At 42.5% G+C, this 982,202-nt stretch overlaps 12 protein-coding genes across 27 annotated transcripts; 5 read left to right on the top strand and 7 right to left on the bottom strand.

Annotated features, from left to right (window-relative positions):
• Positions 1–705: 705 nt before the first annotated feature.
• LOC119653528 (tubulin-specific chaperone cofactor E-like protein) lies at positions 706–130,306 on the bottom strand. 4 transcript variants are annotated; one of them, XM_038058198.1, is made up of 8 exons: positions 72,521–72,829; positions 71,190–72,450; positions 15,316–15,460; positions 9,833–10,588; positions 9,671–9,766; positions 9,494–9,593; positions 9,089–9,405; positions 706–1,691 (listed from the first exon to the last, which is right to left on the bottom strand). In XM_038058198.1, the coding sequence occupies exons 3-8, from the start codon at positions 15,429–15,431 to the stop codon at positions 1,502–1,504; spliced, it is 1,575 nt and encodes a 524-aa protein (XP_037914126.1). In that variant the 5' UTR covers positions 15,432–15,460; positions 71,190–72,450; positions 72,521–72,829; the 3' UTR covers positions 706–1,501. The 4 variants fall into 4 exon arrangements, with proteins under 4 accessions (XP_037914126.1, XP_037914127.1, XP_037914125.1 ...); XM_038058199.1 differs by lacking the exons at positions 71,190–72,450; positions 72,521–72,829 and adding an exon at positions 130,104–130,306; XM_038058197.1 differs by having other exon boundaries at positions 71,190–72,829.
• A 15,390-nt stretch (positions 130,307–145,696) lies between these two features.
• LOC119653532 (eukaryotic translation initiation factor 4H) lies at positions 145,697–162,656 on the bottom strand. Of its 4 annotated transcripts, XM_038058208.1 has the most exons (6): positions 161,512–162,112; positions 160,736–160,934; positions 152,079–152,381; positions 147,139–147,314; positions 146,852–147,058; positions 145,697–146,761 (listed from the first exon to the last, which is right to left on the bottom strand). In XM_038058208.1, the coding sequence occupies exons 3-6, from the start codon at positions 152,348–152,350 to the stop codon at positions 146,613–146,615; spliced, it is 804 nt and encodes a 267-aa protein (XP_037914136.1). In that variant the 5' UTR covers positions 152,351–152,381; positions 160,736–160,934; positions 161,512–162,112; the 3' UTR covers positions 145,697–146,612. The 4 variants fall into 4 exon arrangements, with proteins under 4 accessions (XP_037914136.1, XP_037914137.1, XP_037914134.1 ...); XM_038058209.1 differs by lacking the exons at positions 160,736–160,934; positions 161,512–162,112 and adding an exon at positions 162,126–162,656; XM_038058206.1 differs by lacking the exon at positions 160,736–160,934 and having other exon boundaries at positions 161,512–162,111.
• A 12,055-nt stretch (positions 162,657–174,711) lies between these two features.
• LOC119653517 lies at positions 174,712–175,950 on the bottom strand. Its single transcript, XM_038058184.1, has 2 exons — positions 175,722–175,950; positions 174,712–175,203 (listed from the first exon to the last, which is right to left on the bottom strand). Exons 1-2 carry the CDS (start codon positions 175,770–175,772, stop codon positions 174,712–174,714), a joined length of 543 nt encoding a protein of 180 aa, XP_037914112.1. The 5' UTR covers positions 175,773–175,950.
• A 6,537-nt stretch (positions 175,951–182,487) lies between these two features.
• Positions 182,488–193,871, bottom strand: LOC119655115 (myb-binding protein 1A). Its single transcript, XM_038060837.1, has 4 exons — positions 193,646–193,871; positions 193,388–193,582; positions 185,772–185,954; positions 182,488–185,709 (listed from the first exon to the last, which is right to left on the bottom strand). Exons 1-4 carry the CDS (start codon positions 193,847–193,849, stop codon positions 182,596–182,598), a joined length of 3,696 nt encoding a protein of 1,231 aa, XP_037916765.1. The 5' UTR covers positions 193,850–193,871; the 3' UTR covers positions 182,488–182,595.
• A 135-nt stretch (positions 193,872–194,006) lies between these two features.
• Positions 194,007–204,664, top strand: LOC119655616 (serine/threonine-protein phosphatase Pgam5, mitochondrial). Of its 2 annotated transcripts, none has more exons than XM_038061585.1 (4): positions 194,007–194,215; positions 194,417–195,009; positions 195,083–195,213; positions 204,175–204,664. In XM_038061585.1, exons 2-4 carry the CDS (start codon positions 194,440–194,442, stop codon positions 204,323–204,325), a joined length of 852 nt encoding a protein of 283 aa, XP_037917513.1. In that variant the 5' UTR covers positions 194,007–194,215; positions 194,417–194,439; the 3' UTR covers positions 204,326–204,664. The 2 variants fall into 2 exon arrangements, with proteins under 2 accessions (XP_037917513.1, XP_037917512.1); XM_038061584.1 differs by having other exon boundaries at positions 194,008–194,214; positions 195,080–195,213.
• Positions 204,665–209,500: 4,836 nt separating this feature from the next.
• LOC119654283 (calmodulin-1) lies at positions 209,501–239,655 on the bottom strand. Of its 5 annotated transcripts, none has more exons than XM_038059566.1 (7): positions 239,454–239,655; positions 239,218–239,379; positions 216,397–216,609; positions 210,812–211,106; positions 210,556–210,699; positions 210,233–210,439; positions 209,501–210,174 (listed from the first exon to the last, which is right to left on the bottom strand). In XM_038059566.1, exons 3-7 carry the CDS (start codon positions 216,397–216,399, stop codon positions 209,990–209,992), a joined length of 834 nt encoding a protein of 277 aa, XP_037915494.1. In that variant the 5' UTR covers positions 216,400–216,609; positions 239,218–239,379; positions 239,454–239,655; the 3' UTR covers positions 209,501–209,989. The 5 variants fall into 5 exon arrangements, with proteins under 5 accessions (XP_037915494.1, XP_037915493.1, XP_037915498.1 ...); XM_038059565.1 differs by having other exon boundaries at positions 239,029–239,379; XM_038059570.1 differs by lacking the exons at positions 239,218–239,379; positions 239,454–239,655 and adding an exon at positions 227,922–228,089.
• Positions 228,225–229,715, top strand: LOC119654282. Its single transcript, XM_038059564.1, has 2 exons — positions 228,225–228,541; positions 228,600–229,715. Exons 1-2 carry the CDS (start codon positions 228,370–228,372, stop codon positions 229,280–229,282), a joined length of 855 nt encoding a protein of 284 aa, XP_037915492.1. The 5' UTR covers positions 228,225–228,369; the 3' UTR covers positions 229,283–229,715.
• A 1,039-nt stretch (positions 239,656–240,694) lies between the features above and the next one.
• On the bottom strand, positions 240,695–259,912 carry LOC119655751 (vacuolar protein sorting-associated protein 37A). The gene is made up of 5 exons (XM_038061804.1): positions 259,281–259,912; positions 258,962–259,151; positions 249,463–249,781; positions 249,241–249,392; positions 240,695–241,413 (listed from the first exon to the last, which is right to left on the bottom strand). Exons 1-5 carry the CDS (start codon positions 259,355–259,357, stop codon positions 241,219–241,221), a joined length of 933 nt encoding a protein of 310 aa, XP_037917732.1. The 5' UTR covers positions 259,358–259,912; the 3' UTR covers positions 240,695–241,218.
• Positions 259,913–267,270: 7,358 nt separating this feature from the next.
• Positions 267,271–280,638, top strand: LOC119655894. 4 transcript variants are annotated; one of them, XM_038062040.1, is made up of 5 exons: positions 267,271–267,808; positions 268,010–268,149; positions 268,215–268,316; positions 278,572–278,957; positions 279,074–280,638. In XM_038062040.1, the coding sequence occupies exons 2-5, from the start codon at positions 268,048–268,050 to the stop codon at positions 280,566–280,568; spliced, it is 2,085 nt and encodes a 694-aa protein (XP_037917968.1). In that variant the 5' UTR covers positions 267,271–267,808; positions 268,010–268,047; the 3' UTR covers positions 280,569–280,638. The 4 variants fall into 4 exon arrangements, with proteins under 4 accessions (XP_037917968.1, XP_037917971.1, XP_037917969.1 ...); XM_038062043.1 differs by lacking the exons at positions 267,271–267,808; positions 268,010–268,149; positions 268,215–268,316 and adding exons at positions 274,682–275,064; positions 275,120–275,843; XM_038062041.1 differs by lacking the exons at positions 267,271–267,808; positions 268,010–268,149; positions 268,215–268,316 and adding an exon at positions 274,682–275,064.
• Positions 280,639–391,979: 111,341 nt separating this feature from the next.
• LOC119653812 (high affinity cGMP-specific 3',5'-cyclic phosphodiesterase 9A-like) lies at positions 391,980–922,302 on the top strand. 2 transcript variants are annotated; one of them, XM_038058837.1, is made up of 11 exons: positions 391,980–393,352; positions 409,592–409,660; positions 590,540–591,742; positions 809,317–809,642; positions 833,529–833,680; positions 833,759–833,866; positions 883,455–883,581; positions 883,881–884,176; positions 884,283–884,535; positions 907,536–907,745; positions 907,806–922,302. In XM_038058837.1, the coding sequence occupies exons 3-11, from the start codon at positions 590,875–590,877 to the stop codon at positions 908,694–908,696; spliced, it is 3,231 nt and encodes a 1,076-aa protein (XP_037914765.1). In that variant the 5' UTR covers positions 391,980–393,352; positions 409,592–409,660; positions 590,540–590,874; the 3' UTR covers positions 908,697–922,302. The 2 variants fall into 2 exon arrangements, with proteins under 2 accessions (XP_037914765.1, XP_037914764.1); XM_038058836.1 differs by lacking the exons at positions 391,980–393,352; positions 409,592–409,660 and adding an exon at positions 448,436–448,988 and having other exon boundaries at positions 907,536–922,302.
• An 18,496-nt stretch (positions 922,303–940,798) lies between these two features.
• Positions 940,799–941,458, top strand: LOC119655060 (probable small nuclear ribonucleoprotein G). The gene is made up of 3 exons (XM_038060751.1): positions 940,799–940,995; positions 941,123–941,270; positions 941,338–941,458. The coding sequence occupies exons 1-3, from the start codon at positions 940,964–940,966 to the stop codon at positions 941,386–941,388; spliced, it is 231 nt and encodes a 76-aa protein (XP_037916679.1). The 5' UTR covers positions 940,799–940,963; the 3' UTR covers positions 941,389–941,458.
• A 7,376-nt stretch (positions 941,459–948,834) lies between these two features.
• Positions 948,835–962,236, bottom strand: LOC119655097 (solute carrier family 25 member 46). The gene is made up of 6 exons (XM_038060812.1): positions 961,961–962,236; positions 961,719–961,894; positions 961,536–961,659; positions 961,302–961,460; positions 949,875–950,147; positions 948,835–949,787 (listed from the first exon to the last, which is right to left on the bottom strand). Exons 1-6 carry the CDS (start codon positions 961,990–961,992, stop codon positions 949,232–949,234), a joined length of 1,320 nt encoding a protein of 439 aa, XP_037916740.1. The 5' UTR covers positions 961,993–962,236; the 3' UTR covers positions 948,835–949,231.
• Positions 962,237–982,202: the final 19,966 nt, after the last annotated feature.

The raw sequence follows: 982,202 nt of genomic DNA on the forward strand, positions 1-982,202 counted from the left end.
TAATTTCTCCTATCTAGGGTCGAAAATCACAACTGATAAGAGCTACGGCGATGAAATCCGCGCACGATTATTGGCTGCCAACAGAGCCTATTTCAGCTTACAAAAACTGATTCGCTCGAAACGTCCCACCATAGGGTCAAAGCTCTTACTGTACAAGACTCTGATCTTGCCAGTCCTTATGTATTCCTCGGAGACTTGGGTTGTTAGCAAAAAAACTGCGAACTCTTGGCCGCGTTCGAGAGAAGAAGCCTCCGAAGAATTTTTGACCCCCTACATGAGGATGGACAATTCCGTAGCCTACATAACGACGAAATCTATGAGCGATACCATGACCGTCTGGCTATGGATAAAATCCGGCTCAACAAGCTGCGGTGGGCGGGTCACTTAATCCGTATAGATGAGGAGCCCGAAAAGTCTATAAGGTCAATATCTAGTTCAGGGCGCCAGACAGCTTTTAGGGATATCGAATTGGTAGCCTAGACCGAATACCGGTTGTTATGCCGTTGATGATGAATTAGGTTCAACTGCAAGACGCCACTCATTGGAAATTTTGGAAACTCTTGAAATCTTGAAATCAAAAATGTACGAAAGTATTTCAAGTTATTTACTAACCTTATGGTAATAAGGTATGATTCTCGGAGATAGATTAGTTCCCAAATCCTTATCGTACTCATACAAAAACGAAAATAAGAAAAACGCCGTCTGTAAGATTCTTCTCATTTCTTTTTTTTATTTTCAATAGTAATTAATACAAAATATATTCATTAATTCCATAAGATAGCTGCGTGATATCAAGCCATCATCAATGCAATCTCAACAAGAAGTTCAACTTCCATTTCTACCGCAAAGTTTGATGGTGCCTTCGTTGTTAAGTTCTACATAATTCATCTTTAATTCTCATGCATATTTGCATTGCTAAAATTCCAATTGCAACTTTTTCATTATTCCCATTTCTCCGTTCTTGCTCTACTGGGAAGCGTTAAACCAAATAATACATTATTCATACATAATTAAATTAGTAAACACAGCATTGCAGTAATGATAATAATTAACGTTAGAGTATTAAAATATACACTTGATAAAATTTACAAGATATGGATTTGATTCTATTATTGTTGCTCCTGTTTTTACTCTAATTCGTCGGAATATCACACAATTTCAAATTGATCCATAACGAAAACGTGAAATAACACAAGGAAAACATAAAAGTTCACATTAAATAGTTTTATTGCTTCTCTAGATGTTGAAATTAAATTTCAATGGAAAAAATATTCTAACTTTCAGTTTCACACTAGATTTTCTGTCCTTCGGTCACAGATACAATCTCAATCTTTTTCTTAAAATTTCATTTCCGCTTTTCCGGCTCCTTAACTCGTTATATCACTCTTAAAGTACTTTCTATGTAGTTGCCCACTAGTGTTAAGTATAAAAATTTCAAAGTTGATACTTTTCCTCATTTCATCTTAGGATTTTAGTGTTAATTTTAAGGTTTTTCTGCTCCTCATTTTTTCTGATCAATGATGATTTCATCCCCGGATCGAATGTTGTAACTATACAATTGCTTGTGCGGATACTTCATTTCTTCGGGTCCTTGGAGATCGCGAAGCTCTTGATCAACGTAAAATAGACGCATTTTATTGACAGGTATTCCAGCTAATCGTTCAAGGCGGGATTTTAGATCGATAACGGTCCTGAAAAAGAGACGAAACATTAAATAACATCATGAGATGAGTCAAATAAACGTTTAGTAATCTGAATGAATAAAATGAATAGATTTTGTAATGTAACTGGAAAGAATCTTTTTATTTAGCTTAGTTAGAACTGCAAATAGTCAAAGCCCAGTTCCATACTCTGAGTTACATATATCAGAAGCCAAATAGAGGATGTATCTCCTAGTTATATAGCATTCATTTGAAAATAAATTCCCAGTTGCACAAAAACAAGGATCTTTGTTAGAATGAACAAAGCAATCAAAATAAACAAAACCATAGATTTTTTCACACCCTGCAGATCTCTCCTCCTCCGTATAAAAGCACTACTAACACTAAATTGTCAGATGAGAAAATCGGAACAATCGTTTCTTGTATGTTCAGCCAATTAGAAGGCAAAGAGGAGGCAGCCCTACATTTTACTAACCTCCTTAGATAGATGTCTTCACATATGTAGAACTTGCTAGTGACGCATTTGCGACAACCTTTAGGAACTGAAAGTTTCACTCATCCCTACTAGGGTTAGAAGCGTCATGTGTATGACAGGATTTCAAATTGGAAACAAAAACATAACGGCTTGATCGCACGCGGAATTAGAAGACCTAGCAGTGGACGAAAATGGAGAGACCATGACGAATCGCGACGAATAACGTTGAAGAGCAGCCGTCTTGTGAACCCCACCCGACCAAGGCACTTCAAGGTCTAAATCACACCGAAATTACCTCTTACTTCTTTCAAGCCCTCGTCCCTGTTGAGGCGGTCTTTTAGGAATACTTATGATCCGCATCTCAAAGGCGAATGGAACTCCTTACTCTCAATTAAAACCTCTCGTCCCGACAACGAATACCATTCAACTCCTTTTACAACTCACTGGCACTGTGATTTTCCTATTCGCCAGATACACACGCATCGCACAAACAATTATACTCATGGTTTCAACCTTGCACTGGAAAAAACCGAAGTAGTCATCCTGACTAAGAAGAGAATTCCGACCCTGCGTCCCATATCGTTCGGCGAGTCGACAATCGAGTCAAAATCAGCGGTAAAGTACCTCGGAGTCAACCTCTTGACTCAAAGATGAGCTTTTCTGAGCAAATCCAAGCAGCAGCGAACAAGGCTGCGGTTGGAGTTTCGGCGTTAAGTAGGCTAATGGCAAACATTGGTCCTACGTCTAGTAGGCGACGACTCCTGATGAGCTCAACGCAGTCTGCCCTGCTCTACGGCGCAGAGGTATGGGCTGGCGCTCTTAACAAGGGGGTATATCGTAGACGCCTCGCGCAAGTACAGAGACGGGGAGCTTTACGGGTGGCGTCTGCGTACCGCACAGTCTCTGAACCGGCCGTGATGGTGATCGCGGGAGTTATCCACGTTGCCCTTCTTGCTAGGGAGCGTCAGGCCATATACAAGCGCAAGGGAGATGAGCCAAGGGAGGTGGTTGCTCGCGAAGAACGGCAACACACTCTAGACGAGTGGCAGCTCTCTTGGCAAAATGAAACTAGAGGCAGATGGACTGCGCGGCTCATCGGCAACTTAGGTGCGTGGCTGAATCGGAAGCATGGTGAGACTGACTATTTCCTTACCCAATTTTTAAGTGGGCATGGAAGTTTTCAGTCTTACCTGCACAAGATTGGAAAGGTGCGTTCTCCGGATTGTGTGTTTTGCAATGGGGTTGTGGACGATGCCCACCACACTTTTTTTTCTTATGGAAGGTGGGATGGGGTTCGTCACCAGCTCTATTTAAACACAGGGGATCTCTCTCCAGACAACATTGTGGAAGACATGCTGAGGACTGCTGACAGCTGGAACCGTGTTGCCCATTACGTTCGGGCCCTTCTCGTTGCTAAGAAGATAGAACTCGACCGGTGGAGGAGCCGGATGACAGGGGGTTCCTTGAACTGAAAGTTCCCTTCCTCCTCTCCCCTCCCGTTGGTGAAAGGAATTCCCTAATTTGAAGGCTTCGCAAGGCGGGAGAGTTCGGGGGCTGGCCCGGAGTAATGTGACAAACGATTCCAGGCTAGCTCTCTGACGATGGGGAGGTGTTTAGTTGGTAGTCCGACGATGTACCGAATCGGGAGTCCAACACTGGGTGCGTAAATGCATTCACCTACCCTACCCCAAAAAAAAAAAAAAAAAGGTATGGAACAGCGAATCAATGCCTGACGATTGGCAATGAGGCATTATCTGTCTCATACATAAAAAGGGAGACATCACACAGTGCAGCAATTATAGAGGTATCACGTTGCCGAGTACCATCTATAAGATATTCTCCGCTATCTTGCTAGGGCGGATAGCCCCATACGCTCAGAACATCACTGGCCCATACCAAAGAGGCTTCACTCCAGGCAAATCAGCAACAGATCAGATTTTCTCTGTGCGGCAAGCGATGGAAAAACTGTTGGAATATGGCCACCAGTTGCACCATCTATTCATCGACTTTAAAGCCGCCTATGGTAGCAGGGTAAAACTGTACATGGCTATGAAAGAATTTAGTATCCCGACGAAATTGATAAGACTGGCTAGGCTGAGCCTGACCAATGTGCGAGGCCAGATAAAAGCAGCAGGATCACTCTCGAGGCCATCTGACACAACAACGATCTACGACAAAGGTATGCCCTATCATGCGTTCTCTTTAACTTGGCCCTCGAGAGAGTGCTCCGTGATGCTGAAGTAAGTCCAAGAGGTGTGTGTGTGTGTGTGTATGGTGGGGAGAAGCTACAGCTTCTGAGCACTCAGGCCGTGTTGGCCCATTGTACTCGCCTCCCCCGTCTAACGGAATATTCCGGATTCATTCACGTATCGCAGGATTTCCGTTAGTGGATGTGATGCTACCCGTCGCAATTGGAGAACATCGGCACCAAAGATCTGATGCCTGATGCGTCCATAGGGGGGCATTCACATAGGAAATGCTCCGTGGATTCCGCTTCCTCATTACAGGAGGGACACGTATCATCTTCAGTAATTCCTATTCTGAACATATGCCCAGCTAGTGAATTATGGCCTGTCAGAATGCCCACAATACACCTGCAAGTCCTCCTGCTTTTCGACAGGATAAACTTTGTGGTAAGTATGTTGGGTTCTGGCAGGAAAAGTTTGGTGTGTCGAGCAGCATTTAGGCTCTGCCACCTGTCATTATCGGAAACTTGCTCCCAGTTTTTGAAAACAGATTTAGCCAATGCCACTGAAATCCCAATTGCTGGCTCCGGTCCCGGCGTAGGGGAGATTGACCCCTCTTTCGCTAAAGCGTCCGAGATTTCATTTCTCTCTATGCCGCAGTGACCAGGTACCCAGAGTAGTTCCACCGTATTGAATCTAGACATAGAGTTCAAACGGTTTCTGCATTCCTGAACGATTCTCGAGGTGATCAAAGGACTGCTCAATGCTCTCAGTGCAGCTTGACTGTCACTGCAAATTGCGATGCGCCTGCCCTTCAACCGCTCGCCAATCACCCAGTTTGCCACCCTTAGGATCGCATAAACTTCGGCTTGAAAAACCGTTGCATATTGTCCCAAAGGAAAAGCCCACTTCTCGTTTTTATTCGAGAGGTAGACTCCGGCTCCAGAACCCTCTTCTGTTTTTGAGCCATCGGTGTAGAAGACTTCCGTATATCCCGCCACGCATTCCCAGTCCTCTCTACGCTTCAGGGTAACTACATATCTTCTACCAAACAGATGTATGGGGACACGAGAATCGGAAGGCATTGTAAGAACTGGATTCAGTCCTCCCAGTAACTCTTCCAATGCTCTGTGTCCCCCACATCCGTTGTTTTCCCATTGATCTAATCGAATTAGCCTATGAGCTGCTCTCATTGCAGTGCTTTGAATAAATATATCCAGTGGCTGCAAATTGAGTAGTGCATTCAGAGCTGCGCCGGATGTCGTGCTCATGGCACCAGTGATACCCAGACAAACAGTTCTTTCCAGTGCGGCTAGTTTACGGTGAAAACCTTTTTGTCTCACCTTAACCCACCACACTACGGATGCATATACGAACATCGGCCTAATGATGGCAACGTATATCCACATTACCACATGAGGCCTGAGTCCCCATGTCGAGGCAAAGGTCCGTCTGCACAGCCCATAAGCTGTGAGAGCTCGTTTCATCTTTACCTCTACATGTTTGTTCCTCCTCACCGTACAAGCGCAACAGTTTTTTCGAACGTTCGACTCCCAAGGCCTACACGCGAGAGAGTTCTCGAAGCGATATTAATGTCCTGCCCGCTTTGTGAAACCAACAATAATCACGCGCACATGATAATTACGCCACTCCATTGTAGGTACTATTCAATGTGACGACCGTTGCAATGTAGAGCTTCCTAGGATTGCCATTTTCGTAGTGTAACATTTCTTGAGTTCGGAAGTTACTGGTGAAACATATGACCAGACTAGGTATATACTATACATTGATCCTTTTAGGAAAAAATGGTTTCCCTTGAACGTAATGGTTCCAAGCATCAGACCAGATTGCAAAACTTCTTTTCGTCCTTGACTGTCTTAGTCAGAAGGATTGGAGATCTTTTGAAAAATAAAGTCACCAATTTGGCGGTAATCTAATTCTAGAGAATAAGTAAATAACGTTTTTGTGGAGATGCCTGACATTCTTCCTTTGTCCGGTTCAGAAACAGAGTCGGCTCATCTTAATCAGTTGCACCATTTTGCGCAGTCATACGCCATGTCTGGATGAGGTCGAGAAGCTATCAAATTACCATCTAGGTATCAAGTCATCTTTACAACAGCCGACTTCTTAGTCGTTCCACATCGTCTCGATGTTCATACCAATCTTGGCAAATGAGTTCTCATCAGCGACCATCAAAGACGTCTTTCTCACAATTTTCCATATCGATCGCGCTACTGGTCCAACGCACCATCTTCGTCACCACTATCGCGAGACTTCCTTCATTGTATTTTATAGTCGGCCAGCACGTAGAACCATAGAGGACAAACGACAATGCGATAAATTTTGGATTTGAAACGTTCATTGATGCGTCCATCACAAAGAACGCCAGCTGTGGAACGCCACTTCATCTAAGTTGCGCAGCTAGCACCATGTGCTCGTATTCTATGAATTTCTTGATGAATTTCTTGAACATTTAAAAATACCAAAATGAGGTGATGACTGCCCAACAGCGTGTAATGAATGTAAGTTCCTTCCCGGGCAGAGTTATTTCTCGTGTAGTCCACTAGTTAAATATGAAATACTTGTTTCGTAGACCATGTATTTGAAAAGGAAAACATTTCAGTTTTTTGCCTCGACAAACTAGCCAGAACTTCAATATTCCTTGTGATCCTGATTAACTGCTAGGTGAGTAGAGGTCTTCCTTAGTCTAGTAGATTACGTTACGTGGCGTAACCAGTAATGGAGTTGTCTCCATTTCTCAATGTATGAACTATCTACTACCACTTCCGCATCAACACATCCACGGGTATTTGGCCCTTACGCAGGTGAACTTCTTGTGTTACTATCTCAGGCCAGATACCCCAACGCCATGACGCAGACATGAATTGATGAAAGCTTGAAGTTTCCAAGTAGCACTGGGAGAACATAGGCGCGGAACAGCGAAAACAGGTTTAGTGCTACTTATGCGCCAAGTGACATCAAGTTTGGTACCGCCGCCATCAACGTAGTCGAGGTCTTGAAGGAATGATAATATGAACCCCTCCACTTCCTTCAGGCAAGGCATTGTGAAGAACGTAACCGATAACAAAATATCGATGAAAAATATTACTCTGGCAGACTCCAGATTCGTGTTAAGGGGGTCATCCCGTGTTTCGGATCCGGGGAATCGATTTTTTTTTTGGCATCAATTGTATCTATATATTGTGTAGAATATATGGGTAAAGTGATTTTTTGATATTCAGAGTCGTTCGGAAATTATAGTGTTAAACACATGATAAGTCATATGCCAGATTTATGTCGATCGCCGTAATAACGTTCGAATGACTTCGCTAAAAGGGCAAGGATTGAAGCAAAGGCTGTACATATGTTCCTTGAAGAAACCTAACGTTTATGGATAAGGTATAGCAGATTAACGGTCAGTTTAGGTTTTATGGCTCAAAATCGCATTCTACTTTTTAAATGCGTTTTTCTGGAAACTGCATGTTGAAAATCGGCTGCCACCATAGCCAAAAATCTACCCAACGAAATTCTTTGAAATTTTCACGACCTACTCAGAACATATTTCTACGGTCCGCAAACTAGGATAATTGCGATTCGTTCAGTAGTTTTTTTTATTCATTGAAGAAGCCGTGAAAAAACACCAAAATTCACAAAAAATAGTTTAACACGGCACCAAAAATTATGATTTTAATATTTTTTATTATAATAATCCTAGTTTGCGGACTGTAGTTAAGTCTGTACGGTAAAATGTCGTTTACTTTTTTCTTGAAGATGATCACAACGCCCTCTAGCGTGGCAGCAGAAAAACACCTTTTTTTGGAGATGGGTATATAAATTGCTCTGTATTTCAATAACGAACTATGCGATCGAGCTGGAAAAATACTATGCACGCTCAAGATTTTAATAAATCTATGGTGAATTATTTGTATCTTTATCCAGTCTCTTCACAAAAAATTTCTAAAAAAAAGCGAAAAAAAGGCCTTCACACGGGATGACCCCCTTAAGAGAATCTTCTAATAAATAACTATTAGCTTCTCCGAAATATCCATCCTCCGTCAAGCACTCCAGCTACATCCCTCCTTGACGGTGCTGAAAACTTCCCAAAATCCATTAAGAGCATGTGGAGCAGTGATTTAAACTTAAAGCGCTATTCCACAATCATCTGTTAATGGAGTCATTACAGGATTATTCAAACCAACCTGCTCTCTAGTACTCCTTTTGAGGACCGAAGTAAATCGGCCTGAAATGTCCCTGCGTCCTTACGTCCTCTTCCAAAAGCAAATTTTTACCAAGGAAAGGCACATTACATGCCTCATAAGATACTCATAACATAACATTACCAGAGCAATAGTTTGTGGAAATTATTAAAGTCTTCAAACGCTGGAACTATAATAGGCATTTCAAAGCTTCTTGTATTCTTTTCCTAATCTTAACAAGCACACCTGCCTATACTTATCGCAATCGAAAGAAATGGGAAATATTTCCCAATCGAATTCAATTTATTTCAAAAGATAATCAAAAACCTGAACAAAGTAAATGAAACAAGAAACTATCACGTATGGTTTCTTCATCAATGCAATCTCTTGCGCAAGCACATTCACTTCCAGATCGAAGTCTATTAAAATTCTTTTGAACATGCCACTCTCCGACTAAATCTTCTTCAAGCCCATCTTCATCCCTAGCAGAGATTAGGCCATTTAGCAAATGATTTCTTCCAATGATTCACCAATGCACCTGGTGCCTAACATAATACTCAAGATATTTACCTGTAAACATCGACGCTTCGGACCTCGCTCGTATCTCCATAAGTAAAAGTGACTTTAACTCGCTTCTCTGGTCGCAAATCGATATTGACTAATGGGTCCAATTTGCCGTGGATCGCAACCAGTTCATTATATCGTTCCGGACGATCACTCTCAGGCCTATCCATATAGTAGCGGATAAAGGCTCGCTCGGCATCTTCTCGCTCCTCAGCCGTGATAACGCCACCGCCATTCAATGTTTGGATGTATGGCAATCTGGCGATCAATAGCTGCCGCCTTTCGTGCTCCGTTGCATCACATTTCTCCCAAAGTGGCCAGTTCTGTAAAGAAAGATAATTGCAATTAGTATATATCAAAAGATTGTAGCTAACATCAGTTCCGATGCTTTGGAGAAAGTCCCCCACATACCTGAACGCGAAGATTTTTAAGGCTTGGGAATTTGGCTAAACGGTCAACGTCATCCCACGTATTGATGTTTGTGTTGCTCAGATTCAGGAAGGTCAAACTCCTAAAATCGAAAGCAACATTTATACCACAATTTCAGCAAACAAAAAAGGTTGGTTTCATTAAAACCGATTGACTCACTTGAAATATTCATGTGGCGGATCTACGTCCTCATCGTCAGTATTTCCTGATTTATCACTATTACAGGATGAAGGCCGTGGAACATATTCGACTGCCCTGGGAATTGTTGAGACGGCAGACGCAATTAATAAAAAATCTTTGCTAAGAAAGCCAGCAACTTACCTTAAAGGACACTGGGCCAGCACCAATGATTCTAAATTAGGGAAGACTCGTCCTAATCTACATATTTCCGCCCAATCCGTCACAGGATTCCCGGTGAAATGTAACCTTCTCACCCCGCCGTGTCCATTTGTTTTCTTATACATCGAACTCGTCGAGTCACTACGTCGATACGAGGTAGATGAGCAACTGTCCGCGAACTGATCCATGTCGTTATTATTACTAATACTGTTATTACTACTCGTTCCGCAGGTGCAGGATGAAGACGAACCTGACCCAGATCCCGATCCCTCACCTTCGCCCTCACCATCACCTTCGCCATCAGCTTTCTCGTCATCCTCATCTGTCGTTATTTGCAGGTCATCAAAGTCCGATGCAAGCATGTCCTCGTCAATTGTGTCGATCAGGACATTTCGGTAGTCGTTAAGGCTTAAATGCAATTCTTGTAGGGCGGGCAAGTAATTGAGCAAACTGTCCACACTCTCCCAATCCAATCGTGTATTGTTTAGAACTAGACTACGCAGTCGGGACATGCAAAGGGTTCTGGGTGGTGCAACAGGACCGTAAAGAAGATTTTTACTTAAATTTACAAATTCGACGCGTGGCATGTGTGAAAGGATTTGAAACACTTCACCCCAATCGGCCAATTTGTTTTGTGCCAAATCGAGTTCTTTGACTGTTCGACATTTCTTCTTCAAATCCTCGGCATCACCAGCACAATCGATATCACAGTCGTTTAGGACTAAGAGCTCAGGAACACTGAAAAGACAAGAAAGTTATGATTAGTGATGTTGTATTACTGTAAACCCCAGATCCTTGAACAATATTACATACACACATATGTAGAGGAATCAATTGAATCCAGGCTGTAGCAAGAGATCTTCTCTGCCGCTTCAAAATATATAAAACAAATATATATGGGAAAATTCTGTCATGAACAATTCTGACATTGGGTTTTGGACTGCAAAAACTCCAACAATCACGTCCCCCAATTAAGAAATCATAAAAGTAGTTTGCTATCTACACCAATGCAGCTCTTCGACCAGAAGATCTGGGCTTGATTGATGTCTTCCTTTTACTCTGTATATCCGAATATGGTTGGCCCTGCTCCTAATTTTTCCAGTCACATAGCTGTCCGATCATCACCAATTCTATGAAACCCTATGTGGATCAAAATCAAAAACGCAAATGAGGCTGTCCCCCAAGAAGACATGTCCCAACGGGGTGACATGCGAATCATCTATGGAAATAGTCCAGATTTTACCAACAAGCAAATAAGAAATAAGGAACCCCTACAAATAAAAAAAACGCGCTCTATTCGGATTAGTAACTAATAACTCCGAATGAACTCTTGAATAGAGATGGAAACTCACAAATTCACTGCGCAATCTTGGAAACTCGAATATCTATATCAACATCTACTGCTAGAGTTAAAGGCAACATTACAACGGGCTTTTAGTTTTTGGAATGCACGCGGCCTTCTTCAGACTACCAGAACGCTCGCTTTCTAAGGTTCCCAAACTACAACTGGGGGAAAGTGGCAATCTTTGTCCATTTAGTTAGAATTCGGGCACCCTTGTCATCATAATCAGTTCCGTTTTGGTTGAATTTATACCGAATCCGCATCTTCCAGCACAGACACACTTTTCCCAACGTGCCCTCCATGATTTCACTAATAACGGAAGAAAACATCCCTAACAACAATATTACTAAGTAGTCTATATACGACACCACCTTCACCCCACTCCTGTCCAGCATTCGTAGACTTTCATTCATCACTATCATCCAGAGTACCGGGCGCGGGTTGAGATTTGAAGATGGACGTCCTCTCCATGAAGGTCCTTAATGGGAAATCTACAACGCATTCTAGGGTATGCAACACAAAAAATGTGAAGCTGATTGGCCGAAAGTTCTCCGCGGACCCACTAATTGAATCAGTAATAGCAAAACACAGCCATTGTATCCATGAAGGTAAGGGTCGCATGTTTATACATTTCTACAAACTTCACTACGTTGAACTTATCATAAGGTCAGTTGGGTATCGATCGATCAGCAACATTAATCGAATCAGTTGAAATTCATTGCAACCAATAGTGAATTCAGAGGTAGCCTTTTACTCGTATCATCATATCATCGTCCGCGGATAACCAGCATAGAGAGAGGACAAAAAAGCCGCCATGAAAGATGTTAAGAACCCAGAGTTGGAAGCCAAACAAAAATAAATAAATTGAGTCAGAAAACATTATAAGTGAGAGCGGATGTAGTGTGCTGGAAGTCGTGACAGAAGGGACACTATCATCACGCTAGTCGCGGTAACAAAAGACCCCCAATAAACCCGTTTTACTGTCGCCCAGCCTATATCTACGCAGCTTTTTGTGAATATAAAAACGTCTTCCCTCAAGAAAACTCTACTGGGGTATCTAGTCTTCTGGCTCATATTAACTACAGATAGCCGTATACACCACTTCTGGAAGAGACGGTTTATCGACCAATCCACCAGTCCGTTAGCAAGGTCCCTATTTGCCTCCTGTTAGGGAACCTGCCGCTCTAGCGATCTAAATTTTCAACCGGGGCCAATAGTTCAAATTATGTAATTAAAACGAGCTCTCATTTCACTACTGTGGAGCTAGAACCTAGCCAAATCCATGCATTACCCTCTTTATTACCGATAACACTCGAGTGCCATAGTACCCATCCTTTAATCGGCCAAATTTAAGCAGCATATGGCAACGGTATAATCTAATGGAGTTGATAACATATACCGTTTTGGTTTAGTGCTGTTACCGCACGACTTTCGGAACAGAATTCTCGTCAGTTTTGGTGCAAGCATTCTATCCATGATAATAAAATAGCGAATATTTGCACTTGTAATATGGCCGCGGGGGTTAGGCAATTTTCAGTTTTCCCGAAAAGATCCTTGAGCTCGATTCCCCATCTCCCCAGATAGATTACGTTTTCTCGACGGTGGGCTGGTTTAGAGAGAGCGAGCGGGCTAGCCGTTCAATCTCGTTGCCCTGGATTCGATTCCTAATCATCATAGATCTTTGTGTTCATCTTGGACTTGTCTCGCTGCCAATTAGATGTTCACCAAGTAATCTCCAAATGGACTGACGAGCTTTAGGAATGATCAAACGGCAACAATGATACTCAGGACCGTAGAGAGAAAATGCGGATTTGGGATGAAAACTATACGGAAAACAGGGCCCTAGATGAAGATACGGGTCTAAGTCTAAAATTATGCGAACCACCCTATTATTCTTTTTTTCGTTGAAATGTCTATTCCTGGCCTCGCGAAAATTCCGAGCTTAGGTATTTATTTATTGTTTTTTGTTTTACCTAAGAAAACAGGATAACTACAAGCTGTTACCAAAATACCCCATTTTTAGAAACTACCGAGCCTGGTATCTAGGCCTCATAATACTCCCCCTTACGATACCTGCTTAAATAAAGTTAATAATAGTATATTATTATATTTTGAAAATATACTGCGAAAATTCCGTACAGTGAGACTTTAATAGGGTGCATTATACTGGAAAGTTTGGTGGGAATCCTTCTGTTATTAACAAGTTGTAGTAGGTGAAAATTGCCCCTTTCATGTCAAATTACTACTCCGCACGAGATAAAATGTCAGTACCACATCGAATTGAAAATCCGATATATTCAACGTACATACACCACGAGCTATACATAACTGAAATGATCGCGTACCCAAACATTCTTACACAAAATATTAACAAAACCTTTCATACCTGAAGCGCCGACCTTCCGGCTTCCGACTTTTTTTTTATTATGGTTCTATCAAAACAACCTAATCTGACATTGTTCCTGTTGGTAAATCAGAATCAGGATACTATCATAAATATTTGACTCTTTGGACGTGTAGTAACCCCACTTGAAATTGTTAGTGAAGCTAACTAGGCCAAAATTCTGATGATTAAAGCTGCCAAATTGTTCAAAAACGCTTGCGCGAAGATTCTCGCAACCTTCAAAATGCATCAGAAAATATCAATACCAAGGAATGTTACAAAGAGCAATAAAATTTACTTAATAGACTACCGGCCTACTAGGTATATTGCTCGCTTTAACTCAGCCTCTCTGCACAGACAGCCAATTCGTTTTTCGATGTCCTTCTCACTTTTCCAATTATCTAGATCGAGCAGGCGCGAGATCTTGAGATGCACATAAATGAAGTCAAGACGAGATATGTATATCCTGGTGACGTTAGCACCAAATACCAAGGAACCAACAGTATCATCAGGTGGCAGAGCCTAAATGCTGCTCGACACACCAAACTTTTCCTGCCAGAACCGAACATACGTACCGCAAAGTTTATCCTGTCGAAAAGCAGAAGGACTTGCAGGTATATTGTGGGCATTCTGACAGGCCATAATTCACTAGCTGGGCATATGTTCAGAATAGGAATTACCGAAGATGATACGTGTCCCTCCTGTAATGAGGAAGCGGAATCCACGGAGCATTTCCTATGTGAATGCCCCGCCTATGGACGCATCAGGCATCAGATCTTTGGTGCCGATATTCTCCAATTGCGACCGGTAGCATTACATCCACTAACGGAAATCCTGCGATACCTTAACGAATCCGGAATATTCCGTTAGACGGGGGTGGCGAGTACAATGGGCCAACACGGCCTGAGTGCTCAGAAGCTGTAGCTTCTCCCCCACCATACACACACACACACACACATCACATCAACTTTGGAACCTATTTCAGCTTACAAAACTGTTCTGTTTCAAACGTCTCATAATAGGATCAAAGCTTTTACTATACAATTGTCTTGCCAGTCCTCGTGTATTCCTCGGAGAATAGGGGGGTTTTCACCAAGGAACATTACGAAGTCTTAGCCTCGTTCGAGAAAAGTATCCTAATTTTCGACACCTTACAGGAAGATGGATGATTCCGTAGCCTATATAGCGATATAGACGATATTACCGATTGTTGTGAATAAAATCCGGCTCAAAAGGACATAAAAGGAGACGTTGCAAACTCTGCCTTAGATGAAGCAATGATGGAAACCAGAACGCCAGACAGCTGTTGGGGATTCGATTTGGTGGACCTCGTCGCCAAAGCGGAATGTCTAGAGTTCCTTACTAAGACAGAACGACATCGAATATCGCTTATTGCGCCGTTGATAATAATGATTCGTGTATATCCTAACCTCCGTATTATTGAGAGGAAATATTCCAGAGAAACTACCAGATATTTTTATAATGGCCATAATGTGCATAATGCAAATTATTGGCCAGACAGGAAAATTTGATGGTTGCCTACAGCATACAATGGAATCTACTACCCCGAAGTGGCCGATTATTGGCGCACTGTCGAGGAAGAATATAAACTTCTCGTGAAGTCCTTGAGGAAGCTAAAGCGTGTGACCAGAAAGTAATGGTGAAAGCACATAAACATGCAAGGCAACGTACGCCCCGCATAAAAGACCATGACAACCATACATTAGCGTATTAACTTACCTTACAAGTGGTGGCAGTTTCGGTACAAATATGGACACAAGTGACTCTTCCTGTTGCTCGACGATGTCATTACCCAAGCCATATTTCCCTTCGAGCGCTTCTAGTAGTGACGGCATGATGGTTTGAATTTAATTGTTAAAATTATCTGAAAAAAGTAAAAAAATGGAAATAAGTAAGCTTCGAGAGAGGGTTCCAAATAAAATAATAATTTAAGAGAGAATAGAGCTAAATTTAATATCCGTCGAAATATCTTCAACTCTTGAATGAAAGGGGTTTCTATAGTAGTAAAACCTTCTCCTTCTAATTCTAAAGCGTATGGTTCCAAATTCTATAGGACATGCAATGCAATCGGCAAATGATAAGCTTGATATGGTTGCCATTTACACCTTGGCTGGATACAGGGCGTCAGATCTATGCGCTATCGTTCGTGGTAACCTAAAATACGCGTCAGTTCCCTCTATGACTTCCTGAAACGCCTACCTCTGCTGCTCTGCACCTTGGGCTACTTTAGGAGAGTGACTTCCACATGGTGCAGCCAGCAATGCAATTTCCCCCCCTGCTTAATGTGTGACCTACCCACTGCCACTTCCGCCTTCCTTAATTTCATGTAGAAAGGAATTAACAGCATTGGCTACATATAACATGTCATGTTTAGGGTATTTGTTTTGAGCTGAGACGATTTTCCTGTATTTGTATCTGCGGATTTACAACAATGATAACATTCTTGTAGAATGAATTGTTCGGCATTATTTATAAAAACTTCAGCGCTTGAAATTGTTATCCCTGTGTGATACTGTTCACTCTCGACACTCGTCGGTCTTTGTTTAAAAAGAAAACGAGTTCAATAATACCTCGTAGAAAGCAATATAGTTGTCCCCTACACAAATCTTCTGTTGCCACATATGCCCCCTAATCAACCCGCGGGGCGATTCAGCGATTGTAAGTGTCCTAAAACATACAAGCCAACCCCCCCAACCCCCCGAAACCCGACTAGCTACAATGCTCTCGGAAATCTCTATTCACCAATATTTATTTCTGTTGATGAGTACGGGGGATCGAAATTGAATGAATTTTTGTACTACAATTCGCCATACTGGGTTGACAACGAGGCAGTGGACGAACTAGCCAAGAAGGGAACAGGGACGCCTTTACACGGGCCAGAACCCTTCTGTGGAATCAGGAAACGGTTTCATGGCTATGAATCTAAGAAATGAAGAGGAACGGTTGAGGGAACTATACTGAACGGGCCTACCAGGGATGGAGCAGTCCAGGGTGCTTATTGGGGGATACGAACCCATGCGCACAAAGGATTGCTTAAACCTCACCAAAAAGAACCTCCGAATCATAGTGGGAATTCTCACTGGTCATTGTCGGCTGAACTATCACCTAGGGAAGCTAGGGATATCTACGGACACTGCCTGCAGGTTTTGTGACGAGGAGGACGAAACCACTATACACGTCCTGGGACAGTGTCCGGCACTTGTGCAAAGCAGGTCGAGGTATCTGGGAGAACACTTAAAGCTGAAAGATCTGGAAGTAGGGAACATACTAAAGTTCCTAACGGTTATAGGCCTGAGATACTGTGATCAATAGGTACACTAAACCAGTAAAAGGGGCACAATAGTTCTTCAAGGACGCGATGCGACTTTCCCCTAACAGAATAATAATAATACTACAATTCGTAGATTGTTAATGTTCTCCCGACTATAACCTTTATACTCCGATTATTGCTATCGTGATATTAACAATCACCCCTTCTTCCATTTCCCGAAACTACTATGAATCTTAATGCACTCAACCAGATTTCAACCTGATTTACTGTCAAAAGTGAAACAAAAAGCAATTGACCTCATTTGCGTATCAAAACTTGGCAAATCAATGGCGGGGGAAGCGCTCAGCGAAACTTTTGACTTACTAAAAATGGCAGCCGCTCCAGGAAACAAAACTAACGCCAAAGCAGAGCAAGACAGTCCAGAAAACTATATCGTCTGAATTACGGCGGTGTGAACCCTACGCCCCTTAGTCCACAAACAACTACTTGCACAAAAAAGCCCTCGACAGGAGACTAAGAATTGGGTATCGACCATGATTTCACTTATTATACATGGGATGGAGCCGTACTGAGGGTTGATGAGGCTGCATTCCAAACCCGCTCATTTTAGATGCAGACGGTCCAGGAAAGCTACTGGCCAAACTGAAAAGCACGAATTATATTGAATAAACCCCATCCTAATAAGCCAAGTATTGAAAAGATTACATAGGTTTCCCCCAGCTAGCCTTCAGAAACGTAAATGAACGGCCAAGAAAGGTTCAACATAAACCTTCAACATTAACCGGCTCATCAGAGTCGAAAAATATAGTATTAATCCAAGGACTATGATTGGTAAACAGAGTGGTAACCGGACTTGTAAACACAGAAGGTAAATTAATATAACACATGCCCCCCAGCAAAACCAGAACAAATCGCACTAAATAACTTTATCTCCACAGACTTGACGTTAACAGTAAGGACGACGGATAAGAGTGGCATCTGCTTAGTTTTCGAATAACGTCAAGCTGCACCACCCATAACAAACATGGAAAGCCTAACAATTTACTGCGAGGAGAATGACCTCCATGGGCATCATAATACAAAAGCAAAAACAACAATAAAAGGGGTTGGTATCTTTAGAAATTTATTGTCAAACATAGTGCAGTGATACATGACAAGATTACTGAACCGAACTTTGCCACTAGGCAGCGAAGAGAGATAATCGATATTGCCTCCAAAGTGATACGATAGCGTGTCACAGATATATTTACATGGGAATCGGCGAAAGTGATAATCCAAAAAACTTATATCAAGGCTCACACAATGTAGACTGAGAATAATACTACTAAAATCTGACAAATGAAATAGGAAACATTAAAAAGGTCGTTGAAACCATACACACCATCGTGGTTGCTGTAAATAGAATTCATAAGGCAATTGTGGAACCAAAACTTTGCTAACCAGACGACACTGCTGATGCGCAGCAAATCATACACAACAATTTATTTCCAGGATCTGAAATGGAAACGAGTGGTGAAATCCTGTTGGCAAGGCAAACAAGGACGACCGGAAATCGAAGGATTCGGCCGTAACTTTGGGCACGGTAATATGCATGGCTAACTTATTTCTACCCTACAGATGAGCTGATCGGCTTATCAAATAGCAACTCTTAGTTCAGTGTCATTGTTGCATTGGGTCACATATCGACAGTATCAAAACAGGTTAGAGTGGTCTTATAGGTCGATCCTAGGCGAAGCGATTGTTCATAACGACCTCCTTCTTTGTCTAAACTTTAAAGAAGCTAAATGAGGAACACAAGAGGAGGAGGTTATTAACCTACCCTTTGCACCACAACTAGTACGCTTACCTCACATGATATACTGGACATATCAAGTCAACTAGTGTATGGATATTTAATATGATGGTCAAGAATAGAGCAAAGAAGAGATGAAAGATATCTTGCAACTCCAAGGATTTCTCTGGCTCAATATTATGGGTATCATGAATAGTAGACATACCCTTATCCTGAAGATGCGGGCGCAACTGATACCTTACATTTAAAAAAGAACTCAAAAAGGTACGCTAAACAAAGAGAATTCATAAGATGCGGGAAGAAGGCTAAAGCCATTTAGTAGAATATCATTGGTGCTGTGACGAAATATGTCAGCCATAAAAACCCCAGAGTACTGCAACTTCATAAATGGGGAGACAAGGCTTCCAGCATACGATTTCCAACTAAGTGACAGTTGCGCAGCGATGATACACGAACACAGAAAGTTTATCCACACAATAGCAAACACAGCTCTGGAAATAGGCGGTAATTTCACACTCTCCAGGGATCAAAGAAGAAACCACAATAATTAGATAGTATTAACAGGAAACAAGCAGCTAAGAAACTAACTACTACGCCACCCGGGCGGATTTAAAATAAAATATAAAAAAGGGGCAAAAATACCGTCGATTTAACTTCCTCCTTTTCACAATAAAAGAACTCGAAAAAGCAGTTCTCACCATAAAAAACAAGAAGATGCCAGGTCCTCATGGCATCCTGGCGAAAGTTTACAACCAGGTGTTCCGCCAACGGCTATTGTGGATTATTATGTATTATGGAGTACTGACGCTAGACCTTCCTACTGGTGTGGCCTCCATTGGTTTCGCGGACGATATTGGTGTGACGGTTGTTGCACGCCTACACGAAGAAGTCGAGCTTTATGCAAATGAAGCAGTCTATGAGATTAAATCCTGGTTAGAGGATGCTGGTCTACAGCTCGCAGAATGTAAGACGGAAGTAGTACTCATTACTAAGTGGTGAAAGTGCACTTCCATGAAGATCATAGTTGGAACGCAAACAATTCATTCCAAGCCTGCGCTTAAGTACTTAAGCGTAATGATTGACCAGACGTTAAACTTGAGATTGCATGTGGAGGGTTCAGCAACCAAGGCATATAAGATCGGAGCGCTGGTTGCTAGAATGCTGCCAAATATAGGTGGCCCAAGGCCGAACCGTCGACTGCTTATTTCGAAGGTGGTCAGTTCGATCCTACTATGCAGCCCCAGTATAGGCAGACGCACTGAAAAATACAGCAAATATGAAAAAGATTGGAGCTGTGTATCGCATAAGTGTACTCCGAACATGTTGCGCTTACAAAACAATATCCACTGAAGCAGCTTGCGTGGTAGCAGAAACGGTCCCGATTGAGATTCTGGCGAAAGAAAGACAACGACTTTACGATCGAGCGTATCTCACCGGAGAATCTCCTGCCCGTCCGCGACAGTTCGCACGAACTGAAACTGTCGCGGAATGACAGCCGAAGTGGGACGAATCGGAAAAAGGCCGCTGGACTCCCAAAATCATATGCGATATCCGGAAATGGATCGACCAGCACCACGGCGAAGTAGGTTTCGACCTAACTCAATTTTTGAGCGGACACGGAGCTATCGAGCATACCTGTATCGATTTGGGCGTGATGATTCGCCATATTGCCCAAATATTGCAGAGGACGCAGAATATGTTTTGTCCCATTGCCCGAGATTCGCCGCCCAAAGGGCTGCATTGGAAACTACAACCGGGGAGCACTTTACACCCGAAAATATAATGGAACATATGGTGAAAGCAAAGGGGATTTGGACCGAAGTCGAAAAGGTGATTGCAGCCATCGGTTTTGCAAACAAAACCTTAAAAACATAGTCCGTACAGTTGGGCGGATCAGTCTAGCCTCAATATTAATTGCTACCCTCTCACCTAAAAGGGAAATCTGTAATATAATACGAATGAAAATGTATATTGCTTTTTGCTTATCTACGTAGAAGCAGGTTAAAGGGTAATGAGCTCGGATAGATTTTCGAACCCTCAAAAAAATTGCAACTTTTAGATAAGCGCAAATGTTTTCACCTCATTTATTTAGGGTAAATAATCATGCCATGGTAACAAATTATTGTGTGGTTCGTTGACTCGATTACTATAAGCCAGCATGACACTTCATGGACATATTTACAAAAATGTAGGTCCCCATGAGTCCTTTGGGACCTATCCTTGCTAACCACACCAGACTGAGCAAACAATTTTCAAACTTAGTCTTATTGTTTCATTATTGTCCCTAAAGGCCTTGAAAATTTATTATTCATTTCGAAAAACCTGACATCTGGAAAACAACGTACATAATTCATTTGCCGCATAATCAAGTTCTCCCTAACCCTTTTTAATTCCACAGCAGAAGCTAATGTGTCTCGTTTATCCCCTGTTGCTCCCACTGGGTTATAGATATGTTCGCCTTGAAAAAGGATATCCAGCACTCAAGACTTCCTCCCGTCCTTGCAGTCCAATTGATTATAAATATTGGAACATGCAGAGCTATCACACTCAAACGCTCCAAGACGTAGAAATCCAGACGAGACAAAGAGCTGTCTGCGTACAAGCATCATCACAAGAATGAAAAATATCTGCAATAGTAGAAAATTGTCCATCGTTTGGGAATTGCTTGAAATTGAAGATTACAAGAAAGTGGATTACCCAGAAGTATAATAACAACGTGATATTGCATTGCAAGCATGAGTACTCCCACGTTGACCCTGACCAAGCAACAGACATCAGGGAGTCAGAGCGAGCAACAAAGGACCGTAACAACAAAGAAAGTTTTTAACGTTTTTAGTCTAATTCGTTTTACTGCAAGATATGCATAGAATTTCATTTCAGAGGTTTTCATTGTTCTAGTCGAGACACTGGCGATTTTCTTATTGTAAAATTGAGGGCTTGGCAGCCTCAGTGCTTGCTCCACGACCTCTTGGTATTGTAAGGCTTTTTCCACTCTTATGGTATATTTTATTGAACGTCGTGAGCGGAAAACTCCATTGAATGCAACCTCCAACATTAATTTATATTCGAATGGCCTAATTGGGTCGTGAATGCAATTTATGCATACATGAGGAGGGGCATGGTAGTTAACCCGTGCACAATGCCAGATACATTAAACGCAGCCTCAATGTGAATTTGTTCGAAAAGAAAATTAATAGTCTCTTAGCGCGTTTGATAATTTTTGAAGATATTGGAAAATAGGATTCAGAAAGGCAGAGAAACTAACCAACCCCTCTCCTAGCATCCCCAGATTCACTCGCATATAACACCCTTTCAAAGGGTTAACACATAATGTCCTCATCGAGAAAACACTAACCAAACATATACCACGAATGCATTCATATGAAACCGACCGGATATGTAATTTTCACAATGCACACGATTGATTCCATTGAGCCATGATGCACGCCAGGGAAACTATCGTAATTGACTTTATTCGATCAGGGCAGCCATCCGATTAATGCATATCAGATGGTACACACTCGGACAGCAGGCCTTGTTTTTCCGGACAATTTAGCGTGGGAGGAATTACACTCGAAGGGTAGAAGTGGTTCAAAGTCGAGCTAATGGGGGTAAGTACTTTTGTAGCCACAGGCATAATGCTGAATGCGCGATATAAAAACTGGAAAATAGAGAATTAAAAGAAAGTGAAAGGTGTTCGAAGCAAACGGGAGGGTTGCTGATAGACGTACGTAATATGTTAATGGGGATAGCTATCGCTGAAGCAAGACTGAACTTAGAAGGGTGGAATATGTGTAACTCAGAAAAGATATGTAAAGGGTTCTAAGTCTAGACTGACTGACTCCGTCATCAATCTTCAACGTTTAGTCACACTTCGGCCCCTTGTTAATATTTTCTACATATTGATCTGGTTTGCTTTTGAATAACCTAGATTTCGCAAGTAACCGTTTGAAAATTCATTGACACTTGGCAGGTGATTGGGAAATCAAACAACTCAGAAAAAATGGAATGAAACGGATGGCAGGCTGTTGGCTATATCGCCAGCGATGTCGATAAATCGCTTTTATAGGCCGTTCAGAAGGCCGTGTTCCCTATTTCCATGTGTTTTGTACCCACGTTAGATTCTCTCCTTCTTCCTTTAGCTGTTTGTGAGTAAAAAGAAAGTGGAAACAAGAAAAAGGTCCGGCACAGAGAAAAAACTAAAAAAGAAAAGCTAGAGTTCCATTTTACCTTCCAGTATGAACCTGGCCCATTCCTCATAGCGACCGATCTTCACCAAGTAAGATTTGAAATTGATTATTTTTGTTCACATCCTTCGAGTTTAATGTGACGACTTCGAATCGATCTGAAAGCCTCATTCCCTTTCTCATTGTAATAGTTACCACTGCGCCCAAGGCACCGTAGAGTGACCACGAGCTTCATGCTAACTTTTCATACCCAAGGGTGGCAACATAATTGGCCAGATCCTCACTCATGGCGGCATCAATAACTTGAAGAGGATCAGTGATGGTCACTATCTTGTCACTGTTTTTCCCTCGTCACTTTGACCGCCTGTCAAATGGCGAGAATTTCTGTTGATAGAAAGGAAATACATATTTGATGACTCAAGAAAGCCGCGCAGCCAGCAACCTCTCGATCCGCTGACGCATCCATAATGATAACAAAGCTATCCATTTCCAGCGTCTGAGTTTCCACGAATTTGAGCAAGATCGACCATGTTGTAGAAATCTACATCCTTGTCAGGGCCGAGAACTCTATGAAGACTTAAGAGACTTTATTTATTCCTATGCTATCTTTCTTGGTGACAGATCCCGCAACAGGCCGACCTAGAAAATGCATACAATATCGTTAGAAACAAGATGATCGGATCGAGAAACAAGCCTCGAAAAGATGATAGGGCATCCACCTCAGTCGACGCGGCAGAACAAGCCCCAGTTCTGTCGAGAAATGGGTAAGGGTTCTTGACGCATAAACGGCATTAGGAAGTAGGTAAGTTAGTCCGAACAAAACAAATACGTGTCTGCACGTTAAATGTTGGCACTCTAACTGATGCCATTGAAGAAGTCGAACGATTTGATGACCGGCTGATGAAGCTCATCATTATATCAGCTGATCGCACTATTCACTTCTTCACCGCGTACGCACCACAGACAGGTCGATCTGATGCCGAGAAAGGCAACTTCTCGATGAAAAGACTTGTCACGTGCCTACTGACGGCTATATCATCATTGCTGGCGACCTTAATGGTCACTGGGTGAAAAGGTAGACGGTAACAGGTGCCATGGGGGAGAGGGATTTAGAGCGCGCAATGAGGATGACGAGCGTATAATCGATTTTGCGAACACCCATGACCTTGTACTTATGAACACATGGTTCATCAAAAGATAGTCTCATCTTCCTACATTTTATAGTGGGAACCACTACTATAGGCAGTACCCACACTAAAATGACCCCACTTGCGAATGTGCTGAAGGAAGCTTATCTGTACACAACAGAGACGCTAAACAAGGAAAAGGCATAATCTTAGTCAAATCGAATTGGTAAGAGAGAGATCGGTGAGCTTTTGCTATTCTGGTACTACGGCGTGCTCACCCATCTAGCAAAAACTTGTTTCACGTATTCACTTATACATAAGCAAAAATTTGCCAATCTCACCAATACATTGGCAAGTCCGGGCGGAATGTCACACAGCTGATCGGATTTTCGTTACATCTCGCTCATGCTCAAGGAGAAAACAATTTGAAATCGTGCGTACTCGCACTGATTTCCCCCCTTAAGGGGCAAGGGGGAGTGTGGTAGCTGTCTAGTATCTAACTGTGGTGGGAACAAAGCAAGCAAATCGACTATATTCTCATAAGACGCAGACATTTTACCACCGTCACCGGCGTTCCCAATGAGACCATCACACCTCAACATCGGCCGTTGATTGTCGTCCAGCGAATTAAGCCACCGATAAAACGGCGTGAGGAACGCACACTTAGGCTATTGTTCATTAAAAAGTCACTTTTAAAAAAGGCGGAACGAAGGTTTATTTGATTTGCACTTATTATTTTGCAAACAAGAGGATTCTCATGGGCAATACAGGAACATCATGGGTCAGGGTCGACCTGGTAAGTATCAGGCACATTTTCAGTATAGCGGCCGTGAGAGACTCTACTTTTTTCTCAAGATACTTAGGACTTGCCATTGAATAATATGCGTAGTAGCTACTCTGCATAATTTAAGAGCTTCCCCTGAAGGCGCCAGTTTGGCCCAGTCACAAAACTTAAAATGAGCGCAGCCTTCTTGGCCTTGTTCTTACCAGATTCAAGGTGCTGATGTTATCTCCCTACCCAGCAAAGTGATAGATTCGATTTTTTATTTTTCCATGTTCAATGGCAACTTCAGTGTATCACATTCCCGTATGAACAAAGCACTCTACCCTTTCGTAGTCTAACCCAATGCTACTATGAGAAATTTTTCCACATATTGAAAGATTTACATTTTTTCTGAGATTTTGACATATAGGAACACTCTTTAATTAACAATTCTTTAATACACATCACCCTGATTTCAGATGGTATGTTCAAAACAGACTTGATACTTTCTACCAGGGGCAAATGTCAACTCTCATACGCTTTGATTATGTCTATAGATACCACGATAATGTGCTTTTTCGGCTTTCTCTAACGAAATGAGGTACTAGGTATTAAATACACAACAGTAGTTAAGGCCAACAAATAAATAAAATAAAATAATAAATTCCTTCGCTAGTGTGATACATATTTAGCAAAAATCGTTCCATTCCTCAAGAAGGTAACGTTCAAAACTTTCCATCGTGGCCATAATGTGAACACACAAAATATATCAGAGAAATCACAGACTTGCCACCGTACCGTCGAATAATACACTGCTTTTTACTATGTCTTCCCAGCATCTCATACCAAAGCTGGATTTTTTTGAGAAGCAGTAAAATATCTACAGGTAAATTCTAACATAGTTGCACCAAATTTGAGTGCAAACCCGATGACCATCTGCCGCGATCGAATTTGAGAGTCTTTGTGATGCTCCTGCCAGATAGTCTCGCAACGAAAGCGGAAACTCCCCACAGACTGTCACTTCACTGTCCCGCAAGATCCATTAAAAATTGGCGCTGCCTCGTCGGCCTTCTCTTTCCCTCTCTTGCTTCCTCGACATCACCCACCCCTTCCTCTTTCCCTTAGTAACAGCAGTAAGGCGAGGCATTTGGTCAATTATGAAAAGATAAGTATCAACAAAATGGAAGGCAAACATACAAACGTCGAGGATACGACAAACTGCTACAGCTCACTCTTCTGTAAAACAAAGCCCAAGCTATGGTTCTTAAAGGTTGAATCGACGTTCAGTAAACACCCCATTTGAAAGTAAGAACGACCTAGTCGTCACTCCTCTCGTCGCCGACATTTTCCACGAAATCTCACAGCTCCTCAAACAGGTTTTCGAAACGATTACGCTGTTACAACTGAAGCCACAGCAGACGTCGAGCTGTAGAGTTATGATTTATCAAAGTCCCGCTGGTCGCACTGACTAGGCAGTCGATCGGAAGCCAGGCCACTGCCGTGACAAGCACGAGAATATAAAGCGATCTGCGGTGAATCATGTCGTCAGTTTCAAAGGCTGCCAGTTCGACTTTCGTACTCCAGGCGCGATCCGGTTCCAAGAGTTTAAGGATGCCTGCTCTCTAATCGCCTCGCTACCAAATCTGCCAGGGCATCTCGGAGTTCTTCAAACCAATACTGTTGGCTTAGTATGGTATATAAACGCGTTGGCCCCCGCCTGGAGATCAAGGAGCAATTTTGAGGGGAATTTTTCCGAAGCACCTAACACCCACTGGGACTTCCGGAAAGCCTTCAGACAGCAACGGTTTCTGCGAACACATTTTTCCACAGTCTTTAAAGGCCATTGGCGGCCGATCTATACAGCACAGAAAATGATTGAACAATGGAATAAAGCGTTACAGACATTCATCTGCTCAAAAACTCCAAATTAGATTTTGTGGACCACTCTCTTTTGTTCTACGCTTCAATAGCAACTTACATGCCGACAATATTATGCAAAATAACTTTCGAGGCGTTTTGCAAACCCACGGTCAAAGCTTTGGTGTGCCTGGTTTTGCTGAAGATATATCGTACGTTGCATGATAAACACAGAAACGACAGTCTTGCCAAAGCCCCAAGATGCAGCCCCTCTTGACACTGACCTGCGGAACAGGGTGGCCAAAGGCGATTACTGATTTGGATGGCTCCAATTATAATATACACGAGTATGAATCACATCGGGAGACATATCCTAGAGCCAGGCTGTTTGTTTGAGAATTTTAGAGGTTCAGAGTTGACGATGAAGCACCCTAAGAAGAAATTGGCCTGACACGGCAAAACCGTCAAAAGTTTCAATTTTTAAAAAAAAGAGTGGTCCGTACACCAACTCGTGGAATTCATTTTCTCCTTGAAAATAGAGTGGTCCGCCATTAAGTAGATGAGGACTCAGAACCACTCAACTCCTAAAACAAAAAAAGGTTTTTGATCAGACGGCTACAGATCCAGAACAATACTACATTAAAATCATCCGGAAGATTTCCATCCCTCTGCCTAATTAACAAGCTTCAACTGTAGTTAAAACCCAATTCAGTGGATATGCCACCTTTACATCTATTAGGGTTGTGCAGTTGGAGTGAAACCACCGAACTGGCCTAGATCATTGGCGCTAATCGAATATTTCACTCTTTTATCCTCAGTCAAATACCATAATCAAGCGTTTCCAATGAATGCTCAAAGGCCGCGCTGATCTGCAACCATAACACCCTGGTTCGATCTGCTGCCAACAGCCTTTCTCCAACTCCGTATAATCTGCAAAGATCTCCAAGACTTTGCAACTAACATACTCTTCGTACGAGGCTTCGACTCCCAAGAGGGACGTCACAGAGTCCAGTCCTTTCTCATTTGTGGAAAGCCTAAGTTGCCTCGGTGAGGGTGTCAAGCTAGTCACGGCATAGACGTCTTTCATTTCCAAGGACCTGCGCAGATATATATACATCTAGCCCGAAAATTTCTAGGGCAGCACTACATCAATTTAAACTAGATTATTGGCCGCATTAATGACTGCGATTTCCTATCAAGTTGTATGATTTCCAACCAACCAATCGTGAATACAACTCCAGAGTTGCGGTTTCGCCGTTGGTGGACTCTCGTCCAAAAGAAAATGTGGTTGAAGGGAACTACAATAAACGATAAAAACACCGGTCATTATTTCGTTCGACCTGAATTGCATATACGGCGGGGAAAATACTACATAAAGGTTATTTACAACAGATTTTTCCGTAACATAAAAAATAAGGATGACGACAATTTTGTTGTAATGCAATGTCCATTCGATGAGAGAACTACAATTAGTGCGCTTTCCAGCCAGCCAGTAATTCCCACAACTCCAGACCTGCGGCCTCATAACTACTGAACTCTTAGCCACGGGGTTTCATGCTCAGCCCATCAAAACGAAAATAGGTAACTTTCTTCTACTGACGAGAACACTAGTAGACGGAGTGGATATATCGCCTACGCCACTCAAAGCAGCTTCGCTTGAATACAGCAACTCGATCCAAGCTGTCTCATTTTACCCTCAAAAACGCATTTTTACAACGCAAAAAACCTGACGTGCGACCAACAACGGAGACATATCTACCGCCTCACCATGATTGGATGGCACCCTTATTTCCTGATTCCTTGAACTCTCCCTGAACTAAAATATAACAATTATGTTAAGCATTCGCCACAAAATAAATTACAAGCAAAATTTATCATCGACCTACACAATAATCTGTAGGCTCTACATAACGTTTCCAACCTTGCTACCACGGTTGTCACCCTCTTGTTAATCTTTAGAAGTTAACCAGTTCAGCAGTGTAGTTATAGCTGTCTTGGCCTCCTGTGATAAATTTCACTGAAGGTCGTTTCCATTTGGGAAATATCACAGGAGAGGAGATCGGGTGTGCTACCTCTGAAATGTTTTTTTTTTCGATAAAAACTCCTGCTCAATAAAGATGAAATGCGCATTCAAATCGCTGCCCTTCTATAGATTTTGGTTTGGGGAGTACGGGATCCTAAGTCCGCATTCATTTTATATTCGATCGGACCAATTGAAGAGCAACTTGCTCCCACTTTTTTAGTCCACGGATAACTCTTTTGGGGCTTAACACCCAAATATTTATAAAAAAACGAAGATGACTTGCAGTTTCGCTCAAGGCAGAAGCAATACATCAGGCGCTGTCTAATTTTTTGCTCTAGGAGCAATGATACTGAAAGTGGTTACAGGTGGTAATCACTCCTTTATATGCAATCACAAACACCACAAGGATGGTAATTATATTGAGCGTAGAACTGCAATAATTCCCTATCCCTCAATCCCTAAACACAGAGGTGGTTATGGTAGCTATAGGAGAAAGCTACCATAACCAGCCCAAACAAAGGGGCTATCTCCCCTTTTTTCCTCCACCCCATACTGATCTTTCCAAAATAGGGAACGCACGTTTCCTCACAAGCGATTCAACTCAAAAATGCATCACCCTTTTCACTGACCCTAACTGGAAGCATCCGACAAATCTGCAAATATTACCATAGAACTTCTAATTTTCTGTGAAATGGAAGGGAACCACCTGGCACACCCTTTACGGAACTTCTGGTCATTTGCAGTGATCGCTCTGTAACTTTCGTATCTTAGTTATATAGGTTGTGGGGTCTAGGTGCCAGTAAAATTTCAGATTTTTCGAGGAATCTGGGGAAAAACTTTAAACGCTTATATCTCCGTTAATATTGAGAATTTCGCAAAAAGGAGCTTAATTTGTGATCACTACTATTGGTAGAGGGTCTGAGCTTCAAAATGGTATATAAGTTGTGGGGTCTAGGTGCCAGGAAAATTTCAGATTTTTCGAGGAACCTGGGGAAAAACTTTAAACGCTTATATCTCCGTTAATATTGAGAATTTCGCAAAAAGGAGCTTAATTTGTGATCACTACTATTAGTAGAGGGTCTGAGCTTCAAAATGGTACATAGGTTGTGGGGTCTAGGTGCCAGTAAAATTTCAGATTTTTCGAGGAATCTGGGGAAAAACTTTAAACGCTTATATCTCCGTTAATATTGAGAATTTCGCAAAAAGGAGCTTAATTTGTGATCACTACCATTGGTAGAGGGTCTGAACTTCAAAATGGTATATAGGTTGTGGGGTCTAGGTGCCAGGAAAATTTCAGATTTTTCGAGGAATCTGGGGAAAAACTTTAAACGCTTATATCTCCGTTAATATTGAGAATTTCGCAAAAAGGAGCTTAATTTGTGATCACTACTATTGGTAGAGGGTCTGAACTTCAAAATGGTATATAGATTGTGGGGTCTAGGTGCCAGGAAAATTTCAGATTTTTCGAGGAATCTGGGGAAAAACTTTAAACGCTTATATCTCCGTTAACACTGAGAATTTCGCAAAAAGGAGCTTAATTTGTGATCACTACTATTGGTAGAGGGTCTGAGCTTCAAAATGGCAAACTCAGATACGCCTCTTCTCTTAAATGATGTCTCCAATCGCTTGAATATTTTCGCTTAGGAGGATGGTGGACATGTTTCTAATTTCCCACTCGTGTCCGTCCTTCCTAGAATTCTTTATGAAAGGCAAACACGGCAAACATCACCAAACTATGCAGTCGGTCTACAAAAAATGTCTGTCGCGTTCAACCATTCATGAACAAGAAATTCTATGTTACATCACGCGCACCAGAAGAGTGTACCTGTTACTCCGCCACCGTGATCACTACGAACGAATTAACTGAAAGTATGAAACAGTTGATCTTCCTCATTGCTAATGACTCCACCTAACCTGACTAGGCGCCGGAATTCTGTATGACCAGCCTCAGGCACTCGTGAGCAGAAATCCCATTCATATTTGAACTGGCTCACCATCTTAGTTCACGAACGTCTAAAAATCTATAAGAGAAATACTGGCAACACCCCCAGTCATTAGCAACATGAAGAAGCCTATACGAAGAATCGCGGACTATAAAGTGACAAATGATATAGAAGCTTCAAGATCAAGATGATGATATATAGCTTTTTTCAAAGATGCCATCGAAAAACCAAAGCCTTCAATATCCCTGAACCTCCGGAAAAATTCAATCATAAAAATCTGGATAAACATAAGTAAGATGAGAATGAAGATAAAATAAGTAGACAGGAGGAGGAGGAGGAGGGCTCTGATTTCCACCAGGACGGTTAATTCACTCGTCCGTCGCGCTTTCCAGGCTCGATCCAGCTCAAGCAACATTTGTTGTATCGCAATTGTTGTTGTTGCGCTAACCACGTCCCAGTTTGCTTCCGACTTCAGCATCTCCTCCACGAGATTATGGGGTCCGATAACTATGTTGAAGGCATCGTCAAACCTACCTCTTCCAATTGAGAATCAAGGACAATGGAACGACATGCTCCGGATACTCAGGTGTAGTGTCGCATTCCTGACAGTTTGGGGAGTCGCCAAATCTGAAGCGATGCAAGCATTTCCTGTATCCACCATGTCCCGTGAGGAATTGTGTTACATAGTGATTCAATTCTCCATATTTTCACTCGAACCATGGGACCAACGTGTGGAACTAGCACCCCTTTTCGGAATTATCCCACCGTTGCTCCCATCTCCCGTACCACTTCTTCCTAACGGTCTTTTGGAAATCCACAATCACATCGGCCGAATTCTCCTTCTTCTCCGATAGAGACAATGTGCTTCTTTCGCTAGAAGATCTAAGTGAATAATTGACCAGTGCTCCCGCCCAGACAGGAGCCACGTATAATCGAATGACTACCCCTGCGATGGCATCATCCTTGCTAGAGATGAACTAACTTTTGCTTCCTTTTCGCGCGCATTGTCCAAGTGCCCCTTGAAGCTCAACTTGACATCGATTATTATCCTCAGGTAGCTAATGATCGATTTTGAAACGACGTCGCGATTACCAACTCAGATTTGGAGAGTATTATTTTTCGAGCGATTGGTAATAAGAACCGCCTCCGTCGGGTCCAATTTAACTATTTGTAACCATGCTATGATGGCATCAATGATTTCCATACAGTTTCACGCCTAGGAAGTGTCCCGCAAATACTACCACCGCCAAGTCGTCTGTGAAACCAATCAACGTTGCCTCCTTTGGCACACAAAGGGCAAGCAGGGACCGCAATATGGAGCTTTGGGGAACACCTGCTGACTCAACATATGCTTTCAGCCCATACTCAAGAAATATCTTCGCGAGGTAACTCTTGATTATCCGAGTTAAGTAACCAAGGACACACAGTTTAGCCAAGACGCTTTTAATCCAGTTCCAGTTGGCAGATTTATAAACTTTCCTAACATCCAATATTACCACTGCGCAGCACTTACATGCCGATGTCTCTAGAGCCAGATCCACACCTTTGATATTGCATCAAACTTAGAACGCGCTCTCCGAAAGGCCTACTTTGGCAGGCCTCTCGCAAGCTCGACGAAGGGAAGCAGCCTGTTGTATATCTCCCTCTCCAATATCTTTCTCATATTGTCTAAAAGACAGATAAGGTGATATGAAAAGGGTGTACCAGATGACCACGATAGTAGAACTCACCTCTGGCTGTTCCACTGGTTGGGAAACACTCCTTCAACAACACACAATACTAACCCCAGTACTTTGTGTTGTAATCCCGTCCAATCACTGAGCCTTATTATCCCCAATTCGTCTACAGATCTCTTGTACTTCCCCTTCGATCACCCCGGGGATCGAAAAGACGTCCCGTTTAACCGTTGGCTGAGGGCCACTTTCTCCCTGGTATCGGGAAAAAATTGCAATTATTTTGAATAAGAATTGCGGGCCCATCACTTGGGATGAATTTTGCCCACGAATTTTGTTCATTCATCATCATCAACGGCGCAACAACCGGTATCCGGTCTAGGCCTGCCTTAATAAGGAACTCCAGACATCCCGGTTTTGCGCCGAGGTCCACCAATTCGATATCCCTAAAAGCTGTCTGGCGTCCTGGCCTACGCCATCGCTCCATCTTAGGCAGGGTCTGCCTCGTCTTCTTTTCCTACCATAGATATTGCCCTTATAGACTTTCCGGGTGGGATCATCTTCATCCATACGGATTAAGTGACCCGCCCACCGTAACCTATTGAGCCGGATTTTATCCACAACTGGACGGTCATGGTATCGCTCATAGATTTCGTCATTGTGTAGGCTACGGAATCGTCCATCCTCATGTAGGGGGCCAAAAATTCTTCGGAGGATTCTTCTCTCGAACGCGGCCAAGAGTTCGCAATTTTTCTTGCTAAGAACCCAAGTTTCCGAGGAATACATGAGGACTGGCAAGATCATAGTCTTGTACAGTAAGAGCTTTGACCCTATGGTGAGACGTTTCGAGCGGAACAATCTTTGTAAGCTGAAATAGGCTCTGTTGGCTGACAACAACCGTGCGCGGATTTCATCATCGTAGTTGTTATCGGTTGTGATTTTCGACCCTAGATAGGAGAAATTTTGTTCATTACAACCTCGTAAGTAGTACCCTACGGGTTCCTTTTTGCCGGAAGGCATAGCTGCTTGTAGCCATTCCGTTTACTTTCTAGTGTGGCCTTCTTAAGGCTACCTCGAAGATCGTGGTATTCTTTCTCCGTTTGATGCGTATATGTGCCTGCCCATAAAATATCGGCCTGGCGTTCTCTTATCCGCACGAAAGGATACGTCTAATGATAGATTCGGCAACTCCGGGAGAGGATGGGCCCAATGCGAGTACGTGGGGTAGATACTCTTCTCTATCAGTAACATGCTACTATGTAGCAATAAATCTTCATGCCTTCGAAGAGCGAGCACGCAAGTCAAGCACCTTGTCTATGTTGAAAAGTTATGCTTGCATTTAATTAAAGAAATTGGACTTCTTCAATCTTCAATCAATTCAATCAACCTTACTCAAAATTATGCCACAGCGTAAATAGTGCTCCAAAATAATAGTGATAACACGCGCGTAAAATGCAGCATACAAATAGAAAAATTATTTAAATGATGACTACCTGAAAAGTGTACAAAATTTTCTCGCGATACGCATTATAAAATCCTTACATTCCAAAAATTAGAAAAAAATCTCTATAAATTACCGAAAAAAAGACACAAATGAAGTTAACGCATATGCAATCGTCAAGCTTCGTTAAATCAATTCATTCGACCTTCAAAATCTTACACAAGTTTCGTACCACGATCTCTGCAAATTATCCAACTCAACCTTCACCACCCATATTTTCGCCACTATTTAACCCACTAAATCAGTTAACAAACATAAATTTACAAATAACGCACGGAAAGTATGGAAATGTACAAAATATTTCCATTAACAAAACGAAACTATTTAGAGCCGAAGAAAGAAGTTACAAAAGTGCGCAGTCGGCGAATGGGTTTTCCTTCTGAGGAAGTCTAGCGGAGTATCCTTGACTTTAATTGAATTTGTACACTCGTGGCTTTCCATAGAAGGAATTTTTCCATAAGAATTTAATTTTTTTTGTGATTTTATTTACTATTGGGAGTGAAGTGCGTAGAAATTCCAAAAACCTTATGCGAACTTAAGATGAAGATGGAACTGGTATTTGTGATGCGTTATCAAAAAAGATACTCCAATGTTTTTCACGATTGAGTTTGTAAACAATCCACCTTCGCAATAATTTGAATAAAATGTAGGTGAGCCAGTAGTAATGGGAATTATCTAGTGAAGATATAAATAGATTCATCATAATTCACTAGTGGCGGATGGGAAATTTTGAATTATTGTAGATTGAGGAATGAAGAACAAGGACATTCAGCATGCCGTCACACACGGCACCTTCTTACAAATCTCTCATTTGTAACAATTAGAGCATTCATATTTTCTTTTGCATTTTAGCTATGTATCTATGAAAACACCACTAGCCTTGTACTGGTATCACTAGTTTTCTCGGCCACTATTTTTAGAGCATCTTTTTGCCTCTCCCAGTGATCCTCTTATCATTGATAATAGCTTCAAATATTCAAACTAATTTAATTTCAAGGAAGCAGTTGCCTACAAGTTTTTCAAAAGGCCCTTGTGATTCGACCCAATCCTCCTCTAAGAATAGAGTATTCTTCACATCAATTTACATATTATTCATGCATCACCCAAGACTAAAATTGAAAACATCTAAACTATCAACATAGTCAGAAATCTCCATTAAAAATACAAAACATATTCGTGGCATCCAAAAGTACTGAAGCTCCCGGAAATAAGCCATAGAAAAGTATCTAAAGTCCGCAGCGTGAATCCCATCTAAAAATTAACTTGATAATAACAAAATGGCTTCATTGTATGGACTTTAGCGAACCTTGAATTGCTGAACTTGTGATATTCCTCATAGTGATTGCTTATCTCGACAAATTTAGTGTTAGGGTTAATTAATCGCCAACTAAGCAGGTCAAGCGATAGCTATTCTCAATTTTACGCATTAGTTTACTCTGACGCATGCAGAGCCTTCTCAAGATTTCATATAGTTTTGGTACACATGCAGCTTCTTCTAAGTGCCTTCTCCCATTTCAGAATGGAGACATTCCCATAGAAAAGTTTTGTATGTTCGAAAACTTAAGTATCTATTGTTAATATGATTAAATCGTGAAATTTCCTTCATAGTTGAGTTTCAGAGCAGGTAACTTAACAAATGTATCTATTTGTGAAGAAAGCCTCAGTGAAGAGAAATTCCCTGAATTCCCACGCCGTATAAATCTTATCTTCGAGTTTATCTCAATGAAAACTGAGAAGTATTTTGCAATTTAGCTTCGAAATCATTGTCATCAAACTAATGACTCTCCAGCTAATTGGCGTTAAGTTAAAATGGTTGGGAACTGATCTACTGAATGAATCATACTATGCAGCTTTGGTAGATTCTTCCGATGTTGTAGTCAAGCAACTTTCTCAGAAATCGTCAAATACTCGTAGTTCGAAGATCTCTCAGCTCGGCGCTTCAGGTATGAAAGGTTTTGTCTATTTCCTACGTCAGAATATTTGAGTGTTCATTTGCCCCATTTACAGCTAGCTCGTAATACTTATGTGTTTAGTATCTCACTTTAGGGTGATACTGACATTCAGTCTTAGATTGCAGTAGTTGCACAAGTGGGTCAACTTTATACCTAAAACCTATATTAATAATAGCCGATCCCAAGCCCGGTTGTGAAAGAAAGAGGGATGGATAGCTTCAGTCTGAATGGCTGTACACCACCGCAGCGTCTCAGAGGGTAGGGGAGGAAAGTGCAGGAATTTTGAAGGCTTGCAGATAACTCACTGAGGAGGCTACACCACACCTGGCAGTTAGGTATAAAATGCAAATTCTTGTAATGAGAAGAAGGAGAAACTTGAGGTCCGGTACGGATAACCGACGGGAGTCGTCTGACTTGGTGATTGGGTTGGACTCCCGTAATGGACAGCCCGGCGTCGAAACCGCTAGCCGTGGGGCGATACAACGTCTAGGCGCCACGACGACCAGGAGCATTGCTCCGCCTGCTGAAGCAGTCGTCACAGATTGTGGCGCCGTGGGGCGATACAACATCTAGGCACCAAGACGACCAGGAGCATTGCTCCGCCTGCTGTAGCTGTTTCGCCACAATCTGTGGCGACTGCTTCAGCAGGTTCGCGTAGGCAGCGGATGAAGTGGACTGAGAAAATGAACCTCTTCATCAACCGCTCCTCCTACGAAATAACAGTGGGGGCGGGTACAACACCTTACCGTCCCTTGTTGCACCAGAGATTCGTCACGCGCTTCCCACAATTCGCGCACGTGATTGTGCAACGAGCCGCAGATCAGTACCGCTATAAAACTCGCAGCGACGCAATCCTAGCCATCATCAGGGAGCGTGTTCGACTTGAAGTCATCGCGGAGACTGGTGACCGAGAGTCGGTAGAGGCAGAGGCGGCGACATCAACAACACCACGCCGCACTGCAGGCAACAGTTTCAGTGCCCGCCGAAGCACTCTTCTCCACCATCCAGCTGAGGTTTCCGTTGAGGTTCGGGACGAATTCTCGGAAATGGATCCTTTGCAGTATTCCCAGGCTCTATGCATCTCCAGCAACTCCGGGAATTCTATCTCAAATCAATGATGAGATTGCATCTCGACTGTGTATTGTGGTGCAGTTACAGCTGTCAGATTGCGCGGTCAGAAGATTCGCTTTCGTAGTATTGGTTTGAGTGACCGAAGAGATCCACTATGGAAAATTTCTCTGAAATGTCGGCGGGACTCACTAAGGCAGGACATGGGTAGACCGATTCAGATTAGCATTGACAATGACAGTGGACGGGCGAGAAATAAAATGCAGAGGGAAACTATGCCATCCCCGTGAGACACCCGTAGTTGAAATTCTGGACACACTACACTGTCTGTCGTATGCAGTCGGTTACGACGGAAGTAGCTCCAGACGTGTCCAGAATGCAACATACGCCAGGAACCAGCGGAGCTTTTTCCGACCTCTCAACGAATCCCAAGAAGGCGTCCAGACAGTGCAGCTTCGGGAACGGAAGCGAAAGAATATTGGGGTGGGCCTTGCGGGTTAACCGCCCAGCAAGCTCAGCATGCTGAGTGAATCATCGCCGAAGGCACTCGCCATGCCACGTCAGGCATGAATTTTGCGGATGTTACCGAAGAGGTAGTTCAAGGAGCCATAAACAGCTCGAAGGACTGGAGATCATCGACGAAGACACTCGCCATGCCACAACGTCAGGCGTGAATTTTGCGGATGTTACCGAAGGGGAAGTTCAACGAGCCATAAACAGCTCGAAAAACTGGAGGGGATCAGATCTAGATCGGATGCAGAACTTCTGGTCCAAAAATTCACCAGGGTACATGGTCGGTCACTAGGCGGCCGGAGGAATTTCCACCCTTCCTGACTACCGGGATTACCTACCTTATCCCTAAGAAGGACACAGTGCAAGACGCCGCAGACACAAGACCGATTACTTGCTTACCAACCCTCTACAAATTCATAACGTCTATTATTAGTGGAAGGGTCAATGCGCACCTCGAAACCGAGTTGGGACAAGGGTTTGCAAAGAGCAACTCATTATCGGCTCGGTAGTTATAGAACAAGCAACTAGAGGCCAAAGAAACCTCTTTAGTTGCTATATCGAGTATGACAAGACTTTCGATAGCGTCCCGCATACCTGGCTAATCGATGTCCTACATCGGTATCACATTGATCCGAAACTAATAAAGTTTTTGGCGACAGTCATGGAAGGATAGCATACCACCTTATCAGTGCGTACATCTGAGGATGGTGGTGAAACAAGTCGCAAAACTGGTGAAGTATTGTAAGAAGAGGGCGTTACCACTTCTCATCGGCCGCGATGCCTACGCCCACCACGAAGTCTGGGGAAGTAGCGACACCAATCGAAGAGGTGAGTACCTTCTTGAATTTATTCTTAGCAATAAGTTAGAAATATATAACTTAGAAAACACTCCAACATTTGTGAGCAGCACTAGAGAGGAGGTACAAGACATAACTCTAGGAAATACTCTAATGAACGGGATGGTCAGGAATTGGAGAGTGTTGGTTGAAACCTCTATGTCTGATCACAGGATAATCAGATTCGACATTGAGGGTAACTCCGAAATAAAAAGAATAATGAGGACTCCCCGGAGAATAGATTGGGAATCCTATGCAACGTACTTGAGCGACAACATTGGCCACCATCAAGGTGACATCAGAAGTGAACTGGGACTGGAAACAGTGGTGCAAAACCTGAACACAGTCGCCATTGACGCTTATGAGGCTAGCTGTCCAGCTAAGACACGTAGTCATCAAGGAATATACCATGGTGGAACAGGAACCTGGCCAGAATGAGAACAGAGGCACGAAAACTCTTCAACCGGGCAAAACAAACCGGGGACTGGCAGAGGTACAAAAATGCACTGACTGCGTATAGCAACGCGATCAGGGAAGCAAAACAAGATAGCTTCAGGGAATTCTGTAAGGGGATCGAAGAGATCACAGAAGCAAGCAGGCATTACAAGGCTGCAGCCAAAGACAGGGGAATATCCTCTATCTGTTTGAAGAAGGAAGATGGGACATATACCGAGAATGAGGAGGACAGGGTACACCTACTTCTCCGAACTCATTTCCCGGGGTCCTATCCCACGGTGGCAGGCGACAACATGCTGCCTGACACCCCAACAACGAATAAAAGGAGAAGAAAAGAGAACTGGAAACTAGCAAAAGAGGTATGCTAGGCTAAGGTGGGCACCACTGAGATCACCCGGAGCAGGTGGCATTTTCCCAGCACTAATCCAGAGAGGCCTAGGAATCATCTTAAAGTCTCTTCTGAGAGTGCTAAGGAGGGATACATACCAAGAACATGGAGACGGGCATTCCGAAAGCGGATAAAAAGGATCCTTTCCATCCTAAATCTTTCAGACCTATTTGCTTAACATCGTTCGTACTGAAAACGTTGAAGAAGGTCATAGACAACTATATTAAAACTAACATTCTAAAGCGTAATCCCCACGTAATCAACACGCTTACCAGTCACGACGGTCAACTGAAACTACTCTGTATCAGCTGACAGATGTATTACGGGATGCCATAGAACAGCCTACATAACGACGAAATTTATGAGCGATACCATGACCGTCAGGTTGTGAATAAAATCCGGCTCAATAGGTTACGGTGGGCGGGTCACTTAATCCGTATGGATGAGGATGATCCAGCCCGGAAAGACTATAAGGGCAATATCTATGGTAGAAAAAGAAAACGAGGCAGACCTTGCTTGAGATGGTGCGATGGTGTGGGTCAGGACGCCAGATAGCTTTTTGGGATATCGAATTGGACCTCCGTGGAAAACCAGGATGGTTGGAGTTCCTTATTAAGGCAGGCCTAGACCGGATACCGGTTGCTGCGCCGTTGATGATGATGATAGAAACAAAAGAAATAGCATTGTATGCGTTTTTGGATATCGAAGAAGCATTCAACAACACATCGCACACAAAGATACAAGATGCCCTGAGCCGGAAGGGAGTGAGAAACACCCTGGCATTCTGGATGGGCAAAATGCTAGAAAGCAGGCAAATTAAAGTACCGACAGGTACAAATTCTATTGTCATGAACACTAATCAAGGTTGTCCACAGGGCAGGGTACTATCGCCGCTTATATGGAGTATGGTAGTGGACGAACTCCTGGACGTGCTAACAAATACTAGAAGTCCAGGGTTTCGCCGACAACATTATTTGAATCTGTAGGTGCAAATATGAAGATACCCTTTGTGATAGAATCCAAACTGGACTAAGGGTTACTAGTGCCTGGTGCAGGAAGGTGGGACTGCGGATCAATCCTGCCAAAACCATCATTGTACCAGCTTGATCATCTGAGAGCCATAAGATTACATGATATAGAGGTGAAACGAGAAACAGAGGTCAAATATTTGGAAATTACGTTTAACCAAAAATTACTCTGGAAAACACATGTTGAAAACACTTGTCGGAAAGCCACGAGGGCTCTGATGACTTGTAGGTCCATACCAGGAAAAAATAGGGTTGTAGCCCGAAGATACTACTTTGAGATATATTCTGTAATAGTAAGGCCAATGATTGCCTATGGAACAGTAATCTGAACAGAAAGAACCGAACTCAGCACACAAGCCATCCGTGTGGCAATGAGGACATGCCCAAAGGCATCCTTGGAGGTCCTTCTGGGATAAACCACTCTCCATCTGCACATACAGATGCAGGCAAGGAGGGCAATATTCAGGATGGCTGGGAGTATCAGTGAGGTGGGGAGCTGCCTAAACCGAAGGAAGATTAATATTCTTTTTAGGCGGTATCCCGTATTGCTGATACCAAGGGATAACATGACAACGAGGTTTCACTTCGATTCATTGGTCCAAGGAAAATGTACTCTGAGGCAATGGGCAGGTACACTAGCATATTCCAGGCGGAAATATACGCCATAGACAGATGTGTCTCCTTTAATCTCGATAGTCAAACATCGATCAAGGCACTTAGGTCCAACCAGGTGAACTCTAAATTGGTATGGGAATGCCTTGAGAGACTGAATACACTCGGCTCGTCTAACAAGGTCTAGATAATCTGGGTTCCAGGCCATGCTGGGTTGGGGGACAACGAGGCAGCGGACAAACTAGCCAAGAAGGGAGCAGGGACGCCTTTACACGGGCCAGAACCCTTCTGTGGAATTGGAAACGGTTTCATGGGTATGAAGAAAGAAAGCGTTAATGATAGTTCGTTTGGATGATGCAGATCCCAATAATTACCGGTTTTATTAACAAAACAGAAAACTTAATGCAATTTATATCCTCTCCATAATTTCTTAGAAAATACTTCGCAGATATTCGCAAGAAATGCTAGCAAACAGCACTTTCATTAAGAAATCTACTAATGAATAAAACTATCCGCAACCAAGAAACTTCCTCCATTTAACATCTATTTATTCGCATGCCACGTACTAACCTTGAACATTTATACTTGCCAATTACCTAATGACCAACGCAACACACTATCTAACCGACATGGTTCAATGGGTCCTTTGATTAGGTATCGCCAGCATCTACGTGCTCAGGTGATAGCAATAAAGTACATTCAGTCAACACTTGCATCATGCAATCTGGTGCCACGATTTACGCCACACCGCAATCACTCATTTGAAACCAATTTGAAAAGAAAGAAATAAAATAACAATTAGATGACTAAAAATGCATTCCCACCTCTCGCGTGGCATTGGCCTCGCATATGTGAGCGACTCATATTTCAACATTTATTCGTTGCCTTCATGTAATTAGAATATATTCGGAGAGCGATTCAGGCCACCATTACAGCGATACTTTGCGGGGCTTATTATGAAGCTTATGCATTGTAAGTTGTGTAACTGGTGCATTTCGTGTTGCTGGGGTAGATTCATTTGTCAATTGGGATGCCGACTGCGGAAAAGCTGCTAACGTTTAGGCAAAGATATATTGACTGAAACGTATGTCCAAAATAATTAATAGTGCCGATATGCAGACGACTTCTCAAAGATAAATTCTACCTAATGCGATCACAGTCCTAACTCTTCTGAATCCGTCTGCAAAACAGCTAAACCAGTTAAGCCATCATCATACCATCCAATCATCTGTAAGCGTCGAAATATTGAGAAAACACTGCCTCAGCTCTCATTTTTTAAAGAAACTTGCATGACAGGCTTACAACAAGACAAGATACAAATTGTATCTTGCGTATCTTTTCATCAAAACGAAAATCTGGCTCAAGTTCAAGGTAATCAGCCAAATTCGTGTACAAGAAGTGTGAGTACCCGTTTGCTACCGTTGGTATTTTTGAATAGAAACTGAAAGTGTGCCCCAAGCCCCAACGGGCAGATTTTCGATTGTGCGGGCCACGAGGTAACAAACTACAAACTCGGGGCAATGTGGCTCAATGTCAAGCCCATCACTATACAAGATACTAGATATAAGTCGGCAACAATAAATGAACATAATTTTTTGTGCAATCGAGCTTTGAAAATTATCGTTGCTCTTACATCATAATCAATGGAAAAATGTTTATTTGAATTGATGGTCAATTAAGAGTTTCACTAATGTACTGTGAATGCGTTTGGAAAGAGATACGATACAATGTGAGATACTGCTCGTGGTTTGATTGAAAAAAGTGCAATATCATTCTGGCGGCAAAGCACCTGAATGAATCAGACCTCAATCGTTTCAGGTTGGCTCGTATTTCCATTATGAGTCGGAGCTTAAAAACATTACTGATCAGAAGCTTCTTACATCATAAAGGTGCGTACTTTCTATAAAGGTGTGGGGTCAAAAGCCGCTTTCCTACAAGAGCAGAACTCAACTGAGAGCTAAAAAGTGGCCAAAAGGAACCACCAATTCCACAGAAATTTGGATTCCATTTTAGGAGCTATACAATCTAGAAAGGTAGACGTAGTTCTTATTCAGTCTGGGAATGCCGGATACATACAACAGGGTAAAAGGATGAAAACACTTCACAGGTAAAGAAGGTAAAAGGAAGGTAAAATTAAAACTTGATTTCATGTCGACAACAAGGCGAACAACTTTTCAATGGCTTAGTGGCTAGAGCGTTCAACTATTGCAACGGTAAGTCGGGGTTTGAATCTCTAGATGAGTCAGTTATGAATAAGTACCTGAGTAACAGTCCACCTTCAAGGCCTAGGTTTAAGTTAGTCTATTGTGTAGATAGTCTGAGCTACTACGTACACTATGGATAAACCACACACCCAAGATTCCCGTTTCAAACTCTAATTATATGTTTCTAAGGCCAAATCGTACTTTTAGGCTTGTAAACATAGGTCTCTTCATGAGCCCCGCGTTGGGCGCCGTTTGAACAAATACAAAGAAGCATAAGAATGATTTGATTACATAATATGGTATCATTCTTTTTCATTTCCTACAATCTCTTAGCCACTCTTCACGTTGAAAATCACAACCGCGATGGCGCGATCGTTTAGAAGGTAGGTTGTCAGCCTCTCAATCTCCCTGCTCTGAGTTCGAATCCCAGCCGCTGCTGTGAGCTTATCACTTGCACAGCGTTAAGTGACTAACTAATCAGTCGGGAAACCGGAAGCTAGACGCTTCAGGTATGAAAGGTTTTGTGTATTACTTTTATAAAGAGGTTTGAGTGTGCATTTGTCCCATTAGCATGTATCACGTAAAATATCCATATATTATGTGAAAAATTCCACTTTCAAGTGATATTGACATTCATAGTCTTGAATTTGCAGAGAAGCGACAGTTTTGACCTAGTATAACTTTGTTAGTAATGGTGTGATTTTCACCAAATTTGGCCGGACCATGCTCTATGCTGCAAAATTTTGTTATTCTAGGGTGAACTTAAGGGGGTTTCTCGTGTCAATTACTAAAAATTATAGTAATGTACTATTATTAACTTTATTTGAACAGGTATGAAGGGTATTTCGGAGCCTAGGCATCATATAGTATCAGCCCCCTGACCTTTTTCAGATTTTTTGGTTGGGTAGTTTCTGAGAATGGGTTCAATTTCAAGTCCCTGCACTCCCCATCTTTCAAACAAATGTCAAAACTAAGACCGGCTTCGAAAAGCACTAACCGAGACCTTTCATTTGATACCCCATATGACTATATTTGATGAAAAAAAAATTTACACCCCCTTTTTGCATGTATGGGGACTCCCCCTTAAATTCGACGTAAAAGGAGGTAACTCACTATATGTGTGAGCGTTCACAATTCCCACCTTTCTACCAAATTTGGTGCCAATCGCTACAACCATCTCCGAGAAAAATGCGTGTGGCGGACAGATAGTAAACCGATTTTAATAAGGTTTTGTGTTTACACAAACACAAAAACACAAAACCTTAAAAAGTGCTAATGAGTTGAAATGCCATCCTGTGAGCGTGTTATGCTGTCTGTATTCCAGGAAATGATGTAAACATAAAGGAACTTTCCGAAGGCTGCAATTGCTATTAGAGTTTATTGGAGGTAGGGTTCCAAATTCGCCAATGAATGAATGAATTTTACTAAAGATAGGAGCTACCAAAAATCATTGACTATTCTGAAATATAAGAGTTAATGCCTTCGCTTACACAATGTGTGTATGTCCAGGCATGTCTTATAAATTCATAACCCTCTTCCCCGTCCACTAGAAGGCACGGCTTAAGGGACTGCCATATTCGAAGAGTCATGATGAAAAAAAGTTTAGACTGTGAAAATAGATCAACTGACATAGACCAGAAAAGGTACCGGCAATTATTAAATGAATCAATCGAGCCTGCGAAAAGCGCTCAACCCTCAAAAAACTAAACAGACAAAAAGAACAGCAGAGGTTTCCATGAAATCCAAATTCGGCTAACTGCCGGAAACAGCCATCAAACTAAGAGTCCAAATAGACAGAGCAATGTGCTGACCTAGCGAACACGTAGCACTGAAGGGATGCTACAGATATAAATGCTAGCGATAGGCACTAGCTATATAGAAAATTCAAAGCTGATAGTCATACCACTCAGTGGAGCCAAATTGTAGGCTAAGCAAGGGAAAAGAGTGCTTCATACACTCTCCTAAGTTCCCAGAATAGTGCAAATCGAAGGTAACACGGATGCAGATCAATTTCAATTACAGCTAGAAAGCGTATTCTTCTTTTACTTTAGCCTTTGTCCCATTCAAAAAGCGGGGTCGGTTCGTATTCATCGGATACACGATTTTGTCCTATCGAAGGCCTAATCTAGATGCAGGTGCGAGGCTTTCAAATCACTATTCAGCATATCAAGCCACCTTCGATATTCAAACCAATTTTGGCAAGTAAATTTTCTTTAGCGCGAATTACAAGATCATACCATCGAAGACATCTTTCTCGCCATTTTTTCACGATCAATGCAGCCTCATATCGATTGCGGATATCCTCGTTTCAAATATAATCAAGGCGTGTTACGCCACTAGCCCAACGTAAAATCTTCGTCTCCATTACCGCGGGACGCCGTTGGTTGTCTTTTATAGTCGGCCAGCATTCAGAACCATAGAGAGCGACTGGGAGATTTGAGACTTTCGTTAATACATCGATAAAAAAAACACCAGCAATTTCATAATGCAGTTCTCCATTGGTTAATAGCATTGACTCGAGACATCACTCCATTCTGGGCAGATGTTCACCACCGACAGTGATAGTAGCTGTCCCATGGGGATCGGTCGACAAAAATTCCGTTTTATTCAGATTCAATCTGAGATCGCGTTGGATAAGGCGATCATGCATTTTTGGACAAGTTCCTCGAGATCATTTTTGCTATTAAACACTAGGAAAACATCATTTGCATAAAGCAGTGTATAGCTCGCTGGACGTTAGACGTCCCGTGCCACAGTGTCCATAACAAGAACGAAGAGGAATGGTGAGAGGGCGCTTCCTCGATGAATGCGGACAGACAAACTAGAAAGCGTATTGTTCGCGAGAAAAACATCTTATCTAGCCATAATTAGCGTCATGGAAATGCCACTCAGCAAAGTCACACTTTTGTATTTACGCGAGCTATTTCCCTCTGCCTCTGCAAATGCGCTTCGATCAAACTACCTTTTGGCAAATCATCATTCCAACAACAAACAAGGTTTCACTGACAACAGTTAAGATCTCATTTGCAGTCAAGTCTACGGAAATTGAATGGGCCTTGTATAATGACACCAATCCATCAGGCGTCGGTTGTAAGTGACGCTGGTGTGAGATAATTGCCACAATGCCTAATTGCCTGACATCAACCCCTGCTTCAATTCAATGGATTTATGCTGTGAAATGCTATGGCTGAACTTTGGCGACGAAAGAATGAACCAATGAAGAAAAGACAAGCGCCATCAATCAGTAGGTACTTCCTCTTGCCTTCAGTTCAAAAGCTCACTAACGTTGAAGTTCTGGGCAAATTGGTGTTAAATAATAGACCGGGAAAAGGGGTTGATAGACCGATAGTTTTCCTGGGTATATATGTTTCCAAAACTGATGTCAGGAAGCCATAGGATCAAATGAGCTACTAACTCTTTCACGAGCTCAGGACCGGTACATCACAAGCGTTGGCTCGGAAGGCCAATGGAGGGAGAGCGCAGTCTACGGCACATTCTCCTCAGATGTAGATGAGATATTATATCTCACAGCTGAAGTTATAATATTTTGAACTAGTCACTACGCTTATGAATCGTCAAAATAATTAAATGTTGAGGGGAAATTTTGGGACTGAAATTTCCGGCACGTTCATTTATTGTATGCCAACAAAAACGAGATCTTATATGGCGGTATCAAAAGTTATTCAAACTACCTTAATCAATGTTCTATGTAATGATGACACCACAGCGAATAAATTGATATCCAAAGGAGAAATAACGACTTTCTTTGGTGTTCTGTTCATTTCCCTATAACGAGGGCTATCCAATATGCCAAAAAAGGACATGGGCAGGGTACCAAAGATACCAACTGTGACTCGGACCAGTTCTTGTTTAGAGGGAAATACCACTTTCGAATAGCCAAAAACAGCCACAGGAGCTGGATGCCAAATTTGAATGTGAAATAGTTGAAAGGCGAGACCGCCAAAGTGGCTTACATGCCCACAATCGAAGCACATTTCGACGCACTACCTCATGCAGGTCCTGAGGAAAGTAGTGCCCACTCTTTGTACGAAAAAGTACAGACAGCTTTGTTTAAATTAAAATCACATCAAGCGCCTGGAATCGATGACATCCCAACCAAGCTCTTAAAAGAAGTGGGAACAGAGCTTACCAGTCGAATCTACAAACTTATCAGCAGAATCTAAGCAGCCGAACAAATACAACCAGAGAAAAAGTGTAATTTGTCCAGCGTACAAAAAGTGTGATCGTCTGCGTTGCGAAAATTACAGCGGAATCTCATTACTGTGCAGATGCTACAAGATGCTGACGAATATAATCGAACGACGACTAAGAGAGGATACACACATCATCGGGGAATACCAAGGTGGCTTCAGATCCGGACGATCGACAATAGATCAAATATTCGCATTTGAGTAAGGTGCTTGAAAAGTGAAAAATGCTGGAAATATGGCATCGATATGCATCAACTGTTCATTGACTTCATGCTCACGGTAGTGCCTGGCGAATCAGATACAATTATGAATTGTATGAATTATTTGGTGACCCACCAGCATCGACACTAGTCAAAATCCGGAAGTTGCAATGGGTTGGCCCCATCGAACAAATGCACGAGGGGAAGCATTCTGAAATGAGTGCTAAAAGGTATAGCCGATGGTAGTCGACCAAAAGGGAAGCCAAGGAAACGTTGGGAGGACTCATGTGGATGCAGATTGCAGATCAGTTTTAAAATTTTCTAACTGGAGGATGCGGTCTTTGGATCGAGATATGTGGAGGCGATGCATTTAAGAAGCGAGGACTTCATTCAGACTGTAGTACATAAGAAGAGGAATCAAGAACAAAGAATATATTTTGGAATGGATTGTTATTTCAGGTGAAACTTGAACTCATCATTATAAACCTGAGTCTAAACAAGATTCCATGCAACACACAGGTGTCCCGCTCCGCTGGAAAACTTATGACTGCAGCTTCATAGGATTATTATTGAACAATGATAAAAAAGGTGCCTCCATAGGCTACGCAACGATCAACCTAGATAGCGACGAAATCTATGAGCGATACCATGACCGGCAGGTTGTGAATAAAATGTGGCTCAATAGGTTACGGTGGACTATGGGATGGTGGGTCACTTAATCCGTATGGATGAAGATGATCCAGCCCGAAAAGTCTATAAGGGCAGTATCTATGGTAGTAAAGAAGACGAGGCAGACCCTGCCTGAGATGGAACGGTGGCGTAGGCGAAGACGCCAGACAGCTTTTAGGGATATCGAATTGGTAGACCTCGGCGCAAAACTGGAGTGTCTGGGATTACTTACTAAAACAGGCCTAGACCGGATACCGGTTATTGCGCCGATGATGATGATAGGCTACGCAAAAGTTAAAAGATGTCATGGAAGAAAAAAGGCGGAGAAAGTGGAGCAAAGGTTTGCTGCTGTTGTACGATAATGCGTCTGTGGACACTTCACGTATTATTGGCTGTCATTTATATTCTAGATTTAGCTCCAAGCGATTATTTTTTCTATCCGAAAAGGGAAAAGTAGTGAGAAGAAAAGGAATTTTCGAACGACGATGAAATGAAGGACGTGATGCCACAATGAGAAACTATTTTTTCCAAAGGGCGGGAAATTTTAGCGTCCAGGAAGAATACATTAAGAAGAAAAATTAATTGTTAATTTCATTCCACCTTCCTTAGTCCTCATTCCACGAAAATATTGACCCTCATCGTATGTAAGGCTCCGACGCTAGGATAATATCCAGGATGGGTTCCACGCCTCATGGTCTTCAGAAATCCGATCTACTCTGGCTGCCATATCTAATAGATATCTTGCATGCATTTCTTCAGTGCTATCACTGAGTGTGAGAGAGCAGCTCATTAGTTTTGATGTACACACAACCATTTTAAGCCTAGTGTATTGCGGAAGTATTTGAGACTAGCTTCATTGTTCTATCCACAAAACACCTATTTTCAGTAAACAAAAATTATGAACTTAATTCCGAGAAGAATGGGTTAAACTTTCGCAAAAAAAAAACGCAGAAAAGTCGATTATGAATATCCGGAACAGATTACAGAGTATTATCATAATAATAACCGCGGGTATCTAACCAAATCTTATTACGAAATACTTTTCATTATTTATGAATTTTTTGAATATCCAAATACTTGTTCGGTCATCTTTTTTGATACTTCTACAGCATGTTATGTTATTATGTCTCTTTCACATCAACAAAAGTGTTTTATTCCATGCAGTAACTGGTCAATGTTCCTAATTTCTCGCTATTGTTAATTTTGGCTTCTTTATTGCTAAGCAGATGATTTCGAGTTTCTTTTAATAAAAAAAAATCTTCGTTTTTCCTTATTAAAATCGGTTTACTGTCTGTCTGTCTGTCCGTCTGTCTGTCTTTTTTTTTTTTTTTTGTTGAGGAGGTGGAAATCTTCAAAAAGACACTGGTCTGGACACACCAGCGTGTGGGATTTTTACCCACTAAAACCACCCCCGACTCCCTCCCTGCCCCGCGGAACCACCATAAGGTATTACATCACGGGGCGGAGTCAGCTCACTCTAGCTTTGTCACCTTTCTTCTATACGCGGCGCACGTGACCGCGTTTTTCTCCTCTCCTCTGCTTTTCGCAGTTTATTTTGGATAGATGTGATCATGGAGTTTACCGCATCCCAATTCTCTTGATGTGCTAGCATTTTCGGCACCAGATTTTCTGGTACCAGCACCTCCCCTAGAGTCTCCTCTAGATTCCTCCTTTCTTCCACAAATCTCGGACAGTGGAAGAATACATGCTCTGGGTCCTCTGGGACTCCATTGCAATTTGGACAATCGGGTGAGGTCTCCAATTTAAACCTGTGAAGGTATTGGAGATATCCTCCGTGCCCCGTGAGAAACTGGGTGAGATTATAATTAATCTCACCGTGTCGTCTCTCCAACCACTCCTTGATGGCAGGAATGAGCCTGTGCGTCCACCGGCCCTTTCCCGAGCGTTCCCACCGCTCTTGCCATCTATTTATGGATCTCTCCCTTTCAGTCTTCCTCGTCCGCGATGAGGAAGAGGTTGGCTTTGCATTGTATCATATATGTTCGCCATCTCATCTGCCAAGATGTCAATCGGCATCATTCCAGAGATGACGAAAGCTGCATCATCTGAGACAGTCCTGAAGGCAGAGCATACCCTCAGGGCTGTCCTCCTGTAGACTGAACTCAGTTTGGTAGCGTTCCCTGACATCCACAACGCCTCCCTCCAAACTGGGGTTGCATAGAGCATGATCGAGGTCACCACCCTGGCTATAAGCAACCTAGAGGTATGCCGTGGCCCTCCAATGTTCGGCATCATCCTTGCCAGGGCCATACTTGCAGTGGATGATTTGTCGCAAACATACCGCACATGTTGCTTATAGCTAAGCTTCCTGTCTATCACCACCCCCAAGTATTTGATGGTCGGCTTGGAAGTGACGATATGATTCCCGATTCTAATACAGGCGTAATCTCTCTTCCGGCGCTTAGTGATGAGGACCGCTTCCGTTTTTTCCTCCGCAAGTGTCAGACCAGAGCTCTTTAGCCAACTTTTAACAGCACCGATTGCCTCACTTGAGTATAACTCAGCATCTTCAAGATGCTTTGCGACAACAACCAGCGCTATGTCGTCAGCGTAACCCACCACTGTGGCTTCCCCCGGAAGGGGAAGATTAAATACATCGTTGTACATGATGTTCCACAGTAGTGGGCCCAATACGGAGCCCTGCGGGACACCCGCGGAAACAACGTACTCCTGGGGTCCGTCATCGGTGTCATACCAGAGCCTCCTTTCAGTTAAATAACTATCGACGATAGCAGCGAGATAGGCGGGAATACCAACCTTCGCTAAAGATTTCCGTATTAGATTCCAATTGGCCGAATTGAATGCATTTTTCACATCCAGGGTTACTACCACGCAATATTTGCTGGTACTACCCTTTCCGTGAATTGCATCTTCGGCCAAGCCAGTAACCAATTTGATGGCATCAATGGTTGATCTGGCTTTACGGAACCCATACTGCCGATCCGAAAGGCCGCCTTGGCTCTCAACAACCGGGAGTAATCTATTGTAGATTACCCGCTCTAGCATTTTCCCCACCGTGTCCAGGAGACATATGGGTCGATATGACGACGGTTCACCTGGAGGTTTACCTGGTTTAGGCAGAAGTACCAACTTCTGCCGCTTCCATGCCATTGGAAATATCCCCTCGGACATGCACGCTTCGAACAACTCAGCGAACATGTCCGGTCTGGATTTCACGGCAAGCTTGAGGGCCTTATTCGGTACTCCGTCCAGGCCCGGCGCTTTGTTGTCTCCTATTCTACCGCAGATATCCAACAGCTCGTCTCTGGTGACTGGCGGAATTGCCGCCACATTCAAAGGTTGTTGGAATGTGTCGGTGCTCTCCTCTTGCTGGGGGAATAACCCCTGGATGATTTTTAGCAAGAGGGTGGGGCACGTGATCTGCGGAGATGAACGGCCTCTGAATCGTCCCATCACGATTCTGTAGGCATTCCCCCACGGGTTTATGTTCGCTTCTGAGCAGAGCTCCTTAAAGCACTCCCTCTTGCTTCGCTGGATGGCGAGCTTGAGGATTTTGCGGGCTGCCTTATAGGCGCGCTCCTTTTGTCCCTGTTCGACTCTACCTACCGCCCTCTGAGCCGCTCTTCTGGCTCGGTGGCAGGCTGATCGAAGGCCGGTCAGTTCATCATTCCACCAGTAGTTTGGTCTTCTACTGGGGAATGAACACCTTCTAGGCATGGACGCGTCACACGCTTTGGCAATGCATTGAGCCAGATGGACGGCTCTTTCCGTAGAGGTGCCTGCTTTATCAGGCTGATCTAACCACACCTCTATGAAGGTCTCCTCATCCAAAGATTTTGCGGACCAGCCTGAAATCTTTCTCGGTTTCGGGCATGATAGCTCTTTGGCCTGCGGCTCGACACATGTCTCAAAGAAGATTGCCTGGTGATCGCTGTGGGTATAGCGTTCACTGACGCACCAGGACATACCACGCGCCAGCGAAGGGCTGACAAAGGTCAGGTCTACAACCGAGCCTGAACCCCCTTTCTGGAAGGTGTTTACAGCACCTTCGTTGGCCAGAACTATGTCCATCTGCGCAAAAGCTTCTAATAAACTGCGCCCCCTAGCATTTGATTCCCTACTACCCCACTCTAGGGCCCAAGCATTGAAATCACCAGCAATCACCTTTGGACTACGTCCCCTCGCGTCGAGAACAAGATTATCAAGCATTTGCTCGAATTCAGACAGTGTCAAACTTGGCGGGGCGTAGCAGCTGTATACATATACACCACTTATTTTCGCCCACACGAAGCCACTGCCTGCTTGACTTGCAGTACATTGTATGGCCTGTCGACCGCAAGCCCATATCGCCGCTCCCCCAGTCGAATCTTTGACCCATATGCCACCGTGACGGTGTCTATACGGTTCGCTTATGATGGCGATTTCCATCTCAGATTCGAACGTGGCCTGCTCAAGTAAATCCTGAGCGACCCTGCAATGATTGAGGTTTATTTGAATAAACCTCATTTTCTCATTGCAGTGAGCGCCTTCCTAAATTCCGGACATTTACCACTTCCGGCAATATGCCGGTTATCTTGTCCCTCTTTTACCTCGCACAATAGGCATTTGGGGTCCCTATTGCACTCTCTGGCAATATGACCTTTCTCCCCACACCTTCTGCATCGATCGGATCGATCAATGCTGCTGGTGCATGCCTTCGCGAAGTGCCCAAACATAAGGCATTTAAAGCACCTCTTCAGTGAAATTTGTTCCCTTAAACGGCAAACAACCCATCCAATCCGAACCCTTCCGGCAGCCAACAACATCTGTGCCGCCTCCGCTGGTACTCGTATTGTGGCCGTTTGAGTACCACCATAGGCTTTTCGCAAGCCCACAACTGACTCCTCGGTGAGTTCTTTCAACTTGAATTGCTCCTTCAGAGCAGTACAAATTTCTTCTTTCGATGTTACCTCATCGAGATCCTTGCACTGAATATAGATCTCATGTTTTTGGGCACGCACTGCGGCATTCTCCCCAAGTGAGTTTTTCACTTGAGTGCGAAAGTCATCAGTTTTGCCCACGCTGGATCTTTTCAGCTCGAACATGAGATCTCCTTTCTGGGTTCTTCGGATTCGGTTTACATTTCCGCTCAGATCTTTCAGGTCGGGATCCGCTTTGACCTTTTTGAGTATCTCCGCGTAGGACAGATTGCCCTTACTGGAGATAACAATTACATCTGGACGAGTTCGCACTTTTGCTTTTCGTTCCGCTTTTTTGTTGGTAACTTTAGTCCATCCATCGTTTTCGCTGGTCTTGGGCTTCGCAACGCTGGTCGAGTTTCCTAGATTCGCTGTACGGTTTCCTCCTTCTGGCCTGTTGGTGTTGGTTTTCAGGATGTCCTGTCCTCCTTTTTTTCTCTTAGGCGCCTGCTGATTATTTACAGGATCCCCCTCTTTTTCACGTACTCGCTTATTTCGCTGGAATTGGATGGTAGTACGGTTAGGCGTCACTTGGGTCGCTTGTGATACTGTTGGCACAGCGGGGTTCGGCGTGTCCTTATTATTCTTCCGTCTGTCTGTCTGTCTGTCTGTCTGTCTGTCTGTCTGTCTGACTGTCTGTCCGTCACACGCATTTTTCTCGGAGACGGTTGTAGCGATTGGCACCAAATTTGGTAGGAAGGTGGGAACTGTGAACGCTCACGCATATAGTGAGTTACATCCTTTTACGTCGAATTTAAGGGGGAGGGGTCCCCATACATGCAAAGGGAGGGTGTACATTTTTTTTTCATCAAATATAATCATGTGGGGTATCAAATTAAAGGTCTCGATTAGTACTTTTCGAAGCCAGTCTTAGTTTTGACATTTGTTGAAAAGGTGGGGGGTGTGGGGGTTGAAAGTGATCATTTTTTTAACGAACCCATTCTCAGAAACTACCCAACCAAAAGATCTGAAAAAAATCAGGGGGCTGTCACTATATGGTGCCTAGGCTCCGAAATACCCTCCATACCGATACCTGTTCAAATAAAGTTAATAATAGTACATTACTATAATTTTTAGTAATTGACAGGAAAACCCCCCTTAAGTTCTTTCTAGAATCACAAAATTTTGCAACAATATAGGCTACAGCATAGAGCATGATCCTGCCAAATTTGGCGAAAACCGCACTATTACTTACAAAGTAATACTAAGTCAAAACTGTCGCTCCTCTGCAAATTCGAGACTATGAATGTCAATATCACTTGAAAGTGGCTATTTTCACATAATATATGCATATTTTACGTGCTACATACTAATGGGACAAATGCACACCCAAATCTCTTTATAAAAGAAATAAACAAAACCTTTCAACCCTGAAGCGTCTAGCTTCCGGTTTCCCGACTTGTTTTATTTTAGACTATTGTAGATAGGAAACAACGGGAATTAAAAGAAATCACTCTGCGTGTTCGTTACAAATGGCGCCCAATGTGGGCTGAGTGCCCAGAATTCAAACATGTGACTTTTATTTATGGTATAAAAATAACCCCGCACAGTAGGGCAAAATAAACGCAAATTGGAAAAAAAAACGATGAATCCTTAAAGATTTTCACGCTGAAACATAAAGTTCATATAAACTTAACTTTAAACTTAACCGTTTTTATGTTGTGAGGAAAAGTACTGAAGAAAAAAGTTAAAAATAAATTTGTTACACTTTTTCTGCATATCAAGTAAAAAAGATATTTTTGTTCAAAGATTGAGAGGTCCTAAGTCCGCATCCACTTGATATCGGACCAGGCCAAATGGGGAGCAAGCCCTAAACGAGGGGTCCGTGGACCAAAGAAGAAGGACTAAGTTGCTCCCCATTTGATCCGGTCCAACATCAAGTCGATGCGGCTTAGGACCCCTCAATCCTTAAATAAAAATATTTTCAGCTCTGGCCACGCTTTGGTCCAAAGTATAGACAAATTCACACTCAATATAATTCGCAGTGAGGTCGTGTTCTGCAAATAGTATAAAGGAGCATTTAACATCTGCGAGCCAGTTCGGTCACGCTGCTTCCAGGGCAAAGATGCGGCAGCGTCTGAACGTTTGCCTCTTCTCTGGTAAGAAACCGTAAAACCGTCTATGCCTAAGAAGTGGCGAAGAATTTTTACAAAAAAAAATGACAAAAAATTTACGTAGTATACAACTGTAATATGAGATATAAAAAAAAACCTGAGAAAATAAAGTACGTAATATTGAAATAAAAAAAAAAGACGTGCAAAGTTGAGAAAATTGAAAATAAATAAAAAATTAATTAACATCTTTTAACGAAAGTTTAGCCTCGCTAATCGTCAAGTTCTTTGAATCTGGTCCAGGGCGCAACTGTGAAATACGAGTATAAGGCTCTGAAGAAATCAAAATCACATGGAGCAGATCTTCATTAGTTACTACTCGGGATGATTTTCGGGCATTGTGAGATCTATAAAATCGATACTCTTTATAGTTGAAACAAGAATAGTTTTCAAAATAGCGTCTTAAAATGTTTGTGTTCCCTCTACCTTGTTTTACGACATCCACGAGTAAGACCATGAACTGATCCTGGATGCATGATTTAGTTTCTTTCTTGATGTCAGCCATCAAGTCGGACGTTCTCCTGCCATTGAAAGGTAGATTATATGCCAAGTGTAGTATGTGTTCCCTAAAGCGGATTCTAACATGCAAGGCTGACATTCCCAATTTGAACGACTTAGAATTTGATGTTTTGAGTGAGACTTTTGACAAATCATTCATCTCTGATGGGATGGGGAGCAACTTACATCCTCTCTTGTGGTCCATGGACCCCTCTTTTCTGGATTAAACACCCAAGGTTTCCGGTGCGTCATCAAGTGAGTACGGACTCAGGACTCCCAGCATACTCAACAAAAAAATTCACTTCGGCCTGGTTTCAATCTTAACTTATGACGGATTTCACTTCAATATATTTTGTACTCATTACGTGTTTGCGATTATATATAAATGGAGCGTCGTTACTTTCGGTTACGCTGCTCCCAGGGCAGAGGTGAGGCAGCGTCTGATGAGTTGCCTCCGCCCTGGACGAAACCATCAATCAATTTTTTTTCGTAATGGTATTTAGTAAGTTTGTACTACTAAACCCGCTAAAGCGCAGAATCAGCGTCACAGATTGATAAAGGCATTGACGATGTTGATGCAGCAGCACATATAAGATATTGGGAGACATTTTTCTGTAGTTTTTCTTACTACGATCGCAACATTCTTCATAATCCTTAACTGGTCTTCCACCTACTCTAGTAGACAGACTTCAGCTCTATTAGCATTGCTACGCGTCAGCTTCACTTGGAAATTATCTTCCAACCTACAACTGGAGTTCTTTTTCTTCAGCCTTTGTCCGGTTCACAAGCGGGGTCGGCTTGTCGTGATCGGTTTCGCCATTTGGGTCTATCGAATGTCTGATCTGGGTGCAATCTTGAGGCTTTTAAATCCCCATCCAGCGTATCAAATCACCGTTGTTTCGGCCTCCCTTTTGATCGTTTACCATCGACTTTGATGTTCAGACCAATCTTGGCAAGTGAATTCTCGTTAGCGCGAATTACGCGACCATAACATCGAAGACGCCTCTCTCGCAATTTTTCCACGATCGGTGCAACCCCATATCGATCACGGACATCCTCATTTCGGATGTGATCAAAACGTGTCACGCCACTAGTCCAACGCAACATTTTTATAGTTGGCCAATACTCAGAATCATAGAGAGCGACAGAACGGCCGACTTTGCAGTAAATTTTAGATTTGATACGTCGATCACAAAGAACACCAGGTCGCGTTAATGCGTCAAACAATTTCATAACGCAATTCTCCATTGGCTGATAGCGTTGACCCAAGCTATTTAAATCGCTCCGTTCTGGGTAGATCACTGCCGCTGACAGTGATTGTGCCTGTTTCATGGAGATCGGTCATCAAAAATTCAGTTTTATTAATGCATGAGGCGATCATTCCATTTTTGGACAAGTTACTCGAGATCATTTTTGCTATTAGATGCTAGGAAAACATCATCTGCATAAAACAGTGGCGCTGGACGTTGGATGTCCTGTGTGACGGTGTCCATAACAAGAACAAAGAGGAGTGGTGACAGGACGGTTCCTTGATGAACACCAACAGAGACACGAAGCGGTTTTGATACACCCGCCACATTTCGAACTTTACTTTTCGGGTCATGGTAGAGCAATTGAAACCAGCGCACGAGTTCTTCTGGCATCGTGTTATCGTGGAGCATACCAGATGAGTTCTTGTGGCACACGATCAAACGATTTCTCTAGATCCAGAAATGTAATGTAAGAGGGCGATGCTTCTCAAGGTGTTTCTCCATAAATAACCGCGCAGCGTATATTGCGTCAGTAGTTCCGCAGTTCTTGACAAATCCGGCTTGATTCACGGTTACTTCAACGATTTCGCGAATACGGTTGTCAAGAATGCGTCCGAAAATCTTCATGGTATGAGAAAGTAACCGGATCGGACGGTAATTTGAACATTCTGCTGAGCTGCCTTTCTTTTTCCATATTGGAACAGTGGTACTTTCTTGCCAGTCAGATGGTGTTCTTCCTTCCTGAATAACTCGGTTAAAGAATTCACTGAGCCACAGTGTTGGGTCTCAGCTCTTCGCCTTCCAGAACTCAGATGCGATGTCAGCAGGTTCTGCGGCTTTCCCCGATTTCATTCATTTTATTACTTCCCCAATTCAGTCGCGCCTGACTGGTGGAACTGCTCCAAATGTCGGCCATGATTGTGGAAGAGAAGGACGGGCAAATTCTTCAGTTGAAATCTGCTCGAAGTATTCTGGCTCGACTCCGCGATTGGTAAACAAAGTAACGTTCTTGTCATTAACGCAACGGAAGTATTCTAAATACTGTGTGCGTTCATCTCGGCTTTTGGCAAGTTGATACGGACTTCCCTCGCCACCCCGATTGTCCAGTTTATTGTAAAGATTTTTGTAATGGTCCGCTGGGGTGACAGCGACCGCTTTCTTTGCTTCCCGGTTGGCATTCTTATAAATTTGCCAATTGGCCAGCGTTTTATCATCGGGAAACTTGTGATAGAGGGTTCTTTTCACGGACTTTCATTTCAACATCGTCATTCCAAAGCCAAGTATCTCGGTTGATGTACCGCTTACCTGGCTTGGCGACCCCGAGGGTTGCAGAGGGCGCTTTGTAGACACGATCTACATTTCATTTGATTCCACGATTCTTCCATATTCGTAATGGTTGGTAATCGCGTAAGTGAGATCATTTCTTCTTTCTTCTCACCAAATCGCCACTATTTAATGCGCGGCGGGCCACGCTGTTTTATCAGTGGCTTAATTTGCAGGACGAATCAACGGCTGATGTTGAGGTGCTATGGTGTCATAGGGAACGGCTTCGCAATCAGCGACGGTGGTAAAATATCGGCGTCTTATGAGAATATAGTCGATTTGCGTTTTACTGTTTCCACTATAAAATGTTCCTACATTCATCCTTTGATTGACCATCTATTCATAAGTACAAGATCATGGAAGTCCGCAAAATCGATTATACAGTGGCCACTTTCATTGCGCACTCCCAACCCCTTTCCCCCATGGCACCTGTTACCGTCTGCCTTTTCACCCAGATGACTATTAAGGTCGCCGGCAATGATGATATACTCGTCAGCGGACACGTTACAGGTCTTTTCATCGAGAAGTGGCCAGAAGGTATCTTTCTCGGTATCAAGCCGACCTGTCTGTGGTGCGTACGCGGTGAAGTAGTGAAGAGAGTGACCAGCTGATATAATGGTGAGCTTCATCAGCCGTTCAAATCAAATCGTTCGACTTCTTTACTGGCATCATGGGAACCCTCTGAGATGGCAATACCAACACCGTATTGGGTGTGTGGGCTACCAAAATAGAGAAGTTTGTAGCCATTTTTACCGCGTTCCCATTCAATGTCGCAGCTTTTAGCAGCAGACCATCGGGTTTCTTGCAGAGCGCACCCATTGCTTGACAGGACCGGGGCTCTTTCTACCGCGTCGACTGAGGACGCCCTAGCATTTTTCCGATCATCTTTTTTCTAACGATATTGGATGCATTTTCTTGGTCGGCCTGTCGCTGCACCTGTCACCAAGAGCCAACCACTGGAGTTGTGTCGGAAAAAATTTCTCTTGCGGTGCACACGATGATACTTTCAATGAAATTGCAATAAAAATGTTTTTTATATTCTTTGACAATAATATCAATATCCTTGTCACAGAAATTTGGGCAATGTTCCACTAAAAAAAGCACTTGAAAGGGCTCATTGTGCTCTAAGATCAAATCACACAAAACCAAACGACGAATTGAAAAAATGTTCCCGGCCGCGGCACTGTTTGTTAAAGATCAAGAGACGGACCAAATTTGTACCTATAATTTAATTCTTTGGAAATATTATTGTCAAGGTATTAAGATATAAAGGTAAACATAGTTTACGAGCAGCAATGTGGACCTACACAGAGATAACAAAGATCTATTTCTCTGTAATTTGTATCATTGTCAGAACTGGAACTTTTGGGCCTCCCCTGGTAAGTTCGTGATTTCTTTCGCTTTCAAACTGCTACAAAAATCTCATCCGCAAAGTTCCGCACGCATTCTTTACAGGACATTTTTCCTTCCGCTATTTATAATATGATAAAATTGAGAGCTAAGCTTCGGCGACCTTCGTTAGTTATTGAATCTTGACGAATCTATACTCTCAATCCTTCTTTTCTCATCCGATCATGCCACTGATCGGGGTGTTCCTCTTCGGCATAGTATTAGGGTATAATGAGTAATGTGTAGAGTGTAATGATAATAATTTGGGATATGTTATCATCATATCACGAAATCGTTCGAATCATAATCAATAACGGATAACGGACCCTTTAAAAAAAGATCCATATGAAATGTTTTTACTAAATTTCAACTTTAGATGACCAACAGGAGGTTTATATTAATTTTAATCGATAACTGGTGAGCATATATGAATTCCAGAATTATTTGACAAAGGAGACGGACGTCCGAAAAATCATGTTTTTTCCCCGTTTGCCCCACTATGCCTCGCCCTCAAATTGGCTGCCAAAAAGGTATGAAAGGGCGTGTCGACAGTTGGTTTAGTTGAGCCATTCATTGATATACCTTTCAGGTGGATCCAAATTGAAGTACTTGAGATTCTCACATCATTTTGAAGCGCTTCTCCTTTAGATGCTCAGTCACCCTGACCCCCGACATTTTCCTAATTTTTGAGGGGGGAATGCTCACTCGTAGACTCTCATCCCTCTACAGTAACCTTGCGATGTTCAAATATGTACAATTTCATGCCTTTGAACCAATCGAAACTCGTATGACACAAAGGACCTTACTGGATTAATTTTTAAATCAAAAACTTTTGATAAGGATATCTTACAGGATAGCACCAATCTATAGGATTTTTGCCTTTCACACGTTTTATTCACTTGAACCGATAAGTCTGGCACAAAAGATTCAAAAACTACAAAGCAAATTACTGATTCTGAAAAAAAAACTTTCGTTTCAATCCAATATTTTATCTGGACGTTCCGCGACCTTGACGGCTAAGTGTACTTTCGAAACAAAGTAAACAAAGAAATTAGTCATTTAATTTTATTTCTACTGAGTATATATAAAAATTATCTGAAATATTGAGACTTCTAGATTCCAAATTTGTCATGTTTGTATTCAATTTCAATTTGTCAAGTTTTTCATCTGAGTCAAATGAAACGAAATAAATCTCCGAACGCACCGCCATTTGGTATTTACGCAAAAGCCAATTGCGCATTGAAAGAACTCGTATTTATTTTTCAAAATATTTCATCTATATTTGTAGCTCATGTTAATTCATTTTCATGTTTTTTAATTCGGATTTCTTGAATAAAATTTCACCCACTTGCTTGATGCAATGAATTCAGAGATCCGTTTCGTGTGTATTTGGCAACATGCCCAAAAACTATCTATCTTTCGGATGTAGAATAAAATGCGGTGGAACCAGCTATTCAGCAATTTGGCACACATCAACATGTTACATGCTAAACATTGAAAAACCACCCAAACGAATCCATTCGTTAATTTGTAATAGTACGAAAGTGTTATATCAAGTGCTACCCCAGCAATGTCGATGATTATAAAATCTGGGTCAGTCACTTACACTGAACAGCTGACTTAATGCGCTACAAAGTACGCAATTCGCAGAAGAGTAAGGTTCAAGCAAGCCCGAACGGACGGACGAACTGATAGTCCAGATTGGGTGAAATGTTGCAGGCATATGATTTGCGTCAATTGCTCGGACAACAAGTGCATTATGGTCAATGGAGGTGAAATGGTATCTCTTAAAAAGCTTTTTGGCTGAGCAATAAATACGCCAATTACTATTAAGAGGAGGTTATTGGAGGCTGTTGCCCCTATTCTGGAAAAGGTCATACCATCCTCCATTTTATGGGAATAATTCTGCTTGGAAAGTTCAATACGTAATAAACTTTTGGCAACCTTGAAGATGGTACTGATATGTTCGAACTTGGTCTGGCGTTATCAAAGTTTGATAAGCTCAACGACCCAGTATGCATCACCTACCACCACTTCCCCAACACGCTTGACTGAATAATACATTCTACGCACTTAAAGTGAATGAAACATCCAAGCTTACATCATTTTGGTTTTAAGGTGTTAATGCGTGCGTTTCAATTGGTATCTTGACGTTTCCAGTATCTTATCTTGACGAGCTAGTTTTCTTTGTTTTCCTGAACATGTGCGAACATGCGACATGACCACATGTAATATTACAGGAAAACCAAAGCAAATTTCAATTTACTGTAAATGAACCTCAATTACAATGGCCGCGTTGACTAAGTACACATAGCTAAATCCTACTGTGCTCCATTCAACGAATTTCAACAGCACAAAAGATACTGGAACACTATTGTACTGTGATTCACTCATCAGATAATGTCGCAGGCAAAACTAACAGCGCAATTAGATTTTGCGAAATATGAAGCAAATAAAAGTTGGAAAATACGGAATCAATTAGATACGTCATTTTCCGCACTTACACTTTGTTGGTAATTGCAATTGGTCATGCTTTTGTTAATGATATTTGTTGAGGTCTTCTGACCCGTTCATGATTGGATAACTACCATATTCAGCGTTTTTTTGGTCGTGCCACGAACAACCCACATCTGATTGTTGTCTAAACGCGAATGCGTGACCAATAAAAAATACTTCCTCTACTAAATTTTTATAACAAAATTTCATTGAAACTAAAGACTTCCAACAAAATGGATAATAACGGGAGACAGACAAGAACTGAATCTTTAATCCGCATTGAATTTATTTATGACCGTTTTGTAAGTAATATTATGAGTATCTATAACCATGTATCTTATACTATATTTACGGAGATTAGAGCAACAGGTAAGACAACAACTTTCACTTTTGTTTTTGTTCGTGGACTTAATGTTTTATATGAACGTGAGTACGTAGAAGAAAACTATAATCTAAGTGTGGGCTAAATGACTATAGGAGAAGGAAGAACAATCCCCGGTTTCCAGTTACAGAGTACCTTTGGAAGATATTCTCTTTTCGAAGTGATTAATATGATACGATACTCATAAATATGACAAGACAATCGCATATAAGTACAGTTAAGCCCTTGCGTGTTTAACGTAGGTACCTGTCGTGGAGACTTATTCCAACGGTCTTCTTAAGACACGGATTTATTTTGTGACCACAATCAGAGCCCCGCTGAGACAAGCAACAACGGTACCAGTTTATACCAAGTGCATGGCTTAGCATTCATACTGGTGGATGCAAGACATACCTGAATCTCTACCAAACTAAGGAGTACGGCACCCATGTTGAAACGCAACACCACGCCGAGGCCCGAAGGTCTCTTCTCACTTGAGCATAACCACAACCACCATGAAACTCCCACTAGAGGGACTACCCCAAATAACCGAGCTGTACTCACATACAACGGGAGTTCACCCGAAGTATGAGAGTCCAGGAGCTATCCCGGTTCCCATGGTACCAGTATACCCCTGGTAAGGTTTCGTGGCCAATTACCACTTCAGATGATTCGCCGTGCAGACTCGGGTCTGATCGCCTGATTAGGCCTTTGGAGCAGTCACCTACTGCATCACGGCCGGCAAACCAAATTGAGCCTCCCGGTGCCACCACTATGGAGGTTCTCCTCGGCCACTTGGTTTTGGTTTGGTTGACAGGGTTGCCGCCCCATCTTCCTCACCGCCACCTCTGAGCACCCGCATATAAGTACAAGCAATACTTAGGCAAACAAACTTAAAGACAACTGCAAAATATGCTGCTTACCACTATCATTTCTTGAGGGTTTACAAGCCTATGCACAAAATTTGTGAAGTTGACGACAAAGAGACCAAGTATAAAAGAAGCCGTATCAAAAGATGAGACCACCATATGAAGAAAACACTCTTAAAGGAGCCTACCATGACAGAATAGAAACCAGTGTTTTCATCAAAAACAGATCTCGATTTTTCAACTTCCTTATATGACTAAAACGCTTATTTAGAGTTAAAGGCATAGCCAAAACGTAACTAACGAGTAAGAAACACGAGACGCAAGCTAAGCATGATGCGAGAAGGGTTGAGTGAACCAATCGACAGTATCCCACGATAGTTTAACTCATATGACAGCAAATTGAATAAACGTTTTTCATGGAGAACCAGGCGAAGCCCTTCATCTCCCCACAAAAACAGTGTCATACATTATTTATAGCCATAACCACACTAACTCTGCGCAGGCAATCGCTGAAAAACTAAAAGACAAAAGCATCTCTCCAGAAAGGGTTACAGACGAAAAGTGGGACTAATCAGCTTCGACGACTCTTTCGAGAATAATTTTACATCCATTAGAGCAATAAACCGCTTGAACTAATAAATCCTATATTCCAAGAAGTGTCAACAGGTTGGTGGTGCAGAAACAAATTGCCACCTTCAATATCGCTGCGCCAGAAATGAAGACATGCACGAGCCCGTTGAGTACCAAAAGATACCATCAACAGCGAGACAGGTAACGCAAGTGCTATTGCTTCACTGAAATTGTGACGGCGAAGGACCCTTAAAAGCGACCAATACCACCAAACCGTCCTATGCAGCATTAGCCCAAATGCACTTTCCAACTTCTACAATTACTTTAATCCCATTATCCTGAATACAAAACTCTCAACTCTATCGAGTCATTCCCTTATTATCGCCAGCTAGCCCAAATTTCAGACAGCTCATAAACAAATCCTGTCCTGAAATGCAATCGCAACTTCGAGAGATGAGTTTCTACCGGAAAACACTTTGGACTACAAGAAAACCCTAAAAAACCTACCAACATCGAGCTTAACCCAAACGCAACCTAGACAAATATCCCCATGATTTGGCAAATCTATTAATCGAATTGACATCCTGCACTAAAATATTTTCCCACCTGAGAAGGCTAATATCCTTACCAACCATTTCAGAAAATAGTTTACTTTAGCCCACACAATCCGACTGTCTTGCTACATTGTACAGCTTTGCGACCACATGGCCACTGAACTCGTGAATCTGTGACCCATCCACCACCAACAGGACTTCTATAGGTTAATTCCGGGTGCTCTCGCTTCTGGCAATATGCCAGTTATCCCGCCCTATATAGGCATTTAGGATCCACATTGCATCGACCTAACCGATTCATGCCACTAGTCTTCAAATACAAGGTTTTTGAAGCACCTCAACAACAATTTCTGCGCTGACTCCGATGGTAGTCCCATTGTTGCCATTTGAATACTACCCTAGGCTTCTATCTTAAACTAATAAGCAAGTCTTCTTCCAGTTCCTCCAACCTAAAGTGTTATTTAAGGACACCGCAAATTTCTCATCGGGACGATATTTCGTCGAGATCTTCGCACTGTATATTGATCTCATGTTTCTGGACACGAATTGTGACATGACAAAACCATAAGTTTCGTTCAAGTTGGACCTTTTCAACTCGAACGTAAGATTGCCCTTCGGGGGGCGTTTGATCTTACTAACTTGCCCGCGAGTATTGTTTCAGTTCGTCATAGAGGACTCTCACCATGTTTCCATTCGCTTGGTGCAAAATGTGGCTATCCTCGAAAAACTTTGACAGTTCAAACATTTTCACTCCAAATTGCATGAAAGGTAGTTCCTTGGCATTAATGGATGATATTTTCTTTGATGGGTCAATTTTTGGTCCTGGAGTACATCCAATGATCGGCCTGGTTATTCTGAAAAGCCACCAGTACTGCGGCTCCGAGTTCCGGTCCCGCGAACTTTTTCCATTAAGGTTTTATGTTCTAGGAAGCCTTCCCACAGCCATACACCGGAGATAAGCAAACATGTGCCAGTGAACAATCTGTAAAGAAACTACATAACCGCATATTCATACATAATAGATATGCCCCTCCCCCCACCTCGGGTCGCTTCTGATGAAAGATCTTGCATCTCCTCACAGCTGCTCCGTCTGACCATTTAGCTTTCTGTCTGTCATACGCTTTCTTCAAAAACGGTAATCCCTACTGACAAGAAATTTTTCGGGAAAACAGGAATTGTGAATCCACACTCACATACGTTTTGGACGATAAGAATTGTGAACTCACACTCTCACACATTCAAGCCTTCGCGAGGGAGACCTCATATATGCAAACCTGGGACTTAGCATTTTTGCCCCAATATGGCGACACCACTCAACTCTCCCCATGTTTCACCAAAGCTTTAAAGCTCATCTTGAACAATGAACCGACACCCTGTCTTCTCAGACACAGTCGCTGCTTCAACCTAGTTTCGTAATTGATCGTAATGTACTTTAAACAGACCAGGTGCGAAAAATTGATCATCAGCCCCTCCCTGTCCATAATATTTAGCCTTTTGTTTGTTGAACACCAATTTACCATAAACTTGAAGTGAAATATGAAGTGCGGATCGCTATAGACTTCCAAGGATCCTTACTATTGATGAGCACTAGAATAAAAACAGCACTATCTCAGTTAGAAACCCGAGCAGATCACTTAGTTCTACTAGCCCCCCATCGCCCTACAAAAATTAACGCCCAACTTGTTTGAAACAGGAGAAGGGAAGAGCCACTATAATCGGAATGGATTTGTCACATCCAGGCGTCTCAGGAAGTAGGTGGGGATGCTGTTTTGTTAATAGTAGTCATTACTAACTTAATACATTTTAAAGCTTCTTAAGATAGTGCCTCCTTTTGAGTAGGGATGCAGAATCAACTTAAAGTATTCCTTGCTTGTTATGGAAGACTAGTAAAAAGGAAAGAAATATTTGGAATGGCAAGGTGAATATTCGTCTTCCCCTTGGACCTAGACTCTGGTGAGCACTCCTTCCCCACGTTTGGGACTGTGTTAGCGAGAATCCGGTGTCGAACTAATGCTTATAGAAACCGCAATGCTCAACCCCTACGACTTATGATTTAGATATCGATCCAGAGTGGGAAACGTCTAAACGCTCCAACAAAAGCTTCCAATACAAAGGAGGGAAGACTTTCTATGAGAAACTCAATCTATTCCAGAAGGAACAGAAGGGTGACATTGTAATCATATTGGATGAAGGGGAAGGGAGGAGGAGTAACGATAACAGTAAATGATTTGTCGATTTCCGCAGCACCTAACGCCATATTGTTCGAGTACGGAGCCTGCCACAAGGCCAGTCAAATTTTCTTTGTGATTATCTTCATATATCCTCTGCAGAAAAAGAAAGTAATACCGCTCTATTTATGGGCACCTGTAAGCATGAAGAAATACGTAAGGAACACCTTACTTGGCATAGAAATACTTCTTGTGATCAATCACTGCAGGAGGATCAGAAATGGAAAACGCGTGACGCAACGAAAAAGCTTCATAAGATCCGATAAACTGCGAAAACATGGAACCTACGCTCGAAAAAATAATGCCTAAAATAATGCTGAAATAAATAAAAAAAAACAGTTTAAAAGGCTAAACAACAGGCTGTTTTCCATTCCTAACCCTCCTACAGTGATTGATCACAAGAGGTTGATGCTGATTATGTCTTAGAACTATCATTAGTAGCGGGTGCTTGTTATGCTACTAAGATGAAGATACGTTCGCGGGACTTCTCTAATCCACAACCTCCGCATTATGACTGACGAAGTCTTCACAGTTCTTTCCAGGCTATTAAGTCCTTGGACTAATTTAGTTCCCCAGGACCAAGTCGCACGTTTGTCCCTGAAGCGGCCTGGTAAGGTGAACTTCAAGGAACTCCAGTCCAACTGACCAGTAATTATACCAGTACCAATCAGCAGCTTGAAAGCGAATTGAAGCGGCGAACTACTGATACACTTCGCTCAAACTCCAGTTGATTTTTCATGGTGTCAATATTTCCCCGTAACAACTCCCTCGGTATCAAAAACTTGGATTTTGTCGGCCAACCTAGTGCGAAGAAAATGGAACAAAGGCGCGAGGGTGCTGTCAGAGTAGGCAAGTGGCAAGTGGAGGTACCGTCCATTAACCGGTTTACTACCGCCTATGGTATGGTGAAAAAGTTTAATTTGGTCAATTTTTCTTAAAGGGGTTCAGAGAGAGCAATATATTCATACGAACTTCACTGGGTTCGGTCGATGTTAACACGCGTGGGCTTTGCACAGCAATAAAGAGTGCCATATTTCCGACTTCATGCCGAATAGAATCCTCCCAAAGTCTTTCGATCGAGAGATTTTCGACAACCCCTTATGCAGAACATGCCCACACAGAAGAAGGGTGCAGGGGTCTCCTTTGACTACCGCTTTCGATATACTAGGATAAATAGCCAATTTTTGTTTGGGGATTGTGGAGTCCTCTCTTTTCAGGCTCAGCACCCAAATATCAAAGGCGACGAAGTCGGCTTACGGTTTCGTAACAGTATATTAGCAAGTTGCTCTCCACTTAGTATGATTCGACATCAAGTAGATGTAAAATTAGGACCGGTCAATCCCTAAACAAAAGAAAGATTTGGGCCCGAAAGGAAAGCCGAATCACGCCTTCGAGCTCAGAGTAAAGATAAAGCCGGACACATTTGCCAAGTTCTACGGAACATACATTGCAGACGAGATCTTCCATGCATTATTGGAATGGTGGATACATTTGTTGGTACCTAAACCTGGTAAACCTTCAGGCGAGCCATCCCTTTATTGATCTATTCATGTTTGAAGTACTATGAGGAAAGCTGAAACGAATAATGACTGCTCTGAATAGCTTAGCAGTTTGATTTCCGTGAAGTCATCTGACTATTGAAACCATAAAATTAGACACCGGGTTAGCTGAAAACGTGAGAATGCATCAAATTTGAACAGCTAGAAAATTGGGTAGTCACTAACGACGACCGATAGACCCAAATGGGGGGACCGGGATTATGATAGTAATGATGGGCTCAGGGTCTACAATGCGCCCACTATGGTGCAACATCATATACCAAATATATCCAACCTTCAACAAGCACAGCATTGGCTATAGTTGCAAAGAATCTGTAGAATGCTAGACTGTACTCTTGAGAAAATAAATTTATGGAGTAGAAAACGAAAATAATACCTTTTATCAGAAAGTACTTGTTTATATTGGGAATCACATCATCCCCTTTTAAGATGGTCAATATGTACCTGTTAACTCCTGCAGTGTAATAATAATCCTTGATGCAACAACCCAAATGGATCAGGACTTTTATTGAAGACCATAACGGTACACTGTAGGAGCCAATGTGTTCGGCATTGCGCTCGCCTGTGGTTATTACCCTGATTTGACTCAGGTACTCATTCGCAGCTGGACTGGTATCCAGATTTTCTTTCTACGGACCTGTAGATACGACAAGGTAACTTGTCTAGCGAACTAGACCGGCTCGGGAATATGAGGGGTCCTTTGAGCGATTCGATTCCGTCATCCCGTCATCATACCAAAAATTCGCGTGTTCGTTAAGAAGCCTGAGTCCGCTCCGGATCCTGAAAAGTACCACAAACAAGGGGATTCGCGTGAATCTACCAAAATATCATCTCACGAGCTAAACCTGTAAATGAAGCGATATAAACGGTTCGACCACTGGCGTGGAGCTGTGAAACTCAGGACCCGAGTGTCACCATGGAAAGGGAGGATCCAGAGACAAATCACATCTTCGACCAATGTTCCTCCTGCCCCATATGTATGGGTGAGGCGTGGCCTTAGAGGTACCTACCCTGCCTTGGCATCCCCAGAACAAAATGTAATGATATAATAACAAAAAGAGAAATTAAAATGAAACTAAACAAAATAATCTGACTTTAGGTAATATTTCAGGGCAAGATTAACCGAAAAATCAACGCGATCTTCTTTTTCAGAACCAGAAACCGATCTCTCCGTGTTCAGCTGATCAGCTGCCCATCTAGTCAGCCAGTTTCGGTCCCTCTAGTTCCTGATTCTGTCGACTCCGGCCTTGAACCTTCAAATTCAACGGAGGCACAACAAAAACAAAACAACTAAAAAAACACTCAGTATTCCTCATCGAGAAACAAACGACGGCTCGGGCGAACACCCAATAAAACTATGATCCCTTCGCTATGTTGGAACATTGCGTTGCAAAAACAACAACAATGTTCAAAGATTAGGTACAAGGAAAGAAGGTGAACATAAATTTTTCCCATTCAATATTCGCTTGCACTATTTGGAGATTATTAATAAACGAGATTTGGAATTGTTGAAATGTAAATACATTAAGTTGAGTTCAATTGAGATTAGAGGAAAGCGACCAATTGTTAGGTTTTTTGTAAAATAAATAAAATTAATCATTTTAAGTGTTAATTATTGAAAGTAAATGAATGTAGGGATAGGAATTCGGAAATTGAAAGGAGCAAGTAAAATTGGAAATTGAAAGGAGTAAGTAAAAACGAAGGAATATTGGCATGCAATGCATTATCCCGCCAAATTGCCTGTAGACAAAGCAAGGAAAATGTTGCATACGTCGCAAAGCCGCAGACACTATACATTCCATTGAATTTCCAGAGATGTTACCATGAATCCCGAATTGCCTAGACTTAAGGGATGTTCTCTTCCAACGAAATGCCCAAGGTACCCGCAAACTTTTGGAAAGGTGATTCCATCTTACCCAAGAAGGTTTCAAAGGACGCTTGCCTAATTGTATTGTAAATATATATATGTAAATTAGCGAACTTTTTTTGGAAGGACAATTGAAAACTATTTTTTTGAGGATATGCTGCTTGAAAGAGACACCTACGGCATAGTTGATAGCAGTTGGTATCGTATCAAATTCCACGGCGGTCTTGTGTAATTTTCAGACCACGGTTAGGATTTTTTATAAAGTCATTACGTGAAGTGATGCTTTCCAATGTGGCAGTATCTCTTAACAGGGTGTGATAACCTACCTTAGCGGAGGGAAAACTGTAAGATAAATTGCGGACCTGCTCTTAAGATTTAGGGAATCAATTTTTCTGGAAGCAGCACGGTTCTTAAGTAGTCGCTTAAAGCTTCTAAGTCGTCAGGCATGTTTATTGTCAGCAAAAACCCGAAAATTGCGGTTCAAATTTCACTGGTGGCAGTGGAATTTGTATCGTAATTTGGCGTCGAATACCAGTCGATTCAGCTGTGAATGAGTACCTGAGTCGAATCAGGGTAATAATCTCGGGCGAGCGCAACGCTGACCACATTACCTTCTACTGTGTTACTGTAGTATATCGTTATGGTCTTGAATGAAGTGCTCTAACTTCAAGGCCCTGTTCTAATATGGATTGTTACGCCAACGATTATTATTATCATATAGTTCTCTCCATATTCTCCAAATAATCCCTAACATATTGTTACATATTTTGACCACAGAAGATTAAACACCGACGACCTATATAACTCCCAAATTCTTCGAGTCACCGTATATCTGGTTTACTGTCAACTTTTATGACCCTAACACTTTATAAGTAGCATTTATTTAATCTACTCAAACAAACATTCAAATTCGAGCATTTCTCCGTGCAATGCCCTATACAATGCAATACAGCAGCAGAAAGTGGGTGGGCCAAATAAACCAGCCACTATTAATCGAATTCAGCAAGCAATAAAAGCACAAAATCCACAAATAACCCGGAATTGTACAAAAAATTTGAAGTTCCATCTCATTAAACACAGGTAAAATGCGAATGTCCGTCATCAGACTTTGCCTGGTGGCTCATCAGCGAAATAATTACGAATTAAGCCAACAAATGCCACTCTGGAAGTGACTCTCAAAAATGTATTACCCATATTGACATTTTACTTTTTCTATATTTGTGAATAACCCAAATCAACAAAGTCCCCAAAAAGGTAGTAATAAAACTCAAATTGTCAAATAAAGAAGGGAAATATGCAATTACCTGGAAAAAAGTGGACAAAGTGAAATCCTCGCCAGGTTATACGAATCGTTGGAGCATAAATACAAAATCGCGCAATCTCTACAGTTTCGTCCAATTTCGCAATACTCTATCTGTTATGGTTTAAAAATGCGTAAGGCAAGTTTTGGATTTAGTTTTCCTTTCAAAAATTGGTGTAACCGTTCCTTAATTAAGTTTTGATTCGCTCTATCGATTATTCGCTGATCACAAATGTACTCAGTCTATATTTATTTCATATAAATATTTACACAATTATCATAAAATATTAGAAATAAATAAACACACGAAACTTCGTCGGAAATCACATAAACAATAATTAATATTGACTTTAATTTTCACTCAAAAATTCCACTCAAAGTGTGAGTGATTTTTCCTCTATTGTTGTCTAGTCACATTTAAACTTTGTTGCTGTGTAAGTTGCTAATGTTGATTATTTTTTTATCGTCGATATTGTTGCTTCGTCGAGCTTAGTGTTATTGCTGGTTGCATAATCGCACAAATGCACATTAGACCGCGACCGATGTGAGGCAGTCACATCCACGCAATATCGCTGCAATCACCAATATAACAATCGACAACTGTTCAATGGAAAAATTTTTCCACAAGCTCATCTGAAATATGGTCAATAAAGACTAACCAGTAGCACCCACACATGAAATAAGTGAATTATAGCGAACGAAGCGCAGCCACACAATTGCTGCGACTTTTCCGTTTTGCGCTAATTGGGTGAACTTGTTGCACTTTTCAAACGGCAGCCTGCCCTCAAATCAAGAAGGAAGCGACCAGTGCACACTACACGACACACTTGAGGCAATTGGCTCGAGGAATGTCCACTGAGTGCAGATGAATGCGCTAATTGTTGACCCACTGATCCACCACCTTGTCACTCGCTGCACTCACTCACTATGCACTATCCCTTGGGGAGGTGATGTATGCGTATCCAAGCTGTGACTGTCTCGGTTCGTGCTAATCCACTTCTTCTGCACTAGATTACATGCACTTACATCATTACATTGAGTCCGCTTCGGAAAAGTCTCCTTGGCGAAACGACTTTTTTCTTGACTTTCCTCTGCGCGCTTTTCCTTGTGTGAAGTGTTTTTCCGAATGGACAGAAAAAATCAATAAAACATGAGCTTTTACAATCGTGGGCACATAGTTCTCACGAAACGAATTCACTCCGAGTGTGGAATAAACAAAAACACGCAATAAACCACTTTTGAATTCCCGAAAAAAACTGGTTTATCTGCAAGATATCAAGGAGACAATGGGGTATGTGTTTACAGAACCAAACACTCACTATCTATTGCACTCACGTAGCATTGGATTCAGCTGTTAGATGCCGTGTCTAAATCCATTGGGAGTCTTGAATGGACTAAGCCAGATCGAATCGGGTCTAGCAGCCAAACACACACGTTCATAGTGCGAAAAAGTGCTCAAAACTCGAATCCAATATAGTGGGCAGACCAAGATATCAGCCACAAAACAAAGTTAACTGCGACTCACTCAGCCAATCTATCTTTCCTATAGTGAGCGCTCGTATATCGGATAGTGCCACTATTGCACTATGGAACTATTATGGCACAGCTCTTTGTAATGCTTCGTGTAAATGCCCCGCACACAAGTCACACATTCGGAGTGAACGAACACAGAGGGAACGTATCTCACTGGGGTAAACATAGTAGTTAGGGAGAACTCAGATACTATCCGTATCTCTTGCTATAAATTCAATAACAAGAAGGGGTTTTTGCACTGCCTTCGTAGACACAACGACCACTGAGCAAACTCCACGAAACAGGATACAATGGGACCATGGGACGAAGGTGCTCGCCTCGAAGAAGGAGTTGTCCTGAGGTGGTTGTCGTCTGCGTTCTCATCATGAGTGGTTACTTTTGGTTTAGTTCACTTCGCGGTTGAATGGTGCTGCTCAGGCTCTCTTTGATGGTACTTCACCTTTTTTTCTGATAGGGGAAACATGTGTTGGATTGTTGTTTCTTTGTTTGTAAATATACATTACATCGAGAAAACAAGGCCAAATTAGTAACATTGACTGAAGATAATCAGTTGATGTTTACTTTTCGTTATTAAAAATTAATTTGGGGTGTTAACCTCATTTAGTGCAGAGAAAACGTGAAATAAGGAAAAATTTACTATCTTTCGAATTTGGGAGCAATTACAAATTTGGTATTAGTTGAAACGATTAGAGAAATGGGAAATGGATGCCGGAATAACCGCAGTCAACAGAGGTCCTGGAGATGAAGCACCAACAAATGATCTGCACAATCACCTGAAGAACGTTATCATGGATGCGGCCACAAAGACACTTGGCCCTAGCCGCGAAAAAAAGTCGGAACCGCTGGTTTGACGAAGAATGTAAGCTAGCAATGGAACGGAAGAATGCTGCACACCGAATAATGCTGCGTTCTCAAGAACGCGGGCACGCGCGGAGACTTAACACGACTCTGGCGAGCGGAGAAGCGACTTCACAGACGGAAAAAGGAAGCTTGGGAGAACCAACAAGTCTGTGAATTCGAAAAGTTCAGGGAGCAACCGCACCAGGCGCGCAAGTTTTACCACAAGTCAGCAGGATAAAGCCTCATACGCCTCGATGCTCATCCTGCCGAGGCAAAGAGGCATTATCTGTCTCATATATAAAAAGGGAGATATCACACAGTGCAGCAATTATAGAGGTATCACGTTGCTGAGTACCATCCATAAGATATTCTTCGCTATTTTGCATGGCCGGATAGCCCCATACGCCCAGAACATCATTAGCCCATACCAAAAAGGCTTTACTCCAGGCAAATCAGCAACAGATCATATTTTCTCTCTGCGGCAAGCGATGGGAAAACTGTTGGAATATGCCCATCAGTTGCACCATCTTTTCATCCACTTTAAAGCCGCCTATGATAGCATAGCCAGGGTTAAACTGTACACGCCCATGAGAGAATTCGGTATCCCGACGAAATTGATAAGACTTAATCAGCTGACCCTGACCAATGTGCGAGGTCAGATAAAAGCAGCAGGATCACTCTCAACACCATTCGACATCAACAACAGTCTACGATAAGGGGATGCCCTATCATGCGTCCTCTTTAACCTGGCTCTCGAGAAAGTGATCCGCGATACTAAGGTAAATACAAGAGGTACGATTCTCTTTAAGTCCACCCAACTACTACTGGCCTACGCTGGCGATATCGACATCACGGGAAAAACGTCCCGAGACGTACAAACTGCCTTCATCCAGATCGAGCAGGCGGCATTTGGCGCGAGAACTTGGGCTGTACATCAATGGAGGCAAGACGGAGTATATAGTGGCAACGTCAGCACAAAAAACCAACAACATCAAACCGCACTAGTCAAAAGGCAAAAATAAAGATAGGAGACTACAATTTTGAGACCGTTGATAACTTCTCCTATCTAGGATCGAAAATCTCAACCGATAACAGCTACGATGATGAAATCCGCGCACAGTTGATGGCAACCTATTTCAGCTTACAAAACCTGTTCCGCTCGAAACGTCTCACCATAGGGTCAAAGCTCTAACTGCACAAGACAATGATCTTGCCAGTCCTCATGTATTCCTCGGAAACTTGGGTTCTTAGCAAGAAAAATTGCGAACTCTTGGCCGCGTTCGAGAGAATAATCCTCCGAAGATTTTTTGACCCCCTACATGAGGATGGACGATTACGTAGCCTACACAATGACGAAATCTATGAGCGATACCATGACCATCCGGTTGTGGATAAAATCCGGCTCAATAGGTTATGGTGGGCGGGTCACTTAATCCGTATGGATGAGGATGATCCCACCCGGAAAGTCTATAAGGGCAATATTTATGGTAGAAAAAGAAGACGAGGCAAACCCTGCCTAAGATGGAGTGATGACGTAGGTCAGAACCCGAGACAGCTTTTAGGGATATCGAATTGGTGGACCTCGACGCAAAACCAGGATGTCTGGAGTTCCTTACTAAGGCAGGCCTAGACCGGATACCGGTTATTGCGCCGTTGATGATGATGATTATATATTTTGTAGTTTGGAAAATTTGGCTCTATGGTCGGTGGATTGTACAAAATAAACCCCAGGCAAACATCCACTAACTACTTTCCTAAAAGTAATATCTGATGGATTTTCACGAAATTAGAAAAAGTTTTCTAGTTCTAAATCTGTGAGTATTAGATAATAATTGTAATTATCTTTTTCAACCTTCGAAAAGGCAAGGTTATGCGTTGTTACTGATAAAGTGAGATACTAATAACAAAATGGAACATTCGCCTCCACATTGAGCTCGTTGTCCTATTGTCCAGTAGTCTTAGCATAGTTCCTAGGGATTTACCTACCTTGCCGTTTAGTAGTATTGTAACACCCCAGTTAAGACGATCCTCTGGCGAACTGGAGGAGAAACTGGAAACTAAGCCGAGCACTAAATATAATCTGTGTTTTAGTGTTTGTTTTTCTTCAAATACATATTGATTTGCTTCCTTTAATTACCGAACAATTTCGGTCGAAGTGGGCAAAAGAACCTTCTCGCCAAAACAAGCCTAGATGAAAGTGGAAGTCGCCTGATACCAGAACAAACCAATTCCCTTCTGTCCGCACTCCTGAGACTGGGTGGGCTCCGGTCGCAACGACCTGCTGAAGGCAAAGTCACGAACGGCTGAAGAGGAAACCCCTCCCAGCTTTAAGGACTACAGCAGGTGTATACTGCAAAATTTTGCGGCTAAATTGTTCAGCCTCAAACAACACGACTCCTTCCTCAGCGATGTATGGGAAGGTGTGTGACTAACTTGCCCTACTGCGAAGATCGCAAACAATAAAGGTCCATACTCAAGAATCAGTTAGCCATCGAGAATATGCCTGAGGTCAGTATAATGGCGCAGGTGCTAACTGGTATCTGCGGTATCTGAAAGAACTCCTGAAGAACAAACCAAACCCTTCAGAGTCAAGAAAACGAGGAGAAGCAAAGATCAGCCCACGAAAAGTGACAACCTCCATGAAACCTAAACCCGAGCTTAAGAGGGGCGAATTCCGGGAATGTCGGCGGTGAAACAAAAAGCCAGGAGATGTAAAGAGCATTCCCTCATAGCAGAGGGAACAGGCGCCGGGGTCATTGGTCCAAGGAAAACGTACTTTAAACCGTGGGCCAAACACACAAACATATTCCAGGCAGAAATATACGCCATAAATAGATATGCCTTATTCAACCTCGAAAGGAAAGAAGGATAGGAGGTAGAACACTGCTATTCTAACTGGCAGCCAAGCGGCTGGTAAGACACTTAGGTCTTCAAGTGATTTCCAAACTGGTATAGGAATGCCTTAAAAATGATTCGCTCACACCATAACAGACACTGTGCATTGCAGGCTACGCTGGGCTGGAAGGTAATGAGGTGTCGGACTTGATAGCCGGGAAAGAATCAAGGACGCCTCTACGCGGAGCAGAACTCTTCTGTGGATTCGGAAATGAATTCATGGCTACATCATTGAAGAATGAGAAACGGCTAAGAAAACTATACTGCGCGATCCGACCGGGAATAAAGAAGTTCAGGGTGCTCAATGGGAGATACGAACTCAAGCGCTCAAACGGTAGTTTAAACCTCACCAGGAAGAGCCTTCAGATCATGGGAATACTCACTGGTGATTGGCATTTAAACTATCACTAAACTATCACGCTAATGTCTTCTATGAGGAGAGTGACGAAACCTCCATAGATCTGCTGAGATAGTGTACGTCATTTGTGGTTGAGGCACCTGGGAGATACTTAATACCAGATGTCAGGTTGAATAACTTTGAACTTGGGAACATAATAAAACGAAACAGCATATTATAGTCAATGGGTTTACCATAAACAGTAAAGGGGCACAATAGCTCTTTTAGTACCCAGAGCGACTTCCTTTGACAATATTATTATTACACTCTCTAACTAGACTGAAAATACTGAAACATCTGGAGAATCATAATCTGAATGGGATTAGATACTGGGGTTCTAGTAGGCCTCACCTTCTCTCTTTTCTTCTATTTCTCTTCTCTCTTTCTATGGAAGGCTCCGTTAACAACCAAGACTACTGAAGTGAGTGGATGGGTCTTGTATATCGACACCAATCCATGATTGATATGATAAGGGCTGGAGTTATCAGCTTAAGTGAAAACTACTTTTGACTGCCTTTTTTACCATCAGAGTTCGCTTCTAGGCGATAGGTATATACTCTAAAACGTGATAGCTACACTTTTTCGACGAAAACAGGATCGAGTAACTCAAACAGTAATACTGCTGTCTCCCCTCCTGCCTGAAAAATTGCGCAGTCATTGAGCCTCAATCGTTAAGAAGGCACTAGCTCTGCCTTCAGTGTTATGAATAGTATGGTATCATCGCCTGGAAATTGCTCGACGTCCTCCTCCTGAATGCCCTTTCACTTCTTCTTCTTTTTTCTCTTGTAAATAATGGTTTTCGGAATATTGGTATTTCCATAACGAATGCTTAGAAGGTAGGAAAACAAATGAGCTGCCAAAACTTTTGCGAACTTGCCACCGTCTTATTACATATGCCTGCTCTAAACACTAGCAGATTGAATAATTTGCAGCACCACAGTGTAAATAAAGTGTAACCTCTTGCAAATAACCACCACCGAATGAATTAGAAGAAGCCTCTGGGGGTGGTGTTCAGTAACCTTTTGTAGGTGTACCTGTGGTGCAGTTGTCAGAATGACAATTTATAAACCGACCATTAGTAGAGGTTGGAGCCCCTTCTGGTACGCTTTAAACATTCAAACATTATGTTGTTACTGACGAACTTAGACACAAAGGTTCGATCCATCTATTCAATTTCAACTAAAAAATTGGAACTAGAACGATCAAAGTAAACGTTCAGTCTTTAAAACGGTATAAGTAGAATTTGTGGCAAAGTTGATGACGATTAAGCAGAAACAACTTCGCATGGAGATTACACAGGACATACTGTATACGATGATTACTGATCCCCCCAATGAATACTGCGGATGAGTCTAATTTGTGATACGGCCCAGAAATCAAGTTTCAATTATCACAATATAAGCACAACATCCCCGAGTCCAAAAGGGCAAATTGGGTTAGCCCTGCTGTGATGTTACATTCTTGTCATGTGGAAGTCTTTTATTTGTTAGTTAGATATGACTTGAGAATTTTTTGGGCAGTCGTAGGTAGCTTTTCCTTGATTTTGTAGATGAGGCCTTCATGCCAGATCTTGTCAAGTGCTTATGTAACGTCAAGGAATACAACCTAGCAGAAGTTTCTATCATCCAAAGCACAGCTTATCTTCAAGGCTAGCCGATGAACTTGTTCAACAGTTCCATGTTTTCGTCTGGACCGAACTGATGAGAAGAAATAACTTTCTTTTCATCCAAGTCTTGTTCTTGCTTGGATAGTAGAAGTTTTTCGAATAGCTTTGATAATGAGGGAAGCAGAGTTTATCGATATATAGGACGTAACGAGCGTAAGATCTTTACCTTCCTTTGGGATCATCGTTATTTGCGACAATTTCCAACATTTCGGAAAGTAACTAAGACATCACTGAATATTTGTTTCAGTTGAATTGTTGCAAATCTTGGCAGTTATTGTATCATTTTTCTCGTAGTAAGTTCAAAACCACGAGCTTTTTTGGCATCAATGAAGTCTTGCTTCAGAAACTTGGAAACGAATTGGTTGGTGCGCATCTTTGGGAGTCGAAAAAGATAATTCTTCCATTCTACCCCCGTTCCTCCGTTTGGTTGAGAAACGCCTCTCAAGTGTTGAACTAAGATTGAACCTTTCTTGGCATCACTCCTCACCCAGCTGCCGTCCGACAATTGAATTGGTGATTCGCGCAGGATTGGTCTCTTCTATTCTTTACCGCTGTTCAAAGGGAATAATTCGTGGTCGGAAAATGTGTTAGAAGGAAGCACTTCAGATCTTTATGTTTCTCTTTTTCGATGTTTCTTGTAGCTCCTTTCCAGCCAGATCCTCTTTCTTCTTCTTTGATAAAAGGAAATTTAAATAAACAACACTTTTACGAAACATCATTTTTATTTAATAATTATAACTAACACGCTAACTATAACTAATTTGGAGGCAAAGTCGGAAAAAACCTCCACTCCTTGATATGCTGTGGGCAGGATTGATTGATTGAAATAAGGGATTGCTGCTAAAGATGGATAGAGTTTGAAAATTGGGACTGGGTGTAAATACCGGCGGGGAAGACTGTTCTACCTTGGCGATCGAAAAGGCGATTGTAGGGATAAGAGAAGCTAAGGCAACAGAAGCTGAAGAAGAACGTTCCCTTCAACATTCTCAATCTGCATGACCTGGGTGATAAGCGGGTTGGTGTGTGGTTAGTATTTGATTAGGAAGTTAACGGCATTAGGGGCAAGGACTCTGTCGATGCGGGAAGTTTGACAAGAATCGTATGGGATTTGGATCGAAAAGCATTTGGAATTGTCTTCCGTCTCGAAAATGAAACGAAGCGAATTAGTAGCTCTGATCAGGTGGTTGTAATAGAATTGCTTTATTTTCTGAAGTATCGGATCGCTGTAATGTAGATATTTGCAAGCACTGTTTGTGCGGTTCATTGCCTCGAAATATTGGTTACGTGAGAAAGACGGGAGTTAATTATCATCTCTGGGTAGGTGAATTCATTGACAGTGGGAATGAGCGTATGCGAATGGCGAATGGCAGTAGTCGGTGTTGTGCTAATATTGCCACGAGCACGTTTACTTCACATTGGGATTAAGGAATAATTTCCAGAGGCTGAAGTATCGGTAATGTTTGCTGTGTCAAATTGGCAGAAAATTCAGGTGGGGGGAGGATAGGTAAAGATTGTGGATTGAGTGTGATATAAGGATGGGATCAATTAATAATAATAATAATCGTTGGCGCGACAATCCAATTGTATCGGGGCCTCGAAGCATGAAGAACACTTCATTCAAGACCGTTGTGGCGCGGCAGGATTCGCATTTCCTTAAACGCTTTCGTTCCAATTAGTGGATTTTGATTTATAAATTTCTTTAAACTCTTTCGTTCTAAAAGTGATTTCCAAGTTGTTAAATATATACAAAAATATGAAATTACTGAGTTTGGTCTCAAGGGTGTAAAGAATCGTAAGAACTGTGAATTGCCAGACGATACTGAAATTTTCTTAAAGTTGTTGAAACGGAATTACACTCGGAAATCGTTAAGCAGACTAGTGCAATAGCACACCGTAATGGTACACTACAGGATTACGGTACCCTGTAGGAGGCAATGTAGTCAGCGCCTGAGATTATTACCCTGATTTGACTCAGATACTCATTTATAGCTGAGTTGATTGATATCCGCGCAGGTTAAGTAGCTATTGCATTGCAGCACTCGTTTGTTTCGTTCATGGAAGGTGGCGTCAAAAGTTACTAGCCAGAGATTCAACACGACATTCATGGTACTCGGCCAGGTTATGACGAAGGGCTTGACCATGATGACGCTAGCTGGTTGTTTTCTGGGAGGATAGGGTGAGATAGCCTACGCTCGTCTGAAGTAACGTGATGCCTGCTTTCAGTTCCTGAATTAACTCTTCCTGAGAACGGTTTATCATTACGAGTCCTCCGAGTTCCTCCGGTAGCGTAAGTTCGGTTTCTTCCTCAATCCTTTTTAATTTCACCGCCAGGTCTTTAAGACTTTCGTCGGAGGTGTTAGCCAATTTGGACTCATTGTACGTTGGCACATTAGCCTCTGGTATGGTCGCATCGCTTAACTCGAATTCGAGTTCTTCGGTTGCGGTACTCGCTTTCATCTTGAGACGTTTCCCTTTAACCACTTGGAAGTTGCCTTCAGTGGACCTGCTCATTTGGACATACAATGAACTGAGTTTTGCTTCTTGAGCCTAAGGGCTTTGATTTTTTTGCCCTCGATTTAGATCTGGTGAACCGCAACAATTTCACTCTATTCTTATTTATATTGTTAGGAAAATTCACTGCACTTGCAGAATTCCGCGAAGTGGTCACTTTTGAGTAGGTACTCATTACAATACATCACATCGCCAATATAACTCGACCTCATTTTGGGGTTATTTTTGGTTCATTTTTCTTCGTTAAAGGTTAAAATTTGTCTGTCGCTATCCCGTGCAACGATTTCTGTAGGCAGCTTTACTTCCAATTCACATATCAATTCTTTGAAAATGTACACATCGGTTGACTACATTTTCCGCGTCATCAATTGGAAGCCCAAAGCAGACTTAAGAAGATCGAGACGCTAACACCATATCCTCTTGAACAATAAATTATCATAGAACCATTGTTTTCTGGAAGACGGACTCTCCCTAATTGCATACAAAGAGATACATAATTCCGATTCTTTCAAACAATCATCAAACTTGTACTATTCTACAGTAAACCTAACTCAAGTCTCTGACCTTCTAACAACTTTGGAAAAATTTTAGGATAGCGCTTGAAGATGAAGGCAAAAAAATTGGGGGCGATGGAGAATCGTGTACAACAAGTGATTGTGAAGTGTATACGACGAAACCCGTGTCTCCACAAAGCTGCAAACGATCAGGTACAAATAATAATCCTGGAACTATTCCGCTTCGTGACTTCGAATCCCTTTCCTACTCGTTTAGATAGACTTCCATAGTCACTTTTATCCTCTTTAATTAAATCTTGTTCAAGCCAGGAACTCGAAATTCCTTCTGAAACGAAACATGAAAACACCAGGTGTACATAATATTTCCTAGCAAAAAACTCGCTACCAAGGTTGATAGCCTCTTTCTTTTGAGAACACCCTCTCTAAAGGAAAAACTTCCAACCACTTTCGGCACTTTCTCTCGGCAGATGCCGAATTTTATCTCATATTAGCACTAAGTGCCGAGCATTAAGACTCGGACGATCCTACCTACTTAAAAGATAAAGGGACGCTGTTGGGGGTGGCCGGTGGTAGGTTAATGGGAGGATCCGTCGAGAAATCCCCGCAACATCCAACATATATGCAGAATGGTAGATTCCTGCATGGTTTGAACCACACTGTATGAGAGTCCCAGCAACAGCAATATTATCAACAAACTGCTGAAGGCGAATCACCTCCACATCTATTCCTTTGTTTAACCCAATACACATCAACCTGATAGAACGTTGCCTCACCAGCTTTTGGTTTACCTTGTGCAAAAAACGACTCGTCTACCTACTTCTACCTATCAGAAAGTGTCTGTTCACTATGCTCTCCCGTCTTTACACATCGTGCCATTTCTGGGTAACCTAAGATATTATATAGCCTTTGCTTTGAATTTCCAACTAAACAGTGATAAATACTACTCCAGTCATGCTTACTGTCTGTAGTAATATTTCTCCCTTTGTATATCTTAGAGACAAGTTTGCGACAAGCTTTCCTCTGCTGTCCGCAACGATCCTTGTCCCTATTTGCTCCTGTTTCTCGAAAATTTAGTTAAATCCAATCAATTCATCCAGCTCTTCCTATCTCCTGCATACTATCTAACCCGTTTAAACAATTCCCACTTATATATTTTGATGTACGTATTTTCGGTGTCCGTAATAACACAAGCATTAAAATCGGAACCCATCTAGGTGGATTCAGCTAAACATTTTTATAATCTCCCCTACATGTTAGGGAATACAAATTTAGGATACTTGCTTTTTTGAAACCGTAATAAATTCTAAGAAATTAAGCGTCGTGTTGGTCTTAGCGAAGTGGAGCATGTTTATGTGCGAGGCAGATAATGCACCAAGAACAAATCCTCTCGAGTACATTAAGATACAAGCAGCATACCCCACAATGCCCATGATTTCTCCCCATTCCTCCGCTTCGCATTATTTATAGGATCAACCATTGCGCTAAACCTGAGTATAATCCTGCAAGATTGTGATCTTGTCCGGTGATGCACATGATGCATGCGCCTCTTTTTCTCAAGACGCTGTCATTCAAAGGCCACCGACTACATATACAAACAACCAATGCTTTCTTTCTTGGCAATGAGAATAACTTAATTGTTGGACCTTCAACCGAAAATGAGTTTGTTTGCTTATCTTACAAGTGTTTGCCTCATATATAGTTGGAAAAGACCTATACCACGGTGGTATGCATTATAATTAAGCCATCAGAAGACCCTAGCCAGGGTGGAGATCACCATGATTCCATTACCAACATTTTTAATCGCACAAGTACCATGATTTAGAAATATGCCATACTACGAAATATAGTCTTTCCCCAGCAGACATACGAGTAAGACATCGTCAGATGTAGCAATAACTACCAGTAACAAACTGGTACCTCAAAACGAAGATGATGATTATAGCAAATAATTCGCGAAAATTGCAGTCAAATTGTAATAACAGTAATGTTGTCTGTCGGTCTTCCTCATTACTGATGCAACCAGGTGAGTTGCTTTCTACCCACGTTTGCACATCAAATTTGAAACAGGTAGATCAATAACCCCCGAACTCCAACAAAAGGTTGGCTCCAACAATCCCAAAGGTGTAAAGAATTTACAAGAACATTCGGAAATTTTTTAGTCACTTTTACCCCCAACCACTCCTATCGTTGACTCCAACTGCCAACTTATAACCACAAACTCCCCCGCTTTTAACCACGCATACCACGAACCCTGAGAACTCTCAATCAGCTGACCGACATTCCTCTTCCACTTCGCATGTGTGCTATAAAAATTGGGTATGAATGCCAGAAAAAAAGCTCCAGCAAAGTTTACATGAGAACCACTCAATTCACGAGCACACGCTCCACTGTGCCCCCCCCCCCCCCCTTGTCCTCGACGAATATACGATTATTAACAATTTTTTGTTTTTTGTTTATAAACAGCTGACGAAAGCTACAACTGCGCAGTTGCTCCCCAAACTCCAGCACTTGACGAATTTTAAAGCTGGTCTGATATGAAAAACGTGTCGCGACTGAAGCACGTATTTTTGTTTTCCGCCCGTCTCTCTCCAACCTGAACTTTGGTATATTTTCCGCTCCTCATGGCTTGTTGCGCTACTTATAAGAAACATTAACAATTTCTTTGTTTGGAAGCAACTGGTCAGCTGACGTGAAGCTTGTTAAACCCACACTAGCCAGTCACTCTGTCCATATTGCATTGTTTTGTGTCATGCCGCGAATGCGGATCTTCAAATTGCTTCGCATGTTGCAGAAGATGCTGATCTCATCTCTCAGAAAAAGCACAAGTTTCTGGCTGGAGAACTGTACTATGATGCACTTCTAAGAAACCCCCCTGCCATTTTGCAAATCGAGGAAAGCAAACAATATTTACTGGCGAGACAGAGTTCATTCACTACAGCAAACAATGGAAATCCAATTTTCAAGTAGAATCCATGGAAGCTTGAAAAATACACATGTTTACGAAGTAACCTGTCCAATGTGCTAATTTGTCCTTTCCTGTCATTGATTCTCATCTGCAGATAATATCGAGAAGTTGAACAAACGGTGCATGTATACGAGAATTAATAAAAGTATAATAATACGTCGCATTGTCCACAAAAATGCAAAGAATATTCTCGTATAAATCTTATCTACCCCCATCCCTTACTAGCTACGTACACGAAAACCATACAGATAAGTCATGGTTTCTATGAGATTTGAGATGACAACCAGAAAAGGACCAAAGTGAGCACTACAAATGGTTGAAACAAATTCTTTTGAAGGAATACCATACACACCAACTTAATGGACACATTAGAGGCCTGTTCTCTTCCTTATACCACACTTGTGCTGCGGTACAAGCAATATAGTAGCATCTAAAGAATTATTTTTACCAACACTTTTACGTGAGAAAAGTCATCTACCCCCACATTGGATTCCAAGAATGGTTACCAATGGCCAAAAGTAAAAGCATTTTGATATTTCAAGGACAAATCTTCGAATGTTCCAGACCGACCAGGTCCGTTTTTTGTCTCGGTTCGTAACCATGAGTAAGACTGGTCTAGAGACCAAAAACAAATCGATGCTTGAGAAGCCAAAATCATCATCAGCACGGAGATTCAGGTTTCAAGCTCTCCAGGGAAGTTTACCATGATTGATTACCTAAAAAAAAGAGCCATTACAATTGGCCACTACCAAGAAAAGCAGTTAAAAGGGTTGCAAGAACCCTTAGGGCAAAAGGAGAGACAAATTGCAAGCTAAGGTCCTCTTTCATCAGAGCAAAATAAACTAGCAAAATTTACGGAAGCATTGACAGTCCTCTACAACTGGAAAGGAGAAAAAAGTTTGTGCCGAGAAGGTAACCCACTCAAGAAGAATACATCCCGAATTAATTACGATGGCCAAAAAAACATCTCGACCCATATAGACATTCACCAGCCAAACCCGAGGCCGAACCGAAACAGACTTCCCAAGTAGCGAAACCTCCTCTGCGAAGTGGAGAAATCCTTAAGGAGCAAAGGACAAAAACGTCATACAATGTGAGGAAACCAAATTGTGCCTTCATGAATGTCAGAACATATAGAGGGGCCAGTATAGACTAGATTTAATATGTTGTTTACCATCTAATGAAGTCCTTCGTAACATCCATAAGGGAAAAATGATATCATTGGCACGGTCACAAATGTATTTGACCCCAGTCACCAAAAAAGTCTGGACGACTGGTTGGCCGATTAATGTAACCTAGCAACGGAACAGAAAAATGATGCATACTAGGCAATGCAGCGATCTTAAAGAACTGAGCCACGTGCAGAAACTTATCACAAACGAGTGGAGAAGTATCTTCACAAAATTTTTTTCTGACCATATGGACATATTGCAGCAATGGGTTGATGAAGTGCTCAACAACCAAAATATGGGCTAGTTTAAGGTTCCGCCAACTGAAGACCACTACCAAGTACAAACAAGTCGGGAAACCGAAAGCTTGATGCTTCAGGTATAAAAGGTTTTGTGCTTCCCTATGTGAGGAGCATAACGTAGTTTTCCATTGGCTTATAGCATTGACCCGAGATATTGAAATCGCTCAGTTCTGGGCAGGTTACTGCCATTGCCAGAACAGAGCGATTTAAATATCTCGAAGGGCAGGTTACCGCCATTGCCAGAACTCAGCGATTTATTTATCTTGAGTCAATGCTATCTGCCAATGGAGAACTGCGTAATGAAATTGTTTCACGGATTAACGCAACTTGGATGAAGTGGCATTCCCCAACTGGGTTCTTTGTGATCGACGTATCAGCGCACGTCCCAAATCTAAAATTTACTGCAATGTCGTCCGTCTGCCGCTCTCTATAGTTCTGAGTGTTGGCCAACTATAAAGGACAATGAACGGCGTCTTGCGGTAATGGGGACGAAGATGTTGCATTGCACTGGTGGCGTGGGACGTTTTGATTACGTCAGAAATGAGAATACCCGCGATCGAGATGGGTTTGCATCGATCGTGGAAAAACTGCAAGAGAGGCGTTTTCGGTGGTGTGGTCACATAATTCAAGCTAACGAGAATTCAACAACCAGTATTGGTCAGAACATCGAAAGCAATGGTAAGCAACCAAAAAGCAAGCCAAAACAATGGTGACTTGATACGCTGGATGGGGATTTAAAGGTCTCGCGATTACATCCTGATGAAGCATTTGATAAAATAAAATGACGAAACCGATCACCACGAGCCGACCCCGCCTGTGAACTGAAGGCTGAAGGAAAAGAAAAGGATGTGAAGAACGACGAGTCCACGACAGCTCCGTGTAATATAGCTAAAAATTCCATTGCTCTCTATTTTCTAGAAAGCGATTTAAATAAATCATTTGATGGAAACCACTGTATTGATGCTAGTCAACCTCACACGCTTCACACTCTGAGTTTAATATTACTAGCAAGTTAACCAACATCAAATATAAACAAGTCGGGTAACCGGAAGCTAAACGCTTCAGGTATGAAAGGTTTTGTGTATTTCTTTTATAAAGAGATTTGGGTGTGCATTTGTCGCATTAGCATGTAGCACGTAAAATATGCATATATTATGTGAAAATAGCAACTTTCAAGTGATATTGGCTTCATAGTCTTGAATTTGCAGAGGAGTGACAGTTTCGACCTGGTATAACGTTGTTAGTTATAGTGCGATTTTCACCAAATTTTGCAGGATCATGGTCTGTACTGTAACCAACATTACCGCAAAATTTGGTGATTCTAGAGTGAACTTAAAGGGGGTTTTCCTGTCAATTTCTAAAAATTGTAGTAATGTACTATTATTAACTTTATTTGAAAAGGTATCGGTATGGAGGGTATTTCGGAGTCTAGGCACCATATAGCGGCGGCCCCCTGATTTTTTTTTCAGATTCTTCGGTTTGGTAGTTTCTGAGAACGGGTTCGTTAAAAAAATGATCACTTTCAACACCCCGCACTCCCCACCTTTTAAACAAATGTCAAAACTAAAACCGGCTTCGAAAAGTACTAACCGAGACCTTTAATTTGATAGCCCACATGACTATATTTGATGGAAAAAAAATTTACACCCCTCTTTCGCATGTATGGGGACCCCCCCTTAAATTCGACGTAAAAGAATGTAACTCACTATATGCGTATAGTTCCCATCTTTTTACCAAATTTTGTGTCAATTACTACAACCGTCTCCGAGAAAAATGCGTGTGACGGACAGACAGACAGACAGTGTGTTTACACAAAACCTTAAAAAGGGCTGCAGATAAATAGATTCTTCATAAATGCGACTTTAATATTCCACGCGAATGTCAATTATTCCGGGTAATTATGACGTCAGCATCTGATTTGATTGCCTTGGAAGCAGTAAATTCGCGCGAAATTGGTAAGTTTAAACTGCTATAACTTTGGCGTTAATTGCCAGATTTAAACGAAATTTAGCACGTATATACGAAATATTATCATCTATGCTGATACAAAATTTGGAAGTCCTAGGATGAACTTAAGGGGGGTTTTTCAGTAAATTTCTAAAAAGTAGTAATATACTATTAGTAAGTTTATTTGAGCAGATATCGGAATGGGACATATTTTGAGGCCTAGATTTCATCCAGGCGCACCACCCTGATTTTTTTCGGATTTTAAGGTTGGGCAGTTTCCGAAAATGAGTCCTGTCTCACTTCAAGTGCATACATTTTGACTCCTTACGCACGTACTTTGCAATTTATGCCAACACTAATGTCAGTTTCGGAAAGTACAAATCGAAACCTTTCATTTGATACCCTACACAACTATACCCGGTGAAAATAATTTTTGAATCCCCCCTTTGTATGTATCGGGAGCCCCCCTTTAGACTCCACCTAAATTTATGCCACTCGCTGTATGTGTGGGATTTCATAGCTCATATCTGTCCACCAAATTTCGTTCGGATCGGTTTAGCCGTTTTGGAGAAAAATGCGTGTGACAGACAGACAGACAGATCGATTTTAATAAGGTTTTATTTTACACAAAACCTTAAAAAACAGTCTATCGGGGCTCACCATTGGTTGTTGGGCCGATGATGATGATGAAGGCTTTGCCCATAATAATCAGATCGACTAGTAAGTTTGACTATTATCCGAATTAAGAGTGACACATGCGTTTAACGTCTTCCAATTTGCTTCCTGACTTTGAACTCGATGGAGTCACAGAAGTATCCTGAATATACTGAGGAAATCGGAAGCTTAAAGTAATATTTCAAACCGAATTTCATTAATAAATAGTAACCAAGATGCTGGAGTTGAGAGCAATATTTGAGCAAGTCAGAAGGCGGAAACATGGCGCTCTAAAGAAGTTGTTGTTGTATGAATTAAAAAAAAAAGTAAGAACAATATCCACCATCATCAAAAGAGGAAAGATTACACAGGTAATACGCTACCTCAAAATGTGGGCGAAAAAAAAACGAAAAATGGAAAAGAACCAAATGGGCGTCATAAAAATCGACCTCAGTACTGAGCCCATTTTTGCAAACCACCTGTAAGAAAAACTAACTCGAAATCTGCGAATCTTAGCAATAACAGCAATGGGTCCTACGCCAAAGGTACAACTGGTGCGTCAAAGATGGGGCTATGGAAATCAAGGCATCCAAAAAATGGTCATATTCCTAGAGGGCAAATTCATCAAGGCAAACAGTTCCTATACTCCCCCTCCCGCAGCAATGGTATATAACGCTTGAGCTGTAGAGTTGTACACGACAACGGGGATATGTCCTGATCAAGATTTTGACGTGAAACTAGATATGAAGCTTACAAGCACCGAAAATTCATCCATTTACCGAGGTAAAGGCTCGGACTCACTAGCTCATCTGACATATGTGAGTACCATATTAACGATGGGATGATCTGGAGATAATGGAATAGTGAGCGCCACACGTACAGGGACCATCATGGAATTTTCCTCTGGGGAGTGTTTTCACAGAGAAGGTGTTAGAATGCCGAATGGGTACGTAAAAACATTTGGGAGAGATGCGTTCACGGAGGTGCTGTTAGAAAGCATACACATTCGAGTAAAGAAGGCATGGGATGTTGCGATGCTGACACGCGAATACTTACAAATGTATGATCAAACGATAAAGAGTAGAAAAGAGTTACGAGCTGAATGCTTTCGAGCAAGAAGGCTTTTACGGCTAGCAAAAAGGAAACCGAGAAATATAAACCACACACTGTTTTTCAGAGTAGCCCCAGATTTAAACCCCTAAGAAATAGCGTAAAGGTAGGGCATTGGCGGGCACTGCAGTTGATCCGTGCGTCCGTTCCTCTCTTTATGGTGACGACTTTCCGCTATAGAAAAATATGAAACACGTCTATTCACCAAGAAGGAATTAGTGGAAATTTGCCTAAAAATCGAGGATGATAATAACTTGATAAAGCTTCCGATTCAGATAAGTCAACGCACCTAACCTCCAATATCGAGATCAGACCAGACTGTTTGAGGCATTCATAATAGAAAGAGTTTTCTCTAATCGGTAGAGGACGTAAAGACTGGTTTTGCTGCCGAAGGCCTAAAAGCTATTGGGAAGCTCACCAAAATACCACACGATTTACCTTATAGAGAAACTACTTAGAAGGTCATTGAGGACTTTTTCTTATAAAGTTGAGGTGCCATAGAAGAGCAGAAGGCGAAGGTAGTGTTGGTCACTAACCCGGGAAAAAGGAATATAGTAACTGTTCTGGTTGGAACTGTACCATTACCTCAAAGTTGGCCTTTAAATATTTAGAGAATTATGCCTGCGAGAGGGCCACGAATAACGTATCGCAGGTTGTCTGCAACATCATAGATTCATGATACAGCCTATATTGCTCGTGGTTGAAATAATTCACTCCATAATATTACAGGCAGTACCGGTCTGGGAAAGCGCTAGCGTGTGGACTCAATCAGAGGAAGTTGTCAAAAGGCCTGAATGTTTAGAACTGCGTATGAAATTCACAATATCCTAGAACATTGCCAATGTAAGGCCACAGGCGGGCGAACAGTGATTCTGACCACAATTTAGGATGAAGTTTGAATGTTGTGTTTATAAAAACTTACCAATTGAGGCAAAACAGGCCTGAAAAGCTCAATGTCAGTAATGACAGCATACGTTACAAATCCATTTTGTTGGATAGTATATCCTCGTCGAACTCACGAGAGAAAATATAAATAGAAAAGAAACAGACGATTTATGAAAAAAAACAAGAAATATATCGATCAACCACCGAGATGACAAGAAACTTATGATGAGCCTGCCTAGGCAAATAAAAGGATGTGCAGAAAAAAAGAGCGGGGACATAACCATTGCAAAATGGTTAAACTGCACGGCGATATAAGAATTAAGAAATAAAAACCCACGAGTCACATGCGCTCCAGTAAAAGATTTTGGACTAGGTCTCCATAAGCACGATCAAAGCAATATCCAAGATAGCCGGGTAGGATACGAAAAAAAGATGAAGGGAATGCTTTAAGGAGCTGCCCACATGGGCAGACACGCTTCCAACTTGATAAGACTAACTAGGCTGACCCTCACCAATGTACGAGGCCAAATAAAACAACGGTCTACGACAAGGGGATACCCTATCATGCGTCCTCTTTAACCTGGCCCTCGAGAAAGTTATCCGTGATGCTGAGGTAAATACGAGGGGTATGATCCTCTTTAAGTCCACCCAACTGGGAAGAACCACCCGAGATGTACAAACTTCCTTCATCCAGATCGAGCAGGCGGCAATTGGCGCGAGATCTTGGGCTGCACATCAATGAAGACAACACAAAATATATGGTGGCAACGTCAGCACCAAAAACCAACTAACAAGCAACATCAAACTGCACTGGTCAAACGGGAAGAATAAAGATAGGAGACTACAACTTTGAGACTGTTGATAATTTCTCCTATCTAGGGTCGAAAATCACAACCGATAACAGCTATGATGATGAAATCCGCGCATGGTTGTTGGCAGCCAATAGAGCCTATTTCAGCTATCAAAAACTGTTCCGCTCGGCACGTCTCACCATAGGGTCAAGGCTCTTACTGTACAAGACTATGATCTGCCCAGTCCTTATGTATTCCTCGGAGACTTCCGAAGAATTTTTGGCTCCCTACATGAGGATGGACGATTCCGTAGACTACATAACGACGAAATCTATGAGTGATACCATCATCGTCCGGTGTTGGATAAGGGCAATATCTATGGTAGAAAAAGAAGACGAGGCGGACCCGACCTGAGATGGAGCGATGGCGTAGGTCAGGACACCAGACAGCTTTTACTGATATCGATTTTATGGACATCGGCGCAAAACCAGGATGTCTGGACTTCCTCATTAAGGCAGGCCCAGACCGGATACCGGTTGTTGTGCCGTTTATGATGATGATAAAAATAATATCCACAGAAATCATTCCCAAACGTATCTTCATGAAAATTTAAAGGATAAATTCTTTTCGACCTTCGACAACCATTTCAGAAGTTCAGAACTGAAGCGCCCAGCAAGTATATTAGAAAAAGGTTTCAAGGAGAAGAAACACAGACTGATAATGAAGCTGGATAGTTTGCGGGTTGTCAAAATTGCAAAATTGCAGTTTCTTGATCATCTCCAAGTATTCCTAACTTTATCGTCTAATGGCGCCCAAAGTGGGGCACAAACACACGACCCCGAGATTAAAGTCTCTCGCATACTCTACCGAATGAGCCAAGCACCATTTGTACTGAAACATCCTTACACATCCTATCCTATCCCTACGCATCTAGGCCCGTTACAAAATTTATTAAAATTCAGAGGTGACAATAGATAAGTAACATATGAAGAAAAGGCAACAATTATGTATGTTGGTGAGTATACCATGCGGTAGAAATAGCACTGTGTGCATTTTTGGATATCGCAGCATATTGGAGCATTCGATAACAAATCCCACACAGAGATACAAGATGCCCTGAGCCGCAAGGGAGTGCCTTTCTGGATGGGCAAAATTCCAGTCAAATAGAAGTAGGTACAAATTCTATTGTCATAAATACTACTCAAGGTTGTCCACAGGGCGGGGTACTATCGCCGCTGATGTGAAGTATGGTAGTGGACGAACTCCTGGACGTGCTAACAAATACTGGAGTACAAGTCCAGTGTTACGAGGACGACCCTATGTGATAGAATCTAAACTGGACTAAGGGTTACTAGTGCCTGGTGCAGGAAGGTGGGACTGCGGATGACTCCAGCCAAATCCACCATAGTACCATTCATTAGGAAACGTAAGCGTAATAACCTGAGAGCCATAAGGTTACATGATATGAAGATGAAACGCTAGACCAAAAATTACTCTGGAAGACGCATGTCGGAAAGCCACGAGGGCTCTGATGATTTGTAGGTCCATAGCAGGAAAAAATGGGGTTGCAGCCCGAAGATACTATTGTGGATATACACTACAATAGTAAGGCCAATGATCACCTGTGGGGCAGGAATCTTGACAGAAAGAACCCAACTCAACACACAAGCCAGGGAATTACATAAATTCCAAAGACTGGCTTGCGTGTGTATCACTGGGGCAATGAAGACATGCCCAACGGCATCCCTGGAGGCCCTTCTGGGATTAACCCCTTTCCATCTGCACATACTGATGCAATCAAGGAGAGAAATATTCAGGATGGCCGGGCGTATCAGTGAGACGGGGAGCTAAACCGAAGGAAGATTGAAATTTTTTCTAGGCAGTATCCCGAATTATTGATACCAAGGGATAACATGATAACAAGGTTTTACTTTGGTAAGAAGTTTGAAACGCATTGGAGTAACAAGGCAAAATGGGAAAGCGCGGCTAGGATATACGGCTTAAACCAGCAACTGATTACTTGGGACACTGACGGATCCCTCACAGCAGAGGGACCGGGTGTCGGTGTCATTGGTCCAAGGAAAATGTACGTGAAGCCAATGGGTAGTTACACTAGCACATTCCAGACGGAAATATACGCGTTAGACGGATGTGCCACCTTTAGTCTCCAAAGGAGCTACAGGGGACCAAAAATTGACAGCCAAGCAGCGATCAAGGCACCTAGGTTCAACCAGGTGAACTCTAAACTAGTATGGGAATGCATTGAGAGACTGAATACACTCTGCTCGTACAACAAGGTCTGGATACTCTGGGTTCCAGGCTATGCTGGGTTGGAAGGCAATGAGGCAGCGGGCGAACTAGCCAAGAAGGGAGCAGGGATGCCTTTACACGGGCCAGAACCGTTCTGTGGAACCGGAAACGGTTTCATGGCTATGAATCTAAGAAATGAAGAGAAACGGTTGAGGGAACTATATTGGGCGGACCTGCCAGGAGCAATCCAGGGTGCTTATTAGGGGATACGAACCCATGCGCAAAAGGATTGCTTAAACCATACCAAAAAGAACCTCCGAATTATAGTGGGAATTCTCTCAGCTAGCGATATCTATGGACACTGCCTGCAGGTTTTGTGCAGAGTGAGATAAAACCTCTATACACGTCCTGGGACAGTGTCCGACACTTGCGCAAAGGAGGTCAAGGCATCTGGGAGAACACTTAATACCAGATGCAAAGTTGAAAGATCTGGAAGTAGGGAATATACTAAAGTTCCTGGCGGTTACTGGCTTTCTTGAGAAACAATGATTAATAGGTGCGCTATACTCACGAAAAGGGGCACAATAGTTTTTTAAGGACATGGCGAGACTTTCCCTTAACAGAATAATAATACCATGCGGTAGAGTTTACTATTCCAGAATGGTAAATGAGCGGAATTGCAAGATGCAGATCAGTAGAGAACAACAATAACAAATCATAGGAAGACCAGGTGTAAGCCAGTCATCTTGGTGATGGATCCTCCTAGGTGGAAACGTTACTCAATGAAATGACTCTCCTGGGTACGGTGTACCGATTAATTGCAGCAAGAGCAGTGAAATGCTTACGTCGTCGCAACAGTTACTCCCACTGATTTTCTAGTGAATAAGAAAGACTATCTTTACACAAGAAAAAGAATCATTGCTCACAATATGGATAAGCATTTCCAGAAATTGATCACAAAGAAGTTGAATAAGATTCGGCGAAAATTATATATCGAAGATGTTGATAAATAAGTGATCATCTGAAGCAATTCTCCAAAGATATTTGTATGGATTACGTTTAGATAGATTCCACTCCAATAAGTTCTCCCCCAAAGTCTCTTTCCGCGCAGTATTCCACTTTCGAAAACTTATAAGAGAAAGATAAAGATTGGAATTCATCCTGAAAGCAAACGTATAGTATATGTATAAAACCCTACCATTATAATTCAAAAGATGTTGAGATAAAAACAAACAGTTTGTTTGTTTGTTTGCAGGTATTTACCATATTACATATTTAGTAAGCGCAAAGGATAAAAAATACAAGAGATGATTAAAAGTACAAATGAAATCCAGTCAAAGACGGCAAGTATCAGGTACTCATCAACTAAGCTAGCAAAATCGGTAGATGAGCGCATCCGAATAATAGTACCGTAAAACAAATGAGGTAAAACTATAACCCCCCCCCCCCCCCCCCCCTGCAAGAAAAATCAAGAAATGGGCTCAGAGCTGAAGACGCTCCTACGAAGTATAGACAACCCATAGGCCTGACAAAAACAACGAAATAACTAAAGCTAAAAGGTTTGCATAATTTTCCGCGTGGACCCGGGCTTGCTCTCTACGGTCCTGACAACCCTACATTATTTAAAACGAAATAATACTCCCGAAATACCAGCCGAGCACCCTACTACTACAAGGTGATCAGATGATCAGATAGAGTTGGCCATTTGAATTTATAAACTCCTTGGATGAATATATGCAACCGAAAAATACAATCGATTCGCCGAAAAGTATTATTATACAAAATAGATAAAAATATTGACAAAAATGATCAAACGACGCCTGAAAGAATTTCATGACCACATCGTTGGGAAATATCAAAATGGCTTCAGATCCGGATAATAGATAATACCCCAAGTATCCTTGTTAAAACGAAGCAAGCGCTTTAAAAACGCTAAGACCACCATATTGATGTACGCCAATTGTTGATATCTGTCAAACTTTGAATAGCATAATAATCGAACTAGGAATCTTAGCAAAACTATTCCGGTTGGAAAATCCAGATGGAAAACAATGAGAGCCAAGTAAAAGTCTAAAACGAATTGAGTTTTCTCGATAAGCTTTTTGGACTGCACGTCATTAAAAACGAAAACTCTGTGAACGCTCAAGGTATGCTACTATCCAGATGACATGGATATAATGGGTTAGTCAATACTTCGCGCAAAGGGTGAATAAAAAGTGAAAAAGAAAGACACATCATCCAAACGTGAAAAGTACCCTCAATAGGATGAATATCACAATGGATGAATACAATATCGAACAAGTAGAGCTATTCGCCTACTTAAAGACCTTACTTACTAAAAGAAATCGCATCACGAAATTCAGCCGCAACTCCCTGCTACTCACTAGGCATTTTATTCGCGCCTCCTAATATCAAGTCAAGGAAGACCCACTGAGAAAAAACTAGAAATCTACAAGATTCTAATACATCTTTTATTATTGTATGTAGAGATAGTAAACGTAAACGTTAAGCAAATCGACGCGTATTGAAAAAGAACCCTCCAAAAAGTGTATGATAAAATGCGAATGCACTGGGATCAAACCTCAAGACGGGGGACTTTTAAAGGCAGAGCTTATGGAAATAAAAAACCAAGAAAATCATCAAAGAAGTGGGATTCTATTCTGACTGTAAAGGAACTTTTTGATCAACCCTCGTATGTCTGCGCTGAATTGAATTAGGGCTGAAAAGTACAACATCACAATAGTGAATTTTCCGGTTTAGTTTCTAAAGACAAATCGATCAAAGAGGATCAACTTGACTTGTGATCGCAGTTTATATTTATTTCAATTCCAACTCGAAATATGAAAGCCTTAATGTAGTGCTTAAAACAACCATGTTACCCACCCTCAGAATGCAACAGGGGCGCCATTTGCGGGTGTACTTCTAACCATTTCTGGGTTTTCATTTGATAGAACTAATTGGTGACTCACACGATACTGGGGGTATGTATAAGAACAAGGAACTCATACTTCTGTTGCTCCTCCCAAAAAAATCTAATTCCAAATTGTTAGTGAAAAGTCACAAAAAAAACCTTTTAATTTCCTATTTATAGTACTTCAAACGTTTTATGAGCCGCCACAATGAACAATTCATAAGTTTACTCTACTGAATTTAAAAGTCATTGCGGAATACGCGACTATTGAAGTCCAAAATGACCTTCCAGACTCACGGTTATATTGTATTGTACATAGTTTGATTACGGAGCTAGTAATAACCGTTTGGCATGTGAAATAGTCTGCACAGTTTCAGAAATGTTAGAAGTGCTAAAGTGCAAATATCAAGCCAACTACCGACAAGTTTAAGGGGGTGGTATTGTAAAAAGGCGACAGTTTTCATATATTTTTTCACGATTTTTGAGGTACTCCATTGCAATGATCCCCAGATGACGATTGTGTTAAAATCCAAGTATAGGAAACATAATAGAATTAATCAATAGTCTGGTCACAAACTTTAACTTAATTTATGATTATATTCCAATCTCTTTCCTCGCAATCCCCTTACATCTTTTCCTCTTCATTTGCAACTCGAGCTTTTGTTTGTAAATAAATCTTTTAAACAAAGTATGGCGTGCTTTAAGCACGTTCACTTTTCTGTATACATTCGTACAACAAAGCTAGAAACAGCGGAACAGGTTCAGATTTTTAGCGTAAGATAATCATAAATAAGATACATATGACGCCGCACAGTCCAATATTCATTCCAGTCTGTTTTCTGGACGTACAAACTCGTATCTGCGCCACACTTTGATATTTGTAATGTTTACAAAATCTGTTCTTCCATATGGTCACCATTAGAAGGCGTCTAAGCAGCTTAATAATCATATGCGAGGGATAGCATAGAAGCTTCTGAAACAAACAATTCCCGGCCTGGGAAAATTATAAAAATAAACGCTTAGAGCTAGCCCCAATTGGTACTGAAAACTGAAACCCAAAGTACTCTTGATTAACATGCGAAATTATTCTGAGGCATCAAAAAGTCTATGGTACTCTGAATAAATCGCAAATTTTAACTACTATTATAGAAGTTAATATTCGTAGAGTTTAGAATGGAGCGACGTTAATTTTACAATCGGCTCGTCCCTTATGGCATTCACCTTTTCGCAATTCTGTTTGAAATGTAACCAATGGTTCCATAGAAAAGGCAAAACCAGTGACCATAGAGTACAAAGTTCTAGCTCTAGAGGAAAGAGGAAGCTCGATCCATAATACGACAATGAAATCCATGCCCGAAGAAAGTCAAAATCTGGGAAAGAATAGGATGGGATTAGGGAGCGGTTGCAATAATAAGGGAGAGGCAAAAAGGCTACCGAGTCGGGTCAAGGTGCAAAGAGCAACACATTATCGACTCGGTAGTTGTAGGACAAGCAACAAGAGGCCAAAGAAATCTCTTTAGTTGCTATATCGACTATGCCAGGGCTTTCGACGGCGTACTGCATACCTGGATAATCGATGTCCTATATCTGTGTTGCATTGATCACAAACTAAGAAAGTTTTTGGCGACAGTCATGGAAGGGTGGCATACTAACTTATCAGTGCGCTCATCTGAGGGTGCCAATTACTCAGAGCCTATCCGTATAGGGGCGAGCATCTTCCAGGGGTATTCTTCGAGTCCCCTTTAATTTTGCATGGCATTGATCCTGAACATGGCTACTGAATGATGCTAGAGGGCATGGTTTTGCTAGCTGTTAAGGGCAAACTGACACACTTGATGTACTTAGATGACATCAAGCTGTGTACTGGTACTGATGACGACCTTGAAAGTACGTTTCGAATAGTAGACATGTTCAAGTGTCGACTCCCAGGCATCCGCAAGCGTCATCACGAGCCGTATGACGGACATACGATTGGTGACCTCCACATCCAAGCTTTGACCGAGACAGACTTCTACAAATACCTTGTCTTGAACGAAAACCGATCTGGAAAACGCCCCGCGGCGGATACGGACTGTTATGTCCAAATTCCGAATGCATCATCCAAACTCAGCGTGCCGCGAATGAACCTGCCTCGTGACATCAGAGGTAGGGGGATGGTTCACGTGGCGGCGCAATATCACACCAAGTTGACTCGCTACCCGCTTATTTTTACAGCAAGGAGAAGGCGAGTCGCTTCCATGCAGTTATTTGTAAGACAGATTGTGGACTGACTTCACTTCACTTGAAGGATTGATCTTTCAATCCTCTGAGTGGGGTGAAGTCGGACCAAGAGCGAATCGCTGAATGGAAGTCGAAGGCAATGTACGGTAAACACGTGAATTGTCTTTGGCAGCCATTTGTCGATTTGCATAGAATAGATGGTTGTGTGATGGGGAGTTCTTTGCTGAGGCGGAGGGATTTGTATGTGCCATTCAGGACCCGATCATAATAAAAGAGCGGGTGGAAAACGACCAATGCAAAATGTGCGTTTCGGCGTTAGAGACGTTGGACTATCTCATTCCTGGCTGCACTGTAAAGGCACTGGTGCAATACACAAACAGGCGCAATCCTGTATGTAAGGTGATTCACCAGAACCTTGCATACAAGCATGGGCTGATCATGGGAACATGTCCGGTTTACCGATATGAACCGCAGGCAGTACTAGATAGTTCTGCTTACAGCATGTGTTGGGACCGGCTAGTTCTAACTGATCGCGTACCACAGAACAAACCTGACGTGCTTTTAGTTGACTAGACGGATCGTTCGGCGTATATTATTTATGTTGCTATCCCCCCTAATAGCAACATTGAAAAGAAACAGGTGGAAAAGAAGGTGGACTATGAGCCAATGGTTCGGGAAATCAAAGAAATTTGGAGCCTAGAGAAACTGGTTATAGTTCCCATAATACAGTCAACGTCAGGCATTGTACCAAAATCCCTCACCGCTTCCCTTGATGCAGACATGTAGAAGTACAACATTCTGCATACGTGTTCGATGCTGCGGAGAGTTCTTGATGGATTCTCTCACTGACTTTCCACGGACCACCACCGCCAGCGCTCCTTAATCTTTTAAGTAGGTAGGATCATGCGAGCCTTAATGCTTGGCTTAGGACCAATATTAGGTGCAATCCGAGATCCGCCGAGATTGTGGTAACAGGGAGAGTGCCACCATTGCCCAGGAGAATACTTGAGGGAACTTAAGAAATCTATTTATGGATTAACACCCAAAGAAAATTCAATGAGGGAAACTAACTGGACTCTGCCAAAAAAAATACCAGAGATACTCACCTGGTAATGGCTGCAAACACTCCGTCATGGAAGTATAAACAGTGTGTATTGAACGGAATAGTGTCAATCCGCCCCACATTGGGCGCATTTGTAAACAATCAGATAATGTGGAAGTGCAACCGTCGCAACTAGCTTTTTAGCTGCCAAAAGGTAGTTGCGCTGGATGCTTGATTATTCCTACTGTACCTTATTCATTGCAAAACATCATTACAAACGGCAATATAAAAGAGGCGAATGGTGACTTCCAAATGGCGAGTTTGAATATAAAATTGTGAATGAAATAGAAGTAATCTCAAAACGCGTGGGCTCATAGAAAGACTACAAATTCTGACGAGCGGAGAAGCGACTTCATAGATGGAACAGGAAAGCCTGGGAGGATCAATACGTCTTTGCACTTGAGAACTACAGAAAACAATCGCACCAGGTGCGCATGTTTTACCAATAAGTTAGCAGAACGAAGTCATAGATTCCTTGATGTTCTTCTGATTGCCAACCATATGGGCATATTGGGGGATGGTCTGAGTATTTGGATGAACTACTCAACAACAACAATACCGGTGAGTTAGAGGTCCCGCCAAACTAAAGACGACAGACAAATGCTATCACCATCAAGCATGGCAAAAATGTTCTGAGCTACTAGCCATTCATCAACTTCTGTTCAAATTTTGGGAACCGGAATAAATGCCTGATGTCTGACAACGAAGCATTATCAGTCCCATTCTTAAAGAAGAAGATATCTAGCAGTGTATGTAACAATTATGAAGATGTGCCAGGCTAAATAAAAGCAACAGGGGCACTCTGTAAATATTTCACCATCGATAACGGTCTGAAATAAGGGAATGACTATCATGCATCCTTTTTAACCTAGCCCTGCAGAAACTGATCCGCGGTGCTCATGTCAAAGTCAAAGGCGCTATCCTCGATAATTCCACCCAACTACTGGCCTATGCTGACGCCATCGACACAATGGGAACGACCGAGATGCGCAGACTGCTACAGGCTCCACATTAATGAAAGCAAAACAAAATACTTATAAATACAACTTTGAGACCGTTGATATTTTCTCCTATCTATGAAATCAATGCCCGACTATTGGCAACCAACAGAGCCTATTTCAGTTTACAAAAGACTATCTTGCCAGTCCTCTTATATTTTTCGAAGACTTGCGTTCTTAGCAACGTTCAGCCCAGTTCAAGAAAAGAATCATCCGAAGAATGTTTGGCTCCCTAGAAGAGAGTGGACGATTCCTATATAACGACAAAATTTATGAGCAATTCCATGACTATCTGGTTTTGGTTAAAACCTGGTTCAATTCATTGCAGTGGGCGGTCACTTAATCCGTATGGGCGAGAATGATCCAGTCCGGAAGGTCTGTAACAGCAATCATCATCAACGGCGCAACAACCGGCATCCGGTCTAGGCCTGACTTAGTAAGAAACTAAAGACACCATGATTTTGCGTCGAGGTCCACCAATTCGACATCCCTAAAAACTGTCTGGCGGCCTAACCTACGCCATCGCTCCATCTCAGGCAGGGTCTGCCTCGTCTTCTTTTTCTACCCTAGATATTGCCCTTATAGGCTCATAGATTTCGTCGTTGTGTGGGCTATGGAAGGGCAATACCTATGATTAACAAAGGAGATGTCGCAGACCTTACCTCAGGGAGAGCGACGACGTGGGCCAGAAGGCCAGACAGCTTTTATGTTTATCTAATTAATGGACCTCCGCACAAAACCAAGATGTCTAGACTTCTTTGCTAGGGCACGCCTAGAGCGAATACGGATGATTCACTGTATCATTACCTCTATATTTTATCTACTCATGGTTACATGAAATAGGGGACGCACATAAAACCCACCATAGAGTTCGAAGCATCGCATAACGTTTAGGAGGTTAAAAAAGGTAATCCTTAGAATGGTAAAGCATAAACCTGCAAAGAACAAACTCTGCCCAGTAAAAGCATGCTGCTGGTGGTGGTGATATAACAAGAATCCAAGGTGACTAAGGCATGCTGCGCTGATCACATCAACATCCTCTGGATCATTTTAGAACAGCGCGCTGACTTCAGCTAATGGGATCGCAGTAAAGATGAAAATCATCAATCATCACACTATTTAAATTAATGGCAGGAGGTCGATCAATTTTTCTACCTTGACAACGTTGGCAGTGACACCGCCTTCACTATCTATGCTGGCTGATGGATAGGTCACCCTAGAAACACATGGCACAAATTAGTAGAGGAGGAATGTCGCCTTCTCGAAAAGCCTTAGAAAGAGGTGAAGCACATTCCGACGAACCGGCAACGATGACCTGCGGCTGTGATGGACGCATTTTATTCCCTTTAAGGAATAGTGGCAATCATATATAAGGTACAGCCATCCAGCAACTCAGTGTAAATTAATCAGTATTTTCCATGGATGCAAGGGAGAGATGAAAATTTTTGTTATGAACCTCAGGTTTCTAATCATCCTACAGCAACTGACTTCGCCAGAAAGTATTTGTCGGATGTTACATACAGCAGTTTCAACGCGTACAAAACGTGGTTATACCGCCACGTATATAGAATGCTGAAAGCAGGAGAAACGTTTTGTAAAGCTTACCAAACCGGAGGTAGCTAATTTCAGTCCCACAGGATTTGTTGATGAATCATTTCGACAACCAATGCACACTTAGCCCAATAAACTATTTAAAAAAACCATCAATGTCGACCGATAAAGTTCCTCTTTAACATTAAGGAGGTGTCATTGGCATGAAATCCTAAGACAAAATTTTTAACGTCTTTTAAATGTTACTTTTGAGATCATGGTTGAATCTTATTCTTAGTGAAATATTAATGCATTATGTTGCCCTCGAAGGCGAACTTATACGAGTAGGTTTGAAGCACCATAGACAAAGTTGCACCAGACCAGTAACCAACGTCAATTATCCTATTTCTAAATTAGGACCCTATTTTCGCTAAATTTTAAGGCCCTTTTTTCAATTGGTTATACAGTAGAATATCCATAATTGAGCTGGTCAAGGGGCTGATAATTTGGTACGAAATGCCGGGATTATCAATTATCAGGTACGCAAAATAAAGAAAATTAACTATGAGGACCGACAAATTCGTATGAATTAGTCAGAAGTACGAATAATCGGTGTACAAATAATCGGAATCCCACTGTATTAAATATAAATGTTTTAATTACAATATAGATTGGCATTGACAGTGGTGAAGCTAAAAGAAATGTGAATTGACCGTGGCAAAAATGTATTGTATATAAATGCACAAGCTTAAGGCATAGTCCTAAAAATTCCTGATCAAAGTAAGGTAAACAATTCTCTTTTTAACTCTCATTTTGAGTAAGAAATAGTTCTTAAAGAGGTAATACTGAATATCTTTTTATACGATGTTGCAAAGGAGAAACATTTGAGATCTCCTTAAATAATAATTTCATATAAACCAATGGTTCGAGCAACGGCATCATGCTGGGCAAAGGAGTTTTTTCTATAATTGGGGATATTACATTAGAAGGTGCATTGAATGGTGTAACATGCTACGAAGAGAGTATATCGTTAAGTTAAAAACTTTGGGAAGCATTGCCCAAGCAAACTAAATTTGTAATTCTTCCCCAGCAATGAATCTAACTTTTCATGAGAATTATAATATGAGGTGTTACGACTTACCGGGAAACCCCTCTGTTACCGATTGGGTTAGTCTATTGAAATTAGGCCTAATTTAACTTAAGAGACAACAATATTCTGTTGCGATTTTCAATAGTAGTACCACATACTAACAATCCAGGGCCGTAGAGAGAAAATCCGGGCCCGGGGTGAAAATTATACGGGGCTGAGATTAAAATTATGCAGGCCCTCATATTATCTCCTTTTCATTGAAATTTCTAAGTCGGGCTCCGACTGCTGCCAGGCCTTCAAAAAAACGGAAATGGAAAACAATACAGAAGAAAACCATATTCCAACAGTTTTTCCATCTCTTGCCGCACCGAGAAAATCTGATCTGCTGCTGATTTGCCTGGAGTGAAGCCTCTTTGGTATATATAACCTTCTACTCTACCTCTACCAAGTGAAGCTGAGGGAAAAGAAACTAATGAGACGCAACTAATCTCACACCGATATATGAGAGTGGATCAAGGCGGACCAGACACAGTGTACTTAGAAAGAGTCCAAGCTTTTTCAGTCGTGGACAAAAAAAAGGTGAAGGTTTCTGTACTAACCGGTGTAATAATATCCAGATACATTAAACACAAGAAAGCAACAAACAAGCTCATAACCCCTTAACCTTTGGTTAAAAAGCATAAAATCATATTTATATCAATTTGACTTTGTTCGAACTTTCATTTGAAGCGTTCTCAAGATGGGGTTCTTTCTGCACTCGACTCTACTAAAGAATTTGAATTTGACTTTTGACATATGATCAGCCGCCCTGCGTGATTGTTAACACCGATCAATCGAATACAGTCAAGCACTTTGACCAAACGCCAGTCAAAAGTACGTCACACCAACCTGCCACAAATACATACCTCGGGTTTGGAAAAAAGCTGATATTGCAATCGTAGCGGGTTATCAAGTGAGATTACTACTTGATAGTTTCTAATCCTCACGTAGTCCTCATTGGGTCCGAATCTATTTACAGGAGTAAAGAATCTCGATTCCCCAAGCTCAAAACAGTTCGCTTTCATAATCCGGCTGTCATTCGTAGTAAGAAAACTATCTTTCTGTTCACTTCTTTCTGTTTTACGGTGAACAGCTCGCCCAAGAATATTGATGAACGTTGAGCTGCCATCAAAAGTGCTCTTTTCTTCGAGGTAAGCCACGTCCCTGAGAAGCAAATCAACGAGCGCTAGAACTAAAGGCTCTTAATGCTGCTGCGAATACCATTTCTCCCCGAGAGGGCCACGCGCTGAAGTTACGGTACCGTGGTAAATCTCGGGAAGTGCCGAGAAATGTGTGGCGCGGCTTTTATTAATGTGCTGCTTCGAGAGGCGAAAGTTGAATACCATATGTCGCATCATATAAGAACTTGCATGTGGTCGTAAGTCCTTCGTTCGTCTGGCCAAAGATGACGGCCGACTCCTCTCTACGATAAGCAGCTTAAGAGATGGAAGGAGCATATCACCACAGTTCTCGATTGTATAACATCTGGTGAAGTTCCTCTCCTGAATAAAATGGCTAGTCAGATGATAGGAGAGCATTTCGGGCAAACCAATAGTAATTAGTGGTCAAAGGGTAGTATAAGTCCCAGGGCGAAACGTGGATTGGTACCCACGATGGAACATAAAACCTGGGAAATGCCTGCTGAACCAACACCAACAGCTCTACTACCAAATCCTATCTCCACCTCCACGTGGTGACCGCTGGGAGCTCTTTCTTAACGAAAAGCTGCAGACTGAGAAGGATGAAGGCGAGTCTCCGCGCCTAAAAACGGGAAAAATTGTACCAATTGGTCTTCCAGGTTGGGAGTTGGGTAGAGCTGACAACCCTACACCGAAAACAACTTGTTACGAAGCCACAACAGGAGCCTCGGACAGGACGGACTTTAAAACGACGGACCCGGCAACGACAACGGATCAACGATTTGCGCATTTTCTCATGGAACGTGCGCTCCCTGTACAAAGATGAAGCTGATGAGCAGCTAGCCGATACCTTGTCCCAATATAGGGCTGATATAACAGCGTTGCAAGAGATACGATGGACAGGGACCGGTTTCCTGGAGAAGAGCCACTACACCATATATTATAGCGGTCATCCAGTAAACCATGTGCTCGGAGTAGGTTACTTAGTCAGCCAAAAAATGAACCCTGCTGTTATCGGCTTTGAAAATATAAGCAAACGGCTATGCACTCTGCGGTTGCGAGGCAAGTTTAGAAATATAAGCCTCATAAACGTTCACGCCCCTACAGAGGAGACTGCAGAGTCGGAGAAGGATACCTTCTACGAGGCAGTAGAAAGAACCCTCGAAGCCTGTCCCAGATATGATATCAAAATCATACTTGGAGATTTCAACAGTCAAGTAGGAACAAAGCCCGTATTCAGGCGATACGTCGGTTCTCATAGCTTACATAAGGATACCAATGATAACGAACTGCGGATTATTCAGTTAGCCGTATCGCACTAAATGGTTGTTGGAAGTACCTGGTTTGCGCGGAAAGCGGTCCACAAACATACGTGGGCCTCTCCAGACGGGTCCACTTTCAACCAAATTGGCCACGTGTTGACCGAACGCCGCCACCTCTCAGCCTTGATGAATGTCAGAACATATAGGGGGGCCAATATAGACTCGGATCACTATCTCGTTGGCATGGTGCTCCGAGCTCGAATAACAACACCGCGCAAAATCCCCTCTGACAATCAGGTGGGAGTGAACACTGAAGCCATCCATAACACAACCCTCCGCGACACCTATAAGAGGGAAATGGATGCCGCAATAACCGCAGTCAACAGAGGACCTGGAGATGAAGCATCAACAAATGATCTTCACAATCACCTGGAGAACGTTATCATGGATATGGCCACAAACATACTTGGCCCCAGCCGCAAAAGGAGTCGGAACGGCTGGTTTGACGATGAATGTAAGTTAGCAACGGAACGGAAGAATGCCGCATACCGAGTAATGTTGCATTCTCAAAAAACGCGGGCACGCGCAGAGACTTATCACGAACTCCGTCGAGCGGAGAAGCGACTTCACAGACGGAAAAAGGAAGCCTGGGAGAACCAAAAAGTCTGTGAACTAGAAAAGTACAGGGAACAACCGCACCAGGCGCCGAAGTTTTACCAACAAGTCAGCAGGATGAAGCCTTATACACCTCGATGCTCATCCTGCCAAGACAAAGAGGGAAATGTGATTTCCGACAGAATGGGCATATTAGAGCGATGGGTTGAGTACTTTGATGAGCTACTGAACAACCAGAACATCGGCGAGTTGGAGAACCCGCCAACTGAAGACGACGGACATCGGACAATCCGTGCAATTCATCGGCTAACAAATCATAAGTCGCCAGGAGCCGATGGAATTACAGCCGAATTCGTTAAATATGGAGGCGACCAATTACACCAAGTGGTTCATCAACTTGTGCTCAAGGTATGCCTGACGATTGGCAACGAGGCATTATCTGTCTCATACATAAAAAGGGAGATATCACACAGTGCAGCAATTATAGAGGTATCACGTTGCTGAGTACCATCTAAAAGATATTCTCCACTATCTTGCTATGCCGGATAGCCCCATACGCTCAGAACATAATTGGCCCATACCAAAGAGGCTTCACTCCAGGCAAATCAGCAACAGTTCAGATTTTCTCTCTGCGGCAAGCGATGGAAAAACTGTTGGAATATGGACAACAGTTGCACCATCTGTTCATCGACTTTAAAGCGGCTTATGATAGCATAGCCAGGGTAAAACTGTACACAGCCATGAGAGAATTCGGTATCCCGACGAAATTAATAAGACTGACTAGGCTGACCCTGACCAATGTGCGAGGCCAGATAAAAGCAGCAGGATCACTCTCAAGACCATTCGACATCAACAACAGTCTACGCCCTATCATGCGTCCTCTTTAACCTGGCCCTCGAGAAAGTGATCCGTGATGCTGAGATAAATACAAGAGGTACGATCCTCTTGAAGTCCACCCAACTACAAGCCTATGCTGACGATATCGACATCATGGGAAGAACCACCCGAGACGTACAAACTGCCTTCTTCCAGATCGAGCAGGCGGCGTGTGATTTCGGGCTGCACATCAATGAAGGCAAGACAAAATATATGGTGGCAACGTTAGCACCGAAGACGAATAAACCAAGAACATCAAACCACACTGGTCAAACACGAAGAAAAATATGGATAGGGGAATACAACTTTGAGACCGTTAACAATTTCTCCTATCTAGGGTCGAAAATCACAACCGATAGCAGTTACGATGATGAAATCCGCGCACGGTTGTTGTCAACCAACAGAGCCTATTTCAGTTTCCAAAGACTGTTTCGCTCGAAACGTCTCACCATAGGGTCAAAGCTCTTACTGTAAAAGACTATCTTTGGACCGCTACATGAGGATGGACGATTCCGTAGCCTACATAACGACGAAATCTATGAGCGATACCACGACCGTCAGGTTGTGGATAAAGTTCGGCTCAATAGGTTACGGTGGGCGGGTCACTTAATCCGTATGAATGAGGATGATCCCACCCGGAAAGTCTATAAGGGCAATATCTAGGGTAGAAAAAGAAGACGAGGCAGATCCTGCTTAAGATGGAGCGATGGCGTAGATGAGGACGCCAGACAGCTTTTAGGGATATCGAATTGGTGGACCTCGGCGCAAAATCGGGATGTTTGGAGTTCCTTATTAAATCAGGGCTAGACCGGATACCGGTTGTTGGGCCGTTGATGATGATGATGAATAGTAATTATGACAGCGACTTATGAGAATATGTAGCCCGGTGAAATAAGTGACTAGTCCTTATACTTCACCTTATACTCCTTCAAAACTAATGGTGTAAACCACCATAAGACCGGTTTCAGAAAGCACTAATCGACACCTTTCAGTTGATACCCCACGTATCTATGGATATGTGGTGAAAACCTCCTCCTCCTACATCTCCTTTTTGCATTGTACAATATATAACCAATATTATCTGTTATTTATTTATTTATTTATTTATTTATTTAATGAGGACAATACACAGAAAGCAAATTTCTTATTACATATTGTCCTCAGAGGGAGGAGCAAGTAAATGACATATTTTGCGCTTAAAGCTAGAGAGGGACATAGAGTCAAATGAACCAAGCTGTAGGGCATTGTACGACCGGCAAAACCTCGGGATCGGAGAGTGAAAGTAAGTCTCGAGCTCGGCGAAGGGCACATCAAAAATGTCCGCATTACGTGTGTCATGGGACGAGGCGATACGGAGAGTAATATCCGAGTTGGCGGAGCAGTTCATCAGACCATTGCAGAGTTTGAAAAGAGTACACATATCAAGGAAAATACGGCGTTGCTATAGGGAGGGGAGATTGAGGGTGCGGAGTCGTGACGGATAATCAACTCGTGGAAGGTTCTTTTTGTAAAAGAGGGTCCGGGTGAATTTGCGTTGTACAGCTTCAAGAGCGCGGCCGTCACGAATGCGGTAGGGGGACCAGACTACAGAGCAGTATTCAAGGATGTTTTTGACAAGGGAATTGAAGAGTGTTAAGGAGGGCTGGATTGAGGTAAAGTCGGACGAGGAACGTAAGATAAAATCAGACATTTTGAAAGCTCTATTGATGATGTCAACGAAGTGGGAATTGAAACGAAGTTTATCGTCGAATATTACACCCAGGTCTTTGAAGGAGGTCAGTAGTGAAAGGGGTTGACCACTGAGAGAATAGGAAAAGGATGATGGGGAGGGTTTCAGGGAATAGCGCATCCAGTGGCATTTGTTGACATTCAGTGTTAGCTTGTTGACCGAACACCAACGGGCTAAATTATCAAGGTTGGATTGTAAGAGAGCACAGTCCAATGGAGAGGAAACAGAGGCAAACAATTTAAGGTCGTCTGCGTAAAGCAAATACGGACAGGTGAGGATGGAGGCGAGGTCATTGATAAAAAACAGGAAGAGTAGCGGGCCAAGTATAGAGCCTTGGGGAACACCAGAGAAAGGACAGAAAGAACGAGATGAGTGACCATGAAAGGAAACTTTGCAGGAACGGTATGAGAGATAGGAGGAAAGCCAGGAGATGACTGAAGGAGGGAACTCTAGCGAAGAAAGTTTAGAGAGGAGAATGTTATGGTCAACGGTGTCAAAGGCTTTGGAGAAATCAGTATAAACAGCATGTACCTCCTGTCGTGAATTCAAGCGTTTAGCAACAAAGTTGGTAAGGACCAGAAGATTTGAAGCCGTTGATCTATGTTTCACGAAACCATGCTGCTCTTTGACAATGAGGTGACCGAAGTGCGCGGTCAACCAGTCGTTGACGTATCTTTCTAGGATTTTGGAGCAAGAGGAAAGAAGGGAAATGGGGCGGTAGTTCACAGCAAGGGAAGGGTCTCCGCTCTTGAGGATAGGAATGATAAGGGCCTCTTTCCAGAGACGGGGAAAGTAGCATTCGTTTAGACTTTTGTTGTAGATTATACACAGGGGGAGGGAAATGTGTTTTCTACAGTTAAGGAGGAAGAGATTAGGAAGCCCATCGGGGCCAGGTCCGACATTGGGGTCAAGGTTACCAATGAGGAACTCAACCAAGGAAGGCGTAAGGAGAGGAATGGCTAGTGATTCGGAGGAGTCTGTGGTTATGAAAGGTGTAGAGGGTGAAGGGCTCGAGGGAGAAAACACTGAAGAGAAGTAGGTGCAGAGAAGGTCGCAGGATTGTTGTGGGGAGTTGGCAGTGGAGTCAGCGAACCTGATAGAAGAAGGGACAGAATGAGTTGGATTACGAGAGTTGCGAGCGTGAGACCAAAAGAGTTTTAAGTTAACGCGGGCAAGGGCGGCTTCGACGCTCAATAGGTACCTTTTACGCGCCTTTCTGACCATTGACTTCACAGTGGATCGTATAGCTTTAAAGTGAGCAAGGTCGGCGTCATTTTTAGAAGCCCGAAATTTCTTCCTCAGTGTATGTTTCAAGCGCATGTTAATATGAATTATCACTGTTATCTCCCGAAATATCGATGCAGGTAGAACCAACAACCTTTAGTTATAAAAAAAGTCGTGTATTTTTATTTTTTATTTTTTTTTAAAACCCAATTAATTTCAACAAATTGGATAAACATAATATGTATAACATACACATAATTTAAAAGATGCTACCATACTAAAAAAGGAGATATAAAGAATTCGCAGCCTCATATTGTCAACTCCAATTGGGATACCGTCTAGTAGAGAGCTACTTTTTTTTCCCTTTATATCTAATAGAAATCGAAATGATCAACCCCCTTATACACAACTTGGCTCAAACTACTAAGTGTATGTATCAAAAACTAGTGGGATGAGGTCATAACAAGTTCAATAGACCAGCCCTATTCCGACCAAAGAAAAGTCGTGTCTGAAAAATAAAGATGAAGTTGAGCTAAAGGTTAAACCAAGGAAATAGACATCGCTGACATAATCCAAAAAAATATTTTACCTTCTGAGATTGTGAAACTGCCACAAGTTAGCTATAGTATTAATATTAATATTTTTCCAGCCCCAAAAAGGCGCATAAAATATCTATGTATATGCAAAACACAGGCAAGGTAATCGCAAACTATTTACAATTCAGCATTTTAAAATCCGTTGAATACAAGGCGACATTTTTCGGGAACGTTATCATGCCTATAGAAAGCTATGTAATCCCTCGAAAATAGAATGGGCTCAAAAATGTCCTCTTTTAACAACACAAAAGTGGTCAACCAGCCCTTGGGTTCACCTACCTATAATGACTTCAGAAGATTCGTGGAACATGCTTGCAAATTGTCAATCCCAAGGAACAATATCTACAATATCTACTAAAAAGTACTTTAAAAGCACAAGGTCAATTACAGTTGGCTCCAAAAATCCTTTAATTCTGGAAGAAGTTAGAATACGATTAAAAAATCTAATAAATTGAATAGAAATACTTCTTCACTTATCACATCATAATATAGTATTCTTTATGTGGATCATTTCACGGAAATATGAATTTAAGTTCGTTTCCCTGTATTAACAGAAATCCACTAAACGCGCATGAAACCACCAAAACCACTCGAACGGAAATACTTTGTACATTTTCCCAAAATAATTTTCACTCATGGTGGAAAACTTCCCACCGACCTTCACGAAAACAGAAAAATTCAATACACAAGGTCGCAATCCCTTTAATTTTCCGTTGTGCGTTGTAACTATCATACACTGACTCATTTGGGTCAGCACCAGATTTTCATGAAAACTTGTACACCTTAAAATATCTTTGTATCTATTGGCACGTGTTCAAGTCAGAATTATGTGTGCGAGATTGAAATGGCTTCTACAATGCCAACAAATTAAAAACAGCTGCGTGTTGCTTGTAATTTTTAGGGGAATTAAATAATAGACATTAAATAAGAGGCAATAAATAGGAGACATTATGCAAAGTAGATGACAGTTTGTTTGGGATAAGTTCGTTCAGAATCCGTTGAAATAATGTGGGGCCTGAATTTTTGAGGATGCATCATGCAGTGTCCTAACGTAAGCAATGTTGAAATTTATGTCATGTATTGAGTCTTCCAATAAGTTGGATAAAGGCGTTATTAAGCATTGTGAAACAGCATAGACAATAGTCTAAGTAATCACAAAACGATGGACCTGTTAGTGAGTAGGTGGGTTCCAAATAGATGCCCCTTCAACGCATCTATATATCACCGGGGCACTTGGTTGTGGAGCAGAAGCCACTTCCCCAGTCTCTTGTTTCATACTGTTCTTTAATGAGACTGTACAAGTGACAGGCATTCACCAATGGTATAACCACATATGTATGTAAGGTCTTGGTGTCAGATTCTTGACTAGGTACTATCTTTTTTTTTTTGTGCTTACACGGAGGTGGAAAATCTTAGAAAGACACGTCCGCCGCAGCTCCACCGCCCGAACGGCGGAACTACAGCGGGCGTGTGTGGAATTCACACCCACTAAAAACCACCCCCGGTCTCTCAAGCCCCAGCCCCGCGGGACCACCATTGAGGTATTACTTCGCGGGGTAGGTTTGCACTTAGGCACTCATTCTTCTCCTATTTGCAACTTTCTTCCTTCTTTGTTCCTTCTGCAATTCCTCCTGCATTTGGATGATTGCGGAGCCAACCGTAAGCCATTTCTCCTCGGACTCCAGCATCTCAGTAACCAAGCTCTCCGGGGTCCCGCTCCTGCCCAGCACCTGGTGTAAGCTCTTTCTCTCCTTTGCTACTCGTGGGCAGTGAAACATCACATGCTCTGGATCCTCCGGTATGCCATCGCGTCTGGGACAGTTCGGAAAATCATCCAACCCAAAGCGGTGCAGATACTGCCTGTAGCAACCACCGTGTCCCGTGAAGAACTGGGTAATGTGATAATTGGTCTCCCCATGTTTTCGCTCCAGCCACACCCTAATGTTGGGAATGAGCCTGTGCGTCCACCGACCTTTCGTAGACTCGTCCCATCTGCGTTGCCAGAGATCAAGCGACTCTGACCTTGCCGCATTTCTACGCTGTGCATGCCCCTCCATATGTCTTGCATTGTACAGGACACTCATTTCTTTGGCCAGAATGTCAACCGCGATCATGCCTGCCACCACCAATACTGCTTTATCTGATGTGGTTCTAAAAGCAATGCAAACCCTCAAAGCCATCCGCCGGTAAACCGAGTTCATCTGCTTCCGTCTCTGAGAGTTTGCAAGCGCCTCTGCCCACACAGGCGACGAGTAGAGCAGCATGGAGCGCACCACTCCGGCTAGCACCAACCTTCGGCAATGTTTCGGTCCACCAATATTTGGCAACATTTTTGCAAGTGCCGTGGTGGCACTGGCTGCCTTTTGGCAAGCATACTCTAGGTGTTCCCTAAAACTCAATTTGGTGTCAATTATTATCCCCAGGTATTTGATAGCCGGCTTTGATACGACCGTATGTCCATCGACCTCCACTTTTACAGTGTTATTTTTCCAGCGTTTCGTTATTAAGACCGCTTCCGTTTTCGCGTCCGCCAAGGTCAGCCCGGCCTTTTCTAGCCAGGACTTTACCGCTCTCACTGTTTCTGTTGCGTAAACCTCCACATCTTCTGGGTGTTTTGCTGCAACAACCACAGCTAGGTCATCAGCAAAGCCGATAATCGTAGTCCCCTCTGGGACGGGAAGAGCAAGCACCCCATTATACCTGATATTCCACAACAGGGGACCAAGTACCGATCCCTGTGGTGCCCCGGCTGTAACAATGTACTCTTTGGGGTCCTCATCCGTCCCATACCAGAGAGTCCTCTCTGAGAGGTAGTTTTATACCAAATTCACTAAGTATCCGGGGACACCTATGTCAGCCAACGCCCGTTTAATTCTATTCCAGTTGGCCGAGTTGAATGCGTTTTCCACATCCAACGCCACCACGGCACAGCAGCCGCCAGAAATCAGTGCACCTTTTGCCAGGTTTACCACCATGCCAATTGCGTACACCGTAGAGTGGGCGCGTCGGAAACCAAACTGGCGTTCCGACAAACCATTGCTGGCTTCGACGATGGGCAGGAGTCTGTTGTAGATGACTCTCTGCATCCCCATTGTATCCAACAAGCAGATGGGACGATACGACGCTGGGTTTCCAGGTGGCTTGCCAGGCTTCGGAAGCAACACCAACTTTTGCTTTTTCCACTGGGTAGGGAATATTCCTTCTCTTAGGCACGCCTCGAAGGTGTTGGCGAAAAAGTCGGGCCTAGTCTTCACTGCCAGTTTCAAAGTTTGGTTGGGGATGCCAAGCAAACCTGGGGCCTTGTTGTCACCGAACCTACCACATATTTCCCTCAGCTCCTCCACAGTTACAGGCGGTATTATATCGTCATTTAGCTGGACAAAAATTTGCCTTCCCCTATTTTCGTGGTGAGGGAACAGAGTGGTAACAATCTGTTTCAGGAGGGCGCGGACAGGTCACCTGGGGTGATTTCCGCAGCCTTTTCATCACCACTCTGTAAGCCTCGCCCCAAGGGTTTATGTCGGCATGGTCGCACAACTGTTTGAAGCAGTTCTTTTCGCTCATCCGAATGGCTTTCTTTAGGCGGCCACGCAATTGCTTGTGTGCCTCCTCTCGACCGTCGCCACCGGGTTTTCCCCTGAGCCTCTGGCAAAGCCTCCTTGCCCGAAAACATGCGGCTCGCAAACTTGCGATTTCGTTGTTCCACCGTTGGGTTGCCTACTGAGGAGCAATCGCCTTCTGGGCATAGTAGCATCGCATGCTTCCGTCACCCATCGAGTGATCTGGGTGGCTTTCTCTCCAGCCGTACCATTCAGGGATATGTCGGATTTGAGCACCGCGGAAAACGTGTCCCCCTCGAAAGCTTTCACTGTCCAGCCCCGGCATTCTGCGAAAACTCTTTTTCGAGCTCGATCCGCCCTTGATCTCCATACAGATTGCCTGGTGGTGGTATGTCAGATCCACTATAGACCCTAGACCCCTTCCCCGGAAAGTGTACGAAGACCCAACATTCGCCAGTACCACTTTCAGCTCCGCGAATGCTTCGAGGAGAACACGTCCCCTGACATTAGTTATCCGGCTGCCCCATTCAAGAGCCCACGCATTGAAATCGCCACCTATTATTATCGGCCAACGTCCTCTTGCATCCAAAACAATGGCAGCAAGCATCCGCTCATACTCGACGAGTGTAACGCTGGGTGGAGCATAGCAGCTATATATGTGGATGCCCTTCACCTTCGCTCTGATGAAGCCCTCCTCCGGGTGCTCCATTATTTCCTGGAAGGCTTGTTCTCCACAAGTCCACAGCCCTGCTTGGCCCGTTTGGTCTTTGACCCAAACGCTACCACCGCGGTTTCGGTATGGTTCACTTAGTATGGCCACATCGATGTGGATGGTTGGATGTGGATGCGGATGGTTTGCGCGAGTAGATCCTGCGCCGCCTCGCAGTGGTTGAGGTTAATTTGTATCAACCTCATCTGCGATTTGTGCTAAGGGCTCTCCTGTATTCCGGGCACCTGCTGCTGCCCGCAATGTGCCGATGGTCCACACCCTGCTTTCCTTTGCACAGTAGACAATTTGGGTCAGCTCCGCAGTCCTTGCTGATATGGCCTTCCACTCCGCATCTCCTGCATTGCTTTGACCTGTCATTTGGGTTAGTGCATGCCTTCGCAATATGACCAAAGCAAGGCATCTAAAGCACCGTTTTAATGCCACCTGCTCCCTAAGGCGACACATAACCCAGCCTATTCTCACTCTCCCTGCTGCTAACAGTTTGAGTGCGTTCTCCACTGGTAGGCTGATGATGGCGGTTTGTGTTCCCCCATAGGCTTTCCTTAGCGTTTTCAGCGCTGACTCTTGTAATCCTGCAAGATCGAACTGTTTCTCCAACGCTTCGCGAACCTCCTCCTTCGTCGTGATTTCATCTATATCTTTGCAGATTATAGTGATCTCCGGCCTGCTAGCTCTTATGTCGGCTTCCTGCCTAAAGTCTTCCCGATTTGGCTTAAGAATTTGTCCGCGGTTACATCCTTGGATTTCTTAAGTTCCAACATAAGATCTCCCTTCTGGGACCGTCTAATGCGGCTGACATTGTCTCCCAAATTGGTGAGTTCAGGGTCTGCCTTCACTTTCCTGAGAATGTCGGCGTATGACCCTTCGCCCCGTTTGGAAATGATAATCCCCTCAGGTTAATCTTCCTCCGATAATTTCTTTTCCGCGGTTCTACCTTCCTCCAAGCTTCCGCATCCGCCTTTGAAGGTTCGATCCCTTTTCTCGAGGTAGCCACTGCAGTATTTTCACTGGCACCTTCAAACGTACTTTTCATGAACTCCGCCTTTTTGGGAGTTGAGTCCTTTTTTCTTTTCGGGGTTTGCTGGCCTGTTGAGTCATTCAGCTTATCGCGCAGCCTCTTCCCCGGTTTCTCCCCTTTTGTGTTTTGAACCGGCGTTATTTGAGTTGTCTGGTTCACTTTTCCAATCGGCGACTTCCCTACTCGTTCATCCTGGGCCTTGCCGTACGTCAAACGGATGCCTCTTATCATGGCCCTTATATTTTGGTGAATGTTCCTGCGCTCCTTTATAAACTCACACAGCTCCACGATCCTTTTACCGAGGGCAGTAAAGGCAGCTCCAGACTGATCATTGCCCAAAACATCGCTCGGGTGAATCGGTGTCAGTGATTCTTCCTCATCGGAGACTCCCGCTATACGCTTCCCACTGGGGGTAGCGATCGTGGGGGCTTGTGCCCGTGTGGGAGGGGATCTGCGAAAAATCGAACTCCTTCTGAAAGTGTCCATCATTGGAGCCAGTTCAAGTTCCTACCGTACGCTTGTAACATTAGATACTACAGTAGCCAAGGTTCCCACTACTGAGGCACTGCGGTCATTGGATATCGACGGCCGGGAGCCCGCTTGCTCATTCCCAAAAACCGCCGGTACTGGGTTTCCGAAGCCCTGCACCGTAACTTCATTCTTCTTCTGCTCCTCCATGTTTGGTTTTATTTCTGGGTATCCTTCCCATAGCCAATTTTTATCCACGGGTGGGCGTTTACTTCCCACCTACCCGGCCTGCGCATAAACATGCCCATACACGCACATCTCCGGATGCGTGCATGTGCATGGCCATGACACATCCGCCGAGCATTCCCTTATCCGCACGAAGGGACGCGCCTGATAGGAGATTTGGCAACTCCACACAGGACACACCACTAGGTACTATCTGAGAATGGGTGCTTGTAGTAAGTGACCCCTTTCTAACCTTTCCACTCACTCCTTTATCAAACATCAAAACTAACACCTGCTTCAAAAAGTACTAATCAACATCTTTTATTTGCGATTCCACCGACTATATTCGGTATAAAAAAGAATAACCCCTCTTTGTATATACCCCCCCCCCCCCTCCTTGAATTTAACGCGGTACGATGTCATTCAGTGTATGCATGGATGCATGGTGATGAAGATTCCTAGTTGCAATCTTTACATAAAATTTCGAGTCACTAGGTATAACCATTTCTACGCGCATCAGGCAGACACCTGTGTGAAATTGTCGTAGGTCCTTTCGTGCGGATAAGGGAACTATCGGAAGTTAAGAGGAAAAATCCGATCCGTAAGCAAAAAATGGCCGTGTCTATGCTGATATTTCCCGCGGGCTTCGGAATCCAACACGCACTTTACTGCAATCAACAGACAGATGAACCACGATTTAGTTGTACACACCTTGAACTAGACGAAACACATGGCTGACCTCAAGAGGTGTTCAGGGAAACTATCTCTGAAAACCTACTGAATTTCCAGCGGTTGTCTGCTGTTTGACAGATAGACAGTTCAAAGAACAGAAATGAACGACTGAGAGGAAAAGAACATATGGAGTAAAAGGAAGCAGGAATTTGGGACAAATACCCTGACAAAAATATGGTTGCAAAAAATAAATTACCATTACCATTGGGAAGGGAACGTTGATTACTTGCAGTACATAACTCCTTTGCTCCTTAAATAACGAGCCAGGGCCCTTCAGGCGAAGTGACAAAATACTACGTGCTCCTCCCAGGTCCGCGCAAACGGATGGAAGACCTGCTACTCATGGTAGCACTCCTGTACTGAACACAGCAGAGAATATTAATAGTACATATCGAAAGTGACAAAATTGTTGTGCATGCGAAGATACTTAAGGTTGAAAGCTGCCTGAAGAGCATGGGTAATACTTTTAGTACGGTCAGCAAGTTCGCCGGGCCGAAGCAAAACGTCCAATGCTACATCATTAAGCTGATGGTCCTAAACCTTAAGGACCCTTGGGAAAAGGCCATTAGTTAATTTGGTTCGACATCCCAATGTACAGGAAATACCGGGCTGTGGAGCTTTCGGTTATGATTAAAATCAAGAGCGAGGGTACGCTAGACATTCTAGGTTACAATTTCATAAGTATCAGGAAAATGCAGAATGGAGAACTTTTCCTGGAGCTCCCAGAAGGTGTCGGAAGTAAGGGCGTTCAACTTGCAGACCCTGGTGGATCGGTCCTTAGGAAAGAAAGTTTTGGTGAGTCAATTCGCCCTAGAAATGACGGCGGAATGCAGGGACCTCAAAAAGGTTATGATGGGGCAGAGCATGTGGAGGGAATTCGTGCAGCCGTTCCAAATTCCAGACCGGATTGGCTAAGCAATAAAGAATTTACAGAAGACATACATCAACACGCAAACTCAAACCTTCATCATGCTATTTCCTTTAAATATCTGGATTATGGCCACATAGCCAGATCTTACACGAGCAAGGACGTTCCATTCGACCGATGTAGACAGTGTAGCGAAAAAAATTCACCTGCCGAGGAATTGCGAAAAGGATACTGAACGAATTTTGTGCAAGGACGCATGATTTTATAACAAGAGCCACGAAGCAGGGAGCGCTGTGTAAGAAAGATCCTAAAAAAGAAGCAAAGGAGGTTTATTCAAATAAGGCTACACAAAATAGCCCGGGACAGACACTCCAAGGGCCTCTTGTGGAAGCCTCTTCGTTGCCGAACATAATGTTAGCTTATGAAATACCTATACCTTTCGCACAAGGAGGATAGGCTCAGAAGAAGACATTACTTTATCAATCAATGCGCTGATGAGGGACATGATCTAGCAAGCTAGTTAACACTACACATAAAATGACCATCCCGCTATACTATGTAGTGTAATGGAAAGTAAAAAAGTGGTGTATCCGAAGAGCATAAACTCGGGTCGAACGAACTGGGTAAGGAGAATTATTTTTGTTTGAGGATTAAGGGCGTCCTAAGTCCACATTCAGTTGGTGTTGGGCCGGGCCAATTAGGAAGAAGTTTTTTTCCACGATTGTGGTCAACGGCGTATTTCATTTATATATAATTCGCACTCATGTCATGTTTACGATTATACCTACTCGAAAAGGGGCGATTACCAAATGCAGTCACCTTCGCTAACGCTGCCCCCAGGGCAAAGGTGAGGCAGCGTCTGATGAGTTGCTGGAAATCTGGGCAAATTGTCGGCAAGGCATTTGCAGCTTGCAATGCCTCTATGCGAAGACTAACGGGTGAGCAAACTAAATGCACTTTGGAAACTGCACGAAGCGGCTGACATCAACTCGTGAAGAGGAGCCTATAAAGCACTAATGGTTAAGCTGAAAAGGCATAAGGCAAATCAAGTATCCAGGTTTGTTGCGCAAGATAGGTGTACGACAACTACAAATTTCCGTGATTCTAGGCTGAATTTCCGGGGGTTTTGCAGTCAATTATTAAAAATTATAGTAATATACTATTATTAACTTTATTTGAACAGATATCGGCATGGCGGGCATTTCGGAGCCTAGGCACCATATAGTGGCAGCCTCTTCACTTTTTTCAGATTTTTCGGTTGGGTAGTTTCTGAGAATGGGTCGGTAAAAGAATGAATCAATTTCAAAATCAAAACCCCTCACATTCCCCTCCTTTGCAACAAATCTCAAAACTAAGACCGGCTTCGGAAAGTACCTACCGAGACCATTCATTTGATACCCCACATGACTATATATGGTGACACCCTTTTGCATGTATGGGGACCCCGCCTTAAATTCGACGTAGAATCATGTAACTCACCGTATGCCTGAGCGTTCACAGTTCCCACCTTTCCACCATATTCGGTGTCAATCGCTATAACCGTTTCCAAGAAAAATACGTGTGGCAGACAGACAGACAGACGGACAGTAAACCGATAAGGTTCTGTTTTACACAACGATGTTAGATTACATTACTATTGTTTTTGATTACCTAATCAATTATAAACAAACAATTAAAAACACTAACTAGTTTGCAGCGATGGCACGTTCAAAATTAGGACATTTTCTTGAGAATAGAGCCCTTGAATTGGTGGAAATTGATTTATATGGTTTTCATTTACCCCTTGGTAGCATGTAACGTGTCAACCACGCGCCACTAAAAGGATGGAGGTCACTTTCCATGCACTATTCCCATATAGCAACAAAGAAAGAGCTTTAGCACCGAACAGTCTCAACTTGATCTTGGTGTTGAGATGGCTGCATTTCCAGATTTTGGACAAGACAGCGAAAGTGGAACTAGCGCTGTTAACACGTCGGGCAACATCCAGTTCGGTGCCACCGTCAGCAGAAAACACGTTTCCTAGATATACAAATAGATCAAAATCTTCAATGCCCTCCTCACTCTTTGATGCGTTCCAGGATTGTTTTAGTTATCATTCTTCGCTTTCACTTCTCCTTTTCCACTCTCCGGAAAAGGTTTCGGATACCCAAGATTTTCGTACTAATGGAAGTAACAGATTTGTAATAACTACAGCTGTAGCGATAAATAACTCAGCGGAGAGACCGTCAGACCCAGCGGCTTTACTTCGTTTGAGTGCATTGATGACCAAAATAATTGCTCTTTTGCTTGGAGGAACGTGTCCGACAATCTACGTAGCACCCGGAAAAAAGCATTTTTGATGGTGGCTCGATGCTCATTGACATTCCCAGGCCGCTTACCCAGTGCATCCGCCTTCTGATCAGCGAAATAGCTCTCCCACTGTCGAACAGTTGGATCAAAAAAGTGGTTGATCTTGAACTTGGGAGATCACAGCTTCCCAGCCCTTCGAGACTGATGCACGCGAACGTAAGAGGCCATCAGATGGCGATCTCTTTCGAGGCCGATATCAGCGCCTCCCTTGTTACCCACATCCAGGAGACAACTCCTAAATCTACTGCTGATCGCGAAGTGGCCGATTTGATTGCTCGTACGGCGTTCACAATTCACATATCTTCCACCATTTTCGTTACGACCACCAGGACCGTTGTTCCTCATCATACGTCCGTGTAAGCTGTTGTCGGATCCCACCTTGGCATTCAGATCACCCACCCACAGATCACCCGTTGGTGCATAGCAGTGTACAATCGTAATGCTCCTTTGTCTAGACCGGAATCTTGCAGTCAGAAGTCTATCATAAACCCGCTTCTAAATTAAGAGCGCGCTTTGCGGTAGCCGTCCGAAGTAAGCCGGCATCAGATTCGCATCTGCTACCACTCAGCTTTCCAGAGTACTAAGGCGCATTGCCGCAAAGGTAAGGGTAGTACTCTCCAGAGTCTTACCAGCATGGTTCGCTTAGATCCAGAATGTCCAGCTTATATTGCTCATAAAGCATTACAGACTGACCACTTATGGGACAGCAAGTGCTTCATTTGTAGCTGTTCAAACCCTACACAGATTGGCAAACGACGCAGGCTTCAACTATCCCAAACCCTTCGAAACGACAAAACAAGAGTTTTACTTTGATAAAGTATTTATAAGGGTAATAATCTCCAGGAAATCAAGCAACTGCAAGAAGAACTGATAGAAGTGTTATATAAAAGTGTATTTCATCTGAGGAAATGGACTGCAAACCACGAATCTGTACTAGAAATAATTTCTCCCGCTGACAGAGAAATGCAGCTACCATTAAACTGAACATTAACGGCCAACATTAAAACATTAGGAAGGAAAGAAGGTGTGCTTGAAACCTTGCAACTATTTGATCCATTCGGGATGCGTGATGATAGGGAAAGTTATCATGCAGCAATTATGATTAAAGAAAACCGGCTGGGCCGAACCCATTGAAAACGAATTGCAACCTAAATGGATGAAATCAACAACAACTTTCAATTCCACATCTTCGGGGAATTTATGTTCAACCTCACACTCCTGCATCAATTACTACTGACTCTCTGTTCCAGTTGAACCCTACTCTTTAGGGTGCCTCCGTACATATTTTCCCCTACAGATTAGTAATGTATCACCAACTTCTTACTGGACCCTTATTCCAGTGTTAGTTAACTTTTGAAAAAGCTCGTCTGCTAAAATTAGATAAATTGCCGCTGACAATTTCCCACTCTAAATATAACATTAGAATGTGTTCACGATTATGGAATTCGTACCTACTGGTGCATATACCAGTCTGTTTCCAAGGTTTGCTCCTATCTGGAAGGCCATGATATTCCTAACTCCTTTGTGAATAATTATGGTTCCCCCTGACTCCTATATAGTACCACGCTATCTGATGCAAATTAACTTCTGCATCAACATACGGCGACTTTAACGTTGATTCAACATGCAGTTTCGAAGTTATCACCAGCTTTCTCAAGCTGTTATTTCATAGGGCGCCAGCGTAACTACATGCAGACTGTCGTCGACTGCGGCTAGCAATACTGGCGTCATACCAAAGTCGCCAACTAATCCCCCCATTGTCTGCCAGGCACTATTCCCCACTTATGTGTCAAGCTGATAAAGGATAGCTCTCCAGACCAGATGGCTTCCTCCAAAGTAACATATCCCCATGACTTCGATTTTGCTTTTGGCCGTAAGGGCTCTTCATCAAGCCTTATCCGAGGACTAAACTTCGAGAAAATTTCCGGCCTGCCCGCCGAACTCGTCGAACTTGAATGAATTTCATAATTTAAGACTTTTTTATCAAAATGTTAGGGATTAAGGACCAAACTATCGGGGTTTCAAATTTTCGGCACTAGTAATTCAATATTACGTCGTCTGCATTACTGAATCCTGATTGGATGACAGGATTTCAAATTCCGAAGTCCTCGAAGGTTACTTTCGTTGTGACAGGGACTACGCTGCGCTTGGCAAGACAACAATGGCCAAAAAGCTACTAAGTCCCTCTTCAGTGTCGAAATCATCTTTTCCTCTTCCTCCTCCACCCGCGAGTCTTTGACCGTACGAGTCATTCCACCTAACGTATGCCTCTTTATCATATTCGGTGTTATTTTCCCTGCCCAGCCCCTCTTCTCTGTCCGAAGAGTTCTACACAGATTATTGGAAGTTATAACGATTAACGATTAACAACTACTGGCCTATCCTGACGATATCGACATCATGGGAAGAACGACCTGAGACGTACAAACTGCCTTCATCTAGATCGAGCAGGCGGCGCGAGATTTGGGCTGCACATCAATGAAGGCAAGACAAAATATATAGTGGCAACGTCAGCACCGAAAACCAACCAATCAACAACATCGAACCGCACTGGTCAAACGGGAAGAATAAAGATAGGATAATACAACTTTGAGACCGTGGATAATTTCTCTTATCTAGGGTCGAAAATCACAACCGATAACAGCTACAATGATGAAATCCGCACACGGTTGTTGTCAGCCAACAGAGCCTATTTCAGCTTACAAAAACTGTTCCGCTCGAAACGTCTCACCATAGGGTCAAAGCTCTTACTGTACAAGACAATGATCTTGCCATTCCTCATGTATTCCTCGGAGACTTGGGTTCTTAGCAAGAAGGATTGCGAACTCTTGGCCGCGTTCGAGAGAAGAATCCTCCGAAGCATTTTTGGCTCCCTACATGAGGATGGACGATTCCGTAGTCTACATAACGACGAAATCTATGAGGGATACCATGACCGTCAGGTTGTGGATAAAATCCGGCTCAATAGGTTACGGTGGGTGGGTCACTTAATCCGTATGGATGAGGATGATCCCACCCGGAAACTCTATAAGGGCAATATCTATGGTAGCAAAAGAAGGCGAGGCAGACCCTGCCTAAGATGAAGCGATGGCGTAGGTCAGGACGCCAGACAGCTTTTAGGGATATCGAATTGGTAGACCTCGGTGCAAAACCGGGATATCTGAAGTTGCTTATTAAGGCAGGCCTAGACCGGATACCGGTTGTTGCGCCGTTGTTGGTGATGATGATAACGATTTTGTTCGCTTTTCTTCCTTTCATCATCTGTGGGGGCTTTAACCTTCATATGCTCTCTTGGCCTACTACTTCCCGGCTCCCTTCCCGCCCCAATAGCTCCACCCGCCCTTCCCAACTTTGGTCCACTTTTATGAACACCTGTGCCACACTCCAATTTAACCCTCCCACTAATGATGGAAATCGCTTCCATGCTGCAACCTAACATAACTCTCAAAGACCGTTTTTGAAAAAAAAACTGAATGTTTGAAATTATCAACATTTTAAATTTCAACCAAATTCAAACAGACTAAAAAGCCCGCGCCATATTGAGTGACGCCACAACTCAAGCCAAGAAATTTCAGTAGTCCGGCAACTGAAGGTACTCATAAAAACATGAAATTGTCAAAATTAATTTCCTGCGTGAAATGCCAGGGATGGCGATGTCTTGCTGCACAAGTAACTCCACAAAAACCCCGCTGAAAGCTTTTTTGGCTGTTCCAAAAAGAGATTTCGAAAAAAGTGGATCGCCATCGTCCGACGGAACACAGTTTCTTTGGAGTCAGGTTTAAATTGTGAGGATCATTTCAATGTGAGCTAACATTTTTTACAATCTTAATTGATAATATGCGACTTGGTTAGAATTTTGTGTCACTATTATTCCAAATCAATTCATACAAGAAAGAAGAGACACCACATAGTGCAAATTCTTTATTTGCGACTTTTGAATCTTTCAGATGATTGATCTTCTCCTCTCTAACCTTCCTGTGCGTTGCCTTTCGCAGCCCCTTCATGCACCCCTCCTCCTGCCCTCCTAAGTCCCAGCGCTCGTACCCTATCTGGTTCACTAATGAAATCCACAAAAAACTTCGTCAAAAATATACTGCGAGGAAGAAGGTCCTGTCATCTGGAACCTATACTGACTTCGTTTTTTTTAAATTCTGCGTTCCTCGGCTGAATACTTAAGTCCAGAAAGGAATATCTGGTCGGTGTTGAAGACTCACTGCAGCGCGGAAACCACAAACATTTCTGGTCCCACATTCGCAACTCCTGCAGTCTTGTCCAGCTATCTCCTTCGTCCATTAAATTCTCTAGCTCCTCTGTTAACTCCCCCCAACTATCTTATGATTTAAACTGCCGCTACTTTTCCTCAGTCTATGTTCCCTCCCGCTAGTGGATATAGCTTGTCCCTACCATTCCCCTCCTTACCGCTCTCTTTGTCAAGTATATGATTGGCAAACTTGAAGCCAATGTCGTTGGTCTTCCAAACCTCTTTTTAATTAAAACTGGCCAGTCCATTTCCCTACCCCTCTCCATAATTTTCAGCAATACCATCGAAAAGAACCATTTTCTTGAGAACAAAGCGGTTTTGTTAAGCGTAGGTCCACTGCCTCCAACCAACCTAATTAACTTCACCAAATGCCTAAATTCACGGCAGGAAGTGCATACTATCTACACTGACTTTGCTAAAGTCTTTGAAACTCACAGCCTCCCCGTACCACTTGTTGCAAGGCTTTCCTCCTAATTCTCCAACCAACCCTCGCCCACCTCTTTTGATGGCTACACATCCCCTCTTCCCCCCCCCCCTCTGACGTCCACCACATTCTTTATCAACGACTTTCCAACTCCTTACTTATCTCTATTTGCTCTATCCCGACCACCTTGAGTTGTTTTCCGCTATATCGCCGGGTATGGACTATGTCTCCCTCCAATCAAACCTAGACGTTCTGGTTCACTGGTACTCTACTAACGATTTAGCGATAAACGTCAAAAAGTGTCACTCAATATTATTATTATTCTGTTAAGGGTCGCGTCCTTAAAGAACTATTGTGCCCCTTTTACTGGTTATAGTGTACCTCTTGATTACAGTATCACAAACAGGCCTATAACCGTCAGGAACTTTAGTATGTTCTCTACTTCCAGATCTTTCGGCTTTGCATCTGGTATTAAGTGTTCTCCCAGATGTATCGACCTACTTTGCACAAGTGCCGGACACTGTCCCAGGACGTGTATAGAGGTTTCGTCATACTCCTCACAAAACCTGCAGGCATTGTCCGTAGATATCACTAGCTTCCCTAGGTGACAGTTTAGCCGACAATGGCCAGTGAGAATTCCCACTATGATTCAGAGGTTCTTTTTGGTGAGGTTTAAGCAATCCTTTGTGCGTATGGGTTCGTATCCCCCAATAAGCACCCTAGACTGCTCCATCCCTGATAGGCCCAGTATAGTTCGCTCAACCGTTCCTCTTCATTTCTTAGATTCATAGCCATGAAACCGTTTCCGATTCCACAGAAGGGTCCTGGCCGGTGTAAAGGCGTCCATGCTCCCTTCTTGGCTAGTACGTCCGCTGCCTGGTTGCCTTCCAACCCAGCATGGCCTAGAACCCAAAGTATCCAGACCTTGTTGGACGAGCCGAGTGTATTCAGTCCCTCAAGGCATTCAAGGCACTAGTTTAGAGTTCACTTGGTTGGACCTAAGTGCCTTGACTGCTGTTTGGCTATCGGTGAGAATAGCTATGTTCTGCCCCCTGTAGTTCCTTTGCAGATTAAAGGAGGTACATTTGTCTATGGCGTATATTTCCGCCTGGAATATGCTAGTGTACCTGCCCATTGACTCAAAGTACATTTTCCTTGGACCAATGACACCGGCACCCGCTCCCTCTGCTGTGGGGGATCCGTCAGTGTACCAAGTAATCAATTGCTGGTTTAAGCCGTATGTCGCAGCCACGCTCTCCCAGTTTGCCTTGTTACTCCAACGTGTTTCAAACTTCTTATCGAAGCGAAACCTCGGTGTCATGTTGTCCCTCGGTATCAGTAATTCGGGATACCGCCTAGAAAGAATATCAATCTTCCTGCAGTTTAGGCAGCTCCCCGCCTCACCCATACTACCGCCCATCCTGAATATTGCCTTCCTTATCTGTATCTGTATGTGGAGATGGAGAGAGGTGAATCCCAGAAGGACCCCCAGGGATGCCGTTGGGCATGTCTTCATTGCCCCACTGATACACACGCAAGCCAACCTTTGGAGCCTATGTAATTCCCTGGCTTGTGTGCTGTGTTCGGTTCTTTCTGCCCAGATTACTGCTCCATAGGTAATCATTAGCCTTGCTATTGCAGTATATATCCAAAGTAGTATCTTCCCCTTGCCCCTACAGATCAAAACAATGTCGTCCGCGTAACCCTGGACTTGTATTCCAGTATTTGTTAACACGTCCAGGAGCTCATCAACTACCATACTCCACATCAGCGGCGAATTTGTACCTGTCGGTTCTTCTATTTCCCTACTTTCTAACATTTTGCCCATCCAGGGTGTTTCCCACTTCTTTGCGGCTCTGGACATCTTGTACCTTTGCGTGCGATGTGTTCTCGAATGCTCCTTCGATATCCAAAAATTCGCACAGTGCAATTTCTTTTGTTTCTATAGAATCCCGTAGTACCTCTGTCAGCTGATACAGAGCACTTTGAGTTGACTGTCCTGCCCGGTAAGCGTGTTGACAGTGATGTAGGGATTACGCTTTGGAACGTTAGTTCTAATATAGTTGTCTATGACCTTCTCCACCGTTTTGAGTACGAACGATGTTAAGCAAATTGGTCTGAAAGATTTAGAGTGAAAAGGATTCTTTTTACCCGATTTCAGAATAAAGACCACTTTTGCCCGTCTCCATGCCATTGGTATGTATCCCAGTGCTATGCTCGCCCTTACCACCCTCAGAAGAGACTCTAAGATAATTCTTAGGCCTCTCTGGATTAGTGCTGGGAAAATGCCATCTACTCCACTCAACATGTTACTCGCTTAAATCTTCACCCACTTCCTTTTTCCACTCTCTTAACGGACATTCCTTATCATATCAAAACTCCACTCGAGTCCTCCGAATCACTTTCAACAATAAGCTCCGCTTCAACACCCACTGCCTCGAAACCACCAATCAAGCAGCAAAGTTTTCGGGCTTTATGCTTCGCTCCTGCTCTAATTTTGACTCCATCGAATTCTTCTTTACTTTCTTCAACTCCCTCGTGCAAAGTATCCTTGAGTATGTGATCTGGTCACCCTTCCGTAACCCTGATTGTGTTACCCTGAAAAAGGTGCAACGTAAATTCGTCCGTGCCCTTCCCTTGAAGAAAAACTTTAGTCATGAGGACTACTCTTCCCGCCTCCGGTTTCTGAACCTCCCCTTCCTATAACAGGGTAGAATCTATCTGGATTTATGTATATTTTTTAAACTTTCCTTGGGTCTGATGGAGTACTCGTCCTCTAACGACACCACTGCAACCCGAAACGAGGGTAACCTGCATTATAAAGGAATACAATAGTAGTTCCAATTGTAAGACAGTGCACTCAGTTCCGCACTAGATAAAACGAACATATCCAGATTAGCTCCATGTACAAATATTCCACACAATGCACCAGACAATCTACTGCTACTGAAAACCCGTTACCCTTATAAGGACCCTCCTGACTTACAACACCAACAAAAGAATATTCCCAACCTGAATCACATGTCAGACGAGCAAATCGTGATGTCCATGTTAATTCCATCGTGTCCTAATTTGGAAAATTTAGACCGAGCCATCGTTTCGAGGCGATGCACTGCACAAGGAAGAATCTGAACCTCCGCCATATTCACATACGAGTAAGTAACGCACTCCGTCCTCTAAATGCATGCAACACAAAAGCAGTTGCTTCGTATAGTTTTAGTGCGAAACTATGATAAATGGACAATTTACGTTCGATTAATAAAAGTTCAAGATCTTGAAATGTCTGAGGGTCATGGAATCGTTGAGTGCTGTTGTCGCTTGTTGTTTCCAGTATTGAATGTATCTAAATTGTGCACAAAGATAATTCACTGAATTGGAAGTAAATGCTTTTTTCAGTGTGAATCATTTAGCATTGCGGCGTTGTTTGTATCTTTTGTGTTAGAGGTAATTAATCGAACGTTATTAGCCAAATGCAAAGGTTGCTAGTTGTAGCCAAGGCGAAAGAAGGAGGTGAAATACATATCTAAATGGGTTTGGCTCTAGAGCTGATTATTTTCGGCAAATTAGAAACGGTGCCTTTTTCAGAATAAAGTCCGACTTCCCGCAAGATACTGAAATTTCGAAAGTAAATGATCCTCAAATTGACAAACCCACCTATGTTGACTCCACAAAGCACCAATTAACATTATACTCATTCCTCCATAAATCATCTTTGATTGTTTACTCTACTTTCCTACACCTATGGAAGTACGCTTGTGTATCTTTTGAGGTTTGATGCTGAAGTAGAATTGCAACGCAGAAAAGTATAAAAAATTATAGGTCGAAAACTGTATTGAGGACAATAACAAAAGCAGCCATCGCGGATGCAAAAACAACAAGTCACAGTCTCCTTATTTGTAGGCCATTAGCCTACTCTGCTCTGGAAACCTGAAGCGATCTACATAGAACGACACAATTTGTTTACATCAGTGCCAAAGGCTTAACATTCGTCAGCGGCTCCTCCACATTCAAAACTGACTAACGATTTGCATAAAGGCAACTAAAAGTCACCCAAACCGAGCAGGCGAATATTTGTAAAAAAACACATTTCTGCAGAGCCGCCATTTAAGGAAACTTGCCTCCACTGCTCTAAGCTCCATCTTATTACGCCGCGACATCATTAATTCCGCGCAAATCTCTCAGCATCCATATCTTGGGCAAGAAGTTACGTACGAGTACTGGTATGTGCCCATATGATCTATCCATTCCCTGAAGAAGTTGATGGAAACTGTGGCATCTGGGCACCAACAAGTACCCGTTCCCAAAGATCATTAGACAGAAATTGCTGCAGCAATCTTCCGTGACAAATTTTTAAGGTCACACTAATTAAATGCGTTTTTTGTGGACGTCGGAAAATATGAGCCGCTTTTCAACTCTGAAATAGCCACGTCCATATTGGATGTTGGATGGCAATGGAAAACCAAAGCCACTCGTGGAGAATTTTCCGTAAAGCCCGCCTTGGGGATAACTAATCAACACTTACCTTATTTGGATACCTTCGTCGAAATTCTGGTACTTCCTGTTTGCTGTCTCTGATTTGCGGTGATTTCCGGAAGGTTGATTTGGATGGATTCAATTGGACCTAGCACTAACTGGAATATGCCAAATGATTTTGATTATGGAATTTCCCGACGGTTGAATATTATTGTCAAAATTATCAAATTTCAGTTGAGCTGTTAATTTATTAAACGTCATAATTTTGAATTTTCAATTAGGTTGTTTCGTTTAGGAGAAACGCCACATCTGAGTAGAAGAAACTTATCTACTTCTGATCAGCTGTAATTCCAAATTCCTGTTTGATTGGTTAAATTAATAACCGATGAACGCCTCTAGGTAACAAGCTCTGCAAGTCGGAAACCGCAAGTTGTGCGCTTTAGATTTAAAAAGGTTTAAGTTTTTTTGTTATGTAAGGAACAGTACGTAACAAATCAAATACCTTAAAAAGCTTTGAATTAAAAAAAAAAGAATTGAAAAAAAAAATAAATTATTCCCCTGCGGTACCCTATCAAAGTACTTACAACTCCCAGGAACGCTTAATCTTGATGATTGAACGAGAATCCTTTCAGGTAATTAGAGCTTCTCTAGTTGTTGTTAATGAAATATGATTCAATTTACAGCTCGACTTATCTATTTAGACGTAAGGACGAGAAAATAACTGTACTTCCAAATGCGAATCGGGCAGATCTTGGTCTAACGATCTAAGCGAGTGGTCGTGATGTAGCTCCGAAGGCTGAACTGGCGGGTGCCGATGAGACCATTGGCGGGGTTGGCTGCCGAACTGTTCTAAATACGCTGGCTTTAAATAATCTGTAGAAAGGGATTTAGCAACCCCGTTGACGTCTAAGACGAAGGTAGTCGACCACCGCACCTTTGTCATAGACGTCAACGGGGTCGCTAAACCCCCCCCCCCCTCTTTATGACACGGTGCGAACCAATTTACAGCTACTCCATAGGCTTTTCAATGGCATCGATGCGGCGGAGGACGTCTTTTTTTTATAGGGTAGGTGAATGCATTTACGGACACAGTGTTGGACTCCCGATTCGGTACATCGTCGGACTACCAACTAGACACCTCCCCATCGTCAGAGAGCTAGCCTGGAACCGTTTGTCACATTACTTCGGGCTAGTCCCCTAACTCTCCCGCTTTGCGGAGCCTTCAAATCAGGGAATTTGTTTCACCAACGGGAGAGGACAGGAGGAAGGGAACTGTAGGTTCAAGGAATCCCCTGCCATCCGGCTCCTCCACCGGTCGAGTTCTATCTTCTTAGTAACGAGAAGGGCCCGAAAGTAATGGCCAACACGGTTCCACCTATCAGCAGTCCTCAGCATCTCTTCCACAATGTTGTCTGGAGAGAGATCCCCTGTGTTTAAATAGAGCTGCTGACGAACCCCATCCCACCTTCCATAAGAAAAAAGTGTGGTGGGCGTCGTCCACAACTCCATTGCAAAACACACAATGCGGAGAACGCGCCTTTCCAATCTTGTGCAGGTAAGACTGAAAACCTCCATGCCCACTTAAAAATTGGGTAAGGAAATAGTCTCACCATGCTTCCGATTCAGCCACGCACCTAAGTTGCCGATGAGCCGCGCAGTCCATCTGCCTCTAGTTTCATTTTGCCAAAAGAGCTGCCACTCGTCTAGAGTGTGTTGCCGTTCTTCGCGAGCAACCACCTCCCTTGGCTCATCTCCCTTGCGCTTGTATATGGCTTGACGCTCCCTAGCAAGAAGGGCAACGGGGATAACTCCCGCGATCACCATCACGGCCGGTTCAGAGACTGTGCGGTACGCAGACGCCACCCGTAAAGCTCCCCGTTTCTGTACTTGCGCGAGGCGTTTACGATATACCTCCTTTTTAAGAGCGCCAGCCCATACCTCAGCGCCGTAGAGCAGGACAGACTGCGTTGAGTTCATCAGGAGACGTCGCCTACTAGACGTAGGACCCCCAATGTTTGCCATTAGTCTACTTAACGCCGAAACTCCAGCCGCAGCCTTGTTCGCTACTGCTTGGATTTGTTCAGAAAAGCTCATCTTTGAGTTAATAGTCAACCCGAGGTACTTTACCGCTGATTTTGACTCGATGATCGACTCGCCGAACGATATGGGACGCAGGGTCGGAATTCTCTTTTTAGTCAGGATGACTACTTCGGTTTTTTCCAGTGCAAGGTTGAAACCATCCATCCGCTTACCCGTCGCATCAATATGCCGAGTCTGCTTTGCGCCTGTTCGACAGTGCAGTTTAAGCAGACTGTCGTAGGTAGCGTTCCAGAGGTCCGGCCCTAGAATGGATCCCTGTGCTACCCCCGACGTGACCTTCATCCACCTTTGGCCCTCTAGTGTTTCATAGAGCAGGGAGCGGCTTCTCAGATAGTCCCTCAAAATCCGTAAGAGATAGCTCGGCACATTGAAGGTATTGTCTAGTGTGTCTTTCCATCTTACGGAATTGAAAGCGTTTCTGACGTCAAGCGTTACGAGGAGTACCACCCGTCGCGTTCGGCGGCTATGTGCCTCTGCTCGTCGAACGGCCTCCACGACTTGCATGACAACATCAATTGTCGATCTCCCTGCCCTAAAACCAAACTGCCGGGGAGATAAATCTCCAGCAGCGCGTATCGCTTCAGCGAATCTACTTCTGATGAGCTTTTCGAGCACTTTCCCAGCAGTGTCAAGCATACATAGTGGACGGTATGAAGACGGCAATTCGGGATCGCCTTTCCTTTTAGGGATCAGCGGAAGCCTCGCAACTTTTCAACGAGCAGGGAAAATGTTCTCTTTCCGGCAAGCATTGAATGCACCGAGCAGTAGGTCTGGCCGGTGCGGCGGAGGACGTAGTGGAAAGTGGCGAGGTCCTTAAAAACGAATGGATGGTACGTTATATGCCTGGCAGACGGCACTAGGCGAATCGCCTTGAAAAGTCGACATAAGTATCCTGTGGCACGAAGAATTCACTCGGGGTACGCAGCAATGTGCCGCATACCATCTGGGCGGGCGAAGCCTGCAGATCTTTCTTAAAGGTGGTATGCATGCTAAGCAGTGCTGCAGGGAGCCAAGGTCTTTTCAGATTGCACCTAAACGCGCCCTTAAGTATCCAATGCATGCGCTCAACCATATCATCTCCTTGAGGATAGTGCGGCATTCTGTGCGCATGGTGAGCTCCTATGAGTTGAACAAGTTCAGCGATGAGGCCCAACTCAAACTGTTTTCCTTGATCGGAGGTGACCTCGAGCGGAAGCCCGAAGATTGAAATCCAGTGGACGAAGAGAGCTCTGGCGTCGGTGGAGAATTTGGTGTACCGCAAGGGGAGGCCCGAAGATTGAAAACCAGTGATCGAAGAGAACCTAGCGACGGTGGAGGACTTGGTGCCCCGCAGTGGAACTGCTTGGGGTCAACGGGTGTAGCGATCGAATATGGTAAGACAGTTTCCGTATCCCTCGCACAGTGGCAGCTTAATCAAGTCGACGTGGATGCGGTCAATCTGGTGCTCTGAAATTCCCAAATTCAGCACGGTTATGACAGGGGTCCATTTAATACGGCTTTCTTCGAAGAACAGCCCGAGCTGGGGCTCGGCAGCGTGTGAAATACAGCGACGGAAGTAATTAAACATTCCAAGAAAGCGCTTGAGTTGTGAAGAGTTCACTGGCCTGGAGAACTCCGAAATGGCTTCTGTTTTTGGCGCTGGTGGCCGAAAACCTCTCTCACTGACAGTATGCAGGGCAAAGGTAGCATCTAGTAAGCCAACTTGGCATTTACTCCAGTTGGGCTGGCGCTTCGAAACATGTAGTACGTCGAGGAGCTGCTGGAGATATCTATGATGGTGCTCCTTATTATCCGAAAACACTAGAATGTCGTCTTGGTAGACACGGACGAACAGTAGATTCCTGAGTAGATACTTTAGTCCGAGCGGCATGCCCAAAAACTCAAACAGGCCGAAAGACGTGGTGACTGCAGTCTTGCATATGTCTTCCGGGGTAACGGATATTTGGTAAAATGCCCGCTGGAGGCCGATGAGGCCCGAGAATACTGAGCCTTTGGCATCCTGGAGTAAATTCTTGGTCGTCGTAGTCACGCCCAAGCACTATGCCCGCTTGACTGCTTCCTGTACCTCGGCGTTTTTTTTTTTTTTTTTTGAAAAAAAAACTGCCAATGCGTTCTGAGCTAGCTTCATTCTTTGAGACACTTGCAACGACTTCCTCAGCACCAACATCTTCCTCTTCGGAATCTTCGTTGTCGTGAGAATCCTGTGCAACAATTTCTTCATCTGTTTTGTCCCCAATTACTAAAATTTCACTGTCAACGTTGCCGAAATCTTCAAAAGTAGGAACTTAGTTAGGAACTTAGGTAGGTGGTAGATAGGTAAGCACTGTAGACCACGCTGTTTCCGACACTGTTTCCCCTGTAGGTTCGTTAGTCGAATCCTCAACCATAAACTGACCATGAATGTTGAAAAATCCGAACTTTTTGAAGCAGTTTGAAATTGTGGTGGCTGCCACGTCGTACCATGCTTTTCGTGCAAATCTCTTGGGTTTAAGGATGGACACTCCTGGTAGTTCCAATATTCCTTCCGGTTTCTTTAGGATGTGGTTTACTACCCCGTTCCTGTACAATATCTTGAAATTGTACATAATACCTTAGTCCAAAGGTTTTCAGGTTGCTGGTGACATTGGCGGGAAGAAACAGAATTTTTAACATAGGTACTGTAGGCCTGGAAAGTTGGTGTGCGCCGAGCAACCCAGCGCTTCTGGAGTCTCATTGATCGATTGAGACCATTTATCATCTTTATGCAAAGTTCCGTGTCATTCAAGCTTCTCTGATGTTTTTGTAATTAATGGGGAAGGTTGTTGTCCCCTTAAAACACCTTGGGGATTTCGACATGCCAATGAGGAACAGGGGAAGTTTTTCCGTGCCAGTCGCATTGTCACATAACAGTAAAGTAACACATTCTTTGCTGAGCTTACCCCCATGATTCTCCTCATTTTTCAAGGCGAAGGTAAAATTAGGGAGGCATTTGTAAAACAAAGCCGTTTCATCAGCATTATAAATATCATCATGGGAGAGATGGTAGGTCAGCAATCCATTTTTTACACACGTAGTCATCTACAGCTATGCTTTCCGCACAAATCTTTTGGAAGACCGAATTGCTCCTTTTCTTAAACTCCTCTAGCCAACCATTGCTACTAGAAAATGTTGTAATCTTTAGTTTTTCTGCAAACTGCCGACCTTTTGCTTTTATGAGAGCACCTCTTATTGGGGGACATTTCGCGATCTGCATTGCATAATTCACTCTACTAAGCACCTTTCCAGTCTTGAGGAATTTCAAAAAAGGAGAGAAAAATCTAGATAAGCAATCATTAAAAAAAACTCGAACTCATTAAAAAACCCTCTCCTTCACCCTTACGAGGAAGAGTGAAAGAAAGAGAAGCTGGTGACATAGACGCTACTGGTCTAATGGCGGCATGTGAAGCGAAGCGGACTGAACACCGTGAATCTAGGAAACCGTCCAGTCGATTTCAAAGGAAGGCACTGCGGAAGAAGGTGAAGCTCCTTAGGAATGAAAACACAGAATGTTTTCAATGAGTCTTTTTGACAGAGAAGGAAGAGTACGCAGGTCGCCCATATAATGCCTTATATGTCTTATCATTCAAGCAAACGAGCCCATGCAGTGCAATCGAAAAGTCACAACATGTACTTTTTTGCCCAAGGTGCCAAGGAGAAGGGAGAACTCTGTGTTATTCTGCGAAACTTAATTGGGAATATTCGTTAGAGACGGCTTGTTTGCATTGACCGTACTTACTCAATTATTTGTAAGTAAAAAATTTCCTTAAGGAGATTAAGTTTATTCGTCCAGATATGGTAGTTACATGCAACGTACATTGACTAAACAAAAAGGTTAGTTCAAACCCGGGTTGGGGAGCTTTTAAAGGAGGCAGAACTAGCCAAACGCCAGAACGGGAAACATATTAAAACATCCGTGGCGAGACATATTATAGAAGGACACACAATGGACAAGCTGGAAATATTAAAAGAGATTAAGCATGCAAATCTCGATACCTATGAAAGTTTTTTTAAAAGAGCAACTCGTTTGGGCATCGATTTAGGAAACGGCCATCCCCCGCTCTTCCAATTGACATAATTTTCAGGTAGACTTTAAAAAAAAGCAAATTTGGCTATTATACTCTGGCAAGCCGTGTGGCAGCAAGCGTGAACAGGCAAGGCATGCTGTTTTCACCTGGGAGCCGGTTTTTGACAGACTTCTGACTGCAAGCTTCCGTCATTCCGGAGAAACTAATAGCTATTATCAGAACGACATATGATGTCGCAAAAGGTCACGTGCTGCACCTAGATAAAATCTCAGTGAATTTTGAGACCAAAGTGGAGTTCGCTAGAATTGTATCTTGTTACCGATATTATTTCTGCTTGTTATCGGTGGCGCTGTTCATACTGACTTTTCCGGAGGGCATGGAAGAGTTTGATGGACTACGACATCTTTCCTCAAACACTTCGACCACGCTGATCGCATCGGCTGCTCTCCCACCATAACAGCTAACATAATTTTTGCCAACTTGCAGGTTTATAAGTTTAAAGTACCATTACAATATTGCATTTTCTAATTTAGATGAAAAATCAATTTAAAGTCTAAACAGCTATATCTTCGAAGTGATGGTTTAGAATAACGTTTATATTAACATAGAGGTTTTCTGATGGTTCTGCCGAATTTCCAAATGTACCCATTTTTGCATAGAAGACATGGGAACTTAGTATATTTCCATAGGTAATTTACATTTTTGGCTTCCCAAATAACGACCAATAGTGGTCCAATATCCAATCCCGCATTTTCCGAGGACCGTATTCATTGTATCTATAGTAACCGTCCTTACATTTTATTATAGAATAATGATCAGTCGATTTTTCAATAAGCTACAAAAGATAAATTTGGTAAGGTATGAATCATAATTTGTAGATGTCAATGTGCCAACGTCCCCAAACAAGACTTCCAAACATTTTGCAACTATTATAATAAATCAATTTTCATTTTTTGCTGACCGCAAAATCATTTTTCTGTTAGGAAAAAAATAAAATGCTGCTATCAGACTACCGACAATGGATTGAAATTTTTTGAGCGGAATCGTTAGCGAATGGAATCTAAGCATTTTGATTTATATCAAATAAGAATATTTTGTCAAACTTATCTTTAATAACGTATTGAAAAATATATTAATCATTCTTCTGAAAGGCTATAACCCGGATGTAAATACCGGTTCCTGTGATTCGACTTCCAGTATACGATAAAACAAAATATGGACGTTTGCCCTTGTCCTTGATTCCTGTGTTAAACTTCATAGAAGGCTCTCATTTCTCGTCTCGAACCTATGTGCTCTCTCCAGAAATCCCAGATCTAGACTGCTTCATAGAAAAGGTCGAAGTGGAGTAGGTCATAGAACGTGAATGTCCAGAGATAATCAATGCCGGGATAGGTATCACTGAATGAATGAATGCTCAAGGTCAAAAACCCACTGTGGTGGAAGTCCACGAACAATATGCTGGAAAACCCCTTAACAGCGAGAAAATCAAAATTGAATGGGTAGTATATAGGGTACGAGTGCGGATAATCCCCATCAAGTGCTGCAGGTGTCTGGACTATGGACACACGTCAGCAACTTGCAAGGGGCCCGACAAGAGGACAGCGGATTCGGAGCGATGTCCACTTAGAACTGGAAAGACCTAGAACGCGACTAGCATGATTTACATCCTACAAAGTAATATGCACCGGAGTTCAACCGCTCACCAGTTGCTAGCGCAGTTTGCTGGGGCGGTAAGAGCTGATCTAGTGCTCCTCAAGGAGCAATACCAGAACAGGAACCCCGTTTCATCGCATCTCAACTTATCGGGTACTGCTGCCATCTGGGTTTGGAACGGCGTTTGACTTGGTGTTCTTGCCCAAGGCCGAGGGAAAGGCTCTGTTTTGGTTCGTTGTTTAAAGACATCGTTTTTTAGCATTTACCTGACGCCAAATGAGACGATGCTGGACTTTCGGCATCGACTTGATGCTGTGAAGGCCGTTTCGAGCACGGAGGTGCGAACCCTGGTAAGCGGTGACTTTAATGCTAGGGTTCTTGAAGGGGAAGCGCTCCAGCGACGCTCCAGAGGGAACCGGATCCTGGACATAACTTTTGCGTAGGAATCTCTGGCACCGTCAGTGGACAGGTAGCTAGTCTAAGAAGACTTCTCGGCAAGTGATCATCAGTACATCGCGTCCGAAGTGGTTGACGCCACTTCCCGGCGTGGACCAACCCGACACTCTGTCTGCATATGTAACGTAGCAAAAGTGAACATCGAGAAAATCGTCGAACAAGCAGGCAGGGTGAAGCGACGAACCTGATAACGACAGCGTCTGAGGCTTCCATGGCCTGATGAGGCTCCAGCCGTGACAAGCCTTCTATGTACTGGTGGACGGCAGAAATCACCGACCTACGGAAGGAGTGTCATAAGCTCCGCCGTTTGGAACAACGCTTACACAACCGCGAGGAAGCATGCATCAGAACCTAGTCTCCAAACATCCCGTACGGGTTGATTTTAACAGACCCGGAAGGCGAAGAGGATTGTCCTCTTATCACAGTAAGAGAGCTCGAAGACGCAGTTCTCACCACGATATCCCTGATGTCCCGGCTGAAGTTTACAAACTGGTGTTCCACCAAACTTGTAGCGGAGTGATTTCGAGGGCATCGTAAGAGGACGCAACCTACCACGAGGCCGATTTGAAAGAGCCGGACTACTTCACACGGAGCGATCGTTGCCGTGTAAAGTAGGCCTTGCTCAATTCATTTTGAAACAAGTTTTAAAAAAATAATTAAAATAATAAAAATAATAGGATTCTTTAAATTGAGTTTTATAGTTGTTAAATAATTCAATAAAAACATGAAAATCAATTCAGCGCCGAGAAAGTGTTCGAAAGGCTCATCAAGAAGAGACTCGTTGAAGCGAACCGCGATGGGACTTATCCTCAAGGCAGTTTGGATTCAGCCGCCGATTTCGACAGAAAGTGCTCCGCATAACGCTTGATATCAGAAATGCTTTCAATTTCGTAGGATGGTCAGATTTGCTAGGAACATTAGAAAACCCATTCCATAGGCCAAACCATCTCTTGCCGAAATTCTGGGGCTATCTAAGAAACCGCTTCCTGCTCTATGAGACGCTAAAGACCCCAAGGAGGACGGACATCACATCAGGAGTAGCACAAGGATCTATCCTAGAGTCGGGACGTCTGCCTCTTACGATAATCTGCTAAGATTCGACATGCCAGAATAGTCGCACGTGGTCGGTTAAGCGTGTAATTACTGCGACGTGCGGAACTTATTGCCGAACAGGCGCAAAACAGACTTGACATATTGATGTGACGGGCAAGCGGATGGATGACTGCTCACGGTTTCAGCCTTGCAGTGCAAATCTGAAATAGTCACCTTTACTAGAAAGAGAACCCCGACCTTGCCTCTCACCGGCGAGTAAATTATAGAGTCAAAACTCGAATATGAGCTTCTTCGAGCAAATCAAAGCAGCAGCGGAGAAGGCTGCAGCTGGATTCCCAGCCTTGCGTCGGCTAATGGCGAATGTTGGGGGGCCTGAATCTACCAGGAGCCGTCTTCCTATGGAAGCAATGTAGTCCGTTTTGTTCTATGGCGCGGAGTTATAGGCTGATACCATTAACAAGGAGGTGCATCATAAGCGCAATGCTCAAGTGCATAGGCGGGGTACTTTGCGAGTGGTGTCTGTTTATCGCACTGTCTCAGAACCGGTCTTGATAGTGATCGCGGGAGTGATCCCCGTTGTCTTCCTTGCTAAGGAACGTAAAGGTGTCTGCAGCCGTAAGGGTGAAGATTTAAGAGATGGCCGATGGACTGCGCCACTATTGACAATTTAGATCCGTGGCTGAACCGAACGCATGGTGACATTGATTACATCCTTACCCAAGTTCTACGATCTCCTGATTGTGTGTTCTACATTGGAGTAGCGGACGACAACGAACACACCTTTTCCTCTTGTGAAAGGTGGGATGGCATTCGTCAGCAGCTTTATGCAAACCCAGGGGGGCTCTTTGCGGGGAACAATGTCAGAAAGATACTGAGGGGAGCTGCCAGATGAAGTCGTGTTGCGCATTATGTTCAGACTCTTTTTGTTGCAAAGAAGATTGAGCCCTGAAATAACAACTGTCTTCCCCCTTCCCCTTCTGTTGGTAAAAGGAATTCCCTGACTTATAGGTTTCCAAAGCCGTAAAAGCAGGAGGGCTGGCATAAAGTAATTTGTCAAATGGTTCCAAGCTAGTTCTCTGATAGCTGGCACAAAGTAATGTGTCAAACGATTCCAAGTTAGTTCTCTGATGACAGGGAGGTGTTTAGTTGGTAGTCTGTTGTACTGTTACAGGAGTCCAACAACGCATTCGCCCACCCTACTCCAAAAAAACTTAATATATTTGTGGCAATCCGCAAGAAAGTAGATATTAATAGTTCCAAAATGATAAACAGAAAAAAGTTTAGCCCATTACCCCACCGTCTATCCACTCTTAAAAATTCACAAAAGCTACAAAATTTCATCAACTTCCTTTCCTCCATGTAATCAGCAATTATATAATCCACATAGTTTCGTATATGAGGACTTTTATAAAGAGAATTTTTACGATTGGAAGATCCGTAGAAACTAAGCTATAAATTCCCACGATTCCGAATACTTTTAAAATAGCAAGTTGACTGCGCTGTAGACTAGAGAGTGGATTAAGTCTATTTTTAAGAAAAGCAGGTAGTTTATTTTTCTAGCCCTCCTCATGTAGGGATGCTATGTATGTCCTATAGCATCCCTATATTGCAATTGTCAGGCAATGTTAGCTTCTTACTTTAGACCCTTCAATATATTTTTTAGTGACATCAAATAAGACCAGGTGAGGGTGCTTTTCTATTATCTTGTGACGAGTTAGCCTTTTCACAGTATAGATAATTTCGATTAGTCTTTCAATATTCCTGTTCATACAATCTCCCCTCTACTTCACCATTTTTAGCCAGCTCCCTGACATAGATCCCATTTCATTATGCAGTGCTGCTGTTAATACCATCTTCCATGCTCTTCTCGATCCAACACCGGCACTTTGTCGTTTCAAAGTAAAGCCGTTAATTTCGGCAAAACTCTTCATTGTTTCCATTGCCTAGAGTTACTCTGACCAATGTTCGAGATCAGATAAAAACAGCAGGATCACTCTCGAGACTTTTTGCCATCAACAACGGCCTAAGACAAGCAGATTACTCTATCATGCCCCAATTTTAACATGCCCTTGGGAAAAGCGATCAGTAGATACGAGGCACTATCCTCTGTAAAACCACCCAACTACTGGTCTATGCTAAAGTTATTGACATTGTGGGAAGAACAACTGATTATCAGCATCAAAAACCAAAGAACAACAATCAGCCAGCTGAGATAAAAAAAGTAGGAGAAAACAACTTTGAAACCATTCATAATTTCTTGTGTCTAGGGAGGTATCCGATAGATGGGATACTGGCTATTGCGCAGTTGATTGTAATATCTCGGTCGCCATCCAAAATGCCTTTATCTAGGGCAAGGGTGAAGTTGCTGGCCACGTGACAAAGTACGACAAGTGCAGCATAATACAACTAACAAGACAAAACCGAGTTCAACAATTGCATTGGTTAGTAAAACGGCCGCCGAATATAGCAACGATATTCCTATTTGTATATCGCATCAATGGTGCTCTTAGATAGCGGCGAGGAAGACAGGACAGCAATACTCTAGTCCGGACGAAAACCAAGTGGCCGAGGAGAAACTCCACCTGGTGGCGCCAGGATACACTGTACTCACTATGGTTTGCTGGCTGTGATGCAGTAGGCGAATGCTGCAATGGCCTAATTAGGGCGATCAGACCCGAGTCTTCACGGGAACTCATCTGAAGTGGTATTAGTTCACGAAGCCTTAGCAGGGGTATACTGGTACCATGGGAACCGGGAGAGCCCCTACATTCACATGTCTCATGTCCGTCCAGCTCGGTTATAGCGATTGGCCCCTTGTGGGAGTTTCATAGGGGTTGTGGTTTCATTCAAGCGAACAGAGACCTTAGGGCCTAAACGTGGTGTTGCATTTTAGCACGGGTGCCGTACCCCTTAGTTGGGTAGAAATTTAGGTAGGTCTTGCATCCACCAGCCATGCACTCGGTATAGACTGGTGCCGTTATAGCTTGTCACAGGTACTCACGTTAAACCACCGAGACATAACTGCATATCGCTTCACGAAGAATCTTCCTAGTGGGCATAGACCTTTCATTGATAATGCGATGGACGTTAACGGCAGGCTTCCCATCGGCAATGGTGAGCAACTGAAGAGATGAAGGGAGCACCATGATTTTGAATCGTATAACGTCCAGTGAAATTCGTCTCATGTAGATGGTTCGGAAAGCCACTGGAACATACGGGTGCCCCCACAGGAAAGTGACATTATCTTTGCCATCAACACGCTTAAGCGGGGCTCCCTGCCTTGACAGTCTCCCCGCGAAACTGTTAAATGCACTCCCTGCACTTTGTTCCCTCCACTCATCTGGAAATCCAAGATATCTGAGATCATTCCCAACGAATGAGATTCATTAAGACTTCTAAGGACTTTTAGTGCGGCAATTAAGTACGAAATTTTTGCCTGCTCATTACTCGCATAAAAACAGTAAGTAAAATAATCTTGGGATGCAACAATGAACATGTCGACAACTTGGCCAGAGAGCAAGCTAGTTATTACTCTGGATCCTCCTGTACACACTTCAAAGCCCTGATCCAACATGGATTGTTGCGCCAACGATTATTATTATTATGATGATTTCGAGGAGGGTACCTGGAATATTCTGCGCAGGTGGGGCATTCTACAGGAACTAGTAACCATTAGAGGACATATGATTGCACAAAATGTCACGTGCCGAATGGAAGTAAAATCTTAGGGGAATTTAAAGACCAAAGTGGACTTCAGCAGAGTTGCACCTTCCCACCGACACTTTTTCTTCTCGTTATCGGGGACGTCTTTTATGTGGTGTTAGCAGAAAAAAACCATCTCGATTATGCTTCTTGTTATGCGGCGTACAAAGCGAATGCAGGCTGCTCGGAAAGTTTTTAGAAAGCTGAAGCTCACTCCCTGGAGCTTTGGTTCGTTTTCCAGAAATAGAAAAATATCAACAATGCAGCTTTCTCTTGACAATACCAACTCAGATATGGAAACCCACACAGCTTCATGTTTGAGTGGTCAAACGTTCAGATCACCAAGGATTAAGAGCTGGCAGATGAAGAACATGTTCGTAACGCCAGGAAAAGCATTAGCATAATGTGCCTAAGAAGTGTGTTTTCGTAGTTGCCCAATCACGATGACATCTCCGGCAATGAAAGAAAAGAATAGCCACTCCCACTGCTCAATATTGAAAGAACGCAGACCATTGTTTGATATTAGGTTGTTGCAAATGAAATGGCCGTTTTTGTACTAAAATTTTAAACAGTTGTAAAGCTTACAAAAATTTAATTATTTAATCAAAATAGGTGCCAGTCGATTCAAAACACTTCTCCCAGCGAGACTCAAAAACATTTATGCCAGTTTCGTAGAAGTCCAATTTTCGAGTGTTGATAAATTCGCCGAAGGCAATTTTGACAGCCTCTTCGTTCCTAAATTGTTTTTCCGCCAAAAAATTATCCAAATGCTTAAAAAAGTGGTGAAAGGTCCGGTGAATATGGTGGATGAGGTAGAGTCTCATACTGCAATTCGTTCAACTTTTGAACCGTTGTTCTTGAAACATGAGGTCGTGCATTGTCGTGAAGGATTATCACACCATCTCTGTTGACCAATCTCGGCCGTTGAATACTCAATTTTTGGTGCATTTCCTCAAGTTGGGCACAGTATTTCTGCATTTATTGTTTCTCCAGGTGCCAAAAAAGAATAGTGGATAACTCCAGCTGTAAACCACCAAACAGTCACCAATACCTTCTTCGGACGGGGGCTCGCTTTCAGCATATGCTTCGATGGCTCATCAGCATCTAGCCATTGCGCTGATCGGCGACGATTGTCGTATAATATCCACTTTTCATCACATGTCACTATTCTGTGCAAAAAGGGATCGGTTCTATTGCGGCTGAGTAGAGAACTCCAAATTTCCATTCGAAGCACCATGCTTTGCTCCGTAAGGGCATGCGGAACCCATTTGTCGAGCTTTTTCACCTTTCCAAGTTGTTGCAAGTGCCGGCAAACTGTCGAATAATGTACACCCAGTTTCTTTGCAATGGCTCACTTTGAAGGTTTACGTCGCTTGACCGGAATTTTTCGAACCACCGCCGTGTGGTTCGTTCAGTAACCGTATCAGCTCCAAATGCGCTGTTAATGTTCTTGGTCGCCTCCGCCGCTTTATGACCGAGCCCTTTTCCATCCTTTTTTTCCTTTCTATTCCGTTATCCCAACTATGGTCAAAACTGAAATGACTCCTTGATTGTATGTCTAGGGGCTTTCAATATCCCTAAGGAATGAATAATGTACGAAACATTCTAAGCGTAATTTCACGGTATTTCTAGCGAGTACATTATTTGAAATAATTAAGGCTTGTTTTTTCCTATCCGCTAGTGTTATTTATTGGTCTTGCAAATACCGGTATTTCGGAAACCACTTGTTCCCTTCATCAGTGCTACCAAGTCATGACTTTGATTCCTAACTTGATTCTTATTAAGGCATAACGTACCATCCCTTTGGCAACTCAATACCAGACTTTTATTGTATAAACTGCAAGAATCAGCATCACCTCTTAGAATTATGATCTGAAAACGATAACACTGTGCTGAAAACAGAAAAAGTCAGGAAACGTTTATCTCAACACCATGACTTGTCATCAAAAATTAAAACACTGAATAGTTCACTTTATAACTGAGAAACGTTGCGCCTAATGTTTCGCCACTTCCTTGTCCGCTCATTACTTCGTCGAGACCCACAACTTCGTTCAATTAATACTTTAGTATTAATTTTTAAATCAACTTGATCGCTTACAGCAAACAGATAGTGAAAAGTAGTACAGAATCCAATTGTCGAAGATGACTACGTCGTAAAGCGAAATAGCCATTCAAATAGCTCCAAACAAACCTGGCATTGTTGACATTTCAATAGAATTCTCAGCCAAGATAAAATCTAAGCGCTTTTCTTTTTCCTATTTTTCTTTTGTTGTAAAAACAAGCAAAATCCAAAAGTAGGAGGGTATAAGCAGTACCAATTCAAAGATGATTAGCTTGAAACTCCGCAAACGGCCAAAAATGACCAACGAACCACCTTAAACTCTTCCCAATGCAAACTACTTGTACAAGAAAAAGAGGCGAAAAACAAAATCCAGTTCTTAAAAAAGAATTTCATTCCTTGTTTTAGAAATTCACATTACATCACTACTTTTGTAATTATCTATTCGATTAATATTCATCATTCTCTTTTTTTTCATCTTAAATATTTTCTACAATTTATTGTTTGCGATTAACGTTAAATACCAAAAGAAAGCGATCGCTTTCAATCGAGTAAAAAAAATAAATAGACAATAAAAATCTTTCTAATTTTTTATAGATTTTCATTTTAATTCTTAATAATTAATTACTTTTACTTTATACAATATACAGACATACGCAGATATACCTGTAGTATTAATTTACTTGAAAGAGAGAACAAAACAATATATATTACTTTTCTCTTCTGCGGGAAACAAACGGAATCGATAAAAACAAGAAAACTAGAAACAAAACAAGTGAAATATCCTTTTATTCTCGCTCTCCTGTACATCGAGTGAAATTGGTGTAAAAATATTCAACACCCTTGCATTTCCTTTCAAGTTATATTTAAAAGCATTCATATCAATTTCTTTAACGGTTTGCCTATCAAAATGTGTGTAACGCTACAGATTTCATACAACTGTCGCAACAACGCAGAGAAGGCTGGCATTAATGTCACAAAATTTAAGTAAAAAAAACGACTGTCAACACTAAATAAAAGCCAGATAAGCATGAGCAAGTTGCTTTCCCTAATACACAAGAAGCCTTACAACAAACGCGGGTGAGAATGCGGTTGGGGTGTACGGTTGATGTGGCGGCGAAAATCCAACTGCTGCAAGCCCAAAAGTATATGTAAAACCCCAACATAACAAATAGTGTACGTTATATCCAAGTGTGTCGTTCCTTTTTATCCACTTTTCTACATAAAAAAGCTTCGAGTGTCACACGTCTAGTGTGACCACTTTTTTCGTCGTTCAATTAGCTAAGTTATCATAAGACTTCTTACATACCATTTCTCGTATAACCAGAGGGCCCTGTCTCGTTATCTTGTAATATATATGTATTTGTGTTCTCCATTTCTTGTTATTTGTATATATTATTATTTAAATACAGAAGGATTACTTTTTAAGGATTTTCTTAGTTTTCTCTTTTTTTGCTTTATTTTATGTTGCTTGCTCGTATCATCTGCATCCTTAAGATTGATCTTCTGCTTCTCCTTTCTTCTCCTCGCGTGGCTTAGCGCTTCCAAATATCAAAGCTGCTTGTTTTGTGTCTGCTAACGCATTTATCGGCTCTTTCACAGTGCGCGGTGCCAGTTTCAATCTAGGTCGATCATCGTCATCTAAGACAAACGGGATAGATTAGATAATGATATTGATGATGTGCTTGAAACCAAGCCTTGAAATTCAATGCGCACTTAACGCATACTCACTTAGTTGACCGCCACCCATTGGCGGATTTGGTGGTGCCTCGTTGCCCGAAAGAGGGCGATCTCGCTCCCCGCCACGTGATCGGCTGAAGTTACTGTATCTATCGCCACCATTCCGGCTACCGCTATAACTTCCTTCCCTTGTTCCACGGTCGAAATTTCGTTCTTCGTTATTAAAGTTCCCATAACGGCCCCGGTTTGGTCCGCGATCTAAGCAATATAAATAATATAGAAATATAATATTAGATTTCAATACAATCGGAACCGTTTCTGCAACGAAAACGGCTCACCGTTAAAACCTCTATTACCAGATCCACGATTTCTATCATGACCAAAATTGTCATTAAAACCTCGATCACGATCGCGGTCTCCACGGTCACCACCTTGACGACCGCCACCACCGCGTCCAAATTGCCCGCCTCCACCACCTTGACGTGGTGGTCCTCGTTTAGCAAAACCGCCGCCCCTATAAGAAAAATTATGTTTTATTCAATGTTACCAAGGAGAAGTGTATTCAACCGAAATCGACATTCACCCATCGCTTGAGAACCTTACAATACACACACATACGCACTTTTCGAGAAAAAAAACTCTTAGATGGCGACCGATGGACACATAATGCCGCGATAGTGGCGGACGATCGCTACAAACCCAAAGTAGCTAATTTCTTTGTACTGGAAGAACAGAGCTCTTATCGTTGCCTCCTTTGGCAAAAATATTTTTGAATTTAGATAACATATTTCAGGAACCACTTGTTCCCTTTTTCGCTGCGAGTTAAGTAAATAAAGAAATTATCCAGGAATATTAATCGATATTTATTTGCTTCCACCAAGCTTCCTATAGAAGAATTTTGAAGCATCATTCGCGCAGTAATTCCACTAAAATCCATTACCATTAATCCAAAATGAATCGTTAAAGGCCTGCCTTTGGTGCCCACTGGGATGTGGGAAACCATAAACAGCTACGCAATGTCTACTGTTATGACAAATACTGCCATGCGCTCGTAACCACATGGGGGTACGCTAATGCACTGCATCACATACACGACACTAACACCAGCCTTGATCCACGGAATTTTTGTCGCGCAACTCCCATCGCGGTCGAAGATGTGCGACGATTTTCCATCACCATAAAAATTAAAACATTGCGCTAGAAATTGAATCTCCTGTATAGTCTTCTTGCATTGATATTGAAATCTCTTCTTAACCAAACAACAAAATCTGCCCAAATCATCCAAAATCAAATCCATAAAAAAGCTTTCAGGAAAAGATCCAACATCGCCAATTATTTTACAACTAAATAAGAAGGAAACTATAGACAGTCATCTGGAATTCCTTATTGCAAGACTGTAGTGCCAAAGATGCCCTCTTCTTAGGATGGCACCAAGAATGGAGGTTGGGATAACCAAAACAACCAAAAGCTTCTTATCTAGTACTTAAAAGTCAGACAATTGAACAACACTGAAAATTTCTTCCAATTTCTTTGACATTTAATATTGTCCTACGAAAACGAAATTCTCAATCAACATTTGGCACGCGCAACATCAGCTAACAGGACATCCACTGGCTCAAGCCTCGGATGAAAGGAGCCCTTGCAGCATCCCTAAATCAGGTCTGGTTGCAGTTCAAGCCGCCAACGAATTGGTCGTTCTATCCGCGAAAAGGACAGTCATGAACGACATAAAGAACTTCCGATCAATAGCCCGCATCCACATATACAGGGTGCGTTCTAAAAATAATGCAATTTTTTTTTTGTCAGTAATTTATATATTTGCACGATCAATTAAAATTCTCCAAAGGGTTTCTGCACAGTTTCTCCAGCGACCATACCATGAGTGATACGCGTTGTGGCAAGGCGCGTTACCGTGATGAAGTTCGCAGGCTGCGGAAATGTCTTTTCTTGTCCTGATAACACTTTTCGGAATCTTTCCAGCACATCCACGTAGTAGGCAGCGTTAACTGTCTTTGAGGAACAAACTCCTTATGGACCACTCCTTTACCGTCGAAAAAGACAATGAGAATTATTTTCACTTTTGATCTGTCAATTCTTGCCTTTTCGGCTTGGGGGTCGATGTGCCACTCAAAGCTTTGTCGTTTCGTTTCTGGATCACATTGAAAATCCCAGGTTCCAACATCAATGATGACGTTGTCCAAAAAATCAGGTTTACTTGGTACACTTTCCTCATCGCAAAATCTTCAGTAGCAACGCGAAACATAACAGTAAACGACAAGTTCAATTCATTGGCAACCATCTTGATACTCAATCAATGGTCAGAATTCAACAATTGTCCAACACCAGCCACATTGTTTCCGACTTTGCCGCCCAAAGCGTTGCTCGTGAAGAAGCCTCCTCCCGACCCCTTTTAAAAGCGTTCAACTACGTTGAAACTCGTGAGCAGGACAGAGCAAATTCCCTATAAATCGCACAAATCATTGCGGCAGGGCTGGGTGTGCTGTGGTTTATGGTCAGGAAAACTGCCAAGTACAGGTAGCAAAACTGTCTCATCGCTGCGCGCAACCAATCAAAAAGGGCCAGTAGGAAAATATCAAAAAAGTGACCGTCATAAACACTTCGTATGCCTTTTTGAGGTGAAATTCCTCCAGCGCGTAAAAGCAATCTTCTAAGCGCATGCGTTCACAAAATAGCCCAGGCCGGTCCAACGGATGCCCGAAATATTATAAAGTGGATTACAAGGGAGTCGAACACAGAATATCAATATAACAGCGCAGCGCTAATGAAAATTATCTGCTAACAAATGATGTCTTAAGATGTCTTACGTAAACGATGTCCAAATTTTATGAATAATGTGCATGATGAAGAGGATCAAGCGGGCAAACTTACGTAGAGCGTTCTTCCAAGCTCACGAAGTTAATTAGAAGAGGAAAGAAACGTCCGAAAAGACTTTGTGGGCGCTGTGTCCCAAAGATATGTATTGATAGCCGCCTGCGGATGACCTCAGCTTTGGTGTTCCGTGGGTATTATATCGATGAATGAGGTTGTAACTACTCCTTTGAAGTCAAAAATATATATGTAGACCTAAGCGCACCATCCACATCGAGCCTAAGGACGAGCCAACTTGACAGAAACACAATGTTCTGAGTTTGGTGTGACCAGAAGAGCGTAGTCTATTATGACTTGTTAAAACTGGGCGTAACGGTTAATACTAGCCGCTAACAACAACTGAATACGACCAGAAGGCCCAGAGAGGCAACACAAGGTCATTTCCCTCATGACTATGCCGGTTCGTGGCACGTTGGAAGCATTCAACACTGACCAAACTTAGCACTTTCAAATTAATACTTGTTTTCATCGATTAACCTAGATACCATGTGCATAGACCTCCGTGATTTTTTCCAAGTTAATAGGTTGGGCAGTTGCTGAGAACGGGTCCTTGAAACAATTGATCCCTTTGGGACCCCCATACTCCTCCGCTTTGCAATCAATGTGAAAACCAATATCTACTTCGAAAAGTGCTATCCTTTCATTTGATGCCCTACCAACAATGTGGGAACTTTGAAGGCTTATGCATACAGTGAGTTACATGCTTTTACCTCAAATTAAAGGCGGTCCCCATACATGCAAAAGGGTAGAATTTTTTTCACCAAATGTAGTCATGTAGGGTATCAAACGATCATGGTCTCGATTAGTACTTTCCGAAGCCAGTCCTAGCTTTGACATTTCTTGGAAAGGTGGGGAATGCTGGGGGTCGAAAGTAATCATCAACCAAACGAAAAATCTGAAAAAAAAAATCAAGGGGCCGCCACTACACACTGCCTAGGCTCCGAAATATCCTCCATACCGATATCCCTTCAAATAAGGCTAATAATATTATATTACTGTAATTTTTAGTGATTGGCACCAACACCGCCCTTGTGTTCATCCTAGCATCCTCTTGCACTAATGTAGGCTATAACAAACCATGATCCTACCAAGTTTGGTGGAAGTTATAATAGATCAAAGTTGTCGCTTCTTTGCAAATTCAAGACTATGCTCTTGTCAATATCACCCGAAAGTGGATACTCTCACATAATATATGCATATATTACGTGCTACATACTAAGAAATACACAAAACCTTTCATAACTGAATCGTCCAGTTTCCGGTTCCCCGACTTGTTTAGTCTTACTACAAACTCATTATAAATTCAATTCTATTTTTAAGTTCTAGAAAACCGTATACATATATTCAAGAGCTGCACAACTGGTAAGCTATGATGCCGAAATTTGGAGGGTAGGTTGGACCTTAAAACGGAACAGTAGGAGCGCCACACAAATGATATACACGCAGCGAACCGTATTGACAGCCAAGCATTGAGATACAATTTTTTTTATGGACTCCACACACTTAGTGAAACCGTCGCAATAAAATCACTTCGATTATTTCAAGTAGGGAAGATATAAACTACGTAGGTAAAATGAATATGTAGAGCTTGTATTTAAGCTTACAGCGCAACTCATACCACAGAAGTTTTGCCAACTTTATAAGCCTCAATAATAAATCTTGATAATTTTACAAAAGTAGCTGAGTATATTCGTAGACGTTTGAACGCCTTCCTCCGCTAGCTTTTGGCCTTACGTTAAACCGTTGTTTCTCTCTGAAGAAACGAGAGTTTTCGAGCCAATATTGAAATGTCCTATCACGACTATGGGTGATTAAATCGAAGTGAGACGGAACGAATTATAATATGGGCTGAGTGCGGTGGTCGGGATTGTTGCGCGTGGGCGACTTGTTAACATCTCTCCTCAGCGAAATCCCAGTGCAGTGAGAAACAGCGCAAATACCTTATGGATCATAACCCCCCCCCCCCCCCCCACCAGGTTCCTTAATGAAGCGTACAGGACCCGTCTTCGCTAGAACAATGAAAAAAGCTTATTTTCTTAAAACCGATGATGAGTGACACTTTATTTTGAATAAAATTCAGTTTTTATAAAAATGTTTACCCCAAATACGCAATGGAATGGAAGATTCAGTGCAGGATCACGTTAAAAAGAACCCGGTAATTTTACATAAACATTTTTTTCTTAAATATTGCTTTGTTCTTCCAAATGGGCTTAAAAGGTGGTATTAATATCAATTATACGATTAAATATCATTTCAAAGTTCAAAATCTCTGCAAAATCACTAATCTAAGGAAAATATGCGAATATGGACCCAAAAACACACACAAGCAACAAACATTCTTCATCTGACCACTCTCCAAATCTGATTAAAATATGAAAAAATAACTTACCGATCATTCTTTCTTTGATCTGCTACGTCAATACGTAGCGGAACATCAGTATCGTCTAATTTTATTCGTCCATCCAACTCAATAGCCTTTTCCAGATCCTCTAGTGTATTGAATTCAACATAGCCAAAACCTTTAAATTGATCTGTATCTTTGTCTTTCACCAAACGAACATTTTTTATATCCAAATCCCGGAAAATTTTTCCAATGTCGCCTTGGACAAGACCTTGCGGCAGATTCCCAACATAAGCGGTATATGGTGGTTCTGTAGGCATCTGTTTTCGGGGGCGATCGCCACCAAAACCTCTGAAAATATTAAATAATTTTATGAGAAATTTAAATATTTGAAATAATATTGAACACAATATTAACAAATATATTTACTAAAACTACGCTCATTGCAATATGACAAACTTAACCAAAAAATACAATTTCGAGTTGTAGGAGGACAACATGATACGAATTTCGCTTTGCTTGACGAGGAAATCATTAAGACTTTTACACTCACTAGGTTTCTACTTATGAAAAAATACGAATTCAACGACAAGAACCACAGTGACAAACAAGACGACCGGAAACGAAAATGTCTGAGTGCGGTAAGAATTTCCGCACACGAACCATTGTCAAGCTACTTCCGACACGAAGGACAAAAGGGCATTTTAGAATCCGCTCCATAAAAACGTCGTTGTGACCACAACCCAAGTGTTAGCTGGTAAGATCAGTTCTGAGAGCACGTACAACATTTGCGAGAGGAAATTAATGTGCTCGAAAAGATTCACTATTTGATAACCAAAAAGGCTCGGAGATTCTCCCAACTGTTTAAGTTCAACACAAGAATAACCCCATCAGGAACAGCAGACCTGTCAATTACATCTGATCCACTCTACAGGCACACCTGCACAGTCCATAGTCCGGTAGGCCTGTCAGTTACAAATGATCTACTTTACAGACACACCTGCACAGTTCATAGTCCAGCCGGCCGCCTCTTGAATTGAAACCCCTGTACACGTATTGGGAAGGTGAACGGCAACCTCAATTCATTCCTGACGTTGGCCATGAAATTTAGATGGAGAATAGAGCAATCTCTACCTAGACAGCCTGTCCGTCGACCACCGGCCTGACACCTCACCCCATCCACGTATTGGCTTCACTAAACTTCCTTCAACGATGAAGGACCGCCCGAACAATCGGAACTTACATGCCGGCCGGACCCCACACACGTAGCGACTGTCTGTTGCCTATTCAGGCGTAATTGACAAGAACTTTGAGTGAGCTATGGATACTATACCACGGAAAGACATATGCTGAAGAGAATTCAAATTCGCAAAATCGCACGGTTAATTCGACCAAGAATTACCATCGACCACAGGAAGTGAAATATATAATTCAACAGCGATTATTGCTTTAAGGAGGTCCAGTGAAACAAAAAAAACTATTGCTGATGGCAGCCTTGAAAGGGAAACAGTTTGCGCACTGATTTCCTTACTCTCCGGAAATAACCCGAATAAAACACTAATAAATTACTTGCTTACTCTCTATAAACTCATAATGCCAGTTTTTAATGGAGGGGTAAACGACCACCTTGAGACCAACAACGTTACGTCCGAGGAAGAGAAGGATTGTAGATTTAGGTTGAGAGTCGCCACGCCCAGCTCAGAATCGATGCGGTAGTTGGACAGGCCTACGAAATAATTTTACCTGTTAAATAAATTCCGTCAAGGCTTTTGAAAGCACCCCGACTGCGACTAATCAATTTCCTACCGCATAGATCTGGTTTTACAAGGTCTGTTACAAATTAAACGAGACTTTTTCAAAAACCACAATTTTCTTTTTTGTTTTAAAAAATCTGCTTTTTATTCAAAATAGTCTCCTTGCGCATCGATACAACGTTTTGCATTATCAATGAACATGTCGAGCGAATTTTTGACGCGTTCTGTAGAGATGTCCTTCAGAATTTCGATCGACGCCTCTTATATAGTCTCAATATTAGCAAAGCGCTTTCCTGTCAGTGCTAAATGTACAGTGCCCGACAAAAAAGCCTTCGTAACTCAACGCTTTTATGATTAATAATATAAACGTTCGCGCAACAATCCAATTGGATCAGGGCGTTGAAATGTGTTAGAGCACTTCATTCAAGCCCGTTACGGTACACTGCAGTACACTATAGGAAGCAATGTGGTCAGCACTGCGCTCGCCCTAAACCTACCTTGGTTTGACTCAGGTACTGATTCACAGCTGAGTCGACAGGTATCCAGCGTCAGATCACGATACAAATCCCTCTGCCACCAATGAGATTTGAACCGCGTCTTTCCGTACGACAGCCCAGTGTTCTAACCACTCAGCTATCCGGACACACTTTTATGAATCTTCCTACTTGATTACGTCTAGACAAAATTTAGTCTCACCTAATGTTGTCTGTTTTGGAATTTGCAGTTAAATGTTGGTGTTATAAAAGGATTGTCATATTCAAATTTAGTTCATATTCACAGTTCAGTCGGGACAGCGGTCACGAACAGACGTGGCATTTCGAAGCTAACAAGAGAACAAGCATCGCCCGAATCTTTAGCTTTTGGAGCCGACTTCGGTCGGCAGTTAGCCGCAACGAATAAAAACCTTCATCGAGATTAATTTTACCGAGCGACGTTAGTCGGAGGTGGAACTCGGATCCCCAGAACAACAAATTGCAGGTAGAAGCAACAGAAATAGTGGAACCAGGAAGATATCCGCCAAGAGAGCAAAGACCGAGGGAACATGAGACAGACCCGAGCCACGACGACGAGCAGAACTGCTCGAAATCATCACAATGCTGAAGGAGGAGATTGCAGTACTGCGAGCAGAAAGAGAGGAGAAGCAGCAGAAAAGAGAAAAGCAACAGTAGCTACAACAGCAAACGAACACTCAAACGAAATGAACGACATCGTGGGATGTGCGTCTGCTTTCGCCGAGGCAGCGACAGTACTAGGCCATCGACAAAGAAGCGGCAACATGGGACAACGAGGACCATTATAACTTCGTGTCAAGACGAAAGCCTACGAGATTTAAGGTTAGTGTCAAAAGTGTGAAGATTTCTGTAAGCATTCCGCAGGTTAATCTCACCCCAAACCCCGCCCAAAAACCCAAAAAGCCCAAAATACCGTTAACCACCGACTACTCGCTAAACCCCCCCTAATTATTAAGATCCCCTAAATCACAAGGGATCAAAGCAATTTTTAAAAATACTAGGGCGGATAAGACCCTCATCTTCGCCGAATCTATCGAGGATCACGGCAAGATCTTCGCTCTTATCAAAAAGCAAGGCCTCAGCGCCACAACCAGCACCCCTCAATCCCTCATCATTCGAGGACTTCATCAAGAAACCGATGCTGCGAAAATTCTTACGGAGTTCAAAGCAGAGCATCCGGAATTGAAGATCAGGTCGGTGGCCAACTTCCTGACCAAACAAGATAACGCTCTCCATAAGGAGAATCCTACGCTCTCAATTAAATCTCAATCAGGACTATTCATCGTGACCTTCGAGCTCTCTCAAGAGCTCAACGATGAAGGTGAATTTACTTCACCAGGTTACAATCGAGAAGATCAGGCCGTTGGAACAAATACGATGTTTTAACTGCCAGAATTTTGGGCACGTAGCTCAAAATTGCACGATCATCCACCGGTGCGTCAAATGCACGAAGAAACACCCGCGTGGCAACAGTCCACGCCCCACAACGGAGGTGCCGCAATGCTGCAATTGCGGCAGAGTCGGATATCCCGCTAGCTACCGCGGTTGCCCGACATAAAAAGAAATGCTGGCCCGGAAAGAGACGGCCAAAGCCCGTAAAATTAACGAAGCACAGCAGACCAAACAGGGATAAATTCAAGGCTGAGTTAGGACCAAAACTCAACTTGCAAAGGCTCGCAACTAAGCGTATTGGTCGGACAAAGAAATCGACGAGGCTATTTGCTTGGCGCCAGATGCCATTGATACTGCTACACGCAGGAACTCTAAGCTAATAAAAGTCGATGAGTTTCAGTACAATTCTCTTACACATGAGATTTGCAGGTGCAATCTCAAGCGCAAATTCGAACATGAGAATAAAATCAATACAGAATATAAAGCATTGCTCTCCTCCTCCTGCTTACCTGTTCCAGTACGTTAATCCGTGATTCGGTGTCAACATTCTGTAGTAAGGAATTGACCCGCAAACTTGCAGGCATCAAGCCTAGCGCTGATATGTTACAACATATCAACAGGCTAACAGGGAAACACAACTCCCGCAACTTTGTTCTGACGCAGAACAAGGTGCGAATCTGTAATGATGAGAAAGCGAAAACACTTGCGGAATTCTTTAAGCGACAGCTCAATGCAGCACTTTCCAGAAACAGAACGGCTCTCACTTGGACTGTTGATTCAACAGTCAGAGAATTCACTTCCAGGAACAGCTACAAAATATTTTAGATTTAGCCCCCTCGGATTATTTTGTCCCTTAACTGCTCATTGGTCGAATATTTTCTAAAGATGATGAGGTGATGTCGGCAGTTAAGGACTATTCGAGGAACAAATCAGTTCTTATCATAAAAAGGGCATGGGACTTGATTAGACATCGCTGGGAAAAGTTTATAGAGCTGAAAGGCGATTAGGTTGAAAAATAAATACATTTTTTTTGTTTTCTTTGTTAGACTGGATACTTCTGGGACCAACCGCGTAGCCATCAGCTGCCCCATATTTTCATCGACTTCAAAGTCGTATGGGTTAAACTGTATACGGCCATGAGAGAATTCGGTATTCCGACCAAATTGAAATGACTGGTCAGGTTGGCCCTGACCAATGTTCGAAGCAAGGTAAAAGCAGAAGGTTCACTCTCGAGACCATTCAACATCAACAACGGTCTAAGACCAAGGGGTGTCCTTTTGGCCTTGGAAAAAATGATCCGTGATGCAGCTGTGGGAAGAGTACCATCCTCTTCAGGTCCACTCAACTACTATGCTGATGATATTGACATTATGAGAAGAACAACCCGAGATATACAGTCTGACTTGATGCAAGATGAAGTACATAGTGGCAACGTCAAAAGAGAACAATAAAGATACAACTTTGAAATCTCAGCTTATGTGTTCTTCGCAGACTTGGATTCTTAACCGCATCCGAGAGAATAATATGAGGAATTTTGGACGCCCTATATGAGGCTTGACGATTTCGTAGCCTCTACATCGCCGGACTTGATGAGCGAATGGTGATCGCCTTGTTGTGGATAACCGAAATGCAGCTCAATAGGTTGCAGTGGGCGGGACACTTAGTCCATATGAGTAAGGATGATCCAACCCGGAAATCATACGGACAATACCTATGGTAGATGGTCTCAGATGTAGCGGTAGTGTAAGCCAGAATACCAGACAGCTGCTACAGCCACAATATCAGACAGAAACTATACCAATGGAAAACAAGTCGGGATACCGGAAGCCGAGCGCTACGATTTTCCATTCGTCCATAGCTAAGAATACAAAATATTCCGTCATATTTTGTCAAACCCCAACATACACATACAGTTGCGAAAAAAATAGCAGTGTTGGCTTGATGTTAATTTTAATTGTAATATTTTTATTACTAAGCATTTATTTTTGATTCCAATTGTACGGAATGTATACTAAGTGTCTACTTTGTACCCAGCTGAAAAGTGTAAGCAATCAATCAAACGGTTTTTAGGAAACGATTTCCCGGGCGAAGAAAATAATGAAGTGTTAAGGGTTTTCTGCGGTTTAAATTTATATTTCGTCCACAATAGTGGGACATGGAAACCACTGCATCCCGGAGAAAAGGGAAATAATAAAAAACATTATTAAGTACCAGAAAATCCTGCGTCCTTTGCAGTGTTAAACGTAAATGATTGCAAATGCACTCAAATGCGAAAGTAAGCCTGGAACTCAAGGTAGAAAGCGAGAAATGCCCTATTTGTTAGTGAGGCGGTTAGCACGTTGCAGTAAGAGGAACCCTTTCATGACGACAACCCAGCTAAAAAACGAACATGATGTAACAGCTACGGTTCAAATTGTTCGACGGAAATTAAGAGAGAATAATTTGAAAACTCGAAGTCCGGGAAAAGTTCCTCTGCTCAGTAAAAGGCACGTTTACAGTTTGCCACCAACCATTAAGTTGAAAGACCAAGAAATGGAGAAACATTTTGTAGTCTGAAGATTGTTTTGTATGATAAAGGGTCCCGTAGCTACGTAAGATGCGCACCTCATTCCGTCTTTGACCCCAAATATACTGCAAAAACAGTTAAGCACGGCGGTTCAAGCATTATGGAGTGGGTTGGCTTTCCATTCTTTGGTGTAGATAAAATCTACAATTCGCCAAAATGTTTGTCTATATACTGTAAAAAATCATGTTGCCTTACGCGATTGACAAAATGCTGAAAAAATGAGTCTTTGAGGAAGACAACGACTTTGACAAACTCCACGAGCAAAAAAGCAGAGAAGTGGTTCCAGGACAAATAGGGTGGATGTGTTGAAGTGTCCAGCGCAATCACCAGATATCAACCCTATTGGTAATTTATGTGCTGATGTCAAAAATGCCGTTAGTATTGCAAACCCACACAACAACGCGCTTTTGCGTGCGGTACAAGAGTCGTAGTGAGTCATCCCCGTGGACCGTTTTCAACGACTTGTTCAAAGTGTTAAACATGATTTATGTTTTTTTACTTATGGCGATCATCACGCGTGTCGGATCTGCGGAAACGATTTTTTTTGGCATTAATTGTATCTAGATATAGTATAGAATATATGGGTGGTGATTTTTTGATATTTGGAGTCGTTCCGAAATTATAGTGTTAAACACGTGATAAGTCACATGCCAGATTTATGTCTATCGCCGTAATAGCCCATATTTATCGGTCCTTCGCTAAAAGGAAAAGAATTGAAGCCAAGGCTGTACATGTTTTTCTTCAAATAACCTAAGGTTTATGGATTAGGTATAGCAGATTAATGGTCAGTTAAGGTTTTATGGCTAAAAATTGCATTCTACTTTTTAAATGACTTTTTCTCGAAACTTCATGTTGAAAATCGGCAGCATAGCCCAAAATCTACCCAACTAAATTCTTTGAAATTTTCACGACTTACTCAGAACATATTTCTACGGTCCGCAAACTAGGATAATTGCAATTCATTCAGTAGTTTTTTTTTATTCATTGAAGAAGCCGTGAAAAAACACCAAGTCCCAAAAAATCTTTAATAAATAAATAAAATATTAATAAAAATAAATTAATATTTTTTAATAATCCTAGTTTGCGGACTGTAGTTAAATGTGCACGTTAAAATGCCGTTTACTTTTTTTCTTTAAGATGATCGCAGCACCCTCTAACGTGGCAGCAGAAAAACGCCGTAATGGGTGTATAAATTGCTCTGTATTTCAATAACGAACTATGCGATCAGGCTTACTATGAAATTTCTTAAAAAAGCCAAAAAGCAGCCTTCACACCTTAAATGTCCTATATTATCGTCTATGCGGACGTCAAATTTTGCACTCTTGAGATGAACTAAAGGAGGGCTTTCCGGTAAATTTCCAAAACATCGCAATATACTATTATTAAGTTTATTTGTGCAGATATGGAAATGGGATGTATTTGAAGCCTAGATTTCATATAGTTGCATCACTGTGATTTTTTCAGATTTTTCGATTGGGTAGGTTCTGAGAACGAGACCTGCTTCACTTTTTGAGGCACACATTTTGCGCGCTATATCTCCTATGATTCAGCCAATCTCAGAAAAAAGATCAGTTTCGAAAACTACTAATTGAGCCCTTTCATTTGATACCCCAAATGGCCATGTTATGTTATTTGCACCTTCTTTCGCATGTATGCCCCCCTTAAAATTCAACAAAAAATGGCACCATTCGCTGCATGTAAAAGGACACACAGACCACATTCCCACTAAATTTCGTAACAATCGATTCGTCCATTTCTAAATAAATCGGGTGTAGCAGACAGACAGACGTTAAACCAATTTTAATAAGGTTTCGTGTTTACTCAATACCTTAAAAAGGCTTTACCGAAATGATAGAGAACAAAAAACAATGCAATAAACCAGGAACATAAGTCAGGCTTGACCCTCAGAGTATTTTTCTGAGTAACTAGAGAATCAGCTCAAGAGCTGCAGCATTGACACACCATTTTGATTCAATGCAAACGCTGGAAGCTTGTAGCTCGAGAATTTGGGTGTGTTCGACACCAACCATACAGAGTTCACAAATAAAAAAATATTGCCGGAAGTGCAAAGAATTCAAACTTAATAGTGTTGACAATATAAGAAGTCTGAATTTCAGTCGAAAAGTAAACACGAACTAGTCCAAAATAAGGTTTTAACCAGCAAAATATATCAATGCGAAAAGTGCTCAATATCCTACAATTTTGCTGATTTCACAGATAACGGTGCATATTACAGCAATAACCTATTTTGTAGTTTTGACTGACGAAATGCAGAAACGAAGTCAATGTTCTGACATGTTCATTGTCAAGTGGAAATTATTCAGGAATATTTTTTATATTTTTGCACTCATCCCAGGAGATTTTTTGCATTTCAAAGTAGAATTCCCATTAACCACAGATAACAGCATTTACTGGCACAAACAGTACGAGGCTGACACCATATTGAAAAGAGCTTCCAAGCCACCAAAATAGATCACTTACCGGTTTATAAATATAAATAAAAAAGTACCAAATTCGGTGAAAGGATCGAAAAATTGTTAAGCTAGGCAGATAAGAGCGCTTAGATATAATCACAATTTCTGGGCCGCCAATTCTTTCAATTTAAAAATGAAAACGTGGACACTTCGCAGTGGAATAAATCTACTTGCTTCCGTTATAGATATCACGAACTGTTTCAAATCTAATTAACAAAGTGAATAAAATTTTCTTTAAAAAATAAAGCGAACGCAGATCGAATACTGTCACCGCGTGAATAACGGCCAAGAAATGGAACTGTTAGGGAATTCCCCGTACGGCGAATTAACATCCACACCGCAATCCAAAAATCCAACGTGACAAGTGTCATCGCTGACATCGTAAAATTTCACCATGACTTCGCCGTCGAGGTGAATGTGTCAAAATGTCACGGCGAGCGAAAATCGCGTACTCTCGGCGATTTTGCATCAGCTCAAATGACTATTTATGGAAATCTCCTCTCCATAGAATTTTATTGCAATTCATTCATTTTCATTAACTCGCAGCGCGTAAGCCAAATGATTCCCATGCGAATGCCGGGCCTGCGACGCATCAACCAGAGAGCACCACCGAAACTAGACACATTCACCCGAGGCAGATTTTCACGCGGCACAAACAGCCTGTAAAGCAGCTCCCCAGGAATTCACTTCACGTGATGACATCGATCCGCGTTCGTTGCACTACTTTATAACAATTCGAATGCTCTACGTGTTCCGATAAAACAACTGGGACGTAATATTTACCTAGCGTGATCAAAACCAGCTCTTCCGGCCATGTTTTATTTTCAAAATGGTCGAAAGTCTACGGCGAACCTTTTCGCACCACTAGGCTCACTCCGAACTCACCACACGACGGCGTTCTCCGTCTCGCAGCCGCTTAAACCGCGCGATGGAGCGAGATCGCGGTAATGTGCCTGACCGTGGCAAGCGCGTGGACAACGCGAAACCAGCCGACTGTCTACTCACCACACTTTTCCTGGACACTCACACATGCCAAACAATTTATCATGCGGCCACCAGCAGCAACCGGAGCTACTCCTTCCCCTTCGCCAACTTTAATTACTTTTCCCGCGGGAAATATCCACACAAAACATGCACAGGAAGCCCGCCACCGATTATCGACCACAAACCAGCAACAAGCACAGCTCGGCCGCAAGGGACAAACACTAAGTTCACACAAATTCCGCAAAGGCTCTAATTGTTTTCACCGCGAACGATGGACACCTTCCAGACTTGCGAAATCCGCGCAGAAAATCGCAAAAACATCACAACACCGACCGCGGGAGACGCAACTGAAAACACAGATCTACTGTCATTCACCGCGGTGCATGCACCAGAAAGCAAGATGGCCTACGTACCGCAGTGCTGTCCTTGTCTCGCTCGATGCAACTCACGTAGGGTTCGACTCGCGGTCTCGTCGCTGCGCTTACCTGCCGCCAAATGACTGCATGCACCTTTCCGTCAGTTGCTCGCACCGCGAAATGCCTGTGTCCCAACAACGCGCGCCGTGCTCTCTTGAAAGTGTTTCCACTGGTAATTTACTTTGTTCAGAGGCTACCTGTGTCACCGTCTGCTGGCCTCAATGCATTTTCAGCGAGAACCGGGAAAATCTATCCAATGATTAGCCCGTTCAAAGGGCTGCCCACGACTGGTATAAAAATTTTGCCGCGCATTTCGTCTCTTCCGCGTTATCCGAAATATAGCGACTTCGCCTCACTTGCAATTTAAAATTTAAAAAAAAATAGTAAAAAAGGCAAATGAATTAGTTTGCTATTTGCTCGCTCGCTGGTTGCTCGTTTTCCCGTTTTTATCAAGTCTTACTTAAAAAAGTTTTACCCAAAATTGGGTAAAAAGGTTTGTTGGACTTTATTATTGGAACTCACAGGATTTGACTTCTAAGGAATAGAAAAAAAATTTTCCACATTTAAAATTCATTTTGTTATTTTCCATGGCTCGCTTTGTTTGTTCACTTTGTGTAAATCGTTACCATTGGATGAAATTTATGTCCATGGAAAGGGTTGTATTTCAAAAATGATTGGAGTTCATCCTGGAATAAGTCGATTCTTCGAAAAACAATTAGGGGTAGGCTACATGGACACCTACTGCGGGAGAATATACAAATGGAGTGAGGACAATTTCGCAAGATATAATCCCGAATTCCAGAGAAAAAGTGGAAAAATAACTGTTTAAGATTTTCGTCTGATCCTTCCAATATTCCAATGTTTTCAATCGATCTCAGGCAATTGGTTTTCCTTCAATTATTTAATACCTGCATATGCGTGAGTCCTCCATATTTCTATCCGTGGCCTAACTATAAGATACTAATCCAAAGACGATCCAAGTTCCTCCGAAATGAAGGACGATAGTTACGGACAATCCAAACGGTGAACAAACTGGCAGGTTGAAAAATTTCAAACATTATTAAATAACGGCCCCCTTAACCATATGTTAGTTATCGTTGCTTCAATTTACCTTTCATCGTCGGGGCTCTACAGCCCATTGCGGACTTTGGCCTCCAAGATGTCATTCCTCCAACCATCTCAACCTATCGGTCGCGTCCTCCAATTTTGAAGTCCGAGCAACGATACGCTATCTTCGTCAGCAGAATTTGCCCAGCATCTCCGAGTTATTCCTACCGATCTTCGTCTTTCTGATCACCTTCGAATACTCTTTTAAGTATTTAAGTGTCGTTCGTACGTTAACCCCTAGTCAGCCCATTGCAACTTCCGAAATATTAATTTGGAAGCTTCAAGGTCGTCACATATTTGGTAAAATTCATCATTGCAGTAGCCTCCTTGGGTGTATCTGACTCGCTATTGGTCGCTCTCGCGTTTAGCTCATATTATTCTCTTCAGAACCCTCCTCTCGAAGGTGTTGACCAGTTTTTCGGAAATTTGTGTTAGGGTCCATGTTTCATATTCGAAGCATAGTATCCTCACGAAGGTTATAACCAATTATTCAGAAGTTTCGTTATCGTTTGCACTCCTATGGATACTGCTGACTTTTTGAATCGGCAGGACCGAGTAGAAGGCTCTGTTTGCGAGCTGCATTTGGCATTTTATTTCTTCAAGTTCATTCCTATTCTTCGTCAGTTGTATATATGTATACAAAATTATCTACATTTTCGAAGAAATCCTTGTCTGATCGCCCTGATTAGGCCTTTGGAGCATTCGCCTACTGCATCACGGCCGGCAAGCCAAAGTGAGTACAGCGTCTCCCGGTGCCACCACTATGGAGGTTCTCCTCTGCCACTTGGTTTTGGTTTGGCCGACAAGGTTGCCGCCCCGTCTTCCTCACCGCCACCTCTGAGCACCACCCTCCTTTAATAATAATCGTTGGCGCAACAATCCATGTTGGATCAGGGCCTTGAAGTGTGTTAGAGCACTTCATTCAAGACCGTAACGGTACACTAGGAGGCAATGTGGTCAGCGTTGCGCTCGCCTGAGATTATTACCCTGATTTGACTCAGGTACTCATTCACAGCTGAGTCGACTGGTATCCGACGTCAAATCACGATACAAATTCCACTGCCACCAGTGAGATTTGAACCGCGACCTTCCGTACAACAGCCTTGCGCTCTAACCACTCAGCTATCCGGACACACCCTCCTTTGCTGATTTGAAAGATCATCAACGGCGCAACAACCGGTATCCGATCTAGGCCTGCCTTAATAAGGAACTCCAAACATCCCGGTTTTGCGCCGAGGTCCACCAATTTGATATCCCTAAAAGCTATCTGACGTCCTGACCTACGCCATCGCTCCATCTTAGGCAGGGTCTGCCTCGTCTTCTTTTTCTACCATAGATATTGCCCTTATAGACTTTCCGGGCTGGATCGTCCTCATCCATACGGATTAAGTGACCCGCCCACCGTAACCTATTGAGCCGGATTTTATCCACAACCGCACGGTCATGGTATCGCTCATAGATTTCGTCGTTATATAGGCTATGGAATCGTACATCCTCATGTAGGGGCCAAAGATTCTTCGGAGACTTTTTCTCTCGAACGCGTTTCAAAGTTTCAAAGGAATACATGAGGACTGGCAAGATCACAGTCTTGTACAGTAAGAGCTTTGACCCTATGGTGAGAGGTTTCGAGCGGAACAGTCTTTGTAAGCTGAAATAGGCTTTGTTGGCTGACAACAACCATGCGTGGATTTCATCATCGTAGCTGTTATCGGTTGTGATTTTCGACCCTAGATAGGAGAAATTGTCAACGGTCTGAAAGTTGTATTCTCCTATCCTTATTCTTCTTCGTGTTTGACCAGTGCGGTTTGATGTTGTTGGTTGATTCATCTTCGGTGCTGACGTTGCCACCATATATTTTGTCTTGCCTTCAGTGATGTGTAGCCCAAGATCTCGCCTCAACGGCCGCCTGCTCGATCTGGATGAAGGCAGTTTGTACGTCTTAAAGAGGATCGTACCTTTTGCATTTACCTCAGCATCACGGATCACTTTCTCCAGAGCCAGGTTAAACAGGACGCATGATAGGGCCATCCCCTTGTCGTAGACCGTTGTTGACGTCGAATGGTCTTGAGAGTGATTCTGCTGCTTTTATCTGGCCTCGCACATTGGTCAGGGTCAGTCTAGTCAGTCTTATCAGTTTCGTCGGGATACCGAATTCTCTCATGGCCGTGTACAGTTTTACCCTAGCCATGCTATCATAGGCGGCTTTAAAGTCGATGAACAGATGGTGTAACTGTGGTCCATATTCCAACAGTTTTTCCATCGCTTGCCGCAGAGAGAAAATCTGATCTGTTGCTGATTTGCCTGGAGTGAAGCCTCTTTGGTATGGGCTAATGATGTTCTGGGCGTATGGGGCTATCCGGCCTAGCAAGATAGTGGAGAATATCTTATAGATGGTACTCAGCAACGTGATACCTCTATAATTGCTGCACTGTGTGATATCTCCCTTTTTATGTATGAGACAGATAATGCCTCGCTGCCAATCGTCAGGCATTTATTCGCTGTCCCATACCTTGAGCACAAGTTGATGAACCACTTGGTGTAACTGGTCGCCTGATTTTGTAGCCGATGAATTGCGCGGACTGTTTCTCTTAAACTTGGTGGTGGCAGTATTTGTCCGTCGTCTTCAGTTCGCGGGACCTTCAACTCGCCGATGTTCTGGTTGTTCAATAGTTCATCAAAGTACTCAACCGATCGCTCCAATATGCCCATTCTGTCGGAAATCAGATTTCTTTGTCTCGGCAGGATGAGCATCGAGGTATATAAGACTTCACCCTGCTGACTTGTTGGTAAAACTTCCGCGCCTTGTGCAATTGCTTCCTGTAATTTTCTAGTTCACATACTTGTTGGTTCTCCCAGACTTCCTTTTTCCGTCTGTGAAGTCGCTTCTCCGCTCGACGGAGTTCGTGATAAGTCTCTGAGCGTGCCCGCGTTCTTTGAGAATGCAACATCACTCGGTATGCGGCATTCTTCCGTTCCTTTGCTAGCTTACATTCATCGTCAAACCAGCCGTTCCGACTCCTTTTGCGGCTGGGGCCAAGTATGTTTGTGGCCGTATCCATGATAACGTTCTTCAGGTGATTGTGAAGATCATTTGTTGATGCTTCATCTCCAGGTCCTCTGTTGACTGCAGTTATTGCGGCATCCATTTCCCTCTTATAGGTGTCGCGAAGGGTTGTGTTGTGGATGGCTTCAGTGTTAACTCTCACCTGATTGTCAGAGGGAATTCTAGGCGGTATTGTTATTCGAGCTCGGAGCACCATGCCAACGAGATAGTGATCCGAGTCTATATTGCCCCCCCCTATATGTTCTGACATTCATCAAGGCTGAGAGGTGGCGGCGTTCGATCAACACATGGTCAATTTGGTTGAAAGTGGTCCCGTCTGGAGAGGCCCACGTATGTTTGTGGACCGCTTTCCGCGCAAACCAGATACTTCCAACAACCATTTCGTGTGACCCTGCTAATTGAATAGTCTCCTCTGTAGGGGCGTGAACGTTAATGAGGCTTATATTTCTAAACTTGCCTCGCTAGCGCAGAGTGCATAGTCGTTCGCTTATGTTTTCAAAGCCGATAACAGCAGGTTTCATTTTTTGGCTGACTAAGAAACCTACTCTGAGCACATGGTTTACTGGATGACCGCTATAATATATGGTGTAGTGGCTCTTCTCCAGGAAACCGGTCCCTGTCCATCGCATCTCTTGTAACGCTGTTATATCAACCCTATATTAGGACAGGGTATCGGCTAGCTGCTCATCAGCTTTATCTCTGTACAGGGAGCGCACGTTCCATGAGAAAATGCGCAAATCGTTAATCCGTTGTCGTTGCCGGGTTCGTCGTTGTAAAGTCCATCCTGTCCGAGGCTCCTTTCGTGGCTCCGTAACATCAGTTTTCCGTGTAGGGTTGTCAGCCCTACCCAACTCCCAACCTGGAGGACCAGTTGGTACAATTTGTCCCGTTTTTAGGCGCGGGAGACTCGCCTTCATCCTTCTACGTCTGCAGCTTTTCGTTAAGAAAGAACTCCCAGCGGTCACCACGTGGAGGTGGAGATAGGGTTTGGTAGTAGAGGTAGTAGGTGTTGGTTCAGCAGACATTTCCCAGGTTTTATGCTCCATTGTGGGTACCAATCCACGTTTCGCCCTGGGACCTATACTATCTTGAACATAACCTATTTACCCGGATTTTATCCACAACCTGATGGTCATGATATCGCTCATGGATTTCGTCGTTATGTAGGCTACGGAATCGTCCATCCTCATGTAGGGGGCCAAAAATTCTTCGGAGGATTCTTCTCACGAACGCAGCCAAGAGTTCGCAGTTTTTTTTTGCTAAGAACCCAAGTCTGCGATGAATACATAAGGACTGGCAAGATCATAGCCTTGTACAGTAAGAGCTTTGACCCTATGGTGTTTTTATAAGCTGAAATATGCTCTGTTAGCAACCAACAACCGTGCATGGATTTCATCGTCATAGCTGTTATCGGGTTGTGATTTTCGACCCTAGATAGGAGAAATTTTCAACGGTCTTAAAGTTTTAGTCTCCTTTCATCTTTTTTTTTCGTTTGACCAATGCGATTGGATGTTGTTCGTTCTTTTGGTTTTGGCGCTGACGTTGCCACCATTAATGTAAAGCCCAAGATTTCGCGACGCCTGCTCGATCTGGATGAAGGTAGACTGTACATCTCGTGTTGTTCTTCCCATGATGTCGATATCGTCAGCGTAGACCAGTAGTTCGGTGGACTTAAAGAGGATGGTGCCTCTCGCATTTACATCGGCATCGCGAATCACTTTCTCCAGGGCAAGGTTAAAGAGGACGCATGATAGGGCATCTCCTTGTCTTAGACCGTTGTTGATGTTGAATAGTCTCGAGAGTGATCTTGCTGCCTTTATCTGACCTCACACATTGGTCAGGGTCAGCCTAGTTAGTCTTATCAATTTCGTTGGGATACCGAATTCTCTCATAACCGTGTACAGTTTTACCCTGACTATACTGTCATAGGCGGCTTTAAAATCGATGAAAAGATGATGCAACTGATAGCCATATTCCAACAGTTTTCCATCGCTTGCCGCAGAGAAAAAATTTCCCCAATCACTGGTTCCTCTATCGTGTGCAGGAAATTATCTATCAAAGTTAATGTTATCTAGTTTTAAAATTTTAGCTGAATTGCAACTGAATAAAGAGCTACTACGTTGTAAGGAATCTTTCTCCTTTTTTCTCACGCGCGGGCCGATTCCATAAGTGGGGCCAAAACTAAAAAATAATAATTTATTATCGGCAAAAATAGTGATAATATGAAATCGCGGATATATATACGTATCTCATAAAAAAAAATTGCATCCGTGTCCCGAGCTAAAATTAAAAGCAGGTGAAATGTGAATTGTGTGTGATATTGAAGCCGTATCCCAGTAAACCTGAACCAACACAATCGGAATCAATCAACGCCTCAAGTTGGACCAGTCATACTTCTGGGAAATATTATCAATTTTCTGTAAGTCAATTCCATTAAACTTCATTAGTTTTAAGAAATGCTATTCCTATTTCCTGGAGGAAGTCCATATTGAACTTCCAAACCCAATCGAACTGGTATCGACAACGTAAATAATCCTAGAACCGAACATGATTGGATGCGACCAAACAGCTTCGACCTTCCGTTAGAAACCTGCAGCCCTTTGAGGCTAATCTAGTATATTATGTGTTTTGGATTCGAAATTTGGAAATAATAAAACTGGATTATCAAATAGTAGAACGCAAATCTATATTTAGGGCCATCCTAAGACATGTTTTCACCGTAAACTAGCCGCACTGCAAAGAACTGTTTGTCTGGGTATCACTGGTGCCATGAGCACGACATCCGGCGCAGCTCTGAATGCACTACTCAATTTGCAGCCCCTGGATATATTTATTCAAAGCACTGCAATGAGAGCAGCTCATAGGCTAATTCGATTAGATCTATGGGAAAACAACGGATGTGGGGGGCACAGAGCATTGGAAGAGTTATTGGGAGGACTAAATCCAATTCTTACAATGCCTTCCAATTCTCGTGTCCCCATACATCTGTTTGGTAGAAGATATGTAGTTACCGTGAAGAGGACTGGGAAGACCCAGAGGAATGCGTGGCGGGATATACGGAAGTCTTCTACACCGATAGCTCAAAAACAGAAGAGGGTTCTGGAGCCGGAGTCTACCTCTCGAATAAAAACGAAAAGTGGGCTTTTCCTTTGGGACAATATGCAACGGTTTTTCAAGCCGAAGTTTATGCGATCCTAAGGGTGGCAAACTGGGTGATTGACGAGCGGTTGAAGGGTCTGCAGTGACAGTCAAGCTGCACTGAAGGCATTGAGCAGTCCTTTGATCACCTCGAAAATCGTTCAGGAATGCAGAAACCGTTTGAACTCTATGTCTAGATTCAATACGGTGGAACTACTCTGGGTACCTGGTCACTGTGGCATAGAGGGAAATGAAATCTCTGACGCTTTAGCGAAAGAGGGGTCAATCTCCCCTATGCCGGGACCGGAGCCAGCAATTGGGGTATCAGTAGCATTGGCTAAATCTGTTTTCAAAAACTGGGAACAAGTTTCCCATAACGACAGGTGGCAGAGCTTAAATGCTGCTCGACACACCACATTTTTCCTGCCAGAACCCAACATACGTACCGCAAAGTTTATCCTGTCGAAAAGCAGGAGGACTTGCAGGTGTATTGTGGGCATTCTGACAGGACATAATTCACTAGCTGGGCATATGTTCAGAATAGGAATTACCGAAGATGATACGTGTCCCTCCTGTAATGAGGAAGCGGAATCCACGGAGCATTTCCTATGTGAATGCCCCGCCTATGGACGCATCAGGCATCAGATCTTTGGTGCCGATGTCCTCCAATTGCGACGGGTAGCATCACATCCACTAACGGAAATCCTGCGATACGTTAACGAATCCGGAATATTCCGTTAGACGGGGGAGGCGAGTACAATGGGCCAACACGGCCTGAGTGCTCAGAAGCTGTAGCTTCTCCCCCACCATACACACACACACACACACACACACACACAAGACATGTTAGGCAAAAGTTAAGCGCACTTACGGACACAATTTTTGTATCTTATAACATACGAAGACTGACCTAATAATAATATTACTGGCAGTAAGGGAGTTGCACTGTGTCCTAAAATAACTATTATGCTCTTTGGTTGGGTATAGTGTACCTATTTGCTGTAGTACATCGTTGTTTCCTCCTTCTAGCCTCTTGTATTAAGTATTCTCCCAGATACATTATTCTACTATCCCCCATATTGTCCCAGAATATGTATTTAGGTTTCATCACTCTCCTGCAGACAGTGTCCGCAGATATCGCTGGCTTCTCTAGATGGTAATTCAGGCCATAATCACCAATGATCTTAACGCTCTTCTTGGTGAAGTTTGAACTGAACACTTGGGCTCGCATCTCCCCATGAGCACCTTGGACTGTTCTATTCGTCCAGTGTAATTCCCTCAATCGTTTCTCTTCATTCCTTAGTGCCCTGCTCATAAATACCTTCCCGATTCTACAAAAGGGTTCTATCAATTCTCTACCTCATTGCCTTCTAAACCAATACGTCCTGGAACCCAGAGTATATAGACATTACTCTGCAAGTCAAGCATATTCAGTCTGTTATGGCTTTCCCATACAACTTTAGGGTGCACCTGTTTATCGGAATATTTTGCCTCCTATAGTTTCTTTGAAGGTCAAAATGGATGCGCTTATTTATGACGTACATTTCCACCTGAAATATACTGGTATGCTTACCCATTGATTTAAAGTAAAGTAATTTCCTTGCACCAATGACACCCACGCCCACTCCCTTTATTATGTGGGACTCATCATTGTACCAAGCGATCTGTTACTGATGCAATCCGCAGGTCACCGCCATACTCTCCCAGTTGCATTGTTGCTTCATTGTGCTCCAAATCTCTTAGCGAAATGAAACCTCATTATCATACTATCCTCTGGTATCAGTAATTTAAGATCCTGCCTAGAATGAATATCAATCTTTTTGCGATTTAGGTAGCTCCTATTCTCTTCGATATTCGTCTGCACTGTTTGTGAAGATGGAGAGGAGTCAATCCCAAATTGACCCCCTGGGATGCCATTTAGGATGTTCTCATTGCCCCACTGATACTAACGCACGCCAGTTTTTTTAAGTCTGTGTAACTCCCCGGCTGTCGTGCTGAGTTCAGTTCTATCTGCTCAGATGACCGTCCCATAGGTAATCATTGGCCTTGTTACTGCAGTGTATATCCAACATTGTATTTTCGGGGTGCATCGTCATTTGTTTCCTGCTATGGACCTGCATGTCGTTAAAGTACTTATACCTTTACATATATTTTCAACATGTGTCCTTCAGAGTAGTTTTGATCTAGTCTAATTCAAAAATATTTGACCTCTGTTTCTCTAACCTCCATACTACGTAATTTAACGGCGCTCAGGTGATGAATGGGACTATTGTGGTCTTGGCTGGATTGGTGCGCAGCCCCACTTTCCTGCACTAAGTGCTAGTAATTCTTAGAGCAGTTTGGATTCTATCACATAAAGCATCCTCATGTGATGTTGAATTAAAAGAACGCATTTGTAATAAAAATTGGTGCCCCCAAGCGCAAAGTGAAGTGTGTGAATGAAGCGGAGTCCCAAGCTCAGCGGAAAGATTGTTTGAATTAAGGTTCTGTATGCCACAGGTTGTTGTCGCCGTCGAGGTGGGTCTCGAAACGCTTCTGCCTCAGCCACTACATTCATTACATCCACAAGTATTTGGCCTCGTCCGAGAGGCTTCATGGATCCCGAATGAATCTTGTGCCTCGCATTGACTCGACTTAGGACTTTCTACGGAGCATTTTGAATTTTCGCTTGACTCTAACGCTTTTTCCAGCTGATGATATCCACAAGCGGCCGTAGAAGTAAAAGCAGAATTCAGTTTGAATAAAAATTACTCCAGTTTTGATTATAAAAACAGAAAGATGTCCGGTGAAGAGGATCTATAGCGAAACTGGTACTTCGATAACTCCGGGAGAAGTTTTTAATCAAACAAGTTATCGACACTAACTAGAGACGCGGTTCGTTCTGGCGTTCGTAACGATGGACACCGCTAAATTTAACCATACTTTGGTCGACCCGGACGAGTCAGTCGCCCTCGTCGCTGACGCGCTGAGCGAGTTCTCCTACGCCCAACTGAAGGAGCAGTTGATCAGGTGCCTGTCAGTAAGTGAGACAGCTAAATTGAATCACTTGTTGGCGGATCTGACGCTTGACAACCGCATTCCCAAACCCAAACCAACAGGGGACAAGGTTGGATCTGAGCTGCTGAAGTCCTTGTGGCTTCAGTGATTGCCAGAGGGCACGCAGGCCATACAAGTGTGTGCCGACGGCGGTTTCTTGAAGTTAGCCTAATTCTTTCTTAATGTTGAAAAGTGCAAGCAGCAAATGAAATTTCAACCCGACCCAGACAAGCTGTAAGGGATCGCGAACTTTCAGCTGCTAAAGACAGCCAAAGTCCTTAGAAGGTTCTTGAGTATGGTAAACTTCCGCTTGCGCTCACCACCAGGCGCTACTTAACGCCTTCCTGTCTGGTATTAATGGCAAAGATTCGCGGGAGGTTGTGTGGTCCCAAGAAACCCTAAACGTTTGAAATCACCAAGTAGCCGATAGATGCCCCACTTTTGGCATTCTTTTAACGGCCCTAACGGCGCTGCTCTTCACCAGAACGGGAATCAAAGCTGACAACCGCTGGGTTCCATTTCAAAACAGTTGAATCCCGCTCAACAGAATTACAATTACATGATCGTGAATTATTCGTGTACCTTAGCATCTAGTACTTATGTTTTTCCTTTGAAGGTAGGCGCTTCACCGTGTTCACGGACCAAAAGCCTTAAGCCAGAAGTCCGACAAAGCGTCTCTTCGCCAATTTCGGTACTTAGCCTACATCAGCCAATTTACATCGGACATTTAACAGTGTTATCTCGGAGCTCTGTGATTAACGTTCCAGCCGCAGCCAATTGTTTGGCAATCGCTATGGCCCAGAGGGGTGACGCAGTTCCTCAGGGCCTGCAGTCGGACTCCAAATATAAGTTCAAAGAGTTCACCATCTTCGGCTCATCTTTGTTCATCTACTGCAAGATCTCCGTAAGGAAGTGTTTCGTTCGATGCACGATCTTACGCACCCCGGCATTCAGATAATGAACCGGCCAGTCTCCAGCAAATACTTCTGGCCGTGCATGAACGAGGACGTGAACTCGTGGACCATAGAGTGCATCACCTGCCAAAAGTGAAAAGTCACTAGACATGCTAAAAAGGCTACAAGTATTGCCTCATCATTGATTGGTTTACGCGGTGGCCTGAGGCAATACCTCTGGAGGATATAACAGCACAGTCATGTGTTGTGTTCCTCTGTCGAGAGTGGATACCGTGTTTTGTTGTTCCCGCCGTCATCATTACAGACCAGGGAATGCAATTTGAATGTACTCTCTTCTCGGACCTAGGAAAAATCCAGGGATGTCAACGGACGACTGCATATCATTTGCAGTCCAACGGAATGCTAGAACTTCGGCTTCGGACGCTGAAAGCAGACATTATGGCGCGCAACGAGCCGTCCTGGTCGCAGGTTTTGGATTTCGTTCTGCTTGGGTTCCGTACAGCCGTCCAGGAAGAGTTTGCTGCCAGCCCTGCTGAACGACCTAGTCCTCGACAACAGAGATGTCCTTTAGGAGACCGGATTGTTGCGCCTACTGCGACAAGACATCCTCAAATTAAGGTCACTTCCGCCATCTCATCACACGCAGTCTGCGGTCCACACCCCTGGGAAACTTGAAGTTTGTACGCACGACTTGGTAAGGACTGATGCACTCCGGAAGCCACTGCATACAAGGGCTCCTATAAGGTCGTTTAGTCTGGACGTCTCTGATAAGCCCAAGCAGATCTCCTTGGACAGGCTGAAGCCCCTTCTTCCAGGAAGGAGACGACACTGGAAGAAAGCGAGTGCGCCACGTTCGCTTTGACGTTCCCCTATCGACCGCAGCCGAGTAGCCTCACCACAGTGAAGAGTGCGCATTCCTCAGTACTCACTCTTTCATCGACAGCATCAGTTCGGATGGGGTGGACAAGAAAAAGGGCTTGCACGACTTCTTCCATTTTCGCTGCTTCCATAAAACAAGGTGTCCGATGGGCACTGAGTTTTTTGGTAACAAGCTTATATCCAAGGCCCCATGGCTCTTTGTTTACGTCGTTGATTAGCTCCTGCCAGTATCGTGCCTTCTAGCTGTTGATTTCTGGGCGGAGTTCCTTTTTCCCACTTGGCCTCTTATATGCTGAGCAATCCGCCGAATCCTGCGGCAGCTCCTTCGTACGTTTGTAATTTCATGTCCATTGAGAATTAGGTGTCAATTTCATACCTAATTAACGTGGATTGTGCCTCGGGCCCTATTCAAACTGCAGAATGACTAATTACAATGCTTTTTATTTTAACAGTCAGAAGTTACTATGGAGTTGATTAAATAATCCGCTAGAAATGTCAAGTTTCCTTTCTGTACTTCGTTGAAAAGTGCAAGATGCACGGTTAAATAGGAGTCTGATTGATAAAGCAGTCGCAGTGGAAATATATTCCTCAACCCGCCCGTTCTGATCTTTACAAAATACATTCCAGCCTTTAAAGGACACGTTAGTGTTACATTCGACATTTTTTGAGCTACCGTTGTGAAAGCCTTTATGAATGGATTCCGTGATGAAAATCGTTCCATGTCACATACTCGAATTGAGGCGTTAAATAGTTGGAGCACTGGAGTTCTGATTGAGGTCCACCTTGTAACGTATATGCGGTAAATAGGATTAACGTATGTCTCAACAAAGTCAAAGTAGGCCATCAGGAAGGTCTCATTGGCATAAGTTGTATTCATGCGGATATATTGGCTTTGCTGGCCTCCACGGAAACTAGTGATCTCCACACGTAAACAACTCTGGTGGAAGGAATAAAAATTAATTAGAGAGGCAGTTACTTGAAGTATCTGGTTTAAATATTTAAAGCAGATTGTTCGAAATTACAGTACAAAGTACAAACACTTATTATTTTTTCGGAAGATGTACTTTTGGAGCTAGAAATACCGGCACCAAGCCTAGAAGAATTGCACAATACTTTGTCCACCTCTGCATACTGCCCGGAAAATAATGCAGAAATGAATTTGCAAATGAATCACATTCACCTCAATAATTTGGATATTTTATCTTTGCACTTGGCTACTTGCAATTAACTTTGTTAGAGTTGATTGCGCTAAAGTAAATTATTTTTAGAATAATGTTACATAATAGTGAAGAAAAAGGCAGATGATTACTATTTGATACCAACGGTTCTATGAAAATATCCAATTATTTAGCAATTAAATAACGAAGTATGGGAACGCCCTGCTAACCTTCCTCAAACAATGTTTAAATCCTAAAAGTACAACCAACTTACGGGGGATCGTTTCGAGGAACTCACCCTATGTAAATGGATGGCGGTGATGATTATGTAGCTGAAATGAATATCCATCCATACCACAGTGGTTTGACAGGATATCGATACCGGTTCACTCCTTGAACGAAAGCGAAGGAGATATCTTCGACCATCTTTAATTTTGTTATTAATAATAGGATCTTGACAGCACTTTTCTGGTCTATGGCTCAAATAACGATTCCAAACAAACTAACAGGATATTTCGGTGCAGACTTCGAATGCCAGCAAAGCAATGACAATCATGATATAAAGCAGAAAAAGGCAACTGTTTGACAAAACGCAACACTAAATGTTTACAACTTCGAATGGGTCGACAGTTTTATGTGCTTACGCAGGACACCAACCAAATAGTGCTCACCAGCAAAACATCTCGTACTACCAATTTAAAAAAAATAAAAATGTTCTGTCTGGTATTAAGGCAGCAGGGTGTGGAGAATGAAGCAATCTGGGGACCAAAAAATCATTGCTTTCAAATATCGTGTCCTTAAAAGAATCTGAGGCTCCCTGAGAGTGGAGGGCGAATGGCGAATAAAATACACAATTAAGTGGTGCAAGACACATGGGCCCCTCCAGACGAGACCACTTTCAACTAAATTGACCACATGTTAAATGCCACCTCCTCTCAGCCTTGATGAATATCCAATATAGATTCGAATCACTATCCTGTTGGCATAGTGCTCCGGGCTCGAATTCCAACACCGCTTAGAATCCTCTCTGATAATCAGGTGAGTGTGAATACTGAAGCCATCCACAACAAACTCCACCGAGTAGAGAAGCTACTTCACAGACAGAAAAAGGAAGCCTGGGAGAAACAACAGGCCTTTGAACTCCAAAAGTACAGGGACCAACTACACCAGGCGCGAAAGCCTTATATACCTCGATGCTCATCCTGCTAAGACAAAGAGGAAAATCTGATTTCCGACAGTATGGGCATATTGAAGCGATGGATTGAATACTTCGATGAAGTACTCAACCACAATATCGGCGAGTTGGGGGTCTCGCAACTGAAATCGACCGACAAATGCTGCCACCACTAAGCATGGAAGAAACAGTTCGTGTAATTCATTAGCTTAAAAACCATAAGTTACCAGGTGCCGATGGAATTACAACCGAATTAATTAAATATTGTGGCGTAACTACACCAAGCGGTTCAACAACTTACTCTGCTCAAGGTGTGGGACAGCGAATCAATGTCTGACGATTGACAACGAGGTATTATCTGTCCCATACATAAAAAGGGGATATCACGCAATGCAGCAATTATAGAGGAATCACGTTGCTGAGTACCATTTATAAGATAATCGTCGTTATCTTGCTACACCGCCGGATAATTCCATATGCCCAGGACATCATCGGCCTATACCAAAGAAGCCTCACTTTAGGTAAATCAGCAAAAGGTCAGATTTTCTCTCTGCAGCAAGCCATGGAAAAACGGGTGGAATATACTCATCAGTTGCACCAACTTTTCATCGACTTCAAGGCCGCCTATGATAGCATGGCATGGTAAAACTGTACACGGCCATGAGACAACAACGGCCTAAGATAAGGCGATGCCCTATCATGATCTTCTTCAACTTGGTCGCCCGCATCGCGCGTCACTTTCTCTTCCCGCGATGCTAATGTTATTGCGAGAGGCATCATCCTCTTCAAATTCACCCAAGTATTGATATTATAAAAGGATCAACTCGGGATGTACAATCTACCTTCATCCAGATCGAGCATGCGAGGCGATTGGCGCGAGATCTTGGGCTACACACTTCGCAAGACGAAGTATGTGGTGGCAACATCAGCACCAAAAATCAAAGAAGGAGTAGCATCAATAGGATTGGTCAAATGAGAAAAATAAGGATAGGAAACAGCTCTGAGACCGTTGAAAATTTCTCGTATATAGGGTCGAAAATCACAACCGATAACAGGGTGCAAATTTTTTTTCTCCAAATATAGTCATGTTGGGTATCAAATAAAAGGTCTCGGTTAATTATTTCTTAATCAGGTATTAGTTTTGAAGGGCAATATCTATGGTAGAATAATGAGAGCAACAGACCCTGTCTGGAGCGATCGTGTAGGCCAAGAAACCAGACAATTTTCAGCGATATCGAATTGCCTGGAGTTCCGTAGTAAGGCAAGAATAGACCAAACACCGGTTGTTGCTCCGTTGATGATGATGATTGAGTTGTACCTCAATCGGAGTACCGTCCCAACGTACTTGAGGAGGGCGATCAGATCAGAGTCTGCAAGGCACTCATCTGAAGGAAGAGGTTATCTTGTACCATAGGAGCAGGGATAGTACCCTGAGAGCATGTGCCTCAGAAGAATTCGTGTAGGATGTGTTCTTGACCCGGTTATTTGCCATTGGCACTCTTGTGGGAGTTTCATAGTAGTCGTGGGACGCCCATATCGCGACCAGAGCTCCTTGTGGACTCAAGCGAGGAGTTGTACTGTACAACTCGTGCTCCGTACCCCTTAGTTGCGGCAGACATATTAGATACGCCTCGAATACACTGATATGTTGAACCTGCACTTAGTATAATCAAGTGCCGCTATGCCAGTCATGACTGGGCTCTGATTGTAGTCAAAAAATAAATCCGTGTCCGAAAATGCGGTCCAGGGTGACAATTATGCCGACTCGCCCATAGTTCCTTTAATTAAATTGAGTCTCTATTTCAGGTTCCCGGGATATCCGGACCATGGACCTCTTTCCCCATCTTTCACGTTATCCGTGCTTCAGCAAAGAAACATTTTGAACGTGAAAATTTTGATATGAGATCTATAGTTCACTAGTATTTTTGGATTGCCTTCCGAACAAAAAACTGCAGCGGACGATAAAATAAGATCATAAAGACATGGTGAAAGTTGTGATAAGCACCATACATTTGATAACTTTAGGAAACATAAAACGGTGCTCAGCCGCATTTCAGGAAGAAAATCGAGCAATTCCTCGCAAAGTAAGAACTAGAAATATAAAAGATTTTTTGGCAGTAGACACATCGAGAAGGGGATTAACAAAAGGGTTTGATTGCCTCCAGGCTCGAGTTTCATCAAGAGCCGAAATAGCGAACTTCATCAGAATTAGATTGATTGTTTAATTTCTGAGGGAGCGGAAAACTTGTCTCGGGTCCGGATTTTCTCCCTATGATCTTGCCCGTAGCATACGAGTGCTTGGCGAAATGGCTTCATTTGCTGTGTCGGGTAGCATTGCAAGGAGGGAGTTCCGAAACGAGGCGTTTGTCAGCCCTACTGTCTTCTTCCCTGAATTTTTTATAAGAATTGTTAGTGGTAATCACATAGCACTGAAAATGCCTGGCAGAATAGCCAACGGCCGTCTGCTGTCGTCCGGGGAAAATAAAAACTATTCCGATCATTTTAACGGCCGTTGTGTATCTAAAATAGATCGAGATAGCCAAGTTTATCGAAGTTTTTCTTAAAATTTATATATCAAAGAGCTGCCGCTAAACGCGAAATGGCTTTCAAACACTTTCATTCAATGATGAACACCTAAAGTTACTGGCAATTCTGCCTTGAGAGAGGGAGGAAGGGGGCAATTCCCCCAGATCCGGAGCTTTTCAAGGGATTGATTGGAGGACGGCCCACGTAATTTTTACCACGTATTCGGAGGTCCTTTCTTTGAGCCTGGTTCCAGGTCGACGTGAGAATTGCCATCTATTCTGGCAAATCTCATCATACATAAAATGCCAAAACCCAATAAACCATTCAGTTAGTAAAACAAAAAGAATCCAAAGTGTGATCTTCAGCATGCAATAAATCAATACAAAGAACTCTTTTGGCCTTTTTATAATTGGGAGTAACACTAGAGATTGTGGCTCGCACATTCCTCCTTTCCAATCTCTACAAGCCAAGGTCATCGATGAAGAGTAACAAATAAGAAACTGTCCTTTAGTTGTCATAACCGAGGACGCTTATCTATTACACACAAGAAACCCCGACCCCATACTCCAACATGGATGTTACCCTCCGAATCTCTTGTTTATCATTATCATCAACGGCGGAACAACCGGTATCCGATCTAGGCCTAGCTTAATAAGGAACTCCAGACATCCCGGTTTTGTGCCGAGGTCCATCAATTCGATATCCCTAAAAAGCTGTCCTCCATCTCAGGTAGGGTCTGCCTCGTCTTCCTTTTCTACTATAGACATTGCCCTTATAGACTTGCCGGGCTGGATCATCCTCATCCATACGAATTAAGAGACCCGCCCACCGTAATCTATTGAGGCGGATTTTATTCACAACCTAACGGTCATGGTATCGCTCATAGATTTCGTCGTTATGTAGGTTACAGAATCGTCCATCCCCATCCTCCATCCTCATCCAAAAATTCTTCGGAGGATTCTTTTCTCGAACGCGGCCAAGAGTTCGCAATTTTTCTTGCTAAGAACCCAAGTTTTCGAGAAATACATAAGGACTGGCAAGATCATCTTGTCTTGAACAGTGAGAGCTTTGATCCTATGGTGAGACGTTTCGAGTGGAACAATTGTTGTAAGCTGAAATAGGCTCTATTAGCTGCCAACAACCGTGCGCGGATTTCATCGTCGTAACTGTTATCGGTTTTGATTTTCGACCCTAGATAGGAGAAATTATCAAGTGTCTCAAAGTTGTAGTCTCCTATGTTTATTCTTCCTGCTTGACCAGTGCGGTTTAAGGTTGTTGGTTGGTTGGTTTTTGATGCTGATGTTGCCACCATATACTCTGTCTTCCCTTCATTGATGTGCAGCCGAAGATCTCGTGCAGCCTGCTCGATCTGGATGAAGGTAGTTTGTACGTGTCGGGTCGTTCTTCCCATGATATCGATATCGTTAGCATAGGCCAGTAGTTGGGTGGATTTAAAGAGGATCGTACGTCTTGCATTTACCTCCGCATCATGGATCACTTTCTCGAGGGCCATTTTAAAGAGGATGCATGATAGGGCAGACCGTTGTTGATGTCGAATGGTCTTGAGAGTGATCCTGCTGCTTTTATCTCAGCTGCTTTAGGTCAGCCTAGTCAGTCTTATTAGTTTCGTCGGGATATCGAATTCTCTCATGGCCGTGTACAGTTTTACCCTAGCTATGCTATCAGAGGCGGCTTTAAAGTCGATGAAAAGATGGTGCAACTGATGTCCATATTCCAAAAGTTTTTCCATCGCTTGCCGCAGAGAGAAAATCTGATCTGTTGCTGATTTGCCTGGAGTGAAGCCTCTTTGGTATGGGCCAATGATATTCTGGGGATATGGGCCTATCCGACCTAGCAAGACAGCGGAGAATATCATATAGATGGTACTTAGCAACGTGATACTTCTATAACTGCTGCACTGTGTGATATCTTCCTTTTATGTATGAGACAGATAATGCTTCTTTGCCAGTCGTCAGGCACACCTTGAGCACAAATTGATGAACCACTTAGTGTAATTGGTCGCCTCCATATTTAACCAATTAAGTAATTCCATCGGCTCCTGGCAACTTATGATTTTTAAGCCGATGATTCGATGATTCTTTCACATTTGGTGGTGGCAGTTCGTCGTGAACCGACCCCGCTTGTGAACGGGACAAAGGCTGAAGAAAAAGAAGAAGTATTTGTCCGTCAGTAGTTCATCAAAGTACTCAACCGATCGCTCGAATATGCCAATTCTGTCGGAAATCAGATTTCCCTCTTTGTCTCGGCAGGATGAGCATCGAAGTGTGTAAGGCTTCATCCTGCGGACTTGTTGGTAAAACTTGCGCGGCTGGTGCGATTGCTCCCTGTACTTTTCTAGTTCACAGACTTGTTGGTTCTCCCAGACTTTCTTTTTCCGTCTGGGAAGTCGCTTCTCCGCTCGACGGAGTTTGGGATAAGTCTCCGCGCGTGCTTGCGTCTTTGAGAATGCAACATTACTCGGTAAGCAGCATTTTTCCGTTCATTCATTGTCAAACCAGCCGTTCCGACTCTTGTTTTGTTTAACATATTCAGCGTAATCATGACAATAGATATCTTTCTCTTTAGACGTGTCATTCAGGCAGTTGAAAATTACATAAACTTGTGACAACTCACAACCTAAAACCCAGTGTTTAGTGTACCCCACTAGTATTGGATAAATTTCCAGGTAGAAGAACGTCTCTCTATCGTCCGATATTTAGTTGAAATTTTGAACGGATTAATGTATGCAAATTGGTCGATACCTTTCTAATAATGATTAACAACTTGTTCCCAGTTGAAAAACGCCCTTCTCTGACGAATTTGCTGAACCTAGAACAAACTATAATATTTAAAAAATGTTACACCCTTTATAAATTCACTAAGTAATGTTCTGCGGTGATTTCAACAATGGTCACATGGCATTTGATAGATCACTCCTCGACGTTCCCTTTATTGAAACCTGAGACTGTGTGGATGCCATATACTCAACTCATAAAGAAGTGAACAGTAGTGCGAAACTCTACAGGCACAGGGCGAATCATTTCCTTTCCCCACGCATTCACCAGTTCTAATTGTGCCGACCGGAATAATGTGATAAGTTATCTGTACTCTGGAAGGAGTTGGCTGATTAACCTTCTTTATCGTTTCTTCCTTCTGAATATAGTTAGAACCATCTAGTAACTTTAGGACTCGAGGCTAATAAAGAGTTACCCACGTAAAAATACAAAGACGGTTGCAAAGTAATTTAGACCTTGCAGTCGATATTGAGAAATGATTCCAACGGTGGAGAAAACATGGCCTCGATGGCATTCCTAGAACATACTGACTTAAAGACTGAATGGAGAAAAATTCTAGCGAAAAACTATTCGTACAAATACATTTGTTATATTTATAAACATAAAGAAATATACTTTACAAAATATTGTAACATATATCGCCTTAAATTACTTCCTTAAAATAAACTCGTTTTTAACTATTCGTCGCTACTACTCGCATCTAGTCCTGTGGCTGCACTGTTATTAAAATCACCTAATCCCTTCGAAAGAGCCTTCATCCGTTCCTCCTTTCTCAGCCTTTTTTCTTTCCTTTTGTCTACAACAGCATTGGAAGGAGCTTTCCGCTTCTTACTTCCATTTGCTATAACTACGTTACCATTCTTCTCTGCATTTTTCTTCTTTTTCTTGGTGTGTTGTATATTTTCGTCAGAGCTTTCATCTTCCGCTGTTTCTTGATGATCTCCATTATGAAGCACACTTGCGTGTCCGTTCGTTAGCTTTGAATGATTCTTGAGATTTTGGTTAGAGACTTCATCGTTACGAATCATTTTTATATTATAAGCGCTGCAGAAACGGCCATAACTTTGTAAGTTTTCCAGTTTTATTTTCTTACGAATCGTTTGAATGTTTTCGCACAGGGTTGAGTTATCAAGGTGACTCGTAAGCCCGGTCTTCGTATGGCATCTGTGTGTTGAGGAAAGTGTATTGAGCAAAGTGTTGAACTCTTTAAGGGAGACATTCTCTACGTCGACCAGAGATTGAACGACGGCTTGAATTTGCTTTTCAATCAGTTTCAAAGGTTTCTTAGAGAGTTTTTGATCTTGCCGAATTAGCTCATGATTTTTGTACAATGTGTCAATAATTTCAATGACTTGAATCCTCCGATAAGTCCGTGTTGATTGTGATAAGCCATTCGTTGCTAGGTGACTCGCCAATTGCCAGATGCCAGTCCAGCGCATTTTAAAAACATCATTCAGGATAGTTGATGTGAGAGTGGGGTTACGGGATTTAATGAAATCGTCTAAATAATCTTCAAGTAGATTCACAACATCCGATGGCGCCTCAGAATCTCCAATTTCATCTCGTAAAACCTTTGTGCATGCAATTAGGAAGACGCAACACTTCGATTTCATTTTATTATGTACCTCGAAAATGGGGGCATTCACTTTCCTATCAATGACAATTCGTAAATAGTCGCTAATATTCTTCTCTGTAATGTCCTCAATCGTTACGAAATGGCGCAAAGCTGTTAACTTTCCTAAAACCTTTTCCACCTTATTTGCAAGTGGTTTCAATTCGGCATCGGCGCAGTGTTCAATCATATTATACAGCGTTATCATAATTTCAACCATGATGAGCAAGTTGGGTTTATGCTGGATGTAAATTTCAATTAAGTCAAGCACTCGAATTCGGAAATGCATTGTCGTCGTGGTCTCGACCCGGTACCCTTTCGTTTTTTTGTATTGTTTGGGTTTCATCATCGTTTTGAAAATATTAGATAATGCTTCGTCAAGCCGTTTGCCCTCTTCTTCGTCCATATCGTTCAAGTCGACAGAAACCTCGTCATCTGCCCGATCACCGATAAGGGCGTTGGACACAGCATTTCTCAACACATCGGTATATGTGCTTTCTTCTTCCTCTTCTTCTTCCAGCTCTTCATCTTCATCATCATCATCGTCGTCATTGTTTTCCATATCAACGTCACTTTCATCTTCATCGCTCTTGTCTGATTCCTTTTCGTCTTCATCTTCGTCATCCAAATTTTCATCTTCCTGATCAGCTGCATCACTCAAAGGATTTTTGCCATCCTGCATATCCAACACCGACAAAATTTGGTGCACGGCTGTAAGTGAGAGGCTGTCACACAGATGCGGGAACATTGCATTCACCACGTTTCTGAGTGAGCTGGTATTCTGAGAAAGTAAGTGAAGAAACAGATCGACAACGACCTCGATCCACTCTGGTTCTTCGTTACCATCTCCGCCAGAAGATTTTGACTTCCCTCCAGCCTTTTTCTTTCCCTGTTGGTTTGTCTTCGCCATACACTTCTCCAAATCCCAAATTGCATTCTCAGCCATTTCAGGTTCACGGAATAACTGCAAACCCATATGAAGTAAAAGAATATGAAAAACGAGCTTTAATTTGTTCTCAGCATTTTTATCTTTTAAAACTTCGGCATGCATTTCTTTCCAAGCTTTCAGAATCTTTTCTTCTACGGAATTTCTCAGAAACTTGTTGGGGTTCTTTTTTTGCAATACTTCATCACAACAATTCACAAGCGAGAACAATATATTTCTTTCGTCCTTCAATCGGGGCAGTTTGTGTTGTAGACTCGAATAGAATACGTTTTTCATTTGTGCGGCAAGATCCGCTGTAATCTTTTCGTTATCTTCTTTTTTACTGACAATCTTATCTCCGTCGTTAGTGTAGAAAAGAGCGCAAATCATGAAAAATTTCAGTTGTTCCTGTCGCCATTCCAAAGCGGCTTGAACATTCTTATGGCCCATTAAATGCTGCAACATGTACCCTGCACATTGTCGCTCCGCATTCGACCATTCGAAGTCAGAATTGGCTTGGCTTTTTTGAATATTCGCCAAAAATATTTTCTTGTAAACATCGAATGTTTGCTTGACACCATCTTCCCCTAGATTCGTGATTATCTGATGAATGACCCGTTGCGATGTGTATTTTTCCAAGTTGACGCTCCCCGGATGAAAGATCAATTTCTGGATGATTTCAACTTTCTCTTCATCATCTTTCACCTTCCCAGTCCATTTGAATAACGCTTCAAGGAACGCATCATAAAATGCCTTCAACGTGTCCTCTTTCTTAAATTTGACTTTCTTCAAAGACTCCACCATCATATTGACGAAATTCTTAGTAAGGAATTTCGATATTTTAAATTTTTCTGGATCAGCCGCTCCCAAAATGTCTGATAAGATTTTCAATGTGCCTATTTCACGCAACTTTGTCGGTGACTTGATTGACCCATCGACTTCAGTCAACCAAAATGTCTCCAGATACTTGCTACTGGCTATATAGTTCCCAAAAGACTCGAATGATGGATGTGCAATCGCCGAGGCCGAAGTGTTTTCCCAAAAAAGCTTGAATAGTTGATTGGCACTTCGAGCATTCAAGAGACTATTTCCGCCAAAGTTTGACTTCAGGAATTGTGGGGTGAAAGTGGTGGGGAATTTTTTCACCGCCGCAATGAGGCTGTGGAGAGTGTGAATCGTCTGTTTCTCCCACGACTGGCACAGCTCCGAAGATATTATTGGCCAGACGATTTCGGTGAATTGTGTTTCTGAAAGCTGAATGGTAAATTGAATATTAATGTCATGAAATTGGTAAAAACGCCTTCAAATGGACTTACGTTTTCGAAAACTTCTGCGAGGAACGTGTTTGCAAGTGCATGGTGATATGTTCGATGTTTGGACGCGGCAATTAAGGTCTGGCATAATCGTTCGAGCCCTTCTTGAGTATCGGCAAATATTTTTTTGGATCTGATAAGAGCTCCGCATGTTAGAATTTGCCCCACGATAGCATCGGCATCTTCCTGGAATTGGATTGATCCAAAGTTATTATTGAATATAGCCGAAAACTGAGAGTAGCTAAGTTTATGTAGGTTTTGGTACATTACGGGACCATCCATGAATCAAAAAATGCCATCTAGTACAGAATTATTAATAAGAGAGATCCGATACACAGGTAGATGTCACACCAGGTATCCGATTCCTTAATAAGGCGGTCGCAACAACAGCAGCTATTTAGGAGGAAGGCTGTTTCTATTGTCCTCCAATTTCAGAAAAAAAGCGTTCCCCATTTCGATATATTTTTTTTGCTAATAATGACTAGGCCCTCATACCGTCTTTCGAATCAAGCCACCGATAAAACAACGTGAGGAACGCACTGGCCCTCCGTATATTAAAATTTGACGATTTCGTGAGAAAACCGAAGAAATGATCTCACTTACGCGATTACCAACCATTGTGAATGAAAGAATCGTGGAACTTAGTTAAAATGGAAAAATGCAAATCCCCAGATCACTTAGGTAAGCGGTTCATCAACCGAAATACCTGGCCATGGAATAACGATTTTAAAATGAAGGACCGTAAAAAGAAACATCTCTACCACATGTTTCTCGAGGATAAAACGCTGGCCAATTGGCAAATCTCCAAGGATGTAAAACGAGAATAAAAAGAAAGCGATCGCTGCCACTCGAGCGGTCCATTACAAAGATCTTTACCATAAACTTGTATCGACTTGTCAAAAACCTACACGAACGCACGCAGGATATCGAACACTTCTGTTGCGTTATTGACAAGAACGGTACTTTGCTTACCGAACGCCCGTGACGGATAGATGACGAGGAGATTCCAACAGAGAATTTGTTCACCCTCCACGTCTGCAAGCATTGTCGACATTCGGAGCAATTCCACCTGTCAGCGCCTCCCACGTACTCGAGAAGGCCATTTAGACCCGAAACTGGGATCCACCTGAAGTGGCTCTTGCCACGAAGCCTCACCGGAGGTTATCTGGTACCATGGGAACCAGGATGGCCCTCTGAGAACATATGCTCCAGGAGAATTCATGGAGGATATGCTCGGCCCGGTTATATGCGGTTGACTCCCACCCTTCATGGTGGTTCTGGTTATGCCTACATCGCGAACAGAGCTCATTGGAGTTCAAGGGTGGAGTTGCACTGGACAACTCGAGTGCCGTACCCCTTAGTTCCGGCAGAGGTGTTAAATAGGCCTTGCATCCACTGATATGGATGCTGAGCCTGCACTCAGTATAAACCAGTACCGTTATGCCACTCATGGCGAGGCTCTGATAGTGTTCTCCAAATCAATCCGTGTCCGAAGAGGGGGATTATGCCTACACGACAGATACTCACATTAAACCCCCAGGACCTCCATGTCAGCGCCACTGAAGTCGAGGAAGTAATAAATAAAACGAATGAAATTGGGGAAAGCAACAGGACCTGACAACATCGCTTCTGAGTTCTGGAAGGCGAACAGCTGGGACCCAAGATTGTGGCTCAGTGACTGGCATCTGACTAGCAAGGAAGCACCAAAGTTCTAATATGGATAAAGAAAGGGAGTCTAGCAGAATGTTTAATTACCGTTCGATCCGCTTGCTGTCCCCTACCATGAAGATTTTTGAACGCGTTCTTGACAACGATATTCGTGAAATCGTTCAAATAATCCTTCGAAAGTCGAAGAAAAACACGCGAATTATTATGAACATTAACCAGTGAGATCGCATTTGAAGAATGTAAATGCAACTCTGCCGTGACTGCGCCGACCAGAGGTCTCATTTTGAATCAGTACGACTTGAAGACAACATGTTTACAATCCACATTTGAAAATAACTCGCATTCCTTGCTAGAGATCTGATAGACACACCGACCTTGCAACATACAGGACTTTATGACGTCTCTCACTTCAAGCGTAAAGCAAGAACTTCCTCAAATGTTCGGCACAAGTTCTTTGAGGTGGGGTGATTGCAGCAGCACTAACTCATCGTTGGTTTCTTCACTCAATCGCAGCGATGATATAGTGTCTGGGTTTCCACCAGCAAAATGAGCAAAAGGCAGAGTTTAGCTACAAGCACGTCAACTCTTTAAGTTTTGCCTGGTTCGTCAATATTGGGGCCCGCGACATGATCTTTCCCGTTGAAAATGCCTATACACAATCGTCTTTTTCCTCGCTTGTTTCATCCCAGACCCCTCACCCTGTGGTGTCAACTCAACCCTGGAGTGCATGATAGGCTTGGAGGAATACACGTTCGGTGGTACCATTTTCATCACCAAAATACCATTCGACGAATTAGTCGAGATTCAACGGGAGGTTGGCCCCAACGTACCAACTGCAAGGAGTTCACAGTATGAAACACGTTAGTCTTGTCGTGAAACGTTTAAATTTCGTGCAAAAGTTGCGTGACGATTTTGAGATGACCTAAAATACCAGCCACACAAAGTATGGAGGAAATACTGATCACCCATATTCCGTAATGGAATAACATCAAGAAAATCGGGTTGAATTGTAAGCCCAAATAGACACTTTGCAGTCCGCAGATACAGGGAGCCTCGGCATAGGGAGACTTAATTATCGAACGCAACCCGCCGTAACGTAGCGTATCCCATTGACAAATCAGCTCTCCATCGACAAACAGGATTTTAAAAGGCTTTTGGGGAGTACAGGTACAGCATCTCGCTCAGAGACATATCTACAATATCGAACTAATTATCGAACGCTTTTCGACACAGGTCAAACAACTACAGTACATCCTCTGATCAGAGAATGGTGCACTGCGCGTCTACGATGCCGAAAATTATTTTGTGATCCTAGGGCAAGACAAGACAAGATCATAACGCTCGCAGTATATCTAAGGAACGTTTGTGGCAAAAAGTCAACGAACAGCAACACTACCATGGATTATGCTGACGCTCAGCCGACAAGGCAAATTCAATAGTTTTGCTTGGTGTAAAATTGATAGACCAGTAGCTTACTCCAAACTGCAATTTTATTTTATTATGTATATATATTTCGGGAGCAACTTACTCCCTTCATCAGTACACAGTAGCTTTGTACTCTTCTCTTCTTACGCGAAGTGGTGGTAATTTCGTGATTTGGTCACCTAGTTGAGCCAAATATCACTGATTGCTACAAGTTAGAACCCCCGTACGTCCTTCACTTTGTATGACGCCAACTACGCAGCAGCTTGGAAAGTCATCAGTGAGCTTTATGAGAAAAAGCATTACGTTTCTTAGCAAACTCGCAACAAAACATCAATTAAAGTAAAAAACCACGGCTATGAGGTCACTTCACGAACGTGCAGGAATGCGTATTAGGACTCAAATCTCTAAGTAGCCGTGGACAACTAGAATCCAACTTTGCTTTTCCTGCCAAACCACCACGAACAAGCAGTAAAGAAATTATCGGTGGCACCTTCTTCATGCGCTGCATATCAAGAAATTCATCTAAATTTCCGCAGCTTTCTTCCCCCATTTTTCGAAGAGCGAAACTATATATAAATTGCCTGTGGCTCGAACACATATAGATTTGCAGGACAAAAAAAAATGTGACGCGAAACCCAACATCTTCCTCCAGTTGGAACAACACTCATCGGACAGAAAAGGGAATAAGGGAGCACAAGCCAAATCGTCACCCAATAATTTCAAACCCACGGATGATTTTGTTCCAACTACAGTGGCTAATACACCCTGCAACAGTGCTGAGTGTATTAGCCACGCTAGCTGTTCTTTTCGACCGCATTTCTCCCTGTCCAATCTTTGATTCAGATCTTCATTGAATTTTATCAGACGTAGCAAAACGTCTATAGCTCTTGACGATTCCCATAGATGGACAGATTCAAGGACTTCGGCAACAATCAATTGATAAATACATGGACCCATTGAAGCTCAGCAAATAGTAGCAGTCGTTATAGGTGTCTACCAAACATGCCTTGCAACCTCAGATTAGTCGACACAAATTTACGTCTACGTGGCGATATCGAGATATTAATTAGCACAGACATCTCTTATTCCGCTTTGGCAGTGGAGCAAATAAATTTACGACAATCACTTCACTTAGTTGGATCATAGCAGGCAGAATGACTTAGGCTATCGATAGCGAACCGTCCACCATAATTCAACATTCTCCGAAATAAATGTTGCAAGTTAAACCGAACGTCCCACCCAAAAGATTAAGCGTATCACAGTGCGTACGACCAAGTTTTTAGTTTGAGATAATATCCGATGATACGACGCAGACAGATATTGACGAAAGCGTGAAGTTTTTGAGTAACAGTGGAGTTCACTCCCATATAGCAACACAGAAAGGATACTAACACTGGTGTTGAGATAACTGAATTTCTCTTTCTAAATATACAAATTGATCATCGTCTTCGATGCTTTGCCCATTAATACAGATGGAGAGTGTGCGATGACCCGTCAGACATAGAACATTTGTTTTGTTGGTGTTTCAGTCTAACTCTATTTGCTTCTCTTTGCAAATCGAGAGCCATTTGGCCAATGTCCATGACCCGCTGAGAGAGCAAACAGATGTTATCAGCGTAGTCGAGGTGTTTGAGGAAAGATGTTATCGTCTATTCAATTCCACGTTCTCCGGACAAGGCAGCATGAAGAACGTCATCGATAACAGAAGAAATAATATCGGTGACAGGTTGAAACCCTGGTGGACTCCGCCTTGGACTACAAAATCCTTCGAGATCTTAGCTTGGGGCAGCAAGTGACATTTTGCGTCATCATATGTGCCTTTCCTGCGCAGAAGACCTCACTCCCTTTTCAAGCAATCGAAAGATGTCTCGAAATCGATGAAGAGCAGGTGCAGCGAAGATCTACACTTTGCGCACTGTTCCAAAATGATATGTAGGGTGTTGATGTGACCACTACCTTTACGACGGCAAGGGGTTCGGAGCGCGCAATGAGGATGGCGAGCGTATAATCGATTTTGCGGACACCCATGACCTTATACTTATGAATACATAGTTCATCAAACGATTGTCTCATCTTCCTACATTTTATAGTGACAGTAAAACGCAAATCGACTATATTCTCATAAGACGCCAACATTTTATCATCGTCACTGATTGCAAAGCCGTTCCCTATCAGACCATAGCATCTCAACATCGACCATTGATTGCCGTCCTGCGAATTAAGCCACCGATAAACAGCGTGAGGAACGCACTGGTGAGAAGAAAGAAGAAATAATCTCATTTACGCGATTACCAACTATTACAAATGTGGAAGAATCGTAGAAGCAAATTAAAGACACGATCCACAAAGCGACCTCTGCAACCCTCGGGGTCACCAAGCTAAGTAAGCGGTACATCAACCGAGATACTTGGCTTTGGGATGATGATGTTCAAATAAAGGTCCGTGAAAAGAAACGCCTCTACCATAAATTTCTTGACGATAAAACGCTTGCTAATTGGCAAATTTATAAGAATGCCAACCGGGAGGCAAAGAAAACAGTCGCTGTCACCCGAGCGAACCATTACAAAAATCTTTACGATAAACTGGACACTCGGGATGGCGAGAGAGATCTGTATTGACTTGTCAAAAGCCGACACAAACAGGATATCGAACAGTTCTGCTGCGTTAATGACAAGAACGTTACTTTGCTCACCAACCGTCGAGCCGCAACGGATAGATGGCGAGAATATTTCCAGCAGATTTCAACTGAAGAATTTACTCATCTTCCACTTCCACAATCATTGCCGACATTTGGACCACCTGTCAGCGCAACTGAAGTCGAGGAGGCAATAAAACGAATGAAATCGGGGAAAGCCACAGGACCTGACGACATCGCATCCGAGCTCTGGAAAGCGAAGAGCTGGGACCCAATACTGTGACTCAGTGAGTTCTTTAATCGGGTTATTCAGGAAGGAAGAACACCATCTGACTGGCAAGAAAGTACCACTGTTCCAATATGGAAAAAGAAAGGTAGTCCAGCAGAATGTTCAAATTACCGTCCGATTCGGTTACTTTCCCACACCATGAAGATTTTTGAATGCATTCTTGATAACCGTATTCGCGAAATCGTTGAAATAACCGTGAATCAAGGCAAATTTGTCAAAAACTGTGGAACTACTAACGCAATACACGCTGCGCGGATACTAATGAAGAAACACCGTGAGAAGCATCGCCCTCTTTACAATGCATTTCTGGATCTAGAGAAAGCGTTTGACCGTGTGCCACATGAACTCTTCTGGTACTTCTGGTAAAACTTAGCGCCAGAAGAACTTGTACGCTGGGTTCAATTGCTCTACCATGATCCGGAAAGTAAAGTTCGAAGTATGGCGAGTGTATCAAAACCGCTTCGTGTCTCTGTTGGTGTTCATCAAGGAAGCGCCCTCTCACCACTCCTCTTTGTTCTTATCATGGACACCGTAACACCATCCATCGCCCAGTCCATCCAGCTGATGTTCTGATAGCAAAAATGATCTCGAGCAACTTGTCTAAAAATGGAATGATCGCCTCATGCAACACGGTCTCAGATTGAATCTAAACAAAACTGAATTCTTGAGGACCGATCTCCATGAAACAGGCACACTGTCAGCGGCAGTGATCTGCCCAGAACTGAAAATACCTCGGGTCAACCCTATCTGCCAATGGAGAACTGCGTTATGAAATTGCTTCATGCATTAACGCAACCTGGATGAAGTGGCGTTCCACAACTGGTGTTCTTTGTGATCGATATATCAACGAACGTCCCAAATCTAGAATCTACCGCAATGTCGTCCGTCCTGTCGCTCTCTATGGTTCTGAGTGTTGGCCGACTATAAAAGACAATGAACGGCGTCTTGCGGTAATGGAGGCGAAGATGTTGCGTTGGACTAGTGGCGTGACACGTTTTGATCACATTCGAAATGAGGATATCCGCGATCGTTATGGGGCTGCATCGATCTTGGAAAAATTGCGAGAGAGGCGTCTTCGATGGTATGGTCATGCAAATCGTGCTAACGAGAATTCACTTGCCAAGATTGGTCTAAACAATGAAGTCGATGGTAAACGACCAAAAGGCAGGCCGAAACAACGGTGGCTTGATACGCTGGATGGGAATTTAAAAGCCTCAAGATTGCACCTATATCAGGCATTCGATAGAGCGAAATGGCGAAACCGATCAAGACGAGCCGACCCCGCTTGTGACGGGACAAAGGCTGAAGAAAAAGAGGAAGAGGGCGACCGTCGAGCCCAGTAGGGCATGTGTCTGTTTGGAGAAACAGTCATGTTACGGTGACGCAGGGGTTCCCGTAATCATGAGGTGGTTTCGTTTGGATAAATTAAATCCAAGATTTTTTCAAGCTACGCTTTTGTGGTTTCAAAGAGTGTACTTAAATTTATTTAAGGGAAAACGTCTGGAATAAGCCATCTTTCAACAGAAGCTTAGGCGATGTTCGGCACCTCTTACGTCCCAGCACTAAATTTAATCCTTGCTGCCCATTTCTTCGATTACTTACCTTATTATTCACGGATTTTCCCACGTGAAGTTGCTTTGCCGCAATATCTAGAACGGATTTCGCCTCCAATTCCTCGCTGTTTACGGTTTGAAGGAAGCCGACAAGGGTCGTGAAGAAACCGGCTCTTGACGTCGTAGTAGAAGCCCCGACGCCTCGCACCAGCCGCTTGATGACATATTTCACTTCCTTGTCTCTCTAAAACCCGATAAATTTTACATTTTAATCACGTTACAATACACTAAGCCAATCCTAGGTTACCTGGTCGTTATTTTGTGATCTGGCCAAATGTTGAATCAAACGCAATCCTGACTTCACCCGCTCTACTTCTTCTGCACTTGTAAGACCCTTGAAGGAATCGAATATTGTCGAATCTATGGATTTCACTGCCGACACACTATTTTGCGCGGGCTCGCTTTCCATTTTTACATTTTCCGAATCTTCGCTCAGCACGTGCGACTTCATCCTCAGCGCGATGTGACTTTTACGCCAGTTGTCAAACAGCAATTTGACATTCACGACAGTTCTGCATGTTTACACTAGGTTACGAAACTCACCTTCACCTTACGAATGATGTATGCATTGAACGTATTAAACCGGACGACAACAAGTTTCGACCAATCTATCAAATTTTGGCGAGACTTCTTTACGTTATTGACGTTGTGGGGTGGAATGAGGACATGCGGATTTTTTCCTTGATCATCTGTGGAATTATCAATTAGAGTTGTCGGTTAAGTTCCTAGTTTAGAAGAAGTATAGTGTTGGAATCAGAATTGTACATTCACGAACATAGTTCTGAATCCTCGTTTTATAAAAACTAAGATATTCAAAGTAAGAATTTCCTTACGCATTGGCCCACTTTCATAACAAAGTATAATGAACTTTTGTTATCCAGACCTGGTGTTTCCCGAATCCCCCGAAGAATCCTTGAAGTTCCCGATCAAGAAACTCCCATTCAAGACTATCCCCTAGACCCAGACCGAATGCTTAAAAATGTTTTTGATTCAAAATTTCACATTCTTTCCTCCCTAGCGTCTACTGCCACCTTCGGGAAAATGGGACCATGGATGCACTTACAGAAACTCTCGGCATTGGCAGTTGGATCTGCTGGTGGCGTTGTGCTCTACATGTACGCCACGCAAGACGAACGGAGAAGGTTCGTTGCGGCTTCGTGGACAACAAACTCGAAACCCAGTAAATGTGCCGTGTGGGACTATAACTGGGACAGGAGGGAGCCAACGTCACTAGTGGAGCCTCTGGGGCATCATCCAACTCCCGATGACGAGAACAAGTACAGAGCATCACTCGAGAAGACCAAATCGAAAGCCACACGCCATATAATTCTCGTTCGTCACGGCGAATATCTAGATAAGTGTCTTGTGGAAGCGGATAGAGTGCTCACTCCAGTCGGTCGTCAGCAAGCGAACTACACCGGCCAGCGCTTGGCGCAATTGAATATTAAATGGGATAAGATGGTCGTTTCGACGCAGGTACGAGCTCAGGAGACGGCTGAAATAATTGCGCAAAGCTTACGGAGTGTCCCGGTGGAACATTGCTCCTTGATTCGTGAAGGCGCCCCGATTCCTCCCGAACCGCCGGTGAACCACTGGAAGCCGGAGCCAGCTGTAAGTTGTCGCACCAAACACAGTAAGGAGTTTCGAAATCATAACGTGGTGACTTTTGATTGATTTGCAGCAGTTCTATCGTGATGGAGCCCGTATTGAGGCGGCTTTCCGAAAGTATTTCTATCGTGCGGAGGCGGACCAGAAAGAGCATAGTTACACTCTACTCGTTGGCCATGGCAATGTTATTCGGTACTTTACTTGCAGGTAAGGAAGTCAAAACCTAAATAGTTAAGAAGAGAAGGAATACTACCGGGTGCCAGGGTTTATTTTTGGCTTCTGTCTCAAATAACTCAGAAAATATGAGAGCTAGCTTAAAGCTGCTCTCCTCGTCCTAATGCACACAACCACATATAAATTTACATGTTTTTGGGGTAGTGCCGAGTTTTAAATAACTTTTTAGCTAAGGAATGTGACATAAGTTTCGTATTATTTTGCCCCAAATCAACATGAGCAATAACAGAAGCGATTCATCATCATCATCAACGGCGCAACAACCGGAATCCTGCCTTAATAAGGAACTCCAGATATCCCGGTTTTGCGCCGAGGTCCACCAGTTCGATATCTCTAAAAGCTGTCTAGCGTCCTGATCTGGTCTGGCCATCGCTCCATCTCAGGCAGGATCTGCCTTGTCTTCTTTTTCTACCATAGATATTGCCCTTATAGACTTTCCGGGCCGGATCATCCTTATCCATACAGATTAAGTGACCCGCCCACCGTAACCTATTGAGCCGGATTTTATCCACAACCTAACGGTCATGGTATCGCTCATAGATTTCGTCGTTATGTAGGCTACAGAATCGTCCATCCTCATGTAGGTGGCCAAAAATTCTTCGGAGGATTCTTGTCTCGAACACGGCGAGTTCGCAATTTTTCTTGCTAAGAACACAAGTCTCCGAGGAATACATGAGCACTGGCAAGATCATTGTCTTGTACAGTAAGAGCTATTACCTTATGGGGAGACGTTTCGAGCGGAACAGTGTTTGTAAGCTGAAATAGGCTCTGTTGGCTGACAATAACCGTGCGCGGATTTCATCGTCGTAGCTGTTATCGGTTGTGATTTTCGATCCCAGATAAGAGAAGTTATCAACGGTCGTAAAATTTTAGTCTCCTATCTTTATTCTTCGTTTTTGATGATGACTGGATAAAGGCCGTTTGTATGTCTCGGGTCGTTCTTCCCATGATATCGATATCGTCAGCGTAGGCCAGTAGTTGGGTGGACTTGAAGAGGATGGTAGCTCTCGCATTTACATCCTGCTGCTTTCATCTGGCTTCGCACATTGATCAGGGTCAGCCTAGTCCGTCTTATCAATTTCGTTGGGATACCGAATTCTCTCATAGTGTACAGTTTTACCCTGGCTATGCTATCATATGCGGCTTTAAAGTCTATGAAAAGATGGTGCAACTGGTGTCCATATTCCAACAGTTTTTCCATCGCTTGCGGCAGAGAGAAAATCTGATCTGTTGCTGATTTGCCTGGAGTGAAGGCTCTTTGGTATGAGCCAATGATGTTCTGAGCGTATGGGGCGTCATCCTGCTGATTTGTTGGTGAAACTTCCGCGCCTGGTGCGGTTGCTCCCTGTACTTTTCTAGTGCTAGATTTTTTGGTTCTCCCAGGCTTCCTTTTTCCGTCTGTGAAGTCGCTTCTCCGCTCGACGGAGTTCGTGATAAGTCTCTGCGCGTGCCCGCATTTTTTGAGAATGCAACATTACTCGGTATGCAACATTTTTCCGTTTCGTAGCTAGCTTACATTCATAGTCAAACCAACCATTCCGACTTTTCTTTCGGCTGGGGCTAAGTATCTTTGTGGCCGTATAAATGGTAACGTTCTTCAGGCCGTTGTGAAGATCATTTGTTGATGCTTCACCTCCAGGAACTCTGTTGATCCATTTCGCCCTTGTAGGTGTTTCGGAGGGTTGTGTTGTGAATGGCTTCAGTATTCACTCTCACTTGATTGTCAGAGGGGATTGTAGGTGGTGTCGTAATTGGAGCTCGGAGCACTATACCAACGAGATAGTGGTCCGAGTCTATATTGGCGATACTGCTAACTGAATAATCCGCAGTCCGTTATCGTTGGTATCCCTATGTAAGCTATGGGAGCCGACGTATCGCCTGAATACGGGCTCCGTCCCTACTTGACTGATTCTGATATCATACTTGGGACAGGCTTCGCTTCGAGGGTCCGCTCAACTGCCTTGTAGAAGGTATCCTTCTCCGACTCTGCAGTTTCCTTTGTAGGGGCGTGAACGTTTATGAGGCTTATATTTCTAAACTTGCCTCACAAGCGCAGAGTGCATAGCCGTTCGCTTATGTTTTCAAAGTCGATAACAGCAGGTTTAATTTTTTGGCTGACTAAGAAACCTACTCCGAGCACATGGTTTACTGGATAACCACTACAATATATGGTGTAGCGGCTTTTCTCCAGGAAACCGGTCCCTGTCCATCTCTTGCCATGCTGTTACATCAACCTTATATTGGGACAGGGTATCGGCTAGCTGATCAGCAGCAATCGGTCTGTACTGGGAGCGGACGTTCCGTGAGAAAATGCGCAAATCGTTAATTCGTTGTCGTTGCCGGGTACGTCGTTGTAAAATCCATGCTGTCCGAGGCTCCTTCCGTGGCTTCATAACATCGGTTTTCCGTGTAGGGTTGTCAGCCCTACCCAACCCCAAACCTGGAGCATCAGGTGGTACATTTTGTCCCGTTTTTAGGCGCGGGGGACTCACCTTCATCCTTCTCCGTCTGCAGTTTTTCATAAACAAAGAATTCCCAGCGTTCACCACGTGGAGGTGGAGATAGGGTATGGTAGTAGAGCTGTTAGTGTTGGTTCAGCAGGCGTTTCCCAGCTTTTATGTTCCATCGTGGGTACTAATTGTCCTGGGACCTATCCTACCCTTTGACCGCCAGCAGCGATTACAACAATTAATTTAACTATAGGGTCCAATGCAAGGGACGTGCTCTACCTTCATCAAGTAGTAACATCATTTGAGATTGATGTGGTCTTCTTCCAAGTTGTAGTCGATTTGATTGACCCACGCCGCCTGTCTGTTGAGGGTCAACTGAAATTACTCACCTATGTATGTCCCCAAAACCGAGTTTTCGCATTACGTAGACGTGCAAAGTGTTATCGAAGTCCATATTCACCTTTAGGAATCTCTGCACTAAGTATCTCTTATGGAAAACCTTCTCTTTGCGCCGATAGTCTCTGTTAGTGCTTAGAATTGTACTTTTGAGATACATAGACCGGAATCTCGCTAAGAACATCCTGTCTAAACTCAGTTCTAAGATTGCTTCCTTCCGATATGCTTTGCAGCTTAAGAAGAGCGTTCTCTAGCGTCCCATATTCAAACCTATCTGAATAGCTTAAGTTGAAAGCTCTTTAATCGATATCGCCCTCGAGGAACATACACGCTTTCTAAAAGTTAATTCTTGTGCTTGGTCGTAACCCGAGGCAATCGGAAATATCAGAGTTTGCGGTTTCTAGGGCAAAAATGGCGATACGCAAGAGGGACTACTACAGTGGCTCTGGCATCCTCTTTTTGCACGATTTTTGTCGGAATGAATAATAAGAAAGAGCGGCAACTCTTGTGCTTATTATGTCGTGCGTCCACTACCTCAGGATTGTCGACGATTAGGTTGTCCTAGAAACGTATTGTGCAAAATAGTAGAGGAAGGGTGTAAGCGCTTGCAAACCCTGGAAGGAGCTGAAAACCCACGTGTGGGGCAATCTAAACATACTTGGTGGGTATTTGAAAAGAACAATACCTTCATTTCAAATAAGCCAGAGCAAAATATAACTACAACCATTTTGTGTGAATTCTAGTTACTCGTGATACGGTTTTGTTTCAAGTTGGATTGATAAGCACTGGTTTCAATTTCAACATTGCCTCCTTTCATGGTTAGACGACTAACGTAACCTGTAAGCATACCGTTTATGATTCAAACTTTGTATCTACGATTGGGGCGTTACGTATTCTTTGTTCTAAGAAGTTGCAACAGCTGGTTCGGTTTTCACGAGCCGTACAATGTAATTTTTATTTCACAGTTCAGTTGGCATTTCTCCTACCACCCCTAAATGGCCGGGTAATATCCAGACATCCGATAAAGTAGGTGGAAAAATTCCATGCCTAGTAAAATTCCACCTCTCGTGAATGAACTAACTAATCACCGAACCATGCGGATACAAACTACTCCTTCAAATGGAATTGAAATCATCTCTGCCATCAATGTACCCACGCTTGGGGGCCTCCAGTTATCCGGAAATCTTTGGAATTACAGATTATTCTCGGAAAGTAGAGTGGGAGTGGAAGAGAATGATCGTTAAAATTCCGAAAAGAGAACCTCGTGAGTGCGATAATTGCAGGTGTATTTGCGTGCTTCCTCCCGTGGAAAAGATAATAGATAAAATAATCTTGGGACATATCAAAGTGCGCTTGGAAAGTTTGACCGACACAAAGCATTATGGTTTCCCTTCTGCATAGTTTTGCGCTGACCAAATTGATATGCTACGAATCATTTTGGAGGAGTGTGCGATGTCTAAATTTCCGCTTCACCTGCTCTTTATCGATTTCGAGAAAACTTCCTGCAGTGTACAGGAGGGGCATTTCGGAGAGACTAATAACTATTATCAGAGCGTCATATGACGGCGCAAAATAAGCAGAGTTCCCCAGAGTTGCATACTGTTCTGTCTTCTGATAATATTTCTTCTTGTCATCGTCCATCTTATTCAAGTATCTCGATTATGCTGGCGACATCGATTCACACAGAAGGATCGAAGCAAAGTCGAACTGAAGATAATTTCCTACAATATCCCCCAGTCTAGGGTATCATTGAATTAGTCCTATATGATTAATGGATCGAGCATTGGTAGCGGCCATCAGTTGTACATCTAGGAAGTATTGATTCTGATCATGTCAGTGCCGAACTGTTTTTCCAAAATCTGCAGATGCAGCTATCTCAAGACTAATATTAAGTTGGGGCTTTTCCTTGCTAATGTTCTTCCTGTGCTACAATATGGGAGCAGCACATTTAAAAAGGCGTCCACTCTTACTCAAAAGCGCAGAACAGAAGAGGAGGAGTGCAAGCTTCTCGGAAAGTTCTGGAAGCAGCTGAAACACATTTTCGTAAACCGTAAACGATGGCACATTGGCGTGGTTGACACGCTATGCCCCATTTAAGGGTCAATTGTTAATAATAGAAATATGTGGAATGGAGTTTGCAAGCAGCGTACAAAGAAGGCTTCGCCCAGTGATTTATTTATCAACTAGCCGAGGTGGCGAATTTCGTACTGCCTCAAAATCGATGGATATTTTGTTAACTTATTTTTAGAATTGAGTTCAGTTTTTTAGACCTTGTAGTCACCACTTGGCATGTGATTGAACGTAGTTTTGAACAATCGAACCAATGCATGGTGTTCACGAAATAATTGCTGCAGAATCCGGAGAATTGCTCTTTTCATCGCCCCTTCATATTGTCCATGAAATAAAGCGATTGCAATGAACCAATTTGATTGAATTTGGCGTTGGATCTGTAAAGTCGAAGCGAAGCTCGAATTACGACTTTATGATTAACAAATGAACCAAAAGAAAGAAGTGGAAAAAAATCATTGTAACTTTGAGTGTTCGATAGAAAATGTCGTGATTCTGATGTTTCGCCACGAAGCAACGGCTCAGATGGTAATGACAATAATGGCAACTTTATCTCGCCACTGAGACAGCGCGATCCAGATGTTTCCCCTGCGGACTTCAATGCACCGCACACCCATTGGGTCAACTTAAATAACGTTGCGAATTTTAGTCAATTGTGCAATCGTATTGAAGCACTGTTCGATTCAAGTCAATGCTGAAGCATTTTCTCTTGCGCGTCTTGCCTTGTTGATTGATTTGCTTGACGAGCTCTCATTGTCAACCGCGCCGGAACTTATTGCCTCTTTTTGTTCTTGTGTTTTGTGGGGTCCAATTGTGTTATGGCTTTGTTGTGAAAGATTAGATTTTTTGGCCCGCGGCATCTTATATATCACTGGGAGACTAATCACACACTTCAAAATCAAATTGTAAAGCAATTATCGATGCGCATACAATCATAAGATCACAAAGTGAAGGCCATTTGAAAATCACGATCGAAAATAGAATTCCATATCAGAATGGCTGACCGGAATGAAATAAGCAGCGAATTCAAATTGAATTACGAACGAATCTGACTAGAAAATCAAACACGTAGACCAAAGTCACCGATTGGATTGATTGTTGATGCGCGCACTTTGAGAAACGAAACCTTATTAAAATCGGTCCACTGTTTGAGTCTGAGTCAAATTAGAGTAATAATCTCGGGCGAGCGCAATGCTAACCACATTGCCTCTTACAGTATACTGTAGTGTACCGTTACGGTCTGGAATGAAGTGTTCTAACGCACTTCAAGGCCCTGATCCAATATGGATTGTTGGGTCAACGATTATGCATGCGGTGAATTACATTGCTGCACGTTGATCTTAAGGGGAGGCCCCATACGGGTGAAAATTTTTCTCTGAATATACCAATGTGGGGTATCAAATTTAGAGTCTCGATTAGTACTTTTCGAAACAGACAGTTTTTTCGTTGGTTGCAAAGGGGAGGAGCGTGGGGGTCCGAAAGAGGTCAATTACTTCATTACTTAAATGAAGTTAATAGTAAATTATATTTTGAAAATTTACTGCGAACCATTCTTAGTTCGTCCTAGACCCGTAAAATTTTGTAGTATAGTATATACAATAATGTAAGTTTTAATATAAAGCATGTTACTAAAAAGTTTGGTGGAAATCCTACCACTATTAACAAAGTTATAGTAGGCCAAAGTTGCTTCCCTCGCGTCAAGAGTATCACATCGAATTGAATAACAATCATGTTCTCAAATGTTCTCAAATATTCTTACACACTTCAAGCGCCAAGCTTCCGGTTTCCGACTTGTTTAGGATGAATGCAATACTATATATTGAGGATTAGCATCTGCATTGTTTTTGAACGGAATGGAAGTATTTTTGACAAGATAAGTTCAGTTAGCCGTTGATTCGGCCGATTCCAAATCGGCACTTTTCTTATTACAGATGTGTCAATCTTTACGAAATGGTTCTTTCATTGGACCGAAGAAGGAGAAGTCGATTGAGATTGCATTGCGGATTAATTTTCTTGATTTAATGGTTGACAGGGAATTAGAAGCCAGTTGTTCAAGGCGGTGACATTATATACTTCAAGATTTCCGGCAAATTGACGAGTGTGTTGAATCAGTCACGTAAACGTTCTTTTTGTCGGTCGGTTTGCAAGGTTGCCGATCGGTGTCTGATAGATTCTTTGTTGTGAATTTCATGACCCAAGTGTTTGGCTAAGAACATGTAGAATTCATATTAGTCGATTTACAAGCAGAAAGCTCATTTTTCGCTGGCGTATTGATGAGAATACCGTCTAAGTAGACGGTGATGGTGTTAATTTTAACGTCACAGATTTCTATTATAATAGACGATTTCCGTGCGAAGAAAGGGTAGTATTTGAAGAAGCCGTGGCGCATAATGATTATTGTTAATGGCTTGCTGTCTCCTCTCAACAAAAATAAGTAATACGGGTCCATTCTAGATGAAATACCTCGAGAAATCTGGGCATCCCCCACGGACTATGTCACACGCAAGCTGAACTTCACGAGAAACTTTGCTGTGGACCTTCCAACCAGGGCAAAGTGGAAGATCGGCGGCGTGTTGCAAGACTATGACACGGTATTCTTTACGGACGGATCAAAGATGGCCTATGGAGTCGGCGCGGGGGTTTTCTCGAATACACACGGTGTATCCAAGTCGTATGGTCTCCCAGGTTTCACCAGTGTATTCCAGGCGGAAGTACTGGCGATATTGGAAGTCTGTCGATGGCTGGAGCGTGATTCGAGTCCCAAGCGTAACATAGCCATTCTGACCGACAGCCAAGCGGCCATCAAGGCCTTGTACTCAACGACGACATCTTCCCGATTGGTGGGGCAGTGCAGAGACACGCTCAACCATCTGGGCGGCACGCTCAAGATCACTCTCCTCTGGGTTCCCGGGCATAGGAACATAGAAGGGAATGAGCGGGCTGACGGATTGGCCAGGCAAGGCTCTGCTCTTGGCAGTCCCTCGGGGAACACAGTCGGTGTTCCGCTGGCGGCTGTCGGGGGCCGAGTCTACTCGCACTACCTAGCAGCCGCGGGCCTGAGATGGCGAAGGCTTACAAGCTGTGCCAAATCAAGGAGAATTTGGCCCGCTTATAACATAGCCCGATCACGAGAGCTCCTGTGCCAGACGCGTGCAAATGCATTCAAGATTACGGCGGTCTGCACGGGGCACTGGCCCATAGGGGACCATGCCGCTAGGCTCGGCTTACCCTACAACTCGCATTGCCGAAGCTGCGGAGAAGGAAGGGAAACCCTCATGCACTTTCTCTGCGATTGCCCGGCTCTAGCTCGAGTCAGGCTGCGGACACTGGGTAAACCATTCTTTGGGGACCTCGGTGAGATTTCTAGTTACAGGGTCGGAGAGCTGCTTTCCTTCGTGAATGCTACGGGCTGGCTCTGAGGATCCGAGCCAGCTGGACTCCGCTTCCCTGTTCCTATAACAACAGTCACGGTCTTGGGAGTTTGTGGCATCAAAACGGCGCACCAAAGCGCTAATTGGGCTCCTCGGAGCGGCCACTGATACCTACCTACCTACGGGTCCGAAAAGTCGAGTTCATCGAATGTGGAATCAGATTAACGCATTGAGACCGACTGACAAGTCGACATATATTTTGCTATAGGTTCAATGTGGGAGTGGCACTTTCACTTCCAGTTTTAATTTCGACGGGTTCATACTTATTAAATTTCTTCATAGCAAGATTAACCGGATCCCAAATATTTGAGCCTCATCTCAATACTTTCGCCCACAATGCGCTGTACTAACAATTACAACAATTATTAACTTAACTAACATTTCATGATCAATCAATATATTTTCTCCGTTTTTTTGGTTGTGATCCCCACGAAGAACAAAACGACTTGTGGTTAACATTTTTAAGCTAGTTTTTATATTTATTATTCGTAAAAGAAGCTGAAAATAAACCCTGTTTTTTTGCTGGTTATTCTACCTGAAAAGTTACGATATGCGTAATATGTACTTATTATAATAATTCTATTCGACAGGGCCCTACAATTTCCACCGGAAGCATGGCTACGCATTAGTTTAAATCATGGGTCCATCACATGGATATCAATCTTGCCATCGGGACGTGTTACGTTGCGCACACTTGGCGACTCCGGACACATTCCGCCTGAGTTAATAACTCACAAATAATTTATTGTTTCTTTAACTCGTTCATTTGTTTTCTTTAATTTAACAATCTTCTATAAGCTTACAGCACAAATTAGTAACTTCTTCCATTTCATTTCCAGAATTGACAATAGCTAGAAACTTCCAATCAGCAAACTCATCCGGTCATGATCATTCCATCCATCCTTTCCCATGTCCCTCAAATCACAGTAAACCTTCTAAACATATTTTGGGTTTATTGCATTTTTAATGAATTTGTTAAGCAGGAAAATGTTTTTTTATAATGAAAATATTTCATATACATAGTTACTAATGAAGGAAGAACTTTTATAATGCTTGGTAATAAACTGTTTTTACTATTTATTCTTATCTTTTCAATTGTAGCATATTCGTAGTGCATATTATTATCCATATCGGGCGTTAGCTCATTGATCTTGGTCTTCGAATGACTCGCAGGCTTCTCTTGAAGCTCAGGATAGTACCTATCATATCTTTCTTGGTTGAATTAGATAAAATCAGTTAGAAATCCTTGTTTTAAAAGCATTTCTTGAGTGTACTATGCATTGCGTAAATTCCATTTTATTATGTCTGGAATTGGTGTCTCTCTGTTGCATTTTTTTAAGGTTCATTTATTCTTAAGCTGATTTCTTCATAATTTCCTGTAAGTTGAACTACGAACACCCTTTTCGCCAACAGAATCGATGTTCATAGTGGCGATTTTTTGAACTAAGATAAATACTCCAATAAAAAGAATAACTTCTAAATAGATGTAATATACGGTTCTATATCGTATACATCATATAAAGCTGGTCATTTTTAGGCCCATTATTATTCATGGTTATGTGAATGGAGCCGGCGGGTTCACGGTTTTCGCAAAAAAATGAAAGAAGTCCTGAATAGTTTCTATTCTTCTATAGTGTTAAATACCGATTTTGGCCCTACTATTGGACGATTTCAGGCCGCAGACTCTAATCTTGGTGGTCATGCTCTCCCAGTGGTTTTACGATTTGGTGATCATTAAATTATTTTTAAAGACACTATAACTGATCATCTGAGGTACGCGTCTTGGAGTATCTCTTCTGTTCTAGAGCATATGTATGTTCCCTGCTACCGGCAGCAGTGAAAACTAAAGCATTACTGAAGTTGGACTGATACGGGGCTAGACACGGTCTCCCACGTTTAATTGTCTTGACACCTTCATAAGTTTAGCGATGCGCTTCATTTTAGTTATTTGATAACGCAAACTGGATGGAATGAACATGGCATTTTATTACACCAATTTTCACAGTACAGCTGTTAAGATTAACGTTTTGGTGGGACGTTTGGAAGTTAACCAACATTCTTGGACCTCGAAATGTTGTTAATTAGCTTTTAGGAATCGATGCTGACTTTCTTAATCATTCCATTGGCTTTTAAAGCATCTAATTTTTATTAATTTGTTCGACGAGCGCAGATGGGACTTTTCTTTCGTGATGCTAAACTGGTTGAGTTTTTCCCATAGAGACAATGAAGCGGGGAATCCAGCTAATACATTTCAAATTTTCATGAATTTGAGAACATTCTCCAGAGACAACGAATACGCAATGTTGAAGAAAACCTTACCAAGGTATCCTCGTCTGAGGTCGGGCAGCTGCATACGGAGTGCAGGGCCGTTTCTACCTCCTCACATTGGCTGTGTATAGCGGAGACTATCACCACAATTTTTTTTATGTGGAAGTTCAGGAGCAGTGTCCCGTTTAAAGCCTTACTAAGGTTTTCATGTCCCACTTCTTAAGGGACAACAAAAATACCGCTCTAGCGCCCCAGTTTCCTTCACGAAGATTTTCACCTGCCGGCAGAAGTTCAAATTTCTTCACTTGGCTGGGTATATCCTTCTAATTTCTCTCTTCAGAGTGTAGTTGGCAAAAGCTGCTTCTGGCACTATCATTGTGGATCCAGAACCTTGGCGAGCCAGTCTTTCTCTTCCTCATTACGGGCGATGTTTTGGTGCCATCGCACCCACATCAAGAATGTTTCGTTCAGTCGGGCATGTTTCAGCAGCACCTGATGACAACCCCACACCAACTGGCTTGATATGTCGTTGCTGTTGAGTGGTGATAATGCTGCTCGACTGTCGGAACAACTTCAAATTATGCGGCCCCTCCATTTTTATCGGAAACATTCTTCTGCTGTCAATGAAATGCCATATATCTTCGCCTGGAATATGGTCGTTATTTTTCTGAGGTCAAGTCAGTTCCACAGTCTGATGTAATCCTAAAAAGCTTTTATCATTTATCGACCATTCTTCTCTTTTGGTGATTATGACGGAGTATGTCTTTTCAAAGACGAATCTGTAGACCATATAATCGGTGAGCATGAGAGCCACCTAATATTTGCTATGGAATTTCTAGAAGGACGCATGACCCTATGATTAGCCGCCTTTCCACTTTCTTCACGCCAATTCTGTTTCACACCCAAATGAATGGGGGTAGATTTAGCGTTGAGTGCCGCATACTACTCACTGCTCCAGTTATACTTAGGCAATCGAGCCTCTGAATCTGCGTCAGCAGTTCCTCGTCCTGTCTCGGCCACCAGTAGATGCATGCATACATCAAAATGGGTTTTATTATGGATGTATACATCCAATGAATCTGTTTCAGTGAAAGTCCTCAGGTCTTACCTATCGCAGTCCTGCAGCACCAGCGCAATCTGCAGGATTTCTGCTATTGTTCCTGGATATGATGCTTCCACGTTAACTTGCAGTCGAAATGTACTCCTAAATATTTCACTGTGAGTTCATCATGGAAGCACCAGCTGTAAATTGCAAGCAGTGTTACATTCAAGCGATCACATACTGTGCCTGCAAACTTACCAAGTATTATTACGGCTAGATCGTCCGTAATGTTTTTTCGAAGACCTTTGTGCCCTCCAGAAGCCATAGCAAGATGTCTATAACCAGAAGCCCATAACAGAGATCAGAAAATCCCTCCCTGTGGGCAACCTCTAAGACATCCTGCCTCAATTCTGTCTGCCCGACCAATATGCAGAGCTTTCTCCACTCTAGCATGTGAAGGATTCAACTGATTAATAGCAGGTCGATTCCATGCTGCCTTACCGCGATTGAGGCATAATTGAAGGATATTCATTGCATCATCCATCACTATGTTCATTTTTGCATTCGAGTCATTGTTGTAGACGCATCAGAGCGCAATATCGGGTGTGATGGTAATGAACATGAAATACAGCCTTACTGGCAAATGATATGGGGAAAAAATAATTGCAATTTTAACCACACTTGAAGAACTCTTTCAATATGTAACCGCCAAAGATTTATAGCAATTTCCGTCATTGGGTGGTTAACAATTACATCTCTTGAAATATTGAAATATGTTTAGTCTAGAGTATTTTTATGGACTGCAAAATTAATATTATACAAATATGCACATTGTTTTAGAAAACTTCTTTCGCATATGTTTACTATTTAAAAATTTGCACGTTGGCCTCTTTCCATTTCCTTTCTTCCTTGCTTCTGGAATCACAAAACCAGCCAACCACAATGGCCAGATGGAAGTTCGTGAAAAGAAACGCTTCTATTACACGTCCTCGACGATGAAACACTAATTAATTGGTTACAATTGTTAATTGGCAGATCTATAATAATGCCAAGCGTGAAACTAAAAAAAAACAACCACTCTGTGTAGTAGTAGTGACGGCCAGAGAGATCAGTATCGACTAGTCAAAAGCATCACCAAAGCAACCAGGACATGGAACACTTTTATTATAGTCAACGGCGAGCACCGAAGTGGACACGGTGCTCAGTAAAAAATATCTTCTTGTTACTCTTGTTCATTCTTGTCATAAACACTGCCACATGCTACATCTAAAGCACCCCATTCTAGGCAGGTGTTGTTTCCTTAGTGTCTCTTAATAAAGCTGACTCCGAGCAACTCGTCCAAACTTGGGATGATTTTTGCATCCAGTAGGGTCTGTAACTCTGAAGAAAACAGGGTTTCGGACGAACGAACCCATTGAGACCGACGCGATCAGTGACAATGACAGTGAGCTGTATTAAACAACGATTTAAGTACCTTGCGGCAAGTAGTCGCCAAAGGCAATGAATGTCACCTTGCTGTTATGAAGATGCTACAAGATATACATTATAGCTCCGCCATCACACCCATTGTCACAAAGTTGTGAGGGAAGTACCTTCGATAGTACGGTCAATTCATTCGCGATGACGATAACTCGCTAGCTAAGTTTGGCCTGAAGATACATCCAAAGATTACCCGGAACATGCATGATCCATCGGGGTCAAGTTTACCACCGATAAACGAAAATTCAAATGGCAAAGAAGTTAGAACAGTTAAAGTAGTATATAGATGTTTGAAATATTGTAGTGAACGAGGCTTTTGATTAGTTGACTGCTTGTAAGGTATACCTCACCTTCGAAAATAGAACTCAGCGGTATTAACCAATGTCTACTCTCAATCCAAGAATCAAAGTTGTAGCAACTACTGCTATTTGTAGGCAGAATTGTGGACTTCGGTCAACTTTGTACAAATTGAGTGCTGGGCACAATAATAGCTGAAATAGTGGTGGTCACTAATCCCATCAGGCGAACGTGACTTTCATAGATTGAACCTGCGAGGAAGACAGGGGTTATTTTAAAACTCCAACTCTTACTGAGGTGACGGCTATAGATTCCTTGATACTTGGAAACAGCTAATATGAAAGTAAGGGCTTCTTTTTCAATCTGATTATACTTCTACTCGTCAATGAAGCGATGAATAAGCAATTGATCGACGGCACGTAGATAGACATCAACAAGTTCAAAGGAGAATTCACATGATTCGAGGAAATTGACAGGACATTACAACTATGGAAAATTTAAAAATCAGTTTGAAATTGATTCATAATTTATTCTAACAATTTCCAAACACATTTAATTACATCCAATCGAAAAAATTCAGCGATATCCATGGTCACAAAAGGTTAAGAATTTTTCTATTACTTTGCCTACGAATTCATTTCGCCTGAAGGGAATTGACTAATTTATCTCGGAAAATGTTACATTTTAATAAATTCGAAATTTTGAAATGTTTCTGTTAGTTGATAGATTATGATAGATAGAATAGCAGAATTTTGGTACTTTGCATGGTCTGAAATAATTTCAGGTCATTCATTGATTGATTTTATCCTAGAAGAATTTTTATTTTTCGAAGCGAATATGTTTACGTAGCGAAGATATGTGTATGTAAAAGTTATTGAGTTTAGATAATAAGGAAAAAACCTAGCTGACTTTTGACTACTTTTGAAACACGAACCTCTTTCTTAGCACCTTTGGCATATGCTTTGGCAATATGGTCCACTCATTCGAATGAAATGAATCTTTTAGTTGAAGCAAATCGAAATATCGTATGTAAACAACGATTTAATACGTAAAAGCGTGTGCCAAGCTATGGAAAGAAGAGTGTGGTGAAACTTCAAAGATGCTTGTGCACAAACAATGAAATGTATTGTAGGAAGGACTCCTTTCGAATTCAAACCAAACGGGGGAGTGTATTTATAAAATAGCATGAGGGTAGTTTTTTAATAAATACATAATACTGATTACAGGTATCCACGAAAGCGCCGAAACTATATTACACGAAAACCATTCATTTCTTTACTTTGTTACTCCTTTCTACCAGAATACGTAAATAGCGTCATTTAATGTGTTGCCAATTGGTCAGTATAGGATGACAAAGTTGAACGTGGAGTTGGTAATGGTGAAGTTATTTCATCGTCATCATCATTCTCCTGTGAGTCCTCCGGCTCACCCAAAGCATGCACGAATTCATAGAAGTCAATTTTACCATCGCCATCAACATCAACCTCCTTTATCATATCTTCAACTGAAAGGAATATCAAATATTATTTCATTCCATCTTCCGATCTTCTTGCAAAATATACTTTCATCTTCGTCAAGGTCTTCCCCCAGACATTGTAAAACTGCTCGAAGATCTGATGCTGTTATGTAGCCACGATTATGTTTGTCGAAAACTCTAAAAGCATCTCGCAATTCACGCTCTTCTTGATCAGCTGGAGAGAGACCAGTTTGATCGGTGGTCATATTTGAAAGGATATCAACGAATTCTTCGAAACTGACATTTCCGTCCCCTAAGGAGCAAAGATAATGGTGGCATGTAATTTAGTTGATTCAAAATGTTACCAATTTAATTTAAATCGTATTTGTTTAGTTTTAAAAATTATTTTGATAACAAAATTGTTCTTACCATCAACGTCTATTTCCAGAAGCATTTCCTGTAACTCCTCTACTCGAGCAAATTGTCCCAGTGACCTCATCACTGTACCCAATTCCTCTTTGGTGATGCAACCATCACCATCCTTATCGAACAGCCGGAAAGCTTCCCGAAACTCTACAATAATTAAAAAAGTCCGGTCAATCCATTGTTTATAATAAAACTTAGAAACATATCGCTTCTAAATAAATGTTTATATTTTATCCACTTCAAAATTAACCCTACTCACCTTTCATTTGAGATTTCGAAATAAATCGTCGATTAGATTGTTCGACACTTCCACTTTTTGTGTACTGTCGTGAAGTGAAGAAAACTCCATCTGTACTAGACGCTGCACTTTTCGACTGACCTGGTGATTGCTGAGTATCAATGTCGTCATCAGCAAATTGGTCGTTATGATGGCTACTGCCGCCTTCCATGGTGTTTTGAATATTATCAAGTCTCTGGTTGTTTTGGAAAGATACACCTAGAGATTCGTCTATTTCTGTAGAATCCCGTTCGGGGGAATCCCCTGAATGTCGCGTCTGAATGCGTCATAAGAAAAAATGTAAGTTAATTCAAATATAATCAATTTAGGGAAAGTTTTTCATGGACAAGTTAGTTAAGGTTTGTTACGAGAAAATTCCCCTCTAAGCATTCTCAATCAATTTGATGTTATGAATTCGGGTAAGATCCCAAAAGTAATCGGGAATGGTATCATTTTTATGCTCATCCGATACTATTATTATCTCACGGGAAAGTTGTTGACTTGTTACTCATAATTATTGATCTAAACTCGTTTTGTGTTCAGATTCCTGATTTCATTCTCATAGAACTTCTGTGGCCTCGTTTTCAAGTACTTTTTAAAGCCACTTTTCTAATTCAATTTTTATCTTGTAGGCAAGTCCGGGCTGTACCGCAGATAGATCAAAACTCCCCAGCCAAGCTACAATCCCACCGAAATAGAGCATTACTTTCTTGTTCGGCGATCTCCGATTTTTGACCGCTTTTAGAGTTTCAGACCACTTCTACCATGACCGTTTCATAGGATATAACCTCAATGGTCGTCTAATGAAAGCCTGGCATAAGTCTGCAACTAAGCCCTCAAAATGAAAGGTTGCTTTGGAAGATATTTTTTCCGTTTAATTGAGTAAAAGTATCTAATTTAAAGAAATACGTATTTCAGAGGCCAACTGTCCCCTTCTTCAGTGTTTTATCTTTTGAAAAATGCTTCCCACTATTTGGGTTTTATAGCTGTTCTTGTGATTATAATATTTTAATTAGGTTCCTATTCTTCTATTAATCCTTCCTAAAAGTTCCACCAAAGTGGGAAAATTGTTGGCCATGTCCGTCCTTTTTCGGGGGAAATTTTCGAGATGTGGAGACGCTCCTAGGAATCTAGTCTCCTAACGTCGTCCATCTCCTTCAAGATATTGGCATTGTCCAACGACATATGCTCTATTATATGTCTGGTACCGCGGACCTTATATGTGGGTTATTCTTATTTTTAGCGGATTCTGCCTCCTTTAAGTGTTCTAACACCCTGGTGTGGACTAGCCGTTTTGTTTGCCCTACGTAAATCTTGTCGCAGTCTGGGCAGGAGATCTTATAAACGCCGCTTTTCTTCGTACACTCTTTTTTGTCCTTGACTGATTGTAGCCGGGTCCTAAGTAGGTATCGTCTGCTGGTCGAGGTGACTCGGAATCTACGTTTATGTAGCCGCATTTTGAAGTTCTGCGTCCGATCCGAGTAGGTTAGTGTTATCCACTGCCTAGTTTCTGTGTCCACCTCCTGGAAGAGTGTTGAAAGTTGCTGTCTTGAGGTCTGGCGTAGTTTCTTTTTGATCTGATTTTCGATGAGGTTTCTGTTGTATCCGTTTTTCTAGGCTGGTTCCAGGATATTTGGATGGATTCATTTCTTTATTTCTTCCCTCCATTGTGTCTGGGTCGGTTTGCTGTAGATGTCGAATTCAAAATCCCCTCTTTCCCGGATTATTTTTAAATCTAGGAACCGTATCTCCCCTTCCTTTCGATCTCCATGGTGAAATCGATGTTCCTGTGTGCCCGGTTGAGTTTCTTGAGGATTTTTCCTGCTTCTTCCCTTTTGATAATTGCTAATACATCATCCACGTATCTGATCCAGAATCTCGGGAGTGTTCTAAAGCTGTGTAAAGCTTTTTTTATCGGTACGCTTGGGAACAGCGCTTTTACGTCGAAGGATACTAATATTTCATCACTTTGTATCCCTACTGCTCGTTTCCTATTTTTAGGCCTAACGTTTTGACCTGGTTGCCTTCTTTATGTATTTTGGGAAGGCATTAGATTCTGGGCAGATCCTCCTTCAAGATATTGGCGTTGTTTAATGACATATGGTGTCGCTGTTCTATTATATGTCTGGCAACCGCGGACCTTATGTGTGGGTTATTCTTATTAATTAGCGGATTCGGCCTCCTTTAAGTGTTCTAACACCCTGGTGTGGACTAGCCATTTTGTTTGCCCTACGACAACGCCAATAAAAAAGAAGTGGTAATTCTGGTACTTCGAATTCTAGATCCAAAGTGGATTGTTGTTCCATTGATTGGTGTGTAATGGAGAGTTCGTTATCCCTATTTCAGAAGAAGGTACTGTTGTAAGCTTTGCGGGTAATTTCCAGATGATTGTTAAATATAGCAAAACATCCAGAGGATATGGAGATTTACGTGACCGAAAGAATGAGAGGGATGATTTGACCCTGGGTAATAATTGTGGATTATATGACGGAAGCAGCATTCCTTATCACGAACTGTAGAAAAAAATACCAACAAAGGCAGCTATATACTTGGAGGGTATGATTGACACGAAGGTAAACTTTACGAGGGCACACTTATTGTAGGGTAGCTGATCAGTGAACCCAAACACTGCCGGAAATTTCTAGTAGCTTGAGCAAGTAAAAGCAGGTGAGTGCGGTTTACGATCTGATACCTCAGAGTGATCAAGTTAGTGCTTTTAGAACTATATTAAAAAAGACAGTGCTGATGATGAAGGGCAGTTGTACTCACACCCACTTTAGCTTCTAATATTCACGCAGCTGAGCTTGAGTGGAGCTGTCTAACACTTTTACAACTCCGCGTAGGAACAAGAAAAGACAAAAAAGAATGTTCTAATTTAGCTGACTATTATGAAACGCCCCGTAAAGAACTGCAATATTCAGAATTAGATTGACTCAATTCTCTCATCAAAGTAGAGGACGATTTTACCGCCGATATCCAACAAAAAACAGCACTCCTTCAATGGGTAACAATATCTGCTTCGAAAAAATGCAGTTTTTGCACATTCACTTCACTTATAATAAAGCGATTGCATCCCGATGTTGCTTAATGGGCAGACTATCCCCTCCTCTTCTTCCTCTACCAATCCATAAGTTAAGCATAAATAGGAGAAGCATATTAAAAAGAAACTGAATATACGATGTAAATGACTCAATTAGCTTCTAAGAGTAAACTCTAGGTTATCAATATCAGAGCCATTCCTAGCCCGCCTACGAGGCAGTCGCATCTCAACATGAGCCATTGATTACTGTTATGTGAACTAACCTAACTATGCATCACATTAGCTCATTTCATGTATATTGCGACAATACCTAGGGCCAGAAGAGTTAAATTCCTCTATCGTGATCCCAAAAGTAAAGTTCGAAGCGTGGTAGGTACGTCAAAACCGCTCCGTGTCCCTGTTCATGAAGAAAGAACCCTCCTGCCATTCCTCTTTGTTCTTGCCTTGGAAACTGTTACGCAGGGCACCCAATGTTCAGTGCTGCTCTATACAGATGATGTTTTCCTGTCATTTAACAACAAAGCTGATCTGTCGCAACTAGTGAAAAGGTGAAATAATCGTGTCATGTAGCACGATTTCTGATTGAATCAGAATAATGAGTTTTTCTCGATCGACCTCAATAGCACAGGTACTTCAGCCTTTGTTCCGTTCACAAGCGGGGTCGGCTCGTCGTGATCGGGTTCGCCATTTGGTTGTATCGAATGCCTGATCTGGGTGCAATCTGAAAGCTTTTAAATCTCCATCAAGCGTATCAAGCCACCGTTGTTTCGGTCTGCCTTTTGGTCATTTACTATCGAGTTCGGTGTGCAGACCAATTTCGGCAAGTGAATTCTCGTTAGCACGAATTGCGTAACCATACCATCGAAGACACCTCTCTCGCAACTTTTCGACTATCGGTGCAACCCCATAACGATCGCGAATATCCTCATTTCGGATGTGATCAAAACGTGTGACGCCACTAGTCCAACGTAACATCTTCGTCTCCATTACCGCAAGACGTCGTTCATTGTCTTTTATAGTTGGCTAACACTCAGAACCATAGAGAGCGACAGGATGGAGGACATTGCGGTAAATTTTTGATTTGAGACGTTCATTGATACGTCGATCACAAAGAACACCAGTTGTGGAACGCCACTTCATCCAGGTTGGGTTAATGCGTGAAGCAATTTCATAATGCAGTTCTTCATTGGCTGATAGCGTTGACCCGAGGTATTTAAATCGCTCAGTTCTGGCCAGATCACTGCCCCTACCAAATGAGTTCATGTAGTACACGCTCAAACGCTTTCTCTAGATCCAGAAATGCAATATAAAGAGGGCGATGCTTCTCACGGTGTTTCTCCATGAGTAACCGCGCAGCGTGTATTGCATCAGTAGTTCCGCAGTTTTTGACAAATCCGGCTTGATTCACGGTTATTTCAACGATTTCGCGAATACGGTTGTCAAGAATGCGTTCAAAAATCTTCATGGTGTGGGAAAGTAACCGGATTCTACGTAGTATAGCATAAATTTGGTGCCTAAACCTTATGTGTCAGGATTTCATTTCTACTCTCCGTCTAATTACTATTTCTTGTCTGAAAGAATCCCTAAAGCCTCACTTGCCATTCAAATTAATGTTAGTCACGTCAATTCTTAAATTGAGTGGTAATATTAATTGGACCACTATATCCATGAATCTTTTTTGAACTCTCAAATCTATTAAAGTGTTAGCAAACCTCCGTATTTAGAAAAGCCTGTACCATTCTCGAATTTATTGTAAGTTAGATCGAACCACTGATTTGAGCATCCACACTCAAGATCCCAACTGCTATTGAGTTGATATCTTGGTAGCTTGGTTATAATTCGTCACTGTACCAAACTGAAGGGACCACCTCGATTTCTCACTTGAATCTAAATAGCATTACGTAGCGGCACCATACGATATGACATCAGCCCATTAAATATGGTTATCATTAACATTAATTACATGCACACGTTCACTGAGGTTTGAACATTTTCATAAACACAAATATTGTATCTAATTAAAGATCGGGAAACCTAATCGATACCAATTCACCACCATATAACCTTTGTAAATATATAATATCATTTCGTGAGTCCAATAAGTTTTAACATTAATAGGGATCACTTGAAAAGGATACGCGGCAAAGCTGGTTTCTGACTTTAAAATGTGAGTAGTAATGCACAAATAAAATCTTCAAACATGAAAACGTCGTTACTTTTGTAGAAATTTAAGTAATATTTAGGATAAACACTTAAAATATTTAGACTAATACACTCTAAAACAATCTGAACTTTTAATTTTCAGGGATGAAATAGCCAACCTAGCAATACTTTACCGCTCACCGCAAGTTGTTATTAAAGTCGATACGTTAGTGATACACGATAGCTATCAGAGCTCGAACTAAACCAGAAATCCTCTTCAAGGGTATAACTTGTAAGAACGCATTCATCAGAATCACCCAACTCATTAATTTTAATGGACACTCTTAAACCCAAAAGATACTAAATTATCCGTTTCACTACTCACCATTAACTGTCGAATTTCCCTGGCAATGGTTGAACCAGTGAAGAAATTATTCACTGCTGAAAATATTTTTCCTTCCAACTTGATGGTATTTTGGGATCCAAATGAACTCGTCGTTGTGCTTCAAATTGAGTTATGGCAAAGAATCTTTGCTTGGTCGTCCACTTCTTCCGGTTCTGTTTACTTGACTCAACTTTTCTTCTTCCAAGGGGAAATCTATAAAAAATAATAACAAAATGTACATCACAAACCGAATATGAGTAACACTTTTTAACAAACTGAGTGTTTATAATGAATACAATGACTAATAATGGTGGTTGATCGTGAAAGAGAAAATACCAAACCGGGAAAGTTCAAAGATATTCTAAAGAAGATTGATGTTGACTTACTGTAAGTGCACGTTTGTTGGAATTCACTTTTGAGATTATCAACACCCTTGATCTGATATGTCGAGGGAAGACAGCTGAACAAAATTGCACTTAACTATTGATTTTGTTCAAGAAGTTAAATAGAAATGTGTACTTTATAATAGGTGATGATAATAGTATATTAGATAGATTAGATAGCTCATCTATTTCACTGAAGACTTTCTTATTAGTGAGTAGAGGTGATGGTTAGGCAAAGTGGGGCAGCGTTCGAGACTTATTTTAAGATTTTAGATACCCTGCTAGGTGCAAGGGTGGATCAAATGTGAACAAGACTTTTTTTTTTGAGGTACAGTACTTTTTCAGGTTTTGTGTAAAACAAAACCTTATAAAAATCGGTTTACTGTCTGTATGTCCGCCTGTCTCTCCGTCACATGCATTTTTCTCGGAGACGGTTATAGCGATTGACACCAAATTCGGTAGAAAGATGGGAACTGTGAACGCTCACGTATACAGTGAGTTACATCCTTTTACGTCGTACATGCAAAGAGGAGGTATAATTTTTTTTTCATAAAATATAGTCATGTGGGGTATCAAATTAAAGGTCTCGGTTAGTACTTTCCGAAGTTGTGGCATTTGCTAGAAAGATGGGGAGTGCGGGGGGTTGAAAATGATAATTTCTTTAAGGGGGCCATTCTCAGAAACTACCCAACCGAAAAATCAGGAGTGTGCAACTATATGGTGCCTAGGCTCCGAAATACCTTCCATACCGATATCTGTTCAAATAAAGTTAATAATAGTATATTACCATAATTTATAGTAATTGGCTGCGAAACCCCGCTTAAGTTCATCCTAGCACCACGAAATTTATGATGCGATGTAGGCTATAATATGGAGCATGATCTTACCAAATTTGGTGGATATAGCACTATTGCTGACAAAGTTATAATACGGCAAAGTTGCTCCTCCTTTGAAAATTCAAGGCTATGAATGTCAATATTACCCAAAAGTGGATACTCTCACATAATATACACATATATAACGTGCTGCGTACTAAGAAATACACAATTCCTTTCGTACCTGAAACGTCCAGCTTCCAATTTCCCGACTTTTTTGTTTATGAAATTTAGAGTTAGATAAAGCGTATCTATCGTTGGGAAAGACATACGATTGAAGACAATCGCCTCCTGTAAGTCTATCGTGTTGAAAGGCTCCTATTCACTGGAATGCCCAACAAATGAGGCAATGCACTCTACAGATTGAAAGAAAATTAACGAGGACAATCCCAAATCAAATCCGTTTCTTCAAAATGAAAAACTGTGACAAGGTGCCTCAAACTATCTTGAAAATAGAGTTATAGTCAGAACCGAAAAATTCGAGTGTGGGCTTTATGTACAGTAATCTTCATCCTGTTTTTACCTCTCCGCTTAATATCTACTTTGGCGCAATCCAATATTCGAAACAAAGTGAGCTTGATAAAGATTTGTCACTGGAGTACAAACAATGTCAACCAGCACCCATTGGAAGTACAAAATTTCCAAAAAAGCGAAGTTAACGAGTCTTCTAGGATCGAAAATCATAATCGATAACAGCTACGACGATGAAATCCGCGCACGGTTGTTTATTGCCAACAGATCCTATTTCAGCTTACAAAAGCTGTTCTACTCGAAACTTCTCACCATTAGTTAGTTTAGTTTTGGGCGGAGCCGCAGCTCCGAGGACTCAGGCCATTGTTAGGCCCTTTATACTATTCCCGTAAATTGCATATTCAATGGCTTCCCGCTTACGGTGTTCGCAGGCTTTAGCGAATCTGAGAACATTCTCCAGAGGCATAGGGTGTGCAGATTCTTTATTGAAGAAAACCTTGCCAAGGTGTCTTCGTCTCAGATCTGAGGATGCCGGGCAGCTGCATAAAAAGTGTAGGGCCGTTTTCTCCTCCTCCTCACATTGGCTGCACATAGCCGAAACCACTACCCCATTTTTTTCCATATGGTAGTTTAAGGAGCAATGTTCCGCTAAAAGCCCAACTAGGGTTTTCATGTCCCACTTCTTAAGGGACAACAAAAATGCCGCTCTAATGGCCCTAGGCTCTTTCACAAAGATTTTCGCTTGCCGGCAAGAGTCTAAATTCCAAACTGGCTTGATATATCGTTGCCACTTAGTACTGATAATGCCGCGCAACTGTCAGAACAGATTCGAAAGGTGCAACCCCTCCATTTTTTGTCGCAGACATTCTTCTGCTGCCAATGAAATGGCATATATCTCTGCCTGGAATATGGTCGTCATTTTTCCGAGCGGTGGGACCAGTTTTATAATCGGATTCTCCGAGAACACCCTTGCGTCCGATCCATCCTCCATGACTGACCCGTCGGTGAAGATCATTAGGTCTGTAATCTGAAAAGACTCATGGCCACTTGTCGACCATTCTTCTCTTTCGGTGATTACGGCAGTGTATGTCTTTTCAAAGACGAATCTGGAAAGCATATGATCGGTCGGCATCAGGGCTACCGGATGTTTTTCAAGGAATTTCCAGATAGACGCATGACCGTTTGATTGGTTGCCTTTCCACGCCCCAATGGTATCGAGTCTATATGCGTCGTTGGCTGCTCTCCGTCTCACCTCCAAGTGAATGGGCGTAAATTTAGGATAGCTTCAAGTGCCGCAGTCGGCGTAGTACTCATTGCTACAGTAATACTTAGGCAACTAAGTCTCTGAATCCTTCCTGCTGTTAGCAAAGTTCAGTCTTGGCCACCAGACGATGCATACATACATCAAAATGGGTTTTATTATGGATGTATACATCCAGTATAACCGTTTGGGTGAAAGTCTCCAGGTCTTAAATATCGCATCCCTACAGCATCACAGCAATCTGCAGGATTTCTGATATTGTTCCTGGATATGATGCTTCCACGTTAACTTGGGGTCGAAATGTACTCCTAAGTACTTGACTGTTTGCACCACCTGACGTTCCTAGTGAACATAACTAGTCCAGTCTTCCTAGCATTTGCATTTCATGCAGAGTTGCATTCAAGCGGTCACATACTGTGTCCGCAAACTTGCCGGTAACGTCTCACCATAGGCTCAAAGCACTTACTGTACAAGACAATGATCTTGCCAGTCCTCATGTATTCCTCGGTGGGTTCTTAGCAAGAAAAATTGCGAACTCTTGGCCGCATTCGAGGGAAGAATCCTCCGAAGAATTTGTGACCCCCTACATAAGGATGGACGATTCCCTAGCCTACATAACGACGGAATCTATGAGCAATACAATGACGGGCAAGTTGTGGATAAAATGCGGCTCAATAGGTTACGGTGGGTTGGTGATTAAGTGTAATCCGAATGGATGAGGATGATCCAGCCCGAAAAGTCTATAAGGTAAAAAAAGAAGACGAGACAGACCCTGCCTGAGATAGGGCGATGGCGTAGGTCGGGACGCCAGACAGCTTTTAGGGATATCGAATTGGTCGACCTCGGCGCAAAACTGGGATGTCTGGAGTTCCCTATTAAGGCAGGCCTAGACTGAATACCGGTTGTTGCGCCGATGATGATGATGAAGGAGTCTTAAAAAATGCTTTTAATTTTAGTATTTTTTTTCACGATTAACTGCACCTGACCACAATCTCCCTCGTTAATTCACATGTGTGCAATTAAATAGTTCGTTCTTTAATAAAATAATAATTGTGTGTTTCCGGGAAATTTAATGTATGTTACTCAGTCGACGGGAATGATCGCTTGTTATATTCGCTTGGATTTGGTCTTTGGAGTATGGAATATTACTCTGGAAATTGGGGGAATACGTTTCTTGGTTTTGGGGAGGGACAAAAACCCCCGACCTGAAGTGAAAACCCTGTCTGACCGCGCCCCCCTCTCACGAATTGCCCTATTGGACTCTATTCCCTGACCCCCAAGAAAGCTCGGGGCCTGTAGGAAATCCTCCTGTTTCGCCCCTTTTTCTACAGCTCTGATCAGCAGGGTACAAATTCTATGAAACCAAGCATCCTGATGATCACGTCTATGAATATATTGCTATAAACCGCAAATGTATTTGCAATGTATTGCCCACCGATATTCATCATCAGTTTGAAGCAGTCAGATTGTTTTTCAAGACGCATGAAGACAGATCTTGTTTGCTTTGGAGTAATCAATAGCATACCAGGTAGTCGATTATCTAGATGGTCCTCCTTTCAGGATATGGAAATAACTTAAAAGTAATATAATAGTGTAATCAGGATTAGAATTAGAGTAGTATTATAGATTTTGAATAATATATAAGTTTAGAAAGAGCAATTATGAGCCACCGTGTAGCATTAAAGAAGTGGCTCGCGAAATATCGGTATATGCAAACTAAAATAAAATTAGTACTTAGAAAAAAGAAACAGAAAAGAAAAAACGGTATAATCAATTCAATTATTAGACTAGTTGGTCTTGTTTCGATATCAGCTCAGGTAATCCATCAGCAGTCATCCTTTCTGAAGAAAGCAGTGAAAAATACTGGAAAGGCGTGTAGTGAAAAAAGAAGAGTACTTGAAATATCCTCTTGAACATTTCGATCAGTCCCCACATATTCGAAGAGGGCGATCATACCAGAATCTTCAAGGGACTCATCTAAGGAGGCTCTTGCTACGAAGCTTTACCGAAGGTTTTCTGATACCATAGGAAAAGAGATGGCCCTCTGAGAGCATATGAGAATTTTTGTGCTTTCGACCCGGTGATTAGCGGCTGACCTCCTTGTGGGAGTTTCGTGGCGGTTGTGGTTATGTCCATATCGTGGAGCTCCTTTTGGGCTCAATGCGTAAAGTTGAGTTTTACAACTCGAGTTCTGTACCCACTAATTACGGTAGAGGCCTTGCATCCACTGGCTCCAATCTCAAATTGAGAAGAAAAACATCAATCTGATTATCAAACAGAAAATATGCCATGAGTGAGTAATACTTAGGAAACGTATTCCATCCTAGCGCTCAGGTGGTGGAACGTCAGTACCCTCAGCTACCCTTTAGAAATATCAAAACTACTTCGCTCTAATCCAGATGTGATATGACGATGTATTGTCCCTTAAAAGTCGGTCGACTCGCTTAATTTGTTGACACCTTCCTAATGGCACACTAAAATTTGAAACCCTCCACAAGTTAGAAATTGTCTCTGATAACGAGCTCGAAATAAGATGTAGATCTAATCATATGGCAATACTCGGAAACGGAAAAAAAATGGGTTTAGTTTTGTTGACTCCTAAGTCAAGGTATGTGATTAAATCTCTGTGTCCTATGTGAGAACCAAGAACTCCAGCTCACATCTCGCCGAACTGTTAGCATTCTCGACTGGCAAACCTGTTAGGGAAGTTTGGTTGGTTGACAGCTTTGGTGAACTACTAGGAAGGACCTACACAAAAGATAACAGCAACGGAAAGACGTCTGGACCCATACGGTGATCCCGTGTATTGAGAAATGTCTTGAGTGAAAACACAGAGAAATAAATTACCTGTCACCTGGTTATAGGAAGTATTTACATAGTTTCAGAATGGACGAGAAGACTGTTATGTTTTATTCTCAAATTTTCGTGAATGCAAATGAAGCCCTACCCAACGTCAAACTCCAAAGAAAGAAGATGGAAAGGATAGCCACAACACAAAGCATTAAGTCACTTTACACGAGGCTAGAACGTAATACACTCCATGCTTACTCAACACACTTAAAAATCAGCAGGAACATTCATGGAAGAAAGGGCGACATGACCGACTTATGGGAGCAAATCAATAGGGCTTACACTTGCGAAAAGGCCAGAAAGAAGAACATACTGGAAAAGAAATTAATGGCGCTCACCACAACACAAGCGGGCCAGGATGCAATAGGGAAACTGAAGGAACAATTCATACCCAACTATGTGATCAACAGATCCAATGAACATTTCTCCCAGGAACTGCTTTCACTTCTCAATAAAGGCTTGAACTTTGCCATAACGGACCCCACTTTCCCCAAAGAGGACATCGTAATTGACATCGAGGCAGGAATCAAATATGCATCACAAGAAGGAAAGGACGGCACCCTGGAAGAAATTAGGCGACTATTGACTCCCACCAAGGGAATGGCCACAAAGAAAAGAGCATCGTCCAACCATCACAGAACCATTAAAGAATTAAAAAAGGAATCCGTCTTCTACTTACCACCAGACAAAGGAAACGCTGTGGTCATCATGGACAAGGGAGCATATGACGACTTAGTACGCCAAAAATTAGATGAAGGTAAGTTTCACGCATCAGGACTGCCAGACTCCGCTAAAAGAGTGGAAAAGGCGCTGGCTGAATGCAAGCCCACCATTACGAAAGCTGCCGAATTGAGAATACCTAACCCATCTCTGCCCAGAATCAAATGCCTCCTCAAAATATATAAAGAAGGTAACGAGGTCAGAGAGATGATCGCAGCAACGGATCCACCGACCCAAAATATTGCGAAGAAGTCCAAAGGTAGGCCTAAAAATAGGAAAACTAGCAGTAGGAAACAGCAGAAAAGTCATTGCCAGACTCAACGAGGTCGGGGCCATATAAAATGATTTTTAGTATCTTTCGACGTAAAACCGCTGTTCCCAAGCGTACCGATGAACGAAAACTCATCCGAATGGAGGAAGAAGGCTAAATTCTATAAGAAACTGGCCTTCACGTTCATGAGTGAATCCTATTTCACATTCGGAAAGAAATTTTATAAAATGGGCAACCCCCTCTTATCACTGCTATGCGAGGTATTTATGGAGAACCTGGAGGATGAACTCGAGGAAGCTGAGACACTCCCGAGATTCTGGATCAGATACGTGGATGATGTGTTAGCAATTATCAAAAGGGAAGAGGCACGAACAATCCTCAAGAAACTCAACCGGGCACACAGGAACATCGATTTCACCATGGAGATCGAAAAGGAAGGGGAGATACGGTTCCTAGACTTAAAAATAATCCGAGAAAGGGGGGTTTTTGAATTCGACATCTACATGAAACTGACCCAGACACAACGAACCATCACATACACCTCAAACCACGATTTGCACCATAAGATGGCGGCATACAACTTTATGATTCACAGGATGATCACAACACCGCTCGAAGAAATGAAGAAAAGAATTACATCCTGGAAACAGCCAAGAAAAACGGATACAACAGGAACCTCATCGAAAATCGAATCAAGAAGAAACTCCGCCAGGCCTCAAGACAATAACTTTCAACACTCTTCCAGGAGGTGGACACAGAACCTAGGCAATGGATAACGCTAACCTACTCGGGTCGGACGCAGAACATCAAAAGGCGGCTACATAAACGTGGATTCCGGGTCACCTCGACCAGTAGACGATATCTAATTAGGACCCGGTTGCAATGAGTCAAGGACAAAAAAGGGTGTATGGAAAAAGACGGTATTTATAAGATCTCCTGCCCAGCCTGCGGCAAGATTTACGTAGGGCAAATAAAACGGCTAGTCCGCACGAGGGTGTTAAAACACTTAAAGGAGGCCGAATCCGCTAAAAATAAGAATAACCCACACATAAGGAACGGTTGCCAGACACATAATAGAGCAGGGACACCACATGTCATTGGACAACGCGAATATCTTGAAGGAACTGAACGACGCTAGGAGACTAGATTCCTACGAGAGTCTCCACATCTCGAAAACTCCCCTGAAAAAAGGTTAAACACATACATAAGCAACCATTTTTCCACCTTGGTGGAACTTTTAGGAGAAGAATAGAAGCCTAATTAGAATATGGATAGGATATCACAAGAAGAGGTATAAAAAGCCCCAAATGGGGGGGAATTTTTTCAGAAGATAAAAACACTGAAGAAGGGGACAGTTGGTCCCCGAAATACGTATTACTTTAAATTAGACACTTTTAGTCAATAAAACGGAAAAATATCTTCCAAGGCAATCTTTCATTTTAAGACTTCGACTAACAAACAACCTCCTAATTCAAAGCATGCAAGAGGGAGTTTGAATGACGCTCTCAGCGTAGTTATCGAACTAAGGGGTTCTCGTTGAGGAGATGTTGATTTCGGAAACAAATTGCATCGCAGCAAACACAGCAATAATCGGACCCGTGATTTAACCGTGATGGTATAGACCAAAGCTCTCCTCCTGAAGTAATACTTTTTCAATGGTAACCACCGCTCTCGCCAGCTTGAAATTTATCTTTGTCCTGCAGTTGCTATGTCCCCCTATTCAGAGTAGAAGTTCCTGAACTTACAGTACAGTTCCCTAGGCGACTAAGGACTCCGTTGGCGCTGGAAGATGAATTGAAAACTCTGAACTGCACACTTTTAGAGTGCTATGAAGAGGCTTGTCCTATTTCCCGATGCCAAAGCGGTAAAACGGTTCCTTGGTGGAACCGGGAACTGCAAAAACTCAGGAAATCAACCAAGCGACTTCTGAACGTGCAAAAGTAATAAGAACGAAGACTGGTTAAATTTCAGGAACTCACACCGTGAATACAAGAGGCTCATTAGGTGTTCGAAACGAGAGTCCTTTAGAGCGTACTGTGATAAACCGGATGGCGAAAGAGAGACTTCAAGGCTGTGCAGAGTCTTCAAAAGGGTTGAGTCGGCCAAGTTGGACTCTCTTACAAAACCCGACAGTACTTTCACGAGCTCCAGACTGGATTCAGTACAGGATCTCCTGAAAGTAATCCATCCGGGAGAAAAAGTGAGAAAAGTGGCAGGGGGAGAGTTGACGGTTTTTGCAAACCCTTCAACACGCAACTCCTACAAGGGGAACTGGAACACTGCGAAAGTGGCTGTTACCCATGAAAAGGCGAGAGCTACCATACTGTCCTTTGAATATTTCAAAGCACCTGGCATGGATGGCATCTATCCGGCAATGCTAAAGGAGGGTATGAAGCGCTTACAGCGACGTCTAAGAAATATATTTCGAGGATGTCTTGCTCTGGGCTACGTGCCTTTCTCTTGGCAGAAGGTTAAGGTAGTCTTCATACTGAAACCTGGGAAAGATGACTATTCTAATCCAAAGAACTTCAAACAGATCAGCTTGACTTCATTCTTGCTGAAAGGTTTGGAGAGACTGGTGGAGCGCCACATTCGTGGAAACGCACTTAGGACGCACCCACTTAATGAAAACCAACATGCTTACCAGCGTGGAAAGTCCTGTGAGTCTGCTCTTCATTCTTTCGTCACAAAGATAGAGGATGCAACTTTGAATGGTGAGTACGCGATGGGGATGTTCGTGGACATTGAAGGGGCTTTTGACTGTGCGCCTTTTCAAAAACTAAGTGATGCCGCCAGAGAGTATGGTGTTGATGATGTTTTAATTACCATGCTATGCTAACGCAGAGATTGCTGTGCGCTGAGGTGGGTGTCGATCGCTGTCTGGCTGCAGAAGCAACGAAGGGCTGCCCCCAAGGAGGTGTGCTTTCGCCACTTCTGTGGAGTATGCTGATCGACTCACTACTATGCGAACTGCAAAATTTGTCGTGCTTGCTGTTGATCGAGATCTTGGAACGGTGTGTAGGAATATACAACGTGCCGTTGATTTGATAGACAATTACTGCCTCAGAGATGGTCTTTCAGTTGATCCAAATAAAACCACAATGGTATTATTCACAGGAGAAAACTGGATGGACTTTGCCTCCCTGAGATGAAGGGTACTACCCTTCAACTCTCCGAAGAAGTGAAATATCTGGGAGTCACTTAAGATAAAAAACTTCTTTGGAACAAACATGTAGAGGTAAAGATGAAACTATCTCTCACAGCTTATGGGCTGTGCAGACGGATCTTTGCCTCGACATGGGGACTCAGGCCTCATGTGGTAATGTAGCCGATGCTCGTTAAGGTGAGAGAAAAAAGTTTTCGCTGTAAACTAGCCGCACTGCAAAGAACTGTGTGTCTCGGTATCACTGGGGCCATAAGCACGACATCAATTTGCAGCCCCTGGATATATTTATTCAAAGCACTGCAATGAGAGCAGCTCATAGACTAATTCGATTAGATCTATGGGGAGACAACGGATGTGGGGGGCACAGAGCATTGGAAGAGCTACTGGGAGAACTGAATCCAGTTCTTACAATGCTTTCCGATTCTCGTGTCCCCATACATCTGTTTGGCAGAAGATATGAAGTTACCCTGAAGCGTAGAGAAAACTGGGAAATCCCAGAGAAATGCGTGGCGGGATATACGGAAGTCTTCTACACCGATGGCTCAAAAATAGAAGAGGGTTCTGGAGCCGGAGTCTACGTCTCGAATAAAATCCAGAGGTGGGCTTTCCTTTGGGACAATATGCAATGGTTTTTTAAGCCGAAGTTTATGCGATCCTAAGGGCGGCAAACTGGGCGATTCACGAGCGGTTGAAGGGCAGGCGCATCGCAATCTGCAGTGATATCCAAGCTGCATTGAGGGCGTTGAGTAGTCCTTTGATCATTTTGATGTGATTTGATTTTCTAAAACTAGGAACAAGCTTCCCACAATGACAGGTGGCAGAGCCTAAATGCTGCTCGACATACAAAACTTTGCCTGCCAGAACCGAACGTGCGTACCGCAAAGTTTATCCTGTCGAAAAACAGGGGGACTTGCAGGTGTATTGTGGGCATTCTGACAGGCCATAATTCACTAGCTGGGCATATGTTCAGAATAGGAATTACTCAAGATGATTCGTGTCCCTCCTGTAATGAGGATGCGGAATCCACGGAGCATTTCCTATGTGAATGCCCCGCCTATGGACGCAATAGGCATCAGATCTTTGGTGCCGATGTTCCCCAGTTGCGACGGGTAGCAACACATCCACTAACGGAAATCCTGCGATTCGTTAACGAATCCGGGGGGATGGTGAGTACAATAGGCCAACACACACACACAAATAAACAAATTCCAAACACTGTCAAGTCATTATTCCCTTTTAATGTTTCCTGGTATTAAATTTCATTTTCGAAAGCAATGTTTAATGGCCTTTTTAAATATTCCAATGGTTGATCAAAAGCTTCCGAAATTGTTTAGGAATGTCTTGAATTTAGTTATAATAATGACGCATAGTGTCTTTTCCGGCCGAAGCAAAAAGCGAAGTTACCACTGAGCATCTAATACACTTTGATAAGGGTTTATCTGCGCAAAATTTTATAGAACAAGCAGCAAAAAATAAAAAATAAAACTCCAAAAAGTCACCTGGAGATGCGGGGCATCGATCCCCGTACCTCTCACATGCTAAGCGAGCGCTCTACCATCTGAGCTACATCCCCGACGGATATATCTTTTTTCTGAGCGTACCACGTCGCGCTCAACACTCCATTTTCAACCCTATTTATAAATAAACACTTTCCAAACAAACTATCGCCCAACCAATCACTTCTAATTTTGAAACCCTAATCCTGAAGATGCCCAATGCAAACATGGCCACCAACAATTTCTCTCACATCAACCTCAATCCATTCAACAGCTCGCCATGTTGAGTCGCGATTCCGTTCAACTTTACCGAACGCACCCACAAATTATTGACATTTCTCTCATATCTTTCGTAGGCATGTTGACATTTTAAGTGGAGTGCAATCGGGTCCGAAGAGTTGTTTCTTGTTTTCGCTGGTGTGCCTCCTCCAAAACATATTTTCCTCTAAAATTGTGCAAAACGCCGTCGAGAAAGCGCAAATGTCGTCGCCACGGAGTCGGTTGAGTTTACGCGACAAAGTCGAGATTATCACAATGTACGACAGCAACGGGTGTACGGAGCAAGATATTCGTCGCAAGTACCAAATTGACCGAGTGCACTTTTACAAGATAATCAGTCGAAAGGAAGAGTATCTGTCGCAATATGCAAAAGGTTCGTTCGCCAGAGACCTTGGTCGAGTTTTTTTCTGATTGGTCTGCAACTTTTTCAGCTCCCATTAAAAACTCGGTCAATGCGGAGGTAAACAACCGCGTCTGGGACTGGTACGTGGAGTCGAAGGCTAATAATATCGCCGTGAATGGTCCGCTCATACAGAATCAAGCCAGGCAGATCGCCAAGCAGCTTGGCTACGACGGCTTTCGCGCCTCGAACGGCTGGCTCCAGTGTTTCAAAATGCGTCACAATATCCGCTTCACGGGTCCGCCAGCGCACAAGAGGGATCCGCAGCCACATTTGCTTGCATCGTCCAAAGAAATGTCCGATCTCATGCAGACCCCCCACTGGCCGATAGCGGACTCTCATCAGCCTGAGACGCGCACCAATTCCAACTTACCAAATATAGGCGAATGTGAAACAATAGAAATCGTGGAAAGCGATGGCGAGGAGGGTTCGATGGAGGGCGGCGACGTGGACGAGGACGAAGGCAATGATATTCAGGACGAAATCAGCTTCGAGGACGAGGTGATTAGTGAAAAGAAGTACGATCCGCCTCTGCGGGAGGAGGTGAACAGCGCGCGCGACGATATCTGCCGCAACTACCAGGATGTGCTGGACTGCATCCACCGACTTCAGTGCTTTTCCGTGTCAACGGGCGACAATAAACTGCTCGAAATGAGCACTGAAATGCGGAACCACGTCGAGCGGACCATTTATGGCATAGGCAATTCACTTTGAGCAGGGGAACTCACGCAACTTTTAGAGAAATAACAAAGGCCTTTAGTATCAAAGCAGCGCCCGTTTGAGACAAAGTCAGGGTAGGCTAGCGACAGCCTACCGTAGTGCCTACACAACACAACTAGTGTTAATTCTATAGAAAGTTCCATTTTGTAAAAAGAACAACGGGTTGTACGTAGCGCACTCTGCGAACAAACTTGCAGGACGCGCCCGTTTTACTTGGGGAGCGGGCGATGCTTTGATACTAAACCGCCGACTTTCAGAGCAACAAATGGAAGTTGTCCGTGCGCGAACATACGACCCAAGAGACGACAATATTTCTCGTCTCCTTATTCATAACATATAAAGTACAAGTCTGATTTAAAAAGAGGAAAATACTAAAAAATGATGCCAACTAGTCGTAAAATAAATTTTTGTATATTATAATGCCATATTCCACCGTTTTCTTGAATGTGTTTGTTAATAACATTACCCTGTGTTTTTACTAGTTTTAGTTCATGGCGGCGCGGGGGCAGTGGCTTTCCCGCGGCCACCATGGTTTTGTGCGCAATACGAACTTAAAAGTTTATCCTAATTTCTAGTTTTTAAGAAATATGGTATAGCAAACCCGATACCAGTGCAATTTTTCTTGGAGTTTTCTTATTACGTAGGCAATTGTACACCCTAAATTAAATCTAACCTAGTTTGGATAAACTGAGACTAACGAAGAATTTATACGATAGGAACCTACTAAACATCGATGTGGAGGTAAAAATGTCCTTTGTGTTCTCGTTGACGATTTTTACACTATCCAAAGAGTTATTGTATGACAGATTATTTTATTTACTAAGCCTTTTATTATTTATTGGTTTTCTTCCAGATTTTTCGTCAATAAAGAAAGTGTAAAATAATATAAAAATTTTTTAATTTCCAATAAGAACGCTGTCTCATTGGAAAATTGGACGTGCACTCTCCAATCAGAAACAATAATTCTGCGAATGGAATATTTAGTGCAGTTACAACGGGTTCAAAATACAACATTTATTGCAATTCTTAAGTAAAACATCGAGTTCCAGATGCTTTCGATATTTGTGGATCACACATGTACTTGCTTTGTAGACATAATCGCACAACAATTTTCAGATACGAAGTTTTGCGACCACAATACCACTATGTCCCTTACGGCTGCAATAGACCGACAAATAAATAGAAACAAATCGGAAAACTACTAGCTTGGGTAATCCCAAAGGAAGTGCCTGGCCGTTCCTCTCTCCTTTCTGTTATTTCGGTAGTGGGAATCGTAGGATATGCCGAGTCTGGCGAAATAGAGAGACCATTGACAGTGCAAACTTCCGTAATCCTGTATTCATTTGCACACGTCTGCACCGAAAGACTTGGCATAGATGGTGAACATTCACTATATGGAATTAGCGGCAATGCACCTAGATTTCTCACTTTACAGCCGCAAGCGTCAAAAGACTGCCTGGTGCTCAGAGGTGGCGGCGAGGAAGATGGGGCGGCAACCCTATCGGCCAAACCAAAACCAAGTGGCGGAGGAGAACCTCCATAGTGGTGGCACCGGGAGACGCTGTAATCACTTTGGTTTGCCGGCCATGATGTAGTAGGCGAATGCTCCAAAGGCCAAAGGCGATCAGACCCAAGTCTGCACAGGGACTCATCTGAAGTGGCAAATTGGTTACGAAACCTTACCAGGGGTATACTGGTACCATGGGAACCGGGAAAGCCCCTGGACTCACATACTTCGGGTGAACTCCTGTTGTATGTGAGGACAGCTCGGTTATTTGCGGTTGGCCCCCCTAGTGGGAGTTTCATGGTGGTTGTGGTTATGCTTAAGCGAGAAGAGACCTTCGGGCCTCGACGTGGTGTTGCGTATCAACACGGGTGCCGTACCCCATAGTTCGGTAGAGATTTAGGTAACTCTTGCATCCACCAGTATGAATGCTAAACAATGCACCTGGTATAGACTGGTACCGTTGTTGCTTGTCTTAGCGTAGGGTTAAGTCTCACGGCAGGTACCTACGTAAAACACCATGGGCTTCACTGCCCGTACAGCCTTACCCGTTGGGGAGTTCCGTCCCCACGTACTCGAGGAGGGCGATCAGACCCGAGTCTGCAAGGGACTCATCTGAAGTGGCTCTGCCACGACCGGAGGTTATCTGGTACCATGGGAACCGGGATGGCCCTCTGAGAGTATATGCTCCAGGAGAATTCCTGGAGTATGTGTTCTCGGCCCGGTTATTTGCGGTTGGCCCCCTAGTGGGAGTTTCATGGTGATTGTGGTTATGCCTACATCGCGGGCAGAGCTCCTTGGAGCGCTGCACAACTCGGGTGCCGTACTCCTTAGTTGCGGCAGAGGTGTTAGATAGGCCTTGCATCCACTGGTATGAATGCTGAGCCTGGACTCAGTATAAACCAGGACCGCTGTGCTTCCATGGCGGGGCTCTGATTGTGGTCCCAAAATCAATCCGTGTCCGAAGAGGACCGTGGGATTATGCCTACACAGCAGGTACTCACGTTAAACCCCCCCCCCCCCCCCCCCCGCCCGGACGACGCTGAGTACACCTTTTTCTCTTGTAAAAGGTGAAACGGCTTTCGTCAGCAACTTTATGCAGACGCAGGGAGCTCTTTGCAGACAACATTGTCAGAAAAGATTGAGCTCAACCGGCCGAGGGATTCGACGGCAAAGAGTTCCCTGAACTAACAACTCTCTTCCTTCCAATCCCGTTGGTGAAAGGAATCCTCTAACATGAAGGCTCCCAAAGCCAAGAGAGCGGGAGGGTTAACCCGAAGCAATGTGTCAAATGGTTTCTGACTGCAACTGAAGGCAACTGAAGCTGATCAACCCATCGGGTTTTGTGTAAAACAAGACCTTATTAAAATCGATTTACTGTCTGTCTGTCTGTCCGTCACACGCATTTTTCTCGGAGACTGTAACAATGATGGACCCTAAATTTGGTGGAAAGGTGTGAACTGTGAACGCTCACGCGTATACAGTTACGTCGAATTTAAGGGGAGATTCCCATACATGCATGGGGTGTACATTTTTTTTTCACCAAATATAGTCATCTGTGTCCGAATAGCTGAGTGATTAGAGCACAAGGCTATCGTACGGAAGGTCGCGGTTCAAATCTCACTGGTGGCAGTGGAATTTGACGTCGGATACCAGTCCACTTAGCTGTGAATGAGTACCTGAGTCAAATCAGAGTAATAATCTCGAGCGAGCGCAATGCTGACCACATTGACTCCTACAGGGTATCGTAATCCTGTAGTGTACCGTTACGGTCTTGAATGAAGTGCTCTAACACACTTCAAGGCCCTGATCCAATATGGATTGTTGCGCCAACGATTATTATTATTATTATTATAATCATGTGGGTTATCAAATGAAAGGTCTCGACTAGTACTTTCCGAAGTTGATATTAGTTTTGACATTTGTTGGAAAGGCGAGGAGTTTGGGGGTCAAAAGTGATCATTTGTTTAACGGGGCCATTCTCAGAAACTGCCTAATCGCAAAATCTGAAAAAAATCAAGAGGATGCCACTATATGGTGGCTAGGCGCCGAAATACCTTCCATACGGGGTATCGGTATAATAAAATTGCAGACGATGTTGTATTGTTCTAAGTATTTCTGTTAAGTTGTGAGTTCATACGTTTATATAATCCCCAGACAATTTAAAAAACTACACCCAGTTAACAACTGCAACGTAGCTAGAATTGATCGTTGCCCTTAAACCAATATTTTCTACTGTTTCATATTTAGTTTTCGTTTGAAGCATTAATTATAATTTTATTTAGGTTTCTGTTTGTTTGAAAACGAGTATGCTTCTTTTGAATTCGTTTTAAGTCAGCATAACTTTTCTCCTTAGGCTTTATTGGCTGAATTCATATGAAGTTTAGCTCATAAATTTTGAACAGAATTAAACGAAGGAGTGTCGCGTTTGCTCCTTGCGCTTTGGTTAAATCTTACTGGTCGTTTTGTTCCACTACGGCGCTCTATTTTTGGTGTAAGTTATGTGGCATGAAAATCAGGAGATCGCAGGATCTTCTGCCGCCAGAATCGCCGTTTCAGTTGGATGGACGCCACTAAAGTGAATTATGATTTGGTCGGTCTGGCCGAGGAGTCAGTCGTACTCGCTATCGACGTGCTGAGCGAGTGCTCTTACGCCCTGCTGAGGGATCAGTTCATCAGCAGGCCTTCAGTAAGTGAGGCAGCCAAGCTGAAACATTTCCTGACGGATCTGACGATTGGTGACGGCATGCAGTTTCGGGAGGTAATGTTCGATGTGAGCGACTGTCGGAGGGCGCATAGGCCATAGTAGCATGTGCCGACGGGGGTTCTCTGGAGGTGTTGGCCGCGACTGCGGACAAAATCCACGAGAAGCACGTGCATCCCGTCGCGGAGATGTCTATCCGAAGCGCAGCAACACATCGCCTTAGTAAGCGCAATTATCTGATAGACACGAGCGCGGAAGTCTCATTGAAATGAGCGATAGCAAACTGCACGCCCAGTACAACTTACGGCTACATGCAAGTAGACATAGGTCTTAGCATGCATAGGACTTTTTCGTTACGCTTCATTTTAACAGACACCAGTGTCCTCATTTTAGGCGCAGGCTTCCTGTGTGACTATGTGTTACTCTTTCTATCATTTTTGAAGAAAATATCGCAACATTACTGCCGAATGTAGTATATCTCAGCTAGTTAAGCATGGTGTTCAGCACAACATCAACACTACTGGCTCCCCAATCTAACATTCCAGGAGCCCACTGTTGCGTGGAAAGAGTTTGAACGGCTACTTAAGCAAGGTATATGCAGGCCTTCTAACAGCAGTTGGTCATCTTCACTCGGTGACCTTGTTAAGATTATAGACGCCTGAACGCTCACACGCAGTCAGTTTTTCGGCAATCTTTGTGGCCCAGAAGGATGACACAGCTTTTTAGAGCCTGCAGTCGGACTCCAATTATAAATTTAAGCTATTCCTCGGTTCAATTTCCTCTATCTTCTGCAAGATCTCCCAAAAAAGGGATCCGGGTCATATATTCTGGCCGCTTCCTGTAAGCAAGTGTTTCGCTCGGTATACAATCTAGCTCGGACCGAAATTCAGACAAAGAATCGGTTGGTCTCCAACAAATATTTTTGGCCGATCATGAATAAGGACGTGAATTCTTAGACCAGAGAGTGCATTGAATGCCAAAAGTGTAAAGTCACTAGACATGCTAAGAAGGAATTAGGTGCGTTTCCACACCATACATTCCAATATTATAGGCTCTTGGCGAGACTCGCCGTCCTGGTAGCAGGTCCTGCTTGGCCTTCATACAATCGTCTTCGAAAAGTTTGCTGCCAACCCTGCTGATCGGGTGTACGGCGAAAGCCTCCGATTACACGGTAACCTGGCCCTTGGCAAGAGAGACCGCATTGCTGCGCCTGCTATGGGACGCTGTTCTCAAATTAAAGCCGCCTTCGCCATTTCGTCACGCGTAGTCAGCGCCCCGATCTGGTGAGGAGGTTCGGTGTCCGCCGCTACCGTCATACGAGGGTTTCCTTAGACAGGTTGAAACCTTTCTTCTAGGAGGCAGCAGGATTAACATCAGGCAATTGTGTGGGGCACTACAGTATGACGATGCCATTTTCCCCCTTGCGCTGTGTATAGCTCGCTACGATGTTTTGGGTCATTGTCGGCCTGCCAGATCAAGATCTCATTTTTTACATGAATTAACGTCTGGCGGTCGATAACAAGGCTTTTTTAAAATTTCAACCACCTTAGAAGCATTCAGATTGACGGCAGATATATGCAAGCGAACAAAATCCTTTAATAAGAAGTAGTTCTAAAGATGCACCTTGATCGTATGTTTAACAGCGGGCTAGATAAATTGGTTCGGCGAGAAACACAATCACAAAACCTCAAAAAGGAACGTCTTCGGAAAAAATACGATATTCCAGTCGCCATGAATGCTTTTCTCTGCCCAAACGAGTCTTCAAACACTTCGACTACGCTGATGACATCTGCCCGCTCTTTAACCGAGTCATGAACCTTGGCCAAATGGCTTTGCTATTTTGTCTAAAATCTGGAATTGTAGATAGTTCAATACCAACATCAAGTTAACTTTGTTACGCGTCAATGTCTTCTCTTTGCTGTTATATGGGACCAGCACAAGGAAAGTAACCATCACTATTACTCAAAAGCTCCAGGCTTTCGTTTCCTGTCTGTCATTGGTGTACATTGAATTTAGAAAATCTGGAGCAATGACCTTAGACTGCGTACGGTCCAGTTATCTTTAGATGTGTTGTTTAAAGTTAAGAAGTGGCAGTGGACAGATCATAATTTAAGGAGGGAAAATATGGAGGACGAATGCAATGCTGGGTATGTCATGCAATGCGTAAGCAAACATTATATTTGAAATTTAATATGACTAGAATTGTAGATTAAAAACATGTCCGAACTTATTTTATTCATTAAATATGTGTTGTTAGATGTTGTTCAAACTCAAAATTAATCATAATAGGTCTCACCGGTTACGTGTAAACTAAACTTGAAAGGCGAATTTCTACGACTGCAAAGGCTGGTTCGAAAGAATGAATGGAGGTGCAACAGCTCTGCATTTCAGAGTGTAGGTGGAGCAAACCTCATCCAGGAAGCCTATGCTCCGCTGAGGAAGTTGTTCCCCTGTGAATTGGGGATTTAAAATTCACTTAAAACTTGATGTAAAAGGTGGATAAGGCTGAAAACACAGTGGAACGACGAGCAAAGTATCCAAAACAAACAAATGACGACACATGGGATGGTCGATCTTCACTCTCCGCTCGACTACGTGCGGTCCCATATATCGTCCTTTGTTTTGTTTTCGATGCTTTGCTTGCAGTTCCTCTATAGTGATGCAGTGTTTCCTATCAGCGAAATTTACGATACAGAAGACAAATATGTTTAGTGTGAACAATTCGATGAGATCCAGAAGAGGCTTCCCAAAGGTGATTCTGCGATAATAGTTGGTAATCTGAATGCCAAGGTGGGCTCTGGTAATATCTTTTTCGGACATGTGATGGTGAAACATGGTCTTGGAAACTAATAAGGTGGGAAGTTTACGGCTTTCTGCAAACTTCCATCGCCTCGTCTTTTGCGGCATATTATTTGAGTACAATTTCCCATAAGGCCAGTTGAGTTTTGAATAATCGGCACCATACATCTAATTAGCAGCAGATATATGTGTTGTCGTCTGGATATGCGAAACAAGAAGGACGCTGAATTCAATTATAGTCACTAGCCTTCTTTTGTGTATTGCGTCCATATCTACTCACAAAGCTCAATACGGGGTAATCACCATCTGTGCAGAAGAGAGACATCTTCAACAGGACGCTGAAGAAGCTGACTGCGGGAACAGGAGAGCTGATCGAAAAGCATAACGAACTGGAGGATTTTATTGCTGCTAAGAGTGGAGATGGATGTGGTGCGTTTGAGCTCCAGCAATAAATTTTAGCAAATCCATAGCGTACTTAATGACAAAAGGGAATCTCTTATTGGATTGGGTAACGAGACAAAAGCTGTTTCAAATTATTTCAGTGCCATATAACGCAAGTTTTTCGTTGGTCCAGCCAATGAAGCTATCGGGGGACTTCTCATACACAATGTCGAACAGCTTAAGAGGTAGAAGGAGCACTTTACCGTAGTTCTCAATCATATAATATCTGATGAAGTTCTATCTCTTGTGGATGGAATTGAAAGTCACCGTAGTATGCGGATGCAATCGCAGAACTGTTCCTTGCAGTCCCCTAGAGCTTCTGTAGAGTTCTTATTTCCACATATCCCTTAATCCTGATAATCCGATATCTTTCTCAGGGTGCAGAAGAGTGAGATAATCGTTAAGATTCAGAAAAAAGGCACCCATCTTGAGTACGACAATTGCATGCTTCTTGTCGTCGCAAGGATAATAGCAAAAGTAATCCCGGTAAAAGTAAAAAAAACATCAAAAACTTGATCGACAAAGATAAAGTTGTTTTCTGCTCTGCATACCCCTGCGATGGACATTATCAGCACCGTAGGAATCATTGTGGAATAGTATGCGAGATTAAAATATTCGTTTCAAATGCTCTTCATCAGAGGCAGGCAGTGCCCACTCCTCCTGTTTGCGCTACTAGGCAAATCATTGAAGGCATCGAAAAGCTTGCGTTGTTTTTGCTAACATCGAAGTCGATTTTACCCGATCCATTAAAAGCTCTATATCCGCCTCCGCTGTCTTTTCTCTAATCTGGAAATTCAGATACGTTAACACAGACATCAATTTGTGATTTTCCCCCGTCATTATATTAGGGTATTCTGGTTCGAAACAATCTCTAATGAAGAAGATCACCGAGGTACGAATCAGATACAGGCGGACGTATTGATTGGAATATGCAAATGGCAGTGGATAGACCACAATTTAAAAAAAAAGCGACAACTCCATTCGGGACCATCTTTTGGAAAAGACTCTACTATCTCAAAGTGGGAAACGAGTGAATCGCCCAGAAACACCTGGTATAAAGGAGGAGTGTAGGCTTTTCATGAAAATCTGAAAGACATTTTGGCGAACCAGCAGCGAAAGCCTGCAGGAGTGGTTGTATCAAGGTAGAATCCCCATTCCCTGAAATCAATATACGACAGTGTCCAATGGAAAAATACCTTGAATACATAAATGTACAAATTTGTCTTTGTAAGTGGGAGGGAGATACCCGTTGACTTATAAGACTAATAATTACGTGTTCGCATCGCTGAATTTAACTTAAACTTCGTGTTTGAAATAATTAAGACTTGCTTTTTCATTTATTGGTCTTGGAAATACCGATATTTCGGAAACCAATTGTTCCCTTTATCAGTGCTGCCAAGTCAGACTTGTTAGGGAACAACTGGTTCCTGAAATATCTGAGTTGTTAGCACTGATGAAGGGAACAAGTGATTCCCGAAATATCGGCACTTGCAAGACCAATAAATAACACTAACGAATAGGGAAGAAAAGCAAGTCTTAATTATTTCAAATAATTTAATCGCTAGAAATGCCGCGAAATTACACTTAATTAAACTTCGTGGTTTTCGTGAAAAGAAAATAAAAGGATTATTCCAATCCGCTTTAAGTGCAACATCAGTAATTAGAGCAGGCATTCATAGTACTTTGCCGTTAAGAGCAAAAGTTATGATGCATATATTGTCTGTAGGTATTTAAATCGCAGCCTTGTACAAGTGGATCATTTTCTACAAAGAGTCATCAATTAACTGTCCAATTAGTGTCATGTGAATCTGTTTCAGTGCGACATACAGTTCCATTTAGTGCCCTACATTCGCAAATGCCTGCTTAGCTTTTTAGTATCCATGAGATATATATTGCAGTAGTATAGAGCACCTGATAGGAATTCTAAAGATTTCCCCCTAATTTAATACTAATTACAAATAATAGTATTTTAATACTCATATGCTCTTGATTGTTAAATTATATTGTGGAAATTGATGCGTGGTTCACTGTTCACGGATCACAAAACAATTATAGCAAAATATAACGTGAATGATACTGAATTCAGGATATGATGCAAATATGAGACGAACAAACGAAGATGATATTTAAATTCAACAAAACGCCCACATGTTATTCATACTCCTTTTAATTAAAAGGTACGAATACTTAATTTATACACGTTTTCAAGGAACAACAAAGGATATGATAATCTGGCACATGAAAACAACTCAAACTCTGATTTGAAGTTAGAATATTAGCATCTGTACCTACCAACACAATAGGTATGTGCTTGCTCCGCACAGTCACGTAGTATCCTTTTTTATTTAATACGTTCCACCCCACCTAGGTATCTTCCGTGTGTATATGATTTTATCTCTAACAGGAGTAAGGCATCACTTTCATTCATTCACTCTCATTTCTGGTCGACAACACAATAACACTCATTTAACTTTAAATTACTTTTCTCCAGATATAAATATAACTCCCACACTTTGTGAAGCAGCTTTGCTTTCTTTGGAGGGTGAGACAAATCCGTTATTTTTCAGTTTTATCCCAAAGTGCAGTGGCAAAGCTTGAAAGAAAATTTGATTTGCTGGAATCCTGTCGCTATAAGTAGTGGTACTAGAAATAAAAAAAACAATATATACAATATCCTTTTGAAGTTACATTAACTTTCTGGGATGGTAGATGCCTACCTGTTGACGTTTCCAACTACTTGTTTCCAACACACGTCTTAGGGTAGGTTTGTTTATTGAGAACAATTACTGAAAGTTATTCTCTTTTCAATTTGCTATATATGCTGATGGTTTTATTCGTTTACTGCTCCTTGACGTCTGAATGTCATGCGAGAGAATGATAATGTGCTGCTGAGGCGACAGTACACAGCAATCTATTCGGCTGTAAGATGTACGCAATGCATGAGAGCGTGCACATTACTTCACATCCCTCTGGGAATGGAGACTGCGCATTGTGAATGTGTACAAGTTGCAATCTGTGATACTCTATAGTCCGTTTTGCTTTCTTAGGAACTGAACATTTTCAAGCCAATTTCTGTTAAAAAGGTTAACTTAGTTCTTCCTGAAAGCACCATATAAAAATGAGTTATCATTTCAAACTACAAAGGCACGAAGGATCAGTCCATTTAAACAGCTAGCTAACTTCCATCATGATGAACATATTTATTATTTTGGCACAATACTATAGTCCTCTAGGGCGTATGACTGAGTGAAAGTAGATACAGAAGGATGTAAACAATTACCGTATAAAACAAGCGAAACAAAGCAAGATTTTTGTATTGCAATTCCAGACTACTGTGTCCAAACTTAGAAGCTTTACTCTGCATTATTACCTCAAATTAGCCTCACGTTGAGCAGCACAAGACATAATTTTAACGAAAGAAAAGAATGATATATCCAATGCTCTGAAATAATAAAAGACTTGTTGCTTCTTTTTCGTTGGTGTGGATATTTATTCTTGCAAAAACCGATATTTCGGGAACCACTTGTTCCCTTCATCAGTGCGTAAGCATAGAATAAATATCCACACCAACGAAAAAGAAACAACAAGTTTTTTATTATTTCAGATAATTAATCGTTCGAAACACCGCATAATTACACTCAGATATCCAATGCTGCCATCCGCCGAATCAGGTCAGAAAAGGTCTGAAAGCAATTAGTTATCTACGAAGAGGCCCCTGAAATTAGGAAGAGAAGTGTAATACTTATTTTCAACAAGCTCCTCCCTATAAGATCCGTCAAAAGGATTTTCAGCCTAAAGAAAGATGTCAAAAGTGAAAAGTATCCAAGTACTATCACTAAAAAGAATTTAAATTAAGAAGGATAAAAATTTAAATGAATTAACCGTGAGAAACCGTGACTGTATTAAAATTATAACAGCTACAAATGAACCCAATCAATGGAATGAAATTGAAATGTAGTCGTGTGTTAAATCAAAATATAATTAAGGAAAGAAAAACAATAAATACAGAACATCAATAGTAACTCTACAAGCAACAATAAATAATTTAAAACTACATATAAAATCCGAAACCATTATAACATGTTAAAATAAGTTAAGAAACTCGCCATGTTTATATATTACTAATTTTTGTTTTACTTTATTTTCTTATGAGCTTTTGCTGTCACTGTTCTGTTTCCTGTTCCTGTTTTTGTTCGATCTATCGCTATGCTTATCGCTTAATGAAATCAATCAATGATTTACCAACTTTAATTTATATTTCATTTCTATATTGCAACTGAGTTGAGGTACATCTTTATTTTTCCATTGTTTGGTGTTGTTGTTAGTAAATTTTTGGATATAGATTGTTTATATCGTTTCACTAATTTACTTTATTTTTGAAAGTAGGAGAGTGTAGTATGATATTGTGTCCTTATGTCTAATCTTTTATTCTATCTTCAGAAGATCATTCATTATTCCATTTCTCCTCTCCGTATTCTTTTACTATAGCGCTGCACGTTCCAGTGCGTTTAGTTGATGTGCTAATCTTTCCTCTTTTGCTTTGCGCATTGCACTGATTTTTTTCGACTCCGTGTATTGATTTAGGAATGTTTGGACGTCGATTTTGCCCGAGAGGAAACTTTCAACGTGCTTTTCACAATCTGAATCGGAGTTGGAAACAGCAATTTGCAGGAGCTCCTGTAAAATGTAAATTAAATTGATCAGTCAAGAAATTATTCTTTTATGAATGATTGTCTTGGGTAAAACAAATCGGTTTTCTTTTTTATTTCTTGATAGGTAATAGTCCTAGGAATTTGTATCGTGATTTGACGTCGGATACCAGTCGACTCAGCTGTGAATGAGTACCTGAGTCAAATCAGGGTAATAATCTCGGGCGAGCGTAATGCTGACCACATTGCCTCCTAGTGTACCGTTACGGTCTTGAATGAAGTGCTCTAACACACTTCAAGGCCCTGATCCAACATGGATTGTTGCGCCAACGATTATTATTATTAATAGTCCTAGGAAGCTCTTTTTCGAGATCTGTTGCGAAACTTAAGTTATAAGCTACTTTGCGACGCCTTTCGGATTTCCCATTTTACAGTAGTGTATGTGCGGACCAACGAAAATTCTTGCGCCCAGAATTTTGGGGGTAGGCCCAGACGATGTTAATTTATTTTGCGGCTTAATGGACATTGGGGGCACCTTAGCTATCAGTGTATATTATGCGTGCATTGAAAATGTGTACTTGGCGGCAAATACAGTTTTCGAGCAGATTCTTCATAAAGTTGTGGACAAAAAAAACAGTATATGGAAGAAGCTGGAGGTGACAGCAATCAGTCGGCGATATCGGGTAACAGAACCTGAAAAAAAAACAGGGATTTCTTCTATGTTTGGAGTTGCCTAGCTCATTGGAAAGTAGTCAAATACTCCAAAAAAGGATAATATAATTGTTAAATCGTCTTTCGGGCGATTATGCCAAAAATTTAAAGAAAGTGACGCGAAATTAATGCGTGAGTTAAAGGGCATAATTACAATACAAAGCACAAGGGCAGCTCTGGCAAAATTACAGGAAATGCAGTGTTAAAAATAGCGATAGCGAAATGTTTAAACCAATTCTAAAAGGCGTTACTTATAAAGAGAGACTGGCGGTGAAACAAATGAGTATATGGGTCATGTGGATAAACCTATGGAAGCGAGACAAAAGGCAAGACAAAGACGTTGGGAACCTTATAGAAACAGTAATCGCCGAACTCACGAAATTGTACGGATTAGCGATAAGAAGAAATGCGAACTCAATGATGTTTAACTTCTTAATGAAAGGCTGATCATCGATACTTAAAATAGTAAACATTATGGGAATCGAAGCTGACAAATTAGCAGATTCGTACGTATTCAGACATAAAAATATTAACATTTCCAACGGTTGTTTGAGAAAGCGAAATTAGTGATTGGTATCGCCTGGGGATATCGTAAGGCTCGCACAAAAACACTTCAATTGGGTTCGGTTCGTTTTCAGTACAGCTTCGGTTACTGCCGACAAGTGTGAAATGGTTTTTGGTTTCAATTCGGTGTCTATTCTAATTAAAACCGTATATCACCGAATACTCCCACGACACGAATAGGTTTTATCAGATTTCAATTCGGTTCGCGTTCGTGTGCAGGGAACAAAAAGCAATCGAGGCTTTCACACACGCACGGTTCAGTTACGGTTTTGCGCTCACAGCGAGCGGATTTTAAAGTTATCCGGTTTCACCGGATAAGAACTGTGTAGGTGTGAAAGGGTTTCATTCGGTTGCAACCAAACCGATCCGAATCGAATGGAGCCCCACCAATCATTTTACGAAGAACAAAAGGGTATTATCTAAGTATCAGGCACGACATATTGATATGAATCTGTAATTGAGCTTTTCTCGAAACCATGGCAGATCGAGTTAAAGAAATTTGAGAACACTTATAGCTGTACACGGAAACTCGAATACTTTCTTCGTTTTTTTTTTATTGAAATATTTATAGCCTCCGTCATTGAGGCTATATCGACAAGCCTGAAGTTCAAGAATTTCATTTTTTTTTCAGTTGCAGGGAATTGATGAGGCGATCCAACGTTCTCCGTGGAATAAGAAGTGTTTGTCGTGTGGTTGTGAACATATACATAAAGCAAGTAGCGCCATTTTCTGTTGAGTCTACGGAGGGGCTCCTCATACATGTGAAAGGGGAGTGGAACACTTTTTTTCACAGAATATAGTTATCTATATATATAGTTATTATGAAAGGATTCAATTAGTACTTTTGCGTGTGAGCTTAAAGTTTGTCCCCAAAAAGTAAAGTAGGTCTTGTGTTCAAAGCCTACCCAATTAAAAAATCTTGCGTGATGCACCTGCACAGACATCAAAACACTTGGTGATATCTGGTCAAACAAAGTTAATAATGGCATATTACTACATTTTTCAAAACCATTAAAAAAACCCTCGAATTCATTTTAGAAGTGCAAGTAGAAGACGTGAATATGAATGATAATATAGGGCATGATACTGGGAAGTTGAAAGAGATCCTAGTGATATATATGATAGAAAATTGATAAGCTGCTCGATTTATTTTTCAAAAAACCCGGGTTCCATCCTTATCCAGTGGTAAATAGTTGCTAGAAAACTTGATAGTAAAATATTGAAATAATTCTGAATTGAAAATGGAAATGTCTGCATTTAAAATGGGAAATTCTAAAATTGACTTGGAAAAGTCTGAAGTTATTCTGCAAAGTTCTGAAATTAGTTTGAAAAATTCTGAATCAATCAATCAATCATCATCAATCAAAACTTATATACCAGTATCGGTGAACCACCGGAGATATTGGAAGCCCATATATAAGGGGGTGGGGATGTTCGCATCTTATTTTAACTTTTTTAGTTACTTCTTTTTTAGTCACAACTACTCTAGAGATACATACATACAGTAGTGGTCAGAACTTTGGAAACTTCTCTGTAAAGAGAACCAAATGCTTGTGAAATTTTTATTTTTTGATGTATCTCAAAAAAATTTTTTTTTGTGTTGAAGCCTTCTATATTTTCTTTTGCATGGATGTTATTGCTGAGAATAAAAATTTTTAAAAAACAAAAAAAATCGACAGAAATCAATTAAAAAATACGTCGTACTAAAACACTTTCAAATGAGATAAAGGAATTAATGATAAGTGCAATCGAGAATGGTAATACTTTACGAGAAGTCGCAGTGCTTTTTGGTGTCACAAAATCTGCACTTTGGATAGTCCATAAAAGACGGAAGGAAAGGGGTAGGGTAGATCTTTCAAAAGAAGGTGGATGCCTAACTAAATTAACGAAATCAATGTGCAGATCCTTGGTTAACGCTGCGCGAGACAATCTGCACAAAAATAGTACACATGTTCGAAAGAAGCTGCTGAATTTTACAATGTTCAAATATCGACACCAGCTGCTCAGCGTCTTTTGCGATAGTGAAAAAATTGATTTTTACTAATATGGCCTAATTATAATAACTTTTAGTAAAAATGGACTAATGGGATGACGACCACCAAAAATCTTTGGATTTTGAAGAAAAATATGAAAGATAGATAAAAAATTTGCGGAAACTCATAAAGATTGATCAGTCACTGATTGGGGTCGAGTTTTGTGGACCAACAAAAGCAAACTTAATCTGTTTGGTACTGATGGAATTCGATATATTCGCCATCCAGGTGGAGTCTGCAATGATCCCAAGTACCAAGTACCAACAAAGAAGCATGGGAATGGAAGCGTAATGATCTGGGGCTGATATCACTTTTATGTGAAATTTTCGGCACTAACAACATCTATTATAGGGTGCTTTTCTCGTGGTGGTGTTGGTCCATTGATTCAAGTTGAAGGAGTTATGAAGTTGCCCATGTATTGTGACGTTTTGGGAAAGCACATATTATTACATGCTCATGACAAGATGGGAAAATATTGGGTAATCTCACAGAATAGTGGTCCTAAGCACACGTCCAAGTTTGTTCGGAATTGGCCAAATGACAACCAACTTGCAAAAATAGCCTGGTCTTTTCAAAGTCTTGACCTGAATCTTATTGAGCATCTTTGAGAAGAGTTAGGCTGGCGTATTGGAGATCAAAATTTGTCTAAAACAGCTGAACTAATGGCTGCTCTCCAACAAATAGTTTGCAACTCTAGCTGATGTATTAATGAACTTAGTTGAATCTATTTTGCGAAGATGTGAAGCAGTGGGGTTTGTATCGTGACTTGACGTCAGATAACAGTCGACTCTGCTGCAAATGAGTACCTGAGTCAAATCAGGGTAATAATCTCGGGCGAGCGCAATGCTAACCACATTGCCTTCTACAGTATACTGTAGTGTATCGTTACGGTCTTGAATGAAGTGCTCTAACACACTTCAGGGCCCTGATCCAATATGGATTGTTGCGCCAGATTATTATTAAGATTTCAAACTCTTGGCGGTGTAGATAGCTGCATTATTCTGTTGAAAACCCGGTGGAGTATACGCGATGGTCATTAACTCGTAAGGTTTTTGTTATTCCAATAGCTGTTTATACTTTTCAACTTTCATTTTCTTAGTGAGAAATGCCAATTCGGACTTACTTGTTAAACCCGTGTCATCACAGATCCTCCATTTTACTGCCATTTACTTAAAATTATCTTCTTCTTCCTTCGTGGAAATAATAGGTTAAGTCATCTTCATCATCTAAATTATTTTTTTCTTGCCCGAAAGTATTATACATCCTAGATCTCCAGAGCGCCTTAGGGATAGTTGAAAGCCGACAATAGAACCAAACTCGAATGTACATATTACCGAAAGGGTGGCAACAAAGTCAAATCTCTTTCGGGCTACTCGCTCAAATGAGGCGACTTTGGTTTTTACACTCCAAAAATTTCATAGAAATTTGTAATCCCTTAAATTTTATGAACGTAGATTCGAGCGTTACAGGCTCAGATTCTAGAACACAAGATATAGTCGCTTTATGTATAATACTTGTCGTAGTCTCCTACGAACGCATTTGTATTTGTTATAACCATATTTTGTTTGCAATTCAGAGTGAGAAATGTCTTGATATCAAATGCAACTTTCCAAAGGCGTTTTTTTCAAAATGACTTCTTTCACATCTGCTCAGAAAGCAATGAACCGATCATTATGAAATTTGGAAGTACGATTCTTTATAAAATTACGAAAAGCATGAATCTTTGGGACGATATCAAATTTTAAGCGTGTTTTTTTTTGCAAAACTATTGAAAAAAGGCGAAAATTAAAATATATTTTTCCAACAGTTGCAAAATTTTCAATTTTTATTATTTTCACCTGTATTGAGGTTCATATTCTTACAACACAAGTTGGTGATAAAAAAAATTAAAACCTTTTGGATTCGGATAAAAATTCGAAACTCTAGTTAGGACTTACATCGTAAATGACTCTCACCCGGTTTCCACCGTTAACACAAAATCTTTTGTATTTCTTAAAAATATAAAATACTGCTCTTGCAAAATCTTGTGAAATGTCGACTAGATTTTGTGTACAGCCATTGCATCTGTTACTATAAAAATATCTCTAACTATCCCCACTATCGTCTTTCCTCGGTTCCCGATAAACTGGTCAACTAATTGTTGGTTCTCTCTCCAGCCACAATAAGTTGCATTTCAAGTCCCAACCGTAACCTTTGAATTCGAGACAAATGGATGCTGATTTTCCCACATAGTGGTGAGAAATATGACTCTTTTCGGTGAGTCGGCTTATTACGACTCACTCACTTAGCTGAGTCGAGTCAAAAGAGTGCCTCAAAACAGTCAGCATTATTTTCACTTGACCTATAGCACTATGAGGGCATTTTCGTATCGAAATCTTACAAATCAGCTCAAAACAATGAAACGCATTTAAATTAATTTCAGAATAAATAGTTTGCATAATATATTGTGATTCCTGTTTCCTGGTATTTGACCTTCAGAAATAAAAAGGAAGGCTTGGAAAACAATAGATTCATTCTTTGAACAAATTTACAAAAGGCCGGGTGCTCCATCGTTGTATACAACACACACATTAACACATTCTTATCTCTGCTCCAATAAACACACTCCTTAAGTCAGCACTTTTTCGAATTCTACCCGCATCAATCATCCGATCCAATTCCGCCAATTGCCTAGAAATCTTTTCCGGCGGTTGTATAACGTCTAGGGCATCCAAATTTATTGCAGCATTTATTTGAGGAACGAACTATTTAAATGCACACCTATGCATTTCTGCTGCTAGGTAACATTTTAATTCATCATAATCATCATCAACGGCGCAACAACCGGTATCTGGTCTAGGCCTGCCTTAATAAGGAACTCCAGACGTCCCGGTTTTGCGCCGATGTCCACCAATTCGAGATCCCTAAAAGCTGTCTGACGTCCTGACCTACGCCATTGCTCCATCTCAGGCGAGTCTGCCTCGTCTACTTTTTCTACCATAGATATTGCCCTTATAGACTTTCCGGGCTGGATCATCCTCATCAATGCGGATTAAGTGACCCGCCCACCGGAACCTGTTGAGCCGGATTTTATCCACAACCAGACGGTCGTAGTATTGCTCATAGATTTCGTCGTTATGTAGGCTACGGAATCGTATATCTTCATCTAGGGGGGCAAAAATTCTTCGGAGGATTCTTCTCTCGAACGCACCCAAGAGTTCGCAGTTTTTCTTGCTAAGAACCTAAGACTCCGAGGAGGAGACTGGCAAAATCATAGTCTTGTACAGTAAGACCCTATGGTGAGATGTTTCGAGCGAAGCAGTTTTTGAAATAAGCTCTGTTGGCTGGGAACAACCGTGTGCGGATTGACAATTGCGATTCGATATTGTTCGTTCTTTTGGCTTTGGCGCTGACGTTGCCACGATGTACATCGTTTTGCCTGGATGAAGGTAGACTGTATATCTCGGGTTGTTCTTCTCATGATGTCGATATCGTCAGCGTAGGCCAGTAGTTGGGTGGACTTGAAGAGGATGGTGTCTGTCGAATTCACATCGGCATCGCGAATCACTTTCTCTAGGGCCAGGTTGAAGAGGACGCATGATAGCGCATCCCCTTGTCGTAGACCGTTGTTGATGTTGAATGGTCAGCCTAATCAGTCTTATCAATTTCGTCGGGATACCGAATTCTTTCATGGCTGTGTACAGTTTTACCCTGGCTATGCTGTCATATGATGCATTACGCAACATAAATAGAAATCTTTTGCCCACCCATTACCCCAGTATCGACTGAATAATGAAGATTAAAGTTGGCAGTGAATTTCACAGCGTGGCCAGACCCAGACGAAATGCTTGTATAGCCGGCCCTCCTGCTCTCTATATTTGATAACCGTCATATAAATTTAGCATCACTCTGTTCGAAGTTAATAACACATTTGAACATTTCACTTTTTAGTTTTATTCGTTACTTATCCTAATTTACTGTTTATTTTTCTTGCATCTTCTCTTGTGAGGTATCACTAAAGCATAGAAAAGTAATTTTAAGAACGCTGTCAGTTCAGTTCAGTATCTGGACCATCCAGATACAATTGTGCGTATACTGACTTTTCCGCCAATTTGTAAGTTTATTACTTTTCCTAACTTGCTTTCTATAAGAGCTCTTAGGGAGACGCTCATATGAGGCGTTTCATAACTATATGATCTCTTCTGGTGTGGTTGGTTCTCGGCTAAACATAAATCTAGCGGAAAACCGTTAGACAATCATTTTCCGCTCCAACATGTACCATAATGCAGTATTCGCAACGCGGATAGTTAATTGTGAGGGGCTGCTAATAAGCAACCCGCGATTAACCTTTCAATGAAAATTTTTTCTATGTATAAGGAAGAGAATCCTCTTCAATATAACAACAAAAAGGCAGAAGAGAGAACAATAAGAAATAGAGTTTTGTAGAACGAACGAAATTTAATTGCAGGTCCACTCTGTAGCCAATTTTGAGTTTTTCTCAGTTTCCTTCTAGTGAAGTTTTACGAAAATTTCGGATTTAATTGTAAGTTCACAGCAACCATACTTACCCTTATGTGTTGTGGAGCAAATTCTTGGGATTTTTTCATATATTGCGAATTAAGTTTTTCATATTTCTCTCCCAAACTCTTCAAAGTATGAAAATCGTTTTTCAGTTTCGTTTTCATATCACTCAAATGACATTCCTTCGATTCATTTTCCTCTGCAAATCAAAACGAAATATCATTTAAATTTTCGACCAAGATAGGATGCTATAGATATCAAAAACTTACTAGAGATTCTTTCAACCTCACTTATCATCGTGTCTAGTTCATTATTCAGAGTTTGCACGACTGACAATTCCTCGATGAAGTCATCAAAAAATTCCGGATCCGAATCCAATTTTTTCAATTCATCCAATGATAATTTTGATAGTTCAGGAATATTGCATTCACTTGCTGATGATATGGTTGGCGATTTTGTATTTTCTACATTAGAAGAATCGCGCTCTGGACTACTCTGAGGATTTTCGCTGATGAATGGTGGTGGGAATTTTTCAAACTCACGCGTAATAGCTTGTACAATGCGTCCCAGGTCCGAATGTGGGGTATACTGGAATGGAAGAAATATTGATTTTATGTATTAATGGGTAATGGAGGACGCTAAAGGTATGAAAGTCATGCACGAACTTCTTTGAGGAAATTTTAAAATGAACGAAATGTGGTGGCAAAGTAATACTACGGTAATGGTAGTGTGTAAATACATTCCATGATCCATTGGTTCACCAAAAGGCACATTTAAACCAAATTGAATTTTACAATACTCGAATGAAGTAAATTTTTATCAATTATGTACTTCTTTGAGAATGGAAACGCTATAAAGCCGAAAGCCAATGCCGCCAATTGATTCACTTTACCACCGTTTAAAAAGTGTTTTCTCTGGCTTCAGATGAGGAGCATAATGGTGCTGGAACCACTTGGGAGTCCAGAATAACCTCAACACCACCACCTGGATGCTGTTAGGCAGCAAAGCAGGAGGAAGAGCCGATATGCCGAGAGCTTTCCTCACTATCGGCGTTCCTCAACCGGATATCAAGAAGGTTCGGGAGCAAACGGGCTGCCGGCATTACTAATCGGAGATGAGGTGCCATATCTCTCAGATAAATTTGCAGCATTGTAAAGCGGCTACTGCACTTATCAATCGTCGGATCAACAGCTACAAGATATATTTATACCTCATACAATAACCATCGATTGTTTGGGGTGGATAGTAGGGGCATAAACTTCCTACATGCCAATGGAATGATAGACCCCGCTCCGGTTTCAACAGACCTCCAAGCTCTCTTTGATAACGACCTATGTAATAACGACACTACAACGAACAAACTGATCGTAAAAGATTAACAGAAACATGAGGAGATTCTATGGTGCCCTGCTTATTTCTCTTATGAGGTAAACGAAGTTCCAAGTAGAACATTCATCAGAGCTAACCAATTTGCCAAAAGTAAAGGCATGGGAATATAAGCAGGATGTGATGTTAACGCGCACCATATACATTGGGGAAGTTTCAACATCAACGCGAGAGGATTGAGACTACTGGAATATCTGGTAGGAACCAAAGCCCAGATCCTCAATTTGGGTAATGAACCCATTTTTTTCATAGTAGTTAGGTAAGAGGCCATCGACACCACGATGACATCACCTGATATTGCGGCTTTTGTCGGAGAGTGGAAAGTATCAAATAATATCTCACTCTCGGGTCACAGGTGCGTTGATTTTGTAATGGCGAAACAGAGGAGAACCACAAGGGTGCTCTCAACCGAGTCTGATTCACTGGAATCGGTACAAAGAGTCTCAAAAACTCCAAAAAAGAGCATAAATTCAGCCAAATGATCATCATGGAGACGGTTTTGCGAAGAGATCAACTCTCTTGAGGCAACCTCAAAGCTGAAGCAGATCCTTTTCAAAGAACTTAACCAGTAGTTGGGTTATTTACATTTACAGAAGGGGAGGTACACAGAAAGCGAAGAAGAAACGACAAACGATATGTTTGAAGTGCATTCCCAGGTAGCATCCAAAACCAGCCGGCAGGTGTATACAGCACTCAGCCGAAAGATTTTCTCTGGCGTGCAAAGTAGTATTACTGGAACGAATTAAATGGGTATTTAACTCGTTCCAAAGATACAAGTCTGCGGGTCCGGATGGCATTAATCCTGCTCTAGTAACAGTGGCAATGGATGCCTTTGGAATATATACCGTGCTTGCTAGTACATGCTTATATTCCAATTACCTGACGTGATGCGAAAGTAATATTTATCCCCAAACCAGGGAAGCCCACCTACATAGGCGCAAAATGCTTTCAACCGATGAGTTTAACTTCCTTTTTGCTAAAAGGACTGGAAAGGCTATTCGATCGGTTCATAAGAGATACATACATTTCTAAACGGCCACTTCACTATAGGCAATACGCCTACCAGAAAGGCAAATCCACGGAGAGAGCACTTCATGAGCTAACGGCAAAAATTGAGAAAGTAATGTCTGCCTTAGGCGCATGCATGGACATCGACAATTATTCCTCATTCGCGGCGATGTAACGCGACAAGACAACATGGATCGATCAACTGTTAATCAGTTGGATCCTTCATATGCTAGAGTAGAGAAAGATCCACATATTGGTCGGACAGAAATCTATTGAGGCAGGATATCTTGGGAGTCGCCCACAGGGAGGGGTTCTCTCCCCTCTCTTATGGCTCCTAGTTATGAACACCTTGCTATAGCTCCTGGGGGCCACAACAAGGTCTTCGCGCAAGCATTTGCGGAAGATTTTGCCGTAATAATTACCGGCAACGTTGCGGGCACAGTTTGTGACCGTTTGAATGCGCCACTGCATATAATGACATTTGGTGTCTCCGTAATGAACTCACAGCGAAAGTTAGGAAGACTGGACTAGTTATATTCACTATAAACGTCAGGTGGGGTAGCTACACGCTACCCATTTCAGCAGGGGCAGAATCCAGCTGGTACAAACAGTCAAATATTTAGGAGTACATTTCGATTTCAAGTTAACGTGGAAGCCCCATATCTAGGAACAATACCAAAAATCCTGCATATTGCTCTGGTACTGTAGAATTGCCGATTCATTGGATGTGTTCCTCCATAATAAAATCCATTTAATATATGCATGCATCGTCTGGTGGCCGCGATTAAACTTTGCTAAAACAAGAAGCAGACAGAGGCGCGGTTGCGTAAGTATTAATGCAGTTATGAGTAGTACGTCGATCGCAGTACTCGAAGCTATCCTAAATTTACCCCCATTCATTTGGAGGTGAAACAGAAAGCAACAGCTTGTTGTAATGTCCGCCGATCATATGGTCAAAACTACTTCATCGTAATTACCAAAAGAGAAGAATGGTTGAGTCTTTTGGAATTATAGACTTAATAATGTTCATCGACGGGTCATTCAAGACGGATCGAGCGCAAGGGTTTCTCGGGAAATCCGATTACGGAACTGGTTCGACCTCTCCTGAAAATGACGACCATATTCCAGGCGGAGATATATGCCTTTTCATTGGCAACCGAAGAAAATTTGCGATAAAACTATTCGAATCTGTTCCGACAGTCGGGCAGTATTATCAGCACGAAACAGCAACGACATGTCAAGTCTAGTTGGTCTAGAATTGTCACCAGGTGATGCAGAAACTTGGCCGACTGAACGAAACACTTCTGCACATTCTGTCTCTGTAGGGTGTTCTCAGATTCGCGAAAGCCTGCGAACACCGTAGGTGATTGGCCGTTGAATATGCTATCTCCGGGGCTACAATGTGCCTAACAAAGGTCCGGGTGCTTGGAGCTGCGCTCTTAATTGCTAAGCGATGTTTTAATTAAAGTGGAGAAGTTGTTCCCACAGTCCGTGTTCATTCGTTTTTCCGAAGGAATTTGTGCGATGTGATAAAGGTGAATTCAGGAACCCGTGTTTTTATGCTGTATCCAATATGTACCTTTCTTCCTTGTTCCCGTTACCCTTGCTCATGGGTATTGTGAGCGTCCTGTATCATGGCATTGTATGGATTGTGGCTCGAGTTAAAAGTAATGGTCCGATGTGTATTTGTTGGTTTTCTGTAGACGCCATATTTGAATTTCCCTTCTTTCAGGATGATCTTGAGGCCCAGGACAGGCAATTTCCCTTGTTGCTCGATTTTCATCGTCAATATTAATAATTTGGCGTACATTGTTTAATCATCATAACAGCAGCAAGCTCATATATTCAAAAGATTTCGTAGTAGCTCTTTAAAGAGATTAAAAGACACGTCGATTACGCCAATGCCCACCTGGTCACCGATATGTTTTAGTTTCTTTCAGAACTTGCTTACAATTGCACTATTCCTCCATTTTTTTGGGGTTGAAATTTCAGGTAAAGCAATCTCAAAATTGCAAATGGAACATTATCAATGAATTCATTAGTCAGATCGGTTATGATCTCCAATAAGCATAAAACATAGTTTCACAGCTTCCAGTTTCCAAAAAAAAATTGCTCTGGAAGACACATGTCGGAAAGCCACGAGGGCTCTGATGACTTGCAGATCCATAGCAGCAAAAAATGGGGTTGCAGCCCGAAGATACTACTTTGGATATATACTGCAATAGTAAGGCCAATGATTACCTATGGAGCGGTAATCTGGGCAGAAAGAACCCAACTCAGCACACAAGCCAGGGAATTACATAAGCTCCAAAGACTGGCTTGCGTGTGTATCAGTGGAGCAATGAGGACATTCCCAACGGCATCCCTGGAGGTCCTTCTGGGATTAACCCCTCTCCATCTGTACATACAGATGCAGGCAAGGAGGTCAATATTCAGGAGGCGGGGAGCTGCCTAAATCGAAGGAAGATTGATATCCTTTCTGGGCGGTATCCCGAATTACTGATACCGAGGGACAATATGACAACGAGGTTTCACTTCGATAAGAAGTTTGAAACATGTTGGAGTAACAAGGCAAACTGGGAGAACGTGGCTGCGACATACGGCTTAAACCAGCAACTGATTACTTGGTACACTGACGGATCCCTCACAGCAGAGGGAGCGGGTGCCGGTGTCATTGGTCCAAGGAAAATGTACTTCGAGCCAATGGGCAGGTACACTTGCATATTCCAGGGGGAAATATACGCCATAGACAAATGTGCCTCCTTTAATCTGCAAAGGAACTACAGGGGGCAGAACATAGCTATTCTCACCGATAGCCAAGCAGCGATCAAGGCACTTAGGTCCAACCAGGTGAACTCTAAACTGGTATGGAAATACCTTGAGAGACTGAATACACTCGGCTCGTCCAACAAGGTCTGGATACTTTGGGTTCCAGGCCATGTTGGGTTGGAAGGCAACGAGGCAGCGGATGAACTAGCCAAGAAGGGAGCAGGGACGCCTTTACACGGGCCAGAACCCTTCTGTGGAATCGGAAACGGTTTCATGGCTATGAATCTAAGAAATGAAGAGGAACGGTTGAGGGAACTATGTTGGGCGGGCCTACCAGGGTGGAGCAGTCCAGGGTGCTTATTGGGGGATACGAACCCATGTGCACAAAGGATTGCTTAAACCTCACCAAAAAGAACCTCCGAATCATAGTGGGAATTCTCACTGGTCATTGTCGGCTGAACTACCACCTAGGGAAGCTAGGGATATCTACGGACACTGCCTGCAGGTTTTGTGAGGAGGAGGACGAAACCTCTATACACATTCTGGGACAGTGTCCGGCACTTGTGCAAAGTAGGTCGAGACATCTGGGAGAACACTTAATACCAGATGCAAAGCTGAAACATCTGGAAGTGGGGAACATACTAAAGTTCCTAACGGATACAGGCCTGCTTGAGATACTATGATCAATAGGTACACTATAACCAGTAAAAGGGGCACAATAGTTCTTGAAGGACGCGGTGCGACTTTCCCTTAACAGAATAATAATAATAATTCACAGCTAAATCCTGTGCTGAATTGCAAGATTAACCTTTATGAATTAGGAATAGAGTTTGGAGTCCACAAGAACACCAAGATTGAAAAGCAATTCTACTAAACGCTAATATTTTCCATAAAGATTTTAATGAAATTCAAAAGTTCCTTAAAAGTGATGCTGAAAAGGAGACAGCTTCCAACATCGGAGAAAATTAATTAAAAGTGGCCGAAGGGTTAGCGCTGCGGTGCGACGTTGATTCCACAACTCCCAAGGTCGTTGTAATGGTAAGGGGTTAAATCTTGTGGCTTCTGAATTATAAAGCCAGTTCGTGGAGTTCACGAAAATTAAAAATCCCAACGGTTTACCCAAAGTCCTTTGCCTGGCAACCACAAAAGAAGTGCTTGACACTTCCCCGTAATTTCGGCAATGTGTATTGGTCAGCTTCCTGTAGATAGCCGTGATGTCTGGCTGATAAGCTCTTATGTCCAGGTTTTTGCCATTGAATGGTAGTCAAAAGTAGCTCGCCGGCCCGCTTTTCTTCTATATTTCTGGGCCTGGAACCCCGACTAGTCTTGACTCACTAACTCCGAAAACAATTATTATTCAACAGTCGTGTGTATCAGCAACATGTTACATTGGAGGACGTGATTAGCTATCGCGGTAGGTTTTCAGTTCACTTTGCTGAAGTTGGTATTATTAAATGGTTAAATATTTCGCATTTAAGATAATAGCGTGTTCTTATTTCTCACTTCGTGTTCGTGGACGCATTCAATCTTGTGTTATAATGGGGATCTGAGGTGCAGATCCCAAATGGGGACTATATCAAAAAGTTTCTACGATAAAGGTTTCTCCTCATACAAGTTTTCGGACAATAAAAAACAGTGATGGTTTTGCCCTCTACGGTTCTGAGAACTGACCGAAGAAGCGTTGGAATATCCGAAATGAGGACATTTGTGATCGATATGAGATCCCATCGTGTAAAATTCTGGCACTGGCACTTTGTGTCTGTATTCTGGAAAGTCAAGCGATAGCAGAGACGAATCCAGTGTTGGACGGCTGCTGTCGACTATTGTAAGAGGGCTGCTTTTCGACCTGGGAACCGCTTTCTGACAGGATCTTGACTACCGGATTCCAGTACAGGTTAAGGAGCACCACAATTGTGCAGTAGTACGTACCAACGGGGACTTCTGATCTAGTGGAGGGGGATGCTTTCCAGGGGAGGCTTCCTAAAGGTGACATTCTGATCGTGGTGGGTAACCTGAATGCTAAAGTGGGCTTTGATAACATCTTGCTGAAGTATGTGATGAGGAAGTATAGCCGTGGTGACTGTAAAAACAGTGGGGAAAGGATTGAAGACAGGACATGTCACAAAATTAGTTGGGTTTCTACTGACCGGCAACGAACATCTTATCACATCGATCATATTTAGGAACATTAGGTAAAATTCGTCTTCTTGTGAACGTTGTGGTAAGCCACTGTAACACGCGTATACAGACTTTTCGAATTCATTTGTGACCATTAAAGCGAATGCTTCACTCTGCCGATATATTGCGTCTGCGCTTGGAACGTGCTTTTTTAGGTTTGTTTTAGCTGATTTCACGGTAAACTAGCGGCACTCGGATATTTAGACCACGTGTTTTATCTGAAATCGGAACAGCATTTTCGCCGCGGGGTCAGCAAGCATCATTGTGCCAATGGACAGGACATACCCAATAAAATCGCTAACTACCCTCATGCGGTCATCACAACCGTAATTGTTAAAGGCATGACCACCGAAGGTTGTGTGGCGCGGCAGGATTCGCAGCATTCGAAATTTATTTCGAATGTTGCGAATGCGAACAAATAGATGGCGCGGAACTATCCACTTTGTAGAGCTCGCCACGGGAGTGGAGGACTAGCGAGGAAAGTGTGCCATGAGTTAGGGGCAGAAAGAAACACATGAAGCGAGATGATTCTCTTCTGCCTCTAACGTGTAAATAGTCGTTTGCTCTTACTGATTCATTAAAATTAATAAATTCTAATTATTTCATCTATCGAGTATTGATTGTAAAAACCTAGTCTATGTTCCGGTGTACCTAAAAATTGTGGTTTGCAAAGAAATGGACTATTTTAGTTAAAGTTGTCCACCTATCATGATTGAAGATGAACTGAGGTTCCCTGCAGGAAAGCTACAGGACATCTGGATATAGATAGTACGATCAAATTTATATACGGATTCCACGACGAATTTCGCACAGCCTTAGGTAAATCGTTTTATAAACGCAAACAAATGCCACTTATTCAGATCCATGGCGCCCGTGGAGGCCATCTGAGAGTCAGAAGTCGTCACTACTCTCAACGAAAAAAGGACTGGTATGGAAGGGTCTTTCCTATAAACTTTCTCCCAGCCGCCCGGCCGACATTGTCAGAATCGGTCCGTTCGTCCCCTTCTCTACCTACCAAGAAAAAGTTGAACTTGCAATCATCCGGTTTAGCAATAAAAAATCATCGGGTCCAGGCGATATCTCTTCTATTCTTCTTCCGTTTTGCCGTTCTCTTCAACAACCGCCTGAATAACGGAGACTTCTCTGTAATTACAAATCAGTTCTCCTGATACTTATTCCTAAGAAGGCTTGTTCTGCCAACCTCAAAGATATGAGGCTCATCTCTCTTTTATCCAGTTTTGGAAAAATCTCCCAACACATTTTACTAATCCACCACAACAGGCACTACGTCTCTCTCGTTCCACTGAGGCAATTCGGCTTCGAAAAAAGAATCTCTCTCAACAAAAAACTTAAATAAAACCTTCACGTCAGATTGTCTATAGCTAAAGTTTCTAAGACCTCAAATGCCTTAAAAATCCTCTTATACGAAACACTAATTCGACCAATTCTGACCATAGTTTCCCAGCATGGGCTACCATCCCGCAACTTAGCTGAAGCTTTCAAAGCTTCGAAAAGCCCATTCTCAGGAAGTGCACAGCCAGATACAATGTTTCGCGATGAGTAGACGAGGGGGTAATTGTACGATTCCGAAAAAAAACTCACCCGTCCTCCTGTGCAAAGATGTTAGCTAAAATCAAGGAATAACTCGTACTAAACCTTGATCGATAGGAAGAAGGCCCCTTGCAAATTCTTTTGCATTTTTGCTCCTCTAACAAGAATGATTAAATTGCTTTATCACCGCCCACACCACATTGTACAAATTTTTATTCTCGTTCGGATGTCTTGATTTTTTTTTGTAGCCTTCGCCACTTTTTTCAGTCTTAAGCTTAGACATCAACGAGGGCCATATGACTGTACCATCGAAGGCGCTTCCGCGGAAGTCTTCATTCCGCATTCCTAGCCTAGCACTCAGAGTGGTGATACATGATAGGGCGAACGACACTGCAATAGCTTCAGATAAAGATGGTCGTTAATGAGCGACGTTATTGGATAAAAGGAATTAACAGGGAAGATTCTAGGAAGGTTATTGAAAACTTGTGAATAAACCCTTCATTTTTACTTAAGACCTGGGAGCTAGGTCGGGTTTTGAAGTTCTCTCTGACAGACACGGAAGTCTGCATTTCTCGGAATAGACAATTAATTCTTCCTTGTAAACGCGCCATGGTTTGAATTTACCCAAAAGAAACTTGTAAATCAACACCCGCATCGAATGTACCTAATAGTCCTGAGGTCAGGAACAGTCTTCCGAATTCTACAGGGCGAAGTCAATTTTCCAATGATTCATTTAACTGACTCACGCGACCAGACAAGTTGCAATTTTGAATGCACGAATTTGTTTGAAATTGCCTCGTCATGGCTACAGATCCGATTAAAGATGCACCAAGGACGACAACTAACTAGAAAAGCCTGAACAAGCCAAGTACTTACATTCAACAATCCCGGCGCCTTGTCGATTTCTCCATTGGCATTGCACCAGTGATGCTGCACTGGCGGGGTCGCGACAATCCTCGGGCGCTCATTCGGGAAATTCGGTCCCAGCAAGACAGTTATGGAAATCTGCCGCCCTCCGGAAGTAAACGTTGTCGAGTACTCTTCATTCTCCTTTATGACTTGAACACTAAAACGGCAGAAAACGTCAATCAGCCCCAAATCCTTCTACGCAAAATTCCCAACACCATTAAAACAGGAAAGAAAAACAAATGGTGCCCAGACAGACAAGCGAACAGAACAGAAACGCAAAACTTACTTATCATTGAAAATTTTCAATGTGTCGATTTGTCGCTTCCTAAAATCCGGATCGTAATTAAATTGTCGCGGAATCATTTCATTTCATCGTTTTATCTTTACTCTCAGTGGTATTGAAATTTTGAGAAATTGTCAGATAATGCGATGGCGACGAAAAATAAAGGAAAATAAAGTTGTTGCCAAAACACAAATCAGGGGATGTTTGAAGATATGTAAACAAAAAAATTTCTCACGAAATTACAAGTGACAGAAGTTTGACGTTGGCGTAGTGTAGAGAAATTGCAGCAGGAGTTTGTCTGATGATAAATACCGGAACGAGTGAATGTGGACGGATGGAGTGGGAATGGAACAGGCAGTGAACGAGAGATGGATCCAGTGGGAGAACAGGGAGAACCTGAAACTGGATTCATTGCTTTCGTGAAGACCCATTTGTCGCACACACGAGTGAATATTGGAAAACTAACTTAAAGAAGATCTTATTCTGGAACGCCCGGGAGAATTGATGCAAACATGTTCAACGGAAAATGAATTAAAAGTGCAACGATTAGTAAGGCCAAGAGTGTCATCTATGGGTGGCTGCATCGGGTTTGAGGATAGAATAAGCTGTTTATGCAAAGGCGAACTAATATTGCATTAGGGTCGCGATTGATAAATAGATTGTTTCTTTTTAAAAAACCTCGGAATTATGATTAGTGCTCCACTTTATTAAATAGGGCAAATCGTTGGTTTGTATTTCTACCAAATTAAATACATTGAGAAAATTTGTTATTTTGGGATAAATGAGTTCATGGTTTCGATATCTATTTCTCAAAATTAAAATGTATTTATCTCAACAATTGTTTGTGGTTTGTACTTTGTACATTGTTTCCTTTTTCCAAATATTTTTAAATGTTTTTGCCATATTGTAATCGGTATATTTGCATTTATATTGATTATTCTTGGGAAAATGGGAAAATATCTTCAGGTAGAATACGTTTCTCGTCTTGTGAATAAGTTTTGTAGTTCGACTATGGAATAGTTATATAGGAATCTAATGATTTCTACGGGGAGAAAATCTCAGGGGATCTTACGATTTTAGCATTTATATGCTTGCACTGCTAAAAAATTGTACGCCACGACTGTATGTATATTTAATTTTGCGGCCCCTAGGATTTCTTTCACTGAAAGACGACTTAAGCTACTGGAGAGAGCTTTATTTTATTAGACACATAAACATGTTCTATTTCCTCCAGAGGAAGCCTCCTGGTCGGAATTTTCTAGTGAAATCTTTGAGCTGCGGTTCAAACGCACTTTCCCGCGCGGTCTTGAGTCCGCGAAGAACTTTCGACCAGTCAGCCTGACCTCTTTCGTGCTGAAGACTCTAGAGCGCGTCCTGAACACGATTATGGAGAGAACGCCTTTCTCTTAGTCCCAGTATGCCTACCTCAAAGGAAAATCCACAGAAATCGCTCTCCAAGAGGTAATTGGCACGGATCAGCGGTCCCTGCAGTACAAGCAGTATACCGTAGCTACCTTCTTGGATATAGAGGGAGCTTTTAACAACGTCAGTACCAATGCCATCAAAGAAGCCTTGACTGGTATTGGATTGGAGGGGTATCTCACGCATTGGATTATACCCATGCTGAGTACCGGGATAATCCAGTCCGGTCTGGGAGGCAACCACTTGACCAGAGCTGTGAACAGAGGCACGCCCCAGGGTGGTGCCATCTCACCGGTGCTCTGGTTAATAGTAATGGACAAAATTTTACGTACATTCGACATGGAAGGAGCGTTGCGAAAGGTGTGCCTGTGGGCCGCAAGATGCGGACTCAGCATAAACCCAACCAAAACGCAACTGATGCTATTCACCACCAAGACAAGGATACCTGAATTCCATCTACCACGGCTGAATGAACAAAGATTGGTTCTTTCCTCTAATGTAAAGTATTTGGGTGTAATCCTGGATCCTAAGCTAAATTGTAGATTGAACATAGAACTGAGAGTTAAGAATGCCTGGATAGCCTTCTATGCCTGCAAGAGAACCTTTGCAAAGAAATGGGGTCTCCGGCCGAGGATGGTTCTCTGGATGTACACCGCTGTAGTCCGTCCGATCCTAACGTACGGCTCTGTTGTATGGTGGCCGGCTTTGAGCAAAAAGTACAATAGAACGAAGCTTAATAGGATTCAAAGAACCACGTGTGCAGGTGCTACTGGGTCTCTGCAGTTCTGCCTGGCAGATGCTCTTAATGTACTCCTGCATCTCCTCCCCTAGACCTCCACATTAAATACGTTGCAGCGTGTAGTGCTATCAGATTACGTGAGTCCCGATGCTGGGTAGCAAAGTCTTACGGCCACAGCAACATCCTAGACGAAGTACCTAGGAAAATCTGGTCATTCTCCATAGACTATGCCACACGCAAGCTGAACTTTACGAGAAACTTTGCTGTGGACTTTCCAACCAGGGCTAAGTGGAAGACCAGCGGGTGTTGCAAGGTTATGACACAGTATTCTTTATCGACGGAACAAAGGTGGCCTGTGGAGGCGGCGCGGGGGTTTTCTCGAATACACACAGTGTATCCAAGTCGTATGGTCTCAAAGGTTTCGCCAGTGTATTCCAGGCGGAGGTACTGGCGATATTGGAGGTCTGTCGATGGCTGAAGCGAGATTCGAGCCCCAAGCGTAACATAGCCATTCTGACCAACAGCCAAGCGACTATCAAGGCCTTGTACTCAGCGACGACATTTTCCAGGCTAGTGGGGCAGTGTAGAGATGCGCTGAACTGTCTGGGCGGCACGCTCAAGGTCACCCTCCTCTGGGTTCCTAGGCATAGGAACATAGAGGGGAATGAGCGGGCTAACGGATTGGCCAGGCTCTGCCGTGATCTTGGCAGTTCCTCGGCGAATACAGTCGATGTTCCGCTGTCGGGGACCGATTCTACTCGCACTACCTAGCAGCTGCGGGCCTGAGATGGCGAAGGCTTACGAGCTGTGCCAAGTCAAAGAGAATTTGGCCCATTTATAACAGCCCGATCAAGAGAGCTTCTGTACCAGACGCGTGCAAATGCATTCAAGATAACGGCAGTCTGCACGGGGCACTAGCCCATAGGGGACCATGCCGCCAGGCCCGGAATACCCTACAATTCGCATTGCCGAAGCTGCAGAGAAGGAAAGGAAACCCTCATGCATTTGCTCTGCGATTGCCCAGCTCTAGCTAGAGTCAGGCTACGGACACTGGGTAAACCATTATTTGGGGAGAGATTTCTAGCTGCAGGGTGGAAGAGCTGCTTTCCTTCGTTCCGAGCCGACCAGACTCTACCTCCCTGCTCTCATAACAGCAGTCACGGTCTTAGGAGTTTATGACATCAAAACGGTGCACCACAGCGCTAATTGGGCTCCTCAGAGCGGCCACTGATACCTACCTACCTACCCTTCCTCCAGAAGGTACTTTACTAACCCTACAAAGGATCCTGTTATATACAGACTTTCAGATTTTCAACGTCTCCTTGAGGACCGTCTAGTACTCAGCGTTGGGCGTTGTCCACCTGATAACCGCTGAAGGCATCCAACCGGATCCAGTTAAAGTGTAAGCGATTTCAAATTACTCATTCCAAAAATGATTAAGGATTTGCGAAGGATCTTGGGCATATTAAATTTTTACTGTCGTCTCTTGTCCAAGGCCGTCTACCCTCAATTGATCCTTAACGCCTACTTGTATGGGCCGTAGATCAAAGACTCCTGTCTGATTGCGTGGTTTCCACCCAACCGGTGATGTAAGCTACGGGCATTCCTTCAGTAAGATACACTCCTGGCAATATTCATTGATGCCTCACACATTGGCGCGGGTGCTGCGCATCACTAAATGGTGAACCCAATCTGGCAGCCGTGAAGCTTCTTTTCCAAAAAAACTGAACCCCACTCAACCGAACCACATTCGTCGTATTGAAGATGTCCTTTCCCGGATTCGTATAAGCAGAAACAGGAACTGCAGGGTGAATGGCTCTGCGGAGGGATTCATCGGCTTTACTCCGTTTGAGGGCATTTGTCCTCTATTTGGAGAGTAAGGCCGTATCCGCATCTTATGGTGACTAACCAATTCCTCCAAGGGAAGTAGAACGTCACCGAATCGCCATTGAGAACTGTTGTGTAATATTCTTTTCACCTCTTTAACTGTTCATCATCGTGTATTAGGAGACGACCGTTAACGTCCCCCACAGGTCCATTGAAAGATTTACAACCACAGGCAAGTTCTTTCGTGATGCAAACCATATAGGTACTTTTAATGGCGGACTATTCTATTCTATTCTATCTGCCGTTCGATCAACACTGTTGAACGACAGCTGGATCATATAAGCGGTCGGTGTTGAACTGAACTGGCGGTCGAAGTGCACCAATCCTGCGAGAACCTGCAGATGCAACGCGCAAACGACCTTTAGATAACGATTTCTTTCGAGGTGGATGTCAGCGCCTTTCTTATTACGGACATCCAGACAATAACAACTCTAAATCTCCTAACCGCAAATTGGTCAATTTGATTGATTTACGTTGCCGGTCAATTGAAAACCTACTGACCTTATGAGCAGGCTCGTGCTCGAGTAATGTGCCACCAATGACGAGGCGGTGGAAGCTGTAGAAATCCACGAACCTCTCACCATTATTATCACAATTGCAAAGAGCGTGTTTCCCTCTTACGTTTTCGAACAAGGAGTTAACAGAGCTCATCTTGGCATTCAAATTTCCCATCACGATTACAATGTTACTTTTAGGAAGTCCCTCCTTGACTACATTAAATTGCTTATAGAAAGCCTTGTTCTCATCTGAATCATAAACCTTCGTTGCTCCGTAACACTGTAATGTTCCTCATTTTGGGTGGGATTTACGTTTCTTCCGTCAAGTTTTCCGGAGTACAATAGCACAGTGCAGCATGAGGGAGGAATGCTCCCCAGACGCCCATCATCTAAACGCTAAAATGTCCAGCTTATGACGCTGAAACTCTCTCTTAAACTAGAACAAAAATTTCGATCCCTTCTATGCCTCTCACCCTCTGAGCAACATTCATCATCTCTTTTTTTGACACTGTGCTATTGTACTCCGGCAAGCCTGGTGCAAATGAGTGCAAATCTATATGGTTTTCAATCCAATCCCTGGTGGTGTATAGTGCGTTAACCACACCTACACGCCATTGTTCGCGGTTATCTGAAATGCTCTTCAGCCCCCCACGACTTCCCGAGACGCTTGCACTCCTCCTCTATTGTCCTGCGCCAAGTTCCCGCGATCTATTCGTCGGCCACCTTGGTAGACTGGATTCTACCTCATGCTTGAAGCTTTTGCGTAACAGTGGATTTCACTTTCCATGTGCTACTTCCATATAGCAACAAAGAAAAAACCTTAGCTCGTAAGAGTCTCAACTTAATATTGGTATTGAGATAACTGTATTTTCAGATTTTAGACAAAGCCGCAAAGACGGACTAGCGATTTTACTTCGTCGTGCGACATGCCACCGTCGAAAGTGACCTCCTTGGTCAGCGCACAAGGCAGTCATCCGTGGACATGTTTATCAGAAGGCGGAAGTGGCAGTGGATAGGTGCCCCAGCAAGCAAAGGTAACAACTCTATTGTGACTATGCCATGCAGTGAAATCCACTATCCTAAGATGGTGGACGACAGGACCACCCCAAGAATACATAAAGTAGAACAGTAGAGGAGGCATGCAAGCGCCTCAGGATGTCCTGGGGAGAACCAAAGTGAGTCTAATTTTTGCAACTTGGGTGCTTGTCCAAGACTGCGGAGTCCGTGGATCACAACCCTGGAAGTAAGTGGGTGGTGTACTTAGGACTCCCTCATTTCCTAAACAATATTTAGAGCTCAAGTGTATTTCACCTTACCGTGAAACATATGCACTATTAAGGGGTGAATGGCAGCGATATATAAAGCGAAAAAGAAGCCAGAGTGCTGAAATCACAGAGAACTAGAATCATGCCAAGTCGTCTTCATAAAGCAATACCTTAATGGCGGTCCAAAGTATCAGAAAGTTCGCACGCTGACCCTGGACTTTTAGTAGGTATCCTATCTTTTCTTGGGAGTAAGGTGGGTGAATGAGTTTACGCACATAGTGTTGGACTCCCGTAACAGTATGCCGTCGGACTACCACATAACCACTAACCACATTACTTCGGGCTACTCCTCTTGCTCTTCCAGCTTTGGGAGCTTTCAAGTCATGGAATTCCTTACAGAGAGAAGAAGAAGAAAAGCCCGAACATAACTTGCAATACGACTCCATCTGCCAGCACTCAAAGGGCACCTCTCTGACAATGTTGTATGGAGGGAGCTCCCCTGTGTCTGCATAAGGCTGCTGACGAAAACCATCCCACCTTTCACAAGCGTGTGTGCAGCGTCGTCCGCCACTCCACTGCAGAACACACAACCAGGAGATTTCGTCTTCCCAATCTTGTGCAGGTAAGACCGAAAACTTCGATGCCCACTTAGAAGTTGGGTAAGGAAGTAATCAATCTTATCATGCATTCGGTTCAGCCACGGATCTGAATTATCGATGAGCCGGGCAGTCCATCAGCCTCTTGGCTCAGTTACCACTTGGTGGGTTGTAACCAAGTGGTTCTGACTCTATAGTCAACTCACTGATCGATATGGGATGCAGGGTCGGGATTCTCTTCCTCATCAAGATGACTACTTCGGTTTTTCCCAGCGCAAGACTGAAGCCATGAGCAGTCGTCCATCCGCTTATCCGTCGTACCAATATACCATTCTTTGCGCCTCTTCAACAGTGCGTCCGGCAACAAGTGCTGCAACGTCGTCTGCATAACCGACCAGGCGCGACTCTTCGGAAATATCAAGTCTCAACAGACTATCGTATGAATCGATGGATCTCTGTTCTCCTCCTATGCTCCGCGGCTCCTTTTCCCTTGCGCTGATCAGCGCGGGTCTCGCTACCTTCCAGCGACAAAGGAAAATTCCCCCCTTCAAGCAAGCATTGAACGCCCCGAGCAGCAGGCCATTGGCGGAACACCAGTTTGTAAACTTCCGCCGGGATGCCAACAGGACCTGGCGCCTTTTTATTTTTCATAGTGAGAACCGCGTCTTCGAGCTCTCTCATTGTTAAAAGGGGGCAGTCCTCGACGCTTTCCGCGCTATTGACGTCAACCCGCGCAGGATGTCCGGGGAATAATGCCCGCACAATGCGGTCCATCTGGTCGGTACATAGTATGCAGGGCTTTCGCAGAGCCCCGATTTTCCGGGTGATAAGCTTATAATCAAGTCCCCAGGAGTGCTTATTCAGCTCGTTAACTAGGTTCTGCCAGTCGCTTGTTTTGTTTACTGGGGAGTCTCCTTATTGCTGATCTATACTCTCGCTGGCGTGTAAACGTTGTGCCAAGCGGCGGAGCTTATGACATTCCCTTTCTAGGTCGGCAATTTCAGCCATTCACGAGTGCATGGAAGACTTATCACGCCACTAGTGATCGCTTGCCAAGAAGTCTTCCAGGACTCGCCACCCGTCCACTGATGGTACCAGTGATCAACTGTTTATCCTCAGTAGAAACCAGAGAAGAGAGAACTGGATATATAGATCCTAATAAACGGTTGAAATCTATAGTGGTGACTGGATATTATTCAGTCTCTATTCTCCGGTGCTCTTTTGTCCGAAACCTAGTAGCAATTGTAAAGGTTGCCAGAGCCTTTATATTACTTTGACTTCAACAGGATCACATTCAATTAGTGTATTGACTTAAATAAAGAAGAGATCAAGATTGATTACGTCCATGCTTGACCACAAGCCAGGGTTCAATGACTTAAATTTTGTAAAATATAATTGCAGATTTTCAAAGAAAATTGTAAAAAAAATGACCCTTAAAAACTAAGCTCAAATAACCAGAAATAGCAATAAAGTTGTAAGTCAATTTACTGTTTCACTTTGCTAGGTCAAGTTATATTTGCTAGTAAAAGTTATTTTTCAATTCCAGTCCACAATTGATCATATTTTAGTCTGCATTTATACTAGAAATCCCCACGAGTTGAATTTTGAGAATTTGGAAATGCAGATCCTCTTGGATATCCTAATATGAATGCGGTTTGTATGTGTTCTTACAAAACTGTGAAATTCACCACTTTATGTTCGTTCACAGCTGATATTAATTTTCCTTTTTCCACTTGAGATGCTTCAAGGGCCTTCTAATTTTTATACCAATTCATTTTGATAGTAAGTTTTAGTGTAGACAAGTTATATTCATATTCGCAATCCCTTTAATTGTTTACTTTTCTTTCGACCAAATTCAAATTCAAATCTCCACATCTTACACCTCCAACATTCCGAAACATCGAAAACCACCAACTTCCAATGGGGCAGCACCTGATTCCAACTTGAACCAGCTAGGAACACTCGGGAATGGAACCAAAGTTATCTCTTGTCACATTACGAGGCATCCTGGGAAACTGACAAAATATCTCCTTGTTTTGCTGATACCTCGATGAGCCTAACTGAAAATAATCGCCAGTTTGTCTCTTTGCAAAGTCTGAAAACCTCCACTGCTCACTGGTTCGAAGTAAGTAAACCACTTGTTGATATTGCCCGCCGCCGCTCAGCCTCAGCGATTTCAAAAAGTCATCGCATTTCACCCCCGTTAGCTGTCAGATTTTTTGCGGCAATGCTTTCCCGCCATAATTTGGTATTTCGTTGGCCTGCTTCGGTTTGAGCGGGTTTTGAATCTGTGCAGTGACTTCAGTGATTTTTGTTACAATTTTAGCCGATTTAATGTGTTGAGTGGTGGTGAGAGCCGGGAAAATGACGAAGAAATGCATTTTATGTAAAATGGAGCTGGACGATCCCGTGAAATTGGGAGAATTCAAGACTTACAAATCGATCTCGGCGCATTACTATTGTTTGGTGGGTATCTAACTGTGTTGGTCGTGGAGTTGTGGTTCTCAATGAGTTCTGTTTCTGTTGTTTAGCTGCTGACGACCCAGTTGCTGCAGAATGGCTCGGATAATGCTGGAATCTTGGGGTTCCTACCAGCAGATATAATGACCGAGGAGCGGCGCATACGGAATCAGGTAATCTTCCACCATCATTCCAAGGATTTTGGCGCGTTTTTCTCACCTTTGTCATCTTTTACATTTTATGCCTTACGATGTGGTCAGCTGCTTATATAAATCTTTGGTTTATTGTGTCGAAAACTCCCCTGAAATGATGTAAAGATAAAAGGAAAACAGACTTCAAGATCGCTCTAGACCATGACAACTTTGATCGTAAGTGGTTGATGTTGTTCCTTGATGTGCTGAGGTGGTTTCTTTCATTGAAGTCTCTTTAACTCGAATCAAATTACCAAAGGCTTGCATTCTCTTGTCTGCTCCTCTGTTAATCGAGGGATTTTCTTGTCTCTATACGACTCACTGTACATTGGCTTATAATCCACTTTTCAGCGGCGTATGTAGCATGAAAGTCCTTCAATTACATTTAAGGTGGAGCTTGGATGTTATCGAACGTGCGAAGTCGAACCTTGGTTCTCAGCAACGCACGTAGTCTCTCTGGAACTGTCTTACTGGAACTGTTCAGTCTATAATTCACCGTTGGGCCGTACCACCCAGTTCCTGTTTACTTTTGTGTCGTCTTCTTTTTCTACCATAGATATTGCCCTTATAGACTTTCCGGGCTGGATCATCCTCATTCATACGGATTAAGGGGCCCGCCCACCGCAACCTGTTGGGCCGAATTTTATTCACAACCGGACGATCATAGTATCGCTCATAGATTTCGTCGTTATGTAGGCTAGGGAATCGTCCATCCTCATGTAGGGGGCCAAAAATTCTTCGGGGGATTCTTCTCTCGAACGCGGCCAAGAGTTCGCAATTCCTCTTGCTAAGAATCCAAGTCTCAGAGAAATACATGAGGACTGGAAAGATCATAATTTTGTACAGTAAGAGCTTTGACCCTATTCTGAGACCCTTCGAGCGAAACAGTTTCTGTAAGCTGAAATAGGCTCTGCTGGCAGCCAACAACCATGCGCGGATTTAATCGTCGTACCTGTTATCGGTTGTGATTTTGGACCCTAGACAGGAGAAATTGTCAGCGGTCTCAAAGTTGTGGTCTCCTATCTTTATTCTTCCCGTTTGACCAGTGCGGTTTAATGTTGTTGGTTGGTTGGTTTATGGTGCTGACGTTGCCACCATATACTTTGTCTTGCCTTCATTGATGTGCAGCCTAAGATCTCGCGCCGCCTGCTCGATCTGGATGAAGGCAGTTTTTACGTCTCGGGTGGTTCTCCCCATGATGTCGATATCGTCAGCATAGGCCAGTGGTTGGGTGGACTTAAAGAGGAATGTGTGCATTTACCTCAGCATCACGGATCACTTTCTCGAGGGCCAAATTAAAGAGGACGCATGATAGGGTATCCCCTTGTAGACCGTTGTTGATGCCGAATGGTCTTGAGAGTGATCCTGCTGCTTTTATCTGGCCTCGCACATTGGTCAGAGTTAGCCTAGTCAGTCTTATCAATTTCGTCGGGATACCGAATTCTCTCATGGCTCTATAATTTCTGCACTGCCCCCCTTTTTATGAATGAGATAGAATGCCTGTCCTACACCGTGAGTATTAGTTGATTAACCGCTTGATATAGCTGTTCGCCTCCATATTTAATTAGTTCGGCTGCAATTCCATCGGCTCCTGGCGACTTACGATTTTTAAGCCTATAAATTGCGTGGACAGTTTCTTCTATGCTTGGTGGTGGTAATATTTGTCCGTCATTTTGAGTTGGCGGGACCTCCAACTCGCCGATATTCTGGTTGTTGCGCAGTTCATAAAAATAACCCATCGTTCCAATATGGTCATTTTGTCGGAAATTAGAATTCCCTTTTTCTCTCGCGCAAGATGAGCATCGAGGTGTATAAGCCTTCATCCTGCTGACTTGTTGGTAAAACTTGCGTGTCTGGTGCGATTGCTGCTTGTAGTTCTCGAATTCAAAAACTTGTTGGTTTTCCCAGGCTTCCTTTTTCTGTCTGTAAAGTCACTTCTGTCCTCAACAGAGTTCGTGATAGGCCTCAGCGCGTGCCCGCTTTCTTTGAGAGTGCAGCGTTGCCTGATATTCATCATTCGTCTGTTCCATTTTAGGTTACATTAATCGCCGAAACAGCTGTTCCGACTTTTCTTGCGGTTGGGGCCAAGTTTGTGCCCGCATCAATGATAATGCTCTTCAGGTGATTGCGAAGATCATTTGTAGACGCTTCAACTCCAGGACAATCGTTAGCTGTGGTTATTGGCATCCATTTCCCTCTTATAGGTGTTACGGAGGGCTGTGCTGTGGATGGCTTCAGTACTCGCTCTCACCCGATTGTCAGAACGGATTGTAGGCGGTTCCGTAACTCGAACCTGGAGCACTATGCCAACGACATAGTGGTTCTAGTCTATTTTCGGCCCTCGTATATGTTCTGACAATCATCAAGGCTCAGAGGTGGTGGCGTTAAATCAATACGTGACCAAATTGGGTGAAAATGGTCCCGTCTGGAGAGGCCCAAGTGTGTTTGTCGACTGCTTTCCGCGCAAACCAGGTACTTCCAACAACCATTTCGCGTGATCTACCAGCTGAATACTCCGCGCATAGGCATCCTTTTGTAAGGTATGGGAGCCGATGTATCACTTGAATACGGGCTCCGTCCTTACTGCTGTTAAAATCTCCAAGTATAATTTTGACATCATACTTGGGACAGGTTTCGAGGGTACGGTTAACTGCCTCGTAGAAGGTATCCTTCTCCGACTCTGCAGTCTTCTCAGTAGGGGCGTGAACCCTAATGAGGCTTATATTTCTAAATTTGCCTCGCAAACGCAGAGTGCACAGTCTTTCGCTTATGTCTTTAAAGCCGATAACCGCAGGTTTTATTTTTTTTGCTGACTAGGAAACCTACCTCCGAAGAATTTTTGGCCTCCTACATGAGGATGGACGATTCCGTAGCCTGCATAACGACGAAATCTATGAGCGATACTATGATCTTCAGGTTGTTGCTAAAATCCGGCTCAATAGGTTGCTGTGGGCGGATGATCCAGCTCGAAAATTCTATAAGGGTAATATCTATGGTAGAAAAAGAAGACAAAGCAGACCTTGTCTGAGATGGGACGATGGCGTAGGACAGGAAGTCAGACAGATTTTAGGGATATTGAATTGGTCGACCTCGGCGTAAAACCGGGATGTCTAGAGTTCCTAAACCAGATAATGGTTGTTGGACCATCATCAATGATGAAGAAACCAACTCTGAGCCCATGGTTTACTGTATGGTTGCTATAATGCTTGCTCTTTTCCAGGAAACCGGTTACATCAACTTTATATTGGGACAGGGCGGCTAGCAACATTCGGTCTGCACGAAGAGCGCACGTTCCATGAAAAAATGCGTTTTCGTTGCCGGATTCGTCGTTGTAAACTCCATCCTGTCCGAGGCTCCTTTTGTGACTTCGTAACAGGTTGTTTTCCGTGTAGAGTTGTCAGCCGTACCCAATCCCCAACCTGGAGGACCAGTTGGTACAATTTGTCCCGTTTTAGGAGCGAGAGATTCGCCTTCATTTTCCTCTGACTGCAGTTTTTCATTAAGAAAGAACTTCAGGCGATAACCACGTGGAGGTGGAGATAGGGTTTGGTAGAAGAGTTGTTGGTGTTGGTTTTGATTTTGCTGATTTTTTGATATTGCTCTGAAAATTTAAAGAAAAACAAGTAGGAAACCGGAAGCTCAGCACTTCAGTATAAAATATCGAGGAACGATGACTGCATAAAAGTTCCGTGTGTACATAGTGAAAAATAAGGTAGCTCTCTATTTGTTGAAAAGCTCTTTCCGCACATAATTTGATCTGAAAAGCACTGTATTGATAATAGTCAACCTCATACACTTCACACTAGGAATTCAATACTATTAACAAATGTGAAAAAGCGAACCTACAACTGATACAAAAAAGGGCTGGGGAGAAGTAGATTCTTCATGAATGGAATTTTAATATTTCACTCGAATGTCAATTATTTTCAATTAATTATGACGTTAGCATCTTATTTACATGGCTTAGGGTGCAGTAAATTTGCGCGAAATTGATAAGTTTGAACTGCTATAACTATAACAATAATAGCCAGATCTCCATGAAACTTGGCACACGTATGCGCGGTACTATCTGTGCTGGTGCAAAATTTAATACTCCTAGGACTTATGAGGGGTTTTTCAGTCAATTTCCAACAGTGGATAATATCCTATTAGAAAGTTTATTTGAGCAGATATGGGAATGGAACATATTTTGACGTCTAGATTTCATATAAGCAACTCACCGTGCTTTTTTTTGAAATTATTGGGTTGGGTAGTTTCCGAGAATGAGTTCTGTCTCACTTTAAGTGTCCACACTTCGGCTAGTTATTCGCGAATTTTTAAACTTACGTCAAAACTAATATAATTATCGTCATTTTTCTTGAAGACCTGGCAACGCCCAGGACCGGGAACGTGAGCCACATCTTCTTTTTGTAGACCTACCCCTTGCAAGTCCCTGCTATATATCCATATGCCCAGCACTTGAATCAGCGGGTTGGAATTGCCCGTCACCTTACTTTGCAAATGATCCACCCGATCTTTGTTTTCCCGCTATGGAGAAATTAGCTCGCTGTCTTCTTAGGGAACAGTGACAATTGCTAATTTTTGTCCTCTAGAGTTGACAGACGTAACTCCCATCTTAAGGTTGTCCACACCTGGGTAATCACTTTTTATCGCCTCCTCTACCTGTTCCGTATTAGTGAGTCAATCCAGATCCAGATTATTTAAGGGTGCACATGGGTTCTAGACTGGAAATCGCTGCTTTCGTGCCTAGAATGGTCGGGATTGTCTCGCATTACCATCTACCCCAGCGCCTTCTGATTTGGCGTTGTTGCGGACTTCTAGAAGGACTTCCGCGAAAGATCTCCCTTTATTCAGCTCAATGAGAATGGCCTCTGACCGTGGTTTGCCCCTTCTGTTTTTCTTCGACACTGATGTCGTAGTCAACTTCGACTTTGCTACAGTGGAGCCACTGCTGTCGCTAATCAACTTAGGTTATTGTTGCTGAATTTTCTCCTGTTTTTAACGCTACCTGGTCCGCTTGGTTGTCTGCTAGGTCCTCGCCTCCTTTTGTCGATTTTTGTTTCCCCTCTGGCGAGCTGAAGGCACTGCGTTTTGCGCAACTAGAGTCTTTTTTCCTCAGCTCCTTTTCGGCTGCCATCCAGGAGTTTCGCTGGGGTGCAATAAGGCCCAGCAGTTCTTCTATCTCCATTATGCCATTTTTGACATCCATGGAGATGTTTTGCTGGACGATGGTAATAGCCTTCATTTTCCGTAAGATCATCCCGCACTTCTTGAGTAGCATTTCCTCCTCTACTCTTGTCTTTCGGATGAGGTCCATCCTCTTTGGTGGGATGACTTGCATTTCCGTTTGTTTGAGGAGTTTGTTACCCTTTTTTCCCGACAAAGTGGTGTCACGCAGCTCGGAGGTTGCCATTTTTTCTCGTGGCTCGGATTCCATGACGTTTCTCTACCCTTTTCACTTCCAGTCGTCTTCACCGTTGGGACATTGGGCGTTTTTACTTTTTCAGTAGGTGGCCGTTGTAACTTGGGGCTTCTTGCAAAGGGATTTATAGTGGGATCTCTCATTTTAGCTGCCAGAAGTGGTGAGCATGGTGTATTGCTGCTCCTTCTAAAAAATAAGGCTATTGTCGGTTGTGTCGTCATGTTTGTTGTTGTTGTCGTCATTTTAATTTTGCAAGCCGCTATCTTCTCTAGAAAGTGCAGTCACCTTAAATGATCCCCGTGATTGTCTATGCGAGCAGGGAGGTCATGCGTGGGTTGACACAAATTCTAATGGGAGTTTGTGTTCAGAGCTGGGATCAGGCACTCGTTAAGAGCCTATATCAACTGAGCTTCCACTGCTAACTTAATGGTGAACGTACTTGCAGCCTTGCCAAGGTTATTATCGGGGCAGAGGCAGCTTGTAACATTAACCTGAAACTGTTTCCACGAGATATCACACTCGTGTACTAAGCTAACCGAATGCCACAGATGTTAGCTCATGCGAAACCTATTTTGAATCGTTTACCAAATCATAAGTCAATGCCATGCCAGGTCGTCATCGTTATCGCCGCTCACGTTAGTTCACCACCAGGTTGACTAGTGGTTATCCGGGCTCTCAAGTGAGAGGTGTGATTCGACTTGGTTCGGAAATAACAAGGATCTTTGCCCTGTCTGTCCTAACTTTAACCCCCACAGAAAACAAAAACTATCATCTACATTGTTTTCACTCTGGCGCAAGACAAATGGATAAGTGCAGGAGCCAAAAATAATAATAATAATTTTGCCGGTGATTGAATGCCAGGAAGTTACGACGGTTCAGCTGGCCGTGTCGTGACTCCATCTGTGAATCTGTGGTCTTGTTATCGTTAATTTATTGAAGGCCTGCCTGATAAGCATCAAGGGATCTAACCCGTCAGCAGATTTCGTTGAGTTTGCCACTTCAGGTTGTTGAACGGGAACTTGAACGATTTTTCGGATTTCAATTTCGATTTTACGGATGGTACTCTGTAGTTCTGATGTGGGTTGCACCGGTCAGGTTGTTGAGTTCTTAAAACAACTTCGATTTAAACTGAATGGTAACATGACGAGTCACTTTTGATCGCTGACAATTATTGTAGTGACGCGTCCAATTGCTGCAATCGGTTTTGACAGATTGGCAAACATGCTTCTGCGTTACCAGCTTAATGGTGGCATTTGTTCTTGCGTGGGATAAGTAGTGCAAGCTGCTGAAAACAGTTTTTCGGAATGGGTGAGTGATGTAAGGTCGGATGGTACTAGTGAATATATCATACCATAGTTTCCAGCTGACCCCCCAACCTGGAATTGCTGTAATCGAAACCCTGTCTTTCCTTGCACCATTTTGAGCCCTTCGTCCGCGGACAGAGACGCTGCAATCATTGCGTAATCGATAATTGATTGCAACTCCTCAATGCGGGATAATGCGTTGGCGACAAAGTTGCCGTAACCGGATACGTGTTGTATGTCGATGATAAACTGTCCAATACAATTTAGATGGCGAAATTGACGTGGTGAGCACTTTTTCCTTTTGTGGAAGGCGAAGGTTAGCGGGTTGTGATCCGTAAAGATGGGGAACTCCGTTGCTTCAACCATATGATGAAAATGTTGTATCGTTAGCTACATAGCCAGTAGTTCCTGGTCGGACGCTCCGTATTTACGTTCCGCTAGACCGAGCTTTCTTGAAAAGAAGGCTAATGGTTGCCAGCAACAATTAATCCGCTGTTGGAGGACTGCTCCAATCGCTCAAAGGTGGATCAGATTTTGGATGTGGAAGCAGCGTCGCCTGTTTCAGTGCGGTTTTGGAAGCTTGAAAAGCTGCGGTAGATTCGCTGGTCCAATTGATTGGTGAATTTCCTTTAATTTTGCCGTGAAGAGTCTCGCTGCGTGGTGCTTGTACTGCTGCTGCTCTGGGTATGAACCTTCTGTAAAAAGTCAACACACCCAAGGATGCTCTAAATTGCTTCACGCTGGTTGGTTCTGGGTATAATTGGATCGATTTGACTTTGATTGGTAAGGAACGTGTCCCATGAAACAATAAACCCTAAGAAACAGTGTTAACACCCTCATTAATGTTTTTGCTAAAATCTTAAACGGAATGGTACCAGATTGGCAGCATTTATGGAGAACTAAAATTCCTTATCGAAAACAACCATATGTATAGAAAATGACGCTCGTCCACCTCTTGCCTAAATGAAACATATCATCGATGTAGTTCATTCAATTTATGTGATCTTTGCTCTTGCAAATGAACAGCAAAAGATCTAACCAGGATCAAAGAACGAAACCCGGCTGTTGTTCAGGCTGTGCAAGGAAATTTGAATGCGAAAAGTGGACTGTCGAGGTCGTGGAAAATGTTTCAACTAATTTTTGACAACAAGGAAATGAATGATTGCCAAAAGCTTTTTCCGAGTTTCATTGTTGTAACCTCAGGAATTGCTTGTCGGAGACAAAGCCAAGGTTTTTGAGGATGAATCAAGAAGGCTTGTAGCGAAGGATCACTTTCTGGTAGCTGTGAATGCGACAGCAGTCGAGAACGAAGCTGGGTTCAGTTTTTTGTAGTCAAGAAAATTCCAATCTTCATTTTAGGGAAGAAAACATTTCAAAACTGTCAGAGAGAGAGGCTTAAAATAAAAAGGTATTTTGTTAAATACTCTGGATATCACATCCCATGGTAAACAAAAAGAAGGGGGTCCAAACAAGTCGGAATTTGACACCTATATTTAATTGTGTATGGTGACAATAATTCAATGATACGTAGGTATGATTTGACGAAAGTTTAGAACGTTTGGTTGACTCCATCAGCACTACTTGTCGTTTAGCGTTATTTAAATAGGATTCTCTGGAAGACAGCATCGTATGATTAATTACCTTGATCAGATGATCAGAACCTTGATTTTGTTGGTATTTATATAACTACGTCCAGAAACTTTTTAAAGTTGCAAAGGTCTCTATAGAAGACTAGTTAGTTGCTTGGATTTTTCGCTCTCCATGGGGAAAGGTTGAGAAAACACACAATGTAGCCCCAGCGCTAGGAATTGAACAAGTTTGTGTTCAGGTGATATTTCCCAAAGGTTGTAAATTTTAAAGGCTATTTTGTATATATTGATTTTTCTGAAGACGAGAAAAGAGTCTTTTAAGTGATATCTCATATGGAGCATATGTGATAGATCAAACCAGAGCACATCTTTACAAAATAAGAATCCAAGACCCGATAATATTTGAGAAATAAAGTATTTTCTCTAAAATATGCATTAACGTGAGATATTTAAATCGCTCAGTTCTGTCAGCGGCAATGACCTGTCCAGAACTTACCGATTTAAATGTCTCAGATCAATGCTATCAGCTAATGGAGAACTGCGTAATGAAATTGCTTCACGCATTAACGCAATCTGGATGAAGTGGCATTCCACAACTGGTGTTCTTTGTGATCGACGTATCAGCGAACGTTTCAAATCTAAAATTTACCGTAATGTCGTCCGTCCTGCTGCTCTCTATAGTTCTGTTGGACGACTATCAAAGACAATGAACGGCGTCTTGCGGTAATGTAGACGGAGATGGTGCGTTGGACTGGTGGTGTGACACGTTGTGATCACATCCGAAGCGGGGATATCCGCGATAGATATGGGGTTGCACTGATCGTGGAAAAAATGCGAGTGAGGCGTTTTCAATGGTATGGTCACAAACATCGAAGTCAGTGGTAAGCGACCAAAAGGCCGGCCGAAACCACGATGGCTTGATACGCTAGATGGGAATTTAAAAGCCTCGCAATTACATCCAGATCAGGTATTTGATAAAATAAAGTGGCGAAACCGATCACAACGAGTGGACCCCGCTGGTGAACGGAACAAAGGATGAAGAAAAAGAAGAAGATATGGGAACCAACGAGTGCATGACAGCTCCGTGTCACATACAACTTGGCATGTGTATGCATGAAATTGTCCGCTATGTCGGTGCATGTATTACTCCTAGGATGAACTTAAGGGGGGTTTTTCAGTCAATTTGTAACAGTAGGTAATATACTATTAGTAAGTTTATTTGAGCCGGTATCGGAATGGGACATTTTGAGGCGTAGATTTCATCTAAGTGTACTACCCTGATTTTTTCGGATTTTTAGGTTGGGTAGTTTCCGAAAATGAGTCCTGTCTCACTTTAAGTGCGTACATTTTGACTCCTTACTCGAGCACTTTGCAATACAGGCCAAAACTAATAACAATTGCGGATAATACTAAAGGAGGCCTTTCATTTGATATCCTACACGACTATATCCAGTTAAAAAAAATGTTAAATCCCTCCTTTGCATGTAGCGCTCCTTTAAATTCGTGGGATTTCTTCGTTTCCATCTGTCCACTAAATTTCGTTCAGATTAGTTTAGCCGTTTAGGAGAAAAGTGCGTGTGACAGACAGATAAACAGACAGTGAATCGATTTTCATAAGGTTTTCTTTAACACAAAACTTTAAAAAGCGACAAGAAGTTCTCAATGGTCATACCATAGGAATGAGGTGATTTTAAACAATAAAGATTCTCCCAAAGTTAAATCACTTATCTTATATTCTAAGCGATCATAAATTGGTCTAGATTTCTATACGTCGTCTTCATCGGTCCCTAAGATATTAACAAATATTTCTTCCTGCAAATATTCACTTCCTATCTTTTCTATTTGGACGGTAAAAAGTTCGTAGGCTAGATCTTTTCGAGAAGTAGTACAGAATGTATAGAGACAAACTCGTTATTTCACAGATATGTTGCTTCTGCAAAAAGCCCAGTGCCAATTTGGCATGCTGTGCTCCAAAATGCTCTCGTGTCTTTCATCTATACTGCGGCCTAGAGAATGATGCTATCTGCCACTTCAAGGATGATTACAGAACCATTTGCGGCAAACATCATCATCAGGAAAGGAAAAAGTGTACGAAAAACGACGAATGCGTCATTTGCTGCGAAAGTATGGGCGCATATCATCGGGTTCTTAGTATACTGGCGCCTTGCTGCCGATCGGGTTGGTTTCATAAGTGGTGTATCGCTAAGTTTGCACTAAATGCCGGATATTTTTTCAAATGCCCGCTTTGTAACAACCGAGACGTTTTTCGCGCACGTTTAGTTCACAAGGGGATCTTTGTTCCAGATCGGTAAGTGGATTTGCTTATTTAAGTGCAATTGGTATTGGCTTTCGCGGTAGCTGCATAGCTACAGTCAGTATTGTATTTTGAAGCTTTATTTACAAGTTCTATTACGATTTTTGCAGAGATGCTACTTGGGAACTGGAGCCTAATGCATTTTCTGAGCTCCTGGTTCGCCCGGATTCATGCTCGGCAGAAAATTGTAAGTGTCCCCGCGGTCGTTCTTATCGTTGCTATCCATACGTGCTTCTTACTTGCAATACCTGTGGGTCAAAGGCAGCCCACACGCTATGTATGCCTGAGGCTGTTGAAACTTATACTTGCGACGGGTGCTCCACGATTATATCCAATAACCAGCCGGAGTCTCAAAACCGTAGTATTGCTGACGTACCAAATATTGAAGACAATGATAATAACAACGAGGCCGAAAATGAAAACGTCGACGTAGAAAATCTTGATGAAGAAGATCAAGACGGGAATGAATCCGTTGATTCTTTATTGCTAGCATATGTGAGGCGAAAAGATGTGTCAAGTAATGGAGGAAGAGAGAGTGCAGGATCAACAGACGTATCCGGCGACTCAGTGCTGTTTGAGGAGAGCAAAGAAGAAAAGAAGAATTTCAAAGATGACATATCCGAAGAAGACATCAATTTAATATACAAATCCGTTCGAAAGCGTAAGACTAGCCTAATTGACAGCAGCTCTGGTGACTTAAGTTTCTTTTCAAAGCGAGCCAAAGGAAGCTCTGCTTCAATAGATTCCTTGTTTTTCGATGAAATAAACAGATCGTTTCATGACACCGATAATGGTTGTGCTAAAGCCAAATCAGATTCGCCAACCATTTGTTCGGACGAAGTGCTATTCAAATCAAAAGCACTACACCCTGTTACGCCAACGACTGAGCTATTAGCAGACTCGAAATGTATAGCATCGGCGAAAACATTAAGCTTAAAGAAAAAGAAGAGTGGAGGAGATTTGACATTAGAAGTATTCCAGACTTTCGGGAATGGACAGGCTCCTGTTGATTCCGAGGAAAAAGTATCGAGTTTTCAATGCGTGGACAGTGAAGCATCGCCAAATGAAAAGGAAGACAGCATTATTGTACTATCGGATTCGTCCTCAGATGTACCCGCGCAATCATCAGATTTATCATACTCGCCGTCGCCAGACACAGATCAATCGACGAGCACTCCGAGCTCTACTAGTACACAATCAGTTTCATCTGAGTCATTTTCAACTTATTCAAGTAATTCCCACCGCCATGTGTCTCGTATTGCTCCACTGAGTGGCTCATCTAATGCAAGAGTGACGCGATTACGAAATCGAGCCAAGTCAATGTATGCGGATTGTCCTGATAAAGGTGTTCAGGTTTACCGTCGAAGTACGCGTCTTAGATCGAAATCTAATTCAAATGTACGCAGAAGTCTTCGACTTCGCGCAAAGTCCACAGATAAAATTTACAAAGATGATTTGATATACATCACAGAGTTGGAAGATAATGAAATCAAAAGAAAGCCATTTTGTAGCGAGAAAGATATTTTACACCTTTTTGTTGAACGTGTTAATTGTGATAATAGCCTGGAACGGAGTAAATTTAATGGGGAGTTGATTTTTAACTGATTTTATACATTTTTATTGCAAATATTGAGAGATGAACGTTTTAAATATAGAAAGTATTAAGTATTATCGATTTTGTGCGTTTCAATTATATTTCTGGGATTGGTTTTTAATTCGGTTCTATCGACCCTCTCTTTTGGGGTCATACGGTATGTATATGCTATTTGTCCTTTGCAGGACTTCTTAACAACAGATATTCGCCAAGCACAGCCAGCTCGCGAATAATGCATTGGTTATTCGTCTCTTTTGTTGCTACTTCCGCTCGCCGACGCAGACAGAGATTTTTAATGCGAAGGAGCTCTAAGTTGATGTTTGCGCTAGGCTACTTGTACTGTCAACTTTTCGTTAACGATAAGGTAGGGTTCCTGATCCAGCAGTCAGGTTATGAATTGGTCACTTTGAATAGAAGATAATTTTCTAGTTCTCCTCGTTTGAAGATAAGTTTCCCTTAAAGTCGAATGTTCTTCCAATGGCTGCGTTAGTGCATCCTCGTGGTTCCTGCGATAGTGCATTCTCGTGACTCTGCAGTCAACTGTGGTTTGTATCATATAATTTGCACGACATGATTATGAACAGATGAATCAAAATCCCCCATTCCAAACTTTTTTTCATTAATTCATATTAGAAAAACAATTTCTAATAATTCTAATGGGCGGTGGTCGCAGCAAACTGTTCGGACGGACTAAAAGTGTGTAGGACGGGGGTGGGAGTAGGTTCATCCAACAAATGAGAATGGATTTGGTTGTTAGTCATATTTAAGGGGCAAATGAATCTGGCGGCGGATGAACTGCAGCTGACAGGATGCCAAGCCAAGGCTGAACAGCACACATCGAGGGCTTATGGTCGAGGGGATGTGTGGTTCCAGTATGCATCGGGCATCTTCATTTTGAATTAATACCCTTAATCTGTTGGCCGGGGTACCAAGAGTGGACATTTTTTCCGGATTACTCGTGGGACCAAGATATGAGCTAAAATTCTAAAAACGTGTTAACGGCAAGTGCATCATTGATGATGAGCTAAAATTCTAAAAACGTGTTAACGGCAAGTGCATCATTGCAGGACGAGTTGCTGACATCCAGCCAGGGGACTTTAGCTGTCGAAGGCAGTACAGTCGGGAACAGCTCTGCGAAACGCTTCAGTAATGTGGCCAGGAGGCATTTAACGGTGGAGAATGGTAACTCCGCTAATGGCAAACTGGGCCGCAAATATGAATTAGCGTCGAGGTCAGGCTATCGGAGTTGGTCATCAAACAGCTCCTTGGCGATAATGGGAAACATGGCGGGATCTACTCCTTGCTTTGATTCCTCCCAGGTGGGGAAGGGGACTACAGAGTACGTTTAGGAGTCAGAAAACAAAGGTCAGTTGACACCGCCATCGAGCTGTTTTAGGAAATGACGATCGACGACGTTTTTCGAAAGTGGACCATGCTAAGAGCAACACAGATAAATCTGCAGCATTAGGAACTTCGCGTCAGTTAACTTGCTGGTGTTCCTCTGGGAAGAAGACATTGAATTGATACAGGATCCTTGGATCGAAGGAAGCAGAACCATCCAAGATGCGGACTCGACACAACTCCAGCAGAAATGAGGATGACGTTTACCACGAAGGCAAGGGTACCTGAATTTTTCTCCAATATAAAGCATCTGGGTGTGACCTTGGATTTTAAGTTAAATCGGAGACCAAACATGAAATATAAGCGTTCAGAAGACCTCTACAGCATTCTACGCTTATAAGAAGTCCTTCGTAAGTAAATGGGGTCTTAATGGAATCCAGAGACCAGCATATTCAGGTGCTAACCTACAAAGGCTCTGCAGTTCTGGGGGATGCCTCAATGTATTCCTACACCCCTTCCCCCTGGATTTCAATCTTAAATGCGCTGTACCGTGTAGTTCTGCCAGGCTCTAGTAACACGCTTGCCGAATTACTTCGGGGAGTATTCCCAACCAATTACGCGACACTCAACCTGAGGTTTAAGAGGGCAAAGTGGAAGACTGGCGATGTATCGTGAGGTTATTACAGTATTCGTATTGGTCATCGACGACGGTATTCCCGGATACGGATAGTGTAACTCAGTCGTACGGTCTTCTTGGGTGTGCCAGTGTATTCCAATGAAGGCATTGGCGATACTGGAGGCCTGCTAATGGATGAAGCATAGTGCGAGCTCCAATCTAACGTATCTATTATTAGCCCAGCGCCCATTCAGGCTTTTTACTTAGTGGTGACATATCTCAGGCTGGTCCGGCAGTACAGGGACGCTTTGAGCATTCTGGGCGGCACGTTTAAAGTCGCCTTCTTCTAGGTTCGCGGTCATAGGATTGACCAGACACGGCTCCGTTCTTGGTAGTTTCCATATTCGCAGTCTGCGTATAGTTGGCGACTGTGAAGGGCGGGATCCACCTACACTACATGACAGCTGCTGATTTCAGTTGACGAAGGCTCATCACCTGCGCCAAGTTAAGGATTATTTCGTCCTACTTGGTTGCATTTTGGGCCAGACGCGCGCAAATCGGCACAGGATAACGGCGGTTTGGGCGGAATGGGAAACCATGTCACTAGACTCGGTGTACTCTATAATTCGCATTATCGAAGTTACGGAGAAGAGGGAAAACCCCTCTGGCACTTTCTTTACTATTGGCCAACTCTAGTTAGAGCCAGGTTGCTTGTTTTTCTTTCGGGATGGTTTTAGGAGTTTGTAGCACCAAAAAAAGGGCGCATCTCAACGCTAATTAGGTTCCTCCGAGTGGCCACTGACATCTAACTACCTACCCACCTTACCTTTCACCCTTCTCTGCAGCACACTACAATCGACACTATCATTTCCTGCTTTGAATTAGCTAAAATTCTTATCCAGGTCGTATGGTTCTCATCAACAACGATATTGAAATTATTCTTCTACTGCTGTGCGAAGTTTGAAGTTCACTGTTGGACAGAGTTTGAGTCTCAGTTGGCCTAGGCTTGTGCCTAAGGGGGTTTGGGGGTTTGGCCCTTCCCCGTCGGTGGTTCTCTTTATATGAAGGTTTCATTAAGTAATAAATTCAATTGAAATAATTCTTCGCGTATAAAGTACATAAGTTCAAATCCCTCCTTTGGTAGCTTCTTGTACACGGGGCTCGCAAGGTGAGTCAGAAGTTCAAAAGTTTGAGGAATCTGCGAACAGTTTACCGACGTTCACGATTGTCCGTAGCGCTGAACCATCGATTATAACTGTGAACTTCGAACCTAGCAAATATATTCAAAACTTTTCCGCAGGGCATATAAAAGATGAGTTTGTATCTACTAGATTCTTCTGATCGTGGAGTCGCCTTCTTGTTCAAATGTAGTATATGGGCCGCTATTTATTATTTTCTGGTAATTTTTGCAGAAGCACTGCATCCACGCATGCTGGCATCGGTGTTTAATTCTTATTCGAGAGGCGGATCGTGCAGACTCAGTATTGGCTTCTTCTTGAAAGTGGCCTACACAATTTTTCGCCTATGATCAAATCTAAATTCATGATTTTTGAACTTGGAATGAGCTTCCTGGAATACCCTTTGAAATATAAAACGCTTGAGAGGTGCTTAATTGACTTGGGATTCTGGGTAACACAGCCCTGACGCAGCTGGAAACAGATTTCCGCCTTCTACGACGTTGCAAAGGTATTCTACCCTGTTCTTCAGCAATTGACATTTGAATTGATCATCCAAGTCAGTCCCGAAATTATTATATAAATCTATTAGACATCGATCCCCGACAAACATTTTGTTAAATTGGCTGTAATCGACTCAAAATCCTGGCCAAGGGGTTAGGATATGAAGCTGACCTTCCTTCATACTTCGCCACTTGGAAAAAGATCTCTCTTATTCGCTATTTTCAGGTATCTGTGGATGTTTATATTTTCCACATATTAAGGTGCCCCGGAGGTTAATTTGTAGTATTTTGGGCTGGGCCCCTTTGTAGCAACGCGATATTAGGCGGTTAGTCAATTTGGTGGTTTCAGATTTAAGTTCTAACGTGAAAAACCAAGGCTCGGTTGGAATTCGTGAAAAGATGTTGACGAAGAAGTTTCCTTTTGTCATAGAGGTTTGAGTGTCAACCTCATTCCTGATTATTGACAATCCGCCGTGAAAGGACGGGAGGAGGTTTATGGGTTTGCCCACTAGAGCAACCCCGCTGTGCGCTTAAAATTAGCTGAACTTTCTCAAGGTGAGAATCCTCAACAAAGGCATGAATGCAGCTAAGTAAGGTGGTGGGGGTTCGAGATATCATGCATTTGCACGCTTCCAGACTGTCGGTTAAAATGACAATTTTTTGAAGATCTCGGCTTTACGCTGCACGAATTGCAAATTTGATGGCGGCTAACTCAGCACTGAGGATCGAAGCTTCATCGAGATTGAAAAGTAAACATTCCCTAGATATGGAAAGAACAATAGCGCTGCCTGTGGAATCCGCCAATTGTGCTGCATTAATTGCAAGCAAATGGAAGGTACGATTAGTGAGTTCATCTGCAAGTCGGCAGCATTGTAATGTAATTTGGGGCCCAGAAGGGTTAGTTGGAGTTCTGTGTTTCAATGAGGTTTGGATTTTGGTGGACCTGGTGGGTGTTCGATTGGATTTGATCTAATGAAAGATGTTTCCAAAGACTCTGAAGCAGTGCGTGTAATCACTATCAGCCGTTTGGATAGATATTTTCAGAAACTTTCCTGTTGAAGGTTTTTAATTTGATGATTTCTTTTGCATTGAGAATCATTCTACGATATTTAGGGGAGGTTTTTGTTAATGTAACTTGAGCTGTGACAGTGGACGCTGCAGTATATTCAAGCCTGGGTCTGATTAAGCTCCTATAGAGCATCAGTCTTTTGTTGGGGTGTAGTTCACTTTTAATATCGGAATAAGATGAAATGATGAGGAAGTCGTCAGGGAAGATGGCCGTTGAGGCGTCCGAAATAGTGTGTAGGTTAGAAGTACATACGCTGAATAAAACAGGACCAGGCCTTGTGGTAGGCCATTTTGAACGAGTGTATTGCAGAATCCACGACGAAATATCTGTAGGGACAGCATGCAGCAAGCAACATTTCAGATGGTTTAGCTCAACCTTTTTGTAGGCATTTCGGATGTCAAAAAAAATCGCAGATACATGCAATCTGTCCTGTTTTTCTGAAGTGATGTGTAACAGAAGTTTATTTAGACATATACTTGTCGATTTATGTTCCCTATAAGCATAGCATTCAAAATCTTCTAGGAAATTTTAAAGCCCGTGTTTAACCATTGCGTTAAGTGTTTTGGCACCTCAGACTTTCGGCAGAAGGTTATACTGTTTATTTCTGTGGGAAATGTTATGTTTACTAGATTGTTCTTAGTAAACTGCGTGCTATAAAGGATTCTGACCTAGAAGTGGATGATATTAGAATTGGGCTGTGGTGTTTGTTGCTGATATTGACCATCAACATATCCCACATCCACCCTAAGCTGGGGTTGCTGATTATTGTTAGGTCCGGGACCGGAAGATGAGTCCGTGTGTTGTTGATGAGATGGTGGTAGGTAGGTTTCCTATTGTTAATGATTTGAAACTTTGTTCCAGAGAGGAGTTTTGAAAGAACTCGGCCTTTGAAGTAGCCTGTTAATTTCTATGCAATTGGTCGACGGAGGAAGGTATACCGAAACAATTATGATATTAGGCTATGATGGTCATGTCATGGTCTTTTTGATATATGCCTCTTTGGATAGGAATGTTGTGTCTGAAGGCAACACTCCGAAACAGGTGTTAGGTTTAACAATAAACTTTTTCCATCGTAGTTGAAAATTTCTGTCAATATCACTATATCGGCGTTAAGATTGTTAGCATAATATTCAAGAGACACTTTATTTTTGCGTAGAATTTGTATATAATGTTGAAGGATCCGCACCATTTGTTGTCTTTACCATTTCCAAATCACTTGAATTGTTGATTTACGGTTTTGCAGAAAATATGCTAACTGGATTTGAGCTCTTCATCATTCAGTTTATTAGCAATTGTATTAAATGCTTTTAACATTTCGTTTAGTAGCTTTTGATAGTCAGAGATTATCTGATTGCTGGGATGATTATAGGCGTTTTGTTTGCAGGGTAGAATGGTGTTTCAGCACTGTGCTGAAGGAGTGTTTTCTTCTAATATTTGATGTATGTCCTCTTGTTGGTTTCTGATGGGTAAAATCCTTTTTTGGGTGAAAGACGGGAACATTTTTTCCGAACATGAACCAAGAACATCATAATAATTGGCACAATTCCTTTGGACTTCTCCAATTGTTACGTTTTGTATGGCAACTATTTGACTTTTTTGTAGGTAGTCTAACCATTTTGGACATTTTGTCCCGAACTTGGTGGTTAGGGCTGCCGCAAAGTAAGCGCTTCAGGCTTTCGCATGGATGGTTTTGCCGCATTTCAGACATCTTTCATGTAAAGCTTTGCAATAGCTAGTCTTCTATATTCACCATATTGTCGAGCTTTGGGAATGTATTACTTTACATTTAACCGCGTACCTCCAAAAACAATTTTTTCGGGAAGGTCAGACCTCTCGAAAGTACAGTAGTAGACTCCGGGGTTTTTCGGATTTCTGCTGTTCGGTCGTTGGACTTTGACAATTTTTATCGGGGATTTGGTTCCCTTAAGAATTTCCTCCTCCATGAAAGAAGTTGGTATCTTCTTTACAATTCCGAATAAAGGTTCTGAGGTCTTTCTCTTTCAACATTCCATTTTTGACGAAATCGTTCTCATTTTCAGCGGTGTCAAGGATGACACGAAAACGCGAGAAACCGATTTTCTTGGCGTCGGTGATACCATTTAGCTTGAGATCGCTTCGAAAAAGTGGAGACCATCTAGGCTTTTCCTGGTTTCGTCTGGGCGAAAAACTTTGTCAACCAACACTGGGAAGGACCTTGTATGTTTTCCCAGTATGTGGCTATTTGCACGTCCCTTTCATATTGGGGGACCCTTTCAACAAGGGATGGGGCAGTGGTCTCGATATGTTGGAGACACGCGAAAGAGGCCGGTCTCTTTGTGTTCGTTTCACCTTTTGGGGCATATTCAAGGCAGATTTTGCGGCGATGGTTGATGATCCAAAACAGCGGCTTCCACTGATTATTGGCACTTTGGGAACAGAAATGGTTGACTTATCTTTTTGTTTTTTTTGATAACAAAAACTACCCATGTAGGGCCAGCGGCGCTAACTGACAGAAATTAAGTAGCAACAAGACTAAAATTGTAAAATTGTGTAAAAATCACCTGTTGGCTGACGCTGTAAGATGTGGAACCACAAAGAAAGGAAATAAACACTGGAAACTATAAGCACTCCATTAAAAAATTGTCAAAACAAAGCGAAAGAAAAACACCACGATTCCTACGCAACGGCGGCTGGATGAAAAGTGGATACCAAACGAGGGTTACACCATTGATTGAGATCTTGTTGCAGTTTTGTCGCTTCGGGGTGAAAGTGACGTGACAACATTTGCTTTGGCTTACCCGAATTTTTCATTTTATAAGCAACTTTTCAATTTGTCTTAGGTGGATTTGTAGGTTTTTTTTGGACCTGTGAATCGGAGTATTTCAAATTGAAGTAACATCTGTAAACGTTGAGGCTATGAGGTTAGGGTCAGTTGGTAGATTTAAGGTATAGATAAAGTAGAGTGTCAGGTCAAGGACACTGCTTGGGGGAAATCCAGCTTGGCTGTTGTAATCACGTAACGCGAAGTTTTTGTATTGTACCCTGAACTGGCCCACCAAGAGAGAAGATTCCAAAGTTCCATGCAACTGTACTGGAGGCAGCTTCTTTATTTCAAAAATCAGGCTTTCGTGCTACTCTTTGGCCAGTACACTACTTGTCTTAGAGGCGAGCTTGTGAACTTGCTCGATTATACCATGCTTCTCTCGGAAGCCAAACTGGGGCTCAGGAATCACTTGATTTTCCGCTAGATGTGAAATTTTTAAACGTAGTAGCTGAATTTGTGAGGGTGGTTAGCAGACTTATGGGCCTATAGGATGCAACCTGAGCTTGGTCCTTCCTGGAGGTAGAATTGCGTTGAATAATTGGGTAACGCGCTTGATTGCGATCCCTGGAAGTTCCTTTAATATTTTTCCCGTGGTAACGCCATGCCGTGGATCTTTCTTTGGGTCGACTTGTTATTTAAAGATTCGAGCAACTTGTTTAGCTTGAAATGAGAAGTTTGGAAGTTTTAACTCCATCTGCGCTAAGTGCGGAGGAATACCTTTCCCAGATGTTTTGCAAATGCCTCCCTTTTTTCATCATCGCTTTTCATCCAGGTGCCGTCCGCTGTTCTTAGTGGCAATTCGTACTAATGTACTAAGCGATAAATCGCGTAAGTAGTTTTGTCATTCTTGTTCCTGTTTATCTTTGCAGGTCTAATGGAGCGATAAATTGCCTCTGGCTAATTGTTCTCTCTAGGTCGCTTATGTATTTTCGGAAATTCAATCAGTTCGTTGATTTGGTTGTAATTTCCTACTTTTATTTCTTGTTAGAGGCATGCTCGACAAGTTTCATAATGATGGGTGAGTGGTCTGAAAATAGCTCATAGTACGGCTTGCTCGGTAACAACTCTCCCCTCAGGTCTTTAGTAAAACTACTGTCAATCAGGTCCGGGACTTTTCCTCAATCTAATATCTAATAAGTGCCTGGACCGCCAATGAGTGTGGTTAACATTGAAGTCTCCAGCGACAAGAAATGTGTTGGAATATTTTTCGAATGTTTGGGAAGCCAGATGGTTATCTCGCTGGTCCACTGGCGTTATTTGCATTTCAGTGACATATTTTGAGCTTTTTCATTTTCTCCTAACAAGGACCTGTAAGATCTGTATTTGATTACGCAATATTTCTTGCATTATGTTTTGCATTAATACCATAAACTGGTTCATTGCATTAGTGTAAGTAGAAGCCCTTCCAGATTGTGGTTCTGAGGTGCGAATTTCAAAACGCTAGCACAACTCACGCTTTATTAAGCTATGTCTGTTGAGCCTTCAATCACAGATATGCTATTTGGAATGATATTTGTCGACATATTGAATTCCTTGTTTCGGGTGCGATTTTTGCCTAATTTCAGCATAGAGTTGGAAGCCTCTTTAGTTAGCCGTGTGTGGTCCACTGCAATTGCTACAGCTTTTAGGATTTTTTTTCTTACTTTTCTTACTATTATTTGTTGCGTGCAGACCCCACACACGGCACAAACAGTTGATAGATTATATTATAGTATAATATGTTTTTGTGTGGCCAAGCTTTCCTATGACGATTCTTCGGTGGAGTAGATACCGAAGGTAATATATTAGGTCCACCTTTATAAAATTTGATTCTATCAGGTTCGAGTTCCACTTGATAGAGCGACTGCGGAATTTTGTCGTGGTATTTAATATAACATATCGAATTCATCCGGAACTTTTTTAATTTCAAATAAATCCATCCCTGGTTTGAGCCCTCCTAGGACCATTGCAGCTTTTCAATGGCAATGAAATCGTTGCCTCTCTTTAATGTGTGATTTTTCTATTGCCACTTCCGCCTTCTGATCACATCGTCCACGGGTAACTGACAGATAATTGTTCACGAGGGCTTAGAACGTTTGTGCTGCCCTCTAGGTCACTTTCCATGAACTACTGTCAAATAGCAAGCATGTGACCAAAGTCCATGATTCCGTAAATAGATTTCATTAGCGTATTCGAGGTGTTTGAGGAAATATGTCAAGGACTATTGAAGCTCACCCCATATACACTCCCTGTTGAAACTGTCAAAAGCCTTATCGAAACCGATGTGGAGCAGGTAAAGGAGAGATGTGAACTATGGTCGCAGCAGGAGGATCCAGAGTGGACACCTGCCTGCTATCGATCGTTTCCAAGAGTTTTCTTGATGAATTCCAGGATTATTTTAACCATTTTCTTTGCAACCGCGTCTGTTTCTTCATGTTACGGCGGCTAGCCATTTCATCTACGAAAGGCGGAACTCCATCGGGTGTTATACGATTAAAAGCCGTAGTGAACTGGTATTCCACCACCAATCTTTCCAGTCAACGGTTAATATGCCTTATAGAATCATTTTGATTTACTATACGGATTTGAAATCGCTGCTGTATTCGGCAGTTTCTATTTCGTTTGATCACAAGGTCACCACCAAGTCTTCTCTGCACTGTATTCAATTTCTCATAAAAAGCTTCGTTCTCCTCTGAATCCGATTTTCCATTGATAGGTAACACTGGACCATTAAAAAGTTCCTCCTTCAACAAGTAATGCGGTTTCAACTTACTTAACCTCAGTATGAGCAGCCTGTAACTCTAGAACTATCGTTCAATCATGAAGAAAGCGAGCATTCGGGGGCCATCAAAATCTTAATTCTTATCTCGCATACAATAAATTAATGAAGAGTATTATTGAAGGCCTGTCTTCCTTTCTTCTCTTTATTCGTCTTTGGTGGGGTCTTAGATTTTTTTTTCCGGAATTTATATTATATTTTCGTTAGTCAGTGTCACCTATAATTACTTTGGGTTTTTGCCAATCATCAGCAATCCCTTGGACGTAAGAGGGAAGACTGGCAAACTGGGTTCTTGAACTCATCAAAGTAGAACTTGGAAGAACGTAGCATGATATACCCTATCTATTTGAGCTAACATAAAGCTGCCTCATCCAATCGTATGATGCCATTGGTCAGCATACAATATTATAAAGTTCGCCATAACGTTCACTTCGAAATTATGCAAATCCTCAAAAAATCTTTAAAAGTTCCAAGCAAATTACATCCGTTTTATCCCAATATCTTCTACATAGGGGGTCAATGAACACTCTTTTGGATACTTTCGCGAAGTACAGATCCTGGCCCAAGGTGAATACGGACCCCTCAATATTATCACAAAAAGGAAATTTTGTTGGAGCTTTATTCTGGAGCTGAGTGGTTTGAGCGCAAGGCTGTCGTACGGAAGGTCGCGGTTCAAATCTCACTGGTGGCAGTGGAATTTGTATCATGATTTGCCGTCGGATACCAGTCGACTCAGCTGTGAATGAGTACCTGAGTCAAATCAGGGTAATAATCTCGGGCGAGCGCAATGCTGACCACATTGCCTTCTAGTGTACCGTTACGGTCTTGAATGAAGTGCTCTGACACACTTCAAGGCCCTGATCCAACATGGATTGTTGCGCCAACGATTATTATTATTATTATTTATTCTGGACCCTCGAGGAAACTCCGTTCCCAGGGGAATCATTGGTTTCCTCCTTCCCTTTCGTCAGAGCTGCAGATACGTGCAGTTTTAGTATAGTGAGGTTGAGAAACAGAAGTGTTAGGTACCGCGCGTACGACTCAGTTAGAATAGCAGCTGCATTTCTGTGCAGCTGTCTTACATACTGGAAGGCTTACGCGATTACTATTTTCTTAACCTCACAGTGAAGTATAGCTTTGCTCTCGTGTTTGGAAAAAATCAACCTAGGATGACCATTGTTTTCTCCAAGTTATCACAATTCCGGCAGATAACTAATACTAGGATTGAGTGCTATGCTTTTTTGGCTCGGATGATCCTACCTACTTAAAATATATAGGGTTTTGGTGTTGATGGCCAGCGGTAGGTTAATGGGAGATTCCCCTAGAACTTCCCACAGAACCGAGCATGCTAGCAGAATGGTTTATTTCTGCATGGTTTGAACCAGACATAGTTCACCTCGTCTTCACGTATTCACCGTTCAATGTTGCCATTATGAGGGATAGCAATATCAATAATCTATACGGAGCGGCCCGTCTTGTCAACTAACTGCACGTCAGGCTTTTTGTGCGCAATATGGCGATCAGTTAGAACTTGCCGGTTTCAATGCATGCTGTGAGCAGTACTATTGAGTACTGCTTATGGCTCATACCGGTAAACTGACATTTTCCCCGGAGCAGCCCATGCTCGTATACATGGTTTGATGAATCATCTTACATACAGTGTTAAGCCTCCTCGTCTATCGCGCTAGCTCCATAACCGTGCAGCCAGAAATGAGATAGTCCAACGTCTGCACTGGTCATTTTCCAATTGCTCTTTCATTATAGATCGGGCGACGACCACGTCGTCCTGAATGGCACATATAAATCCCTTCATCTCAGCAAAGAGCTCAACAGCACACAACTATCTGTTCGGTAAATAGCTGCCAGATGCAATGCACGTTTTTACCGTTCATTTCCCTTGTCTTTCATTGATCGATCTACTCTTCATCTAACTTCACCCCACTTAGAAGACTGAAAGATCGATCTTTCAAGTTAAGCCTTACAAACAGCCGCATGCAAGGGACCCACCTACTCTTTACTGTAAAATAAGGGTGTAGCGAGTCGGCTTGGTGGTGATGTTGTGCGGCAACGTAAACCACACTCCGCGTCAGAATTTGGGTGATGCATTCGGAATTTGGTCATAGTAGCGCGTATCTGTCGCTAGACGTATTCCAAATCGGTCTTTGTCCACGGCACTATTCCGAATGCATATCCCAGTGAAGGGAAAGTCAATATATTCAGTACAGACAGAAGAGCATCCTTTAAATCACCAATTCAAGCATATGTTCCGGCCAGAATTCCTAGGTACTTGCAGAAGTCTATCGCAGCCTTAGTCTGGATGTGAAGGTCATCAATGTTATGTCCGACATGTGGCTCGCGATGGCCTCTGAGGATGGCTTGAATTCGACATTTGTCTAGATCAAATTTTATCCGAATACCACGGCTATACATATCTACTATTCCTACTGCCAGCATACAACTTTATATTATCTATATACATCAAGTGTCTCAGCCCGCACTTTGTACGTAGGCCATATTTGATATCAAAACTATGTCCTCTAGCATTATTCAGTAGCCATGGAAGGGTTCAGTATCCTAGAAAACCAAAATCAAACTAACCACCCAACCAAATTCAAAACTCTTGCCTTTCTGTATGCGGATGGACTCTGGGGTGTTGGTATCCTCAGATGAACGCACTGATAAGGTAATATACCACCCTTCCATGACAATCGCCAAAAATGAAATCAATGTGATACAGAATTAGTCAGGTGTGTGGGACGCTATCAGAAGTCTTGGTGTAGTCCATATAGCAACTAAAGATATTTCTTCGGCCCCTAGTTGCCTGTCCTATAACTACCCAGTCAAAAATGAATTGCTCTTTGCAACCTCTAGATCCAACTCCCATCTGCTCCTCGCAAAGAATGTTGTTCGTCTCGAGGTGCGCGTTGATTTTTCTACTAATAATGGATATTATTAATTTGTAGGGGGTTAATAAGCAAGTAATCGGTTTTGTATCTGCGGGGGTGTCCTCTTTAAGGATAAGGTAAGTAGAACCCGCAGTGAGGAAGGGTCCAAATTGCTCCGGCCGACTAATGGCCTGATGCTATGTGCCAAGCGACCATGTATTTATTGGTGAACTTTTTATATCAGAAATGCTGCACCCGATTCAGATCAGGCCCCCCTCAGTTTTTGGAGTTGTTTATAGCTTCTCAGTAAAATTCGCAAAATTTATCTCCGGCATAGTGGTTTTAGTGTGTCCAGGATTTCAACTACGGGTCTTTCATGGGGGATAGCATATGTTAGTTCTGGTAAACCCTCTGCACTTTGTTCTTCACTCGTCTGCCCGGTTTGTCAGTGCTGATTTGAATCAGCAGTTTTGCTTTAGTGAGTCGCGCCAACGTTCCAGACGAATTTTCTATAGATTCCTTCGGTCATTCAAAATAATAACGCAAAAAAGAACCTTCTGACCGTGCAATCTGACAGCCGCAACTGCACCCCAATATACAAGTGACTGTAGTTGCAGGAGCGGCATATCAAGGCACAGTCGAAGTGTACTCTTATCATTGATTTGAAAGAGAATTACATAGAGACTGGGAATATATGTTATAGTCTATGCAAAGAATCCATTTCCGAGAATATTATACACGCTCTTTGGAATTTGACCCGAACCTCAGCGGAGATTTCAGCCGGACGGTGGAAAACTGTGACGAACACCGAAGCTATTAGTCGCTGTGCGGCGTGGTTTTGTTGATCCCGCCGCTTCTGTCTCCATCGACTTTTGGTCACCAGCTTTCGCGATGATCTCAAGTCGGATACGCTCCCTGATTACGGAATTTTGCCGCGGTGAGTAATAAATCGGTCTTGGCCAGCAACGCGCATATTGAGAGAGACACACCCTCCAAACCTTTTTGCAACAAGTGGCGCTAAGATTTACCTGCCATCGCCGTTGTCAATCCACTTATTTCGCTGCCTACGAGAATCTGCTGAAGTGATTGCCATAGATTGTGGCGAAACAGTTGCAGCAGGTGGAGTCATGCTCCTGGTCATTGTAGCATCTAGACGTCGAACCGGGGACGGGACTCCGACCCAGTTACGAAATCAGAAGGCTCCCGGTGGCAATCCGTACTGGGCCTTAGGTTCCTCCTTAGTTTGTACCTAACTGTCAAGAGTGGTGATAGCTTCCTTAGTGAGTAATCTGAAAGACTCAGTTCCTATACTTTCTCCAACCACCCCATGAGAGGTGTTTGGACTGAAGCTATCCATCGATCCTCATTCCACAACCTCCTGACTTGAGCTATGGTTAAACATACCAAAATTTTTCTAAGCTGTCGAAGTATCTTCTGCCTTTTGTAAAAAGCAAAGACTCCTCATTGGATCCTTGCTTTTTATCCCTGCCTATTGCCAAAAGTTTTCCATTTTCTAGGAACAGTATACTTCACAAGTTTCAGTTCCTCAGCAGAAGCATAGCGTGGTTAATATTCCAACGCGACTTTCGATTTCTGCAAATTATTTAGACGAAGTACCTCAATGGATTCTATTCTTTTTGCAAATGAACATGACATTGATTGCATTTGCGAATATGGTTTCATGCGTGCCATAAACTGCGCTCATAAAACGTAATATCAACACCAATTTTGTCTTCTTTCCAATTAGGGTGAATATTACGGTGAAAAACGGCAACTGAAGAGTCCATTTTTCGTTTGGCCGTTCCAATCTCACTACCGGCCGAGCATTTAGATGGGTCGATTGGTCGGTTGAAGCCATCTGCGCTGGTAACCGTCAGGAATACTAATCACGAACAATTGAATTTGCACATTTAATAGTAAATTAAATCGTCATTTTTCGCTCAGCAAAGGAAGAGCACGCTGAACTTAGCCATGCAAAGCGAAAAAAGAATGCAGTGGCTCATGGAATTTGCATGCTAATGGGGCTGTATCCAGTCAGCTCATTCCCACCGGCATTCGTTAGATACTTCCGAAATTTTTGGAATTCCTTTGTAAGTACTCCATTTGAAATGTGGGCGCGTCTTGAACAAGACACTCTGGCCTGCACATTTCCGAGCAAATAATGCAAGCTGGGACCTAGAAGAGTGGCCACTTCCCTCACAGTTAGAGCCCAAGTATCTGTCATGTGTGCCTTCATCCCAGTGCACATCTACACATGTTCCTCTGCTTCTGGCTGGTACCCTTCTGGTCGGCCGCACTAGGGACCTGCTTACTGCACAATCTCAGTAGTTGCAAAAAAGCAATTGCTGCATCAACTTGTTGCAGTGTTTTCAAATCGGCCGGGAAAAGGTGTTTTCTGATATAGACTGCATGCGCGTATGTAGATGCGTGCGCTGGTCGTGCCAAGTTATCTCGCCGTGGGACTGCAAAATAACGTCGGCGACTTTATCTGGGTGAAGATCGGTCAATAGTGGCCGCGTCAATTGCCATAATGGGTTTAATTAGGTTTCTCCCCGCAGTTACAAGGCAGTTTAATTAAGCTATATTGGGACTGTCGTCGAGATTTAAGTCGTGCTCGGAGAATTAGGTATCGCGAATCACTGGCATTACCCAACGCTTTTTGAGATAATTGTAAGTGAAGGGTTGCGTGAAGATTAACTCCGGGTTTGCGCGTATTTTTCGCTATTGTTTGGTGTTGTGTTGATGATTTCAGTGATCGGGATTTGCATACCTTCAAGTTAGTGCATGTTCATAGGCATAAGTGGATTTTCGAATTTCAGGTTCATTAGTGCAAGTTTTATTTGGTTGCTGGTAATAGTTGTTGTCGCGCCTCACTGTCGCCATAGTTGTACAGTGACTCTCCAAAGATGGCTGCATAGAACGCAATCTCGGTAGGTTGAGAGATGTGAAAGTGGTCGTGTGATATCAGCTAGTGATCCCTGTGTTGGGCTATGCAGTATCGGTTGTTGAATATAATCCAGAGGCTTGCAAGCTAGATGTCTAGTATTCGGTTTCTGCTGTGCGCTGAGAACATCCTCTCATATGTGGATTACCTGCATGTCTCAAGTTCCTCAGACAATTGGTAAGATAACGTAATAATAACTTTGGGCTGCATGTTAGTGGGTGAACATATTAGGTAACGCCCTATGTCACTCATATTCCATAACATAGAGAGTATCAGATAGAGTCCTTTGCTTGTGACTTTGGAGGTTCTGAATTTAACATACGATTTAATCTCAAGCGTAATCTATAAGCGCGGAATATTAACTATTTTTCGATAGAATTTGTTACTGAACTTTGACTGAGTTTAACTGTTATTTAGATGTCTGGTTTAACGTCATCAACGGCGCAACAACCGGTATCCAGTCTAGGCCTGCCTTAATAAGGAACTCCAGACATCCCGGTTTTGCGCCGAGGTCCACCAATTCGATATTCCTATAACCTGTCTGGCGTCCTGACCTACGCCATCGCCATCTTCAGTTGGCGGGACCTCCAACTCGCCGATGTTCTGGTTGCTCAGTAGTTCATCAAAGTACTTAATCCATCGCCAATATGCCCATTCTATCGGAAATCAGATTTCTCTCTTTGACTCGGCAGGATGAACATCGAGGTGTGTAAGGCTTCATCCTGCTGACTTGTTGGTAAAACTACCGCGTCTGGCACGGTTGCTCCCTGTACTTTACGAGTTCACAGACTTGTTAGTTCTCCCAGGCTTCCTTTTTCCGTCCGCTCGCCGGAGTTCATGATAAGTCTCCGCGCGTGCCCGCGTTCTTTGAGAATGCAACTTTACTCGGTATGCAGCATTTTTCCGTTCCGTTGCTAGCTTACATTCATCGTCAAAGCAGCCGTTCCGATTCTTTTTGCGGCTAGGGCCAAGTGTGTTTGTGGCCGTATTTATGATAACGTTCTTCAGGTGGTTGTGACGATCATTTGTTGATGCTGCATCTCCAGGATTTCTGTTGACTGCGGTTATTGCGGCATCCATTTCCCTCTTATAGGTGTTGCGGAGGACTGTGTTGTGAATGGCTTCAGTGTTAACTCTCACCTGATTGTCAGAGGGGATTCTGGGTGGTGCTGTTATTCGAGCTCGGAGCACCATGCCAACGAGATAGTGATCCGAGTCTATATTGGCCCTCCTATATGTTCTGATATTCATCAAGGCTGAGAGGTGGCGGCGTTCAATCAACACGTGGTCAATTTGGTTGAAAGTGGCTCCGTCTGGAGAGGCCCACGTATGTTTGTGAACCGCTTTCCGCGCAAACCAGGTACTTCCAAAAACCATTTCGTGTGACACTGCTAATTGAATAATCCGCAGTCCGTTACCATTTGTATTTTGGTGTAAGCTGTGAGAGCCAACGTATCGCCTGAATACGGGCTCCTTCCCTATTTGGCTGTTAAAATCCCCAAGTATGATTTTAATATCATATCTGGGACAGGCTTCGAGGGTTCGTTGTACTACCTCGTAGAAGGTACCCTTCTCCGACTCTGCAGTCTCTTCTGTAGGGGCGTAAACGTTAATGAGACTTATATTTCTAAACTTGCCTCGCAAACGCAGAGTGCATAGCCGTTCGCTTATGTTTTCAAAGCCGAGGTTTTATTTTTTGGCTGACTATTAATTATTTTTCGATAGAATTCGTAGCTGAACTTTGACTGAGTTTAACTGTTATTTAGACGTCTGGTTTAACGTTGAGACGTTTTCTATAGGAAATGCATCAATGAACATAAATTATAATTATCATATTTGGTGGTGAGGGTGTTGATGGAAATGAAAGTGGAGATAAAATCAGGACGTTATCAACTGATAATGTTTCTTGTCTAATTATTGGGTTAACATTATGGTTATGTAAAATCGTAGCGATCAAAAGAAATTAACTTTTACACTGCTAGGATGGGTGGGCTTCATTTAGTAAATTCCGCAGGTATAAAGTTGTTGCCTCATCACTCGGTTGATGGTCTTCAAATTTAGAAATTGGAAGGAAAATTTAGACTTTACCACCCATATCAAGCCTTGCTTCCCCGGGATATATCTCAAGGTGCCCCGGTCTAACGACCTCGTTCTCCATTTCTCAAACTTAGAGGCGACCTGCTATTTGCATTGATGGAGTTCTGTCACCTATAGGGAGCGAGTGTATCGCCACGTGTACGTTTTTCTCTATAAAGGAAACATGAGGAGGTATTCCCAAATACAAACCGCTTTATTCCATTCGAGAATACTAAAGAGAGAAAACTAAATTAAAGGGTTACGCGTTGTTGCAGCTGACGTCTCGATACCTCTCTGTGCCAATGCTACTTCTCATGGCAAAGCTCGATGCCCACTGGGTTTGTTCAGTTGAGTTGCCACAGTACTCCCCCATGAGTGACGAAGTCTCTTTTACCCGCCTGTTTTGGAGGTGTATTGATTGGAGTCCTCTGAATTGGTGCGGTTTTCGACTTGCTTGCTGATGTCAATATGTTGTTTCCTTCGAATGCTGTAGCCCCCAAGGAATGCAGGCTTCAGGGGTTCCGTAAAAAACGTTGATTTCTTTTCCATTAAAGTTAATTTTATATATGACTTGGGATATTCTGCTCAGGATCTTATGAGTTCCGGAGTATGGTTGTACCAGCGATTTGCGGGTCGAGTTCGCTCGAAGAAAAACCTGAGTGCAGCGTTCCAACATTCCGTTCGCTCCGGGGTGTTAGGGGATTGTGCAGGTTTCTTTAACAACCCATTTGCTTTGCTAGTGCTTGGAAAAAGGTGGACTCAAATTGTGTCCCCTAATCCGTAGTCACTGTGCGTGGGACGCCGAACCGGGAAATTCAACTCGAATAAAAAACTGTTGTCACGGATGCGGCTATTTGATCCGGGAGTGGTACTGCTTTGAGCCATCTTGAGTACCGGTCCATCATAGTCAGCCAATACCTGAAACAATTAGATGATATCATCGGGCCGACAATGTCTAAGTGCACGCGCACAAATCTGCCGTATGGTATTGCGAACGCTTGGAGTGGGATAACTGTGTGTTTTCAGATTTTGGAGCGCTGGCAGGGTACGCAACAACGGGCCCAACTATGTATGCCCTTGCGCATTCAAACCTAAACGAATTTCTGTGCAATTGCTTTGCACGTTGCACGTCCGCTAGGATGTGATGGCTCGTGGGAATTATCGAAGATGCGCAAAGCTCCCGGAATAAAAGTTTGAGCTAGTCCTAGGGAAGTGTCGCGCATTATCTTCCTCCGATCCGTCCCCATGGAAGGCTTTCGAATTTCAGCGACGTTCTGTTTGATTCTAAGAGCACATGAATTTTAGGATTCTTTTGTTGTTCCTTGGTAAATTTCTCAGCATTGATTGCGGCAGACAAGCTGATTGTTTCTATCACTTTTATCATCCTGAATATGGTGAACTCCGAGATGAAGCTTAGTGCTGGGTTTGTCGCGGAGCTGCTTTTTCTGTTTTCTTCTGGAATGCGTACGTAAGGGGCTTGACTGGGAAACCTCTGTCCTCCAGGTAATGCCCGAAGTGTTTGATGCTGTCATGAGTGGCGAGGAGCTCAATATCATAAGCGCTGTAATGTTTTTTTGTACCATGAAACTTGCTTTGGAAGAACGTCAGTGGCAGTCAACGGTTGTCTTCTAGTTGTTGTAGGACTGAACCGATTGCGGTATCTGCTACTAACGAGAGAGGCTAATTAGGCTTGTAGTGGACGAAGTGAGTTGTTTTTGCCAGCGATTCTTTGCAGTCTAAGAAGGTTTTCTCTGACTCAGGCGTCCATTTTATTGGTATCTTATAACCTCTCTTCTCGTTAGCTACTTGTTCAACGATGCTTGAAGGTATGCGGTATTTTGCAAAAAAACGTCTGTGAAGCTCAGTGTTCCGAGAAATTTTCGAATTGCGTACCGCTTCGACACGGAACTCTGGAGGGATTATGCCGTATTGACTTATGGTGTGCCCCAGGTATTCTATTTTATCAACGCCAAACGCACACTTCGTTACATTTATAATGATTCCAAAATTGTTAAGCCGCTCTAGAACGACTCGTACGTGTTCCAGATGCTCTTCCCGATTGTTTGATGCTATTAAAATGTTGTCAATGTAACACCAACAGAAATCATGTCCTTTTAGTACCTCATCCCTGGAGCGTTGAAAGGACTGGGCGACGTTTCGGAGGGCAAGGGTCATTACCAGGAACTCTTAGAGCTCGAACAGCGTTGTTACTCCCATCTTTGGAATGTCCTGTTCTGCTATCAGGATGTGATGGAATGCGCATAGTAGATCTGATTTCGTAAAGATTTTCTTATCGGCGGGGCTGATGGGTAGCGATCCGGTTGGGTGACTATATTAAGGCGACCGAAATCGCCACATGGGCGCCAGCCTCATTTCTTTGGCACCAATTTTAAGGGGAATGCGCAAGGACTTGACGACGACTGGCAGAATCCTGTTGTGCGATTTTCAATTTGTCTGGCGCCAATCCGCGTGTTCATTCACATACGGGGGGCCTCTTGTGGTTATGTGATGCTGCAGTGTGGGGTTCTGCTTGATGTTGATTGCCGTTAGGTTTGTTAACGCTGGATATTTCCTTACTAGGTTGTGGAATTTGTTGGTTCCGCAGATTATCGATATCGCTGTTTCATTTGAAGGACAAACTTAGCCAGGTGCAGCCAGCAGGGTTACAGAGTCGACAAGTTTCTTATTTTCCAGATCAACTAATAAACAATAAAAAAATCTGCACCTTCATCTGCCACCCGGAATTTCCAGTTAAAAACACGTCGAAGTCCTAGGTTGACTGAAGCAGTTTTTCTCCATACGTCTTGATTTCTGAACCATTTGCGGCATAGAGCTTATAATTTGTTGGTATTGTCTTGCGGGGGAGTAGTGATAGTTCAGCACCCGTATCGATAAGAAAATGTAATTTTGTTTTACTAACATACATGTACATGCGATTGTTTGTGACGTTGCTTATTAGCGTCTGCTCCATTAGCGACTTTGTGCGTTTCTCGACTGTTGTTTGAACGACCATGGTTGTTGACAGTTCCTTGCTGCAGTTTCAAAGCGTGAGTGGAACCAACAAATTCTCTTTGTACTTTCATTGTTACCTGAATTACGTGGTTGGTTTCCTTGATCTCTGCTTTGAAAGCTGGTGTCGGGATCCGATTCTCATACATTCGCTTTAGGGGGTTTAGAAGCCTTAAACAATTGATAAAATTCATAGTTGTATCGAGCTAGTTGTATCGAGTTCATCATACCTTCTTTTCTTGTTCGCTCCTGGTTTTACCTCGAGGTTCACCAATTCGATATCAGTAATAAGTGTCTGACGTCCTGTTCTATGCCATCGTTCCATCTGAGGTAGGGGCTGCCACCATAGATACTGCTCTTATGCATTCCGAACTGGATCATCCTCACTTTTATGAATGAGGTCATCCGCCCACCGTTAACTATTGAACCGGATTTTATTTACAAATAAGCGGTTGCGATATTGCTCATCGTCGTCATTATATTCGCTAGGGAATCGTCTATCTTTCTGTACAGACCAAACATTCTTCGGAGGATTCTTCTCTCTAGTTGGTAATTTTTCTTGCTAAAAACCCAAGCCTCTGAAGAACAAATGAGACCTCGCAATATCATTGTCTTATCCAGTAAGGACTTTAACCCTATGGTGAGACGTTTCGAGCGGAACAGTTTTTGTAAGCTGAAATAGGCTCGGTTGGCTGTCAAAAACTGCGTGCGGATTTTATATTCGTAACTTAAAGCCGATAACAATAACAGGTTTCACTTTTTGGCTGACTGGAAAATGCAATCCTCATATATATTGTAGTGCTTCTTCTCTGGGCCATCTCTTTTTCGTTGCTGCGTCCATTGTCACAGTGAATCCAGTGCGATACCCCTTTTGTGACTTTATAAGAATCGTTTTCCATGTAAAGTTGTCTACCCTTTCCGAACCCTAATCTGGAAGACTAGTTGGTAAAATTTTATTTGGGTTTTGGAGCGGAAAACTCGGTTCTTCTCCCAGGTCTGTCGTTAAAAAAGAACCAATGATACATTAAAGACCACATTTTCCCATTTTTCGCCAAGCAGAGTGCATTGTCAATATGATCTGCCTGCTCCAAGACCATGACCGGGGGTGGTCAAAAGAAGTAATTAGAGGTTAGGTTTTAATTTTTAGATTCATTTCGTGGAGTTCGCAAAAGATAATTTAGAGTTTCATAAGAATAGTTTCCGATATTAGTTGCCTGGGCCTAGCCAGAGCTGGGCAATCGCAAAAGAAAAGGGCTCTGCTCTCCTCTCTGCAGCTTTGATAGTGGGTATTATAAGGTATATCTGACGGTATGATTCCATATTGATCAGAGTCCCGTGCAGGCCGCCTTGATTCTGTATCCATTGGTAAATGTTTGGTATGTAAACTCCAATGTCCCGGTTTCTAAAAAGAGGTCTCGATTTAGTACAGGTAGCAAGTTTGACTCAGGAGCACCATGCCAACGAGATAGTGATCCGAGTCTATATTGGCCTTCCCTATATGTTCTGACATTCATCAAGGTTTAGAGGCGGCGTTCAATCAACACGTGGTCAATTTGGTTGAAACTGGCTCCGTCTGGAGAGGCCCATGTATGCTTGTGGACCGCTTTCCGCGCAAACCAGCTACTTCCAGCAACCATTTCATGTGACACTGCTAATTGAATAATCCGCAGTCTGTTATCAGTTGCATTTTGGTGTAAGCAATGAGAGTCAATGTAACGCCTGAATAGGGGCTCCTTCCCTACTTGGCTGTTAAAATCCCCAAGTATGATTTTAATATCATATCTGGGACAGGCTTCGAGTGTTCGTTCTACTGCCTCGTAGAAGGTATCCTTCTCCGACTCTGCAGTCTCCTCTGTAGGGGCGTGAACGTTAATGAGGCTCCTCTAGTGGATAGGGTAGGTAGGTATCAGTGGCCGCTCCGAGGAGCCCAATTAGCGCTTTGGTGCGCCGTTTTGATGCCACAAACTCCTAAGACCGTGACTGTTGTTATAAGAACAGGGAAGCGGAGTTCAGCTGGCTCGGATCTTCAGAGCCACTGAACTCCCCCAAAGAGGTCCCCAAAGAATGGTTTACCCAGTGTCCGCAGCCTGACTCGAACCAGAGCCGGGCAATCGCAAAGAAAGTGCATGAGGGTTTCCCTTCCTTCTCCGCAGCTTCGGCAATGCGAGTTGTAGGGTAAGCCGAGCCTAGCGGCATGGTCCCCTATGGGCCAGTGCCCCGTGCAGACCGCCGTAATCTTGAAAGCATTTGCACGCGTCTGGCACAGGAGCTCTCGTGATCGGGCTATGTTATAAGCGGGCCAAATTTTCCTTGATTTGGCACAGTTTGTAGGCCTTCGCCATCTCAGGCCCGCGGCTGCTAGGTAGTGCGAGTAGACTCGGCCCCCGACAGCCGCCAGCGGAACACCGACTATGTTCCCCGAGGGACTGCCAAGAGCAGAGCCTTGCCTGGCCAATCCGTCAGCCCGCTCATTCCCTTCTATGTTCCTATGCCTGGGAACCCAGAGGAGAGTGATCTTGAGCGTGCCGCCCAGATGGTTGAGCGTGTCTCTGCACTGCCCCACCAACCGGGAAGATGTCGTCGTTGACTTGATGGCCGCTTGGCTGTCGGTCAGAATGGCTATGTTACGCTTGGGGCTCGAATCACGCTCCAGCCATCGACAGACTTCCAATATCGCCAGTACTTCCGCCTGGAATACACTGGTGAAACCTGGGAGACCATACGACTTGGATACACCGTGTGTATTCGAGAAAACCCCTGCGCCGACTCCATAGGCCATCTTTGATCCGTCCGTAAAGAATAGCGTGTCATAGTCTTGCAACACGCCGCCGGTCTTCCACTTTGCCCTGGTTGGAAGGTCCACAGCAAAGTTTCTCGTGAAGTTCAGCTTGCGTGTGACATAGTCCGTGGGGGATGCCCAGATTTCTCGAGGTATTTCATCTAGAATGTTGCTGTGGCTGTAGGACTTCGCTGCCCAGCACCCGGACTCACGTAGTCTGACGGCACTGCACGCTGCAACATATTTGATGTGGAGGTCAAGGGGGAGGAGATGCAGGAGTACATTGAGAGCATCTGCCGGGCAAGACTGCAGAGCCCCCGTAGCACCTGCACACGCGGTTCTTTGAATCCTATTAAGCTTCGTTCTATTGTATTTCTTCTTCAAAGCCTGCCACCATACAATAGATCCGTACGTCAGGATCGGACGCACTACAGCGGTGTACATCCAAAGAACCATCCTCGGCCGGAGACCCCATTTCTTGGCAAAGGTTCTCTTACAGGCATAGAAGGCTATACAGGCCTTCTTAACCCTCAGTTCTATGTTCAACCTCCAATTTAGCTTAGTATCCAGGATTACACCCAGATACTTCACATTAGAGGAAAGAACCAATCTTTGTTCATTCAGCTGTGGTAGATGGAATTCAGGTATCCTTGTCTTGGTGGTGAATAGCATCAGTTGCGTTTTGGTTGGGTTTATGCTGAGTCCGCATCTTGCGGCCCACACGCACACCTTTCGCAACGCTCCTTCCATGATGTCGCTCATAATGGACAGAAACATCCCAGATACTAGTATCACCAAGTCATCGGCATAAGCCACCACCTTCACCCCGCTGCTGTCTAATGTACGTAAAATTTTGTCCGTTACTATTAACCAGAGCACCGGTGAGATAGCACCACCCTGGGGCGTGTCTCTGTTCACAGCCCTGGTCAAGTGGTTGCCTCCCAGATCGGATTGGATTATCCTGGTACTCAGCATGGATATGATCCAATGCGTGAGATACCCCTCCAATCCAATACCGGTCAAGGCTTCCTTGATGGCGTTGGTACTGACGTTGTTGAAAGCTCCTTCTATATCCAAGAAGACAGCAAGGGTATACTGCTTGTACTGCAGCGACCGCTCAACCGTGCCAATTACCTCGTGGAGGGCGGTTTCTGTGGATTTTCCTTTGAGGTAGGCATGCTGGGACTTAGAGAAAGGCGTTCTCTCCATAATCGTCCTTAAGTGAATGTCCAGGACGCGTTCTAGGGTCTTCAGCACGAAAGAGGTCAGGCTGATTGGCCGAAAGTCCTTCGCGGACTCATGACCGCGCCTGCCCGCTTTCGGTATGAAAACCACCCGTGCGCGCCTCCAGGACTGCGGTACGTATCCTAAAGTGATGCAGCTCCGGTAAATTTCAACAAGCCAGGGCACAACCCTTTCCTTCTGCTTCTGTAGCATGACTGGCATTATGCCATCTGGGCCTGGAGATTTGTATGCGGAGAAGCTGTTTATAGCCCAGCCGATCCTATCCCCGGTAATTACCGATTTGATAGTCTCGCACAGCTCGGGTTGCCGCAAACCCTCCAAGCGAGGTTCTGACTCACAGTCCTCCTCGCTGGAGGGAAAGTGCGTTTGCACCAGCAGCTCCAAGGTTTCACTGGAAGATTCCGTCCAGGAGCCTTCCGACTCTTTAAGGAAGGATGGACTCTTATGTTCCTTGGACAGAATCTTATTGAGCCTCGCGGAGTCACTAGTGCTTTCAATGTTCTGACAATAGTCTAGCCAAGACCGCCTCTTGGCGGTCCTGATGGCCGACTTGTACTTCTTTAGGCAGTCCTTGTATGGCTGCCAGTATTTTTGCCTGTAGCAGATGTTGAAGATTTCTCTGGTCAGCTTCCTGAGACTAGAGAGATCTTCGTTCCACCACGGTGGCAGGGTCTTTTTGCTGTACTTAGCAGGGCACGAGACTTTGAAGGCGGTATCAAAAGCCTTCTCCAGAGCCCCGACCTTTGACTCCAGTTCGTCTGTCGTGCCAATCCTACCAATTTGCGCACCGGAGAGTTTGTTCTTAATTACCTGACCGAAATTTCTCCAGTCGATCCTCCTGGGGTCTCTAAAGGGCTTGGAGACCTCTGCGGCGAGATCTAGACTGAAGAGTATCCAACTGTGGTCAGAGAAGGATCTCTGGTCAGACACTCTCCAGTCCTCCACCCTAAGAATCCCGTTGTCGGTTATTAGGGTGATATCAACGACCTCTTCCCAACCGTCACAGTTCTCCGAGCAGGGGAAATTTAAGGTTGGTGTACTGCCCCTGTTACACACCGATAGATTTGAAGTAATAATAAAATCAAAGAATGACTCACCTCTTTCGTTGATTTCAGAGCTGCTCCAAAGCGTATGCCTTGCATTTGCGTCGCAGCCTATCAGCAGGTTGGCTTTCTTTGGTGTTATGGTGTTCGTCAGATATTGTAGTTCTTGTGGCGGAGCTGATCGGTCGTGAGCCATGTACGCCGAGGAAATATACACGTTCTCTGCCCCCACCTGCTCCAGCTTGACCACAACTAGGTCACTGGAACTCAGGTCCGGGCACAGGAAAGCGTGCAGACTCTTCCTCGCAAGAATACATGCTCTAGGTTTAGCCTGATCAGCGTCTCCTGTGCTGTGGAATAAATTAAAATATTTGCTTTGGAGCCCTTTGATGGTTCGGTCGCTTCCGACCCAGGGCTCCTGTATTAATGCAGATTAGCCGAGGCACACTTCGAGTGCTGCAGATTTATCTGCGTTACCCTCAGCATGATCTGCTTGCGTGGGGGGTTCGTCAGCCCCCGTCGGACCGTCGATCGTCATCTCCTCCAACAGCTCGTTGGCGGCGTCGATTGGGTCAAGGTCGTCGTCCGGTTTTGCAGAGCGGAACACTTTTACTTTGGCATTCCTGACTCCGAACCACACTTTGTAATCGGCCTTTTTCAGTGCCTCCAGGCACTCCTCGTTTATGCGGAGTAGTACGGGCTGGCTGTTTATCTGAGGTTCCTCCTCCTTTATAGCAACCCAGTCGTCCATGGGAATCCCGGGGTTGTGAAGGCGCAGGAAATGGACCTGCTTGTCCTTCTCCATGCGGATCTTCGGCAACCAAATGCGAGCGACCGGTCTCCTGGGAATCTCGTCGTAAGGGATAATCTTGAGCTTAACGCCCTCCCAAGCGTCGCTGATCTTAGCGACGCACGAGCCGAGAAAGTCCTTAGAGAACTGGTCCATGCAAGCTATTACGTGGAACCCACGGACCACCTGAGAAGAATCAAAGTGGGCAGTGAGTCCCGGGTGTTTGCCTCCGGTTTCCACGAGATGTTCATAGACCATACCCGACAGCCTAGCCTCAACACTGGTCCACACCTCCAGCGTTAGTTTGCCGCTAGCAGAATTGCCATCCGCCAGCGCCACCCATAAGTGACTCCTGGCCACATCGCTGAAGGTCTTCGCAGTACGTGGCCCGCCAGCTGACGGTTTCTGTACAATTTCCTTCGTATGTTGCTTGGCGTCTGCGCTCTTGCCCACTCTACTCCGCTTTTTATCTTGTTCGACCTCGTCTTGAGATCGATTGCGTTTTAGAGCGATGGGCTTCGCCTTCTGCTCGTCAGCCCGGCGTTTGCTGTTGTATTCATCAACAATCGCCTGGTATTTAGCGAGGTCTTTTTCATCCCGCTGGTCGACAGTACCGGCCTCCTTATTCTTGGCAATCTTGCCGAGAATATGCATGGCCTTCTGGTACTGACTCTTGAGCAGGACACCCGTGGACCTTCGCTTCTTAGCCGGTTTCCGGCGATTCTTGTCGGTTTTCGCTTTCGAGGGATCCCCCGACGCTGAGGGCTTTGGGTCAGGAGTACTATGTCTGGTACTCGCTACACCCAGCCTGACGGCAGTGGGTTCCAGGCTAGAAGCCACTAGTCCGTCTGACGTCTCGCTCCGGGAGGTCCCTGCGGTTGGTTTCAGCATAACGGTGCTACGGCTGGCACCGAGTGTACTGCTCTCGACGGCCACTGTCTCCTGGCTGGAGGCCAGCAGCTCGTCCTCCGATGATGCGCCTGGCATCATCGCCTCCTCTTCTATCGTCGTTTTGGTTTTTTTATTAAGTGAGTCCATGTCTTGGTCCCACGAGTAGTCCGGGAAGAATGTCCACCCTGGCTGGCCCGGCCACCAGGGTAAGGGTCTTATTTGAAACTGAAGGTGCCCAAGGTATTCAGAGTTCGCATACTAAAGACCAAGCTCCCCATTGGCCACGCAGCCCTCGGCGTATGCTGTTCCACCTTGGCTTGGGGTCCTATTAGCACCTTCTCCGGTGCAGGGAGGACGATCCCCGGGCTGTTGCTTCAGTCCATCCCCGCGCCAGATCTACTTGCCCCTAACACATGACCAGCAGACAAGCAGATCCTCGTCAGTTGGATGGGCCTACTCCCAGCCCGGCCCTACACACTCTTGGCCCGCCCGAAGACGGTTTCCAGCGGCCACCACGCGGAGGTCCTGTGAGGACTTGCCTAATTATGCAACTTTAACCTGAAGCATAATCAGACCAGGCCGCCTCTAGTGGATAAATAAATGGATGATACCAAATCAAAATCTACTTAAATCGATGGATGGATGAATGTAAAGCAGTGAGATCAGCTTTGCGCTCGGGCCTTAACTCAAAAACCCAAGTTGTAAGGACGCTAGAAGGATTGTGTGTAGATGAGATTATTTGCCGTCTTATGGAGAATGCCTTGTGAACTTTTTTTTATTAACTTGTCTATTAATTAGCATGTTTTCATTGAGCTCTTTGGTTTGGTGAAGTGACATTTGGAAAAAACATTTTTTTTTACCTATCTCTAGAGTCACTTGAATTACCACTGGAATGAAGACAATTTTTCATAAGATTATTGTAAATTAAAATGGGAAAGAACCAACCAATTTTTTTGATTTGAGACGTACATTCTCTCCACCTCCTCATAATCTCTTAAGCGCGCGGTACCATTCCCGCTCGTCGAATCTTTGTGTTTTCATTGTGTGATGATAATTAGACTGAAACAAAGTTTCATTGAAACCTGAAACTGTATGGATGCCTTATACAACAGAATGAACCGGAGAATAAAATCTCTGCAAAAAGGGCCTTTGGGGCGACCCATTGGCGTGTGCGATCAAGTTCTTTGTTTGGAATAGTGTCAGGCCAGCGTATTACGATGACACTTCGCAGACAATTATTCATGAAGGCTTTGACCTTCTGAGTAACAGTCGGGGTCATTACAGAACAACCTCAACTTGATCTTGGTGTTGAGATAACTGCTTTCGAATATTTTAAATAAGGCATCGAAAGCAGATCTGGTGCAAGCCACATCTTGTTCGGCGCCATTCAACCATTCTTACTAGATATACAAATTGATCGACGCCTTCGATGCTTCGTCCATTAATGCAGATAGGGAGACGTTGTTAACTCATCAGACTAAGAACTTTAATTTTGTTGGTGTTTATCTTCAGTCCCGCTCTACTTGACTCTTCTTTCAAATCCAGAGCAATGTCATCAGCATAATCGATTTGTGAAAGAAGTCATAGTGCTCTGGACAAGGCGCGCTAGAATGCTACCGGTAGTAAGAAGGAATAATATCGGTGATAAGATGCAACTCTTGCGGGCTCCGCTTTCGACCTCAAATTCCTTCGAGATTTTACTTCGATGTAGCATCTGACGCTTTGTCCCATCATATGCCGTTCTAATCTTTACTTCACCTGCTCTTTATGGATTTCAAGAACGTAGGAAGGGCATTCCGGAAAACTAATAGCTAATGTTTGGTTGAGAATGCAGGGAGTCCTGAGTTCTCATCCACTTGGTGGACGGACCAGACCACTTGGGAAGCAATTTACTTCTCTCTTGTGGTCCACGGATCTCTCGTTTTGAGTTAAACACCCAAGTTTTTTTTTAAAAAACAAAAGGTTGATGACGGTTTTGTCCAGAGCAGAGGCAACTCATCATACGCTCCCTTACCTCTGCTCCAGGACCAGCGTGACCAAAAGTGGCGACAGGTGGTAATCGCTCCGTTTGTATATCATTGTAAACACAACATGAATACGAATTATATTGAAGTGAAATCCGTCGTATGTTCAGACCTAAGCTAGGCCGAAGTGAATTTTTTTTTTGTTGAGAATGGGGATGGTCAAGCTTACTGCTCGCCCTATGTCGTCATTGAAATTCAACTGACCTTAGATAAGCTCTGTTCTCCAACAATGTATCATCAATGACAAGGCGGTGGGAGCTGCAGAAATGTACAAACCTTCCACCGTTATGGTTACAATTGTCATGATCGTGTTTCCCCATTGGATGTCTGAGCAAGGTGTTGTTAGAGTCTACTTTGGCATTGAGATCACCCATCGCGATCTTAATGTCCACTAACAGTCCGATACCGGAGGGAAGTACTCTGCAGAGTCTTACCATCTTACTTGGTCTAAGCCCAGAATGCCTAGTTTATATCGCTGGAGTGATACCGTTAACGAGAAGCGTGCGTACATTTCAGATACTAATCATAACCCGCTTTCGATAGCCAAAGTTCGGAGATGTAGCAGAGAAATTTTGAAATTTGCATGTTGCCAGCCCACAAATTTCTATGCCTTTCAGCCGCCTTTTTCGACAAGAAGTGAACATTTTCAGTGTATTCTTAAGCTCCAATTTATAGGGCTAAATGGAAATGTAAAATGACCCTTTAGATTTTTCGGGGACATACCTAGCACATCAATTAGGTAGGAAGGTAGAGCAACTAAACAGATTTTTTTGTGCCTCTACAACTAGCGAGCGATAATGACTTGTTGCTCTTTGAAACCTCTCCATCCAAGTCAGTAACCCTCCTGCTCCTCGGACAAAATGCCATTAGCCTTGAGGTACCGACTGATCAATGTACGTTATACATTTGTACGTACGTTATACATTTGGGGGGAGCGTGCCTTTTTTGTGGTGGTGGGTTCTCCGCATAGTGAGGAACAGTGGAAATTCCTGCGGCCGTCTATGACTTGATTTACATTATGTGTCAACTAACGGGTGCCGGAAATGCTTAAAAAGGTCCAGACCAGGGCTCATTCCGTTTGTGTCGCATTTAGGGTTTGTCAAACCTCTTCCTCCGCATTCGCAAAATTCATGCCTGGGATAGTGCTAGGCATGTAGTTCCTAAAGACCATCCCAATATTCTTTTGCTCCCGTCACCGAAAACGCCAATGTCTGAACACTGTGTAGGGATTCGTTGTGTGATCTAAAAAGGTTCCGCTGGTTTCTCGTGTACGTTGCATTCTCAACACGTCTGGACTGACTTTCGTTTTGTCGTCGCAACCGACTGCATACGATGAAAAGTTTATGTTTAAATGCGTGTCACTTAGCATGTTTTAGTAGTGATGCCATAGTTCCGGCAATCCAGATACTGCCACTTCTGGTTAGAATCAGCCGAGCAATGTCCTATCTCAATGAATCGCGTCGGTGTTCCAAACGAATCTTCTATGGTGGATCTCTTCGATCACGAAAGCGAATTTTTCGGTCGTGCAGCTAGAAGCTGCAGCTGTATCTTAATACACAAGTTGTAGGTTTCTCATACATACAGAAGAAGAATTTAAAGGTTTTTGCATCAAATATAGCCAAATGGGGTATCAAATGAAAGGCTTCGATTTGGACTTTCCCAAGCAAGTAAGATTTTGACATTAGTTGTGATGGAAGGAGCGAGTAAGGGGGCTGAAAAATGGTCAATGGTGTTTCAAGCACTGAGGAAGGTTATAGGAATATCCTAATAGATGAAATATGAATACATTGAACGAACTTCCGTTTTTCGACTTGTTCAAGTATGTTAATACTCCTCCAGCAACAATTCGTGAATAAATTTAAGTATTTAATCTCGGAATAAAAGAGTCCGCAAAACAAAAAGTTCGGCCAGTTCTGAAACTATTAGCATTGCGAAATATTAAATGAATAATTAATGAAACCAATACAAACAGCAGCGCATAGCTACTTTGCATAGTAAAGTTTTGGAGACAATGGAAAAATAATCTTAAATGATATATGGACAGTGGAATGATCCACGTGTGGCGACTCTTCATTTTTTCACGCCCCACACCATGCCCCTGCAAAGTGCGCTCACGGGCTCCACAGAGCTTATTTGTTGATAATGTTGATAATAAATAAACTTGCAGGAAGTGTGTGTGTCGTGTACGTAGGTTGCGGTATGGAATGCATCCAAGATTGCTTCATATGTGCTCGGACTGCATATGGTGACGTTGCTTTAGTTTGTTTCACCCCCATTGCATTTAATTTAATTTTTAAAACGAAAAGCGAAAAGTGGACAACTTGTATGTGTTAAAACTGAAATGTTTTTTTAGTTGATACAATGGAGCAGGGTAACGACTTAGTCATGACATGCTTCTAGCAAGAACATTATTGGATTTCATGTGCATGCATAAATATGTGTAGTACCCACATATGTATATAAGTTGTTTACTTTCGCTTCGGTTTTCCACTATCAGAATAGATTAGAAAATTTGTGTATGGAAAAAAGTAGATTCTTGATTTGAAAAACCAGACTGGAATTATACTGGACCCTGATAAGTTGTAAGACACTTTCCACAAAAATAATCGATAGTTGCAGTATGCGGGAAGCAACACTAAGATTGCTTGCTCCATGCAAGTTATTTTCGTGGCAAGCAAACTAAAGATATTTCTAGTTAATGGTGAAGATGTTAGAACTTTTCAATTACTTGTACTATGGCACCACTCTATGTCTCTTTTTGTAAGTCGAGGGAGTTTGGCCGAAGTAGAGCTTGTCAGTCTTGCTGGGAGCGGAAAAATTATGGTATTCAACAAATTTGAACTTCCAATTCAATTCGGATGTTAATTAGTTTAGTTTAGTGGGGGGAGCCACAGCTCGAAGTACTCAGGCCTTTGTTAGGCCCATTGTACTATCTCCGCTGATCGTCCATTCATTGGCCTCTCGTCGACGGCGTTCGCAGACTTTCGCGAATTTGGGAACATTCTCCAGAGACAGAGAATGCACAGACTCTTCGTTGAAGAAAACCTTACCAACATTTGAAATAATAAAAACCTTGTTGTTTCTTTTTCGTTGGTGAAAAAGACGTAACAAGTTTTTTATTATTTCAAATAATTAATCGTTGGAAACACCGCATACTAACACTCAGCTTACCAACATATCTTCGGCTGAGGTCTAAGGAGCCCGGGCAACTATGCAGGACCGTTTCTTCCTCCTCCTTACATTGGCTGCGTCTAGCCGAGACTATCACTCCAATTTCTTCCATGTGGTAGTTTTCATGTCCCACCGCTAAGGGCCAACAAAAATTCCGGCCAAGTTTTAGCAGCACCGGATGACAATTCCACACCAACTGTCGTTGGTATTTAGTGCTGATAATCCTCCCTGAATTTTGCATTAGGTTCCAATGGTGCGATTCCTCTGTTTGTGTTGCAAACAGTCTTCTGTTGCTAATGAAATGTGGAGATATATGCCCGCTTGGAATATGGTCGTTATTTTTCCGAGAGGTCGAATCAGTTCCATAGTCGGATTTCCCGAGAACACTCTTGCGCCCGATCAATCTGCAGGATTTCTGGTATTGTTCTTGGATACGGTGCTTTCAAGTTAACTTGGAGTCGAAATGTACTCCTAAATGTTTGATTGTTTTTAGCAGCTGGATTTCGAACCTTGATAACGTGGGTAGTGTGTAGCTGCCCATCTGACGTTTCTACTGAACATAACTAATCCAGTATTCCTAACGTTCACCGTGAGTTCACCAACTGTGGATTACTTGCAGTGTTGCGTTCAAGCGGTCACATATTGTTCTCGTCAACTTCAAATAATTATTAGGGCTAGATCGTTAACAAACGCTTCTGCCAAGACCTTTGTGTCCACCAGAAGCCATAGCAAGGTGTCCATAACCAAGAGCCATAACAGAACAAAGAGAACATCTCCTTGTGGGTAACCCTAAGACATCCTGTGTCAATAGACTTCGGTTTGGCCAATATGCGGAACTTTCCCCACTCTAGTATGTGAAGAATCCAACTAATTAACAGCGAATCGATTCCATACTGACTTGCCCCGTTATAAATTGCCGCGAATGGAGCATAATTGAAGGCGTCTTCGATGTCCATGAATGTGCCTAAGGCGTATTTTTTATTGGACATCGACTTCCTAATTTCCGCCTTCATATGGGAAATAAGCAGAGCCCAATATAATCTCCTTATCTGCCTGTTAATTTTTTATGGTCCGTTAGATCGTTGTGGTGTTGTTAAGATAGCTTGAAGGTCTTTTGAAACCACCATGCAGGCGCGAGGTCTAACGCTTCCATTGACATGCAACAAGTCAGCATATCGGAAATTTAACTTCCCCACCAATAACTCATGGTTCTTTTATGAGGTATATACAGTTATTGACCCGATGACTGATAAGTGCAGTCGCTGCTTTATAATGCTGCAAATTTATTTGAGAGACAGATTGATAGGCACCTCATATACGATTCAGATCAAGATGCCGTGGGTCCCTTCGATGGTTCTACGAGCCGACACTTGTAATTTGACAGGGCGTAGTAGAGCCGTCAGTCCGTTTGTCTCGAACCTTCTTAATATCAGGTTCACGAACGCCGATAGTGAGGAAAGTTTCCGCCATATCAGCTCTTTTTCTTGTTTTGCTGTCTAACAGCATCTGAGTTTAGGCGTTGAGGTTATTCTGGACATCCAGTTGTTTCAGGACCTCAGCACCATTACAGTAGTCTTCTGGAAAGCACATACATCACTTCTTTAGACGATGGCAACTCGGAAACCTCATTCAGAGTCAGTCGCGCACCCTCTGTTGAAGGAGGAGCAGTTCTGTCTGAGTCACTCGCTAATGCTTTCGTCGGCAAAGTTCATTCGTAACATTTTAAAGTATACATTGCCGACTCAAAGCGTAGTTTAATTGCAAGGATGCAGTCCTTACAGCTAGGAGCGTCATACAAGACGCATCCATTGACCTCGGTAGCCTTGGCTGCAAATGAAAGCTTGGTCGTTGCTGATTGAGCCCTCTTAGCAGCCATCTAAGCCGAAGAGTTGGGGTCATCAGAAAACCGCTGCTGCTTTGGTTCATCCTTAGCCGAAGATGCCCTAGTCTGGAAGATAAAAGATTGTTCTATGCCTAAGGTAGCGTTTTGTAAGAAACTAAAGCATGACACATTAAAATATATTCCTTTTTATATTTTAGCCGATTAATGTCACTGAAGAAGCCCCGACTGAACTGGTAACGCCACCATGCTTGTCGAATGCATGCATATCGCTAATTTTAGACTCCGTTTTGGCGTATTTATTCTTGCTAAACCACCGAACTGAATACCAAAAGTCTACGACTTTTATAGTACGCTCTTTTCACAAAGGAAGGCTCTTTTGCTAGTTATTTTCGGAGATGAACGATTTTCTTCTGGCCCGACGACAATGACACTTTCCTACCCACAATACTCTGCTCTAAAGTGTATCTGGCGCGAGATCTGCTTATAATGTCGTAGCGCTTTAAAGCGGGGTTTTTTGTGAATTGTGAATGACGTGGCGTTCTTTTCGAATTGTCAGCTTCCGCAGAGAGGCTAGTCCTCTTTTCTGCGATCGGCTAGAGTCTACTATAAATCACACGTTCGAATAGTTTGCTGGTGCAGACATATAAGCCTAGAGAACTAAGAATCGATCAAGGCCTTATTTGGCTTCTTCTGTGTGGAAAAATTCTCTTCTCTCAAACATGCCATAGATATTTGAATGGAACAGAGCTTTATGAGGGATATCATCCAAGCTCACAGTTTTATTTTCAGTAACTCTTTTCGCGACCTCAAGGATTTCTTTAGCAGTTGCGTTGGGAATTTCATTGGCAGGTCGGAACAGTGGGTCATTTTGTCTCACTTGGAATTGGTTTCGTTTCCTGGTTCGTTCATCTTATGGATTTAAGGAAGATTGGGTTTTCATGTGTTAGATACCATGCACCGTCGGAGCGTCATTTGCTCTCTGGATTTTTCCAACAATCTGTGGCAACTTTTCTTTAGAGTTTCCTGTCAACATTGTCTCCTGCAACAGCGTTTCCTCGAACATTTACTTATCGAATTTCCTGGATGCCAAGTACACTACGTGGCGTGTTTTGTTCTCATTTCACAATCATCTGAAAAATGATAACCTAATGATCATTCCGCATGTGTTCCTCGCTTACCTACCATTGGAAGTCCTTGCATAAGTGTAAGGCACCAATCCTATATTCCGTATCTGCAAAGTTTTAATCTTGCTGGGATTGGTCAGCACTTCAATTAGACGTGAAAATGCTTTGACTAGTATCCAGCCTCTCGCATTTAGTTAGTTTTGGGTTTGTCTCGCTACAGTAAGCTTATCACTTGTAAAGGGCTAAGTGTAATGATAGTGAAACTGAAGCACAATCTGACTGTGCGGATGCCCTTTACTCCAACAAGAAGTGAACAGGAAACACTAAAAAAAATATATCCCTAGGGCTTAGCTCCGTTTCCCTGTGGAGGTTTCTGATAAATTTGCTATTATCCTTAATGGACTCATAAAAAAGGAGACATATTTGCCTTTGTATTGTTCAATTAGTCTTCCAGACCCCTTTCTTGAACGTTCCTACAAATGATGGTATATTTTACATATTATATTGCACCCAACGATTGCCGGATATTTCACTTTTTCAGCAAATGGTTGGGTAGAATCAGAAGGTAATTTTTGTTTCCTGGAAGGTACTTACAATGTTGGTACTAACCTTTTTTTATTTTTTCTATTAAACGATAAAGTTAGCGCTTCTTTACCTGTTTCCTTCCTTCCTTGTTGACATTGTTCGGTTTGGTGCCTTTGGTTAGGATGTAGATTGTTGAGGTGTAGTTTCTGTGGAGCTTCATTTTGTGCATGGAGGTAAATGGCATGATCAACTTTTGCACCATGCCTTTCTTTGTAGTACTTCTCCTTCAGTGGTTAGAGCGCAAGGCTGTCGTAAGGAAGGTCGCGGTTCAAATTTCACTGGTGGCAGTGCAATTTGTATCGTAATTTGACGTCGGACACCAGTCGACTTACTGTGAATGAGTACCTGAGTCAAATCTGGGTAATAATCTCGGGCGAGCGCAATGTTGACCACATTGTCTCCTATAGGATACTGTTATCCTGTAGTGTACCATTACGGTCTTGAATGAAGTGCTCCGATACACTTCAAGGCCCTGATTCAATATGGATTGTTGCGCCAACGGTTATTATTATTATTATTCAGTTGGACTGATTTAACGTACATTCAAGCCGAGTTAGTTCAGGAAAATATGCCAGAATACTTTAGAATTCCATTCGAGGTTTGACGGGAATATTATTTATCCTATCCGATATAGGTTCCAATATGTTGGTGGCTTGTAAATGATATGGCTGGCCAGCGAACATTAGATGGTTTTATCTATATATATATTTGTTTTTAAGGTTTTGTTTGCAAAACAAAACCTTATTAAAATCGGTTCAATGTCTGTCTGTCTTTTTTTTTTATACGTTGGAAGGTGGAAAGGTTCAAAATCTACCGCTGGCTCCTGCCATACGGTTATGTGAGACTTTTACTCACTAAAACCACCTCCTTCTCCTTCGCTTACTCCGCGGGACTGCCATTTCGGTATTACGTCGCAGGGCAGGATCAGTTATTGACTGCGGCTTCTGTCGTTATTTGTCACTTTCCTCCGAAGCTCCTCCCTCCTCAGCAGATTGTGGATCGCCTTCATTAATTTTTCAACCGCCCTCCAAGATGTTTCAGAGGCTAGCATGTGGTCCACGATATTCTCGGGTGTCAACCGTGCCTCGGCGTTAATTTCCGCCTCCGCTCTGTGTGCAGCGAACCGCGGGCAGTTAAAAACAACATGCTCCGCATCTTCCGGAATCATCACGCATGTTGGGGAGTCGTCACGCCCGAAGCGATAAAGGTATGCACGGTACCCTCCGTGTCCGCTTAAGAATTGAGTTAGGTGGTAACTAACCTCACCGTGTCTTCGCTTGATCCATTTAGAGGCATCTGGAGTAATCCTGTGTGTCCAGCGTCCTTTAGGTGAATCATCCCACCTTTTCTGCCATTCCAAACGATTGGTATAAGACTCACCGACGATTGGTATAAGACTCACCGATTGCATATAATGGGTCATAGAGGCGTCGACCCTCATTCGCCAAGATGTCCATGGGGATCATGCCGGCTATCACACAAGCTGCTTCATCTGAAGTTGTACGGTAAGCGCATGACGTTCGCAATGCACTCAATCGGTATGGGGCTGCGATTTTTCTTCTGTTTGCTTGCCCAGCCCAGACTGGAGCCGCATAAAGCAAGATGGAGCTAACAACTCTCGAGATCAGGAGCCGACGGCTTTGCCTAGGACCACCTATATTTGGCGACATTCTTGCCAACAATGTAGCCACTTCGGAAGCCTTGGTTGCTAAATTTTCAAGATGAGACTTGAATTTTAATCTTTGGTCAACCATAACTCCTAGGTATTTAAGCGTTGGCTGCGACTGTATTATGTGTTCGCCAATCCTGACCTTTACCGACGTCTGCTTCCTTCGTTTTGTAATCAAAACTACCTCGGTTTTATGCTCCGCGAGTGTCAGACCAGCTTCCTCTAGCCAAGACCTGACTTCAAAAATCATCATCATCGAGAGTAACTACCGCGCAAGATTTATTGGCCTCCATTGCTTTTTCCGCAATTTCCGTCACCGTGCTGATGGCATTGACAGTAGATCTTGCCTTTCGGAATCTGAGAGACCACCCTCCCTTTCTATGATTGGTACAAGCCTATTGAAGATGACCCGTTCGAAAAGTTTACCGATGCCGTTTAGCAGGCATATAGGTCTATAAGACGAAGGATCACCCAAAGGTTTATTTGGCTTCGCGATTAGCACAAGCTTCTGTTTCCGCCACTCTTCCGGGAAAATCCCATCTTTGAGGCACGTGGTAAATGTTTCCGAGAATCACCTTGGAACTGTCTTGACGGCCACTGTCAGTGCTTTATTCGGAATGCCGTCTAAACCTGGGGCTTTATTTTCGGTAATCTTTTCCGCGGCTTCCAGGACTTCTTTCGTGGTTACTTCGGGAATTTCACCGAGATCTACCTGGACAGTGGGTAGGTTCGACTCACTTGAAACATATGGGAAGAGAGTGCTAATGATTTCCAGCAGCAAATCAGAGTTGGTGATCGGCGGTGATCGCTTTCCCTTGATTGTTGCCATAACTGCCTTGTATGCACCTCCCCATGGGTCGAAGTCCGCTTCCTTGCATAATCTCTTGAAGTGTTCAGTTTTACTTCTAGAGATGGCTGCTTGCAATGCTTTCCCCGCCTTCTTATATTGGTTGTGCAACTGTTCAGACTCAGACCGGTTTCTGCTACGTTGGCTGTGTCTTCTGGCTTCAAGGCAAACTTTACGAAGTTCTTCGATTTCGGCATTCCACCAGAAGTTGGACATTCGTTTTTTGAGAACCGTGCGGCGAGGCATGGAAGCGTCAGAAGCTTTTTGTAACTTTTCAAGGACCTGCGCCACTTTTTCTCGTGCATTTCCCACCGGCATCGCTTCCTGCAGAAGTATTTCCTCGAACATTTCTTCATCAAGTTTTTTGGAGGTCCAACCCGATATTGCAGTGTTCTTGATTCGCTTTGCTCCTGTCGTACGCTCCATCTGGAAGATGATAGCCTGATGGTAACTGTGCGTATATTCCTCGCTCACATGCGATTGGAGATCCTTATATAATGAATCGCTAACAAAGGTGAGGTCTATTACCGATCCCATATCCCGTCTCCGAAAAGTATTGACGCCGCCAGTATTTGCCAGAACAACGTTCAAACGTGAAAATACTTCGAGCAATATGCGGCCTCTAGCATTTGTTTCGCGACTTCCCCAATCTTCGGCCCAAGCGTTAAAATCGCCAGCTATTATTATTGGGTTGTAGCGGCTTGCTTCGGAAGCTAATTTTTCCAACATCAATGCGAATTCATCTAGCGTGAGGCTCGGCACAGCGTAGCAGCTGAATACGTGAATGCCGTCTACCTTAGCTCGTGTGAATCCGTCTTCTATCCTATTGCTCGTATTTTAGATCGCTCGGTTTCCGCAAGTCCAGATTGCCGCTTTGCCGCTTCTGTCTGATACAAAGACACCACTGTGGAAGTCTTTGTAATATTCGCATATAATGGCAACGTCAATTTCATGTTCTAGCACGCTTTGGGAAAGCAGGTCCTGAGCTGCTTGACAATGGTTTAAATTCAGTTGTAGGAATTTCATTTGCGAAAAGCTGAAATCGCCTTTTTAAACGCCGGACATCGGTAACTGCCTGTGACATGATCGACGTTACCCTCCTGTGTTTCTCTGTCTGTCTGTCTGTCTGTCTGTCACAGGCACTTTTCTCAGAAACGGCTATCCCGATTGTTACGAAATTTGGTGAGAATGTGGGACCTACGGACCTCCAGACATGCAGTGAGTGATATCCTTCTACGTTGAGATTTAGGGGAGGTCCTCATACATGTAAAAGGGGGGTGTACATTTTTTTTTCACCAAATATAGTCATGTGGGGTATCAAATGAAAGGTCTTAATTAGTACTTTTCGAAGCCGGTCCTAGTATTGAGATTTGTTAAAAAGGCGGGGAGTGGGAGGGGTGGAAAGTGATGATTTCTTTAACGGACCCATTCTCAGAAACTATCCAACCGAAAAATCTGAAAAAATCATTAAGCTGCCTCTATATGGTGGGCAGGCCTCAAAATACTCTTCATATCGATATCTGTTCAAATTGCATGCTGCATGTTGTAGTCAGACGGGAAGACAGAAGCTGGTAGTCTGTTCCACATTGGTATAGTTTGAGATAAGAAGGATTCGTGGTATTTCACGGTGCGGCTAGCACTGAGCCTTAGAATATGGGGATGTAAGTGGCTACTTAGGCGGGTGTTGCGTTTGGGAGAGGCTCTACAATGGATAAGATCTGATATTTCCTAGGAGCAGTGACCGTTATAATAACGATAGGGGAGAGAAGGACATCCAACATTTCGTTTGCGCTTAAGGGGCTCAATTTGTGATGCTCACATCCTCGATGAGTCTAGGTCTAACGTGAGTCTTGTAGATCTGCGCTAGGTCGATTGATGAAAAATATTTTTTGCAACGATTTAGAAACCCCAAACATTTCATCGTATTTTTCGCAATATCGAAGAGGTGGTCGGTCCAGCTGAGCTTACTAGAGATGTTAATACCCAGCATGTTAAGTAACGGTAAGTCGGCACATACTTTATTCGAAATGAGATAGTATTAGGTTTTAGAAATATTAAACTGAACATGATTTGCCTTGCCCCAAGCAATAATAGACGATATGTCCTCAATGGCTCAAATATGCGCTTCCGGTTGACATATAATGTACTACGACGAGAGTTAGTCAGCGAGTCAAACGAATCCGAAGTCAAGGGTGCTGTCATCAGCAAAGCTGTGTATTGTAAATGGAAAGATACTCTGAGTGTAAGACAAATGAAAAAGTTTAAGCCGAGGTCTAGTCCAAGAAGAGGCGCAGATTTTTAGGACTAAGAGCAAGATACCATCAGGACCGGCAGATTTGGACACATCGAGCTTGGTTCGTAATTTAAAAATTTAAAGATTTCCCTTGTGTGAAAGTGGAAAGGTCCCTGATGAGAATCGCAACTTTGTATGTTGGGACAGCTTTGCAAAGAAGGTGGAAGGTTAGAGTTCGCAAAAAAAAATTCGACGAATAAATTGGCCTTCTCCAGTGATCCATTGAAAATTTTATCTTTATATATGAGCTTGCGAATATATAGATATATAGATTTACCTCATTTCTTCCGATGGGCAGTTTTTATAAGCCCGGTATACCGCTTCTTTCTCATTAATAGCTATTTTGCAATCGCTTGTAAACCAAGCCGAGGTGGAAGATATCGGGTTTTTATAACTATGTGGGATGTCTGAACCCTTGCCATTTTGAATTATATTATTCATGCAGTCGCATAAAAAGTCCACATTCTTCACAGCGAACACCACAGACCAGTTCACCACTCTTATGTATTTATGATATTAAACGCAACCCAGTCGGCTCTGGCGTAATGCCGCACTAAGCGCTTGGTAGAATAGGGGCGCTTTTTGTGTAGAGATGCGGAAGTAAATTTTGTGGAAATAATACAGTGGTCCGAACTCCCTAAGGGTGCTGCTACGGAGACTGTGTACTTCTCAGGGTGGGACGACATGAAAAGATCCAGGAGATGGGCACTTTCACCTGGTTTATGGATTCCTGTTGGACAATTCACTAGTTGCCTTAAGCTATGAGACTCATGCTGAAACTCGACATATTTTCCTACCAGGTAGCTGAAAATCTGAGCCACTGCACATTATGCAAGTTGAAATCGCCCGCAATGACGACCTCAGACAAGGGGAATTGTTGGGTCAAATTATCAATGTGGGAAGAGAGTCGTCGTCAAAGAAACGTACAGCATCGACATCAGATGAATTAGGACTGCGATATAAGAAACAGAGGAATAAGGTGTGCTTCCAGGGATTAATTCTTATCCAGGCCTAGGTGAACTCCGGATTAGCGGAATTTAGATGAGGGACAATAGAGAAGGGCACATCATAATGAACATAAATAGCAATTTCTTTTTGGATAGAGAAAAGAGGCACTAAGTGGTAAGCAGGGACGTGGTACTGGTTAATGTCAGCATATGAGCTGACCTTAGTTTCACTTAATGCAAAAATAGCCGGTTTGCGGATAATCAATGAACATATACCGAGAAAAATTTACCACAGTAAATCGGCTAAACTCGCTAATTTATTGTCTTCGCGGTAATTCTTATTCAATAAGTTAATACGTTTATATGTATTTCGAGCTGCGTTGTATTTAGAGATCTTAACGACAGTGCATCCGGCTTATCGCAATTTGACAGAACCTTCCCGATTCAAGGTAGATTCAAATCTATCACTACAAACACAATTAACGTGTATTCGCAGGAACTTTATAGTGACCTAGTTTGTAGAGCTCGCTGCTTTTATAGGCAGCGTTTCTCTTGTATTCCTTTGCCCTCTCCTGCCTCAAAGCACTAGTTTCTCTACTCTTTGTATGGCTGCCAACAGCTTGATACTGGTACTGCAGCAGGGTTAATATAATACTTTGCAGAATCCAACTAAGAAATCACACTATATCTCAGCCACGGGATGTGAAGGGAAACTTGGAATTTATGAGTTGTATGTCGCCAACAGCGTTCCAGTTTAGTAGATAGCTCTACCGTTGTGGTTGACAATATTCCATGGAAGGTCATTTTGGACATCCTCGATTCAACCTGGTAACTCGAGGTACGCATTGATCCTTTCACTAACAATGGATGTTGTGAATTTGTAACTTACCTTGGCATATAAGTTACCGGTGATGTGTCTGTAGGTTTCTGGTCCGTGATTCTTTTTGGGAAAAGTCAAGTAACTTCCTTGTGGGGAGGGATAGGGATTCCTTCGGCCGAACGATGGCCGGATTTATATCATATGACAGGCGACTGATAATGGTTAAAAACGGAGAAGAACGACTGAGGGAATTTTACTGAGCGAACTTGCTAGGAATGGAACAGTCCAGGGTGCTTATGGGGGAGGCATGAACCTAAGCGTTCGAAAGATTGTTTAAACCTTTCCATAAACAGCCTTTGGATCATAGTGGTAATACTCCTGGTTACTGCCGGTTAAATTGTCACCTGGGGAAGCTAGGGATATCTACGTATTTCTAAACATGTTCTGCGACAGTATCCGGCACTTGTTCAAACTTTATACCAGATGCCTGGTTGAAATAATTGGAAGTAGAGAGCGTAATAAAGCTCCTATCGGCTATAGACTTAAACGGTATACTATAATCTATAGGTATACTATGCCCAGTAAAGGAGCACAATGGTTCTTTAGGACAATGTGCGACGTTCCTTGACAATATTATTTTTATATTTGGAGTAAATTATTCTAAAGTATCCATTCGCCTCATATTCGAGGCGATTCTGCTTCTGATACTATACCAGAAATTTTTCAGCCCATACAGTCCTGGACCCTCCATTTTCTCGAGTTTTATAAGGTTTGGAGTATGTATTTGTCGGCAATCAATTCACAATACTCAGCATGCTGACCTGCAACCTGCCATAGTCCATCAAATTATTTTTTTGCTTATGTTACTGAAAACTGCATTGCCCGGGGGATTCGTTGAGTGAAAAAGCTTTAGTGGAAATGCATAGTTTGGAAATGCTTGATCTATCCATTTTTGCTTTTTGAAATTCGTCTCGAATTTCAACAGAGCCTTCAACTTCAAAGTGATTCAATGAGTGCTGAGCCTGTTGTACATGCGGTCTGGTGTTGTTGATGTTACTGTTGATGAAAAGGACAACTGGTGCCCAGAATATCGACATTAAGGAACAAAAAATTATGTATGGCAATATCGAAAAAGTTAGCCTTTTTCTAAAGGATATTTTTTTACTCTTTTGTGTTTTGTTATTCCTCATTTCATGGGAATAGTTAAGGGTGGGATGGGCTTCGCTAGCAACTCGATGCACATACGAGGGGGCTTTCTCTGGACAGCAATGTCAGAGAAATGCTGAGGAGGGCCCTTGAGTGCAGTGGAACTAATCAATTCCAGTAATTGCCTGACTTTAAGGCTTTCTAAGGTGGGAGAGCCAGCCTAAAGCAATGTGTCAAAGGATTCCAAGCTAGGCTCCTAAGGGGGGAGGAAGTTGGTTAATGGTTTAGTTGGTAGCTGCTTTCTGGGACCTCAGTACCCCAGCGTAAACCTAGTTACCAAGCCTACCCCAAAAAAGGTGCGGAAAAGTATCAAATGAGGATACAATCCGTCGGGATCTTTTCTCATTCGATTGGGGAATATGGCTTAATGGGATTTTCGGCGCGGTGTAGTCATCTACGTATTGGTTTTGATTATATTATATTTTGGGCTATAAAGTCATCTCGGCGTAGATTCAGATCCGTTGGACTTAAGACATGATGTTTATTAGGTGACACGTGATGTTCGAAGTGCCAAGGACTTAACTTATAGTCTCAAACTGGTTAGTAAAGCAGAAAATAACTACACCCCAATGCTATCGTCAGAGAAGTTGTGTTTAGATATGTATGAACGGATGAATAGGATAAAATAATGCCGCTATGGAGTTGAAAGAGGATGGACCTGCGATCAGATAAAAATCATTTGTTGTTGCGGTCTAAATAAATATATTCATATTACTTCGATGCCTTTGGTTACGGCAAAATCTTCTATCGCGAGAATTTCGTATAAGCTAGTCAGGCAGGAGGCGGGTGTGTCCTCTGTGATAAGCTTTCTGTTATAGCTTTGCCGCGTGGGGAAGTAACACGTATTCTTCAATGAATTAATTTTGAATTATAATTGCCTCGAGTAATGAATCTGGCTCAGAGTGATTTGAAAAGATGTTTATTATGATGAACTGGTTCGAAGAATACGAGATGGCTGGAACGAAGATGTCCTTTCGGAGTATGGAGTAGCTGTTAGTTGCAAGTTGCTTCCTTGCTACATGGTGTTGTTTTTTTATTTGAAATTATCGTGTCGTCACAGGATTTGCCTTCTTGGTAGGCATTAAAATTTAGGTATTTACTACAGAGAACGGTTTTAGTTGGAAACAAAATCTGTTTTAATGAATTTGTGGGTAAATTGCGGCTCTTTGAAATTCCCAAATAAAAACTTCAAGGCATAATTAATCATTGACGATTCTGTCTGTATTGGATAAATTTATTAGGGTAAGTTTCATTAAATCAATACTGTTCGAATCATCTATCAAATGATGTAATCGACATAAAAAAATATATTACTCATTCCAAGGTGGAAGTAGAAAGACTATAAAATCATGCAGGGAGTAGCATCGTTTTACGTTCACTTTGAAAGGTCTCACACATGCACAAGGAAGATTTGAATCGCATTTAATTATGTGGGTTATCACAGCATCCGTCTCGACTATAACTTTCTAAAATTGTTCATGTTTTTGACATTAGTTGAGAAATGAGGGACCGATGTAGCCTTACGGCGTAGCAAGTCTTGTTCTAGGAAATTACCCAATTAAAAATTTGAAAAAAATCATTATAATCAAATGAGTAATCTGATATCTCGGAGCTAGTACGAATTATGTTTTTGGCTACGTGCATATCTAAACGTTTTGCGGATAAAGTTCTTTACACGAGGAAGCTATAAAAGTTCTTGGACCTGAAGCGCCCAGCTTCCAGTTTCTAACTTGCTCCACAATACACCCATAAAAAATGGGCCAGATTTGTTTTCGTATTCCATTAATGATATTTTTTTCAAACTTTATCCGAAAAATATGATATTCTGAACTTAGAGAAAACATCAACACATAAATCGTGTTTCTTATATTTAAGCTTCTTTACTATTCATAAGTTGATTGTTTATTATTCATAAATATACGCATAATGCTACTAAAGGGCGGTCACTTCGTTTCAAAAAAAAATAAGCTTTGTCTTAATCTTGAAAGGCTAAGCTGGTGATAGTTGGCATCTCAAGTGTTGATTCAATTATGTAAATAATTTTTTGCAGCAATAATTGTTCTTGATGGGCGAGTTAATAGCTCATAAGTCGTTCTTGTAATATAGCTTCCTAGGAACAAAACAAGCTTAAGGGAAGTATCACTTTGGGACCCACAAATTGTTTTTAAGATTTTTTTGTGAAGCAAAATTTTATCAAAATCAGTTTATTGGCTGTTTGTCTTGTTTTATATATGGGGGAAACTTTAGCCGTGGTCGGGAAATATGTATGTTGAACCGAAAGACTTTATAAGAAATAAAAGAAAATTTTGGATGAAAAGCTTATGCTTCTTGCAAAAAAAAAATGAACTGACTGTGCATTACGACTCTTAATTTATGATCTTTTATATTGTTGCAATAGCATTACACAGAATTTAATATTCTGTTTCTAGCCATTAGAACTCGCAATAATTAGAAAAACTTGGAAATTAGAAGATATAATTTATTTATATGTAGCACATGTTGCCGTTTTTCACGAGCAGCAACCTCTTGGCACTAGTAAATCATTTTACATTACTCGGCAAGGAGGGTAACGGCAATCACTCTCGCGATCACTACCATCATATCGTCCCTTCATGCTCGCAAGCCTACCAAGTTCAACTTTCGTAAGGCGAACTTCGAAGGTCTGAACTCAGCCCTGGCGTCAATCAACTGGATCCTCCTCCTCTCTCTATTTACGTGTAACCAAGCACTCAACACTTTCTATACCATTTTATCTGATCTTCTTCCTTGTTACGTTCCCTCCTCTCTTAAGTGCTTACGCTCTTACCCCGTCTGGTTCACCACTGACAGTCACAAAAAACTACGTCAAAAACAATCTGCGAGAAAGAAGTTCTTGTCTTCTAGAAACGTTGCTGGCTTAGTTTTCTTTCAAATTTCTTCGTTCCTCGGTCAAATCCTTAATACGTAAGTCCAGAAACGAATATTTGTCCAGCGTGGAAGACTCACTAAAGCGGGGAAACCTGAAATCTTTCTTGTTCCACATTGGCAACTCCCGCTGCCTTGCCCAGTTATCTCCTCCGTCCATTAAATTCTCTGGCTTCTCCTCCCAACTATTTTGTGATTTACTCTGCCGCTACTTTTCGTCAGTCTATGTTCCTCTCCTTCCTGCGAATCCCTCCCGATAGTGGATGTAACTTGCCCCGCATCGCCTACCATTCCCCTTCTTATCCCTATCCTTGTCGAATACCTCATTGGCAAACTTGACGCCAATGTCGGACCTGGCTACGATGGTCTTCCAAACCTCTTTTTGCTCTAAACTGGTAAGTCAATCTCCCTTCCCCTATCTCTTATTTTCAAGAAAAGCCTCGAAGAGAATCATTTTCCCGGTTTGTGGAAAAAGGTTCTAATCATCCCCATTCACAGAAGTGGCGATCGTTCGCTTGCCGACAATTACCGTCCCATTTCCCTCCTCTCCTGCTGTTCCAAAATCCTGGAAAAATATGTCAGCGACTGGTTGTCCGCCCATTTTGGCCAACACATAGTGAAAGAGCAACACGGTTTCGTTAAACGTAGGTCCACTCCTTCCAACCTGCTTGATTTTACCAACTTTGTCGCCAAATGTCTAAATTCACGGCAAGAAGTGCATACCATTTACACTGACTTCGTGAAAGCCTTCGACACTGTAAATCACAAGATACTTCTATACAAACTCTCGTCTCTAAACGTTCCCATACCACTTGTTCTATGGCTTGCCTCTTAACTTTCCAACCTATCCTGCCGCGTCTCTTTTGACGACTGTACTTCCTCCTCCTTCTCCCCCTCTTCTGGCGTCTCACAAGGATCTATTCTGGGTCTTTTGTTATTTTTATTTTTTATTAACGACCTGCCTCCCCTCCTTACTTGTCCCTGTTTGCTCTATGCAGACGACCTTAAGCTGTTTTCCGCTATATCGTCGTCTATGGACTCTGTTTCCCTTCAATCTAACCTGGAAACTCTGGTTCGTTGGGCTCGACTAATGGTTTAGCGCTAAACGTCAGAAAGTGTCACTCTATGTGCTACTCCCTAAAATCCTCACCCACTTCTTTCCCCTACTCTTAACGGCCATTCCTTATTCTGCTTAAATTCCACTCAAGACCTCGGAGTCACTTTCGACAATAAGCTCCGCTTTAACACCCATTGCCTCGATGTCATCAATCGAGCAGCCAAATTGTCAGGCTTTATACTTCGCTCCTCCTCTGATTTTGACTCCATCCACCCCTCCTTAGCTCTCTTCAATTCTCTCCTGAGGAATACCCTCGAGTATTGCTCCGTGATCTGGTCACCATTCCGTAACTGTGATTGTTTTGCCCTTGAAAATGTGCAACGTAAATTCACCTGTTCCCTCTTCTTTAAGAAAAGCTTCCCTCGTGTGGATTACCCTCCCCCCCCCCCCTCCGCTTTCTGAACCTTCCCATCCTACAACAGCGTAGATCCTATTTGGATCTATGCACATTCTTTAAACTTTCCTCGGGTCTGATGGACTGCTCCGCCACTGACGAGATCGCCTGTCGTCCTGTGTCTTATAACACACGTAGCAGAGCTCGAAGTCTACTTTCGTTCCCCGATTCCTAGGCTTTGCCGAAATTATAATGCAGAACAGCTTGGTCCTTTTAACTTCCCTACTTTAAGTAGTTTTAAACGTAGGATAAGTTTTTTGCTTTCTCCTCCTCCTGAGGACAAAAATTAATTGGAATTTACTCTGTTTGTTGTCCGTTAAATTAAATAAATCATCATCACTATCGATTCTGAGACCGACCTGTCTTTGTACTTGTACAAAGTAATTGCGATACATTCGTGAAAAGACTCTTGAAGTTTGTCATGGGCCGATTTAAGGTCGAATTTTCAGCTGTGGCTCTCACTCAAAAGCTCTCAAGCTACTTGAGTACTGTTTTGAATATTTCATAATCTCACCTCTCTACACAGGGCGCAAGGTTGAGATTTTCTTTTTCAATCAATATGCCAACTCTGTTTTGTGCTTATTCCATAATATGTCCGCTTTTTCGGGCTTGTCGACTCTTAGCAGATTATTTTAGACAGTGTTCGAGAGCTTGGGCCCTAGGATGGGTCTCTGTGCTACTTCGGACTTGATTTCTGTGGTCTCATACAGTAGAGAGCGGACTCGCAGATAGCCCCTAAATATGCGGAGTCGACGAATAGTATCCATAACCTCCGTGACAACATCCAGTGTCAGTTTTTCTGTTCTAAAACCGAACTGTCTTGGGTTCGGTTAGTCTACTCCTCATGAGCTTTACGAGCATTTTCTCGACTGCATCAAACATACAGAACGATCGGTATATGGATGGCATGCCAGGGTCTCCTTTATCTTAGCTGATCTGCGGCACTAGCTTCTGCACCTTTGCTGAGGTACCCTCGGGTTTTGGCGCCTTTCATGATGAAAAGTACGCTATCCTCGGCGCCTTCACAGTTACTCTCATCAATCGAAACGGGCTACAGAGCCTTCTTTCAGCTAATCCGCACCTTGTCATTGTGATGAGTACCACCGTGCGGTCATGTAAACATTATGCCAAACGGCGATACTAATGATATTCTTTCTGCATTTCGGTAGTATAAGGTGTCCTTGTGTGCACAGAAGCCCTGTAGTCTGTCGTTACCATAACAGAGTTTACGGCAGTGTCGGTTGTAGCGCTACCACCTCTCGATGTGACTTTAAGCCGGGCTTTGCCTTTTCTAAGGGCTTCGACGAATTTCTCGATGTTCACCTATGCGACATTCCGCGCACAGGGAAAATGCCGGGCTGGTCGAGAGATAGCATCAAGCACGTTGAAAGCGATATTGATGGCCGTTCAGCGGATCTTCGAGAACTTGCAACTCGTTCACTGGCGATGCCACTGATTCCAACGCGAAGGTCGGGAATGCTTTCTTTGCAGCCTGGGCATTGGAACGTTGGCGTGGATCCAGTGTTTAAAACTACGAGCCCCGTACTAGCATCTGTTTCCCTCTGGAGTCTGAATGAGCCATGCCTCATTTTATTCGTTATTACATAGTCACTGAAAAGTGTTATCGCTAAACAACAAAACCAGATAAAACCATCCCCTCTTTCTTGAGCCATCCTGAACACAACGGCAGCGGTTCGTAATAAGTCGGGTTACCATGTGGCTGGGTCGTTTTCGGTACTGTTCGATGATGAGCACTAGCTCCGCCTTGATCTCCGCAATGAGCTGTGCCAGCAGCGCTAGCCTTTGAAGAAAGTTACAATCCGCAAAGCTATTCTGTTTTGAAAGTTCGCTTGGGATTTTGTTTCCTAAGCTGTATCGCAATTGAGTTGGAAGATAGTATCGTCATGAGTATGGCCGAGAGAAGTTCCGATTTCCGAATCAAGTAGATCACCAGTTTTCGAATGGCACAATACACAACGTAAGGATTCCTGATTCTTGTAGGAAAGAACAGGAGTTCGCGTCGAAACATAGAATGATGATTTGATTTACCAAAACTCAAAGTCAATGAATTTGACTATGTGCGATTTTGAAACCTTTTTTTCTAATTTTTGAGCGGCTACTGTACAAGTTAAAACTTTAAATGATTGTAATGTTAAGTTCCAGGTATGTTTATTATCATAGATAGGCCCGTGTTTGATCCAGGTTCAGACTGTTCTTCCTGATGATGATTCCCAATTTTTAGAACTTCAAAGTCAAGTGAAAGTTTAAGGTATTCTCCGTTGTAATTTTTTGCTCACTTCCGACTTGCTTCAGTAGATGGTTTTACCGTTGTTATCACTAGCATCCACGTCGTTTCTGATCCGAACATAACATTTCGCTTCAATTTTTCCCCTTATGCCTGCAAATTTTATACAGATAAAGGAGACATGTTCCGCAGTCTTAGCAACACCTTCACAAACCACTATGCCCGCTCACGATTTGCGGTAGGTGTCCGTCGTGTCCTCATTTACTTATATTGGGGATAGGCGTCATCTGCAAATCTAAAGGTAACTATCTGATTGTTCTGCTTCATAGTATTGCAGCCCGTTTTGAGCCTTGGCTTCGCAAAAGCATTGTCTCCAGTCCTTCTGGTTCAGTAAGCACGTCCACAAGTTTCATTTTCTCGACTCCCTAACGGGTTCAAAGGCATTTTCCTTCAGAATACACTTTTGGATATTCTTGACTTGACCATTCGTTGAATCTGGGCACCATATTGTACCGTGCCGTACCTGACGTCCTCAGGTTCTCGACCTGCTCCAGGGATTTTTCTTAACATCTTCCTGTCAAACGTGTTTGACAATTTTTAAGGAACTTCAGTCAAAGTCTAAGTTTTCCATTCGTAACATAACATAGGCCGATAATTGTTTTATAGATATAGAGTTTTGTCTTCCAAACCTTCGCTCCTGTCGACATAAAACCGAAAAAAATGCCCAAAGTGCGATAGATTTAATAAAAAGGAAAGGAAAAGTCTATACAAAGCATAAAAAAACCTCAAGTTATTCGTCTAAAGACGTAAGACAGATTGTTGAGAGGACTTCGCTCAGAAAAGAACGTAGGTTTTTACCGTGTCTCTAGAGGGCTATACTGGGATCACTCCAAGGTCATATGACTGCGGATCACGTGCACTGATTTCATCATAACCTCCGGCTCGAATTTTCGCTCTGCGGCCCTGATTGTGGGGCATAATCCTCCCTTCATCGACGATCAAAGTTTTTTCTTTGGTACCTAGGAGGGAGCGCGATAAGATGTCGATACCATCGTTGTTACTACTTGTGTTAACTTAACAAACGCCACATCTTTGGGCGGGATTTTCAAAATGCGTGCTCAAGGGCTAAGTTGAAGAGCATTGGGGCCAGTTCGTCCCACTATTTTCCACATTAAAAGTAGATCAGTCAGACAGTTTCAATATCGTGCCTGCAAGTTTCGCTCGACATGGTTGCTTTTGTGAGCCAAACTAGTTTTGCTGGAATGTAAACTGTATCCAGGTTGGGCATATTTGTATTCGTATACGTTTGACATATTTGTATTCGAATACGAATAAATTTGTATGATGACTTTCTATGAATATGAATACAAATATATTCAGATTTGAAAAAGTGAATATTTTGGTATTCCATCAACGGCGCAACAACCGGTATCTGGTCTAGGCCTGCCTTAAAAAGAAACTCCAGAAACCCCGGTTTTGCGTCGAGGTCCACCAATTTGGCATCCCTAAAAGCTGTCTGGCGTCTTGCCATCGCTCCATTTCCATCCAGGCAGGGTCTACCTCGTCTTCTTTTTCTACCATGGATGTTGCCCTTATAGACTTTCCGGGCTGGATCATCCTCATCCATACGGATTAAGTGACCCGCCCACCGCAACTTGTTGACCCGAATTTTATCCACTACCAGGCGGTCGTGGTATCGCTCATAGGTTTCGTCATTGTGTAGGCTACGGAATCGTCCATCCTCATGTAGGGGGCCAAAAATTCTTCGGAGGATTCTTCTCTCGAACGCGGCCAAAAGTTCGCAGTTTTTTTTGTTAAGAACCGAAGTCTCCGAGGAATACAGAAGTACTGGGAAGATCATAATCTTCTACAGTAAGAGCTTTAACCCTATGGTGAGACGTTTCGAGCGAAACAGTTCTTGTAAGCTGGAATAGGTTCTGTTGGCTGACAACAACCGTGCGCGGATTTCATCGTCATAGCTGTGATCGGCTGTGATTTTCCCTATATAGGAGAAATTTTCAACGGTCTCAAAGTTGTAGTCTCCTATCTTCATTGTTTTCGTTTGACCAGTGCGATTCAATGCTGTTCGTTCTTTTGATTTTGGTGCTGACGTTGCCACCATACACTTCTGTCTTGCCTTCATTAATGTGCAGTCCAAGATCTCGCGCCGCCTGTTCGATCTGGATGAAAATAAACTGTACGGGTTCTTCCCATGATGTCGATATCGTGAGCATAGGCCAGTAGTTGAGTGAACTTGAAGAGGATGGTGCATCTCGCATTTACATCTGGATCGCGAATCACTCTCTCCAGCGCATGATAGGGCATCCCCTTGTTTCCCGTTGTTGATGTTGGATGATCTCGAGAGTGATCCTGTTGCTTTTATCTGGCCCCGCATATTGGTTAGGGTCAGTCTAGTCAATCTTATCAATTTCGTCGGCATACCGAATTCTCTCATGGCTGTGTACAGTTTTACCCTGGCTATGCTGTCATAGGCGGCTTTAAAGTCGATGAAAAGATGGTGCAGCTGATGTCCATATTCCAACAGTTTTTCCATCACTTGCCGCAGAGAGAAAATCTGATCTGTTACTGATTTGTCTGGAGTGAAGCCTCTTTGGTATGAGCCAATGATGTTCTGGGCGTATGGGGCTATCCGGCCTAGCAAGATAGCGGAGAATATCTTATAGATGGTACTCTGCAACGTGATACCTTTATAATTGCTGCACTGCGTGATATCTCCCTTTTTATGTATGAGACAGATAATGCCTCATTGCCAGTCGTCAGGCATTGATTCAGTGTCCCACACCTTGAGCATCAGTTGATGAACCACTTGGTGTAATTGGTCGCCTCCATATTTAACTAAGTCGGCTATAATTCCATCAGCAAATGGCGACTTATGGTTTTTAAGCCGATGAATTGCACGGAGTGTTTGTTCTATGCTTGGTGGTGGCAGCATTTGTCCGTCGTCTTCAGTTGGCGGGACCTCAAACTCGTCGATATTGTGGTTGTTGAGCAGTTCATCAAAATACTCCCCTTTCCCTCTTTGTCTCGGCGTGATGAGCATCGAGGTGTATAAGGTTTCATCCTGCTAACTTGTTGGTAAAACTTGCGCACCTGGTGCGGTTGCTCCCTGTAATTTTCTAGTTCACAGACTTGTTGGTTCTCCCAGGCTTCCTTTTTCCGTCTGTGAAGTCGCTTCTCCGTTCGCCGGAGTTCGTGATAAGTCTCTGCGCGGGTCCGCGTTCTTTGAGAATGCAACATTATTCGGTATGCAGCATTCTTCCGTTCAGTAGCTAGCTTACATTCATCGTCAAACCAACCGTTCCGACTTTTCTTGCGGCTGGAGTAAAGTATCTTTGTGGCCGTATCAATGATAACGTTCTTCAGGTGTTTCAGGATCTCTGTTGATTGCGGTTATTGCGGCATTCATTTTCCTCCAGTCCATCCAGCCTCCTCTGTAGGGGCATGAACATTTATGAGGCTTGTATTTCTAAACTTGCCCCGTAAGCGGAGAGTGCATAGCCGTTCGCTTATGTTTTCAAAGCCGATAACAGCAGGTTTCATTTTTTGGCTGACTATTAATTATTTTTCGATAGAATTCGCAGCTGAACTTTGACCGGGTTTAACTGTTATTTAGATGTCTGGTTGACTAAGAAACCTACTCCGAGCATATGTTTACTGGATCATCATCATCAAAGGTGCAACCAACGGTATACGGTCTAGGCCTGCCTTAATAAGGAAATCCAGACATCCCGGTTTTGCGCCGAGGTCCACCAATTCGGTATCCCTAAAAGCTGTCTGGCGTCCTGCCCTACGCCATCGCTCCATCTTAGGCAGGGTCTGCCTCGTCTTCTTTTTCTACCATGGATATTGCCCTTATAGACTTTCCGGGCTGGATCATCCTCATCCATACGGATTAAGTGACCCGCCCACCGTAACCTATTTAGCCGGATTTTATCCACAACTATGGTCATGGTATCGCTCATAGATTTCGTCGTTATGTAGACTACGGAATTGTCCATCCTCATGTAGGGGGCCAAAAATTCTTCGGAGGATTTTTCTCTCGAACGCGGCCAAGAGTTCGCAATTCTTCTTGCTAAGAACTCAAGTCTCCGAGGAATACGTGAGGACTGGCAAGATCATAGTCTTGTACAGTAAGAGCTTTGACCCTATAGTGAGGCGTTTCGAGCGGAACAGTTTTTGTACTGGATGTTCACTGGATGGCCACTATAATATATGGTGTAGCGGTAGTTTTCCAGGAAATCGGTCCTTGTCCATCGCATCTCTTGCGATGTTGTTACATCAGCCTTATATTAGGACAGGGCATAGGCTAGTTGCTCAGTAGCATTCGATCTGTATAGGGAGCGCACGTTCCACGAGACAATGCGCCATTCGTTAATCCGTTATCGTTGCCCAATTCGTCGTATTAATGTCCAACTTATGGACCATATTTTTCGGGCATTATTTCCCAGCATCCTGTACTGGTCTACGTGTAAAAGAAGAGGCAGTCCTCTTTATGAAAAACAAGAAAACGCCATGACCCAATGGTATCCCGGCAGAGGTATACAAATTGGTGTGCCACTATCTGGCATACCTACTGCTCGTTCGCAATCAATTCTTGCCTGAAAGCGGGCGTTTTTCTTTCTCATTGGAAGGTAGCGGGGTTTACGCTGATTAGCAAAAGGAAAGGAGACCCTGAGTTGTTGTCTGCATACCGACCATTCTGTATGCTTGATATGTCGGAAGGCTGCTCGAAAATCTCATTAGGAGTAGACTCGTTGAGGAGATACTTGCCGCTAGCGACTTGGAGGTAAGTTCGGTTTTAGAGTAGGAAAATCAATGCTAGATGCTATCATGCAACTCCTGGATGCCGTTCAGGAAGCTGAGTCCCACAGTCGTTGATTGCAATGGATGGTGCTCCTCGTAATGTTGAATATCAGAAATGCCTTAAATGGCGTAAGATTGAAAGATATTCTAGGCACTTTAGACAATTTACTTCACGTGACCCACTCCCTGCTCTATGAGAATTTCAACGGCCAGACGAAGGTAGCACAGGGAATCCGGAACGGTTCTTGCGATAGTCTGCTAAGATTTTACATGTCAGAAGAGTTGCGCTTGGTCGGCTATGTAGATGATGTTACCGCGCCTATTGCCGGTCGCACTGTTGAACATTCGCAAAGTGGTCTTACTCCCCCGTCCCATACCGATTGGCGAGTTGATAATCGAGCCAACACCAACAATTGAATATCTTGCTCCACAACTCAAAGACGATCTTTTTCGAGTAAATTAAGCAGCGGGTAAAACTGCAGCTAAAGTTTCGGTCTTATCATACCTTTTTTGTGGAAGGTGGAATGGGATTCGTTAGCAATTTCATTCAGACACAGGAATCTCTCTCCAGACAACATTGTTAGAGAGATGATGAGGAGTGCTGACGTCCGGGTTCTCTTTGTAGCAAAGAATGAGTTCAACTGGTGGAGGGGCCGGATGGAAGGGGATTCCTAGAATTAATAGTTCCCTTCCTCTTCTCTCCTCCCGTTGGTGAAAGGAATTCCTTGACTTGAAGGCTCGCTAAGGCTGGAGAGCGGGAGGAGTAGCCCGAAGTAATGTGACAAACGGGTCGAGGCTAGTTGCACTCTGTGCATAAACACATTCACCTAGCCAACCCTCAAAAAATAGAACCCAGTTCAAAGAGGTGTTGAGGGTGGTGACAATCACCAGTCATGTTTGACCAAAGTCAACTTGTAAGTTGTACTTTTGACCATCTTCAACACCCTTTGTTCATTACTAGTGATGAGACTTGACTGAAAATAGGCAGGACACAGTCACAGTAGTTTGTGCCTATAGCTCTTCTGGTTCATTTTGTCTGGGTGTTTGGACTTCTTGGGCATGGGAGTAGCATTTAGTGTAGAATACTCCTCATTTTTTTCAGTGAATTCAGCTTCCGTGCACTATTCAGTAAAGGAAGTGTGTGCCCTTCGGGAGGTGGTTTAGTAAATGATATTATTGGATACGTATTTTGGTTTTACTACCGATTTGGAATTGGTCCACAAACCCTAAATAAATGTTTGTGGTAGTCAGACCCGTGAAGGTTGAGGAGAAAGGGGGATTTCTGAAGGACTCCTATGAGTCAATCCGGGCACGTTTTTTGCCTGCGGGAGTAGTCAATTTTGGCCCTTTTGTGGGGTTGGATGGTTAGACTGCAGAATCGGATAAAGGTATTTGGAGGCGTTTCTTTGTAGTTTTCCACGCTCTGTTTATGTAGGGAATGTATATGTTGGAAGTAATGGTAGGAGCCACCAATTAGTTATGAAAGAGGATGCAGCTCTTTGGGATCTCAACTGGGATCAACTCTGAGGAGAATTGCTATTATTGAACTCTCATTGTTGATTGTCGTACATTTAGGAGGTTAGGGATGGACTGTGATATACATGCCCTCCAGTTTATTACGTTTCACTTAAAAAAAACTGTGTGCTTGCGGTATATCATTTTGTGTTAGCTATAATAATTTTTGAACACTTTAGTAAATAAGTTTTGAAAGAATTATTATCAATTCTAGAACATTCATGAATCGATCGAAGATAAGTTCGATATTTATGCCTCCAATTTTTCACATATTATAATAATTAAGACATTTACTGGAATTGTGTCTGACTCCCCAAGACTTTAAATTGCATTTTTACCTTGTCTCTGGTAAATTTCCTGTCTTATCGCGGATTAAACCTATACTAAATGACTGTTTCTCATTAATTGATGCAAATCCTAATATATATTATTACTATGATAAGCAATCGTCTTTAGTGGAAACAAATTACCCAAATTCTCTTTCTTTTTTGTTGTTTGATGACTTATTGTTGAATTTATTTATCTGGATGCTCTATCTCGTACCTTTTTTCATTCGCTGAATGGGGCTGCAGTTTATTATGTGCATAATTGATTGGTGTAAATGTACGTGGCGCGCAGATTCCAGACGTCACACTACCATTGCAGTCTGCAGAAGCCACACACAATAGCCTGTCTTGGGGTGAAATTTATAGACCACTTGTATCTACTCCTCCAAGAAGCTCTAGTGGTTATTGACTTCAGATTATTCTTGCAGCTTCTGATTTCTCATAATTGATTTTTTGGTAACTTCTGTTTATTGCTTCCATTTCTTCTTTTTTTGGCGAAACAACGTTATGGGGATTTGTTGCTAATTTTTATGAGTGAATTGAAAATGAAAGTGAATTGCTTGACGTCGGCTTTTGTGTGCATACACATGTTGCACAAATGGTTGTGGTTCAGTGGTGAATGAATTATGAGCTGAATGAATGGGTGATGCATCTTTTAGGAAATGTGGGACCGTGGTGGTTCCGGAGATGAGCAGACTGAAATGGCCACTTTTAGGTAGGTGAGTATTAGTTGTTTGGGGAAGTTGTTTCTGTTGGGAATTTGTGTCTAAATAGTTTTTTTTGATGGTTTGATATAGTAAGTTTTGAATTGCGCAAATTTCGGATATTGCGGTTGCACAAGATTCATTTGGTTTTACAGGGAACAAGGAGCGCACCTGTGTCTCGCGAATTAAGTGCTGATTATTTCACGAGAAAGGAAGCGAAACAAACTCACTCACGTGACTGTTGACTATCACGAGCGTTGAAAGCGTGTACATAAATATGTGTCACAATCCATTAAGCTGTCTTCGCAGCTCTCGGAGTCGCCAAGTCCAGTAAACAATTCGTCACCCATGGTACTTAGCTTTGGAGCTATTGTGTCCAAATGAAAGTATCTGTGAAGAAACGCGGACATGCATGACGATGATTTGTCAAAGGCAACATTATCATACCCAGCATATCGAACACTTCTGCTGCTTTGTGAATGGCAAGAATCAGCTGCCTTATTGCTTTCTAATTTAATATGGCCTGGAACTCAAAGTATCCAGATCTTATTTTGTGAGCCGATCATATTCTACTATATTAAGACATTCCCATGCCAATTTAGAGTTCACCTGGTTGGACCTAACAGCCACTTTTCTTTTTATAGATGGAGGTGGAAATCTTAGAAAGACGCTGCTGCGCCAGGTTGCAACAGTTTTGTTTGCACCACGGCTACTGCCACATTTACCGCCATCCAGCTTTCCTCCGACTTCAGCATCTTTTCCACCAGGATGGAGGGCTCGATGTCCGCCCCCAAGATGCTGTTCAACCTCCTTTTCTGCTGCAGAAATCTCGGACAATGGAACATAACGTGCTCTGCGTCCTCGGGTGTAGCACCGCATTCAGGACAGTTGGGAGACTCGTCCAACTCGAAGCGATACAAGTACTTCCTATAGTCACCGTGTCCCGTAAGGAAATCTGTCAGGTGGTAATTCAATTCTCCGTGCTTTCTGTCGACCCATTTCTTGATACACGGGTTCAATGTATGGGTCCACCGGCCCTTGTCGGAGTTATCCCACCGTTGTTGCCACTTGGCACACAATTCTCTCTTGATGGCTTTTCGGAAATCCGCATTCACCTCGGCTGGATTTGCCTTCCGTTTTTCGTAGAGCCAGTGTGCCTCGCTCGCTAGAAGATCTATAGGGATCATTCCCGCGATGACATACACTGCCTCCGTCGACGCCATCCTAATTGCGCTGCACACCCTCAGTGCAATTGACCAGTATGCCGAACTTATCTTCCTCCGGTTTACAGCGTGGTTCAACGCTCCCGCCCAGACAGGGGCCGCGTATAGCAGGATCGACTACGCCACTCCTGCGATGAACAGTCTGGGACTATACTTCGGCTCTCCCACGCTAGGCATCATCTTTGCAAGGGATGAGCTAGCGTTTGCTGCCTTCTCCCGCGCATAATCCAAGTGTCCCTTGAAACTCAACTTGGCATCGATCATCACCCCCAGGTATTTGACAATTGATTTTGAGACGATCTCACGATTACCAACCCGGATATTAACCGTGTTGTTGTTCTTGCGATTGGTAGTGAGGACCGCCTCCGTCTCTTTGTCCGCCAGGTCTAGCTAACCATGACTTGATAGTATGAATGGCTTCATTTGCATAAAGCTCCACATCCTCGGGATGCTTTGCAATTGCAACTACCGCCAGGTCGTCCGCAAAACCAATCAGCGTTGCCTCCTCCGGCACGCGTTAGCCAAGCACTCCGTCGTACATTATGTTCCACAGCAGTGGTCCCAATACATAACTTGGAGGCACACCTGCTGTCACAATGTACTTATTCGGCCCGTCGTCCGTCTCGTACCAGAGAAGTCTGTCTGGAAGGTAACTCTCGATTACCCGAGCCAAGCCACTAGGAACACCCAGTTTGGCCAAAGCGCCCTTAATCCAGCCCCAGTTGGCAGAGTAAAAAACATTTTTGACGTCCAGCGTCACCAGAGCTCAGCATTTGCCCATGGCTATTGCATTTCGAGCCAATTCCACGACCTTTGCTACTGCATCGACCTTAGAACGGGCTCACCGAAACCCATATTGCCGCTCTGAAAGACTACCCGCAAGCTCGATGAACGGGAGCAGCCTGTTGTATATCACCCTCTCCAACATTTTCCCCGTGGTGTCTAAGAGACAAATAGGGCGATATGAAGAGGGCACGCCGGGTGGTTTTTGGGGCTTCGGTAGCAACACCAGCTTCTGCCTCTTCCATTGGGCGAGAAATACTCCTTCCACCATGCACGATTTGAATGTGCTTGCGAATCACCTAGCCTTGACCGCCATCTTGAGAGCATTGTTCGGAATTCCGTCCAATCCCGGAGCCTTGCTATCCCCAGCACATCCGCGTACATCCGGTAACACCAGGGATCGAGAAGACGTCCTGCTGAGCTGCCAGTTGGGGTTCACTTTTCCTGCTCCTGCTGTGGGAAAAGAGTTGTAGTTATTTGCAACAACAGCCGTGAGCATGTCACTTGAGGTGATTTTTGGCCGCGGATCTCGTTTATTACAACTTGGTAGGCTGTACCCCACGGATTCGTATTGGCCTCCATGCAGAGCTTCTGGTAGCATTCCCGCTTGCTTCTCCGTATGGCCCTCTTAAGGTTGCTTCGGAGATCCCTGTATTCCTCCTCATGCTCCTGGTGCTCCGGCTTTCCCCTTGTCCTGTGACAAAGTCTCTTCGCTCGGAGACAAGAGGATCTCAAAGCACCGATCTCCTTGTTCCATCAGTAGTTTGGCCTCTTGCTGTGGTGCAAACGTCGTCGTGGCATCGTAGCGTCGCATGTTTCGCTTACACGATGAGACGACTTTGTAACCCTTACCACCGCTGTTCCATCCTAATCATGGGCTCCCTCCAATGCTGCCAGGAATGTCTCCTCCTCAAAAGCTTCGATAGACCAGCCAACCTTCATGAATGGACTGCCTTCCGCACGCCCAGATTGCGGCGGTGCTGGGCGCATCCACCGCCCAAGTCGCACTGCCGTAATTTCTGTACGGCTCGCAAATTACCGCGATATCCACATTCGACTCTCGAATGGTTTGCGAGAGTAGGTCCTGAGCTGATTGATTGAGATTGATTTGTATCAATCTCATTTGCCTGTGCGGTTCAGCTCCCTCCTATATACCGGACATCTGCTGCTTCCGCAACATGCCGGTCGTCCACGCCCTCTTTCCCACTACACAGCATACACCGTCGATCTCCGGTGCAATCTTTGATGAGGTGGCCCTCTTCCCCACACTTCCTGCAACTTCTCGATATTTCATGCTGGCTGGTGCATACCGCCGCAAAATGGCCGAAATCGAGGCATCTTAGGCATCTCTTTAGAGATATTTGCTCCCTGAGCCTTCACATGACCCAACCTATTCTTACTTTGCCCGCGGTAATCAACTTAATAGCTGATTCCGCCGGCAAATTAATAGTGGTCTGTGTGCCGCCATATGCCTTCTTCATCCTTTTTATGGCACTCTGGTCTATATCGCTAAGGTCGAACTCTTGGTTGAGCGCAGCACAGATGTCTTCCCACGTAGGTCTATGCATTCAACCACTATCTCGTGCTTCCGAGCTCTTACCTGAGCTTCCTCTCTTAATACCTTGCCGCGGAAGTTATCGGTCGACTTGTCGGATCTACTTAGTTCCAGCATCAGATCCCCTCTCTACGTTCGCCTGATACGGCTTACACTATCCCCCAAATCCATCAGTTAATAGTCACTTGACTATGGATCAATATCAATGTTCTGCCTATTTCAACCTCCAGACGAACTATTGGAGGATAAAGTAAGAACAATTGTCTATGGTGTATATATCCGCCTGAAATATCTAGTGCTTACTCATTGGTTCAAAGTACGTTTTCCGTGGATCAGTTACCCCTGCACTTGCTCCCTCTTCTGTAAGGAATCCGTCAGTATACCAGGTAATTAGGTAATTAGTTGCTGGTTTAAGCCATAAGTCACTATCACTCTCCGCCTCGCTGGTACTCCTTAACATTCAGAAGATCGCCTCATAGGTATTCATTGGCCCTACTATTGTAGTACATATCCAATCCATTTCTTTCCTGCAAATCATTAAAGCTTTCTGACAAAAGTTGTCAACATCAGTCTTCCAGAGTAGTTTTTGGTGTAGTGTAATTCTCAAAATTTGACTTTTATTTCTGTTTTCATCTCTATGTTAGATAGGTTAATGGCAATCAGTTGATCAAGTTTGTGTTTCCTTGCGAGTGGTACTATAGGGTCCTTGGTTTTATTAATGCCCAGCCCTGCCCTCCAGTACCAAATACTAGTAACTCTCAATCCAGTTGTTCCTTTACAGATAATGTCGTCAGTGTAATGCTGCCTCCGTCTTCCAGTATTTGTTTGCTCTTCTTAGAGTTCATCAGCTCTCACATTCCACATTAGTGATGATGGTACCCCAGGTTGTGGACAGCCTTAAATAGTACTTATGACAATAGAATTTGTACCTGTCTACTTGCCTGCTCTCTAACATCGCCCCCATCCCTTGCGGATTAAAGCACCTCGTACCAAAAACGTACGCATAGGTTTCCATAGCATCGGATAAAGGCCACTTTTGCCCGCCTCTATGGCATATATCTCACGGCTATCACCTTTAGCAGAGATTCTAAGATGATTTCTAACCCCCTTAATTGTTCAAAAGCTCCGAATCCCCATCTAACACTCGCTTTCGAGCATAGTACATCTTTTGTTAGTTTCCAATTTTCCTTATTCCTCCTTCTGTCTGTTATTGGGTCTTAGGCAGAATGTTGTTGTCATCCGCTATGGATAGGACTTTAGAAAATGAGTTCTGAGAAGCAGATGCACCCTCTTCTGCTTATTTCCGGTAAATGTTTCATCGTCCTTATTCAGACAGGCAGAGAATTTTTCCCTATCTTTGGCTAGGTATAACCTGGATGCTTCTGTGGTTTGTTCAATCCCTTTACAGAATTTTCTGAAGTTGTTTTGTTTTGCTTCCCGCGTTACTATACCTGGGCCAATTCCCGCTTTTTTTGCCCGGTTGAAGAGTTTTTGGACCTTTGTTCACATTCTGATTAGATTCCTAGGTTCATGTTCCACGAGGGTACGTCTTTTGATGACTTACCCGGATAGCTGGCCTCATATGCGTCAATAGCAATTCTGCAGAGGTGTTTCATTAGTCTTTCCAGCTTTATTTTGCTGTTCATATCACCGTCACCCGTAGATGGGCCAATTTGTCACTCAGGTGCCTTGTGCATGAGCCTTAGTCTGTTCTCCTGGAACTCGCATGATGGCCGTTACATCGCACCGGAGGAGAAGTGGTAGCACTTTCTTCTCGCAGAACATCACCAGTCTAAAGAGTTCCCACTGATTTCCAATGAAATTTGGACAGCCATAAAGTCGTCAGTCGGGAACTTTGAAAGAAATGTATTTTAAAGTGGTTTTAAAATGTTGCAAACTCTTCGTTTTTCGCAAGAGGAATTCTAAATTAACTGCACACTTCCTCTTTGCCAGTCACGAATTTGCCGCTGATACGATCAGGGATTTTGAACCAGCACTATTCCAAAGTTGTCCTTAGAAATTTCCCTTGCGATTGCTGTAGATTCAGCTTTTGCATGGTGGAGGTTTATCTGGGCTATGTAAGTACTGACTTCCTTGCAGCTCTCATCCAATGGTGGAGTATTGCACTCTTCTTCTGACATGGTACTTTACTGTGTCTCTCTGCCCATCTTAAGCCCTGGAAAATCTAGCTTTAGGCCATCTAGCTTCTCTTCTTTAATAGGCAGCAGGCTCACTTACCTGTTCGATTCTCTGGGATTCCTTCCAGGTTCTTGATAGGGTTTCCACTCGATATGCTTTCCGAAATGTCTTTTCTCAATTTTTGTCTTGTGCGCATGCAGCTGTTGCTTCTAAAGACTGTTCATAACCGCATGTAAGAAACTTTATTCTGAGCAGGTGACTGGGAGGGTATCCTCTGCCGCACCCCAACTCTTGGACATTTGCAAGACAAGCCCTTCGATCGTTTCCTGCTGCTTATGAGTTAGTATTGATGATAATGGTGCTATGGGTGATATGGGCAGTATAGTCTGCCGGACGCTTTTCACTGAACTAGCGTAGCTAATGGCGGGCCCCGTAGCTCCTATCGTTGCCTCTGGTTCTTCTTGAGATTTCCTCCGTTTTGGGTACAGGTTTGGGTTTTTTGGGACCATTCATGACCTTTTTCCAAAGAGAGCATATACCATTTAGCGCCTGCGTCATTGAGAACTGTATCTTTCCCGATGTTTGATATACTGACCTTAGATGTACCTTTGCTGGTGCTTTTGTACTAATAGTAGCGCCACCTCGTATAGGATGTGGCCATCACCACCCACAAACGGTCGATAGACGAAAAGCTTTGTTTTTGGAGAGCCACATGTTAACCCCAAAGAGAGATAGGTTGCTTCCCAGAGAGCTATATTCTGCACTAGTCTATCCTGTAGTCCACTGCGCTGATGCTACCATGGTGAAGCAGGGTTTGCTCTCTAGGAGCTAAGCAAGCTATTGGCGGTAGGCGATCATCTACCAACAAGATAACTGGAATTTTCAAATAAAAGGCAAATCATCATCAAAAATTAATGGGGTTTATAAATGTGGACGTAACATGACAATAGGTGTATCTTACAGAAAGACTGGATAGACTTCCGAACAGCGGGATGGACGGGTAACATAGACCGGCTTGGCTAGACGAGAACCCTTCCCCCGAAGAGATACATTACGTTGGTCCTGTAGGGATTTGAATAGAAACATCACATTACTACAACCTTCTTAATTGTTTCAAGATTTTCGAAACAGTGATTTTTGAGGAAGATACAGTAATCTTGATTTCTGATACTTCTAAAACCTTAGAGTTATCATTTAAACATATTTACGTCCTAATATTAAAGTATCGACTAGTTCATGTGGTGCGGCCCTTGGGGCTCTTACCTTGCTTTGGCATCCTCAGGCCATGATTGGGAGATGTCTTTGTTATTGTAAATATGAGAGGAGTTAGAAAGAGAGAGAGGAGGGGAAGAGGAAGTCCTCAAATCAAAGATTTAATTTCAATTGATTCCATTATAATTCTCAAAAAATTCAAGCAGGGGCTCAATCTAAAAATAGAGGAAACAAATTAAAAAATTAAGAAGGATAAAATATATAACCAATCGTGAAACAAAAAAAAGAAAAAGAAAATTAAAAAATGCAAATATAAAAAAAATAAAAGAGAGAAATAAAATACCAAAAATTAAATGCTCTCCCCGTTCAGAGCAGGATTTGTTTACAAGGATCTACCTTATATAAAATATTGAGGCTTTTGGCTACATATAAATTGTCCTATTTGCACATACGCATTTTGTGTGTACCTCGAACATGGTTAACTCGTTAATTGTTCTTTATAATAAGATTTAACGATCTCCCATTCGTCGTATTCAGAAAAAATGAAATTCCTCTTTAAATTTGAACAAATGATGAAGTTTCTGTTGACTACTACTGGAAGATTTCGATGTTCTACGACTCAAATGTTGCCTATGTGAATTCATACACGCTAGAACTAAATTATTCTTTTGAAGTGCAGGTGATTGAACCCTTCGGAGTACGTACATTCGAAAAAGATTCCGATGAGTAACTTATATTAGCGTACCCATCGTTAAACGGAGGGTCAGTTGGTGGAGATTTACACCCTTTAGTGCCATTTCATTTCCAGGATAATTTGAAAGTATCTTGAAAATTGATTACTAAACCTCCACTCATTACTGTCAAGAGAAGAATCCGAGCAGGCCATATGAGTTACTTGCACCGACTAATTACACCATTTAAACCCTTCACGAATATCTCCGATCCTGTTGATTAATGAGCAGAGCCGCAATTGTTCATTTGAAATTCCTTAACAATCCGGGTGAACGATTGACTTAAACTTCATCATCATGTGTTTCTGTCGATTCTGGCGGTGGTACAGTTTAAATTTTCCTTGTTACAAATTACACCAATCTTTTCTTAACTTTTAAATTCGAGTCTCTTCAGCTTCCTCGACTGCCCAACGACCCGCTATATTTTTGTTTTTATGTTCATTCAAAATTTCTTTTCAGCTGGGGTATTAACAAAAGCTACCTCGAATTGTTCTATAAATTGTATGCTTCAAACCGACCTGATAACACCAACAGAATTAATGTGAATTCGTGTGCATTTCGCTTTTGCCAGAAATAAGCATTAAGAATGCCTCTAAAAATATACAACATGAACAGATCTATTTCAGACCAATTACAAAAAGATTTATCATCGTGTGTATTGGAGAAGCTAAGGGGGTTAAGCATGGGATAACTGGTGTGTATTTGCAAATGCATTTTCTTGTTAGTTTTTCATCGGACAAAGCGAACGTAATGTTGCACATGCCGCGAAGCCGTGGACACTGCAAAGTATTTTCGCTTATGCTAAGTGGAACCTTCTCCGCTGTCATAATAAGGCTATTTTGTACCCAGAAAAGATTAGAATATCATGTCTCAGCGTGTGCTATTCGGGTTTAAATAGTAGCCTTCTTCTGGTGGTGATGCAGAGCTTGAAAACTGAAGGGCCATCGCCTTGTTTTAACTGTGAGTGACAAATGGCTCATTTAGCGTTTTGTGAATTCAAGATATCGTGCCCCTGATGATCATCATCACCGGCGCAAAAATTGGTATCCAGTCTAGGCCTGCTTAATAAGGAACTCCAGATATCTCGGTTTTGCGCCGAGGTTTCATTGACGTTTGTGATTTCTGACCCTAGATAGGAGAAATTATCAACGGGCTCTAAGTTGTAGTTCCTATCTTTATTGTTATTATTTGACCACTGTTATTTGATGTTGTGGTCCTTTCGTCTTGCCTTCATTGATGTGCAGCCCAAAATCTCGCGCCAAACGCCGCCTGCTCGATTTGGAAGATGGCAGTTTATTCATCTCGGGTTCTTCTTCCCATAATGTCGATGTTGTCAGCATAGACTTAAACAGGATGATACCTCTCGCATTCACTTCACCATCAGCACAAGCAAGCACAAGGAAGCACAATAGGGCATCCTGTTATCTTAGACTCAAGAGAGAGCCTGCTGCTTTTATATTATATTTATATATCATATCAATTTCAACGGGATACCGAGTTCTCTGTGTACAGTTTTACCCTGGTTATGTTATAATAGGCAGGATTGAAGTCGATCAAGAGATGGTTCAACTTATGGTCATATTCCAACAGTTTTGCTATTGCTTGTCGCAGAGAGAAAATCTGATTTGTTTCTGATTTACCTGAAATCTCTGTGGTATGAGCCACTGATGTTCCGGACGTATAGAGCTATCTGACCTAGCAAGATAGCGGAGAATATTTTATAGATGGTATTCAGTAATATTTTCCTTTTTATATAGGGTTGGGGAAAAAAATCAATAGATGGCGACACCTAAACATATCTTGTGTTGTACTTATCGCATCGGATCATATTATACGGCGATTTGAAGACGACAATCTATGCTACAAGTGCCTCTCTGACAGCGTTGTGATCGTACGTTTCAGTCACAAATTATAGCACGTCAAAGATGGAGTCCACCAAGCAAGAAATTCGTCATATTTTACGCTTTTACTACCTGAGAGGTAAAAATGCAACGAAAGCGACCGAAAAAATTTGTGAAGTATATGGGCCCGATACTGTAACGATTCGCACAACAGAGCGTTGTTTCGATCGATTTCGTTCTGGTGTAGTGGATGTCGAAGATACATTCCGTACTGGTAGGCTAATCGCCGTAGAAACCGATAAAATCGTCGAAATCATCCAAGTAGACCGGCATATGAGCATTCGCTCGATTGGCCAGGAACTGGGTAAGGACCGTAAAACCGTTTGGAATCATTTATAGGAGATTGGATTCCAAAAAAAGCTGGATGTTTGGGTGCCACACGAGTTGACGGGAAAAAATCTCTTGGACCGAATCAACGCCTCCGATGTACTGCTAAAATGGAAGGAATTCGACCCATTTTTGAAGCGGGTGGTGGCTGGTGATGAAAAGTGGATCACATACGATAATCTCAAGGGAAAAAGTTCGTGGTCAAAGCGCGGTGAGCCGGCCCAAACCTTCGCCAAGCCCGGACTGACAGCCAGGAAGGTTTTTCTGTGTTTTTGGTGGGATTAGAAGGAAATTATCCACTATGAGCTGCTCAACTATGGCCAGACCCTCAATTCGGTCCTGTACTGTGAGCAACTCGATCGTTTGAAGCAGGCGATTGACCAGAATTGGTTAATAGGAATGGTGTTGTGTTCCATCAGGACAACGCTCGGCCTCACACATTTTTGATGACCCGCCAGAAGCTACGGGAGCTCGGATGAGATGTCCTATCGCACCCACCGTATAGTCTGGACCTGGTGCCAAGTGATTACCATCTCTTCCGGTCCATACAAAACGCTCTTGGTGCTACTAAGTCGGCCTCAAAAAAGGCTTGCGACAACTGACTGTCTGAGTTTTTTGCAAATAAGGAGGGGGGGTTATAAAAGGGGGAGATAATGAAGTTGCCTTCTAAATGGCAACCAGTTTGCGAACGAAACGGCGCATATTTGACTTAAATTGGATAATTCTAAGTATGTTAAATAAAGTGTCAAATTTCGATCACAAATTCGACATTACTTTTTTGTCAATCGTCATGCATTGCTATCCCAGACCTTGAACATCACTTGATGAACCGCTTGGTATCGTTGGTCGCCTCCATATTTACCCAATTTGGCTGTAATTCCATCGGCTACTGGCGACTTCTGGTTTTTACGGGAATGAATTGTACGGACTGCTTCTTCCATGCTTGGTGGTGGCAGTATTTGTCCATCGTCGTCAGCTGGCGGGACCTCCATCTCGCTGATTTTGGTTATTGAGCAGTTCATCAAAATATTTAACCCATCGTTCCAATATGTTTTCTCTCTCTGAAATCACATTTCCCTCTTTGTCTTATCAGGGTGTGCATCGAGATATATAAGGCTTTATCCTGCTGAGTTGTTGGTAAGATTTACGCGCCTGGTGTGGTTGCTCTTGTACTTTTCGAGTTCAAAGGTCTGTTGATTCTCCCAAGCTTCCTTCTTCCGTCTGTGAAGTCGCTTCCCCTTTTCGACGAAATTCTTGATAAGTCTCTCCGCGTGTAATATTACTCGGTGTGCAGCATCCTTCCATTCCGTTGCTAGCTTACGTTCATCTTCGAAACAGCCCTTCCGACTTTTTTTGCGACTGGGGCAAAGTATAGTTGTGGTCGTATCAATGATAACGTTTTTCCGGTGATTGTGAAAATTATTTATTTATGCCTCATCTCCAAGACCTATGTAAGCTGCAGTTATTGCGGCATCCATTTCCCCTTTATAGGTATTACGGGGTGCTGTATTGCAGGCGACGTTCGATTAGCACGTGATCAATTTGTTTGAAAGTGGTCCATGTGGAGAGGTCCACGTTTGTTTGTGGACCGCTTTCCGCGCAAACCAAGTACTTCCAACAACCATTTCATGCGACATTGGGGTGGGAAACACGCCTTCATCCTTCTCCGTCTGCAGCTTTTCGTTAAGAAAGAACTCCCAGCGGTCACCACGTGGAGGTGGAGGTAAGGTTTGGCAGTAGAGCTGTTGGTGTTGATTTAGCAGGCGTTTCCCAGGTTTTGTGCTCCATCGTAGGTACCAATCCACGTTTCGCCCTGGAATCTATACTGCCCTTTAATTTTATAAGCCGGACTAGCTTCAATGTGCCAAATTGTAATAAAATTTTGTGTAGTGCCGTGCGATTAAAGCCGTCGTAAGTCTCCTTGAGAATTGAAAACAAAGATAATCCAAATACTTCTGCATTGATTTGGGTTAAGTTTCGATTTTGTCTGAAAGCTGAACTCTTTCGTTGACAAATGTCTAACCTCCCATCCTAGAGGCCTTTTTGGGACTTTATCTTCTCATTAGTATTCAATTATAGAAGTACAAGTAAACAAGTTCTGCCATAGGAGAAAGTCTTAAGAATACTTGAAGCGTATTCTATGTCGGTCGACCCTATTACTCGGAAATTCACCGAGAGTATTAAAATGGAATGTGCAACACAACATCGTGCACGTTTCCACATCCTTTTCTGGGGTTGGTTAAAGTCTTTTTTGAAAATCCGGATATTATACTTTTAAAGGAAATGCTCAAGTAGAAGTATAAACCCCTACTTTTCCGGAGTTAAGCTCGTCATTCCTGAGATAGTTGTTCATTCGGAAAATTTGAAGGTCAAGGCTTCAGGAAGATTATAGAATGCACAAGACACTACTTCGTTACTGTAATATTTTAGGTATGAATTAAGACTAATTTAAATCCTCCCCTCCTTTGTGGTATCTTAAAGCATATGATTATATGTAAGTATACATCTACGCCCCTCATTGTTTCCAAACACCCTATTGACGTTGTATTTTCTCATTTCTTTGAAGGAGAGGAAGCTTTGATCCTACCCCCACAAGCTTGAGTCTACGCTGCAAATTATTCATACGAAAGACTATTTATATTGCAAGCCGATTAATTTACGTAAATGTTCCATCATTAAAAGCTTGTACCGTAAATATTTTACGGTATGATGGGTAGCAACGAAAAACCACAAATACTTCTGATCCTCAATCGATAAGTACTCCTGACGGTTTGCAAAATAACTTCCAAGTCCTGGGGGATGATGGTGATGCCCAAGTTTATTTGTGATAACATAATCGCGTATGCGGCCCAGTTTGAATTGAGGTATGTGGGGAGTCGATAAATCGTGGTCGATAAGTCTCTGTTAGCCATTTATTATCCTGGGCTTATGGGATTAAAGGAAGAGAAGATATATTCAAGGCACAACTGTTGGCAGCCCCTGCTATAAATGAAATATCCTTGATATGCTTTAAAACTTCCGATTGTGTTGTCAGTTAAAATGAGTGGCGTTAGCTCCTTCTTCACTAATAAATGTTCCTTGCAGTAATCACTACCGCAACTTCCTGGAAATGTGAATAATATCAAAAATGATCCATCCATTTTGAATTACATTCTCTCAAAACGCCAGCAGGACTCCCGCTCATTTCCATTTTGTGCCGGGACACAAAGTTCACAATTCCAATTAGTCAGTTAGAAAACACAAAACAATCCTCAGCAATTTGTTAACGTTCTGCGAAATTGAACGGCAAAGGATACAGAAGGGACGCTGAAGAGCGGAGAGCATACATAGAACAAATAAGCTGGGGTGAGAGGAAGAAAAGGATCACGGTAACTCTGTGGGTCAAAGTGAAGTCTATCATCTCTGGAATGTGGCGAATTCTTCGGAGGACATACAAAAACATTTTCAAAGTTGTTAGTAAAGAAATGCAATTTCTACGGACCTGCCCGAAGAAGTCGGAAGCAGGATGAGTTTGGAGCGGAAAGGAGCAAGACGACTGAAAATTTTAGAAAGAAATAATGTTGGAGGGTACTCGAAAATGAAGTGAATGGAAAAATAATTATATTCATCTCGTACGATTTGGGGAGAATCATATTTCCTACTTTGTGAATGCTTCGGAGCATTAAGGAAAGGACGTGGGGCATACAAAATTGTTAAGAGGAGAAAGTTCGTGTTTGTTACTAATATACCTAAAGGGGGTGTTAGTCAGGTTGATAATGCTAAGGAGCTTGGAGGGAGTGGGTAAGGCAGTGAGCGGGAGAATGTATTATGTTTCACTCTTCTGTATGGTTAGTTCTAAAGTTTAATCAAGGTCTTGATGCCGGAAGTCTATGAGAATTGTTATTTTAGTAAATCTGTAGCAAAGCACTTTTATTTCTTTTTTATCAGTTGCGAGATATGTCTTCAAAAAAGGGTTACACTGAGAGGTTTACCAATTTGAATAGGACTGCAAAAGTGCGTTTCAGGAACGGAAAACTGATGTAGACGAATCCCACAATATTTTTCCAGGAAGTTGTCCTAGTGATGACACCATGGTTGAAGTGAATGATTTAGATCTTCAAATAGTCCCAAGTATAATTATGGTGAAGCACGTTGTGAAAGAGTTTAATATAAGAGATGGTGGTAATCCTGACCTGTTTGTTCAGTTCTAAAATTGTCTCGCCATTGAGCGGACCTTTGCCGGAATATCAGTTGAAGTTTTTCAAATAAAATTCATTATAAAGAGACGAAACGAGTTCAGTATGTTACTGCTGCCGAAATCTCCCTTAACGAGGAGAATGCTGCGCTCGATGCTTTAGATATTATATCATATATTATACGTGCTGAGGAGGTCGTTTAAGTGGTGTATAAACTTACTGAAACCACCTCCATTTAACAACCAGGATAGGATTGGAGGACTATCTTACGTATCGGACAGTATCCATGCTTAGAACTAGAATAATCCTGTCTAATCTGGGGTGATAGCTGTGAGCAGAGGTATGTCCAGGGTGGTGCCATTTCTTCGGTTCTCTTGTTGATAGTGAAGGACAAAATTCTACGTATATCGGACATTCGCTTCACCCCGCTGGTGACGTATGCCAACGACTTGGTGATATTGGTATTGCTTCGCTCCGTTATAAATGAAATCATGGAGGGCCCATTGGGAAATGTAGCGCATCTGAGTGTGATCCTGGAGCCTAAGTTAACGCTTGTTTTGTCTTCTGCGATTCTGTGAGGGGCTTTGTAAAGAAATGGTTTTTTTGGCCGAGGATGATACCCTGGATATACACAGCCATCCTAACGAATGGTTCTATTTATGTGATGGCAAGCGATGGGCAACAAGTACAATAGCACCAAGCTCAAGAACCGTGTGTGGACGTGAGATACTGAGGCTTCGCAGTCCTGCCCTCAATTCACTCCTACATTCTCTCCCTCTGGACCTACCGGTTCTTTCTTATATTCTTTTCTAGCCTACATAAATCTATTCTTTCTTAGCCTACATAACGACGAAATCTATGAGCGATACTGTTACCATCAAGTTGGCTCAACAGGTTACGGTGGGCGGGTCAGTCAATCCGTATGGATGAGGATGATCCAGCCCGGAAAGTCTATAAAAACAATATCTATGGTAGCAAAAGAAGAGACAGCTTTTAGGGATATCGAATTGAGGGACCTCGGCGCAAAACCGGGATGTCTGGAGTTCTTTAATAAGGCAAGCCTAGACTGGATACCGGTTGTTGCGCCGTTGATAATGATGATTTTTCTTTCTTCTATTTGAGCATTCTCCTACCACTACTATATTTTCGGATACCAATAGTTTTGATTTTCTTCAAGCCTGATCCTCGTCGGTATACGCCACTACCTTGTCCCGTGTGTACAATATGCGTAGAATTTCATCAATCACTATCTTTTTCCATTCCCCTGATCTGTGACTCGAGTTCCGTCCGTGAAGTCAATGTCACCGATTCGTGTACTGTAGCGTCCTAGGGTTTCTGGAAAGAGACCTCTACAGCGTGAAAGTATCTAGCCTCTTGCGGGCCGACGCGGAAAACTTTCACCTTTGCGTTGCTGATTCTGAACCGCATTTTATAGTCCGCCTTTTCCAGTGCCTTTACATAATCGCCATTTATTCAGAATAGAAAGGTTAGCTGGATACCTGGAGCTCCTCCTGCTTAATCTCGTTATTTAGGGAAGTGTTTTTCATTTCGCTCGTCGATAGTACCGGCCCTTTTATTCTGCTCAGAATATGTATGCCCTTCTGGTACTGGCTGTCCAGCGAACCTCTGCTTCTTCGCCGGTCTCGGGTGACCGGTATTCTTATCGTTCCTTGGGGGTCCCCCAACGCCGACGGTTTCGGGGTAGAAGCACTGTTGTCGGTACTCGGATACGTCCAGTTAGACGACAGTTGTTTTCCAAGCCATCCTCACTATATGCTGTTCCTCTTTGGCTGAGGATCCTATTAGTACCATTTCGAGCGCAGGGAGGACAGTCCCCGAGCCGTTGTTTCAGTTCATCCTCCCCCGCAAAATCGGCTTTCCTCCAAAACAAGAGCAGCAGCCAAACAGATCATCGGTGATCAATTTGACCATGCGTTCAGATCAGCTACTCCGATGGCAATGTTAATTTCAAGAAGTTTCTGGGCTGTTTTCAGTTTCTAATGGAAAGCCTCCTTTTCCTCTGTTTCGGAAATAGATGGTTTTTATATTGCAGAACTTGTTACTCAAGGTGGTGGTGGTAATTCGCTTTGGTTATGGCAAATAGTTTGACTGTAAGGACAATAGTGATCACTTGGATATTCAGCGGGTCTCACGATAACGATTAGAGAAATTTTTGGTAGTTATTATTTCGGTTGCATTTGTGAAGTGCGCGGGTGGGTTCTTGGTGCAGCGAACACCGAGCTTCATCTGAGCGCTGACGTGCGATGTGGTCTACATTTTTTTAGTCAATCGATTGCCCTGCTAACGTAGCGTCGGTCAATTGTTCAGGAGCTAAGTCTCCTCAAGACTGACATAATGGTGGTTTCAAATGAGCTCCCTCTAAGCCTTGGAGCATCTTTTGTTTTGCTTCTTCTTCTGCCCCTGCACTGTATTAGCATTCACTGGCGCTCAACCATGGATACGGTGTTCGCAGTTAGTGTCGTATCCATTGGTTTAGCGACATGTTTCAGTTGTTTTTCTATTAAGATTTTAGTGCCATTTTTTTCAGATTATTTTCAAATACATTAATTTTTTTGATGATTTACTCTGAATATCGCCATCTTCAGGCATTGCGTTCGCTGAAATTATTCAATCGATCACGATTACTTCGTCTGTGTTATTATGCTAGACATGTACTATGCTATTTAGTTTTAGAGCTAGACAGTTGACTGTAACTGTTGAGTACTTGAGTAGTACTATCCTTGATTTTTTTGCTGTAAAATTTCCTCGACATGGCACACATTTTAATCGGCACCTCCCCCAAGGCGCTCATAATATCAGGTACCAAGAATCCCCTTTCGTACGTGAGGACTTTTTGTTCCTTTTCTTGAAAACATCTAAATAGAGGATAGTGTTCTTGGTCTGCCAGGAAGATACGAACTACTTTTTATAATTTTTCCTGAGCCTGACATGGAGCTTAATGATTTCGACACGGTCTTAGGGATTAGTTTCCCGAAATACTGTTTTTCCTAAAGTTTTCTCACCACTCGTCCTGTCGCAGTCAATCACAAACTGAATTTTTTGAATGTTGATAAAATACTATTGAAATTTACTGTCGACATGACTTTTTGCTAAGCGAAATTCATGGCTTTGGGAAGTGTCATCGCTGATAGACGCATAAATTGACTTTTTTGGGACAGTCATACCAAAGTGCTTGTTAATTCCAGGTCGCAATTGTCTACACGCAAGCAAGGCAAATATTTCCTCCCGCAAGATGTGGTAGCACTGCTTTCGGCATCACATGTAAACATTTCTGTTTGTCGGTAAAAAGAAGTATCTTGGTGCTGGGCATCTTGTTGGGTAATTAGGATGCTTAGCTCAGTGTTGGACCTGGCCGTATCCAATGCTTCATCTCCAATCAATTGTAGATTTTAAAACAACGCCACCAAATATTAGACGCTACCTACGTTATTGCATGTATTGTTAAATGTTCAGATCGAAATCTGAATTGTGCATTCGACAATAATTCCTTTCTCTTGATATCTCCATTCAATACTAAAACCTGAAACGCCTTGCTGATAGACAGCAAACTGATTGGCCTGGAGCTTTTTGGAGTGGATGGAGGATGCAATAATTCGGAATGGTAATGTCCGCTAAATGCCTGGAAACTACCTTGGTAATGCTATCATACCCGGTGATCTCTTATTGTTTACCCGTCTAAATATGGAAGTTAATTCTCCGCATGAAACGAAAGTAATCAGGCGGATTATCACTTGGTATGAGATCAGCCTGCATCGCAGGATGAACTGGAGGAGTGTAGTGCCGTTCAGACTGTTTTTGAATTTATGGGCATTCCATGATTTCCGAAAGTTGCGTTGGTCCTAAGTCTGGACCGATGCATCGATTCAAAGTGCTCTCCTATAAGCTCGTGTTTCAGAGCATCATCCATCACGATGTAATTGCCTTGCCCATCAGCAGTTATATTATTAGTGTATATACATTAGTCAATAAAGTGTTGTATTTCGCTATTACCGATTCTCGGCACAGTTACTCATCACTTCTTCCGGAAGCACATATTTATCTTTGTAAACATGGTATCTGCACCGCTTGGTGAAATACCCTTTAACTTCTGCTGCCATTGGGAGTTCAATTCATTTATGTAATATTGGCGGGTAAGATTCCCCGCAATCTTAAGGAGTCATTTGAACTGGGGGGTGGGGGGATGATGGTAGTCCCCTTATCTCCGATCGATTTTGCTGACGCGAGTTCACAGAAGGCTGTTTCATATCCTTTCATATTATTGCGAGGCTTAATCTTAGGGACGACTTGTTCAATTGTGTCCAGTGTCAAGTTCTTCAGCTTGAGAAGATACTGAAGTACTTTCTCGTTGCTCAAGTTCCTGTCAGTTTGCGCAATTGAGCTATGGTTTTCTCTCAATATCCCTGAATAAACCTCTCTTGGAATTTCTTCCAATCTGTTTGTTTAAAGTTCAGCAGTCTGTGGACGCCGCTGACCATCGACAGAAGGAAAACTCTTCATCCATCAAACAGAACCTCTATAAGAATAGCATTATGGTCGCTATTGCAAGGAAGAGTCTGTAGTTTCCGTTGGGAATTCCTAAAATTAAAGTTCAGGTGCACGTCAGCAATGCACAAATCTAGATTGGAATGCCCGGGGCCAGGTTGAATTATCTGACGCGTATAATTCGCATTTATATAGAGCAATACCAGGCTCCATCTACGATTTGAGGAATACCCCTCTGGGATTATCTCTGGTGTTTAGCCCCGAATTATACCTAGCAATCAAATCGCCGGCTATAATATAATAATTATGTATTCTGTTCAGTTCGAGTATTGTAAATAGAGAATGGAATTCCTCTTTGACGTTGGCTCGATTGTTTCCCACTGCATAGACTGACAGAATGTATAAATTCCTTCCTGTAGGCAGTGAAAACAGAATACAAGAGACTTTCATTCAAAGGGTCTCAAATTCAGGCCTATTAATATGACTGAAGCGATATTGGCCACCTAAAAGTATTGAGGTACCACCCCTCATTACAAGTTCGTCTATCTTTCCTCACGAATTCGAAATCATTGGATGTGAGGTGGCTTTGAAATCAATAAGCTCTGCTTTTCGGTGGATTCCTACGATGGAATTCACATTTATCGTAATGAAGCGGCAGGCATGCTGTTTGTGTAACTAACCCGTTATACTGCCTATTTTTGTATTGTGTACGTGACCCGTATGCTGCATGCTTTTACACATGGTTAGTATTTTAGTGAGGATGATGTTCATGGCGCCAATTGTATCCTGTTAGGGTTTCTTAGCTCTCCTTTGTCGGACTACTTCTGCAAACCAGATCCCCGGAATAATTAGTGCCGAAGGGACGGTATTGTTCAACACCGCCGATGCTTTTGCCCTTTGGGCCCATCTCGGCGCCTGCTGCTTTGCGACCTTATCACTGCGGCGTGCACGACATCCACGGTACGAAGCCGGATGCCTTCTGCTTCCACAGTGGACACAGACGGTTTCTTTTTACCTTCTGCTTTAGTCAGCGGAGATTCAACTGCAGCATGGCCTTTCCCGCACTTTACACGAATTTCCTGGTAATTAAGCGACCTAATGCCAATCAGATCGCTACCCCAACTCTCTGCGCTTATCTGCACGAGGCATTGCAGAAGAATTCATTTTTCCAAAAACTATCTCCTCGTACTAAAGCGCGACAACGAGAGGAACTTGACCTCAGTCTCCGTCTCCCGGAGCGTTTGGAGCACCACATCGGGCTCCTCCTCTGCATCCAAACCTTTTAGAAGGAAGGTTTGCGCCTTCTCTTTGTTTGAGGTGTAGTTGAAGTCAGGAGCCTTCATTCGTTCGAGGACTTCCCTTGCTTTCTTGTAATCTGTTATTTGTTTACATATGATTTGGACTCTTTCAGCACCCGTCTTTTGGATAATAAAATTCGAGAGCTCCGCGCTCTCATTAAGTAGAGAGGCTAAATCTCTACCACCTAATTCATATACATTAGTGGGGGCACCTTTTCGCCCTTTTTATTTATTTCGGATGCCATTTGTGACTCCGGTCGGACTTTTCACTCCAACTTAAATTATTCTTTTCACCAGTTCTGATTCTCTCTTTATTTTTGTTTTGTTTTTTTTTTTGTTTTTTAGTTTTTTCGATACATAAAGCAAAACTCACTCACCTCCTGGTCATTATTGCAATCAACCTGTTTTTTTTGGGTAGGGTAGGTGAATGCATTTACGCAAAGGGGTTTGACCTCCGTAACGGTACGCCGTCGAACTACCAACTAAACACCTTTCCATTGTCAGAGAGCTTGCCTAGAACGGTTTGTCACATTACTTCGGGCTAGCCCCCGAGCTCTCCCGCCTCGCGGTACCTTCGAATTAGGGAATTTCACTAAACGGGATCGGGGAGGAGTAAGGAAACTTCCCGCCATTCGCCATTGCTTCACCGATCAAGCTTCATCTTATTTGCAGCGAGAAGAACCTGAACGTAATGCGCTCCTCAGACTCTCCTCGACAATATTATCTGCAGAGAGATACCCTGTGCTTAAATACAGCTGTCGACGAATTCCTTCCCACTTTCTACAAGAAAAAAGGTGTGATGGGCGTCGTCCATAATTCCACTGCAAAAGATATAATCAGGAGATCGTGCCTTTCCAATCTCCTCCATGCGCACTTAGGAACTGGGTAAGGAAATAGTCAGTTTTACCATGTTTCCTATTCAGCCACGCTAATGAGTCACGCAATCCATCTGCTTTAGCCTCATTTTGCCAACTGAGTTGCCACTCATTGTTCCTCGCGGAGCCACCACCCCACATTCACGTTTGTATATGGCTTTACGCTCACACAGTACAAGCTGCCCATCTCTGTACTTGTGCAAGACACTTACGATATACCATCTTGGCAAGAGCGTCAGCCCATACCTCTGCGTCATAGAGCAGAATATACTGCTAGATGTAGGACCCCCAGTGTTTGCCATTAGCCAACCTAAGGTCGAAATTCCAGCTGGAGCCTTGTCCGCTACTGCTTTGAGTTGCTCGAAAAAGCTCACAACAGTCACTCTAAGATACTTTGCCGTTGGTTTTGACTCGATTATCGACTCGCCGATCGATATGGGATGCATGGTCGGAATTCTCTTTTCAGTCAAGATGAATACTTCGGTTTTTTTCTCAACTGTTGTGCCTGTTCGATAGTGCGTCCGGCAACAAGCGCCACGACATCATCATCGAGCCCTAACAGACTATTATAGGAAGCGTTCCAGACGTCCGGGTCTAGGATGGATCCTAGATTTGTGTAAACACAAAACCTTATTAAAATCGGTTTACTGTCCGTCTGTCTGTCTGTCTGTCTGTCTGTCCGTCACATGCATTTTTCTCGGAGACGGTTATAGCGATTGACACCAAATTTGGTAGAAAGGTGGGAACTGTGAACGCTCACGCATGCAGTGAATTACATCCCTTTACGTCTAATTTAAGGGGGGGTCCCCATACATGCAAAAGAGGGGTGTAAAATTTTTTTTCATCAAATATAGTCATGTGGGGTATCAAATGAAAGGTCTCGATTAGTACTTTTCAAAGCCGATCTTAGTTTTGACATTCGTTGGAAGAGTGGGGAGCGCGGGGGGTTGAAAGTGATCACTTCTTTAAGGGGGCCATTCTCAGAAACTACCAAACCGAAAAATCTGAAAAGAATCAGGAGGCTGCCACTATATTGTACCTGGGCTCCGAAATACCTTCCATGCTGATATCTGTTTAAATAAAGTTAATAATAGTATATTACTATCATTTTCTGTAATTGGTTAGAAACCCCCCTTAAGTTTATCCTAGTACCATGAAATTTTGCAGTAATATAGGCTATAATATAGAGCATGATCTTACCAAGTTTGGTGGAAATCGCACTATTACTAACAAAGTTATAATACCTCAAATTTGTTGCTTCTTTGAAAATTGCAGACTATGAATGTCAATATCACCCGAAAGTGGATACTCTCACATAATATATGGATATATTACGTGTTACATACAAAGAACCTTTAACCTGGCCCTCGAGAAAGTGATCCGTGATGCTGAGGTGAATGCAAGAGGTACAATCCTCTTCAAGTCCACCCAACTACTGGCCTATGCTGACGATATCGACATCATGGGAAGAACCACCCGAGACGTGCAAACTGCCTTCATCCAGATCGAGCAGGCGGCGCGAGATCTTGGGCTGCACATCAATGAAGGCAAGACAAAATATATGGTGGCAACGTCATCACCGAAGACGAATCAACTAACAACATCAAACCGCATTGGTCAAACACAAACACGAACAAGAATAAGGATAGGGGAATACAACTTTGAGACTGTTGACAATTTCTCCTATCAAGGGTCGAAAATCACAACCGATAACAACTACGATGATGAAATCCGCGCACGGTTGTTGTCAGCCAACAGAGCCTATTTCAGCTTACAAAGACTATTCCGCTCGAAACGTCTCACCATAGGGTCAAAGCTCTTACTGTACAAGACTATGATGTATTCATGTATTCCTCTGAAACTTGGGTTCTTAGCAAGAAAAATTGCGAACTCTTGGCCGCGTTCGAGAGAAGAATCCTCCGAAGAATTTTTGGCCCCCTACATGAGGATGGACGATTCCGTAGCCTACACAATGACGAAATCTATGAGCGATACCATGACCGTCCGGTTGTGGATAAAATCCGGCTCAATAGGTTACGGTGGGCGGGTCACTTAATCCGTATGGATGAAGATGATCCCACCCGGAAAGTCTATAAGGGCAATATCTATGGTAGGAAAAGAAGACGAGGCAGACCCTGCCTAAGATGGAGCGATGGCGTGGGCCAGGACGCCAGACAGCTTTTAGGGATATCGAATTGGTGGACCTCGGCGCAAAACCGGGATGTCTGGAGTTCCTTATTAAGGCAGGCCTAGACCGGATACCGGTTGTTGCGCCGTTGATGATGATGATGACGTACAAAGAAATACACAAAACCTTTCGTACCTGAAGCGTTTAGCTTCCGGTTTCCCGACTTGTTTACTGGCTGTCTTTGGAGACGGTCGTCCTCCCGTGCCGTTAGTTGCTCCGTAAGTTTTCCGTTTTTCTCTATCAATATTGATATTTGATATTTATATTATTAAAATAAATTTGTGGAAACGTCCGTACTTTAGTCGGCTAAGTTAATCCTGATTAAATGAATCGTGATTTTATTCACACAAATATCAATTGATGCCAACGCTGCTGTTGATTCATTGATTGTCAAAAAGGAGGAGTTTTCCATCGGGGAACCAATATAAAGCTTACATGTCAAATTGCAAGGCTAGTTGCATTGTTTGCTGGATTGCATTTAGACCCACTTCCTTCCTGTACTGGTCACAGGACCATTTGTCTGAGTAATTTTTGGGTTGCCGCGAATTAGATTCCAGGTGAATGCACTTCAAGGACGTTCGTTGCCTACGCAGTTGCCACCCTCCTAAACACAAGGAAAATTCCTCCCAACGTTCTTCACTTTCCACTTCTGTCTTTCATTTCTACTTATTATGTCCGGAAAACAAAACGAACTGAAAATATAATACGCGTAAAATATTGTGTAAACTTCATTTTTTTTTGCCAGGACGAATTGAAATATTTCTCCTGGGAAAGCAAATTTTTTTTAATGGCACTCTATATTTCACACCACCTGGTTTGGACCGGGCAAAGATGAACGATGCCTAGTGGAGGGAATGGGAATTGATATTAAATGCGTCTTTCACCTGTCAGGGTGGATTCTCAATTCACCAAAAACAACCTTCAGACAGTGTCGGGCCTGAAGTAAGATAGTTGCTAGAGGTGGCACACAAAACAATAACAGCGTTCAAAGAATTATTATCTTCTGCGTTTCCACAATTCTTGCTCACTTTGGTGACTTTTTCATCCCCTCAGCCAACCTGCAGAGATGAAAATAACAGAACAGTTGGAAGATTTTCTATTAATGTCTTGCGAACTTTTTGCGTGAATTAATTTCCTCATTTTTTCCAGTGGTTTCTTCTCTCCTCAATTTTTTTTTGCAAAGTATAATACATTGCCTGCTTGAGGTATGAGAAAAAACAGGATAAAGTCGCACGGGATAAGGAGAGATGAGGCTGTAAGAAGCCATGCAAGAAATATATTTTTGTTTATCTGAAATCCTCCGCTTTGAAGTTGGGTTATCGGGAGAAAATATTCAGACGCGAGGCTTTGGGCAAATGAAATAAACTTGTTATGAAAGAGGATCAGAGGAAAATTCCGGGCAGGAATCGGGAGTTCGCTAGACTGTTAATACGCTGAAAATAAAGAAGAAAACAAATTTCTTTTTTATTTTCTTCATGCTTTAGGATAATGCTGAGAACTTGTTTTTAGCGAGGTTGAAACTCAGTGAACTTTATTTGAATGAGGTTTTTGTTGAGGTTTGAGCTTGGATTTGATTTGAAAGATATAAATTTCTACGTTAGGAAGGGTGTCATAAAATCTCATATGTAAACAGGTGAACGGATATCTTCTATGTCGTGATGTTGCCAGATTTTCGTTTTTTAGAAGATACACGTGAATGAAATACAAGCATAAAGAAGACGTAAACATGCATTTAGATCACATTGGGTTACTTTCTTAGAAATCGGCAGGATCCATTACGTCATTTATTGGAAACAAATTTGAAATATATGCATATGGAGGTACCTTCTGCTGCTTTCTTTATGGAGTAAATAGTATCCATGAACTACGGTTTGGTTATTCTCATTATTTGCAGGCTATGTGCCGGATTTATTATAAACTGTAAGACTTATGTTGCTGTGGTTACCGTTAGTTTAAAAAGACAGGACAAGGGTGTGCTTCATTTCCATGACCTTCAACTTTTGCTGGAACTAGGTCAGAATGATCAAACAATGACGTAATTTTTTGACACGGGGAAACTACTTAGGTGCCTTGAGTATATTTGATTGGTGACTACAATTAGGCAGTTTTAAAGGTGTTGCGTCGACACAATAAATGGACTGATTTTTTAAGGGAAATTATGGTTTTCATCTTATCTTTAAAGTTAAGCGTTGTTGGCCGTGATAGCACTTAGACGGGTGACCACTAGGCAACACCCAAAGAAACTTCCCTTTTTAATTTTTTGCAATTGCATTTCTACCGGTTTATTTTCGGCATTTGTTTTTATTGCGTATCTGCAATGTAGAACTTTTATCGTAAAGACGACATTGACACAAGTGCACTATTTAGATAGTTCTCAGTGTAGTATTTACCAGGACGAAACTTGTTGAATTCTCAGCACCGTGGGACAATTCTGTGCTCATACTTTTTTACTTGACAAAATCCGCTCAGATACAGAGGATATAAAATGCATTGCTCATGGTTTCCAGTAGAGGGGGCATTTTCTGCCAATGGTTCTCTGTGAAATTGGTGACATATTTTGCGATTTAGAGCTGTACCGTGATGGAATTGGAGTGCGTTAGTCTTGCTTACAAATTGATTGCAAGTTGCATATATATCACAAATATCGGTTGATTTCAGCGCAGCTCCCTCCACGGGTAAGATTGCTGGTAGCATCTATGCTTAAATGATTTATAGCTGAGGATAGAATTGAATGGCGGGAGGAGCTAGTTGTTCGAGTCTTTTCATTTGATCTTGTATAGTCAATTTGGTCATACAGTAGACCACTTTTATTTTTTTGCTTGATATTCCTTTTAAGTTATGAAGACTCTCTTTGGCTGTTTTTCAACGTGTGATGTGATCGCGCCCTGTGTACTCACATTGACATTTAAAATTTCTTTTGAGGCTCTGGTAAAGACCAATGAAACTATTTCTTTTGAGGCCGTGGTAAACACCGATGAAACTATGCCGAGATGCTAAAATCGCGACGATGGCCTTGAGAATTTCCTGTAGATGGAGTCGGAGCAGCATTCGCCTCATTCGCTTCGATGCCCTTACGTATTTCATTTTTCCATAGTTGAAATTAAATTAGATACTGACGTGATGTCGAAGCTGTGTTTATATCCCTTGAGTTCCCTTGCCCTTAATATTCCCTTGCCATTTAATATTCATCGGTTATCTATCAGTTAGTAACTTAATTTTGCCTTGATAGGGAGCACCACCTGATGGTTGCTTACTGTCACACGTTACATGTCTCTGCTAGTTTTGCTTGCAGGGGATTAAAGGGTCACCCCTCCATATTCAATACCAGGAGTTTCAGCCATTCGGCTGTTGTTTAGCAATAGGAAAATGGCCTTGCTATGCAAGGAACAAAGCAAACTACTGGTGATGGAAGCAGAAGCCGCCAGAAAAAGCAACGATTTGGTCACCGTATTCCGCATCATCGGAGAACTTGCAAATGGTAGATCGATATCGTTTGCATTCTCGCTCAACTTGGAGAAAGCAAGCATTCTGATCCGCCGCTAGAGATTAGAGGAGCATACGCACATTTCAGAAACCAATCATAGCCCGTTTTCGATAGCCAAAACTCGTATCGGTGAGGTCAGTTCCTATGCGAGGCATCGTTGACATTTGTATCTTTTTTAGTCGGCTCTTACGACAAGCAGGAAAGACTTTGAGACTTTGAGTGCACTCTTGAGCCCTAACTCACCGGGCTAGCGACTGATTTAAAAACTTAAATTGTCGATGAGAAAGATGGCAAATAGGAAATCCGGACTTCCGTATCGAGAAATATCCATGCCCTTTTGATCTATTAAAACCGGCTTTTCTCTGAAAAAAAAACCTCAAAAATAACCTTTTGGTCTTGAAAGATAAAAATGATGGAAGCGCTTAGATATATCTTTCAATCCAGCTCAACCTACACACTGATCACCACCAGTTAAACAACGTTGTACTAACCTCACTCCATCTCTCGGTAATCAACGATGAAACTGTTAACCGAAGTTATATATATATATATATATGATTGTCATAGTGCCCTCTGTAAGGCATATCGTGGCAACTACACCTACGCGTCATAGCTGTTACTTCCTGCACTTCTACTCCCTCCACGGTTTTCCGAGAAGCTTGCACTTCTTCTCCAGTGTTCTAAGCCGTGTGACCCTAGGGCGATTCACTCGTCGACCATCTTGGGAACGAGGCTTCCGTTGCATGGCATAGCCCGCAATGGAGTCTCGGCCCCCCTTAATCTCTAAGCTATCCATTGCCACTTTCGCTTCCTGATCAATACGTCCAAAGGTATCTGGCGTACCTAGACCAATTTCTTGATTAGTTGCTGTCTTAAGCCAGAATACCCCGATGTCAAGATGTAGACATGAATTGATGACAGTTTGTAGTTTTTGGGCAACAGTGGCGGTCACTTTCCATGTGCTACTCCAAGATAATAGTACAAAGAGAAGACTGGCGCAGAGCAACATCAACTTGATGTTAGTATTGAAATAGTTGAATTTCGAAATTTTGGACAAAACAGCGAAGGCAAATTTAACCCTGTTAATGCTTTAAGCGATATCTAGTTCGTCGCCGCCGTTCGCAAAAAAAACCCTTCCTAGGTACACAAATCGATCAACGGCTTCGATGTTCTACCCATTAAGAAGAGTGGAACAGCCAGACTGAGAGCAGCCTTGGCTTGGTTGGTATTTACTTCCAGCCCAACTCTGATCGCCTTCTTTTCCAAGTCTAAAGCCTTTATGTTAATCTTTGTGACTGAGAGAGCAAATAAAGTAGTATAGCTGTGCGGGTTCTGCGCCAAAGTCCCACTAAATCTTAAAATCTTACTAAACAAATGTCAATAACGTAGCCGAGTTTTTTCAAGGAAAGATGAAATAATTCATTGAATCTCTCCAAGTCTGCTAGCTAAGGCAGGATGAAAAGTATCATCAATAACAAAGATAGAAAGAGTATCGACGACAAAATCAGCCTTTTTGGATTTCAAATTCCCCTGAGATCTCGATGCATCATGTGATATTTGTCACCATCATATGTCACTTTAATATTGGCTATTAGTTTCAGCGTAATACCTCTCCCGCGTGTTCCTTCATGTGTTCCAGGATGATTTCAACTAACATCTTCGTGTAAAGCAACCTTCCAATTGTCGCACTTAAGACGGTTGCTGTTCTTCGGAATGTCAATGATCACCCCTTTCTTCAACTCAGAATCCTGGAACGCATCAAAGAACATATCGAAAGCTTGATTGACTGAGAGCAAGCTAGTTTCTGTTCGGGATCGTTCTGCATTGACCACATAAACACAACATTGAAATAAAATCACAGAGGATTTTGAGGGCCAAAGCGGAGTCTACCAGGTTGCATCCTGTCATCGATATCATGTCTTCTTGTTATCGGTGACGTTCTCCATGCTATCTTATCCAGAGGACGTGGAGGAATTCAATGGACTATAACATGTTTCCTCAAACACCTCGAATACGCTGATGACATCTATTTCCTTTCTCATCGGGTCATGAAGCTTGGCCAAATGTCCCTGGATTTGGAAAGAGAGACAGTTGGACTGAAGATCCGCTTTTGCTACCTTGTCTAAAATCTGGAAATGCAGATACTTCAACACCAGGAGCAAGGTGAGACTGTTCTGTGATAGTGTTTTTTCTGTGTTGCTATATGGAAGTAGCACCTGGAAAATGATCTCCACTGACATTCAAAAGCTCCAAGCCTTCGTCAACACCTGTTTGCTTTGTATCATCGCAGTACGCTGGTCTGACACTATCTCAAACGAAAAACTCAGTTAGCGCATAGGGCTGCCACTCATTCCCACCATGATTAGAAGTTGGAAGTGGCAGTGGATAGGTCACACATTACGGAGGGGCGGCAATTGCAGTGCAACTCCCAAGATGGCCGACGAGTGGGTCGCGCCAAGGATACTTGAGGCAGAACAGTAGAGGAGGAATGCCAGCGTCTCGGGAAGTCGTGGGGGAAGCTGAAGGGCATTTCAGGTAACAGCGAATGATGCGCATAAGTGTGGTTGACACGCTATATCCCACCAAGGGGTGAATACATAAATTTAACTTAAAGAGGATGAAATCTATGACCAAACTCTTTACCCGGATTAACAGTAATATGCATTCTGGATAATTTTTTGTTGACTATGGGCAACTATGACATTTAAGGAGCCAATTGATTACAATGGCATCTAGGGTTGTACACCATAATCCCCCATAAAGCCTCATAACTAGCGGAAACAAGGTAACAATCCATGAAATCATTAAACCGTATGGATTTGCATATTTAAATTCTTATTTACATAAGTACGTTCGCATATAGCCTCAGGCAGCCGCCAAGTTGTCTAATTTAATTTAATCTTGGTGTCACTGATCGCAGTTGTTCGATGAATCCGGTCCCTCCAGCCTCTAGAGAATTGTAAGTTATGGGCATTCACTTTCGTATTTTGCTTCAATTCTCACGTGGAAGAATAAATTTTATTGAATTATTGTCTTTCATCTGCTTTTTTATCAAACATTTTCCGCGGTAGATTGATTTATTTCGGTGCTAATGAGATGTTTTGCATACTGCGAAGTGAGAAGGAACATATAAAAAGGCTAACTCGTGGGGGAAAAACTACAAAACGAAATATATTATAAACAAACAAGGGGTATCGTGGGAATCTTCGGGATTCTGATGCTGGTTTAACGGAAATGGAGGTGTATTCATTCATAATAGTTTCTAGTCCACCTTAATTGCAAATAGCGATCAATATCTGAAATTGTTTCCAATCCATAATTTCTTATTTGAACAAGTTTTTTTCCCTCACCAAACATCCCACATTCCGAATGCTGGCGACATTGGGCAGAAGAGCAACCTGGTTGGATGCAACTGCAACTGGAATTCTGCCAACCTGCATGGACATCTTCCATGCCACAATTCGATTCCATAGATTCCAATAACAGGAAAAGTCAAAGAACTTGGTGCGGATGAGGTGTGTCTTTCCTTGAAATGCAAGTACGTCTCTGGTGGTAAGGTCGTCTGCTCAACGGGGCAACAATATGTATAGAATCAAGAAATCGTGTAAGAAGAAAAGCTACAACTGGAATAAGACATACGTGCGTATATGGAGGCATCGGATACAAAATACCGGTAAGAGAATAGAAGAACCTGTTTAATGATGGTTCACAAAGAGATGAGTATGCTGGTCGGAGAAGAAAGCAACGACATGCATCCGGCAAAGATTGCACTGGCTGCATGGTCATCATCATCAACATCGTCGTCCCCATCGTCAACATCATCGATCAGCTAGGCCGGACTGTAAAAGAATGCTGTTGGCCTCCGGATTTTTTCTTGGCAACTGGGTTTATTTGGAGTTTCCTGCGGTTAGATTCTATGATTCAATGCATGTTGTTAAATAATACTTGTTTTCATCCTGTGTACTTCAGTACATGATAAAAATAAGACTTCCCTTCTTGTTTCGTCGTTTCTTTGAAAACGTTTGATTCCCTAGGGATATAATATGCCTTAAGCAGGGACGAATATCGATCCTAGCCACGTATTAGAATTTCTCATTAACAAGATCATTCTGACGTTAAAATCTTGTCTGCATAGTGAAAAGAATCTTAGGTTCACATGAAATAAAAGATTGAGAAAATGTTTTTTGGTTAGTAATGATTGCCAATTACCCATAAATGGGGTGCAGTGCGTCAAGCAGACCTATATGCCATCGTTGACCGCTTGTTGAAATATGTTTCAGCTACCTGCAGCACGTCCCGAGAAGCTTGCACTCTTCCTCCACTGTTCTACCCCATGCGTCTCTGGGGTCATAGTTACTCGTCGCCGATCTTGGGATAGTATACGCTGTCATGCAATGGAGTTTTCGCTACGCCATGCAATGAGTTTAAAACAACTTGATATTGGTGGTATCCGGTCTATGCTTGCCTTAATAAGGAACTCCAAACATCCCGAGGTCCACCAATTCGATGTCCCTAAAAGCTGTCTGGCGTTCTGACCTACGCCCTCGCTCCATCTCAGGTAGGGTCTGCCTCGTCTTCTTTTTCTACCATAGATATTGCCCTGATAGACTTTCTGGGTGGGATCATTCTCATCCATACGGATTAAGTAACCCGCCCACTGTAACCTATTGAGCCGGATTTTATCCACAACTGGACGGTCATGGTATCGCTCATAGATTTCGTCATTGTGTAGGTTACGGAATCGTCCTTCCTCATGTAGGGGGCCAAAAATTCTTCGGAGGATTCTTCTCTCGAACGCGGCCAAGAGTTCGCAATTTTTCTTGCTAAGAACCCAAGTTTCCAAGGAATATATGAGAACTGGCAAGATCATTGTCTTGCACAGTAAGAGCTTTGACCCTATGGTGAGACGTTTTGAGCGAAACAGTTTTTGTAAGCTGAAATAGGCTCTGTTGGCTGCCAATAACTGTACGCGGATTTTATCATCATAGCTGTCCTCGGTTGTGATTTTCGACCCTAGATAGGAGAAATTATCAACGGTCTCAAAGTTGTATTCTCCTATCTTCTCCTATATTCTTCCCGTTTGACCAGTGCGGTTTGGATTGTTGGTCGGTTGGTTTTTGGTGCTGACGTTTCCACCATATATTTTGTCTTGCCTTCATTGATGTGCAGCCCAAGATCTCGCCTCAACGGCCACCTGCTCGATCTGGATGAAGGCAGTTTGTACGTCTCGGGTGGTTCTTCCCATGATGTCGATATCGTCAGCATAGGCTAATAGTTGGTTGGACTTAAAGAGGGTCGTACCTCTTGCATTTACCTCACCATCACGGATCACTTTCTCCAGGGCCAGGTTAAAGAGGACGGATGATAGGGCATCCCCTTGTCGTAGACTGTTGTTGATGCCGAATGGTCTTGCGGGTGATCCTGCTGCTATTATCTGGCCTCGCACATTAGTCAGGGTCAGCCAGTCTAACTAACAACTTTTGTTTTGTTGGTGCTTAACTTCAGTCTCACCCTGCTTGCCTCTCCTTTCAGAACCATTTGGTCAACATTCATGACTCGTTGAGAGAGCAAACAGATGTCAACAGCGTAGCCGAGGTGTTTGAGAAAAGATGTCATTGTCGACTCAAGCCGTTCACGCTTTCCGGATAAGGCAGTATGAATCGATGAGATTGATAACAAAAAGAAATAATATCGGTGATAGGAATGGACTCAGCTTTGAACCTCAGAGATTATAATTCGTTGCAGCACGTGACATTTAGTGCTATCATAGCTCGCTCTTATGATAGCTATTAATTTTACGTAAGGCACTTCAGATACAATCCCTGCTTACACTGTTGAAAGCCTTCTCGAAATCGATGAAGAGCAGTTTTTTTAACTATTTTATTTTATTAATGAACCTTTCATATGCGGAAAATGAAACTCACATTAAGTCAATCTTAAAACTCTTTCCAAAAATCTTAAAACTCTTTCTAGAGGTCTTAAATCCTTTTCCAAAGATCAAGGTGTTTATGATTGTTAGAAGCTAGTAGAACGTTATGTTTCCATCAAATATTACTATGATTGGATCTTTCTTTCAAAATTAGAAGCCTTTTCAGCCGTCGAGTTCTGAACTTTCGCAACAGATCCTTTGCCCGTTGGGATTAGTTGTCAGTTTGTACATATATTTCCTGGTATTGACTGTAATCCCGAAAATCTCTGTGAAGATGGTCATTTTTCCCTGTAATTTCCCTGTAATTGTACGCAGAATTCTGAATTGTACCCGTTGCAATAGCTCTATATTAGATATTCTCGCAGAACCCCATCACTGGATCTCAAATGTCTAGATAGGCTTTATGACTGCCTTGTAAAAATGGAGTTTGTGCTCCAATTTAAGCATAGAGCGCTTGTTTAAAATCCAGTCTAGACTCCTTGCTTTAATGGTGGTTTGTTCTTCTTGGCTTCAATATGCCTTTTCCACGTAAGCCGTCGGTCCAACTAAAATCCCATGTATTTGGCGTCACTAGGTTGAGGAACTTGGATCCATTTAAGTTGATTGGAGGTCAGCATTCCCGACGGAACGCGAATGTTATACGAGTGCATTTTGCCATCCCTCGATCCGATTTAAATGCCGTTGAAGGACGCAAGATGCAAATCGAGACTCGAAATGGTTGGCCAGCAACGAAGTATCATCCGCAAATGTAGATGTGCTTTTATTACTGCTAATTGGCAAGTCTGATGTGTAGATAAAGTGCAGCATCGGTCCTAGTACGCTTCCTTGCGGTACGCCAGCATTGATGTTGCTGGACGTCAAATCTGTTAAATTCAACTTCCGCAAAGCTAACCTTGACGGTCTAAATTCAGCCTTAGCGCCAATCGACTGGGATCATATATTATCAATCTCTATGTGTGATCAAGCTCTTGGCCCCTTTTATAATATCCTATATGATTTCCTATCCTATTATCTCCCTTCTTCTCCTACTTGTCTTCTTTCCTACCTAACTTGGTTCACCACAGAGATCCTTAATCACATCCTCCTGAATACTGCTTTGTAGAAGAAATTTTGGACTTTAAAGAATGACGCTGACCTTGCCCGTTTTAAAGATATGCACTCCATTGTGAAGTTGATGATTAAAATAGCGCATAAGACATACTTGTTGAGTGTTGAAGCCGCGCTTGCCCGTGAAATCGTTTTGGTCCCCGCCGTGCCTGTAACCTCACCCAATCTTTCCCTTCTACCATCAATTCTGTTGATTCCACTATCAACTCCCCACAACAATATGGCGACCTTCTTTGTTCTTGCTGCTCTGCCGTGTTTACTTCCTCATCCACTGCGGCTGTTCTTGATCCAGACTGCTCCTATTCTCTCGCCATTCCTGTCCACACACCTTCCTTAGTTGAGTAGCTCATTGGTAATCTTGACACCAATGTCGGACGTTCAGATAGGCTTCCTAATCACTTCCTTGTTAACTATAAACAAAACTGGACTGTGCTCTCTTGCAGTTCAACTTCGCCTCTTTGGTCCGTTGGTGATCGTTTAACAAGCTGACACTGACTGCCAGCAAATGCTACTGAATCTGCTATTCATTTAAACTCTCCCCAAAATCCTTTCCCTGCTTTCTTGGCGAAAACCCCCTTTCACTGCTGACATCCGTTCAAGACTCGGGTATAATCTTTGATGACAAACTTCGTCTCAGTTCCCAATTCATTGACATGATCAATGGAGCTTTCAAAATGTCTGGTTTTATCCTACGTTCCTCCTCCTTAATTCAGCCTGCCTTAAGATATTTCAACTTCTTTCTTGGAAAGGTCTTTGATATTGCTGTGTAGTTTGGTCCCCATTCCGTAACCGTGATTGTCTCTCTTGAAGCTGTACAACGTAAATTCACCCGGACTCTCTTTTCCAAAAAAAAAACCTTCCGTGGGTGGACTATCCGTCATGGCTCCGCAACCTCAATCTCTCTTCCCTGCACCAACGCCGCATTTTCCTTGATGTATGTACCTTTTTCAAACTCTGTAATTGCCTGATTGACTGGATCTCGGATCTCGGAATGTACCAAACATAGCGTTTTTGAAGTACTGTTCGCGAAGCTCGATAGCCTTGGGAATAATTGTACCCAGCGATGTTTTCCAGCTAACCGAGCTGAATAATCCTGTTGAATAATCGGGTGAGATACTTGAAAGCGATAGGTGCTAACTCTTTTACGTTTTTTGCCAGTAATGTTGTCAAGACCAGAAGCCTTTTTCGGATTGACTTTCAGAAGTACGCAACTGAGGAGGTCCTTCCTTCTTATAGCCTAGCGGGGATAATCTGGGCAAAAGTGGATCACTGCCCTGTTCCTTTATCGGCATCGTTCTTCGCCCAGTTTCCATTAGCAATCCTTAATGGTGGCTTAGTCTGTACCGGTTGCCGCAGCTTTTTGGTTGCCCTCTACAGACAATAGTCGCTGCTGTAATAAGGAATGAGACTTCTAATGAAGTTCCGAAGGCCACTTTCTGTTTCTGCTTTCAGAGCGTTTTTTAACTTCTTGGCGGCTTTTGCGAGCTCCTGCTTCAGTCTCGGGGATCGGTGTTCCTGCCATTCTCGCCTCAAATTTCGTTTATTCTCCAGCTATTGATTTTCTGTCGACGATATTTTCCTGAACCTACCACTACTGGTCAGCAGTGGAGCAGAGTGTCGAGCTGTTGCGACGGTACATTGTCGTGGCAAGTTTTCAGTGGAACTCTGACGTAGAGATGAGCGCCAATGTATTTCTTGTACTTCGACCAGTTTGGTCTCTTATTTGTTAGTTTGTTATTTGATTTTATTGTTTCGCTGGTGATAGTGATTATAACAACGAAGATAAGTCAAAGTTGGCTGTGGGGCCAATCTGTTCTCTATGGACATCAGTGATGCTATCTTTGCAACTAAAAGTAGTTTTCTCTTGAACTGTTCGTTTAACCCGCTATCATTACCTGATCGGTGATGTTTTCAAGAATACTTTTCTATAAGCCCCTGGTAGGGGTAAGTTTGTTTGACAATCTGCAGCCGGTTTTTCTTGGCTTTTTGTCATAATACGTAACCAGCACTTCTTATCATGGTGGAATTCGGTGCTCAACTCCGATACGATTTGTGGGCTCGTTCGCGATTCTGATCAGTGAGAACTTCACCTTGTATTTTGATTTTCTGTTGCTGAAGCTAAAGTTGCCTTTTTCTGACCCCATTATTCTCACTTTTATCTCTGCAGTATGATCTTCGGTCAAAGTCTAGACTAAGGTTTTTTTTATGTCTGCAAGGAATGTTCTAACTTTTACATTTCCCTTGCGTGTAAGCATACAGTTATTCCTCCCCGCCAATTTCTTTTTCTGGAGTTCATCTGTAAGAGTTATAAAAATTATTCCGGTAAGGGGGATCCGAGGCCTGCTAGGAGGGGAAAGCAACTATTACATCCTTTTTATTTGAAAATATCTAAAAGTCTCAGGAGTCAGATGGGAAAATCTAGCAATTAAGTAACGAAATAGTGAAATCGCAGGGAGGAAGGATTTAGGAATTCAGTTATAGCTATTCCTGCGTACCATGCCATGAAATATACCCCACCAAGGGGTGAATGGCAACCATATGAAATATATCCATTTACCCCCGCCTGCATTCCTCTTCTACTGTGTTCTTGAGGCAACTCACGGTCAGGAGAGTGGATTCCACTGCATGGAATAGCGCGCAATGCAATTGTCCTTAATTGTGACGTGTCCGCTGCCACTTCCGCCTTTCGATCACAGTCCGTACGAGTGCCAGACCTGTGAGTCGACCAAGTTCTTGGTTTGAGCGAGTGTCAGGCTAGCTTACTCCGATGGTACGACGCAGGCAGGTATTGACGAAAGCTTGGAGCTTTCGAGTAACAGTGACACTTCAGTAACAGTGATACCAACTTGATATTAGTGCTGAGATAACTCCATTCCCAGGTTAGCCCACCGTCGGCAGAAACCACATTTCCTAGATATACAAATTGATTGACGCCTTTGATGCTCTACCCATTTATGCAGATATGAAGAGTGCGATGACCCGTGGGACTGAGAACTTTCTGTTGGTGTTTATCTTTAGTTCAACTCTACTTAACTCTTTTTCCAAATCTGGCTAACCCTTGGACCTCAAAATCTTTCAAGATTTGACCTCGGTGCTGCACGTAACATTTTGCGCCATCATATGTCGCTCTGATAATAGATATTAGTTTCTCTAAAATGCCCATCCTGTGTAGTGCACTCCAGGTACACTTCCTGTTCACGTTATCGAAAGCTTGCTTGAAATCGATGAAGAGCGTGTGCAACGAAGATCTAAATTCCACGCACTGTTCCACAATGATCTGTATGGTGTTGATGTGGTCACTGCAGGGGTATCCGGAGGAGAAACATGCCTGCTCTCTGTCGAAGTTTTCGGGATGTTTTTGATGCTTTCCAGGATTATTTTAGCCACTATCTTTGCGTTCAGGGAGCACGCAGATACCCCTTTAATTGTCACGGTAAAAAGGGGTGCCCTGCTTTGGAATCTTAACGATCATCTCGCCTTCCACTCTCTGGGAAAGTTCTCGGAGTCCCAAGATTTTCATACGAGTAGAAGCAGCAGATCTGAAGTAACTGCAGGCGTGGTTTTACTCCGTTTCGATGCACCGACGGCCGAAATGATTTCTCTTCTGCTTGGAGGAACAATACGTATCCTCATGCTACGGTGACTAGTGGTTTCATGCACAAGAGGAGGAACCTCATCGCATGTGATACGGTTAAGAACCATGGTGAAGTGTTTTTTCCATCTCTTCAGTTGTTCATCATTGTGGATGAGAGGTCGACTGTTGATGTTTTTCACAGGAGCATCAAAAGATTCCTGATGCGGTATACAGTTCTGAAATTATTACGTTCTGCGGCATTTGCGGCTTTCTTGAGCAGTGCAAAAGCTAAAACTCCCTTGTCATAGCGAACAATACGTTGAACTTCTTGGGATTTCGCTCGCTATCGGAGTCCGAATGCGCCACGTCCACTATCATTCGCAGCGGTCAATAGGGCCTTCATCGATCCGTTTTCACGGTTCTGAAGTCAGCCAGAACTTATGCCTTCTTTCGAGACGTGTCTGACGGTCTGTGCAGCACCCGAGAGAAAAGCATTTTTGATGGCGGCCCAATGCTCATCGATGTAACCAGGCGGGTTACTCAGGGTATGCGCCGTCCAATCAGGAAGACTGTCGACCCACAGCTAAATCATACAAACGGCCAATGTTGAACTTAGGGGGTCACAGCTCCCCAACCTTGCGATAAGTGGCGGACGCAATACACAAACCAAAGGAAGCGACCATCATATGGTGATCCTTTTCCAGGCCGATGTCGGCGTCTCTTTTGATATACACATCCAGAAGGCAACTCCTAAATCTACTTCTGATCGCGAAGTGATCGATCTGATTACTTGTACAGTGTCAGTCAGTTGAAACTCAACTGACCTTAGGGCAGGCTCTGTGCTCAAACAATGTGCCACCAATGACGAGGCGGTGGAAGTTGCAGAAATCTTCGAACCTCCCATCATAACCATTACGGTCGCCAAGACTGTGTTTTCCCATTACATGTCCGAGTAATGTGTTGTCAGCTCCTACCCTTGGTATTCAGATCTCTCTCTTCATGATCACAATGGCTCCTGCCTCCCCTGAACCATATGTAGTTGCTCATAGAAAGCATCCTTCTCAACTATATCGGAAGTCGCCGCTAGGCCGGAATCTGTCGAAACCCGGCTCGCAGGTCAAGAGAGCGCGCCTTGTGAACACCGGACACTGGATTCTTGATACTTTCGAAATTCCATTGCCGAATAAAGACTGGCTCTTGGGAACTACCAGCACTACTCAATCATGGAATCTATGGCTTATGTGTTGATTTTCAATATTGATTAAAACAACACATAGCGCTGGCTGGACATTCTGGATTTAAGGGAGGTAGTTTGCCATATATTGGCAAATCCGGCAATACTCTGGTAAGGGCTTCTAAGATAACTACAAACATCTTTAAGACGTGCTTCATGATCTGGGAGTCTGTTTTAAACTGTATTCTCATACTTATATTAACGTAACGGTACACTATAGTACATTGTAAGCTATGGGTTCAGCATTGCGTTCGACTCAGGCACTCATTTACAGCTGAGTCGACTACTATCCGACATTCAGTCACAATACAAACTCAGCTGTCAGCAGTAAGATTCGAATGGCGGCTTTCAGTTGGAACATCCTAACACTCTAAGCAGCAGCCATCCAGATTTCATTCGAATAGGTAGTCCAAATGTCTCATATACCGACATTTTATGAAAGCATAAGCAAGTGGAATTGATCGGGTCAGTATGGAGACAATTGGCATATTGCCAAAGAATGCAGTAACGACTGATTCGATAACGGTATGGAGGCCTCTGCCCCAATTTGACAGAGATTTCAACGGTACAGACCGGATAATATGGGAGTATCGGTATAAGATCTTGATTGTCTGGGGAGGAATCTTCTGCTCCCTACGGCGTTGTATTATTATCCTTTAGAAAGCATGTCAGGAGCAAGTGTAAATCCGGTCTTGGATGGATGCTAGCTGCACTGCACTGGTGGCACATTGCTGTATATTGTATATAGCCTACCATAAAGCCAGTTGGGTTTCGACTGACTCGCAATGACAACCAAATAGATCAGTTCATCTAGATCAGCAGTATATTTACGGCTCGTTTTTTGAATCCACGCGACAGGAGAGGTGCTGACATCGTGCTTTGAAATATTGTATCTCAGTTTACTCTCAGGAACGTAGAGTCTTTAGCCCTCAAGTTCAACACAAGTTGTATTTATGATACAGCTGTCATTTGGTAGTAGGAGAACTATATCTCTTACCAGAGTGAAAACAGTTTACTCAAGAGATTATACAGGGTGCGGCAGCATAACTTCCTTTTTTCAAAACTCAATAAAAACTATTGTATGCATCGGAAAATATTTATTTATTTTTTATAATGTAGGTACATGTCTAAAGTTTTTATTTACATTGTTTTGAAGATCAAATCTGTTAGGTGACGTCCCCCATTCTCCATACATTGCGTAAACCGATTTCTGGCGTTTGTCATGACTCTTGTTAGCATAGCAGGTGTTATGTTGGCAATTTCTTCTTGGATGTTGGCCTTCAAATCTTGTAGGCTTCTTGGACGGTTCACATAAACACGGGATTTCAAAAAACCCCATAGAAAAAAATCACAAGGGGACAGATCGGGAGAGCGTGCCGGCCATTCCAAATCTCTAATTGAGATAAGGCGCTCTGGAAAGTGTTCCCTCAAAACAGCCATCGTCTTGTTGGAACCAAGTGTCCCCCAAATCCAAATTTTGTAGCCGTGGGAAAAAAAATTCTGTAGCATGTTTACATACCGGTCCGAATTCACTGTCACTGTAACCTCATTTTCCTCAAAAAACCAGGGACCAATAATTCCAGCTAAGGAAATTGCACACCACACTGTGACTTTGGGTGAATACAAAGGCTTTTGATGCAATTCTCGAGGGTTGGTGTCAGCCCAGTAGCGCATGTTTTGTTTGTTAACCGACCCACACAAATGAAAATGGGTTTCATCGCTAAAAAAACAATAGCACCCTCGGGAACGACATCAAGAAGAAGCTCACACGCGTTCATCCGAGAATTGAAGTCACGTTCTGAAAGTTCCTGCACTATCGCCATCTTATAGGGATGAAAATGAAGATCATCACGAAGAATTCTTCTCACAGAACGATCGGATAGTCCAAGGGCAGATGCGTGTTTTCGCGCAGAACGCCGAGGCGATCGCAACATTGACGCTCTCACTGCTTCAATGTTCTCAGGTGATCTAACGGGCCGAGGGACTCCAGTTCTTCCTTTTGTCGCACTTGCAGTTTGTCTGAATATAGTGACCCATGTAACAATTGATTTGCGGTCTGGAACGGAAGCCAACGGGGCTAAATTAAAACGATTCCGAAATGCACGCTGTGTTGCAATAACCGAACATCCGCTTGAAAAGTAAACCTCAACGGTAAAGGCACGCTCACTATTCCAACGCATGATGGCGACTGAACCGTGTCGGGACAAAACTTTACAGTATCCTCTCTTGAACGAGACCACTAGCGCTCCGCTATGACATCAACTAACTGAGTGGCGTAGACGATTACTAGTTCGTCATCAGAAATCCTAAATTTGGTATCAATCAAGATGCCGGCCGTTCCTTGAATAAACGCCATAAAACCTGGTTGATGGTAGAAACGGTTCGACGGACATAAGAACCGAAAGTTCTAATAGTTGCTGCTAGGTAAGCGAGCATGATACTCCTGAGATCTTGACGTAAAATAACATATGTAAAGTATTTTGGTAAAGAATTGAACTGTTTTGTTGGACTCTAGTAAGCGTTCTGAAAGTGAATTCGATTTGATGCTGATAATATCTACCAGGCAGGCCCTTATAATCCGGCAGCCAGAGTTTATTCTCTTTAATGACTGCCTCGCAGTTACCATGATTTCCAGAGCTGATTATTTTGAGAAGAAATGGTGTGCTAAAAGTGGCGTTAGGATTGTAATGGGTCATCTGGAAAGTCTAGATTGGATGGGTTGAGTGCCGGAAATAGACAGAACCGTCGAGCGGAAAAGAGACTTCACAGATGGAAAAAGGAAGTACATGGTGCAACCACACCAGGCGAGGAAGTTTTACTAACAAGTCAGCAGCAGCAGGTGAAGTCTCATACACCTCGATGCTCATCCTGCCGAGACAAAAAGGGAAATTTGATTTCCGACAGAATAGGCATATTGGAACGATGGGTTAAGTCATTTGACGAACTGTTCAACAGTCAGAATATCGGCGAGTTGAAGGACCCGCCAACTGAAGAGGATGGACAAATGCTGTCACCACCAGAAGAAACAATCCGTGCAATCCATCAGTTCAAGTCGCCAGGAGTCGATGAAACTACAGCCGAATTGGTTAAATATGGAGGTATGGGACAGAGAATCAATGCCTGACGACTGAGAACGAGGCATTATCTGTCTCATACATAAAAAGGGAAATATCACACAGTGCAGCAATTACAGAGGTATCATGTTACTGAGTACCATCTATAAGATATTCTCCACTATCTTGCTAGGTCGGATAACCCCATATGTCCAGAACAACATTAACTCATACCAAAGAGGGAGAGTCAGCAACAGATCAGATTTTCTCTCTGCGGCAAGTGATGGAAAAACTGTTGGAATATGGCTATCAGTTGTACCATCTTTTCATCGACTTTAAGATTGCCCATGCTAGCATAGCCATGGTAAAACTGTACACGGCCATGAGAGAATTCGCTATCCCAACGAAACTGAGGCTGGCCTTGACGAATGTGCGAGACCAGATAAAAGCAGCCGGATCACTCTCGAGACCATACGACATCAACAACGGTCTAAGTCAAGCCCTATCATGTGCCCTCTTTAACTTGTGAAAGTGGTTCGCGATGCAGATGCGAATGCGAGAGACGCCATCCTTTCCAAGCCCACTCAACTACTGGCCTACGCTGACGATATTGTCGTTATGAGGAGAACAACCCGAGATTTACAGTCTACCTTCATCCAGATCGAGAAGGCGGATATCGGCGCGGGATATCGCGCTGCACATTAATGAAGGCAAGATGAAGTACATGCTGGCAACGTCAGCACCAAAAAAACAAAGAACGAACAACATCGAATCGCACTGGCCAAACGAAAACAATAAAGATAGAAGACTGCAACTTTGAAACCGTTGAAAATTTCTCCTCACCACTCATAACAGCTACGGTGATGAAATCCGCACGGTTCTTGGCAAGCAACAGAGCATATTTCAGGTTACAAAAACTGCTTACCTCAAAAGTCTCATCATAGGGTCAAAGCTCTTACTGTACAAGACTATGTATGATCTTGCCAGTCCTTATGTATGGGTTATTAGCAAGAAAAATTGCGAACTCTTGGCACCCTACATGAAGACCGACGATTCCGTAGTCTACATATCGACGAAATCTATGAGCTATACCACGACTATCAAGTTGTCGAGAAAATCCGGCTCAACAGGTTGTGGTGGGCTGGTCACCTAATCCGTATGGATGAGGATAAACCTGCCCGAAAAGTCTATAGGGACAATATCTATGGTAGAAAAAGAAGACCAGACTCTGCCTGAGATGGATCGATGAGATATGTCAGGACGCCAGACAGTTTTGAAGTATATCAAATTGCGGGATATTGGCGCAGAACCGGGGGTGTCCTTAATAAGGCAGGCCTAGACCGGACATCGGTTTTTGGACTGTTGATGTTGATGGTTGAAAAGGGGCATCAAATGTTAAATGTAAGGGTACCCTGCGACGGATATCGGTCGCTCCGTGCAGAAGATGCGCGAACGAAGGGAAGATTGCCTAGAACATCGTCAGAAACCCCAAATGCATATTGTGGGAGGAAATTAATACATAGCTGAAAATTAGAAAAGTTCTAATTGCAATGAGAAAACGAAGTTAACAATGAATGTTAACCATTGTATGTTATGTTGACCAGACAGTCCCCAGGCGGCTTGCTTGGAACTATTGAGAGTACCACCAGGCAGGAGCTGTGGACGGCCAAAATCGAAAAAAAGCTAATTAATTCTGTAAATCGAATTTCACCCACAGGTCAACATGCACGGTTGTGAGAGATGACTTTAATCTCCGTAGATCACGTGCCGTAGTCTCATGAAAATTATACATCGACTATTTATTCAGCGTGGGAGAGGTCTCTGGATGCGATCGAAACTTGTAGTCCTTTAGTTTCCGGTGGGGACAAAAGTGGACATGACCAATATGGAAACTTTGGAAGCTAGCGTTGCTGGTTAAGGTTAATAGACCCCCGGGTGGGTTGTTTGTATCTCGTTCAGACACTATAGAGAAAATATTCAAATAAGGAAATTATAATATAATAAATCGTTTACCTTTGACGAGTTCCTAGGGGTCCTATCGTAACGATAATATTGTTTACGTAAAGCTAGATTAAATATTGACGCCACAACGACACGACACAAATTCGGTGTTGACTTAAATCCCAGAAAGAGTAGTATCAGCAAATATTATAGAGCATTTACCATAAATATAAGGAACACAATTGGCGAATAGGAAGGTAATATGGAGGTCCGTAGCAACAACTGTTATCCTTAGTCTTCACTGCTACTGTCAATAGCTATTTAAGAAAGAAGGCTCTGGTGCGACGCTGATAATGGACCTAAGCAATACATTCTCTCCACTAGTATGTCATGGGGGTTGACAATAGGGTCGCCATTAGTCAATATATGTAATTAGAAGGAACCGGCTTTAAGGGTTCCCTGTGGAACTATTTTCTGCACTCCCTGCAGTTTCCGCATAGTTATTATTTTCAATCATTTGTAAATCCTGGGTATTTGATATCCTGAAGATCATTAGCATTCTTGCTTTCAGTGCGACAACTGAAGTGATATTTTCGCGCTTTCTATTATCGCCAAGATACTAACTTAGATCGTGAATGCATGAAAAACCATCAAAAGCTTGGCTGATAGAGAGCAGATTGGTTTCCGCTCCGGATTTTCCTGTATTGATCACATTAACATCCTTGTGGAGCAATGCTTGGTGTCTAGAGCACTGCACCACCAACGCTCTTTATGGATTTCGTGAAGGCTTTCGGAAACTTGAATAGGGATAGTATCTGGAATGTTCTACACAGAAGGGGCATTCCAGACTGTTCCGAAATGTGGGATTAATATATGGAAAGTAACTACCACTGTTGCTCGGAAATTATAAGCTCAGGTCTGCATTGGCGTGCAATGACAAATGAAAAACTTCACCAGGGTACGAACCAGATACTCATAGACGTGTTGACGAGAAGGAGAAGTGGCAGTGTGTAGGTACATATTTAAAAAAGGCGCCAATTCCATTGTAGGTTATGTCTGGATAACCAGCGATCGGGTTGGAATGTCCAGGGTGATTTGAAGCACATTGTTAGGAGCCGACAGCGCGTCGGATAGATGTGGGGTTGGACCGACGTTTGGTCCTTGTACATCGAGGCGAAACAACATTTTTAAAGGTTTTTGTTTTGAGTTCTCGATTCTAGCAATGTGTGAAAAGAATGAAACTCACTTTGCTGCACTGGACATCCTCAATGATCCACTAAATACAACTTATCCCACTACTCGCGGCTCCTAAGCCAATCACATCATTCCACTATGTCGCCTCGATGGTAGTCACCTACATCGCGCTGATAAGCGTCGCTACAATATTTATGAGGTTCATTAGCCGCGCGCATCTTCCACTCAACGTCAATTAAGTGGTTGCCTTCTTTAATATTTAGTTGACTCGTTGATTCATTCAAATCTCAGTTCTGTGTAATCGGCTCTAATTTAATCGACCGACTGACTATGATTCTCATTCTGACTCGGCTGCGGCGAGTTCAAGAGGGAAGATGGTCCATTCATTGGTCCAGGGGAGGAGGTTGATTCCGGGTTGACTCAAGTAAATGTTAGTCTCTTCTATTTACAAATTGTTGAGTAAAAAAAAGAAGACACAACTTTTGAAATGTCCACGTCCGTTTGATGCTTGAGACGACTTGGTTGAATTGAATGTTTTCTGCTGGTAACTTGATGCTTAATTGAATGACTTCATATGAGCGGGAATCTTTCTTTGGTGATCTTTTGATATGAAGATTTGTTTTTTATCATAAAGAGGCCTATTATACCATGCATCTTTTATTCCAACGTTTGGACATGAATTATCGATTTTCACGCTCCCTATGTCTATTTGGAAGACAATGGAGTCTGCGTTTTGGAGGACACGGAAAAAATGATTAGTAGTAATGGTCCCTGTTGATTCTTATGTAAATGCAACTTGAGCGCACAACTTAATGTTAAATTAAATCATAGATTATTGGTTTTAGGCCTAGCAGGGAATGCAGGCATAGAAAGGTACGGTGGAAGGGCTAATTTCTCCGTGCATCTACTTTCTTTTAGGATGACAGTTTTCGGTTAACAGTAAAGCCGCTCTCTTCATTTCTGTGCTCTTTTTTGAAGTAGACTTTCATCTGAGGATGACGAAAGACTGTTTTGCTCAGCTGCCTTTCGCATAATGTATGCCTCAGCGATAAGCTATATAGTGAACTCTGATATATCGCTTCTGTGATTTTATTTTTCAGGATACAGTCTTTCCCACGTGTATGAGAAACTCTTCCTCAGCTTACGTAATGTTTGTTGTTTATCTGAGATGATACCAATGCCTTTTTATAGTCGGTAGGAGTCATTTCAATTGTACCTGGACTTTAACTTCAGTAACTTGCTTATTTGTGCGAGGTCAGATAAAAACAGCAGGATCACCCTCAAGACCATTCGACATCAACAACGGTCTACGACAAGGGGATCCCCTATAATGCGTCCTTTTTGACCTGGCCCTCGAGAAAGTGATCCGTGATGCTGAGGTAAATGCAAGAGGTACGATCCTCTTTAAGTCCACCCAACTACTGGCCTATGCTGACGATATCGACATCATGGGAAAAACCACCCGAGACGTACAAACTGCCTTCATCCAGATCGAGCAGACGGCGATTGGCGCGAGATCTTGGGCTGCACATCAATGAAGGCAAGACAAAGTATATGGTGGCAACGTTAGCACCGAAAATCAACCAACCAACAACATCAAACCGCACTGGTCAAACGAGAAGAATAAAAATAGGAGACTACAACTTTGAGACCGTTGATAATTTCTCCTATCTATCACATCATCATCTAAATCACAACCGATAACAGCTACGACGATGAAATCCGCTACTGTACAAGACTATGATCTTGCCAGCCCTTATGTATTCCTCGGAGACTTGGGTTCTTGGCAAGAAAAATTGCAAACTCTTGGCCACGTTCGAGAGAAGAATTCTCCGAAGAATGTTTGGCCCCCTACATGAGGATGGACGATTCCATAGCCTATATAACGACGAAATCTATGAGCGATACCATGACTGTCAAGTTGTGGATAAAATCCGGCTCAATAGGTTACGGTGGGCGAGTCACTTAATCTGTATGGATGAGGATGATCCAGCCCGGAAAGTCTATAAGGGCAATATCTATTGTAGAAAAAGAAGACGAGGCAGACCCTGCCTAAGGATGCAGCGATGGCGTAGGTCAAGACGCCAGACAACTTTTAGGAATATCGAATTGGTGGACCTTGGCGCAAAACCAGGATGTTAAGAGTTCCATATTAAGGCAGACCTAGACCGGATACCGGCTGTTGCTTCGTTGATGATGATGAACTTACTTATTTGCTTATGTACCTGGGTACATGAAAATTCAGAGGTGATCTACTTTCATAGGTGTCATTTTAAGTATTCAACTGATAATACGAATGGGGTAGGGCACCCCACTTATGAACGGAACAAAGGCTGAAGAAAGAGAAGAAGACGAATGGGATAGGGCAGCCATGTACTCTATAGATAGATCTGCTAGATGAGATGATTAATTTAGAAACCGGTATGTATCTGGGATATTTGATGATTTATTGGGGCAATGGGTGTATAAAGGGGGAGGCCGTTTTTAAGATCTTTGACCCCTTGAAAATGTATTGTTGGATGATCCAAAACATTTACCGCAGCAGCTGGTAGTAGACTTTGCTTTTTCCGTCTTTACAGCCTTGAGACTACTCCATAAAAATTGTTTTTTCTGGGTCTCCATAGAGAAAAGCTCTCTGTTTGCTGTCATGCTCAGCGATCATTCGTATCTTATCAGGGAGCTGAACTTTTACTGTAGTCAATACTGCGATTTACCTGATTAGGTATCTAGTGACAGATCTGTCGAAATTATGCCACATGCACCTAGATCCACTATCATTGCGTCTTCTAAGTGCTAAGCCGGTTGTGTGAAATTGCCAAATTTCCCATTACGTGCGCCAAAGGAGGGAAAAAACGCACACCTGTGGATATCAATTTGATATGGGAAAAATACTTAATACTTAAACAAGTAGGGAGGAGAAGAGAAGCGTTTTTTCTACAATGCAGCCTGTTGGAAATCCAGTAGCGGATTTTGTGAGTGATCCAGCGGTTTATCGGGCGTTGATATCAATCAACCACGGTATTTCAGTAGTGACATCTAATGCTACAAGAAATATTAAGAGAGCGGAAATAAGATCCATATTAGATCTTTTGAAGAAGAGTCCCCTGCTTGGGAAGTTACCACTCCGGAAAACGTATTACTTCGGCAGCCGAAACTCATCGCGGGACTTGCAAAGGAATACGAATATCCTTCGGGTTAATACTAACATTTTTCGTACAAAGCCCGGATGTCGAAGGGAAGGGAAAAACATTCTTTCGCGGATATGCGAAAACATCTAGGACCCTGCTAATGAGCGTTAAGTTGTTTTATATTCAGATATTGGAGAAGAAAATTGATGAAAGTCGAGTCACAGAGTCACGCCGGAAACATAGATGATATCTCCTCAAGCAAGGTAGGTGCGAAGCGAGGAAACGAAGTAGGGAAAGTATCAGTGAGTCCAAACCAACTATACAGGAAACAATTCCATTTCCAGAAGCTGGTTCTTTAAGGGTAAAAATCGGTGGCCTGAGGGCACATTCTGTTCCATTGTCTGAGGAACCTGAATCTCTGCGCGAACTTTCGAATGCAAATATAGACCTCATGGTGGTCTCACGGGTATATGAGCAGAAGAGCGGGGGTGATTTTAGCAAGTTAGCGTCAATTCTACCCACTAACGCAACCTGGCGAAACAAGAATTTTCTTTTAAATTTTCACCCTCCTCCTTAAAAAATGACACATTCTGTGTGACCGCTGTTTAATGCTTTTGCGAAAGTAATAAAAAACGGAAATAAATGTTGGTGTTTATGTGTTCAAAATTGTAAGAGCCTGCTGTTTTTAGTTGTTAGTCTTGCAAAGACATGGAAAGATCCCTTCTGTTTACTGTACTTAATACCTTTCTGTGTGATCTAGACTCTGCCCTCCAAAGACCATCTTTGATCTGTCGGAGAACAATACCATGTCATAACCTTGCAATACTTTGCCAGTATTCTCTTCTGCCTTGGTTGGAAAACCCGCAGCAAAATTCCTCTTGAAGCTCAACTTGCATGTGGCGTAATCTGTTGGGAATGTCTAGAATTCCCAAGGAATTTTGTCTACTATGGCTGTAGGACTTTGCTGTTGTTGTAAAATACCCGGACTCAGGACTGCACCCTACAGCATCCCAAGTGGGGTGCTCCATGGGAAGGAGGTGCAGGAGTACATTAAGGATACTTGCTGGGCTGGACTGCAGAGCTCCAGTAATGCTTGAATATGCGGTTCTTTGAACCAGCCTCGCCGAAACCCCAATTCCTCACAAAGGTAGGCGCTGAAGGCTATATAGGCCTCCTAACTCTCAGTTTATAGCGAATATAGTTCACTCTCCAATTTAACTTAGAATCCAGGATTACACCCAGATACTTTAAATTGGGAAGGGGAAAGTGTCAGTTTTTGTCTACTCAGCCGCGGGAGATGAAATTCGGTTACCCTTTCTTTGTGGTAAATAGCATTAGCTCGGCTTTGGTTTGATTTATATCGAGTTCATATCTTGTAGTCCACACGCCAAGTTTTCATAATTTCAGTCATAATCGAGGTAAACATCTCTGACTGTTAAATATCCGTAGAATTTCGTCGATAACAGTCCACCAGGGTACCTCGAAGGTTGCACAGTCCTGAGGCGTCCCTCTGTTCACAGTTGTGGTCCAATGGCTAGCTTTCAGATCAGATTGGATTATCCTGGTTTTTGGTATAGATACTATCCTATACTATAAATACTATCCAAGCCTATTCTAGTTGCAGCCTCCTTGACGGCTTTGGCACTAACGTGCATCAAAGAAGCTAAAGTGCATATATTCCTTGCAGTGCAGCGACCACTCAACCGTGTTAATTACCGCGTGGAGTGCGGTTTCTGTGGCTTTGATCTTGAGGTAGGCATGCTGACCATGCTTATGTGGATGTCTAAGATGCGCTCTAGAGTCTTTAAGAGTTGGGCCGAGAGTCCCTTGCGAACTCATGGCTGCGTCTGCCTTTCGGTAGCTTCTATATTCCTTGGCCAGAATGTTTCTGAGTTTCGTAGACTCACTGGTGCTTTCAATGTTTTGACAATAGTCCAGCCAGGGCAGTTTCTTCACAGTCTCATTGCATCTCTTCAGACAACCCTGTGGCTGCCAATATTTGTTCCTGTAACAGAGGCTGAAGACCTTTATGTCAACTTCCTAAGATTGAGCGGATATTCGGTCTACCACGGTGTAATGTATTTCGAAAATTTCGAATGCCTACTCCAGTCCCCTATCCTTTTGTCGTACAATGTTGCCATTGCGAGCACCAGAAAATTGCTCCAATCCAGTTTTGCCATCTGAAAGTCCCATTGTTGGTTAATAGGATGTTATCTAGGATTTCCTTCCAACCATCACAGTTTTCCGAGCTGGGTAAATTGAAGGTTGCTATACTACACCTCTTACTCACCGACATGTTCGTGTTAACAATAAAATCAAAGAGACGCTGATCTCTTGCGTTTTTTTACAAACTGCCCAAAATGTATGGCTTGCATTGACGGCGCAGCCTGCCAACAGGTTGGACTCCTTTTCTGCGATAATGAACGTGAAATGTTTTTGTTCTTCTGGTGGAGTTAATTGGCGGTGAGTCAAGTAAGCATACTCCGATCTATGGCTTCTGTATTTTGGTTATACTTCCTATTTCGTAACTAGTCCTAGCGGCCTGGCTCGTTAAGCTCGAACGTTGTTATGGAAAAGGAATAGCACCAATTAGAATTCGTTCGCTGGCCGTCCGGCAGCTCATACAAAAATAAAATTTCTAGATGTTTTGTGTCACCTCACTGTAATAATTCCACTTTCGCATCGAGCGCGGAATTCCCAAAACAATGAATAAAAAAAAACGACCGTAAATGCTTGATCAGAATGATTTATACATTTTATTTTATTTATCGAAATAAATTTCGAATGCCGCGAATCCTGCTGCGCCACAGTATCAAAGTGCCCTCGATGTCTTCCTCTCGAAGGAAGATCGACCGATTAGGTGAGGCGCATTTCGAGTGCAGATTTATCTGCCTTACCCTCAGGATGATTTGCTTTCATAGGAGCGATTGTCAAGAGAGTTCGTCTTCGTAGTCTGCCTTTTCCAGTGCCTCCTAGCACTCTCTATTTATGCAGAGGAACAAAGATTAGCTGTTCATCTCTTACTAGGATTGAAAAACCACAGAATTTGCTCGGAGAGGCCAAGTCTCAAAATGTGTTGTCACGCTGTTGCTGCTATGCAGTAGATAGACTTCTCCTGGGAGATCAACTAGTTCGTCCCTCCAAAGGCACATAGTACAGATATGCTGAAAGGGGGTGTAAAAGTGTAGATATCTCGGGATATCTAAATTTTGGGGAATGATGAGAAAGGGCATTAATTCAGAGCTGGTTTACTCTTGCTTTAGAAATAACCGAAGATAATTTCTTGACTTTTTTAGAGAAAGTGGAGTGTGCGGTAACTGCTTGTATCCTTTCCTTCTATAGACAAAGTGGGCCTTTATGGTTGTCGGTGCCATTGCTAAGACAAGTGTCTACACTGGAAGTGTACTTTTTGCAACAAGGTCTGGATACTCTAGGTTCCAGGCCATGCTGGGTTGGAAGGCAATGAGGCAGCGGACGAACTAGTCAAGAAGGGACCAGGGACGCCTTAGATGGGCCAAAACCCTTCTGCGGAATCGTTATAACACTAAGAAATGAAGAGGAACGGTTGAGGAAACTATACATGGCGGGTCTACCAGGGATGGAGTCGTGGGGGGTATTTATTGGGGGAGACGAACCCATGCGCACAAAGGATCGCTTAAACCTTCGAATCATGGTAGGAAATCTCACTGGTCACTGTCGGCTAAACTATCACCTAGGGAAGCCAGGGATATCTACGGACACTACCTGCAATTTTTGTGCGGAGTGTGATGAAATCTCTATACACGCCCTGGGACAGTGTCCGGGACTTGTGCAAAGTAGGTCGAGGCATCTGGCAGAACACTTAATACCAGATGTAAACTTGAAAGATCTAGAAGTAGGTAATATACTAAACTTCCTGACGGTTATAGGCTTGCTTGAGATACTATGATTAATAGGTTCAGTATAACCAGTAAAAGTGGCACAATAGTTCTTTAAGTACGAGGTGCGACTTATCAGAATTTTTTAGTGGATGTCAATGCGTAGTGCGGGATTAAAGGTATGAATGAGGAAATAGACTCCATGCACGCTAGTTAAACGACCACAAATTAAACGGCACCCATGTTATTCGTATTTACTTTTAGGGACTTTTGAATGCTTATTTACGTTGACTTCGTTGTTTAATGAATGGAGTTGAGATTTTCCTAACAATTGTAATTGACACTTGAGTAAGCTAATTTTGTCCTCAAAAAATGGAATCTTAAATTCAAGCCTCAACTATTTTCGCCCTCAGCTGCACCAAATTCATGCTTATGCATAGTCGACTTCTCTCGGGGTGATTACAATTGTTTTGGGGGAAGTAATTGAAACTAAAATTAATCTGACTGTATTCTCAACTCGCTATTTTTAAAGTACAAACTGCTCCGGAAATATCGTCACTCAGTAGATAATATGCGTAGCCGATATAGTCTTATCATCTGTTCTGACGCATTTCACCAATTTACTTAAATTCACCCACATGAAATTATAATTGTTATCGCATTTACGTTGCCTCCATCAAATACGAGATCAGCTGTTGCGGTACAGATTCGTGACCAGCGTCTAGACCGCTAGCGTCTTAACTAAATATGTATCCGCCCAGATTAAATTTATATGCGTCTTCCTTACCGTAGCCATAAAAATGTACTCCAAAGATGATAATGCCAGCTTCTCTGCGATAGGATTGTTTTAATGGTTCCAAAGGGAGTCCAGTTGGTAAGATTGGGGAAGTTTCGAAACAGCCGGGGAGTATCTTAGATCGGGTGTGGAAATTCATCAAACCTTTAATTTGATCCGCTTTAATCCTGTGCCTCCTTGTTACTTCGGTATAGGCTTAGAGGAATGAGCCCTGAGTTTCCACATGCTGGCCGAACCGGAGCTGAAAATTTAAGAACTCTTGTTTGTAAATCGAATTTGTTGTCATTAAGTGGGATTAGCTCGTATCTGACGGGGCCCGCAGCCGCATGCTAGATGCTTTCGAGTGTGCCTATCTGTTGGTATTCTTCTGACCAGATGACTGATTCTCTGTTCTAGAGTGTCTACACACGTTCTGTTATCATCTATCTGTTAGTAAATATAGCGACTAGTAAGAGAGAAGTCTGAGTTGAGAGTGGAGCCGAGGGTGTTGGTGTCCGCCTGAATCTCTAGTGAATGAACAATTTCGTATGTGTAGCGCATACTCGGCCTGTGTATAATTGTAGATATTCCTCTATAGCGGAGTGCCATGTCTCGCCAAGATTAAGAGTTTCGTTGTCGTTGCGATTTCTTATCTTTATCATAGTTAAAATACCAGACCGCGAATGTCTGACTTTAGATTTGCTTACTTGCTCGGCGTTTACTTAGCAAGTGGCTAAGTAGTATAGAACGATCTGTCGGCCGATCTGCGAGTGCTACAATCATTTCGAAACTTTCTACGGAGTGCATAGTATTGCCCCCCAATCGCGTTCACGCCACTCTTGAACCTATCGTGCAAGTTTACAGTGCGAACAGAGTCCGATGTAGATACTAGATAGTGATTCTTGCGTTGTTTATTGCACTATAACTATCCAATCCACCAGTCAGACCAGATTTTGAGTTTTCTTATATGATCAAGTTTTATAACGCCGAGAAAAAGAGAAAAGGGGAAAAGTGAGAAAATCCCAATAATCAAATTTAGTATCTGACTAGAGTGCGTAGCCGATAGTCCGGAATGTTCCCAGATTTCGAGATCACTTGACATCACTGCGCGATCGATTCTTATAAATTTTCAGATTCACTTGATCAAACGCTGGCGCCTCGCACGTAAAGTCCAAGTGGAATGTTTTGTGGATGTTTTGGGAAGAATTCTCGAATATCCTATCAGCTACCACGCATGTCAGGAGTTCAGTTTGATACGAGATTTGTTTGATGTTAGTGCGTCTGATCGTGGCTGTGTTGTGTCGGCCTCAGCTCCAAGGCAGTTTCCGTGGTTGCAACCAGCTTCGATAGTAGCATCTCGGTCGCTCAGAACCTGGACGTACGCTTAACATCGATTCGAATGACAAATTGAAAAATGTATCTGTTCCACTGACCAACATCAACACTGGAAGAACTGAGCTTTGAGTTCCAGAAGATAACAAATCTGATTGCGATCGGTCAAACTGAAAAATAAATCCAGAAACCTGAAAGTTATCGTATTGCGAGTATTCATTGCCGCTTTATCGCAATCAGTTGGGTAGCTTAGAATTCCTTGACCACCCCTGAACGAACCAATAAATCAACACCTTCAATATCCCATTCAATTGCTTGCTCCCAATCAGCCCAGTATCAACAAGTGATAGCAATTCAGCGATCTTATCTGCGCGAGTACATAAGAGCGAGGAAAAGATACTAGAATTTCTAGCATCGCCGGATCTCGGGCCGCGGCGGGGGCGATCTTGTTCGCGCGCATCTCATCTAAAGTTTGAAGTGTTTGAATCAAATTTCGTGTGTGCCCTGTACGTTGAGAAAGCGAATGTGCTCCAAGAGTTGAAATAAAAAAATTAGCAAAGTTTACATATGTTCAGCCCCAATTGGTGTCAGTGTATGCATGATACAATAATAAGCTGCAGTTATCTCCCATTTTTCACTTGGCCCAGGAAAGCGGTTCGCAGCGGCCACGCTCCGCGTATCTATGATAAGTTATGTATGTAGCAGTTACGTGTGAACTGTGAATTTAATATTTACCAATAAAATTTATCATTTTGAACCACCGCGTTGCCTCCCAATACAGCCCAGCAAAAAGTAAGTAAACCATTCAGTATCACGACGATCACTCCAATTTGATTAAATTATTAACTGCTTTAATGCCCGTTTTATTAGTTCGATATTTTGGTGTTTAGACACGGCCAGGCTAATGTATCTTATTTATTTTACGCTGATTAAGATTTATTGAGTGTCCCGATGTCGTCTAATTTTTGTTTTTATTGTTACTGACATGACGAGCGAGCTTCCAAGTTGGTTATTATTGAAGATTTGATAAGGTCCCTTCCATATCAAATTTCATTTAGTCAAGCGTCAGAATTATAATAAATTATGTGACGTTTTCCGAATGAGCTCTGGGAAATTTCGAATTGAATGGAATTTTACTGATGGCTACTGTTGGCTTTATGAATGATTTCTGGAATAATTACGACAGGTTAGTTATTAAATTATTGAATTTAATCGAATTGGATTGTTAGGTTTAGAGGAAAGTGCGTACGCCTATAAGTCTTTGGTGTTAGGTAAGCATGACGTTACCATACCAGCTAGCGTCAAACACGGTCAAAAGTCCATTAAGAAAGGCGCATTTAGGACTCTCTAGGTATTTGCGTAAAAGTGATGAGTGACGACTTTCTTCAAGGCAGAAGTAATCCATCAGAAGCTGATGCATCTTTGCCCTAGAGCAGCCTGAACAGATCATGGTGGGCCAAGGTTAAAAAAGTTATCAATTTCATCCAATATATGATCCTGCGAAATGGAAGCTAATTAATAATAACCAAGGGGATGTGTCGATCACAATTAAGGTTCTGGGAGTTCAACGGTTCCCTTCAGGCAGGAATTTAATTTTTGGACCGCAATTAGGTTTTATATTGGGTGATTGCCATAGTTAATGGATAAGGTTTTTGAGTTAAGTGCAACTGCGCGAGTTGAACTGACAGCGAACTCCTCCTATATAGCGTAGCCACAGTCACCACGAACCTTCCATAAAAGAGTCAACCTGAAATAATGGTCGAAATCACATTATCCATGGGGTTTATTTAAGAATAAATGCATGTTGTTTCGTAAAAAGCGACTAAAAGCTATAGAAATTTGTGGGGTACAAACCTTCGCTACCGAAACGCCTCGAATAGGGATTAACTTCATGGGTACGACCATTAGCAATCGAAAACCGACTATGATTGGTTTTTAGAATGTGTACGTGCTCCTCGACGACGGTATGGAGGGTCCCTAGAATGCTCGCTTGCTCCAACTCGTGTGATAATTCCAACGATGTAAGTTGTATATTCCGGAAATTAAAACTGAACCCTGTTTCCGACGCAAAAAGTAACATGTTATTCCCCATTTATCGATATTTCGGGAACAACTTGTTTTTGTTTTAATTTCTCAAAGCCTTTTGCTATAGAAATACCGCGAGCGAAATGAGATGGTACTCTGGACAGTACTCCTCTCCCTCTTTTGTATTCTGGAAAGCTAAGTGGTAGTAGTCACAAATTCGGTGTCGGATTGTTACTAACCGCTACCGCAGGGCGCGCTCTCTTGATCTGGGAGTCGGTTCCTGACAGGATTTCGATTGCAAGACTCCGTTGCTGGCTAAGGATTATTACAATTGTACAGTGCTATGTACTGACGGAAATTTCCGATATATTCTTTGTGCAGGCTTCTCAAAGCTAACATTGTGATTTTTGTGGGTGATCTGACTGCACCATGTGATGGGGAAACATGGTCTTTACGACCGTAACGGTAATGGTGGGAGTCTGGAGATTTTTATAAATTAAACCGCTTCGTCATTGGTGGTACATTGTTCGAGCACAAAGCTGTTGGGTGCCTCACAAAAGATTCATTAATATCAGCCTCGAAAGGGGCCACTTCTCGCAGGGTTGTGGGCGGTATATGAGCTTTCGTGATCGGGTTTTGTTATAAGCAGTCCAAATACTCCTTGGCTTGGTACAGACGGTGAGCCTTCGTCATCTGAAGTCCGCGACTGCTAAGTAGTGCGAGCAGTTTCGATCCTTGACAATTGCCAGCGAGATGCCGACTGTATCCGGCCAGGAGCAGAGCCCCGCCTGGTCAATCCGTCAGCTCGCTCATTCATCTCTGTGTTCCTATGACGGGGAATCCAGGGAGGCTGACCTTGAGCGTGCTGCCCAGACTGTTCAGCGTGTTTCTGCCCTGCCAATCAGGGCGATGTCATCACTGAGTCCAAGGCCTTGGTGGTCAGAATGGCTATGCTACGTTTGGGGATTGGATAATATCCGGGCCATCGGCAGTCAGTATCACCAGTACCTCCACTTGGAATACAGTGGCGAAACCTGGGAGACCGTACGACTCCGATACTCTGTGTGGGGAAACTCCAGCACCAGACCATCTTTTATCCATCGGTGAAGAAAACTGTGTTATAGTCTTGCAACAAAGTCCACAGCAAAGTTTTTCGTGAAGTTGAGCCTGCGTGTGGCATAGTCCGTGGGGAGATTTCTCAAGGTGCTTTGTCCAGGATGTTACTATAGCCATAGGGCTTCGTTGTCCAGCATCCGGGCTCACGTAGTCTGAAGATATTGCATGCTACAACGTATTTAATGTAAATGTCTAGAGGGAGCAGATGCAGGATTACATTGAGAGCATCTGTCGGACTGAACTGCAGAGCCCCGGTAGCACCTGCACACGCGGTTCTTTGAATCCTATTAAGCTTCGTATGGTGGCAGAGTTTGAGCAGACAGTACCATAGTCTGCTCAAACTCTGCCACCATACAATAGATTCGTACGATAGAATGGAACGCACCGCAGCTGTGCACATCTAGAGAACCATCTTCGGCCGGACTCGCTATTTCTTTGCAAAGGTTCTCTTGCAGGCATAGAATGTTATACAGGCCTTCATGTCATTCATATCAATGCAATCAAACTGGGCTTGATGATTGCTCCATTTTTTTTTTGGGAGTAGGATAGGTGAATGCGTTTACGCACAGAGTGGTGGACTCCCGCAACAGCACGCTGTCGGCCTACCAACTAAACACCTCCCTGTCATCAGAGAACTAGCCTGAAACCATTTGATACATTACTTCGGGCTAGCACTCACGTTCTCCCGGCTTTGGGAGCCTTCAAGTCAGGGAATTCCTTTCACCAACGGCAGGGGAGGAAGGGAGTTGTCAGTTCAATCTTCTTCGTAATAAGAAGAACCCGCACATAATGCGCAATACGATTCCAGCTACCAGCGCTCTCCAGTATCTCTCTGACAATGTTGTTTGGAGGGAGCCCCCCTGTGTCTGTATAAAGCTGCTGACGAAAGCCGTCCCACTTCACGCAAGAGAAAAAGGTGTGTTCAGCGTCGTCCGCCACTCCATTGAAGAACACACAATCGGGAGATCATCATCATCAACGGCGCAACAACCGGTATCCGGTCTAGGCCTGCCTTAATAAGGAACTCCAGACATCCCGGTTTTGCGCCGAGGTCCACCAATTCGATATCCCCAAAAGCTGTCTGGCGTCCTGGCCCACGCCATCGCTCCATCTTAGGCAGGGTCTGCCCCGTCTTCTTTTCCTACCATAGATATTGCCCTTATAGACTTTCCGGGTGGGATCATCTTCATCCATACGGATTAAGTGACCCGCCCACCGTAACCTATTGAGCCGGATTTTATCCACAACCGGACGGTCATGGTATCGCTCATAGATTTCGTCATTGTGTAGGCTACGGAATCGTCCATCCTCATGTAGGGGGCCAAAAATTCTTCGGAGGATTCTTCTCTCGAACGCGGCCAAGAGTTTGCAATTTTTCTTGCTAAGAACCCAAGTTTCCGAGGAATACATGAGGACTGGCAAGATCATAGTCTTGTACAGTAAGAGCTTTGACCCTATGGTGAGACGTTTCGAGCGGAACAGTCTTTGTAAGCTGAAGTAGGCTCTGTTGGCTGACAACAACCGTGCGCGGATTTCATCATCGTAGTTGTTATCGGTTGTGATTTTCGACCCTAGATAGGAGAAATTGTCAACGGTCTCAAAGTTGTATTCCCCTATCCTTATTCTTGTTCGTGTTTGTGTTTGACCAGTGCGGTTTGATGTTGTTGGTTGATTCGTCTTCGGTGCTGACGTTGCCACCATGTATTTTGTCTTGCCTTCATTGATGTGCAGCCCAAGATCTCGCGCCGCCTGCTCGATCTGGATGAAGGCAGTTTGAACGTCTCGGGTTGTTCTTCCCATGATGTCGATATCGTCAGCATAGGCCAGTAGTTGGGTGGACTTAAAGAGGATCGTACCTCTTGCATTCACCTCAGCATCACGGATCACCTTCTCGAGGGCCAGGTTAAAGAGGACGCATGATAGCGCATCCCCTTGTCGTAGACCGTTGTTGATGTCGAATGGTCTTGAGAGTGATCCTGCTGCTTTTATCTGGCCTCGCACATTGGCCAGGGTCAGCCTAGTCAGTCTTATTAATTTCGTCGGGATACCGAATTCCCCCATGGCCGTGTACAGTTTTACCCTGGCTATGCTATCATAGGCGGCTTTAAAGTCGATGAACAGATGGTGCAACTGTTGTCCATATTCCAACAGTTTTTCCATCGCCTGCCGCAGAGAGAAAATCTGATCTGTTGCTGATTTGCCTGGAGTGAAGCCTCTTTGGTATGGGCCAATGATGTTCTGGGCGTATGGGGCTATCCGGCCTAGCTAGATAGTGGAGAATATCTTATAGATGATACTCAGCAACGTGATACCTCTATAATTGCTGCACTGTGTGATATCTCCCTTTTTATGTATGAGACAGATTATGCCTCGCTGCCAATCGTCAGGCATTGATTCGCTGTCCCATACCTTGAGCACAAGTTGATGAACCACTTGGTGTAACTGGTCGCCTCCATATTTAACCAATTCGGCTGTAATTCCATCGGCTCCTGGCGACTTATGATTTTTTAGCCGATGAATTGCAGAGACTGTTTCTCCTAAACTTGGTGGTGGCAGTATTTGTCCGTCGTCTTCAGTTGGCGGGACCTCCAACTCGCCGATGTTCTGGTTGTTCAGTAGCTCATCAAAGTACTCAACCCATCGCTCTAATATGCCCATTCTGTCGGAAATCAGATTTCCCTCTTTGTCTCGGCAGGATGAGCATCGAGGTGTATAAGGCTTCATCCTGCTGACTTGTTGGTAAAACTTCCGCGCCTGGTGCGGTTGCTCCCTGTACTTTTCTAGTTTACAGACTTGTTGGTTCTCCCAGGCTTCCTTTTTCCGTCTATGAAGTCGCTTCTCCGCTCGTCGGAGTTCGTGATAAGTCTCTGCGCGTGCCCGCGTTCTTTGAGAATGCAACATTACTCGGTATGCGGCATTCTTCCGTTCCGTTGCTAGCTTACATTCATCGTCAAACCAGCCGTTCCGACTCCTTTTGCGGCTGGGGCCAAGTATATTTGTGGCCGTATCCATGATAACGTTCTTCAGGTGGTTGTGAAGATCATTTGTTGATGCTTCATCTTCAGGTCCTCTGTCGACTGCGGTTATTGTGGCATCCATTTCCCTCTTATAGGTGTCGCGGAGGGTTGTGTTGTGGATGGCTTCAGTGTTCACTCTCACCTGATTGTCAGAGGGGATTCTAGGTGGTATTGTTATTCGAGCTCGGAGCACCATGCCAACGAGATAGTGATCCGAGTCTATATTGGCCCCCCTATATGTTCTGACATTCATCAAGGCTGAGAGGTGGCGGCGTTCGATCAACACGTGGTCAATTTGGTTGAAAGTGGTCCCGTCTGGAGAGGCCCACGTATGTTTGTGGACCGCTTTCCGCGCAAACCAGGTACTTCCAACAACCATTTCGTGTGACCCTGCTAATTGAATAGTCCGCAGTCCGTTATCATTTGTTTGTTCGTGTAAGCTATGGGAGCCAACGTATCGCCTGAATACGGGCTCCTTCCCTACTTGGCTGTTAAAATCCCCAAGTATGATTTTGATATCATATCTGGGACAGGCTTCGAGGGTTCTTTCTACTGCCTCGTAGAAAGTATCCTTCTCCGACTCTGCAGTCTCCTCTGTAGGGGCGTGAACGTTTATGAGGCTTATATTTCTAAACTTGCCTCGCAAGCGCAGAGTTCATAGCCGTTCGCATATACTTTCAAAGCCGATAACAGCAGGTTTCATTTTTTGGCTGACTAAGAAACCTACTCCGAGCACATGGTTTACTGGATGGCCGCTATAATATATGGTGTAGTGGCTCTTCTCCAGGAAACCGGTCTCTGTCCATCGCATCTCTTGCAACGTAGTTACATCAGCCCTATATTGGGACAGGGTATCGGCTAGCTGCTTATCAGCTTCATCTCTGTACAGGGAGCGCACGTTCCATGAGAAAATGCGCAAATCGTTGTTCCTTTGTCGTTGCCGGGTCCGTCGTTTTAATATCCGTCCTATCCGAGGCTCCTGTTGTGGCTTCGTAACGGTTGTTTTCCGTGTAGGGTTGTCAGCCCTACCCAACCCCCAACCTGGAGGACCAGTTGGTACAATTTGTCCCGTTTTTAGGCGCGGGAGACTCGCCTTCATCCTTCTCCGTCTGCAGCTTTTCGTCAAGAAAGAGCTCCCAGCGGTCACCACGTGGAGGTGGAGATAGGGTTTGGTAGTAGAGCTGTTGGTGTTGGTTCAGTAGGCATTTCCCAGGTTTTATGCTCCATCGTGGGTACCAATCCACGTTTCGCCCCGGGACCTATACTACCCTTTGACCACCAATCGGGAGATCGCGCCTTCCCAATCCTGTGCAGGTAAGACTGAAGTAATCAATCTCACCGTGCTTTCGGTTCAACCACGGGTCTAACTTGCAGTCCATCTGCCCCTTGGCTCATTTTCCCAAGAAAGTTGCCACCGGGTAAGGGTGCGTTGACGTTCTTCCCGTTCTTAAGTTCTCGTCCTTCCGCCGCCCTTTTCTAGTATGCCTAGCATATCTGTCCATCTTACGGGATTGAAGGCATTTCTAACATCAAGCGTTATGAGGAGCACTACCCGTCGAGATCGGCGGCTATGTGCCTCGACTCGATGAACCGCATCTACGACCTCCATAACAGCATCCACTGTAGGTCTCCCTGTTCTGAACCCGAACTGCCTTGGGGATAAGTCTCCGGCAGCGCGGATCGCTTCAGCCAGTCTACTCCTGATGAGCTTCTCAAGCACTTTTCCGATCGTGTTAAGCATACACACCGGTCAGTATGCAGACGGGAACTCTGGGTTTCCTTTATCCTTATTGATCAACGCTAGTCTGGCCACTTTCCAGCGACAAGGAAAAATACCCTTCGGCGTTGAACACTTCAAGCAGCAATTCTGGGCGTCAGCGGAACACCAGTTTGTAAATTTCCGGCGAGATACCATCAAGGCCTGGCGGCATCTTGTTTTTCATAGTGAGAACCGTTTCTTCGAGCTCTCTCATTGTGAAAAGGGGGCAATCTTGGACGCTTTCCGCGCTATTTACATCAACCCGTACTGGGTGTCTGGGGAACAATCCCCGCACAATGTGGTCCATCTGGTCGGTACTTAATATGCAGAGCCTCCGCAGAGCCCTGATTTTCCGGGTGTCAAGCTTATAGCCAAATCCCCACGGGTCCTCATTCACCACGTTAACAAGGTTCTGCCAGCTGCGAGCTTTGCTTTTATTTATAGCGCTGCGGAGTCTCCTTTTTACTGATCTATACTGTGCCTTTATGGCACATGCCTCCTCGTTGGCGTGCAAACGTTGTGCCAAACGGCGGAGCTTATGACTCCTTCCGTTGGTCGGCAATTTCTGCCGTCCACCAGTACATAGAAAGCTTGCCGCGCCTGGCTTCCCTCCGGGGCATGGAAGCCTCACACGCCATTGTTAGCAGGCTAATCACTGAATTTATGACGGTGTCAACTGCGACATTACTACACCCGGAGCGCCCTCCAGCGCGTCCTTGCCTGCTCCAAAAGCTTAGACGAATTTCCCGATGTTCACTTTCGCGACATTCCACAGGTAGGGGGAGCGTCGCGTTGGTGCTCGCCGACAAGTAGCGTCAACCACTTTGAACGCGATGTGCTGGTGATCACTTGCCGAGAAGTCTAGGACTCGCTACCTGTCCACCGATGATGCCAGAGATTCCGACGCAAAAGTGATGTCAGGAATGCTTCCTTCATAGCCTGGGTGTCGAAAAGTTGGCGTGGTTCCGGTGTTTAAAACTACGAGCCCGGTTCTTGCCGCCATTTCCAGAATCTGTTTCCCTTTGGAATCTGCCTGAGGCATGCCCCATTCAAGAGCCCTCGAGTGAAAATCACCTCCTACTAGGATTCGTCCCTTCGTGCCCGAAACGGCGTCCTTCAAAGCATCAAGCCGGCGCCGAAGGTCCTGCATCGTCTCGTTCGGCGTCAGGTAAACACTAAAAAACGTTATCCCTAAACACCGGATCCAGACAAACCCGTTCCCCCGGGCTTCGGCAAGAACACGAAGTCGAACGCCGTCCCGAACCCAGATGGCAGCGGTGCTCGATAAGTCGAGATGCCATGACGGGGACGATTATTAATATTCCAAAGAAGGGTATCTGCCTCAACTCCTGGAGGGGCGTCTGCATGTCAAAGATAATAGTGGATATAATCCTAGAACGCATTAAGGAGCACCTCGAATACTTGGCCAGATCAGGCTGATTTCCGCTCGGATCCCCTGCATTGTCCACATGAACACCTTGGGGATTATTTTGGAATAGTACCCGGAGTTTAGATCTTAATTTTACCTGCTTTTCGTAGATTTCCTTCCTTTCCTTTTGACGTTGTGACCAGGAACTGCAGCTGAAGTGCCCTACGCAGGAGCGGCACTTCAAGGAAACTAATAGTTATTATAAGAGTGACATATGATAGGGTAAAATATCATGTGTTGCATCGAAGTAAAATCCAAGAGGAATTTAAGGTCCAAATCGGAGAGTGCGAGGGTTACATCTTGCCACCGATAATATTTCTTCCCGTTATCCGTCATGATCTTTATACTGCCTTGTCCGGAGGATATGCAGCACTTCAACGGATGATGATATCTTTTTTTGAACACCTCGAATGATAACATCTGTTTCCTCTCTATCCGATTCATGGACCTCGCCCAAATTTCGATTTGGAAGAAAAGCAACTAGGGTCGAACTGAAGGTTAATACCAATAAAACCAAGGCTCTCGGATTATCGCACCCTCCCTAATTACATTAACGGGTAGAGCATTAAAGACTTTAGTCAATTTGTATATTTAGCCCACCGTAGTTTTTGTGGACGGTGACAACGAATTGGATGTCGCTCGACGCATTTACAGTGCTAGTTCTACCTTCCACGTTTTATCTCAAATTTGGAAATGCAGTTATTTCCAGACCAAGATCAAGTTGAGACTTTTCTATGCTAATGTTCTTTCTGTGTTGTAATGGATACGTCCCACATTAAAGAGGGACGACATTTCATTACATGCCATTACATTGATGGCAACGCCATTTAGTGGAGTCCACTCTCCGAAGACGACCGACAAGTGGACCGCTCCAATAGCACTTGTTAGGAAGCACATTTCATTGGAGGCTGTACGATGGCCCATAGGCCAAGTTGACGTGTTTTATACCCTTAAGGAAAAATATATATGCTGATAGGACCATCCATCCCAGTTCCTATGGTACCAGATCAGCTTTGGTCAGGCTATGTACCGCAGCTATTTGAAATAAGTCCCTTACAAACTCGGGTTCGATTGTATTCCCCGAGTCGGTTTAAATGGAATCAGCTCGGTTATTTTCGTTCCATATAATCTGAAATTTTAATTTAGCACTCTCGTCCAACAATCTTTTGACGGCAAGCAATCTTAATCTCTCTACTTGGTTACTTTTGAAGATGTCATTTTATGGGAGAGTACGCCCTACTTAATGCTACAAGTTGCGTCATGCCGGACTAGCTCTAGATCAAAAGGGGAAACATCTAACAGTACAGAATCGGTAGAAACCGGATGACATGCAGAAAGTCCACCAGATTGATATAGCTGTGGCGACTTATATTTAGCACACTCAGTGAAGAGTTCCACACCGATGGATCCAGCAGCTCTCCTGCTCCTATTTCATTTACATCTCATCATGAGTCTCACCATGTAACGTGTCCTAATTACTTGCTTCCGCTATTTTAAATTAGGCCTTGAGCCACGGTTTAGGTTGATTTCCATCAGCATCGCGATATTTTTCTCAACTGAAATCGACTCTCTCTGATGCTGCATTAACTTTGCCCATGTTGTCTGTACCCTTGTGCGTTCTTCTGATCACTCAACATGTTATTGGTGAGTGTTGTCCCCATGTATTCGAGGAGGGCGATCAGACCCGAAATTGTAGGGAATCCATCTGAAGTGACTCTAGCTACGAAGCCTTTCTGAAGGTTGCCTGGTATCATACCAAGCAGGATTGTCATCTTGGAGTACACGTTCTAGGAGAATTGCTTTGAGATATGCTCTCGGCCCGGTCTTTTGCGGTTGGAGATCCTGTGGAAGTTTCATGGTGACCATATCTCTTTGTGGGCCCTCGCGCCCTTAATTGGTTGTTGGGGTGGATATTTCGGACCGTTATTAAGGATAAAGACATGGCTTGTTGTCGCAAGCTCCTTGAATATGAAAAGTCGTTTGATATTGTGTCAAATTTTAACGATCATCCCCTTCTGTCGCTCTTTTCCATAGTGGAAGAAGGGAGTATCCTTTTTCTAATGCTGCCTTGTCCGGAGGACCTGGAGGAGTTCAAGGGACTATGACATCTTTCCTCAAACACTTTGACTACGCTGATGACATCTGTTTGCTCCTTCACTGGCTCATTGATTTTAGTGAAATGGTTCGGGATTTGGAAAGAGAGCTGAAGCACATTTGGGATAACTGCGAATGATGGCGCGCAGATGTGGTTGACGTACTATACTCCACCAAGGGATAAATTTCAACGATGTTATGCGAATTCTTCGGCTTACAATCCTAAGCCGAGGTATTCGCCTGGGAAACGTCATGGCAGATCGCGCAACATTTCCGCAACGGTGGCGCTGGGCTGTGGAGTTGCCAAGCAGCACTGAAGGTAATGCTGCTTTGACATTGAAAACTGTCAATTAATTGCTATGGTTCTGATGTGGGTTGCGCTGGTGAGGTTACTGAGTTCTTAAAAACTTCGATTCAAATGGCCTTTTCTAATCTAGAATAATCGGAAGCTGAATGCCAAGTTTGTAGATGTTAACATCGATCGGGCAGCTGAGGTGGTCTGTGGAATGGATCTACTACCTCCGGCCAATGTGAAAAACAGTCTACCATTCTCAGGCAGTAGCGCTGTTCTTTGCAATAAGATGTAACAATAAAATATCGATGCACGTTGTTGAATCCGGATGATGCTGGCGCAAAGGTTCCGGCATATATATTTGACTAACTTTTGATTATTGATGTGTATAGTGCGCGATAATGCGTGCTCGAAAACGTCGAAACGGGTGAAAGACTGATACTTCGCAAAATATCGCCAAAGGTGCGCCAATGTTCAAATGCGCAAGCACCGCTGACAATGTTTTTTTGGAAACTACAGAGGTAGGTAAAGTTGATTCGTGAATTCATTTCAATTTTGCCCTGAAGAATCTCATTGAGTGATATCTGTCTTTCTGCTGCTCTGATCTCCTAATGCTTAACGTTGGTTCCTTCTTTTGACTTTGACTGCAAAGGGGAGTGTTCCTTCTTTTATCATCAAGGAAAGTGACCTGCTGCTGATTAAAAATCCGTTTGCTAGGATTCAACATCACTTCATATAGCTTCACTCTTAGGAAGCGAGTTTTCGAATGGTCTTCGTGCTCTTCAAGTGATAGTAAACCGTCGTAGTCGATGTAAAAGCCGAAGTCCAAACTTCTCAAAACTTGGACCATCAATTTTGAAATGTTTGGGTTGCTTTCTTGAGGTTGAATGTTATAAACCGGATGGTGAATGGTGTTATCATGATAGTTGCCGGTATTTTTTCTAGTTTTTAGTTCCTCTTAAATGCTCATCCAGAATCTATTGTCGGAAAAACATTTTTTTCGTGGAGCGAAATCTTACATGTTCCGGACTGGATGTGTGTTCGGTTGTTGAATGCGCGATAATCTTCTCACGGTATCTACTCGTTATTCTCTCTGAACACCATAGGAAAGGATGAAGCCCAAGGCTTGTTTGGTGAACGCGCTGCTGTTAATTGGTTTTTTTCTTGTTTTTCAGCCTTTGTTTCCTTTAGAAGTAGTGTTCGCTCGTCTTAATCGGTTGCGCCATTTTGCTCTGTCAAACGCTTGATCTGGATGCAGTGGCGAGATTTGCAAAACACTATCCAGTGCCACCGTTGTTTCGCCCGCTCTTCTGATTGTTTCACATCGATATCGATGTTCAGACCAATCTGTGACCATACCATCGAATACGCCTCTCTCGCAATTTTTCCACGACCGGTGCAACACCATATCGATCGCGGGTATCCTTATTTTAGATGTAATGATGGCACTGGCTCAACGCAACGTCTTCATCACCATTACCGCGGGTACCGTTAATTGTCTTTTATAGTCAGCTAACACTCAGTACCACAGGGGCACGATTTTGTGGAAAATTTTGCTTTTGAGACGTTCGTTGATACGTTGATTGCAAAGGACACCAATACTGGAATGTAATCTGCTATATTTAAACTGCCCAGCTAATGGTAGGTCACTGCCACTGACAGTGAAAGTGCCTGTTTCATCAGGATAGGTCGTCAAAAATTCTGGTTTATTCAGATTCTGAGACCGTGATGCATTAGGCCATCATGCCTTTTCGAACAGGTTGCTCGAGATCAGCTTTGCTATGAGACGCCAGGAAAACATCATTTGCTTGCAGTGTATTGGGCGCTGGACGTTGGACAAGGACAAAGAGGAGTGGTCAAAGGGCGCTTCCTTGGTTCATCACCCGTGGAGACACAAAGCGGTTTTGATATGCCCACGTAACGGTGTTCTACCTTCCTGAATAACTCGATTGAAGAACTGACTGAGCCACACTGTTGGGTCCCACCTTTTAGCTTTCCAGAGCTCAGATGCGATGTCGTCAAGTCGTGCTTCTTTCTCCAATTTCATTCGTTTTATTGCCTCCTCGACTTCAATCTCGCTGAGAGGTAGAATTGCTCCAAATGTCGACAGTACTTGTGGAAGTGGATCATAGTGCTGAATTTTGTCTTTTTGGTCTTTAGTTTGTCCGGAGCTAGTTGTCTGGGTTTTAAAGCAACTGGTAGTCCTTGCGTTGTAACTATATAATATTATATTTGGTTCAGTGACACACCGTAAGGCGGAAACTGCAGCAAGATGTCATTATGTGGAGTTTCTTCAGGTCGGCATTACACATTCTGTTACTTTTACTTGTAGCTAAGCTGAGCTGGAGGAGGGGTTCAGAAATCTCTTCAAAGGCCGAGGTGGTATATGATATTAGCGTGTGCCGTAATTGACGCTTCTCTATCTCCTGATGCCCTTTTTACAGAAGTCCATTTGAAGGGATTTGTAGATTCAGTGGCTTTGAAGTTAAATGTTGACTGACACCAACGACAAAGACTTTTGGACCGGGATTGTGATCCCGATTAGGACTCAGATTGCTGGCTTTCAAGTCCGAGTAAATTCACGGTGTGAGCATCGGGTGTGTCGGGTGGACAGTCGTTGAACTAGTTGCGTTCAACGTGTTTCTGCTACTGAAGGCGAGAATGTTGCTTCCGCGATTTTTGTCGTCGAAAGAAGTGCGGCGTAGACCTCATAACTAATTCGAATGCAGTTTGTAGTGTTTGTGGTCACCATATTCGTCTGGAGAGTGAAATGATAAGCATTTTACTCAAAGACTTAGCGGTTCTGGAGCTGCGATGTTGCCGAGACTCTGTAGATGGCGAAAAAACTGAGAGGGTTTCTGATGACCCATGAAAGTGCTTTTCATAAGTTGCATCGTCTTCTACTCTTGATTGGCGCACAACTGCCTTTTTAATTATTCGCGAAAGGGGTTGTATGTACTACCTGTCGCTGATTCTGTAATGATGTCAGGGACTGTGGTTATATTCTTTGGTGACACCACCGCGATTACTTTCGCATACTGTTGTTGTAGATCGTTTATGTTATGTACATTGCAAGTAGCTTGTCTGCATTATTTAAAACCGGATTTGGTGGGAGGAGGGGTGTTTTGATGTCTGGAAATCTCAATATGCAGTTCACCACGGTCACAGACGTACTTGTGTCTATTGGCGTCTTACAACTACTCCGCAGTTTTGTGTAAAACAAATCGGTTTACCGTCTGTCTATCTGCTGCTCACAGGTGGCGGTGAGGAAGACGGGGCAGGCAGCAACCATGTCGGGCAAACCAAAACCGTGTGGCCGATGAGAACCTCCATAGTGGTGGCTCCGGGAGACGTTGTATCACTTTGGTATGCTAGCCGTGATGCAGTAGGCGAATCCTCCAAAGGCGATCAATACGATCAGAACCGAGTCTGCACGGTAATCCATCTGAAGTGACAGTAGGTCACGAAACGTTACCAGGGGTATACTGGTACCTCTGAATTCACATGTTTGAGGAGAATTTCTGTTTCATATGGGTTTAGTTGTTGCGGTAGGCCTCTTAGTGCAAAGTTCATGGGAGTTGTGGTTACGTTTAAGCGACCAAAAACCTTTTGCTCTCAATGTGGTGTTTCAATACAAGTGTTGTACTCCATAGTGCGGTAGAGATTTAGGTAGGTTTGCATCTGTCAGTATGAGTGCTGAGCCATTTACTGAGTATAGACTAGTACCGTTGTGGTTGTCTCAACGGGGCTATGATTGAGTTACAAAGTCAATCCGTCTCTTAAAAAGGTCGTGGGATTAATTCCACGAGGCAGATACTCACGCAAATCTGTCTGTCTGTCACAAATTATATCTGTCGGATCTGCGAATCCCATTGCATGCACGGCACAGTAGCATAACTCCACATTGAGTTAAAGGGGGGGGAAGGGAAGAGGGTGCAAAAAGAGGGTGTAAAATGTTTCGAGTATAGTCGTGTGGGGTATCAAATGAAAGGTTTTGGTACTTAAAATACAGTTAGCTAATTCTACCACTTCTTCAGGTTATTCTTTGGCTATATGTATGAGTACTTAGATGAAACGCTTTAACTATCTATCTTCCTCGATGAGATGATGGTTGGTGTCTCAAAATTTACGCTACCAAAGATTTCTTTCGGGTGCAGTATTCAATTTTTGGGTTTTTAAGAAATTGATCTCGCAGAACTCTCTGTGTGGATTTCGAAATTGCTTTATGTTTCCCCAGATTCCATACCACATTTACGATATTCCACCATCCTTCCGGAGATTCCTTAGAAATAATCGTTTCACCTGCTTTATTTGTCCTCATTATCCTTCACTTGCAACTTTCTTGCAAACATTATATAATCTGCCACCCTCAGTTTAAAACCCACCCTCCCCATGCATACTACTCCCAGACATAAATGAAATATAAACAACGTACAGAAGGATCACATAAAATGACGAAATACACGAGATTAATGCAACAAACAACACCAAAAAACAGCAGAAGTTACACGGTATAAAGGTAGACATGGTCCTGGGAAGCCTACTAATCCTTTCTCCCATGAAAATGAAAATTTTACAACATCAAAACAGTAAAATTCACGTAAATCTGCTCCGCTTGTCCTGTTCTGAAAGACAGGGTAAACTTTTCATCCTGAATTGGTTGGGAGAGGGTTTGCGGGCTTAATGTGAGTTCAGGAGGGATAACCAACAGTTGGCATATTCTGTGCAATGAAATTAATTTTATCGCAACTTTTTGCGGGGTTGGGAATGTTTCCCAGTAATTGATGTACACATACAATATCTGGAAAGGGATGAGGTGGGGCAGCCAGTTTGGGAAAATGGACCTGGAATCGATATTGATTTGAAATGGGTAAAAAATAGGAATAGGTTACGCAGCTTCATTTGTTTGTTTTCTGTCGAAATAAAAGTTACCAAGAGAAGTTTTATGTGCACTCGTTTCAGCACTTTTAAACTTTTATTGCTGCTATGGAAAGGAACCTAGTAAAGGATGATATAGACTTCCAGTCAAAAAGCTCCGTATTGCACAGGTCGTTTGACTTCTGCTTTCTACTTCCAGAAGGCATTCACTTCTTTCCTTTCCATGTCACAAAATTTTTCTTAAAAGGATGCAGCCACTTGGCTCATTAACTTTTCCGCTCCACGCATTCGTAATCAAAAGCATATACCGACACAGCGAGGACGATAGTTCAAGGACGGTCCCGACTAAAAGATAAAATCGATCATGAATATCTCGTTTAGTGCGCCTTGATTTGAACCTTCTTTTTTTGTTGCATTTCAGGTATCATCTGTAAGTCTCCTGGCCCCTGGCAGAATATCTTCGCAACGTCCAATTGATAACTAGTCAAAGGTAGGTATAATGTCTAGTCATAGCCTGAATCCACGGAGAACTTTCGTTTGGATAGCTATAGTGAGTGGCACTTGAAAGTTCGCCTTTGTGTTTGTGTTGCAGACAGAGTAATTGAACAGTATTTTGCCATTTCACCTTCAATCCGTTGGCAGAAAGTTTCCAGTTACATGCATGCCCTGCTACCGTCAATTACTCCTTCCACCAGTTGGATCCAAGCCTCAATTGTTCGTTTTTGTCGCTTCAAGGGTTTCAGATGGGGGCAGCACGGTGACCTGTTGCTTTTAGTGTATGGGGGATATGCTATGCGCAAGGATAATCATGGATGCGGATGCGTCTACATTCCCGTTAGCAATGAGTGTTTGGAATATCTTTTAGATAAAATGCGAAAATCCATTCCTTTCAACTAAGGACACGTTCGACTTGGATGAAGTTTTCAAGAGCATTGCATCAGCTTTGGAATTGTCGGTACTTGGTGAAGGCAGCCGTCTCCTTTTTTGAAAGTTGTTCAAAGTAGTTTCACCAAAGTCGCTTTCATTTTCTCTCGGAATGTATTTCGAGGAAAATCCAGATAGTACCATTCCTAAGCTGTTGCCTGCAGGCTACACTGTGTTTGAGACTGGGATCGAGTTAGCTTTGAATCCCTGTAACTGCTTGCAGCTTGCGGATGTCCCCGGATATCCTTGACTTATAACGTGCTTCAGTTAATTTTTCACATTCCTCGGCTTTCCATGGACGAGCATACCAGGTGACAACAAAATCACTTTTACCGACTATTTTCCTTCCTTTCATTATAATGATTTTCATTCCGACCTTCGAAGCTATGGAAACAGACAATTCTTCGAGCAAAGTGAGCATATACGTTGGCGTCGAGTTGACCTAAATTGGAGCTAATATGGATGCTGAAGCTTTTTTCGTCGGCAGACCTAAAAATATCCTTGTGCCTACGAAAATATTGTTTGAAATCAAGTCATTTTTCATTGTATTCTAGTAAGCTGCAAACGACGAGCGATTTCTTCCCACACCATTCGACCAGAATAGCTCTGAGACGAGTGTAGGATTAAGATAATTTTTCATTGGAAGGCAGTTTCCACGAAAGATCAGTCATCCTTTTTGATACCGCTTCTCTAGTCAGTCTGTCAATCAGTCAAAACATGATAAATGGACTTTTTGATAGACTGCGTGTTTTTGGTAGTCAGTCTGGCAGCATATTGTCGCGGAGCTTGCTCTATGTCTGGTATGTGTTTGGGTGTTATGTTTATTTTATTGCAGATAAGATGATTGCCAGGAATGAATGCAAAGTCTGGACGGTTTTCGAGGAATCATTACTGAGGTTAAAGTCTCTGTTTGAATGGAAGAAGTTCTAGGAGTCAATATCTTTTGGATTGTATTTGCTTTTAAATTATTCGAACTGTTCGGTGAGGTGTCAGAGTCCTGAGTTGTTTTTCGAAAACATGTATGTATTTTTACTCCTGTTTTATCCTTGCTTTGGGAGATTTTGTTGCTACACCTTTTCGTTTTTTTTGCAATTCGTAGCTCTAAGATTGCCGACGAGCTACAAATGGTGAGACTATCCTCCCACTTACTAAAAGTATCCTCGCCCTCTCCAATACTGCTACTTGGGAAATGAGCCTGCCATCAGGAACTCATAGTTCATTTTTCAAAGTTTTTCTACTTTGTCAAATTTAACAGTTTGTCATAGCAGGTAATGTATTACTCAAAATCAATTTGGGTGGTAAACGCTTGGTTTCATTAGTAGCATACACTTTATGTAGCGACTCTAGAACTATTCGGGGAGTCATCCCCTTTATTCGAGTCCAAAGTGATATAAATGATCTTTTGCTTTACAGAACTATATAGGCCTCCGTGACCCTCAACAAAATCTTCTAGATTTCTCTTTCTAGCACATCGGTCTATAGGAGGATGGCTCGGCGGGAAATTTATTAGTAAAAATGAAACGGCGAAATAAAACGGATTATGTTTTCGTACCAGGCCAGAGGCAACTCATCACACGCTGTTTCACCTCTGGCCTGGTAGTAGCGTGTCCGAAGCGGTTCGCAGGTGATATACGCTCCTTTTTATAATTTGGTACTTGACACTTTGGTGTTAAGCCCGAAACTAGGAAACCGTGGACTAAAAAACCCTAAACCTTACACAGCAAAACCAACTTCCCCACTCTTCGAATAACTCAGTGAATATAATGGCTTTGTTCGGTATGGCGTTCAGGCCGAGAAGTTTGTTATCCCCTGCCCCAAATATTCAGCAGCTTGTCTCTGGCTACTGTAAGGATTACCGTCATATTTATAAGTTGTAAGTCATGTTATGATGGTACTATAGGCACTCCCCCCTCTGAGCAAAACTCCTTGAAGTATTAATGATTTTTCTAGAGAGTCAGCTGAGTTTTACGGTCTTCCTGTTAAGCATACTCTTATTAGACCCTACCTACCGTCCTCTGAGCTATTTGTCTGGTTCAGCTGCAAGCTGATCGAAGACTGGTTAGTTCACTATTCCGTCAGCAGTTGGGTCTTCCCCAAGCTGCATTTACTAAGCATGGACGCGCCCCTGCTTTTTTTCCATGAATTGCATCATATTGGTCTAGACACATCTCTCTAGTGGATTCCTCATCTAAGGCCACCTTGACGTTTTTTCGATTTCGGACATACTCGTTCTCTGCTCTGTTGCCCTCTCTTCAGGTTAAAAAATAATTGCATTATTATTGTTGTGGATGTAGCTGGCAAAGATCAAGCCTACTATTGAACTAGACCTCATTTTCTTCCAAAACTATGGAAAAATTTCTAAAAGATTGTGCTACTTAGCCCTTTTTTGCTCTCCGCTCAAAGGCCCTGCATGATCCCGCCAATGGTTGGCGAAGGTATTGCGGACGCTTTTTTGGAACGTCCCCCGGTTCGGCGAAAGGCTTCAGTCACATTTGGGCCCGCAATAAACGTCGAGCTTGTAAGAGTGCTCCCGTCACTCCAGGACTTTAACGGGTTGCCGTGAATTCCTCTCCGTGAGCTGTGCGAAGGCCGATAAGCGTCCGGTGCCAACGTTCCAGAATCCCATTGGACTGTGGGCGGTATGCAGTGGTCCTGTGGCTTTGGAAACTCAAGAGTTTATCGAGTTTTCCGAGAAAAGGGTAGACTCAAATTGATTTCCCTGTGTGTGATGATTACGGCTGGTACAATGAAGCCAGAGATCCATTCTCGACAGAGGGCCTCGGTAAATGATTTTGCCATAATGTCCGTCAGAGGTATTGTTTCATGTCACCTCGTGAACCTGGCGACGATTTTGGGGCAATACTTGGTGATGTCGACGTCGATGGTGTAGAAAAGCTTGGTCGACCAAGAGAATACGCCTACTTCCTTTCTTATGTGCTTGTTGATCGTACACTTCTGGCGCGCACAGTCGGGCACCAGAGTTTATGTCCTTGTTCATGGACGTTCACAAGTATTTTTCGGTGACTAGCTGGTTCATCGCCCTCCTACTTGGGTTCGCAAAATTGTGTACAGCGTCGAATACTTTCTTGCGAAAATCGGCCGGAATAAATGCTCTGGCTCCCCTGTCTGAGGTCTCTCAAAGTAGTCCTTGAACTTGTATTTGGCGTTTGTCCTCAGGCTCTGAAACTTTGCGTCGTCGGGCGTTCGCGGCGAGTAGCTCACGATCGTAGGTGTTGAGCTACGTTGTTTTAAAAAGAAGCTCAACGTTGCCAGGTTTGGTTCACCCATTGGTGAAGAGCGGCGTCCACCGCTGTATCTGAGGCATCGACGGACACGGCTTGGCGTGCATCTGACCGAAGAAATGCCTGAAGTGTAGCATAAGCCAGATGTTGTTTGATGGTTTCAAACGCCTGGGCACCCTGTGTAGACACGCAAACTCGCTTGGTGATGAACAGCTTTGGACAAGAATCGACGGTAGAAGCTTAATATGCCCAAGAACCTGCGCAGATGAAGGCACCATGATTGGCAGGGGAAAGCTTTTGATTGCTTCAATCTTATCTGGACCTGGTCGGCGCATCGGCGGAGGCATTTACACTGGTGGCGATGGATGGTTAACGTCTCCGCTGTGCCGCCACAGATCCATGCGTGCATCAAAATAAGTTCTATTATGGTATGTCTACATCCAAGCTTCAGGCCTTACATATAGCAGTCCTGTGGAACGAAAGAAATCTTGGCGTCAGGATGCATTTCTAATTACTTGAATGTTTATAAGATGTGAAATTTCATCCGTGATAAGGTAAGTAGCGCGTTACTGCCCTACTTAACGCTCCTAGCGAAAATAACTAGTGCAGTCTTCCCCGTATTCACCGGGAATCCGGAAGCACTAACGTCAATTACTTGCAGAGGAGAGAATTCCTGCAAACTTACTGATAATTTTACGGCTGCATCGTTCTCAAATAATCGCGCAAAAATCTTTGTTCAGGAGGCCATAATAAGGAGCCACAAGAAGGGAGAGAGAAACCCCCTTTGTGGGCAATTCCCGAGACGTTTTTTCGCAATAGATTTCCGATTGATCCCAATGTGGATCTTCCCTCACTTCAGAATGTGAACAACCCAACTGCGCCGTCACAAATCGCTGCGAAAAAGACATGTCTGAAGGGACCTTCGATATCCATGAATGCGCCCAAAAGTATAATCCTTCTTTGATATCAACTTCTATATTTTTGACGTAACCTCGTGGTGTGTTCTCTCCGTGGATTCGTCTTTCTGGTAGGCATGCTGACCGTAAAGAAACGGCTACCTGGGAACGTACATGTCCCTCATGAACCACTGTACTAGTGTTTCCAGTTCTTTTAGCAGAAAGGAAGCTAGCGTATCAGTTGGAAGTTTTTTACACTGTTGATGTTTTTCCTGACTTCGGGAATACATTGTATGTTAACATTCCGTTAGGTACTTAAAATGTGTGGTATACGTTCAAAATATGAAGACCAGAGCATCCACTTCTTTTACTACCAATGCAGAAATGATCTGATTTGGGCCTGCAGATTTGTAAATGGCTTTTAACCCATTTTACTCGCTAAAGTAATTTCAAGGTTTTATATGATTCTTGGGCTGAACTATGATCTATGATACAAGTGGTTTATGTGTGCTTCCCACTCTGTAAATGTAGGTTACCCAGCTTCAACTTCGAAGTCGACTTGGACAAGTTACTTTCTTTGCAAAAAGATATCCATGGTTATCATTTAGCCTACCTTATGCTCCTCTTCAAAGCTTTCTGAGCTTTTTTGTACCGATTCGAACTAGATTTTAGAGCCCGATTGATGAGTGTCCTTGTTGTCTTCCTCTCTGTTTGGACAAATTGGTCAATATGATCTTTTCTTTCGCGTACTAAAATGGGTAGCTCTTTTCGAAAGCTTCTATTATGTTACTTGCGACAGTTTCTAGTCTCCTATTGACCACAGTTCAGGTGCTTCGCATTTTCTGCATCACCTTTAAAAATCAATGGGCCAATTGGGCTGCCAGCGGAACGTCTGTGTTGTCTGTTTTGTCCATTACGAAATCGGTGCGCCTGTGGTCTGAAAGAATGATATATGTAGTTCAATACTTGCCACTATCTGACAAGAGCCACCATGATGTTCTCGCCTGACCGCATCTTAGAAAGTGACTTTATTACCCTAGAAAGAATCTGTAGTTCAGTTTCAACTAGATATTTCAATGGTTGGAATCCATTTCTATTGATGTTTCTTAACAAATCTGATTGGGGTTAACATCACGTCTTGCTATTATCCTCCTAAATGTTCTAATAGTAACGCCGTTCTCATCATAGGGGACATAAGCAGGACATTAACGATTTGTTTACTTTTTATGATTGAAAAGTCCGCCTGATGTCGCCAGCGCATAGGTCGGTAACCAAGATGGCCATTCGGACATACTAAAGACTAACATGCTGGAAGTTTAAACCTCTGATTTCCCCACCAACAACCTATAGTTCTTGCATTTCTTGCAGCAAATAATTTGACGACTGATTAGTGAGGTGGTCGGTTTGCAAAGCTGAAAATTTAATTTGAAAAGTATTGCACATTATCTGTGTTTTAGGACTCCTTGACTGGCCTGAGAAGCCGACATTTGTAGCAGGACTTCCCCAGGCCCAAAGTGAAACTGGCAGTCCGTTTGTTTATGAAGCTTTTAACGTTCGGTCCAGGGACGCCATTATTAAGGGGGTCATCCCGTGTGAAGGCCGTTTCTTTTGTCTTTTTTTAGAAAATTTTTGTGAAGAACTGGATAAAGATACAAATACGAATTTATCAACATAGATTTATTGGTGTCTTGGGCGTGCATAGTAATTTTTTCAACCTGATTGCGTAGTTCGTTATTGAAATATAGAGCAATGTATACACCTATCTCCAAAAAAGGTGTTTTTCTGCTGCCACGCTAGAGGACGCTGCGATCATCTTAACGAAAAAAGTAAACGGCATTTTAACGTACAGGCTTAACTACAGTGTTTTCTCGCGGCTTCTTTAATTAATAAAAAAAGAACTACTGAATGAATCGGAATTATCCTAGTTTGCGGACCGTAGAAATATGTTCTGAATAAGTCATAAAAATTTCAAAGAATTTCGTTGGATAGATTTTGGGCTATGGTGGCAGCCGATTTTCAATACGCAGTTTCGAGAAAAACGCATTTAAAAAGCAGAATGCGATTTTTAGTCATAAAACCTTACCTAATTAATACCATTAATCTGTTATACCTAATCCATAAACCTTAGGTTTCTTCAAGAAACACATGTATAGCCTTGGCTTCAATTCTTGTCCCTTTAGCGAAGTCATTCGAACGTCATTCGGACTGATAAAGGCGAGCTTTATTACGACGGTCGACATAAATCTGGCATGTGACTTACCACGTGTTTCACACTATAATTTCCGAACGACTCCGAATATCAAAAAATTACTTTGCCCATATATTCTACACTAAATCTAGATACAATTGATGCCAACAAAAATTGATTCCGTGGATCCGACACACGGGGTGACCCCCTTAAGGAAAGTTCCCTGACTATCAGTTCTTCTTCTTGCCCTGCTGCCTAGCAACCTCCGGGTTAAGTTGCTCTGGACACCACTTTTTTTGTTGCTCAGCCATTACCTTCCTGATCTGGAAGTCAGAGAAAGTACTTAGTAAATGGTGACAGTTCAGTGACGAGCATTAGTTGCACACCCTCCCAAAGATGGTTGAAGAAGGATCAGTACTGCCTAATTAAATCGTTCGTAAAGTGCATTTTACGGTAAACACCTTCAAATTCAACGTAAAGTTTAATACTTTACAATGATCCAGTCCTTAAAATTGGGACTAGTTTATTCTTGCCCTGATGTTTAGGTATCTTCATACACGATCCATCTTTCGGCTTCAAAAGTCTTGGTTGAAGCCAATGAAGAGTTATCCGTTGCTGGTAAAATTTTTTTTGTTGCTATTTCCGTAGACGAGTTGTGATCGTCAGAAGATTGTTGCTGTTTCGATTGAGCATTAGCCGCAGATGTCCTGGATGATCCTACTCCGGGATACTGGTGCAATTCGCGGTTTGTGGTTTATTTGGAGACGGTTGGCCCGAAGGCGGTTTGTCTATTGGAGCCTAGGGGTAGAAGCATTGACAGAAGTGGCTTGCTTCGACTTGTTCATTAAGGACAAGACCCAAATTGAGTAGATTCCCAATTGAATGCGGGGGTATCTTAATGTAGGCTAAGATTCTCCATCAATGAGATCAGGCTGGAAGTTTAGTTCTTGTTTCAAGTTCCGTTTTTTTTGAATACTTCGTGGTTCATTAGCATGGCCATTTTCTTTTCAGGGAAAGTAGGTAGATTTCGCTACAGTCCATTTTTGCCAGGAAAAACCTAATTGGATATAGAAGTCTATCTTTTTCGGAGTTTGATTACCGATATGCGCTGCCCAAGAAGAGTATTTACCATGTGGACCAAATTGAACTTTTTTGTAAACCCATAGAGAATGCGTGCGTTTGCCTGTAATGTTTGACTGCTCGACGGAGTTTATGCGGCGGAGTTTATCTTGCTACACCTGCTAGGTCGAGTAAGGTAGTCATGAAGTCATGGTGCAGTAGAAAACGAAATTCCGAAATCCACTACATATGATTGCTGATCAATAAACAGCCTTCACGTCACATGGATACTACAAGACCAATGGTATGAATTATTTGTATCAGTAGTAGCAATGCTCAAAAGGTTTTCAATCTGAGAATCGCAGAATTCATAGAAAACCGCTTAAATTGGTCACTGGCATCGAGATGAGGGAAGGGAAAAATTTACTTTTCACTGAATTAGTGCCCGTAAAGATTCACCAACAACGAGGAATATGATGAATGTAGAAACCATTCAGCACATAACAGTTGTTTGCCAGATGCTGAGAAGTACGACATGCAGAAGGATACACCAGCCATATCCAAAAATCCTCCTGCAGGATTTCCGTTAAAACCTCGCGATGAAATTGCACTTAGTGGGAAGATATTAACGTTATTGTAAGTATTCTCCGCAGGGAATCTTGGATAATGATTGTGTCAAATTACGTTAAGTTTAGTTAGTAGTTAGGGGGTTACACTCGGCTCGTCCAACAAGGTCTGGATACTTTGGGTTCCAGGCCATGCTGGGCTGGAAGGCAATGAGGCAGCGGATGAACTAGCCAAGAAGGGAGCGGGAATGCCTTTATACGGGCCAGAACCCTTCTGTGGAATCGGAAACGGTTTCATGGCTATGAATCTAAGAAACGAAGAGAAACAGTTGAGGGAACTATATTGGGCGGGCCTACCAGGGATGGAGCAGTCCAAGGTGCTTATTGGGGGATACGAATCCATGCGCACAAAGGATTGCTTAAACCTCACCAAAAAGAACCTCCGAATCATAGTGGGAATTCTCACTGGTCATTGTCGGCTGAACTACCACCTAGGGAAGCTAGGGATATCTACGGACACTGCCTGCAGGTTCTGTGAGGAGGAGGACGAAACCTCTATGCACGTCCTGGGACAGTGTCCGGCACTTGTGCAAAGTAGGTCGATACATCTGGGAGAACACTTAATACCAGATGCAAAGCTGAAACTTCTGGAAGTGGGGAACATACTAAAGTTCCTAACGGTTACTGGCCTCCTTGAGATACTATGATCAACAGGTACACTATAACCAGTAAAAGGGGCACAATAGTTCTTCAAGGACGCGGTGCGACTTTCTCTTAACAGAATAATAATAATAGGGGGTTCCAAAATCGAGTAGTAGATCCGTTGGATTAGTAGATTTTAGAAAAACAGCGTGAGATGATCTTTGGCTATGATCCTTTGGCAGGTGATATGAAAGATATATTTAGGATACAAAAGATCTACATAATCTCGCTAGACTTACTAAAATGGGGAAGACGCTCAATCAAAGGGTAGGACTATACGTTGAGATGTAAAAAGCCATTTTCGAGTTATATTGTCAGTCAGAAGAGGTCTACTCGGTCATAGTCTGGTTTCAACATCATCATAAACGGCGTAACAACCGGTATCCGGTCTAGGCCTGCCTTAATAAGGAACTCCAGACACCCCGGTTTTACGCCGAGTTCCGCCAATTTGATATCTCTAATAGCTGGTTGGCATCCCTACGCCATCGCTCCATCTCAGGCAGGGTCTGCCTCCCCTTCTTTTTCTACCATAAATATTGCCCTTATAGACTTTCTGGGCTGGATCATCCTCATCCATACGGATTAAGTGAGCCGCCCACCGACCCCTCTTGAGCTGGATTTTTTCCACAACCGTGGTATCGCTCATAGATTTCGTCGTTAAGTAGGCTACGGAATCGTCCATCTTCATGTAGGGCGCCAAAAATTCTTCGGAGGATTCTTTTCTCGAAGGCGGCCAAAGGTTCGCAGTTTTTTTGTTTTTTGCTAAGAACCCAAGTTTTCGAGGAATACATAAGGACTGGGAAGATCATGGTCTTGTACAGTAAGAACTTTGACCCTATGGTGAGACGTTTCGAGCGAAACAGTTTTTGTAAGCTGAAATAGGCTTTATTGGCTGACAACAACTGTTCGCGGATTTCATCGTCATAGCTGTTATCGGTTGTGATTTTCTACCCTAGATAGGAGAAATTTTCAATGGTCTCAAAGTTGTAGTGTTTTATCTTCATTGTTCTTTTGGTTTTGGCGCTGACGTTGTCACCATGTACTTCGTCTTGCCTTCATTAATGTGCAGCCCAAGATAGTCTAGTTTAGTAAGCTCCATTTCCATGTAGTAAGACAATGTCGTATAAACTAAGCATGCGTAAAAAATACACTTTTTTCTACAATACAACACCTGTTTGAACATCAATATTTTCTCTACGCTGTCGTGACATTCACTCCCTATTATATCGAGTAATCTCACTTTTCAACTCTACAGTTTTTCACTGAATAGCGATCGTATATGCGGCAGAATGCCGACCATATTTTTTTCATGAAAAGTTCGTTGGCTACAAACAAAACTTCTCAAATTTTGATAAAATATTTGCACAATTTTAAAACATTCAGGCAATATGACCTTGTTGATGATGACTTGAAAATCTTAATGATGACAACTGGCGGAAGATGTCATATTGCATTTTAAATATGGCCGCCATGAGCTGCGTGGTAATTTTTTGGAAGCAAAGAAATGGGGAAGTGTGAAAATCCTATTATAGGTACTTCTGTTTTGAATCCCTTCCTAATAGAGTTTTCCTCTATCGAATTGAACCGAATTGAAGTTGTCTTTTCCGTAAATGTGATCGGGTTAATCCCAATCAACTCATGCATCTTATTTGATGGTTTACTCGCTTTTATTACATTTTGTGACCATTCGCTTGGACAGAAAGATACACGGACAATGAATACATTCTAATAGGATTTCGTTCTCCATAAAATCCTCGAAATGCTTGAATAAATTTGTAATAAAGAAGGCAAACCGATTTGCTTGCAAATCCAGAAAAGAATTTCGAAAGAGAAATAACTCCGCGCTGCATAGGACTCCAATGACAGACGTCTGCCTAAATGTGATTTTTGTTCAATTAACATCTGCTTTGTCGTGATTTATTTTGCAGGTCTATAAACATTTAAGTTATTCAAACAAGTGGCAAAAAAACTCCGCCCGTGTGTTCATATTAAGGAAGATCTTCTGTGTCTTCCCCAACAACTTCATTCCGCTAAATGTCACATACTTATGGCAAATTCATTTGTATATATTCTCCTGATAAAAATAAATTTTAAATATTTAAACAAATATTTTCCTTGAGTCCATTCGACACTCTTTCGTGAGAGTAGAAGAGCGCGACCCACTCTTTATGCGATCTTTATCAATAAATAAGAAATATGTGATCATTAACACAGTTCTGTTCCGCTGTTGCAGCCAGTTTGACTAACCCAGTAAATATTTTGGTGGGCGGACAAAACCAAATAGTAATAAACTTGAATCTATATGACAATAAGTAAGATACGACAGCAACATTCTCGAGATATGTTGAAAGACTTCATGCTGTGGCTGTTCGGGAACGTTATCAGCTCGGCTCAGGGCCCGTAGGTTACAAGACTTTATCATCCCATCACTCTTGGCGTCTCTGGTTTGAGTCCCGTCAGAACACTCATCCACCAGATACTTGAGCCGAAGTGAACATAGATTGCAAGAGCGTACTACGAGATACGATAAAACTGTCAGAACTGGCTGAAGCGGGGCCATGTAGGCAACATACTTCCTGCTGGGCACCAAGCATGCTTCATTACTATTCAGAGCCAATTGCTTCAATTCATCTTCCCGAAATATTTGTCAAGTTTCAATGTTTTCTCTTTTCATTCTCACATTAACTTCATTAACGCTGTCCGTACCATTAAGATACACATGGCAGACGTTCTCGGCGAAAACTGACTCTCAGCCCCTAATATGCTTGGTAGTATCTTTATTATAAAAGTTTATGCAATGGCAGCTTTACAAACCATGTAAGCGTTCTATGATAGAATTAGCGAGCCTTATACTGCCATCCAAGTAATAATCAATAAATCCGCCAATAAACGACTTTACGATGAGCAGGAATTTTATAATTTACTCAATGGCTTGGATTATGTTTTGAATTTATTTATCTGCACTTAATATGGTTGCAAAATTATCTATTGTTCGCAAAATTATTGGAGTCAAAATAAACAGCCCGATTTAGTTTGGGTGGTCTGGTTTATTGAATAGTCTGATGTGTTGTAAATAAATACGAAAATGTATGTGCCACATGGACACTATGCAGATGCAGACGTTAGGAGCAATCTAAAATTGAAGATCGGACGTTTTGTTTCCTCTTAACTAGCAGTTCTCTGTGATTAGTGAAAACAGTGGTGATTGATGCAGAATGACTTGTGGAATTTCGAGTCGCTGAAAGCCACCCACTACGCATATAGATCACCTGGAAGAATCATCAAATCTAAAACGGTTCAAATACAGCCTAATATCCTTGCAAGTGTCACAGTGACATCTGTCACTTGTTGGTAGTCGTATTCTCCGTGTCTTATAAAATTCAGGCTAGTAGAGGTTATTCCTAGATATTTGATACCCAGCTGCGAAGTAAGCGTAGGTTTGCTAACCCTAAACACACTTATACTATACTTCTCTTGTCAAGGGTGAGTGGAGCGAGAGTGGTTTTTTCTCTCAAATCCTTTTCCCCCACTCTCTACTTTAACTATCTTGCTTTGATGTTCCGGCGAATTGATTCTTTACAAAACATTTAAAACTAAGTGCCTTCGCCAAACAAACTGCCAGCCATAGTACTCGACCCCCTCACTGAAACGAAAGTGGTTTCAACGGGGAATCGGCCAAAGGCTTTAGCCGGGCTAAGGGGACCCGCTTCTGCGTGCCTCAGACATCAAGGCTTGAATGGTCTGGGTCTTGCTTGAAGATCTCAAAGGGGCCACGAAAAGAGGCTGCAGTGGTCTCCGGGAGGCATCCGTCCTAATTAGGATATGCTTGCAAGAGTCGAGATTCCTAGGTATGCAGGCTGCGTTTTTCGCATGGTTGGTGGCTGGTGGTTGCTTCAGCTTCTGTGAGCAGACGCAACTGTCCGATAGTGTTAAGACACCACCTTATGTAAACGTGGTATGCCAGTTCCGTGGGACTTCCAGCAAAGCAAGGAAGTGATTATAATTGCTGGCATACCGAAGCGTTGATTCTTTCCTCTACAGAAAGTATCGACACAAGATTGTGCAAAAATGTAATTCAGAGGTATGCTTTAGGCCACCGCGGGTCGCGCAAAGGACCAATTAAGTCGAGATTTATTGCGTGGAAGTTTCACACATGCTTTGTACTTTTGCACTTCTAGCATGCGACGTTCTGCTTAGTTCAATAATTAATGCACTTATTCATGAATGTTGAGAAATGAGAGAAATTCGTGGTGACTAACCGGTTTATTGTCCGCATGCGCTACATCGTAAATGGCGTGAAATAATTCCTCACGGAAATGGGCCGGAATATATAGCCTTGGACCTTTCATTGCGGAATACATTGGACATTGAGCAGAAATAGGAAACTCTCTAAATGTACATTTGGAGCTGATCCTGTGGTTCTGAAGAACCGCGTCGTCCTTCTGCGCCTCTTAGATTGCTGGAAAATCGATGGTAGCGGGGATCTTGGTCTCTGACCGTGAGAAAGCATCGGCAAGTACCTAAGTTAACACTGTAAAAGACGTGTCTTCAAGGGAGTACTAGCAGTATTTCATTACGAGGTATGCGACTAATAACTCATGATCATTCGTGCTGCAATTCCGTTAAATGGGAGTCAGTTGCTTAGAAAAGAAGCTCAACGACTGCCAGATTTGGTTTATGGATGAAGGGAAGCCCCTATGGCAATGTCCAAAACATCGACGAATACGACTAGCGTTGCATTTTGCTGAGGGAATGCCAGAAGCGTAGCTTCACTAGCTGTTGTTTGGTGGTCTCAAGCGCCTGAACAACAAGATCGATTAAAGAGCCTTCTCAGATCCTTGACTGTTAACTGGGTCCGGTTGGATCTCTTCTAGGGTCATGACATCGCCGAGGATCTACGATTGCAGGAATTTGTATTTTTCAGCGTTGAGCACTAGCACTCAAGGAGACGTTAAAAAATACACCCGATGTGTTCTAAATGTTCGCACTCAGAGGAAGACGAGAACATCATCCAAAGAAACGAAAGCAATGTGGAGGTTTCGTAGTACTGAGTGGATCTCTGAAATGTTTGCGCCGCATTGGACAGTTCGAAAGTCATCCTAGTGAATTCGAAGAGTCCGAAAGGTGTGCATATTGCCGTTATCGGAATGTCTTCGGGAGCTACAGGACTTTGATGGTATGCCTTGAATAAGGTCGGTAAAATACGGCAGTTTGTGCGCAAAATCGTGGATTGCGGAATAGGAACCGTCTGAGCATTTAGACGTCCATAGTCGCTACAAGGCTTCCATTTTCCATTGGGTCTAGGAACTAGAAATCAATAACTGTCTGAAAGTCTGCAAGGGTATTTGCAGGCTTAAGAAGTCCTTCGAACTCTTTTCGCGCCTTTGCGGTGGTAATGGATACATCTTAGAAAAGATCGGGGAGCCAGTAGTATTGATGTGGTGCTGAACATTATGCTTAATAGAGACTACGTTCGGTAGTGATGGTATTTTTGAAGTGCTCGAATACGCGGGTCGGCAACGTCTTTAAAAACGATAAAAAGGGTGTTGAGTGAGCAGGTTGAGATTCTTCCTGATGATCTAAGGAAAGTTGCGGGGTCAATGAGGGACCTGTTATCTAGATCTACTAGCAACCCATAGTGGCACAAGATATCCATGCATAAGATGAGGATGCTGATGTCTGCGGTAATGAAACGCCAAGAAAACGCTTGTCGAAATCCTAGACCCAAGTGTACGTACTTGTAGCCATACGTGCTGACCGACAAAGAATTTGCTGCCGCGAGTTTCAAAGATTGTGGTATTAAATTATTATGCCGGGATATGCGAAGAACCGAGATTTCAGTGTCTGTATCGACCAGGTGGTTGTGCTGGCTCAAAGAGTCGTACATTTCGAGGCGACGTGGTACTGCATTTCATGTAGCAGTCGCCAGAACTCCTGGGAAGTTTAGTTTTTTGGGGAGAAATTGCAGGGGCCGGTCCTGAACGTCCTTCATTCACTCGCACCCTCATTCACTTTCACATTTTCATGTTGATGTTTTCGACAAACATCCCAAATATGTTGATAATATCTATAATAATTGCTCTCTTGCTGGCCATGTTCTGAATTCCAAAAAAGGGGCAAAGAAAATCGTATTGAACGTAACAAAACGAAGGCTTTCAGTCCCTCTATTACCACCTATATAGAACCGAACGCTGAGGTTGTCGAATATTTTTCATACCTTGGTAGGTTTATTTCCAACGAGGATGGTAGCGAAGGCGACATCATTTGGGCCATTAATATCATGAATTTAGCCTTTACTGTTCTATTCAAAATCTGAAAACCAGATGAATATCTGAACAACTGAAATGGCTCTGCGCCATGGCTCCTGGCCCTAAGTAAGTTTCCTTGTGTTGATTGGATCGCAGTTCTATAAGAATTTTCTTGCAGCCAGGCTATCTCTCTATGACTTCTCGAAAAAATCCTTTATGGCTTTCTAGTCATAAGCTGGGTAGATACCCGGTTTGGTTCACCGTAGAAATTCGTGGTGCTTTACTTGCGAAACACTGGTCTCGGTTAAAATTTTGTTGTACCGGAAGTGCAATTGATCTAGTCAATTTGAAATGCCTACATTCCTCCTCGCAAATCTGAATTAGGAACACTTATTCCGAATATCTATCTATTATTGAAGGTTCTCTTGAGTGAAACGGAATGTTCTGTTAAAAAATCTTGCTAACTCGCATGTTTTGAAGTTTCCGAATTGCCGACGTTGACTACATTTGGGCGTTTGATTTTTTTCAGCGACAAGTTGCCAACAGGTGATCAACATGAACGCTGCTAGATTTAAAGTCGGATCTTTTCAACTTAGCAATTTGGGTTTTTATGGTTTCTCTCATTTGGATGGAAGACAGAAAAGTCCAAAAAAGGCAAGACCGAGTGAATATCATGTCTTTTTTAGATAAATGACAGAGGATTGAGAACATGTTTTCCGTTTTGGCCTAGGTGTGTATTTCATTCGCCCCCTCTTTGAGTTCCTTATTTTGCGTGGTCAAATGTCACCATGGTATGTTTATCACTTCTTGCTACGAGCAGCAGCATCCGCTGCCACTAAGCAATTGCTAAAAGTGGAAATGAACCAATTTGGACCTGCTTCTATCATTGACTTCAGAGCCACATTTGGTACTCTGTCTAAGCTGGGTGATTTGTTGGCTCTTTCAGTTTGTGCAGAAAATTATAAGCTCGCCTTTTATCACAGCTAGGATGCTTTTTTACGATCCCCCCTTTGCTGTGTAAACAGCCGTTATTATCTTGCTTAACAGAAGGGACAACTGAGGGGTTTACACCACCATGATTAAGTCATGCGTCGCCTCAATCCAGTCTCTGCAACTTTTTTTGTATCGGAATTTTTTTTTGGGTTTGCCACTCCAATTTGCTTCTAATTTCCTCCACAATATTATGGGGTCTGATAATTACATTATATAAAAATCGTTGGCGCAAAAATTCAATATGATCAGGGGCTTGAAATGTGTTAGAGAACTTCATTCAAGACCGTAACGGTACACTACAGTACACTGTAGGAGGCAATATGGCCAGCATTGCGCTCGCCCGAGATTATTACCCTGATTTCACTCAGTTACTCATTCACAGCTGAGTCGACTGGTATCCGACGTCAAATCACGATACAAATCCCACTGTCACCAGTAACATTTGAACCGTGACCTTCCGCTATGACAGCAACTACTCACTCACTCACAGTGCGTCCCATTTTTTAGAGGATCCAAGGGGATCATTCCCGCGATAACAATCACTGGCTCACCTGACACTACCCTATGTGTACTGTACACTCTCTATGTTATTGGCCGGTTTGCGGAACTCACCCTTCTCCGGTTCACCGCGTTGTCCAGCGCTCCGGTTCACACAAACATCCATAGTGTTTAAAAGACAGATAGGGTGATATGAAGAGGGCAGCATAACCAATTTCTGTCTTTTCTACTGGGCGGGGATTCAAATGTCCTTATGAACCAGACGGGCCTGATTTTCACAACCAACTTCAGCTTTCTCACTCGTAGACATGACGATCTCAACAGCGAAATTTCCTGGTTCCGCCAGTAGTTTGACTTCCTGCTGTGGTCGTGGCATTGGAGAGTCGTATGCCTTAGTTATCCTCTATGTCAGCTATGTCACCTTTTCCTGTGCTGTTTTCTTCGAGCCGTGACCTCGTTCTTAAGCCGCCAGCAATTTTTTTCCTCTTTGAAAGGTCCAGTGGGTAAGCCAGCCATCCGGGTTTTTCCATTTCCGTCGCGTATTCGACTGTCGCCTCCTTCGTTTTTAATATTGAGAAAGGTGGTCTGATAGTCACTGGGGGTGTAGTATTCACTCACCACATCATCATCAATCATCCCTCTCGTCAACGAAATACTAAGGCTGGTCGGATCGACGATAGAGCCCAATTCTCTCTCCTTACTTCGTAAGGTGAGCACGTTTCTAGCGTTGGCTAGTCCAATGTCCTTTGGATCACTATCTAGACTATATACAACAGAGAAGTAAGTGTAAGTTCTTCATATTCTTTTTTTAAACAGGAACGAGAAGACGTCTATCGCTTTCACGGAGTTATTCCGCTTGCTGCCACTTCCACCTTCCAATTAAATCGCCATTGATAGTCGAAATGATTCCTCTTATGCTTGGAGGTACACTCCGTGTCCGCATGTTGCGGTGACTGGCAGACCATTTTTTCCAGAATAGGAGGAACTTCATCGGATGTGATACGGTTAAGAACTGCAGCAAAGCTTCCTTTCCGCTTCTTGAGCTGCTCGTCATCGTCAATGAGGTTGTTTACAGTATACACTTATTATTGTGTTCTGCGGAATCTTCTGTTTCCCCGACCAGCGGAATAGTAAATTATCTTTTGCCATGGCGGACATTACGCAAAACTTTTCGCTCAGTATTGGCATTCGCTTTACGATCGACGGGCACTATCGATGCGTTCTTTCATTAACTCAGGATGCTACTCCGCTGGTTGACGACTAGGAATCGTCGAATTAAGTCTTTGGTCGAATGCGACTTATCTGTGCGAAATCGTGCCTAATTTCCATCCACTAGACTAGACTTACTTGAAACGTTCAGTTGGGAAACCTGTCCCACAGCCCTGAAGAGAAAACTGGCCTTTATTCTCATAGAAGATTCAGACCGTTGACGCTCAGCGATTAATTGATCAAAAAATCGCATTCAATCGCAGCGATAATACCATTGTATGGTATTATTATTCTGTTAAGGGAAAGTTGCACTGCGTCCTTAAAGAACTATTGTGCTTCTTTTTCTGGTTATAGTGTACCTATTAATAATAATATCTCAACCAAGCCTATAACCGTCTGGAATTTTAGTCTATTCCCTATTTCCAGATCTTTCAATTTTGCATCTGTTATTAAGTACTCTCCCATATGCCTCGAACTACTTTGCTCAAGTGCTGGAGACTGTCCCAGGACGTGTATAAACGTTTCATCACACTCTACACAAAACCTCCAGGCAGTGCTCGTAGATATCCCTAGCTTCCCTATAGTGATAGTTTTGCCGATAGGGACCAGTGAGAATTCCCACTATCATTCGGAGATTCTTTTTGGTGAGGTTTAAGCAATCCTTTGTGCGCATGGGTTCTTATCCCCCAATAAGCACCCTGGACTGCTCCATCCCTGGTGGGCCCGCCAAGTATAGTTACCTGAACCGTTCCTCTTCATTTCTTAATGTCGTAACCATGAAACCATTTCCGATTTCACAGAAGTGTTCCGGCCCGTGTAAAGGTGTCCCTGCTCCCTTCTTGGCTAGTTCGTCCACTGCCTCATTGCCTTCCATACCAGCATAGCCTGGAACCTAGGATATCCAAACCTTGTTGGACGAGTCGAGCGTATTAAGTCTCTCAAGGCATTCCCACACCCCAGTTTAGAGTTCACCTGTTTGGACCTAAGTTCCTTAATCGCTGCTTAACTGTCGATGAGAATAGCAATGTTCCGCCCCCTGTAGTTCTTTTGGAGATTGAAGGAGGCACATCTGCCATACGCCATATTCGCCTGGAATACGCTCGTGTACATACCCATTGTCCACTACCATACTCCACATAAGTGGCGTACCCCGCCGTGTGGAGTGAGTAGTATTGTTGAGTAGTGTCCTTGAGAATAAAATTTGTACCTTTCGGTACTTCTATTTGCCTACTTTCTAGCATTTTGCCTATCCGATTTACCGAATCTGCCCCCAGTTCATTCAGGGGTCCTGAGCCAGCACTATTCCAAAGATCTCCTTGGAACTTGTCCTTACAATTACCGTAGATGCAGGCTTCGTGTGGTGGAGGTTTATATGGGTTATCTTAGTACTGGCCATTGGCTCCGTTATTGTTTGGAGCTTTTCTCCACTGTCGGAGTATCGCTCTCCTCCTCCGACATGGCGCTTTACTGCGCGTCGCTGTTCACCCTGAGTCCTAGCCTTAGATCTAGGTCGTCCACCTTCTGCTCTTCACTGCGCGGCAGGTCTACTTATCTGGTTGATCCAGCCCTTTCCGCCTCTATGGTTTTCGAGACTTCTTCGGGAACTTCGGTATGCTTTTCACCCGGTGTCTCCTCCAAGGTGTCTTTCCTCGGCTTTTCCTTGTGCACATGCATTGGTATGTTGCTAAATCGATAGTTGATATGGCAACTCCGAGTTTTGATTCCCTTCAGGGATCGGTCATCTACCGTGAGGAGTTTACCCTTTCTCTCCACATTGCTTCTCAAGACTCACCTTAACCGCGAATGGAGATCCTCATTTTGACCGACTAGGAGGCCCATGAGATCTTCCGTCGCTATTGTCGCGGCTTGTGGGAGAAAAACAATACATGTTGACAGTTCTGCCTCTTCCCAGCCTGGTAATCTAGGTACTATGGTCCTTATCTTCTCTCGCTGTCGTGCGTCGCGCAGTATTAGACCTGGTCGAAAGCGTATTCCGGTGAACACAAGTTTCGAAGTCCATTCCTTGCACATCTGTCTGATGACAAGGTCTTCGATTGTTTCCTGCTCCTCACGAGTGAGTATTTGCTCGGGAAACATTTTTGGCAGTATGACCAGTCGAATGCCCTTGATCGCATTAGCGTAGTTAATGGCGGGCTTCCTGAGTCCTGCCTTCACTCCTGACCTTCCCGGAATTTCTCGCCCCTTTGGGTTCAGGTTCGGATTTTTTTGGGACCATTCCCTCCTCCCCGCTTTCTTGGCTTCGGTAAAGATGGCTTAGGTCTATCTTGAGCCTTCTTAAGGGCCTCTTCTGGTTTCAGGCCTTCGTTCAGATAGCGCAGGTACCATTTAGCACCTGCGTCATTGAGACTTGTCTCCTTCTGACGTTTGATATATTTATCTCAGACGTACTTTTACTAATCCCTGCTTTTTGAGCAGTGGTGTTTGTTAGTTATTGTCCATGCAGTATACCAATGTTGACCTTGGATCCACTGGTTGACGTTCCAGCTTCTCCCTCCTTGGGTGTAATCACCTGGCTCTCAGCATTTCAGAGATGTGCCTCCACCTGATTAACCAGTTTATGTGCGGTACGAGGTCCCGCTTTGTTGGTTGTAGTTTTTTTATTGTTATTACTGGTACTCATTAAATTCCCACGAGTGTGGGGGTTAGGAGGTCTGCCGTGCCATAGCCCTCCGTAGCACGGTAAGGTCTAACTTACTCACTTAGGCGACCAGGTATCAGTGAGGCCCCGTTCGAATATAGTCAAACTATCCAATGGGCACGGTTTGCATGACACCCTGGATTGGGGGAGGTGCTTTTCGACTCCCCAGTCTAGATCCGCAGCATTTTGTTAATAGTAGGGTCACCTCGTACAGGGTGTGGCTATCACCATTCACTAACGGTCTTGGTAGACGAGAGACTTGGCCCCTGAAAAGCCACACATCGCCCTAGAGGAGACGCAGCTCATGCTCAGAGAGAGATAGGTTGGCCTCTGGGAGCTATATTCCGCGTCAGTCTATCATGCAGTGCACTGCTTGACCCCCTGTATGGTATATCGACGATGATTTTCATCGTCAGGTTAGGTATCTCAAGAGAAGTTGCAATCGGAGGATTACCCCTTCCTGATAATACTTACTGGAAAATTCGGTGACAAATTGAAAGATTGCAGATTGGTATAGAAAGGTTAACGCTTTTCGTGCGTCTTCACGGGTGATATAGAGAAGCTGGAACCTTACTTTACCTGTATTACCAGAGCTGAGGTTCCTAAGTCCTGGTCTATGTTCGTTAAAGGCAGTGGATGCTGTTTGAGGCGGATGGTTGATAGGAAAACTATGTGTAGGAAGGATCACGTAGTATCCATTTTGAACTGGTGCTTTTAGTATTCCAGAAGGAAGTGCCTCTCCTAAAAACGTGCTCTGGAAGTTGCTCTTCAACAAGGGGTGATGTGATGTATAAGCATCTTTCTTTCGACTATACACGAACCAGTTCATATTGCAAAGTGGTCTTAATTGTCCTCCACACTTTCTTCGCTGTAATCAGTTCATTTCAATGAATTTGTCTCCTTGAATTTTATATCATTTCACCAGGCTTTCAAATAATTTAGCTTCAACCTCTTCTTCATATCGAACATGGCCTAGCTGAAAGGAAAATAAAACAAAGCAATTACAGAATAAAGAGCGACATTAAATGAAATGGAGTGAAAATTAACTAATGCGTTTAATTCCTTTCTCTCTGGATCATCCTTGTCGTTAACTCACCAATTTCCTCCCAAGGCGGACAAGACAATCGAAAATGAGCAGAATTCGGGCCAGAGTGGAAGCAGAAAGCCCATCCGACAGGGTACTGACCAAAAAGTCCTTGAGAGGATAAAACAATCTGATGAAAATTCCTTCGAGCTGTTTAGTTACCCTATCGACCTTCCAATGGAAGTGTCTTAACTCGAACTCGCACGTCGTTCTGCATAAAGTTTCACAGCTTGTTGTTGTTTTCTTTTACTCTGTCTTAATCCTGATACCCTCTTTGAGAATTGGGAGGTTTTGTCCATGGGCGCTGAAGGATAGAAAGTGATGAAAACGCCGAAATTCTATTCGCTATTCAGCCCGGCTGGCAGTATCAGCTTGTTGGTTTCCTAGGGCGAGTTTTTTTTTACAGCCCTCGAAAGTGAGTCTACCCCAAACATTTTGAAACAATGGAAGTGAGCAGTAATCTATCCATGACGTATATATTAAGACTTATTGGGAGTTATTTCCATTGTCGTCTAGTTGATATCGATCAGCTTCCTCCTACGTGTAGGTGCAAAGTGTAGCGCGGTCATTTGGGTGAAAAGATTTCGTGGGAGTTGAAAACTGTAAGAGGAGGTGATGCAACAGCTTTCTTATTTTCCATTTTATTTTGCTTACTTTGGCTGCTTTGCGGTGTACTTATCAGAGGAGCGCAGGATACCTTCTACGCTTGAAAATAAAATCCTTGCTAAATGATTCCACCGACGGAAAATAATCTCAGTTGGACAAAGGTCAGGATTATTACCTCTGGAAATAGAATGCTATTTGTAGCGAGTACTGAATGATCCGAAGCTGAGAGGGTTCTGATAGAACGGAACAATGCAATAAGGAAATGAGAATACGAAGGAGCCTGGAGGGGTAGGGGATTAGCGTATTTACGGAATTCTTACAAAAATGAAAGTACTGAAGTAAGTCCATCATTATAATGGGAAATAGTTTCAATTTCATGTTTTCTGCATTTGAAGGGATTTGTAGAGTGCAGTGAGTAGCGTATAGTGGCATTTATGATACATTTATGTCTGATTTCTATTGGCTTTCATTACAAGCGTCTAACTATATCTACCAGGAAAAGAGACAAGTGCAACTTAGTCTCCTCCCTCTTTTTTCAGCACCTTTCATACTGTTTTCGCCTTGCGCGAATTTCTTTTGACATATGAAACCAATCTCAGTGACGCATTTCAATGCATATACAGCTTTCTGCAATTGAATGAACCCTTCCTTTAATTCGAACTCTTGCTTTGCGTAAATCTGGACATATTGGTTTGGTCAGAAAAATACCAGATAATGAACTATTTACACATTACTTACTTCTTCATTAGAAGGATCACTGCATGGCGGTGTTCCTACAACTGATATTGGTCTCTCCCGTTTTGAAAGCTGCATAGATCGCATGTATCGCTGAAATCTATGAACATCTACACATTAGATGCCCCAGTAATGACATCTACTTGTCGATGTTGTCAGTTTTCTGGTACGCCTGGGAATTTTCCATTGCTTTACCATTGGCCGATCCAGTACCAGGTCTGCCCAACATCATCAATCGCAACACCAAACGTTATGCTGTCTGGGCCTGCTGCAGTCGATAGTTCCAGATGCCCGGTCCTCGGGCTAAGTTCGTCCAGTTCGTAGCTTCCAACAATTTTTGATCGCTTGGCATATAGTTCTACCAAAAGTAGGACCTACTTCAACTTATTCCTGTCATAGATTTGTCCTTTGAAACTTCTTGTGTAGGGTGCTTTCATATTTTGGAGTGATTTGGTAGCGAGTATTTCAAGTAATGAAATTAAGGAAGGTTTTTTTTTTGTTTTTGAATATTTAATTGAATAATTCAACAACAATTTTATTTTGGGCGCTGCGGGACTGGATGCCCTGCGATGTTCAAGGGTAGAGGATAGAACCAGTAGATGGTTGTATGTCACTGAGTTCTGAAATACGGTATTCGTTTAACTAATCACTTTGCAGCCAAAAAATGAATGAACCTTCTTGAATTTCATCACCATAGGGTTATTTTCCGCCGCTTGGATCAGGGGACCCGTCCATCATAGCATGTTGTTGATTTTATCAATGGTTTATATAGTCTCGACATTGTTTATAGATTTTGTCCTTATACAGGCGTCAGAATCATCCACCCTTCGTCATCAACGGCACAACAACCGGTATCCAGTCTAGGCCTGCCTTAATAAGGACATCCCGATTTTGCGTCGAGGTCCACCAATTCGATATCCTTAAAAGCTGTCTGGCGTCCTGACTTACGCCATCGCTCCATCTCAGGCAGGGTCTGCCTCGTCTTCTTTTTTTACCATAGATATCGCCCTTATAGACTTTCCGGGCTGGATCATCCTCATCCATACGGATTAAGTGACCCGCCCACCGTAACTTATTGAGCCGGATTTCATCCACAACCTGACGGTCATGGTATCGCTCATAGATTTCGTCGTTATGTAGGCTACGCAATCGTCCATCCCCATACAGGGGGCCAAAAATTCTTCGGAGGATTCTTCTCTCGAACGCGGCCAAGAGTTCGCAATTCTTCTTGCTAAGAACCCAAATCTCCGAGGAATACATGAGGACTGGCAAGATCATTGTCTTGTACAGTAAGAGCTTTGACTCTATGGTGAGACGTTTCGAGCGGAACAGATTTTGTAAGCTGAAATAGGCTCTGTTGGCGCGGATTTCATCATCGTAGCTGTTATCAGTTGTGATTTTCGGCCCTAGATAGGAGAAATTATCAACGGTCTCAAAGTTGTATTCTCCTATCTTTATTCTCCCTTTTGACCAGTGCGGTTTGATGTTGTTGGTTGGTTGGTTTTCGACTCTGACGTTGCCACCATATATTTTGTCTTGCCTTTATTGATGTGCAGCCCAAGATTTCGCCCCAATCGTCGCCTGCTCGATCTGGATGAAGGCAGTTTGTACGTCTCGGGTGGTTCTTCCCATGATGTCGATATCGTCAACATAGGCCAGTAGTTGGGTGGACTTAAAGAGGATCGTACCTCTTGCATTTACCTCAGCATCACGGATCAATTTCGCGAGGGCCAGGTTAAAGAGGGCGTATGATAGGGCGTCCCCTTGTCGTAGACCGTTGTTGATGTCGAATGGTCTTGCGAGTGATCCTGCTGCTTTTATCTGGCCTCGCACATTGGTCAGGGTCAGCCTAATCAGTCTTATCAATTCATCGGGATACCAAATTCTCTCAAGGCCGTGTACAGTTTTACCCTGGCTATGCTATAATAATAATAATAATCGTTGGCGCAATCGATATTGGATCAGGGCCTTAAAGTGTGTTAGAGCACTTCATCCAAGACCGTAACGGTACACTACAGGATATCCTATAGGAGGCAATGTGGTCAGTATTGCGCTCGCCCGAGATTATTATCCTGGTTTGACTCAGGTACTCATTCATAGCTGAGTCGACTGGTATCCGACGTCAACTCACGATAGAAATTGCACTGTCACCAGTGAGATTTGAACTGGGACCTTCCATACGACAGCCTTGTGCTCTAACCACTCAGCTATCCGGGCATGCTATCATAGGCGGCTTTAAAGTCGATGGTGCAACTGTTGTCCATATTCCAATAGTTTTGCCATTGCTTGCCGCACGGAGAAAATTTAATCTGTTGTTGATTTCCCGGGAGTGAAGCCTCTTTGGTATGGGGCAGTGATATTCTGGGCATATGGGGCTATCCGACTTAGCAAGATAGCGGAGAATATCTTATAGATGGTACTCAGCAATGTGATTCTTCTATAATTGCTGCACTGTGTGATATCTCCCTTTTTATGTATGATACAGATAATGCCTCGTTGCCAGTCGTTAGGCATTGATTCGCTGTCCAATATCTTAAGCACAAGTTGATGAACAACTTGGTGGAACTGGTCGCCTCCATATTTAACCAATTCAACTGTGGTTCCATTGGCTCCTGGAGACATGATTTTTAAGCCGATGAATTGCACGGACTGTTTCTCCTAAATTTGGTGGTGGTAGCATTTGTCCGTCGTCATCAGTTGGCGGGACCTCCAGGTCACCGATGTTCTGGTTATTCAGTAGCTGATCAAAGTGCTCAACCCATCGCTCCAATATGCCCATTCTGTCGGAATTCAGATTTCTTTCTTTGTCTCGGCAGGATGAACATCGAGGTATGTAAGGCTTCATCCTATTGACTTGTTGGTGAAATTTGCGCGCCTAGTGCGGTTGTTCCGTCTCTGCGCGTGCCCGCGTCATTTGAGAATGCAACATTACTCGGTATGTGGCATTCTTCCGTTCCGTTGTTGGCTTAAATTCTTCGTGAAACCAGCCGTTCCGACTTTTTTTATGGCTGGGGCCAAGTATCTTTGTGGCCGTATCAATGATAACGTTCTTCAGGTGATTGTGAAGATCATTTGTTGATGCTTCATCTCCAGGACCTCTGTTGACTGCGGTTATTGCTGTATCCATTTCCCTATTATAGGTGTCGCGGAGGGTTGTGTTGTGGATGGCTTGAGTATTCACTCTCAGTTGATTGTCAGAGGGGATTGTAGGTGGTGTCGTAATTCGAGCTCGAAGCACCATGCCAACGAGATAGTGGTCCGAGTCTATATTGGCGCCGCTATATGTTCTGACATTCATCAAGGCTGAGAGGTGGCGGCGTTCAATCAACACGTGGTCAATTTGGTTGAAAGTGGTCCCGTCTGGAGAGGCCCATGTATATTTGTGAACCGCTTTCCGCACAAACCAGGTATTTCCAACAACCATTTCGATTCTGCTAACTGGATAATGCGCAATCCGGTATCATTGGTATCCCTATGTAAGCTATGGGAGCCGACGAATCGCCTGAATACGGGCCCCGTCCCTACTTGATTGCTGAAATCTCCAAATATGATTTTGATGTCTTACTTGGGACAGGCTTCGAGGGTCCGCTCAACTACCTCGTAGAAGGTTTCCTTCTCCGACTCTGCAGTCTCCTCTGTAGGGGCGTGAATGTTTATGAGACTTATATTTCTACACTTGCCTTGCAAAGGCAGAGTGCACAGCTTTTCGCTTATATTTTCAAAGCGGATAATAGCAGGTTTCATTTTTAGGTTGACTAAGAAACCTACTCCGAGTACATGGTTTACTGGACAGCCGCTATAATATATGGTGTAGTGGGTCTTCTCCAGAAAGCCGGTCCCTGTCAATCGCATCTCATGCAACGCTGTTACATCAGCCTTATATTAGGACAGGGTATCGGCTACCTGCTGAGCAGCATTCGGTTTGTACAAAGAGCGCACGTTCCATGAGAAAAGGCGCAAATTGTTAATCCATTTTCGTTACCGGGTTCGTCGTTGTAAAATCCATCCTGTTCGAGGCTCCTGTTGTGGCTTCGTAACAAGTTGTTTTCCATGTAGGGTTGTCAGCCCTACCCAACCGCCAACCTGGAGGAACAGTTGGTACATCGGTTGTCGGCATGATCAGTTAGCGTTATATCAACTCAATTGGTGTGGCATTGCCAACGGATGTTCCTTTGACTCGGTCGACTGGATGGAACTATCTTTTTGGTGTGGGTGGCTGATCATTCAAACATCGTTGGTAATTGAGAGGCTGACATATTCGTTCATTGGCGGTCTGGTTCCACCAGGGCAGGAATGAAGCCCTACTTGTGTATCAAGTCATCTACTGCCAACTATGTTTGAAAAATTCATTTAGCTGAGCGAGTAAATGTCGCTGAAAATTTCTGTGGAGTTGCTAGAGCGGCATTTTTATTGCCTCTTGAGAATGGTTATCTCCAATCAAAGTGAATTAGACGTATACCCTATTCTGTTTACTCTCTGCTTCTCTATTATACGCACGTTACTTGGAAATGGTTATTTCCGTTGACAAGCATCATTTGCATGTAGTGAAGGCACCACTCTATGTTGGATTTGAGGTAAATCACCACGCAGAAGAGTTCCAGAAACTTTTTCCTCCGAATACAGCATGTGTGTATCATGTGGAAGGTCTCGATTAGCACTTTCTGAAACAGACTTGAGCATTAATGTTGGTCGGAAAAAAAGGGGATTCGTGTCAGGACAAAATTGCACACCTAAATTAAGGATCTATTCTCAAAATTATGTATCTACCAAAAAATCTTTATAAAACACGAAATAGAAAAGTTTGGTAGAGATGCAACTATTATTATTGAGATGACGGTAGGTCAAGATTGTCCCTCCCGTATAAATTGATCGCACCCGAAGATATCATATGTAAAATCTCAGTATCATATTAAATTGTATGTATGTGTACGTATACTAGGGACAACCGTCGTCCGCGCATACATTGATACATAAAAAATACGCAAAATCTTTATACCTTGTTTAGACTTGGGACGAAATTAACTCGGTAGTTTACTGTATCCTGTAAAATCCTATCTTACAGACATTGTTCTCCGGTAAAAGCCATATAATGTTTACCTCCCAGAAGGTTTGATTGCAAGCTTGCGGGCCCTTTTTTGGAATAAATCACAAAAGCCTTATCGTCTTATCTTCACAAAGTAATTGCATTACATTATAAACATATTGACAGAAAATCTTTCTTCCCATGATATTATCAACGTGTGAACGGATTCTATAGTTTCACCCCTCGCTTTAAATGTGGTGCCTCCTGAATAATATCCACCGGGTCACTCAACGCTCCCTCCGCTTTTCATTCTTAACAAACTACTACAAAACTTAATTACCTCACACCCGAGGCGAACCCCAGAAAATCGTTGCTTTCGCGTAAAATACAAACAAGAAGCAGCCCCGACCTAAAGCCTACTTAGTGGCTTTAAGAAGGCGCAAAATTACCCACATTATTCAAAAAAATATCAGGGCCGATCGTCCTATTTAATTTTTATTGTTTCCAGCCGTCTAGTAGTCGTTTTATGCTATCAAGTCTCAAATTTTCTACAATACTTTAACATGGAAAACATGACTGTTGCTGACATATCTCTACCTTTCTCCCTGGACTGCTTTCACCGCACTTTTACTCTAAGCGTCACAGTGTTCCGCGTTTCACAATTTCGCCTCTATCTCCGGCTACAGATCGCGTGATTAAATAAGCCGTTGAAAGCAATGGTAGCGGTGGCAGGTACTTATTCACCTGTTTTCCACAAGTTCCTTTATGTATGTGGGGCCGAAATGAGCCCCCACCCCCGAACATGCAAAACTTAAGCGCCGGGGCGGGGGTAAGAAAAGTCCAAAGCCATGGCCTGGCTGAAAACACCTTTTTGTGACTTCCTGCCGGTAACCACTGGTTTTTGGGTCTTTTCAGATTTTTTCGCTTGTGGGTGAGTGGGTGATGAAGTGGTTCCCATCGGTATAATTGTAGACTATGGCCAGCAAAAGCTGGTGGACCCCTATACCATCCTGCCGACATGGACTAGTAGTAGTTAGGCAGCCAGGACAGACAGGGTAGACATTGTAGGCTTTGCTGCGTGACCTAGGAGCTTATGGGAGACTTGTTGCTATGTTTATTTGTTGTCTTTATTGTTAGTAACATAGTTGAGGGAAAAGGATGGGGGTGAGAGCAAAAGTGGGGAACTCATTGACTTACCAATTCTCCGCAGGTGCGGGAATTTTACGTCTCATTTAATATGCGTTGAAATATTCACTACTAAATCCTGAAAAACCGATCAATAAAGGTCGGCATTTGGGCTTTTTTATGCATTTTGGTGCCTGATTTACGGCAGGAGTTTGTTTCCGTTCAGGCCTACCTCTCGACGATTCGGTAGACGCTCCAGACTTTATGGGATTTCACCTGCTGAGCTCGGTTGTTACGATATTTTCGGATGATAGTGAGATGGGGTGTGCGCAGGTCATATCGTAACTGAGATAACGATGGGGTAAAAGCTCCACAGCCAGCGAATACTGAGAGTGGTGAGTATTGGCAATTTTGCGATAAATATAGTTTGCTGAAGGTGCTCAGATACACTCTGAAGTTAAAAATATACGCTATTTTTTTTTAAGTGATTGACATACAGTCTTCAAAGTAATAAAATTCTGAATAATGCATTTCTTAAAATCCTTCTTCCGTATTTAATCTTATTGTCTTCATTGGGTTGACATCTGCTTCCTCGGCGTGTTTTGCGATGACAACCATTAATGTCTACCATTCTGTCCATCCAGAAGGCCAGGGTGTTTTCCCTTGTGGATTAGGACATCTCGTATCTCTGTGTGCGGTATGTTATCGAACGCTCCTTTGATGTCCAGAAGCGTGCATAGTGCTATTCATTTCGTGTCTATGGCATCCCGTACTACATCCGTCAGCTGATACAGGGCAGTTTCGGTTGACCTTCCTGCCTGGTAAGCGTGCTGACGCATTAAAACTTTTGTGTTAATAAAGTTTGCTATGATTTTCTTCACCGTTTTAATTACGAATGACGCCAGGCAGATTGGTTCGAAAAATTTAGGGTGAAAAGAATTTTTTTTACCCGCTCTTGGAATAAAAACTACTTTCACCCGTCTCCATACGCTTGGTATGGATCCCAAGGCTATGTTATCCCCCCTCAGAGGAAAAGTACCCTATATGTCTTCCTCATTCTCGGTAAATGTTCCATCGTCTTTCTTCAGACAGACAGAAGATATTGCCTCCTCTTTCGCTGTAGTTTTGTACTGCCTGGATGCTTCTGTGGTTTGTTTTATACCTTCACTGAATTCCCTGAAGCTTTTTCGATTTGCCTCCCTGATCGCGTTCCTATACGTCTTCGGTGCTCTTTTGTACCTCTAGTAGTCCCCGGTTTGTTCCGCCCGGTTGAAGATTTTTCACACCTCCTTTCTTATTCTGGCAAGGTATCAGTTCCACAGAATACGCCCCTTGATGACTTGATTGTCTTAGCCGGACATCATCATCATCATCAATGGCGCAACAACCGGCATCCGGTCTAGACCTGCCTTAATAAAGAACTCCAGACATCCCGCTTTTGCATCGAGGTCCACCAATTCGATATCCCTAAAAGCTGTCTGGCGTCCTGTCCTACGCCATCGCTCCATCTTCGTCTTCTCTTCCTACCATAGATATGGCCCTTATAGAATTTCCGGGCTGGATGATCCTCATCCATATGGATTAAGTGACCCACCCACCGTAACCTATTGATTCGGATTTTATCTACAACTTGACGGGCAGCCATATGCTTCAATGACGATTCCGGAGTCTTTCCACCACTGTTTCTAGCTCTATTACGCTCCTGATATCATCGCTCACCTGTAGATGACCTATATTATCACTCAGGTGTCTTATAGTTCCGAGTAGCCTTCAATGCCGAATCTAATTATTCTGTGATCCGAAATAGAAGGCTTATCCGACACTGAAAAAAATACCTATCTTCAGTTTCTTTTGAGAATGATGCAAGCTCTTGGTTTTTCACAAGAGGAATCCCAAATTACCTGCATACTTTCTTTTTACATACTACAAGTCTGCCCCCGGTATACTTAGGGTCCTTGAGCCAGCACTATTTCGATGTTATCCTTGGAACTTGCCCTTGTAATTACTGCAGATGCAGCTTTTGCATGGTGGAGGATTTCCGGGGGTATTTTAGTGCTCGCTATCTGCTCCATCAATACTTGGAGATCTTCTATAATGTCGGAGTACTGTCTCCCTCCTTCGACATGACACTTTCTTGTGTTCCGCCGTTCGGCTTGACCCCTAGAAGTTGTAGGTCAAGGTCGTTCAGTGTCTCCTCGTTTGTGGGCAGCGGGTCCATTTCTCTGCTCGGTCCTGCCTTTTAACCTCTATGGCCTCCGCGATTCCCTCGGGGACGTCAGTAGGCTTTCCAGCCGATGTGTTCTGCGCTTATCCATATGCACAGGTCTGCCATCATATCTATAATTGATCTGGCAGTTACGACGTTTAATTGCCTGTCAGGATCGTGAGGTGGTTGTCTTTGTCCTCCTCGTTGCTTCTAGAAACTCTTGATCGAGTGTGGATATCCATATATTGAGTGATGAGAAGATGTAGAAGGTCCCCCGTTTCAATCGCTGCAGCTTTGGGGACCATGTGTGCCCCTGTTATATCATCCCCAGTGTAGGTCAACAGTTCCGTTCCCTTCTATGCTAGCAGTTTAGAGACTGCGGTCCTAAGTCAGCATTCCATCCCTTACATATCTTCATGACGATGAGGTTTTCAATTATTGCCTGCTTCTCACGTGTGAATCGAATGCCATCTACCGCATTAACATAGTTAACGGGGCATCCACTGGTTTCTGGTCGCCCCGTGATTTGCTCTTGCTTGAGCTCGGGTTTAGGTTTCTTGGGAGCATTTCCTTCTTGCAAGCTGATTTCCGTTGCCTCCCGCTTTCCTGGCTCTGATGGTAAAAGCTGTCTTGACCTGTGGTTTCAGGTCTTCCTTCAGATAGCGCAGATACCATTTAGCATCTGCGCTACTGAGACCTGCCTCTTTCCTGACAGCTGAACTCTTAACCTCACTCGTTTTTTCGCAGTATTCCAATGTTGACCCTGGCTCCACTGCTTGACCTCCCACCCTTCCCTCTTCTAATGTGCAATCGCCTGGCTCTCAGTATTGCGGAGATTTGCCTCCGCCTGATAGAGCAGTTTGTGTGCGGTACGGGATCCCACTTGTTTGTTTTTTTTTTAATAGTTTCCTTTTTTACAGTGTACTCATTTGAATGGGGGTTAGGTGGTCCGCCGTGCCATAGCCCCATAGGACTTACTCACTAAAGGGACCACGTAACAGTGAGGCTTCGTTCGAATACAGTCAGTTACAATCGACTGCAAATTATCCAATGGGCACGGTTAGCATAACCTGCTGGATTGGGGGGTGGGCGTTTTTCGACTTCTCGTTCTAGATTCGCCGTGTTTTGCTAATAGTAGGGTCATCTCGTACAGGTTGTGTCTGTCACCACCCACCAACGGTCTTGGTAGACGGGAGGATTGGCTCCTGGTGAGCCAAATATCAATTCCAGAGAGAGCTGGGTTGGCTCGCAGATGGCTGTATTCCGCATCAGCCTATCATGCAGTTCATTGCTTGACACCTTGAAGTAAACACAAAATTCGAATAAAATGTATGATAGTTTTTGCGAAAACTTTTGCAAACTATAATGACGTACATGAATTCTTTCATTGAGTAGATATTTTCATCAGTAATTGTCATTGCAAATTGTCTTGGATGGGGTACTAAGGGCTCCAAAAAGTAAGACCAGTTTTTATTTCTTCTAAAATGTATTTATTCTTGCAAATATATTAGGTCACCTTCAAGGTAACCCCCTCCGGATACAATACACTTACGTACGTATTTTCCAATCCTTCAGTCGAAAGTCGCCTTCTGGGATGGTTTTCAGAGTGCTTACAATTCACGTTATAGCTCTTCTGTCGTCTCAAGACAATTTCCCCGCAGTGGTCTTTTGAGTTTCGGGGATAACGAGTATCAGTGGCCAAGGAGCCCAATTAGCGCTGTGGTGCACCGTTTTGAATAAATAAACTCCTAAGACCATAGCAGCTATTATAAGAACACGGAGGGAGAGCCCAGCCGGTTCAGATCTTCTGAGCCAACCGCCGCTCTCCCATCTTGCAGGTCCTCAAAGAATAGTGTCCCTAGCTTGACTCTAGCTAGAGCTGGGTAATCGCAAAGGAAGTGCCTGAGGGTTTCCTTATCTCTCGCACAGTTCTAGTAATACGAATTTGCACGTTCTGGCACAAGAGCTTCTATGATCAGGTTACAAACCCGAAGGCGTCTATAAGAGGCTATAGCTGAGCCAAATCCTGCTTGATTTGGCAATGGTGGTCAACTTTTGCCATCTGAGGTTTGTGGTTGCTAAGTAGTGTGAGTAGATTCCAGCCTTGACAGTCGTCAGTGGGACACAGGCACGAGCAGAGGCCCTTCTGCCCAGTCCGTCAGGCCACTGATTACCCTCTATGTTCCTATGACGGGGAACCCAGAGGAAGATGTTTGTTTAGCGCGTTTTTGCACTGCCCCAGCAGCCTGGAGGATGTCGCTGCTGTGTGCAAGGCTATATGGCCGCTTGGCTCTTGGTGAGAATGGGTATGGTAGGCTTGGGATTCGGATCATGCTCCAACCATCGATAGGCTTCCAGTATTGCCAGTACTTCTGCTTGGAATACACTGGGAAACCTGGGAAGCCATATTATTCGGATACACTGTGTGTATTTGAAAAAACTCCTACACTGACTCCATCTTTGATTGGAAAGTGGAAGCTGAGTTTCTCGTAAAGTTCATCTTGCTTGTGGCTTAGTCCGTGGAGAATGCCCAGATTTCTCGAGATACTTCTTCTAGGATGTTACTATGGCCGTAAGGTTTCACTGTGCATATCCAGAAAACCATCCGTGGTTGGAGATCTCATTTCTTCGCAAATGTGCTCTGGCAGGCATAGAAGGCTATAAAGGCCTTCTCAACCCTCAGTTCAGTCACGTCCAGTCTTCAATTTAGCTTCAAATTCAGCATTACACCCAGAACCAAATCTTTGTTCATTTACTCGCGGCAGGTGCAATTCAGGTACCCTTGCCTTGGTGGTGAATAGCATCAGTTTCGTTTTGGTTGGATTTATACCGAGTTCGCACCTTGCGGCCTACAGGCACACCCTTCCTAATGCTCCTTCCATGATGTCACCCATAGTGGAGGGAAACATCTCTGACGCCAAGTTGTCGGCATACGGTAACACCTTTAGCTTGCTCCGGTTACCATTATCAACCAGATCGCCAGAGAGATGACGCCAGCCTGAGGCGTGCCTCCGGCCACAGCTCTGATCAAGTGGCTATCTCCCGGATCCGACTTGTTCATCCATACTGGTCACGGCATCCTTGTGGGTTTGGTACGGCCGTTGTTGGATTCTCCTTCTAGGCAGCTAGTGTCCGACTTTTTAAGAAAGTATGGACTCCGGTGTTCCTTGGACACAATCTTACTGAGCCCCGCAAATTCGCTGGAGCTTTCAATCATCTGACAATAGTCCAAGCAGCCCGCTTTCTGGCAGTCTTGATGGCCGACTTTCTCAGGCAGTCCTTGAATGGCTGCCAATATTTGTGCCTGTGGCAAGAGTTGAAGATCTCCTTGGTCAGCTTCCTGAGGCTGAAAAGATCTTCATTCCACCATGGTGGAAGTGTCTTCTTGCTGTATTTAGCAGGTCACGAGACTTTAAAGTAGTTTCAATTGCTTTTTTCATACCTTTGACTGTCATGCAAATTTTTCCAATTTGCGCCCTGGAGCCTTTGTTCTTGATAACTTGACCAAGCTTCCTCCAGTCGATCCTCCTACAATCTCTGAAAGGGTTGGAGATCTCTGCGGCGAGGTCTAAACTGAAAAATATCTTACTGTGATCTGAGAAGGATTTCTCCTCTCTCTAGTTCTTCACCCTAAGAATCTTACTGTCGGTTAATATGATATGAAGGACCTTGTCCCAACAGTCACAGTTCCCCGAGTTGGGGGAATGGAAGGTTGGTGTTCTGCTCCTGTTGCACACCGATAGATTTGTATTAATAGTAAAAGTAAGAATACTCGTAACTCACCCCTTCCGTTGATTTGCGAGCTGCCCCAAAGCGTTTGCCTTGTGTTAGCGAGGCAGTGTATCAACAGGTTGGCCTATTTTGTTGCTATATTGGACGTCAAATGCTGTAGTTCTTCTGGGGAAGCTGATCGGTTGTTATCTGCTCCCACCTGCTCTAGTTCGGGGGAACCGGGCACAGAAAAGTACGCAGACTCTTCCATGCAAGGATACATGCTCTAGGTCTGTTCCGATCATCGTCTCTTGTGCTGTGGAGTAAATTATAATATTTCCTTTGGAGCCCTTTGATGGTTCGGTCGTCTCTGATCCAGGGCTCTTGTCCTAGTGCGACGTAGGAGGAGGACAAGCAGATTAGTCACGGCGCATTTTCATTGACGCAAATTCATTTGCGCTACCCTAAGCATGATCTGCTTGCGTAGGGGGCTCGTCAGTCCAAGTCAGCCGGTCGATCCTCATCTCTTCCAACAGCTCGTTGGTGGCGTCAACCTTTGCGTTACTGGCTCCGAACCACACTTTGTAGACTACCTTTTTTAGTGCCTCCTGGCACTCTCCATTTATGCGGACCAGAAAAAGGTTGACTGTTTGCCTGTGGTTCCTTCTCCTCGATACCTACCCAGTCGTCCATGGCAATCCTGGGGTTCTCGAAGCGCAGGGGACGAGTTTGTCCTTATCCATCTTCGGCAACCAGATGCGAGCGATCGGTCTCCTGTAGGGGGCTTTGAGTTTTACGCCTTGTCAGGCGTGGTGATCTTATCGATGCACGAACCAAGGAAGTCTCTGGAGCACTGCTCCTCGCATGCTATAACGTGGAACCCATGGATCACCTCAGTGGAATCGAATGAGGGTATGAATCCCGTGTGTTTGCCTTTGTCATCCTAGAGATGCTCGATAACCATCTCCGGCACCCTGGCCTTAACACTGGTCCACACTTCCGACGATAGTTTGTCGCTAATGGAATTACCATCCGCGAGCGTCACACGTAAGTGCCTCCCTCGCTGAAGGATTTCGCAGTTCGTGGCTCGTCGGCTGGCTGTTGCTGTTTACTTGTTTGCAGTTTGCTTAGCGTCCGGGCACTTGCGCACTCTGCTCTGCTTGTGTTTTGGTTCGACTTCGTCTTGGGATTGATTAGTGGGCTTCGCCTTCTGCTCGTTTGCTGTTATATTCTTCAATAATTGCTTGGTATTTAACGAAGTCCTTTTCATCCAGTACGTCGACACTACCGGCCTCTTTATTCTTGGCAATCTTGTTCAGAATATGTATGACCTTCTTCTACTGGTTCTTGAGCAGGACTACAGTGGACCTCCGCTTCGTAGCCGGTTTCCGATGGTTGGCATTCTTGTCAGTCTTGACTTTTGAAGGTGCCCCTGACGTCGACGGTTTCGAGCTAGGAGTACTGGCTACACTCAGCTCTACGGCAGTGGTTTCTAAGCTGAAAACCATTGCCCCAGGAAGTATCTACGGTTGGTTTCAGCATTGTGGTTTACTCCTGGCACCGACTGTACTGCCCTCGATAGTCACTCTCTTCCGGATGGATGCCAGCAGTTCCTCCTCCAGTGAAGCGCCTGGCTTCACCACATCTTCTTCTATAGTCTGTTTTTTGTTTTTTATTTGAGTCCATATTTTGGTCATTAAAAATGTTCACCCTGGCTAGCCCGGCCACCAGGGTAAGGGTCTTATTTGAAACTGAAGTTTCTCAAGGTATTTACCCCTAACACATGACCAATTGGATGAGCCGACTCCTAGCCTGGCCGTACGAGTAGGTCGTGTAGGGACTTGGCGAATTATGCAATCTTAACCTGAAGCATAATCAGGCTAGGCCACATACACGATGCTAAGTCAGGCCAATACGGTTGTTGTGGACGGATATGCATAGAATTTTTGATGAAAAAGTCCCGAAGAATGAGTGCAGTCTGAGAAGGTGAATCATCCTGATGCAAAACCCAAGAATTGTCTACCTACAATTCAAGTCTCTTCTTGCGAATTGCCTGACGCCAATGACGCATAACAGTCAAGCGATAATATTTGTTGACGATTTGCCCGGATGGAAGAAATTCTGAATGGACAACACCCTGATAATCGAAGAAAACTGCCAACATGACCTTGATTTTCAATCGACTTTGGCGTGGTCTTTTCGACTTGGTTTCACTTTCTCCACGATATTCACTGAATTTGTCACTGGTTTCCAGGTCGTTAGCATAAATCCATGTCTCTACTGGAGACTAATAATTCGTTTCATGACTGATTGATAACCAGAAAGCATGTCTTCACAGTTCTTAATGCGAAGTTCTACCTTCTTTGAATTGCTTATCATCATCATCATCATCAACGGCGCAACAACCGATATCCGGTCTAGGCTTGCCTTAGTAAGAAACTCCAGTCATCCCGGTTTTACATCGAGAGAAGTTGATATCCCTAAAAGCAATCTGGCGTGCTGACCTACGGCATCGCTACATCTGAGGGAGGATCTGCCACGTCTTCTTTGAATTGTTTATATCACTTATAAACGTTCCTTTGCGACAAAGCGTGGAGCTTGAAGGCTTTCTTTATCATCCTGAACGTTCCTGCTTACGCAATTTTATTACGCAGAATTCTTTGCTTAATATAATTAGACATTGCAACAATCGCCGAATGCACTTTTCGTGTCGTACAAAACCAAGCGTAAAAAACGGAATGAATCCTTTGACATAAAGTTTGTCACAGATGTCAGTCACAATGCTACCAACTTAAATAAAATGTTGAGTTGCGGTTTAGCCGCGCGATTTAAATTGAAAATTTGCTTTACTTTTGTTAGTTTGTACCTATTTGGCTTGAGCGCTTTATGACAAAAATGTATTTGTTTCTCGCAAGTTTTCCACGGACATTTCCAATACATTCGAATATGAAATCTCTTTTGTAACACAGGATTTCAAACGTCCTTGACAATTAACAGGTCGTGCATCCTCATCGTCAGAATGGGTGATAATCGTACCAAGAAGGGAGAAAAGGCAGAAAGATACCATTAATCCGGGTCGTTTGAATGATTCAGCCCCGCCAGAATCTAATTAAATCCTCAAGTACTACGATTCAAAGTTTACGATTAGGTCGACCATGTATGGAATTTACAATTCTAATTTATCTCCTTTCCAAGACAATATTTAATCGGATTTTTATCATTCATTCTTCTTTTGTCAACACTTCATAAGTAACAGAGGAAGTGGTTCAATTAATTTTTCCCCTATTCAACGCCCCAAATTCAATTAATCAAACTTTCTTATCCGAGCAAATATCACCTAACAACTACCGATTCTATCTTTTTACTTCGCACTATAAATTAGCTCGTCCGTGGAGCGCTGCTCTGCTTTCGCGTGCTAGCCTGGAGATCCAGAGCGCCATTCGGCCAAGAGCAAGTGATTTTCCTGAAAAGCTCCGTGGCAGCTTGGCGCTCGCTTTTCACCGATAGACTTTTCGCGTATTTCGAATGGTGGCTGGTGAACGTTTCAGTTTTCTGGCTTTGGGAAACAGTTTCGTTTCGGCTTCCATTCGTTTTAAATTGTTCCGCTGCGCTCCGTTTCGAGACTGAAGATATCTTTTATCAGATGTTGAGGTGGAAAGAAATGCTGGTGATGAGTAGAAAGTTGTAATTGATTGCAAGTTCTCATTGGATCATGGAAATTTAGGAGAAAGATAAAATTTATCTGCGAGCGGGGAAGATAGTTTCCTGGCAAGATTGGATCGGTGGACTTTTCACGTAGGGGATGCATAAATTTGCAAAGAATTGATATTGGCAGTGAATTGTTGATAGTGCAAGTGGCTATAAGTAGTGAGTTTTGACCGTTACATTTCTCGGAGTATGTGATTATGGTTCTACCCTTGGTGAATGTCTTCAAGTTGAGTGCTCTGGAAGTGTCTTTTCTGGTATTGTGGCGCCTTCCCCGCACGTGATTTGTGATAAGGAAGTAAGCGCATTGGGTTGCTGAGGGTACTGTAAACTGGTGAGGTGCATTCAGCATACCTGGCTCCTTGTACAGCTCTCAAGAGGATACATCCAAGGAGACAAGCCGAGGAAAATTTGTTTACTCTACTTCGTTCAGCACAAGGTAAGGCATTATTTCTTGCAGGAAGTGGGTTGAGAGCACTTTTACAGAACTATACATCGTTTGTGAACCTCCTTCAGGTTCTTATGGTTTTTCAGGTGGAAAAAATCTCATGGTGGAGTTGTGAGAGAAAATAGTGTGATCCAGATCACTGAGCAAGGGGTGATTGAAATGTGTGGTTTTGGGGGAGGAAGACACTTGAAGTTGTTGAAAAGGGGTTTAAAGGGGTATATCAGGTTTTGAAGTGAATCTACCCAGATGTTCGCCTCTCTAGCTTGGAACGGTACGGATTTCAATTCGAAGAGCGAAAAATAATTAGCGAAATGAGGTAGCTTTCAATTCGAGCATTACATCAAATACCAATCTAGTGTAAAATCGCTCTCAGAAATACAAACTTTACTACTAACTGCTAAAAGGTCCTTTAAAAGGGACGAAAAGTAGCTTGAGCGACGTTACTAAAAGTGGCTCAGTATTTTTTACGTATATGCGCAGCACGTATGCACATACGTGGTAGATACAATTCAAACGATTTAGTACTTGCATCCTGCCAACCTCATTGACCCAAATTTGGGTACTTTCCTCCTTTGAAACGCGGAAATACACACCCTCTTTGCTAATTGCACACTTTTGCTTCATAACTAACTACACATACCTCGAGTTGATGAGTGTAGGGGGGCCTCCGTCTCGAGAGTCCTAAAGTTGGTAGGTTTTGTGGAATATGACGGTTGATAATGCCAGGCACTAGGTTAAGTGAGGCATACGCTCGGATTGGTGGGTCTCTCGTGTTATCTATTGCCGCTACTATTACGAATGGTGAGATTATCTACATTAGCATGTGAATGGACTTAATATTAGAATAGGGAACTGGGGGAGAGGTATTGGGGAAAAATGTCTCTGAATAGTGGTTTGAATAGATATAAATCTGTCACACTGTGTACATATCTGCATAGTTGAATAAGTATTGCGATCGATAATTAATCAAAAAGATGTAATCTATTATCGGTTTGAATTATTTTTATTTTGTGATAGTAAAATCAAGAAATCAAGCATTGCAATTCTGCCGAAAATAACCCGTCCTTGTAGTGGTTCTTTTTTTCATGAATTCTTGCTGAAGATTTCATGAATTACGCTGTAGATCGAACTTCAGTACTTTGTTCAGTTTAGTGGGGGAAGACGCAGCTCGGAGCACTCGGCCCTTTGTCAGGTACTCGCAGGCTTTTGCGAGTCCGCGAACATTCTCGAGGGGCAGGGGGGCACAGCTTCTTCGTTGCAGAAAACCTTACCGAGCTGTCTTCGCCTGAGATCTGGGGAGGCCGGGCAGCTACATATGAAATGCAGGGCCATCTTTTCCTCCTCCTTACATTGGCTGCATGTAGCCGAAACCACCACCCCATTCTTTTCCATATGGTAGCTTAAGGGGCAGTGTCCCGTTAAAAGCCCTACTAGAGTTTGCATATCCCAGTACTTAAGCGGTGGTTCCTTCACTAGGATTTTCGGCTGCCGGGAAGAGTTCAAATTTCTCCACTCGGCTGCATGCATTCTGACAATTTTACCCTTCAGAGTAGACTTGACAGTGGATGGACGAAGCCAAAAGCTGGTTCTACCTCCACCATTGTGGATCCAGAACCCCGGCGAACCAGTCTGCCAGCTTCATCATAACCAATGATATTTCAGTGTCCTGCCACCTACTGTTTTGTTTAGTCGGCCAAGTTTCAACAGCAACTGGTAGCAACTGCATACCATCTGGCTTGATATGTTGTTGCTATTTAGTGCAGATAAAGCTGTTCAACTGCCAGAACAGATTCGAATAGTGCGACCCAGCCATTTTTGTCAGAAGTATTCTTCTGCTGTTAATGAAATGGCATGTATCTCTGGGGTCGGACCGAGAACACCACTGCGCCCGTTTCGTCTTCCATGACTAACCTGTCGGTGGAGATTATTAGATCTGTAAGACTCGTGGCTATTTATCGACAATTCTTCTCTTTTGGTGATTACGACAGGGTATGTCGTTTCAAAGACGAAACTGGAAACCATATGATCGGCGGGCATCAGAGCCACCGAATGTTTATCATGGAATTTGCACATGGACACATGACCGTATGATTGGCCACCTTTCCACGCACCAATGGTATGGAGTCTATATGCGTCGTTATCTGCTTTCCATTTCACCTTCAAGTGAATATGGAGTAGATTTAGAATAGTTCCGGGTGCCGCGGTCAGTGTAATACTAATTGCTCCAGTAATGTATACTTAGGTAGCCAACTCTTTGTATCTGCGCCAGCTGCTTCCTGCTGTTAACAAAATTCAGCCTCGGCCACTATACGATGCATTCATACATCAAAGTAGGTTTTATTATGAATGTATACATCCAATGAATCCGTTGTAGAGAAAGTCTCCAGGCTTATCTATCGTAATCCTACAGGGCAAGAGCAATCTGCAGGCTTTCTGATTCTAATTCCTGGATATGACGTTTCCACGTTAGCTTTCAGTCGAGATGTACTCCTAAGTACTCGACTGTTTGCGCCAGCTGGATTTCTGCCTCCGCTAAGGTATGTAATGTGTAGCTGCCGCACTTGACGTTCCTAGTGAATATAACTAGTCCAGTCTTCCTAGTGTTCACCGTGAGTCCTTTACGGAGGCACCAACTGTGGATTATATGCAGAGTTGTATTCAGGCGGTGACATAATGTGTCCGCAAACTTGCCTGGTAATTATTACAGCTCTATTGTCCGCCTATGCTTGTGCCAAGACCTTTGTGTCCTCCAGGAGTCATAGTAAGGTGTACATTACCAGGATGCATAACAGAGGAGAGGGAACCCCTCCCTGTGGTCAGCTCTTAAGAAATCCTGCTTCAATAGACTTTTGTCCAACCAATATGTGGATCTTCTACAACTCTAGCATGTGAAGAATCCAACTGACTAACATCGGATCGATGCCATACTCTCTTCTTCTCCGCGAATGAGGCATAATTGAAGGCGCCTTCGACGTCTATCAATGTGCCCAAGGCATATCCTTTATCAGACATCGCCTTCTAAATTTTTGCCGTTAGCTCATGGAGTGTTGTCTCCGTGGATTTGCCTTTCTGGTAGGTGTGTTGCGTATAGTCTGATCTACTAGTCTTTCCAATCCTTTTAGTAGAAAGGTCGTCAGACTGATCGGTTGGAAAATTTTTGCGTCCGTGTAGGTGGGTTTCCCTAGTTTGGGAATAAATATCACCTTCACATCCCGCCAGTTAACTGGAATATAAGCGTGTGCTAGGCGTGGACGGTATATATTCCGAAAATGTAGACCCAGGGCATCCGGACCAGTAGACTTGTATCCATGGATCGAACTAAATGCTCGTTTTACTCGCTCCAGTGATATTGCTTTGCGTACCAGATTCCAGCCTCTTGGGTTCGGGTTCTTTGAGCTTTGAGCTTATCTCAAAGGAGGTCGCTTTGCAAAAGCGTCTCCATGATGATCGCTTAGTCGATCTTATGCTCTCCCTTAGAACTTTCTGTTATGCTGATTCTAGGCCCCCGCTGGCTGGATTTTATGGCACGATTGAGGAGCTCTCTTGTAATTCTCCTCTGTTTTGCCAAATCCAAACATGATGTTTTACCTTTTTTCGGCATCTTGTGTAGAGAGCTTCCTTCGAAAGCTTCTCTCATGGTAATTGCAATCATCTGGATCGTTTTCTCGATTCCAGCAGTGGATTGGATGCGCCTCCCAAGGATCGTAATTCGGGCACTCAGTCTTATTTTATACGTCGCCGAATCTGTCTTGCGCGGTTTTCCAAATGGAATAATTGGAGGTGAGTCCGTGTCCATTACGAAATCAATGCGCCTGTGATCCGACAAGAGCTGCAATGTTACCGCTGATGCCGATAACCTCTTCCCTGATCACGTTGGAAATTTTTGCAGATCGACTCCTACCAGACATTCTAATAGTCTCGACCCTCTTGGATTGATGTTGGAACTTCCCCAGCATATGTGGGGGGCATTGACAACACATACCTCTATCATCTCGATGCCTTTACTTATGGCATATTGGATAGCTGTGATGAATGTTCCACTGCGAACTTCTTCTATGTCATAGGGGAAATATGCAGAGCATTGTGGAATTTTTATTTCCCTGTTGAGTTTTTATGGTTAGTTTGGCCGTTGTGGTGTCACCATCATATAGGTCGTTAACCAAATCAGCCTGGAGGTCTTTTGAGACCACCATCGACGACTAATAAGTGCAGTCGCCGCTTTACAATGCTGCAAATTTAATTGAGATATATGGTACTTCATCTACGCTTCAGATGAGGATGGCATGAACTGCGCATTCCCTTCAATAGTTTTAGGAGTAGTAGAGCAGTACAGCCGGCAGTCCATTTGTCTCCGAAACTTTTTAATATCTCTCTTTCTCCTGCTTTGCTGCCTAGCAACATCTAAGTGGAGGTGGTGTTCTGGACGTCAAGCTGTTCCAAAACCTCAGCACCCTTGCGCTCTTCTTCTGGAAGCCAGAGGAAGCATTTTTCGAACGATGACAGCTCAGAGGGCTTCAGGGTTTGTTGCCTTCCTTCTCACACATCGCCTGAGCGAGTTCCTCTTTTGATCGGCAAAGTTTGACCGTATCCGAATAGCTCAGTGGTTAGAGCACTGGGTTGTCATACAGAAGGCCGCGGTTCAAATCTCGCTGGTGATAGTGAGATTTGTATCGTGACTTGACGTCGGATACCAGTCGACTCAGCTGTAAATGAGTACCTGAGTCAAATTAGGGTAATAATCTTGGGCGAGCGCAATGCTGACCACATTGCCTCTTACAGTATACTGTAGTGTACCGTTACGGTCTTGAATGAAGTGCTCTAACACACTTTAAGGCCCTGATCCAATATGGATTGTTGCGCCAACGATTATTATTATTATTATTATTAAAGTTTGGCCGTAACATTTCACGATTTATACCACACGTACCGACTCAAAGGGAAGTTTAATGCCCTGGGAGGTTGCAGTTATTATAACTGGGAGGGGTTTCCTCCTAAGCTGTTAGCACTGCTTGGTATCGTAACCGGATAGATTGGTGTCATCATACAATACCCATTCATCGGCTTCGATAGCCCTGGGTGCAAATGAAGGCTTAGGCGTTGCCGTCCGCGCCCTTTTTGCTGCCTTTTGTGCCGAATAGTTGGAATCGTTCGAGGATCGCTAACGCCTCGTTTTGCCCTTAGTCGCAGGTGTCCCGGATGCCCCCTTACCCTCAACCTTGACCTTGTGATTTGCCCGGAGGCGTTTTGCTCGCAAGGACTGCGCCATAATCGGATTGGTTCTCACTTGCATAAGTGGAGAATCTAGGTCTAGACTCAGGCTTAGGCTTAGGCTAAGCCCCTTTTACTCTGGGTTGGATCTGCGCGATCAACATTTAGTTGATTTCTTATAGATTTTTTGTTTTTTGGTTTCTCATTATTAACTTCGATAGCCAAGCGGGGAAAGTATGTCGATGTAGGCAGAGCGCCTTTTTGCCGAGACGAAGCCAGTTAAAACTGGGGGTCGCCTTGGGGTTTTGATTACCGTTTAGCTTCAGGTGTCACCTCTGGTTCCCTAGAGGAGTTTCCTTACGAAGTTCCCTCACCACGAGAAGGTACTTTGAAGGATCTTTGCCTCTCATGCATTCATTGGCTACTTTTGTATTTACTTAAGAGAGGTAGTTCGCACTCAGTTTATGGTTAGATCTCTATCAACAAAACTATAGCGTCGGAGGATAAAATGACTGTCTAGTTTTCTTCTTTTTCATGATGCTTCGTCGCATTTTAAACTATGATTGTCTGGAAATAACAGCTTTGATCTCCGCGAGCTGTTGAGGATTTTGTTCGGGATTCTTTGAGCATTTCGTTCGGGATTCTTCTTTTACTAGAAAATCTCTCGCCTTTTTTATTGTCCCCGAAAATCGCCTGTTCAACGACCTCCCATTTATGATATTTCCATCATTTGCGATTCAAGACTGTTTTCCAGAGACAAGCAATACATAAAATCTTTCTAAGGCATCGGCGTCTGAGGTCTTCCTTGAATTGACTAAATGGAGTCGAGACTACCTATTGTTGAGACCTATTGTTTTTCCATGTGGTATTTCATCGCGTAGTATCTCGTCAAAGGTCCGAGAGTTTTCGCACCTCAGTGATGTTTTCTTTAGTTGACCAACCGGAGTTAACTTCACATCAACAGGCTTGATATGGTGTTGTTATTTAGTATGATTTCAATGAAAATTTTCAGGTTTTATCTATTGCAAGCCTACCTAACCTCACGTTCCTAGCGAAGCTAACAATTAGGTGAGTCCACTAAGGAAGCATCAATTGCAGATTATCTCCCGAGTTGCATTTGAGATTTGAGCGATCATGCCCGCAAATTTGCGGATAATTTTTAGGGTTAGGTTGTTTTCAAAAGTTTGCGCAAAGGCCTTTACGGTTTCTAATAACCATAGCAAGGTGTCCATTAACAGGAGCCATTATAAAGAAGAGAAAGTCCTTCCCTGTAGGCACCCTCTAAGATCTCATATGTCATCAGAGTTCCTTCTGGGCAGTATGTGAATTATTCCCCATTCCAGTATTTGAAGAATCCAGCTGATTAACAGCATACTTTGAAGGCATTATAAGCACGATCGAGTTATCCACGAGGCGAACAATCATAGCTTCTGCTGTGTCAGAAAACATCAGCTCTCCAGTATATATCATATTCTACAGTAGAGGCACGAAACGTTATGGTACATCTGCTGCCACTATGTACTCTCAGGAACTATCAAAAAGTTTTTTCCCAAAGCTAATTTTTTGGTTAAACTCACTAAGCGTCTAGGAAGACCTATTGCCGCCACGGCGACCCTGATTCGGCTCCAGTTTGGAGGAAATTGAATGTATTTTTGAAATCCAATTGCGCTGCACAGGACACATCCACATCCCTTGCCAAGATCACCACCGTGCTTATTGCATCCGCAGAAAAGTACTGTCAATTCGACAAGTCTGTTGTGCCTCCCCTGTCATTTTCTTTATTGTATCCAAGATTCATATCAGGCCATATGTTGGGCTTGTAGGTGGCTTACCGGGTTTGGAAAGTAGTTGGAGAAGGTGTAGGAAAGTTATCTCCCATAATATTTGTCATCAATTCCTCTATCCAAGGTATTCTCGCATAGTAATTTGAAACTTTTTTTTGCTATTTCCAATCACCCCTTCTAGAATGCTTTACCATTGTCTATTTCCTTTCTGTTTTTACCAGGTTTCCTTCTGAGCCTTTGGCAAAGTGCCTGATGGTTACAGTGAAGAAAGTGCTCACCAACATGCCAAATGACCCGTTCGGTTAACGTGGGTTCACGTAGACAGTCCCTCCTATGCCTTTTCTTTGGAAAGTGTATGAAGTTCTAAAATTCGCACGCATTCCTTACATTCTTTGTTTGTTTGCCCATTCAAGAACTCCTGCGCTGTAGGACCTCACCATAATCCAGTCACATCCTCTCTTAAGCACCAGGAAACCGACTGTAATAAGTTGTATGATAGCTTTTCTATTGAAAATCGGTCCCTGTAAAAGATATTTCTCGTAAGACAGTTAATTTGGTACAGGATTGGCTGTCCTATTTTTGACAGGATTCTGCTTCGAGGCTACTTTGGTTGTCTGAGGATTCTACGAACTCTTCTTCCGCTTTATATTCATGTATTGAAAGCGTCAATTAATTTGTATATTTGCTATGCCCCATTTAGGAGAAAACGTAAACCCTATATTCAACCGAATTCGCCTTTTACGATTTTTTTATTTCATTCAACTAGACAGGAAGTGATGTGTATAGTTTTGCATGACATATAGGTTCAATAAATAACTTTTAAAGAAGAGACGTCGGTTTTGCCAGGGCAATTCTCTGTATTTATTACACTAATAAATTCTTACAGTGTGAATCTATTGAGAGAGAAAAAACCACAACAATGTACTGAGAGTCTATTGAATGTGAAGCAAATCTCAAGGTTCCTTTTTGGTTTTGGATTTCTTAATCTATCAGTCACAATGGATTGAGTTTTGTGAAATAATTGCTCAAAGAAACTTAAAGAAACATGAATATGTTTCCTTCATCATCATCATCATCAACGGCGCAACAACAGGTATCCGAGCTAGGCCTGCCTTAATAAGGAACTCCAGACATCCCGGTTTTGCGCCGAGGTCCACCAATTCGATATCTCTAAAAGCTGTCTGGCGTCCTGACCTACGCCATCACTCCAACTCAGGCAGGGTCTGCTTCGTCTTCTTTTTCTACCATAGATATTGCCCTTATGGACTTTCCGGGCTGGATCATCCTCATCCATACGGATTAAGTGACCCGCCCACCGCAACCTGTCGATCCGGATTTTATCCACAACCAGACGGTTATGGTATCGCTCATAGATTTCGTCGTTATGTAGGCTACGGAATCGTCATCCTCATGTAGGGGGCCAACAATTCTTCGGAGGAATATGTTTCCTTGACCTTAGTAATTCAGTATCCTAGTGGAACATTTTCTTTGCTCCAGGATACGGTATGGTGACTGAGTTAGACAGATATGCACTGTCTCTCAATTTTGTGCCTGGTTGAAATCCTGGTTTCATGATGGATGTTTAGGTGCCTGAACACATAAAATTTATGTCTCTTGGGTATTCTTTATATCTCCTGTTTATTTTTGCTGGCATCCGGCTTATTTCCATTATCCAGTTTTGGATGTTGTTGCCCCTAGATTCAAGTAATTAGTCCTGATTCCTAAGAAATCTAAAACGAAATAATTAAGAGATGAAAACCGGCAAAAAATTGTTTGCTGCGACAGACTAATTAGCAAGGATTATGTTTTCTGGGCCATTGAACCAGATGAGATGACTACGTAATAAACATAAAAAAATATATGTATATTGCCAGGACAGGGGAGCAACAAAATGATTTTCAAGGAAAATATTCATAGGAAAATGAATTATAGGAAATTTGATAGAGTTGAAATATAAGACGTGTGGAATATAAAAGTTGAGTTTATGGTACGGGACAAACGTTTGACTATTACTTTGGTCTACGCACATTGGGAAGCATTCGTGCAAATGCTTCTCATGGGATTATTCGGTTTTTGGTAGGTTTGTTCCAGGTCCCCTTCAACTTATCGTGGGTTATCACCCTCAAGTATTTGGTAGCTGGTTTCAATATGCCTTGAATTACGACCGGATCTACGCTACCCGATGCGACATTTCTCGCAACATGGGTGATTCAGAGGGGGAGGTATTCCTTTTTGCTTTTCTTCGCGTGCAATGGGAAAACCAGGTGAGTTACGATTGCCTTGTCAATGTCCCATGTGCTTTCCTTGATGGTTTGATTTTTATAACCAACGTTACCCACATTAAACAGCAGTTCGTATTTACTCATCAAAGTGATTAACTTCTCTTCGTCCGTTCGTTTTGAAAAGACACACCCTAAATATAAACGACGACCGAAAAATTCGCAGGAGTTCGTTAAAGCAATGACACGCGACGCTGCAAAATATTCTCCACAGTGTAATTCCTTAAGTGCAGCTTGTGGCCGCGTCGCGTAGCGTAGATGCGGTCGTACCTTTATTTTCACACAAATTTTGATTGTATTCTTCTTATTGAGAATCGCGATCATGGCTATTTCCGCCTTTTTTGCCAATTAGCTCACTTATGACTTCTTCCTTCTTATTATTTCTGTTGCCTAGACCTCTTCACCTTCCGTATGTTTCTCTGTCCCATGTAGGGTGAAAATCATCTCCCCCTGAAAGTAAGTCTCCACTAGTCACACTAAGAAACGTCTGTTATAGCGAACCCGTCCTTAATTTGTTCCTAAGTTGCTGAGATGAGCACATATGCGACTCACCCCACCAAGGGGTAAGTGGCAACCATATAAGACAATTTTGAAGGTAGCGATAAACAATTTGGAAAGCTGCGACCCATTTTATCATTTAAGGATAGCTTATAAGGGTAGAAATTATGTTTTGACTTTTTAAAGTTGAGTTATCGTTACTTCTAATAACTTTAATAATAGTAATAGATTGCACGGGCAGAAGATTTGCTTCCCCGTTACTGGTTTGAGTGGCTGAAGAGATCCACCATGGAAAACTCGTCTGGAACGTCGGCGGGGAAGTCATTACGTCAGGATTCAAATCAGCACTGGCAATGCCAGAAGGCGGGTAAAAAATAAAGTGCAAAGGGTATACCGGAACTTTGCCATTATCAACGAGACATCCACAGTTGAAATTCTGACCACTCTAAAGCAGACATTTTCTGTCGTATGCAGTCGGTTGCGACGTCGGCGTCGTTCCGAAAGTTACTCCAGAATGCAACGTACGTGAGCTACCAGCAGAGTTTTTTTTTAGATTTCTCAAGGAATGCTAAAAAAAATATTGGGGTGAAACATGGGGGTTGCTCATCTAGCATGCTGAGTGGATTACACTGATAATTCGCCATGCCCCCGGAGAGGAGTTTCAACAGTCAGTCATAAACAGCTAAAAAACTGATTTGGATCGGGTGCATAGTTTCTGGTATAAAAAACTTACCCTTATACAGGGTCAGTTGGCACGTAACATAAATCAGGTCATTAGTCGGCCTGAAGATCTTCCTCACTGCGGAAATTACTTACTTGTCTCTAAAGAGGACATGGTACATGACCCGGTAGACATAAGACCGACTAAATTTATAATGTCCATTATTAGTGGAAGAGACAGTGCACACCTCTAGTTTCACAACATTCAGTCTGAGGTGTAGAAAGGATGCCTAGTTGCGTCAAGGGGTTGCAAAGAGCAACTCATTATTAGAGGCCAAAGAAATCCCTTTAGTTATCAATTATACTAAGGTTTTTGACAGCGTTCTCCATATCTGGCTAATCAATGTCCTACGTCTGTATCGCATTAAGCTTATAAAGTCTTGTCGGTGCGTTCATTTGAGGGTACCAATACCTCAGAATAGGGGCATTTTCCAGGGAGATTCCTTGAGTTCCCTTTGGTTTTACATGGCATTGAATCCTGTTTCATGGCTACCGAATGATGCTCTAAGGCATGGTTTCACAATAAAATATGGCCTACGTGCTAAGTGCGAGCTGATATACTTGATGTACTTAGCTGACATCAAGTTGTACGCTGGTACTAATGACCACCTTAGTGACCTGTTGCGAAAAGTAGACATGTTTAGCTGTGATATTCAGATGGAATTTAGATTAAACAAGTGCCGAATCCACGCCCTCTGCAAAGGTCATCACGAACCGCATGTCGGACATAGTATTGGTGACCTCTACATCCAAGTACCTAGGAATTCTGCAAGGAACCCATCCTCGAGTTGGTGGTGTTGGTGATCTGAAGATTACTCTGCTGTTCGAATTCCTACGACATTTAAAGCTGGAGCCTAAATCGTATCTCTAGGAGAAGAATAAGATAATTGCATTGAATGTATTCGCTATCCCTGCACTGGCTTATGCATTCGGCATTTTGAAAACGTTCAACGGCGGATACAGAGTATTATGCCAAAATTAGGAATGCATCATCCAAACTCGGCCGTATAATGAATAAATCTGCCTCGTGACATTGGAGGTAGGGCGTGGTCATCGCCAAGTCGAATCACTACGCGTTACATAGCAGGCGAGTCTCTTGCATGCCACTGTTTGTAGGCAGAATTGTATGCTGACTTCGCTTAACTTGAAGGATCGATCTTTCAAAGCAATCCATGGCACATACTTAAATTGTCGCTGGCTGTGTGGTACTCTTTGCTGAGATGGCGGGATTTATGTGTGCCATTCAGGACGGCACGGTCGCCCCCCAAGCTTACAAAAAACTCATAATGAAAGAGCGGCGACTGCATTGGCTGCACTGCAATGGTATCGATGGAATACACGAACAGGTGCAATGCTGTATGTAAGGTGATTCACCAAAATCCTGCATAAAAGCATGGGCATAGTTGAAGATAAATACCTGGAGAAGAAGGTGAACTATGAAGCACTGGCTGGGGAAGTCAAAGAAATTTGGCATCTCGGGAGGGTGGTTGTAGTTCCCATAATGTTGTCGGCTTCAGGTATTGTACCTAAATTCCTCGCGGTTCATCTTGATGCCCTGGAATTTTCACACAGTCTGGTTCAGAAGTACACCATCCTGCATATGTGTTCGATGTTGCGGTGAGTTCTCGGCCCACACTAGCCTACCATAATCACGGAAGTCCCTTTATTTTTTAAGTAGATAGGAACGTCCGAGCCTAAATGCTTAATACTTGGTGCTAATATTAGGTGAAATTCGGCATCTGCCAAGATTGTGACAGCTTGAAACAATAACTTGGATAATAATAACTGCAACAATCCAATTGGCACAGGGTATTGAAGTGTTTTGGGGCACTTCATTCAGAACCGTAACGGTACACTAGGAGGCTATATGGTCTGCATTGCGCTCTTCTTCAATGGCGCGGCAGGTCAAATCGGCCCTTGGCCTCCAGGAAAGACTTCCTCCAGCCATTTCGGTCCTTCGATCGCGTCCTTTAGTTGGAAAATTTCAGCAGCTTTTTACTGGCGTCATCTACTGGGACCCCTCACCGTTTGCGAGGCTTTCCCACTGGGCGGAGTCCTTCGGGTGTGCCTTTGAATATCCTGTTCGATGCTGCTGGGTCACCATAGAGCGTGGACAACTCATGGTTGTATCTAATTCACCAGTCAGCTCCGTCTTTTACCAGTCCAAGTATTCGTCGTAGAACTTTACGTTCGAATGGGTTGATGGACTTCGTTATCCGTAGGACTGAGTAGTATGGTTTTTTCGCCATTATTATTCGTCGCGGAACTTCGTCTTTTTTATTACCAGCCTTCACTATGTTTATTCCTACGTGCACAAAGTTGTCACGTTTTCAAAATTAAAGTCGCCCATTGTCAGGTTTTGTCGTATTGGCGCCTTCTTGATTGGGTAATGGATTTTGTTTGCTTTTCATTAATTTGTGGGTGGGTGTGGGTGAATTCTTGCGCTGTTTTATTTAGTTGTGGGAATACATCCTTGTCGCCTGGAATTGAGGATGCCATGGTGTTTTTGTCGTCAGCGAACCCCACTTTTTGCGATTTGTCGAGCAATAACATATTCAAGGGCTAGTTTAAAAAGCATGGGGGCGAGCTCATCTCCTCGTTTGGAAGCGTGAGATTCAGTCTTAGCCATCATCAGTTCGGTCATTCGTACCAGTTTTTCTGGTAGGCAAAACCTGTGCGTGATATGATATAGTACTTTTCGTTTGATGCTATCATACGCGTGAAGGTAATCGACGTAGAGCTGATGCACATCGATATTGAGCTCATAGCATTTTTCCAGTAGTTGTTTGAATGTGAAAATGTGGTCCATCGTGAATTGTCCTTTTCGAAGCCAAATTGGTATTTACCAATTAATTTGATCCTGTCACGACACCAAATCCGTCTCCCATCAGTGAAATTTGAACCGCGAACTTTCGCTACGACAGGCCTTCGCTCTAACCAATTGAGCCATCCGGACACTAACAATATTGGTCCCTGTAAATTTGTGCGGTGCTTGTGATCATTGGAGGTGTGGTGTGGAAACATAACCCGTAGCCGCACACAACCAAGAAGTCTATTATCAATATCGGGACCGACTAGTTGACGATAAAATCCGGCAAAAGACTGCGATGGACGAGTCATCCTATATGCATGGGTGAAGATGGTTCAGCTTAAAAAGACGACATGAGCAATATTTATTGAAACAAAAGCGTCGTCCCCTTCTACATTGCATTTCTAGATCTGGTTCTTCATCAAGCAAGCGCCCTCGCCACTCCTCTTTATTCTTGTTCATGCCCACGGTAACGCGGGATATTCATCATATAAAGTGATGTTTTCCTAGTGTCTCACAACAAAATTTGATTTCGAGCAACTCTCGGATCAGACCTAACGAAAGAGGGGTGAAAAGGGAGAGATTCCTCTCAGGCCCAGAGTTTTCTTGGAGATCCGGAATTAAATCTAAAAGTTGACTGTAATAGTTATGGCTTGACACGTTAGACGATGATTTGAAATCCTCTTAATTCCACCCGGTCCAAGCTGATTAGACGAGCCAACCTCGCTACTCAACGAGTCCAAAGCTAAAGAAAAAGAAGACGTGGTAGATGGAGCGATATCGTAGACCAGGCAGATCGTTTAGTTAACTGGGGGGAGCCGCAGCTCTGAGCACTCAGGCCATTGTTAGGCTCATTGTACTATCCCCGTAAGTTGCCTATTCAATGGCTTCCCGCCTACGGTGTTCGCAGGCTTTAGCGAATCTTAGAACATTCTCCAGAGGCAGAGAGTGTGCAGCTTCTTCATTGAAGAAAACCTTGCCAAGGTGTCTTCGTGTGAGATCTGAGGATGCCGAGCAGCTGCATAAAAAGTGCATGGCCGTCTCCTCCTCCTCCTCACATTGGCTGCACATAGTCGAAATCACTACCCCAATCTTTTCCATATGGTAGTTTAAGGAGCAGTGTCCCGTCAAAAGCCCTACTAGGGTTTTCATGTCCCACTACTTAAGGGACAACAAAAATGCCGCTCTAGTGGCCCTAGGCTCTTTCACAAGGATTTGCGCTTGCCGGCAAGAGTCCAAATTTCTCCACTCGGTTGCGTGAATCCTTGCAATTTCACCCTTCAGAGTAGACTTGACAGTGGAAGGTCGGATTCCAAGAGCTGGTTCTGGCCCCACCATTGTGGATCCAGACCTTCGGCGAGCCAATCTGTCAGCCTCCCACCCACATCAGGAATGTTTCGTTCAGTCGGCCAAATTTCAGCAGTACCTGATGACAACTCCACACCAACTGGCTTGATATGTCGTTACCATTTAGTGCTGATAATGCCGCCCGACTCTCGAAATAGTGGTGCGAATGGTGCGACCCCTCCATTTTTACCGCAGACATTCTTCTGCTGCCAATGAAACGGCATATATCTCCGCCTGGAATATGGTCGTCATTTTTCCGAGGGGTCGGGCCAGTTCTATAATCGGATTCTCCGAGAACATCCCTGCGCCCGATCCATCCTCCATGACTGACCCGTCGGTGAAGATTATTAGATCTGTAATCTGAAAGGACTCATGGCCACTTGTCGACCATTCTTCTCTTTCGGTGATTACGACAGTATATGTCTTTTCAAAGACGAATCTGGAAACCGGACCAGGCAGATACTATCAAATTGGTGGACTTCGGCGTAAAAACCAGGATGTTTGTAGGTACCAAGTTTTGCCTAGACCGGACTCCGGACCTGGCGCCGTTGATGATGATGGTGACTTCGACACAGAGAGAGGGAGCACACGTGAAAATAAAATGAGGTGTACGATATTTCGCAATAAAGCTATTGACCCTTATGAGGTTATAAGTAGAAAAGAAGAATCCATTAAATTGGATATTTACGAGGAGCTGAGAAAGGACAAGATTCAAGAGAACCTGTAAAGTTACGGAGGTAAGATTGGAGACAGAAGTAACCATAGGGAGCTGATTTTATGCATCAACATTTCGACATTATAACGCCTATAATACAAGGACACCATTTACTGAAAATTATTTCGGGCCGAATGTATCTAGTACTAGTTAACTCGTGGGAGATGTTTGCTCCCAGAGAAGAAAAGCTTGCCAAAAACCAGTTTAAATTCAGATAAATGATTGGAAACTGACAATTCAATTTTTTGTTTAAGGATGCAAGGAGTCTTCAATCTGCATCCACTTAATGACGAACTGGATCACTTGGGATGCAGCTTATTCTTCTTTTGTGATACACGGTCCCCTTCCTTGAGTTGAACATTCAGGTTTTTCAATAAGTACCGTTTCATGCAGGGCAGAGTCAACACATCAGACGCTGGTGAGGCAGGCTCACCTTTGGCCTGGGAGCAGCGTGATCGAAAATGACGAAGGGTGGTAGTCGCTCTATTTATATATAATCACAAAGATGACGTGATTGTGAATGCTATTGAAGTGAAATCCGTGATATCTTCAGACCTGGTATGTGGCTTCCAAGTCAGAGGTGAGGTGGCGTCTGATGTCCTGTCCTGTTCTGGACGAAACCGTCAGTCATTTTTTTTTTTAATTTTTTGAATATTTGGGTATTTAGTTCAAATAAGAGGGGTCTGCGGACCACTAATTTGGAAGAGAGTTTCTTCCTAATTGGTCTGGTCCGACATCAACTTAGGTTTTAGGCTTTATCGTAAAAAGGATGCGCTGATTTATTCAGTTAGAGGTTAGGCAAGTTTCGGAAGAAGGTATGTAATTTGTGTAGCGAAATAAAAGAAAAAAATTTAAAATTGGTAAAGCCAAATGGGCTCTTAAATTGATATTTGACCAAGCCATGCTGCTCTTTAAAATTTTGCAAAGGGTGCTGTTAGCCAATCATTGGTATATCGCTTAAAGATTTTCTAGTTGAAAAATTGGAGAGAGATGAGTCAATAATTTTGACCACGAAAGGTGTGTCTGGTTGGAAGGGACCTAGTGTTTCAGGCTGGAAATAATGAGACATCCTGCCTATTAAGGACAATTATTCGATTCTGTATCATGTAATACCAAATATCTGTGTACATGCAAACGTATTTACAAAAAAGTCTTTCAGCTATATAAATAGCCCAGATAACGCCTCAATGTCTGCTTAATCTTTTGGATATTACACTCTCCCACGCAATTTTCTTAGCTCATAATTCGTAATGATAGTAAACGTGAGAGAATTATGTTTACACATATCCATGCATACATCAGAGACTAGTGTTTATATAAAATTGAAGGATGTGTTTGAAAATAGATATTTTAATTAGGCGCTTAGAAATATTTAAAAGAATTGAAGCAAATAAACGTTCTAAATCTGGAATGAAGGTTAATTTCATCATAAATTTTTGGGATTTCCGAAAATAATGACTCCATGGAACGCAGTGCCATAAGTATGGGGATGGTTGTCGGTCGCGTTGTGGTATGTGTTGAGTATGGTCACGTTCTGAAACGGCTTTTTGTGGCTTGTTTGCTTCGAGGATTAAAGCACTCATTGGGAACTTTATTCAAAGGAATTTACATTTGGCCAGGTTTATTTCGTTTATTTGGTGTAGAGTCAGTGCTTGCTTAAATTTGAACTTGGTGTATGTAGGGGTTGGAATTAGACTCACCATCAAGGTTGACCAAACGATGCAGTTGCCCGGAAGTTTGGAGGATGATGTCCGGTTTTCAATAGCTGTCACCATTTTTCGAATCGCGTTTCAATGGACTCATCAGGTCAATTCGTATCTGTATGCTCTGAGGTGGCGAAATTAGGAAAACCGGTTGCTTCCTTGTGAAAAATCTGAAGTTTGTTACTGTTGGAGATTGTTACATTATCTGGTACGAAAGAGTACATATGTAGGTGTTCGATTGCATGATTCGATTTCGGCCTATTTCATTTGGTATCAATGACAATGAGAAAATGATCTCCTTGGAGAGGGTGGACAGTCTTACTATATTTCCATTGTCAAACAGTTTCTGGTTGGTGCTTCTAATGAATGATTTGCTGTGTTCGTGCATGGAAAACGAGTTGTCACCAGATGCCTAACGTCTTGCTTTAGTAATCCCCAAGCTTCATTTTGGTGATACCGAGACTTGGTCTATGTATGATAGTTTTTTGAGAATTGTTGGCATGAAAGTGGCTGAAAGTCCTTTTTTCTACGATGTGGTCTCTGTTTGATTCCCTTTTATTATTCAACTTCTTAAGGGACTTATCGTATTTTACGTTCTTGAAATCCACTTGGCATTCATTGAGTAATATTAGTAACGTTGGTGAAAAAGTAATGATATATTTGGTCGAAAGATGGGGTTGAACTGCATTTTCTATGGCTACACTGACACTCGGTGGGAAGGAGAGAGTTCATGGAATATTGTGCTTAAAGAAAGTGTGACTGATCAACCGGTTAGAAGTTGTTCCACTTTGAAAATGCATGTGTCGAGCGCGAAGTTCCACTTTGTGAAGGGCAGGAATGCATCACAGGCCCGTGGGAAAGCACAACGATCATCTAAGCGGTTTTGTTCAGGATTGCTGGCGCGATGGTTGAGGGGGTAGAGCCTCAGCCTCCCAATCTCGCTGCTTGTCCCCAGTTCCAGTCGTCGTGGCTCTCTGTTTTCGTCTTGTGTGTTTGTCTCGCTGCTGTGAGCTAATCACTTGCAGAGCCTTAAGTGTGATCATTGTGCAAGTGCAGCACAATCTGACTGTGCCGATGCCCTGTACTCCACTAAGTGAACAGGAAGCACTAACCTCGCTCTGGATCTTCTACGAAATACGAATCACGAAAAAGGTCGACGAAATGTTACCTGAACGAATTTTTACATGGAATGAGCTGCTGGAGAATTTCAAAAACAAGCAACTGTTGACACGGGGGGATGAGAACGGAATCACATACGACAATTTGCAGCGGAAACGGTCGTGAAAGAAGCGTTTAGAAGCTTCTAAAAAAGTTGCAAAACCGGGATCGATGAATAAAAAGGATGCAGGTCATGCTCTGTGTGTGGTAGGACTACAAGGGAATCATTCACTATGAACTGCTCCAGTCCACCGAAACTATTGATGCGGATCTCTACTCGCAACAGTTAGCGAGTAAGTGAAGCAATTAAGAAAAAACAATCAGATTTGACGAACGCCCGTGGCGCTTTTTTCCAGCAGAATAACGCGAGAGGACACCTAGAGGTCCTTGGCTCGTAAGCTTTGACTCACTCACCGTATAGGCCTGACCTTGCACCTTAAAATTATCATTTATTGTGATCTCTTCAAAAATCTCTATAGGGAAAGAATTCGAATCCAAAAAGTGACTGTGATGGATGAGAACAGAACCAGAAAGATGGCAAAAGACCATTGATGATAATGAATAATATTTTGTCTATTTGAACATAAAAATGAATAAAAAATGCAATTAAATTTACTCGAAAAGTACGATATTATTGTAATTTCACACTAATTATATTGCGGCCGGGAGAGCGCATATGTTTTCAGCTTTCAGGTAGGTGCAGTTGATTTCAGATTTCGCAATTTGGACTTTTTCTGATAAGCTTATGGGAATCTTTAGTTATAACGATATGGATTACGCTACTTATTTTTCCAATCCAAGAATGATGGGCTGAAAGAAAATAGCTGGCCAAAAAAGGCGATTTCGGCACCCACCGTATCTGCTCAAGACGCACTCCAGGGCCAGGAACTAGAAATATTCAAGAGAAGCTCATCAATTTCACGATCTCCTTTAATACCAAGGACGGCAAAAGAGGAAGATCATGGGAATTCAGAAAATGAAAAAGGTGGACGAGTATGTAAAAGGAGTAATCCGGCTAAGACTCATCGAGAACAGAGCTCTGATCCGGAAGAACTATGCACCTTTCTTGCAGCTCGGAGTTAAAATAGTTGAGCTGTCTGAATTCATGAAGGACAAACAGCACGTGCACAAGCCATTAAGAGTATGGTAAGAGCCATCAGGGCGCTTTATAATAGGCCGAAAGAAGAAGAAATAAGACCTTAGCAAAAGCTGAAAACAGCTGTCTGAATAGTGTCACAGGCGAACCAAGTGACAGTGCAAGGTCATCGACCTCTGGTCAAGTTTGTCTGCGAGACAAAGAAGGAAAGTTTTAGGGAGTCAATAGACGCCAAAAAGGAAAAAAAACGTCTTGATCAGTCCAACAATCGGAATTAAAAGGAGAAGACATGGAGAAAACATGTGCCCAAAAAGGGAATACCGGGTAGCGAAGCAAAATTCAAGGAAAATGAAAACGGAGGATGGACTAAGATCGCAAACAAAATAAAGGACAAGAAATCATATTGAGAATTCACCCAGAAGCAATTGTAATTTCCAGCAAAGGAAATCTATCGTATGCGAAAATGCTAAAAAAAGGTGAAAGCTGACCCCGTACTAAAAGACCTAGGCAGAATTCGAAGGACCCAGAAAGAGGATCTCATGTTTGATCTGAAAAAATTCAGAATGGGAAAAACTGACGGCTTTCGTAATTAAGTTATAAACTCGTTTCCGATAAGGTAGCATTCAGAGAAAGCTATCTTCACTGCCTTGAAACAACAATTCAAATTTGAGAAATTCGGAGAAGAATCTATCGTGAGGCTAAGAAAAGTTTATGGCTAAATTGCGCCTGCCAGTGGAAGCAACGCAGAAGTTGTTGATCGGTCCGATCGATGTGGAAAGTATGGGGACAAAAGATCCAAGGAATGCAGTAGGTACTCCAAAAGCATTTTGTGTGAAGTAAAGGGAAATAGGATAACCGGCATATTGCCGAAGTAGTAAATGCGCGGAATTTAGGAAGGCGTTAACTGCAATGAAAAAATGAATTTAATATAAATTACAGGGCCCCGCAGGATTTGCTAGGCAGTCGCGTGCGGTCGTCAAGCCATACAATATAGTATAGGTCAGACGGCTAGTGGCTTTTCGTGGGCAAAAATAAGCGTTATTTTCGTATACAACCGCCGTCCTGCCTAGCCTTATACTGTATGTATTTGAAGCCTAGTTAGCTGATCTTGTTCTCGACACAAGGGAACGAAGTTCAAAGATGGTAGTCGGTGACTTCAATGCGTGGGCCAACAAGGGGATAGAAAAGAAACTAATGCAAGGGGGCGGTGCTTATTATAAACATTCGCGCATCTGGGTATAGTTCTGGCTAACGAAGGTGATGTAAAAACTTGGGATCTGATTCAATTGTAGATCTGAATTTTGTTAGCCTTGCGCTGGCACGTAATATATTCTGGCAAGTTAGTGAGAACTTCACGTACAACGACTACCAGGTAATCACCTTTTAACTAAGGACAAAACCACCAGGCCGGCCTAGCAAAGCAGGCACCTCCACGGATAGAGCTCTCCATGTTAAATAATGCTAAAGCATGCGATGCATATATGCCTGGGAGATGCTCATTCCCCGCTAGAAGACCCAATTATTGGAGGAATAGTGAACTGGGGAAAAGGGAAGCCCGTAATACTCTCAAGCTCGCCATTCCGCGCGGTTTGGTGGTCATAAATCCATGGGGTAGCATGACGGGATGATTCAGAGGCCGTCCATCTCCGCATTCCGACAGTCACCAGGGGCGAACTGCTTGAGATCTGCGGTCGAGTAGGCGACAGCAAAGCCCCGAGTCTGGACCGCATATCGAAGCGTGCATGTCCGAGGGTACTTTTTCTGCATCATGGAAGCGGCAGAAGCTGGTGCTACCTAAGGCTGGTAAACTGGTAAAAGAAAAGGGGAACTGTCCTCTTATAGAATCATAGGTCTTCTAGACACTATAGGGAAAATGTTGGAGCGGATAATTTATAATAGATTACTCTCGATCTTCGAGAGCCAAGGGCATTTTTAGATCGGTAGTATGGGTCCCGTAAAGCCAGATCAACCATTGATGCCATCAAAATGGTTACTGGCTTGGCCGAAAATACAACTCACGGAACGGGTTGTACCAGCAAATATTGCGTGGTAGTGACCCTGGACGCTCGGTAGAAGCTCGGTATAATACCGATGATGGACACAAGGGGAACGTTGTCTCCGCGGTTGTCCCACAGGGCTGTATACTGAGCCCACTATCGTAAAACATCATGTATATTAATGTACTTAACCTTCTAGTTTCGGGAGATGATACGTGGTGGATTATGCGGACGGCATAGTAATGGTTGCGATCGGAAAGCATCTCGAAGATGCTGAGTTGTACTCAAGCGAAGTAGTCAGTGCTGTCAAGGCTTGGTTAGAGAGTGCTGGACTGGTACTCGGTGAGGAGAAGGCGGAAGCGGTCCTTTATCACTAAGCGCCTCTATCAGAATTGGGAATCATATCATTACTTCTAAGCCGGCCATCGAATACTTAGGAGTGATGGTAGAAGGAAAACTCAATTTTAAGCACCACATAGAGGATACTTCCAAAAGAGCATCCACCACAAGTATTGCTCTGACATGGATGATGCCGACTGTAGGAGTGGCACGAAATACTTGTTTTAGGCAATACACATAAACTGAATGTGGTGTACTGAAGAACAGCCTTAAGGACGCGTTTGGCCCTTAGGACCGCCTCAAATGAAGCAGCGTTCGTCATCTCGGGAATGATCGTTAGCTCCATCTCTCCTTTATCGCGAAAGGGAGAGATTAGTAGAGTAGATTTCACAGCGATGGGACCGGTCAGGAAAGGCTTTTTACCGTAACTTTTCCAATATGTTTACTACGGAAAGAAGTCTATTGTAACCCTACTTAAATAGAATTTATATACAGATAACAGATTTACTCTTTGTTTTTATTGTTTTTACGATGGAAAGCGATAAAGTTAAAACGAAAACTAAGGAATTTGTTTGGAAACAATAATGGAAGCCACCGAAAATTTAAACACAATCGAAAATGTGATTGTAGAATTAGGGAAAAATGATAAAATATTCCAAAACGCAGACGTCCGATCGTCCTGCTGGTCCAAGAGATCAATCGATTTTTTTCAAGACCCGTTGCCTCGACAAAACAGATTATTCATCGTTGGCTTTCCCCTCTCGTGGCGAGTTCGTATATGCCACACTGCAGCGCACAAAAGCGGGGGATCCACTCTCGACAGAGGGCTTCGGCACAAGATTGCGCCGTAATATCCTTCAGAGGTGTTGCCTCAGGGCACCGCGTAAACCTGTCGATGGTTGTAAGGCAATACTTGAAACCGTGCGAGTCTCGCCATGGGCTTACGGTGTCGAGGTGTATAGTGTGGAATCACTTGGAGGGGGGGTGGGGGGGAGGTTGATGAGCCCACTTCTTTTCTTACATGTCTGGTAACCTTACACTTCTGGCATGCGATGCACTCTCTGGCCCAAGAGCTGATGTCCTTATTCATGGAGGGCCAGAAGTATTTTTCGGTGACTAATCGTGAACCGCGTGGAACACTTCCTTGCGAAAGGCCAGGGTCCCTTTTCCGAGTATTCGCAGCAGAGAGAGAGGTTCGAGCCGAAGATGGACAACTCCCCAAATTTGTATTTGGAGTTGGATTTGAGGTTCTGAAGTACTGTGCCATCCTCCTGCGCCTTGGCGATAGCCGAGAAGTCTAATGCGGCGGGGATGTTTACCTCGGAGACACGGGACAAAGCATCAGCAACTATAGCAACTTACCGGACACGTGCTGTATGTCGGACATGAACTGATTAATAAAGCTCAGGTATCGAAGCTGACCAAGGGACGATTTGTCGGGCTTTTGTTTCAAAGCATACGAGGCTTATGGTCCGTGAACACTGTGAACGGCCTGCGTTCAAAACGGACTGGTGTTGGGCGGCCTTGGGCAGGAAACGACGGTAGAAGTTTAGCATGCCCAAGAACCTCCACAACTCCTTCACGGTTTTCAGACGCGGGAAGCTTGAGATCGCTTGCACCTTGTCTGGGTCGGGCTGTATTCCTTCAGGGGAATGGAGTGGCTAAGTGCTCAGACTCTGAGGAAGAAGCGACCAAAACATCATCGAAACAGAAGTCGAGGTTTCGCAGGACTGAGTGAATGAACCTTTGAAAGGTTTGCGCCGCAACCCGAAAGTCATCCATGTGAACTCGAAGAGTCCAGAGGGTGTGCATATTGTCGTCTGTGGAATGTCATCTGGAGCTACAGGGGTTTGGTGATATGCCTTGCCCTGCTGCGCCACAGGCTCATTGGGCTAATGGGTTGATCCCTTCCATTGGGGAGTGGCTGGAGAGAAAGCATGGGGAGATGAATTATAGTCTCATCCAGTTTCTCACCGGCAATGCAGGGGATCGTCAATCTCTGTATAGGTCTAAATTGAACAACACACCTAAGTGGTCAAACTGCGACGGATTTCTAGAGGGCCCACCGCATATATTATTCCAATGTCCCAGGCTCGTGAAAAAAGGAGTAACCTAGAGGAAGGTGAAGTGCTGTCACCGGAAAATTTTGCTGTATGGTAACTTGGGATGCGATTAACTCCTTGATCAAAGCAATCCAGGATAAACTAGGAAAAGCCAAAGACCTGAGGATGGCGCGGTTACGAACTCCGGGGGTAGACAGAAGGACACCTAGCTAAAGTAAGCTAGCTCCTCCTCGTGATGTAATATCGAATAGGGGCTCTACGGGGCAGGCAAAGAGTCGGGGGAGTTTTAGTGGGTAAAAATCTCACATTCTGGTGTGCCCAGGCCAGAATCTTTTAAAGATTTCCACCTCCTTAAACAAAAGATGGTACCACCCAAGTGGCTACTTCTCAGATCAGACTGGCTTATTCTAGCGTGGATATTATTCAATACGTAAGATGCAATAAGTATTCATTAGAGAGAATAGAGGAACTTGCACAAGCACAATGCGTACTGGAAATAATAGCAAGAACCAACCCCAAACCTCCAAACACTTTCTTTGCTTATAGGTCTATCTATATTTAGGTGTTGGACTGTCATCCACGTGGATAGTCCTAGTCACGCGATGTGTCTGGCTCTATTTTTGAAGTTGAGTCTTCACACAAGTTTATATCAACCAGCCAGCCAACACCTACGATTTAAAAACAACAGTAAACAATTTCAACAAGAAACAAATAAGCCAACATATTAACAATAAATATTCAATCCTAATCGACTGCCGCCTTTCCAAATTTCATATCACTACCTCGTGATATAAAATTCACAATAAACATAAACAAATATCAGAAAACACAAATATTATGTAAAATTTTATAGACTTGGCCTAGCGCCATACTCGAAATCAAAATAAAATCAACAATAACAAAAGAGCTCAATTAACGACTTTATCCATTGACAATATTCATCTGGAGTTCTATATCGGACGCGCACTTAAACAAAACGTCCAGCTCCCAATAGACTCCTAAAGTTAAGAATGGAATTCCAGAGTTTAATTCAAATTATTTTGATTTAGCCCCATCTTTTCTGAGCGAAACCAGATTAAAGATATATAATCAACACGTGATAATTTCTTTGTTTTTTTTACTTTTGTGTGTGCGTCCGATAGTGGGAAATTCGTATATTTGCAGCTCTGTGTTAACACAACTATTTCACGCCTAGTGAGTAATTTAATTTTCAGTTTTTTAAAAATATTCCCAGCCCCCGACAATATAATATTTTTCTTCAGTTAATTTCTCACCAATTATTATCAAATTTATTGTTTGTGTTTTTGAGGAAAATTAATGGATATCGATGGCGGGAAGGAGAAAACGCGGGAAATAAACATTTACGAGATTTCTAGTGTTGTAGGTTATTCTACAATTTCAGAAAACTGAACAAGATTGTAGGAGAATGGGTCCAAAATGTCCGACTAGATAAGTAGTCAGTAATGGCTTTCCCAGATTTTAGTAAGGAAATTGACTAGGCACGAAATATAGCGCAAGAATAATTTTATCATAGAACCAGTGGTTGTACTTCATTTTTAAATAAACTTAAAGATTGCGTCCAGCCTGACTAATAAAAAAACCCCAGATCCCAGCATAAAAAGCGGCAGAATCAAGTTCCATGTTTGATATTGGACCTCGAAGTATCAAGGGCTGCAAGTCACTCAAACAAAAAATTACATTTAAAATGTGTGCGGAGGAGATTAGCACAGTTATACCTCATAAATCTAAAGTGCTCAAAATTGGGAAACTGAAAAATTTAATATTTCAAACAATAGCTCTAACTATGTTAGCAGATTAGGTGCTCATTAGCCAGCCTTTTTGAAATGTCCTTCATTCAAACTCATTGAATTTATGTGGCCATGCTGATAGTCAGAGCCAGATAATTTTGAAATCACTGAATGAAAAACTATATCCAGATCATCGTTATTTAAAAACTCGGTGAAAATAGCCTTTCTCTCAGGTGACTCTACTTTAATCCGCAGGAAATCGTTACACATCTATGAGCGTAATCTTCCCGTGACGTCAAATGCGCGATTGCACGTCTGATATAATCGCTAATTGGACCGTCTACCAAATAAACAAAACGTCTTTCAAGACGACCAAAATACGCTTTTCCGATTAATAAATTTCCTCTCCTGCGGGAAAGGAGGATTTTCCTGAGCAATCAGCACAATCCACAAATATACATAAAAGTACCCAGAAGCTTGGCACTGGCATATGTGTATTAATGTGATCATATGTGAAAATTCAAAGGCTTGACTGTATAGTGTACGTTTGTGTTTCTCAAGGAAAATCCAACAGAGAATTTATGAAAAAAAGAGAGGCAACTGGAAAATATATTCAAATTGAGTTCATCGCAATGTAATCGAAATGGAAATTTTCGATAATTTTCCCTATGATGTCGACAGCGATGAGAAAGTGCCAATGAAAATATTTTGATCAGGTTTTCACAAATGCAAAGGAAATGGGCGATATTGATGGATACCAGATTTTTTGTTTGAAAGTGCCGAGACAAATTTGGGCCTATGAAGCTTGCGGCTTTGAGCGGTAGCAGCATTTCAATTAAGGGTGATAATTATGAATGTACCGACACCTAGAGAACATACACATCATGATTTCTTACAAGGGTTATAAACTACAGATTGGCTTTGAGTTCCTTCCTCCATATCAGTAAAACGGAATTAAGGAAAAGGAAAATAAAAAGCTCAAAGTGGATGGCAGTATCCGTTGCATTCATAGCTTACAGAGGTTCCCCTGTCGTCCAGACAATGCTCCACATGGACCTTATTTTATTTTTTTCCTATGTCGTAACATATTCTCGTTTCCTTTTATCCTAACGTTCCCCATTTAGTCAAACTATAGCTTTCAAAATTTTTTTTTCTTTATATAAGTTGTAAAAATTTCCTTCGCTTTGTTCATATCCCAAAATATTTAATAACATTTTCTACGTGTTGATATTGTTGTCGAGCTATTGCCATCAATGAAACAACTGGATGTGGGGTCTCAGACAACACTAGCTAAAATTATTTTACGGGGGCTACGGGGCAGCTCAACATTTCATTCCTGTTTCATTAAACTCTTTTTTTTAAGGTTTTTGTTTGCAAAATAAAACCTTATTAAAATCGGTTCAATGTCTGTCCGTCTGTCTGTCCGTCTGTCTATCTGTCTGTTACAGGCACTTTTCTCAGAAACGACTATATCGATTGACACGAAATTTGGAGAGAAGGTGGGACCTGTGGACCCCCAGACATGCAGTGAGTGATATACTTCTACGTTGAGATTTTGGGGGGGGGGAGGGAGGGGGGCCATACATGTAAAAGGGGGCTGTACAATTTTTTTTCACCAAATATAGTCATGTGGAGTATCAAATGATGTCTTACTTTTGAGATTTGTTAAAAATGCGGGGAGTGGGAGGGGTGGAAAGTGTTGATTTCTTCAACGAACCCATTCTCAGAAACTATCCAATCGAAAAATCTGAAAAAAATCATGAGCTGCCTCTATATGGTGCCCAGACCTCAAAATACTCTCCATATCGATATCTGTTCAAATTAAGTTAATAATAGTATATTACCATGTTTTTGGGGAAAATTTAGTAAAACCCCCCTTAAGTTTATCTCAGAGTTATAAAAGTTGGCAGTAGTGTAAAATATAATGTGAAGCATATTATCTCCGAGTTTGATCAAAATCATACTATTAGTAACAAAGTTACAGTTGTTCAAAGTTGTCTTTACCGTGTAAATTTGCAACCCTAAGTACTACGGGCTACGTACAAATGGGATAGTTCTACACCCAAATATACTCACACAAGAAGCAAACAAAACCTTTCATACCTGAAGCGCCCCGCTTCCGATTTCCCGACTTGTTTTGTTGTTGAAAAGTGTAAAGGTTCAAACCTACCGTTGGCCTATCATATGGTTATGTGAGACTTTTTCTCACTAAATCCACCTCCTTCTCTTACCTCGCAGAACTGTCATTTCGGTATTATTTCGTCGGACAGTATCAGTTACCCACTGCGGCTCGTGTTATTTTCTGCTTTCCTCCGAAACTCCTCCTTCCCCATCAGATTGGGGATTGTCTTCATTAACTTTTCGACCGGCTTGCAGGTTGTTTCAGAAGCTAGCATATGGGTGACAACAGTGTCCGGTGTCAATTTTCATCTCCGCCCTGTGTGCGGCGAATCTCGGGGAATTGAAAATGGCATGCTGCGCATCTTCTGGAATCATCTGGCATATGGGGCAATATGCGGAATCGTCCATGTCCGCTTAGGAATTTGGTTTAGGTCGCAGTTAATTTTACCATATCTTCGTTTAATCCATTTTGAGATATCTGAGATAATTCTGTGCGTCTAGCATCCTTTAGGTGAATCATCGTATCTATTGTTGCCACTCGAAGATAGCCAAATTAGTTCGCCGATTGCATATGTTGAAACAGAGAAGCATTGACTTTCGTTCGTCAAGATGTCGATGCGGGCTATGGTTGCTATCACACATTTTGCTTCGTCTGCTGTTCGCAATGGACATAATCTGCACGGCGCTGCGATGTTTCTCCTATTTGCTTTTTACGTCAATGTCCTGCGCATTTAAGCGCTTGTTGCGAGTGTATGTTATTTTCGCCAATGCTGATCTTTACCGACATTTGCTTCCTTCGTTTGGGGACCAGCACTATCTTTGTTTTATTCTCTGCGAGCGCCAGACCAACGTCTTCTAGCCAAGATCTGATTTAAAAAATTTCCTCGTCTGTAAGGATCGCAATATCTACTAATAATGGTGACGTCTGCAGGAAGCGGCAACCTCGAAATCCCGACGTGCATTATTATCCTGAGAAGTGGACCGAGGAGCAGCCCTTGTGAAATACCACAGGTCGTTTGATATGACTTAGGTACATAGTAATACAACAGCCTTTCCCGGAGGAATTCTATGACTATGCGCGCCAAGTCTTTGGGAGCGCCTAACTTACTGGCTTGGCTTCCATTGCTTCCTCCGCAATTTTCATCACCGTATTGATCTTATTGACATGAAGATTCTGGAAGTTCAACGTAATCCTACGGTCATATTCGAATTGATTTGGAGACCACAATCCGAGCCCTGACTTTCGCAGTGGTATTTATTTATATTGAGCCAGACTCAGCATTAATACCAGTGGATGCGTGGCCTATATAACTTATGTTAAAAGGGCCATCCCGGCTGAAATTCAAACTGGATGAAACTGGATGAAAGCCAAAAGAAACACATCAATGGAAACACTCAGATCCACTCAACCCTACAACAGGTAATCAGGGTGGACTCCTCCATATTGTTTTCTCTCTTTCTCCAGTTTACCGACACTCTCCAACAGTTAAACTATGCTAAACCTAAAATGATCATGAAGTTAATCAAGGATAGTAGGTTTTGGTCGAATCTGCCTGACAATCAGCTCGAGATATGGCAGAAAAATTATCTATCAACATTTGAATTTGATCGTAAAGGTGAAAAGGGACAAATTGGTTCCACATAAATTGACGGAGCGGCATAAGGAACGACGATTAGAAGTATGCACTTCTTTTATTGCAGGAAACAAAATGAAAATATTTTCGGGCCGAATTGTAACGTACCAGGACATATGTCAAAGCTAAGTCTTCACTCAACGAAAAAAAGGATGAGCGATGGTCTGCAGCTAGTGTTATTCATTTTTCCTTCTTCAACCCTGGTAAAACAATGGACGCAACAAAGTTCTGTACAGAGCTCCAACAGCCATTCTTCTGCACGACAACGCCAAGCCACATGTACCTGTACTGAGCTGAACAGTGCAGAAACTACATCAATTGGATTACGAGACACCCACCATATTTACCGGATCTGTCAGTCACTTATTATCATTTCTTTGAACGCCTAGAAACGCCTAAGATAGGCACTGACTTCAAAGCTATGATCTATGACTGTTTCTGAAATGTGCTCGCAATTCTAGACAACGGTATCAAATGCCCTCAGAATGCTTGCTTTTTCCAACAATCCCGACGACAAATTTGGACATTGTGAGCCTAGGCGAAGTGAGATGGTAGAACTACGTAAAGTACTCCTCTCCTGCCACGAAGTCAGTTAGGTCTCGATTGATCGACTACGAAAATCAAATCAGGTTAGCAAGAACGTGACCATCAGTAGATTTAGCAGCGGTTTTCTGAATGTGCGTAACAAAGGAGGTGCTGAGATTGGTTTTGAAATGGACTAATATCTGCTGGTCGCTTACCTTCATTTGCTTCTCCGAAGAGAACAGATTGTCTGTACCTGTCTTCAATATGAGTTGATCAATTCAACAGAGAATATTGATAAACATTGGGCTGCCATCAAAAGTGCCTTTATCTCTAGCACCAGTGGGGTTGTCGGTCATGTGTCAAAAGGACGTAATACGTGCTGCCTAACTGCGAAAACAAGTCAATGATATAAAAAGCCGAGGCTTTTGTTGATGACTGCGAACGTGTCAGTGTCAGTGCACGCGCCGTAGCGCTATTCCTGTGAAAACTTTGAGAAGTTCAGCGTAGTTTGTGCTGTGACTAAAGAAATTCCACCATTGCGTAGGTGTTGGAACGATTTCACTATTGTATACCGCATCACGAAAGAAATAATCCTAAGCTTTCCGCTGGTCCTGTGAGGGACGTTAACAATGTACCGTTACCCAGTCTTTTCCTCATTCGATTATGAGCTTCTGGAGAGATTTAAGAAGAATTACTTGCCCACGAATCTGAATCATATCAGTTGGGAAGGTTTAACCTTTGAATGAAATGCAATGAATGAATGAATGGCCTCCAGAATAGACCCTCCAGCTATCTCGAGCAGCTTTTTACTGGCCTTGTTCACTGTTATTTGCTTGTTATTCATCTGTTCTACGGACCACTGTAATTTTCGTAGCTTTACCACCACCGATGCTGCTGGGTTGTCATAGCGCTGATCCAACTCATCGTTGCATCTAATCCGCCAGTCAGCTCCCTCTTTTCCCGGTCCAAGTATTCGACGTAGAGTTTTACGTTCGAATGTGTTGATGGATTTCTCTAACGCCTGCGTTAGAGTCCATGCTTGACAGCCGTACAGTAGCACAGTTCTTATATTTCGGAGCTCAGGCACCAAATAGTGGCAGCCTCCTAATTTTTTTCAGATTTTTCGGTTAGGCAGTTTCTGAGAATAATAATAATAATAATAATAATCGTTGGCACAACAATCCATATTGGATCAGGGCCTTGAAGTGTGTTAGAGCACTTCATTCAAGACCGTAACGGTACACTACAGTAGACTGTAGGAGACAATGTGGTCAGCATTGCGCTCGCCCGAGATTATTACCCTGATTTGACTCAGGTACTCATTCACAGCTGAGTCGACTGGTATCCGACGCCAAATCACGATACAAATCCCTCTGCCACCAGCGAGATTTGAACCGCGACCTTCCGTAGGACAGCCTTGTGCTCTAACCACTCAGCTATCCGGACAGTTTCTGAGAATGGGTCCTTTAAAGAAATGATCACTTTCGACCCCCCGTACTCCCCACCTTTCCCACAAATGTCAAAACTAAGACTGGCTTCGGAAAGTACTAATCGAGACCTTTCATTTGATACCGCACATGACTATATTTGGTGAAAAAGAATTTTACACCCCCTCTCCTTAGATTTTACGTACAATGATGTAACTCACTATATGCGTGGGTGTTCACAGTTCCCACCTTTCCACCAATCGCTACGATAATCTCCGAGAAAAATGCGTGTGACGGACAGACAGACAGTAAACCGATTTTAATAAGGTTTTGTTTTACACAAAACCTTAAAAAAGGGATTTTGTTGCTATCATACCGTTGGTAGTTATGTAATAAACCGTGGAAGAAATTGCTAAGTTTCATTAAAAAAAACAAACTGTAAAAGCTTATACACAGACTCAATATTTTCAGTGTCACATATGAATGCCCAAGATATCAAGTGGTATATCGAGATAAAATTTCAAAGGAACTGGAAGTCCAAAGTGCCAGAGTTGTATCTTGTCACCGGTGTCGGGTTATGCAACAGAATTCCCCCCTCGTCACTAAGGGGCGTAGAATTGTGGAGGAAGAGTGCAAGTTCCTCAGGAATTCGGCGGGTGAGTCAAAGCACATTGGCAGAAAATGATAGCGAAGGTGCGTAGGTGCTGTTGGTGCGTTGTGCTCCACATAGGAGCCATATAAAATTCCGTGACTTAGGGGTACATCGCCACAGACAACCAATTTACGGGTCGACCTTTTTGGGGCTATCTCTCGTGCTTATTTAACTTGTGGTAATGAATTCTTACCTCAAACTGCTATCTGAAGAAGGGCTGCTTTGATTTAACGTCACTATTTTCTAATTTCTGAATTTAGAGGCTTAGGCGCAAGAGTGCCTTCGCTCCTGGTGTGGATAATATCACTTATCAGCATGTGCGCTGGCTGGCGCCGGAAACATTCTCTGCGCTACTACAGGAGCTTAACCTTATCTGGTGTAAGTTGAGTTCTCCTGGGGACTGGTCTATTGTTCGGCCGGTACCCATCTCAAAAGCATTTAAGGACCCAGAACTCTTGATCAGTTACCGCCCTATTTCTCTTATTAATGTGTTGCCAACCTGTTTAAATCTATGATCAAGATTTGTATTAATAATTTCATTCATGAATACAAAGTTCTGCCTGCCTGCTGCAGGAAAATCTACGTCTGGTTGCATCAACGATATCCTTTTGCACATTTCGATAGCAAAAGGTAAATGTCAGCAGGTGTTGGCTGTGGTGCTGGATGTGAACAACCTCTATGAGAAGATCAACCTTCTCTAACCTTAGCAACATAATGTCACATTTCCACTTTTCTGCTGAAATTGTTTTATGGGGGTACAAATAGGGCTGCACAGCGTTCAAATTCGAAATGGCATTCTACAATGATGCGTTTTAAGTCCAATGTTGTTTAATGTCCGTACAACATCCCTGCATAATAAATGCTCTGATAGCATTGAAATCTTCCAATATGCAGACGATTTCCTCATTTTGGCCACTGGAGACGATTGATTGTCGACTTCCTGTTTGCAGCGGAAGGTTGGGCTTACCAATCAACATAACCAAATCTCAATCTATATCACTTGAACTCTATTAATCGTAAGACCGCAAAGGCAGGCAGGTTGCTTAATTTTTCAACTGGTTTTTCTTGGGGTCTCACACCTGTTAGGCTATCAATCTCTACAGATCTGTGGTAAGGCCCATTATAGAGTATGAATCCGCCAAAATACTTTGAAAACAAGCCGAACTCAATATCTGCTTGTATCTTGAGAAGATGTTTGGGGCTGACTAGAACCACCCTATTGCACCATATTTTTGCTTTGGCTAACGAGCCGCCTCTCCATTTCAGAAGGAACCTCCTGGTAGCCAAATAACTTTTTAAATGAAAGGAAAGAAATCCCAAAACCTATCATTTGGTGGTTCCGAACCCTGAATACCGGTTAATGGTCTCTCCTCAATCTATAAGTCGTTCCGAAGTTTGTTTGACACTGTAATTCCCAACGTTGTTCCCGCAATCTGTAATAAGATTCATGTCTCATGCATTCATATCCTGTCGTACCATTTGGAGGACACCTATGGCAGAGCCCAGGCAGACAAACACAAAACCTTATTAAAATCGGTTTACTGTCTGTCTGTCTGTCCGTCTGTCTGTCTGTCCGTCTGTCTGTCTGTCCGTACATTACTACAATTTTAAGTAATTGACAGGAAAACCCCCCTTAAGTTCACCCTACAATCTCAGAATCTTGCAGCAATATAGGCTACAGTATAGAGCATGATCCTGCCAAATTTGGTGAAAATCACTATTACTAACAAAATTATACTAGGTCAAAACTGTCGCTCCTCTGCAAATTCAAGACTATGAATGTCAATATCACTTGAAAGTGGCTATTTTCACATAATATATGCATATTTTTCGTGCTACATGCTAATGGAACAAATGCACACTCAAATCTCTTTATAAAAGAAAGACACAAAACCTTTCATACCTGAAGCGTCTAGCTTCCGGTTTCCTTACTTGTTTTGTATACTAAAACTTATAATGCATCCTGGTCATCATCATCAACTACCATAAGTGACCCACTTAAGACAGTTCCATATCTCGGAAATGGCATATTTTCAAAATCTTATTTTCGTTTATTCGATTTTTTTCAATTACCATATCTTCGTAGGAAACTCATTAGTGGCATTTAAGGAAATTGTGAGTTATTCCTTTATGTCCTGATCGTTTCACAATCGGGGTTATCATGGTGCAGCGTACTTGCCATTTACGCTATTTGATTGCATTCATTCTTAGTCACGGTTGTGCACTTCCCAGAATACTGCTTCTTTGGTACCAAGCAATTTTCTCTTAATATTGAATCAGCAAATAAAATGCTTTTATAAGTATTTTCCATTTCTAAGCGCGTCACTAATTGAAAATCCCATAAAAGCTATGCAATCAACTCTCATCCGGTTTCCTCCCGGAAAATGATATGAGAAAAAGAGCATCAGATCCAATCTCGACGTTAATAGATTGTCCTGCTTTTATAACTAAACCCTTTGCACCTTCATATTAATTGCTATCCCCTTCAGTCGGGATCAGCTTCCAATCTAACCCACATTTCGTTGTACGTTTCCCTTATTATCCTCCATGTTTTTACTGTGTCTTCTGGTATGGGAAACTACATTAATCTCATCATTAAAGGATATCATGAGGGAATTAAGAGGAGTGCGCTTACACGAACCAAAATCCAATTAGGACACTTTCATTATGTTGCAGAATTCCAGAAGTGTGAAGATACGTCTGGGAACAGGAGGACGGAATATAGCTCGTGCATGCTCAATTGTTCTGGAGGCAAAGGAGTCTCGGGAGCAACAAGGATGATCTAAGTGCCGGATGCTACTTAATAAAGCTCAGCAGTACTTGTGCATCTTGTTCCTTTCTCAGAAACCTGCTTGGGAAATCAAATTAATTTAAAAATGCATTTTTCTTTTGCTCAGGGAGTTATGTGGGAAATCCTGCATTCGCAAGGAATGGTTGTCATCCTTTGTGCTTGAAAATATGCTTTTGCCTGTAGTTGGTTGCCGGGAAAACAATGCTTCCTCCTCATTGTGTTCGCTATTCTGTTGAAATTGCACCCTTTGAAGGAACGAAGGAAGTGGCATGTCCTTGCGTATTAATGTCTAGAATTTCACAATCTCTTTGTATGTAGGTATCTGAGATAATTTGCAGATGAATGGGTAGGAGCGACTGAAATTCAAACTGACAGATTTAGATCATCTGAGATGCCTAATTTGATTTGAGGATTCCATTAGTGCGGAGCGAGAAGGTAGACACCGCCTCCTTGGAAGTAAGACGATCGCGTAACTGCCTATGACTGCCTTTGTTCACCTCTTTATTTTTTCGATATTCTGGGAGGATTACCATGAAGAAGTTGCAGCTAAGTTTGGGCTACTTGAGATAATCATACGATTTCTCGGACTATTCTCGTAATTGAAACTTTAGTAAAAGGCAATTTTCTCGTTCTCACTTATTTAGCAGAATATGAGATTCATTGTTTGAATGCGTTGAAAATATACATATAAAACCTGGATTGAGTCTACAGCCCCTAGAATTTCTAACACACCTCCTTTCCTTAGATTTTCTCAGGCACCTTTCAAGCCTTCGTATGGATATGGTTGCACAGTTGTGATAGCAACCATACTCTTTTTCTGCACTTTTCCTTCGGTAATTCATACCATAGAACGAATTTATTTATTTGCGATGCAAATTTTAATTTTGTAGAGTAAAGATGAGTCTGGTATCTACAGCCATAAGTTCTGCTATTGTATAGAAGGTTAAGATCATGAATAAAGCCGAACTGAACTGAACTATACTCTTTAGATAATTAGGCGTCTTGCCGCTGCTGCCTGATACCATAAACGAGTGGAAGTCTGAAATACGTAGGGACTGAAGACATCTAAGTATTCTATTATGATAATGCCCTGTGTTAAATTGTAACTTTGTAAGGTAAAAAAGTAGAAGCTTTCCACACTAAGAAGACGGAGCTAATAAACATTTTGGATTTTTTTCTGTGGTTGCTAGTGGAAACTTCCTTCATTTTCCTTATATCCTCTTAGTTTGCTGAGCCAACATCTTCTCATCTTTACTGCGAAACTTGTTCGTTGATCATTTGGTCTTACTCAATTACACACGAGTAATATTTTCGTTTAAATTTTTTCAACATCATCAACGGCGCAACAACCGGTACCCGGTCTAGACCGGCCTTACTATGGAACTCCGGACACCCCAGTTTTTTCGTCGAGGTCCACCAATTCGATATCCCTAAAAGCTGTCTGATGTCCGACCTACGACTGTTTCTTCTGTCCTTGGTGGTAGCAGTATTGGCCCGCCGTTTTCAATTGGTGAGACCTTCAACTCGCGATATTTTGGCTATAGAGCAGCTCTTCAAAATACTCAAGCCATCGTTCCAATATGCCCATTCTGTCGGAAACCAGATTTCCCTCTTTGTCTCGGCAGTATGAACATCCAGGTGTGTAAGGCTTCATCCTGCTGACTTGTTGGTAATACTTCCGCGCCTGGTGCGGTTGTTCCCTGTACTTTTCTAGTTCACAGACATGTTGCTTCTCCCAAACTTCCTTTTTTCGCAACATTACTCGATATGCAGCATTCTTCCTTTCGCTGCTAGCTTACATTTACCGTCGAACTAGACTTTCTGACTTTATTTGTGACTGGGATCAAGCATGTTTGTGGTCTTATCAGTGATAATGTTCTTCAGGTGATTGTGAAGATCATTCGTTGATGCTTCATCTCCAGGATCTCTGTTGATTGCGGTTATTGTGGCATCCATTTCCCCCTTATAGGATTTACGGAGAGCTGTATTGTGAATGGTGTCATTATTCACTCTGAAGAGGGGATCGTAGGTGGTGTTGGAATTCGAGCCGGGAGCTTTATGCCAATGAAATGGTAATCCCAGTCTATATTGCCCCCTATATGTTCTGACGTTCATAAAGACTGAAAGGTGGCGGCGTTCAATCAAAACTTGGTCCCGTCTTCGCGTCCCCGTCGCTTTCCACGCAAACTAGGTGCTGCCATTCTTATGTAAGCTATGAGAGTCAACGTATCGCCTGAATACGAGCTCGTACCTACTTGACTGTTAAAATCTTCAAGTATTATTTTGATATCATACTTGGGACGGGCTTAGAGGGTTCGTTTTACTGCCTCATAGAAAGTGTCTTTCTTCAACTCTATCTCTCTCTATAGGGGCGTGAACGTTTATGAGGCTTATATTTCTAAAGTTGCCTCGCAAACGCAGAGTGCATAGCCATTTGCTTATGTTTTCAAACCCGACTAGGAGACCTATTCCGAGCACATGGTTTACTGGATGGCCACTATAATATATGGTGTAGGGACTCTTCTCCAGAAAACCAATGCCTGTCCAAAGTATCTCTTCGAAAGCTGTTACATCAAACGTATATTGGGACAGGGTATCGGAGGAAGGGCACGTTCTACGAGAAAATGTGCAAATTATTATTCCGTTTCTATGTATTACTGCGTTCGTTGTTGTAAAATTTATCTTGTCCGAGGCTCCTTCTGTGGCTTCCATACAGTCAGAGTGTACTTCAGTTTCACTAATATCACACTTAATGCTGTGCAAGTGATAAGCTCACAGCAGCGAGGCAAACAGAAAACAAACACAGATACCCATAACGACTGGGATTCAAACCGAGATCAGCGAAATTCGGAGGCTGACGCTCTACTCCCTTAACCATTGCGCCGTCATTTCTTCTTGTATTGATGTATATTTCATTGTTGTATGTTTCTTTTGCAATGATACTGGATTCTGGCGATTGCCTCAACATTCAGATTTTTCATGAGTCCATGTGAGCTTTTTAAAGTTTATTCGCAGTCACTGGAACGTATAGGTGATATCACCATTAATCTTGCACTTGGCGTGTAGTGTGCTCGTATGTCTATCTCAACTAACCTAACCACATATTTTGGGAAATATTGAAAAAAATACTGCATTACTTGGAAATTTGTCCATGTGCGAGATTTTCCAATGTTTTTCAATAGGAATACTATTCCATAATTTACGGCCGTTGCCATGAAAAACCGAGAGCTTCAATGACTGTACCCGACAACTTGTCTCTATGATGCCTCTTACATTACAATCCTTCTTTTGGTATCTGGAAACCGACTGTCCCTCCTTCTTATCTCTTGTAACACTATCTGCCTTTTCAACTGCGCTAAATACTCGGTGCATATCTCCTTGTCACAAGCCCCGGTCAGAGTTGTATACTTATCTCCATCCATTTTTTTCTACCCTCTAAACTGGTGATCACGTATTGAGCTCCATCTCATCGAATTCTCAATATTAAGCGAAATATCGGGATGTAAAGTTTTTCAACCAATTTTTCAGAACAGAATATACTGCATCGCATCTATTATCGGGGATAACCTTTTGGATGGCCGACCTAGATATAAAATATTAGCCGTACGGTGGGAAGGTGGGAACTGTGAACGTCCATGCATGCAGTAAGTTACATCGTTCTACGATGAGGTAATATTTTTCACGGAATATGATCATCATCATCATCATCATCAACGGCGCAACAACCGGTATCCGGTCTAGGCTTGCCTTAATAACAGACATCCCGGTTTTGCGCCGAGGACCACCAATTCGATATCCCTAAAAACTGTCTCCATCGCTCCATCTTAAGCAGGGTCTGCCTCGTCTTTTTTTTCTACCATAGATATTGCCCTTATAGACTTTCCGGGTGGGATCATCCTCATCCATACGGATTAAGTGACCCGCCCACCGTAACCTATTGAGCCGGGTTTTATCCACAACCGGACGGTCATGGTATCGCTCATAGATTTCGTCATTGTGTAGGCTACGGAATCGTCCATCCTCATGTAGGGTGCCAAAAATTCTTCGGAGGATTCTTCTCTCGAACGCGGCCAAGAGTTCGCACTTTTTCTTGCTAAGAACCCAAGTTTCCGAGGAATACATGAGGACTGGCAAGATCATTGTCTGGTACAGTAAGAATTTTGGCCCTGTGGTGAGACGTTTCGAGCGGAACAGATTTTGTAAGCTGAAATAGGCTCTGTTGGCTGACAACAACCGTGCGCGGATTTCATCATCGTAGCTGTTATCGGTTGTGATTTTCGACCCTATATAGGAGAAATTATCAACGGTCTCAAAGTTGTATTCTCCTATCTTTATTCTTCCCGTCTGACCAGTGCGGTTTGTTGTTGTGTTGTGCTGACTTTGCCACCATATACTTTGTCTTGCCTTCATTGATGTGTAACCTTGGATCTCGCACCGTCTGCTCGATCTGGATGAAGGCAGTTTGTACGTCTCGGGTGGTTCTTCCCATCATATCGATATCGTCAGCATAGGCCAATAGTTGGGTGGACTTGAAGAGGATCGTACCTCTTGCATTTACCTCAGCATCACGGATCACTTTCTCGACGGCCAGGAATATGATCATGTTTCGATCAAATGAAAGGTCTTGATTATTTAGGATAATAAAAATGCAGTAATATATACTATAGTGTTGAGTTCTGAGGTTTCTGAATTATTTAAGATTCTTAATTATTGATTCTGGTCGCTTTTCAGGGAACGCAGATCGTTTCCTGTGTAAATAAATCAGATTCCACCTCAACTAGTCTTTGAAGGCTTATTTCAATTCTAGCCGCTGATGCTCGCCCAACGAGTGGTCATGATCTGAGTGTCAATTCATAGTATCACTATTAGTCAGCATGTTTACCTACCTACATATTAGCCCAATATTCCCTTGCAAGGCCGAATGCGTGAAAAATTTTGCTTTTAGTCGATAGAGAGAATTTAACCGTAACAATTATCATTTCCGGTGAACTTTTGACCCTATGAATCCTGATTTAATACAACACTGTCTGAAGAGGGCATACATTGGCCGTGAATCGTAGATGGTAGAATCTGGATTGTCTTTTCGCTGTGAGTCCCACATTAGTCTTTCCTCTAATATGAAGCAAGCTTAAAAATGGCCGTTCCTCGAAAAAATATTTAACAAGAGTCTGGTAATGGATGGTATAAAGAGCGGCAGAAGATAGTGTATCGTTTGGCGCTCTCTGGAGACCGAGCATGGTGGCTTTATCTCCGCCAGGCCACTTTCTTCTAAATCCTACCATCAATCAATTCGCCTAAATAAAAGCGGCAAATAGCACCTTTACCCATTTCAAGCGAATTTCACATGACCATATTTTGAGTATGATACCGAACTGCTGTCACCAGCATTACTGTGTTAACGGACTTCCCCGGCCAAGTGAATGTCCACAGATGCCAGATGAAAGTACTCAATGCGTCGAATGTTCGGCAAGTGTAAAATTCGCAAATTATAGAAGGTTTTCTAATTTGATCAAAACAATAGCGAGGTGTAACTTCCAAAAGAATACCTTCCTGTGCAGACTCAATGAACTTACTGGTATTCCCTAAGTTTGCCCCGTTTTGGACAGCTGTTTTAAAAAATTTACACTAAAAACCCTCTTAAATACACGAAGGTTACTGTTATCTCTATGGATAACAGCGTCATATAACTTTCTTAGGCAGACCAGTAGTCATCCAAGTTAACAAATCCTAATCGCTGTTGTTAGGCTTCGCTTATGTGTCAGACGCATATCTTGACTGGACGCATCCGTTAACAACAATGGATAGTAGCTTCTTACCTGGCTGGTAGCTTGTCTGTCTTTCTGTCCTTATCCGGAACATTCTAAATCTAACTCACATCAAACTAGTCGATATCGAACGACACCATTGACCAACTATATACTTCACAAATTCATTCCAGCAACTTCCACAGACGTTTCCGCCTCTTGGGCGTCATTCCCCAAAATATGCGGGTAGTCCCATGGGCAAATGTGCTTTTGACGAAATTATTTAGGAACTCCGTAATAGTTTAGTGGATGCAATGGCGATGGTTAAAGAGCATTTTGAACACTTCAGTCGCTGGTGTGTTATTTTACAAAACTTCATGTGTTCTTAAATTGAAGTATGGGCTCGTACTGGAATCAGAAGAACCTCGATGATACTTCGCTTCAGAGACGTGGCCTTTGGGGTTCCTACTCAGTCTTGGAATCCGCTGTCTATAAAAATCGAAGATGTCCTCGCGAATGGCACCCAACGTGGAGCCCACATTCTTTAAGTTTATGGAGCCCTCCGTTCGTAAGGTTTCAGTTGGTAAACCTTTGGAAGATAGCCTTTTGCCGGCTCTCAACTTCATTATGATGTATCGAAGTCTCAGGTTACCCACCTTTTCACCCGGAGTTCTTAAGCCTAATTTTGCCATCTCACCTTGAAGAGTTGTATCCTATCCTTTCGTGATAGTATACATATACCACGAAAGTTGAGCCCTTTTGAGTGAAGTTGAAGGGTGGGTTTTGTGTGGGTTGTCCTCCATTTTTGAGCCTGAGGAGTAGGGTGGGAAGCCTACAGCCCGCATTTCATGAGCATCTGAGGCAGGAGAGCATCGATTGAGGGGGCAATTTGCCGTGGATCTTCCCTTTTGATTGCGGCACTCTGATCCTGAGTATTACGACCCTACGCGAACGGTTGAGTCTTTTTTATTGTTTTTTATTTAATTTCGAGTTTTAGCTTGCTTGTTTTCTTCCGATCAATTCGGCGAAAACATATCCTAGGTGTACTCATTAGTCAGCGGCCTTTTTTATATTCATTCCTTGTAGTTCGACATTTCAGCCTCTTTGAAGAAGTTGTAGTCATCTCTGTCTTTATCCAAAACGCCAGTATTTGCCAAACGTGGCAGTAAAAGCTGGTCCCTTCTGATAGGATAGGTAGTTGCCTTTGAATCAATTGGACGCGTTTTCGGCCTTTATCAAAAATCCGCAAAAAACGATGCCAGGACACGATCCAGTATTGCGCCTCATTTTTTCTGTTTTACCAAATTTATTTATACATTAAAAGAATAATTAAACCACTACTCAGATATTTTTCCCGCCTTAAATCCACTTCAATGTCTCAGAATTCTAAAAGTGATTCAATCTTTGCCATGTAACGGACCTTGGTTCGTCATGAGGTTCTGGCAATAACCGGTAGTAGTACTGGAACGTTCTATTCGTTACGGGAGAGGTGGGACTGATACTAAGAGCGAAGTGGACCACAAAAATTGTTATAAAATGACAAAGTCGAAATTTATTGACAGTGCTTATTGGTTTGGTGATGCTTAATAAGTCGATCTTCACAATTAGGCCCAAAACTAAATTCAGGTCCCAAAGAGTCATATGCAATGTGCGCATGTCAATTATAAGGTTGTATTAAAACTTCAAAGATATCTCGAGGTATAGATACGCTTAATTGAAAGTATAACTAATCAATTGCTCCACTTTTTGATTGAAAATTAGACTCCAATACTCATAAGCACCCCATAATCATCAAAAGGAGCTGATGAACTTTCATCACTCCAACGATTTTTTTAATTGAAATCAAATCGAGCTGCATCTATTGATCCAGTCCTGATGTATTTATTGAGGATGTCGCGGCTTTCCATTTACTTGTCTGGCTTTTGAATATCTTTGAAGCTATATTCCCAGTAATGCAATAATTCCCATTTTTTCTTCTCGATCTAGAATAGCCGCTCTAATAGGAGGTCGTAATTAATTTGTTTCCCAACAGCGAATATCATTAAATTGGACGGCTATGAAGTGATAGTTACGTTGAACGATACAATGAAAAACAATTTAATTGATGAATGGAACGACTGAGTCAATGGATGAGTAACAATGAATGGACCAATTAAGCGGCATATTAGAAAGAATTGATAAGAATAATGGAATTACACGGAAGATGTTGGAGTACAAATTGTTATAATTAGTGGATGGGGCGGAATGGAAGTGCTTGGATTCAGACTTAATTTAGACGGTTGTGGACTTTTCTTTAATTTGATTCTGGATAGCGTGAGTGCAAATCAGACTGCGAGAGTGAATTGAGAACTTGGGGATTGGTGGCTATTTACGAAAAGTAAAAGGGCTGGAAACAGTAACTGAAAATTTAAGTACGTCCTTCATAAATTTAATTCATGTGGATTCACAATTTTCCATATATGAAAGCCACTTCTCCACAAAAAGAGCTCTTCATATACAGGCTATCTTATTCTTCTCTGATGATATCCTTCTTTACATTAAGGGCGAAACCAGCGTCTCTCTCTTGTGTTCAATTGACAAAAGATGGAATTCCTGGCCGTGCAATAGGTTCATTCAAGGTGATGTATTTCCTCGTCCTCCATGCTGGCCAACATAAATTAACTTTTTGGTATATATTCTGTTTTATTAAAATTTCTCTATCAAAATTGAAAGCTTTTCTACGAAAATGCAATGGCTATCCGCCATCACGTCATTTCTATTCCTGAAATCTGGATGAATGATAACCTCTTCGATTTTGAGCTCTTCGAACACACGTCTGTTTTTCGTTATGACGATTGTATTACTCTTCATAATTCTCCGCGCAGTGCAAGTTCATTTGTTGTTTCTAGTGTATATTTCCATTGACTAAGACCTAGCCCTTTTATCTGCGCCAGGAATTCTCCGATAGCTTATCGGAAACTACAGTTTTCCTCTTTGTAATAACTTAACGACCTATGTTCATCTGGCCTACTGTTTCCGGCCCTCCACAACTCCCAATAACTCCTTTCACCCATCTCATTTTTTATGCACTTTCACGAACATTTGTACCATTCACCAGTTCAACCCCACTAGAGAAACTTCAATCACTTCCTTGATTTTCTCCTTTCTAAACTTGTTAATTTTTGCGTTTATCTTGATCTGCAGCACCCTGCCTTTGAATGTCTGAAAATTATGTGTTTCAATTCTCATGTCGTCCGCAAGACTGCTAAGTTCAACTTTCGAGGACAAGGACCAGTCTGAATTGAGTTCTGGCGGCTATAAATTGGCCTCTCATCCTTACTCTCTTAACATACGACTAATCCGCCGACTCTGTTTATATAATTCTTCTTTGTTAAGTCCCTTCCTCCCCTAAGTCTTACCAATTCTAGTTCACCACAAAGATCCACAAAAGGCTTCATATGGAACTCCCAGTAGGGGAAAAAATATAAATCATCCGTATATCATGCTGATTTGGCTCACTTTAGAACTTCATCGAAGACTAAGTTCGGGAAGGAGTATTTGGCCAGTGACAAGGCCGCTTTAGGATGCGAAAATTTCAAGTTTCAAACCCCCTACGATCAACGACCAATCATTCATTAAGTTTGCAGGCTCTTCTGGTGACTCGACTTAATTATGTCGTGACATATTCTGAAATTACTTTTACTTGATTGGAAGGAGGAGATATACTCGTTCCTCTCTCTGCAACGCCCTTACTTACTACTTCCTTAAATGAGTGGCTTATTGATGACCTTGACGCCAATGCTGAACCCAGTTCCAGCTATTTTCTCGGCCTCTTATTGCTAACCGGAAACCTCAAAAATTCTCATTTTCGTGAGCTATGAAAAGAGGCTTTCACTATTTCTGCGCCAAAAAGTGGCGATGGGTGTTATGAAACTCCGGTTTACTATGACTCACATACTTCACAACCACAACTGTACCAAATACCTAAATTCTCGACAGAAAATGCTCGTTAACTGCGTCAAAATTTCTAAAGTCTTCGACTCCTTTAATTTGACGAACTTGTGGCTTAAACCAACCTCACTTCACATGCCCCGATCTCTGACCACATGGCTCGACTCCCAACTGTTCCAGAAGTGTTTCGTTTGATGGTTGGTTCCCTTTTGTGTAGTATACCACAAGGATGCTTTCTGGATCAATTATTATTTTTTTATTTATTATTTCTCCAACCTCCCTACCCTTTTACTCACCGTCTTTTGATTGTATTATGCTTTCGATCTTAACTTCTTTTCCTCTATGTGTCTCTTCAGTTTACACTCTACGATCTGGTTTGTTGGTGCTTTACCAATCAATTGGTCCTAAGGTCAACAATTGCTATTTAATGTGCTAGCCTTTCAAATCTTCCCCCCCTCTTTTTCCTGTACGCTCTTAGTGGCGACTCTTTATCACAACGGAGCTCCATCTAAGAATTTGCTGCAATCGCTGTCAATACCACATCCAAGTGAGTTTATATGTAACTTTTGGTGATAAAACTCCGCCCCAACCCCTTCCACTTCCGAAATATCTGTCTTGATATTCCGAACCTTTTTGGACTTTGGCTCTCACCAACCCTCTTTAATATTGGTCGACTCTCTTGTCAATGATATGTCCCCGCCAGGACTGCGGTTGTTTTCCCTTGAAAAAGTTCAATGCGCTTTCATTTGAAAAACTTAGGTTCATTGTATCTTGAATTCGTTGAATTTACGAAAGTTTAGTTCGAAGTTTGTTGTACAAATCAATGCATGTGACAATGTGTCAGGCCTGACGGGAGGGGGTGGCAAAGGAGGAATTCTCTCCGGGCCAGGAACACTCTCAGGGACAGAAATAGAAATTTCAAAGCAAGAAATGGATAATAGGCGGGTTCACATACTTTTTTCCCCTCATTCGTATATTTCTCACTTCGGGCCCATATTTTCTCTCCACGGCCATACTATTTGGTCAGGTTTCTGCCCAGCCGAAATCACTGAGGTATTCACAGCTTAATCACACTAGCGATACCCATCATACTATCCAAATCTTTCTGCCTCCAATGAGATTTGAACTGCGTCGTTCGATGGCAATAGCCTAGTGCCTATGCACACCCTAAAACAGGAGCTGGTGATTTTAATGTGTGGATTGAATGACGCGCATCGGGGTACAAATTCCACTTGAATTATGAACGTGGCTTTGTGAAGCTGGAGCTCAAGGCGTAAACGAGATTTTCTCGATGTATACGGATGCAACCACGGATACATACGTACTATAGACAACAAATTTCGAGGATTAGAAGAATAGAGCTCCTAGCTTCAACTTCAAAACCAAGTCCGAGTAGTGTCGGCCCAGTGAAAAAGTCGGAAGTTGCCTACTAGAGATGGTAAAGAAGATGTTAAAGAGATGAGATTCAGTGGGCTGTTCCCTTTATCGACTATACGTGAGATCTACAGCGGCCAAAATATGGATATCTGCGAGTTGCTTCCATGATTGATGCGCTAACAATAGTGAACCTAGCTGGGTGTGCAGTTGGGTTATGTGGTATGACTATGGTAAATGGTAAAAGCATTTTGATTGCGGCAAATAAGGTTAAATTAAAGGCCACTTAGGTAACTTGGGGTCTTTCGCCATTTACATAGTTGGACTATTTGAAAGTTAGAAAGGTTAGAAAGGTAATTCTATAATACGTTAAGGACTATAAAGTAAAAAAATATATTTTCACAGGGGGGATTTCTTAAGGCGAGGCCCCAATGCTGGTGTGGTGGAGTGCTCAGCAATTGTGTGCCAAGGCAGGCAAAGCAATCAGTTTTCTAGACAACTTGGTGACAGTTGTAGTTGCAGGGGGTACTGAAGATGTAGAGCAATACATAAGTGAAATTATTCAGGCCATGAATCGTGTGCTGGGTATCGAACGTTTCTCATTACTCCCTGATATTTGACCGGTTTTTGTTTCAAGTTCTTATGCGAAAAAATTAAGAAGTGAGAAGTGCAAGTGGTTAAATTCCTTCCTTCTCCTCGTTCTTTCTCCTTTGTTTAGCTTTTGTCCTGTTCACAAGCGGGGTAGGTTCGTCATGATTGGTTTTGTCATTTTGCTCAGTCAAAGACTTGATCCGGGTGCAGCCTCAAGTCTTTGAAATCCACTTCCAGCGTATCAAGCCACCGTTTTTTTTTCGGCCGGCCTTTTGGTCCCCTTTGACTGCGATATTCAGACCAATCTTTGCGCATAATTCTCGTTAGCGGGAATTACGTGACGATACTATCGAAGACGCCTCTGTCACACGAATGGTGCAATCTCATTTCGATCGCGGATATTCTCAGTTCGGATGTAATCATGGAGTATTACTCCACTGGTCCAATGCAACATCTTCTCCATTACCCCGAGAGTCCGTTCATTGTCTTTTATAGTCAGCCAACACTCAGAATCATGGGGTTCCACAAAGTGGACGAAATTGCGGTAAATTTTAGATTGCAGACGTTCGTCGATCACAAAGAACGCCAGTTTTGGAACGCCACTTTATTAAGGTTGCGCGTGAAATAATTTCATAACGCAGCTCACTATTGGTTGATAGCATTGACCTGAATTATTTAAATCGCTTAGTTCTGAGCAGGTTATTGACTTTGACAGTGGTTGTGCCTGTTTCATGGGGATCGGTCGTCAAAAGTTCAGTTTTATTCAGTTTCAATATGAACCGTATTGGAATTGCTAGCGAAACATCATCTGCATAAAGCAGTTTATGAGACGCTGGGCGTTGGATGTCTTCTGTGACAGTGTCCATAATGAACACAGACAGAGACACGAAGCGATGTTATACTCGCTATACTTCGAACTTTACTTTTCGGATGGTAGTAGAGTAATTTAATCTAGAGCACGGCTTCTGGTACCAGGTGTTGTCGTGGAGTACACCAGATGAGTTCGTGTGGCACACGGTCAACTTCTCTATATCCGGAAATGTAATATACAGAGGGCGATGCTTTCCACGGTGTTTCCCTATGTATAACTGCGCTGCGTGTATTGCGGCAATAGTTCCAAAGTTCTTGCCAACCCGGCTTGATTCACGGTTATTTGGACGATTTCGTGAAGACGATTGTAAAGAATGCTTTACAAAATCTTTATGGCAAAGATCTTTGTAATGGACTGCTCATGTAACAGCGAACGCTTTTTTTGCTTCCGGGTTAGCATTCTAGCAAATTTGCCAATTGGCCAGCGTTTTATCATGGAGAAACGTGTGGTAGAGCCGTAGGTTCGGACCTTCATTTGGACATCATCATTCCAAAGCCTAGTATGTCGGCTGATGAACCGCTTACCTGGCTTGATGCCAGGGGTTGCATAGGCCGCTTTGTAGATCGTGATTTTTTATATTAACCACAATTTGTTGCTTGCTAATTCGGTACAGAAATGTTGGTGTATCAGAGATCATTTCGGTAGAGTGGATTTAGAAGACGCTTGACAGGTGTGATTGAAGGTTTAGCATATTTCTAAAGGCGCCCGGTTCTAGGCCTACGACTACGAGAGGTTGTTATCCTCAACTGGAATAGTTTAATTGGCCAATATTGCGGAGATATTCTACGTAGTAGTGAACAGAGGACCTAATTTTGACAGCTTTTCACCTATTATATGTTAGTTAACGGGAGGACTTTGCTTAGAAACCTACTCCGCTTTTACTTTTTGTATGATAAAATAAATTCAAATTAATTGCTGACGTTTTTTATTTTTATTTACAGGTAAATTGGTTGAATCTAGATGACATATTATCCAAAGGTAACGTTTTAGTTTTTTCTTAACAATATACATATATTTCAACCCCAGGTCTGAAAGAAGTATTTATTTCCGAACTTAGGAAATCCTCCAACTTTGTTTCTCTTATAAGAATTAGCACGATTGGTAGATACGGTCATAGATCATATTGGTATTCCCCAGGCAGTCAGTTTTTTTACACCTATTAAAACAGCAGACCTGTGGAGGCGGTACTCCACGATCTCACTATTACAATCGAAAAGGCTATATTTTAAAAACAATTCTCTTTGGTCTTTGGAATTGATTATGTGTATTGTTAGCTCTTTTACGGTTTACTTCAATATGAAGAGGAAGTGAATTTAAGGTAGCTTCCAGCACAATGAAGTTTAGCTCCCATTTCCCCAGCAATTTCAAAGAAATCGGACCTTTAAATCGGCTTTACTTTATGCTCTTTTTCAGAGTTTTCTGAGTTTCTTTATTCCGATTTCAACCTTCGGTGGAATTAGTTTTTAGACTCATTCTGGTTATGATCGTGTTTATGTTGCAATCTCAAATGTGTATGAAGCTGCAAAAGGAACCGCAGCCCCGAGGGAATGCCACGGGCCTATCGTCAGAAGTCTGTAAAATCAGTTCGCATGGTACTCTTTATGTATGACCTAAAAAAAAACCTGAACGGTCGCCATTATAGTTTGAAATGGGGTATAGAAAAAAACCCAGAAGTTCTCTCAAATAGAATTGAATGAGGCTTCGTCGAGGGCAGGCTATATAGCCGGCATTACTTCTGCATTACTTTGAACAAAATAATTTCTACAGTTAATCAAATGTTCAATTAAGGATCTTTATCAGCATTTTCATTTACTTCACTGCCCCTCTGAAGAATATTCGACCCCTACAGTGGTCTAACCACTTAAAGGATGGAGTCGCCTGATTGGAAGGCGCCATTTCTGCCAGGACCCTTCTGTCCTTGGCTTTGTGTTGGTCTTGCTACTACAAGCTCGCCTGTAACGAATTTATTGTGAAAATATTGCGACTGAATCTTTGTCTTATCAGTGGTGCATGCTGTCATTGAAAATTCCCAATTAATTTTGTAATATGATCTTTCTGCATATAACACAGATACATGCATATTTTATCGGAGTTATCCAAACAAGAACTGAATTCCAAGAAACTACTCAGAACATACCAGCCCAAGATTGAATTACTGTGGCGCAGACCCCAAACTTCTTCAAAGAGCACTTTGCCCAGAAACTGGAATTGCCCTGAATTTGAAGAAGACACTCGTGTGCACCGTGTCCACCGCCTCGACGTTATCTTAACAACCCAAACCATGCCTGCAATGCCATGCAATTGATATCGAGTTGATTATTTAATAATCAGTTTGTATTATATTTTTCCGTTTTATTGTATTTCATTTTATTTCACCGCCTTGTCGCGTTTTGCTGAAGGTGCACACGATCCAATCAACTTCGATGGAGTGCTGTTGACGCTCCGCTGATATCTTAATGACACACGGTAGCGGTGCAAAAACAGTCCATAAAAATGATATTGGCTTATCTGCTTTGCGGCTACCGACACTGATGTCGTTAGAAAATTACCAGCTGTAATGAGGTTTTCATTGTTCGTTAAGTGAGCATGGTGGAACCTAAGTAATGGAAAGTCAATGGAAAATGATGGCTTAGATTTTACATGATTGGCAGTTAGAAGCTATAAGTGCCAACTGAAGGGAACATCCATATATGCACTCACAATCGGCATGTTGTTTACAGGTTTCGCAGGAAGATAGCTCATTCTTATATAACCAACACTTCCATTATTCTTGGTAATACTAAACAGATTCAATTCGCAGATAGCCTTTATCTATTGTTATAATTTGAATGCCTTTGTTTCCACGTTTTTTTCATTCCATTCCTGGCTCGTTTTCTCAATCCGGAGGTACTTGGAAGAGCTTTGTAAGTCAAACCGCGTGGTTGAAATATTAAAGGAATACAATTAATGTTAATACAGAATCCTGGCCGGATAAAAGTTTCGTAGAAAAAATATTAGTCAGTCGAAAATCAGAATAACGATGATTTGCGGTCTAACTGAATCGTAAATCTAAAAAGAATCAGTGGTAGGTTCTGTCTGATATCGTTGGCTACAGTATTTCTAGCTAGCTTAAAAGTTAGCAATTATTTTCTCGTTCGAGATTCATCATCATCAACGGCGCAACAACCGGTATCCGGTCTAGGCCTGACTTAATAAGGAACCCCAGACATCCCGGTTTTGCGCCGAGGTCCACCAATTCGATATCCCTAAAAGCTGTCTGGCGTCCTGGCCTACACCATCGCTCGATCTTAGGCATGGTCTGCCTCGTCTTCTTTTTCTACCATAGATATTGCCCTTATAGGCTTTCCGGGCTGGATCATCCTCATCCATACGCATTAAGTGACCCGCCGGATTTTATCCACAACCGGTCCACAACGGTCATGATATCGCTCATAGATTTCGTCGTTATGTAGGCTACGGAGTCGTCCATCCTCATGTAGGGGGCCAAAAATTCTTCGGAGGATTCTTCTTTCGAACGCGGCCAAGAGTTCGCATTTCTTCGTGCTAAGAACCCAAGTCTCCGAGGAATACATGAGGACTGGCAAGATCATTGTCTTGTACAGCAAGAGCTTTGAGCCTATGGTGAGACGTTTCGAGCGGAACAGTTTCTGTAAGCTGAAATACGCTCTGTTGGCTGCCAACAACCGTGCGCGGATTTCGTCATGGTAGCTGTTATCGGTTGTGATTTTTGACCCTAGGTAGGAGAAATTATCAACGGTCTCAAAGTTGTATTCTCCTACCTTTATTCTTCCCGTTTGACCAGTGCGGTTTGATGTTGTCGGTTGATTGGTTTTCGGTGCTGACGTTGCCACCATATACACGGAATTAATGTGGGTCCAGTGGCTCTTTTCAGAATTATCTCACCGTTGTTGCAATCTCCTGCACAGTTCATTCCGAGTGGCTTTTTTGCCCGGATTCACCCTCTTTTTCGGTAGAGACAGTGTGTCTCATTCGTTAGAAGATCAAAGGGAATCATCCCCGCGATAACACACACTGCTTCGCCGGATTCTGCCCTATATGTGCTCCACATCTTCACATCATTGGCCGGTATGCCGAACTCACCCTTCCCTGGTGCACCGTGTTGTCCAGTGCTCCGGCCCACATACGAGCCGCGTATAGTAGGATGGATTTTACCACCCTTGCAATTAAGCACCCGGCAACTAGGTTTGGGCCTTCCAATATTAGGCATCATCCCTGTTAGAGATGAGCTAGCCGGTGCTGCCTTTTCGCGCCCACAGCCCAGGCATCGATCATTACCCCAGGTATCCAATGATCGATTGTGAAACGAACGCGTGATTACCAGCTCAGATTTTGACAGTATTGTTTTTCCTGTGATTAATAATAAAGACTACCTCCGTTTTATCGTCCGCCAGATCCAATTTCACCATTTGTAGTCATACTTTGATGGGATGAATGGTTGCACTTTCACACAGTTCCACGTCCTCAGCGTGTTTTGCAACCACTACCATCGCCAGGTTGTATTTGCTGCAAAACCAATCAACTTTGCCTTCTTTGGCACGCGAAGGCCAAACGCTTAGGCATTATGTCCCATAACCGTGGGGAATACCTGCATATTTCTTCAGTCCGTCATCTGCCCCGTACGACAGTACTCTCTCCGAGAGGTAACTCTCGATTATCCTAGCTAAGTAATCTGGGACATCCAGTTTAGTCTGGGTGCATTTAATCCAATTCCAGTTGCCTCAGTTAAAGGCATTCCTGACATTCAGGGTCACCACCAGTACTACGCCGCTATCACCGCCCGATGGCTTCCGAGCTAGGTCTACCACCATTACTATTGCACCGGCGTAGGCCGCGCTTTATAGAACGCATATTGCTGGTCCAATAGACCATCCGCTAGCTCGACAAATGGAAGCTGCGTTTTGTATAACACCCTATTCAATATTTTCACCATAGTATGCGGGTGTTTTAAAGGACAAATAGGATGATAGGGTGGTTTTAAGGGCTTCGGGAGCAGAATCAACCTCTGCCTTTTTCACTCCTTCCACCATGCACGATTCCAAAATGCTTATGAACCATGCGCGTCTGATTTGAATAGTCAACTTCAGGGCTTTGTTTGGAATCCCGGAGCCTTGTTATTCATCCATACTCTCTCGTAGTTCTTCCTTGGTCACCTCGGTAATTGAGAACTGTTGGCTGAAATCCATTTTCTTACTGCTGTGGGGAAAGGATTACCATTATTTCGAAAAACAGTCGCGGTCAAGTCACTTAGGGTGTTTTTTGTCCACGAATATTGTTTATTGTGTCCGAATAGACGAGTGGTTAGAGCACAAGGCTGTCGTACGAAAGGTCGTGGTTCAAATCTCACTAGTGGCAGTGGGATTTGTCGGACGTCGGATACCAGTTGACTCAGCTGTGAATGAGTACCTGAGTCAAATCAGGATAATAATCTCGGGCGAGGTTTGTGCTGAACACATTGCCTCATACATGGTGCTGTAATCCTGTAATGTACCGTTACGGTCTTGAATAAAGTGCTCTAACACACTTCAAGGCCGTGATCCAATTGGATTGTTGCAGCAGAGCTTGTAAGCAGCGCCCCATGGGTTGGTATTTGTCTCAAGACACAACTGCTTGTAGCAATTCCGGGTCGTGACCTCTTTTTGAAGCCGCAGGAATGTTTTTCCCTTCAAAGCCCCAGTGGACCAACCTGCTATCCTGGTTTTTTCACTTCCGTTGCTCATTACACTGTCACCTCCTCTGTTCCTGATGTCGAGTTAGATAACTTGCTGGTTACCTTGGGGGTAGTGCTAGACCATCCTTTTCGCCAGCGAGGTACTAAGGTAAGTCAGATCAACGATTAAGCGTAGCCCTCTGCATCGGAAGGTGGGCACGCATCCAACATTGGCTAGTACGATGTCCAGCTCCGGAAAGGTTTCAAGCAGGATTTGGCTCCTGGTGTTCGCCACTCGACTTTCCCAGTCCAAGATTCAAGCGTTGAAATAGGCGTCTCTAGTGTGCAACACCAACCCGTCCAGCATATCTTTGTGTTGCGCTAATTGTGCACTAGGAAGAGCGTAACAGCTGTGTATATGGACGTCGTTGACTGTTGCTTGTTGTTGGGCTAATAATAGCCATACGCCTCCTTCATACCCTTTATCGCGCTTTCTTCTATTTCGCTATGGTTGATTTGTTCCTCTCGTGATGTGACTTTATTTAGGTCTCTGCATTCAATTACTATCTCTTGCTTTCGAGCTTTTATTTCTGCTTAACCATCTATCAGCTGGCTGATAGCCTTTTCGCTGGATTTGTTTAGTTTCAACGTGACTGATATGACTCACATTGCCCAGGTCTGCCGATAAGACATATCTTGGAAATAATGATTATTTCCGGTCGAATCCTTTTTTTCTCATTCTGCCGCTTTTTACCGTCAACCTCAGTCCATTTTTCTGTAGACTCTTCCCCTTTTGTCGAAGTTGGGGCTGTAATTGACGAACTTTCGACGGCTCAGGTTTTTTCGGTAAAGAGCTTTTTCCTTCTTGGGGATAAAAAGAGGTTTACTTTTTTCGTCTTTACTCCTTTTGTACACGTTTATGTTGAGGAGGTGTTATCTGTGTCACCCGCGTAATTTGGGACAACTTAATGCCCCGTATAAGAGCCCTGATATTTTGGTGGATATTTCGGCTCTCACAGAGTTCATTTATGCGTTTTTTCAGTGAAAGAAATGCTGTTGCAGCTTGCTGCTTTCTACGCTCGACTTTTACAACAGCAGTAATCATGTTGATTCGGAGTCTATCCAAATTACTTTCCAAATCCAGTGACGTATCTCGACTGAGTCGGGGTAATGTTGCACTCGGCGGCGACCTTCAGAGTTTTGAGGGGTTTTGGTGTAGGTCTCATTTCCACTTCACTAAGATCTTTTGTAGCATTACACGCCCAAGTTGCCAAATTTTCTACTACTGAGGCCTTCCGGTCGCTTGCCCACTTCGAAAGATCACTGGTACTAGATTTCCCATGGCCAATTTTAATTCATGGGTGGGCATTTGCACCCCACTTATCCAGATTGCGCATTAGCACGTACATTTCCTGATGCGTACATGTACATGCCCATAACGCAGGTGCTCACAGGTGGCGGGGAGGAAGACGTTGCGTCAACCCTGTCGGCCAAACCAAAATGAAGTGGCCGAAGAGAACCTCCATAGTGGTGGCACCGGGAGACGCTGTACTTACTTTGGCTTGCCGGCCGTGAGGCAGTAGCTCCAAAGGCCTAATCAGGGCGATCAGACCAGAGTCTGCACGAGGACTCATCTGAAGTGGCAAATTGGTCACGAAACCTTACCAGGAGTATACTGGTACCATGGGAACCGAGATAGCCCGAGAGCCCATACTTCGGATGAACTCCCGTTGTATGTGCGTACAGCTCGGTTATTTGCGGTTCGCCCCCTAGTGGGAGTTTCATGGGACTTGTTGGTTATGTTCAAGCGAGAAGAGACCTTCGGGCCTCGGCGAGGTGATGTGTTTCAATACGGGTACCGTACTCCTTAGTTCGGTAGAGATTTAGGTAGGTCTTGCATCCACCAGTATGAATGCTAAGCCATGCACTTGGTATAGACTGGTACCGTTGTTGCTTGTCATCGCGGGGCTCTGATTGCGGTCACAAAATCAATCCATGTCATAAGAAGGCCGTGGGATTAAGTCATTCAGACAGGTGCTCACGTAAAACCCTCAAGGACTCACTGGCCATAACGTATCCGCCGAGCGTTTCTTTATCCGTACGAAGGGACGCGCCTTATGGTAGAATTAGCAACTCCATACAGGCCGCCTCTAGCATCTAAAAGGTTGCTATCCTATCCAGCAGTGGAGGAATAGCCCCAGGAATAAGTGCGCAATATAATTTTTTCTCTCTGCCTGTTCTTATGGACAAGCGATGCTGGTAAGGGGTTTGTTGTTATACCGCGATACAGGCCTTTCTTTGCCGCCTACACAGCCTAGTTCGGTGCTAGGATATGAAGCGTTTAGATACTACTGGGACAGTACCAGGATATAAACATGAACATAAACTCTTTATGTATATACGTACACATCCTTCGGGTCTCCCGGATGAAGGAGTTTAGCTTCATGCTAGATTTCAACCCCACTCGTTTTAAACTTTATGTTTTCCCTGTGCTTATCATACTGCTGAGGCAGTTGACGTAATATACGAACCTCTTGGAATTCATTGCCAAGTTTCGTCACTTTTTCTAGGCTGTTCACACTTTACAAGTGATTAACAATCTCATAAATTAGTGCGCGCTAATCATAGCAATTAATTACCTAAAGTGGTTTCATTTCGCCTAGTTGTGTTTTTATATTTCACTGGTGGCGTCATGATTGCGGGTTTCTGGTTTCCCTTTGTTATTCACTCAAATTCTATTACAACAAATACATAATTGAGGCGATAATTGCAGCATAAATAGTAGAAACGGATTTGCAAAATTGATAAGGTACAAGGCGCGATTAGCATAAATTAGCAAGTTGGCAGTTAATCGTCGTGTTAATGCCTTTTGTTTGAAAAGCCCAATAACTGGGTGGAAATGGAGAGCAAACCCTCGGAGCTGTGGTGTGAAAGTGGCGTTATCGCAGCAGAGGCTTGGCTCATATGCATGATAAGAAAATTGGGTTTTATGTCTTAATCTATGCTTTCTCTGTCGTATTCAAAATTCTGCTAGAAATCAGACCAGGAAGCATTTTATCATGAATTTTGCTAGAAAATGCAAATAGGGGAGCGCCTGTGACCTGCATTTGATATTTGCTCGAAAATGGGCTCCGCGGGCGTTTGATATGCACAGCCTGAATGGAGGATTTAGCGCGAATATAATGCGAATAGTGTGTTTGTGGGTTTCGTGATGACAAGTGTGTGAAACAAACCTCCACGAGCCTCTCCAACTATTTGAATTGGAAAATTCGGGAAGCCCAGGCCGAAATATTGATTGTGGTAAGAGGTTTAAAGTGTTTAGTTTCGACGGAGATTAGTGGCAAAAGTGTGTTTTTCGCAATTGTTTGGACAATTTCGATGTATTGAAAAGGATTCAATTGTATGACTCTGTAGGCTTTCACTGGGAAATCCATTCAATTCTGTGGAAACACGAGCGCTTGAGTACTACCTTTTATCGCACGTTTTCATTTGCACTTTATCACCATCCACCGCAGAATATCAACAGCCAAAATCTGACGATCTATCTATTCCTTGTTGGCCGGCTGATAAGGAGATTAGCATTTATTATTGCTGATATAACCGCATGTAGTGGGCAAATTACGTCTAGCTCCTGCGGTACTTAGTGTGTAGTATATGGCCGAAGTAGTTTGCACGTAAACAGCGCTGGTGTATGTAATTTATTATTTGATAAAGTTAATCTTCGTTTTGCTTATGATCCGCTGCACCTGATTACAGAAGTCTCGTGTGATTTCACTCTGGATTAAGCCAGTAATGATTAGAGGATTTACGAGAAGCGCTTCTCAATCGATTTTGGTTTAGATGCTAAGGGTCACGTAATCGCGGATTTCGTTGTTATTGTTATTGCGAAGTATTGTAGTAGGACCGTGGTCCATCACATCGTTATATTTTAATTTGTCTTGCAGCTTATGAGGTGGAATTTTAATTTCAACATCCTCGCAAATGTCAAACTTGCAGTACCAGAGAAATATAATGTTCCAAGAGAAGCCATATTACCTCCTGCGAACTTCTCTCCAGGCACTTATGTAGGAGATTATCACTTTGTACTCCACTACTATTTCATTCTGTCGTTATATTTTCTAATTTATGGCAGCCACATTACAACGTTTCTCTCAGTTGGTGAACCCTTTTGGGAAGCAGCTTTCTTTTACATATTCCAGCTGCAGCTTCTCCCTCTAACTGGTCAACTCTTTACGAAATTGGTTTCTTCTTCTGATTAATGAAATAAATTCTGAAATAAAATTTGTTCATCATTTTTTTGCTATTTAAGGAAAGGAAAACAGCCCTGGTCACGTGTTTGAAAAAATTATAAACCTTTTATCATTTTGACTGCATTATGTTCTCTACCTTATAGGAAAAGGTGTGAGTATTCCAGGAAAACATATTGAAATCTTAGAAAGTTTCTTTCTAAGATTTTCATCTGTTTTGTGTATTTCTTTTATAAAGAGATTTGAGGGTGCATTTGTCCCATTAGTATGTAGCACGTATAATAATATATGCATATATTACATAAGAATATCCACTTTCAAGTGATATTGACATTCAAAGTCTTGAATTTGAACAGAACAACTTGCAACTTTTACCGATTATAACTTTGTTAGGAATAGTGCGATTTTCGCCAAATTTGGTAGAATCATGCTCTATGCTGTAGCCTACATTGCTGGTCATGATTCTAGAAGGAACTTAAAGGGGGATTTTCCTGCCAATTACCAAAAATTGTAGTAATGTACTATTACCAACTTTATTTGAACAGGTATCTGTACGGAGGGTATTTTGAAGCTTAGGTACATACAGTGGCATCCTCTTGACTTTTTTTCGGATTTTTCGGTCAAGTAGTTTCTGAGAATGGGTCCGTTAAAGAAATGATCACTTTCAACCCCCCGCACTCCCCACCTTTCCAATAAATGTCAAAACTAAGACCGGCGTCGAAAAGAAACAACGGAGACCTTTAATGTGATATCCCACGTGACTATATTTGATGAAAAAAAAATTTAATCCCCCCTTTATGCATGTTCTACACAAAACCATGAAAATGCAGAACTCAAGATTCAGGATAAATACAACCAAGACTGAAGTACTTACACTCTGACAAAAATTGTTCAGTCTAACTTGTCACACTAACAATAGTCCAGTCAATAGGTTTTCCTGGAATTGTATGTAGGATTTTCGTGCACTAAAAGCACCGCAACTTTCTGCTTTTTCCTTCCTGGCGGAACCTCTGCAAAACATTACGCCGCGCTTTAAGCGTCCAAGCCATCTGCTCTTTGCACCCTACTTGTGCGCTCCACTTTCTCAAGTCCCACCTGAATCCTTTTGATTACGGAGCTCTCCGCGCACTCTTCGACTTCAGTATTTCCTTGACTATGTTCTGAGGGCTTATGCTGATTTTCAGAGGATCTTCCAGTTTCCTTCTCTCTAAGCATAATCGTGGACAGTAGGACGTGATGTACCCCGGGTCCCCAGGTGTGCAACTGCAATCAGGGTATAAGGAAAAATTATCCCTGATAGCACCTCAATACGGGGAACCAAAGAGTGAGTCCAGCGACTCCTCTGAGAGTCATTAGTGCTGTTGCCATTTTCGACGAGTCCCGCCGCTTTCATATTCTATATCCTTTTCAGGTAGATTTATTCTTCTTCTCGTGCAGCTAACGTGCCTCACTTGCTAAAATGTCAAATGCAATAACACATGCTGCCTCTCGTGAGATTGTCCTGAAGGCGCTGCAAACCTTTAATGCTACTAAACGGAAAGTCACACACTTTAGTACCACTTCCAAGACCGGTGGCGAGTATAGTAGTGTGGAGCCCCACCGGCTGCGGCTGTTTCTTAGGCTTCCAATGTTAGGCATCAGCCGTGCTAACGATATGCTGATATTTGCCCTTCCTCACCGAAGTAGTCCAGATGTCCCTCGAAATTGATGGAAATTGATGTTCGCATGAGTCATTACCCTCAGGTATTTAATAACCGGCTTTAAAGTGATGATATGGCCATTAACACTGATTATCCCTATATTCTATGATAGTGGGAAATCTGTTATAAATGACCCTATTTTGAATGTTTCCTATAATCTCTATAAGGCAAATCGGGCGATATGGATGACGATGATGGATGTCCCGGTTGCTTATTGGACTTCGGTAGTAAAACTAGTTACTACCTCTTCCACCCAGGCTGGAAGACTCCTTCTATTATGCGTGTCTCAAATACGCTAAACCAGCCAGGTCTGTTCTTTACAGCAAGTTTAAGATCTCTTTTTCAAGCAGCATCCAAAGCGAAGGTTTTATTATGACCGATTCTTCGGCAAATTTCCGCAAGTTCCTTTACAGTTACCGCAGCTATGTTGAAGACGTCCAGTGCTCTCGTTTCCTGATGCGTATAGTATAGACTTACTACCTGGAAGGTTGGCGTGTACCTCCCGTTTTTTGTCGAAGTCTGTCATTTTGCTAGATCATTGATAAGCAAATTAATCAAAAGCATGGGGTCTGCAGCTCCGCGATTTTCTCGTTCCTTCAATAGTTTGATGGTCTATTGGCGAGGATTCGCTCTATCGGCATGGCGGCATCGCACGCTCTCGTTGTGCGTCCCATCATTTGCCCCACCTTTTCGGAAGCCGCATCATTGAAATTGTGAGGTCATGCACAATAGCATCTCTGTGAATACATCTCTTTCAAAGGTTTTCACGAACTAGCTATGGTTTCCAGCTTCGCAGGGACGCACATTGCTGCATGGCCCATTTTCGATCAAAAGGAAAATTACCTGATGATCGCTATGAGTGTAGTGCTTATCGACGAACCAAATCATTCTCCTCACCAATGTGGAAGTCACATATGTCAAATCGACGATTGCGCCAGAGCTCGTCCCTCGAAAAGTGTATACATTTCTAGTGTTTACTACGAGCAACTTTAGCTCCGCGGTAACCTCAAGGAAGCGCCTAGTGTTCGTTGTTCGCCACCCGGAATTCACAGTCCACCGGTAGAAATCGCCCACTATGATTTTGGGATTTCAACTTTCTTCATCCGAAACTAGCATTCCTAAAATTTCGTCGTATTGTGTGAGCGTTGCGCTTGGTGGAGCATAACTAATGTATATGCATTTCGCCGCTATTTGGTCGCTTGAGGGACACCAACTCTCTGAGTTGCAAACGACCCCACATATTTTTACTTTACCAACTCCCAGTAATTTTCTGCTGCTTTACATAGTTCCAGCGGAAATATAAGACATGAACAGATGCGCTTCCTTCAATTTCAAAAGGATCTATAGGAGGCAGAACATTGCTATTCTAACTATTATGGGAATGTCTTAACAAACTGAACACGTTCGCTTCTTTCAATAAGCTCTGGATACTTTGGGTTCCAGGCTACATTGGGTTAGAAGCCAATGAGGCATCGGACGAGCTGGTCAAGGAAGGAGCAGCGACGCCGCTATACGGGCTTGAGCCATTCTGTGGAGTCGGAAGTGGGTTCATAGCCACGATATTTGAAAATGAAGAGGAACGCCTGAGAGAACTTTACTGGTTGAACTTACCAGGAATGGAGCAGTCAAAGGTTCTTATGAGGGGATATGAACCCAAACGCTCGAAAGATTGTTTAAACCTTGCCAAGAAGAGACTGCGGATCATAGTGGGAATACTAACTGGTCACTGTAGGCTATCACCTGGGGAAGTTAGGGATATCTACGAGTTCCGGCTGTAGGTTCTGGAAGAAGAATGATGAAATCTCCACACATGTTCTTAAATAGTATATGGCACTTGTGCAAAGTAGGTTCGGGCACCAGGGAGAATACTTAATACCAGATGCCAGGTTGAAACTCGTGGAACTAGGGAACATAAAAAAGTTTTCGTCAGTTATTGGTCATAATTTAGCTTATGAGGTATAGTATAACCAGTAGAGGGGCACAATAGTTCTTTTAGGACGCAGTGCAACATCCCTATTATTATTCTGAGTTATCTCGTCGGATACCGAATTTTATCTAATACTAGCAATAAGTGCCAAGCTTTTAGGCTCGGACGATCCTACCTACTTAAAAGATAAAGGGGCGCTGGTAGTGCTGATCGACGAATCCGTTAAGAACTTCCCGCAATATCGAGCAAGCATGGCAGAATAGTGCATTTCTGCATAGTTTGCACCAGACTGTGGCATAGGATATCATGAGAAGTCGTGAGCGACTTAGGTACAATACCTGTAGCCGACAAAGGAGGAGGGGGGGGCAATGTGAACTACAACCAACCACTCCTAATTTCCCCACCCAGGGGCTTACCGTTCACTTTTTTCTCCGTATTTTCTGTTCAATGTCGCTATTATGGGGGATAGCAACATCAAAAAGATACCCGGGCCTCTTGTCTTTTCGACTAACAACACGTCAGACTTGTTGTGCGGTACGTAGCGATCAGTTAGAACTTGCCGGTCTCAATTAATGCTGTAAGCAGAACTATCAAATACTGCTCGTGGCTCATATCGGTAAGTCGGACATGTTCCTGTGATCAGCCCATGCTTGTATGCAAGGTTTGGATGCACTACCTTACATGCAGCAGTGCAGCCAGAAATGAGATGGTCCCACGTCTCTGACGCCGAGCCACACATTCTGCATTGGTCGTTCTCCAATCGTTTCTTTATTATGAGCTTTTTGTAAGCTGAGGTGGCGACCACGCCGCCCTGAATGCATACATAAATCCCTCCGTTTCAGTAAAGAGACACAGCCATTAGTTCGACAAATGCAAATCGACAAATGGCTGCCAAAGACGACTCTCGTGTTTACTGTGCATTGCCTTCAATTTCCATTCATCGATCCGCTCTTGTTGTGACTTTATCCCACTTAAAGGATTGAAAGATCGATCCTTCAAGGTAAGTGGAATTAACCCACAATCTGTCCTACAAACAGCCGTTTGCAAGGGACTTGCCTGCTTATTGCTGTAAAAATAGGTGAATAACTAGTCGATTTGGCGGTGATGTTGTGTCGCCACGTCAATCACGCCCCTGCCTCTAATGTTACAAGGCAGGTTTATCCGCTCCTTGGCAGAATATGGTTACGCATTTGAAATTGGGCTATAGCAGTGCGTATCCGCCGCTGCACAATCCGGATCGGTTTTCGCCCACCGCTGTACTCCAAATGCATATGCTAGTGAAGGCATGGTGAACACATTCAGTGCGCTTATTTTATTTTTACCAGAGAGATGCGATTTTAGCACCAGCTTCACACGTCGCAGGAATTTGGATAGCAGACCATCCTTTAGATCACCAACTCGAGCTTGACTTCGTTGCAGAATTCCTAGGTACTTGTAGAAGTCTGTCTCGGTTATAGTTTGGATGTGGAGGACACTAGTGCTATGCCCGGCATGCGGCTCGTGATGATCTTTGCGGATGGTTTGGATTCGACAATTGTCTAATCCAATTCCATCCGAATATCACGGCAAACATGTCTACTATTCGCAACAGATTTCTAACTTAGCATGTAGGCCATATTTAATTGCGAAACTATGCCCTCTATATTATTAAGTAGCCATGAGAGAGGGTTCGTTGATTGATAAAATGGTATGTCACCCTTTCATGACTACCGCCAAAAACTTTGTCAGTTTGGGAACAATGCGATACAGACCTAGGATATCTATTAGCCAGGTATGCGGGGCGCTGTCGGAAACCTTGCCCTAATCGATATATCAACTAAAGAGGTTTATTTGGTGTCTAGTTGCCTGTCTTACAAAAACGGAGTCGATAATGGGTTGCTTTTTGTAACTCCTTGATCCAAATTAGTAGCCCTTCTGCTCCTGGGACAGAAAGTTATTGGTCTCGTGGTGCGCATTGACCCTTCCGTTAATAATGGATGTTATGAGTTTGTATAGGGTTGATAAGTAGGTAATCGGTCTTGTATCTGCTGAGTCTTGCGCCGTGTCCTTTTTAGGGATAAGGTAGGTAATCCCCGCAGTGTGGAGGGGTGGAAATTCTTCTAACTCATGATCTGATTTATGCTATATGCAAATTGGCTATGTATACTGATGAACTTTTTGGACCAGAAGTTCTGTACCCGATCCAGACCAGAGATCCTGCAGTTCTTCGAGCTGTTTATCGCTGGATGAACCTGCTCTTCGGCAATATCCGGAAATTCATACCCGGCAACGTGGCATGGCGGGCGCCTTCGAAGGTAATCCACTCAGTATACTCAATAGTCTTGCCCTACCGTCACCGCAAACTGCACTATCTGGGCGCCCTGTTGGGATTTGTTGAGTGATCTGAAAAAGTTCCGCTTGTTCCTCGCGCCCGCTACATTCTGGACACATCTGGAGTGACTTTCGCCATGCAGTTTCTGCTTCACTGTGTTCAGAATTTCAACTACGGGTGTCTCAGTGGGGATAGCATAGGTCCGGTAAACCCTTTGCACTTTCTTTTTCACCCAGAGTTGATTTGGCTCACTCTAGCAATGCCCTACCTTAGTGAGTCACGCCAACGTTCCAGTGGAATTTTCCATGGCGGATTTATTCGGTCACTCAAACCCATAACGCGAAAGAAAATCTTCTGATCCTGCAATCTGACAGTCGCAACTGCACCATAATACACAAGTGATTGTAATTGCAGCAGTGACATATCAGCTCATAGTCGAGATGCAGTATCATCATTGATATAAGCTAGAATTCTTGGAGTTTTTTTTCTATATACGGTTTTTGGAATTCGTCCCGAACCTCGGCGGATACTTCAGCTGAACGTTGAGCGAGAGTGCTTCAGCTGGCATTGAAACTGTTGCCTGCAGTGCGAGGTGGTGTTATTGACTGTTGGTGACATGATCTGCGATGATCCCGAGGCGAACATGCTTCCTGATGATGGCTGGGATTGTGTCGTTTTGAGTAATGAAGCGCTACTGGTCTGCCACCCACTGCATAGCAGCGTGTGCGTATTGCTGGTAACGCTCGACAAAATTCTGGTGCAACAAGGGGGCGGAAAGATGTTGTACCCGTCCCCGCCGTTATTTCGTAGTAGGAGCGGATAATTAAGGGATTCATTTTGTCAGGCCACTTCATCCACTGCCTAAGCGAACTAGCCGAATACTAGCACTAAGTGCCAAGCATTCAGGTTCGAAGGATCATACTTACTTAAAATATAAAGAGGTGTTGGTGGTGGTGGGCGGTGGTAGGTTAGTGAGGGATTCCATCGAGAACTCCCCACAACATCGGACAGAATATGTTGAAGCTATTGTAGCAACAGCAGCCAAAAAGAGTGGGTCCCTGCCGCTTGGTTTTCAATAACTCCCTCCGTTGTCAATGTTTTGAGGGCGTTAGTAGGCCTGATGTATGTGACATATTAGTTCCTATTCGCTATCACTGTAATGCAGGCAGCAGTCGTGGTCACACTTTGACAGTCCATTTCAGATGTGCTGTTAAACATTACCCTCCTAGAGGGCAATGGTAAGTCATTAAGTTTCTTTTTGTCGGTACACCACTATCACTTTATGATTCTGTGATTCTATTAGCTATCGTGAATGCGATAACATCCTTGAAAGTCTTGAAAGCGTACATATGTTGTTGGAAGTTTAATGCCAAGTTGGGGTGCTTCAAAGATGCCTTGAAGGTTAAAAACGAAGGGCTATTTGTACTCACATAAATATGACATAAATATGTTTACACATTGTTCAACGGATCCTTTTTCGAAATGTCACCCCCACATAAAGACTGGAAAATGGTGGGCTTTGTGCAAGGAAACGTTCGTAGCAGCAAGGCCAACTCGTTAAATTTTGTAGCAAAATTGTTGCCATTTACTTTATTTTTATCACATAATAACGTATAATGTGTGTACATGATCCCGTTTTGATGTGATAAATCGCCAATATTAACAGACCTAACACTCTTGCATCACGTACTGAAAGCTGTTGGTACAAGGATAATTCTATCAGTGCGAAGGACGCTGGTTAAAACGTGTGAAATTCTCGGCGTTTGTCGCTCAACATTACCTTTAAATGTTGATCTTCACTAGTGAAGGGAAACTTCCGCCTGAACATAGCGTTGTTTTCCCACCTCACGGCATATTCTTCTAATCCAAAACATACATATGTCGCCTAGAAGTCTTCCTCTCCAAGGAAGTCCTTCCAGCTTCCAGCTTCCGCCTCGGAGATGGTAAAATGTTGGAAATTCCATCCCCTTTTTATGAGAAAATTTTCTGAAAGTTATGTTCATTAGACACATTCGAATATCATGCATGCATGCATGTATGTAGACATTACGAAAGAATTTTCATTGTCCTGGAAATTTTCACAATACTTCTACACAATGTGAATCCTAGAGGCGACATTAAGCTGGATGGGGACAACCGAAAACGAGCGAATACAAGGCTAAGCTTCCGATTTAAATTTTACCATCCCTCGCTTGGATGGGGCTTGTTTATTTGTTTGATATTCACATGACGGGGCTCCTTTAACTACACTAAGAAATGTTTGTCGGTATGTTTGTGTGTTGTGCTTGTACACATGCTTATATGTTCGGTAATATTTAGACACTTTTGTAAATAAGGGATGTGCTTCTTGTTAGTCTGAAAGATTATTATAATGAGGGTAGCTGTAATGAGGTTGCTCTTGGTTGATCATTATTTTCTTATGGGTGGCAGACTAAGAAATATATTTTTCAGATTAGAAGCTGAGAAAGGATCAAGGACCGGTTAATTTTAAGTTTGCTCACTTTCTATATTTTCTGAGAAAAGTTTCTTTCCTTGCCATTAAAGCGAGTTACTCTGAACAGTACGTTGTTCTGATAGTCTTCCTTTAAACTTCTACATTGTTTCCGTGGCATTTCAAGGTGCTACTTCGAAAATATATATACATACATGCCCGCATACATATTCCTGCGTGGTCACGAGTCGTACGTTTGTTCTAAATATAGTAGAGGGGGCAGAAAACTTAACAAAGGCTGATATCCTTTTTATTTTTATGCCTGTTCTATTAAAAGGAGAGAAAACAATTGTGAAACTTATAAAAAAGATTCATATCTGCTAAGGACAGAAACTAATTGTCCGTAAAACCGAATAAGGACGAATACACACTTTTATATAAATAAAATTGTATTGTGATTCGAATTTAATAGGAAAAGTTTTCCTTTCATGAGAGCAAAGTTGCGTTTAATTTCTTGGAAAGAATCTGGCGTTTGCTTTGTTTGCAACGAAATGCCAGGATATTTTTAAACGCACATATGTCATGCAATTTGCATAAATTCACAAACAATAATATTTCAATGTGTAACATGTAGAGTTCATTGGACCCGGTCAATCAAGGTTATTAGGAAGTGAGAGCCCGACAGCTCGGCGTTTCAGGTATGGAAGGTTTTGTGTATTTTATTTGTGGGAATATTTTGTTCAGTTCATGTTGTCTGAAAGCATAATAAATTTATATGAAATAGATAACTTTAGTAATAATGATACGATTCCCCTCAAACTTTTCAATATGATGTCCTATATTCGGAGAAAATCCGGGCCCGGATGAAAATTATGTGGAAAAACAGGGCCCGGAATGAAAATTATACGAGTCTGAGGTGAAAATTTTATGGACCCCCTATTATTCCTTTCTCTTCTCATTGAAATTTCTATTCCGGATCTCGGAGAAAACTCCAAGTTCGGGAAGAATCTCACCCTGCCTGCTATATTAGGCTTCACGCTTCTGGTGAATTTTGTAATCCCAAGAAAAATTTTTGGGAGGCTTTGCAGTTAAATTCAGTAATATGGTATTATGCTGCAGTTAACTTAATTTATGCAGAGATTTGGGTTTTAGGGCCTAGAATTTCAATAGAAGCATTATAATGTTTTTTTTTGCGAATTTCCAGTTAGTTTAGGATAATTTCGGAGAATGAATCCTACCTTACGCCAAATTGGTGCCTTTCAACCCCTCACTCCTTTATGTTGCAGCTAATCTCAAATCGGAGAGGTGCTCTCAAAAGTATTAATCGCAACCTTTCATCTCATTCTCAACATGACTATCATCATCATCAACGGCGCAATAGTCGGCATCCGGTGTAGGCCTGCCTTAATAAGGAAGACACCCCGGTTTTGCGTCGAGGTCCACCAATTCGATATCCCTAACAGTTGCCTGGCGTCCTGACCTACGCCATCGCTCCATCTCAGGCAGGGTCTTCTTCGCCTTTTTCTTTTTCTACCACAAATATTGCCTTTTTAGGTTTTCCCGGCGGAATCATCCTCATCCATGCGGATTAGGTGGCCCGCCTAGCGCAACTTGTTGATCCGGATTTTATCCACAATCAGACGGTCGTGGTATCGCTCATAGCTTTCGTCGTTTTGTCGGCTACGCAATAGTCCATCCTCATGTAGGGGGCCAAAAATTCTTCGGAGTGTTCTTCTCTCGAACGCGGCCAAGAGTTCGCAATTTTTCTTGCTAAGAACTTAGATTTCCGAGGAATACATTAGGACTGGTAAGATCATAGTCTTGTATAGTAAGAAGTTTGATCCTATGGTGAGACGTTTCGAGCGGAACAGTTTTTGTAAGTTAAAATTGGCTCTGTTGGCTGACAACAACCGTGTGCTGATTTCATCATCGTATTTTCGATCCTAGATCGGACAAATTTTCAACGGTCTCAAAGTTGTAGTCTCTTGTCTTTGTTGTTTTCGTTTGACCAGTGCCATTCGATGTTGTTCTTTCTTTGGCTTTTGGCGCTGACATTGCCACCATGTACTTTGTCTTATCTTCATTAATGTGATCTCACGCCGCCTGCTCGATCTGGATGAAGGAACACTCTAGATCCCGGGTTGTTCTTCCCATGATGTCAATATCGTCAACGTAGGCCAGTAGTTGGGTGGACTTGAAGAGGCTAGTGCCCCTCGCATTTACGTCTATATCGCGAATCACTTTCTCGAGGGCCAGGTGGAAGAGGATGCATGATAGGGCATAACCTTGTCTTAGACCGTTGTTGATGTTCAATGGTCTCGAGAGTGATCTTGCTGCTTTTATCTGGCCTCGCACACGCCTCGCCGAATGAGGCGGCCTTAAAGTCGATGAAAAGATGGTGCAACTGATGTCAATATTCCAACAGTTTTTCCATCGCTTGCTTTAGAGAGAAAATCTGATCTGTTGCTGATTTGCCTGGAATGAAGCCTCTTTGGTGTGGGCCAACGATGTTCTGGGCGTATGGGGCTATCCGGCTTACCAAGATAGAGGAGAATATCTTATAGATGGTACTCAGCAACGTGATACCTCTATAATTGCTACACTGCGTGATATCCTCCTTTTTATGTATGAGACAGATAATATTCCGTTTCCAGTCGTCAGGTACTGATTCGCTGTCCCACACCTTGAGCATTAGCTGATGAAACATCTGGTATAGTTGGTAGCCTGCATATTTAACCAATTCGGCTGTAATTCCATCCATTCATCCGTCTTCTATGCTTGGTTGTGGCAGTATTTGTTCGTCGTTTTCAGTTGGCGGGACCGTCGAATCGCCGATATTTTGGTTGTTGAGCAGTTCATCAAAGTACTCAACCCATCGCTCCAATATGCCCATTCTGTCGGAAATCAGATTTGCCTCTTTGTCTCGGCAGGATGAACATCGAGGTGTATAAGGCTTCATCCCGCTGACTTTTTGGTAAAGCTTCCACGCCTGGTGCGATTGCTCCCTGTACTTTTCGAGTTCACAGACCTGTTGGTTCTCCCAGGCTTCCTTTTTCCGTCTATGAAGTCGCTTCTCCACTTGACGAAGTTCTTGGTAGGTCTCTGCGCGTGCCCGCGTTCTTTGAGAATGCAACGTTACTCGGTATGAATCATTCTTTCGTTCCGTTGCTAATTTATATGCATCGTCAAACCAGCTGTTCCGACTTTTCTTGCGGCTGGGGCCAAGTATCTTTGTGGCCGTATCAATGATAATGCTTCAGGTGGTTGTGAAGATCATTTGTTGATGCTTGATCGCCAGGACATCTATCAGCTGTGGTTATTGCGGCATACATTTCCCCTTAATAGGCGTTACGGAGGGTTGTTTTGTGAATAGCTTCAGTATTCACTCTCACCTGATTGTCAGAGGGGATTGCAGGTGGTGTTGTAATTCGAGCCCGGAGCACTATGCTAACGAGATAGTGATCCGAGTCTATATTGGCCCCCCCTATATGTTCTGACATATACTTCCAACAACCATTTCGTGGCATACTGTTAATTGAGTAATCCACAGTTCTAGTGGTTACCACGTGGAGGTGAAGATAGGGTTTGGTAGTATAGCTGTTGGTGTTGGCTCAGCAAGCGTTTCCGAGGTTTTATGCTCCATCGTGGGTACCAGTCCACGTTTCACCCTGGGACCTATACTACCCTTTGACCACTTTAACATGACTATATTCGGAGAGAGAACATGGGTTGCTTTTTCCTAGATGCCTTGAAAAAGCAACAAAAATGATATTCGAAAACTGGGAAATCCAGATTATAATTATTATAATATATATACTACAATCCCCACTGGAATCACCCGTCCTTGAAACAGAGTAAATTTTTCTAGGCTTTGCCAAGCGTGGCGCCGGTTTACCGTTTGATTGATTCGTAGACGCCTAATGTTTGCCCGCTATTTCGAAGTTTTTTTCCTTTTATAATAACAATAATCGTTTGGATATTGGATAGGGGCCTTGAAGTGTGTTAGAGCACTTCATTCAAAACCGTAACGGTCACTGTAGGAGGCAATGTGGTCAGCATTGTGCTCCCCCGAGATTATTACCCTGATTTGACTCAGGTACTCATTCACAGCTGAGTTGACTGGTACAAATCCCACTGCCACCAGTGAGATTTGAACCGCGACCTTCCGTATAACAGTCTTGTGCTCTAACCATTCAGCCATCCGGACTTGTCCTTTGTCCTTTGTCTTTGTCCTTTTGCAGCTTGGTAATCCACTATCATTCCATGTCATTTGGATATTTCGCTTTGTTTATGATTCGAATTGATCAGTATGACTTTTGTTAAGGGTGGACGTGGAAATTGTTGTGTGGCCTTCACACCGAATACTTTCCTCCTACCGCAGGAGTGTTGCGAGGAGATCTGTAATCAATCGGCCACTTCGTTTACCAGATGTGCTTTAGTTTATATCATTCTTTTCGGATAGCCGCCATTGTCACACAGTTCAGTTTTTTTTAATATCTCGATGTCCACAGTCGTTGCTCTCTACAATCTCATCCTCTCCTCTATGAGAGGACCTCGATCAAAGGAATATTTCGCGCCCTTGGTCATTATGTGTAGCAGTACATTCCGGATTGTTAGGAAACTCACGCAAGCACAAGCGATGCAACGCGCAGGGTGGCAAACTACTTCTTGGTGTTTTTGGCCAATCCATTCGGAATTGTCCCATCTTGGTTGCAATCTCCTGCACAATTCCTTTCTAGTGGCTATTCTGGAGTTGGGAATCACATCAGATCAATTTGTTCTCCCCCTTCCTTAATTGCTAGGGGATCTATAGAAATCTTTTCCGTGGTAATGTACCCTATCTCACTCGATGTTGTCCTATTGCACCCTCTTATCGCAATTGAAAGCTGGTACTCTCCCCTCAGAGTGGAGACTATAGGTTCAATTGTCTCGTGAAACTGAACCTGCCGTCCAAGCTCACCCTAGGTACTTATTCTTCATACACACGAATAGACCTCCTGCTTTCTTCGCTGTTGAAGATGAAGGCCGCCAGTCCACTTTAAACATTCATAGCAAATTAGATTATATGAGGGGTTTTCCTTGCGTATAGCACCAAGATTTCGGGTTGCTTGGTGACTACGACCCAGTCGTCCCCGAAGCCGATGTTCTTTTTACAAAGTAAAACCCTAGCAAATTATATTAAGTTTCGTACAAGAGGTCCCAGTACGGAGCTTGAAGGAACTCCGTCGCGTATCAGAGAAGTCACTCGAAGAGGCGATGCTTGATTAGCCGAACTGAGTAGCTAAGGAATTGCATTCTTGATGTCCATTTTCACTAACGCAGCCATTCCAACTGGGACCATATTCACGACGCTTGCTGACTATAATAGAACAAGTTCGCCAGAACCCATGTTGTCATGTTGATAAATCGCTAGCTTTCTCGATGAATTGGAACATTTGTATCGGTATTAACTTTTCTGAGATATTTTCTATGTTATTCAGGCAGGACGATACGAAAAGGCCACCACAGGTAGTTTCCGGGTTGGTATTAGAACTAAGCTTTGTTTTATCAGCTGCCCAAGAAACTTCCATCATCAAGAAAGCAAATGTACTAAGGACCCAATTGGATTGACCTAAGCAGCCAATTTGAGACCTTTGTTCGGAATACCGCCCAATCTGAAGCTTTGTTGACCCCAATACTCTTGCAGAACTTTTGTAGTTCGTTCTCGGTAATTGAAGGACAGAAGAAAACATTTCGTTAATCTAGACTTGGGGTTAGTTAAATTTCGTGGGAGAGCCTCAACACCAAGCACTCAGTCCTTTTGCTAAACCCATTGTATTCTTCCCTAAAACCGCCTATTTAAAGGCGTCCTTGCTGCGGCTTTAGCAGGGGTTTTGCGAATCTGGGAACATCATTCAGAGGCAGAGAATGCGAGATGCATATGAAGTGCAGGGCCATCTCCTCCTCTTCCTCACCCCAATTTTTGTGTGTGCTCCATGTAATATTTTGAACAGAAATCGTTGACATGTTACTTCAGGTCAATTGGCTACAAGTTTTTCTCCCTTGGAGGCAAGAATTGGTGATATTATCTTTCCTGAAATACGTTGAAGTCTCTGGTGTGGAGTGGGTCTACTGAACCGGAGGATAAGTTACGGTGAAAAGCAGCATGCGCATGCTTATTGATTTGTTAACATGCGGGGTGTTGTATAAGTTGGAGGTGACCTGTTTAACGGTAGATGTGGGAGTTGAATTAATGCCGAGGGACAGTTTCTGACATTTCTGACATTTTCGGAAGTATCCTCGTTCTATTCTTGGGGAAAGTATTTGTCTGACATTTTGGACGGTTGAGGGCTAGTTCCCACTTAGTAAAGCATCGATAAAGCTCGTCCGGTTTGCCTGTACACTTGATGGGATTGTGGTTAAGAGTGGAGGCCCACGGAAAGGACGGATCGTTGGGGATTGTATTTACCGAGAAAGGAACAATCTGACTTTATGTCTTCGGCTGGCTACAGAGTTAATGTTAAATTCAATGCATGAATAATAGGAGGCATTACTGCTTGCCAGAAGATTCATCATTCCATTATAAATCTGCTGGGATGGCTCGACGAAACGTCGATGATCCGAGAGGAATTGATTTGGTGGTGCTTGGCAAGTTGAGGGGATTGAGTTGCCGGTATACAGCACACCATGATAAGGCACGGATGGTTGAAAGAAGGAGTATATTGAAATCATGCGAGGTTTGCTTGGTTGGAGTCGGTTGGCATCGGATACTGAGAACTGTTTTGAGCGTTCCTCCTCGTCGTTACGGCACTTGCGGTAGACTTTCGTACGGCGCATTGACAAATTGATCTGGTCCGTGTGTGCCATCACATTTGACTCAGCAATATCGCGGCACATAGTTGTGTTCTGTTAATTTGCAGTCTCAGTAAAACAAGTTTATAGTGAGTTTCTCTATGCCCTGCATCGAGAGTGTGATAGTCTACGATTGGCTTTGTTGAGACGCGTGAAATCGATCACTCAATGCTAATCACTCGAGTTTTTTGGTCTAGAATTACTAGTTATATTGTTATTCCAAATTTGTTTTCTTCACGTACATTTGGATTTCTTTATATGCTATAAGCTGTTCTGGTAACTGTTCATGCTTCTCAATAAATTCTTTGCTTGAATTGTCCTATTCAAGCAAATCTAAATCTGATCCACCTACATTTATTTTCGATTAACAGTTTTATTTGTTCGTACCTTCGTCTTTGGACTTTTCGTTGCCCAGGTAATAATGTTCGGAGATCCAAGCTTTACTGGGTTAAATCATATTCTCATATTTCTTGTCCTAATCGTAAGTTCCCACCCAATAACGGGGCTCTGATTGAAGTTCTTCAAGCGAAGTCCAAATGTAGGGAGAGTCTTTTGGTTTTGTGACCTTTTCAGAAAAAACCATCAAACTTGTATGATTCACCATTACCCGCTCGTCAAAGCAGCCACGAGAATATCCATTTTTCAAGGATTTTGGGTATTCTGCTTATAGTATGGAAAAATATGGATATTTCTCAATGAGACCCCCAAGATTTGTCCTTAACATTTTTGTCAAAATACATTCTTTTGTAATCGCTCTGTTCACGCCTTGTCTCTGCCGAAGTTACAGAAACTAGAACAACCTTCAACGACCATTTCTTGTCCAGAAAAATCATATTTTCTCGGCATAAGGTTACCCATACATAGTACTTTTGCAATATATTTTCAAAACCAGCGTCCGGGTCATAAATATAGGAAGCTCACCAGCTGTAATATCGCATAACAAAAACCAATGAATATCGCATAACAAAAACCAATGCTTCTTGGCGCTCTGCAACAGTGTTTCTTAAAAGTCGAGAATATCCAGGCTTTATTGCTTTAATGTCCTTTTTCCAGAAGTAATTTCGTTGTAGACAGAAAGTCATAGAAATGTGGCTGGACCGGGTATTGATAACTTTTTTAGAACCCTCGATTCTCAAGGAATTTAGCTGCTAAAGGAATCGATTGATTCGCTGCAACCAAGTTTTACTTTGTCCAGGTATCTATCTATATGAACTAAACTTCAAAATAAAAATTTAAATCTAAATGTTAGGATGTACGAAGTCGGGAAATAAATTCATTTTTGAACTTTCTCGTCGCCCAGGTTATCCAGAATACAATGAAGCAGCTGTGTCAAGTGTTCTAATATATGTATCTTCTCCTCCCTTCGTCTTTTCCTATACCTTTCCTATGAGTCCAGAATGTTTTCTCTCTTAATTTTTCGACTGCCAGTAAGGTCATCTTGGTCGAAGTAGAATGGAATAAATTGCGTAGAACGCTATTATCGTATATTTCGTGTTGAAGCATTTTCCTCGTGTTGACATATTACATCGCTACATGGGCTCACTTAAATTTCATTTTCATACACATCACTATCATTATCCTCTGAGCACAGCAAAATACCAGGCCTCATTGTCATTCTCTGCTACCCACAGCTGTCATCACCAGAAAACCTGCCTTCCTGTTTACCATGTCCTTGGATCAATTCTGTGTACATGGCTGCAAGGATATTGCTTTTCCTCACCTGTATTTCAGAATTCATCACCGCTCTCTTCCTGTTCAAGGTCTTACCCACCCGTTTAGGATGAAATGGTTCTTTGTTTCTCATAAATTTTCCGTATAACCTCCTCCATTTCTCTTTGGCTCATCTAATTCGCATTATTTGAAGATATGAAATTTAATGATAAATACCGTTACAAGATATAATTAATAACTTCATGTGCACAAAGCGGTGGTACAGATAATCTTAACCGTTTGAAGGAAATCGTTTAATATTCCCGTAAAGCTTGAAGTGTTGCGTTAAAGTGGGTACTTAAAAGTTAGGTCAAAAGCAGAATTCATCACCGACAAGCTGGAGGGAAGAGCTAAGGTTGGAATCATTCCAGGCTTTCCATGTCTAGACGCAAGAATTAATGATGTGAAATTGTTATGAGGGTATAGCATGTGAAACTAAAATCATCTATATTTGCTCAAGGATTTTCGCAGAGAACTGTAATTCGCGTTGACCTTTTGCTTTGGTTTCGACGAGGCTCCTCATCCAGTAAACTACTAATATACAGAATATTATTCTGGGATAACGCGTAATTGTGTGTTTGTACTGCGGAGCTAAGGCAACAGCCAATTGAATGAGTTTCTGATTGTCAACTGCGAAAAGACTCACCCCTTAAGGCTCGGAGTTAGGAAGATTGAACTCCCGGAAACCAGCAATTAAAATTTTAATTTCCTAAATCAACACATTACCCTTAAAAGCGACGACACCCCGGGAACTCTCAGGAAATTCTTGCTTCCAGGCAAAGTGAACATAAGACCGGTTAGTGGGTGCTTTTTAAACGTTTAACTTTTTCACATTCCTCCTTAATGTCGTTTCCTTTCCAGGATGAAGCCTACATGCCTCCACTCCTCCTTCAAACAACAAAATACACACAAAAAAAAATTTAAGGTGGAGTTGGCAAGAATGTCGGAAAATTATCTTGTTTTGAGGGAAACATCACAAACATGCAACAGGTCGAAGTAAGGTCAAATACGTTGGTGACGAGGACGAAGATGACGCCGGTAGTGTAGAAGCGTTCGGTCGATGGTGCGTGACCCCAGCAGAAACCTGTATTGCGTGAAGCCAATTACATTTCATCCCTTTGGGATAATAAAACTTTTAACGGTGGGCGGTTAGGCAATCGTAGGATGGATTGAAGTCTATAGATGTTTTCCTGTTTTCCTGAAAACGATGTGAGACTCGTGTGAGGTGGGGATGGTGGCAAGGGATCGAAAAATAAACTTGGGATTTTCTTCTTTTCAATGTAAAACTCTCGGTATATGATTTCACTTAATATCATATCCTTGAGTGTTTTCCCCGCGTACGTCTTGATTTCACTAAACTTTGGCTTTTCCTGATGAAAGTATCTGAACTTAAATTGTTGTTTCTTGAGTAGATTTTAAGCTGCTTTCGTGTGAAAGTGAGACATGTTTATTTTCACAAGTGTCTTATTTATTTTCTTTACCTCCCTCATATATCACAGGTGCGCAAATATCTTACGCTCGTGTAGGTTTGCGGACGATGAGGTACAGTTTCTGAGAAAATAAAATAATTTGCGAGATGGGAGCTTCTGAGGAAACACTTTGTCCCAACTGGAGAAAAAATTCGATTTAGCAGTCATCAAGGAAAGCTTCTGACAAATGATCTGGTTATATCTATGTTCCGTCGAGTCTGTTCAAGGGAGTCCTTTTTGTTATTGTTAAGATACAAGATTCCCTCTATTCTATTTCTTCTGAATTCGATCTAAGGTCAGTGGTCGACACAATTTTATGCCGCTTCCCGAAAGCGAATGAACCCTGAACTGGTCAAACTTTTCTGGTGTGGTGACACTTACAGTCCTTGACAAAGAAGATTGAAGCTGAGGAGGTTTGACAAATCAATTCTCTCCGTGCACACGTATGGGTTGGTTAATGTGGAACCGACAAAATTCATAGCATGCTATCAAGGCATATTTGTCCAAGTACCAGAGATTTCCTTTGGAGATGGAGTATGTCGATGATCCTTATTGAGCTTTCAGGAAGAATCTTGGCTCTTAAAGGCGTGAAATATTGGATACCTTCGCTTGTGGTGTTAGTGGTCTCGATACTCAGGTTGCATTGGTATGGCTGTAGTAGTTTTTCATGGTATCACTATTGGGTTTATTCGCTGTTGGGTTCTTGTAGATCTTATGGTACGCCATCTTGATATGCCGAAGTTTACTTTGGATAGTTATTATCTATGTCAGCGTCCATCTTGACTGTCTTAGAGGCCGATTTTTTAATGTAATAGCGATTGTTTGTGCGGAAAGCATTTCCATTACGGTAATGATCCTTCAAAATGTACTTTGTGTTCCATGATTTTGTTATCTAGGAGTCATTATTTGTTCAGCTAATAACGGGTCGAGGTAGGAAACATGGAATCTGTAATAAGTTGATAAAAATATACAAAGATACGGAATAATGGTAAATGGTGTGGTCGATCAGACCCGAGTCTACAATGGACTCATTTGTGGTGGCTCTTGCCACAAAGCCTCACCAGAGGTTCTCTGGTATTATGGGAACCGGGATTGTTTTCTGAGAGCATATGCTGCAGCAAAAATCCTGGCGGATGTGTTACCGGCCTGGTTATTTACGGTTGGCCCTTGTGTGAAGTTTTGTAGTGGTTGTGATTGTGCCCAAGCTTCTGTGCTCAAGCGTGGAGCTGGGTTGTACAACTTAGTTGCAGCAGAGGTGTTAGATAGGCCTCGCATTCACTGGTATAAATGATAAGTCTGCATTCAGTATAAACCAGTTCTGCTGTGTCAGTTTTTGGGGGACTCTAATTGTGGTTACCAAATCAATCCTTCTCCGAACAAGACCGTTGGATCATCCCTACACCTTAAACCCTCAGGATCTTCATTTTCGTTCGTAAAAGTGATTTGGATACGAATTAGAAAGAGCAGAACCGCATGATTCAGATATGATCGAATACATGGAAGTTATGTGTTTTGGTTGATTGAGAGAGTCTTGAGTCCGTATCGATTACAGGCGGACCAATTACGAATGAAGGTTCATCCACATTTTTGACATACATACGCGACAATATTTTTGGACGTTAACTGAATGGCGACTATGGAATCTTTCATCAACAAAAATAAACAGACAGTTTGCAATGTATTTACTGTTGGTGTGGTGTGGGTCTACTATTTTAAGCTTTTAAGATGAATATGAACGGAACCATAGTAGGGCGTCTTCTAGCCTGGTTTCAACTGGGCTAAATCAGAGAAACGAGCTGTAGCCCTGTAGTTATGCTATCCCTTGATATGTTTCAATTATCCTATTTATTACAGCTTCGACCACAAGGGCAGCTTTGCTAGAGGATGACATGACTCAAATGTCGTCAAACCCAGGTGACCCGCCCATCGCAAACTATTGAATCGGATTTTGTCCATAACCAGACGGCAGGCGGGCATTGCTGATAGATTTCGTCGTTATATAGGCTACGGAATGGTCCATCCTCTTGTAGAGGGCAAACATTTTTCAAATGATTCTTCTCTCGAACGCTTTTAGCCGCGTTTGGAATTTTTCTTGTTAAGAATCCAAATCTCCGCGTGAATTTCATCATCATAGCTGTTATCGGTTGTGATTTTCGACCCTAGATAGGAGAAAGTATCAGCGATCTCAAAGTTGTAGTCTCCTTAATTGATTGTTCTTATAATATTTGCCCAGTGCCTTTTGATGTTCTTTGATTTGTGTGGCCGATGTTGCTGCTGCATATTTCGTGTTGCTTCATTAAGTGCAACCCAAGATTTCGCGACGCGTACTCGATCTGGGTGAAGGCAGATTGTACATCTCGGGTTGTTTTCCCTATGATGTCGATAATGTGGTTAAGTGGACTTAAAGAGGATGGCACTTCTCGCATTTACCTCAGCATCACGGATCATTTTTTTCAGGGCCAGGTTGTTGATGTCGAATGGTCTCGAGAGTGATCCTGCTGCTTTTACCTGGCCTCGCACATTCGTCAGGGTCAGCCTAGTCAGTCTTACTAATTTGGTCGAGATACCGAATTTTCTCATGGCCCTGTACAGTTTTACCCTGGCTATGCTACCATAGGAGGCTTTAAAGTCGATGAAAAAACGGTGCAGCTGATAGCCGTTCCAACAGTTTTTCCATCGCTTGCTGCAGAGAGCAAATCTGATTTGTTTGCAATTTGCCTGTAGTGAAGCTTCTTTGGTATAAGCCAATGATGACCGAGCAAGATAACGGAGAGTATCTTATAGATGGTAATCAGCAACGTGGTACCCCTATAATTGCTGCACTGCATCATATCTCCTTTTTTATATATGGGGCAGATGATGCCTCATTGCCAGCCATCAGGCATTGATCCGCTGTCGAGCACCGTGAGCATAAGTTGATGAACCACTTGGTGTAATTGGTCGCCTCCATATTTAACTAGTTCGGCTGTAATTTCATCGGATCTTGGCGACTTCTGATTTTTAAGTTGATGAATTGCACGGATTCTTTCTTCTAAGTTCGGTGGCGGCAGTGTTTGTCGGTTCTCTCGAATTGGCGGGACTTCCAGCTCGTCGATATATTCCGGTTGTTGACCAGTTTATTGAAATACTCCACCCATCGCTCCAATATGCCCATTCTTTCAGAAATTAGATTTTTCTTCTTATCTCGGTAGGATGTGCATCGAGGTGTTCTCCTGGCACTCGCCTTCATCCTTCTTCGTCTGCAGCTTTTCGTTAAGGAAGAACTCTTAGTGGTCATTACGTGGAGATAAGGTTTGGCAGCGGAGCTGTTGGTGTAGCGAGTGCCAATGTTCGTTTCGCCTTGGGACCTATACTATCCTTTGACCGCTAGCCGCAATTGGTCTTCTGAATTATCCCGCTCCTATAGCCGACGGCTATTTTGAAGAAATATAGCTCTGGTATGACCCTGATAATGGGGGCACAAGGAGTATGTTGCGTTTGCAGATGTCCCACAGGTCTCTGTATTTTACACATTACCGAGGAGCATCATTTATAGTAATGTACTTAATTCACCGGTTTCCGAGGTGTCAGTAATGGGTTACGAAGACGATTCAGTATGCATTGGGGTTGAAAAACACCTCGAGTTATCCTAATGTGAAGTAATCGGTGTTGCATTGGGTAGGCAGTACTGGCCTGATATTTTTGAAAGAAAAAGACGTGGCCATCAAATATCCAGGAATTATGATAGACGCAAAGTTCAGCTTTATTCGGTACCTAAAGTATGTTCGCGACGGAGTATGGCTCTATCGAAAGGGGAGACAAGCAGATGTTAATGGCGATGGGGACGCTCAAAAAAGTATTAATTGACTTGCCGCAATACTTGCATCAGAATCGTTTCGTTTAGTGGACTAAGTTTAGGCAACAGCTTAAAGAGCGATCTGGGAATCATAGATTAGATGGCTAGATTAGATCGCTAGATTGTTGGTCTGATAATACTCCCGGACACTCAGCGTTTCATGATGGCAGAAAGGTCTCTTTCATCAGGAATTTCTCAAACAACTTCACAAACATACCCTGCCTACGAAATTCACTAGGTATACCGTCGAGACCGGTCGTTTGTTGTCTCCGATTTTGCAGCAAATATCCATGGTTTTTCGATTGTTTCTGGAAGACGCTAGTTCTGGAGGTAGTTCTTGCGTCTGCGTCATGGATAATCTTTAGGAGGAAATCTTGACATGTGGTTCGCTGAAATGGGTGGCCTTGGAATTTCGTCTCTTCCCAATGCCTAGAGTTTTCGGTAGTTATCCTGAGGATCCTGTGAGTTTCTTTATAGGCGTGTAATTTAATCTCTTGCTCAGTCCTGTCAGTAGCGATCCAGAGAGCTGCAGCGGTCCTGGCAGCAGTAGATCTCTGAAGGGCCCATCTAGCAGGATGACATGCCCACTGAAGGACAGATAATTTACTATTCTTACTTTTATTTTATGTGGGTATATATGAATGGTTATCACACAGATTTTCAATCAAGGAAACCTGGAGGTCTCTTAAAATCAACATGCTAAAAGGGAAGTATCAGTATCGATAAAGTATACAGATGTCCTTCAGCAATCAGCAATCAAGTTTCAGAAGTGGACTGCAATAATTGGAGTGGAAAGGATCTACTCATCAATCAATAATTATTCCTTAGATTGTTAAATACTTATCTGAACTTTTTTCTGCGAGTTTTCGGCTTCCCAATGTCACCATTATTGAAAGGACAGTGTATTTGGGGGTGGATACCTATTACCAAGGTAACCACATACGTGAATGAAGGCAGTTACACATATACCTGTAGTCATAAAATATTATCAGGTTAGCACTTAACAGCGATTAAATTTCGACTTTCTCATCCGATCAACTTGGTACCAACTTACGTTATTATTGTAAACTTTTCATAGCTCCATCCGGTTCCCGGCTGTCGTCACTCCTTGAAAATCTGAACAATTTATTAGGTTTATTTTCCATAGTGGAAAAGGTAAGAGAAAATAGAGAACCCTTAATTCAATTTTAATAGCAGAGCATCACATCCTGTATGCAATTTCCTCTACTATACTTGTGCAAGTGGAAAGCATAAGGAGAAGCCTCTGGAAAGCAGGAAAACTTGTCGATATGCATTAGTTTTACAGCAGACGGTGAGATGAGTTTAATGTAAAGTTTATTGGATGGGAGATGAGATAAGGGTTCTTCAAAGATCAGATAGTTTGCGAGTTTATTTTACATTTAAATGCTTTGAAGGGAATTTAAAGCCAAATTAAATGTTATCCATTCAAATATTGCTCTTAGTGGATGTGTTTAAGGGTTGAAATGGCGGCAGAGATTAGGAGTTTAGTGATAAGCTGAGTAAACGAATTTTTGGTTGCATTCTCATGTCCTTTAGGATATGTTATACCGAGAAAAAGGGTAGAGTTTTTCCTAGTACTATGATTATATTATCTCCGCATTTCCGAAGTGTGCTTTTCCTAAAGATAAAAGCGTTTTGAAATTTCTCAGGCCTATCTGAAGAGAAGAAAATTAATTATTATTATTATTATTCTACCGCACCGAAGGGAAGTACCAGGATAGGAAAAAGTACGGGTATGCCCAATTGGGACGTAGTTTGTAGTTCCTTAAGTTCCTTTCATTATACTTAATGCTGAGCAAATGATAAGCTTTCAGAGCCGAACAACACAAAATCTACACAAACATTCAGACTAATCGAAATTTGAACTCGAGGTACCGAGATCGGGAGGCTGATGGTCAACTGCCTCCATCCCGTCGTATCATAAGTTTGCGAAAATAACCGGTCTGGAAGCAGATTTTCAAGGCCATCCTAATTCTCACAGTACCAGACAACTTCCTGTTAAATCTATTCGCTCACTTCAGAATAAATTCTTTGCATATCTAAGTCTAATACGTGTCAAGTAGTCTCTGGACTTGAAGCAAAAAAGTCGTGGAGGTTTTGATAAGGATCACCACTGCACAAGAACGAGTATTTATTTCACACACAGGCTCGTTGATATGTCAATCACAAAGAACACCAGTTGTGGGACACCACTTCATCCATGTTGCGCTAATATGCGAAGCAATTTCGTAATGCAGTTCTTCATTGGCTGATAACATTGACCAGATATATTTAAATCGCTCAGTTCTGGGCAGGTCACTGCCACTGACCGTGACAGTGTCTGTTTCATGAGGGTTGTTTGACAAAAACTGTTTTATTCAGATTCAATACGAGGCGGTCATTTTATTTTTGGACAAGTTCCTCGAGGTTAGTTTACACCAGGAAAACATCATCTCCATACAGCAGTGTATAGGGCGCAGGATGTTGGATGTCCCGTGTGGCAGTGTCAATAACAAGAACAAAGAGCCGACCGACGGAAACGCGAAACGGTTTTGATATACCCGCTACATTTCGAAATTTACTTTTCGAATCGTGGTAGAGCAATTAAACCCACCGCACAAGTTCTTTTGGTACTAAGCGTTGTCGTAGAACATACCAGATGACATCGTGTAGCGCACGGTCCAAAGCTTTCTCCAGATCCAGAAATGCAATGTTGAAAGGGCAATGCTTCTCATGGTTTTCTCGAAGAGTATCCGCGCAAGCATGAATTGCGTCAGTTCCCTAGTTCCCCGGTAATTTGAACGTTCTGCTGGATTACCTTTCTTTTCCGATTTTCGAACAGTGGTGCTTTCTTGCCAATCAGATGGCGTTCAGCCTTCCTGAATAACCCGTTTGAAGAATTTACTGACCCACAGTGTTGGGTCCAAGTTCGTCGCTTTGCAGACCTCAAATGCGATGTCGTCAGGTCCTGCAGCTTTCTCCATTCGTTTTATTGCTTCCTTGAATTCAGTGGCGCTGACAGGTGGAATGGCTTCAAATGTCGGCAATGCTTGTGGAAGTGAAGGATGAAAAACTTCTTTCGTTGAAGCCTGCTCGAAATATTCTCGCCATCTATCAACCGTGGCTCATCGGTCGGTAAGTACAGTACCGTTTTTGTCATTAACGTATAGCGGTATCCTAGGTGCGTGTCGGCTTTTGAAAAGTCAATATTGATCTCTCTCGGCATCTCGAATGTCCAGTTTATCGTAAAGATCTGTATAGTGGACCGCTTAGATGAGAGCGATCGCTTTCTTTGCTTCCCGGTTGGCATTTTTGTAAATTTGAAAATTGATCAGCCTTTTATCGTCGAGAAACTTGTGATAGAGGCTTTTCATTTCACGGACCTTCATTTGAATTTCGTCATTCCAAAGCCAAGAATCTTGATTAATGACTACCTTGGTGACCCTGCGGGTTGCATAGACTGCTTTGTGGATTGTGTTTTTAACTTGATCCCAAAGTTATTCGACATTCGTAATGGTTGGTAATCGCATAAGTGAGATCGTTCCTTCTTTCTTCTCACGATATCGCCACCGTTTAATGCGCGGCGCGCCAGTGCGTTTTTCACACTGTTTTATCGGTGACTTGATTCGCAAGACGGCAATCAACGGCCGATGTTGAGGTGCGATGGTCTCATTGGGAGCGACTTTGGAATTGCCGTCTGCCTTTTTACCCCATTCATAAAGATCGGCTACAATAATGATATAATCATCAGCAGGCATGTTACAGGTTTTTGCATTGAGAAATTGCCAGAAGGTCGACCTCTCTGTCATGTGTCCGCTGGGAAGAAGTGAATGGCACGATCAGCTGATGTAATGGTTAGCTTCATCAGCCAGTCATCAAATCGTTCGACTTCTTTCACCGCATCACGGAAACCTTCTGAGATGGTAATGCCAACACAGTATTATACTTCTCAGTTCTACGCGTTCGTCAATCCATTTCCACGATACTTAGTGCTTATCAATACCTTCTAGCGAACTGCTCAACATATTTGTGGCAGACTTTCCATGCTGAATGCAAGTTGAATTACGACAAAGGATAGGGTGTGTGAATTTGGGTGGAGAGGGAAGTCGAAACCCTCTGGCCCGGTTAGTTGGCGTAGAGGTGACACACGGCGGCTCTTCTGAGACCGAGATAACGCCATTATCGTTAGACACATACAGAAGAGAACTACCAAATCTGCTGGGTGAGTAAACACTAAACTCACAGTGACTATCAGGCCGTTCGGAGAAAGCGGTAGTTGAATATGGAAATGGAAAGCCAAGATAGTGGTCTGGTCCACTGGAGCTTTTGAGGGGAAGATATTCCTGGCGACTTAAAAGGAGGCCACGACCCGAATGGAATGGCGCTGGAAAAATTGAGTCAGCTATGTCAGCAGGTAACTGAGGCACGTGGCTCTTCAATATTGTGACGGCGTTTTCACCATGGTAAGAAACCAAACTACTGGTGCAACCAGGAAATCTCGTTGTTTAGATCATCGTTGAGAAAATTTCGCCAAACGGCAAGCGGGTAGAAAGTATGGGTGAAGAAAGAATACGGCGATCCTCGAAGTAGGCTTAAGAACGCCATAGGGCTTAATTGGTCCAGACAGCTATGCTGTGAGGCAAATACGAACCCGGGGGCACTGTTTACTGGGTTAGAATGGACACGATTCGCGGGCAAAAATCATCCCATCAGGAAGTAAGTAGGTCTCAGCCAATGATTCAATAAGACCGGACAATAAGGAGGAACTGCGGCGAATTGGAGATAACAAAGCTCTGGGATTGGACGGGATTCTGAAAACAAAGCGTTGAAGTTGGCTGCTAAAATCATGCGCATGATTCAAAAATACATTTGAATCATGCATGGTGGAAGAGGCAGAAACTGGTTCTGCCACCGAAGCCTCAAAGACCACCCGGCGTACGCTCTTCATATCGCTCTATCTTTCTTTTAGACGCTATGGGGGAGATATGCAACAGGTTTGCTTCCGTTCGCCGAGACAGGTTGTCTGTTGGAGCGGCAGTATAGGTTTCGGAGAGTGCATTCTTCCGTAGACGAAATAGCTACGGCCGTGGATCCGGAGGCTCCAGTCGTTGGTAAGTGCTGCGCTGTGATGACGCTGGATGTCAGGAATGCCTTTAACTCAACCAATTGAGGTTGGATTAAAGGCACCGTAGCTAAACTGGGTGCCCCTCGTTAGTTAGCTCGGATAATCGAGAGTTATCTCTCGAGGAGACTTCTTTGGTATGAGATGGATGGCGGGCCGAAAGAATATGTTATGACAGCAGGGGTTCCCCAAAGTTCCCTTTTTTGGCCCCTGCTGTGGAAGCACTCCGAAGACGTGGAACTTTATGGAAACCATTCATATCACCAAAGTATGATTACGAATGATTAAGGTGGACCTGGCGGATGAACAGAGGCAGAAGGTCCTTATTATCAATCGCAGAAAAAAATAATACAATCCAAATCCAGGTTGGGAGTCATGAGGTATTTTCAAAATCAATCATTAAATACCTGGGAGTAATGATTGGTGCCAAGTTGAGCTCCAGGTGGCCCCTGGAATATGCGCGAGAAAAGGCAGCAAAAACTTATTCATCTCTAACCATGATCATCCCTAATATTGGAAGGCCAAAATCTAGTCGCCGATTGATTATCACAGAGGTGGTAAGATCCATCCCACTATACATAGTTCCTGTCTCGGCGACAGCACTGGACAACTCGGTGAACCAGAGAAGGGTGAGTTCGATATACCCGCCAACCGCGCTGAGTCTGTGCAGTAAATATAGGACAGTATCCGGTGAGGCAGTGTGTATCATCTCGGAAATGATGCCCCTGGATCTTGTAGCGAAAGAGGCATACTGTCTCTACCTAAGAAGGAAGTCGGTCTGGCTGATGTAACTGCGGATTTCGAAAAGCGAAGGGGCTGTACTGGAGATGACAGCAACCGTGGGGTAATCCCAGAAAAGAGTGCTGGACCCATACACTGATTGAGTGCATTGAGAGATGTGTCAGACGAAAGGATGGAAAATTGAATTACCACACCTTACGGCGCACGGTGGATATAGAAAATACTAGCATCGCTTCAGATTAAAAGTGTACCCAGAATTTCCCAGAATGTCAGACGTTACATTTTTCGAAATTCGCAATTTAAAGAGGGGTTTGCTGCGGGACCTGATTCGAGGTTAGGAATCGCAATGGACGCTCTCCCCGAAGTAATACTTCGCGGGAGTCTCGCGGGGATATAGGCCGAGAAGTGGGGATGAGTTTAGAGGGTGAGAATCCCACACACTGCTACAACCTGGCACAGCAGCGTCTTTTTAAGATTTCAACCTTCATCCATAAAAAAAGTCTTTGGTGTTCGCCTTTAAGACCTCTCTCCTGGACGGTATCGAGTTTTTCACAGTCAGTCTTCTTATTATTATGGAAGGTGTTCGTTGGTACCTAATACAGTGCTATTGAGCTTCTCATTCAAACCTGGAATATTTTGCCAATAAATGTTGACATTAGTTTAACACTATAGTTACGCTTGGTTCTGACAGGCTTTACAGAGTACAACTGAACAGGTACTCATAGTGGGTAGAAGTTCTTCCTAGACTCGAACCAAATTATGTTCCTTAATTTCAAACATTCTGAGGGTTCTCAAAACCGTTGACAAAAAGCGTTCGCATATTCTAAAAACCAATCTCTGCTCATATACTTTAGTCGAGGGATGAATGATTTTAACTACAATAGGTTTTCTACGACAAACAGGAAATATTTTGATCAAATTGTTAATCCCAAAATCTATAGAGGAGAAGGCTATTGGATGCATTGAATTCGTATTGACGACTGTTATCGTGATGAGAAATTTTCCTAGCTTATCCCTAAAACGCTGCTCATATTCTTTTTCCAATATGGGGGAGGGGGTTACTTGACAGTTCTGTTTAATTGAAAATAGGATAGTTCGTAATCCATGGCCTGAAAAATGAACGAGATCAACAGGAGGATAATAGAAGAAAATAATAGAGCCCATCCTTCTAAATAGTTGGACGTAAGTGCTGACATCTTAAGAATCAATTTTCTTCACCTTCTTAATTGAAATTAAAGCCTTGCTTTCCTCCAGGGTCTTCCAGTATTACGATTCGGAACGTGCCCTGTCTCCAAACTCGTCTAATATTATTTGCATGTTTGGATATGCAATGATATTCCCACTTAATAGACCAATAATGGTTCATTTACATATCTCGATTACAGGGTATACCACAAATAAGCGCTCTTCATTACTCCATGCAAACTCAAATCCAGCCGACAAGTATAATATCTACATTTCAACAGCTCATTTTAACAAGGACTCACGCACGTCCCAGGACCATTATCAAAGGTATAGCCGTATTGTGATACATACAGACACAGCCTAATAAACACACATTCAGGCCTAAAATTTCCGAATCATTTCTCTATGGCTTTCATTTTCATCTTTTCACTCCACCTAAAGACAACATTTTTATCTGATTTGCAAGTTAAATATTTGATAAACCATTGAATAAGGAACGAGAGAAGAAAATCGATACTCGCAAATAAAATATTTACCTGAATATTTTGCGACGTATTCGCCGAGACATTCGCGTTATCATTCCCGCCCTTATTGTCACCCCTAAGAAGGGACATGGAGACTCTTCTTGGTTTAATTCCAGCCACATACTTAGTTATTTCTTACGTGCAAATGGAGGATATATGGGCTTCCCCTCCCCCTGCTTTTAACGTCTTTATTTCGCACCTTCGACAGGACTCCCCACAATGGCTGCCGTTAAGTCTTTAAACTGCACCATCATTGGGTTCGGTGGAGCTTTTTCTCGTTATTTTTGTTTAAGATCCTTTCTGCTTACTTTGTTATGTCAACTTGAGAAGTTGCCTCCTGCAATTGTCTTTTATTTTGCAGTCGCTTGGTTGTATTTTCATCCAACTCTTCTCTTCGGTGTTTTTCTTGTTCGTGTTGGATTTAGCGAAGAGTTGGGGAAAGTTGAGTAGGCGAACTGGGTTCCATTTTCAAATTATATTAGGATAACTCAAAGGTTGGGGTTTGGTAGGTTGGAATCGAAACCGAATAAGTATTTGGGAGTTTCCCTCTCAAAAAGGGATGCTTTGTTTTAATTCTTTTTCGTATTTCACTCTGAGCTGGATCCTTGAGTTTTCCCTGCCAATTCAATCAGTGCTCGACCTTCAGTTAGGAGACGTAAAACCTTTTAGACATGTAAAGCACACACTTGAAACTTTTTGTACTTTAGAGTTGAGAAATGTATACATCTACTACCATAGTTCAGTAGAAGCGGTGCATACTGATGGCTTTGGAAATGAAAGCATGAAAAAGGATTAGTTCAACTAGATTCCCCCAACTCCACTGGAAAATTTGCCTGTTTGCCCAGGTGTGTGGCATGTATCTGCCTCTATTGCCTGGATTTCACACTTACTCCACTTCCCTTTTATTTCGTGTGTCGACCAAAGATATTCTACCTGTCGAGCCCTAGAATACCCTATGCCCTAGCACCGCTAAGATGGCACAACGTGGTAAGAAATCAACAAAGTGGCAAAGACGACGGTAACAATAATAAACAGAGTGATAGCAATAACAATAATAATAACGACTCAAAGATAGGATAGCCAAGAAAAAAATGAAAACATGAAAAATCTCATTTGCGAAAAAAAAACACCTTCAGGGAAACTGTTCTAGTTTCTACAGCGAGTCAAGGGTGGTCTACTAAAAAAGGACGAGCGCGGCTACCAGACACTTATAAGCCCTCCATGTATAAGCCCAGAATACCATCCCTGAAAACATATTTCCTAAGTCTGGAATTATGTACAGACATATAACATCCTCGATATGATCCTGGTGTAATCCTTGCATCATTTCACCAACGAAACAACCTCTCCTGTCCCCCGTCCCCCCACGAATGTGCGTCAACCTTCATACTTGGACGGCCGATTGTGAACGTGTGATTTGGAAAAATTGCAGAGAAAAAGAAATCCTTGAATTGCTCGTGAAGGAGAGAAAGTTTTCACAAAGTGGATATTTATTCAGAATGACTGGCAATTTTTACCAGTTTTATTAGATTTATTCGTTTTATTGTCTTCTTCGACATTTTAGAATATTCGATAAGTTGAAAATTGAATTGGGGAATTCGCTCTTTCATATTTTTAGAATAAAACTTTCGGGAAATGGGGACGGATGGTTTGGGACAATTTTATGTATATTTTAGCATTTGGTGATTTCTGCTTGCACTTTCTTAATTTTCTTTGGAAAGTTTCAATTCAATTTAAGCTCCAGGGATGAATAAGGAACTTTATTGAGATGGAATACTTTTTTTTCCTTCGCGTACAATGTGTGTTCTCAACTGCATTTTTAAAGAAGGGTGCTTAACATAAACTGTTATTTGGTGTACTAAAGTAGATGATAAAGTTATGTTTGGCTACGTGAGCCAATGTCGAAAAGTCGGTCCTTAATACGATAACCTGATTGCGTGATATTGCATATGCAGGTTATGCTTTTCGCCTCTCTCCCCTGCCTCCGTCTTCCGTGTTTTCACAGGGCAAAGTGGGCATATTGAGGCTTAGGGACATTAGGAGTACCAGACATATAACAGAACAGACTGTGTTCCGTCAATCAATCCTACCACTGATGTCCAGCCTCGCCACAGTTCCAGCAATTAAGTTAGTGAACCGCTTTCCCACTGACACCCAATCCTCATTTGGTCGGCTAGGCGAAGGTAGGGAATTCCAGAAGGGTTGTACGGACAAGATAACACCCCTTTTCTTTAAGATTAGATGGAGTCCTCTTTGTGGATTACGGACTACACCAGTTGGAGAGCAACTTATTTCCACTGTTTGTGGTTCACGACCTGCAGGTTCGTCCAGGGCAGAGCCAACTGATCAGACGCTGCAGTATTTGATGAGATGGAGGAATCCACAAGTCGTATAATAAAGGGTTGCAAGGCGTTCCATGAACAGTCTTAGCTCGTATACAAACGTATACAGGGAAATGGAGAACGGTTGGTTTAGTTATTGGCAATAAGCCTTCAAGGTTTCCACATGCTCCTCTTTGCTATAGGCTGCTGTAAATTTCTGGACATCTTCGAAAAATTCATCGAAGTCCTTCTTACATGTCTGTTATCATCGCCAAAGATCTAGCTCCAATACTTGATCTCCAAGCCATGCATCCATAACTGCCTTAAAGTCTATCTATTTTTGGGTGTTATCTTGTGGTCGTATAGGCGAATGGCTCATCGTTTGATCGTACTCGTGTTATGCTGCCTGACCAAGTATTCCGGTATTCCGTATTCGGTATTCCGCATTCCGGTATTATCGGGTATTCCGGTATTCCGTTCTTCGGATTTGGTTGTCCAAGCATGCTATGACCTTTAATGTGAGGGTGGTTGCCATCCTCGTCGACTCAAACTAAAACAATTCAATAATGAGAATCCAATGTATGACCCTCTCTCAGTACTATGCGGACAAGCTAGATTTAATCTTAACACCTTTATGGGAGTAATGGCCAAAGCTCCTGTTTCTAGCAAGTATAGGAACATCCAAGTGGCCCAGATAACGCAGAGGTATGACGCCCCAGATCTCTTCATTAAACACTTTATGAGTGCTTAGTCTTCTTCGAAATTCCTTTTCCTTTCTGTCTAATATTATCTTCTTGCTTCTCTTCTGATTTCATGTAATAAATGCTCCGCTTTGCATAGCCTTTTAGAGAAAACCGACCTCCTTTTCGCGCTTTTAAATGGAACTAGTCTTTGAAAAATTGCACGTAGCACGCTCCACTATGTGTAGTGATTCTGGCAGAAGTACTACCATATTTTCTAAACGGACTGTGACGTCGGCTAATTATCTTTCGTTCCTTTTTGATGCCTTAATATTATCATTAATTAATATGCACATGAAAATTTGGAGAAGCACTTGAAAACCTGAGAAATGGTTTTAAATATTTCTGCCTCTCTTCTTCAACCCTGGCCCTTATATATGACAGGAATAAACAGCAATCAGACAAGAAAACGTCTCTATCTACGTAACAAATGCAAGCTTACATACGAGTACATATGGACTCAGAGAGTTATCCCGATTCTCATGGCATCAGCCACTTCAGATGGATCCCGTGAAAACTCGGGTCCGATCACCCTAACTAGGCTTCGGAACATTCGGCTATTGACTCACGACCAGCAAGTCAATGTGAATACATCGCTTCCTGGTGCCGTCGCTTGGAGGTTCTCCTTGGCCACTCAGCCGACAAACATCCTTCTAATTCTGCCTCTTCGCCACTTCTGAGCACCAACCGTTTGAACAGATAATTCTACAACAGTTAAACTGCCTTTAGAAATCAATGATGTGCCCTCTATCACTATGCTTCTATTGTAGGACCACATGCGTTGCCATTTTGAGTTAGGTAATTGGGTCAGAGCTTTTTTTCTCGACCTAGAGGAAGTGTTCGATGCTGCCTCTCTTGTACAAATTAGTTTAAAACAACCGCCATTCTTTATTACTTTTTAGAGCTCGCTTTCAAATAGAACCTTAGGTATGCTTGGTACGCTCGGGTGTTTCCCAAGGATGAATACTATGCTTTTCTACCTCTATCTTCTTCTTTCTCAGCAGATAACGATTTGCAGCCCTGAGCTGAACACAGTCATCTATTAGCGCTTCTACTTTTTTCTTCAGTTCGCTACTATATTAGAAGGGATCTTACTCGCTGACAATATTATCCTTTACGTAAATGACCCTAAGCCTTGTTTCATAGCACTGGATTTCCAATCAATTACGAACAAAAATGCTGACTACTTGGACAGATAGGCCTCGCCAATAAATCCTGACAATCAAATCGTGGATAATGCTTGGCATCAGTTATCCTAACACATCCTGGAAAATAAAGAGAATTAGTCTATGTGAATCGACAAAATCATTTCTAGCGATCACCTTGTCTTGTCAGGAGTTACATCAGATGGCATTTTCACTGGGAAATTCAATGGGTGGTCCTAGTAACCCATTTGCCTCCAATTTTCACTCAGAGACGACTGTCCCATATATATTGTACCTTCTTCTCTTTTTCTCGAGCTATCAATAAGCGGTAGGTCATGTTAGCCTTCCGCTGATGGCTCTCATATTCTAGGTCCTGTGTTTCGGCTTTGAAGTGATGACTTGACGCAAGACCGAGCCCTATGAAACGCATGCCGCGAATATATACTCCTGACGACCCTCATCCGTATCCCTTTGGAGCATCGTTCCGGAAAATTAACAAAGAACAGCGGTTTTAACCAATGAGCTGTTAACCCATCGATGCACTGAAGGGTTTGAAGGCTCAATTGATCGATGCGAGTGTGCGCCATGACAAAAAGAAATTTCTTATTGTGGTGGTTAAGGAAGCGGACGTTTCAACAAAATGCTATGCTTTCAAAAGAGTATAATTTACATGTGGTCGCAAAACTTTCAATGGCCCTGTGAATGTAAAAGGTCGATTTCTCATCCACGATGACGAGCAACTAAAGAGGGGGCAGGAACATTTCACTACAGTTTTTTACTGTATTACAGTGAAGTACAGTCAGATCTGCTACTTCCATTCATACGGAAATTCTGGCAATCCGAGATCTTTCTCAGAGAATGGAAACAGGGGATGATCGTTAAGATTCCAAAGAAGGGCACCCGTTTTGAGTGATACAATTGGATGAATATTACCCTGCTCACTGTTGCCGTAAAGATAATTGGTAAAATAATCCTGGAACGCAGGAACGCAAAGAATATCTCGAAAGTTTGATTGACGGAGAGCAGGCTTGTTCCCGCTTCCATCCGGTGGAATCTACTCTCCCAAGGCGGCTGACGAGTGGGTCGCCCTAATGGCATTTGGCGCAGAACAATAAGAAAAGAGTGCGTTTGCCTCGGGAAGTTGTGAAGGGATCTGAAACGGATTTCAGCTAACCGCAAGCGATGGGGAATAGGTGTGATTAACGCCCTGTACCCACCAAGAAATAGTAACTATATATACATATATATATAAAAGTCGGCTGTTTCCCCAAAGTAAATGAATTTGTTGTACATGAAAGGGTGCAATAAGCTTTGCCCGGACAGCAGTTACCACGCTTGCCCACTGTAAGCATGCCATTTACTAATGAGAGCGTTGCTTCGAAGACTCTCTCAGAACCGACGAACTTCGCACTTTCATCTCTACTGTTGGACACACCCTTAACATCTCTATAGAAATAATGGCAAAGACCTGCCACCAAACATAGCAACACATGCCCGGGATGGATGCAGGCTTCAATGTGTCGGCTGACCGTATCAACCTGATGCAGGAGATGTTGCTGCTAGTTTCAGATAGGTCTATAGCAGACATCCATCTATCTTGACTGTCTTATATAATTTCGCAGTAGTGCTGTGCGATAATGATGCATCCAGCTCTCGTCGTCGGTGACGATTCTATGGAAAAACGCGTCTCTCTCTTGCTGAAATTTTCCAAACAGCCGCTGAGAAACTTCGAATCGATGCCGCTTGTAGTCTTCCATCTAGCGGAGACTTTTCGAAATTCTAAGTCATCTACCATAATTTTTTTGGATACTTCTATAACTTATGTTGACTTCCTAAATGATTTCGAGAAGAAATATTCGTCGGTTTTGCTCTGTGGGTTTGCGGATCGCCTCAATGTTTTCCGTGTTAACACCTCCTTGGGCGCCGATGATGACTCACATTCTCGACTTATGCCATGCAAATACTCAGGTCCTTGAAAGGGAATTTTCTGCGGACTGTGCGAGCGATGGCTCTAAAATTTCGGTCGGCATCACTTCCTTTCTGGCCAAAAACATAATAATAACTCTTTGCGCGACGGTTTGAGAGAATTGCGGTCAGTCCCCCTTTTCAATAAGGATGTCGGCTACCTGCACATCAATCCTTTCTAGGTATTAGACCCTTTCGAAATCTTAAAAAAATCAGTCCCGTTTATATCTGATATACCCTCGTAGTTATGGCTTTGTTTTCAGGTTTTTGTTACTGAGGACATAGTTGAATTCGCATTTTTTTTAAAAAAACTTTTCCTTGATAATTAAGAACAAAATGGTCTTTGGTTAGTTTTATTATATATGGCGTTAGTAGGTGAAAAATGAGGCCGCATAAAATTAAGGGTCTTTTTTTAAGTCCTATTCTTTGAAACTGACAGGTACGAGCCTTAAGACACTCTGAAGTAGGTGATATCTTCCAATATTTCACGCCATCGAAAAGCGCTTCTTGGCGATCAGAAAACCTAACCCTTCTGCCAGATTTCGATGGGTGTGTGACTTCAGGTTGCTGAACGAATTTTCTCTCGGGTGTGGCCATGTCACCAAGGCTTCCTGGTGTTGTTGACCTGGTTTTTCGTCGCTCGGTCTTTGAATATGTTGAATCTTTTGCTGTCATATTGACTTTCATTGATTGTACCTAACATCGCAATCGTACCTCTATGCTTATAGTTTAAAGGATTCGTTTATTAGGTGTGTAGTGCAAGTTGTAATTATGTCGCGGTCTTCGGTGACATACCGTGGCAGCAGCACTACTATGACTTGCAAATACCACTGTTGTGTTTGTTACGTTATACGGCATAATGCTAGCTTCCACGATTTTACACCAAATTTCAGGCTCGTGGGGGATTGAAGTCGGCAAAACTTGGTGTATAGTTTAACGCGATCGCAGTTGTACTCGTATAGACTGACTTTCCACCGAGTGACTGCTCTACTTAGCCCTCTAGCAATTAGGTAGCTTTTAGTGAGTAGATCACTTCAATAGAAATTTGTTAAGGCAGTTCCCGACTTTCTTACTGTAGATAAGTGTCTGGAAGTGATTAGACCCGCCATACCCTCATTGGGACTCGTTGAACAAACCCAAAGCGCCTGGTCTTCATCTGTCACTTCACTACTGAAGCCTAAGGAAATATAATTGTGTCTACATGTTTATAAGGTGAACAGTGTTAAGAGATACTTATTCACAGCACTTTATTTCGGGAATCTTCTATCGTCTCTGCAAATCAAGATTTATTAGGGTTTATTAGTTTAGGTCTGAAACATGTGTCTTAGCAGATAGTGCTTGCTAAATTGACCAAGATAGCTTTCTCAATATCAAGGAGGCCACTTTGCAAGACACCCCAGGCCAGACAACGAAGTGACAAATTTATAATATCATTTATGGACAGCTAAGATCCTATCTTTTCGTTTAGGGGGTCGATTGGCTGCTTATCACAGAGAGCGAAGAGTTTATCTGTATAAAACGCGTTGACCTTGGGATGATGAAAACACAGGAAGCAGAGGAAGAGGCGTCAAATGAAGGGACGTCAAAGGAGCTCATTTAGATTCAGTGAAACTACGATGGTTTTTTCAACGTTTATATACAGATTTGATGATGTTCTTGATGCTGGCTTAATACTACCATCTTGTATTCAGTTCTTCATTAATTGGATGAGGCGGATATCATTGGCGTGTATAAGCAAAACTTACCTGGTAAAGGAATACAGTATCAATTTGGGCTGCAGATTTGTGGAAGCCACAGCTGTTGTAAGAATTGTGTCAATTAGTACTGGGAGGCCTGCGCGGTCATTCTTCGATTATCTCGAGATTTGTTTGACACCTATGTCATTGATTGGTTAGACCATTCCCTTGTCTCAGGAATCATTACAGAGTCGTTACAGAATATACTTTTTCTGAATTCGTTACCTGTTCTATTTCACCGGCTACCGACCAATAATGGCAAATCTTTATCGATAGGTCCCTTGGACACCGGTTGAGCTGCTATTTCATAGTTTTTTTTTGTTAGTCAAATATTTTGAGCGCAAGCGGTCTTTATTGGCCGATATCGTGAAGTGATTGCCAAAAATCGAGTAAGTCTTTAGTCATGGAATACAACTTCCTGAATATGTCGATCTCGGCTTTCATTCCGTGCTTGAGCGTATAAGTGCGCGTTGGTCTCATTATGCCGATGTCTTGTGTTTGGAACACTGTTTGCAACTAGGTCGCATATTGTTCCGCGGAGGGATTTGTATCATGGCTGGATGTCGGATACCATTGGATTCAGTTGTGAATAAGCCCCTGAGTCAAATCGTGGTCCTAACCGACATTGCCTCCTAAAGGATAATGTACTCCTGTAATGTACCATTATGGTCTCGAATGAAGTGCTCTAAGACACTTCAAGATCCAGGTCCAATATGTATTGTTGCGCCAACGATTATTATTATTATTGTATAAGAAATCGGATACCCGTTATAAAGTACGAGAAATTCGTCACCATCTACCGAGATGTCACGAGGATCTTCGTAAAAGCAGATGCTACCATCCTGGTAGCAGAACAGGAAATGTTATGTGTGTATTATGTCCTATTTCGGGATTTATCATCGTCAATGGCGTAACAATCGGTGGCCGGTCTAGGCCTTCCTTCCTTCAAACATCCCGGTTTCGTCCCGTGGTTCACCAATTCGATATTCCTAAAAGCTGACGTTCTCGCCTACTCCAACTGGGGCAGGGTCTACAACGTCTTCTATTTCTACCATGCAGACTTTCCGAGTTGGATCATCCTCATCTATACGGATTAAATGACCCACGCAGCCCAACCTATTCAGCCGGATTTTATCCACAACTAGACGGTCGTAGTATCTATCGCTTATAAATTTCGCCGTTATGTAGGCTACGCAATTTGAATCGTTCATTCTTAAGTATGGAGCCAAAAATTCTTCGGAGGATTCTTCTCTTAGGGGACTGGCATGGTCATTGTCGTGTGCAGTAAGAGCTGACCCTATGAGTGTGACGTTTCGAACGAAAGCTGAAGGCAAGTTGAAAGAGGCTCTCTTAACTACGAGCAAGGATGCGCGAATTTCATTGTCGCAGGATAGGATAGATAGGAGAAATTATCAACGGTCTTAAAGTTGTATTCTCCTATCTTTATTGCTCCCATTTGACCAGTGTCATGTCAGGATTTACCCTGAGACTATTGTTACTTTTTAACCACAACTTTTTATTTACCATATTCAGCTAATGTGAACCTGGTGATAAGACGTCTGCCGGCGATGCTGATATTAAGAATCCCCTTGACGCTTATGCTTTGACTTAAGTAGTGCCCTTATAAATCGTGTTATCGTGAAAAATTTTACTTTAAGGGTTTTCACACTTTATACTATTTCGCGCAAAATAAAACAGGATTTAGACGAGTTTGTTGTTGGCTTTTAATGCTGAGAGGCGCACACAGGAAATTGCTATAGTATGGCGTACTAAAAGTCCATATTAATGACAGTAGACAGCCTCTTTGATGAGCTCGACGAAAGATGGATTGACCTCCAAAGTTGAGCGTTGTTGGACATAATTAACACTTAGATGGGGTCCCATCTCTGGGCCCTCTGACGGATTCTTCCACGACATTGTTTCTGGAGTGAGTCTAGTCGCTCTACAGTCTCACATTCGCTGGTTGGGAGATTATAAATCGCCTTCGGTGACATTAAATTGGCACACTTTAGCCAATGATTTCACTTCCGTGTCCCGAAGCCGATCATTGGTTACGCCGCTCACTCCGATTTTCAATGTCCCTGTATCCCAGCTGACCCCAGCATTTAAATTGTTATCCTTGTATTATGGAACTCATCTGGACGTTATTTTAAAATTGACCAATTCGTAATATATGAGCACCTTTGATTTTATAAAATTTCTATTTCCGTATTTCGACCTTGAACGGACTTTCTTTTTGAAAAGATTAGGAAATGTGATATATTCTTGCCTTCATTTCGGATTACCTTTCTACGGTGGTAGTACTTTCGTTCTTGTCTCTTTACTGTAATACTGTGGTTTCTAACCACGAAATATTTCCACCAACTACTGGACTGACTTTCCAAATTTCCTATCTTTTCTCAATCCCAATCTATCCCTCATCCCCACATGGGGTTTTGTACATTCCAATTCGTAATCTATCGATTTTTGCCAATTTCTTTATACGTATCATGACGCATTAGCTACTTGAGGTTTGAGGGATCCCAATGTGGTAGTCCTCACCTTATCTATCGTATCCTTTCAAAGCCAAACTTTTTGAACTTTAATCCAATGAATGGATACTCCACTCAGCAGTCGCCAATATATAAATGCCAATTTAATATTATAGTATCTTATTATAAATCAGATTAGATTCTGAAATAAGCTGTATTACCGCCACATTAATACGTAATCTGCCTTACAAAGAATGGCAATCAGTTTTTTGAGGAATCATCGAATGAACAAATCTGGAGGACTGAGTGATTACTTTTTCGCCATATTATCCCCTGGCAAGAATAGTCTGCAACTAATGCTTCCTCTTATGAGTATCAATAAACTAATCCTTTAGGCTCTAAATGAATAGAACAAGATACTTTTCTTTTTCCGTAATGGCAATCCTATTCCAGCTAATCTTTTTTACCGAAGATAATCTTTTTATTAAAATCATTCTGGTTGCTCTGTTCAGAAGTTTTCTCCCTGGTTTTCCATTTCCCTTCTTTGTCCGAACTCCAGGCCAATTTCTCCTACCGGAAATTCAGTCCGTAAGCAAATAATCCTTATCCGATTGTTGAGCATTCTGAATGTTTCATAAGCTCATATGTACGTTCATAAATGTTATATTGTATTCCTTCTGCTCTGTCCATATTAGATGCGTATAACAGGCAAATAGCAGGGAGAATCCTTGCAGACTCGTCCAACCGCTTCGGCAAATATTGATTATTTTTACTAAAGTTCCATTCCGGGCAGATACACATATTTAACTAAGGAACTGGTATACAAAGTGCCGATGGGAATGGTTGCCAGTGTATTTGAGGATCAAACCGCACTAAATTATCTTGTGTGGTAAATGGACGGATAAAGATAGATGCGATCACGAAGCAGGCGGACGGCATCCTGACGTGGAGCCTATGATATGAGCTGTTTTCGTGGGATTCGTTGTAAAGGAAATAAATTTGCATTGGTTGTGGGCAAGGATGCTATTTCGGTGGAGTTTGGCTTCTAGCTACCGTTACTTGACATGTTCTGTACTATGTTCCCAGAAATCTCTTTTGTACCTTGCGGCCACTTTTGTCGATTGGTCAGTACCACTGCAGGAGGGAGTCATTTGGGTGAACGGTTTGTCTGTGGAAAGTAATTAAGAATTTTGATTGCCTGAGTTGGTAGGAATTATGCCCAGGATTCGTAGTTTGAGGAGTGAAAATTTACAAACAAACAAGGAAAAGTATGAAATATTCCGTTGGTCATGGACGACTTAATTCATGTACATGAATGTGCGATTATATTTGCATTGTGGAAGAACTTGAACCGCTTCCTCATTGTTTATTTGATTAGCGTGAAATTTTCGGAAATTTACCGGAATTTCGAAGGGAATTAAGCCAGAAGGAAGACCGGCTTGGATATTGATATTGAATTGCTTCGTCTTGGAAATGAACGACATTATGGTCACACCTCACTGGATGCTTTGTGGAGAAGGCAAACAGACAATTTGTTTATGTTATTTCGGAAAAATACTTTCCGTCAAGTCCTAGACCTAATTTGTATGGGTGAATACGAGGTGAGGCTAGAACCCAAACGGGGCTGAGAATTCCTAGTAATTGTCTATGAATTAGGTCGGGGCTGTATATAATCCAGCGAAGGCTGCCATAATGCCACTCACTGGGAAATGTAAGCTAACACACTTGCGGGCGGTCAGGTAATTCAGTACCGAAGTTAAGTAGAAATCAAAAGCCAAGCACTTAGGGAACACTGTAGACCAAAAGCTGCTTTAGAACATGCAAGTCAGTAATGCATGTATGTAAGAAACCCATAAAAGCCTTGGTGGTTTGTTGATCTGTGTGAGGATAGAAATGGAGATGTACCCCATAAATACTATGATGAATATACAATATATAGGGTACTGGCTGACTCCGGCAGACCTTGCTCTACCAGTGTATGTTTGCTATTTGAAAGTCATTTGGTATTTCCGACCATTTTGCATGTTTGGATTCCTGCGTAGCTTCAGTAAGATGAATTAGAACTGCCTCTGGCGGCTCAGTCAGTGGTGGCCAGCTGACTCTGCCAGTCGAATAACACATATTGGGCATTTCTTATTGAAACTTCAAAGTGTGGCAATATAATCACCATGTATCCGGAGCCGCTTTTCTCATGCTTCAGCAGCTCTTCAATTAGAGGCTCTGATTCACTTTGTTTCCAGTCCCGAGTCTTGTTCTTCAGATGTTTCCATAGTTCTACTGGCTGACCTTTTGTGTGGCGTTTTCAATAATTTTCATAAGTTCTGCCCCTTTCTGGAGGGGGTGATAAGTTTACGGAGGGCGGGGAGGAGGCCTCCCCTCTTCAAATCTGATAGAAACTCGCGGCGGTGGAAGAATCGCAGTGGTCCCCCTCCTAGAAAGTTATGGCGCTGAAAATGGGGAATCATAGTAAAGTGTTAAAGTTTGTCAACCCTGTTTCCGGAAGGGCAGGAGCTAAAGGGAGAAAGAATAAGATAATTCCTCTTTTCTACCCCCATTAGAAACCCTTATCACTTCACTTCTTCTTAAAAAGTTGCGATGCCTTGAAGAGGGGCTATTTTCGAAACACTAATAAGCTTATGGGTTAGCCAACTATCGTTGCGATGTGGAAGGTGGATTGCAGAGAGGACTGCCCCTTGCCCATCTACCATCTTCCGCACCCACGCAGGTGAGGAGGTGGAATGGCACGGGGCGGTTGCCTTTATATCCTCCTTTACACATCGCGACGATAACTTCCCTACCAGAACCCAACACCGAGGCGCGATAACTTTTCAACGGGTGATGACCGCCACAATTCTTCTACGATGTTAGAAAGAGGGCTTTATTCCTCCTTCTGCATACCCTCTTCCCCCTCCCTCCCTCCCTCCGTGGGGGTGATGTTGACAAATCAAACTTTACTGGAATGATGTCAAAATACACCCCATTTCTTTTTAAGCGGAGGTGACCGCTGTGATTTGCCAAGGGGCTTCGAGAGAGAAGACCTTTCGGCTTTTCATTCATACTCTCTCCTCCGCCTGGGGGATGCGGTTCAAAGTTAAACCCTACCATTTTGACATGAAAATAGCTCCAATTTGGGGCGCCATAACTTTTTAAGCGGGGATGGTCGTATCGCTCTTTAACGAGATTGGAGAAGGGGCCCTCCCGCTTCCTCTTGATCCACTTTTCCTCCTTAACACGGTGTGGTTGAAAATTAAAACATTACCATGAATACATAACAAAAACCTACTTTGAAGAGTTATGATTTTATAAGGGGAGCTCTGCTCCTGCATAAACTTTTCACCCCCTATGAAGATGGGGTTGAAAATGCAATCTTTACCCCAACTTTCATGGCAATTGAAGGAATGGTGTAGAAGTTGATCTGCCACAGGACTGTCTAGTGGAGATTTATGGCAACTTGTATAACGTAAAAACTTTCTTCCTTAAAAAGTACATACAGATATCATTTTTCATGGCGATCGGTTGAACAGTTTCGGAGTCCATCGATTACAAACCGATATGTATAAAAACCACTTCCATTTTTATATAACAGATTCCATTGGGATCGTTGATTTGGGCAGACTATCGCGGCCATGTTGTTTTGCGGCGTTTGTCAAATATGTTATTTATTATTCATTTATTGATGCCAAATAGAGCTGGAGTGAAATTACGCAGTATTTATAGCGATTAAATTATTTGATTATTGGTCTTGCAAATACCGATATTTCGGGAACCATTTGTTTCCTTCATCAGCGCTAACAAGTCTGCTCATCAATGACGTAGGCGTCTAGCTGGTTAATTTTTCTTACCTGTTTTAATACTTTCAGATTGTCGGTGCTTATTTTATGGCCGCATTTTACCATATGCTTAGCAATCATAGATTTTGTTGATTTTCGGGAGTATTTGGTAACCAACTCTACCTCCTTCGTATGCTCCCTAAATCTAGTGGCTACCAGCGTTTTCATTTGCCCGATATACACCTTCAGGCAATCTGAGCAAGCGATTTTATAAATACCGCTCATCTTCTCTATCGTTTTTTGGTCCTTTTCTCTAGCAGGCTGAGATTTTAGTTGGTAGATACGACTTGATCCTACCAGTTGTATTTTGAACCTTTTCAATGTGTGTTTTAGATGCTTCGGCAGATTTGAGAAGGTGGGATGCCTAACAAGCCTAGATCGTAAATGATGATTTTTTGACATCACAAGTCTATGTCAATAACCCGGAGTTGATCGATGTTCTCAAAATCAACATAACTCAGGTCATTGCTCAAATCCAATGCGAACTTTGTGGTGGAGTTACCGAAAATTGGACTCCGTTGATCCACGCTATCATGCTTAGCCTTGTAAGTAAGAGAGTTGAGCGTGGCCTAAAGTCAAAATATGCGATTGACAAGTGTGCTTACTTCAATTTCCAAAGAAACTATAGGAAGTTGAACATTGCAATTTAAAATGAAAACCGGATGTCCATCAAGGCACGCAAATCTGATCAAGTGAATTCCAAACTGGCATGACTCTGCCAAGTTGAACATACCCTGCCTGCACAGCGCAATTATCAGCAGATGAGCTGGTAAAGAAAGGACGAGAATTTGGAAGGATTTCGTGGTCGTGATAGCAAGGAAAGAGAAGGATGTTTCAAGGGAATTGTACTAATAGTACTGGAACAATCCAAGCTCTCTAGAGAAATATATGAGTCAAAGCACTCGTAGGGTTAGTTGAACCTAGCGAAAAAGGGCCTTAGAATCATAATGGGTTTACTCACAGGCCAATGCTGAACTACCATTTAGGGAAACAAGGGATACTGGAAGACAATATTCTATGACTCAGTAGAACCTTCATAAAAATCTTGGAACAATATCAAACCTTCGTGTACTGCAGCAAATCTACAGTCAGAATATCTAATACTGGAAGAAAGGATAAAGCAGCTAACAGTAAGCAGAGGGGTGGAAGTGATTGATATAATATAGTATAGGTGTGGACAGTTGGGCAAAACCATCATAGGAACCCAAGATTTTGTCAGGACGTAGTGCAAAACCACATGATTTGTTGCAATTGTTAGTATCCATCCAACTATCTAATAAATCCTAAATATGCTCTCTATCAAGGGCTTCTTTCAGGACCCCAAACAAATGGATGATCAGTTTTATGTTACTTTTGGCGTTATATGGCCTACCATGTGTGCTCTTGCGTTTTGAATGGGCAGACGGGGGTTTTTCCACCAATGACTTTGTAATGAATTTTAATGCATGGTTGAATGGACAATTGCCATTTGACAACCACTTCTTCTTTTTCTTCAGCCTTTGTCCCGTTCACAAGCGGGGTCGGCTCGTCGTGATCGGCTTCGCCATTTGGCTCTATCGAATGCCTGATCTGGGTGCAATCTCGAGGCTTTCAAATCCCCATCCAGCGTATCAAGCCACCGTTGCTTAGGTCTGCCTTTTGGTCGTTTACCATCGACTTCGATGTTCAGACCAATCTTTGCAAGTGAATTCTCGTTTGCATGAATTACGTGACCATACCATCGAAGACGCCTCTCACGCAACTTTTCCACGATCGGTGCAACCCCATAACGATCGCGGATATCCTCATTTCGGATGTGATCTAAACGTGTGACGCCACTAGTCCAACGTAGCATCTTCGTCTCCATTACCGCGAGACGCCGTTCATTGTCTTTTATGGTCGGCCAACACTCAGAACCATAGAGGGCGACTGGACGGACAACATTGCGGTAAATTTTAGATTTGAGACGTTCGTTGATACGTCGATCACAAAGGACACCAGTTGTGGAACGCCACTTCATCCAGGTTGCGTTAATGCGTGAAGCAATTTCATAGCGCAGCTCTCCATTGGCTGATAGCGTTGACCCGAGGTATTTAATTCGCTCAGATCTGGGCAGATCACTGCCGCTGACAGTGATTGTGCCTGTTTCATGGGGATCGGTCGTCAAAAATTCAGTTTTGTTTAAATTCAATCTGAGACCGTGTTGCATGAGGCGATCATTCCATTTTTGAACAAGTTGCTCGAGATCATTTTTGCTATCAGATGCTAGGAAAACATCATCTGCATAAAGCAGTGTGTAGGGCGCTGGACTTTGGATATCCCGTGTGACGGTGTCCATAACAAGGACAAAGAGGAGTGGTGAGAGGGCACTTCCTTGATGAACTCCAACAGAGACACGAAGCGGTTTTGATACACCCGCCATACTTCGAACTTTACTTTTCGGATCGTGGTAGAGCAATTGAACCCAGCGCACGAGTTCTTCTGGCACGAAGTGTTGTCGTAAAGCATACCAGATGAGTTCGTGTGGTACACGGTCAAACGCTTTCTCTAGATCCAGAAAGGCAATGTAAAGAGGCCGATGCTTCTCACGGTGTTTCTCCATGAGTAACCGCGCAGCGTGTATTGCTTCAGTAGTTCCGCAGTTCTTGACAAATCCGGCTTGATTCACGGTTATTTCAACGATTTCGCGAATACGGTTGTCAAGAATGCGTTCAAAAATCTTCATGGTATGGGAAAGTAACCGGATCGGACGGTAATTTGAACATTCTGCTGGACTACCTTTCTTTTTCCATATTGGAACAGTGGTACTTTCTTGCCAGTCAGATGGTGTTCTTCCTTCCTGAATAACCCGGTTAAAGAATTCACTCAGCCACGGTGTTGGGTCCCAGCTCTTTGCTTTCCAGAGCTCAGATGCGATGTCGTCAGGTCCTGTTGCTTTCCCCGATTTCATTTGTTTTATTGCCTCCTCGACTTCAGTTGCGCTCACTGGTGGAACTGCTCCAAATGTCGGCAATGATTGTGGAAGTGGAGGATGAGCAAATTCTTCAGTTGAAATCTGCTCGAAGTATTCTCGCCATCTATCCGTCGCGGCTCGACGATCAGTAAGCAAAGTACCGTTCTTGTCATTAACACAACAGAAGTGTTCGATATCCTGTGTGCGTTCATCACGGCTTTTAGCAAGTCGGTACAGATCTCTCTCGCCATCCCGAGTGTCTAGTTTATCGTAAAGATTTTTGAAATGGTTCGCTCGGGTGACAGCGACCGCTTTCTTTGCTTCCCGGTTGGCATTCTTATAAATTTGCCAATTAGCAGGCGTTTTATCGTCGAGACATTTGACAACCACGAAAGGAGAGAAAACCCTTTTATAAGAATTGGCCACTGGTAGTTATGCAGCTGTACAGAAGGATCTCTGAGAGTCCTTGCATGCCACCAGACTAGTTGGTTCGAAGATGTGGGCAGGCTTCTGCCTCTTGACCCTTGGACTTCAATACCAATATATTTCGAGGATCACCAGGTGTAAAAGATGGAAATGGATGGATTGATTTGTTTTACATTGTGATGTTTATAGTGAGAGTTCACTCTACTGAACGTTCATTGTCTATAATCCTCTGACAATTAACTTCCATGAGGGTAATATTTAGATAGAAAATTACTACAGCAGAAAACAAATTATCCTCACTCGTCTTCTGGATTTTGTTGTGGACCATGTTCAATGGTAACTCGACGGCATTTGACTATGTTTTCCTGAGGACAGCTTGCATGAGGATGACGTGAAACTATTGTTTCCTCCAGCAACGTCAATCTTAAAGTGATTTTGGGTTCCGTTGGTCAGTCAAAATATGTTGTGTATGATTGAGAGTCGGATAATTCACCTAGGAGGCGCAATGACCGACTCTACGATTATATCATCTCCACAGGATTGCGCTCATTTCTTCTTTCTAAACTGCCTAGATGCTTAGTAGTATAGCAGGTAATGCTTCGGACATGTCATTAGCATACTACGCGGTATTTCTGGTGCTGACGTTTCCGGGATAATTTCAATTCGAATTGTCTTCCACTATGTGAAGTTATCCGTCGCGGTATAACAAAACTGTAGATACATACGTCGAAAAGTGTTTTGACAGGTGTCATAGACTTTTTTTGGTTAAAGCTGTTACCTTCGGCCAAAGTGAGAAATGGTCTACTATAGTTAGGCATTAGCGTTACTCCTTGTTATACCGCCAGAATACCAACAGTTCTTGATCGTACGATCACAATCTACGTTCCGTCAGACCGAACTTTTTTGAAGGGAAATGCCAAGATTCCCAAGTACAGAAGATTTGATGTTGGAGTTGGAGTTGGAGTTGGAGTTGAAAAGTTGGGGTAGATTCGCAGATTCAGTTGATAATTGTACTTTAGCCGTGGAAAATTTAGTTGAGAGAAGCCTGTACTCCTACAGCTTCGGATATGAACATTCTGTAAAAATTAATTCAATATGCCCATGAATCATCCTTTTAGTTGCTTCAGATTGGTTACATTTGGGTACGAAAAGTTCGCTTTAATTTTGGTAGGGAAACGTTCCGTCCTTGAGACAAGTGATTTTAAGAAACCCAAATATACGATCAAGAAGACATTTGTTTGGATTCATGATATTGTTGCTCCTCAAATGGCGACGAAGCGACAAATATATTGACAAATGGTAACAATTGTCTTTTATGACTATATGATGCTTACTTCAGTGGCATGCCATTCTTACGGTTCTCTGCAGGCGAGCTCGACGAGACTAGAAACTCTACCAGGATTCCATAATACGAGTTTTTTTCAGTAATTGTCCTAATGGTCACTCTGCCAATTCTCCTTGTTAGGTAAGTTGAGTTGTTGAATCTCAGAGACAGCGGTTCCGCAGATCTGGATGAAGTCCGAGGTGACCTAAAAAAATTGCTTCGGGTCAGGATGATTTAGGAACGTCCGCTAAAATGAACCTTCGAGCGAAATTCCGTGGAACACGGAGATTGAGTAAGAGACTATCAATTCAGTATGTAGCAATTATAATCGCGCTCTATAAAAGACGTTGAAGATGTGATACGGAACCTACTGTTCCAGCGATATTCAACTGATACTACAGGAGTCTCCTCGAAAAGCAGTTCTCAATTGGGAGAGCTAAGTAGCCTAGAACTCAATTTTGGAAAGTTTCCCTTAATTCAGCGCTAAAGGTCAAAAATCGGTTTAGTTTAACACCCATTTGTGACATCTAGTTTAGGCGCAGAGCTCGCCGAGGGTGATGGTCGTCCATACCAAACCTTTGTTAATACATTAACCACTGAGCGAACACGTTGCTGCTCTAATAAGTTACTGATTTCCGAGTGGCCAAAGATAGTATGAAGAGGGTTCAGTGGTAATTTCTTGGGGTTCTAACAATAAAAACAGCTTTTATCTTTTTCTCTGAGAGGCAGGCATTTTCTATTATACCTGAAATGCTGGATTGGTTCCTAACAGCCAGTTTAATAGGACTTTTGGGATTCCATTTCCTCAGTAATTCAAGGTATTGGGAAGATATCGTGTTGGATTATATCCTGAGGTTTATTTGCTCACGTACTTTGTTCTTAGCAAGTTTGTAAATAGAACTCTACGGGTTTGTGTTTACCTTGAATCATAGTTCCCGCTTTTTGGTATATCTTTCTTAAGGCTTCTTCAATGTTACTCCAGCTCCAATAAGGCTACTTTCAGCGCAGAAGAAATCTATGTGAGGCCTTCTGCTTGAAGAAAGAAAATTTATATTCTTAATTTGCCAGTGTAAACTGAACTGAAATGAAGTCCTAAATTTCAATGTCCTCAAGGTCCTTCAGCTAAACTGAATCGTTTCGAGTTTTTGTATGAAGGATAACTATGATCTCCAATTTGTGCATACTTAAAAATAATAACGATAGCAATATCTATCTGACAGGAACAAAAATATGTATTTAACCATTTTCTATACTTTGTTTCAATTAATAATAATGATAATATCTTTCTTCACAGGTGAGCTGAGATACGACTTTCAGGCATGAAATAGTCTTCAAAAGTAAGTTTCCCTATATAATCTGAATAAGAATATTGCAAGGCTATCTATGTAGTATATCTGATGAGCTTCAACAGTGCGTGCCATCTCTACTTACTAAATGGTATAATACAAAGCGTAGTTTTGGTTCCATTTCGACGTGCTATAATCGCGCTAATAATAGTAGGATTTCCATCAAACTTTCGAGTAGTAGTCCCTGTGCTATGACCTTCAATACTGCTCTTTATACTTCTGGGGTGAACTTAGAGAGATCACAGTAAATTTCCAAAATATGATAATATATATTTACTAGTATAAGCTTTACCTGAGCAGATATCGAGCTGGAGGAAATTTTGATGCCTGGATGTCATATAAGACCATCATCAGTTTCAGTTTTTTTGACTGGATAGTTTCTGAGTATGAATCCTTGATTTAAGTACGGACTTTTTAATCTTCCTCCTCCTCGATCGCTCTTCTTGCTATAAAACTAATGCCAGAATAAAGATCTCTTGGAAACATATGATATTAATTGAGACCTTTCTTTCGATATCCTATGTGACTATATTCGGTGAAAAATATTTTTAGACTCCTTCTACGTGAGTGCGTGTTTACAATTCCAATATCCTTATTTGATTTGGTTTCAAAAGAAAATGAGCGTGACAGATAGATAGTTTCGTGGATTGTAAAGAGGGATACTATAGCAGACATACATATATCATTCTGAACTGAATGCAAGATTGTCTGAGTATGAAGTCTTAGTGAAACTGATCGGACTCTTCAGGATCACAATGTGTCAATCCAGAGTTCAAATTACGCGACAAAATCAGGACCCTTTAGTTCCACTCGAAACTATGTGCAACTCCGTTGAAATACTGCTGCATACCATGCATTTGATTGGCTGTTTTCGGGCAATTTCGAGAAGATTGCGCGGGCCCTTTGATTGTTTGATGCAACACATATTGCCAAAAGTCAAATGTCTTAAATAGGTATATCTGAATTTTCTTAAACTTATAAGCTTTTGTTGTTATATATCTCTTTGCGGAGCAACTACACCTATGCGTCTAACAGGTCTTTGTAGAAAGCTCGTTTGCATTTTGTAACTCATTCATTCCATGGCCGTCCTGAGGATACCATTGCATAAGCTACCATGGAATGTGTAACATTTTCGGCTTGATGTTTGTGTTGAAAACCGATTCAGTTTTACTTATGCTTCAAGGGACATCCAGGTCGGTGTCGACATCCTAGAAAAGTGTTCGATGCCTTCGATATTAATGCAAATAAGAAGGGTATTACGAGCTGTCAAACTAAATTTTGATTTTGCTCGCAGTTACCTTCAATTCGGCTCTCCTTGTACCAAATAGACATTGTCAGCGTAATAGAGCCTTCACCGGTTACGACAAGAAAAATTATCAGTGAAAAAATTCAAACCTGGAACAGAGCCAGCCAGGATTTCAAGTTCCTCTGCGATTTGGTCCTCGATGGAGCACGTGATATTATGTAGCAGCATATGCCATTCTATAAATGATAATTTGTCTCCTGCATAAAAGACTGTAGACATATTCCCTGTAGACGTTGTTGAAAGTCTTTTAAAAACCGTTGGAGTTTAGGTCGACTACTAATCTAGATTTCGCAAAATTCTTGCGTTGAGAGCAGGGAACAGTCTGCTCTCTGTCGATCAGAGAGCACTCGAAACGTTCCATTCATTTTTTCCAATGATTGATTTCAGATTTCCAGAAATTACGCATAAATGGAAGCAGCAACACAGTGGGTTGGCACGCTGCTTTAGCGTGTTAAAGTGTTTCTCCCATCTTATATTCGTTATCTGAAGCAGCCTCTGCTGCCAAAGAAGCGCGACGTTGAAATTGCTTTTGTTACGATGCACATTACGCTTCACTTCTGATGTTTGGTGACGGTATTGAGGTTCGCGACCCCCATCAAAAGAAGAGGTATTTTTGAAGGTAGCCCAATATTCATAAATGTTTTCTGGTGGGATTTCGAAATCTCTATCGTCCCCGTGGTAAGAAAGCTTTCTGACTCCTATTAACATGAAAAGATCGCGAAAATGGCTCTTATTGAACTTGGATCTACTGAGCAGATGATGCTGTGATATGCAATTGGAGGTAAGAAACCGTCAAATAATCTCTTTTGAGGCCGATATGGCGCCCTTTTCATTACGTATATTCAGAGGACATGATAATATCGGTCTGATTAGACGGTCGTTGGCAGTCACATAAAACCCAACTGATCTCAGTGCAGGTCCGTATTCAAACAGAGTGCTAACAATGATGCAGTAAAATCTACTGAGACCATACTTCCCCACGAAATCCCAACGAAATTGATAAGGCTGACTAGGCTGACCCTGACCAATGTGCGAGGCCAGATAAAAGCAGCAGGATCACTCTCAAGACCATTCGACATCAACAACGGTCTACGACAAGGGGATGCCCTATCATGCGTCCTCTTCAACCTAGCCCTGGAGAAATTGATCCGTGATACTGTGGTAAATGAATCCTCTTTAAGTTCATCCAACTACTTGCTTACGCTAACGATATCGATATCATGGGAAGAACGGCCCGAGAAGTACAAATTGCCTTCATCCAGATCGAGCAGGCGGCAATTGATGCGAGATCTTGGGCTGCACATTAATGAAGGCACCGTTTGTCACATTACTTCGGGCTAGTCCCCGAACTCTCCCGCCATGCGGAGCCTTCAAATCAGGGAATTCCTTTCACCAACGGGAGGGGAGAGGAGGAAGGGAACTGTCAGTTTAAGGAACCCCCTGCCATCCGGCTCCTCCACCGGGCGAGTTCTATCTTCTTAGCAACGAGAAGGGCCCGAACGTAATGGGCAACACGGTTCCACCTGTCAGCAGTCCTCAGCATCTCTTCCACAATGTTGTCTGGACAGAGATCCCCTGTGTTTAAATAGAGATGCTGACGAACCCCATCCCAATCCCACAAGAAAAAAAAGTGTGGTGGGCGTCGTCCACAACTCCATTGCAAAACACACAATCGGGAGAACGCGCCTTTCCAATCTTGTGCAGGTAGGACTGAAAACCTCCATGCCCACTTAAAAATTGGGTAAGGAAATACTCAGTCTTACCATGCTTCCGATTCAGCCATGCCCCTAAGTTGCCAATGAGCTGCGCAGTCCATCTGCCTCTAGTTTCATTTTGCCAAGAGAGCTCCCACTCGTCTAGAGTGTGTTGCCGTTCTTCGCGAGCAACCACCTCCCTTGGCTCATCTCCCTTGCGCTTGTATATGGCCTGACGCTCCCTGGCAAGAAGGGCAACGGGGATAACTCCCGCGATCACCATCACGGCCGGTTCAGAGACAGTGCGGTAGGCAGACGCCACCCGTAAAGCTCCCCGTCTCTGTACTTGCGCGAGGCGTTTACGATATACCTCCTTGCTAAGAGCGCCAGCCCATACCTCTGCGCCGTAGAGCAGGACAGACTGCGTTGAGCTCATCAGGAGACGTCGCCTACTAGACGTAGGACCCCCAATGTTTGCCATTAGCCTACTTAACGCCGAAACTCCAGCCGCAGCCTTGTTCGCTGCTGCTTGGATTTGCTCAGAAAAGCTCATCTTTGAGTCAAGAGTCAACTCGAGGTACTTTACCGTTGATTTTGACTCGATTATCGACTCGCCGAACGATATGGGACGCAGGGGCGGAATTCTCTTTTTAGTCAGGATGACTATTTCGGTTTTTTCCAGTGCAAGGTTGAAAACCATGAGTAGTCATCCATCCGCTTACCCGTCGCGTCAATATGCCGAGTCTGCTTTGCGCCTGTTCGACAGTGCGTCCAGCGACCAGCGCTGCCACATCATCTGCGTAGCCGACCAGGCGCGACTCTTCTGGCATGTCGAGTTTAAGCAGACTGTCATAGGTAGCGTTCCAAAGGTCCGGCCCTAGGATGGATCCCTGTGCTACCCCCCACGTGACCTCCAGTGTTTCATAGAGCAGGGAGCGGCTCCTCACATAGTCCCTCAAAATCCGTAATAGATAGTTCGGCACGTTGAGGGTATTGTCTAGTGTGCCTAGAATGTCTTATGGAATTGAAGGCGTTTCTGACGGCCCTTGAAATCTATTGTTTTCTTCCAATTCCTTTTTCCGATGTTATCTAACTTCCGACCTCTGATACTTAACAAATTTAATCGAACTGTCGTGGCGTTCATTTTATTTCAATCAGGTTGATGCAAGACTACTATCATCGATCATTCTAGAGTTGTTTAGCGCCCATTCCCATCGGACCTCTGTTCATCCAATTCCTGCCATGAGCAGTTGTTGCTTTCTCCGGCAAGGTGTCGGTGGCCCATACAAGGTGACCTTTCATGAATCTCGCTTTATAACACCCGTTGACTGTCTGTTGACAGATGTTTCAGCTGCCTCTAAGATTTTCTGAGAAAATTGCACTCCTCATCAATCGGCCATCTTTGGTGGTAGCTAAATTGTATGCCATGATGGGTGGTGTATAGCGCGTCAACCACAGCTACGCGCCATCGTATCCGCTCCCGAGATACCCCACTACTCCTCTACTGTTTTGTGTTCTTGTGTGCTCTTAGGGGCGGTTAGTCGCCCATCTCGCCCTCTTAATGTGTCCAACGGCACTCAGTTTGGTGCTACCGTCGACAGAAACTTAGTCACCTAACGCTTTCGACGCTCTACCCATTAACGGAGATAGGTAGAGCGCGATGACCCGGGAGACTCCGAACCTTGGTTTTGATGGTGTTCAGTTAAACTCTACTTGTCTGTCTTTCTAAATTCAGAGCCATTGCCGAAGGTCCACGACCCGGTGAGAGAGCAAACAAATGTGGTTGAAGTGTTTGAGGAAATATTCACTCCCTGTTCACGCTGTTGAAAGCCTTCTTGAAATCGATCAAAAGCAGATGCAGCGAAAATCTGAACTTCTGATCCGGACCGCAGCAGTCTGCTCTCTGTCAATTAAGCTATCGAGACGTTTTTTTGATATGTTCCAAGGTTAGCCATTATCTTTGCTGGATTTATATTAATTAGCCTGTTAGTCAAACTTAAAAGATGCTAGCTGATACCTTGACTCTTCCATGCTAGATGACACCTCCGTAGAGCTGTAGGTGGGGAGAAACCCATCATCGCAAGCTTTATCCTATTATTCGCTCTGTGTTCAGTGTCAGACCTACGGATTATTTTTTGCCTTTGGCTATTTTGTCTGCGCTCTGACGGTCTTGCTTGTCCTTCTTCTTTTTCCGTTTCATATCGCATAAAGTGGCGTGATGTGTTATTCATTCCCAATCCAGAAAAACCCACCTACACAGACGCAAAAAGCTTTCGACCGATCAGTCTTCTGCTAAAACAACTAGAAAGACTAGTAGATCGGTTCATAAGGCATACACACATTCCTAAGTGGCCACTTCACCATAGGCAACACGTCCACCAGAAGGGCAAATCCACGGAGACAGCACTCCATGAATTTACGGCAAAAATTGAAAAGGTGATGTTCGAAAAAGGATACGCCTTAGGCGGTGGAAGTGGAATTTGCATCGCGATTTGTCGTCGGATACCAGTCGACTCAGCTGTGAATGAGTACCTGAGTCAAATCAGGGTAATAATCCCGGGCGAGCGCAATGCTGACCACATTGCCTCCTAGTGTACCGTTACGGTCTTGAATGAAGTGCTCTAACACACTTCAAGGCCCTGATCCCATATGGATTGTTGCGCCAACGATTATTATTATTAGGCGGATTCATGGACATCGAAGGTGCCTTCAATTATGCCTCATTCGCGGCAATTGGTGATGCGCCAAGACAGCATGGAATCGAACCGCTGCTAATCAGTTGGATCCTTCACATGCTAGAATGGAGGAAAATCCACATATCGGTCGGCCACAAGTCTATTGAAGCAGGGTATCTCAGGGGGTGCCCACAGGGAGAGGTTCTCTCTCCACTGTTATGGCTCTTGGTAATGGATACCCTGTTGTGGTTCCTGGAGGGCAAAAAGGTCTTCGCGCAAGCGTTTGCGGACGACCTAGCCGTAATAATTACCGGTAATTTTGCGGACACATTATGTGACCGCTCGAATGCAACTCTGCATGAAATCCACAGTTGGTGCCTCCGCAATAGACTCACGGTGAACCCTAGGAAAACTAGACTAGTTATGTTCACTAGGAACGTCAGGTGGAGCTACGCTACCCACGTTAGCAGGGGCGGAAATCCAACTGGCACAAACAGTCAAGTACTTAGGAGTACATTTCGACTTCAAGTTAACGTGGAAGCATATCAGAAATCCTGCAGATTCCTCTGGTGCTGTAGGAATGCGATAGGTAAGACCTGGGAACTTTCACCCAAACGGATATACTGGATGTATACATCTATAATAAAACCCATTTTGATGTATGGATGCATCGTCTGGTGACCAAGACTGAACTTTGCTAACAGGAGGAAGCTGCTAACGCTGATTCAGAGACCTGGTTGCCTAAGTATTACTGGAGCAATGAGTACTACGCCGACTGCGGCACTTGAAGCTATCCTAAATTCCATTCCATTCACTTGGAGGTGAAACGGAAAGCAGCAAACGACACATATAAGCTCGATATCATTGGGAGTGGAAAGACGGCCACGGGATCTGGAAATTCCTTGAAAAACATACGGTAGCCCTGATGCCGACCGATCATATGGTTTCCAGATTCGTCCTTGAAAAGACATACACTGTCGTAATCACTGAAAGAGAAGAATGGTTGACAAGTGGCCATGTGTCTTTTCAGATTACAGACCTAATATGAAAACCCTAGTAGGACTTTTAACGGGACACTCCTCCTTAAACTACCATATGGAAAAGATTGGGGTAGTGGTTTCCGCTATTGGCAGCCAATGTGAGGAGGAGGAGGAGACGACCGTGCACTTTTTATTCAGCTGCCCGGCATCCTCAGATCTCAGACGAAGACCCGTTGGCAAGGTTTTCTTCAATGAAGAATCTACACACTCTCTGCCTCTGGAGAATGTTCTAAGATTCGCTAAAGTCTGCGAACACCGTAGGCCGGAAGCCATTGAATAGGCAATTTACGGGGATAGTACAATGGGCCTAACAATGGCCTGAGTGCTCGGTGCTGCGGCTCCCCCCAGCAAACTAAATTAACTTACTAATGCAATTCGATATAGTTATCCATAGTTATTTCCAGCCCATGTATACTGTTTCTCTTATACTTAAAAAAGCCAACGGACCCTCTTCCCGCCAAATCGGACCGAGGGGCGACCAACCTAAGGATGGGCTGAAGGCAACATCCAAAGGCCCGCATCACAGCGATGATCGTTTTAACGCAAAGTGTGTGCGACCATGCAAAAATGTATTACTACATCCCGATTGTCCGAAACACTCCAGCCAATGACACGGTGGTTCTACACTACAGAGACATGGATCTTATATCGAAGACAGTGCGGATCAAGACTGAAACCCATTAGGTCAGGTTGTTACTGGACAGGACTCTTCGGACTATAGCACAGGTTGCAGGGATAACCGCTTTTTGCATCTCCATGTATAGTCCAGCCCTAAGATCGAACGTTTTCAGTGCTTTATGTAAGTTCTGCGAGACTAATCCCGTCGCTGAAATTAATACTGGGACTACTTCGATCCTTTGTATTCTCCAAGTCTGCTTCATATCGTCTGCCAAGGGGCCGCAGTTCCGGATTTTTTCGCGCTGTTTTTCTACCGGTCCAACGGTACGGCTACATCGATTATAAAGCACGCTCGTTCTTCCTTCAGAAGCAGAACTAGATCGGGTCTGTTATGATTAACACTGTGCTCGGTGGCAATAGTGTGATCCCACAGTAGTTTAACCCGATCATTTTCCAAGATTATCTGCGGAGTATACTTATAGTAAGGATGGTAGGTTGCCACTAAGTTATACTTCAACGCAAGGTTTTGATGGAGAATCTTGCAGACGGAGTTATGACGATTGGTGTACTCGGTACCGCTCAACATCCTGCACGCAGATGTTATGTGCTGGATGGTCTCCTCTTCACAGTTGCATAACCTACAACTGGAGTTGGTGATTGAGGAGTCATGAGGAATGTACCGTTTATAATTTTTTGTTGGGAGCGAAGCATCCTGAATTGAAGTTAGGAATGCTTTGGTCTCATAAAAAAGTACACCATTTGTCAACCGTTTGTTGGAGGCTTCGATGTCAATGTCTGACAACAACAAATTTTTGATATGACCTCCGTGAATGGTTTTCTCTTTCCACATGTCGATCTTCTGTTGGACTGAAGTAACATTCAACATGGGATCCCATTCTCTGCTTCTCAAGTTCAAAGGAGATAATTTATTATCTGCCATGGCGGTAGCCTGATGTATTTGGCTAGAGGATTGTTTCTCATAGAAAAACTCACGAAGAGAATGCACTTGATTGTAGTGCAACGTTTTTAAATCAAGTACCCCCCTTCCTCCCTGATGATGTGGGATAGTGATCCTCAATTTTTCGGCGGCTCTATTGTGCATGTTGTTGTTTGCAAGAACTACCCTTACCCGTCTATTGATAGATTCTAAATCGTATGTATCACACCGAAAGTGTATAGAAGGACGGGAATGGCGAAGGTATTGATTGCCATGATCTTATTTTTCCCGTACAGCTCAGTTTTAAGGACAAGATCCAGACGCCGTTCAAAATCCCCCAGCAACTTAGATTATTGCCACAGCAGGTGTTGTTGCTTGTAATATGCCGAGGTATTTGTAGACGTCGTCCGAATCCATACCCTCAATTCGGATGTTATTTTGGCTGTATCCTTCGTTGTCGGTGTGTTTTCCCCGAACAATTGTTTTTATGCGACATTTTTCCAAACCCAACCACATTTCGACAATATGCCATGCTTGACTTCGAATCCGTATTTGCTTTCATGCAAAAGATGGGAAAGTGGATTCAAAGCCAAACAAAACCACAGTGGGCTTAGAGAGTCGCCTTGGAAAATGCCACGCCTGATTGGTATCTCTCCTGATGTTTGTGAGGATACCGATAGCTTCGTACTCCAATTCTTCATTACTGTTCTCAGAAGAAGAACGACATTCGGGTTGGTTTTGTACAAGCATAACACTTGTAGTAACCACGAATGTTATATGGAGTCAAAGGCTGATTTATAACCGATGTAGGCTGTCGAGATATTTCGTTTCTGATGGACAGCCTGCTTTACAGCTACCGTATCGATTATAAGCTGTTCTTTGCAGCCCCGGGAGCCTTTTGCGCACCCTTTTTGCTCCTCAGCTATCAATTTATGAACATCAAGATGTTTTGAGATGTTCGCACACAGAACTGAAGTGAAGACCTTGTAGATGGTAGGAAGATAAGTAATTGGTCGACATTTTGAAGGGCAAGAGGCACCCTGTTCCTTGGGGATGAGGAAAGTTATCCCCTTGGTGAAAAATGGTGGAACTAAATCAGGATCGGCAATCATCTGATTAAATTGATTTGCCAATATCCTGTGCGTGCTCTTGAACCGCTTCAGCCAGAAGTTGTGAATCTTGTCAACTCCTGGCGCCTTCCAGGTACCTGCCTTGTCAAGGGCTGCTTCAACGTCGACTTCAGTTACGTCAGGCATGGTCATTTCGGGGAGGGCCTCGCATGAACGCATAAGGTGTGGGAGGCACGCTGCTTCTAAATTGCAACGGCTGGATTCGCTCAAAACACTTCTCTAGAAGTCTTCTGCCTGATCCAGATCGAGGTTACTTTCCCTATCTGAGTTGGTGAGATTTTTGTAGAATCCCCGTTGGTTCTGGAAGAACAAGGTGTTGTCTGTCCTTCTCTGAAAGCTTTTCTGATACCTGCGGATGCGATTGGAGCATACCGCAAGTTTCTGCTTCAGCACCTCGAGGATTTCTTCGATTGGCATATCATTGGACATATGGTAGTTTCCAATGATGTTCGCAACGCATCTGTGCACTTTTGGTGATGGATTTCCAAGGAGTGCTTGCGTGACACGACCAATCTCCTTTCTCAACTTTTCGACTCTTTTGTTGAGTCGAAACACCCAGAACGGTAAAGTCCTTCTGCGCATACCTCTATTATTCGCTCTAAGATGTTGATTATGGAGACGAATAACCGTGGCAGCTGCAACGTAGATCAGGCTTTGAACCTCTGTAGCAGTAATCTCGCTAGCCAAACGATCAGCCAAAATTCTGTCAACGGCAGCAATGATGTTAGTAGTTGCCGAAGTAAACTTAATTTTTGGGATCTTTGGCCTAGCGTCTGGGAGAATCTCAGCATACTTTGTGAATGCAACCTGGAATGCGGTCAAACCCTCATTATAAATTGAGTCGACATCCCCAGTTACTAAGCTTCTCCTGACTACTGGATTCATGGAGTGCCTTACAGATGGAGTACTTGTGTTACTCCTTTGACTAGTCCGGTAATTTGATGACTCCAACCCGAACTCAAGTGAAACCTCTTGGAAGATTTGTTGTCTAGTTGGTAAGGCAACTCGGTTGTTATTCACTATCACCCGGTATTGATTGACAACGTTCTGCTCCGGAACATGACTTAGTTCCGGGAAGCGGGTAATGAACGCGTCATGGAGTCGATGTCTGTACCCTGATGGATTCCGTTCCAAATCCGTGACACGGTAATAGGCGTGGACGATAAATTCGTTAAGTTGGTTCGTCCAAACCATACGACGTCTAGGTCTCCCGTCCTTGGTGGTTGACGGCATAACCGCCAAAACATCCAAGGGCGAAGAGCCGCTCTGGTGTTGTTGAACGACCCTTAACCGTGTTGGGTACTGTCTTCGTGTCCCTGGGGTCCCATTTAAAGAATTTAAACAAAAGTCCCCAATTTTATTCCCACGAGTAATGGGGAACCAGTCAGCCCTGCAACAGAGCCCCAATGTTGCAATGGGGCATTGGTTACCTCCAAAGGTAGGGAAGGTATTTGGAGGGGAGCCGCTGAAATACAGTGTAACGTCACTGCAATTCATCCGATAGGCGCGTCGATCCCTTCACCCCGGATTACGGATTTGTTAAGGAGGTTTACTCCCCCTGAACGGGAAGAATCGGTAAGGGAGGACGAACACAAAGGGAAACGCTCTGCTTGTCCGCGGCTACTTATTTACAAGATTAACTCGCGATATTCGTAGCTGACCCGGTGGGTCATGTCATTATCCGCAACCCATGACACGCGCCTGGTCGCATGCAGCTCTGCGTTTGCAACTCAGGTGAGGATAAACCTGGTACGCCAGGTATATATATATATATATATATCTACAGTGCCCTTACCTTCTGTTTTGTTTTGGGATTTAAGCTCCCTGATGGCTGAGTGCGCCGTGGGATTGGCTTAGAACTATATGCCAGACTTTTCGAATTTGACAGAAACATATCCATGAAACCTTCAAAGTTCGTGTTAGGGATGATGGGTAAGTTCATCATTTGTTTTTAGTTTGAAATGCTTTGGGATGCTTTGTAAAACTTTGTGCCCCAGTAGTGTGTAGGATATTTTATTGATCTGAAGAATTTCAGTTCCTTTTATGGTCCTATCTCTGCTTTTTGTTCTTTATTTGTTAAAAACCACTTCCCTTTCTTTCATATCACCCACCTTCATTTCATTTTAAATTGATGTCCTTGGTGGCAAAAAAATATTTCCTGCCGTATAGTTTGGATTTAGCCTACAATCTGGCCCTGGATTTAAGTCTCGCCTAAGGAACATTTGAAAAATGTTTCACCACTTCCAGGGGGTGTTTTCTATTCAGCCTTTATTCTAATATTTTTGATAATAAACTCAACTTTCTTAATTTAAGCATCAAACAAGCTGGAAACTGTTTGCCGATAAATGAAAGGATTTCAGCATAAATTGTTGTTAGTACATATTTCTGGTCTGTGGAGTTTAATTCGAAATTCAGGCTTCTCTCGTTCTCAGTTCCCTCTCCAAATTAATTAAATTAATTCAACTAATGGAGACTATTTCTTGGTTTGGAAATTTTTGCTGGGTGCGATATCATTTTAGAGATGGCTCCTCTCTTATACCTTGATTGAGCCATGAAAGGAATTTAGATTTTAGTTCAGTTTCTCATCAAAGACAGGATCCATGACCACAAGCATCCATCTAACCAAGGCCCCCGTTCAAAAACGCTCAATTTACGAAACCATCTCCACCAATTTCGTCAGAAAAAAAGGATAAAACTAATAGTCTATAAAACTGTTCAACATTCCAATACATTCAATAATGTCAATGCCGTAAAGTAGTAGCTGGAAATTCAGCAGATTTCTATCGTTTCACTTCAACAATTTCTTTCTTTATTTCATCGTATTCTGGAGCCCATTGAAATGTTCCTACAATTTTTCATTTTTTTCTTCTGAGTGTCTAGTCCTTTACTACTTCCTTCATGGACAAATCACTTGCAACCTTTCGAAAGGACCAAATCGATTTATTTCTGGTCTAGAGCGGAGAAAGGTCGTAAATGGAAAACCGTGAAGTAAGGAAAAAAATTCAATTTGTGGTTGAGATGGGCCAGAGGAATTGATAGTGTGTTCGAGGATTTTTTAGGAGACAAATTTGTGAATAACGTGGTTCTTATGGTGATATAAACTGACTGGTCTTTGTATATAGTTTGGATGTAGTATTCTTGCTTCTTACAGCTTGTCACGCTAATGGCATTCAGATGTAGAGACTTTTCAATTGCATCAATGTATAACAACTTTTCAAGATATTATACGTTCATAGTGACAGCAGACCATAGAAATGTCCGAAGTAAAGTGAGTGGGCGCATGTGTGATCCAAATCCAATAGAAATCTTTCAATTCCTGTTCTCATGGCTTTGGCTTCGTACAAGATATCTGGCGTTGTTTTATGATCACCTTGAAAATCTTCTTTTAGCTTTTATTACAAACTCAGATAGGGAAATTGTAGGTCTAGAAAAATGTCCTTGAGCTTTTATAGTACATTTTGGAAAATCCGGAGAATCTCATATGCGGTGATTATGTTTCAGTGGCACTGATTGTAAAGTTTGCCCCTTGCTGTGTGTTCTGTTTGCTTCTTCCCAGTTAATGCATTTCATCGGTATAGGACTGTCTGGGCTGTTTCAGTATCAACAGGACCAACCATTCTAGATAATTTTCTACCTAAATTTTTTTGTGCGTGCACGGAGATGTTAAAATCTTAAAAAGACATGTCCTCTCGACCTCAACTGCACAATCATTTAAGTTAAACGCGCGTGTGTGGGATTCGCATCCACTAAAAATCATTTCCGGTCCCCCCAACCCGAATCTAATTACTTCGCGAGGTGTTTTGGCGTTTAGGCACTCGTGCTTCTAATCCTTTGAGCTTTCCTTTTCTTTACTTTTTTCATCCGCTCACTCGACTTCAACATCTCAGCAACTATACCCTCCGAGCTCCCAGCGCTTGATTGGGGTTCCTCCTCTCCCTCGCGAACCTTGTGCAGTGAAACATCACATGGTTTGGATCCTCCAATATGCTAATGCAGGCAGGTCAATCCGACGAATCATCCAGCTCAAACCGGTGCAGATATTGCTTATAGCAACCATCGTATTTCGTGAGGATCTGAGTAACGTAGTAGTTGGTTTCTCCATGCTTCCGCTCAAGCTACACCATAATGTTGGGGATGAGTCTGGATGGGACGCCTCTTTGAAGGGTCGCTGGGGGCCCTTCAAAGAGCCGTTCCATCCGCATTTTCAGAGATCATATGACTCTGATCTTGTCACATTCCTACGTCCCGTGTGTCCCTCCATACGTCTTGCATGGTATACCACACTCATTTCATTCGCCAGAATATCAATTGGGAAAATGCCCGCCACCACCAATACTGCCTCATCTGACGTGGTTTCAAAACGCTGCAAACTCTCAGAGCTATCATTCGGTAAACCGAATTCTCCTTCTTCCTTCTCTGAAAGTTTACAAGCATTTCCACCCACACAGGCGACGCATAAAATAGAATAGATTGAACCTCTCCGGCTAAAAGCAATCTTCTACAGTGCCTGCCGACATTCGCCAACAGTCTTACAAGTTTCGCGGTGGCACAGTGTGCCTTTTGACACGACTACTCTAGGTGCTCCCTGCAGCTCAGTTTAGCCTCAATTATGATATCCAGGTATAGACAAATATATGCCCACCGACTTCTATCTTCACCGTGTTTTCCTTTCATTAATTCATTAATAAGACCGCTTCCGCTGCCCGTCACCAAGACCAACCGGCCTTTTCCAGCCAGGTCTATACGGCTCTCTCGGCCTCGTAAGCCTCTACATGCTTTGGGTGCTTTGCTGCAACAACTGCAGGTAAATTATCCGCAAAGCGTACAATCGTAGTTCTCTCTCTGGGACGGGAAGAGCAAGAGCACTCAATTATACATGTCATTCCATACTAAAAGGCTAAGTGTCAGGCGCTGCAATACTCTGGGGTTGATAATGTACTCTTTGGGACCCTCATCCGTCCAGTGGCGCTGCGACAGCCCATTTCCGCTTTCAACGATAGGTAATTGTTTGTTGTAGATGTTTGGAAAGCAACACCCACTTTTGCCTATTCCACTGGGCAGGAAATATTCCTTCTTTTACCCACGCCTCGAAGGTGTTGCCGAAAAGGTTAAAGCTAGTCCTCACTGCAACTGCAAGGATGCTATCCAAACCTGGGGCCTTATTGACACTGATCCTACTACATGTTACTCCTCCGCAGTTACTGGAGGTATTATGCATTGTTTCAGTTGGACCACTGTTTGCCTTTTACTGTTTGCACCCCTTTCTCTTTCTTTAAAAAGCGTGGGCAGGTTACCTGAAGCTTTCTACGCAGCCTTTTTTTGCAGTGCAGCCTATAACACCTAAGGCCAAGGTCGCCTCATACCTCGTGATTTATGTATTGAAAGGAGCACAAACGTTTCATGTTCACTTTTTTGCCGAGCAGACGTTTGCCACAGGGTGTCACCATTTTGATGATAAGTTAAAATTATTAAAGTTAAAAAAAATCCCTTTGACTTAAGTTGCAACAGTGGCTAAGATCATCTGGCCCTGTCTTCTTTCCATTGTTATTCTTCATCACTCCACGAAGAGGGCTCTAGTCTATATCAGTACAAATGTATGTGTAAGTCCCCTACCTGTCTTCTAGCATACAATGGAGTACTCCATGAACTTCCAACACTAGAACATTACATAGTCCTGTCTTCTAGTGCAGAAGTGTTTTCAGGATTTCCCGGCCTGCCCATCATGCAGCAGTTGCTTCTTTCTATCGCACTGATCGTAGAACGGACTCACTGGAACCCATGGTAGAGCAGAAGCACCGGCTTTTTGCATAATTCTTCGAGAGAAAGTAAATCACTTTCTCTTACAATTCCTTTTTAGTAGAACAGACGAACTTCCTTAATGGTAGTTAGTCTCAATCGCTAGAAGATGTACAGAAACATTACCACGGTCGTGCATGTTCTCTCAACGACGTAAGTTGCACTTAACATTTCCACCAGATCTAGGGGGTATGCCTAGCCAGATCTTTGACCAACGGCTTCCTCGAATGTTACTGTGTAGGCGGAAACCGCCTACTATAACCACAAAAAATGTGCGATTGCACTTTGGTTTCCAAATGTTTGACATTATCTTTACTAGAGAAGAACTCGCCCTTGTGTCTTCCCGCCTCAGTTTAATTCTGACCTGGCGTAGATTATTTCCCCTAGGTACTTACCTAGGGGATTGACTTTGGAGTGATCTCATCCTAACACATGCTGGTACTGATGTCTTCTCATTCACCACCTTCAGTTTGGCTATCCGCTGACATGGTGTCAAATGAATGGTCTTGGTTTTAATGTCACGCTATCGGTGCACTTCATGGTGGCAAACGCTGGCAGTTTCAATTTTTCAAACCATATGAGATGTGTACATTGAGTAAAGTCGCAAAAGCTGCCTTTCCTCTCATTCGAATGGCGGTAAAATACCTACACTAAACAATAAACGATTTTAAACTTACTACGAACATCTTACTTAGCGAAACCTAAATCCAGTTCTAGTAGGTTAATTGATAACTATTACGATATGATGTCTACTTTCACGAAAGGCCATCGAATTTTTAACCAGATTACGAACCCCACCTTTAACCGGACAAAACAAGCCGGGGACTGGCGGAGGTATAAAAATGCATTGACTGCGTATAACAACGTGATCAGGGAAGCGAAACGGAACAGCTTTAGGGAATTCTGTGAAGGGATTGAACAGATCACAGAAGCAACCAGGCTGTACAAGGCTGTAGCCAAAGACGGGGGAATATCCTCTCTCTGCTTGAAAAAGGAAGATGGGACATTCACCGAGAATGAGGAGGACAGGGTACACCTACTTCTCAGAACTCATTTCCCGGGGTCCTACCCCTCGGCGGCAGGCAACAAAAATCTGCCTTGCACCCCAACAACGAATAAAAGGGGAAGGAAAGAGAGCTGGAAACTAGCAAAAGAGGTATGCTCAGAAGTTCCCAGAAGTTGGAACTTTTAAACTCATGAAACCTCCCGGAGTAGACGGCATTTTCCCAGCACTTATCCAGAGAGGCCTAGGAATTATCTTAGTCTCTTCTGAGGGTGGTAAGGGGGAGCATAGCACTGGGTTACATACCAAGGGCAAGGAGAAGGGCAAAAGTGGTCTTTATTCCGAAAGCGGGTAAAAAGGATCCTTTTCACCCTAAATCTTTCAGACCAATCTGCCTAACATCGTTCGTACTCAAACCGGTGGAGAAGGTCATAGACAACTATGTTCGAACTAACGTTCTAAAGCGCAATCCCCTACATCACTGTCAACACGCTTACCGGGCAGGACGGTCAACTGAAACTGCTCTGTATCAGCTGACAGAGGTACTACGGGAAGCCATAGAAACAAAATAAATTGCACTGTGTGCGTTTTTTGGATATCGAAGGAGCATTCGACAACACATCGCACACAGAGATACAGGATGCCCTGAGCCGCAAAGGAGTGGGAAACACCCTGGCGCTCTGGATGGGCAAAATGCTAGAAAGCAGACAAATAGAGGTACAAACAGGTACAAATTCTATTATCATGAACACCACTCAAGGCTGTCCACAGGGTGGAGTACTATCGCCGCTGATGTGGAGTATGGTAGTGGATAAACTCCTGGACGTGCTAACTAATACTGAAATACAAGTCCAGGGCTACGCGGACGACATTGTTTTAATCTGTAGGTGCAAATATGAAGACACCCTATGTGATAGAATCCAAACTGGATTAAGGGTTACTAGTGCCTGGTGCAGGAAGCTGGGACTACGGATCAACCCAACCAAAACCACCATAGTACCATTCACTAGGAGGCGTAAGCTGGATCGGCTTTCAGGTAATCCAGCTTACAGCATTACATGATATGGAGGTGAAACGAGAAACAGAGGTTAAATATTTGGGAATCACGCTAGACCAAAAATTACTCTGGAAGAAACATGTCGGAAGCACTTGTCGGAAAGCAACGAGGGCTCTGATGACTTGCAGATCCATAGCAGGAAAAAAATGGGGTTGCAGCCCGAAGATACTACTTTGGATATATACTGCAATAGTAAGGCCAATGATTACCTCTGAAGCGGTAATCTGGGCAGAAAGAACTCAATTCAGCACACAAGCCAGGGAATTACATAAGCTCCAAAGGCTGGCTTGCGTGTGTATCAGTGGGGCAATGAGAACATGCCTAACGGCATCCCTGGAGGTCCTTCTCCCCTCTCCATCTGCACATACAGATGCAGGCAAGGAGATCAATATTCAGGATGGCCGGTAGTATGAGTGAGGCGGGGAGCTGCCTAAATCGAAGGAAGATTGATATCCTTTCTAGGCGGTATCCCGAATTACTGATACCAAGGGATAGCATGACAACAAGGTTTCACTTCTATAAGAAGTTTGAAACACGTTGGAGTAACAAGGCAAACTAGGAGAGCGTGGCTGCGACATACGGCTTAAACCAGCAACTGATTACTTGGTACACTGACGGATCCCTCACAGCAGAAGGAGCGGGTGCCGGTGTCACTGGTCCAAGGAAAATGTACTTCGAGCCAATGGGCAGGTACACTAGGATATTCCAGGCGGAAATATACGCCATAGACAAATGTGCCTCCTTTAATCTGCAAAGGAACTACAGGGGGCAGAACATAGCTATTCTCACCGATAGCCAAGCAGCGATCAAGGCACTTAGGTCTAACCAGGTGAACTCTAAACTGGTATGGGAATGCAAGACTGAATACACTCGGCTCGTCCAACAAGGTCTGGATACTTTGGGCCATGCTGGGTTGGAAGGCAACAAGGCAGTGGATGAACTAGCCAAGAAGGGAGCAGCGATGCCTTTACACGGGTCAGAACCCTTCTGTGGAATCGGAAACGGTTTCATGGCTATGAATCTAAGAAACGAAGAGAAACGGTTGAGGGAACTATATTGGGCCTACCAGGGATGGAGCAGTCCAGGGTGCTTATTGGGGGATACGAACCTATGCGTACAAAGGATTGCTTAAACCTCACCAAAAAGAACCTCCGAATCATAGTGGGAATTCTCACTGGTCATTGTCGGCTGAACTATCACCTAGGGAAGCTAAGGATATCTACGGACACTGCCTGCAGGTTTTGTGAGGAGGAGGACGAAACCTCTATGCACGTCCTGGGACAGTGTCCGGCACTTTTGCAAAGTAGGTCGATACATCTGGGAGAACACTTAATACCAGATGCAAAGCTGAAACATCTGGAAGTAGGGAACATACTAAAGTTCCTAACGGTTACAGGCCTGCTTGAGATACTATGATCAAGAGGTACACTATAACCAGTAAAAGGGGCACAATAGTTCTTCAAGGAAACGGTGCGACTTTCCCTTAAGAGAATAATAATAATAACCCAACCATACAACCCAGATTGTTGCTCTGGAAGACAACTTCCTCGCTTTTCGGATGGATGGCACCATTTCTAGGGTTCTTAGACACTATGCTGAAAGACAGATAAGATCAAATGAAGGCGGAGGATTAGGCGTACAATCGTTTTTCAATTTCGGTAGTAAGATCAACTTCTGCCATTTTGACTGGGGGATAAACGCTCCTTCCACCATATACTCGTATGATTCAAGCGTACTAGTAAACCATTTAGTCTTGCTGCAAACAGTAGGTTTGAGAGTCCTGTTCAGAAATCAATTCAATCTATAGATGTCCTTGTCCTCGAATTCTCCATCATTGGTACTCATAGGCGCTTGGAAAACGTCCCGGTGTAGTAGGAGCTTGCCATAGGAAGGGATTACCACTTTTTGTCCTTATCTAGTTTATAATAATACTATAAGCAGATAAAAATTTCTCTCAAGGCTGATTCCTCCTCTCTCCTTAGGGCTGATCCATCAATTTTTGTATACTTGCTCTTGCTCACTTTTTTCCTTACCGAAGCTTTCTCGGTCTTCTCAACGTACTAATTCCCTAGTTCTTTTCGTGTTAATCTTAATCTTTCGTGTTAATCTTAATCTTAAGTCAGAAAGAAGATATCCTCTTCAAATCTCCAAAGCTGACAAAGCAAGTGTTCACCTTCCTTATTGAAAGAATCTATTCTCTTGACATTCTCCAGGTTGCAATGTCGTTGTGACCCTTGTGGATATAATGCACGCTTACCCGCAAAACTATTCTTCCCGCCAAGGCAGCATTTTTTGTAGAGAGGGAATTTCTACATTATACTGGACTACCGAATGTACTCTCAGCCGCGCTATTTCCTCAACTAAATTTGCTGGTTGCATCGGCATTTTCAGGTATCCGTCGCAGCTTGGGCACTAACTTTTCAAACTTATTCTGATGTAAAATGAGCCTTCACTCTTGGGAAATGGTTATGCCACCAGTCTTGCAGCCCTGCAGAGGCTTCGGATTAGACTATACCACCGGTTTCACCACAGAGATATATAAATTAGGTCGACCATCAAGCCTAGTTCTTTTCCCCGGAAGATCGCTCAACTTCCAACCCTGGTACAGTACCAAGCCTTTGAATATAATTTTCTCTCTGGCGTTCGTCGTTTGCCGGGGATCACTTCTATTACCTGCAAGTAGAAAGCGGCAGTTACTATTTTAGGAATGCGTCCTCTAACATCTAATAACAAACCGAACAATAACACAACTGAACAATGCCCCAAATTTAGTTATTGTATGGCCTACGGAAGAAAGTTCTTAGCAACCAGAAGACCCACTTGGTAGTCAACCTATATAACATATATGATTGCTGTTCACCCTTCGGTCGGGCATAGCGCCTCAATCACACTTATGCGCCATCGCTCGCGGTTACCTGATTTCCGACTTGCCCGTGCTTCTCCTTTACTGTTCTTCACCAAGTGCTCTTGGGGCGATCACTCGTTGGCCATCTTAAGGGAGTGGATTCTACTGCATGGCGAAGTTAACAACGGAATTGTCGTCCCTCCCTAATGTGTGACCTATCCACTGCCACTTCCGCTTTTCGATCGAGTTATTTACTGGTAACAAGTCTATGCACTGACCGAATTCTTTGGTCGAAATAGTATCAAGTCAGCGTAGTACGATGATTCTGCGCAGACGGGTGTTGACGAAGGCCTAGAGCGAGTAGGGTTCCATGTGTTGCTCCCATATAGTAACACAGAAAGAACATTAGCGCAGAGCAGTCTCAACTTGATCTTGATGTAACTACATTTTCAGATGTTAGACAGGATATTGAAAACGGATCTGTTGGTTCAGTGTCACTATCGCCAGAAACCACGCTTCCTAAATATATAAATTGAACAACGCTCTTGATACTCTACCAATTAATGTAGGTCGGGAGAGTTCGATGCTTCGTCAGATTGGGAACCCCCGATTTATTGGTGTTTATCTTCAATCCAACAAATACTTGTCTCTCTTTTAAAATCCAGAGCCATTTGACGAAGCCGAGGTGTTTAAGGAAGGATGTCATCGTCCAATGAACGTGCTCCGGACAAGGTAGCATGAAGAACGTTACTAATAACAATAAGAAATAATACCAGTGACAAAATGCAACCCTGGCGGACTTCGCTTTGGACATTCAAAATCCTGAGATTTTACCTTGATGCAGCATGCGACATTTTGCGCTCTCATATGTCGTTCTCACAATGGCTTTTATTTTATCTGGAATGCCCCTCCCGCATAGTGCACCCCAAATACACTTCTTGCTCACGCTGTCAATAGCTTTCTCGAAACGGATGAAAAGCATGTGAAGCAAAGGTCTAAATTCTGCGCGCTGTTCGAAAATGATACATGAGGTGGTGAATGCAGGAGGATCCAGAGTGGAAACGAGCCTGGTCTCTGTCAGTCAAGCTTTTCTTTGATGCATTCCAGGATTATTTTGGCTATTATTTTTGCTACGACAGGGAGCACGCAGCTACTCTCCAATTGTCACACTCAAAACGGTGGAATCTGTTACGATCATTTTCTTTTTCTACTATTTGGGAAACGTATCGTACTCCCAAGATTTACGTACGAGTGGAGTTCGCAGCCGCATAGCTGAATGTGCGGTGATAAATAACTTTGCGTGGAGACCGTCAGCGTCAGCGGATTTACTCCATCTGAGTGCATTGGTAGCTAAGGTGGCTTCCCTTCTATTTACAGGAACACTCTGTATCCGCATGTTACGGTGACTAAGTATTTTATCAACAAGAGGCGAAATTTCACCGGATATGATGCGGTTAATAACCGTGGTGAACTCCCTGAAGCCCTAAACGAGGGGTCCGTGAACCAAAAAAAAAGAGGGAGTAAGTTGCCCCCGATTTGGTACGCTCCGACATCAAGTATATGCGGACTTAGGACCCCGCAATCCTTAGGAAAAAAACCTCGCACAACTTCCTGAGATTTCGCGCGGTATCAGAATTCGGGCGTGTCATGCTCACGTTTATCGAACCGCTTTCACGCATAGGGGACGTAGCCGACGACCTATGTAGCACTCGGGGAAAGAGTATTTTCATAATGCCACAATGCTCCTCAGTGTATCTGCTATCCTTTCAGTAAGATAGGTCTCCCACTGTCCCGATGTTCAACTTCGAGTGTCGGAGCTCGAACTCTGCGGGAAGTGACCGACTTTTCGGGACTGATATCAGCGCTTCTTTTGTTACGCACATCCAGGAGATATCTCCTTAAATCAACAGTTGATCGCGAAATGGTCGATTTGATTAGTCGTACGGTGTAGGTCAATTGAAGCCTAACTGGTCTTATGACAGGCTTTGTGCTCGAGCAATATGCCACCAATGGCGAGACGAGCCTCCCATCATTATCATTATGGTCGCGAAGACCGTGCTTCCCCATCGCATGTCCGAGCGAGATTTTTTTGTCAGAGTTCAGATTGGCATTCACATCACCCATTACGACCACAATGTCACCTTTAAGAAGTCTGTCCAGAACTGCTTGTAATTCCTCGTTGAAATCTCTTCCCCAATGTATAAGAAATCTTCGTTGGTGCATAGAACTGTATAACTGTGATTCTTTTTAATCGGGTTCGGAATATTGTAGCCAGAATTGTGTCAGAAAACGACTCCCAAGTCACAATAGCGCGCCTTCCGGTAGCCATCTGAAACAACCCGACACTAGGTTCGTGTCTATTACCACTTTGTTTTGCATAAAAGTACATTGCCATAAGTGTGGCAAAAGAGGGAGGTGTACTCTCCTGATTCCCACCGCTTAGGCTCAGAACATCTAAATTATATCGTTGCCTTTGGGGACGCTTGTTATCGTTGTCGAGGAATGTGCGCACATTCCAGAAGCAAATAATAGACCGTGTTCTATAGCCAATTTAATTTAACTACTGTTTTGTATATTTTCCATGGTTTGACCTTCTTGAGTCAAGTTTTCTCTGAATGATCAATTGGCTCAGGTTCGGTTAGGATTTTGGATATTTAACATATATTCATTGATATCTTCATTGCTTCTGAAGCTAGATTTTAAAACGCCTCTTTCGTACGAAGCCTTGATTCTAGTACTACCACTAGTTTCATGTTAGCAATGTATGCCACAGTTTGGGGGGGGGGGGGGGGCTAGAACGATAGCATTCCTCTGGCGTATTTGCCTGACATTGTGATCCTTGGGGAACCATCCCCATCAACCTTTTCACTGTTGTCACTTTTGTTAAACCGACAAGTTTCCATGATAGTTCAAATTTCAGCAGAATTTTCCGAAACGAGCCTCTATCAACACTACCATACGCTTGCTGGGAGTCTAGATAGGGAACCCAATTCGAAAATTGTTGCCAGTTGGTGGAATTGAAAGCATTGTTGTCGTACAGTGCAGCGCGCCACACTTGTTGATACCCAATGCATTTCCAGCCAGATCCACCGCCAACGGAAAACTAACCATTTTCCCGGTAACCCCACGAGTAGATTGCCACTTGATATGCCAGAAGGATGCTTCCCCAATGCCCCCGATTATCCTTGCTGCAATGACTTGCAGTAATTGAAATTGATTCGTATTAAACCCGGATGTGATTTGCAAGTAGGGTCTTCGTAAAGTCTGGGCACCTTTCTTGGTGGCAATGAAGTCCTTGTATCCCAGCGTAACCTTCTTGTTGCCAGCTTCGTCCCTGTTCCTTTTTAAATCCATCATTAAGCCTTTCTGGAAGCGCTGGGTATCACTGACATTGCTCACTAGTCTGTTGCGCTCTAGAGGTTGATGTCAACATATGTACAGCTATCACCTTTTATTAAGATGAGGAGCTTTTTTCGACTTGGATGTGACCTTGTCCTAGACCCCTTTTCATCCCTTGGAGCACTAAATCCAGCGAATATATGTCGATCTGAATTATTTTGAAAGTAAGGAAGGACTTCTGATATCTCAACGAAGAATTCAAACATTAAGTATACTATTCAAATTTGCAGTGTACTTCGTTTTCTTTTCTTAGCAAGAATACTCTGTTAAGTGAGTTTCATTTCACGTAATACCTGTATTCTCCTCATCTGACGCATTCTCAACTTCTAAACGCTATGAGTCTCCTTCGAAGTATGCAAAGTAATCCTTATTGAACTTTTCACATGACACGATACCCTACATTCTCCGATAACTTGTTCAGCACTATTGTCACCATTTGGGCTATCGTATCCTACTCCTGTACTCCACTTGCGTATACACATATTTGTAAAGTCATGGCTTCACAAGGATTCACCATAAATCCGGTCCTTTATCGCATCATACCATGGGGCCACTTTGTCTTCTTTTTCAATACAAGAAGTGTCCTAAATAGAAGCGCCCAAAGGTGTTCTATTCTATTTCTAGGGATGGAATTTTTGCTTGGAGTCCCTGCGAGGGTAGATCCGATGAAAGTGTCACATTGTATTGAATCATGTCGGTAATGTTATCTCCTTGTCTGTGAGATGGGAGGCCATAAAGCATGTGATAGCCCCGATTTTTGTGTGGATATGCGTGGATAAGGGAAATTGGAAGAAGGAAAAGATATAAATTAGGTGCGATGGCTAAGATGAGACTTAACCGCGGCTAAAAAGGAGGTATTGTGGTATCAACCAAAACATGTCAGTTTTCATTACCACCCTTTCTTTGGAATAAATTTTGGGTTCGTTGACACTGACCCCACTATTGTATGAATCCTTTCCCGTAATATTTTTTGCGATACCTTTCATTTATTACGGGGTGGATGAGAAAGGATACCTTTGTCCTACATGGCTGGTGGAAATCAATGGAAACGATTGAGTGTCCAAGAAGTCTGTTGGAGTCATCAGGTTTTGTCTGTGTGCGCAGTTGGTTGCCTATCCATGTCTACAATTGAAATTTTCCAATTCGATTGGCCGCCTGAAGGATATTCGAACCTTTTGGTAAAGAGTGACAGGAAATTGTTTTCCCTCCTCGTCAGTGTCCTTATTGTATATTTGAGTTTTTTTCTGGGTCCGTTTTCTACTTTCCTTTCATAATATATCAATCAATTGCCTGGCTGGCCAGTGACATAACATTCACTTAGCTTTGTCGGGTTCAGGATTCAATTACTTTATCTGTATGGCTTACGATATACATAAGTGTCTTTCTTCTGATTGTGTCTCGAGGGCCTTATACGAGTACTACGTCTTATTGATTTTTTCGATTTGCGAGTCTTCGTTTAAGTTCATACCTTCGGGGGAAGGATATATGAAAATCCAATGGGAAAATATGCAGAGGGTTTCTTATATGGAGGTTCTGAGGGATCCATGTAAATCCCATCGATAGTTCAGATAAAATAGATTATATCCTTGATTATGTAATAGACCAAAGATTCAGGTTGCGATTACAGTTTCAGGACAGAACATGATTAAGCAAGCTTTCATTTTCCTTTTCTTAGTTCCACTTAAGGAAGAGGGTGAATACTAAACTGGACTAGATAAGAGTGTATTAAAACGCTTCTTGAAAGTATTAATCCTATATTCAGCCAACCACACCAACTTTTCTGAGTATCTTGTAAAAAAGCAAAACAGGGAAAATTACGTTACTTCTTTGACTTGTTGAATTTCCCCAATTTCTAGTGTGATTCATCCTTCACAGAAAGAAATAATTCTAGTGATTGGTGGCAATTATTCCACAACTATCAACCAAAATATTGAGTGAGGGTGCAGCCGGGGGGAAGTATACAACTAAAGCTTTGATATTGAACAGAATACCAAAGATAGTTCTTACGTTGGCAGTCAAAACCAGATTTGATTAGCTTCTCATCGGTTTGGAGTCGTGGATTTAGAAAGGAGTAGTCCATGTCTAGTAAGAAGAGACAGACGTTGGATTTTCTATTCCTGTCTCTTATCGATATCCTAAAAACTACCCTGTCTGTCTTTGGAATATCATGGAGTATGAGTTCGGGGGTAAATACCGATATTAACCTCTAGTGATAAGTGCATGACCCAATATACGGCAATATAAAAAACCTTGACTATTTAATATCCTGTTTCTAGTACGGTTTCTGCGGCAGGGGAAAGGCAGAGACAAAAAGTGGCACGCTATTGGCTTTTTGGTAAGATGGCCTATTATAGGCCGCATTCGTTGTGTTTCCAATTAATCCCTTCCAAATCGCTGTGTATGTGCATATTATGTCTTAGATTTGAGAGTAGGCTACTGACGCTAATATTGACCTTCCTATCTTATTTTCAGCTTGTAAGTATGGTTGTAAACCCCGAGACTATTGGATCTTCTCCTTTAGGTAGAGGATCTTGAAGGGTAGAATTCTTTAGGGATTGGTAGATCGTTAAGATTGCCATATCCTCCAACGAATTGGATTCTAATTTGATAAGAATTGGTCGTTGGTCCAAAATGCCTGCTCTTAGGACTCCGTTTTCTGTGGTTGCTATGTCAATATTCTCTTCTACGAGAAAAACCGGCAATAACCACACCTTAAGTGTATGTTTATTTGCATCGTCCTTAGCGCTGTTAATTTTGGCAGGTGTCATCTAGCCGGTGGTTAATAACCATCTCCAAAAGCCTCGCTTACACGTCACTCCAAGCTTCTTACGTTAGTTGTACCTGTAGGTGGCTCCAAAAAAAAAATTTGATGGGGCTGTCTCGGCGGTTACTGCCTACCATGCCTACTATATAATACCATAGCTAGCACTCACTCTACCCCTTTTAGTAGCCACAGTTTACCTTCTGGAAAGTGTCGGTTACCTTTTGGACTTCCTTGGGGTTTAATTTCGGTGACCATTTGTAGTTTTTAACTAACCAACAACATCAGACCGCACTGGTCAAACGGGAAGAATAAAGATAGGAGGCTACAACTTTGACACCGTTGATAATTTCTCCTATCTAGGGTCAAAAATCACAACGATAACGCTCAAAACGTCTCACCATAGGGTCAAAGCTCTTACTGTACAAGAATGATCCTCATGTATTCCTCGGAGACTTGGTTTCTTAGCAAGGAAAATTGCGAACTCTTCGCCGCGTTCGAGAGAAGAATCCTCCGAAGAATTTTTGGCCCCTTTCATGGGGATGGACAATTGCGTAGCCTACATAACGACGGAATCTATGGGCGATACCATTACAGTCAAGTTGTGGATAAAATCCGGCTCAATAGGTTACGGTGGGCGGATCACTTAATCCATATGGATGAGGATGATCCAGCCCAGAAACTCTACAAGGGCAATATCTATGGTAGGAAAAGAAGAGGAGGTAGACCCTGCCTGAGATGGAGCGATGGCGTAGGTCAGGACACCAGACAGCTTTTAGGGGTATCGAGTTGGTGGGCCTCGGCGCAAAACTGGGATGTCTGGAGTTTCTATTAAGGCAGGCCTAGACCGGATACCGGTTGTTGCGCCGTTGATGATGATGATGATGATGATGATTATTTGTAGTTTTCGTGCTGGTGCTTCGGATTTAGGCTGAATTCTATAGCAAACACTTCATGTGTCTGGCTATTGACTACTTCTTTGAAACTAACAGCTCTTCCTCTGATAATTTTCATGGCATTATCTCCTTTGCCCCGTTTTTAAGATGTTATGTAAAACAGAACCTGATTAAAATCGATGCTATTTGTCTGTCGGTCCGTCGGTCTTTTTTAAGGAGGTGGAAATTTTCAAAAGACACTGGCCTGGACACGCCAGCGTGTGGGATTCTTACCCACTAAAACCACTCCCAACTTACCCCAAGCCCCGCGGAACCACCATGAGGCATTACATCACGGGGCGGAGTCAACTTGGTCACCTTTCATCTCTGTACGTAATTGTGTTTTTCTCCTTTCCTCTGCCTTTCGCAATTTGCTCTGGATAGATGCGGCCATGGAGTTGATCGCGTCTCAGTCTTCCTGGCATGCTAACATTCATCGCACGCGTCTCCTAGCGTCTCATCTAGGTTCTTCCTTTTTTCCACAAATCTTGGACAGTGGAAAAATACGTGCTCTGGATCCTCTGGTACTCCATTGCAGTTTGGACAATCGGGTGAGGTATCTAGTGTAAAACTGAACAGGTACTGGCGATATCCTCCATGCCCCGTGAGAAACTCGGTAAGATTATAATTAATCTCACCGTGCCGTTTCTCCAACCACTCCTTGATGGCAGGATGAGCCTGTGTATACACCGACCCTTTCCCGAGAATTCCCAACGCTCTTGCCATCTATTCAGAGATCTCAACCTTTCGGCTTTCTTCGTCTGCGATGAAGGAGAGATAGGCTTCTACTCTCTCTAGACTAGCATTGTACGTATGTCCACCGGTCTGCCTGTCTGTCTGTCTATCTATTTGTCTGTCTGTCTGCCATATGCAGTTTTTCAGAAACGGCTACATCGATTGATTCGAAATTTTAGGCATTTTGAGCTGGTATTTAGCAAGTGCCACCGCGGAGAAGACTTTACATTTTTTAACCTTTCGCAAACCACCTAATAATTAAGTCCGTTGTCTCGAATATGATGTAACTAATCTTCAACGCCCAATTATTATTCATTTGAGAAGTGCCAAATCGTATTATTTGGTGATTTGACAAGTCGCAACGGACAGATGGCGGGAATATTGCACGCACCCAAAAGTACTGCTGACATTTGCTGCAATTCGGCTTGTCAGCGTCATAGTCGAGGAAGCAGTCAACCGAATGAAATTAGAGAAAAGAACGGGGCCTGACGCCGCTGAGCTCTGGAAAGCGAAGAACCGGGAAACAACATTGTAGCTCAGTGCATTTTTTAACCGCAGTCATTAGGCAGGTGGAAATTCATGACCCTCCCTTAACCTCCATGACATTCGTGACATCAGTCAAATAATTATATTGTTGGAAAAACACCGGGAAAAGTATCACCTTCTTTCTGAATCTACGGAAAGGCGTGTATCAAAGGAACTCGTGCACAAGGCTGAATTGCTTTAGCGCGATCTGAAAAGTAAAATATGGCAGGTATGTCAAATCCACTTCGTGACTCTGTTCTGTTTATCACTTTCTCGTCCCTCATCTTTGTCCCTGTTATGGACACTATAATCCAATGCCGTCTCATGAAACTCCCTTCTCCCCCAATCGAAGTAGGTGGGAAATGATCAAAAGGCTGCTCGAAACAACGATCACTTTGGCTACTCAAAACGGTAACGGCAACGTCCCTCGCTTTCTTTAACTCCTGGGAGAATTCCAACGATATATGAGACTCTGGAGAATACTTCTCTCTCTCTTACCACGCTAGTGACAATGTCCTTTGTACTCTGGAAAGTCGAGTGATAGAAGACGGGAATCCGGTGTCGAGTTGTTTGTTATGGCCACCGCAAGCCCGCTCTCTTCACCTGGGAGCTGGTTTCTGAAAGACTTCTAATTGCAAGGTCCAGGTAGAGGGGCATCCCAATTGTACAGAACTATGAACCAACGGAAATTTCTGATATAGTAGAAAAGGATGCTTTCTGTGAGGAATTACAAGCGGTTCAGAAGAGGCTTTTTGAGGTATACTTTGTGATCGTGTGATGGGTGATCTGAATTCCAAGGTGGGCTGTGACAATACCTTGCTGAGACACGTGATGGAGTAGCACCGCCTTGGGGACCGTAGAAATAATGGTAGGAAGTTTGTGGTTTTTTTCTCATCAGTGTTCGAGCATAGAGCTTGCTATGTGGTCAATTGGATTTCAACTGACCGACTTCCAGCAAATAATCAGATCGACCAACTCGCGATCAGCAGTAAATTTAGGAGTTATCTCCTGGATATGCGTAACGAGAGATTATGACATCAGTTTCGAAAGGGGCTACCATCAGATGGTCGCTTATACTTCTCCCAGATTCAGAGAGCTGCGACCCTTTAAGCTCAATATCAACCGCTTGTGTGATCCGTGTGATCAAGCTGTCGCTCGACAATAGGAGAGTTATTGGAAGGAAGATGCACTGAGTAACCCGCCGGAAAATATCGATGAGCAATGGGCCGCCATCAAAAATGCTCTTTTCTCGTGGGCTCCCAGGGCACCGGCCACATCCTGAAGCAGATCGAAAAAGATTTCGGAAATGTATACCGCATCACGAAAGTAAGTCTTTCGATGGTCGAGTGAAGGACATCGGCAGTCGAGTTCTCCTCCACAGTGGTCAACAACTGAAGACATAGAAAGAGCACACCACTATGGTTCTTAACCATATTACATCCGGTGACGTTCCTCCTCTTGTGAATGAGACACTAGTCACCGTAACATACGGATATAGACTGTTCTTCCAAACAAAAGAGAAACCATTCCGGCCATCAATGCAATGAAAGAGGGGATGGGAAGCCAAGACCTTTCTCAGAGAGCGGAAAAAGGGATGATCACTATGATCCTAAAGAAGGACATCCATTAAAAGTGCGGTAATTGAAGGGATATCTGTGTGTTCTCGAAAGCTTGATTGACAGAGAGCAGGCTCGTTTCCGCTCCGGATCTCCCTGCATTGCCCAGTTTAGATCTTCACTGCACCTAGATCTCAGCGAATTGTTGCAGTAGGTCTTTTAGGGATCTCGAGGTCGTCGGATCAGTTTACGTTTTAAACCATATCAGATGTCGCTGGTTTTAAAAATATCGACAGGATTGTGCTTCTTAGATGATGACGTAAATCGTCTGAGGGAAGTCAAACAGTGAGGCTGTGAGAGTGAGTCCTCCTGCAGGTGATTAAACACCATCTCCGAGAGTTTTGTTTCCATGCTGTTCTAGACTTGCCGCGTTAGATATTGGTTAGTGGATTTCTCATTTGGCAAAGCTACTTGTACTGTTGGGCACTTCAGTGAAAGAACTCACCTCACTTTTTATCTTATTCATTTTTCGATTTATGTCCGGATAGCTACGTGATTAGAGCACAAGGCTGTCATACGGAAGGTCGTGGTTCGAATCTCACGGGTGGCACTGAGATTTGTATCGTGATTTGACGTCGGATACCAGTCCACTCAGCTGTGAATGAGTACCTGAGTGAAATCAGGGTAATAATCTCGGGCGAGCGCAATGCTGTCTACATTGCCTCCAACAGTATACTGTAGTGTACCGTTACGGTCTTGAATGAAGTGCTCTAACACACTTCAAGGCCCTGATCCAATATGGATTGTTGTGCCAACGATTATTATTATTATTTTTCGATTTAGTTCCTGACTGGAACCAAAGTCCCATGAGTAGATGAGAGATTTTGAAAAGAACATCCAGGACTTTATATAATATATATAAAGTGGAGAAAGATGCCAACATTTCGGGTTTCACATACTAATGGTCAACCACATCCCCTGTCACGTAGACATAGGCGTTGCTTTCACGATGTAAGCTGTGGCATTTCCTGAGCTTCAGCTGTTCGATCAGCCGGTTTTCACCTATCTCTGAAATATGACCAGATTGGATCAAATTACTGAATCAACTTATCTACAGCACAATCCTTCATTCCTTCTTAGAAATCTGCGGGTTTGCCTCACCCCCGCTAAGTATTAGTGTTATATTACTGTTTTGTATGCCACCTATGCATGGGAAACCCAGAGTTTATTCATTTTGAGTGAATAGTAAACTGTGCCCAAGAGAAATTGTCCTATCATCTCTGGCCCATGAACACTGTAGACTGTCGTTTCCCACATGCCACAACCAGGAAGATTTTTTACTTAGCCCACCCCACCTAATAATCAAGGCAGTTCCTTCGACCTTCGAGACCTAATCATTTCCCTCAACGTCAAGTCTGAGAAATCATGAGATTTGTAAGGTCCTATTTCTCAAATTAGTTATAGCCTGTTCCCTTTACTGCTGCTTTCAGAAGGCACACTGGCATCCTATGCACCACTGATATATCTTATCCAGTATATGGGCTGTTTTTATGTTGTTCACCTCTTTGTTGCCTCTGCTGTCGAAGCCTTACGTCCCTCTTTGACATTCTCTAGGGATTCGTCTGGTCGAAGGTCTATTTTAGTTATCAGAAATACAAAACTGTCTCCTTTTTAACGTCTCATATATGACTCTACCTGGTCGCTGCCTTCTGACTATGAATGTTTGCTCGTTGTGGTTTTCGCTGTAAGCCCCTGTTGAGCTTGCTATGATCCTACCTGATGCACTGGTTCGCGTGTGGTATATGGTCCCATTTGTTCCTTGTCTATATAAATTTATAGGTTGCTACACTTAATAAGTTCCCGCGGGTCCTTAATAGCACAGTAAAGTCGGACGTACTCACTGAGATGACCAGGTATCAGACCTCTTGATTAGTGGAGTTCCCCATTGTTAAACCTTATTAAGACTTAATAAACTGGTGTCAAATAACCATCCAAGTCGACCGAAGTCAACTTAGAGGGCCGATCAATTCTAGAAACCTATGGAAAGCAGCGAAATTGAATGCTGCTTTGACTTAAGAAGCTCATTTTCGAGTCGAGCGTTCAATCAAAGTACTTAACTTTTAACTTATAATCGCCGATTGATAGAGGACGCAAGGTTTGATCAAAATGGCTACTGCGGTTGTTTTCCACCGCAAGGCTGGAACCATGAGCTGTCATACATTCGCTTACCCGCTATACCAATATACCAAGTCTACTTTGCGTTCAACATTGCGTCCAGTTGCAAATGCCGAAATATCGTCTATTCTTGATCAGCTTTTGTAGAACTTCCCTGGCCACGTCAAGCCTGCATCAAAAGTCCAGGATCGTCTCGTTCGCTGTTACACTGAAAAATGCTTTTTCTAAACATCGAAGCTGGACAGAGGCATCCAATTGGCCTTAAGCACAATCCGAGGGTCGGACGCCGTCTCAAACCCCCCGTTCGGGTATTGTTCGCTGATAAGCCCTGGATCAGTTTTTACCTCCGCAGTAAATTATACCAGTAACTCGTGAACAGTTGCACTCCAGTGCATGTTAATTTGTAGGATGCGGATAATGCTAGCCGCGTCCTAGCCTTTTCTAGCAATCATAGGGCGATCCTGAACCGAGAACGAAATTCTCTTCTTCGTTACAAGTCTTCGCCTTGTGACCTACCTGGCCGTATCAACGGCATGCTGTTTACTGCCGGGTCCCCGACAAATTGTATACGTGTGCTTATTGTCCAAGCATCTATCTGGGTCGCGTCTATCGGAATTTGTACCCTAATTACTACCAATTAAATTTTGATTTTTCCGCTATTAACGTGCCTCCTCAGCTATTTCCACCGCAAATATTTTGCCTTCTCTCGGTTTAATAAGCAGAGTAGACGGTCTAGTCCTTTTTGGTTGGTGATTCACCATTCACCATTTTGGTTGGTGATTCACCATTCGTAACCGCCCTCACTTTAGGCAAATGGTTTTCTGACGTCATGGCGTATTGTTTCTTTAGGTCCTTCTTTCGTTTGTTTTTCTTGGACTCTGGAGACTACCTTGATGAATTCTCCTTCAGACGTGAAGGAGGAAAGAGGACTTTCCTCCAGCTCGTTTTGAAATGGACTGTCGCTGTTGTCCATGGCCGCTTGTAGAAGGAAATGCGATCGAGCAGTTCTTTCAGTTCTATCAGCCTGTTTTTCACTCCTTTGCCGACATTTTTTTGGAGGAATATTGCTGGCCGCATGCGCTTCGACTGTGCTCCTCCTCGACTATTGTACGAAACTACCTGCTCAGATCTACGGATTTGCGATTTTTTTCCGAAACAAGAACAATGAAGAGGGGGAGACGATTGTTGGTTTGCAAGACTTCCTCTTTATTTGGCCTGTGTATTCCGGTGTCCTATCTGGTGTTTCGGCCCTACAATCAGGAACCGGTATACCCTTGGAGACAAATCCCTTACCCCAATATCCTGAGGCTCCAACTGCACTTTGCTGATCCTTGAACTCAAGCACGGATCAGCACTTCTATGGAGCAACACGGTCTGCTCATACCAATTCACTGCACACTACCCGACCAGGGTCACCAAGGGACTGGCTCCTAATACCTGTCAGAACCTTGGCTAAGATAAGCTCATATCACCCTATCGACTCTGCCTGAGAGCTTTCGTGAGTTGTGTCCCAGTGTGTCCCGACGTGTAGCGATTACTTGTGGTTCGTTCTTCACCGAGAGGCTTTCTCAAGGCGACTACCTAAGGTGCGTTGATACTACCACATGGGGGGTCTTAATTACTTACTCGGCTATTTCGAGGACCCCACTCCTCGTATTGTCAGCAATCCGTTAAAGGTCGCAGCTTTGAAAATAAGCGGCGTTTCTACTTCTCGATAGTGATTCCAGAATGCCTGCGTTCCTTCTCAAATTCTAACTCGATCCAACCCTCCTTAGTATTCTTCAATTCCCTCATGAGAACCATCCTTGAATATTTCTCGGTGATGTTATCCCCGCTCAGCAATTGTGGCTATCTTACTATTGAAGTAGTGGGGGTTTCTTTTATTTGACATGTGTACTTTTTCGCAAGTTTCGCTATTGTTGAAATGAATACAACAGTAAATGTAGTCCGTATGAGGCTCGTTTCACGAAGGTTGGTATGTAGCTCCAAAGCTTAGCTGCCTTGATTTTCATCCTTTTTCTAGTTTTAAAATAAGAAAGGCTATGTACTCCTCCCTTGGTCAATAATATGAAAATGGCGTTTTCTTTATGAACCTTTTAATATATAGTAAGTAAATAAACGATTAAATATGGTAAAGATACTCTGAAGGACCGGCGGAATAGATAGAGAGGAATACAGTTTCACCTTAACCTTCGCAGCTTTACATACTTCAGTGGAACTTCTTAATTTAAATATTGTCGTATTGCCTCCATTTCTACTAAGTAATAAAGATTCCTTTTTCGTTTTTTTTTCAGGCTTGTAATTGAACATACACGAACTCCAAAGAAGAAGGAACTGTTTACCTGAGATTTCAAACTTGTCACTCAAAGAAACGAAATTGGGCCAACAGTACTCTATGCCAAGGACAACTCACGTATTATCAAACGATTGGATAAATCAATTCCAGCCTCGAAATTAAGTTCACTTTAAGAGGACATCGTTTTGAAACCAAAATTCCATAGAAATATTCAATGATGAATGAATTGCTAAACTACAATTGCTGGTGAATTGCCTGACTCCATGTCCTGACGTCATCCTTAGCAGTCTCACATCATCTTTCCACTGCAGTCCATATATCTACAGCACATATATGTATAAAGATACCGATTCCCATTCTCTAGATATTGATGAGGAGCTTCAACTAGTTGTTGAAGTTGGGCACATTGCCTCGCATATACGTCTCCTGGAGCAGAGATACCCCAGTTGCTTCGCCAAGCTCGAAAATCTAGACGACTCTGAGAACGAAGACCAAAAAGTTGACCGCCGAAAGGACAGTGGTGGCGGTCAAGGAGGCCTCGGTACAGTAGTTGAATGCAAGGCGAGTGGTAGTAGTGGCGGTTGTAAGGGCAATTCTGAAACTCGTTGCTTGCGATCTAGTGCTGATGTCAAACGTAGACAGTTAATTGAAGATCTACTAATTCGAATTTATGAGGAGCACAAACGTATTAAGGACAATCAATCGACGCGAGCGGATTTCTTTAGAATGAACAACACCAGTAGCATTCAAGAGAAGAATAATGACGAAATCATTGGTGAAACCTCTTCAACAGCAGCAACTGCGACGGCATTACCGGCACCAGCTGATAGTCAACATGGTCAACTCGGTGAAGGCAGTGAGCAACAAGTGAAAAACGATTTGAAAAGTGTTGGTGAATCGGAAAGTGGAATTGGTGAAGCGAAAAGTGATAGCACTGAGAAGCCAAATGGTGTTGGTGAAGTTTCGTTGCGTTCGCGGGTGGTGATTGGATCGAATAGTGCTAATAGTTTTGATTCGGTGATACCAGCGGTTACTACAGCGGTAACTTCAGCGTATAGCTCGTCTACATTTCTTACAACGGTCAGCACGAGCTACTTGAATCAACTGGCAACGGCTTTTAAGCTGTGCGACGAGGACCTTCGATCGATTGTTAAGGATTTGAAGCGGAAAGTTGAATATTCAGAGAAAATGAATTGGATGTGTAAGTTGCATTTTTATGGCCTACTTTATAGTGGTACTAACGTTTGAAGGAGCCTCAGCGCTCACAATACTTAAAATTTCGGCTCCCATTAAAGTCTCTTGAAAAGTGGGAAAAGGACAAAGGTTGTTGGCCCGACCCATGTATATTATTCCTGCACATCCTCCGCTTCTTCCACTAGCTGAAAGTGTTCACAAGTGAAACAAAGTCCTTACTCTGCACAGCCAAGCATGATCGAGGATAGTGTGTCATTTTTGCTCTCTTTACATTTTATTACGATAATATATTTTTCCAACACGCCCTTTATGGCAGATGCATCAGCACTTTGGATCTTAAGTGCATTCAATACTACTCAGGGACGTTCAGTGCAAGCAAAAAATCCCCTCTTGACCCTATGTCTTTGTCCTCCTTGAACTGGTCGCCCCCGCTGCTCCGTTTCACACTAGAAGAATCATGAGTTCATGAAAGCTATTGGAAAAAACAAAATTTACATTTTAAATGCATGCAATCCCAGCATTAAGAATTTTCGAATGCGTTGCTTTTTTCACGATTGAAAGGTTCCTTTTTCTACTCCACGAGGACGAGGAATATTCAGAATAGGGAGCTCTGCTTTGTTCTTATTTTTTTTCCTTATTCTTGATATTCTCAGTCCTTTGTAAGGAGCAAGTTGCACGAAGTGCGGATATTCTTATGAATGTCTTGGATGAAAAAAAAATCATGAATCTGAAATAATAGGGATGGACTTGATTATTCTCATTTGAATGATTTTGTTAGTAATGGAAGATGTTGCGAAATTAATGTTCGCATCTTTCTGAATAATTCATATAATGATGCCCGTTAAGGGATGAATATTAGTAGTTTCACGGAGGAGTGCATTGAAGTGATGCTGGTTTATTATCCTAGATGGGGTCGTTGCTGTTCGAAAATACTTTTCCGGAAAAGGTTCTTGTCGGCTTGTACTGTTCATTTTTTCGGACGGAATTTTCCAGTGAGGTGATTAAATTTTGTATAAGCCATTTCGGAAACTTTCCGGATCCCATTTGAGACGACAGATTACTGCCGGCCCAAGCATTTGAATTCGGAAGGATTGAGGATTTTTCGTAATGCCGCTTACTTCCTTGAATGGGGAAAATATTTTCCCTGAACTCATGATAAATCTGTTTTAAATCTTTGCTTGTGAATATGAGCGTTCATACAGCCGACTCCTATTTTCAGAAGAGAAAAATTGATGTGGATGGAAATTACAGATAAAATTTTATTTAGGAAAAATGGGGAAGGATTTGAGGGACTTTTTGGAGAAAACTGGAAAATAAAATCCAACCTCTGAGAACCTAAAAGGTTGTTTGTTAATGGAAAAAATTAAGTTGATTCAAATTTTAAGGTTTCGCGTAGCACAAATTAGAAAAGGTTCCTATTTTTCTGTCTACGAAGAGATCTATTAAGTAAATACGATATTTCGGTAATCAGTTACTCTCTTCTTCAGGAGCGAAAAAATGGAAAGGGCATATCCACACTTTAGGAGGAAAGAAGAAAAAATATTGAAGTGGTGAACAACTGATTTCCGAAATATGGTACAACCATCATTACATTACAGGAAGATATGTCTCTTTTCTTCCATTCGACTTTGGTCCTTCCCTCTTCTTCCAGTTTTTCTTGGGTTGATTTGACAATGGAGTCGATGGTATTCTGATCCCTCTGATATGTGAGTAAATTTTCCGAAATCAGCAGTTCAGGTACAATTTTATCTAGGTTTCCCCTTTCGTTCACAAATTTCGGATCATGAAAAGATACTGCGCATCCTCGATTGTCCAATTTAAACCAATCGCGGTATCCTCCGCACCTCTGATGAAAGTGGATAAGATTATAATTGAGCCCCACCTGCTTTTCACCAACATTCCATCGACACTTTCTTGATGTTCCTTTCGCTATTGATTTGATCTACCGATGATGGTCTCAGTTTCATTACTTCTGAGGCGGCTATGTAGGCGTATCAGAAAAACAGGGCTGTCCTATAGACAACATTATTTGTATTGCATCAGCTCCATAGCGCCCTTCTTAAGCTGGTGCCACATAAAGCAAATGAAATTTGCCAACCTAGTTATAAGCAATTTATAAGCAATCTAGAACTAAGTCACAGCTCTTCTACCTTCGGCATTGTTGCCGCGAGAACCATAGTTGTGCTTCTTGCTGTTTAACAAGCATGCTTAATGCAAGTGATTTAATGGCGGACTGGAGAAGGTGATACAATTCTCAACTATTATCTAAAGATAATTCTTATTATAACACTTTGTGATGAAAACCGCATTCCTTTTTCCCTCCACAAGTACCTGTCCAGCATCATTTCGTTGCCCTAACTTACCACCGTGACCTCTTTAAGCGGTACGCTGGGAACATCGTAGTAAATGATGATCAGCCTTAGCCGGTCCAATTCAGAGTCTTGGAAGAAACCTGAGCAGTAGCATAAGTGAATGCGTTTACGCAGGGAGTGTTGGACTCCCGCAACAGTACGCCGTCGGACTACCAACCAAACACCTCCCTGTCATCAAAGAACTAGCCTGGAACAGTTTGACATATTACTCCGGGCTAGCCCTCCCGCTCTCCCGGGTTTGGGAGCCTTCAAGTCAGGGAATTGCTCTCACCAACAGGAGAGGAGAAGAGGAAGAGAGTAGTTATTAGTGCAGCGAATCACTTGCCATGCGATTCTTCCGCCAGTCGAGTTCAATCTACTTCGCAATAAGAAGAGCCCGAACATAATGCGCAATACGATTCCCGCCGGCAGCGCTCTTCAGCATTTCTCTGACAATCTTGTCTGGAGAGAGCTCCCCTGTGTCTGCATAAAGGTGCTGACGAGAGCCGCCCTACCTCTCGCAAGAGAAAAAAGTGTGTTCAACGTCGTCCGCCACTCCATTACAGAAGACACAATCAGGAGATCGCGCCTTCCCAATCCTGTGCAGGTAAGACTGAAACCACGGATCTAATTTGCCGATGAGTCGGGCAGTCCATCTGCCCCTTGACTCATTTTGCGAAGAAAGTTGCCACGCGGTAAGGGTCCGTTGACGTTCTTCACGCGCAACCCGGTAGATAGCTTTGCGCTCCTTGGCAAGGAGGGCAACGGGGATCACTCCCGCGATCACCATCACGGCCGGTTCGGAGACGGTGCGATAAGCAAATGCCACTCGCAAACCTCCCCGCCTTTGCACTTGAGCAAGGCGTTTGCGATGCGCCTCCTTGTCAAGGGCATCAGCCCATACCTCCGCACCATAGAGAAGAACCGACTGCGTTGCTCCCATAAGGAGACGTCTCCTAGTTGATATAGGGCCCCCGACATTCGCCATTAGCCGACTCAAGGCCGCGACTCCAGTTGCAGCCCTATCCGCTGCTGCTCTGATTTGCTCGAAGAAGCTCATCTTCGAGTCGAGCATTAAACCAAGGTATTTAACCGCTGGTTTTGACTCTATAGTCAACTCGCCGATCGATATGGGACGCAGGGTCGGGATTTTCCTTCTCATCAGGATGACTACTTCGGTTTTTTCCAGTGCAAGGTTGAAACCGTGAGCAGTCATCCATCCGCTTACCTGTCGCATCAATATGCCAAGTCTGCTTTGCGCCTGTTCAACAGTGCGTCCGGCAACAAGTGCCGCAACGTCGTCTGCATAACCGGCCAGGCGCGACTCTTCGGGCCTGTGGAGCCTCAGCAGACTATCGTAGGAAGCGTTCCAGAGGTCCGGTCCTATGTGATGTTGCCACCTTATGTGGTGTTGCCAGTCCACTTGAGAATTCCTCTTTAACTTACTGTTCTTTTAAATGCAATGAGGTTATGGTTAATCGGAGCAGCTAAATGCCAAACTCCAGACTAACCAGCTTTGGGAGCAGCAATTGCCTGAACTTCACAATTATTTAACCATGTAGTGTGAATTTTGAGAGCAGCAATTGCCTGGACTCCACAGAATAAAACACGTTGTGATTATCTTTGATAGTTCTAACGAACTAAATATTTTCAATTCATATTTCCTATTTTATACAAAATTTTACCTATACTTAGTAGGCCTGTACATATGAATGTACAGTATTTTAGAGAAAGTATTACATAGTAGGCAATGATAATATGGATAAGTTTACAGTGTTTTACACCTAGGATGGATCCCTGTGCTACTCCCGACGTGATTTCCATCCTCCTTTGGCCCTCTAGCGTCTCATAGAGTAGGGAACGGTCTTTCAGAAATTACTTCAATATCCGCAAGAGATAGCTTGGCATGTGAAATGAGTTTTCTAGTGTGCCTAACATATCTGTCCATCTATGACCTTCATAATAGCATCCACTGTAGATTTCCCTCTTCTGAACCCGAATTGCTTTGCGGATAAGTCCCCAGCAGCACGGATCGCTTCAGCGAGTCTACCCCTGATGAGCTTCTCAAGCACTTTTCCGGCCGTGTCAACCATACACAGCGGTCGGTATGCAGACGAGAGCGCCGGGTCTCCTTTACCGTTACTAATCAACGCGAGTCTGGCCACTTTCCAGCGACAAGGAAAAATGCCCTCCTTCTAGCAGGCGTTGAACACTTCAAGTAGCAATTCTGGCCGTTAACGAAATACCAGTTTGTAAACTTCCGCCGGGATGCCATCAGGACCTGGCGCCTTCCTGTTTTTCATAGTGGGAACCGTTTCTTCGAACTCCTTCACTCTGAAAAGGGGCAATCCACGACGCTTTCCGCGCTATCTACATCAACCCGTACAGGGTGTCTGGTTAACAATGCCCGCTCAATGCGGTCCATCTGGTCGGTGCTCAGTATGCAGGACTTCCGCAGAGCCCCGATTTTCCGGGTGACAAGCTTGTAGCCAAGTCCCCACGGGTCCTCATTCACCTCGTTAACAAGATTCTGCCGGCCGCGAGTTTTGCTTTTATTTATAGCGCTGCGGAGTCTCCTTTTTGTTGATCTATATTGTACCTTTATGGCACATGCCTCCTCGTTGACGTGCAAACGTTGTGCCAAACGGCGGATCGTATGACACTCCTTCCATAGGTCTTCAATTTCTGCCGTCCGCCAGTACATAGAAGGCTTGTCTCGCCTGGAGCCCCTCCGGGGCATGGTACCCCACACGCCGTCGTTATCAGGTTCATCACTGAATTTACGACGGTGTCAGCTGCGACACTACCACCCCCCGGAGTGCCCCTCAGCGCGGGCCTACTTGCGCGATATTCCACACACTGGGGAGCATTGCGTTGGTGTTCGCCGGCAAGTAACGTCAACCACTTTGAACGCGATGTGCTGGTGATCACTTGCCGAGAAGTCGTCTAGGACTCGCCACCCTTCCACCGATGATGCCAGAGATTCCGACGCAAAAGTGATGTCAGGAATGCTGCCTTCAAAGCCTGGGCGCCGAAACGTCGGCGTGGATCCGGTGTTTAAAACTACGAACCCGGATCTCGCCGCCATTTCCAGAATCCGGTTGCCTCTGGAATCTGATTGAGGCATGCTCCATTCAACCAGGATTCGTCCGTCCGTGCTTGAAACGGCGTCCTCCAGAGCATCAAGCCGGCGCCGAAGGTCCGGCATCGTCTCATTCGGCGTCAGGTAAACGCTAAAAAACGTTATCCCTAAACACTGGATCCAGACAAACCCGTTTCCCGGCCTTCGGCAATAACACGAAGTCGAACGCTGTCCCGAACTCAAATGGCAGCGGTGCCCGATAAGTCGAGATGCCATGAGGACGGATCCTTGTTTCGGTATTGTTCGCTAATCAGCACTAGATCAGCATTTACTTCCGCAGCGAACTGCGGTTGCACTCCGGTGCGTGTTAATTTGCAAAATGCGGATCATGCCGTTCGCAACCTAGCCCTCTCCAATTCCGCCCTCAAGATCAGACACCGTCCCAAACCCGCAGTGTGTGCGACGCTCTCACCAGACGCGCCACGATCCTTGCAGAGAACGCAACTCTCGCTTTCCTTGCAGGCTTCCGCTTGATGACCCACTTGGCCGCATCTCCGGCACGCTGTCCTCCTGTCCGGACCCTTGCAAGCTGCTGACGTGTGTCGTGTGTTTCACACATTGAAAGAAAAATCTGCTGTCTAGTGTGGTTCTCATGAGGATTACAAGTCGGTTTCTATTTCTTATGAAAAGTTCCGCTTTTGAGTCTGATTTCGGTGCCACACCCAGCGCAATCTCTTCGCAGTTTTTGTCCTTTGGCGTCCGCTAAATGCCTCTCCTTCTTTTTGTTGCTCCCCCTTCACTTTCTTCCATCTTCCTTGGTAGAGCCGGAGAAGAATGTTCTGACAGGTAGGCTTTCTTCTGCTGTGCCTTCTTCTTACGTTTTCTGGTAGACTTAGGCAGAGATGACATCAAGGACCCAATATAGTCGGGCTTTTAAGCATCCCCCATTAGCATAGTTACTGTAACTCTTATTTCTGACTGTGCAGCAGACACGAATTGCGGATTTTTCGTTCAAAGGAAAAGCACTGCAGTATGATTTCCTGATGAAATGGCAGTTTTCATCCAAATCGCCGTGGGACACTTTGGGGCTTCTGGTACCAAAACCTCATTATAAAGTATTACAACATAATGAGCATTTCGCCGCTCTTAAAGTTCATGCAATTATTCCCAAAACTTTCGCGGTGATGATGGAGACATCGTAAAACATATTCCGAGAGCCCGTTTACAAGTTTCTAAAAATTAATGTAGCAAAATATGCATCCCCCATAAACATCCACAGACTTCTCACTTCGGCGAACTTAATTTTAAAACCTGAAAAATTAACGAGCCCACTACCAGGACTTCATTAATCATTCCTTTGCTTCCTTCGGGCGCTAAGCACGAATCCATAAGCTCCAAAGGATTCCGGTCTAGGGGTGAAACACTAAAATAAATACAAAGTGTTTTCCCCCAAAATTAAATGGAAAACGTTCCGCTAGCCTGTGATTCACTGCTCCGGACAGGTCGTAAAGCAATAATTTTGGTATCTGAACTTAAAAAAATTGCAGCCATTACCGTATAATCAGGTAGCCATTAGCGACGGAAGGTTCGCGAAACAAGGACGCATCGTTATGTTTTAGATAAATGTCAGACATTCCATCGCCCAGCCCTTGTGCGTGTGCTACAAACCGAGAAGTCGTAATGGCGCCCAATGTGGGGTGGATTTTTATTTTATTACACTTGCGATATGGACACGTATTAGAGGGTGTCCTGGTGTCGCCGGAAATGTTCGGGTGAATGATATAAAAAAAGCACATCCAAACGACATGGATTTCGATAATCTTTGGAAATTGTGATGTTGTAGCGCTTTGTCGTTTTTGACTTATGTGTAGTCGTAAATTAGCTTTTTGATAAATTTCCATTGTGATTTGTTTGGTATCATGACCTCACAATAAATTTTATTCTGAATCGTTGTAGTTCCTTATTGGTACCGTGGGAGAGTGACTGTGGCTGGCGAACCACCGGAACCAATTCCATTCCATTTGTAGATTACAAGCGCACATTTGAATTTCATCCGATGAAGTATTTTTACTACTTCATTTCGGAGTCCAGCTCGTATAGGCGCCCCATACCCTGGAAAATCGATTTTCCTTCAAAGGATACCAACATGTTTATATGACGTCAAACCGAGAGACCATGAGCGATACAGAAAAATTCAGGATATTGTGTTTTATGAGGACAATGTTATCTGATTAGATAAGAAATAAAAGCGTAAATCGGAAGGATTTGCCGTTGCTTGTATATCTCAATATTTTTTTATTTACATAATTACGTTAAATCGTGGGTGCGATGCTTTGCAGCCGGATTCCACTCGTGGATCTTTTCTATCTTTCAAGTGGCTTGTCCGTGTATTGACTGAAACTGGGTCAATATAAGTGTTTTTGCAACGATATTTATCTAAAACTCTCTATTTTCGAGTGTTGTTTCTCATTTCTCGTCTCTCGATGCTTATTGACGGGCATGCAACCTCAAGGGTAGTCCCTTTACATTCAAGTTCATATATGTACTTAAAGTTACTGCGCTTTGAATAGTTTGACATATTTGCTTCGATTCGCGGTGTTTTTCGGGACTATTCAATGATAAGTGTCGAAAAATTATTTCTGCTGTCTTTCAGTAATATATACGTACACACAAATATCAAAAGGTTTTGTGCATTTTGACAAGAGTATCGAATGCTCTGTTTCGCAAAGAATACTTTCTTTATGTGACCAAACTTTCTCTTCTCCACATAACATAGTCCTTTGCGATTTCCGTCTTCCAAGTTCCACTTGAATCCTCACTGTTATGGAGTTTACCACGCACCAACTTTTCTCTTTTCAGAATCTCTCTGATAATGTTTTGTGGGGTTGTGCTCATCTTCAGACCTCATCTCCTCTGAGTAGTCAACTATGTCATGCTACGTGTCTTGTGGCTGCTTCATGGTTATAGGAAGATTCACTGAATTTGAATCGGTATAGATGCGTCATGTAATTACTGTGACCACTCTGACAATACATCAAGTTGTACTTTGTTTCTCTGTGTTATCGAAGCATCAGTTCTTCCGTATAGATACTCTAGCGACTATTTTGCAATTCATCATCATCATCATCATCGGCGTAACAACCGGTATCCGATCTAGGCCTGCCTTAATAAGGAACTCCAGACATCCCGGTTTCGCGCCGAGGTCCACCAATTCGACATCCCTAAAAGCTGTCAGGCTACCTACACCATCGTTCCATCTCGGGCAGGGTCTGCCTCGTCTTCTTTTTCTACTATAGATTTTGCCCTTATAGACTTTCCGGACTGGATCGTCCTCATCCATACGGATTAGGTGACCCGCTCACCGTAACCTATTGAGCCGGTTGGTTTTCGGTGCTGACGTTGCCACCATATACTTTGTCTTGCCTTGATTGATGTGCAGCCCAAGAGGCAGTTTGTACGTCTCGGGTCGTTCTTCCCATGATGTCGATATCGTCAGCATAGGCCAGTAGTTTGGTGGACTTAAAGAAAATGGTACGTCTTGCATTTACCTCAACATCACGGACCACTTTCTCGAGGGCCATGTTAAAGAGGGCGCATGATAGGACATCCCCTTGTCGTAGACCGTTGTTGATGTCGAATGGTCTTGAGAGTGATGCTGCTGCTTTTATCTGGCCTCGCACATTGGTCAAGGTCAGCCTAGTCAGGGATACCGAATTCTCTCATGGCCGTGTACAGTTTTACCCTGGCTATACCTTCATAGGCGGCTTTAAAGTCGATGAATAGATGGTGTAACTGGTGTCCATATTCCAACAGTTTTACCGTCGCTTGCCGCAAATAGAAAATCTGATCTATTGCTGATTTGTATGGAGTGAAGCATCTTTGTTATGGGCCAATGATGTTATGAGCGAATGGGGCTATTCGGCCTAACAAGACAGCGGAGAAAATCTTATAGATGGTACTCAGCAACGTGATACCTCTATAATTGCTGCACTGTGTGATATCTCCCTTTTTATGTATGAGACAGATAATGCCTCGTTGCCAATCGTCAGGCATTGATTCGCTGTACTTGATGTAATTGGTGGCCTCAATATTCAACCAATTCGGCTGTAATTCCATCGGCCCCTGGCGACTTATGATTTTTTAGCCGATGAATTGCACGGACTGTTTCTCCTAAACTTAGTGGTGACAATATTTGTCCGTCGTCTTCAGTTGGCGGGACCTCCAACTCGCCGATGTTCTGGTTGTTCAGTAGCTCATCAAAGTACTCAACCCATCGCTCTAATATGCCCATTCTGTCGGAAATCAGATTTCCCTCTTTGTCTTGGCAGGATGATCATCGAGGTGCATAAGACTTCATCCTGCTGACTTGTTGGTAAAATTGGCGCGCCTGGTGCGGTTCCTCTCTCTTTACTTTTCTAGCTCACAAACTTGTTGGTTCTGCCAGGCTTCCTTTTTGCATCTGTGAAGTCGCTTCTCCTCTCGACCGAGTCCGTGATAAGTCTCCGTGCGTTCCCACGTTCTTTGAGAATGCAACATTACTCGGTATGCGACCTTCCTCCGTTCCGTTACTAGGGTACATTCATCGATAAACCAGCCGCTCCGACTCCTTTTGAGGCTGGGGCCAAGTATGTTTGTGGCCGTACCCACGATAACGTTCTTCAGGTGGTTGTGAAGATCATTTGTTGATGCTTCATCTCCAGGTCCTCTGTTGGCTGCGGTTATTGCGGCATCCATTTCTCTCTTATAGGTGCCACAGAGGGCTGCGTTATGGATGGCTTCAGTGTTAACTCTCACCTGATTGTCAGAGAGGATTCTGGGTGGTGTTATTCGAGCTCGGAGCACCATGCCAACGAGATAGTGATCCGAGTCTATATTGGCCCCCCTGAGAGGTGGCGGCGTTCGATCAACACGTGGTCAATTTGGTTGAAAGTGGTCCCGTCTAGAGAGGCCCACGTATGATTGTGGACCGCTTTCCGCGCAAACCAGGTACTTCCAACAACCATTTCGGGTGACACTGCTAATTGAGTGACCCGCAGTCCGTTGTCATTTGTATTTTGGTGTAAGCTATGGGAGCCAATGTATCGCCTGAATACGGACTCCTTCCCTACTTGGCTGATAAAATCCCCAAGTATGATTTTGATATCATATCTGGGACAGGCTTCGAGAGTTCGTTCTATTGCCTCGTAGAAGGTAGCCGTTCGCATATATTTTGAAAGCCGATAAGAGCAGGTTTCATTTTTTGGCTAGGAAACCTACTCTGAGCACATGGTTTACTGGATGGCCAACCCCCAACCTGGAGGACCAGTTGGTACAATTTGTCTCGTTTTTAGACGCGGGAGACTCGCCTTTATTCTTCTTCGTCTGCAGCTTTTCGTGAAGAAAGAGCTCCCAGCGGTCACCACGTGGAGGTAGGGTTTGGTAGTAGAACTGTTGGAGTTACTTCAGCAGGCGTTTCCCAGGTTTCATGCTCCATCGTGGGTACCAATCCACGTTTCGCCCTGGGACCTATACTACCCTTTGACCTTTTGCGATTCATCCCATCGTTAGTGCCGCTTTTTCAGTGAGCCATGCCTTACAGTTGTTCTCTTTCTGGTGGATTCTCTTGTCTTCTACAAATATCACACCTCACGTGGAAATTGACTTAGTCGATTCCTGCAATAAAGTACGTTGTCCCTCTGAGGTTGTACCCGACAGTGCTGCAAATCTTCAGCACCAATAATTGAAAAAAAGGAAGCACTTCCTTCAATTAATTTTATATGCAGTTGCTCCTAACCATGCAAACAGCACTAATAAAATTGTAGAGCGAATCACTTCGGCCACGACTAATCTGTGCTGGGTCTCAGTCCTATGGCATTGGATACCACACTCCTACAATACGCTCGTAATTGACACTTAGTTGCAGTTGGAATTAAATTGTCCATTGAAATTGGGGTTCGCATTGTTCATTATCCTTAGGTACTAGAGGCGAAACTAACAGTGTGCCCATTGACCATTATTGACTGTATTCAACATCCGTTTGTTGATTACTATAAGGGCACCAGTTTTTGTTCCACTTACTCAACTTAAACCACCTCTGGCTATGTGCTCATGGTTGCGATGGTCTCATAAGCATATGTCTTGACGTCTTTGTGTTGTTTCGCAATACTATGCATAGCTAGGTCAGCCACATAACAAATTATCATAGTCTCTTCTAACATGTGACAGGCAAAAATTTCATTGCGGATCGCACTGCACAGGACCTATCTTGATAACATCCTTAGGTTGCATGCGCACTATACCAAATTATCTCAGTAAGCTTAATTAAAAAAATAATGACACCTCCTTTTATCAGTGTGCTCTTACTCCACGCCAATTTGGCTGAATTCAATGCATTTGTGACGTTAAACTTAACTACGGTGTAACTTTACTCGAAGCTACCTCCTTTGGCACTAAATTTATTACCACGCCTACGACTTCAACCCTAAAATGAACCTTGGGAAATCCAAACTGATGTCAGGAAAGACCATTCCATTATTCTACAATAAGGACAAGTCTGTCCTGAATCCGCATCCACTTAATAACAAACCCGACTATCTCGTGATAAATTTTCCCTTCAATCATGTAGTCCACGAATCCTTCCCTTTTTGGGCTAAAAATCCAAGTTTTATAAAAGGATGACTAGCGGCTTTGTCCACAATAGAGGTAACTCATTAAACACGCCTCCCAGCTGCAGGAGCAGCATTCTCGCTTGCTGTTACATATCGCTTAAGACTGCTTCAAAAAATCGTAAATGCTTCCCATTTCTGGCCTTCGTTACTTCCAATTTGGGCATATTAGCTCTTCATGACTTCGCTATGAGTTTAGCCATTTGCTTTTTTCTCTGCATCCACACCTTGGGTATCAAATTCTCCTAAAGCATCACCCTCAAATATTTTTATGAAGAAATTTGGCAGTCCAGAAGCTCTTCTCCGAAAACGAATGACCTACCTGCAAGTGTAGTATATATCATACTAACCCTGCAGACCACGTCCAAAGCACGGCGTTAGCAGGAACTATGTCTAGATCCATAATGCCTAAAATAAGGCACGGTTCCCAGCATTTTTCGTCGACGTACCACATTCCATGTCCCAAGCATCCTAACCGCCTGCTGTAATTTTGAGGTTTTCACTTTTCGTCTTCGAAACCAACATCTCATATTTTGTCTTCAAAAAAATAAGAGGGGGTAGTTACACTGTAAAAATAAAGGCCAACAAATTCCTTAGAAGGCATGTTTTCGACACTTCCATATTGCTACTCTGCTAGGCTTTTGGCTTAGCTGCTATGGGGACCATATGGTTTACAGAGTATAGCCACCTTGACGCAGACAGTGTGCAGGAGTTGGATTTGCGTTGTTTCCAATTGGTTGAGGTCAAAACCAACCACATTTCTTCAATCCTTTCAATGATCTCTCCCTTTCGCTTTGTCCAGCATATATGTGTTTTGCTCTCCTTGAATACGTGTCCATGGCTTCTCCATTTTATACATAACTGACCTAGATGGGTGGATAGGCACCTTGTGCGGAATCGGTTTTTCTAACCCTACTCTCCAATCTGTCGGTTTTCTGTATCCTTTTCTAAAGTTCATTTAAGGAAATAATCCCAGGCTATTCGCCAGATTAAGGAGGTAGTTGACTAGATGCGCCCGGTCAAACACCTTCTCAGGGCTCGTTATTCTCTAATTGATATACCTCCACTATTGAAACGGAGCCTAATGTTATATGAAAGGTCACCTCACCATCCTCATTGGAAATTTTGCATGTTGGGTTTCCGTTATAGACACGCATCACATGCAAATGCTTCCGTAGCGGACAGCTACCAGTTCATAGTTCCCATAGATGGATTAGCTTTTTAATTTTCTAGTCGCTTATGGTTTTATGACGAAGGCGCTAAGTCGTTCCAATGGCTTTTAAGGCTGCTTGCATGCCAAAGAGAATGTAAATTTTACCGCCCTTGTATATCCTTCGTACAATCTCTGTGACGCACAAGTTTATTGGATACACTGAAATGGTGATTTGATGCCCCTGGGGTACCTAAATGTCGTATTTCGAATTCATCCCTCTGTCCCCTGTCCCATCTGTGTACGATTCAATTTAAGTTCTCAGACAAATGCTTCTGTAGGAGTTTCAATCCCTCCCTAGGTATTGAGCTTTCTACTTTGGAATCCCCCCAGAACTGAATATCAAATTAGTGCCCACTTTTAAAGTTGGCTTTGCGATTGCTCGAATGACATTTCTGTGCCCATAGGCCTACATGGCGTCTATGTGCTGCAAGTCTCGCCTCTCCTTTTGTTATTGGGTCCAAGATGGGCAGTAACAATAACGCTTGTAAGCCGAGGACGGTGGGTATTGTTCAAGGAACCAGTAACACAGAGGCAAGCGACTCTTTGCAGCCGAGTACGCTTGCTGCAGCTTCATCTGTCCTATCTAAGGTCACCATACTACTAGAGCTCTTTGGCTACCCAGTAGTCTTACCATAGCTTGATATTCCAGTATTTTACATACGATCTTAATCCTCGTGTTTTATCTAGGGTTTGTTTTGTGTTTATTTGCCTTTATTTACTTAGTGCTGGAGATATTAGTCGAAATTAAGCGTTATATCCTGCACGACGCCCAGATATTTGGCTTCATTTGGTAGCTGAAACATTTCTCCAAAAAGATGAGGGCTCAAATTCATCCAACTTTCGCTTTTTTCTGCCCTCGTAAAATTTTCTCGATAACACTAGTCTGTATTGTAGCCTGTTTGTAGGCATGCTGGCTGGGATGTAGAGGTAAATTATCAGCCTCTACCCATATGTCCTTTTACGGGGTTCTTTGAAATTTTGACAAGAAAGGAGATCAGATTTTTTTGCGTGTAGGTTTGTTTCCATTCTGACTTTACTAGGCAGGTCACTGTAACCTGCGTGCGTGCCGTCGGCTTGTTTGCTAATTTGGGGTCGTCCGTGTTTGCTATTCATTCAACTGGATTTCACTGCTTTGCACTCCAAAATCTGACAAGTGGGCTCCTACAAGTGTTTTGAGTTCTTATGTGTAATCCATCAGGTTTCTGCAGCGTGTCAATAGGATTGACCCGATTTTTAGTTGCAGTCTTCTGAAGGGACATTCCTTTTGGCAATGTTTTAATTTCTTCGCAGTATTTTCCCTTCGAATCCGGGGGGAGGCGTTAGGATAATAGTAGATTGCCCGCTTCGCTATTTCCACTATGGGCTGTGTAGCGTGGACGTAGGGAAAATACCGCCAGGTAGCCAGAATCACCCTCTTCAGTCGTCCTTACATCTAAAGTCACTAAATTCCTGGAGATAAAATTATTTAGTGGTATTATTTGAAATTCGAAATGCGCCAGCATGTATTTCCTGGCCTTGCGAGAGGTCACGTCGTCTATGAGCTTACCTCCTATATCCCATGTCCGGCTTCTTCTCTCATCTAAGGTTTTTTGATTAATGCTATATGCAGACCCTTGGAGCGGATTAGCGGTTAACTGCAGCTGTTGCCATTTATAGAATTAGGCCTTTTCCATTCCCGTTCTGTTTGAGGCTCATGACATACCATTGACCTTTCCTCCCCACAATTTGGATTTTGAGTTTGTCTGGTATCTTGGACTGTCCGTTTCCAAGATATTCGAGTCTGATATTCAGATCACAACCTTGTTCATCTTGATCACCTCCTCCATTCCGCGGTAAGGCAAGTAATATTATAGTCCTAACCTACTGGTTCGCAAAAGTGGTGATTAGTGCTCTTCTATATAGGTAAATTGTAGAAGAAATAGTTTTCTGAATTATCTTGGGTTCTTCTGAGGTCTTTACGTTCCGTGTACTTGCAAAAAACATCTCCAATTTTCTATGGGTGATAAGCAGACTCGCAAGGTTTTTTTCCGGAATATTTACTACTCCGGATGTAGTGGCACCTATGGCGTCATGGGTTTGTGCTTCATTTGCTCCGGTGCTTCGCATTTGACTGGTTCCTGCCATCATACCCGTTCCACTATCCCGCCTCTGAACGTCATCGTTTCTTCATTTTCGTTTTGAATTATTTCCTTTTCTAGTGCTCTGTGTTTGCTGTTCTATGGCATGCCCCATATTTTACGGCTCCCCGCGCGCGTTCGAGCGTTTTTTTGTATTTGAATTCCAGACTCAATGCGCGTGCCTATTTTCTGTCAGGTTCGCGCTGTTCCGGTGCAGACCCACACGTCGTTAAGGACACGTGAAGTTTTGCAAGTTGTAAGAGACTGAAATATTCAAAAGTCTCCCCACATTCTCGTGCCTGGATAGCAAAGAGGCAAATAAGGGTGTTTCGAGGGAACCTTTCGGTGAAGCTTCAGTATTTTCGTGCTTACCTTCACAGTCAATTTCGTTAATTTTTTTTAGGTTCTGGAAAAGTTCTTCCCTCTTGGTTTTCTACGGCCACTCAGGATGGCCGCTTGACCATTAACCAATCACTATAATGAAGGGGAGCAATATTTCTATGTAATTTTGAATCATAACTATAACAGGGCTCGCGTATGAATCATAATACGAACCCTACCCAAAGTGAGTCCTTCCTGAATAGAAATAAAATCGGATGCAACCCTTTATGCGCCAGCTTTCTAATTCCTAACATCTTCAATACAATAGAAGTTTACTGAGGAGTAAAATTTCACTTTGTATTGTTAAAATGTACTTTGATATCCTTTTTCGTTTGTATATGTAATTTGAAATTTTCAGTTCATGTTCATTCGTGATGGAAAATCTTTAGTATTAAAAGAATAAAGGATTCAACTTTAAGAAAACCTCAGAATCAACCGACATCAAATTCAATTATATTCAAAAATGAAATATTCAGAGTTTGAAAAGCTTAGCTCCGTATTTCAATAAAACGCTACATATTCAATATGCTTTGAAAACTGGCTGTATGAAACCTCTGTAAAAGGATTGAAGGAAGGATTCTAATGGAAATGTGTAAAATTTTCAGGAAAATCCTTTGGCCCGCTTTGATTGAGCGAGGGTTATGCATTGTTAAGTTTATTGATATTCTGACAGATTTTTGGATAAATGGGGTATTGATTTTTTAGCTGAGTAACTCACAGATTTAAGGAGCTGCAGCGTATAAGGGTTGTTAGTACTGTTTTTAAAAAGTTTGAACGAAGGGAGATAGCAGCTGTGGGATGACCAGAAACCATAACTGAAATCCCGTATTTTGAAGATACGGCTCAGTGAGGCAGGTAAAGTCCTTCTCGAAAATGTGGCATCAATATATCTGCAATGGATGATTTGCATACTATATGTATGTGGGTTGTGAATATAAATGTGGGGAAAATATCGACGTGAGCATTTGCAGAAGAAATTAAACGACAAATCGGTAGGGAATATATAATTGTATCCTTGATATTATTTGCCTATGCGATAGGTGGTCAATAGGCGGCAATAACATTCGCGTGCCAAACGATTTTTATTATTCTCGAGAAAAGCTTGGTACCGTAAAACATTGACTATGGTCAACCTCGAGGACAGAGCTGTTCCGAAAACCGAAAAGAAAAGTGGCGAAAGATGGCCGCGCATAACCACTCGCATCTAAGTGCAGCTCCATTGAAGTATCTCATTGATAGATGTATGCACTCTTTTGGTTTCTGGCTAGGGAATAACGCGGGGGTAGGAGATCCTTTTCAGTCCCTCATACGTCATCTACAGAAACTCCACCTGAAACTGAAAATCTAAATAGGAAAGGAAAAATCGCGACATGTTTCAAAGCGACTTGAAATGGTGAGTAAAATACAATGAGAACTGAGAGAGAGAACTGGGCGCATAGAGGTGGAAAACTAAAAATTCGAAGTCTCGATCTTCAGACCTCGGCTGTATGTTACTGAGGTACTAGTTCTTACGCTCCCATCTATCCTTGATATCGATGGGTCTTTACTTTAATAGATGCCCCAAATTTCGAACATTACAAATTTGCTCTGCATGACGTTCAATGTCATGATCACACAAGTTAGCAGGGATGACCTTGTCCATCAGTTACCGCAAAGTTTGGGACGCATTGCAGATTCAAAACGTGATATAATTGTCAGCCTGGAATTGTGAAGGCTGTCTTATCCTTGGACGTCTCATCCAGTGAAATTTACGAGAGCAGATCCTTTCTAAAGATGAGTTCTGACAAACGTGATTAAGCTGGCCTTCGTGAGACTATTAAGAATACCCTTAACGAGAGATAAAGCATAAGCGTTTTTCAAGGTACTCATGTTTATCTTACTTGCATCAAAACGATGTTACACTTGGCTAGATTTTGCGACAACGGTCCCATGCAAAGGTCATGCGCTTTGCAGCTTCTTGAAAGCACCCAAAGCCAGTGTCCGGAGGAGGAAATTCTCGAGAGCGACAGAGACTTAAAAGGGTCTCTCCTTAATTCTTTCATTATCTTCGCCTTCTGCCTTGAGTGACAAAAGCGGTCAACTGTCGAACTTGCTCGCTGGCATGTTGTCGTTTATATTAGCTGACATTCTCTACATTTTCGATTGAACATAATAAAGGGGCAGATAAGACCTGGACAAACTTACGCGAAAAATCATCCTCAAGGTAGAAATTCTATCCTAACGAAGGGATGAAGAAGGAGAACTTTAATTCCGTCTGATCATGAAACCTGTTATCAGTCGACACTCTGCCTACTGTCGAGTTGTTAGTCTCGTTGACTGTCTTGAGATGGATGCGTAATCTTCACTGATTATTGCTAATTTTTTTCCACGCGAATACCGAAGCCAAGTAATTGTGTCGTCCGTATAAGTCCGCCTGTCAGTACTGAGCCTGAATTTGAGAACAACGCCAATGTTGGCCCAAAGAAATTGCAGGACGTTTTTTTTCTTCTTTACCTCTGCTACTCCGAAGATTCGTTCCTTGGCCATTGAGCCTTGAATTGTCGAACCGCGTCAATACGGTAATTGTGGAAGTTGCATCATTTCAACCATATCCCAGTTATCCTTTGGCGAAGAGCTTCATGAAAATAGGTCGACACGATTGCTTTGACAAACTGATGGTAATTCTAACACCAGTCTGCTGTTCTACCTCTGAAAAGGATCTGTGCATACGTTGATAACAGCATGAAATCCTCATTATGGTTGCGTTAGCCAGTGTCTCCATGCGGAAAAAGGAACTGATGGATAAGGAAAGATAACTATGTGACATCAAAGCCAGCTACGAAGATGCGACTGTAGTATTGCGATTTTGTATGATGCCAGGGAAATGCACCCACCTTTCTCTCGTTCCTTATTTCATATCAGCTATCAATTTCGGCAATGACTTGGTACGTCAGCTTGAATTCCGCGAATTTCGAAATGGAGTGGTTCCATATTCGTTACAAAGTCAATATAGTTACTGTCTGAGAGGGATATTATACGAGGACATTCCGCCTTGATGTCGATGACTTTTCGCCTGGCGAGATCGAGGATATGCAGTTATGTTTTCACTAGATGTTCTAGATAAGAGCCTAAGCCTAAGAGCAAATCTACCCCGCGAAGTAATACCTCAATGGTGGTCCCGCGGGGCTGGGGCTGGAGAGACCGGGGGTGGTTTTTAGTGGGTGTGAATCCCACACGCGCCCGCTGTTGTTCCGCCGTCCGGGCGGCGGACGTGTCTTTCTAAGATTTTCCACCTCCGTGTACGCACAAAAAAAAAAAAAAAGATGTTCTAGATACTAGATCCTTGTGTAGTAATGCTAGAGTTCCTTTAACAACACAGGCCTCAATATCACAGTCCATTATTATTTCTATGCTTTTACTATTGGTGTGTTGGTATCATAGCAGAAAAGAGCAGAATATCAAGGGAACTCCTTATCTCCCTTTCGATTCCTTATTATTATTTTGACATTGAAATGTCGACATGGGTATATCTCTAAACCAGTTTTAATTCTCCATTAATAGCTCACCGGTAGTATGTGCCGGTAAATTTTTATTTCCGATTCTCACCAAGCCCTAGCCAATCGTTCCAGGAGTTTACGGCACGATAAATGTGTTCCGCGTGCTCTAGGCATCCATTCAACACTCAGGATCATAAGAAGACATACGGGCCAGGGATGAAAATTATGCAGAACACAGGATCCGAAGGGAAAATTATACGGGTCTGGAATAAAAAGTATATCTCCATTTCCAACTCCGTTGAAGGCGCGATTTGATGGGTTCTCTACATCTCGTATTGTAATTTCCTTTATAGAAGTTCGACTGAATCACCAAATCGGGCTACTTCGGGTCCCAAATTCTTCCCTCCCACCGTGAACGTAACGATCACTATGTGAGCTAATATCATCTCCTGTTCCTCCTTCCTGGCTCTGGTTTTGACGCAAGGGCTATTGTCACGTGGGATAACAAATGAAACCTCTCAATTAGTACTTTCCAAATAAGGTCTTAGGTTTGAAGCCGAATGCGAAATGGGAGAATGAGGGAGTCATAAAAAGGTCACTTAAATTAAGGGGCCATTCTCAGAAACTATCCACCAGAAAAATCTTTAAAAAAAAAATCATGGGGATGCCTCTATATGACGTCTAGGTCCCGAAATATCTTTCATACTGATATTTGCTCAAATCAAATTAATAATAGTATATTAATATATATGTAAAATTTACTGCGAACCCCCTTTAATTTCATCCTAGACCAGTAAAATGTTGCATTAATATAGGCATGAAGCAGCTGGTTTGATGGAAATCCTACTATTATTGATAAAGTTACAGTAGGTCAAATTTGGCGCTCCCTAATATCGTATATCATATATTCAATGTATATGCACTACGAGCTATATATAAATGAAACCAACGTGTAACCAAATGTTATCACATAAAAGATCAATAAAACCTTTCATATCTGATCGTCCCCGAGCTTCCGGTTTCCGACTTGCTTGTGATTAAATTTTTTGGACAAGTATTTTTGGAGTTGTAAGAAATGTTACGAATCCTTCGGCCTTTCTGAATGCGAGATATAACTCTGCCCAAAAAGTTGATAAAATTCAATTTGAAATAATCTTTATGATCATAATTATCTTCTATGGTCCGACCCTATGTAAGCTGAAGCGCATTCCAATTTTATGGACCCGAGTTCTCTGCTAGAGGCGCATCTGCTGGAAAGACGAATGGTTTAGAGGTCCAAGGAGTCGCTAAAAATGTTGATGTTTTCCGTGTTATTTTAATTTTGATTATACTATATGTTTCTTACCTTGTTAAATCTTGCCTGAATGGGGATCCATAGAGCTCGTTATCCAGAGAATGAAGTAGGAAGGTGGGTATCAGTGGCCGCTCCGAGAAATTAAATTAGCGCTGTGGTGCGTCGTTTTGAAACCACAAACCCCTAACACCGTGAGTGCTGTTATGAGAGCTGGGAGGCAAAGTCGAGTCGATACAGATTTTCAGAGCTAGCCCGTAGCATTAACAAAGGAAATCAGCTCTCCCACCCTGCAGCTAGAAATCTCTCTGTCCATAGCCTGACTCTAGTTGGAGCGGACGATAGTCGGTACTTCTATTTGCCTATTCTCTAATATCCTGCCCATTCGTTAGCTGATACAGGGCAGTTTCAGTTAACCTTCCTGCTCGGTAAGCGTGTTAACACCGATGGAGGGGATTACGCATGAAAACGTTAGTTCTAATATAGTTGTCTGTGATCTTCTCACCTTTTTGAGTACGAAAGATGTCAGGCAAATTGGCCTGAAAAATTATGGTGAAAGGATTCTTTTTACTCGCTTTCGGAATAAAGACCAATTTTGCCCTTTATATCGCAAGGCTAAACAGGCCCTTGCCACCTTTTGAAGAGACTTGAAGTTGATTTCTAGGGCCATCTGGAGCAGTGCTGGGAAAATGTCATCTATTCTGGGTGATTTCAGTAGTTTAAAGTTTACACATTTCACCTTACCATGATTTCTGAGCATACCTCTTTTCCTAGTTCCCAGTTCTCCTTTTGTCATCTTTTGTTTGTTGTTGAGGTGTTAGCCAAAATATTGTCGCCTTCCACCGTGCAGTAGGATCCTGGGAATTGAGTTCTGAAAAGCAGATATACAAATGTTCGTCAGACAGATAGGAGATATTGCCCTGTATTTGGATATATTATATAGCTTTGTATTGCCAGAATTTCCGGAAGCTGTTCCATTTTGCTTCTCTGATCGCATTGCTATATGCAGTTAATGAACTTTTGTGTCTTTGCCAGCCTCGGGTTTGTTTTACCCGGTTGAAGAGATTTCGCTCTTCTGTTCTTTTTCTGTTTAGATTCCTGCTGCATCCCTGCATGACTTAACTATTTTAGTCGTACAGCTGTCCTAATATGCGTACATGCCTTTGTTGAGGTCTTTCACCACTGTTTCCAGAGCTAGACATAACAGGCTCATCCGACATCCTCCAATTCATGACCATGTTGGAGTGTTTCCTGTTCATGACATGTTGGAGTATTCCCTATATTATATATTTCTAGTTTATTGCTAAGAAGGAGGTATTCACTTCTTCGATTAGTGTCGCTGATTCCCCAGAGTTTTTGACGAGCGTTGGCATCGCAGCCAAGGAGAAGTGGTAGTGCCTTCCTCTCACAGAACTTCACCAGTCTAACGGGTAGCTCCGGTAGGAACCTGACGCCGTCGTCTGGGAAGTAGCCTAATGCTACGACAGCCTCCCGAATTCTCCACCCGGTTTCCAGTGAACGGCATGGTCACTGCTCAGGAACGTTAGTGTTTTGGGCTCTTCTCTACTGTCGGATTATCGTCCTCCTCCTTTGACGTGGCGCTTTCCTGCTAGTCGCTTTCCACCATTAACCCTAGAAGATCCAGGTCTAGGCCTTCCAGCTTTTCCTGTTCACAGCAGCAAATCTACTTCTCTGCTTGATCCTGTCCTTTCAGCCTCTATGTCCTCCAATATTCCTCCAGGGACCTCGATAGGTTTTCCAACTTCATGCCTCCTCTGAATTACCTTTCCTTAACTTTTCCCTGGGTACTTGCACATGTACATTCTATAATAGATATGCCAATTTTGACGTTTGATTGCCTCCAGGGATCGGTCATCTACTCCGATCGTGAGGAGTTTAGTTTTGCCCTCCACCTTGTTTCTGGTCTCCATAATGGCGTGTGGAGATCATCATTGTGAGCAATTAGGAGGTCTACAAGATCCTCCGCCGCTAGTGCTGCGGGTTTTGGAAGAAACAGTGTCACCATGTGTGTCCCTGGTATATCATCACCAGCACATGTCGAAAATTCTGCTCCTTTCTAGCCTGACAATTTAGGTACTATAGTCCTAAGCCTTTTCGCATTGTTCTTCATCGCGCAGTCCACCAGTATATGACCTGGTCGAAAGCGTATCCCGGCGAACACAAGTTTCGTAGTCCATCCCCTCCTCCTCACTAGTGAATATTTGCTCGAGAAATATTTTTGGCAGTATGGCCAGTCAAATGTCTTTGTTCGCACTAGCATAGCCAATGGCGGCCTCCTGACTCCTGCGTTCACCCCTGTTTACAGACCTTCCTTCAGAGAACGAGGCACCATTTAGCAGTTGCACCACTGAGGCCACCCAGTAACACTCTTGCTAGACAAGAGACTTGGCCCCTGCGGAGCCACACTCTCGTAGAGAGGTAAGCTGGCTCCCAGTCATACATCACGTGTTTCTAATTTTCCTGGCTTTCCTTCGCGGGCTGGGTATTCAATATCCGATATGCCCCGTCCTACCCAGCTCGATATTCACGATAGTTAACTTATATAGGCTGCGGCTGAGTGTGTTGCGTCAAATTTGATTTCGTATGAGCTCTCATTAGTTACTTCTAAGTGGACATAGCTGAATTGGTTTCATCTCCTCCGTTTCTATCCCTCGTCAGATGAATGTTATGTTCCTCTGAGTGCATTGTTCGTTGTGCTTCCTTCTGCGTCCTTGCAATGGGGATTGACTGGTAAGTTCCTTGCGATGCTTCCCACTTGCGGTGCCAGCTGGTCTTTAAATTGTTTATTTTTATGTTGGATCCCTATGAACTGCTGCAATTTTTCTAATCCCCTCTTTTTGAAAATTTGCGTCTTCCTGGTAAAGTTCAATTCATTATCCGGAAAAGCTGTCTTTGAACGCTCTTGCCTGGATAGTTTATTCAAAATCATTTCCACGTAATGCAATAAGTGCCCACTTCTACTTTGATATGTAAATACACGTGAATAGGCTCGAAATTAAGTTCAATTTTGTGACGCTTTCTATGTAAACTCAAACACCCCCGGTGAAATCCCCTAAACCACTATGAGCGGAAAAGCGTAAAATCATTTGCGCCATATTAAAAAAAAATCACGTCCTCAATGCAAATAACTTCAAAAATTCTCCGTAATTAGTTCCTTTATTGCCAAAGCAAACAAGAATGATGAGCGTTAATTGAGTGGGAATTTGAAGACTTTCGACTGGAATAGCGCCTTAACGATCAGTTTTTTCCTCGCTATCACCTGTTAATTTGATTTTCTTTTATTCATTCCTTGTTGACTTACGCCATTTGTAATTCCAAACAGCCCGGCACATCCACTTGCGGTAACTTTTTCAATCTAGAAAATTAAATCAAATTTGTATGACTAAGCAATTAACAAAAAAATTGTCTTTGTAGTCTGGAAAGTATGCTTGAGGGTTGGAAAATTGAGTCAGGCAATTTTTCAGGGTAGTTTCCCTTTGTCGCACGAGATTATGTCTTTATACTTGTCACCTAATCCAGATTCTGAGGTTTGCTTTCGGTTTTCTCAACATTATTGACGCTAATTCAAGGACTCATTTGAATGGAAAACAAATATTTTTTAGATTGTATTTTTAGGGGATGGTGATGATTAAGGTGGAATGAGAATGTTTATTAATAATGTGTTGTGCGCACCACAGAGGATACTTAATGGCTAAGAATTTCGAATAAATTACCGAACTTGAGGTGGAGTTAATGAAAGCCTAAATTGGGCAAAGAATTGGAAAGAAAAAAGAAAGGAAGTCACTGCTTAAGGCTCAGAAAGTTTTGGAAGTCCTAATTTAGGCCTGAGGAAGTTTTTCTTCATCTTTGGCTTCTTTGCATTCGTATTTTCATATTGCTATTCAAAGACTTGGTAGAAAGTCGAACTTCAAAGAAAGACTATTTCAGTACTTCCTTCCTTCTCAGTAGACATCTTTTCTCTCGATTCTTGCGGGAATACATTCACAAATGTTCTAGATTCATTTTTCAAGGAGAGGGAGAAATTTTAGATTTCATTATAGGTAACAATGCTTACAGGGGGAGGATAGTGAAACTGTGTCCACTTTTATGAAATATGTGGGTGCAAAGAGGATACTTTGAGTGCAAAAGGGGACACTTTGCGAGCAAAGAGGACACTTTCTGAGCAAGAGGATACTTCGTTTTCTATTGATAAGTTTCAGGACTCTTATCACTACTTATTGTATGAAAAGCGTTTGTTCTGATTCCAAGGAAATATTCTAAGGCAGTCAGTTGAATCAAGGTTCCTATTCAGTAGCACATACAATTATTACTATGATAACATCACAAGAAAAACTTATTTCGACATTTCACCAGAATCCTTCTGGAAATTTCCAAAGCAACCCTAACTAATCAAAGCTGATGACTGAACAGCACATCTAAAATGGTCACCTCAGCCTTCTTTTTAAATATTCGAAACTGATCCTGAAAAGTGCTGAATAAAAAATTCAGGGACATTACTCTTTCCTTAACTAATAATGTAATACAGAATTGTAAATTTTATGCCCATGCCAGAAGCCCTGTTTTCTTAATATCCTAGTTCATCGACCCTGGAAGTCCTCATCCTCCAGTAAATCTGTAATTTACTGATTTATTTGTCAGCCCATTTCTAAATGAACATTTGTACATTTTCCACTTTGAGTGGTTTGAATTGGGAACATTTCTTTCCATCCATTATGGTTATGGGAACGAAAGTCAGTAGTCCAATAGGACGTCCGAAGCTATATGTTATATAGTTACGTGCGGTAAAGCATTGAATTTTGAAGGAGTTTCCATTTGTAGAAATACAATACACTTCCGAATATTTCCGGGGATTGGTTGGTGAAAAATGATACTTTATAAGGTAACTGAAAAGCAGGATAGGGTAAGGGGCTTGATGCTGCTTTTCCGGGGTTTAATATCAATTTTGATAAAGGTTTTTCATTCTCGTTGGAAAATTCATAATTTATAAATTTCTATTGAATGTCAAAATGGCTAACCTGATGCAGGAAACGGAATATTTGTAATAGGGTGAGTGCTTTCATCTGCTTTGACTGAGTAGTGGTCCAAACTAATCGAAGTACAACACTTTTAGTGTATGTGAATTTTAAAATTTATAAGGGGACTCACAGCTAACTCCGACACCACACAAACTATGAAGCACATGCCCTCGCGTTTCGCACTACCGAATCAAAATTTCATTGCACATTGCGGTAACATTTAGACGCCGCAAAACAAACGACGCCTTTAGCGGCAGAAAAATTCCTCACCCGTCTCAGGATGACATGGTGGAGGAGTTAACTATATCAGCAACATTTGGTTCGCTCTATCTTGTGACAAGCTAACGAAAAATTGCATTTGCTAATATGCAGCACAGTTTAGCACCGCTGAGCCTCTCCAATATACTCCTTCCAATTTCCTATTTCCTGACCCAACTTATATAAAAAGAAATCTTTAAAGTGATCATTTTTATTTTCTTTTTCATAATTTTATTTCCAAAGTCTTTTAACTTCCCGGAAAACCTTAAGGTGGTCATCCCATGTGAAGGGTGTTTTTTTTTGGCTTTTATCAGGAATTTTTTTGTGAAGAACTGGATGAAGATACAAATACGAATTTTTCACCATAGATTTATTAATATCTTGATCTCCAGCCCGATCGCACAGTTGGTTATTGAAATACAGAGCAATTTATACACCCAACTCCAAAAAAAAAGTGTTTTTTTGCTGCCACGCTAGAGGGCGCTGCGATCATCTTAAAGAAAAAAAAGTAAACGGCATTTTAACGTACAGACTTAACTGCAGTCTGCAAACTAGGAGTATTAAAAAAATATTAAAAGCTAAATTTTTGGTGCCGTGTTAAACTTTTTTTGTGAACTACTGAATGGATCGCAATTATCCTAGTTTACGGACCGTAGAAATATGTTTTGAATAAGTCGTGAAAATTTCAAAGAATTTCGTTGGATAGATTTTGGGCAATGGTGGCAGCCGATTTTCAACATGCAGTTTCGAGAAAACCCTTAGGTTTCTTCAAAAAACACATGTACAGTCTTGGCTTCGACTCTTGTCCTTTCATCGAATTCATTCGAACATCATTCGGACCGGTAAATGCGAACTTTATTATCAAAAAATCCCTTTGCTCATATATTCTACACTATATCTAGATACAATTGATGCCAAAAAAAAAATCGATTCTGCGGATCCGACACACGGGATGACCCCCTTAAACTTCATTCAAAAATTTCAACATATCGAAAATGCCGAAAATCATCATTAACTTTTTTGTTGTTGCTTTCACGTGGGGCTGCTCATACTGTCTATTATGAAATGCATTCCAGACGCTTCTTTCTGACCCAGACGAAATTCTTAGGAATGCAAATGGATTATGTGGTAATTTTGTTGATGATTGATGATAATGAGGCCAGTTCAGTTTTTGTTGGTCTCCCAACTGATGTGGAATCTGAGTTAGATGTCTGAACCGAAAAAATTAGCGGGACATCCGGCAGCCAAGGCAAATGAACTGCAGTCAGCTGACTTGAGAAGAGTGAATTGTGACAAATAGAGCTGGTCACACAAGGGCGTCAAATTTGCAAAGCGATGGTATAGTTTTGACAAGGAAGAGAATTTAAAAGGTTGGTGAAATTAGTTTTTTGGACCGTGAAAAAAAAGGTATTTATGTGTACCAACAAGGACAATTCAAACTGTTTCATTACCAGAATCGCCAGAACCACAAGATAATGAAGTTCAACCCGTTGTATGATGAATTTCAAATGAACATCTGAGGCAGGACAAAAATCGATTGAGGATGGCATGCCTTCCCTCGCGATAGCGGCACTCGGGTCCGAAATTTAATGGCTCCGCAGCTGACTCGTGATTTCATTCTTTTTTCATTTCCAGCTTCAGCTTGCGTGTTTACTTCCGTTAGGTACACGCGATGTCCCATGTTTGTTTGATTTTCAGGCTCCGGTGTGGACCCACGAGAGGAACTGAAGTGTTCAAAGAGTAAGTAGAACACTTCCATGGAGCCTTATAACTTACGGGCAGAACTTCACGGTCAATTTTGCCATTTTTAGGCTTTTGGGGTAACTTTCCCTTCTTGGTCGTCTCCGGACACATGGAATACCCTCTGGCCATTGCATGGCACATATATTCGTATGAAGCGAGAATTCCTTTGTCCAGGAACGGTAACAGAAATAAGCTGCATAATGCCCAGTCTAAATCAATAAACATGAAGGAATTGTGGAGACATAATAAGTGAGAAAGAAGAAGGCGATTCTTTTGATTTCGTTCATCGTTGGAAACCTAGTAATAACCTGCTTTTCCCGACGTAGTCCAAGAGAACCTGCCGTCACAGGGTATAATATTAACGTGAACAGAATTTTTGAAAATCCACTTTGAAAAGGACCTTAATCACACCAAATTTTTTACATTCATTAAAAGAACGAAGGCTTAATGCTACCACCCGAACCGCACCAATTTTGAAGACCCTAGCAGTGATTATCCGAGGCCTCAACAGAGAAATCGCGGATAGCCACGTCTGTTTGCAAACTTGGTGACCAGTAACGACAAGGCTCTTCACAGGGTGAATCTGCCGTTTCCAGCCAGATTTTAATCCGGACATCTCATAACCCTTTTCGAGCCCACTTAAGATACCAATGAAATTGTGAAAGTGAAATATATTCTAGGTAACATCAGAGTGTGGTGTTACAACTGCCACCACATCGGGCACATTGCTCAAAAGTGCATATATGTGTAAAGTGCACAACAAGCTATTCGCATAAGAAACGCCCCACGACCTCAATATTGCACTGTTATAAGTGCAGCTGAACCGAGCATCCAGCTAATTATTGTGAATGCCCAAACTACAAAGAAATGGTGACTAAAAAATACGCTGCCAAAACCAGTAAAATCAAATGAATTTCATCGAGTCAAATTTGACGATTCTCAGCGTCTCTCTATGAAAGTAGTGAGTTCTGTGTCAGCGAAGAAGTTCCATCTCAGGATCAACCATCGCTCTCCATTTAATAGAGCCTTATGAGGCGCATACACTAACAGGGTAGTACAAGCTATGAGCATTAACATCAATCTCGCCATTCTTTCCTATTTTTGATACTCCTTGTCCGATAGGAGAACGCAGCATAGTTATCTCAACCATTTCTCTTAATTTTTGGTGTTATGGCCCTTTTCCGGCGACGTTTTTGTACATGGGCTGCCTTCTTCTTTTTCTTCAATGACACGACAGCCCAAATCGGAGTATAAATTTCTTCCAGCCATCTCGATCGTGGAAAATTTCAGCAGCTTTTTACTGGCCTCGCCCACTGAGTCCTCCTACCGTTTGTGTCGATGGATTCTCTAACGCCTACGTTAGAGCCCACGCTTTCCGGCCGTAGCGTAGCACAGGTCATATTATGGCCTTGTAAATTCTGAGCTTATTTTTCCTGTGCACCCTTTTACTTTTCATTATTTCTAGGAGTGAGTAGTATGATTTGTTGACAATCATTATTCGTCGCTGAACTTCGTCCTTTTCATAACCATCCTTCGCTATGTTTACTCCTAGGTACACAAGTTGTCCACGTTTTCAAAATTAAAGTCACCCATTGTCAGATTTTGTCGTATTGGCGCCTGTCTTCTTGATTGGGTCATGAATTGTGTTTTCTTTTAATTAATTCTTAGGCCGACTTCTCACGATGCTTCATTTAATTGTAGGAATACTTCCTTGGCGTCTGGAATTGAACGTACCATAATGTTTATGTCGTCAGCGAATCCCACTATTTGCGAAAATTGGTAGGTCAATGTTCCCGTGGTACCTAACGGCGGTTTGTGGATAACATATTCAAAGGCTAGGTTAAAAAGCAAGAGGAGGGGGGAGCGTCCGTCTCCTTGCCTGATTCCGTAATTCGTTTCAATTGCGTTAGCTCGTCAGTTCGGTAATTTATACAAATTTTTCTAGTAGGCGGAACCTGCACATAATACGATATAGCGATTCTCGTTTGATGCTATCATACGCTTGAAGGAAGTCGAAAAGGTGATGCACATCGATATTGCACTCATAGCACTTTTCCAGTAATTGTTTGACCATGAAAAGTTGGTCCATCATGGATCGTCCTTTTCGAAAGCCACATTCGTATTCACCAATTAATTAGGTGGTTGAGCCTGGCTTGGATGATTTCCGTCAGGTTCTTATAGGACATGCACAACAATGAAATGCTTCTGTAGTTGCCACAGGTAAGTTTGTTTCCTTTTTTGTGTAAATGACAAATTACGCTCTTGCGCCAGTCGTCAGGTAATTTTTTATTTGTCCAAATGGTTAAAATAAGTTTATGAAGGAGACTATCCAGGCAACTTCCTCCCCTCTTTAATTGTTTAGCTGGAATACTATCAAATCCCCGGTCGCGAAGAGCTACCGCTATCTTATTGCCTTCTAACTTAATACATCCAGGATGCAGAATATACAAACCTTATTGTGCGAGCCAACTGTGTTCAATTTATTGACGTATTCTAATGCTACTTTAGAGTTCACCTAGTTGGACCTAAGTGCCTTGATAGCCCCGTGACTGTTGGCTAGAATCACAGTAGTTTACCCGCTATATTTCTTTTGGAAGTTAAAGTGGGTCCGCCGAAAGAATACTTGTATGCTTACTCATTGGTTTGTAGTATGTTTTCCTTCTTTCAATGATCCCTGCGCCCGTTTCCTCTGCAGAGAGCGACCAGTCATTATGCCAGGTAATCAGTTGTTAGTTTAAGCAGTAGGTGGCTGCTACGCTCTCTCAGTCTGAAAAAGTGGGATGGAAATGAGACGAGGGATGGCATTCGGTACCAATAATTCGGCATACTGCCTTGAAAGAATGCCAATTTTCTTTCTACTTAAGCAGTACCCCGTCTCACTGGTACCTCTGGACATTCTGCATCTATACATAAACATGAAGGAAAATAAATTTTAGAGGGAGCTCCAGTCGAATATGTGCTTATAGTCTCCGTAATACCTATACAAGCCAGTCTTTGAAATTCGTGTAATTCCCTGGCTATAGTACCCCGTTTGGTTCTGTCCCTCAGATTACCATCTCTTAGGTAATAATTGGCTTTGCTATTGCAGTGTACATCCGGCATAGTATCGGGGTACATTCCAATTTCTTTCCTGCTAAGCAACTGCAAATTATGAAAACTCTTGCAGAGTTCGTACATACACATATTTCCGACGTCTTCCTGAGTGGATTTTGGTCCATTATATTTCCCAAATAGTTGACCTATACTTCCTGTTTAACTTCTATGTAGTGCAGTCCAATAGTTCTCAAGTGATCGCATCTACGTTTCCTAGTGAATCCCCTTACGACGGCCTTGATTGATTTAATCTCCTGCATAGGTTACTAGTAATTTTTAATCCCATTTGGGTTCACATATCTGTCCACATATTTTCCCCTGTGGATTAATACAAAATTGTCAGCATAATTCTGGGCTTCTATTCCAACATTTGTTATCTCTTCTAAGTGTTCTGAGTCTGGCCATTGGAAAAGTACCTGTTGGTACTTCTACTAGTGTATTTACAAGCATTTTGCTATCTTTGAGTCAGAGTAATCCTGACTTCCTAGCAGATAAGAACATTTTCTGTTCTTAGTGACAAACGATGTTCATAAACACACACATAACTATTTCTTTGATATCTGTTGCGTCGCGAAAAAGTATCCAGTGTTCCTTCTGCCTCCCTCTGGATGTTATTGGAATGTTTAGAATGTTAACGCCTTCCGGAATTGGGGTTTTAAAGGGAAAAATTGCACTCTATCTTCCTACTTCCGCAGGGACGTCTCATCTTCCTTTTTCCTTTACAGAATATCCTTTTTCGCTTTGCTTTTTTGATCGCGTTACACTCGTTTTCAACGCGTTTCTATGCCTTGACCAGTCCCCAGGGTGAACCTTGTTGACAAGTTTTTGGAACTCTGTTCGCATCTTGGCAGGATATTGTTCTACTAGGATACATCTTTTGATGAAGTGACTGTCTTGACCGGGCAACTTTCGTAATGCGCGTCAGTGATAATTCCTTTGAGGTGCCACCACCGACACTAGTTCGTTCCTGATGTCACCTCCAATTTCTAAATGAGCTAGATTATTGCTCAACTGCCTTAGAGCCTGTTCTTCTGGAAAAAACTCGAAAATGTACTCACATTTTCGGTTGGTGTCGCTGTGTGCTTTGGCGTCGTAGCTGAAAAGAAGTGCTGGTGCGGATCAGGATATCGCCTCCTGGCAAGTAGTCCGATACTAAGATTTCCTCTCCAGTTCTGCTACTGTTGTCCAATAGAAAATGGATACCCATAAAGTTACCATTTAATGAAGGTCAAGGTTGCGTGCCTTGGGGAAGTATGGTACTCCGATGCTACGATAGCCTCACGAGTTCTTATGATGAGTTCCGATGAAACATGGACATGGAAGTTTTAAGAATCGTGGCAACTGTGATTTTTCACAAGAGATATCTCCAATCCACCTGATGTGTCCTACGAAGTTCACTTCCTCAGTTTCGCTTTACGCACGTGCACGGTTGTTTTAATCTGTCGTCCAACTCGATCGTAACCAGTTTGCCTTTACTCTTCGCTTTGCTTTTAAGCGTACGTTAAACCGTCATTTTAACCAGTTACGAAGTTCAAAAGCTCCTCTGTCATCATCGTTGGAAAGGAAACTGCCACTATAGACTACCTAGCATCTTCAGTACATGTCTACATTTCTGTTCCCTCCAACTTGACAATTTAGGGACTGTGGTCTTGAGCCATTCTGCAATACCCTCTGCATAATCTACCAGCATCAGACCTAGTCGAAACGTATGCTGCTAAACACAAGCTTGACATTCCATCACTAAGCTATTTGTTCGAACATAAGGTTCTCGCTTATTTACGGCTCACCACGAGTGAGTATTTTCTCCGGAAATGATTTAGGTAAGGCCTATCGGATGTTTTTTAATGCGCTGGCATAGCTAATGTTGAGTCTCTTGGCTTCAACCCTTGCCCCTAACCTACGCGACTTTTCCTCCTTTTGGGGCCAGGATTGGGTTTCTTTTCTTTTCGTTGAATTAGGTCTATTATAAGACCTCTTGAGGGCTTCTTCTAGATCTAAGTCTTCCATCAATTCTATTTATCGCCTGCGCCACTTAGGCCTGTTTTCTTTCTGGCATCTGACATGTTCACCTCATACTTACCTGCTGATCCCTGCTTACTGATCATGAACCTGACTTGGTTGTGGTATTCCCAGGAGACCAACATCGAGCTTGTCTCCACGTATGAATTGAATGGATTAGGAGGTCCACCGTACCGTCGTATCCGTAGCAGACCAAACTTACTTACTGATACGGCCCGGTGTCAGTGAAGCTCCACACAAAAATAGTCAGTTATCCCGCTTGCAAACTATCCAATGGACATGGCTTGCATAAACCCTGTAATCGATAAGATGTTCTCGAGTTTCCGGTCTCCGTATCATCACGCACTAACGATCTTGGCAGACGATGGACTTACCTTCTGGGCAGCCACATACCCACCCCCGGGGAGCGATAGTTTGGTCCCTAGAGAGCTATTTTTAGCATCATTCTGTCCTACAATCAACACCGGAGCGATTATATTCGCATTTGGCAACGGGTTATGGGGGAGTGGCGACGATGAAAGAGATTTTCCTAAGTTGCTAAATCCTTTGTACCTCGGTAGTATCACTCTGCGCTCCGGAAATTTATTCTCAATTTATAGAATACAATGCAACACCAGTTTTGAGGGATTGAATTATTTCATTAGCTCGGAATCCATCTGAAAGATTGAGAAAGAATCTTTCGATATCTACCGAAAATTAGTTGAAAAATTCTTTAAATTTACGACCATTTCAACTAAATGACTTTTCTTTTGAAAACGTTTTTCCTCAAATTGATTTTGTTTTCTATTGACTGCACACATTGTGGAGAATTTCCGGACCCCCGCAGATCCAAATTGACTTACTAAATCAACATGAAAGATTGCCATCATAAAGAGCTAATCCCAACTAACCACAAACCCTTCACTGCTTCCATTCTCTTGATTCTACACGAAGTCACAAATATGCCACACAAGAGATTTGACGACTTCAAAGTAAATGCGGATTTTCATCAGAAATTGAAAACACAGATTCACTTTGAAGACTAAATCCTTTCATGGGAGAAATTGGAGGAAAAATCCCTTTTATCCTTCATTGCATATAAAACACTGGAACGACATGGTACGATGGAAATTTCAACGGGTCTTAGAACTCGTGTAGCGTAGGTGAATCGCTTGCCACGGGAAGCACGGAAAAAAGGATGGTGGGAAAATTAGCAGAGCTTCTCTTTGCGATAATCTTAGGTCATGTCGTCTTGCACTATGTTCATTCAGGATACGTTCAGGTGTTATGATGGATCAACGTGTTGCCAGATACCCGTCGTAAGATTGGCTGTAGAGCACTCAACACTGCTGAACGGAAGTTTGAGAATTTGATTTACATCTGATTTCGAGTCTTTTCTTAATAAAAGATTGAATACCTGCGGAGGAGTTGGGTTTGAAATATTTGAGTAATTACTGTTACTACTGGCTACATGATTATTAAAGATAGAATTCCTTTAAAAATATCTTTCGCCCTGTGCGATTTCTAGGAGAGAGTGGCAATTGCCTTCTTGCAGCCACCATATATCACGCGCGAACAGGAGCTGCGGTTAAGTACGCAGCTCATCCATTGTTTTTCTACTCGCAGCATCAATCATTGTCTGAGCTTGTGCTTTCCAACTTCAAGGAAAAGTGATTCGCTTCACGGAAATGAGAATACATCGTTCCAAGGTGACACTCTGCTTGTTCTCTCTCACCCGACTAACTTCGCTGCCGTGAACTATCTGTTTCCGTCCACTTTACCAGCACTTATTGCTTTTCCACCGTACACTGGGGAGCTCCAGACCGTGCTCTATCCATGTTATTCCAGGATATTGAGTTTGGGATTACGCTAGGAGGGAACACGTCTGATTCCAACATTTTCTTGCCTTGCTGTCAGTATCCTGTGGTACGAATCCTGTTCAGATTCTGGCGGTCAATCTGAATGAACAGAGCGCTTTCCTCGTGACGACGAGAACAATGGCATGAGGGTGAGATGAAAAATGAGAAAGGAATGAAACACTTTGCGGTTGACCTATGATGTGAACCTTTAGTAACCGTGAATAGTCCTTGCACCTGACTTATGAGGAAAATTGAACAGCTTTTTGTTATGAATTCAATTTATGATGTTTTATTGTACAGGAAGAGGGCCGTAGAGTTTGATTATTGAATCACTTCTGATGGTTATTCGCTATAAGTACTAAGAGAGAAGCTTTGATTAAGGTTGTACTAGGGAAGTTGAGTGTATTTTTTAGGTATATAATCGCATCTGTCAGTTTGTTAATCCTGGGTAATATGAGAGTCTTCACTTATTCCCTGCCATTATTGAATGGGTTCTTTTCTTGGTAGCAACAGAATACACTCGCAGTTAATGCGCGTCTTCCTTTGTTTTTGTATAAATGACATAAAATCCTTATCAATTGTCAGTTCCATTGCAACTTTTGGATAGAGTGTCCGCTTTACTATGTATTGTGTGCACTTCAATTGTGTTTATAGTAATGTCATAACATTGAGGGGATTTTTGTATTATTCATTCCATTCCATTTTTTAAGGTTTTGTCTGTAGGTGCATCTGTCCGTCTGCCTCAAAAGGCACTGTCCCGGACACGGAAACGTGGAGAATTTTCACTCACTACATCACTCGCAAGTATTTGATGGCCGGTTTGGAGTGATGACGTCGTCCCCAATTTAAATGCGGGCATAATTTCCTTTGTGTTGCTTGGTAACGAGAGCTGTTTTCGGTTTTTCCTTCGCAAGTGCTAGACCAGAAATCTCTAACTAATCCTTAGCAGCACTGATTGCTTTGCATGAGTATAACACCGCATCTTCGAGATGCTTTGCGACCACAACCAATGCTATGCCGTCGGCATAACCCACCACCCTGGCCTCTTTCGGAGTCGAAAGATTATGTACATCGTTGAATATGATGTTGCATAGCAATGGATCGAGTACGCGGGATACCCGTGCAGACAATGTACTCCTCAGGTGCCATGCTATCCACAATACCAGCAAGATGTGCGGGAATACCAATCTTTGCCAGATATTTCCGTATTAGGTTCCAATTGGCCGCTTTCAACGCATTTTTTACGTGCGGGGTCACCACTATGCAATATTTGCTGCTACTACCTTTTCTATGAATTGCATCCTTGGCCAAGGCAGTTACCAATTTAGTGACATCAATGGTTGATCTGACTCTAGGGGACCCATACCGTCGATCTGAAATGTATTCTTGGTTCTCGACAACTGGCAGCAATCTATTATACATATATAACTCGCTCCAAAATATTCCCCACAGTGTCTAGAAGACATGTAGGTTTGTAAAAGGAGTTTTACTGGCTCTACGCAGCGGTACCCACTTCTACCGCTTCCATGCTGCAGGAAATATCTCCTCGGACATGCTGGTTCCAAACAACTCGGAAAATAAGTCCGGTCTGGATTTTACCACGAGCTTAAGGGCCCTTCTCGGTACACCGTCCAAACCCCAGGCTTCACTGTCGCTTATCGTACCGCAGATCTCTAGTAGCTCCTCTCTGCTGATTGCTGGAATCTCCATCACATTCAGAGGTCGCTGGAAGTTGTCGGTGCCCTTCTCTTGCTGGGTGAATAACCCCTTGATTATTAACAAAACTTGCGTTTAGAGCGTTTGAGTAAAGTTGGTGTTGATTTTAATAATCCAAAACAGTTTTCTATACCCGTTTCTGATCAAAGCTCTTTGAAGCATTTCCCCTTGCTCCGCTGAATGGGAAGCTTGAGGGTTTTACGGGCTTCTTTATAGGCTCTTTTCGCCTCTGATGGATCCAGCCTACCGCCCTCTCAGCCATTTGTCCAGCTCGGTGGCACATCGATCGAATGTTGGCTAATTCACCATTCCACTAGTATGTAGTTGAGTCTTTTACCGGGGAATGTGCATCTCCTAGGCATAGACGCTTCACACGCTTTTGCGATGCGTTCTGCCATATGGACAGCTCTTTCTCTAGCAGACGTCTGCTTTATTAGATTGGTATAACCACACTTCTATGAAGGTTCCGCTCGAAACGTCTCACCATAGGTTCAAAGCTGTTACTGTACAATACTATGATCTTGCCAGTCCTCAGTTATTCCTCGGAAACTTGGGTTCTTAGCAAGAAAAATTGCAAACTCTTGGCCGCGAATTTTTGGCCCCCTACATGAGGATGGACGATTCCGTAGCCTACACAATGACGAAATCTATGAGCGATACCATGACCGTCCGGTTGTGGATAAAATCCGGCTCAATAGGTTACGGTGGACGGGTTACTTAATCCGTATGGATGAGGATGATCCCACTCGGAAAGTCCATAAGGGCAATATCTATGGTAGAAAAAGAAGACGAGGCAGACCCTGCCTAAGATGGAAGGATGGCGTAGGCCAGAACGCCAGACAGCTTTTAGGGATATCGAATTGATGGACCTTGGCGCAAAACCGGGATGTCTAGAGTTCCTTATTAAGGCAGACCTAGACTGGATACCAGTTGTTGCGCCGTTGGTGGTGATGTTAGACTTGGTGAGACATGGCAGCTGTAAAAATATACAACACCTATTTTCCCCCACACAAAGCCATTAGTTGTTTGCTTGTCCATATCGTCGCTCCACCAGTCAAATCTGTAGCTCATACACCACATTGAAGGTTTCTATAAGGTTCTCTTATTATGTCAATTTCCATCTCCGATTCGTGGATGGTTTGCCCAAGTAAATTCTGAACGACCCTGCATTGATTGAAATTTATTTGAACGAACCTCATTTCCTCTTTCTAGTAAATGCCTTCCTGATTTTTCGGCATTTACCACTTCGGGAAATATGCCAGTTATCCCATCCTTCCTTTGTACAATAGGCATTTGGGGTTCCCGTTGCACTCCCAGGTAATATGACCGTTCCCCACACCTTCTGCATTGATCAGATCGATTGGTGTTTCACTATCGGCCAAACTTACTGCTCAACGCATTTGAAGGTTTCCTGAAGGAGGATACTTTTTCTTACCAATGGAAGGCGGCGAGACTCGCGCAGAGCAGCAGTAGGAAGAGAGACTTTCAACTGCCGTCTGTATATCGATGACTCTGTATGCTTAACTCGACGGAGAAAATGCTCAAAAAACTCATCAGTGCCGTATGGGTCACAATTTACTGAAAGTCCATGTCTGAGGTATCAACTGTCAATCGGCATGTTGTATAGTTCTACACACCATTCCGAAAGTATAAGCTTGATCGTGTAATGACAAATTTTGCAGTACGTATAGTAGTGAGTTGATCAGTATACTCCACAGAAGTGGTGATAGCACACTCCCATGGGGGCAGCCTTTCGTCACATCTGCTGTTAGGTAGTGATGGGCACCGACCTCAATACACAATAGTCTCTACGTTAGCATAGCTTAGATCCCCTTAATTAAAAGACTACCTTAACCTTCTGCGCAGCCCAAAGCAAGATGCCACCTATGGCAGCTCTTACTTTTTCATTCAATCGCTCGCGTAATGTTCCAATTCACCTTGCAGGTGTCGCACAAACGGTCCACATCCTCCTCCCCTTCCAGTCTAGGATAGTGTACTTTGAATGGATTCTGTACTGATTCTAGTCTGGAGTTCGTGAAAGTACCCACCGCGTTTTCTAAGAAAGTATAATTTAGCCGATTTACCCCTTCCCAAGAGTCTGCACAACCTTGAATTCTCTCTTTCGCCTTCCAGTTCCTCACAATATGCTTTCAAAGAGTCCCGTTTTAAACACTTAACGAGCCTCTCACTGTCAGTTTCGGAAGTTTAACTCGTCTTTATTGTTGTTCTTGTTGTTTTTGGAAGCATGATTCAGAAGTCTTCTGGTTGATTTCCTGATTTCCAAGGAACCATTTTACCGTTTTACAGTTACAGTTACATCATGAGGCCAATTGAAGTGATGAAATCAAATATCTTCTCTTCTCTAGGGTTGCATTTGCTACTCTCTCAACAAATATATTAAGCGTTCGCATGGCAAGCTATTAAATGTTCGAGGCCACTTGATTCTGCATCTCTTAGTTTCTACGACTTTGGAGCACAGAAAGAATCATAGGGTCAGCAAGCAGAGACAACTATGATATTTTTCTTCCACCATTAACCTGGTATTGTGAGATGACTGTGGGAACAAAACTGTCTCAAAATGATTGCCTCCAACCGTCTTGAGACCAGGACACAATCTCTCTTCTATCGTAAAAGATCCTAGCCCCCTTAATGGATCCAATGCCACGGAATCGGACCCTTGGGTCTTGCACCAGAAAAATATAACAAGTTCTATAGCTTAGCCACGCTTGCCGCCAGCAGATAGGAGGAAGCTTTAGTATGCTGCAGGTCGATTTGACCAACTTTCTTGTTTTTCGACATAAGCTCAGAGAAATATGTAGTGGAAAACAGTTGAAAGCATATACCAGGGTCGACATGTGATCAGGTTTGCCTCACACTGTACTACTAAGTACTCGATCCCTTTATGATTTATTTCTCTTCGAATTGCCACATTTGGAGGTGCAGCAGTGCCCATGTTCTCATCCGTAAAAGGTCTCGTCTTATCACGCGGAGCCTTCTTCTGTTTTCCACTTATCACCTTGACTGGTTTACGGATTTGCGTAGATCCGATTAAACAAAGTGGCATCAAGCCAGTTTCTTTCATATCTCTGGTTTCTCCTTCTTCCGTAAATGATGGGGGGAGAAGTTACTAAAAGGTAAGATTTACTCTGTAATTTCTTCGCCAGTGCGGGACCCCATACTGGAGTTTTGCCACTTTATACACTATCCTCCACGCGCAACCTCATTGTGAAAAAGCGCATCGATCTGTTTTGCGCGAGTCGAACATCATCATTGTTTTTCACTCTCAAACTAAAGATAATGCTTTACCGTTTCCAATATGATTGCATTTTAATCTATCGAGGGAAATGTGAAGCACCATATGGTGATTGTCTCTGAGCATCTTCGGATTCTTTTGGTCCAGTTCAGTTACCTAGCTGAAAACCTCCACATTTGTAGATTGATCCTTCTTGGCATTCATGAACTTTACCCTCCAGTGCCCAAAGTGCATACTCGGGTTTTGTTTACCCAGCATGCGGATGATGTCCGCTTCCTTCGAGGACAACATCCGATATGTTCTGTCTTGCGCAGCTCGGTATTCACAATAGTAAACTTAGTCCGCCTGCCAGAATTCAAAGTTGGGATAACCTGCACTCAAAATGAGCAGCCCATCGCGAAAGCATTGATTATTAAATCTGAGCTTCGTTCCACGCTCCAGCATTTTTTTTCACAGGCACCCGCGGGGGATGGCAAATTGCCCCTTTGACATTCTGCCATACTCGTAGGAAACTCCCATGCCAGCGGTCAGAAATAAGGCTGTAGCTCGCGCACACATCCTCTTCTTTCTCGCCTTCATGTCCGTATTCTTAAAGAAGGAACCAATTTTGTTAAGACTTTTCTCGCTGATTTGATCACCTCCTGATATACCGGTGCTAATTTCCGCTTGACGCGCGGATGTAGGCCTTGGTACGGAGCACAATAAAGCACAGCCACCACAGATACGTTGGTTTTACGCTTCTTGCGCCCATTACCGCTGACAGAGGACTTCTGCCAAAGATTTTTCTTCCTTGCGTTTGATTTCTCTGGACAATACGGCCCCTGGTGGTGCATCCATGTTCTCATATCCAAGGTGCTTCACCTCTTTTCGCAATACCCTTTTCTACCGCCGGCTTGGAGCCTTCCCAGATTCACGGTGTTTCGCATTCCGGCGTTAAAGTAGCAACATCCACGTCACCAGCTTCCCTTTCTTCTGTTATCCTTGATAAGGATGAAGGAGAAGGATTTAATAGGCAAGACTCATCCCGCAGTCACCCCTCCTTAATGGCTGAGTTTCCTTCTTGCGAGGCTTCCTCTTCCGCTTACGAATAGATTTAGGTGGATGTACCGTGGACGAGCCAGTCGTAGTCGAATTTCCAATTTCTCCCAAGGTGAGAGTAGCCGTACTTTCCTTTCTGGCTGTATCATAGGCAATAAATGTAAGCTTTTCATTGAGTTGGAAAGCATGATTTCTCCGTAAGGACACTCGAGTGAGGTTTCCAAAATCCGCGCTCCTGCCACAACCTGATTACTCATGATCGCAGGTGGATTCGAAGTCTGGGGCTTACCACTTCGAGAGCTTTCATATTCACGTTTTTGAACACTCTTAGTGTAGTTGTATGCCACTACAGACTCCCCCACCATACCAAGGCGGTACCCGAAGGGGAGTAGGGTATTACAGTGCCGAATGAGGTGGAAGAAATACGGCCCAAAAATCCTATCAATTTACTACAGAAGGACTAAGTATTTCAATGTTTGTGGAATAGAAAGCTGGACAAAGTGGAATCCAAAAGGACTACTTTATCAGATTTTTTACTGTCTCCGTCAAAATGACAGCAAGTTGTTCCACAGCAATTATAGCTAGACGGTCGCATTTCTTTTTCACGTCCTAATCATCTGGAATCTATTGTCTGGAGCCAGACACAATCACGTAGCTTGAATTAATTCTCCCCACAGTCATGTGAAGATTTTTAATCTGAATAGATCCGCTTTAAATTGAAATTTCTGTTCATTTTGCCGCATAATAACGTCATCTCCAAGAGAACAAGACACTTTAGACAAAGGAAAATTCAAAAGTCTTATATTTCAAGAAGAAAACAGTCACAGGAGCACCATAAGCATAATTATATGACTCAAAACAAGACCCATCTTTCTCCTAACTCCACATAAGCTCCACTTTTCAAATCCTCCAGGATCATATTCGGGATCCTTGAAATATATTTTTAACTTCGAGGCAAACAATAGTGAGCCGACAAAAGACAAAACAGTCAAAAAGTAAAGGCAATACTCCAGGGACAACGACGTAAATATTCAAATGGAATCATCTTAGTACCCTCGAAATTGTTATTTCTCTTCTACATTGCGGGGGAGTCTCCCTTATCAATTCTACCTCTTTCGCATAATGAGCCCACGTCGGCGACTCTGCTGACGCGGCGAATGTTTCTGGTGTTTAGCAAATGATGCTTTCGCTTCGACTTAGGTGTCTGTCGCATCTAATCGTAGCATCAAGCTGCCGTACGCGAAAGAGGATATCCGTCGGATGGTTGTCTCCTTTATATCCTTTTTCCCAAGTATCTATAGTAGCGTGGGGATCTGTTCTATAGTATATCGGGAATATTGTGGCTTAATCATTGGCGGTGGAATACTGGTAGATGCGAGGGAGGTAAAAAGGATGTTCACCATTCAAACTGTAACGGATATGAAAATATGAAGGTGGGAATGTTATCATAATTTCCCTGAATTTTGGGTTTTGCCGGTTGCCTCCGCCACTTATTTCTCCCTCCTTTTCCTACCTTTTGGTTTTTTTTGACTTCCTTCCTTGAATATCTAAATAAGAATAACTCTCGCATCGAATTGATTCATTGATTGGATTGCTTTGAAGTTGTGCCAGGATTTCCGCAGTCACGTATTCCTTCTGGGAATAGGTGGATTTTAATGTGTCGCCCGTGATTGAAAATCAACTTGCCTTCCTATCTTGCTTGGAGCAGAGATCCTTGAGTTGGTGCTGGCTATAATTATATGCAACACTTTATGTTAATTTGATTTGATTATGTATTTCATGCTTGTCATCTTAATACAGCACCCGATGCGAACGCGAAATCAACTAATTCAGTCACATACATGTTCAGGTAAATCGCAAAGGATTTGAAGGCAAGGGATATCGGGATCAAAGTGTCAGAATGAAATTGTTGAATGGATTCCATCCGAAAGGTGCAAGAGTGCTACGACACAAAATCCAATGTCAGGAGCTTACATTAATATCAGGCACGATATCTAATCCCTTTCCTCATAGTAAACTCCTCTCAGTTTAAATTTTCTAAGACGTGCACTAAATACAAGGTAAGGACGAAGTTTCCCCCGGGGTTATTGTCTTCAATTTCAGAAACTGTCGCTTCCAAGAGTCTCTGGATAGTAGCGTCTGTATGTCAGGTTCGTATGATGTATTAAGCGGGATGAGCGATAAAGTAGGTAAAGGATTTATTACGGTTAACATAAATAGAAACTAAGAAACGCCATCAAGGGATGAGGACACTTGGGAGAGAAAATGCCTCCCTTATCCAGTAGCAACCTTTGCAGGTGTTAAACATTGTTCTGTATGGTATTTGTCACTTGGATGAAATGTCACGAAATTTAGGTGTCTTGTTTGATGGAGGTTGCTTGGGAGCTTGTTTGTTATTTATTAACAGATGGGTAAACTAGATCGCTTAGTGCTTAGTTTAGTGTGAAATTGAATGGGAATTAATAAAGTAACTAAAATAAGAAACAATGAAAATGAGATGTTTAGTTCCTCCGCCCTTCAGATATTTAAGTTAAAGTTCGCGGTTAATTCTCTTCCTTATTTGAAAGAAATATATCCATTTGCTGCGAATAATTTCAGAGACAAAAGATGGTGGCGTTTTCGTATAAGCAGGGTCTCGATGAAAAATTTGCCGGGATCATGCTACCGATCTGCCTGTTCAATATTTATAAATTTCCAACGATTTAGTGAGACAACCCGACTAGCTCGTCGATCACAATATCAGCTCTGTAATTTTTTAAAGGCAACTGAACGAACTTCGACACTTTGTTAGCACTAAAAAATATGGGAAAACGATAGAGGCTTCTTTTCTTTTGCGGAAAGTTTTCCGAGTGTGGTTTGCAGATATTCGCAAATTTAAGGACGTTTTCTAAGAAAGAAAAAAAGAAAATCATTCTAAGGTACGTTGGTCTCAGTTGTACCAAGTCAAGGAGGTTTTGGTCCACCTATAACAGAATCCGCTCGTGAGAGCTTTTGGGTCAGATGCGTGCAAATGCATACAGGATTACGGCAGTCTGCACGGAAAACTAACCTATAGGCGGTCTTGCCACCAGACTCGCAGTTATAATTCGCATTGCCAAAGCTGCGGAAAGAAAGAAGAAGTCCACAGGTTCTTCGCTGCTGTCCAGCTGCAGGAGCAACTCTTTCTCTGGCAGTGTCAGCGAGTTGCTTATCACCCGCGGCGGCCTCCGATAACGAAGCTTCCTCAAAAGTCATCGCGAAACGCCCCCTCGACAGCTGCAATCATTCTGTTTATCCCCTAGCATACCTTTGATCCACTTGATATTTACGGTAGTTGTAATGCTAATGCTGCTAACAAGTATGGTAAATCCACCACCGACCCCAGACCTCTCCCTCGGAAAGTGGTGTTACTTTCGAAATTCCCAAGTACGACCGATCCGGCGTGTAACCTGACATTTAATTACTTCCTGGAATAACTAACTCATTCACATCACTAGCTATAATTTTTGGGTCTTATATTCTGACATCCGCCACAAGAGTGGTAAGCGCCTCCTCATATTCTTCCCATTATATGACCTTTTCGGTCTTTCACTTAGGTGTCACGCCCATATAGAGACTTTTTCCGTGAATGGTTCTACGTCACCATGCTGCCTAAGTCGGGCAATTCAATTTATTTTCATCCCATTTACCGTCAACAGTTCAAATGCCACCTGCACCACTAGGTTGATGCCTGGGGTTTAATGCCCTGCTGTAGGCTGTACATTGTATCTTTCTTGCTGGTACACGAATTCTAGTATTCCTGAACTCCCTTTTTAAGGCTTTGTGAACTTTCCCATTTATAATGATGTCCTTGACTTTGATGACAGACTCTTTCTAACTGAAATATATGTCTGCCTTCTGTCATAAAACTTTTTTATTTTTCTTCAGAAATTGTCCGTGATTACATCCTTAGAATTTCGTAGTTCAAGCATTAAATCTTATTTTCTGGAACCTGCAAGCATCGTTGACATTTTCTTTCAAAAACAATGTTTCTCAAAATCAAATGGTTAGGGTGACCTTTCTGGGAATGCCACCATGTATTTCATACTGAGTCTTCCCATAAAGCAGTGTTATAACCGTCAATACGGGTCGTATATTTTGGTGATTATCCTAACTCTTCATAATGAAAGAAAAGATTTCATTTTTTTATCACCTAGTGCTGCTCCGTAATTTCGTTATCATTCTGGATTTCTTCCACTACCTTCTCGCCCGTAACGGAACCCACATGAATCCCTGGTTGCACTCTCTTATGCACGATTATAATGTTAGAGGGGCCAAGCTTCCCACTGTTGAGGGTTAAGGTCCATTGGATATCGACGGCGGGAGGTTGTTTGTTCAGGTCCTAAAAGTATCGGAACTGAAATTTTAAAATCCTGGACTGTTGAAAATTTCTCTTTCGTTTCTTCCTCGTTTTGTTTATTTTCATCAATGAGTAATTGTGCATAAGGTAGCCCTTATCCGTACAGAGTGACGTGTATGAAGAAGAGAATCCCTTTTGGAAGTACATTCTTTTGCTGGATAGCTATGCATATACACAATGGAGGACCGACTTATTTTTTCTTCAGATTGGCTGCAGATCGCCGTAGCCGAACTAACTAGCTCGATTTTCTACAAATGGCTATTCAAGGAACATTGCATTATTAAGCCTTACTAGAAGGGGCAGTCGCGGTTTCACAATGACTCTTCCCTGCCAATATGATTCTAGATTCATTTATTCGATTCTAAGTTCTTGCATTTTCACTCGCCAGAGTAAACTTAACAATGGATTGCTAACGTCGGATGCTGACTCGGGCTTACCTGTTGTGGAGTTTGGCTCCTAGGGAGTTATTCCGTCAGTCTCCTCATTTCGAACGATTTCCGAGTACACCTACGCCAGAGACGTTTTGTTCAGTTGATCGAGTTTAAACAGAAATTACTGTAGAAGACCCTTTCTATGGTATAGTCACCTTGATAATGCCTATTGACTTTCAGAAAATATTCAAATATTCATCAATTTCGACATTGCAATCCTTCTGCTGCCAATGAAATCGGGTATACATACGTTTAAAATAAGGTCGAATTTTTCCGAAAATATCCTGAAGACCTATAGCCTTTCCATTACTGATCTATCGGTGAATTCAATGCACTCCTAGCTATCTCGCGACCTTTCTTCTGTCATGGTATTTACAGCAGAGCATGTCTTACTCCAAGTCAAATTTGGAGATCATATGATCCGAAAGCATCAAAATCACCTGGTATTTGCAAGTGGGTACAACACTGTAGTTTCTGGTAGTTTCTATTTCACTTCACCAACAATGAATGGGGAGGTAAATTTCTGATGACGTCGAATGCCGCGCATGGTATAATTCTGATTTGCTCAGCCTCGGTCATAACCGTTGTATGCATATGTGAAAATGACATTTATGGATTGTATATTATCGACATACCAAAGAATCTCTCAAATCCAAATTTACTGCGCTATCATCCACCATGTCGTCTTTTGTAGTTCGGAATGTTGACCGACTATAAGACACAATGGACCGTGCCTTGCCATAATGGAGACGAAATTGTTGTGTTGGATCAGTGCCGTAACACGTCATGATCACATCCGAAATTGACATATCCGTGATCGATATGCACTGCACGATTGCGAAAAAATTGCGAAAAAGACGTCTTCGATTGTACGGGCAAGTAATTTTGGCTGATGAAAACTCACTCACTTGCTAAGATTGGTCTGAAAATCGAAGTCGATGAAAAACGACCAACACTGGTCGAAACAACGATGGCTTGATTCGTCGGATGGTGATTGGAGAACCTCGCGACTCCATCCAGATCAGGTCTTTGACTGTTGAAAATGACGCAACCGATCCGTAGGCCTGCAGCACCGGAGGAGTCTTTAATGTCTGTAATATTGTTCCTGGATGCGGTGTTCCCTCGTTGACTGATTGCATTAGTTAGATTTACTTTTCCCTAACATAGGTTCATAGGTGGCCCCTGTAACTATATGGTTCGCCTGTAGAATTGGACTCCTTCAATCACGTATTGCACTCATAGACTTGTCGAAAGCTACAGTTGCTAGCTTGTACCAAAAGGTTACGTCAGGACTCTCTCCTATTTAGGAATTCGTCATAAGATGAGCATTACTAGCAGTCATGATAACGGAGAGGGTACCTCTTCTTGTGGATTACCCCTGAGTGATTTTGACTTAACCAAATCTCTTTCAACTGCGAGTTGGATATTCTTCCACTTCAACATGTGAAGAATCTTACCGAATAATAGCGCATCAATTCAACGATGAGTTTCTGCAATTTTTGCTATCTACCAATAAGCCTAATATCTGTTCCTGTCCGGATGTTGTTTTTTTAGTCCTTATTGTGAGCGCTCTTTTCGTTGCCTGTCTGGTAGGAATGCACCCTGCCTATAATGAAGCGGCCACTTGGGAGTGTACATATTCCTTAGGAATCATTTTGCTAGTCTTTTTAATGCTTCTCGTCTGCATGGGTGGTATTAGAGACAAGAAAATAAACATCACATTCATTTTCCGTTAGGTTATAGGAACGTAAGTACAAGTTACCCTGTTATTGACTATCTTCTTTGATTTGAATCTGTTTTTGGCATCCAAGTTGCTTTGAGAGGATATGTCTTTTCGCAAAACCGTCGTCAATATGATTATTTGGATCTTTTGCAGAACTTTCTGAGCATTTTTACGCCGGTCCTTGTCTTAATTTTATGGTTGAAAAGTGCCTTTGTCGTTCTTCTCTGATTTATCAAGTCCGAGGTGTTTCACCTTGCTTTGTTTAAGTGGCCGCTTTTCAACACAGAAAATTCATTCACGAAATGTTGCATCTCGTTTACATCTTAGATGAAGTAGCCATGGTCTGCGTTTTCCTTTCAATGGTCTTACGCGCTGACACTTGTAAAATGACGGGTCCGAGCCCGTAGAAGGGTCGCTTTTCCAGTCTACTGTAAAGCATCATCTAGATTGTAATATGGAAATCATTCTGGATGCCAAAGTGTCCTGAATGTCGACGTTTTTGTGGTCCCCATTTCGAAGCTGTAGAAATCACTTAACTGACGATAGCAACTTGGTGACTTTGTGAAAGTTGGTAAAAACGTCTGTATTCGTCACCGAGTTGAGATGAATACTCCCTCAGTCACTTGTTTATACTGTTACCGGCAATGCTTAGGCTTGACATCTTACCATAGTACAGTCCCCACAAAAAGACGCAGCTTCCTTATTTCCTTACGCTGTTTGCACCGGTTGCTACCGGTGTATGTCATCCATTGAATTCAGTAGCTTTTCGCTACGGATGAATTGGATGGAAGTATTTTCTTTGTTACGCTTTGGATTAATGGGTCGATATTGTCAGAAGATCGGATTATTCCAATCTTGACAGAAGATACCTCAGAGTTGACCTCTTCCTAAGTCTCCCTGTAGACCATTTCACGAAGGTCGTTTTTCGCGTGGAAGCAAATGCTTATCCATGGATAAGGGTTTGACTTCGGATGCAGCGCAAATTTTGGATTCAGGTCCGCAATACTGGCTGTTGACTTTTTGAGAATTTCATAATTGTCCGCCATAGCCTTAAATTCACCAATAAAAATAAGCCATTTTCTGCCCAGTTTCCTTGCTAGTTGTCCGGCATTCAGAGCTCACTGCTCACACCCGCATCTTAACCCAAGCGACACATCAGCTTCCGGCATGATGGCTGATCTTGACTTCGGATTTAATAAATGTTTAGACCTCCCTTATTAAATGCTCTTCACTAAGGCTATGTAAGCAGTCTTCAGAAGGACTTATGGTACATGGTACATGTACATCAGAACAGACACCACATGCATTTAGAGAATTGGGGGCCCATTCAATCTAGTATCATGGGAAATAAAATAAATGAAAAATCCTCGCCGAAGTTTTGCGGAGGCTGTGTCCATGTAATTACAGATACAAATTGACTTTCCGTCTGCGATTTTCTGCTGTAAAGTTGGGCAAAAGTCTAATTTAGGATGTGTACATTCTTTGAGAGCCTATTATCTTATGTTGAGTGATGGAGTTTCACATTGTGTGGTCTCTAAATAGGTATGGACTGACAATAACCATATTTGATATTAAATATGATGTTTTTGAACGTGATAGTCCTCCAATTAGCTACACCATCTACCTCTGTAAAGAGTACTAGTTTATAATATTTAAGTTTCTTCACTTCACAGTAACCTGTACAAGTCTTTCCCTTCTTCAGTTCAGGTTCAGTTCATTTTATCTCATTCCAGTCACATCTTTTTCCTTCCTTGCCAATGGAACCAGATATGTAAACTCCTGAAAATGCACCAGTGGTAATAAGTCTGGCCATGTCTTAACTATGATTTCAGGAATCAAATACATTTCAAGCATCCCTTGGGACCTGCAAAGTTGGCTCTGCAAAATAAGGACTTCTCCTTTAGGTTGCTTTTCATCTCAGGAAGAAGTGTTGAATGCTTGGTACTTTCTTCCTTCACGTGGCATTAATAACATTCACTGGTCTGGCCTGGAGCCTAGTTTATTTGGGATTGCACTACTTTGGGCGTTAGGACCCAAAAATTAACAGATGAAACGACTACGGCTCAAACGTAAAGTGTCATGAAAAATAATAAATTTGTCGACCGCGCGCGTGGAGCTGAATATCTCATTAATCCATGTCATTCCAACCTCCAGATCTCGTGACTAACTTGATACTACATATCTATGGGCACCACAACAGAACATCGTTTTTTTTCTAAACATTTGTGCCGGATGTCCTTTTGTCAATATCATGGAGGTATTATCCCCCTTCCTTCATCTCCATGTGTTTATTTAAATGCATGATTTGTAATCCCTCTGTCTGTAAGTGAAAGATTCCATTTGATTAGAAAATGGTTTATTTAATGGTTATGGCAGACGTATTTATTCACAATTAATTGTGGTATGTTCACGCAATAAGGTTGCCATAAGATCCCTGAATGTTAGAAATTGATGTTGGATAATTTAAACTTTAAAATTTAAAATAAATATTTTTATCTAACTTTAATTTAATGTCTCAGCTGTTACCCGGCCAGAGATCCTTCGAATTCCTACTAGCCCATGTGGCGGGTTGGCCGTGGTTATTTCCGACCACTTACGTGAAGATCTTTTTCAAATGCTTATCAGCAATCAATCCCTTTTAAATCGCGACTACTCATTGGCAGCCCGATGTCGAGACTGCTCATTCAGTTGTCTATAAAGCTTGCAATAGCATAACCATCAGAGAAATACAATGTAAAACTAAAACTTTAATACAGCAAGTTGAGAATTTTTGGGCCTTATGCGGTACAAAACGGTAAGAAATTTTATTAATCGAGATAGGTTGCAGCTGTTAATCCTTCTAATTACAGATTCAGGAAAGGGATAAATAATCATAGTAATCGTTGACGCAACAATCCATATTGGATCAGGGCCTTGAAGTGTGTTAGAGCACTTCATTCAAGACCGTCACGGGACACTACAGTATACTGTAGGAGGCAATGTGGTCAGCATTGCGCTCGCCCGAGATTATTACCCTGATTTGACTCAGATACTCATTCACAGCTGAGTCGACTGGTATCCGACGTCAAATCACGATACAAATTCCACTGCCACCAGCGAGATTTAAACCGCGGCCTTCCGTACGACAGGCTTGTGCTCTTACCACTCAGCTATCCGGACACGGACGGATAAAGAGTTCGTTGAGAGAGAAGAAGAGCCAAACGGCGGGGGGGGGGGACGTCTCTCGATAACCAGTGATGCAAGCGAACCATGCGACATATTAAAAACTTTTCTTAGCATCTTCTTATGGTTTGTCATCCTAACCGTATCTAGGCATACCGATTATGGCGTTCGCATCCCTTGCTTTTCTTATGAAGTCTGCAGTCTTTGACGATACTAACATTTTACACTTCTTCAGAGTATCTTTTTTCACTTCTAGTGAATCCCAGGAAAATGACATTATCTTTTTTGTCCTGAAAAGTCACGCTCAGAACAATTAATGGGCAATTCATCAAAAATGCCCATAGAGACGTCAAGAGTAATGGACAACACTAGATATTTGTCACACCTTTCTAAGGAAAACGGTAAAAATTCTGATATATGACAAAAAAGTAATTGAACTCTCATCGGGCTCGAATTTCAATTATCAGAAATGTATTTGGCAAAATCATTGTTACGATACTGAAACGCTTTTATTATATTAATTAATAATTTTCATTTTCCCGGTGTAGATATACATATGTATGTAGGCAGAAAACATTGAGGATACATAAAGATAAGATTTCTCGGTCAAGAACTTGACATGCTGACACTTTGTATGAATGGACAGGTGAAGTAGTTAATTATTGAAATAAGATATCAAAACGATTCACTTGTTCGCAGTTGCTCCCCCACCTTTCAGTCCATTGATTACACGTGCTCATCAGAAACTTTTTAAAGCATTAAAAGGGAAATTTTAATTTTGGAATATTGATCGTGGATAATTGCTTTTAAATATTTAAATCGGCAATGCTTTGTACGGTTGTCTGATAGCCACTAATTCCTTGTGACAAAGGAAAAGGTTTTGTAAGGATTTCTTCTAAAAGGATTTTAATCTAATATAGAAAATCTAAAGAGGAAGAATTATTTTTGAATTATAAGTACGAATTTATTCCAATCATACGCTTTACTATTTGGACATTTATTTTTTTTAAATTTCAGCTGGTATTTGGGAGAAAACAGGAATCGAATAACTAGACAAAGGGTGTTCACTGTTGGTATTAGGTACGTCCCGCAAACGCCACTTTGAGCAGGATCTATCTGTCGGTGGTAGATTCTAGGGCTTTAGCCTTCTTGAGAAACAAAATTTCTGGGATATTATCTGCCATCCTCATCCAGGATTCCTAGACTGGTAATGTATCTAATAAAAGGGCTTAGTGCTTTCCGAAACTGATCTTATGCTGGATGGTACATAAGGGAGTGAGGACAAAATGTGTACCCTAAAAAGTGTAACAGGTTTCGTCCTCAGAATCTATTCAACCGGAAAATCTGAAAAAAATCGCAATGGCGCATCTATATGAAATTTATGTCCCAAATACATCCCTTTCTGATATCTGTAAAGTTAATAATGGCGCCTCACTATATTTTAAAAACTTACCCGAAAACCCCTCCTATTATCCTATTAGTACTAAATTCACACCGACATTAGGGACAATATAAGACTTGATTCTGGAAAGCTTGAAGGCAGGCTAGCAAATGTTAACGAACCTATAGAAGTTCACGTGAACTTGTTGGTCTTTAAGTCATCGTCATATATTGTGTCCAGATAGCTCAAGTGGTTAGAGCACTGGGTAATCGTAGCAGAAGGTCGCGGGTCAAATCTCACTGTTGGCAGAGGGATTTGCTATCGTGATTAAATGTCGGACAATAGTCGACTTAGCTGTGAATCAGCGTAATAATTTCGGTCTATTGGCTCTGTTGTCAGCCAACGGAGCCTATCTCAGCTTACAAAACCTGCTTACCTCGAAACGTTTTACCATAGGGTCAAAGCTCTTACTGTACAAGATAATGATCTGCAAGTCCTCATGTATTCCTCGGAGACTTGGGTTCTCAGCAAGAATTGCGAACTCTTGGCTGCGTTCGAGAGAAGAATCCTAAGAAGAATTTTTGACCCCCTACATGAGGATGGACGATTCCGTAGCCTAGATAACGACGAAATCTATGAGCGATACTATGGCCGTCAGGTTCTGGATAAAATCCGACTCAATAGGTTACGATGGGCGGGTTACTTAATCCGTATGGATGAGGATGATCCAGCCCGGAAAGTCTATAAGACTCTATGGTAGAGAAAGAAGACGAGGCAGACCCTGTCTGATATGGATAGATGGCGTAGATCAGAACGCCACACAGCTTTTAGAGATATCGAATTCGTGGACCGCGGCGCAAAACCGGGATGTTTGAAGTTCCTTATTAAGGCAGGCCTAGACCGGATATAAGTTGTTGCGCCGTTGATGATGATGAATTGCCTCTTGAAAGGCACTGTAATCCTGTAGTGTACCGTTATGGTCTCGAATGAAATGTTCTAACATACTTCAATGCCCTGATTCAATATGGATTATTATGCCAAAGATTATTATTATTTTCCTTCAAGAGTTGTCACAATCTCTGCAAGATATCCTAATACTAGCACTAAGTGCCAAGCATTTAAGCTGGGATAATCTTACCTATTTAAAAGATAAAGGAGCTCTAGTGATGGTGGCCGGTGGTAGGTTATTGAGAGAATCCGTCGAGATCTCCCCACAGCATCAACCACGTATGCAGAGCGATATGCTTTTGCGTGTTTTGGATGAGACGGTGTGAGAATCCCAGCACATCAAGGGAAGCCGTGAGGGATTTAGGTATAATACCTGTAGTTGACGATATTATGGGAACTACAACCACTCTCTCGAAGCGCCAAATTTCTTTGATTTTCCGAGCTAGTAGCACAGTTCACCTTTTTCTCCATGTATTTTCGATCAATGTTGCTATTATGGGGCATAGCAGCATCAAAAATATAAACAGAGTGGCCCGTCTTAGCAACTAACAGCATGTCATGTTTGTCGTGTGGTATACAGTTGAAACTTGCATGTTGTAAGCAGAACTATCAACTACTGCCTACGACTCATCCCGGTAAACCGCACATGTTCCCGTGATCAGCCCATGCTTGTATACAATGTTCTGGTGAATCACCTTATATACAGCATTGTACCCGGTCGTGTATTGCACCGGTGCCATTACAGTCCAGCCAGAAATGATGATGATGGTCCAACGTCTCTAACGCCGAACCGCATATTCTGCACTGGTCGTTCTCCACCCACTCTTTGATTATGAACTTGCTATAAGCTCCGGTGGCAACTACGCCATCGTGAATGGCACAAATAAGTCTCCTCCTCCGTCTCAGTAAAGGGCTCCCCAGCACAAACGCAAATCGACAAATGATTGCCAAAGATATTTCACGTGTTGTACATTGCCTTTGACGTCCAGTCATCGTTCCGTTCTTAGTTTGACTTGACCCCAGTCAGAGGGTTGAAGATCGATTCTTCAAGTTAATCTGCCTGATAAACAGCCTCATGTAAGGTACTCGCCTGCTCTTTGCTGTAAAAATAAGTACTTAGCGAGTCAACTTGTTGCTAATGTTGTGGTGCCACGTCAACCACGTCTCTACCTACGAGAGTTACGAGGTATGTTAATCCGTTCCACGGCAGAGTTTGGATCGTGCATTCGGAATTTCGACATAGTAGTCCGTATCCGCCGTTGGACGTTTTCCAGATCAGTTTTCTTCTTCTTCTTTTTCTTCAGCCTTTGAACGGGACTTCACCAGCGGGGTTGACTCGTCGTGATCGGTTTCGCTATTAGATTCTATCAAACGCCTGATCCAACGTATTTATCCAACGTTATTTTGGTCGGCCTTTTGGTCGCTTACCATTGACTTCGATGTTCATACCAATCTTGCCAAGTGAATTCACGTTGACGCAAATTACATGACCATACCATCGAAGACGCCTCTCTCGCAGTTTTTCCACGATCCATGCAATCGATCAATCGATCGCGGACATCCTCATTTCGGATGTGAAAGTCCTAGGGGTTTAGCGTGAGTACCTGCCATGTAGGCATAACCCCACGGTCCTCTTCGAGCACGGATTGATTTTGGGACCACAATCAAAGCCCCGCCATGACTAGCATATCGGTACTGGTTTATACTGAGTGCAGGCTCAGTATTCTGCCGCAACTAAGAGGTGCGGCACCCGAGTTGTACAGCGCAACTCCACGCTTGAGCTCCGAGGAGCTCTGCCCACGATGTAGGCATAACCACAACCACCATGAAGCTCTTACTAGGGGGCCAACCGCCGAGAACACATCCTCCAGGAATTCTTCTGGGGCATATGCTCTCAGGGGGCCATCACGGTTCCCATGGTACCAGATAACCTCCGGTGAGGTTTCGTGGCAGAGCCACTTCAGATGGGCCCCTGCAGACTCGAGTCTGATCGCCCTCCTCGAGTACATGAGGACGGAACACCCCAACGGGTCATTTCGGATTTGATCAAAACGTGTCACGCCATTAGTCCAACGCAACATCTTCGTCTCCATTACCACAAGAATTAAATTGAATATATATCAGAAAGGAAAATGTGAGAAGTCTTTATCTGAAATTCAACATTGAGATAGGGATGGACCGTTGGCGATAGCTGGATCCTCACAGGCACTTGCGCCCCCGCGTTATCTGACTGACTATTGGGACATTCTCTGTTCTCTTTTTGCTAAAAACAAAAACTGAAGATGAAACCGAAACCACGATAAACCTCTCGCCGGAACGAAAGTCACAAACTTCATTAGAGCCAAAATATTGGAGGCAATCATATACAGTTTCTAGCTGCATATGCTCGTTAAAACCAGACTCTATCTTCTAACAATGAAGACTTGCTTAATTTATTATTATAATCGGAGCCCAAATCTCTCTTTTTAAGGTTTTGTGTAAACACAAAACCTTATTAAAATCGGTTTACTGTCTGTCTGTCTGTCCGTCACACGCATTTTTCTCGGAGACGGTTATAGCGATTGACACCAAATTTGGTAGAAAGGTGGGAACTGTGAACGCTCACGCATACAGTGAATTACATCCTTTTACGTCGAATTTAAGGGGGGTCCCCATACATGCAAAAGGGGGGTGTAAAATTTTTTTTGCATCAAATATAGTCATGTGGGGTATCAAATTAAAAGTCTTGATTAGTACTTTTCAAAGCCGATCTTAGTTTTGACATTCGTTGGAAGGGTGGGGAGCGCGGGGGATTGAAAGTGATCACTCCTTTAAGGGGGCCATTCTCAGAAACTACCAAACCGAAAAATCTGAAAAAAATCAGGAGGCTGCCACTATATGGTGCCTGGGCTCCGAAGTACCTTCCATGCCGATATCTGTTTAAATAAAGTATATTGCTACAATTTTTTGTAATTGGTTAGAAACCCTCCTTAAGTTCATCCTAGTACCATGAAATTTTGCAGTGATATTGGCTATATATAATATAGAGCATGATCTTACCAAGTTTGGTGGAAATCGCACTATTACTAACAAAGTTATAATACCTCAAATTTGTTACTTCTTTGAAAATCGAAGACTATGAATGTCAATATCACCCGAAAGTGGATACTCTCACATAATATATGGATATATTACGTGCTACGTACTAAGAAATACACAAAACCTTTCGTACGTGAAGCGTCCAGCTTCCGGTTTCCCGACTTGTTTCACATTGTAATCCAAACTAACACTTGCTTTCCCGTTTCGCCAACCCAACATAGTGTAATATAGAAGCTGTCCTCTAAAGAAGAACCAACCCATCTGAGTATGCTGAACTTGACAGTTTACCTGCGGATCTCTTGCTTTCAATCCATGCAGTTTTTTCACCTTGCCTCATCCATTCATTTTAAATTCTATTAAGTTTCCACTTTTCGCAGGGAGTATGACCTTCTCTAGATAATCGTGGAAAAAGACAGAGAGCTTAGATTCTTGTTTCACTGGTTTTTCATTGAATTCGAAAAAGCTTGCAACATCAATAGGAAGTGTGTCTAGAGTGTTATTCTCAACAGAGAAATTTAGGCTCAATTACAATGAAGTACGTCGGAGCTACATTCCATCACCTATATCATTTCTGTTTGCCCGTGGTGCAGGTTTTCATGAACCCAGAGCATAGAAGAATTCAGCAGATCATGCCATCATTGCTTCACTGAACTATAGGCTTTGGTCAAACGGCTTTAAGTTCGGGGACCCGGGCGGACTGAAGAAGATTCTAACAACTCAAGGTTCTCGGTCTGCCTCAATGAAGAATTTTGGAGGTTTTTTAATTGTTTACTTGTTAAATTATTTGACATGTTAACAACGTTAACCTCAACAGAAGGGTATGAACCAGTTATACCGCTCAAGAACTATGTGAGAAAGAATGTACCCGCGACTGTTTCAGTTGACGTGTCCTTAATCGGTATTGCTTCTCGCCACTGCGTATATCTATCCATACATGTATCTCCGCAAATTGATCATGGGACCAACTATGTCTACTTCCACGTAATTAAATTTAACATTCGGAACTTCAATGCGTTGCTACTGCACTTTTGCAGTTCTGCCCGTCTTAATGCTCTGGTGCAGCAAATAGCACTAAGCTTTGTGATTTGGGTCCTTTGGTAGAGTAGGTTAAAGGTACACCTTTCTCCAAGAACAACTGCTGAAAACTGCAAATTCGTCGTTGATTGTTGAAAACAAGTGTTAATCGAAAGGAGCTGGTAGAAAGCGGCATTTCTTACCTGACTGCTTCCAACATGTCACAACCTCATTTTAGAGTATGTTATGGAGCATTGTCTTGAAGCAAACTTATTTTGTGTTGCCTCTTTTGGTATTCTGGTCGAATTTCAAACAGTGAACGGTTCAAGTCATTCCATTGTTGTTGGCAGTGACTAGTATTACCCATTACGCGCCGAGCTTTAACAGATCACAACAGACTATCCTCTTCCGGTCCCACGGAAAACAGTACACCATCCTGTCAAAGCGATTCGGTCTTATGATCTATGCGTTTGTCTACCCATGACTTTTTCCGCTTGAGACCCTAACGATTCGACGCAAAAACGACTTTCTTTTGTTTCGTTTGAGAAAGTTTACCAGGTGCTTTTCGTCGCATGAATGTCAAATTTGGTGGGCCATCAGTTTTCTCAAATCTACATTTCATAGTTGTACACGTGGTATGTCTGCACCACATTTTTCGACCCGAATGTCATCAAATAAACTGAAATGCGCAATCACTTCAATCTTCAGGATGTTTTCAAGCGCTACTGGCATCAAATCGTTAGAAAAGGTATAATATGCTGGTCTGCTAAGTATTCGAAAGCCCATAAATTCCTTACCGAATCATGTCTCCGAACTCTGCTTTGATCTCTCGGGCTTAACCTGCGCGTTTGGTGCGCTGCCTAACCTGTGGTGGGAATATAGTAGAATAATCTACATTCTACTACGATTGACTATTGACCTTGATCTAAGACTTGTCTTTTCGTCAAATTTGGTTGTTGGCCATGTCCCAAAGGAGATTGCGGTGGATCGAGGAGCGTAGGAAACTGATGGTCCTACCCGTTAACAATCGACGCCTCATCCACGACAACTCCTTCTTTTTCTTCAACCGTTATTTCGTTCGCAAGCTGGGTCGGCTCCTCGTGATCGGTTTCGGCATTTTATTTTATCAAATGCCTGATCCGGATGAAATCGGGAGGCTCCTAAATCCTCATCGAGCGTGTCAAGTCACCGTTGTTTCCGTGGACCTTTTGGTCGTTTACTATCGACCTCGATGTTTAGACCAATTTTGACAAGTGAATTCTCGTTAGCGCGAATTACGTGACCATACCATCGAAGACAACTCTCTCGCAATTTTTCCACCATCGGTGCAACCCCATATCGATCGCGGATATCCCGATTTCGGATTTGATCAAAACGTGCCCGCCAATAGTCCAACGCAACATCTCCATCTCCCTTACCGCACGACGCCGTTCATTGCCTTTTATAGTTGGCCAACACTCAGAACCATAGAAAGCGATAGGACAGACGATATTGCCATAAATATTTAGATTTGAGACAATCATTGATACGTCGATCACAAAAAACACCAGTTGTGGAACGCCACTTCATTTAGGTTGCGTTAACGCGTGAAGCAATTTCATAACGTAGTTCTCCATTGGTTGATAATGTTGGCCCGAGGTATTTAAATCGCTCAGTTCTGGGCAGTTCACTCAACAATTCAGTTTTATTCAGATTCAATCTGAGACCGTGTTACACGACAACGAGCCACTTAAAAGGTGCAGGGAACGTTTCATTACGATTTTCAATTGTATAAAGGGTTAGGCCACTGGGTTTGATGGTTTCCCATCGAAATTATTCATTGCGGCTCCGACACCCTCGGCATAGCTGCTTCTTCCAGTCATTTGTAAATCATAGCGACCGGAGGTTCCCGGTGAGTGAAAGAAGGAGACCGTCGCTAAGATTCAGAAAAATAGTAACCATGTTGAGTGCGACAATTGGAGGGATATTTGCGGGCTTCCTTCCGTCGCAAAGTTTATTGCTAAAGTTATTTCGGAAGGCATTAAAGAACATTTTTAAGGCGTGTTCGATAGATAGTAGGCTGAGTTGCGCTTTGCATTCTCTTGCACTGATTACATCATCACTCTTTCGTCTACTTGCCCTTCACATGATCTTCGTCGATTCGAGAAGATTTTTAACGTCGTAAAAGACAGTATATCTCAAATGCTCAATGCAGGGCGGACATTCCGAAGAAACTAATAGTTATTATCAGAGCGACTTATGACGGTGCAAGATGTCACATGTTACATCGAGGTATGGTCTCTGAGAAATTTGAAGTTCAAAGCAGAGTTCGCAAGGTTGCTTTCTGCCTTCGTATTGGTCCTTCTTGTTATTGGTTACATTCTCCATGCTGCCCTGTCCAGAGGACCTGGAAAACTTCAACGGATCGTGGTATCCTTCCTGAAACATCTCGATTACGCTGATGACTCCTCTCTGCTTTTTCACCGAAACATGGACTTTGGTTAAATGTCTCTGGATTTGAAAAGAAAGTTTGGCTGGGTCAGACTAACGACAAAACCCAACAAAACGAAAGTTCTCAATCTGACGGGCCGTCCTTTTATCTCCATCAATGGCCAAAACATCGAGATGACATCACATTGCAGCGCTAGATCAGCTTTTGCTGCGTTGCTCAATGTTCTTGCTGCTATACGGGAAAGTGATCACCACTATTACTTTACAGACTCCAAGCCTTGGTTAATAGTTGTCTCCCTCGTGACATCGTTGTACTCTGGTCTGAGAGAGTCTCAAGGTTTAAGCTGAGTGCATGTGTTAACTAGAGAACGAAAGTAGCAGTAGATAGGTCATACTCTAAGAAAGAGCGCCAAATGCAAAGCTGGTTACGCTGTGCAAAGAAACCAACTTTCTCAGAGTGGAAGGGAAATAGGCCACCCTAGAAGCACATGGTGCAAGTCAATGGAGGAGAAGTGTAGGCGTGTTGGAAAATTCCCGCTAGAGTTAAAGCTCAATTCGTTGAACGTAGAGGGATGATTAAAGCAAACTCAACATTTATTAATTCCCATGGAAGATTAACAAAAACAATTAGTGTCTGTAAAGACAAGTAACGTCCCCCAATTATAGCCTCAGAGTTAGGTGTCGTTTCAGTCATTTTAAAGTTTCGTCGATACCCGCATTGAAAGTCTGCCCTTTGGAGCCGCTTATGCGGTGGGTAATCCAATGTTGTCATGATCGTCACATATATCTACATACCTTATCTTAAGACTCGTTTTCTTGGCAATTATTCCTTGAAGGCACCAGCCAATGAATTCAATTTTTTCCATTACAACGTCGACTACTTTCGTTTAATCAATTATTCCGCATTTAACTGAGCACACCCGACCTTGAGACGGTAATCAAGTAGAAACTCATCTGTTTAAAGTTTTAACTTTTTAATGAAATGAAGGATCGTCTTTCATGTCTAATGAGTAATAAACGAATCATAAAATTTCTTTCGTAATTTCGCAAGCACAGTAGAAGACCACACAATGATGCTTCAAGTGTCTACGAACTTCCTCTTGCACTTCCTCTGAGTCCTCGGAAAAACATCTCATCCGCCACCATCATTTGTCTGTTTTATTTCTCCAAGTTTCGCTTCGATATCTCCGTGTAACGACTTTTAATATTTATAACATTATCTGCTAACGAAATGATCTCTCCTATTTTCTAGCTTCCTTTTATTTCACTTGGATACTTCCTTGCCGCTCGTCCTTGTTTTCGAACAGCAATACCGAGCAGGAGACTACGAATCAATACAATTTTATGGCTGCGTTTAGAGCTTAGCATACCTGCGGGATTAAAATGATTGGATTCCGATAATAAATTCACGGGGTTGGCGGCGAGATGGAGGGGGTAGCATAAGGAATCAAATGGCCAGCACGTTTGAATGAATTGCACATAAATCGTTTAACCCTTCTGTAACTATTCCACGTCCCGTTTCAATTAACTCTTCGTTCACTTTATTTTATGGACTCCGCAGAATAAGTGAAATTAATTGTTGGGGTAAACATTAAATTGGAAGTACGTCGAACAGGTGAAGCAGAGATCATTCAAACACGTGTGCATCATAAGTTAATTGATTTTCCAGTAATTTGCTTCCATGATGGCTGAACTCTACAAATTGAGAATCAAGGATGGTTCTTGAAAAGCAGTTTCCTCAACATTTGCTGAACAGGAGATAAATAGCCCTTGGAACTTTATGGCGTCTCCTAGAAAATTTCGTCTTCTGGAAGTTTTTAAATGTTTAATCACCCAAAAGCAATAGCCTCTTTCTGTCACAGAATGTATAGGGGCGTGTTCACTTAATTTTATGGCATCACCATCTGCAAACTCAAAGTCACCACAATTGGGCTCCTTCTAAGATCCTTTATATCCTTCCCAGACACTTCTATTAAATACCATTAACCAAACATTTCTCAGACCCTAGAGCGGCCCGAACAGTCCTCCTCCAACATCATTCTCGTAATTTCACTTCGACCTTCATCCTTGTGATCTGAAATTATCCCTTCCATTAAATTCTGATATCCTTTGCCGACTTGTAACATATGTTCACAATTATTGTCATTACACGGGCAACATTTTACATCTCAATCCCAACGGAGATAAAAAAGAAAGGAAAAATTAATTAAAGCCCCGGAGGGATACCCTTGCATAGTAACATGACTAGATGTTATCCTTTCTGCGATTGCTAGTACCCTGCGTTTATGGGAATGGAGAAAAGCGAAAATAAACTGAGGTTGCAAAGGGAATTCCGCTTTACCAAGTCAGAGTCAAAGTCAAAGGACCCTCCAAGGGACATTTTAAAGATATTACAAGACGTAGAAGGCGCGTATAGGAAGCATAGGAATCGTCATCTTTGTAATTTCAGAAATTGTTGTTTTTTATTCGAATATCAATTTTACATCTAAATGAAAGGCTGTGAATCGGGGTTATAGCGATACTCATACAACCAAAGATGATTGGTTAAATATTGCCTTTTTCCTTCCCTTGAAGATGTTTTTACATCTTGATTTCCTTCCCTGATACGGTTCAAAAAGTTTTTCATTTTTTTTTTCCACCGAAAGATACATTTTTCCTCTTTCATTTTCTGATGTTTTTCTTCATGAAAAATATTTAACTGCAGTGGGAAGACAGAATGTGATTTATTATTACATCCTTGGTTGAGCTTTCACCCTTCAATTTGCTAGCTAAGGCGTTGAATCCACCCTTTTTTGTTCGTAAATTCTAACTGCGAAGTCAAAGTGGTGGTGGGATTTCGATTCTAGAGTGAATGAGTTGGTTCTGAATAAGAGATACAAAGATACGAGTATCTTCGGTTCGTTTTAAATTAGCAAAGTAAACATTTTTTTTCCAGGGAGTGTTTTCTCATGGTAAGACCCAAGTATTAAGTTAAGCTGATGAGGGATAATGTAATTTTTGATCCTTCTTGAAAGATTTTCCTTGGAAGTGGATTTTTTAAATTTATCAATCTTTTGGCAAAAAAAACTTCAATTGTTGGCTGCTATGTTTGAAGGTTGTATATAGATATTTCCATAAATATTCAGTTTTAAGGCATTGTGAGAACAAAACCTTATTGAAATTGTCTGTTCGCCTGTCTGTTTGCCACACACACTTTGCTCAGAAAAAGTAACACCTATCAACAGCAAATTTGTTGAAAAGGTTGGAAGTGTGAACCCCCATGAAGCGAAGCGCATTACATGTTTTTACGTTAAAGATCGACCCCATGAACCTAAACGAGGGATGAGCAATTTTCTTTCACTGAATAAAGCCATGTCAAGTATCAAATAAAAAGTCTCGATTAGCACTTTTCGAAACAGGTCTTAGTTTTGATATTGGTTGTAAGCGGAATGAAGGCGGAGGTTCGAAAAGGGTCAATTATTTCAATGACCCATTCCCAGAAACTACCCAACGGAAAAATCTGAAAAAAGTTACGGCAATCCACGCATGTTGCCTCTAGGCCTCTGTGTTCAGATAAAGTTAATAATAGCATAATATTATATTTTGTAAATTTACTGCGAACCCCCCTTAAGTTCTCCCTAGGCCGATATATTCGTAATATATACTAATATAGGTTTTTAATATGCAGTAATATAGGTTTTAGTATGGAGCACTATTCTAAAAAGTTTAGTGGAAATCCCACTATTCTAACCAATTAAGTTTTAGTAGGTTAAAATTTCCCCTTACATGTCAAATTGTTGCTCCCTCGGAGATCAAATGTCAGCACCACATAAAATTGAGTATCGGGTATATTCGACGTACATACACTACGAGTTATATATAAATGGAACCATTGTGCACCCAAAGGTTCTTACATAAAAGGTCCACAAAACAACTTGTTGTATTTACTATAGATCTGCGCTTGTCTGATAGAAATAAATTTGAGCTCCCATTCTCCTTTGCAAAGGATATTCTTAGCGTCAATTTTGTACTTCTTAACTGTGTAAACTTCCCGCCTACATTTTCTACTCCTTTTTGACCTGTTGCTATGTGGCCAATTTCAAGGCGTTTAAAACAGTATTGGAAAGACACTTGCTCTCAGTGTCGGTAATAAAACCAATCTATTTTTACCTTGTCTGTTGTCAAAAATTTGAGTTTTCCTCCTCTCTCCACACCTTCCTGAGGACCATAATTTCTCCTAGGGTCTCTTCCTGGGGACTATCCATCCATAGTGTGCAATTTACTACTGTTGATTTTCAGTTGAGCGTATTCAGTTAAGAATTTTCCCACTTTGTCGAGGAAGCTTTCCGCCATCTTTCAAGGAGGTTTTTGGGAACTTCTGTTTCGAAATTCCATCGACTCTAGATCGGATTTGACCTTTCTTAATGGATCAATCCGGTAGGTATTCTCCTTTTCATCACTTTTCTTTCGGCGCACTTTTCGTCTACGTTTGCCCGATTTTATTTTGGCGCTTCCTTTCTTCTGTAATCGTTCGGATCAATGTCGGTGTTTCCAACAATCTGGCTTCTACGTTTCTACATGACCTCCCAATGGTGGAGGTGGATTATTATCAACCTCATTTCTATATTACACTGAACGCTTGCCATTTGAGCCACCAACGATCGGTCGAGATTCTCTTTTCTCTTGCATAGCATACATTGAAGGTGAAGGTGAAGACTTGCACTCCCTTCTTTAATATGTGGTCTTTTTCTATGTGTTCAAACTTAAGGCATTCGACACGCTGCTTGATGGTCATATATTCTCCGAATCTGCAAGGAACCCAGCCTATTTCACTTTAGACCGGTCAATTCTTTGAGGGCTGGTTCTACCGGTAATCTACAGGTTGCAGTTTTTGTTTTTCCATACACCTTCTTGAGTCTCTTAATTGCCGAATCTTACAACGCGCACGATCCCAACCATTTTCTTTGAGCCTCGCCGATGTTCTTCTTCTTCTTTCATTCGGCCATTTGCCTGTGAAACTTCATTAATTCCAGCGTTAAATCTCCCTTTGGAATCAGATAATTTAACTGGCGTTTTGTCCAAGATTGATCAGTTCCAGACGATTGTCGCCGTTAGCATATCGCCGATTGATTATAAGAAAAAACCAACTCGTCTTACATCAAAGAACTCATCAACCAGAGCTTGCCAATGCCTTATACTTTAAAAGCGAGAGCCAGATACTTAAGAGAGTATTCGAAAGGTGAACAAAAGGACGAAGATCGATAGGAAAACCCCGAAAGAGGTGGGCAGATTCTATTGACAAAGACGCTGCTCAAATTTCAAAATTGGCGTATGCAGTCAATGGATCGAGATAGTGGGAAGAAAAATATCTTGAAGGCCAAGGCCCGAAATGCGCTACAAAGCCTGGACGACGGCGACAAAATAAAATAGTTAACTTTTACCAGTCCGATTCTTTGACTACAAAAAATAATCATGTGATAAAACTGAGCGTTGATAACTTTTTGAAATAAGGATCTCCGCGAGGTGTTCCAAACAGAAATGACAAAAAGGGTATTTTTTGGAGCAAAGATGAATAAAAGCCACCTGCGTGCCTTGTTGTCAAATGATTGTACGAATTATCACCTAAACTTAATATAGACAGAATGTTTTATCTTTAGCACTATTCTTTGGAACATCATTCCAGGTATATAAGACCTACAATATGTTTCTCTTTATGGAAGATAGTGGTAGACTGAATTTGTGGTAAATCTTCCAATCGTCCTCGTTTTTTCCTCAAACATCTATAATGAGTTATGAACTTGGGGATAGTGAGAGGGACCATTCGGATAGATATGGATAAAGCTATGAAAAGCCGCCGAAAAAAGTTAACCATCCAAGTGCGCCAACACCTAAGCGTGACTCCACTGTACATAAGGCCGCCCTGTAAAAAATCGTCAACACCCTCAATTGTATCAGCAAAGGTGTGCAATTTTCAGCAAATTATGGATTCTGAAACAAGGATATGAAATAAAATTGTTAATTAAATATGAGGTACCATTTGTCAAACGTATGTTTCAAATGGTACGATTTATTTCCTCACGCATTCGACGATCATTGTACGCTACGCTTGAGTCAGGTAGCTTATCATGAACAAAAAAACAAGGTGGACAAACGGAACATCGGCGCTTCAGGTATGAAGGACTTTAAACAAGGTGGACAAACGGAACATCGGCGCTTCAGGTATGAAGGACTTTGTTCCTTGCTTATGTAAGCATATTTACGCGGACGTTTATCCCATTTGTACCTAACTCGTAATGTTTATCCATTTAGTTTGTCAGACCATTCACTTTGGTATGATACTGACATTCAAAGTCTTAGATTGCCAGACATTTGCACAAACGTGATACCTTTGACCAATTATAACTCCGTTAGTAATAGTGAGATTTCCACCAAGGTAGCAGCGTCAGCCTCAGTAACATTTGTTGATTCTAGGATAAACTTAAGGGGGATTCCGAGTCAATATTTAGAAAATATACTTATAATAAATACAGTTATAGTTAGGCCTAAATACCATGGGAGTGGGCCACTATATTTCTTTTCAGATAATTCAGTTGGATAATTTCTAAGAACGGGTCCTTGAAGAAACTAACCCTTTTCTGTCCCCGCACTTCTCCCCTTTGCAGCCGATATCAGAACTAATATCCGTTACAGACAGCACAATCAAGGCCTTTCATTTGATACCTCACGTGATTATATTCCATGAAAAAAAATTTTGAACCCCTCTTTTGCATATATAATAATAATAATCGTTGGCGCAACAATCCATATTGGATCAGGGCCTTGAAGTGTGTTAGAGCACTTCATTCAAGACCATAACGGTACACTACAGAATAGCCTGTAGGAAGCAATGTGGTCAGCATTGCGCTCGACCAAGATTATTACCCTGATTTGACTCAGGTACTCATTCACAGCTGAGTCGACTGGTATCCGACGGCAACTCACGATACAAATTCCACCGCAGCAGTGAGATTTGAACCGCAATTTCCGTACGATAGTCTTGTGCCCTAACCACTCAGCTATCCGGACACCTTTTGCATATACGGTCGTCCCTAAGATTTCACTTGAACACTCGGGCCAAGCACAAATGATCAGCTGCATCTAGGCTGTCATCTCAAAACCAACATAACATGCACTTGGGAAAATTTATGATGTGAATTTTTATTCGTAAATTTATCAATTAATTTTTTCTAACCCGACTTTAACTAGAATCGAACCCCAAATTTGGAAGCTGTTAGAGGGGTTTCCTGTATTAAGCTACGTTCTATATTTCTAGTTAGTGTGCATTCTTTTAAAGGTATATGTTACAGCTTCTCTCTTCATAAGTCTCCGTTAGATGACTTCCATACCACTCCGTCAAAATACTTCCCCTCAATCCATTTTCAACCGTGCACTTTCAATTTTCGCGATATTCTGATCACCAGAGGTCAGATAATTGCCACCCAAGAGTAAATCATATCCGCCAAATCTTTGTTTGGTTGTCCGAATTTCATTAGATCATCAATTGTTGGGGTGTCCCATGCGCAACAACAAACACTGACTGCATGCGAGTCGTGCAGTGCGTATTCGTAAGTTCACAGTATTACGTGATAAATGTTTCTCCATTGCCGACATCAGCCCGCTTGGTACAAATGCACTCGATTGCATGCTAGCACGCAAAAGTGAATAGCATTGCCATACTGATTATGCGAAACAAAAGCTAAATTATCATTTAAGTATTCTAAAATATATACATCATTGTACAAATAAATAAATAAAGTTTATAGTTTTACGGGATTTTAAGGTTGATGTATTTTGAGTGAAAATTTCAATGCAAAATTAAAAAGATCATTTAAGATAAATACATAAAATACATTACGTTTATTAGCTTATTTGTGGGGGAGTCGCAATGGGATTGTGGAAATAGAAATTTGTTTGATAGAAAGGACGAAAGATGCTATGAATTAAGAAATTTCCTCAGTAGTTAAGCACAAGGAAATAAATAATCTAATAATTTGCATGCCATTAAACCGTGGGTACTGCAGGGCTCCTCTCGAGATCCGTTTCAGCTACAGCTATGGGCTGATAAAGACGAGGAATTTACACGTCATGGGTTTGAAAATTTGGTATTTAATTTAATTTGCTGGTAAAATGGTATCCTCGCCTTGGAAAGCGACTATTCATTTGCCATCTGTAGATACCGCATAGGGAACTAGGGAAACGGAACCACTGATTTGCTCCATACAGATCTGGAGAAACAAACTTGCTAAGAATTTCCGCGGAGTCAGCTCTCCTTATAGGTTATAGACAAGTTTTCAAATGCCCGTACGCAGGAAGAGAAGGCCCCGTAGAAGTGTTTTTCAAAGGTGGCATTACAATCGTGATGGCAGATGTTAATAACAAAGTAGATTTACATAATTGTTCTCTCCTAATATTTACGGAGATTCCCCCGCTGCTCGGATGAGTGATTGTTCAGACTTTCTAACTTCCTAAATGTTTCACTGATCATGAATTCTGAAGTAAGAGGAGCTTTCAGTTTAGTCCTCTGCGAAATATTGGATGTTCACTGGTGTGTCTTCATAATTATCGCTTATACTTTTATTTCAAGATATCCGAGGAAACTTTGTTGGAATATATACTTGTATAATAGATAAATATCTTTGCATAGTATCTGACTTGCACAAATAGTAATACACAAAAATCCATCGGCCACCCAGAATTCGACCGAAGGGTGGACAACCAACCACCGTTCAAATAACATTTCCAATAATAGCTGCCAGTCAACAATTTATTTCCTGTATTTTGGAGATTTGTATTGTAGCTTTTATTTTGGGAGCTGTCTATAAGGTCAGGTGCTGCCTTCACTCAAATATTCCTGACAAAGTACTTTCTTCAACCTCCTTTTGTTGAAGATTGATAGTTGCCTCCCTTGCAAGTTTACAGTGTCCGTCTTTTGTCGAAAACTGTCTAAGTGTCCGAAGTGCTTCACTATCAATGAAAGGTATTGCATACATTATGCACAGAAAATAGGGAGTCGCTTTTGTACTGCAAACTTGTGGAAAGTAGTAAATGTACGATCGCAGATATGAATAGAGCATGCACAAGCTTCCGTCATAATTCATACCGGAAAATTCCGTTCCTGTCCACAGACCATAGGAAGCATTTCCAAGAGAAGCAATGTTTGTATACCCACCTTATCACCAGTTCCATTATTGTCCTTGTCGTAACAAATAAAAATAGATTTATGTTGTGATGTAGGAATCAAAAATCATTCATATTTTGCTTATTCTATTCTATTCTTCGCTCAAATACAGGATAATGCATCAGCACCGAGGAAAGCAACAATCCTTTCAAACTCATACGTTTCAAATTCTACCTTGGGATTCACAGATCCTTTTCATAGTATCCCTTGAATATTTCACTGCTCCACTGTACGATTCGCATGTCCCCTGTGCATATGATAAACTACCGTCAGAATTGAATGCAAGCAACAATACAAAATATTGAGGATGCGAAAGGATTCCATGCAAGGACACACCTGCATTTCAACAAAGGTATTTTATGCAAACACTAATCGTGAGGAGTGAAGATCCATTTTAGCGAATGAACGGGTGGTTTCGCCGCTCACATTACGAATTATCATGCTTTCAGCTTTGTGCATTTGGTTTACACTCCCTGTCAGCAGGAAGGATGAATTATGTATACGGATATTCGTATCTACTCCTGTGGAGGCCTTTTACTTTGAGTAACAATGAAATCCGTCATTGTCCAAATGGGAAAAACTGCAGCCTGTCTCTGTTGCCTTCAAGTTACCAAGGCTAACTTTGTTTTGGTACCGAAAGCATTCACTAATTAATTGCAGCCTCCATGGGAGCATTCTCCACGGTAATAGCATTATTTCAGTTTTCACGTAGTTAACTCGAAACAAGCAACAAAATGAAAATTGGATTTTGCCTAGCTTTTGCGTTTGCTTTTGCTTGAACCCCGTGGAGTTCGGAAAATGTTGAAAAGTTTACTGATTTTCTGCATCTCTGCTGAGACGAAAAATGCATATAAAGGCAAAATTTGTGTAGCATGGCTTTCACGAAACAGGACATCTATGTAAGTCTTCATAATGGTGTAATTTGGCCAGGAACCGAGTTTCATCTTTAGAGATTTTCATTTGCTTTTCGCGAAGAAAGTTGTTAGTAGGATTGATTAGTCCATTGCGCCCATAGAACTGATTGCAATATCTTATTATCCCGGATTTGCCACTGTTTGCTTTATGAGAAGCAAAAACAACAACAACAGTAAAGATAAGAATATTACGACAACCAACCAGACGGAAAATCTCAGTGGTGCTAATCTTCAGACGGAATCTGCTTATTTCCAGGACCACCTTGTTTATGATAACCAGTGCGGTTTCGATAAGGTAACATCGTAATTAAAATGAGAGACTTGTGTCGTAATATCAAAACTTCGTATATAAAGATTCTGGGTTCATCTTTTGTGAGGAAATTTCTATACATAAATGCTCGTATGTCTGTTTCGAGTAATTGATGCTAATAACCGAAAAAAGCTAAAAACGAAAAACTAAAATGTGGCCCAGTGTCCGTAGATATCCTTAGGTTCACCAGGTGATAATTCAGCCTGCAGTGACCATGGTGGGCGTTAGCATTGCCGTCGAGAAGAAATGATAACGCCTTCCTTTTGCAGAACTGCGCCAGTCTGACGACTAATTCCGGTAGAGTGCGGATGTCGTCTCCTGGAAAGAGATACCACGACTGCCTCTCAAGCCACAAGGTCTGTCGTTAGAATCTTCAAAAGACATGTTCATCTTAAATTGTTTTTGGGAATGATGCAAGTTCTTGGTTTTTCACAAGAGAAACCCCAAATTACCTGCATACTTCTTCCTTGTAAACCGCAAATTTTCCCCCGGTACACCCAGCGTTCTTGAGCCAGTACTATTCCAATGTTATCCTTCGAACTAGGCCTTGCAATTACTGCGAATACAGCTTTTGCATGGTGGAGGTTTACCTTGGCTATAAGAGTATCATCCTCCTCTTCCGACATGGCACTTCCTTGCGTGTCCCTCTCAAACTTGAGCTCTACGAAACCTAGATCGAGATCGCCCAGCTTCTCTTCTTGTGTGGTCCACTTCCCTACTCAGTTCTGTCCTTTCAGTTTCTACGGCTTCGGCGATTTCGTCAGGGACGTTGGTAGGCTTGCCACCCCAATGTGTCCTCCGAAGTATCTTTCCTTGGTTTCTACCTGGGCACGTGTGCAGGTATGCTACCAATTCTGTAATTGATAAGGCAGTTACGACGCTTAATTGCCTCTAGGGATCAGTCATCTACCCCGATCGTGAAAAGTTTGTCTTTGCCCTCCTCCTTGCTTCTAAAAATTCTCCATAACCGTATGTAGAGATGCATGTTTGGAGTGACAAGGGCGCATAGAAGCTTCCCCTTCTTAATTGCTCCGGCTTTGGGAGGGTATATCATCCCCAGCACATGCCATCAGGTCCGTTCAATTTCATTCTGGCTGTTTACGGAGTATAGCCCTAAGCCCGTCGCGCTTTCTTGGCTCTGATGGTAAAGGCTTAGGTGTGCCTTGAGACCCTTAAGGCCGTCCTCTGGTTTTAGGCCGTCCTTCAGATAACGCAGATATCACTTATGCCATTGAAAACTGTCTCCTTCTTGATGGTGCCCGCCCCTGCTTGTTGAGCGGGGAACTTTGTTGGTTGTGGTCTTCGCAATAGGCCAGTGCTGACCTTGGCTACACTGCTTGACTTCCCAACTTCTCCCTTCTTGGGTGTGGTCATCTGTCTCTCAATGTTATGGAGAGGGGAGGGGGGAGGCAACTGATGGACCAGTTTGTGTGCGGTACGGGGTACCGCTTGTTTGTTTTTTGTTTTGTGGATTCGTTTTATCGTGTCACGCATATAATTCCCATGAGTATGGGAGTTAAAGGGGTCCACCGTGTCATAATCCCCTCCCCTTAGCACGGCAAGGTCAGGCTTACTCACTGAGAGGACCAAGTATCAGGGAGGCCTCGTTCGCATAGTCAGTTACCTCTGACTGCAAACTATTCAATTCGCACGGTTCGCATAATACCCGGGAATGAGGAAGGTGTTTTTCTGGTCTAGATCGTAAATACGGTGGCTGTCACCGCCCACCAACAGTCTTAAAACACGAGAGGATTGACTCCTGGAGAACCGCACATCATCCCCCAAAGAGATAGGTTGGCTCCTAGATGGCTGTATTCCGCATCAGTCTCTTCTGCTTGACCCTCTCTACCTCCTACAGGGTACTGTAATCCTCTAGTGTACCGTTATGCTCTTAAATGACATGCTCTGACACGCTTCAAGGCCCAGATCTAATTGTATTGCTATGTCAACGATTATTATAATTTATGCCGATTTCGAAACTAGTGGTATTTTTGGCCTAGATCTTAGTCCCACTTTGCTTGCCTTCTTCTCTACATCCAGGACCATTTGGCCAAGGCATGTACTTAGGTAGTTAAAATGTTTAAGGAAATATGACATAGTAGTATTTTTGACGGAAGGCAATCCATTTAGACTCGTCTGAGATTTCACCTCCATGCATTATGTGACATCCTTTTCGAAAGCCATTAGAAAGCCAATGAGGAACCGATAGGATGGGGATCTCCGCAAATGCCTCCAAGATATTGTATGCATGGTGTACGTATACTATATTCACTGCTGGAGAATCTCAAGCGAAAACCAGTCTGTTCTTTGTCTGTTAAGTTCTTGAGGTATTTCTTCTCTCTCTGGAACGCAGAGTTATTTTGTCTGTTATCTTTTCGGGAGAACGAAGAACAAAAAAAAATCTAATTATTAGACCCGGACAGATAACCTTCCCCGAAGCCTTAACGATCATTCCTTTTTCAACCCTCAGATTCCCAGGGCTTTTGAATAAGTAGCAATAGAAATGCTATGCTTGGTCGCATTGATAACCGAGATAATTTGATTTTTGTTTGTTAAAGGGGGCTGTATGGGTGCATGTTACGATGGTTTGAGATTTCATCCGCAAGAGATGCAGCTTCACTGGATGTGACAGAGTTTAGGATTATGATGAAGTACTCCTTCCACCTCTTAAGCTATCCTCCATCCTGATTGAAAACTCTCTTACAAGACCGTCTCAAGGTTTACGATCGCCTACTAGCTCTTTCATATTTGGTGCCGAAATTGTTTTTGTTTAAGACAAAATTTTGCTTCCCTCAAAAGCACAATTTTGAATCCCGGGTGATCGAATTTCTATGTTTCTGTCAGCAAATATAGTAGCGACACCCAATCAAAAATAAGCGTCTTTTAATGATGGGTTCATTGAAAGCCGCTGTTAACACACTTTCTATTACGCACATTCAGATTATGACTGTTAAAGCTCTTACGCTGGTACCCATGGGTATCCTCGCGTTCGACTCTACTCGTTCTCCCTCTGCTGCTGGTAGAGTCGTTTTGGATATGCGACACACAGCCGTGTAATTTCATTCCGCCATTGGTAGGAGGGACAATTACTGGGATGCACTTCCCTTCTGGGCATTATGGCATACTTCCTCGACTCACTTAGTAACTTGAACAACTCCTTCAAGGTCAGTCGCATCTACTTGTATATGGGACTCAATGGCACTTGAAAAAATTTCGCTATCGTAGTAATGAGCCTCGAACATACTGTAAGTGCTCGTTTTTCCCTTGAGTTACCTCAAATTCCCTGGTAGTTACCGTATTTACCATGTTAGTTGAATGCGTTTCCAGACACTCAAAGGTTTCGTGCCTGCCTCTTCCATTTACCCGGAAACATTTCAGATTGCCAGGAGTTACGGATGGGTGGAACTGGCCACTCTGCAGAAACTAAAAGGATCAGTTCTGCGGGGACCGTCAAGCTCTGCGTTTAGGAAAACACGTCCTACCCACGTGTTATGATGGCTTGTCATATCATTCACCAGGTTAGAATTTCACTGGATGTTAGACGATTCATCATGAAGTGTACTTTCCGCTTTTTAAGCTGCTCAGCTCCTAGTTCTCTGACCATTGCAATTGGGAAATCATTTCGCCATGGTGTACTACTCTGCACTTGTCGTTCTTTTTCACGGTTTAGCAACTTCTTTGCGTCACGCTCTCCTCCACTCGTAACGGCCGGGAAAGATCTATGCTTGCTATGTTCATTGACCCGCGCCCGCGCCTCCGTTTTAACTGGGCCTTGTGACGTCTTTTTAGAGGCGTGGTCCAATGCTAGTCAACATTATCGACTATTTAAAGTTTCTGTTGTCCACTGCTGGACAATACCCAAAGCACGTAAGCGGCGTTGCCCGTCAAATGAACTTAATACGGGGAAAGTTGCAGAAATCTACAAACAATAGGACCATGCCTCCACATCATATGTTCGAGGAAGATCCAATAACCCTGTACAATCATAGTGTGATCTGTTTTAAGTCTCTCATGAACCGATTGTTGTGGTTCTACTCCGTTTGGAAATCTCATGCTTAGACGTCACAAGATGGGTGTGTTTTGCAGAGTCCCACCGTCTCACTTTATTTAAGTCTAGAATATCCATTTAAGTCTAGAAAGAAAGCGATCATTTCGAGGCCCTTGGTAACATTGTCGAGAATTATAATGATTTTATGCTTTTCTTAAAGGTTTCCTAAATGGCTTTGTTTTGATTCCAGTCATCAAATAATTGATTGTTTATTTAGAGTCCATCTTAGGGAGGCCCTTGCCGACCTTGATATTTTCGTCTTCCTTGACTTACTTAAGGGGCAACTACCCTCGAGAGCTTCTCTTATGCAAGTAGTGGTTGTCTAGGTTGCTTTATCAACTGAGACTGTAGATTTCATACGGCTCCCAAAGATTGGGTCTCGGAGGTTACCATTTCAAATAGGAGTAGCCGAAAATGACTAGTATCCACAGCAAAATCTATGCGCCTCTGGCCTGAGAGAGTGAAACCATTTGATGGTTGTTACTCCCAAGAAGAGGGTTTACACTTACGACATACAGAAGGTGCAGACGCCGGAAGTTAAGTTTCTAGTTTCTTCATCAACAACCAATGGTTTTTGGTTAAGCTATATAAATGTGTTATTGTAACTAATCCAACGACTAATTAACCTTCTTTTTCTTTTCATTATTTAGCTTTATATTGCTTCCTTTAGGTTTGTTCCTGCCTAGCCTTGCATAGCATCATCCAGGCTGTGATGTGGAAATTGTGCTGGACACTAAGTGCAAGGGTCCAAACTAGAACGATGACAATTGAATAATCCGTTACAGAGTTGTTCATGTCCACTCTCATATATGCTTGAGGAGGGAGCAATGCTATCTAATCCTCTCTCAATTTGCACTGTGGTCCGCAAAATTTATTCGTAACGTTTTGTACACCTCTCAGCATCATTCATTAGAACAGGCTACAAATGCCTGAAGGCTTCCAGCGTTTATATGTTCTTCTTAAGCAACTTCAATATTTCACTCGCCTTTTATAAGTTGGGTATCTTCTTATTTTGGTTGGCAATGGCTGATATTCGAAATTCCGGTAAAGAGTAGTTAGGACATGAAATCGAGCCTTTCAAGCAGGTACCGTTGTTCAAAAATGGCATAGAATATTTCTGGTAGCGTGTGCTGGATTCTTCCACCTTAAAATGGAATATCTCGTTCTCCGTCCAATGGACTACCTCATTTCGTATTTTTTTTCCCTTCATTGATCGTAAACCTTACAAGAAGCTTGCACTTTTCCTCCACTGTTCTCCGCTAGGCAATTTTAAGGCAACCCACTCTGTGACCTGGGTAGCCAATGTTTCCATTGTTTGACATGACCCGCAATGGAGCTGTCGTACTTTCAATGTATGACCTACTCACTGCCACTTCTGTCTATTCAAAAAATTATTCATTTAATTCGATATTCAAAACAATTTCGAACTGATTGCTATTTATCTAGATAGCGTTAACTTTTGAATGATTTTTGTATGTTTCTGCCCTACTACATGCTGTAAAGATACCGATTTCTTGGAATATCTCTCGTTCTTATAAAAGAAACAAGATTCTATTGGTAAAAACAATGTAATCAACAAATGCACTGAATCTATGAGATTGAATCTCACACCACATTTTTTTATCTCAGAAGCAAACATATCTCCCTACTCGTGTTACAATACACAATCTCACATTTATTCGGTACGTTTGAGTAATATTTTCTAATCTGGCTGACATATCGGACCATTGTTGAGATAACGCCCAGGTACGCTGTACGCCCTTGCGTTCAATCAGTTAATCAATAAGAAATTTACTGATATTGAGCGTCATCGTAAGCTACCTTCAATTTGATACCGTTGGTTTGATGAGGAAGCGACTACAACGAAAAATGCCATGTTAATGGTTATCTCTTTTGTTTTGTCAACATTTATCACACTTACGAGCGGCAACGAAAAAGCCAAGGATCCTGATACCAGGCCACTGATTGCGTGTAATAGATAATAATTAGAAGATAGCATCATTAGCAATGTTATTTCGAGTTGATTAGTTTACATAACAATGGAGTTACCAATGAAATCAACATTTATTGTAGTCTGGAGAATAAATGTGAAAATGGGGAGTGGGTGGTTTTTATCTCTTGATGTTAGATAATAATGTATCGCTCGCTGGCTCATGAATATCAAGGCCAACGAGAGTATGGTAAGTTTCGTAGATAAGTTTGGATTTTTCAATTCGAAAATTTTTTGATAAAAAGCACTTTGGCGGTGAACTGGGACGTCCGCAATCTCCCATGCAATCTGAATGTGGTCAAGTCCATGAGTTTCAGTGAAATATTCTCTAAGAGGAGAGTCCAAATATTGCTTTTGTTATTAAATTATTTATTCTCTTATCTTACAGTAATGGAACATGTATCTTAACAGTATATGAAAATTTACAACGCACCAGTAATTGTTACGATTATAATATTTTTTTCTGAAAGTTGGTAAGATTCAGGACACAGGACCAAGCTACATTTTGGAGACATTCGCTAATGGCGCATCAAAAACATTTAGCGTTTGAATATTTTAACATGAGATCCGGTTTTGTATCTCGGGAGGCTTAGATACGCATCAAAAAAATATCTTCGATGTTATGGAAATAATAAATTCAAGAAAACCAGATGATCAGGATAACTAGACTAGGGAAGGCTCGTTTTAAAGTTTAGAAATGCATTAAATTTACTTCCTTTGAATTTATTCGATTGAATAATAATCACAATAATGGTAAAAGGACCGGACTACCGAAGTATTCTCAAGAACATTACGTTCAAAAAAGTATAAAAGATGAGAGGAAAAGGATAACCATTCGTTGATAGCATGTATTCTCAGGAGAAACGAAGGATAAGGCCAAATATCCTGCAATTTCGACCTGGGGCGTCGACATAATGAAGATTAAATCAAAGTTTGCTGTCAAACGTCCCATCGAGACCCTGGTAATAGATATCCACTGTTGAACATCGAAGTAGTAAATGCATATCGGGTGAGACTTTTAGTGAATACCACAATCACTAGCACCATCCTACATTACGCGACAAGTTATTCCGAACGCACCTCCCAGATAAAGTGTCATGATCTGATTGAAGGCTGCTCTATAAGCAAATCACCACTGAAAATAGTTTACACCATCGGCATATTAAAGACAAGGACAAGGTAAATAAAGGTAAATAAAGAAGGAAAATCATTCATGAAAATTGGAAACAGAAATTTGTCAAGGATAGGCCTGTAAGGTACTCCTAATGAGGTAAAGAATAAAGACAAAACGCAACTGTTGCGTTGAAAGAGAGTCAATTTACTTTACCACTTGCTTCCTAGGAGTAAATACAGTACCAGCTCGAAAATTTAAAAAAAAAGGTTTCTGGTCAATTCTAATTTCTTATAATTTATAATCCTCAAATGTTTTTGGTACACACAATATCACAAAAATGACAAAAATGAGGTATTGATCGCATTTCAAAGGAATTCCATATAAGGTTAATTGTGCATATGCGTTTTTTCAAATAATATGTGGTTTCCATTCACCCTTTTGTGGGGTATTATGCGTCAACCATACCTTCGCTGGCGGTTTTCTGAAATGCGCTTTAGCTACCCCCATGACTTCCCGAGATCCTCCCAAGTACCGTTAGGGCGACCCACCCTGTGGGCATCTTGGGAGAGTGGACTTCACTGCGTGGCGTAGCTCGCAATGCAATTGTCGCTCCTCCTTAAAGTGTGACCTATCCACTGCCACTTCCGTCTTTCGGTCGCAGTGCGTACAAGTGCCAGGCCTGTGCGCCGACCAAGTTCTTCGTTTGAGATAGTGTCAGGCCAACGCACGCACAAAATAATGAGTAAAGTAAATTACAAGGATTAGAAAGTAAAGAAATCGTTTATTTTAGATTACCTTTTGGCAGCTTTTCCGAGCAAGCTTATGACTTCGACTTTAACATATGATGGGACAATAATTTTGGGCTGCTTCTCCTTATTCCAGCCAAACAAACCGTTAGAATTATGACTCGGAATCACAACTAGTCGATGAATTTAACTTTTGGTCAATAATGTCGTCATTCCGTTCTTCAAAGATCCTGTTGCTCAGAAATCAGAAAAACTTTCATTGTGAGTTTTGCCATCCGAAAAACTCATGATCTACTTTATCGAGAAATTTTAACAGATGTATGCTTGCTGTCTAAACCTTAGAATAACAAATGGAAGCCTTAGAATAACAAATGGTTTATTGTCTTCCTCGTAAAAGTTGTTTTCTTCGGCCATATTCATGACAGTGCTATCAGCACAGTGACACAAAGTTGCTCCAACTCGATTGCAATTCAGAATCGCCAGAGAATAACAGATTTGCAGATTTTACCTGCTCCCCTAGATTTTTATATATTTATGTATGCATTATCTGTAAGATAACTTGGTATGTTGTATGTACATATCCGCATCTTATAAATCAACGTGCACCAGAGTGCCAATAGTTCCGGAACAAGGGTCAGGTACCGCTGTGATCTGGATTCGGGACTGCGTCCGACTTCGGGTTCAGGCCCTGATGGACTGACTTTGACTAAACTTACTGTTTAGGAACAACATTTTTCAGTATCTATCCAACAGTGAATAATACGATGTCGGATTTTCAACACAGTGTTGCTGTCTTAGAGGACGGAAGATTGTACATCGTGATGCCAGGCGTTAATGCCAGATAATGACGTCAGGAACAGCGCTCGTCGAAGGATGGGTGGCGAATTCTGGAAAACTTTCCGGCAAGAAACCATCAAAACATCGCGCTCGAAATGATTGAGCCCGAGGTTCTCCCTGCACGTGGAATGTCGCCAAGGCGATCATCGGGAGATTCTTTGAAGCTCCTTGAACAGGTGGAATCGCGTTGAAGGAGACTTCAGAGCATTATGCCGCTGAAACTGTTGTAAATTCAGTTATGAAGCTAGGAACAACAGTCTGCGCAGCTTGCATGGTTCACAATGGCAAGCCTTCTCTGCATTAGTGGATGGCGGAAATTACCAACATATGCACGGAATGTCATAAGCTTCGCTGTTTGGTACAACGTTAAAACGATCGCGAAAAGGCATGCACCACAATGACAAGGTACAGATTAGCCAAAAGGAAACTCCGCAGAGCGATAAACAAAGTGCAAAGCTCGCTGCTAGGAGGAGCTAGTCGACGAAATTGGTAGGGATGCTCGGGGTTATAAACTGATCGTCCGAAAAATCCTGTCCCAGAGAAATAGGTGGGCTGAATTGCGTGGATATTATTCCCTATGGGTTCCGTCCGGGTTTATGACAAAAGGGTAGAAGCCGCTGAAAATTGAACACTTTTCGCTATGTAAGTCTCTATGAAAAATTAAAAGACGCTTGGACCTGACTTTATCTCGGCGGTGGTATATAAACTGATATTTCACCATCGGCCGGATCTACTGCCCGGTACATGGAATGCTTACCTGAAGGTGCATTTTTATATTTCGGTGGAGATTTTGAGCTGCAGTTTGCATTTTGACCACTCCTTACTATATGCTTAGCTCAGCCAGAAAAAGCTCATGAGAACTAGAATCACCGAAACGTTAGCTGCTGCCGGAGAGTTATCGCCAAGTGGTTCGGTTTTGGAGCAGGGACATCTACAGTGGTTGTTATTGTGGAGGTGCTGGATTCTGTTTATCGAGCTGAAACACACAGCGTTGATCTCATCGGGTAGTCCTTCTCCCAACGCTCCATGTCAAAAATGCATTCGATTCAACATGCTAGGCACAATTAAAAGTTAATTCTACGTGCCAGGCCATTTGTTGCGGATATTGACGAATTATCTGACGCCACAGGAGAATGAAGATTTCGTCAGGAGAGAGGGATCTCTGCAAGACATCTCACGATAGTTTGCTAAGGCTCAATATGCCAGAAGAGTCACGCTTGATCGGTTATGCATTCATCTCCGGACGCACTATTGATCAGATGCAAAGCAGAATTGACATATTACCGTGATGGATGGAAGACTGCTCATGGTTTCAGACACCTTGTTCAAAGTGAGAATCCCGACCCCAAATCTTGTGCAAACCGCCGAGTTGATTATGGAGTCAAAACAAATAAGTACCTAAAATTGACACTTGACTCGGAGATGAGCTTGCTCGAACAGATAAAAGCAACAGCAGACAAGGCCGCAGCGTGAGGTTCGGGCTGAAGTCGGCTAAGGGCAAACGTTGGGGGTCCAACTTTTAGCAGGAAACGTCTTCTTATAAGTGCAACGCAGTCAATTCTGATCTGTGGCGCGGAGGTTTACGCTGATGCTTTTGGCAAGGAGTATAATAGGGGCCTTGTACAGGTGCAGAGATACAGAGCTTTGCTGGTGGTGTCTGCCTATCGCACTGTTTCAGAATCGGCTGTGAATGCAATCGTGACCCGACCGCGGGGGTCTTCTTCACTCTCTTTGGTGAATGGAGTCACTACGACGGAAGAACGAGAGGACTAGCCTGAAGTAATGTGTCAAATGATTCCAGGCAAGTTCTGATGACGAGGAACTTTTAATTAGTAGTCGGGCGGGAGCCCCTACATTCAGCGCATAGATATATTCACCTGCTCTACCCAAAGAAAAAAAAACTCGAATATTTTGGAGAAAGAGGCAATGAAAGACTTTGGGCGGTAATTTTTGGTTTAACGTCACCTTTTATGTCAGATGATAATACAAGTCAGTTGTTGTTGGACTTGTAGTCATTTTTCCTGCTAAGAGACATTTCTGATTTGATTTTCTAAGCAACTAATTCTTGGTAAGCAAATGTGAAATAATATTTTGTGTAACTCAAAAGTTTTCGGTGGACTTCGCTATTTGGTGGAAGCTTCGAATTTTATCCTGTTCACCTGCCTCCAAAATCGTTAAATTGATAGTTAGCTGACGTTGTGAGTTTAACAATCTAGTTTGGTATTGGGTTGCTTGGTTGGGACTATGGCATACAGTGGTTACATTATTTTCGTTTGTTTTATTTCGTACTATTACTATGCTGCTAACAAATGCCCTTTGAAAATCTTTTAAAAAACTAGGCCTTAGAGATAGATGACAAGTTTTCTTACCCTACGTGTTTTGGAAATGGTCCACTTCCTCGTCTTTTCAAAAATGGAGTAAACTGCAGTTTTTCTTCATATTTGAGAAAACAAAGGCATTGGGGTCTTCTATTCACTGTGATTAACCGATGAGTAATACTGTTACGTCTCCAATGTCTCACTTGATATGCCGCATCGCTAGCCTGGTCTGATTATGCTTTAGGAAAAGGATGAATAATTGAATAAGTCCTCACACGAACGGTGCCGAGAGCATTCATGAACCGGGCTGGGTGTAAGCCCATTTAACCATCATGCCTGCCGGTTATGCCCGAGGATCGTCTGCTCTGTACCGTAAAAGGTGCTAATAGGACCCCAGGCAAGGTTAAATAACATATGCCTAGAGCTACTTGACCAAGGGCCAAGACTTTCTTTGTTGGCCGGGCAAGTCAGGGTGGACTTTTTTTCAGGATTACTCGTGGGGCGAAGAACAGATGGCATTAGTAGAAAGAAAGTTGCTGATGCCAAGCGTATTACCGAAGGACGGCTGCCGAAAAGTACAGTGCCGGAACCAATAGCAAATACCTTCTGGAGCGAGGCGTGAAGGGACTAGTGGTTTTCAGCTTGGAAACTACTGTTGTCGAACGGAACATACTGCGGCTCTTCTACCTTCTAGGAAAACTTTTCAGGTGCTACCTCTCAATTGTACGAAGGAAGTGTTATTTGTTCAACGCAGTTTGCAGCAATTTTCTGCGAGTTTAGAACTTCTTTAATTAATTTAAAACTGAATCTAAAAATTACAATAAAAATTCAATGATTATCTTTTTTTCTTTTCAGGTAAGTGAATTAATATTTTTCTAATTGATGAAATACAACGTAAGTACCCAAAGTCATTTTACAGAACTGATAGTATCTGCGCTGGAGTCTAAATTAGGGCATTTCTTAGCTAGGCTGGTGACTTCTAAAGGGTAATATCATCTGAAATGAGAAAGTGGTAGTAGATTGTATGTGCAGCAAATAGGGCCCTATATACACTTCATGTTCTTCAAATTCAACCCAATGTTGCATATAAAAGAACCTAAGGTTACATCCGATTCATCAATTCTTTAAAAGTCTATTATCTCCTATAAGTGCGTATTGCTTTGACTCAGGAATGGTAGTTCATGATAACTCCGAACTTGTTTGAGTATCCAATACTAGACGGAGATAATATAGGCATGACTTCAGTGAATGGAAGCTTTCAGAATGGCGTCAATATAGTGCAAAAACTAGATCGACATTTCGAAACACTTCGTTCGTTCATCGCTGAAACGGCTGGGCAACGTTCTTTAACTCGAATGTCAGTATCAAAAGCTCAGAGAGTTGTTTTTGGGATGTCAATTACATCTAATTTGGAGAACCCAGTCTTGTTGGCGACTTGAGAAGGGTCCTGAATATCAGCCATAGGGTGGTGGTTACGCTTGGTTGTGCAGTTCTATAATAATGCACCTTTGAATAATTTAGACAATTGGGAAGTTTAATAAGGATAGTCAAATAAAAACATTGAACTGCAGAATCCAGACTAAGACCCACGCAGAAAATTAAATTTCTACGAATACATATAGTTTTTCACCGCCAATTCCTTGTGGGTGTCGACGTTGATCTCACGATTTCATTGATCACAACCATTGGCTTTAATTATCCAGTATCCATTGGATTCTCCATAAGCCTAACAGATAAGAACTTTAAATATTTTCCGAGATCTGAGCTGATTCCTTAAGTATTGTATAATTGTTCGAAAATTTCTCCTTTTGATTTACTCCTAGAAATTGGCAAACGAACAGACTATGTTATCTCATGCAGTGGAATCCTCTCTCGCAAAATGGCCGACCAGTGGGTCGCCCCAAGGGCTCTTGGCGCAGAACAGTGGAGGAGGAGTGCGGGCGCCTCGAGAAGCTGTGAGGAGGAGCTGCAAGGCTTTTCAGTTAACCGGGGGTGATGGTGTGCGTTGGTAAAGTTGATGCGCTGCAACCCACCAAGGGGTAAATGACAACCATATATATGTATATATTTACCCAATTCTTCTTCTTCTTCTTTTTCTTCAGCCTTTGTCCCGTTCACAAGCGGGGTCGGCTCGTCGTGATCGGCTTCGCCATTTGGCTCTATCGAATGCCTGATCTGGGTGCAATCTCGAGGCTTTCAAATCCCCATCCAGCGTATCAAGCCACCGTTGCTTAGGTCTGCCTTTTGGTCGTTTACCATCGACTTCGATGTTCAGACCAATCTTTGCAAGTGAATTCTCGTTTGCACGAATTGCGTGACCATACCATCGAAGACGCCTCTCTCGCAACTTTTCCACGATCGGTGCAACCCCATAACGATCGCGGATATCCTCATTTCGGATGTGATCTAAACGTGTGACGCCACTAGTCCAACGTAGCATCTTCGTCTCCATTACCGCGAGACGCCGTTCATTGTCTTTTATGGTCGGCCAACACTCAGAACCATAGAGAGCGACTGGACGGACAACATTGCGATAAATTTTAGATTTGAGACTTTCGTTGATACGTCGATCACAAAGGACACCAGTTGTGGAACGCCACTTCATCCAGGTTGCGTTAATGCGTGAAGCAATTTCATAACGCAGCTCTCCATTGGCTGATAGCGTTGACCCGAGGTATTTAAATCGCTCAGATCTGGGCAGATCACTGCCGCTGACAGTGATTGTGCCTGTTTCATGGGGATCGGTCGTCAAAAATTCAGTTTTGTTTAAATTCAATCTGAGACCGTGTTGCATGAGGCGATCATTCCATTTTTGAACAAATTGCTCGAGATCATTTTTGCTATCAGATGCTAGGAAAACATCATCTGCATAAAGCAGTGTGTAGGGCGCTGGACGTTGGATATCCCGTGTGACGGTGTCCATAACAAGGACAAAGAGGAGTGGTGAGAGGGCGCTTCCTTGATGAACTCCAACAGAGACGCGAAGCGGTTTTGATACACCCGCCATACTTCGAACTTTACTTTTCGGATCGTGGTAGAGCAATTGAACCCAGCGCACGAGTTCTTCTGGCACGAAGTGTTGTCGTAAAGCATACCAGATGAGTTCGTGTGGTACACGGTCAAACGCTTTCTCTAGATCCAGAAAGGCAATGTAAAGAGGGCGATGCTTCTCACGGTGTTTCTCCATGAGTAACCGCGCAGCGTGTATTGCGTCAGTAGTTCCGCAGTTCTTGACAAATCCGGCTTGATTCACGGTTATTTCAACGATTTCGCGAATACGGTTGTCAAGAATGCGTTCAAAAATCTTCATGGTATGGGAAAGTAACCGGATCGGACGGTAATTTGAACATTCTGCTGGACTACCTTTCTTTTTCCATATTGGAACAGTGGTACTTTCTTGCCAGTCAGATGGTGTTCTTCCTTCCTGAATAACCCGGTTAAAGAATTCACTCAGCCACGGTGTTGGGTCCCAGCTCTTTGCTTTCCAGAGCTCAGATGCGATATCGTCAGGTCCTGTTGCTTTCCCCGATTTCATTTGTTTTATTGCCTCCTCGACTTCAGTTGCGCTGACTGGTGGAACTGCTCCAAACGTCGGCAATGATTGTGGAAGTGGAGGATGAGCAAATTCTTCAGTTGAAATCTGCTCGAAGTATTCTCGCCATCTATCCGTCGCGGCTCGACGATCAGTAAGCAAAGTACCGTTCTTGTCATTAACACAACAGAAGTGTTCGATATCCTGTGTGCGTTCATCACGGCTTTTAGCAAGTCGGTATAGATCTCTCTCGCCATCCCGAGTGTCCAGTTTATCGTAAAGATTTTTGAAATGGTTCGCTCGGGTGACAGCGACCGCTTTCTTTGCTTCCCGGTTGGCATTCTTATAAATTTGCCAATTAGCAGGCGTTTTATCGTCGAGAAATTTGTGGTAGAGGCGTTTCTTTTCACGGACCTTCATTTCAACATCATCATTCCAAAGCCAAGTATCTCGGTTGATGTACCGCTTACCCGGCTTGGTGACCCCGAGGGTTGCAGAGGCCGCTTTGTGGATCGTGTCTTTCATTTGGTTCCATGATTCTTCCACATTCGTAATGGTTGGCAATCGTATGAGTGAGACCGTTTCTTCGTTCTTCTCACCAAATCGCCACCATTTAATGCGCGGCGGGCCAGTGCGTTCCTCACGCCGTTTTATCGGTGGCTTAATTCGCAGGACAGCAATCAACGGCCGATGTTGAGGTGCGATGGTCTCATAGGGAACGACTTTGCAATCAATGACAGTGGTAAAATGTTGACGTCTTATGAGAATATAGTCGATTTGCGTTTTATTGTTCCCACTATAAAATGTGGGAAGATGAGACAATCGTTTGATGAACCATGTATTCATAAGTACAAGGTCATGGGTGTCCGCAAAATCGATTATACGCTCGCCACCTTCGTTGCGCGCTCCGAACCCCTTTCCCCCATGGCACCTGTTACCGTCTGCCTTTTCACCCACATGACCATTAAGGTCGCCGGCAATGATTATGTAATCGTCAGCAGGCACATGACAAGTCTTTTCATCGAGAAGTTGCCAGAAGGCATCTTTCTCGGCATCAGGTCGGCCTGTCTGTGGTGCATACGCAGTGAAGAAGTGAATAGTGCGATCAGCTGATATAATGGTGAGCTTCATCACCCGATCATCAAATCGTTCGACTTCTTTAATGGCATCACGGAAACCCTCTGAGATGGCAATGCCAACACCATATTGAGTGTGTGGGTTACCAAAATAGAGAAGTTTGTAGCCATTTTTACCGCGTTCGCGTTCAATGTCGCAGCTTTTGGAACCAGACCATCGGGTTTCTTGCAGAGCGCAGATGTCAATGCACCTTTTCCGAAGGGCTCTTGCGAGTTCCTCGGTCTTTCCAGTTAGGGTACCAACATTTAGCGTGCAAACACGTATTTGTTTTGTTCGTTGTGTGCGGACTAACTTGCTTACGTCCGGACGTCGTCCATGCGTCAAGAACCCTTGCCCATTTCTCGACAGGACCGGGGCCCGTCCTGCCGCGTCGACTGAGGTGGACGCCCTAGCATTTCTCCGAGGCCTGTGACTTAATCCGATCATCATGTTTGTAACGACATTCTATGCATTTTCTTGGTCGACCTGTCGCGGGGCCTGTCACCAAGAGAGATCAGGTAGGATTTAGCATAGTAGAATAACTCCAACTATACTCTATTTATCTCTTTCCCTGATCTCAGCATTTTTATTTTTGTTTTACTGAGGATAGTACAGAGTACGTTGCCTCAAACTCTCCTCCTTTACCTGGGCTTGGGACCAGCATACTATGTTAATAGCATGGCGGAGTTTATATTTACCCAATTGTCACTCTCAAAACCAGTGCCCTTTGGAATCTTAGCGATCATCCCCTTTTTCCACTCTCTGGGTAAGGTCTCGAATTCCCAAGATTTCCGTACGAGTGGAAGCAGCAGATCTGCAATAGCTGGGGGACTGTCAAGCCCGACGGCTTTACTTTTGCTTGGATGAGCAGACCATGTTCGCATGCTGCGATAAATAGCGATTTTATCCACAAGAGAGGGCACCTCACCGGATATGATACGGTTAAGAATCGTGGTGAAGTGTTCCTTTCATTTCTTTAGTCGCTTGTCATCGTTAACATCGTTTACAGCACCGTCGAAAAATTTGTGTTGTGTTTGTGTTTCGTCTTCCAGGCTGCCTCCTCTTGTTATGCCTCTTCGTATCGATTCATCGCCAACTTTACTACTGGAGTCTCTCATTGAAGATTATTTTCTCAAATTGGTTACTAATAGCATAACTTAATCATTTTCCTCTCTCGAGAATGTCATTTCGAGTACCAACCATTAAGAAGGTTAAGAACGTTTCTGCTTTTTTGTCCTTCGCCGCGCCGAATCGTGTGGAATCTGTAACCGTTTACCTTACCCAAGTGTTAGAATGTTGATATTATTGCGGAATAAGTCCTGGAGTTGTTAAGTGCACCCGATCTAAATTGTGTTACCATTCAATCCGCCCAATTCTAGACTGTACCCTAGGTTCATGGACAATGTTGTTTTTTTTATGAGCCGATGTTATAGTCCTGCCCAATCCAAGCTGGAGGGCCAGTTTGGTTAGTTATCCTGTTTTCGAGCGTCCAGTGTGCATTTCACGTGATTTCTACCCGACCTTGTTACTCTTTTGTGCCTTAAAGCAGAACTGAGTCCCCATCCATGGCTTCAGATAATTTTTAAGTTAAGTCCACTTGGTTAGCTTGTTATTTTCCGACACTCGGTTAAACCGTTCTCCCCATAGATACGTGCGTAGTTATACCACAATCAAAACCATAAGCTGACTTACTTTGAAAGAGATGTTCTACTACACATTTTGCCACGCTTGCTTTATCACAACTTATAACTTTATAATGCCTACGAATTTTAGGCCCCAACGCGACAAACAATTCATCTAATTTTAGGATCACAAATGGCATATGCTGACGTCAAACAGAAGGGAAAAGTGACATGGAAACGTAATCATTTCGAAGTGGGTGAAATGGGTAGATATGTGAAATGTTAAGAAGATTTTGGTTGACTTGAACCTGTCCTTTTGATATAACAATCAGAGATTTCCAGGTGGCCTGATTGAAGCACGTGCCACCATTTTAGTGAGTTGTTACCACTCTTGTCTGTCACTTTGTGTGCGGTCCATTCTCAGCTTCGTAGTTTCCCGATATCCTAGCACCATACTTCATGGCTTCAGGACCGAACATACTACAAATTTCGGCCTAATGGAAAACAGGAATAGTATGCTATATTGATTAATAAAGCGGTTGATTCACGCGTGTCATTTTTCACTCTCACCAGAGCCACAAATTCTTCATTAACCTTTTGCATATTTGTATAGAGTAAGATTTGGATATTTTGTAAAGTTACGTTTTTCAACAGAACACTTGCAAAAAGTTTCCCTTGTGCTCATTTACTCTTGAGGTCAATTACCATATTTGTATATTTTCTAATTTTTCTTTCCCGTGAGGACGCGTGGGGATCGACTGGAGGGAGTTTGGTGAAGTTATTAAGACCAAACTCTTTGGTGTGCAGTTTGGTAAGATTGTGAGGAGAGACGAACTGGGGTTAAAAGTCGCGGTACTGGAAAAGACATTCGAAACTGAATTCAAAATCCCGTGCTTTACTAAATAGAACAAGAAGACAAGTGAAAATCTGTCCAGTCTCAAGAAGTTGCCCAAGCGGGTCCCCAATATCTACGACAGGCACGAATATTGGGAGCCATACAAGGACTGCCAGAAGAAGTGCAAGTCGGCCATCAAAATTGACAGGAAGCGGTCCTGGTTGGACTATGGTCAGAACATTGAAAGCACCTGCAAATCTGCGAGACCCAATAAGATTCTGTCCAATGGACATGGGAGCTTATCCTTTTTTAGAAAGCCAGAAGGCTTCTGGACGGAATGTTTTAGTGAAATCCTAGAGCTGCTAGTTCAAATGCACCTCCCCACCAGTGACAAGGACTATCGATCAGAGCTTTGCTTGGAGGGTATGCAGTCCCAGTCAGTAATTACTGAAGATAAAATCGGCTGGACTATAAGAGCTTCTCCGGGTATAAATCTTCGGACCCGCCATACTATAGAAGCATCAAGCAAATCGAGATATACCGGAGCTGCACTTCTTAAAGATACATACCACACTCTTGCAGACGCGCGCGCATGCTTCTCATACCGAAAACGAGCAGGCGCGGCCATGAGTCCACGAAGGGCTTTCGACCAATTAACCCCACCTCTTCGCGTTGAAAATCCTAAGACGCGTCACTAAAATGGTGATTATGGAGAGAATGTCTTTTTGTAAGTCCCAGGATGGTTACCTCAAAGGCAAATGGTTAAGCGGTCACTATAATACAAAGTACGCTTTAGGATGGCGCCGTCTTTCCGGAGCGGGCTGAAGGCGATGGCATATGCTGATGGCTTTGTGTCAGGGACGTTTCCCTCAATTATAAGTTACATCATGGAAGGAGAGTAGAGAAATCTTTGAGCCGTGAAATGCCAACTCGGCACAAATCTAATCAAAATTATTCACCACCAAGATAGGGGTACCCGAATTCCACCTTCCGCGGCTAAATGAACCAAGATTCGCTCCTCTACTACAATATAAAACATCGGGATATAATCCTGTGTCCGGACGGCTCAAGTGGTTAGAGCGCTGGGTTGTCGTAGCGGAAGGTCGTGGTTCAAATCTCACTGGTGGCAGAGGGATTTGTTATCGTAACTGGATGTCGCGAAAGGATCTTTGCAAAAAAATGGGGTCTCTGTTCGAGAATGGTTCCCTAGATGTACTCCGCCGTGTTACGTCTTATCTTAACGTACATTTCTATTGTGTAGTGGCAGGCGCTGAACAAAAGGTACAATACACAGAAGCTGTGTGACTCAAAAGACCCCGTATGCAGGTGCTACCTACGGTCATAGTAACATCTTAGACGAAGTATCTCGTGGACTCGGGGCATTGCTTACCATACACAAACCGAACTTCACGAGAAACTTTGCTGTGGACGCTCCAACCAGGGCAAAGTGAAAGACTGGTGGCGTGTTGCAAAACTGTGGCAAAGTATTCTTCATCAATGGATCAAATACACATACACACAACGTAGTCGCCACTGCATTCCAAGTAAAGGTACTGGCGATACGGAAGCCTGTCGATGGTTGTGGCATGATCTAAACGCCCAGCGCTACATAACCATTTTGATCAACAGGTAAGCAGTCTTAAAGCCTTGTATTCAGTTCCGATATTCTCCACCCTGGTGGGGCAGTGCAGTAACGCGCTGAACCCTATAATTCGCACTATCGAAGCTGCGGAGACGAGAGCGAAACCTTCTGGAACTTCCTTTGAGCCAGGTAACGGACACTAGGTAATTCTTTGAGGACCTCAATAAGATCTCTAGCTGCAGCTAAGTTTGGTTCTAAAGATATGCGCCGACTACACTCTGCCCCTTTCCCTTACCAAAGCATTCATGGTTTTAGGAGTTTATGGCATCCAAACAACGCACCACAGTGCTCATTGTGCTTCTCGGAGCGTCCCCCACCTACGTATCAACCAAATGTTCCAAAGCTACTATGAAGATCTTGGTATCTTTCCCCCAGTTTCTGACGTTCTGCCCGCTCGTTGAAAAGATGATTTACCATCAAGATTCCCTAAATCCACCAGTTATTTAGTTTTCTATCGTGATGTACATGTTGCCGGGGCATTATGTCGACACATGCCTCAGTTATATGTTGACACAACTTTCCTGCGGTTTTTCACCATTCGTGGTCTCTATGGGTGTAATATTCATTTTCCCGCCGGACCACCCCTCTCGTCAGTGAGGTAATTAGGTATATCAAGTCGACGTTCGAATCTAACCTCCCGAGGTAAACGGTTAGGTTGGAACGCCAACTTTATATACGTAAGTGCAATGCCTGGCTCGGCAAAGGTTTCAACTAGAATTTAACTACCGGTGTCCGTTGGGCTCTCCACTTCAAGGTCCACGAGTCCAACACCAAGCTATGTAGCACCGAGTTATATTGTAATATTATTGCATTAGTAGGTACATACAGCTGTATATATGGCCGCTGTTGAATTTTTGGTTTTACAAGGCTCGCTGTCGAGAATATGCATTATTTCCTCTACCCCAATTTTTGTACATTTCATTAATTACCTCCGCAGGTATATTCGACTTTCGGATGTTTTATGAGGGCAGATCTTGAGCTGTCTCTCGATTGTTGAAATTAATTTCTTTTAGCCTCATTTAACCATCCGATTCAGTTCCCTGCTATATGTTGCGATCGTGGATCTCCACTACAATTTCTAATATGATGGCCCCCTTCTTCATACTTCCTTTTCTCCTTTTTCTTCCTTTTCTAAGATTTTGGCTAAAACGAAATGAAACCTGTCTTTTTTTTCTTTTAAGAAAGTGGAAGTTTTCAAAAGTTACTGGCCTCGGCGTCGCAAATTTAGGGGACTTTTACTTACTAAAACCACCCCGACTCCGAGAGATTATAATTGGTCTCCTTATGTTTTCTCTCCAGCCGCTGCCTGATGGTAAGGATCAAGCTGTGTGTCCAAAGACCCTTTTATTGAGTGGTCTCATCGCTGTTGCCAATTATAGGTCTCCCCCTTTAGAGCTTTTTCGCTTCCAGTAAAGGAGAAGTGGATTTCATATTATATACGTTCGACGTCCCATCTATCAACATGCATCATCTGAGACAATCCAGAAGGCAGAAAACACCCCAGGTTCTAAGACTACACTCAGTTTATATTCCCAAACTGGGACTGGATACAACAAAATGGAACTCACCACACTGGCTACGAGCAGCTTGCCGGTATTCCGATGGCATCCTATGGTGTATGCCTTTTTGGAAATATATTCGTAATCCACGTACTCCTTCGTATTCCAGGTACTCCTTAAAATGGAGCTTTCCATCTATCATTACTCCCAAGTATTACATGGCTGACTTCTAGGTGATGATATGACTGCCATTCTAATGCGAGTGAAATTTCTCTTCCGACGCTTCGACTTTTCCTCCCCAAAGTCCAGTGCTTATCAACAAAGTATTAACAGCACTGATTGCTTCATTTGAGTACAACTCAGCATTTTCGAGTTGCTCAACCAATGCAATGCCATCGGCATAACCAACTACCGTCACTTCTTCCGGAATCGGAAGGTTCCACTACTATGGAACATCATCGTACATGATGTTCCATAGTAGTGGGCCCAGTACGGAACCTTGTAGGGCAGCGTACTCCTCAGGTCATACCAGAGCGTCCTTTCTCGCAAGTAGCTACCCAGAAAAGCAGAAGCTTCCAATTGTCGGAATTTAATGCTGTCTATCTGCCTGCCTGTCGCACCCAATTGTCTGTGAAGCCCTTTACATCCAATGGGTGGCATTATTTTCGGTTGGATTTATGAGAGGTTCCCCATATGTGCGGAAGAGGGGTATAAATTTCTTTTCCGCAGAATATAATCATTTGGGGTTTCAAATAAAAGGGCTCGTTTAGTACCTTTTGAAATTATATATATCATTTCTGATACTGGGTGAAACATAGGAGAGTAAGGGCCCAAAATGTGCTCCCGAAAAGTGTAACAGATCTTATTCTTAGCACCTATCCAACGAAAAAATTTGAAAAAAGAAATCAAAATGGTGCATCTATATGAAATTTAGGCCTCAAATCCGATATCTCCGATATCTGCTTAAATAAAGTTGACAATAACTTATTACCATGTTTTAGAAATTTACCCCGAAACCCTCTAGGAAGTTTGGCACCGACTTAAAAGATGGCATAATACACAATTGTGGAAAGTTTGAAGAAGATCGAACTGTTATGAGGAAAGTTATGGACGGTCGAAATTTTGCATTTCATGCGAATTTATTGAACTCTAAGATCTATGTGACGTTGTGATGTTGCCACCTTATGCGATGTTGCCAGTCCACTTGATAGTTCCTCTTTAACTTACTTTTCTTTTAAATGCAATGAGTTTATGGATAGTCGGAGCAGCTAAATGCCAAACTCCAGACTAACCGGCTTTGGGAGCAGCAATTGCCTGAACTCCACAGAATAAAACACGTTGTGATTATGTTTGATAGTTCTAACGAACTATATATTTTCGATTCATATTTCCTATTTTATACAATTTTTACCTATACTTAGTAGGCCTGTACATATGAATTTACAGTATTTTAGAGAAAATATTACATAGTAGGCAATGATAATGTGGATAAGTTTACAGTATTTTACAACGTCTCATCATATAAAGTGAACAAGTTTAAAAATCCGAATCATTCTTATCTTACCTAAATAATCAACTATATAATAGCAGTCCATATGCTTTCTTTTCACTCTTTTTGCACTCTTTTTTAATCCGGTAAGCTCAAACTGTTCTTATCTCGGAACACAGATATCCTGCGTTATGTAACCACGTCTAGGTCCACTTGGTCCCGAATTCAATCGGCTTGATTTGTTTAATTCCATCATCCATCATCAGCCACCAGATGGATATTTAGTGTTACTTAATGGAATGTATTTCTCTTCACAAAAATTAATTTAATATCAACATCTGGACCTTATTAGTACTTTGGGTTGGCATACTCTCTTTTTATTCTTACTAGATATTATGATGAAGATTAAATTGCAATTTAGTAATAAAGGTTAGTTTGTTATCAAAGTCTTAAAAATGACCCCGCCTTGTATTCATCTTTCTCGCCACAATTCCCAGAATTTTATCGAAATTAGCTCAAGAAGATTAAAAAATATTAAAAGCGAAGACAACCTTTTAATCATAATAAGCTCTTAACATTCCACAGATACTTTTAATAAAAGCAGGGATGGCCAGACGATGAGAGGCTAATGGAGTAGGATCTCCTTTTACCTTGAATTTATTTCTTCCCCTGGAATGACCTATATATATGTACATGTAATTACCTTAATAGCCTCTCTTGAAACCAGAGAGAATGAAAGCCAACCTAATTTTGACAAAATCTAAATAATCTCCATCTTAGGAGTAATGAAAGTCAAAGGGAAAGAAAATCCTTAAAGCAAGGAGAAATGTTGAGATACTTTGTTATAATGAAATAAACTGGCAAAGTGGACACAAATGAAATTTTGTATCCTCCAAGGAAAAGCATAGTATGTGAGTGAACATTAGAACAGAATCGGTGAGGTTGTTCAAAATGAGAGTGAAAAGAAGAAGATAGAAAAGATGTAATTAGTTAAAACACTTTGGCGAAAGTATTAAACTGCAATATTGAAGTATGGACAGCCAAATAAGCTCACTGATTAAACCAGATGAAACTCAATGTAAATATGCCGGCTGAAAACTCTTAGCCCGGCCAGTGAGAAACTTACTAAAGTTAGTTCCATGTCTTTACTGCGCGCTTCACTCGCATCCCCTTTTTGGGAAAGAAGCAAACCAATGGTACCTCCCAGTATAAATCGCACACCGATTACCTTGCTGAAGGCACTCACACGTTATTAATACTGAAATTACTTCTTCCTATTCTTTAGCCTTTGTCCCGTTTACAAACGGGGTGGCCTCGTCGTGATCGGTTTCGCCATTTGGTTCTATCAAATGCCTGACATGGATGCTGATTTGAGAGTCCCAAATCCCCATCCAGCGTATCCGGCCACCGTTTTTTTCGGCCGACCTTTTGGTCACTTACCATCGAATTCGATGTTCAGAACAATCTTCATAGCGAATCCTGCCGCGCCACAAGTGAATTCTCGCCAGCGCGAATTACATGACCCTACCATGGAAGACGAATCTCTGCCAATTTTTCAACCCCATATTGATCGCGGATATCTTAATTTCGGATGTGATCAAAACGTCTCACGCCCCTAGTTCAACGCGACATCTTCGTCTCCATTACCGCAAGACGCCGTTCATTGCCTCTTATAGTCGGCCAGAACAATAGAGAGCGAAACCACGGACCACATTGTGGTAAATTTTAGATTTGAGACGTTCGTTGATACGTCGATCACAAAGAATACCAGTTGTGGAATGCCACTTCATCCAGGTTGCGTTAATGCGTGAAGCAACCCCAAATATTGAAACCGCTCAGTTCTGGCCAGATCACTGCCGCTGACAGCGATTATGCCTGTTTCATGGGGAACGGTCGTCAACAACTCAGTTTTATTTAGATTTAATCTGTAACCATATTGCATTAGGCGATTAGATCATTTTTGCTATTAGACGCTCGGAAAACATCATCTGCATAAAGCAATTTATAGAGCGCTGGACGTTGCATGTCCCGTGTGATAGTGTTCACAAGAAAGAAAGTGTTGTGAACACTATCTACCTACTAAGTAAAGTGACGAAATTATGAATGTGCATTATCGAATACCCGTCGTTAAGCCTACCTGTCTACTGAAGACTAACTACACCCAGTGGTTGCCACGTGGAGCTGAGGACAAGACTTAATAGGAAAGTTTTAGATGATATTTTTGTATGAACTTCACAAAGCGGGAGGGGGGGGGCTTTATTATGTCATTCAACTCCTCAAGAAGGTCCTGGTACTGAAAATAATTTTGGGGCTACGCGACGCTTTACTGTAATGCCTACAATATCTACCGCCCCCTTCCGTGGGTTTTGACGAAGATGCCGAAACGGTTAGGCAGGCCGATTCAGATAATAGACTCAAATTCAAAGGACATCAAAGGCTACGACCCGCCAGTATAATTTAAGTTTAACGCATTTCTGTCTTTTGCATAACACCAAAAAAGTGGCTCTGGCGTGAATACGGAAACCGGTAGTCTTGTCTGCTTCATTATCTCAATTAGGAAAGACTACTCTAGTTTTTTTAATTTGACCACTCTTCGCAATGTGCTTAGTACAGTTCAGTGCTTTCTGATCAGAACAAGAATGGTAAAAACAAGATCGTCTTGTGCGTAATTTTGACCCAAATTCGGAATGTCTTCGTTACGGCCACTGGGAATGGTCTAAATTATTCTGCGCAGTTTTAGCCTTTGTTGCAGTGAAACGATAATAAAGCTCCCGCAGACTGTGAAGTGAAGCGCATGGCTATGATAAGAACCTTGAACATTTCCGGCATTCTGTCGTCTTCCGCAGAGAAAATGTATCCTACCGCCTTGGGAAGTTGCTTGAGGAAGGCAAACTCGGGCACCGTCTCGCTGACATTCAATCCTTAACCTAACAGAAGCAACTGCTAATAAAAACGTGGAAGTTTCTATCCATCGAGGAGTTTTACTTGGCAAATGTACCCAAAAATATACTATATACTAGGGAGATAAATCAAGTTTCTAGACGACACGGAATATCATTGCATATACGCGGGTCAGGTACTAGGTAGCTAACTGGCGCGTGTGTCTACGACGCCTAGATGGTTTTATTGTATATGTTTTCTCATGTTATCCATCACATACAGGACACAAAAATCATCAAAAAGATGCGTGAAATTCTTCATGTGTAAGCGATTGAAGAACGTCGAACATGCGCAATGTTTTTCTTTCTTCATACGAATTCAAGCAATGCGCAGGGAGACCAATCTCCTGTATACAGTCTTCTTGAACGTGTCATAATCTGGTATTGTTGGACTTTCTGAAGGCATTAAGGATTTTCTCGTCGTACTTCCCCTGTACTGGAGAACTTCTAAGCAGGCTCACAATCCGCGGATGGATATCCTTCAGAGTATACCGCCCAATGTAATCAGTTCTTTGAAAATTCCGTTGCTTTGGAACGCGAAGTCAATTTGGCTTCGGCTTGTAACTCCAATGGGATTCCCAATGAAGATTTACTGGATCCAGGGTCTATTAGTTTCGCTTTCTTTATTACTGTCAAATATAATTGATTACAATGCTAGTTTTCAGTAGCAAACAATCTTCTAGTTATAGTGCTGATTTTGTTATCTGATTTTTTGCCCATGTCAACTCTACTATGTACATTATAATATTGAACACGCTCCCTCTGCTGGACTCCTGTAGGAACTGGAGATAGCAGACGGGTTGATGCGCCAAGATCAATAGGGTAAGAGGCAAACGAATTGGCTGACGTTTGTAATAGAGTGTCCATAACAGGTAGTCTACCCACTGCCTTCAAACTGATATCCCGTACCTTAGATTGTCGAATTCTGACAATACTGTAAGAGAGGAAGCATTCGCCACTTTTCTAGACCTCGTTTTGGAAATAAGCTCTACGCAATCACTGGTTTATCTGTGAATAAGATGAAAAGATCCATCTTTCCTGCCTGTCGTTTCTTTCAATAGTGGGAAACGCAAATGCATCATATGTCTTATCCCGGAGATATTTTTCCAGTGGTCTGGCAATTAAAGTATTCAGTTGGTGCCGATTAAATGGAAGTATAGCAGAATGCTGATGACATGTGGCATGTGAAATGTATCTTTTTTTTTAAATTTAGAACTATCATTTTTAAAAAATAAGGATAGTAGGCGTCCGTCCCTAACAGGATTAATAGAAGGGTGCCCTGGTTTGGTTTTCAGTCAAAGGCTTCACAAATTCGTTGTCCTTTCTTAATTCTGCCCTGTTGGTTTTCTTTCTTGGTTTACCTTGATTGCTTCAGAAAGTGTTCAACTCAACATATTGGAATAACAAGATATCTGATGGGTGGTGAAAGTAAGGAAAGATTGAATTTGGTTTGTATCATTCCGTCACTTTATCCCCCTCAGTGAATTTTCTAATGGGGAAAAGTGGTAGCAAATCATCTGGAATTGATACTATCCTTAATGAGTTACAGTCGCTAATTGTATAGTACCCTTAATGAGGAGAATTCTGCCAAAACTTCTTGTGATGTTGTGCTTACCCTTTGCAAAACTCGCGAAATATGTTTTGCCACTTCTAAGGAGTTTCATCTCCTCACTCCATCCAGCCGATACTTTCAATCTTCTTTCCTTTCAACACCCAGATCTTTGCCCCTGCGGGTCACTACCAGCTAGGAACTATTAATTGGCAGCCATCGCCAAGCTACAACGCAAAGCAGTGGTCACCTTTTGCTCTCTCCTGCATACCAAAGTTCACGCCGGCCGCTGCATACGCTTGTAACTGTTTTCCATTACACATTAGACTAATTTTATATCGAAAAACATAAAGATTGGTCAAACTAACCTACTGGCAGCGAAGCTGACAAAGCTGCAGGACTGTGTTTGCATTTTTTTGGTGCAAGAACCATAGCTCGATTTATTAGAATCTGTGGCATTGGTTTAGGAAAGGAGGTTAGGATCTTCTACGAATCTGTATTTCCAAAGTGTTGTAGTATAATATACTATTCCGGGCAAACTGTCTGTAATACAAACACGGAACCCTAGGAAAAAGGATTGTACAAAGTTCAATGAATTTCTTAGCAATAAAATGCAGCTCCCTAGGCGACTCCTTTAACGCTTGGAGATGAATTGGAAACTCTGAATTGCACACTTGTACACTGCTCAGACTTTTCCAATTTCCCGAGGTCAAAGCGGTAAAACGGGTTTTTGATGAAACCAGGAACTGCAAACTCCCAAAATCAACCAGACGACTTCTGAGCCATGCTTGTAAAAACAATAATAACGAAGACAGTTAAACTTCCAGAACTCACAGGGTGAATATAAGAGGCTCACTAAGTGGGAATACTGAATTCAGTTCTTGCAATGCCCTCTGATTTTCGGGTCCCCATACTTCTGTTTGGTAGAAGATACGTAGAGAGAAGTGAGAAGTCTCAGAGGAATGCGGGTTATGCAGAAGTCTTCTACACCGATGACTCAAAAACAAGCAGGACTCTGGAGCCGAAATTTACCTCTTGAATAAAAATGCGAAGTGGACTTTACCTTTGGGAAAATATACAACCGTTTTTCAAGCCGAAGTATATGCGATCCTAAGGGCGGCAACCTGGATGATTGACCAGTAGTTAAAGAACAAACAACATTAAGTTGATGCGGACTTAGGACCCCCTTCATTCTCAAAACGAATATTTCAGCCCTGGCCAGCTTTGGTCAATAAGGCGGATTTGCGCTCAATATAATTCGTAGGCATGTCGTGTTTTACGAATTATATAAAGGAGCATTCAACATCTGCGAGCCGCTACGGTCACGCTGCTCCCAGGGCAGAGGTGAGGCAGCGTCTGACGATTTGCCTCTGCCCTGGTAAGAAACCGTAAAGCCGTCGTCGCTTGACTTTTTTTAAAAAAGTTTGGGTGCAAGCCCTGCGAGGGGTCCGTGGACCAGAAAAGAAGGAGTAAGTTGCTCCTCAATTGGTCCGGTCCTGCATTAAGTTGATGCGGACTTAGGACCCCCTTCATTCTCAAAACGAGTTAAAGAACAGTCTGCAGTGGCAGCCAGGCTGAATTGAGTGCGTTGAGTAATACTTTGATCACCTCGAAAATCATTCAGAAACCGTTTGAACTCTATCTCTACATTCAATTCAGTGAAACTACTCTGGGTACTTGGTCACTGTGGTGTAGAGGGAAATGAAATCTCGGGCCCCTTAGCAAAAGAGGATGCAATCTCCCCCAGGCCCGGATCGGAACCAGCAATTGGAGTATCAGTAGCATTGGCTAAGGTTGTCTCCAAAAACTGGGAACAAGCTTCCCACAATGACGGGTGGAGAGCCTAAACCCTGTTAGACACATCCAACTTTTTCTGTGAAAACCAAACATGCTTACCACAAAGTTTAGTTTATAGCAGGAGAAGTTGTAGGAGAATTGTAGGCATGCTGACATGCCATAATTCACTAGCTAGACATATCTTCAGAATAGGAATTATTTAAGGTAATACGTGTCCGTCCTGTAATGAGGAAGCGCAATTTCTATGTAAATGCTCCGCCTATGGGCGCATCAGACATTAGATCTTCGGTGCCGATGTCCCCCAGTTGCAACGGTAGCATCGCATCCACTAACGGAAATCCTGCGATACGATAACGAATTTGGGATATTCCGTTAGACGGAGGAGTACAGTACAATGGGTTACCACGACCTAAACGCTCAGAGGCTATAGCTTCTCCCCCACCACAAACACAAACACAACAAAGTTAGAGAAACCCAATCTCTGTCGCATTTATTGCATATTTACAGCTAATAACGATTGAACTTAAAAGACAATTTGCTTTTTTTTAACAAAAGAAAAGCCACACAATAAAGTTTAGTCAGATGCAAACTGCATTTACGTGCAGACATATATTTTTCGTACTACGTATACAGACACAGGGCCAATGCGGCTTTATTACGACTTACCTACCTAATTAGTGGTAAAGTATCCTTGACCTCCCGTTTCCGAAACTGCAGAGAATCAACAGAGAAACAAGCAAACTTTCTGTGGCTTTTTTAAACGAAATTGTTCCGATTCTTGTAAATTACAATACTTTCCACGAAGGCGAGTCGCCCTCCCCCCCAAATTCCCTCTCCTGTCCAACATTCACTTGAGAGGTCATGCCGAGCACTAAACGTCACTACAAAGACCTTGACAAAAAAACGGAAAATGGAAAACAGAAAACTTTCGGTCAGCGAACATCACTCCACATAAAATTTCCCTCTTACTACATCCACATTACGTGGTACAGATGCTGCAGGAGTACTTCAAAAAATGTTTGCCATTTCAAAAAGGAGCTTGGCATGTTCAAGGTGAAAGGCATATTATGATATAAAACGAAGCTACAGGGAATATAGTGGAGGAGAGGGAGCCAGCTTGCCAAGCAGACGGCATACGTTAGCAATTTTCTCCACAGACAAAATAGGGATCAACGTTTCTGAGGATGTTTCTCTGAAACAAAAATATCTTATTCAGGTTACAATAAAGTCGATACTATACCAATGCTTTTACACTGAAGTGGATACTTACCGAAGGTCTTTCCGATTCATCTGAAGGCCATTACCGGATGATTCCAGTCAGTAGATGACACGGTCGCCCCACAATACAATTTCCTCCCCCTAATGAAAAGTTTTAATCAGAAAATGAAAGGAGGAGGAAATCGAAATCGAAGTAAATGAAAAAAATAAAATCTTATAACTCGTGTATCTTCTACTTATTCCCCTATTGAAAGATGATATTTTGGTGAATCTGCAAATAATCCCTAAGCCAGCGTCTTATCAATTTCTTTCGACTTCGACCGACAAGAAATTCATCCCCTTATGCCTACTTTTAGACATCTTTTTCACGTTTCCTGCCTATTCACTTTTATTCTCGGCGTAAGGTAAGTGGCAGGAGGGGGCATCTAACGGATAAACGGATACCAAGTCAACGTCGGGAAGTACTGAATATTTCAAAAGGTTTTCCTTTCAAAAGGTACTAATTCGAATGAAATACAAGTTGCGAAACGCAATCGAGGAGTCGAATTCAGAGTGAACAGTGTTCCTCTTGTCGTACTACAATTCCTATCTTAGCGAGGATCCTTTGCCACTTAAGAAGATTCATTTCTTCTTGGAAGTGAGATATAATACGGAGAACAAGTGTAAAAGTTCTCAAATGAATTTTCCTGGATTATTTGATGGGAAACTGAAATTTAGATGGCTAAATTATGCGGAGTTTTATGTGTGTTGGACTTGCTTTATATGCCAAGATGTAAAGGTCGGGGAAAGTCCGTAGAGGGTAACGTAAACAACTTGTTTCCCTATCTTTGACTTAGAATATTTTGTTGTATTATCACAATAATCTTTTATGGACGTAGAGTGACGGTTGGCAGAAAATGCTTTTCGGGTTTAAACCTTGAAGAGATTTTTGAGACTATGCTAATATAAAGATACAATGCGTAGGTCTCATGTTATCTCAGATCTTGTACACTGTTTAAGGAGCCTTATGTCCTTGTTGCTATATTTGTTCGACTCAGGTGCCTCGTTCGTTATTGTTTTATCTTATGACTTTTACTCCAAAATTGATTGAAAAGCGAATATCATTACAAATATCGTATTTCGTGGGCTAGCATGACTTTAGTGAAAAGATCTGTTTTTTTCACGAACAGAATGTAACAAGCAATTATACATTCTTCTATGGAAGAGATACATATTGTAGTAACTATGTAGCTGTGAAAGAAGAGAAGAAAGTAGACTGAAAGTTTCTGTGATAACTGAGATCTGTGTACAAAGCTGAACAAGCTGGGAAACCGGAATCTGGACGCTCCAAGTATGAAAGGTTTTGTGTATTTCTTTTATAAAGCGATTTGAGCGTGCATTTGTCCCATTAGAACCTAGCGCGTAATATATGCATATATTATATGAGAATATTCACTTTCGCGTGATATTAACATTCAAAATCTTAAATTTACACAGAAACAGCAACTTTGACCTGTTATAACTTTGTTAGTAATAGTACGATTTCCACCAAACTTGGCAGAATTATGATCCATACTGTAGCCTATATTGCTGCTACTAAAAATTGTAGTAATATACTATTATTAACTTTATATATCGGTATTTCGGAGCCTAGGCAACATATAGTGACAGCCTTTTAATTTTTTTCAGATTTTTCGGTTGGATAGTTTCTGAGAATGGGTCGGCTAAAGAAATGATCAGTTTTGATCCCCCGCACTCCCCACCTTTCCAGGAAATGTCAAAACTGCTTCGAAAAGTACTTACTAAGACATTTCATTTGATACCCTACATGAGTATATTTAATGAAGCAAAAATTTACACCTCCGTTTGTACGTAGGGGAACCCCCCTTAAATTCGACGTAGGAGGGTGTAACTGACTGCTTTCGCGAGCGTTCACAGTTTCCACCTTTCCACCAAATTTGATGTCAATCACTATAACCATCTCCGAGAAAAATGCGTGTGACAGACAGACTGACAGTAAACCGATTTTAATAAAGTTTTGTTTTACACAAAACCTTAACAAAGCACTGCCTGCAGCCGCACTCTATAAATCATAGATCCCATAAACAGCGAAGTGGAAAGTAAGATGGGTTCAAAAAAAGGGAAGATGATATAAAAAAAATTGGGTCTGCCTTTGGTTTTTCTTGATACTTCATCACTGGAACTCTAGCGAGTTAAGTAATAAAACTGAAAACCTCGTAAAACCGTTGATGCCTTGTTCGGTCAACGTAGAGATATTCCATCTTCGCCGTGGCGATATCAATCCCAGCCACTGCAACACTTGCAGCTTTTAAGGCCGCAACCGCGTTTATTCGGCCTGTCAGTTGTCAGATCATTCGCCCAACCGGCCAGACATGTTTATTTAGGCTGTGGGCGAGAATTTTATGGGCATCTTCATCATTGGTAAACATTTTTTATAAATGCCCACACACAAACATATCTCAAATTTTCATCTCAACGCCTTCCACGTCTAGAGTTGAACTAACGATGCCGTTTGGTTGGTGCTTTCAGTTCAATTGGCGGCCGGGTGAACTGAACGTATCCAGGTTCAGCCACCTTTTGGCAGTCCAGCGGCATATCGTTGACAACAGTTTTTTGTCAAACGACGTCTCTAGCCAGTCGCCATATTGAACAATACCGAGGTGACTACTTTAGTTACTATTAACCTTCTTGATGGCTTCGGGCAATCTATGCCCTCAATAATACATGGTAGTGCGGCGAGATGTAGCATTTCACTGGCAGCCTTCCGTGCATTAATATCACAAATTATTTTTTTGAGGGTTCCGACCAGAGATCTGATATTCTCCTTTTTTTATTAAAATTTTGTGTCGAGCAAAACCTCATCAAAATCGGTTTACTGTCTGTCTATCCTTTTTTTAAGGAGGTGGAAATCTTCAAAAGACTCTGGTCTGGACACGCCAGAATGTGAAATTTTTATCCGCTAAAACGACCCCGATCCATTCCCTGCAATCGCTCGATACCGGTAACACTATTGCCAAACTCCACCAGTTCTGAGTCAACTTTTACTTGTGAAGGAAAAACTATTTCCCTTCCTTGAAAATAACCATTATCTTCTCACGGATCTTCTTCTAAACCTTTCTCCAGCTTTTTGCGGCTTAACTTTATCCATTCGTGGTGCGATGCTTACCGGGAAGAGCGTCAGACTCCCTCGCTACTCTGGGTTCGAATCTCACTCGTCATGTTTATCTCGCTGATGTAAGCTTTAAGTGTGATGACAGTGCAACTTAGTCACCGTGGAGTACGGGTAAGGACTAAACAGGAAACACTAGGCTTGCGAGTTATCAATTCTTTCACTCCTCCCGTTGCTGAGGCCGCAGTTGACCAACTTTTGTGGGTATTTTCGTGGGTTCAGCTATCTTCAATGAAGAGTCCCTTTCCTGCTTCCCAGCTTGCTTGGAACCCCGCTTTCTAAACTACCTTATCTTGAGGAGATGTCACCTACGTTTGCCTCGTGAGTTTCCCACTTAATGCTCGCGCCTTTTTCCGCCTATGCCTTAATATTGGACGACTTAATGCGTCTTTTCAGATCGTGGATGTTATAGTAAATATTCTATCTCTTCTTGATGAAATTTCATTGGGTATCTGTGTCTACTTCACTTACCACTATGAATACCTAATCCTTTCAGCCGTACTTTCAATCCTCAAAGAACAGCATTTTACTCGCTCGACCTCGCGCCTTTATGAGACCCTTGCCGGAGGGCAATTCTAGTTGTTGGCTTATGTAACATCACTGGCTCCTCGAGTTGCACACCATTGTGGAGCACCCGAGGAACACATTCCCCTAAGACTCCTGTAACGCAGATGCAATCATCCGGTCAATTTAATTAAGAAACTTGTTCGATTAAAAAGGGTATACCAAATTCCAATCGCTTATGCCGTGCAGAGATTAAACACTCGTTCGTACTTCGGTCGCTGTGATATGTTTTGATATCGCGATTGCACTGGTGGTTTCACAGTTGCTTTACCCAGGCCTTGCCGAAACACTCAAGTTTCACCTTCAACGTTCGATGAGAAAATCATCTCTTTCTAAAGAATGCCCGCCTTTCGTAATCCGTAAATTCCGCTCAGCATGTCTCTACCACGACAGAGATTTATGCCCATTATACCAGAAGAACCTATCGCCAAATATACCCTTTGTGTAACTCCAACTGCCTTGTGCCGAGCTAATGTTAGCCGATGTGTAAGACATTGTGCATTTCCCTACTGTATCGACGCTCAGCAAATCATAGTAAACATAGTGTTTTGGTCCTACTTGCAAGGCGCTCCCGTATCAGCACAAAGAAGCATGCCTGATGGGAGGTTTAGCAACTCCACGCAAGAAAATGTGGAAAGGTACCTAAGCGTCTTGTTCGTGCTGTCATCTTCAAAGTGTAGTCGCAGCACAGTCTGACTCATTGCAATGATGTAGTTCTCACATCTAAGAGAAGTTCACCTTTAAGCTCTTGGTGTCGCTTACTGTCGAAGGATTGGTTTGACGAGTTAGGATCGTGAGAGGATTACTGCCGTTTTACTTCAAATTTAGCCACAGATTTCGTGGAGGATCCTTTTAGCGTTGGTACTCGTTGATTACAGTTGCCACTAAACTCGGAGATCTTTTTTGCGCAGTGATGATATTTGGCTTGAAGGTGGGTATTTACCCGGAGGGAAAATTTTGGCCTTGGTAAGATTTTTCATTGGCGTCGTATCGAAGTTTATTTGAAGTTATATTATGATACCTATTTTGACCTTGATTTCACCGGAAAAGAGATCACGGCCCAGTCCTTTTTTGCGAAGACAAGGTTAAATAAATGTGGCTGACAAGTGAATACTCAGCCCTTCGCAAGTCTAGTCTTGGGATTTAGTTATTGTTCAGCTTCAGGCTTCGTTCCTCAGGAGATCTCCGTATCTTATTCTCCCCCGGATAGTGACTCCAGGGTTTGTATTCTTGTTCTTCTATTTCTAACGGGGCTTTAAAGTGTCTTTGGCAAAATTTCGCAGAACGCAGTTATTAAATGTATGCGCATACTTTGGAGATGTCATAATATGTTTAAGCTTGTCATCATCATCATCAACGGCGCAACAACCGGTATCCAGTCTAGGCCTGCCTTAATAAAGAACTCCAGACATCACGGTTTTGCACCGAGGTCAACCAATTCGATATCCATAAAAGCTGTCTGGCGTCCTGACCTACGCCATCGTTCCATCTCAGGCATGGTCTGCCTCGTCTTCTTTTTCTACCATAGATTTTACCCCTATAGACTTTTCGGGTGGGATCATTTTCATCCATACGGATAAGGTGACCCGCCCACCGTAACCTATTGAGCCGGATTTTATCCACAACCGGACGGTCATGGTATCGCTCGTCATTAGGCAGACTACGGAATCGTCCATCCTCATGTAGGGGCCCAAAAATTCTTTGGAGGATTCTTCTTTCGAACGCGGCCAAGAGTTCGTAATTTTTTTTGCTAAGAACCCAAGTCTCCGAGGAATACATGAGGACTGGCAAGATCATTGTCTTGTACAGTAAGATAGCTGAAGTATGGTGAGACGTTTCGAACGGAACAGTTTTTGTAAGCTGAAATATGCTCTGTTGGCTGCCAACAATCGTGCGCGGATTTCATCGCTGTAGCTGTTATCGATTATGATTTTCGACCCTAGAAAGGAGAAATTATCAACGGTCTAAGCTTGCCACGAGTACTAAATGTTAGATTCAAATTTTCCTATATAAATTAGTTGATTTGGTGTACGGGTAGCTGAGTGGTTAGAGCACAAGGCTGTCGTAGCGGAAGGTCGGGGTTCAAGTCTCACTGGTGGCAGTGGGATTTATATCGTGATTTGACGTCGAATACCAGTCGACTCAGCTGTGAATGAATACCTGAGTCAAATCAGGATAATAATCTCGCGCGAGCGCAATGCTGACCACATTGCCTCCTATAGGATATCTTGTAGTGTACCATTTCTAAAATGTTGTGTAAATTGTAGTTGGGATTAAGCTAAAGGTCTATTAATTGTAGTGTACTGTTATGGTCTTAAATGAAGTGCTCTAACACACTTCAAAGCCCTGATCCAAAATGGAATGCTGCGGTAACGATTATTATTATTATTATTAAATTAGTTGATTTGTTAATATATGTTACGTATTATCATCATCAATGGATTGATACCTCGAATTGAATCACAGCCTCTTAAATGATTGCCTCCAAAAATCTCGGTCCCCAAACTGCGTCCTCCAATTGTCAAATCCTAACAGCGACCTGCTCTATTCATATCTCATGTCCTCCCATCTTACTCATGGTTTTCGTTGCAGTCATGTAGCTTGGGCTTCACTATTCAGTGTGGATTTTCCGTTCCGTCCATATGTGTCGTGAAAAATTGGTTCAGCCCCGCGTTGCATCTGGTTCTCCAGTTTGATTCTGCCCGTATTGGATGAAGTATGCGTCGCAGGACCCTGGTGCTGCTTTCGTAACTTTAGGTTTTACGTTACTGACTGAAAGTTGCAGATCAGTTACGCCCATATGCTAAGAAACAATACCGATTAAGAAATTGGTGATAAAAATCCAGTCCTTTGTTGTCTGTATATATTTACTGAAGCTATCAGCCGAACATCTGATTGAAGAAGTGAACAAGATTTAGCCAAAATTTGAGACACTGCAATAATTTTCAGCAATTTAATTTTCATTTTCACGCTTTCCTCGGCTAATACTGCAGGCGGAAATTACTCCCTCTTCTCGAAGTCATATACTCTAATAATAACAGGATCAGTTCTACATTTTTCTGAAAAGATACTCTTTTGTTATCAATGATCAATAATTAATTATCAGAACCCTCTCCACTAAAGGATTTATTATATTGCGTAATACTTTCGATCGAACCCTCTCGACATATTAGGAAATCCCCAAAATCACTTTGACGATTAGATACTTTCCATCAAATTTTAAAGGCCGCATCAGATTTTTCCCTGATTTAAAAATAGGCCTAATGGAGGCTATATTTTTCCGCCTTATCCTATATATAAATCTAAATCTTAGTCACCTCATATATTATTTAATAAGGGTCGCATCATTCTGTCCACGAAATGATATAGTACATTCACTGCCAGCCCGTCATGCCAGGAAAAAAAGTTGCACATTGACACCCAAAACCCGTCAACATGAAGCATTTCTCTATTAGGGTCGATATATCCTTGAAGGCAAGCAAGAGAATGGAGACGAATGAAACGGTTCCATCCAAAGGTCATTTTATTGTCACCTTTCACGGGTCAGATAAAATTAATATAGATTGGACCATACGGAATTGAACCCGACTAGACCGACGACCGTACAATTGGATGGGTATGTCCTGTCTTTTGTATTAAGTATCTTTGGGGAGAAAAAAGAAAGCATGGAGACATTATGTCGACGTGACCACTTAATTGTTTACCTTTTCCGAACCATTAACAATGTGTTTATAGCAACATACTGAAGGTGCTTTGGTTTCTCTACGTCCTTGTCCGTTCTATTTTCCTCGGCTCGTAGGTGGTGGAGGATTTACTGGAGTTGAGGTGATATGATTGATGCGAATGGTTTTAGGTTGTCTCAATATATTTCCCGTGTGGAAGTTTCGGACAAGGATATCTTTGGAATATTACGTGTACGCGTTTCATGGTATTTTTAGAGATGTATCCGTATTTAATTAAAGACTAGACTAGAAGGGATATCCTGGAATGTTGCAGAATCGTGACATGGTTTCGAAAGACTAGCATAAGTATCTTGTATTCAGCTACGAATATCTCCAGTTTTTTTACGAATTTCCTGTATTTTCCTTGCCTTCATCATTAGGAATCAATTTTAGTCACGTTTGTTTTTGGAAACCGTAATTTGGTCGTAAATAAGTTTATTGAATAGATTATTCCCTTTGATGCGGTTGTTATGAAATAAACGAGATTCAAAGGATATTCGAAATTTCGGGCAGGAGCTTATATACATAAATGATGAGCTGAAACAGAGTCGAAAGCCCAATAAGTTACAACTAAAGGCGAATACTAAATTCGTCTAATTTTCTTTTCAGGTCAGCTTGCGTGGTATCTTCAGAATACACAGTAATTCCGAGAACTGGCATATTTTTAGTGCGGGGATCATAATTATCAGAATAGCACTTCAAATAAATACTTAGGTTGGCTCTAGTCAATCATCTCAATCTCAGCCTCCGTAGCTCATTAATCTCACTGCTAGTTTTATTGATACATTGAAAAGGAAAGGAAAGGAGCTCTTTGTCTTCCTTTTATTTTCAGTCTCCTGGAAACCCCCAGATGGAGTGTCCAGCTTAAACTGATACCTACCATTGACACTAGAGTGGCATAGTTTGAACCATAATCTTACTCTGTCCACAGGTTGATTGACTTACAGGTAAATAGTCGCATATAATACGAACGAACTGCAGAAATGATGGAAACCACTCCCTCGACGAAAATAAGCAGAAAAAAGTATGAGAGACGAGAAACAAAGAATCCTTGATAAATATTTGTCTTGAGTAAATGTTAGCTTGTGCGTGTTTCCTTGTTTTTATTTTGTTTGGCTATTGGACGAATAAGGCGAGTGTATGGAGAAGTAGTTTGGAAGTAATAAGTACGGATATTACTTAAGCACAGAATATTGGTTGCCTAATTCCAAGGAAAACATACTATATCCCATAGATCTGAAATTTAGTTCAATGTATGAAAGTGGTTCGAAGCTTTCCAGGACAGTGTTTAGATATAATAGACGCCATAGACAAGACATTCTTCTTGGAAAGGTTAAACCGCCTTATTGATAATATGTAAAGGAAGAGCCTTATAAGCAATGCAAATTGTAATGAACAGTAGCTATCGTTGCTTCGTTTCCTATCGACTTCAATGTTCTGACCAATCTTAGCAAGTGAGTTTTCTTGAGAAAAATTACGAGGATGCCTCTCTTGCAATTTTTCCGTAATCATGGATACCCACATTTCGAATGTGATCATGGGGTGTTACGCTATGGGTCCAATGGAACACTTTGTCTCCATTACTGCTAGATGATGTTCATTGTCTTTGATAGCCGGCTAGGACCATAAAGGACGACAAGGTAGAGGAGGTCGTACGGAAGGTCGCGGTTCAAATTTCACTGGTAGTAATGGAATTTGTGTCGTGATTTGACGTCGGATACAAGTCGACTCAGCTGTGAATGAGTACCTGAGTCAAATCAGGGTAATAATCTCGGGCGAGCGCAATGCTGACCACATTCCCTCCTACAATATACTGTAGTGTACCGTTACGGTCTTGAATGAAGTACTCTAACGCACTTCAAGGCCCTGATCCAATATGGATTGTAGCGCCAACGATTATTATTATTATTAAGGTGGAGGACACAGCGATAAGTTTTGGATTTAATACGTCTGTTGATGTGCCCATCGCAAGGAATGCCAGCCAGGGAATGTCTGTTCATTCAAGTTGCGCTGATGTCGTTCCAGCCCTAACGAAGCACATCGGTATGTACTTCGGTATGTACTTTTCTCGCTAACCAGTTCAGAAAGATTAGTAGGTTCCTTTAATTATATATTTTAGGTCAGACATATTTTAGAATTATACGTCACCATCCAAAACTTAATCGAACTTTCGTTAGTAACATACATAAGTTGGAAAAAAAATTAGCAACACAATCGCTTTTTTGCAACCGAAAATCTGACTATCCGGATGTTGTGAACTAGAGTGCGAAAATCCATGGCAGATCATATCCTCGCTTGTTACTTCCCTTATTTCAGACGTTTTTGGTTCGTGACATATGGGTTCCCACTCTTCCTGGGCATCTCCTAGCCAAATTATATGTTTGTCGTTTTTTTGGCTTATTTTATAATGAAAAAAAGACCAAATTTTCTTTTTATTTTTTAATGCCGAATAGTAGGTTTTTTATTCCTCATATACCAGTATTTCTGGAATCAGTTGTCCTCTTTTTCAGTGAATTTTTGTCTGAACTGCTTACGGTCCAGATTGTCCTTAATAATAATAATAATAATGGTTGGCACAACAGTCCATGGATCAGGGCCTTGAAGTGTGTTAGAGCACTTTATTCAAGACCGTAACGGTACACTACAGAACATTGTAAGAGGCAATGTGGTCAGCATTGCGTTCGCCCGAGATTATTACCCTGATTTGACTCAGGTACTCATTCACAGCTGAGTGGACTGGTATCCGACGTCAAATCACGATACAAATCCCACTGCCACCAGTGAGGTTTGAACCGCGATCTTCGGTACGACAGCTTTGTGCTCTAATTGTCCTTAACTACCTAAATCCAGACCTTAATTGCTAGTTAATTTTATAACCTAATTAGGCTAGCTAACTGTTGACGTTTCCTAAATCACTGTTAATTCTCTTTTCTTCCCGTATCTTGTGGATGATGAAGCTCTCTAATGCGTCCAATTTGCGGAATTCATTAACCTCCTTAATTTCCCTTAGGTTATCCTTATTGTATGTTTCTCCTCGATGATATGTCTGGCTGACAATGATTTGAGGGCATGTGTTCGACTGCTTTTGGCTTTCGCCAGATTTTCTTCCCTTATCTGTTCTTTGAACCTCGTTGTTATTAATCTTCTGGTTTGCCCTATATATGATTTTTCACAATTAGTGCAGGTTTTCTGATCTATGTGAGCTATAATACCTTCCTTGGGGTTCTTAACACTTCTTAATCGTGTTTTCAGTTGATATGGTCTGCTGGTAGATATCACTTCCATGTCACGTTTGCGTAAGATGTTTTTCATCTGGTAGCTAATTTGGGAATGGATGATAGGAACTCGACGTTTTTTAGATGCTGCCGCTTGTGTAAAAAATGTCGTCAGGTTATTCCTTTCCATTTTCGCCATTTTTTGATTGATTATTCCTTCTATGATCTTCCTGTTGAACCCGTTCTTTTCCGCAGTTTCAATGATGTGGCGTTTCTCATTGTTTAAACGTTCCTCTAATAAAGGCGTGGTTAGCATGCGATGGATCATTGCGTTGTACGGTGCCATTGGCGTTCTCTGCGTGAATGTTGGTTTTCGGTAAATGTCCAATTCGATTTTTCCTTTGTTGTTGATGATGAGTAAGTCCAAGAAGGGTAGTTGGTGGTTGTATTCTTCTTCCAGGGTGAATGTAATACTCTTGTGGACCGTATTGAATTTGTTGAGTATGATTTCAAGATGGCTTTGTTTCCCATTTGCAAAAATGTCGTCAACATATCTGGCCCAGAATGTTGGTAAAATACCAAGTTGTTCTATACATTCCTCTATTCGCTCCATAAAGATATCGCTGATAAATGGTGATAGTGGACGCTGATAAATGGTGATAATTGACGCCCTCTATGGTTTTGAAGATTCCTGAACATAATGTAGCTTTCACTGATGCAAAGGGTAGCTGTCGTACTTTCCTTCTCCATTCCCACGACAGTTCATTGATATTAATTAGTTTTTCCTCTAGGTATACCAGCGCTTCCTTTACTGATATACTAAGGAAGAGGGTTTTAATGTCAAAGGAAACCATTTTATTTTTAAAAAATCTCCTCAGTTATATTATCCTCCTAAATGTAATAATTCTCAATTCTTAAGGTGTGATGATTTTCGTCGTTTGTTTTGGAAGTTGGAAAGCTTAAAAAGCTACCGTTGACTGCTGTTACACGGTTATCTGGACAACCATATGATATAGTATTACTTCTAGGGACTAGATCAGCATTTATTGAACATAAACACAAGTTCGTATTTTGCTGTTGTTCCTTCTTGCAACTGACTTCGTTCTACCTAAACTTCCTACGCATGGCTGCTATCGCTTTTACGATCTCAGTTTATATCCCCTTCGACTTTGACATATGCTCCATGACATTTCTGGCTGTAAACTTCTCTTGGATTTTAGTTTCCAATTCAATCCTTCAAATTGCGAACCACGGGAATTGGTTGATTCCAATTTTATGAATTCTCTGCAGCATCCGGACACTTTGGGCAATATGATGAATAAACAAGGCCAAATGACGAAAATATGTCCAGTAACCAACCGAAATATATTTTGCCATGGGGTCGCTAGACCCACCTCGCAATATGATTATAGCCCACTTTGTGATAATTTCACTCCATGCGAACTGACGTAATGGAGCAAAAGGTTCTCCAACGACATCCACTCGATCATAAAGACATTATTGTTCTCTCGCCTGAATGTCAGTTGGGTTCATCTCTGTAGGGAGGACTAGCGTCAGTACTCTACTTTATATAATTATCCACCAAAGTGGGCCTAGGGGGAACCCTGATGAGAGGCCACACGTTGTTTGATATGATTTCGGTATTCATTTCAATCGCAACACAAAAACTAATCGATTAAGAAGTCGGTAATGATATGCACTAGGTACTTCGGCCCACCTAATTTGATCAGTGCCGCTAGTATTGTGCTCCATCTCGCAGAATTAAAGGTGTTCTTCAATCGTCAATCTTTCTCCACTAGCTTCTAGGAAAGGATCTACCTTGAGTGAAAAGCTTATCGGTACTCACATTTTGCCTGCAGAATAGGCAGTTTAGTTTTTCTCGACAATCCTTATCAATGTGATTTTTTCCTCCGCATTTATGGCTTAACTCTGCCGTTAGCACTGGTGCAATCTTTTGAATGTATTCTAATTTCAAATATAGAAGCAAACTTGTAAGTTGGGGTTTAAGCATACAGTCTTCTCAGCCTGTCGTAAGTGGCGACTAAAACGGATAAAAATTTATGGACTAAAAACCTACAAATTTCGAAACTTTATTGTTACCAAAAGGTAAACCACGCCTCAGATAGGGACTGACCTCACGCCGAATACCTTTGCTTTGCTTTCTGGAATGTGCGTACCCTCCTCGACAATGGTAGCGAAGGTCCCAGAATATTCGCTTTCCTCAACTCGAGAGGGAATTCCAACGATAGAAACTTGGAATCATGGACCTAAACGAATAAAATAATGGGGCTCTGGAGAGTATTTCTCTCCCTCTTGAAACATTAATGGTAATGTGCTTTTGCACTTTGAAAAACCAAAAAGCAGCAGATGCAAATCTGGTGTCCGATTGTTTTTGGCGGCTACCGCAAGACACGCTCTCTTGACCTGCAAGCGGTTTCTAGCAGATTTCTAACTGCAAGATTCTGGTGCAGGCTAAGAAGCATAGCAATTGTACAGTGTTACGTACCAACGGGCACTTCCGATATAATGGAGAGAGATGCTTTCTACGAGCAATTATATGCAGTTCAGGAGAGATTGGAATGCCAGATGTGATCATGATTGGTGATCTGAATACCAAGGTGGGCTCTAACAATACCTTGCTTGCATTTGTAATGGGAAAACACGGTTTTGGCTACCGTAGCGATAACGATTTGTGATTTGTGGGTTTCTGCACCAAACTGTCATTGGTGACACATTGTTCGAGCACAGTGACTGTCATCCCCTAAGTTCAACATGTCCCAGATTGCAATGATTTCAGAACCGTATACCGCATTGCGAAAGAGCTTGCATGTAGTCGCAAATCTTTCGATGGCTATGGTTAAGGACGTCAACGATCGACGGTCCACGATGATCAACAACTGAAAAGGTGGAAAGGAGGTTCACCATGGTTTTTAACTGTGTCACATCCGATGAAGTTCCTCCTCTTGTGAATGAAATGCGGATGCGGACTATTCCCCCAATCAAAAGAGAAATCAATTCTGACATCAATGCACTCAAACGGAGTAAAGCCCCTAGGCTTGACGGTCTCCCCGAATAGTTATTTATTGCTTGTATCTGCAGTTACTACAGATTTGCTACTTCTACTCGTACAAAAATCTTGAGAATCCGAGACCTTTCCCAGAGAGTGGAAGGAGGGGATGACCGTCAAAATCCCAAAGAAGGGCACACGCTTTGAGTGTGACAATTGGAGGGGTATCTGCGTTCTCCCTACCGTCGCAGAGATAATAGCTAAAGTAATCCTGGAACGCAGCAAAGAACGTATTCAAAACTTTATGGATTGAGAGCAGATTGGTTTCCGCTCCGGATCCCTCTGCATTGACCACATCAACAGTCGAGATTTCGAGTTTTCGAAACAGAACGTATTTCTGGCATTCCGGAAAAACTAAAAGCCGTTATCAGCGCGGCATATAATGGTGCAAAATGTGAATTTGAGTGAACCGGGGGTGCATGTTTTTACCAATATTATTTCATCTTCTTATCGGTGACTTTCTTCAAGCTGCCTTGTCTGGAGAAATTGGAGGTGTTTAATGAGCTACGACATCCTTCCACAAACCCCTCGAATGCGCTAATGACATATGTTAGCCCTCTCACCGAATCATGGAATTTGACCAAATGACTCTGCATTTGTAAATAGAGGCAAAAAGATTTGAACTGAAAATAAACATCAACAAAAATAGGAGCCTCAGTCTAACCGGTCATCACACTCTCCTTATCTGCATTAATGAGCAGAGCATCGAAGGCGTCTATCAGTTCTTATATCTAAAAAGAGTAGGTTCTGCCGACTGCGGCACCGAAATGGATGTCGCTCCACGCTTTAACAAATCTCGAGAGGGAGTTATCTCCTCACACGTTGTCATTGCCCTGTGCTAATATTCTTGTTGGGTTGCTATGTAGAAGTAGCGCATAGAAAGTGATCCACACGACAACTCCAAGTGTAGAGTTTTGTTTGGGATATGAGGGATCCTAAGTCCACATCCACTTTATGTTGGACCCAAACAAAAATCTAACTTAAGATCAAACTCTTGGCGGTTTAAATTTGGATATAATTCACGCTCTTGTCGTGTTTTGCGATTATATAAAAAGGAGCGTTTCCTATCTGTTGCCGCTTTCGGTCACTCTACTCCCAGGGCAGAGGTGAGGCAACCTCTAATGAATTGCCTCTGCCGTGGACGAAACCGTTAGTCCTCTTTCTCCTTAAGATATTTAAATATGAATCTACAAGCAAAGAAATAAAATTATTGTGTTAATTCATTTAGTGATGAACTGTTTCACGCTGATGGCACTGAACGGGCAATGGTGTTGTGCAATTTCGTAGGGTGACCTTCCTCTTCTTGTTTTTCTTCAGCCTTTGTCCCGTTCACAAGCGGGGTCGGCTCGTCGTGATTGGTTTCGCCATTCTATTCTATCAAATGCCTGATTGGATGCTCGAGGCTTTTAAATCCCCATCCAGCGTATCAAGCCACCGTTGTTTTGGCCGGCCTTTTGGTAATTTTCCATCGACTTCGATGATCACCCCAATCTTGGGAAGTGAATTCTCGTTAGGGTGGATTACGTGACCCTACCATCGAAGACGCCTCTGTCTTAGTTTTTCCACGATCCGTAGAACCCCATATCGATCGCGGATATCCTCACTTCGGATGTGATCAAAACGTGTCACGCCACTAGTCCAAAGCAACCTCTTCGTCTCCATTACCGCAAGACGCCATTCATTGCCTTTTATAGTCAGCGAACACTTAGAACCATAGAAAGCGACAAGATGGATGACATTGCGGTAAATTTTAAATTTGAGACGTTCGTTGATATGTTGATCACAAAGAACACCAGTTGTTGAACGCCAATTCATCCAGGTTGCATTAATGCGTGAAGCAATTTCATAATGCATTGGCTGATAGCGTTGTATTTAAATCGCTCAGTTCTGGACAGGTCACTGCCTCTGACAGTGGTTGTCTCTGCTTCATGGGAATCAGTCGTCAAAAATTCAGTTTTATTCAGATTCAATTTGAGATCGTGTTGCATGAGGCGGTCATTTCATTTTTGGACAAGCTGCTCGAGATCATCTTTGCTATTAGACGCTTGAAAAACATCATCTGCATAAAGCAGTGTGTAGGGGCTGAACGTTGTGTGTCCCGTGTGACTGTGTCCATAACAAAAACAAAGAGGAGTGATGAGAGGGCGCTTCCTTGATGAATACCAACAGAGGCACGTAGCAGTCTTGATCCACTAACCACACTTCGAACTTTACTTTTCGGATCGTGGATGAGCAATTGAACCCAGCACACGAATTCTTCTGGAACTAAGTATTGTCGTAGAGTATGCCAGATGAGTTCGTGTGGCACACAGTGCCGCATTCTCTAGACTCAGAAACGCAAAGTAAAGAGGGTAGGGTAACCTTCCTCGTTTTATGCAAAACGCGTTATTGGTGTTATTGTTATTCTCCCCAGGAATAGGCTTGGGAGGTATACTCTTCTGAAATTTTCTAAGAATAGTTGAAGCAAATGACCTGTTGTTTTGGCCAAGTATTTGCCATCCGAGGAATAGTCTTTTAGAGGGATTCTATCAATTTTTTTAAGTTTTTACTCCCCGACAACATGTTCTTTTTATACTCTACAGATTTAAAATTGTTACCCAATAATTTTCGTTGCACAACCGCATGTGAATCTAAATAGATTCAGATAAATCTAAAATCTAAACTAAAATTAATCCTGTACCATAGAAATCTAAGATTGTTTTCCATAGAATTTTTAGTAAAACCAATCCTTGTATGAATATGGATAACTCCCTTGTCAATGTCAACACTCCGTATTTCTATTGTCCCACAGTTATCTATGCAATTCCAGAATCCACTTGACACAAATTCCCAACAAATCCACTCGTTCGTTAGGTTTCAACCCCTGTGTGAGATGAATTGATTAGCCATCGAAATTGGCAATTGGAAAATTCATCAATTATACCGATTGTCCTCCTGTTGAGATTTCGAACACGTCCATGCATCCACACGAACGCCTACAACAATAGTGTGTTCTAGAGATTGTTCTGCAGAGGTGACTACATTCAATAAGGACGATACCATTAGCAACTATAGTCATAATGATTCAGCTCGTCCTGCAGACCGGTTAGAATAAAAATAGGATAAATAAGACTATTAAGCAATTATTTCGTTCCGAAACCTCCCTTAAAGCGAAATTCAGCTAGAATCCAAACAAAACACAACCCAAGTCTAGCCTCACATGCCAGTGTCTACTCCCTGCAGGATAAGCTCCGTTCGTAATTATTCTGTCAATAGCCAGAGGGACTCCACGTTGTGCAGAATGGATTGTTTGTTTATCCTTTCGCGTAGGTATCCATCTACCTGGAACCATCCATTTTGCTGTTAGATGTTTTGTTTATAATCGGTGATTTTTTGCAGACTCCCATTGTTGTCTTTTGTTTTACTGAATCCCCAGAATTCAATTTTTGACCTTTTTCATTCATCGCACTCGAGACGGACGACCGTTCGTCAGAGATGGGATCCTTACTGAAAGGACAAAAACCTTTCGGAGAGTGGTCCTGATTCGGTATAATTTGGATGTTGGGATGTAGTGGCCAAATGTTGGGTTTGAAGTGGAGAGAAGAGCAAATTATGAAAGTGGATCAAAATGGTTTCAGGGTTTTCTCCCATTAAGCAAATAATTTTTAACGCGCAGATTGAGTAATTTGCATACTTTGGGTTTTTGACGAATTTATTGGAACCACAAGGTTTAAAATGGCTTAAGGTGGAAGGTTATTTTGACAGTCGTAGGTACAAATGCATTGTGGCATAATCATTTTATGAAAGGGAAGCACCACTCCAGGGCAAGCGGATTGTGTTTTTTAGGAACAAGGACATTGCAGACGGTTAGAGTGTCGAAATAATTATTAAGTTGCAGAATAAAATTTTTTTTCGAATTGACTGTACGAATATGACAGAAATTCGAAAAGGAAAAGATTCGAAGAAGTAATAATATTATGATCGAAACTATGTATAGCCTAAGCTAGATATTGGAAGGATTCGGAAGAATATCAATTGGAGTATGCTCCTTGAGAGAACAACAGCCGCTATTAAGAATGGAAATTTCGAAACAAACATTGCACTTTAAAGAACTAGAGTGCTTAGGTAGCCAGCCCGTCCCCATTTCTCTCAATAGTTACGCCCCACCCAACTAAAAAAGCTGCCCATCAATGGTAGTGCACATATTTCAATTATTTGATAATACAGGATGAATTTTCATTTTCTAAACATTTGAGTCCTGCTTGTCCTGGTAGCTTGCCAATTTTAAATTACAACACTTAAGCCAACAATACTTATTTTACTTAAAATCTTGAACCATAGTTCATAATCATGAACGGCACAACAACCGGTATCCGGTCTAGGCCTGCCTCAGTAAAGAATTCCAGACACCCCGGTTTTGCACCGAAGTCCACCCTAAAGTTGTCTGGCATTCTGACCTACGCCATCTCAGGCAGGCTCTCGATCATCCTCATCCATACGGATTAGGTGACCCGCCCACCGCAACATGTTGAGCTGCATTTTATCCACAACCTGACGGTCATGGCATCGCTCATAGATTTCGCCGTTATGTAGGCTAAAAAATCGTCCATCCTCATGTAGTGGGTCAAAAATTCTTTACAGGATTCTTCTCTCGAACGAGGCCAAGAGTTCGCAATTTTTCTTGCTAAGAACTCAAGTCTCCTTCTCTTTCCATCGGCTCCTGGCAGTTAAGGTTTTTGAGCCGGTGGATTGCGCGGATTGTTTCTTCATTTGCAGCATTTGTCCGTCGTCTTCAATTGGCTGGACCTCCAACTCGGCTATTTTGGTTGTGAGCAGTTCATCAAAATACTCAACCCATTGCTCCTACATTCTCATTCTGTCGGAAATCAGATTTCCCTCTTTATCTCGACAGGATGAGCATCGAGGCGTGAAAGACTTCATCCTGCTGACTTGTTAGTTGCCCGCTGTACTTTTCGAGTTCACACACACACAGATACACTGTTCGTTCTCCCAGGCTTCTTTTTTCCGTCTGCGAAATTGGTTCTCCGCTCGACGGAGTTCATGATAAGGATGTGCACGTGTCCGGGTTCTTTGAGAATGCAACATTACTCGGTATGCATCATTCTTCCGTTCCGTTGCTAGCTTACATTCATCGTCAAACCAGCCATCCCGCCTTTTTTTGCGGCTGGGGCCAAGTATCTTTGTGGCCGTATCAACGTTCTTCAGGTGGTTGTGAAGACCATTTGTTGATGCTTCATCTCCAGGACGTCTGTTAGCTGTGGTTATTGCGACATCCATTTCCCCCTTATAGGTGTTATGGAGAGCTGTGTTGTGAATGGCTTCAGTATTCACGTTCATCTGAATGTCAAAGGGGATTGCAAGTAGTGTTGTAATTCGAGCCCGGAGCACATTGCCAACAAGATGTTGATCCGAGTCTATATTGGCCTCCCTATATGTTCTGACATTCATCAAGGCTGAGAGGTGGCGGCGTTCAATGAGTACGTGGTCGATTTGGTTGAAAGTGGTCTCATCTGGAGAGACCCATGTATGTTTATGGATCGCTTTTCGCGGAAACCAGATATTTCCAACAATCATTTCGTGTGATACTGCTAACTGAATAATCCACAATCCCTTATCATTGGTATCCCTTTGTAAGCTATGGGAGCTAACGTATCGCCTGAATACGGGCTCCGTTCCTACTTGACTGTTGAAATCCCCAAGTGTGATTTTAATATCATACTTGGGACAGGCTTGGAGGGTCGCCTCAACTGCCTCGCGGAAGGTTTATGATACTTATATTTCTAAATTTGTCTCGCAAACGCAGAGTGCATAGCTCAGAAACCTAGTCCGAGCACATTTTTTACTGAGTGGCCGCTATAATATATGGTTAGTGGCTCTTCTTCAGGAAACCGGTCCCTGTCCAACGCATTTCCTGCAACGCTGTTACATCAGCCTTATATTCGGACAGGGTATCGGCTAATTTTTGAGCAGCATTCGGTCTGTACAGGGAATGCAGGTTCCATGAGAAAATGCGCAGATCGTTGTTCCGTTGTCGTTACCGAGTTCGTCGTTGCAAAGTCCATCCTGCCCGAGGCACCTTCTGAAGCTTAGTAATGCAGGTTTTCCGTGTAGGGTTGTCAGCCCTTCCCTACCCCCAGCCTGGAGGACCAGTTGGTACAATTTGTCCTGTTTTTAGGCGCGGGAAATTGGCCTTCATCCTTCTCCCTCTCCAGTTTTTCATTAAGAAAAAACTCCCAGCAATCACCACGTGGAGGTGGAGATAGGGTTTGATAGTAGAGCTGTTGGTGTTGGTTCCGCCGGCGTTTCCCAGGTTTTATGCTCCATCGTGGGTACCAATGTAAGTTTCGCCCTGGAACCTTTACTACCCTTTGAACCATAGTTGAGAGTACTTATTCCTTAATACGTAAACCATTCCTTAGCCAAAAGAGTCATATTTACGATGGGATTAATTTTTCTCTACCTTGGCTAAAATATTTGGGGAGCCTTGAACCGAAAACTGTTGCAGAATCCTTTTAGTTAGATTTAGTTGCACCATTTGCATTTTACCGTCCACAAGTTGATATATAATTTTTGAACTAGGGCGCAATTCTTTAACTGTAGGGGAAAGAGATCACTCCGCTTGCTCCTGCTGATCACAAAGGAGAACCCCTATTACGAGATGCATCTAAACTATTTAATATTTAGTGCTTTCTCCAGTTGAGAACTTGGATGTAAATTAAATTTGAAAATTTTTATGGAGTTTGTAGTAATGTGGAATTCATATGCATCAAAACCACTTCCATTTCAAGTCACTGGAGAACAGAATTCAAATTTTCTAGTTCGAATAACCGTGTCAAAAATGTGGATTGGTATCTTTGGGACAGGAATAAGCTTAACATTAAGATTGACCCCGTTAGGGTTCGGACTTAGGGCCTTGAATGCATTTCTGAGCTGCGCTATGGATGTGTCTTTGTAAATAACACTCAAGTGCCGCAAATAGTAAACTTCCGGACTAGTATCTCTTCGAAGCACAAAGGAACCTGCATGTCACCTTAGCTGCGTTGCTCCGTTATATACTTATCCTTTTCTTGTAGTTTGCCAGTCTCAACCTTGTCAAGGAAATGCTGGGTCGCTTGTTAAAGGAGGGCCCTAGCTGAGCACTTTCCTGCCGCCGTGGGACGAGAATAGCATATCGACTATCCTCAACTCCAGTCCTTGCTTGAAATAGTCATTCTTGTTGTTCTACATCTAATTCAATGCCTTAACTTGTGTTACATATTACATTATGGCTGCAACTCCATGTTATGTGCAAGAAATCCATCTGCAACTTCCACTCTATCTAAAAGGACTTGGGGCAATTAGTATAGTATTAGAAAAGTACGAAAGCATGAGAAGCGTGTTCCGTGATTGAATCTGCAAGTTTTCCCCACAGAACAATGAATTAGTCCTTTGTGGTGGACGATGAAGGTCCCCTGTTGTCACTCATCACAAGCGATTTCATTTCAACCTTTGATCCATCCTCCAAGCTAAGAGTCAGGCTAACAATTGAGGAAGCTTCTTCCACCCCAACGACTGCCACATTAGTTCTTTTCTCGGTTCGGCGCAACTTCTGAGCCAAGTCCTCAATTATATAACTCCTTTGATTACAACTCTGAAAGGCGAGTACACGATGGAGGTGTTTGTGAACATTGAAGCGGCGTATTACTGTGCGCCTTTCTAAAAGCACGGTGATATCGCTGGAGACCACAGTAGTAGAAAATTCAATTAAGTGATTCTGTGCTATACCACTGCAGAGGTTGCTGCATTCTGAAGTGGGTGTTGATCACTACCTAGCAACAGAAGCGACTAAAGGTTGCCCCAAGGATAACGTAGCCGATAACGTAGATGTGCTAGTTGTTGATCGGGATCTCCGAGCAGTGTGTACAAACATACAAGACGCCATTGATTTAATTGACAGTTGTTGCCTCTGGCACTGACTTTCGGTAAATCCTAACAAAACCACAATGGTATTATTTACGAAAAGGAGAAAACTGAATGATCTTTGCTTTCCAAAGATAACGGGTACAATCCAACTCTCCGAAGAAGTGAAATATCTGAGAGTTACTCGAGACAAGAAGCTTCCTTGGAACAAACATATAGAGGTAAAGATGAGCAGCTTTGTCTCGACATGAGGGCTCAGGCCTCATGTAGTAAAGTGGATATATGCTGATCAGTAGGCAGATGTTCACTTATGCACCCGGAAGGTGATGACCTAGGGCGAGACCGAAAAGATTTCGCTAAAAATAGCCGCACTGCAAACAACTATTTGGCTGGGTATTACCGGTTCCATCAGCACGTTATTTATCCGGGACACTGCAATAAGAGCACCTCATAGACTAATATGATTAGATCTATGAGGAAACAACTGAAGGGACATAGAACGCTTAAGGATTTATTCGGAGAACTAAATTCAATTCTTACATTGCCTTCTGATTCTCAGATGCCCATGCGTCCGTTTACTAGAAGGACATACGGAAGTCTTCTACACCGATGACTCAAAAACAAAACTGGTTTCTGGAGCACGAGTCTACCTCTCGAGTAAAAACGAGAGGTATGCTTTTCCTTCGGGACGGTATGCAACGGTTTTTCAGGCTAAAGTGTGTACGATCCTAAGGGGGGCAACCTGGTGATTGACGAGCGATTGAAGGGCAGGCGCATTGCAATCTGTAGCTGCATTGAGGGTGTTGAGCAGTTGATCAGGAATGTATAAACCGATTGAACTTTATTTCTAGATTCAGTGCAGTGGAACTTCTCTGGGTAACCATTGGAGTGTCAGTAGCATTGGCTAATGCTGCTAAAAAGTCTAGTAACAAGCTTCTCGTAATGACACATGACGGAGCTTTAATACTGCTCGACACACTAATCTTTCCGGTCAGAACCACACAAACATACTGCATAGTTTATCCTGCCAAAAAGCAGGAAGACTTGCAGGAGTATTTTGGGGATTCTGACAGGCCATAATTCACTAACTGGGCTTTCCAATATGATACATGTTCATTCTGTAATCAGAATGAATATTTTCTATGTAAATGCTTCGCCTATGGGCGCATCATCTTTGGTGTTGATGTGCTCCAGCGGCAGTGGGTAGCATCACAGCTACTTATGCCAATCCTGCGATATATAAACAAAGCCGGGATACTCCGTTTGACGGACAGTGGGCCACTAGGGTCTGAGTGCTCAGAGGCTTTACGTTTCCCCCACTGCTCACACTTACACGTTTCCTGTGTGGCTTGTTTTTTTCATGTCCCAAGCACAAAGTTTCCAGACGTATTCCTCGTCTGAATGGTACTTCTTTCAGTAATTTCGATATGATTCGGAAATTATCGACATATTTATGTTTGACGGTTTATTGTTGTGCGTTCAGATCCTTGTTTGTTCGGCAACGAATAGAATAATTTTATATTGACACCATTTGGGTTGCCGTTAATTTCCCTCCTATATATAAGACATTAGCTACCAGGTAGCAACGTGGCGGCCTTCAACACATATCCTCCAGCCTTGCACAACCTACATCGTGGTTCTATAGTGCAATTTTTAACGAAGTACTCCTTCTTTCGTCACTTCTTGAAGTTTCTCGGTCTATCCACTGTACCATAAAGCGGTCCTAGCATTCGGTTTTTATCTCCTATGGCTTTGGTCTCAGCTTCCTCCGAATATTGGGGTCTTCCAATGTTATAAAAATTTAGCCTTCAGTTGTCCTCATTTACGGTTGAAATTTTCTGTTCAACTGTAAATGGTATTGTGTGCAATGTAGTGCATTCGTACGTACATTTTATTCACACTTTATTTGCGCCATTTCAAATACATAGTTTGTCAAAAAAAATGGTCATAAACCTCTAAGCAAGCTATACAGGGCTGTAAATGACACGTTTCAGAACTACAATATATAGTAGAAGGACAGGGATTGAAGGGAATCATACAATCTAGGAGGGAAAAGCCCACGTAAAGTTACCAATAAAAGCCAAATAACAATAGAAACTGCTGGACTCAAACTTTATAAGGTTTATTTATAGACAAAATTATTGTAGAAGTTTAATCTACGCAAATTATCGGTCCAAATATAGACTCAGTAGATTCACTAACGCCTGGTCTTCAGCACAGAAGGAAAATGATTTATGATATACTGCGAACTACCTGAAGATATTGCCCACCATTCTGCTTGGAATATATTGGATTATTTCCTTTTCAGGTGTGCATATCGAATCACATGATTTTTCCACTTCCTTATAGAACGTATGGATACATAAATTTGTGCTATTGATTTTTCGTCTGTTGCCCGATGCTTAGCGACACGCTTATATAAACTTGCCATTTGATCTTGATCCTTAATTTGGCCGAAATTTTTCATCTGGGAATTATTTGAGTTCTTCAGAAAAGGGAGAATGAATACATTCAATCTTTCAATCTTCAACAACCCTTGCGTGAGAGGTTATGTTCTATATTTTATGTATTCCATTTGTTTTTAAATATTTGTTTTTAATATTAATATTTAAGGAAAATATTTTCTCTTACTTCAAACATAAAATTTCAATCGTAGACAACGCAAACGGACCACTAGCGTTTTTCAAAAAGATCCAAAACGTCTGATAATATTCGACCTTTAACTTCTTGCTCCCTCACTAATCAGATACTCCTATAGCCCCTCAAACGCCCATTATCCCATCGTTCACCTCCTCCAAAAACAAATGTCAAGGTCGGAGTCCTGTTATTATCACAAAACACTATCCATTTATCTAAGCCCAAATAAAATCATCCCCAGATTATATCACAGTCATGGACTTGAGGAATTCAAACAAATTACAGTAATATCTGTCTATATGAGCGTCGGTGCGAAAAGTACTAACGAACTCTGATAGCAGAAGATTCCTTCTTGCCAAATTGCTGGTCAGTTCGCCGGAATGTGACCCAAGCCTGCTCGACGCTGCCCGAGCTAAATACACCTCCATAATGGCAGCAAGTTTCATTATTTACGTCATTTACCAACTGACTGTATTCAGACCATAAAATATGGGATACCATTAGGATTGATGAATCCAATTGCAAGTATTACAGGAAATCCCATCCTCCAGATAATTTTCAAATAGTTTTGGGAGACGTCCGAATTAATTAAATGAAATGGGGCGAATTGGAGGTGAAAGGTGATGTCGCCCTGGGATTGGTGCAGAGATAAATTAGGATTTCTGGATTGATGTTAATCAATCGAATGAGTTAATAGCTCTCCCCTGCGGGAAGTTCGTAGATGGAAATGAATATGTGCAATAAGAACCTAATGTGGAGGAGATTGACTTGAACTCTGACCTGAATGCTTAGGACTGATAAGCTTATTATTTTGGTTACACTAAGAGTGACGTTTTACTGACTTAGTGCTTCAATCCCTCGTAGCATTTGTGTTGTGTGTCTAATTTCTTTTCCTCCATGTGGTGAAAATATCACAAACATAAAAAAGTAGCAGAAGCAGAAGCTCACAAAATAGACGTTGTCAATCACAAGGACAGTGGTGTAACCTGAACTGGAGGAGATATACATAAATTGGCTTAATTAATTCGTCTTTATTCGGCCGAGATCTCAAGAAGTTACTGAATGAAAAATGCTCGCATATTGTTTTGCCAGTTTTTTATTATCTTCGATTATTTTCGAGTTATCACAATGTCGACAGATGCCGGATTTTACTTAATACTAGCATCAAGTGCCAAGCATTCATTCACGTTCGGGTGATTACTTAAATATATAAAAGGGCTCTGATAGTGTGTAGCAAAATCGCCGCAACATCGAACAGATTTGCAAAATGGTATATTTTTGCGTGGTTTGAACCGGATTGTGCCCAAGGATATCGAGAGAAGCGGTTTTAGGTACAATATCTAATCCTCTTCGATGTTGCTATTATGGGGGTAGAAACATCAATAATACACGCGGAGCGATCTGTCTGGTCAACTAACAGAGCATGGTATGTTGTGCGGTATATGGCGACCAGTTAGAACTTACAGTCCCAACGCTATAGAGCTGTCGAGTACTTCTTGCGGCTCATACCGGTAAACTGAACATATTCCCGTGATCAACTCGTTTTTTAGCAGATGTTCTACCTAGATATGTTTGCAAATACCGTGGATTTCCTTTGTATATTAGAAGAAGTACATTTGCTCTTGCACTTCGTCCCCACCTATTCGAGGAGGGCGATCAATTCCGAGCCTGCAATGGGATTCATCTGAAATGGTTCCTACCATAAAGCTTACCGGACGTTATCTGATACCATCGGAATTGTGATGACCGTTACAAGCATATGTGCTCCAGGTCCAGTTACTTGCGGTTGGCTTCCTTACGAGGGTTTCAAAGCATTTCATCATCATCAACGGTCTAGGCCTACCTTAATAAGGAACTCCAGACATCCCGGTTTTGCGCCGAGGTCCACCAATTCGGTATCCCTTAAAGCTGTCTGGCATCCTAACTTACGCTATCGCTCCATCTCAGGCAGGGTCTTCCTCGTCATCTTTTTCTACCATATATACTGCCCTTATAGACTTTCGGGGCTGGATCGTCCTTATCCATATGGATTAAGTGACCCACCCACCGTAACCTGTTGAGCCGGATTTTATCCACAATCAGACGATCGGGGGGGGATCGGTGGTAGTCTTCTATCTTCACTGTTTTCGTTTGACCAATGCGATTCGATGTTGTTCGTTCTTTTGGTTTTGGCGCTTCATTAATGTGCAGTCCAAGATCTCGCCTGCTCGATCTGGATGAAGGTAGACTGTATATCTCGGGTCGTTCTTCGCATGATGTCGATATCGTCAGCGTAGGCCAGTAGTTGGATGGACATGAAGAGGATGGTGCCTCTCGCATTTACATCGGCATAACAAATCACTTTCCCCAGGGCCAGGTTGAAGAGGATGCATGATAGGGCATCCCCTTGCCTTGGACCGTTGTTGATGTTGAATGGTCTCGAGAGTAATCCTGCTGCTTTTATCTGGCCTCGCACATTAGTCAGGGTCAGCCTAATCAGTTTTATCAATTTCGTTGGGATACCGAATTCTCTCACCCTTTACCCTGGCTATGCTATCATAGGAGGCTTTAAAGTCGATGAAAAGATGGTGCAACTAATGTCTATATTCCAACAGTCTTTCCATCGCTTGCTGCACAGAGAAAATCTGATCTGTTGCTGATTTACCTGGAGTGAAGCCTCTTTGGTATGGGCCAATGATGTTCTGGGCGGCCTAGAAAGACAAAGGAGAATATCTTATAGATAGTACTCAGCAACGTTATACCTCTTTAATTGCTACACTGTGTGATATCCCCCTTTTCATGTATGAGACAGATAATGCCTCTTTGCCAGTCGTCAGGCATTGATTCGCTGCCCCATAGTTTGAGCATCAGTTGATGGACCACTTGGTGTAACTGATCACCTCCAGATTTAACCAATTCGGCTGGCGACTTATGGTTTTTAAGCCGATGAATTGCACGGACTGTTTCTTCTATGCTTGGTGGTGCAGTATTGGTCCGTCGTCTTCAGTTGGCGAAATCTCCAACTCGCCAATATTTTGGTTGTTGAGTAGTTTATCAAAATACTCAACCCATCGCTCTAATATGCCCATTCTGTCGGAAATCAGATTTCCCTCCTTGTCTCGGCAGGAGGAGCACCGAGGTATATAAGGTGCTGACTTGTTGGTAAAACTTCCGTATCTGGTGCGGTTGCTCCCTGTACTTTTCTAGTTCACAGACTTGTTGGTTCTCTCAGGCTGCCATTTTCCGTCTCTGAAGTCGCTTCTCTGCTCGACGGAGTTCCTGATAAGCCTCTGCGCGTGGCCGCGTTCTCTGAGAATGCAACATTACTCGGTATGCAGCATTCTTCTGTTCCGTTGTTAGCTTACATTCATCGTCAAACCAGCCGTTCCGACTCGTTTTGCGGCTGGGGCCAAGCATGTTTGTGGACGTATCAATAATAACGTTCTTCGGGTGGTTGTGAAGATCATTTGTTGATGCTTCATCTCCAGGACCTCTGTTGACTGCGGTTATTGCGGCGTCCATTTCCCTCTTATAGGTGTGGCGGAAGGCTGTGTTGTGGATGGCTTCAGTGTTAACTCTCACCTGATTGTCAGAGGGGATTCTGGGTGGTGTTGTTATTCGAGCTCGAAGCACCATGCCAACGAGATAGTGATCCGAGTCTATATTGGCCCCACTACATATTCTGACATTCATCAAGATTGAGAGCTGCCGGCGTTCAATCAACACGTGGTCAATTTGGTTGAAAGTGGTCCCGTCTGGAAAGGGCCCATGTATATTTATGGACCGCTTTCCGGGTAAACCAGGTACTTCCAACAACCATTTCGTGCGACACTGCTGCTTGGATCATCCGCTGTCCGTTGCCATTTGTATTTTGGCGTAAGCTATGGGAGCCAACGTATCGCCTGAATATGGGCTCTTTCCCTACTTGGCTGTTAAAATCTCCAAGTGTGATTTTGATATCATATATGGGATAGACTTCGAGGGTTCGTTCTAGTGTCTCGTAGAAGGTATCCTTCTCCGACTCTGCAGTCTCCTGTATAGGGGCGTGAACGTTAATAAAGCTTATATTTCTAAACTTGCCTCGCAAGCGCAGAGTGCATAGCCGTTCGCTTATGTTTTCAAAGCCGATAACAGCAGGTTTCATTTTTTGACTAAATAAGAAACCTACTCCGAGCACATGGTTTACTGGATGGCCACTCTAATATATGGTGTTGTGGCTCTCCTCCAGAAAACCGTTCCCTGTCCAACGCATCTGCTGTAACGCTGTTACATCAGCCCTATATTGGGACAGGGTATCGACAAGTTGTTTTGCGTGTAGGGTTGTCAACTCTACCCAACTCGGGAAACTCGCCTTCATCCTTCTCCGTCTGCAGCTTTTCGTTAAGAAAGAGCTCCCAGCGGTCACCACGTGGAGGTAGAGATAGAGTTTGATAATAAAGCTGTCGGTGTTGATTCAGCAGGCATTTCTCAGGTTTTATGCTCCATCGTGGGTACCAAGCCACGTTTCGCCCTGGGACCTATACTACCCTTTGACCACCTATAAAACCTTAAGAGAAAAAAATATATGGCATCTTCTGTGGCATTTCGTCTCCAAAGAACAATCAATTATTGAACTTCAGGAAACCGAAATTCACCACCTTTATGGGTAGACGTATCAGTATTACTTAAGCGAGGGCATAAGTAATTTAGCCGGTAACGGTGCAATTTCTTGAAGCTCGTTGCTGAAAATGAAGGATGACTCGTTGTTGGCCGAAAGTTATATCTGCCGTGGCATCTAGGATAAATTTGGCTCTTGACTAAGATTTTCCAAACGTTCCACTAGATTTTATATGGTATTACTTCTCAGAATCATCGTAGGTCCTCCGAAAGAGGCTTCTAAAATGGTCGCGGTTTTCAGTTCAGTTCCTTCTGCACATCAACCGTTGACGTTGACCTGGTGACTGAATAACATATGAACATGTTGAACTGCTATGAAGTGCACCACTAGAATAGAGTCTACTTATCTCGTGAATTTCACGTTTCCCGTGTTAGTAGTATATACCTACCGATCAACTGATAACGATAAATAGGAGATGGTGAATTCGAAGTGCTGGATGTATGTCGCAGTAGGCAAGCGTCTACAGTTTGTGTCCGCCACATAATCGAAAACTATAGTTCTGGTGTTTTCTACAACCAATCCTCCACCATCATTGGTACATGTTAAAACAGAGCTTCTGTAATTAGGCACAATCTAAAGAAGATCCACTGAATTATCTAGACGAACTTAACCGATAGCTTACCAAGTGAAAACTTACTTAAACTCCCGTATCAGATAATGTACCATCTCATTCATCAATGGCTCGACAGTGCAACTCGGTCCGAAAAGCAGGGTTCGCTGACCACATCCTTTGATTGCCAAATTATATTTATTAGCAACCTGTCGTATATAGGGTCCTTTAACCTTTTTCGTGGTTTTCCTTATAATCGCGTGTCACGAGCTCCACCTTTCAGTGTGCACTTGGGGTTTCTAGCGGCGTCCATACGTTCCGTATGGTTTGAACACTGCAGCTCGTGTAGTTTGACTAGAATGGATGTAACTGGATCGCCAAAGATTTCGTACAACATCATCATTTTCATCCATTTCTCTAACATTAAAATGTCAGCTAATTAATAATAATAATAATCGTTAGCGCAACAATCATATTGGATCAGGACCTTGAAGTGTGTTAGAGCACTTCAGTCACGACCGTAGCGGTACACTACAGTACACTGTAGGAAGCAATGTGGTCAGCATGGCGCTCGCCCGAGATTATTACCCTGATTTGACTGAGGTATTCATTCACAGCTGAGTCGACTGGTATCCGCTATCAGCTATTTAATATTTATCCGTAAATGCATCACCCGCAGTGCTGATTTCGCACCTTGATTATTCATCTTTCAGTTCAGTCCTTTTTAAATAGATTCCTGCTGTCGTTCATTGGAACCCACGTGCCTGTCTTTTACTTTCGAAATGTCTGGAAACTCACTGCTTGATTGTGAACTCAGTATTAGGTTCTCTTCAGCAACCTCACATAAGGACAACATACAGCACAACAGGTTTGGTTAACCCCAAATCGCAAAATTTCTCTAGAAACTTCGCTCAAAGATGAGACGAAACCCACCCCAAAGCATTCATATTCAGTACATACGCTTCTGACATATGTGTTCAAATCCTAATCATTCCTGATTGATTGGCCCAATCCTATGATGACTTAATCTTCTCGATTGAAGAGATCTGTTAATCACTTTTCGCGGGGAAATGTTCCTAAAAAGTTCTGCTCTAGCCACCCACTAACAGATTATGAGGATTCGCAATATATGCTAGCCAATTTGCCAAAAGTATACGTTTTAATGGAGATGAATAAAAAAAACTCGAATGGGCATAATATCTGTCAATCATAAGGACTTTACGGAGAAGACAAATGCCAAGGTCATCCGCAGAGCTCCACCAGTGCCTTATGTTACGAGCTTTTTATTATTCATTCCATGGGTACTGAAAAAGATATATTATTAGCAAAGACTCCCTCGTAAAACTCCTCTTCTGCCAAGTAATCCAAAAACCATTAAAAAGTTAACAATCGATAATCTAATCCTGATTCGTCCCCGAACATTAAAAGCAACCTAACCCTCAAATCATTTGCCTACCAATAAAACCTTCGACATCAGAAATTGATACGTAATAGAAAAATCATCAAAAGATTACACGGGATCGCCCAATTCCCAGTGCTATCATCATTTTCCGTCGGACACAACCCCTACCACCAACCCCCTGTCCTTCTTTCTCAGCTCCTAGTTCATCTGCTTTTGGAGTTATTTTTTCACCTGGAGAATGAGGCTGAGAAGGTTATAATTGAGGTTGAAGTGTAAATGAGGGCTATTCCCGTGCTTTTGTTGACGACAGTTTTATAGAGCAGGAATTAGGGATGCTGATGTATTCGTCAATGGCGGACGGTGGGAATGAAAATGAGGTTCATCGGTCTTGGGGCGTAGGCGTACTCATGATTTATATTAGCGTGTCATGCTTCATTTTTTAAGTTCATCGCTTGTTTCAGACAGATGAGAAATTGAGAGCGTTGGAAGGTAGACTTTGATTTAAATTATTGGCAAATAAATTGTGAGATTAGGAAATTATGCCAGAAACGTCCTGAAAATACATTTGTAGAGATTAAATTTTTTTTTATTATAGACGCTGTTGAATTATGCATGGATTATGAAGATGTCTTAAAAATAACTTATTTTGACTTAATAATAAATTTTTGTATTAGCAAATAATCAAGAATGAATGAATTCGTTTTCAATTCAGGACAGAGCGCTTTTTTATGGTAAAAGTGGGAAGATTCGAAATATGTCAAACAAACAAATCTTTTCACAGCGGCATGGTTACCCCGAGTCAACTTCTTTATTTCGCAGCACAACGTTGTCTTCCCTTTTTTGCACTTGGTGGTTGCACCTTCTTCGACCGCGGATTCCTGTCTGTCGCTGCTGCTGGAACCGCCTATTTGTTTTTCGCCATAATTAGTACCCTTGCAAGTGGTTAAAAAAAGACCTACTTTGGTCCTTAGGGAATCCTTCCCGTTTTATATTCATTATAAATTCAAATTTATCCAGCCATCACTATTCTTTTTTCTTGAAAGCACTAACCTCGAATAACTTGTCCAGTTCATCAGCTATATTACATACTAGAAGATAAATTCCTTTTTAAGGTTTTGTGTGAAACAAAATCTTTTTAAAGTCGGTTTACTGTCTGTCTGTACATCTATCTGTCTCTGTCCGTCACACGCATTTTCCTCGGAGACAGTTGTAGTGATTCACACCAAATTTGGTGGAAAGGTGGGAACTGTAAAAGCTCATGTACACATTGAATTACATAATTCTACATTGAATTTAAGGGGGGTCCCCATACATGCAAAAGGGGGCTGTAAATTTGTTTTCCGTCAAATATAATAATGTAGGGTCCGGCTGATCTTAGTTTTGACATTTGTTGGAAAGGTGAGGAGTGCGCATTACTTTAAGGGACCCATTCTCAAACACTACCTAATCGAAAAATCTGAAAAAAAATAAAGAAGCTGCCACTATATGATTCTAGGCTCGGAAGTAACTTCCATACCGATATCTGTTCAAATAAAATTAGTAATATTAAATTACTATAATTTTTAGTAATTGGCTGCAAACCGCCCCCCCCCTTAAGTTCATTCTAGCACCAATACAGGGCATAGCATAGAGCATGATCTTACCAGAAATCGCACTATTACTAACTAAGTTATAATAGATCAAAGTTGTCGCTTCTTAGAAAATTCAAGACTGAATGTGGATATTCTCATATAATATATGCATATATTACGTGCTACGTACTAATGGGACAAATGCACACTCAAAACCTTTCATACTTGAAGCGTCCAGCTTCCGGTTTCCCGATTTGTTTAAGGTTGTCTCTGCAAAAGAGGAAGGAAGAACTTCACCTGCCGAAAAGACGCGGACACTAAAAAAAGCAGTGCTAATCAGCGGGAAATACCAGAACCCACCTGACATCTGGATTTATCAGGTACCACTAGCATATTGTTTCAGGACGATGCCGGACTTCAGGCTCGTTGATGTGACCAACAACAGACAACCTATTTTCCACCATGAGAGAGATGAAAGAGGCAGTACTCTCTTTAAACAATAAAAAGGCTAATATCCCGAAAGAAATGCTCAAATGAGTGTTTCAGAATCAGTCAGGTATACTGCTCGACATATTCAACACTTGCTAGGAGGGGTCTTTTTCCTTGCCTCTGAAAAGTGTAGGACTCGCGCTGATTAGCAAAGGCAAAGGAGGTCTTTAACTGCCGTTTACTTACTGACCACTGTATATGGTGGTGATAGCCGTGCAATACGACAGCATGTTAGGCTTCTTCTTCTTGCGAAAAAGTTTAAGTTCGACCGGTGAAGGGACTGTCTTCATCCTCTGACTTCAAGGCTTCCTAAAGCGGGAGAACAGGAAGTCTAGCCTGATGTAAATTTTCGAACGGTTCTAGGTTAGTACTCTGATGACGTAAGGTGTTTAGTTAGTCGTCCGGCGGATTACCACTCCGGAAAGTCAACATTCGAAGCGTAAGCCTGTTCACTACACTACAAAAAAGTCATACAAGCCTCTTCTCAATCACTTTGAATGGGACTCTTTGTTTTCTTTACATGCACTTCTCATTATCGCTGGTGCTTCTAGAAATATCGACTATACTATATATGTATCTTTATTTCAAGTGAATATGCATACCTCATTTTCAAGCGGATGAAGGACTTGCAGGTGGAAAATACCGCGAAAGTGGTTCATTTAGTCTAAACAAGCACAAGAACTTTCACTTCAGTACCCAATCAATCTTAGAAAGATGCTGCCGCGCCAGGCTGTAGCAGGGTGAGGGTCTCACCAATCTAAGCACCCCCATGGGTCCTAAATATAACCGCCGTCTCAGGTGGTAATTTACTTCTTCGTGTTGCTCTACCCATTTTTCAATACAGGGAATCAGTATATGGGTCCAAAAGTCTTTTTAAGAGTTATTCCATTTGCTGCCATATTCTGAATAAAATCTTTTTTAATCCGCAGTAAAATCAGATGCATTTGTTCGCTTTTTATTTTTAAACACAGTGCTTCATTCGCTGGAAAATTATTAATAAAGGTCATTCCTAGGATGACCCACATGAACTCAGCCGACGTTGTCCTACTCTGTTAAGAGAAGTTGCACCTCGTTCTAAAAGAACTATTGTGCCCGACGTTTTCCTAAGTACACACGTAATTAGACGCTCTGACGAACTCACTATTCTATGTTCTGTGGTTCGCAAACTGACCAGTGCTGCCCGCCAGATAGGTACCACTCTTTTGTATATAACAACTTCTCCCCTCCCTCTATTTTTCCCATAGGATTTAAGAGACAAATATGGTGATATGAAATTGGGTTTTGAAATTTCGATAGTAAAACCACCTCCACTGGGTAGAAAATGCAAGCTTCACCATGCACGAAGAAAACGTGCTTACGAACAACATGGATCCAGCCTTAATAGCAAGTTTAACAGCTCTAATTTCCTTCTGATTGACTATAGCTTGAGATTTATCCTTCCTTTGGATTGGAAAGGAAGTTATTACTATTATTTATATTTATTACTATCAAGAAAAATTGTGAACAAGTTACTTGAAGTTACATTGGCGTAAAAAGTTCGCTCATAATAGACACTCCCTAAATGTTTCATGGATACAGAATCGTTTTAAGGCACAGTTTCTTCTAGTAATCGTATCTACTGCAACGAGAATGCTTTCTTTTTTCGATTCGTTCACCATCCGCTTCTCAAGTACTGGTTTACGTTTGGTCAATAACCGTGTGTAATCCTTCATCTCTAGACCTTCCCTGCCCTTGCATGTTGTTGCAAGTCGATCAAATTGGAGGCATACCATAAAACACATCTCTTTAGCTCTCTTGACCTGCACACGATTCAGCCTATCTCTTCATCACTCCCGTTGTTGTCAACTTACCATTGATTCTGACGTCAAGCTCATTTTAATAGCCTTTTTTGTTCTACAGCCCTTCCCTCTGTTCCTTATGACATTCTGGTAGGTGCAGGTGGTTCTTTATGCATTAACGGTCGCTTGCCGAGAAGTCTTTCAGAACTCGCCACCCGTCCACCAGCGACAGCAGGGACTCCTACGCTTAGGTTACGTCTGGAATGCTTCCCTCGCAACCTGGGCGCCGAAACGTTGGGGTGGATGCGGTGTTTAAAACTACCAGTCCTGTTCTCGCCACCATTTAGAGAATTAGTTTCCCTCTGCAGTTTGGGTGATGCATCCCATTGAAGTCACCCCTGACCAGGATCTGCCCTTCTGTGCCCAGAATAGGGTCCACCAGGGCATCAAGCCTGCGTCGAAAGGCCGGAATCGTCTCATTCCGTGTTAGATAGACACTGAAAAACATTAACCCTAATAACCGAATCCAGACAAAGTCGTCCCCTCGGCCTTGAGCAAAAACCCTAAGGACGGTGGGTCCTTGTTTTGGTGTTGCTCATTGATGAACACTAAAGCAACTTTCGTCTCCGCAGCGAACTGCCCTAGCAACTCGTGAACGGTTGCACTTCGGTACATATATATATATATAGGATGCAAATCATGTTGCCCGCTTCCTACCTCTTTCCGGTTCTGCCCTGAAGACTGGACACCGCCCCAAGCCCGTAGTCTGGGCAGCGTTCTCATTAGCCGCGCCACGGTCCCTGCATAGGAGCAACTCTCCTTTTCGTTGCAGGTTTTACAGCTCGCCTGGTCGAATTTTCGGCATGTTGCCCTTCCGTCAGGTCCAGGTTGCAGTCGTGTGACCATAATCCAAAAATCTGTAACATTTGGTTAGGGCGGCCCGCATTCGTATCCTACACACCACCCAACCAATTCTGATTTTGTGACTGTTTAATAGCTTCCCCGCGTATCGTTCCGCAACTTCCACCACGCTGATTTTTTAGCCTCGCGAGTTTGAAGAGGTGATATCAATCCGGACGTTGATTACCTACGAACATTCACGTTTAATGTCCTTTTCTACCTCGCTCCTTTCTGTGAAGCAGTCAAGGTCTCGGGTTTCTAGAGATCACGTGAGTTCCAGGCTTGAAACCAAAGCTTTCCCTCCCATAAGTCCCTTGACTGCTTCACAGAACGTAACTTTATTTGTTGTCCTCGGGCCTAATTCGACTAGGAATCCACCACCGTTCGTTTTTCGAATGAAAAACACTTCAACACTTCTGCTCCGCTATCTTCGGGCTTGATTTCACTGAGGGCTTCCGCAAAGGTCTTGCCTTCCGTCGACCTTATAAGCAAAGTTGGCGGTCTAGGTCTCCTTCGTCTCCCCACCTTTTCTTTTGGTGCTCTATCCTCCATGTCTTCCTTAATGTTAAGCAGAGGTTCTTCTGACGACGCGATGGGTTGTTGTCTCTTGTCCCTCTTTACCTTCTTCTTTTGAAGCCTGAAAAGTACCTGAGTGAAGTCTCTTTCAGATGCCCCTGTCGTTTTTCCCCATTTCGCTCTGCAACAGGTTGTCCGCGATCCATCTAGCGCTCACAGTATTCTCGTCGAGAGCCGCGGTTGTTTCTGCTTCTGGATTTTCTCGTACTCTCTGTGTTCGCTTATAGTACGAAATTCTGTCCAGGAACTCCTCTAGCTCCATCAACCCGTTTTTCACCACTTTACCAATATTTTTCTGGAGGAACGTCGCAGACCGCATGCGCTCCAAAACTGCCGTGCATTTCTTAATAAGCCTTCTTTTCAACTTTCGCCAGATTAGTCAACAGCGCTTCCATTCGGCTTATATTTGATATTATGTGGTTACTTTCGGCAGTTTCCACTGTACCTCTTTCCGCAGCTATAGGACTGCGTGGTACTGTCTGGGTTGCCGTGTCCGTTGCAGATAACGCATCACTGTAAATCTTCTTTTTTGTTTGCGCATCCTGATATTTCGTCGAGTATTTCAGCCCTTGCTCCTTCGCTGGGCACTGGGACGAGCGACGCATTTTCGTGCGTTCTCCATTCCTACTATCTCCTGGCTCGTATTGCTTGTATTCGCCATTTAAGTTTTTACCATAGTATGCAAGGGAGCAGGCCGTAGTAGTCAGGAACGAGTATATCCTCAGGGGCAGAGCCGCTACTCCAGTTTCCTGAGGCTTGACTAGCTAATCGTAGCTGATCCCGCAACTTATAGGCGGATCAGTGCAGGGGTGACTCATGATACATACCACAACTACCACCTTGGTAGAGCTAGGTTCGCATCACCCCATCGACCTCAACAAGGAAAGATAATATCTAATGACGTGAGGCCACTGTGGTCGAGGGACATCGACGTTTGCTCATTTCTCAAATCCGCTGGTCCTGAAGCTCCATAACTCTACTCTTTCTCTCCTCTTGCATTTTGGTTTTGTGTCCCGGATGTCCTTCCTACAATAATTTGGGTTCACGTGTCTATGCACGATTGGAAGAAAGACGTGTAACACCATTTTCACATAATTTCCTGAGGTTCCATTTGCTGAGAGATCTAGCGATTTGTCACAAGCTATCTATCTGTTTGTCGGTTCATCTGTCTTACGTAACTGCTTGGTAACGGGTACACCTGTTAACGCGACATTCGGTGGGACATTTACTCAAATGAAGTCAATAATAGTATATTTTAAAGTTTTTGAAATTTAAAGGAAAGGAAGCCCATTAAAAAATTGCGGCGCCTCAAGAGTGGATATTTTGTTGTCATCCTGTTAAAATGTGATTTTCCAACCACAATCCCTGGGGGTTATAGGCGGTATGGTGTACAGGTAGAGGGGTAATGTTTTCGGCTCTAACTCTGCTTACAACACACGGCAATCACCCTTCTTAAAAAGTTTTGGAAAGAGGAGACTCCATTTCTCCCAACTTTTACCAAAAATATTATTATGCTCCTATATGAACTCTATCTAATCCAGATATCTCTTCAATTTATCTTTGTGCTGAATTATTGATTTTGTGCTAAAATTTTATGGAATACATTTTTCATTGAAATATTTTTCTTTTCTTTTCAGGTAAGTTTCATCGAATCATTGCAATCCACCTTCATTACCTTTGGTTGTAAGTAAATAAAATACAGATGCGACCCTCATCAATAATGTTGGGTCAGATAATTGTTGGGAATTTTATTGGGTTCACATCAAAAAAAGTTTGCATGACCAACATATGTATGTACTTCCAGGAACCTAATGATCAAACACATGAAAAAATAACAAGCCCAGGAAAGTTCCGGGAAATTTCATGGAAAGTTTTGAGATGCGAGATTAATATTTCGTATCTATTGATACTCAAATATACCCCAGAAAGTTATAACATCATTTATATGAAAAGATATGGAAGATATCTCCGACTGGCGCTAAATAATTTGTGAGATGCCTGAGAGATTGAAAGATGAAAGTTTTTGACGGTTTGCGCTTAGAATTTTCACTGGCTCCTCAAAAAAGGACTGAAATACACAAACATCCGATTCGCATCAATCACCTTCTTTACGGTTGGGGAAGTAAGGGAATATCGTGCCTTCCTGTTTCCGAAATGCGACATTTGATTCATCAAGTTTTCATTATTTATCACAAACTTTCCGCTGCTATACTTCCTGAGTTCTCCTGAATCGCCAAAACGTTCTTCCCGTATCGTGGCTTTCTCAAGCGATATTTTTTCCATTTCACATTCCCATTTCTTTTGCATGAGCCATTTTGCGTTCGAAGTTGGTGTTTTGACGAAGTGAATTTATCATTAGCCTTTGAGCGGATTAGAATTTAATAACACAATCAAATTCCAATGTTCCCCCTCCCATTCCGCCAGCCCTTGGAATTAGAATCTTTCATAAAAGGCAATAAATCCAACAAAAGCGGAATGAAATCTTCTCAGTGAATCGACTTTCACCCTCCCCTCCTACTTCCGCACTGAATAACAAAGATAGGCAACACTTTGAATCTGAATGGAGAAAAATACGCAAAAAACAGAAGGATAAGCTTTGAAAAGAAGAATTCCCTTCAATAAAATGCTTGCCTCCGTTTACCAACATGGTAATGAAAACATTTGAAATGAATGGCATTCCGCAAATAGCTTAGGGAGAAAGTGCCGGGAAAAGGGCCTTGAGGAGCAGTGCGCCCTGAATCAGAGGAAAAGACAAAAAAGTGAAAGCAGTGAAAGAGCGAGTGAGTAATGTTGGCTGAACAGATTACTTCAATGATTTGATGATCAGAACAATGCAGCCGGGGCGGGAGAAAGTGGTGAAATTGTTGCGATAAAGATGAGAATTTCACTTGGAAAATGTCTGTTGCCACAAACGATTGATAATTCTTATATTACGGAATTCCGAGAGAGTGGGGTTTGCACGTACGTGAAAGGATGTGAAAACATTGACGGGAAGAAGAAGCCTTTCAAAGCGTATGTCAGTGATGCGACGCTGTGGCATGTGATTCGAATTCTACGGTCTATTGAAAGCATGCCGGGGATTTGTTGGGAGGAAGGGCTCAGATCGGAATTTCATAGATGCGAGGCATTGGATCTTGATTTCATAAATAATAATCAGACAGATCAACCCTTCATGACTGAACAATACTCCCCTACACCACTGGTGAAGACACCACTGACTTTTATCCTTCAAATCTAGAAAAAAATCGAACTCTGAAAGCATAAAAGCGGAAGACATATTTCGGTAGATATTTATCTTCATCGACGTCAATGATAAATTAAATTTCCCTGACGTTCACTTTGCCAGAAGTGTTGATGCAAAATGTGAGGTGCCGAAGCCTTCATGGTACTCGTACGAACGAGCACATATGTATGTCCCTTTGAACGCCGAGGCAGTCTAAGGGGGTTCACCTGGGGAGCGAATGACACAGTAAAAGTTACTACCTAACTTCATTGTCGTTGGAAGCTTCGAGTAAGATGCTGGCGAAAAGTATCTTTTATGGGGAATTTAATATGATTTTCCTCCAACATCAATTCAGTTTTTTGTAGTGAAACTCCACTTTGTCATGAAGTAAACGATAAAATATTACTGCCATCCAGATGACTTTTTTAGCCCTTCGTATATTATTGTCTTTCGAATAGAAAATAAGAAAGGGAAGTAGATTTCTCACTTTCCGAAAATATCCAATGTTCCACCATCTTCTAAACACATTGTTGCTGAGTTCCAAAGTCGCTGGCATTCGCCTGTTTGAATATAGTATTTCTGCCCTTAGAAAATAAACGTTTTCACCTACAAGAAGACAAATTCTCACTTGGGTAAGTTAAATTTCTATCAGCCAAAATCATTTTACTGCTTCACAAGAGAGCGCCCTTAAAGAACTATTGTGCCTCTTTTACTGGTTATAGTGTACCTATTGATCATAGTATCTCAAGCAGGCCTATAACCCTCAGGAATTTTAGTATGTTCCCTACTTCCAGATCTTTCAGTTTTGCATCTCCCAGATGCCTCGACCTACTTTGCACAAGTGCCGGACACTGTCCCAGGACCTGTACAGAGGTTTCGTCATACTCCTCACAAAACCTGCAGGCAGTGTCCGTAGATATCCCTAGCTTCCCTAGGTGATAGTTCAGCCGACAATGACCAGTGAGAATCCCCACTATGATTCGGAGCTTCTTTTTGGTGGGGTTTAAGCAATCCTTTATGTGTATGGGTTCGTATCCCCCAATAAGCACCCTGGACTGGATACCTGGTAGGCTCGCCCAGTATAGTTCCCTCAACCGTTCCTCTTCATTTCTTAGATTCATAGCCATGAAACCGTTTCCGATTCCACAGAAGGGTTCTGACCCGTGTAAAGGCATCCCTGCTCTCTTCTTGTCTAGTTCGTCCGCTGCCTTGCTGCGTTCCAACCCAGCATGGCCTGGAACCCAAACTATCCAGACCTTATTGGGCGAGCCGAGTGTATTCAGGCTCTCGAGGCACACTAGTTTAGAGTTCACCTGGTTGGATCTAAGTACGTTGATCGCTGCTTGGCTATCGGTGAGAATAGCTATGTCATCACAAAGGCCATCCCCGAACTCTAAAGTTATTCCCTGCAGTATTGCTGCAAAAAATATGTCATGGAGCCGGCTTATCTATAGTCCGATCCTATCACTTGCAACCGCGACTTCACACTTTTTTCTTCTCTAAGCATACATCGAATGCCCATTACCACCTGCTCAACTGACATTCCACCTTTACTCTCTTCAACCAGATTCAGTGCCATAATCCTATCCAACATCTCTTCTAGCCGTTGTTTCGTACACGAACCCGTTGCATACTAGGTCGATCAAAATGTCCCAGCAAAGTGTACTGATGACGGAGGATGGGGATGGTAGGAATGGTCATCTGGAGTACATAGAGGTCAACCATGGTACGAAAAATGGCAAGTTGATCGTGCAGGTCCACCTCTAGCTAAGTGTAGTGCCATTGAAATGCTCCGTCGACATACTCTAGTATGCTTCTGTACTATATAATGGACGTGAATGTTAGGTCAGGGTATTTCAATATGGGATCTGAAGACGGCTCAATTTTCACACCACTGGAGTTAGAAGCGACTTCCCGATCATTGGGCGGCGTTCTACTCGGTAAGTTCTTTTGGATTGAATTAATTGTTCCGCCTCGATACTGTTTGAGTTCAACTTCGAATATGCCGTCTTGTAGCTGGATTAACAACTATTTTGCAGGCGATCAGGTGATCCTGACTGGACCATGAACTACATCGTAGAGTTTCCACCAATTCCATTTCTCTTCTAGGATGCTATTGCCACCGAGTGGATGTCACGTTAGTAGTTCACAAATAATTTGTGATATTTTCGGGTCTAATTTCGGATTCGCTTCCAGAGATCGAAATCAGACAACCTCCCCTGGAATCGTTTCCTCAGGGGCCCACCAAGTTGACTCTTACATGAAAGTGATGAAACTTCCATCGTCTTTTTCTTCTTTTTCTTCAGATTTTCTCCTGTTTACAAGCGGGGTCAGCTCGTCGTGATCGGTCTCACCATTTGGTTCTACCAAATGCCTAATCGTTCAATCGCAAAGCGTTACTCGATCTGCCATCAGCATAGAGCTACCATGGATCGTAAAGGGGGCCCGGCTAACGGGAAGGGTGATCGGAGAGGTCGGAAAGAGAAAACTGAGACTGGGATTCAAATTAGGATGATTTTTAGCAAAGGAAAGGCAAAACTGAGACTGGGATTCAAATTGAGAGAGGGTGAGAGAGCGTCGATGAAACTCGAAAGCTTCTTTCACCATTAAGCCAAACCGGGTCAATATGGGGTAGGTGGAGGTGGTACCTCACATATCCTTCATTCGCGAGCAGCCGGAAAAGCGTTAGATGATTTTTGAGTCACAACTCAGGAATGGAAACGCGGCATAGGAATACTTGTTCGGATAAAAAAGGAGTATAACCAAACAGGAGTTGAAGTCAAGTGGAGGCTGAGCTCTTCGCTACCGAACGAAGTTTTGAACCAGAGAATGTCTTTTACATATTAACTTTGTAAACCATAAAGAATGTAGGGCCAAGGTTGGGCACCTTTCAAAATATATTCGTGAAGATTTCTTCATGGCGTTAGAGGGACTGCCATAAACACTCTCGATCGTAGCTAGTACAGCGGTGTGCACGCGCATGTTGACGAGACACTTAAGTGGAGCTGCACTTAGGGTGGCCGCGGACCTGCACAGTGAACATACGCCACCTCTTTCTTTTTGAGGTATACCGTAGTCAATTCGGATGGGCATTTTGCAAATAGCTAAGTCATTGCCACTAGCTGAGCTTAAGAATATAGATCAGATTCTTTGAGTACTTCAGTCCTCTCCACGTCATGTGCGAAAAAATAATTTGTCTTTGATACATGATGCACTGAGGCCAATATAGTATAAAAATGCGAAGCCAAATAAAATGTCTATCACGCACTTATAGCTGAAAAATTCGAAAATCCCAATCATGTGATAGAGGGATGCTTCTGGTGTTGAGAGAGAGGGAGAGATCTCTGTAATCAGCAGCAAGCCATCTAAGTATTCAAGTAATTAATAGCCGAACTGCGCAAGAATGACTTTGTCCATCAGTCGTCGCATGATTTGTCGTGCTCTACATAACCTAAACAGCATTTCTATCAACTGATAAGATTATCCTTGGACTGGAATCCGTTAAGTGAAATTTCCAGAATGCATCCTTCAGATGCGATGAGTTTAGTCTTTCGAAAGATGAGGGCGAGAAATAAAGTATTCGGGTCCTTCACATTAATAGTGTTTATTTTGTGACCACCTAGGTTAATATACATTTTACCAGCTTTTACCACAAGGATAATCTGTGAAAACCATTGCCACTTCTACTATGGTGAAGGTTGTCTGTTCTACGTCTCCGACCAATGTGCAGCCCCCAAAACAGGGACTGTTTATAGCAGTTTCGAGCAGCAGCAAAACACGAACTAGCACTTGCTGCCTTCTGTCGCACATGGTTCAAGTGTTGTTTTTCCTTCGGTTGATAATGAGGACCGTTCTCATATTTTCTCTTTCGCTAATATCGGCAACCTGTTGTCACTATGTCAGTTGAGGTAATTTTAGCCCCTGCAATGTATTCGTGTCAAATATTAAGCCAGTCCTCTTCGGGTTCGTGCCTACTTTCTCCTATAGTATTTCTGTCTGCTCCTCTGTAAGTCTTTCTTACTTATTTGCTGGATGACCTAAGTGTCTAATTTCCTAGTTCCACCAACAGTTCAGCTTTCCTCTGGAGAACAAACGCGTCACACGCTTTGATCACGCGTTCAGACAACTACTTCGCTTTGGCAATCATCATTCTATCCAGATCATCACCGACTGCCACTAGAAATATATGTATTTTATCCAGAATCTTTACGAAAAAACTAGGAATTCCGACGGTGTTATTGCCATAATATTTTCTGTAATAAAGGTTACACTTGAGGCATTCCTTCGTCATAATCGACCTCATTTACGTCTTTGCTCACCCTTATATCCTGCCTTTGAACACGCGAGAATTGTCCGCTCTTTCGTCGTTGGAAGTAAACCTGCATTTTTGCCCGCGCTTCAGTTTCTCTATATTTCTGCGCTAGTACTCTTGGGGCGATGTACTCGCCGGCCATCTTGGAAGAGTGGATTGTATTACCTGGTGTAGCTAGCATTGCAATTGTTGCCCCTCCTTAATGTGTGACCTACGCAATGCCACTTCCTCGACCTGACCACATCGACAGATGGTATCATTGCAGTAGGTGACTTACCACTGCCTAACTTCCAATAGGTACGTTAATAAGGACTTTAAGATTAGAATTTAACTTTGGAACCTTAATTTTCCTTATCTTGAATAAATATTGTATGTGGTTGCGATTTACCCCTTGAAGGCAACGAAAGCGAATCTAGCGCTGTTAATACGTTAGACGACATCCAGTCCCGTGTGAACGTCGACAGAAACGACGTTTCTTAGCTATACACATTGATTGACGCCTTCAATGTTAAGCTCAATAATGCAGATAGCGAGAGTGTGATGACTCGTGAAACTCAGGACATTGGCCTTCAGTCTTCCATGACCTGGTGATAAAAGAACTAAATGTCATCAGCGTAGTTGAAGTGTTTGAGAGGAGTTGTCGCCTTTTATTGAACTCCCCTACGTCCCCCGGACAAGACAGCATGAAGTGCATGACAAATAACAGGTAGAAATAATATCGGAGACAAGGTGCAATCCTGGTGAACTCCGCTGAGATTTTACTTCTGTGCAGAACGTGAAATGCACCAATGTGGCATCATACGTCGCTATCAATTTCTCCGGAATGCACCTCCTGCGTAGTGCACATCAAATACACTATCTATTCACACTGCTTTTTGGAAATCGACGAAAAGCAGGTGAAGCACTCCTTGCATCGCTTCAGCTGCTCGTCATCGTGGATGAGGAATCGACTGTCAACGTCCTTCACAAAACCATGGAAACGTTTGCGTGATGCGATATGCATTTTTGAAATTATTGTGTTCTGTGGCGTTCTGCGCTCCCCTGATCAGTGCATTCTCTAATTCCCTTTTGTCACGGCACATACTACATTGAACTTCCTGAGATTTCGCACGTTATCGCCATCACTCACAACGGTTAATAGAGCCTTCAATCCCTTCCCTTCATCGGTCTGTTCCCTCGTTTCCACAGTCAGTCAGATCTTGTGCCGATCTTCGAGACTTGGCGTGGCACAGCACCCGAACATTTTTGATGACGGCCCAATGCTCAATGATATTCTCAAGTGGGTTACTCTGTTCTCGAACAATGTACCACCGATGATGAGGAGTTGCAAGCTCGAAAATACACAAACCTCCCATCATTATCGTTACGATCGGCACCGTGTTGCCCCATCACATATCCGAGCAAGGTGTGGTCAGATCCTACCTTGACATTCAGATCGTTTATCACAATCGCAATGTCACCTTTAGGAAGCTTCCCCTAAACTAGCTGTAATCGATGGTAGAAGTCATCCTTCACCGGAAATGTCCGTTGATACATAACACTGTTACATTGTAATGCTCCTTAATCTAGATCGGAATCTTTTAGCCAGAATTCTGTCAGAAACCGACTGCCAGGTGAAGAGAACACAACTTGCGGTGGTCGTCAGAAACAATTCGCGTTTGCCAATGTTCAACTTTCCAGGATACATATTGCCGCAAGATTGAAAAGAGTGCTCTCCAGAATCCCACCATCTTACACCTCTTGGACTCCGAATGCGCAACTTACATCGTTGGGGTTGGATTTAGAGAAAGCGAGCATTCTGAAAACCTCGATCCCATTGCCGAAGAACGTCCGCATATTCAAAGAACCAATCGTAGTCCGCTCTGGATAGCCAAAGGTTTTTAGCGTGAGGTCAGTCCCTATGCGAGAGCATTGTTAACGTTTCAGCGGCAATAAACTTTCAAAATTTATAGATTGCTGTCTTACGACAAGTAGGGAAAACTTTGTATTCTTAAACTGCAACTCAAAGGGCGCAACTCCCTTGATGGCTCTTGCTTGTCTACCGGTGGTGATCTCATGAGCATGGAATTTCTCTCTCAATATCTGCCGTAAATTTCTACTTTACTCCAAGATGAATTCATGTAGCGTTAGATGACACAATAGTAAGGATTCCCAACACTGCGATCCTACGGTCGCTGCTTCCTGATAAAGACACCGATACTGGGCTTCCAAATACCAGCCTCATCCTATTCATCTCCTCTTTGATATTGTTTCTTATTTTGTCTATTCGACTTTCCCATTCCAGTTTCTGCAGGCCATGCTTAGTTAAAGCTGCAAGTTAAGTACCCAACTGATTTGGCTGGCAAAGATAGTCGAACCTATAGAACACCATTAATCCAGTAAAAGGAAATAGAAATGCCTGACAATAAGGATATTTTTCAACATCACCTTACTTGAATAAGAATTGATATTAAATTTCAAGGCATAAGGTATTGTTCCTTTTGAGTATATTCCTATTTACTTCTTTGAAGTCCCCTGTCACAAAATATCTATTGAAATATACTTTAAATGCCTTCCTGGCATACACTGCCAAAAAAAGTTGAATTTACCTGTAATTCCTATTCCACAGATTCTTTCATCCAAGCGCAAAGAGCAGACTATGGTATATTCCTTTCAATATCTTATTCTCCTTACTGAGCAGCAAAACTTTTTTTCTTAACAAAAATTCTCGCTTTCGATTTATGCCCTCTCAACATTGACAATGCTAAGTTCCCACCCCCATATCTCTCCTTTGTCTCGTTTTCGGTGGCGAACTGAAAAAACCCACTACGACGTCAGGCGAAAGTTAGTCCGAGAAAAGGAATCTTCTGAAATCTCTTGATCCCGACGACTTGAGTACATTATCTCTGAAATGGTTACAAGGAGTTTGGTCTACTCATATTCGAGTACGAAGCAAGAGGCGCACTTGAGAAGTCGAAGAATTTGTTTTTTTACTCTACGCCGCGTGGGATGAGGCGAAATTCATATACTTACATTAAGGAGATTTCAGGGAAGCCAACGAGCCAAGGAGAGGGTTAACCTAATGGCAGCAAGATGGAAAAAATCGCTTTTCACATGCTATTTCCTCAGCTGTACGGAAAACGATTTGCTTGAGTTGTCTCTGCTTTGTTTTTGGCTTTTTTGTTTCCGCCCTCTTGCCTCCGTTTTTGCCGATGTTGTTCAGAATTTATTGAGATGGAAATCGAATTGAAAAGCTACGGGTAAATGCCATTTTCATTGATTCCCGGATTTATTGAAATGTATGACTTTGAATATTATGATGGTTAAACGGCACACTTGAGCGGAGTGCTGTCCAACTGGTGCTTGTCTGTCGACATCCTTCTTGTCTTCCCTCCGAACAACACGCGTCCTGCTTTTCTGACATTTTAACTTTTCCATTATTTCTTCTGCTTATTCGCTCCCCACTCAAAATGTTTTTATCTCTGGATTTTGATTAGAATGAAATCTGACTCTGAAGATATTTCGGAAAATGTGTCGTGTGCCCTGGATTGATTTCAATATATTCTGAATTATTGGAAAGTTTCGTTGAATCCAAGGTAAACTTTTTATAATATAATCACATTTTTTGAATATCGGAAAAGCCGCCTCCACTCATCTGTGTTGATTTATTGGCGGAAAAAATTGTGGAGATGATTGCGGGAATCCGCCCCTCTCCAAACCAGTCTATTTGATTAGCGCTTTCTTTTGTTCATCAGCTACTTAAGGGTTATTGAGTACCTTGGGTTTGTCATTGCCCTTTGTGCACGGGTGACCCATTGAACCGTTTAAGAACAAATTCATAGTATTCCCTGCTTACATTGTTTCCCCCTGCGGGGACACCGAACTTGATCTCGCTCGACGTATTGACAGTACCAAACTCCTGGCTATTTTGTCTCTGCCCAGATCTGCCAAAAGACAACTGAGGAAGCCACGAGTTCCAGAGGCTAGTGGGATGTTGAGCTTAGGATTAGTAATCTGACTCACTATATTTGCTGTTTCTCAAACTAAAGGACTGTACGTCTCTATAGGCAGTGAGCTGTGAATTCTGAAAAGTTTAGAATAGACAAGGGTACGTTAATCACACGTCGGATAATGGCGCACTATTCGGTGACGCTCTTATTTATCATCCTAGAGAAAGTTGAACATGTGTAACTTCATATCTGAGAAGCGATGAGGGTTGTAAGGATACCGAAAACCACAAAAAGGCAGATAAGTGTATTTGCAACTGCTGTGTAGAAGAAAGCATGGCAGACTCTGCCTTGGATAGACGGATCATGTAGCTCAGGATGAATATTGTCTAACTTGTTTCCAGATTCGTCGACATACTCCGTCATAATCAGCAAAGGAAAAGAATGATCGGTAAATGGCCATGAGTTTTTTTGGATAACAGACTTAACAATCTTCCCTGACGGGTCAATCGTGGAAGACAGATCGGGCGCAGGAGTGTTCTCGGTAAATCCCCTCATGAAGTTGGCTCGACCTCTAGGAAAAATGATACTATCGCACTTCAACATCGACGGTTGATTGTCGTCTTGCGAATTAAGCCACCGATAAAACAGCGTGAGGAATGCACTGCCCCGCCGCGCATTAAATAGTGGCGATTTCGTCAAAAGAAAAAAGACACTTACGCGATTACCAACCAAATGAAAGGCACGATCCGCAAAGCGTCCTCTACAACCCTCGGAGTTACCAAGCCAAGTAAATGGTACATCAAACGAAATACTTGGCTTTGGAATGACGATGCTGAAATGAAGGTCCGGAAAGAAACGCCTCTACCACAAGTTTCTCGATGAGAAAACGCTCGCCAATTAGCAAGTTTATAAGAATGCCAACTGGGAAGCAAAGAAAGCGGCCGCTGTCACCCGAGCCGACCATTACAAAAATCTTTATGATAAATTGGACTTCTGAAGAATTTGCCCATCCTCCATTTCCACAATAATTGCCGACATTTGGAGCAGTTCCACTTGTCAGCGCAACTGAAGTCGAGGTAGCAATAAAACGGATGAAATCCGGGCAACAGGATCTGACGACATCACATCTGAGCTCTGGAAAGCGAAAAGCTAAGACCCAACACTGTGGCTCAGTGAATTCTTTAATCAAGTTATTCAGGAAGGTAGAACACCATCTGATAAAAGTGCATGTGCCAGACAGACCGACATTGAACCGATTTTAATAAGGTTTTGTTTTGCAGACAAAACCTTAAAAGATCCTAAAACTTAAAAGCGGTAAAAATTGACTCATTGATACGCGTTAGCTTGTATCTGCGCTACCCAGGCCCACCTGACAGATTCCATCTTCAATCTGCATTGTATTAGGCCAGAGAAAAGTGGCCTCCAAAACTTCGACAAGGTTTGGCGGCCACTTTCCATTTGCTGCTCCCATAAAGCAACACAGAACAAACATTATTACAGAACAGCCTTAACTTTATGTTGGTGTTGAGATAGCTGCATTTCCAGATTTTGGACAGAGCAGCGAAAAAATTCGATGCCACGATCTGCAGATACGACGTTTCCTAAATATACAAATTGATCAACGCTTCCGATGTGGTGCCCATTAACGTAGATAGGAAGAGTGTGATGACCCGTCAGACAGAGAATGTTGGTTTTGATTACCTTCAGTTCGAATCTACTAGCCTCGGAATTCAGGGCCAGACTAGGCGAGAGAGTAAAACACATGTTAAAGGCATAGTCAAGGAGTGCGAGGAAAGATGTAATGAAGAATATCACCGATAACAAAAATAATAGCAGTAACAAAATGCAAACCTGGCGGACTCGGCTCTGGGCCTCAAATTCCTCTGATATTTGACCTCGATGCATTTTAACGTCTTGCGCCATTATCTGCCGCTTTGTCGAAGGCTTTCTCGAGATTATTGAAGAATAGATGGAGCGGAGATTTTAACTCCGTTCAATGCTCCACAATGATCTGAATGGTGTTGATGTGATCCGTTTAGAAGGAAGCAGACCGGAAACGAATCTGTTTTCTGCCAACAAATGCCTCGAGATGCTCTTTGATATGTTCCAGATTATTCTAGCTGTTGTTTCTCCGATATCGCAAATACCGCTCCAATTGTCCAATCCAAATAATACGGTGGCCATCCACAAAGTCCGATAAAAGAGATTGACTATCGAAGTGAGGTGTCTTCACCATCTCGTAAGCTGCTCATCATTGTCAACGCGGAACTGGCCGTTAAAGTGCTTAACCGTAAAATTTGAGGGAGTTACGATTAACTACAAATGCATTTGGTATGCGGTATGCGGTTTTGAAATCATTATTGCTTTTAGTAGCTTCTGTTTCCCTGACCGCGCCGTACTTACTGAAGTTTATCACGTTACCCGCTACGCCAGCATTCACTCCCTTCCTCGGCCCTTTTCGACGATTTCGTAGTTAACCATTCTTGTGCTGCCTCTCTGAGGCGTGATTTTTTTAATAACGGCCCAATGCTCGTCAATGCTCTTCAGAGGACTATCCAGATATATGTACCCGATCGTCAAAATAATTCTCCTATTCATCAGAAAACTAGTCTGGAATCGTTTGACACATTACTTTCAGTTAACCACTCGCCCTCTCGGTTTAGGGAGCCTCCAATTCACGAAAATCTTTTCACCGATGGGAGGGGAGAGGAGGAAGGGAGTCGTCAGTTCAAAGAACCCCTTTGTCTCCAAAGATCATGTTAAATCTTTTCTGCAACAAGAACCTGAATGTAATTCGTAATATGACTCCAGCGTCCCTCAGCTTCTCCCTGACAACGTTGCCTGGAGGCAATCCAACTGTATCTGCATAAAGTTACTGACGAAACCCAACCCACCTTTCTCAAGAGGTCGGCGTCTTACTTTATTGCAGAACTCACAATCATGAGATTGTGTCTTCCCAATCTTATGCAGGTAAGAGTGAAAACCTCCAGGCCTACTTAGAAGTGTAAGCACATTGTCAATTTCACCACGATTTCGCTTGAACCACGTCGTTGACGCTTTCCATGCTGTGGCCATTAAACCGTGTGGAATGTCCATTCCTTGCCTATTCCAACAACTACCACGAATCTGGTGCCGTCAAGTACCCAGATAGCAACGGTAACCGGTAAGTCGAGATGCGATGAAGCTGGGTCCTTGTTACCGTAATGCCCGCTGATCAGTTTTTATCTTACAGTGTTCTCAACAGGAAGTGCAGCTGCTTTTGCTTTTCACGCATCTTCCGCTGCTGTCCATGTTCGCCTGCAGAAGAAAATTTGGTCCAGTAGTTCCATCAGCCCGGTTCTAGCTAGGACGGACGACTGCACTTCTGCTCTGTCCATGTCCGAATCCACCAGTTCAGGTCTACCGATTTTGGCTGACACTGCAAGATACTGGAGTTGCTGTCCCCACACCGTCAGCTGCATCACTTTGTAAGGCTTCCTCTTTATTTAGACTGTCCGGTATTACATACAGTGTTTCAGCCCTTGCTGCCTTTTTGCTGGACACCGCGGTGAGCAACGCATTTTCATGCTGCATTCAGTGGCAGTCAACTCTTCTTCCTTACCAGAGACTTTGTCGATTTTTTGAGTTTTTCATCTTTCATGGGAATTTTACCGGTACAGTTTACGGTTGGGTGTTACCTATGTTGACTGCGTTACCGTCGAATGCTTTTCTTCCATTCCTTCTTTTTCTCCTGCAACTGATTTTAGAGCACCGTGATGGCTTTCACCATATTCTTGATTGCTTGGTGCAGTTTTCGTTATTCATTATTCAACAAATTTTGTCTGCACCAGATTGACTTCAATTCCTGCTTCCTTATCTTTCGGGATATTTAGGACGCTGTGTAAGCCCATGGCAGGGGGGTCGCACCATTCGAATCTGTTCCGACAGTCTGGTGGCATTATCAGCACTAAACAGCAACGAAATGATGAAGCCAGTTGGTGGGGAGTTGTCATCAGGTGCTGCTGAAACTTGGCCGACAGAACGGGGCACTCTAATATCGCTGGTAATGAGGAGGCTGACAGACAGGCTCGCTGAGGGTCTGGATCCACAATGGTGGAGCCAGAACTAGCTTTTGGAATCCAGCCATCCACTGTCAAGTCTACTCTGAAAGGTGAAATTGCAAGGATTCACGCAACCGAGTGGAGAAATTGAACTCTTGTCGGCAGGTGAAAATCATTGTGAAGGACCCTGGGGTCATTAAAGCAGCATTTTTGTTATCCCTTAAGAAGTGGGACATGAAAACCCTAGTAGGGCTTTTAAGTGGACACTGCTCCTTAAACTACCAAATGGAAAAGATTGGTGTGGTGGTTTCGGCTATATGCAGCCAATGTGGGAAGGAGGAGACGGCCCTGCACTTTTTATGTAGCTGCCTGGCCTCCTCAGATTTCAGACGAAAACACCTTGGCAAGGTTTTCTTCAATGAAGAATCTACACACTCTCTGCCTCTAGAGAATGTTCAGATTCGCTAAAGCCTGCCAACGCTGTGGGCGGGAAGCCATTGAATAGGCGATTTCCGGCGATAGTACAATGGGCCTAATAATGGCCTGAGTGCTGGGAGCTGCGGTTCTCCCCAGTAAACTAAGCTTAACTAAACTAAGCCCACGATTTTCATCGTCCTAGATATTGAGGAAGATCTCGTTATAGCTAAGTTGTTTTAAAGGGAAACAAGGCTCGTTCCTAAGAAGTTTCCTGTGAGTTTTTTCCCAAAATCATTTTCGCTAAAACCGTAGGAAAAGAAAAAACAAATTTCTTTGTGCCATATAATTTAGGCACCCATACAATACAGTCTTGCGTGATTAAAACTTAACGAACGGGGAGTCAGATAATAAAGATGTAGCTCAGAAGAAGGAAACGTGTGTCCTTCTGATCTAAGATCCGTCCCAGTTAAATTAACCTGCACATGCAAGCAGTTGCTACTTACGTCGTATTTCTTGGAGTTTTATTAGTTCTTTCCCGGCTCCTTCTTCCCATGCTCTCAAGAGAGAAAATCATCGATGTGCAAGGAATTCTTTAACGAAGACAACGATCCTTCTTTCCATGGTGATACTTTATATGTTTTCAACTTTACGAACATTGCCTTGCTTTAATGCATACATACCCTTTCTACCCCCCTGGAATGTTCAAACAGACACAGCACCGGAATCTGAAACATGAAACTGAGCAGTCAACTATTTGCAACACTAGAAATAGTAACAAAGGCGTCCATCCATTCTGTACCTAACAATTTCGTTCAGATGAAAGCCCATTACTGGTATGACATTACGAGCATTGCATGACAATACATCCTTTATCAATGGCCGTCGCTTTTTCATCAGCCTCCGAAGCAATGTGGATAACAAGCACTTGGGGTAAAAAGAGACATGGAAAATCGCAGTTTCATTGATTACTTCATTCATTCTGTCCCAGTGTCAAACAGAAACCCGAACGACAAATATGTCCTAGAATGGATGGAAGCAAGAATAGAAAATGGCATCCCTTCATAGTGGCGCAACGCAAGAGGGTGGAGTGGACTCAAAAAAAGACCCACTGGCGACAAATGCGTCACAACTCGCTCCGGGCGTTGAAACTTTACATCATTTTATTGTGGTTGTTAGGGCTTTGTTGATAGTTTTTCGTCCCCTTGCATGCTCAGGTGCTCAGTTACCCGTTCCTGCATTTACCCGATTTAGCGATAGATACTGGTATGTTACTTTACCATACGTTATCATTTTGTATTGTTCGTTCCCTAAAGTGAAGTACAGACAGGACTTTCACAGGAAAAAGGCAATGAATGTTCTCACTAGAAGGACAGGGGAGATGTCCTTGTTGTGTGCAGTGATAGCTCTGGGGTGTAATTTGGTTGTGAAAGCTACCTCAACTGTCCAATGGAAGTATATGTTTTGCTTGTAATGAAGATTGAATAGCAAGTTTCGGTCGAAACAAAGATGTACATACATTTTTGTTTGTAAGGATGGCATTGTGTTATTTTCTCTGTTCAGGTATCAAATTTAATTAGAAAATACCCGCAAGCAATTCCGGTGTAATATCGGTTTTGCGTGTTCAGCTTTATGAATTCATTTCATTGGATTGTGTAAACGAGTGAATTTCTTGCCAATTGGTCTCCCCTACCCTTTAATTGTCCAATTTCAGTGACAATAGCTAACAGCATGATTATCCTGCTTACAGCGTTAGAACAGGACGTTCGTTTGCAAATCATAAATTTAGAATTTTATTGAACTTTACTGGAACTTGAGCTATTCAAATTAATCTACAACTTAGGGTCTCAACACCAAGACAATATAAACTCCTGACAAATTAAGAAAACAACCCCATCGATTCTAAGTGTTTTTTTCGTCATCGGTCTTTCGTTGAGCTATCCCATCGAATCTGCCATCTGACCATTGATGATGCCCATTCCTCACTTTTAATCAATTGCACAGTGTCTTGGGTTGTCGTTCTCCTGATGTCGATTCGTGACATCTTTTCAGTCAAATCGTCTGATATTCTTCAAAAGCCCCAAATAACTCTCAGGGCACATTATCTGTACGAGTGTAAGAAGCTTCTTCTGATTTCCTTAATCGTTAATGCTACGGCCCATACAGGAGCGGCATAGAGCAAGGCTGAGTTTATAACTCGAGATAACAACACTCTGCTGACGTATCTGGGTCCGCCAATATTTGGCAGTATTCAGGAGAGTGCTGCCTGCAACAGTGCTGCTTTTTCTTCGACGGATGTTGATGTGCTTTGCAACTACAACCACAGGAATATCGTCGGCGAAACCTACTACGTTTATCCCTTCTGGTAAATGCAGGTGGAAGACTTCTTCATATATGATGTCCCATAAGAGTGGACCCAGCACCGACCCCTGAGGGACCCCACTTGAGACACGGTTGTAATTTGTGCTTTTGTCGCTCTCGTACTTTAACTGCCTCTCTATAAAATAGTTAGACACTATATCTCTCAAGTAGTGTAGAGTGTTCTTTTGACTCCCATCGCTATCTCGCACCTTCTAAGGCAGTAGCTGCATTGCCTACCACCACCTTTATTGCATCGACGGGTGAGTGACCTTTCCTGAATGCAAAATGCATATTTGTTGCCAATTATTCTTTCCAATATCTTCCCCATATCTTCGCCGTATTTAGAAGGCATATTGGGCGATATGATGATGGATCGCCGGGCTGTGTGTTTCCTTTTCACAACAAACCCAAACGCCGCTGTTTTTGAGAACATCCCTTCGTCGAGCATTGCTTTTATAAACATGATTAGTTTCGTGTAGACGGCAGCTTTCATTGCTTTATTTCTCCCGGGGCTTTCTTGCTCTTCCTTTATTTGCATACCTGAATTCATCCTCGGTGATACGTGGTATCATATCTAAATCGGCTGCCTCAATTGCTTCCATGATTGTGTTCGATCTTTGCGGAAACAGTGTCTGCTCTATCGATGCCAGCATTGTCGGACAAGTTACTTGCGGTGATTTCTTCCCCTCTATTTTAGACGTCAGAACTCAATAGGCTGCACCACAGGGTTCACGTCCGCTTTGTTGCAAAGGTTTGTAAAGCTTTTGTGTTTGCTTTGCTTGATCGCTTTCTACAAATCATGCTTTAGTTGTTTGAATGTGGAGAACAGCTCCTACAAGCCCAATCTCCTCGAACGTTCTTCGGCCTTCATCGCCTTTATTTCGACACTCCACTAGTAGCATGGTGAGCTCCTTCTGCTGGGACTTCTTTTCCGCATTGCAGCATCGCACGCGTTGACAACAGGCTGAATTAGCTGTTTGATCAACGTTTCTGCTGATCCTTGGTTCATTCTGCTGGAATTCATTACCAAGACGAACGCATCTTTATCGAAGAGATTATCTTTTCCTTTTGGACCTGTCATTTGGAGATTCTGCGTCATTCTATACTATCGCATGATGATCACTGTGGGAGAATTTTTCGCTAACCCACCAGCCATCTTAGGTAGACGGAAAAAGCTGGCGAAAGTGTTGTCAATGTTGGAACCCATACCGGGTTTACGATTTTTGTTTGCCCACCATTTCCAAATTCCTAATTCCAAAAATACAAAAGTTCCCAGTTCCTTACGACCTCTGACGTTGGTACACTTGCTACCCTACACTGTTGCCCTCGCGTTGAAGTCAGCTCATCTGTTTGCGTCTGTCGCCACATTATCTATTTTTATTTTTCCTGCTTTCAGAAACTTCTTCGCGCTTTCTGCAGGTACTACAAGTGCCTCAGTTTGTGTACCGCAGTAGACTTTTCATAAAGATACCGCCTCTAAGGTTACTGCTTCCCCGACTTCGAACTACGAGCCAATCGCCGCGACTATGACCTCCTTCGCAGAAATTTCATCAATGTCTTTACATTCGATGGTGATACGATGGGTTAGGGTTCTAACTTCTGCTTGTACGCCCAAGGCTTCTACGATGGTCCTTCTGAACTCAGCTGATTTTAGTCCTGTTTCGCTAAGTTTAAGCAATAGTTCCCCGTTTAGAATCTTTCTAATTTTGGACTCCATTTTGACCAATTCCTCCCGTTTTCTTAATCAAAATAGCGTTTGCCTCGGATTTCTGAGTTCTTTGCCATCCGTTCCTTGGTAACTTTTACCCAAACTACTTCTCTGTCCTCTACCCGTTTTTGGTTTGCAACGTTTGCATTCTCCAATCACGGCTTGGGTGTTTCAGTTCGAGGAGTCTCCATTCGGGATACTATTCCTCTTTACCGCGTTTAATCCGGGAGTTGTCTTGCGCTCAGAGCCGGGTCAGTGCTAATCAGGTATGCGAAATATTGGACGTTCTTTGAAGCCAGGGTTTTAATGGAACGGAGACGTTTACAAAATTAACCTGAAAGCTATTTCGGTAAAATTTCACCTTACTTACTCAGGTAACAAAGTGCTGCAAACGACATCCCAAAGTCAACAATCTAAATCATAGTGTACGTTCCGCTTCGTAGGTTTATTTTCGGGGCGACCTTCCCATAGTTTTTAAGGTTTTGTGTAAACACAAAACCTTATTAAAATCGGTTTACTGTCTGTCTGTCTGTCTGTCTGTCTGTCTGTCCGTCTGTCTGTCTGTCTGTCTGTCTTTTTTTTTTTTTTTTTTTATGGATGGAGGTGGAAATCTTAGAAAGACACTGCCGCGCCAGGTTGCAGCAGCGTGTGGGATTCTCACCCACTAAAACCACCCCCACTTTCTCCTTTTTCCTTCCCCGCGGGACCGCCGCAAAGCATTACTTCGCGGGGTGGACTGTGCTTTACGCGACCACGCCTTCCGTTCTTCGCGTCCTCCTTGCGCGCTCCGCTCTTGCCAGTTCTTCTTGTATTCGTTTGATGGCGGTGTTCACCGCACACCAGTTTTCCTCTGATTTCAACATTTCCCCGACGATGTTCTGCGGGCTTAGAGTGGTTTTCAGGGAGTCTTCCAGACTCCTCCTTTCTGAGAGAAATCGTGGACAGTGGAACATAACATGCTCCGGGTCCTCAGGTGTGCAACCACATTCAGGACACAAGGGAGAATCATCCAGCCTGAATTGGTGCAGGTACTTCCTGTAACCGCCATGTCCTGACAGGAATTGCGTCAGATGGTAGTTAATCTCACCGTGTCGTCGCTGGATCCACTCTTCAATACGGGGAATCAAAGTGTGGGTCCAGCGACCCCTCTGCGAGTCATCCCACCGTTTCTGCCACTTTTCCAGCGACTCTCGCCTTGCCGCCTTTCGGCGTTCTGCATCCTTTTCAAGAGGATTCATTTTCCTTGTCTCGTACAGGCAGCGTGTCTCACTTGCCAGAATGTCTATCGGGATCATTCCCGCAATAACACACGCTGCCTCGCCTGATATTGTTCTGAAGGCGCTGCACACCCTTAGCGCCACTAAGCGGTAAGTCATATTTACTCTCCTACGATTACTCTCACACGCTAATGCTTCCTCCCAAACTGGTGCCGCGTATAATAGTGTGGAGCGAACCACTCCGGCCACAAGTAATCTGCGACTATACCTTGGACCTCCAATGTTAGGCATCATCCGCGCTAATGATACGCTGGTATTTGCCGCTTTCTCACAGGCATAGTCCAGGTGTCCCCTGAAATTGATCTTAGCGTCAATCATCACCCCCAGGTATTTGATAACCGGCTTCGAAGTGACAACGTGACCACCAACGCGAATATTAATCGTATTCCTCTTCCTACGATTGGTAATCAAGACCGCCTCCGTCTTTTGTTCCGCAAGGTCAAGCTGAACCATTTCCAGCCACGCTTTTATGGCGCTAATGGTTTCGTTAGCGTACATTTCGACGTCTTCAGGTTCTTTCGCGACGACAACCACAGCTAGATCATCTGCGAAACCGATTATCGTGGCCTCCTTTGGCACGGGAAGGACAAGGACCCCATTGTACATGACGTTCCACAGGAGAGGACCCAACACTGAGCCCTGTGGTACTCCTGCGGTGACGGTGTACTGCTTGGATCCCTCATCCGTGTCGTACCAAAGTGTCCTCTCCGAAAGGTAACTGTTGAGGAGCTTAGTCAAGTAACTAGGGACACCCGTGTTAGCCAGTGAACTTTTTATCCACTCCCAGCTTGCGGAATTGAACGCATTTTTGATGTCCAATGTCACTACGGCACAGCATTTTTTAGACGACATCGCGTCTCGAGCCAGCTTCAAAACAACGTCTACGGCGTCGATCGTTGAGTGGGCTTGACGAAATCCAAATTGTCGCTCCGATAGTCCATCCTTGTATTCGATGATAGGGAGCAGTCTGTTGTAGATGACCCTTTCGAGCATCTTTCCTGCCGTGTCGATAAGGCAAATCGGTCGGTATGATGAAGGGTGTCCTGGATGTTTATTCGGCTTCGGGAGCAAAACTAGTTTTTGCCTCTTCCACCGATCGGGGAAAATTCCTTCTATCATGCATGTCTCAAACACGCTGATAAACCAGTCGGGTCTGGTCTTAACAGCGAGTTTAAGGGCTCTATTGGGAACAGCATCCAGACCGGGTGCTTTGTTATCACCAATTCTCCGGCAAATTTGCATAAGTTCCTCCTCAGTTACCGCAGGTATGGTGTAGACGTCGAGTGCTCGCTTGTGTTGTTTGCGCTCCCCTTTATCCGGGGGGAAGAGCGCCGTCACGATATCGAGCAGAAGATGCGGACAGGTCAATTGTGGTGTTCGTCCTCTCATCTTCTTCATAACTATCCTGTACGCTGTTCCCCAGGGGCTTTGGTCTGCCTCTGTGCAAAGCTCCTTGAAGCATTCTCGCTTGCTGGTCCGTATAGCCTGCTTAAGCCTACCTCGAAGGTTCACATATGCTAGCCGTTTCTCGTCGAAGTCTGGTCTTGCTCTAGATCGTTGGCAGATCCTTCTAGCACGAAAACATGCATTCCGTAGCACCGCGATCTCTTCATTCCACCAATAGTTTGAGCGCCTTTTTGCGAGAACTCGTCGCCTCGGCATAGCAGCGTCGCATGCTCTTGTTATGCGTCCCATCATTTGCTCTACCTTTTCCGTAGCCGCACCACCGGGACATTGGCCTCCCAATAGCATCTCTATGAATGCATCCTCCTCAAGCCCCTTCACGGACCAGCCCCGGTTTCCAGCCTCACGGGAACACGTATCGATGCATGGCCCATATTCGATCTGGAGGAAAATCGCCTGGTGGTCACTGTGAGTATAATGCTCACTGACAAACCATGTCATTCTCCTCGCCAATGTGGTACTCACATATGTCAGATCGACTATTGAGCCCGACCCTGTCCCACGAAAAGTGGAAGCGTTTCCCGCGTTGGCAAGCACCAAATCTAGCTCCGCGAAAGCCTCGAGCAGGATACGGCCCCTGGTGTTCGTAGTGCGACTGCCCCAATCCACGGCCCACGCGTTGAAATCACCAGCTATGATCTTGGGGTTTCGACTTCTTGCATCCGAGACTAGCATACCTAGCATTCCTTCGAATTCTGTTATCGTCGCGCTTGGTGGAGCATCCGGATAGCTGAGTGGTTAGAGCGCAAGGCTGTCGTAGCGGAAGGTCGCGGTTCAAATCTCACTGGTGGCAGTGGAATTTGTATCGTGATTTGACGTCGGATACCAGTCGACTCAGCTGTGAATGAGTACCTGAGTCAAATCAGGGTAATAATCTCGGGCGAGCGCAATGCTGACCACATTGCCTCCTAGTGTACCGTTACGGTCTTGAATGAAGTGCTCTAACACACTTCAAGGCCCTGATCCAACATGGATTGTTGCGCCAGCGATTATTATTATTATTATTATTATATTGGTGGAGCATAGCAACTATAAATATAGATACCAGCTATTTTTGCCCTGACGAATCCAACTTCTGGAAACTCCATCACTTCTTGAATGGCCTGATTTCCACACGCCCATATTGCCGCCTTGCCAGTTTCATCTGCAGTCCAGGCACCGCTCTTATTGTTGCGATAGGGCTCGCTGATTATGGCAGCTTCGATTCCCTTCTCATAGATGGTCTGGGAGAGAAGGTCTTGCGCTGCCTCGCAGTGGTTGAGGTTGATTTGTATCAACCTCATTTTTTGACTGCATTCAAGGCTCGCCTAAACACTGGGCATCTGCTGCTGCCTGCAACGTGCCGACAGTCGACGCCCTTTTTTTCCTTGCAGAGCATGCATTCAGGCTCAGCCTTGCATTCCCTGAACATATGGCCTTCTCCCCCACATTTTCTGCAACATTTTGACCTGTCACAGTCACCGGTGCATTTCGCCGCTATGTGGCCGAATTCCAGGCATCTAAAGCAGCGCTTAAGGGATACCTGCTCCCTGAGTCGGCAAACGACCCAACCTATTTTTACTTTCCCAGCCGCCAGCAGTTTGAACGCTGCTTCAGTTGGTAAGCTTATAGTTGCCGTTTGCGTGCCTCCGTATGCCTTCCTCAGTCCCCTGATTGCGGAATCTTGCAAGCCAAGTGGTCCGAACTGCTTTTCTAGGGCGTCACGGATATCCTCCTTGGTCGTGATTTCGTCAATGTCCTTGCATTCGATGACAAGCTCCTGCTTTCTGGCCCGTACTTGAGCTTCTTCTCCCAAGGACTTCTCCACCTTGCCGAGGAAATTTTCTACCGTTTTGCCCGGAGACTTCTTCAGCTCCAGCATCAAGTCTCCTTTCTGGGAGCGTCTGATTCGGCTGACGTTTTCTCCAAGGTCCATCAGCTCAGGATCGGATTTGACCTTCCTAAGGATATCGGCGTAAGTCATATCCCCTTTTTTGGAGATGATGATTAATTCGGGCCGTAATCTTCTTTTCTGCGTCGTGTTTTTCCTTCCACCAACCTTGGTCCATGCTTCCTTGGTCCCTTTTTGAGGCTTTGCCTCCCTTGGGTCAATTGGAGCCGGCGCCGCAGTTTCCACGATGTTGGTAACTTTGTTTCCCTTGCCTTTTGCCGGTGAGAGGCCTTTTTGCCTTTTCGCGTCCTGTGAGCATCCGAAAGAATCGTTCGCGCACTCTCTACTCCTTTTTTCAAGTTTACCGCCCTTTGGATGTTGAGGGGGTGTCACTTGTGTTGCCTGGGTGACGCTTGATTTCTTCGAGGCGTTTTTTTCTTCCTTGGCACCATTGTATAGTACCCGAATGGTACGCACCATGTTTTTGATGGCCTGGTGCACGTTGTGTTTGTCCTTAATAAATTCAGACAACTCTACTATGATATTTTACCTCCGAGTAGGGCAAACGATGATTCTTCCGGACTCTGACATAGCTCCTCCGCTTGGTTTTCACGTTGGGCGCTTACGTACTTATTAGCCTTCCGAATGCTTCCCAGATTTCCTTCCTTCATCAAGGTTGATTTCGGAGGAGATCGCGCTATCGTCGAGCTTCTCTTAAATGGATCAACCACTAAGTCCTGCGACATATTTCGACCAGGTGTAGTTACCCCGCTATGGGCTAATACCTGACCAGTTTGTGCTCCATCTTTTCTTGGGTTTTGAACAGGCGTTCTCGGGAGTGATGTACTCCTTTTAAATGCCTCTTTCTCCAGGCTACTTGTAGTATTTGATGCAACGGTGGCCAAGTAATCCACCACCGAGGCACTGCAGTCGAGGGATATCGACGGCCGGGAGCCTGCTTGCCCACTCCCAAAAGCCGCCGGTACTGGGTTTCCGAAGCCCTGCACCGTAACTTTATTCTCCTTCTCTTCCTCCATGTTTGGTTTTATTTCTGGGTATCCTTCCCATAGCCAATTTTTATCCACGGGCGGGCGTTTACTTCCCACCTACCCGGCCTGCGCATAAGCATGCCCATACACGCACACCTCCAAATGCGTATATGTGCATATTCCTACGCATCCGCCGAGCATTCCCTTATCCGCACGAAGGGACGCGCCTGATGGGAGATTTGGCAACTCCGCACTCTGTCTGTCTGTCTGTCTGTCTGTCCGTCACACTCATTTTTCTCGGAGACGGTTGTAGCGATTGACACCAAATTCGGTAGAAAGGTGGGAACTGTGAACGCTCACGCATACAGTGAGTTACATCCTTTTACGTTGAATTTAAGGGGGGTCCCCATACATGCAAAAGGGGGGTGTAAATTTTTTTTTCATCAAATATAGTCATGTGGGGTATCAAATGAAAGGTCTCGGTTAGTACTTTCCGAAGCCGGTCTTAGTTTTGACATTTGTTGGAAAGGTGGGGAGTACGGGGGGTTGAAAGTGATCATTCCTTTAAGGAGGCCATTCTCAGAAACTACCCAACCGAAAAATCTGAAAAAAATCAAGAGGCTGCCACTATATGGTTCCTAGGCTCCGAAATACCTTCCATAGTGATATCTGTACAAATCAAGTTAATAATAGTATATTACCATAATTTTTAATAATTGACTGCAAAACCCCCTTTAAGTTCATGCTAGCACGACGAAATTTCACAGCAATATAGAGTATAATATAGAGCATGATCTTACCAAGTTTGGTGAAAATCGCACTATTACTAACAAAGTTATAATACGTCAAAGTTGTGGCTTCTTCGCAAATTGAAGACTATCAATGACAATATCATCCGAAAGTGGATATTCTCACATAATATATGGATATATTACGTGCTACGTACTAAGAAATACACAAAACCTTTCGTACCTGAAGCGTCCAGCTTCCGGTTTCCCGACTTGTTTGTACCTATAGCCAGGTGTGAGATAACCCGTTGTTTTCTGGCGCAAGCAACCCGCCGGCAACCTCTCTCGTTAGCTGCAGATGCATTACTTCGTGGAGGGGAGAGTAGGATTTAGTTAGTAGAGCTGTAGGTGGTAAACCAGAGTGCATTTCCCAGTTTTTAATTATAGTATGCACTTTTCGGCTGGGTTTGGTGTTTGGTGAAGGTTTGGTGTTACCTTACTATACAATAAAGCACCTTCTGGACAACCTTCGGCAAATTGTCCGGCATCATGCCTTTAGTAACTATTCAGAAGTGAATCTAGAATGGTATATAGACCTACTTCGCATAGTGCTGAAAATCATATGCAATTCGGGTAAATTTGCTCTAGATTTTCCAGCATATCTTTTCTGCTACCCTCCAGGCCTAATCCTCCCTTGTCTCGCTCTTTCTAATAATACAGTATCAAATAACATGGTGTTTCCTTCGACTGTTGGATATCACCTTAGGAGATGAATATTGTGAAATAGGTGTACTCGGTTCTTGGTGAATGTCCCATTTTCTCTAGACTAAGACCATGTATAGCCTGGATGCTTTTGCCCTTTTTTCCATACCCTCACAGAATTTCTCTTGAATTTGTGACTATTTTAACCGGAAAACTAGATTCATACGCGTCTATGATGACTTTATTGAAGTTGCCCAACTTTGTTTCTATTTCGTATTCTGTGTGGTTGGCATCTTTACCATACTTCCCCAAAACCTCTTTCTCCGCGTTTGTCACACAGCCAGTCAAAGGTAGTGATGCTTTGATTTCATCGGTTTTTGGATTTACTTCTGTGCTATCCAGAACCCGATGTAACAATTAGTTTGTAATTTCTTCCGCCGATTTTTAATGAGACTTGAACCATTACTAGGTCTTCAGTCAGGAACTCTATAAGGCGTGTATGCTTTGAATTAGATTAAAAAAAAAATAATTAAAACTGGATTTGAGGGTTACCCAATCTCGTCAGTTTCTCCAAGATGTATTCAAAAATCGTTCTGGCAAGCTGTGGATCTGTCCTAGATTTCTTGAGCAAGCAATACCCTCATGTCATTCCTAGATTATTGCCGGCGCAGCTTTTTCACGATGGAGGCTTACCTTAACTATTTAAATACTGCCCAAACAGCAATCCATGCTCCTGATTGTGGACTCTGTGCAAAGGAGTGGCCGTGAAGCCGTGTTGAATCTATACATATAACCTTCAGGCTCTCTCTCCAGCTCAAAGCCCTTTGTCATACAATATGCAATAATCGACGAACAACTACCACAGAGAACTCATGCGTTTGCCATACAATGCATCCGATTTTCTCTTATAAATCAGTCCGACTTCATCCCATTTTCTTTCTAGCATCGCAGAAAGTTTCAGGGCTTGGTTTAAAATTGACATCACGACATCGACATCTCCCCTCATAACGCTCCCCTGCTCAACCTGGTATCAATCTTCACCCCCAAATAATAGTTCTTCTTCTTCAGCCTTTGTATCGTTTCCAAGGGGGTTATCTCGGTCCCCAAACATTAATGTTCAAGTTGTTTGAGAACCGTCTTCATCTCTTCCAGACCTTTCCACTCGAGCCTGGTTTTCCTTGAGTCCTGTCTTCAGTTTCCTTTGCAACTTCAACATTGCAATGTCATCTGCAAAACCAACAACTATTTCCTTCGCGAAACATGCAGGCCAAACCCAAATCCTACCTATTGTGTACTACCCTCCCTGACGATATGAAGAAAGTGGTTTCTAGCCAATTTTTACATTTTTGACTAGATTGGAAACGCTGGCTCACCAAGAGCGAACCAAAAATGCTGGTTTTTGAGAGCTCTATTGGCAATTCGATGCTGCCAATTAGTTGCTCCTAATACGCCCACAGATTTAGATTAGATCCTCCGCAGTAAGTGAAGATCGAGAAGATATAGAAATAGATTTTGAAAATAAATAAAAATTAAAACAAATCGGGAAACCGGAAGCTGGACGCTTCAGGTACGAAAGGTTTTGTGTATTTCTTGGTAAGAAGTACGTAATATATGCATATATTATGTCAGAATATCCACTTTCGGAGGATATTGACATTCATAGTCTTGAATTTGCAAAGAAGCGACAACTTTGACGTATTATAACTTTGTTAGTAATAGTGCGATTTACACCAAACTTGGTGAGATCATGCTCTATGTTATACCCTATATTGTTGCGTGTTTGATGTTTCATGGTGCTAGGATGAACTTAAGGGGGGCTTTGCAGCCAATTACTAAAAATTATAGTAATGTACTAGTATTGACTTTATTTGTACAGATATCAGTATTAAAGGTATTTCGGAGCCCAGGCATATAGTGGCAGCCTCCTTTCAGATTTTTCGGTTTGGTAGTTTCTGAGAATGGCCCCTTTAAAGGAATGATGACTTTCGACCCTCGCACTCCCCACCTTTCCAACAAATGTCTAAACTAACCGGCTTCGAAAAGTACTCACCGAGACCTTAAATTCGATATCCCACATGACTGTATTTGTTGAAAAGAAAATGTACACCTCCTTTTTGCATGTATGGGGACCCCCCTTAAATTCGACGTAAAAAGATGTAACTCACTGTATGCATGAGTGCTCACAGTTCCCAGCTTTCTACCAAATTTGGTGTCGACCGCTGTAACCGTCTCCGAGAAAAATGCTTGTGACGGACAGACAGACAGACAGTAAACCGATTTTAATAAGGTTTTGTGTTTACACAAAACCATAAAAAAGAAAGTAAATAAAAATTGTTCTTACTTTTTGAAGATAGAAGAATTTAAGCTTCCAACTGGCTCTCAATATAATGCACGAATTTCTCTTCAGACATGTCCCAATGAATAAAGATTCCTTTGACTTGGTAAGCGCCCATTGATGCATAAAAACTAGGTCATAAATAAATGCGGTCTTTCCATTACCCTAGACAAGACGAGAATTGTATCAAATCGAATTATGGGACTAAAAGTATCATTGTAAGCGACGCCTCTCTCTAGATAAAATCCTGTAATTACAAGTCGAGATTTCAAAAAACCTTGTCTTCCTTTTCACATTTAAGCCATGGATTGGATATTGCTTTTCATCCTTAGGACAGATTGACTATTTTCTGCGTTTAAATTTCTCTTAATGATTCTTTAGACCACAGTATTGTTGAGAGACTACTTTATAGTTTTTATTGTCGTCGATTATTTTCTACATGGGATGTCTTTTCGCTCCCGCTTCTCTCTGTAGTCAGGTTCCGGAGCTCGTACTGTGATTGTTTCTTCAAAAAACCGTCCCTCTACAAACTATAAACTTCAAAGGTTCATTTTTCTTCTCTGTAAAATCAATCTTCCAGAACTTCGGAGTAAGTGACTTCGATATCGTCACTTGCCTCGGTGCGAAACAATCCCAACAATCTTTCATCACATTCCCGCCTGATTATAACATCTCTGTTGCAAACGATACCCAACAAGGACCTCTTTAAATCCTGGCAGGTGAGAAAAGCATTTTGTGCCAAAGGCGTGAAGAGTCTTTTTACAATGAAAAATCGTATAACTAGAGTATTCATCCCCACCAGCCCGCTGGCTTCAGAGGAGATTCTTTGTAAGAAGTGTAACTCCGGTAACATCATTGATGATCCTGTCAGTGCATTCCACGTTAGTGAAAACTCAAGAGGTTTGAAATAGTCAGGGTTTCTGTCTTTTCCCCAAATAACTTTCTTTAACCCGAAATATCGAGCATTTTTTGTCACATAGCGACGTTTTGAATTAATTTTTCAGCTGAGTTTTTTTGAGAAAAAAATAAAGAGAACCCTCGAAAATTCGTAAGTAAAGCAGGCGAGACACCTCACCTCCGTCCCTCCATTCCCATGATAAGCATTCTATGGTACTACAGAAGTCGAGGAACATGATCTCATCGAGATGCATGCTCCTTGCTTCTGTTCTTTGCAACTATTCCAGCACTGCAGGATTGAAGCGATGTCACCTTTCTGAGCAGTTCTATAGGGTGTTGCTTGTTCTGACCCCTCAACCTCGTGGCAAGTTTGAAGCGTTTACACCGAAGAAGGATTAGCCCTGGGGAAGCAAGACCCTATCGGTGGTTTTATCCTTATTTTCATGTCGAACAATTTCCTAGTTGGAACTCCACCACAGCACTTTTCATTGCAATCTAGCACTCGGTGCTTCCTATATGCGTGCAATTACTAATCAGACTGAGTTAACGAAATTATTGTTATTTACGCTGGTGGTCAGTGGTACAATTCGTGTTCATTTCTTCTTGCAGCCATCAGCAAAGCTCTTTGCATTCATTGATTCTCCCCAACGTTTCCGTCAGCGAGGTTTCATCAATATTTTACTTTTACGTTACGTTTTTCAGATGTTGTGTCGTCCGCATGACGATAGGTATATCAAGAAACTACTCGTATTGGATTTTGTCAGCTTGACGCTCTACTCTTCTGTGATGAGCTATTATAGAAGGTAGCCAGCAGGTAGAGACCATCATGATCGATGTCAGCGCATCAAAAAACAAATAAATATACTGCTAATCGCGATTTGGTCTATCTATTCTGATTAAGTGTTATCATAATTCATTATGGTAATCCTTGGCCCCCATGCCGTAAGAACGCAGTCCAGCCTTATAGGACAGAAATAAAGTGCACAGAAAAGAGATGAGTATTCTCCGAAATTTCGTTATCTACCTATGCCTAACCCCTAACCCAGCCTCTATCAAAATTGCAGTTCTCGCTAAGAGAAGCGGCGAAACCACCATCGAAAAGCGAAAAGTAATCTTAAGCCGCTTTCGACAGCCAAAGGTTGCAACCATGAGGTCAGCCGTATCCGAGGCGCTGACATTTTGATAGCGAAAAGGTTTTAACAGTTGCGAATTTCTAGCCCACTAGCTTCTTTTGTCTTTAATTACTTCTTACGATAAGCAAACAATACTTTGAATATATTCCTACACATCAGCGTAGTGATCACGTTGAGTACTTTCAGGACATTTTTCATGTGGTGAGATGATAGATTTTGTCCCACAATAAAAGTTAAGCGCTGATAGCAATGGTGAGTGTTTTGATTGGGGACCAATTGGATTTGCTGTCAAGTCGAATTCTACTATCTCTATGGGAGGTTGAAAGGGAAAGCTGACCCGATCACCGAAGTGAAACCATCTTTGAAATGGATGGTGTTTAAATGGTGAAACACGTATTGAAACTATTTCGCACAAAACATGCTGAAGTTTTATATTCGGGAAGGGCTGTATAATATTCGCATCGTAATGTATATTTCAGATCATTTGATAGTTCAATTCTTTTATAATTTCACATTCTGTTACATTTCGCTAAACTGATGAACTGTCTAAACCAGTAGTAAAAAGGCCACCCGATTGTAATCTTCTCTCTCGATTACATAGCTTGAATAAACCTGTGACATGCGTTCCCATTCATCCTTGTCCCCTTTGACTTTTATTGATGTTTCCATTTGTGATGGATTTTTCTTCCATCAAAAATATGAGAAAGTTTTTCACTTTAAAGTTTTTATGTCTGCTTCTATTATCATAATTATATCAATCCAATAGGACCTCTTGAAAGCATCCCAAAGAAATTGCAAAATTCGTCACTTATTCGAAGGCTATAACGATATCAAGTGTCTAAAACGGAAAGGATGTCTAGCATCAGTCTATCCTTGAAGTTAAAAAGGCTACTGGCCATTTTTCATGGGGTTTGTATATTTCACAGGGGCTTTCTAGCGCTTGCCGGAAAAAAATTGTAATTATCTTAGAGAATCTCGCCAATGAGAGAGTTAGTTAACAGTTTGGGAGAAGTTTGTTGTTTTTTTATTTGTTGTTGTAAAAGAACCCCCGATTAATACCTAGGGAAGTCCTGTCAGAAATAAATGCTTCGTATGGTAGCCATTTATTAATTCTACTGTATTATTTCCCTTGAATTACTCAAATTATTGTCCCTAATGCGGAGCAAATCTTTTTCGAGTTATCCCTCCTTACCGAGAAATTTTATTTATCTCAGTTGACCCTTTTTATTTGATTCGGCTTGCACCCAAAGGAAACCTTCTTCGTCTGTATATGCTCCGTATATATCTGAGGGTATTGCGTCTGGTCAGCCAGTGCAAGACGTGAAAGGTCAAGGAAGAGTGAGATTCTGAAAATCTTAAAGAATGTACGAAGAGCTCTTAAAGGTAAACTTTTCCACGCTCTCCATTTGTGCACGTCTATGTCTACTGTAAACACATTTGTTGGACTTTTGTTTATTTCAGGCGACCGTCCAGAGAACAAAAAGGTGCCATTTTCGTTCCCAATGGTTTCCTCTTACTTTTTTCGGTTGTTTACCAAACCATAGAAATACTTTCCACGATAAAGTTTTCAAAGAAACCCACCCCGGGAACTTACTGAGAATTTTTTATCTCTAAGGTTTCCTTGGACATCATAAGAACAAATTGGGGAGAAATGCTTCCAGAAAAATTATATAGGATTGCAGGAAATATGAGACGAGCCAATACGCCCGAAAAGGACGAAACGAGCACAAAGAAATTTAATGAGTTGGAAAAAAAGCATATCTTTCTCGGGGTATGGAGGTCTATGAGAGTGTACACCACTTTCTATTCCGTCGATCCTGACAACGATAATAATAAAATAACAAATGAGAAAAGTTCCAGGACGCTATCATCATATTTATTTATCTCGATTGATGATGGAGAGGAGTGTAATTGAAGTTACTAGGTAACGGCAACAGAAAAAAGTTACATTGCGAATTGCACGTGTTGCTCGCAGGCTAGGATTCCGGGCAATGGAAGCAGAACAGCAATGGCCAACACCATCAACGACGTCATCACGGTGCCTGGTATACATAATTCTTCTCCAATAAATTTGTTCATGGAAATGAAGGAAGCGCGAAGGCAGATGTTTCGTGGTGTAGGACGAATGACGGATGATATCTGGCGAGATGCCGGGTTGGAACATCAACGTAATTAGATTTGAAAAGGAGGAAACTTTCTTTGCTGCCATTGGAGATGGCAAGATGAATGATGTTACCATGAGCTCGCTTATAAATTAATCCTGTTATTTCAGTGATTATAATATTAAATACGGTCCATTTCTTCGGACTTGTTAAGGATAGGATATTTAAAAATTCAACCCAAGAACTGAGAACGGGTCCTTTTAGACTAGCATGTCTCCGGGAAATGAAGAGTCGATAAAATTTCGTGAAACTTGCAGCGGGAGGCAGTATCCATTTTAAAAAGGCTTTATTCGATTTTAACAGATCATGCTATTCTGTATTATTTGATGCAAATCAGGATCATTGCTCTGGCTAGAGCGGTAAAACTCTGTATGTAAGGGTCAATTAAAACAAAAACGGCTACACTCTATCTCTGTTAGCGTCTAGTAGACCCCTTTGCTCCTCGTCAGATTTGTCCTTGAATCCTTCAATTTATTATGCGATTATATTCAAGAGCTTAGGGACCGGATAAGGACGTCGAGAAAAGGAAACCTGTAGGAATGGCGTTGCATTTATGGTGAGGTAAAGTATCTCGGAAACATAAAAGTCCCTGGTTCAAATGGGTAGTGATAACTGCGATGTACAAAGAACCGCTATTGGCCATTAAAGTGGACCTGTAGTAAAGTTACGAAAAATGGCATTGCAAGTCTTTCCAAATTCAACTTCACAGAGTATCCAATGACACGTGGTTGAAGACAATTATTCTATTGAGATCGAGAAGTTCTCACCACTCCTATCCTTCTTTTAACAAAAAACCATGTACCTCAGCTAGTTTCATCTAAGATCGTCTACGAATCGGGACCCAAAACTTTTCAAATTGCGATCGCACCCTTGATGGGGTCTCAAAAAGATAAACGAGAAATGAAATTGAAACCCAAGCAACATGATTGAAACGATGGAGAATAGACTAAAAATTTCTCCCTTGCCTTATTCCAAAGTTTTCCACGAAATTTGCACCTCCTCCTCTCACTGGCCAATGTCTTTTCGTGAGATACACAGCTCCTCCAACAGTCTGCTCATGGATAGAATCCGACTGAGTAGGCTGCGGTGGGAGAGCCAGCCAGTCCGTATGGATGAGGATCATCTAGCTCCGAAAACCTATAAGGGCAACACCTCTGGTAGAAAAAGAAAATGTAGCAGGCAACTACTAAGGATATTGGATTGGTGGATCTCGGTCTCTCCCGGTCTGCAACTTCTTACTAAATAAACTGGTTGTTGCGCCGTTCAAAATGATGTTATCGCTCCCACACGCCCACATAATCCTTTTTTGGCAACTCATTGTTTATATTGAGGTATCTGCATTTCCGAATTTCATAGAAAACAGGAAAGGTGAATCTACTGCTCTTAATGGTAGAGTAATCGCGAATTCGGGAGTACTATTGAAAGTGCGGTAATCTATCAGACTGAGGGCTTTGATTTTGTTGCTAATTATCTTCAATTCGACTCTTCTTGCACTCTCTCCAAATCGAGAGCTATTTGTAGTCACTTTAAACTTCAAATTTCAATGTGAAATTTCACCCTCAAATGCTGCTCTAATATTAGCTATCAGTTTCTGCAGAAGCCCTTGATAATCAATGAAAAGCAGCTAGATCGTGGGTATAAATTCCGCGCATGTTCCACAACTATTGGCAAGTTGTTGATGTCAATGCAGGAAGATCCAGGGCAGAGACCAGTTTGCTACCTGTCAATCAGACTCGTTCTTTCTTTCGTTTCTATTCATGCTGCCATTTTTGCGACGACAGCGGATACCCTCTCCAATTGTTGCATCTAAGATGGGTGCCCTTTTTTGAATCTTAACACTAATACCTTTCAATCCTCATACCTTAATGCGCTGGGCGTACTGGTTTCTATTTAAGTCAGTAGTATGTACTCGTATGTTACGATGACTAGCCTTTTCACCGCTTTTTTCGACGGATATTATACAATTATGAACCGTGATGAACACTTCGTCTCACCTTTTAAAGTGGTCATCATAGTAGGAGAGAAGACTACCATTAACGTCAATCAGAGGATCTTGAAAAGGTTTACAACCATCTGTCAGCTCTTTTATGAGGCGATAGCGAAGCGAATGCTATTTGCGTAGCTAATCTTGGAGTGCCATAAGTAATTCCCTGTTGATGGATCGCAAGCTGCCCTCAATTCCTCGTATTTTGTTACGGTATCGGAGTTCCAGTGCGTCATGTTCGCTTTCACTCGCGGAGGCCTCCGTGTCTTACATTTTGTCATTGTTCACTTAGGGGAATTTCATGCTCACTTCCTAGCCAGTTCGTCAGCTTCCCGGCGCCGCCTGCAACTGCTGTGTGGAATCCGTCAGTGTACGAGGTTATTAGTTGCTGGTTTAAGCCCTATGTCATAGCCACGCTGTTCCAGTTTGCCCTGTTACTCCAGAGTGTTTCAAACTTCTTACCGAAATGAAACTTCGTCGTCATGTTATCCCTTGGTATCAGTAATTCGGGGTCCACCTTTCTTCCTTCAATGTAAGCAGCTTCGCCCTCCTTGCCTGCATCTGTATGTGTAGATGAAGAGGAATTACTCCCAGGGATGCCATTGGGCATGTCTTCACTGCTCCACTGATACACTCCGCATCAAAGGGCGAAATGGAGGTAAACCAACATCAAATGATGATTTCTTTTAAGACCAAAGTCTGCGCTCCTCTTCTTAATCGCCACTACTATTGTCGGCCGACTACAATATAATCTACCCGCTTAGATTTCAACCAACTGAGTCTGTCTCGAGGGATGTGCCATCAATAATCGAGCAGTAAAAGGATTACAGTCATTGTTCACCCATCACTTTGTCAAGTAATGCATTGTCCGAGATCATCTTAGAGTTCAGACCACCGATTACGATTACATCTGACTTTGCTTAGGTCTACAACGTCCAAACGATACTGCAGAAATTTTCGCGCTAGATGGATTCGGGGGACCCTGCATGTCGATATCGAGGAACACATACACATTTCAAAAACGAGTTACAGCGCTTGCTCAATAACGATAGCGCGTAGCTGTCGTTATTGGTAGCTTGATGTCAAAGAGAACCCCCCTTTTCTTCTGTAAACATTTTTAAATCTAGTAAAGGGAATATCGTATTCAATTCGATTTTAAGTCGTAAATTCAGAACCACTTTGTTCAGAACCGTCAACATCTGAAAATGTTATCTACATATAATATTTTGCTAAGTAGGTTTTTGAAATGTAGATCAATCTCAATATTTTTTATAAGCAGATCACTCAAGAAAGACCACAGGTGGTTCCAAATTGCCACACTTCTAGTTCCTTTGTTTCCCATTTTTACGGTTCTGGGTTGTGCGGTTGTTCCTCCATAATCACTGTTCCGGAGAAATAAGCGCCTCCTTCACGGTGATCCTTGCAAACAAGGCTTTTCCGTCAAAAGACAGTAGTCATTCATCCGGTGACATAAACTTAAAATCCTTTAGTTTCCGGATGGGGCCCCTCTATTCCTAATGGATTTTACAGAGCAGCAGACGATATTTTGTGTGGGCGAATTTGTTGCCAAATCTGTAGACCTTAGTTTGACTTTTTATTCTCGGTTGGGCTTTTTTAGTTTAGCTGGATTCTTGATAATGCAGTAGAATTCCTTCAATACTTTCTCGTCTTTTCATGATTCAAAACATTCTCCCGTCCGAAGCTTGCCCAACATTGCCTCGTCAAAATCTGTTTTATTCACTATCACTACTGCATTACTTTTGGGGTTGCTACTTTCGATTCATTGCTTTCAAATGGAATGTCTGCCTCAATATCGACCTATTTCATCGGCAGAAGTGCTTGCTGCAGTTCAAAATATAAGCTCTTGTTCAATAATTGTTCCTGGTCCTTAGCGAAAGTGTGTCTGGCTCTATTAACCACGCAATTCGGAAGTATTACTGGTCTATACGGAGTAACCTTCTCGCTCGAAGTACTTACCAAGTAATTTAGTTGTTTCCCCAAAGTTACTCTTTCCGTGTCCTTTTGGATTAGAAAAAATTCTAAATTCTGTTTACAGTATCAGTCATATCCTTTTTTTCCCTTGATCTCTTTGGCGGATTTTAAATGAGAATTGTATGCCATCAGTGTCACTCTGGCTTTTTTTAGTTCGAAGCCGCGTCTCAGGCTTGTCTAATCTAGGCAAATTGTTATCAATTTTCCTCAATAAATCATTTTAATATTTTATCTCTTCTTGTTTTTTCAGCCTTTGTTCCGTTCACAAGCGGGGTCGGCTCGTCGTGATCGGTTTCGCCGTTTGGCTCTATTGAATGCCTGATCTGGGTGCAATCTCGAGGCTTTTAAATCCCCATCTAGCGTATCAAGCCACCGTTGTTTAGGCCTGCCTTTTGGTCGTTTACCATCGATTTCGATGTTCAGACCAATCTTGGCAAGTGAATTCTCGTTTGCACGAATTGCGTGACCATACCATCGAAGACGCCTTTCTTGCAACTTTTCCACGATCCGCGCAACCCCATAACGATCGCGGATATCCTCATTTCGGATGTGATCAAAACGTGTCACGCCACTAGTCCAACGCAACATCTTCGTCTCCATTACCGCAAGAGGCCGTTCATTGTCTTTTATAGTTGGCCATCGGACCATGGACGGACAACATTGCGGTAAATTTTAGATTTGAGACGTTCGTTGATACGTCGATCACAAAGAACACCAGCTGTGGAACACCACTTCATCCAGGTTGCGTTAATGCGTGAAGCAATTTCAGAACGCATTAGCTGATAGCGTTGACCCGGGGTATTTAAATCGCTCAGTTCTGGGCAGATCAATGCCGCTGACAGTGATTGTGCCTGTTTCATGGGGATCCGTCGTCAAAAATTCAGTTTTGTTTAGATTCAATCTGAGACCGTTTTGCATGGGGCAATCATTCCATTTTTGGACAAATAGCTCGAGATCATTTTTGCAATCAGATGCTAGGAAAACATCATCTGCATAAAGTAGTGTATAGGGCGCTGGACGTTGGATATCCCGTGTGACGGTGTCCACAAGAAGAACAAAGAGGAGTGGTGAGAGGGCGCTTCCTTGATGAACACCAAGAAAGACACGAAGCAGTTTTTATACACCCGCCATACTTCGAACTTTACTTCATATTTTCTTTCTGTTATCTTATCCATTTGCTGCTCCTCTGAAGTGGTCGTAACTCGCTTTTTTCGTCCTTGCTTTTCATTCAACGTGCTGTCATCAATCATTTCCTCTACTGTAGTTTCGATTGCTTTTTTCAGTCCTGCCTAGGGGTCAGCTATGGGTCGTTTCGAAATATTTTTTTGTATCGGAGTCAGTAGTCGTACCCGGTTTGCACTTCTCTCTTTTCACGGGCTTTGTATCTGAAATTTACAGTGTCTGCAGCTGGTTTCGACGTACGACACCCAGTTGTTGGTTTTAACCAGGTATTAAGGGGAATGCGTCATATTTTCTTTCAGTGCTTTTTGGAAATTATAGCCACCTTTTATTCCTTTTGTGAATCCTTATTTCCAACTTTGTATTAAATCATCAAGTGTTATTTTGATGGCATTTAGTGATAATGAATCGAAAAGGTTTCCAGGGTGTCATGCCAGTGATCTTGCGGCTAATCAATTTCGTTTTCTGAACCGCTAGAACTTTCAGCCTGTAGCTTCTGGTTTGCTGGGAGAGACTTTTAACAGCTCATATTCTGTTGAGTGATCTAGCATTTCAGGATTCAATAGCATAGTCAATTGTTCATTTGCGCGGTAGTTTCAGTAGTTGCAATTAAACCTGAAGCTCTTCATTCTGTTGAAGTATATTGTTTTGAATTAATGTGCATAGCAGATTGTAAGCAGCTCACACCGAAACCTCTAATCTGGAGAGCCAATTCGATAATTGCTTCCATTTGAGGTGCGGAAACCCAACTTTCCCCTTTATCCATTTTGATTCTAGTGTAATTATAAATATCACTGATGCAACGAAAATCGGTGAAGGATAATTGAAAAAGAAAGAATGTGACTTGAACTTAAACCCAATAAATGGAGGGTGCATATCACTTAAACTCAAAGAGACAACAGATCTGGATTATATGACCATAAATCCTTTTTGAAAGTTATCTTAATTGATTTCATCGACTATCTAATGCCTAGACGTCATAGGAACAAGACCAGAGGTTATAATGAGATAACCGTTCTTGATATGTAGTTACAATTCTAACGTAGAGATGTCGAGCTGAATTTCAATAAAGCTTAAAATGGACGCCCCTACATATACATATATACCTATGTATTACAGTTCCGGAAATTCAACTATAATTCCTTCGACAACGAGATGAGAAATTGAAATTGCCCACACAACCCAATTGAAGCCATAAATCGATTCCCACCTGAAGTCATACCCTTAATATTGTAAAGGTTGTGGATGAGACAACTTGCGTCACTGACCTTTAAGCCGATTCAATATTCAGAATGTTTGACTCGTACTCCTCACTTTGATGTCAGATATTATTACCCGTCCCTTTTGGCAGCTCATTCCCTTCAGCCTTTCGAAATCGTCGGAAAGATTTTTCATGCTAATCCACATTCATGCAAAGCACACATCGGGAAAAACGAGAAATTTTCCACATGCCTTGTCAAAGTGAAACCCGCTCCGTTTTCCCCAACTATTTTCAATTCATCGTTTAGCTTAAAAGTCATTGTCCTTACCAGCAAAAAAGTATCATTTTGAACGGAACTGTCAGGAATCAACACGGCTAATGCTTTAAAATGAGATGAGAAATATTTTCGCTGAATCTCTCTGCCAGGCTCTAGCATACGCGAAGTTACTGCAGAGTACGCAGATGGGGTAGATAAGGGAATGACACATTTTTAGATAGAAAATATTGTTTTTTGTTGTTGTCAGCATCGTTTTTGATCCTTGGTTGGATGCCTATCAAACTGCAATGATTCTCCGAATTGTATGGAGTTGGTGGGGGTAGACAAACGAAATGCAAAATAGATGGGAATATTAAGTTGGCGTTTGTTTGTTGATATCTAGAATTAGAGGTAGAACTGGAACAAGTTGGGTACTGAAGATTAAATGTAAATTTTCGGACAGAAATTCAACTAGGATTGAACAAAAGATCTTAGTTATTTCAAAGCAAATTTTAAATATCTAAAAACTAAAAGGTTGTTTGAAAACGGCAATTCCAATAGGCTCGATGCTTCAGGTATGGAAAACAACTTTGACATATTATCATCATCATCAACGGCGCAACAACCGGTATCCGGTCTAGGCCTGCCTTAATAAGGAACTCTAGACATCCCGGTTTTGCGCCGAGGTCCACCAATTCGATATCCCTAAAAGCTGTCTGGCGTCCTGGCCCACGCCATCGTTCCATCTTAGGCAGGGTCTGCCTCGTCTTCTTTTCCTACCATAGATATTGCCCTTATAGACTTTCCGGGTGGGATCATCTTCATCCATACGGATTAAGTGACCCGCCCACCGTAACCTATTGAGCCGGATTTTATCCACAACCGGACGGTCATAGTATCGCTCATAGATTTCGTCATTGTGTAGGCTACGGAATCGTCTATCCTCATGTAGGGGGCCAAAAATTCTTCGGAGGATTCTTCTCTCGAACGCGGCCAAGAGTTCACAATTTTTTTTGCTAAGAACCCAAGTTTCCGAGGAATACATGAGGACTGGCAAGATCATAGTCTTGTACAGTAAGAGCTTTGACTCTATGGTGAGACGTTTCGAGCGGAACAGTCTTTGTAAGCTGAAATAGGCTCTGTTGGCTGACAACAACCGTTCATCATCGTAGTTGTTATCGGTTGTGATTTTCGACCCTAGATAGGAGAAATTGTCAACGGTCTCAAAGTTGTATTCTCCTATCCTTATTCTTGTTCGTGTTTGTGTTTGACCAGTGCGGTTTGATGTTGTTGGTTGATTCGTCTTCGGTGCTGACGTTGCCACCATATATTTTGTCTTGCCTTCATTGATGTGCAGCCCAAGATCTCGCGCCGCCTGCTCGATCTGGATGAAGGCAGTTTGTACGTCTCGGGTGGTTCTTCCCATGATGTCGATATCGTCAGCATAGGCCAGTAGTTGGGTGGACTTGAAGAGGATCGTAGCTCTTGCATTCACCTCAGCATCACGGATCACTTTCTCGAGGGCCAGGTTAAAGAGGACGCATGATAGCGCATCCCCTTGTCGTAGACCGTTGTTGATGTCGAATGGTCTTGAGAGTGATCGTGCTGCTTTTATCTGGCCTCGCACATTGGTCAGGGTCAGCCTAGTCAGTCTTATTAATTTCGTCGGGATACCGAATTCTCTCATGGCCCTGTACAGTTTTACCCTGGCTATACTGTTATAGGCGGCTTTAAAGTCGATGAACAGATGGTGCAACTGTTGTCCATATTCCAACAGTTTTTCCATCGCCTGCCTGATCTGTTGCTGATTTGCCTGGAGTGAAGCCTCTTTGGTATGGGCCAATGATGTTCTGGGCGTATAGGGCTATCCGGCCTAGCAAGATAGTGGAGAATATCTTATAGATGGTACTCAGCAACGTGATACCTCTATAATTGCTGCACTGTGTGATATCTCCCTTTTTATGTATGGGACAGATTATGCCTCGTTGCCAATCGTCAGGCATTGATTCGCTGTCCCATACCTTGAGCACAAGTTGATGAACCACTTGGTGTAACTGGTCGCATCCATATTTAACCAATTCGGCTGTAATTCCATCGGCTCCTGGCGACTTATGATTTTTTAGCCGATGAATTGCACAGACTGTTTCTCCTAAACTTGGTGGTGGCAGTATTTGTCCGTCGTCTTCAGTTGGCGGGACCTCCAACTCACCGATGTTCTGATTGTTCAGTAGCTCATCAAACATATTATCATTTTTTTAATAATGAGGCGATTTCGACCCAATTTGGAAGTATCATGTTCTGTATTATAGCATACGCTGCTGCACTTTGATGATTCTAGGATAAACTTCAAAATGGTTTCCAGTCAATTACTGAAAAATATAATATAATAGTATACTATTACTACTATTTATTTTAGTAGATACCGGTACGGAGGGTAAACACGGTATAGCGGCGGCTTTGCGATTTTTTACGTAGTGTATACCATATTGTTCAAGGCTTCACTCCAGGCAAATCAGCAACAGATCAGGCAGGCGATGGAAAAACTGTTGGAATATGGACAACAGTTGCACCATCTGTTCATCGACTTTAAAGCCGCCTATAACAGTATAGCCAGGGTAAAACTGTACAGGGCCATGAGAGAATCCTTGATGCACTGAGCAGTTTTAAAATCGTTGTGGGGCGTTGTTGAAACACCGCGCTGAGGATTGTATCCGGTGTCTCAGAGAGCTGTCCTTCAAATTCACCCTGACAGGTTCACTGAGTTCGTTATCCAGAACGTTAAACAAAACTGCCCACTCCGCAGCTGGCCCAACCAAACTCCGCCTTGACTGTGGTTGTTCTGAGTAAATACCAGTAAATCATACCGTAAAAGCTTTCAGTAACCGCAACCGCTAGAACTGTGCTCAGATAGACCATTGACATGCAACCTGCCCATTATCCTTGTATTATCAAATCACAACACGGATATTGTTCGGTAGTAGTATATATATATATTCTTTATGTTTTTTTGTGATCATTTCTACCAGCAGCTAATAAATGGTAGTTTGCGCCACATTTGCTGAGTTGTATTACCTATATTGCTACCTAAACGCCGAGATTTCTCCCCGGAGGCTCGAGCCGAGGCAATCACTTCCATTTTCTGCAAGGGATAGTTTAAGAAAAAACATCTCGTCAATAATCCTCTTTTCCCTTGTTTCAGAGATCTCCCTTGGGTTTCTACACGACATTTTTAGCCTATCGACAGGAGTTCAAATTCTGCCATTCGACTGGTTAAGTCCTTGATACATTGCTCTTCAAAATCGACGGTAATTTGCTTGACACCAAATTAGCTCACCTTTGGACACTAGCAAACCAACCTACATCCCCGCCATTACCAATGATGCTCACTCATGTTTAGGTTAGATTAGCTTAGCGGGACGGCTCGTATCTCAAAACACTTTTGTTAGGTCCGTTGTACTATTCGCTAAAATTGCCTGTTCAATGCCCGCCCGACTACGGCGCTTGCAGGTTTTTCTGAATTTGAGTACACTTTCCAGAGACAAAGAACGCGTTGAAGAAGACCCTACGAAGGTATCTTCGTCTGACATCTTGGGAAACCAGCAACTTCATATGAAGTAGTGCAGGGTCGTCCCTTCCTCTTTCTCACATTGAATACATATAACCGAGATCAGCACCCCCCCCCCCCCCCCCTCCTCCTTAAAATACTTACCAGGGTTTTCATGTCTCACTTCTTAAGGAACAATGGAAATTCCGGTCAAGCGGGCCCAAGTTCTTTTACAAAGATTTTCGCCTGCCGGCAGAAGCTCAAACTTCATTGCAATTTCAGCCTTCAGGGTAGAGTTGACAATGGATGCCCGGATACCAAATGCTGGCTCTGGATCCAAAACCTTGATGAACCGATCTGTCAGATTCCTCATTCCAGTGTCCTGGCACCCACATCAGGAATTTCTAGATAAGCGCGTTGCTGTATGATTGGACGCCTTTTCACACGCCATTGATGTCAAGTCTATATACGCACATTTCTGCTGTTAGCAAAGTTCAGTTTCGCCTCAGGGTTATCCTTTTTCGGATATTGACTTCTCCATTTTTGCTGTGAGCTCAGTGACGACACTATAGTCACTGTAGTTTTGCCTCTCTGCATGTTGCCTACAATGAAGTGGCTATCTATCTGTGTATCCCTTATGAACCAATCTACAAGTCTTGCTAGACTTTAAGGTAGAAAGGAGATTTCACTGGTTTTAAAATACATATCACCTTCACATCACGTCAAGCAATTGAAATGCAGGGTGCGGTGCGTAAACTTCCTTATTTGAATTGTGCGTCACGCAGCGGCCATTACACTTACGAAAGTGAACATGTGCGCATTGAAAAGCGCGCAGCCTAACGTTTTTTGTACGGTTAGTTTAGTAACGACCATGTAGTAGACAAAAGAAGAGCGTGCGTTTACCGTGGCGACTTTCTTCTCTAATAATCGTTCGATTACCGCAACTCAGCGGCCATTTAGAAAAAAAAAATTAAAATCGCGCCTGCTAGTCCTGTTCCTGATCGAAAATCGATTGATCAGTGAGTGGGCACGTTTATGGATACTGATGATACTGTGTGCACAAAAAAAGCCAGGACGCTCAAAAACCACCAGGACTCCAGAGAACGTCGAGAAGGTACGGAAGGCGGTTTTAAATCCCTCAAGCGATCTGCACGCAAACATTCGGTCGTTCTTATGATTTCTGATCTCACAATAAAACGAATCCTGCGCGAAGACATAAAATTTCATTCATACAAACTGGTAATGGTTCAAAAACTCAACACACGCGATTTCCATTCATGAAAAAGAGCTTGTGAAGCCTTTGTCCAAAACCTGCCTCATAGCGCCCTTGTGGTCTTCAGCGATGAGGCACATTTTCATCTGTCAGGATGCTTAATAAACAAAACACGCAATATTAGAGTGGCATTCCAAACTTGATGAAATGAATCTGAGGGATGTGTGATTCAAACAAGGCGGCGCCACAGCTCACACGGCACGATCATCAATGGCTCTCTTGCGCGAACATTTTCCTGAATGTCTTGTCTCTTTGAGGGGTGATCTTGATCGCCAGATTTAGCCCCCTGTGATTGTTTTAATCGGGATATCTTAAATCTTTGGTGTATACTAATTGTCCATAGACCTTGGGTATGCTGAAGACCAATATTCGTATTACTGTCGCTAACATCGACCTATACAAAGTGGAGCAAAACTTTCGGTACACGGTACACGAATATTCAGACCCATGGCATTCCCTTCATTATTAGACCAGGAATAATGCCATTCGGTTAAGCAGACTTATATCTATTGAACGAATTCTATTCACTCAAGTGGTATAATTTTGAATGCGAAATTCCAGCCTCTCGATTGAGAGCTGGGTGCGTAAGCTGATTATTTGTGAAATATTGCACCTTGTCTACGCTTGAGATGATTATGTCGTGGGATGCATGTCCTCTTCATTGGCCTTAGGAGCTCTCTCCTGCTTTACAGGTTGAGGTCATTCTGGACACCAAGTTGTTCCAGTGCCTCAATGAGATTACGCCCCTCCTCTAGCGATGTTTAGCTGTAACATTTTACGGTATACATTCATCGACTCAAAGCAAAGCTTGATGCCTTGCAATGATGCAGTCTTTATAGCTAGAAGGAATTTTCTCCTAAACTGTTCGTATCATTGGTTGGTGTTATCATACACGACCTGCTCATCGACTTCGATAGCCTTGGCTGCAAATTAAGGTGTAGCTGTTACCGGCCAAGCGTTCTGAATCTTGTAACGATCAGACAGTTGCGGAAAGCCTCTTGTTCGAGCTCGTTTAACTTCTAAGTAATGAAAACTATATGTAGGTAAGGGCTTAAAGGATGAGACTGAAGGGTGGTAAAGATGCCTCCACTCCTTCGAGAAACTATTGAACTTTTTTTCGAGCGAATCACTAAGCTGTATCAATCCGTTGAATCCCACTAAATGCAAAACGTCATATTATTTCCATAGTGAGAGAGTTTCTCCGCGGAAGAGCCATGTTCACCTCGTTGTAGTCTTTTTCCGCAGAACATTACTGTGGGCGATTTTGTTCTTGTTTTTAGACAAAAAGAGCTTATTGGTATACGTTGTATTGGGTCAATTGAGGCAAACATTGCTTCTGCAACTTCAACGTAACTCCAAAACATGCAGTTGTGCTGATGGCTACCCTATGTAACCATACTCCATTGCTAAACACCGTATCTCTTTATTATCAAGACTTGTTCATTTTTCAGTGAGACGTCCACTACACGTTTTGCAATTTTGATCGACTAAACTTCAGCAATCTTTATTTTTTTAACAGCCTTTAATATAGCATATATTAACCAGGATTCACACAACCAACAAAATCTTATTTGAAATTTTTGGTTCAACGTGATCAAGTCTACCTCTCTTGGGTTCTTCTCTTGCATCGGCGACTAAGCGGTCAAGATACTTCCGAACTTAATCAACGTGTGAAGTGAAAGAACATTGAATCTCTTCATAGCCATAGTGGAATCTTTATCATACTGATATGAGCAAGTGCAAGCATTCAGTTGAGCGACCGATGATAAGTTAGCGTCATTAGCCCGAATTAGATCAGATTGCCTAATTATGACCGCAGGCAAAGTTGGATAAGTCAAATTTTTCTACGATGTCAATGCCACATGCCGCTAAAGCCGGTCATTTTTAAGGTGTGTAAACACAAAACCTTATTAAAATCGGTTTACTGTCTGTCCGTCTGTCTGTCTGTCCGGTGCTCTGAGGTGGCGGTGAGGAAGGTGGGGCGGCAACCCTATCGGCCAAACCAAAACCAAGTGGCCGAGGAGAACCTCCATAGTGGTGGCACCGGGAGACGCTGCAGTAGGCGAATGCTCCAAAGGCCTAATTAGGGCGATCAGACCTGAGTCTGCACGGGGACTCGTCTGAAGTGACAAATTGGTCACGAAACCTTACCAGGGGTATACTGGTACCATGAGAACCGGGAAAGCCCCTGGACTCACATACTTCGGGTGAACTCCTATTCTATGTGAGGGCAGCTTGGTTATTTGCAGTTGGCCCCCCTAGTGGGAGTTTCATGGTGGTTGTGGTTGTGCTCAAGCGAGAAGAGAGCTTCGGGCCCCGACGTGGTGTTGCGTATCAACGCGGGTGCCGTACTCCAAAGTTCGGTAGAGATTTAGGTAATTCTTGCATCCACCAGTATGAATGCTAAGCCATGCACTTGTTATAGACTGGTACCGTTGTTGTTTGTCTCAGCGGGGCTCTGATTGTGGTCACAAAATCAATCCGTGTCTTAAGAGGACCGTAGGATTAAGTCTCACGACAGGTACCTACGTTAAACACCATGGACGTAACTGTCTGTCTGTCCGTCACACGCATTTTTCTCGGAGATGGTTGTAGCGATTCGCACCAAATTTTGTATAAAGGTGGGAACTGTGAAAGCTCACGCATATAGTGAGTTACATCCTTTTACGTCGAATTTAAGGGGGGTCCCCGTACATGCAAAAGGGAGGTGTACATTTTTTTTTCATCAAATATATCAAATGAAAGGCCTCGATTAGTACTTTTCGAAGCCAGTCTTAGTTTTGACATTTGTTGAAAAGGTGCGGAATGCGGGGGGTTGAAAGTGATCATTTTTTTAACGAACCCATTCTCAGGAACTAAATGACCGAAAAATCTGAAAAAAATCACGGGGCTGCCACTATATGGTGCCTTGGGTCCGAAGTACCCTACATATCGATGCTTGTTCAAATAAAGTTAATAATAGTATTTTACTATAATTTTTAGTAATTGAACGGAAAACCCCCCTTAAGTTCACCCTAGGATCACAAAATTTTGCAGCAATGTAGGCTACAGTATAGAGCATGATCCTGCCTAGTGAAAATCGCACTATTACTAACAAAGTTATACTAAGTCAAAACTGTCGCTCCTCTGCAAATTCAAGACTATGAATGTCAATATCACTTGAAAGTGGATATTTTCAGATAATATATGCATATTTTACGTGCAACATGCTAATGGGACAAAAGAAATATACAAAACCTTTCGTACCTGAAGCGTCTAGCTTCCGGTTTTCCGACTTGTTGCAATTGCCTACACTTTCACGCTTAGAATGTAAAATTCACTGAACAAGGGACTTCTTGCCGATATATTGCTTTTTATTCGAGATAGAGACCCTTAACAATTTCACATTGGAATGAAACCACAACCTGATATACCAACACGGACACCTACTTTCCAGTCATAAGCCCGTCCGCTGACTGGCATCGCTTGAACTGATTAGTTTGAAAATCTGTCTTCACAGCGCGACCTGACTCCAAGGGTCCCGACTCATGGGCATTTTGAAGAGTTCTGTTCGATTTTTGGGAATCATAGGTTACCTGGAATGCTCTCTTATGACGGACAAACTTAGTGAAAATCTAAGGCAGAATTGCTTCACAGGAGGCGACTCTCCACTTTCCAGCCAAGACTAAACTTGAGTTACGGCAGCTGGTTAAGAGGTAAAAGGCTTAAGAGATACCGTTGGTTGACGTCTCCTCTGGAATACTCCTTCCACGTACATAGAAATATTAGAGTGAAGGCATTGAATAATGCGGGCGACTGGAATTGCGATAAGCCGAGTCTCTATTTGAGACCTAACTGGGAGAGCACAGCGAATACTATGTGAGGAAGCTAATCTCCTCAAACCACAACGCAAATGCTGCTCGAGACCTTTCTTTCTTTCTAAGTCCAAGAAACTAGTTTAGTCGACCTTGAGAGGATTACAAGTAAGACTGCAGCAATAACAGCCCACAATAAACTAGACAAAGCTAAACATCGATCTCACAACAGCCACTCAACTGTAGGTAGGTTATCAACTCAGATCACGTTCATTTGATAGACGAATATGAATTGGTCCGAAGACGCTCTCGCAATAATGGTGATCCGTTGGGATATGAAAAATTTGAGCCGTTCGGTAACCGGATCCTATGGCGTTTCTCCTCATCCCGATACTAAGGTAATGTGTACCATGGTACTAGCTTTGTTTGGAAGTCGAAATCCAGTCGAATTGTGCCTGGTCTTGACCGGTCACTCTCGTAAAATGTACAAAAAATATCGACTCATTGGTTATCCACACAATTTTCAGTTCGTTCCCAAATATTAAATATGACCAGAGTTTAGACCTGAACGTTGCGTTGCGAGGTCATTTGATGAATGGCTGAAAACAGCCATTATAATTTGAGTTAATCTTCCAATTTTTAACCATATCCTTTGGGCCATGCAGTGCACCTTAGATAATGCAGCGGCTAACGCTCATTCATGGTGTCGCCCTTTTTGTAACTGAATGACTTGACTCATTACACAGTATGAAGCGGATTCTCATACAGAAAGTTCAACATCTGCAAGAGCAAATTTGTCATAAAGAAGATTCGATACCAAAGGCACATTAGTAACAGGACGATCCAGACAGGATGGCGTTACCTCCAATCTCCTTTATCCAATAACGTGCGCATAATTACAGCGATTCCTTGAAATGTATGTGTGCTACCAGCGATTGCTATGATGGACCGCCAGGAAGTCAGCTAGTATGTTGTATCTTAAATTTCTCTAGTGGACCAGGCAAGGACTGTCGATCTAGAAATGCGGTACCTAAATAAGAAAAGTTGACGAAGTTACAGCAAAACAAAAACCTTTGTTATAGGAGTATCGGAACGAATTCACAAACGAATCGGGTTTAAATTTAATAATTCGAAGTCAACATGGCTTCCCAGTTCAAAGCGACTGTTTTGACAAATCTGTTGTTTAACGAAGTGATACATTATACACCATTGGCTGGATACTTTGCTTATTTATCAATAGCGAATGTTTATCTTCAAAGTGATCCAGGATAACTTTAGCCAATAAACAACTAAGCAACGGAGCATACACTATTACATGGTCACATACTCGTACATAAACTAGGGCAACTTCGTCCATCATTATTTGCACCTGAGGGAAATGTCCTATATGTGAATTATTGCACATATGTACCTTCCTATGCTATTAAAACTTATTACTGTTTTGAAGGGACATGAGAAATGGGCGTTAAGGAATCGCAATATGACCAAACTTTTTAGTATTTAGTGCCGAAGTTTGTCAAGCTGGTTTAGTTTGAGCCAAAGCGTGACGTTCGCTTCATATCCTGATGCTCTTAATTCCTTTCCAGCGAGAATGAGAAGTACACCTTTAAGGTGGCAGCAGCAATCAACTATATCATTTTAAGAAACTTTATCAATGAAGTAATATACAATAGTTCGATACCTGCCTCAACAAAAACAAAAACAAAAACAAAAACGTTTTAAAAGCTACAACTGCGACCTTTGTGAAACATAAAAGAGAATCCCTAACAATAAATTTCATGGAAGATATTTTTGTGTGCCTAAATCACAGGAATTGGAAGGGAGGAAACGATAAAATCGTGACGTAGGAGGAAATTTTCAATATCTGCCCGATTCGAGAATAGATTTGAGGTCGGAATAGATGTGTAAATTGACGTGCGGAGGCCACATGTGTGAAAATGGCTTTACTGATTTATGGTTATTGGAAGAAAATTGAAAAGGTCAGAGGATGTTTCTATTGTAGTTTAACTAGCACTGGTTGGAATTTTGATTGACGGTTACGCTTGATTGGGGATTATGTCGCATAGATAGGTTATACCATGGAATTGGCATGCGAGCTTGTTGACCTATATATACTGTGTATTATATTCAAATTTGACTGGAAATTTACGCGTCCCATTCTTAGTCGTCTAGGCAAGTCCCGCAGCAGTTCTGAATAAGAGAGTTTGGGTCAGACTTCTACTTTCTTACATTTCATCCCTGCCGCGGAAGATTCATCGCAAATTTTGTAGTTTCCGATGCAATAATAAAAGCAGTTACACCTGTCTGTCGGTGTGCAATTGCCAACGATGTTTTGTGAGTCGGTCTCCCCATTGTTTCTATATATAAACAGATAGATAGTAGTAACATCTATCAATGTTTACCATAATGCCTTTAGTATTTCATATAATTACTTTCCCTCCTTCTTCATTTAAGGCCAAAAGGTTAGTATTGAATGTTAACATAGAATGGATTACGCAAGACATTTTGTTGAGGATTTAGGTTTTTGATGATTTGATTTGCGAAATATCAGCTTTGGGGATATGCTTCTCCATTTGTCTACTAACACCTCTACCTTGTATTCCACAATTTCTAAATCCTGTGTATCCTGTTTCTCTCCATTCCGGTCCGGTCCGACATCAAGTGGATGCGGACTTAGGATCCCTTATTCCTCGAACAGCTTTCGCCTAAATATTGACGGATTTACGCTCAATATAATTCGTAGTCGTGCCATGTTCTGCGAATTATCATATATAAATTAAGCATTTTAAATCTGCGAACCGCTTCGTTCACGCTGCACCGATGGCAGAGGTGAAGAAGCATCTGACGAGTTGCCTCTGTCCTGGTACAGAACCATGAAGCTGTCTTTGCTTTTTATTATCGCAGCATTGTGCCAATTAAGGTGCCCGAAAACAATTAACTGTCGCCAAGGATTCGATAACGATGAAGATCCCATCTTCTACAGGAGAAAAAACTACGGCAGGTATCGTCCGTGACTCTCTCATAGTAAAATCATTTTCTTATAGATAAAATGTCCACACCAGCTCCTAGTCATTGTATCTGCAGCAAGCACTGGTAATACATGCCGTTATTGAAGGCACTAGCCTTCGGTATCACAGAGAATGATGGACTGAACTGCGTTATTAACCTTGTCCGCGGTACTCCAAATCTACGCAAAGCAATTCGCCGCAGGTTTATGATAATGCTGAGGTGATTCACCGACGACCAAACCTCGACCGTAATTTCATTAACTTATATAAGAAGATAGCCACTTTAGTTTTCTCTAGAGCTAGGCGGAATCTGTTCTTAGTTGACTCGCCACATTACCAGTCCCAATGAGCGTTAGTTTTGTTCCGCCGCACCGAGTAGTCCCACGGTTTCATCCCTTTATTCGACCAGGTGCGTTTCATCGATTATGTCGAATCGCAGCATACCATACATACATTTCCGGTATTTCAGAGATCCCAACAATGCGATGCAGCCTTGATTTCTCGTTGTCTTTTCGAGTTTCATACAGTTGAACACACTCCCTTTTCCCTTTCCCCTTTTCCATGTCAACTCTGCTTACTCCGTTAAGGTCAACTATTTGCCATTTTTACAGAATCATGACTAGGTTGGGCAGAGAAGCAAATTTGGCAAATTTGTGATAAAAGATGGGTAAAAGGTTACGGAGAGGACGGAAATTTGTGAGATTCCAACTAAACTGTTATTAGGAGAGAGCAGCTTCTGTTCAACTTTTGCTGGAAATTCTCGTCCTTCTAGAAATTCAAGGATTAGTTTACGAAGGGGCAAGTGGGAGTGAAAGATGTTGTTTAACTTATGAACGAGTTCATGTTGAATTGACAACACACCGAGAATCATAGGGTAAGCGCAAAGTGCACTACCCTGACTTCTCTTGTCTTCATATTAAGCTAGTATTTGAAGATAACCCAACTGAGTCTTAGATACAAAATTGGCTTAGTGTGGTTACTTCTAGCAATTTTGACATCAGAAAAAGGGCTTTCGGTCTTGTAGATGTTCTATCGTAGAAGGCCCTAACCCCTTTAACTTATCCGATACCATAGATTTTGTTAGACCAATCCCATCTCTCCTGCATACTTGAAAAATATAATAGCTATAATAGCAGTGCTGAAAGTTTATCAAGTTTGTTGCCAGTAGAAAATAAATTGTTTTGACGTATATTGTTGCCATTTACCCCTCGATGAGATATAGCGCGTCAACCACACCTACGCGCCATCGTCCGTGGTTAAATGAAATGCATTTCAGCTCACTCCACGACTTCCTGAGATTCTTGCACTCCTTCTCTACTGCTCTGCGCCAAGTGTAGGGCAGCCCACCCGCCGGTAGGAGAATGTATTCGGCTGCATGTCGTAGTCGGAAATGGAATTGTCGCCCCTTGTTAATGTGTGACGTATCCACTGCCACTTCCCCCTTCCGATCGTAGTGCGTACGACTGCCAGGATCACACCAGCGTACCCCGATGATATTTTGATGAAGGCTTGGAACTTTCATGTGGCGCGAAAGAATACTAGCACAGCAGAATTTCAACTCGATCTTAATGCTGACATAACTGCATTTTTAGATTTTAGACAAGGCAGGGAAAGCGGATCTGGCACTGTTTATACGTCGGCAACATCCAGTTCGGCGCCACCATCGGTATAAACCACGCTTCCTAGATATAAAATTGATCGACGCTTACAGGGCTCTACTCACGAATACAGCTAGGGAAAGTGCGATGACCCGTCAGACTTAGAACGTTGGTTTTGTTGGTGTTTATCTTCAGTCCAAATTTACTTGCCTCTTTTTTGGAATCCAGAGTCATTTTGCCAAGATCCATGTTCTGGTGAGAGAGGAAACAGATCTCATCAGCGTAGTCGAGGTTTTTGAGGAAGGATGTTATAGTCAATTGAATTCGTCCACGTCTTCCAGACAGGGCGCCATGAAGAATGTCACCGATAACAAGAAGAAATAATATTGATGACCCTGGCAGCCTCCACTTTGGACCTCAAAGTTCCCCGAGATTTTACCTCGGGCCAGTACATGACATCACTATTATGTATATCTTTACGACGGAAGGGAACACGCAGATACCCCCCCCCCCCCCCCCTTTTATCACACTTAACATGGGCACCCTTTTTTGGAATCTTAACGATCATCCCTTCTTCCACTCTCTCTGAAAGTTCTGGGATTTTCGTATGAGTGGAGGTAGTAGATCTGCAGTAAATGCAGGTGCAGCGATAAATAACTCTGCGGGGAGGTCGTCGAGTCCAATAGCTCTACTCCGTTTGGGTGCATTTTGGCCATCAATGGTTTCCTTTCTGTCCTGTTCCTCCAAGCGCAGTTCATATTTGCATGTTACAGTGCCTAGCCAATTGATCCGCAAGAGGAGGAATCTCACCGGATATGATACGGTTAAAAATCGTGGTGAAGTGTTCATTCCACCTCTTCAGTTGCTCATCATCGTGAATAAGAAATCGTATCGGTCGACTTCACAGGACCATCAAAAAATTGGCGACCACATGCAGCTATTTTGTGATGCGACAAACACTTCTAATATCACTGCATTCTACAGCATTTTCCGCTTTCCTGACCAGTTGAAATTCTCCGAGCATGCGAGAAGTGACGGACGCAACACGCAAACGAGCATAAGCGACCATCAGAAGACATCGAAGCTGATATTAGCCCAACAGTGGTTGAACTGGTTACTGGTACGCTGTCGGTCACTTCAAACCCAAATGACCTTATGAAATGACAGAAAACGATCCTTCTGAGACCCCTCGCTACCATTGTGAAGCGTGGGCACATTTCAGAAACCAATCATAGATTCTCTATAAATATGTTGAGTGTTCACATCACAACCTATTGAGGGTGCAGGACACAAAACATCGTAGGGTAGGTGCACAGACATAACCGTGACATTTCTGCTTCGTCCCATTAGCCTCGTATTTAAAGATGATTGATACTCCTTTAATTTTTTATACCATCAATGTATAAGGGTCAGCCTATACAATTAAAGGATATATGTAGCCAGACCATCACTTACGCAGTATAAGTTTACAAATAGGCTCAAAAATGAGTTAATCTGTAAAAATCTTCTGCTCCAGATCACAATTTCGCTTAAAACGAATTTGAAGTTTTGTCTATTACAGGGTGCGGCAGCATAACTTCCTTTTCTCAAAACTCAATAAAAACTATTGTATGCATCGGAAAATATGTATTTATTTTTTATAATGTAGGTACATGTCTAAAGTTTTTATTTACATTGTTTTGAAGATCAAATCTGTTAGGTGACGTCCCCCATTCTCCATACATTGCGTAAACCGATTTCTGGCGTTTGTCATGACTCTTGTTAGCATAGCAGGTGTTATGTTGGCAATTTCTTCTTGGATGTTGGTCTTCAAATCTTGTAGGGTTCTTGGACGGTTCATATAAACACGGGATTTCAGAAAACCCCATAGAAAAAAATCACAAGGGGACAGATCGGGAGAGCGTGCTGGCCATTCCAAATCGCCTCTAATTGAGATAAGGCGCTCTGGAAAGTGTTCCCTCAAAACAACCATCGATGCTCTTGAAGTGTGTGCTGTTGCACCGTCTTGTTGGAACCAAGTGTCCCTCAAATCCAAATTTTCTAGCCGTGGGAAAAAAAAATTCTGTAGCATGTTTACATACCGGTCCGAATTCACTGTCACTGTAACCTCATTTTCCTCAAAAAACCAGGGACCAATAATTCCAGATGAGGAAATTGCACACCACACTGTGACTTTGGGTGAATGTAAAGGCTTTTGATGCAATTCTCGAGGGTTGGTGTCACCCCAGTGGCGCATGTTTTGTTTGTTAACCGACCCACACAAATGAAAATGGGCTTCATCGCTAAAAAAAAACAATAGCACCCTCGGGAACGACATCAAGAAGAAGCTCACACGCGTTCATCCGAGAATTGAAGTCACGTTCTCAAAGTTCCTGCACTATCGCCATCTTATAGGGATGAAAATAAAGATCATCACGAAGAATTCTTCTCACAGAACGATCGGATAGTCCAAGGGCAGATGCGTGTTTGCGCGCAGAACGCCATGGCGATCGCAACATTGACGCTCTCACTGCTTCAATGTTCTCAGATGATCTAACGGGCCGAGGGACTCCAGTTCTTCCTTTTGTCGCACTTGCAGTTTGTCTGAATGTAGTGACCCATGTAACAATTGATTTGCGGTCTGGGACGGGAGTCAACGGGGCTAAATTAAAGCGATTCTGAAATGCACGCTGTGTTGCAATAACCGAACATCCGCTTGAAAAGTAAACCTCAACGGCAAAGGCACGCTCCTCACTATTCCAACGCATGATGGCGACTGAACCGTGTCGGGACAAAACTTTACAGTATCCCCTCTTGAACAAGACCACTAGCGCTCCGCTATGACATCAACTCACTGAGTGGCGCGCATTTTAAAAAAGGAAATTATGCTGCGCACCCTGTATAAATGTGATTTGTAAACACTGAACTTGCTCATAATATAAAATATTTTACAACAATAGATCCTGATTGTCATACAAAATCCATAATCTGCCAAATAAAATGAATAGGATTCAGTTCAATTGAAACTATTCTAATAATGCACTAGCGACAACATGGATAGCCCCAATCTGCATAATATTTTTTAATATCCTTTGTGAAAATCACATACGGACTTCTATCGGAATTACCCTCTGTTACTCAATTCCAGTCATTGAGTCCTCTAAAATCGAGTAAATATTCATATTTACGGCACGTACCTGCACTAAATATTAACACCAAAATTTATATGCGACGTACGTGGATACGTACTTACATAAGGACGAATTGTATGCTCATAATAGGCAGTAATTGCGTTTCAACTAACGTCATTTGGCCAGAAATAATATAATAATGTCTATGTCAGTAAACTCAATACTATCATATTATCAATAGGTTCAGTCTCTGAATAGGGAAGCAAGCCTTTGCCTAGGAGCAGTGTTAATGGCAGGCTTTTGCCTGGATGTTACCGGCACATAGATATAATTACATGTTTGTGTACGTTCTACTAATGTCTCGTAAATAGATATCCATACGGCTCCAATGGTAGGTTCGCTCAAAACCAATTAACCTCCTTCTTCACATTTTCGACATATCTGAAATGCCCAAAAGGCACATACGCCAGTGTATCTTCCATTCATGTTTCATCAGGACGATTTTCGGGCTGTCGCTTTATATTCTATACAATACTGAAAATAATGCCTTGTAAGGATGCAATTATTTACTCCCATACATGCCAGAAGGTCACCTGACAATGGAATATGGATGGTAATATTTGTAGTGAAAACCAAATGTTTTCCCTCTTCAGCTATTACAGAAAATATACCAAATTTGGCTTTACTTCACCATCAGCCCAATAGACAATCGATAGCGTGTGACACATATTTGCGTCAAACTAGGGGAAACGTGCCTCTCATATGATCACATGGAATGACCGAAGCAAACGAACTTATCAGCTTTGATGTCGTATCTTAATTGAATTAAATTAGGCAGAGTCAAGATGGTTACCGTAGTAATAATGATAACAGATTTATGGAGCAGTTCCAGTGCTTCCTACCTGGCAAAATGGAATTTCCTTCTTTTAAATACGTGAAAAATATGCATATGAAAGCTTCCAAGGATCCCTTAGGCTCATGGAGTCCTAACAAGTACTATTGGCCACATATCCAGGCCTCGAAGAAAACCATCAATATTGTTTCACTCCAGATTTTAATTTTCTTAACAAACGCGTGTGCTAAGAACAATCTTTAACTGCCTTTCTGGTGCTAAGGATAACATTCCACAGACTCCGTTGCTAAGTGATATTATTACGCAAAAAGGACTCCCCGAAACTTTGCTTCAATCTCGTGACTCCTACCAATCTCCAAAAAATTTTCAAGGAGCAATCCTCTAGGTGAAATCGAATGAAAGCCCTCCATCTGATTCCAACTAAATTTAAATTCAATTGAGTTCCCAAGATAGATACATAAATTCATATTTACCCAAGTCTGAACTACGTACACGAAATTCAATGTAACGATTTGGAATGGAGCGTTTCCCATAGCAATTCACCTATGTAGGTATGGAGTTTCGACGTGACATGCAATTCATATTTGATGAAATTCCCACCCCCTTTGCACATATTTCGCTTCCTGAAAATATGCTGGAACGTTGTGTTATTATTTAATAAAGTAATTAATGAAGTGCGCAAGAAGGAACACACTCTGGCAGCTGAAACATGGAAACTTGACAGTGTAATTAAATTCATGGGAAGAGCAGTCTAGGCTAATATTTTTGAAGATTTTATTTCCGCCTGACAACTAACTAAATTGCGAATTCAGAATGAAGCCTTTGGTTGAACATTTTGATACGTCGGTTAGTAACCGTGGTGTTGTCTGTCGCCTGTCATTTTACCAGACAACTGTTTTCCTACAGGTTGTTCTCGGTGTCAGCCGGAAAATGGGAAACGAAAATATACATTTTCGGTATATTTTACTTTCCTACTTCCGCAGGTGGGGGGAGGGTATTATGTTTGATTGCCTACTCGCAAATCTGCATCAAAGTACGGATCTCGCCGTCAGCAGAGTCAACTCACTTTAGTTAGGTATCCTTTCGTTTATGCGTGTAAGCACGCCTCGTTGATTTCTTCCACGTTACGCAGCTTCCCTTCCCCTTACATGTTACCATTCGCCGGACAAAAATTTCCGGTGGCAACATTTGCCCTAGAGTTTTCCTTAGATTTCTGGTTTTTTCCAAGAACTTTGACAAAGATTGCAAGAATACGTTAGTTGGGTCCTCCGAGACCCGGTCGCATTTTGGACAATCAGGTGAACTGGCTAATTTAAAGCTGTAGAGGTACTAACGGGAGGAAATTATGTAAGATAATAATTGATCTTCCCACGTCTTCTCTCCAGCCACTCCTTGATGGCAGGGATCATCAACCTGTGTGTCCAACGACCATTTGCTTTCGGGTTTTCTCATCTGCAATTAAGCAAAAATTTATTCGAACTTATATACGTGCATGTTCGCCATCTTGTCTGCCAAGATGTCTATCAGCATCATTCTCGAGATGACGAACACCGCATCATCTGGGGGGGTCCTGAATGCACACACCATTAGGGCTGTTCTTTTGTAGGTCGCACTCAGTTTATGTGCGTTACGTAAAATATGCAGCGCTGTTCCCCAAACTGAGAATCGATACAACAAGATGGAAGATGGCTATAAACTGCATGCCAGTATGCCGCAGCCCTCCCACATTCGGCATCACACTTGGAAGAGCCATACTTGTGCGGAATGCTTTTGCGCAAGTATACTCTATGTGCTGCTTAAAATTGGGCTTTAAATCCGTCATCACTCCTAAGTATTTGCTAGCTGGCTTGAAAGTGATGATGTGACCCTCTGTTCTATTGTTAGCGTAATTTCTCTTGCGGTACTTGGGGATGAACATCGTTTCCGACTTTTCTCCACAATTGCCAGTCCAGCGCATTCAAAACTGGCCTTAACATCATGGATCCCTCCACATCTTTGAGATGCTTTGTGATCACAACCAGTGCTATGACACCATCGTGGCTTTCTCCGGAACCGGAAGATTTAGTAAATTGTAATATTGTGCCCATTGCCAAGCCATGTCGGTCACCCGCAGAGACAACGTATTTCGGGGGTCCATTATCAGTGGCATAGGTACCAAAGCCTTCGTTCTTGCAAGTAGCTATCGACAACAGCAGCTAGATAGGCAGGAACGCCAATTGTCACCAGGAACTACTGTATAAGGCTTCAATTGGCCGAATTGAATGCATTCCCCACGTCCAGGGTACTACCCTTCCCGCGAATATCATTTTCGACCAAGCCAGTAACCAACCTGATTGCCCTTCTTGGCGCTTAGCAATGGGCAGCAATCTATTACACATTACCAACTCCAAATCTTTCAGAGTGAAATTATGCGGTGTTTCCAACGATTAATTAATTGAAATAATAAAAATTTGTTGTTTCTTTTTCGTTGGTGTGGGTATTTATTCTTGCAAATACCGATATTTCGGGAACCACTTGTTCCCTTCATCAGTGCAAACAAGTTGTTGTCCGGATGGCTCAAGTGGTTAGAGCGCTGGGCTGTCGTAGCGGAAGGTCGCGGTTCAAATCTCGCTGGGGGCAGAGGAATTTGTTATCGTGATTGGATGTCGGACACCAGTCGACTCAGCTGTGAATGAGTACCTGAGTCAAATCAGGGTAATAATCTCGGGCGAGCGCAATGCTGACCACATTGCCTCCCACAGTGTACTGTGGTGTACCGTTACGATCTTGAATGAAGTGCTCTAACACACTTCAAGGCCTTGATCCAATATGGATTGTTGCGCCAACGATTATTATTATTATTATATTCAAATGAGTACCACCAATTTAGATGCACACGTTTTCTTTGTGTCTTGAATCTTGAAAAGACACATCTGCTATAGCTCAACCGCGCAATTATCTGGCCGGTATTCGCACCTACTAAAAGCACCCCCATTGTCTCTAGCTCCTCGTGGCCAGCATTTAGGTATTACTTCGCGCGATGGTTTTGTCTCTAGGCGCTCGAGCTTCTCTTTGAGCTTTCCTACTGCTTACTGCCTACACCAGTTCTTTCTATATTTTTGCAATTGCGGAGGAAATCGTAAGGCAGCTACTGCAGGTACAGCAAATCATTTTTATCGCCTGAATGTCGACTGAGTTCATGTCCGACACTCGCCAAACATCCATGAACAGTTGTCAATCGATGCGCCTTTGATTCGGCCTAAATAAGCGCAATTGAATGCGTTTTCGACATCCACCAAAATTCAGTGCGTCTTCTACCAGGCTCACCAATCGAAGCGGCCGCTTCGAACCCATACTGGGACTCAACTATGACTCTCTCCATCATTGTAGTAAGCGGGCAAATTAGGCGATATTATCATGCATCTTATTGGGTTTGGGAAACAACACAAACTTTTGCTTTTTCCACTCGGCAGAAAATATTTTTTTTTGGGGACACCTCGAAGATGTTAGCGAAAAGGTCGGGCTTCTAACTTCGAAGCCTTGTTATAGAATTTTTGTTTTTGGGTAGGGAGGTGAAATGCAATTACGCACAAAGTGCCGGACTCCTGTCTCAGACAGACTATCGGCTAAAATACCCCCTGGAACGTCTAGGACTCTGATCCGGAACCATTTGACATATTACCTTCGGTCAGGCCTATTCAGTATAGAACCCCCTCACTTCAACAGTGTGGAGAGCGATCGGAGTAACTCCTGCTATCACCATTAGTGTGGCCCCAAGACCCAAGCTATGAGTTTATCTGCACTGAACCTACATTGCCAAAGTAATGATATCATAACTTTTTTGCAATCCTGCCGATTTTATTATTAGGACGGAGGTAACTGCAGTATTATTAACAAGACAGTTTCGAAATTCCACATCTGTCAACTCATATGCAACCCATTCCAGATCGTTTGCCTGTGCCATGTCGGGTCGTCGTTGGCGAAGCTGAAGTACGACAGCGTGAGAGGTATTTATACCCTTTCTGCTGCCCCGGAGATACAGTAGAATCTCGATAATTCGTTTGGTCAAGGGAATGCCAGTTTGGTACGAATTATCGGGATTGCCAATTATGGTGAGTACAAAATAAAGAAAATTAACGAATAATCGGGATTACATTATGGTTGTAACTGGGTGAATGAAGGAGTTAACCGACCGCCTCTCCGAGTATGTGCTTTATCATTGCATGAGAAAGTTCAATTTTGGAATGAGTGCCCAAAAAGAGGAATCTGAAGCATGCCATCTGGTGCAAGAATGCTCTTCGCAGTAAGTGTCGCGTACGGAAGAGACTTCAAAGGGTGCGCAGTCAATATGATGTTAATCCGTTTGTTGATATCTTCCAATTTAGGTCCCTTTATAGGCAAAGTGTGTCGTGTTATAAAGAAAAGTTGAGGGATTTGGAGGAAGAAGATTGAACGCGCGTCCTCGATGGGTATAGTGATGACCCTTGGGGAAAGGTCAACCAGATATGCAACGGAAAACCTGTGCAGACATGAGGTGATAGGGTGTATGTCTTGCTGTGTGATCTATTTCCGAGATTCGGGACTTCGGTGTTTCCTGCCGAACGCAATAAAGGGCTTGGGGGAAACCACCCTCTACATTGCTGCGAGACTGAGGCGAGAATGGTGGAGCTCTGATCTCAGAAGTCATCTGGCTGGGATGAGATGACTGGCGCGATGTGCACAGCCATACCATCTCACATCCAGTGTTTGTATAACTGTTGTTCTGTTTCCCTGCTTTCTGGAAGACTGCCAGGGTTGTTGCGCTCCTAAAGTCGCCAGAGAATGGTGGAAATAATCCTCGGTGGTGCGGGACTATATCTCTCCTGCCGACCCTTGGCAAGCTTACGAAGAGGATTATGGTCCTGCGGCTCCGGGTGAAAACATCCCAGCTCCGTGGAAGAGCTACTTCTATGGTAGAAAAACATTCTTCCAAGGTATCAATGAGCTTATTTGAGTTAATGTGTAACGCGGATGTTACTGAACGCCAAATTACATCGTACGCCACTTGCCAAGTTGAACAGAGCGAATTTGAAATACCGGTGTGTATGTTTTACCTACGAATACTTGTGTTTCATAATTTTTCGGTGACAGTGTAGGCCAGGGAACTGCTCTACGCTTGTAAGAAAGTAGCATTGTTAGCGTCTCTTCCTGTATGTCGCAGGGTTTCGACGAACGCTATATGTGGACTTCGAGCTTGAGATAGACTTACCCTGACAAAGCATGGTAGTTTCCCTTCTCGCGGAAGCTTGCCTTCAGTCCAGGTTATGTTCTGCGTGGGGCAAACTCAGCGGACTGAACTGTGACATCCGCAAAATAGACGACATAAGCGTTCACGTAGTGAGGATCACAGTTAGATACTAGACAGCTACCTCACTCCCCCTTGCCCCTCAAGGGGGGAAATCAGTACGAGTACACACGATTTCAAATTGTTTTGCCCTTGAGCATGAGCGAGATGTACCAAAAACCCGATCAGCTGTGTTTGACATACCGCCCGGACTTGCCAATGCATTGGTGAGATTGGCAAGTTTTTGCTTATGTATAAGTGAATACGTGAAACAACTTTTTGCTATATGGGTGAGCACGCCGTAGTACCAGAATAGCAAAAGCTCACCGATCTCTCTCTTACCAATACGATTTGACGAAGATTATGCCTTTTCCTTGTTTAGCGTCTCTGATGTGTACAGATAAGCGTCTGCAAGCACATTTGCAAGTGGGGTCATTTTTGTAAGGGTACTGCCTATAGTATATCTACTGTGGTGAGGACGATCAGACCTGAGTCTGCAAATGACTCATCTAAAGTGTCTGTTGGCACGAAGCCTCACCGAAGGTTATCCGATACCATGACAACCTGGATGGCTCTCTGAAAGCATATGTCTCAGGAGTTTTTCTGAGAGGTGTGTGCTCGGTGTGGTTGGCCCCTTTGTGGGAGTTTCATGATGGTTGTGCGCATATCGTGAGTAGAGTTTCTTGTGGGCTCAAGCGTGGAATTTCGCGCTTAGTTGCGGCAGAGGTGTTAGAGAAGCCCAGCATTCATGAAAGCTGAGCCCAGAGGAATGTAGTATGCTCAGGTTAAACTCGGAAGACCCTCATCTAACTGGTCTTAGTACCATCCATCAAGTTTTTAGTAAAGCATAGATGGCGTCGAAAGTATTAATATTTGGCTCGGATTAGTTTGCTTAGTTCATCGTCTTGTTGTTTTCTTTTTTTTTGTGTTAGCTATATTGAATGCGTGTCAGGGAACTTGTCGCCAAGAGAGGTTTGGTAGGATTTAGGATACACTTTATTTTTCTCTTTTCTTATTTATAGGATTTGATTTTTACTTTACTGACAGTATTACTATTTATATTACATTAAACCTTCCCCCTTTATCGGGACTTGGGACCAGCATGTTATGTACATAAGTAACACAAGGGAACACATGAGACTAGTCACTCAATCGAATGTAGCAATTCTGCTCATTTATCAAGCCTTGCAGATAAAAGTAGAACCGACCACAGAAAATGATATTTTAGTGCCTCTATATTCGATAAAGGCCATATAGATTTTTTTTAAAAAATATTTTATTCGGACGTATACCAAAGTGCTTTCGTAAAATACGTCAGAACAACGTTTGGGAGATGCTGATTTTTTAGAATGTTTGAAAACAGCGTCAAATCGATTAATCTTGGTCTCCAATTTTTGAAAAAAAGTAAGAAATTATTATTTTCTTTTCCACTTAAATCCAGTCTTGGAAATTATTGTCATTGGTCCGAAGAACCGATATACCCTCACTCCCCCAGGGACAAAAAGAACCATTAAAGGAATATAAGCCATTATAAATGCTATATCACTCATTATGATAAAATTTCGTATTTATTCAATTTAAATTGTGGCACGTTCGTGACGAATTTATGGAGCCCATATCATCATCACGTCTCATTTAATGCAATTATTTTTGATTAAAAATTTTGTAAAAATATCTCTCATCAAATGCAATAAACAAGTGGGTTCCAGGAAAATTCATTTTTCAGTTTCCATAAAATAATATTGGACAAATCGCAGCCCTCCCTGTGAAGTGAATTAAATCAATGGGAACCTGCAATCTGATCTACTTTATTTTTCATTGAAAAATCCTTTCTAATTAAATCTGATAACATGTCCCCAAGGGAGAGTATTCTGGGATTTTTCCTGGACAAACAGTAATGAATAAATCATAAAATAAGGAATGAACCTGTAAAAATCCCAAGATTTATTGTACGCAAAGGATAACATCTTCCCAGTCAGGAAAGTTATTTTTGGACAGAGGACAGCCATTTAACATCTTTAAGTCCTAGCAGTCTGAAATTCGAACCTTACATATATTAATATTATTATGAAGCAGGGAAACTAGGACATTCTACCTGTGATGAGACTCACCAAACAACTTTTAACGTATGAAGTTTGCCTCGGAGAGCACCCAGTACAGCCTCGAAGGCAACGCATCAATAAACATCCTTTGATACTAGCTCTGCGCTGTGGTTCTATTTTTGTCGTCACGAACCTGAGAGAGGGACTCGAAATGAAACTCCGTTCATTTTCCTGTATCATAAATATCCTTTGTGCTACAGGCACGTATTAGGTTACTTTGGAAATGGCTTCCTACAGACAGTATATTCGCTTTTGTGAAATGAACATCGTTTGGGCAAACATATTGATAGTTTGTAGAGCACCCAGCAAACAAGGAAGCTGGATTGTTAGTAACAAAACTGCCATCTGAAAAGTAGGCAAATGAATGTGGCTGTTGTTTGAGGAATTGTTGAAGCGAATGCAATTTGATTGGGATATGGCAAAATATTCAAGGAATATGATTTGCTAAATATTTCGACCCCCACATTATCGACCCCGTTTGTGAACAGGATAAAGACTACAAAGGCTAAGTGTTTGTTGATAATGTAATTTAATTGAATTGAATTAGGTGCTTTGTATTGAAAACTCGCGAACATTTTTCATTCAGGGAGTCCTTTCGACGTCAAGTACTTGAAAACTTTACCCCAACAACACAACAAAAGATTCACTGAACAGCTCTGATCGATTTCAGCCATTATGCAATGCAACGTTGACAGAATATTTCCGATACCTCGTGTGCTTGCATCAGAATACAAACACCTGTCCCAGTGAAAAGTACTCAGTTGATGCGGCCCACCCCTTCCGAATTCCCGACACTTGACTTCCTACAAAATGTTCGATCACTCTCCACCTTATCGTTTTGCATCCATCGCTTGAACTATCTGAGCAAACAAAGTGCATTGATTGAATTCCATTATCACAATGGAAGCATCAATATTTGTGCAAGACAAGGGGGAGCGTGACTTTGCGGAAAACTGGTGGAAAGTTTGGATTCTTTCTGTTATGATAACGAGCTTTATTCGTTACTCACTCAGTCGAGGGGATGCGTTGACATGCACTCATAGGTGGAATGTGTCGGAGAATTTTGAAGGGTACTTCAGACGAAATTTCGAAAATATTGATTGAAGCCGGGATCTTTGGAATTCTTTGAATATTTGCGATGGAAAAGTTTGATTGCTTTAGTAAATAAATGCTCGCGTTGTCTGGGGATCTGTAGAGTCTTGTATACAGCAAGAGTACTTTTTGTGCTTACATAGAATAGGCACGAAACTCCAAGCAATTTTAAACTTTTCAAGATTTTGTCTGCTCTTTTGTTGCTCGCTGTTTTTTCTCAGAACAAATTCATTCCGCAGTGGTTGAACTTATTGTTAGTCCCTACATTCGATACAAGTATGAAGACAATAAAATTCATATCAAGTGAAAAGCGTAACTTATTTTTATGATGGCTTTAGGATCGCAATGTTCCGCCCACGATTACTCCTTCCACCCAGCTCCTCAACTTTGAGGAACCCATCGATGTACCAGTTATTATAATAGGTTGCTGGTCTAACCAGTCAGGTATTTCTATACCATTCAAATTTCTTACCGAAATCGAACATTATTGTCATGCTATCCCTCGACATCAGGAACGACGGCTAGGAAGAATGTGAATCTTCCCCCCGTTTTAAGGAGCTCTGCGCCCCCCTGACATTCTGAAGATTGCCCCTTGCCTACATAAATGAAGAAGATGAAGATGAAGAGGTGTCAATCCCAGAAGGACCCCAAGTCAGTCTTTAGGGTTTTTTTAATCTCCCGATTACTATGCCGAGTTTGGTTCTGTACTGCCCCATACGTAATCGTTTGCCTTGCTATTGCAGTATACCTATACCCAGCGTGATTTATTTTTCGGGGGCGGTTCCATTTCTTCCCGGTTATTGAGAAAGTTCGTGTAGCTTTGCTGCATAGATTTCTAATATACGGTTTTAAGACTAGCTTTTCTCTTCCTTTCCCTTTACACTTTTTTAAGGTTTTGTGTAAAACAAAACCTTATTAAAATCGGTTTACTGTACATCTGTCTGTCTGTCCGTCCCTCACACGCATTTTTTGGAGACGGTTATAGAAATTGACACCCAATCTGGTGGGAAGGTGGAAACTGTTAACGCTCACGCATACAGTGATTTACATCCTTTTACGTCGAATAGACCATGATCCTACCACCTACCACCACACCATTATTAACAAAGTTATAATAAAAAATAAATAAATTTAACATTATGAATGTTAATATCACCCGAAAGTGGATACTCTCATATAGTATATACATATATCGCGTAGTAGGTACTAATGGGACAAATATCCACTCAAATGTTTTTTTTTGTAAAAAAAATACACAAAAACCTTTAATACCTGAGGTATCCAGCTTCTGGTTTCCCGACTTGTTACCCCTTTGTGGAGTGTAGTACATCCACACAATCGTTCCCATCTGGTTGTTATTTATTCCCCGATTTTATTTTTAAAGACACTATGCTTCCATCAACCATCACAATATCAAGTGCCAAAAATTTGACCTATGTTTCTTGTTATGTAATTGGGCGCATGAGTGGCAAAATACGCTCCCCATTAGCGATGGAAATATGCCAGCCTATAAAAACTTAGGATTCATCATCATCATCATCAACGGCGCAACAACCGGTATCCCGTCCACCACCAATTCGATATCCCTAAAAGCTGTCTGGCGTCCTGGCCTACGCCATCGCTCCATCTTAGGCAGGATCGGCCTCGTCTTCTTTTTCTACCATAGATATTACCCTGTGGGTGGGATCATCCTCATCCATATGGATTAAGTGACCCACCCACCGTAACCTATTGAGCCGGATTTTATCCACAACCGGACGGTCATGGTATCGCTCATAGATTTCGTCATTGTGTTGGGTACGGAATCGTCCATCCTCATGTAGGGGGCCAAAAATCTTCGGAGGATTCTTCTCTCGAACGCGGCCAAGAGTTCCCAATTTTTCTTGCTAAGAACTCAAGTTTCCGAGGAATACATGAGGACTGGTAAGATCATAGTCTTGTACAGTAAGAGCTTTGACCCTATGGTGAAACGTTTCGAACGGAACAGTTTTTGTAAGCTGAAATAGGCTCTGTTGGCTGACAACAACCGTGCGCGGATTTCATCATCGTAGCTGTTATCGGTTGTGATTTTCGACCCTAGATAGGAGAAGTTGTCAACGGTCTCAAAATTGTATTCTCCTATCCTTATTCTTTCTGTATGACCAGTGCGGTTCGATATTGTTGACCTTGCCGCCATATATTTCGTCTTGCCTTCATTGATGTGCAGCCCAAGATCTCGCGCCAATCGCCGCCTGTTCGATCTGGATGAAGGCAGTTTGTACGTCTCGGGTCGTCCTTCCCATGATGTCGATATCGTCAGCATAGGCCAGTAGTTGGGTGGACTGAAAGAGGATCGTGCCTCTTGCATTTACCTCAGCATCACGGATCACTTTCTCGAGGGCCAGGTTAAAGAGGACGCATGATAGGGCATCCCCTTGTCGTAGACCGTTATTGATGTCGAATGGTCTTGAGAGTGATCCTGCTGCTTTTATCTGGCCTCGCACATTGGTCAGGGTCAGCCTAATCAGTGTTATTAATTTCGTTGGGATACCGAATTCTCTCATGGCCGTATACAGTTTTACCCTGGCTATGCTATCATAGGCGGCTTTGAAGTCGATGAACAGATGGTGCAACTGTTGTCCATATTCCAACCGTTTTTTCATCGTTTGCCGCAGAGAGAAAATTTGATCTGTTGCTGATTTGCCTGGAGTGAAGCCTCTTTGGTATGGGTCAATGATGTTCTGGGCGTATGGGGCTATCCGGCCTAGCAAGATAGCGGAGAATATCTTATAGATGGTACTAAGCAACGTGATACCTCTATAATTGCTGCACTGTATGATATCTCCCTTTTTATGTATGAGACAGATAATGCCTCGTTGCCAATCGTCAGACATTGACTCGCTGTTCCACACCTTGAGCACAAGTTGATGAACTACTTGGTGTAACTGCTCGCATCCATATTTAATCAATTCGGCTGTAATTCCATCGGTTCCTGGCGACTTATGATTTTTTAGCCGATAAATTGCACGGACTGTTTCTCCTAAACTTGGTGGTGGCAGTATTTGTCCGTCGTCTTCAGTTGGCGGGACCTCCAACTCGCCGATGTTCTCGTTGTTCAGTAGCTCATCAAAGTACTCAACCCATCGCTCCAATATGCCCATTCTGCCGGAAATCAGATTTCCCTTTTTGTCTCGGGAGGATGAGCATCGAGGTGTATAAGGCTTCATCCTGCTAACTTGTTGGTATAACTTCCGCGCCTGGTGCGGTTGCTCCCTGAACTTTTCTAGTTCACAGACTTGTTGGTTCTCTCAAGCTTCCTTGTTCCGTTTGTGAAGTCGTTTCTCCGCTCGACGGAGTTCGTGATAAGTCTCTGCGCGTGCCCGCGTTCTTTGAAAATGCAACATTACTCAGTATGCGGCATTCTTCCGTTCCATTGCTAGCTTACAATCATCGTCAAACCAGCCGTTCCGACTCCTTTTGCGGCTGGAGCCAAGTATATTTGAGGCCGTATCCATGATAACGTTCTTGAGGTGGTTGTGAAGATCATTTGTTAATGGTTCATCTCCAGGTTCTCTGTTGACTGCGGTTATTGCGGTCTCCATTTCCCTCTTATAGGTGTCGCGGAGGGCTGTGTTGTGGATGGCTTCAGTGTTAGCTCTCACCTGATTGTCAGAGGGGATTCTAGGTGGTATTGTTATTCGAGCTCGGAACACCATGCCAACGAGATAGTGATCCGAGTCTATATTGCCCCCCTATATGTTCTGACATTTATCAAGGCTGAGAGGTGGCGGCGTTCGATCAACACGTGGTCAATTTGGTTGAAAGTGGTCCCATCTGGAGAGGCCCACGTATGTTTGTGGACCGCTTTCCGCGCAAACCAGATACTTCCAACAACCATTTCGTGTGACCCTGCTAATTGAATAATCCGCAGTCCGTTATCATTTGTTTTTTCGTGTAAGCTATGGGAGCTAACGTATCGCCTGAATACGGGTTCCTTCCCTACTTGGCTGTTAAAATCCCCAAGTATGATTTTAATATCATATCTGGGACAGGCTTCGAGGGTTCGTTCTACTGCTTCGTAGAAGGTATCCTTCTCCGACTCTGCAGTCACCTCTATAGGGGCGTAAACGTTAATGAGGCTTATATTTCTAAACTTGCCTCGCAAGCGCATAGTGCATAGCCGTTCGCTTATGTTCTCAAAGCCGATAACAGCAGGTTTCATTTTTTGACTGAGTAAGAAACCTACTCCGAGCACATAGTTTACTGGATGGCCACTATAATATATGGTGCAGTGGCTCTTCTCCAGAAAACCGGTCCCTGTCCAACGCATCTCCTGTAACGCCGTTACATCAGCCCTATATTGGGACAGGGTATCGGCTAGCTACTTATCAGCTTCATCTCTGTACAGGGAGCGCACGTTCCATGAGAAAATGCGCAAATCGTTATTCCGTTGTCGTTGCCGGGTTCGTCGTTGTATAATCCGTCCAGTCCTAGGCTCCTGTTGTGGCTTCGTAACAAGTTGTTTTCCAGGTAGGGTTTTCAACCCTACCCAACCCCCAACCTGTAGGACCAGTTGGTACAATTTGTCCCGTTTTTAGACGCGGGAGACTCGCCTTTATTCTTCTCCGTCTGCAGCTTTTCGTTAAGAAAGAGCTCCCAATGGTCACCACGTCGAGATGGAGATAGGGTTTGGTGGTAGAGGTGTTGGTGTTGGTCCAGCAGGCATTTCCCAGGTTTTATGCACCATCGTGGGTACCAATCCAGGTTTCGCCCTGGTACCTATACTACCCTTTGACCACCAAAACTTGGGATTGCATAATGTAATTGGAACTTTTGGTGCTTATGCAATCCAGACACCCTGCGTGTTCCTGACTCTCCTTCGGATTAGAACATCCTGTGTTTTGAAATACGAAGTGTTGCTTAAGTCAGCTTTGATATCGAAAAATACACATAGAAACGTAAGGTGTGGGCATAGGTCATTTCACTTCCTCCTGAAAATAATCAAACTACAAAAACAAAAAAATTTCCATTTAAGGTTTTGTTTTCTCAGTGGTCAATTTCATACTCGTAACATCAAGATCCCCTTTTTGTAAAACTTCCATAACTTGAATGAGAAGAATTCCGGTTTTTCCTTTCGTTTCAAATGATTATTCAAACAGTGGAGCAAGTAAAAATCTGAAAGGGTAAGGTCAAGGGAGAGCGGGTGTTAAACTGTTGCCAATCTAGTTTTTGTCTGAATGAGTCCCAAACCTCTTTTCATCAAGCTTACACATTTTCCTGGACTAGATAGAATGTCCGCTGGGAGAGAAGGAAGGGCACTTTTATTTCAAGGAACTCCTTACCATCCGGCCCCCCCCACCGGCCAAGTCCTATCTTCTTTGTAATGAAAAATCCCGAGCGAAATGCTCAACACGGTCCCACCTGTCAACGCCTCTCAGCATCTCCCGGCAATGTTGTCTGGAGGAGCTACGTTTTGTTTAAATAAAGTTGTTGAAGAATCCGATTCCACCTTCCACTAGAAGCAAGGTGTGATCGGGGTCGTGCTTTCCCATGCTTGTGCAAACAACACTGAAAATCTTCATCCTCCTCTAACCCTCTAGGGCCTCATAGAGCAGGAGTGGTCCTGTCGGCTAAGTCCTGCCAGCGAGTTTTGCTTCTATTAATCGCGCTGCAGAGTTTTCTTTTGGCCGATCTGGACCCCGTCATGCCATGTATTATGGATTACACCTCTGCAACTATGAACAACCTCCAGTTGTGAACCCAGCAGTATTCAACAATATCTTTGATTGATCGCAGTGACTACCTTTTAACCAACCGCCCCTTTTCGTTATTTGCTATTTGGCTTCGAGATGCTCGTCAATATAGTGATTTCTACGGAAAAGACTTCTTTTTTAATTACTGGCCCTTTCCTGTCATAAGTTCGTCATTCTTACTGTCTATGTTGCACAGACTTCTATATTTCCTAAAAATTGTATCGCTTTCAACAGTACAGTACCTAGTAACGAACTTTGCTATAGCCTCCGCCCCCTTCCGCTGCGTCCTGATTGTCCTTTACCAAAAAGACCAATCCACTCATCTGCTGAAATTTAAACAGATGCAACCTTGCGTAACACGATGGATAATTTGAATCTATCCCAGGACAGCAAAAGTCTCAGAAAACATTTCCCTATGTATTTATATATTTATCTTAGTATTTTTTCTTTCAAAATTTCAAAAGAATTCATCAAATTAAAATAGATCTACCACTAAATTATCAATAACCCTTAAAGTCACTATAACCATTTCAACCTTTCCCAACATCACATCGTAACAGTTACTAAGATTAAAAGTGACACCAGGGGAAACTATAATACATTTAACTTCATCCAAGACCAAAAACTCGTTCCAAAAATAAAAATTGAAATTAAATAGCCACAGGATTTAGCTTCTAAACCAGCCTCCCCCTCCCCGTCCCGTGTCTAAACGTGGTAGGCACTAAAAGCTTATTCGAATTGGCCGGCCAGGATTTTGCCGACTTTTACATATTGTGAAATTCAACCACTTACAGGTTCACCTGCAGACCGAAGGGACCGGAGAAGTTCGTCAGACCAAGGTGGTGATAGTGGTATGAAAAATCCATAAACACTTTTTATACATTACGGAGACTTAAAACATGATGGCGATACACAGGACTCTTCAACTTTCTCCCCATTGCGGTTCAGTGCGTATTACAAAGAAGACTTTAGAGTTCAACAAGGAATTTTTGGGTGCCATGCAGTAGGGATGACCAGAAGGATTCATCGGGATATTGACACTGGAATCCCAATACAATAATTTAACTAGCTTAAAACCAGGTGGGAGACCATCTTTGATCATCAACTTCTCGGCTCTTTCCAAGTTTCGTACCCAAATCCCAATTTATGGATTTTGATATCAGTCCTAGGAAACCTAGAAAACTCCATATCCTTTTGAAATATACCATATATCCTTTTGGGTTCATTATCACTTTTACAACGCTAATGAAATTATAAGTTAATTACTGCGGAATGTCCTCCTTTTCCTTTCATCCTATTTCTACGTATCATCCGACTGCTATGCTATCATCGATACTCGGTTAGTCCCTACTTCAGGACAACGTACCGCAAAACCGCTTAATGGTTAAAGGTAGACAATAAACCTTTTAAGGTAATTTCGTGACCGCGATACGTTTAGGACACTCCGGAGAGTATGCCACGAAGCCGTAAAAATGTTAGAAAGTAGAAAAGATTTACGTTTACATTTCAGGATTTTACTTCACTTGCGGAATGAGGAAAGTTGCGTTTTTATGATTTCATTTCGACTTATTATTCCTATAATAGTGGCACCCGTGTGTGTGCGCTGGTGCATGAGATCGGGTTGGGAGAGGGTGAAATAAAATTTTATATTCTTTATTTTGCTCAGATTAGGAGTAAATGTGGTTTGATGGACAAGACTTTCATTTCCTGTGCATTTACAAGTTCTCCTTAGAAGTTGAAGAGTTTTCGATAACGTGCGAAAGTAGCTAGTTGATGACAGGATGAGTTGAAGGCTTATGTGGAGTTTAGCCTGTCACACTAGGGCAAAACTAGCTGTTAAGTAAGTTGAATTTTTTTTTCAAATAAAATTTCCGTTTCGTTTTCTTTGCGAAGAGTTCTAGAGTGGGCGGACACGACACGAAGAAAAAAACAAATTATATAATGCGTCGGGAAATGTTACATGAAATAGAAAATGTGGTGTAAAGCTTCCTGTAAACTTTGAAAATACCTAACCTATGTGGGTTGTTCCGTGCAGTTTAGTTTTGGGCAATTGAAGCTTCGTAGGCGAACTAGAACTATCGCGTACATGTCAAATGACTGAGCGGAGGGACTAAAGCGAATTTATGCTTGGAAATGAGGCATTGATGGAAAGGAATGAAATTAAATTCGGCTTGGTGTTGCGAAAACAGGTAAAACCGTGCCCAATAAAAGTTACTTCTATTACAACGTGAAGTATAATTGTGTCTTATAGGTTACAGAAAACTAATCTTGTCAAAAAGCTCCAGGTCCTTATTTAATTTTATAAAACCCCAACTTTCTTTTTTAAGCGAACGGTTCTTACTTAAGCCGCATCGAACGTCCCAAATCTAAAATTTACTGCGATGTGGTACGTCCTGTTGCTCTCCATGGTTCTGAGTGTTGGCCGACTATAAAATGTAATGAACTACGTCTTGTGGTAATGGACACGAAGATGTTGCGTTAGACTAGTGGGGTGACACGTTTTGATCACATCCGAAATGAGGATATCCCCGATTGATATTGGGGTGCACCGATCGTAGAAAAATTGCGAGAGAGGCGTCTTCGATGGGTATGGTCACGTAATTCGCGCTAACGAGAATTCACTTGCCATGACTGGTTTCAACATTGAAGTCGATGGTAAATGACCGAAAGGCCGGCCGAAACAACGGTGACTTGATACGCTGGAGAGGAGATTTGAAAGTCTCGCGATTGAATCCAGATCAGGCCTTTAATAGAACCAAATGGCGAAACCGATCACGACGAGCGGACTCAGCTTGTGAACGGGACAAAGGTTGAAAAAAAAGAAGAAGCGCTAACTTAAACTGCCAGCGGCAGTTACATATGTATTTCTATAATCTAGTTGCATCAATCTATAATGGGTGCTTTAATTTCTCTGGTCATTAGGTCCTAATTTTAATTTGAGCTGTTATGTAAATAGGCGTAGTGCATACTCCAAATATTATTATTATTCAAACGAAAACTTCAGATCTACTGACATAATGAAGATCTTTTCGAAGATTTAGTAGATGATAAGATGGGCACACAACATTGGGCGAAAGGTCACAATATTATCTCAAATTATCGATCACATTTATCATCAACATCGGAGCAACGAAATCTACAATATATAACGTCGCTGCCTGTTGTGTTTTCCGTCTCCATAGAACTAACCCGAAAGTTAAAACATTTTTATACTATTCCGTACTAGGGAGCGATTCACACATATTACTGAGAGCATCATTCTCTTCTGCTAGACATAGCAATTGACTCTTTCGAGGTTGTGCCAGTCTGGAGTATTCTGATAATGCTTTCCAGAGAAGTCTGAAGTTTTCCTGTAACCATGACGGCGGGTACTATTTTCGCATAGCGATGTAGAGAATAAATGTTGTGCAAACAACCTCAACTTTATATTGAGCTGCGGTAATTGCATTGGTGGATTTTAGATCTAGGGCAAGAGAGAGCCTATTCCTATCAACTGACGGCTATAATTTGATGAACTGTGATCGTTAATTTTTAAGATTTTGTTTGAACACAAAACCTTATTAAAATTGATTCAATGTCTGTCTGTCTGTCACATGCACTTTTCTCAGAAACGGCTATACTGATTGAAGTTAGATTTTTCTATATTGTGTTTAAGGGGGGTGGGTCCTCATACATCCCAAAGGGGGGTGTAAAATTATTTTTCATAGTCATGTTGGGTATCAAATAATAAGTTTCGATTAGTACTTTACGATTCCAATCCTAGTTTTGACATTTATACGTATGGCGGGAAGTGATAATTTTTTAATAAAATTATCTTACTGACTCATTCTCAGAAACTAGGCAACCGAAAAGTCTGGAAAAAATCATGGAGCTGTCTCTAAATACCGTCCAAGCCTGAACATACTCTCCATAATCGATATCTACTCAAATTAAGCTCTTAATATATATTGAAGAACTATTGTGCCCCTCATAATATATAGTATATTACTATGTTTGACTATAAGCGGTACTCAAGAATGTCTTTGCATCCTGTCCTCGCCTGCGTAGCATTTACATTTACGCTCCACAAATTACCAATATGTCTACATTTGATTTTAAAATGGTTGATGAGAGTAGGTTCTAAGCTACCTCGCAGTAGTTGCAGTTCATATGTATCAATCTCATTTAGTCGTATATAGCGAATATCTGCCACGATCAACATTTTCCCATTCGTCCGCACCATCTTTCTCTTCACACAACATGCACTGTGAAGCTCCGATGCAATCCCCAGTGAGGTGACAGGCTTCTTCACACTTAGTGCACCTTCTCCACCTATCATGTTGATTGCTGCAAAGTGGATTAAAACTAAAGTTTTCCAGAATGACTTTAGAGATACTCACTCCGTGAATCTGCAAACAATCCAATCTATTTCTACCTTGCCCACAATACTACATCTGCATACTCCGTCGGCATACCAATATGGTGCTAATAATAATGTTCTGAGGTTTTTATGAGCAGCACAACACCATCGTGTTCACTGAGCTCCGGGGTAGTTGGAAGGTCAATAGGAAGAGGTCCATTTAGGATTGCATGTTAGGACGATGGAAAGACGGTTCTTGGATAGAAAGGAAGGTTATTTGAAGCGAGAGGGACTTTTGGGCGTACTAAGTGGTAGGCAAATATTGTCTAGTCAGTTATAAAGGACATTCCCATTCCGGTTAGTGATCGTGTCGCTTCAGGAGGCATTGCTTAAGGCCGCCATCCATGTTCACTTCAGCCAGTCGTGTGTGTGTTTGAGGTAGGGGAAAAGCAAAGCCTCTGAACACTCAGACCTTACTGGTCCATTGTACTCGATTCCCCCGTCTAACGGAATATCCCTGATTCGTTCATGTATCGCAAGATTTCCGTTTGTGGATGATGCTACCTGCTGCAATTGGAGTACATCAGCACCAAAAATCTGATGTCTGAGACGTCCATAGGCGGGGCACTTACATGGAAAATGTTCCGTGGATTTCGCTTCCTCGTTACAAAATGGACAAGTATCATCTTGGATAATTCCTAGTCTGAACATAATGAATTATGGCCAGTCAGAATTCCCAAAGTACTTCTGCAAGTCTTCCTGCATTTCGACAGGATAAACTTTGCACTATGTTTGTTTAGTTCTGAGAGGAACTAGTGTGTTCAGCAGCATTATTGCTCCGGCACCTGTCATTATAGGAAGCTTGTTGCCAGTTTTTGATAGCAGCATCAGCTAATGCTACTGACGTACCAATTGCTGGTTCCAGTCCGGGTATGGGGAAGTTTAAGCCTCTTTTGCTAAGGCATTCGACATTTCTTTTCCCTCTACACTACAATGACCGGGTACCCAGCGTATTGAATCTAGAAACAGAGTTCAATCGATTTCTACATTTCTGAACGATTTTTAAATTGATCAAAGTACTGCTCAACGCCCTCAATGTAGCTTGACTATAGTTATCGATTGTGATGCGGCTGCCCTTCAAGCATCCAGGCTGCCGCCCTTAGGATCGCATACACTTCAGGCTAAAAGACCGTTGTGTATTGTCCCAAGAAAGAAGCCCGTTTCTATTCGAGACACAGACTCCGGCTCCAGAACCATTCTCTGTTTTTGACCCATCGGTGTAGAAGACGTCAGTAAATCCTGAGAAGCATTCTTTTGGTTCGTCCCAGTTTTCTCTTCGTTTCAAGATAACATCATATTTTCTACCAAACAGATGTAAGTGGATCCGAGAATCGGAAGGCATTGCGAAAACTAGATTCTGTTCTCCTAATGATTCTTCCAATGCCCTGCGCACAGTCAAAAGCTCCTTCAATGTCCACGAGCACCCCCCTCGCGTACTCGCATTTCAGAATTGCGTCCTCTATCTTCGAAACCAAAGAATGAAGAGCAGACTCACAGGGCTTTCCACGTTGGTAAGCATGTTGGTTTTCATTTAGTGGGTTCGATCTCAGCACCTTCTAGCGAATGTGACGCTCAACCAGTCTCTCCAAACATTTCAGCGAAAATGGTGTTAAGCTGATTTGTCTGACGTTCTCTGGATTTGAATAGTCATTTTTCCCAGCCTTTGGTATGAAGACTACCTTTACGTTCTACCAAAGGGAAGGTACCTAGCCCAGAGCAACACATCCCCGAAAAAATATTTCTCAGAAGTTGCTCTAAGTGCTCTATACCCTTCTTTCGCATCGCTTGGTAGATGCCATTCATGCCAGGTGTTTTAAAGTGTTGAAATCATTGTATACCAGCGTTCGCCTTTTCATTAGCAACAGCAGCTCCCGCAGTGTCCCAATTCCCTTTACAACCCCTTCGTGTTGAAGGATTTGCAGAAATCGCCAATTCACTTCTCCCACTTCTAAGACTTGTTCTCCCGTGTGGTGTACTTCCAAGAGAGTCTGTATAGAATCAACTCTGGAGTTCGTGCAAGTACCATTCGGTTTTCTAAGAGAGTCCAACTTGGCCGACTCATCCATATTAAGGACTCCGCACAGCCTGCAAGTCTCCCTTTCATCTTCCAGTTCCTCACAGTATGCTCCAAAAGAGCCACATTTCGAACGTTTTGCGAGCCTCATATATTCACACTGTGAGTTCCGGAAGTTTAGCCAGTCTTTATTCTTATTGCTTTTGGAAGATTTAGAAGTCTGGTTGATTTTCTGAGTCTCTGCAGTTCTCGGTTCCACCATGGAACCGTTTTACCACGTTGGCCTCGGAAAATAGGACAAGCTTCTTCAAGACACTCCAAAAAGTGTGTGATTCAAAATTTCCAATTGATCTTTTTTCGCCAAAGGAGTCCTTAGTTGCCTAGGGAGCTCAACTTTGTCGCCAAGAAGTTCATTGAAATTTGTCCAATCCGTTTTCCTAGGATTCCGTCTTTGTATTACAGACTGCTCGCCTGCAAAAGTCATACTATCATAAATGCTAAGTAACGGTAATCTGAGAGTCAGACTTCATCTAGCACTCGCCAGTTTCTAATCAACTCTAACAACTTTGAACTTCAGATTGTTAGGTCAAGTACTTCACTTCTTCTTGACCCCACCAACGGTGGGGGTGCACCCTACGTTCGCGATCATCAGACCAGCTGAAGTGGGAACAAAATTGTATCAGCATGGTTGCCTCTAATAATTTTGACATCGGAACGTAGGCCTCGGTCTGGAGGATCTTTCATCGAAGAAAATCCAAGCTCTTGGACCAGAAATATATAAGGACAGTCCTGGAACATTGCCAGCCTTGTTGCCAGTAGATAGGAAGAACCTTTGGCATGCTAGAGGTTAATTTGACTAACTCTTGTGTTTGTAGCATAAGTGCAATTTAATATGAAAACCCTCGCTAACTGAAAAGTCTGCTGCATTTAGTGTGGATCATACGGGGGTTACCGTCTTATCCTCACCTTCCGCCGAAAGTTTTGCTTTCTTGCGTACGATCTTTCTGCATTTCGCCACACTTGATGGTGTAGCAACGTCCACGTCCTCATTCCCAAGAAACGTCGCCTTCTTTCGCAGTGCTCCCCGTTCCTGTCGGCTGGGAGCCCTCCCAGGTTCACGGTGTTCGGGCTGCATTGATCTGTTTCCAAATACCGACGTTAGATCAGTTGCGTCCACATTACCAGCTTCCTTTTCTTGCATTTTTCCGGGTACAGGAGAAGGAGAAGGTTCTGACAGGCAAGTCTGTAGTCCCTTCTCCTTTGCGGCTAAAGTTTCTTTCTGCCGAACCTTCCTCTCCCGTATTTTAGAAGAGTTAGGCAACAGTGACACCGACAGATCGGCCGTAGTCAGGTTTCCAGTTTCTCTCATTAAGGGGGTTGCTGTACTATTTTTTCTGGCTGACCGCCCCGAAGACACCGGGTGTAGGGTTTCCACGGAAATGGAGCGCCTGTCTTCCACAGATTTCTCCGTAGGGGATCATGAATCTGGTGAGGCCTCCAAAATTCGTACCTCGACCACGATTCGAAGTTTATGACTTCTTACCACTTCGAGAGTTACAATCCTTTGGTTCCTTCTTCATGTATTTTTTGACGCCTGTAGTTGTAAACTACCACAAGCTCCCCCACCACGACAAGGCAGTGTCCGAAGGAGAGACTTGGCCTGTCAATTACGCCTGAAGAGGCCGCATTTGACCGGGGGTCGCAATGTGGATGGGATGCGACCCGTCTGTCACTTTGGACTCGGCCAACCGGCCCGACATGTTTGGCAATATGACTGTGAGCGAGAATTTCATGGGTGTCTTTATCATTTGTAAACATTTTTTATAAATGTTCAGACATGAAAATATCTCAAATTTTCGTCTCAAGGCCTTCCACGTCGAGAGTTGAACTATTAATGCCGCTTCGCTTACCGGTACGTGAATGGACCTTTCAGTTCAACTGGCAACCGGATGCACTACGGTCTCACCCAAGGTAACTGACAGGCCGAACCGAACGTGATAGAGGCCTTTAGATTGACTCAGTTGTAAAGTGATACAAACAGGATTTTCTTCATCGTTTCAGTTTTAACAATTGGTACTGTCGCGAAACAAATTAAAGGTCCAAGTCAATATGTTGCACATTCTGTGGTCATCCTTTATTGTGTCATATTCAGTAGGGGATTTTCAACATGAAGTTGCGAAGGAAATACAGTTTAAGTTTAAACGTGGGAGGTCAACGAGGTAGTGTTAAATAATTAACAATTATTTAATTTAATATGTAATAGCGGCGATTTGGCGCTGTTCGTTATCGCGATCTGTAGCGAGAGAAACTTTTTAAACGGTCTACCATTATTCGTGGTATGATTGATGCGTTTTTTATCGCATTTACTACCGGTTTTTCCGTACCTTCATAATGTAGGTGCCATAATGCTTTTGCTATTGTGGGCTATTGCCAATCGATTTGTTGTTTTAGTGGCATTTTTTAACTTTTTCGGATTCCATTAATTTTTATAAGCCTGGTATTCCTGATAATTTGCCGGAGTAAGATACTGCAGATATCAGTTCTGATCAATCGGTCCGAAATTTAACAGTTGTAACCCTGTATATTTCACGTTGAGTACTTCTTAGAGCACCTAGGCGTGCTTAAATATGGCGATGAGTATTTGCCACAAAGTTTGATTAAAATTTGTAGATGAATAGCCTTCATTTCATCCATTATACCAAATAGGTCAACTTCCTTATGGATTTTTCTTATCAGGAGAGTTTAACTACGAAGTGAATCAAGAGTGGTAGTGGTGCCGTGTAGACGTTAGCCAGAAATGATGGTAATAATCCTGTATGGATTCGACAAATATGAGGGTTAGTCCTGGTCTCATGTTCTCAAATGAGACATTCAATCCTCTTCCTTTCAAAGTCTTCACATTTAATTTGTACCCGATATTTCGGGGTACTTTCATGTTCGCAGGTTCAGGGGGTCGCTTTAACATTGCCTTTACTATTACACTATTGTCAGTAATTATAGCTAACATACTTTAGTATTTGTCTTTTAACTTTTCATTCCCCTTCCAAGGACGAAATTGATTTCGACTCGGTCGTCAGTCTCACTTAGGATGACTTCGACAGGTATCATTAAGTTGTCATTTTCTTTGGTCCTGTTGTTGTTAGTTCTGTTGATTCCTTCGCTGCTTCTGCATTCTTCCCTGCAGTTCCCACCTTTTGAGCCACTGCTGTTGACTATCCTACCGCCATACGCACTGCCGTCACAAAAGTTGCATTTTAGATAATGCTGATGCTTAGAACAATTGAGATTCTTTCGAAGAGATATAAGATCGCTGGATGCATTATTTCTAGTCGGTATAACCAGCATCTTACTTTTAAAGACGTCATTTTGGAACTTTCTTTTGTGCCATCACTGATTTTGACTCTCTCTGAATGCAGTGGTGCTTATTGAAAATATGTTAAGGTGAAAACAGCTTTTTCACCCTCTTGCTTTCAAATAACTTCTTTCTGCAACAGTTGTCATCTGTCACCATGTTTGTTAAATAAGTAATTTTTCTTAGCCCTCTAGGTTAATGCACCTTACTTCTAAGCTATATTTAACCACTTGAACGTTTAGCATTAACAAAATCTTGGTTTTCTCTTCCAGGCCTGTCGCGACGTCCTGAAACACCACCTCACCGTAAAAGTAGTCTACCAAAGCATTCAGAAGTGAAGAAACGCTTCCTGGAAATATGTGATAATACATTACCCGATGAAATCAAGGCGGCCCTCCGTTTGCCCGCTTTCGATTCATACGAATGGGATGACGCGGATGTTATACATCTGATGCAAACCATGTTCATGGAGCTGGGACTAATTGATAAATTTAATATCCCCATTGAGACGTTGCGGGAGTGGCTTTACGAGGTCTATAAACATTACAATGAAGTACCGTTCCATAACTTTCGACATTGCTTTTGTGTGGCACAAATGGTGAGTGTAATTAAGATTATGTCCCAGATTTGCATTGGATTTTTTACAGCTTTTTAATGGTCCTGATTGACTCCTTAACTGGATGATTTATTGCATTTAGATTATCTTCCATTACTCAATAATCGGTGCTGCGAATGATTTCATTAAAATTTTCACGTTGACTTACACAGTGGAGGGGGCGGCTTGCGCAGGATACCTCACCCCCATCCTTTTCTCGGACACAAATAACCACTTCTGGCACTTTGCGTTATGCGCTGCAGCGAAAGCCAATCAATTCGTGGGGAAGTATAAAATCCCACGCAGAATATTTTAGTAACCACATTTCATAAAGCAGAACCAATTAAAATTGAATTAATTCCGAGGGTATCGGAATCAATTTAAATTGTGGAATTCGATCATATTTCTGTCTCCTCTTTATTGAGGAAATGTGATTGTTTTTCACCACTCCATGTTCGGATTGCCATGAAAAAAGGACATGCAAACAAACAATCAATAACAGTATCGGGTTGTTCTGATGGTATTATGATGACTTTAGTTTTCACAGGATCAGAGGCGAAGCGGAGTTATTATTACAATAAAAAACCAATTTGCGTCCACGATAATTGGAAATATGCACAAATAGATGTCCGATGTTGTTCATTGCATATTTGGAATCGTTTCTGGTTAAAGCAAGCATCAAATAGTTGTGGAAGTAAACCGAGCATTGAAAATTTAAACGTAGTCCTTAATCGAAACATTTTTCACGTATTCCAGGAAATTAGTAATTACTTCTATTTCAAATAGGAGAGATGGTTGTCCATACAGATTTGCCCCATTGGAGTATGTAATTGACTAACAAAAACGTATTGTGTACCTAAAACTTTCACAAAACTATTTAGCCATACTCATTTTAGCAACAATAGCACTGTTGACGACTTAAAAGGATTTACGGTATAACCTAACGTGTTCTCAAACTAAACTAACTCTGAGAGTGGATCTCAATCCCTTCTATCCCCAGCCGAATGTTTCCCAAAGCTGCGTGAAAACTTTACTAGAAACTACTTTAACTTCAAAAATTCTTACTAATCTTGATCCTCTGCAATCATTAAGCATCCTAATTAAACTCTCAGCGTATAGGAAAACTCCTAAGGGTGTAGGTGTAGTAGTAGACGGTTTCAATAGGAAAGGAAGGAAAGGAGTGAACTTCGGGCATATACGTCATCATAAAGAAGCGTCGGGTGAAGCAAAGATCTTCCTCTGACCATTGCAACGGCGCAACAGCCGTTACCCGGAATAAGCCTGCCTTAGTAAGCAACTACAGACATCTCGATTTTACGCCGAGGTTCATTAATTCGATATCCCTAAAAGCTGTCTGGCACCTTGGCCTAAATCATCGCTCATCTCAGCAGGGTCTGCGGCGTCTTCTTTTTCTACCATAGATATTACCTATAGACTTTCCGGGCTGGGTCATCCTCACCCATGTGGGTTAGGTGACCCACCTACCACAACTTATTACGTGCACAAGCAGACGGTTATGGTGGTATCGCTCATATATTTCGTCGTTATGTAGAATCGTCTATTCTCGTGGCGCGGCCAAGAGTGTAGTTAGCTTTCTTACTAACAACGCAAGTTTCCGAAGTATATATGATTACTGGCAAGAACATCGTCTTGTATAGTAAGAGCTTTGATCCTATAGTAAGAAGTTTCGACAGGAACAGTCTTTAAGGTTTTGTGCGAAAGAAGCCCTTACTAAAATCGGTTCAACATTTGTCCTTCTGTATTTTTTTCGTTTCTGTCGATGAAAGGGGCTACTGCCAAACGGTTATGTGCAATATTTACCAACTAAAACCACCTCCTTCTCCTTCTACTCTCCCCGAGGGGCTCCCGTATGGTATTACGTCACCGGGTTGCGTCAGGATTTATCCTACACTCGTGCTCACGTTCAGACTCCGCTGTCATTCATTCTTCCGGCCGACTTCTTCCTGCGTAAGCTTCTTATGGATGACTGCTATTACCTTTTCGACTTCAACATATAATGCCTGATGTTTTCGGCTTTTAAGTGCTCCACGGTTGTGTCTTCCAATTCGGCCTTCTGAGCTGCGAATCTCGGGCAGTGAGATAAAATGTGTTCTGCATCCTCCGCAACATTCGAATATGGCGAATCGTCAAACCCAAATTGATAGAGATATGCTCGGTACCTTCCGTGTTTGCTCAAAAGCTGTGTACTTTACCGCGTGATTTCTTGCTCCATTTTCGAATTTCCCATATATTATGTGGGTCCAACCGCTTTTTTCTGACCACTCTCGTCATTCATGGATAGTTTCAGTTCGTGCGAGCTGCCACCGACTGGCAGGAGTTTCTCTGGTGAGATACGCTCGATCGTAAAGACGTTGTCCTTCTTTCGCCAGAATATCAATAGCGATCAATCCTGCTATCGCGCAGGCTGCTTCATTGGAAATTGTTCCGTAAGCGCAACATGTTCGGAATGTACGTATGCGATACGCTGCACCAATTTTTCTCTTATTTATTATACTATTCAGTGCGTCTGACCCCATTGGAGCTACATATAATAGGACTGAATTGACCACCCTCGAAACAAGGAGTCAACAAGCCAACTTTGGACCACCTATGTTTGGTAGCATTCTCGCAATCAGTGATTCGGTATTATATGTTTGCGTTGCTGCACACTCCACATGTGGTTTGAAGTTTAGCTTCTGGTCAATCATTACGCCTAAGTACTTGAGTGTAAGCTTGGAATGTATTCCTTGTGTTCCAACTTTCATTTTCATAGACACGCATTTCTCTGGTTGGTAATACATACCACTTCCGTTTTATGTTCTGCAACAGACCAGCATTCTCTAGCCAGGACTTATTCTCATAGACTGCTTCATTCGCATAACTTTCTCGAGGGGACGTACAACCACCTTCACAACAATGTTGCCCACGAAACCAATTGAGGCCATACTTGTCGGAAGGTCTAGCGTCAATACTCCATTATACATAATAATCCACAAGAGCGAGCCTAGGACGGACCCTTGTCAGACTCCGCATTTCATTCCGTCATCTGATTCGCAGCACAAAAGCCTAGCAATTAAGAAGTCAGCAACGGTACGGACCAGATATTTCGGCCCGCCTAACTTGATGAGGAACCCAAGTATTTTGTACCATCTCGCGGAATTGAAGGCATTCTTCACACCGTGTGTGATCACTGCATCTATCCTCGTCAAGTGCGGCCTTAGTTGAATTAGCTACCAGGTTAATTGCATCAGTCGTCTTTCGAAAACCGAAATGATTCTCAGAAAGATCGCCTTCCTTTTCGGCGATTGGAAGTAATCTGTTATAGATTATTCGTTCGAATAGTTTGCCAGTATTATTTAGGAAACTTATCAGTTTGTAAGATGAAGCGTCATTCAAAGACCTGTTTGGCTTGGGGATTAGCCAAGTTTCAGCTTCTTCCATTTTTTAGGAATTGCTTCTTCTTTAAAACATGGCGTAAATGCCTTCACGCTACTTCGACTACTGTTCTGAGAGCTTTGTTGGGGATGCTACCCAAGCCGGTTTCCGCATCTCCATATCGCCGCTTTTTCTCTCTTATTCGCAACCCAATTTCCACTTTCTAGATCCTTGTGCTTCTAGCAGCTACCTCGATTTTGTTTTCCATTGCCATCTGGGGGAGCAGATCGTGAGCCACTTGGCAATAGTTCACGTTTAGCTGTAAAAACCTTGTTTGCACATAGTGTCGATCACCTTCTTAAACACCGGACTTGTGCTGCTTCCTGCGATGTGGGCGCTGTCAAAGTAACTTATTCCTCTGTAGAAGAGATCGTTGGGTCTTTCCCCGCCGTCTTTTGCAATGTGGCCTTTTTCCGCATTCCCGATACAACGCGGACCTATCATGTACACTAGTACATTTTTTCGCCATAAGTCCAAATTCCAAGCACCTGAAACATCTTTTTAGAGTTATCTTTCGTCGCTTCAAGTGTTAGACTTATCAACGCAGTTTGCGTGCCATCATATGCCTTCCTTAGCCGCAGAATATCTACCTCCTATATCCACTGTACTCCTAGCTGGGATCGTAAGGCTTGAAAAATTTCCTTCTTCGTAGCAATCTCTTATGTAGGACGGGATCGTCCATCCTCATGTAGGGGGTCAAAAATTCTTCGCCGGATTCTTCTCTCAAACGCGGCCTAGAACTTAGTTAGTTTTTCTTGTCATGAACCCAATTCTCCGACGTATATATGACTACTACCAAGATCATTGTCTTGTACAGTAAGAGCTTTGACTGTATGGTGAGAAGTTTCTATCGGAATAGTTTTTAAGGTTTTGTGTAAAACAATTGAAATTGATTCCCTGTCCCAACCTTGAGCATAACAATGCTAGCCTCAATTCTTGCAAAACAGTGGACCAATTGATTATCATTTTCAAAAAAGAGGCATGAAATAGACAAACCGTTTTCGGGAATACAAGAAATTGGAATGTGTGGAGGTTTGGTCACTTTCCTCACAGAATCTACAGAGAATGTCCATTGATATCCGTAGCTTACCTAGGTGATAATTTAGCTTGCAATTATTAGTGATATTTCTGCTATTATCCGGAACAATCTGCCCTCATAAGCTCCCTGTAGTGATCCACCCCTATTAAGTTCGTCCAGTACAGCTCCCTGCTCCTGGCTGGGCCTGGAGCCCAGAGTGTCTAGATTTTAAGCCCACCGTGCTCAGTCCTTTAACGTATTCCCATACCAGTTTATAATTCATCTGGTAGGACCTTAATAGCCACTTAGCTGTCCATAAAATTAGCAATGTTCTGCCCCAATAGTTCCTTTAGAAGTTGCATCTATCTATTGCGCGTTGAATATTTCCACCTGGAATATGCTAATATGTTTACCCATTGGTTCGAAGTACGTTTTCCTTGGACCCATAAATCCGATGACTGCTCCGCCTATTGTAATGGGTCCGTTAATATACTTGCTTTTTGAGCAGGGACCTTTTCTAGTTGTGATCTTCGCAGTAGACACTGGTGAACTTGGTTGCAATGCTGACTTCTGAACTTCTCCCTTCTTGGAAACCATGAAAAGAGTGTAGGAGCCCTTTCCTGTGGGTAGCTCATAAGGCATATTGTCTCAATAGACTTCCACGCGGTGACCATTTATATATTCCCCCCATACCAGCATGTTAAGGATTCAATGGAATAATGGCGAATCGACTCCATGCTGTTTTGCAGCGTCGCAAATCGGCATGAACGAGATGTAATTGAAGACATCTTTGTTCTTCATAAATACCCCTAAGCCGTTTTCCATTGCGAATATCACCCCCAAATTTTTGCGACATGCACATGGAGTTGTTTTTCAGCTATGCACACTACCTACAATGAAAATGAAACTGATCTACTAGTCTTTTCATTTCTTTTAGTGGAAAGGAAGTTGGATTGATCGGTCGGAAGCTTGTTCCGTCTGTTCGCGACACCAATTTGCTTCATTATCATCTCTACATAATTCAGGTTGTGTAAATGTAGGTTACTAATGCCCTTGGTCCAGGATTTGTTTCAACTTCGAGACCACTTCGGGGGTCTCTTTTCAGAAGCGTCTCCATGATGATCATCTAGCCTAATTTATCCTACTTTTCAGAGCTTTTTGACCTCTTTCTAACCTATTCAAGCCTACAACTTAGTCAGATATCAGAAACTCAATTAAGATATGCCGCTTTTGATCTTCTCCGTTTTATCAAATTTGAGTTCCGCCATGGCGTTGGCCTTGTTTACCGTAGTGAGTGGAGAAGAACAAAGAACCTCCTGTCATATTAGTTGACATTATCTGGGTTGTTGTCTGTATTCTGACAATAGATTTGATGACCTTTTGACAGAATGTATCTCGGCCTTTCAGCACTTGTTCGTACGTGGGGCAATCTGTTTGAGTGGTCTGCAAAATAGAGAGGCTTAAAGTGATGTCTGGCGATGGCTTGATTCAATGACTGAAAATTTATGTAGGAAATATTTCACTTCATCTGCAATGGGCTGCACGAGCTTGGGAACCAACACTGCCGTTATGTGTCCCTAGCCGATAATAAAGCTGTTGGCCCGCTTGTCTCCGACCCGTCTTCTAGTATGGAAAGCTCCCGTTCTTCAAACATTTACGGTATACATCTACAGCTTGGTCCCATGCGCTGATGCAGGAGGAGTTTTTTCCTGGGCTCTGAGTATCGCTCACCATCATGTTTGAATGGATGGGTGTTGTCATATAATACCCATCCGTCGAACTCGCTAACCTTGTCCGCAAATCAAGATTTAGTTGTTGCCAGCTTAGTCCTCTTTGCTATTCCTTAGAGAATAAGTTAAAATCGCCAGAGGACCGCTTCGATTAGCCTTTAGCAGCATATGCCCCGGAGGATCACTTCCCTTCAACTTTCGCACAAAGCAGGGGTTGTGATTTGCTCCCTGGCGGTTTACTCGAAGGCGATTCGGACCAGTTGATTTGCCCAGATATAGTTTTTTGCCCAAAGCTAATGCCTACAGGGGGCAAAATTTTAGCCTTAGCAGGGGAGCTCGTGATCGGGAGTGTTGAGAAATTACCGGTTAACGACTGGATGAATACGTTGAGAGTCTGTGTCTAGACTCAAGTTCTTCATCAATGCCCTGAATATTGCCCCTTGACTCAGCGCTGATTGTCACGTTCGAAATTTAGATTTTGTTTTCTGATAAGAATGAATGACTGCCATGGCAGAAACAAGACAGAGGTAGTTGGAATCTGGGTCGCCTGATACCCAGAATTTATCTTTCGCGGCCACACTCCCGTGCGGCTATTTAACCGTACTTACGGTAATTACACTTTGGCTTGGGGTTTCGATTACTGCTTATCTTCAGGTTTCATCTCCGGTTCACCGGAGGACCGTAAAGAGAGGATTTGGTAGTTTCCTCCACCGTTCTGATAAGGAGTGTTCCAGGGAATGAAAAGTCATGTGATATATCTCCTTACATTTCGGCCAGGAGAAGCTAAAATAGGATAGGATGTCTCATAGACACTTAACGCAAGAGATGGTCGAGGTTGAGGATGCGGTCGTCCATGAATTTCCTTCCTTCATCCCTGGTAACTGAGTTGATAATTGTATGGCTCATGCATGCGATCGAATCGTAAATTTTATAAAATTTTATTTTCAATATCCCATTGTTTTTGCGATTCCCCAATTTATATAGATATTAGATACATCTTGGTACGATACCCAAACACACCAGATATTAAAGCATGTGATTTTGTATGTTCCCAAAGTGGACTGAAATGTCTAAAAAACTGTCCAACATTCGCAAGTCTGACTAGCGTAGGGATATTCAACTAATTTTTGCCTTCTTCAGGTTTCTGGGGTAGCCCTCACGTCCCGACTGCCATTAAAAGCTCGGATGGCCACTTCTGGCCTTTCTCAAACCTACAGGGTCATTACTATATTCTTCATCTCAAAAATGGAGTATTCGATAAAAAAGATTATAAAAGCAAATGATAACGTGGAAATCACATTTTTAGATGACGACAACAAGCGAATAAGGTACACCAGCAATATCTGAAGCACTCGAAACGCTCATCCCCTAAAAAATCAGGAATGAAATCAACTGTTATAATTATTTTTGGACAAAGGAGAGGGCCCTCTAAATAAAAATAGAGGAAACATGAGGCTCTACAGATCTGAGGAATAATATGCTGCAAAACCTCCGAAACAAACGCATGGCTGTAGATCTTTCACATTAGAAAGGAAAGAAATTTCCAACATTTATTCAAGTTCAAAACGTATTTAATGAAAGATTGATCTATATACATAGTTTCCCTTCTCGTAACATCCCATTCGAAAGTATTTGAGACAAAAGTAAAGGCATAAGAGGACGTTAAGGATGTTTACTCTCTCAACGTAAACAGAACTACTAAGCCCTCGGAATATATGGACAGAATTTACATATATTACTCACAGAGCAGCGTTTAAGTAAAACTTGCATAACAAGCGCAATTCACTCATGTTAGCCAACTTGTTCAAGTAACTCGCCAAGTGATCCCATGGCCGCTAACCTTCCTTACGTTATATCAATAAGAAATCCTGCTGTAGTTGTGCCGGTACGTAACTGTAACAGAAGAGTGATAGACGCCTGAATTTGGTACGTATTACAGTAAAGAAGCCAGAGGTAATCAGCAGAGAGGCGCTAGTGTCGACTGAAATTTCTGCTAAAACTAAACTTAAATATCGCACGCTTATGTTGTGTGAATGACCACTCGCCTCATTCAGCAATTAGTAGATTATTTTAATTAAAAGACATAACTTCCTAGAATTCAAAAGTTCCACCCATTGGATTCATTCTGTGGAAAGCTATTTCCTAATTTCAAGAACGTACTCCATAATACGAACGTCATATTTGGATAGTCTGTCTATCTATGATACAACCCTCGAGACAACTTACTCATTTGCTTTGGTTTCATGGAAAACTTTCGTATCACTTTGGCTCGATAATAGACTGGAAGATTATGCTGAACCACTATCAACCCAGACTACCATATTCTGACAGACTTGTACACACGTAGAATACTAGAAGGTGCTTTGCCCTCGCCGTATTGGGTTATCTTCCATTGTAGCCTCTTAAGCGCAAACCATCTAAATGCAAAGTTATCGAGTCATTCCGATAAGTGAACGACAGGTTCAAGTAACTCGGACAAGCAGCCGCACCTGCAAACTTTCCGACGCAACCCATTGTTTACCTGTGCATATAATGCGGCCACAACGTGCCAATGAACGAAGTAATAACACGAAATATTGTCCAAGGTGTGTCCCACAAGATTTTTGCTTTCAGGGGGCAAAAGAAAGAGAAATTGAAAGAAGAGCATAAATAGTATTGAAGGTTGGAATCTAATTGTGAATGGCCGCCCGAACCGCACCCTCTTCATTCTTTTCGTCCGTTATGGAGAAGACATACAAATTCATGACGAGCACTTATTGATAACGTTTATAACATACAGTTATTGGGCACAGGTGAAAGTCGAGCAAAGAATTGGTGTCCGATCACTTTTTAGAACATAAGAATTTCCAGATGGCAGTTTATCTTATCTGCAGAATCAATCGTTAGTGACGATGATACGCCAGGACTATTTTCCCTTGAAATTTGATCAACATTCAAAGTAGTTTAAGTTTCGAATTTGGAAACTTCCTTTGTGCTTTCTCGAAAGAGTCCTTTAAAGAATGGTATTGCGAAAGAAATCAACCTATTATGCACTATCCCAGTTTCGACCTCTACATGGGGACTCCATGCGTACTTATAGGAGGCTAATTCTGGTTGAGAGAGAGTGGAAGGATGCAAAATTGTCCCACGTAAGAAAATAAAATTTAGAAACTCCTCGGAAAACAACAAAATTGAAAGGATTCTTTTGAAGCAGACCCACTGAGAATGCCGGGGAAAACAGGTTGGTCCCTCGGGCCTAGAGTTTTTTCGAAGGCCAGAATAAAGACACAAAATTAGATTCTCTATTCCGGGCTTTTTTTCTATGACCCTACTTGTACCAGGCAAGTGCTTGGCGAAATGGTTTCGTTTGTTTTTAGATTTCGTTACCTGAAAGACGCATTTTAAAATATAGAGGTATAGGTTTTCATTAGAAGACATTTTAAAGAACGAGTCCTCAAACGAGGCTTACCTTAGTTCAACTCTCGTGATAGTCAGGTATGTCCTGAATCTTAAAAGGTTCAAACTTCTCCACGATCTAGTTACGAGAAGCTGCTTCTATCATATATTCTTAGCTACAATCACACAGCGGTAAAACATTTTACCAGAATAGCCAGCAGCAGAAGAGAAAGATCAACTGAGACAGATTTATCGAAGCTTTTCTCAAGACAAAGGAGATGTCGCTAACAATAATCATCATCATCAACGGTGCAACAACCGCTATCCTAGGTCTGCCTTAAAAAAGAATACCAGACATCCCGGTTTTGCGCCGAGGTCCACCAAATATCGCAACCTATTGAGCCGGATTTTATCTACAAATAGGCGGTCATGGTATCACCCATCGTCTTCCCTTCATTAATCTACAGTCCAAGATCTTACGCTAATCGCCCCCTGCCCGATCTGGATAAAGGTAGATTGCACAACTCGGGTTGTTCTTCCCATAATGTCAATATCGTAAGTATAGGCCAATGGAGAACTGCATGAAATTGCTTCACGCATTAACGCAACCTGGATGAAGTGGCGTTGCACAACTGATGTTCTTTATGATCGACGTATCAACGAACGTCTCAAATCTAAAACTTATCGCAATGTCGTCCGTCCTGTCGCTCTGTATGGTCCTGAGTGTTGGCCGACTATTAAAGACAATGAACGGCGTCTTGCGGTAATGGAGACGAAGATGTTGCGTTGGACGTGTGGCATGACACGTTTTGTTCACATTCGAAATGAGGATATCCGCGATCGTTATGGAGCTGCATCGATCGTGGGAAAATTGCGAGAGAGGTGTCTTCGATGGTATGGTCACACAATTCGTGTTAACGAGAATTCACTTGCCAAGATTGGTCTGAACATCGGAGTCGATGTTAAATGACCAAACGGCCAGGCGAAACAACGGTCGCTTGATACGCTGGATGGGGATTTAAAAGCCTTGAGATTGCATCCAGATCAGGGATTCGATAGAGCCAAATAGCGAAACCGATCACGACGAGCCGACTCGGCTTGTGAACGGGACAAACGCTGAAGAAAATGAAGAAGAGGCCGATAGTTGAGTGAACTTGAAAAGGGTGGTGCCTCTCACATTTACATCAGCATTGCGGATCACTTTTTCCAGAGCAAGGTTAAAGAGGATACCTGACAGGCCATCACCTTAGATCGTCGTTGATGTTAAATTATCTCGAGAGTGATTCTGCTGCTTTTATTTGGCCTCGCACATGGGTCAAGGTCAGCCTAGTCAGTTTTATCAACTTCGTCCGGATACCGAATTCTCACATGGTCAGATATGGTTTCACCCTAACTATGCCAGCATAACCGTCCTTATTACAACAGTTTTTCCAGAGAAAGAGAATCTGATCTTTTGCTAATTCGAATGGAGTATAGGCCGATGATGTTGTGGGCGCATGGGGCTATCCGGCTTAACCAAATAGCGGCGAAATCTTATAGATGCTACCCGGCAACGTGATACCTCTATAATTGCTCCAATAATATCTCCCTTTTTATGAGACAAATAATGGCTCGTCACCAATCGACAGGCAGGTTTTTGAACCGCTTGGTGTAGTTGATCGCCTCCATAATTAACCAGTTCGGCTGTGATTCCATGGTTGGTGGTGGAAGCATTTGTCCGGCGTTTATAATTGGTGGGACCTCCAATTCGCCAATATTTTGTTTGTTGAGTAGTTCATGATCATCAAACCGCACTGGCCAAGCGGGAAGAATAAAGATAGAAGAGTGCAACTTTGAGACCGTTGATAATGTGGTCGAAAATCATAACCGATAAAAGCTACGATGATGAAAGCTGCGCATAGTTGTCGGCAGCCAATAGAGATTATTTTAACTTACAAAAACTGTTTCGCTCGAAACGTCTCACTATGGGGTCAAAACTCTTACTGTGCAAGACTATGATCTTGCCAGTCCTCATGTATTCCTCGAAGGCTTGGGTTCTTAGCAAGAAAAATTGCGAACTCTTGGCCGCGTTCGAGACAAGAATCTTCCGAAGAATTTTTGGCCCCCTACATGAGGATGGACGATCCCGTAGTCTGCATAACTACGAAATCTATGAGCGACGATACCATGAATGTCAGGTTGTGGATAAAATCCGACTCAATAGGTTACGGTGGGCGGGTCACTTACTCCGTATGGAGAAGGATGATGCAGCCCGGAAAGTTTATAAGGGCAATATCTATGCTAGAAAAAGAAGACAAGGCAGACCCTGCCTGAGATTGAACGATGACGTAGGCCAGGACGCCAGGCAGCTTTTAGGGATATCGAATTGGTGGACCTAGGGACAAAACCGGGATGTCTGGAGTTCCTTATTAAGGCAGGACTAGACCGGATACCGGTTGTTGCGACGTTGATGACGATGAGTAGTTCATCAAGATACTCAACGCATTGCTCCAATATGTCCATACCGTCGGAAATCAGATTTCCCTCTTTGTCTCGGCAGGATGAGCAACGAGATGTATAAGGCTTCCTGCTGATTTGTTGCTTATTGGTTCTGCTTGGCTTTCTTTTTCCGTCTGTGAAGTCGCTTCTCCACTTGACGGAGTTCGTGATAGGTCTCTGCTCGTGCTCGCGTTCTTTGAGAGTGCAGGATTACCTGGTATGCAGCATTCTGGAGAGGAGTCAATCCCAGATGGACCCCTAAAAATGTCGTTGGACATGTTCTCATTGCCCACTGATACACAAGCAAGCCAGTTTGTGTAACTCCCTGATTGTGGAGCTCAGTTCTGTCTATCCAGATTCCCGCCCCATAAGTAATCATTGGTCTTACTATTGCATTTTATATCCTGTGCAGCATTTTCGGGGTGTATCCCCATTTTTTCATTGCTACTCATCAGAGCCCTCATGACTTTCCGACATTGTTTTCAACATATATTTTCCTGTGTAGTCTTTAGTCGAGTGTGACTCCCAAATATTTTACCTCTATTACTGTTTCACCTTCATACCATGCAATCTGATAGCTTTCAGGTGGTCGAGCTTATGCTTCCTTCGAATGATACTATATTGTCCTGGACTGATGCGCAGCGCCGCCTTTCAGTACCGGCTACTTGTATTCGTAATCTAATTTGGATTCTGTCACATAGGGTATCCTCAAATTTGACCATACTAATTAAATCAATGTCATCAACATAACGCTGTACCTGCATTCTAGTGTCTATTACTGCTCTTAGTAGTTCACCAGCTACCATACCCTACATCAGCGGTGATAGTAACCCACCCTTTAAAAAATGTTCAATAGTGTTTGAATACTCTCTACCATCCTGCCTATCCAGAAGATCAGTACTTTTTCTACTCCCTTCCGAATCAGGCCATTTCGTATCTTTATGTGCGATATGTTATCGAACGTTCCTCGTCCGATGTCAAACAACGCACACAGTGCTCTCCTAAGATGGCTTCCAGCCCTCACTGGAGTACTCGTAGTGCTGGAAAAATTCTATCTACGCGGGGTAATTTCACAGGTTAAAAAGTTCCTACTACACACTTTACTCCTGTTTCCGAGCATACCTCTTTTGCTAGTTTCCAATTCTCCCTTTTCCCCTTCTTTCGTTGTTGGAGTTTCATCCAGAATGTTGCTGCCTTCCGTGGTGGACTAGGAACCCGGGAAGCAGCTGTACTCAATCCTCCTCATTCTCGAAGATATTGATTGCCCTGTCTTTAATCACAGCTTTATGTAGCCTGTATCTCATGGTGGGAGTTGGCATCGTAGCCGACGAGATGTGGTGGCCCCTTTTTTCGTGAAACTTCGTGGGCTAACGACTAATTGCTGTGAGATCTAGATGTCATCTCCTGGGAAGTATCCCGATGCACGACTGCCCCCCGAGTTTTTGACTCGCTTCCAGTGAGAATTGGACAGCCATAGAAACTCTGGAAGACTACCTGGTTATAGTTTAAGTTTCGTTTGAGAATGATGCAAGCTCTTGATTTTCCACAAGAGAAGTCCCAAATTAGGCACAAAATTTCCCCTTGCAGACCACAAATTTGTCCCCGGTACACCCAGGATGCTTGAGCCAGTACTATGCTAATGTTATGCTTGGAACTTGCCATTGCAATTACTGCAGACGCAACTTCTGCATGGTGAAGGTTTACCTTGGCTATCTTAGTACTGGCGATCCGCTTCATTGGAACTCTTCTTCAATGTCGGAGTATCATACTCGTCCTCTGATATGGCACTTCCTTTCGTTTCGTAGTCCGAATTGAGTCCTAGAATATCTACGTCTACGTCGTCCAGCTTCTCCTCTTCTGTGGGCAACAGGCTCGGTCCTACACTTTCAGCCTGTCGGCGATTCTTTCGAGAATCTACCCGATGTATCTTCCGAAATATCTTTCCTTGGTTTCTCCCTGTGCACATGGATAGGTATGCTCCCAAATTTGTAATTAATGAGACAGTTACGACGTTTAATTGCCTCGACCGTAAGGAGTTCCGCTTGTTTTAAAAACTCTCCATAATCGTGTCAGTGTTTTCAGTGATGAGGAGACAGAAGCTTCCCCGTCTCAATGGCAGTGGCTAATGGAGTTGAGCTAATGATGCCGCTTGGCTTGCCGATACGTGGATGATGCTTTCAGTTCAACTGTTCAACTGTCGGTCGGCCACACTGCGGGCTTTCCCAGGATAACTCACATACCCAAGTGAACGTGGATGGCGGCCTTTAGAATCGTGGTGGGAATACACCCCGCCCACTGCATTTCTGAAGGAAAAGCGATAAAACCATACCGTAGGGTAAAACTTCTAGGAGAAAGCTTAATAGCAAATACGAGGCACCTTAAAGTAGGTTATAAGACTGATGACTACCCTTAATTGTATTAATTGACATTCATATAAAATCCCATGAAACATCGCATTGCGTTTTGCAGCTAAAATAGCAGTCCTTTTACAAAGGCTGAGATTATAAAAGCCCAAACTCAATACCCTCCATTAAAAAATGAACGCAATTGTTTCAAAAAAAGACTGTTGGTACTCAATATGTTTACACCATCAGCACTTAGCTTGCATTTCCATCAGCGTCCTCCATAAATACCATTCTCCAATTATTTGCTATCCCTATCCGCCCCTTCTATCCAATTATGCCCTGTGGAAACTTTTGTTGAATAGCTGCAACATGGCGCCGGGAATTAAGAGCATCGTACTCCCACTCAGGTGGGATGGAAAATGGTACACTGGTTTGGGGGACAACCACTTGTCCTAGTTTTTGCGGTAACTAGAAACTACTTCAAACGTAATGAAAAATATCACTCGTTTCTGTCAGTTGTATTATAACTTTAAAGATATTCCAGGGTTAAGTTGAAATTGTCTACGACCAAAATAGAGCCCAGAGACACTCAACGGGAGACGGTAGAACTAACTAAGGAGTTCCAACAAAAGCACATCTGGTGGTTTTTGAGCCATTTTTTCGCTTCCATCTCATTTTCCTACTTAATTCGACATTGAAAAAAGTCCTGCGGTTGGGACTTTTAGAAAAATGCTGGAAAGTTTTCTGCTTCCTTACCCTCGTCTGATTCACTGCTGTAATGAGCACTAAACTAAACGGTTCTCTGCAGTAACGATTTCGAATAATTAGTTTTGGAAGGGAGCACTAAGTGTCTGGGCAATTCATCAAGTTGAAAAGCGAAAATGAGAACGGAGGCAATACTAGGGTGTCTGGTAGAAGGGAGGATGCAAAGTGGCGGATGAACTAGCGAGCGATGTGGAAAGATACTATTGCTGTCAATCTCAAGGGGTTTAATGAGGTTATGATGTGTAATTTACTGAAATTTACCTGAATCTTCCCAAGAACAAGGAGAACTTGCGATCCCTCCTTTAGAAGTTTTAATTACAGTTGATTCAAGTATAGATTACAGAGATATCATTAACATTGTTGGCGGATATTGTGGAGTTCGCCAAGGTAAATAACCTTTGAAGGTGGTATGAACACCGCAGACTTAACATGTAGTCTTGATTAGCAAAGTGTAGTTTATTGTTAATGCGGGTCGTGTCTTCTGTGCGCCAGCTTGCCTATTATGTACGATTTGGTATCTTACAAATTTTATTCATTTTAAACTTTTCAGCCTCCTTGAAATAGCAGATAATTGGCAAAATATTTCATATCATTCCATAAATTTCTGAGCCTTTTTATGACTTCCTATTCACTTCGGGCGCTATTAAATTTATTAGTGAAAAATTTACTTTGATTGCAGACCTGTTGTCGGTATCTGTTTATGTAGATAACTTTAAATGTCACAATTTAGTAACTCATCTCCCGAACGCGGCTACCTATAATTGAGTAGCAAATCCATTAAAAAGAATCCAAGAACTGATGGAGACATTTAAAATTTTTAGTACTCCATCTGTAAGCAAAATGTACGTTTGAAGATACGCACGAGTAACGACGATTTCGAATTTGAGTAGAACGACCATTCAAGTTAAATTAAATTTTCCCCTTCTTAACTGCTACTGGCGAATTCAAATAAAGTATCAGCTCATTTAGATAATGCTGTCAACTCATCCGCGTGTAATCAATACTGGCATTCCATTGAAGCTAATACGTTGCCTAGAATTCTGGCTACATACATAGTAGGAATTTGAAAAGGATACAATATTGAAGAGCTCAGATATGATTTCAGACGTTCCAAATACTGTAATGTGATTGATATACATTTCTGAATTGTATTTCAATTAAATCCGCGGTAGGAATTCGTCTGATGAAAATCAATAGCAAGTCCGCGTTGTTGAGGCAACAGTTGAACGTTGCGTCTAAATCTAAAGTCTGCCGAGTTATACGCGATCAAAGAGGTTTAACTTCGAAGGAATTTTATGTTTAACGGTGGCAGTAGTAATATCACTTCATTTGGCAGAAAGCGACCTTTAGGATATTTGAAATAAATTGAGGATGGAAGGATAAAAAGACAATTCTCTTGGCAATAATAATTAGTTTCGAAAAGAAGTATCCAAGGTGATATCCTCTGAAAACACAACATGAGTCCAGACCTAAGGGTTAATAGTGTAACCTATTATTGGCCAATATTAGAAAATATATAAATAAAAATCATCTTTATTTTTTTACTTTTTACTTTATTTCAATTAAAACTAAGATAAAAATGATATGTTCAGATTTTTTTATAATTGGCTATCACTTTATACGGCCCGACAGCTTTATTCACTACGTGTGTGAACAACTTAAACATTCCCAGTGAAGATGGGCGTCACATTGTTCGCTCAAATATAGTGTTCTGTTCTTGCATATCCTACACCTCCTTTGAAAATCCGAGGGTTGTCTAATGATCATGTGTCCCACGTTGTCGTATCTTGCATATGCGATAGACTGCATTCCAAGGTTAGGATTTGGGGGATTTTCGACCCCTGACGTAGCAAATTTTGTAAGTCCCAGCACGATGTCAGTAATAAAATCAGTCAGCGGCATTGAGTCATTGTTGAGACGTCGATATATTTTTGAGGCATTTACCACTGATTTTCCCAGGGAATTGATAAACAATGGCCACCACCATTTCTTGCTCCTCACTGTAATCCGATAGTTGGCCACGCCATTATCGTGAAGGTCAACTCCTCAATCAATCGTTGTTTTTTTTTCACATGCCTTGAAAATCGTGTAGCCTTATTTAGAGCGTGATTGGGATCTACGCAGGAGAGCTGCGAGACCCATATATGTGGAGCAGTCTCTTAAATGTTCTACGTACGGGTTGATGTAATTCCTCCTGACAGGGCATGATAGCCTGAATGAGTTTCTCTTCTCGAGGAGCCTTGATTCCAGCTAGAGTTGTACTCTGTGTAGGGCAAATTCAGAGGGCTGGTTTCATTTCGTCTGTATCCAGCGTAATGTCACACCCAGAATCTAGATGACATTGGCCTTCAGATAATGAACTATCTCTATAATTTTAGTCAGCGCCTCGCTTACAATGATAGACTTCGGTCTACCAATTCATATGCGCGTGCTGCCTTTTTGACGGCGAGGGAGTTTCTTGACGCTCCTTCATCTGGTGTACAGCCATTAGTTCCATGTTGTCCTATGATGTTGTACTCAAGGAGGGCGATCAGATCGAGTCTTCAATGGAACTCACCTAAAGTGCCAGTTGCCACGAAGCCTGTCCCAGTGCATATATATTACCTTGGAAACCGGGACATATGCTCTAGAATAATTCCGGGGGGATGTACTCTCGTCCCGGTTGTTTACGGTTGGCCCTCTTGTGGGAGTTTCATGGTGGTTGACCCATATTGCGAGCTCAAGTGTGGCGATGCGCTGTACAACTCAGGCGCCGTACCCCTTATTTGCCACAGAGGCGTTAAAGGGCCTCACATCCACTGGTATGAGTCTACACTCAGTATAAACCAGTACGGCGGTGCTAGTCACGGCATGTAGTCGGCAAATCAATCAGTGTCCAAAGAGTACCGTGAAATCATGCCTAAACGTCAGGTAACCCTTCCCGCTGTTTTTCGTAAACTTTCGATCGATCGATTATCACATTGCTTGCGTGATACTTTTCTAATAGAGACTGCTGAATATATGTTGATGGTTGCATATCCCGTTCCCTTGATTGATCTGTAGAAATCATGAGGAACTCCTCCGGACTCTATATTGAGCATTTTATAATTCTTATTTTCATCACCGGCCTTTTGTCTCACCTCTCCTGCCCATGCCCGCTCTACGTTGATCGCCTTAAACTTTTTGTGGCTATTTCATACTTGCTAGCCTCTATTACTCTGCAATTTAGACTCCTTGCTGCACCGGTCTGTGAATTACTTGATACTGAAGGTTAGTAAATAATCTGCGACGTTGCAATCGATTAAATTCCCCCCAAGTCCCTTCTGCCATTCTCTTGCAGCAACCTCTACCATATATGAGTTCATTCCAAACCGATTTAAAATAAAACAAACGATTTAAAATTTAACAAATAAAGATCAGAACAAAAAAGGATAGGTTTCAGATACTAGTGGAACGACACCCTTCCTCTTTTGCGATCCTCGGAAAAAATATGTGGGGCTATGGGGAGTCTGTGGATGTATTATTATAATATTAATATTTCTAGATAGCAGTTTAAGGAACAGTGATCTGCTAAACGCCCTAGTAGGATGTTCGGGACCTCATTTTATTTTATTGATTTCCTCCACAAACATTTTCGTCTACCAACAGGATCTCCATAATCCTCAAAACAATATTAACAGCAAAGAAAATGATGCCAAATGTTGGATTTAGTCTTCCCATTGTGGAGCCAGATGCTCTTCTAATACCAATGAACAAGTGTCCTGGCACTCATTTCTCCTCATTTAGCCGCCCTTGTTCAACAAGTACCAAGAAGCAATGCTATATCAACTGACTTCCTATTGTATTTGCATTTGGTACTGTTAACACCACCTGACTTTCGGATTGGATTTCAATTTTTACTCGATTTTTCTACAGTCAATAAAATGGCATATATTTGCGCTAAAAATATGGCCGTCGCTTCTTTAAAGAGTTGGGATAACTTCATTCTTGAATTTTCAAAGATCACTCCTGAATCCGCTCACCTTTCTATGGTTAACCCTGATTATGCCCAGGAAAAGGAAACGGCCAAATTTACCTACCATGAGGATATTGCGTCGATTGAGAAATCGAGATGCAGTCGCAGCCTTCTTATTGTCGAAGTGAAGCGATTGACTCATTCGCGAGGTCGTTACTCCATTAGTAACTTAGCTTTTTAACTGGTGAACTTACATACCTCTGGCATGGACATCTTCGCGATATTAAGTATTGTATGATTTCTCCGTGCGGGTGCTTATTATAATAAAGTTTTCTTTCCGATTGCCTTCGCAGATTAACCTAACGTCCTCCACGATTTTGGGCATGCTGACGTACCAATTCTAGCAAATCAATACAATTTATGCATTACAAAGATCATATCTACAACTGGGCCAGACTCCAATATATTTATATCTATGGCTAGGATCACCTCTAACTACGCAAACACTTCTAATAAATTGTGCCCCCTTCCTCCTACGTTTGCTTCTCTATTTTTCTATTCAAGGCCCGAACAAGTCAAAGTTAACAGCATGAAAACTTCAGAAGGCGATGAGTACCAGTGTCGCATATAAATGGAGTCACATAAACCACGTCTGTCTGTCTGTCACACGCACTTTTCTCAGAAACGGCTATACCGATTGACACGAAATTTGGTGAGAAGGTGGAAACTGTGAACTGCCCAGATATGCACTGAGTGATATCCTTCTACTTTGAGATTAAGGGGAGTCCCCATACATACAAAACGGGAATACCATTTTTTTTCACCGAATATAGTCATGTTGGGTATCAAGTGAAACTTAATACTTTTCGATGCTGGGATTAGTTTTGACATTTATTAGAAAGGCCGGGAGTGGAAGAGGTAGAAAGCGATGATTTCTTTAACGGACCCATTCTCAGAAACTAGCCAACACAAAAATCTGAAAAAAACATGGAGCTGCCTCTATATGGTGTCCAGGCTTCAAAATATTCTCCATGTCGATATCTGCTCAAATTAAGTTAATAATAGTATATTACCATATTGGGCGATGACGGCTTTACGGTTTCTTACCAGGGCAGAAGCCAATCGTCAGACGCTGCCTCACCTCTGCCCTGGGAGCAGCGTGACCAAAGCGGCTCGTAGATGTTAAATGCTCCTTTATATAGAAAACAATATGACTACGAATTATATTGAGCTTAAATCCGCCCTATTGACCAGAGCTTGGCAAAGCTGAAAAAGTTATTTTGAGAATTGCGGGGTCCTAAGTCAATCAACTTGATGCCGGACCGGACCCAATATTTTGAAAGTTTGTGTGCTAAGCCCTAAACGAGGGTAAGAAGCTGTAAAGCCATCATCGCCTAATATTTTGAAAGTTTGGGTGCTAAGCCCTAAACTAGGGGTCTGTGGACCAAAAAAAGGTAGTAAGTTGTTCTCCATTAGGTCCGGTCCGCCATCAAGTTAATGCGGACTTAGGACCCCGCAATTCTCAAAAAAAGTATATTACCATATTTGTGGGAAAATTGAGTAGAAACCCCCCTTAAGTTTATCCCAGAGTTATAAAAATTAAATATATTAAATAAAAAATAAAGCATGTACGCAGCATATTATCTCCAAGTTTGATCAAAATCATCCTATTACTAACAAAGTTACGGTAGCTCAAAGTTGAATACAATAGACCACCAGGGTCTGAGTGTTCAGAGGCTTTGCCGTAACGATATCCGGCGCTGCTATATATGTTTCCTGACTCCTTTCTGCTGGCCAAAAAGCACCGGTACTGTATTTGAAAGAAGATGAGGACCGATCAACTGTGGTGTTCATACCCTCTGTTTCTTCACAACAATCCGATATGTTGTCCCCCAGGGATTCAAATTTCCCTCCTAGTAAATTCTTCGAAGCATTCCATCTTAAAGATTCGTATAACTTGCTTAACTTTGTACCTTTTTTTTTGTTCCTTTTTTCGCCGTAGTTTTCTTTCCCAACTTTACGAGGAAGACCACGAACTTTAACTAGCACATCTGCGAATACACTCTCACTGCATCGGTTTGCATTCATTAGGCTACTCGCTACATTTCCTGTAGAGTTTTAATCTGTCACATTTATTGGTGCAACACAATCTGCATCAAGTACGCCGCTTGGAGGAACTTACTCTAGATCGGCAAATTGAAGAGCCTTTTTTGATTTTACCTGCTGTCTGTAGTTTGAACACTGCTTCCACCAGCACATTGATGATTGCAGTTTGCGTATCTCTCTGGTTCGAAAGATTCTCTCTGCCTTCATCGACAAAATGGCAACATATGTGGCATAACATTTTTTGGAGATGATAACCACTTCGGGATGTATTCCTCTTTAACGTATTATTTCTTGTTAGACACAATCTTTGTCCACGCTTCCGCGGCTCTTTTTCAGGCTTTCCGATCGATCGACTGACGAGCGCGAGTGCAATACCGCTAAGGTCAGTCAGTTTACTCTCTTTAACTTTCTTTCTTCCTCCTCGGCGTATGCGGATCCCAAAGGTTAGTTTGATCCCCTCCGACTCTCTGTTACACCCAATTTATTCGGAAGCAGTTGTTACTAACAAAGTAAAATTTGCAAAGGATGTTGAATTATTGAATTTTTACGGAGACTTTTTTTTTGGTAGGGAGGTGAAATGTATTTACATACAAAGTATCGGGCTATTGCCTTAGACAGACTATCCACTCTTCTTCCACAACATCATCCGCCAATCCGACAAAACGCGATACGTCATGCTTTTTGAGTCGCAGCAAAATATCATATAAAGCGTTCAAAAAGTCCCGGCCCGTAGATCAAGGCGAAGTCCTTTGACTTCGTCTTGCAAATATGGAAACAATTTACCCGTATTTCGCGCATGTAGCACCACCTCGCAGAATTGAAGGCGTTTCTTACATCTAGTGTTACTTGTCGACAGTGGCGACTGTATACCTCAGCCAGCTTTACGGCTTGGACCACTTCCTCAATCGCATCAATTGTAGATCGCCCAACTCTAAAATCATATTGTTTTGGTGAGTAGCCTCCTGGCAGCTCGTATGCGTTGACTGCGCTGAATAGTTAGTCTGGCTTTTACTTGTATACAAATGTCAGCACTTCGCTGGGACGGCGCGATGTTTGAGGGGGTAGAGCGTAAGCCTCCCAATCTCGCTGCTCTGGGTTCGAATCCTAGTCATCATGGATGTCTATGTTCGCCTTGTGTTTGTCTCTCTGCTGTGAGCTAATCACTTCTACAGCGCTAAGTATGGTGATAGTGAAACTGAAGCACAATCATACTGTGTGGATTCTCTATACTCCGCCAAGGAGTGAACAGGAAATACTACTACTACTCATGGACAGGATCGCCTCTTCCCGTTCGTTTCTAGTTTACTATAGACATGATCATCATCATCAACAGCGCAACAACCGGTATCCAGTTTAGGTCTACCTTAGTAAGGAACTCCAGACATCCCGGTTGGTTTTGTGCCGAAGTGCACCAATTCGATATATGATATATGAAATATATATGAAAGTAGATTGGCGTCCTGGCCTACTCCATCGCTGCATCTCAGATGGATAGATGTTAGCCTTATAGACTTGTCGGGCTGAATCTTCCTCGTCCATACGGATTAAGTTATCTGCCCACCGATTTTATCCACAACCAGACAGTCATGGTGCCGCCCAAAAATGTATCTTCATTGTTCTCGTTTGACCAGTGCGATTTGATATTATTGTTTTCTTGTCATCATATATTACACCTTGCCTTCATTGATGTATAGCCCAAGATCTTGCGCTCCAGGCTCGATCTGGATGAAGGCAGTTTGTACGTCTCGGTTCGTTCTTCCCATGATGTTGATCTCGTCGGCATAGGACAGTAGTTGGGTGAACTTAAAAAGGATAGTACCTCTCGTATTAACCTCAGCATCACGTATCACTTTTTCCAGGGACATGTTAAAAAGGATGCATGAGGGGTATCTCCTTACCTTAGACCCTTGTTGATGCCGAATGGTCTCGTGAGTGATCCTCGGACTAAAAATGATCAAAGAGCCGCTTGCGACGCTCATATAAATATTGGTTTTGATCCTTCGGAAATAGGTATGGAACTCTACACCCTGTGATATCCCAATTTGACTCCCATAATCTGCTTGATGTTTCGCTGACTGATGTTTAATTTCTCAGTAATATGCTTGATTATAGGACTGTAGGAATTCGAAATGTCTCGATGGTGGTGTCGATCACAGTTGTCCGTGGCTCTGATCTTCCACCTTCTTACGTTCTTCCGAAAATTAGTTGGGTCAAACCAAGGCTAAAAAAATCCAAAAAATAGGGTCAGGTGTACGCTACTTCTAATGGCAATGACAAACAGTGTATCAACCCCCACCAGGTATATGGGTCATCTGCAATTTTCGAGAAAGTCAGCCCAGTTGACATTAAACACATTCTCATATATTCTCATAAAGCCTTAGAATTAATCATGGGGGGCTCATAGAATGTTTATCTTTAAACTGGAATGAGATTTCTAAACATTTAATTAAATTACATCGCAGCGGGGGTGGTAAGAAGTTGAGTTTGAATTTATAGGAGTCTTTTTTACAAGGAAACGAACAAGTTCTCACTCTCATCTGTTGGTTGTTCTGCTGTCCATCGTATTCTGAAACTTTTTTTCATCCGCTTGACCTTCTTTTGAAATTTGGTCCTTCACTTTTCATGAAGGCATTACGAAAACTGAAAAACGAGATCTCTCTTACCATTTCATGCGACTAAATTAAATTACTTTTTACATTTCAGATGTACGCAATAACACAACAAGCAAATCTCATTGAAAGTCTTGGCGAATTAGAAGTCCTTATTTTATTAGTTTCCTGTATATGTCACGACTTGGATCATCCCGGCTATAATAATATTTATCAAATTAATGCACGTACGGAATTGGCACTAAGGTAAGTGTACCCACATATCTACAAGTGAAAGATTTTTAAGATTCAGGATTTCATCTAAAATGTCCTTTCCTTTTTCAGATACAATGACATTTCTCCTCTAGAAAATCATCATTGTTCAATCGCATTTCGTCTTCTCGAGCATCCGGACTGTAATATTTTTAGAAATTTCAATAGAGAAACTTTTAAGTGAGTATTTTACATTAGTTATACTCGTACAGTTGCAGCACAACCCCTAGCAGGACTTAAGCCTCCCCAAATTTATTCCCCAAAGTACTTCAACTTTAACGAGTTGATACTGCTGATTTCATCGCCTTCAATTTTCAAAGTTGGTGGTGAATATTGCATCGTCTCCGTCGCGCTAGAAAGTCAATAAGAGCGTAACCAACTTCTTAGCAATAACGTTAACGGAACTTGTTGAAGACCAAGTTTATTAAGGAGCACTTAAAGGACTAGCGCAAGAGAAAGTGTAGAAAATAGTTGGCATAATTACGGAAAATGCTCGGCAAGTTACAAGTTCCTCGCCAAGAAACTTTGCTGATGCACGAAGAAGCAATTAATTTCACTAGACGTTAAATTATAATGTGGTGGTTTTCGGTAAATGCAGAAGGGATGGTTTCAGTTCTGCTTGCTCCAAGACGTTTGAATTCTGTAGCGATTTTCTGAGTTTCACTGCCAAATAGAACACGGGTCATATGCTGCGGCTTATGGCTGCATATAGAGGCTTAAAGTGAGTATGAAACGTGTTCCCACATCCGATAATTGACGAGTATGAAGGCTGCATGCATGAAGTTTTCTTAAGATACTTCGGAGAAATTAATTGGAAGCTATTGATAGATTGCAATTAGAGGCATCTACCTGCTTTTCGAAGCAAGGCTAATTCAACAGACCTGATATGTAGCTGTTGTATGTTGTACCGGTGAGCGTAGGGCAAGTTAGTCTGCGAATTCGTAGAAACTAAAAGTCCGACTTAGAGGGCATGGTTCAAAGGAGAGAATACGGTCACTAAGCTACTAAGTCTTCCACCGTGAACTGCTTTATCCCGGAAATATTTCATAATATTTAATATTCAATATTTCATAATATTTAATAGTGGAATTACTGTGTCCTCCATTATATTGTCCCAAATAATCTCTTCTTTTTAGGGTTTTATGTGAAACAAAACAAATCGAAAAGCCTGGTCGCGCCGGCGTTTTGCTCGGGATAAATGCGATCGTGGAGTTGATCGCTTTCCGACCCTCCTGATAGTTACCATTTTCCGCACCAGATTTTCTGGGTTTCTCCTAGAGAGAATACTGTAGAGATCGGATGTCAGTCGGCATCATTTGTGAAATGTCGAACGTTTTGTCATCTGAGACAATCCTGAAGACTGAACATACCTTTATGCCTGTCGTTCTGTAGTCAAATTATTATTATAAAATGAGATCGCAATGTCTTTCCCCAAGCCGGGAACGCACCACCCTTCCTATAAGCAACCTAGAAATATATAGTGGATGCGTTGTCGTAACACGTACAGTATCATGTTCTTTATACATATGTAACTGAGTTTCGTGGAAGTAATGATATGATTCCCAATGACCAGTCATATAGCTTCTATGTTGCAGGAAATATCCCCTCGTACATGCACGCTTGGAGCCTTATTCAGTATGCCATCTAGAGCCGGAACTTTACTGTCTCCTATTCTACCGCAGATCTCCAGCAGCTCGTCTCAGGTTACTACCGGATCTGAGCCCCCACTTAAGAAGAAAATAGAGCACGGGATCGGCGGACTTTAACGGCCTCTAAATTGTCTTGTTAGGATTCTGCAAGCGCTCTTCCAAGGATTTACATACGCTTCCGAGCAGAGTTACTTAAAGCATTTTTTCTTGCTCTGCTGAACTACGAGCTTGAAGGTTTTGCAGGTTTCCTGATAAGCGCGCGCATTTTGCTCCTGATCGATACTACTTACCGATATTCTCGTTCGTCTGGCTCGGTGGCAGGCTGATTCAAGACTGGTCAGTTGACAACTTCACTTTGTAACATACCACATGCTGGAATGGCAAAGGTCAGGTCTGCGATTGAAGAAGACCCTCTTTACTCGTTGGCCAGAATTACAACTAATTGCGTTAAAGCTTACAATAGGCTGTGCTTCCTTGCATTTGCATCTCTGCTTCTCGTGTTGAGGGACCAAGCGTTGAAATCACCGGCAATCCCATTTGGACTACGTCCCCTTACGTTACGAACAGGATTGTAAAGCGTTTCCTCAAATTCAAGCACTCTCAAACTCTGATGGAGCGTAGTAACTATATACCACTTATTTTCGCTCACATAAAGCCGCTAGCTGCCTAACTCAGTATGTTGCTGCATGGTTTCACCCCTCCTTAGTGAGATCTGCTCTCTTAAACGATAGACTACCCATTCAAGCCCTGCCTCCACTAGTAATGGTATGTGACCGTTTGAGTACCTCCAAATTTTTCAACTTAGATTGTCCTTTTAAGACTGTACAAATTAGTCCTTTCTATGACACTTCATCAAGATCCTTACCCTTTTCCGGACATCAATTTTGCCCAGGTTGAATGTTTTTAGCTCGAACATGAGATCCCTTTTTTGAAATCGGTTGACATTTTCGCTTAGATCTTTCGCCAAAACCTTACCAAGTGTTATAAAGTTACTGAAAATTTTGTCTGCAGCTCAAACAATCACCTGGCAACTCTGATGTCCCCCTTGCATATCAGTTTTATGCTTGCATCAAATATTGAAGTCTTCTTCAGTGAACTTTCCTAAACAAGATGATCTGTGTTCCAACACCAGATTCTGCAGGTTGCTTAACTTGCCTCCTCTTAAGCGTACATTTTTCACTAAAATGTTCAATAGTTTATTGGCTTAACCAGTCTTCCTTCTAGGATCCCAAACTAAAATTTAAAAGCTTTCAGTTGTGATTCGAGAACGATTTTTGATTGGACGCTCACCAGGTAGGCGACATCAAGGACCTCCCACTTGCCCTGTGATTTCCTGAGCATAGAAAACAGATGGTTTTCGTGTTACGTCTTTTATATGTACACAGCTGTAGATTGGTACTTTGGTACTAATAATAAACCGGCCCCCTTAATTTAAGTGACACCTTTATGATCCCTTTACTCTCCCATTTCGTAATCGGCTTCTGAACTAACTAAGTGCTAACCCTTACATTAATCCTTTCATTTGACACCCAACATGACTATATTCCTTTTGCTCAGTTCCCCGTACAGACCGCCTTAATTCTGCACACTTTTACAAGAGTCTGGTTTAAAAGATCACATGTCCAAAATTTGATGTAGGATTGCGAAATTTTTCGTACATGAGCACAGATACCAAACCTACGCCGTCTAGAGTCAGCAGCTAGTGCGAAAAGATTACACCCTTTGAATAGCTAGCAGGATGCAGATTCTCCCCGCCCATTCCTAGTTTTCTGCAGTTTAATTTTTTGCCATACGATAAGTAGCACGGAGCTAACTACCCTTGAAATTGGAATACGTGAAACTTGGTTTGACTCACCAATATTTGGTAGTATTCTCAAGATCGTCCATGTTGCGCAGTCAATGTATTTCAAGCCTTTTGTCAACCATTACTCCCAAGTCTTTAAGCGATAAATGGTAGTAAATTATTTGTTCACCAAATTTGATTTTGACGGTTGTGTCCTTTCTTCTCTTGCTGATTGGAACTACTTCTGTTTTTTGTTCAGGAATTTTTCTCACATATCCCTTCATTCGCGTTGATCTTGAGCTCAACAACTGCAACTATTGTAATTCCGATATCTCCCACAAAACCAAGGGTTGTCACGCTGTTAAAAAAGCGTAACATCCATTCCATCGTACATAATTAACTACAGTAAGGGACCTAGGACCCCGCCGGTTATCTGGATTAATTTGAGTCCATCATCCAAGTCACAATACAGTCTTTTCCCAAGAAAAAAGTCAACGATAATGCATACAATCTATTTCGAAACCTGTGGTTTAGCCGTCGATGCGGTTGATCCGTACGAAATCCGAATTGTTTGTCAGCAAGGCATCCTTCCTTTTCCATAATGGCGAGCAGTCTGTTGTATAACATATTACTTGTTCAAATATGTAGTTTGTAAATGGTACTGGCCAGACATATCGATCTATGTGAAGAGTGGTCACGTAATGGCTTACCTCTTTTCGAAATGAATATCAGATTTTGTAACTTTTGTTATGCGGAGAGTTCGAGGCAATCTTTGGGATTCCATCCGGCCTTGAAGCGAATTTTCTTGCTACATCTAAAACTGCCTCTTCTACGAAGGCAGGAATTTCAGGGAAGACAAGGATTATATGTACTGCAGAAACACTCGTACACTTCGCACCCTCTGGGAAAAGAGTGCTGACTATATTCTGCAACAATTTGGGACAAGTAATCAGTAGGAGCGTGTTCCTTTCAGTGATGACATTGCTGAATTTTATGTGCTGCCCCATGGATCAGAGTCAGCTTCAATACGCATCCGCTTGAAATGTTCGTATTTTTCGTTCGTTTTTGTATTGCACGTGTAGCTCCACGAATTCAAGTTTGTTCTGTGCTGGGAGGATCTTCTAGCTTTGAGGCAGTTTTTCCGATATTCCTCGCTTTCTGAATTCCACCAAACATTGGGATTGCGTCTCCGGAAAGCGCTACCCCGTGACATAGAGGCATCACGTCTCCGTTACAATTTTTCCATGTCCTGTAAAACTTTTTCTTGTGTGCTTCCCGATAATAATGGGTCTTCCAGAAATACCTTCTAGAACATTTCTGCGCTAAATTTGTTGGTTACCCAAGACATCTGTTATTCTGTTCGATGGCTTCATATAATTCCTATGCGCGGTTTGGAAGATGTCGATCGCTTTGTGTGTACTCCTCGGTGACGTGCCACTGCAAGTCTATGTCTTGACTCTCCCAAAGTTCGCAAGCACCACATTCAAGCGCGAGAATCTCTCTAGCAGTATTCGTTCTGTTGTGTTTGTTTCTCTGCTTCTTCATTCTTTTGTCCATGCGTTGAAGCCACCAACTATTACTATGGGAATAGTAGCCTTTTGCATCGAAGGTTAGTTTCTTTAGCAATGAAGTGAATTCCTCTAATGTGAGGCTCAGTGTTGCGTAGTAACCACAGATATATGTATATGCCCCTCATCTTGGCACTTGATTCCATGTCTGTCTGTCTGTCACATTCGGTTCACTCAGAACCGAGTAGCGTCATTTTGGGGTGGGTTTAAAGGGACTGCGAATGAAGGATGTACAATTTTTCCACAGAATATTGTCATGTGAGGTTTGATACCTCAAAGATTTAATTAGTACTTTTGAAAGGGTGAAAAGGGTGGGTGAAAGGGTTTAATTAGTAGAAGAGTGAGGATTCGGAATGTTTGACCAGAAAACTGTAATAGGTGTCTTTCTCAGAATCTATCCAACCAAGTGCATTTATCGTTAAAGTAATAATATAATACACAATCTTGGAAAGTTTGAACGAAATGCAACTATTATTATCAAAGTTATGATAGCACAAATTTTTTAATTTAACGTCAATTTTTTGCACTCTAAGACGTATATGACGTCATTATCATATAAAATGAGCTCATATGAACGGCACAGTTGGAGTTTGGAAATACATATAGTAAGAAATATTTTGAAGTTTTAGCTATATACGCACGGAAAGACGTGTGCAGGAAGTTACTCGAACAAGATGACCACAAAACCTTCCACTTGATTCCGTCAGTTTGTGGGCTATATCCTGTTGTAGAGAAGTATCTATTTACATAGTTGCCTCCTATACTAGAAAGACTAATTGAGTGACCAAAACTCTGCTTCTACACACCATCTACAAACTCAAAGTTTCCCTTCGATTAAATACAATTAATTACATACTCAGAGCCTCTAGCGCAAAGGAAGATATTGTACATTGGTAAACCGTTTACCATGTGCAACATACGTATTCCAATTTTACACTTCTCTTAACATAATAAACCAAACAAATAACCGTGAAAGTCGCTCTGTACTTATATAAAACACGAATGAAAATTTATTTTATTTGCGGAAATAAGATCCGTCCACGCGTATGTGTAAGTGTTTAAATTGCAACAGCACAAATGACAGGAAAAAACTCAGCTGAAAATATAACAAGGACTGGAAAGTAGTAAAACATACAAAAACCTGGGAAATCGAGTTCTTGAAGCGTTGAATGGAAGTCTCCTCAAAGTCGGTGGTAAACGACCACCTACAATTTCTACCGTTTCCCATATTTCACGTGAATGCACACAGTCGTCACAGTCGTTTCAGAGGAGCACTTTTCAAAGGATAAGTGCAATAATATGTTCAGAGAATTTTCTGTGTATTGAGTTTCTGCTTGCAAGCAACAGGATCTATGTGCATACACTTGGGAATGTTTGTGCAAACAAATTGGAGCTGAGAACGTAATGATGTTTGGTGCAATCATTACTTCAAGGGTTGAAATTCAAGACGAGCAAGGAGGCAAAACTCAATAGGGTACTGTGACATTAAAACAATAATATGGAACAGAGTAACTGATAACACTGCCAGGGTCAGAATACGTACTATTCACTATCAACTCTGGGAAACGACTACAACAACACCGTGAGCGTGCTATACTCCCCAGGGAAGAATGTTTCATAGTGATTCGCTCAAAAATAAAGCATCCACCTTGTTTTTATGAACCATCTGATTCTTTTCAACAGAAGATATACATATCTATAGTTTTTCAGCAGAAACAATGTGGATTTGGAATATCATGGCCGAAAGAATTTGGCTTTGAAATGTATATGTATTAATGCGCTGTAACGGAATATATGTATAATTATTTATGTAGCCTCAATTATTTTGTGAAATGTGTCAGGTGTGTTTTCATTGTATGTAGGGATGAATCATTGGCCGCTGCGAGGAGCCCAATTAGCGTTGTAGTGCTGCAAACTCCTAAGACCATAACAACTGTGGTAAGAGCCAGGGGGGAAAAGTCCAGCCGGCTAAAACCTTCAGAGCCTGTAGCATTCACTAAGGATAGTACCCTCCAACTAGAGATCCCCTTGAGGTCCTAGAAAAATGTCCGTAGCTTCATTCTAGATAGAGCTGGGCAATCCCAATAGCAGTTCCTGAGGGTTTCTCGCTCATTTCGATCTATGTTAATATGATCGAGAAACAAAAGGAATATTACCCCCTCCCCCTCTTTGTGTTTTCCCTTTTAGTGATGGTTCAATTATTTGAAAAGCACTTGACATTCCATCCAAAAATCATGTATTCCAAGACTAATGAAATGGGAGAAAACTATGCCACTCGGTCTAATACACTCAGAATGATAAAAGGTTGGCTCTGCCTGCTTCGTTGCATTGCTTGATTATCGCTTCCTTGCTTTCTTGAGCTGAGGCTTGATTCCAGTTTCATTTCAGAGACGTAATCACAATACTATAACATGCTTCTATACGGCTTTCTTTTTGCTAAGCAATTGACAGTTGAAGCACGAATTTGGCAACGACCACAACACATCATCGATCTTTCCAGATGATTCCCCGAAGTTGGTGCCTTTACTGATTAGAGCAAGATTTGTCAACAATTAATATGACATCTTTTCTAGAACGAGAGTACTGCTAAACAATTTGAGTTTCATCAGTAACAATGTTATGATACATACAACATTTCTAAATTTAAGCTTCAATACAGGTTTTCTGCACAGAAAGTAAAACCTTATGACCCTCGCAGCTATCACACCTGCAGAAAATACCCCATCAATCTCGCGTATGTTCCATTATCTTTAACAAACTTACACTTCTCCTTGTCTGTTCTGCATTATACATCAGTCGAGAGGCCAACTAGTTTGGTTTCGCGTGTTGATAGGCTCCAAAATCCTTTTATATGATTCTTTCCTCCGGGAACCTCGGACACCAAATACAGCAGCACACACGTGCGAGGTAGTAGACGGGTCGTCCAACCTAAGCGATTTGAATACGTTTTATATTCGCTGCGTCCCGCGAAACCGCGTATAGCGGAATGGAGTTCACCATCTCTGCGAGGAGGATATTAGGCATGAGCCTAGAGATTAGCTTTCCTGCCTTCTCCCATGCGTAATTCAGGTTTGCGTTCACGTTCAGCTTGACACTGATCATTACCTCCAAATTATTTTTCCTTCGATTGGTTATGAGAAAGTAACGCCATTGTCTTTTTGTCATTCAGGTTCAGTTTCACCATTCATAACCATTATTGGATGGCATAAATGGTTTACCTAAAGCTAAACTACCCAGGAATATCCCTCAGAGAGCAATTACGAAAACCGCTCAGATTAAATTTATGCAGGTATCCATGGTATTGGTCAAACCTCGTAAGAATTCGCCTGAGGTGGTAATTAGTATCTGCGGTCAATTCGTAATACTGTCGACCAGTCTGCAGACCAAAGAACTCTGTTGCAATTGTTCCCATTGCTGTTGCCACCTAGCTAGCGGCTTCCCAGAAATTTACTCACGTAGTAATTGTGGACGCAGCGCCTATCATAGACGTCATCTAATCCGCCGGAGTATTGCTCGATATCATCCCCGAAATGTTACGGGGTATTTTGTCTGCCTAACGTAAAGTGTGACGAAATCCCTCTATGAGAGGCACTCACTCTCTGCCCATCATATGTAATACGAAGCGCAGTTCCCCAAACAGATACTGCGTAGAACAGCCAGACGGTCATATATGATTGCCGGGGATTCTGTGGAATTGGCTTATTATAACAGTTTAAGTTTGACATTTCGTCCTCTGCAAAAGCAATGACCCTACAGCCTTTGAAATTAATTCAAATCAGCCTCATTTTCCTCCTGCAGTTAACATTTTTACTCCAGGGTACTTGGTATCCAAGTTGTCCCTTTTGTTACGTTTCTATTACAATTTCTGGCAATGTGGCAAACTCTCTTCACCATACCTTTTGTATTAACTGGAACAGAAAGGTGCTCTTGCATGGAGTATTTGGGGCATTTTTCCAAAGATGTACAATTTCTAAGACGACAAGGCAAGGAAATGAAATCTTATATGCCTATGGAGGTGCTAGAACAAAATTATGATCTCAAAGTTCTTGGTATGGACCACGACATTTTTAGACACGAATCCCTTGATAATCCTTGCATGCTTCGAAATTTTTCAATTTCAACACGAGACCCCCTTTTTGTGTCCTTTTTATGGCATGATAGTGGCATAACCCCTTAGGTCTTTCATATAGCAATTTGCTTATATTTTCTCAGTGTATCTCCATAACACGTAATCATCTAATCATGATCACATATTAAACATGTGCAGTATGCTTCTTCTCTAAATACACTGCCACGATTTTGGCGATAGGATCGCACCCTTTTGCAAAACAAAACCTTATTAAAATCGGTTCGATGTCTGTCTGTTTGTCTTTTTGTTCGGCGCTGGAAAGTGGAAAGGTTCAAAACCTCCGCTTGAGTTCCCCACGGAACTTCTATAAAGTATTGCGTCGCGGGGCTGAATCTTTCAGCTGCGGTTTCCTTTCTTGTTTTCGTCGTAGTTCTTCCTGCCTAAGCTATTGGTGAATAGCTTGCAGTTCCTTTGCAACCTGATTCCAAGCATCCATTGACTCCAACCTGAACTCCACAATATTTTCGGGTGTTAAGCGTCTGTCTGCGACCGCTTCCATTCTTGTTCGGTGTGCGCTAAACCTGCGACAATCAAATATGACATGCTCCGCATTCTCAGCCGCGTTACCGCATCTTGGGCAGCATGGTGACTCATCGTGACCAAATGGTGGTAAATAAGCACGGTAACCTTCATGCTCACTTTAGAATTGCGTTAACTCGTAGCTCAATTCCCCGTGGCTTCGTTCAAACCATCTTCGAATATCTGCAATGATGCGGTATGCCTAACGACCAGTTTCTGACTTGTCCCAACTCTTCTGCCACTCTTCGATAGATACCCACCGTGTCAGCTGCCGTCGAAATATGATACACTAGAATTCCCAACTGCATACGTTTTGCCGTAGAAACGCCGGCCATCATTTGCGAAGATATCTATGGGGAGCATCCTTGCTAGTACATATACTGTTTCTCCTGATGTTGTCCGATACGGACTGCATACCCGGAGTGCACTTAGCGGATACGCCATTCCCAATTTTGTGCAGTGTACTTTGTTACCCAGAACAGTTGCCCAAACTGAAACTGCGTAGAGTAGCATGGAGCTGACTACCCTAGAAAGCAGAAGACGTCAACTTTGTCTTGGCCCACGACTGTTCAGTAGTATCCTCTGGCGCACTCAATGTGTTTTTTTTAGTTGAGCTTTCTGTCAACCATTACTCTCAGGTATTTGGGCGATGGTTAGGAGTAAATTGTTTTGATTTTCACATATATGTTCTTTCTTCTCTTGCCGATGAGAACTACTTCTGTTTTATGTTCAGCAAGTAATAGGTCGGAATTTCTCAACCAGGAATTGATCTCCCATATCGCTTCATTTGCGTAGATCTCCATCGTCTTGATGCTTTGCAACTACTGTTATTCCGATATCATTGAAGTCAATGGTTCTCATGTTGTCCAGAAGGCGTAGCATCAACACTCCATCATACATAACTATCCACAGTAAAAGGACCTAAGACAGAACGCTGTGGCACTCCGTAAGTTGTCGGGAATATTTTTAGTCCATTTTTCAAGTCGCAGTAAAGTCTTCTCCGAAGGAGAAGCCCAAGAACAATGCGCTCAATGGTGGCATTGGACGTATTTTTTACGTCGAGAGTTATTACTGCGCAGCATTTGGCTTCTTGTATTGCAACCTGAGCCAAACCAGTCACCATGCTGATTGCGTCGACAGTTGATTTCGCATTACATAATTCGAATTGTTTGTCGGAAAAGCCTCCCTCCTTTTCCGCAACAGCGAGCAGTCTGTCGCATAGTATTCGCTCAAATAGTTTGCCATTGGTATTAACCAGACATATCGGTCTATATCAGGAGGGGTCACCCAATGGTTTACCTAGCTTCGGAATGAGTATGAGCTTTTGGAGCTTCCATTGCTCGGAGAATTCTCCTTCCCTAAGGCATGCCGGGAAAACTTGTGCAAACATGCCTAGCACTGCCCTGCCGGCTACTTTCAGGGCAATATTAGAGATTCCATCTGGTCAATGAATCTTTTCACTGCGTCTAGAACCTCGTTATTTACCACTACCGGAACTTCATCGGAATTTAAATGTACTGCAGGAAGACTCATACAATTCACATGAGATTGTTCTGCACTCAAATAGAAGAAACAAACAAAACCTTTCATACCAGTTTCCCGACTGGTTTCGTTTTTGCTCACTCTTTTTTGTTTGTTTGGGCACATATTGGTAACTCAACGATTCCTTTTCCTTTTGTCGAATTCTTTTTGTACCTACATATCAGCGAGGGTACGACAGGATGGTACCCAATGTTCTTAGTTTTTCATAACCTCTAATAGCTCGTTATGTTATAAATGGCCGTCAAAAAAAATTATTTTTATTGTTATGTTTTGCGATCACCAAAATTCTGTCAAACTGGAACATCTCAATCAAAAAATGTCGATGGATGTAGTTAAATAAGAGTAAAAACTACTGTTTAGTTGAAGAATTTAAACAAATATTGATTTTTCACAAAATGGCCCACAGTCAAATTTAATGGTTCAATTTTTCATTGAATAAACCTGCCAAGTTTCAAAAAAGACGGTTCGGTGCGCTATTAACACGTGTACGACCTTCCGTGCACTGAAATACTGCAGGTTCTTTAAACGTGAACAATTAAATTTCTGCAGAATGAAAAACCGACCACTACTCTTTGCAAATTTAATCACGGCTGACGTTTACCCCGCTGATCTCGCTGCCCACTTAATCCTCCCTAGTGACAAAGTTCTTAGGCACAAGGATTGCCGCAAATTCAATTACTCGGTAATTGGTAAAGATGCATACACTAGAATAGGTAGGTATTGGCGACATTATTCCAAGAAGTGAGTACCTTCTAGATCATCAACATTGATGATCAGCACCAGACAAGAGGTACTACACATGACTCTAGCCAACACTCTGAACCTTCTATATCGGATCACAGAATAATCAGGTTCGAGATTAAGGGCAACTCGGAAGTAAATAGAATAATAAGAAATCCCAGAAGAACAAACTGGGGCCCCTACACAAGACACCTGAGTGATTTCATGGCTCATCTACAGCGAGCGGTAGCATGAAGCGGGAATAGAGCCAGAAACAGTGGTGAAAGGCCTCAACAGATTCTCCATTGACGCATATGAGGCCATCTGGCCGGTTAAGACATAAACGTCATAAACGGATGTATTCTGGTGGAATAGAAACCTAGCCAGAATGAGACAGGTATTGCGAAAACTCTTCAACCGAGTGAAACAAGCCGGGGACGGGCAGAAGTACAGCAGGGCACTGACGGCGCAACATGATCAAGGAAGCAAAACAAGGCTCCAGGGAATTGAAGGAATAGAACAAACCACAGAAGCATCCAGGCTGCATAAAGCTATAGCCGAAGACAAGGCAATAACTTCTGTCTGTCCGAAGAGAGAAAAGGAAGACAGGATACATCCGTTTCTCAGAACTCATTTCTCGTGGTCTTACTCCACGCGGAAGGCAATGGCATTATGCCTGATTACAATAGGCAGAAGAGGGTAAAAGGTGAATTATGAATTATAAACTCAGAAGCTAGAGGTAGGTAGTGAGAACCTTTACACCACTGAAATCAACAGAAATAAATGGTACTTTCCCAGCACGTCTCCAGAGAGGCCTAGAAATCATCTTAGGATCCTTCCTCAGAGTGGTAAGGGGCAGCAGAGCCTTGGGATAATATAACAAAGGCATGGAGTCAGGCAAGAGTGATCTTTATTTCGAAAGCGGGTAAAAATATCATTTTCACCCGAAATCTTTCAGATGACATCATTGGCACTTAGTACGCACGGAATACCATAGAAACGAAGTAAATAGCACTATGTGCGCTTTTGGACATCGCAGGAGGATTCGATAATACAACGCACACAGAGATACGAGATATCCTAATCCAGAAGGCAGTAGGAAACATCATAACTTTCTGGATGGGCAGAATGTTAAAGAGTAGGCAAATGCAAGTACCGACAGGTGCAATTGCAGATGCAGATATACTCAAGGAGGGCGACCTTCAGAATATCCAACTGCCTAAACCGATGGAAAATTGAGAATAGTCCTTTCAACACTTCAATCCCTCACGTGTCATTATACAAAATTTCACGTGAGGGATTGAAATCCTCAAAGCCCCCCTCCCCACATTCCCGAGCCTGGCTAGCTCAAAAGCGTGCAAGTACCTTGATGAAGGCGGACCTTGACGATAAATTTAGCCAATTTTGTTTTAGGTTTTTGGGATAGCTCTTCCCTCTAGGTCGTCACCGGCCACTCAGGAGGGTCATTTCACCAACGAATAACCAATTACAATCAATATGTAATTTGAGGATGCCCTTCTTCATTCCTCCTCCTTAGCTCGTAAAGCTCTCACATAAGGAACATCTCCCAAAATAATGCCCTAAGGGTATCAAGAAAGGGTGGAAACCTCAGAAGCCGCGCCTCACTAACCATCTGAGGGAGGAGGAACGATGATCGAGGATATGATCTGCCGTGGATTCCCCCTTTCGATCGTGGCACTCGCTTTCGAAGTTTTGCGGCTCCACGCACGCCGTCGAGCCATTTTTAAGGTTTTGTGTAAACACAAAACCTTATTAAAATCGGTTTACTATCTGTCTGTCTGTCCGTCTGTCGGTTTGTCTGTCTGTCCGTCACACGCATTTTTCTCGGAGACGGTTGTAGCGATTGACACAAAATTTGGTAGAAAGGTGGGAACTGTGAACGCTCACGCATATAGTGAGTTACATCTTTTTACGTCGAATTTAAGGGGGGTCCCCATACATGCATAAGGGGGGTCCCCATACATGCAAAAGTGGGGTTTAAATTTTTTTTTCATCGAATATAGTCATGTGAGGTATCAAATGAAAGGTCTCGATTAGTACTTTTCGAAGCCGGTTTTAGTTTTGACATTTTTTAGAAAGGTGGGGATTGCGGGGAATTCAAAGTGATCATTTATTTAACGGACCCATACTAACCCATACTACCCAACCGAAAAGCCTGAAAAAAATCGAGGGCTGCGAAATACCCTCCATACCGATAACTTTCCAAATAAAGTTAATAATAGTACATAACCATAATTTTTAGTAATTGGCAGTAAAACCCCCCTTAAGTTCACCCTAGAATCACAAAATTTTGCAATAATGTAGGCTGCATCATAGAGCATGATCCTATCTGTGAAAATCGAACTATTACTAACAAAGTTATAATAGGTCAAAGCTGTCACTTCAGTGCAAATTCAAGACTGTGAATGTCAATATCACTTGAAAGTGGGTACATGCATATATTACGTGCTACATACTAATGGGACAAATGCACACTCAAATCTCTATGTAAAAGAAATACACAAAACCTTTCATACCTCAAGCGTCTAGCTTCCGGTATCCCGACTTGTTTTCTTATTTTTTCCAGGTTTAGCTCGCATGTATTTATTTCGTTAGGTACACGCGAATCTCCGCATTTGGATTTTTCAGGTTCCGCTGCGGACTCACCCGCCGGAGAAGACACATTTTTTATAGAATGACACGTGATGGATCAAACTGTTCGAAGAACCTCCTCCCCCTTTCCGGAGCCTGACTAGCATAGACGCGTGCAAGCACGTATCGATGGAATACTTCGATGGAGCTTCAAGATTTGCGGGCGGACCTTTACGGCCAATTTCGCCAACTTTTGTTTTTTTAAGGTTTTTGGAATAGCTCTTCCCTTTAAGTCGTCTCCGGCCACTCCGGCTGGTCATTTGACCATCGAATAACCAATTTCAGTCATTACGACCAGTAACTGATTATCTGGTACATGAGAGTCCTGGGGATTTAACGTGAGTACCTGCCGTTAAGGCTTAATCCCACGGTCCTCTTCGGACGCGGATTGATTTTGTGACCACAATCAGAGCCCCGCCATGCAAGCACAGCGGTCCTGGTTTATACTGAGTGCAGGCTCAGCATTCATACCAGCGGATGCGAGGCCTATCTAACACCTCTGCCGCAACTAAAGGGTACGGCGCCCGATTTGTACAGCGCAACTCCACGCTTGAGCTCCGAGGAGCTCTGCCGGCGATGTAGGCATAACAACAACCACCATGAAACTCCCACTAGGGGGCCAACCGCAAATAACCGGGCCGAGAACATATCCTCCAGGAATTCTCCTGGAGCATATGCTCTCAGAGGGCCATCCCGGTACCCATGGTACCAGATAACCTCCGGTGAGGCTTCGTGGCAGAGCCACTTCAGATGAGTTCCTTGCAGACTCGGGTCTGATTACCCTCCTCGAGTACGGGGGGACGGAACTCCCCAACGGGTTAACTGGAATCATGATTATCTGGTACAGTGACGAATCCAGTACGGCAGAGCGAGCAGGCACACTTTGAAATAATGGGAAAGTACCAGCATATTTCAGGCGGATATATTCGCCGCCGACAGATATGCCTCCTTCAACCTCGAAAGGAACTATAGGGGGCAGAACATTGCTATTCTACCCGACAACCAAGCGGCTATTAAGGCACTTAGGTCTTATCAGCTAAATTCCACTCCTTACTGAGCACGTTCGGCTCACTCAATAAGATCTGGATATTTTGGGCTCCAGGCCACATTGTGTTAGAAGGCAATGAAGCAATGGACGAGCTGGCTAGGAAAGGAGCAGCGACGCCGCTTTACGCGTCCATTGCTACGATATTGAAAGAAGAAAAGGGACGACTGAAGGAACTTTACTGGGTGAACTTACCAGGAAGGGAACAGGCCAAAAGTTACCGATTTAGCGTTATTTGAAATTGAAGGTATTAATTTGTTTAGACATTACGAATTTACGTTTGACGAGCCTCTGTCCATTTTGTGCCTACAAAAAGTAAAAAGATCCATTCTTTTTGTTATTTAATATGCTTTGTTTTTGCTTGATATCATTCCTACATGAAACGCATGGGTTTCGAGTTATTTACGAAAAACCGTTGAAAAACGACGATGATAAAACGACATGTTTGAATATTAATAACTCGAAAACTATAATACTACTTGTAGGAAAACTTTTCACTAAACATTTTTTGCTTAGAATGGACTATTTAATCGATTTCTGTGGTTATTTCGAAAAAAAATCCAGGCGGACATCGGCACTATATAACCTTTATTTTGTACCCCCACCCCAAATTTCATGTCAATCGGTCTTGACTGAAATAATTAGAAGGTCGAAAGCTTTAATAACTGCACTATTGATGAAATACTCTCTAGAACGAAGTCATAATAGAAGTTTCAAAAATGGATGCAGATTTTAATTTCCTCCGCCCAGTTACAGTATCTTATATAAGAAACCCGCAAAACCAGTCATACCTGAAGCACCCCACCCTCCGATTTTGTTAATCTGAAATCCTGCCAACTTAAAATTACTCATCGCGAATTACTCAACTAAAATCCAATCTTCAAAAGATAGAATTTCTATTGCAGGAGCCGAAACGCTGAACTGATTCAAATTTAATTAAAAGTGCGCGACGTCTATAAATTAATCCGTCTTTATTTGTACTCAATAATCTTCATCTTCAAACTGTAAAATTGCTCAAAGTCTCTAGTGGTCTTTGGAATAATTAAGAGCTGTAAATCAATGTGGTACTTGAAGGTGTTCGAGAGCCTGGAAAATACCCAAGGATATTTCGAATTTCTCCGGCCGAACTTGATTCATTTGCTCAGCTCTCAAATATCCAATAAGCAAATTATGATTGGCGCCCGATTAAATTTAATATCGCTAATAAATCTGTTCTCAAAGCTTTCGAAGCCGACACGCATCTGTGCAACAGAAATTCTATAGATTATGCTTGTCGGGTCAGATATGTATTATTTATGCCTGGAAGCTTTTACGCTAGGATAGAGAAGAGCTGGGCTTAAACGATGCAAAGTATATCGCACCCGCTAGTGAAATCTGTTTCGCTGTAGCTCTAATCTAGATTATTACATTCAACTACATTCAGAAACAATTAAGCGCAAATCCTTTGGGAGCTCTAGGCTGATACTTTACTAGAACCTTACGGATAAAATTACTAACTGCATCCCTATCTAACCTACCTTTTCAAAATTTTCGCTAATCCAACTTAATTTACAGCCGTGCCAAGGTTTAGCCACTAAATAAATTCATATTGCTACCCTGCCAGTATCTAATGATCTATTATGCATGGGTTCGGTGTCGACGTACTGTAACCCAGTAAGTGCGAAATGGGGTAAATCTATAATTTCGCTACACACACATACGAAGATATCCTGGCAATATGGCATAATATTGTAAGGGCACGATTTACGAGCGTGTCGTTGAGCTGATTGAATGACTAAATATTAATTAATCAATGATGAGAATGAATTTATGGGCAAGAATGGAAACAAAGTGTCTGCCTGAAGGATAGTGCTATAAACCGATAAAATATTTACAGGACGATGTGGTTTATTTAGTTAGCCAAGTATTTTATAGTCACTGCTGGAAACGAACTAATGTATGAAGGATCTTTCCAGTATAGATACGAGTCTAAAATTGCTGTGAACGCCTACCTACCTTTTCGCATCTACAGTTCCCCGAAACTTCTTATGCATGCAGAGAAGTCTAGTTTAGTCTCTAAAATGAAGTATTCTTACAAAGATCCGAAAATATGAAATAATGGACATATTTCATCATGGAAATGATCCAAGAAGGGGACCCGTTTTGAGTGTCATATTTGAAGGAGTATCTGCGTGCTCCCTGCCGTTGCAAAAATAATAGCTAAAAGAATCTGGGAACGCATCAAACAACATTTAGAAAGCTAGATCGACAGAGAGTAGTCTAGTTTCCGATGCAACTCCTCCTGTATAAACCACACCAAGACCTTACGGATCATTTTGCAACCTGCACCTGCTTTTTGTCGATTTCGAGATGGTTTTCAATATCGTCAACAGGGAGTGTATCTGGAGCGCCCTACGCAAAAGGTGCATTCCGGAGAAATTAACAGTTACTATCAAAATGACATATCTTGACGGAAAATGTCACATGCTGCACCGAGCGGAGTCCGTCAGGGCTACATTCTATCATCGATATTATTTCTTCTTGTTATCGGTAACGTTCTCCATGCTGCCTTGTCTGGAGGTTGTCAAGGAATTCAATGGACGATGACATCTTTCCTCAAACATCTCGACTACACCGATGACATCTGCTTCCTCTCACACCGAGTCATGGACCTTGGTCGAATGGCTCTGGACTTGAGAGAGGCAAGTAAAGTTGGACTGAAGATAAACACCAACAAAAACCAAGGTTCTCAGTCTGACGGGTTATCGCACTTTCCAAAATCTTGAAATACAGTTATCTCAACACCAAGATTAAGTTGAGATTATTTTGTGCTAGCTAAGCTTTTGTCAATACCTGTCTGGCCTGACATTATCTCGAAAGAAAGAGGCCTGCCATTCGTACGCACTGTGATCGGAAAATGGAAGTGGCAGTGAATAAGTCGCACATTAAGAAGGGAGGATAATTGCATTGTGAAGTACGCTATGCAATGAAATCCATTCTCCCAAGATGGGCGACGAGGGCATTTGGCACGGAACAGGACAAGAGGAGTGCGAACATCTTGAGAAGTCGTGGACAGAGCTGGTGGGCACTTCAGGTAACTGCAAACGGTGGTGCGTATGTGTGGTTGATGCCCTAAGCTCAACCAAGGGTGAATGGCGACCATATATATATATACATCCTTTGGTTGAAAAAAGAACTAGGTACCTAATCTAGGTACTAGTTTGCTGTATTTTCCATGTGCTAATGAATACACGTCGTCAACAAGAATTTGTTTATATTTTTCTCGGTTAAAAAAATAGGTCAAACTTGATCAATAGCGTCTGTTATATTCAAATCAATTGATATACCAATATTTCACTCCATTTACAACAATTTTAGAATGATCAATTCTTTATAACTTTCCTTAATTATTCTTTATCGTTCGGTTTGTTCAATCACAGTTTCTTATTACAAATTACACTCACTGCGTCAATAAACCTATTAACATAAATTATAAGACGCTTGAAACAAAATGAATTCACGCAGGCCCGATGTGTTCTATGTCGCGGTTAGAGATAGAAGAAACCGGCTTATTTCCATGCGGTCCTTTCTGTCCCAACCAACGGCACTTTCTCACCGCTAATCCTCCACCCTCGTGGCGAGTTCTAAATGAGTGGCGAGTTCTAAAGTGAGCGCGCCATCTACCCGTCCGCATCGGCAACATCTGAAATAAATTTCAAATGCTGCGGATCCTGCCGCGCCACACTAGCACTGAGGAAGGAGGCACGTGGTCTCCGAAACAATTGTATGCGGGGAAAAAATAAAAATATTTACAGGATAAGGAAAAAAACCTAGTTGTTTTTTCAACTTATACACCAACTATAAAAAAAAACATGAACATTAATTTAAATCTTTTGGTTGTTCGTCCATCCTCTCGCCTGCAGTAATGCATGTGCGCCCCCCGCCTGTCCAAACAGAATCACCGTATAATATTACGATACTTTCAAGAAAGACTTTTATGTCCATGTTAACCGTCCGCGACCTTTTCAGACACCTTGCTAAGAGCTCTTTTTTTATTGCTCTGAATGGTGCCTTTGCGCCACCTAATTTTCCTTTGATTTCACCAATGCTTCAAATAAACTAAGGGGCTGATTGCCCGTGTGCAGATGGCTCAGTGGTTATTGTGCTGAGCGGCCGTGGCAGAAGGTCACAATTCAAGTCTCACTGGTAGCAGAGAAATTTATATCGTAAATAGAGTGTCGTAGTCCTGCAGTTTGCGGTTATGGTCTTAGATGAAGTGTTCTATCACACTTCCAAACCCTGATCAAATTGGATTGTGGCGGCAACAATTATTGTTACTATTCCCCACTTTCATGATTAAACCTCCTTTGGTTCATACAAATCCATGCATTGAGAACCGCCGGATGTTCATATAACTCAGAATGATGATGATGATAAATACCTCCAACGGCCACTATGTTTCGTTATTGAAACTAACTTCAATTTTTTGTTTTTGTTTGGTGATATGAGGCATCCTAAGTCGACATCTACTTGATGTTGGACCGGACCAGATGAAGAGCAACTTATTCCAACTTTTTTGGTCCAGGGACGTTTCGTTTTGAGGATAGCAAAAGAAAGACGACTAACGGTTTCATTTAGGGCAGGGACAACTCATCAGACTCTGCCTCACCTCTGCCCTGGAATTTATACAATCGCAAATATGACAAGGATGCCAATTATATCAAATTAAAAACGACAGGCTAAATTGGTCTAGGATAGCGTGAGAGCACCCCTTTCGTTGACGTACACTAAATAAGGATGCCATGTTCTTAGTTAGGGTATATAAATGTTTTACAGCAATTGACTGATTAGGGCGTGGACGTTGCACCGCTTTCACCCATGCTGTGAGCTGACACACGTGACGGTTTCAAGCCAGAAGAGTAGCCAGAAATGCCGCTTTGAACGGTAATTTCCCCATCCCACTATCTATAACAGATAACAGCATCCATTTTGGAGCTTTCAAATTGTTGCGGAGACTTTGCTGCTCCAGGACCTCTACATAATTTGCTCCTCTCTCAAAATCAAAAAAACTATTTACTTAACAATGTCAACGCAGTAGCTAATCGTACACTCTCTTACGCCTCTGAAGAACTACATGCAGCTTGTTCGTGCTATTTACGGCAACAAGATAAATCTATCAGATTTAATAGCATTGGCTCCAAATGAGGTCTAAACCATTGTACTGTCAACATTTTTTTTTACTACCAACTGGGTTGACAATGAAATGGTTCAAGGGATAAAGCACAAGTCAATCAATCCCGTTGCCTTGGGAGGAGACATACAATTGGGTTGACAAGTTTGGATTGTTAGCAAACTACACTGACAGTTCTGTTTTCTCATGGCCACAGATACCCCGGAGGATCCCATTTCCACAGCTTTGGTAAAATATCCAGTGGTAGTTTATCCCGAGAAGTTCTTCCCTAGAAAAGTTTATGCGGAGACCGTCACTCCGAAGGTATTATTTTTCCATAGTTTTTCTTTTTCCAAAGACCGTATTTTACCCTAAGGTTATACTTGCTCGTGAATGAAAACTTAACCTCAGCAGATAACACCGATCGAAACCATTTCTCAACAATTCTGATAAGAGAAACTGGACAACGACGCTCGGTTAAATTACGAAAATGCCACGCTTGTCAAGCTCAAAGTTTAGCTCTTTTGTTTTTTTATAGATTCGTAGTTCACGATCTCGTGTGCGTATATATGGGTATGATGTGGAGAAGAGCAAAGCCACTGAAGAAACAGACGCAACGATCGATGCAACCCCATACCCATAGCGGACATCCATATTCTGGATGTGATCGAGACGTGTTACGCCACTAGTCCAACGTAAGATCTTTGTCTCCTTTACCGCAAAACTCCGTTCATTGTATTTTACAGTCGGCAATATTCTGAACAATAGAGAGCGACGAGATGGACGACACTCCGGTAAATTTTAGACGTTCATTGGTATGTCGATCACAAGGAACACCAATTGTGGAATGCCACTTCATCCAGACTGCACTCATCTGTGAAACAATTGCATAACGCAGTTCTTCATTGGCTGATAATATTGACCCGCGAATCGGCCGCCGAAAATTGTGCTTTATTCATATTCAATCTGAGAACGTGTTGCATGACGCAATCGTTCTAGCAAAATATCATCTGCATAGAACAGTGTGTAGGGAGATTAGATTTAGATTAGATGTCCCATGTGACAGCGCTCACAACCAGGACAAAGAAGAGTGGTGAAGGGAAGCTTCCTTGATCATGGAGAGTCTTTATTCTGAACATATACCCAGAGAAATTACACTGTATTAAATCTAGAAATAGAGTTTAGTCGGTTTTTATATTCCTGAACGATTTTTTTAGTCATTAAGGTCTCCTCAATGCCCTCAATCCTGTCGAGCTCGATAGCAGATTGTGATGCGCCTGCCCTTCAACCGCTCGTCAATCACCCAGAATCGCTTACACTTCAACCTGGAAAACCGGTGCATATTCCTCAAGGGAAAGCCCACTTCTCGTTTTTCCTGGAACGGTAGCTCCAAAGCACACCTACTTCCACATACAGCAATCTCTGCTTGAGCATAGCATTGATTCATCTCATTAAAATTTCATTGACATCACCATGGCGGCATTATAAATTTTTAGAAAGGCCCACAACCGTAGCCTCTTCAATATCCATGCACACCCTTATCGCGTATTCACCTTTCAGAATAGCGTGCTCTATCCTTGAAACCGAAGTGTGAAAAATAGACAGGACTTTTCACCTTGGTAAGCATATTGGTTTTCATTTATTGGATGCTACCTTAGCGTCAACCAGTCTCTTCAGACATTTCAGCGAGAATGATGTTAACACGTACAGCGCCGCATGTACCAATCTGATACAAATTGTATTTACATGTTGAGGCCACATGTATAGATTTGATACATATTTGGTTTACACTGGAGGCCTAATATTTATTCAACGTTATCTGTAAACTCCTCAACAGTATAGAGAAATAAAAAAACACTCCTGACCTGGGAATGTGACCTACTCAAAAAAAGCCTTAAAGGGTAGACCTGTTTTTTGGCTTGGCGCTATAGGTGTTAAGCTGACTTGTCTGAAGTTCTTTGAATTTGAATAATCATTACCATCAAGATTATCTGAACCTTTCTTAGAAGTCGCGCTAAGCGCTCTGTACCCTCCTTTAGCATTGCTAGATTAATGTCATCCATGCCAGCTGCTTTGAAGTGCTGAAAGGATAGCACAACAGCTTCCGTCATTTCTTTCGTTACAACCTTTTTGCAGCGTCCTAATTGCCTTTGCAACACTCTCGTATTGGAGAATTTGCAGACACCCCCAATTCCTTTCCTCCTATTCCTGCCATTTGTCCTCCCGAATGGGGGTCTGTAGAGAGTCAACCACGGAATTCGTAAAAGTTCCAGCCGGTTTTCTTAGGGGATCTACCTTGGCAGACTCATCCCTTTTAAGGTCTCATAGCATGGAAGTGTCTCTTTCGCCTTCCGGTTCCTCACAGTATGCTCTAAACGAGCCTCGCTTCGAACGTTTTGTGAGTCACTTATATTCACGATTCAGGACTCACGGAAGTTTAACTAGTCTTCATTGCTATTGCTTTTACAAGCGCGTTTCAGAAGTCGTCTGGTTGATTTCCTGAATCTTCGCCGTTATCGGTTCTACCAAAGAACCTTCGAACCGCTCCAAAAGTGTATGATTGAGAGTTTTCAATTGATCTTCTATCGCCGAAGGAGTCCTCCTTAGTGTGCTCCACTTGGTTGTCAAAAAATTCATTGAACTTTTCCGATCCGTTTTCATAGGATTGTATCATAGTCTGTTTACCTGGTATAATAAGACTAACTTTTACACAGTGGGACTTCGTCTAGCACTCGGCAGCCTCTAATCAACTCTAACACCTTTGAAGTGCAAATTTTTAGGCCTTCATTTCACTTCTTCTCTATGTTCGCGGTCATCAGACTATGGAGCGATAAAATCGAACAGTTTCTTTCCTCTAGGAATGCATTTACTACTGCCCCAACAAATATGATAAGCGTTCGCATCACAATCTATTAAGAGTTCAATGCCACTTGATTCGGCATACAATACCAGATTCCGTAGTTCTTGTGTCGGCGAAAGATACAAAGAATCGTGCGGTAAGTAAGCAGAGGTAACTGTGATGTTTCCCCACCTAACTTAATATTGAAAGATGACAAGTAAATCCTGGGGACAGAATTGTCTCCACATGGTTGTCTCTAATAATTCTAACATCAGAATGCAGGCTCTTGGTCGCGGAGATCTCTCATCGAACAAGGTCCTGCTCCCCTTTACTGATCCCTTTACTTTCTTCCATTTTTCCTGATAGTAGTGGAAAACAAGGTTGTAACAGGAAAAATTTAGCCTGTAGTCCCCGCTCCTTTGCGGCTGAAGTTTCCTTCGACCGAGCCTCTCTGTCCCATTTACTAGAAGGATTAGGCAATAGTGTTACCGACACGCCGGTCGTAGTCAGTTTTCCAGTTCATCTCACTAAAGAAGTTTCTGTATTCTGCATCATAACAACTGGGTATGGACTTTCTACTGAGATACAGAACATGTCTTCCAGATTTCTCCGTGGGGGAAACTAAAAGTGGTGAAGCCAATCCGTGCCTCAGGCGCGACTTGATTGCTCAAAGTTGCGGATGAATTCTGTGAGGAGTCCTTACCACTCCGTTGTATTTTGGACACCTTGAGTGTAGAAATAAATTACTACAAGCACACCAGACGACGATTCCCGAAGGATATCTAGCATCATGAATCTCCCTTCGTTTTACTCCGGAAAGTATTATATACTGAACTCGGTAGAACCGCTTTTTGCCAAGAAAACTTAGCCCCACCATAAGTAATCACCCGTCTAGTCGCAAGATCAACAAATATCATTCGACTAGAAGTATCAGTCCGATGACATTTGTTAAAACAAAACTTAAATGCGAACTAGTCTGTCAATCTTCACAAATTTTTAGATTTTTTTGGAAACTCTGCCCTCACGGTTGACAAGAATCAGCTCATGAAGGTTTTATGGCTCAACGTTTATAACAAAATCTTCAGCCTCCAATCTGCGCACTGCTTAGAGTCATTTGATCAAATTCATTCGTCAGTCCTTCACCAGGACATTAAGATATTTAAACTTTCATCTGAAAAGCAATTACAATTAATGCTCAATCCCCGATAGCAGCGCGGAAAATGTAGAAAACCCTAGAAAGGAAGTTATTGCATATTAAATTAGACTCCACTCCTGAAAACGATACCCACTCGAGTGAAACAATCTCCTATGAATTCGTAATCGTTGTCAAGCTTTTTTGAAATTTAAATACAAAGTCGAAGTACTTTCTCTTCTAGAGTTTCTTCTGAGAAAACCCATAACATTATCTGTTAATTAGAATATCTAAGGATCAAGTTGTTCCTGACTTTAACATTAACCATAACACATACATCAGAAGGAATGCGTGGACTATCTGATTCTAGGAAATTTCTTTTATAAAATTTCCTTGATGGCGAAGGTACGGATATCCGCTCCTGTAATGTGGCCAGATGGAGGCTTAATCGCGTTGAAGAAATGATAAGGATAAAGGAGGACTGCCTTGCGGAAGAGAACGGCGTAGGACGATAACCGTAGTAATGGGCGCAATGGCGACTATAAAGACGTTTCGGCGTCGTCCCGAGTGAACGAATGGGACTTAATTAAATTGTAGCAGAACTGCTTGCCTCTCAAAACGAATCGTTAGATATTGGATATTGCATCAGGAACACCGTTTTGAACGTCAACTATATGGAAACGTACACTGTTTTTATCTGAATCTGATCGTTCTTCGCTCCGGAATATTGGCGCTCAGAAATTTACGTCCAGGCTTTAGTTTCACACATTTTTAAACCACTCTTGCTCCCCCTTTTTCGAAACGGGTCGATTTCTAAATAGGCACATAATTGCTTGCCTTAAAAAACCATAAACCTCAGAAAAACTTCCACTTCCTACTAAATTATTTAAGTCGAATAATGAGCTTAATTGCTATGAACGGCTTTACTCACACCTTTTCCCCCTCGAAGATTTCAACCTTTTTATTTCAATCCTGCAGCTTATCCCTCAAATCCCTCTGCGATGAAGTGATACCAGCTTCCGATGACAGCTTCCTCAACCTCATGATTAACATAATCATCATTAGCATCGCCAATGAGGCGTAAAATTTATTTAAACTCTATCTTATTGGGTAATTAAAATCTGTGGGCTTCATATAAAGAGTCCATTGGGGTGTTCAGCAGCGACTTAGGGTTCCTGCCCGAACTTTGTGAAAGAATTCTATTGCGATTTACATCACAGATAATAGCAGTTTAAGTACTTTCGAATACGAAGCGCAGGAGCTGAAATTGATTAAGGATCGGAACCGGGGACACAATGCAAATTATCGCGACTTAACTAAATTTAGAAAACAATGACTCATTCAGATAAAATTGCGGAGAAGGAATCCCTTGTTCTCTCCTGAAAACTCTCTCCTGGAAGAGACAGAAAGCTATAATTAAACGAGAAAGTTTCAATAGAAATAATTTTAATGATTCCCAGGGACTCATTTCAATTCACGTTGAAATTAGCTCATGAAGCGTTTAGTAAATCCTGGAAATTTGCTGTTCGGAAATTTTCATTTGTTGCGATTCGAAAAGTTGCGGATTCTTGGCAGGAATGGATGAATTCCAAAGGACCAATTTAACCAGACTCTGCGAATCTATGAAAGAATTCGGTTCACCCGTGGAAGCAGCCTTCCAAATAAAATAGTCCTACCGAGCGGAATGATAACAGGTTTCAACTTTTCTCAAGTTATTTTTGTAGATCTGGAAACGGCGAAGAAAGTAAAATAATAGACATCAAGAAAGAATTTTGTTGAATAATTGGAAGCCTAAGGACTAAAGCTAAATGCGTATAATAAAATTCGAGGTCAGTGTGGCTGGGAAAGGGACGTAGTTGAGCAATGTGGTAAACTAAGCGAAACTGAATATAACCAATCTTTTATATAATGGAAATGAATAGACTAGTATTATATTAATTGCATCTTATCCTTGACCTTTCGATAGACTGACTTTCAAGTTCCCGTTGGGCGCCATTTGCAGGAACTATCAAGCTAAGGCGATCGTAAAGGCAAGGTAAATCATGCCGGCCGGAATTTGAATCGGTCTAAGAGTCGAAATTTCGGTAGCTAGGTAATTGTAAGTAATCAATCTGCAAAGGAGAGCGGTACTACCGCTGAAATACGCTATTTTTAATGCCACACCTCCTCCTTGGACTGTGACTTTTGCGGGGGCAGTCCAACTCTTGTGCTACGAAATCCCCCTGAGGTTACCAGAAAGCTTTGCTTAATATCCGCTACCTTGCTCTTCTTGATTTATCATAAGCAGTGAGCAGATGTCTTCTGAAGTCGACAACAAATAAGGTATTCGAGCAGATTTCGCAGTAATTCCCCTCTGCACTTATGTGCCTGGAAATTCAGAGCAGAGAGACTTGAAGGGAACCATCTAGGCTGTTCTGTTTGTCCCTGCACCAATTCACCAGCATACCAAGTGCAGCCGTCAACTATAAGAATTTGGTGGTAGGTTAACCACCAGTTGAAATAGCTATTCTTCGCTTGGAAGCTTGGATACCTCAATTATGGACAAGTCCCCCGTATTGAATCTGTGCACAACATATGTTGGCATACCCTGAAAATCAGTACATTTCGGAATTATTAGAAATTAGGTAGTGAAATTTCCCTTGAAGCTCAGTTTTTGTACAGCGTAATCTTTTGCAAATACCTTCTTTTATCCTTGGTAGCAATTCCAAGACATTGCTATGGTCATAGGACTTTGTTGTCCAGAATTGTAATTCAAAAGCTGATAACACTAAGGGTAGGTATGGTAGGTATCAGTAGCCGCTCCGAGGAGCCCAAATAGCGCTGTGGTGCGCCGTTTTGATGCCACAAACTCCAAAGACCGTGACTGCTGTTGTGGGAGCAGCCGGCTCGGATCTTCAGTGCCAGCCCGTAGCATTCACGAAGGAAAGCAGATCTCCCACCTGGTTTACCCAGTGTCCATAGCCTGACTCAAGCTAAAGCTGAGCATTCGCAGAGAAAGTGCATAAGGGTTTCCCTTCTTTCTCCGCGGATTCGGCAATGCGAATTGTAGGGCATGCCAAGCCTGGCGGCATAGTCCCCAATGCGCCAGTGCCCCGTGCAGGCCGCCGTAATCTTGAATGCATTTGCACGCATCTAGCACAGGAGCTCTCGTGATCGGGCTATGTTATAAGTGGACCAAATTCTCCTTGACTCGTAAGCCTTGGTCATCTTGGATAGCGGCTGCTAGATAGTGCGAGTAGACTCGGACTCCGACAGCTGCCAGCGGAACACCGACTGTATTCGCCTGGCCAATCCGTCAGCCCACTCATTCCTATGCCCGGGAACCCAGAGGAGGCTGTCCTTGAGCGTACCGCCTAGGCGGTTCAGTGCGTCTCTGCACTGTCCCACCAGATTGGAAGATGTCGATGACTTGGATACACTGTGTGTACTCGAGAAACCCCTGCGCCTGTGCAGTCGCACAGGCCATCTTTGATCCATCGGTAAAGATAACACTAAAGGATACAATGTTTTTGATACGAAGATCGCTTGGAAGGAGGTGCATCCCGTGTGTCGGATTCGCGGAATAGAATTTTTTTTTGGCATCAATTATATATAGATATAGTGTAGAATATATGGGTAAAGTGATTTTTTGATGTTTGGAGTCGTTCGGAAATTATAACGTCGATCGCCGTAATAAAGCCCTGACTGCTCCTATTAGCACAATTTAAGGTACAACGAGAATGATCCTCGAGCTGTTGCTTCAGTTTACTCATCCGTCAATTGTGCTTCCCTTGTAAAGGATGTTGAGCAGCCAAGTAGATCTTCGTAAACCAATTTCATCCCAACACTCTCTTAGCTTAACAAAAGCCATTTCCAACAGCTATATTTATATAGAACTTCTCTATTTGTATAATCGCAAACTGACTGGGCAGGTGCGGACGACCCCGATGACTAGTTCGTTTTTTGTTAATACAATACCTGATATGATACTCCACACCTCGTTCATCAGATCCTCTATTGACTCCTTCAGAAGGTTCACAAAAGCAGTGAATAATGGACTGAGGAAAGGGGTATATATCGTCACAACTCAATGCAAACATGCATTTTTGTAATTGAAAGATAGCTTCAAACCAATTTATAACCAGCTTGGGACCCAACTATCAGTACATATTTGCCTACAACAAGTAAATCAGCCTTCATCTCCCAGTTTAGAAGCCCAGTTTAGAGCGATGGAATGCCATGTGACCTGGGTCATCCGGTGAACTATCGCGTCCATTTTAAGCCAAACAACACGTTCTCTCTGTCAGGAAACTCTAGAAAGATTTAATTGACTCAGATGTGTGATCATAAGATCGAAATAATTAGAAATGCGGTATGCATTATGTACTATACATGGGGGATCAAGCCTCATCTAAAAAGAGGGAATGTTCCTTTCTTCACAGAGGAGGGACTATTTTTTAAGGTTATGTGTAAAACAAAACCTCATTAAAATCGGTTTATTGTCTGCGTGTTTGTCTGTCCGTCAATCTGTCACACGCATTTTTCTCGGAGACGGTTATAGTGATTGACACCAAATTTGGTAGAAAGGTGAGAACTGTGAACGCTCACACATAGTTACATCCTTTTACGCCGAATTTAAGGGGGTCCGCTTACATGCAAAAGGGGGGTGTAAATTTTTTTCACCAAATATAGTCATGTCGGATATCAAATGAAAGGTCTCCGAAGCCGGTCTAATTTTGACATTTGTTGGGAAGGTGTGGAGTGCGCACGTCGAAAGTGATCATTTCTTTAACGGACCCATTCTCAGAAACTATCCAGCCGAAAAGTTTGAAAAAATCAACAAGCTGCACCTATATAGGGCCTAGGCTCCAAATAACCCTCCATACTGATTCAAATAAAGTTAATAATAGTATACTACTATAATTTTCAGTAATTGGCAGCAGAACTCTCCTCCTTCCTTAAGTTTATCCTAGCACCAGGAGGCAGCAATGCAGGATATAACACAGAGCATAATCCTACTAAGTTTGGTGTAAATCGCACTATTACTAATAAAGTTACAATAGGGCAACCTTGTCACGTCTTTGCAAATTCAAGGCTTTGAATGTTATAATAATATCACCCGTAAGACGATATTCTCACATAATATATATATATATATTACGCGCTACGTACTCATGGGACAAATGCACACTCAAATGTCTTTATAAAAGTATATTTCTTTCCTTTCATATCTAAAGCGCCCAGCTTTCGGTGGCCTGACTTGTTTTGTATTCGTTCAGGCCATCTTCGAAGGTTTTCGCGAATAGCAGTGATAGTTAGAAGACCCTTTCATCTTTGTTTTCACGAGATCAGCTCCAAGATGTTCCATGACTTCCTGAAAACTATACGTTCAGCACACCAATACCGCCGTACGATCTGCTTGATGTGTTAGTCAGGTGTTACCTCTCTAATTAAAACATATGTCCTCTAATTATGGACTAACTATTTTTTCTTAAGTGACTTGCCAGAGTTAGTCCTTTGCTGGCTTACATTGACTGATTGATCTGTAACAATATCTTGCCGTTTTTCATTGGGGCTTTCCAGGACTCCGGGCGCCAGCTAATGATTGCAATGTGGTAGTGGTCTCCATCCTTCTTCCCTCTGCACAATATGGGATTCGCATCCTAATCCAACATGTAACGTATCTTTTTTTCAGTTTCCCTGCTTTTCTTGCAATGTACGGTAATCCCTTGATTCATAGCACCTATGTTCCTTATATCAGCGATCAACTCAAATGTCAATTGGGTAATTTGATTTGACGTACTCCCATGGCTGTGGTTTTATTTTCTGCCAATTTTGTATAAAAGGTCAGGAAAATATGAGTTAATTGACGCAGCCCGTTGCGAATTTTTTTAACTCAACAACGCCACTTTGTTTTGAATGAATTAATGAAGAAATTCATATGTAGTTGTGGGTACACGCCCGTCGCTAAGTGCCGAAAATAATGAAATCGGTCGCATCTACACTTCCTGTGGCCAGTGTTACCTTAAAAAGCTCTGCGATTTTTTCTCCATTAGCATTAGCCATGAAGAAACTGCATGATATGGGGTGCGACTTGTTCGATCATCCCAACATCCTTCTCTGGAGTTCTGCCCCAAAGGCGGCCCAATCGTCGGGCGTTTTATGAGAGTCGGTTCCCACTTCATCGTGCAGCCACCTATCCAATTGTCACCCCTCCCTAATAAGTGACATTTCCACTGCTACTTCGGCCTTGCCATCACATCGCCTACGAGTGATAAGACTGTGCACAGGTAAAGTTTTTTGTTTGTAAGAGTATCATGCCCGCGCACTGCGATCATAAGTTGCAGACAGCTTTTTACGAAGGCTTGGAACTTCCGAGTGATAGTGGTGGTTACTTTCCATGTACTACTCCCATATAGCAACATAGAAAAAACACTACTATAGATCAGTCTTAGCAAGTTGAGGGCGGTTGGCCTTAGTGTTGAGATAACTGTATTTGTCAATTTTAGACAAGACAACGAAAGGGGATCTAACACTTTAATGCGTCGGTAACATCCAGTTCACCGACAGAAACAACGCTTCCTAAATATAGAAATTGATCTACGCCTTCGATATCCTACCCATTAATGCAAATCTTATTTTCAATCGGTCAGAGAGCAAACAGATGTCATCAACGTACTTGAGCTGTTTGAAGATAGATGTCATATTCTATTGAACTACTCCATGCCCTTCGGACAAGGCAGTATGGGGATCGTCACCCAAAACGAGAAAAAATAATATCACCGCTTTCGACCTCGAAATTCCCCGAGATTTTACCTCGGTACAGCACGTGACATTTTGCGCCATCAAATGTTGCTTTGATAATAATTGCTACTACTACCTATACACTTGCCCCCAGACGCTGATACCTTCGGATCTCGTGATCACAAGTCAAGTTCCTTTTGATTTAATTCTAAGTACTAAGCGGGAAATTAACATTTAAAACCTTAAAAAGGGATTTCTTAGCTTTTCCCCCATTTTCGTCACCTTCACCCCACACCCTATACACTTACCCCCGACGCTGATGCCCTCAGATCTCGTGATCACAAATCAGGTTCCTTTTCATTTAATTCTAAGTACTAAGCTAGAAATTAGCGTTTAAACCTTAAAAAGGAATTTTTCGGCTTTTCCCCCATTTTCGTCACCTTCACCCCATAGCCTATACACTTGCCCCCGACGCTGATCCCCTCAGATATCGTGATCACAAATCGAGTTCCTTTTCATTTAATTCTAAGTAATAAGCGAGAAATGAGCGTTTAAACCCTCGAAAAGGGATCTTTCATCTTTTCCCACATTTTCGTCACCTTCACCCCACAGCCTGTACCCTTACCCCGAGTCGCTGATACCCTCAGATCTCATGATCACAAATCAAGTTCCTTTTCATTTAATTCTAAGTACTAAGCGGGAAATTAGCGTTTAAAATCTTAAAAAGGGATTTCTTGGCTTTTCCCCCATTTTCGTCACCCTCACCCCACAGCCTATACACTTGCCCCCAGACGCTGTTACCTTCAGCTGTCGTGATCACAAATCAAGTTCCTTTTCATTTCCTTCTAAGCGCTTAGCGAGAAATTAGCGTTTAAACCCTTAAAAAGGGATTTTTCAACTTTTCCCCCATTTTCGTCACCTTCACCCCACAACTTACGTAGAGCGCTTCAGATACACTCCCTGTTTACGCTATCGAAAGCTTTCTCGAAATCGATGAAGGGCAGGTGAAGCGAAGATTTAAACTCCGCGCATTGTTGCAGAATGATCCATAGGGTGTTGATGTGGTCAATTGAGGAGGGTCCGGAGCTGAAACCAGAATGGTCTCTGTCGATCAAGCTTTCGAAATGTTCTTTAATGCGTTCCAGGATTATTTTAACTATTGCCCTTGCGACGGCGGGGAGCATGTAGATATCCCTTCAACTGTTACACTCAAAACGTGTGCCTTTTTTGAAATTTTGACGATCATCCCCTTCTTCCACTCTCTGGGAAAGGTCTCGAATTTCCAAGATTTTTGTACGAGTGAAAGTAGCGAAGTAGCAGATCAGCACTAAAGGCAGGTACAGCGATAAATAACTGCAAGGAGACCGTCAAGCCCAGCGGCTTTACTCCGCTTGAATGCATTGATAACCGAAATGATTTCTCTTTTGCTTGGAGGAACAGTCCGTGTCCGTATGAACTTCACCCGGTGTGATATAGTTAGGAACCGTGCTGAAGTCGACTGTTGACATCCTTCAAAGGGCCATCAAAAGCCTAACAAAACTTAACGAAGGAAGCTAAATGCAAATAAATGATAACTATTTTGCAAGACGCTAAGGATTAATGCATTTAGGGAGATAGTAAACTAGGAGAACTTTTAGAGCTAGTTTTCAAAATAAAAATATTAATAACTATATATTCAGGTAGGACGTGAAAGAGCGAGGAAGGGAGACGTAAATTGAAACAATGGAATGTTATTCTGAAGGGAAGAAAGATGATGAGAGCAGCTAAATGTACTTCCCAGGTGACAAGAAAATGTACAAAAGTGGAAACAGGGAACCTACGTAGACAGATGATTATCGCGGATACCTCAGTTCCTTAAGTCAACTGGAGCTTTGATCCCATTCTGTCTTTGTTGTCCAGAAATTTCAAAAATGTTATAGCAAAGACAGCTTCCAGGAGACAACGATATTAATCACTATAAGTCGAGAACTCAAAAAGGGTGGTTGAATCCCTAGAAAGAATAAGAAAATAAAACAAAAGGACGAAAATAATCAAATCCTTGGTTCTTGCCGTTTTCAAAACATTGTCCGAAAAAGTGTCAATAAAATGCATGTATAGCAACAAAATATTCGTGCTTTTTTGAGATCCTCCTATATTTACTGCCTCAAATATTTATTACAATTTATTTCATCCCATTTGCAAATGCATCACGTTCACAACCTTGGCAAGTTACGACACTCGAGTTGAACTGAAACAACTTCTCGTTGCAATGTCTCTCACATGCCCTTCCTTCGGATCCACATTGTCTAATATTTCATCTCCCGGGGAAACTACATACCTGAAACTTTGCTATACTTTGTCAAAACTTTTTAAATTTCGTGGAACTTTTCAGTGTTTTCCCAATGCTCATCATTCTATCCGTTCCAGACAATAGAGCATGACAACAGTCACATGTATCGTAGCGGGACATTGTAGGTTTCTCATCTGCTTCATTGGCAAATCCAATTTATAGCCTTATTATTCGCCATTGTTGTTGATTTTGTCAGTTTCAAACACGTGGAGACGTAGAGGATGTTTTTTATTTTCCAGAAAGAAAGTAACAATGCGGAAACAGTGAATTATGTATTTGGGAATACGTCACCCTCGACGAAAACTATTTCGATTATGAATGAGAAGGAGGCAATGATTCTGTTGGATACACCTATGTTTGCTTATATACTCATATGCTCCTATGGAGTCTACCGAAGTTCATTCACTTATCTCTTAGCAAAAGGTTACGTAAAATATCATTTAAACTAGAGTTACAAACCCTAACCTACTACATTCCATTGCGACGAGGATTTAGTAACATTCCACAAAAAACAGGACAGGAATGTAACCTAGAAACTAGAAAGTTTGTCATCTGCAACATATTAGAGTGATTGTTTTTTGAAATTAAACAATTTAACTTGACGCCATGTGCATTACGCTCCAGTCGATCTTGTTCCCTCAGAATAAATTCCCTTTTTCAGGTAAATGGGTTAGCATTTTGATGAATCCTTCACAGTTCATGTTCGCTATTAAATCACAACGAACCTGTGGCAGCTTTCCCGCCCGTTACACCCCCGTTCATGTTATTTATATTGTTTCCCACCTACATTCAACCAGAATTGTTTCAAATTTACAACTGGAAATATTTCCTCTAATTAAAATTCTTCATGCTCCGTAGCAACATTTCTCAAGAGCATCCAATGCATTAGGATAAAACTACATTCCCACATTCCCAAACTGGTCATCTCTCCAACCCCATGAAAATATTATTCCCACAGTACGAAATATTTATCTTGAATGAAATTCTCGAACAGAATTACTTGCATACGATAGCAAACTACCTTGAATATTCCATCCCCTGTAGTGGGTGTGACACCAGCATGGCAGGACATAAAACATCAGGTTCCATTTATCGTATATTTCACAACTCCCGCGGAGATTCTCATCTTCGGGCACGTCCCTTCAAGGAAGAATGGAAAGTGCCTGCAGGCCCGGGTGGAAGCGGGTAAGCTAGTTGCCGTAACGCAAAACACGTACCAGAAATTCTTCTCATTTCTGAAGGTGTCTCTCGAGTAAACAAACATTCTTCTTCACTTCAGGGTTTTCTTTGTGATTCCTCAACTATATCCGGTCCAACCTTTTTCATGGAAAAGGATAAGCTCGTTTTTTCGTTAGAGTTATGTTTTTGGATTTGATAATGTAAGGGTGGATACTAAGCAGGAGTAGACTATTTCGGGAGAAGTTGCTATGCGAATGTTTACTATTTTGATGGAAAGTTGTTTGAATGTTTCCAGGATATCGACTTTATGATTGTAGTCTTCTAATTATTGAGAATTCTTTCAACAATTGTTTCTCATGTTCTATGAAAGATAATCCTTTTAGACTGCCCAGGCTGCATCCTATTCTTATAATCTTTCCAAACGGATAAAATCTGTCTTGTTAATAAGATCATTTACATAAATCGACATTGGCTGTGGTTCCTATCCATCTAAATTTAACTCCACTTGAGCTTTTCAGTCCGAAGGAAGAAACAAACAAATCGTTGGAATCTCTACAAATTCCAAGAAAACAAATAACGCAGCAATCAGTACTTCGCCGCAGTTACAAGACAATATGGCACTGGTTCTGGAGCCCAAAATGGAATGTTGGGTCCTGTCTGCATTTTGGTCGACAATTTTCATTAATCCTTCTTTTAAGTGTGGAATTGTCGGTAATTTTCCCTGTCCTCCAACTTTCTCTCGACAACTCGAAACACGTCGGCGTTTAAAGGTTAATAGCTGCTATTAGGAGGGGGACAAATTTTGTTCTTCATTTCATTCAGAGTCATTTGTATGTTAATTACAACTTTGTAGTCGTAAATGGCTTTCCCGATCAATTTTCCCAGTGCCAATAAAAGAAGCTACTCAAGGCAGCCATAGATAATGGCTAAGTCCAAATGGGAAAACTTCAGATATAAGTTGATGTGAATAACGGAGGAAGCAGCTAGCTCCCAAAATATCAATATGCAAAGCAAAAAAAAATAGTATCCTACTTCCGAAATCGGACTCACAGGGGTCGTCTGCCACTCTTACCGGGTCACGCACGATACGGACAATGGTATCCCCGAAGTGCCCGAGCAAAAATTTCTGACCACCTAGCAAGTATTATACCTGCGTCCTAGCTAGTAATCTGCAGAATGTTTCTCGCGAGTGACTTGTATACGTCGGAGACACTGGAAGTCCCCGCAGCCCTTGACAACTCTCTGCCGAAGCCGATAGGATGATGTGAGTCTGGTTCTACCAAAGTGGTAATTGTGACGTGTGTCAGGAGCCAGACTCGGCCACTGGTCGGTGAATGAACCGGTATTAGTAAACCATGTGGTATCGAGTGAATGTTGATCCTTTCGTAAGTTATGGAATCAACTAAGTGTTGCTTAGACTTCAGGAAACTGGGCTAGAGGCTTTGTCGCCAGTACACTCGTTCATAATTTTTCAGTCTGCCTTGCAAACGATTCGCTGGTATCTATAGATAGCAAAACCATCAAAAGCGGAGGAATAGTAGGGAGGGAGGAAAGGCAGGCTGCGTTTACAAATTTGGTGTCAATAGTTGAAACATCCAAAAAAAAGTTTACCAAACTGATGCACCTTCCGGTGCGGCGACGGCAACTCCAGTATTTTGTACTACTCCTACTTCGGAAAGATGAAAGAAAGTCCGAAGGAGATCTTTGAACCTTGGCAGACGGCTTAAGACTTAAGCCGAGTGGGAGACAAGTCGACTACCCTCGCCAGGGATGAAGAGGATAGGTTTATTCGAAAATACATAGCAGTTATAAGCCGCGCGCAGTCTGCAACTTTCCTTTAGAGAAACATCAATAAATTCGTGGAAAACGAACTGATGAAACTGGAAAAACAACTGAACGGACATCCATAGGAACAAAAGACGCACAATAAGTAAAAGCAACCGTAATTCCTGCTCACAACACCGTAAGCGCTAAACGGGCCGCAGATTGTAGAGTGAGCTGGGAGGGAACCGAAAGGAGAGAAACTCATGTAGAGGAAACTTCATTCAGGTAGTCTCAAGGACATAGGAAAAGAAGGTGAAGAAGTACAAAAGAAATCGCCACTCCGACAGAAAACCTAAAATAAAGGCGAAAACAAAAAAGACTAGACTAGGACTAGATCCGCTATAAGATCAAGTCTGAGGAGAGTGGGGTAGAAGTGCTTTCCATGGAGAAAACAAAGGCGAATGGAAGGCGCGACGACAACCAAAAAGGAACCTTCTTTCAGAGCGTCAAGTGGCTATTTTCATAGAAGGTTTTAGTTTCTAACCTAGAGCCTATATGCAGAGATTTCGATGCAGATTCTCGTAGCAAAGGCCGAAATGAAAAAGGCCATCAAGCGTGAATGCCCAGAAGCAACTAATAGCCAGATAAACATAACCTCCGCGAACTTTCAAGGCTAAAAACTCGCTGTGATAGAAGTTGCCGAACGAATTCGAATTCGGATCCAAACTCTAAATCGAGGGGCTGGCTTTCGTCTAGATGCAGCATTTAAGGGTAACCCTTTTCAGCATCTATCTAACACCGAGAATGAGACGATTTCAGACTTTCGATGTAGGTTTGATGTCTTCAAGGACGATAAAAGGGCAGATTCTGGTCGGGGAGGACCTTAATCCCAGAGCATTTGAATGGAGCAGGCGGCGAGGACTGAGTTCGAAACCACATTAGCGTTCCAGTGCAACATTCCCAACATAAACTTCGCGTGAGAATCGCTGATGTTGACGGTTGGTTGAGAGGTGGTGAGTCCGGCGCGCCGGTTCGAATTGGTCGAAGCTCCTCCTACCCGTCACGGAGGTAAACATCGGGAGATTCGTCGAAGCTCTTGGAATAGGCAGAGATGGACCATTGCCATAGGACTATAACTAACACTGTCAACAATGTTGCAAATTCAGTGACCAACCTGATGATGACAGCCTGCGGATCTTTCAACACATGACGCCACAAGGCGTGACAAGCCTTCTTTATGCTGGTGCGCGTCGAAAATTGAAAAGCTCCAGAAAAAGTACCATAAGCTCCGCCATTTGACACAGGGCTCTAACTGGGAAATAAACATGTACCAAAATGACAGATTACAGGTCAGCTAAATGAGAACTCCGCATAACTCGTGATAAACAAAAGTAAAACTCGCTGGTTCCAGGGGCTAGTCATCGAGATAGATGGGGATCCATAGCGACTGGCTATAAGCTATTCATCCACAGAATCGATGCCCCACCATGGTCACTCAATGCTGACAGGTGTACCGGATTATTCGCTGGGGATCCCATTCGGATTGATGTCAATAGCTCAAAAGGCGCCAAGAATTATCCACTTATTGCCATGAAGGGAGGAATTATTCCTTCTCGCAAGAAGGTAGGGAGGTTCGAACTAACCAGGAAAGCAAAGAAGACCCTGTATAATAATTACTCTGAATGTTTCACATAGTCGCGAAGGTGCTCGAAAAACTCATCAGGGGCAGATCACTTAGCCGATATGTGCTACTGGGAAATTATCCTCAAGCCAGTGTGCTTTTAGAGCAGGGAGTGAATGGAGGTTTAGGATGCCATTCACCAAGTTGCACGCACAGTCGTCGATTGTAACGAGTAGTCCACCTCGTAATGTTTGATGCCAGAAATCAACTCGCAAAATGGGCAAATGTGCTAAGCACACCAGCATTCCACTTGAAATTATCTGAGAGATCATTCCCTTTTCTATGAAACCCTGGAGGACCAGAGGCAAATGGAGACCACATCGGGGTAACACAAGGATCCTTCCTAGCGGCGAATCTCTGGAACGTTGCTAAGACTTGAAGTATTAGAAGAGTCGCATCTGGTTCGTTATGGAAATGATGGTACGGCGCTTGCTACCGGACGTACTGTTGATCAGACACAAGGAAGGCTTGGTATGTTAATGCGCCAGGTAAAGAGGCTCATGGTTTCAGCTTTGTGCTGGAAAAATCGAAGAAAAGAGAATCCCGCGTCCCGTGTCGATGCACGAGATGATTATAGAGGTAAAACCAACGACTAACCTTCGATTAATGCTCGACTTGAGGATGAGGTTTTTCGAGCAAATGAAAGCATTAGCGGGCAAAGCTGTAGTAGGACCTTCAACCTTAAGTGGACTAGTGGCAAATGTTGGAAATTCTATCTCTGTCTGCTCTTTTCAGGCAAACCAAGAATGTTGTCCTATCCTTAGTAGTAACTCGTGCAGCTTGAATGCTTCTCCACATATAGTTTGCTTGGCCCTCACTGAAGTTGCTAAAATCTTCTCACTTTGTTTCCTTGATCACATTGTTATACACTGCCAATATGTTTTTGTACCTTCAGTTCCCAGTTAAAACGTATTCGGATAGCTGTCCTCAGTGTGGCTAAGTTCTTATTCAACAAGAATACATACCTTGATGAAATGTCTATTTTAACCAAACAACTGGCCCACTCTATTAAAGTCTTCCACCATTATTTCCAGTTCTAACCCATTCCGGATGACCCCACCAACAGGTATATTGCCCCGCGATTACTGCGGATGGTGTCTTTGTCTGGCAGAGACTTATTTAGGCAATTCTAGTATTAGTCACTCGCTCCAATTTAATTTACCACCTCCCTCCATTGTCAGAGTATTTTTTCCTTTCTTCTAAAATGACACTGGTTTGCGATTTTCTGTCCATCTTGAGTCTTAACATACCTTAGTCAAGATCACTTCTCACTAAGCGGCAGATCCCCTTACTCCCTTTTGCCCTATCGCTTTCCATTTCCTTGACAATTCTTTCCCGGGTTTCTTTCTATTTCTCTGGGTTCTCCTTATGCTTATGCACTAGAATGTACCCAAATTTACGTCTGGTGGAAAATCTACGACCGGTTGCCCAACCTGATTGTGAGCAATTTGCCTTTGCCCTCATCATTACACTTAAATGCTCTCCACAGTTGTGAGTGGAAACTAATAATGCGCAATTTCGTGGAAAAGCCTCCACTTCTGAGGTGCTAGACAGATAAACTACCACCATGTGTAGCGTTCCCAGCTCACTTCGTCAGTTCACGTCTGGTCAAAAACACACTAGATGTCATCGAACTTGAGGTTTGCCTTTCATTTCTTATAAATCTGCTCGTCGAGATGATTTTTGATTTGTGCTTGCTCCCCACGAGTAAATAGTTACATAGATTTTGCGCAATTGGATGGATTCTAGCCAATGAGGGTAATGGAAACACCGTCAGGGTTTGCCTTGGTTGTAGGCCCTGCACTAATACATTGCATCTCGTGGCGGGTCAGCAAAGGCTATAGCCACAGCGATCACCAGACAATCCTCTTTGAACTATGGGGTCGAGGGTTCCAGCAGCATGTTCGAAATCGAGAAATAAATCAACCCTATTTGCAAAATGCTTGGATGAGCAAATGAACCTACTAAAGTAGGCACCTATACGAAAACAGCTCTCTATGTCGCACAATGCATCGCGAAAATATGTAACGCATCCATACTGACATTACATTACATTCAATGCGAGAAATTTGATCCTGATACGAGAATCGCTGGCGAAGACTTTCACACTCACAGCTATCTCACTTCTATCACCGAAGACTCTTGTTTGACAAAGTTGACGGTCCCAGGAATACGTTGTCTCCGCGGATACCCCACAGGGCTCCGTTCCGGGGTCACTGTTGTAGAACATTATATACAACAATGTGCTTAATCTTCCGATTCCGTAGAAAGCCACAGTCGTGGCATATGTCGATACATTAAAATTGAGAATCATACCATTACTTTCACCAATTAAATTTATCTAGATTTATTATAATCTCACACAATGTCTCACGGGAAATAGGTGATATTGCCAGTATCTGTTAGCTGAATACCTGGCCTGATTGTTTAAATGCAATGGATTTCCGGAGAACCAAGAGCATGTATTCTTCCATTGCCCAAGATTCATGGTAGAAAGGTGAAAGCTAGAGGAAATTTCGAACATGTGACTCTCACTTGGTGTATTTTAATAATGCAGTCAGCGTTTTGCTAGAGGCAGGATGAAGCTTATCGCCACGCCACAGACTCACAGAGACCTATATTCACGTTAGCTCACCCTGCACTGTAATCAAATGTAAAAGGGGCTCATAAACTCCCGATGCTGCCTCCTCATAAAATTACCTCTTTTCTCCTTTTTATAATTTACTCAGTATTACAATTTTTCGGCCTTTCAAGCATTCTTGTCCTGCCTTTCGGTTTTTTAATTGTTTTGTATTAATTATTTTCTGTAGCTTAGACTGCTTTTAATGAATTGATTATGATGACAAAATCCCATTCACTATGCTCCATGGTCTCTGAATAACAATTTTTTTTCCATGATTAAGAAATGATTATCCTTGAATAAGAACATTACCTCATTCACAAATTCTTGGAGTTTGTACAGCGAATTTTCTTTGATGGCAGCAAGATTAATCTAAAAAAAGATTCAATGTCCTCAGAATCCTTTACTTACGATCAAATAACATAATTCGCTATTTATAAGCATCAAATCCCAAAGTATTCACATTAAATTTAATCACGGAGCTAATCTGAAAGGACCCCTTTAACAAAGTCCCACCTTTGCTACAAATAAACCCGCGACACGGTCTAAGGCAGACGAACACAAAATGTAAAAGGATTCACTTATCTATTCCTCACTTAGGAAAGAGTAGTAGCTGATAGTCTCCGTACAAAATACTACTCCTTGATCCTTCGGACGTGACTTGTTCCTCATAGTGGCCGCCATAATCTCATCTTGGGATTAAATCGAAAATGAGTTTCCTTTTGTGTCCCGAATTTTGCCCAGGCGAACCGGCTATGTTTTCATCACATTTGATTTCCCAATATACTTGCTTTTGAGATCATAAAACTGTCCTCATGATTGGATTCTGGGTTTTTTGCTTTTTCTTGTATATTCATCAAGCGTCCTTGCAATCGATATTTCAGCAGAAGTTTGGGATAGATTTTCATGATGTGGCGCCAGCATAGTAGCCGTTCATAGTTGGATTTCTTTGTAGTGAAAGCACCGAGATTGCCATCTAAATATGATGATGATCAATGTCATGTAGCAGAAAGTTTATTGCGTAAACCATACGAGGAGGAAAGGAAGTTGATACTCTGAAGCTATAAAGATTGTATCAAAAGAGAAACTTTCAGATCATAATCAACATTACTCTGTCTGGTATCTTGAATACTTGGCTCATTTGAGTGGGTCATCTGATATCTGGAAGTTCTTTTTGATGATTTTTGTGGAAGCAGCTAACGACTACTAACTAGCAGAGTGAAGATGCAATGCTTCCCACAAAAAAGCCGACACCCTCCGGTTCTTTCAAGGTGGCATACATCTCAGAAGGTCTCCCCCAAACGCAAAATAATCCTGAAATTCCAAAAAGCAATCATCTATTAGTTCGGACACCGGACATGGTATCTTTCCCCTAATACATCTTAGAGATTAAGCTATCATGTATTCGGGGTGTTTACATAATCCTCCGCCAACTGAAATAAGGGAAGCACTCACTTGGAAGCAGCAAACGCCCTGCTAGCGTCCTGCTCATGTACAAGACATGATTTTCTTAGGAAAACGCCAAGTCAGAGACATTTACAAGCCATTTAGTTGACATGTTCAGGAGACGTCCGAAATCCTTAAAATTCCTTTTGCCGGATTATCTACGTAGCGTGCATTTCGAATACGTTAGCACATACTGGCGGAGGGTTAATGTAGCGTTTGGACGATTAATGGTCTCTAATGGAAAGGCACACATTCGAGTGCCAATGTTACTTTAATGCTGATTCCTTCTCTAGATTTCGAGATGGGATTTGGGAATTGTTTTCTTGTCTTCTGGAAATTTTTAAAACATCGTCGAACTCGATGCTTTCTTTGGTTCGAGATAGGTTTGGTACCGTTTGATGATTGCTATGCATTTCGAAAATGTTGTCCTAATAACAACTCTACAAGTATTTTAGAGATTCAGTGGTTTTATGAACATAAGTTCCAAATATATTCATTACCGAAGAGTCAAGGCAGTATTGGTTACTACCCTTAGGGGGACTGAAAATAAAGACTACTAGAACTAGCGTCCAATACAAGAGAACTCCTTATCTGCGTTGGTAATCAGACATCTGCCACTATTAACTTGAATCAGAATTCATACGTACGATCGGTAATATGGTCAATGTTGCCTAACTGATAAAGGACTTATTTTGAAGGCATCCAAATTTCCAGGGGAACTTTTCATTCAGGAAATGAAAACGAAGATTATCGACTTAGCTAAGAAAAGCAAAAAAATTTATGATTTTCTTTGTCGGGTTCATATAATCGCGATGTTGGGTAATGATAGCGTTATGTGTAAATGTCTTACAACAAATCATCATCATCAACGGCGCAACAACCGGTATCCGGTCTAGGCCTGCCCCAATAAGAAACTCCAGACATCCCGATTTTGCGCCGAGGTCCACCAATTCGATATCCATAAAAGCTGTCTGGCGTCCTGACCTACGCCATCGTTCCATCTCAAGCAGGGTCTGCCTCCTCTTCTTTTTCTACCATGCCCTTACAGATTTTTCTAGGCTTTCTTGGCTGCCAACAACCGTGCGCGGATTTCGTAGTCGTAGCTGTTATCGCTGGTGATTTTCGACCCTAAATAGGAGAAGTTTTCAACGATCTTAAAGTTGTAGTAGTCATTGTTTTCGGTTGACCAGTGTCATTCGATGTTGTACTTTCTTTTGGTTGTGGCGCTAACGTTGCCACCATGTATTTCGTCTTGCCTTTATTAATGTGAAGCGTAAGATCTCGCCTGCTCGATCTGGATAAAGGTAGATTGTACATCTCGAATCACTTCCAGGGCCAGGTTGAAGAGGACACATGATAGGGCATCCCCTTGTCGTAGACCGTTGTTGATGTTGAATGGTCTCGGGAGCGATCCTGCTGCTTTTATCTGGCCTCGCACATTGGTCAGGGTGAGGCTAGTCAGTCTTACAACAAATATCTATGACAAAGGCGGAAAAAGCGAATCCACTACACTGTGTAAGAATCAGGGTAAAATTCTTCAATTCTGAAATATTCACAGATGTTGGATTCATTGGCAAGTGATGGGTATTGGTTATTGCGGTCAAAGTTCACAAAAAACATGACCCCGATCCAAAGTCATTGATCCTCATGTGGCTTGGAGGAAAGATGATTATTCTGTCAGTGATTATCAAGCACCAAACCACATAAAAACATAGCAAGAGTCATTATCGTTGTGAATCTAATTTTGAGGCATGTTATAGTATACCTATTAGCTATAGTATGTCAAACCAGTCTATAGCCGATAGTCCATGTATTTCGACTTGGCATCTCGTATAAAATATTCTTCCAGGTGGCCCAGCCTACTTTGCACAAGTGCCGGCAATGACCAGGAAGTATTCATACTATGATCCGGATGCGCTTCTTGGAGAAGTTTTGCCAATCTTTCATATCCCCTCATGAGTGGCCTGGACTACTCCATTCCTGGTAGGTTCACCCAGTCCAGTTCCCTCAGGTGTTTCTTTTCATTTTCCGACGTGGTAGCCATGAACCGAATTCCAAGTTCGCTGTTTCATTGTCTTGTAACCCAACATGGCCTGAAATCCAGAGTATTCGGATTTTATTTTGCGAGCCGAGTGTATTCAGCCTATTAAGGCATTCCCATGGCAGTTTGGAGTTCCCGTCGTTGGCTTGAGTGCCTTGATGGCCGCTTGTCTGTCAATCAAAATAGCAGTGTTCTGCTTCCAATAGTTCTTTTAGAAGTTGAAGGAAGCACATCTATTTATGGAGTATGGTGCCTAGAATATACTAGTATGCCTAGCTATTGGTTCAAAGTAAGTTTTCTTTGAACGAATGACCTCGGCGCCCGTTTTCTCTGCTTCCAGGGTAACAGGTAACCTGCTGGTTTAAGCCCTATGTAACTGCCACGCTCTCCTAGTTTGCCCTTTTACTCCAACATGTTTCCAACTCCTTGCCGAAATGAATATGATGTCATGAGTTCAGTTCAAGCTGCCCAGATTACCGTCCCACCCAAGTAATCATTGATCTTACTATTGGAACTGTATTCATATATACATAGTGACATATGCCCCCAACATGTGCCTTTCAGAGTAATTTTTGGTCTAATATAATTCTCAAATATTTGACCACCGCTTCCTGGTAAATGGTACTATGGTGGCCTTAGCTGGATTGATGCGCAACACCGCCTTCCTGGGTATTCTCATGTCGCCACTGTAAACCTGGACCTGCATTCCAGTATTTGTTATCCCTCCTAGGAGCTCATAAAATACAATACTCCACAATAACGATGATAATACCCTACCCTGTGGGCAACCTTGAGTAGTGTTCATGGCAATAATGTTTGTACCCATCGATATTTTTGTTTCCATGACATCTTACTACATGCGTCAGCTGGCAGTTTCGGCTGATCGTCCTACTCGCTAACCGTGTTGACATGGGTGTAGTTCTAATTTAGTTGCATATAACCTTCTCCACCATTTTAAGTATAAAGGATGTCAGGCAGATTAGTCAGAAAGATTTAGGGTTAAAAAGAACGTTTTTACCTGCTTTCGGAATAAAGACCACTCTTGCCCGCCTCCATGCCCTTGGTATATATCCCAAGGCTAGATCCTAAGATGATTTCTAGGCCTCTCTAAAGTAGTGTTGCGAAAATTGCATCTACTCCGGGTGATTTAAGTGGTTCAAAGATTCCCCCTATAGCTACCACACCTTTATTGCTAGTTTACAAGTCTCATTTTTCCCTTTCTGTCTATTCTTGGGGTGTCAGCATAATTCTATTGCCATCCGACGTGGGGTAGGACCACAGGACATGAGTCTCTATTCTCGATAAATTTTCCTTTTTAAAAAGAAAATATTGCCTTGTATTTGGCTATAGCTTTCTATATCCTGGATGCTTCTGTCGTTTCTTCTATAACTTCAGAGAATTTCCATCGTGTGGGCCCTTTTGTATTTCTGCCAGTCCAGATTTGTTCCGCACGGTTGAAGAGTGTTAGGACCCACGTTCTCATTCTGACCAAGTTTCTGTATCACTTGGGTACGTCCCTTAATGACTTGACTGACATAGACGAGCAGCTGGTCTCATATGCATTAATGAAAACTCTGTTGAGGCCTTTCACCACTATATCCACATCTATTTTGCTCCTGATATTATTCTACCTATTGTACTTTCCAGTTTCCCTCAATGTCGAATCTGATTATTCTGTGATCCCGCATAGAGGGCTCATCCGACTCCCTTTAATTCTCAACCAAGCAGCTCAACAGAATGTTCCCTAGAGTTATATCTAGTACCTCTTGCCTGGTCACAAATGTTGCATTTCTAACTTATTATAATAATAATAATAATCGTTCCTGATCCATATTGGATCAAGGCCTTGAAGTGTGTTACAGCACTTCATTCAAGACATAGACTGTACACTACAGTACACTGTAGGAGACAATGTGGTCAGCATTGCGCTCGCCCGAGATTATTACCCTGATTTGACTCAGGTACTCATTCATAGCTGAGTCGACTGGTATCCGACGTCAAATCACGATACTAATCCCACTGCCACCAGCGAGATTTGAACCGCGACCTTTCGTACGACAGCCTTGTGTTCTAACCACTCAGTTATCCGGACACTAACTTATTACTAAGAATGAATTTAAGTAGGTACTCACTTCCTCGATTGAAATCACCGCTTCTCCAGATCACATGATGGACGTTATCATCGTAGCCGAAGAGAAGTGTTTGCGCCAGATGCATCTTTTGCATGATAGAGGTTTACCTGGGCTATTTTGGTGCTGGACATTGGCTCAATTAGTTCTTCGAGTTATTCTCCAATATCAGAGTATCATCCTCCTTTTCCTGGGTGACACTACCTTGCGTTCCACTGTCCGACTTGAGCCCTAGAAGGTATAGGTCATCCAACTTCTCTTATTGCCTGGGTAGCAGATCCACTTCCCTGGTCGGTTCTGCTTTTTCGGTCTCTATGGTCTCCGCGATTCCTTCGGGGGCCTCGGAAGGCTTTCCAGCTGATGTGCCCTCCAAAGTATCCTTCCTTTATTTCTCCCTGTGCACGTTCACAGTTATGCTGCCAAATCTGCAATTGATGAGGCAGGCACGACGATCAGTTGATAGTGGCGATTGGTTTTCTACCCAAAGAGCATGGATTCTAACAACTTTCTATAACGGTGTGTAGAAGTCTTCTAGTCTCAATCGCTGTGTCTTTAGGAAAATAGACCGTTGTCATGTGTGCCCCTGTTAAATTCCCAAGCTCCTGTGGATAGTTTCAATCCTGGCGTGTTCTTCATCGTGCAGTCTATGAATTTAAAACGAAAGCGTATACCGGTGAAAACAAGCTCCTTGCCCCATCCCTTACACATCTCCGTAACGATTAGATCTCTCGAGTGAGTATTTACTCCGGAAATACTTTTGGCAAAATGGCACTCGAATGCTCTTTACCACATTAGCATAGCTAGCGGCGGGTCTCCTGGCTCCTACATTCACCCCTGGATTTCTCCTCGCTTGAGCTTTGAGTTTCATAGGAGCGTGTCCCTCATTTTAACTGCACTCCGCCGCTCTCTGCATTCTTGGCTCTAATGATGAATGCTTAGGTGTACCCTGGGGCTTCTTAAAGGCCTTCTTTGGTTTCAGGCTTTCTTCAGATAGCACAGATACCAATTAGCACCTCCGCCACTAAGGCCTTCTGAACGTCTGATATGTTGGCTTCAGGAGTACCCTTGCTAGTTCCTCCTTTTTGATCGGAGGCCTTTGTTGTTGAAGAAAGAACTAGGTTTTTTTCCTTATCCTGTAAATATTTTTATTTTTTCCCGCATACAATCGTTTCGGAGACCACGTGCCTCCTTCCTCAGTGCTAGTACCTAGGGAGGTAAAAAATAAAAATATTTACAGGATAAGGAAAAAACCTAGTTCTTTTTTCAACTTATATACCAACTGTAAAAAAAAAATGGACGCTCATTTCGACCTTTGTTGGTTGCGGTTTTCGCAGTAGAACAATGTTGACCAAGACTCCACTATTTGACTTTCCAACTTCTCCCTTCTTACGTGTCGTTACCTGGCTTTCTGTTTTGCGAAGATGCACCTCCGCCTGATGGGCCACTTTATGTACGCCACGGGATCCTGCTTGTTTGTTGTTTAATTTTTTATATTTTTATAACAGGCGATATTAGTGAGGCTCCGTTAAAATTCAGTCAGTTACCCCCGATTACAAACTATCCATTGAGCACGATTTGCTTAACACTCTGGTTTAAGGAAAGTGTTTTTCGACTCCTCATTCTAGAACCGTAGCGTTTTGTTAATAGTAGGGTCATCTCGTACCGACTGTGGCGATCACCCACTAACGGGCTTAGTAGATGAGAGGCTTGGCGCATCGAGAGCCACATGTCAATTCCAGAAGAGTACTTTCTGCAGCCCACGTTACTATATCGAGAAGAAAATCTGTGCAGGTCAGCTATGATGTTCCCCTTTCCATTTTCGGTATAGCAATCCTGTACGCTGGTCTCCAGGAGTTTAAGACTGCCTCCATGCAAAGTTCTTTAAAGCATTTCTGATTGCTGGTGCATACAGTCTGCTTAAGCCTACCTCGAAGGGTCGCGCACGCTTCCTGTTTCCCACCAAACTCTGTCCTTCCTCTGAATCGTTGACAAATCCTTCCTGCTCAAAACCATGCAGCCAACCTACTGGTGAGAATTCACCGTAAAGGCACCGTCCAGTATAGAACGTCATCACTGGTGCAACATTTGCAAAAAAAATTTGAGAGTTTTTCTTCGCAAGAAACCTCGGGATAAACAGTTCATGCAAGGCTGTGAACGAGGATGATAAGGGTTCAACACCTCAAATCAACTAGGTAACTGCTTATCATGATACAATAGTAGCGACGTTATCACGTATGATAACCCTATTGGTAGACGCATTGAACTTATTGAACCCTTCGATATAATCGTATCCGTATATAGAAAAGTTAAGCCAGCGCGTAGTAGAAGTTGTAACATACACCTTTGAGACAGGCTATGCTTACAAACTCCACTCTAAGGACTCGCTAAGAATAGGTCCTTGCACTGAAATCGTCTTTTCTTACGATTTTACTAATAACAGCGGTTATTCGCCCAGTTCCTTGGACTCTTGGTGTTAAGCTCACTAACATAGGAGCCTGCCTTGTCCACTGTCATATTATTAAACCAAACTTAATCAAACTTTTTAACGAAGTAGTTTGAATGGAACCCCTTTACTTTACTACCCACTTTACTGGCAAATTTCAGTAACAAATATTTTAATTCGGAAACATGAACAACAGAAGCTTTTTCCAATAAAACCGCTCCCTCTGGACGGTGTTGTCAGGGCAATGTGGTTTTCCCTACAGAATACCAATAAGTTCGCACAATGCACTATTACCTCAAAACATGGGAAACCCATAAAATTTATATATGTGCCTCCAGAACCAGATGACTACGTGCTTCATATGCATCCCCTCTGGTTACATTCATATATTCCAATCACACAGAAAACTAATTAGGATTCGGTGAAAACAGATCAAGCCAGCAGAATTCGAAAAACTAAGTTAATTTACTACAATGGTAATTTCAACATGCATCCGCAGAAAGGACGGCAGGAACACGTCCCATGTATCCAACCGACCATACCATTTCGTCCCTTACACATCATTTGTAGCAATCAGTCGACCATTTGTGCTATGCATTCCTGACCCAACTTCGATAATGACCAAAAGCTTCTATAATTTCAACTATGTCGGTTTTTTCATGGCCGCTGTTATTTTATATTTTCAGTTTCATACGCGAGGGCATCATAAGGTGCATATTGGCAACGGATATGGCTCGGCATAATGAGATACTCACCCAGTTCAAGGAAGTCGTTCCTATTTTCGATTATTCGAATCGATCCCATGTCAATTTGGTAAGTATTTGAATGTGTTTCCCCGTATGTGGTTTGGGAGTGGAATAGGAGTGGTCGTTGTAAATGGAACCCAGTTATTTTCATTAAACTGGATACGCTTATCTGAAGTGCTTATTGGTTTAATGGATTAAGTTTTCATAGTTTACCAATGTCATTCTCATTCATTGATTGAGAACACAAAACAATTCAGTAGAATAATCGAATAAAGAAGCGCAAAAGTATCCCAAACCATTCTTTTATCTTACAAAAGCGTTTAATCTATTTTACACTAAATCTATTTATCGATATCTTTTTCACAGCTTTGTATGGTACTCATAAAAGTTGCTGACATATCGAACGAGGCTCGTCCTATGGACGTGGCTGAACCATGGCTAGATCGACTTCTCCAAGAGTTCTTTGCACAAAGTGCAGCCGAAAAATCCGAGGGGCTTCCAGTCACACCATTCATGGATCCCGACAAAGTTAGTAAGCCCGGAAGTCAAGTACGATTCATTGGACTGGTTTTACTACCCCTCTTCGAAGCCCTGGGGGAGCTTCTGCCGGATCTGATTGATTTAATCATAATCCCCGTTCGCGTTGCACTCGACTATTATAAGTAAGTCTGGCTTGTTTTTGATTTAGGGTATATTAGACCTCAGCTCCTTGCACTGACATTTAGAAGCCCTTCATTTGACTAAATTCTCGATTTTTCCTATTACCAGGAAACTAAATGATGCACAAACCAGATCGCGTAAGTCATTAGCAGAAAACACAGAAAACAGTTCGGATGGAGGAGGATCACCATCACTGCCTAGATCACAGTCTGGAATAAGTGTCCGATCACGACGAAGTATCCCATCGCAGAAGTCAGCGTCTCGGACATCTGTAGATGAGCCTACATGCTTAGCGGCCGAATTACATGACCTACCAGAGGGTAGCGAAAGCGGAGACTCTGAAACGGCTACTGAAGTTGATGTAAGTGTGGAAATGCTTGGGGATGGATTATATTGTAAGTCTCATAGCTTAGAAATTATAATAATCAAAATTCAATTTCGGAAGTTGTATAATTTTTTAAAAATATTCCAATTTCCTATTTTGGGGCGATATTTCGGGTTATTTTGTAGTTTGTAGCTAGTAAGACGACCTCATTAATCCATCGAAGAAATAAGGTGTGTGTGCATGAGGGGCGAAAAAGGCATAACTTTGAATGCTCAGACCGCACGGGTCCATTGAATTCGATACCCCCTTCTAACGAAATATCCCAGATTCATTTATATATCGCAGGATTTCCGCTAGTGGGTGTGATATTTCCCGATGCAACTGAAGTACATCAGCCCCAAAAATCATGTTATTGGTGCGTCCATAGTGTGGAGAGGACTGTTTCACAATGCAGAATAGAAGCATATCTTCTAATAGAATTGCTATATTGGACATATGTCCAGCTATTCATTAGCATTGGACAGTTAGAATGTCTAAAGTACTTGTCCAACTCTTCCTGTTTCTACCAAACAAATATATGGACGGAACCCCTCGTTTTAAGCGTAGTACCAAAAACTCCAATAATTAAGGACTAAGATGGCTTACGGTGGGAGTAAGTTGCTCTCCATTTGGTCCGGTGCTACATCAAACGGATGCGCGCTTAGGATCCCTTAATCCTCGAACAAAAAATCTAGCTCTTGCCAAGCTTTGGCCGAACTACGGCGAATTTACGCTGGCTATAATTGGCAGTCATTTTATGTTTTGCGAATGTATAAAAGTTGTTAACATCTGCAAATCGCTTCGGTCCAGGGCAGAAGTGAAGCAGCATCTGATGTGTTGCCTCTGCCTGATGTATAAAGATCCGGGAATGAGAAGCCTTTTCAAAGTTGGATTCAGCTCTACAAATATACCGATGCTCTATGTCCGCTACGCCCGTTGTTTCCCCATAGATCTAAGACAATGAGTCTATGAGCTGCTCTCCTTGCAGGGCTTTGAATGTATACATCCAGTGACAATGACAAATTGAGAATACAGACATATAGTCCTTTGCAGTGAGACTAGCTAAGCTAGCTTACAACTAACCTTAATCCACCACACTACGGATGGCACACATAAACCTAATGATAACAACTTATATTCATATTACTACCTTACGGCTAAGTCCCCCATAGGCTGGAAAGCTCGTGTCGTCTTTACCTCTTCCAAGAGTTGAATGGCTTGCCCTTCATCTCTGGAAAACAAAAACCATTCTGTTTCCCCCTTTTTCTGCCTGGAACATTGAAAATCAATCATATTAACAGCGCGTTGTATATTTCTACACGTCATTCCATGTTATTTGTATGGCATTCTGGTCCGAAGCTCAGATAAAGAAGAAAGGTTTAATGCAAATGTCCAGATAGCTCAGTGGTTAGAGCACTAGGCTGTGGGATTTGTATCATGACTTAACACCGAATACCAGTCGACTCAGCTGCGAATGAGTATCTGAGTCAAATCAGGATAATAATCTCAGGCGAGCTGCTGATCATGTTGCCTGCTTCAGTATACAGTGCAGTGTACCACAACTGTCTTGATTGAAGTGCTCTAACACACTTCAAGGGTTTCATCCAATCGGATTGTTGCTCCAACGATTATTATTATTTGATGCAACTACTTTTTACTACATCAGGAAAACAAAAATAAAATGCTGAGATCAGGGAAAGAGATGAATAAAGTATAGTTGGATTTACTCATTGTACTAAATCCCATCTCATCTCTCTTGGTGACAGGTCCCGCGACAGGCCGACCAAAAGATGTATTAGATGTCGTTAAATGATGATCGCGTTGAGTCAAAAGCCTCGGAACAATGCTAGCGTCCTGTCGAGAAATGACCAAGTGTTCTTGACACATGGACAATGTCAGGGCGTAAGTAAATTAATCCAAGCAATACAAATACGTGTCTGCACACTGGTGCCAAAAACTGGGACATAGAACTCCGAACTCCGAAAATAGCTATAAACTTCTTTATTTTGGTATGTGGGCTACATTCTTAATACGGTATTCACATTGCTATATCTGAGGGCTTCCGTGATAGCATTAAAGATGTCAAACGATTTGATGAACAGCTGATAAAGGTCGGCATTATATCCTCACCGCATACGTATCACAGACAGATCGATCTGATACCGAGAAAGATGCCTTCTGGCAACTTCTCGCTGCAAACACTTGTAACGTGCCTGCTGATGACTATTTCGTTATTGTGGGGAAGTTCAACAAGCCGTTTATGCAGGTAATCCACCGAGATACCTAGCTCTGAAATTATGATGTCTAAATGAAGGTTCGCGAAAAGAAACGCTTCTCACATAAGCTTATTGCTGGCCAATTGGCAAATTTACGAGAATATCAAACGGGAAGCAAAGAAAACGATTGCTGTTACCCGAGCGGTCCAACACAAAGATATAGACAATAAACTGTACACTTGGTTGGCAAGAGAAATCTATATCAACTTGGCAAAGGCCTACACCAACACACACAGCATGTCGAACACATCGGCTGCGTTAATGACAAGAACGGTACTTTCCTTGCCGATCGGCTGCCCGCGACGGATAAGTAGCGAGAAGCAGCAGAAGAATTTATTCATCCTCCACTTCACATGTACCCCCAACATTTGGAGCAACTTCACCTGTCAGAGCGACCGAAGTTGAGGAAGCAATAAAACGAATAAAATCGGGGAAAGCAATAGGACCTGATGAAGTAGCATCTGAGTCCTGGAAAGCAGAGAGCTAGAACTCAATGTGTTCCTCAATCGGGTTATTGATTGAGAAGAAAGCACGACCATTTCGATATGGAAACAAGTCGGAATACCGGAAGCTCGCGCTTCGGGGATAAAGGTTTTGTGTTCATCTTATCTAAGAAATTTCAACGCACATTTTTCTATCCGTATACAGCTACAAAACTACGAGACATACGTACATATTACAGCCGTAGATGTTACACTCACCCTAAACAAACAAACTGCCTATTTTTGAATTCTGTACACATATAGGCACGTATATAAATTGATCGTACCCATATTTCCGATTTACTTCTTATATCTGTCTGAATTAGGCACTACCTGCAAAGTCCATTAGCACTCATATACTATATACCTACATACACACATGTCTCGTTGGAATAATTGATATTCATATACACATGACTAAAAAACTAAAACAAAATAATCCTTTTCCACCCAATTCATACGAACTTACTTCGTTGTGGTATTGACGAATTAATATGTGATGATGACGTCATGCAGGTTGTAGAGGGCACGAAATTCACGAAAAATTGTAAAGTTTTACCCCCTATAACTTTGTTAATAATAGTTTGATTTTCTTCAAACTTGACCAAATTGTGCACCATATTCTTCATTATACCTATGCTAAATTTTGTGCGTCTGTGTCAGATATCGGAACCGGATATATTTTGAGGCCTAGCTTTCGTAGAGATGCACTACTGCGATTTTTTTCAGATTTTTCGGTTGGATAGGTTCTGAGAACGAGACCTGTTACACTTTTGGTCATATTTTGAGCCCTCACTCCCCTATGTTTCACCCAATATCAAATATTGAACCAGTTTCAAAAAGTACTAATTGAGACCTTTCATTTGATACCCCACATGGCTGCATGAAAAAAATTTTGCACCCTCTTTTCACATGTATGGGGAGCCCCCCTTAAACTTAACACAAAATGGCGTCAGTTGCTGCATGTAAAGGGAACGGTAGATCACATACTCCTACCAATTTTCGTGACAATCGGTCCAGCCGTTTCCGAATAAATCGGCTGTGACAGACAGACAGACAGACAGACAGACGGACAGACAGACAGACAGACACATAGACAGACGGACAGACAGACATTGAATCGATTCTAATAAGGTTTTGTTTCACACAAAACCTTAAAAAAAAGGTAGTTCAGCAGAATGTTCAAATTACCTTCCGGTCATACCATGAAGACTTTTTAACAACCGTATTCGCAATATCGTTCAAATAACCGTGAATCAAGCCGTGTTTGTTGGTTACTCATGGGAAAATACCGTGAGAAGCATCTCCTTCTTTACATAGCATTTCTGGATGTAGAGAAATCGTTTGACCGTACCATATGGCCTCGTTTCCTGTGCAGGAACACCCAATACCAGAAAAACACCTGCGCTGGGTTAAATTGTTCTACCACGATCCAAAAGAAAATTTTGAAGTGTGGCGGACATATCAAAACCGCTTCGTGCCTCCTCTTCGTTCTTGTTATGAACACTGCCATACGAAACATCCAATCCCTAGCGCCCTATACACTGCTTTATGCAGATGATGTTTTTCTAGAGTATCATACATAGCAAAGCTGATCTTGAGCGACTTCAAAAATGGAATAATCAAGCAACACGGTCTCAGATTGAATCTGAGTAAAACAGAATTTTTGACAACTGAGCTCTAGGAAACAAGCACTATCACTATCAGTGGCAGCAGGATCAATGCTATTAGGCGATGGTGAACTGCGTTTTAAAATTGCACGCATTATCGCAACCTGGATGAAGTGTCGCCCCACAACTGGCGTTCTTTGTGATCGATGTATCAACGAATGTCTCAAAGCAGCAGCATGGTCACATCCGAGGATATCCACGATCAATATGGGGATGCACCGATCGTAAAGAAAATTGCGAGAGGCGTCTTCGATGGTATGGTGACCTACTTGGCGCTAGCGAGAATTCACCTGCCAAAATGTGTGTGAACATCGACGCCAATAGCAACCTGACCAAAAAACTGGGCGAAACAACGGTGGCTTGATACGTTGGACGGTAATTTGATCAGACCTTTGACAGAGCAAAATGGCGCAACCAGTCAAGACTAGCCGACCCCCTTCTGAACAAAGCAAAGGTTGAAGAAAAAGAAGAGGGTTGCGAGATGTTGCTGACCAACTAACTAACACAACCACGTCATTCGCATAAACAAGAGCCTGTATTTACAGATTTTGCAGTTCACATAGCAGTGCGTCAATAATCTTACTCCACAGAAGTTTTGACAGCACATCTCCTTGGGGATAACACTTCGTTATTTCTGGCATCTGGTAACGATTAACTCCTACTTCGGCACACAGCAATCTCTTGATTAGCATACATCCAGTTAACGAAAATATCACCGACACCATATTCTCTAGGGCATCCGAAGTTTTTGGACAAGAGCACAGTCAAAAACCCCTTTAAAGTCGCCGAACTCTCCCTTTTTCACTGGTACCAACCGCTCTGGAGACCGGAGACCGATAATTCTCTCCCTTCCACTTCCGTCATCTGCTCTTCCGGAAGGTATACTTGCATTGAGTGAACTCTGGCGTTCGTGAAAATTTCATGCGATTTTCTAAAAAAGTCCAATTTGGTCGACTCACCCAATTCCAAGCCATCTCGAAATCGATGGTAGAACAGGAGGGAACTCACAAATGTTTTTGGACCTTAACGGTTATCTCCTTCTTCAACTCTTTGGGAAAAATCCCGAATATCCAAGATTTACAGAGTAGTGAGCAACCCAGCAAAATCAATATTGTCCGAACAATACCACGGAAAACCCCTGAAAGAGGGTGGATGCGTTCCACCAAAAGTACATTAATGAGTGAGAAAATATATGCAGCTTCTATATAGAGGAGCAGCTCGCATTCGCATGTTATGGTGGCTTGCCGGGTCGCCCATGAGAAGTGAAGAATTATCGCATGTGACACGATTATACATTCATTTAGGTGAAATGTTCATTCCACCTCTTCAGCCGTTCATCATCGTAGTAGAGAACCCTTCTTTGTACGTCCCCCCGCTCACGTCCAGCAAAATATTCTCATCATCATCATCATCTATGAGTTCTTTTGTGATCTGAGGCGTTTGCGTTTTTTACTGCAGTTTCTGCTTTCCCAACATAACGATGATTTCTTTTTGTCACGCACGCGCAGTAGTGCATTTCTCATACTTAGTTACGGTTAGAAAGTCCAACGCGTCACGCTGCACCAGAAGCAAAGACATTGGTGGCAGCCCAGTTCTCACCATAGATCAAATTCTAATTCAAAGCTATCGTCGTCCTTTGTCGAGACTCTGGCTAACATTAGACTCTGTCATGAATGAGTATGGATGGATCTTTTTTTTCCGGAGGTGGAAATTTTCCAAAGGCAGTGGTAAAGATGTTCCAGCGTCTGGGATTTTTACTCCATTAAAACCACACCCTAACTCCTATCGTCCTCCCCGCAAAACCACCACAAAGTATTTCATCGCATGGTGGACATGGCTCTAGCCTCTCCCTTCGCCCATTGCATTCGCAACCCCGCCTTTCTCGTTTCCTCAGTCTCTGTTAATCTGCACTGAATTCGCCCTACCATGCTGTTCACTGCATTCCAGCTCTCCTGGTATGCAAGCATTTTTCCAATTGTATTTTCCGGTGTTAGTGTTCCTCCCAATGTCTCCTCTAGACTCTTCCTTTCCTTAGCGAATCTAGGCCAATGGAAGAAAACATGCTCCGCATCCTCCGGAATACCGTCGCAGCTAGCACAGTTGGGTGAGTTGTCCGGTCTAAACCTATAGAGGTATTTACGGTAACCATCATGTCCCGTGAGAAACTGCGTAAGATCATAGTTTATCTCACCATACATTCTCTGCGTCCACACGTTGATGCTGGAAATCAATCTGTGGGTCCATCGACCCTTTTTGGCATGTTTCCACCGTTGCTGTCGATCGGAATCATTCCAACTACTGCATAGGCCGCTTCGTCCGAGATGGTTCGATAACCACAGCACACTCTTAAGGCGGTCTTTGTATATACCGCGCTTATCTTTTGAGCATTGCATGTGGTATGCAACATAGTTGACCAAATTGGTGATGCGTAAAGCAATATAGAGCACACTACTCTAGCTATAAGTAGCCTACGAGTGCATCGCGGGCCCCCAACATTTTGGATCATCCTTGCCAGGGCCATGCTAACATTGGATGCCTTGGTGCAAACATTTTGTAAGTGCTGCTTAAAATTCAGCCTCCAATCTATCTATCTATCAATCTCCAATCACTCCAATTTATTTAATCGCTGGCTTTGAAGCAATGTTATGTTCCCCATTCTGATACGAGCAGTGGTTTCCTTACGCTGCTTCGTGATAAGCACCGCCTCTGCTTTATCCTTCGCGAGTGCAAGACCTGCATCTTTCAGCCACTTCTTTATAACAGTGATTGCTTCGCATGTATATACCATAATTCTACATCCGCCAGATCTTTTGCAACAACAACCACCGCTATGTTATCCCTACTATTGTGGATGGTATTGTGCTACCAACTGGAACATCGAGGACATCGTTATACATGATGTTAGCGGTCCAGCACAGAGCCCTGTGGAACACCCTCGGAGACAATGTATTCTTTGGTACAGAAATGAACGCATTTTGTACGTCAAGAGTAATCACAGCACAATACTTGCTAGTGCCACTCCTTCAGCTAAAGCAGTGACCAGCTTCATGGCCTCGACCGTTGATGTGAGCGTACGGAAGCCGAATTGTCGGTCTGGTAAGCCTCCCAGACTTTCTAGAGCCGGGAGCAATCTGTTGTAGATTATTCTAACATTTTCCCCCATAGTGTCAAATAGACATATAAGCCTGTAGGAAGATGGTTCACCTGGAGGCTTACCAGATTTAGGCAACAATACTAACCTTTGTTTTTTCATCTCTCAGGAAAGATCCCATCCGCCATGGATGGGTCTCAAGAGAGGTCTATCTTGACACTTATTCTCTCATGCTTCCTTTCATGGCAAAGCATGTTCATTAGACCTTTGACCATTCTCTACCATTTTGGCTCACTTCCTTGTCAGCAAATCGAAATTAACTATCATTTTAAAGATCAGATCACTCCACATGACCTTCAGATCAACAAAGGAAACTCTTAGCTTTCCCTGACATAGTGTCAGTGAATACCGAATTCAAGCTCACAATCAACCGCTCTTCAAGCAACCTTATCATCACTACCTCTATCAGTTCTTTGTCAAGGTCCTATTTCTTTATTAAAACTCTCCCCAATAAAACAGCGGTCGATAAGAACTTATCTTCGACCAACTAAGCATTCTTATATAGTCTGGCTGACCTATCACAAATATTTAGTTGTCCTACAGAGAACTGGTCACGGCCAACAAAATCCGACTGCAAACTTAGTATCGTCTCGCATAAACTCTCAGCTCCAGTCCTAGTCACACTGCAACGGTATCACCCTCCGACCACATTGTCATGTTAGTAACAATTTCGCGCTTAGTGCCCTTTTGCAATTGAGTGTACTTAGGGGCTAAATTCATCTTTCTTGGGTCGCAGAGTCATTGTAAACTACTCAGTTCCCTATAATCACATCTCCTCATTTACCAGTTAAATATGCAATACTCTCAAAAGCTTCGATGATTTCATATCTTTCTATCCGGTAATCTTTACTTCTTACTATTATTAGATGGCATTGTCAGTTGAAAAAAAGACAGTAGTATACAGGCTCAATAATCTGTATATCCCAGCTTACCATATCAAAGGTACCGCCTTCCTGCAGAATTGCACTTTAAATCGAAAATTCTATTTCGTTCGGATTTCTCAAACGAAGAAAGTCCATATCAAGTACCTTTTTTCTGCATAAGATGCTATGGAAACTATAGGCGTCAAAAACCCGTCCTCTCTCCCATATACTAGCCATCCTCATTCCTAACGAACCGACTAAGGTCAACCCTCCTCTCCCCAAAGTTAATAAATCGCCGTTGACATCGGAGAGTCCATCACCACCGGTAATCTTATGACTCTACCTTTCATTCTAGATGCTACCTCCAGGCAACTCCCCTTAACAGTTCTCTTTTTGGTCTATCCTCCAAACAAACTGCACTCACTTCTTACCATACATACATGCTAAAGTCTATGAGTTCCCCTCCGACTCGGTAACTCCTTACATGCCAGAATCACCACACATAACAACGAAGGTTCATTTAAAGTTATCAATAATTGAAAATTGAAGGATTTACAAATTAGGATGATAACTGATCCCCCAATTAGGCTCATCTAATCGCAGAATGACAGGAAGATGGATTGCATTCAAGATAAATATGTTCATCCAACTACTATATTGGTCAGTGGGCCCATTGTCCTTCCTCTTCAAATCTCAATTATGCACGTTGACTCTGCTGCGTAGGAAGGACTTTAATTGTCAGTCAAGTTAGCAACACGTCGCATGAATGCCACCGCCTATAGTCGATGATAGACTACCTCGCGAAATGTAAGCAATTAGATTCCCCGGTCCAGATGCAATTTGCTCCTTCGTATCGTGAATCAATGCCACCTACTGAGGACCAACTCGCATGAAGCCGCCACACAAAACTAGCCTAATGCATGTCGTTCAAGGATGCATCAATTACTTTGAAGTTAAAAAGCACATGCAGCACCCTTGGGAGTCCTAGCAGGACTACCCGTGCATGAGCCTGGGTACATCACATGACAGTGAAGCAATTAGTGGCTTTATGTCGGCTGCAATTCTGCTCGTAATTGACTCAGAAAGAGCGAAACGAATGCAATTAACTTCCAGAATGGTGAGCTGCGTCCTGGGAGAATAGTCAAACGGATAATTTGTCCTATCGTTGAAGTAATTGCAACTATTACTTGAGCTTGGAAATGAGAGCAGTTCCTTTTGCTGTTCAATGTTAATGCCTGATTTTCAGCAGATTGCCTGGTTAATGGTGTGGAAGGACTTTGAATGCTCTTCTTCCTTCTTGTAGGGTACGTCGCTTGCTGTTAGATGGTGGGGTGTTATGGAGGGTGAATGATACTTCATACTTCATCAAGCTGGAAATTCAAATCTGATTTTGATTCTTCCCGAAGTTCGGCTACGTACATTTTCCTTCTGGGAAGAAACTCAACTCGTGTCGAAAGAGAGTTTAAATTAGAAGATGGGAAGCATTGACGCGGAAGCCACTTACTTACGAATCAGGACGCTGATCACATTATACTCCAATTAACGACAAAAACAAGGCTTTTGTAATTATCCGTTTGTTATGTAGGCGAATGATTGGATACGAACAGCTACTTCCTTCCACTCTCAGTAAGGAAGATACATATATGCTTTTGGAGCTTTTTTACTGTTTTGTGCATTTCTTAGAGATTTTCGAATTGTTCTGACACTATTTCCTGATTTGCCTTTCGCAGGGATGTTCAGGTGAAAAGGAAAGATCGACGGATTCCTATTTTAAATAATATGATTCTATAACCTTCTCCCGTCCTTTAGACTAAAGGTGGATTCCTTTAGATGAAAATCGGTGCCTTTTGGGATGATCCATTCAAAAACCTATTATTGGAAATCTTCATTAGAATATAATCCCTGAGCAGCTCACCAACAACAAGTAGTTGTGGACAACTTTGGCAACATGGGGCCATCGATTATCATCTTGGAGAATAACTTTGTCGCGCTCATTCTTTCATTCTGGTCGTTTTTCAGAGAAAGCTTACTTTAAACGAATTAGTTCATATCGATATCGTACCCCATCTGCATCTTCGGGAGGTTTCAGCAACTCAAAATACATTGCCCCACGCCTACCAAGAGATGGTGGTAAGGGGCACTTCCCTCGCACAGGGGTAACTTTTCTTCACAGGCGAAGATCTTCGTTCCAAATTCTATCAAGCAAGGTCATCCCGATGTGATGACGCAGGGAAGTGTTAATTTATTTATTTAACGGAAAACAAACAGTAACAGTAATTACTTATTGTCCATCCATCTTATCCTATGCTTAAAACTACTTACAGTGGAGAAGTTAAAAGGAGGAAGCTGTTATGCGTTGTAATTTCGACAAAGCCTAGGAATCGGGAAATGGAAGTAGACTGCGAGCTCTGTGAAGGGCTCTTTGAAAATGTTTGTGTTACGTGTGTTATAAGACGCAGGACGGCAGATGATGTCGTTAACGGCAGGCTCGAGGAAAATTTAAAAAATGTGCATAAATCCAGATAGGATCTACGCTGTTGTAGGAAGGGGAGGTTCAGTAAGCGGAGATGGGAAGGGTAGTTCACACGAGGGAAGCTTTTCTTAAAGAAGAGGGAACGGGTGAATTTACGTTGCACATTTTCAAGGGCAAGACAATCGCAGTTACGTGAAGGTGACCAAATCACGGAGCAGTACTCGAGGGTATCCCTCACGGGGGACTTGAAATGAGCTAAGAAGGGTGGGATGGAGTCAAAATCAGAGGAGGTACCATGTATAAAGCCTGACAGATTTGCTGCTCGGTTGGTGACTTCGAGGCAATGGGTGTCAAAGCGGAGCTTATTGTCGACTCCGAGGTCTTGAATGGAATTTACGTATGATAAGGAATGTCCGTTAAGAGAGTAGGAGAAAGAGGTGGATGAAGGCGATTTAAGGGAGTAGCACATAGAGTGACACTTTCTGACGTTTATTGCTAAACCACTAGTCGAGCACCAATGAACCAGAGCGTCTAGGTTAAATTGAAGGTAAACACATTCCATAGGTGACGATATAGCGGAAACAGCTTAAAGTCATCGTCATAGAGCAACCAGGGACAAGTAAGGAGAGGGGGAAGGTCGTTGATAAAAAATAAAAATAGGAGCGGGAAGTGCAGCCGTCAAAAGACATGTGGTAGGACCTGTTAGAAAGGTAAGAGGTAAGCCAAAAAACAAATGGTATTTTTTTTTTGGGGTAGGGTAGGTGAATGCATTTACGCACACAGTGTTGGACTCCCGATTCGGTACGTCGTCGGACTACCAACTAAACACCTCCCCATCGTCAGAGAGCTAGCCTGGAACCCCGAACTCTCCCGCCTTGCGGAGGCTTCTAATCAGGGAATTCCTTTCACCAACGGGAGGGGAGAGGAGGGAGGGAACTGTCAGTTCAAGGAACCCCCTGCCATCCGGCTCCTCCATCGGTCAAGTTCTATCTTCTTAGCAACGAGAAGGGCCCGAACGTAATGGGCAACACGGTTCCACTTGTCAGCAGTCCTCAGCATCTCTTCGACAATGTTGTCTGGAGAGAGATCCCCTGTGTTTAAATAGAGCTGCTGACGAACCCCATCCCACCTTCCACAAGAAAAAAAAGTGTGGTGGGCGTCGTCCACAACTCCATTGCAAAACACACAATCCGGAGAACGCGCCTTTCCAATCTTGTGCAGGTAAGACTGAAAACCTCCATGCACACTTAAAAATTAGGTAAGGAAATAGTCAGTCTCACCATGCTTCCGATTCAGCCACGCACCTAAGTTACCGATGAGCCGCGCAGTCCATCTGCCTCTAGTTTCATATTGCCAAGAGAGCTGCCACTCGTCTAGAGTGTGTTGCCGTTCTTCGCGAGCAACCACCTCCCTTGGCTCATCTCCCTTGCGCTTGTATATGGCTTGACGCTCCCTAGCAAGAAGGGCAACGGGGATAACTCCCACGATCACCATCACGGCCAGTTCAGAGACAGTGCGGTACGCAGACGCCACCCGTAAAGCTCCCCGTGTCTGTACTTGCGCGAGACGTTTACGATATACCTCCTTGTTAAGAGCGCCAACCCATAACTCTGCGCCGTAGAGCAGGGCAGACTGCGTTGAGCTCATCAGGAGACGTCGCCTACTAGACGTAGGACCCCCAATGTTTGCCATTAGCCATGATTTTGTGGAAAATAAGAGAGAGGGGAAGAAAGATGGACTGATCAGTTTTGAGCAAAAAGAGATTTGAAAGTCCATCGTAGCCAGGGCTCACATAGGCATCAAGTTTGCCAATGAGATATAAGAAGGGGAATGGTAGACGATGCGGAGCAGACTACATCCACTAGCGCTAGGGGTGCGGAGGAAGAAGAGGGAACATAGACTGAGGAAAAGTAGCGGCACAGTAGATCACAAGATAGTTGGTAGGAGTTGGCTGAGGAGACGGAGAATTTAATGCATGGAGGGAATAGTTGGGTAGGGCAACCGGAGTTGCGAATGTGGGACCAGAAAGGTTTGAGGTTCCCGTGCTTTAGTGAGTCTTCAACCCAGAAAGAAACTAAGCCAGTATAGGTTCTAGAAGACAGGAACCTTTTCCTCGCAGTGTGTCTTTGACGAAGTTTTTTGCTGACTTCAGTGATGAACCAGACAAGGTAAAAGCGTAAGAACTTAGGAAAGGAGGGGACGTAACAGGGAAGAATATCAGATAAAATGGTACAAAAGATGTTGAGCGCTTGGTCACACATTAATGGCGAGAGGAGGGGAACCTAGTTGACTCCGCTCGCCTTACGAAAATTGAGCTTGATAGGCTTGCGCGCGACAGGAGTGCTTCGAACTCGAGAGACGGATGACGGGTGTCAAAGGCAACGTACGACGGGTCATGAAGGAATTGGGAAAGGCGTAGGCTTACAACTTTTGAATAACAATGTTGGTCATTTTCCACATGTCATTTCCATATAGCAATGCAGAAAGAACATTATCGCAGAACATTCTTAACTTGATGTTGGTGTTGAGACCATATTCCATATTTCCATATTTTGAACAAGACCGCAAAGGCGAATCTACCGGCGTTAATGCGAGAAGAGAACAAATAGAGTCAGCGTAGTTAGAGTTTTAAGAAACCATGTCATGATCAAGTGAATTCCTTTACGATCTCCGGGCAAGGTAGCATCAAGATCGACACCAATGACCAGAAGAAATTCGATTTTTTTAAGAAGGCCACTATAACCTACCTCCATGCCGCTGGTATTACGATCGATTTCGCTACCTTTCATTTGTGATTGTTTGTCTTGATACACAATGCAAACCAACTGAATTTCGCCACTCATATTTAGTCAAAAATCTGAGAAGTTGTCTTCTGAAATAACTTCCAGAGCTTTTTACCAATTTTTGTATTGGTCGATTTGTTGGAAAGCGCTTTCACCCAAATATCACGGCTGTACATGCCAACTACATGCGAAAGAGTTCTAAGATGGTCATCATTACAGCATACAACTTGATGTCATCTACGCACAGCAAGTGCGTCAAATCGCACTTAACATGTAAGCCATATTTGAATGCAAAGCCGTGTTCTCTAGCATTATTCAGTAGTCACGAAAGGGATTAAGTTCTATACAAAAACAACGGGAACTCAATGAATACCATTGAAAACATCTCTCCATATAGAAATGGACTCTGAGTTGTTGATACCCTCGGATAACACAAGAACGTGCTATCCAACTTGCCCATGACTGTCACCAAAAGCTTTAGTAGCAACAGCTCAATGCGATAGAGACGGAAACAACTAAGCGAATTTCTTTGGCCTCTAGTTGTCTATATTATAACTACTGAGTTGATAATAAGATCCTCTTCAGATCTCCTTGATCCAACTTGGCAGGCTTTCTGCACCTCGGTCAGAATGTTGTTGATCTCAAACGGCATTGACCCTTCCACTATTAATGGACAACATGAACTTGTAGGTGTCCGGACGGCTTACTGGTTAGAGCGCTAGGCTTTCGTGCAGGTGAGTGCAATGCTGACAACATAGGGTTCTGTAATCCTGTTATGTACGGCTGCGGTCTTGAATGAAGTGCTGACACATTTCACGGCCGAGATTCAATTGGATTGCTACGCCAACGATTATTATTATTATGAGCTTGTAGAAAGTTGGCAGACATGTAGTCAGCCTTGTATAGTTTGCTGAATCATCACTTGTTTGGGACTAAATAATCCCCACATTCAAGAAGGGTAGACATTTTTGCGGCCGACTAATAACCTGGTTTATACCATGCGACCGTAGATGATGATGAGCTTCTTTTACCCAAAATTCTACACCCGATCCACCCCAGAACCCTTTCAATTCAAACTGTTTATGGCTGGTCGAAACTCCTTTTCGATAACATCCGAAAAATACACACCTTTGGCAGAAATCCAGCAATCCAGAAATCAGCATTCAATAAAGTCTACCCCAACATTCTTTTATTTCCATCACTACAAACTGCACTGTCTGAACACTGATGGAATTCGTTCAGTAATTTGAAAAAGTTCCGCTCGTTCCTCACGTACATTGCATTCTGAATACATCTGGAGTGACCCCAACCTGTCACAGCCCACTGCATACGACAGAAATTTTCTATTTGAGTGTATCCAAAAGTTGAAAGACGTTCCAACTGAATTTTCCAAACTTGGCTGTGTAACCTGACAGCAGCAACTGCATCACAATACACAAGTGCCTGTACTTACAGTGGCAACATATCAGCAGCCAGTCGAAATGCAATGTTATCATTAATTTGAGATATAATTCTCGTAGTGATAAAACGGTAACACTCGATGAGTGATAAGACGATATCTTTGGTGTGCATCCAGGAGCGGTATGATTTTGTACCTGCCCTCGACGTTGTAATTCTATAGTAGATTCAGATGATAAAGAGGTTCATTTCCTCAATCCATTTTATCCGCTGCCTACGCAAACCTGCTGAAGTAGTCGTCATAGATTCTGGCGAAACAATCACAGCGGGCGGAGTCATGCTCGTAGTCATCGGGTCACCTAAATGTCAAAGCACCGCACGATTAGCTCTCTCGGCAGCATACTTTACATTACGCAGCTCCCACCGGTTATCCGTACCGAATCTTAATTTTTTTCTTCTTCTCATTAGATAGTGCTGTGTTCTATCCTTAACTGCCAGACGTGGTGGTGGCTTCCTTAGTGAGTAATCTTTGAGACCTGCACTTTCCTTTCTTTTCCTTCACCCTGCAGCGTTGCGATGGCCTATAAGTAAAACTATCTACATACTCCCCTGTATAATATTGCAGACGGAGCTGCCACAGATATTGGAAGCTTTGGGTGAGACCCGGCTTACAAGTGAAACACAACCATTTCGACTACCATCATACCCTTGAAGTCAACGGTTACATTCTTCAAACGGATAAATCAGTGCATAGACAAACTGAATACTCTGGACCGCTCATTCCAAGTATACATTGTCTCGGTTCTGCCTTGGATCGATGAACTAACCAGAAGTGGTTTACACTAAGCTAACTACTGTGAAGACGATTTAGCCTTCCTAGAACAAACCTCGGAGTAGCTATCCCTGTTTCATGTCTCAAGGATTTAGGAGATCCTCGATATTGTAATAGGAAATCGGGCACACGATTTAAAATCCTATCTTTTTCCTTGTTCGATAGCCCAAAATTAAGTTCATCCTTATCCGAAGGAGGAAAGTGGTGTACAACCATCTCTCCTGCAAAATTGTGCGGTTGAATTTGGAGGTCTGAAATGCGTTTCACTACATTGCTCGCTCGCATATACTTTTGCCCCAATATTTTAAAACGACTCGTAGCTGCTGAGCGCCGCATGAATGAAATGCTATTCTGCAATCCTGAGAAAATTCTGCGGATAATCAGAGCAACCCTCGAGCTTTTTTTCTTAGGACTACCTTGCAACTATCGCTAATTGCCTGATTTAAGAAACTCTATCTTCTCGCTTTTTAATTACCAAGCAACTGCTATAGAACAACGTTACAGTTTGATACATTTGAGTTATCTAAGTTATCCACATCCAACAAAATCGCTGGCTTCTCTCCAATCTAACGGTTACGAAAGCTTCAATCTAATAGTTGCAATATACCTGGAAACAGTTTATTCAGGAGCAAATACAAGTGCAGCATAAACTTCTACAACTTTATAGATTTAAAGCCGCATGAATCCAATCATTTTGCTACTCTTCCTGCGCTAGAGTCCAGGAGCATGGAAGCTATAAAAATAAATTGAGCTAAACCAACAGAGAGTGAAAAGTGATATGCACCCCTTCAAAGTTAGCAACTGAAAGTTCAATATCAAAAACTCTATTCCCACGAAATAGGGTAATAAAGTGAACACCTTCAATAAACTGAATTCAGGACTGCGCTACCTTTAAAAACTTATCATTCCCTTCCCATTTTTATGGGAAACTTCATGTAATTTACATTTCCGGAATATTGTGCTTGCACTAGGACCTCATAATGTTGGGAGCAACCTTCGGTACGCTATTAAGGCTAATAAAATTTTTAACGTGTTGTACTTGCTCCGCCTGAAGAGACAACATAAACTCCTTTCGCCTCCTTTACGTCCCTTCTTGGTTCTTTCTTACACAATAAATTTTTTATAGAATCCACTAGAGAAGTTTCAGCCATCATTCACTGGCAGGAATTTTAATATTCCTCCATGGCCACAGTTTGCACGACAGCAGCACATTAGCCAAAAAAAGTTTTATTACTGCACAAAACTCAGGTAGGGTTGTTTTCCGATGATGAAGTTCCTGGAGTGTGGTGTGGGAGGGGATATGTCAGGCAGGGATATGGATTCATATGGTTGCAATGAACGAGCTGAAAGTTGCTTATCTAGGAACGCTTATGGAAAATAAATTCAAGGCGTTTGGGAAAAAACAGGATGAGTTTAATTATAAGAACTAATTTTCGGACCATTATAAAATTTTACAACTTCATTTGCAGTTTTAAAGCTTTACGTAGCCTAATTACATGAATGCAACTGGTACTCCGACCAGTGACGTTTCTGTGATAGAAAGGACTCGTAAGAGCGCTAGGGATGAAAAATCAATGTCTTTAAGAAGCTCTGCAAATAGTATCCTTTGGCTTGGTCAAGTGTTATAGCCTTAAATTATATTTTCTTTTACAAAAGAGTTGAAAAACAAATATTTTATTCTGAGGATCCTTTTGTTTTGATAAATAAAAATGATGATCAACGAAATGGTCAAATTGAGGAACCAAGCGCAATAGAGTATATAACATGCCAGTGTAGTGTATTCACTAGCCAAGAGATATATTATTAAGCTATAGAAAGACACCTGTTTAACATATCCCTATTGGAATATTGGCATAACTGCAGAATACAATGAGCATTGCGTTATTGAGTCCAAACATTGTTTCTCCATTCGGCAGGGCCTTCCTAGACTTGTGAGTTAATCGAAAAGTCGGAGATTCACCAAACTAGTCATTAAATTTTCAAACTAGTGACTAGATTTTCAATATGTTAACAATCTCATCCGCCAGTGAATTCACGATTGAAGTGGCAGGCCACTTTCTTAAAGACTTAGGAAACTCAAATTCCCTCTCCATGAGAACAACATAAATTTTTTTCTCTCATCACATTTTATCTCTGCGACATAATACCCACGAAAATGGTGAATATCTTTATTGTTAGGGCTGCTCAACATGATATTCGTGATCATCTATCACGCTCAATAGAATCTTCTCCTCAGATTTTTAGCACACATTAATAACAACTTCGAAGTCGCGATAGGATACCATAAATACCACTGTCTATCTGCCTCTATGTCCTTTTTTAAGAAGTGTCGGGGAAGCGAGGAAGTAGAGGGGGCAGCAACCATGTTAGTGAATCAAGGAGATTACATACAGAAGGAGCAAATCGAGTTATTACAAATACGCGGGTTAGGTACAAGGTACAAGGTACCTAACTGCCGCGTGTGCGATGACGTTGTATATGTTTTCTTGAGTATACTTCAGTCTACCATTCATCGCATACTCGGCAGTAACACCATAGTAAATCCGCGAAATTTTTCACGCGCAAGTGATTGAAGAACGTCGAACATGTGCAATGCATTTCTTCCACAATACAAGTTCAAGCAATGTGCCGGGAGACGAATCTCCTGTATGTAGTTATCTTACTGTGAGTCAGCACCAAGTTGGCTAGAGGAAAGCTCTCATGTGGTGACACAAAAAAACAGAATATTCATGTTGATTTACTTGGCGTGGATATAGTAGACAAAAGCTTACATCGACTACTAGCAGCTCAGCTTAGGGCTTTCTTGTCTCTTTTGCCTCCTTCAATGCACTCCAATATATAATTCATTATTTTCCTGAAATGCAATCATTCCTTCAAATAGATTTTCGAATGCTTTCACTATGCCAATATTTCTTAAAGATCGCTTCAAAGATTTCATTCATTTACAAATTTAAAGCAATGAGACGTACTCGTATTTTCCAAGCCATGACACAGACGAGACAGTTCGGTGAACTTCCCAGGTTAATCCTGTGCAAGTATGTGCCGCACCCTCAATGAACACCAAGGAATTGTATAAGATTATGGGTTTGAGAAGATTGAGAGATTCAATCTCTTCTCTGCATCTGAACCTGTGGGTTTACCTAATTTTCGTTAATTGCTTAGATATTCATCCCTTTTAACGTTCCTCAAGTGCCAATAGGGAAACTAGGCCCATCATACTAATTTGGCTATAAGCAACCTACATGCGTATTAACTGACCTTCTATATTTGGCATAATCCTTGCCTGAGCATTGATGGCATTAAATGCTTTAGCACTATTATGTTACCTATACATACTATTTAAAATTTACCCTACCGTTTGTAATCACTACAAGATATTTGATGGCTAGCTTGAAAGTAGTGATGTTACTCCTAATACTGATGCGAACCAATGTATCCTTAAGACGTTTCGTGATTAACACTGTTTATCCGTTTTGTCCTCTATAATAAGTCCAGCAATTTTGAATCAGCCCTTTATAGCGAAGGCATAAGATTCTGCGATAAGTTTTGCAACCGCCGTCCCTGGTATTTGATGGGCGAAACCCTCTATCGTAGTCTCCGCAGCAATCGTGTATATCCCGTTCTTTCTGTGTTGTTAAATGGGAGTAGCATACTGAAGGTGACCCCCACTGTTACTCAAAAGCTCCAAGCCTTCGTCAACACATTTTTGCGTCGTATCATCGAAATACGCTAGCTTGATACTATTGCAAACGAAGAATTTGGTTGACATACAGACCTGGCACCTGTATGAGTTGTGATCAGTGGATAAGTCACACATTAAGGAAGGGCGGCAATTGCATTATTGGGTATGACATGCAGTGGAATCAAATCTCCCAGGTTTAAATAACATATATTATGGTTTATGTGGTTTTCCGAAAACCAAACTGTCAGTCAGATAAGCCTCCCAGATCCTCAACAACGGGAAGCGATCTACTGTAGATCACCTCCTCCAACATTTTTCCTATAGCATCCAAAAGACATATGGTTCTGCATGGCAACTGTTCACCAGGAGGCTTAGCAATTATAGGTAACAATACTAGCGTCTGAGGTTTCTATGATGGATGAAAAATCTTCTTTACTAGACATGTGTCCAATAATTCCGCAAATATCCCCGACCTCGATTTAATAGCTAATAGCTAAGTTAACGATTTTATTGGGTATATCCCGGCGCTTTGTAGTATCTCACTCTGCTTTGTTACCTTAGAAGCATTAGTATCGTGCGCAAGGCTGCCTGAAGATAGTCTTCCTTCTAAAGCAATAAACCGTGTATCCCCTCCTGAAGAGGGACGCAACGGAGGGTCACAATTCAAATTTCACAGGTGGCAGAGGTATTTCTATCGTGAGTCGGATATCAGTCAACTCACCTGTGAATGACTACCTAAGTCAAATCAAGGTAATAATCACGGGAGAGCGCAATGCTGACAATATTGCCCCCTTTGAATGATGAAGGGCACCGACATTCAATCCGATTGTCGTGTCAACGATTATTATTATTTGTTAGGTCCATATCGAAACCAAGCTTCCCTTTCCAGGATGTGTTAACTTTACTCTCGTTAGCCAATGTAATTTCTAGTCACATGAACGTTTGAAGAAGGCAATGTCTTCTTTCATCCTTCAATTAACTCTTCTTCTCTTCTATGGCCTACACATGAATTTTATTCTCTATCCTTTCTCATCTGAGACCAGCCTGCCTTCCAACTCGGCCCATGTAACACTAGAAGAACAAAGCGTCTACAGATGTACATTTATATGCTACCTATTTCCGTTCACAAAGAGTCAGTTACTGGCTATCTAATACATTCCCGTATGACTTGATTGCCGTACAATCATAGCGCTGCGGTGTAGTTTCTGTAGGTTTCTATAGATAGGACTCGCTCGCTCGCTGCGCCGTCGAGCAGTAGGTGATCCGCGAAGGCTGATTCTTGCCGAATCTACAATAGTTCAAGGTAATTTGGATCACTACCATGTTCACACTACTACTAACGCCTTTCAGGACATTTGCCACTCCCTCAATGCACCTGCTAACTAGGCTCTTCTTTCTATCACGCGAAATCTCTATCATATTCCCTAGCAATGTGGCCCTTTTACTCCCACCTCCTGCAACAACTAAACTTCTCTTGCAACATGAGATAACCCTTTGGTTCCTCCGAAGTTTAATGACATTGCACACCAGCTCTCAAGATAGAGGTTAGCTTTCACTTTGGTGAGTACACCTACGTGCTGGAAATGACCATGACCTCCGAATGAGCCCTCATTTCCTTCCTCTTTTTCTTACACCGTTTCAGTTCAACCTTGGCCCTACCGTCACGCACATTTTATTTGGAGATTTTAGTCATCTTTTCTAGAAGGACGCCACATTTTTCTTACATTTAGGAATCTGCTGATTGCCTGGAAATTCCTTTTCCTTTTCTCTCAGCAAGTCTCGCGGTGAGTTTAGTTTAAAGGCATATATGCGAAAAGGAGATGTATGTTTTTTTCTGAATAAAGTCGCGCTGTGTACATAATATAGTGTAATAGATCTCATTCTAAGACCCTAGCCAACCGATTTGGGTTCTGGACGTACGTTACAAGAATTACCTTGACATCGGCCTCGAAAGGGATCATTACCTGATAGTCGCATACCTTCGCTTACAGATTCTCTTCACTGATTCTTACAGGATTGGAGAGCTCCGACTTTCCAACTTCAGCACCGACCGCCTTGATCCAGTTATCAATAGAGACTTTGCGAATTATCTTGCCGGTTGAACACAGATGTCTTGAATAGTCCGCTGATATATATTGATAAGCACTAGGCCGCCATTAAAATGCTCTTTTCTCAAACACTATTCAGGTCGCCGGCTAAGTTCGGAAGGATCGCCACAAGCCCTGACTGGAGTCGGGGAAGTGAATTAATTGACGTAAGAAATCGAAGGCTCAATTGTGAGTGATAGCGAGCGTGACGCGCTCGCTCGAGCTCCGAGAGCGTGAGATATCTCGAAAAGTGGCAGTGTAACGGTCATCATGACAAAAAGATATTTGATATTTTGCTGCCCAGAGAAGCAGAAACTTCTGAAGATAGCAATGATTACAAAACCGCATACCGCATCGCTAAATAACTTGGATATGATCGTAAGCCTTTCGATGGTCCAGTCAGGAACCAGACCTCATTCCTGATGACGAGTAGCTGAAAAGGTCGAAACAGCACTTCGCCACGATTTTCAATGCTATAATAGCCACCGATAATATTAACTTTATCCAGTAGATAAAAGTACTATTCATCGTAACATGCGAATACGGATTGCTCCTCCAAATAGAAGTGACATCATCTTTGTGATCAATGCGCCCAAACGAATTAAAACGCCGGACGTGACGGTCTTCCTGCAAAATTGTTCATCGCAGCTACTACATTTTCTGTAGAGTTGCTATTCCCACTTATCCAGCAATCCTAGGAATCCGAAATCTTTATTAGATACGGGAAGAAGGATATATTCGTTAAGATTCTGAAAAGAGCACCCTTGGACTTTGGCCAAATTGCACCCACAGTCGTCAAAAAACACGTACAAATAGTATCTTTGGAATGGCTTGAGTTCTAAAGGACGTCAGCCCCATTCCCGAATTGTCTAGCGTGTGTTGACAAGCGGCCAACAATAAAAGCTTTACAAGTTTGGGGCAGCTCAGCCATCGTGTTTTACTACAGCTGGTTGTCCATTTTGCACATTTCCTTTTGACTTAGTCATTACAGAACCTTAAGCTTCCAGCATGGATGTGCTTTTATTTGGCTTTCAACAGAAACAATATATGTCTGGCCGATAGGACTCTTAACAGAGTCTTGTGAGAAAATAAACCAAGCGAGCCGTCCTAGAATGGCAAAATTAATCTAGTTTTTTTAAAATATTTCCATTCCAGACCCCCAAGATAACTCCGGGCCGAGGATTTCCCGCCATCTCAATGAACCTGAGCATTATATAATATTTTAATCATTATCCTTCCATTATCACATTCATAAATTCTAATTCACTAAACTCAAATGATATCCTTTGTATCCTTTCAGGTTGCTGAAAAAACCTCGAAATTCAAAGTCGACACGGAATGTTGCAACCGTTCCAAATCCTCGCATTCGGCATCACGCAAATCCAGCCGCGAAAAACGTCCCTCCATGATTAGTGAGATGTGCAGTTCCGGCAGTGGTCGTATGCGGAACTCATATGGAAACATACATGGCTACCATACGAATCGCTGCCACTTTGGATCAAATCGTGCAGTAAGTTTGGATCAATATAGTACCAGTAATAATCGACGTTTATCCGACGGCCTACAACAGGTTATCTCCGATAGTAATGTGTTCTATAATCGACATGTTCGTTGCTCAGAGAACGATGTGGTGCCAGGATGCGGGCCTTGTTCCGGCGGAGTAATTAATAATGCCAACATGGCAGCCAATGACAAACCAAAGATGCCGGAAGGATCAGCGCTAGCTTCGATTTTAAGTGGTGGCGGGGGTGGCGGCAATGGTGTCGCCTATGGTGATGATACGCTTAATATGAATTTGGCCAATGCATTGTATGATAGTAGTAATAGTAATTTACGGCAAGCATCCGTGACAATTCCAACCAATAACAAGACGAGCGGAAACAATTCTAGTAACGGCGGGAATGGGAGTTGCTCTCAGAACGGAACCTCAAAATCGTGGAAGCAACGATTCAAGCAGATTACGGAAATGTTCTCGTTTGGTTTCGAGAAAACAAATAAACGCTTCAATAGCGCTAGCGTGCGAAGTAGTCCTTGCTCAATACGAAACAACAACGCCACTGGCGCCGATCTCCAGAAGCCTGGAATATGCTGCACGATATCGAATAACATGTCGCCTAGTCTTCTGAAACGAAACCCGGACCTGGTTAATTCCGGCCGAAACCGCGCCTACAGCCTGGATGTGCCACCTCGCAACCGCTACAGTAGCAGTAGTGGTGGTGGAGACAGTCGAAAATCATCGCGGAACGAAGACAATAGTATCAACCGTCATGACCCTTTCGCCGAGGACAATAATAGTAATCACACTAGTAGCGGGGGTGGAGATTGCTCCCTGGCACCACCCCATATACGGATCGGCAGCGATAGTACTGAGCCTATTGCCCGTTTGGTGACTGCCGGAAACGGGGGCGGATGTGATGTCAGTATCACAGGGAGCATAACGGATAGTCGGCCGAAAATATGACAACCAAGTACGGATACGAACTCATCGTCAACAAATAATAATGGATATTTAGGTGGTCCTAGTCCTGGCCAATATGTCGTGGGGTTTGGTGGCGCTGGTGAAACACGAACGACGGCGGAAATGGCTACAACGAGTTTTTGGTCAACACTCAGTGATCGTTTGAGTAATTTTGCATGCAAATGTTGTGAGCAGAAATTACCAGATCCGGAAAATGTTTAAAAGTGGAATTTTGTAGATTTTGTTCGTTTAATTTTCGAGAGGTATTAACGTAGCTGAACAGACTTTTATAAGATTTATGTTATGATAAACCGAAAAGAAGTAAGAGTTATTGAGATGAATTCTAGTCTATCGAAATGTAAAGACAAGAAACTTGCGTACCGTACATTTAACCGGAGCTAATTTTCGCGTGCATCCTATGTAATTTTAAGTTAAAAGGAACACCAATCTGATTAGGTCTACCCGTGTGAAAAAACGTTTTTTTCTGAATTTTGAGTATTTATTTCAACTAAGAGATATACGATCCAATCAAAACAAGTATCTGCCGTTGCTACTCATGTTCCTCACCCATCTTTCTGGGGAATCTCGTGTACCTTCCTGAAAGAACTCCTTATCTTTTGAGGTGATCCATTAATCAACCCAAATTTCCATACCAATTTAAGTGCTGCTCCATAAACTTACACTGCAATGCGTAAAAAGATATGTATCTGTTAATACGCGGAGTGGGATAAGATGTCCCAACTCAACATTTCCACCGTTTTCTGAATTAATTTCGCAATATTTAAACGAGGTATTCGGTATTCAATTGCTGTTTCACTTGGTTTTACAAACTCATAATACTTGAAACCTTTTCCATCGCACCGATGGACAGTGAAGCCTTCTTTCCATGTACATTACGTTTGGTTTCTGATTTTGATGATTAACTTTGATCAACCCCAATCGCTTATTAAAATATGTTTATTAAATTTGTATTAAAATATATTTATTTTTCAGCCCCGATAATGGTTTGATAGAGAGAAGGCGAAAACGATTAACTTGTCGGTTACACAACTGGACATTGTTAAGTTTTCACGCCATATACCGATCGATAGATACTAACTAAGCTATCAGATATCTGCAGTGCAGCAAAAATTTCCAAACCCATCTTGTGAATTCAACTATTCATGGGGATAAATCTAATATTTGACTTCCATTTTCGGTCAATAGTTCCAAATCACCAGATGAGGATCATCAATCCCAAATAGATAAAAGGACAATTGGTTTTTGCAAAATTTTAATTGCCTCATTGTCTTTTAATCATTGACAAAAAACAGCATGAAATAGCTATGGCGAAGCATCAATAGAAAGCGATCGATCCAAAGCAAAACTAAATGACAATTTAAAATTGCAATCTCAAAAAAAGCCAGGAATAATTGGACTTAAATGTTATATCAAAGAATCGACTGATGAATGTAGTTTGCTTTTTTTCTGCTGACTAATCTCAACCATTCAAAAGGGACCACTAACGTCCGACGATGGACTATACGCTGAAGAGCAGTTCATATTCCATTTTATTTTCTCCATGTCTTCCAGAAATATCGGTCATTATGTTCATACAGAACCGAGTCTCCCATTATTTTCATAGCAACACCGTAACCCACCCTGAAATTCGTTTCAGCACATTAATGAAGAAATTCCAAACGCAAAGAACTGATTCTTGAGAATTCGGCTGGATGACAAATTTTGTCGGTCAAACACAGAGAAGCATATTTCGAATCAGGAGACATGTCGCAGATCGTAGAGAAAGATAATAACAAATAGCTTCCAATTCACAAACATTTCCATATTGTCAGTATGCCCTTCATGAAGCAGCATGGACAAATCATCGTATAGGAAGAACCGTGTGAGCTGTTTCAGCAATCCCTTGACTATTGAGTAGTTTGAAATGCGTTTTCTCTATACCCTATGACGTTTGACATGGGCAGAACCAAGACTCCCTCGTCCTGGAACTTCAGAGTTGACCTGGTAATCTAAACATGTGGTATCACGGATCTCCAGGCAAGGTTCGCGAGTTTTCGCTGAATCAGCGAAATTAGATAGTATCTTACAGTACCTACCTTTTTCTTAATTGCTTCATCCAATTTAGTTTGTTATTGACAGTAGAGATCAGAATCAATCGATAATTGTCTTCCGATTTCACAAAGAACTGAGGAACCTACTTGATCATCATTTTTGGAACTTCAGATGGCTTCTACCAAAATTCTTTTCACTCGATTTTCTCAACCCCAGTGATAATTCACTTTGATCAACGGCTACTTCCGATTTATTCCAAGAGATGATTATTTATGCAAATTCGGTCGAGTCGAGTTTTCCTTTTCTTCAAACCATCTGAAATCTGCTTATCGAGTTTCTTGACGAATCCAGCCGAAAGTAAACTATGCAACACAGTTTCACCATCGATGTTTGACTCATCGACATTTTCTCAATTATTGGCATGTGGATCTTCATTCACACTATACAGAACTTTGTCATTTTTTGCTGTAACTTTCAGATCAATTTAAGGCAAATTTTTCACATCGAAATTAGCAGAACAAAATCGTTTGAACCCTTGTTGTGCTGTTTACACTTGTAGAGCACCTTGTCCATAAACGTCAACATTTTTCAAGTACCTGGATAGCATTCTACCTACCAGGAAGTATTACTTTACATTTTGCGACTCAAATAACTAATCAAAAGATTTCCTTCACCTTTCCAACAAGTGTGCATTCATTAAAAGTGAAGTCAGAGATAATTAACTTCAATTATCAAAATACAAATATTATATAAATAAGCAAACAGCTTTCCGTCAGATTATTCTCTTCTTAATTAGTTCATTTGAACTGAGAGTAAATAAATAAAACATGATTAGGTCCTGGCGGTTTTACGCCTTGTCGGCCCGAACCCTCGGTCTTCTTTGGACACCGATTGATTTTAAGATCACAATTATAGCCCCGCTGTGGTTAGCACAATGGTACCGGTTTATACCAAGTGCAAGCCAGCATTCATACAGGTAGATGCAAGGCATACCTAAAGCCTCTACCACAACTAAGCGGTACAACGCCCGAATTATACAGGACAGCTCCTTGCGTACGGTGTGGGCGCAGTTACCATGAAACTCCCACAAGGGGCGAACCCCAAATAACCGAACCGAGAACACATCCCCCAGGAATACTCCTAAGACATTGCCCTCGGAGGACTATTCCGAACCCCATGATAATCTCTGGTGAAGCTTCATGACCGTAGTCACTTCAGATGAGTCCCATGGGTCTGATCGCCATAGATAGGCGCGCAGCATTTGCCTACTGTATCACAACCAGCAAGTCAATGTGAATACTGTGTTTCCCAGTGCCACAACTTGGAAGTTCTCCTAGAATGCTTGATGTTGTCTCATCTGAGGGGGTCTACTTCGTCTGCCTCCTCGCCACTTCTAAGAACCGAATTAAACGTGGTGGCCAATCGGTGTCCCCAATGAACTGAAGGCTCAAATATACCTTTCAAGCAGCCGCAGTTGAAGTTCGGAACAACTTTTTATTGGAAAATTTATCAATTTTGGAGAATGATAATTTTGTACCGCTCTGTTCTCTTTTTTGGTTAAATGAATTTGTATTTCTTGCAAATACTCTATTTCGAAAATCAACTGTCCCCTTCTGGAGAGCGGCATATTCTTCTTCTTCCTAAACACACTAAGAAAAGAACAGTTGCTTCCCGAAATAGAGTATTTGCAAAGAATAAAAATTCCTTTCTTTTTCTCCAAAGAAAACTGCAAGTAAGTACATGTGTTTGTCGTCAGAGAGAGAGAAAGAGAGAGTGCTACAATTAAACATTTCGAGCACATATTTTATCACGATTCCCAATTGCAGAAACTAGATGAAAGATGGATAGTCACGCTACCATCTGGATACCAAATTCACATCTTATCAAAATTGGAATTATCAAATGGTTCCTTATAAATATTGCTCCATCCACCCTATTCATGATTCATGATGAAGTACAAATGAGACCTCTCTAATAAAGGACAAAAAGAAAGAAAAAGGTCCTAAAATTCTGGGAAAGATCGAAGCTGAATTATTCATGAATAAGAATGAAAGACTATCTATTTTCTATATTTTCGTTGTTAACCATATCACATGGGTGCCTCTTAGTTCAATAGATAAATTATCAAAATACTCGAGAAGTTCAAAGAATATTGATTATGTTTCTCAAATGTATTAATTTCGTGTATGATTCACAATTAATTTAACGAGGACATAATAAAAAAGAAAGATTAACAAACTCACACTTAACGTAAATATTAAGAAAACTGAAAGATCTCAGCCTTCTGAGACATGGTAATCTCCTGTCGTTTCTCCTTTTGGTTAACGCAATTCGAAGTGGTAAGCAGTGTCTACTTATATAATATTTATGTGCACTCGTATATTCTTTCAAAATAAAAAATCTACTGAAAAGATTCGACGTTTTTGGGGAGAAAACTATTTTTCCAAAATAGATTGCTTCCCAGACCTCTGTAAAATAACAAATTAGGGTAAGATCTTTCCGTCTGAGTGTCTGGCCATCTTACATTTTGCCTCTATAAAACTATTTCTCTCATAAATTGAAAGCCGTGGAACAAGTTGGATCGACCTCAAATCAGAAAAGTTTTTTTTATTAGGTTGCTTGCTCTTTCGATAAAATTATCTGAAAGTTCAAAATGTTGGACTGATAATGTACCCACAAATGTTAGTATTCCGTTCGTTCATATGTATTTTCTACCTTTACGTACAGCGGGATATGGTGTTCAAAGGCACACCTTGCCAGTTGTGCCGTTATTCACTAATATGCAACCCTGCATAGTTACTGTACAGCATAAGAGAAATTTAAGATTAAGGAGATTAAGATTGGTTTTCAGTCCTTTGAAAGGTAGATAAAATAGAATGCTACTGAAATATTTTTCGCAAAAATAAATATAATTTTCGTTTATGACTATTGCCGAACGTATATATACACCAATGTTCAACTCAATTTACTTCAGAACCTTGCAATCCTGGCTAAAGATTTATAAATTTCTATAATTTTAATTACTTTATCATTGACAACACACTATTCGAGGGTAATCTTTTAGATGTTCATAATGGTAAATATGTCATTATTTTTTGATGGTAACATACCTTCGCGTTGTCTTGTGGCACGTTTTTGCGTCGTCTTGTCTTAGGCTCCCCTATCTCAATGCAGAACACTTTAATATTCTCTGTGTTCCTCAACATTGAACCATCTTGGTGTGTACACAACGGAAATGCACAACCTGCAGTAGTAAATTAACTTCAGACTTTTCAAAACCAATTTCAGAATTTTAAATTCCAAATTCAGAATTTTTTCAATACTTTATTATAAGGTTTTATACCAACTTTTTACCAACACATAAGGACGGGGCTGACATTCTTTGAAAAATATCTGAGTGGCCCATCAATGTTCTATCATTATTTGCTTTAATGAATCATTGTATTCAGCTTGGACGCTATTAGTTGTCTCATACCTTTCAAAAACTCAATATGTGCTTTTCGGATTCAACCTTGAAATGGCGACGGCCTCCTTAGGCTTAGGCCAATCTTAATTCAGTAATTAAATAACTTTTAAGAGAAAGGCAACTGCAGTGGAAAATAAAGTAATCAAAGCAGTTAAGGCTGCTCTCGACTTCTTAAGCTAGTAAGCGGGTAAGCGTTTGACAGTAAATAGCAAAGCCACAGTTTAAACTTCTTAATATTCGAGAAGTCCTCTCGATTGTCAGTTGACATTAGGTTCTACATGACATGGCGGAATTAATTGCAATCACAAGTATACAACTTTATATCTCGAGGTCATAAAACAAATAGTGGAGATTGAAGAGATTACATTTTTCCCAAACCAAATACCAAACTAATGGATCGCTCAGATTTTTTTAAAAGAATCCCAGCCCCATCCTTATCCAATTGTAAAAACTTTATAGTAAAATGTAGGAAAAAGTCTTGATTTGAAATTTCTGATTTTGGAATGGACTTAGAAAAATCTGAAGTTAATTTGGAAAGGTCTGAAATTAGTTTGGAAAATTCTGAATTTGGTTTGGAAAATTCTAAATCAAACTTGCAAAACCTACATCACTCAATTCATATACTATAATACTTTATTCTATAAAGTTTAGCCGGCATTTGGTATTTTACCATAAAGTCATTGCCTTTTCTGTATTTGTCTTGAAGTGCCTTCACAAATAATTCAATTCCAGTCTTTCGGTCGATCGTGGAATATAAGTATCGGCCTTGGCGTTGATAGCTAGACTTTGATTTAATTTAAAAGTCTGCCTGGAAGTGGTTGCAAATCAATTTTAAGCCGTTTGCCGTTTCAAGAAGAACAGAAGTTCGTATTCCGTATGAATAAAATGGCTTTTAATTGCGCTATGGTCATTTCCACGTCGGAACAACAGTATATAATATAAATAATAATTATATGTGATAAAATCTATGAATACATATATGCTAGTATTACTTCTGTTCAACTACAGGTATCTGGTATGTGGAGAGGTGAAACCATTCCTTGTGCTCTTCTTTCCAAAAAAATGGTTCTATGGATGACTTTCTATCCTTCGACCCTACTTGCAAATTATACATATGGTTAATTGGAGAGGAGTTGAATCATATCATTGTTGCTTGTAGTCGCATATCCAATTTCAGCTTCACCCAATTTCATCAAGGTGTTTTTCCCTATTAGAAAAGTGTCCATTTCTTTATCCTCGAGAATTCTGCAGTTTTGTTAGAATACCGAATTAATTTCATTCAGTACAGAAATAATAATAATAACCGTCGGTGCTCAACACTATTGGATCCGGTCCTAGAAGAATGTTAGAATACTTCATTCAAGACCGTAACGTTACACTACAGGATTACAGTACCCTGTAGGAGGCAAAAGGGTCAGAGCATGGCACTCACCCGTGATTATTATCTGGATTTGACACAGGTACTTGATACGTCTGTGCCCACTAGTATCCGATACCCCGTCACGATATAAAACCCACTACCCTGCCATCACTGAGATTTGGACCGAGACCTTCCGTACGACAGCCTAACGCTCTAACCACTGAGTCATCCAGACACCCAGTACAGAAACTTCAGCTAAAAGACATTCCTTTAGTTCCGCAACATTTGTATGCCCTCATATGTGCTCATAAATATCGTTGCCGACCGACAATGCTTGCTACTACCTATTGATTCAAAGCTGAAGTACTATGTTATGAAAGACCTAGCATTTTATTGTCAAAGATTGAAGAGTCTCTGACACACTTTCGATCATTATTATAATATGATGACTTTTTTATTTCTTTTCTTTCATCATGTTACACTGTGGAGCTATTATGGGGATTGAAAAATGGGCTTTATCTACGGAAAAAAATGAAAAGCCCATTCTGTCCTAGAATTACAAGAAATAAGAAATAATATCGCTCTCCGGCGATTTGATTCCTTACCATGAATGTTCACAATGATTTCCATTGAACCAATCGATCACAACTTCCCATCTTCAACAAGAAACAGGATCTTCGATCTAATATTTTTATCTGTATTGATTTCTTCAAATTTCTTCCTAAAAGCAATCCAGAATTTTCCAAACTAATTGCAGAAATTTCCAGGCTAACTTCAGACTTTTTCAAGTCAGTTTCAGGATTTTCCATTTCAAATTCAACTTTTTCCATTTCCAATTAAGAATTTTTTCAATATTTTACTATAAATCTGGGTTGCCTATTAATTTTCTATCATTATTTGCTTTAATGAACCGGTCGCAGAATATAATGGTCCAATGGGGTCCTCGAGAACGGGTGCCTAAAAGTAATAGTAACATCACAGTTTAAACTTCTTAATACTTGGAAAGTACTCTCAATTGCCGGCGGACGTTAATGAGGTTCTACAGGAAAAGAAGGAATTATTTACAATACAAATACACGATTTTATATCTAGAGGTCATGAAAAAATAGTAGATTGAGAACATTAGATTTCTCCCAGACCGAATACCATCGTCCATTAAAACAAATAATGATAGAAAATTGATGAGCTGCTCAGATCTTTTCAAAGAACCCAAGCATCATCCATATCCAGTAGTAGAAAATTGGTATAGAACTTGATAGTAGAATATTGAAGAAATTTGTGAAATGGAAATGGAAAAATCTGAATTTAAAATGGAAAATTCGGAAATTAACTTGGCAAAATTTAGCGTGGAAATTTCTAAAATTAGTTTGGAAAATTCTGAATCAGACTCGCGAAACCTATATACGAGACTATTGAGAATAAATTTATAATTTGATTAATAAGTACCTAAGACGTCCACAATGTGTTTAGTAGCCTTTCAGAGACATGCATTAGGGTTCAAACGTTTTATCCGTAACATAACACAAAATATATAAGGATTTCAACCTTTTCATCAAATCCTAGTCATGAATTGTAGTATATAAATTGACCAGTTGGAACCAGATTCCTTATTTCTAATATCAATTTTATCTCGAGCGCGGTGAAAATCAGTTTGACCAAAGTTCCCTTGGCTCTAAAAAATATTACACTAATTTTACGAGTTGCCTAAAGGTGTGCAACTGATCGAGTCCTTATTCGCTAGAGCCAAGTTGGAAGCAGAGATACAGCCGTGCCTGCTCACCCGTATCTAGGTTAATTCGTGTTGAAATACATTATCGACATCATTTTCTCCAGTAACGGCAAAGCTACCAAAGTAACTGCCAATAGTGATTTCAATCCCAAAGTCCGATTTTACCCAGTATTTTCAGAGTTCTTACCCCATCCTGTCATTAGTACCTTTTCTGTACCGTTGCATGTGGTCGGCTTTCGCTTACACTACTCTATTGTAGTCTACAAGAAAACTAATTCGACCCAATTATCCAGAGAATTTATTTCAATCCTTTTGAAGAACTTTCTCAGCAGGATATAGCAGAATTCCAAAAATGCCCTTTTCTGCGATTGTTCTGATGAGATGAAAGGGTATTCAAATATCAGTTTATTTGGATCGGCCAGGCCAAACATTGGAAGTGCACGTTTATTTTGGAATTTCAATTCCTTGTATATATATGTACATCGAAATTGAAAGTAAACGCACCAACTGAGAAATGAGTAGAAAATCCCCCTTTAATTACGCAAGGTTGTGTGTTACGTTAAGTAGGTAGGTAGGTATGCCACAATCTCTTCTGACCATGATTGCCCTGGGAGGTGCAGGGGAGCAGAGTCCAGTCGGTTCAGATCTTCAGAGCCAAACTGTAGCATTCACGAAGGCTAACAGTTCCCCAACCCTGCAGCTGGAAATCTCGCCAAAGAATTATTCACCTATCGTTCGCAGGTTGGCTCTAGCTAGAGCTAGGTAATCACAAAGAAAGTGCTTGAGGGTATCTGCCTCCTCTCAACCACTTCGGCAATGTTAGTTGTAGGGTATGCTGACTCTAGTGGAATGATCCCCTTTAGGCGCAATTTACTTGAAAACTTAGTAGCACATCTATAACTAATATTAACCCGGCTCAACACGTTGCTGCTTTTCGAAAACTCTAAACTCCCACAAACGTTCGAGGTGAGCTGCAACTTACTTGCAACTACTGTCACGAGAACCAAAAGGAGGGTGACTTTCAGCGTACACACCCAGCCTATTCAACACGTCAATCGGAGAGGATTTTTACCATGCTTGGCGGCTCAATCAATTCCGTCCCAAATATACAACTTTTCGGAACCAATTGCATTTTGATTTGATAGAATGTATAGAGACAGCGTTACTCCTCATGCGGGCTTATTTTCAGAGTCACTGCCAATCGAAATAAGTACCTTTTCTAGATTAAATAGATATGCTCCAGCCACTAGTCTAGGAAACATATTTGAAGTTATTTGGCGTTGTTGCCGATTCTCAATAGATTCCTGATCTATCTGTAGGTGAAGTTAAAAGACGACGGACATAGCAAAATTCTTATACCTTTTCCGGTTGTTAAATTTAAACTAAACATTCAAAAAGGCTACAAATACATTATTAATATTTGGTGCAGCCTGCAAAATTCATAAACTGCCGGGAAAATCTCTTTCCCCCTGTCGTTGTTTATCGCACCTCGTAAAACTTTCATCACTCCTACTACACTTGTAAAAGCCCATGTCTGGAGATTCTTCGATGCACGAGATCACTTCTGTCTTTGATCTAAGATAGTAAATCACAAACTGCTTCAAAATGCACCTTGGGAGTTACATTCATAATAAACTCCGTATTTGCTGAAAATTTTCTTACCTTTAAAGATTGTGCATGGTTAGATATCCATGATGCGATTGATTCTTGTCAATTCAGAGTCGTAAAGAGAGTCCTTGATATGCAGGAAAACCGGGCCACAAACTTCAAAAGGCAGCGCTGAGTCATTTTGAAGTGTCCCCGGCCTTCAGCCGAGATGTTCACGTACCTACAGCCAGTACACGTTCTCAATTAGTCTTTTTATTTGAACTCCACTATCGATAAATATAAGTGAAAAGCGGTCAGGCCTAAACAGAGACCATCGTCATCGATATTTTTTCATTTCTAGTGTTTTTCTTAAGTCTAAATTTTAGTACGAATTTGAAGCAAACATTCGCGATTATTCTGCTTGTTGATGGGATTGATTGAAAATGGTACCTCATTAGAACAGTCGGTATTAAGCAGTTTGAAATTTTACTGCTGAATTTAAAGCTTGCTTTGGCATACCCGGCATATACTTGTATGTGATATTTTCATCTTTACAGCCATTTTTTGGACATTTCGTTGAATTAACTCCCATTTTTCAGATCCATATCAGGCGGTACTGCATTTGGTTAGTCAACCTTTATTATAGCGTTTAGGATCGCTGCCATTACAACGTTTGACTTATACATCTATAATCATAGTGGAGCTGCTAGTATTTCAGTTTTACATCCCTGCAGATGTCATCTTCTGTGTTGATCCTTGTATCTTTGATGGTTTTAATCTCAATACTTTCAACCTAAATTCGCAAGCTCTTAGTCTTCCAGTTGGTAGCTATAGTCAAATTTTCCTAAGCCGTAAAGTCACTATTGTAGTTCAACAATAGAGAGTTCCTTCGAGGTTTGCACTTTATTTTTGCTATTTATTCTAAGTTTTATAAATTATTTTAATATTTTAAAGTTGTTCACGGCTAATATTTGCCCCAATGTACAATGATGGGGCTCCAAATTTTATTTTGTAATTTAGTATCTGAAGTAGAATTAAATGTACGGTCAAGTTTCTTGAAAAAGTTAAATAAATAAAATAAAAACCAAAGCCACTTACTTAGAAATATATATCCCACGACCTTAACCTCTAAAAACATATCGACTTACACGAAAAAATTGAAGTTCCATTACAGAACAGAGAAAATTCGATCTATTACAGATAAACAAAAACATTGACCATTTGAGTTCTATCCGTACGCAAAAATGAGTTCAATTTGATTTAAGAAAATTTTCAACAAAATAAAAAGATTACCCAAATCATATCTAGCTAAATGAAATTTCTCAATTGTATATCTAAAATGACGAAAGAACCGCATCTGTATAATATCCCAAATGTATGTCATGAATTTAAAAGTATCGATAAGTGAAAGCCTAGTAAAAGAATTTACCTAGAAATAAACAATGGAGCAGATTTAGAGAAGAACAATGTAAACTGAATAACAAAAGTTAATTTCTTGTGACTGACTATGAATTATACTACATAGGAATACAATCTAACATTTAATGAAAGTAAATTTACAACTAAAATCTATTGTAAACCAAAATGGAAGTGTTTAAGAAATATAATTTTATAAAGTTAAGAATCAAACAACTTTCCTATTTTAGAATATTGAAATCAACTGAACATGAATGTGTATAGGGAATGGTAAATATGGACCAGTGTAGGGTGAATTTCATTAACCATGAAATCACCTTATCAATATTCATTCATTTTAGCCGAATAAAAAAATGAGTCGCCATCAATAAGCGAAATGTAGGCGATTGGAACGAATTTAAACTATAATATTTTGACGTCATATTAAATTCAAATATACAGAAGATGCTATTTTTTGATGCTGGTCATCTCATTTTCCCCCCAACTTGTAGTCAATAACACGCTAACGTTGCAGCGTAAAATCTATTGTTCATTAAACGAACCAATCAACCAAAAAGTCATCAACTGTTCAGAATTAATTATGCAAACAGAACTGACAGTAACGTCCAAACATCCTCCATATAATTTACTAACTGTCAGACAATTGTATAACATCACATCCTAAATGTCCTTTTTGAAATGGATTATTCTTCTAACTGCACTGAGAGTCCATGGAGGACTTAATATATCTAACTTTATAAACTAACTTCTATTGAGCACTTGATGAATGAATTGGTTTTGCATAATACATTATTTCCTCCTTTATCTCAATTAAGCAATTCCCAAGCCTCAATTCCATTTGAATCCTTCGTTCAAAAGCTGACAACGATAGTCCAACTTTAAGCAAAATCAGATGAAACAATTAAATAACTCCGGGTTGAATCAACACTTCCTGGTCACAGGAGATATCAGCTGGGTAAAAGGGATATGAAATTCAAGGAAAATTCATCCGATCCTCAATGCCAATGCATGTGTTTTCTACGAGCGTACATACGAACAGAATAATAACCAATTATGCTCTTATGAAGCAGATTATCTCATGAATGCAAAAGTTCAATGGAGTTAATCATCATCCGATGCAACAATTACGGACATCATGATAGTATAGAGCGTCCAAAAATGAATATAGAGGATAAATACGAATCCAAGTAAATAAATTTAAAATATGAAATCATTGAAACAAAATCGATATTCGCGATTAAATAAATAATTAAAGCAAAAGAGGTATTTTTACTTTTCGCTGGTGTTTATACGCATATTTCAAGGACCACTTATCCAGCACTGAAAAAGGTAACAAGTGGTCCTCGAAACATCGGTATCTGTATAGCTAGTAACAAAATACTAGCGGAAAGTGAAAATAACTCCTTTGCTTCATTAATTTATGGAATTTCAAAACTTTGAACTCGGATGTACAAAGAATGATAAAATCAGTTTAGTTTAATTAGAAAAAGGAAATTAATTATAAAATAAGTCAAAACGCGAAAAACCCAAAATAAATTCTCTCCAAAAAAAGTTCGAATATTTAATGATAAAAATAGTACCATCCGTTTTCGAGCACCGCGTCGCACTATCCTTCATTCCGAAAAAATTTTGCAGACCTATGAGCCACATTCTTCTTCCCTCCTCTCCTCAGCGCTGAGCAACCCAGAAGTAATTCGGCATCATCCTCGTCAGGTCCATACTGTCACTGGATTTTAATAACATATAAACTGCAAGATCTAGTTGAAGTTAAACCTTAAACCGGAACTTAAAATTGAACGATGTAATTCCCAATGTTAATGAAAATTTCATTCCTCTTGCAGGGCTTTGTGATGAGCACAACCACAATCCACACAACACAAATCCTTAAAATGTTTTGTAATTACAGTCAATGCTATCTTTGACATTAGAAAAGGTCGGGTACATCGTTGTATGTGATGTGCTACAATAGTGAACCAAATACAGAACGCTGCGGGGTACCTACAGAGATAATATACTATATTTCTTCTTTTTAAGATTTTGTGTAAAACAAAACCTTATTAAAACCGATTCACTGTGTGTCTGTCTGTCTGTCCGTCTGTCTGTCACAAGCACTTTTCTCCAAAACGGCTACACTGATCCGAACGAAATTTGGTGGACAGATGGGAACTATCGAATCCCACGGCATACAGTGAGTGAGATAAATTTAGGTGGAATTTAAAGGGGGGCCCCATACATGCAAAGGGGGGATTTAAAAAAAAAATTTCACCGGATATAGTCGTGTAGGGTATCTGAAACTGATATTAGTTTTGGCGTGAATCGCAAAATCCGTGAATAAGGAGTCAAAATGTACACACTTAAAATGAGACAGGACTCATTTTCAGAAACTACCCAACCCAAAAATCCGAAAAAATCAGGAAGATGCGTTTAGATGAAATCTAGGTCTCAAAATATGCTCCATTCCGATATCTGCTCAAATAAACTTACTAATTGAATATTACCAACTTTTAGAAATTTACTGAAAAACCCCCCTTAAATTCATCCCAAGACTACCAGCTGCAAAAGCTTAGAGGGTCACATTTCGCATACACATGCCAAATTTCATGGAAATCTGACCATTAACGCCAAAGTTATAGCAGTTCAAACTTAACAATTTCGCACGAATTTACTGCTTCTAAAGCCATGCAAATAAGATGCTGATGTCACATTTAACGAGAATAATTGACATTCAAATGAAATATTAAAATTCCATTCTCCGGCTCTTTTTTGTAGAGATAGAGATAGAGAGCAATGGAATTTTTAGCTATGTGACACGGAGCTGTCATGCACTCGTCGCTCCTCACACCTTCTTTTTCTTCAGCCTTTGCACAAACAGGGTCGGTTCGTCGTGATCGGTTTCGTTATTTTATTTTATCAAATGCCCGATCTGGATGTAATCGCGAGGCTTTTAAATCTCCATCCAGCTTTTTGGTCGTTTACCATTGACTTCTGATGTTCTGACCAATATTGGCGTGTGAATTCTCGTTAGCGCGAATTACGTGACCATATCATCGAAAACGCCTCACTCGCAGTTTTTCCATGATCGGTTCAACCCCATATCGACCGCGGATATCCTCATTTCGAATGTGATCAAAATGTGTCACGCCACTAGTTCAATGCCATTACCGCAAAACGCGTTCATTGTCTTTATAGTCAGCCAACACTCAGATCCATAGAGGGCGACAGGACGAACGACATTGCGGTAAATGTTAGATTTGAGACGGTCGTTGATACGTCGATCACAAAGAGCACCAGTTATGGAATGCCACTTTATCCAGGTTGAGTTAATGCATGAAGCAATTTCATTACGCCGTTCTCTGGGCAGGTTACTGCTATTGAGAGAACTGAGCGATTTAAATATATCGACTCAATGCTATCAGCCAATGGAGAACTGCGTTATGCTCCTCACATAGAGAAACACCAAACCTTTTATAACAAGAGCGTCAAGCTTCCGGTTTCCCAACTTGTCTCTTCTTCATCTTTTCTACGGATAGTTTAATAAAAGTAACAAAATATCTAAGAATATGAACTATGGCTAAAGGACTCTCAATTTTAGATAGCCCAATTTAACGCATTGTACACATCGGTTCACGCAAGTTAGACTGCTAATTTAAAAAGCGACCATACCATTAACTATGCAACGCTGTCATTACTCGCTTCAGTATTTTCATTATAATGCTTAAAAGAAATCCCGGACAGGAAGATGATGACTCGCCTAAAAGTTGATCAACTTTTGGTACTATTGCAAGCTAATTCCACTACAATGATGGGAAGATATCTGCTGCAATGAACGCCAGCTTAAATGCTTTAAATGATTTAGTTTTTCGTTCCGGTTGCGAAGCTTTGCTCCTCTATATTCTACTGCAAATTTGCAATAGCCAATGACTTCCCAAGTCGCATATGGCAACTATAATCTCACCCTTTCTGAGACATCTGAATCTTCTCTAGAGATACTCTTCTCTAGAGTTTTTTCTTTTATCTTGGTACTTGGGTAAACATCTAACTTAAGGTTTCTTTAGGCTTCTTATCTTATCTACAAAAATTTGCTGAATCATCGCTTTCACTTACCTGTAGGCTCCCCTCTTGATGGAATTAAACTACATAGTGTTTGCTATGGTAATAATCATCATTAAAGTGCTATGGTATGTCAGTCCGACAACTGAATCAGGTGCATTATAAAAATATATAAATATATATGCGACGGGCTCGGAAGAAAGGGACCTCATGTCTAAAAAGTACTTTTCGAGAAAAACGTATTTAAAGTTGACTCTCCAAGGTGGATATACACCATAAGTGCATGGAGCCGTGCCAAGAAGAGACTTTGAAAACCGCCATGCACACAGAAAACATAGAACGAACTATGTCCTCATATCGATTGCAACCAAGCCAGTTGATGATTTATGTGATGTTTGTCAGCAAAATGCAGCTGTCATACGCATGGCTCAAAATACACGAGATGTGACCAAAAAAGCCATGCTAGACGAGTATTTGCTTCATTGAAATCGAGCCGAAGTGCTACGCAAATTCTACCACGTGCAAAAACGCACCCAAAGGTTGACTGATGGTTTATATCCTTTGATTATGCTCAAAACCTGCACTACCCTGTATCCCCACAGGATGTTGTTTCGTCATATTTCAAAGCAGCCCGGAAGGTGGGACTGTTTGGAGTTAATAACGAAGGTACAGAAATTCAGCATACATACATGATTGATGAGGCGGACCACACAAGCAAAAGAGCCAATGCTGTTATTAACATGTTTCTTGACTTTTTCCCGAAAGCACCTCCAGTCAACGAATTAGCCTTGTTTTATGGCAATACTGTAGGACAGGACTAGAACAGTACAGTACCTAGCATGACGTGTTCATATGAAACACAAAGAGAAAATTTCCTTGAACTTTCTGTTAGTGGGACACACTAAATTCGTTCCGAACCGAATTTTTGGCCTGATCTAGCAAAAGTATGGAAAAACGAACGTAGACACCTTCCAAAATCTCATCATATGCGTCATTAACGCATCACTAACTGCCTTCAGCAGTTTCCACACCAGATCCATCAACAGGAGCAAATTTTATGAAATGGTTCCTCTGGGACAATATTTTAAACCCCCTGAACTGTGGACGCGGTTCCATCACTTTTCATGGACGAATGGTGACAACACTGCAAAGAATTCGCGGATTCTATAGAGTAGATGTACAATATTTTACAAACAGTACCAGAGGCCGCGCTTCTTCCACAAAAAGTTCGCCCAGAATGATTATCCCTCCAACGTTTGTGGTATTTATTTAAAGGAATCAGACCACTGTTCAAAGCCAGAAAAGAGAGATTTTCACATTATTGTACCTGAAGCAACCAACAAACCGCCAAACGAGCATCGAGAGGCAACCAAAGAGCTTAATAATTGTTTATTCCTATTGCTTTTGTAATGGATCTTTGTTGTTTTTTTTCAATCGTTCATTAAACGTCATCAAAAAATTTTTTAACCTTGCGATGATACGGTATGTGAAAGAGGAAGCTTTGTAGGTATGAAAACTGTCAAAACCTAAAAATCGATATTTTAGACATGAAGGCCCCTTTTCTGAGCCGGTCACATTCGGTCTTTTTCCTTCGACGATTGACGATGCCAGAAGCAAAGATCCTATGGATTGTGTTGGTCCTTTCACGCAGGACGATACGCCTTACGGATGTCACGCACGACGGCGTAATTCCATCTCCCTTGAATACTTTTATTCTCACACGTGTTATTTTACATAATAATATCCACGATTTTCATTTACTAAAAACAAAAGACTTTACACCGTACTGCCAATGTTAAAAGAACAGCAAAACAGTGTGATTCGGCTGGTCCTACTATATTTTATAGCAGTGACACAACTAAACGAACTACAAGTCCCAAAAAGAATCTTACCTCCAGTATCAGAGGATGGCATATAGCGACTTAGGTACAATAAGGAATTATGCTTTTTATGCGAAAATGTGAGCAAGCCATGTAGAGCAGACAAAGAACAAGATAAACGACAAACCACTACCCGATTACAGTAACAATGCTCGGGCTTACCAATTATAGGACGCTGCTGGGTCAAAAGAGTGGATGCAAGAACTTCCAAATGCCAAAGACTACTTTCGAACCGTACAACCATAAAAAAAAAGACGAGTCTCCGTTTCTTTCAGCGTTCGGAAAACTCCCCCCACCCCATATTCAATGAAGGTCATAATCAGACCACTAGAAATTTTCAACTATATAACCACTATCTTCTTATTAATAGCGAAGCATCGTTTGATTTTATCCATTCTACACGTGGCTGGGTGGATTTGTGAATAAAACACGAAGCTGTTGCAGTTCACGGTCCAAATGTCACTACTGACAGGGAGATTTGTTTCAAGACTGAATGTCGGAGAATAAATGAGTATCTGAACCAAACCAGGATAATCATCTAAGCTGGATGCAATGCTAATTACATTGCCTCCTAGAGTACCGTTATAGTTTTGAAATAAAGTGCTTTAACCCGCTTCGAAGCCTAGAGCTCCCCTTCCCATTGGAGCGCCCCCTTCCCATGGCAGCGCCACCGATCATTATGTATGTATAGGGTTACTCCCAACAATTCATTCATTTCATTTCTGGATACGGTCCTAAGCAGTGATTCCTGCTTCTTTTAATAGAGTACTTCCACAACAATGTATAACCCTGCTTTTATGAATGCCTCAGATGTCTTTTCGGCGTCTAGTATGATTCCGTATTAACCATGGTGTCACTTCTGTAATATACAGCAATTCCACTGTTTCCCCTACCTAAACAAAATATAGCAAAGTCCCACGCACTACAAAATAAACTCCTCCACTCCTTCTAACTCTACTCGCTTGTATCTTATACTTCTGCCATCATGGATTATTGAAACTGCATCCATTAAAATGGACGGACCAATCCGTCTATAGACAAATTCGAAATAAATATTTAATTTTGATGGAAAATTACAGTGAGCTCAACATCAGGAGAATATCAGGCCATATTTGCATTTATTACTGAAATTATGTGAACTGGACGTGAACAGGTTCATAACGATATTCATATGTTAACCTATGGACGAGGGAATGACTTCTGTAGGCTGAACGAGGATTACCTCGGAATGCTGGTCAGAACAGCCAACGGTAAACTATTTTGCGGAAAGCTAAGGTTTGCATATATTCAAACTCTGCATCTTAATTAAATTTATAGAAATGTAAATTTGACTACAAATAGGCCAATTGATAATTGGAGTTTACATAACTCAGTCAGCATTCTGACTTGAATGAAATTTATGACATAAATCGCATTAGCATTAACAGCATTTCCAGGAAAATGCTGAATGGAATTGTTATTATGGATTTGGTGGATATTTTTGGGAGTCTCCTTGAAGTAGATATATGTAGCCATGACCAGTGATGACGTGGGTAGTATTTTTAGTAAATCAGTAAATTTTTTAAAAAAAGATCAGGAGCTCTTCACAGAAAATCAATATTTTTTCTATAAAAACCATTGTTAATCCCACCCACATTGGGCGCCGCCTTGCAAAACACTAAAGCGGCTACTTCCTCCTCTGAAAGAAACAATCTATAAATAGCAATTAGATCATTTAAATATTATTATTGTCTACATCTACACTGAAGAATGTTTTAAAGATTTAAAGGTTTCATGGACCAAACTTTATAGATATTTTGATTGAAAGAAAAAGGAAACGATTAGCTGAAGTCTTCAGAATTATTGAAAACGAAAAATTTACGCAAGCTATACTTACAAAAAAATTAATGAGATAAAGGAACTCCTCAAGTATTGGAGTTAGCATTAAAACGAAACGATACTTATTTTTGATTTTACAATTTCCCGAGAAAACTACCTTTCCAAATATTTGTGTCCTCAATAGAAGGAATTTCGCTTAAACTCATTTTTTCCTAAATGAGCTGTGCATTTTTGTAAATAAATAAAGGAACAATTCCAAGATGTTTGCTTTGTAAAATAATTACAGTATCTATTAGCATAAGTAGATAGAAATCAGATTTCATTCCGTAAGAGCTAGGAAAACGACCGCTAACTAGAAACAATTGAGTTGAAAGAAAATATTGAAAGATACATGTATAGCATTGCATAACGTATTCAGTAGATTATCCCGCGATCGCATCATATAAACAAAATGAATAGCTTAAAATTAAGCCATCCATTAGAAGATATACTATGGAATTAAAACAAAATTGAAAACCTTACAAACAAACTCAAACCGCTATGCCCTACGTGTCAAGTCTATAAAATACATAGAAAACCTTCACCTACTCAACTCAAATCACAAATCTACAATCTGATCGAAACCAGAACTGATTAACAATTTTGTAAATATGTATTTTTAATAAGGAAAGATAACATAAAACGATTATCCACTACCTTTAGAAATTATGAGAAAAGATATTTATTCTCTCTATGTTTTCCAAAGATCGAACCGAATAGATTAACGCATCTCCACTATATGAATCCCTTGTCCTGCGGCTATGTGTCCAGTATTTCTCATTAAAAAAAGGAAGTAGATAAAAACCCAATACGGAAATAAAATGACCTAATATAAATTTATAAATTGAAAAAAAAATACAAGGAATAGTAAAAGAGTAAACGATTGACGAAATCCATGAAATCCTAGAAAGTAGATTGAGAGGGCGAAAATAAACAGAAAAGGTTAACTCAACTGTGAGAAAGGAAGAAATAACTGGAATGTAATGAAGAGTGAAATAAAAGAGAATATTAGAAGAAATACTTATGAAATTATCGTAATTTTATTATTATTATTATTTTCCGACCCCCATTGTGGAGTTTTTTTATGAACTCAAGTGTCCGTTCCGTCCACGGTTGTCGCTCACTCTAGAGTCCAAAAACCTATTTTTCATCATTTCATCATTCATCCAAACCCATCCACAATCCACCACCAATAAGATTTTGAAGCACTTGATATCCATCGCGATTAATGCCATATCACCAGTACTATCTGACGGTCGTATGTTACCAAATGATCATCATTGGAAGCAATAACCAGATAAAGTTCGAATTCCACTCCGAAATTTGTGCATAGAGAGTAGAAAAAGAAAGCACCGTCGATCTAAAGTGATATTAAAACACGAACAAGCCGAGTATCCCCGAGTTACAAACTTCGGTAGCCTCGCGAACTGAACTTTGAAGCAAACAAAGAGCTTGACCTGAAAAATCAGCAAAGAAGCTAAGTAGCACAAGATAACTATCAAACATTTTACCGAGACCATTAAAGCCCAGCAGTAACAAAGAGGGAAATCTGATTTCCAACAGAATGGGCATATTGGAGCGATGGGTTGAGTACTTTAATGAACTACTGAACAATCAGAACATCGGCGAGTTGGAGGTCCCGCCAACTGAAGACGACGGACAAATACTGCCACCAAGTATAGAAGAAACAGTCCGTGCAATTCCTCGGCTTAAAAACCATAAGTCGCCAGGAGCCGACTGAATTACAGCCGAATTGGTTAAATATGGAGGCGACCAATTACACCAAGTGGTTCATCAACTTGTGCTCAAGGTATGGGACAGCGAATCAATGCCTGACGATTGGCAACGAGGCATTATCTGCATCATACATAAATTGGAGATATCACACAGTGCAGCAATTATAGAGGTATCATGTTGCTGAGTACCATCTATAAGATATTCTCCGCTATCTTGCTAGGCCGGATAGCCCCATACGCCCAGAACATCACTGACCCATACCAAAGAGGCTTCACTCCAGGCAAATCAGCAAATGATCAGATTTTCTCTCTGCGGCAAGCGATGGAGAAACTGTTGGAATATGGACATCAGTTGCACCATCTATTCATCGACTATAAAGCCGCCTATGATAGCATAGCCAGGGTAAAACTGTACACGGCCATAAGAGAATTCTGTATTCCGACGAAATTGACAAGACTGACTAGGCTGATCCTGACCAATATGCGAGGCCAGGTAAAAGTAGCAGGATCACTTTCAAGACCATTCGACATCAACAACGATCTACGACAAGGGGATGCCCTATCATATGTCCTCTTTAACCTGACCCTGGAGAAAGTGATCCGTGATACTGAGGTAAATGCGAGGGGTACGAAGAATTTTTTGGCCCCCTACATGAGGATGGACGATTCCGTAGCCGTCAGGTTGTGGATAAAATCCGGCTCAATAGGTTACGGTGGGCGGGTCACTTAATCTGAATGGATGAGAATGATCCAGCTCGGAAAGTCTATAAGGACAATATCTATGGTAGAAAAAGAAGAGGAGGCAGACCCTGCCTAAGATGGAGCAATGGCGTAGGCCAGGACGCCAGACAGCTTTTAGGGATATCGAATTGGTGGACTTCGGCGCAAAACCGGGATGTCTAGAGTACCTTATTAAGGCAGGCCTAGATCGGATACCGGTTGTTGGGCCGTTGGTGATGATGAATATCCCCAAAACCCATCCACAATCCACCACCAATAAGATTCTAAAGCACTTGATATCCATTGCCATTAATGCCATTTCATCAGTACTATCTGAAGGTCGTATGTTACCAAACAGAAGCAATAACCAGATGAGGTTCGATGCCACTCCGAAATTTGTGCGTAGAGTAGAAAAGAGAAAACCTCGTCGAGCTAAAGTGATATTAGAGGACGAACAAGCTGAGTATCCCCGAGGTACAAACTTCGGTAGCATCGCGGACTGAACTTTGAAGCAAAGAGACCTAAGTAGCACAAGGCTAACTATCAAAAATTTTACCGAGACCATGGAAGCCGAGCAGTGACAAATTTGCAGTGAACAGAGGTAACAGGAATCACACTGGAGAAACATCGGACACTACCTTTCTTCCAAACTTTCTCTGGCCACAATGAACATGGGAAACGATGATGTGAACAATAATGCTGAACTCTTGAAACAAACTTAAAGCACAACTTTATGAACAGTTAGGACCAATTAATAATGGAGAAGAAGAATATCAATATTTTATTAACGAAGAACTCAACTTTCGCTTGGCTGAAACAAAATACACCAAAAATACACGAGGTTGTAAAAGAGCAATTACTTTCTGGGAACTTTCTGTTTAGCCGATACCAATTTCGTAACTACAACCAGCTCCAAGACGAACCATTCGAAACCTACTACTAACTTAAGAGTAATAATCCTACAGGTCTATTGATATAAACATAACCTAACCCTGCGTACACAATCTTATCTGCTTTCAGCACATGCGAAACACATTTGAAGAAAAAAATGTTAAAATGGCCGGCTCAGATCAATGAATCCTGAAGAAAAGTTGGTGAAAAGGATTACATACCAAAAGGTAAACCCAAACACGGAAATTTGACGAAAATCTACAACAAACTCTACTAGTTACAAAGCGCAACAAGGAAAAGACCCAAGACCCGAATAAAAGAAGAGCTACAGGAAATTAGTTAAAGTGATCAGGGACTGCTCTTATATAAAGGCTCCTCAACCGTAGTAGAAAACGACAAGGGACCGATTGTATATCTAATTCAGGAAGCATAGCATATGCTCTAACGAGAACACGATCAGGTACAACATCTAGTCGCATCGGCTATCTTGGGACGGTGGGTTCCTCTGCATGGCGTACCCAGCAGTGTAATTGTCAATCCTCCTTACCTCACTTTCCGATCACATCGCACGGGTAACTGACCTTGCACCAACCAAGTTCTTTGTTCGAAATACGAATAGTATGAGAACAGTTTGATCAACTTGATCTTGGTGGTAAGCCAACTACATTTTCAGATTTTAGACAAGGCAGCCAAAGGGGATCTAGCGCCGTTAATGCATATGTTAACATGCAGTCGGGTGCTTCCTAGATATGAAAAATAATTAACGCCTTCGATACTCTGCCCATTTTTGTAGATAGGGAAGCTGTGATGACCCTTCAGACTAAGAACCTTGGTTTTTTTAAGTTTTGTGTAAGAAAAAACCTACTGTTTGTCTGTCTTTTTTTAAGGAGATGGAAATCTTCCAAAAACTCTGGCCTGGGCACGGAAAAGTGTGGGATTTTTACCCACTAAAACTAGAAAATTTTCCAGAGATAGTACTTCACCTAGAGTTTCCTCTAGGTTCCTCCTCTCTTCCACAAACCTAGGACATTGGATGAATACGTACGCTGGGTCCTCTAGGACCCCGTCGCAGTTTGGACAGTTAAGTGAGGTGTCCAATTTAAACCTGTACAGGCATTGACGGTATCCTCGTGGTTGAGATTATAATTGATCTCCCCATGCTTTCTCTCCAACCACTCCCCGATGGAACTGTAAGTCCAACGACCCTTTTCTGACTGGTCCCATCGCTGTTGCCGTCTGCTTATGGATCTCTCCCTTTCAGTTTTTTTTTCACCTGCGATAAGGGAAAGATGGTCCTGGTGTTATAAATATTCATCATTTCGGTTGCCAGGACACACCCTTAAAGCTGTTCTTCTATAAAACACACTCAGTTTATGTGCATTGCCTTAAATATACAGCGCTTTTCCACAACCTAGGACTGCATACAACATGATAGAATTCACCTATGAACAGCCTGCAAGTATACCGCGGTCCTCCGACGCTCGGCATCATCCTTGCCAAAGCCATACTTCTGATGGATGCTTTTTCTCAAGTATGTTATATGTGTTGCTTACAATTTTTCAATTTTTAAAGTTTTTCGTCTATCATCACTCCCAAGTATTTGATGGCCGGCTTGGAAGTGATGATACGATTCCCGAATCTAATGCAGGTGTAATTTCCTTTGCGGCGCTTAGTGATGAAGACAACTTCCGTCTTTTCCTCCGCGAGTGCCAGTCCAACACTCTCAAACCAACCCTTAACAATACTGATTGCTTCGCTTGAGTACAACTCAGCATCCTCGAGATGCTTTGCGACAACAACCAGTGCTATATCGTCAGCGTAACCCACCACCGTGGCCTCCTCCGGAACCGGAAAGTTAAGTACATCATTATACATGATGTTCCATAGTAGTGCGTCCAGTACAGAGCCCTGTGGGACACCCGTGGAGACATTGTACTCATTGGGTCAATCATCAGTATTATACCAAAGTGTCCGCTCTTACAAGTAACTATCGATAATAGTGGCGAGGTAGGTGAGAACACCAATTGTCGCCAGAGACTTTCGTATACAATATTTCCTGCTACAATCCCTTCCATGAATTGCATTTTCGACCAAGCCAGTAACCATTTTCATACTGCCTATCTGAAAGTCCTCCTTGGCTCTCGACGACTGGGAGTAATCTATTATAAATAACCCAGTCCAACATTTTCCCCATTGTGTCTAGAAGACATATGGGTCTATAGGAGGACGGTTCCCTTGCAGGTTGGCAGACCTTAGGCAGCAGCACTAGCTTCTGCCGCTTCCATGGTGCAGGAAAGATACCCTCGGACATGCACGTTTCGAACAACTCCGCGAACATATCCGGTCTACATTTGGTAGCAAGTTTGAGGGCCTTATTCGGAACTCCGTTCAGACCCGGGTCCAGGGCTATTCGGCTGCAGATCTGCAGAAGCTCGTCCCTGGTGACTGGTGGAATCGGCGTCACATTCAAGGGACGCTGCAATCCGTCTGTCTGTCTGTCCGTCACGCATTTTTCTCGGAACAGACTGACAACGCAACGACGAACCCGGCAACGTAAACGGAATAACGATTTATGCATTTTCTCGTGGAACGTGCACTCCCTGTACTGAGATGGAGCTGCCAAGCAGCTAGCCGATATCTTGTCCCAATATAGAGCTGACGTAACAGAGTTGCAGGAGATGCGTTGGACAGGGACCGGTTTACTGGAGAAGAGCCACTACACCATATATTATTGTGGCCCTTCAGTAAATGAAGTGCTCGGAGTAGGTTTCCTAGTCAGCTAAAAAATGAAGCCTTCTGTTATCAGCTTTGAAAACATAAATGAACGGCTATGCACTCTGCGCTTGCGAGGCAAATTTAGAAATATAAGTCTCATTAACGTTCACGTCCCTATAGAGGAGACTACAGAGTCGGAGAAGGATACCTTAGGCAGTAGAACAAACCCTCGAAGCCTGTACCAGGTATGACACCAAAATCATACTTTGCGATTTTAACAGACAAGTGGGGAAGGGGCCCATATTCAGGCGATACGTTGGCTACCATAGCTTACATAAAAATACAAATGACAACGGACTGCGGATTATTCAATTAGCAGTGTCACACGAAATGGTGTTGGAAGTACCTGGTTAGCGCGGAAAGCGGTTCATAAACAAACGTGGGCATCTCCACACGGGACCACTTTCAACCAAATTGACCACGTGTTAATCGAACCCCGCCACTTCTCAGCTTCGATGAATGTCAGAACATATAGGGGGGGCCAATACAAACTCGGATCACTATCTAGTTGACATGGTGCTCCGGGCCCAAATAACACCACCTACAATCCCCTCTGAAAATCAGGTGAGAGTTAATACCGAAGCCATCTACAGCACAGCCCTCCAAAACACCTATAAAGGGGAAATGGATGTCGCAATAACCGCAGCTAACATATGCCGTGGACAACAACAAATGATCTTCACAATCCCCTGTAGAACGTTATCATTAATGCAGCCACAAACAAACAAACATACCCAGCCCCAAAAAGAGTCGGTACGGCTGGTTTGACGATGAATATAAGTTAACAACGGAACGCATACCGAGTAATGTTGCATTATTAAAGGACGCGGGCAATTCTCATCAACAGTAAGGAGGACTATGTAAGCTCGCGTGGAAAGAAAAATTAAATTCTTTATTTACAACTACCTCTCACGGAAATCTAACATATATTATTGGTAATTCGTGGCTTCAAGCACACATGCAGGAAATCACTGAGAACAAGAAAGCCCAGAATGTCACCGATGTGTTGTTCTTGAAACCCTTTATTAAATCAAAGGCGAAGCTAAAGAATCATTAGTTCAACTTGCGTTTGATGACTCTTGAAAAAGGAAGTCAATTTCGAGACAAGCGACCCGTTTGCCAACTATCGTGAATTTTCTAACTTCATTCATGAATATTCAAACTTCATTCATGAATTTTCTAACCTCATTCGCACGTTCAAAAGCAGGCATCTCTGTCCAGGATCCACCACATCCCCATCACCAAGAATATCAGCCACTTGATTAGAAGAACTTAATTTACTCGACTATCCCTATCGTTCACCAATGCCCTTCGCAACAAAAACACCAAACATGTAAACTCCAACCATAGTTTACCGACAGTTCGCCGCGCAACCCCGGTATTAAAATATTCAACACGACAACATCCTAAAATCCAAATCCAAATTTCTTTAGTATGAGACAGAGAAGTGAAATAGAAGTAAGATTCTTTAGAATATCAGAAAATGAAAACATCGACTGATTGCATGATAAATTCTGCAGCACTGGTCCAATCAAACGATTGCCTTAGACTAAAAGAATGGGGATCTGTAAGTCCAAGAAATCAAGCGCGAAAAGTGCGAACCAAGACTATGGTTCAATGATTTCTTGAATCGAGTTATTGAGGATGATAGAATACTTTATCTATCTTTCAGCTCCCCATGAACCAAGCCTACTATTCTGAGATGTGGCAAACGTGATCCAGGCAAACTAAATCCGGTATCGAAAAGGACAATGGCTAGACAAAAAGAGATTTTACCAATAAGTCAGCAGGATGAAGCCTTACCCAACCCAATGCTCATCCTGCCGAGACAAAAGGGCATATTGGAACGATGGGTTGAGTACTTTGATGAGCTACTGAACAACCAGAACATCGGCGAGTTGCAGGTCCCACCAACTGAAGACGACGGACAAATACTGCCACCACCAAGTATAGAAGAAATATCATAAATCATAAGTCGCCAGGAGCCGATGGAATTACAGCTAAATTGGTTAAATATGGAGATGACCAACAACACCAAGCGGTTCATCAACTGATCCTCAAGGTGTGGGACAGTGAATCAATGCCTGACGACTGGCAACGATGCATTATCTGCCCCATACATAAAAAGGGAGATGTCACCCAGTGCAGCAATTATAGAAATATCACGTCGCCGAATACCATTTATAAGATATTTTTCGCTATCTTGCTAGGTCGGCCCAGAACATCATTGACCCATACCAAAGAGGCATCACTCAAGGCAAATCAGCAACAGATCAGATTTTCTCTCTGCGGCAAGCAATGGAAAGACTGTTGGCATATGGACATTAGTTGCACCATCTTTTTATCGAATTTAATGCCGCCTATGATAGCATAGCCAGGGTTAAACTGTACACGGCCATGGGAGAATACCGACGAAATTGATAAGACTGACTAGGCTGTCCCTGACCAATGTACGAGGCCAGATAAAAGCAACAGGATCACTCTCGAGACCATTCGACATCAACAAGGGTCTAAGGCAAGGGGATGCCTTATCATGCGTCCTTTTTAACATGGCCCTGGAAAAGTGATACGTGATGCTGAGGTAAATGCGAGGGGCACCATCATCTTTAAATCCACGCAACTACTGGCCTATGGCAGTATGGTGTTCGAAACGAGACTCCTTTAGAGCCTACTGTGAGGAACTGGAAGGTGAAAGAGAGACTTCAAGGCTGTGCAGAGTCTCCAAAAAGGATGAGTCGACCAAGTTGGATTCTCTTAGAAAATCCGACGGTACTTTCACGAGCTCCAAACTGAATTCAGTACACACCCTCCTGGAAGTACACCACCCGGGAGAATGGGTGAGAGAAGTGGTAGGGGGAGAGTTGACGGTTCTTGCAACCCCTTCAACACGCAAGTGTTGCAAGGGGAACTGGAACACTGCGAAAGCGGTTGTTACCCCTGAAAAGGTGATATCTACGATACTGTCCTTTGAACATTTCAAAGCACCTGGCATGGATGGCCAGGAGGATATGGAGCATTTAGAGCGACCTCTAAGAAATATTGTCTGTCTGAATGTCTTGCTCTGGGCTACGTGTCTTCCTCTTGGCAACAGGTTAAGGCAGTCTTCATACCGAAACCTGGGAAAGATGACTATTCTAATCCAGAGAACTTCAGACAGATCAGCTAGACTTCATTCTTGCTGAAAGGTTTGGAGAGACTGGTGGAGCGTCACATTCGTGGAAACGCACTTAGGTCACACCCACTTAGTGAAAAACAACATGCTTACCAACGTGGAAAGTCCTGTAAGTCTGCTCTTCATTCTTTGGTCACAAAGATAAAGGATGCAACTTTGAATGGTGAGTACGCGATGGGGGTGTTCGTGGACATTGAAGGGGCTTTTGACTGTGCGCCTTTTCAAAAACTTTGTGATGCCGCTAGAGCGCATGGTGTTGATAATGTTTTAATTAAGTGGATCCATGCTATGCTAACGCAGAGATTGCTGTGCGCTGAGGTGGGTGTCGATCGCTACCTGACTGCAGAAGCAACGAAGAGCTGCCCCAAAGGAGGTGTGCTTTCGCCGCTTCTGTGGAGTATGCTGATCGACTCACTACTATGCGAACTGCAATATTTGCCAATACACGCTCAAGCTTATGCTGTTGACGTGGCTGTGCTTGCTGTTGATCGGGATCTTGGAACGGTGTGTAGGAATATACAACGTGCCGTTGATTTGATAGACAGCTGGTGCCTCAAACATGGTCTGTCAGTTAATCCAAATAAAACCGAAATGGTTTTATTCACAAAAAGGAGAAAACTGGATGGACTTTGCCTTCCTGAAATGAAGGGTACTACCCTTCAACTCTCCGAAGAAGTGGAGTCACTCTAAATAAAAAACTTCTTTGGAACAAACATGTAAAGGTAAAGATGAAACAAGCTCTCACAGCTTATGGGCTGTACAGACGGACCTTTGCCTCAACATGGGGACTCAGGCCTCATGTGGTAATGTGGATATAGATTACTATCATTAGGCTGATGTTCGTTTATACATCCGTAGTGTGGTGCGTTAAGGTAAGGCAAAAAAGTTTTCAGCGTAAACTAGCCACACTTCAAAGTGTGTCTGGGTATCACTGGTGCCATGAGCACGACATCCGGCGCAGCTCTGAATGCACTACTCAATTTGCAGCCCCTGGATATATTTATTCAAAGCACTGCAATGAGAGCAGCTCATAGACTAATTCGATTAGATCTATGGGGAAACAACGGATGTGGGGGCACAGAGCATTGGAAGAGTTGCTGGGAGGACTGAATCCAGTTCTTACAATGACTTCCGATTCTCGTGCCCCCATACATCTGTTTGGTAGAAGATGTGAATTTACCCTGAAGCGTAGAGAGGACTGGGAAGACCCAGAGGAATGCGTGGCGGGATATACGGAAGTCTTCTACACCGATGGCTCAAAAACAGAAGAGGGTTCTGGAGCCGGAGTCTACCTCTCGAATAAAAACGATAAGTGGGCTTTTCCTTTGGGACAATATGCAACGGTTTTTCAAGCCGAAGTTTATGCGATCCTAAGGGCGGCAAACTGGGTGATTGACGAGCGGTTGAAGGGCAGGCGCATCCCAATCTGCAGTGACAGCCAAGCTGCATTGAAGGCATTGACTAGTCCTTTGATCACCTCGAAAATCGTTCAAGAATGCAGAAACCGTTTGAATTCTATGTCTAGATTTAATACGGTGGAACTACTCGGGTACCTGGTCACTGTGGCGTAGAGGGAAATGAAATCTTGGATGCTTTAGCGAAAGAGGGGCCAATTTCCCCTATGCCGGGACCGGAGCCAGCAATTAGAATATCAGTAGCTGTTAGTCTGTTTTCAAAAACTGGGAACAAGCTTCCCATAATGACAGGTGGCAGAGCCTAAATGCTGCTCTACACACCAAACTTTTCCTGCCAGAACCGAACATACGTACTGCAAAGTTTATCCTGTCGAAAAGCAGGAGGACTTGGGCATATGTTCAGGATAGGAATTACTCAAGATGATACGTGCCCCTCCTGTAATGAGGAAGCGGGATCCACGGAGCATTTCCTATGTGAATGCCCCGCCTATGGACGCAGCAGGCATCAGATGTTCTCCAATTGCGACGGGTAGCATCACCTCCACTAACGGAAATCCTACGATACATTAACGAATCCGGAATATTCCATTGGACTGGAGTGGCGAGTATAATGGGCCTACATGGCTTGAGTGCTCAGAAGCTGTAGCTTCTCCCCCACCATACACACACACTGGCCTATGCTGACGATATCAACATCATGGGAAGAACAACCCGAGACGTACAAACTGCCTTCATCCAGATCGAGCAGGTGGCGCGAGATCTTGAGCTGTACATCAAAAATATATGGTGGCAACGTCAGCACCAAATGCCAACCAACGAACAACATCAAATCGCACTGGTCAAATGGGAAGAATAAAGATTGGAGACTACAACCTTGAGATCGTTGATAATTTTTCCTATCTAGGGTCGAAAATCACAACCGATAAAAGCTATGACGATGAAATCCTCGCACGGTTGTTGGTAGCCAACAGAGCCTATTTCAGCTTACAAAAACTGTTCCGCTTTAAACGTCGCACCGTAGGTTCAAAGCTTTTACTGTACGAGACAATGATCTTGCCAGTCCTCATGTATTCCTCGGAGACTTGGGTTCTTAATAAGAAAAATTGCGAATTCTTGGCCCCATTCGAGAAAATAATCCTCCGAAGAATTTTTGACCCCCTACATGAGGATGAACGATTCCGTAGCCTAGATAACGACGAAATGACCGTCAAGCTGTGAATAAAATCCGGCTCAACAGGTTGTGGTATGCGGATCACTTAATTCGTATGGATGAGGATGATCCTGCCGGGAAAGTCTATAAGGGCAATATTTATGTAAAAAAAAAAGATGAGGCAAACCCTGCCTGAGATGGATCGACGCCATAGACCAGGACGCCAGACAGCTTTTAGGGATATCGAATTGGTGGACCTCGGCGCGAAACCGGGATGTCTGGAGTTATTAAGACAGGCCTAGACCGGATACCGATCGTTCCACCGTTGATAATGTTGATAAAGTTGCTTAAAGATAATAATGTTGTGATTATACAACAATTACACAAATTTAAAGTAAAATAGAGAAAAATTTGTGAGTTAAACAATTGTGATAATCACCCATTGAAATAAAGTTGAGTTAAACATAGCTAAATATCAGCTTGAATAGCAATATTTTCTTTTTATATGTAAACCAATATTAAAACATAAGATTAAATCAAAGTTACCTGATTTCCTGACAGATAAAAAGCAGAAGGCAGGAAGTGAGCGACTGTTGTGACATTGCCTGGTTGCTGAATAGAACTAACAACCAAATTGTTTTGAATGAGAAAAGATCAATGAAAAACCACAATTGGGCACATACAATTAATTATAAAGAGTGGAAGCAATGGACAATTAGAATTAACGGGATATGCTCGTATGAAGCCGTTTCCGGTTTATATTTTCGATAGAAAGACATGACATCCGAGACAATCACTTCCAACCTTTCTCTCATCTTTAGTAAAATTCACCACACCAACAAACTGCTAGTCAGTGGTGAAAGACGGTTGCTGTCAAAATACCATTTCACCGAACGCGGGGAGTCGTTTGCTTGCTTGGTGTATTGCAACACAGTTTTCTCTCTGAATATTAGGTTCATTCTTACCTCACGTAACTTGATCATCATTCCAGGATATTCGTAGATTCTTCCAAAGATGTCGAAAGCTCATCCACCAGAACTGAAAAAGTAAGTGTTTGTGGTAGAGAAGTAGAGGTTATGCCCCGGCGTCTCACCCTGGCCCAGGCATTATATTAAGAAGTATCAATTATTTCGCTGAAAAATGAGTATCCTAACAGCTTGAACACTTTTTCAGATTCATGGATAAACGTATGATGCTTAAACTAAATGGTGGCCGATCGGTGATTGGTATCCTGCGAGGCTTCGACCCGTTCATGAATGTGGTTATAGACGAAACAGTGGAAGAGTGTCGGGATGGGACGCGGAATAATATTGGAATGGTCGTAAGTAACCTTGCGAACTGATATCAGCCTCAGATGTTTGTTGACAAGGCAAATAAATCATTTACAGGTAATCAGAGGCAACAGCATAGTCATGGTGGAAGCGCTGGACAGGGTGTAGCTTTAAGGATTCGAATAATTTCTTATTTAATAATAAATAAAAGTAAAATTGAAATTTGTGTGATGAACTATGATCTGATTTTCGTTTTCCACCCCTTCCAAACTCTTCAGCGAATTTAAAGTATGAAGCTTGTGAAGAAGCCTCCTACACCAGCTGAACTGTTCTGTCATATTAAGATAAGTTATTTTGGCATCAAACCTGCAGACGATTTCATCCTCAACAAATAACAGTAATGTGCTTTAAAATCCTTTGAAATACGTTTGATATTCATCTTCTAACCAAGAAATTCAGGTGCACTATCCGGACACTGAAACAAAATGAATGTGGAGTGATAAAAGGGTTGAACGAAGAGACATTTGAGTCATTATTTTGGGGGGTAAATCGCTAAATGCGAGAAATGAGAAGTTGTTAAAAACCCTCGAGTAGGTACACCGAAGTTAGTTACTTAGTTGGGAACGCGTGGTGTAACAGTTACATCCCAGACTGTACGTAATGCAATTAACAAAGTAGAGTATAATTCACGTACCGTACGTTGCAAACCGTACATCAGTGCAGCAAATAGAATTAAACGAAAAACGAAACTTTCTGGAATCACTTACTGTTTACCGACGAGTAGAAATATAACGTATAATAGCTGGGCAATCGAAGAGAAAGTACATGAGGGTTTCCCTTCCTGCTTCGCAGCTTCGGCAATGCGAATTGTAGGGTATGCCGAGCCCAGCGGCATGATGCCCTATAGGCCAGTGCATTTGCACGCGTCTGGCACAGGAGCTCTCGTGGTCGGGCTATGTTATAAACGGGCCAAATTCTCCTTGACTTGGCGCAGCTCGTAAACCTTCGCCATCTTAGGCCCACGGCTGCTAGGTAGTGCGAATAGACTTGGCCCCCAACAGAACACCGACTGTACTCGTCGAAGGACTGCTAAGAGTACAGCCTTGCCTGGCCAGTCCGTCAGCCCGCTCATTCCCCTCTACGTTCCTATGTGCCGAGAACCCAGAGGAAGGTGACCTTGAGCATGCCGCCAAGACGGTTCAGCGCGTCTCTGCACTGCCCCACCAGCCTGGAAGATGTCGTCACTGAGTACAAGGAATTGATGGCCGCTTGGCTTTCGGTCAAAATGGCTATGTTACGCTTGGGGCTCGAATCTCGCTCCAGCCATCGACAGATTTCCAATATCGCCAGTAATTTCGCCTGGAATACACTTGCGAAACCTGGGAGATCATACGACTTGGATACACTGTATGTATTCGAGAAAACCCCCGCGCCGACTCCACAGACGATCTTTGATCCGTCCGTAAAGAATACTGTGTCATAATCTTGCAGCACGCCGCGGGTCTTCCACTTTGCCCTGGTTGGAAGGTCCACAGCAACGTTGCTCGTGAAGTTCAGCTTGCATGTGGCATAGTCCGTGGGGGATGCCAGGATTAAACCCAGATACTTTACATTAGAGGAAAGAACCAATCTTTGTTCATTCAGCCGTGGTAGATGGAATTCAAGTATCCTTGCCTTGGTGGTGAATAGCATCAGTGGCATACGCCACCACCTTCACCCCACTGCTGTCCAATGTACGTAAAATTTCGTCCATTACTATTAACCAGAGCACCGGTGAGATGATGTCACCCTGAGGCGTGCCTCTGTTCACAGCTCTGGTCAAGTGGTCGCCTCCCAGATCCGCCTGGATTATCCTGCTACTTAGTATGGATATAATCCAATGCGTGAGATACCAATCCAATACCGGTCAAGGCTTCCTTGATCGTGTTGGTACTGACGTTGTCAAAAGCTATATCCAAGAAGGCAGCTAGGGTATACTGTTTGTACTACAGCAACCGCTCAACCATGCCAATTACCTCGTGGAGGGCGGTTTCAGTGGATTTTCCTTTGAGGTAGGCATGCTGGGACTTAGAGAAAGGCGTTCTCTCCATAATCGCCCTTAAGTGAATGTCCAGGACGCGCTCTAGGGTCTTCAGCACGAAAAAGGTCAGGCTGATTGGTCGAAGGTCCTTCGCGGACTCATGACCCCGCCTGCCCGCTTTCGGTATGAAAACCACTCGTACGCGGCTCCAGGATTGCGGTACATATCCTAAAGAGGAGTGTCCGCAATATGTATTTAGAATTAATAAAATCGAATTCCATCGTAGGAAAAAACAACTGAAGGACTTTTATCTTCTATATGGTCAGGCGTCAATGCTCTCTCTGTGTTGTTATATGAGAACAGCATACGAAAAGTGATCATCGCCTTCGCCGTGTCCTCGGCTGAGAAAGTCCCGAAAGATGTGCTGGGTCGACGTATGCGAAAAGATTTGTTAAATTGAGGACCAAGGTGGTAATGGACAGCTCATATTTTAAAAGAGGGCCACGCAATGAAACCCTCTTTCCCAGTGGCCCACAAGTGGAGCGTCCTAAAATCACATGACACAGTACAAGAGTGTAAGGTCGTCGGGGAAAGTTAAAACGCATTTCGTCAAACCGGGAATGATGGCATGGCGCGGTAGACGCGCTATGCTCCATTTAATCGATATTGATCATCATATATTTGGGAACACACCGCTACTAACTTCAAGCTCCTTTTCCGCAAGACTTTTCTAAGTGACAGAAAAGTCAGTTATACTCCAAAGCCAACTATGCAAATCGATTATAAAAAAATAAGCAAATGAAAAAAATGTAGTGAAAGTGAAAAAATATAACATGAATTATTCCTAGCCGCAGTATAAAATAGTTAAAAGAAAGAGCCAGAATTCCAATCTTCTTTTTTTGAAATCAGGAAAACTATCTCCTTATTTCCAACAATATTCAGTCGCGAACTCTTTCCCCAAAACAAAAAGTGCAAGTTTTCCATGAATGATCGAAAAACAGTTTTTCTTCAAAAATTTTGGAAGCCATGAAACTTCAAGATAAAGGTGAAAATGATAAGCATTTTGTATTATGTTAAAGAAAAAGGATGTAACATTCTATCCCGCGGTGCAAGATGGAATGAGCAGTAAGAAGCACTTATTGTTGCATTGTTTTCATTTGAATTGCTCATAAATTCCCACATACTTAATGGCGGACCGCACTTGTTGGAAGCACGAAGCAGGTACTTTCATCAACGCACTAAAGTGTGGGAGCAGTCACTCCCGAAACTGATGTAGTCCATTACTTGGATTAAGGACTTTGTAAACTTTGCAATAAACTAGAAAAGGGGAACTTCTAATAGTTTTCCTTGCATTTTCAAGAAGTCCACAACCGAGAAAGTAGCTTAAGGGGATCATCCCGTGTGAAGGCCGTTTTTTTTTGCTTTTTATAGAAGAACTGGAGAAAGATACAAATACGAATTTTTCACCATAGATTGATTAATATCTTGAGCGTGCATAGTAATATGCCCGATTGCATAGTTCGTTATTGAAATACAGAGCAATATATACACCCACCTCCAAAAAAAAGGTGTTTTTCTGCTGCCACGATAGAGGGCGCTGCGATCATCTTGGAGAAAAAAAGTAAACGACATTTTAACATACACACTTGACCACAGCCTGCAAACTAGGATTATTAAAAAATATTAAAAGCTAATTTTTTGGCGCCGTGTTAAACTTTTTTTTGTGAATTTTGGTGTTTTTTTATGGCTTCTTCAATGAATAAAAAAACTACTGAATGAATCGCAATTATCCTAATTTGGAGACCGTAGAAATATGTTCTGAATAAGTCGTGAAAATTTCAAAGAATTTTATTGGGTAGATTTTGGGCTATGGTGGCAGCCGATTTTCAACATGCGGTTTCGAGAAAAACGCCTTTAAAACGTAGAATGCGATTTTTAGCCATAAAACCTTAACTGACCATTAATTTGCTATACCTAATCCATAAACCTTAGGTTTCTTGAAGAAACACATGTACAGCCTTGGCTTCAATTTTTGTCCTTTTAGCGAAGTCATTCGAACGTCATTCGGATCGATAAATACGAGCTTTATTACGGCGATCGACATAAATCTATCATGTGACTTATCACGTATTTAACACTATAATTTCCGAATGACTCCGAATATCAAAAAATCCCTTTGCCAATATATTCTACACTATATGTAGATACAATTGATGGCAAAAAAAATTCGATTCCACGAATCCGACACAAGGGATGACCCCCTTTACCAATTTTTTATCTGTAGCAAAACAAGATAGATGAAGACGTTTCCGGTGCCGTAGAATGTAATCCCAATTCCAAATCGTTTTATGAAAATTTACTCCATCGAAACCCTATTAACGCATTTCATTGCGATACAATCATATAACATATCCCTATACGATATACTTCTAACCTGTTTTTGGCCTTTTTATGCCTTAACCTAAGTTAATCTGTCCTTTACTCGTAGCTTTAGTCAATGATTCTTAATGATGATGGTTTCTGATCGCTTCATGGGTTCCATGTCCAATTCCAGATAGGCCTCCAATGCCCACGGAATCTGTTCTCTGTAAAGTTGAGATAAGAACATCATTTGATATTTAATGTTAGTTTGCTAGTAGACATTATTTTTAGAGTTTCATTGCTTTACATTTTCGGTTGGATCACTCTACAAACAGCGATCTTTAAAATGACAGCAAAAACTATAGCGAAGCTGTTATAGTGTCCGCTCCGGTGTCTTAAATATCTTCGATGGCTTAAATTTACTTGTTGTTTTGTTGACGTTCAAATTTTCGGATGGCTTCAATGTATTTTTTCAAATCATTTACTCTCGTCTGTCTCGTCTTATTATACTGATGATGCAAGAATTAGAGAAATAGTGTTGTGTTAATCTTCTTCTTTTTCTTGAGCCTTTGTCCCGTTCACAAGCGGGGTCGGCTCGTCGTGATCGATTTCGCCATTTGGCTCTATCGAATGCCTGATCTGGGTGCAATCTCGAGGTTAAATCTTCATCCAGCGTATCAAGCCACCGTTGTTTGAGCCTGCCTTTTGGCCGTTTACCATCGACTTCGATGTTCAGACCAACCTTGGCAAGTGAATTCTCGTTAGCACGAATTGAGTGACCATATCATCGAAGACGCCTCTCTCTCAATTTTTCCAAGATCGGTGCAACCCCATAACGATCGCGGATATCCTCATTTCGGATGTGATCGAAACTTCTCACGCCACTAGTCCAACGCAACATCTTCGTTTCCATTACCCCAAGACGACATTCATTGTCTTTTAGAGTTGGCCAACACTAAGAACCATAGAGAGCGACAGGACAGACGACATTGTGGTAGATTTTAGATTTGAGGCGTTCGTTGATACGTCGATCACAAAGGACACAAGTTGTGGAACGCCACTTCATCCAGGTTGCGTTAATGCGTGAAGCAATTTCATAACGCAGTTCTCCATTGGTTGATAGCGTTGACCCGCTCAGTTCTGGGCAGATCACTGCCACTGACAGTCATTGTGCCTGTTTCATGGGGATCGATCGTCAAAAATTCAGTTTTGTTTAGATTCAATCTGAGACCTTGTTGCATGAGGCATTCCATTTTTAGACAAATTGCTCGAGATCATTTTTGCTATCAGATCTTAGGAAAACATCATCTGCATAAAGCAGTGTGTAGGGCGCAGGATGTTGGATATCCCGTGTGACGATGTCCATAACAAGAACAAAGAGTAGTGGTGAGGGGGCGCTTCCTTGATGAACACCAACAGAGACACGAAGCGTGATACACCCGCCATACTTCGAACTTTACTTTTCAGATCGTGATAAAGCAATTGAACCCAGCGCACAAGTTCTTCTGACACTAAGTGTTGTCGTGATGCACACCAGATGAGTTCCTGTGGCACACGGTCAAACGCTTCCTCTAGATCCAGAAATGCAATGTAAAGAGGGCGATGCTTCTCACTGTGTTTCTCCATGAGTAACCGCGCAGCGTGTATTGCGTCAGTAATTCCGCAGTTTTTGACAAATCCCACTTGATTCACGGTTATTTCAACGATTTCGGTCAGTAGCGCGTGAACGACAACACGATGAAGTTTGGTAACTGCGAAAAAAGAATCGCGATTATTGCGTTGTAACAATGTGGGAATACGACGAAAAAGATTCATAGTTTGTTGTTGCCGGTAAACGAACGATTCGTACATCACCCGAATGTTGAGCATGTTGTGCGTGAGCGTGTTCGTCGCAATCCTCTCCGCAAGCAGAAACGAATGCCGGCGAAAATGGGAGTTTCAGCTCGAAGTATGGGTGGTATTTTAAGAGATCTCGGTTTCGATGCGTTAGCCATATGTTAACGCCAAAACTAAAGGTAATACGGTGAACTCGATGTGCTGCTCTTCTGCAACGATTTCCCGGTAAAAAAAAATATCGCAATATTCTACTTTCTGATGAAAAATTTTTATCTTCGAGGAAAAATTCAACCGACAAAATCTTTGAGTATATGCTCACAATTATTATAAAGCCAAAGAAAATGCTCCGTGAGTCCAACGTCGTCACCATCCGACTTCGTCTCATATCACGGAGTAACTGATATTCATTTCTGCGAGGCCGGCGTCAAAACCAATGCGATCGTGTACGAAAAGATGTTAGAGGATGTATTCGAGCCATTGGGTGAATCTCTATTCGCTGGAAAGCCGTGGTGCTTCCAGCAGGACTCGCCCCCCACCCACAAGCCAAGATAATTCAGCAGTGGTTAGCGGCGCATGTTTGTGTATAACCGTGGATGAATGGGCCTCAGGCAGCCCAGATTTGGATCCTCTGGACTAAGTTAGAAGAGACGGCCTGCGATCGAACTTACATCGATTTGGAGAGTTTGAAGGCCACCATCTTGCGTGCAGCTCGACAAATGCCGCTTCGTACCGTGCGTGAAACGATCGATGCATGGCCTGTACAGCTGCAAGCGACGACCATTTTTTTGTTTGAAAGCTCTATGTCTCCCTTTTCTAATGGTGTACTTTTCGATTGATTTGCTTTATTACTTCGTGAGAAATAAAGATTTGTTTGACTGACAGAACTTATGGCTACACTATGTATACTTTTCTACGGGTGAACTACGGTTAACGACGTTTTTTAAGTCACGACACGTAAATTTTTTGGAAGAATTACATCCGGTGCTGAGAAATGGCAATTCGACGATGGTCATTGTTGATTACGTTTATATGTTTTACGTCTATTCGACTATTTTTATTATTACGACTATTTTTATTCATTGTTACTTCCTCAATTCAATCGAAAAAAATTACACCGGCCAAGTATGTAAAGCTAATTGAAGTAATTAAATACCTTGAAAATAACCACGAAGCCATCCGCTATCGATGAATAAAGCGGTTGTTTTTCCAGATGATGCTGGATTCCGTATGACACAAAAACTGAACGAGGTATGAAGTTATAGTTCGTTCACTTTGCTCTCTGGATCACCGACACTGGGAAAAGTTCTTCATCACAACTCAGCTTCAATTGAATAATGTTCTCTATCTCCCAACTATCAATCCAGTACTTATAATCTACTCAAATGAAAATCCCCTAATTCATTCGTCAACTGCTTTTACTACAATTCAATTTCTTAGCAAACAGTGGTAAATAACTTTCTGACTAGCTTTTCCTTAAATCCCTTAAAACTCCTTCCAAATGTTTCCCATTCCGATCAGTTTACAGCCGGCGCACGCTAATCACAGCTAAGGACCTAATTTAGTTTGATTAAGAAAACCCCTTGCTACCTTAAAATCTCATTTTGCTACTTATTTTAAATTTTGAATTGTGTTCAATAACTATAAATTACAACAAATATTTTAGTTAAGGTAATCGGGAGAGAATTTACAATCTTTGTTGTGAACTTTATATAAAAAAATGATTCGAACATTTCGATCACTTGTACCGTCACTGGACAGGATGATGCACCTTCCCTTCACGTGTTTGAATCGTGTTCATTCAATTCCGCTCAGCGAACTTAAACTTCTCGAAACTGTTGTTGAATTTGAAAGGTTCGCTCCACCACCCATGGTGTCCAAGCCTGTAGATCGATCCAGGTTATAATACTCAACTATTTTCGAAGGCGGTTTATTGGAGAGAATTTCTGTAACCTGAGTCACTACCCATTTTGCTATTTTAATAACGGCAATGTGGGCGGCAAATTGCAACAGAATAGCACCGAAGCCTTTGTATAGACCGCCAACTCCCTCGGAAGCAATTGTTGAACGGTAGCAATCGATGGCACCCTCATAGCTGGTCATAATTGGCACGACGGCATAGCCGTTATCGAGATTATCGATAATTGTGCGTGTTCCTTGCAATTGGATGCGATGCAAGATTGTTTCAAAGGGATAGAAAAGAATTTCGCTGGTAACTACTGATACGAGGGTCGAATAGATTTCGATGTCCTGATTAACGGAGGTGAGGTCACGTGGTTTTGCTCCTTTTTGCTCTTGTGTGTCGGACCATTTGTAGCGCATCACCCGCGATGTGATGCCTTTCATGATGAGACTATCAACAGTAAGAGAGCAAAAAATAATCGGTGAACGGCTTGTAACAGAAAATTGCGCAATATTCCTTTTAATTTTCGACTCTTACCTAAACATATATTTGGAAATTCCTAATGAAACACTTGGACCGAGCAAGGCCCACACTGGTAACATTCTTCCTTTCTGTGGTGCACTCCATGATAGCAAACGTCCCGCTCCTTCACGAAATACATCAAAGACTCCCGGCTTTTCACTCGCAATGTCACTCTGCACTGTTTCCACCAGCGATGCGGAGTAGAATGGCATTACAACGGCGATGCTAATACACTTAAGCAGGATATGTTGACCAAATTGTTTCATTGAAGTTTTATTGTGGACCTCCCTGAAAAGGCAAAAATTATCAATTTCCTGTATACTTCAGTTTGCAATAAATTTTAACACATTTTAACACATTTTACTGCATCGAAATTATGAAGTAGGCTGAATCCTACTTGTGCAAGACATACTGCAAGACGGTTTGATTTTCAATTATGTTGTTAATTGAGAGGATCCAGAGGGATCTACAAAATTTCTTAATATGCGTCAGAAGTATGTTTCTTAATCAATTTTTTTTTACGTTCTTATACTGGGGAAACGATCAAAAGGTTCCTGAAATCCGGTATACGTATCCAAATAAAACTCTCTTGACCTGAAACGCAAAATCTTCCAATTGTTGTTATTGCCAAGATGACACGATGATAGTAACCGCAAAATAGAAAAGCCATGTCGCCCTATAACATCACCGTTAACCGTATACATATAGTGAACGCTTGCACTGAATTAACATTCAAACTTGTCAGAATTATTCAGCGTTTTGCATTACATGGCCACATGGCCACATGCAACAAAATACTCAACATATCACTAAACAATTCAAGCATCAGCTAATGGACGAACCATTACCTGGTACAACTGCTTGTAACATCCGATGCAACACGAGGAACCTCCAACGATTTAGGAGGGCACCTCTCGATAAAGCAGCCGGCAGAGATACATTGCTAAGCTGCGACAAGAAGTAGTGTTAAAACAATTACGAACCTTAATCCTAATTCGGTACTGATGGAAAAAAAACCCCTCTTTCCTTCATTCACGAGAGCTATTCTTGACCTCCCCCTAGGACACCAGCTTGTCGTGGTGGGGGAACCTGTGGTAGTTTATTACTACACTAAGGGTATCTAAAAACACATGAAGATGGAAACAAAATATTGTAACTCTCCAAGTGGTAAGAAGTCGCAGACTTCGAATTCACCCGCGACTTTGAGAGCTCAGCTCGTGATCGAGGCGTGGATTTTGGAGGCCTCGCCAAATTTATGTTCCCCCACGGAGAAATCTGTGGAAGACAGGCTCTCCACTTCAGTGGAAAGCCTACACCCGGTGTCTACGGCGCGGTTAACCAGAAAGAATAGTACAGCAACTCTCTTAATGAGGAGAACTGGAAACCTGACTACGACTGGCCTGTCGGTGACAATGTTGCCTAAATCTTCCAAAATACAGAAGAGGAAGGCTCGGTAGAAGGAAACTTTAGTCGCAAAGGAGAAAGGCTACAGGTTTGCCTGTCAGAACCATCTCCTCCACCTATGCCAGGAAAAACGGAAGAAAGGGAAACTGGTGATGTGGACGCAACTGGTCTAACGCTGGTATGTGGAAGCAGATCCATACAGCCCGGACACCGTGGGAGGGCTCCCAGCTGACAACAATGGAAGGCACTGCGGAAAAAAGCCTTCGTCTTCTTGGGAATGAGGACATGGACGCTGCTACATCACCAAGTGTGATGGAATCCAGAGAAAGCGCAACTTTCGGCGGAAAGTGAGGTCAAGCTGATAAGCCCGGTGAGATCCACACTGAACACAGCAGACTTTTCAGTTAGCGGCGGTTTTTATATTAGACGGCACTTATGGCTACAAACATAAGATTTAGTCAAATTAACCTGCAGTATGCAAAAGATTCTTTCTATCTACTGGGGGCAAAGCTGGCAAAGTTGCAGAACTGTCCTCATATATTTCTGGTTCGAGAGCCATGGGTTCGTTTTAGCAGAATCTGTGGTATTGGATCAGTCAAGGGGACTAGGGTCTTCTTCGATGAAAGATCCTCGAGACCGAGGGCCTGCGTTCTGATGTCAAAATTGTCAGAGGCAACCATGCTGAGACAATTCTGTTCCCAGGACCTTGTTGCGATAAACTTACAGTACCATTTTAATGGTAAGAGAAGGAACGCCGCAGTTGCCTCTGCTTACTTAACCTATGATTCTTTATGTCCTCCGCCGACGCAAAAACTAAGGGACCTGGTAATGTATGCAGAATCAAGTGGAATAGGAATAGGTTGTGATGCGAACGCTTAGTATAGTAATCCTAGAGGAGAGAAGCTGTTTGATTTTATCACTTCAGCTGGTCTGATGACCGCAAACTCCGCTCCTACTTTCGTGTGGCGAAGAAGAAGTAAAGTAATTGACCTAACAATCTGCACGTCAAAGTTTTTAGAGTTGATTAGAAACTGGCGAGGGCTGGATGAAGTCTCACTCTCAGATCACCGTTACTTAGAATTTAATCTGACTATTGCAGGCGACAGCCTGTAATACAAAGACGGAATCCTAGGAAAGCGGATTGGACAAAGTTCAATGAACTTCTTGGCGACAAAGCTGAGCTCCCTAGGCTACTAAGGACTCCATTGGCGATAGAAGCTAAATTGGAAGGCGAGAGCTGCTATACTATCATTTGAACACTTCAAAGCACCTGAAATGGATGGCATCTACCCAGCGAAGCTAAAGGAAAGTATGGAGCACTTAGTACAACTTCTAAGAAATATTTTTGGCAGAAGGTGAAGGTAGTTTTCATACTTAAGCCTGGGAAAGATGACTATTCAAATCCAAAGAACTTCAGGCAAATCAAATGAAATGTCTGGAGAGACTGGTTGAGCGTCACATTCGGGAGAAGGCGCTAAGGTCGTATCCATTAAATGAAAACCAACGTGCTTACCAACGTGGAAACTCGTGTGAGTCTGCTCTTCATTCTTTGGTTTCAAAGATGGAGCACGCAATTCTGAGAGGCGAGTACGCGATGGGGGTGTTCGTGGACATTGAAGGAGCTTTTGACTATGCGTCCTTCCAAAAGCTCTCTGATGCCACCAGAGAGCATGGGTTGACAAAACTTTAATAAAGTGGGTCTACGCTATGCTAAAACAGAAATTGCTGTGTGCTGAAGTGGATGCTGATCGCTACCTATTAACGGACGCGACGATAGGCTGCCCTTAAGGAGGTAGGCTATCGCCACTTCTGTGGAGAATGCTAATCAACTCAATACTATGCGAACTGCAAAATCTTCCAATACACTGCCACCAGTGAGATTTGAAGAGCGACCTGCCCTACGGCAGCCTTGTGCTCTAACCACTCAGCTATCCGGACACAAATATTACGCTCATCCTAAACAAACATTGACTATTACCGCATACTGATGCGTACATATATATGCAGATACATATCTAAATTGATCGAGTGGATCTAAATATTTCCAAAATACTTCATGCATGCACACATATATCTGTACTCCCCTTGGGGGTCCTCAGCGATCCTTCGCTTACGATATGTGGCGTCCCCAAGGTACTCAAGCAAGTAGTTCTGACTCCTTAGCTAGTATTATACATGCGTCCTAGGTAGTAGCTTCGAGAAAGTTTCTCGGTGAAGAGCGAATTGGTAATTTGGACACACTGGAAATTCCCGGAGCCATCGATAACTCCTTGTCAACGTTGATGAGGTGATATGAGCCTCGCTCTGCCAAGGTGGTAATTGTGGTGTGTATCAGATGGCAGTTCCTTCGGGACCCGGGGCGGGTAGTGTGCATCGAACCGATATTAGCAGGCCGCGTTGTCTCGAGCGAGTGTCATCCATCTGTGAGTTTCGGGCTCAGCTAGGCGAACGTCAAGACTCAGCGAACAAAAACTACATAGCTGAGAGACAGTAGAAGAAGACACGCAAAGTGATGCGGCACTCGGAACGGAGATGGCAACTCAAAGAGTACCACGCAGCGCTGTTGTTCCGGAAAGAAGCACAGTGAAAACCTCTGAAACTGAGCAGATGGCTTCGAATATAAGCCAAGTGGAAGTGTGAAAGCCGAAGAGGAAAAGCTTATCAAGGGTAGGTATGTATCAATGGCTGCTCCGAGGAACCCAATCAGCGCTGTGGTGCACCGTTTTGATGCCACAAACTCCTAAGACCGTGACTGCTGTTACAAGAGCAGGAAGGCAGAGTCCAGCCGGTTCAGATATTCAGAGCCAGCCCGTAGCTTTCACGAAGGATAGCAGCTCCCCCACCCTGCAGCTAGAAATCTCTGAAATCCCCAAAGAATGGTTTACCCAGTGTCCGTAGCTAGAGCTGGGCAATCGCAGAGGAAGTGACTGACGGTTTCCCCCTTTTCGCTTCGGCAATGCAAATTGTAAGGTATGCCGAGCCTGGCGGAGTGGTCCCCTATGGGTCAGTCCCCCATGCAGACCACCGTAATCTTGTATGCATTTGCACGCGCCTGGCACAGGAGCTCTTCTGATCGGGTTTTGTTATAAGCGGGCCAAGTTCTCCTTGACTTGGCACAGGTGGTAAGATTTTGCCATCTACTACACAAAGTAGTGAGAGTAAATTCCTTGACAGTCGCCAGCGAGACACCCATTGTACCCGTCCAAGAACTGCCAAGAGCAGAGCCCCGTCTGGCCAATCCGTCAGCCCGCTCATTCCTATGTTCCTATGGCTGGGAACCCAGAGGAGGATGACCTTGAGCGTGCCGCTCAGACTGTTCAGCGCGTTTCTGCATTGTTCCACCAGCCTGAAGAATGTCGTCGCTGAATACAAGGCCTTAATGGTCGCTTGACTGTCCATCAGAATGGCTAAGTTACGTTTGTATTTCATACTACAGGCGAACATGGAGAGCAGCAGAAGATGCGTCAAAAACAGAAGCAACCGCTTCCCCCGCTAAGAGCACCATAGGCGCCAAACGAATCGCAGATAGCCCGTTACAGAGCAAATTGGCGAAAAAATGAAAGAAAGAAGGCGCATCTGAAGGAGACTTCATCTAGGTGGTGCCCAAGACTAAAAAGAAGAAGGCGAAGGAGACAAGAGAAAACAACACACCGCGTCATCAGAACTGCCTAAAATTAAGGCGGACACGAGCACAAAAAAGTGGGGAGACAAAGGGAGGCGACTTCCAGCTCTGCTTATTAAGCCGACGGAGGGCAACAACTTGCCGAAGTCCTCAGAGAAATCCGTTATAGAATCAAGCTCAAATTAGGCTAGAAGACAACAAACAGATGTACGTTCTGTAAAACGGTCAAGGACCTAGAAGCGACGTGCTCTTCGGAAATGCGAGATTTTAACTATCTCACAGAAAAGAACGAAGTAGAAGAGGTCATCAATCGTGAATGCCCGGAGGTAATCAATGTTCAGATTGGTGTCACCTCTGCGAACTCTCGATGCCAGTAAATCGCTGTGGTGGAAGTTGCCAAGCAATATGCGCGGAGACTCCTTAACAAGGGGAAAATCAAATTTTTTTGGGTAGTATGTAAGATACGAATTCGGGCGGTCCCCACATGTTAGAGGTGTTTAGATTATGGACACAAGTCTGCAACTTACCGGGGACCTGACAGAAGAATGACATGCCGCAGATGCGGCCAAGTAGATCTTAGGGCGAATAGCCACACTGAAAACGCGTTTTATGCAGGGATAGTGGTGCGTCTGATGGGAGTGTTGCGCACACTGTGGTCTCGGGGTGATGTCCAGTCTTCAGAGCATAAATTCTAATCTTCGCCGGAGTAACTAATTAGTAGTATAGCTCAAGTACAAAAGAAAATCCGATATCTAGTGCCGTCCACTGAACTGAACTGCACTATGGTGATCCAAAGAGCAGAGTGTGAGAGATTCATTAGACTCACTCTGTGTCCTTTCCTCCTACGCCAGTAATAGTGACCTATCCAGAACAGCGCTATTTAAGTACTCCGAATCGGTGTTCGCCCTATCGTCCTTTATGAACCCAAACGCTGGATAGCAACGAACGCAGTTTCATGATTACAGAAACAAATGTTATTCTAAAACAGTGTAGTAACTCGCGGTGATCACATCCGATATGACGACATTCGCGATTCATATGGCGTTGCACCTTCCGTGGAGAAGTTATAAGGTATAGTTTTGAACATTCATGCACATGAAAAACGGTCCAGAAGTCTAACGAATCGAGAAAGTGTTGAACAAAGCATAAAGAAGAAGAGGAAAGTGATCAATGATTTAGTTCTATTTTCAGCATGTGACGCGCTGCAGGAATGTGGTTCTGCCCTTATGTCTTACGATAAAATCGATGCTTCACTTTTACAGCATGGATCACCACTTCGCCGACTGTTAAACACTTTAAATTCTGAGTGAATATATACTCAGTAAATGTCTTTCGAAGTAGAGAATGCCTGATAAGTGATATTCCTACTTGGAATTCCTTTTTTCAGGGAGATTAGTAGTAGGAGAAGTCGCCTGAGAAACTAGAGGGAAACCTAGAAGTAAGCGGGACAAGTCTTCAAAAAGGGGACTACTCTGCTGAGGGCTGAAGGATTATATGAGTTAAGAGTTAACTATGAGTATGCGTGTGAACTCGGGAATAATACAACCCCTTAGGAATAAGATCTGGCTGACTGAAAAATCATGGAATTGGATCAATGAACGGAAGGGGTTGAAGACTCTTTTGGCCGCTGCAAATGGTGAGGGACGTGATGCGCTCGAATTCCGATACGGAACGAAATCCCGAAAAGTTCAGCGTAGTGTACGCCGTGACAAAGGTTAATTTGCTATTACGCTGGTCAGGGGAGCAGACGATGCCGTAGAATGCAATGATTTCAGAAGCGTATACCGCACCGCGAAAGAACTTGCATATGGTCGCAAATCTTTCCATGGTCTTGTAAAGGACGTTAACGCTCAACTTCTCATTCACGATGACGAGCACGGTTCCTAACCGTATCACATACGGTGAGATTCCGCCTCTTGTGGATGCAATGGCTAGTCACCGTAACATGCGAATACGGATTGTTCCAGAAGAGAAATCATTTCGGCCATCAATACCCCCAAACCGAACAAAGCTGCTGGGCTTGGCGATCTTCCCGCAGAGATATTTATGGCTGCATCCACAAAAATATAAGCCTCATTAACGCTCCAGCCCCACAGAGTCGAATGAGGATACCTTCTACGAGGCAGTTGATCGAACCCTTGCAAACCTGTCCCAAGTATGATATCAAAATCATAGTTGGAGATTTCAACAGTCAATTAGGGACGAAGCCCGTATTCAGGCGATATGTCGGTTCTCATAGCTTGCATAAGGATACCAATAATAAGGGACTGCGAATTATTCAGTTAGCACTATCCCACGAAATGGCTCTTGGAAGTACCTGTTTTACGTTGAAAGCAGTGTAAAAACATACGTGGGCCTATCCAGACGGGATCACTTTCAACCAAATTGACCACGTGCTGATTGAATGCCGCCAACTGTCAGCATTGATGAAGATCAGAACATGGTTAAATATGGGCGACCATCTACACCAAGCGATCCATTAACTGAGGCTCAAGGTGTGGGACAACGAAACATTATTTGTCCCATACATAAAAAGGGGGACATCAAACAGTGCAGCGATTATAGAAGTATCACGTTGCTGAGTACCATCTGCTAGGCCGTATAGCGCCATACGCCCGGAACATCATTGGCCCATAACAAAGAGGCTTCAATCCAGGCAAATCAGCAACAGATCGGATTTTCCCTCTGTGGCAAGCGATGGAAAAACTGTTGGAATATGGACATCAATTGCACCATCTTTTCATCGACTTCAAGGCCGCTTATAGCACTGTAGTCAGGGTAAAACTGTACACGGCTATGAGAGAATTCGATATCCCGACGATATTGATAAAACTGACTAGGTTGACCCTGACCAATTTGCGAGGCTAGATAAAAGCAGCAGGATCACTCTCGAGACCATTCAACATTAACACCGGTCTAAGACAAAGGTGTGTCCTATCATGCATCCTCTTTAACCTGGCCCTGAAGAAAGTGATTGACGATGCAGATGTCACTGCAAGAGGCACCATCCTTTCCAAGTCCACCCAACTACCGGTCTATGCTGACGACATTATGGAAAGCCGAGATGTACAGTCTACCTTCATCCAGATCGAGTAGGCGACGCAAGATCTTGGTCTGCACATTGATGAAAGCAAGACGAAGGCAACGTCAACACCAAAGAACCAACAACATGGAATCACACTGTTCAAACGAAAACAATAAAAATAGGAGAATAAAACTTTGAGACCGTTGAAAATTTCTCCTATCTAGGGTCGAAAATCACAACCGATAACAGCTACGACAATGAAATCCGCGCACGGTTGTTGACTGCCAATAGAGCCTTTGTCAGTTTACAAAAACTGTTTCGCTCGAAACGGTCAAAGCTCTTACTGTACAAAATTATGATCTTCCCTTAGTATTTCCAGGAAACCTGGGTTCTTAGCAAGAAAAATTGAACGATTCCGTAGTCTATATAACGATGAAATCAATGAACGGTACCGTGACTGCCCTGGAATTCCTTACTAAGGCGAGCCTAGACGGAATACCGAATGTTGCGCCGTTGATAATGATGATGATCTACAGTTCCTGCAGAAAATCTTGGGAAACCGAAACCTCTCATCGTTAAGATCCCAAAGGGCACTCGTTTTGAGTGTGATAATTGGAGGCATATCTGCGTGTCCCCTTTCGTCATAAATATAAGAGCTAAAATAATCGTAGAATACATTAAAAACATTTCCAAAGCTTCATCGACAGAGACCAGCCTGATTTTCGTTCCAGATCCTCCTGCATTGACCATATCAACACCCTACGGAGCGCGGAGTTTAGATCTTCGTTTCATCTGCTCTTCATCGATTTTTAGAAAGTTTTCGATAACGTGAACAGACAGTGTATCTGGCGTGCTCTACGCAAGAGGAAGAAGAAACTAATAGCCAAAAAACTCGGAAAGCGAAGTCCGCCAGGGTTGCATCTTGCCACCGATACTATATCTTCTTGTTTACGATCCCGTTCTTCATGCTACTTTGTCCCGAGGAGGTGGAGGAGTTCAATGGACTATGACACCTTTCCTCAAACAACTCGATTACACGGTCCATGGAAATTGCCCAAACATTTCTTGATTTGAAAAGAGAAGCAAATAGAGTTGAACTGAATATAAACACCAACAAAACTCAAAATTCTCAGTCTGACGGGTCGTCGCACTTTTCCTATCTGCATTAATGGGAGGAGCATCGAAAGCGTTGATCAATTTGTTGATTTCGGAAGCGAGGTTTCTGCCGGTGGTAACACCGAACTGGATATTGTCGACATCAAGATCAAGTTGACACTGTTCTGTGCTAGTGTTCTTTCTGTGTTGAAATATAAAAGTAGCACATGGAAGGTGATCCCACTGTCACTCGAAGGTCCCAAGACTTCGCCAACACCTGTCTACGACGAATCATCGGAGTGCGATGACCTGACACTATTACAAACGAAAAAATTGGTTAGCGGACAAGCATGGCACCCGTACCCCATGTGATCCGAAGGCGGAAGTAGCAAGGAATAGAACACGCATTAAGGAGGAGCGACAATTGCATTGCCCCACGCAGTGGAATCCACTCTCCCAAGATCGCCAACGGGTCGATCGTCCCAAGGCGAGAACAGTGAAGGAGTGCAGGCGTCTCCAGAAACCGCGGAGGAGCTGAAACAGATTTAATGTAACCGCAAACGGTGGCGTGTAGGTGTGGTTGACGCGCTATTCTCCACCAAGGGATAAATGGCAACCATATATAGGCAGAGTTAGATCAATTCTAATTTCAATTATAATTACAGAACTACATCTACAGTCGAATAGGAAAATTTCGGACCATTTTAGGATAGTGTACCACTAAGCACATAATACACGTATTGCGTGTTAAAACGTTCGTATTGGGACTGCAGAAATAGCTTCGTGTTTTTGGATGAAACCGAATGCCGAATGCCCGATTCTGTCGTTAGGTAAACTCATTAACATTTCATTATTAACTAAAGTATGTCAAGCAAGCTTACAACCGCCAGGAATTTAAATATAATCCCTACTTCTAAGTGTTTCATTTGGCATCTCATATTAAGTATCTCTCTAGGTGCCTTGATCTATTTTGCATAAGTGCCGGCCGAACCAAAACTAAGTGACTGAGGAGAACCTCCATAGTGGTGGCACCGGGAGACGGTTTGCCGGCCGTGATGGAGTAGGCGAATGCTCCAAAGGCCTAATCAGGGCGATCAGACCCGAGTCTGCACGGGGACTCATCTGAAGTGGCAATTGGTCACGAAACCTTACCAGGGGTACACTGGTACCATAGGAACCGCGATAGCCCCTTAATTCACATACATCAGGTGAACTCCTGTTGTATGTGCGTTCAGCTCGGGTGTTTGCGGTTGGTCCTCTAGTGGGAGCTTCATGGGGGCCTCAGCATGGTGTTGCGTTTCAACACGGGTGCCGTACGCCTTAGTTCGGTAGAGATTTAGGTAGGTCTTGCATCCACCAGTATGAATGCTGAGCTATGCACTCGGTATACGCTGGTACCGTCGTAGCTTGCTGCGGCAGGGCTCTGATTGTGGTCAAAATAAATCCGTGTTTAAGAAGACCGTGAGATTAAGTCCACGAAACAGGTACCCGCCGTGACATAACCCTCCGCACAGGATCATAGATATCCCTGACTTCCCCAGGTGATAATTTAGTCAGCAACGATCAGTGAGTATTCCCACTATAATCCAGAGGTTCTTCTTGTTGAGGTTTAACCAGTCCTTCGTGCACTTGGGTTCATATCTCCCCATAAGCACCCTGAACTGCTTCATTCCTGGTAGGTTCGCCCAGTTTTCCCTCAGCCGTTCCTCTTCATTTTGTAATGTCATAGTCACGAACCCATTTCCGAATTCACAGGTCTGATCTAGTTCTGGTCCGTGTAGAGGCGTCCCTGCTCCCTTTCTAGCCAATTTGTTCCCTATATCATTGGGTTCCAACCCAACATAAACTAAAATAAACCTAAAAATATTTCAGGATGGAACTTCTTGCAATTCTGCTAAAGACGAGTTCCCTATTTTCGATAGCTTTTAGTTTCAAGGATATTTTGCTAAGAATTCCGCTGGCAACAGACGAGTAGAGATTACGATAGACTCCTACTTGAGCGATAGGAGCTAGCTAACGTAGAACTATGAAAGCATATATTGGCGGACATTTTTGGTGACTGGGTGTCTTAGGTGAGCTGGATCTGTTGGGTAACTATTTATCATTCTTCTATTTGATGCTATGTAGATCTGCACAGATGTTTGATGAAGGTCAACTCGGGATCGTCCCATCACACTCCCGTGAAACAGGAAGCGACATAATTGAGTTTTAATGCGAACAAAGGTTACCATTAATTTCCCATTCTTAACTAAAAATGTCACGCGAGCATAATAAAAACTTTTACAAAGATACATACTTGGGCCATGGGGTAACTTTGCTAATCACATCCTCCACCGCCAGAGACATTCCGCGCACCAACAAGCAACTCCCGAGTCCTTTCCATAACGTGGTCACGCCTTGCCGTTGATGCAGGTGAATTAAGGTCGGGATCAAGGTGAACGGCTGCAGATGATACCTGCGCGAACGAAATAGAGAAATACCAAAGTTTATTACGAAATAGCCGGCAGCAAAGTTGCTCGTGTTATCTCACTTTCTCGAAGAATGATGCACTTGACATTGTCTTCGCAGTACTACGAACGGGTGGCTCAAAAGATTCTCGGTTATAAGACTGACGATGCCGACACTCACTCCGAGATATTTCCGTATGGAAATGTCTGAAATGTAAAAGGAAGAATTAGCAGGCGCCCAAGGAACGCATCTCCAGGAATACAACCATCTTCTGGGCTTTCATAAAAGGATTGTATGTTTCGGTGCTTCTGCAGTGGAAGTGTGAGGTCACGCTCCGAGTTCACATAACGATAGTTCGGTTCGGTCCCGTGTGGATTGATAGATTCGTACGCGTACCGCGCCGAAATCTCATCTAGTTGATCATCGTCCTCATTCGCATACCTAAAGCAATAGATTCACATCAGCATGCATTCACCAAATCAGTGAAGAACCTTCAATTAGACTCACATTAAGTTGGAATATTGTTCAATGCCGGCCATAAGCTGAATGGGGTCCTCACACTTGGAAGTTGTACGAAAATAACTGAATTGCGATGCCGCGAGGGTGACAGTTGCTAGAAACGGAATTGGGACAATTGGAGAGCTTTCCGCGCGGAACGTCTAACGAAAAAACGAGTTAGAAAAATACATTGTACAACGATTACTTCGCGGAAAGCAGAACTATTGCAAAACGATGGAGTGACAGCCGGAGAGGGTCTTCTCCGGTTTGACAGTTGAGATGTCAGTTATGTCAAAGGAATTTGGCCAGTCCGTCGCCGTGCGTTGGATGCGTTTGTGATCTCATTGCAGATGGCGGCTGAATTGAACGTAATATTAGTTCCAGTGTTTGATATATAGATGTCCCTACTCAGCTAGGGGAAGTCCCTTTCTAGATGGCACAACACAAATTGGCAAATGGTAACCGAAAAATGTAGCTCATTTAATAGTTGACAATTTTTTCTAATACAACAAGGGGGGAAAACGGTTTCCGTGGCCCCGCGATTTAATGATGGTCTCAGCTCTTCGCTTTCCAGAGCTCAGGTGCGATGTGGTCAGGTCCTGTTGCCCCGATTTCATTCGTTTTATTGCTTCCTCGACTTCAGTTGCGCTGACAGTAAAATCCTTGAGTGTTTTACGTAGGTACCTGTCGTGGAGACTTAGTCCTACGGTCTTCTTAAGACACTGATTGATTTTGTGACCAAAATCAGAGCCCCGCTAAGACAAGCAACAACGGTGCCAGCCTATACCAAATGCATAGTTTAGCATTCATACTGGTGGATGCAGGAATTACCTAAATCCCTACCAAACTAAGGAGTACGGCATCCGTGTTGAAACGCAAGACTACGCCGAGGCCCGAAGGTCTCTTCTCGCTTGAGCATAACCACAACCCCCATGAAACTCCCCCTAGGGGGCCTACCGCGAGCTGTACTCACATACAACGGAAGTTCACCCCAAGTATGAGAGTCCAGAAGCTATCCCGGTTCCCATGGAACCAGTATACCCCTGGTAAGGTTTCGTGACCAATTTGCCACTTCAGATGAGTCCTCGTGCAGACTCGGGTCCGATCGCCCTAATTAGGCCTTTGGATCATTCGCCTACTGCATCAAGATCGGCAAACCAAAGTGAGTACAGCGTCTCCCGGTGCCACCACTATGGAGGTTCTCCTCGGCCACTTGGTTTTGGTTTTACCGACAGAGTTGCCACTCCGTCTTCCTCACCGCCACATCTGAGCACCAATTGCGCTGATAACTGAAACAAGTACCACTGCTCCAAATGTTGGCAATGATTGTGAAAGTGGAGGATGAGCAAATTCTTCAGTTGAAATCTGCTCGAAGTATTCTCGCCATCTATTTGCCGCGGCTCGACGGTCGGTAAGCAAAGTACCGTTCTAGCCATTAACACAACAGAAGTCCAGTTTATCATAAAGATTTTTGTAATGGTCCACTCGGGTGACAGCGACCGCTTTCTTTATTTCCCGGATGGCATTCTTATAAATTTGCCAATTGGCGACTGTTTTATCGTCGAAAAACTTGTGGTAGAGGCGTTTCATTTCACGAACCTTCATTTCAACATCGTCATTACAAAGCCAAGTATCTCGGTTGGTGTATCGCTTACCTGGCTTGGCGACCCTGAGGGTTGCAGACGCCGCTTTGTTCCTCGTGTCTTTCATTTGGTTCCGCGATTCATCCACATTCGTAATGGTTGGTAATTGCGCAAGTGAGATCATTTCTTCTTTGTTCTCACCAAATCGCCACTATTTAATGCGCCGCTGGCCAGTGCGTTCCTCACGCTGTTTTATCGGTGGCTTAATTCGCCGGACGGCAATCAACGGCCGATGATAAGGGGCTATAGTCTCATAGGAAACGGCTTTCCAATCAGTGACGGTGGTAAAATGTCGGCGTCTTATGAGAATATAGTCGATTTGCGTTTTACTGTTCCTACTATAAAATGTAGGAAGATGAGACAATCGTTTGATGAACCAGGTATTCATAAGTATAAAGTCATGGGTGTCCCCGAAATCGATTATACGCTCGCCATCCTCATTGTGCGCTCCAAATCCCTTTCCCCCATGGTACCTTTTCACCCACATGACCATTAAGATCGCCGGCAATGATGATATCATATAATCATCAGCAGGCACGTGACCAGTTTTTTCATCGAAAAGTTGTCAGAAGGCATCTTTCTCGGCATCATGTCGACCTGTCTGTGGTGCGCACGCGGTGACGAATTGAATAGCTCGATCAGCTGATATAATGGTGAGCTTCATTAGCCGATCGTTCGACTTTTTTAATGGCATCACGGAAACCCTCTGAGATGGCAATGTCAATACCATATTGAGTGTGTGAGCTACCAAAATAGAGAAGTTTATAGCCATTTTTGCCGCATTCGCGTTCAATGCCGCAACTTTTGGCACCAGACCATCGGGTTTCTTGAAGAGGGCTTCTGCGAGTTCCTCAGTCTTTCCAGTTAGGATGCCAACATTTAGCATGCAGACACGTATTTGTTTTGTTCGGACTAACTTACTTACGTCCTGACGCTGTCAATGCATCAAGAACGCTCGCCCATTTCTCGAATATTCCGGGGCCCGTCCTGCCGCGTTGAGTGAGGTGGACGCCCTAGCATTTTTCCGAGGCCTGTTATTCGATCCGATCATCTTGTTTCTAACAACATTGGAAACATTTTCTTTGCCGGCCTGTCGCGGGACCTATCACCAAGAAAAATTAGGTAGGATTTAGCATAGTGGAATAACTCCAACTATACTTTATTTATTTCTTTCCCTAATCTCACCATTTTATTTTTATTGAGAGATTACTACAAAGTACGTTGCTTCCAACCCTCCTCCTTTACCTGGGCTTGGGAATAGTATGCTGTGTTAATAGCATGGCGGAGTTTCGTTTCGTTTGTAATAACTTGGTGGTCAAAGGGTAGTATAGGTCCCAGGGCGAAACGTGGATTGGTACCCACGATGGAGCATAAAACCTGGGAAATGCCTGCTCAACCAACATCAATAGCTCTACTAGCAAACCCTATCTCCACCTCCACGTGATGACCGCTGGGAGCTCTTTCTCAACGAAAAGCTGCAAACGGAGAAGGATGAAGGCGAGTCTCCCGCGCCTAAAAACGAGACAAATTGTACCAACTGGTCCTCCAGGTTCGGGGTTGGGTAGGCCTAAAAACCCTACACGGAAAAGAGGAACCTCGGACTGGACGGATTACACAACGACGAACCCGGCAACGACAACGAAATAACGATTTGCGCATTTTGCTCATGGAACGTCCGCTCCCTGTACAGAGATGAAGCTGATGAGCAGCTAGCCGATACCCTGTCCCAATATAGGGCTGATGTAACAGCGTTACAGGAGATGCATTGGACAGGGACCGGTTTCCAGGAGAAGAGCCGCTACACCATATATTATAGTGGCCATCCAGTAAACCATGTGCTCGGAGTAGGTTTTTTAGTCAGCCAAAAAATGAAACCTGCTGTTATCGGCTTTGAAAAGATAAGCGAACGGCTATGCACTCTGCGCTTGCGAGGCAAGTTTAGAAATATAAGCCTCAACGTTCACGCCCCTATAGAGGAGAATGCAGGGTCGGAAAGGATACCTTCTACGAGGCAGTAGAACGAACCCTCGAAGCCTGTCCCAGATATGATATCAAAATCATACTTGGGGATTTTAACAGCCAAGTAGGGAAGGAGCCCGTATTCAGCCGATACGTTGGCTCCCATAGCTTACACGAAAATACAAATGATAACGGACTGCGGATTATTCAATTAGCAGGGTCACACGAAATGGTTGTTGGAAGTACCTGGTTTGCGCGGAAAGCGGTCCACAAACATACATAGGCCTCTCCAGACGGGACCACTTTCAACCAAATTGACCACGTGTTGATCAAACGCCGCTTCGTCTCAGCCTTGATGAATATCAGAACATATAGGGGGGCCAATATAGATTCGGATCAGTATCTCGTTGGCATGGTGTTCCGAGCTCGACTAACAACACCACCTAGAATCCCCTCTGACAATCAGGTGAGAGTTAACACTGAAGCCATCCACAACACAGCCCTCCGCGACATCTATAACAGGGAAGTGGATGCCGCAATAACGCAGTCAACAGAGATCCTGGAGATGAAGCATCAACAAATGATCTTCACAATCTCCTGAAGTACGTTATCATAAATACGACCACAAACATACTTGGCCCCAGTCGCAAAAGGAGTCGGAACGGCTGGTTTGACGATGAATGTAAACTAGCAACGGAACGGAAGAATGCTGCATACCGAACAATGCTGCAGTTTCAAAGGACGCGGGCACGCGCGGAGACTTATCATGAACTCCGGCGAGCGGAAAAGCGACTTCACAGACGGAAAAATGAAGCCTGGGAGAACCAACAGGTCTGTGAACTCGAAAACTACAGGGAGCAACCGCCCAGGCAAGGAAGTTTTACCAACAAGTCAGCAGGATAAAGGCTTATACACCTCGATGTTCATCCTGCAGAGACAAAGAGGGAAATCTGATTTCCGACAGAATTGGCATATTGGAGCGATGGGTTGAGTACTTTGATCAACTACTGAATAACCAGAACATCGGCGAGTTGGAAGTCCCGCCAACTGAAGACGACGGACAAATACTGCCACCACCAAGTTTAGGAGAAACAAGTCCGTGATATTCATCGGCTTAAAAATCTTAAGTCGCCAGGAGCCGATGGAATTACAGCCGCATTGGATAAATATAATTACACCAAGTGGTTCATCAACTTGTGCTCAAGGTGTGGGAAAGCGAATCAATGTCTGACGATTGGCAAAGAGGCATTGCCTGTCCCATACATAAAAAGTGAGATATCACGCAGCGTAGCAATTATAGAGGTATCACGTTGCTGAGTACCATCTACACGATATTCTCCTCTATCTTGCTAGGCTGGATAGCCCCGTACGCTCAGAACATCATTGGCCCATACCAAAGAGGCTTCAATGCAGGCAAATCAGCAAATGATCAGATTTTCCCTGTGCGGCAAACGATAGAAAAACTGTTGAAATATGGACATCAGTTGCACCATCTTTTCATCGACTTTAAAGCCGCCTATGATAGCATAGTCAGCGTAAAACTGTACACGGCCATGGGAGAATTCGGTATCCCGACCAAACTGATAAGATTAACTAGGCTGATCCTGACCAATGTGCGAGGCCAGATAAAAGCAGCAGGATCACTCTCAAGACTATTCGACATCAACAACAGCCTACGAAACGGGGATGTCCTATGATGCGTCCTCTTTAACCTGGCCTTCGAGAAAGTGATTCGCGATGCTAAGGTAATTGCAAGAGGTACGATCCTCTTTAAGTTCACCCAAATACTGGCCTATGCTGATGATATCGACATTATGGGAAGGACCACCCGCGACGTACAAACTGCCTTCATCCAGAACGAGCAGATGGCGCGAGATCTTGGGCTACACATCAATGAAGGCAAGACAAAGTATAGGGTGGCAACATCAGCACCAAAAACCAAACAAACCAACAACATCAAACCGCACTGGCTAAACGGGAAGAATAAAGATAGGAGACTACAGCTTTGAGACCGTTGATAATTTCTCCTATCTAGGGTCGAAAATCACAACCGATAACAGCTACGATAATGAAATCCGCGCACGGTTGCTGGCTGCCGACAGAGTCTATTTCAGCTTACAAAAACTGTTCTACTCGAAACGTCTCACCATAGGGTCAAAGTTCTTACTGGACAAGATTATGATCTTGCCAGTCCTCATGTATTCCTCGGAGACTTGGGTTCTTAGCAAGAAAAATTGCGAACTCTTGACCACGTTCGAGAGAAGAAACCTCCGAAGAATTTTTGGCCCCCTACATGACGATGGACGATTCCGCAGCGTACATAACGAAGAAATCTATGAGCGATACCATGACGGTCAGGTTGTCAATAAAATCCGGCTCAATAGATTACGGTGGGTGGGTCACTTTATCCGTACGGATGAGGATGATCCTGTCGGGAAAGTCTATAAGGGCAATATCTATGGTAGAAAAAGGAGACGAAGCAAACCCTAAAAGATTCATAAATTTTTGTAGTAAGATATGCTTTAATAGCATCATGTTGTTTGATGGAAATCCTACTATTATTAGCAAAATTATCGTGGGTGAAAGTTGCCCCTTTCACGTTAAATTACTTCTCCATGTCGTACCACGTCGAATTATATATCGGGTATATTCAACGTATTTTCACTACAAACTATATATAAGTGAAACCATCGTGTAGTCAAATATTCTTACGTAAAAAATCAACAAACCCTTTCGGTTGCTGCGCCGTTGAGGATGATAGACTATAATATAAGTTTGATGAAAATCGTACTATTGCTAATAAAGTTACAGTAGCTCAAGCAAACGCCACAACTGCCCAACTGGATTTAGATCCAGTGATTGAGGGGATGTGCCAAGCTGCTTTGGGACATTGTAGAACATCCAAAGCTTATTTTTATGTCAACGGTATGCTTGAGATAATTATTTTACTGAAATTAAAAGGCATTCCCAAGCCGTACTTTCTCAATCGTCAACTCTATAAAACTCTAAACCCGCCCCTTTTCCTTTTATGCCAAATATGAAATTTTGAAGCTCAGACCCTCCCCCGATAGTAGTGATCACGAATTAAGCTCCTTTTTTTGAAATTTTCAATATTAACGGAGATATAAGCGTTTAAAGTTTTCCCCAAGATTACTCCAAAAATTTACTTTCATCTGAAAAAGGTTACCTTTCCAGAATTCTTTTGGCATGTTGTTTTTGCAAAATCCAATCTTTTCCGGCGATTGCTCACTGATGGTGGTGGTTTCTTGCGTGGTACTTGATCATGGTAACCACATTCCCTGAAATTTATAGAAATTGATTCATTGCATATTATTTTGTTGTATTTCTTCTTTATTCTTGAGCAAGTTGGAATTCTGTTGAATGAAGATTTCCTTTGGCAGAATTTAAAATACTTCGACGCTCACGTAAGTTATGTATAATATTCCAAATTCCGAGCAAATAAGAAATATTATACAACAGGCAAATGAAAACGCTGCTGAAATTTCTTCAAAAAATTCCAGCAATGGAAATCTGCCAGACGCTACGTTGCAGTTTTGCATTTACCTATTCCCGGAAATTCTTAGCGTCTTAAATTACAGAATTTATAAACTATAAAAGATAATTCTCTGCGAATTCGAGATCAGTTAGTTCAGTTCCATTAGTCGTTCTAAGATCGCCACGCTGTCGGTTAATCACTCAGTAATGCTTTCGAATAGATTTGTTTTAATAAAAGTTTTGTTTTAAGTTAAAAACGAAAATAGTTTTCTTTCTCTTATTTTTTTTTTAAATAAATCTTCGACTCGACGACAAAACTCGTACTGTAAGTTTAGGTGGACGCCCTGATCGATACCGTGAAGTAAAAAAATGGTTGATTTATGGATATGTCTTTGCACCGAGGAATGGATTCTTCTAACTAATTTCACGGAAACTTTTACCTCTTTGTCGCAAATTTAGAATCAGTTTACGTCCATTAACGTTCATTTCCTTTCCACGAGCAGCCATAATTAAGGATACTTTTCAATTCACACAAAATCAATAAAGTATTTTATTAATAGACGCAAAAATCAACTCGAAAATTATGCATTACCATTGGATATTTAAGGGAATCCCCGAATTTTGCGATTTGAACGCAGACTTTTTGAATTTGCTGGGAAACTTGCGATGATGAAAATCTTCATATCTTCTTTTAATTTGATAGTTTTTCAATGAAACTGCTTTTATACATTCCCAAGATAGTGCCCTTTGTCTTTTAAGGCCTTTTTGTGTACCTTATGTTATAATATTTTAATTTTTTCTTCAAAATAGACCATAGATTTGCTATGGGATTAATGTCGGGACTTTGTGGAGGCGCATTCAACCGTTTTCGACAATTCAAAGCAACCAAAGGCGCGTATTAGGTGCAGTATGTTTTGGATCATTATCCTGCTGAAATATGTACTTTCTGTGGATTTTCAAATTTCGGGCACTCTCATGCAAATTTGAATGTATTGTTTGGCATCCACTATACCATCGACAAAGTGTAAATTGCCGACACCAGAAGCAGCAAAACATTCCCAGACCATTACGGAACCGCCACTATGTTTGAAAGTCGATATAAGGTTTCTAGTTAAGAGCGTTGTATTCCTTTCACGCCATATACGCACCCGCCTGTCAGATATTTTCACATTAAATTTATTCTCATTCTCCAAAAGCGGAAATCCTTGTCAAGATATTTATTTGCGAAATTTACTCTTTTCAAATCGGTTTACTGTCTGTCGATCCGTCTGTCTGTCCGTCACACGCATTTTTCTCGGAGACGGATAATCAGGAGGCTGCCACTATATGGTGCCTGGGTTCCGAAATACCTTCCATACCGATATCTGTTCAAATAAAATTAATAATAGTATATTACTATAATAAATCGCTGCAAAACCCCCCTTAAGTTCATCCTAGCATCACAGCAGTGATGTAGTCTATAATGTAGAGCATGATCTTACCAGGTTTGGTGGAAATCGCACTATTATTATACTAACAAAGTTATAATACATCAAAGTTGTTGCTATTTTGAAAATTGAAGACTATGAATATCAATATCACCCGAAAGTGGATACTCTCACATAATATATGGATATATTACATGCTAAGTACTAAGAAATACACAAAATCTTTAGTACCTGAAGCGTCCAGCTTCCGGTTTCTCGACTTCTTTCTATTGACGTTACTAATAAATGGTTTGCGAGAAGCAATGCAACTGCGCAAGCCAAGTCACCGCAAGTAATTCCGAACGCTCTGCGGAGTTAATTTTATTCTGAATTGACCGTCGATAAATGCCGCTAATTTCACTCCACTAACAGTGTTATCCTGCACAAGTATGCGTCGAATAAAGGATTGCTGTCGCCTTGTTAAAGCAGTTTATTTCGGCTTTGTATTGTCTTTTGGATTCTACCGGTCTCTTTGTAAATCGCAACGATATGTTGGATGGTAGAACGACTTCTATGGAAAATTTTTCCTATTTCCCTTAAGGATTTGCCGTCCTTGTGCAATTGCACCACTAATTTTCGCTCACTGTTAAGCAGTTCACCAGATTTCCTAGCCACTATAATTCTTTTTTTAAAAAAGGTTTTTTTTTAACTATGCTTTGCTGTAAACTGCTTATCACACTATACTTGAAGTTAACAACTGAAATTTTACAGGGTGGCACAACAAGTATTGCACTAAAAGCATATTTTAACCGGTCAACAGGTTGTACGAATACGAATTTTGTTTTGATTTGAGCAAGAAATTCCATTCCTGTTAATGCAATAGTGATAGCAAACAGACAATTGCGGACACTGTAAGCAATAAAATTTGTGTATTTCATTTGACATATTTAGTACTAATTTCGAATAATATCCGAATATCAGCAAACTGAAATCACAATATATTAGGTAAACTGTTTATTCTGAAGTTAATTTAGATGTGTTTTATTGTTTTAAGCTGATTTTTAGCTGAGTGTAATTACGCGGTATTTCTAGCGATTGGGGGACTTGTTAGCACTGATTAAGGGAACAAGTGGTTCCTGAAATATCGGTATTTGCAAATAAAAATCAACACTAGCGAATAGGAAAAACAAGATTTTATTATTTCAAACTGATTTTTAAGTTTTTGATACGAACTGTTCCTCAAAGTGCTTTTGGCGAAGTGGAAATAATACCGACTCTTTTGAGAAGCTCTTTTAAGTCGACTCAGCTAAATGAGTGAGTCGAAATGAGTCGACTCACTGAAAAGAGTCATATTTCCCATCACTAAATAACTGTGCTGCGCAACGAACTGTCCTAGCAACTTGTGTACGGATGCATCGGAGTGCAAATTTGTAGGATGGGGTGAATGTTAGCACGGTCATATTCCAATTAACATTTATACATATGAACATATAATATGCCAAGTATTTTATAAATAATCATTACTTTTAATGATTATCGCTGAATAAAACTAAGCTTAACTTCAAGTTTAGGTTGTTCCGAGCCAATGTCCTTGCTCTGTCGCTGTGTGGGAGCAGCAAATTCCACTGCTACTCGAAAGCTCCAAGTCTTCGTTAACAGCTGTCTGCGCCGTTTCATCGGGATAGACTGGCCTGATACAAGCTTGAACAGAGAACGGGCCATGTACTGGTAGACGTGTTAATTGGAGGGTGAAAGTGCCTGGTTTAGTTTCAGAAAGGAGCATAGAATCATATCCACCATAGGTAGATACTATACAGCTACCACACTCACCTTGCCCCTCAAAGTAATGAAATGAATGTGAGTATGCGCGATTTCAAATTGCTCTTGCCTTAAGCATCGGCGAGATATAAGGAAAATCGAATCAGCCATGTTAGATAAGCCGTACGGACTTGGCAGTGACCACGGCAATTCAGTTATTGTTTTCGTCTCGGTCTTATCAATAGAATTTGTCCTTGTTTGGACACTATGACTATGATAGACAGGCTTCCAAAATACATTCGCAAGTCCGTATCTTCGGGTGTGGTTACTGCCTATTAAATATACTGTGATATCTACTGTGCAGGCAGAGCCTGGCAAGGTTTGCATAGATACGGACTTTTCTTCTCCATTCCGGGCCAGATTGAAACTGGCTCAGCCATCTTTCGAGTTCGGAAATTGACTCTTTCACTGGCGTGTTGGGAAATAATGCCTTCACATCGAACGACGCCTCATCCTCACCCATCCTCTCAATGTGTTGCAGTTTCTATATTAGTTCATGGGAGTTAGCAACTAAATATTTACTATTCGTCGTTCCAAGGGTCTGGCACTCATTGATCAACCACTTGGCGATGTTGTAGGTCGGTAAGTTCGACTCTGCAATGATTTCTCGCATCTCGTCCCCTTCCTTGTAGATTTTCGATTGACATCTGTTTCTTCCGGATAGCTGAGTGGTACGGAAGGTCGCGGTTCAAATCTCGCTGGTGGCAGTGAAATTTGTATCGTGATTTGACGTCGGATACCAGTCGACTCAGCTGTGAATGAGTACCTGAGTCAAGTCAGGGTAATAATCTCGGGCGAGCGCAATGCTGACCACATTGCCTCCTAGTGTACCGTTACGGTCTTGAATGAAGTGCTCTAACACACTTCAAGGCCCTGATCCAACATGGATTGATGCGCCAACGATTCTTGGAAGCGCAGGATTGGGCATTGGGAGACGCGCAATATTCGGGAATACCACACTAGCTTCCTTCAACGCTCGATCGACCCTTTTGATAGATTCGGGCAGCGGGTTGTTTCGCAATTCAAAGAGATTTCCACTCTCCAGTTTCCGAAAAACAGCCTGGTCATACTAAGCTTTTTCCATAACGACGACGTTGTTCGTGTATTATTTTTAAATCGCGTTTACAAATTTTTAGCGGCGCGTTATTCCGAATGATTTTACTTATACCCGAATGAATTTCATCCTTACTGTCGTTATCCAAAAATTTTAAACCTGCCTCAATATTAACCACTGCTTCGTTGATAACCTTAGTTGGTGGTACCGTGAACACAAGACCGTTATTTAACAACTTTATTTCGTTATCAGTCAGTTCAATATTCGTTTGTTTATTACGTAGTTATCAATATGCGCGACGTTATTACTATTTACCTCCGGTCTCGATTCGTTTTTTAGGGTGGAATTTTTTGATCTAGAACGCGGCGTCTCTTTATAATTTCACACTCAAAAGCCCGGGGTAATTTCGCGGTTAGTTGCTCTATTAGGAGACCCGATTCTGCGGCTTCTTTTGCCATCCTGAGGTGCGTGCTGTATGCCCGTAATGCGATGCTATTCTGTTTAGCGTTGTTTTAACTAAAAATCGCCAACTCTAGCGGGGAGCTTAAGGTCGAGATATACCGTAAACCTACAGCAAGGCAGAGGACGATACCAGCAACTTCACACCATAAATTTTCGCAAAAAATGGCTGCCTATAATTGCATGATACCCTCTTTCGGAATACGGTTTCAATAAGGAACGACAGCATATTATTGACACCGCTATTAAGAATGGGTATAATCCTCAGACTATTGAGAAACTGATCGGAAGGAATATCAAGCAACACAATAGGCATGTCTATACAACACTATTTTCGCAGCAGAAGGAGGCAACCATCAGACGGATAAGTATCCCGTATTCCTACCTATTTAACAACATCAGGAATTGGATAAAAAAATTTCAATTGGAAGTCATAGGTTCGAGTCGATCGTCCACCTTGCGGAATTTATTGGGAAGCGTCAAGAAACCTTTGATAGCGGAGGAAAAAAGCAGAATTTACCGAATAACGTGCAACGATTGTAATAAAATATTCATAGGATAGACTGAACGCTTGATAACGACTAGATTTAATGAACACATCAAGGAAGCGGTAAGTAGTGTTCGGAAACAAAAGTCGTGCATAAGATCATCAGTGGCAGCGCACATAGTCGAAGAAGGCCATACCATTCAACAGGAAAATTTTGAGCTCTTGCGTCATGTAAACCGAACGACAACCTTGGACCCTTGGGAAAGTCTAGAAATTTTGAGAGTCGACGCGACGCGATTATTAAACACAGATTCAGGTAATTGCCCTTCAAAATTAATAAGACTCGCCCTGGTAATTAATTAGATTAATATTTAAAAAAATTTTTTAAAAATAATTTAAGTAATTAGTGATTAAGTATAAAAGAACCGTATAATCGCAATTGTTTTTAGTAGCTTTGTACTGATGGATGGAAGTTAAAAAAATTGTAGTTTGGAGGAAGCTACTCGTCCATCAATTTCAGGCTAGACTAAGAATAGCAGACAATATCTAATCTTTTAAATTTCACGATCTCTCCCAATTCAGGATATAATTGTACTTTTTCTCCCCACTCCTTTGTGGAGTATAAGGTATCTGTCCTGTCTTAATAACACTATGATTTAGTTTTATTATCAAAACACTTAATGTTGTGCAAGTGATAGTGTCCGGATAGCTGAGTGATTAGAGCACAAGGCTGTCGTAGGGAATTGCCGTTCAAATGTCACTGTTGACAGTGGAATTTGTATCGTGATTTGACGTCGGATAACAGTCGACACAGCTGAATCAAATCAGGACAATAAGGCAAGGCCCCTGATCCAATTGGATTGTTGCGCCAACGATTATTATTATTATTAAGTGATACGCTTATAGCAGTCGCACAGCACCAATATGAACACCAACATCCAGGACAACCGGGATTCGAACTCAAAGTAACGAGATCGAGAGGCTGACGCTTAACCATCTTGACTAGCGCACCCGTCAGGGTATGATGATTACTAAATATCCCGACCTCGTTACTCCGGGTTCAAATCTTTATTCGTCATAAATTCTTAAGTTTTCCTTTCTACTACCGCTCCGTTGAATGCAGAGTCTCCTCGACCAGACTATCACCGGATAGGACTGATTCGACTATAACAATAGCATCTCATAGCGTAGTCCAACTCTTAAATCCTCAGACACAGTTGAACTATTTGGATCTTTGGTAATCTTATGTTCATTATTGCGATGATATGTATATGTATATAAGCCTCGGGTACTAGGTTTGAGTGGCAAACGTAGACCTGCATGCGCCCAGGCCCGCGTTACGGGTTGCGGAAATTTGAGCGATCCATTTAGTTAGTTATAAATATCATTAGTTAATCTCGTAAATAAGTAGTCGCGGAAGAGTAGACTATTCTCTTTTGTCTTTATTTTCACCTACCGTTTTTTCCCTTCCGGGGAGTAAACCTCCGCGAAAAATCCATAATTCAGGGTTGGAGGAATTGACACGCCTATTGAATGAATTGTAGAGAAAATAGCCATGAAGTATGACAACATAGACTTTACGTTGTTGGATTGGTGACTTTTCCATTATTCATGTCAAAGAAGTATAGGAGCTTCGATTAAGGGGTTATATACAATTGCAGTAGGTGATATGTGGACATTTTCTTAATTTTTTTTACAGCTTAGGAAATGGTTATTAAAGACGATTGACAGCATCGATTAATACATATTGGGTAATTGTTAAAAATTGTTTAAAGAAAAAACATTTAAAAATGGCCTTTGTGTGCTGAGTACCTTTTGGGAGTGGTTTGCGGGGACATGGTAACTCAATAACGGTTCAGGATTAAAAGAAAATTCGTCTGTACATCATATTATCTAACCGCTGAACAAAGGTTTTATCAAAATGTGAACTATTAAAAAAATTGCATCTGTTTTAACAACCTGTTCACTTTTTCGAGGTGTTAAGTTTCCCATTTGTTTACTTAAAAGAAAAAATATTTTCAAAAAAATTGAAAATCTTTCATCCAGCAACTAGCTATTATCGTGATAAATAAGTTATCGAAGTTTGGCTTTCGACCAAGAGTTTTCACCAAATCGTGGCCGCGGCAAAGGCACTTTTACAAAAACACGACTCCGAAATAATCGCGCTCAAAAATTTCAAATTAACTCGTTTATTTACATCGACTCATATTATTCCTTCTGCAGACTTCGAAAGATCGATGCTGGCTACCAGCCATTATAGCTTCGCTTCCGGCTGCAACTACAAACAAACAAATAATAAGCAATTTTTTTTCGATTTTCCCAGCTATCGCAACTGTGTAGAATTCCTTAAGTTCGTTCATTGGAATGCCAGAGGCACGAAGGCAGCACCCAACATGATTGAAAGCCGCCTAACAACGTCAGATCTCATACCATCAAGAGTGTAGCTGAAATTTACCACTTCTTTTGCTTCAAGAACGCTTTCCGTCTGTTGAATTTAGCGCCCAGGAAGCCGAAACAAGTGAAAACCCCCGGGTCATCGATTCCTTAATTTAAGGGCACCACGGCCCAGATTCAGGAAATGCAAGAATTCTCAGGCTTTTTTTAAAATTCGGATGCTATCGGGAATGTATTTTCCACGAATTTAGCGGAAAGCCTTTACATTTCTTGAATTCCTTACGATACATGGGCACCGAGGAAAACTGAAAATTTTCCTTGAGCCGATAAATCGATCGCCAGGAAAAAAGGTCGATTTTGAGAAAATCGGTGCTTGTACGACCATTTCATTTCAAGCGGTTTGTTTGTCGTTAATACTTAGATAAGGACTCATGATTTTATTATCAATTTTTTATTATTTTTGAATTAGTTGTGGAAAAGATCTAAATACGCGAAAATATAGTACATGAACGTGGAGCGTAAATGATTATATTTCATGAAGATACAGCGATCGCTGGAAACCAGATGATCTGCTTTTCAGGATGAACTTGATACATATATTTAAGGCGACATTTTGTCATCAAAGTCCGTTAACCTTATCAGGCCGTTTTTAATATAATTTGAAGTTTCGGTGAAGCTAGATGCATATATGCACATTATGTGCAGATTAGGGTGGTAACTAACGTTCATGTTTCGATTGTAAATTTCTGAAAACTTATTAAATAATAGTTGTAATTATACTATTGCAGTCTGCTCTCAATACAGTACGCCCCACTCCTGACGAGCCACTTATTACCTTTCAATATAAAAAACGGAGATGATTAACAGTTTCGTCCAGGGCAGAAGCAACCCATCAAGTGCTGACTCACCTCTGTGCAGGGAGCTGCGTGAACGAAAAAGGTCACATATGGTAATCGTTACTTTTTATATAATCGGGAGCAAGGTGTGGATGCGAATTATATTAAACATAAAATCGTCTTAGTTCAAGCATAAGCTGGGCTAAAGAGAAATTTTTTATTCGGAAAATGAGGAGCTATAATTAGTTTCTGGAATGTGCGCACACTCCTCAACAACGGTAGCGAGGGTCCTCAGAATGCTCGCTTTCTGCAACTCGAGTGGGCATTCCAAATGTATAAATTGACATTCTGAGCCTTAGCGAAGTATGGTTGTGGGACTCTGAACGATGCTCGTTTGCTTCTTGCGGTAATGTGCTTTTGTACTCTGGGAAGTGAAGTGGTAGCAGATACGAATGTGGTGTCGACTTGCTTCTGTCGGTTACCGCAAGACGCGATCTTTTGATTTGGGAGCAGGTTTCTTACCGATTTCTAACTGCAACATTCCGGCCCAGGTTAAGGAGTATCACAATTGTATAATGCTACGTACCAACGTAGGCTACCGATATAGTGGAAAAGATGCTTTCTACGAGCAATTAAACGCAGTTCAGGAAAGGCTCCCTAAATGTGATATTGTGATCGTGATGGGGGATCTGAATGACAAGGTGGGATCTGACAGCACCTTGCTCCGACACGTGATGTGGAAACCCGTCTTGAGGACTGCAACGGCAAAGATTTTCACAGCATTCACGCCTAGCTATTGGTGACAGATTGTTCGACTACAGAGCCTGCCATAAGGTCAGTTGGGTTTCAACTGACTGACACCGCACGAACAATCAGATTGACCACTTTGCGATAAGCAGTAGATTTAGAAGATTTAGTCCTGGATGTGCGTAATAGGAGAGGCGCTGACATTGGCTTCGAAAGTGATCTCCATCTGATGGTCGCTTACGTTCACCTGGGAGTTGCATCCATCGTTTCAAGAGCTGGGACCCCCCAAGTTCAACATTAACCAGGGAGAGTTACTTGCTAATCGGGCGGAGTAACCCGCCTAAGAATATCAATGAGCATTGGGCTGCCATCAGCAATAGGAGTGCTACGCAGATCGTCTGACACGTCCCGTAGAGATGTCTTAAGATCTGGTTGACCCCGGAATCGTGGAAACGGGTCGATGAATAGAAGGGGTTGAAGGCTCCATTGAATGCTGCAGGCGATGGTAGGTGCGGCTAACTCGAGCGAAATCCCTGGAAGTTCAGCGTAGTGTGCCCCGTAACAAAAGGAAATTTGCTATTGTGCTGCTCAGGGAAGCAGAAGATGTCGCAGAATGCAATAATTTCAGTAATGTATACCGCAAAATCTTTCGATGGCCCTGTGAAAAATATCAGCGATCGACTTCTTATCCACGATAATGAGCAACTAAAGAGATGGGAAGAACATTCGGTGAGGTTCCTCCTGTGGATGAAATGGCTAGTCACCGTAACACGCGAATAGGGACTACTCCTTCAAGCAGAAGATAAATCCAAGACCTTTCCCAGAGAGTGGAAGAAGGAGGCAATCGTTAAGATTCCAAAGAAGAGCACCCGTTTTGAGTGCGACAATTGGAAGGGCTTCTGCGTTCTCTTTGCCGTCACAAAGATAATAGGCAAAATAATCCTGTCGTGGCTGGTTTCCATTTCGAATCCTCCTCCATTGACAACATAAATCCCCTACGAATCGTTTTAGAACAGTACGCGGAGTAAAAATTATTTGCTCTTCATCGATTTCGGGAAATCTTTCGATGGCGTGAACAGGGAGTGCATCTTGCGTGCTCAACGCAGAAAGGGTATTCGGAGAAACTAATCGCCATTATCAGAGCAACATATAATGTAAAATCTCAGAGGATTTTGGTACCGAAAGCGGAGTATCTGTAGCCGATATTATTTCCTCTTGTTATCGATTACATATCTCATGTTACCTTGTCCGGACAATATGGAGGAGTTTAATAGACCAAGACATCGTTCCATAAACACCTCGATTACGCTGATGACATCTTTTTTTTCACGTACCGGTCCATGGACGTTGGCCAAACGGCTCTGAAAAGAGATGTAGGACGGGTCATCGCGCTCTCCCTATCTGCATTAATGGGCAGAGTATCGAAGGTGTTGATCAATTTGTATATCTAGGAAACGTAGTTTCTGCCGACGGCGACACCGAACTGGATGTTGTTCGCATTAACAACACTAGATCCGCTTTCGCTGCCGTATCGAAAATCTGGAAATGCAGTTATTTCAACACGAAGATCAAGTTGAGATTCTTCTGTGTCGCTATATGAGAGTAGCACATGTCAAATGATGATCGGTACCACTCTGTGAGTAGAGAGGGGTTGCGGGCGTTTCAGGAAGTCGTGGGAGGAGCTGAAGTGTATTTTATGTAACCGCGGACGATGGCACGTATATTCCATCAAGGGGTAAATATATATTGGTCTGCATCCATTTGACGCAGGACTGGACCAATAGCAAAGCAAACCGTTAGTCGTCTTCGTCTTTTTTGAATATTTGGGTCTAAGCGAGTGAATAAAATATTTTTTTGAGAATTGTGAGGTCCTAAGTCCACCTCAATTTAATGCTCGACCGGACCAAATGGGGAGCAACCTACTCCCTCTTTTTTTCGTCCACGGACTCCTCGTCTAGGGCTTCGCACCCAAAATTTCTAAAACTTAGGCGATGACGGCTTTACGGTTTCTTACCAGGGCAGAGGCAAATCGTCACACGCTGCCGCTCATCTCTGCCCATTTCAGCTCTAGCCAAGCTCTGGTCAATAAGACGGATTTGCGCTCAATATAATTCGTAGTTCGACGCCCTATCATGCGTTCTCTTTAACCTGGCCCTCGAGAAAGTGATCCGTGATGTTGAGGTAAATGCAAGAGGTACGATTCTCCAACCAACTACTGGCCTATGCTGACGATATCGACATCATGGGAAGAACAACCCGAGACGTACAGACTGCCTACATCCAGATCGAGCAGGCGGCGCGAGATCTTGGGCTGCACATCAATGAAGGCAAGACGAAGTATATGGTGGCAACGTCAACACCAAAATCAACCAACCAACAACATCAAACCGCACTGGTCAAACGGGAAGAATAAAGATAGGAGAATACAACTTTGAGACCGTAGATAATTTCTCCTATCTAGGGTCAAAAATCACAACCGATAACAGCTACGATGATGAAATCCGCGCACGGTGGTTGGCAGCTATTCCGCTCGAAACGTCTCACCATAGGGTCAAAGCTCTTACTGTACAAGACAATGATCTTGCCAGTCCTCATGTATTCCTCGGAAACTTGGGTTCTTAGCAAGAAGAATTGCGAACTCTTGACCGCGAGAGAAGAATTCTCCGAAGAATTTTTGGCCCCCTACATGAGGATGGATTCCGTAACCTACATAACGAGAAATCTATGACCGATACCATGATCGTCCGGTTGTGGATAAAATCCGGTTCAATAGGTTACGGTGGGCGGGTCACTTAATCCGTATGGATGAGGATGATCCCACCCGGAAAGTCTATAAGGGCAATATTTATGGTAGAAAAAGAAGACGAGACAGACCCTGCCTAAGATGGAGCGATGGCGTAGGTCAGGACGGCAAACAGCTTTTAGGGATATCGAATTGGTGGACCTCGGCGCAAAACCGGGATGTCTGGACTTCCTTATTAAGGCAGGCCTAGACCGGATACCGGTTGTTGCGCCGTTGATGATGATGATAATTCGTAGTCATGTTGTGTTCTGCGAATTATATAAAGGAGCATTCAACATCTGCGAGCCGCTTCGGTCACGCTGCTCCTAGGGCAGATGTGAGACAGCGTTGTTGCTATCCAATTGGTTCGATCCCACATCAAGTGGATGCGGACTTAGGATACCTCATTTCCCAAACAAGAAGAAAATACGGAACAGTTCATACTTGCTTGTTTGTCTCTTTCTCATGGAACGCCCGAAAACGATGTTAGCAACATTAAATCCTACGATTTGTAAAAACAGCAATCTAATGGGGATGATTCGTGTTATTCCAAATCCTACTGTATGTGCAAAGTGATAATTTAATCCTACATTGTGAATGGCTGAACGCAAGTATAAGCTTATAAAATTGGAAGATATTTATCTTTATTTAAAGTGGCTTTGCATGTCTAATGCACCAAAGATTTTACATTTCAATTGTTCATTCATTTTAATTATTATCTATGGTGACAGACGGTGATATATCTGTGGGTTTGATTCCCACCAGTATAAATGGTTCGCAGAGCGCAGGAATCTATCCCACTGTCTTATAAAACAATTGTCAAGCATGATACGATCAAATATCCGGTGATATTTATTGGACAATTATATCTACTTTAGTTCTAATCAAAATTGCTTACAAAGTCGTAGACTGAAAAGATATAATTACTCGGAAATTTGATCAAGATAGTACTTATACTTATGATCCCTCTCTCACTTTTTCCGAAGAACTTTCTAAATTTCCACCTAATATTGATCAAGGCTGTTTGCATAGCATGCGTACGTGATAATATAATGATAAAATTTTCAATTTCCCCGGGCTGGATTCACCCGCCCAGTGCACGGGATGATTAACGACCACTGATAAAAACTAGGCGAATTCACCTCACTCGTAAGATAATGACCGACTGGAA

The sequence above is a fragment of the Hermetia illucens genome, chromosome 4 (assembly GCF_905115235.1).
Source record: "Hermetia illucens chromosome 4, iHerIll2.2.curated.20191125, whole genome shotgun sequence".
NCBI classification, from domain to species: domain Eukaryota; kingdom Metazoa; phylum Arthropoda; class Insecta; order Diptera; family Stratiomyidae; genus Hermetia; species Hermetia illucens.

Bases quoted from the DNA above. Each gene is read 5' to 3' on its own strand.
- LOC119653528 (XM_038058199.1), bottom strand. From the start codon at position 15,431: ATGCCGTCACTACTAGAAGCGCTCGAAGGGAAATATGGCTTGGGTAAT. The intron at 10,589-15,315 runs GTAAGTTAATAC...TTGTCTTTTCAG, and splicing joins AAACTGCCACCACTTGTAAG to TGTTCCTGAGCTCTTAGTCC. The intron at 9,406-9,493 runs GTATGTGGGGGA...CTTTCTTTACAG, and splicing joins TTAAAAATCTTCGCGTTCAG to AACTGGCCACTTTGGGAGAA.
- LOC119653532 (XM_038058206.1), bottom strand. From the start codon at position 161,543: ATGGCCGGAAGAGCTGGTTTTGATCACGCTAG. The intron at 152,382-161,511 runs GTAAATATTACG...TAATATTTTCAG, and splicing joins GCTGGTTTTGATCACGCTAG to AGGTTTTGGTGGCGATCGCC. The intron at 146,762-146,851 runs GTGAGTATGCGT...CGTTTGTCTTAG, and splicing joins AATGGGTGGCGGTCAACTAA to ATGACGATGATCGACCTAGA.
- LOC119653517 (XM_038058184.1), bottom strand. From the start codon at position 175,772: ATGGATATTCATTTCAGCTACATAATCATCACCGCCATCCATTTACAT. The intron at 175,204-175,721 runs GTGAGTTCCTCG...TCCTTCCACCAG, and splicing joins CCGCCATCCATTTACATAGG to AGTTGTTTACGTGTGGAGAT.
- LOC119655115 (XM_038060837.1), bottom strand. From the start codon at position 193,849: ATGAAGTCGCACGTGCTGAGCGAAGATTCGGAAAATGTAAAAATGGAA. The intron at 185,955-193,387 runs GTAAGTAATCGA...ATCCAATTCCAG, and splicing joins GAAAATCCGTGAATAATAAG to GAAGATGCCGATGCTATCGT. The intron at 185,710-185,771 runs GTAAGTCCATTT...TTTACCATTCAG, and splicing joins TCGCAGAAGTTTTCGAAAAC to CTTTCAGAAACACAATTCAC.
- LOC119655616 (XM_038061584.1), top strand. From the start codon at position 194,440: ATGGGACCATGGATGCACTTACAGAAACTCTCGGCATTGGCAGTTGGA. The intron at 195,010-195,079 runs GTAAGTTGTCGC...ATTGATTTGCAG, and splicing joins ACTGGAAGCCGGAGCCAGCT to CAGTTCTATCGTGATGGAGC. The intron at 195,214-204,174 runs GTAAGGAAGTCA...TCTATTCGACAG, and splicing joins ATTCGGTACTTTACTTGCAG to GGCCCTACAATTTCCACCGG.
- LOC119654283 (XM_038059566.1), bottom strand. The intron at 210,700-210,811 runs GTGAGTAGGGTT...TAATTATTGTAG, and splicing joins TTCGAAATCTCAAATGAAAG to AGTTTCGGGAAGCTTTCCGG. The intron at 210,440-210,555 runs GTAAGAACAATT...TTTGCTCCTTAG, and splicing joins TCTGGAAATAGACGTTGATG to GGGACGGAAATGTCAGTTTC.
- LOC119654282 (XM_038059564.1), top strand. From the start codon at position 228,370: ATGTCGTCGCCACGGAGTCGGTTGAGTTTACGCGACAAAGTCGAGATT. The intron at 228,542-228,599 runs GTTCGTTCGCCA...CAACTTTTTCAG, and splicing joins TCTGTCGCAATATGCAAAAG to CTCCCATTAAAAACTCGGTC.
- LOC119655751 (XM_038061804.1), bottom strand. From the start codon at position 259,357: ATGATTCCGCGACAATTTAATTACGATCCGGATTTTAGGAAGCGACAA. The intron at 249,782-258,961 runs GTAAGTACTTGG...CTTCCATTCCAG, and splicing joins AGGCGCCGGGATTGTTGAAT to TATACCCCACATTCGGACCT. The intron at 241,414-249,240 runs GTAAGTATGGTT...TACATTTTACAG, and splicing joins TTGCTCCACAACACATAAGG to GAGCTCCTGCAAATTGCTGT.
- LOC119655894 (XM_038062040.1), top strand. From the start codon at position 268,048: ATGACGAAGAAATGCATTTTATGTAAAATGGAGCTGGACGATCCCGTG. The intron at 268,150-268,214 runs GTGGGTATCTAA...TCTGTTGTTTAG, and splicing joins CGGCGCATTACTATTGTTTG to CTGCTGACGACCCAGTTGCT. The intron at 268,317-278,571 runs GTAATCTTCCAC...GTTATTTCACAG, and splicing joins AGCGGCGCATACGGAATCAG to ATATGTTGCTTCTGCAAAAA.
- LOC119653812 (XM_038058836.1), top strand. From the start codon at position 590,875: ATGTATAAAGATACCGATTCCCATTCTCTAGATATTGATGAGGAGCTT. The intron at 883,582-883,880 runs GTAAGTATTTGA...TCTTTTTCACAG, and splicing joins ATCGATCCCATGTCAATTTG to CTTTGTATGGTACTCATAAA. The intron at 884,177-884,282 runs GTAAGTCTGGCT...TCCTATTACCAG, and splicing joins GTTGCACTCGACTATTATAA to GAAACTAAATGATGCACAAA.
- LOC119655060 (XM_038060751.1), top strand. From the start codon at position 940,964: ATGTCGAAAGCTCATCCACCAGAACTGAAAAA. The intron at 940,996-941,122 runs GTAAGTGTTTGT...ACACTTTTTCAG, and splicing joins CATCCACCAGAACTGAAAAA to ATTCATGGATAAACGTATGA. The intron at 941,271-941,337 runs GTAAGTAACCTT...AATCATTTACAG, and splicing joins GGAATAATATTGGAATGGTC to GTAATCAGAGGCAACAGCAT.
- LOC119655097 (XM_038060812.1), bottom strand. From the start codon at position 961,992: ATGGCCGGCATTGAACAATATTCCAACTTAAT. The intron at 961,895-961,960 runs GTGAGTCTAATT...CTATTGCTTTAG, and splicing joins GAACAATATTCCAACTTAAT to GTATGCGAATGAGGACGATG. The intron at 961,461-961,535 runs GTGAGATAACAC...TCGTTCGCGCAG, and splicing joins GTGCATCATTCTTCGAGAAA to GTATCATCTGCAGCCGTTCA.